Source organism: Diabrotica virgifera, chromosome 1, assembly GCF_917563875.1.
Source record: "Diabrotica virgifera virgifera chromosome 1, PGI_DIABVI_V3a".
NCBI lineage: Eukaryota > Metazoa > Arthropoda > Insecta > Coleoptera > Chrysomelidae > Diabrotica > Diabrotica virgifera.
This window is the reverse complement of record NC_065443.1, coordinates 130,127,642-131,236,057: the sequence shown is the minus strand read 5'-3', so window position 1 is coordinate 131,236,057 and position 1,108,416 is coordinate 130,127,642. Positions and strand designations below refer to the sequence as shown.

General features: G+C 32.7%; 4 protein-coding genes and 2 long non-coding RNA genes across 10 annotated transcripts; 4 read left to right on the top strand and 2 right to left on the bottom strand.

Moving 5' to 3' along the window:
- Window positions 1-59,007: 59,007 nt before the first annotated feature.
- On the top strand, window positions 59,008-61,146 carry LOC126880561 (uncharacterized). The gene is made up of 2 exons (XR_007696634.1): window positions 59,008-59,409; window positions 59,971-61,146. It is a non-coding gene; the product is annotated as an uncharacterized LOC126880561 (long non-coding RNA).
- Window positions 61,147-66,664: 5,518 nt separating this feature from the next.
- Window positions 66,665-71,551, top strand: LOC126880567 (uncharacterized). The gene is made up of 2 exons (XR_007696635.1): window positions 66,665-69,814; window positions 70,376-71,551. It is a non-coding gene; the product is annotated as an uncharacterized LOC126880567 (long non-coding RNA).
- A 21,902-nt stretch (window positions 71,552-93,453) lies between these two features.
- Window positions 93,454-114,222, bottom strand: LOC114326435 (mediator of RNA polymerase II transcription subunit 27). Its single transcript, XM_028274803.2, has 6 exons — window positions 113,929-114,222; window positions 111,249-111,393; window positions 108,557-108,681; window positions 107,802-107,895; window positions 96,446-96,652; window positions 93,454-93,663 (listed from the first exon to the last, which is right to left on the bottom strand). Exons 1-6 carry the CDS (start codon window positions 114,111-114,113, stop codon window positions 93,532-93,534), a joined length of 888 nt encoding a protein of 295 aa, XP_028130604.2. The 5' UTR covers window positions 114,114-114,222; the 3' UTR covers window positions 93,454-93,531.
- A 64,681-nt stretch (window positions 114,223-178,903) lies between these two features.
- On the bottom strand, window positions 178,904-838,208 carry LOC114326427 (glucose transporter type 1). 5 transcript variants are annotated; one of them, XM_028274797.2, is made up of 11 exons: window positions 838,187-838,208; window positions 687,146-687,216; window positions 543,390-543,646; window positions 533,985-534,109; window positions 523,314-523,516; window positions 489,885-490,148; window positions 486,095-486,307; window positions 465,827-466,030; window positions 224,277-224,416; window positions 213,575-213,604; window positions 178,904-181,468 (listed from the first exon to the last, which is right to left on the bottom strand). In XM_028274797.2, exons 2-11 carry the CDS (start codon window positions 687,164-687,166, stop codon window positions 181,414-181,416), a joined length of 1,512 nt encoding a protein of 503 aa, XP_028130598.1. In that variant the 5' UTR covers window positions 687,167-687,216; window positions 838,187-838,208; the 3' UTR covers window positions 178,904-181,413. The 5 variants fall into 5 exon arrangements, with proteins under 5 accessions (XP_028130598.1, XP_028130597.1, XP_028130596.1 ...); XM_028274796.2 differs by lacking the exon at window positions 838,187-838,208 and adding an exon at window positions 786,977-787,221; XM_028274795.2 differs by lacking the exon at window positions 838,187-838,208 and adding an exon at window positions 777,194-777,416.
- Window positions 387,509-414,620, top strand: LOC114326431 (uncharacterized). Its single transcript, XM_050644466.1, has 2 exons — window positions 387,509-387,716; window positions 412,772-414,620. The coding sequence occupies exons 1-2, from the start codon at window positions 387,582-387,584 to the stop codon at window positions 413,030-413,032; spliced, it is 396 nt and encodes a 131-aa protein (XP_050500423.1). The 5' UTR covers window positions 387,509-387,581; the 3' UTR covers window positions 413,033-414,620.
- LOC114326430 (adult-specific cuticular protein ACP-20-like) lies at window positions 432,359-458,861 on the top strand. Its single transcript, XM_028274801.2, has 3 exons — window positions 432,359-432,445; window positions 441,172-441,369; window positions 455,304-458,861. The coding sequence occupies exons 1-3, from the start codon at window positions 432,431-432,433 to the stop codon at window positions 455,505-455,507; spliced, it is 417 nt and encodes a 138-aa protein (XP_028130602.1). The 5' UTR covers window positions 432,359-432,430; the 3' UTR covers window positions 455,508-458,861.
- Window positions 838,209-1,108,416: the final 270,208 nt, after the last annotated feature.

The following is a 1,108,416-nucleotide window of genomic DNA, read 5'->3' as shown; positions in this document are numbered from 1 at the left end:
AATGGACGTAGAATCCGAGAGAGGACTTCTTCTTCTTCTTCTTCTTCTTAGGGTGCCTGTCCGTTCAGAACGTTGGCGATCATTCTGGCTATGATGACTTTGTTAGTTGCTATACGGAATAGTTGTGTTGAGGTCTTTCTATACCATGCTCTCAGGTTAGCAAGCCAGGATATTCTTCTTCGTCCTGGGGCCCTTTTTCCTTCAATTTTACCTTGTAAAATGCAGTGGAGTAGCTTGTATCTGCCTTGATTTCTCATTATATGCCCTAAGTACTGCAGCTTACGGCCCTTCACGATGTTGACTAAATCTGCGGTTGTGTTCATCCTCCGTAGTACTTCTTCATTGGTGACTTTATCTGTCCATGGTATCTTCAGGATCCTTCTGTACAACCATAGCTCAAAAGCTTGAGGTTTCAAAAGAGTTTCCGCCTTCAAGGTCCACGTTTCTACTCCGTATAAAAGCACTGAGTACACGTAACATTTAAGGAGCCTTATCTTTGTTTTTAGAGTGATGTCGTGGCTCTTGAACACAGAGCTCATAGTCAAGAATGCACTCTTTGCCTTTCCGATGCGACATTTAATCTCTCGAGTATTGTCCCACGACTCATTGATTATAGTACCCAAATAGTTCTATTGTGAGACACGTTCAATTCTCATTTGGTTCACATACAGATTTACTCCAGTTATGTTTTGCTTGCTGATGATCATTAGCTTGGTTTTGCTGGTGTTTATATCTAGTCCATATGTTCTACTGCGGTTTCAGTTATTTTATTCATTAAGTTCTGCAGCCCTTCTGTGGTATTGGAAAACACTATTGTATTATCTGCATATCGCAGGTTACTGAGCTACTCTCCATTTATTGAGATGCCTTCATCCAATATCTTTTAGAGCCTCTTCAAAAATGTGCTCTGAGTACAGATTGAATATCAGCGGTGAAATTAAGCATCCCTGTCTCACTCCCCTTAAGATTTTGACCTGATCTGTATATTCTCCATCTATTCGGAGCACTGCTGATTGATTCCAATACAGGTTAGCTATTATTTTCAGGTCTCTTCCGTCAGTCCCTGTCCTCTTCAGCACTTCCATCATTTGTTCATGTCGGACTTTATCGAAAGCCTTTTTGTAGTCAATCAGGCATGCAAAAACATCACAGCTGACATCTCTACATTTCTGAAACAACACCTGCACACTAAATAAAGCCTCCCTCGTACCAACGGCGTTCACAGATCCAAACTGATTGGGCGCAATTTGTTCTTCGCATTTTCGGTAAATTCTATTATGGATGACTTTTAAAAACAGCTTGAGAAGATGGCTCATTAGGCTTATGGTCCTATAGTTTTCACAAACTTTTGCTCCTGGTTTTTTGGGCAACGGTACAAACTCAGATTTGAGCCACTCTGCTGGTATTTTCCTGCCATGTATATGTCATTAAATATTTCAGTTATTATTTTTATTTGTGCTCCATCTAATAGCTTTAGCAGTTCTGCAGGTATTTCATCAAGTCCCGGTGCCTTTCTATCCTTCATTTGTCTGATGACTGTGGTTACTTCTTCTGGTAGGATTTCGGGACCTGAATTATCTTCAATGGTGGGTTCTTTTCCTGTTCTAAGGTCGTGGAAAAGTTTCCCCAAGTGTTCTTCCCATACTTTCTTTTTATCTTCTTTGGTTATGGCAAGATTGCCTTCATCATCTGTCATTTTTCCGCTGCTGCGTTTTCGGAACTTTCCAGCTATTTCCTTCACCTTTCGATGGACATTGAAATTGTCATATCGACTCTGATACTCCTCTATTTCTTGACATTGTTCTGTTTTTTGTTTCTCTTTTGCTTCTCTTATCTTTCTTCTGACGATGGTATGTATTCTTTTATATTCTTTGAGATTTTCTTTGTTCTTTTTTCTCTGATTCATAAGCTCGAGTATTTCATCGGTCATCCATGATTTCCGTTTCTCTGTATCTTCTTCAAGAGGACTTCTGGATTTAGATATTGAGTCAGTAATTAAACTATCGTGTGATAGGGCACTGATAGATTTTTGACTGTCTCGCCGCCAGGAGTACCCAGTTTTAGCAGAAGCGATAAAATTTCTAATTCCTTTTGTTACGACTTATAAGTGTGACACACACACACTCACACGCACATCGCACCTTGCACATCGCAACCTGGGCCCTCCTGCACCTCGCACCTTGCACATCGCACATTGCACCTCGCACCTTGCATCTCGGACCACGCATCCCGCACCTCGCACCCCGCACCTCGCACCAAGCACATCGCATCACGCACCTCTCACCTCGCCCATCGCACCACGCACCTCGGACATCACATCCCGTACCTAAAACCACGCACCTCGTACCTCGGACCTCACACCCCGCACCTCGGACCGCGCACCAAGCACATCGAACTTCGTACTTCGCACCTCGCACCACGCACCACGGACCTTGCACCTCGCACCTCGGACCTCGCACCTCGCACTCACACACCTCGTGCACCAGTGTATGTAGTGAGTATGTAGTATGTAAATAGTGGGTCACGAAGGATAAGCACAAAAATAACCGGGCCACGGAAAAATATGTTTGGGAAACGCTGTTCTACACAATAGGGAACTTGCACATTTTTTTATTAGATAATAATGTTCAGTTTTGTTTAAAAATGTTGAATGTAAAAAAGTTTAAAAAACTCATAATAACCCGTGACGTCACCTACAATTGTAGGTGATTGTAATTATATTTTATTTATGTTTATGTTTATGTTCGGAAACAATTAGCGTCTCTTTGCAAAGACAATGACGTCGACATTGCAAAGTAACAAGACACTTACTCAACACACACACTACACATTACTCCCCTGACTTAGTAATAAGTTATACAATTACGTGGCTAAGGGCCGGTTGTTCGAACGCTAATCAACAATGATCACTATCAAATATTTAATTACTGTCACCAAAACTGTCAATGTCAACTTTTATTGGGTTGCTAAAAACATAATTGATTAAAATTATGAGATTAGTTACTCAATTAACATAACAATTATTAACATAATTGATTAAGTAATTTCATATTATGTTTTCAGCAACCCAAACAAAGTTGACATTGACAGTTGGGGACAGTAATTAAATATTTGATAATGATCATTGTTGATTAGCTTTCGAACAACCGGCCCTAAATGTTCTAGTTCTAAACCAAAGCCAGAATCAGAGAAAAAAATGTTTATGGTTATATTTATATTTTAATGACATTTGTCGTATGTCACTGTAATAATATATACCAGTTTGTTGAGATTGGAAAACCTATCAAAATGTTTATAAAACTGAGTGTCAGTGTCAAAACGTATGCTAAACCTAATAAATTAATGGCGAGGACATCCAATACTACAATTATATGACGTCACGACCAATTAGGGCGCGTTTTGGTCTGGCTGCTCTAATTTGAATATTTAATCGTCTTTAAGGGCCAAACGAAAAACAAAAAAAAAACTTTTATTTCTTTGATATAAGTTTTAAATTATGTTCTGTTGTGATTTATAGCATTGTTTTCGAATTTAAAATTTTATGCAAATTCCCTATTCGATTTAAAGTTTAATTTGTTGTTTACTTACTACTAATTGCATTATAATACTGCTACTAACTGCAGACTAATAAATATATGCATTACTACAAATAAAATATTAAAACAGCCAAAAAACATAGTTTATAGCATAGTAGATTTTATATTATTATTTTTTGCTTTATTACTAAACTATGTTAATGCGTTTTATTTTCGATAAATTCATATAGTTGTTTAGAAATGTATATTATATAACACAACGCAGGTTAGAATTCAGTAATTACTAAAGACCATTCTTATGGCCTTGGAATAAAATCCACAACTGGGTTAATCGCATTAAAAATCAGAGGGTGTTAAAAATACGCCTTATTTTTTTATTAATGAATACCTGGATAATTATATAATATATACTTTATCCTTCTTCTTCTTTCTAGCATGATCGATCATGCTAGTAGGCAGTAGGCTACTGTCTGTTCATTGTCATCAAGTCTTCCCCAAACTGTGAGGTCCAGCATTTTCGCCATCGTTTTGGTGGTCCACCCTGTGGTCTTTTATCTACTGGGTTATTCGTTTTTACGCTTTTAATGAGTCTGCTGTCCTCCATTCTCTTATATGTTTGTTCCAATATCTTCATCTCTGTCTGACCCACCTTCCTATGTCCTGTATTCCACAGTTTTGTCTGATGTCTTCACTTCTTATTCTGTCACGTAAAGTTTTGCCTTGTATACTTCCTAGTGTTTTAATTTTAACTGTTGTCATCATTTGTAATGTTTTATTTGTGTCTGGTCTTGTTTCTGCCGCATATGTTATATTAGGTCTTATTATTAGATATCTGTTCTTCCATACAATTCCTTTCAGGCATCCCGAGATTCCAACTGCTTTTATTGTTTGTTCTCTGACCTCTTTTTAGAGATTTCCGTAGCTTGTTATTTCCGCTCTAAGATATTTGAAGTGATTCCACCTGTTCCACAGTTTTGGAGTCAATTTCTAATTTGCATCTTATCGGTTCTTTGGAAATAACTAGGCACTTAGTCTTCTCGGTGTTGATGAGAATATTTAGTACTTTAGCTTTAGTATTCAATGCACCCAGTAGCCTTTGGAGATTGTCTTCGGAATCGGCGATAAGGACAGTATCGTTAGCGTAGCAAACGACTCTAAAGAATGTGTTACCCATCTTAAATCCAGCTGTTCTTGGTGATTTTCTATTATTTTGTCCATTATTAAATTAAATATGGAAGGGTTCAGTAAATCGCCTTGAGGGATTCCTTTGTTTATAACTATGTCTTCTGTTGTGAAATGTCTTACCCTTGTTTTTGTTTTACATTGTTTGTTAATGTCGTGTACTAGGCTAATTAGCCTATCGTTTAGCCCTTTTTCTTCCATTATTTCTAACACGTCCTTTAATCGCACTTTGTCAAAAGCCTTGGTCATATCGACGAAACATATATAATATGCAGGTTTATTAAATTCTATGGATTTTTCCGCTATCTGCCTGATAATATTTTATTCTTAAGTCATATTTAAGTAGGGAAGAACTTCCGTATAAGTTTTTTAAATGTTGCTTAGTGAAAGGCAAATGGAAGAGGAGAAGAGATCGATGGTCGTGGATAGAAGAATCAGAAAAACAGTAGAAACATTTTAAGTAATATAAGAAAAGCCTTTTGAGTTTATATCTTATTTTTCTTCTTTTTGTGTATACATGACTCTGTCTGTTTTTTCAATGCGCCTCCCGTAAGTTGTCGTTCTATCGTTTTCGTAATCTTCCCACGGATCATCTTCCTATTGGGGAACCATCCCTCCCAGTCTTTACTACTCCATTTGTCCTGCTGTCCTGACTACCCTATTTGTTGTCATTTGGCTTATGTAGTCATTCCATTCTACTTTTTTGTATCTTATCCAGTATTAATGTTCTCTCCATCCTCCCCTTCCATCTTCCGACTCTTAAGTTCTTCTTCCACATCATCAATTTATCTTCTACGCGGTCACCCTCTACTTCTTCTGCCCCCTAGGTTTGAGAATGTCAATCTCTTCGTTTACTACTTATCTGACATCCTAGCAATGTTTCCAGCCATCTAAGTCTTTATATCTTAATAAATTTCGCAATATCTGGATCTGTGTATAGCTGGTCTAATTCACAGTTGTATTTTCGACGCCATAGACTATTTTCATTTACGATCCCAAAAATCATTCGGAGTATTTTTCTCTTAAAGATACGCACTAGGCTCTCATCGTTTTGGGAATTTTTCAGGTTTCAGCCATATATCAAAACCTGCGTAAGGTTAAATTTTTACTCGAGGAAAAAACAGGGAAAAGGGGATAAAGGGGGAAAGGCTTTTGGGGAGGAAAAGCCGTTGCACTCTGTAACTCTATATTCGTCAGGGATTTCGTTGCTGGCAGAGGCCAACAATTTGGTACACTGCTTACTTACTTACTTTCCGTGTCCGAAACACCAACAACTTTAAATTATGTATTTCCAATGGTTCGCCACATAGATGGCCCTGTCATTTGCTGTAATTAAGTCTTCTTCTGTGCAGGTCTCTCTTATCTCTGTGCATGATAGTAGATGCCGGCTGGTCTGAACCGCACCACAGTCGCAGATATCGTCCTCTTGGTATCCCCATTTTTTCAGGTTATTAGCACAACATGAAACGCCGGTTCTTTTTAGTCTATTTAGCGCTTTCCAAGTCGGATACGGTAAATTGTGTCCAGCAGCCATTTCCTCTGAGGGAGGAAAATGTGTCGCGGTAGCTGACGCTTGCCATAGGTGTATTCGGCCCGTCTCTGGCGCTTCGGGGATGGATCTTGATATTTTCAGGAAGCTTTTCCGAGATCTTAGACTGCTTGGCTGAGTTTGGTGGTCATATAAGGGGTATCTTCGGTCCGTCTCCTGCTTTTTTCGTTCTACCTCTGACGTGACCTTCCTCCTGATAGATGGTGGAGCAATTCCAGCTAGGGGGTATACCTCTTCGATAGGTGTCGGTTTCAGGCAACCCGATATTACACCAACAGTTTCATTTAGAGCCACGTCGACGTTATTTGCGTGAGCAGAGTTTGCCCATATCTACTGGTGCTCCAAACTCCGCGGCCGAAAAACATAATGCCAAGGCAGAAGTGCGGAGAGTGTGTGGTTGTGCTCCCCATTTTGTATTAGTTAGCTTGCGGATGATATTATTTCTGGCGCTTACTTTATTCTTGACATCTTGACAGTGGTATCGGTAAGACAGAGTTCTATCCAGACGGACGCCAAGGTATTTTGGCGTCTCGTTGTGTTCCAGCATCTGACCACGCCATCCCACCTGCAGCGGCCTTCGGACATACTTGTTTCTCAGGTGGAAAGCACATACCTGGGTTTTTGTGGGATTGGGTTTTGGGTTTGGGTTTGGGCATACTGCTAAAAGATGAGCATGGAGATTTAAAATCTTTCGGGTTCGGCTATTTTGACTTTCAGCAGTAGCCGGAATACATAGCAAGCATGAAGCGACAAATGATAATGGCCAAAGACTAATCAGTTTTGCGATGGAAAAAAATATGGTAGTGAGGAGCACCCAGTTAGAACGAAAAGAAATACATAAGGGAACCTGGATGTCTCCTGATGGAAGGGCGGTTAATCAGATTGATCACGTATTGGTGGAAATAAACCACATGAAGTTTATAAAAAATATAAGGAGTATGAGAGGGGCCGCAATAAATCCGGACCATTTTCTGGTTAGAGATATATGTAGAATGTTACAAAAAGATAAAGAAATGGGAAAAACAAGTTCAAAAAGAAAAAATCGATATGATACCCAAAAGCTAAGCGAAGTGTAAATAAAAAGAAACTATATTAATGAAATAAATAAAGGGCTATTAACCCAGGAAGACGAAGAGAGACTAGGAATAGAGCAAATGTGGCAAACTACAAGAGAGGCGATAACTAGAATAAAAAATTATTCCACAAAAACGACAAATGAAATCAGGGAAAAATTAGTTTGATGAAGAATGCCTTAAAATAGCAGAGGAAAAGAAAAGATTAAGGCAATTGGCATTAACAAATAATAATAATGGTATAAACCAGAGTTACAAAAGACGAATAATGAGAATGGTATGTAGACGAAAGAAAAGAGAATACAACGAAAAAATAATACAAGAAAGAGAGGAAAAATTTCAGAAAAAAGAAGTACGATCGTTTTTTCAAGAAGTTAAAAACTGAAAGGGGATACCAGAATTACAATTCATACATGAAAAAAAGATGGAACACTTACGAGTGAAAAAGAATCAGTGGAAAATGCAGATGATAATGAAATTGCCTTATAGAGGATGATGATGATGGCATAATAATTTTGGTTTCGGCAGTGCCGGTTTATACACTGGCCGCTTGGGGCGGCTGCCCAGGGGCCCGGGCCCCCAGAGGGGCCCGTAGGGACCCGTTCCTTTTAATAATAAAAAAGTAAAGTCGGCTAAATAATCTACATATTTTCCGAAATAGAGGAAAATACGACGAAATACCTGCGATCTCGAAATAGTCTGATTTTAATACTGATAACTTTATAAGAACTGTGATAAATTTTAAACCAAAATGTGATTCCTTAGAAAGTTGTAAAAAATGCATCAAGGGTGAGACAAAGCTTATTGTAGAAGATTAAATGAAATCAACGTTTATAGAGGAAAACCCAATGGAGGCAAAGAAAAGAGAGATTTGCTGATCTACGACGCAAGTGTTAAATCTGTTTAACGGTACCCGTGCAAATTATTTTCAATTGAAAAAAATAGTTAACTGATTTTGGTTGGACCCACTGGAAACATTTGAATAGTTTGCTCTACGAAGAAGTGATGGATCTCACAAAAAAAGTAAATTTCATCTGAACTCTGGTTACATTAATAACAAAATCATTATTAATTGGAGTTATAGACGCTGGCTTGAAAGAACAAGTAGAATGCGAAGCTGACTATTGGATGAACGTCATAAGAAGAGTTGTCACTACTAGATTACTTGCTTCTCAAGGACTAGCTTTCCGTTGATCCAATGAGGATTTAAAGAGTCGTCGTTTAAGCGTTGATTAATAAATATAACGGTTTAAGGAAATTACTTAAGTTGTCTTGTATACTAGGCTAAAGACAACTTCTTAGCTGAGCATTTACAACGGAATGCGAATAAATGAAAAGGTTCAGTTAGCTATCTGTCTCACCAAATTTGCAATGAATTCTTGAAAGTGATAAAACACAATTTGTAGAAACTTTTGACGGTGTAAATGCTTTACTTAAAAACTAGGGATCCATCAAACCTATTTTTCCAGTTAAGCAATAATAGAGACAAAAAATCAGCAGTTAAAGCAAATAAAGTCGAGACACTGCAGAATAAAATTACCTTTGAGACATCTCTATTGACATTGATTTGGACAAAAGCTTTGGAACGAGTTAGTGCAACAAGCAAAACGTGAATGTGAAGAAACTGTGGACTTCAACGTGTCAATTGGAGTAGAATTAATGACATCTACTTTGAGATTGGTTGGAGACGTAAGAAATATGTTAAACGAAATTGAACTAGAACCAAAAATATTTTTTTGTGAAGACGAGGATATCTCAAATATATTCTATATAACTGACCTTCAAAGAACAAAGAAGAGAAAAACATTCGATGAAGCAGGTAAAAGTGAAACAATTTTAAAGGGACCAGAAAGATTCAAGACAATTTTAAAGAATGTTATATGCTATAAAGAGATTTAACAAAGATGTTACATCAGCTGTTTATATTTCATATTGTCATATTTTCTACGCTAGATAAAGAAGCTAGCCAGGGGCGTAACAGAGGCCCCCGCAGCGTGAAGCTGGCAGGGGGGCCCCAATCGCTTAGGGGCCCCATCTTGTCATGTGATATTATGTAAAAATCTGTTATTGTTATATTACTTTACGTTGTGTATTTAAAATTAAAAACGTAAATTTCTAAATAGACGTATTTGCCAAGTGAATCATCTCATAATATCTAGAAACTTAATCCCTTCCGGCCTACCGAAATTTTATGGTAACGAGAATAAACTATAATGCTTTGTACGTGACTATTGAAAGATTTGAAAATTGCAATTTGCCGAATTTTAGAACAATACTTCTAAATCTAGAAATGAGTTTTCTCTTTAATCTTTACCTACGTTCAGTATTTCGTTATAATTATCCATGTGTTGTTATATTATTTGCATACATACGTTTTTTAAGTAGTACGCTGATAGTAGATAGTGCACGAAGAAAGTTGTTCATCTCATAGAATAATACTAATGTACAATTTGTGGACAAAGCTTATACAAAATAAAAAAATACAATAGAAAACAAAAAATAATAAAAAACTACAAACAAAACAAAAACAGAAACAGACACCAAGTAAATGGCGTGAGTTATACTACTTAATATAATTTTACAGTTATTAAGTACACATTAAAAAATTAAAAATTTTGCAAACAATATGCATACAACGTCAGAGCAAAAAGAAGGCGAACAAGGAAAAGGGAAAGGGAAAGTAAATCAAAAGTTCTATGCCGCTGCAAATATGTACAAAAGTACTCGAAAGTAATAATCCTGCAAGTCAATTTGCTGAATTCAAATCGTTTATAAAAAAAGTCATTCACTGTATAAAAAGCTCTCTCTAGCAAATAAGCTTTCAAGGCCTTGCGAAAAGCGGGAAAGGCTGTAATAGATTTGATGTTAGATGGCAGGTGATTGTGCATTTTTCTCGAATTGTATAATATAGAGCACTTAACCAGCTCAGACCGTGGGGTTGGCAGATAAAGATTATGCTCCACGTTTCTAAGGGGATAGTTGTGAGTGGGTCTCACTGGACCTTCTGATGCATGTTTGCGGATTAAACAAACGAATTCAAAAACAAACAAAGAAGGAAGAGTTAATATTTTAAATTTTTTAAAGAATTTTTGGCAATGAACTCTGCTATTGAGTCTCAGGGAGTAACGAAGAGCTCTCTTTTGTAGTTTAAAAATACGCTCAAATTGAGTCGCACAACACGTACCCCAGAATGGAAGGACACGATGAGACTCAAAAAGGGCATAATAAACGGTCCTAGATGTTGACAAATTTATTTCCGTAGCAACTGATCTTAGCGCAAAACAAGCAGAACTTAATTTTTTGTGTAGGGAATCAATGTGCAAGTTCCATTTTAGAGACTTATCCACAATAAGCCCTAAGAACTTCACCTGTAGCCCTTCTGTAATCATTTAGTAATTTTTGTTGTATTTTATTCTATACCAATACTAATAAAGACGAAAAATGTAAGTCGTCATAAACAATGCATGAATACACCAATAGCTCAGTAAATAGACAGTTTTGGAGTGAAATTATCAGCGTCACGACGGACGTATTTGCTTGAAAATTTGGATTTAGGTTCTAGTTACACTCCACTTCAAAGCTGGATTTATGCCGTTGGTTGCTTTTACTTCGGGGGGTGACACCCCTCCTTGGGGTGAAAAACATACGTTTAAAATAAGTCCGGAAATGTATAAATTGACTAATTTTAAGCAACTTTTGTTCGTCTATAGAGTTTCTTTATCTATGCTAATACTTTTCAAGTCATTTGCGAGTGAAAATATTTATTTTTCACAAAAAAAAACAACGTTTTTAGACGGGTTTTTCGCAGATAACTCAAAAATAAGTTTTTATCGAATTAAATATTAGATATCGAAAAAATATTTGTAGCAAAAATGTAGCTTATAAGATACAGAAAATGGTTAAATGGTGTACTTATTCACGAAGTCTATCGACACAGTAAAAGCGCAGTTGAAGCTCATGAAAATTATTCTTATTTGTCCAACTCCAAATCGAATATTTCAACCTAAAATAACCAAAAAATGAAGCAATTTTCGGGAAAAACTTACAACTTTTTTTAAATGTTTCAAAAAAGCTTTATTTTTATTTTTTATAAAAGTTTCTAGCACCAAAACTATACGAGTTGGCTAAAGTGTACGCTCAAAATAAAGTTGGCCCCTTTTTTGGTAAAAAAAATCGTGAAAATCTCCCCTATTTCGCACCCAAATAAAATTTATCGTTAGCGCTTGAAAATTTACTTTGTTTATATGATCTGTAAGTTTGACCGGTTCGAAGTTCTTATTTTTGAAAAAATTTAAAAAGTTTTTTATTTTGGAAAAACGCCTTTTTTTCATAATAACTAAAAGTGTTAGTGATACGAAAAATCTCAAAGAGTAAAGAAATGTAGGTAGGTCTTGCTTTAATAAATATTTTGGATTTATTTTGTTTTTCTGTAAGACAAAAATTGGTTTAGACATGGCTGTTTAAAATTTGCATATACTCGTGATTAGTGACTCGTTCAAGCCTTTTAACTAGAACCCTTTTAAAAATAAGCACTTTGAACCGGTGAGACTTACAGGTCGCATATAAAAGCTAGGTAATTTGTAAGGGATAATGATTCATTTTATTTGGGGTGCTAAATAGGGGGAGATTTTCACAATTATTTTGCCAAAAAAATAGGATTAACTGTATTTTGAGCGTAACTGGCTTAGTTTTGATGAGTGAAAACACTTTAAAAAATTCTAATGAGTTTCCCCGAACAGTATTTCAGTTTTTGGTTGTTTCACGTTGAAATATTTGATTTGGAATTTGACGAATAAGAAAAACTTTCCATGAGCTACAAAAAAACTTTTTTTTTGTTGAACAATAAACATTTTTACTTATAAATAACTCGAAAAGTCTTGAGTTGACCACTTCGGTGGTGACACTGAAAATTACACGGTATCGCCATATTTTACGTTGATTTACTGGGCTGTAACACATATAGGTATTTGTTACACATGTCGTATTTAGTAATTTTTTAAAGGGGGCCCCGTTTCCAATTCTGCGGGGGGGCCCCATTTCCAATTCTGCGGGGGGGCCCCGACGGTGTTTGTTACGCCACTGAAGCTAGCAATCAAGAAGTCAATTAATACTTCATGGTTAAAATAGAAAAATCAAACCAAAGTGAAGTTGCATAATGAAATTACTCATTCTATAACGTTATGCCAAAAGTTGAATAAACATTTGACAAATTAGATGCCATCCATCAAGTAAAGGAAACATTTCCCAATATTGTACCTTTATTGCGAGTTTGTCATGTGTTGTTTTGTGGGACTTTCTGTTTTTTTTTTTTATTTTTAAATGTATTTTTTGAAATATTTTTTACCTTTGTTATTCTTCTTGTTTTAAAAAAATATTGTATGTATAGATTTTACAATAAACATTTATAGTTAATACATGTATTTTCTTGTTAAAAAAACTGACAACAAATAGCAATTAAGGAGGCCCCTAAATATCTAGTGCCCAGGGCCCAAAGTTAGGTTAAACCGGCACTGGGTTTCGGATGGTTTTTAGTATGTAACTTCTGCTCAGAGAGACAAGCTTCTCAAGTATGCTTGGGATGTTCGATAGTTACCTAATGTAATAGGGTGTCTCTCTTGTCGATACTAGAAGTATCTGTTTGTAATTTTCTGTTTCCAATTTTTCAAATATGGTAGCTTTTATGTGAGGTCTTAACTGAGCAGAGCATAGATACTGGCTTTGTACTTAATCAGAGTCCGTAGGTATGTTTTGTATGTGCGTAACAATGTCTTAGCTTGTGTCTGTGCCTGAAACTTGAGGGGGAAAAACCTTGCTTGCCGTTGTATATAGAATTCTCACAAGTATCATCCTATGAAAAGATTAACAAATAAATTTAAATTTAGGGCCAATCAAGCTGACTTTAGAGCAGAATCCTCCTGTATAGATCACATAGAACACATCCTTATACACATTCTGGTTTTCGTCCATTTCAAGCTTGCCCTAGACAGCTTATTATATGTTCTTCTTTTTTCTTCTTTACGTGCCATCTTCTTACTTTTGACACTACAGCCCGAAAAAGTTCAGTTGAGCTGCATCCAAACCACTCTCTGAGATTTCTCAGCCAGGACATTTTTCTCCTACCTATGCTGCGCCTTCCTTGAATCTTTCCCTGCATAATTAATTTTAGGAGTACATATCCGCCACCACGTGTTATATGACCCAAGTATTGAAGCTTTCTTATTTTGATGGAATCCAGTATCTCCCTGCGGTTCTTTATTCTCCTTAGTAGGTACTTCCTCATTGGTTATTCTGTCTGTCCAGGAGATCCTCCACATTCTTCGATACGTCCACATCTCAAATGCTTCCAATCTATTGAGGCATTGTTTATTAAGAGTCCATGTCTCCACACCATACAAAAGAACAGAAATGTTGTAATATTACATGTTGCTAAGTGGCAAATTCTGGAGCTAAAAAATATCTCGCAAAAATAACCTCTATGATAAAGTCACTATACACGATCTAGAATAGGCCGATGAAACCTGTCTCTTCTGGCAAAGGTTCCAAGATGTGGATAATCAATTGGCAACACAACATTGGAGATCTACTTTTGGATTTTGATTTGAAAAAAAAATAAAATAAGGTTAACAGAGATGGAATTCCTAAGGAGAAGCTGCAGAGAAACAAGAAGAAATAGAATGAACGAAGATTTAATAGACTACATAGAACAGAAGGGATTGACCTGGTACAAACATGTCAGAAGATCAGACAAAAAACGTTGGATAAACAGAATAACAGAGTGGAGTCCTATAGAAGAAGGAAGAAAGGCGGACCCCAAAGATCTTTGAGAGATGAAGTGGACGAAACAACGGAAAGAAATTTGCAGGAAAGGGACTGGAAAAACAGAAATAACTGGAGAGAACGGTTGAGTGAAGCAATACAGTGAAAACTGCGGAAATCCCTAGTATATAAATAGGGGAGTGCAATTAGAACGAGAAGATACAATGTTTCGGAAAAAATCAAACAAGGTTATATTTTTTTAAAACTTTTTTTGTTAGTTTATAAATATGTTAAAGTAAAAAGTTCTACTCACAAATTTCGCCGCTAATTGTTTATTAATTGTTTAAACAATAACAATTGTTTTGTATAAATAATGTTAAGAGTATGGGTGAATTCAACATTTTATTTTGATAAAAAATGTTTTTATTTTAGTTTTGATTATGCTGAACCCGAATCTGACATTACAATTTGCAAATTCAAAATGGCGGATTCAAAATGGTGGATTTTTTCCTAAAATTCCTTAAAAAGCAGTTATAAAATCCGAATTTTTTTTATAAAACGTGTTTGTTTGCATATATGTGGATATTTTTGAGAGGTTGCTGAACCTGAATCAAATTTTGATAAATTAAATTATAAAATGGCAGATCCAAAATGGCGGATAACTTAAAAAATAGTTGTAAAATCATAATTTCTTTACAAAATGTATTTATTTCTACATATATTTATTTTTGAGAGCTTTGATAAACCTAACTTAAATGTTAACATTATAAACTATACAATGACGGATCCAAAATGCGGATTTTCTAAAAAGAACATAAAAAAGAACATTTTTCTAAAACATTTAAGTATTGTCTTTATTTTTAACAGGTTGTTGAATCTGAATTAAAGAATAAATATTTAAATTTCAAAATGGCGGATATTTAAATGAAAACAAGTAGAATCCAATCAAACAAATATGGAATTTCATTCTTAAAAAAAAGATAAACAAATAATTTTCACAAAAATATTAAAAATTAAAATGTATTAGAAAGAAAGAACCAATTATTCAAAATCTATCTCTTCAATATTCAAAAAATTGTTGCAATGGAATCATAAATAAAAAGTTATTCTTAGTAAAAAGCTCTGCATATTCTAAAACTTTAAATGCAATCATAAAATATCAATTTTTATCAATTTTGTACAAGATATGTCAATAAATAAAAATTTCAGTTAGGAGTAAAATACCTATATTTTTCATACTACTGAAAATTGTTATTATGGAAAGTTGTTCAGAATTAAAAACGATGTGTCAATATGCAATTACACTTTTATGCAATTTTTTTACATAATACCTCGTATAATATTGATAAAATATAATATTTTATATTTGCATATTAAGTGTTAGACCATGCACAGCTATTTATGACGAATAACTTTCTTCATAAAATTAATAATAAATCGGTTATCATAAATAATAAGTGAAAATTTAATGATGTTTGGTATAATTAATTTGAAACAATATTTAAAAAAAACAAATTTTCAATTAGAAGGATATAATTACATATTGGAACATAGTTTTTAATTCCAAACAACTTTCTTTTATAAAAATTTTCGATATTGTGAAATATAAAGGTACTTTACTCTTGAGTGAAATTCATATTTTTTGACATACCCCGTACAAAATTAACAAAATTTGATATTTGATGGTTGCATCTTATGTTGTATACGATGCAGAGTATTTTATAAAGAATAACTTTTTTGCGTAAAACTGATATTAAAAAAGTTATCAATAGGTTCCAAGTTACGCAGACATACTGTATAAGAGCTAAAAAAAATTTTTTTGTTGAACATTTATTATTTTTGAAGCTTATTATTAAATTAATTTTAGGTAAGTTTTACAGAAAAAAGTTTTGATCACTCTGTATATACATTTTTTCAGCTGGTAATTTTCGGTTTTTGTATTACATTTTTGTTATCTTTCTTAGTTTTCTCAAAAAGAAATTGTTTATTTCATTTTTAATCTAAAATAATTCAGAGTTTTATAAAGATTACATCCTAGGCTTTAAAAAAATATTAAAAAAATTGTATTAGATTTATTCAAACTTGAGTAATACCGTCTTAAAGTGGTGGGAATTCTGTAGAACTACGAAGTTTTCAAAAATTACATTTTTTGAGACAGCGTATTATTTGAATTAAATTTTTGAGATTTTTTTTTGAATGAAACATCGTTTGTTAAGATGATTGAGAGGTAAGTTGTGCAAATTTGAGAGCTTTGTAAGTAAAATTGTATTAGTTACACATTTTTAAATCATTTTTAAACAAAATTCATGTAAGTCTCACTTTCCGCCCACACCGTACTTATGTCCATACATTTTATTTCTTTTTGTTACAACCATAAGATAGCTTATTTTATCTTCTTTCATATCCAATTTGTAAAATTTCTTTTGATCCAGTAGTTAAAGAATTACATTAAAAAAACTCAACCGTGCACTTCTTCCAACGCTAGTTTACATTGCGCCAATGTGTGTGAGAAGGGTGACTTTAGCGTTATAAATAAAAAATTACAGAAGCTAGAGATTTAATTTTAGAAAAATCTTTGTATAAGGTTTTTTTTGTAAAATTTTCTGAATTTTTCAATGGTCAAGTCAGTTTTTTTCTAAAAATTATATTTTCGGAGTTATTTAAAAAACATCTAACTTCGCTGTTCATTTGTTTAATAAAAAATGAAGCACCCACTTCTCGAGTAGAACTTTTTGATATGTTGTTTATTAAACATTTCTTAATGAAATTACAAAAAGTTTTATCTTGTTTGATTTTTTCCGAAGTGAAAATCTAAATGCACTCCCCTAAAAGATATGGAAATCTGTTCAATTATAAATAACATGTTTTTTAAAATTAAATTTCAAAATTTTCAAAATAAAGATATGAAGGTATACCAAGATTTCTTAAGATTACATTCTGTGATGAAATGTAAAAACCTAGTCGATCACTTCAAATAATATTCAAACACATAATGTAATATTTTGTCTTGTGGACAATCCTCAATCCTACTACTGTTCTTTGTGTTGTAAAATATAAACGTAGAACCATTCCATCAGCCGCCGCCGGTGCCTAAAGCTATAGGTCAAACAGAAAGTGTTACACGATATTTCACCAAAAAGACTCACTTTCGTTTGTTTGTTCGTTGCTCTTATAGTATATTATGCCCAAGCCCAACGCCCAGCCAAGAACGCGTAGCAAGTATCGTTTTCAAAGTCTTATTTTTTACTGTAATACATGCTCAAATTGTGTTACAAAAGAATTATACGAATTTTATATAAGTCGGTTAGTAATGAGGAAATTACTAATGGACGTAATAATTAAAAAATATAATTGTATTGGTATTATGGCCAGCAAAGTGTAAACGAAAGCAAATGCATATATTGCGACATTGCTAAGAAATGAGGAAAGTAGAACTCGCTTGCAGATTACTTACTTTTACGTTGATGTAAAGAACATGTACTCGTTTAAGCGTATATGCTCTTCTTCTATATTTCTGTCATAATGAAACAATTATTATTTGCAACGGTTATGATATAATTCTTCTTCTTCTTTCAGTACCGTATCCGATTTATAGAACGATTATCTGTGATCTCTTGATACCAATCTCGGAGATTTTAGAGCCAGGATGTTTTTCTTCGGCCTGGGTCTCTCCTTCCTTGCGATCCTGCCCGTTATTATGAGGTGTAGAAGGTTATACCTCCTCCTATTATATGATATAATTAAACCAAATTAATTTTTTATTAAAGTATTATACTTTTATCGCCGTTTGGATCAATTTAGTACCGAAATCTCTCGAAACTCCAGAAGATGACGTGCCATAGGCGCCAGCTGCTTAGGTGTCTGTTCTGATAGCGAATTCGTGTTTAGCAACCCCAAAAACCTATGAGTAATCCATTTGCATCAATGTAGTACTAAAGACCCTCGAAACTCCAGAAGATAACGCCCCTTGCAGTGACCCTTGGCACCAGGTGCACCGGGGGTCGGTTCTGATGGCATATTCGTGTTTAATGACCTCAAAACTTACCAGTAATCCATTTGCATCAATTAAATGCCGAAAACCTTCGAAACTTCAGGAGATGATGTCCCTTGCAGTTACCCTGGGCACTAGGTGCTCTGGAGGTCGGTTCTGATTGCGTATTCGCATTTAGCGACCCCAAAGCCCTCGAGTAATCTATGTGCATCAATTTAATGCCGAAAACTCTCGAAACTCCAGAAGATGACGTCCCTTGTAGTGATCTTGGGCATTAGGTGATCCGGGGGTCAGTTTTGATGGGTCTAGGACGTTTCATCGCCGCCGTTTCGATGCCGCCAGTTCGATGCCGATGCCGGCCGATTCATAGACAGTCAATTAATCGATATCTGATATATTTCCGAATTTTAGACAGTTACAATTATTAGTTATTTTTAGTATTAATTAGGAATTTTAGGAAATGCGAGATATGACGGCGATGAAATGGACTGGCGATGAACCGGCGGCATCGAAACGGCCGGCGATGAACCGGCGGCATCGAAACGTCCCATTCCGGTTTTGATGGCGTATTCGTCTTCAGTGACCCCAGATACCCCCAGAATAACAAAATTTGGCCCTTACTATACTGAATTTGACATGTTTATGCACTTTTGGATGGATTTTATGCACTTTAAAGTGCAATTATGCACTTCCACCAATTTTTGCATAGTAGACCTTTTTCCTGACGTCATCCTGAGCATATTGCAAAAAACTGCAACTCTTTAGGTGCTATATTTAAAAATCGATTTATTTTGTGCTAAATGCTCTCGTCTATTAGGTAAGTGTATCAAGAAGTGTCTTGGGAAAACCTTTACTTCCCTGGTCAATTTAATAACGTTTTTTTCTCTTAATTATACTGACATTTAATTTTAGTTTCCACGTTTGAAGACGTTTTGTATTATGCCATTAAAAAATAATTGCTGGCATAAAAATATCCCATAGAACACAATTTTATGTTACATAATGTGTTAATTAGAACAGCGTTTGTACAGAAGTAAGTAATAGGTGTAGATGTTTGTAATTAGGTTGTTTTACAAAATTTGCGTTTTACCACTACCAAATTTAAAATGAAAGTAAATTGGCATATTGCGAAAAAGTAGGAAAGTTTAATTACAATGCATTTTGAAGTAAGTAGTGTTAATCAAATTTAAAAATAGTCTCAGCCTACTAAAACTATTATTTCCTAGAATCAAAAGCCACCAAAGAAATATTTTATTTCAAAACTATTAATACTAATAAATAATTAAAATAAAATAAAAATAATTAATAAAAACTACTAGAAATATTTTTTATATTAAAACTAATCTAAAAAACTAACAATTAATTTAAATTTAGTAAAATGGTTACATAAACAAAACTCTTAATAATAATTTTTCGCTTGATCCAATTTACGTCCTTACTTGAAAACTTTTTTACTGAATTTTCGACGTTGGACCTTATTATTTATAGATATGAGACTTGATAGTGTAGTAGCGCTTAGGTACCCCCTATGATCTCAATAGGAGGTAGACCTATTTCATGGATTTAGCGTCTCTGCTCACTCGAGCGCCTGGTTTTCCATCCACTTTTTACTTCGAAGAAACCAGGCCCAAACCACAGTATTATCGTACCCAAACCTCAAATCACTTCCCTATATCCCCCTCCCCCAACACTCACCAGCGTGGCGAGTTATGGATAACTAGGAGGTCGGCGTCATGGAATCTGGGGGGACAAAAACTCATTGAAACATCGAAAGAAACATATTGCCAATTTCGATGCCAGAACCCTCAAATCATCTGAAAGAATGGCTGAACTGGAAGGAGAACTAACTAAGATCAAGTAAAAAGTCCTTGGTCTAAAGGAAACGAGAATAACAGGAGAACAATATAAAAGACTCCATTCTGGACATATGTTCTATAAAGAGCTCCATAAGTAGAATACACTTGTCAACGGTGTAGCACTATTTGTTCATCAAGGACTCAAACATCTGGTCACAAATCTGCTGCAATCTCGGAGATGGTTTTATATATCGTTCTTAAACTATCAGGAAGGTACAACATCCAAATAATTCAAGTATACGCTTCTCTAGCCAATCGACAGATGAAGAAATAGAGAAATTCTATAGACATTTCTAAGGTAATGACAGAAAGAGCTCACTTCACAAGCCAAGAATCATGAGAGATTTTAACGCCAAGGTAGGAAATAACAACACCGGAAACACATCAAATAGAGAGGTACAAAATATAAACTGTTAAAATTAAAATGTTAGTTTATAGAAAGTCTATTGCTGACAATCTTATTGAAGGTTTTTATTTACACAGTTTTCGGGCGACCGGTTTCGGCGTTTACAGTTTATACACCATCATTAGGCCTTTGAGAAACTGATCAAGCTAAAATGAATAAGCTGTTGAAATGAAAACAGTTAACATCAGAGTAGTACTGGTCTATTGGAACACCATTGTGAAACTTTCTATAACTTGTTAACTATTGTTAGACTTAAACCTATAACTTAACCTAGGACAACTGTATTTCAACAGCTTATTTATTTTAGCTTGTTCAGTTTCTCAAGGGCCTGATGATGGCGTATAAACTGTAAACGCCGATACCGGTCGCCCGAAAACTGTGTAAATAAAAACCTTCAATAAGATTGTGAGCATTAGACTTTCTATACCCTAACATTTACACAATGTGCTCATATCAGCAGCTTGTTCATCATTTGTTAAGATTAATATTAGAAGGAAAAGAAAGTCAAAAGAGAACATCCGACGCAAACGCAAACAATGCATCGAGGCATAAGAAACTGGGGTGGAATGAGAAATATACAAGAAAAACATACATCACACAACCAACGAAAACGATAGATAAACGTCTACAGGCTCTAAGCCCAAGATACTAGAAGAAGCAGAATCTATAATATTAGTTAAAAAATGGTGCATATCATTTGAACTTAACCTCTTATTTCGAAGGCCAAAAATTATATAATGATATACCTATTCTGTTATTTAAAACTTCTTCAGTTTCTAAAAGAAGCTGTTACTTGAAACATCTTTTACCTTGAAAAAAAGGTGACTATGTAGGTTAAAGGACTTTCTTTATGCAACAATAATCATTAAACACGTTGATTGCCATCATACAAAAAAATTGCCTCGTATACCTGATGATATTTATGTATTTCATATACAACGTGATTACGGCATATTTATGTTTCGTGGACCTTAAGAAGTCATTTGACAGGGTCAAATTAAAGGACGTAGATGTACCTCTTCTTCATTTTTAAGTGTCGTCTTCCAATTGGAGGTTGAATATCATCATCACTATCTTTACTCTATCCATCGTTGCTCTGAAGAGTCCTTCTGCATTTAAAACCGTCCTTTAAATTCTTCAACCATGACACTCTCCTTCCTATACTCCTTCTTTCTCTTATCTTTCCCATATTGTTGTATTATCAGTCTTAGCATTTCATATCGCTGGCCCCTCATTACGTGTCCCAGATATGGTACTAGGTACTAGGTACTCTACTGTAGGAGCAGGTACTCTACTCTAGGAATAATTAAAATGATCAAAAATATCTAACAGAACCACACAATTAAAGTAAAAGTAGAACAAGAACTAACTGCCCAGTTGAAGCTGGCAATAGGATAAGACAAGGGGATTCCCTGAGTCCTTTATTGCTCAACCTGATCATAGATGAAATAATAAAAGTAAGAACTAAAAAAGGATATCAAACGGGAGAAAAACAACTTAAAGTAATCTGCATTGCAGACGGTGCAATACTAATCTCTCAAGATGAAAAGATTTACAACGCACCTACATATATGTAGTTCAGAGAAATAAGGAAAAAAAATAGCCTGTTGGTGACACAACCCCCTCCAGGCCGAAACCAAATTTTTTGAGTAATATGGACATCTATAATAATAACCTATATATTTCCTGCAGCCGATTTTGGTGATATACATAGTTATAAACAAACGAAGATCAAAAAACGGTAAATTTTCGCTTTTTTCGTCTATTACTAAGAAAATAGTCATTTTAAACAAATTTGAGAGTAAGAAACTCATAAACGGTATAAAAAACTTCAATATGGCGTTTTCTTAATACGTCTATCCTTATTGGTTGCTTAGAAAATTGCAAAATAAATCATAAATTTTGAGTTTTTATAAATATTTATAACTTCTGTAAAAATGAACTTAGAACCTTCTTATTACACGGAATGCTGAGACTTATGGTGCTTAATTCATACCCTAAATTTCGAAGAAATTGGTTAAATAGTTTAAAAGTTATTTAATTTGTTTATCTCAAATTTATTTTTTTTGCAACACTGTAAGTCAGAAAATGATGAAGCTACAGTAATACTTTGGATAGTTTATGGAAGAAGGAAATTTACAGTATTAATTTAATTAAAAAAATTACAAAAAATAATTATAAATATTGCAAAATTATTTTGCAAAAACATGTGAATTTAAATAAATGGGGGGGGGGGGCTAACTTTGTCCCTAATTGTCCTAGGACAGTTGTTTTTCTTTCTAAATGTGTATAAAAATTCAGTCTTTCTAAATATGAAAAAATAATTTTTCTACGGGTAACGGTTAAAAAGTTATTCTAATTGTTTATAAGTAAGCAAAAAATCGACATGTTTTTTCAAAATAATTTTACACTGTTTAAAATTATTTTTTGTCATTTATTTTTAATAATGGTAATAGTATAAATGTTCTTCTTTCATAAACTGTCCGAAGTATGATTGTAGCCTCATAATTTTCTGACTTGTAGTGTTGCAAAGAAAATGAAATTGGGAAAAACAAATTAAATAACTTTTAAACTATTTGACCAATTGCTTTGAAATTTAAAATATAATTTAAGTACAAGAAGTATAGCATTCCGTGTAATAAGAAGGTTCTAAGTTAATTTTTACATAAGTTATGAATATTTTTAAAAACTCAAAATTTATGATTTATTTTGCAATTTTCTAAGCAACCAATAAGGATGGACATATTCAGCGAACGCCCATATTGAATTTTTTTATACGATTTATGAGTTTCTTACACTCAAATTTGTTTAGAGTGCTTAACTTTTTGGTAATAGACAAAAAAAGCGAAAATTTACCGTTTTTTGATCTTCATTTGTTTATAACTATGTATATCATCAAAATCGGCTGCAGGAAACATATAGGTTAATAATATAGATGTCCATACTACTCAAAAAATTTGGTTTCGGCCTGGAGGGGGATGTGTCACGAGAAAAATCTTATTTCTCTGCCTACTAAAACTATTATTTCCTAGAATCAAAAGCCACCAAAGAAATATTTTATTTCAAAACTATTAATACTAATAAATAATTAAAATAAAATAAAAATAATTAATAAAAACTACTAGAAATATTTTTTATATTAAAACTAATCTAAAAAACTAACAATTAATTTAAATTTAGTAAAATGGTTACATAAACAAAACTCTTAATAATAATTTTTCGCTTGATCCAATTTACGTCCTTACTTGAAAACTTTTTTACTGAATTTTCGACGTTGGACCTTATTATTTATAGATATGAGACTTGATAGTGTAGTAGCGCTTAGGTACCCCCTATGATCTCAATAGGAGGTAGACCTATTTCATGGATTTAGCGTCTCTGCTCACTCGAGCGCCTGGTTTTCCATCCACTTTTTACTTCGAAGAAACCAGGCCCAAACCACAGTATTATCGTACCCAAACCTCAAATCACTTCCCTATATCCCCCTCCCCCAACACTCACCAGCGTGGCGAGTTATGGATAACTAGGAGGTCGGCGTCATGGAATCTGGGGGGACAAAAACTCATTGAAACATCGAAAGAAACATATTGCCAATTTCGATGCCAGAACCCTCAAATCATCTGAAAGAATGGCTGAACTGGAAGGAGAACTAACTAAGATCAAGTAAAAAGTCCTTGGTCTAAAGGAAACGAGAATAACAGGAGAACAATATAAAAGACTCCATTCTGGACATATGTTCTATAAAGAGCTCCATAAGTAGAATACACTTGTCAACGGTGTAGCACTATTTGTTCATCAAGGACTCAAACATCTGGTCACAAATCTGCTGCAATCTCGGAGATGGTTTTATATATCGTTCTTAAACTATCAGGAAGGTACAACATCCAAATAATTCAAGTATACGCTTCTCTAGCCAATCGACAGATGAAGAAATAGAGAAATTCTATAGACATTTCTAAGGTAATGACAGAAAGAGCTCACTTCACAAGCCAAGAATCATGAGAGATTTTAACGCCAAGGTAGGAAATAACAACACCGGAAACACATCAAATAGAGAGGTACAAAATATAAACTGTTAAAATTAAAATGTTAGTTTATAGAAAGTCTATTGCTGACAATCTTATTGAAGGTTTTTATTTACACAGTTTTCGGGCGACCGGTTTCGGCGTTTACAGTTTATACACCATCATTAGGCCTTTGAGAAACTGATCAAGCTAAAATGAATAAGCTGTTGAAATGAAAACAGTTAACATCAGAGTAGTACTGGTCTATTGGAACACCATTGTGAAACTTTCTATAACTTGTTAACTATTGTTAGACTTAAACCTATAACTTAACCTAGGACAACTGTATTTCAACAGCTTATTTATTTTAGCTTGTTCAGTTTCTCAAGGGCCTGATGATGGCGTATAAACTGTAAACGCCGATACCGGTCGCCCGAAAACTGTGTAAATAAAAACCTTCAATAAGATTGTGAGCATTAGACTTTCTATACCCTAACATTTACACAATGTGCTCATATCAGCAGCTTGTTCATCATTTGTTAAGATTAATATTAGAAGGAAAAGAAAGTCAAAAGAGAACATCCGACGCAAACGCAAACAATGCATCGAGGCATAAGAAACTGGGGTGGAATGAGAAATATACAAGAAAAACATACATCACACAACCAACGAAAACGATAGATAAACGTCTACAGGCTCTAAGCCCAAGATACTAGAAGAAGCAGAATCTATAATATTAGTTAAAAAATGGTGCATATCATTTGAACTTAACCTCTTATTTCGGAAGGCCAAAAATTATATAATGATATACCTATTCTGTTATTTAAAACTTCTTCAGTTTCTAAAAGAAGCTGTTACTTGAAACATCTTTTACCTTGAAAAAAAGGTGACTATGTAGGTTAAAGGACTTTCTTTATGCAACAATAATCATTAAACACGTTGATTGCCATCATACAAAAAAATTGCCTCGTATACCTGATGATATTTATGTATTTCATATACAACGTGATTACGGCATATTTATGTTTCGTGGACCTTAAGAAGTCATTTGACAGGGTCAAATTAAAGGACGTAGATGTACCTCTTCTTCATTTTTAAGTGTCGTCTTCCAATTGGAGGTTGAATATCATCATCACTATCTTTACTCTATCCATCGTTGCTCTGAAGAGTCCTTCTGCATTTAAAACCGTCCTTTAAATTCTTCAACCATGACACTCTCCTTCCTATACTCCTTCTTTCTCTTATCTTTCCCATATTGTTGTATTATCAGTCTTAGCATTTCATATCGCTGGCCCCTCATTACGTGTCCCAGATATGGTACTAGGTACTAGGTACTCTACTGTAGGAGCAGGTACTCTACTCTAGGAATAATTAAAATGATCAAAAATATCTAACAGAACCACACAATTAAAGTAAAAGTAGAACAAGAACTAACTGCCCAGTTGAAGCTGGCAATAGGATAAGACAAGGGGATTCCCTGAGTCCTTTATTGCTCAACCTGATCATAGATGAAATAATAAAAGTAAGAACTAAAAAAGGATATCAAACGGGAGAAAAACAACTTAAAGTAATCTGCATTGCAGACGGTGCAATACTAATCTCTCAAGATGAAAAGATTTACAACGCACCTACATATATGTAGTTCAGAGAAATAAGGAAAAAAAATAGCCTGTTGGTGACACAACCCCCTCCAGGCCGAAACCAAATTTTTTGAGTAATATGGACATCTATAATAATAACCTATATATTTCCTGCAGCCGATTTTGGTGATATACATAGTTATAAACAAACGAAGATCAAAAAACGGTAAATTTTCGCTTTTTTCGTCTATTACTAAGAAAATAGTCATTTTAAACAAATTTGAGAGTAAGAAACTCATAAACGGTATAAAAAACTTCAATATGGCGTTTTCTTAATACGTCTATCCTTATTGGTTGCTTAGAAAATTGCAAAATAAATCATAAATTTTGAGTTTTTATAAATATTTATAACTTCTGTAAAAATGAACTTAGAACCTTCTTATTACACGGAATGCTGAGACTTATGGTGCTTAATTCATACCCTAAATTTCGAAGAAATTGGTTAAATAGTTTAAAAGTTATTTAATTTGTTTATCTCAAATTTATTTTTTTTGCAACACTGTAAGTCAGAAAATGATGAAGCTACAGTAATACTTTGGATAGTTTATGGAAGAAGGAAATTTACAGTATTAATTTAATTAAAAAAATTACAAAAAATAATTATAAATATTGCAAAATTATTTTGCAAAAACATGTGAATTAAATAAATGGGGGGGGGGGGGGGGGCTAACTTTGTCCCTAATTGTCCTAGGACAGTTGTTTTTCTTTCTAAATGTGTATAAAAATTCAGTCTTTCTAAATATGAAAAAATAATTTTTCTACGGGTAACGGTTAAAAAGTTATTCTAATTGTTTATAAGTAAGCAAAAAATCGACATGTTTTTTCAAAATAATTTTACACTGTTTAAAATTATTTTTTGTCATTTATTTTTAATAATGGTAATAGTATAAATGTTCTTCTTTCATAAACTGTCCGAAGTATGATTGTAGCCTCATAATTTTCTGACTTGTAGTGTTGCAAAGAAAATGAAATTGGGAAAAACAAATTAAATAACTTTTAAACTATTTGACCAATTGCTTTGAAATTTAAAATATAATTTAAGTACAAGAAGTATCAGCATTCCGTGTAATAAGAAGGTTCTAAGTTAATTTTTACATAAGTTATGAATATTTTTAAAAACTCAAAATTTATGATTTATTTTGCAATTTTCTAAGCAACCAATAAGGATGGACATATTCAGCGAACGCCATATTGAATTTTTTTATACGATTTATGAGTTTCTTACACTCAAATTTGTTTAGAGTGCTTAACTTTTTGGTAATAGACAAAAAAAGCGAAAATTTACCGTTTTTTGATCTTCATTTGTTTATAACTATGTATATCATCAAAATCGGCTGCAGGAAACATATAGGTTAATAATATAGATGTCCATACTACTCAAAAAATTTGGTTTCGGCCTGGAGGGGGATGTGTCACGAGAAAAATCTTATTTCTCTGGACTAATGGTGCACCAATTTAATATAACCGCTAGAAAATTGAACATGTTAATTTCCCCAAAAAAGTCCAAATTCATGGTTATAACAATAAATCTAATAAGATGTAGGTAAATTAGAGTTGGAGGGTCAGATAATAGAACAAGCCATTGCGTTTAAATATCTTGGCATCACACTATGTAGCTATGGAAAGTTCGAAACAGAAGTGGAAGATCAAATGAATAAAGCAAACGGAGTTGCAGGTTGCCTGAATGAAACAGTATGGAGAAATAAAAATATCAGAAAAGAAGTGAAAAACCGAATGTACAAAACAGTTATCAGACCAAAAATGACATACTTACGCGGCAGACACATGACCTGATACAAACACAACAAAAATAGTACAGCAGAAATGAATACCCTTTAAAAAATCGATGGTAAGACACTATGGGATAGAGCTAGAAGTGCAGATATACGATGGAGATCCAAGGTGGATAACACTAATAACTGGGTAAAAAACAGAAGAGTAAAATTATTGTTGCCCAAAATCGGTCTTGGTCTTGTAGTATTGGTCTTGTTCTTGCGTTTTTGCAAGACCAAGACCGCCTAATTTTAGCAAGACCAAGACCAAGACTTACCGTGCAAGATTTAAGCAAGAACAAGGCTAAGTCTGCGAGACTCTTGCGTCTTGCAGTTAGAACTAAGGGTCGTTTTACTGAGCTAGACAGATAAATTGTCATTGTATACCCAGTATACCAATCAAACTGTGTTTTTTTCTCAAAGTTCGCATCACCCTATGGAATAATCTGGCCTTTATAAAATACTGAAATTAAAACCCAACTATAGCCTCATATTTTCTTAACATTCTGTTTTTTGATTCATTCGCTTATGTTTGATAATAAAAAAGTTAGATACTTTTTTAACTAGCTATGATTTCATCAATACAGGGCGTTTTTAAATAAGTATGGTAAAGTTTAAGGGGTAATTCTCCACGAAAAATAATGACAGTTTGATTTATGAACGTATGTTCACAAATGCTTCGTTTCCGAAATAGGGGGTTTGAAATTTTTCTTACAAACTGATTTATTGCTCTAAAACCGGTTGAGATATGCAAATAAAATTTGGTGGGTTTTAAGAGGTAGTTATTGCGCGTTTTGACATACAATTAAGAATTTAATATTCACCATTGGCGCGCATATGGGAAAACAGACCCGTTTGTTTAGAATTAGCCCTTAAACTTTGCCATGCTTATTTAAAAACACCCCGTATTGATGAAAAACATGGCTAGCTGTTAAAATACCTAACTTTTTTGTTATACAATATAAGCGAATGAATAAACACAAACAGAATGTTAAGAAGACCTGAGGCGGTTTTAATTTTAGTATTTTATAAATGCCAGAATATTCCACAGGATGATGCGAACTTTGAGAAAAAAACACAGTTTGATTAGTGTACTCGGTCTCCGGTTTACAATTTACCTGTCTAGCAACAATATTCTTACAGCGATATTGTTAAAAAATAAGGCTATATATATATATATATATATATATATATATATATATATATAGTAATGTTTGAAATATATATTATATATATAGTAATGTACAAAATATATATATATATATATATATATATATATATATATATATATATATATATATATATATATATAAGCCTAACAAGTGAGATATTGAAGAGTAAGTTTCACTCCGCTTGTGAAGCAGCAGACGTGCCATCGAATGTCGAACGCAACGAGATGGATAAAAATGAGAACTATCATTAACATTGTGCATATTATCTGTCACCGAATTGAATGCTTTTCAAATCAAAGATATTGAATAGCAAATAATACTCTAAAAAATACATAAGTTCTAATAAACTTTATAGCTAGTTAGAACATAGGCACGGATCGCTTAGATCGTAAGTTCGAACCCCACCCAGTGTTAGTTGTTTAGATATTTATTAATTTGGTTGGTATTTACTATGGCTATGATATTCAAGCTTAAAATATACCTACTCTGTTACATTGTTCTAAGATATGCAATAGGCTACTGGGCAACTGCGAGACTTGCAAGCCTCTTGCTGCAAGACCAAGACCAAGACCGGGAGTGCAATACTAAGACCAGGTGTACTGGCGCAAAACCAAGACCAAGACTGTATAAATCTCTTGCATTTGGGCAACCCCAAGTAGAATGGAACGACCACATAACCAAATGACAACAAATAAAGTAGTAAGGACGGCGAGAGATGGCTTCCCAATAGGAAGAAGATTAGTGAGAAGACGATCGAATGATAACCTACTGGATACACATTGAAAAAGAGACAGAGTCATGTATACAAAAAAGAAGAAGAAGAAGATAAGGCGAAATCTAATTTCTGATAAATAAAATATAAGAGAAACATTTTACATGCGTGGTAACTGAACTAGGCCAATATACTTTATTTGTTTGAATGGAACCTTCATGGGCGGTGGTAAGCAAGGTTGTTTTCAATGTTTAGTAGCTAAGGGAGAATGAAATATCTTTACTGATCGAAATCCCAGTTTATCCTGATATCTAATTCTATCCTTTTCAAATATCAAAGTGTGTGCTTGCAATCACACGCGGGTTGGTTATTCAGCACTCATCCCTCAAGAATTAGCACTTTTCTCTTCCTTTGTCTTCCTACTGGCCGACGTACCACCATAGCTCTGCTAAGCGTTCTACTAGGTGTTCTGTCGATATTCATTCTTATAAGGTGACCTGCACAGCACAATCTTTATATTTTGCATAATTTGTCATAGTTTTTGTAATATTGGTATAACTCGTTGAACCTTATTCTCCATATAAGATTGTCGCAAATAGGTAAGTCCCAATATCCTACTTCATAATAATATATTTCTTTCAAAAGTAAAAGTTGCCAATTATTTTATCAAATCAATCTGTTACTTTGTATCGTAAATTACGTTTTTTTAAATTAAAAAAAATTATTAAAAAATTGGTATAATTAATAAAACAGATAATAACTGCATCCATTACAGTAATTAAGAAACTTTAAAAACCTTTGAAACCCTGCTCCTGCTAATGACTGTCAATTAGTTGTTTTAAAGAAGCAATTGATCATGTATAACGTGTAAATAACATAATAATTAAATGTTACTATTTTAAGATATATTACTTATCTATTATCATCTATTATCTAATTATTACTCACCAAAAACAATATTGTAAAGGTAAGTTTTTTCGATCTTTTAGTTTTACCACCAAAATTATTTGTAGTTTCATACATTTTTGCGATCTTAAATTTGTACAAAATAATATTATAATTAGCATTTGTTAGGGTAACTCACTGAACATGTTGCTCTTCAACATTATTATGAATGAGATAATAAAAAAAGTGCGCAACATGAAAGGATATAGCATAGGGATAAGGAAATTAAAATCTTGTGCTATGTAGATGACGCGGCGTTCATTGCCGAAATTGAGAACGAAATACAACAACTCCATCAATTTAATCATCATCATTCTCTTTGCCTTATCCCTATGCGGGGTCGGCTTCCCCAATTGCATTTCTTCACACAATTCTATCTTGGGTCATATCAATGTTAATCCCCTTTACCAACATGTCCTGCCTTATCGTCTTCCCCCAGGTCTTCTTTGGTCTTCCTCTTCTACTCCTTCCAGGAATCTGCACTTCAGCTATTCTTCGTATTGGGTGATTAACGTCTCGACGTTGAATATGACCAAACCATCTAAACCTATGCTCTCTCATTTTGGCATCAATTGGTGCCACACCTATACTTCCTCTAATATACTCATTTCTAATTTTATCCTTCTTTGTCACTCCACTCATCCATCTAAACATTCTCATTTCCGCCACATGCATTCATTGTTCTTCTTTCTTTTTCACTGCTCAACATTCAGTTCCGTACATCATAGCCGGTCTTATGGCTGTTTTATAGAATTTTCCCTTCAGCTTCATTGGAATTTTTCTGTCACACAACACACCACTCGCTTCTTTCCACTTCATCCCCAGTCCTAATTCTACTGCATGCATCTCCATCTATTTCTCCATTACTCTGTAATACCGATTTTAGGTACTTAAAACTATTGCTTTTCACAATCATTTCACCATCCAAAGATACCATTTTATTTGTAGTAACTCCATCTTTAAATGAACATTCCAAATACTCTGTTTTTGTCCTACTAAGTTTTAAACCTTTTTCCTCCAGAGCTTGTCTCCACTGTTCCAGTTTTTGTTCTTAGTCTCTTTCACTATTTCCTATTAACACTACATCATCAGCATACATTAGGCACCATGGAATGCTACCCTGTAGTTTCGCTGTTATCTGGTCCAAAATTAATGAGAATAAATAAGGACTAAGCACCGAGCCTTGGTGTAATCATACTTTCACCTGAAATGTTTCAGTCTCTCCCACACCTTTCCTAACACTAGTCGTTACTCTCTCATACATATCTCTCACATCCAAATCGTTCAACTTGGTGATAGTGAGTTGACAACATCAAAGACATCTGTAATGGCTCCTCTACACATCGGCAGACGCGTCCGCGGACGGCATCTACGGATGCATCCGCAGATGTGTTGGGGTAATTTGATCGTTTGATGTTTATATATCACGTCGGCGGACGCGTCTGCGAAATACCCGATTGTTGTCGGTTTTTGCAGCACAGATCAAAGGGTTTCGGTGCGAACGTCCGATGCCTCTCCACACATCTGAATTCTGACCTCTACGGTGCATTAGTTTTCGCAGTGAATTCAAAGTAGATATTGCGTCTCTCGAGAATTAACACAAACTGAACGATTTACAGATGTGTGGTCAGCTCGTGATGATACATGGGCAGATGCATCCGCAGACGCGTCTGACGATGTGTAGAGGAGGCATAAGATGTAAACTCGAGGTGAATGGATCAATTATTCAGCAAGACGTGACGTGTAACTAGTTATAGGTAAGAACTATCAGCCTATACGACTTAAAGCAGAAGTTAGAGAACAAACAACAGAGAGCAACAAAGATAGCTGACTGTCTAAACAACACAACATCGCGCAATAAAAACATTGGCATTTAGGCCAACTCGAGAATATAAAGCTGCTATAAGGCCGATACTGACATACACCGCAGAATCTAGACCTTCTTCTTCTTCTTCTAGTGCCGACTCCACTAATGAAGGTTGGCTATAACCATTGCAAATTCGTCTATATCTTTTGCTATTCTGAAAAGCGATCTAGAGAAAAGCGAGAAAAGAATCTAGACCAGAAACAATAAAAACTAATATATTACTTAAAACATTAGAAATAAAGCCCTACTTCGTGGCATAGCTGGAAAGACTCTTCTCGATAGGGAAACAAGTGAAAACATAAGAAATACATGTGCAGTAGACGATAGTAATAGTTGGGTAATAAACAGGAAGAAAGGATGGAATGAACATGAACATATTAGCAGAATGGAAGAAAGAAAAACGGTGCGAATCCTAGTAAACGGAAACGGGAGAATCATTGTGGATATTAGTTATTATTACTGTTTCGTCTGCAGAACGTAAGTTATTTAAAATTTCTCTATTGATAGATATACTCTCTATTGAATCTAAGAGCTCTTGTTTAAATTACGCTTCACTGTAGACATTAAAGTGTAGTGGGGAGAGCAAGCAACCCTGGCGGACTATTTTATTTATTTTGATACATAATCGGTTGTTCTGTTGGCAGCTCTTACCTTGGTAGTATGATTCCAATATACATTAGATTATAATTTATATATGAGGACTGTTAGTATTTTTGCTTTTTAATATAATTATCTCAGGAGCGTCATGTTGACAGGGTCAAAATGGTCAGGGGAAAATGACTGAAATTTACAAAAAATACATCAATTTTATTACTATATTATTGTATAGTGTATTGTATATTGAATAATGCTTGCCCCCCAATCAAAATTTCAAATGACGCCCCTGAATTATTTACAAGTTTTTTATGTTAAACCTTATCAACTGACTATTCAACGTCTACAAAATATAAATACATGTCCTATATCATATCCACGCATCTTTGGGGCCAACACATTCAAGCTGAACAAAGCATCTCTTGTGGCCATACCATTTCTAAAACCAAATTGCGTCACTAATTTCCAATTTAAGAGTTATAACGTTTTAACACTGCAGTGTATTATTTTCCGAAAATTTTAACTCATTGGATCGCAGGCGGCAAACAAATTTTGGAGACAATGAAATGACCCCAAATATGTATATGGTACCTATCCACTAGACCTGTATAAGCTGGTACAGGGTTCCAGAATCCTGGAATGCAGAATTCGCAGAAGCATTCTGCGGTACCCCGAAAAGACTTAATGTGGAAAATCTTGAATAAATGTAAAAGAAACTTAGTGAAGACTACAGGGAGAATATTCCAGACCAAAAAAATTACTACAGCCTTCTACTCTCAAGATCTTCTTCTTCTTACGGTGCCTATCCGTTCCGTATGTTGGCGATCAGCACAACTATCCTAACTTTGCTTGAAGCTATTCGAAATACATAGTCCCTGGTCCTCTCTTTTCAAATATCTTTCCTTAATGAATGGGTTACAACAAGCCATATCTCTGTTTGTTTTTCAGAACATGGACAATATATTCTAATTCTCGCTCCTTGAATTGTGTTAATGATCTCGCAGTCCTTGCCCATTCTACATAGGACCTCAATATTAGTAAAACGATCCACCCATGAAATTCTTAAATGCGTCTGTAACACCACATCTCGCAGGCTTCTAGTTTTCTTGAATAAGCTTCAGAAAGTGTCCAGGCCTCTACTCCGCATCATTATGTAGAAAATACATAACATCTGATGATATACCAAGTGGTAACTCTCAAGATAATCAGATCAAAATAAACAAATCAACAACCACTTAATTGAAGTGAATGTTTTATTCATTATCATCCTGGTGCTACAGCCCTTAGAGGGCCTCGACCTCCTCAAGCGTTCTACGCCATTCTGTTCTGTCCCTTGCCTGCACTTTCCAGTTGCCGACTCCGATCTTCTCGGCATCTTGTGTTACCCCGTCCATCCACCTCAACTTTGGTCTACCCCGTCTTCTCATTCCCACGGGTTGAGCTGTTAGAATCCTTTTTATCATGTTCGATTCAGGGGCTCGGGCTACATGTTCTGCCCACTGCAGGCGATTTCGCTTAATTATAGTGATAATATCTTTTCCACTAAACGTTTGCTTGTAGATATTCTGCAGTTCAAAGTTATATCTACGCCTCTATATTCCGTTCTCACAAACCGCTCCGAATATCTTGCGTAGTACCTTTCTTTCAAAAATTGATAGAGCAGAATTATCTGTTTTAGTTAGCGTCCATGCCTCTGAACCATATGTGAGAACGGGGACTATCAATGTTCTATACAGCCTTATACGAGTTTTTTGAGTTTTGTTTGTTAGATAAGTACTTTGACAGACCATGATAATACCTGTTTGCAATTATTATTCGCCTTTTTATTTCCTCAGATGTATCATTATTGGGGTTAACCGATGTCCCTAGATATATGAACTCTTTGACCGCTTCGAAGTTTTGGTCATTGATGATTAGATCTGCATCAACATTTCCAGCTCTTGTGTTTGTGTTGGTCGCCATGAATTTTGTTTTATTTTGATTTATATGTAACCCCATTAGTTCTGCTGCTGCTACTAGATGGGTTAGGATTTCCGTAGTTCTCGCCCTGGTTCTTGTTATAATGTCCACGTCATCTGCATATGCAAGAATTTGGACTGATCTATTAAATATTGTTCCTCTGCTATCTAAATTGGCGTCTCGTACAACTTTTTCTAAGGCTACATTAAAAAGATGACACGCCAGCGCATCTCCCTGCCTTAACCCCTTATGTATTTCGAATGGGGTTGGCGAGTCGTTTTGAATTTTTACTGCTGATAGCATCTTCGCCATTGTCACTTTTATCATAGATATGAGTTTTTTTGGAATTCCCAACTCATTCATAGCATTGTAAAGACTTGGTCTTAAGACACTGTCATATGCCGCTTTATAATCGACAAAAATATGGTACATATTTATGTTAAACTCTTGCACTTTTTCGATGATCTGTCGTAATGTAAAGATCTGGTTCATGGTTGAACGTCCGCGCCTGAATCCTGCCTGATATTCTCCTAGAAACGTTTCGGTATAGGGCTTCAATCTCTCGTGTAAAATGTTTGACAATATCTTGTATGCTGTATTTAGGAGAGTTATTCCGCGGTAATTATTGCATTCCAGTTGGTTTCCCTTTTTGTGTAACGGGCATATTAAGCCTAAACTCCATTCTTCAGGCATTTGCTCCTCAGACCAAATTTTACAAACAATTTCTCGCATCACCTTGGTGATCTGCTCTCCACCGTGCTTAAATAGCTCTGCTGGGATGCCATCGCTGCCTGGAGATTTGTGGTTCCTTAGGTTTTCAATAGATATTTTCACTTCTTCTACCGAGGGGGGTTCCACGAGCTGCTCATTTCGGTATTCCAGCTCTATGTTGTTAGTAGGTTCCCCTTCCAGCAACTCTTGAAGGGGCACCTACTTCAAGAGTTGCTGGAAGTGTAGGTTCCCCTTCTAGTTGCTAGGAATGTTTTATTAGCACAAACAAAAAGCGAAGCAGTAAACTACATAGATCCATTAATACCTGCAAGCAGAATTGCAGTGTTATTTCATCACATCCAATTTTGTGTCAAAATGTGGGAATTAGTTAATACCATACTATCACATTGCTATGATAATACCGGTTATTATCAGATAAAATGTAAAACTTTAATCATTGGTAGTTACTGAAGTAACTTCCGGCTATGTTTGTAGTGGGTCAGGTTAAATACTAATAATGCTACTATTAAAATACCGAACGCGATATTTTGTAATATCTGTTGCAATTCAAATTTGGTCGAAGAGCAAGAATGCATTTGCGTGATTGAGATGTACACTTGGTCATTCGCGTTTATAATAATTATATTAGTAATTATTACTAATATACAACATACGCAACGAAAGTAAAATTTAATAGATGGTATAATGTATTTTTTCTTTCTAGAAATTGCATGGAATTGTACGGAAGTGTATTAACAATAGCATTGCAGCAGAACATAAATATTTTTCATTGCGCATGTTTTCAATAAACAAATTTTAAAAGACGTTTCTCATATAAATTGATTTTAAAAAATTAAAATGTTAAAAAAAATGAAAATCTCCTTATTAATGTTAATATTTTAATCTTCTTCTTCGTCAACCATTTTCCATCCTCCCCTAAATGGAGCTCTCTCAAAATTCCATCTTTCTCTATCTCAGTGTTCTATGATAGATTTACCAACACAAGCGTTAAACTCTTTTTGGCTTCCGAGGGACTTCCTACTAAAACTGAAGATCTACGACAAATTCTGTTTGAATTTAACAATGCCTATGGAATTGGTCCAGATGAGGTGGAAGCTGATCTTGCTGCTTTTAGGTCCTTTCTCACTTCTGAAAGGATTATACACCTGAAAAAATCAATTGAACGTCACCGAAATTACTATTCCGCTGTCTCTCCAAAACGAATTTTTTAAACATCACGACGTGTTCTGAGGGACTAGAATCCTCAAATAGTTTTAGTGATAACTGCTTTAGCATGGCTCTGATTAATATTCGTTCTATAAGATACAAAACTGATGAATTGTTTTTGTTCCTAGAGAAATTGGGATTTCCCCCGGTAGTTGCGGTTACAGAGCACTGGCTTGAAGTCAACGAGCCTTTTTTGTAGAAAATTACACCACAATTGCTAGGTATGATCGTTCAAGCTCAGCTCATGGAAGCACCCTGATTCTTTCTATGAGCAATGATTTTTCTTTGGTAACAAAATATGACTTTCTGTTAAGTGAAGCCTTCTTTGAGTATTCCTTAGTCTACAATAAGAATCTCAATCTTTATATTATTTGCATTTACAGATCACCTGACTCTTCCATGGAACTATTTTTTCAGAACCTGCTAAATTTGTTAGATGACCTACCCCATAAAAGTAGAAACATTTTATGCGGGGACTTTAACATTGATTATGCTGCTGCTTGTGCTACACAAATATCCTTGATCAACATATTTGAATCGTATGGTCTAACAATGCACGTTGATTCTCCTACAAGGATTACAAAAACTTCATCTACCATAATTGATTATACTGTCTCAGATTTCTCACCCCTTGATGTCCACTCTACAATTATTAATGCTGGACTATCTGATCATGATGCAGTTTATACAAAGTTTAATATCTTTAGCAAACCATCCTCGAAAACCCGACGTTTAGGCAGGATTTTTTCTACCCGGAACTTTCGTAATTTCCAAAATTTATGCTTAACCTCTGAGTAGCACTTTCCTGCTATGGACGTGGATAATAATTTCAGTGATTTTTTAGATAAGCTTGTCTGTATCTTTAACAAAGCATTTCCTTTAATTCCAATTAAGCCAAAACATCGCAAACCCTGGACTACTAAAGGTATCCGAATATCTTCCAAGAATATGCGTTCTCTACTCTACATCAAGAAATTTACTACCAACGTCTCTATCACTGAATATATCACCAAGTACAGGGCAACCTATCTTAAACTTATAAAATCAGCTAAAAAAGTCTACTAGCAAAACCGCCTGGGAAGCTCTAAAAGTGTTGCAAAAGAAACTTGGTCCATAATAAACGATCTTCGAAATAAAACCCACACTGCTCAAACATTTTCCCTTCCAGACCCTGAAAATCTAAATGAATACTTTTTTAATGTGAGTAAAAATATTACATCAACTATTTTGCGACAAAAAGATCCCATTTCCTATCTCCCTAATTCAAGAAAGGTCTCGAAATCATTCTTTATAAAACCAGTCGATAAATCTGAACTGATCCAAACAATCAATAGTATCAAAAGCAAATCTTCCTGTAGTACTTCTATCGTTAAAAATTTTTTCTAATCTCCCAGAAAATGTGTTGGAAGTCCTCATCTCACTGACTAATGATTCTTTTGAAAAAGGCAAATTTCCAGAGTGCCTAAAGACTGCCATCATTATTCATCTTCATAAGGGTGGTGAAATATCTAATACAGTCGGAAAAATGAAAGACCCATGAACGAACATATAAAACACGCTGTATTTTCCTGTCACCGTGTCACAAAGAAAATTGCCCAGCGCAAGTACATGTAATAATAATTATTACATGTACTTGCGCTGGCCAATTTTTTGTAAAACACGGTGACAGGAAAATACAGCCTGTTTTATATGTTCGTTCATGGGTATTCTTTCATTTTTCCTACTGTACCTGCAATTATAGACCTATTGCACTACTACCGATACTCTCCAAAATTATTTAGAGACTCATAAAAGCCCGACTTATGTCCTTTCTTGTTGAAAACAACATTTTATAACAAAATCAGTTCGGCTTTTTAAATAATAAATGCACCACTGATGTCATGTTTTCTGTACTACATGAGGTTTATCAAGCACTGAACAATAATCTTCACACTGCCACCGTTTTTTGTGACTACGCCAAAGCTTTTGATTGTGTAAATCACAACATTTTGATAAAAAAACTAAATTTCTACGGAATTCGAGGTATTTCTTTGAATTGGTTCCAATCTTACTTGGATGATAGGAAACAACTGGTTAGAGCAAATGATACAGACTCTAGTCTCAAAAACATTGTATGTGGGGTACCTCAAGGATCAGTATTGGGTCCTCTACTTTTCCTTATCTTTATTAATGACATCACTAGTTTCAAAATCGATGGAAAAATCTTCCTTTTTGCTGATGATACCAGTATCACTTGGAGCAACTCAAATATTGCAACTCTTCATGCTACTATAACTTCTGATCTACTTGCAATAAAAACCTGGTCTGACTCTAATTTACTCTCGTTTAACGTAGATAAAATAGTAGCATTATCTTATTAAGGAGCTCTCCAACCCTTACCTCTTAATAACAGTCAGATCAGTACTCTTGATTCTGTAAAATTTCTTGGTATTTTTTTAGACAGCAACCTTAAATGATCCCTCCATGTTAATTTGTTAAGGAAGAAACTATCTTAAGCTTGCTATGCTATAAGATCTGTTTCGAATGAACTCAATAATTTAGCATCATCCAAAATAACATATTTTTCTTTGTTCGAGTCACATATTCGTTATGGTCTTCCTTTTTGGGGTGCTGGTACAGCTGCCGAATTCGATGTTATTTTCAAATTACAAAAAAGAGCAATAAGATATCTGTTTGCCCTCAGAAGAACAACACATTGTAGAAGTTACTTCAAAGATTACAGAATTTTAACCATTCCATCTTTATATATTTTAGAAACTGTTTGCTTAATTCGTAAACATCTACATGTCTTTCCACCAAGACCTAATCATCTCAAAAATGACTACTTCACGATAAATTCTACCTTTGACGTCTATTTACCGACCCCGTCATCTGAGTAGTAAAGAAATCTATATTATATTCCGCAAAAAAACTTTACAACCATCTCCCTCTACAACTTAAATCTGCAGCATCTTTCCCCAAATTCCGTAAACTGACAAAAGCCTACCTATCCGAAAGACCATATTAGGCCGATGCCACATTATGCGTTTTGACCGGATGCGGTGAAAACGCATCCGTTTCCAACGCAGCCGGACCGACCTGTCACACTACGCGTTTAGTCTGGTGCAATTTGTAAGCGCGTACCGATGACTCAAAACGCATCCGTTTCCAACGCAACCGGACCGATCTGTCACACTATGCGTTTTCACCGGATGCGGCGGAAACGCATCCGGTCAAAACGCATAAGGTCGATGCCACATTATGCGTTTTAACCGGATGCGTTTCCGCCGCATCCGGTGAAAACGCATAGTGTGACAGATCGGTCCGGTTGCGTTGGAAACGGATGCGTTTTGAGTCATCGGTACGCGCTTACAAACTGCACCAGACTAAACGCATAGTGTGACAGGTCGGTCCGGTTGCGTTGGAAACGGATGCGTTTTCACCGCATCCGGTCAAAACGCATAATGTTGCATCGGCCTAATGTGTCATCGGCATTTTATGCAGTAGAAGATATTATCAATAACTAAAAAATTACAGTACCCTTTGCACAAGTAGTATTTTTATTGTTATTTTTCATCTGTATTTGGGTGTCATATGCAGCAGCTTAACTTTTAAACTTAATTACTAGGTAGACTATGCAATTTACAATTTATTTAAATTTTTAAATTTTGCAATTGATTAACTGTTTAACTTCATTATTATTATTTTTTTATTTATACTGACGATTTATGTAATTTTAGTAAATTGAATTGTTATTGTTTTGTTTTCTTGACTTTTTGTAAGCTTTGTAGATAAAATTGTACAAATTTTCATACTTAAAGCATATTTCTATTCTATGCTATCTTGGACCAATCTAATCTACTGTTTGGCCACCACTGCTCATGTGTTGTCTACCGATCTCTTTTGAGGTCTTCCCATCCCCCCTTCTTTTCATCCCCCTTGGTCGCCATTCTAGGATTCTCCGAGTCCACCTTTTATTATCATATCTGAGTACGTGATCAACCTAGTGCCATTACATTTTTGTGATTTCTTCCACGATATTCCTGATCTTCGTACTGCGTCTTATCTCGGTGTTTCTAATCTTGTCTCTAATTGTATCATTCTCGAGGTATTTTGAAACCGTTCCATGGTCGGTTACTGGTTACTTAAATATAGTAATCAACTATTTTACTAGATCTTCGAATATGACAATATCGTCTAGTCTTCTTTTAAAGGCTCTTCGTATTTTTTTCCTTATATAAGCAATTTTGCTCGTTCATTAGCGGATTGTTGCCTGAATTGAAGATTGTCACTCCATCTCTTGCACGGTCGGCAGATATTTCTTCTACCACTTGTTCTTGGTGATTTGTTTCTTGCTATTTTAACAACTCCTGTGTCCGCTATTTTACCGACATGATTATTCCATTTTTTCCATTTAGTGTCCACACTAATATGTTACATTTTGTTCTGATCTTGTTGTTTCTTATCTATCAGTGAGATTCCAGCACAGACGAGAATACTCAAATACTCAGATTTACAGGAATCCTCTTTAGTGTAGGAAACAAAGGTTGAACCTTGCAAAATGTACACAAGTCCGGTTTTATTTTTTTTTCTAGTATATCAAGGGATGCTTATTATAAGACTAACTTTTTCTGAAAAAATTTCGCCCCGGAACCTCCCTTTTCACCCCTTTAAAGGGGGTAATTTGTGGTTTTTGCGGAACGCAGCCCTTCCTGTACCTTTTACAAAAAATTTCTTTTATAGAAATATGAAGAGGACTATATTTTCTACGATTTATTTCCAACAGCATCTCTCTATCATCCACCGTTTAGAGGGGGTGGCGCCCTAAAGTTGACAAGTTTTTAAAAAAGATATTTCAAAAAAAATTAATTTTTCCCTAACTGTAACGGAAATTAAGAAGAAATCCTACGGCAATTATTCACAAATATTTAACTGATTTTTTGGTATAGGTTTCACTTAAGGGTAATTGCCCTTTTTTTAATTACAGGGTGTTACATTTTAAAAAACCTCTTTTTATACCATCTGAACCGTTTAAGCTAGAGTAAAAAGACTTTCAGCGATTACCCATGTACTGGTGCTATTTACAAATTTGTATAATTCACCCCCATTTTTTTCCCGAAACCACCCAAAAAAAAGAAGAATTAATAAATAAAGTGATTTTCTTGGAATCCTTCACATACAATGCCCTTTATTAATATGCTTCATATATCATTTTGTGCACGTTATTATTACCCATGCATGGACACCCAAAACGATTTCCTAGTGCAACCCCTGTAGCAAAAAATACTAAATAAAATGGGGGGTTGAAATTTTTTTTTGTTTTTTGCTTTTTGATCCATATGGGCATATGCTTCATCAATAGTGCTTTTCAAATATATATATGGTTATTGCAACATCTCTGCGGAAACCACCCCTATCCTTGAAAATATACTGCAGAAACTACCCCTATCCCTTGGCGAGCATGTTTTTACGATTTTCTCATTACCTATGCATTCTTTTTAAACAAAACTTATACAAGGTAAAATACCACTATTTACTCTAAAAATTAGGTCCTATTCATTTTTTTCGTATAAGCAACCGTTACGGCACAGTGGCGCCGTAAACCTCATATATGCTTTGGCGGGCTCCAGTTTTTGTTTTTTTTCGTTATCTGTTCGTTTTTTTTGATAAAGTACTTATGTAAAATAAAACAACACAGTGTAACCTACAAATTATGACTTATGAACATTTTACATTCTTTGCTCCCCAAAGCCACAGTGGTGGCCCAAAATAAATTTTTGCATATTTTCGCCACCTACACGCATTTTATTGCATTAATGCTACCTTAATAGCACAATATTTACCCTTAGGTGGTCGCTAAGCAGTGGCGGATCCAGGGAGGGTTGATGGGGGTGATCACCTCCCCCCTCTCAAACCAAGTGATGTTATATTCAAAAATTATAAAAATATTCATTTATTTTTATAGAAATTTAACCAATTGGCACCCCCTCTTAACGATGCTGGATCCGCCACTGTCGCTAAAGCATAAAAAGTCATTCTTATAAAAATAATATTAATATAATATAAGTATTTCTATAAAAATAAATGAATATTTTTATAATCTTCAAATATAATATCACTTGGTTTGAGAGGGGTGGGGGTGATCGCCCCCATCACCCCTTCCTGGATCCGCCACTGCTTAGCGACCACTTAGGGGTGAATATTGTGCTATTAAGGTAACATTAACGCAATAAAATGCGTGTAGGTGGCGAAAATATGAAAAAATTTATTTTGGGCCACCACTGTGGCTTTGGGGAGCAAAGAATGTAAAATGTGCATAGGTCATAATTTGTAGATTACACTGTGTTGTTCTACTTTACATAAGTACTTTATCAATAAAACGAACAGATGACGAAAAAAAAAACAAAAACTGGAGCCCGCCAAAGCATATATGAGGTTTACGGCGCCACCGTGCCGTAACGATTGCTTAAACGAAAAAAATGAATAGGACTTAATTTTTAGAGGAAATAGTGGTCTTTAACCCTGTATAAGTTTTGCTTAAAAAAATGAATAGGTAATGAGAAAATCGTAAAAACAGGCTCGCCAAGGTATAGGGGTAGTTTCTGCAGTATATTTTCAAGGATAGGGGTGGTTTTCGCAGGGATGTTGCAATAACCATATATATTTTTGAAAACCACTATTGATGAAGCATATGCCCATATGGATCAAAAAGCAAAAAACAAAAAAAAAATTTCAACCCCCCATTTTATTTATTTTTTTGGGCTACAGGGGTTGCACTAGGAAATCGCTTTTCATGTCCATGCATGGGTAATAATAACGTGCACAAAATGATATATGAAGCATATTAATAAAGGGCATTGTGTGTGAAGGATTCAAAGAAAATTACTTTATTTATTAATTCTTCTTTTTTTTGGGGTGGTTCCGGGGCAAAAATGGGGGTGCATTATACAAATTTGTAAATAACACCCGTAAATGGGTAATTGCTGAAAGTCTTTTTACTCTAGCATAAACGGTTCAGATGGTATAAAAAGGGGTTTTTTAAAATATAACACCCTGTAATTAATAAAAGGGCAATTACCCTTAAGTGAAACCTATACCAAAAAATCAATCATCTATTTTGAATAATTTCCGCAGAATTTCTTTTTAATTTCCCTTACAGTTAGGGAAAAATATATATTTTTTAAAAACATCTTTTTTAAAAACTTGTCAACTTTGGGGCGCCACCCTTGCTAAACGGTAGATGATAGACAGATGCTTTCGGAAATAAATCGTAGAAAATATAGTCCTCTTCATATTTCTATAAAAGAAATTTTTTGTAAAAGGTACAGGAAGGGCTATGTTCCGCAAAAACCACAAATTACCCCATTTAAAGGGGTGAAAAGGGGGGTTCCGGGGCGAAATTTTTTCAGAAAAAGTTAGTCTTATAATAAGCATCTCTTGATATGCCAGAAAAAAAATAAAACCGGACTTGTGTCCATTTTGCAAGGTTCAACCTCTGTTTCCTACACTACTTTATATGTCAGAATAATTGATCTTATAGGTACTGTCCTTTTAGATTCTTAATTTCATCTTTTTGTTAAAATGACGGTTACACCCTATGTTATTACTGTTACTTGATCCCTTACTTCCTTTTTAATGTCTTCGTAGCTGGACACCGTAATCTCTAGGTACTTTATTTTCATTACTTGTCCAATACCAACACCATAGACTTCTAGTTTACATCTTATTGTTATGTACATTGTTTTGTTCTTGAATGTGTAACTAGTCTTTGAAGTTTGTCTTCATTTTGGGCTATTATATTGCATAGTCTACGCAACAGAAAATTTTCTGGTTGTTTCTTATCGCCCTTTTTGAATAATAGAGCTAGCTGGCTCGTCCTTCATTCTCAGAGCCGTACATATTTTCAATATGATGCAAGTCTTCGAAATGCCGCCCCCTAAATATTATTGAAACTTAATACTAGTATTTATTTTTATTAAATGAAATTACACAAAATGAACGAAAACTTTTATTTTAATAACAAAACATACTTTAAATTAAATCAAATAATATTAAATTAACATTAAATACCATTAAATAACATTTAAAAAAATTACAATTTAATCCTTTTGATTTTAATTTTGGCAAACTTGTCAATCAGATTGGTGTAGTATAAAGTAGCAGTTAGTGAGGACTCTAATGAAATAAGTGCTAATTTTTTAGTTTTGTTTGTCTTATGGAGCTTCGTAAATAGTTTTTAATCATTTTTAATTTTGAAAAACTTCTTTCCCTAAGCTACCGAGACAGAGAGTGTTAATAAAATTCGTATGGCCGGTACTTTCTGCACCTCGCATGACAAAATTCCTCTAACCGGGCTTTAATCGGAACAGATAATACCGGCCCTTAAGCCGATGCCGCACTGCAGGATGCTAGATGGTGGCTTGGAGGGTGGATTTTAAAGGTGGATGGTGGAGGGTCGCTGCATCCTGGACGCAGTGAAAGAGTGAAATGAAGTCAGAAGTCAGTATCCAACTGACTACTGAGGAATCGTTTGTTTCATTTGTTACGTTACATTTGGTTTGTTTTTAGCATATCGTCATATTAGAGGTAAAACTCATTCACTAAACTTTTTAGAAAATGGAGGAAAATCGACTTAAAGGCAAAAATTGCTTTTTAAATTCACCCGACTTGAATATTGGATTTATTTTAATGCAACTGCAAAGAATAAATAAAACAGATATTTTAAGCCATGTTTCGTCACATAGTGGATCTGCTGGATTCCAAATTGCCCTTCTTTTATACACAGCACTTATTACGCTTTCATCCATAGCGAGGCTACCCGGATGGATTATCAAACACGACTGATATGGGTGGATAGACGCCTGGCGGACCACCGGGTGGGTAGATGGTAGTGGAAGGCCACTGCGGCTACCGTCGCTGTATTATTCGTGGTATAAGTAGCTGGATGGTCGCCAGGCGGGTATCTACCATCCACCATCCTAGCAAACTTCCTGCACTGCGGCATCGGCCTTAGTGATACAACTATATTTGGGTATAAAGGAATTAGGTTATTTTGGCGCAAATAGTTCAAAACCTCTAAAGGTTTCATGGAGTATGGTATCATTTGGGATAAATCATGCAATAAATCTTCTGGAAAATCATTTACCTCTATATCCGATTCTTTTTCTATGAAAAGTATTGAATGAATATTTTCTAGTATTTTTCTAGTATTTTATCATCTTTCCCTTTCTTATATTTCCATCAATTTAAAAATATCATATAAAAATTTAAAATTTTTATTATGAGTTTCTAAAAGCGAAAATCGATCACTCAAAGAATTAAAGGCGATGTTTAAAATATAGATGAAAAAATTTACTTTAAATTTATCTTTCTCTGTTGAGATCTAATCCACAGATCAAATTGACGCATTTTTCTCTTGCCTCAATATTAGTTTTCAGCAGGAAATTCGGAACTTATTTACAAGATTTTCTGCAATTTCATTATCAGTAATTTTCATTTGGTCATAGCCAAATTGTCAGTAAATTTTCAGTTTTTCCATAGTTTCTGAGATTTTTACACAATCTGACAAAATAGTTACATGTTGCAACATCTTCGAGACTGAATTTATATAAAATAAAATATCATGCCGAAGATCTACACCGCATATAAATTTATAATTATTAATATTTTTTACTAATCCTCGTGCTTTGACTTCAGTTTCTGAATTATTGTTGACGTCTTCTATTATTTCGAATAAGGCATTATGTATTTCACAAAATTGAAATCTTAGAGGTTTCGATGCACCTATTCGACTTAACCATCTAGTAGTACTCAACGGTTTTAGTGTTAGTTGTGAAACATGTTTTTTTCAGAACTTCCCAACGCTTTCTAAAACCAGAAAAAAAGTGTACAGTTCTTGTATAATACAAAAAAAGTTTGTTGTTTCTGTAGAAAAAGACCCTGCGTCATTTATGACTAATATGGCATGCGCAGGGCACGTAAAACGCCCTCGGATATTTTTCAAATACTCTATTTTGCACACAATTTCTTATTCCTTTCAATTAACCCCGTTATCATAGCCTTGTCCTCTGAGCCGTTTTAAATCAAGAACTATTTTTTCCAAATTTGTCAAAATAAGTTCTGTTAAACCTTCACCAGTTAAATATTTTCGGCTGACACTTGGTCCTATATATACTTTTAATTATTGAATGGCTCAATTTGTATTTTGATTTTACTGATTATGCCGCCCCCTTGTGATGCCGCCTGATGCGGCTACCTCACCGCATCATAGCACCGCACAGCCCTGTTCATTCTTCTCCAATCTTGTAAATAATGTTATCAATTAATCCGTCATTGCCTCTCCACCATATTTCAACAATTCACTTGGTATCCCAAGTTTACCTGCAGAGTTTCTATTCCTTAGTTTTTAAAGTTTTTTTGTTCTTCCTGCTTGTTTATGTGAACTTGTAATTTCTTATGTTTGTGGTTTCACTGTTATTTTTTGTTGTTCTGTAGAGAATCCTTTAGATAATCAATTTAAATATACATATTGTACATTTCAATATCAATGTACAATATAACTTTATAAAATACGTCCACCGATAACAGAAATTTCCTAATTATGACATTGACAGTACATATCAGTGATATTATATATCGACGTATGTTTAATGGTTTGATTTAACTTGTTTGCAAATGAATCATGACGTCTGTGCAAAGATATAATGGAACAACTATATCTATTTTGTCTTTTAGTAGAGATAATTGTATAAGAAAATATTATATAAGAGTTAACACCGCAGCACAAATTGTAGGCTAATGCATAATGATTCATCCATTATTCGTTAGTAGGTTAATTACTAATTGATGTTGTTATGTTTTAAAAATACTTTATAAAAGAAATAATTGTAAAATAAATTTTCTTTTACTTAAAACTGCCGTTTAGTGTTCTATTTACTTGTGTACCGAAAATCAATGTTATAATGTGAGAGATTTGGAAGTTAGGAAAAGCTGCTCTGCATAATCTGGTGCCCAAACTCGAGCGGAGCTTACTACAGAAAATATAGCTCTTACTTTATTCTATAATATTGTAGATATTATCTTATTCAAAAGCTTTTCTTTATAGTAGTTTAACTTTTCAGTAATTGCGTTTAGTTTCTGTACGAGCCCTCCCAGCTTTGTTGAAGTTTCTGAAAAACTCCTTTCTCGCATTTCGGATTGTGTAACTATACTGGGTCACCTCTTTCGACACATATGGTCTTTCAATAAATTTGATGCTTTACTTTGAAGCTACCAATTTTTACGAGAAAATTCGTAGACTTTTCCCAATTTTTCATTAATGTACATCAGAGATGAACGTTCTTCTTCGCAGGTAGACAGCAATCTTCCAAAAATATGATCTTGAGGAAGCTTCATTTCTCTTCCAGTGATGATCATCTATGGAGAATAACTGGTCTAGAAGGAATAGAGGAATTAGAGTCGCCTGATCTTTCTGATTATTTGTTTTACGAGGCTAACGTCAACTGGGTAACTTGAAGCTGCAAATATTTTTAGCACTTTTGTCAAACATTTATTAAGTATACAAAAAATCTATTAGCTCACAGTCACAGTCTCCTACTTTATACTTAGATGACATGTTATGAAGTGATGCGTATGAGCCATTTTACATTATAGGCTGGATCCCGCGTACCAAAAAAAGTTGATTTAATATAGCAAGCTGAAAATTTGTTAATATATTGCTTAACGGTGTCTAGTCGGACACACTTTTGATGTATAGGAACACTGGAACAGGGGAGGTTTTAATTGCGGAATGTGATTTTAATTGTGGAACGTGTCATCCTGACAATTTTATGATTGTGAAAACTAGCAAGTTGTGTTTAAGTTTATTCAATAGCAAACTTTATATAATATATTGTAGCGTAATTACAGTTAAAATAATACTCTCGGTTCGTTTATACGAATTTATTTATACAAGTTTTCTTTTACAAGCTCTAGCTTAAACTAAACTCTCCTAATACCGCAATTTGCTTAAATACAAAATAAAACAATATGAAAAATTTTTTTAAGAAACGTTTTTATTTAGTTATGAGTGACTAAAAGTTAAAATATAAAAAAATCAACAAAAAAGTAAAAAATAAAAAAAGCAAACTCGACGGATTATTCGAAAAAAACGTTCGTTAAAAAAATGAAAAAATCTAACATATTCATTAAAGAAAAGCGTGGGGCGAAAACCGTTTATTCGATGAAGACGCGCCACATGCTTTTCTTTAACGAATGTGTTCGATTTTTTCATTTTTTTAACGAACGTTTTTTTCGAATAATCCGTCGAGTTTGCTTTTTTTTATTTTTTGCTTTTTAGTTGATTTTTTTATATTATAACTTTTAGTCACTCATAACTAAATAAAAGCGTTTCTTAAAAAATTTTTTTTCATATTGTTTTATTTTTTACATTTGTCTTACACTTTTCAAACATTAAAATATATCGTCATGTTTAAAAAAAGGATGAAGGTATATGACACATACCTTTTTTGCATTTATTTTAATTTTTGATACATACATTGTACATTTTCTATAATTTCTTCATACATTTCTTAAATCAAAATCATTATTTACGACTATTACAGTTTTCCCAGTATTTCCATCTCTTGTAATACTTTACTATTGCACGGTGTAGACGCTGTTAATTTCTCGCAATGCAGTTCTTCGATGCGCAAGCCGTATAAAGGTACGTATCCATACAAGGGTAAACCTCGCTCGGTGTAGTAGCTCCACTTAGTGGATACGTCGGTGATCGCCGCTTGGCGCGTACACTCTTCGTTTCAACCGGTTTGCGGTTTATATATGTAAGGGAGCGCATGCTGTATCCATTTGAGCAGCTACACCGAGCGAGGTTCACCCTTTTATGGATACGTTCCTTAATGATCACACTCGGCTCAATGAAACGTAAGCTTTGCAGGCTCAATGCAGGGTTTTAAGCCTGTCCTTACGCAAACACTTTCGGGCCCCAGTTCACGACAGCGCAGCTTAGTCAACAGTCGAACCTTGCGTTTTATGGACAGTTGAAGCCCACGACAATACTAAGGGCAACATTCGTCCCTCTGCGGTGCGATAACATTTTTTCGCTGAAAACTGTATAGAAATCGGACAGAAACTGGATAAATTTGAAACACTTTATTGTTTATATATGAAGTATAACGTAAACAAATGACGTAAAAAGTGAAATTATGTATAGTTCATATAATTAGCTACAATCTGTGAAAGTTTCAAGTTTCTACATTTTCAGAAACAAGAGAATTTAAGCATTTTCTATTAAAATCGTTTTTTTTTATTTAAACAATTCACAAACATAAAAAAAAATTTGATCGACTATTCGTGTATTGTTCCCGCGAATCCATATGTCTGCAAAACTTCATTCATTTCCATTGAAGAAAAGGCAGTCAAATTAACGTCTAAAGATTTGACCCAAACGATTGAACTAAATAAAAGCGTTTAATAACGTTATTCTCGATAATTTCAGACTTCGCCACCTCTAGCTATTGTGTGACCTTCCACAGATCTTTCTCCACAGATTCCACGTATATCGTGATCGTGCTTTCGCCAGAATATTCCCGAGATGGAACCGTTTGGAGCTGCTACTTGAGGTCGGTGATTCATTCTTTTGTTACAATATGAAAAAAATGTTTGTCCTACAAATATGTTGGGCGCTTTAATAAGTCCGATACGTAGAACGTGTAAAATGAAAGGAATTATATTGGTGATAAATAATAGCAGTCTGATTTTTGCATGAGAATTTAATGAAAGGGTAACAATTCAATGAGATTTTCTGTCCGACAAAATACATGGGACGTTTTCGTAGTCTGACGTTCGAAACATGTAACCTGTTCCACAATTAAAACTTCCCCTGTTCTAGTGTTCCCATACATCCAAATTTTCCGACTAGACACCGTTAAGCTATTAACAAATTTTCAGCTAGCTAGATATTAATAAACTTTTTTTTGGTACGCGGGATCCAAGCCTATTATGGTCCAGATACGTAGGCTAGAACACCAAACTGCATTGAATCATTTGAAATGTTGGCCCTATAGATGCTTGGCAGTGCCGTGACCACCGTGGACTGGTATGTCGATTTATGTCAAACTAAACAAAGACTTGCATCTCGGGACAGCAATTTAGGGTCCTGATCACAAGCGTTTATAAGCGATGTCAGCCGAAGTCACGCGCTAGTTTGAAATTGAAATAATACCTACGAAATTTTCATTTACATTTTTACGTACAGTCTATTAGATCTTACGTGTTTTTAGCATTGTCTCCATTGTAGAATTATTATTTCGCTATCTAAAATTGCTAAAGGACCCTAAATTGCTGTCCCCATATGCAAGTCGTTGACTATACCTACTGATAACCGACCTCAAGGTTATCTCGAAGATGGTTTGAGATGTCAAAATGCCGTTTTCAAATTTGGATTTGGGCGACAAAACTACATTGTAATCCATCGGTGGATCGGCTCGAAGTATTGCAGGGGCGGCGACGCACGAATGAATAGACTTTGCGAATTTATAAACGAAAACAAAATTTTCGTTGAAAATGACGTTTAACCTTTTCCATATTTTGTTTGTTACATACATATTGTAAGATATCATCAAATTTTTCGAAACTTCTTCTTCTTCCTTCTTGTATGTAGGCTTTAAAGACGGTTTCTTCTTCAATATTAGCCTCCTAAATTGTTTAAATTATCGCACCATCTTTTTCTTAGTCTGCCAATACTTCTTCGTCCATTTGGTGACTTATCTCGTGCTATTCGTACTATCCTATCCTCTGCCATTCTACTCATGTGTTCGTTCCACTCCTGTTTCCGTTTTGTCACCCATCCATTTATGTTTTCTACATTGCATGATCTTCTTCCGTTTTCACCTCTCTCCCTATCCAACACACTTTTCCCTGATATTCGTCAGAGTATTTTCATCTCTGTTGTTTCCAGTAGTCGTCTCGTTTTAGATGTGTCAGGTCTTGTCTCCGCCGTGTATGTCAATATAGGTCTAATTGCTGCTTTATAGATTCTTGCTCTTGTGTCTTGTCTTAGGTTGTTAACCTAAGTGTTGTTAACCTAACCTTGTGTCAGGTTGTTAAATTTTTCGAAACGAATTGTTAAATACTTGTATCAAAGAGTAGCATGAATCAGGCTTTAATTTGGCTAATTTCTCTGGTCTAATTAGAAACAATATGTATTTTTAAATAAAATATAAAATGCGTACGTAAACCCGTATAAGCTTTGTTTCTAAAGTAGGGGAACAAGGGGCTTGTTGTAACAGGGGTAAGTAGTAACACGGCTTTTTCATAGGTTATTTGACCGTTTTTAACTAATTTAGCTGACTCAATCTTATTCTCTTATCGCCCTACAAATGAGGTCCATGTCACCAGCCCCCCCTTTTTCGATTTGAGGGTCGAAAAAAAGCTCATTCGTTTGTATTGCGTTAGTACTGGATTGTATCACCCTTCATTCGTTTGTACTGCCCCCACCCTTTTAAATCTGCCTGGAGGGGCTGGTGACATGCCATCCCCCCCTTTTTCGATTTGAGGGTCGAAAAAAAGCTCATTCGTTTGTATTGCGTTAGTACTGGATTGTATCACCTTTCATTCGTTTGTACTCCCCCCACCCTTTTATATCTGCCTGGAGGGGTTGGTGACATGCCATCCCCCCTTTTTTGATCTGGGGGTCCGGGATGGGTATGTTCGTTTGTACTGCGTTAGTATCGGATTGTATCGCCTTTATTTTGTTTGTACCCCCCTAACCCGTCTAGATTGGCCTGGGGGGGCCAGTGACATGTTACCCCTCTACTCTGCACTTTTTGCCATCTAACGTCGAAAATAGGCTATTTCGTTTGTACTGCGTTAGTACTGGATTGTATCATCCTTCATTCGTTTGTACTGCCCTCACCCTTTTAAATCTCCCTGGAGGGGCTGGTGACATGCTATCCCCCCCTTTTTCGATCTGGTGGTCCGGGATGGGTATGTTCGTTTGTACTGCGTTAGTATCGGATGGTACCGCTCTTATTTTGTTTGTACTGCCCCCACGCTTTTAAATCTGTCTGGAGGGGCTGGTGACATGCTATCCCCCCCTTGTTCGATCTGGGGTTCCGGGATGGGCACGTTCGTTTGTACTGCGTTAGTATCGGATTGTATCGCCTTTATTTTGTTTGTACCACCCCCACCCGTCTAGATTGGTCTGGGGGGGCCAGCGACATGCTACCACTCTACTCTGCACTATTTGCCATCTGACGTCGAAAATAGGCTATTTCGTTTGTACTGCGTTAGTACTGGATTGTATCACCCTTTATTCGTTTGTATTGCCCTCACCCGTCTAGATTGGCCTGGGGGGCCAGCGACATGCTACCCTCTACTCTTCACTCTTTGCCTTCTGAACGTCGAAAATAGGCTATTTCGTTTGTACTGCGTTAGTACTGGATTGTATCACTCTTCATTCGTTTGTACTGCCTCCACCCTTTTAAATCTGTCTGGAGGGGCTGGTGACATGCCATCCCCCCTTTTTCGATATGGTGGTCCGGGATGGGAATGTTCGTTTGTACTGCGTTAGTATCGGATTATATCGCCCTTATTTTGTTTGTACCGCCCCACCCGTCTAGATTGGCCTGGGGGCCAGTGACATACTACCCTTCTACATTTAAAACAGGGGAGGAATAATGCTAAGAGTAAGGACACAAATTTAGCCAAAACTATTATAGTAACACTGCGGGTGTAAAATTTGGTAAATTCGTCAAAAATGTAACGAATTACATTTTGAAATTGAAAAACAGGCTTGCAAGCCACTCTCCATGGGGAATGGAAAGTTACACCCTCAAATGGAACTCGAAGTAGTTCTACGCTACCGATTTGAAAAATGGTACATGTATTTGTTGGAGATATTTTGAACACCATTTTCGATCAGAAATCAGAGGAGCGACCTTGCCTTTCCCTACTAGGAAGAAATTTATCCATCCCTTCAATAAATTTTACAGTTTTACAAGCTATCGATATGAAAATCAAAGATCTCATGCGGCGCATTCCGAAATGCACTCTTCGTTGTACAATTTCAACCTCTCTGGATAACTGATTAACTGAAACATACATACGGCAGAATTCATTGGAATCGAAAATTATTAAAAGTATTTGGAACATTAAATGCAAAATTCCCACAATCAATGTCTTTCCTACCATCTAATGCGAGAGACCAGATAACAATAATTGCCGTTGCTATGTTATGGTAATTTGTTTTCTAGAAAGGTTTGTATTGTTCATTTATGACTGCAATGAGATTCAGAATTTCCGTATTTCATTTGCAAAATATACTGTCAAAAACTTGCTTATACATTTGACGCACTGTCCGTCAACGTGTTAATTGACTCAGTGCCAAAACGAGACATTTTTATAGAAAAATATTTGCAAATATATGAAATGCCAAACTGACCTATTAAATAAAATTTTTTAAAATAAATTTTCGATTTTTTTACTATGGAATTATCGCTGTATAGACCAGGGCGGATCTGTTTTGAAGTGGATGTGAGAGGTGGCATTCCGATTTTTGCAGATAAAATTAGGTGACAACTTCAGTAATTATAATTGGCTTATGTTCTTTCTCAAATATGTCCGGAACATTAATAAAAACATTCAAATATTTAAAAATTTCGAAAAACATCGATTTTTTTCAACTTTTCAATCGTTTTTAAAACGATTCATTTTGGAACAAAGTCGTAGGGAAATAAAATAAAGATAATTGAATTTTTTATGATATACGACTATAAAATACACTTAATAGATTTTGCATAATAATTTTGCAATCTAAATTTTTTTTAAAAAGTTTAAAATTTTTATAAACTTTTTGAACAAAAAGTAGACCGTTATTTAGAAGTTTGCTAATTTTTTTACATATAAAGATACGCCCTACCTATCTAATACACTTTACAGAACTTAAGTTGGTTTATTTAATCGGCCTCAGGAATGTTTTAAAGTTATACACAATTTTTTGGCTTATAAACAAATACAGTGAGGACGTTTGAGTTAATAAATACGAATAAATTCATATTTCTGTTATTTATCAAATAAACATTTTTTTCTGTTTTAGGACAACAGTAAAATATATCTCGAATTAACTAAATTAAATACTTTCTTCTGTTTGTCTCAATTAATTAAAAAAAATTTGGGCACCCTGTATAAACAATTATGTAATAAATAGAGAATTGAATAATCTTTCAAATAAGCTAGCACACGACCCACATTTTCATTTAAAAAAATAATCGATTACGTCATCACACCCAGATGGATCACGTTAGTAGTATGACAGATATCCCAAAAATTATAATTTAAATATAAAAATCGACCTGTTTAGGGATTTATCTCCAGAGTTGCCCATTCTCGAGAAAATGAATTTATTTCAACTCAAACGTCCTCACTATATTTGTTTATAAGCAAAAAAATTGTTTATATCCTTAAAACAGTGCTGAGGCCGCTTAAATAATCCGATTTTAATTTTGTAAAGTGTATTGGATTGGTAAAGTACCTCTCGATATGTAAAAAAATTAGCAAACTTCTAACAGAAACTACTACTACTCTACTTTTTGTTCAGAAAGCTTTTAAAAAATTTGAACTTTTTCTAAAAAAATTTAGATTGCAAAATTATTATGCAAAATCTATTATGTCGATTTTAATGAAATTTGGTGGACGGATTGAGTATGTTGTAAGAATTTTCTAAGTAAAATACGAAGGTTCTAAGTGCAACCAAAGTGGTTGAAAAACATTGAATAAAAAGAGGCTTATTTTGCCCTCTTATTTTGTATTTATTGCTATTTTGCAGAAAGGATAATCATTTAAGATATTTTAAACCAGTCGTGTCGTATATCATACAAAATTCAATTATCTTTATTTTATTTCCCTATGACTTTGTTCCAAAATGAATCGTTTTTAAGTTACAAGCAATGAAAGTTGAAAAAAATCGATGTTTTTCGAAATTTTTAAATATTTAAATTTTTTTAATAATATTCCAAACATATTTGAGAAGAAGCATAAGCCCATTATAATTACTGAAGTTGTCACCTAATTTTATCTGCAAAAATCGGAATGCCACCTCTCACATCCACCTCAAAACAGATCCGTCGTGGTCTATACAGCGATAATTCCATAGTAGAAATCGAAAGTTGCAATGTCATTGTTTATTTAATAGGTCAGTTTGGCATTTAATATACTTGCAAATATTTTTCTATAAAAATGTCTCGTTTTGGCACTGAATCTGTAGAGTCAATTAACACGTTGACGGACAGTGCGTCAAATGTATAAGCAAGTTTTTGACACTATATTTATTTTACAAAGAAAATACGGAAATTCTGAATCTTATTGCAGTCATAAACGAACAATACAAACCTTTCTAGAAAACAAATTACCATAACATAGCAGCGGCAATTATTGTTATCTGGTCTCTGACATTAGATGGTAAGAAAGATATTGATTGTGGGAATTTTTCATTTAATGTTCCAAATACTTTTAATAATTTTCGATTTCAATGAATTCTGCCGTATGTATGTTTCAGTTTATCAGTTATCCAGAGAGGTTGAAATTGTACAACGAAGAGTGCATTTCGGAATGCGCCGCATGAGATCTTTGATTTTCATATCGATAGCTTGTAAAACTGTAAAATTTATTGAAGGGATGGATAAATTTCTTCCTAGTAGGAAAAGACAAGGTCGGTGCTCTGATTTCTGATTGAAAATGGTGTTCAAAATATCTCCAACAAATACATGTACCATTTTTCAAATCGCTACAACTCCGAAATCCATCTGAGGGGGTAAATTTCCATTCCCCATGGAGAGTGGAGAGTGGCTTGCAAGCCTGTTTTTCAGTTTCAAAATTTAATTCGTTTCATTTTTGACGAATTTACCAAATTTTACACCCGCGGTGTTACTATGTGCAAGGTTTGGCTGAGTTTGTGTCTTTACTCCTAGCACTAATCCTTTTCTGTTTTAAATGTACAAGGGTAGGGGTAGTACAAACAAAATAAGGGCGGTACAATCCAGTACTAACGCAATACAAACGAAGTAGCCTATTTTTGACATTCAGATGGCAAAGAATGCATGGTAGAAGGGTAGCATGTCACTGGCCCCCCAGGCCAATCTAGACGGGTGGGGGCGGTACAAACAAAATAAGGGCGATACAATCCGATACTAACGTAGTACAAACGAACATACCCATCCCGGACCCCCATATCGAAAAAGGGGGGATGGCATGGCACCAGCCCCTCCAGTCAGATTTAAAAGGGTGGAGGCAGTACAAAAGAATGAGGGTGATACAATCCAGTACTAACGCAGTACAAACGAAATAGCCTATTTTCGAAATTCCGAAGACAAAAAGTGCAGAGTAGAGGGTAGCATGTCACTGGCCCCCCCAGGCCAATCTAGACGGGTGGGGGCAGTACAAACAAAATAAGGGCGATACAATCCGATACTAACGCAATACAAACGAACATACCCATCCCGGACCCCCAGATGGAAAAAGGGGGGATAGCCTGTCACCAGCCCCTCCAGACAGATTTAAGAGGGTGGGGGCAGTACAAACAAAATAAGGGCGATACAATCCGATACTAACGCAGTACAAACGAACATACCCATTCTGGACCCCCATATCGAAAAAGGGGGGATGGCATGGCACCAGCCCCTCCAGTCAGATTTAAAAGGGTGGAGGCAGTACAAAAGAATGAGGGTGATACAATCCAGTACTAACGCAGTACAAACGAAATAGCCTATTTTCGACATTCAGAAGACAAAAAGTGCAGAGTAGAGGGTAGCATGTCACTGTCCCCCCCAGGCCAATCTAGACGGGTGGGGGCAGTACAAACAAAATAAGGGCGATACAATCCGATACTAACGCAATACAAACGAACATACCCATCCCGGACCCCCAGATGGAAAAAGGGGGGATAGCCTGTCACCAGCCCCTCCAGACAGATTTAAGAGGGTGGGAACAGTACAAACAAAATAAGGGCGATACAATCCGATACTAACGCAGTACAAACGAACATACCCATTCTGGACCCCGAGATCGAAAAAGGAAGGGATAGCATGTCACCAGCCCATCCAGGCAGATTTAAAAGGGTGAGGGCAATACAAACGAATGAAGGGTGATACAATCCAGTACTAACGCAGTACAAACGAAATAGCCTATTTTCGACGTCAGATGGCAAATAGTGCAGAGTAGAGTAGTAGCATGTCGCTGGCCCCCCCAGACCAATCTAGACGGGTGGGGGTGGTACAAACAAAATAAAGGCGATACAATCCGATACTAACGCAGTACAAACGAACGTGCCCATCCCGGAACCCCAGATCGAAAAAGGGGGGATAGCATGTCACCTGCCCCTCCAGACAGATTTAAAAGCGTGGGGGCAGTACAAACAAAATAAGATCGGTACAATCCGATACTAACGCAGTACAAACGAACATACCCATCCCGGACCACCAGATCGAAAAAGGGGGGATAGCATGTCACCAGCCCCTCCAGGGAGATTTAAAAGGGTGGGGGCAGTACAAACGAATGAAGGATGATACAATCCAGTACTAACGCAGTACAAACGAAAGAGCCTATTTTCGACGTTAGATGGCAATAACTGCAGAGTAGAGGGGTAGCATGTCACTGGCCCCCCAGGCCAATCTAGACGGGTTAGAGGGGTACAAACAAAATAAAGGCGATACAATCCGATACTAACGCAGTACAAACGAACATACCCATCCCGGACCCCCAGATCAAAAAAGGGGGGGATGGCATGTCACCAGCCCCTCCAGGCAGATTTAAAAGGGTGGGGGGAGTACAAACGAATGAAAGGTGATACAATCCAGTACTAACGCAATACAAACGAATGAGCTTTTTTTCGACCCTCAAATCGAAAAAGGGGGGGATGGCATGTCACCAGCCCCTCCAGGCAGATTTAAAAGGGTGGGGGCAGTACAAACGAATGAAGGGTGATACAATCCAGTACTAACGCAATACAAACGAATGATCTTTTTTTCGACCCTCAAATCGAAAAAGGGGGGCTTGTGACGTTCCGCCCCTTATAGAATCGATTATTGATGGGAAGATATTATTTAACTATCCAAAATATTATTTAATTATTTTCAGAATTATTTTCTTTCAATGTTTATTCAAATAGAACTTAAACCCATCTCAGAATTTTTAAATGCTTGATGACGTCACATTTAAAACGTGGCAACATTGGTTTCCCCACTTTGACAGCCAATGCTTAGTAGAGGGGTACGAAGGATTCAGCTGTGAACGTGAGCCTTGGATTGCCATTGTTTCTCGAGTGTTCGGTCTGAATCGTAGTGTGCGGGGTCATTAGACTCAATTATTCACCTCTAATTCTCAGTTCCAAATTGATTAAATATTACAATAAAAGTATAGTGAAGTTATCCAGCAGCAGTGGATTTGAAGAATTTTAGAGCATACTATATCCAATGAGTTCTACCCCGGTAAATACACATTTTATTAAGTATTTTATTCAGCCATTTTGGAAGTCCTTGACATTTGCTAACTAAGTTTCACATAGTCTATTTTCATGGTTTTTATGTTTTATTTTCATGGATCAAACTCATCTAGAGATAATTCAATATTCGTTGTTAATTTGTGCTTCCAGTTGGAAAATAGAGCTAATTTAAACTCCATTTTTTATATTCCTTTCAAGTCTACAGAACTCCTATCTTTTGAACGATGATCAAATAAGTATCCATCGCTTAGTCTTACTATATTTCATCCTTGTATAATATATCTATATACCGGTGTATATATTATAATAAAATATTCTTTCACAGTAATTATATTTTGTATTTCAATTGGAAATTACTTGTGTTATTTGACCAAGGTCATCTGATAGCAACCTGATAAAAGGTCAAGCTGTCTAGTCATTCAAGTTTTTGGACTTAATGACCTATTTCTTCTTATTCCCATAGGAATAAAAACACCTCCTCGTATCTCTTGCTTCTTTTTTTTGACATTGGTAGATTGGTAGTAACACCACACTGTGTTTTTTTTAGCACCTACCATGAAATCTTAAAGCCACCCTACAACAACACCAAGGCCAGACCACACAGAGAGAAACAATCAATAGGCGACCAGCCTGGATTATTTCCACATTTTCTTTTTTTGAGTACCTCCAGCTGCTTTCCAACAGTTTTGAGTACCTTCAGCTGCTTTCTACTAGTCTTCCTCTCCTGTACCTCCAGCAGGACAGCTGCTAGCGAGAGTTAGCACCCTTGGGTGCTCATTACATCAACTTCAAGATTAGGAAAGAGTGGTTTGTTTGGGAACATTTACTGTGCTCTTATTAAAGACAGACTGGTTTTGTGATATTTAGTACATTTTTTTTTATAGTTCAATTGCACACACATTTTTCCTGCTTTATATTTTTTATAGGTTTTTTTTTCTTTACAACATAATATTTAATTGATAGCATTCCCCAACACTCTGCAATCTATAAAGGTATAAATTTCTGAGCTCAGATATTTTCCCTGATAATAGTAGTCGGTACTCTTATCTTGATTATTTTTAGGCTGTGTTCCACTTTTGTATAATTATTTAAACTCATTCCATTATTTTAGTATATGTTTAATTAAATTTTTAAAAATTAACTTCACATATTAGTCAAAATTGTAATTATTAACTTTATTTAACTTGAACTTATTAACTTTACTTAACTTTAACTTATTAACTTTATTTAACTTTAACTTTAATTTATTAAATTCATATGAACTTCTGGATTCTAATCCCTCAGATTAGTTTTTGGTTTCACTTGTTATTATTACTATTATAAACCACGAGTTAGGAAAAGGATCTGTGTATCCACTCGTAGGTTTATTTATTCAATAAGGCTTGTGCCTGTCCCACTCACAGTGAGGTATTTATATGTTATATATAGTATCAGGTAGTATTTAATTAAGGTGTACGTATTATAAACGTACAATTATTATTTGGTGAGGGTTCTACTAACCTAGTTGTAAGTTGTACTTCCTGTATTAGAGGTACCCGTAGTCAGTTTTTCTAACCTTATAAAGAGTATTCTTAGATCATAGTTGTATGATGATTTTGTAATTGACTTTCACTAGTATCACTTTTTCCTGTCATGTTAGAGTTACACACTAGTTACTTGTCCTAACTCAGAGATTGTTAAAAAGATCTAGTAGTTACATTCAATAAATATACATTTATTGTGATTTTTTTTTTCTTATTAATCCTTTATTTTTAGTAGTATATTTTATAATTTAATAATCTTTAATAACTTTTCACATACTTGTACTACAAATTTAACATACTCTATAGCAGCGTAGAATACCTGGAAGAGCGTTAACCTAGTTATCCTTCTTCTGGCGCCCAAAAATTCATTCTATTTTCAGTATATTATTATATTTACTCTATCTATTTTCTGAACATTATCTTCATATCTTCTTTTCGAGCCATCATTGTCACTTCCTTTAATCTATTGTCTGGCCAAAAATAGCCGTGCAAATTGGCCGAATCCTTCCTTGAGTGTCAAGTGGCCCTTCTCATACATATTTAGCTAGCCATTCAAGTTATATCTATCTATTAATGATTTCTCATCTCTAGTCCTGTATCAATTCGATATTCTTTGTCTTGGCATCCTTCCATACAAATACTACTACAAAGTTGTATTTTAGTTACTCCAGCTTCTTCAACGGAGAAGCCACACATTTTTGTCCTTTGGCTACATTAAGTAGATCTTCTTCTTTTTACTACTTCTGTTGGAGTTTACCACTCCCTTTTCATTCACTCCAACAGAAAATCATCAGCTAGTTGTTACATTGGCGCCCAACGTGGGGCTTTATTTTTGGTCTGAGACAGTATTCATTTAGGTCAATTCTTCTCTTTTATCTGAAATCTCTTTGTTATTTCCGTTTGGTATCCTATACACATATTGTTACTTATTTATTTTATTTTTAATTTCTGATACATATCAGGTATTCTTAAACGCTGTTTTGATTTTTGTTTATATTTTGGGACCTCATTATAGTATATGTTTGTGCAGCTTACATTCTGGGTTAGATTTTGAATTTTTATTGGGAACTTATATTTAATATTGCTATTAATAATATAATTCATATAACAATTTTATTTCTTCAGTCAATAGTGGTATAGTTGGAGGTACAACTAAGTGTTGATTATTATTATTATTATTATAGATATATATTTTTTCTAGAGTGGTGGTAAGTTACATATAAATAAAAAAATTTACTTCCAGTATTTAGGTAGTAGGTTTACTTGAGTATACAATATTTATTGGATTATTTATCCATTTATTTGATCTTATATATTTATTTGATCTTATTTATTAGATTATATACTGCATTATATATATATTTTTTTTTTTGCTGGCTATTTTGATTTTGTTGGTGTGTTGCTGATATTTTCTCGGTTTATATATATATATTTTGCGTGCAAACTTTCATATTTTCATATTTTTCATATTTCTGTTCTTTGGACTATTTGTCAATAACTTTGCTCTCATCATGTGTGCTTTTAAAGCTGAACATCTTCTGGTGGATGAATTGGATTATGAATTAAAGATTCGGGACATAATGCCAGAGGAGTCGACAACTGTCGATAAAAAACGCAATCTTTTGAGAGGTGCTTTGAAACAAGAAGCTGGCAATAGAAGTTTTCTCCAAATTTCAGCTGTATCCCTTCCTTTTGAGGAACAACAAAAAGGAATCACTGAAACATTGGACAGCTTGTCTAAAAAAATCGAAAAGTTTAGGGGAACTGTAAAGGATACAGAGTATGCGCGATTAACATCTCGTCTAGGCCATATTTCTGCCCGTGTACACTTGCTACACTGTCCTTCTGAAGAACAGGAACCGTTCAAGAGGTCTGTTTCTCTTAAAATATTAACACTAGAGGGTGAACTTGATTCTAGAGTTAACCCCATTGCTACCTCTACTCCTAATGCTTCAGTCAATGTACCTAGCTTTACGTACTCCAAACCTGTTCAAGTACACAAATGGGGTATTTCATTTTCAGGTGAAAAACAGCACACTGATGTGATGTCATTTTTAGAAAGGGTTGAATGTCTTCGAATATCTAGAGGTGTTTCTGAAGAGGATTTGTTTGCTGCTTCTGCTGAGTTGTTCACCGGGACCGCTTTTACATGGTTTATGAATAACAGGGGTAATTTTTCTTGTTGGTCTGATCTGATTAAAAAGTTGAAGTCGGATTTTCTTCCGTATTCATTCCAGGATGATTTATTAGATCAAATTAAGAATCATAAGCAGAAACCTGGGGAATCTGTTACTATGTTTATTAATACTATATTAGGTATGTGTAGTCGTTTAGACACTCCTTTGTCAGATTTAGCTAAAATTAAAATCATCCTTAAATGTCTATTGCCCTTTTATCATCAACAATTAGCTCTTATGGACATTCAGAACATTGATGACCTTACTATAAAATGCAAACGTTTGGAGGAAACGTTATCCTGGTCTTCTCAACCTCCATCCACATCTCGATCCTCTTCTAACTCTTCTTCACAGCCAACTTCCTTTAGGCAACGTTCTTGGCTAAATAAGGGTCATGAACATAATGTTTCGGTTGTTAGTTCTCTTGTCTGCTGGAATTGTGATCAGCCTGGTCACCCATTTTACAATTGTGGGATTCCTCAAAATCGTATTTTCTGCCATGGTTGTGGCCGAGAGAACACCCTTAAAAGAAACTGTTCTAAGTGTTCGGGAAACGACACGTCGGAGGTCCGTCCCCTGAACGTTTCTCCGTCCAACATCCAATCAGGGAATCAAACCCCATCGTCAAACGAAACTGCTGGACCAAGCACATCCAGCAACCCAAACCCATCTTCACGAAAAGGGAAAGGGGTGTCGTTCAAGAAAGCAGCACACACCACAAAACAAAATTAAACCAGAAATTTATTTCTATAGATAATACGTTAGATTCGCTTGATTCAAATGATCACAGATGGTCATTTACAAACGCTTCTTTGATTGGTAGTGTTCAACGTAACAATAATAATTGTGATAGTAATGTGGTTCCATTATCTATATTAGATTCTAGTTTTGTTAATGATGATGATACGTCTGGGTTAGTTCCATATAACGGTTGTAGACAACCAAATACTTTAGATCTAGATATTAATTCGTTATTAGTTAGGAAACAAAATGATAATAGGCCATATCTTCCTATTCAAATTTTAGGACAATCGTGTTTAGCTTTGTTAGATAGTGGCTCTAATATTTCATTGATAGGGGCACATTCGTTAAATTTATTGAAAAATTCTAGTATTCCCATTATGCCCATTTCATCTTTGCAAGTATCTACTGCAGATGGTACAGTTCAGTCCATTACGGGCAAACTCCAAATTAAAATCACAGTGGCAGATTTATGTAGGGAAATTACATTTTATGTTATTCCTTCCGTGCAGAATTCTATAATTTTAGGTATGGACTTTTTCAATGCTTTCAATAGTACCTTAAGTTGTTCTGATTTTTCTTTTTCCATATCTGAATTTAATTTATCTACCCTTAGTGCTATTCACGATTTTGCTAGTTTATCAAGCTCTGAACAAAGGCAATTAGAGAGTATGATCTCTAAATTTACTACTCTTTCTTCAAAAGACAAACTAGGTCGTACGTCGTTAATCTCTCACACTATCGAAGTGGGAAATCCCACTCCTTTCAGATTATATCAGTACCCCATACCTCAAGCCTGGCAGGCAGATTTAGAAAAGGAAGTAGATTCGATGCTTGCTTTAAATATCATAGAACCTTCAACATCGTCCTACTGTTCTCCGCTCTGGTTAACGAAGAAGAAGGATGGATCCTTCAGGATCTGCTTTGACGGTCGAAAACTAAACAGTATCACAACTAACAGGGATGCTTATCCTATCCCCAGAATAGATGTGATTTTGAGCAAACTTCAGAATGCCAAATACATCTCTTCTATTGATTTGTCTAAGGCCTTCCTACAGATCCCACTGAGTGAAGAGAGCAAGAAGTATACTGCTTTTGCTGTCAGTGGTAAAGGATTATTCCAGTTTGTCACCATGCCTTTCGGTCTTGTTTCTGCTCCTCAGACAATGTGTCGTCTGATGGATTTAGTCATTGGTCCACCGTTAGAGCCCTATGTTTTCTATTATTTAGACGATATTTTGGTTGTCACTCCTGATTTTTCCCTTCATATGGAAATTTTAGATAAGTTATTTTTACGTCTTAAGGAAGCTAATCTAACGGTCAATCTGGATAAATGTCAGTTTTGTCGCCCTAGTCTTAAGTTCTTGGGTTATGTTGTGGATAACCAGGGGCTGAGGACTGATCCTGAGAAAATAGTTGCTATCAAAAATTTTCCTATACCAAAGACCACCACCCAAGTCCGTAGGATATTGGGAATGTGTGGCTATTATCGGCGATTTGTACCGTCCTACTCCACTTTGTTGTCACCTCTTACTGATCTTTTGAAGAACAGGAAAAAGGGACAGACCATTACTTGGACTCCTGAGGCTGACGAAGCTTTTAGGCGCGTTAAAGATGCTTTAACGAGCGCTCCGGTTATGATGTCACCTAATTTTGATGAGCATTTTTATCTAATGACAGATTGCTCTAATACAGCTTCTGGAGGCGTATTATTTCAGTTGAAAGATGGCTCCGAACACCCCATAGCGTACACTAGTAAGAAGTTGAACAAGGCCCAGAAAAACTATTCAACTACGGAGAAAGAACTCTTAGCTATCATCCATGGGTTAGAAGCTTTTCGTTATTATCTGGAAGGTCGTAATTTCACTATAATTACTGATCATAGTTCCTTAGTATGGCTTCATAGTATGAAAAACCCTTCACAGAGGCTTTCTCGATGGATATGCAAACTGGCTGCCTATTCATATAAGATTGTCCATAGAAAGGCAAACGGGGTAGTGGTCGCAGATGCTCTTTCACGTGTCCATGATATTAATGTCCTAGATCTGTCCTCTTTAAGTCCTGATATGTGGTATCAGAATATGATTGATAGGGTCACTCAAGACCCACAAAAATATCCTGATTTTAAGGTAGAGAATAATATTCTGTACAAACACATCTTAAGTCCGATAGAGTCCTTATCCAATATGTCGGAGTGGAAAATAGTTGTACCTACGCCAAATAGGGAAAATATTCTGCATATGTTTCATGATGAAGTTACGGCGGGTCATTTTGGTTTTTATAAGACTTATCACCGTATTGCCGAATTATATTATTGGCCTGGTATGCGGAAGTCTATAAAAAGGTACATTTCTAAATGCATGGTTTGTGCTACTTGTAAACCAAGTAACCTACCACAGGCTGGACTTATGGGTTCCTTCAGGAACATAAATTTTCCTTGGCAGATGATCTCAATGGATCTCATTGGACCTTATCCTCGGAGTTACAAGGGTAATACCTATTGCCTGGTAGTTGTGGATTATTTCACTAAATTTCCTTTAGTTTGTCCCCTTCGCCAGGCCACAACTCCAGCAATTTTAAAATATTTGGAGGAACAAGTCTTTTTGGTGTATGGTGTTCCTCAAATTGTGTCATGTGACAACGGTCCTCAGTTTGTATCGAAGGCCTTTAAAGATCTTCTAGCTAAATATAAGGTTCAAAAGACCTTTTATAATGCTGCCTACCATCCACAAGCAAATCATACTGAGAGAGTAAATCGCAGTATTGTCACAGCTCTAAGGTCCTATACTTACCCTGATCACAGAGCTTGGGATCAATATATTCATTCCATAGCTCAAGCCATAAGGACTTCTGTCCATGAAGTTACCCAGTGCTCTCCAGCATATTTGAATTTTGGTAGGAATGTGGCTTTATCAGGTGATTATTTTGGTGTAATTTCAGACAATTCCGAAAATCTTCCTCAAATATCTGAGAAACTTCATCGCTTAGATGATCTCCAGACGTTACCTCATATTTTCGCAGACATTAGGAAGAAGTTAAAAACTTCTTACCTAAGGAACCAGCAGCACTATAATTTGAGGAAACGAGATCTGCGATTCTTTGTTGGTGATCGAGTCTTAAAGCGCAATTTTGTCAAATCCAATAAGGGTGATGCCATTTCTGCAAAGTTTTGCCAGAAATATGTCCCATGTACTGTCTCAAGGGTAATATCTCCTTTGATTTATGAATTAAAGGACAATTCGACTAATAAGCGAATTGGTCAATTTCATGTAAAGGATTTACTGCCTGACAACACCATGGACGATGTGGATTCTTCAACTTCATCGGAAGAAGATTAGCTTAACAGGGTTGTTTAAGCTAATATCTTCCTGTGTTTGCCTTTAATTAGTTTTATTATGGTATAGTATTTTAGTTTAAATTGTTAATCACCAGATAATGCCTGACCATAGCAATTTTTATCCTTCGGCATGGCTTGATGATTTCTCACGTATTAGTTATTAGGTACCGAATTCTTGTGTAATACCGCTTGTATGAGTTTATTATTATTTTTTTTGTATTATAGATTGCATTTGAGTCATTATCGACAAATATTCTCAAATACTAATCCAGCCAGTAGTATTACCAAGTTAATAACCTCCACTTGTACTCTTAGTTTTGTACTCAACCTCTCAGAATAAAAGGGCTGTTGATTATTATATATTAAGATATTTGGATGTGTGGGCTCATACAAGTATTCTTGCTTAATATAGATGGAGCTATGTTACACTACCATATCTTAGATTATGTGTTATATCTTGGATATTTGATTACATACCTATTATTTTTTTTTTATTGTTTTTATATCATGTCATTGGATTTGCCATATTGGAAAGAAGTTGTGGTTGTTAATTTGTTATTGGGTTACTTTATTGATATTTGTCACAGGTACCTTAAATACTTTATATTAATTCGGATTCTTACTTCCTCCACAGGATGATTCTGGAATGAATTTGGAATTTTGATTTATAAATGAATTCTTGAGTCCTTCATATTTCTTCTTATGAACTAGTCTGTTAATGCTCAAAGTTGGTGAATACGTGGGTTCGAAGTTCAGCAACTGATCACTGCTATCCGATTTCGTAATCCATGTCTTTCTTGTCAGAGTAGGCAGATGTTTATCCATGATAATATTTCTGGTTGGGAAATGGTGTACAACACTTCCTAACCATTCTTGTGCAATTGTTCCAAATATTCCAGGCACATTTCCACACGATAATAGGGAAGTCTAGTTTGCTTATTTTATGTCTCTTAGTTCATAGTATATTGATGCTTGACTTTCCATAGACGTAGAGTCGTAATGTTAGTGATTAACCCACTGGGACAAATTATTGATTTTCTTTTTAGTAGATTCCCTCTTCTTTCCTTAGGCATTAATTGTTGCTTAGATTCAGGAATATCTCCTGGATAATCCTATGTATGTTCACATGAATATACAGTCTTATGAAAGATTGGGAGCTCGTTCCCGTCATATTTTGTATTTACCATGGAGTCATAGAACTTATAAGTTCATCCTTTATTTTTACTATTTAGTTTCGATAGGCTCATATTACCGGATGAGGGTAGATCTAGAGCTAATTTAGTTAGTTATTTAGTATTAGTGAGAATTGGTCCATAAATCTTCCTGATCGTTCTTCTTTGGATATGCTCCTATAAATCTGGTGTCCATTGCTAGTCCGATTTTGGATTAAGTGTCCGATTCTTCACTTATTTTGTTTATTTGGTTGTATAGGTTCGTATTACCGGATGTGGGTGTACGTAGACCTAATTTATTTATATGATTTAGTATGGATGTGAATTGGTCCATAAATCTTCCTGGTCGTTCTTCATTGGATATGCTTTTGTGAATCCGTTGTCCATTGATAGTCTGACTTTGGATTGAGTGTCTGATTCCACATTTATTTTGGTTAATGTGTTTGCATTCCTTTGGTATGTTCACTATTTATATTAGTTGGTATTGGTGAAAATTATTCTATAAATATTCCTAGTTGTTCTTCTCTGGATATGCTATTACGAATCTGGTGTCCATTGCTAGTCCAATTTAGGATTGAGTGTTTGATTCTTCACTTATTATAGTTATTGATTTCATTGGTGACTTTAGTATATGTACTTGCGTTATGGTATGAATTGGCTCTCACCTTTGCCTGGTTGTTCGTCCTTGGATATACTCCTTATAAATCTGATGTCCATGGATAGTTCAACTTTGGATTTACTGCCAATTCGACACTTATTTGTCATTATAAATTATGTCTCATCTTTAGCACTTTTACTAGGACTTCGGGTCATATTTTGCAATTTCCGTTATTTGCTGCAGTGACCATCCTACTTTCCCTTGATTATTAGTGGTGATTATTTGTAATCTTGCGAATCAACGGGGAATGATACACTAAGCACTACTACTCTAGTTTAATATTTTGAAAAAAAAAAAAAAAAAAAAATTTTTTTTAAATAAAATTTTTTTTTCTGGTGGTTGAAAGGGAATGTGACGTTCCGCCCCTTATAGAATCGATTATTGATGGGAAGATATTATTTAACTATCCAAAATATTATTTAATTATTTTCAGAATTATTTTCTTTCAATGTTTATTCAAATAGAACTTAAACCCATCTCAGAATTTTTAAATGCTTGATGACGTCACATTTAAAACGTGGCAACATTGGTTTCCCCACTTTGACAGCCAATGCTTAGTAGAGGGGTACGAAGGATTCAGCTGTGAACGTGAGCCTTGGATTGCCATTGTTTCTCGAGTGTTCGGTCTGAATCGTAGTGTGCGGGGTCATTAGACTCAATTATTCACCTCTAATTCTCAGTTCCAAATTGATTAAATATTACAATAAAAGTATAGTGAAGTTATCCAGCAGCAGTGGATTTGAAGAATTTTAGAGCATACTATATCCAATGAGTTCTACCCCGGTAAATACACATTTTATTAAGTATTTTATTCAGCCATTTTGGAAGTCCTTGACATTTGCTAACTAAGTTTCACATAGTCTATTTTCATGGTTTTTATGTTTTATTTTCATGGATCAAACTCATCTAGAGATAATTCAATATTCGTTGTTAATTTGTGCTTCCAGTTGGAAAATAGAGCTAATTTAAACTCCATTTTTTATATTCCTTTCAAGTCTACAGAACTCCTATCTTTTGAACGATGATCAAATAAGTATCCATCGCTTAGTCTTACTATATTTCATCCTTGTATAATATATCTATATACCGGTGTATATATTATAATAAAATATTCTTTCACAGTAATTATATTTTGTATTTCAATTGGAAATTACTTGTGTTATTTGACCAAGGTCATCTGATAGCAACCTGATAAAAGGTCAAGCTGTCTAGTCATTCAAGTTTTTGGACTTAATGACCTATTTCTTCTTATTCCCATAGGAATAAAAACACCTCCTCGTATCTCTTGCTTCTTTTTTTTGACATTGGTAGATTGGTAGTAACACCACACTGTGTTTTTTTTAGCACCTACCATGAAATCTTAAAGCCACCCTACAACAACACCAAGGCCAGACCACACAGAGAGAAACAATCAATAGGCGACCAGCCTGGATTATTTCCACATTTTCTTTTTTTGAGTACCTCCAGCTGCTTTCCAACAGTTTTGAGTACCTTCAGCTGCTTTCTACTAGTCTTCCTCTCCTGTACCTCCAGCAGGACAGCTGCTAGCGAGAGTTAGCACCCTTGGGTGCTCATTACATCAACTTCAAGATTAGGAAAGAGTGGTTTGTTTGGGAACATTTACTGTGCTCTTATTAAAGACAGACTGGTTTTGTGATATTTAGTACATTTTTTTTTATAGTTCAATTGCACACACATTTTTCCTGCTTTATATTTTTTATAGGTTTTTTTTTCTTTACAACATAATATTTAATTGATAGCATTCCCCAACACTCTGCAATCTATAAAGGTATAAATTTCTGAGCTCAGATATTTTCCCTGATAATAGTAGTCGGTACTCTTATCTTGATTATTTTTAGGCTGTGTTCCACTTTTGTATAATTATTTAAACTCATTCCATTATTTTAGTATATGTTTAATTAAATTTTTAAAAATTAACTTCACATATTAGTCAAAATTGTAATTATTAACTTTATTTAACTTGAACTTATTAACTTTACTTAACTTTAACTTATTAACTTTATTTAACTTTAACTTTAATTTATTAAATTCATATGAACTTCTGGATTCTAATCCCTCAGATTAGTTTTTGGTTTCACTTGTTATTATTACTATTATAAACCACGAGTTAGGAAAAGGATCTGTGTATCCACTCGTAGGTTTATTTATTCAATAAGGCTTGTGCCTGTCCCACTCACAGTGAGGTATTTATATGTTATATATAGTATCAGGTAGTATTTAATTAAGGTGTACGTATTATAAACGTACAATTATTATTTGGTGAGGGTTCTACTAACCTAGTTGTAAGTTGTACTTCCTGTATTAGAGGTACCCGTAGTCAGTTTTTCTAACCTTATAAAGAGTATTCTTAGATCATAGTTGTATGATGATTTTGTAATTGACTTTCACTAGTATCACTTTTTCCTGTCATGTTAGAGTTACACACTAGTTACTTGTCCTAACTCAGAGATTGTTAAAAAGATCTAGTAGTTACATTCAATAAATATACATTTATTGTGATTTTTTTTTTCTTATTAATCCTTTATTTTTAGTAGTATATTTTATAATTTAATAATCTTTAATAACTTTTCACATACTTGTACTACAAATTTAACATACTCTATAGCAGCGTAGAATACCTGGAAGAGCGTTAACCTAGTTATCCTTCTTCTGGCGCCCAAAAATTCATTCTATTTTCAGTATATTATTATATTTACTCTATCTATTTTCTGAACATTATCTTCATATCTTCTTTTCGAGCCATCATTGTCACTTCCTTTAATCTATTGTCTGGCCAAAAATAGCCGTGCAAATTGGCCGAATCCTTCCTTGAGTGTCAAGTGGCCCTTCTCATACATATTTAGCTAGCCATTCAAGTTATATCTATCTATTAATGATTTCTCATCTCTAGTCCTGTATCAATTCGATATTCTTTGTCTTGGCATCCTTCCATACAAATACTACTACAAAGTTGTATTTTAGTTACTCCAGCTTCTTCAACGGAGAAGCCACACATTTTTGTCCTTTGGCTACATTAAGTAGATCTTCTTCTTTTTACTACTTCTGTTGGAGTTTACCACTCCCTTTTCATTCACTCCAACAGAAAATCATCAGCTAGTTGTTACAGGCTGGTGACATGGACCTCTACAAATGACACCGTCTAGCCAGCCATCCTCCGATAGTTGCAAATATGTAGTAGTTTTGTGCACGTGCCTTCATTTGGATGAGGTTATTTAAAATTTAACTCATAACTCATAAAATTTTGGTTATCGCTATTGTTTTAAATGGAAATGAAACTTTCGGTGTTAATTTCTGTTCTAAATTTAGTTATACTTTAATGTTATTTAACGATTTTACGATTAGCAATATATTTTTACAGTTATTTTAATAAATATACAAAAGTGTGCTACGGGGTATGTTGTAACAAAACATTGGGACTTGTTGTAACATGTTGCAAATTGCGCTGAATCTTACTAAATTTATGATCTAACTCAATATAAAAACGTATTATTTAGTTTAGTAATAGTTCAGAATGAGACAACATAAAAGAAAATCAGAAAGGGCAACTTAAAGCCAGAAAGTGAAGTCTACGAGTTAGCTGCAGCGGAAATTTTAGATAATCAATGTAGCATAAAGCAAGCAAGTGAAACAGCACGGACTGTGTCGCATGTATCTTTATACCGATATAAAAAAAGAAAAACATTAAGAGTCTAACAAGTGGGCTGTACTAAACCGGGGATAGTTTTTACAGCCGAATAACGGCCGGTTTCGCAAAGTCAAGTTAAGAGATAACCAGAGGTCACCACAATATATTATAATGGGGGAACCTCTGGTTATCTCTTAACCACAAGTTAACTTTACTTTGTGAAACCGGCCGTTAGAAAGTAAAATGGTTTCGTATATTCTGAAGTGCCCCGAAATATAATTTGGACTAATTCCCATGAAGATGCAAAAACTGCCTTAAAATGTGCTGTGAAACTCAGTGCTAAGCAACTTCCTTCTTCGTGGTATCAAAATTATACATTTGGTCCAGATTGGCTTCAAAATTTTATGCGTAGAAATCTAAATTTATATTTAAGAACACCGGAAGATACGTTATGAAGTCGAGCAACATCTTTCAACAGGACCAACGATGGTATTTTTTTCGAAATACTCCAAAAAATTCGAATTTTCGTAATGTTACAACCTGCCCCAATAGATGTTACAACAAGAGCCGGCCCGAGGGCCGTGCGAGCCGTGCGCCCGCACAGGGCGCCAAAGCTTTATGGCGAATTTCCCCCCTCCCCAAAAAAAAGCGATCAATTATTTAAATTATGTCAATTTTTTAAGCCAATTATTCATTCATTTATGATGAATTAGTATTATTTCACAAAGCCTTAAGGCGGGTTCTCACTTGTCAGTTTCGCTGAAGCAGTCTGGCTGATTCATTAATAATGAAAAATAAAAAGTGACCATTGCATTCGCACGTTTCATGTTTTGCTCCATTCAGTCCTCAGTTAGTCCAAACATTTTATACCGTGGTAATGAAAATGGTTATAAAAATTGAAACCGAGAAGTATGTTTACAATGATTAGTAAATGAATTACAGAATATTCCAGTGATTCAAAAGAAAAGATGTTCCCCACCGATGACTCATCGAAAAGATGACCCAACATCGTAGATGTTGGGTCAGGTCTTGGATATTTCGCAGAAATATATGGGGTTCTAGTGAAACTATGTATATTGAAAGAATTAGTTTTGGAAGATTGTGATTCATATAAAACCACTTAATAACGAAGACAAATTTCAAGATATTCTGCAAAAAATTGCTCCAAAATTGCTCTAAAAACTTGCCACATTGAACAAATCACGAAAATTTATGTTTTCGCGCTTCAGTTTCTATTCATTATGTGACCATGATCAGTCAATAATGATAAAAAGTAGAACTGGCTTTCACTTTAACTGAAAGTATGAATGTACTAATCATTTAAAATGAAAAGGTGCTCTCAGTAGTAATTGCACAAGAACTCTAAAATTATTGAATTTTCCCCGAGTGACACTTTGACAGCTTTAATTTCACGAGCCGAAGGCGAGTGAAATTATATCAAAGTGTCACGAGGGTAAAAATTCTATATTCATTTTAGAGATCGAGTGCAATTTGTTGCGATTATTTCATGAATAAAACTGTTCAAAACCAAAATTTTATTGTAATTTATTTATGTAAGTACAAATTAGTACAATAGGCTATTGATTATGTACTATAGAAAGGAACTACAACGTTAACGGGGTTTTATTATTTCATATGGTCAATGAATCTCTCTATATGAAAAAACCGCGGAGTGCTACCATTTAAAGGGGTGCGTTTTTGAGAAATGGGTGAATTAGTCCCTGGGCAGAGGGTGAGTTCTATGCACTTTTCGTACAAACACGTCTACATAAAAATTGTTCCTGGTTAAATTTCCTATCTAAATATAACTTTTTAAAGTCAAAGATACTTTTTTTTACAAAAATATATTCAAAAGAAAAAGCACAAAGAAACCCAAAAGAAAGAAATTTTGTTTTTTGTCCCATAACTTTTGTCCACGGGGATATAGTTATAGATATTGCTTCACAGAAAAAAAACTTACATATTTTCTCTTTAAAATGATGTTTGGTAAAGGTCATTAGGATTTACAGTTTTCGAAATATGATTTTTCAAAGTTCGCCACTCACAGCAATTTTGGGCAATTTTCCTTGTTATTTCGCAAAGATTGTTCTGTAACTTTTTTCTACGTAACTTTAGGTATATGCAATGGTACATGTAAGAGGAATAGAAATCAATTACCTTTAAAATGGTCTATTGTATAATGTTGTACGACTTCTTTTAAAGAGGTTATCTTTTTCAAGACTTTTAACGAGTTTTTATATTTTTACGATTATTTTTAAATTTTCCATTATAACTTTTTTTTCTATATGGTATATATTATATAATAAAAAAGAAAGCTTATTCTGTTTACTTTAAAATGGTGTATTATAAAAAATTCTAGGGTTATTTTTGAATAAGATATGCTTTTTCAAACTGTAATAAGTACTTGCAACGATTTTTGATTTTAGGATTATTTTTTAAATTCCCCATTATAACTTTTTATGTGATTGTGTGTTATGATTGAATCTTATTTTTTATAGGTAATACTTTTGATCCACTTGACTCGGCCGGGCAAACTTGAAAATATGGATTAATTCCAATATTTACTGTCAAAGCTTCTGCACCACAAGTTTTGCTTGAAAAAATAGCATGTAAATGTACCAAAGGATGTACAAAAAACTGCGGTTGTAGGAAGATAGGAATTAGTTGTTCAATATTCTGCAAAGGGTGCATGTGCATGGGTACTAATTGTGGGAACTCTAAGATAACTGAGGTGTCAGAGGAAGATATTGAAGCTAATGCTAACGAAGAGATGGACTTTGATTTTGAAATTTTTTTAAATGTCAACGTTTAAATAATTTTAACTAAAGTGATGTTTTTTAAGATTAATGTTTTTGTAATTTTTGTAAAAGAAATATTTTAAATAATACAGGTAAAAAAATATCAAAGAATCACTCGGTTTCCATTATGTATTTAAATATAGATGATACACCATTTTAAAGAACAGAAAGTAAGCTCTCTTTGTTGCGCAATATATAGATAGTATATTCATGTACAAGAAAAAAAGTTATAATGAGAAATTTCAAAAATAATCGTAAAAAATGTAAAAAATAACATTTTTTTTATATTAGGTATTATATAATATATTATATAATAATTTTGTTTTATTTTTATATTATATTCTAAAAAAATCGTTAAAAGTATAAAACCTTGAAAAACCACAATCTCTTTAAAAAAAAGTCGTACAACGTTATACAGTAGACCATTTTAAAGGTAATTGATTTCTATTCCTATTACGTGTATTGCATATACCTAAAGTTACGTAGAAAAAAGTTACAGAACAATATTTGCGAAATAACAAGGAAAATTGCCCAAAATTGCTGTGAGTGGCGAACTTTGAAAAATCATATTTCGAAAACTGTAAATCCTAATGACCTCTACCAAACATCACTTTAGAGAGAAAATATGTAAGTTTTTTTTCTGTGAAGCAATGTCTATACCTATATCCCCGTGGACAAAAGTTATGGGACAAAAAACAAAATTTCTTTCTTTTGGGTTTCTTTGTGCTTTTTCTATTGAATATATTTTTGTAAAAGAAAGTACCTTTGACTTTAAAAAGTTACATTTAGATAGGAAATTTAACCAGGAACAATTTTTATGTAGACGTATTTGTATCAAAAGTGCATAGAACTCACCCTAATGTAACCTGTGCCCAGGGACTAATTCACCCATTTCTCAAAAACGCACCCCTTTAAATGGTAGCACTCCGCGGTTTTTTCATATATAGATGTCCATTGACCATATCAAATAATAAAACTCCGTTAACGTTGTAGTTCCTTTTAGCTATCTTATTTTGAATATAATCAATAGCCTACAATTAAACACACAGTTGTTATAAATATTTTACGGTTGAAAGCCATCACTTCTATAGTTTTTAAAACATTAATTGTCATTAATGTCACTGAATGTATTTTTTCGTAGCAACGAAGGGCATCTGACGTAATATACTTGACAACGGGAAATTATCAAAAATTATCAGTCTAATTTAGATTTCTGTAGCTTTCTATTGGTCAGAATCTCCTATGAATGAAATAATCATGTTCATTATTTGTTCAGGATCACTGAATCAGTTAGACTGCGTCAGCGAAACTGACAAGTGAGAACCCGCCTTTAGTCAGTTTTAATTTTATTATAGACAAAAAGACATAATCGTATGTGTGGTGGAATACTGCTCACCCCGCGCCATTTCTTCTACTGAGCGACGGGGGACTGGCGCGGTGTGTCGCCTTGCTCTCTGCATTGTCTGCAACGTGCTTTTTGAATTTAGTCAAGGCCAAAAAAGGCTAGACACATATGCAAGAATTATAGCTACAAGTTTGGCCAAAAAGTTGAAAGACTTCCGATTCATCTGATGCTTAGTAACGTGGCATATGAGTTTGTTTAATATAAATCTCATAAGCCAGAAACTTCAAGAGGTTGACATGGACATAGCAAACTCTCTTGCTTTGATTTCTTCAACGAAGCAATTTTTTCAAGAAACAAGGAGTGATGAAGGATTCAACAGAATATTAGTCGATTGCAGGGAAGTGGCCGAAATGATTGAAGTTGGCCCAGCATTCCCTAAAGAAAGTGAACTGTGGTCGAGAAAAAAGAAGAAAATGTTTTCTTATGAATCAAGTGATAAAACAGTTTTTGATCCTAAGATCATGTTCAAAACTATATTCTTCTACGCGGTCTTGGATCAATGTATCTCTTCTCTGGGAGACATATTTGAGCAGCTTCAATACTATCACCAACTGTTTGGGTTTCTACATTCAAAGACCACAAGTGATGACAAAACGTTACTAAAATGCTGCTAGGACTTACACATTGCTCCTACTGATGACCAGCATAGTTACATTGATGGTCACAATGTCGAAAAATAAGACAAAGGCAAAATCAAAGGCCCAGTTGACATGTTGAGCTACTTAGCAGACAACGGATTTGTAGAGAACTTTCCTAACCTGTGTGTAGCACTGCGAATCCTTCTTACTCTCCCAGTGTCTGTCGCGAGTGGAGAAAGGAGTTTCTCCAAGTTGAAAATAATAAAAAATTATCTGAAGTCTTGATTGTCGCAAGACAGATTGGTGGGACTAGCTTTGATGTCAATTGAGTTTGCAGTGCTCGAGGATATTGATGTTAATGCAATTGTAAATGAGTTTGCCCAGAGAAAATCTAGGAAAGTTAACTAAAATCTAGGCGCCACAATAGTAATTCGCACGGGTGAAATATTACCCACGGGCCGGCTCTGGTTACAAAACTAGCCCCACGCGCGGGGTAAGTTGTAACAATTCACTTTTTTTGGTAAAACGCTAGTTAATTAAAAAATACCAGTCTTTTTAACTTTTTTTCAGTTCAATTATATTCAGAAAGAATTAAACTAGCGTTTGGTGTTTACTTAGTGATAATTGGGAAAATAGCTGTCAAGATATATTTGATTTTATGAAAATTGTTACAACTAGCCCCCTCCTTCCCTACGCACTTGAACAAGCACATTTTGCACATCATAATAAGCATAACGCAATTTCTTTTGTTAGCGTTAATGACGATATCCATTTACCATTTAAGATAATGCCGGGTCTATAAAATAACGAAACATGTTTTGTGATCCACGTTATATAATAATACTTTCTCTCTTTGGCTCAGTTGCTTAGTCGTTTCGGCGATTGATAATTACTGAATAAAAAATTAAAGTATCTTAACTGCAATGCTCAATAAATTTCGGAAGTTTATAAACAGGTACATTTATCGTTAATGTTTTATGTAATATGGCTTTTAAGAGTTAAATTATACAATATTCTATTGTATTTTATTTATCATAAATTAATACAAAGCCTTAGTATTCTGGGCTAATTAGCAAAATACAAGGAAAAGTTATTTACCAGCAATTTTATTGCTGGAATCGAATCTTATGATTCTATATATTAATAATATAGTTATTCTTTTTCTCATGATCATCTTTCAGTGCGTCACAGTTTTTCGATTTCTTTCTAACGCATTAAATTGTATGTGACAGAAAAAAGGCACGTCCGTGATTGCAGACATTTACAACATTTATTCTAGTTATTCTAGTTGTCGATAGATAGCGCCATAATAAAAAAATATTTTTTTTAATTAGATAATAATATTACAAATAAAATCTGTATAATTTATAAGAATATACAAATCAAAGAAAATACCATTTTATGAATGCAAGAAACACATTTGATTTGTTTTTATTCCAAATTGAAAATAAAATGTGACAACTGTCAGATTTAACTAAAATATCATGTTAGAATAAATGTCATAAATGTGTATTATCACGGACTTACCCTTTTTCCTATCATTTGTTACGCACTGAAAAATGCTCATGAAAAGGACAATATGCAAAGTCCACAGATGGCGTGCTACTTTTTTTATAAACAAAATGGCGCCCGAAAAATCGTGTTTTTTTTTCAATTTTTGCTCTATAACTCCAAAGATTTTAACTTAACTCTAAAAACACCCAAATAAAAATTCACCGTAATTAAACTCTGCGTAGAAACGTGTTTTCCTCGATATGCTTCGACGAAAATTTTCCTTAGAAAATGAGGGCTTTTCCAACAAAATATTTAATTTTCAACTACAATTTTAGATAAGTAATTGTTTATCAATAATTAAATAACTTGGCAATATAAAAGTTCTTTTCGCATAGATTATAATTCCAGTAGTCGATGGAAATTGAATGAACAGTTTAGCAACAATCGAATTGTTAATTAAAAATTTACGGTCGCTGCAATAACCACAATAATAATGATACATTATAAAGAATAACTATGATTTTTGTATAAAAAGAAAACTGCACCTATCTAATGTATCTTACAGAATTGAAATTGAACTATTTAAACGGCCTCAGGAATATTTTAAAATTATAAACAATTTTTTGGCTTATAAACAAATAGATTATCTCGGGAAATATTAAATTAAATTAAATCATCAAAACGGTATTGGAAAAAAGCGACAGGACGCTTCTTTTAAACGCAAAAATGTTTAATTGTGATAAGTTGTTCCTGATATACAACCGATAAAAGTTGACCGGCATTTACGGCAAATATATAAACAATAGGATCATAGTTTTCGAACCATCATCTTTTTATTTTTATTCTCTTTCTCCACACCAATTTTCATATCTTTAAAACACTCATAACATATATTATTATAATAAAAACTATCGATATTGTACAAGAATTCATCTGTACTCAGTAGATATATCTTAAAAACACCCTGTAATTATCTACAATAATTACTTTCAGTTATTTATGTCATCATAACAGTATTACAACCTTCATTCGATTATACAAATATTGTTATCCTAGATCACGATTCACTAATAATTGCAGAGTCAATTATAAACACTTTTCATGGTCGATGCTGAATAGGCATTTCTAAATCTATAAACAGCAAAACTATAACAAGGGAATTCTTATTATTATATTAGACATTCGTCATTCTATTTTGTGATCAGACGTAATATTTCCACATTAAAGATAGTGTCTCTTTTTCTTCACGAGACGTTCTTTGGGTGCGGTGCTACCAGCTTATGCTCATGCGAGTGTAAATAAAACAACTCAACAAGTAAAAGCGTATCAATTATTCCACCCCTCGGATAAGGGATAACCACCCTCACCGGGAGCAGATAGCCTTAATGCCAGGGCTGTCATATGGCGATCCAGACCAGACGTGACCTGATGGATCAAGGATGGGAGGAAAGTCATCCAAGGATGAACTCCAGGAGAACGGAGTGGTGAACAGCAACTTTATCGTCAAGAATAAGGACGTCAAACCCGATACGGAGCTGAAGGTGCTGCTTTACGTAATTACGGCTGTTCTGATTCTTAGATTGGCGTGGTCGTTATGGAAGGCCCACAGGAGGAACCTCAAAAGGAACGTTCATCGTGGACTGGCGAGATCAACAGCGAACATTGACGTGTAAAAGTGGTAAGTCCATATTAGCTATTTTTATGGTATTTCCTGATTAATATAAAGTATAAAGTATAAACATTATGTGCTACCTTAATTACATTAATATATGTTTCAAGTTTACCTATTTTTACTTAATTATTCTATTCTATTACCAATATTTATCAATATACAAAGATTTTTTTTTACCCTCATATTAAGTTATTATAGGACGCAATGATACAATTTTATATGATTTTTTTTTACATATTTATCAACGTATACTTTATCCTTGCTGACTTTTATTAATTTATTATTTGACTACTGATTTTTACTCAATTTTTGCAATTTTTTATGATTTTAATATTTGCTATCGTAAATATACCTATCAAAATAAATATACGATATATAACAAATATACGCTATATGCATAATACATTTAAATTATTATTCTAACTACTTATTTACAAGGGTTAATATAACGTTATTTATTTTTGAATTTTTTATTACCACTGCAATTTTTACATATTTTTACCATATATTGACGTATTATTTTATCTCCATATTTTTTTACTATATATCTATATACTACATATCTATATACACCGTAAGACTATCGAATTTATATTTTCGCTAAGAAGTGCAGGAGCTGAAAAAAAATTATATATAAATGAGTAGCAACAAAGTTACTTGGGAAGATTTTGTCAAAATAGTTGAGGAAATTGCACAAGAAATAGACAGGCAAAGCAGAAGAGTCTTGAAGAAAAAAGTTCCGAAATCTAAGGACATAAAGGAAGAAGTGACGACACAGCTAATTAAAGCTTATAACAAGTTCGCGCAATTGACTAGGAAAAACTGGGAAGCACTTTCGGACAAACAAAGGGAATCGTGCAACAAATATTTTGGAAAAATCAGAGACAAAGTTATACGATCATTTCAAGCAGTAAATGTGAGAACAGTGGTTCCAAGTTCAATACATCAACCAATCGACAAGGAAGTTGAAGAGGAACAAAGCGATGAGGAAATAGAAGAAGGAAAAAGCGACGAGGAAGGAGAAGAAGAAATAATTAACGACGGAATAAAAGAGGAAAAAGGTGACATAAAACAAGATATAACAATATTAAACATGGCTTTGACAATCAATGAATTTTTGAATATCGCAAGCAAGATATTGCCCAACGAGTTCGATGGAAGCGCAGGGAAATTACAACCATTTTTAGACGCATTAGAACTACTTGGAAAATTGGCAGAAGGTCATGAAGACACAGCTGTAACGCTAATAAAAACGCGACTCACCAATAAGGCTAGGAACCTAATAACCACAGAAGATACGATTCCACGGATAGCTGAAGCACTAAAGAAAGAATTAAAAGGTGATAATCCGAAGAATTTAATAGCCAAATTAGCCAAAAAAAGGCAAGGGCATAGAGATGCAGCAGTGTACGCATCTGAAGTGGAAGAGTTAGCAGAACAATTAAAAGTAGCATACATAGCGGAAGGAATGCCACTTGACTTAGCAAAGAAATATACGACGGAAGCAGTAGTAACAACAATGAAACGAAACGCTAATGCAGAGAAAGCTAAGCTAATACTGGAAGCAGGTAACTTTACATCACCGCAGGAAGTACTATCTAAATTTTTGTCGATCGATACGACTGAAGAAAATGCACAAGGAAGAGTCTTAAATTATAGGACAAACTACGAGAATAGGAGAGGACAGCAGCAATACAGAAGAGGATACCATAAGAAATATGACAGAGGAAGAAGAAATAACTTCGGACAACGGAACGAAGGAGAAGCAACGGACAATCAACGAAATTATTCGAACAGAGGATACAGACAATTTAACAATCAAACATACAGAGGAAACCAGAGAGGCGGACGTAACAGGAACGTAAGGTTACTAGAAATAGAGGACAGTCAAGAAGAGCAAGAAAACCAGCAGTTGGGGTTTTGAATGAACAAGAAGTTGGAAGCACACAGGCAGAAATAAAATATAACATTTACAACTTCGACCTAAACCTAACGAACTTTGTACGAATGAAAACAGGAATTCTTGAAAACACAAGCACTTTTATCATAGACACAGGAGCTGACATTTCAATACTAAAATGTTCACAAGATTTTATGAAGGAACAGGTGAAACCAAACACAAAGGCGAAAATAAAAGGAGTCACTAAAGGAGAGTTGCAAACAATGGGAGAAGTTGAGACAACACTCGAAGTAAAAGGAACTCGATTCGAACACATCTTTCAATTGGTAGAACCTAACTTTCCAATTCCAACAGACGGAATCATTGGGAGAGACTTTATTTCTAACTTTCAACGTATACTAGATTACGCAAACCTTAAAATGCACATTAAAGAGGACAACGATTGTTACATTAGTACGAAAATTCTGGATAATATAGACAATGACACCATAATAATACCGCCTAGATGTGAAATTTACAGAATCGTAAAAATTTTTCAAACGTTAAAGAAAGACAGGATAGTGGAACAGCAAGAAATACAACCAGGAATATTCATAGCAAGAGCAATTATTTCAAGTAATAATCCATACATCAAAATTTTGAACACAACGTACGAAACACTAAATGTAGACGCAAGCACAATCAGGACGTTGGATATTAAACTATTCAATATATATAGGCTAGTCAACGACAGCAAGGACAGAAAAAAAGAATTACGAGAATCACTGAAATTAGACATACCAGAATACATACGAGACAACTTAGTATCGTTATGCGAGGAATATTCAGACATATTCGCCCTAAGGCATGATATGTTAACCTGTAACAATTTCTACGAACAAAAACTAAGAGTTAAAGACCAAACTCGGAGATTATGCATAGATTTTAGACAACTGAACAAGAAGATAGTTACAGACAAATTTCCATTACCAAGAATAGATTCGATATTAGATCAACTAGGAAGAGCAAAATGGTTTTCAGTTATAGACTTAATGTCAGGCTTTCACCAGATACCATTAGAAAAATCATCGAGAAAATACACATCGTTCAGCACAGAAAATGGAGCATTTCAATTTACCGGATTACTTTTGGATTAAATGTAAGCCCAAATAGCTTTTCAAGAATGATGTCAATAGCATTTTCAGGATTAACACCAGACAAAGCATTTCTTTACATGGACGATATCGTAGTAATTGGAATATCCGAAAAACATCACTTAGACAACCTGAAAAAGACATTCGAGACATGTCGAAAATTCAATTTGAAACTTAACCCAGGAAAATGTCAATTCTTTAGAAGGGAAGTAACATATTTAGGACATGATCTTTCTCAAGAGGGAGTATCACCAGACAAAGCGAAGTATGCAGCAATTGAACAATATCCGACACCTAAGACAGCGGAAGAAACAAAGAGATTTGTAGCATTTTGCAACTATTACAGACGTTTTATTAAAAATTTTGCGGAAATATGCAGACCACTCAACAAATTATCGAGGAAAGGAGTAGAATTTTCGTGGACCGAGGAGTGTGAAAAAGCATTCAAAAAGCTTAAAGCATCTCTGACGAAACCACCAATTTTAAAATATCCTGATTCCAACAAACAGTTTATCTTAACAACAGACGCATCCAATGAGAGTTGTTCAGCAATTTTAAGTCAAGATTATAACGGAATTGACCTACCTATAGCATATGCATCAAGAAGTTTTAGTAAAGGAGAATGTAATAAACCTATAATCGTTAAGGAATTACTAGCGATTCATTGGGGAATTAATTATTTTAAATGTTATCTATATGGAGCACCAACATTCAAAGTAAAAACAGACCATAAACCTTTGACACACCTATTTGCAATGAAAGAACCAACCTCAAAACTCACGAGGATCAGATTAGACCTAGAAGAATATGACTTCGAAATAGAGTATATAACAGGGAAAAGTAACTACGCAGACAGCCTTTCAAGAATAACATTGCATCAACTAAAAAACCTATACATAGACAACGCCCATATACTAGCTATAACAAGAGCTCAAGCAAAAGAAAAGGAGAAAGAAGCAAGACAAACAAAGGCTGAAAGTGAACTCGCACTACAGCCAGAAGCCACCAAACAGACAGTAAGGAAGGTACTAAATAATTTAGAGGCGCATAGACTACCAATTTTGTCCTTTGGAGCAGAACTAATCTCACCAAGACTGAGCATTAGGGCCAAAAACAAAATAAAATGCAGCAAAAGCATAGCCACAGGATTGAATCGTTTCGATTTAAACCAAGCGTTGGTACAGCTTGATAAGCTGGCGGTAGAGAATGCAGTACGTAAAGTAAAAATATACGTAAATGATATTATTTTTAAAATGTGCACAATTGATGAATTTATTAAAGAAGGAAATAAAAAATTGAAGAATATAGAAATATACATATGTGAAGTACCAGAAACAATAAAAGATGACAAAGAAAAACACAGATTAATAGGAGAATACCATAATCACCCGATGTTCGGAGGACACGTAGGGAATAACAGACTAATTAAGAAGCTAAAGGCAAGATTCCGATGGAAAAATTTGGAAAAAGACGTAAGAAAATACGTAAAACAATGCCACAAATGTCAAATTAACAAACCGAAAAGAACACATGTCGAAGAGTTCGTGATATCGGACACATCTTCCAAACCATGGGACATAGTATACATAGATACAATAGGTCCATTCACGAGAAGTAATGAAGGTAATAAATACTGTATCACAATGTTGTGTGAACTGACAAAATACGCGGTCAGCATACCAGTGTGCAATAAAGAAGCAGAGACAATAGCAAGAGGAATCTTTGATCATTTCATACCAACATACGGACTCATGAAGCAAATAAGAACAGACCAAGGCACAGAGTATAAGAACGAAGTAATGCAGGAATTAACAAAGCTATTAAAAATAGAACACAACTTTTCAACGGCATACCACCCACAGTCCATTGGAAGTTGCGAAAAACTACACAGAACGTTGAACGAGTACGTAAGAGCATTCATAGACGAAGACAGAGAAAATTGGGATGTGTGTTGCAGAATGTTCACATACTGCTACAATACAACCCCTAATTGTATCATGGATACACACCGTTCGAACTGTTATATGGCAGGAAGGTTAACCTGCCGGAAGACCTTACACATGAGATTCAACCATGTTACAATATAGATGCCTACTACAATGAGTTACGATACAAACTACAAAGCGCACACGAGAGAGCCAGAACCTTCTTATTAAAACACAAAAAAGAGCGGCAAGAAAAGAATAAGCTCAAAGCAACACCACAACACTTTAAAATAGGAGACCTAGTCCTTGTAAAAAGGGAAGAGAATGGTAAGTTTGATAGTCTTTATGTAGGTCCTTTCACGATAACAGAAGTAAATAACGTTAATTGTAAAATCAGAATAGAAAACAATAAAATCAAGGAAATACATAAGAATAGATTATATGCTTACACTCCGAAAACACAGTGAGTGACAAGTGTTACGAAACAATGTTGTTAAACGAACATTTTATATTATTTATGTATTTGCGTAGGCTTAGGAAGTTTGTATATAAAATAAATTTTTTGTATTGATTACAACACGGTATGGGTTGGTAGCACGACTTGCAAATTTCCCTCCCCGTAGTCGGAAAATTCCTAAAAAGGGAAGGTGTACAAGAATTCATCTGTACTCAGTAGATATATCTTAAAAACACCCTGTAATTATCTACAATAATTACTTTCAGTTATTTATGTCATCATAACAATATTACAACCTTCATTCGATTATACAAATATTGTTATCCTAGATCACGATTCACTAATAATTGCAGAGTCAATTATAAACACTTTTCATGGTCGATGCTGAATAGGAATTTCTAAATATATAAACAGCAAAACTATAACAAGGGAATTCTTATTATTATATTAGACATTCGTCATTCTATTTTGTGATCAGACGTAATATTTCCACATTAAAGATAGTGTCTCTTTTTCTTCACGAGACGTTCTTTGGGTGCGGTGCTACCAGCTTATGCTCATGCGAGTGTAAATAAAACAACTCAACAAGTAAAAGCGTATCAATTATTCCACCCCTCGGATAAGGGATAACCACCCTCACCGGGAGCAGATAGCCTTAATGCCAGGGCTGTCATAATATTACGAGTGAAAATTGTCAAAAATAGCAAAATTACAATCAAAAATTAGGTTGGAGAAAATGTAATCTCAAAGTTCAAAATTGGTACACGTTAAAAAGATGCGTTTTCTCGACATCCCATGGAGCAATTTTAAGATTAATTTATTTATAAGAAAAGAAAACTAATACATATTTTTTCCAGTTGCAGACTTTTTTTAGATAAACTTACTAAAAGTGTACCTTTTAACGTTAAAAACACAAATATTCTCATTTGAAAGTTTTATAATTATTTAAACAATCTTTATTTAAAAAAATTTAAAAAAATTTGTTATAATAAATAAATTAATTTATTATAACAAATTAATTTATTATAACAAAACAAAAGCAACTTTGACATTTAATAATGCGTTAGATAAATGGCTCTAGTCGAGTTACTTGGGAGCAAAAAAATAATGAAGAAAATTGCTCCATGGGAATCCGAGAAAATGCATTATTTTAACGTTTACCGATTTTGAACTTTGAGATTACATTTTCTCCAACCTAATTTTTGATTGGAATTTTGCTATTTTTGACAATTTTCACTCGTAATGTCGATAGTTTTTATTATAATAATATATGTTATGAGTATTTTAAAGATATAAAAATTGGTGTAGAGAAAGTGGACAAAAAAAAATAGGTGATGGTTTGAAAATTATGATCCTATTGTTTATATCTTTGCCGTAAGTCAACTTTGACCGGTTGTATCTCAGGAACCACTTATCATAATTAAACGTTTTTCTTTTAGAAGAAGCTTCCTGCCGCTTTTTTTCCAATACCGTTTTCATGACTTAATTTAATTTAATATTTCCCGAGATATTATATTTGTTTATAAGCCAAAAAATTGTTTATAATTTTAAGATAGTCCTGAGGCCGTTTAAATAGTCCAATTTCAATTCTGTAAACAACATTTGATAGGTACAGTGTCTTTTTATACAAAAATCATAGTTTTTCTTATGTATCTTAATTATTGTGGTTATTATAGTGATCGTAAATTTTTAATTACCAATTCAGTTGTTGCTAAACTGTTCATTCAATTTCCATCGGTTTCTGGAATTATAATCTATGCAAAAAGAGCTTTTATATTACCAAGTTATTTAATTATTGATAAACAATTACTTATCTAAAATTTTAGTTGAAAATTAATGATCTTGTTAGAAAAACCCACATTTTCCGGGGAAAATTTTCATCAAAGTAAATCGGGAAAAACACGTATCTATGCAAAATTTAATTACGGTGAATTTTAATTTGGGTGTTTTTGGTGTAAAGTTAAAATCTTTAGAGTTATAGAGCAACAATTGAAAAAAAACACGATTTTCGGGCGTCATTTTGTTTATAAAAAAAGTAACACACTATCTGCGGACTTTGCATACCTATATTATTAATATATACAATCATAAGATTCGATTCCAGCAATAAAATTGCTGGTAAATAACTTTTCCAAAAATGGCGTATTCACCAATATAATCTGCCCAGACTATAGGTATAGTCAGTGCCGGATTTACCATTAGGCCGACTAGGCCGCGGCCTAAGGCCGCAAGCAAAAGGGGGCCGCAGCGTTTTGTAAAAAAAACTTTTTTGGTAAAAAAAATGTGTAAAAAAGCTGTGTCCGAATATGGATACGGCTTTGCGCATTCTACTATGGATGATGACATCTAATGCATCTGGAGAAAGATCATTCAGCGTGTTGAAAAGAATCAAAAATTGACGAAGATTCTACATTGTCTAGTTTGGTTAGTTTTGTTTCAAATGCTAAAAGCTTTTTCAAGCCTTAGACTTTAAGGCCATCGGTACATAATACACAAATATTTGACGGCTATTCCTATTTTTACGGCTATTCTATTTTTACGGCTATTCTGTCTTTACACGGCAAATTACGTGTAGTAAAATTCTCACTGGTATGGATACCTATGTAAATATTACTACTTGACAATGTGATCATTAACTTTAAAGAGATGGCTTTTGAATGTTCTAGGATAACTGTTACTTGTATAATTGCAAATTATTAATTCAGTTAATAAATATGATTATTTTTTTCACTAAACATATAGTCAGTGATTGTAATAATTTATATACTGTACAACAAAAACTATTACTCAATCGAGAAAAGAGAAAAAGTGATTTTTTAATAATATATTGTTACTATGGAACGCTTACAATTTTGAACATCTTTAACAACAAAATAATTGGATCACAGAATATATCCTCGTCAATTCTCTGCTTGGATCTTCAATAAATAACAAACAATTCACTTTTTATTAAGTTCACGCCTTAAATCAATTATTTATCAAATACACTGTCAATATTATTTAATCAACAACTCAAAATATGTATTCCCGATGCCATGTCAAATATTTAAAATTGTCACTGTCTTGTCATCATATTCTATTTGACTCAGTGCGTTGTATGACAAATATAGCGAATGTTCGATTCGGAAAATATCACCACGGACATGGCGTCCATTTTTCTCAAATCCTGAAAAAACCAATAAATATTTTTAAAAAATTGAAACGCAGAATGAAAGACTTAATTATTATCGAGGGCCGAAAGTCCCTTAGAATAAATAAAAAGTTTCTTTTGAATGAGATATTTGAAATTAAAAATCACACTACATTTTCTCTTAGGTTTTCACCCCTGTAACTTATTAAAATAAACATTACAGAAGTTTTCAGGAACTTTCGGCCCACGGTAAGAACGTAATCTTTTATTCTGCATTTAAATTTTTCAAAAATACTTATTAGTTTTCTCAGGGTTTGAAAAAATGAACCCCATTTAAATAGCATCAGAGCCTAAATAGAAACTACGTACCCCATCCCCTAACGATTTGATGAAGCTAGAAAAGTGAGTGTTTAGAGTTTAGACACAGTATAGGAGGGTTTAGATATGAGATTTATTATGACTATGGAGTGGAATGAGTGTCAATGTTAATCACTAATCCAACTTTATCCAAATTAAGAACATGACATTTACGTTTTTCAGTATAATAGAATAATGTGACAATTTAACGATCTAAAAGTTTATTTGTGGTATTCTAATTTTATTTTTCAGTACCGTAGCCTATTACTGTTATACAGTTCATATTATTTTGCTTGTTCTTTTACTTATAAAGTCTTTTCAACTCGGCTTTTTTTAGTCTTTTGCTTTAACCTGTATCTACTTTTCTCCCAGGTGAAACAAATGCTACAATATTTAATTTTAACAATTAAGGGCAGAGGCGCAAAATCTCGCCTGTCAAAATGTTTAATGTGATTTACCAATGTACCTACTTTTTGTAGTAAAGTATTTTTACTACAAAAACGTTATTACGTAGGTCAAAATTTTTGACGTAAGAGAACTGTCAAAACATTAGAATGTGACTTTTCATTATTGCCGTGTTTATAATAAACATAGCAATAATGAAAAGTCACATTCTAATGTTTTGACAGTTCTCTTACGTCAAAAATTTTGACCTACGTAATAACGTTTTTGTAGTAAAAATACTATACCAATGTTGTACCAATTTTAAAAAATAAAATCAAAATAAACGTTATGTATTAATATTATGTGCTTTATGCTTTAATTACATAATCGTGAAGTTATGGGGGCCGCTCGGGGTAATTTGGGATAGGGCCGCAAGTACCCTAAATCCGGCACTGGGTATAGTTTATAGAAAAAGCGCTATATTTAATGACTTAAGTTTAAAATCACACAATCATCATCATCATGCCATCTACACTCCTAGCGGAGTGATTGTCGCCCTCTTTGGGCTCTTCCGATTCGTTTGTCGCGGTGAATCAATCCGCATTAACATTTTGGTTTTACAGTTGGTCGTGTGAATTGGCATCTTCTACAATTTTTCTCCATTCGTTCTTGTTTTTGCTTATGGTTACCCATTCTTTAACTCCCATCTTCTTAAGGTCCTCGGCTAACTGGTTCTCCTATCTGGTTTTGGGTCTTGTTCGTGGTCTGCCTGATACAGGTCTCCATTTGGTAATTTTCTTGATAACTTCTTCTGATATTCTCTTTTCTATATGTCCCATCCATCTGAGTCTCTGTGCCTTGATGAATCTGACGATGTCTTCTCCTTCCAAAAGTTCTCTTACTTCTTGGTTCATCAGTCTTCTAAATTCATTATTACCTAAGTTTAGTGGACCTGATATACTCCGAATTATTTTTCTCTCTAGGATCCTCCATCTCTCTTCATCTTTCTGTGCCAGACACTTTATTACTTCAGCACCATATGTGATTACTGGTCTAATTGCTGCTCTGTAAATTTTCAGTCTAGTATTCTGAGTAAGCTTCTCATCTTTGAGGAAGTTGTTGTCTTTCCAGTAGGTTCTGTTTCCTGCCTGGATTCCTTCATTGATTACTGTGCTTCTATCATTAGTTCCATTAACTTTGACTCCAAGATATTTAAAGTGTTCTACTTTTTCAAAATCATTTTCACCAAAGTTTAAATTTGTCACATTAACTGAATTTTTTCTTGAGCATATTAAGGTATGCTGTTTTGTTTTGATTTAATGCAAAACCCTTTTTGGATGCTTCCTTACATAACTTCGCAAATTCTTCCTTCAAAACCGTACAATACAATTAGTTAAACAGAGGAATGAGACTAATGCACAAGAGTATGGAAATATGTAATAAAAACCATCAAAACCAGACCAATTGGACCAAAACCAATTTGTGGACAACGCTTGAACCATCTAAGGTACGTTGATGACATCGTATATTGATAACCGATAAAAAAGAAGAATTGTTTGAAATGATGAAAGAACTGGACATAGAAGCTGGAAAGATAGGCCTTAATATGAATTAAAGCAAGACCAAAATCATAACAAATACAGATGAGGACATCACAATAAGGATCGGACAAGATGAAATAGAACAAGTTCACGAATATCTGGGTCAAATTATAAAACTTGACAAGGAAAACCAAACAGCAGAGATCAAAAGACGAGTTAGACTGGCATGGGCGACATTTGGCAAACTATAAGCTACATCCTTAAAAATAAAAGATATCCACAACATCTTAAGACCAAGGTATACAATCAACGCGTACTACCTGTTCTCATTGATGGTTCCCAAACGTGGACGTTTACAAAAGCAAACATGGACAAAATCATAAAAACGCAAAGAGCAATGAAAAGGCAAATGTTGCACATAAGACTATTAGATAAAAAGAGAAACGAGTGGATAAGAGAGAAAACCAAAGTTAGGGATGTTAGACAAGAAGTCGCAAAATTGAAATGGAGATTTGCTGGACACAATATAAGACAAAAAGGAGACCGATGGAACAAAATTCTTATAAATTAGAGACGGTGGGAATACAAACGAAGCAGAGGAAGGCCAAAATGAGATGGGCAGATGATATTAAGAAGCACGTGGGCTCTATACTTACGTAATAGAAAATAGATATTGTACAGGGCGTCAATAAGTTATATTTCATGAATAAAATACCATGACGTCACTTTTACTTTTCCTCCCTAGGGAGGAAAAGTACAACTTTGCTCCCTACAATCAGGTCCGGAAAAGTATACTTTCGATAGAGGTGGGTGGAAAACAATGTTTTACGGTAAGGACACTTCTACACATGTCACGCACAGGAATATGTGTCCATAGAGGTGTCGCTTTCTGTTTCGGGAAATGTCATCAATTTGTCGGAGAATTTTATTTCTTAGTTGGGTGCATCTACTTTTAATTTTTCGGTCAGTTAGTTAAGGTGGATAACTGTAGCGACAGACAGAGAAGATTGGAAAAGGATTGGGGAGGCCTATGTCCAAAGAAGGTTAATTAGATAGATATATCAAAACCAAAAAGCTGCAGTATCTAGGACATGTCTAGGTCTTCTTCTTACTTTTGTGTAGACATGGCTCTGTCTGTTTTTCAATGTGCCTTAAGTAAGTTGTCGTTCCGTCGTTTTCCTATTGGGGAACCGTCTCTCACCGTCCTTACTACTCTATTGTCATTCGGTTTATGAGGTCATTCCATTTTACTCTTCCGTTTTTTACCCACTTCTTAATGTTCTCTACCTTATCTTCGTCGTATATCTGTACTTCCAGTTCTGTTCCACAGTGTCTAACCATCGACTTATATAAGAGTTTACATCTCCGCTGTTCCGAGCAATCTTTTTGTTCTCTCTGTGTCGGGTCGTGTTTCTGCCGCGTATGTAATTATTGGTCTGATGACTGTTTTGTAAATTCTGCCTTTCATTTCTTTTCCGATATTTTTATTTCTCCATATTGTTTCATTCAGTCAACCTGCGGCTCTGTTCAGTTGATCTTCCATTTCTGGGAATAGTGTGATGTCACCATATTTACACTCCATGACTTGTTCTATTATCTGACCCTCCAGCTCTAATTTATATCTTAGTAGATTTGCTGTCATACCATCCATTTTGTCTTTTTTGGGGAAATTAACATGTTAAATTTTCTGTCGGTTATATTAAAAGGGTGCAGCATACGTTGCAAATCATCTTCAGTTTGAGAGATTAGTATTGCATCGTCTGCATAGAAGATTATTTTGTTTTTCTCCCATTTGTTATCCTTTTGTAGTTCTCACTTTTTTATTAAATACAACTTTCTTCGCGGTAAAGTACAGAGAGGATTGAGATACATTTACTTACATTCATGCACATTGTGTTGCCTATATTAAGGTATCATGGAATGTGTTTATATTATGGTAAAAATGAGGTTTATTTATGTAACGTTTTGCAATACTTTTATTGTAAAATAAGAAAACATTAAATATGCCAGAAGGCAGTCAAATACTTTTATTTGTAAATAAATATAAATATAAAAGACACTAAATACTACTCTTAACCTATTATTTACACTCTTCATGATATGGTTCTAAACTTCTTAGATCTCTCCATGTAGGCGGCAAATTATTGTTCAGATGGCTGCTACATCGTTTACACGGAGCATTAAACAGGGTTATGTAGCTGTGAAACCAATGCTGCAACATAAAAAAACATTGATTGATGGTCTAAAAAATACACAATAGAAAATATCCTCACTGAACCTGCCATACCCCACAAATATATTTTTTTGAGGAATTGAGTTTAGAAGTTAAAAAAAACACTAATTTTGTTTTTGAAGTTATACTTCTTTAGGCACGAGGGTGAATTTTTACTTTCCCTGGTGCATGCGCACACCGACAGTATGGTATTAGTCGCTAGAATATATTATTAGTGTTTTTAGTAAATATATTTATTATAATTTTTATGTCTGTCGATTTGTCTTCCTCCTTATAAGTATTATTGAAAATGTATATTTTTAATTAATGTATCCGTCACCGTGATTGTAATTATGTCCGAGAAATGATCGACTGAATACAAAAGCGGTGGTAGCTGATCGGTAGAGCATTCGCCTAGGGATCGAGAGGTCCCCTGTTCGAATCCTGACAAATATATTTTTTTTCTTTCTAAAATTAGTTTAATATTTAAATACAATACAAAAAAACTGTTTAAAGTAGATAGGTATATTGATTTCGTTGAAATCATAATATGAAGTTAGATTATATTATAATAGAAGTATAACTTCTTACGTGCGTACAAAGTACACACACCTTCTTTTTTTTTTAATTACTTTAGATTGTTGAAGTCCTATCCAAGCTTTTGTCCTGTCTTGTGTAATTACAACTTCTTAAGAATATATCAAATACAGCAAAATGATCTTTTTGGCGGTACCTACTGATTAAGGTACTAGTACACTTTAAAAGACCAGAAATAAGCATTTTTTCAAGATTTTTTTCTCAGAACCTTTACTAAAAATGAACATAAAACTTTTTGCATATTAATATCTAATTCTTAGAGAATACAAAAAACATATCTTTTTTCATTTATGCACGTAGGTACACTAATATTGTAGAGGGCGCCAAAGTCGAGTCCTCGAAAAAAAGTAGTTCCGATGGCGGGCAGTTAATCTCAGGATTGGGATCTCTGAAACAAAAAAAATCGTACGGCATTTAAAAAAGGAAGGTTTCTTACGTGACAATTTACCACCTTAACTGAAAATTCCTCAAAAAATGAATTTTTACAAAGGACATCGCACACATCTTATGGAAAATATAATGTCACTCAAATTCAATAAAATTTATACGAATAGATTCGTTTTAAATTAACGGTCAAATCTTATCATTGCGCCAACTCTTAATTATGATTAATTACGGCGCAAATTGCAATTAAAGTTTATCGAAATCACATTTTTTGAGTCAGTAAAAGTGTCAGTTACCATCATTATTGCTCTGGGTGCTATTCAAAAGAGCTTAAACGCCCCGCTGGGCCTAAGCGAATTAGTGAAACTAATCCTCTGATTTATGGAGTACCGACAATTTGGGTGTTTTAAACTATTTTTTCTCTCTCTAACTTATGTACGTATCCATTTGATTTCAGATTTATTTATATCAATTTCTGCTCTTATTATTGAAAATATAGAGTTGGCGCAATGATAAGATTTGACCGTTGATTTAAAACGAATCTATTCGTATAAATTTTATTGAATTTGAGTGACATTATATTTTCCATAAGATGTGTGCGATGTCCTTTGAAAAATTTTTGTGAAAAATTCGCCCGTTTTTCTTCAGTTTTTCATGGTTAAAAAATATTTTTTTATTTTTTGGTCAAATTGTGGTAAATTGTTACGTAAGAAACCTTCCTTTTTCAAATGCCGTAGGATTTTTTGTTTCAGATATTCCAATCCTGAGATTAACTGTCCGCCATCATTTTTCGAGGTCTGGAGTTTTGCACCCTCTACAATATTAGTGTGCGTGCATAAATGAAGAAAGATATATTTTCTTGTAATCTCTAAGAGTTATATATTAATATGTAAAAAGTTTTATGTTAATTTTTAATAAAGCTTCTGAGAAAAAAATTCTTGAAAAAAATGATTATTTTTGGTCTCCTAAAGTGTAATAGTACTTTTAGTAAATGAAGGCGATGAAACAGTGGCACATATAAAGATATATTGATAAAGATGCGAGACAATCGGACTCTGAGATAATCAGGATAGAGAACAATATACACGACTGAAATTTTCTGTTATAGTACTTTACAAATTCCGTGTAGTGACTATAAAAGAAATAATTCAATTAGAACACAACTAAAGATCAGTAAAACCCTCTCCAGCAAAATGCAACTACAATAATTAAAGCAGTTTGGAGATGTATGAGATTAGATAGAGAAAATATGAAAGGGCCAATGATTCAAGGAAAGATAGAAGGCCAAAAAGTACGAGGAAGATCTCCAAACAAGACCAAAGAAATAGTTAGAGACATATTTATATTTCCGAAGACGAACCATAAGAAGACAACCACACTTACTCTGGAGTGTCATAAACAGGTGTGTTGTTAATGCCTTCTGGTCCAAATGAATTAAAACTCAGTTTTTCCGATAACATTATATTTAAATCGAACTATCGATGATTGAACCATAAGTTATTTACAATATTAACGTGACCTATCCTAAACGTGAATACTAGCTAACTCAACAATAATCATTCTCGCCCGAGTTAATGTTTATATACACCTTTAAATAATAACAAACATGACAATCCAATGTTACTCGCGGTTATTGAATCCAAGAACAGATAGTACATCGATTAATGACTTTGAATGAGTTTTAATCATATTTTATACAGAATGTCCTATTTTATATTACAGGAGGCTCAAGACTAAAGAAAGTTTAAATTATTCTTTACACATACATATTTACTATTGTAATACCATTTAATTTTCTTACCATAAAAGACCTTATTGCTAATTCTGGCATCAAAGGAGAATGAAAATGACACATTGCGGCATGGCAATTCTCAGTTACTTTCCTAAAGACTCTGTAGCGCGATTCTGTCCAGAGATCATTTGATTCTGCATGAGCTTTTACTACCACCCACTCAATCATTAAACCTTTGAAAGCAATAATTGCTTTGAGAACTCTTCCTAGAGATACCTAAAAATAAAAATATATTATATCGTAAGTTCAGGTCAATATAGTTTATACATAAAATTTTCAATTGTTAAAAAACTATTTTGACATTCCGTTTTAATAACACTTATTTTAAGTTGAGTGATTTGTTGAAAGATATTTTAGTAAAATTGTAAGATTTGTTGATCTTTCAGTAGTTTCAAGAGACATTTCACATTTTGTTTTCTTTTTTTCACAGTGACATTAGTCAGACACTGTAATGAAGTTGAACTAGTACAAATTGTAACTATCTAATGAGGGATATATACAGAAAGATATTGCAAGGTACCTCCATCTAACCCAATCTGATGTGTCAAAAGTTTTGAAAAGGTATGGCGAAACAGAAAATTACAGAAGACTGGATAGGGAAGAAAACAGTGTACAAGTAACACAGACAACATTTTAATTTTTTAGAGCTTATGAAATCACTCATTGAGTACAGATGTTAATCCCTTGACAGAAGGTTAAAAGATGCTGACCTAAACCGATACTCACGACCAAAGTTCCACGGCTCTGTCAAAGTGACAAAAGGTGTTGATTAGAAGTTCGAGGGCTGAGAACAATAAGGTTCCAAGCGCCATTTCATAATTTTTTCAGGAGACAAATTTCTAATTTTAAACTATCATAACTTCGTTATTTGAAGGCCTGTAAATCTTAAAATTATTTTATACTACAGTGTGGTAAATTGTGATAACGCCTCACGTTAGATAATGTCATAAATAAGATTCTAATGTGCAATTTTGTAACATATTTACAGACGTCTGCAGTGTACTTGGAACCTTATTGCACTATAAGCCTTGTACTTGGAACCTTATGGAATTATAAGATAAAAATTTCACAAGAAATTTTAAATTTTACAAAAATTGTTAGCGCAATTGGTGAAATTAAGGTATAAATTTCAAAATAAAAACGAATATTTATTTTTAAATAGAAAATCATAACACAAAACATATTTTTCCTAAATTTAGCTTAACAACAGAACTTAAAAATGAAAATAAAAAAGTACTTGGAAAAACCTAATTAAATTTATCTTTTTTGTATTCAGAAATTAATGCATTTGGTTTGGCATCTACTTATAGGCAAATTCAATTTATTGAATTTTTTTTTTCAGTAAATGTTTTATTTTTCATTTTGTCGGTTGGAGCTTTGATAAGTTTATCGAAATTACTTTGAACTGGTAATATTTTGCTGCGTTTAGCCGTTTTAATGTTAATATTAACAGAAACAAATGGACTATTGTGATCATTTTCTCTTTATTGCACAATAAACTGCTCCCCTTGTACCGGGTGTCCCAATAAGAATGGCTCTCGGCCATATCTCAGGAACCGTTTATAGTAGAGCTTTGAAATAAAAAAAATTATAACAAAAGTTGCCTCAGGAAAAGCCTGGAAATTATTTTCATAATTGTGGGACCACCGCTAGAGGGCATAATTGAATATCAAAAATTAAAAAATCTAAATTTTACAAAATTTTTCTAATGAAGGGGCACTGGAAATCCGATCTTCGTATTCTTCATAAAATTCTACGCATATTTGATTTGACAAGTTTAGGTCTGCCTTTGGAAATAAGAGGTGGGGATGAGTGGGAACCTTGTTATGAAAAACTGGCTGTGAGTCCGGTTCTGCTTAATCAAATTTTGCAAACTTGGTCTTGTTGAAGACAGATCTTTTTCGTCAATGTAAAAGTTATGATTTCGAACCAACTTACTGAGTAATATACCAGCTAGAAGGCGTTATTTAATTTTTTTCAGAAATCTAGTTTTCCTTGGAAAATATTAAATACAAACATGCATTCTTAATACCATATTACAAAATTAGACAAAATTAGCAACAGAATAGCGAAAACCGCATGTTAATACCTTTTTTCTATCTCGAGATATCTTACAAAACGTGTAAATTTAAAAACATAACTGTTACTGTCACCGGTAAACGAAATTCATTAAAAGTAGTGTGCTATGGAAACAACAAAGGAACATTTTCCAGCTGTCAACGTATATTAGGTCTTTTCAACGCTTCTCATTTGTTTCGAGCCTCGTTCATATCTCGTATATTAATATTATACACGGATTATACGGCATATGACAGAGGCTCGAAACAAATGAGAAGCGTTGAAAAGCCCTATTACAAAGAAATAAAAACAATTATTTAGTGATGACATAAACGTTCAAATTTTTGCCCATCATTTTCGTTGCAAACATTTACTCTTTCAAGAGTAGATTGAACAGCAGTCTCAATTTCTGCTCTCGATATGCTTTGAATGGCGTTTAGTATTCTCTGGATAATGTATTCTAGAGTAGTGTATGATGGGCAACAATTTGAATATTTAGGTCACTAACAGCCGGTTTCCGAAACGTTATTCAAATCTCCGATCATCTAATCGGCTGTCAGATTTGATCAACTGTTAACCTGTGATGGGTTTCTCAAACGCCAATTATTGTAAAATTGCATGATCATAGATCATGTAATCGATGATCTGACATACGATTTGGTAGCGATACTGTCACAATTGGCTGTTATCCTTCAAAATTTCAATTATATTAACCTCTAAATCCAAACTTGTATCTTTAGATTCTAAAGGTGCATTCTCTCTTACGTACTGTCACTTTTGTTTGGAGTAAGAATTGAACGAGAGCATTTTAAAAATGAGGCTAGGTTATGTGACGGGAGTTGGAGATATAAAACAGTTTATTTATGATCTATAATATTTTATAATCGTATTTTCATTTTTGGTCTATATATTTACTTTTTATATTTATTTTTAATTTATTTACCGGCTGTTTTATTGTCTTCAAAGTTAGCTGCTATAATTTCTCACACGTTTTCCCTCTTATTTACATCGGTATAATCATTATGTTCTGCTTTTTAGAGCTCTGGCCTCTCAAAAATAGCTCTATGAGTCTAGCATCCTTGTTATCTTACATTTTTAAAAGAAAAAAAATATAAATTATATAATAAAATATAAAAAATGTCCGAGATATCCATGTTCTGCAAGTTAAATAAATATTTTAAATTATTTCTTCCATAAAAAAATCTTATTTTTATTGAATAATATGATTTATATCATTTATATATGTGTTATTTGACAATTTTTTCCCGGTATTTGTTAATTACAGTAATTAAAAAACTAAAAAAACTCTTAACAGCTCGTTAATCGACGGATAGTCGCAGATTAGGTAACAGTCCATTTTTACCGCCGTTTGACAAGCGAAACTGGTTAATCGACCTTTCGTAGACTCAAAACACTCATGATCGGCTGTTAACTAACGATTAATCTTTTGTCAGGTGATCGACTATTGTTAAAACTAGTTTGGTTGACGTTTCTGACGCATTTAATCTATTGTTAATCGTCGATTACATAATTTTTGAGATGATCATCCTTTCGGAAACCGGGCGTTAGTCGTCACTAAGTAGTTCTTTTTGTTCTGTGTTATATTTAATTTTAATAGTATTGTTTCTCTTTATATTGTTGTTTTAATTAATTATGTTTTTATACGTTGACATCTGGAAAATGTTATTTTGTTTTTTTTCCACAGCACACTACTTTTCATTAACTTAGTTTACCGGTGATAGTAACAGTTATGTATAAAATTTACACGTTTCTCGAGATATCTTGAGATATAAAAAAGGTATCTACATGCGGTTTTCGCTATTCTATTGATAATTTAATCTAATTTTATAAAGTATGATTAAAAATGCATACTTGTATTTAATATTTTCCAAAGAAAACTAGATTTTTGAAAAAAAATTAAACAACGCCTCCCAGCTGGCTTATCACTTATTAGGATGGTTCAAAATTATCACGCTTACATTGAAGAAAAAGATCTGTCTTCAACAAGACCCAGTTTTCAAAATTTGATTTAGCAGAACCGGACTTACAGCCATTTTTTCATAACAAGGTTCCCACTCACCCCCACCTCTTATTTGCAAAGGTAGAGTTAAACTGGTTAAATCAAATATGCGCAGAATTTTATGAAGAATACAATAATCGGAATTCCAGTGCCCCTTCATTAGGAAAATTTTGTAAAATTTAGATTTTTTTATTTTTGATATTCAATTACGCCCTCTAGCGGTGGACCCACAATTATGAAAATAATTTCCAGGCTTTTCCTGAGGCAACTTTTGTTATAAAATTTTTTATTTCAAAGCTCTACTATTAACGGTTCCTGAGATATGGCCGAGAGCCATTCTTATTGGGACACCCGGTACAAAGCACAGCTGACACACTTCTGTGTATGGTATTTGAAGAGTACAGGGGAAAAACAAGGAATGTCACATTTTACACATATCGAGATAATCACGAATAAAGGTTTAATTCTTATGTTATCTAAAAACTACTTAGAAGATTCTTAGCAAAATTCTAGCAATTCTTAGTCTACAATCTTAATATAATATTAATCTATATTAACTTATTAATTTAATAATGCACCAAAAAAATGCTAACATTCCTTATTTTTGTTCAGTGGCGTGCGGACAATCCTGGTCCTTTGCCGTGATACAAATTCTTAAAAAATTTATATAGACTGATTTCTGGTTATTGTCCTGAATAATATAGTCTAGTCGATAGTACTCAGTTTTTGCTACCACATGGCGAGAAAAGCCAAAATTCATGAAAAAGTGACATTCCTTGTTTTTCCCCTGTAATCTTCATTTGATCATATTTGTAATTCGTTGTGGTTTTCTTGAAATTTTTAAAATAATTTTGTTTCATTTGTATAACCGAGAATGGTTTTTTGTGTATTGTTTGTGAAAGACAAGTTACATTATCCTACTACTCTTTAAATATTTTTTTATAAGCGCTGAGGGAGGGGGAGCAAACCCCTGAGTACGCCACTGAAAGTATATTTGTTTCGTTGAAATCATGTAATAGAAGTATAACTTCTTACATGGGTACAAAGTACACACACTCTTAATTTTTCTAAAGTACTTGTCGCTTGGAACCTTATTGCCCGAAACTGAAAGTATTTCACATACTTGAAACCTTATTTCATCATTGATTACACCGCCATCTAGAAAAAATTCAATTTTTTTCAACTATCATTCGATGCAGAATTCTTTATTAAATAGAATTCTTAAAAAAAAACCGATTTTTTACAAAATGTCGTTTGGAACCCTATTGTTTTCAACCCTCGATTTGTCACAGCACATGTTAATTTTTCAACGCAATGTGAAAGATTATATTGTCTACCATATAGCCCTAAGAATGCTAGAAACAGCAGGGATAAAAACCATTTGAAAAATCGATGGCAATAAACTAAGGGATAGAGCTAGAAGTGCAGATATATGTCGGAGATGCAAAGTAGACAACATATTAATAACTGGGTAAAAAACAGAAAAGTAGAATGGAATTACCACATAAGCCGAATGGCAACAAATAGAGTAGTAAGGACAGCGAGAGACGGTTCCCCAATAGGAAGATGATCAGTGGGAAGACCAAGAAACACGATGGAATGACAACTTACTGGAAGCACATTGAAAAAGAGACAGTCAAGTCTACACAAAAAGAAGAAGACCATATAGTCTAGATTTGACTTGGATGCTGGGGAACAGCATACCGAACTTGTAGGTGGAGGTGCATGGATGAATGACAGCTGACATTTAGACTAAAAACATTTTAGAAGGTCATGTTTCAACATTTGCCAACCATACCTGATATGACAGATGAGTGCTACTTATGATAACGCACGTCCTGATGTCGCTAGAATAATTAATGTTTACTTTAAAGTTCAATTTGAAAGATTATATTGGCCACCATATAGGCCAGATTTAAATTCGATCGAGTATTTGTGGGATAAATGCACAACCATTTCATTTATTTACAGCAGGGTTAGTTTGGATACTGAAAATAATTGAATCGTTTATTGTTGAAAGGGGGTAAGCACCATTTTCAACTTTTCGAGTTATAGTAAAAAACTCTTATCTGTCTATATGCACGTCATTTGGTGTTAAATGCAGTTTCGCAGTATAAACTATATCCATGCAGTACATCAGTGCTTGCTTCCTTTTAACACCAAATCGACTCATTCAGCGAAGACTGTACTAATTTCTAATCAATATGATTTTTGATAGTAGTCGGCAGCATCGCAAGCAGTTCAAACGTATTTAGTGAGCTTACAGCGAATACGAATCTAAAATGTTATAAGTGTAACAGAAAATGTGTGAATGGTATTAAATGTATTGGATGTAATACATTTATGCATTTTAAATGTGCTAACGTTGACGAAAATCATCCAGTCAGTGATTTTAAATGTGACCAATGTGATATACCGGAAGCTGTATTCTTCGACGCAATGGAGGAGACTGCTGGCGGTAAGATTGATCAAAAAATGTTTATCTACATAATTAAACAAAAAGACTGCCTAATACATGAACTGAGAGATAAAATTATTATTTTAAATAAACAAATTGAATTAATGAAGAAAGTGGATTCCGATATTCAATCTTTTTCAAGTAAAGATAGGTTGGTCAACAAAAACACAAACACGAAAGAAGCTAATCACAATTTAATGAGTGTATCTACTAACAACAAACAAAAAGCAAGGAATTCCAAAACAATTAGAACTGATAATAATATCGTTTCCAAACCTGACCAACGATTCGACAATGTTGAAACGTACAGCAATGTTGCAAAGAGATCTAACTCATCAAGGGAAGGGGGGAAGAACTTAACAGTTTCTCATCAAAAATTAGCGCGAGCCGTGGAAGAAGCCGAGACAAAATGTGTGCTTGAATTCTATCAGAATTTAGGACAAAATCCGACAAATTCTGAAGATAATAATTTAAGATCTATTCCCGGTGTTCCAGGCAACAGCAATGTGGACAGCGATGGTTTCCGCAAAGTTATCAGGAAGCACAAAAGGAAATTTGGTACTGGAGACGGGGACGAAATGTTTTATGGCAAAGAAGAAAACAAAAACCGTAAAATGTGGTTATACATATCCAATATTCCTGACTCTATAACTGCAGAAGACGTTAAGATATTTCTTCAGAAACATGCAAACTCCACTGATCCGCAAATAAAATCACTTCCCACACTTAGTAATAGAAAAGACAATAAATCGTTCATGATAGGAGTTGAACCAGAGCTAAAAGAACAAATATATGACGTTGCCTTTTGGCCAAAAAACGTTTCGTTTGAACGATTTAATTTTAGATTAGGTAAACGGTTTCTAGGGGATCAGATTGACAAAACATATGTGCAACAGGGACAACCTAATTCTTTTTTGGAAGTTTAAATCCACGAGAGACTCTTTCCAATAACAATCAAACTTTCTTAAAGATAGTGCAGCTTAATGCACAATGTCTTACAAACAAAATGATAAATTTGGAACTATTGGTATTGAAGGAATCACCTGATATTTTAAGTATAGCCGAACACTGGTGTTCAGAAGATAATATGCAATATATGGTTCTTGATGACTACGTAAACGCTTCATATTATTGTCGGACAACCCATATTCATGGAGGAAGCTGTATTTATGTGAAAAGTGGTCTTAAATATCAACCGGTAGATATATCTCGTTTTAGTGAAGAAATGATTTGTGAGTGTTGTGCCATAACTTTTGTGAGTTCAAATCGCAAAGTGTGTGTGATAAGCATTTATAGGCCTGCAGGAGGTAACGTTGATCAATTTTTTATTAAATTACAACATATTTTGGAATTTTGTAGCAATTCTTATCAAGACCTTTTCGTATGCGGAGATTTAAATGTTGATTATTTGTCAAATTCTGTGCAGAAACAAATCTTACATGATGTTATAGTTAGTTATAACTTGAAAATTACTTCTGTGGACCCTACGAGGATTTTCACAAATAAATTAGGACATACATCATCCACTAAAATTGACTACATGTTAACAAATGTTAATATTGATTTTTGTAAATCTAATGTATACGAGGGTCATTTCAGCGATCATAAAATTTTTACACTTAAAATTGAATCCAATAATGTAAATTTTCATAAAACAGAAAGAAGGATACATTGTTATCGCGATTTATCAGATCATTGCTTATTTCAGTTTCAAAATGCATTGTCTTTACTTAATTTTGATGAAGTGTATAGTCAAAATGACATTAATTTGGCCATGAACGAGTTTGTAGATATAATTTCTTTTAACATGAATGTTTATTGTCCTGTAAAAACACAGAGAAGTAGTACTAAAAACCGTAAAAATAAATGGGTAACCGCAGAAGTAAAGAAAGCCGGTCGTCATATAAAAAATGTATATTGGTTATCTAAAAAACTTCAAAATAATAATTCTCAAAAGGCATATAAAGAAGCCAAAAGAAATTATAATAAACTTATTAAAAATGCAAAAAAGCAATTTAATGAACAGCTTATCATACAATCAGATAACACATCTAAAACAACATGGAATTTGGTAAATAAAGCAACAGGTAGAAAACAAAAAAAATGTAATATAACTCTCAGCTCTGACGGTGGCGATATTACATCTTCTGAGGATATCGCTAATGTTTTTGCTGAATATTTTGCAACTGTAACTGAAAATAATCTTGAATCATATTTCGGCTTGTCTAGATCTACAAAATGTACTTGTTCTAAAATTTCGGATAAAACTTTTTTCTTTACACCCGTTACATATCAAGACGTTGAAGACGCAATTATAAATCTTAAAAACAAGTCCAGTACTGGTTTGGACAACATATCCACAAAAGTCGTAAAATCGGGAATATTTTCTCTATCTGCTCCTTTGAGCTACTTAATTAATTTATCGGTTGCTAATGGCAAATTTCCTGACGCACTTAAAAGCGCAAGAGTTATTCCTATACACAAAAAAAATGATCCAGGATTGATTTCGAATTATAGACCGGTAGCAGTGCTGAGCGTTTTATCAAAAATTTTTGAAAAGGTTGTATATAATAAAATGGTTTGTTTTCTCGACAAATTCGATATTATATCCCCGCATCAACATGGGTTTAGGTCAAAGAAGTCAACGTTGACTGCTGCATGTCATTTTTTTAATTATATATATACAGATCTTGACAGGGGAAGGCATGTGGCAGGTCTCTTTTTTGATTTGTCCCGTGCCTTTGATTGTCTGGATTTTAACTTTATTAAAAATAAATTTTACAACCTAGGTTTCAGAGGAGATTTCTTGGACTGGATAGTAGACTATTTGAGCAATAGAAAAATGTTAGTTTCATATCAGAATTCTGCTTCGACAGTTTTCAATATTGATAAAGGAGTCCCTCAAGGATCTGTTTTAGGACCGCTTATATTTATTCTTTTTATGAATGATCTTCCTGATTACATTAAATCTCGAGTTATTACTATTTACGCAGATGATACTGCACTAGCGATCTCTGCGCCTAGTAAAGAGGAACTTATATTATTATCCAACGGTGTTTTTGGGTCATTTGTAGATTGGTCCAAAGCAAATGGATTAATAGTAAACGTTGATAAAACTCAATTTTTATATTTTCATTCCCAAAATGTTCTTAGCAATGTATACTCATTATCATTTAAATTTGACAATATACTTATTTCGTCAGTTACAACAACAAAATTTTTAGGTTTAAATATAGATTGCCGTTTGAGATGGACTGAACAAGTCAATACAATAAATACAAAATTAAATAAATCGTTTTATGCTATTTCTAGAATAAAAGATACTATGCCGATATCAGCACTGATCAATATCTATTACGGCCTTGTTTACAGTCATATGAGTTACAACATACTACTATGGGGAAATTCTATTGACAGCCCTAAAATTTTTGTAACTCAGAAAAAAATTATTCGAAAAATATTCGGGCTAAAATTTCGGGAAACTTGTAAACCAACGTTTATAAAATACAAAATCATGTCATTCTATAGTCTGTACATTTACCACACTCTTCTGTTTGTCAAAGAAAATTTCAATCAATTTGAAACTAATGCTCATCGACATGATTACCATACAAGAAATTGTAATAAGCTCCGAATACCCCAGTTTAAAACATCAAGATTAGAAAATAGTTTTAAATTTATGGGAATGAAATTGTACAATAAACTTCCCGATGAAATGCAGGAGATTGCTAGTTTTAACAGTTACAAAAATAAAATCAAAAATTTATTATTAGCCAAATGCTACTATTCCGTCAAAGAATTCCTTGACGATAGCCTATAAACTATTTTACACTATTTTATTTTTTATGTATAAATTGTTTTGTATATACAAAGTCTAAAATGTCTAAAAATGTTAGTCTAAATATGTTATTTTATAATATGTGTTAGGTGTTAGGTACCTATAAAAAATTTTGTAGCTAAACAATGTTAGCTTGTAACAGTTATATTACTGTATATGACCTGTCCTATACATTTGTAAAAATGTCTTAAAAGGATGAATAAATATTTCTATTTCTATTTTTATTTCTAACTCATTTTTTTAAGTTTTTGAATAAAGCAAAATAAAGTTTTGATTGATGCAAAAAATCAGGGGTTCTTATTTTCTAAATTGTTTTTATATTTATCCATTGTGTTTACCGTATTGTTCCACTTGTGCTTTTGAACATTTTAATTTTTTTTATTTATATGGTTTTTGAATGAGTTAGTACAGTATTCACTGGAAAAAATCGGGAAAATCCTGGATAGTACATCCTGGATAGTACATCCTGGATACTTATTTATACTTATAAAATGCACCTTCTATTCACATGTATTATTTTTAATAGAAATTTATAGGCTGTACAACTTTTATAACGTAAAAAATGTTGTTCATGTAGGCGTACTTTACTTAACCTTAAAATACGAAAACTATACTAACTCACAAGAAAACGACGCTTCCGTTCGGAATGCCGAGGAAGACTATACTAACTTTCGAGATAGGATAGTTTTCGTTTTATAATGTATAGATATACAAGCTAGTACAATATCGAAGTGCACAATTGGTTGCCTAAACGTGAACAAATTAACTTAGAACTTTGTTCATTGAAAGGCATCACAGTTATCTAATTTTTCAGGGGTGTAACTCAAAAACGCCAAAAATTGAGTTAGTACAGTCTTCGTTGGACGAGTCGAAATGATGTGGATAATGAAAGAGAGAATGGTTTTTTTCTGTAACTCGAAAAGTAGAAAATGGTGCTTACTCCCTTTCAACAATAATCGATTCAATTACAATATTCATTGCTTAAACTTACTTGGATCACAGGATTTGGTACCATTGGTCTATTAGTTGTAAAAGTAACATCCGGAAATAGTCTGTCAATGCTTGTTATTAAATTTTCTATTACCCTAAAAAAATAAAAGATTGTGTAGAAATATAAAATCTTTTAAACTTCAATAATAGCCTTATAATTTAAATCAACAAACATGACCTACGATCATGTAAACATGACATCATAAAATGTCATCTTTGGAAATATGTAATTAATATAAGTAAATAAGTATTAGAGGGCCCAGATAGCTCAGGCGATAGCTCATGCAGGTAGGCAGGGGTTCGAGACCCAGCGCCGGCGAGAACATCTAGACATTTTTAAAATGTCTATAGGCCCCCAAGTTTCCAACAGGAATCCAACAAATTTTCGTTGGAATTTTGCCACACTGGACAGGTAGGAAGTGAGATACAATTTATAGATCTCCCCTGACCTGTTTTGTTTCCAGCATTCGTTTGGTTTGCAAATTGTAGAAACCACAAAGGCGTTACTAGAAAATTGATCTCAATAAAAGTTTTATTTTTCATATTATTTTTAATTCCATTAAAATAAAACTTTCAATTGAATTATTTATAATTTATAGTTTTGTAAGAAGCAAACCAAAAACACAACAAGCCAAAAGGCTGCAGTGCGACTGGGGTGCATACATGGATGGCTTCCAGAAGGAAAAAAAGAAAAAACCAAATTTAACCACCAATTTAACAAAAGAAAATAGCAAAATATACAACAAAATAACTTACTCTGGCAGTACATTATGTTGACTTGTCTGTGTTTTTCTTCTTTTGGCAGTACTATAAGTTTTGTAGGTCTTATTGAATGAATTGGCTGCAAGTATGTTTCCTGCCACTGCACTGTACTCTCGAATCTGTAACATTTTAAAGCTATTAACTCTTAGTCATAAAGATCAATTAACAACATCAGAATTTGACAGTTCATCTCTAAACTCATTGATAAAGATACATCAATCTTCTTCTTCTACGGCACTACAGCCCAAATTGAGCCTTGGCCTCCTTTATTTTTTGCCTCCACCCTTGCCTGCCTGTGGCTGTTCTTCTCCAATGATACATCAATGGCTCTTTGGAATTGCTTCCTTCTCAATATGCCAGAATGTATGTATGTATAGCATTAACAGGGCTTTTAGGACCATTGCTGGATGGTTAATTTCCATCATTTTCTCTTCTTAGATGTTGTTTCCAGTCAAATTGACGTGGCCAGAGCTCATCAGCAAGATACTGGCTTCATAAGCCAGAGCGCATCAGTTTGATTCTCAGCACCAATAACATTTTCATTTTTAGAAATGATACCCGTTCACCATGCTTCGGAGGGTACATTAAGCCGCTGGTTTCTCTGAGCTATTGTGCATACACACTAGCTACAGTTGAGTTCACAAGTCTTTACCCGTGCATCATAATTTAAAGCATACGAAATAAGTCAGAAATTTACTAAACGGCAAGTGACAGAAAGTGAGTATTACTCTGATCACGGGTTATAGTACAAAATTTGATGTTATCAAATAAATAGAATGTCAAATTTAAGTTTTGCTTTAAAATTTTTATTATTTATTATTAATAATTACAGCTACATTTGAAGTAGCTTAATAAATTATTTTATTATCATTGATTAATAAATAAAAAAACAAATTATAAAAAAATTCATAAACATATTTTCTTTGTGTTATTTTATTCACTTTGGCAGAACATTAAACACAAGAATTCCTTAACTGTACCAATGAGGTTAGCTTTGTATGTTGTCAAAATTAATTGTAAAATAACATAAACTTACCAAAAAACTTTCAAACTTCAATATAAAATTAGTTGTGAAAACAACTGTTTGTATACTTCAAAATGCAAAAATTCAACAAAATAACAGCAAAAAATTCAACAAACTGACAGCCACAAAAGTAAACAAACCAAAACATCAGAAATTGTACTTAAAATATGTGAAAACATCCCCAATCGTCTTTTTTGTACCTATCTCTTTTCAATGTACTCAGTCTAGATCGTTCATAAAAATGACATGTTTTTACTTAATTTCTTTTTAATAATATTTATTTCGAAAATTGTACATACATATATACATAGACACATACATATACGCAGAGCGAAATATTCGTCAACATAAAAAAACTAAATTACAATTACAGAAATCCTGTTTTACTCTATGTTTTGAATTTTTTTTTGTGTCACTTTTGGGTGATTATTTTTTACAGTACTGCAAAATTCCCCCCACTTAGAAAATCCTTGTGACGGTTAAAATCGAAACGACTTATTCCTACACCACTAGGCCAAAAAGATGGATCATATAAAATATCTTTTTTCTTGAGAGATACTGTTACGACAAACGCTTTTAATCGATTTTCATCTGATGGTAATTCCTTCACTTGTACTATTTCGTTTTCAAACTCCACGTTATTTTTAATATACTTTTTAATCACCTCTTCAGTTGCGGCCCTTTTTACTCTATTTATGTAGAGCCATACTTTACGCTCCCCTCCTGAGAACTCCAATTCTTTATCATTGAAACTATTCCCCGTACCTATGTTTTTTCTTTGTCGTTTTCTTCTAACCACTGTTTGAAATTCTTCTCTAGTGTCTTCACGTTCTTCTGCGGATGTATCTTCGCTAACATTTTCCTTTTGTTCGCTATTTACCTTTTTTTGAGGTTCCTTCTTACCTTGTTCATGTTCCATTGGTAAAATGTTTGGTTTTCTTATATTTGATTGTACACTTCTTGGAGGCACTTGTCTGATAAAAGTTGGTACACTGCTGATAGGTGTAGTAGCCACTTCCGCGAAAGTTTGTTTACATTTGAGATTAGCATTTTCATGTTCCAAACTCCTAATTCTATCTAACAATAATTCGTTATTTAGGGCTAAAATTTTATTTTTATCCTTTACTTCATCGACCAGTTCCCTTAAATACTTCTGTTCAACTGCTAACACTAATTGTTTATCGTTTTTGTCGTCCGGTTTTTTCACCACTTGACAACATGTTATTTTAGTTTCATCCAAAAACTTGATTTCTGGACACCTTTTTCCGCAACTTTGGTGATAAATTGATAAACAATTTATACACACACATACTGAGCACTTTTTTGTATCACAACATTTCATATTGCCACTATTATTATTATTTTTATCACCATCTTGCGACACACAATCATCGTCGGCCGCCATGTTGTTGCCAATTTTTTAGCAGGTTTTAACAGGTGGTAGCTGGTTTGTCATTAGTTTCATGCGTGGAGGAGAATCATGCTAGATAAAAAGTATGTGTTTTATCTCGCCAGGTATTAATGACGCACAGGTAAAGACTCGTGGACTCAAGTGTACTTCAAACAGGGTTAATGATACAAGTAGTACCAGAAACTGTTCTAAAGGATTTCTCCAGCAAAAATACCAAATAGTATTATTATATTAATTTACTAATAACTTACTTTATCAGTCCATTTGTAACTATTTACAAGTTGTCCATACAAAGCTTGTCTTTCTTGAGTGGTCTCTTGGCTAAGGTATGTGGTATTTCCTAAGCTAAAAGCTCCAGGAGGTGGTGTCAAATTTGCTACTGCATTTTCTACATCCCTAAAACACCATAATGTACATTTTAATTTCTAGAAAAAACTGACTAAATAAATAATGCAAATGATGAAGGATCGATTTCTTTTGTATTGTCTTAAGCTCTGTTATTAAGAAGATGAATATACAGCCCTACTTATCACATATGTGATGGCTCTGGCTTCGCCATTGATGAACTTGGCACATGTTCAGAGCTGCATGTAATGTGTGTATAAGCTATGTATACAGGGTGAGTCATGAGGAACTGTACATACTCCTACCTCGCATAGAGGCCCCTATGGGGAATAACAAATGACCATTAAAAAGTGTCTGCTCCCATTGTTTAATAATATACAGGGCGAGTTTCGCATTTTGACAGAAATTTGTATTCGTCATAATTTTTGAACGGTCAGATCGATGTGTCTCTTATTTTGGTCAATCGTTACACTATTGCCACCTAATCAACTGATTTATTCAAACTAGAAAAAAATCAGGTCCGGCTTTAAAAAAATTAGTTCGTTTGGGTCTTAGAAAAAATTTCACCCTGTATAAGCTTTTTGAAAACTCTAATATGAATTTTACAAATAAGACAAATAGGCAATTAAAATAACATATTTATTTTTTTCCACACACGATTGCTTAATTTTTTATAAAAAAATCAAATTTGATTATGAATTAAAAGTTTGGTAAAGTGAACCATAGATTTAACAAAATTAACTTTTATTACCAAAATTAATTTTTTTTTGAACAAATATTTAATTTATGTTACCACCAATCAACTGATTTATTCAAACAAGAAAAAAATCAGGTCCGGATTTAAAAAATAAGTTCGTTTTGGTCTTAGAAAAAATTTCACCCTGTATATGCTTTTTGAAAACTCTAATATGATTTTTACAAATTAGACAAATAGGCAATTAAAATGGCATATTTATTTTTTTCCCCACACAATTACTTAATTTTCTATAAAAAAAAATCAAATTTGACTATGAATAACTAAAAGTTTGGTAAAGTGAACCATAGATTAAAAAAAAATAACTTTTATTACAAAAATGAATTTTTTTTGAACAAATATTTAATTTATGTTATCACCCAATCAACTAATTTATTCAAACTAGAAAAAAATCATGCCCGGATTTAAAAAATTAGTTTGTTTGGGTCTTAGAAAAAATTTCACCTTGTATACGTTTTTTGAAAACTCTAATATGAAGTTTACAAATAAGACAAATAGGCAATTAAAATGGCATATTTATTTTTTCCCCACACGATTACTTATTTTTTTATTAAAAAATCAAATTTGACTATGCATAAAAAGTTTGGCAAAGTTTTTGCATAGATTTAAAAAAAATTAACTTTTTTTACAAAAATTAATTTACAAAAACAACGTTTTTGTTGAAATTAAAAGTTTTACCATTTTTTTTTCTATAACACGTCTAGATCTAAAACTTCCCACAACACTTCTTTTGGACTCTATAGTTTAACATAGACGTGATCAAATTGATAAATTTTAAATTTTTCCACCTAATTTTTGCGATTTACAAGTTTGCTACTTTTACAAGAAGAAGACTGAAAGTCTACAACAATTTTCATAGTCTTCACAATGGTAAGAGGTATGTTCTGTAAAAATTTCAGAAAAAAAATATTAAAATGGAACAGAGTTGTAGCGAGTTAACCCGTGAGTTCATTTTTTTTCATTTTTAGGTTAAAATTCCGATTTTGACAAATTTGATTTTTTAATAAAAAATTAAGTTATCGTGTGGGGAAAAAAATAAATATGCCATTTTAATTGCCTATTTGTCTTATTTTTAAAATTCATATTAGAGTTTTCAAAAAGCGTATACAGGGTGAAATTTTTTCTAAGACCAAAACGAACTAATTTTTTAAATCCGGACCTGATTTTTCTCTAGTTTGAATAAATCAGTTGATTGGATTGTAACATAAATTACTTATTTGTGCAAAAAAAATTATTTTTGTAATAAAAGTTATTTTTTTTAAATCTATGGTTCACTTTACGAAACTTTTAATTCATAGTGAAATTTGATTTTTTTATAAAAAATTAAGTATTCATGTGCGGAAAAAAATAAATATGCCATTTTAATTGCCTATTTGTCTAATTTGAAAAATTCATATTAGAGTTTTCAAAAAGCGTATACAGGGTGAAATTTTTTCTAAGACCCAAACGAACTAATTTTTTTAAAGCCGGACCTGATTTTTTCTAGTTTGAATAAATTAGTTGATTAGGTGGTAATTGTGTAACGATTGGCCAAAATAAGAGACACATCGATCTGACCGTTCAAAAATTATGAATACAAATTTCTGTCAATATGCGAAACTCGCCCTGTATATTATTAAACAATGGGAGCAGACACTTTTTAATGGTCATTTTTTAATGGACACTTTTTAATGGTCATTTGTTATTCCCCATAGGAGCCTCTATACGAGGTAGGAGTATGTACAGTTCCTCATGACTCACCCTGTATATGACTTTACCTTCTTATACAATGAAATGTAGTAATTAGATTAATTCTACTTACTAATTAGTTATATATTGTTTTATACACATACCTTAAATTATTATTCACAGTTGTTAAAAGCTCCTGAAGTTCGTAAATAAATTTTGTTTCCTTTCCTTCATCTCCATGATCTGCTCTTAGGCCATTACTAACTGATTCGAAGACGCTTCTCACATTAGATCTTAAAACTTTCACGGCATTTAAAGCCGAATTTAGTTGATCTATATCTCTATCCATACTAAAAATTGTGTTTTAAAACTTAAAATATCCAGTTGAGATAAAAACATTAAATTAAAGCTTCTTTGACGTTTGTTTAACTTTTTATCCTAACCTCATAATATTATCAACTATCAATCAACTTCTTTTTCTTTTTAACGGTGTGAAGTTAGCCCTCTAGCACGTTTTTATTGAGCCAACCTCAGGTTTATAGCCCAGTAAATGACATTTTTGGAGTGTAATTTTCCTAAACGCGACGGATTTGTTTGAAAAATTGGATTTAGAATAGGACCCTATTACCCTCTACTACATTATTGGACTTAAGCCCAGAGTTGCTTTTACTTGGGGGGTGAAAGACACTCATCTTGGGCGTGAAAAAACGTATGTTCAAGATAAGTCCGGAAATGGATAAATTGACTATGTATTTCTAAGCAACTTTTGCACTAAGTCAATATTTGTCGAGTTATTTGCGAGTGAAAATGTTTATTTTTCACCAACATTCTTATCAAAAATTTAGCCTATTAGTCGGAGAGATAGAAGCGAATTTTGTGCGTGATAAGTAATATGGAAAAACTATACGGGGATATGTTGAATTAGTTGTGTACATGACTTTCACCAACGGCCTGAAACCAGAGTTGGGGCCGAGGGTAGTTATAAGGGGTCAAAGTCGCGGATTTTATTATTTTTTTATGACGCTCATGATCGAGATAGTGCACCAAAATTTGGGAATAAGTAGGTCATGACGTAACTAAGTAAAACCTCTAGGGGCAGAACGGTGCGTGGCCGACAAAGGGGTAGGGGTGAATATAAAAAATATAAAGGGTTTTTTGCGACGTTCGTGATTGAGATAGTGGACCAAAATTTGGGAGTAAGCAGATCATGACATTACTAAGTAAAATCCCCAGAGCCGGAAACCAGAGTTGGGGATGAGGGTAGTTATAAGGGGTAAAAGTCGCCGTTTTTATTATTTTTTTTGTGACGCTCATGATCGAGAGAGTGCACCAAAATTTGGGAATAAGTAGGTCATGACGTAACTAAGTAAAATCTCCAGGGGTGGCACGCTGCGTAGCCGAAAAGGGGTGGGGCAGGGGTGAATAGAAAAAATATAAGGGGTTTTTTTGCGACGTTCGTGATTGAGGGAGTACACCAAAATTTGGGAATAAGTAGACCATGACATAACTAAGTAAAATGCTCAGAGCCGGAAACCAGAGTTGGGCATGAGGGTAGTTATAAGAGGTCAAAATCGCCGTTTTTATTATTTTTTTTGTGACGCTCATGATCGAGATAGTGCACCAAAATTTGGGAATAAGTAGGTCATGAGGTAACTAAGTACAATCTCCAGGGGTGGAACGCTGCGTGGCCGATAAAGGGGTGGGGGTAGGTGTGAATATAAAAAATATAAGGGGTTTTTTGCGACGTGCTAGATTGAGATAGTGCACCAAAATTTGGGAATAAGTAGACCATGACTTAGCTAAGTAAAATCCCCAGAGCCGCAAACCAGAGTTGGGGATGAGGGTAGTTTTAAGGGGTCAAAATCGCAGTGTGTATTATTTTTTTTGTGACCCGGCACAACATTTGTCCCCCACGCAGTGTTCCGCCCCTGGAGATTTTACTTAGTAATGTCATGATCTACTTATTCCCAAATTTTGGTGCACTATCTCGATCATGAACGACAAGAAAAACCCCATATATTTTTATGCTCACCCCTGCCTACCACCTCTTTGTACCCCAAGCAGCGTTCCACCCCTGAAGATTTTACTTAGTTACGTCATAACCTACTTACTCCCAAATTTTGGTGCACTATCTCCATCATGAGCGCCACAAAAAAAATAATAAAAACCGCGACTTTTACCCCTTATAACTACCCTCGTCCGCCACTCTGGTTTCCGCCTCTGGGGATATTACTAAGTTATGTCATGGTCTACTAATTCCCAAATTTTGGTGCACTATCTCAATCACGAACGACACAAAAAACCCCTGACATTTTTTTATATTCACCCCTGCCCCACCCCTTTGTCGGCCACGCAGCGTCCAACTCCTGGAGATTTTACTTAGTTACGTCATGACCTACTTATTCCCAAATTTTGGCGCGCTATTTCGATCATGAGCGTCACAAAAAAAATAATAAAAAACAGAACTTTGACCCCTTATAACTACCTTCCTTCCCGACTCTGGTTTCCGGCTCTGGGGATTTTAATTATTTATGTCATGGTCTACTTATATCCAAATTTTGGTGCACTATGTCAATCACGAACGTCGCAAAAAACCCCTTATATTTTTTATATTCACCCCTACCCCCACCCCTTTGTCAGCCACGCAGCGTTGAGCCCCTAGAGATTTTACTTAGGTACGCCATGACCTACTTATTCCCAAATTTTGGTGCACTATCTCGATCATGAGCGTCATAAAAAAATAATAAAACCGCGACTTTGACCCCTTATAACTACCCCCGGCCCCAACTCTGGTTTCCGGCCGGTGGTGAAAGTCATGTACACAACTAATTCAACATATCCCCGTATAGTTTTTCCATATTACTTATCACGCACAAAATCCGCTCCCAGCTCTTAGACTATATAAAAAAACGATATATATCTTTATGACATCTATGGATTCCGTAGAAGAAAAGTTGTATCTAATGAAAAATAGGTCAAATTGGTCAAATTGGTAAAATTGGTAAAATTCCAAATCGAATATTTCAAACTGAAATAATCAAAAAATGTAGCATTTTTCGGGGAAAACTCATCAAAGTGTTAAAAAAGCTTTATTTTTATTTTTCATAAGAATTTCTAGCAACAAAAGTAGGTATCTATGCGAGTTACGCTCAAAATAAAGCTGGCTCCTTTTTTATTGTTAAAAAAGATATCGTGAAAATCTTCCCCTAATTATTAGCACCCCAAATAATATTAATGGTTACTGCTTTATAATTATTTACTTTTTAGATGTATTGTTCATATCATCTGTAAGTTTTGCCGATTCGAAGTGCTTATTTGTGAAAAAATTGGTTTTATGATAAAAATAATAATTGTTAATTTCAAAGGTATTAGTGATTCGAAAAATCTCGAACAGTAAGAAAATGTAAAGAAGAGTAAAAAAATGTCTTAAAAGTTCATTGGCTATGGATGTACCCATACATCCGCACCATTCTCTCAAGTTGCGCAGCCATGATATTCTACGGCTCCCTATGCTTCTTTTTCCTTGGATATTTTCCTGCGTAATGAGTTGGAACCAGTTGTATCTCTCTCCACGTGTAATATGTCCGAGATATTCCAATTTTCTTGTTTTATAGTTGTACCTATTTAAAACTTCCATTTCTCTATTCATCTTTCTCAGAACCTCTTTGTTTGTGACGTGTTCTGTCCGTGATATTTTCAGAATTCCTCTATACACCCACAACTCGAATGATTCCCATTTTTTCATTGATGCCGCATTCAAGGTCCAAGCTTCTATTCCATAAAACAAAGTCGAGAAAACGTAGCAATTACCCAACCTTACTATTAGCTCTAACTTCAGATCTCTTATGCAGAGCACTTTTCTCATTTTGTTAAAATTTGCTCTAGCCTTTTCAATTCTAATTTTAATTTGCTGTAAGTAATCATTTGTGGGGATGATCATTATTCCAAGATATGCATATTGGTCTACTCATTCGACATTGATTCCGTTTATAAGAAGATTCTCGTTATTTCTTTGAGTTTTAAATATTCTCATAAATGTTATACCGTATTCCTGGCCATAGACCACTATTCTGTTCACCAGTCTATGAAGCTCTTCAATATTTTCGGCTAAGATGACAGTGTCATCCGCATATCTAATGATGTTAATGGGCAATCCACTTACCTTTATTCCAGCTATTTCACCCTCAAGAGCTTTTTTAGAAATCTCTTCTGAGTATATAGGCATTAAACAGAATTAGCGATAATACGCATTTTGAACTTACATCATCATAAATATAGCGTCGGTGCATGATCTTCCTGACCTAAAACATTGTTGTTCTTCTGCTGTTATAATTTCATTCAGTTTGTTTGTTGTCACTTTGGTCAAAGAATACTCCAACCAACCAGTTGGTTGGAGTATTCTTTGCTTTTTGGTTGTTAATTTTAATGTTGTGTTTAATAAGTTAATTCCTCGGCAATTCTCCGGGTCCGATTTGTCTCCTTTTTTGAAAGGTATTAGGATGCTTGATCTCCATTCTTATAGTATTCTGTTTTGTTCTATTACTTTTTGTATTCGTTTTGATAGTTGTTTAGTCAGCTCTTGTCCTCCGTACTTTAAGAGTTTGTTCGATATTCCATCCTCTCCTGGTGATATTCTATTTTTTAATTTCTTTAATGCTTCATTTACCTCTCCCTCCTCGATGTTTATTTCTTCGTTTGTCGTAACATGGGTTTTTGGGACAATAAATAAAACACAAAGTCTTATAGAGATAGAATCTTATTGCGTTCAGGAAACTTTACATATTTCGTAATTTCCATAATTTTATAACATAATTCTAACCTAATATATTCTCATTATTCAGGCAACAGTTTCTCACTCATCCATCATCAAATTACATTATCAATATTAGTGCGTCACAGAAAATAATTGCTTAGTCCATATAGATTAAGACATTAAAAAGTTTAGAAGATTTATAGTAGGTAGGGTACAGTTAGTATTTTCGCTGTTACTGTCTCACACAAAAAAGTAAAAAAAGTTTTAATCAAAATTAATGTCAAAGAAAATAATATCAAAATTATATCAAGTATCACGTTCAGGTGTCAATTTATTTAATTTATTGTTAATGATAATACCCTAGTGATGACGATATGAATTGAAAATAGAAAGTTCAATCCACGTAAAACCGACGTAATTCCACAAAGACGGTTTAAATTGCCTTACTATTTTCCTTTACTATTTTCTTGAGTTTATCCTAGCTATATTAATAAATCATTTACCTTGTAAGGTAAAAATGTGTTGTTGGAAGAGTACTCGATATTCATATTGCTTCTTGGTGACAACCAAGAAACAGCAACTAAGAAAGAGAAGTACTTTTAACAATTAAGAGAAGAAAACTGAGATATATGGGATATATCCATAGGAAGAAGGCGTAACTCATGGCTGAAGGACGTTAGGGAATGGTTTGGATGTAGTAGCAACGAATCATTTCATACAGGGACATCAGGGGATGTCATCAGGGACAGCTATTTGGGTTGCCACTGCTCTGTATACACGCATTACAACATTATCTTCCACCACCATCAATGCGCACTGTAGATGGACCACAGACAACGATATAAAGTGACATTTGCCACAATAGAGAGGAGAATTTTTCCAGAGTATTCTCTGATCTGGTGGAAACTCCACCACGCGGGCCCTTGGGTACTGACCAAAGGCAAACCGATCCGCGTGTTAGAGTATTGATCTAAAGCCAAATCGTCTTTCAGTCCGACAAGTATTGACTGATCACTTTCCTGTTCCTTACCGGATCGAGTACTGACTGATTCGGCTACCTCTAAGCCAGAATACGTAGTGATTATTCCTTCTTCTTGGTGTGTGGGTATTGACTTACACGTTGTACCTTTAACTAAAGTTAATATTATTTTATTTAGTTATTCCGAATATAATTTTATTTCAATTAAATATAATGTTTTACTGACTCCGGTGTTTAACAAAGCTACCATTTACAAATTAACGTCCGAACAGAGAGCAGGGTGGATTAAACTTACAAATGTATAAGTAGTGTTATACGAAAAGTAAGAAAATGTAATTCTTGATAACATTTTTTTTTAATCTGACCAGCGTGAAAGATTATTGCCAACAATCCTGCTTTAAAAGAGGATGTCCATAAATGAATACAAAAAATTCAATAAATGATTGATCCTTACCGAGTTCCGCAATTATATATAATTAGTTTAATATAGAATTCAGAATTGAACAACAAAACAAGAATTATTAATTTTGGCAGTGATAATTATGAACACAATAAAATCAGCTATATATATGAATATAAAAAGAAATCTAGTTTAGGAATCTTCTAAAGTTTTTGCCTTATTTTGAGAAAAAGCACCTGTCTTGTGGTACGTACTAAAATTGAAATATATATCTTTCATTTTTTCCAAAAAATCTGATGAAATTAAAATCGATTTAATTTACACAAATATACCAAAACGTTTTAGAGAGGAACGTAATCCGTACTCTCAATAAAATTTTGAAGACTTAGAATAATTTTAAAAATATTGTTTACTACTAACACCAACGTATAATGCAGATGTTTGATTTATAGAGAAACAAAGTAAAGTATAGCAAAATAAGTTATATATTTTATGAGAATATATAAATTTTGACAGGCGGATATGAAATAGATACATAATTACCTAACTATATGTTTGTCTGCTTAGTATATGGAGGAGTATCACTGAGCCGCAAGCTCTTGCTCTTATCCCTTGCCGTATGCTTTCCATAGGTCGATCAGACACCAGTATAGTCCAGTCTAAGCCTCATAGTCATTATAATTTTGAACTGAGGGTTCAGGGTTTGAACTCACATACCTCGCAGTGAAGCGAAGGTTGTAAGGTTTGCTATTATAGTATTAACCTGTTATTATAGTAAAACATAATATGTTAATATTATGTTTTATATAATAAGTTCGGTAGTCACAAGCCTTCTGAACAACAGGAATTTTGCAAAGGTTTTAATACCTACCATAAATCATTTACGGGCAATATGGACAACTATAGAAAGGTACAACGAAAACAATGAACCTCTTTATAAGGTAAAAGATGGTTTTGCTTGCTTTCAACTCAGAGGGATGCACAATCGCTGGACAGCTGTTTCTGCCATTGCAGGCTTCTTCAACAGCGCTAGCGTGCACAGCTCTGAATCGAAAACCAGCCAGCCTATCTATTTAAGGGAAATTTAAAAGATCATTGAAATCCCCAGGGATGCTAGCGCTGTTGAGGAAGCCTGCAATGGCATAAACAGCTGTCCAGCGATTGTGCATCCCTCTGAGTTGAAAGCAAGCAAAACCATCTTTTACTTTTCTATCTTTACTCAGATTTGAGTACTAGAAAGTTTCTTTCTGTCCTTTTCCTAGACGAATGAAAGCGGAATGTGACTGCATATAGTAGAGTCCTTTTTGTTTTCTATATTCGTCGTTCACTGTCTTATAAATCGTAAAAGTCGCAGATTAAGGATGTACCAAAAAGAACTTTCAACAAGAACAGTTTTAGATTTAAATAACTATTTACCATTTTAATTTTTATTATCATGGTGAATTTTGCATCTGAGACTTTTATCTTTATAAGGTATTTGTGGATTACAATAAGGCATTTGATTCCACAGAACTCTAGGCCGCGTTAGAAGGAATAAATAACGCAAGGATTGATTCCAGATATATGTACCTGTCTAGAATATTCCTAAACTATATAAACAACAATGCAACTATGCAAATAAACTGAAAAATGACAGATATCATTAGAAGAATCCAAATGGCTTACTACAGCAGCCGTAGGAAGACTCAGTATTGTGTCGAAGAACAAAAAGATACCAACACATTTAAAGAAAAGGATTTTATTTAGTCAACAATTATTGTAATCTACCAGTTATGACCTATCGAATCTTGATGAAACAGAGTTATCAGCCAATAGATTAAGAACAACACAAATAATCGAAAAATACGAAACGAGGATGAGTGTGAAAGATCGAGGTGAATGAATTGCGAAAATGAAATGGAGCAGGGTGGGACACGTAGTACGACAGGACAACGAAAGAGGGACGAGAAACATTGCACATTGAAGACTACGGGAATACAGTTGCAGTAGAGAAAGATAACAAAAACAGTGGCTAGAAGACATCAACGTAAATATGGGGAGAAATTGGCATAAAATATTACAAAACAGAGAAGAGTGGAAACCTCATGAGAAGAACTCTATTCAGGAGAGGATGCAAACAGACTGAAAAATAATGAGTTTATTTATATTATATTGGCAGTTCAGAAGATTTTATAATCAGATCAATTAATATTTGATTCAAAGCATACCGTCAACTATGAAGATATAAACGCGGATGTTTGTGAAGAGTTATTTGATCAAATAATAGATCTTTTACTTGTTGAGTCACTATTGGTTGTACATAATGAGTTACCATCTAAGATTATCTATGGTGTAGATCAAATAAAGATCTCCATAGAATCATGTTATGTTAATTCTCTTTTGTACATTATAGAAATAATACTTGGTTCATTCTAATTTTGAATTTTTAGTTGATACGAAAGGTAAAATATTTGTATGATGACTTTTTTAGAAATTTAAGTAACAACATATACCCATATACGAAGTATTATAATAATTTAAGGGCTATAGTTGTTTTTTTGTATATTTTTAAATCTAATCTATTAGAACAAGTTCAATTAAAAATTTATTTATGTCTTGTTATGTTAAAAATAATTTGAATGAACTTCAGCAAATTCTTATTTAAAGGAATAACTTAACAACCTACATTTAGAAAGACTGTGACATCTGCATTGTACATTTGGTTCTATTAAATGTGTACTTCCTCTATACTAGCAAATGCACGCAACATGTTCTCAGAAACGATCTCAACATAATAAAAAAAATAATCTACACTTCATTCATTTTTGTTGAATATTATTATGATTATTATTTAATATGTAACAATATTTACATTTAGAATAATCATTTGCTCCACAGTGAAGCAATGGTGTTCTGTTAGTACTGGAAAATCAAACAATAGTGGTAGTACAGTTAGATCTAAAAATAATCAATTGTTACATGTATGGTCCATATTGTTTTTATTTATTGTAAAAAGCGATAAGTTTTATAAAAATAATGTTTCTGCGCTTGGATTATAATACTACTTTTACGGTTATCTTATATTTGACAATGGTATATTGCTTTAGTGGTTTGTACTGTCGAAAAGTGTCAATGCAATGGGAATACTACGAAAGATAGGACAAACGTATTGAACTAATGGGAAAAGTTTTTAATTCAAGAAATAGACAAAACACTTTCTAAAATACGACTGTATATTAGTACCAGCAGTCTAAGAGACTCATTCTAGCTCAGCGGGGTGCTATTGTTAGACGTGTGGATTTCCATAAACAAGGGATCATTGGTAGAAAATCAAAGAAAATAAACTGCTAACAAAATTTTTTAATTAGTAAAGGAATACGATGAGGCTACATACAACTCTAATTTTGATGAAGGGATCACATAAATGGATCTTTTCGTATTATTCACAATAACACAAAATGAGTGGCAATAACGGAAGAAAGATCTACAAATTTTCAGATGATAGGTATCATTTTCGCGAGCTCTGAAACCAAACTAAACCAAATAAATGATATAGTTGAAAAAATGATCACAGTCAACAATAAAAATACCAAGTATTAAATAACAATAACAAGTCTAATGTAGAAGCAGATAATATGATTTAAGAGACAATATTATGATAGCTGAGATCCATAATAAAAATAAAGATAATTATTGTACTGAAAGCTTTTCAAAAATTGCAATGGCTGAAGTGACTAAAATTTACATGGGAAATACTTATAGACAAGGCTGGTCCGATCATAGAATTTTTCTTTATGAATCAGAATAACCTAAGAAAACTTACAAAAGCACCATGTGGAGGGTATTTGTTGGGACACAGAGTACGAACAGGATATTTTGGCCAAAATATGGGTATTAAGCCAAATAAGCCATAATAAATAAAATATTGTCGTGGAATAATATATATTCTGTTAAAGTTAGAATTTTTTCGTGCTTTGTTATACGTTGTTATACATTAACCCGGAACTTTCTGTGATAGTTCGAATGTTACAGATTGGCGCCCAACGTGGGCAGCAATATTTGGATAAAACAAACAGGTCATAAAAAAACCATTACCATTTCTGCATATTATTCAAGAAAAGTTTAAAAAAACTTGCAATATGGTAAAATTTGGTAAAAAAGGTTAAATGGAATACAACGAAAAGCTCAATTGATTTGGTTGCCCCATGTTGCCCATATTTACAGAGCTAAAAAACAATTATAGGTAAAAATGCTAAAATGACGATAAAAATGTTTTCATAGATACTAATTCATTATAGAAAATCTTGAGAGGAATGCTTACATTAATTAAATTAAACAAAGAAAAATTGTATCATTAACCAATTCGAGGACACGTCTTCATATGCAGACACTTACAAAAGAAAATGGCTGTCTGCATATGAAGACGTGTCCACGAATGTGTTAGCATTAAAATGAAACCACTTTGTGTAGACACAAAAGATGTACTACCACTATAAATATAGTAATATGAAATGCAGCTCCGAAATTTGGTGCTATATCTAATTGACTATAAGTACGGATATAACGGGCAAATAGCTCTCCAGTGGTGGTGCTGCAATTCTAATTTAAATTAGTGCCACTACACGCTTCCTTATGTATTGCTTGTGCATTTTTAAATGTTTTTAGTTTAATATGTACTATGATATCTCATTACGTTTATCGAAATCAAACAAGCGAGTTTTATATCGTAATAAACAAGCGTTTTTAGACGTCTCTAGAATGAAGGAATGTAAATTTTGTGATAATGTAGGGTAAAGTTGAATATTAGAAGTTTTAAACGGATCAAACAAAATAATAAAATTGTCTAAATTAGTTTTTTTCCAATTTTCTTATTACTTCCTTAGCAGTTCCTGCCTTCCTCATGATAACATGTGTCCCAGACATTGTCTTCTTCTTGATCATCTTCTTCTTCAAGAACATCTTTGAACTAGGATGTTCTTCTTCCTCCTGGACCTCGCTTTCTAAACATTTTTTCTCGCAGGCACAAGAGGGCTTGTAGGAGGGCATATCTGGATTCATTTCTAACTTCCGAGATTTAATGGTGGTCAGTACTACTCGGTTTTTCTTCATTCTTCTGAAGACCTCCTCAATTGTGACTAGTTTAGTCCAAGGGATTTTAAGTATTCTCTGATATAGCCTCATCTCAAATGCTTCCAATCTTCTGCTCATATCTTCGTTCAAGGTCCACGATTCGTCATCATAAAAAGGTACAGAGAAGACGTAGAATCGCAGCATTCTTACGTTTTACCAAGAGAGAAGTGGATCTAACTTTTCTGATGTTCGATGTTTTCTTGGTTGTTACTCCATTTTATTTATTATGATGCCGAAGGTGTTGTAGTGCGTGACTCTTTCTACAGGGGTTTGGTAGACTAGAGCTGACTTTCTGTTATCATTTTCTTGGTAATTATCATGAGCCTTGTCTTCCCTACATTTATATTGAGTCGATATGGTTGATTGTAATACGTGGTTTATTTTGTTCATAAAGACCTGTAAGTCTTTTTAATTGTCTTCAAATACTATAGTGTCATCTATGTATCTGATGTGGTTTAGCCGTTACCTGTTTAGTAGAATGCCTTTGTCAGTTTCATACAAAGCTTCGGTAAATATTTTTTAGACAAGATGTTAAAGAGGAGACAAAATACAGTCTTGACTCATTTCGCGCATGATTTTCTCGTATTTTGTGTGTTTATCTCCAACTCTGGGATTTGTGGTTGAATTCCTGTGAATCATTCTAATTATTTTAACATCCTGTTTGCTAATTTCTACTTCTGTTAATATTTGCATCATTTTGACGTACTGTCCGAATCCGTGCCTCGATCAAATGCTTTCTGGTAATCAACTAGACATGCGTACATGTCGCAATTGATGTCTACATATCTCTGGAACAAGTCTTCTACTAAAAACAATGCCTATTTCGTATCAACAGAATTTTTGAATTCGAACTGGTTGGAACCATTTTCGGCTTTTATTCTTTGGTCCGTTAGTTTCAGGATCTTATCTATCATCTGTTTGATCTTTGTTCGCCACGTCTTTACTGGCTGGTTTAACGTGGCTTGGACTCTTATTTTCTTATTAATGTCTTCTACGATACGTAGATCGTATGATTGTTATTTCCTTTTCTGCACCACCAGTGGAACGTGATCCGACTCCAAATCTGATCCACAATAAGTCTTGACAGATATAAAGCTTTTTGGCATTTTGACATTTTGACATTTTTGACATAAAGCTGCCAGATCTTGTAATTTTCTAATTTTATTTGTGTTTAAAAGTTTCTTGTCTTTAACCATTCTTTTCAACAACTTTTATTTGTGATTTCATCTACTCAGCTTATTTTCGACTTTCTTTTATAAACAAATAAATAAATGGATTCTAATCTTCGTCAATCTATTTCTTTAAGTTTCCATTTTGTAGAAAAACAGGAATAATACAGTCCCGACAGATTCAGCAATCTTATCTCTCAAGCTCATTGTGCTATTTCTGCTACAGTGTAACAGTTGATTTAGTTATTTAGCAGTAATTAGTCATTCTTAGTCTGTCCTAGTCATTGTCACATATTTCTTTTTCGATTAAGCTTCAATGACTCATTTTATTAACTTTACGCCTGTAACGTGGCCTTAGATTTTTTTAGATCATTTTTATCCAAGTAATAAAGTTTGATACTCAACATGTCATTATCTACTTCTTTAGTATTGTTATCATACAAAATATTAAAAATTAAAGAAATAATAATTTAAAGTTATAATTATTTATTAACAAATAGAAAAAGATAGGTAGATTCTGTGACCCAAAAATAACTTTGCCTGTAATTAGCTTCTCAACACATCAACTGCCGTCATCCATAAAAAAGAATTTTTGAGGTTATTGTTTGCATCTATAACAAATACATATTCCAATACTAACTAGAACACCTGTACTGCAGTGCCCCCTTAGTATAATTATAATACATTCCTGCAAGTTTTTTTTTTCGATATACTGATTATTTTTTATAAGTAGGTATCGTATGAGTCAACGTATAATCTAGCTACTCAGATCTATGTTGAATCACTAAAAACTAGATGGTTTTATACTTTAACCTGAAAAGTAACGGATAGTCATTAAACTTGTTATTTTTTTAAGTTTAAATATGAAAAGTTGTTTAAAAACATTCAACGATAAAATAACATAACAATTTTGACTAGGAATATTACAAAGGTTGTTTATACATTACAATTTTTTACATCTGTAGCCAAAATCAAAACATCAAAGGATTATAATAATGTCTCACTATTTTAAATAATTTTTGTCTTAATTTCCACTAGACACTTTTGCGTTTACTGTAATTTTAAAACCAAATAATAAAATATATTTCCGAAATAAATACTTTAAGTAAAATCAACATTCAATTTGGTATGGACAATTATATCATTGGTATGGACAATTATATCATTTTCACCGATTGTAGAAGTATTGTGGACAAACTCACTTCTATCCAATCGACAAAAAATCTAAACCACATTGAGATAGAAATTAAGAGTCTATATTATGATTTTACTTCCTCGGGCAGTTCAATTATTATTTGTTGGGTGAAAGGACATTCTGGAATATTAGGAAATGAAGAAGTCGACAAATTAGCTAAATCTGCAGCTTTAACCAAACAAAACATAAGCAACATACTTCTACCAGTAACCGATATAGATAATATCAGTAAAAACCATTGCAAACAAAATTGGCAACGTGTATATAACCAAAGTACAACGGGAATAAATTTTAGAAATTGCCAGCCACTAATTCCCAATGAGAGATGGTTTAAACAAGAATCAAATAGGCTATTTATAAAAACAATAAACAGAATGAGGTCAAATCACGCACTAACCCCAGCATACAAACACAGCATAGGTATCAGTGATAACCCATATTGCGCCTGTGGTGGAATGGGAGATCTACAGCACCTCATATTGGAGTGTGGACTGTACAGACAAAATATTAAAGTAATGTATGAAAAGTTAATTGATCTAAATTGTCCTTTACCTGTCAATTTAAACGAAATTCTTTTTCCAAAAAATAAGCAGACGTTACAATGTCTTTACGAATATGTAACGTCCTGTAAATTTAAATTTTAAATAGGCTTAGATAATAAAATTATAAAATTGTAAAAATATCACACAAAATTGAAAAATGTATCCATTAATATAGTATAACACTCTGTAAATTTAGATAATAAGTACGCTTAGATATTAACTTAAAATTGTTATTGTAATACCATACAAAAAAACACAAATAGTCTGGCTAATTGGCTCCGTCAAAGCCATTAATAAAAAAAAAAAAACATTCAATTTATAAACTTATTTTGACTTAAAATTAGTTTACATACAGCTATTTTTCAATTCCAGAAATAGTCACTGGGCAATAACAAATAAATCTGTAAGTGGAAAACCATACAGCTACGTTGAAATTGAGATGTTAAGAGTACTTATCAGAAGAGAGAAGGTCTGTCTAGACCGAGAACAAACAAGACAAAAATATTAAAATCAAGAGCAAGATGGAGACATGCCGTTACCAAAGCTTTTTAAATGGAGATCAGGTACCAGTGCTTTCGATGCGAGCGGTACCTTAGGAAGGTCTATATCAAGGAGTAGAATAAAATATTTTAAAATTTTAGGTCGGATAAGTTCTCCACTAACCATAAGCCATGGAATTTATTCCTTACTAAAGGTTTCGCTAAGCGTTCCGTTGCTGGCTATTTTCCTTGCAGTACCTACTACATTCTTATTGGAACTTAATGATCTTTCTTGCACACACAAATTTGTTTAGAGGGGCTTTGAACTGTTCTAATAACATTTTACGAGTCCACTGTAATTATTTCACCAACAGGATTCTTCATCTTTTTTTTGGAAGACATCTGTTATAAACCGGTAGCACTGTAGAAAATTGTTTCATTGTACATTTTCCACTAAGACTAAGTCATGACACCCATTCCAGATTTCTGGAAGCTGGTACAAGATTGTACTGGTCTACCATATGTTTTTGGAGCCACTTGTTTCTTCTTCGTCATCTTTTTGTGTAGACATGACTGTTTTTCAATATGCTTCCAGTAAGTCGTCGTTCCGTCGTTGTCGTGATCTTCCTACTAATCGTCATCCTGTTGGGGAACCGTCTCTAACCGTTTTTACTTTCTGTTTGTTGTCGTTCAATTTGTATAATCGTTCCATTCTACTCTTCTATGTCTTACACAATCCTTGATGTCTTCCATCTTGCATCTCCGTCGTATATCTGTACATCTAGTTCTCTTCCTAAGTGTCTGACCATTACCATCGATATTTCTAAGGGTTTTCTGCTCTGCTGCTTCTAGCTTTCATTTTGTTCTCTCTGTGCCAGGTCGTGTTCCTGCCGCGTATGTCATTATTGGTCTGATGACTCTTTTGTAAATTCTCCCGATATTTCTATTTCTCGATGTTCTTTCATTCAAGCAACCTGCGGCTTTGTTGGCTCTATTCACTTGATCATCCACTTCTGTTTCGACCTTTCCGTAGCTAGGCAGTTCAACTCCATTAGGTACTTGTTCTATTATCTGACATAACATGTCCAATTTACACCTTAGTAGATTTGCTGTTAGAACTATGCATTTTGTCTTTTTTTGGGAAATTTTCATGTCAAATTTTCTATCGGTTATACTAAATTGTCTATAAACCATGAGGTTTTATTGTCTGATATGTTAGTGTTTGTAACTTTGATTTCTCAAAGTGCTTCTGTTGATGCGTTAGTTATGTTATTTTTGAGTTTTTCCCTGCTTTCCTCGATGTTATCATTTTCTAATGCTTCTTTTCTAATGTTTCATTTTATTTTCTAATGCTCAGAAATTTTCTCTGATATCCCTCTTTTTGTATAAGTATTCCGTGGATTCCGTATTTTTACTAGTTCTCCGACTCTCATTTTTGTTTGTGTTGGTGCCGCTCTCTTCAGTGTGGTGAATTTCATGATGGTTCTTATTTTACATAATACTAAGCTTGTTACCGTTGCCTACTTGTGTTGAGTTGACAAGTCTTACGTCGATTATTTTTGATGAATGTAGATATATCTATTTTGGTTATGAAATGTATAATGAAATAAATAAAAAAACGCTAAATAATAGTAAATGTAAAAAAGAGAAAATTGAAACATTTTTGGGTCATCTAATCAGGGCATAAAAATACAAATTTCCACACAATATATTGCAAGAAAAGATAAAAGGTTGAAAGACTGATAAAAGGACGAAGGAATCCGAACCACAGAAAAATGCCTTGGAGGTGAAAACATAGAACAATGGTTTGGCTGCACCACAAACGAATTGTTTAGAATAGAACATCTGCAAATAACCTTAGAATAGCTTTGGTGATATATCACCAGTCCGGGGGTATTTGATATATTTGGATATATCCCAGATATTGGTAATTTTCCAGGAGAGGAACATAAAGGAGAAAACTTTTATATCAACTTTCGAAAATTTTCATAAATTTTAAATATGTTCTAAAACTTTGATGTTAAAAAATGCTCTTTTGTAACTTATATATTACTTGTCTTAGTATTTTTTAAAATCATTTCCATTCAAATAAGTTTTTAAAAATATTTCAAAAATGCTCATAATTGGAACAACATTTTTGTCCTTTATTATCGATAAATTCCATTATATTTTCTGTTATTTCTTCACTTATTGTGCAGTTAATTTTAAAATAAAACTAGGAAACCTTCTAAATCGTGCAAAATTTAGTGACTAACTTATTTTACAGAAATAAGTTCAAAATAAGGCCCTTTTAACATGGTAAATAATGAAATTAAACTAACAAATTTAATGACAATTCGTTGCTTTTACTGCTGAACTTTATTAGGTAATATCATACCGATAATTCAACTGAATAGGTATTTTGCTAAAAACTATATAAAATTGGAGTTAATGAGAAGGTATAGATTGTTATTTAAGAAATATGTTCGTTGTATATCATGGGTTCTCCCAAGGCGAAAAATAATTCTGTTGATAAATATCCTCTATTCATAAGTGGCGCAAGTAAGAAAATTAATACAATTATAATTCAAAATAAGTAGATTTTACACTATAACATACAAAAATAGATACGAACACATATAAATATGTTAATAATAGTGACATTAGTAATATCAAAAATATGAATGTAAAAACTCTTTAGAGTCTTTTTCTTAAGCATTGTTTATTCGCATTTTAAATATAAACTAGTATTAATACAAGTTATTTATTGTCTAATATAACGTAGTAGCTCAGAAGGCTACAATAAATGGTCTTCGGAAATATCAAGAGCATATATTCTGATTTCTTTCTTGTGGTTATTACATTTTAAACTTATGAAAGGAAAGGTTTGAAAAATTTTAGACTGATTAAAATCTATATAAATATATAATACCGGTTTACAACGTTCTTCGACGTCTTCCGATTGCCAGTCTCTATCTCGTTCTGTCATTCCATAGATCGTCCTCGAGTTCTCTGTCCCTGATTTCTCTATCAACTCCTTCTGTCCAACTTCTTCTAGGCCTTCCTGGTCTGCGCCTTCTTCTTGGTTGCCATTCGAGGATTTGTCTTGGTATTCTATTCTCCGGCATTCTCCTTACGTGTCCGTACCAGCTAAGTTGTTTCGTCCTGCTGATATTCCCGCCGAACGGCGCCAGAGGTCCATTTCTGTTGCTCTAAGCATTTTCTCTGTTCTATCTTTTAAGGACCAAACTTCGCATCCATATGTTGTGATGCTTTTTATTATAGTGTTAACTGTTAAAATATTCAGTTTATAGGTAATGACTAATTTGTTTTTTTGAAAAACTTCATGAAAGCTGTTTCTATATTGTCAACTAATTCGCGATTTTTGCTCAAATTTGTAGTAGTAGTATAGTGTTCATAGTTTCATTAGTATTCCAAACAATATGGATCTACAGCTCTAAAAATTTTCTTTTGCCAACATTAAAACCCTTTTATAATTTTTTATTTAGGAGTTCTTTTTTGCAATCATTGCTTTTCGATTATTTTTGTGCCAGCTTCATCATCATCAATCAGCCAATCGCGTGCACTGCTGGACATAGGCTTCCCTCTTTCTCTAGTTCTTTCTATCTAGTTATTTTCAGTGTTTTCTACACTGGGCCGCTTGTCGCTAGTTTCCCTATACTTTTTTAATGTCATCGGTCCATCTAGCCATTGGTCATCCTCGACTTCTTTTATAGTTTCTGGGCTCCATTCCACGATTCGTCGTGTCCACCGAGATAGGTTGGCTTCTACTCTGTTTAACATATATTATATATTGTATGTGGTCTAAGAAAAATATCTGTAAATGCAAAAAGTATATTGTTTAATAAGTTGAAAAAAATTGTCATGTAGCCGATATAAACTTAATGGTCTAAACCGTAAGAGACACCACAGAACTTTATGAAGCATGAAGAAGATCATGCTTGCCAAAAACATACTTCTCTCTGTTGCAGATATTTGGAATCAAATACATCCATAGAGTAGTAAAGTTCAATGCGATACGATCATCATACGATCAATAGCAATATATGGCGCAGAAACATGGATCATGACCAAGACAGAAAAAAAAAAAACAATAAATCTTATCATTATCTTTTAAAGAAAGGCACTGAGAAGGATATTGGGATACATATGTGAAAATAGGATAATAGAATGTACAGAATTAGGATCCGTCACCAGTATATAATGTTACAAAGAACGCTCTATAGTAAATTATCCAAAAATACAAAGATTGCGCTGGGCAGATCAGCTTATATGAGTGGATAATAACAGAATTCTAGTAGAACGATTAGTGGAACTATGATGTAACGTCGGCCAGTAGAAATACCAAGAAAGAGGTAAGTAGGCGAAGTAACCGATGCTAAAAAGATATTGAGGGTGGATAACCTGGAGGAGAGCAGCCAAGGACAGGGATGCTTGGAAGCAGATACTGGAGGAGGATAAGTTTCAGATTTTGATGACACTATAGACAGTGTTTTTAGTAGAAAAATAACACGAAAATACGTTTGACTAGGATGTCGGTATGTATTTTTCAGCATACTACTGAGTTTGTTGTTCTCTTCAAAGAAGTTCAAGGGTAGGTGTCTCTAATACTCAGTGTTTGTAATTTTATCTGTTTTCTTGTATTAAGCCTACTTAGTCCTACGAAAGATATTTCAGTGTTCAATTTTGTTGTAATTTCGTATCAAATTCTAACATTCATCTCTATCTATGTTTTTCTTATCTATGTATTATTAGAAAGTACACAATTTTATAATTGATGACTTCAACTGAGAATATCAGATTTTTTGTTCACTTCTACCATGAGAAGAACGCACTGATTTTGCTGCTCTATCAGCATCTTCATTTCCCACAATCTTCTACATATATCTACTTCATCTCCAAACGTACATTAGGAACTCGCTGGAAATGTCATTTTTTTAGTAGAAAAAATTTATTCAACTTTTACTGCATCTGAGAGTTTGTATGGTCCATGGATGAGCCCACTAATAATCATTAGGAAGATTCTCTGACAGATAGACGATATTTTTGAATGTTTGTTACCAGATAATGAAAAAACCTTATGATACGGAAACTTTAGTTTTGCGGAATATTTATTTAGTAGACATAATGAAAGTCACTGATCGTAAGAATAATAGTTTGTTCAGTCCCAAGCTAAGTTCGACGTCACAGTTTCAGATATGTGAGCGCTGGGTGTGTGGTATCGTCGCAGCTTGTCATTGGTTAGAGATTAATTACTAACCAATTACAAGCTGCGACGACAAGAAGCAACTACGGATCACGTGTCTGAAATTGTGACCTCGAGCTTATCTTGTAAATGAATGTAGTATAGTATTATATTAGAACATAGGTAGCTCAAAGTTTCATGACGTCAATATTTTTGATATCACTTAGTTCAATCACAAATCAATCCCTTAATTTGTAATCTTACATTAATCTTAACTTCATAATTGTTTATAGTTTCACTCTGTATAATTGTAATAGATCCCGATAATATAGTTTAATTACGAGTTTTTTCAACTTCCTGCAGAATTGAATCAATTACTAAATTCTGTTGCAATAACTTCCTAGTTCAAATTATATTTTTGTAAACCAAAGTAGGATTGATTACTATGCAAACACAATAACCTTTTTAATGAATTGTAGATTATTTGTGACATTATAAATTAGGGGTCAATACATCTGGTCCTTCGAGCCGGAAAAAATTAAACAATTAGTAACATATCTGTTGTTAAATTTGTTACAAAATAAACTTTAGAACAATTATACCTTCTCAACATATAAATATCGAAGTGTTCTTTAGTGGTTACAAGTGGAATCGTCATTTTTAAAAATAAATTTAAAAGTTACTAAGCAATAGACGCTTGTGTTATTTACATGTATTATTACAAAATATGTGTTAGAATTAGTTGTAGAGACGTCATCACCCAAAATACTTTGAGCTAAATTTTTGTTAAACATCGCTATATAAAAAACAAATAATTGTACCCATGCATTTTAGAATTAATCGTGGGTCAATAGGTTTTGCAAAGTTATTAGATAACAATATTATAAAAATATATTAAATATTATAAAACAATGAACGTCGGTTTTAAATAACCTATAAAAATACGTTTTAATTCCTTTTGGCGTCATTAAGGACAAAAATATTTTTATCCTTTTAAATATATGTAGTTTTTAAATTATTTTACTTTATTAATATTTTAACTTATTGGCATTTTAAACTTTTTATAAATCTATCGGATTTTTCGCAAAAATTGTATTATTTAACACACATTAAAACAATAAGGAATAATTCCAAATATTCAAAATAAATTAAAAAAACAAAGGGTTTTTGTTCTTTTGTAAATTAAGAAAATTTATAAAATTATATATATTATTCTTGTCCGTTTGCTTTTTGCCTTTGCACATTTCTATCTTACTTTCATATTGTTCAGATCTAATCTCTTTAGATCTTCAAAAAAAGTTATATTTATTCCCTTCATGTTTGTGCAGATTTTTCATTATGATATTGTAACGTTTTCATTTTCTACTAATATCTAACCTCAAAATTTTATGTGCTGTTCCAAGATACGCCGTATTTCCAGTTAATAATATATAGTTAATTTCGTCTGTTTTTAAATTTGTTAAAAAGTGCATTATTCTTCCTTGTAACCGATTTAGTATTATAAACAGATACACACTTTCTCGACGTACCTATTAAAAATGTTTATATTAACATTTTCTAAGTTGTGTGGCTGTAGGGTATAAAACTCTCCAGACTGGAGGCATATTAGTTTTGTGTTGCGATGGCTGCAGATACTAAGTAACTCGGCTCTTAAATACAGTTTGTGGCGCTAACTCGCATTTTGATTTAAGGTTTCTTTTATTTTTGTCATTTTTGTTTGATCATAAAATAGAGAAACAATTCATCTTTCTAGAGTTCTATTGTCAGGGTCCATTCAGAAGCAGCCTCATCAGTATGTCATCAAACTTCCTGCTTCATTTTCTTTTTATGACCAGATAAAAATAGATTTCGGCCTGAGTTTGAGGGTCGTTGCCTTTTTTGCTTCAGGGCAATGGTGAACGACTTTTGTTCACCGACCGGCTAATTTTGAGTTGTTTATAAACAGTCCACGTTAGATTTTTTGCATATAATTAAATTATAGATACATGTATAGACATTTTACGACTAAATTATCACTTATTTCGATAATTATGAAATTAGATATTTTATTGAGTATATTACTTAACTAGACATATAACTTTCTGTGATAGTTTCTAATACTCAATCAAGATGCCCAAACGATAATTAAAGCACAATAAGAAAAATTGAACGAAGTACTAAATATTCTGTCCAAATAAGAGAACTCTTAGCTGTTGTCCTATTACCTGCTGTATTACCTGCTGTTAACAAAAAATACAAATATTGGAATAAGAAATATTCAATAAATAATATACAAATTAAATAGTTTAGAAGGCAGCTAGTTTAGAAAATAAAAGGGCATATATTAGTGTATAAAATAACTGAAAGTAGGTAGGTACTTAAGCACAAGATATACAACAAACAAAAGCCACAAATATTTTATATACAGGGTTGTAACTCCAAGAAATCAACTTACACCTATACCTTGCAACGCTGCAAAATATTCAATTTGTTCCTTTTTACCTCACTTTTTAGTTCGATGGCTAAACTAACGCTAAATAATCTAGTGTGCAGATATTTAAGCAGTATGAAACTGTTATTAGATAATATATTATGTGTGTAAAATATCTTTAGTTATTGGTTATTCTTGGTTACATTTTTCACTTTTTTTTTATGACTTGCTTGTTGAATCCAGTCTGTGTTTCTTCGATGTCCTTCTGGATTGCGCCTATTGATTTTTGTCGTGATTGACTTTGTCTTTTTTTCACAGGCATGTGATATTCTTAAGAAATTTATTTTCTTTGAAGTTACATGATATTCCGATATATATTGAATGATACATTAGTACAAACATTATAAATTGGCCATAAAAGAAGATGAAAAAATTAAACAAAATCTTACATAACCTTCTATAGGACAATGTCAGTTTGACACTTAGGTATAGTACCTAGAGATACAGTTGAGTCCGCGAGTCTTTACCCGTGCGTCATTAATACCTGGCGAGATAAAACACATACTTTTTATTTAGCATCATTCTCTTCCACGCATAAAATTAATGACAAACCAGCTGCCGCCTGTTATTAAGTAAAAACACATGTTATTTTTAAAAACGATTTAGACTCAGTGCATTGAAAAGAGATAGGTACAAAGAGAGACGATTGGGATGTCTTCACATATTTTAAGTACAATTTCTGACGTTTTGGTTTGTTTACTTTTGTGGCTGTCAGTTTGTTGAAGTTTTTGATGTTATTTTGCCGAATTTTTGCATTTTGAAATTTTTTATAATATACAAACAGTTGTTTTCACAACTAATTTTATATTGTAGTTAGAAATTTTGTAATTAGTTTATGTTATTTTACGATAAATTTTGACAACGTACAAAGCTAACCTCATTGTTGCCACAGTTGAATGCTTGTGTTTAAGGTTCCGCCAAAGTGAATAAAATAACAAAAAGAAAATATGTTATTGAATTCTTTTATAAATTGTTTACTTATTTATTAAGCAATGATAATAAAATAATTTATTAAGCTACTTTAAATGTAGCTGTAATTATGCACCAAAATTTTAAAGCAGAACAAACTTAAATTTGACATTCTATTTATTTGATAACGTCAAATTTTATACTATAACCCGTGATCGGAATAAGATCCACTTGCCGATGCCTTTAGTCAATTTCCGACTTATTTCGTATGCTTTAAATGATGACGCACGGGTAAAGACTCGCGGACTCAACTGTAGTTATCTTTGTTTCACAAACTCTCAAACACAAAGAGAAACAGTGTAGTCGGTAGCTGTTTTGGTAAATAATTATTATATGTTTTTTATTTGGCAACAGCGCTTTCCTCTTAAACTTGAAGGTAGCGAAAAAACTAATACTTATATCAGGAAGAATTTGTTAAATTTGTTTGTCGTCAAGTTTGTACCTGTGGGTTATGATGTCACTAAATCTATGACGTGCATTCCGAATCGTTTGACCTTTAGTTTATTAAAAATTATAGAAAAATATACATTAGGCGAGTAAGAATTGTATGAATTATTGTAGGTAGTTGAAACATTTAGTACAGGTAATCAAAGGCACCCTAAACATATAAAGCAAATTGATTACTGTTAGAGGCTATAGTATCGTTTATCCTTTTGAGATCTTTGCCAAATGTTCTTCCAAACCACTTTTGAAACTACGTAGTTGAATGAACTGTTAGTTAGGTCCAGCGCCCACGGTCAATTATTTTAAAACGATTGTTAAAAATTTGTTGAAAACCAGTTTCAGCCGGATCGCATCGTGAGAGAATCCCTGTGCTTTTACGCTGCCAAGATAATAAAATAGTTGCTATTGCAATCGGTTTCAGATCGCAGCTTTACAACAGTTGCGCTATGGGCACTAGACCGTACTGGTAGTACTGGTGGTATTAAAGAAGGTAAAATAAGGTTTGTTTTAAATAGAAATATGCACTTCTATGTCAATTTTTGAATCCTTTTGTTTAACATAATATGTTACATAAATAATCATACAAATTATTAGTATGAACAAATTTACATAGAATAATTTATAATTTATAAATTATAATTTTTTTTTATAATTTTAATAAATTATCATTATTTATAAAACAAAATTTTATATTTTAATTTATATTTTAATAATAATTAATTTTATAATTTTATAAAATTATAATTATTTATAAAATAATTATAATTATTTATACTTAAAACATTTTTCTCTAAATTCCAAATGAAAAGTTGGAATTTTAAAGTAATGTGTGCTAGTGTAGTTATTTTAAGGGTGTGTTATATTATTTGGAACATTTTGATCACATTAAAGGAGAAGAAAAACTGAACGAACTACAATACTATTTTATCATTTCAAACATAATAACTTTGCAAATCCCGTCCATCTTTCTGTGAATATTACAAACAACTTGAAAGCAAAAATTTATAAATTACTATCTCCGCATTTAATTAGTTTTTCGATTTATTGAATAGTTCGTTTGATTTATTGGTTAACACTAAATATAACGAGTCCATTATGTACTTTCTCGCGGCGGGAATTTCCATTTTTCTCTGACGTCACTTCCGGCATCAGAACTGTGAAAAATTAGCGAAAAATTACACACTTTTATATTAGAGTGGAAGGTTTTTTTTGTAACATGTTTGATACATAAATGTTAAAATTGTTTGTCCGAATCTAATATATAGGCGTAGGATATTGGAGGATAAAGCTTGTTCAATAAATAAAAAATGCTATTTCATTATTTTGTAACATTCTCACTCATCAATATTTGTTTCATTTCCTTATCCGTGAAGCAAAATGTCTTTTCAAGAGGTAAAATTCACTTTGAGAATGTGATTCTCTTCTTTGACAGTAACACTGTCAAACAACTATAATTTTTTGTTAAATAACTTATTTAGATACATATGACATATGAAATACGACATATGAATAAGACACATGACATATGACCTATGACCTATCACATATCACATCGTAAAAAATAAAAATAGGCAATCAGTCAAAGGCACCTAACCTTTCGACAAAATAACATAATAATTCAATAATAGAAATTACATTCACAGCCAGACAAATTGTTGAGAAACCATTAGAATATTGAGACCTATCTTTACGGGTTTTATAATCTTGACTAAAGCCTTTGAATTCATTAGGCGAAGTCGTGGGTCACTACTAAGAAAAAAGCATTAAGTCATTACTAAGAGAAAAAAAAACACCCAAGCTACGGTAAAGATAATTAACTACATTAAAACAAAAACCTAACATTAAAGTCAAGATTGGACTAACATCTAAGATCGGATTGGACTAAGAATGCCAGAGGAAATTAGCTTTGTCCCACTACTGTTCAATTTGGCAATATGGCAATGGACAAAATTATAGAATAAACAAGGAAATAAATAGAAAAAAAATCCTTATGCAAACCACGCCATCCTGAAACATGCAAGGTCAAAAATAAGGACATGGACATTATTAGCTAAAAAAACACTAAAAAACACGAAATGATAAGTCTTTGTAACATCCAGCATTTTATAGTGAAATGATTAGCCAGAACAGCAAAGAAAATTTTAAAAGCGGACCATGTGAAAATTTTTAGAGCGGCCCTTTAAGCTGATAGTTAACGTCACAAAAACAGCTGTAGCCTTAGGATTAGGAAAACAGGTCCAAGGTATGATATTCCTAGAAGAATACCAAAATTATGGTGAGTTTATTTAACTATTTTAACCTCTTTTGTAAAAAACACTTTTACTTGAACAAAAAATAGAAAAGGAGCGACTGCGAAAGGACCATATGGATATATCAAAATGGTAAACAAGATAGTACATGTAAGATTGAATAACATTAATAAAACCATAGTAATTTAACACAAAATAAAATTATTCAAGTTCTTCAATTTTTCTCAAAAATTTATAGTTTTCGAGTTATAGGCGATTTAAAATCTGAAAAATGCGAAAATACGGATTTTCGAGGCTTAAAAACTCATATTTAAATTAATATTTTTGAGGTTGTCAGATACTTAAATTGAAGTTTAACCATTCAGCTTCAAGATTCTAAAGAGTGATCGCGTCTAACCTTAATTCAAACCGTTGTTTTGTAATTGTTAAATTATGCATGTCCATCCGATTTTTTTTTCGGAGGAAAATAGCAGATTTTTGAAAAAGAGCGCGCCGCACCGGCAAGAAAATCGGATAAGCACGCATATTTTTAACAATTAAAAAACAACGGTATAAGTTAAGGTTAGACGCGATCACTCTTCAGAATCTTGAAGCTGAATGTTTAATCTTCAATTTAAGTATCTGGCACCCTTAAAAATACTAATTTAAATATGAGTTTTTAAGCCTCGAAAATGCGTATTTTCGCATTTTTCAGATTTTAAATCACCTATAACTCGAAAGCTATAGATTTTTGAGAAAAATTATAAGATAACTTTCTTGTTTAGAATGACTCATAAAACCTAAACGTTCCAGATAAAAAAACGTGATCTTTTGTATTTGTTTAAAAAAATTGTTTAAACAATTTCTGCCCAAAAATTCCTCCCGGCACCCTTCGGATTTATTTAAAGGGGAGATTTTTGAAGAGGAATCCACAAAGAAACCGAATCAGAAATTTTTTCAGACGAGAGCGGTCTCACAACATGGACTACATAAATACTTCTATAATATTTCATGCGGAATTAGTGGCGACAGATTTTTGGAATTAAGAGTGCCTGAAAAAACTGTTGACCAATTATTTTTATTACCTTTGAAGCTAAGCTGCAAGAAAGCTTGCGCAGTCTACAGATTGTACGGACTCACAAAGCAGCTTGAAATTGCAAAGAGTCCCTCAAGCAATTAAAAAACTGCTGTCGCACAACAAAGAAACTTTATCAGAGTTGCCAGAGATTAAAAGTCACAGGTAACGAAGTTGATGATACTTTTGTTAACCAAAAAGTTAGTACTTCTTTTATTAGACTAGAATCAATCTAGGTATACGCAAGCCCAAAAAACCTTCTGCTAGTTACAAAAAAATGCTTACTTGTAGCTTCAAAAGACTATATAACTGAACAAATTTAACTGAAACCCTCAAGGTCACTTGCACCGCATCAACAAACGTCTGTCGTGTCTTTTCTTCACGATTGCACATAAATGGGTTTTACTGTAATGCAAGCGTTTTTACAGAAATTTCCTTAGTTTGAAACGTAGATCCGTAAAATGGGTAAAATGGACAGAGCAACACGCAGATTTTAGGTAAATACCATCGGAAAAATGAAAGAATTCCCATGAACGATCACATCAATCACTTATTTTGTATTTGCTGTATTTTTCTATAAATAACAAACGTTTGTTATAGAAAAATACAGCAAATACAAAATAAGTGATTGATGCGATCGTGCATGGGTATTCTTTAATTTTTCCGACTGTATATTTGGAACAGCTCTTTTTAGAATCTCATCGAGTAAGGAACGTAGTTCTAAAACGAAAATGGACCTTGATGAGAGATTAATTCTTTGGACTAAAAGGAATGTAAGATACACAATAGGTTTTTTCAGATCACAAGACTAAACGACTCCATCGTTGAGTGGTGTTATTGAAAAAAAAAGCATTGAAAAGTGAGATGTCAGACTTCTGAACAATATTTCTCTCAATATAAATATAATATATTACTCTATATTTATTAAAAAAAATTCTTTTTATAGTAATTTTCACATAATTTTTATAGTCGTTTAAAAATGAAATTCACATGCCATAAATATTTATTAAATAATACAATAATTTTCCAAATTCAAACGACAAAATAGAAGAATTGGAAAATGATCTGCATCTCTCCGGGGATTAAAAAAATAACCGCACACATATTTAACATTTATGTTCCAATAAATAAACTAAAAGAATAAATAACATTGTTATAGTGAAAAATCTTATTTATATTGCGTAGTCCTGATATTTTAGAAATCTTTTACATTCAATAATAAAAATGGTGGCCGCACTATTCAAAAATTGAGCACCTGTTCACCAGTCACAAAAATTTTTAAACCAAAAACATAATTATACTATTCGATAATTTTCTACTTACACAAATCCTAAAATTGTTTATAAACGTAAAAATCACATATGCTTTCTATTCAAAATGTAAGTCGATTTTACATTTTTTTTTCAACATCAACTATACGTGCTCGTATGGATGCTCGGGTTGGCAGTGGGACATTTTAGAATATAAACCACGACATACGGGCATGTATAAAGCATTGCCAAAACAGTATGTAATCAAAAACATAATACATTTCTTAAAAAATCTGCAGAAAAAAAGAATTTTCTGTAGTCAGCTGTAGGTATATCATAAATCACAACAAAAACAACATCACAGAACGTTCTCGGAATAACAATTTCATCATCAGTTGGTTACGATATAGAAGTATACATGCTTGAGCCACTAAAAATATCTAGGTGAAAACCCTTTAAATGGTGTAAAGCTTTTATAAAGTTACACTTTTCCTTGATTTTACACCACAGCAATGTAGAACTCCCATCCATGTGGGTTATTGGCCCTGTGCGTAAACCTTACTAATATATGTAAAGCTCACTAGAGAGTTCAACTAATTAGGTTTACCCTCAGGGCTAGTAACCCCTATGGTTGGAGTTTTACGTTGCCGTGATGTAAAAAAAGGAAAAGTTTAAACATCACAGAATATTAAATACAAAGATGTAACTTTATAATATTTTTAGTGGCTTAAGAATGTATATCTCGTAAACAGCACTGATGATGGAATCGTTTTTCCGAAAAACTTCTGTGATGTAGCCCGAAAGGGTGTTTTTTAAATATAAATATACCTTTTATAGATACAGTTTTGTTGATGTCAGCTTTGCAATATATTAATATAACAATACAATTAACAATTAAGAAAAAACAATTTTCTTAACGATAAAACGAAGAAAACTCGAATATCTGGGTCACCTGATGAGAGGACGTAAATACGCATTACTTCAAAATATAATTCAAGCAAAAATAGAAAGAAAACGGAATCCAGGCCGTAGAAGAATGTCATCGTTGCGGAATTTGAAAGAGTGGTTTGGCTGCACCACTAAGGAACTTTTTAGGTCAGCTGTAAACAAGGTCAGGATAACCTTGAGATTTCCAACCTCCGATAAATAGGAGTAGCATAAGAAGAAGAAGAATAGAACAATATAACAATATAGAAAATAATCATATAACAACGATAAAAAATTACAATACTAATAACAAGTTTAAATGTACTTCTCCGCAAGAAGATAATAACATCTGTATGTACTATTTGTATAAATATAATTGTCCACAGAATATTCCTCCTATTTTAGTGTTTTTATGTTTTTATTAATGATTCTATACATATTTTTTGACATATTGCTTTCCATTATTTCTTTCCGAAGGTTTTCTTCTTCTTTAAGTGCCTGCCCAATCGGAGGTTGGATATCATCATCACTATCTTTTCTCTATCTACTGCTACTCTAAACAGTTCTATTGAACTGCATTTAAACCTCTTATTAAATTTTTCAACCATAGCACTCTACGTCTTCCAAAAGTCTATCCTAATGTCTCTCCTACCGTCTTAAGTCTTTTCTACTCCTTTCCTGTATTATTAATCTTAGCACTTCGCATTGCTGTCTCCTCATTACATATCCAAGATATTGTGACTCTCTAATTTTTTTGTGTTTATTATTTCGTGTTATTTGCCCATTTTTTGTAATACTTCCGTGCTCGTTTTCTTCTGTTTCCATGCTACTTGAACTAAAATATTTGATATAAGCATCTTTTTGTAACACCAAAAAAAATTCAAGTTATTTTAGCTTATTTATGTGTTCTTACTTCTCTGTATTAGATAGATGAATTAAACAAACCTAATTAAAGTGCTCAAAACATGATGATTAGACCATATATAATACCGGATATATAAGACCGGACGATAGACTAGACCATCGGATGGAAGGCTGAAAACCAAATAGCCACTCAAACAAAATAACCAATTTCATTATTGTTTACTAATGTTCCAGTAAAAGAAAAACTTTGATTTGAGAAATACTGTGACTAACAGAAGATTGAGTAACAACGAACCAATGCTACAAATAACAACCATTTTTTAAAACTTGTTTCTTCACTCTACTATCTTCTAAGCTGAAATCTATGCTATAGATATGTGCCTGCAGAAACTAATAAAGGGGAACGTAGGGACAGATCCATAATAACTAGTTCTGATAGCTTGGTGGCGTTAAAGATACTGAAATCGGATCAGACTGGCTCCAAGTTAGTTTGGAACTATCTTCAGAATCTGATTTGGATCAGAAAAAGTAGCAAAGTAGGTTTACTCTGGGTGCCTGGACATACTGGTACTGAAATGAATGAAAAAATGGACCTACTTGTCAGGGGAAGGGCAAAAGAAACATTCATATGCCTAGAACCTGCTGTTGGCATAGCCTGAAGCATAGAAAACAGAACAATATTGGACTGGGTGGGTAACCACTGGCACTAGTACGAACAAAAATAGAGTCTCAAATATTCCATGGCTTCTATACATGAATCTTCGAAGAAAAGATCCAAAAATACTAGATATTATTAGTTATTAGACTGAAATTGAGCAAATAAAATGAACAAAAATAGATAATAAGACAAATTGTCTACCACAAAAAGATCTTGTTATATTCTGTGGCAGTAGTATTAGACTGAGTCATAGTCTTGGTTGCACAATATTTTATGGAATATATTCATACAAATAAGGTGAACTTACATCAATAAGGAGGTGTATTAAGCATTTCAGAGGCATAATCCCCTTATCTCAACCTGAATTTTTTTGTTTTCACCACAATATGTCATGTTTTATCTTATATTGGGCTCATCAGATGGGCTCAAAATCTTAAAAAGAGGCCTGAAAGAAAGACCTTTTATTCATATTTCTTACTGATGAGTGGAGATACGCATTTATACGCCACCTACCTTGGATAACAAAAATTAGAAACATCTGTATATTAATTAACTACCCAACGACTGCTGAATTATACTCCTTAGCGGAAATATGGATAAGAGTCCATTTCTGACAGCCTTTCTGTCTTCTCATCTACCATTATCCGATGATCACAGAGTAGGACAAAACGTGTCATACTGTGGTCATACCATAAACTTGGCATAAATGACATTATTTATTCCTCCTACATAACATAGCGCCCCCTGTAAACATAATTTAAAAAAATTGTTTCTGAAAGATTAAATATATTATTGAAATTATAAAGCCGATATTTTCTTTACTACTGTTTTGGCAATAAGATTATTCATATGGTATAGTAACACTGTTTAAAAATATTTTAAACAATGAGTTGCGTGTTAATGCGAGAGCGTGCTTTTAAAAAAATTTATACACGATCATGGCACATTATTTTTTCAACAACGTACCTTATATTTAACAGATGCACCTACATATAAATTAGATAAATTTGGCCAGCTAATGAGGTTAATATAATTAAATATTAATTAACAAATTAACCGGGAAATTAGTTTATTTTTTCTGAAATGTGTATCTTTGCAAATCTCATATATACGGGCTCTTTTAGAGTGCACTGGGAATGGTTTGACAAAACAAAACCTAAGCAAAAATATATCGAAAGAACCGGAGAACAAAAGATTTCTTACACTGGAAAACAAATTCTGGTTACAACCTAAATCCGATCCTTCTACAATTTATAAGGCAGGCGGATAATAAATTGATAGAGATGGGAATTTACAATATGCATTCCACGATACGTCAAATTATCTAGGTAAAAATCCAACGAATTTGATTTTTAGTACCCAATTTGTGAGTACACGAAGGTAATGAAAGACAGTTTAAGGTTTGATTTCGTTTCAGAGACCACCAGCATCTGATTATGCGCATTTCGTACTTTTGAACTCCTCAGATCAGCCAGTGCTCACAAAGCAATTGATTTGTGATCCTGGAATAGGTAGGTCGAAGTACCCAAAATGGCGGAATCTTTCTCATAAGTAATAAGCCTTTATTGGGAAATAAAGTTCCCTAGGATGTACATGGTCTTCACAGTGTTTTCCCAGAATCCATCCAGTGTTTTCTAGAGGGAAAACAGTAACGAAGGACTGAGAGATCCGCCTTTTGGAGAAGTAATACAACATGAACATGGGAAGTCATTGACCCCTCACCCACCTGAGAGGAACCTATTTCGGCTACATAGTAAGATACCTGGGAGATTGGTCGATCTTATCTTCTGGCGCCCGTAACTTAATCTATTTTATTTATCTCCTATATTCTTCTATTTCGATTATATTATTATATTTATTCTGTCTATTTTCTGAGCATCTATTCTTCTTATTATTTCCATTTCTAGTCATCATCACTATCTGCTTTGAGCTACCGTCTTTGACAGGCATGCAAATTCGCCGTATCCATCCTTGAGTGTCAAGTTGTCGTTCTAACTGACTAACTTCATTCAGTTTGCATCTGTCTATTCATACTTCTTCATACTTCTATTATGAGTTCATCTCACTCCTTTCATCATATCATTTCCCTATACAAATACTACTGGAAAAGTAGTATTTTCTTACTTCAGCTACTAAACGTAGAAGCCATACATTTTTTGTTCCATTAGTTACATCTAGATCTATTTATTTTTCTTTACTTCTGTTGGAGTTTATTATTCTCTTTACTTTTACTCCAACAGAAGTGTCTCTTTTGTTACAGTCAGAAATTTAGAAGCTACTTCAGAAATAAAACCTATTTCATATCCACAAACTAAAATACTTATATTTAAATTAAATTTTTTTTTGATATATTATTCTATCTGTTGTATTAGGATACCGTTCTTTATATTCTGTTATCTTTGATCTATTAACGTTGTTGAAATTGCTTGAAAGAAAAGATTCGAAGAAAAATGTTAAATTTAGCAGGACAAAAAAGAACAACTACAAGTTTCTAAAAAAATATTTTTAGGTATCTGAGATCTTTGTTAAAAACGGTAAAATGGGGTAGCAGATGAAGAGGTAAATAGTAGGTTTAAAGCACAATAGACGGAATGGAACAAGGAAATATAACTCTATTCACTTGCTATGATAGTAATAGAAAAAAAATCAAAAAATGCGTTAATGACATGATAATAAAGAAGGCGTTTTTCTTCCCTTTCTCCTTATGGTACTTTATGTTATGTAGCGAAAAATTCATGCTAGTTGTAGGATGCGCAGAAGTCATTCGTTTGCTCTTCTTATTATTGTGCTGATATTATGTATGTCGCACCAGTTTGCCACGTCTTTCTGGACCAGCGAGCATTGTTTGCGGCCTGGTCTACTTCAACCTTCCATTTTGCTTATTAAGAAGACATTTAACAGATTATATTTCTTATAGTCCGTCGGTCTTGACGTCGGTCTTGACGGTCCAGTTAGCTGGGGCTCAGTCGATCGACAAGTTTAGTGGATTTGCGATTTGCGGTCGCTGGTTCGAGCCTCAGCTAGGTCATGAAATTTATAAAAGGCCAACGCCGTAGTATAAAACTCAATAGAGTCTACGGCTTGGTCTGGAATAAACTGGCGTCTGATCGACCTATGGAGGAGCGGTACGGGAAGGGATAAGGGCTTCCGGCTTGGTGATACTCCTCCATAGATCCCTACCGAAGGGCGTTGACGCCTAAGAACGGTGTATACATACATATTTCTTATAATTTGGCCTAGGTAACAGACTTTTTGCTATATAATTGCGTATATAATTAGAGTACCTAATACCATCTCCCTTGGCTTATAATACGAGGAAAAGTGGAGGGAAAGAAATGGATTGGTCGAAAGAAACTTTCTGCGTAATATGAGACAATGGTGTGGTTCCACAATAGAATAATTAATTCGCGCAGCAGGCGTTTGAGAAAGGTTGTAGAGAATATATAGGAGCTCGTAAGATACAGTTTTTCTATATTAGTTTTGCTTGATCCTGATCCTGATCCTGATCAAGTGGATCCTGATCCTGATCAGAAGTGACAACTTTGGTTTATTAAATTCGGATATTATGGTATTTTGAACTGCTTTCTGGCCGATATTTTTTTCTCAGCCTTGAATTTTATTTAATAAGTATTTTCTGTTAGCTATCTGTGGTATAAAATTTTTTAATACAATGTTTAATGGTTTATGATTGGCTAATTTAGAGCCTCATTTATCCTAAAATATTATATTATACCACATGCTGACCAAATTATGTATAAATTAAGAATGACGGTAAACTATAAAACTTTTAATATAAACTAAATAAGTAAAATTGATAATAAAATATTTGTTATTTTTGGTAGTATTTCATCGAAATATTATCAAATGTTATTCAGTTACTGCCATTCTGGTGTGAAATTTGAAATAGTAATTTAATAATATGCAAATATCGCCGAAAAATAGTCATGAAGGTAAAAGTGGTAGGTACCTATTTAAAAAATTGATATCTTTCATTACTTCATTTTCTTTTTAAAATTATTATGAGAAACGCTGCTAAAATTAATTTGTAAGATTACTAAGCTTATTATTAGAAAAATTTATATTTAACTTACATTCGCGAAGATATCCTTTTAAGCTGGGTCTACATAGATGTCTACATACTCTCTCTGTTTATCTGTTGATGCATCTTCAGTACTTGATTTTTTTCTCGAGACTACTTTACTATCCTAGATCTAGATATGAAACACAGTATTTGGAATATTTTCAAGTACTTGTTGTGGTGTTTATGATATCTTGAACTTGAAAGTACAGTGAAGTGGGATAAGTGAGTTAAAACATTGAACCTTTCAAAACAAATGTTCAATACATATCTGTAGTAGGATTTATAACAAAAAGATCAACAAGTACTGTCTACAGAGGCTTTGCAGATTGCATTTCCTTTTTTGTGCCTTCCTAAAATATACCTAATAAAATTACCAACTTCTTTAGATGAAGTAGTCTAATCATCTAAACCACAGAATTCTAAGATACCTTTCATAGGAGTGGGTCAATTTAAAAAAAATCTTAACAAGAACTTTAAATATTATTAGTATTAAGAATAAATGCCAAAAATCTCAGACACTTACTCAGTTAGAGAGAGTCAACAATATCATCTATTTGGGAGCCAACGTTAACGATAAATAGAATATACTCGAAGAAATAAGAATACGAATTGAAAAAGCCAGAGCCGCCTTCTAAAAACCAAAGAAAATTCTCTTAATAAATATATTTCATTAAACGTTTAAATCAAACTAATATGTTGCTACATATTCTCCACATACGATTTCGCCGAAACTCTTCAACCAAGCACTAGAAGACATTTTCAAGAGATTACAATGGGAAGAATATGGAATCATCATTAACGGCCAATACTTAAATCACCTAAGATATGCTGACGATATCGTCCTTATCGCTACAGACAAGGAACAACTACAAATAATGATACAACAACTAGACCAAGAAGCCAGTAAACTTGGTTTAAATATGAATTACAGCAAAACAAAAGTGATAACAAATCAAGAAGATGAGTTAAGAATCGTAGTTAAACAAAACCAAATAGAAGAAGTGAATGAATACATATACTTGGGAAAAATAATAAAATTGAATAGAGACAAACAAACAGCAGAAATAAAGATACGAACTAAGTTAGCGTAGGCCTCGTTTGGTAAGCTCAGCTTCATATTGAAGAATAAAAAATACCCTCAATATCTGAAAACGAAACTCTACGACCAATGTGTTCTTCCTGTCCTTACATATGGATGTCAGACATGGACGTTCCCAAAAGCGAATGTGTACCAAAAACACAAAGAGCAATGGAAAGACAAATGATCAACATAAGACTGTCAGATAGAAAAAAGAATTCCTGGGTAAGAAATGTCACAAAAATTAAGGATGCTACTCGTCAAACAGCTAAACTAAAATGGAAATTCGCCGGCTATACTATTAGACAAAAAGACGAAAGATGGAATAAAATTATTACAGAATGGAGACCATGGACATACAAACGAAAGAGAGGACGACCACATATGAGATGGGTAGATGACCTGAAGCACCAAGCCGACTCAAAATGGATGCACATGGCTCAGGATAGAGAAAGCTGGAGGAGAGAAGGGGAGGCCTATCTCCAATATTGGATGTCGCAAAGCTGATAGATAGATAGATATATTCTCCACATTACTGTATGGCACGGAGAGCTGGATCGTTACAGAGACACTAATGAAAAAATTGGAGGCTTTTGAGATGTGGACCTACCGACCAATGTTATGGATAAGTTGGGTTTGGGTTGATCGAATGAGAACTGAAATAGCTTTACATCCAACGAAAAAGAGCACATAACTAACGAAAACAATAAAAATTCGAGACCTTCTACACCTCATAACACAGGGCAACACAGCTGGAAGAGGAATCCCAGGCCGAAGAAGAACATCCCGATCTTAAATCTCCGAGAGTGGTTTATCAAGAGATATCCGCTAATCTCTTTCGAGCTACCGTAAACAAAGTTAGTATTGCCAATATGATCGCCAACGTCCAATAATCGGAAAGGATACTGAAGTAAGAAGAAGAAATGAAAGCAAAAGTAACAAAATTAAGCTTGGAACTGCCCCAGTTTAGAATAGCAGGGATGTGATAAAAGAAAACAAATCTCAAATCATAAATAAAGTTATTTTAGAGAACAAAGAGTTATTTTTGCTCTCCAACATGGTATCCACAGGAGAACAAAATTGGTATTTTTTGAGTATTTCAAGAACCCACTACTTCAATAAAATCCACCATAAGAAGATATTTAGGATTTTAATTTCTGACTATTTTGTTTAGCTTTTATATTAAAAAGTTGTTATGTCATGTTTTTTTAGTTTCAAAAAATAAGAGATACCGAAAGTAGCATTAATGTGGTATTCCACTGCTAAATATTAGAAATGAAGTATAATATATATATATATATATATATATATATATATATATATACATACAATATATATATATATATATATATATATATTTTAACTTTCTAAAATTAAAAATAAATATCAATCTTTATTCAGGTCATATTTGCAGTATTATGTGATTACCATTTCTAATTTATAAAGCGTACATGATATATTTGTCAAACTTGGTACGTGTAAAAATATCAATAAAAAGATATATTTATTAAAATGTTGAATGGGTTGCATATGCGAGTTCATTTTGAACGAAGTAAAAGATAGACGACCTGTTTCGCTCTCTATAATTTGCAGAGCATCATCAGGTCAACGATTACAAGTAAACTAAATAATGCCGATTCAAGCAGTGATTTCTAAAGTCTTCACTCTTCACTAACATGATTTCTTCTTCTTCTGCATAAATTGAGCAATAAATCATGTTAGTGAAGACTTTAGAAATATCTCCTTGTATCGGCATCATTTAGTTTACTTGTAATCGTTAACCTAATGATGCTCTACGAATATCAGAGAGCGAAACCGGTCGTCGAAGTAAAATAATAAATGATTGCGAGTACGTCTATATTTTACTTCATTTATAAATTTATTACATGCTGCTGTACCAAAAATGAGAAAAAGGAAATAATCTCAATCTACAAGGACATATCAGAAAATCTACGATTTCTACAAAACTAAAAGGAATATAATGTAGGTGCATGCTTAGGTAAAAGCTGGCTTAGTTAATAATTTAAGTTGTTTTACACTCGCACTTAAATTATTAGCTGATAGTTAATAATCAAATTTAATACGCCAGTCAATGAGAAACAAAACAGGATATTACCTCCGAATTCTATCCTACTGCATGGATTTTAATGAAATTTTGGGAATAGCCTCCTAACTACTTATCTTCTAACACAAAGTCTACCCTTTGCCGATGTGCGCTTTTATCTTGGGGGTGGTTCCCACCCCTTCTGAGGGTGGAAAATTTTTTGGTCAAAATAACTACGGTAGCGGCTAGAGAAACTAATTCTAAGCAAAAACTAACTGTTCTATATATTTTTTGAGAACTCAATACTTTTTGAGTTATTCGTGGTTGAAAGTTTGTCATTTTCATTGAAAAATGTCACCTTTTTGGACGGTTTTTTGCGAATATCTTAAAAATTATGCGTCTAACGAAAAAAGATATATAAAACATTTTTGTAGCTTACGAAAAATCAAAGAGATTCGTTTCTTCAGAAATCTTCTAGTTACAATACAAAAAGAGATATATGGTAAGTGAAGTAGATTTTTTGGAGCGTGCTCAAATCCGTTTGTTCAATTTAACATGACAGAAATAATCGATTTTAAAGGTATATTGCTACCAATATTTTTGTAGTTCTTAAAAAGACCTTTAAAACGAACTATTTTAAATGTCGATTACATTCAAGCTAAGCGAGATATAGTGCAAAAAAAATTAAGGACTAATTTATTTTAAGATAAAATGCGAAGTATATTTAAACCCTCATCCACCAGATTCAAATGCATCGTTTTACTTCTACAATACCTTTTACAATACTAACAAAAAGTTAGACAAGTTTAAAAGGCATAGTTAAAAAAAGATCAAATTATAGAGCGCATTTTTCAATTTTCTTAAAAATCTTCATTTTTTTCCATTTAACTCTAAAATGATAAAGAGATACAGTAATGAAAGAAAAACAAAATTTTTATCTGAAAAAACCTTACATTTTTGTTCTGTATCTTCGTATATTTTATCATTTTCGAGTTACATGGGGAAAAAGGAAGATATTTAAGAAAATTTAATAATGCGCTCTATAATTTGATCTTATTTTTTTTCAAAAACCATGCATTTTAAACCCGTCCAACTTTTTAAACATATAAATAACACTATAATAAAAGGTATTGCAGAGGGAAGACGATCCATTTAAATTCTGGTGGATGAGGTGTTAAATATGCTTCTCTTTGTTACTTAAAATACATTAGTCATCAATTTTTTTGCACCATACCTCGCTTAGTTTGAATGTAATCGACGTTTAACAGTGCATGTTTTAAAGGTCTTTTCAAGCACTACAAAAGATATTGGTAGCATTATACGCCTACAATCAACCATTTCTCTGATATTTTAAGTTGAATACACGGATTTGAGCATGCACAAAAACATTTTTTTATCCTACCATATCTCGTTTTGTGTTATAACTAAAAGATTTATGAAGAAATTAGTCTCTTTGATTTTTCATAAGCTACAAAAATGTTTTATATAGTTTTTTTCGTTAGATGCATAATTTTTAAGGCACCTACGCAAAAAACCGCCCGAAAAGATCAATGAAAATGTTTTTCAATGAAAATGGCAAATTTTCAACCACGAATAACCAAAAAGTATTGAGTTTTCAAAAAAAAATAAATAACCGTTTTTTCTAAGTATTAGATTCTCTAACCATTGCCGTGGTTAGTTTGACCAAAAAAATTTTCAACCCCGAGATGCAGTGGGAACCACCCCAAGATAAAAGCGCCATAGTATATAGGGTTGACTTTGTTTCTTGAGCTATTCCCTACTTACAGTAACAATATCAAGTAAATTGATGTAATAGGATGGAATTCGGAGCCAAATACCCTCACTGACTGCACTATAAGTGTAGTTTTTCTGTCGAACGAAGGTTTATTTCGCACTTGGGGAAGGGGTCAGTTTTTTAAACTCATCTAAAGTTCTTTTCTCATCGAAAATATTTCAGTCGAGAGAAGGCGAAAACGAAATAATAATAATTGATTACAAGTCTCTTAGATATTGTTAGTAATAAAAATTCAAATCATCGAACAATTCTCTCGGCTGATTCAAGAATAATCTTCGGGCCACCTCTTTTTTTTGGAAAATAGTCTGCAAAATATTTTTGACGGCACTGGCGGCAATTCACTTCATTTTTATTCGAATAAATGAGCATTTTAAGGCCAATATTAAACCTTGGAAGAATAGTTTCAAATTGATAAATCGTCTTCATCACGGAGTCACGCGCACTTGATTCCAGCGAATGTTTGAAAAACATTTTAACCGATCCCTGTAACATAAACTTTAAAACGTAAGATCAACTAAACAGTATAAACTATTTGTCTTATATTTAAATATAATTGACGAACAGTAAGGTAGCAAGTAGTTTGTTAAAATGAGTTAACGCAACGTAGAGATGAAATTTACACGGATCAGTTAACACTTTTTGGTACATTCGATACACACAGGCGTATTAGTAGATAACTTCAGAATCAGTTGACGCTACAATTAAAGAACAACGAACACATGTTATGGAAAATGTAACGTCACTCAAATGCAATAAAACTGACATGAATTGATTCGTCCCGAAATTACAATAATTTCGTATATTTGCGCCAATTCTGAACTTTGATTAATAACGGCATAAATTGTAATTTACGTATATGGACATCACATTTTTGAAGTCCATAAAACTGCCATATTCATAAATACTATTAATTTACTCGCTATTGAAAACAGCTTAGCCAAGCGTGAGCTAGGCGGCTTAGAGGAACAATGTACTATGTATTTTGGGGTGCATCACTGGAAGTGCGTTACCATTTATCTATAAGATAAGAGACCTTAATACCAGCAGAACGATCTATGAACTGCCGATAGACAAAATCTCTTTTCTCACTAACTCACGTACATACTTATTTAATTTGAGATTTGTTTCCGCCGCCGCTGTTATTAATCAAAATTCAGAGATGGCGCAATGATATGAAATTATTGTAATTTCAAGACGAATCTATTCATGTAAATTTTATTGCATTTGAGGGTCATTACATTTTCCATAAGATGTGCGCGGTGTCCTAATAGGTAGACCTAATACGTTTTTGAACCGCACTGATTTTGAACTCGGGCAGTGGTGCGTTAGTGTCGTTGGGGCCTCTTAAAGCTGTGGCGAAGAAACGTGGCGCAAGCTCGGCTCCTCTGAGCTATTATCTCCACTAGATGGTCTTCGAGTACTAGAAGGGGTGTCATCGGCAAGCTGAAGGTGGTGGCGATATTAAGACTGTCCCATTGTCAAACGGCGCTGTTGGGAAACCTCGGAGGCGGCAGTGGGGGAGGGGGTCGGTTGTTGGAGTTGTTCTCTCCTGCGCGGGAGGAGTGGTCAGATCCAGCTAGGTACACAGATCAAACAATTTAATTGTTGTAAATCTAATTTTTGTATTGAGTAAATACATATAGAGTGTATTACAAATTGTATAGAGTTCTTGGTCAGGTGTAGTTAAATTAACGTATAGAAAGTATTTTTTTGATATCTAAATCAGAAACAAAACACGAACAACTACCGTTATCTAAATTAACATAAAGTGTTAAAAATAAGTTACATTAAAAGTAAAATGTTGCAGTTTTCACATGATTCTAGTTTCAGTTCAAACTCCTAAAGTAGACTCTTTAAGTTACCTTTGGTTACCAAAAATGAAAACACCCAGTTTTTAAGGGAGAATTCGAACATTGGTTAGAGTTTAAAACCATGTCTATAAGTGTAATTCATAACAGTCCTTTGCCAAACAGTCATAAGTTTCAGCTTTTGCGACAATAATAATATGTTGATGGATATGCAAAACCTATAATAGATAAAATTGAATTTTCCGATGACTATGACCAAACTGCCTTTGATGCTCTCTGTCAAAGATTTGACAACGAAAGGTTGTTAGTAAACAAACACATTAAAACCATTTTCAGTTTAGATTCAATACATTAAAACCATTTTCAGTTTAGATTCAATTAATAAAGAGTCTCCAAAGCATCTAAGACAATTCTTAGATAATGTGTCAGATAGTATTACTTTAATTGAAAGTTTGCAGATTACAAAAGAATGCTTAAGTCATTTATTGTTAATATACATTATTTCTAATAAACCTGATAAAAATAAAAATTGAGTTTTCAGGATGGTCAGATTAAGTTAGAATAAGTTATCAGTCCATACCAGATTTAATTTTCTCTTTATCTAGCTGAATAAACCTAACATTTGGTTAAAAAATATAAACATCTCGAAAACAAAAATAATGACAAAATTAGTATGTACTCAACCAGAACATCAGTATTGGTGAACAAGAAATAGAACTGGTAGATACCTGGGACATTAAGATATGATTGACAGGGATAATCAGACCCATCAACTAAGGAGTAAAACTGACGAGAAAAGTATTTGATCAATGCGTCCTCCCAGTGTTGATATACAGGGCAGAAACGCTATCTTAACAAACGCCTCGGCTACCAAATTCAAAGTACGCAGAGAAGAATGGAGCGATCCATGTTAGGAATAACACTGTGAGACAAAATAAAAAACGAAAAGGAGGAGAAGAACCAAGGTGACTGACGTCATCGAAAAGATAGCCAGACTAAAATGGAGATGAGCAGGACACACAGTTAGAGTAACAGATGGGCGATGGATAAATAGGTTATTGGAATGGAGATCAATGAAAGACAAGAGAAGCGTCGGTCGACCATCTACACGATGGACTGATGATTTGAGAAGGCTAAATAAAAACTGAATGAGGCGGCGCAGGATACACGTATAGATAGAGGTGGAAACATCTGTGAGGTCTGGAAGAGGCCTACGTTCAGCATTGGACTTTTGAGGCTGGATTATGATAAATAGCGTCTTCTACAAAAATATCCGTAGAAGATGGACTTGGAGGAGTCCCGTTGATACCACTGAAAACGAGGTCAATGGACAAACAACACATACTTAAAATGTTACAGTCTTAAATCAATTTTCAGTGTGAAGAGCCATGCACTGAAGATTTTCTTAAAATACTGCGCTCGAGAATTTATTAAAACAAAACAAAAGTACAACTAAGTGAACTATACTTAGTTTTCAGAAACAACATTTGAACGAAAGAAGCATTATTCAGTCTGCAACTCATAGTACAAAGATGTAGAGTTGTAGAACAAACGGTATATATCTATTTTATCGACTTCAAGAAGGCCTTTGACCAGATCACACACGACAAACTAATAGGTGTCTTGTAACTGGTAGGAATTGAACACTAATATCTCCCTTATTATCAAAAATTTGTATAGGTTAGATTTATCTTAAAGTTTTAAATAACCTATTTGTTTGCCCCCCTTTACCTTATTTTTTACGTGTTAGAAAATTAAAAACCCTCTACAATTCGCAATACACCAATATCCCTAAAATCAAATAAATAGCTAATACATGCATATGCCTTACCTTTAGTAAGATTTACACTAAAAAAAAAAGAAATATTGGGTATTAAAGGTTGGTAAAAGGGCTGCGTCTATTATCTATAAAAAATTTAAGCCAGAAGTTTTTTTAAAAAGGTTGTGGCAATCGGTTGTGTAGAGTTTACAGTAGCTGATGTGTACAAAACTTTAGAATAATTCAGTGGATGGGTTTAAACAAACTATAAAGTATATTCTAACAAGCTATCTAAGAGACTCATTAATATTCAACTGAGCGGTGTTCTATTGTTCGAGGTGTGAAATTCCATAAACAAGGGATCTACCTGTTTTTTGAAACGATCCCGTGTTTATATAATTTTACACCTCGGTCAATAGCACGCCCTTAGCTGAATATTAATGAGACTCAGATAGTTTTTTATAGACTACAGGCCCATGTCAAAAATGGATGGGTCATATGAAGCACCAGGTGACGTATATAGGACGATATAAGAGCATAAAATAATAAGATTCAGCACTATGCCGTCACTTGTTAGCAGTCCAACTGAGTGCTGGTGAGAATTCAAAAGTGCAGGTAGAGTGGGTACATTTTGGTCATATATTTTTGTACGGCATTTTTACCATCGCTAGATCCATGAAAAATATTAAGAAAGTGGCCAGTGCCGTAAAAAAATAATGAGCCACAAAGTTGGTAAATTTTTTTGATGTTCTGACAATTTCCAGGGTAAATTTGGTCATTTCATTCTGTACGGCATCAATTTCATACTGTTTCAATACAACTTCTAATCCATTATTCCGCAACGCCGTACAAAAATCATGCGACAAGGGGAAAAATCGAGGGTTGCAATCCCCTTTCTTTCCGTGGTCCGGGGGGTGATTTGAAAAAGTACGGCTTCGGTTCCAAAACATTATCTAGCACTCAACAGTACTATTAAAAATAATGTCGTCAAAAAAGTATTGTTCATTTGAATGTATATTAATAATTATGTTAATTTCATGGTAAACTTGATTTATAAAGCTAAAAAAATCATTTGACTCTGTACGGAAACTTTTTTTTTAACATGATATTGTTAAATAAAATTGTTATATAGTATTGCCGTTTAAAAGAAACTGTTCTAAAAAAATTATAGAGAAATACAAAAACCGAAATTGTTTAAATTATTGCAAAAGTTTAAATATTCATAGATTAATAAAATATAGCAATTTTCTACATTTATCCTTTGTTTTAAATAGTATTAAGATAAATAAATTAGGGAAAAATGATGCCGTACATTTTAATGCAGACCATATTATCTTTTAGGCTGATGAAACTGACGCTACCATTTTAAAGGTGTAGTACTTTAGGGTCATTTGATACTGTACGGCATACGGTATTAACATATTTTTGAAGAGAACAATTATTGATAATATGATAAAATCATTATGACGTCTAACTGAAGTTAAAGGGTGTGTAGGTATATAATATCCAAGAATTGAAACTGTAAATCCCAGTATCACCAGTTTTGTATACTTTTTGGTTTAATATACATATAATTCAAACATTATTGATACATGTATATAATTGATTTGTTTCATTGTAATGATGTGAATAAATAAAACAACTATTTTTTAGAAAAATTACTACTAGAAAACGACTACTTAGCACACAGTACAGTATTATAGGCAGGTGCAATATATGCCTACAAATGCTAAACGTCGTAACATAACGTTGCTCGTTAAGCGATATACATATAATGTAAATTATATTTATTTAATATTTTTATTACTTTTTCTCAATATGAATTTTCAGATTTGTACGGCGTTAACTTTTTATAAATTATTGCATTAAGTACAAATGAACTATCTAAATGCCGTATAAAAAAATATCGTCACAAATTTCACCTTACATTTCGTTATATGGATTTTTCTTACATTTCATTCTGTGCATTTTTCCTTGAGCTTTTTTATCCCTACAAACCTTTGGACCAACGAAAATGTACGGCATGTAAAATACTGTTATCTATTCATAAAATACTTTCAAAATAAATTAATTTTATGTTGTTTCAAATTACCCCCCGGACCACGGAAAGAGAGGATATTGCAACCCTCGATTTTTCCCCTTGTCGCATGATTTTTGTACGGCGCGCGGCGTTGCGGAATAATGGATTAGAAGTTGTATTGAAACAGTATGAAATTGATGCCGTACAGAATGAAATGACCAAATTTACCCTGGAAATTGTCAGAAAATCAAAAAAATTTACCAACTTTGTGGCTTACCATTTTCTTATGGCACTGCGCGCTTTCTTATTATTTTTCATGGACCTATCGATGGTAAAAATGCCGTACAAAAATATATGACCAAAATGTACCCACTCTACCTGCACTTTTGAATTCTCACCAGCACTCAGTTGGACTGCTTACAAGTGACGGCATAGTGCCGAATCTTATTATTTTATGCTCTTATATCGTCCTATATACGTCACCTGGTGGTTCGTATGACCCATCCATTTTTGACATGGGCGTGTAGTCTATTAGACTTTATTTTAGTTTATCGTATGGATAGCCAAGTGCTGCGTGTAGGTTAGCAGTGCCAAAAATGTTTTCTAATTGAAAAGTGTATAAAGGTCAAAATCTTATATTTTAAAATGTATTTGCTCTGTTACCTGCTTCTGTTGTATACAAGTTACATCTCTAAAAATCTAGAGTTAGATCAGACAGAAGTAAAATTATTTCGAAGCACTACTAGATTCGAAGCTAATAAGCAATTTTACAAGAATGCCAGTTAGAGCGTTGTTTTATTACAATGGTGCTCATCTATTCTGTAATAGTACTACTACTAGAAGAATAAGCAATTTTAAGTAATAAAATTATTACAAATGGTCATAGAACATACAGAGTGTTTCAACATCGGCTGTACCTTGGGAACTACAATAGATAAAGTGACAAAAATTCTTGTATCAACACCATATTAATCTCACAAGTTCTTGAACCTGAAGTCTTCGTTCGTCCTGGACTGCGTTTGCCTACTGTTTTCTCTCATTACATATTTCTTCTTGATGCTCTTCTAGTACAGACATTAGAGAACAATGCAAAATTCAAGATATTGTAAGATGGGAAGGCAGCGCAAGAGGATGTGGTACAACCATGTAAGACGAATGAATGAGAATAGACTCTCAAAAATTGCCCTAGAAAACAACCCGCCCGGTTCAAGACCCCCCGGAAGACCACCTAAAAGATGGAGGGATAGTTGGCAATCTACCTCCCAGGAAATTAACCAGAGGCAGCTTCAGAATTAAACAGATCGAAAGATCTCCAAGAAGTAAAAGAAGAAGAAGAAGCTTTTCTAGTTATGTGAAGTCTCGAATATTCTCCACCCAGGAAACTTTTAAAATTCTTCTATAGTACCATATTTTAAAAGCCTCGAGGAATTTAGATCACTTTTATTCACAGTCCAAGACTCGACCCCATACAGTAAGAACTGGAACACGTAGCAGTGAATTAGGCGGATCCGCAATGCCAATTTAGTCTATTACGTAATACCTTCGACATCCATTCAAAAGCCGCTCTGGCCTGCTTAAATCTGGATCTAATTTCACCGTGACTCTCTGCGTTACAATTTATCTGAAATCCAAGGTAAACAATTTGATCAACTTTGGTACTATTTACATAGACGGTTTTATATTCTGTTGTACACTTATTACTATGTTATTTACGTTGTACACTGTGCCCTAAGGTACAACTTTATAACTGCAAAATAATTTTTCGAAATTTACATTGATCCACTTAGTTGTCACATTTGTTTCCTCTTAATTTATCTACTGTAGTTCCCAATATATAACCTGTAGACAACGTGGTTAAGACGTCTTGTATAGTCAAATATACAGATAAAATGGAAATAATAGTATAGGTATAGTCATAATATATTATGTACTTACAACTGAGGACATCAGAATTGACTATTTAGTCTTGCAGTTTAAAAGTCTATGTTGGTAATTATGGGTATAGGTTCTAAAAAAATTAAAAAATGAGCCATAAACTTTGTATTAACAGATTTGTTCATATACAAGAAAATAGGTTTTGGATAAAGACAATAAAATAAAATCACGCAACCCTACATAGGAGACTAATTGAGAAAAAAAAAAGGAATACAAAGGCCGAAAATTAAATATAACAGAATAATATTTATAAGTATATATAAGTAGTGGGGTTCCTACGGTCTCCTCCGCATCCCGCATTTCGCTCGCCATCGTTTTCTATCCACCCATTCGTTTTCGCCAATAGCTCTATCTGCCATAGACTGTTCTATGCCTTTCTTCCATGTTTCTGTAGGCCTTCCTCTTCTTCTTCTATTTATGGGTGTGTAATTTAATGCTCTTTTTGGCCATCTTTCCTCTGACATCCTCATAACATGACCATACCATAGCAATTTCTTTGTTTCTATATGGTCAACCGTGGAATATAAACTCTTTGTCCGTCGTCTTATATCCTCATTTGGTACATGTTCTAATCTAGATACTCTGCATGCTCTACGTAAGTAATCCATTTCCGCTACTTCTATATTTCTTCTTTCCTTTCCTGTGAGTTGCCAACACTCTGCTCCATAAGTTATAATAGGTTCCACAATTGTTCTGTAGATTGTTAACTTTGTGTTCAGCTTCACCTTGTTAGACCATAGTAGACCATTTAAAATACGAGTTGATTTCCTTCCTTGTTGTATCCTATGCTGTATGTCTCTTTTTGTAGTTCCTTATTCTGATATTATGCTTCCTAAATATCTATATTCCTTACATTTCCTTATATTTCTTAATTCTAATTCCGGATCTTCGGTTTCCTCTCCTATTCTCAAATATTCCGTTTTCTTCATGTTCATACATAGGCCCTATTTTTCATATTCGATCTGTAACTTTCTTAGCATATAATCCATATCATGTTCATCGTTGGCAAGAATTACTTGGTCATCAGCAAAAACCAAATTGTTAAGCAGTTTTCTTCAATCATTATTCCCATCCCAGCAACTGTTTTCCTCCATTGCTCCAGAGCTTTCTGGATGTATATTTTAAATAGTGTTGGCGATAAGCAGCACCCTTGACTTAAACCTTTTGTAACAGGGAATAGTTTCGACATAGATTTTCCCTGTTTAATAAAACTTTTCGGATTTTGATACATATTTTGAATTGCTCGCACATATGCTTCGCTTATGCCTATCGTGGTCAAAATTTCAAAGAGTTTCTTTAAAGGTACCGTGTCGTAGGCTTTTTCCAGATCAATAAATGTTAGGTGAGTAGACAGATTCCTTGCTCTTCTTTTCTCTATTATTTGTTGCATCACGAATATGTTATCTGCGCAAGATCTACCGGCGCGAAAACCACTTTGTTCTTTCATGTCCTGAATTTCTAATTCCACCCTTTTCTTTAATACTCGGCCATACAACCTCCCCATTGCACTGGTTATACTTATACCTCTGTAGTTTTTGCACAACGTTTTGTCTCCTTTTTTGTAAAGTGAGCTAATGTATGCACAATTCCAGTCTTCTGGTATTTTTTCTCCCTGCAACATGCATTTGTTGAAGAGATCCGTCATTATTTCGTGCAGTATGTCTGGTCCCTATTTTATCAGTTCGATGGGGATATTTCCAGGTCCTGATGCTTTCCCATTTTTTGATTCTAATAAGGCTAGAATAATATTTATGTAGTAGTTATTGACTTTACAGTGCAATACGATAAAGGGAGATAAGATGGTGAAAGGATTAAAGAATACATATCTTGAAAAAAATAAGGAAACTGATAAACATAACTCTAATAAAAACACTTCCAGTTTTACAAATACTATTTAACCTAGTATTAAACAAATATCAGGGATATCCTATATGAAGAATATAATTATCAATAAAGAAGTAAGACGTAAGTCCTGGACAGAATACAGAACCAACCTGTCAATTCTGTTTTAAGTTTCTGCCATATTGCCAGAAGAACGGGGACCATGAAAATATTCGTGGTAGAAGTAAAGGTAGAAGGCCAAAGATGAAGAGGAAGATCTTCCGCATGATGGGCGGCAGACCAAATGAAGACTGGTGAGAAACTCCCTACACGAAGCTATCCAACTGGCACAGGATAGTAGCCCATGAAGAAAGCAAGCTAACAATATTTAGAGTGTCATCACGTCCTGACAAGGGTTGAAGAAATGAGGAGGATAAAAGCCTAGCCTACATTATAGAGAAAGAAACTAAAGACAGGAGTAACCGTAAAACTGAACAATAAAGATAATATATAGATCCTTTTGGCAATACATAACGCTGATATTGTAGTTTAAAACAGCTCACATAGCCCAGTCGGGATAGCATTTGACCTTGCATTAGGAGCTGCCCCAAATTTTATTTTTCTAATCTTTAGGGGGGTCAATAGTAGTATAAATTTAAAATCTCGACTGAATTTGACCGTTGCGTTAGCCGCCATCTTGATTTTAAACGAGAACCGTTTTTGCTTAATATCTCCGCCATTTTCAACTTTTCGACAAAAAATATATAAACTGAAAGTATTGAAAATGCGATTTTCTATAATTTCGTTTATTACAATTTTTTTTGTGCGGTCCATATTTTCCGAGTTATGGGGAAAAACAGTGACAGTTAAAGCATAATTATTGATTTATTGAATTATCTCGTTTATTATTACTTTTACAACAAATTTTACTCTATACAAAAATGAAGAGAATTAAATTTTGTACAATTTTGATCTCTTTCATTTTTTTTGGTAAAATCAATATTTAAGGTAGTACGTATGCGGTAAAGACGCGAGCGTAAGACCCGATTGATTTTAAAGCAATTGTTTTTGTTCAATATCTTCCCCATTTTCAACTTTTCGACAAAAACTGTAAGGACTGAAGTTGTTGCAATTACGATTTACTATAATTTTTCGAAACAACCAGTGGCGGGTCTAAGAGGGGGAATGGGAAACATCCCCCCAACCGAGTCCAAAAGTAAAAAAAAATTGTTGAAATATTAAAATATGTTAGCTGACATGAAATTTAATTATCGACAGACAAATTCAATTAATAAAACCCGCTAGTTAATAAAATTAAGTGAACTTAATGCATATAAGTTATTATTTATGTCTTTTATGTACTTAGTTTGGTTGTTGTTTCATTGGAAGTTTCAAAAATTGTATAAAATATAATTCTCTTTATTTTTGTTTATGTACAATTATGTCGTAAGTTAATAATAATAAATGAGACAATTCAATAATTATGATAGGAGGCTTCCCCTCCGCTTCCACTATTTTCCTCCTTAACTCGGAGAATATTGATCGCATAAAAAAATTGTGGAAAATAAATTGTAGGAAATTGCGTTTCCAACAATTTTAGTTCCTACCGTTTTTGTCGAAAAGTTGAAAATGGCGGAGATATTAAGCAACAACGGTTCTCCTTTAAAATCAATATGGCGGCTAATGCAACCGCGGAATTCAGTCGAGATTTTAAATTTACACTACTATTGATCTCCCCTAAAGCATAGAATTATAAAATTTGGGGCAGCTCGGAGAAAAGATTCAATTCAGTAATTATGCTCCCCCCACCACTTTTTACTATTTTCCCACTTAACTCGGAAAATATCAGCCGCATGAAAAAAATTGTTAAAAAGAAATTGTAGGAAATCATATTTGGAACAATTTAAGTTGAAAATGGCGTAGATATTGAACAAAAACAATTGCTACAAAATCAATCGGGTCTTACGCTCGCGCCATTATCGCATACATATCGCATACCTTAAATATTAACTTAAGCAAAAAAATGAAAGAAACTAAAATTGTGTAGAATTCAATTATCTCTATTTTTGTATAGGAACATTTTTGTCGTAAAACTAACAATAAACGAGATAATTCAATAATTATGCTCTATTTATATATAACTGTCACTATTTTCCGCTATAACTCGGAAAATATCGATGGCACGAAAAAATTGTAAAAATAGAAATGATAGAAAATAATATTCTCAACAATTTTCGTTCTTATACTTTTTGTCGAAAAGTTGAAAATGGCGGAGATATTGAGCAAAAACAGTTCTTGTTTAAAATCAAGATGGCCGCTAACGCAATGGCGGAATTCAGTCGAGATTTTAAATTTACACTACTATTGACCCCCCTAAAGACTTAAAAAATAAAATTTGGGGCAGCTCCTAATGCAAGGTTAGGGCTGTTATTCGTCTAACCCGACTGGACTACTAGGTGTACAGATAATTGAGGACGGCAGCGAGGAGGAGGAAATACAAAAACAATCCATAGGGAAGTAAAGTTTAAAGTATATAAAACTCATAAAGCGCATACATATGGCGGAGAAACATGGATCAAGGCAGAAAAGATAATAAACCTAATCAATACTTTTAAATGAAATATATTGAGAGTTATTGCGATCCATCTGCAACATTGGTATGCGGCGAATAAGGTTCAACCACGAATTGTATTTATATTGCAGAACCCTCTATGCAAATTATGCAAAAATACAAAGATTGCACTAGGCAGGTCACTTTATAAGAATGGATGATGACAGAACACCTAGTAGAACGCTTAGTGGAACTGTGGTGGGACGCCGACCAGTAGGAAAACCAAGGAAGAGGTGGATAGACGAAGTGATAACCGGTTCTAAAGAGATATTGAGACTGGACAACTGGAGGAGAACAGCCAGGGACAGAGATACTTGGAGGCGGATGCTGGGGGAGGCCAGGACCGGACTTGGGCTGTTGAGCCAGAGGAGAGAGAAAATATAGATCCACTGCAAACAGTCCGATACACCTTCTTCAATTGTTTATCTCGAAGATATATATTATTATGGTTATAATGGTAATAAAACTTACTTACTATAGACTATAGAGTAAATACATTTTAAACGTAAAATCACCGTCTGCTTCGACCTTTTACACGTTTTGTTATATTTAATACATTGGGGTGCACGTTGTATTTACAGTGTCTAAAATGTGCCTGGTTGTTGGTTGTTACGTTGTATACCTGGTACTGTGGCGTATGCTGAATGTCTCCTAAGGGAGTATGATGATGTTTTGAACATTGGCCTCTCGAATGGATTTGGAACTATCGAAAATAATGTGTAAATAAAATGATTGACAACCTACACTGATTTTATTTGCTACTAAATTGTTTTTACTCTGTTGGGTTTATAGTTAGTTTTGTATATTATAAAACCTTGAAGTTTTTGTTTTTAATTAAACAATAGATAAATTTTGTGAATAATGTGATTTAAAGTCATAATTGGCATTATATGAAAGAGCATTTCAATATAAAATAGTATTTGGTTTGAAATAGGAACACATTTGACGTTAAATACATTTTTTAAATAAACAATATAGTGGTTGGAATAGGCAGTTTAATTATAGACCTAGATCCCGCGTACCAAAAAAACGGTGTCTAGTCGGACAAAGTTTGATATATGAGAACACTGGAACAGGGGAAGCTTTAATTGTGGAACAGGTCAAAAATTTGGAACGTCATACTACGAAAATGTTCCATGTATTTTGTTACCATTTCATTAAACTCTCATGCAAATTGATTTGTTACCATTTCATTAAACTCTCATGCAAAAATCAGACTGGTGTGAATATGTCAAATGACAGGAATCATGTTGGTTAGTAATAGCATTCTCATTTTTGCATGAGAGTTAAGTGAAAGGGTAACAAATCAATTGGATGTTCTGTTTCTGTTCGACAAAATACATGAGACGTTTTCGTAATCTGACGTTCCAAATTTTTAAAATGTTCCACAATTAAAACTGCCCCTGTTCCCATACATCAAAGTTTGTCCGACTAGACACCGTTAAGCTATTAACAAATTTTCAGCTTGCTATTAATCAACTTTTTTGGTACGCGGGATCCAGGTCTATTATTGTTTAAACTCTTTACTTGACGCATATTTTTGTAAGGCTACTTCAGCTTTAATGTGTTAGAAATCCGTAAATAGGTACATATAAAAATTGTGTGAGTCTCTGTCAACAAGTTAGGATTATTATTATAGTTAATTTCGATTTTTTTTTCAGTTATTTATCTTCTTCGAACCTACTTCCGTTGTTTCCTTTAATTCGCTATACGTTTTCCTTTTTTTTTTTATTTTATCTTGAACCTTATTTGATCACCACCATATGCAGCTTGATTTGCTTGCTTGCAGGCTTCCATTTTTAGAAATATTATGTCGCTGATATTACTTAAATTTTGAAGTATCAGCAATAATATATAAGTACAAGAATCTATAAAGCAGCAATTAGACCTATATTGACATACACGGCGGAGACAAGACCTGACAGATCTAAAACGAGACGACTACTAGAAATAAAAGAGAGATGAAAATACTTCGATGAATATCAGGAAAAAGTCTGTTGGATAGGGAGAGAAGCGAAAAAATAAGAAGATCATGCAATGTAGAAGACATAAATGGATGGGTGACAAAACGGAAACAGGAGTGGAACGAACACATTAGTAGAATTACAGAGGACAAGATAGTACGAATAGCACGAGATAAGTCACCAAATGGACGAAGAAGTATTGGCAGACCAAGAAAAAAATGGTGCAATAAATTAAACAATTTAGAAAGTTAATATTGAAGAAGAAAGGCAGGCTTTGAGGATCGTAAGTATCGTCTGGGTACTTTACATCCTCCATTGTCTCCTTATTTGTATTTCTAGATCTCTGTATTTGACGAACTATTCATTATATTTTTAACAGACAGATTATTACTTATAGGTATCGCGTTGTTGATACCTAAAACTGTGATATCTGTTGTTTACCTAGTAAGTTTATTAACTAGTATGAGATCCGATCTGTTATGTGTTACTGGTTGGTCTGTGAGCTCAGTGTGGTCCCAGTATAGCTTGTAGTTGTCGGTTTGCAAGCATTCTCTCAGGGAAGTATTGATAATTAGGAAGATGCTCGGTGTGGAGAAGTCCCAGTTTGTTAGCTAGTTCTTGGTGAATAACCTTTCCTACTGAGTCCTGGCGATCAGTTCCGACAAACGCCTGACAGTATGCAGTTAGAAGCTAGATAGTTTCTTGGGGTTGACATCCGTATCGTCATTTGTCGTTTTGGAACTGAGTGTCTTTGACGTTATATTTCAGTTAAGTTTTAGTTGGAATAACCTGATCCTGAATGGTAAGTAGAAACCCTCTGTTTTGGCAAGCATCCTTCATGATACCAACTAACAGTTTGACGATGTATTGTCTATATAATATTCTTGGCTGATCTTATTGAGATGTTACCTATTCATGTGTAAGCCGAGTTGTGTCATCTATTATGAAAATTTGCGATGTAAAGTTGGTCTCAGGCTGCGTTTGAAAATAGGTTCTTAAATTAGCAACTTATTTAGGTATACAGTTGTTCACCTATGTCCATATTGTCAAGAAGTCTTCTTCCTCCTAGATACCGCGGTAATGTTGTTATCTCTACATCACTGGGGGATGATGATGAAGATGTTTTTGTACCTTTAGTATTTAGAATACCTAGTGGATGTAAATAATTGAAATTTTATTTTGGTTTCAAAAATATGGTTAATATTTGTTGAGTACACTAAGCCAGAAATACTCTTTTAAATCACATTATTGTCGCAAAAGTAATAATTGCCCTTTAAATAATTTAGAAACTTTAAATAAGCCAATAAACTTTAAGGCAATGTAAATAATGCAGATACTAATTATTGTAATAAATTAAACGAAATACATACGAATTTGATACATACATACATAGTTCAGAGAAATAAGGAAAAAAATATCCTGTTGGTGACACAATTCCCTCCAGGCCGAAACCAAATTTTTGAGTAGTATGGACATCTATATTAATAACCTATATGTTTCCTGCAGCCGATTTGGATGATATACATTGTTATAAACAAATGAAGATCAAAAAACGGTAAATTTTCGCTTTTTTCGTCTATTACCAAAAAGTTAAGCATTTTAAACAAATTTGAGAGTATCTCATAAACCGTACAAAAAAATTTCAATATGGCGTTCGCGAAATATGTCTATCCTTATTGGTTGCTTAGAAAATTGCAAAATAAAAAATAAATTTTCAGTTTGTATAAATATTCATAACATATGTAAAAAATAACTTAGAACCTTCTTATTACATGGAATGCTGAAACTTCTGGTGCTTAAATCATACCCTAAATTTCAAAGCAATTGGTCAAATAGTTTAAAAGTTATTTAATCTATTTATCCCAAATAATTTCTTTTTGCAACACTATAAGTCAGTTACTTTTAATGGGAAATAAGCCACAATTTTACCAAAAAAAAATGATTTTATTAACGTTTCGAAGCCCAAATCGGGTTTCGTTGTATTAGTTTTGGCATTAGTTTTTTGAAAGTAAATTAAATAGAAGACCAAATACTACGATGTCGGGATAGTATCACGAGGTATTTTCCTGGTTTTCCCTCGTGATTTACTACGGAATCTCTAATGCGAGAATTTTACTGTCATCGTTGCATTTGGTTGTCTTTTTAAAGACAGATCACATGCTATGGTTTAAAGGTTAAATTTTTGGTAATACACGAAAAAAGCGAAAATTTACCGTTTTTTGATCTTCATTTGTTTATAACTATGTGTATCATCAAAATCGGCTACAGGAAACATAAAGGTTATTAATATAGATGTCCATACTTCTCAAAAAATTTGATTTTGGCCTGGAGGGGGATGTGTCAAGAGAAAAATCTTATTTCTCTGGACTAACAAATTTTAAACATTTTTCTACTCAGACTTTTCATTATAAAACAAAAAGCTTTTTTTACAAAGATTCAAACATATTTCGGCAAAAGTTGCAAGTTTACAAAGAAATTGTAGTTATTGCTTACGTTAGTAACTGAAATATCGATCTCTTAAATAAGATGGTTGTTTTCTTTTTCGCCCTTCATTTGATTGACTATGTGGAATAATATTTTTGTATGTCTAATCAAATGTAATCTAAACATTTTTAGAATATCTTAGAATTTGAAGGGAAATCAATCCTCAATCATCAAACATGAATTGGTTATTGAACTGCTATGATATAAATAGCAAATGCTTGGCGAATACACTGGTGGTCTAATGTGTCAAATCCATAAATGATGAAAATATTTTGATTATGTAAAGCTAAATTTATCCTAGAGCGTGTTGTCATGAGTAGTTAGGGAGAGATTGAGACTAGATATTGGAATAAAGCTAGCAGATTATCATTGTGTGCTCTGAAAATGAAGTTCCTCCAACTCTATTTTTTATGCTTGGTAAGTATGTGGCGTCATGTACCTAATTCGTCTGACTATTTCTGTTCAATTATCTTTCACCTGTCCGCATAGGTTTGCTTCCGAAAATAAGTAATCAGTCATGTCCTTTATTTGGTCCCACCATTATGCTGGAGATCTTCCTCTGGATGGCCCGCTACGTGCACTACGTTTCAACTATCATACGCTTCAATTAATACGTTTCAAGTATCATTCATTCCACGTCTTCTCTTCTTCTAGTTTTATGTCCAAAATATCTCAGTAAATTTTGGTTGATAGTTGTGGTAAGTCTAGTTTTTATGTTAAGTTCTTCTAATATTGCATTACTTGTGAGATGTGTGATCCATGGTATGCGCAACATACTGTAAAAATCTCCTACTTTGATATAATTGAAAGCCTTTGCTAGGTTTATAAAGCATACAACCCTGTGATGTTTGTCAACCTTCGTAGAGAAGATGGAATAAGAAACAAATTCCAAAAACACTACCAGTCCTTAATTAAAATTGCATTTTATTTTTGCTAATTATATACATATATTTTATTGTCCTTGTATTTGAATCTTTGTAGTTATTTAATTTAAAAATTTTGTTTAAAAGTTAAATATATTTAATAGTCATGGAGAAAGTAACAATATTTCGGATTGTTAAAATATTTAAAAAAGTGTCTCTACACACAACGGAAAAACCGAAGGTATGCCTGAAAATGTATTTGTGTTTATGGATAATTCTATGAGATATTCCTGCAGGTCTGATGCTGGAAGCAGACCGGACTGTATCAGAGTAGGCCTTGAGGCGATTCTTTATTATAAGTTGTACTAGTTGTATTGTTAGATCGAGTTTTTTTCTTTCTAAAATCAAGAGGTACCCATCCATCTACAAATAATTGTGAAAATCTTAAAGACCGAACCTCATTTCTTTTAACAACTTTACATGGGACTAAACTTTCTTTTTTTGTAACCAGTCTTTAGTCCACAACTTTCTCTTAACTGTTTTTGATTACTTTCGATAGCTAACAATAAATTGTCAACATCAAGAGCATTGTCTGTTGACGCCATTACACCAACATGTCAACTGGAGTGCCTTAATTCCTAATTAGTATATTCTGTAGTGTCTAGACACTGCAGTCTTTTAAGGTTGACCCCAAGGCCTGGCGCCTTAAGGCACGTCTTCGGTTTTTCTTTTGCGTGTGGAGGCACGCATTTTTAAGATAAAAATTTATGTGAAACACCTTAGTAGTAAGTTAATAGCTTTGTTTTTGTCGTTGTGTTAAATAAAAAAAAAAGAGGAAAAAACGACACGTATGATATAGAGTATATATTTGGCACTCTTATAAAAATTTAGTTTTTAACTTATTCAAAGATGAGTTCACGAGAAATCAACAAAGAGGGGTAGACGAAAACTTTAATTAACTAGATTTTACAATTTTCAAAGCAAATAATATTTTTTTACTATATATTTTTTTGTAGAATTAATTATTAAAAGTAGAATACAATCGAAGCTTTCTTTGGTCTCCATGTTAGTCGCCCTGCTCATCTCCATTTTAGTATGACTGCCCTTTCGATAATGTTCGGTTCTTCTCCTGATTTCTTCATGTTTACTTTGCCTCGAAAAGTTATTCTTAAGCTCTACATTCCCATCTGTATGACTTTTAGTTTGGTAGCTGAAGCTTTTGTTAAGGTAAATATTTCTGCTCCGTATGTCAATAATAGTAGGGTGCATTGATCAAACACTTTTCTTTGAACTTGAACGGACCAAGATAAAAATGAAAAAGATGATCATTTACAAAGATAGATTACCATACCATTTATTAATTGAATTGTGAATTTCCCTGTATTATCAATCTAATCATTGCATATCGATGTGTCTCAGTTATTGCAGCTTTTTTATTTTTATTGTGTGTATTATTTCGTATTATTTTCTCATTTCTCGAATTACTTCCTTGTTCGTTTACTTTTGTGTCCATACTAGGTATGGACCTGAGTATTCTTCTGTAACACCACATTTCAAATTACTGTAGCTTATTTATATGTTCTTGCTTGAGTGTCCAGCTTTCAAGTCCCTATTGTAGGATTAAAAAAACCTATGTAGCATTTCTGAGTTCTTACTTTCAGTTCTAACTTAAGATATTTATTGCAAGATATGGTTTTTATTTTTACAAAAACATTTCTTGCTATTTATATCCTGGCCCCTATTTTTGTTGTTTGACCATTATTTTCTGAAATCCAGGTTCCCAGATATTTATGTTTATCAACCCTTTCTATCTGTACATCTCCCAAATGTATATTTGTTTGTATATCTGTTTTCTGTGTTATCATCATATTATATTTTAGTCTTTTTTATATTTATTTTTAGTCCATATTTTTCACAGAATCTGCTTGTCTTGTTTAGTAGAAGTTGGAGTTCTTCAGCAGAGCTTGTCATAATCATCTGTATCTTATGTTGTTAAGGGCGTAAACGCAAAATTTCGTTCTAATGCTTATTTGCATTAATTTTTTTCGAATCCTTAGAAAACTAATAAGTATGTTTTAAAAATTTAAACGCAGATTGAAAGTCTACATTATTACCGAGGGCCGAAAGTCAATAAAAACTTCTATAATGTTTATTTTAAGAAGTTACAGGGATGAAAATAAAAGAGAAAATTTAGTGTGATTTTTAATTGCAAATATTTCATTCAAAAGAAACTTTTGATTTATTCTAAGAGACTTTCGGCCCTCGATAATAAAGTAGTCTTTTATTCTGCGTTTAAATTTTTCAAAAATACTTATTTACTTTTCTCAGGATTCGAAAAAAATGAATACATTTAAAACACATTGAAATTTTGACATGCGTCAAAATTTTGCATTTTGCTCCGTTCTTCTTAAACATATTATTGGTGTTAGTTACGTTTCTTTCTTCTTTTTTTCTTCTGAAAAGTTATTAGAATATGTCAATAGTAATAAATGAGAAAATGGATAGGATTTTCATGTCCCATCTATGGAGCCTTTTCGCTCACAAAAATGAGTATAAATAAAAAATAAAAAAAAATTTAATGAACTCTCGTCAATTTTTAAAAATTGAATTATTTTTATAAAGTTATTAAAAATTATTTTTTTTATTAAATTTATAAATATTTGTAAAATATAATAAACAAGTAGTGAAGGTAGATTACAAGAAAAATAATATAAAATATTTTTGTTACTTTCTGCATTTATTCTTAGATTTTATTCATTGCCTCTTAATATTTTTTCTTTAAAACAAACATTCTAATTTAACAGTTGCACTAGGATGCAAGAGCAACACCAAGTCACGTGTAAATTCAACAGTCCAATTCACAATTCAGAATGCAAAAACAATACAGATTACTTTGCTACTAAATTATTCTTACATGAGTCGTGCTGAGTTTTCTCTTCCGCCACGACCAGACCAGCTTGTTCGGTAACTGGCAGATGCTGTTCGAATGCGTTAACGCAGTTCAACATACTCCTGGAAAACATAAGTCTAACTGTAAGTTTATATATTAGCTAACGTAACGTCATATTAAGTAGATGACACTTATTTATACCAGGCGATACAAATGCTTTGATAGGAAATTGATCATTTAATTTTTTTAAAGATACACTTTGCTAGACTAAGTATATGGTAATAAGGTTCTGAACCTGTTTTCTTTTGATAAAAGTGAACGACAGTTTATGTTTCCTTTCAATTCAGAAGATATGCACTATCTCTAGACAGCTGTTTCTGTCTCTGGACGTCTTCAGTAGGGCTACGTGAACACATCTGAACCAAAACGAAAATAAACTGCGTAGGTATTTAAGTAGAATTATAAAAATAATATTAAGATCCACTTTTAGAGGGGATGACGGTGGATATCCTCTAAATCGAAAGGAAACCTAAACTATTCTCACTTTTATCTTTATCTTTACTCAGATTTTGAGTAAAGAGTACTTGGAACTGTCTTTAGGACGTTTTTCTAGACGAGTAAAACGAAATGTGATTGCATATTGTAGAATCCTTTTATCTTTATTTATTCGTCGTCTCTTGGCTTATAAATTGTAAAAGTCAGACATAATGGATGTTACCAGAAAGTGATTCCAAGAAAGGTTTAAGATTTAAATAATTTATTTCTTTAATTTTATTTTAATAATGAATTTTGTATCTGGGACCTTCTTCTTGTGTATCTTCTTTTTTTCTGTTTTCTTTTGGTATGTTTAAGTTAAATATTATGTTCATATCGTATTAGCCACAGTTGATTGTAATGAAAATGACATCTTTACCTAAAGAAGATTTGACGTTTGGATTTCCACTTTGGAAATCGTTTTCAAAAAGATTATTAAGAAAATTGTTTTATAGGAGTTATAACCGCCGATGTGTTAAGCAGGTTATGTTTTTAAAATTGAGGTTGGTGTGCCTGGCCATGGTGTTATAGGCAATAGCCATGCTTTGACTGAAAGATTTGACAGTGGATGTTTTATGCCGTATGGTAGATAAAATTTTGAGTATTCTGCGTGTTTCTACATTATTTCTATGTGTTTTATGCGGTTCTGTATATGGGAATGTTCGTATTGTATTGTATGTTGCAGATCTATTTTATATGATAGAAGATGTACTTAACATTTTCTCATCCGCTATTGCTGGTATATTCTTGTTGTTCACTTCTTCCTCTAATGCTAATGAAGCTATCACTTCCTCTAATGGCAAAATTCAGTCATATCAGATACCTACGGTATTAAAAAATTGAGCTCCTGATATCGACTCTAAAGTCCTAGATGACCTGGCATGCTGGTCTATCGGAGTCTATCCTCCAAAAATGGTCGTAAGCGTATGGCCATCGCGAATAGTATCGCTTTTGCATGATCTTATCATGGAAAATATTTCTTTTTCCTAAAGTATCTTCTCCTTAATGTAGGTAAGCTACAGTTGCAAACTCATCTCTGTCTTGTACTTTATTTTTCAGTGTGTTGCCTAGGTATGATTGCCATTTCATATTATGACTTTCACTGTGTTGAAAGTTCTCGTTCCTTGAGTACTCTATGCAGCACTCTTTGTTTGAAGTATGCTATGTCCATGCGATTTTAAGAATTCTTCGGTAGATCCACATTTCATTTCCACTTAGGCCTCCAATTTATTTACAAATAAGTTTCAGCTACACAGAGAAGAGTCGAATAGTCGACCAGACGTAGCATTTTGAGAAACGTAGTGACGTAGTCGAATTTCTCGATTTTTATTCGAGAGTCACATAGAAGTTTTTTGATTTTTTCGAAAGTTTATCTGGTCTTTCCTATTCTCGATCTTATTTCTGGATTAGGATTTAGCTGCTATCGATCTAACATTACAGGAACGTGAATTTGTTGACTTGTTCTCTAATAATGTGCTCGTTTATTTTGCAAGGTTGAGGTACGATGATTTTTTCGAATTTGAATCACTTTGGTTTCCTAAATGTTTATTTTTATACAAATTTCTCACAGACCGAGTCAATCTTATCAATTAGTCATTGTGGACCCAAGCAGGAATCTGCAATTAACACCATATCATCAGCGTATCTGATGCTGTTGATAATTAAGCTATTTGCCTTGACTCCGTCCTTATTATTATAATCCTCCAGTATATCTTTAAATAGAAACTTGGAACAAAAATTAAATAATTGGGGTGAAAAGACCCATCCTTGTTTAACTCCTCTTCTACTTCTGCGGATGTGGAACCTTCGATCTTAACTGTGCCGTTTGGTTCCAGTACAAGATTTTTAGTAGTTTCATGTCTTTCTCATCTAAACTGACTTCTTGCAAATGTTCTACTAGTAGATCAAGTCTAACAAACGCTTTTTCGAAGTATATAAATATAACTTTTTGTCGGTCGTAGCCTTTTTGAGCCAGAACAAGTAAACTAAACAGATCTCTCCTTTGACTGCTCGCTCTGAATTTAAACTGATCGTCTCCGATAATTTTTTTGTACTTTTTATAGATTCGATTATGTACGACTTTTAATAGGACTTTTACTGCATGAATTATGAGGCTTATCAGATGGAACTCGTTGCAGTTTTGTGGTTTTGGTAGTGAGACGAATATTGACTCTAGCCAGTCTTGGCGTATTTTTCCTGTATCATATAATGCGATTGAATAAAAGGGCAAATTAATAATTGAGACCAATCTTAATTAGTCTGGGCTGATTATCGGAGAATAGGCCATTTTTGGGAAAAGTTATTTACCAGCAATTTTATTGCTAGAATCGAATCTTATGATTCTATATATTCATAATATAGGTATGCAAAGTCCGCAGATAGTGTGCTACTTTTTTATAAACAAAATGGCGCCAGAAAATCGTGTTTTTTTCAATTTTTGCTCTATAACTCCAAAGATTTTAACTTTACATCAAAAACACTCAAAAATAAAAATTCACCGCAATCAAATTCTGCATAGAAACGTGTTTTTTCCGATTTACTTCGACGAAAACTTTCCCCGGAAAAAGCGGGTATTTCCAACAAAATCTTTAATTTTCAACTAAACTTTTAGTTAAGTAATTGTTAATCAATAATTACATAACTTGGTAACGTAAAAGCCGTTTTTATATAGATTATAATTCCAGAAGCAGATGAAAATTGAATGAACAGTTTAGCAATAATTGAATTGTTAATTAAAAATTTACGGTCGCTATAATAACAACAATAATTATGATACATGAGAACAACTATGATTTTTTCATAAAAAGACACCACAGATATCTAATGTATCTTACAGAATTGAAATTGGGCTATTTAAGCGGCCTCAGGAATATTTTAAAATTATAAATAATTTTTTGGCTTAAAAACAAATAGAATATCTCGGGAAATATTAAACTAAATTAAATTCTAAAAACGATACTAGGAAAACAGTGACAGGATACTTCTTTTAAAATAGAAAACATTTAATTATGATGAGTAGTTCCTGAGATACAACTGGTCAAAGTTGACCGGAATTTACGGCAAAGATGTAAACAATAGGATCATAATTTTCAAACCATCACCTTTTTATTTTGTCCTCTTTCTCCACACCAATTTTTATATCCTTAAAATACTCATAACATATATTATTATAATAAAAACTATCGATAATACGTGTGAAAATTGCCAAAAAGAGCAAAATTCCAATCAAAAATTAGGTTGGAGAAAATGTAACCCTCAAAGTTCAAAATCGGTATACGTTAAAAAAAATGCATTTTCTCGGCTTCCCATAGAGCAATTTCCTTCATTCTTTTTTTGTTCCCAAGTAACTCGTGTAGAGCCATCGAACTAACGCATTATTAAATGTTAGACTTGCTTTAGTTTTGTTATAAAAATTTAATTTATTTATTATAACACAAAATTTTAATTTGTTTAAATAAAAATTGTTTAAATAATTATACAGCTTTCAAATGTGAATATTTATGTTTTTAACTTTAAAAGGTACACTTGTAGTAAGTTTATCTAAGAAAAACCTACAACTGGAAAAAATATTTAGTTTTCTGTTCTTATAAATAAATTAATATATTATAACAAAACAAAAGCAAGTTTAACATTTAATAATGCATTAGTTCGATGGCTCTACTCGAGTTATTAGGGAACAAAAAAAGAATGAAGGAAATTGCTCCATGGGAAGCCGAGAAAATGCATTTTTTTAACGTAACCGATTTTGAACTTTGAGGGTTACATTTTCTCTAACCTAATTTTTGATTGGGATTTTGCTATTTTTGCTATTTTGCTATTTCAATTCTGTAAAGTACATTAGATAGGTATATTGTCTTTTTATGAAAAAATCATAGCTATTCTTATGCATCATAATTATTGTCGTTATTATAGCGACCGTAAATTTTTAATTAACAATTCAATTGTTGCTAAACTTTTCATTCAATTTCCATTGGCTTCTGGAATTATAATCTATACGAAAAGGGCTTTTACGTTACCAACTTATTTAATTATTGAGTAACAATTACTTATCTAAAATTTTAGTTGAAAATTAAAGATTTTGTTGGAAAAACCCGCTTTTTCCGGGGAAAGCTTTCGTCGAAGTGAATCGAGGAAAACACGTTTCTATGCATAATTTAATTGCGGTGAATTTTTATTTGGGTGTTTTTGGTGTAAAGTTAAAATCTTTGGAGTTATAGAGCAAAAATTGAAAAAAACACCATTTTCGGGCGCCATTTTGTTTATAAAAAAATTAGCACACTATCTGCGGACTTCGCATATCTATATTATTAATACTTACAATTATAAGATTCGATTTCAGGAATAAAATTGCTGATAAATAACTTTTCCTTGTATTTTGCTAATTAGCCCAGAGTAAATGTAGGTCATGATAAGTTCTTTATTATAAATTGTAATTTGTTAATACATATACCTAATTGATGTTTTTTATTTGTAGATTTGCACAAAGTAGTTATGTTACTTCTCATATTTGCTACCAATTAACAGAAAATATTTATTCCAATTCTTTACCAGTAGACAGAACTACCCTTGTGTCTTGTAAAATGAGGTCTATTGAATTCACTTTATCAAAGCATTATGTTTTACCTGATTTTCTAAATGATATGTTACGTTAACTAACACATATTCTATTATCTCAATAGCTTTTACCAAGTTATTGTGCAACAGCAGTGTCTGTGAAAACATTTGCAACTGTTTACAGAAAAAAAGAAAATCAACATAGTTTGTGTATTTTTTTTATTAACAAAGAAGAAAAAGCTCTATAAGTTTGTAATAATAATAAATTGTTTTGCATATGCAAAGGGAATATATGAATAGTATCAAATGATTAAACTATGATAAATGATATACTTATAGAAAGGAAAACTTTTTAACCACTTTTAAAATAAATTAGAAATAAAAACTGTTAAAAAACAAATAATTTTCGGAATTTTTTCAAAGATCCACATTTTAAAGTCTCCAAATTATTTACGGTTGATGTTTTAAGGTTACCTACTAGACCAGGGCTCATTTGTAAAAATATTAGTACATTTGGACGTTGAGAGGTGACTCAAATTTTTTTGCAGAAATTGCTTGAAAATAACTCAAATAATAATATTTGAGTTATTCTCCCTCTCAAAAAGGTCCGGAACATTGTTTAAATAAACAAAATGTCCAAAAATGAAGGAAAAATTCGATTTTTTTCTTCGTTTTTTGATTATAACTTTAAAAGTATTCATTTCCGAAAGAAGTTGTACTAAAATAAAAGTTGCGTAATTAAATTTCCTATAATATAGAATTGGTTAAAAATTTAAAAAATAGTCACTTTTGTTGCAAAATAGCAATAATTGCGAAAAAAAAAACATACAAAAACAAGTATTCGCATTTTACGTTTTTTAACCATTTATGCTACACTTAGGACCTTCATATTTCACCCAGAAAAAATTTATGATACAGTAAAACCACACTGTGAATTTCTTCATAAAAATCATTTTTTCAAAATGTTACAGGACCGAAAATAAAGCAGATAGCAAGTTGAACTTTTTTTGCCTATAGAAGTGTAATGTACCTTTCATTTGCAATTTGCAAACCTAAAATCGATTGACTACTACGGCGTCAGGAATTTTTTTAAATAAACAATAATTATTGGTGCTACGCGCAAGACAGAGGATAGTTTGCTCTGATTGGGCATTCCAATGACCTTTGATAATGATTGATACATTTTAATTTTTATTACATTTCGATATAAATAAATAAATTTGTTTATTGCAAAATAAAAACACATACTCTATCCTTTGAAATAACACTTTTTTTGGCAAAAACTTTCTTTGTTCATATATATTTTAACTTAGAGAATAAAAGTTGATTATTTTTAAAAATATGCAATTGTTTAAACAATATTTCACAAACAATAATAAAATTAGTTTAATTTTTGTGGAATTAAAATATTAAAATACAACAAAATATAGAGTAAGAAAATAATATATTAGATAAAGATTGGAAATTAATGTTTATTAAAAAATTTCCTGACGCCGTGGTAATTAATCGATTGAATTTTGCAAATTGCAAATGATAGGTACAGTACTCTTCTATAAGCAAAAAAAATTCAACTTGCTCTCTGCTTTATTTTCAGTCCTAACACATTTTAAAAAAATGAATTTTTTTGCGAAAGCTGGATTGCAAAATATATTTTGCAAAATCTATTAAACCGATCTTAATAAAATTTACAGTGTTATTTTACTATATCATAAAGTTTTTTTGAGTAAAATATGAAGGTCCTAAGTGTAGCATATGTAAATGGTTGAAAAACGTAAAATGCGAATACTCGTTTTTGTATGTTTTTTTTTTCGCAATTATTGCTATTTTGCAGCAAGGATTTTTAAAATTTTTAACCAATTTTACGTTCTAGGAAATTTAATTACGCAACTTTTATGTCAGTACAACTTTTCTCAGAAATGAATAGTTTTAAAGTTATAATCAAAAAACCAATAAAAAAATCTAATTTTTCCTTCATATTTTGATATTTTGATTATTTAAACAATGTTCCGGACCATTTTGAGTGGGAGGATAACTCAAATATTATTATTTGAGTTATTTTCAAGCAATTTCTGCAAAAAAATTTGAGTCACCTCTCAACGTCCATCTCAAAACAGATGCGCCCTGGACTATAATACACGTTTCGTCTGCATAGAGAAGAGTCGACTAGACGCAGAATTTTGCTAAACGTAGTCAAATTTCGTGTTTTTAAATTTGTTTTCAAGTAACTGGGATCCAACATCCCAGGTACTTGAACTTGTTGACCAGTTCTAACCCGTTTTTCGCATCACTTTGGTTTTCTTAATGTTTATTTTCATACCAAGTTTTTCATAGACCGAGTTAGTCCTGTCGATGAGTCCTTATAGACTTAAGTCGGAATCCGCAATCAACACCGTATCATCGGTGTGTCTGATGCTGTTGATATTTACACCATTCCATTCCATTTAAGTTGTTTGGAATTCAAATTTAAAAATTTTAATGTCAAAATTGCAATCTAAATATAAAATTATTATTATTCGTTTTACTTTAGCAAATAATCACGATACAGTATTATATATATACAGTAATCAAATTTCAGGATTAAATTATTATGATTGTAGAAAACAAAAAAAATATGGCAATAAGTTTTCCTTTTTATGTAAATATGTGATAATACAAAAGTGTATAAAATAATATTGTCTTAATCTGTATTAGGGTGGTTTTCTTCTGAATATTTTATAATTTCTCTGTTTTTTCGTAAGTTTCTTTCATAATAACACCATCGGTTGCACTGAAAGAGTAAAAATAAGAATAAGAAAAAAATATCAACTAAAAACATTAACTAAAAAAATAAAATAATAATATACCAAATATATGTAGATATCAAGGGAACATTTGTATCGGTATTATTTTTTTTAACAATGATCTCCATGCCAAGTACAATATTAAATTATTTGGGTTAGTAATTTTAAACAATTTGAATGTTTCACGTCGAAATTTAATTGAATTCGACGCGTTGTGTACTATATAGAGTGATGGACGCGCTAATAACCGGCAAAATAACGCAAAAGATGGAAACATAATGCGTTGTGAAATAAAAAGAGATGAAAATGGTAGAGGTTGGAAATTATCGGTAGTAACCTATGAAACATTACCATTTACGATAGTTTTCCACATTAGTTGACATTAGTCATACGTATGACGTTAAAGTGACATTAACATTTTTTTAATTATAAATAATTTTGACGGAGCTGTTAGAACGAATAGAATGAGTGAGTTTGGAGCAAACCTGTCCATAAATATATCAAGAACAAAGAATAATGAGGTATTAGTTTTACTTTAATTTATAAAATACTTTTATTTAAAAACTAATTTAAAAATTAAACAGACACAGTTTTCCCGCCCCTTCCCCCGGCAAAAATATTCAGCCACTACCTCGTCATATTTTGACGTTTATTTGTGTCAGTCGAAACGAACAAAACGCTAACGTCTAAAGGTGGGAAATTATTGTGGTAATGTTTTATAGGTTTATACCGATAATTTCCCACCTCTACAAGTTTAATCTATTTTTATTTCACAATGGATTATGTTGCCCATATTTCACGTTGTTTTGTCGGCTATTAGAGCGCTATTAATATTATATGTTTTTGCAAAGGGGTTAACTTTTAACGATAAATACATCTGTCATAACATGTCAACTCCTTGACATTTTCACAATTTCTTAAGCTGTAATAGAGAACATACCATTTGTAGCACATGATTAGACAAGTAATTTGATGGAATATTAAGACCCCCGTGACATTTTTTCCATAATAAATTCAATTAATAAAAGTATTCATTGTATAAAAGTGTACACAAAAATTAATACATATTGCAAAATGCTTGTCAGTTGCTATTTGGATCGGTGGTTTAAGAGATTATTTTTTTAATGAAAAGTGAATTTTGATGTATTCCTAAAACATCTGAAGATATAATGAACTCACAAACATTTATAAATATTATAAAGCCAGTATATGGCGTAGTAGCACAATTTTTCAATATTATGTTTGAATTGGTAATCAACACAATGTTGTGACAACATTTCGGGCTTCCATGTCTTCATCAGACGATGGGGCAGAATAGAAAATCAAACACGATAGGTAAGTGAATATCTCGTACCTGTTGCCTACTCAAGTGGTTAGCGGACAAAGGCAACATCTACATTAATGGCCATGAACGAAAACAATTTAATAATACTGTTTTCTGTCATATGTCTTCTAGCAAAATCTGTAGAAAGATTTTGTAAAAGCAATAGTAAGCTTTTGCTAGAATATTTAAACTTTTACATTTTTACTATAAACGTAAAAGACAGAAAACAATACAAGTAACTCGTTTTCCTTCATGACGATCATAGCAGATGGCACCTTTATACGTTAACCACTTAAGTGGGAAATAGTTGGGAGACATTCTTTGGATTCTTGTGTTTGACTTTGTGTTAAGCCCCAGAGCTTGATGAGGATATGGGAGCCCGAAATTACGTCATAACGTTGTACTGATTATAAATTCAAATATTAGAGATATATTTATATATAAATATGTACTAAGCATGGATGACATATTAGCTTAAAACATTTTTATTTCATTTTGTTTTAAAGCATAAAAAATAAACATGTAGTTAGTTAGTTTAACAAGTTTTACACTGTCATTTTGTTGCATATATATACAGAGACAGCAAATGTCTATACAAATGGATCTATAAAAATATTTATATCAGTCCATTGTACATTAAACTGGAAATAAAAAATAATGACACAAAAATATCTAAAAAAACCCACCGTCAAGGTCGGGACTCTGATTCCGCCGAGGGCCAGGTCCAGGAGAGCGCGGTGAGAGGTGGTGGGGGTTGAGGGTGTCCCTGCGAGGAGGGGGGCGATCGCTTCCACCCTCCCCTTTGAACCGGTGGCGGCGACTCTGGTTCCTTGACACTCTGCCCCCGTCTGCGTCAAATACACACGCGACCGCGTTGCTTAACGTGATACTTTTTACGTATTATACGTCACGTCACGTCACGTTTACGACGCGACAGGCTGGCCCGAAGACTGTCTTGGAGCAACGGTCAGCGTAACAATAGGTATCTATGAATTCGGGAGTTCTTTGTGCTATTACTTTTCATTAGAATTACGTGTATGCATAAATATGTACATATTAGTGCAGTCACTGAAGGTTTTTACCTCCGATTTCGTTGAACCTCCATCGATTTTCATGAAAATTGGTGAGTAATTAGAGGATACCTCAAGGAACAAATGATGCCAACTTGCGCTTTTACCCCGGGGGTGGATGCCATCCCTTCTCGGGGGTGAAAATTATTTTATTAAAAATACTACCATAAGTCGATAGAGGGACAAATTATAAGCAAAATTTGATATATAAAGTTATTAAAATAAAGCAACACTTTTTGAGTTACTAAAGACCAAAAATTTTATTTTTTCGTAAAAAAATGCATGTTTTAAATCGGTTTTCACGTATAAATCAAAAACTATAAGCTTTTACAAAAAAGTTATTATTACTGAAATTGAAGATAATAAAAAATTGAATACATTCCTCACATAAAAAACTAAACTAATATTAGTTCAAAGTGAGTTATTAGCAATTGAATGTGTAATTTTTTCGACGAGTACTCAAATCTAAGTATTCAAGCTTAAATAACGGGAAAACGATGCAATGTATAAAATATTCCTGCTAAACATTTGCCAAAGCACTTCAGAATACTTATCAAATGAGCTTCACAACAAGGTAATAGCGTCAAAATTAAACAAGTTATAATGAAAATAAAAGAACCGTTTCGAATTTTTTAGGAAAAAGTGAAAAATTAAACATACGCCATTTCCAAAAAAATTAAAATTTATAATAATCCTAACAAGACCTTCTTTATATTAGCATAAGTAATGTTTTCGATAATTTTGACCGGTTTAGAATGCATATTTTTGAAATAAAGATATAATTTACAAAAATCATAATTTTTAAAATTATTGTAATTCTCATATTCTTTTGATAATAACTCCAAAAATACTCAATATACGTAAAAAATTATATATAACCAAATTTTAGTTTTTTCTGTGCCAAATATTTTACCTGTTTTACTATTTCTATAGGGTAAAAAATATCCGAGATAGAAACGTTTAAATCGTAAATTTTGCTGTGGTAACCATGCAACCGGGGTCATTTAACCTTTTATTTTTAAAAAAGTAAGGGGCTTAAAAGATTAGGTTCAACGCGGTTAAATAGCACTTGAAATTAACTTTCAAACAGTTTTTAGACGGATCTGATATCGTAAACACGAACGGAGTTATTAAAAGAAAACAATAACATTTTTTGAAAAAAAATTTTAAAAGATAAATTTTGAAAAAATTTTGGATCATAACTTTTAACGCTATCAACATGTTCGGAGGCTCATTTAATAGATATTTTTAAGTACTTTGACAAATGTTTAATAAGTTTATGTTATAAATGCATCAATTTCCCTTTATTTCAGCTTGAATACTTAGAGTTTTTTACTCGCCGAAAAAAATATACATTCAATTACCTATAACTCACTTTTAGTTAACATTAAATAGTTTTGTAGTAAGGGGTTTATTTCATTTTTTATTAGCTTCAATTTTGATAATAATAACTTTTTTGCAAAAGCTTACACTTTTTGAGTTATTGATGAAAAATCGGTCCAAAACATGCATTTTTCTCAAGAAAAATTAAAATCTTTGATCTTTAATAACTCAAAAAGTTTTGATTTATTTTAATAACTTTATATAACAAATTTTGCTTGAAATTTGTCCCTCTATCGAAGTATGGGGTCATTTAAAATAGAATAATTTTCACCCCGAGAAGGGGTGGCATCCACCCCCAGGATAAAATCGCAAGTTGGCACCATGTCACCTTTGTTCCTTGAGATATCCTATAAACACTCACCAATTTTCATGCAAATCGATGGAGGTTCAACGAAATCGGTGGTAATAGTTCATATCCACCTTCAGTGACTCCACTATATAAACAATTTACGTGTTTGTGTTAAAAACTTCAAATTGTTTATTTAGTTAGGACTTGGTTCATTGAATTTTGAATTTAATTTCCATAAACTCTAATTACGTCATCACGACGTCGTAACATTACCATTTTTTTACACAGGAATCTATTCGCTCCGTGCATGACTGACGCGACACCTTGCGTAGTCGCCTGACATTTTTGGAGACCACAATTTGACGTTAAACATATTTATGATATATATGTATCACATGTTTGACGTTAATATGTAAAATTTATTTACCATTTTTGATCAAATTTGTTTTACAAACAATAAGTGTGTTCGTGGAGACAGTCAGGGTATCCTCATCAGGTAGTCCACGCCAAGTGGAGCATGCGCACTTTAAAATACTATAAGTAATAAAACAAACTTTAAAATAATATAAATTATATACTATTAATTACTATTATTAATTAATTATTTATATACTGGTATATTTATCAATAAACGATAATTCATTAAATAAATATAATATGGAATTAAAGTGTGCCTGCGTTGTCGTGCATAATGACACTGACATTACAAAAATTCGAAAAAATTGTCAGATTTCGCCTCTACCGACGCTGGCTTAGTTTCGTGTATCCCCACCATGATCACGCACGGAGCGAATAGTGTTTGTCGAAATTTTAATAGACTGTGAAATTCTAAAAACAGCGATATATTTCTATATACCTACTAGCCAATTTTTTTAATTAATTACGTTGACATTTATAAAGAAGTTGGATATACCAAGGGAAATTTGAATAGACACAAAGTTACTATACCTATATACCGTTAAAAAATATGTTATTTTATAAGTTACATCATGATTAATTTTATTCTTGATTTTCCCTACAAAAAGTCCCATGTGATAAGTTCGGGAACATAGTGGCTATTCGATAACGATTTCAAAAGTGAAGGCATTAGCATTTCAATGAGAGAACAGGTTACATGATATTATTTGGAAGTTACTTCATGTAATAATTATCTTTAGTAAAATTTTCAACTTAATTCTTACAATTTAACGAATATGCAGTTGCCAGTGATATTCACCCAAATGGTAATTATTTTTAAGTTATCATGAAGTGTATATTACAAAAAAATTGTGTTATATAAAATAATACAAGGGAGCCAGTTATAATTAACAGAATTAGGAGTTTGTACTTACAAACATTATAGGTCTGGATCCCGCGTATGAAAAAAAAGTTGATTAATAGCAAGCTGAAAATTTGTTAATAGCTTAAGGGTGTCTAGTCGGACAAACTTTGATATATGGGAACACTGGAAGAGGAGAAGTTTTAATTGTGGAACAGGTTAAAAATTTGGAACGGTCAGACCACGAAAACGGCACATGTATTTTGTCCGACAGAACAGACTAAAACTCTCCGAACAGAGATTAAACTCTCATGCAAAAATCAGGCTGCTATTTATCACCAAATAGGCGTATTAATGAGTGGAACATGTAGAATATGTCAAATGACAGGAATTATGACAGGTGATAAATAGCAGTCTGATTTTTGCATGAGAGTTTAATCTCTGTTCGGAGAGTTTAAGTCTGTTCTGTCGTACAAAATAAATGTGCCGTTTTCGTGGTCTGACCGTTCCAAATTTTTAACCTGTTCCACAATTAAAACTGCCCCTGTTGCAGTGCTATTAATCAACTTTTTTTTCATACATACGCGGGATCCAGACCTATTAGACGAAAAGCGCGAATAGAAAAAAGTTAACGAAACAGAAGTTGGATGTATCTCACGTCGTCGCTATGACTTGGCATTAGAGTTATGAAGGGGGTGACAGATCAATCACTTAAATTTAAATTTTAAAGTCGCTGCAATCTTGTGATTCAGTAGCTCCTTAAGGGTGTTATATCAGAGATTATAAGTGAATTAGTGTGATCTAATGTATGCTGATACAAGCTCAAGCATTGTTGAGAATAAAAGTCGAATAACATGTAAGTTTTACTTTATTTTGAAGCTTTCCGTATGGAGACACATTGAAAATTAATCCCTGATTGAAAATGTCCTTTCAAAAAGCATTAAACAGCATTTTTTACACCACCATGTATTAGAAAATATGAAGTCACTTTAAATAATTCCTTAATTATGAATATCCGAATTATATACAACACTAATGGAAATGATTTAGTAAGTTGTACTTTGGATACCCTGTATGCAAAATAGAAAACGTACCTCTAATGTTCAAAAATATTCTTCAGTTTACAGTCCAAAAATTTTGAAATTGAAAGATTGATTTTACTATTGAAGTACTGACACATTATAAAGAGTGAGGCAGATAAACGGCCTATTAGAAATATGTCGAGAACTAAGGGCATCTGAATTATAAAAATTGGAATGGAGGGGTGATCTATTTAATGAAAATCTTTTCATCTATTTGCTACTTTTATACCGAAAGTTTTCTCTATAAAATTTTTCTGCCAATACGTCATTTTATTGTGAAATTACCAGAAAGGAGATATAACCCCCAAAACATAATTTGTTATTTTTTTTTAACTTTTTTATGTTCCATTTTACAATAAAAAGTAAAAAAATTGTAAACAATTTCATTACCACAAATTACTACAAACTACAAATTTAATAATATCATATAAAATTGCACCCTTTTTCTCAAGAGCACAAACTCTTTGTCCCACAAACTTAAACATCTAATCTTAAAGCTGATACTAACCCACCTCCACATATAAAAGAAATTATCTGACAAAAAATTTAAAAAAAAGATTAAAGATGCCTTAGATTAGTTACTTAAATATATTAATTTTAGTGTTATGGTTCTAAAAATAGTTGGGGAAGACTTCAGACGGTGTATTAGGTGTATTTGGTTTAAAAAATGCTGTCTAATTTTGCTTTGCTTTGACTTGAACTTGTTTTTTTTTTATAGATTTTTAGATAAGTCTCCCTTATTCATAGATATTATTTGAATTAATTTCATGCAGATCTACTGTAGAAAAAATATCGTACGCTGAACCCGGCCCGGCGGATATACAGCGAGTTCCAAATCAATAATTGTTTGTTGATACAACTCATTTTTAGAAATTTTTACAGAGTAAAAGAAAGTTATTAAATAGAAATAATTGATTGCTTTGTAATTTTAATGTAAATCAAGAAGATATTACTTCCAGATATGTTATACACTTAAACTGTATCTATTAGTACCTATCTAGAATCTCACAGAAATATATTAATAATAATTTTACCAGCACTCATATCTGTAAAAGTTCATTGAAAAAATGTTTAAATTGTAAATATTACTTTATTATTCCCTATTAGTTACTTTTCTTACTTGCGTAATCCGTCTCTATCACTTTCCATACAATTATTCCATTCAGTCGGGAAGATCATATATCAAGAGTATATTTATAATGAGGCAAGTTCAAGAGAAGTCATTGGAATAAAACAGACTGGCATATTTATGTTTCGTAGACCTTAAGAAGGCATTTGACAAGATCAAATTAAAGGACGTTATCCATGTATTGCATGAAAATGACGTATGGCGCAGAAGATATAATTTTGAACTATACGCAGCATACAACGAACCCGACGTCATAACATCCATAAAGATCGGACGTCTGCGCTGGATGGGCCATGTTGAACGAATGTTGGAAACCGAAACACCAAAACATATAATGAAGCATTGATGGGTTCGACCGTTACTTGATGGAAGTTCATTTTATCTCACAATAAAACACTGAAAACTTTTGTTTTCTATCCTTCCACAAAATTTATTATTTACAACTATGTGACTACACCTGTTTCGGCAGAGTGCCTTTCTCAAGTGATATAATTTACAATGTGATTGCCTTTTTAAGTCTCTAACTGAAGAGGTTGAGGAGTGGGGAGCTGTTTGCCTCGAGTTGGTCATTCAGAATTATATCTGTATTTTCAGTTTATTAATTTCCATAGATTCTAAAAAAGATAGCTTAAGGCCTTTATTTTGGATATGCAGAATTTGAAACTATTCATTGAAAGAATGATTATGATCTAGAAGGTGAAGTGCGTATGTAGAAGTGTCTGTTTTTCTATTGTTGAAAGCCCTTTTGTGTTCTGCTATCCGTTTGTCAAAAGTTCTGCCAGTTTGACCGATGTACGTTTTCGGACAGTCACTACAAGTTAGTTTGTACACACCACTCTGTAGTTGCTTTCTCTTTCGGCTTTTATTGTTCTTAATATATTTGCTTAATCTTATTTATGTATCTGCCTATTTTTGTTGTTATCTTGCCAGTATATGTGAGAGAGCAGAAGGTACTGGGTTCTTTCTGTGGTGGTGAGTTCACTAATTTCAGGGCTTTTTTATGGAGTTTTTGATTTAAAATTTTGTTAACTGTTTGTTCGTTATAGCCGTTGTTTACTGCTATTTGTTTAATGATGTTTAGTTCTATCTCGAAGTTATTTTTTGTCATAGATGTAATGATAGATATAATGAAGCAAACACCAGTAGGGAGAAGGTCAAAGGGAAGACCCAAACTTAGATACATGGAACAAGTGGAACAAGATCTGAAAACACTTGAGATTACCCACTGGAAAAACAAAGCAAGGAACAGAAGAGAATGGCGAAAAATCCTAGAACAAACTAGGACCCAAAAAGGGTTGTCGAGCTACTGATGATGATGATCCATTTATTTTATGCTAGAGAGGTACCTATAGGAATAATTAAAACGATCGAAAATATCTTCCAGAACAACATAATAAAATTAAAAGTAGAAGAAGAATTAAATGGCCCAATTGAAGCTGGCAATGGGATAAGATAAGGGGATTACTTGGGTCCTGTTTTGTTTAACCCGGGAGCAGTCGCGCCGTTAGAAAAAATAGAACATTTTATCCTTTTCCGTGATAACTTGATAAAAAATTGTGCAATATAACTTTCCACTCGTAAGTGCCTCGAAGAAGGATGTAGTAATATGTAGGTTTATTTTGTTTTCTTTCTTTTCGTCTTCTTCTTCGACTTCTTCTTTTTTTTGTGGAATTTATGGCTCTGGTGAGAACCAATTAGCTTCAATAATTGTTAGAAATAATATTTTTAACATAACAAGTAAATTAAAATACTATAAAATAAAAATTTGTTGTAAATTCATATCTAAAACCGTACTGTTAGATAAAATCTAACGCGCGACCGATTACGTGACACAAAAAGCGCGACTGTTCCCGTGTTAACCTGGGCAAGGATGAAATAATAAAAAAATCAAGAACTAATAAAGGATACTAAATGGGAAAAAAACAACTTCATTTAATCTGCTAGGCAGTCGATGCAATACTAATCTCCCAAAAAGTGAAGGTGATTTACAACGTATGCTGCACCAATTTAATTTAACAGCCAGAAAATTTAACACGTGAATAATTAATGTTAAAAAGACAAAATGCATGGATATAACATGACAGTACATTTACTAAGATGTAAATTAGAGCTGCAAAGTCAGATAATAGAACAAGTGACGGAGTTTAAATATCTAGGCGTCATACTGTATATAGCTACCGAAAGCTGTTCTTAATATATTTGCGTAAGTTCTTAATAATTTACTCAATAAGAGCCGAAAGAGAAAATAACTACAGAGTGGTGTCTACAAACTAACTTGTGGTGACTGTCAGAAAACTTACATCGGTCAAACTGGCAGAACATTTGACAAACGGATAGCAGAATACAAAAGGGCTTTCAATAATAGAAAAACAGGCACTTCTACATACTCACTTCACCTTCTAGATCATAATCATTCTTTTAATGAAGAGTTTCAAATTCTGCATATTCAAAATTAAGGCCTTAAGTTATCTTTATTAGAATCTATGGAAATTAATAAATTAAAAAATACAGATATAATTCTGAATGACCAACTCGAGACAAACAGCTTCCCACTCCTCAACCTCTTCAGTTAAATACTTTAAAAAGGCAAACACATAGTAAACTAAATCATTTGAGAAAGGCACTCTTCCGAAACAGCTGTAGTCACATGGCTATAATAAATTTTGTGGAAGTATAGAAAACAAACGTTTTCAGTGTATTATTGTTAGACCATATTCTTTCTTATTTGTTGAGGAAGAAGCCTTACAAAACTCGGAGTAGGTACGTTAGAATATTTTTTTCTTCCTTTGTGATGACTGCGGGAACTGAAACTATGCTAAAATACAAAATAAATAAAAAAATATAAATGCTGGTAAATTTATAATTAATATGTTAATTTAATAAAAATGATACTTGATAGGCCACTTGATAAAAATACACAGGATACGTACATGTCTACTGAAGAATAGTCTCTACTGCAGAATATTGTATAATCACGGCATAAAAATAATCCATACAATTTTTGGACAATTATATTATTATTTGTATTTCAAAAAAATCCTTTTTGTTTCTTCTGCTTTCATGCTCTTAAGCCCTGTGAGAGAGCGTGCGTACAAATAACAAAAAAATTCTTAAAAATGCGCTGCTAGCTACTTAAAAAGCATTAAATGAAGAAATATGTGTCAAAAATTTATTAACTTTAACCTAAAGTGACTTGCTTTAAAACAAAGGTATTATGGTATGACTAGTTCATAGGTACGGTGTTCGTATCGTAATATTGAAGGGAACAATTTATTTTATTACTTTCTTTAACTCTGTAATCATCATATAAAAATTATTCAAAGCCGAAATTGGTTAGAAAACTTACTGCAGCTTTTAAGGATGAATCTGTCTAAAAGATTCTCAATATTATAATAAATTGTTTAGAAAAATAGAATTAAATGTCTTTAATCTATTATTTTGATATTAGTTATTGATATTAGGTAGTTTTTGATCATTGTATTTGAAGCCTGATGACTGAATTAGGGAAATTTGTTGTGTAGTTTAATTAAAAATTTTTATTAACTTAATTTTTATTAATTAAAAAAAACTCTAAATAAAATAATGATTATGTAAATAAGTAGATCTACCTACATAAAATTAATGATCTATGAACTTATTCGTGGCCAGACTGGGTTTGTGGCTCTGACTTCTACATTTGTCTTATAGCCTAATAAAATAAAAAAAAGTCAAATTGTAAATTCGTACGGGTTAAAACAAATTTTATATCAAAGTTTAGGTAGGTGCAAAAGATATTTTCAAGAAAGTATCCAAATCATACAAGGGGATCATTGTTTAAATAATTAAAAAGGGGTCATTTTTGCAAAAAAAAGCGTTTTAAATAAGCACTATAAAATATCTTATTTTACAGATTAAGTTGCGCTATGCTACCAGTATTAAGCAAAAAAAAATTGGTCGAAAAATATTTAATATTTTCTGAAATATTGAATTTGTTTATTAAATGTTACTATATTTTCAATTGCAAAAAGGCGGTTGTTGCTAAAGAAATATTCACCTGCTTAAGTAAAAATATTCACCTACAACTGTAAACATACGCTATGGGGTTCACGCCTAAAAACCACCAAAGGCAGAGAGCTAGCAAAAGTTATCCAGGATAAAAGCTACTCATTCCTATCGACGGGATCACCGACATATTGGCCAACCGATCCAAATAAAACACCAGACCTATTGGATTTCTTTATTACAAACGGAATATCTCAATCATATACAGATGTAGTACCAAGTTTTGATTTATCATCAGATCATAGTCCCATAATTGCCACAATTAGCACAACGGTGATAATCAAAAAACCAACACCTCGACTGCATAACTTCAAAACAAACTGGGACACATACCGGCTAATCATAGAACAGGAAGTAAATCTACTAGTGAGATTGCAAACTCCCGAACAAATAGAAACAGAAACTAATAATCTAATCAACTTACTTCAAAATGCTGCCAAACAGTCTACCCCTCAACCTGGACAAAAAAAAATTTTCAACCAACATTCCTCTTGAAATAAAAAGACTAGTAGCAGAAAAACGAAAAGCCAGATCAATTTGGCAAAGAACTCACAGACCAGATGACAGGACAGTTTATAAAAACAAAACAAGAAACTTAAAAACAGCTCTAGAACAGATGAGAGAAACAACTCATTTGAAAACTATGTATCAAACCTTTCGCGTCAAGATAACTCTATCTGGAAACCAATCAAAAACAAAAATAAACCAATAAATACTTCACTTCCAATTCGGAAAAACTCATTACCACCAGGACCATGGGCAAAAAGCAACAAAGAAAAAGCTGATTTATTTGCTGAACATCTAACTGAAGTCTTCAAGCCACACGACAATGACCAAGTACAAGAAGTAGAGCAGGAACTAGCCTTACCAATTAATCAACGAGAGCGACTAACTTTAATTACACCGAAGGAGATCAAAGATGAAATTAATCATTTGAATGAAAAGAAGGCACCAGGCACTGATCTCATAACAGCAACAATACTAAAACAACTTCCTAAAAAAGGTATAATGAAGTTATTGTACATATTAAATGCAATCTTAAGACTTAATTATTGGCCTATATCACTAAAAATTGCCCAAGTAATTATGATACAGAAACCTGGTAAAGCTTTAACGGATGTTTCATCATACCGCCCAATAAGTCTACTGCCAATAATGTCAAAACTTCTTGAAAAACTGTTACTTAAAAGAATCATGAGCGACCTAGAATTCCAAAACTGGATCCCAGAACACGAATTTGGATTCCGGCAAGTCATACAGTGCAACAATGCCATCGCATATCAAATGTAATTAATAGAGCTTTGGACAATAAACAGTATTGCACAGCAGCCTTTCTGGACATTAGAAAAGCATTTGATAAGGTATGGCATCCAGGATTACTTTATAAAATCAAAAAATCTTTACCCAACAAATACTTTGACTTATTAAAATCATATCTAAATCACAGAGAATTTGAAACTAAAGTGGAGGATGAAATATCAAACCGTAACAAAATTCAATCAGGAGTCCCACAAGGTAGTATATTGGGTCCACTTCTTTATGTACTGTACACATCCGATTTACCAACCTCTCCACAAACCACCATTGGAACTTTCGCTGATGACACAGCAATATTTGCAACTGAAGAGGATCCAAGAGCTGCAGTATTAAAACTTCAAGAACACCTAGACCAAATTGGACAGTGGTTAAAGAAATGGAAGATAAAAGCTAACGAAACTAAGTCAACACATATAACTTTCACACTAAGGAAAGACCAATGCCCAAATATTAGCCTTAATCAAGTCAACATACCACAACAGAACATCGTCAAATACCTGGGGCTTCATCTTGATTCTAAATTAAACTGGAAACAACACATTTTAAAGAAGAAGAAACAAATTGAGTTGAGAGTGAAAGAAATAAATTGGCTTATAGGTAGAAAATCTCGACTCTCAATTGAGAACAAACTGCTGATTTATAAAACAGTCATCAAACCTATATGGACGTACGGTATAGAACTATGGAGTTGTGCCAGCAAATCAAACACAAAAATTATCCAAAGAACTCAATCAAAAATTCTACGCACCATCGCAAATTCCCCGTGGTACATTTCCAACCAAACCCTTCATACAGACCTAAACATCCCGTTAGTCAGCACAGTAATTCAAGAAAGAGCCAACAGACATCACGAGAAATTGGAAGACCACCCCAACCAATTAATATTACCATTACTGCAGCCACTAAACAACAGAAGATTGCGAAGATTATGGCCCATAGATCTTCGCTGAAACTGAGGTGAAACCGCTGGGTGATGTACCTCATAACGCCATTTTAGTGTACAATAATACATTGATATATGTTATTGTACTTGTTATCAAATTAGCTTATAGAATATGTAATTCTGATTGCTAATAAATGCTTACAAAAAAAAACCTGCTTAAGATCTCATTATTTTTACTTTTATGTATATTTTCGATAAATGTATCGATAAATTCAAATTTCAATTAAAATCCCCCTAAAATGGCATTTGAAAATTATTCAAATTTGTTTATAATTTTTTACTAATTAACAAAATTTTTTTGTCGTTTTTTCTTCTTCTTTTTTTTCTTGGAGTTATATTACTAAGCTTTTAGGGTTAAATTTTATTAAGAATGTCGAATCTCTAAGTTGTAGATTCTAGACCTAAAAATATTAAGGTGATACAGTAGCGATCAACAGGTGGCAACAAACGGGGTCCAATATTGCGAAAGTTCTGCGAACTTTCAAAAGTGAGGCAACAGTGCGTCGGTAATTCGCCACACTGACAGTGACGTTTATACTATCAAAAACAATAATTTTCATACACATAGGCGCGAAATGTTGCCAAGTCAGTGACTTTCGATTTCTTGTTATAAAAAAATCGATTTTTAGTAGTTCCAAGATTACACAAAATCTAGGCATGGGATAAAAAAGTTTATTTGAAGAAAGTGTATTTTTTTGTCTTTCTTAATGGCGGTACAGGCTCCTTTTTTCAATATTTTATTTAGTTGTAGAGTAATTTCCACATACCAACATATTTCTGAAATTGGGCTCTGTACCGCCATTCTTTATTATATTACGAATATGTGTGCCAAATATCTCGACAAAATATTCAAAATTAGAGCCGCAATCTTGGAACGCGTTTGTTGCTACCTGTTGATCGCTACTGTTTCCTCTTAAGATTTAACTAAGATCTCTTAAATAAAATGTGGCTACTTACTGAGTTACAGGGTGTTTTATTTAAAAATTTAAAAATTATTGTTACCAAGTACTTTAAAACTATTTGACGTATCCTTATCATACTTGGCAGAAAGTGTAGCTATTATACACACTACTAAATTGTGATTAATAAACGTTTCTAGCTAGTGCCAGAGGCGTACGACAGGGGATAGTGAATGATTGACCTTTCCTAAATTCTACGCCACTGAGTGAATTACTATTTTAGCGAAATTTTTCGATTCTCCAATACTTTGTATGTAAATAACTTTATTGGTATCGATAAAGTCATCAGTTTGAGAGATATTGGAAGTTTAAAATGAATGAATGGATGAATCAAAATAACTATGCCGTTTCATTTTTAACGTCCAATATCTCGAAAACTAATGACTTAATCGTTACCAGTAAAGAGTATATTATTTACATAGAAAGTATTGGAGAATCGAAAAATTTCACTAAAATAGTAATTCCCTCAGTGGCGTAGAATTTGGGAAGGGTCAACCATTAACTATCCCCTGACGTACGCCTCTGGTAGTAGCTAGAAACTTTTATTTATCACAATTTAGTAGACCGTTTAGTACCCACACTTTCTGCCAAGTATGATAAGGATACGTCAAATAGTTTGACAGTACTATTTTTAAATTTTTAAATAAAACACCCTGTAACTCAGTAAGTAGCCACATTTTATTTAAGTGATTTTAGACCAATCTTAACATTTTTAGGTCTAGAATCTACAACTTAGAGATTCGACATTCTTAATGAAAGTTAACCCTAAAAGGGCCCGTAGTATTATAACTCCAAGAAAAAAAAAGAAGAGGAAAAAAAGACAAAAAAATTTGTTAATTCATGAAAAATTCCCAAGAGAACCCAAATATTGAAACGACATTTCAAAATATTTAAACCCCGCGACATTATTAAAAAGAAAAATTATAAACAAATTTGAATAATTTTCAAATGCCATTTTAGGGGGAAGTTTAATTGAAATTTGAATTTATCAATACATTTATCGAAAATATACATAAAAATAAAAATAATAAGATTTAATACAGGTGAATATTTCTTTGGCAACAACCGCGTTTCAGCAATTGAAAATAGAGTAACATTTATTAAACAAATTCAATATCTCAAAAAATATTAAATATTTTTGGACCAATTTTTTTTATTAATACTGATAACATAGCGAAACTTCTTCTGTAAAATAAGATACTTTATAGTGTTTATTTAAAACCCTAAAAATATTTTTTTACAAATTTGTTTTTAAAGTTTTATGTATAATTATTTAAATAAATAGGGGGTCAAATTTAATTTAGTAAGTCTTATGTGAAAGATTTACCCTTCAACTTTGCAGAAAACAATCTTATATATCTTGATTAGTAATTGAATGACCTCAGCAGTTAAAAAGTAATTTTTTGGCAAAAATGACCCCTTTTTAATTATTTAAACAATGATCCTCTTGTATGATTTGGATACCTTCTTGAAAATATCTTTTGTACCCACCTAAACCTTGATATAAAATTTGTTTCAACCTGTACGAATTTACATTTTGATTTACATGTAGTGTAATTTTATTTTACTAGACTATTATTAGATTAAATTTTTTTATACAATTTTTGCCTCATTTTAGTTTAGCTTCAACATACTCATATATCTTTAAGCGGGTAGTTATAGAGGAAAAGTAATATAGAGGAAAAAGAAAACCTGGAGGAAGAACGAGATGAGCTAAGCGATAGAGACGAGGGAGGAGAGAAACCACCTAGGATTTTTGAAGTTAAAGAGGCAGTTGAAAAACTAGCCAGAAACAAATCACCCGGAACAGATAGTCCCCCAGCTGAACTATATAAAAAAGGTTACACCGATACCTTAATGACACTACAGCAGCTCATAAAAAATATGGACACAAACCCCCTCCCCCCACACTGTGATTGAAATATTGGAATACTTTTCAGCATACACAGAAAAGGATATATCTTTAAATGCTCTAACCTAAGGAAATGTTATTAAGGAAAAATATATGTTATTTTTATGAAGGCTCTAAACTCAGTATATCGAAAAGAGATAGGTATAAAAAAAGATCGGTGGGGATATTTTCAGGATTTTAATTCCAATTTGTGACGTTTCTGGTTTCTTTACTTTTACGGCTGCCAGTCTGTTGATTTTTTTGCTGTTTGTATGTCGAGTTTTTGCATTTTGAAGCTTTTTATATTACACAAACAGTTGTTTTTACAACTAATTTTATATTGGAATTTTATGGTAAGTTTGCCATTCATTTTTACAACATACAAAGCTAACCTCATTCACACAGTTAAGGAATGATTGTTTAAGTTTCCGAAATCAGGATTTTACAGCCAGAAAGATGAAGGTTCCACATTATTGAAATGTGGAATATTTGTACCCAAAAGTTAATATTATTATGTTATAAAATTAATTTCTTTATTCAATTGTCTTTTGTAGTACAGTAGAACCCCGATTATCCGTGCTCCTCGGGACCGAAGGGTGGCACGGATAATCGAAAAGCACGGATAATCCGAACATATATTTCTTATATATAATACATATGTACGTATACACATACATATGTACCTACCATAAAAAATAACAGAAAAAAATAAATCTTTCATTATGAGTCTCTCTTTCGTCATATAGAGTTTCCGTGAAGTGATTTACGATGACGCTATTTTGATAAAACCTCAAAAACGCAACTTGAGTAATAGAAAATCATAGCACGGATAATCCGCAGCACGGATAATCCGCACCCGGATAATCGGGGTTCTACTGTAGTTCAAATTTTTTGAACAGTTTTAGCAACATATGGAGCAACTTCAATTCAACTTTAATACGAAGTTTAAAATATAACAGTGACAGGAAACTTAACAAAAATGTTAAATTATCAATGTTATAATTAAAAATTTTTCTGGCAAATACTGCATCATTTAGTGATGCATGTGATGAACAATTCATCTCTTGTATTTCTTTCTAAGTTGTTATTATCAACTCAAAAATAATAAATAAACGATATACACTATTATCAAGATTGGCACTACTATTAGTACATTTATAAACTAATATCAAAATCGCTTTAAGCCATTTTTTAATAAAAGTTATATCAATTCTACATGAACGTTAAAGAGAATCTCTTTGACTGTATTTATCAATAAAAGCTGCAGGTGTCAAGTGGAAACACGCTATTAGAGAAACAGGGAAAAGAGATCATGCATGAACGGCTAAGTTTAGTAGTTAGGTAGTGTTAACTATGTAATAAAGTTTGCTAATTTGAAGTATTTGTGCTGTAATACAAATGTACAGTATGTTTACGAGATTTACGATTTCTATAAAGTTCTAGTCATTATCTTTGTGGTTCAAAAGAGCATTTATCTGCCAAATTTATCTGTAATAAAGGATGTATTTGATGAAGATTGCAAATAGACCAAGGCGCATCTGTAAAAATATTAGTACATTGGGACGTTGAGAGGTGACTCATATTTTTTTGCAGAAATTGCTTGAAAATAACTCATTTAATAACATGTGAGTCATCCTCCCACTCAAAAGGTCCGGATCATTGTTTAAATAATCAAAATGTCAAAAAATGAAGGAAAAATCCGATTTTTTTCTTCGTTTTTTGATTATAACATTAACAGTATTCATTTTCGAGAAAAGTTGTACTGAGATAAAAGTTGCGTAACTAAATTTCCTACAATATAGGATCCGTTATAAATTTTAAAAATTGTCACCCTTGTTGCGAAATAGCAATAATTGCGAAAAAACGATAAAAAAACAAGTATTGGCATTTTACGTTTTTCAACCAGTTATGCTACACCTAGGACATTTATATTTTACCCAGAAAAACTTTATGATATAAGAAAACAACACTGTGAATTTCATTAAGATAGGTTCAACAAATTTTGCAAAATAAATTTTGCAATCCAGCTTTCGCAAAAAAATTCATTTTTTCAAAATGTTGCAGGAGACTGAAAATAAAGCAGACAGCAAGTTAAATTGTTTTTAAATATAGAAGAATACTGTGCCTTTTATTTGCAATTTGCAAAATTAAAATCGGTTAACCACTACGGCGTCAGAAATTTTTTTAAATAAACATTATTTTTTGGTGCTACGCACAGGACAGCGGATAGTTTGCTCTGATTGGGCATTCCAATGACCTTTGATAATGATTGATGAATTTTAATTTTTAGTACATTTCGATATAAATAAATAAATTTGTTTATTGCAAAATAAAACAAGCTGAAAATGCGAGCATTATCATAACGAAAACTTTGTTTATATACGTATTTAAATTCATAATATGGAAAATTGCTATTACGAAAAGTTGTTTAGAATTAAAAATTATGTTTTAATGTGCAAATATATCATTCTAATTTAAATGTTGTGAAGTACACTGCGCGTCATAGAAAACGGGCACCCCAAAAAATGGGTCATTTTTCATGTCTCGTATCTCGTAAACCTGTGGTCCGCTTTAAGTAATTTTTTCAATATCTTATGGCTTTATTCTTTAACAATATCGCTGTATATAGTAATAATGTTGTTGCTAAACAGGTAAACTTTCATTGTATACCTACCGGGTGTACCAATCAAACTGTGTTTTTCCTTAAAGTTTGCAACACCCTGTGAAATATTCTAGTATTTATAAAACACTGAAATTAAAGCCCTACAATAGCCTCAGGTTTTCTTAACATTCTGTTTCATGATTCATTCGCTTATGTTGGATAGTACAAAAGTTATTAGGTACTTTAATAACTAGGCATGGCCTTTATCAGTACAGGGTGTTTCTAAATGCGAGAACCAGTGCGACAAGCTTTAAGGAGTAATTCTGCATTAAAAAATAATGACAGTTTGCTCTACAATCGTATGCCCGCAAATGCTTCGTTGCCGAGATACGGGATGTTGAATTTTTTCTTACATATTGACGATTTATTTATTGCTTAAAAATTGGTTGAGATAATAATGCAAATAAAATTTGGTGGGTTTCATGACGTAGTTATTGCACATTTTTTGACATACAATTAAAAATTTTATATTCACCATTGGCGTCCATACGTGAATATAAAATTCTTAATTGCATGTCAAAAAAATGCGCAATAACTATTTCTTAAAATCCACCAAATTTCATTTGCATATCTCAACCGGTTTTAATGCAATAAATAAATAGTCGGTTTGTAAGAAAAAATTCAACATCCTGTATCTCAGAGGCGAAGCACTTGCGGACATATGTTTATAAAGCAAATGGTCATTATTTTTTCATGCAGAATTACCCCTTAAAGTTTGTCGTACTTATTTAGAAACACCCTGTACTGATGAAGAACATGGCTTGTTGTTAAAGTACCTAACTTTTGTATTATCCAATATAAGCGAATGTATCAATAAACAGAATGTTAAGAGAACCTGAGGCTAAAGTTGTATTTTAATTTCAGTATTTTATAAATGCTAGAATATGCCACAGGGTGTTGCAAACTTTGAGGAAAAAACACAGTTTGATTCGTACACCCGGTATACAATCAAAATTTAAGTGTTTAGCAACAATATTATTACAACGAAATTCTTAAAGAACAAAGCTATAAGATATTGAAAAAATTACTTAAATCGGACGACAGGTTTAGGAGACACTTGATATCAAACATGTCCCATTTTTTGGGGTGCCCGTTTTCTATGACACGCAGTGTATAAAGTATAAAGATACTTTACTCGAAATTCATATTTTTTATATACCTCGTATAAAATTAATAAAATTTGATTCGTGATAGTTGCATCATAAATCTTAGACCAAGAAGAGCTTTTTATGAAGAATAACTTTTCTTCGTCAAATTAAAAATACAAGATTTATAAATGAAAATGATGTTGGTATCCATAATTTGAGAAAATTCGTCAAATATTAATATTTTTTATTCCAAACAACATTTTAAGAACAATTTTCAAATATTGTGAAATACATAATACATAAAGATACTTTTTATTGATGAACTGTAGTAGTACTTATGGAACAGTCTATTTATCATTAAAGGGGAGGCCGTATACTTACTCATACAAACCTTTTGAAAGTTATTAATACATTATTGCTTTCAAAATATACTCAAATTGTATTTTTATACATTTATTACACATATTATTTTATATAATAATTAAATTCACTATAAAATGTCATTTATATTTTATTAATAGCTAAATAATTTAAAATTTATTTTGACATTCACGAAGTGTCAAACTCAAATGTAAATAATAACATTTGGTTTGCTTAACAAATTCAGATTAAAAAAAGTAGCCTACTTCCTAATCAAAGATTTCAGCTGATGTTTCGTGCGTGGTATGAAATAACCGGATTGTGACGTCACGTTTTAGATTTTGAGGTGGATTATCTCGAAGACGGTTAGAGATATCGAAATGCCGTTTTCAGATTTGGATTCAGAAGACAAAACTACATAAGAATCCATCGATACATCTGCTCTACGTATTGCAAGAGCGGCAACGCAATAACACACAGACTTTTGCAAATTTATAAACGAAAAGTTTTCGTTGAAAAACACATACTCTGCCCTTGAAATAACACTTTTTTTGGTAAAAACTTTCTTTGTTCCTAAAATTTAAGTTAGAGAATAAAAGTTTATTATTTTTAAACATATGCAATGGTTTAAACAATATTTCATAACCAATAATCGAATTCGTTTGATTTTTGTGAAATTAAAATTATAAAATACAACAGAATATTATTATAGAGTAAGAAAATAATAATATTAGATAAAGATTGGAAGAAATTTTGGTGGAAATCAACTTGTGTGAATCGAACACCGCTGTTCTGCGCGTAGCACCAAAAATTAATGTTTATTTAAAAAAATTCCTGACGCCGTGGTAGTTAATGGATTTTATTTTTAAAAATTGCAAATGAAAGGTACAGTATTCTTCTATACGTAAAATAATTTCAACTTGCTATCTGCTTTATTTTCAGTCCTGCAACATTTTGAAAAAATGAATTTTTTTTGGGACAGCTAGATTGCAAAATTTATTTTGCAAAATCTATTGAACCCACCTTAATGAAATTTACACTATGGTTTTACTATATCACAAAGTTTTTCTGGGTAAAATATGAAGGTCTTAAGTTTAGTATAAATGGTTGAAAAACGTAAAATACAAATACTGTTTTTTTATGTTTTTTTGCAATTATTGCTATTTTTCAACAAGAGTGACAATTTTTTAAATTTGTAACCAATCCTATATTGTATCAAATTTAATTATACAACTTTTATATCAGTACAACTTTTCTTGAAAATGAATACTTTTACAGTTATAATCAAAAAACCAAGAAAAAAATCGACTTTTTCCTTCACTTTTTGACATTTTGATTATTTAAACAATGTTCCGGATATTTTTGAGTGGGAGGATAACTCAATTATTATTATAGGAGCTAATTCCAAGAAATTTCTGCAAAAAAATACGAGTCCCCTCTCAACGTCCATCTCAAAACAGATGCGCCCTGGACTAAAAGCATTGTTTCTCACAAGCATATCTTTTTTGAACCTTTGTCAAGTTTATTAATTAAACGATTTATATCTAGCGAAGGGGTTTGAGGGACGGATACTAAGAACAGGAAAAATATTCACTAATAATAATATAATAATTCATAATAATATCTGGGACTAAAATCGATATAGAAAATATTTAGCGACAAGTACGAACACACCTCAGGAAGGTACAACGTTATCATCCTCGTACTGTAGTAAACGTTACCGCGATATTAAAGGAAGAAGATGACTTAATGTGGTAGGCCCAATATTTTGGCTCCAATGCTTTTTAAATGCATTCATTTTATTCGAATCTTAAGAAAACTAATAGTTTTTGAAAAATTTAAACGCATAATGAAAGATTACATTATTACCGAGGGCCGAAAGTCCCTTAGAATAAACAAAAAGTTTCTTTTGAATGAGATATTTGAAATTAAAAATTACGAAAAAAGTTCATATAGCTACTAGCTAAACAAACCTAATATAAATTACCTAAAATTACTCGATCTACATAGATTATTCTTAAGAAAAAGGAACTGAATCTAAATAATAATAGTTGTAGATCTCAGAGTTATGTTATGGAAAACTTACAAAGAAAAATAGAGAGAAAAATAAATTAAGAAAATGGAACGAAAAATCTCAATACAATCTCTTTACAATATAACAACATCGAATATTTGGAGAAAAAGAGATGGACGTAAGATCGAACTTGACTACGTTAGTTTTAAACGTCAGGTCGATCATACTTCTCATACTCAGATAATTTCCGGTGATTTTGTTGTCCATCAAGTGGGCGTTCCAATTGACCGATTTTTAAAGTTATTCCCAGTTTTGACAAAAAAGGGCTTGTTTTTGACTAAGAAGAAGTGACAAAGCTGCAGAACTCTACATAGTCGGACTTTATAAATTTTCTAACACAATTTTCATTAATAACGTTTTACAAACAACCCTTATCTTGACAATATCACATCAAAGTAGAAGATATTTAAATGTTAATTTGACAAAATACTGTAACTTATAATTTTCATCGATAGCCTTGTAGTATTACTTACTACACAGTTTTTCTATTCTTATTATAAATTTCTCTAAGGTTTACTATTTTATAATTCTTGCTACATCCACAGCTCTTCTTTTTGAACCAAATAAAATCTCAATAAAAATCGTATATCACTCGTACATTTGTTATTATATATTTGCACAGTATTAACAATATTTGTTTGTAATTAGCTTTAATTTCCTTAGACATGTAATCGAAAGTAAGTGATTATGCAATAAGTCGTGAATGATCTAAAATTATTCCACAACAAAATTATCGAATAAGTGCAATTAGACCAGTGTACAATCAAATGCAATTAGAACAAAAAATAAAATCCGCCTTTACATTCACATACATTTCTATGAAATGTGGATATATATATTCTTGATACAGTTTTTTAGATAAGAGATCAAATATGTACCGCTCAAAATTGTTACTTTCAGTAATATGGATTTTAATATTTTTATTAAAAAATTACTATATCAGAAAATATTAATATAACTTCGTAGTTACACGTAGTTTCAAAAACAGAATATATAGTCCATTAAAATGTTACATTTAGTTTGCATTTCTTAGAGGAGTCAATTTTATTTTTTTAATGTGTAGGGGGGTTCAGTAGAAGCTTAAGTTCAAGTTTTTGGGGTCGCCACCCTTGTCCTCCGGTCGCCATATTGGAAAAAGGGGTGCAAAGGGCTTTCGCGCTTTATCTTCTAAACTGTCAATCCTACAGAAAATTTGATTAAACATAGAATGTAGCAAATTAAATTTTCTACAATTTTATATATATTACTTTTTATCGTCAAGTGACCAACAAAAAAGTTATAAATAAAAATATGAGATCATTTTGTAAGAAATTTCCTTTTGGAGGTTATAACTTTTTTTCCGTTGATTTCACAATAAAATAACATCATAGCGATGTTGTAGAGGATTTTTCAATGAACAATTTTCGCTATAAAGTTGTTTAATTTTATTTATTATCTAGGTTTTACAGCGCTCCAATCTTGACCAGATTCTCGAATTCTCATAGAAATACAATAAAGAAAAAATACTTTTCTATCTATATATTAGTCGAGCGGCAGCAATCGTTATGCCGAACATGAAAGTCAAATTTAAGGCGAATGACCAATTTTGGTCTATTTTTATGTTTTAGAGGTCGCTGAATCCGAATATGAAGTTTATTTTTATCTAGATTTGGTAGAACATGTTCAAAAATCAAATTTTATACAAAAATGCCGCAAATCAATTTTGATGATTTTTCAAATTTACCTCGCTGTATCTTTATTCGCTGTAAATATTTCCTTTTGAAAATTTTACTGTGTAATCTTTCAAGCATGTAGATAACAATGGAATGTATCCTAAATATTTAAACACATTAAAAAAGGAGTTGTAAGTTTTTAAACATTTTGTCATCATATTTCGTTAGTTTCATGTTTACTTAAAAAAGTTGAGTGACAAACTTTTTAGTTTATAATTTTAACGAACACAACAATAAAATATAATTCATGAAGAAGTTTTTTTGAAAATTTTAAGTCAAAATATACAATAGGAAAAAAGTTATGTTACTTCATAAACAAGCGGCACACCCCAAAAACGCTTATATCTCGAGATCCTGACCACGGTGTGGTGAATGGCTAATTTTAATCATACTTTATGATTTTGACATCAAAAATCGTTTTTTGCTCTTCTTAAGAATTTTGCAATATGCGGTTGCGTCATTCTTCTTCTGAACCGGCGAATTTGTCGTCAAACAACTTCTTGGGCCGTTTCTCCATATGCTTATTGTTATAAGTTTTATAGTGGGGAGAAAGGTCAAAAACAGATTAATAAGGAATGTTAAAATCATAATAAATTGTATGAATAAAAAATATATATATAGACAGAAAAGTAAGCCTAACTTTTGTTTTTATTATATCCCTATGAGCATTCGAGAATCTGGTCAAGTTTGGAGCGCTGTAAAACCTATATAAATAAATAGAATTAAACAAATTTATAGTGAAAATTGTTCGCTGAAAAACCCTTTACAAAATTGCTATAATCTAATTATACTATAAAATGAACTAAAAAAAGTTATAACCTCCAAAAAGAAACTTGTTAAAAATTTTTTACATATTTTTGTTTATATCTTTTTTGTTGATCACTTGGCGATAAAAAGTAATAGAAATAAAATTGTAGAAAATTTAATTTGCTACATTTTATGTTTAACTAGATTTTCCGTAGGGTTGGTATTTTACGAGATATAGCTCGAAACCCCTTTGCACACCATTTCCAAGATGGCGGCCGGGGGACAAGCGTGGCGACCCCAAAAACTTGAATTTAAGCTTCTACTGATCTCCCCTACACATTAAAGAAATAAAATTGACTCCTCTAACAAATGCAAGGTACGGCTTAAAAAATGTAACATTTTAATGGAGTAATAAGAAATAATACTGTGTCAATTTCCACAGAATATTTTATAGACAGTAAACAGGTTTGTGTTTTATACTTTATGTTATAGATTGACCAGGTAGCAAATCTACTAACATGTAAATTAGAGCTGGAGGGTCAGGAAATAGAACAAGTGATGGAGTTTAAATATCTATGCATCACACTAGCTACGGAAAACTCATAAAAGGAACGAATAGAGCAAACAAAGCCGCAGGTTGCGGCTTTGAAAGAAATGAAAGGCAGAAATTACAACACAGTCATCAGACCAATAATGCCACCAAGTAAAATACTATGGGACAGACGTAGAAGTATGGATAGCTTCAAAGTGGAGAAAATTAAGTCTTCTTCTTAAAGTGCCTATCCAGTCCGGATGTTGACGATCAGCATGGCTATCCTAACTTTGCTTGCTGCTATTCTAAATAGTACTGTTGTCAATGTATTAAACCACTTTCTCAGGTTTTGAAGCCAAGATATTCTCCTTCTCCCTGGTCCTCTCTTTCCAAATACCTTGCCTTGAAGAATGAGTTGCAACAAGCCATATCTCTGTTCATTCCTCATAACATGGCCAAGATATTCTAGTTTGCGCTCTTTGATTTTGTTAATAATCTCGCATTCCTTGAGTATTCTACGTAGAACCTCAACATTAGTCACACAATCCACCCACGAAATTCTCAAAATGCGCCTGTAACACCACATCTCGAATGCCTCGAGTTTTCTCAAAGAAGCCTCGGAAAGTGTCCAGGCCTCTACTCCGTATAATAACGTAGGGCAAATCGTGGCTTCTTAAAAGAGACTTTATCATTATGAACGCTGATCTCGCCTTTCCTATGCGTTGTTTTATTTCAATTAAGTGGTCCCACTGGCTGTTTATGTTGGTACCAAGGTATGTATAGCTGTCGACCCTGTCAATTAGTTGTTGGTTAACCAAAAGCTGTGTATTTAATATTTCGCGCTTACTGACTACCACGTACTTTTTTTTTTCGTATTGAGATTAAGTCCGTGTTCTCTACTTATATCTGATATGCGCGACATTATTCTTTGCAAACCATCTAGACTGTCTGCAAAAACTACAGCGTCGTCGGCATATCTAATGTTGTTCAAACGCACTCCGTTGACCAATAGGCCTTCCTGTAGTTCTCCCAGCGCTTGATCGAAGATACACTCAGAGTATATATTAAACAGCACCGGGGACAGGATGCATCCTTGCCTCACTCCTCTATCTATGGAGACTGCCTCTGTCAATTGGTCATCCACTTTAATATTGGCAGTTTGGTTGTAATACAAATTATATATGATTCTCAAGTCTCTATCATCTACTCACGCTTCTTTCAAGATGTTTATGAGTTTATCATGTTTTACACTATCAAACGAAAGGCGTTTGTAGTCGATAAAACAAATATACACGTCACAGTCAACATCCCTGCATCTTTGCATAAGCACTTGGACAGCGAATAGAGCCTCTCGGGTGCCTAAGGCATCGCGGAATCTAAACTGCGTCCATGATATCTGTTCTTCGTTCGCATTTTTTATATATTCTGCCGTGTATCACTTTCAGAAACGTTTTGAGCAAGTGGCTCATTAGGCTAGATTTAGAAAATTAAGTAAGGGTAAGAAAGAGAAAAATAGAATTGAATTACCACATAAGACGAATGATACCAAATATAGTAGTAGAGTATGGATATCGATGGTTCGCTAATAAGAAAACGATCAGTGGGAAGACCACGAAAGTTACTGAAGGTACATTGAAAAAGCAGATAAAGTCATGTCTATACAAAAAGAAGAAGACGAAAAAAGAAGAAGAAAAAGGAGGAAGATTGAACATAAATTTCTGTCAGGTAACTGCCAATTTCATATATATTTAGTTGTATTATAATAATTGTATTTTTAACTTTGCATAATTTCACGAGAATAGAACGGTCGTGACTCTCAGAGCATTATCAATGTGGAAAAAAAGAGGCAGGCGCCACAGATCTCATAGAGTGCATAGCATAGCTGAAGTGGAACTTTGCGGGTCATGTGACTAGAATGGCCCCAAAATGACCCAAAAAATTACATTGTGGTGAACACGAGTAGACGGAAGAAGCAGACCACATACACAATGGACAGACGACGCCAAAAAGATTGCTGGAAATGGGTTGTAGGAAGCACAAGACCGACATAACTGGAAGAAATTAAGGGAGACCTAGGTTCAAATTTAGATGCAGAAGGCTAGATGATAATGATGATACAATTCAGTGGTCGCAGCGAAGAATGAAAATGATTTACAAATAATTTTACATTAGTTCAATATTAAAGACATTAAATTATTAAACAAAAGAACCAAAATGACTATCTACGGAACCTTGATTAGACTCGTAGTAACCTATGGTTGCAGGGACCTATATAAAGATGATCAACGCCAAGAACCTGTTAACCAAATCTCTGACGAGGTGGAAGAAAAACCTGATATATTTGAAAATGAAGTAAGACTCGCGATCAGTAAGCTCAAATATAATAAAGCACCAGGTCCAGATATGATAACAGCCGAAATGCTCAAAGCCACAGAAGAAACTGGCGTAAAATTACTTCATCTACTCTGTAACCAAATATGGCATTCTAAACAATGGCCTGAAGACTAGACAAAATCTACAATAACGACAATTCATAAAAAAGGTAGCTTCCATAAATGCGACAATTATAGAACTATTTCTCTTATATCACATGCCAGTAAAATACTGCTACATATAATCAATGAGAGACTAAAAACATTTCTTCAAAGAGAAATTCCACAAGAGCAAACTGGATTTACCAAAGGTAAAGGTACTCGAGAACACCTGTTCAATATAAGACAGATAATCGTAAAATCTAGGGAATTCAATATTCCATTGTACATATGCTTTATAGATTATCGTAAGGCGTTCGACAGGGTCAAGTGGAGACACTTATGGCGAATACTAAAAGAAGTAGGCGTACCCCAACACCTTATTTCGCTTATAACTGAACTATACGAACACACACTACTGGATCAGTTAAAGTGCTTGACACATTTTCAAACGAATTTAATCCAGAACGGGGTGTCAGACAGGGATGTATACTATCTCCACAATTATTCAATATATATGGAGAGCATATTATGAGAAGAGCACTTGAAGGATGAGAAAAAGGCATCTCAATAAATGGTCATAAAATAAACAACCTACGTTTCGCAGATGACACAGCCCTTCTTGCAAATAGTCAAGCAGATCTGATTGATCTTATACGACTGGTTGAAAACGAAAGTCAATATTTGGTCTGCAATTAAACATATCAAAGACAAAGATCATGATAGTGGATAGACTACATAACAGTCATCCACACATAACCACAATTGATCGGTTTGAGGTTGTGAGCTCATACTTATATCTGAGATCATTAATCACAAACACAGGGTCACTATAGGAAGAGATAAAACGTAGATGTGATCTAGGAAAAGTCGCCATAGCAAAAATGACCACAATATGGAAGGGCTGTCAAATTTCAAGAGCGATAAAGATGAGGTTGATCAATTGCTTAATATTCCCAATACTAACCTACGGATGTGAATCTTGGACCTTGAGAAATTCGCAAAGAAGAAAGATAGACGCCACTGAAATGTTCTGTTGGAGACGAATGCTACGAATTCCTTGGACCGACCATAAAACAAATAATTCAACTTTAAGAGAGCTAAAAGTTAGCCAACGACTCTCCAGTAAAGTCCATCTCCAACAATTAAAATACTTTGGATATGTTATGAGAGCAAACACAGAAAATATGGAGAGGCTCATTATATAAGGAAAGGTGGAAGGCCGAAGATCACGAGGAAGATTCCCAACAAGATGAAATTACAGGAATATGCAAAAGACCTATGCATGAGTTAAAAGAAATGACCAGAGACAGATCTTTGGAGACGGACAATACAGGACATCACGTCGACCACTACACTCCCTCCGGGGGGTCAGGATTGAAGAGAGAGAACCTATGGTTGTGAAATCTGGGTAATGACGAAAAAGGATGAAGCCCAACTCAGGACATTCGAGAGAAAGATACTAAGAAAAGTATATGGCCCGGTGCAAGAGGAAGACGGCACATGGAGAATCAGGAGAAACGACGAGGTTAATGAACTGAATCTGAAGGGTATGATATTGTAAGATTTGTGAAAAGTCAAAGACTATCATGGCTGGGACATGTTCAGCGACAAGAAGATACGAAAACGACAAAGAAGATATTGCAGTGGAAGCCGGTAGGAAGGCGAAAAAAAGGAAGGCCCAGGACGTGATGGTTGTTTGACGTGGAAGACGACCTGAAAACCATGAATATAAGACAATCTGTAGGAGAAGGGCACAGGAGAGATCTAAATGGAAGGACATAGCCAGACAGGCAAAGACACATATAGGGTATGATGCCAAAAGAAGAATAAGAAGTTCAATATTAAGGATAAAGAATTCTAAAAAAAATATCACCACGAAAAACAAAAAGGTTCTTATTATTAACGGAACCAATAAATTGGACATTAGGAACCGGATGGTATATCAAGTACTGGTAAGCGACAACAATCATGAAGAATAATTGAAGAAGAAAGCATTAAAAAAAGTAAGCAGTACAGTAGAATACCTCAAAAATTCAATACATCAACAGAAAAACACAATAATATAAACAAAAAATTGACAATACAAGCCTATATTTCGTCTTGCAAGAATTTATACTACAGAATCAAGACCTAAAACCCGCACAACACGTAGATACTTATAACAAATTGATCAAAGAAAAAACATCAGAGAAAATATTGTTGGACAAAATTAGTAGTAATGAGATCATATCAGTAGGGTACCCAACTATAAATGAAAGAAACAAAGGATAGCACAGATATATAATAGCAGAAAGTAGAATAGATGATATTGTCCGAATAAAGTCAGAGAAGAAGCAGGAATTTGCCTTTCTAGCCACATGGCAATTCTAGAAAGATAAGGTATAATATTATTCCAGAAGAATAAGCAAAAATACTGAAAAATAAGCAATATACCTAAATAAAAGAAAAAAAGAAGACATACACTTTCAAGGAAATTATGGTATAATGGCGTTATATTAATAAACATTTTTACCAGATTTTTATAAAAAATGGTTACGTTAGTAGTTGCAGTTCCTATATTAGTTCCTGTACCACATCTCCGCAGCAGAAATTCTGCTTGAAAGATAGTAACGTGATTACATATGCTTTCATTAAGGTTAAACCTTGGTATTCCTCTGTATACTCCAGCTTTAATCCATTCATTGGTTTAGAGCCGTCTGTATTAATCTGCCATTGTGATTCCCTTTATTAGATTTCCATTCGTTGGTTCCTGGAAGAACGATGATAAACGGTTTTTCGAAATATTTAGCTTGTATTACATCTGGCTCTACTTCTGAATGATTTTTTATTATATCTCGGTCTCGACGTCCATTCATCCTGGTGAGGGAAGTCAAGTATGCCCTCTATATTATTTTTAAGTATGTTTGTCGTTGAAGCTTATTCAGCTTCTCTCATCATCATAGACCACCATAGTAGTACCTGATACGTATCTATGTAATAATAGGTCTGACTGAGACGCACCATATAGTGCGACGCGCGGAGGCGTGTCGCAGCCTAAAAATCGACTGGATGCGTATAATTAACAATTAAAAAACAACGGCCTAACTGAAATAAGCCCCGATCACTCGTCAGATTCTTAAAACTGAATGTTTAAACTTCAATTTAAGCACTTGACATCCTCAAAAACAATAATTTACATATGTATTTTAAAACCTCGAATTTGCGTATTTTCAGATTTTAAATCGCTTATAACTCGAAAACTACCAACTTTTGAGAAAAATGGCAAGAGACCTTTTTTATTTAAAATGGCCCACGAACCTTAAAAAACTATTTTTTTTTTGAGGAAAATGTAATCTTTTGAATTCGCTTAAAAATTTTTTTAAACGTTTGTCCAAAAATTTTGCTTGGCACCTTTCTGATTTATTTAAAGGGGACATTCTTGAACAGGAATCCGCAAAGAAACCGAATCAGAAATTTTTCATACAGGAGCAGCCTCACCGCATGGACTATCAGGTTAAAGAACAATTATCTAACTATTGTTAATGATTTTAAAATAAAAAAATATTGTAAATAGATACATTAGGAGATTTATATCCAACGGTTGGCGGATTTTATTGCTTGCACCATTTGCAACCGACCTAATCGTTACGTGTAAGTAAGTGTGTCAATATGTGGGAGAACAAATCTACTAGAGAGAGAGCGTAGTAAAAAGTGAAGAAATTAGATTAAAGTTAACGTGCTTCATGCATATAAAGACGAAAGTCATGCGACAAACTCACCCATACAGTCGACTGTCTCGAAAACTAACCCTAATTGATAAAAAATTAAAAGTTACAAAAAAAGATGAAAGTGATTTTATTCGTTTGATATAGTCAAATACAGTAGTTGTAAAATTTTTGCAGTTAGGTGTAAACTTTCGGCCCACACTTAAAAACAATTTCTTACCTCCCTTATGAGGCTTTTTTTATTCAGTTATTCATTAGAATAGGAAGGATGTGTTTTTAGGTGGATGTGAGAGGTGGCATTCGGATTTTTACGGATAAAGTTAGGTGATAACTTCGTTAATTATAATTGACTTATGCTTCTTGTCAGATATGCCCGGAACATTAATAAAAAAATAAAATATTTAAAAATTTCAAAAATTTCGTATTTTTTCTATTTTCTTTGCTTATAACTTTAAAACGATTCATTTTGGAACAAAGCCGTATAGGAATAAAACAAAGATAATTAAATTCTCTATCAGATGCCATTAGTTAAAAATGTCTTGATTTAACATCCTTGCTGCAAAATAGCAATACATATAAAATAAGGGGGCAAAACAAGCCTGTCTTTATTCAATGTTTTTCCATCACTTAACTTACACTTGGAACCTTTATAATTCGCTTAGAAAATTTTTGTAATGTGCTAAAACCGTCCACCAAATTTCATTAAAATTGACTTACTAGATTTTGCACAACAAAAACTGGAACATACAAAGATTTGTCAATTTTTTTACATATAAAGAAGCACTCCACCTATCTAACGAACTTAACAGAATTGAAATCGGATTATTTAAGCAGCCTCAGCAATGTTTTAAATTTATAAACAATTTTTTGGCTTATAAACAAATTAGTGCTGTGTCCAGGAGGGGGTGCTACGGGATCCTTTATTTAGATGGACTTACCCAAGGTTTCTTAATGTATTTTGACCCGTAGAACACGAATTTTTTCGGTAACAGTTGATCCGGATGTCGATAAGATTGTTATAAACAAAGAACTTGAGGAATTACATAACATCAATTTTTCGCAAAATGAAACATTTTTCTTTGTATTTCTTTGATAATTCTAAGCAAAAAATGTTCTTAAAAGTTTTTTCGTAGGATGCATAGTTTTCGAGATAAACGCGGTGGAACATTCAAAAATTCGAAAAATTGCAATTTTTGAACGAGAATAACTTTTGATTAAAAAATAAAATAGCAATTCTGCTCACAGCATTTGAAAGTTTAAGTCAAATTATACCGGTTTTAATTATTCGCATTGCTAAAAATTAATTTTTTTATTATTAAACAAAGCTATTTGTTTATAAGCCAAAAATTGTTTATAACTTTAAAACATTGCTGAGGCCCCTTAAATAATCCGATTTTAATTCTGTAAAGTGTATTAGATAGGTAGAGCACCTCTTTATATGTAAAAAAATTAGCCAACTTCTAAATGGTCTACTTTTTGTACAGAAAATCTATTAAAATCTATTAGGTCGATTTTAATAAAATTTGGTAGACCATTTAAGTAAGTTATAAGATCCACAAGGAAAAGAAAAAGTTTTCCTGTAGTTGGCTGTATACCATCAATCACAAAATTGGAAAGAAATCCTTTGTAAAAGGAATAAAATTTTTTTTTTATTAAAAATCCCTTAAAAGGGCTACATCACAACAAAACGTTTTCGATTTTTATAAAAAATCATCATCAGTGTTCGATAAACTGGATGCTAGCTGAGCCACAAAAGAAAAATATCTGGGTAAAAACCCTTTACATAAAATATAGATGCCTTAAAAGTGCATACTTCAATAAAAAGGCCTGTGATGGTCACATGGCAAACAGGATAATGCCCTAAGGTAAGGTATACAGGTTTCCCAACACGTGGGATCCAAATTGAGTTGATCACATTTCAATGACTTAATGGCAACTAATTTGCCATAATAACCAACTCAGTTGCCATTAAGTCATTGAAATGTGATCAACTCAATTTGGATCCCACGTGTTGGGAAACCTGTATACCTTACCTTAGGGCATTATCCTGTTTGCCATGTGACCATCACAGGCCTTTTTATTGAAGTATGCACTTTTAAGGCATCTATATTTTATGTAAAGGGTTTTTACCCAGATATTTTTCTTTTGTGGCTCAGCTAGCATCCAGTTTATCGAACACTGGTGATGATTTTTTATAAAAATCGAAAACGTTTTGTTGTCATGTAGCCCTATTAAGGGATTTTTAATAAAAAAAAAATTTATACCTTTTACAAAGGATTTCTTTCCAATTTTTTTAAGTTATAAGAATTTTCTAATCGAATTACTAAGGTTCTAAGTTCCACCAAAGTGGTTAAGAAACATTGAATAACAACAGGCGTATTTTGCCTCCTGATTTTGTATTTATTGCTATATTGTAGAAGGCATTTTTGACCAGTCGTATATCATACAAAATTCAATTATCTTTATTTTATTTCTCTACGACTTTGTTCCAAAACGAACCGTTTTAAAGCTATAAGCAAAGAAAGCAGAAAAAAATCGATGTTTTTCGAAATTTTTAAATATTTTAATTTTTTTATTAATGTTCCGGGCATATTTGAGAAGGAGGGTAAGTCAATTATTATTACTGAAGGTGTCACCTAACTTTATCTGCAAAAATCCGAATGTCACCTCTCAAATCCAAAAATACACGTTTTTTTACAGATCTGTCCTGGTCTACATGTCGAGTCGGACAACTTTTCTATTTCGGAAAATTTTCGGGAGGGTGTATTTTATAAATATAGAGCTTTCCAAACTTTGGTACGCCCGAAAACTTTTGTCGGACAATATTGTAAGTTAAAAGGGAAGTTCCCTAGGTTGGCTGTATACCATATAGTTAAAAAACTCTAACAAGAAGTAAAACCACTTCTATGTAAATTGGTATATTTATTAAAACTTAAAAATCCCAATGGATTGAATAAAATTTTTATTTCAATATACCAATTTAAATTGGTATATTTATTAAAACTTAAAAATCCCAATGGATTGAATAAAAATTTTATTCAATCCATTGGGATTTTTAAGTTTTAATAAATATACCAATTTACATAGAAGTGATCCAATTTACATAGAAGTGATATTTACATAGAGGTGATACCAATTTACATAGATTTTATTCAATCCATTGGGATTTTTAAGTTTTAATAAATATACCAATTTACATAGAAGTGGTTTTACTTCTTGTTAGAATATTGTAAGTATTTAATATATAATGTATTTATTATATAATGTATTTATTTATATAATGACTACATAGTCCCCCTCAACATGGAAGGGAGGGGGGCACGTATCATAAAGAGTCATAAAATTTATACCCTCTCAGATGATTTCTGCAGGATTATTTGATAAAAATATTAACAATTAACTGGTAGTATTGTCCGACAAATTTTTAAGAATACTCCAGTTGTCGGACGCACCAAAGTTTAGAAAACCATTATATTTACCTAAACGACTCCCTCCCGGAAATTTTCGGAAATAGAAAAGTTTTTCGACTCGACATGAATCACTTCTGAGGAAGGTATGTAAGTGTGGGCCCAAGACCTATTACGCAGTTGGAGAATTGTTATAGTGTAAAAGTTTTTTCGTAGGATGCATAGTTTTCGAAAACGCGGTGGAACATTCAAAAATTCGAAAAATTGCAATTTTTGAACGAGAATAACTTTTGATTAAAAAATAAAATAGCAATTCTGCTGAGAGCATTTGAAAGTTTAAGTCAAATTATACCGGTTTTAATTATTCGCATTGCTAAAAATTAATTTTTTTATTATTAAACTTTTATTATTATTATTATTATTATTAAAATTTTATTATTATTTGTTTATAAGCCAAAAAATTGTTTATAACTTTAAAACATTGCTGAGGCCCCTTAAATAATCCGATTTTAATTCTGTAAAGTGTATTAGATAGGTAGAGCACCTCTTTATATGTAAAAAAATTAGCCAACTTCTAAATGGTCTACTTTTTGTACAGAAAATCTATTAAAATCTATTAGGTCGATTTTAATAAAATTTGGTAGACCATTTAAGTAAGTTATAAGATCCACAAGGAAAAGAAAAAGTTTTCCTGTAGTTGGCTGTATACCATCAATCACAAAATTGGAAAGAAATCCTTTGTAAAAGGAATAAAATTTTTTTTTTATTAAAAATCCCTTAAAAGGGCTACATCACAACAAAACGTTTTCGATTTTTATAAAAAATCATCATCAGTGTTCGATAAACTGGATGCTAGCTGAGCCACAAAAGAAAAATATCTGGGTAAAAACCCTTTACATAAAATATAGATGCCTTAAAAGTGCATACTTCAATAAAAAGGCCTGTGATGGTCACATGGCAAACAGGATAATGCCCTAAGGTAAGGTATACAGGTTTCCCAACACGTGGGATCCAAATTGAGTTGATCACATTTCAATGACTTAATGGCAACTAATTTGCCATAATAAGCAACTCAGTTGCCATTAAGTCATTGAAATGTGATCAACTCAATTTGGATCCCACGTGTTGGGAAACCTGTATACCTTACCTTAGGGCATTATCCTGTTTACCATGTGACCATCACAGGCCTTTTTATTGAAGTATGCACTTTTAAGGCATCTATATTTTATGTAAAGGGTTTTTACCCAGATATTTTTCTTTTGTGGCTCAGCTAGCATCCAGTTTATCGAACACTGGTGATGATTTTTTATAAAAATCGAAAACGTTTTGTTGTCATGTAGCCCTTTTAAGGGATTTTTAATAAAAAAAAAATTTATACCTTTTACAAAGGATTTCTTTCCAATTTTTTTAAGTTATAAGAATTTTCTAATCGAATTACTAAGGTTCTAAGTTCCACCAAAGTGGTTAAGAAACATTGAATAACAACAGGCGTATTTTGCCTCCTTATTTTGTATTTATTGCTATATTGCAGAAGGCATTTTTGACCAGTCGTATATCATACAAAATTCAATTATCTTTATTTTATTTCTCTACGACTTTGTTCCAAAACGAACCGTTTTAAAGTTATAAGCAAAGAAAGCAGAAAAAATCGATGTTTTTCGAAATTTTTAAATATTTTAATTTTTTTATTAATGTTCCGGGCATATTTGAGAAGGAGGGTAAGTCAATTATTATTACTGAAGGTGTCACCTAACTTTATCTGCAAAAATCCGAATGCCTCCTCTCACATCCAAAAATACACGTTTTTTTACAGATCTGTCCTGGTCTACATGTCAAGTCGGACAACTTTTCTATTTCGGAAAATTTTCGGGAGGGTGTATTTTATAAATATAGAGATTTCCAAACTTTGGTACGCCCGAAAACTTTTGTCGGACAATATTGTAAGTTAAAAGGGAAGTTCCCTAGGTTGGCTGTATACCATATAGTTAAAAAACTCTAACAAGAAGTAAAACCACTTCTATGTAAATTGGTATATTTATTAAAACTTAAAAATCCCAATGGATTGAATAAAATCTATGTAAATTGGTATCACCTCTATGTAAATATCACTTCTATGTAAATTGGATCACTTCTATGTAAATTGGTATATTTATTAAAACTTAAAAATCCCAATGGATTGAATAAAAATTTTATTCAATCCATTGGGATTTTTAAGTTTTAATAAATATACCAATTTACATAGAAGTGATCCAATTTACATAGAAGTGATATTTACATAGAGGTGATACCAATTTACATAGATTTTATTCAATCCATTGGGATTTTTAAGTTTTAATAAATATACCAATTTACATAGAAGTGGTTTTACTTCTTGTTAGAATATTGTAAGTATTTAATATATAATGTATTTATTATATAATGTATTTATTTATATAATGACTACATAGTCCCCCTCAACATGGAAGGGAGGGGTGCACGTATCATAAAGAGTCATAAAATTTATACCCTCTCAGATGATTTCTGCAGGATTATTTGATAAAAATATTAACAATTATTTTTAAGAATACTCCAGTTGTCGGACGCACCAAAGTTTAGAAAACCATTATATTTACCTAAACGACTCCCTCCCGGAAATTTTCGGAAATAGAAAAGTTTTTCGACTCGACATGAATCACTGAATAAAAAGTCTCACAAGGGAGGTAATAATTTTGAGGAAGGTATGTAAGTGTGGGCCCAAGACCTATTACGCAGTTATAGAATTGTTATACTTGACTATATAAATTACGAAATGTCAAAAATATATTATGCAAATTATTGATAATTCTTAGTAAGTTTTCAATTCCCACCATATTTTTATACTTTTTTATTCTTCTTAACGAACAGCTATCAGAGGAAATTAAGGATCCCCCAAACCGACGCGAAACTTTTGCGACGCGAATTTTTCGTTGCGGAACATTCGCAGGCGAAACGGTAGCGGACAAGGCTTTCCCACATTGGCGCGGAACCTGACGCGACTGTTCGCCATACAAATATAAACACATTATAATTTTAGGGCGGTCTTCTCATCTCCGGATAACTATTTAACGAGAAGTTTATCTGACAGATATTTAATAAAACTGTCAGATAAACTTCCCGATAACTACATAGTTACCCGGAGCACAATGGAAATAACGGCAACCGCATTGCTGACCAGCTATCTAGGAAGGCAGTAGGCGTAAGAGTTTTAGGCCTGCTGATCTTTTTGGCTGGTCAATTACAACAATCTAGGAAATTGCCAAAATGTCACTCCCGCACGCAAACCGTGAAAAGATGGGAACAAGGGCCTGAATGTAGACTTGTAAGGGAACACTAAAGAACCTTGAGAGGTCAGCATCAGAAAACTACTTGAGAATGACCAGGAAAAACCTACGCTTGACAGTTGGTTTTTTAACTGATGTTATCTTTATTGATGTTATTATCTTTATTTAATAATCATTAATCAAATAGTATTTCTGAGAATGGATGACTAGTTGATGAAAATTCATGCATTTTTACTAATTTAAAATATTCATTTTAATTCAAACATTTTCTCCTAATTCTAATCCTATACTATCCTAGATTTTATCATTTTTTCTTATATTTTTCTAATCTTTACTTAAATCATATATTATAGGATATTGTTTCACAATTTCAATGAGTTTTCCTGTAACAGACATTTTAATTCACGCGAAACTACAACGGCAGCGGAAAAAACCGTGCATGCAGCGTTTCATGAAAACAACGCTGATCTACCGCGACCGTTGCGGATACCGCCCCAACTAGTGTGAACACGCTCATAAGTCGCCGTGCCTATCGATTCGCCGCGATTCCGCGTAGGTTGCGGCTGCGATCGCGTTGGTTTGGGGGATCCTTTAGACGTGTGGTGAGACAGGGATGCGTATTATCGCCAATTCTTTTTGATGCCTACTCGGAAGAGAGCCCTAAAAAAGCTCTTCACGTTGAAACAGTTGGAATAAATGTAAATTAAATGCAGTTCTCACTAACAACATTAGATGTGCAAATGATACGGTTATCTCAGCCGAAAATATTGACGATCTTCAGAAACTGATCAACTCAAAGGTAAAAATTTGATATCTTTTGATCAGTGTTCTAGCGACAAAAATCAAAATGCATTTTAAATATGAAGAGTGCAACTTTAAACTCATTTTTATTTTTGTCGATGAAATACTCTGATTAAAATATATTGAGTTTTAACTATCTAGTTGATATAACTTTTATCTAAAAAAATTGATTTCGCGCGCGTAACTGACATTCAAAATATGCCGGTGGCTTCAAGTGTTGTTGCTGAGACAACGGTTCATTGTACAAAAAAAAATACAATAAATTTTTTGTTCAAAATTACCTCAGCTGCATTTCTTGTTTGAAACATTTTGTTCTACGGAGTGTCTACAGCTTCTTTGTAAATATATGTTTTCCGTTTCTCCCTCCTACGAGGGGGTTTTAGCGGGAAGCCTGAGGGTACGAGTTGCATCTTTTTTGAGGTTCCAAAATTTACATTTTCAACAAAATTCAACTTATTTATATAATTTTTAGAGGGTCAGTGGTATTTTCGTCTCTAGTGACTGGATATTATTTTTGTTTAAAATGATATTAATTTGGAACCATTAGATTTTGACGATATATTTCCAGAACACTTTGCATAACATAGTTTAAACAAATGCATGAATTTTGCGCTACGTTATATAGCTCTAGAGCAAAAAATGGGCTAAAACTAAGATCCATTCCCATTTCCAATGTAAGCCAATTAAAATACTGAAGAAACAAAAAAGGTTACACTTTAAGCTACAGGACATCGTCTAATATTGTGTTATTTTTTCTTTTTCTTTTGCTTAGGGTATTTTTAAAAGAATCACACTGTGAAAATAATTGATTAATATTGACATTATAAAAAAAAGTAACATGGCTCTATTTAATGATATTATAAACTGTTTTTTTTTAATATATTGATAAGAGTATTTTTTGAGAAAATTTCAAGATATTACCAACAAGTGTGCTGGTGAAAATATGATTGCCTGTAAATGAAGATATTTATATTCAATTTTACTGTTTACAGTTCCTTCTACCAAAGTGATAATAATTTACGTAATTATAATATAGAGCTAAAGCCATTTACCAACGCCTTATGATTCTTAGATTTTTGGGCCTTACCTAAAGCTATGTTATCACTAAAACTTAGGTCTGGACATTCCTAAAAGCATGGTATAGCCACCGTTTATATTCGTTTGATCGGCGTCAACATATGTCTTCACGACTGCTTTCCAAATCTGATTCTATCCCGATGACATACAAATAATGGCCAAACACAGAAACCTGGATACAGGCGTAAAAACTGAATACACCAGAAGAATGGAGTATGTAATGGAAATATCCATCAGTCCAGAGAAGACTCAAATGGTTATTAAAAAAAAACAAGAGACAACCCTGAAGCACAGCTAATAGTGCAAGACATACCCATCGATTGGCAGAACGAATCTAAATATCTACGCTTCTTAATGGACCAAGGTTTAACAGTAATGACCAGAGACTCCATAAGACGATTCACAGGAAAAAGAAGCAAATTATTAGTAACGAAAACCAAATTGAGATTAACAAACAACACCATAATTAGTAATAATATACCTCTCTCTCTCTCTCTCTCTCTCTCTCTCTCTCTCTCTCTCTCTCTCCCTTGGAGACACACATATCACAGTAACAAACAGAAGACAAAATCAACACACAATTATCTAAGAGAAGTTACAATTGTGCCCAGGCACAAATGAGCTTGCGTTTAATGTCCTCTCTCAAAGATGCTTAGATAAGAACAGAGATATAGACAGAGGAGATTTACAAATTACCATCAATCTGTATTGGAATCAAAAGGCCAATATAAAGATATAAGAACAAAAATCCGAGAATATTAATATAAGGAGAGGAGTAAGACAGGGTGGTATTCTGTCGCCGCTACTGTTTAACCTCTACAGTGAAGCCATATTTCAGGAACCGATAGCGGAACTAAGTGATGGAATCTCTATAAACGGAAGAATATTAAATAACATAAAATTCGCTGATGACACCGTTATAATGGCAGACACCCTGTCACACATACTGTTCCCACATACAAATATCTGGGAACCTGGGTTGATGACAAAAATGACCAAATCAAAGAAACTAAAGTCCGAATTGAAACTGCAAGGCAAGCATTTATAAAAATGAAGACACTGCTTACAAACAAAGACCTTCAGTTGCCTCTCAGATTGAGGGCTATAAGATGCTATATATTTTCTATATTGCTATATGGAATAGAAGCTTGGACATTGAAGAGACAACACATAAAAAGCATAGAAGCGTTCGAAATGTGGTGTTACAGAAGAATATTGAAAATTCAGTGGGTTCAAAGGATTACCAATGTTGAAGTGCTACGACGTTTAAATAAGGAGTTAGAAATTATGAAAAGTATAAAAACTAGAAAACTAGAATATTTGGGTCACATTACCAGAGGAGAAAAATATGAGTTGCTGAGAATGATTATGCAAGGAAGGGTCCAAGGAAGAAGAAGCATAGGAAGAAGACGCATCTCCTGGCTGAGGAACCTTAAAGAATGGTTTAACTGTAGTTCATTACAACTATTCAGAGCAGCAGCCAACAAAGTGACCATAGTCATTATGATATCCAACCTCCGATAGGAGAGGGAACTTTAAGAAGAAGAAGAACAAATCAGCTGGGAGCTACTTGTTCGGAGACCTAAACCAACTCAGGGTACTCTAGATATGATAGAAGAAAAAGCCAGATAATTCGCTGTGATTGAAGGCTACTCGAGCAGAATCCTGCGAGAGATATTAAGGTACGATGTGTACTATAGATGGAAACACAGTATACCTCGATAACAAAATTTGTTGATTTGTTGTAACATTTAATGTTAGCAAAACATGACAAAGTCTTGATTAGAGGATCACTGCATAGCGAATGAAAAATGGTTCAAACTATATAATTTAATTAGAGCAGCTCAAAAATTAAATAAAATATGTACAAATTGTAAAAACATTAATCTAAAAAATAATAGCATCCATATTAAATATACAATTAGGCATAAATATTGGTAACAGTTTTTAAACATTTATGTTACCAATACCTGGTGGTTAATAGAAATAATTCCCGTAAAGAAATTGTTGTTTCTTTTTTCCTACAACTTTTAGGTATAACCTTTTCGTTATCTACATCTTAATTTAAAATAAATTTATTTCATTCAAAACACATCAATAATTTGAAATTTGATCATTTATTTTTAGCCTTTAATATTCACTACAAAATTTCATCTACGTTTATAAATTTACCTTCCATTTCCTTCCCTAAATAAGGCTGCTATTTCTTCAAATGTTTTGTTTTTCGTCTCTGGAACTTTCTTATACGTGAATATCCAGAAGATTGCTAGGAAGACGCTGAACGGCAGGAAGGTATAGTTATCTAGGGCGTTCTGAAACAAAATAATATTACATTAATATGTTTCTTCAAAGTAGCATACAGATACGGAACAATTTATAGTTAGTATTACAAAATTTTAGTATTACACAATTAGTATCACAGAATTTTAAATTTCTTTAGTATATCCAAATGGGGCGGTTGGTGGTCCAAGGTAGGCCTCAGAGCCAATCTGCTAACATGGAGATCTGCCACAGCGATGGGCAGACATTACAAAAAAGCTTCCCAACAAATAGTCTACTGAGGTAGTAACAGATGGCCATGACCAGTGGAGAAATATAATTAATCAAACGAGCCAAGCTGCTGAAGCTCAATGATGAACCCCAAGACATCAGCTAATATGTTAATGACAATGATGATGATTACAAAAAAGATAAACTAACAAACATATATTATTATATAGAATATAGAACATTAGGTGTCCACTTAATAGACAGAGTTCAAAACAATTTTTTGTCATAATCTTCCCTCCACACACCTAGCAATAAACGTGATTGTCTCCGATCAAATTGAACACTGTTTAAAATAAGATCTCTTTTATTTCATAAGTACATACTTACTAGGTGTGACAATAAACATTAATAATGCCGTCTGTTTACACACCTGTAGAAAGTTTACAAATAATCCAATAGTAGTTTGAGAGCCATTGTGTACAAAAAAGGGTTAATTTATTTATTACCAGCTTTTAAAAATATGCCAATATTTGAAAAAAGACTGTATTGGCCATTTAATCAATTTAAAAAGTTTGACTGTACAATGAAAGGGCCTAGCCGGGTAAGATGATGAAAAGTGCCCCCAACTCGATACGAATTCCATATAAGTCACCGTTTAGCATATATAGTGAAACTAACTTTCTGAAATTTTTAGCCCCCTAGGTGGTCATGTGATCCACCTAGAGCCTAATTAGGGTTTTTATGTTTTTATTGTTTATCTCAGCCGCATCGAGAACTAGCGAAAAATTTTAAATAAAAAAGTTGTAAGATTTAAAAAGTTCTGTCCGAAAAAAATTTTGTTTTTTATTTTTGGGGCGAAATTTAAATTTTAGAACGAATTTAAAATTTTAAATGAGTATAAAAAAATAACTAAGACATTCGTTTTCACGAAAAAAATATATAACGTGTACTTTTGCATAATGTTTAACTCTGAATTTTTTCAAATTTTTAAAATTGGTGAAACGCACCTTTAAAAACAAAAAACCGCATTTTTTTGTTTTTTTTTTCGTTTTTTGATACAATTTTATACATAGTTTTCAAAAAAGGTATCACCGACACTGGAGTAGGTGAAAAACTGAAAATAATTGGGGTTTGCTTAATAAAAATTTTTTGTAACACCATCCATTTTCAAGATACAGGGCGTTGAAGAAAACAAAATTTTACACATTTTTTACGATTTTGCCGAAACTACTGGCAACATTGTAATACAATTTGGCGAGTTTTAAGAGTTAGTTATTTTACATTTTTTGACATACAATTCAGAATTTTATATTTGTCATTGGCGCGCATAGGGATAATGGTCTGAACTATTTAAAGAAAAAAGATAGTACGCCACTGACTTATTTCAAATTAACAATCGTTTTTGAATTCCTCGTTCAATTTGTGACAAAAAATCTATCTTTCTATTTATCGCAAATTGAACGAGGAATTCAAAAATGATTGTTAATTTGAAATACGTCAGTGGCGTACCATCTTTTTTTATTTGAAAAATTTTTTAGTTTTTTACCTACTCCAGTGACGGTGTTACCTTTTTTGAAAAACATGTATAAAATTATATCAAAAAACAAAAAAAAACCGACTAAATGCGGTTTTTTATTTTTAAAGGTGTGTTTCACCAATTTTAAAAATTTGAAATAATTCAGGGTGAAACATTATGCAAAAATACACGTTATATATTTTTTTCGTGAAAATGAATGTCTTAGTTATTTTTTTTATACTGATTTAAAATTTTAAAATCGTTCTAAAATTTAAATTTCCCGCCAAAAATTAAAAACAAAATTTTTTTGGGACAGAACTTTTTAAAGCTTACAACTTTTTTATTTAAAGTTTTTCGCTAGTTCTCAATGCGGCTGAGATAAAAAATAAAAACATAAAAACCCTAATTAGGCTCTAGGTGGGCCACATGACCACCTAGTGGGCTAAAAATTTCAGAAAGTTAGTTTCACTATATATGCTAAACGGTGACCTATATGGAATTCGAATCGAGTTGGGGACACTTTTCATCATCTTACCCGGCTAGGCCCTTTCGAGTGAATTGGTTGTAGCAATAATTATCTACTGTATTTAATAGAGTAATTAGGAAATATGGTGAAACTGTCAGTATTGATGTTCTTAACAAAAGCTCAGGCCGTCCAATAGCTATTTTTTAAAGAATTGTAAATCATTTAATTAGAATATGTAAGTCAGAAAGAAAAAATACACTACGAGAAGTAACTGATAAATGGAGTTGCCTATAGAGGAACGGGGATGAAAAGCCATTTTTAATGGAAACCCAAAAAAGGATTTGTTATAGTTTAGCTAAATCAAAACTTTCGTGGACTAAATATTCTTCGGACAAAGTTATCTAGAGCCACGAAAGCAAATTTGATCTCTATGTGGGAGATTACCAAAAGCGTGTTATTTCGGATAAAACACAGCATTATATTATAAGGATTATCTCAAAAGGACAATGTAGTTTGTATATCCTTGAATTATCGTTTTTACCAAGTGCAGCAAAGTTCTATCAATCCAGAGATTTTACCTTTCAACATGACGGAGCCTCACTCCATACGGCTAAATCTACCAAAAAAAAAATGGATATGAGAACATGAAATTTCTGTCAGATTCTTCCAGCAGCCCGGATCTTAATATAATAGAAAATATAAGAACTATATCACATACGCGAGAGTTAAAAACTCTAAACAATAAATGCCTCCGGACTAGTCGAATACTAAAATGATACTTTTTAATACAAGTGTAGAGAGTTTTGGCTTGCAAGTTGAAACCGACTGCCTAAAAATTATAATTGCAATGACTAGCCAAGACCAAGGGGTTAGCGTGGGACAACTTTGAAATTTATATAAGTAAGTTGGTAAAACCAAACATCTTTTGAATGCATTATAGTCCGGATTTTTGGAGAATTTTCTCAGGAAAGTTAGTCGGTTGGATTTATGAAAGTAGAAATTATTTTGGTGCCAGTGACGTAGCAACACTTTGATAAATTTCTGTAAGAAAAAATTATAAAGACAATAGAAGAAATTGCGGGCGTTTATCGCCACCTACCCTACGACTACGACTAAGATTTTAAATTTTAATTGTGATATTTGGTGTATTTTGTTTGTTCATCAATTAAACGCAACTCGGCGAACAAATAAATATGAAGTAATATAAAAATCTTCAAGGTTATCTTTCAGCTTAACAAACGATCTCATTGTATTAATTCGTGCGTAATCCAAAGACTCGAAATGATAATTACAATAACAGGACACACAAACTATGTAAGTTACATGAACCAATTATCCAATATATCCGGTAGACTATCAGAAAATTAATTTAATACAGAACATTAACAAAATTAATGACATTATTGTCTGAGCATTATTGCACAGTCATTTTTATGCTTTCTTGCATTACTACAAAGATCGTGCCTTGTCTGTTGCACAAAGTCTTTTTTCGCCTCCTTTTAATTTACTTAGTAAAAAATCTTTATGCGCATTTCGCCACTTTAGTACTATAACTATGTATCCCAATAATTTTCAATTTTTATTGTTGAGTGGTGAAATCATGTATAATTTAAAATAAGGTACCGCTTGTAAACTAGCTTAATAAATAGTTATTGTTAACTATCCAATTAGATATTATACTCATTGTGGAATATTTAGCTGAGAATACAAAGGCACCAGTAAAAGTTCTGAAGATTAAGGTACTACTTGGAGAAATAATGCTCGAAAGAAGAAATAAGAATACATAACACCAATGATTTTTGAAAAATGAAATGAAGTCAGTGCGTATAAATTTTAAATACAAGAAAAACCAATACATTTTTGTTAACGTAAGTAATACTCAGATACCATATGCCGATACCACAAAATATTTGGGTATTACATTAGACGCTAGGCTACGCTGGAGCTCCCATAGGCGTAACCAGGGGGGTTTTGGGGGTTATAACCCCCCCCCATTGGGATGCACTTTGAGCTCTATACGCTTAACACCATAGCCCTCAGAGACCTTCCAGTAGTTGTAACCCCCCCTTTCAGGTAGTTGTAACCCCCCCTTAGGATCATCCTGGTTACGCCTATGGAGGTCCCATGTTAAAAAGAAACGAATACAGCTTAACATGAAGTATAAAATAATGTATTGGCTATTGGGAAGACAATCCGCTTTGTCAATCTACAACAAAATACTTTTGTATAAACAGATTCTAAAACCTATAAAAACATATGGCATCTAGCTATGGGGCTGCGCTAGTAACAGTAATTTAGACATCATTCAGCGATTCCAAAACAAAGTGCTAAGGAACATTGTCAACGCTCCTTGGTACTATAGCAACAGTGACCTCCATAGGTACCTAGACATGGATACTGTTAACAAGACCATTAAAAAATTTGCGAAGAGTCACGAACAACGACTTCTTTAATACGTCAATGTTAAGGCCATCCAGCTCCTCGACAACAAGGATCTAGCTAGAAGACTCAAGAGGAAGAAACCCTTCGAGTTAGTTAAGTGAAAAGTAATGCACGGTGCAAGTGATGGTACTGGTTGACATTTGTGCAATAAATTAACAGAACCTAAGGGGTACTATTGAGTTTGCCCATAGTCTTAAGCTTTTAGTAGTAATTTAGGTTAGAAATAAGTTGCTCATTGATCATATTATTTGATCAGATTGTAATGTTCTTATTTCATTTTTGGGGGTTATGGGTGGAGCTAGGTGTCTAACATTTTATTGGTCGAATATTTTTGATGTAGATTAACATTGTATTTTTATTTTTGGACTATCGCTAACATTTTTTACTATCTTAATATAATAAGCACACCGCGATGAAGAAGTAAGACCAATAATACAAGATAACGACGAATTAGAAATTCCTACAAAAGAAGAAGTACAAAAAGAAATTAAAAACCTCCGAAACGGAAAAGCAGCAGGAGAAGATGAAATAGCAGTGGAATTATTAAAATATGGAGGAAGAGAATTATATAAAGAAATAAACCAGCTAATACAACAAATATGGACACAAAACAGAATACTAGACGATTGGAACAAAGGGTATAATAGTATAATAGTATATATAAAAAAAAGGAGATCGGGAGGAGTGCGAGAATCACAGAGCAATAACTTTATTGAACACCACATATAAAATTCTAGCAAACATGAGACTTAAATTATGCGCTGAACGAATATTTGGAGAATACCAAAACGGGTTCAGACCAGGAAGATCGACAATTAATTCCATACATACAGTGGAGCAAATAATTCAAAAATCGAGAGAATACAACAGAGAGATTCACCTAATATTCATAGATTTTAAAAGGGCTTTTGACACAATTAATGGAACGAAAATGATGGAGAAGCTAGAGAATCTTGGAATCCCAGAAAAATTAATACATATGCTAAGAGTAAGCCTAAAGAACACCACAACAAAGATTAGTTTCAACGGAACAACTTCAAACGAAACCAATATAAACAAAGGCGTGAAACAAGGCGACCCTATCTCACCGACACTATTTAAGCTGATGTTGGAAGTAATAATAAGAAGAGCAAACTTTGCAAACAAAAACATTATTACAGATCAACTTCAACTGGTAGCATATGCAGATGATCTAGTCATCATAGCGAAGACGAAGATGACATTTATAAAAGCAGTTGAAAAATTAGATAAGGAAGCGAAGAAAATAGGGCTACAGATAAACCAGCACAAAACAAAATACATGACGATAAGGAAGGACGACACAACAAATCAGAAATATCTAATAACACAGAACCATAAATTTGAAACTGTATCCAACTTTAGCTACTTGGGAGCAACAATAGGGAAAACCGGAAAAGAGAGAACAGAGGAAAGAATTCTGAAAGGCAAAAAAACATATGGAATGAATAGAAATCTACTGAGAAGCAAAACCCTAAGTAAGAAAACCAAGATAAACCTATATAAGACCTAAATAAGACCTGTTGTTACATATGGGATGGAAACAACAACGATTAACAAGAAAGAAGAAGATAGTCTTCTGAAATTTAAAAGAAAAATAATAAAAACAATACTGCGCCACAACATAACAAGAGAGGGAGAAATACGAATGAAAACAAATGCCGAAATTGAAGAAGAATTAAAGAGAGAAAATATAGCCAGATACATTAAATCGCTTCGCTTAGAATGGATAGGACATATACAGAGACGCCCACAATCAGATATGCTGAGAAGGATAACTAACTAGACACCACTATGGCCCAGGTGCAGAGGAAGGCCAGAAGAAGATGGTTGGATGATGTAGAAGAGAAGAAGACATAAGAGTAATGAATGTGAAAGACTGGAAAGATCAGTGCAAGGACAGGAAGAAATGGAAAAGAGTCACGAGAACAGCAAAGACACACAGCAAGCTATAAAATGACAGAGGAGTATTCCATCTCACCCAAAAATAGGATTTTAAACGCCACGGCGTTAGCTATAATCCCTAGGGATTGTAATGCTTAATGAATGAATTAATAGGCTGGACCCTTTGTACTGAAAATTATTCATTGAAATACCGTCTATAAAATAACTTCTCTGTCATTGTATTGTCAAATGACCAAACAAAATTGCTATAACGTCCATAAATATTTGTGCAAAAATTTTTAGTTATTTTTGCTTATAAAGTCTTTTATTTTTCATTTTATATTCAAATTTTCAATGGACCAGAATGTAAATTTTTTTTTTCTTTCTTATTGGCTTTGGATTACTTGATCCATTCAGCCACGATAGGGCTTTTCATTCACAGCCATTTGTTTCGAGCCCCTGTCACGCGTCACACAATACCAATCCATCTACGACATACGTCATTGGCATAAACAATAATACAAACCAAAGACGTATGACGCAGATACACCAATACTATGCGACACACGACAGAAGCTCGAAACAAATGACAATCGATGAAAAGCCCTATAGATAATAAATTACTGTTTGCTACAATATTCCAAATATAATACATTGCATTACATAATACATTAGGTACATGTGCGCACATATAATACTTATGCACGCACATACATACATACATATGTAGAAGTGGAAACATTTAATTGACCAGTAGGTATACTCCTCATTCATGGCCCTAACCAACTTAAATTAATTTACAAATAATTAAATCGACAAAAAAAACTACATGATAATACTAAATACTAATACTAAATGCTAATAAATATATGTTTTTTTTACACAGCGATAAGGCTTCAACCCGGATCAACCCCGCGGAGGTTTACACCCTCTTTGTGTTTTTAATTTTTTTTTCTCTTTTTTATTTTTTTATAATTTATTATACTTTTTTTTTGTTTTTTTTTAATAAGATTTAATTTTTTTTTATACATTTTTTTTGTATACATATTTTTTTGTATACATATTTTTTTTTTTTTTTTTTTTTTTTTTTAATGTTTTCAATATAAACTTTTATACAATTCTATTCTTATTACCTCCCTGCAAAATCTACTTAATGAACTTTCACAGGGAGACAATATTACATAATAAGGATAAACATAAAAAACAATAATTATTGCTAAACACATTCAACCGGACTCATTCAGTGCAAGTTAAATTTTCCTCTTAGTCCTTTTTAAAAACTCCCAGATGATTTGTTTAATTTTAGAATTTCTACGAGACAAATATAAAAGAGAAGCATTATTTTGTGGGAAAGGTATTTCTTCTTGAACCAGATTGTGCATCAAAAACTTAATTGCAACATCATTATGTTTGCATCCAAACAACCAATGATTAATATCGTCAACATATCCATTGCAATCGCAAAGATCTGATTCGGATAGGTTAAATCTATAGAGGTATGACTTGACAGTGGCATGATTAAAGAGACATCTAATAAACATGGCATATATATTTCTATTGGGATAACTTCTGATAGCAAAAGGCTCAGTAGGTAAACTAGGATGAATTTTGGTGTAGAGATTATTGCTTCGATTGCAGAAAGCGTGCCACTCAATATCCCAATTTTGTTTCAAACTTTTCTTGCGAGTAGCTGTTAGATCGCTTCTATCTAGCCAAGTTATTTCCGATCCTTTTAAGATTGCCTCTTTAGCAAAAAAATCTGCTTTTATATTACCGGAAATACCAATATGTCCTTTTACCCAGACGAAAGTTACAGAAGTCTGTTTTTCCAGTAGCTTTAGTTGGTTTTCTAAAATTTTGACGACAAGGCTATTTTTATATAAATGTTTACGTGTGTTTTCTAGAGCTAATAACGAAGATCTTGAATCTGACATAATTACAACTTGCTTGTTAGAAATTTTTTTGTTGACAGCCCATTCTAGAGCTTGATAAATCGCGAACATTTCTGCAGAGTATATGGAACATTGTTTATCTAACTTGAACATCAAGGATTCTTGGTGATCCGGAATATATACAGCACATCCAACTCCCAATCTTGATTTTGAAGCATCCATGAAAATCCTGCATGGATTATCAAGCTTGGCTATATGTTGCTGAAAGTCAACTGGATTCTCACTGTCAAAATTTGGGAACCAAACATTAACATTGGCATAAGATATATTAAAACTCGATTTAAAGAAAGTTAATTCACCTGGACTGTTTAGGTGCTGAGAAACGTTCGAGTATGCCACTGCTAAAATAGGAGAATTCCTGTTGTGCCACCATTTGTCGACAAGATTAGAAACAGAGATGTCACATAGTTTTTGTAGTAGTTCAGTTTGGTTGTAAGATTGGCATTTAAGAATAAATTTTTCAGCCAAAAATAGTCGTCTTAAATGTAAAGGAGGCTCCATGGATTCAGCTAAAAGATTCTCTATAGGCGTAGACTTGAGCGCACCTAGAACTAACCGCAGAGCCTTATATTGAATGCGATCTAGTTTTTTAAGGCGACTGTTTGTGGCAGATCCATATAGAATGCTTCAATAGTCGAGAATGGATCTGGTATATGCACGATAAAACATTAAATTAATTTTAGGGTCAGCACCCCATCGATAGCGATTAACTACTTTAAGAATATTTAAACTTTTCTCACATTTTATTAAGCACTTATTAATGTGTTCATCCCATGTTAACTTGGTGTCCAATGTAATACCAAGATAAGTGTAGTGCTTATGAACGGGTATACTTAGGTTGTTAATCATGATGCTGGTCATAACTGGTAAGCGATGTCGCGTAAAAAACACCACCGCTGATTTATTTGCAGTAAGGTCAAATCCTTGTTTCAAAAAATACTCTCTTGCATCACCCAGTACCATCTTAGTTGAATTAATACTTTGTTGGTACAACTTATTCACATTGTAAAAGCAGAAATCATCTGCATATTGTAATATACTGCATCTAATTCCTATACTGTGGAGATCTAGAGTGTATAGATTAAACAACAAGGGACTGAGGACTGATCCTTGTGGTAAACCTTGATGCACTACTCTTGGGCCAATCAATCTATCATTACATCTAATAAATACCTGTCTATTAAGGAATAGGTTTACTAATACATAAGCACACAAAGGTGGAATACCTATGTGCTTCAGTTTTTCGAACAGTAGATTTAAATTGACGTTGTCATAAGCCCCAGAAATATCAAGAAAAATGGCAGATAGATAATTATTATTTGAATATGATAATTGAATATCAGTTGTTAATTGAGAAACACAATCAATAGTTCCCTTGTTCTTACGAAAGCCATACTGAGACACTGGAAATATATTTTTGTTCTCACACCACCATTCTAATCTGCTTTTCATAACTCGTTCAAATGTTTTAAGCAAACAGGACATGAGAGAGATAGGCCTTAAGTCGGTACGCTGGTTTAGTTTGGGTATAGGAATAACCAGGCATTGTTTGAGGGCGTCACAATGATCTCCTTTAAGTAGAATATTGTTGTATATTTTGCACAAATAATATATAGCAATTGCAGGTAGGTTTAATAGCATACTATAGTTAATGCCGTCAATACCAGGGGCTGTATTTTTAGAACTCTTGATATTTGCTTTAAGTTCGTCAGCTGAAATGGGGGTTAGTAAAAAGTGGTCATTAGTAGAGCTGCTCGGCATAAATAGTGGTAAATGGACATAATCCGGAGAGATTTTTGTAAAGAGCCTTTCTACCATACATTCATCATTAGCGGTGTACTTTTTGTTACCTTGAATTTTGTTTACCCTTTTCCAAAGCTCTGAAGGTGAAGTTTGCCTAGTAAGTGAGGAACAAAACCGAGCCCAACTAGATTTAGCTTTTGAGCGGAAAGTTCGTTTACATATAGCTTCATTCTTCTTATATTCCATGAAGTTTGAAAGGGTAAGATTAGATTTATAAATTTTAAAGGAATTTTTTCTAGCGTTAGAAGCAGTGAGGCATTCATCATCCCACCATGGTGGCGATTTGAAAGATTTGACTGACGGTTTGATAATTTTGAAAAATTTGTTGGCTGCATCAGTAATAGAATCTAATAAAAAGAAAATCATTTCGTTTGTTTGGTTTTTATTTGGTTCGTGTCTGAAGGCACTTTCTACGTTGTTTCTAAAATTATCCCAGTTTGCATTAGACATCGACCATTTAGCCGAAGATATAAAAGTTCTATTTTCAATTTTCATATTCTGCACAGAAAGTCTAATTGGAAAATGATCTGATCCATAGGTATCTGGAAGAACAGTCCAGTCAAAGGATGGACATAAACTAGAGGATATAATAGTAAGATCTACAACAGATTTCATATTCCCTGGAGGAGTAGCTCTAGTAGCCGACCCGTCATTAACAACAATTAAATTAGGAAAGAAATCTAATGCTTCTACTAGTATATTACCATCGACGCAACATGAATTTGATCCCCATAATCCATGATGTGCATTAAAATCTCCGGTAATAATACAATCATTGCTAATTTGAGAAAAAAGACTAACGTAATCTTGCACTGTTACTCTAACATTTGATGGACGGTACACACTCAGGATAGTATACATTTTTTGGTCAATTTTAATATCTACACCACAAACTTCTAAATTAGGATTGAAATTGTTAACAAATGAAATGGGATTATAAATAATGTTATTTGCTAAAATTATGGCAACTCCTCCATATCCTCTAATTCTACTTTTATTAACTACATTGAAATTATTGAAGCAAACAGTATCAGATGGTTTTGACCAAGTTTCTGATAAAAGACCTATGTCAAAACGTTCTTCAAACAGTAATTGCTGTAAAGAATATCGGTTCGCATTTAGCGAACGAATATTCCATTGAATAATTTTAATACTTTTGTCAGCCATTAAAATCATGTAAAAATATTACCTATAATATCTTTAATTTTATTTTCTAATTCAATTTCGTAATTTTTAAAATTAGTTTCTACATTTGATGAAGAATTACAATAGTCAAGGATACTCTGTTTGATTAAATTTTTGAGTGAAGCACTGAGCTGGCCTATAAATATATCAAATTCATTACGGGGCTCATGGTTTCCAAATTGAAATACAGATCCCGAACAGAAACTGGTCGGGTATTCCCTACGCACAGGAGGAAAATTAGGAGTTGTATCAGTAGTCTTCCTTTTTTTGGGGGGGTTATCGTTAGGGGGGGCTATATTCAGATGATTATTATTTTTATAAGTAGTGGTGGAATTCGAGGGTTTAGGGGAGGAGCTTTTTAATGGAAGAAAGTATGTGTCACAGGTCATTAAAGGTGCAAATTTATTTTTTTGGACTAAACTGGAATAAAATGGATTTTCAAGAGCTTTTTCGGCTTCTTTAAATGAAATATTTAAGTTAGCCATAGCTTCTTTAGTTTTTTTTTGTTTTAAATATTCGGGACATTCTTTAAAAACTGACTCGTGGCTACTATTTTTACAATAAACGCAAAATGTAGTACATTTATCGGGACAATCAGTGTTACCTTCATTACCGCACTTCTTACATCTTTTTTTGACTTGCATTGAGTCGTTGAATGGCCATAACGAAGACAGTTGAAACATTGCATAACAGGACTACCATATATTTCAACTGGACACCTAACTTTGTTGATGTAAATATACTGGGGAATTAATTTACCTTCAAAGCTAATAATAACCATTTGCCTAGGAACTCTTTCTGATACACCGTCACTTTGAACTATTCTAGTCATTCTATGAACTTTTTTTATTGGAATATTAGATTTAATAGTATTAAGTAGTGCACTCTCAGTTAGAGTAGTGTCCACTCCGCGAACGAGACCCTTTTTTTCCGTTAAATAATTTGGAATATATGCAATTAGGTTATTTTTTCCGAAAAAATCTTCAACTACTAATTTATTCGCAACAGCACCTGAATTGACTTGAATTTTAATGCGATTTTTACCTACACTAACAATTTCAATTATCATAGTTTATCATAACTAGATAGCGAAAGTAGTTTTTCTCCAAGTTTCATTGGATGCAAACGACCGATACTTAAATTTATGTGTTGAACAAATATAAAAAACGGACCAGTATCATTTAAACTAAATCGATTAGATGAATTAAATTCCTGACTTTTTTGAATAGTATTTGTTTTATTTGAAGTAGATGTCAAGTTTATGGTATCATTAGTACTTTTACTAGTATCATTTAAACATTCACTATGAGAATTATTCTGATTTAAATCATTTGTCTGCATAATTATATCGCTCTCATCTGTGAACCCAATATTTTCTACACCAGGATCTGGTGGATCCTTTCCATTTTTGTTCACGGACATCCCGGGGCACGGGCGACGTTCAAATATAAGTATATAAAAAAATTTCTACTTACAGTACAGTTGTCAAATAACAAAACTTAAAATATACGGAAAAACAAACAAAATCGGCTAAACACTCTGTAGAATCTCTTGAAACACACTTTAATACTTCACAATCGATTTGAGTTGAATGAAAAAAGACTTTAGAACTAACTAAATCTACAAATTTTCCCGAGGAATTCTTAAATTTGTCTAAACACTTTGACAGTTTTTTTGACGTTTGGAATGTAAAATAATGTGTCTTGATTTTTTAAGTATAATTGTGACAAATTAGATGAAATTATTAGAATATTCATGGTTGTATTTGTGTAGTAAATAATCAAGGCATAGTTATGTAAATAAATGAATGGAAAAAGAAAGGTATTTTTAAAATGTGTAAAAGTATTGAATTTCTAGCGGAGCGCTTTCGGCTTACAAACAAAAAATAGTCTTTCACAAAGCCATTTTCAGAGCTATGGTCAAAAACTTAAATTACCAATATAAAGAAAGATCTCATTTTAATAAAAAAAAATAATTGAAAAAATTCCTCATAAAGTTCAAAAAAAGCTTTGAGGATAGTTAAAAATGTTTTATTAGTCCAAAAAGCCACTGCGCATCCGCTAGGAAAAATATTCCGATTCGTATGTTTTGCACAATCTTACTCAAAAAGGACTCCTTTTAACAAATTTGCATGTTGCCAGGTCCAAAGGTGGGTCAAAATTTTTTTAAACGTTTTTTTGTTTTTTTCCTAAAATTACTTTTTTTGCATCAAACAAAGATTTTTTTAGGTTTTTTGGATCATTTCACACAGAAAAGGTCTTTAGTAACTTTTCTCTAAAGTTGATAGTTTTTGACATATAAGCGATGAAAAATCTAAAAATTGCGAAATCGGTAACTTTTAACCCTCAAAAACTATGTGAAAAACTAAAAATTTCGATGTTGCCAAGGTAAGAACCTATTCTTTGAATATCGATTGCTGAAATCCCGAAGAGTTTTTTGCAATACAATATCGAAGACCACTTTGTTTTTTAATTGCCAATCAAGCGGTCGCTTGATTAGCAACCGCTGCATGTATAAATATGTAACATGCGTAAATATAATATTACGTGCGGAAAAATATTTCGATACAATTTTTTTTACCATCTTGCTTGAAAATATCCCCTCTTAACAAATTTGTATGTTGCCAGGATCAAAAAGTCAAAAAATTGTTTAAACGTTTGTTTTTTGTTTTTTCCTAAAACTAATTTTTTTGCATAGGACATTTTTTTTAGGTTTCTTGGATCATTCCAAATAGAAAAGACCTTTATGCCCGGTTGCACCAACAGATCTTAAGCTTAAGTCGAGAATATCATAAGAAGTAATATAATTTAATAAGAAAATCTACGGTTTCGTTTTGATTAAAATCTGTCTTCCTCCATCCTCCGATAGTACTATTTCTAGGTCTACCTGTTGTCAAGAAGGCTCTAAGGAAGACAGATTTTTACCATTCTGATCGTAGATTGTCGATATAAATTAAAATAATTTATATCGCACTATGGATAGAACGCTCTCTAACGGGGAATAAGCGAAATGAATTTCGACTCAATTCAAGCTTTCTGCTTAACCCAGGTATAACATACCAAAAGGAACCGCCAGGAAAACATTCCACTTTGCGGTTCAGAGAGCCCATATGAAACGAGTCCTTGTACTCTATGCAGAGTATGGCATTAACAAAATAAGAAAATCTACGGTTTCGTTTTGATTAAAATCTGTCTTCCTCCATCCTCCGATAGTACTCTTTCTAGGTCTACCTGTTGTCAAGGAGGCTCTAAGGAAGACAGATTTTTACCATTCTGATCGTAGATTGTCGATATAAATTAAAATAATTTATATCGCACTATGGATAGAACGCTCTCTAACGGGGAATAAGCGAAATGAATTTCGACTCAATTCAAGCTTTCTGCTTAACCCAGGTATAACATACCAAAAGGCACCGCCAGGAAAACATTCCACTTTGCGGTTCAGAGAGCCCATATGAAACGAGTCCTTGTACTCTATGCAGAGTATGGCATTAACAAAATAAGAAAATCTACGGTTTCGTTTTGATTAAAATCTGTCTTCCTCCATCCTCCGATAGTACTATTTCTAGGTCTACCTTTTGTCAAGGAGGCTCTAAGGAAGACAGATTTTTACCATTCCGACCGTAGATTGTCGATATAAATTAAAATAATTTATATCGCACTATGGATAGAACGCCCTCTAACGGGGAATAAGCGAAATGAATTTCGGCTCAATTCAAGCTTTCTGCTTAACCCAGGTATAACATACCAAAAGGCACCGCCAGGTAAACATTCCACTTTGCGGTTCAGAGAGCCCATATGAAACGAGTCCTTGTACTCTATGCAGAGTATGGCATTAACAAAATAAGAAAATCTACGGTTTCGTTTTGATTAAAATCTGTCTTCCTCCATCCTCCGATAGTACTATTTCTAGGTCTACCTGTTGTCAAGGAGGCTCTAAGGAAGACAGATTTTTACCATTCCGACCGTAGACTGTCGATATAAATTAAAATAATTTATATCGCACTATGGATAGAACGCCCTCTAACGGGGAATAAGCGAAATGAATTTCGACTCAATTCAAGCGTTCTGCTTAACCCAGGTATAACATACCAAAAGGTAAATATAATTTAATTATAATATATTCCAATAAGAATACCATAATATTTATAATAATAGATGTAATTGATAATAAGGTAAGAATCTAAAATTATGGTGCAACGTAAGTGATACTCAAGGAGACCCTATCTATAAGTAGAGCTTAGCTAAGGTGGAGCTTAACATCTGTTGGTGCAACCAGGCATAAGTGACTTTTCTGTAAATGTGATAGTTTTCGAGATTAAGCGATTGAAATTTTAACAATTTCAAAATCAGCCATTTTTAACGCTCAAAAACGATGTGAAACACCAACAATTTCAATGATATTCACCATTGGGTACACCAAGGTACGTAGATATTCTAAGAATATCGGTTGATGAAATTCCGAAGAGCTTTTTGCAATACAATATCGAAAACCCCTTTGTTTTTTAATTGCTAATCAAGCGGGAGCGACATTATTTTCAACCGTTGCATGTGTATACATATTTATGTAATCGGAGAACATTTAAAAAAAATGTTTAAAATTTTTTGTGACACATTTTTGACCCTGGCAACATGCAAATTTGTTAATAGGGAACCTTTTTAAGCAAGATGGTGAAAAAAAATTGAATCAGAATATTTTTCCGCACATATATTTACGCACATTACATACAATACAATGTTGTATACAAGCAACAGTTAAAAATAGTGTAGCGACCGCTTGACTAGTAATTAAAAAACAAAGGGGTTTTCGATATTGTATTACAAAAAACTCTTCGGGATTTCATCAACCGATATTCTTGGAATATCTAGGTACCTTGGTATCATTGAAATTTTTGGTGTTTCACATAGTTTTTGAGGGTTAAAAATGGCCGATTTTGCAATAGTTAAAATTTCAATCGCTTATATCTCGAAAACTATCACATATACAGAAAAGCCACCTAAGGTCTTTTCTATTTGGAATGATCCAAAAACCCTAAAAAATTGTCCGATGCAAAAAAATTAGTTTTAGGAAAAAAATAAAAAACAAACGTTTAAAAAATTTTGTGACTTTTTGATCCTGGCAACATACAAATTTGTTAAGAGGGGAGATTTTCAAGCAATATGGTGAAAAAAATTGGATCGAAATATTTTTCGGCACATATATTTACGCATGTTACATAATATACATGCAACGGTTGCCAATCAAGCGCCCCCTTGAATGACAATTAAAAAACAAAGGGGTTTTCGATATTGTATTGCAAAAAACTCTTCGGGATTTCATCAATCGATGTTCAAAGAATACCGTCTTACCTTGGCAATGTCGAAATTTTCAGTTTTTCACGTAGTTTTTGAGAGTTAAAAATGACCGATTTCGCAATTTTTAAATTTTTAATTACTTATATGTCAAAAACTATCAGCTTTAGAGAAAAGTCACTAAAGACCTTTTCTGTTTGAAATGATCCAAAAAACCTAAAAAAACTTTGTCGATGTAAAAAAAATAATTTTAGGAAAAAACAAAAAAGAACGTTTAAAAAAATTTTGCCCCACTTTTGAACCTGGCAACATGCAAATTTGTTAAAAGGGGTCCTTTTTGAGCAAGATTGTACAAAAAATCCAAATAGGAATATTTTTCCTAGCGCTTGCGCAGTGGCTTTCTGGACTATATGTAAAATTGAAAAAAACCTCTAGAAACGGCTCATTGGGACTTCACAATACAATAAAAAATTTGAGCAAAGTTAAAGTGAAAGCACTCACCGTCTGAATGCACTAACATACAGAATTGTTGTCTTCCTAGTTTTTTTAAATTCATAAGGAGGTTTTTTAAATAAAATGTTTTTTTTTTGCTTACTGGGTCCCTCTTTAGAGGAGTACTTTAAGTTTTCGACCATAGCTCTGAAGAGAGCTTTGTAAGCTGAAAAGGCTCTCTAGGAATTAAATATTTTTACACACTTCAACAATACTTTTCTTTTCCCATTCGTTCATTTGCCGTAAGTGTGTACAAAAACATATCTATCAGCCTTTTTCAGTAATTATATAAAATTGTAATAATTATATTCCTATGCGCATATTTATGTCCAAAACTCGATACATTGTATTTGATTTGATCTTTATTAAATATTTTATTTATGTAAATATTAATACTAATGGGCATGCGATGCTGGTCGCTTACCAATTATTTCAATTAAACCGGACCAACTACCAGCACATATGGCGGAGAAATCAGATATGTACATATCTTATTGGTTTAATGGTATAAGTGTATTTGTGTTAATAATTTTTATAATTTTGATTATCTAAGGTCCCTTCACAATATTTTAGTATATATTGATACGATTGACAATTTGTTGTCGTCAGTTGTAAAGTTATTTACCAACCGTATAGACATTGGATCAAAATGAATACAGTTGTTGTGAGTATATTGCAATTTTCAAATAATAATAGTTCGAATTTGGAAAATATATTTTTATTTCTGGTATCAGTTTGCTTTTATGTAAAACTTATTCAATAAATTAGTTCTTATTTTTGGACTTATGATCTACTATTATTATTATATTGAATTAAAACGTTGAATACCGGTTAACGCCAGGTTCATTTTTTTATATCTACGGGGGTCCTACAGCCTCTGCCGCATCCCGCATTTTGATCTCCACCTTTTTCGGTCGGTCCATTCCCCATTCCTCTTATTTATAATTTTATCACTCATTATTCCGCTGATTCCTTCTCTCCTTTCCAATGCTTCCTTTTTCTATTCCATGGAACATAGGTTAATGCCTGTTTTGGCCATCGTTCATCCTTCATTCGCATTACATGCCCGTACCATAAAAGCTGTTTGGATTCTATTGTATCTCCGGTAAAAAATCCTTCCCTCTGTTATCCCTCTTATTTCTTCATTTGCGATGTTATTAAGTCTGGATAGCCGACCCGCTCTTCTTAGATAGTCCATTTTTACTATTTCCAGTTTTTTCTTATCTTTCATCGTCATTTGCCAACATTCAGATCCGTTAAAATTGGTTCTATAACTGACTTGTAGATTCTCATTTTGGTTTGAAAACTAATTTTAGGAGATCAAAGTAAGGAGTTTAGTGTTTGTACCACATTTTGGCCCTGTTGTGTCTTCTGTTTGATGTCCCGTTTCCATGTTTCTTCCTTCGCTACGACTGTCTCTAGGTATTTAAATACATTGGTTAACTTTCGAATCATATAATTCATGTCTTCCTCATCATTTTCCATGATGAAAAAGACATGGATCCAGCTTCCAAATATACTTATAGTCGAAGACCCTTTTTCTAATCTATTTTCATATTTTTTCTCCAAATTATTTTAGCTTTTTTACATTTTCTTTTTATTATTTACATGCCTTCTATGTTTCGAAGTTTGGTCTCCGTCGGGCTTGTTTTATTCGGCTTTTAATTTCTGACGTTTGATCACAGTTCTCATTGATGTTACTGCCGAGATATACGAGTGTCTCTACTCTGACCAGTGTGGCAAATCCAATTTTTATACCGACATCCTGTATATAATTTTGTTTACTATCATTTAGCAAACAAGAGTTTGAGTTAAGTTAGAGTTTATTTGAGTGAGATATTAATTATAATTACCGAAATATTGCGCTTAATGTTAATTAGTCTTATATTTTTGAAGTTATACTTCTTTAGGTGCGATTGAGAGTCAATTTTTATTATCCTGGGCGCATGCGCACACAGGCCGTATGAAGTTCATTGCTAAATCTTTCAATTTATATGTCTGGATCCCGCGTATGAAAAAAGTTGATTAATAGCAAGCTGAAAATTTGTTAATAGCTTAACGGTGTCTAGTCGGATAAACTTTTATATATAGGAACACTGTAACAGGGGCAGTTTTTATTGTGGAACAGGTTAAAAATTTATTTGGAACGGTCAGACCACGAAAACGGCACATTTATTTTGTCCGACAGAATAGACTTAAGCTCTCCGAACAGAGATTAAACTCTCATGCAAAAATCAGACTGCTATTTATCACCTGTCATAATTCCTGTCATTTGACATGTCCTACATGTTCCACTCATTAAAACGCTCATTTGGTGATTAGCAGCAGTCTGATTTTTGCATGAGAGTTTAAGCTCTGTTCGGAGAGATTAAGTTTGTTCTGTCGGACAAAATACATGTGCCGTTTTCGTGGCCTGACCGTTCCAAATTTTTAATCTTTTCCACAATTAAAACTTCCTCTGTTCCAGTGCTCCCATATATCAAAGTTTGTCCGACTAGACACCCTTAAGCTATTAACAAATTTTCAGCTTGCTATTAATCAACTTTTTTTTCTTACGCGGGATCCAGACCTATTATGTCTGTACAGCTGGTTCCTAAAAAAACTGATACGACTCTTAGTAAGATTTGATTATTTTGAGCAGTGTATTTGATTGGTCTGATGTTATATTATATTTATTATGACAGACTGTGAAAGTCAGTTAAAATAAACAAACACACAACTGATTATATATTATATGTTAATTCATAAATTGTAATAAATATATTATTAAAGTCTAAATGCTTATATTATTTTGAATTTCTGCATTTTATAAAGAGTATATAAATGATAGTTTTTACATAAAATAGGGATGTTGTTATCATTTTTATTAATATTAAGGAATAAAACAAACGACTTAACTCAACAATACATATGTATTGTATATTAAAGCAAGAATTGTAACCAAATTAAAAGATAACTGGGCACTATCAGAAGCAGCAAAACATTTTAAAATAAGCAGAACCACAGTTTTTCTTTTAATAAAAAATGGAGAGAACAAGAAACTCTCGAAAGAAAGCGAGTGTCTGGAAGACCAAAACTATACTAAATTTAGGTATGTAAAAATAAAATTAATATTTTGTAACATCTCCATCAGCAGTGAAAACAGCTTGTAGTCTTCGGTCCATCTGCGTAAAAGGGACTATAAAATTGTTTTCTTGTTCTCTCCATCTTTTATTCATATTAAAAACGGTTGTTCTGCTTACGTTAAAATGGTTCGCTATGGCAGATAGTGACCAACCATTTTCTAATTTCGTTACAATTCCCCATTTTTTTGTTCTTTGCCAGCATGTGGAGCCATTTTTTGAGGTTGAACCAACGGTTGAACAGAATAAGTTATCTGACAAATTTTAACATTTGGCAGTGACAGTGACAGTATGTAAATCATAAGTATTTATCCTTCAAAATACACTGCTCCATTTTCTACAAAATACGCTTTAGGAGTCGTATCAGTTTTTCTTGGAACCAGCTGTACCTATCAGTGCAAAAAACGCGTGGAAAGAATATATTAGTGTTTTTAGTAAATATATTTATTATAAGTTTTGTGTCTTTGGATTTGTCTTCCTCGGGAGTAAGAAAATAAGTATTATTAAAACGTTTTTATAAATTTATACTTCACTTCGTCTATTTGTTACCGTGATTTGTCATTATGTCCGAAAAACCACATAAACAGTACAGTCGTGCGTCCTTGGTACAGCATTCGACTACAGATCGAGAGGTTTTCTTTATTTTCGGTATTGCTTTAATAAAAATTTTTGGGAACTGGTAAGTATTAAAATTAGTTTATTATTTAAATAAAATAAATAAAAATAAACTGTGTAAAATATATTCATTTCGTTGAAATCATATAGAAGTATAACTTCTTACGTGCGTACAAAGTACACACACATTCTTTTTTTTTTCATTATTTTTATTTTATTATCTTTAACTAAATTATCCATATTTAACCAGAAATTTCTTGTATGCCTTACCAAACGTTTTCAGCTTGCCAGGACGTAAATAAATGCTGTCATTTAATAATTTTAAAGTTTTAAGACAAAACAAACAGCGTACTTTCTTTCATTTGCCAGATTGTTTTTGGAACATCTAAACTCAAACCAATTTGTTAAAGTTGGTTAGGTTGTTGACAGTCTGGGAATCTTCGAATTAATTAAAGTTAACACGTTCTAAATTTACTTACTCACGATTAATTTTATCTGTATGTACTCATTTGGCTTTTATTATTTTATATGCATACTAAGTTATATAAACTATGTTCTACTATGGTCTATGTATAACTCATATATTAATATACTGTATGTATTCGGTAGTATTTCCTATTTAAATTAAATTGCTGTTTTAATTATTGTTAAATTTTTCTTTTCATTGCATCGTATGTGCGTTATTTTAGCACTTTGGTCAAAACACTAGATACAATAAATAATACACCAAGCCTGTCTCTCTCCATCACCCAGACTACAGCAATACAGTGTTATCAAATGCTATAAACATCTATTTTTCTTGTCCAGATCGAAGATGATCACCTTACCTCCAAACTCTTCTTTTCCCCTTTCGGTATTATACACTGTGATGGGAATAAAACCATTGCATTATGTAGTTTTTTCTTCTCATCATAATTCTGTACGATGGTACGTTTCAGATGGTAAGGTTTTTAACCTTACCATGATCAAACTTTTTTTACTTGTTTCTTGTGATAGTCCTTTGTGCCATTTTTGATGTTTTTAAACAACTTTTGCAAACTTCGAACAAAGCTTTTTTTATAAGATATAACCTCTTTTTCAATCATACATGGATCCCTCTCTCTTCATAGTGGTATTTTAAAACTATTGACTATAGCTCTGAAGATGGCTTTATAAGCCGAAAGCGCTCAGCTAGGAATTAACTTTTACACACTTCAAAAATACTTGTCTTTCCAGGTCACTTAGTTGTCATAAGTGTGTGCGAAATATATCAGTATACAATTAATTACTAAGAGAGTTTCATATAAAAGTAACTACATACTTGTAAAACAATTATATTTCTTTTATTTCCAAAATTGAAATTTTTTTTCAGTTCACCAGTTTTCAATCTTGTGGGATGTCGAGTAATATTTTTAATGTTATTTTATGTGCTATTTTATTGAAAATTTAGTCTTTTGATAGCAGTTGCCGCTAGGGCATCCCTGCCATTTCGTTCGTTGCAATCCGTAACTGCAGGCCTGGATTTGTCCTGGTTGGGTCAGAGAGAGCAGAATATGTGCCTCCTGATGAGAAACTAATAAATTTCGAAACAGTAGAGGTGCTTTCTGCACTCTCTGATTGAACTAGAATATAATGCAGCTGTAGTTTCGTGTTGCAACGAAATTGAAAATGGTTATTAATTTTGGAAATATTTTTTTATTTCTAGGTACTTTTCTCGTTGGTGGTGCTTACTTGCGCGGCCCCTCAATACGGTGGTCACTCTTCTGGAGGAGGAGGATACGGTGGTCAATCTTCCGGAGGGGGAGGATACGGTGGTCACTCTTCCGGCGGGGGAGGGGATTTGGGAGGCCATAGCGCGTTAAGTTATCAAATTATTGGTTTAAGCAGAGGAAGTGAGGATCAGGAGGAAGAACATGGTAAGAAAATAATTGACTCCCATTCTATTTGTGACCCATCTATCATGCATCCTTCGTGCTTGGGTTATCACTCTACTCCTTTCGTGAATGACCCACCCTTCGATGATATATTGGTAATTTATCTTCAGACGTTCTCACCATTCCTCCACCTTACATTCTATGAATGTGTTCATTATAATCTTTTTTTTTGTAATAACCAAATATTATTATTTTCTGCCGAAGAGTGTCTTTCCTGCTGTTTCATTTTTGTTAATTTTAGTAGTGTTTTTGTTTATGGCGTTTCTGGTCCAATATTGTTCCGCAACTATTTTTTTGTGGCATCTAAAACAATTTACTCTTTTACTTGAGAAACAAGCCACAATCTAAGTTGGAGAATGAATTTATTTGACGTTTCGACTTCCACTTCGGAAATCGTTATCAAACTACTGTATTTTGATAACGAGGTCATAAAATACTGTATTTTGATAACCATTTCCAGAGTGAATATCGAAATGTCAAATAAATTGATTTACCAACTTAAATTATGACTTATTTCCCAAGTAAAATAGTAAATTTCTGGTTCACAAATTCTGTACTATATGTTAGCAAGGTTCAAAAGATTTTAGCCTTTCGCTATTTTTGATGCTTTTCATTTTTCTTGTTACATTTTCGAGGGAATATCAGAAAAATCTAATATTTCTATCCCTAAATACTTCAATTACATTTTTTGCTTGATAATAATTTAATCTACTTTAGGTTTGCTTCTTGGAGCTTTGATATATTCATTCATTTATTTTATAAATCTCAATTACAATGTTTCAATATGATTAAAATGATTTGGTACGATATTATTTTTTTCACGGAAGTCCTGTGTTCCACAAAGCTGGTCGTATTGCAGCTATTTAGCTTATTATACTCGTTCTATTCCTTCATAAAATCCATTCCAGGAATCTGGAACTCTGTACCAGCTTGTACATTGCACAGGTCTATAAATATGTTACATATATTTTTTCATAATATCTCTCAATCATGCAACATATGGTTGACAGCTTCAGATTATTTGCTACAGGGTCTGCTTAAGTCTTGCCCTATGAAATAGCCCGTTTGTATGCAGCCATTCCTTTATTTACTTGCGCATTTCCAATAAGAAGCCTGTTATGACTCAGAGTTGATTCCTGCTTGTTTTCACAATACTTAAGCCTTATTAGCACATGTACGTCCAATATACATTTTGTCATCTGTTTGATTGTTACGGATATTTGCAGATGATACTTCTTGGCACCCACGCGGCCAGGTCTGGACTGAAGTATTTTGTAGCTGATGCTTTTCTGCAAGTGCATCAGCTCTTTCATTTTAATCTATTGCCTGGTCACTTGGAATCCACACCAGTGTCACACCGTTATATCTTATGAGTTGTTGAGTTTGTGTCGGCATTACTAGCCTAGATTCTACGTCACGGCTTATGAGATACTCCATGGTTGATTTGCTATGTCCCCTTATGTTTATTTCTCTTTCAGATTGCAATATTGCAAAAATCTCTGCCTGAAATACAGAGCTACTCGTATATTCTCATAGTGGAATAGAAATTAACTATTTAGATGGGAAATAAGCCACAATTAAATTGAAAAAATAATTTTATTTTATTTAATAATTATTTTTTTCAATTTAATTGTGGCTTATTTCCCCTCTAAATAGTTAATCATAAAAGTTCTATAAGGAAATAGCTTTGGAATAGAAATGATTAGATTTCCATCACTTCTCATCCTGCTGCAGTTTGTATACTAGGAGGGTTTCCTCTGCCCCATTTCTCAACTGCTTTATACTTTCAAAACCTTTTAACCCGTTATTTATTGATAAAATCCATTTTTACTACTACAAACTATGTTGAAATTTTTTTCATTTTATGCACTATTTTTTAAATAACATACCATTACACGGTACATTCCATGTCCCAAATAGGTTATGGTGGAAGCTCTGGAGGTGGATATGGTGGAAGCTCTGAAGGTGGATACGGCGGAAGCTTGGGAGGTGGATATGGCGGAAGCTCTGGAGGTGGACACGGCGGTAGCTCTGGTGGTGGATATGGTGGAAGCTCTGAAGGTGGATACGGCGGAAGCTTGGGAGGTGGATATGGCGGAAGCTCTGGAGGTGGACACGGCGGTAGCTCTGGAGGTGGATATGGCGGAAGCTCTGAAGGTGGATACGGCGGAAGCTTAGGAGGTGGACATGGTGGTAGCTCTGGAGGTGGATACGGCGGAAGCTCGGGAGGAGGACTTGAAGGACTCTCTCTAGGTGGTTATGGAGACGGCAATAATCAGGGAGGATATGGTGGAGAGAGTCATGGATCCGGAAGCGGATATGGACATGGTAATTCCATCGGTTTTACCGGTTCTGACTTTAAGACTCCAGTTGACGTTCACCACGAAAGAGCAATCCATATCAAGGTAAGTATAGCTTAACAAGCAAGGTATTCTATATGTTCACAATAATATAAACGAAGCTCTCCAGACAGACATATGTCTGAAAATAGCTCATGATTTGTTTTGTCCCCTTATCAAAAATTTAGTGGGTGTTTCTTTATGAGTGCCTTATGTATTTTTCTTTATGGTACTGGAAATATAGTGAGACTAGATTACAAACTTGTTTCTTCCTCTTATTCTTTTTGTATAGACATGACATTGTCTATTTTTTAGTGTGACTCCAGTAAGTTGTAGGTCCATTGTTTTTGTGGTCTTTCCACTGATCGGCTTCCTATTGGGGAACCGTCTCTCGTTGTCCTTACTACTATATTTCTTGTCATTCGGTTTATGTGGTTATTCCATTCTACTCTTCTGTTTCTACTCTTCTGTTTCTTTCTCACTTATTAATATTTACACCATGTATCTACGTCGAATATCTTTATTTCTAGCTTCATAGTGTCTTACCATCGATTTTTGACGGGTTTTTATCTCCGCTGTTTCGAACAATCTTTTTGTCCTCTCTGTGTCACGTCGTGTTTCTGCCGCGTATGTAATTATTTTTTTGATGATTGTTTTGTAAATTCTGCCTTTCATTACTTCTCCGATATTTTTACAAATTTTTATAAACTCGTTTCAAATAAAGTTATTAGAAAGTCTCAAAAATAAATGGGTCAAAACAGCAAACAAGTATATTGTATATGTTAGCAAAAAAATTGATATTGTGTAAAAAATGTTTTATTATCAGCCAAGTACTTTCAACACATAACGTGCCATCATCAGAGCTTCCTAAAAGGACATTTAAAATAAGATTTTTTATAAAAAGAAATATTGAAAAACTTACGTCCTCTTATAAAACCTTCATAGAAGAGCAATTGCTAAACGACACAATAAAATCATAGATTCTGGGAAAAAGCCACAGATATCGGGTATAAATGAATTATTCACATTAAAATGAATATATTCACATCTAATTTCTTTTTTATTTTAAAAGGACATCATGGCTGAGTCAAACCATTTTAGCCCACTGGAAGTTTTTTGAACATTACTTTTTAGGTATTCTTGAGTTTTCTTTCATTGATTACATATTTGTAAACAACTAAAATATTTGAGATTTGTCTAAATTAATTAATAAGGTTGTTAATTTATAAAATAACAGTTTTCGAAATCTGAACTTATCAAATGAGATTTCTCCTAGGTTTTATTTCAATCTAACTTCTTCCATACTTGGTCAAACATAACAGTTTTGTTTTTAAAAGAATTTGGATAAATTATATACACATTAACATTTCACTTCAATATTAATAATAGTAATTTTTTGAAAATTTAACTTTAAAATTTAGTATTTTAACTTAAAATGGATATAAGCTATACATGGCTTTTTAGTCATTTTCTATTTTAATTAATTTTTAATTATTATTTACGAATATAGAGATCGCATAAGATTGTGGTTCCTTCTTTATCATTTTAATGAATGACAGTAATCCTCAGCTGTTCACGTGGGCTCAAAATGGTTTGACTCAGCCATGTTGTCTTTTTAAAATAAAAAAGAAATTAGATGTGAATATATTCATTTTAAGGGGTTGTTATACCCGATATCTGTGGCTTTTGCCCAGCATCTATGTTTTTTATTGTGTCGTTTAGCAATTGCTCTTCTATGAAGGTTTTATAAGAGGACGTAAGTTTTTCAATCTTTCTTTTTATAACAAATATTATCTTAAATGTCCTTTTAGGAAGCTCTGATGATGGCACGTTATGTGTTGAAAGTACTTAGCTGATAATAAAACATTTTCTACACACTATCAATTTTTTTGTTTGCCGTTTTGACCTACTTAGAAGTGTGTCTTACAGTCTTTTCCAATTTAAAAACAATTGTTATCAGTTCTTTGTATGTCCCTAATGACAATACAATTACGGTTTTAAAGATAAAACAATATCTGTAAAAGCAAATTTTGCATCTGATCATTTAGGGAAATATCCAACGTAAACGTGATCCTGGTAGAAGAAGAACATCATTACTAAAAAATCTAAGATGGCTACGGCACGGAAAATCGGCTACTGCATTATTCATAGCAGCTATCAGTAAAGTCGCGATAGAGAATATGGTTCGCTAAGAATGGTTCGATGTTATATATTCCCAGTACTAATTTACGGTGTTGAAACATGGGCCCTGACAGAATCATCACTTTTGAAGAACCTGGAAGCATTTGAGATGTGGGTCTACCGCCATATTCTGATGATCAGTTGGGTAGAAAAAGTCACAAACGAAAGGGTTTTGCAACGTTTGAATAAAAGTTGTGAAGTAGTGAACACGGTTAAAAGACGTAAATTGGAATACTTTGGTCATATACTGCGTCACCCAGAAAAATATGATATACTTCACCTTGTTATACAAGGTAAAATAATGGTAAGAAGAAGTGTGAGCCGCCGTACAACTTCTTGGCTTAAAAACCTACGCCAATGGTTTAGGAAAACTAGTACTGAACTATTTCGTGCGGCTGTAAATAAGACAATGATTGTTAATATGCTGGACAACATGAGAGCCAACGATCGACAAGCGGTCTCGGCACCTTAAGAAGAAGAAAAAGCAAATATGGTAGTCAACATGATATCCAACGGTCGATACATGTCTTGGAACTAGAGGAAGAAAAAAGACATTTTTATCACTTTTTACCACTGGTCATATCACTTATTTAGATATCTAGTGATTTAAGAAATCTAAAAAAAATATTGACTGAAAAAATATTAAAATTTCACTTCACACTTTGTTGACTCACTTCAGTGTCTTATAATAATATGTAATTTGGCATTTCATTATAAAAAAATGGGCCAGAAAGGAAATAAGTGGGTACCTGCTTATTTGTTTCATGCCTTTACTTATACGGTTAGTGTCAGAAATAACATAAAAAACATGCAAATCAAAATCATTACCGATGAAAACATAAATTCCGATCTAAATTAATTATTTAGCAATTATTACGATTTCACTAGCGACATTTAAATAATTAGCTAACATTAATATTTCCATAATGCCTTGTTTATTTTAAATACATAAGTACTTTCACTCGCCGGCACTGGTGCGTTACTTTAACAAATATTTAGTTATGTCAATTAATGATAAGTATTTCTGTATAAGGTAAACGATATTGTATTGTAAGTAAACGATACATTTTTTTGAGAAATGTAAAGTTCCAAATAAGATGTTCGGTAATGGTTCTGTAATGGTTCGAAAATTTGAAAGACAATGCAGCAGAAAAAAAGGTCATTGGAATAAGCCACAACTTTATTTGAAAAGCAAACGTTTTGATTTCCACTTCAGTTACTTTGTGAATGATTCCCGAAACATCAAAATATAACACACGTTTAATGAAAATTATAGTTAATTTCCCATTACATATGTAGATAATACATGCTTCTTAAGGTACCATCATTCTTAAGGTACCATCTGTCGAAGATTGGTAATCATCATACTTTTATTAAGCCACATATCAAAAACCTTCGTCCTACAAAAAGTCAAAACCTCTCTTTATTTTCTACCATGATTATGACATCTGCATCTCAAAAAGTACTTAAAGCTCGGTTTCTGATTGTGTAGCAAATGTTGGTTTCATTTGGGCTTTCTAGTATTTTGTCTAGGATGATGTTAAAGAGGTTCGAACTGAGGCTTGATTCCTACCGACTCCTTTATTTCTTCAGTCAGTCCATGTTCCGTTTTCATTCTTGTTTTGCTTTCGAAGATTTCTATAGAACCAGTTCCTGAAATTCTTCAACCAGAACATTCTCTTCTTCCCAGACTCCTCCTCTTATCTTTGTCTGTATATCAGTCTCAGTAGTTCATATCGCTGTCCCCTCATTACGTGTCCCAAATATTGTAACGTTCTTATTTTTATTGTGTTTATTATTTCGTATTCTTTGCCCATTTCTCGCAATACTTCCCTGTTAGTTTTCTTCTGTGTCCATGCTATTCTAAGCATCGTCTTGTAACACCACATTTCAAAGGACTGTAGCTTATTTATGTGTTCTTGCTTGAATATCCAGCTTTCAAGTCCATATTGCAATATCGAAAACACGTACAAGCTCAAAGCTTTTACTCTCAGTTCTAATCTAATATTTTTTTTTTTTATTTACAATTTGCTTCAACCACAAGGGTTATTAGCAATGAACTGTATTTACATCAAATTACAAAATTTAGGTATATTAAATTTGGTTAATGAGTCCTATAGTACGTAAAAAATTAAGAGTCTTACATGAATTACTTTCACTTAAACAATCTTTAATTGTAGTTGGTAACTGTTGATGTTGCCGTTCTATAACGTAGAGGGGACATTCTATTATTATATGTTGCACTGTTAGTTCACTATCACACACATAACACATCGGAGGGGCTTCCTTCTTTAATAAAAAGTCGTGGGTGATCTTCGTATGACCAAGTCGCAATCTGGACATGAGCACTTGGTCTCTTCTCTTTGTAGGATGTTTCGACGGTGATATACTTTGTTTGATTGTTCTTAATGTAGAGTTTGATTCGTTCCAATTTGTTTGCCATTTTGTCATGATCTTGTTTTTAAAATATTGCTTTAGATCAGTATGAACGCAAGTAGTTATGATGTCTGTTAAGGGATTCTCACTCGCATTTTTTGCTAATGTGTCAGCTTTATCATTTCCACTTATCTCGCAATGTGATGGTACCCAGAGGAACTGAACTAATCTTTGATTTTGTTGGCATATCAAGAGTTCCGCCTTAATTAAGAGGAGGATAGGATGTTTGGGGTATACCCGCCTCAAGGCCGTTAATGCACTTAGGGAATCGCTAATGATTATTGAGAATTTGATGTCATGTGTGTTAACAAACTTTAATGACTGGAGGATAGCAAAGAGTTCAGCTGAGAATATGGAGGTTTGGGGAGGGAGCTGGTAGGAACTGTTATAGTTATCTGTTGTGAAAGCCGCTCCTACTCCATTTGCAGATCTGGATGCATCGGTATAAATATGGATGTGATCATTAAAACCATTTAATATCTCTAATAATCTCTGATTGAAGATTTTTGCTGGTGTGTCACCTTTCTTGAATGCAGATAGGTTTGTATTACAAGCAGGGAGAGCAATTGTCCATGGTAATATGTGTTGGCTGACTTTAAAAGTATTGTAAGTGTGTGGAATTATTGTGTCTAAGCTCTGTAACGTTGCTCTCACTCGATGATAAAACGGAGGATCCAATCTTTTCCCACAATTAAATGTCGATGGAAATCTATCTGTAAATGTGTTTTTATAAACAGGTACATGTGGGTTAGTTGATACTCTTAAGGCATACATGAGGCTAAGGTATTCTCTCCTGAGTTGAAGGGATGGTTCGCCTGATTCAACATACATACACTCAACTGAGCTTGTGTAGTGTGCTCCCAGTGCAATTCTAATTGCTGAATTATGAACTGTGTCTAGCACTTTCAATAGTGAACCTTTGGCTGAGTTGTAGGCAACAGCAGCATAATCTAGTTTTGAACGAATTAGGGTTTTGTATACAGTCATAAGAGTTTGGAAATCGGCACCCCATTGTTTATGAGAGATACTTTTCATTAAGTTAAGGCCGTTTTGAACTGACAGACGGAGAGAGTGGATGTGGTCTTGCCAAGATAGTCGGCTATCCAGTTTTACTCCCAAGAAGTTGATCGATTCTGAATACTTTATTGGTAAATTTTTTAGGAAGAGTTTCGGTGGATTTACTTGTTTCTTTGGAGTTTTACTGAAGATCATTGCTTTCGTTTTAGTGGGTGAAAATTCTAGGCCAGTAGTATTCGACCAATTCTCTAGTTTGTAAATGGCTTGCTGTATATGGGTCGTCATTGTTGATATATTTTTACCACGACAGAATATAACAAGATCATCAGCAAATAGACGGGCTTTGACTAATGGGCTAAGTGACTTAGCGATGTCATTGATGGCAATAAGGAAAAGTGCAACACTAAGAGTAGACCCTTGAGGAATACCGTTTAATTGGATTTTAGAGTCTGAAAGAAAGTTGTCTATTCGAACTTTGAAGTTTCGCCTATATAAAAAATTATTAATAAACTTGATAATATTTCCTTTAATCGACCAACTTGACAGGATTCTTATGATATCTGATCTCCAGATTGTATCATATGCACGCGTTATATCAAAAAATACAGCCAGACATTCTTGACCACATCCAAATGACTCATGAATTACAGATTCAATATCCACTATGTTGTCTAATGTAGATCTGGACTTTCTAAATCCACTTTGTATAGGGCTAAGTAGCTGTCGATCTTCTAGGTACCACATTAGTCGGTTGCTTGCCATTTTTTCAAGTACTTTGCACATATTAGATGTTAGGGAGATTGGTCGGTAAGACTCTGGGTCCGATTTATTCTTGCCCTGTTTAAGAACTGGTACAATAATGGAATCGTACCAATCAATGGGGAAAACATTATTTGTCCAAATGAAATTATAAAGATCCAAAAGATATTGTTTTCCTTCCGTTGGCATAGCTTTTAAAAATGTCGTAGGGATGTTGTCAGGCCCTGGGCTAGTGTCTTTAACTTTGTTTAAAGTTTCTAACAGTTCATCCATCGTAAATATGGCATTTAGAGGTAAATTATTGTGGTCATCAAGATTTATACATGCATTATTAAATTTATTTTTATGGGCTAGGAAACTTGTAGATAGATTTTCGTCACTGCTATGTTGTTGGTATACGTTTGCTAGTACGGAGGCTATTTCTTGCTTAGTTGAATAAATATGGTTATGATGTTCTAGGTAATGAATGGTGTTAAATGATTTTTTCCCGTACATTCTGCTTATCATTTGCCAAACCTCAGAAGTCGGGGTAGATGAATTTAAAGATGATACATAATTTTTCCAGGCTTCTCTCTTACTCTTCTTTAAGGTGTATCTACAATACGCCCTTAATCTTTTGAATTCTAGCTGGTTATTTAAAGTTGGGTGCCTTCTTAATTTATAAAACGCCTTTTTTGACTCTTTAATTGCTGCTTCGCAGTGGGAATTCCACCACGGGACTGGAGCACGTTTTTTTGGAAATTTTGAATAACCTATGGACTCGTGAGCTATTGACGTTAAAAACTGTACGAGATGGAGTACTTTGGAGTTAATATCAATGTCTGTATCAAAGGGCTGAACCAACTGAGAAATTTTTTGTGAAATTAAAGAGGAATATAGAGACCAATCTGCATTTTTCAGACACCATTTATTGGATGGAATTGATGAGGAGATATGGTTATTGTTCGTAATTAGGATAGGAAAATGATCGCTTCCATGCAAATGGGATGTCACATCCCACGACAGAGTTGGTTGTAAGACAGGGTCACAGAGGGATAAATCTATTGGGGATCCATTGCTGGTGGAAATATTGAACCTTGTGATTCTTCCATCGTTAAGGATATTCATATTAGAATCTGTAACAATTTGTTCGATTTTACGTCCCAAGGAATCTGTTTTTTTTCCTCCCCAAAGTATATTGTGGGCATTAAAATCGCCTAATATAATACGCGGTTCTGGAATTTGATTGAAGAGTTCAGTTATTTCTTTTATGGACGGGTCTAAGTTCGGAGGAAAATAAATATTACATATATTGACTTTGTGGGGGCCTTTTATAGATACTGCTGTTGCCTCCAACTCAGTTCTTAAACGTATTACTTCGGTATTAAATGAGTTATGGACATATATTACTACTCCCCCACTAGCATGGCTAGCAGTTATTCTGTTCTTATAATACGGAGTATAGTTTCTTAAATTATGACAGTTATCTTCTTTGAAGTGGGTTTCTTGTAGGCATATTACAGATGGTTTAAACTTAGCTATAATTAATTTAAGTTCTTCTAAATGGGTGTAATACCCATTTAGGTTCCATTGCAGTATACAGTTGAATGTTGTATTAAATTTCAGCAGAGGCGTCGCTGCTGTATTCACTGTGATCAGTAGAGAAAGCGGATAATAATAGCTGTTTATTAATCTTAGTTTTTAATCTTGTACAGCGACTTTTCAGATACTTGGGAGTTAATGCTGGATGGATTTTAGTTAAAAAATTGAGTAGTCCTTCGATATCTTCTGTATACGTTTTTGCAATGCTGAGAGGATCTGCAGAGCCGTATGCATTTTCAAAGAAATCAATTAGTTCTTCCTGGGTTAAATATCCGTTGTCAGAATTATCTTGGAAAAAAGAACTAGTGCATTTAATAAGATCTTCTGCTAAAGTCTTATTATCTTCAGGAATAGTTTTTGCTTTCTTAGATTTACGCAGAGGTTCTTTAAATGGGTTCTGGTCTACTGATGTTGAAGGAGACGTTATTTCTGACACCGCTCGTTTAGACGATTGAGTGTCAGAGGGTGTAGGAGGTTGATTTTGGCTGTGATTATTCATTTCAACATTATCTGGCTGGATAGGTGTTTGAATGGGATTTTAATCAAATAGAGAAGTATTGGTTGTTTCTTTTGATTGTGGACTGGTGGATTGTTGCGAAGATTGTGAAGGATGGATAGTTGGCTGAGCATCTGTTATGATAGGGTGGCAATTTTGGATATAATTTGGTTGAGCAGTAGGTGATGAATTTTCGATAGATGTTTGAGTGTTTGTATTTTTTTTGCACTGAGAGGCTAGATGACCTTGTTCTTTACAAATGTAACAAGACTGTTTTTCAAGTGAAAAATAAATTCGATAATTGATTTGTTCGTAGTTAATTAATATAGACTCAGGAATATTTTCCAGATTTTTAGGAGAAATGTAAGTATAGCGTCGGAAACTCAAGATATGCTTAAATAAAGAGTTAGTTGTACCTATTCTTAGAAAATCCAATGGAGTTATTTGATGAATTGCAAAATTTTGTAGTTGAGTCTCTATAATACTGTGAGGTATTGATGGGGGGACATTAGAAATTATCAGTTTTTCGCTTGGTGTGACTAACTTCCTGGCTTGGATACGTTCCTGATTGATTACTATTGTTCCATTATCTGTTCTTAAAAATTCGGTGACTGTTTCTTCAGTAGTAAAATATACGCAAATACGATCATTTACAATCCTGGAAATGGCGAGAATTTTATTGGGATCGACTTTAGTTGCTATGGCATTTAAATAATCTTCAATTTTTGTATTTGGAAGTGAATTGAATAAAATGGCTTGGTTTTTGCTTGCGAATTTTTTGTTAGGTTGAGTCAGAGCGGTTGAATATAATTTTGATTGATTGGATGGATTAATGACATCTTGAGAATTTTGAAGTTCAGAAGATCTCTCCTCTGAAATTTCCTGCATATTGGGCCTATGTTGCCTGATTACGGCCCTTGTGCTTGGACAGGTTCATTAGTAATTAAGCTACTTAATTACCTCGTTACTGGTATTTATAACCGTTCTTTACTGTTTGTTGATTAAAAAATAGTAATAAAGATGATCTAACTTACAGTTTGATCCCAAAATCGGATTAAGCACTATATAATACACTATTATACCAACTTTGATAATTTTCTAACAAGTAAAACCACCTTAATTTTGATAAAAACTAAGAGCTAATCGGAAACACTGTTTACTAGTTAAGAAACCAGTTTCGAATCCCAATCTAATATTTTTGTTGCAGCTAATAATTGTTTTCATTTTTACAATTTTCTTGCTATCTCTATCCTGGCCCTTATTTCTGTTGTTTATCATTATTGTTGATCATTATTGTCTGAAATCCAGGTTCCTAAGTATTTGTATTTATTATATCAACCTTTTCTTTCGGTATATTTCCCAAATGTATGTTTGTTTGTATATTATGTATTATCATGTATTTGGTCTTCTTTATACATATATTAATTTATAGTTCATATTTTTCAGAGAAACTGTTTTTTTTTGTTTAGCAGTAATTGTAGTGTTCAGCAGAGCTTGCTATAATCACGGTGTCATCTGCATATCTTATGTTGTTATAGATCTTACGTAAATTATTATTCCTTCACTTTGAGAGAGTAATAATTTTTTAAAAATTGCTTTACTATAATAATATACATTAAATAGTAACTTTTCACGCCTAACTCCTTTCCTGATTTCAATTTCTGGACTGGGTTCGTTATCTATTACAATTTGTGCTCTTTGATTCCAGTAAAGGTTTGATATTATTCGTAAGTCCCTTTTGTCTATGTTTTTTGTCTTTATAATTTGGACTAATGCCTACGATGTGAATAATTAACTCTGTGACAAGATTTTTGTTAACAATTTGGATGTAGACTGGGGCAGAGTTATTCTTCTGTAATTATGTGGGACGGTTTTTACTCTTTCTTGTACATTGGTATTGTTATTCTTGGTCTTCATTCCTCTGATACGGTACCATATCATATTCTTTTTGTATTATTTTTATTTAGTATTATTTTAATTTGTTTTTACGTTACAGTCTAATCCAGAATACCACTATGACTACCAGGTAGCCGACCATAAACACCAAGACTACAAGAGCAAACAAGAATCCCGTGAAGGATCCAAAGTTAAGGGCAGTTACAGCCTTTTGGAACCAGATCACAAAACAGTCAGAGTTGTCGACTATGTTGCTGATAAGAAACTTGGATTTATCGCCAAGGTGTCTTATAGAAGACAACATGGAGGGTATTAGTCGATACATGTGTCAATTGTTACGTATTGGTTGTTGTTATACTATTTAGTAACTGTTATTACCATATTAAGTTAATTTGTTTTAGTTGAGTTGACTATTTTTATTGCGAAAATAAATTATTTTACCTATAACCGAAATGTCGTATTATTGAATGTTATCTAATATATTAGACAATGATAAAACTATAAATTTATTTAAAACAAAATATTTAACTGGAACTGTAAAAACACAATAAATCAATTATTAGGTACTAAACGTAATTTGTTAAACAAATAAAAAATATATGAACTATTGGATCCTGCGTACCAAAAAAAGTTTATTATTAGCAAGCTGAAAATTTGTTAATACCTTAACGGTGTCTAGTCGAACAAACTTTAATGTACGGGATCACTGGAAGAGTAGAAGTTTCAATTGTGGAACAGGTTACAGGTTTAGAACTTCAGACTACGAAAACGTCCCATGTATTTTGTCGGACTGAACTTCCCATTGATTTGTTGCACTTTCATTCAATTCTCATGTAAAAATCAAACTGCTATTTACCACTAACATAATTCCTGTCATTTGACATGTTCTACGGGTCGGGCTTATTAAAATACCCAACATATTTGACGGACAAATATTTTTTAGTAGTATTACAACTAGTTTTCACAATCATAAACTTGTCAGGATGACATGTTCCACGATTAAAACTTACCTTTGCCAGTATTCCGCTACATCAAAGTTTGTCCGACTAGACACCTTTAAGCTATTAACAAATTTTCAGCTTGCTATTAGTCAACTTTTTTTTTGAACGTGGGATCCAGGTCTAATATTTTTAACTAAAATAATAATAACAAACTCGTTATAGAAGCTTCCACCAAGAATATTATATACGTGGAGTTCCTTGAGAGCGCAGAGGATAAAATCGGAAGAAGACTATATTGTCGTAGGAAGAAGATACATAAATTCTATGAGATTCGCAAAAACATATCCAGGTGCTGATGTAGCTTCGACGATATCTTGTCATCAAAGTCAGAGGTAACTTTAGAGATGTTAGCAAATACTTTGATTTCCAGAGAAGAAACCTCCTAAGAGACGTTGCTTTACAGAGATGTGCTATCATTTAATAGTGTTCGCGTTATCAACACTACAAAAATTTAATGTGTGTGTCCTTCGATGAAATACGTGCGACACCAGGAACTAAATTATTGTTGTGACTGGAACAAGGATTTAAGAATTTTAACCGAAATGTCAGATTAAGCCTATTCAATTGACGTAGTTGTATTTTTATGAGTGTTTTTGCAACGCGAAGAATATGGGGTCCTCCAAAAGGAGGTTTTAAGTTTGAAAGAAAAAGTCGATTAGGGTGCTGAATTAGACCTAGAAATAATTGTTTTCGATTGATTGTGCGGTCTATAAGTAGTCTAAAATTAAAGATCTTGTTTCTTGTAAAATTATTCAAGAAAATGCATTAGAAGTTGTAGGGGAAGTAAGCGATGATATGAAAGCTCCTGGTGGATGGCAAATTTGAGAGAAATGAGAAATTTTGTAAGCAACACAAGATTGTCTTCAAATTTGTATGTGGAGAAGCAGTTGCTGTAGATTTATTAGTGGTTTCTAAATGGAAGGAAAAACTCATCACTTTAATGAAAGTATACTCTCCGCTAGACATTTTTAACGCAGATGAGACGGGATTATTTTTTTAGAGTTTAGAGCATTACCCAAGAAAACTTATAACCTGAAAGGAGAAAGGTGCACTGAAGGTAGGGCTTCTAAAGATAGGATCACAATTCTATTTTGCACCATAATGATAGGGGAAAAAGGGCACTGGTAACATGGGAGAAATAAAATTCCTCGTTGGTTCAAAGGTTACACGCAGAACAACTACTTATCGAATGGTACAGCAATAAGACGTCGTGGACAACAAATGACAATGGCAATTATGACAGATTGGCCAATTAAATTTGTTAAAAACCGGACGGACCGCAGACGTTCGGATACAATTAGCGTCTCTTTGCAAATACAATGACGTCGACTTTGCAAAGTAACAAGACACTTGCTCAACACACACACTACACATTACACTAGATACCTAATTTAAAAAATCCACTGAATACATCACCATGCCAATGACCATTAGTTGTCGAGGCATTAGCTAAATAAAAAAATATTGTTAAAATAATGCAGGGAGAAAATCTACTAGGGACTACTGTCCGTTCAACGGAGAGTTCACTGTATACGGAACATTTTATGGGTATACATTTCCACTATTTTTGATATTTCCTCTTTTTTTCTCAATCACTAAATTATGCAATGGCAAGTTTATTTGAGTTGTTAATAGCGTGATGTAGGAATTTTTATGCTGTATGTTTCCTACTCTGAATCTCTCAAAATACGTCTGAGTTTCGCCAATGAAAATTAGCAGTTATTTTAATAACAAATTCCCAAATATCTTAAATCGCCTATTCTACAGAGCTATAGGTAGATATTTAGAGTAGTTTATTTCATTTTCAACTTCTATTATTAGTTTACTAAAAGGTTTTGAAAGTGGCGCACTATTCAGATAATATTTTAAGTGAATTGTGCAGTTAAAAGTATGTAATCAATTAAACAAATGTCGGTAAACCTTTTAGCTAAAATTATAAATTGGTTTGTCTATTTTTACGTGCAAAAGTTTGAATCTATAAAATATTTTAATGAATTATCTGTCAGAATAATTAGATGTATTGTAAAAAATTAAACTGTTGAATTCTTAAAAATCCAATGCAGCGTTTATTCTTGGCAACGGAAAACTCATTTTCTTTGTTACTGTATTTAACTGGCACTGGAGACAAAAATAAATACAAAAACGCATAGAATCATTCTTCTTTATCAGGACTACATGTGAGCAAGGTAAAGTCCACGAACTATTTGAAGGTTTAATGATCCTTTGTTTGCATATATTGCTAATAACTTCTTCAGCTTGTTACACAAACATGAAAATCGTATTTAGTATACAAAATACTACTCCGCATATCATTGTCTAGACAGAAATATAAGAAGAGCTGTCAGAGAAGCTAAAAAAATAATTCTGAAACAACAGTGTGAAGAAATAGAAATAATAGTACGTAATCACGATACGTTAAACCTCTATAAAATATATGAGTTCTCATCAATTTTAGGCGATTGTTTTCCTAGAGATGCTGTCCGGATCTGACGATGGATTGTCGAACACAACGTTCTCTTCCATTACAAACCCAGATGGTCTAGATATGAGTCTTTCTCTGTTGAACATTCCTCTTCTAATTGTGCCGTCTTCAAACTAATTCTTTAAATGCTTCCCTAAGAGGCGAATCATCTGCTCAACAGTGAGGTTAGTTAAATATCTGATATTCCTGGGCAAATATTTTATCTTCCTTCCTAAGTCTACTCTTCCTTGTATGACGACGTGTAGCAGAGATTATTTTTTATCATTTCGAAGTTTGTGGTCCAGAAACGATGTTTTCTTATTTTAATTGTGTTCATAAGCTTTCTGCTATATCCAATTCGTCTTTTTCCAACACTTCTTCGTTTGAGACTTTTGTAGTCCCAGAAATTTTCAGAATACGCCTATACAGCCACATTTTAATGCCTCCAATGTTTTTACGAATTGGGCTTTCATAGTCCAAGCTGCTACAGCATATAGTAGTTGCGACCATATTCGACGAACCTCAATCTGATAGCCATACTCAAATTTTTATTTGTAAACATTTACTTGTATTTTATAAATCTTTTTCGAGCTATTTCTATGCTGACCTTTATTTCCTCATTCTGAGATAACTGTCAGTTTATAATTGCTCCGAGGTATTTCTAACGATGTATCCTCCAATGTAAGATGTATGTTGTCAACAGGGGTTTTCCAGATCACCATATATTTGGTTTTATCTATGTTTATTGTTAGTCCCGTCTTTTTGCTTTCTCTGTTAATGATTTCTAGAAGAACTTATAAATCCTCTATATTGTCTGCCATGATTGCGGTTTCGTCTGCAAATTTTATATTATTAATAATGCTCCCTCCAATCCTTACACATTCCGTTCTTTCGTATAGTACCTCTTGAAATATTAGTTGGGAGTACACATTAAATAATTGTGGCGACAGCGAGCATCCCTGTCTGACTCCTCTTTGAATTTCTGCTTGGTTTGTCTAACTATCTTCTAACCGTAAGACCGCTGTCTGATTGTAGTATAGGCTTTTGATTTTGTTAATATCCTTGTGATCTAGGTGTATGTATTTCAATGCATATATGAGTTTACCATATTGAACTCTGTCGATCGCATTATGGAAATCATAATAATATATGAGCACGTTTGTATTATATTCCCTGCATTTTTGTAATAGTTCTGTCGTTGGGCACAATTCCTCTCTTGTTCCCATTCCACCTCTAAATCCAGAATCTGAAAATGTATTCGAGTGACTGGACATTGTTGAATGGAAACGCTGTTTTTCGTTACGGTAGGGAGGCCTTATTTCCATTTAACTAAGTAAGCACTATTTAGAATACTGAGCGACAAGGGATAGAACTTCCAGAAAACTTGATAAATGGTTTAGGGATCATCACATATGAGACACCTGGAATGACTTTTCCAATAGTTCCATTGAGCACGGTAAAAACGAAGGTGCAGAGTATTACCAGCTTATATTAGAACGATTGCTAACTTAAAACCACCAAGTTAACTGATGTAGTACTTTTACTAACAATATACTTTTTAATAGAATGATTTGATAATTGTGTTCACGGGCGCCCATATAAAAATTTTCAGGGGGGGGGCAGACGTGAAGATGTTGCACATTTTATTTTGTATACATACCTTGGATATATATTTACAGCACCCGAAAAGTTAGGGGGGCACGCCCCCCCTGCCCATGGGTATGGGCGCCCATGATTGTGTTCAGAGAAAATCAGCAGAATGCATGTAAAAATCGTATAATTAAGAAAATAAAACCTATAATCTATCTAGTTATTTTTATGGTTGCATTGTGCGAACATGATGTTTTTAATGCAATGCGCTTTACTAGTTGTGTTTATTAACATCACCATATCATTGATAGACACTGTTAATTATTTCGTTTAACACGAAAGGTATTATTGCATTCGATATTTTACACTTTGTAAGAATTTAACATAATAGTAATTAACCACGTTTTAGCAGATTTAACACCGATTAAAAAAGCTATAAAAACGACAAGTAAAAGTAGACCGATATTTCGCAAATGTAATTAGTTCGATAGTTTATAGCTACACCTCATTTGTTATAAAAATTTTTTATAGAAAGATATATGTTTAATGATTTTCTTTTATGATTTTGTTTATGAACATACTTTATATTTTGCCATGTGCTTGACCGGATACACGGTTCTTATTTACTACGGTTGCCTACTCCGACTAACCAATGAACATTAAGCCCGCGATTACGTCACGAGAGTACAGTAATTTGAATCTTATTAAGATTAATTAGTCCAGAAAGCCACTGCGCATCCGCTGGGAAAAATATTCTAATTCAGATTTTTTGTACAATCTTACTCAAAAAGGACTCCTTTTAACAAATTTGCATGTTGCCAGGACCAAAAGGTGGACAAAAATTTTTTAAACGTTTTTTTTTGTTTTTTTCCTAAAATTATTTTTTTTGCATGGAAAAAAGTTTTTTTAGGTTTTTTGGATCATTCCAAACAGAAAAGGTCTTTAGTGACTTTTCTCTAAAAATGATAGTTTTTGACATATAAGCGATTAAAAATTGAAAAATTGCGAAATCGGCCATTTTTAACCCTCAAAAACTATGTGAAAAACTGAAAATTTGAATGTTGCCAAGGTAGGTATATATTCTTTAAACATCTATTGATGAAATCTCGAAGAGCTTTTTTTTGCAATACAATATTCAAAACTCCTATTTTTTTTAATTGCTAATCAAGCGTGCTCGACAGTATTTTGCACCGACAGTATGGTGCAAATGAAAGGAATAAATTCGTTATTTCGTAAACCGGCGACTTTAAGGAAAAATCCCGAAACAAGTCGATTTTTATTTTTAAGTTATGATATTGTGGTATATATGGTATACTAGTGACGTCATCCGTCTGGGCGTGATGACGTAATCGATGATTTTTTTAAATGAGAATAGGGATCGTGTGGTAGCTCATTTGAAAGGTTCTTCAATTCTCTATTCAGTAATGTAAACATTTATATAATTATTTATACAGGGTGTCCTTCTACTTCTTTTTTTGTCAAATAATTTAATTTAATAAATTTTTTTTGGACACCCTGTATAAATAATTATGTAAATGTTTTTATTACTGAATAGAGAATTGAAGAACCTTTCAAATGAGCTACCACACGATCCCTATTCTCATTTAGAAAAATCATCGATTACGTCATCACGTCCAGATGGATGACGTCACTAGTATATCATATATGCCACAATATCATAACTTAAAAATAAAAATCGACATGTTTCGGGATTCTTCCTTAAAGTCGCCGGTTTACGAAATAACGAATTTATTCCTTTTATTAGCACCATACTGTCCGTGGAAAATAGTGTCGCGCACGCTTGATTAGCAATTAAAAAACAAAGAAGTTTTGAATATTGTATTGCAAAGACCTCTTAGGGATTTCCGATTCATAGGGCCGATTTCGCAATTTTTCAATTTTTATTCGCTTATATGTCAAAAACTATCATTTTTAGAGAAAAGTCACTAAAGACCTCTTCTGTTTGGAATGATCCAAAAAACCTAAAAAAACTTTTTTCCATGCAAAAAAAAAATTTTAGGAAAAAAACAAAAAAAAAACGTTTAAAAAATTTTTGACCACCTTTTGGTCCTGGCAACATGAAAATTTGTTAAAAGGGGTCCTTTTTGAGTAAGATTGTGCAAAAAATACGAATTAGAATATTTTCCCTAGCGGATGCGCAGTGGCTTTCTGGACTAAATCGGTATTTTTATGTCTTTGATGTTTGGAAAATAGTAAAGATATTATGGAAAATATTGATATTGGGTTGGTTTGGCACTTAAAATTAATCAGGACCGGTTGTTCACGTTTATACAACGGTTAATGTAAGATTTACGGAAATCTAGGACTTCAGTCTCCAGTCTACACTGAAAATTTCATCAACATTATTATTACGTTAATACATAATGAAATTTTAACGCTTACTCCTTTACCCGTGAAATAACCCACCTTATAAATTTATATTCTTATTTAAGCTCCTACAATAGGTACGATGTATAACTATAATAAATAACTTTTCATGGATAATTCAAAATAAGTTTTTACGGGAAACATCTTTCAATAAAACTGGAATTTTATTTTCCATCAAAATAAAAATACATTTTTGCACGATTGATCATTTTTGACTGTTTACCGTGACAGATTTTACGTCAGTAGGTGACATTTACTAGCAACTCGACGGTAAGTAATCCAACTCGACGGTAAGTACTCCAACTCGACGGTAAGTACTTAAACTCGACGGTAAGTAATTCACTTACCGTCGAGTTAAAAAATCTCTTAATTTTAATTTATTTTTTGAAAGAATAAAGAAAACTAACGAATTATTAATTTATTAATATTGAAACTTATGGTACAATTTGTTAAATTATTTAATGAAATCCCACTTGTTTGGGCTGTGGTTTCACTTCTAACAGAAACTCCTGCAGAATCGCATACATTAGTAGTATTACTAGTATTGCACAATACTTTTTCGGCAAAATCTATTTTATTTTGAAGAGAATCTTCTACATAGCTTTCTGCCGCTGTCGTAAGGCCAGCCCCCGATTGTCCCTTTCCCTATTACTTGAGCACAACATTTTCCTTTGGCGTATCTTAACAACAAATGATTTGATTTTACTTGTAATGGACGAAGTTTTATATACTTTTGCAGAATTTCTAAATATGGAATTTTATCGTCTGGTTTATTAACGACTGTAAAAGTACGCTGAATGTTCGTTTTTGTATTGGGTAATTTTACAATCATTAAACCATCGGTTTGTTGGATGTCTTTCATAGTAATATTATATAATTCTTCTCTTCTACAGGCACCAGATATTCCCAATATCATTGCGACCTACAAATTATGAAAAAATCTTCATTAGAGTATTTATTTTACCTAAACTAGCTTATATTACCTTGTGAACTAGAAATTCTTCATCCGGTGCTTCCATCAGAAATTTTTCAAATTGCTCCTGTGTAAAAATGCTCGCTTTCTTAGGCCTATAGCCAACATTTTTTTCTCTTCAAATACGCGATCAAAGTTGAAAACTTGGAAATATCAATGCCATCATAAAGAAAAACGGTGGATTTATTCATTGAATATTCTGCCCAGAGGCTTCCAGGAGCTTTCAACTGCATATGTCTTTGAACGAAATATGCCAATAGAGTCTTTTCTTCGATTCTTAAATTCTTGCCTTCGCACTATTTTTTAAAACTTTGGTAGGTATTTTGATAACGGATTTTGGATTTTTCGGGAATAATTGCGGAACACCCTTCTTCCCAAGCCCGTTCAATTTCTTCAAATTAACTTTCGCTCATATTTTAATTTATAATAATCAAAATTGTACTTAAAATTATTGACAACTAAATAAAAACTCAATTCTCCATTGTTGTTATGCACCCTAGTTACTACCTAACAACCAAAGTATCTATCTTGATAAAATGAATGAAACTAGTCAATATGACGAGAATGTTTAATTTTATAATTTATAATGGTATCAATCGTGCAAAAAACGTTATAAGCCTGTCGAACGTTAAGGGTAACCGATCTCAGACAATAATTGGAGTCGTCGCGCCGCTCCTCCTCCAAACAATTGTCTTCGATCGGTATAAAACCCTTAGGTACCGTTCTCCATACTTAATATACTATTTCGTGCCACGTAAAATTCATATCAGTTCTTTTGTAGCTGGAATATTGTATCCGCCACTCACTTTTACGGCGTTTAGCGGTTTTTTATTCTTGTCCAATGAGACATTGTTTGAATAACACCTATTTAATCTACAAGGACAAGAAGTACAAACACGTTGAAGGAGCACCGATGGGTTGATAATCCAAAATTATCTTGATATTCCAATTGAACCGCTATTTAATCTTGGATTATAGATAGGACAGAAAGGATGAAATATTTACCAAAATGTCTGCGTATATTTAAACTGAAGCCAAAATTTTAACGGCAAAAACGATGAAGGTCACTTTTATTCATTTTGTATAAAAGTTCATTTTAAAGTTCTACGACTAATTTTAAAATGTTCTAATATAAATTTTAAGTCAAACTGCTTTTCAATGGGTATATAATTTATCAGTGAAAACGATAAGAATATTCTTAGACTGTTATGTTTTTTCAATTTTTTTTTATTTTTGATGATTTAATCGAAAATACACAAAAAATGACAAAAACGGTGTTAGGTCTGGATCCCGCATATGAAAAAAAAGTTGATTAATAGCAAGCTGAAAATTTGTTAATAGCTTAAGGGTGTCTAGTCGGACAAACTTTGATATATGGGAACACTGGAACAGGGGAAGTTTTAATTGTGGAACAGGTTAAAAATTTGGAACGGTCACACCACGAAAACGGCACATGTATTTTGTCCGACAGAACAGACTTAAACTCTCCGAACAGAGATTAAACTCTCATGCAAAAATCAGACTGCTATTTATTACCAAACGGGCGTTTTAATGAGTGCAACATGTAGAATATGTCAAATGACAGGAATTATGACAGGTGATAAATAGCAGTCTGATTCTTGCATGAGAATTTAATCTCTGTTCGGAGAGTTTAAGTCTGTTCTGTCGGACAAAATAAATGTGCCGTTTTCGTGGTCTGACCGTTCCAAATTTTTAACCTGTTCCACAATTAAAACTGCCCCTGTTCCAGTGTTCCCATATATCAAAGTTTATCCGACTATACACCCTTAAGCTATTAACAAATTTTCAGCTTGCTATTAATCAACTTTTTTTTCATACGCGGGATCCAGTCCTATGTATGTTATTAAAGCAATAACCAAAAGAATGCAAGTCGAAAATAAAATTATGTAACTACCACTACTAAACATAGCATAATTGTCTTTTTTATATTATTTTTTCTTAGCACATTTTTTGCAGCCTGTTTCTTCTTTACAAGACTAACTCTTGTCCCTTGTTCCGTTGTGTTGTGAGCGAGGCTATCCAAAAAATGTTTGGCAACATTATCACAAAACTGCTCAAGGTGTTGTAAGTCCTTCCACTTTTCCAAACTAATTAGCAACAAATCTGAAAGACAAAATAATGAAGAAAAGTGGGTATAAATAAGAATTTATTACCTGTATAACTTCTGTTGGGTAAAAAAAACTCTGGGTTCCTGACATAGCATCAGTTGGTAAAATAGTGTTGTTCTGAAGCTATTTTCTTGTGGCATTTTTATAATTAACTATTTTAAATGAGAAATAAGCCACAATTTTACCAAAAAAAATAATAAACAAAAAAAAATAATAATTGTATTTTGACAACGACACCCGACTTGGGCGTCGTCGACACGATAATAAAATCATTTTTTTTTGGTAAAATTGTGGCTTATTTCCCATTGAAACTAGTTGATTATAAAACAGTGTTAGTACGAATCACATAAATTTCGATCACATAAGGCCCATTGTAGCTTGTCCTAAATGAAATATATTGAGGATGAATGACTTCACAAACTATTTCTCGAATAGGTCTGATAGCAAATGGGTATTTTGTTTTAAAACTGGATGAAAGAAACTGAGTCCATTGGCGAATTAGGGACTGATCTATTTCTATGACTTTAAATGGGCTAGGTTTTGTGCGTGCTCCCTTAAATTCGCCCAACCAATCTTCAACAGTTTCAGCTTTGATCCGCTGGTTAATGAGTCCCATATTCCTGTCACATTCCAAGTATGAATTATCTCTTATTGGAAAAATCATTTTCATTTTGTCAAGTCATCTTGTGGAAATAACTACGTAATGAATAAATTTTGACCTCCACAAGAGTCGCAGAATATATGTACACTGGAGTCTAACTGCAAAAATATAAAATTATGCAAAAACGAAATAACTTCCTCTGATTCCAAAAACAGAAAAATCCTGTATAAAAGGTATATTTAAAATCGCTCAAAAGGGCCACATCGAAATCACATAACTAGTTTTCGACTGGTTTACCAGTCATCATCAGTGCGTACGTGCAATATACATGCTAACAACCAAGATATTATTTAACAAAAATATGTGGGTCAAAGCCCAGTAAAAGTAGTCCGTCTACCTCAAGGGCGGATCCAGAGAGGGGGTCATGGCCCCCTCTGAGAATTTAAAAAAATATAAATTTAAATATTTGTTATTTGCATTTCAAATGTGTTTTCTTTCAAATACATTTTCCGCTTGCCACATTCATAATGAATCCGGCTCAAAGTGCAAATTATCACTGTCATATTTGAAGAAAGGACCGACGCGCGACGCATCCCACGTAGAAGAGCTTTCTCTAAATTTGAGATACATACACAATAACAACATTCGTGAAGACTTTGTGAAGTTCATTGACGCTATGAGAACATAAAAATAATTAGTGAAAATCAAGAAAGAGGGAAAGAACAACGCTTGACAGGAGAAGAATTGGGAAAAAAGTATTAAACTTGTTGAAAGAACTGCACTTGGATCCGAAGGAATGTGTAGGAATCGGTACTGAGAGTTGTAGAGTAATGAGCTCTGAAGCGGTCCGTGCAGTAACAGAAATAAAAAAGGTTGCAACAAATGCAGTTAGAGGTCCTTGCCTGAATTATATTTTAAATAACTTCCTTTCAACTCCTATTAATGTATCGTCCATCAGAAACACTGTGGGAACAATGAAGTGAGTAATTTTTTAACATGTCAGCCAAAAGAAATGAAGTTAGTTCTAAAACTGAATCTCGGACAAAATTTAACAAGTTTATGCGAAACAAGATGCGTTGAGCGCCATGAAAGCGTAGGTAATCCAGTTCAGATCTAACATTTTACATATATGTAATTGAAGCACTAACATCTATCTCATCATGAAAAAATCCAAAACTGCTAACTTGCATCAACTTTGCTTAATTCTTTATGCACATCTATGAGTTTCTAGTGTCAATGATGTCACTGATTTACATACTAAAATTAGCATTACCAGTAAACCGACTTCTACAAACAAAATATCTTGAAGCGAATCTGGCGACTAAAGCTGTTTCCAATACCATGTTGACTTTGAAAGATCGAAGATCTAACTGTGAAAAAAGTTTTAGTAAGATCTTTGTTGAAGTTAAAGAATTAGCAGACGAATTGGACGTTAAAGTGAAGTTACCTAGATTTGTGGGTTGACGGACTAAGAAGCCAATCATCCAGGTGGCCCATAAAAATATTACAGACGTGCAATTTACATACTTCTTCTAGACAATGTTTTTCTTGATTTAACGTCAAGACTATACATGTCACCTCACTGATTTGTTTGGGGCTACAAGGAATTATTCCCACACTCCTAGGTGATTCCTAAGGAGAAAAAGAAGTGGAACTATTAAAACCTTTAAAGAAAGCAGTTAAACAGTTTTCATGGACTATCATGGACATTGGTGATACACAGACAAACATTCTTCTATTGCCAGATGAAGTAACAACAGTGCTTGACGTTTGTAACGCAAATGTTTTTATGATGACACTCAAAAGTGTGTGAAAAGTGCCTTAAAACTTACCATTTTCGCCCTAATATTTAAAAAATTTCCCCCCCATACTCCCGTATACCCCAAACCCCCAAAAGTTTATGGCCCCACCCAAAAATCGGTCCTGGATCCGCCCTTGGTCTACCTACTGTACCAAGTAAAAGTAGTCCGTCTACGGACTACTTTTACTGAGGTTTAATCCACATATTTTTGTTAAATAATATCTTGGTGGTTAGCATGTACATTGCACGTAAGTACTGATGATGACTGGTAAACCAGTCGAAAACTAGTTATGTGATTTTGATGTGGCCATTTTGAGGGATTTTAAATAAACCTTTTATACAGGATTTTACTGTTTTTGTATTACATGGTATACAGCCAACTACAGGAAAATTTTTCCTTGTGAATTTCCTCTGATCTCTTAGCTGCAATATTTTCGGGGTAACAATAAAAGTAGGAATCGCCAGAAGACAGCACGTGAATATTAAAAGAATATAAAGTAAGTTGTTTTCTATAATACACGTCGTTGATTGTAATGTTTGGTATAGGAAGGTTGTTTTGGAAATTCATCGCTATTGATTCGAACTCTTTACTCTTCATACTTCTTTTTTACGATCATAGAACACTTCGGCCTTTCGCAAATGCAATTCCTGTTCTATTTCCTTCTTTTTTAGTTCTTGAACAATTTTCGTGTCATTTTCTGGCGTTGTTGAATCATTTTTATTTTTCAATAGTGCTGTTTTCTCAGCAGTATATTTATCGCAACTACTGCAGGTATCGCTGTGTGGATATCTAAATTTAATGTTGAAGTTATTAAAAATTTTGCGATACAACTCATATGAAATATCTGGAAGAGATAAAGCCTTATACATATTGTACATTTTTCTTATTGTTAGACTGTCTGGTAAGTACACCACTGTAGATTTTTTTCTACTTTAGTGGCTCTGTCGGCCCTTCTTCTTCTTTAGGTGCCGTGTCTGTATTCAGACGTTGGCCGTCATCATGTTTACAATTTCTTGAAATCTCTCTCTATCGGCTGCTGCGCGAAATAATTCTTCTACTGTGCAGCCACACCATGGTCTAATATTACGCAGTCATGAAAGTTTCTTTTGACCAATCCATCTCTTTCCCTCCACTTTGCCTTGTATTATCAGGCGAAGCAGATGGTATTTAGGTCCTCTAATTATATGACCGAAGTATTCTGTTTTTCTCCTCTTTATGATGCTTATGAGCAAACGTTCTGAATTCAGCATTTGAAGAACATCTTCATTGGAAGTGTGCGAAACCCACGATATCTTTAGGGTTCGTCGATAGCACCACAATTCGAATGCTTCTATTTGGTTTAGCATTTTGGTTTTTAACGTCCATGTCTCACAACCATACAATAGGATAGACCACACATAACATTTCAGCACCTTCTTTCGAATATTCATCGACAGGTTTCTGTTACATAAAACTGGTTTCTAGGTCATAAAAGCCTTCCGTGATATTTCGATCCTAGTTATTATCTCTTCATCAGAGTCACAATTTACATTTAACCAGCTGCCAAGGTACTTGAAATGATTTACCCGTTCTAACTCCTCTCCATCAAGACAAAGCTGACCTTGATCTATATTAATCTTTCCAACTGCCATCCACTTTGTCTTTGAAATGTTGATTTTAAGGCCTCTCTGATAACTTGCTTCACTGACTAGATTTAGTAGTGTCTGACGATTTTGTAAATTTTCAGCAAGAATGGCTGTATCGTCAGCGTATCTAATATTGTTGATTACTTCTCCGCCTAGCCTTACTCCCTCTTGTCTGTCATCCAAAGCCTCCCTAAAGATTTCTTCAGAGTACAGATTAAAAAGGGTGGGTGATAAAACACAACCTTGTCGTACTCCACGTTTTATCGGCAGTTTTTCAGTACGACTGTCTCCAATTTGGATAGAGGCTACTTGATTGTAATATAAGTAAAAAAAAACCATACAGAAGTAAAAATTTGTAATATAAGTATTTTAGCAGTCTTATATCGTAGTGGTCAAGTCCTGCTGCCTGCAGGCAATCGAAAAGTGTATCATGTTGTACTCGGTCGAATGCTTTCTCGAAGTCGATGAAACAAACATAAACGTTCTTTCGGAATTCACAACTTTTTTGTAATAGAACGCGCATACAAAATAGTGTTTCTCTAGTTCCTAGACCATTTCTAAATCCAAATTGCTTATTACCCATTCTAGTTTCGTACAGAAGGAATACTCGGTTTTGTATAATACGTAAAAGTATCTTAAGTGTGTGACTCATCAAACTGATTAGTCTAAAATCGCTGCATTTGGTGGGCCTGCTTTTCTTTGGTAATATTATAAACAGTGACTCCAACCAATCATCTGGTATTTCTCCTTCGTTGTAAATTTTGTTAAAGAAAGTAGTCAAGTAGGTAATGTTTTCCTCATATAAAAGTTTAAGTAGCTCAACAGGGATTTGATCTGGTCCAGGTGCTTTATTGTTTTTGGCTTGTTGTATTGCTTGTATGACTTCTGACTTCAGTATACTGGTACCTCTGTCTAATTGGTTGTCACAGGTAGTATTTGGAGTATTTTCTCGAGAAGCATCGTCAAAAAGGTCACTGATGTGTCTCTCCCATTCTTTGCACTGTTGTTCGTGATGACAAATTTTTCCATCTGCGGTTTTAAGTACGTGCCAGGAATTCTCGAGCCAGGATTCTTTGGCCTGTTTAATTCGGCCCTTAAAGGAACTAATATGATCTTTTACAGCCGCAAATGTGGTCGAAGGCTTTGCACAATGCGCGTGTTTATATTTACCCCTCATATATGTAGGTGCCTTACCAGTTTTCTTTAGAGACTCCTGAATCGTTTGTAGACGACGTCCAGTAATGCCATGTAATCAAACAAAAGCTCTCATGCAAACTGGCACTTCAATGGAGTTACTTCAGCCGCACGCTGAACTCTTACTTTATAAAAATATGCTTTATCGCTTGGCATCATTTTCATTTTTTCGTGGTCTGCGGTTCTTTATTGAAGTCATGGATACAAGACCCGTCAAGTAACTGTTCTGATCATCTCTGCTCGACATTTTATTAAATTCCTTATTAATGGTATTTCTTTCCAAAAGTCCAATCTTTTGAAAGCATTTGTACCGGGAGCACTTACAATCTGGCCCTATTACGTGTGAACGTATCCTCGATTGCTTCATAACATCACATAACCTTCCACTACTTCTTTTAATCTTCTTAGATCCCACGTTTAAGTTCTGCACAGTAGTTTCATCACTACTGTCAGAATTTACAGTCTCTGTCTTTCTTTCCATTATAATATTTTAAAAAGACTAAGTTTTCATTCTAATGGCATATAAAACAACATAATGCTATTCTACATCCCACCAGAATGAAAACATTGGGAACCTTCTCTGGTTACACCTCCGAGGCTTCTACAATTTGCAAGCCATACGGATGCTGAAACTAAGGAAGATGAGGGAATTCTACAATTTACAATTCACGTCCCATCTGCTCAGCGCGGTAAAGTTCCAACGAGAATGGTTCCCTTCATACTCCACACAGAGTAAATGTAAATCAATAATATTTTAACATACACTACTACTTATTTGAAGATGGACATAAACAAAACAGACTCTAAACTAAACCGCATACTTTCACGTATACGAGACGAATGAGAATGACTAACCTTTTTAACCGTGCGTCGTATAGCGACCGCGCAGAAAGACTTACAACGTTTTTGCAGTGTTTCACATGGACTTTCAGCGTTTTTATCGTGGATGAGATTATTTAATTTGGGAATAACTCATATTACAGCGATACTGCCAAGCAGCCCAGGCGATTCGAATCTACTTTTTACAAGTAGTTTTTTTCGTAAAATATTCCCTTTTACCATAAAAATTGACTTTCATCATTTTTGCGGGTCTAGAACGTTTCATCGCCGCCGTTGCGATGCCGCCAGTTCGATGCCGATGCCGGCCGATTCATCGCCAGTCAATTAATCGCTATCTGATATATTTCCGAATTTTCGACAGTTACAATTATTATTTATTTTTAGTATTAATTAGGAATTCTAGAAAATGCGAGATAGCACGGCGATGAAATGGACTGGCGATGAACCGGCGGCATCGAAACGGCGGCGATGAACCGGCGGCGATGAAACGTCCCATTCCGATTTTTGCCGTGTAAGCTTCAACTGTTTCTGTTGTTGTTGTTAAAATGTCTGTTTTTAAATGACCCATTTTTGACTTATAACATACGTTTCGCAAGTTTTTACCTAGATATGTTGATGCAATGTGTAAATAATGTATATAGGTAATATAAAAGAAACTGTCTTGCAAAATCAATCAGATATCACTGAAACCAAATTACAAAAAATTGGAACTCTTATAGCAGTTGTCAATTATTTTACTATTACTAAATTTCAAAATATACGTACAAGACCTGAAAACATACTTATTATTTTAATGGCGGCATAATGTTTCCATAATGAACATGAAATTCATACATCAGGTGCCCATTGTAATCCCAAATAAGGTACCATTTTTAAAATTGATATTACTAACAATCGCCTTACGTGTATAATGGGCGGATTGCCCAACGAAATCGTGCTCAAAAGAGATCACGTTAGAAATATACTTGTCGACAGTGTAATTATTAAAGTCTACAGAAATATCTGAATCTTAACTACAAGTTTTATATATTCAGGTAATTTTTATGATATTATAAATTAATATATTGCTTCATATACATAAATATACATATACTGCGTTCATAAAGTAACGTATAAATTTATTATTTCGTAAACCAGAGAATTTAAGGAAAAATCCCGAAACAGGTCGATTTTTATTTTTAAATTACGATTTTTTGGCATACACGACTTTCATACTAGTGACGTCATCCATCTGGGCGTGATGACGTAATCGATGATTTTTTTAAATGAGAATAGGAGTCATATAATAGCTCATTTGAAAGGGTATGTAATTCTCTATTCAATAATATAAACATTAATATAATTATTTATACAGGGTGCCCAAAAATGTTTTTTTAAATTAAATTAATTGGTACAAAAAGATGAATGTATGTAATTTGTTTAATTCTAAATATATTTTATTGGTGCCAGAAAACATAAAAATGTTTTATTTAAAAAATAAACATTGATTTTCGCTTAAGCGTAATGTTAAACTTCCAAGAGGCAGGTAGGTGGCAGCTCTAACATTGAATTTAGGCGAAAAGCAATATTTATTATTTGTCAAATAAACATGTATTCCTGTTTTCTGACAAAAGCATAACGAATTTTGAATTAAATAAGTTACATGCATTCTCCTATTTGTTTCAATTAATTTAATTAAAAAATTCTTTTTGGACACCCTGTATAAATAATTATGTTATTGTTTATTTTACTAAATCTAGAATTAAATATCCTTTCAAATGAGTTATCACATGACCCCTATTCTCATTTAAAAAAATCATCGATTACGGTATCAAGCCCAGATGGATGACGTCACTAGTATGATATATATGCAAAAAAATTTTAATTTAAAAATAAAAATCGACCTGTTTTGGAATTTTTCCTTAAAGTCGCCAGTTTACGAAATAATGAATTTATGCGTTACTTTATGGACGCACTGTATACATATACAGTATGGACAGTATGGTGCAAATGAAAGGAGTAAATTCGTTATTTCGTAAACCGGCGACTTTAATGAAAAATACCGAAACAGGTCAATTTTCATTTTTAAATTATGACATTTTGGCATATATGTCATACTAGTGACGTCATCCATATGGGCGTGATGACGTAATCGATGATTTTTTTAAATAAGAATAGGGGTCGTATGCTAGCTCATTTGAAAGCTTGTTAAATTCTCTAATCAGTAATGTAAACGTTTACATAATTATTTATACAAGGTGTCCAAAAAAAATTTTTAAATAAAATTTTTTGACAAAAAAAGAAGAATTTATGTAATTTGTTTAATTCAAAATACATTTTATTGCTGTCAGAAATCAGAGAAAAATATGTATATTACAAATAAACATTCCTTTTTGCTTAAATTAAATGTTCAAACTTCCAAGGCTAATCATATGCGACGTGGGAGCTCACATGTCTGGTTATCTCTGCTCCACAAAATTTTATGTCCCAAGTACTTAAAATGCAGTATGCCCAATATCTCTTTCATCAACAACAATATTACAAATTAGCATCACGTTAGTCATTACTTGCGTCTTGTTCATGTTAATCTTTAGTCCGAGCTATAAGGAAGCGTGATATATTTTTTTTCAACATTATTATTCCATAATCCATATGTTCGGCTATAAGGATGATGTCATCTGCCAATCTCAAATAGCTGAGCTTCTCTCCATTTATGTTGATACCATATTCGTTCAGATCTGCCTTCTTACAAGTATGTTCTAAAAGCCTCATGAATAACTTAGGTGAGATGGTGTCTCCTTGCCGTACTCCTCGCTGTATACATAATTTATTTGTTTCTTGTTCAGATAGTCTTACGCTAACCCTTGCATTTTGGTAGATATGTTTGACTATGTTAGTGTAGCGATGGTTTATTCGGCATTATGTCAATGCTTTTGACATTTTCTGCTGGCTTATGATATCGAATGCTTTCTCGTAGTCCACGAATATCAGTAAAAATTGTGATTTCCCATTAAAAAATAGCGAATAAAATAAAAATGTCAGAAAAAAATAGTTTGAGAATCTTATCTTTACTTTGTCTGCAGCAAATCAGTAACAGTCGTGTTATGCCATTTTCGTAGATTTTGCAGTCAGGCTATGTCTTCTTCCTGGTCGTCTTTGCCATTTATCTTCCCTAGGAAAATCAATTAGAGAAGGCTATAACGTTTTTAATTTCTCAATATGTCCCAGATATTCTGACTTTTGAGTTTTGATTTTCGTCAGAATATAAGATTCTTTTCACATTATTTGCAGGGCTTTAGCATTGGTAACTCAGCGAATCCAGGATATAAATTTTATAAGCAAGCCTATAACACCATACATTTCTAAAACCTCAAGCCGATTCATAGTTACCACAGTTAATGGTAATGACCTATCGGTCTCTTAAAAATTATCATAAAGTATTAAAAATAATCCCCCCTTATAAATCTTCTATTGTTGAAAATTTGTAAGTTATCAGAACCGACTTAAATCCTATAATTTTGCAAATTTTTAAGATTTCAAAATCTAGTAATCTTATAATCTAATAAATATTCCAAATTTATAATCTTAGCTACCTTGTTACTAGGAGGAATTTGCCGAATTATGGGTTTTAAACTAACTTTGGAGAAACCTATGAAAATGACTATTAATACGATACAGATATATGATCCCGTCTAAAATACAAAAAAAATATCCATCTTCTATTTTTAAGGAGATTATTTCCTTACACTCTGGATGCTAACAATTTTGCCTGGTTCTTTGACAAATCTAAATCACGAACTAGATCTTGGACACAAAATTGATGCAAACAGATTACTTGGAGGTTTTTGGAGTCGCTGAACACGAATACGTCATCAGAACCTACCCCCGGAATACCTGGTGTCAAGTGTCACTGCTAAGGTACGTCATCTACTGCAGTTTCGAGGGTTTTCGGCATTAAACGGTTGTTTAAAACGAATATGCCATCAGAACGACCCCCGGAACACCTGGTGTCTAGGGTCACGTCATTTTCTGGAGTTTCGAGGGATTTCGGCACTAAATTGATGTAAACAGGTTACATTGGCGAGTTTTTAGGGTTGCTGAATATGAATACGCCATCAGAACCGACTCCCGGAGCACCTGGTGCCCACGATCACTGCTAAGGACCTCACCTTTTAGAGTTTCGAAGGTTTTCGGTACTGCATGCATGCAGATAGAATTACCAGTCATTATGTCATCAGAAATGACATCCAAACCACCTGGTGTTCAAGAACACTGCTAAGACATGTTGTCTTCTTGAGTTCGGATGGTTATTGGGAACCAGGTGCACTGGGGGTCGGTTCTGATGAAGTAGTCTTGTTCACCAACCCCAAAAACCCTCGAGTAATTTGTTTGCATCAATTTAGTGCCTAAAACTTTCTAAACTCCAGATGACCTGCCTTAGCAGTGAACCTGGAGAACAGGTGCCCCGGTGGTTGGTTCTGATGGCGTATTTGTCTTCAGCTACTCCAAAAACCCCGAGTAACAAAATCTGGCCCTTAATACACACTTTTTGATATGTTTATGCACTTTTGGATGCATTTGATGATGTAAAATATTACTATGCATTTCCACCCATTTTTCTATAATAATTTCTCTTGACATCATTCGGAACATAACCCAAAAAGTTATAAGATTGTAGTGCTGTATTTAAAAATCGATTGATCTTATGCTAACTGCCCTGGTCTAAGTTCCTTCCGTTTAAAAATAGGTCTTTGCTGACATTATACTAGCTAGATATTTACAAATATAAATCGAATTTACATTCGGTTAGCACATTTGCATAATAGTCTAGTAAAATAAAATTACACTACATGTAAATCAAAATGTAAATTCGTACAGATTGAAACAAATTTTATATCAAAGTTTAGGTGGGTACAAACGATATTTTCAAGAAAGTATTCAAATCATACAAGGGGATCATTGTTTAAATAATTAAAAAGGGGTCATTTTTGCATAAAAATTACTTTTTTAACTGCTGAGGTCATTCAATTACTAATGAAGGTCTATAGGATTGTTTTCATTAAAGTTGAAGGGTAAATATTTCACATAAGACTTACCAAATTAAATTTGGCCCCCTATTTATTTAAATAATTGTACATAAAACTTTAAAAACAAATTTACAAAAAATTATTTTTAGCATTTTAAATAAGCACTATAAAATATCTTATTTTACAAGATAAGTTGCATGTTATCAGTATTAATAAAAAAAAAATTGGTGCACAGATACTTAATATTTTTTGAGATATTGAATTTGTTTATTAAATATTACTCTATTTTCAATTGCAAAAACGCGGTTGTTGCCAAAGAAATGTTAACCTGTATTAAATCTTATTACTTTTATTTTTATGTTATTTTTCGATAAATGTATTGATAAATTCAAATTTCAATTAAACTTTCCCCTAAAACGCCATTTGAAAATTATTCAAATTTGTTTATAATTTGTTTTTTTAATAGCGTCGCGGGGATTAAATATTTTGAAATGCCGTTTCGATAATTGGGTTCCTGGGAATTGTTCACTAATTAACAAATTTTTTTGTCTTTTTTTCCTCTCCTTTTTTTTTCTTGGAATTATATTACTACGGGCCCTTTTTAGGTTAAGTTTCATTAAGAATGTCGAATCTCTAAGTTGTAGATTCTAGACCTAAAAATATTAAGATTGGTCTAAAATCACTTAAATAAAATGTGAATACTTACTGAGTTACAGGGTGTTTCATTTAAAAATTTAAAAATTATTTTTACCAAGTACTTTCAAACTATTTGACGTATCCTTATCATACTTGACAGAAAGTGTGAGTACTATACAGTCTACTAAATTGTGATAAATAAAAGTTTCTAGCTACCACCAGAGGCGTACGGCAGGGGACAGTTAATGGTTGACCCTTCCCAAATTCTACGCCACTGAGGGAATTACTATTTTAGCAAAATTTTTCGATTCTCCAATACTTTCTATGTAAATAATATACTCCTTACTGGTAACGATTAGGTCATTAGTTTTCGAAATATTGGTCGTTAAAACTGAAACGGCATAGTTATTTTGATTCATGTATTCATTCATTTTAAACTTACAATATCTCTCAAACTGATGACTTTATCGATACCAATAAAGTTATTTACATACAAAGTATTGGAGAATCGAAAAATTTCGCTACAATAGTAATTCACTCAGTGGCGTAGAATTTGGAAAAGGTCAATCATTCTCTATCCCCTGTCGCACGCCTCTGGCACTAGCTAGAAACGTTTATTAATCACAATTTGGTAGGGTGTATAATAGCCACACTTTCTGCCAAGTATGATAAGGATACGTCAAATAGTTTCAAAGTATTTGGTAACAATAATTTTTAAATTTTTAAATAAAACACCCTGTAACTCAGTAAGTAGCCACATTTTATTTAAGAGATTTTAGTTAAATCTTATTATTTTTAGGTCTAAAATCTACAACTCAGAGATTCGACATTCTTAATAAAATTTAACCCTAAAAGGGCCCGTAGTAATATAACTCCAAGAAAAAAAAGAAGAAGAAAAAACGACAAAAAATTTTGTTAATTAGTAAAAAATTCCCAGGAATCCAATTATCGAAAGGGCATTTCAAAATACTTAATCCATGCGACGTTATTAAAAAGACAAATTATAAACAAATTTGAATAATTTTCAAATGCCATTTTAAGGGGGAGTTTAATTGAAATTTGAATTTATCAATACATTTATCAAAAATTTACATAAAAATAAAAATAATGATATCTTAAGCAGGTGAATATTTCTTTGGTAACAACCGCGTTTTTGCAATTGAAAATATAGTAACATTTAATAAACAAATTCAATATCTCAAAAAATATTAAATATTTTTTGACCAATTTTTTTTTGCTTAATACTGGTAACATATCGCAACTTAGTCTGTAAAATAAGATATTTTATAGTGCTTATTTAAAACGCTAAAAATAATTTTTTGCAAATTTGTTTTTTAAGTTTTATATACAAATATTTAAATAAATAGGGGGTCAAATTTAATTTAGTACGCCTTATGTGAAAGATTTACCCTTCATCTTTGTAGAAAAAATCCCATAGACCTTCATTAATAAGTGAATTACCTCAGCAGTTAAAAAAGTATTTTTTTTTTGCAAAAATGACCCCTTTTTAATTATTTAAACAATGATCCCCTTGTATGATTTGGATACTTTCTTGAAAATATCTTTTGTACCCACCTAAACTTTGATATAAAATTTGTTTTAACCTGTACGAATTTACATTTTGACTATTTTTTATTTTATTAGGCTATAATATTTCAAGACGTAAAACATTGATTTTCACAAAACATACAGTAATAACACAACAAAACGTAAGTATTGATTTTACTCATTACGATAACAATTTAAAAATTCTACAAATAAACATCTATTAGATCTGTAATTTTTTCCTACTCCATATCTGATAAAGGTAATCCTGAGTACATATGCATTAAAGACGATAAAATTTAATCATTTTCGCAATACTACAGACTACAGCGATAACGCTTAACCTAAAGGGCAGACGCAAGATTGCAGGTTATATAAAAACCTTGGTTACTACTTGGTTACCGACACTCACAACTAGAGGGTTTATAACTTCGATCCGGTGTAAAAAGGTAAGTACAAGGAATTATTTTGTTTTAGAGCAAGATTTGTAGATAAAAAATTGGTTGTTAATCGGGAATAATAATAAAGTTAATCCACGTGTTACAGCAATCGATTATAATAATATTAGAAAATCTCATTAAATCAAAAAGTTTCATTCCGGAAATCGTTCTCAAAATAGAAATAGACAAAATTATTCTGTAAAATGCTGGGAAGATTTTAAAACCTGATTTTTTTAGGTTGTGTATTTATTTTCAAACAATAAAATTTTTGTCTTGATCTTATGGACTATTATAATAGCCTGTCATTGCAATTTTTTTCTATTTTAAATGATGTTATTGGCCTAGGAGCATCAAAATCTAATTGTTTTTGTGTGTTATTTGACGTTAATTTCTTGTATTTCATTTCTGAATATTTTTTGCTTAATTTAGTCTGTCACATTTTCTAATTTATACATTAATTTTTTTGACAATATTTTGCCTATGCTTTTTGTGTTTATTGAGCTTTTCTATAATCTATTTAACGCTTATCATAAAATCATATTCCTAAATCGTTTGTAATTTCCTAATAGATTTCCCAATATGAAATAATAGTATTTTCTATAAATTATCTACTCAGTCCATATACTTTTTGCAAGAAGAGATGTTTTATTAATTTGTGGTAAGTTATTTATGGGTCTATAAATATTTAATTGTAAATATTTTTATTTAACTATGAGGTTTCTTTAAGTTGTTTGCACTACAATGACTAACTTGTAATTTACCTTATAAAATACCAAATTAATAATATTTCTCGGTAAATAAATATCATAACATATCAGCTTGTTTTTAAATCAATATTAGTTTTAAGCAATAATTTTGTCATTTGTTATACAATAAATATTGTTGTCTAAATCATTACAAATTAAAGAATTAATTTATTCGATATAATAAAAATTATTACATAAAACACAAAAATGTTAAAATCTTAAAAAGTAACAGTGAAAGAACATATGGAGATACTGTACATTTATTCCTTTTTAAACGCTTTTCTTTACTACAATATTTTGCATTAAATCTTTAGACGTTAATTTGACTGACTTTTCTTCAATGCAAGTAAATGAAAATTTGCAGACATATGCATTTGCGGGAACAATACACGAATAGTCAATAAAAAAAATTACGTTTATTAATTGTTTAAATAAACGATTTTAATGGAAAATGCTTAAATTTTCTTGTTTTTTACAATGTAGAAACTTTTACGGATTGTTGCTAATGATATGAACTATACATAATTTCACTTTTTACGTTAATTGTGTACGTTATGCTTCATAAATGAACAATAAAGGTTCAAATTTTGAACTCTCATATATTTGTTTATATATAAAGCGGCGTTTATTTGTGTCAAATTTCAATAAGATACGAAATAAAACTTCAAAAAATTCGTGTTTTTATCTTAGTCTTAGAAACACCACCGGTAGAGACGTTTTGTGCTACAATTAACATTAGAATTCGTTTTGTCGTATTAATAGTCCAGAAAGCCACTGCGCATCCGCTAGGAAAAATATTCTAATTCGGATTTTTTGCACAATCTTACTCAAAAAGGACTCCTTTTAACAAATTTGCATGTTGCCAGGACCAAAAGGTGGTCAAAAATTTTTTAAACGTTTTTTTTTGTTTTTTTCCTAAAATGATTATTTTGGCATGGAAAAAGTTTTTTTTAGATTTTTTGGATCATTCCAAACAGAAAAGGTCTTTAGTGACTTTTCTCTAAAAATGATAGTTTTTGACATATAAGCGATTAAAAATTGAAAAATTGCGAAATCGGCCATTTTTAACCCTCAAAAACTATGTGAAAAACTGAAAATTTGAATGTTGCCAAGGTAGGTAGATATTCTTTAAACATCGATTGATGAAATCCCGAAGAGTTTTTTGCAATACAATATTCAAAACTCCTTTGTTTTTTAATTGCTAATCAAGCGTGCGCGACACTATTTTCCACCGACAGTATGGTGCAAATGAAAGGAATAAATTCGTTATTTCGTAAACTGGCGACTTTAAGGAAAAATCGCGAAACAGGTCGATTTTTATTTTTAAGTTATAATATTGTGGCATATATGGTATACTAGTGACGTCATCCGTCTGGGCGTGATGACGTAATCGATGATTTTTTTAAATGAGAATAGGGGTCGTGTGGTAGCTCATTTGAAAGGTTCTTCAATTCTCTATTCAGTGATGTAAACATTTACATAATTATTTATACAGGGCGTCCTTCTACTTCTTTTTTTGTCAAATAATTTAATTTAATAAAAAGTTTTTGGACACCCTGTATAAATAATTATGTAAATGTTTTTATTACTGAATAGAGAATTGAAGAACCTTTCAAATGAATTAGCACATGACCCCTATTCTCATTTAAAAAAATCATCGATTACGTCATCACGTCCAGATGGATAACGTCACTAGTATACCATATATGCCACAATCTCATAACTTAAAAATAAAAATCGACCTGTTTCAGGATTTTTCCTTAAAGTCGCCAGTTTACGAAATAACGAATTTATTCCTTTCATTTGCACCATACTGTCGGTGGAAAATAGTGTCGCGCACACTTGATTAGCAATTAAAAACCAAAGGAGTTTTGAATATCGCATTGCAAAAAGCTCTTCATGATTTCATCAACCCATGTTTAAAGAATATCTACCTACCTTGGTAACATTCAAATTTTCAGTTTTTCACATAGTTTTTGAGGGTTAAAAATGGCCGATTTCGCAATTTTTCAATTTTTAATCGCTTATATGTCAAAAACTATCATTTTTAGAGAAAAGTCACTAAAGATCTTTTCTATTTGGAATGATCCAAAAAACCTAAAAAAACTTTTTTACATGTAAAAAAATAATTTTGGGATAAAAACAAAAAAAAAACGTTTTTGAAAAATTTTTGACCACCTTTTGGTCCTGGCAACATGCAGATTTGTTAAAAGGAGTCCTTTTTGAGTAAGATTGTGCAAAAAATCCGAATTAGAATATTTTTCCTAGCGGATGCGCAGTGGCTTTCTGGACTATAATTAATTAAACGCTTTTCTTTAGTTCAATCGTTTCGGTCAAATCGTTGGACGTTAATTTGACTGCTTTTTTGACTGAATGACTAAAAATTTGCAGACATATATGCATTCGCGGGAACGATACACGAATAGTCAATAAATTTTTTTTTGTTTAATAGTTTAAATAAAAAAGCGATATTAAAGGAAAATTCTTAAATTCTCTTGTTTTTTATAATGAAGAAACTTGAAACTTTTCCACATTGTAGTTAATTATATGAACTATACATAATTTCACTTTTTACGTTAATTGTTTACGTTATGATTAATAAATAAACAATAAAGTTTCAAATTTTTTGCCGGTTCCGACTACTTTTCATGTTTGTACATCATATGTTTTATACATATTTTAATAAACATGACGATATATTTTAATGTTTGAAAAGTGTAAGACTAAAAAGTAAAAAATAAAAAATATGAAAATTTTTTTTTAAAGAACGCATTTCTTTAGTTACCAGTGACTAAAATTAAACATATAAAAAAATCAACTAAAAAGCAACAAATAAAAAAAATCTAACACATTCGTTAAAGAAAAGCGTGGATTCGATGAAGACGCGCCACGCTTTTCTTTGACGAATGTGTTAGATTTTTTCAATTTTTTTTATTGTCTATAGTTACGGTGTTACTTATGATAACGAGTAACAATTAAATCGTTTGCCAGCTACATTCCTTTTAATTATAATTTTTTTCATAAATTCATTTTTTACATAATCAAATTTTTTTCTATAGTTTAACGAATGTTTTGAATGTATTTTCTTGTGCCTTTTTCTTGGTAAAATCTGAAGATTTGACAATATGTTGGCGATCCTCTTTGGTAGATGGAAATATTAAAAATCATCTTTGAATTTTGTTTAAGTCCACTTTCTGAATTTTTCTAAAAATTCGTTCCTCTTTTGTACATTCTGGGCTTATGAAACGTTGCTATAAGCCGTTCGATACAATAATGAGCTACATTATTTTACTGAACCAGCTTGAAGAACATTTTAAGGGTGAAAATGTTCTCTTGTTACATAATTGATGCGATCCTGCACCAATCATTTCCAAAATGGTTAGTGCAGGATTGTCTTCTTCTTTAGACTGTCTATCTTCTAGCGAAGATTGTATATCAACATGGAAATTCTTATTTAGTCTATTATTAAATAGTTTATTTAGTCTATTATTAAATTCTTATTAAATAGTTGGTTAGACTAAACCATTCTGTTAGAGTTCCTATCCAGGAGGTTCGTCTTTTTCCTACATCTCTTTTACATTTTATTTTACCCTCCATAATCAAACTCAGCAGACTATTATAACTAGGACCTCTTACCTTTATATGACCGAAATATATTCAATTTCATATTTTTTGAAATTGCATCCCTCTTATTAACTCTATCAAGGATTTCAATATTGTAAATCTTGTCTACCCATGATATTCGTAGCATTCTTCGATAACACCAACGCTCAAAAGCTTCCAATATCTTAATCACTAATTGCTTCAATGTCAGGCCTCAGATCAGATCGGTAGAGCAAAGTTGTAAAAACGTAGCAGCGCAACAACCTTAGATCCATTCTCGGGTCTCTATAACGTAATGGATGTTTCATTTTCACAAATTTTGCCCTTGCTATTTCTACAAGGCTTTTAATTTGTAATTTGTGTTTGTCTGCCCTTTCTATTTGTCTACCAATGATGTTAAGAGGCTACAGTAGCGATCAACAGGTAGCAACAAACGCGTTCCAAGATTGCGACTCTAATTTTGAATATTTTGTCGAGATATTTGGCACACATATTCGTAATATAATAAAGAATGGCGGTACAGAGCTCAATTTCAGAAATATGTTATTACGTGAAAATTACTCTATACCTAAATAAAATATTGAAAAAAGGAGCCTGTACCGCCATTAAGAAGAAAAAAAAATAAACTTTCTTCAAATAAACTTTTTTATCCCATTCCTAGATTTTGTGTAATCTTGGAAATACTAAAATTTTTTATTTCTAACAAGAAATCGAGCATATAACTAAATAACTAATTAGGCAACATAGAGAAATTATCACTGTCATTTTGACAAACCTGCGTCAGAGTTTCTCTAATCTGTTCTGTCATCTTTAACGATATCTGTTCAGTGCAGTAGTGTGTTAATTTAAGAATTCGTTTTTGTTGTTACATAGGGAAGTAGTGTTTATTGATAGTTAATTTATTATATATTTGTTGTTGGTGTATAAGTTGTTGGCCTCTTGAAAGAATAGATTGTTGTTAATTGTGAGTTTTAGGTATATGTACATAGGTAAGTATATTTTAGGTAAACATATTTCGAATTCTAATGCGAATATATAAAGCTTTAGGAGGATTTTTTATTCGAAAAATGTTATCAATAGTTTAACAAAATGGAAACAGTAAATCAAACGAAAAATAAAGTGAAACCTTCCAAGAAAAAGTCCATTAATAACCGTGCCAAAATTATGCGAAAATGTTGTGAAGCGAAAGTTTCGCCTCACAACAAAAAATGATTATGTATTATTGTTTTATTATTAGATATTTCATGCAAATACCTTTCTAGATACCTATCTTAATATAAAATTTTCACCCATTTTGGTTTATTTTTATAAATATATATTTATTAATAATAACATCGTTTTCTATTACTTCCATTTAGCGCGACTATGATATTGTCAAAATATTAATCTTAGATAATGTCAAAGAATACAACTGTTGCCAAAGTTTATGATACTATCTCCCGAAGTTATATTTTGTTGCTACCTGTTGATCGCTATTGTTTACTCTTAAGAAGCAAGGTGATCACATTTTTTATGCTTGCAATAAATTTGAAATATAAAGACAGGGATTTATTAATAGTTTATTATTGCAAAACTTATACCCCCCTTTCAATCTACTTCATTTACTATCATTAAATATGTATCAGGTATACAAAATTATTCTTAAGTTTATTAAGATGTGTAACTTAAAACTTTAGAGTGTAGGTATTAAGCTCGTTACCTCTGTTATATAGCCAAATATTTTACCTATTTACCTATATTTTCCGAGGTCTACCCTTTCTGTCTGTGAGTCACCTTGAATGACCCCTAGGTGCGAAAAGTAATCCTAGTTCCTCTCCCGATCGTAGTTCTTCATTTAAATTTTCAGAATAATAGTGTAGTTAGGTTTAGTTAGAATAGGTTACACATTTGTTACTGGCTGAATGGGCACTTAGTCCAAAGGCCAAAAAAAAAGAAGCAAGTTCAGACCAAAATATGATGATGTTCTGATGATGGTTATTAATCTAATTAGAAGTACCTACATATAAAGCTTAATATCATTGTTTCTTTAAAAAACTTCCGAAAGAAGTACTGGTATCGAAACAACGGCGAGCTGATGAAGTTGAATAAAATTTCACTGGATTAAAATTCAGTATCCATAGAATCTAGCAAATACGGCGCGACGTATAAATTGTCACTGTGTATGTATACACAGTGTAAATTGTATTTGTTTTCAATTTATCATTACTTACCATAGGCGTAACCAGGGGGGGGTTTGGGGGTTATAACCCCCCCCCATTTTGATGTACTTTGAGCTCTATACGCTTAACACCATAGCCCTCAGAGACCTTCCATTAGTTGTAACCCCCCCTTCAGGTAGTTGTAACCCCCCCCCTTAGGATCATCCTGGTTACGCCTATGTTACTTACTTCCTTAAATATAGATTATTACACTAATTGTAATTTTATTTGAACTCTCATAAATAATCGCTTTAATATTTATTTAAACTCATATCGTTAAACACAAATACCAGCACAATTTAGATTACACTAAACACATGATAAACTAAATGGCAACGGATGCCGAACAAAAATAAAAAGACCATTTAAAATGTATTAGATAGAAAGAAACAAAACCTGTCTGTCTGCCCAGATTATTTCAGTATCTTGTAGACGCCCAGTCCTTCGAGTGTTTAGGGTCAAGTTCGTACAGCAACCGTGAGTATACGCATTATAATATTATATCATTAACATCCAAAACATTATATTGTTGTAGCGAGGACGCTAGCTCACTTACAATGTGCTATGGCATGTGAATTAATTTTTTTTATAAACAGAGTGAATTTTAGGTATGGAACGCCTTAATTATCTCGGAAACGGCTTGCACGATCTTTATAAATTTTGGTAGAAGTCTTCTAATGCGGCCCATGTTATAGTAGTATTTACATTGTTGTCAGATCTGCCGTTTTTCTGGAAACTTAATGACCTGTCTTAGTTCAAATTTCCCTGTATGCATATTTTTTGCATTTAAATGTCCTTAAGAAATACTGATTATTTTTAATGTAATGTTCCCTATACCTAAATGTCGTAATTAAGGGGTTATTGCTGCATTTATTAAAAAAAAAAATTAAAACAAATTATAAAAATCAATTTTTTGGTCTGGGCAGACATTATTTTTTTAGATTCTTTGGATCGTTGGGAACAAGAACGGTCGTTAGTATATTTTCTCTAAAGTTTATCGTTTTCGAGTTAATTTAAAACTGGAAAAAAAACGTAAATTAACGATTTTTAAGGCTTAAAAACATAAGTAAAAATATGATTTTTGAAATAATGAAGTGCATAAATTTAAGTCCAAACCTTATTTTATCAGTTTCCGATAAGTAATTTATGGCTGATAGTCTGATTATATCGGAAATTAGGCCATTTTTGGGAGAAGTTATTTACCAGAAATCGAATCTTATCATTGTATATATTAATAATATGGGTATGCAAAGTACGCAGACAGTTTGTTATTTTTTTATAAACAAATTAGAGCTGCAAAATCGTGTTTTTTCAATTATTGCTCTGTAACTCCGAATATTTTAACTGTACACCAAAAATATCCAAATAAAAATTAACCCTAATTTAATTCTGCATAGAGGTATCTCTTTCTCAATTTCCTTCGATAAAAAATTGCCTAGAAAATCCGGAGTTTCTCAACATCTTTTATTTTCAACTGAAATTTTAGATAAGTAATTATTTATCAATAATTAAGTAACATAGTGACTTGAACTCTTTTTTGGTATAATTATATTTCCAGAAGCCGGTGGAAATTGAACCAATAGTTTAGCAACAATTGAATTGTAAATTAACAATTTACGGTCGCAATAATAACCATATTAATTATGATAAACCAGAATAACCGTGATTTTCATATAAAAAGGGTACTATGCCTGTATAACGTGCTTTACAGAATTGAAATTGGTCCATTCGAACGACCTCAGGATGGTTTTAAAGTTATAAACGATTTTTTAGCTTATAAACAAATAGAATATCCCGGCAACCATTAAATTAAATTAAATTAAATTCAGAAAACGGTATTGGAAAGGACGTCGTGAGGATGAAGAAGAATGCCTCTTTTAAAAAGAAAAAAGTTTAATTGCGATGAGTGGTTTCTGACATACAACCGGTCAAACTGGACCGGCATTTGCGACGAAATTATAAACAATAGGATGGTAATTTTCGAAGCGTTACCTTTTTTATTTCGGTTCTCTTGCTGCATACAAATTTTGATATCTTCCAGAGACTCATAAAATAATATTATAATAATAAAAACGATAGGTACCTATTACGTGTGAAAACTACCAAAAATACCAAAATTCCAAAATCCCAACCACAAACTAGGTTGAAGAAAATAGAATCTCAAAGTTCAAAAGCGGTATACGGTTAAAAAATGTATTTCTCGGCGTCCCGTGGAGCAATTTTCTTAATTTTTTGATTCCCAAGTAACTCGAATAGAGCCACCTAACTGACTTACTGCTAAATGCCAAATATGTTTTAGTTTTGTTATAACCTCTAGTGAGATTTTCATCTTTTATAATAATTATAACATTAGTAGACAAGCAATTACTAATTAAGTCCTAAAATAAATCATTATCTATTCTATTAATAAAGGAAGTTGTTACGTCAAAATAGATGATTTTTTTTTCCAAAGTTTACCTAATATTAGTCACTGTATATCTCTTGTATTTGAATAATAATTGATATTTAAAAATAGATACAACACCAATAAACTATACATACTGATATAGATTTGTCACTGTAACGAAAACATTAAGTAATTATTACGACATTTTTTCGAGAATTGTAAATCCATATCCAATAAGTTCTTCCGGTTATGATATGATAATGTATGCATGGCTGATACAGACAAAAATAGATCTATATACCTGGTGAAATAGGTGTTTAATTGGAAACAAAATTATTGAAAATAAACATTCAATCTGACAATGTTATTAATTTAATTACAGAAATAATGGTAATAAAATAAATATGTATATCTTTTACGTACAGTTAGGAAGGAAAAATGAAAAACATATTCTATTGCTTAATTATTTCCACGTTGCAAATTACAATATCCATATTATCCCTTAGACCTCCCCTAATATATCTAATTTTCTTTCGATTTTATCCTTTTTGTTACTTCATTCGTCTATTGAAGCTTTCTCAATTATCTCATATAGGTACATATTTTTTGTTATAATGGTCCATTATAACAAAAAATGTCTCATGTCCAATAAGTGTCTCATTTTTCCGAATGCAGTCCAACCTAATAGTCCTTGGACCCACCGTTCAAAAAAATTTATTATCTCCACAAAAATTTTTTTATTCAGTTGTTCATGTCGAATCAGACAATTTCTCTATTTCGGAATATTTTCGGGACGGGGCATTTCGTAAATATAGAGGTTTTTAAACTTTGGTGCGCCCGAGAACTGAAGTAAGATTATAAATTTGTCGCTCAATATATCAGTAATAGTCCATTCTTTCACGCATTTTGCTCTAAATTTTAAAGAACCGCTTGGATTGACATGAAATTTGACATACGCATAGCTTACATGTCAAAGAAAAAAAGTGATATTGTGCCGATGTGTGCTTTTACCCAGGGGGTGACTTTCACCCCCTATTGGGGTGAAAAAATATAAGTCTAAAATAAGTCCGGAAATGGATAAACTGACTAATTTTAAGTAACTTTTGTTCCATAGAGCTTTTTCGCCAAGTCAACACTTTTCGAGTTATTTGCGAGTGAATATGTTTATTTTTTAACAAAATAACCACATTTTAAGACGGTTTTTCGCAAATAACTCAAAAAGTAAGTACTTTGTCGAAAAAAACGTTCTTAGCCGAAATATAGCCTGTAAAAAAGTTAAAAAAATGGTGTACGCGTTAGGTCTCTGGACCTCGTAAAACTAGAGTTATAGCCAATAAAAAATAGATTCATATTCACCAAATTTCAAATAGAATATTTCGAAGACAAATATCCAAAAAATTAAGCACTTTTTGGGGAAAATCCATTATAACTTTTTTAAAGTGTTAAAAAAAGGTTTATTTCTGTTTTTATAAAAAGTTTCTAGCATTAAATTTACGCAAGTTACGCTCAAAATAAAGTTAAATTATGAAAAATATGCTTTTTTTCAAAATAAGTTTAAAATTGTTAGAGATACCAAAAATCTCAAAAAACAAAAAAAGTCAGCATTGCTTTTCTGAATATCATGTATTTTTTTGTTTTTCTGTTAGACAAAAATTGATTGAGATTTGGTGTTTCTAAATTTGCATACATTCGTGATGAGTGACTCGTTCAACCCCTTTTAACTACAGCCCTTTCAAAAATAAGGACTTTGAACCGATGAAACTTACAAATCATATAAACAACATATACACGGGTCAAGAAACTTGTGAAGTCGTAACGATTAAGTTCATTTGAGATAATAATTAGGGGGTGATTTTCCCGATTTTTTTACCAAAAAAAAAGGGACTAATTTTATTTTGAGCGTAACTTGTTTACTTTTGATGCTATATTTTTTTTATAAAACAAAAATGAAGCTTTTTTTAAACACTTTAAATAAGTGGTAATGAGTTTTCCCTGAAATGTGCTTCATTTTTGGTTATTTGACGTTAAAGTATTCCATTTGAAATTTGACGAATAGAAACCTATTTTTAATTAGCTATAACTCTACTTCTACTAGGTATAGAATTGTGATATATACACCATTTTTTTAATTTTTTTACAGGCTATATTTTTGCTACAAATATTTTTTCGACAAAATACGTACTATTTGAGTTATTTGCAAAAAACCGTCTAAAAGTGTGGTTATTTTGTTGAAAAAATGAACATATTCACTGGCAAATAACTCGAAAAGTATTGACTTAGTGAAAAAAAACTCTATAGAACAAAAGTTACTTAAAATTAGTCAGTTTATCAATTTCCGGACTTACTTTGGACGAATACTTTTTCACCCCCAAGAGGGGGTGAAAAGCACCCCCGGGGCAAAAGCACATATCGGCACAATATCACTTTTTTTCTTTGACTTGTTAGCTATGTGTATGCGAAATTTCATGTCAATCCAAGCGGTTCTTTAAAATTTAGAGGTTTTGCAATATTTTACCGTTAAAGAACGGACTATAAATTGTAAGTATTTTTATCAAACAGTACTGCATAAAAAAATTATCATTCATGACTCCATAGGGGAGGAGCGGACCCGTCATAAAGAGTTATAAAATTTATACCCTCACTGCTGATTTTTGCAGGATTGTTAATGAATGACTTGAATGACAAATTTTTAAGGGTACTCCAGTTGTCAGATCCACCAAAGTTTAGAAACCTCTACATTTACGAAACACCACCCCCCCCCCCCCCGAAAATTTTACGAAATGGAAACGTTGTCTGACTCGACATAAATAAAAAAAGTCTAATGAGGGAAATAATATATTTTTTCTTCAAACGTCAAATAATGATGACATTACTTATCTAACTTGATCCTGTCGAAGTTTGATGTCTCCGCCGGCAGCAGTTTTTTTTCCCATTTCTTTACGGCGGAGGGAAAAATGTTGTCATGGCAACAATATGAAACATGTCACAAAGGAACAATGCAAATGTCATTAACAACAATTAAACATCATTTTTATTTATAGCAATATTAAAAGTACAATTAGTTAATGAGGCATTTTCAAAATTGAAACCGTGCAAAAATGTTCCCGACTCTTAATACGCATTGGTAATTGTTGATGATACTGATAGTCGAGCACAACTTTCAGCAATCATTCCCGATGTTGGCGAATCATGAGGGTTTAAAATTTTTTGAGCATTATCGTTCTTATTTCTTATTGAATCCTCTATATATCCTTCGGCAACCGTGCTTGATTTCCAGCCCCCATGTCGTTTGAGGCATTCTAGATTTCCGCCTCCATCAATTAAAAGTGTTGCTGAAGTTCGTCGTAAAGAGTGACCCGTGTATGCGCTTGCATCGTTTAAATTTAAATAACTAGCTACTTTTTGGGCTACTGCGCTGATCGAATGTATTCCCATGACGCTTCGGTAACACTTTCCATTTTGGTACTTGATAAAAAATCGGTTTTCTGTGAAATTTTCAGGCCGCAGTGATGCATACTTTTTATACAGTTTAATGTAGTTTTGACCAATTATCGTAAAAGATCTAATTTGTCGTGTTTTACTGTCTGGGATTTTGATAATTATTACATTTTCTTTATCCTCAATGTCCACGGTCTTCATTTTTACCATTTCGTCGCATCGACAGGCGCCGGTAACCCCAATTAACAAAACAATCTGAAATATTTTTATAATTTAGTAGAGTATACTACATGCTTTGCAATATAATTTTTTTTACCTTTAATCCTAAATACAACTTATCTGGCGCTTCAAACAAAAACTTATCAAACTCGTCTTTAGTGAAAACTTTAGACTTCTTTGCGGTATATCCTTCGCTTGTCTTTTTCAGAAAGGCACGTAACTTTAAAAATTTGCTTATATCCACATTTTTTCTAATAACTAACTCGGATTTTATCATAGAGTATCGTGACCACATTGTAGAAGATTTCCATTTATTTTCATTTTCCATTATATTACAATATGCCAGTAAAACGTCTTCGGTAACTTGCCGTACTCCTCTTGTATCGCACCACTCTTGGAAGTGCTTGTACGCTAACCGATACTTTATTTCGGACTTGGAGGGCCCCAAACGTGCTAGTGCATCATTAGCCGCGGACTCAATTTCGTTTAGGTTTTCCATTTTCGCACTAAATTTGCGCTTGCGGTTGCAACAACAATAAGCTGTCTTTAATAATTGCAAACAACTGTCAAACAACTGTAACCAGGAAAACGCAAATCCCACCGACGACTTAATTATTTTAATTTCTAACATCTAGACGACTTTGATAGTTGTCACAGTTAATTTCGAGTAAAAATAGCGTATGCATTGTACTATTTATGGTTGAAAATTGCTACGTTTGAAGAAAAAATAGTATACTTTATTCGGCAAAGAAGCGACTTTTCTTGACTTGCCCTCTATTACGCGCCTCTATTTTAAATGGTTGATCCAAGACCTATAAAGTTACATATAATTCTTCTGGGCAGTATATATGCTTGGTTATCCCACGTTAATCTTATTTCGTGACCCAAATACACATATATTTTCACAACTTCTATTGGCAATTCCTAGATTTCTATTAGCCCATTGTCGTCAAACTTGACTACTTGGGACATGTGATGAGAGGGCAAAAATACTCATTATTACAACTTATTATGAAAGGCAAAATCCGAGGAAAGCAAAATGTGGGAAGACGAAGAACATCCTGACTTAAGAACTTACGGGAATGGTTCGAATGCAGTAGTGCAGAGATATTTAGAGCGGCAGTCAACAGGGTCCGCATTGCCATGATGATTTCAAACCTTCGATAGAAGATGGAACTTAAAGAAGAAGAATTGTCGTCATAATTTTTGTTTTTTCATATTTTATCTTTAAACCGACTCTCTATGTTACTTGTTGTTGTAGCTCTTCTTGTAACTCTGGCTCTTCTTAAGTCATCTGATATATGAGAAAAGTGCCATCGGCATGATTTAAATCTACATCACTCTAATAGTTTAAATGCTACATGAATGTTATAAATCGTTTTGGCAACAAAGTATCTCCCTGCCGCATCCCTGTGCCAATTTTTATCTTCTCCGTCATGCAATGAAGGTTTACAGTTGTTGCTGTCACATTTTCATGTGTATCTTGAACACTATTGGCATACCTGTGGTCTATTCTGCACTCAGATAATGCTTCTAAGGCCATCTGTATATAATTCGCAAATATTTTACGGCTATCCCTACTTTTTCAGTCTTTACACGGCAAATTACGTGTAGTAAAATTTTCATTGGTATGGATATGTAAACTTTACTTGACAATGTCATCATTAACTTTAAAGATGGCTTATGAATGTTCTTGGATAACTGTTACTTATATAATTAATTATTTTAATTATTAATTCAGTTAATTAATATGATTATTTCATTCATAGGCGATTCTGACCAATAGAAAGCTACAGAAATGCAAATTAAGGTGATAATTTTTGATAATATCCCGTCGTCAAGTATATTACGTCAGATGCCCTTCGTTGCTACGAAAAAATACATTCAGTGGCATTAATGACAATTAATGTTTTAAAAGTTATAAAAGTGGTGGATTTCAACCGTAAAATATTTTATATCAACTGTGTGTTTAACAGTACTAATTTGTACTTACATAAATAAATTAAAATAAAACTTTGGTTTTGAACAGTTTTATTCATGAAATAATCGCAACAAATTGCACTCGATCTCTAAAATTAATATAGAATTTTAGAGCTCTTGTGCAATTACTACTGATAATTTTTTTCCCTAACTATGATGTATTCATTGATTGTAATAATTTATCTACTGTACAACAAAAACTAATAATCAATCGTGAAAAGGGGAGAAGTGATAAAGTGATTTTTTAATAGTATATTGTTACTATGAGATTACAATTTTGAACATCTTTAACAAAAAATACTTGGATCACTGAATATATCCTGGTGTATTCTCAGCTTTGGATCTTCCATAAATAATAAACAATAAATAATTTTTATTAAGTTCACGTCTTAAATCAATTATTTATCAAATACACTATCAATATTATTTAATCAACAACTTAAAATATTCCCAATGCCATATCAAATATTTAAAATTGTCACTGATTTGTCACTGTCTGACTGACAATAGGCTGACAATGTTCCATTCGACTGAGTGCGTTGTATGACAAAGATAGATTTGGAAAATATTACCACGGACATTATGTTCATTTTTTTCGAATACTTAAAAAACCAGTAAATATTTTTGAAAACTTTAAACGCAGAATGAAAGACTAAATTATTACCGAGGGCCGAAAGTCCCTTAAAATAAATAGAAATTTATTTGGAATGAGATATTTGAAATTAAAATCACACTAAATTTTCTCTTAGTTTTTCACCCCTGTAACTTATTAAAATAAACATTATTGAAGTTCTCAGGGACTTTCGGCCCTAGCTAATAAGGTAATCTTTCATTTTGCGTTTAAATTTTTCAAAAATACATAGTAGTTTTCTCAGGATTCGAAAAAAATAAATCCCATTTGAATACCATTGGCTATTATATATTAAGATGAAGATTATTATGGCATAGTGTGGCAAAAATACAAGAATATACTTTGGGAGGCGTAATACTAAACAGTGTTATTATAAAAATAAAATATTAATACATTTGATATCTTTTATCTATTAAATTGAAAAAAAAGATTCGATCACGGATAAAACTTTATAGTACTGACGATAATCTTTTTATTAGTATTGTCATTAAGCCGCGCTTTTTATTTCCCACTTAAGTTGTGGCCCCTATAATAAATATATTTAGTTTTGTTATTTCGGGTGTCGAGTTGATTGATTCTGAAAAATTCAGGCGGAGCTTCAATTATTTAGTCATCAACACTATAATGTTCTAGTAGAATGATTCTGAGTGGATTAGCGTGAGTGTATTTTGGTGTGATAAAATTAGGATTACTACAGTAAGCGTGTACGAAACATGTGAGTATTATTTAATGAGTAGTAAAATTAAAATTGTGGAACATATAATATATCTTTCCCAATAGCTACTAGCAATAATAATTGTCTACATACATAATAATATTTTATATATGTAGATACAAGCTGTTGTGGTCTTAATGAAAACTAGGAACGCAGATGTTTATTAATTAGTAATAATTAACAAGCTTTTGTTCTGTTTGTAAAATATAGGCATCTGCTACAAATGAATTAACAAGTTACTAAAAACGTACACATGTAACCCTAGAAAATTTTTTTAAGGAAAATTATTTTTCTTTTAGTGTCATGTTCTTTTGAAAAGTTTAAATTATCAAGGGTATGTATATTCATTACACTGATGAATTAAATATGGATCCAGTACAGTGTTTGGTGAACTAGAGTCAGAAAATTATTTTTCTTTAAGTGTCATGTTCTTTTGAAAAGTTTAAATTATCAAGGGTATGTATATTCATTACACTGATGAATTAAATATGGATCCAGTACAGTGTTTGGTGAACTAGAGTCACACCCACTTTTGATTCTCTTACCAAAAGTATCTTCACCTTCATATTGATCTTGTTTTAGTTATCTTTTCTTATGCTTTAAACTAAAATAATTACTATTTTATATTTATATTTTTAAAACAATTATTGTTACAACCAACTATGCTTTCTTGTATGTCCTTAGATAAATGTTATCTTCCTCCACTATCTTCTATACATAACCTTTTTCTTCAATTCTTTGACTTTTTTCTTTTAAATCTTCCGTAATCACCTCTGATTGTCTTCGTCTGGATCTGTCTATTCTCCTTTTTAGATCAGCTTTTCCCCTTGCATTTTTCATTCTGCCTAAATGTACTAACCATAATAGTCTTCGTTGTCCTACAATTTTACTTATTGCAGATTTTTTGATCTTCTTCTCTTCTCCTTCATTTACCACGCATCTACTTAGATCGCGTTTTTTTGTATCTTAATTACACCCTCGTTCTATTTCTTTGGTAGCTTCGTTCACCCATATCTTATTAAAAAGTTTGTATAACTTTTTACTGATTCGTTTGCGTCAGCATTAATTCTATCGGTAGGCTGTTGTTTCCGTGTATTTTGTATTTGTTCTTGCGAAATTCCCTTTGTGCTTATGTTTAAATCTTATACCTATTTCAATTTCTTCGTCTTAATCTGATATTGCCTGGTGTTTAGAGTGTACTGCTTCGAACCGTTATTTCCATCTTAGTATTATTTAATGTTCTGCTTTAAAATTATATTTGCTTGTTTATCTTTGATTCTGACATCTTCAGCATTTTGGCTTGATTTTTAATTGCTATATTTCTTCTTTGTAACTACTTTCTAGCGCTTTTCCTTCTTCAGTGACTTTCTTTTGTAACATTTCTTCTTTGATTTTCTTTTTTTTTTCTTCTATTAGCTGTGATGTATCTTGGGATATCCATTTACTATTTTCTTTTTTTTTTCATACCGATCGTTTCGTTTGGAATTTTTTAGATTAGGTCCTTAAAGATCCTCTCTATTTCCTTCCTTGTTTCTTCATTTTGGAATACTGTTGTTCGGTTTATTTTCAATCTTTCTGTGAATTCGATTCTTGCTAGTTTTTTGTTTACGTTCAGTTTTTTGTCTATGACTGATTTCATCATTATTTTGACCGTGACTAGCATGTGACCTGATCACACATCTGCTCCTCGTAGGATCCTAACATCTTCTACATGGTCGATGTGATTGTTTATCTTTCTCCTGGAGATCTCCACGTTTGCTTGTATATCTTTTTGTGCTTAAAGATATTTCCACCTATTATAATCTCATTTTGTTCACCAAGCTGCATCAGTTGGCTTCCATTATCATTTTTTCTCCTAATTCTTTCCTTTTCAATAACTGATTTATGTCCTGTATTATCATTCCCTACCTTGGCGTTCACATCTCCAATTACTATTTTTATATCTATTTTGTATATACTATTCACGTTATCGTTTATTGCTTGGAGTTGCTCATAGAAATCTTCCTTCGGTTCTTCATTTCTTTAGTTTGTGGGGACATAAACGTTAATTACTAATACAGTGGAACCCCGATAAGTCGGCCTCCGATAACTTGGAAGTCCGGCTAACCCGGACCGATTTTCATCACACAAAACAAACATTTTTCACTTTGACCAAGTTTTTTACCAAGAAATTAACAATACTGTATACAACTGTACGTAATTTAGATGTACTGTGCATATGTATTTCATGTTTTTGCAATTATAATGGAGTTTATTTGTGAATAAACCGTGTTTTATTAATTTTTACCATATTCTCCGGCTAACCCGGATTTTCGATAACCTGGATCGGCTGCGGTCCCGATTAATCCGACTTATCGAGGTTCCACTGTACATATTTTGTAGTATTTTGCCTTGAGATCACCCATATCATTCTTTCAGATGTTGCCTCCCTTCGTAATAGAGCAATTTTTCCTTTTTCGACATCATCATTGCAACACCTTTTTCATATTTATCGTTTGTTATGAAAAACAACCTAATATAAAACAACACATCATATTTGACTTCTATTACTGTTAAAATTTTGCTCCTTTTTAAGTACCTATTATACTTTATTTTCATAGTAAAGTCATCAACATATTTATCTAAGTATGTCACTGTAATAGAATCATTACTTATTAGCACTAATAAAAGTACTATAATCTAATTGGTTTGAGCTATAATATACACTGTATACTGCGAGGCATAAGTTAAGGATATAGAAAGTTCTCTATGTGTGTTCACATAGAGGGGATGGCATTAGATAAACTTTTTGCCACAGATATAAAGTTCTCCATGGAAATGCTCATTTTTATAGTTTATTTTTTCGTGAACAGATTAATCTATTCCACTAATTTGTTTTATTATTTTAGATTTTTCTTTAGTATTTAGACAGTTGTGCAAAGGTTTACTCGAACTTTTTTTTGTACTTATACCAGGTGGAAGAAAATAATTATTTTATGTTTAGTTTGAGACATCCTGTAGGGAAGACGAGGAGCAAATGTCAGTATATATCGAACTAATATTGTAGCTTATGTTTTGTGAACATTTTGGTTTGTGAATGTCCCTGATATCTTCAGAAACAAAGAAAATATACGGTTTTGTAGTTTATGTGTTTTAACCGAAACAAAAAGTTTGAGACATCCTGTAGGGAGGAAAAATTACAAAGTGGGTATAAATCGATATTATGTTGTAGTCTCATATCTTGTGAACATTTTATTTTTTTAATTTCTCTATCTTTAATAAAAAAGAAATCAACGGTTTTACTCTTTAATATGTATTTTAACTGATGGATTGCGATAAGTGAGGTGGCCATGACTTTTCATAGCACTAAGATGAAATTATTTCCTATATATTTATAGTGCGAAAGAAACAGAGTGTTCAAAGAAAAAAGTATGTGTAACATACCTCTCGCCTCCATCTAGACACCAAATCCATACTTACCGTCAAGCAAATTCCACCCCAAAACATCACAGAGCCTCTATTAAACAATCTCGTATGTCTCTTATTGCGCTGTGCATGTCGCTTACCTGATCAACAAATAACTCTTATAGGTGTCGAGAAGAATTGCTTACGTTATGTGCCTTTCTGTTTTTAAAGTTGTGGTAATTGATATTTTTTATTGTTAATTTAGTTTTGTTTCAGTTAAAACACATGTTAAAGTGTAGAACCACCTATTTTCTTTGTCTAAAGATATCAGGAGATTCAAAAAAACAAAATGTTCACAAACTATGAGACTACAAAACACCCAGGATGCAATTTTAACATTAACCAACCGTCTGTACGAAACACTGGATGCATCTAAACCATGTCTTACAGTTTTTCTGGACCTAGCCAAGGCTTTCGATACGGTCAGTCATAAACTTCTTCTCACGACTCTCGAAAACCTTGAAATTAGAGGCAATTGTATCGAATTATTTAAAAACTACCTCACAAATCGGAAGCAATGTGTAAAAGTGGAAAACGAATATAGCGATTATAAAGAAATAGAGTATGGTGTACCTCAGGGTACAGTCCTTGGACCAGTACTATTTATTATTTATTTGAATAGTTTATTTAACTTAAAAACATCAGGAGAAATTATTACGTTTGCAGATGACACAGCCATATTTTATAGAGGAGAGTCTTGGGAAACTTTAAAAACAGAAGTAGAAACTGATCTAGAAATAATTAAGGATTGGTTTGACCATAAGTTATTATCTATAAATTTTAAAAAAACATTTTTTACTCCTTTTTCAAATTATGAGTCAACCCAACCCATATTTCAAAACCTCACTCTAAATGACACCGAAAAAATAACTCGAGTATTAAATACTTGGGAGTCTTTATAGATAAACATCTACGATGGAAGGAGCACGTAAACTATTTAATAAAAAAAACTAAGGTATGTTTTATATAAATTTCGTCAACTAAAAAACATCATAGACTTAAAACATAAAATAATACTTTTTCCACCTACCTCTACCGAAAGTATACTTTTCCGGACCTGATTGTAGGGAGCAAAGTTGTACTTTTCCTCCCTAGGGAGGAAAAGTAAAAGTGACGTCATGGTATTTCATTCATAATATAACTTATTGATGCCCTGTACAATATCTATTTTCTACTACGTAAGTATCTATACATTTTAACGTTTATTTAAAAACACTCTGTATTTTGCAGAATGGTAAAAAACAGTAAATTGTTATTCTAATTTAACAATGTTTACATTAATAATTTGACTTATATTTGACAGTTGACAGTTATATTGTACCTACTTGTTAGTTTTAGTTTTAATAAATTTTGTTGGTTAGTTACATAAATAAATTAAGTAAAAATGAAAAAATTACTTGTTATTTGAGGAAGGTGGAAAAACCATATGTATAACATGGGAGTAAAGTGCCTTTTCCTCCCTCGAATGATTACTGCCCTCCGCTACGCGTCGGGCAGTAAACTTCATTCTCGGGAGGAAAAGTAGCACTTTCCTCGCTTGTTATACAAATAGCTATACCACGCATTTGTCGAAAGTCATATAACCTATGGATTACTAGTATGGGGATCAATGCCAGAGACTTTTCTTAAACCCCTTGAGATAATGATTAAACGAATTATAAAGTGTATACTCTCCAGAAGTTATAGATATTCTAGTAATATGTTATATCAGGAAGCCCAAGTAATGACTATTCAACAACTTTACTGTAAAAATTCTAACATAATGCAATACAAAAATAATAAACAACTAACATCACACAATCATAAATACAGCACCAGAAATGCGAACCAGTATAATAAGTCCCACGAGCTCGTCGAACTATCGGACAAAGGGCACACTCTTATTTAAGCCCTAGGCTTTACAACAGCCTCCCAAATATAATCAAGGAAAGTCCTTCGTTATATATTTTTAAGAAAATATTAATAAAACATATTAAAAATCATCCACTTGAGTAAAAGAAAAGGAAATTAATTACAGCGGTTCATTAAATTAAATTGAAATTTTTTGAATTTGATGTAATATGGGTCCATAAGAAATTGTAAATAAGTAGGTCTAGTTGAATGTTTAAATATATTTATATTTATATGTTTTTCTTTTTATGCAAAGTTTTAATTACAGTTTTTGTCCTGTTGTTGTTAATGTTTTTTTTTTCATAGGTTTACTATATTGTTAAATAGATTTGATCAGATTACTACTAGTTACCTAATATTAGTGTCATTGGTGTAATTATAACTATTTAAATATTTACATTATTAATAATATTCCATAAAGTATATTGTACTTCCACATACAAGCAGCTCCAGTGCTTGCACTGGTGTTACTTCTGTGGAAATTTCTGTTTATTAGTTAAGTTTTGTGGCTTAGAAATATTTTGTATTGATAAAAGATATTTTGTATTCATGAAAGCTAATAAACATTATTATTATATTATTATTATTATACTATACGATTCCGATGTATACTCACATTTGTACCTCGTTCTCCCTACAGGGTGTCTCAAACTTAACATAAGAAAAACATTTCTTTCTTCCATCCGATGTAAGTACAAAAAAGAAGTTTGAGTAAACCTATGCACAACTGCTTAAATACTAAATAAAAATAAAAAATAATGATAAGAAAAATAGCGGAATCCGTTAAAAATCAACTACGAAAATGAACATAATTTTCTATATCCCCAAAACTTATGCCTCACAGTAGGATATTAGGATATTCACCATAATGATTCACCATAGACGAGTAAATTTCTTTGGATATATCTAATTCGTTTGAACTATATACCCTGTATATTACTGTCTACCTACCTACAAACTTCATTAGTTTCAATTTATTGTGCTAATCAGGAAATTAACTTTATTGCATGTTGTTAAAGAATTTAGAACGAAATGGTTCACTACGTAAAACAAAATATTACATTGTAAGTATGTAAGTATCACGAATGAGCTTTTAAGTGTTTTGCAATTTTCGTTATTTGCAAATAAACATTTTTTGTGTCCTATGAAGCAAGAACGCGTTTGAAAATACATACCTATTAGTCCAGAAAGCCACTGCGCATCCGGTAGGAAAAATATTCTGATTCGGACTTTTTGCACAATCTTACTCAAAAAGGACCCATTTTAACAAATTTGCATGTTGCCAGGTCCAAAAGTGGGTCAAACATTTTTTAAACTTTTTTTTGTTTTTGTCGTAAAATTATATTTTTTGCATCGAACAAAGTTGATAGTATTTGACATATAAGCGATTAAAAATTTAAAAATTGCGAAATCGGTCATTTTTAACTCTCAAAAACTATGTGAAAAACTGAAAATTTCAATGTTGCCAATAGGACGTTTTTTATATTAATTTACATACGAGGGCCGGAGTATCTCAGGGGGTAGGATGTCTGACTTCCATGCAGGTAGGCCGGGGTTCGAATCCCAGCGCTGGCAACAACAGCAACAGGTCGACTCAGCCTGAATAAAATGAGTACCTTGGGTAAAACCAGTGGTAATAATAGGCGGTTGAACCGTAGCACTGCTCCTGTTACCTTCCTTGTATACCGTTGGCCCTAGATATAGCAAACTTCTTCTTCTTCTTCTGGTACCTCTACCTTTCGGATGTTGGAAATCATATTGACAGTCATAACCTTGCTCGCTGCGGCTCAAAACAGTTCCGTTGAGGTTTTCTTAAACCATGTTCTCAAATTTCGCAGCCGTGATATTCTCCTTCTACCGGGTCCTCGCTTACCTCTGACTTTACCTTGCAATAAGGACTCCAGCAGGCAGTAACGGTGCTGATTTCTCATAACGTGTCCCAGATTAGCAGACTACCCTGCTATAATCCCAAAGCCGCTTTAGCGGTGTAAAACGGGAGACTGTTATTATATTACCAGAGAACGGCATTTCTCGCCAGTGGCGCACAACCCTCCTACACGCGACACTATATATACACGAAATTTTCTATTTTCTAAATCTGACTGAATTGAAAATTGGGCAAACACCCATCTTAAAGTTCAGGAAAAGACTCACCCATCCATATGTCAACCATTCATTTTGGTCCAAGGCTGTGGATTTTACGGCCCTTCCTATTTATGGCCTGTTTTTCGTTCTCGTTCCCAAAACTCCCAAAAATTTCGAAAATTTGAGTCCGACCTTTGCGATTTCTGATAGTACTGATCATTACCTTTCTGACGCATGTCTAATTTTGAAAATCGGTTATACCGTTCAAAAGTTACCGAGCTCAGAGATATGACTCAATTTTTATTTAAAAAGGGGAAAATGTTTGTGGATAAAATATGTATATATGCATGTATGTGTGTGGAAAAGTTACACCGATTTGAATTTTTTTTCTGTTTGAAAAGGGGCTGTGGGCCGATTCAGAACCGGTGTAGTTTGTGACTTTTGACCACCCATAAGAAAGCTATAGGACTTGGTAGGTACAAAACGGCATATTTTTTGGGGGTATATATCTTCGGTTTAAGAAAAGACAGGAGAACCGCAAATACAGTGTAACAATAGTGTTGAGTTAAGCTTTCAAATGGTGTCCAAGCCGTCAGGATCAGACAAACACATGACTCAGTATAGCCGAAAAACTGAAAAACTAAACTTTGAAAATTTTTGTTTTTCGAGAATTACTCAAAATTTTAACCTACGAATTGCTGCAATAACTGAGCGTTTGTAGAAGGACTCTAGACGAATCTAACGGTGTATACCTCATATCCGGAAAAATTCGAATTTTTAAGTTATAGGCTTTATAATTATGATCAAATCTATTTCCTATCCCAAAAACGATTTTTCAAGCTCAATAATTCCTGTAATAGCTTTAGTTATCATACTTGACCTTAGATGCATCAGATACTATATTTTTTTCAATCTATTTCGAATAGAAAAAAAAATCTACTTTACATTCGATGGACACTAGATCATTTGGGAGATAATGCGACAAAGGCGACCATTTATAAAGTTTAACGTGTAATCAAGAAACATTGCATTCAACTTCATACATTTAATTTATAAATGACTTTGAAAAACTCCTGATACAACAATAAAAAAACCGCTAAACTCCGTAAAAATGCGTGGCGTATGCTACAATATTCCAGCTACAAAAGATCTGATATGAATATTACGTGGAGCGAAAATGTATTTTCATTTTTATGCAAAACAAAATTCTAGTTTTATTTTAAAAGATTTTTCCATAATATTTGCTAAATTTGAAGTAAACGCGCCACAAAAGAGTTTCAAATTTCAAACTGTATGAAACTTACTCTTTTGTGGCGCGTTTTACTTCAAATTTAGCAAATATTATGGAAAAATCTTTTAAAATAAAACTAGAATTTTGTTTTGCATCAAAATGAAAATACATTTTCGCGCCACGTAATTTTCATATCAGATCTTTTGTAGCTGAAATATTGTATGCGCCACTCATTTTTACGGCGTTCAGCGGTTTTTTATTCTTGCATTTGTACATACGAGTATTTGTTAGGATGCTTGACTTGGCTTTATTATTTTCGTTTATGATATTCTGCGTCATCCGTTGATATCGAAGGACATTTTCACTTGATTTTATTTTTGTTGTCGGTAAAATATTTGTTGTTTGAGTGTCATTTAAAATTTACGACGGTGTTTTCTAGTGCTACATCAATATTGAACAACAATTTAAATAGTCAAACAAATGAAATGAATCTTAAGATAAATCTATTACAAACAAAGGTGCACCATCGTAAACATATTTAGCGAACAGCCTAATTAAGGAATACGAACATTCAAAACACACGATTAACATTCGCACTTATATGAATTATTTATAAATTAAAAGTAGGATACATATCAATTAGATCAGTGCTGACTGGAATATTTATTATTCAAATGAAAACTACATTGCATAAAAAACAGTGAATCTGTCAACGCCAAGCAAAGTGACGATTTCATTAATATTAAAGATAAAACTGTATTGGCCAGGGAGGCAACAGAAAATCCACCATCATCAGTCGCTCTATGCGTTCATAGCGAACTGGAGCAATACTTTAAAAACAAATTAAGTGAAAAATGGCAGCTACACTGGAGAAATTCGGAGACATTCATAAAAAACATTTAACAAGAGGGAGCTGTATACAAACTCCTATGCAAGCGACGAGACCAAACAGTATGCCTCTCTAGGTTACGTAATTACGTATAGGCCATACGAAATTAACACATGATTACCTTTTAATAACGAACAAATTCCCATTTGCTACCGATCTAATTGTGTAACTACAGTGGACCATGTGCTAGTGGACTGCCCTTTGTACACTCTAGAGTGCATAGAGAGACATCAAGCTTGATTACCGGCTTCGTCCAAAGAGTGGTTAAACGGCTTAAATAATGATAGAATCTTAAACCTTTTAAAAAATGGAAGACTGCTTCACAAAATGTAGCCTGATCCACATCAATAAAAATTTATGTTGTACGTTGTATTTGACACAAATTTGCTGGTGTGCGTTGAAATTTTTGTTGATGTTGACTGTGCGCCGCAAGGATTTATGCAAAAATATTTTAGTGACGAACAACACACGATATCGGCCGAGGTGTCGGTTTTTCAGTTGACTTCAAAGAAACTTTCACCACACAGCGATGTTAGTGTGGACTTCATTATCCACTTGTCGCTAAGTGGATTCTGCGATACAACACACAAAATAAATATTTACGTCGTAAAAATACTTGACCAGATTTACATTTGTCCGCAATGTTTTTTTCTGTATTTTAAAATACAACACACACACACACACACACAAATTCGTATAGATGTGGATACGCCTTTAATAGTCCATGTGTTGAGACCGCTCCCGTCTGAAAAACATTTCTAATTCGATTTCTCTGCGTACAGTAAAACCTCGATATAACGGACTAATTGGAGAGACGGGTTGTCCGTTAAAACCGAAAGTCCGTTATATAAAAATAGCTTTAAAATCAATCAAATTTTTTTTGTTGAAAATATGTACTGTATTTAGATACAGTGTACAAATCTGTAAGTTAAAAAAGGAATCGGCAACAGGAACGTCGCAAACAATTATTGTTTGCTACTTTTTTACTTTTCTACTTCATCTAAAAACTTTCTGCAACATACTCGTTTGGTTGCCAAAATTATTCACTGATCCATGGGTTGAATAAGCGATGTATTTTTTGACAAAAACATACAATAAAAGTTGCCATCTTGTGAATGTCGAATATTTTCTGGGGGATAAGCAGGAGCGTTGCCTAAAATGTATAAACATTTCACCTCTTTGGGCGGTATTTCCGGTTTCTTCTCTTGAAATTTTCTCACTATAGGTACAAATTCTTTAAAATCCAATTTTTGAAAATATCTGTGATCAACTATGGCTTATTAGAGCTATAATATGAAACTGGCAGATGATGCATTATATCTTTGACAACTTTAATGTTACGAGGTTTGCCAACAATTATAGGAGTCAATCCATGCGATCCATCGGCGTTAGCACAAAGCAGTGCCAAGATCTTGCCCTTGCTGATTTTTCTTCCAGAATTCGATTTTTCATATTTGTTTGCATTCAATCTTTTTTATATTTGATCGGATTTTTGTCCGTTATATCCGAAGTCCGTTACATAGAGGTCCGTTCTATCAAGGTTTTACTGTATTCATATTCAAAAATGTCCCCTTTAACCAAATCTGAAGGGTGCCGGACGGAATTTTTGGGCAGAAGTTGTTTAAACAATTTTTTTAAACAAATATATAAGATCACCTTTTATTGCTCCAAAAAATATATTTTTAGGTTTTTTGGGGCATTCTAAACAAGAAAGGTATCTTGTGATTTTTCTCAAAAATTGACAGTTTTCGAGTTATAGGCGATTTAAGATCTAAAAATGCGACAATACGCATTTTCGGGACTTAAAAACTCATATTTAAATGAGTATTATTAAGGGTGCCAATAACTTGGATTAAAGTTTAAACATTTCTTTTCAAGATTCCGAAGAACGATCGGGTCTAACTTCAATTTAGACGGAAGTTTTTTAATTGTTAATTATGCGTGTCCATCTGGTTTTCTTGCCGGTGCGGCGCGCAATATTTTCAAAAATCGCCTATTTTCCTCCGAAAAATATTTTTTCTGGATTTTTTGGGACATTCTAAATAAAATAAGTTTCTTGACATTTTTCTCAAAAGTTAATAGTTTTAAAGTTATAAGCGATTAAAAATCCGAAAAATTACAAAAAGACAAATTTTCGCATTTTAAATCGCTTATAACCTTTAAACTAGTAACTTTTGAGAAAAATGTTAAGAAACTTATTTTATTTAGAATGTCCCAAAGAATCTAGAAAAATATTTTTCGGAGGAAACTAGGAGATTTTTGAAATAGATCGCGCCGCACCGGCCAAAAAATCAGATGGACACGCATAATTAACAATTAAAAAATTTTGGTCTCAATTGAAGTTAGACCCGATCACTCTTCGGAATATTGAAAATGAATGTATAAACTTTGGTTCAAGTTATTGGCACCCTTAATAATACTAATTTAAATATGAGTTGTTAAGCCTCGAAAATGCGTATTTTCGCATTTTTTAGATTTTCAATCGCCTATAACTCGAAAACTGTAAATTTTTGAAAAAAATCACAAGATACCTTTCTTGTTTAGAATGACCCAAAAAACCTCAAACTATATTTTTTGGAGCAATTAAAGTGATCTTATGTATTTGTTTAAAAAAATTATTTAAACAATTTCTGCCCAAAAATTCCGTCCGGCACCCTTCAGATTTGTTTAAAGGGGACATTTTTTAATATGAATCCGCAGAGACACCGTATTAGAAATGTTTTTCAGACGGGAGCGGTCTCACCATATGGACTATAAGGCCTTACATTTTAACATTTATGTAATTAATTGCACCATGCTAAACACCACTAGTGGTTGAAACACCATGCTAGAACATTAGATTTTGTGATAACAATATAGGGTTCAACTGATAATACAGAGTTAAATAGAGAGCGAACGCGGACCGGGAAGAAAAAGACACTCATGGCTTTAAAACTTACGCCAATGGTTGGAACTAAAACATCGATAAAGTTATTCAGAAACGCCGCAAACAAAATTAAAATTGCTATGATGATAGCCAACGTGCGCAACGGACAACACACAAGAAGAAAAAGAATATAGAGTACAAAAATGTTACAAAGAATGCAAATGCTTCGTTTCCGATACACGGAAGTGAAATTTTTCTTACAAACTCACGATTTAGTTATTGATCTGAAACCGGTGGATATATGCAAATGAAATGTTGTGGGTTTTAAGAGATAATTATTGCGAATTTGTTGACATACAAATTAAGAATTTTATATTAAACATTGGCGCGCAAACGGGTAGGTAATGGTTTGAATTTTCAAAATAATTGTTGAAATTGTTGAAGAGAGTTTTATATCTGTATTCTATACGGGTATTGTCTAACTTTTCTATTATTGTTTAAAGTTCGATTGGGTCAAATGCTTTTTTGTAGTCGACAAAAGTCATAGCTAGTTGTATACCATCTTTCTGTTAAGAATTTTGACTACTAAAAGGTAGTCGCAGGTGGTAAATTCCTTCCTGAACAAGGCTTGTTCTACTAATTGATACAATTCCAGTTTATTTTTTAATCTACTTGTAATTATTTTATTCATGGATATTTTGAAAACTAGAAACCTACCATAATCAAAATTTCTGCGATTATTTTTTAAAGATTTCCATATTGTTTCCATAGCGACAATGTCCAATATTTTAGTAAGATTTTTCATCGTGTTTAATTCATACTGGGAATAATCTACTTCCATTATTATACTGAGAATACATTTTAGTATTTTGTTTCTTTTTAATGACGAGTTTTCTAATTCTTACATTTGTGTTATGAACCAAAATAAACTTTAAGTTTTGGATCGAATGTCAAATGAGGGCAATACAAATCTATAATTTTAAAAGCTCGTGAGTGTAATTCGGTAAGATTATTTCATGAATAAAACTGTATTTTTAAATAATTTTAGATGTAATTGGCCATAGTAGATAATTCTATTAATGGCTCCAATATTTTAGATGTAATTGGCAATATTTAGATGTAATAATTTTATATGTAATTTAAATAATAATTTTAGATGTAATTGGCCTTATGCGCACCAATGCTGAATATAAAATTCATAATTGTATGTCAAAAATACGCAGTAACTACTCTTAAAACCAACCAAATTTCCTTTGCATATCTTAACCGGTTTTAGAGCAATAAATAAATCATTAGTTGCTAAGAAAAATCTCTACACCGCGTACCTCGGAAGCGAAGCATTGGCGGATATACGTTTATAAAGTAAACAATAATTATTTTTTATTCTTATAAAACAATAATTACCCCTTAAAGTTTGTCATACTTATTCAGAAACAACCTGTATTGATGAAAAACATGGCTCGTTGTTAAAGTTCCTACCTTTTTTTATTATCCATTATAAGCAAATGAATGAAAAAAGAAAATGTTAACAAAACCTGAGGCTATAGTTGGTGTTTAATTTCAGTATTTTATAAATGCTAGAATATTCCACAGGGTGTTGCGAACTTTGAGAAAAACGCAGTTTGATTGGTACACCTGGTATACAATGATAATTTACCTGTCTGTCAACAATATTATTACAGCGATATTGTTAAAGAATATGACTATAACGTTAAAAAATTATAATAACTAGTTTTGATGGGAAAAAGCCACAATTTTACTAAAAAAATAATTATAAAAATGCTACAAGAAAATATCTTCAGAACAACATTAAAAAATTACTTAAATCGGACAACAGGTTTAGGAAATTCGAGTCATCAGAAATGACCCATTTTTAAGGTGGTACATTAATTTCACGTAGCAGTGTATTTATATTATATCATACTATTTTAGGCAATACGAATAAGTGTCTTATTTAAAATAAAATTAGAAACAAAAGTATCAATGCCCAGTAATCTTAAATTTGTAATAAAATATTTAAGTAATTATTTTGCAGTAATTCCAAAATAGTAATTAACAACGAACTTATTCAACAAGTCTCGAGATTCGGATATCTGCGAGTCGAATATGTAGTTATAGAGATGTGAAAAGAGCATCTGAAAGCAAGCAAATTAAGGCAATTACGTGTCAGGATATCTGAGGGATGTCATCTGGAGAGATAAAGATATGAGGCTGGAAGGGAAAGTACGCATATACAAATCATGTATAAGACAGATCATGGCATACGGGATAGACACAAGATGTGACACAGCAGAAAGCAAGAGGATACTGAGAACATCAGAAATGTGAGCGTTGAGGTCAATAACTGAGAAACACTGAGAGACAGAATACCGAACGGCAGAATAAGAGATCTCTGTAACATCCAAAACGTAGTACGGTGGGGAAGACAGAGAAGACGAGAGTGGAATCAACATATATGACAGGAGGCCTAATGTAAGAAGAAGAAAAAGAGAAGATTTTGCAGTAATTCGTTTCTAATGTAATTGAATTTAAACAAACAGAACATTGTTTGTCGTAAACTATTCACATAGAAATATAAATGGAATATGTCTATTACAAAATTTAATTGAAAATATCCTACTTTAAAATTCACAGACCGTCGATCGTTCGCCACCTATTGATTCGCATTATACTACGCCACTGGTGCTAGGTACCTCGTTAAGGATTTTCCTGTTAGACTCTAATTTTAATAAACATTTTGTTTAGTTTCACGGTCACCTGTTCCGAATCACATTCTTTGCACTTGTTGCGTTTATTATAGTAAAGTTATGTCTCACAGTAATTGTTTTTTTGACAGAAATCCATTAAAAGAGCAGCCGAAGATGAGTGATAACGAGAATCCACCACCAGAAAACAACACCGAGCAGACTCCTCCACAGGATGCGACTGATGACGTACCAGAAGAGAGCCAAAAACCTCATTCTAGGTGAGTGTGTCAGTGTTATATTATTATATTATTCAGTCAGTGTCACATACAATTCCGGTAAATTAAAAAGATGGTAAATTATTAGATAAATGTTTGTGTAAATATTAAAAGTTGTTATGAGTATTTACATTGATATAACCTAAAAGTATCTCTTTTCTTTAGACTAAAAGTCGACTAGGCAAGTGACAAAATATTATTATTTATTATAATTGGAATAAAGTTCTATTAGGCCTGGATCCAGCGTAAAAAAATTATTAATAGCAAGCTGAAAATTTGTTAATTTTGTTGTGGCTAACATATTTGTCGGGCAAACACTTTTTGATATACAGGGTGAGTCATGAGGAACTGTACATACTCCTACCTCTATAGAGGTCCCTATGGGGAATAACTAATGACCATTAAAAAGTGTCTGCTCCCATTGTTTAATAATATACAGGGCGAGTTTGGCATTTTGACAGAAATTTGTATTCGTCATAATTCTTGAACGGTCAGATCGATGTGTCTCTTATTGTGGTCAATCGTTACTCTATTACCGCCTAATCAACTGATTTATTCAAATTAGAAAAATATCAGGGCCGGCTTTAAAAAATTAGTTCGTTTAAGTCTTAGAAAAAATTTCACCCTGTATACGCTTCTTGAAAACTCTTATATGAATTTTACAAATTAGACAAATAGGCAATTAAAATGGCATATTTATTTTTTTTCGCACACGATTACTTAATTTTTTATAAAAAAATCAAATTTGACTATGAATTAAAAGTTTGGTAAAGTGAACCATAGATTTAAAAAAATTAACTATTATTACAAAAATTAATTTTTTTTAGACAAATATTTAATTTATGTTACCACCCAATCAACTGATTTATTCAAACTAGAAAAAAATCAGGTCCGGCTTTAAAAAATTAGTTCGTTTGGGTCTTAGAAAAAATTTCACCCTGTATACGCTTTTTGAAAACTCTAATATGAATTTTACAAATAAGACAAATAGGCAATTAAAATGGCTTATTTGTTTTTTCCCACACGATTACGTAATTTTTTATTAAAAAATCAAATTTGTCAAAATCGCAATTTTACCATAAAAATAAAAAAAACAATTCTTACAATTAAAAGTTTCACCATTTTTTTTCTATAACACGTCTAGATCTAAAACTCCCCATAACACTTCTCTGTGGACTCTATAGTTTAACATAGACGTGATCAAATAGATACATTTTAAATTTTTTCACTTTATTTTTGCGATCTAACTTTGCTATTCACGAATCTGCACCTTTTATTTTTAAAAATTCATAAGTTTTACGAGAAAAAGACTGAAAGTCTACGACAAATGGTAACACATATGTGCTGTAAAAATTTCAGAAAAAAAAATATTAAAATGGCACAGAATTGTAGCGAGTTAAACCGTGATTTCATTTTTTTTTTCATTTTTAGGTTAAAATTCCGATTTTGACTAATTTGATTTTTTAATAAAAAATTAAGTAATCGTGTGGGGAAAAAATAAATATGCCATTTTAATTGCCTATTTGTCTGATTTGTAAAATTCGTATTACAGTTTTCAAAAAGCGTATACAGGGTGAAATTTTTTTCTAAGACCAAAACGAACTAATTTTTTAAATCCGGGCCTGATTTTTTTCTAATTTGAATAAATCAGTTGATTGGGTGGTAACATAAATTAAATATCTGTTTAAAAAAAATTAATTTTTTTAATAACAGTAAATTTTTTTAAATCTATGGTTCACTTTATACCAAACTTTTAATTATTCATAGTCAAATTTGATTTTTTATATAAAAAATTAAGTAATCGTGTGGGGAAAAAATAAGTATGCAGTTTTAATTGCCTATTTGTCTAATTTGTAAAATTCATATTAGAGTTTTCAAAAAGCGTAGACAGGGTGAAATTTTTTCTAAGACACAAACGAATTAATTTTTTAAAGCCGGACCTGATTTTTTTCTAGTTTGACTAAATCAGTTGATTGGGTGGTAACATAAATTAAATATTTGTTTAAAAAAAATAATTTTTGTAATACAAGTTAATTTTTTTAAATCTATGGTTCACTTTACCAAACTTTTAATTCATAGTCAAATTTGATTTTTTTATAAAAAATTAAGTAATCGTGTGCGGTAAAAAATAAATATGCCATTTTAATTGCCTATTTGTCTAATTTGTAAAATTCATATTAGAGTTTTCAAAAAGCGTATACAGGGTAAAATTTTTTCTAAGACCAAAACGAACTAATTTTTTAAAGCCGGACCTGATTTTTTTTAGTTTGAATAAATCAGTTGATTAGGTGGTAATAGTGTAACGTTTGACCAAAATAAGAGACACATCGATCTGACCGTTCAAAAATTATGACGAATACAAATTTCTGTCAAAATGCGAAACTCGCCCTGTATATTAATAAACAATGGAAGCAGACACTTTTTAATGGCCATTTGTTATTCCCCATAGGAGCCTCTATACGAGGTAGGAGTATGTACAGTTCCTCATGACTCACCCTGTATTATATAAAGTTTGCTATTGAATAAACTTAAAAACAACCTGTTAGTTTTCACAATCATAAACTTGTCAGGATGACACGTTCCACAATTAAAACCACATTCCACAATTAAAACTTCTGTTCCAGTATTCCCGTACATCAAAGTTTGTCCGACTAGACACCGTTAAGCTATTAACAAATGTTCAGCTTGCTATTAATAATTTTTTTTGGTACGAGGGATCCAGGCCTATATACACAATAGGTTTTTAAAATGGAGCTTATTCAATGATTACAGAAATTATCGTATGAACTTAAATAATAAACATGAATTATATTCTTTGTGATTTGTTTGCAAAATAGTCTACTGTTTTTAATGACCGATCACTACAAAAAGCGTTGGTTATCAAATTTTTTTATTTTTTTACGGGTCATATGTTGTTATATCAGCTAAAATAGATATTAAGTATTCAGTGGATACACACTTAATTAGTTTGACATTGTTATTGCGGCTATTATACTGGTATAGTAATTTCAATCACCAAAATGGTTAAATTGTTGATAGTGTACTTTAGCGTGGGTTAACAAATTTATTTATTACAAACATTCATTATCCGTGTATCTCGTACCTTATCAATTTGAGGAACGAGTTATTCGATTTTGATTACCTTCATCATCATAAGTGGCCCGACAATCCGTTGTGGATCTTGGCCTGCTCACAAAGAAGTCGCCGCTGCTGTCGATTCCTGGCAACTTCCTTCCATCTTCTGACCATTAGAATCTTTAGGTCTTCTTCCACATCATCAATCCATCTTCTTCGTGGTTGTGCTCTACTTCTTATGCCCTCTTGTTTTGAAAATATTAATCAATATAAGAAATTTTTTTTCAAAACTACCAAGAAGTCTTTGAACATTTTGAGATAAGGTCCACGTTTCAGCCCCATATATCAAAACTTTTTGTATACATTGCGCTTTACTGCACGTTTTATATTTTTATTTTTTTATGATTAACTATTTCTATGGGAAATAAGCCACAATTAAATTCAAAAAATAATTTTATTAACGTTTCGACGCCCAAATCGGGTGTCGTTGTCAAAATACAAAATACTACTAAATTAAACAAAAATGTTGCTAAGTAAAAAATTCTTCTAATCATTTATTTAATCTGACTCATTTATATTGGCAATTCAGACGTAAATGATATTGCCAATATTTATGAGTTGCGTTCCTGGGACGACTTTACTGAAAGATAGTTCATTCGATTACATGAAATCAACCCCAACTCAAGACTATCTGTCACAAAAAAATCATAGCATGTGATCTGTCTTTAAAAAGACAACCAAATGCAACGATGATAGTAAAATTCTCGCGTTGGAGATTCCATAGTAAATCACAAGGGAAAATCAGGAAAAACATTTATTTTTTTAAATGTTTCTGGAGACCGTAAGCAGTTCTGTTTGGTATTCCTATGCTTCTTTTTATTTCGTCGTTTGATTACATTTCCTGGTTTAAAAAGCGGATCCTTGAGACAATGACGGTATAAAATCTTCACTTCTACCTGATTTTGATATAGAAGCCGTAGTTTTGTCTTTGTCTGCTTATATTTGGCTTGTTCTTGTTCGATCTAAAAACTGTAGTGACGTAATGATTATGAAACTATTTTATTGTGGCATGCCAAGTTACTTAAATATTTTATGTGGGACTAAACCACTTCTTCTTCTTGCAGTACCGTCTCCTATCGGAGGTTGGCTACCATCACAGCAATCTTAACTTTGTAGGCTGCAGCTCTGAACAACTGTATCGAACTGCACCCATACCACTCCCTTAAATTTCGCCACCAGGAAATCCTCCTACGTCCCACATTTCTCTTTCCCGAGATTTTTCCACATCTCGAATGCCTCAATGTTTTTGATGTTTATCTTTTTCAGTATCCAAGCTTCCATCCTGTACAGCAGAACGGAGAAAACATAGCACCTTAACATTCTCGTTCTTAAGTTTATATTTATGTCCCGGCTGCATAGGAACTTTTTCATTTTGACAAACGATTGTCTCGCTATCTCAATTCGCCTTTTGATTTCTCTTGTCTGGTCATAAGTATCAGTGAAGCAAACCCCTAAATATTTGTAGAACGTAACTCTTTCAACTGGCTTATTATTTATGGTTAAATTCACATTGGTGTATAGCTTCTTTGTTACAATAATGAATTTAGTCTTTTTGATGTTCAGTTTTAGACAACATTTATTGGTATGCGTGTTTATCTTTTCCATTAAATACTGTAAATTTGCTAGGTTATCTGTTACTATTAGCGTGTCATCAGCGTATCGTATATTGTTAATTAACTCTCCGTTAATGTTCATACCAATTTTTTGCTCTAGGAGCGCTTCCTGACATATTGTTTCGCTATATTATATATTGAATAGTAGTGGAGAAAGCACACCACCCTGACGCACAACTCGACGAATCTCAATTTCTTCGGTTAACTCATTATCAACCTTGATTTTTGCTGTTTGTCCCCAGTACAACCTGGATATGATGTTAATGTCGAGACTGTCGATGTTTTTGCTTCTTAGGATTTCATACAACTTTTTGTGTCTAACTTTATCGAAGACCTTCTCAAAATCTATGAAACCTATAAACGACATTTGATTGTAATGTCACTAATAGTTTCTGGGAACTAGTCTCTCACCATCCATTCGTGTAACCTGTTGATTCCATTCCGGTCTTTTCTCTCTAATCCATCGTACAATATCCTGTATAGTTTAGTGACGGATGGCATAGCTTGTTAAATGAAATCAGGTGTTTATATAGCCACAGTCAGAAACATCTAATCGTATTCCGGGTATTGGTACGTGTATTTTTTGAAGGTCCCGTGTATGAGTCAATCTCAATACTTCGTTAACTTTGTTAATAGTTTCTTCAGGTAATGCAGTAACTGAAATACATCGAAATTCGAACACTCATTATAAGCTATTATATTTTGATGTACTTATTGAGTCCTATGCTCTTCATGGATGAAATCATGGATGCAATCATCAAAAACGTCAACAAAGGAAGAGGATATAAAATGGGAAACAGACGACGCAATATAAATAGCCCAAAATGAAGATAGTCTGCAAAGATTAGTCCACAGATTTAACATAACAGCAAAAGAATTCAATATGACAATTTCATCTCAGAAAACTAAAACAATAGTAATCAGTAAAGAACGAATCAGATGTAAAATACAAATTGATGGTATCGGTATTGAACAAGTAATGGAAGTAAAATACCTTGGAGTTACATTGTTACAAATTACGGAGACCTGAAAAAACAAGTGAGAAATCAAGTACAAAAAGCAAATAGACTGGCAGGATGACATAATAACACTATATGGCGAAACCGACATATTACCGCTGAGATGAAGTCAAGAATTTATAAAGCCAGTGTAAGGCCAATAATGACATGCATCAGAAATAAGACCCGATACAGCCACAACACAAAGACTACTGGCAACGGCAGTGGAAACGCAGCGGTACTGAGAAGAATTACAGGAAATACGCTGAGAAATTGAAAGAGGAGTGAAGACATTAGAAGACAGTGTAACGTAGAGTGCGTAAACGAATGGACACTAAATAGAAAAAAGAATGGAATAACCACATAACCAGAATGGGGGAGACGGGTGTGGTCCAAATAGCAAGAGACAAATCACCAATCGGTAGAAGTATCGGCCGAGATGGAGTGACAACCTTCCATAGAAGTATCATTCCTCCAATGAACAAGCAGAATTGCTTACAAAGAGGAAGAAGAAGGAGGAGAATATTTTGAAAATACATATTGTGTAAAGTTATACAGAATAACAAAATTAAAAACGATTAAAATTTCAATAGGACTGATACAACTTAGAGGGGTAAATCATCCTCCTGGAGTATCTCATTTCATGCACTCATTGACTCCATTAATGTCTAAAAATCCACAAACCATTTTGTCATAAGTATTCAATTAGGGATAAATCTGGAAATCTTGGGGACCAAGGCAAACGATTGACTCCAGTTCGTTTAAAAAATTATGGTGACGCTCACAATGTGTGGCCTTGAATTACCAGCTGGAAATTTTGATGTTAAATAATCTGAAAGTAGTGTCTGAGATGAGGTTCCAGAAGTCCTTTTATGTATCGTTGAGATGCCGTGTACACTTTGTGGAGGAACAAAGGTACAATATGTAATTGGAAGATATGCGCAAACGAAATGGAACTAGTTAAGGCACGTGACACAACAAAGCGACGAAAGGTGAACGAGACATATTGGAGACTACGCGAGCACAGTCGTAGTAGAGGAAGCCCACAAAAATGATGGCTAGACGACATCAAAGCAAACATGGGGAGAAACTGGTACCAAATAACACAAAACAGAAAAGAGTGGGGAACTCATGGGGTTGTTTTTGTCCAGGAGTGGATGCAAACAGAATGAAGAAGATATAATTTTCTATTAGTTCGATGTATATCAGTTTCGATCTTCGTCGTCGGAAATATGGATCTTCGCCAAATTACAAATTCCGCTAAGAAATATAATTAACCGATTTATATTTTAAGGATACGTACAAATTAGGTTTCTTTTTTCTATTCTCCTGTATTTATAATGCTGATTAGATTTTGTAGTAATTAATATTTTTATTTTGTTTTAGGGGAAAACGATCGATTGTGGATGTTCCCAATAGGAACAATATTGGACCAGATGGAGGAGAGGAAGTAGATTTTTAAAATCGATTAGATGCACAAGTATTTTTTATTAAACATATGTCTTTTTTTATTATTTATGTTAATATATTAGTTATTAGGTTCTTTTGACTGCAATAAAAATTATTCCTTATTAGATTAATTCGACTTTTAAATTACCCCCCAATTACGAAAGTATGCACTATTTTGGTGCTTTGATTTATTGAATTCGAAGAGTTTTTTATTCTAAAGAAACGCCCAATAAAATGAAACAGCTATAGAGAAAAAATATTATTATAGGGCTCTTACATAATACTTATAAATTAAATGATCAGACTATGTCTTGCGAAATACACAAAAACCTAAAACAACAAGAGAAAAATAATACGCGTACTGAATTCACTTCGATTTATTACTTGGGTCAACAACTATCTCTAAACAGAAAAAGATCCAGCTATATAACACTATTTCCACAAGCTCTGTACTAATTCAATCAAATTGTGTTTTGACTAGGAAAGTTTTGGGGTAGTTCTGATTTCTTTCATAATATGTATTTTGGGCTGCTGAATCCGAATATGAGGTTTACGGACAAAATTTCGTGACGCAACATTGAGTAAATCGTGAAAAAAGCGAAAAATTTCTGCTTTTTCCCCCTTTTTTGCTTAAATCTCGAAAACTATTAACTTTTAGTAAATGATCTGATAACAGAAATTAAAGCACTTAAAATTCTCTACAAATATCAGTACCTACTTTTTTCTTCAGACGAACCTTCCGGTCTAAAGTGCAAGTTGAAAATTGCCAATTTTTAACGGTCTCTGCAAAACCCACTTTTTTCGTTTCAAAACTTTTTATTTTATAAGAAAGATGTCATTTGATAAATTTACATCCTCCATCCTGTCGAGAATGCCGATATCCTAATTATCACAACAGCCCTTGAGATGGCACCGTCAAATGAACATGTGACAGTGGTGGGGGAAGATATCGAACTTTTGGTCATTTTGATTGGCCTGTGTAGTTCTAACACAAAAACGTATTTTTTTCTGAAACCAGGAAAAAGGAAAGGTTTCGCAAAGCTTCTACAACCCTCATATGGCTGCTGAAAAAATCCTAATGAGCCATATCTTATTCCTACATGCGATAAGTGGTTGCGATACTACTTCTGCATTGTGTAGTCAAGGGAAACTGAATTTTTTTAAAGTCCTGCAGAAGAACACAAACTTGCAACCAACCATTGAGGCTTTTAATGACCCTAATGCACATCACGATGAGGTTGCCACAACAGGAAACATGTTCTCATGGCTCTATATGGAAGAAAAAAGAGACCAGTCTGAACGATTTGAGATACAGACAATACGTATCTTCATCATATAAAAATAAGACCAACATTACCTCATTACCACCTACCTTCTACCCTAACGAAGGCCTACATTATTCCCCAATTTGCACATCATGCGAAGGAATGTGTGAAAACGTTGAGCGCCCGGAAAATAGCTCTAATATAGACGTAGAAGAGACTCAAGAGAGAGACAGAGGTATGTAGAATCTCGCAAGTTATTTCGTAACCATTAATCTCTCCTTGATATAGGATTACAAGTCAGTATCTCACTACCTCTTTTATTTTCCAGGAGAACGACCCCTGACACTGCAGGGAGCAATCAGACCCTGAGCCAGGACATGATGCCATCGAAGAACCTCAGCACAATGCGGAAGATATGTTTAATTTCACAATCTATTTTGCAATCGCCACCTCTCCTTTAGAACTGACACCATCTCTTTTATCTACCAGAACGAGCAGAATATATATCGGTACCGGGACCCATCGCCACCGGAGAACCACAACCAGGACCTTCTAAAAGACAACGGCTCATATAATTTTATATTTTACAACATGTTGTATTTTAATTTGGTTTGTATTTTAATTTGTAATATTAATAGTTTCGCTATTTTAAGTTTTATTTTGTTAGAGCCCTACCATTTTTGATACTGAATTTGTACAATTTCAACCTCTTTTTTTCTTTTTAATTATTTGTGCAGAAAACTAGGAGAAATTTATCAAATGACAGTGTTCTAATAAAAGATAAAATTTTGAAATGTAAAAAGTGTGTTTTGCACAGACCGTTAAACATTGGCAATTTTCAACTTTAGACCGAAAGGTTCGTCTAAAAAAAAGTAAATAGTGATGTTTGTAGAGAATATTAAGTACTTTAATTTCTGTTAACAGACCATTTACTAAAAGTTAATAGCTTTCGAGATTTAAGCAAAAAAGCGGGAAAAAGCAGACATTTTTCGCTTTTTTCGCGATTTACTCAATGATCAGAACTACCCCAAAACTTTCCCACGGGGGGCTCGTAGAGTACAAATTGACTGAATTATACTTGGTAAGTCACTAAGTAAACTATGAATGTTTATATGGGATTAAGCAGCAATTGTTGGTGTAATGAAAATTACATTTCTTAATTAACTACTGTTTGACGTTTTGTCAGATAAAATCAAAGAAAATAGGTTTGAACTAATCTCACTAAGTGAATGGAACGAAAACTATAGAGAATGACAGAGCATCGCCTACTGAAGTTAATATTTAATTGGCAATCACCTGAGAGAAAAAACTAGAAAGACTGAAAACAACATGGCGAGATGGAATCTAAAAGGCAATGTCAGAGAGACCTGCGACCATGAAACTGAACCAATAGACGTGAATGGAGTCCTTTCTACACTAGTTGTGCTGTAGCCAAGTAGCTTATTGTGCTCATTTCGCATAATGTGTCCGAAGAATTATAACTTTGTGAGATTTGATGGTGGTCCGTAGCTCGCGGTTATTTTTCATTCTTCTGAGTACTTCCTAATTTGTGACCCGGTCAGTCCACGAGATTTTAAGTAATCTCTAATATAGCCACATCTCAAGTGCTTCCAATTTTCTGCACATATCTTCGTTCAAGGTCCACGATTCAACACCATTAAAAAGGACAGAGAAGAGTGTAGCATCGCAGAATTCTTACTTTTATGCCAAAAGGGAGATAGTGGCTTTTAAAGAAGGCCTCATCCGGTTGAAGGCGGATCTAGCCTTTCCAATTTCTCTTATCTCTTTATCTCTTATCTTTTGATTACTTGTTCATTCTTCATTTATTATGGGTCCGATGTAGTTGTAGTACGTCATTCTTTTTACAAAGGTTTGGTTAATGCATAGTTGACTTTCTGTTATCCTTTTCTTGCTGATGATTACAGTAGTAGAACCCCGATCATCCGTGCTCCTTGGGACCGAAGGGTGGCGCGGATGATTGCAAAGCACGGATAATCCGAACATATATTTCTTATGTATAATACATATGTACGTACACCGAGAGAACAATTTCTTTTCTCCTAAAACACCGATTTCTTTGAGCAATATTTCTTAAAAGTTAACATATCCTATTAACTTAAACACACCGGTTCACATATAAAGAAACGAGTTTTTTAAACACAACTCAATAATTTCTTACAGATAATTTCTTCAATACTAAGAAATGCATTAATGGTTACATTTAATTTTCTTATCCTAAAGTTTTTATTTCTTAAATTGAAAACTACAAATATTTTGCAGTATAAGAAATATAATGTTAAGTTAATCCATATTTATATTTGTGAACAAGAAATTTTCTTGCAATCAAATAAATATTTTAAACCACAAGAAATAATTATTCCGAAATACCCTCTGTAGTAACTGTGGTTATAAAATAAAAACTTTGTCATTAATGCCGAAAAGTTACTTGCAAAGAGACTTTCTTCCACAAAAGAATTGCGCAGATTAACTATTTATGATTTAGTCGTCAGTGTTTGTCAAGATGGCGTGATATGTTCATGTTCATATAGATGGATGTTGGATTTATTGGTGTTCTTTAAAAATTAACGGATATTTTGAAGGTACGTACATATATAGGTATTAAATAAAAGTAAATTGAGTAATTGTAGATGTAATAATAATATTGTTGCGTATCCGAATGGTTAAAAAAGAAACATAATAATATCTTTATATTTTTTTAGGTATAATGATGGACGACTCTGAAGTAAAGGAGCTTATTATTCTAACTGGGAAATATGCCACAATTTAAAGCTGGGACAGAATGATATAATATATAGCTTCAGAACAATATTAAGAAAGGAGTTATTAAAAAAACTGCGGGGCCTTCCAGAAATGGTAGAACTTCATACATGTAAGTACCTTTTTAAAAATGTGTATACTTATGTATCAATTATAATAGCTTTCTTGAATGTATCGTCTTCTATAAAAATATACAATACAACGCTATATCAAACATGGCGGTGGCAACGCTGAGAATGTTTTCTGTTAATTTATTTGAGATAAAGAAATCAGTTAGTCTAAAAAAATGTATGTTCATGGTTAAGAAATGTTATTGCCGAAAACCGTGAATTAGTTAATATGTATTAAATGACTTAGATGTAAACTAATAATACTTTCCCGTAGTAAAATTTCTTAATGATTTGGTATGTTGTCTCTTTCAGATTATAAGAAAATTACATATTATTATGTCTTCTTCAATGTTTTACATTTGTTGTTTTTTCCCTCTTGTTTTAGCTTTTTTTCCCTCTTGTTTTAGCTAAACAATGTTCATTGTGTGACTTAATATTATACAGATAAATAATTAATATTTCATTAACAAAAAGAAAAAAATAAACAAAGATGTGTAGGTTAAATAATGCCATGTTTGAACTAAATATGATTGATTATTATTAGTATTAATAGTTTTTATATGGGGCCGTGCATTTGTTTTTTTTTTGTATTTCCTAAATTTGTCAAAATAAATATCTATAGATATCTTTATAAAAATTTTTTTATTAAAGTAAGTTTACTCTTTCTACATAACGATTTTGTTTTAGTGAATTGCTGATATACAAAGTGCTATTAACAAAAGAAGGAAAATTTGAGGAAGTTGGATTTGCCTCTCCATCCTTTTATTGTTGTGTGGAAGCCAGTGGTTTTAAGAGTGGAGAAAATATTTGTATGTAATAATAACGTTTTATATCTTGTTTTATTAATAAATAATGATTTTAACTTAACACTATGATTTATTTCGCCGTATGTATTCATAATATCACTTTATCACGTAATATCACTTTATTTTCAAGAAATATTAACTTAACTCTAAATATACGTTTATCTCTGCGAAACATATTTCTTAACATTAAATACATTAATTATTAATAGTAAAATAATAATATTCCTTACTAAGAAATATTATTGCTCAGAAAGAATAGTTTTGTAATGTGTAGAAAATATATTTTTATGACTAATAAAATTAATTAACATCAAGTTTAATTTCTTTCTGATAAATGGGTTTGACGTTTGCCAGAAAGTGATAGTTCAGTCATGTTTAAGATATATTTCTTTGGCTATAGTGGAATTTATTTCAAATATTTTAGAAAATTATATCTTACATACAAAGATATATTTCTTAGGCAATATATCAAGTCGATCTTTCTTAAATATTAATAAAGTTTCTTTATGTCAAGAATTTTTTTCTCTCGGTGTATATACATACTAGTCCGTCCGCTATAACTTTTCCCATGCGGTACGATTCATTTTCAATCAAATTAAGTCAAAACAGAGAGTGAAACGTACGCTGATATGTGTATACAAAATGTATGTACACATCGATGTTCGTTTCGATTTATGTTTTGACTTAATTTGATTGAAAATTAATCGTACCGCATGGGAAAAGTTATAGCGGACGGACTATATGTACCTACCATAAAAAATAACAGAAAAAAATAAATCTTTCATTATGAGTCTCTCTTTCGTCATATAGAGTTTCCGTGAAGTGATTTACGATGACGGTATTTTGATAAAACCTCAAAAACGCAACTTGAGTAATAGAAAATCATAGTACGGATAATCCGCAGCACGGATAATCCGCACCCGGATAATCGGGGTTCTACTGTATACGCTTTGTCTTGTTTACGTTTATATAGAGTCCATATTTTTGACTGTAATACGTGCTTTTGTTTATAAGGACTTGTTTGTAGGTCTTCTAGGTTGTCCGCCAATACTATGGTGTCATCTGCATACCTGATATTGCATTTTCTGAGTAGAGATTGAAGATTAGAGGAGATAAAATATAGCCTCATTCCACGCATGATCTTCACATATTCGGTGTGTTCACCTTCAACTCTGAGATTTGCAGTCTGATTCCAGTAAACGTTTCTAATAATTATTATCTTCAGATCGTGGTTGTTAATTCCTGCTGGTTTTAATATTTGCATCATTTTGGCGTGCTGAACTCGATCAAACGCTTTCTCGTAATCACGTCGCAATTGACGTCTCTGCATCACTGGAATAATATAAGACTTGCCTTAATACAAGACTTGCATAATATAAGACTTGTAAACATATAAGACTTGCATTGAGAACAAAGCTTCTCTCGTACCAACAGCTTTTATGAACCCAAATTGGTTCAGAAAAATTTGACTTTCACACAGCTTGTAAAGTAAGTTTTAATTCAGATCTTTATATTAGCTATTATCTAGTATCGAAATCGTTTTACCAGAGCCAGATTTAAGGCAGTGGGGGCCCCTGGGCAGAATTGGTGTGGGGCCCCACATCCTGCCATTAAAAAAATTGTTGTTATAACTATGGTACCTACAGTCAACTACAGGGTTTGTCTTTTAGAAATTAAAAAAAATACTATTCTAACTGGGAAATAAACCACAATTTAACTTGAAAAATTATTTTTTTTCTTTTCTTATTAGCTTTGGATTGCTTGATCCATTCAGCCACGATAAAATGATTTTATTGACATTTCAACTTCCACTTCGGAAGTCGTTATCAAGATACCGGCAAAATACAAAATTTTAATGTACTTATTTATATAAAATTAATATTTTGTATTTTGATAATGGCGTCCGAAACGGAAGCCGAAACGTAAGTAAATTCATTTTTCAAGTTAAATTATGGCTTATTTCCCAGTTAAAATAGTAAATTACATAAATGCCACAAACAAATAGCTTCAAAACAATATTAAAAAAATGTTGATCTACTTTTATCAATATATTTTTAAATAATAAAAAATACAAGGGCTTTATCCTGTTAGAGTAAAATATTAAAAATAAACATAGTTAAGATGCATGGTTAAAGTCACGGTACTTTTCGAGATTTTTTAATTGAAAATTTCTTGATTATGTCGGACATGTCTACATATTTTAAAACATCGTGTTCAATTCTCATTATTATAGAGAGATGATTCAAACGCTCTTGGCTCATTATAGACCGAAGTCGATTTTTAATTAACTTAAGTTTTGAGAATGATCTCTCTCCATTGCAGTTAGTTAGCATCAGAACTAAATATAAAGGAAGTGTCACCTCAACATTTGGAAACGCATCATTCACATTCTTTTCTTTTATCAGTCGATATATTTGAAGCTCTTTACTTACCTATTATTGATGAGCCAACCTCATCTTTAAATGAATTGAAAAATTCTACAAATTATACCAGTTCGACACCTAGGTGTTCAACTAAATCATTTTTGCACGAGTCGGTAAGCTTCAGTGAGTGAGCTTCAATTTCTTTGGGAGTTTTTCCAAATGATGTAAAAATCCAAAATTGGAATGAATGGATTCATACGCAGAAAGCCTCTGACTTAAAGACGAAATGAAATGACCTATAATGGCGATAAAATTTTGAGTCCTAAATTTCTCTGATTTTGTCATTTCAGTCTCTAGAGATGTTTCATAATCCAGTGGATTCAGTCGAATATTTCTTAAAAGAACAAAAATTGGTTAAGTGATCTAAGTGCCGCCACTCCTGAATTAAGGTCAATATTTGGATATTGGTGAATACGTATTGTGCTGTTTGTCCTCTCTAAGATTTCATTCCAAAATATTGCAAATATTCCTGTTTCCTGTAAACACATTCGATTATACAAACCATTCGCATTGTTACGAGTTTTAAATTGTTCCTCATCGTCTTCTGAAATTTTGGATTATGCGTCTTTAATCTGATTATAACGTATAACTCGTGCTTCTGCGGAATCACTTCTAAATGACCATCTAGTAGTATTTACTCCTTTAGAAACAATAATATTTCTGCCACGGTCGGCGTTGCTCTCGCTTAAAGACTCAGCTTTTAAATTGTTCGATTAAAAAGTTGTATCTATATGTAGAGGAAGTGAACAATATATATAGTTCATATAGTGCTTCTAAGAAATCAAAGAATGCTATGGCAGCAGGACAACTAACACTGTTGCAGCTTTTGCAACTAAATTTAGAGAGTGGGCGGCACACGGAATCCACAACGCCAAGATATTATGTTATCTAATTTCAGCCTGAATACCATAATATTCTCCACTCATAATTGACGCGTTGTTGTAGGACTGTCCCATGCAGTTTTTCAAATCGATACCATCTTCTTGAAAGAGAAGAATTAGAGACAGGGCAGCTTTATCCATTAGGCAATATAGGCAGTTGCCTAGGGCGGCACATTATGAGAGGGCGGTAAGAATACTGTACAAAAATATTTGTGTATAAAAATTATGGACCTGGTTTCTCTAAATAAAGGGTAGTATGAAGCTCTTTCAAATTACTTTACCAAAACTTACTTTACTTTACTTTAAGCCAAAAAATTGTGCCCAAATAAAACATATAAAGAAATAAGAAAGAGAAAAAAAAAATTCAATTTGACGAGGAGGCCGATGATGAACTAAACTTTTCAGCTAGTGTTGAGATGAAAATCAACACATTCTATATTTTAATCGACACTCTGATAAGACATCTGAATAGACGTCTGGAATCTAAGTGACTTATTTATCAACGTTTTCGTGTTACATATTAACAGATTTGCCAAAATTAAGCAATGAAGAAATTATTAAAGAAGCTGAAAATCTGATACAAAATAAAGACCACCAAGATACATAATTCATACATGAATGCTTTCACTTAAAGGGTCATTTGGATATCACAATAAAATCACTAATTGACCTAAGAAGAGTGCAATCACTGAATGTGGATATGAGCTATTACCTCCGATTTCGTTGAACCTCCATCGATTTACATGAAAATTGGTGAGTGGTTAGAGGATATCTCAAGGAACAAAGGTGACATCGTGTCAACTTGCGCTTTTACCCTGGGGGTGGATGCCACCCCTTCTTGTGGGTGAAAATTATTTTATTAAAAATATCCCCAATATTAGATAGAGGGTCAAATTCTAAGCAAAAATTGTTACATAAAGTTATTAAAATAAATCAAAACTTTTCGAGTTATTAAAGATCAAAAATTTTAATTTTTCGTGAGAAAAATGCAGGTTTTTAACCAATTTTTCATAACTCAAAAGCTATAAGATTTTACCAAAAATTACTATTACCAAAACTGAAGCTAATAAAAAATGAACTAAACTCCTTACTGGAAAAATCCTTTAATGTTAACTAAAAGTGAGTTATAATAGGTAATTAAATGTATATTTTTTTCGGCGAGTACACAAATCTAAATACCTATTCAAGCTTAAATTACGGGAAAATGATACATTTTATAACATAACCTTATTAAACATTTGTCAAAGTAATTAGAAATATTTATAAAATGAGCCCTCGAACAAGTTGATAGCATTAAAACTTATGCACCAAATATTTTTCAAAATCTATCTTTTAAAAATTTTTCCAAAAAAGTTATTGTTTTTTTTAATACCTCCGTTAATTTTTACGATATCAGGTTTGCCTAAAAACCATTTTAAAATTAATTTTAATGGCTATTAAAACACGTTGAATTTAATCTTTTAAACCCCTTACTTTTTTAAAAATAAAAGGTTGAATGGCCCGGTTACATAGATCTCGCAGCAAAATTCAAGCTTTAAACGTTTCTATCTTGGTTATTTTTTACCCCACAGAAATAGTAAAAAGGTAAAATATTTGTTAAAGAAAAAACTAAAATTTGGTTATAACTTATTACTTTTTACGCATATTGAGTATTTTTGGAGTTATTATCAAAAAAAATAAAAATTACGATAATTTTAAAAATTCTGATTTTTTTAAATTACATCTTTTTTTCAAAAATATGAATTTGAACCGGTCAAAATTGTTGAAATCAGTATATTTTACCGGTATGTTTTATAAAATACATTGTTTTTCTGTTATTTAAGCTTGAATACTTAGATTTGCGTACTCGTCTAAAAAAATATACATTCAGTTACCCGTAACTCACTTTTAATTAACATTAGTTTATTTCTTTAAGTGAGGAGTGTATTCAGATTTTTATTATCTTTAATTTTGGTATTACACCCCCTCCGTGGCTCAGTGGTAAGAGCGCCTGCCTTTGGATCGAAAAAATCCGAAAGGTTGTGGGTTCGAATCTCACCAGGGTCAGAAATTTTTCATTTATTATAAATTAATAATTGAATATAGTTTCTGTCCTTGTGGCATCGGTACTCACCGGAGGGACCGCAGACGTTCGGATACAATTAGCGTCTCTTTGCAAAGACAATGACGTCGACTTTGCAAAGTAACAAGACACTTACTCAACACACACACTACACATGACACTAGGTACCTAACTGTTCAAAATTATCGTACCTACCATGCCAATGGCCATTAGTTGTCGAGGCATTAACTAAATAAAAAAAAAATTGGTAATAATAACAAAAGCTTATAGTTTTTGAGTTATACGTGAAGAACAGCTTTAAAAGATGCATTTTTTTACGAAAAAATAAAATCTTTATATAGATCTTTAATAACTCAAAAAGTATTGATTTATATTAATAACTTTATATAACAAACTTTTCTTAGAATTTATCTCTCTATCGATTTATGGTATTATTTAAAAAATAATACTTTTCACCCCTGAGAAGGGGTGGCATCCACCAACACGGTAAAAGCGCAAGTTGGCAGCATGCCACCTTTGTTCCTTGAGCTATCCTCTAACTACTCATCAATTTTCATGAAAATCGATGAAGGTTCAACGAAATCGGAGGTGAAAACCTTCAGTGACTGCTCTAAGTGGATTGAAAGATATTTTCCCTAATTTTGACTTTGCTTTGCACATTTATTTGTGCATCCCAGTTGCCAACGTGTCCGCTGAAAGGTCATTTTCGAAAATGTCAAGAATTAAAAATAATTTCCCATTAACTTTGACTCAAGAACGCATTAACAATTTGTCGATTTTGTTAAGAAATTTTTTTTGAAAAGTCTTTTTTTGAAAAGAATTCTCTGATGTGATCGAACAGGAGTGACAATTTTTTCTGTTATAGGTATATAAAAATATAAACATTGTAGTTTAAATCCATTTTTCGTATATTCTTATTTAAATAAAAATTTCTGCAATTTTTTTTGCAAAAAATGGTAGGTACATGTTTGAAGGGCGGCTACTAGAGGATTGCCTAGGGCGTCAATTGACCTAAACGCGGCCCTGATTAGAGAATTAAATATATCTTCTGCTTTATGATCGTGATTTCGCAAAAATACATTTTCAACAGGAGAGAAACCTTCCATATAACGAAATATCAGAGTTAATTGATTGCCAAAAATTATTCTATGTAAATAATGTGCAGCTTTTTTAAGTTTCGGGCTTTGTGGTGGCCCCCGGAATGTGGGGGTCTAGGGCAGCTGCCCAGCCTGTCCCTACTTATATTTTGCTTGTAAAGATACTATCGGCAAAATATTAACTAGAAGATATTTTACAGATCATTTCTTGAATTTTGTATGAATATCATATTTATGCCAGTCATCTTAACCAACAAAAATTCTAAAGTATTGTGTAATTAACTACTTATCTTTAGAGGTTGTTCGTATATCTTAAGGTGATATATGACAGGATTGTTACTATTGTTAGATGAGTAAATATCTAATTTAGTTTTTTATGGTACTATCTGGTTATACAAAGAGTAAATAGTCAATTCTCCTTTACGATCTCTTACGTATGTCTACGATTTTATAGGATAATAATACCTAGAAAAACAAGCCTGAAATTCCCAGTCGTAACTGCGGAATACAATCAAACACTCCGCTTCGACGAAAATTTCTATTAGCACTTCAAAGTTTACATATCGGTATACGGATATGACAGCGTATTAAATACCAAAGTTATTACGAGATTCTTCATTCGTACTTATGTAGTATTCACAGTCAGTTAGGTCTATGGTTTATAACATAAATTAAATTAAAGGTTAATAGTACAATGGATTCTTGTCAAAAGTCAAACGACAGCCAAAAGGAACGACAAAATAATAACGAAAAAAATAATGATGCCGATCGAGCAGATGCGTCTACAAGAACGAGAGCAAAGCGAAGCATTCAAGAAGCTGGGACTCGAACCAATATTGGACCTGATGGTAAACAAGAAGACGATTTTTAGTTACTATTATTGTTAAATGTTATACAAAGTGTAATAAGCGTGAAATGTGATCAAAAACTAATTTATTTTTATTTATTGTAAGTATATATTTATTTTTTGTATTAAATAAATCTTAAACACGACAAACCTCTTGTACTTTACATACCTACATATCATTTTTGATATTGTTATGTATTTTTCTTTAAATACTTTTGAATGTTTTACTTTTTAATTAATATACTTATTATTGGAAATCAGCCACAAATCTTCTCAATAATATTTGATTGGATTGGATTGAAAAATTAACAAATTGTTACTGGTTACTTAAAAATATAACTCTTCCAATAGCTTCTAGTCCAGGCATATACCTAGGTATTTCTCAGGACACTCTTTTAATTGGAATAAGCACGTGCTATACAGCCAGTCACATGATAATTTTCTCTAAACAATAGAAAGAAGATTACTCAGTATAAAATAAAACAGTTTCTATCCTTGTGGGATCGGTACTCACCGGAGGGACCGCAGACATTTGGATACAATTAACCTCTCTTTGTAAAGACCATGAAGTCGACTTCACTAAGTAACAAGACATTAACTCATCACAAACACACTACACATTATATCTGATTGCGAAATCACAGTACCATACCAATCGCCATTAGTCGTCGAGGCATTAAGCTAAATAAAAAAACGCTGGACGGAAGGGCCGCCCGAGAACTTTATCGTACCGATCTATTATCGTTATCGTACTAGATACTGGCATTCTATAAAAATAACAAAGTTACTCGTTATTTTGATATTTTAGAAACACCTTGTATACTTGAAAATATTTTATGGTTCTACGCATCATTAATTCCCGCATTTGAGAAAATGTTCGGGGATACACTATAGATTATTGCATAAATCAATAGAATATTAGTCATACTTTCATTTAAAATTAGTCCATTTTTCTGAGAAATTAATAGTTTACAATATTTGCATTTTACTGCATGGATTGTAATGAAATTTTGGGAGTAGCCCAAAGCCCAATCTCCTAATTCAAAGTCTATCCTATATACTATGGCGCTTTTATCATGGGGGCGGTTCTCACCAATTCTCGGGGATAGAACATTTTTATTTTCGAATTGCATGGAGCAAAAGGAAGAATTTTAAGAAAATTTAAAAATGCGCTCTATAATTTGATCTTATTTTTTACCCCGCCCAACTTTTTGAAAGTAGAAATAACACTATATTAAGAGGTATTGCAAAAGAAAAACAATGCATTTAAATTCTGGTGAATGAGGGGTTAAATGTATGTACTTCTCATTTTTCCTTAAAGTACATTAGTCATATATTTTTTTGCACCATATCTCGCTTAGTTTGAATGTAACCGACATTTAACGGTGCTCATTTAAAGGCCTTTTCAAACACTACAAAAGTATGAGCACTTTGAGCATGCACCAAAAAACAAACTCTTTTTACCTACCATATCTCTTTTTGTATTATAAATAGAAAATTTACGAAGGAACGAATCTCTTTGTTATTTATAATTAAAAAAAAATTTTATATAGTGTTTTTAGTTTGATGCATAGTTTTTAAGGTATTCACAAAAACCGGCCGAAAACGTGTCATTTTTAAATGAAAATGACCAATTTTCAACTACGCATAACTCAAAAAGTACCTATTGAGTTCTCAAAAAAAAGTATAGATCAGTTTTTGCTTAAAAATAGGTTCTCTAGCCACTTCAATGCTTATTTTGACCAATAAATTTTCCACTCCCTTGAAGGGGTGGGAATTGCCCCAAGATAAAAGCGCCATAATATATAGGGTAGATTTTGTTTCTTGAGCTAGTCCCTACTTACTGTGAAAATATCAAGTACATCGATGTAGTAGGATGGAATTCGGAGCAAAATACCCTCATTGACTGCCCTAAAATAATGCTCTGCTATGATAGCGTGAGAGGTGACACACACAAGATTCTAGCAAAATTTAAATTTTCTGTAACTTTTCGAGTTTTTGAGTTACAGCAACAAGTTTTATGTCATTGGAAAGATAATTTTACATTCTTTCAAAATATGTAAAAATATATAGGGCGTATGTAACAAATTAAGATTTTTTTTTTCATTTCCGGTTAAACCGGAAGCCATATTGTAGGTAAAATTTCAAATTTTAGTTTCTATTACAGAGGTAGTTACGGGCACTCGAATATTTTTTTATAAAAAATTCATAACTCCCCTCCTATGAGGAGTTAAGAATTCTGACCAATGTTATTCAATTTACCGATAGGATATCAAAAACGTATTAAAAAACAAACAAATTCCTTGGAGTTATTTTTTTAGAAAATTTAGTTCAAATTTATGTCAAATTTTGACCCCTTAAATATAGGCAACCCATAACTTTTTCTGAAAAACGATAATATTCTTGTTATAGCCCCATCTTTAGGCTATATAAATGTTTTTTCAAATTAAATTTATCTTAAACAAGTTTTTAGATTGGTAGGGAAATGTATCGGGTGGGCGGTCAGCCATGCTGGCCGCCATTTTGGATTTGGAAATGTCAAATTCCGTATTTCTATTTACCTATCGATGAGCTAACTTTAAGTTAAATTTCATTCGTTTTGGTCAAAATTTGCAAAAATGGGCCCCAAATAACCCCCCTATTTCGGCCCCCCTTTGGGAGGTTTTTTTCAAAAGCTTAGTTTCTCGACAAAATTCTCTTAAACTTACTCATACCGAATTTCATCGAAATCGGTCCAGTAGTTTTTGCTGGGCGGTGGCGACATACGTACGTACATACGTACGTACATACGTACATACTTCCGACATGTTTTTTTTATTTGCTTCTTAGACTCAGGGGGACTCAAAACGTCGAAAAAAGTGAAATCTGAAAAAAATTTTTTTGCACGATCCTATAACTTTATTATACTCATACTGCGTATGTAGTACGATAAAGTAAAATACAATATAAATTTCAAACTTGAGTTACATTACAAATTTAAGCATTAAAATAATAATTATTATAAAGGAATATTTTCTCGTCTAGGAACCCATCAAGACATTATTGGGGTAAAACAGAGGTTAGGATTCTAATTAGGTACACTTAAATATTTAACTTGTTTTTGCAGATAAATGCATTAAAATTTATTTAAAATTTTCATATTCAAAGATAGCAGATATAGTCCAGGAACCAAAGCTTTTCACCTCGCAATTTTTACACAATTTATCGATTTGATTGAAAATTTGAGAATAAGTAGTGGATAGTCCAAGGATCAAAATCTATATGACTTCGAAAGGCGCTTTTACCATGGGGGTAGTTGCCACCCCATCTCGGGGGTGAAATTTTTTTATTATATTTTGACGGCAAAATTTGATAAAAACATTCATTCTAAGCAAAAACTGTTCTATACTTTTTTTGATAAAATTAATAGCTTTCGATTTATTCGCTATAGAAAGTGTTAGTTTTGTATAGAAAAATCAATGTTTTTCGATATTACGATTCACTCAATTTTTGCCGTAGAAAATTTTTTTCAAACCAAGTTCTTGGGAATTTAATAACCTACAATTTTATATCAAAACATTTTTTCGTATATCTGACGCTAATCTTTTGTATTATTAGAAGCCCTGTAAAGAAATTTAATATCTAGTGTTAAGGTCTTCTCTGGTGTATTTTTGGCCGCTGAATCGAATGCGACTAATCGCGATCACTCAAAATATGTTATTATTTTGTTAATAACAAAATAATTGTTTATTCGCCGAAAAGCTCGAAATAATGTGCTATCTACATTAAGTTTGTAGTCTTTTTCATAATATTTTTATACGTTAAATCGATTGCCACTAGTCGTCATAGCTTAAAACCACGTTTCTTCTTTGTTACTAAACAATTATTGGAAACATCACTGTTTATAGTACGTTTACTCACGGTTTTTGCTCTAAATTTTAAAAAACCATTTAGATTGACATGAAATTTGGCATACACGTAGCTAACATGTCAAACAAAACAAGTAATATTGTGCCGATGTGTGCTTTTACCCTGGGGGTGCGTTTCACCCCTGTTCGGGGGTGAAAAAAGAAACTATTTCTTCTACCCAAAAAATTTGAGCGTAACTTGCTTATTTTTGATACTAGATACGTTTTCAAAAACAAGAATAAAGTTTTTTTAAAAGCTTTAAAAAAGTTGTAGTGAGTTTTTCTCAAAAAGTGCTTAATTTTTTGGTTATTTTATGTTAAAATATTCGATTTGGAATTTGACGAAAATGAAGTTACAACTCCGCTTCTACTAGGTCTACGGACCTCACACATACACCATTTTTTACACTTTCTTATAGTCTATATTTTTGCTAAGAACTTTTTTTTTTTTTGAAAAAATACTTACTTTTTGAGTTATTTGCGAAAAACCGTCCAAAAACGTGGGTTTTTTGTTGAAAAATGAACATATTCACTCGCAAATAACTCGAAAAATAGGTATTGATTTAGTAAAAAAAAACTCTATAGAACAAAAGTTGCTTAGAATTAATCAGTTTATCCACTTCCGGACTTATTTTAAAGGTATATTTTTCACCCCCGAAAAGGGGTGAAACTCACCCCAGGGTAAAAGCACACATCGGCACAATATCACTTGTTTTGTTTGTCATGTTAGCTACGTGTATACTAAAATTTCGTGTCAATCTAAGTGGTTTTTTTTATTCAGAGCAAAAACCTTGACTAAAGGTACCTACTATAAACCGTTATTTTCGCAATAATTTATTAATAACAAAGTCGAAACGTAGTCTAAGCTATCACGACTAGTGGCACTATTTCGAACTATTCGGCGAATAAACAATTATTTTGTTATTAACAAAATAAGAACATATTTTGAGTAATCACGACTAGTCGCAGTCGATTCAAAGACCAAAAATATACCAGAGAAGACCTTAATACTATCAATTTATTTACAGGGCTTCTAATAATACCTGAAATATACCTAATTTTACCACAATTTGTTAATATCAATTAAACTGACCATATTTTTGCTTCCAGACAACTTCCATTGGATTCAGCGACCCAAAAAACCTATAATACCATCATCAAATCACGACGAGCTAAAATTTCCCACAGGACCCCTTATGTTGCGACTAGACATGGCTCGAGTATGACTAGACATGAATCTGTCTCTAGAGTCAGAAGTTTTAATCGACAGTCTTGGTCACTCTGTGACATCCACCTCTCATGTTTGTCGTTTCTAGTAGTATTTGTGTTGTAGCGAAGTCCTTAACATGTTTAAATTTTGGTTATTTTCCTGAAGTATCAGTTTTATCTGCCTCATGCATAATGGAATTAACGTGCAAGTTTTCTGTAACAAATTTTATGCTTTGTTCCAGTTATTGCCAATTAAAGTAGAAAAATGCCATTTTTTCTACTTAATTGTCGCTTACCATTAAAAATATTTAGTGCAGTCACTGAAGGTGATATAAGCTATTACCTCCGATTTCGTTGAACCTTCATCGATTTGCATGAAAATTGGTGAAGGGTTAGAGGATATCTCAAGGAACAAAGGTGACATAATACCAACTTGTGCTTTTAACCTGGGGGTGGATGCCACCCCTTCTCGCGGGTGAAAATTATTTTATTAAAAATAATCCCACAATTCGATAGAGGAACAAATTATAAGCAAAATTTGTTACATAAAGTTATTAAAATAAATCACAACTTTTTGAGTTATTAAAGAACAAATAGCTTAATTTTTCCTGAGAAAAATGCATGTTTTAACCAATTTTTCATAAATAACTCAAAAACTATAAGTTTTTACAAAAAGAGTTATTAATAGCAAAATTAAAGCCAATAATAAATGAAATAAACGCCTTGCTGGAAAAACCTTTTAATCGTAACTAAAAGTAAGTTATAGGTAATTTAATGTATATTTTTGAAAAAAATTTTAAAAGATAAATTTTGAAAATTTTTTGGAGCATACATTTTAATGCTATTAACTTGTTCGGGGGCTCATTTCATGGATATTTCCAAGTACTTTGACAAATAACGTTTATGTTATAAAATGCATCCTTTTCCCGTTATTTAAGCTTGAATACTTACCCAAAGTACCCTTAAGTACCCAAATCTAAGTATTCAAGCTTAACATACATACATACATAATCGATGATCCGCTTATACCGTAAGGTGTCGAGGTTTCCTCTTTACTCGTTATTCTCTGCTAACTTACGCCACTTTTTTCGGTCCCTAGCTAATTCTTTGGCTTTCTGCCACGATTTTCCTCTATTCTGCAATATTTCCATCACACTGGTATTCCATGTTTTCCTTGGTCGGCCTCTCCTGTTTTTCCCTATCGGCCTCGCTTCCCATGTCATTTTAACCTGTCTGCCGTCGTTCATTCTAAATAAGTACATTTTAATTTCTTTTCATGAATTTTTTCCTTAATTGATTTTACTTTTATTCTCTTCTAATATCTTCGCTACGTCTTTTATCGATTCTCCTAGCTCCCACGACTTTTCTTAAATACCTCATTTCCGCTGCTTGCAATCTCTTTTCTTGTTTGTCGTTCAATACCCAATTCTCTGCTGCCATAGGTAGTGATCGGTACGTAAATTGTTTTAAATATTATCATTTTGGTTTTCCTAGTTATTTCTTTTTTGTTTAAGAAGTTTTTATACAGCGAATGATATGTTCTTGTGGCTGCTTTTATCCTATTTCCAATTTCGTCTTCTTGTGTCCCCTTCTTATTTAAAATTATTCCAAGGTATTTAAATGTATCTACCTGTTCCATTTTTTTTCCTTGGATTTCAATATTCAAGCTTAAATAACGGGAAAATGATGCATTTTATAACATAAACTTATTAAACATTTGTCAAAGTACTTAGAAATATCTATCAACTGAGCCTCCGAACAAGTTGATAGCATTAAAATTTATGCACCAAAATTTTTTTATCTTTTAAAATTTTTGCAAAAAATGTTATTGTTTTTTTTTTAAATAACTCCGTTAATTTTTACGTTATGAGGTTCATCTAAAAACAACTTCAAAATTAATTCCAAGGGCTAATAATTAAACGACGTTGAATTTAATCTTTTAAATCCCTTACTTTTCTAAAATTAAAAGGTTAAATGGCACCGGTTACGTTTTCGTATAGCAAAATTTAAGCTTTAAACGTTTCTATCTCGCTTATTTTTTACCCTTCATAAATAGTAAAACAGGTCAAATATTTGACACAGAAAAAACTAAATTCTGAATATTTATCATTTTTTACCTATATTAAGTATTTTTGCAGTTACTATCAAAATAAAATGAAAATTATGATAATTTTAAAAATTTTGATTTTTTTAAATTATATCTTTTTTCAAAAATATGCATTCTCTACCAGTCAACATTGTTGAAATCATTAAGTAAGTTGTAAGAATTACTATAAATTTTAATTTTTGTGGAAATGGCGTATGCTTTATTTTTCACTTTCTCCTGAAAAATTCGAAAGGATTCTTTTATTTTTATCATAACTTGCTTAATTTTGATGCTATTAACTTCTTCTGGAGCTCATTTGATAGGTAGGTATTCCGAAGTACTTTGACAAGTATTAAGCAGGTACGTATATTTTATAACATGCATCGTTTCCCCGTTAATTAAGCTTGAATACTTAGATTTGAGTACTCGTCAAACAAAACACACTTAATTACCCATGACTCACTTTGAATTAACATTAGCTTAGTTCTTTAAGTGAGGAGTGTATTAAATTTTTTATTATCTTTAATTTTGATAAGAATAACTTTTTTGTAAAAACTTATAGTTATTGAGGTATACGTGAAAAACAGCTTTAAAACATGAATATTTTTTTACGATAAGATAAAATATTTGATCTTTAATAACTTTTAAAGTATTGATACCTGTTAATAACTTTATACAACAAATTTTACTTAGAATCTGTCCATCTATCGATTTATGGTATTATTTTTAATAAAATAATTTCCACCACCGAGAAGAGGTGGCATCCACCCCCAGGGTATAGGCGCAAGTTGGCATCATGTTACCTTGGTTCCTTGTGGTATCCTCTAGCTACTTACCAATTTTTATACAAATCGATAAAGGTTCAACGAAATCGGAGGTGAAAACCTTCAGTGACTGCACTAATTAAAAAACAATTCAATTACAAAAGTTCCACAATTAATTTGTTGCTCCGGAAAATTAAAATTAATGTACTATGTGATGATTTTATGGGATAACAATACCTATAAAAGCAATCCTGAAATTACCAGTCCAATCAAACAGTCCGCTTCGACGATAATTTCTTCAGAATAAGTTATATCTATAGTTTATAACATAAAGTCAATTAAAGATTCATACAATGGATACTGCTCAAAAGTCAAATGACAGTCAAAAGGGGCGACAAAATAACGAAAAAAATAATGATACAGATCGAGCAGACGCGTCCGAAGGAACGAGAGGAGAGCGAAACATTGTAGATACTGGGACTAGAACCAATATTGGAGTGGATGGTAAAAAACAAGACGATTTTATCGAAAAATAATTTATTTTTATTTATTGTAAGTATTTATTTTTTGCATTAAATAAATCTTACACTCATACCTTAGCCTTTTTGATATTGTTATATTTTTCCTTGAAATTTCACCTTTTAATTATGTAATATATCATTGGAAATTAGCCACCAATTTTCTTAATAATATTTTATTGGCTCGGATGGGAAAATTAACAAATTGTTACTGGTTACCTGAAAATAGAACTCTTCTAATAGCATGTTGTTCTGAAGCTATTTTCTTGTGGCATTTTTACAATTTTAACTTATCATAATGGGAAATAAGCCACAATATTATTAAAAAATGATTTTTATTAACGTTTCGACGCCCAAATCGGGTGCCGTTGTCAAAATATTTTGTATTTTGTCAATATATATTGTCAATAGTATTTTGATTTTGACAACGGCACCCGATTTGGGCGTCGAAACGTCAATAAAAATCATGTTTTAATAATATTGTGGCTTATTTCCCATTATAAATAGTTAAAATTCTAATAGCATATTAATTCATGCATATAGGACTTTTTCTTAATTGGTATAGGCAAGAAGTGCCACAGAGCCAGTCACAACATAGTAATAATTGATAATATTCTCGATTTGGGCGTTGAAACGTCAATAAAAATCATGTTTTAATAATATTGTGGCTTATTTCCCATTATAAATAGTTAAAATTCTAATAGCATATTAATTCATGCATATAGGACTTTTTCTTAATTGGTATAGGCAAGAAGTGCCACAGAGCCAGTCACAACATAGTAATAATTGATAATATTCTCGTATACAGGGTGTCCAGAAACTCTACCGACAAACGAATACAGGAGATTCCTCAGATAATTTTAAGACAATTTAACCCAATTCACTTAGTCCGAAAATGCTTCCTAAGGGAGCTAGAGCTATTTGAAGATGGCGTCTGGTAATTAGTTTTTCTTAAATACCTCAGGAACGCTTCTATTTAGAAAAACAAAAATTGGTATGCGTATTTATCTTCCAGAGATAAATCGATTCCATCCATTGTAAATTTCTAGTACCGATCGTAGGCGTCCGTTTTGGGTAGGGCAACGGGTATTTTATCGCATAACTTTTTTGCCTTTAACTTTTAAGCATTTTTGACTCTGGATTATTAAATTGGGAGGTATTCTTGTACTAAAACGTACTCTTGGTTTATAGGCTATTGATTATGTATTTTAGAAAGGAACTACAACGTTAACGGGGTTTTATTGTTTCATATAGTCAATGGACCTCTAAATATTAAAAACCCGCGGAGTGCTACCATTTAAATTGGTGCGTTTTTGAGAAAGGGGTGAATTAGTCCTTAGGCACAGGGCGAATTAGGGTGAGTTCTGTGCACTTTTGGTACAAACACATCTACAGCAAAATTGTTCCAGGTTAAGTTTACTATCCAAACATCACATTTTAAAGTCAAAAATATTTCTTTTTACAAAAATATATTCAAAAGAAAAGCAAGAAAAAAACACAAAAGATAGCAATTTTGCTTTTTGGCCCATAACTTTTTTCCACGAGGATATAGATATAGATATTTCTTCACAGGAAAAAAACTTCCGTCCTTACTCTTTAAAATGACGTTTAGAAGAAGTCTCTATGATTTATGGTTTTCAAAACAGGATTTTTCAAAGTTCGCAACTCACAGCGATTTTGGCCCATTTTTCTTGTTACTTATCAAACATTGTTCTGTAACTTTTTTCTACGTAGCTTTAGGTATATGCAATGTTACATTTAATAGGAAGAAAAGTAAATTATCTTTAAAACGGTCTATGGTAAGAGGCTGTATGACTATTTTTAAGCAAGATACAGTTGTTCAATGTTTTATACTTGTAATGATTTTTGATATATTTTACGATTATTTTTAAATTTCTCATTATAACTTTTTTTATTGTATATGTAGGTATATACATTGTCTAATAAAAAAGAAAGCTTATTTTCTTTACTTTAAAATGGTGTATCGTAAAAAATTCTGGGACTATTTTTAAATAAGATATCAAAATGTGACATATTATACACATGCAATAGGTCCCACTAAAGTGGAACCATATGGAAAACTTTTTTATTATTATATATTTTTATTTATTAAGCGCAACAGGCCTTGTAGGCCTAGGGCTAAAATGTTTACATTTCTGATTACATAAATAATATAGTAAATAACTTAATATAACTTACATAACTTATAAATTTTATTTAAATACACTTCAGTCTTTTTATACACTCCTTCACAACCTCTCTCCATCTCCTTCTGTCCAATGCTAGTTCTTTCCACCTCTCAATGTTACTTTTCGTCAAGTCTTCATATACACTGTCCTTCCATCTTTTCCTTGGCCTGCCTTTCCTCCTCTTTTGTATTGGTCTTCGTGAAAGTACCATTTTTGGCATTCGTTTACTTCCCATTCTCTCTATGTGCCCCAAGTATCGTATTCTCTGTGCTTTGTTCGTCGTCGTAATCGTTGGCTCTTGATATAGTTCTTTCAATTCTTTATTGGTTCTTCTTATCCACTGACCTTCTATTTTTACACCTCCATATATTGCTCTTTGCATTTTTCTCTCCCATCTTTCTAACAGGTCTGTTTCTGACTTTTTGAGCACCCATGTTTCGCTTGCGTATGTTACTGTAGGTCTGATAACAGTCTTATAAATTCTTATTTTTGTTTTTCTTGATACGTATTTGGATTTCAATAATGTGCGTAATGCTCCATATTTTTTATTTCCTTTAGCTATTCTTGCCTTTATCTCCCCTTCTTCATGACCATTTTCATCTATTTTGGCTCCCAGGTAAATAATTTCTTTGGCTCTTTTAAACGAGTATGTTTTTTCTCCATCTATTTGTACTATGATGTTATTCTCTTTTTCTTTTAGGATCTGTCCCATTATCATATATTTTGTCTTTTCTTCATTTATTTTAAGTCCGAATTTTTTGGCTTCTGTTATTATGTTTTTCATTAACTTTTGTAGTTCTTTTTTGCTTGTTGCTAATAGCGTCAGATCATCTGCAAATGCTATGCATTGGTGGCCGTTTTTAAATATCGTTTCTTGCATGTTTATTCTGCTTTTCCTGATTATTCCTTCCAATGTTAGATTGAATGCCATTGTTGATAGTGGGTCTCCTTGTCGTAATCCTTCCTTGGTTTCAAAATTTTTGGATGTATAACTTTTTTCCACGAGGATATAGATATAGACATTTCTTCACAGGAAAAAAACTTCCGTCCTTACTCTTTAAAATGACGTTTAGAAGAAGTCTCTATGATTTATGGTTTTCAAAACAGGATTTTTCAAAATTCGCAACTCACAGCGATTTTGGCCCATTTTTCTTGTTACTTATCAAACATTGTTCTGTAACTTTTTTCTACGTAGCTTTAGGTATATGCAATGTCACATTTAATAGGAAGAAAAGTAAATTATCTCTAAAAGGGTCTATCGCAAGAGGCTGTATGACTATTTTTAAGCAAGATACAGTTGTTCAATGTTTTATACTTGTAATGATTTTTGATATATTTTACGATTATTTTTAAATTTCTCATTATAACTTTTTTTATTGTATATGTAGGTATATACATTGTCTAATAAAAAAGAAAGCTTATTTTCTTTACTTTAAAATGGTGTATCGTAAAAAATTCTGGGACTATTTTTAAATAAGATATCAAAATGTGACATATTATACACATGCAATAGGTCCCACTAAAGTGGAACCATATGGAAAACTTTTTTATTATTAACTTTACAAAAAAAATTGTTCTTTATAAAATGCTCTATATAGTCTAATACCTAAGATGCAATCATCAGATATAAATTTTTATCAATAGTGTACGAGGTATGTTAAAAAATATGAATTTCGCTTAAGAGTAAAGTACCTTTATATTTCATAATATCGAAAAGTGTTATTAAGAAAAGTTATTTGGAATTAAAAATTATGTTATAATATGCAATCATATTTTTCTAATTGAAAACAATAAAAAAAATTTAAATTTTTCTCAAATTACGGATACTCTTGGATATCCTATGGATATCGTGTTTAAAAATTGTCCTACAATTTTTTGCAATACACCATTTTAAAGTAAAGAAAATAAGATTTTTTTATTCCACAATGTATATACCTAAATATACAAGAAAAAAGTCATAATGATAATTTTAAAAAATAATCATTAAAAATATAAAAAATCTTTAAAAGTATGAAACCTTGAAAAAGCGTAACTTGCTTAAAAAGAGCCTTATAACCTTATACAGTAGACCAGTTTAAAGATAATTGACTTCTGTTTCTACTAAATGTAGGTACCATTGCATATACCTAGAAATGCGTAGGAAAAAGTTACAGAACAATGTTTGCGAAATAATGGGGAAAATTACACAAAAATGCTGTGAGCGGAGAACTTTAAAAAATCCTATTTCGAAAATTGTAAATCTTAGAGAATCCTATCAAACTTCATTTTAAAGAGGAAGGACGGAAGTTATTTTCTGCTAAAGCAATGCCTATACCTATATCTCTGTGGAAAAAAGTTATGGGGCAAAAAACAAAATTGCTTTCTTTCGTGTTTTTTCTTGCTTTTCTTTTGAATATATTTTTTGTAAGAAAAACTATTTTTGACATTAAAATATAATATTTCGATTGTAAGTTTAACCTGGAACAATTTTCCTGTAGACGTGTTTGTACTAAAATTGCATAGAACTCACCCTAATTCACCCTGTGCCTAGGGACTAATTCACCCCTTTCTCAAAAACGCACCCATTTAAATGGTAGCACTCCGCGGTTTTTTATAATTTAGAGGTCTATTGACCATACAAGACAATAAAACCCCGTTAACGTTGTAGTTCCTTTTAGCTCTCTTATTTTGAACATAATCAATAGCGTATTAAGTCGATAGGATAGACCGTTTTCTAGAAAAGTTAATTTGAAAATTTTTGGTTTTTTAAATTTCAAAAAAAAATTTTTCAAAAAAACTATTTAGAAAAACGAAAACTTGTACGTTTAGTTATATTCCAGAGATGAATCGGATTCATTAATTGCGAATTTCTAGCATCGGTCGTATGCGTCGGTTTTGGGCAGGTAAACGGTTATTTTATCGCATATCTTTTTTGTCTTTAATTTTTAAGCATTTTTGACACTAGATTTTTAAATTCTGATTTATTCTAGTAGTAAAAGTTCCCCTTGCTTCAAGTTGGTAAAATACACCGTTATTTTTCAAATTTTTTTTTCAAATTCAAGAGACGAAAAATTTTTAAATCGATTTTTTTAGAAAACGGTGTGTCCTACCGACTTAAATCAAGAGTACCTTTTAGTACTAGCATACCTCACAATTTAATAATCCAAAGTGAAAGATGCTTAAAATGTAAAGATAAAAAAGTTATCCGATAAAATAACTGTTACCCTACCCAAAACGGACGCCTATGATCGGTACTATAAATTCGCAATGGATGGAATCGATTTATCTTTGGAAGATAAATTATGCGTACAATTTTTTGTTTTTCTAACTAGAAGCGTTCTGGAGGTATTTAAGAAAAACTAGTTACAAGACGCCATTTTCAAAGAGCTCTAGCTCCCTTAGGAAGCATTTTCGGACTGGGTGAATTTGGTTAAATTGTCTTAAAATTGCCTAAGGAATCTCCTGTCTTCGTTTGTCGGTAGAGTTTCTGGACACCCTGTATAATAAGAGAGAAAATTTTGCCAATATTTTTGACTGGTATGAAAGTTTGTTGCCTGGAAATTTTCGCGAATTAACTTTTGACAGTTAAATCACGAAACGTCAGTCAAGTGATTTTGTCAAAATTTCATAAGCGAAAATTGGCGAAAATTGCCAAAAGCCAATAAACTTGAATAAACACAGAAGAAAATTTTGCCGGTAAATAATTTTCTCTCGAATGATATTCGACGAGACTATATCACGAGACAATTAAAGCACCATATCAACGAAACATAATCTTTATTTATTTGTTAACAATATTAAATGTACAATTATTATAAGCTATAGTAGTTTGCTCATTCTTTCCTAGCAAAGCATGATTTTGTGTACTATTGACCTGTAGCATTTGGGAATTCGAAGGTCCAGCTTCATTTGTTGTTCTGAGATTTTCGATCAACTTCTGGTGGTGACTGGAATCCAGCTGCAGATATGGTTTTAGAGAGCTTGCATTTGAGTGACCCGTTAATTTAATTAACTCCTGTTCAGAAACACCTTGATTAAACAAGGCTGGCACAGCTGAAGATCGATGAAAATGGTTTGTTATTTTATGTTTGTTTGAATTTTTTCAGCTGACATTTTTGCCCACTTAGATACGGTGTTGATTCCACGTAGACAGTTTTTGAACCAAAATCAATCCTTCCAGTTGGGGTAAACGGTAAGAAAGGGTCTATCTGATAAAATCTTTGGTCCCCTTTTTTCCATTAATTTTAAATTAATCTAACTGGGCATACCTTTTCGTTTGATGAATTTCTTACCAGCCATTTGCTGCTTGCCAAACTTTTCGAACCGCCTTGATTTGTTTTGGAAAAAATGCTGTTGTACCGGGTGTCCATTTATATTTCCCCCCATTTTAACTGCCTATAACTTCTAAACGCCGGAGGGACCTCAGACGTTCGGAAACAATTAGCGTCTCTTTGCAAAGACAATGACGTCGACTTTGCAAAGTAACAAGACACTTACTCAACACACACACTACACATTACTCCCCTGACTTAGTGATAAGTTATACAATTACGTGGCTAAAGGTTCTAGTTCTAAACCAAAGCCAGAATCAGAGAAAAAAAAACTTCTAAACGGCTCAAGATAGAAATATGCGGTTTTTGCTCAAATGTTTTATCTTAGTAAAAGTTTTGTCTGAATGGATTGAGTTTTTTATATCGAAAATAGCATCAAATTTAAACTTTTCAATCAATTTCATATTGATTTTATTGTCTGGGTAGTAGTCCAGGGTGTTTGTTGTAGTGTTTGTGTGTTTTATTAAGAATAAGTGGTTTCGCTGCAAGTAAACTGCAAGATTCGCTTTTTCATAAGGAATTTAATGTTACAGGAGAATTTACGGACCGAATTAAATACCGGGTCTCCACTTACATTTTCCTCCATTTTAACTGCCTATAACTTCTAAACGACTCAAGATAGAAATACGCGGTTTTCGCTGAAAAGTTTTGTTTAAATGGATTGCATTTTTTATATCGCTTTTAAATAAAAAATAACGGATTTTTGAAAAAAACGTTGTTGGCTTTTTTTATTGAAACACCCAGTATATATTTTTTGTAAATTGAAAGAACGTTTATTTACCTATCCAGCGATATAAAGTTTCTCAAAATCGGTTGTCAAATGACACAAAATTGCTACTGTGTGCTCTTAATATGTAATACCTAATTGAAAAATAGCATCAAATTTAAACTGGCCAATCAATTTCATATTGATTTTATTGTCTGGGGAGTAGTCCAGGGTGTTTCTTGTAGTGTTTGTGTGTTTTATCAAGAATAAGTGGTTTCGCTGCAAGTAAACTACAATATTCGCTTTTTCTATAAGGAAAATTTGATGTTACGGGAGAATTTGAGGACCGAATTAAATACCGGGTGTCCACTTATATTTTCCCTCATTTAACTGCCTATAACTTCTAAACGACTCAAGATAGAACTATGCGATCCGTTTTAGCTGAAATGTTTTATTTTAGTTAAAGTTTTTTTTGAATGGATTGAATTTTGTATAACGCTTTTAAATAAAAAATAACGGATTTTTGAAAAAAAACGTTGTTGGCTTTTTTTATTGAAACACCCAGTATATTTTTTTGTAAATTGAAAGAACGGTTATTTACCTATCCACCGATATAGTTTTTTAAAATCGGTTGTCAAATGACTGAGTAATTAATTTTTAAAATGAGAGGTGCAACGTGGATATCACATATCTAAATAACGTAACTAAGCAAATTGATATTATGTTATGTGATTTCCACATTACATCTCTTATTTTAAAAATTAATTGCTCAGTCATTTAACAACCGATTTTAAAAAACTATATCGGTGGATAGGTAAATAACCGTTCTTTCAATTTACAAAAAAATATACTGGGTGTTTCAATAAAAAAAGCCAACAACGTTTTTTTTCAAAAATCCGTTATTTTTTATTTAAAAGTGATATACAAAATTCAATCCATTCAAAAAAAACTTTAACTAAAATAAAACATTTCAGCTAAAACCGCATATTTCTATCTTGAGTCGTTTAGAAGTTATAGGCAGTTAAATGAGGGAAAATATAAGTGGACACCCGGTATTTAATTCGGTCCGCAAATTCTCCCGTAACATCAAATTTTCCTTATAGAAAAAGCGAATATTGCAGTTTACTTTATTCTTGATAAAACACACAAACACTACAATAAACACCCTGGACTACTCCCCAGACAATAAAATCAATATGAAATTGATTGGCCAGTTTAAATTTGATGCTATTTTTCAATTAGGTATTACATATTAAGAGCACACAGTAGCAATCAACAGGTAGCAGCAAACGCGGTCCAAGATTGCGAAAGTTCTGCGAACTTTCAAAAGTGAGGCAACAGTACGTCGGTAAGTCGACACTGACAGTGACGTTTTTATACTATCAAAAACAATAGTTTTTACACACATAGGCGCGAAATGTTGCCAAGTCAGTGACGTTCGATTTCTTGTTATAAAAAAATCGATTTTTATTAGTTCCAATGTGACACAAAATCTAGGCGCGGGATAAAAAAGTTTATTTAAAGAAAGTGTATATTTTTGTCGTCCTTAATGGCGGTACAGGCTCCTTTTTTCAATATTTTATTTAGTTATAGAGTAATTTCCACATACTAACATATTTTTGAAATTGGGCTCTGTACCGCCTTTCTTTATTATATTAGGAATATGTGTGCCACATATCTCGACAAAATATTCAAAATTAGGGCCCCAATCTTGGAACGCGTTTGTTGCTACCTGTTGGTCATTTTTTTCTAGTTGTCGCGAACCATCAAAAATGTTAAATATTTAAAATCCAGAAGTTACTATGTGATATATTATGTACTATACTTACAATGAGTCAATGTTTAATGCCTCTTTAGGCAGGCCGCACATCAAAGAAACATGAAACGTAAATTACGTTTCATAAACCACTGCTAAAAAAATATACGTCCGGCCATTTATGAAACTCTCCGAAAATAAAAATGTGTCATGAGCATGAATCACACTCGTTTCATTGGTAGGCGGACTTTGAGATTTTTTTAGCAGTGTTTTCTTTTCATGAAACATGTTTCTCGTTTCATGTTTCATGTTTTTCGTTTCATGTTTCTTTGGTGTGCGGCTTGGCTTAGTCAATGGGTTTTTTAAATACGTATCTAAACACTTTTATGGGATAATAATACCCAGAAAAGCAATCCTGAAATTCCCAGTCGTGGCTGCGGAACACGATCAAACAGTCCGCTTCGACGAAAATTTCAATTAGCACCTCAAAGTTTACATATCGATATACGGATATGCTAGAGTAATAAATACCAAAGTTATTACGAGATTTATCATTCGTACTTAGTATTCACAATTAGTTAGGTCTGTGGTTTATATCATAAATTAAATTAAAGTTTAATAGTACAATGGATACTTGCCAAAAGTCAAACGACAGTCAAAAGGGGCGCCAAAATAATAACGAAAAAAATAATGATACCGGTCGACCAGATGGGTCTCCAAGGAAAAAGCGAAACATGCAAGAAGGTGCGACGAGAACCAATATTGGACCTGATGGTAAACAACAAGACGATTTTTAGTTACTATTGTAAAGTGTTATACAAAGTGTTCCTAATGTGATCAAAAATTAATTTATTTTTGTTTATTGTAAGTATTTATTTTTTGTATTAAATAAATCTTGATCAGATACTTAGTATTTTTGATTTTTTTTTTATTGGCTTTAGGAATAGACCATGCGGCCAGAAACAAAGTAAATAGTACATACATAAACATAATATATATCTTATCTAAACTATCTAATTACTAATCTAAGTTAAGGTTATCTACGTCTGACCGACCATTTTGTTAAGAATAGATATAATAAACATTTTATTTTCAAAGTATTTTTGATTTAGTATTTTTGATATAAAAATGAGTTTTTCCTTCACGTTTTACTTTTTTTTATTTAGTTTTAAGTGCCTCGACAATTAAGGCCATTGGCACAGTTTTACCTGTTAATGTATATACAGGGTGTAACAAAAATACAGGTCATAAATTAAATCACATATTCTGGGACCAAAAATAGTTCGATTGAACCTAACTTACCTTAGTCCAAATGAGCACACAAAAAAAGCTACAGCCCTTTGAAGTTACAAGATAAAAATCGATTTTTTCCGATATATCGAAAATTATTAGAGATTTTTTAATCAAAATAGACACGTAAGATTCTTATGGCAGGAACATTTTAAAAATAAATTGTAGTTAAATTTGTGCATCCCATAAAAATTTTATGGGGTTTTGTTGCCTTAAACCCCCCCAAATTTTTCTGTACGTTCCAATTAAATTATTATTGTGGTGCCATTATTTAAACACAATGTTTTTAAAACTTTTTTGCCTCTTAGTACTTTTTGGAAAAGCTAGTTTTTATCGAGTTATTTTGAATATTTGTCAAATCCACCACATATTTGTATACTGTTACGTACGACTGTAGAGACCTGGTAATACTACGAAATTTTTTTTTATAAATTACAGTTTGAGGCAAGGTCCCTATACCATAGGTTGTATGGTAACTTTGACATTGACAAATGAAATATTGTCATCGTGACGTCACCCAGACGATCAATTTTACGAATTGTTTGTAAACATAATAGGATACGTGGTTTGGAGGCTATATTTTGTTATTAAATATCGTTAGTGTTTTAATTTGTGTTTATATCTTGAGATATAATGTATCTATAGATATCATTAAGTGTTTTTAGTATAATAACTTAAACCCAAAACTCTTTTACAAGTGTTAAGATACATTTTAATGTGTTTATATTAAGTACCTACTTACTTACTGGATTTTCTTTCTGCTGTATTGTATAGTAAAGGACATTCTTGTATAGAGACATTACAGTTCTGTAACGTCTCTTGCGGTTCTTCAGCTTAGACTTATTGAACAATATATCTAATTAAGTCTAAGTATAGATAATAGATCTATTGTATGTAATTGTTTCATATAAAATTATAACAAATATTGCAGCCATCTGAAGATCGTTTGAATAAACAATTATAAACTAAATGAATATATAAAATGGGGAAAATTCCCTTTATTGCACTGAAATTGTATTTTTTTATAATTTATGTTAATGTAAAACTTCACAGGTACCTATTGAATGGAATCATAATGTTTTAATAGTTTTAGATATTATAATCCAGTACCTAACGTAATCAGATGCTCTTATGTTAAACTTAAGGGAAAAACTACTAATTTTGATACATAAATCTTTAGTTGAATCTCTTTTTCACCATGGTTTACATGTTAGGAGGAATTTATAATAATGTACTACATGCATTATCCCCAATTCAAAATTATTATATACCTACTCATTTAAAAAAGTAAATTGTATTCAACCCATTATTAATATACCTAGGATATTTCAATGATTTAGTCCCATATATACACAAGAAAGAATCTCCTTCTGCTTTAATTAAGTAGTAATGCTATTCTACTGCATATATTTAATTGCAATTATATTCTATGATTTTTGTAACTCTACAGGTAGCTACCACATTTTTTAAAGAATATATGAAATAAATAGTCATTAAAAATGCAAACGTATTTTTTTTTAAATATACACATTTTCAATACATTCCTACTTTCCGAGTTCATTTCAATGAGTGAAGTGAATGCATTTGAATGCAGCATTCTGGGTGACGTCACTCCCGCCATTAGATTCTCGACGCTGATTGGTGGAAAGTTACCATGCAACCTGTCTATTTATGAACCTTGAGTTTGAGGTATATTTTGAACCATATTAGAAAAGAAGCCACATCTCGATAAAAGGTGCCTCATCGGAAAATTACTAACAAGCAAAAAAGTTTTAAAAATATCATGTTTAACTAATGGTACCGCAATAATAGTTTAATTGGGACGTACACAAACATTTGGGGGGTTTAAAGGCACAGAACCCCCATAAAAATTTTATGTAAACATATTAAAAAAGAAGCCGCATCTCGATTAAAACTGGTTTATCGAAAAAATATTAAGAGGCAAAAAAGTTTTAAAAACATTGTGTTTAACTAATGGTACCACAATAATGAATTTATTGGAACGTACACAAAAGTTTGGGGGGGGGTTTAAGGGAACAAAACCCCCATAAAATTTTTATGGGGTGCACAAATTTAACTATAATTTATTTTTAAAATGTTCCCGTCATAAGAATGCCACGTGTCCATTTTGATTAAAAAATCTCTAATAGTTTTCGATATATCAGAAAAAGTCGATTTTTATCGTGTAACTTCAAAGGGCTGTAACCTTTTTTTGTGTGCATATTTGTACTATGGTAAGTTAGGTTCAATCGAACTATTTTTGGCTCCAGAATATGTGATTTAATTTATGACCTGTATTTTTGTTACACCCTGTATATTATTGGAAATTACCCACAAATTTTCAACAGATATAACAAGAGAGTGAGAATAAATTGATAATAATGCGACAATTATTCGAAAACTTGATGCATGGCAATAAACACGAGAACCCGGAGGGCTCAAGTGACTATATTGCCGATTTAAAACCAGTTGTAGAAAAAAATTGGATCATTATTTTCTTATTTATTCTTACTATCGTGTGATATTCGACAGATGATTTTTTTTATACTTACATATAAAATTCAAATCTTTGTATAAAAACATTCAGTGATATTTATCCCCATTAATTTGACAAACATTTTTCAAATTCCTAAGGTTCTATCCCATGTTTGTCGTGGTCTACCATTCTTCTTTATACTTTGAGTTTTTGCTTACACAATTTCTTTTACTGTTTTGTATGATCCATTCTCTGAAGATGAACCTACCAACTGAGTTTCCTTCTTTTTATAAATTCTAAGATTGACTGTTTCCAAATATTTTCTTATTGAAATGTTTTGTAGTCTATCTGTTTTGGTAACTCCACAAACTCATCTAAGGTATTTAATTTCTACTGCCTGTATTTTACTCTTTTGTCGTTCTGTTAGTACTCTTGACTCGCAACCAAAGGTTGATACAGGCCTATACGAGTATATAGGGTGAGGCAGATAACTGGCCTATTAGAAATATCTCGAGAACTAAAGGCAACAGAATCATGAAAATTGGAATAAAAGGGGTTTTGAAGGATGATCTATTAAATGAAAATATTTTCATCTCTTTGCAGCTTCCGGTTATACCGGAAGTTGCTTATAACTTCGTTTTTTAAAATCGGACACCCTGTATATTTTTACATTTTTGGATTCTCTTCGATGTCTTCTTTCTTAAAATATAAGGTTTTGTAATATTATACAGGGTATTTTAAAAGATAATTACGTTTTTTTATTAATTTCGTAGCAACATTCACACCCTGTAGAATTATAGTAGTTTGACATCTAAAACTCTACTTACGTTAAAATGAGTTTTAATATACTCTACTATTGTTAATAATCATTAGTACAGCTAAATTTTTAATTTTAGTATACAGGGTTGGTCGAAGCTCGGAATGAGTATTTTCTGAGTTTTCTTAAATGGAACACCCTGTATTTTTGTATTGTAGTGAAATGATATTTTATAGTACTTTTTTATTTCTTGAGCATTCCCTATACCTAACTGCTTTAATTTGTGAGTTATTGGTGATTCAAGCTAAACATTAATTGCAACAAAAAATACGTAAAATTTTATTAGGTTGGCCGCGAAAATACTCAATCCCAAATAATTTTTCAGAAATAAATACATATTAATCCAGACTGGTCCTTAAAATTACCAATAATGGTTTAGCTATCGAAATACCTACTTAGTTAAGATTGCTGGTGCGAATAACAATTAAGCACAAATTAAAGCAGTTAGGTATTCGCGGTGTGCAAGTACTTGGAAAGGGAAACGAGAAACGACCGTGCGCGAGTCGCGGAGAAATATTGCATCTATCTTAAATAATTCATATTGTCAATTGAAATTGTCAAATTGACGTATATTTCATACCTTCTGTCATTGACGCAGAAAAATTATATATTGCTCCACAATATTGATATGATATGCAATTATTATATAAAGGTAAATTTAATTAATTGTATTTTGCTTGCAGTACTGAATTTTAATAACTGATTTTATTTACTACATACAATTGTTTACGTTTGCTAAACATAACCTGCATCTTATTTTTTCTTCTTATTATTTTTTTGGACTATGGTCTTGACAATTATCCAGCAACCAGGACTAATATAATTGGCCAATATAATTAAAAGTGCGAATAAAAGTACAGAGCGTAGAAATAGAGGTCGCTTTGCCGAACTTGCACGGTCCCAATAGGAAATGCTTAAGAAATAAAAAAGTACCATAAAATATCATTTCATTACAATACTAAAATACAGGGTGTTCCATTTAAGAAAACTCAGAAAATACTCATTCCGAGTTTCGACCAACCCTGTATACTAAAATTAAAAATTTAGCTATACTAATGATTCTTAACAATAGTAGAGTATATTAAAAATCATTTGAACGTAAGTAGAGTTTTAGATGTCAAACTACTACAATTCTACAGGGTGTTAATTTTGCTACGAAATTAATAAAAAAACGTAATTATCTTTTAAAATACCCTGTATAATATTACAAAACTTCATATTTTAAGAAAGAAGACATCGAAGAGAATCCAAAAATGTAAAAATATACAGGGTGTCCCATTTAAAAACGAAGTTATAAGCAACTTCCGGTATAACCGGAAGTTGCAAAGAGATGAAAATATTTTCATTTATTAGATCATCCTTCAAAACCCCTTTATTCCAATTTTCATGATTCTGTTGCCTTTAGTTCTCGAGATATTTCTAATAGGCCCTTTATTTGCCTCACCCTGTATTGACGTGAACCTATTAATTTTTGTTTTTCTTGTTATTTATTTTTTATTTATGAAATTATTGCTTAACGGTTCACCGTTTTTTGAATTCTATTATTAATTTCTGTTTCCTGTCTTCCGTTGTCTTCTAATTCTACTCCAAGTATTGGAAGGTTCGTAGTTGTTCTATATTTACGTCTTCTATTTTTATGTTTATCTTTTCTTCTTCTTCATTTCCTAAAAAGGCCCATCCTTTTTAACAAAGTTTATTATGGCCTTTGTGACTCTTCGAAAAAACCGTAGGGCTAAGTTCAGAATGCTCAAATGTATTGAGTTTTATCTTATCCAACCCTGGGCAGTTCCACAAAAAGTATTCCGTCGTCTCGCATGATTTGACAATAGCTCGCACGTTATTCCCAATCATATCTAATATACTAAGTATCAAAATTAACGCACCACTTTAAAAATGGGATATTTTTGATGTCTCGTATTTCCTAAACCTGTTTTCCGATTTTAATGATTTTCTTTAACACGTTACAGCTTTATTCTTCAAAAATATCGATGTAATAATATTGTTGCTAAACAGATAAGTGTCATGTATACCGGGTGTAACAATGATAGTGTGTTTTTTCCTCAAAGTTTGGAACACCCTTTGGAATATTCTAGCGTATACACAATATTGAAATTAAAACTCAAATGTAGCCTTAGGCTTTCTCACAGTTTGCTTTATAATTTATTCATATACAGGGTGTTAGTAAATAAGTATGAAAAATTTTAAGGGCTAATTCTACATGAAAAATTAATACCAGTTTGCTCTATAAACATATGTCCGCAAATGCTTAGTTTCGGAGATACGGGGTGTTGAAATTTTTATTTCAAACTGCCAATTTTTTTATTGCTCTAAGACCAGTTGAGCTATGAAACTGAAATTTGGTGAGTTTTGGGAGGTAGTTATTACGAATTTTTTGACATGCAATTTAAAATTTTGTATTAATCATTGGCGCGCCTACGGGCAATGGTCTGATATTTTTTTAAAGAAAAAATTAGTACGGCATTGAGATATTTCGAATTAAAAATTATTTTTAAATTCCACGTCTAATTTATGATAAAAAACCTTTCTTGCCTTTTTTTCATATGATGCACCGTTTTTATGCAGAAAAATAAAACATCTTGGCGCGTATTTTTCATTTCTTAGTACATCATCAAGAACTATCCAATATAATAATACTAAACTATAAGAAGTTATAGAACAATAACAGAAAATATTACTAATAAGATTTCAACTGGGTGCAAAGCTGCAAGAAATGTTTAAAATGATCTCCTTTACAGATAACAGAAGAATTTTATATTCATCATTGGCGCGCGTACGGGTAATGGTCTGAATTTTTTTAAGAAAAAAATAGTACACCACTGAGATATGTCAAACTAAAAATCATTTTTGAATTCCTCGTTCAATTTACGACAAAAAATCTTTCTTGTCTTTTTTTCATATGCGGCGCCGTTATTCTACAAAAAAATAAAACATCTTAAGCTTACCAAATATTTGAGGTAGTTTCCATATGCATAGAAACTTAGTTCAAATACTTTGTAAACGTTAAGATGTTTAATTTTTTTGCATAAAAACGGCGCCGCATATGAAAAAAAGGCAAGAAAGATTTTTTGTTGTAAATTGAACGAGGAATTCAAAAATGATTTTTAGTTTGACATATCTCAGTGGCGTACTATTTCTTTCTTCAAAAAATTCAGACCATTACCCGTACGCGCGCCAATGATGAATATAAAATTCTTCTGTTAACTGTAAAGGAGATCATTTTAAACATTTCTTGCAGCTTTGCACCTAGTTGAAATGGTATTAGTAATATTTTCTGTTATTGTTCTAGTTTAGTATTATTATATTGGATAGTTCTTGATGATGTATTAAGAAATGAAAATTATGCCCCAAGATGTTTTATTTTTCTGCATAAAAACGGTGCATCATATGAAAAAAAGTCAAGAAAGGTTTTTTATCATAAATTAGACGTGGAATTTAAAAATAATTTCTAATTCGAAATATCTCAGTGGCGTACTATTTTTTTCTTTAAAACAATTCAGACCATTGCCCGCAGGCGCGCCAATGATGAATACAAAATTCTTAATTGTATGTCATAAAATTCGTAATAACTACCTTCTAAAACTCACCAAATTTCATATTCATAGCTCAACTGGTCTTAGAGCAATAAATAAATTGGCAGTTTGAAATAAAAATTTCAACACCCCGTATCTCCGAAACTAAGCATTTGCGGACATATGTTTATAGAGCAAACTGGCATTAATTTTTCATGTAGAATTAGCCCTTAAAATTTTTCATACTTATTTACTAACACCCTGTATGTTGTATAATAAAAAAGTTGGGGACTTTAACAACTAGCAACGTTCTTCATCAATACAGGGTGTTTCTAAATAAGTGCGACAAACTTTAAGGGGTAATTCTGCATAAAAACGTATAACTGTTTGCTTTATAAACTGATTTATAAACATATGTCCGCAAATGCTTCGTTTCCGAGAGACGGGATGTTGAATTTTTTCTTACAAACTGACGATTTATTTATTGCTCTAAAACCGGTTGAGATATGCAAATGAAATTTAGTCGGTTTTAGGAGGTAGGTATTGTGCATTTGTTGACATAAAATGAATGACCGGTATACACGCCAATGGTGAATATAAAATTATTAATTGTATGCCAAAAATGCGCAATAACTACCTCTTAAAACCTACCAAATTCCATTTGCATATCTAAACCGGTTTTAGAGCAAAAAATAAATCGTCAGTTTGTAAGAAAAAATTCAACATCCCGTATCTCGGAAACGAAGCATTTGCGGACATATGTTTATAAAGCAAACTGTCATTATATTTTCATGCAAAATTACCCTTTAAAGTTTGTCGCACTTATTTAGAAACACCATGTATTGATGAAGAACGTTGCTAGTTGTTAAAGTACCTTACTTTTTATTAATATCCAACATAATCGAATGAATCAAAAAGAAAAATGTTAAGAAAGCCTAAGGTTACAGCTGAGTTTTAATTTCGATATTTTATATACGCTAGAATATTAGAATATTCCACAGGGTGTTCCAAACTTTGAGGAAAAAATACACTATCATTGTTACACCTGGTATACAATGACGCTTATCTGTTTAGCAACAATATTATTACATCAGTATTACTAAAGAACAAAGCTATAACATATTAAAAAAATAACTAAAATTGGACAACAGGTTTAGGAAATACGAGACATCAAAAATGTCAAATTTTTAAGGTGGTGCGTGAATTTTGATGCTTAGTGTAGATCCTTGGATCTTTTCTTCCAAAGTTCATGCATAAAAGCCTTCGAACACTCTGATATTATTTGTTCGTATTAGCAAGTACTTTTCATTCGTTCCATCCAGTCTCATATCCTTCTTTTCACTGTGAGTGATTCTTCCTATTACATATTTCTAACGACAGTTTCTGGGACTACGGATGTTTCTTTTGCTCCTCTTCTGGTAAGTAGTCCCGAGTTTTCGCCTTAAATTTCTTTTCGTCGTTTTCGCAAGGAGGTCATAATTGAACATTGATGTGAACTCCTCTTTAATAACATCGTCTCATAAATGCACCTAAAATTACTGACAATCCTATTACGTTTTCTACTCGAAAATGTATACTACCTACAGCTACATCTTGTCATAAGTAACTCAAATGAAACTTAAACTATTGGCATAAACAATTAACAGTTTTTTTTTAAATGTTTGAAAATTATTTCAGAGCTAGAAGTCAAAACATTAAAAAATATAATTATTTGTAGTTTCCGAAAAAATAATTGTTTATATTTTTAATTAAAGTTAACTGGCATCTAATACAAGGAATTAAATTAAACATGAGTGAATAATATATAACATGTTTTTGCCGTCTTTGTTGGTCCGGTTTTTAAATATAAGATATGACATTCCTCTAATTTGTGTTTGTATTCAAAATTTATTTTAATAATCAGCTGTGAAAATCTATATTTATCATCTTGTAATAGACATGCTAAATTCGATATTTTATACATTTTTCAGCAAAATATAGAATTTGTTTGTTTTGATTGATACTTCATTGTTAGACGTATGAAACATCAGAGATATTTTTAGTAGACGGCCTCAAATCTTCATTCCCGTTTACTTTAACGGTCTAATTTTAATGTCGACATCTGCGAGCCTTACAGCGTTGTGTCTTGTGAATATGCAGTTTCATTAGTCATTATTGACTTGTCTAAAATTAAAATTTAATTACCAATAAACACGTTTTTCCGGAATCACTTTGTTCTATTCTTTTTGACCTAAGATTATAAAATCTGTGAAAAATTTTAGACTTTGATTACCTACTCAGCTTTCCATAATATATTATTTTTTTAACTTTACGTCGCTTATATCAAAAAATTAAGGAAACATTCGATTTCCTTCTTCGTTTTTTGATTATAATTTTAAAAGTATTCACTTCCGAGAAAAGTTATACACAGATAAAAGTTGCGAAATTAAATTTTCTACAATATAGGATTGGTTAAAAATTTTTTAAAATTGTCACTCTTGTTGTAAAATAGCAATAATTGAGAAAAAAAAACATAAAAAAGAAGTATTTGCATTTTACATTGTTCAACCGTTTATGCTACACTTAGGACCTTCATATTTTACCCAGAAAAACTTTATGATATATTAAAACACAACTGTAAATTTCATTAAAATAGGTTCAACAGATTTTGCAAAATAAATTTTGCAATCCAGCTTTCGCAAAAAAAATATGTTTTCAAAATGTTGCAGGACTAAATATAAAGCAGGTAGCAAGTTTTTGTTTCTTTCAGATTTTTTTTCAGATTTCAAAAGAAATTTTTTTTAGTTATTGAAGAATACTGTATCTTTTATTTTCAATTTGCAAAATTTAAATCGGTTAACTACCACGGCGTCAGGAATATTTTTAAATACACAATAATTTTTGGTGCTACACGCAGGACAGCGGTGTTCGTTTCACACAAGTTGATTTCCACCTAAATTTCTTCCAATCTTTATTTAATTAATTATTTTCTTACTCTATATTTTGTTGAATTTTAATATTTTAATTCCACAAAAATCAAACTAATTTGATTATTGGTTGTGAAATATTGTTTAAACAATTGCATAATATGTTTAAAAATAATAAACTTTTATTCTCTAAGTTAAAATATACAAAGAAGGTTTTTGCTATAAAACTGTTATTTCAAAGGACAGCGTATGTGTTTTTATTACAAATTTATTTATTTATATCGAAATGTACTAAAAATTAAAATTTATCAATAATTATCAAAGGTCATTGGAATGACCAATCAGAGCAAACGTATCCGCTGTCCTGCGCGTAGCACCAAAATTAGGGATTTTTAAAAAATTCGTGATGCCGTGGTAGTTAACCGATTTTAATTTTGCAAATTGCAAATGAAAGGAACGGTATTCTTCTATACGAAAAAATAATTCAACTTGCTATCTGCTTTATTTCCAGTCCTCCAACATTTTGAAAAAATGAATTTTGTGATTTTTGTGAAATCTGTTAAACCGATCTCAATTAAATTTCCAGTGCTGTTTTCTTATGTCATAAAGTTTTTTTGGGTGAAATATGAAGATCTCAAGTGTAGCATAAATGGTTGAAAAACGTAAAATGCAAATACCTGTTTTTATGTTTTTTTCGCAATTATTGCTATTTTGCAACAAGGGTAACAACTTTTAAAGTTTTTAGCTTATCCTGTATTGTAGGAAATTTAATTATGCAACTTTTATGTTAGCACATTTTTGCTTGAAAATGAATACTTTTAAAGTTATAATCAAAAAACTAAGGAAAAAGTCGAATTTTTCCTTAATTTTTTGACATTTTGATTATTTAAACAATGTTCCGGACCTTTTTGAGTGGGAGGATAACTCAAATATTGTTATATGAGTTACTTTCAAGCAATTTCTACAAAAAATATGAGTCACCCTTTAACAGCCAAATGTACCGACTAATATTTTTACAGATGCGTCCTGGTCTATATCATCATTATCTTTGCCTTTAAAACTGTCAGCGTAAATTAAGGACCAGGGAATGGGACCGTGCAGTTTTCCTGGTATCGGTTGCAACAATTATGAGAATAAATGAGAACTGAACAGCGAGCCCCGATGCAATTTTATTTTCAGATAAAATTGAACAGTCTCTCCCTTAAATCTCCCAAATCCAGTTGTTAATCCCTCATAAATAACTCACATTTTTCACATATCCACCAGGAACTCATTTCTTATTGAACCAACCACAGAATCTCTAAAGAACAGAGAGAAGTGATAGAATTTGAATACTTAGGAGTACGTAACCATAACGACCATCGAAAAAAAAGGTGAAGAAGAGAAGAAGACAAAAGATAATTAAAGGGGAACACAGCGGTAGGGTCACAAAATCCCATACTGACAGCAAAAAAATGTATTAAGAACAGTTAAACTACTAATCTGCAGGACAGTAATCAGACCCACGGTGATGTACACCAGCGAAACACAGATCATAAAACAGCAGAACATAAAATCAAAGTAGAGATCTGGGGAAAAAGGTACTTAGCAAAATTTTCGGAATAATAGAGACGGCAGAGAATATTTGAAGAGAAACAAATAATGAAATTGAAAAATACTAATTTGTTTTGCTACACTTATGGCAAATCAATTTTGTAATTGCAAATTGCAATTTTTCTAGATTGCAAAATTATTATGCAAGAACTACTAAACCGATCCCAACAAAATTTATCACACATTTGAGTAATATTATAAAGTTTTTGTAGGCGAAATATGAAGGTTGTAAGTTATGGTTAAGAGGTCGAAAAAATTTATAGGAAAAACTCCATTTTTTCTACTGTTTCCTAATTATAGCTATTTTTTAACAATAAACATTATATTTTCAATTTTAAGCTAGTCAACTATAACTTTTTTTGTAATACCTCTCGAGTTACAGGCGCAAAAAGCAAACATTTTAGATTTTTTCAGATGTTATTAAATAAAATATTGAATAAGTTCAAAATGTCTAATTCAAAACAGATACCACCTGGACTATACAGAAATGTGTAAAATTATATAACTGTTTAAGGAAGTAAAAACTAGGCTATAATTAACTCATGCGACGAGACACAACATAAGAGTTATGGTTCCCACGCATATTTAAAAGATCATAATTTGTATTTTAAATTTTCTCAGTAAATGTAAACGTATAATTTCCATTGATTCTTAGGTATTATACTGCGGATATGCTTCTTTCACAGGATCAATAAAATTCTTTACCTAGTTAGTTCCGTTTAATTTTTGCATGATATGAAATGTTTCGTGCAAAAACAGAAATACGAGTACAGTAGAATCTCATGAAACGGCAATATTAAAGACCAAAGGGCACCGGATTACTGAAGTGTTCTGGATTGCATTAAAATTTGCATAATAAATGAAGTAAATCATTTCATAAAAGGAATAGGGAAAACGTAAGTACAGTGGAGCTCCTATAAGTCGGCCCCCGATAAACCGGAAGTTTGGCTAACCCGGACCGATTTTCACCAGAAAAACATTTCAACAATAAAAATGTACTATCCCGTTGCAAGATAATTTGGATGAATTCCCCAGATTATTTTGTGCTTGATATCGGCCCAGTCTCTTAATTTGGGGAATTCCATCCGAATTATCTTGCAACGGGATCGTATGTAATATAATATTTGAGAGATAATCTGTATTTGTGTAATTTGAACTATGTATATGATAGTAAAAATGGCTCATGGCACACGGCAGCGGCGGCAGAGCGACGGTCATTGTCTCGGATTTATCAGAAACAACAGACACCTGTTATTCCTTTATTTATTTCAGACTGTCTTCTATGTATCTATCTAATCAGCCGTAAATATCCATCCTTGGATATAGGCCTCCCTTCCTTCTTCCATGCCTCTCTATCTTGGGAAATTTGCATCCAATTTGACCCAGTGTGTTTCTTCAGGTCATCCGACCATCGCATATGTGGCCTTCCCCTTTTTCGTTTGTGGTTCCACGGTCTTCAATGTATAATCTGTCTCAGCCTTGTTTAAAAAAGTCTACTGTCTTAGCATTGTTTAAAAAAGACTAAAAGACTATTTAAAAAATTCTTTTTTAACAATGGTCTTAGTTTTCACTGTTCATAACATCATTCCGATTGTGGCTGTATTGTGTATAGTACAGTCTTGCATTTTTTGCTTCCGTTTGCTTAGGTTTGTGTTTGCGTGTTTTTAATAATTTAAACGTGTAGGTACTGTGCATATATTATGTATTTCATGTTATTTCAATTATAACGGAGTTTATCTGTAAGTATAACGTATTTTATTAATTTTTACCATATTCTCCGGCTAACCCGGATTTTCGATAACACGGATCGGCCGCGGTCCGGATTAATCCGAGTTATCGAGGTTCCACTGTATTTGTATCAATGTTCTACATTTTTTTTATAACTGTAACATATCTCATATTTAACTAATTACATACATATTTAAAATAGTTTAAAATATTCCTTTGTTTTTTTTTACAACGTATAGTCGTTGTTTAAGAAGCCTGTCTCGTATGTTTCGAAGAACTATAACATCTTTAACTAACTATACTTTCATGCGCTATTTCTCGCGTCTTTAGCCCATGTTATGCAGATATTGAAACAATCAAATACAGTATCTGGTTTTTCTTTTACAATTGTAGTAGTTGGTAGTTTTAATGGACACGCGCCAACTCGCAACTTTTAATGACAAACATTTTCAGATCAAAATGTACACCGGCCAATTCGTAACTTTTCTGCTACCTGACCCTGCCAACTCGAAACTTTCTACAGGTGAATTCGAAACCATTGATTAAATCTAATACCTCAGGTAGTTAGGTTAAAATGGGGCCCCTTTAACACGGGGCCAATAAAGATATCACGTTAAACCTTAAAATCAGATGGAGGCCTTTTTAGAAAAAGTTTTACATAGAATAAATAAGAGCGCACAAAAACAATAAAAATTTGAAAGTTACAATATTTCGGCCATGTAATGAGACATCCAGAGAGATATAACCTTCTACACCTCATAATTCAGGGTAATATCGCCGGAAAAGGAGGCTTACGCCGAAGAAGAACATCCTGGCTCAGAAATATTCGGGAATGGTATCAAGAGACCACCGCTAATCTGTTTAGAGCTGCCGCAAACAAAGTTATTATTGCCAATATTATCGCCAACATTCGATAATCGGAGAGGGTACTGAAAGAAGAAGATAAAAAATAACAAAAATTGAAATCGTTTAATAAAATAATTGAAATTGGATTTTCTCTACTACCTCATCCAAGAAACAATACATAAATGACGGATACCTTTTACACCACCTTCAAAGAGAGTACTTTATACAGGTACATACCTGGAATAACGGTATTAGATTATCAACATCGCATCGTTAGGAACTATGTACTTAGAAAATTAAAGTTAGAAATTCACCGGTACTTGATGGGTTATCGAAAAATTATCTGAGGTACAGAGTTGCCAGTTGGCCTGCAATTAGGATGGGGGAATAAAGTAGTTACGAATTCACCGGGATCCGTTTAAATATCTCCACTAAGCTTTTTTCTTCTTCCTGTAATGCTTCACATATTTCTTCATATCTCATAATTTGCCCTTTTTCGTCGGTCACATCAAACCAAGGATGTCAATCTTCTTCATTTTCTCGAATCCTTTTTCTGATAAATATTGAAACCAATCGTCAGTAGACAGATTACTTTCAGAGTCACATTTTTTTGTTTCTTGTGATACAGCAGTCATTTTGTACGCCGTAGGTTTTCCCATGGTCACTGAAGTAATGTAAAACAGAGTTCCATGAGTGAGTACGAGAATAAAACATCCTTCAAATAAATTTTTTGATCCTCCTTCTCATTCCTCGAGCCTTTGTCAGCATGTGGTGACACACTAAATATTGTTAACTTGCTGTCTCCTTTAGCTGCAATCCTATGCCAGATGGATGGCTTCATGAAGGAATATTTCCACCAGAGTCTGCATTTGGTTTGCCTATCCTGTTAAAGATCTTCCTTTTGGTCTTTGGCCTTCTAATTTTCCTTCTACTATTCTCTCTTCGACATCTACCATATATTCGTAGATTTAAAAGCCGGATACGACTCTGTTAATATATATGAACTTCTCCTGGATATGGTGGAATTGCAAATATTTCTTTATCTTATTTAACGAACTGAACTTATACTCAGGAGCATCGAGCATGATCAGAATCCGGAACGAACTTTCAAGACCCTTCCAGTGCAAAAATGGACTACAACAGGGTCCAAGAAGGCCGACTAGATAACGAGACAAAACAAGAAAAGCTTAGATATCAAGACAACCTAAAGGGAGTGAATGGAGGACTATTCTAAAGAAGGCTTTGGCTCATAACGAGCTGTGATGCCACGCGGATGATGATGAGATGAGTTTATAAAGGTTATGTAGGTCACAAATATTCTAATCCCTCAGAAAAAATGAATACGGTGTAATTTTATATTAGACAATAGATACAAACATTTTTTATTAGGAAAACGCTCAAAGCATAGCAACTGAAACTATCGATTAACACTTTACACAATTTATCAGCGGTAACATCACGCTTTACGAAATGTTTATTCACGTATGACGCACGGTTAAATAATGAATGAAAATCCAGAACCAAAGTATTTAGCATATTTCACCTATACTGAAAATACAGTGTGTACTTATTATTTATTTTACTGCTCTTAAAAAGTAGAAAAAAACATGAAATATCTAGTGATCTTCACCACTTCCAGAGGACCACTCATGTGGTCATTATTTTTAAAAGTTGAGCTGCAATGTTTTATTCATGAAGAACTTCAAATTTTTAAATGTCATTCTTGTCATTCTTGATTTAAGTACATTGTTCTGTATGTTTCTAACAAAACAGGATAGAATTATTTAATTTAATAAAAAGAGAAGCAAAAAATAGTGTCTAAAAAATTAATGAAATGAAAACTAAATACTTGAATGTCAGCAAAACCATACGAGAGACGGAACATCTCATGTAGGGATTGCAATCCAGCAGCATTTTTAATCCAGCTGGATTTTTGCAAGATTGACCTAAATCCAGCTGGATCCAACGCGGATCCAGCAAAATATGGAATCAAAATAAAAACACGATTTTAATGTTTTTTTTTGTCTGTATTCTAAATTTCAAAAAAACAGAAACATGAATTATTTAGTTTTTGGAAGACCAAGTTTTGAAAAAATATATTTTATCTATCGTCTAACCTAATTCGCACAGAACTGTACATATAACCGGTTGCGGAGGAGAAAGCCCTTTCGGCCTCTATGTTGGTCGGTTTTAAGGTCATCAAATAGTCATAGACCATGGACAAATGATCGCCTTTCACTCCATCTGTCTCATAAATGGCCATTTCCTTTTCCAAAATGTTTTCGTAACCTTTAGAAAACCAGTTTTTCTTTGGTTATAAAAGTTTTCTCATTCTCGATTCAATTCAACCTCAAGTTCAAGCTCCGGATTAGTTGACCCATCTTCTTCTATTATGTCCTCTTGCACTGTTTCCACAATCACTTGTTTATTTATAAGACTCAACAAATTTTTCATCTCTTGTCGCATTGCATTCTTCTTCGGCCTGGGAAAAAAACAGGATTGTTTAGTCCTTCGTCACACCTTTTTGGATTTTGTAAGTACACTAATGTACCTGTAATTTCAGAGAGGCGCCGTTCCGCGATTCTGTTGCGTAATGCTTCCGATGGATTGGCACTAAAGCTAGAGTCCTGGCTATTTTAGTTTGTCTAAGACAAATTTCATGGTTGTGTCAGCCGTTATCAAAATGGACTCTCTTCTGCAAAGAACTTCTACAGCCAGTTTCACCAGTTAAAGAGTGGCGATCAACTCATTGATTATTGACCACTTGCCAGCAGAGAATATTATCGCAGAATCAATGAGAGAATATTATCGCTAGCGCCATAGAATGGCAAGTTGCCGACTCACGGCTTTGAATAAAGAGGCTAATGAAGACATTAAGTAACCTATTTCGAATTTGACACTGCTGCTGGATCCAGCATCTTAAAACAAGCTGACACTGATGCTGGATCCAGCAATTGCAATCACTAGTCTCATGGATCCACCACTTCACTCCGGAATCAAATCGACCATCATCTGAGTGGACAATGCCCGGAGGAACCCGTCCAAAGCGACCAAAGATGCAGAAAACAACCGGAAAGGTTATGGCCTCTGTATTTTGGGAACCACAAGGAATTATTTTCATTTTGATTTCTTGAAGCATGGAGAAACAATCAAGACCGACTACTATATTGGTTTATTGGAGCGCTTCAAGAGCGGAATCGCAAAGAAAAGGCTTTATTTGTTCAAGAAAAAATTGTTGTTTCACCAAGACAATGCACAGTGTCAGAAGTCAATGAAATCGAGGACAAAAATTCACGAATTGGGCTGTGAATTGCTTCCGAACTCACAGTTTAGTCCATATTTGGTTCCCAGCGACTACCACATTTTTCTGATAGAAAAAATACTTTGTGGCAAGATATATCGCTCCGATGAGGAGGTAAAGATAAACGGTTTTACAAGGGCAGCATAAAAAAATTAGAAAAATATTTTAATAATTGTATCGCCGCTAAAGAAGGTTATTTTGAAGAGGAGTGAAAGAAAATAATGTATGGCGTAGCAGATACAATTTTGAATTCCACACAACCTACAAAGAACTTGATATCATAAAACTTATAAATATTGGACGGTTTCGCTCGATATGATATGTCGAACGGATGCAGGAAAATGAAATGCTAAAGAAAATAATAAGGCAGACGGCAGCAGGAAAAAGATCAAAAGAGAGACCCAAAAGATATATGCATCAAGTGAAACAAAATCTGAAAAGTCCTAAGATTACCAAGTGGAGTAACAAAGTAATGAACAGATCAGGATAAAGGAGAATCGTAGAACAAGCTAAGAACTACAGAGTGTTGTCGAGCCAATGACGATAATGATTATGATGACTCGTTTAGAGAAACTACTAGATAATGAAATTGAGTCGTAGACTCTCACAGACGCCACCTGCAAGGAAATTGAGGCTTTTGAAATGTGGCTGTATCGTCGAATCCTGAAGGTATCTTATACCGACCACGTTACTAATCAGGGTGTCTTGCTGAGAATACAAAAAGAAAAAGAGCTGTTAATCACAACAAAAAGAGCCAAAATCGAATACCTCGGTCACATCATGAGGAACAGTGAAAGATAGGGAATGCTGCAACTAATCTTGCAAGGAAAAGTAGAAGGAAAGTGAGGACTGAGGACCAGGAAAACGAAGGATTTCCTGGCTAAAAAATCTACGTACGTGGTTAAACACAACGAACACAAATCTTTTTAGAGCAGCAGTGTGCAAAGTACAGATTGCCACGATGGTCACCAACAACCAAAACGGATAGGTAGTACGAGAAGAAGAAGAAGACTAGATAATGTGACTACCAAAGCGAATCATAAAAACTGTTATCTAATAAATTATACGTATTTATAATAGCACTTGAAAGTAAACCTAAAGGTATGAAACAACTACGTGCGCAAATTTTGAGCCTTGTAATTTTATATAATTCTGTGAAGAGGTTTTTTTCGTCATGCATTATTATCGCCGAATTTTAATCCTTCAAATTTAAGCTTAGACTTAATCGCCTTGTATAAATTTTTGCAAAGATTAATCCTCAAAGATAATGGTATGTACCTACTTGTTAGTATAAGAGCTGTGAGACATTTTTGAGTAGGTATTTTAGGCAACCTGAAAATTTTTCAGCTGACTCTTCTATGATAGCCTAATACAAAAATGCCGGTCTGGCTAGAGGGTAGCGGTTATTTTCCCCAAAAATCCCCCCCAAAGTTAAAAAAAGGGTAAAAATTGTTATTACAAAAAATATCATTGATATGACTTGAAAGTAAATTTAAATATTTAAATATAAATAAAATAAACAGGCCAGGCGATTTGAGGGCGATTTTAACTCTGCAAGATACTTGCATTGGCGTCCCAGGGGGTGCATCTGAACTTCAGAAGATTTCATTTGAATCTGTACATACTATTAACGAGTATAAAACATACAACTATACATGCATAGATATGTACATTCCTTCCGGACAGGGAGGTGCAATTGTTATTTTGACAGGGTATTTTTTAATTTTAAAAATAAATATTCTAAAAAAGATAGGTTTTTTTGGTGAAATTTTCCAATTTCCATTTGATCAAACAAATTATGCGTGCATATAAATGAAAAGCGCTATAGGAAGCAGCAGTGTGAGAAAGAGCGTATACCGATAGCTGTTTGCGTCCTCTGTTGTAGCTGAGCGAGTCCGTTCCCTCGAGAAAATCACGTGACCTGGCGATATCCATGTTGTTGTGCCTCGAATCGTTAGAGTAATTGTTACATATTTTATAGTTTTTAAGGATTTTTCTTAATAAAAGGAAAATAATGAGTACTATACAATAGATTTTGCAAATATGATAGAAAAAGACAAATTTATTACAGTAAAACCTCTGTTAACCGAAACCTTTTTAACCGAAACATCGTTTAACCGAAATGGCTGACAGTTTCAATAATTTCGTCAATAAATAATAGTGAATTTAAAAAAAAAACAATAACGTTAAGGAAAATGAACATGTTTAGGGTGTTTCTTTAAGAAATTTTCTATTTTTTGTGTTTTCCTTTGTCAACGATGTTTTGCTGCTATATCACTCCAATACTGTGTAATTTGATACAAGAAAGATACAAAAAACAATGTTATTTTTAACCGAAATTCTGGTTACCCGAAACGGCCTCCTTCGGTTAACGGAGGTTTTACTGTATTATAAATATATAGGTAGAAAAGTATAAAACTATAAACTAAATTAATTACGGGCAAACGAAGCCTGGACAATCACGGGCGGATCTGAAGAAAGACTTGCCATTATTGAGATGTGGTGTTATCGAATAATTTTAAAAAATATCATGGACACAACACTTAACAAACACGGAAATATTAAGAAAGACGATAAAGGCAAAATAAATACTCAACACTATGAAGGAAAGACAAATGAGCTAAAATAAATATACATTCTCTTCTTCTTCGTCAGACTCCCCTCGAGACTCAGATTCTTCTACCATTCTACCTGATCTGTAAATAGTTGTAATATGTATTTAGAATTAATGAAAAATTAATTAGTGATTAATTGATTGAGTTGCTACGTATTCTTACTTATATAACCAATTCTTAATACTTTTCCTTATATAACCAATCACATCACGTTTTTTATTTCTTAGTATATGACCAAAGTAGCTCATGTTTCTTTCCTTCATAGTGTTGAGTATTTCTTTTGTCTTTTTTATCTTTCTTAATGTTTCCGTGTTTGTTACGTGTGTCTATGATATATTTAACATTATTCGATAACTCCACATCTCAACAACGGCAACTCTTTCTTCAGATGCGCCTGTGATTGTCCAGTCTTCGACTCCGTATAAAAGGACGGAGAATACGTAGCAACTCAACTAATTAATCACTTATTAATTTTTAATTAATTCTAAATACATATTACAACTATTTACAGATCATGTAGAAGAGGAATCTGAGTCTCGAGGGGAGTCTGACGAAGAAGAAGAGAATGAATATTTAAGCTCAGATGAGAGTTTGAAGAAGAAGTACAAGATTTGGACACAGAATTAATTTAGTTTATAGTTTTATACTTTTCTACCTATATATTTATAATAATAAATCTGTTTTTTGTATCATATCTGCAAAATCTATTGTATAGTACGTATTATTTTCCTTTAATTAAGAAAAAGTTACTTAAAAAACTATAATATATAATGATTACTCTAACGTTTCGAGGAACAACAACATGGATATCGCCAGGTCACTTGATTTAGCTCGAGCGAACGGACTCGCTCAGCTACAACAGAGCACGCAAACAGCTATCGGTATACTCTCTTTCTCACACTGCTGCTTACCTATAGAGCTTTTTATTTATATGCACACGTAATTTGTTTGATCACCAGGCAGTTGGAGAATTTCACAAAAAAAAAACTGTCTTTTTTAGAATATTTATTTTTAATATTAAAAAATACCCTGTCAAAATAACAATTGCACCTCCCTGTCCGGAAGGAATATACATAGCTATGCATGTATAGTTGTATATTCTATACTCGTTAATAGTATGTACATATTCAGATGAAATCTTCTGAAGTTCAGATGCATCCCCTGAAAATAATGATGGGGCGCCCATGCAAGTATCTTACAGAGTTAAAATCGCTCTCAAATCGTCTGGCCTGTTTATTTTCTTTATATTTGAATATTTAAATTTACTTTAAAGTCACTCCAATGATATTTTTTGTAATAACAATGTTTACCCTTTTGTTTAATTTTGGGGGGATTCTTGGGGAAAATAACCACTACCCTCCAGCCAGACCGGCATTTTTGTATTAGGCTATCATGGAAGAGTCACCTGAAAAATTTTCAGGTTGCCTAAAATACCTACTCAAAAATGTCTCACAGCTCTTTGACCATGTAGTTTGAGAGTAATTGCACTGTTACAAAATGTGTGCACTAAGAACTGGTACTTACTTTTATCAACAGTGTACTTAACAATGTAATCAAACACTCACCTGTAACAAAAAAAACAAAGGTTAACACCAAAATATTTTAGATCTTGACTTCAAAAACATATTTATAAAAATGCATAAGATAACAATGTTATTATTCTTAAAATATACTCAAAATATTAACCAAATGTTTATCATTAATTTCAACCTTCATTGCCTAAAATTATTGATATGATTGCTAAAATAATCTAGTCTTTCAGTAGTGAAACCTAAGTATCCGGGTAAAGCCGGATTTATGTTACAACGGGGACGTGGACGGGACGGGTCACGTTGAAGGATGGTCTTATATGAAAAGCTTTGGCTGGTTTATGTTACGACGGAACGGGGCGAGCCGGGAAGTGCCGAGGACGTGCGATTTCTATTGTTCTGTGCGCCGGGCCGTCCACGTCCCGGTGTAACATAAATCAGCCTTAACACTACAATAATACTTGCAAACAGCAGAGAAGGACTGCGAATTATGGTTGATTGCACTACGTAGTACTGCGAGAGTTCTGGAATGGCTCTTAACACAAAAAACCAAAATCATGATTGTCAGTAAGAAGCAGAATGAAGACGAAACCTTTAGAGAAAGTACCCAGATACAATTGCTTGGGATGTGAGCTAAATGAACAATGGGACCGCAGCCTTGAAATAAAACGACGCATTGATATGGCCAAAAGCGTTTTCAATAAGATGAAAACAGTATTATGCAATGGAATACTGAGAATAGAAATTAGAACTAAAGTATTGAGATGCTACGTAATCTCCGTCCTTTTATATAGAGTTGAAGCCTGGACAATTGCTGACGTAATTTAAAAAAGACTTGCCAGCTTTGAGATGTGGTGTTATCGAAGAAGGTGGAAAATATCATGAACACCATACGTATCAAACACGGATATATTAAAAAAGATGAAAAAGGGACTTAACACCATGAAGAAAAGAAAGATGTACTTTGGTCACATACTAAGAACTAATCACATACTAAGGAAAAAGAGGACCAGGCGGAAGATGCACGTCCTGGTTAAAAATATTAATGCAGAAGAGTGGAAAAACAACAACAGAACTCTCCAGAACTGCTGCCGGCAGCGTAAAATGGGTAGTGATGATTACCAATATTCTAAAAGAATGGAACACATGAAGAAAAAGATTCTATGAATCTTCTTGATTGATTTATGATTCTTGAATGATTCTAAGGATATGAACAGAACAAGTGGGTCGCGGTGGAGGTGGATGTCGCGGTGGATGCTACTAGTTAAGTCGCGGTCGATGTGAACAGCACATTCTTCTTCTTCTTAAAGTTCCATCTCCTATTGGAGGTTGGATATCATAATGTCTATGGTCACTTTGTTGGTTGCTGCTCTGAACAGTTTTAATAAACTACAGTTAAACCATTCTCTAAGGTTCCTCAGATAGGAGATGCGTCTTCGTCCTATGCCTCTTCTTCCTTGGATACTTACTTGCATAATAATTCTCAGCAACTCATATTTTTCTCCTCTAGTAATGTGACCTAAATATTCCAGTTTTCTTATTTTTATGCTGTTCATAATTTTTAACTCTTTATTTAAACGTCGTAGCACTTCAACATGGGTTATCCTTTGAACCCACTGAATTTTCAATATTTTTCAGTAACACTAAATTTTTAACGCTTTTATTTTTCTTACGTGTTGTCTCTTCAGTGTCTAAGCTTCCTTTCCGTATAGTAATATAGAAAATATGTAGCATTTTAGAGCCCTCAATCTGAGAGGCAACTGAATGTCTTTGTTTGTAAGCAGTGTCTTTATTTTTATAAATGCTTGCCTTGCAGTTTCAATTCGGACTTTAATTGCATTCGTTTGGTTATTTTTGTTATCAGCCCAGGTTCCCAGATATTTGTAGGTCTTTACTTTTTCTATTTGGGTTTGCTCTATAATTAATCTTTCATTTCCATATTGTGTTTTTGAGACAATCATAAATTTAGTTTATAGCAAGGAGTTTACCTGCGCTGCTCAGTCGAGCTAGGACCACTGTCAAGTGAGGTAGTTTGATGAAATTTGAATGAAAAAAAGACTATACTGTTTAATTTTCAATTTCTCTTTTTCTAGTTTTAACAGCCGTTGGCCAATAACAGTTTGAGGTGTTACTCTTTTTATGTATGCAGTTTTTGTCGTGACGGTGTTTACATTTTGGGATTGTTTTACATTTGTTATGTTTCCTGAAGCTCCATTTGAGGAAGGACGTGAAGCACGAACAATAGTTTTTTCCTGTGTATTCTTAATATCTTCATCAATTCTTTCTTCTTCCCCATCTTCTGATCTGAAAAGACTGGTACTATCATCTTGGTTGGATGCCACCATCAATCACAGGGAAGCATTCTTTTAGACCGCGCAGTAGACATCCATGTAAAACAAACAATTTGATTTTCGAAAGCATCGATGTAAAACTTCTGGATGGAATTGCGCTAAACCTGCACCGCGACTTACCTGCTCCGTTCTGTTCCATTCAGTAAAATGTGTTCGTTTTACATGGATATCGACATCGACCCACTTGTTCTGTTCGTACTCTAAGAATTATTTAAAGACCAAAGTCACGGCTGTTTAGTTTTGGTTCGTAAATAAATACAGTTACTATTTATTATGATATATTTTTTCTTATATACTGAGATATGTGGGACATATAACTAGTAGAAGAGAAGGCATGGAACGAATGATAGTTGAAGAAAACGTAGAGTGCAAAATATCCAGAGGAAGATCTCCGGTAAGATGGTCGGACCAAATAAAGGACATGATTGGTTACTCATTCTCCGAAGTAAAACAACACGCAGGAGAGAGATCATTGGACAGGAATAGTCAAACCAATTACATGACGCCACTACATCCTTACGTTACGAAAGAGAAAAGATGGAGGAGGAGGATGAGGATATTTGTTATAGTTTAAACATAGTTTGGAACATAATTAGTTCAGTGGTTCTTTCGCTGAATCGTCATCTAATTTATTCCTAACACCTGACATCCTTCAGCCCATCCATGATATGCAACCATAGATACACTAACAGAACAACAACGGATATGTCAAACTATTGTTGAACCTATCCTCTGGGAGCGGTAAATATGAATATAGGTCCCGTGGTATACGCTGTGAGCTCGTACATAGAGGGGATATTTATAAATTCGTGAGCGCCAGTAGTGACAAGTCTGTAAACGTTTACCGGAAATTTGACATAAATGTCAAAGTGATTAATTTTAAATTAAAATTAATAACATTAATTATAAAAAATATTTGTTGATCAAAGCTGTGGTTTATATTTTTACCTTAAATATACTTACGTTTTAAATACTGAATTTGCGTTTTTTAATGTTCTGTAATATGTAATTATAAATTAACCTTGGCGCCATCTACATGTTAATCGTGAAAGTATCCGAAGTAAGAAATTAATATTTCATAAATAGAACGTCAAAATGATTAGCAAAATCTTAAAAAAATCTATTACAATTTAATTACTTTTTAGCGTTGTAAATATTAAGCGATAACAATTAAATAATAAATTTAAAAATTACCAGTAAAAGTTGAATTAGTAACCGCTAGGAGCGACACCAGCGAAGCTCAGAGCCTATACTCTGAAGTAGCGGGGGACGATCTTATGTGTCTGCTTTATGTGCGATTTAAAAAATTAACTTTGTTTAAAATTTTACTACTAATTTTGTGCTAATGTTTCAATATCTTATTAAACATTTGCTATAAATACTTTATATGGAAGAAAATGTCAGATATAATACATAAATATGGTTTAATTATAGAAAAATACGACGTGATTTTAAGGCTGGCAGCCGAATTGTGACTACTGTCATATCGTTATTATCATTTTGTAAACAAAGGTTGAAAAGCATTGACATATTAAGCCTAGACTCGGCATAGTCACACAAAAAAGCGTAACGCGGAAACAGCATGGAAACAGTCGATCGGTGGTCTATCTATCTCTTTTAACCAAACGATCCCGCGCATGTGACTGACAAAGATGGCTAGACCACTCAATCCTATGTCGACGTTGCACCCCGATGCATTGAGTGGCATATCCCCTAGCCAAGTCTATCCCTCTTTACATGTTTCTGTTGAAAAGCCATTGTTTGTCTAATCTCATGCCTTTTTAATTCCTATTTGCTTCATGTGTTACTTTTTCTACTTAAGTCTAGTGTTTTTTAAGATACTACCATCACAATTCGGTCTTAAAGTTCTATGAAATATAATTTTCAGTTATTTTAAGTGATGACATAAATGGATTGCAATGCAAAACATAAACTGTTGAAAAACAAAGTACACGGTGTTTAGCCGTTTAGCACATCAAGATTCACGGTTATATGTTAATGGTCATATAATTCAAAGAGTACCCAGTTTTAAATATCTTGTTTGCCATGTTACTGAACAACTAGGTCCAGATACAGAGATAAAATGTAGAATCGAGATACCTCGCACAACATTTTTAAAAATGAGGTCGTTCTTCTGTAATGATAACTGGCAAATTCAACTTCGAAAGCGTATGATTAAATGTTACATTTGGTCAGTCATCTTATACGGTGTTGAAGCATGGACATTAAAAATATCCACCATTAACCGTTTGGAGGTTTTTGAAATGTGGATGCACAGACATACCTACATTAAAAATACCATGGACGGCTATGCTTACAAATGTGGCAGACCTTAAGAGCGCAAATGCTACTCGCGAGTTGCTTGATAATACCAAATGTAGAAAGATGGCCTATTTTGGACACGTAGTAAGGGGAGACCGATAAAATATTCTTTTCTTTAACTTATTATGATGGGTAAAATCGAAGGACGTAGAGAAATTGGAAGAAGACAGGCTTCTTGATTGAAGAATATCAGGGAGTGGACAGATATAAAGAAAGCAGAGCAACTATTTAGAATAGCTCGAGACAGACAGTTTCGCCATGTTAATCGCCAACGTCAAGGGAAACCCCGTATATAGAAAACGAAGCATTTTCGGACATACATTTATATAGCAGACTGTCATTTTTTTCATGTAGAATCACCCTTTAAGTTTGTCGCACTTACTTCTAACACCCTGTATACGAATTCTATATTTCTTTTTAGTTTTGTTCCGAAAATATTTATTTAAATAAAGCAATTACCTTAAACTGAATTAAAATTCTACTAATAAATATGAACATATTATATGAATAATAGTAATTTCTGGAACTAATTATTTTTGACGAATGTTAGATAAGTAGTTGTAGGATAAGCCACGAATGGTTATTCACCCTGTATTTCAATTTACCTGTTCAGCAGACTTCGGTAAGGTGATAGGTATTGACGTAATTAAATTGCAGCCATAACAATAAAATAGATATGGTAGGTTGACATATATAATAAATATATATCTGGTTTGTTTTACTCCATTTAACAATACTTTGCAATAATATGTGCTCAAGGTTCTGCTTGTTTAATCGCCATATCTTATCGCAGGTATAATTAGTGACAAAACTGAGTCATAAAACATATAACGCCGTATAAAGATGTAGTTAAAATTTGTTGTTGATCACTACAGTTTGTTAGCATCTACTGTTAAAATGGGTAACACCCAAAAGAAGAGTTACAACTTAGAGGCTTCGCCCAATTCGAAATACAGCCTGCCTCAAGGTCAACAGATTCCACCCGTAAAGGAGGAAAAGCCAATAGAGGTCACCGGTGAGGTGCAGGACGAAAAGCTAAGGTCAGTAGTAGACGGCCCTGTTCGAACTAATGCAGTTGTGGATGAAGCTGATAAGGGAACATAGCTATTATTAGGTTTTATATTTGAATGTAAATTTGTACTCACTATGCCAGTATTATGGTTACAGACACTGTAAATAGAAGTAACGACTAGAATTTTTGTAAAATTTATTTAATAAACCATATTTTGTTTTAATTTATTTTTATTTTCTCTTTTCTATTAATTCTTTCTATTTTTTTAATATAGAGTCCGTTCCATCTTAAATTTGCTCTTTGTTTTCTATATTTCTATTGAATATTTTTCTTCTTACGTATCCTTATTCTTATTTTTCTTGGTAGCTTACAGCTGTTTAGGTTATCCATGTTTATTTTCTTATAGTGTACTACTTTTCAAATTATTCTGGTTGAATTTTCGTTGTGTGTGTCTCTTATATTGCTTTATTTTTTTATATTCTGTATGTTTCAGCTTCATGAATGAATGAATGAATGTTTCAGCTGTAGATGTTTTTGTTGACAAAATTTATTTTTTTTTAATTATTTAATTTTAGATATGTGTGTGTCTCTTATATTGCTTTATTTTTTTATATTCTGTATGTTTCAGCTTCATGAATGAATGAATGAATGAATGTTTCAGCTCCAGATGTCTTTGTTGACAAGTTTTTTTTATTCTTTGATTTGAAAAACAATTTTTTGAATTGTTTTTTCCAAATTGTACTGTTTCGCTACAATGCATTTTTGGTGATTTTTAAATATATCTGAGAACAAAACTACTATTGATATAAGCTTTATTTCAATCTCTAATTATTAACTTAAAGATTATATACTTTTTGAATCATTTTAATTATCTTAATTTATATTTTATTCTTTTTGATATCTGTTATTTTCATTCTGCTTTCTGTATAATAATATAACTCTGTAAATCGATTTTAGCACTGTTCGTTTCTCTCTTTGCAACAGATCTCTCTCAGCTTCTCTCAAAATCCAGATTTCATGTTCGTATATTATCAATTAAATTTTTGGAAGTTACTTCGATACTCTCGAACTCGTCCTAGTTTTTCTCCTAGCAATTCTATGTCTCCAACCATTCCTTTTCCTCCTAACTACATATACTCCGTTTTGTACCTGCTCAACTCCCTCTTGAATAGCCCTTCTCCAACCCTACAATTTATTTTCCAAGATTTCTGAGCTCTCTTCTACTAACATGATATGATCAGTACAGAGTATTGACCAAGGAGTCTCCTCCCTTACCTTCTTTGTCACTATATCCATAATAAGATTAAACAGGTAGGGACTCAGTAAAGGGCCTTCATACAAATCAACCGTCACTGGAAAACTTTCGGTCAAAACGACATAAGTCCTTATTTTGGTGTACGCTCCCTCAGTAACCCATTTCTCTCCATAGCTCTTGTCTAGGAACTGTGTCGTACGCCTTCACATGATCTATAAATACCAAATGTATGTAGCTCTCTTTTATTTTCGACGTATTTCTCTATCAACTATCTTAAAGCAAACAAGGCATCCGTTGTTCTCCTTCCTGTCATAACCCAAACCGTTCCTCTATAGATCTCTCTATTAAACCTTCGCTGTACAGTTTTCTTCCAAATTTTCATTGTATGCATCATTCACTTTATCCCTTTATAGTTCTTACAGTTGTTAATGTCCCCTTTATCTTTATACAATGATACCGTCACACTCTATATCATGGTGTTGGGTATCATTTCTTCCTCACTCATCATTTGACACAAAATATCAACACCTTCCTCTCCTTGAAACTTGCAAACTTCCACAGATATTCAATCAGGTTCTATGGCCTTACTATTCTTCATCCTAGTCGCGATTCCCGGTATTACATTCTAATTTGGGATCCCGCATCCTCTGTATCTTCTCTGGTGTTCTTCCTTTCGCAACTTTCTAAACTACTCACACAATATTTGCTTTATTTCAACATCGATTCTTAACACTCTTCCATCCGCACTCTTAATCTTCTGTAACAAGACCTTTAAAAACTTTATTAGACCAATAGTATGATATAAATGCGAGACATAAAAATGATAACAGCAAATGGATAAAGAATAAAAGATTTTAAAATAAAAAATTCAAGAAAGATCTTTGGACTTATTAACAAAAATATGATATAAAAATTTCGATTGAACCATGAACTTCATCAATTCTTACAAGAGACACATATCTGAGAATTCATTAGGCAGCAGAAACTTCGATGGAGTAGTCTTGTAGTCAGGATAGATTATTGTCAAGACGAGTTCTGATTAATAAAATACACAGCAACATAATCAAAAGGAGGCCATGGACAAGATCTGAGAGTAAATTAGCAGATGACTTACAAAACGTAATGGATGGAGGCCAAGGATTTTGGACACTAGCACTATTGGATGAAGAAGTACGGGTAGAACTTAATTGCATAAATTCGTTATTTCGTAAACCGGCAACTTTGAGGAAACATGTCGATTTTTATTCTTAAATTATGATTTTTTGACATATTATATATCATACTAGTGACGTCATTCATCTGGGCGTGATGACGTTATCGATGATTTTTTTTAAATAAGAATAGGGGGCGTGTGCTAGCTCATTTGAAAGGTTATTCAGTTATCTATTAAGTAATATGGTTACTCTCAACCTTTTGTGCTATCCCTAAAAATACAAACGCTAAAGATTGCAGTGAATACAGAAAAATATCATTAATAAGTCACATTCTCAAATTATTCTTGAAAATAATACATGGTCGTATAAACAAAAAACTAGAAGGAATATATGATAGTCAGTTTGGGTTCAGAAACGGACTAGGAACCAGAGAGGCGTTATTTGCTTTTAATGTGTTAGCTCAAAGATGCATGGACATGAATGTGGATGTGCATGTTTGTTACGTTGATTTTGAGAAGGCTTTTGACAAAGTAAGACATGAAAAATTAGTCCAAATTCTAAAGACAAAAAACATAGACAAAAGGGACTTACGAATAATAACAAACCTTTACTGGAATCAAAGAGCACAAATTGTAATAGATAACGAACCCAGTCCAGAAATTGAAATCAGGAGAGGAGTTCGGCAGGGATGTATTATGTCTCCATTACTCTTTAATGCATATAGTGAAGCCATTTTTGAAGAAGCATTGCTATCTCAAAGTGAAGGAATAATAATTAACGGAAGATCTATTAACAACATAAGATATGCAGATGACACCGTGATTATAGCAAGCTCTGCTGAACAACTCCAACTACTACTGAACAAAACAAACAATTTCTGTAAAGAATATGGACTAAAAATGAATATAAAAAAGACAAAATACATGATAATAACTAAGAAAACAAACATACAAACAAGCATACATTTGGGAAATGTACCGATAGAAAGGGTTGATAAATACAAATACCTAGGAACCTGGATTTCAGAGAAAAATGATCAAACAACAGAAATAAGAACCAGGATAGAAATAGCAAGAAATGCGTTTGTAAAAATGAAAACAGTTCTCTGCAACAAAGACCTTAGCTTAGAACTGAGAGCAAGAGCTTTGAGATGCTACGTGTTCTCGATACTACAATATGGACTTGAAAGCTGGACATTAAAGCAAGAACACATAAATAAGCTACAGTCATTTGAAATGTGGTGTTACAGAAGAATGCTTAGAATAGCATGGACACAGAGGAAAACGAACACGGAAGTACTGCGAGAAATGGGTAAAGAATGCGAAATAATAAACACAATAAAAATAAGAAAGTTACAATATCTGGGACACGTAATGAGGGGACCGCGATATGAAATGCTAAGACTGATAATACAGGGAAAGATAAGAGGCGGAAGGAGTATAGCAAGAAGGAGAGTGTCATGGTTAAAGAATTTAAGGGACTGGTTTGGATGCAGTTCTATAGAACTCTTTAGAGCAGCGGTGGATAGAGTAAGGATAGTGATGATGATATCCAACCTCCGATTAGGAGACGGCACTTGAAGAAGAAGAAGAAGAAGATTAAGTAATATAAATATTAACATAATTATTTGTACAGGGTGTCGAAAAAATGTTTTTTAATTAAATTAATTTACACAAAAAGAAGAATGTATGTAATTTGTTTAATTCAAAATACGTTTTACTACTGTCAAAAAACAGAAAAAAATATTTGTTTGACAAATAAATATTGTGTTTTCACTTAAATTCAATGTTCAAGCTGCCACTCACCTGCCTCTTGGCAGTTTAAACATTTAATTTAAGCGGAAAGCAATGTTTATTTGTTAAATAAACTTTTTTTTATTTTCTGACATCAGTAAAATGTATTTTAAATTAAATATATTACCTACATTCTTCTTTTTGTGTCAATTACAATAAAAAAACAACTTGTCGCCATCGCCCAGATGGATGACGTAATTAGTATGCTATAATATGTCAAAAATCATAATTTAAATATTAAAATATTTAATTTGACATTATTTGGCTTTGACACACTGTGTAAGGCAATATGCGCATGATTAGTATTTATTTTAAGTAGTAATCTTAAATATTGGCTTAACATGTTTGGTTAGAATTTTTCTGGTTTTGTTTTATAAATCAATTGTAATAATATAATAAATTACATCTTATTAATTATGATCACATAAAACGTTTATTCTGGCAGATATTCTATCGATGATCTCCATTTCTAAAACGTTACGAATATGAGGATTAACTTAAAAACGTTATCGGTACATCATGATTTATTGGCTTCAAATAATGATGTGATCATATTTCGTTGTAAAAATAGAATAATATTGTAAAATAATAAATATCTTAATAATAACCTAAATTTTAGGCAAGACTAACTCAAATTAGTAATGTATTATATATACAGGGTGGGCCAATTAAAACAGTCCACCTCGATATTTGGCAGTCTTTATTAGATTTTAAGAAAATCAGGAAACAGGTCGATTTTGTTCTAAGGCGGATACATGATTACGATATAATTTGTTAACCTCCTCTCTTCCACTTCCCCAACTCCATACTTTTAAAAATGATAAATAGCTGATCATTAGGTATTAATACTACTATCATAGTATTTATTTATGTAGTATCAAGTATTTATTTTGTCAGTTATGTCAAATATTTATGTAGTCGTCTATTTATTAGAGTAATCTTCATTTATTCCCTGTATTAAATTGTATCTTGCAGGGATTAAATTTATGGTAGGGGAGCCCAAGCGGAGATTTTTGCAGTTACTCGAGCGCGTCAGATTATGACATGTGGAGAAACCTTGCACCCTGTAATTACCCCTACCATGTATTGAATCTTAATACAGGGGAGTTCGTTAAGGGCGACCCGAAAAAAATCTATCCTTAGAAATACTAGAAATCGGCAGATTAAGATAAGTACATGCAGAACAGTGTATATTTTAAAAATCTGACCGTGTCAGTGGGGTGTAAGGAAATGGGCGAGTCACAAAGTTTCACAAGAAAAAAGCCAATATTTCGAGAAATAAACGTCACATCGAAAAACTAAAAAATACGTTTTAATTTTTTTTAAAACTCTATCGAATGATACCAAACACGAACAACCACGAAGAGGAGTGGGGATAAATTTAAAATTTTAAATAGGAACCCCGCGATATTTCGCGAAATAAACATCAGATCGAAAAACTGCAAAATACACGTACAGTTGAGTCCCTGAATCTTTACCGGTGCGTCATCATTTAAAGCATACGAAATAAGTCGATAATAAGTCGAAAATTGAAATTTACTAAACGCAACAGCAAGTCACTTACTGCCACTTGCTGTTGCGTTTAGTAAATTTCGATTTTCGACTTATCATCGACTTATTTCGTATGCTTTAAATGATGACGCACGGGTAAAGATTCAGGGGACTCAACTGTATTTGTCATTTTTGAAAAATCTATCGAATGACACGAAACACGACATGGGGTGTGGGGTTACTTTAAAATATATTAAATAGGAGCCACCATTTTTTATTGCAGATTTAAATTCCTTACGTAAAAACAAGTAACTTTTATTCCAGAAATTTTTTCGAATTATGGATAGATATAATTCGCAATAATCGGAAAAAACCATTGTTGGAAATGCAAAATTAAATTAAAAAATGGAAAGTCCCCCACTTTATGGAAAATTTTACTTAACTTTTTTTGGTTTTAGTACCTAATTTAATAATCACAACCCAATAGGTCCCCATATCGCTCGAGTAACTGCAAATTTACCATAAATTATGATGTTTCAAAATCCTACGAACGGTAGTGCGTGAAAAACCAGACTCTTTGGCCAATTATCTTATACCTGCTGTGGGATCTAAGTAAATTGCTAATCTTATTTTCATAGTTTTTTTTTGATTAGCTACTGACCCCGTTTGACGAAATTTTCTAATCAGCTCTAACACGTATGAGTATTTCATGAAGCTGATTAAACAAATTCGCTGTTCTTCTTGCACACTTTCCGTTTTCAAAAAATATGGAAATAATCTTAACTCGTTCTGCAAAGAACGAGTGGAAGTATTGAAACGTACCTAAATGTATTAACTAACAAAAATTTTAAACAAAATGTCAGTATCAAATTAGTCATTTTGTTGCTACTTCATCCTTTATTGAAGATCTTTCGCATATGAATCCATACACATTATCAGTTCATAACAATTTGTAACTATAAAAAGATGGATGTTAAGCCTAAGTTCAACTCATCAGTAGATACATACTATTTTATTATTTTTATTAAATAAGCAAATTACGTACTTCACTATTAAAAGATAAACAGTAGATAAAAAATCTTTTTTAAAACACTTGATTGCTTGTACCTGATCTCTCTTAATCGTTAAAAAGAATTCGAAGAGTCAATACTGATAAGTTGTTTTTCTTAATATGACCGACGCAGAAAATTTATCCGAAAATGTTCGCGTAAGTATCGAAGATGATAAGAAAGAAGAAAGAGGTCATAACAAATCAAATAAAAAAGAAGAATGTCAGACTGAAGTAGCTGAGGATAATATCATTAAGGTGAGTATTATATTAGATCAGTGGTTCTCAACCTTTTTGAGTCACGTACCACAAAATACTTTTTACTTTTTTTGGTACCACCTAACAGAGGTAATCTAGCTATTGCAAGCAATCTAATTAACTATAATAGTGTTGCTGATTTTGGCTGCGTTTTTGCGTTTTTTGTACCACCTCAAATAATAATATGTATGTACATACCACAGTGGTACATGTACAACAGATTGAGAACCGCTGTATTAGATCATATATACACTGTGGGCCGAAATAAAGGAGTACATTTTTAGTTGAAAATAACTTTTTTGTTTTTGAGCGATTTAATTTCTTTTTGCTCAGCTAATAGCCTAACATGTCCTCAACATAACTGCAAATTTGGAAGCACAAATAACTTACGGGGTCGGACTTATAAAAACATTTATGTAACGGTGCATTTGAGCTCGTTGCAAATGAAAACTGTCTTAGCTAAAATTGAACTGATATGCTCTTTTGGTAGGTTAACAATCCAGAACACTTCAGCCAAAATGAAATTTTTCAAAATTACCGGATTCGCAAAGTATCATTTCTTTATTTAAATAATGTTTACACGCCTTGACCATAAAATTTAAAAAAATCCGGAATTTGTAAAATATCATTTTTTTACTTAAATCAGGAAATATTATTCTAGTACTTTTCTAATATGTTCACCGAACGAAACCCTCTTAACACTAAATTCCATCTTTTCTATCGTCTTTGCCTCATATTATGACTGCTTATGTTGCCATGAAATTTGTTTGACATTTATAGTTCAATAAGTAAATTGGCCAGTTCATAATGCCACTTTTCAGCAAAGAGGACAGAATATTAATTAAATATTACCCATGGGAAACCCATGGGTATATTGAACATAAATGAGGAGGAGGAAGGAAACGAAGCTTAAGAACTGAAGAAAATATTGCTAGAGTAAGGGTTGTTTTAGGAAATTCGCAACCTTGCCAATCTGTTGGAACAAGGAAAATCGCAAAATACTAGGATTTCCCTCACATCAGTTCGAAGAATCATTAAAGAAGATTGCCATCTTAAAGTATTTAAAAAAGTTTACTGTCAAAGACTTACTGCCAATGTAAGAGAAAAACGACTGGAAAGATGTAATTTGCGACTCTCCGCAAAGAAGATTCCGCTCTCGTGCAGACATTCAAAAATATGATTTTCAGATGAAAAAATGTTTTACTTACGGCCTCCTAAAAATACCCAAAATAATAGGGTGTATTCTGACGTACATACAATTTAAGAGAGACATTTTTCTAGAGCATCTTTTAATTGACAGAAGTCATTTCTCAAAAGGTGTAATGGTCTCTGTTGTAGTATCCATGTTGGGAAAAGCTCGTCTTATTATTTTTGATGCCAGGGTAAGAACAATCTTGCAGCACCTATTACCTGAAATTGAAGAAGTACTTATGTTATGGTTACACTTTCCAGCAGGATGGTGCTCCTTTGCATACTTCCCACAATACAAGGATATTCTGGAGTGAAAATTGCCCGGACAATATTGAGCCAGAGATGTGGCCACCTAACAGCCCAGAATTAAATCTGGTTGACTATTCAATTTGGGGAATTTTTGAACCAAATTTGTATGACGGACAACAATTTGAAACAATCGAACAGCTCCAAGAAAGAATGCAGTTTGTTTGGAACAATTTTGGACAGGGTGTAATAACTGGGGCTATCAACTTATGGCGCAGACGACTTCAAGAAGTGGTAAACAATAATGGTGGCCACCCACATTCATAATATTTTAGTGTAGGTTTTAAAATTATTAAACTGTTTTCATAAATGTGTTATTTGTTAAAACGTTATATTTTCCTAATTTAATAAAAAATAATATTTTGCGAATCCGCCAATTTTGAAAAGTTTCATCTTTACTGAAGTGTTCTAGTAATAGTTAACGTACCAAAAGAGCATATCAGTTCAATTTTAGCTAAGACAGTTTTCATTTGCAACGAGCTCAAATGCATCGTTACATAAATTTTGTTATAAGTCCGACCCTGTAAGTTACTTGTGCTTCCAAATTTGCAGTCATGTTGAGGACATCTTAGGCTATTAGCTCTGCAAAAAGAAATTATATCGACCAAAAAACAAATAAGGTATTTTCAACTAAAATATGTACTCCTTTATTTCGGCCCACAGTGTATAACATACAATATATTCATTTATTTATCACGTAATTAATTATTCTCTATTGTAAAAAATACATTCGTTATCAATAGAGATTTTCCGGTCTTTATCTTAAAGTATTTTGTATTTTTGTGTAAATACAGACGATTTATATCTTGACTTGTCAAATAAACTTGTTTTTAATCAATAATTGTTATACTGTTAATGTTACTGTGATTGTTAACGATTTAAATGTGGTCCATGCCAAGATATAAAAGTTCTTGAAGTCATGTATAGAGTCACCGAAAAAGCATTCAATATTATTTTGCTTGAGATTTTAGCCAATTCCACTTAATTGCATAGAAATATTTTAACAATTTTTCGTTTAAAACAGAACATAACAAAACCGAGACAAGTCCTGGAACAATTTTTATTAGCAGGAGGAGAATGTCAAAAACTTGAGTCAATCAGTACAAAGAGTGACGAACTACAACTATCTCGATACCACAATAAATGCAGCAGATCAACTACCAGCAGATTATAGCACGCATCCTAAAATCTAGATCCACCTTTAACAGGATGGGGACCTTCTTCAAGAGCCACATAGACCGGGCAGTATCTTCGCCCCCGCTAGCGAAATTATTCTGATTCGATTTTTTTGCACAAACTTACTCAAAAAGAGGTCCTTATAACATATCCACAGGGTGCCGGGCGGTGCCGTGGTCGAAAAATTGTTTAAACAATTTTTTTAAACAAATTCACAAAAATAATAGATAAATTGGCTTATTTTGAGCAAAAAAGGTCTCTCGTCATTTTTTTCTAAAATTGATTGTTGTCGAATTATATGCGATTAAAAATTTGAAAAATGCGAAAATAGACATTTTCAAGGCTTAATAACTCGATTAAACATTATTATTATGCAATTCAAAAAGTCACCAAATCAAGTTTCAAATCCCTTCTTCAAGGTCCTGAAGAGATTTTTGTCATTATTTTATTAGAAAGCTGTTATTTTTAATTATTAACAATTAGCGCTATAGTCCAGGATGCATCGTCGCCCCCGTTAGTGAAATTATTCCGATTCCATTTTTTTGCAGAAACTTACTCAAAACGAGGCCCCTATAACATATCCACAGGGTGTCGGGTGGTGCCGTGGTCGAAAAATAGTTTAAACAATTTTTTTAAACAAATTCACAAAAATATTTTTTTTATTGCGGACGATTTTTTTAGATAATTTGGGTTATTCTGAGCAAAAAAGGTCTCTTGTGATTTTTCTCTAAAATTGATTATTGTCGAGTTATATGGCCATTTTCGCCTTTTTCAAATTATAAATCGCGTATAATCCGACAACAATCAATTTTAGAAAAAAATCACAAGAGACATTTTTTGCTCAGAATGTCCCAAATTATCTAAAAAAAGTTGTTCGAAGTGAAAAAATTATTTTTGTGAATATGTTTAAAAAAATTGTTTAAACAATTTTTCGACCACGTCACCGCCAGGCACCCTGTGGATATGTTATAAGGACCTCGTTTTGAGTAAGTTTCTGCAAAAAAAATGGAATCGGAATAATTTCACTAACGGGGGCGACGATAAATCCTGGACTGTAGCGCTAATTGTTAATAATTAAAAATAACAGCTTTCTAATAAAATAATGACAAAGATCTCTTCAGGACCTTGAAGAAAGGATTTGAAACTTGATTTGGTGACTTTTTGAATTTCATAATAATAATGTTTAATCTAGTTATTAAGCCTTGAAAATGGCCATTTTCGCATTTTTCAAATTTTTAATCGCATATAAGTCGACAACAACCAATTTTAGAAAAAAAAATGACAAGAGACCTTTTTTGCTCAGAATAAGCCAATTTATCTAAAAAAAATTTGTTCGAAATGAAAAAAATATTTTTGTGAATTTGTTTAAAAAAAATTATTTAAACAATTTTTCGACCACGGCACCGCCCGGCACCCTGTGGATATGTTATAAGGACCTCTTTTTGGGTAAGTTTGTGCAAAAAAAATCGAATCGGAATAATTTCGCTAGCGGGGGCGACGATACTGCCCGGTCTCACAACCTTTCTCTTAATATAAAGGTAAGCATGCTGCGATTCGACGTAGTCCTTGTCCTATTTTATGGTGTTGAATCGTGAACCTTGAACAAAGATATGCGCAGAATATTGGAAGGAATTCAGATGTGTCTATAACGGAGAATACTTACGATCTCGTGAACTGATCACAAATGACGAGATCCTGAGAAGGATGAAGAAGAATCGATATCGATAGGTACAGTAAAACCCATTTATCTGCAACCGAGAAGAGAAGACACGACAGACGTTCGTAGATGCGGTGGAAGTGACCTTGAGATTTTAAGTTAAATCTGTTCAGTTATACTGACTACCATCAAATCTCGAAAGTTACAATTAGGGCAGTCAATCAGAGCAAGAACAGGTTATTACCTCCAAATTCTATCCTACTGCATGGATTTTAATGAAATTTCAGGAATAGCCTGAAAATATCTCCTTATTCAAAGTCTACCCTATGCCAATGTGTGCTTTTGTCTTGGGGGCGGTTCCCACCCCTTCTCGGGGGTGAAAAATTGTTTGGTTAAGCAACTACAGAAGTTGCTAGAGAACCTAATTCTAAGCAAAAACTGTTCTATAATATTTTTTCCAAAACTTAATACTTTTTGGGTTATTCGTGGTTGAAAATTGGCCATTTTCATTGAAATATGACACCTTTTCAAACGGTTTTTTGCGAATACAATGCATCTAACTAAAAAAATTATACGAAACATTTTTGTAGCCCATAAAAAAACAAAGAGATTCGTTCCTTCTTCAATCTTCTAGTTATAACACAAAAAGAGATATGGTAGGTAAAAAGAGTTTGTTTTTTTGATGCATGCTCAAATCAGTGTATTCAACTTGAAATAACAGAGAAAAGGTCGATTTTAGATGTATAATGATACCAATAACTTTTGTTGTGCTTGAAAATACCTATAAAATAAGCAATATTAAATGTCGATTACATTCAAACTAAGCGAGATATGCTGCAAAAAATTGATGACTAACGAATTTTAAGAAGAAATTGAGAAATATCCCCTCATCCACAAGAATTTAAATGCATCGTTTTCCTTCTACAATACATTTTACTACAGTGTTATTTTTATGTTCAAAAAGTTGAGCTGGTTTAAAATGAACGGTTTTTAAAAAAAATAAGATCAAATTATAGAGCGCATATTTAAATTTTCTTAAAAATCTTCCATTTCCTCCATGTAACTTAAAAATGATAAGACATACTTTTATAAAAAATAAAATCAAAATGTTTATCTAGAAGAAACCTACATTTTTGTAAGCATCTTTTTTTTGCATCTCTTATCATTTTCGAGTTACATGGAGAAATAGGAAGATTTTTAAGAAGATTTAAAAATGCGCTCAATAATTTGATCTTATTTTTTTTCAAAAACCATTCATTTTAAACCAGCCCAACTTTTTGAACATAAAAAGAATACTATAATAAAATGTATTGTAGAAGGAAAACGATGCATTTAAATTCTTGTGGATGAGGGGTTAAATATACTTCTCATTTTTTTCTTAAAATACGTTAGTCATCAAATTTTTTAGTTTATCTCGCATAGTTTGAATGTAATCGACATTTAATATTGCTTATTTTATAGGTATTTTCAAGCACAACAAAAGTTATTGGTAGCATTATACACCTATAATCGACCGTTTCTCTGTTATTTCAAGTTAAATATGCTGATTCGAGCATGCACCAAGAAAACAAGTTTTTTTCACTGACCATATCTCTTTTTGTGTTATAAATAGAAGATTCATAAAGGAAAGAATCTCTTTGCTATTTTATAATCTACAAAAATATTTTATATGGTTTTTTAGTTAGATGCATAGTTTTTAAGGTATTCGCAAAAAACCGTTTGAAAAGGTGTTATGTTTCAATGAAACTGGCCAATTTTTAACCAGGAATAACTCAAAAAGTATTGAGTTTTCGAAAAAATTATAGAACAGTTTTTGCTTCGTATTAGGTTCTCTAGCAACTTCCGTAGTTATTTAAGCAAAAAATTTTCCACCCCCGAGAAGGGGTGGGAACCGCCCCCAAAACAAAAGCACACATCGGCATAGGGTAGACTTTGTTTCTTGGGCTATTCCCTACTTACTGTGAAAATATCACGTAAATCGATATAGTAGGATGAAATTCGGAGCCACATACCCTCATTGACTGCCCTAAATACCTCAGAGATATTTTGCGAAATAAATCCAGATTATGCTCTCCTACAAGCCATCCTACAAGAAAAACTATTTGGAAAGGGAGGTCCAGGATGAAGCAGAACATCCTGGTTAAGGAACCTCAGCACCTAATTTCTTGTAAACGGGGGGTGGTGTATTTTGACCTGAGATTGAGCGATTAATTGAGTAGTAGATGTTGTATTATTTTCTACTGAAATCATGACAAGATGTTGTCCATATTTATCATATGTTGTCATTTTTTACAACATTAGTAGGGATGGCGGTTTTTGACAAAATACCGGTTTTCGGTTATACCGGTTTTTTTTGCTTACGGTTTAACCTAGCGATTATAACCAGCCAAAAATCCGGTTTTTCCAAAAACGTACGGAAATCCTTGGAGATTCGTATTCGTAATCGGCAATTCGATATTCATAGTCAGAACATTATTTTTGGTAATCAGAAAAAGTCATTCACCCACTTTCAATGTCAAGAGTCAAGTGTGAAAAATAGATGATGTTTGCGTCTACTTCAAGCAGATCACTTCTTATGTAAATATTATGATTACAAATACCTTTTCAACGAAATATTATAATAAAACTTAATTGTTTCTGGCTGATGTGAGTTTGAACTTTCAGTTTGCTTCTGTATTTATAAAATAAAATTTGAATTATGGTTTTGTTTGGAATAATTACATGAGAATAGATTGGGATCCAAAATAATACCTAACCTAATCCTAATCACCGTAAAAACCTAACAATCGGTTTTTTACTTTAAACAGAGAAAAAACCGGTTATTACCGGTACAAAAAAACAACCGGTAAAACCGGTTATGGCGAAGTTAAAAAACCGGTTTTAGGTTAAAACCAGCAGGTTTTTCCCATACCTATTGGGAATATTGTGGTAATGAAATTAAAAAGTACGAACTTTAAAACATTTTTGGCTTTCATTATATTTTTGGATAAAACGCATTCCATCGCAATTCATATTTTATTATTTAGTTTTTTAATAGAATGTAAGGAAAAAACCCATTGAAAATAAATTGAGTTTATCTTAACAGTTTTGGAAGCTACTCACGAATATGTAATGATTAGATAAAGTTATTAATATCGAGGTTATATGTTACAAGTGGCTAATGTAATATTTTATTCAATATTAGACAAGATATATATCTAATTATCTAAGGTTACATGACCCCTTTTTAAGTATCAAATCCACGCTGATCATCAATATGAATATAGTTATTTTCCTAACTAGTGCGGAAAGTGATGCTTTCACGCACGAGACTGCCGTTGACCCGAACGACGCGATAGCGGAGTTCGGGCAAGCACTCGAGTGCGGGGAAGACACTTTCCTCATGAGTTGGGAATTAGGAACAATATTTTTTCAAGGGCCGTACGTTTGGAAAAAAGCCACAAAAAATAGAGTTATATCAATTTTTATTTAGAAGTGAAAATACACAAATTAATCCTTTGATAAGGTTTTCAAAACCAAACTTTCAATATAATGGGTTACCACGACGACAATATTGGTTTCCATGACGACGATTCAAAACCATTGTAATTAATGTTAGGGTATAGAAAGTCTAATGCTCACAATCTTATTGAAGGTTTTTATTAAAACAGTTTTCGGGCGACCGGTTTCGGCGTTTACAGTTTATACGCCATCATCAGGCCCTTTAAGAAACTGAATAAGATATCAGTACAAGAAAATTATTACAGTGTACAATCTGATGTTTGATTGTAACATTGGGACCCAAGTGCCTTCCTTGATTTCAAACTCGCATGAACAATCGAATAATGTGACTTTGTTGCCTAGGTGTTCAGCTTTTACTCTCACAGATCCAAAGTGTGTGTGAGAGAAGTCAAATTAGTTTATTTTAATGAGTACATTAAAAACACAAAAAATATATGACAAAAAAACAAAGTTGGTTATTAACTACACAGACTAACAAAACAAAAAGACTAACAAAACAAATATCACGATCTTAATTGACTACATTTGTGGTGCCAATTTTGTGTAATTAAAAGGTAAATCCTTTTAAATAGATCCAAGGAAAATTTTACTAAAATTAATCAGTCAATTATTTTTATATAAAAGACCTTTTTTTCTTTTTTCGTCTGTGCAGTTTATAACCAACTTTGTTTTTTGTCATACATTTTTTGTGTTTTTAATGTACTGCTTTAAAATAAACTAATTTGACTTCTCTCACATACACTTTGGATCTGTGAGAGTAAAAGCTGAACACCTAGACAACAAAGTCACATTATTCGATTGTTAATGCGAGTTTGAAATCAAGGAAGACACTTGGGTCCCAATGTAACAATCAAACATCAGATTGTACACTGTAATAATTTTCTTGTACTGATATCTTATTCAGTTTCTTAACCCTCCGTTAGTCGCTAGGATAAAGGGAGCATTAAGAGTCGCTACGGTGTCAGAGACCGACAATTTAAAAAAAAAATAGTTATTGCTTTAAAATTCATACAAATATTTTATATTGTGTATAGGAATGACCGAAAAATATTTTTGAAAATGATTTATTGAAAAACAACAGACATAAAATGAAAAACCCTAGTATAACAATATACATATTGTTATTTGTAATATAAAAATATTCGCTAGGAACCATTTCCCATAATTCCAACAAACGTTTTTGTTCGGCTTCAAAGGACATCTATAAATAAGATTTGACCAAAACTTACCGATAAAATGCAATAATAAGATGCTAAATATTTACCTCAACAGCAAGTTGTGCCAATAAAGTAATAACCACACCGTTAGTCGCTACGGAGTCTTGCACCGAAAATAGCTATAAAACTCGCACAACTGTACCCAAGTAGGTAAGAATGTATACAAACACGAGGTTAGTTGATAGGAAGAGGTACAGAAAGTGGCGATAGAAAAAACCAGTTATTTTGTAAATCCCGAATGAGTAATTCTGTCGTCGGTGTGTGACACCGATAGCGACTAACGGAGGGTTAAAGGGCCTGATGATGGCGTATAAACTGTAAACGCCGAAACCGGTCGCCCGAAAACTGTTTTAATAAAAACCTTCAATAAGATTGTGAGCATTAGACTTTCTATACCTAACATTTCTACAATGTGCTCATATATCAGCAGCGTGTTCACCATTTGAAAACCATTGTAATTGTCTACTGATCTGACTTTTAAATATTATGTCAAAATAATTTTATTTCATCGAATTATCGCGCTAATTTCATTAAAACATGAACACAATAAGATAAAAAATGAATAACCATTTTCAATTAATACATCAAGAATAACAATAAGATAAATTTGAAAAAATTAGTAAATAATTTCTAAATATAGTTTATTGCATGCATTATAATATATTATAATGCCATATTACAAGGTATTTTACTTTACCGCACGTCGTGCGGGAAAGTGCAACTTTCAGAAACGAAATGCGTGCGTGAAAGTGGCTCTTTTGTCACGGCCGTAGGGAAAAACTTTATTTTGCTCCTCGAGTGTCACATTCTGCACTCCAAGAAATAAAAAACAATAAAGTTGCTATAAATGATGAGGTTTCCTGAGACGTTAAAGAATAGTATTACGGGACTAAACAATAAACTGGTAATCTATTTAGCAGATGCCTAGTAGAAGAAGACATCCCAGATAAAAGGAAAAAAAGGTGATCCAGAAGATCTGGGAAATTACAGATAGATAAGTCGATACAAACTCTTTGTACAGGATGTACAAGAAACAAATATACTGGAAAGAAACTTTAAACTATACCAGCCAGGCAGGATTTAGGATGAGAGCACAACAAAACGGGCGTGCATGATTTGGACGCTAAATTTAAAATTCGACGCTGAAAAATAAAATTACCTGTTTCTGCATACATGATTTGGACGCTGGGACGCTGGACGCTAAACGCATGTTAGTGTTAGTTACACGAGAAGATGATAATGTTAGAACTTGGTTCAACCGCAAATATAAAATTCTCGTCTTTAAGTGTTTTGATATTCATAATATTTACCGCAGCAATAGTTTCTTCTTTACTTTTGGGCAGTTTCGGTTGAGCCATTCGCCGTTCACTGTATATTTGATTTCGTATTAAATTAACGTCTTTAACAGTCATGTGGCTCAAGCAATCTACATTTTCTTTATCCTAAGCCTTAAATTATCCTTAGCCTTCCTTTTGGCACCGCTACGCACAATCTGTCTATTAAGCGTCTTGATATCACACTCGTGATTATGTTCTAGATTACTTCGGATTACTAACTTTTCTGGCCCTTTCGTGAATATCTTCGCTTTACACGACCGTTTTACGCACCTCCAATACGTTTCTCCCGATTTTAGTACTTTATCTTGAGAAAAAGTAAAACTGTTCACTTTGAGTAAAATTTTACCACGATTACTTACTAACGTTGAAATTTCCATATTCACTATTAGTTTATATTCCTGTCTAGTATATGAGTTATTGTAAATAGACACAGGTTTATGGATTACAGACAAATTACCAGTTTGTTTTTTGCGAGAAACGAAAGTAATTAGTTTCGGTAGTACCGTAAATAAATTATCAATATGTCATCAGATGTTACTATACAGAATGTCTCACCGAATAAATCCTATTCTACCTCTTACTCTACATCAGTGGAATTTATACAACCCGTTGGATGTGCATGATTTGGACGCTAAATTTAAAAGACCCAAAGGAGGAAGACCCAACCCTTCGGTCCTAACTTTACTTTCTGGCAGCGTCCAAAACACGGGTACTTTTAAGACCCTCGGGTACTTTTAAGACCCTCAGGTACTTTAGCGTCGAAAACATGCCCGCCCAACAAAACACCTACATACAGTCAAACAAATACGATATGACATCAGTACGATATACATAAATAACAAATGAGTATAATATACCTTTACGGTTGGCCTTAATAATTTCTACCATGCGAAATGTCAAAATATATCAAGTTATTTGTTTTCTTCTTTTGTAATAATCGGCTGTAGATTATATGGGTAATAATAATGGGTAATAATGCCCAATTATAAAAAAAAATACACAAAAATTACTAATAGCACATGACAACAAACGAAAAAAATGGTCGAATCTTACATAATGAACCGCATGTGGCTCTTTGGCTCCTTAGGTGCGGCTCTGGCACAAATATCCACGGAAAGCGCAATAATATGTTCCTTTAAAAAAATTGGTAGGAAAAACATTACATCTTATTCTGATAAATTAGCTTTTATCAAACTTACAAACTTTGCATTCGTCAAACATTCTCTTAATGCTACAACAACTGAGTTGAAATTTTCTCATTTTAAAATTGGCATTAATAGCTTTGAAATACAATTTCTGGATTAAAAAAATAAGGAGGTATGGCGCTCTAAATGCGAAAGTCTTTGTGTTGAATTGGAAATAATGGAGAAGAAAGAATATTCACAACACAAGAAGTGGTCTGCTTTGAATTACATGGAGAAGGAAGATATGATCATTTTCAACGCTTGAAATAATATTGCTGATTCTTATGATCAGCTAAAAAAGCTCACGTTTGCTGTTCTTTCCCTTTTCGATTCTACATACCAACATTTAAAAAATTGGATTTTGCGCCAAAAATTTTGTAAAAAATACAGTGTTGTAGGAAATAAAACCCTACAAAACGAAAGGAAATAGAAGTTTCTACAAAGATTAGAAACGAAGATATCGCCCAAAAACGAAAAAACACATTTTAATTTTTTGGGGGGTTATGGATGGCGCTAAGGGTCTAAACATTTTTTTGGTCAAATACTTTTTGATGTAGAACATGTGGTTCTTTTATTTTTCACTATCTTAACAGACTGATTAGAACCTTTAGTTTTATTTAGCATAATAAAATTTTGCCGAACAAGCAGATTTGGCTCCCAATTTTTTTTAAATTGTTGTAATGCTCATATTTGGCACTTTGGATAAAAAGTTTGTTGACCACTGGTATAATAGTATGTATTATACATATTTTCAAGTAAATATTGATTAGGTGGTGAATACCACTCAAATGTAAAATTCTGTAAATTCGCTTGGGTCGCATAATAATTCATTATCTGTATGAATTAAAATTCTACGACAACGTAATCTGATAAATTGTTATCTATTACAAAGGGAATAACCTCTTATGTCACTCTGACCTAAAAGATAAGTTTTAATTGATTGTTTAATGTTTTTGAATATATTTTGCCTGCTGCTATTATTTACTGTTTTTATTCTTCTTTGTTTCATTATTCTTCTCCTTCTTCAGACTTTTTACATCCGTCTTCCTCTATTCCGACTGTGCTCGCGTGGTCTTCAATATGCAATGGTTTTCGTCCACCTTTCATTGTTTTGCTGTGCTACGGGTCCTACAATTCCATCCTCCAATTCTTCCAATTACATCTTTCACATTCGTCCTGCTTCGCACGTCCTCATTTTGTATAAATAATTCTCTCAGTAATAGATAGATAGATAGATAGAATTTATTTATCCACAAAGTTTACACAATTCTTACAAAAAAAAAATATGTATAAATCTTATCGGACTAGTCAAAAAAATTTTAGTACAATAGAATATAATATATAGTAAAAGTACAGTTCGAATTCATCAGTCTAATAGTGCGGACATAAATTCGTGTGCTGGTATTTTTACTTTTTGCTGAGATAAGTATATTACCTGCTAATTATATTTTAATTGAAATACCTAGTATTTCAACTATTGTTTCCTATTTATATTTAAGAGTTTGGTTTTGATTTTACGATTTATATATTTTATTTACAAATATTATTTAAAAACATTTCTAATATTTTATAAACCATGGGGGAAAATACGGGCGGGAAACCGCCCGATTTAAATTTAAATAATTGTCCGAACAATACTGAAAAAGAAAATATTGATTCTAGTTATATTCTCCTTTTCATGAACATTTTTCAGTGCGTCACAAATTATAGAAAAAAAGGTAAGTCCGTGATAATACACATTTATGACATTTATTCTAACGTGACGTTTTAGTTAAATCTGACAGTTGTCAAATTTTATTTTCAATTTGGAATAAAACCAAATCAATTGTGTCTATTGCATTTATAAAATGGTATTTTCTTTCATTTGTATAGTCTTATAAATTGTACAGATTATATTGATAATATTATTATTTTATTTAATAAATAATTCTTTTTTGATTATGGCGCCATCTATCGACAACTAGAATAATCACCGAACTAGAATAATTACCGAAGTATTCCCAGACGTGCCTTTTTTTCTGTCACATACAATTTAATGCGTTAGAGAGAAATCGAAAAACTGTGACGCACTGAAAGATGATCATGAGAAAAAGAATAATAATATTATTGATTTAGAAAATCGTTATAGACCAGGCGATAAAGGTCCTTATTTTGTTTTCGTGGAAAGTAAAGAAAAACATATTGGAAGGCTTTTCCCAATTAAAATTGGTCACTATATACTCCCGGAGGAGAAATTAAGTAAACAAGTGGAGGATATAAAATCGGTAGGAATAAACCGCGTAAAAGTCATATTTAAAACTATGGAATCCGCTAATTCGCTAGTAAATCATTATGTTATAAATCAAAATAACTTAGTAGCATATATCCCTAAATTTTACACCCATAAAAAAGGCATCGTCAGAATGGTTGATACGACTTTCTCCGAGGAGTATCTACTAAAAGCCATCATTTCCAATAAACAAATTGTAAGCGTTCAAAGAATGAAAAGAAAAATTATAGACTCAGACGGAAATTCCAGTTTAGTTAACAGACAAATGATTATAGTACAATTTCTGGGCAATGAAATCCCACAAAACATACAAATTAATCTTTGTAACTTTCAAGTAGAACCTTATGTACAACCGGTTGTCCAATGCTTTAAATGTTTGCGTTATGGCCATTCGGCCAGACAGTGCAAATCTAAAGAAAGCAGATGCAAAAAATGCACAGGTTTGGATCATCTGGAAGATGAGTGTCAATCAGAAAATGTTTGTATTTACTGTAAAAACAATGAACACACTTCAATCTCCCGTAAATGCCCTATTTTCACAAAACAAAAACAAATTAAACATATTATGGCTCAGGAAAACATTTCCTTTAAAGAAGCTGAAAATATGTATGTAAATCCTTCCTATGCCAAAATTGTTACGAATAACAGGTTCTCGGTGTTAAATAATATTAACAACTTTCCACCATTGCCTGAAGTAAGGCAAACATCTTCTCAGAGTTCTTCAGCCGTATTAAGGAAACCCTTTATCAAAACAAATATTCCTACTTCCAAAAAACGAAAACCTTCCCCACTATCTCCCACTACAGAAATGTCACCAATAAAAAAAACCCCCCAATTAAAATCAAATGCTAATACTGTTCTTCCTAATCCTTATAGGGACGAATATATGAACTATAAAGAAAAGTCAGTACTTATACTATCTACATTCGTTAAACAACTTCAAAAAAGTTTTCCGTCTAGCCCAGTTTCTTTTGCAGAATCAGATATAAGAGAATTTGTTAATAATATGTTTGATACCGACAATCACACAGATGGAATGGACATTAATATTAGTGGATCTGAATCCGAATATTATTAACCTTCCCGATTCCTGACCATAATATTAAAAAAGACAAACTATATATTTTGCAGTGGAACTGCAGATCTTTAAAATCAAATAAAGCAAGTTTAATTAATTTTGTTAACAGTACAACTATTGACATCATTGTTATATCAGAACTATGGCTTAAGCCTGACGAAAACTTTTTTTTGAAAGGGTTCAATTTAGTTAAAAAATGTAGAGTTGATGGTTATGGTGGCGTTGGTATTTTTGTAGCGCAAGGGCTCGGTTTTAAAGAGGTTAATATCATCCAGCCGTTAAACATAGATTTAGAAGTGTGCGCAATTACTTTACCTTCTATAAACTTATCAATAGTGTCTATTTACCGACCACCTGACGTGATTGTCAATTTTACCGACTGGCTACAATTATTTCAGCAGTTCAAGTCCCATACTCTTTTTTGCGGAGACTTTAATGCGCACCATGATAGGTGGGGACCTATACCTGATGATCGACATGGTAAAATTTTAGTAGATGCAATAGATCATCTAGACTTTGTTGTATTAAACGATGGTACTCCCACTAGAATTAACTCTAGTGGAAATCATTCAGCTGTTGACATAACATTAACCTCTCATTTTTTAGTTGATAAATTAACTTGGACGGTTTTAGATGACACTATGGGATCGGACCACTACCCAATAGCTATCGACATCCAAATTAAGCCTTCAAATTTTTCAATAAACCCATCCACTAAGTGGAATGACACATGCGCAGACTGGGAATTATTCCAAACACTCTTGGAAAAAGATGTTACTCAGTTACTTACTGAAAATAACACAAGTAATGCATCAACATTTTTCGAAATGATTTCCAATGCAGCGACTCGGTCTATGCCTGTTAAAAAATCTTTTACTCCCATTTCCCCAAGACCAATTTGGTGGGATCAGGAATGTAGTAAGATGGTAGAAAAACGGAAAACGGCCTTAAAAAATTATAGAATTCTGTCCAATCATAATAATTATTTAGTTTATAAAAACGTAGCTGCCCAAGCTAAACGTTTATTTAAAAACAAACAACGTTGTAGCTGGATTAACTTCCTAAATAAACTTAATAAAAATACACCACTAACTGAAATTTGGAAGTTCGTTAAAGCTGTAAATAATAAAAATTTTCATTGTCCCAAAAAACCTCTTTCAAAAAAATTAATAGAGGAAATACTAAACAAAATAGGTCCTCCTTCTGCTTCTAATTTTGTGGTTAAATCAGTTAACAAATTCCCATTTAATCATGAAGATGAATTGTCTACTTCTTTCACAATGGACGAATTGGATTTAGCGATCAAAAATAGTCGGAACACAGCTCCCGGGTTAGATGGCTTTACTTATAAAATAATTTATAACTTACCATATTCTGCTAAAAATTTTCTTTTGCAATTATTTAATGACTGGTGGAGGAAACAAAAATATTATGACTGCTTTAAAAATATTATAATTTGTCTGTTACTTAAACCTTATAAAGATCCAGAAATTCCATCATCATACCGCCCAATCTCGTTAATATCATGCGTGACCAAAGCATTCGAAAGATTAATTAAGTTTAGATTAGAACATTTTGTGGAATATAGATCCCTTTTACCAAGCATTCAATATGGTTTTCGCAGAGGACGGGGAACAATAGATGCGGTGAGTCACTTAGTTTCAGATATACAAATAAGTTTTTCCAGAAACCTATATACATTATGTTTATTCATAGATCTAACAGGGGCCTATGATGTAGTTGACCTAAATATTTTATCAAAAAAGATGGAAAAAATTGGAATTAATAAAACTGTATGTACCAATATCTTAAGTATCTTTCATAATAGAAAAATATTTTTACGTGATCATAATAACGTATTACATGGTCCACACACAGTATGTAACGGTTTACCTCAGGGGTCTGTATTGAGCCCTATTTTATTTAATATATACACTGCAGATCTGCATACGTTAGTAGGTGATAAATTTAACATGATACAATACGCGGATGATTTATGTTTTTACTTCAGCCATGGTTCATATGAGAAATGTTTAGATGACTTAAATGAATGTATGCATTTGATAACAGGTTGGTTTAATGACATGGGATTCAGTGTTTCTCAGGATAAGACTGCCTTGGTATGTTTTACTCGTCACCGAGTTAGAACTGCTAGAGCTGCTTGTCTAGACGAGTTCACGATTCCATTCGTCGACGAATATAAGTACCTAGGTATAGTACTAGATAAAAAACTGCTTTGGACTAACCACATAAAATATATTAAAAAAAGATCCGAACACGGCATAAATCTACTAAAAGTGGTTTCCAAAAAAAAAATGGGGAGCAGATGTTACTGTATCGTATACATTCTACAAAGCATATATTCGTTCCATATTGGACTATGGTTGTACATTATACGGGGCGTCATCCAAAACGAATCTAATCACCATTGATCGTATACAATATAAGGCTTTAAAAATTTGTATGGGTCTAATGATGTCATCGCCTAACCAAGCAGTCCTTGCAGAAATACAAGAACCCCCATTAAATATACGTAGACAGTACTTAGCTGAAAAACAAATAATTAAATACAGAACATTTAATACGAGTATGATCCGAAAAATAGCTTTTATTAACACTTGTAATCTTACAACACCTTATTGGAGGATAAAAAATTCCCCTCCCTTGGCAGATGGCTTTGTTAATACCAACCATTATGAAATTTTTATATTAAATAGTCCCAAATATCCAATATTTCAATATAGTTATCAAAGTATCATATTTCGGCCAACAATTATATACCCTGAATATTCAGAAATCCCTAATTTAAATAACCTAATACTCACCACCACATTGAATGCTTTTGGAAAGGATGTAACTAAAATATTTACAGATGGGTCCAAAAGTGAGGTTGGAATAGGTGCAGCATTTTTTGTTTCACACATCAATCATGTCGAAAAATTTAAACTAGCGGATATATTTTCTATTTACAGCGCCGAGTCCTTGGCGATTAAAAAAAGCCTATTATGGTGCACGCTAAATCCAGTTCAAACTGTTTGTATTATGTCAGATTCTAAGTCCGTTTTGCAAGCTATTGAAGGACCTCCAATAAATATATATAATCAAGAATTAATTTGTGAAATAAAAAACTTATTGTACCAATTAAATCAGCAAAATAAAAAAATAATTCTCATATGGGTAAAAGGTCACAGCGGTATTATCGGTAACGAAAGGGTTGATTATGAAGCGAAAGAAGCTTGTAAATCAGATAAATTCGTAAAAATATTTTCACATACCGACTTAAGTACTAAATTAAAAAAATCTATTAAAGACAGATGGACAGAATCTTACAATAATTTTAGCAAGACATCGAAAAATCTTTATTTTCAGCTTTATCCACAACTTCCAAATAAAATACCGCATACGACTTTTGATTATATCAAAAGACATACTTCAGTTATAACTCGCTTAAAATTGAATCACGGCCGTTTTCCGGCGCACCTTCATAAATTAGGGATACTTAACTCCCCGTTATGTGACTGTGACAACATGTCCATAGGTGACATTAACCACATGTTCCTGGAGTGTCAAAAGAATAGCACAGCTATTTTTAAACTATATAATTCCTTAATAGAACACAACACACCTCTCCCTCTCAACATCGGTTCCCTGTTATCTAGTAATAATAAACTCGTCTTCGATGCTATAATAAATTTCGTTAAAGAAGCTAATATCGATATTTAATCTTATATACATCTAATATAAATATGCGTATGAATAAAAATAAATTCTGTGGCTAATAGACTGCGTCTAAGGCCATCCCTTTCCTCTACACACACACACACACACACACACATATAGTAAAAGTACACATGATTAAAATAAAACAGTGATTACAATAAAATAAATAAGAAATAAATAAAAGTTACAAATAACAAAAAAATTTTTTAGAACTATTATTGCAAAGATGTTAAATAGTTAAAAATCCATCAATACTGTAGAATGTGTTGTTCATTAAAAATGAATACACAGTTTGGCAAAAACCTTTATGTGAAGAATTACTGAGAGTTAATATATTGACTAATTTATTGTAACATTTTATTCCAATATATTCAGGTGCATGTTGGGATACACCTAATGTAAAGAAAGGTTGTCGAAAATTTGATTTACCTGTAGTATCATGTGAGTGACTGTCCTCATTTCTGTCAAACTTGAGCTTGTTTTCCTCAATGTGTAATATTAATTGGAAAATTAAAAGGCTAGGTAGTGTTAAAATATTAAGACTTCTTAAATAATGGCTTGCAACTATCCGAAAATGGAACGCCATACATACTTCTTAAAACTTTATTTTGAGCTATAAATGCCCGTTCAAAATGAGATGAGCAACCCCAAAATATTAAGCCATACTGAAGTACAGACTGGACTAAACTAAAGTAAATCATTCGTAATATATCAAATGAGACAGCTTCTCTTAAATTACGCATTATATAGCTAAATGTACTTAACTTTGCTGATACACATGATTTACGTGAGTTTCCCATGTAGTTTATGATCTAGGGTTACCTCCAAAAATTTCGTTGAACTTTCTACTGATTTGCCATCCACGTGTAAATGAAAGTCAGAATTTGGAGTTAAGTTTTTTGGTAAGAAACGCATAAAATGTGTTTTTGTTACGTTGAACTTAAGTCCATTATTTTTACAATATGTGCTAAATTCAGCAGACGCAACATTGGTATTTTCCACCAGTTGTATGGGTTCACTGTGAGATATGAGAATATTGGTATCATCAGCATACTGAAATTTTTTATCTGGCATTGAACAAAACGTGTTTAGGTCACTTACAAATATAATGAAAAATAAAGGCCCCAGTATTGAGCCTTGAGGTACACCCATCGTACATTGAAGTGGCCTCGACGTTACATTATCCACTGTGACTACTTGAGTTCTATTACTTAGATAAGATAGGGCCCAATTGTACGGTATACCACGTACTCCAATACCCTGCAATTTTTGTAATAAGAGTTCACGATCAACCGTATCAAATGTACGACTAAGGTCATAAAAAAGATCCAATACATTTAATTTATCATTTAATGCTTTATAAATAAATTCAAGACAGTCAGAAATAGCAGTATTTGTAGATTTCTTTTTTCTAAACCCGTTTTGAATAACAGGAAGAATTTTAAAATGTTCTAAATAATCTGTTAATCTATTTGCATAGGCTGCTTCAAATATTTTAGAGAACTGACTTGACACACAAATCAGCCTATAGCTTGCAATATCCGTTGCAGATCATTTATTTTTAAAAATAGGAATTCCTTTCGATTCCTTTACATCTGGAAATATTCCGCATGTAAATGATTCATTTATGAGATATAGTCCAAGCTGTGAGTGAAAAATAGGTCGATTTCAGGATATAATTCAGGAATTTTTGAAACCTATCAGGTGTTGTAAAGGACGATGCCAGGAATAACTTATACTAAAATGTAACCAAAAATTTTGTGCGGTTTTTTATTTATGACGATTTTCATTTGTTAAATTTGCAATTTTTAAAGATTTTTAATTTTGCAGCTTAGGACATTCATTTTAGAGAAAAAGTTTTAAACAGAAAATTGTAGTAAATTAAAAAACCTACAATTTGAGCTATCGAAAGGTTAATTTAGTTAATACGTCAGTGCAAAACAGCCTGCGAAAGGTCCAAAATGGCCGTTTTTTGCAATTGCGTTATTTATTGTAAAAAATTTTTTATATATTTTTTAAGACTTTAGAATGAAGATCTTTCATTACTAAACATAAAAAAATGTGTAGTGCCCTATTTGTGAGCTTGTTGCTTAGATATTATAATTTGTTTATCCCAAGAAGTCAAATGTCCAAGGCTATAACTTTTTGAAAAAAAAAATCGTACAAAGTTAATCCAAGATCCACTCTCCTACCAAAGACTTATGTTTTCATATTCTGATGTAAATTAATGCATATAACATTTTTCAACCTCTTATTTCGGGTTGGAAAATAAGGGGGCAAATTTCGTTATAAACATTTAGAACTGAAGCCGCCCCTGTACATACTATGAGTTTCTAACTTGCAGATTATTGTTGCTGAAGCCAAAATAAAGATTCAAAACCAAATAAAAATATTCTACGACCAACTGAAGCCGAGATAATTGTTTTTGTTTTCTTAATTTGTAGTGACTTTATTTATAACAATTAAGAAATTATTTCACAGTCATTGACTAAAGAAAGACTGATATTATCTTAAAATAAAAATTGTTTTGACCGAAAGTTACATTTAATTATTAAAAATGATTTTTAAAATGTAGTGGAGATTTATTTTTCGTTTCGACTGTGATTTATTGTGTCGGTTGCCCTTAGCAACGGCTAGCAACTTATAATACATTTAATCACGGTTTTCGCTTTAAGTTTTAAAGCACCGCTTGGATTGACATGAAATTTGGCAAACACATAGATAATATGTTAAAGAATAAAAATGATATTGGGCCTCTGTGTGCTTTTGTCCTAGGGGTGACTTTCACCCCTTATAAGGGGTGAAAAAATATATGTTCAAAATAAGTTCGGAAATGGATAAAACGTCTAATTCTAAGCACTTTTTGTTCTATAGCATTTTTTCACCAAGTTAATACCTTTCGAGTTATTTTCGAGTAGATACCTTCAGTTTTTAACAACAAAAAAGACACGTTTTTAGGCGGTCTTTGACAAATAACTCAAAAAGTAAGTATTTTATTGAAAAAAAGAGTTTTAACAAAAATATAGCAAATTAAAAATTGAAAAAAAACGGTGTACGCGTGAAATCTCTAGCTAGACCCAGTAAAAATAAAGTTCTAGCTAATGAAAAAGAGATTCATATCCGTCAAATTTCAAAGTGAATTAGTTCAACGTGAAATAACCGAAAAATCATGCACTTTTTGGAGAAAAATCATTACACCTATTTTAAAGTGTTTAAAAAAATTTGTATATCTGTTTTAAAAAAGAGTTTATAGCATCAAAAGTAAGCAAGTTACGCTGAAAATAAAGTTGATCTCTTTTTTGTTTTGGTCAAAAAACTCGGGAAAGTCACCCCCTAATTAGCATCAAAAATGAAATTAATCAATTTTACTTCAATTTTGTGTTACTCGTGTATGTGTCGTTTATGTCTGTAAGTTTCATCGGTTCAAAGTGCTTATTTTTGAAGGGGCAGTAGTTAAAAGGACTTGAACTAGTCAATAATCACGAGTGTATGCAAATTTAGAACAGCCATATCTTAATAAATTTTTGCCTTCCAAAAAAAGCAAAAAATTAAAAATATTCGTAACAGCAAAAACTGATTTTTTTTACTTCTTGTGATTTTTGGTCACATTAATAAATTTTAAGTTATTTAGAAAAAAACATTTTTTTTAAATTAAAAATTAAAACAGATTTATTTTAAAACCAATTTTTTTAAATAAGCCCTTTGAACCGATGATACTTACTGATAATATAAATAATACATGAGCAAACTAACTTGTGAAGCGGTAATGATTAATTTGATTTAAGATGCTAATTGGGGGATGACTTTCGAGTTTTTTGACCAAAAAAAAAGAGATCAACTTTACTTCCAGAGTAACTTGCTTACTTTTGATGCTATTAACATTTTTTAAAAACAGATATACATATTTTTTTCTTCTTCTTCTCGTTGTCCTTATGCCCTATAAGAGCGTCGGATTTCATATTTTTTAAATACTATAAAAAATGATTTTTCTCGAAAAAGTGCATGATTTTTTGATTATTTCACGTTGAAATAACTCACTTTGAAATTTGAAGGATATGAACCTATTTTTCATTAGCTAGAACTTTGTTTATACGGGGTCTAGAGATTTCATGCATACATCATTTTTTTCAATTTTTAATTTTCTATATTTTTGTTAGAACCCATTTTTTTAATAAAACATTTATTTTTTGAGTTATTTGTCAAAAACCGCCTAAAAACGTGTATTTTTGTTGTTGAAAAATTAAGGTATTTACTCGAAAATAACTCGAAAAGTATTAACTTGGTGAAAAAATGCTATAGAACGAAAAGTGCTTAGAATTAGACGTTTTATCCATTTTCGAACTTATTTTGAACATATATTTTTTCACCCCTCATAAGGGGTGAAACGCACCCCCAGGACAAAAGCACACAGAGGCCCAATATCATTTTTATTCTTTAACATGTTATCTATGTGTTTGCCAAATTTCATGTCAATCCAAGCGGTGCTTTAAAATTTAAAGCAAAAACCGTGATACAATGTATTATAAGTTGCTAGCCGTTGCTAAGGGCAACCGACACAATAAATCATAGTCGTAACGAAAAATAAATCTCCATTACATTTTAAAAATCATTTTTAATAATTAAATGTAATTTTTGGTTAAAATAATTTTTATTTTAAGATAATATAAGTCTTTCTTTAGTCAATGACTGTGAAATAATTTCTTAATTGTTATAAATAAAGTCACTACGATTTAAGAACACAAAAACAATTATCTCGACTTCAGTGGATCGTAGAAATTTTTTTTTAGTTTTCAATCTTTATTTTGTCTTCAGCAACAATAACCTGCAAGTTAAAAACTCATAGGATGTACAGGGGCGGCTTCAGTTCTAAATGTTTATAACGAAATTTGCCCCCTTATTTTCAAACCCGAAATAATAGGTTAAAAAATATTATACGCATATATTTACATCAGAATATCAAAATATAAGTCTTTAGAAGGAGATTGGATCTTGGATTAACTCTGTACGATTTTTTTTTCAAAAAGTTATAGCTTTGGACATTTGACCTCTTGGGATAAACAAATTATAATATCTAAACAACAAGTTCACCAATCGGGCACTACAAATTTTTGTTATGTTTAGTATTGAAAGATCTTCATTTTAAAGCCTTAAAAAATATCTAGAAGTAATTTTTACAATAAATAACGCAATTGCAAAAAACGGCCATTTTGGACCTTTCGCAGGCTGTTTTGCAATAACATATTAACGAAATTAAACTTGACATACCTCAAATTGTAGGTTTTTTAATTTACTACAATTTTCTATTTAAAAGTTTTTCTCTAAAATGAATATCCTAAGCTGCAAAATTAAAAATATTTAAAAATTTTAATTTGACAAATGAAAATCGTCATAAATAAAAAACCGCACAAAATTTTTGGTTACATTTTAGTATAAGTTATTCCTGGCATCATCCTTTATAACACCTGATAGGTTTCAAAAATTCCTGAATTACATCACGTTTTTTCACCCACAGCCTGGGGTAATAGGATAGTGGTAAAGCTATATAAGTGGCAACATGTTTCAAAACTTTTCCATCAATTTCGTCTACCCCTGCAGCTGTTTTAGAAGCAGTTTTTAATACATTAGATATAACTTCTTTTTCAGTGGTTGGTGATGAAAAGCTATTATACTCCTAACATAGCTCGTTAGGAGTATCTCTAAGCGTGTTAGCCCCCAACAGGGACAATACCTGAAACTAATTACAGAAGAAAAAATATATGAATTCTAAAAAGTAGAAAGATTTCAACACCTAGGAGCGACATTCACCAGAAGACCAACTATGAAGAAAGAAATCGAAACAAGAGTTGTGAGTGGTAATCTTTGTGTCTGTATCACTGACTATAAATAAATCTCAACAAGTCTTGTTCCAAATGTGGGAAAGAAAATGCCTCAGGAAAATATTTGGAGCAAGAGAAAAGCTATACATTGGAATGTGAAAGAGACCAAAAATAGAACTAGAAACAAATGTATGGAGAACGGAATACATATGCGATGGATGAAAAATACGAGACAACCCAAAAGAATACTAATGGGACGAATAGACGGAAAGCAGAAGAAAGGTAAGCCGAAAACCAGGTGGAAAAAGGATGATGAAAAATTTATAGAAGAACTTGAAATTTTAAATTGGAAACTAAAGTGGTAAACAGGAAATAATGGAAAATAGTAGGAAACCGAGACATGGGCTTGCCTAGTTCAGCAGCAAGACTGGCCTTTTAAGATCGCACAAGTTTGAAAATAACACTAAAAAGAACTTTTATCTTGCTTATCGCCTTCCTTTATGGGATAATTCGCCTATAGCATTAATAATAATAGTATTAATCCAATATCAATATTAATAATAAGTTTTTAAGTGATTAGTAAACGGTATACGTTTATTTCAGGATGAATTAAACGATGATGACGTAGATGAGATCGATGGAGTAGTTCACACAGTTGAGGAATTGTCACTAGAAAATAAAGACGAAAAGGCGGAAGACGTCACGGAAGAGTTAGAAAAAGCAGATGCAGCACAATCATCCACATTTAGGTCCGAATCGTCCGATCCTAGAAAGAAATTTTCTAAATTTGCACCTAGAAGTTTAATAGACGTTCCAGACTACGCGTATGTGTCCATAGATGGTAGTTTTCAATCATCGTTTTAGGTTAAGGTGTTATAAATATTTTTTTATTTTTAAAATTGTTTGCCTTATACTATAGTACAGTTGATCCAAAAGATGGCATAACCCAGACATCCAAAGTGAAAGTTATCCTTCAACACCAAATTGTTCTATATGGTGCACACAATGTCCAGAAAAAAGTCACACCATTTTGAGCGTCGGGTTTGGGGGAAGGGGAGAGGGGGGAGAAATCGGCAAATTCGTAGTTTTTTAAGTTTTTCGTCAATATTTGCGGTTTAGCATGAACAACCCTCTATACAAAATTATTCTACATTAAATTTGAAATAAAAAAGGTCCTATACATAATCTTTCTAAAATGAATGGTTCCAAAGTTACGGAGGTAGTATAGTATAACTGGTCCAAAAAAAGGCCTAACCCAAACATCCAAAGTAAAAGTTTTCCTCCAACACCAAAATGTTCTATATGGTCCACATTATTGTTTAGAAAAAAGTTATACCATTTTGAGCGTCCGGTTTGGGAGGGTGATGGGGGGGAAGTTTTTCGTCAATATTTCTAAAACTATGCTTTAGCGTAAACAATGTTATATACAAAAATGTTCTACATGAAATTTAAAACAAAAGATGTTCTATACATAATTGTTATAAAATCAACGGTTCCAGAGTTACGGAGGGTGAAAAGTCGAGGTTTTCGATACTTTTTATATTTTTTGGGCAATATTTATGATATAACTATACCAAAAACCCAGACATCCAAAGTGAAAGTTATCCTCCAACACCAAATTGTTCTATATGGTCCACATAATGTTCAGAAAAAAGTCACACCATTTTGAGCGTCGGGTTTGGGGGGGGAGAGGAGGAAGAAATCGGTAAATATAAAAAGTATCGAAAACCTCCACTTTTCACCCTCCGTAACTCTGGAAACGTTGATTTTATAACAATTATGTATACAACCTTTTTTGTTTTAAATCTCATGTAGAACAATTTTCTATAGACTATTCCTTACGCTAAAGCATTATTTTAGAAATATTGACGAAAAACGTAAAAGAAGTACTAATTTACCGACTTCTCCCCAATCTCCCCCCCAAACCGGACGCTCAAAATTGTGTAACTTTTTACTGAACAATATGTGGACCATATAGAACAATCTAGTGTTGAAGGAAAACTTTTACTTTGGATGTCTGGGTTAGGCCTTTTTTTGGACGAATTATACTATACTACCTCCGTAACTTTGGAACCGTTCATTTTAGAAGGGTTATGCATTGGGCCTTTTTTATTTCAAATTTAATGTAGAACAATTTTGTGTAGAGGGTTGTTCATGCTAAACTGCTTAGTTTTAGAAATATTGACGAAAAACTTAAAAAACTACGAATTTGCAGATTTCTCCCCCCTCTCCCCCCCAAACCCGACGCTCAAAATGGTGTGACTTTTTTCTGAACATTATGTGGACCATATAGAACAATTTGGTGTTGAAGGATAACTTTCACTTTGGATGTCTGGGTTTGGGTCTAACTATACCATACTATTAGCAGTATCATGTTAATTTATGTTTATCTTTTGTCTTGGTCGAATATTTTATACAGATCAGTTTTATGATAATAAAATTTACCATAAAATTTTGTGTTTTTATCCGTTCTTGTAAAACCTAAAGGATTTTAAATTTTTTAATGTACTAAAATTTTAGACCTTACCCACCATTATATGGTAGATACGTAACCACAGGTATTAACAAACGAGTCTCAAATATTCGAAGGCTTTTATACAAGAACCTTCGAATAAGAAATCCAAATATATACTAGGTATGGATAAGAATCTACGAACTATCGTATTCTTCTAACAGAACATGAAGGAGCACATGAAAATAATTGGACCGACAGCAATTATTGTGAATTGAAGGATCTGTAAAACTGATGAAGCGACGACATAACACATTCTGTGCAACTGCTCAGAGTTGGACAGGATAAGGCTCAATACTCTTAAATATTTTTTACCCGAGCCTTACGAATTCGCAGAAGGCCACAATATTCTTCTTTACATGCCGTCTCCCAATCGTACGTTGGACATCATCATCACTATATTTACTTTATCTACCGCTGCTCTGAAGAGCTCTATAGAACGGCATTTAAACCAGTTCCTTAAATTCTTTAACCATCACACTCTCCTACTTCCAATAGACGGAGAGGCAGCGCCGAAAAATCTCTCTGAATTTACTAAAGCTAGTTTTTCCACAGTTGATTACCGTGATTGTGTAGAGAAACCTACTGCGGTCGGTCAAGCGAAACGTAGAACAGGTGGTACTGACAGCTTGTCCAAGTTGCTTACCTGCGGAGGTAATTAAATCCATTTATTAAGGCTGAAAATCAGTACACACATTCTAAATTAAATATAAATAAAAGTTATTACAGTCGGTCAGCTGTTTGACGGGACAGAGCCGGTCGGTCGGCCCAATGAATGTCGGCCCTTTATTTACAGAATTAAAAAAATGTAAAATACAAAAATTATTCGAATTTTTAATTATGATTTTCTGACATATATATCGTACTAGTGACGCCATCCATCTGAACGTGATGACGAAATCGACTATTTTTTAAAATAATAATAGGGGTCGTATGCTAGCTCATTTGGAAGGTTATTTAATTCTCTATGCAGTAGTATAAACATTAAGATCATTAGACTAAGTTTTCACTCTAATGGCACATAACATATCCCACCAGAATGAAAACAAAGGGAACCTTCTCTGGTTACACCTCCGAGGCTTCTACAATTTGCAAGCCATACGGATGCTGAGACTAAGGAAGATGAGAGAATTCTACAATTTACAATTCACGTCACATCTGCTCAGCGCGGTAAAGTTCCAACGAGACTGGTTCCCTTCATACTCCACACAGAGTAAATGTAAATCAAAAATGAATAACCATTTTCAATTTCGTTGCAAAACGAAAACATCCCTTTGTTTTCATTCTGGTGGGATATGTTATGTGCCATTAGAGTGAAAACTTAGTCTTTTGCTAGCAGTTGCCGCTAGGGCATCTATGCCATTTAGTTCGTTGCAATTCGGGACTGCACGCTGGGGTTTGTTTTGGTTGGATCAGGGAGAGCAGCATATGTGCCTCCTGATGAGAGACTAATAAGTTTCGAAACCGGTAGAGGTGCTTGCAGCACTCTCTGATTGGACTGGAATATGGTTCGGCTGTGTTTTCGTTTTGCAACGAAATTGAAAATGGTTATTCATTTTTGATTAAGATCATTATTTATACAGGGTGTCCAACAATTTTTTTGAATTATTAATTAAACAATTAATTTAATTAAAGAATTTTTTTGGACACCCTGTATAAACAATCATATTAATATTTATAATACTGAATAGGGAATTGAATAGCCTTTCAAATGAGCTAACACACGACCCCTATTCTCATTTAAAAAGTAGTCGATTACGTCATCACGCCCAAATGGATGACGTCACTAGTACGGCATATATGTCAAAAATCATAATTTAAAAATTAAATAAATTTTATATTTTACCTTTTTTCCCAATTCTGTAAATAACGCAGTTTAGAGGGGGGTCAAAATATAATGAATAACCCTGTACATTAATTGGGTCCGGCCGACCGGCTCTGTCCCGTCATACAGCTGACCGACTATAATAACTTTTATTTAAATTCAATTTAGAATGTGCGTATTGATTTTCAGCCTTAGTAAATGGATTTAATTACCTCCGCAGGTAAACAACTTTGAGAAGATGTCAGTACCACCTGTTCTACGTTTCGTTTGACCGACCGCAGTATGTTTCTCTACACAATCACAGTAATCAACTGTGAATTAACTAGCTTTAGTAAATTCTGAGAAATTTTTCAGCGCTGCCTCTTGGATTACAATACTCCTTCCGCCTCTTATCATTCTCTGTATTATCAGTCTTGGCATTTGATTTTGCTGTCCCCTCATTACGTGCCCCAAATATTGTAACTTTTTTATTTTTATTGTGTTTATTATTTCGAATTCTTTGCCTATTTCTCGCAATACTTCCGAGTTCGATTTCTTCTGTGTCCATGGTATTCTTCTCTAACACCACATTTCAAATGACTGTAACTTATTTATGTGTTCTTGCTTCAATGTCCAGCTTTCAAGCCCATATTGCAGTATCGGGAACACGTAGCATCTCAAAGCTCTTACTCTCAGTTCCAGTCCAAGGTTTTGTTGCAGAGAACTGTTTTCATTTTTTACATAACGCATTTCTTGCTATTTCTATCCTGGTTCTTATTTCTGTTGTTTGATCATTTTTCTCTGAAATACAGGTTCCTAGGTATTTGTGTTTACAAACCAAATGTAAGCTTGTTTGTATGTTTATTTTCTTAGTTATTATCATGTATTTGCTCTTTTTTTATATGCATTTGTAGTCCATATTCTTCACAGAAACTGTTTGTTTGCTTAAGTAGTAGTTGGAGTTGTTCAGCAGAGCTTGCTTTAATTACGGTGACATCTGAATATCTTATGTTGTTAATAGATCTTCCGTTAATTATTATTCCTTTACTTTGAGATAGTAATCCTTCTTCAAAAAAGGCCATAATAGACTTTGTTAAATAAGTCTGAGCTGAAGAGACAACCGTAACCAATGGATTGAACCTTGTTGAAGTAAAAAGTAAAGAAACTCTAGTCTTTCCTTTCTGCTTTGAGTTTCTCTTTCAGATAAAACCATTTCACATAAATTTGAGTTTAGTCTAATTTTGCTGTAATGTAATGTAATTTGCGTTTTTTTATCGTCATCATTTATTTGTTTACCATTACTTGATAAGGTCTTTACAAAATTACGGTAAAAAATCGAATAATAACCAACATTCAGCCAAAGTGACAGTACCTACATGTATTTTAGATAATCTCAATATATGCTTGAATTATCTGTGCCCATTAGTTGGTTAAATTCCGGATTTTCTAGAATAACAACCTTATAAAAATTGACGTTTTAATAGACGTTTTTTTTATCGTCATCATTTATTTGTTTACCATTATTTGATAAGGTCTTTACAAAATTACGGTGAAAAATCGAATAATAGCCAACATTCAGCCAAAAATCCTGTTACTCACCGATAACTGTGATGTACTTTAGATTACATTCCCATAAACGTATTGAAACGTGACAAAACAACAAAAACTTTATATAATTTCTACATTATTGGAGTATTTAGAAACACATTTTCATTAAATATCGGCAGATTCCGTCAATAATTTTATTTTAAATTGCTTGAACTAAATATTGAAACCACTTACACAAGCATACCCTGAAATATAATAAGATAATAATTAATCGTAAGTTTTGATCCATTTAACACTCTTTCACATAATGAATTACATAATAATTAACATCCAATTACTTTAACCCAATAATTTTCGATACACGGTTCGTATATCGGTCTACCTATAAGCGTGATCTTAATTTGCACACATACATATTTGTGCATGCGTTGCTACGAAGCTTTCATGCTTCAGAGCGTTCGGTTTCAAATTTTTAAACAGTCCCTGTCAGGCCATCGTATTTTTTACTTTCTTAGGTTGTTTTATGCTTGCGTACCAATTTACGGAAACTTATGCAAAGTTGTTTCTTAAGGCAATGGAATTATGACTGAAGGGAAAATTTAAGTATTTAGCCCAATCCCTGGTGGATAAATAAAACTTAGAATGTTGATTTTATTATATGTACCACATAACACAGAAAAGTAAAAAAGGTTTATTTAACTCTTTAAACAAGTCACAGAAATAAACAATGTATATACAAGGCTCTTAAACCTGTCCTCCATCAATCAATGTTCTGAAGCACGAAATTTAAATCTAACAATAAAACACTGAAAACGTTTGTTTTCTATTATACTTCCACAAAATTTAGTACAACTATGTGACTACAGCTGTTTCGGTTGAGTGCCTTTCTCAAGTGAATTAGATTACTATGGGTTTGCCTTCTTAAATTCTTTAACTGAAGAGGTTGAGGAGTGGGGAGCTGTTTGTCTCGAGTTGGTCATTCAGAAATATATCTGTATTTTTCAATTTATTAATTTTCATAGATTCTAATTCTAAATAGATTCTCATAGATTCTAAAGATATCTTAAAGCCTTTATTTTGAATATGCAGAATTTGAAACTGTTCATTAAAAGAATGATTATGATCTAGAAGGTGAAGTGCGTATGTAGAAGTGTCTATTTTTCTACTGTTGAAAGCCCTTTTCCTGCGTAGGATCTGGCGGCCATTTTTATTTATAAACAATTAAGTGTCAAAAAATGTCATTTTTCAAATCAATCGAAAACAGGGAAACTTATGGTTTTTTTAGTACAAATATCTTCGAGATTATGGAAAATGCTTTAAAATGACGTATTACAAAGTTTGATATACTCATTTATTGTAATATAATTGCAAAAATAGGTCGGAATTGCACAAAAAATATTTTCGCAATAACTGTTCGCAAATTAGTGTACAGCTTTGAAATTTTTGTCAAATAAGGGTTCTTTTGTGCTTAATATGTGATAAAAATTTCAAAGAGATTTATTAAACTGTTAAATTTTATTCAAATTGTTTATCCCAGAGAGAATTTTTTTTGCAATAACATAAGTTAGAAGAAAATGACGTTACAACCATTCCACAGGTGTCAAATGAAAGTACATGAGCTATATTTTCAACTTGGTTTAAAAAAAGTGAATAAAAAATGCATTTATAAGTAATAAATAATTATGCAAACGTATCGTAAATCTTTCCTTATAAACTTTTTATTTTGTTATATAAGAAATTATACATATTTATTACAATTTTTTATCAATTATGATATAATATAGATAATATTACTTGGTAGTTGTGCACTTAAAACAGGGTAAAAAAGTTAATTTTTTTGGAAAAAGTTATATCAAAAGTTTATAAAGAAAAATTGACGATACTTTTGCATAATTATTTATTACTAATAAATGCATTTTTTATTCACTTTTTTAAACCATGTTGAAAATGTAGCTCCTTTTGACACCTGTGGAATGGTTCTAAGGTCATTTTTTCTGACTTATGTTATTGCAAAAAGAATGGTCTCAGGGATAAACAATTTGAATAAAATTTAAACAATTGAATGAATCGCTTTGAAATTTTTATTACATATTAATCACCAAAGAACCCATATTTGTACTATAAAAATCATAAGTTTCACTGTTTTCCGTTGATTTGAAAAAAAAGGGGAAAATGTCATTTTTTGACAGTTAATTGTTTATAAATAAAAATGGCCGCCAGATCCTACGCAGGAAATAGTTATAATTTGTTCCTATAGGTATTACCTGTCCAAAAACGCTTCAGTACCCTGGCTGCTGAAGTGTCACGAACAGGGTATATTTTTGTCTTATTACCCTGACCTATAGGCTATAAGTAATACATTTTTAATACTAATTTAAAAAATTTCTAAAACTCTATTAAACAATTTTATATCATTGAAAATATTGTACCATATTTATCGAAACATATGTGTACTGTATACGCTGTCAAATATATTACGTATATTAAAAAACATTTTTTACTGTAACAAAATAATCAACTTTCCAACTGAAATATTGTTAATGATTTTATTCTTAAAACACAATAATAAGTATAATAATTTGTAATAGGTTATTAAAAAACAATTACAAGAATATTTATTCTGACAATAAAATCTGCTGTACACATATAAAATATAGATACATTATAAAACAGTAGAAATCACACTTCTATTTTATTAAGTGCTATCTTATCTCTTGTTTATGGAGATGTTCTAGATCACAGTATAAAATTAGTTCATTATAATTTTAAATTTTTACTGCACTTTTCTCCTAGACAATGCAGCTGTTGCATTTAAAACACATGAACCGTAACATCCAGTTTGTTTTTTACAGTTTTCACTTTGCATCTTTGAATAAAAAATGAAGAACGGTAACTGACTGTTAATGTCATGCTAGTCAAAACAAACAATACTTGCAGAATTTAAAATGCCCCCTAATGTTTGAAATATCAGATAAATTGTTTTTACATTTAAATAAAACTATTTCGACTTTCAATAGAAGTTCAGCCACGATTTTATCCCTTATGGCATTGAGAGTACTGAAAGATAGAATCAAAGAGAATAAAATATATAAAAAATGAAGGTTTTCCTTGGAAAATCTAAATGAAAATTGAATTTTCTTTCATAAAAAAATCGTCTGTGCTGCGACAATTCTTTCACTTGTGTCATTTTACGAATCAAGAGAGAGGAGTATTGATTCTATTTTTAAAAATTTTGTGATGTGGGTTACTAGTACCCTAAGGGTCTTAATTAGGACTTATGAAATATGTAATGTTAATAGCCATGTTTTTGGTTTCCATGCCACTTGAATATGTTTATTTTTCAAAAATGAATCACCATTTTCAATTATTTTTATTTTTGGTTATTTAACTAATTTTATTTACATTGTCGGTTTATAACGTCCTGCGACGTTGTCCGATGCCTAAGCGCGAGTTCCCTCGGTTGTTCCAGTCCTCATCGGATAATCCTGCTTCGCTCATAGATCTTCGTATACCACCAATCCAAGATTCTTTCGGTCTTCCTCTTTTTCATGTCATATTCTGTCATATTCCTCTATGTCATATTCTTGTAAGTATTTTGAACAGTTGTTATAAGTGTGTGATTGATATTGGTGTTTTGAAGTACTTTACATAGTTTACTGATGGGGACATTATCGTAGGCCTTTTGTAAATCTACAAACATTAGATGTATTGGCCGATTTCTTTCTATTTTCTTTTCAATAATTTGTTTTAAACAAAACACATTATATCTGTATAGGACCGGCCAGCTCTAAAACCGCACTGTTCTACCTCTTCATCATTTTTGTACTCTTGTTCGATCAAATCCCTTAGAACCCTTCCATATAGCCTGCTTACTGAATTTGTTACGGAAATACCTCTATAATTATTAAATTGCAACTTACTTATTTTCTTTTTTGAATATCGATGTAATATATTAAGCGATTCGAAATTCTTCAGGAACATCTTCGCCATTGATGCAGTTTGTAAATATATGTGCTAGAGATCCATACAATCTGTTTGTACCATATTTAAGTAGCTCTGCATTAATCCATTCTGGTCCAGGGATCTTCTGTTTTTAAGTTGTTTTACTGCGTTATCCACTGTTGATCTATTTATGATTTCTTTTTCTCCTACTATTTGTATTTCTGTCTTTGTGGCATTTAAGTATTCCGGTCTTTTTTCTGTTAATAGGGATTTGTAATGCTGGACCCATTCTTGACTTTCTATTAATTGTATGGAATTGCTTGTTTTCTCGTTGGATTTCACTCTGTTTATGAATTTCCAAGATTCGCTACACTGCCTTCCTTCTACGTAGGTGTCAATCTCTTTACATTTTCTGTCCCATATGTTTATGTATTTAATTTTATTTCCAAATAACAAAAAAATCAAATATTTGTATGTTGAAAAGGATTTCAGACCTAAAAGTAATAACGCCAAAAAATTTAAGAGCGTAGGCGCAAAATTTCTGATCAATGCTTTTTAAATGCATTTATTTTTTTCAAATCCATTTACACGTAGAATGAAAGATTACATTATTACCGAGGACCGACAGTACCTTAGAATAAACAAAAAGTTTCTTTTGCATGAGATATTTGAAATTAAAATCACACCAAATTGTCTCTTTTTACCCCTGTAACTTATTAAAATAAACGTTATAGAAGTTTTCAGGTACTTTAGGACCTCGGTAATAATGTAATCTTTCATTCTGCGTTTAAATTTTTCAAAAATATTTATTAGTTTTCTTAGGATTCGAAAAATATAATTGCATTTAAAAAACATTGGCCGGAAATTTTGCGCCTACGCTCTTAATAATTAATCCGCAAATCCCTTTTGAAAAACCAACGAAATTTTTTTACTTTTTTTTATTCTGTGTTGGAAAGGAAAAGTAATTTTTGATAGTTTTTATTTTGTATTTTTTGTAACGATTTGCGCAAATTGTATAATCACAAAGTTGATGAAAAGAAAACCCCATGGTTTCGAGAGGAAGTGAAGATAAAATGTGAAGAAAGAAGAAAGCCTTTTTACAATACAGAACACAACAAACACAACAGGCATACAACCACTATAAAAGAATTAGAAACGAAACAAACACTTTAGTCAGACAAATAAAAAGAGAACACTGACAGAGTTTCTCAAAACAGATGGAACACGACTTCTACGGAACACAAAAGAAAATATGGAGAATGATCAGAGGACAAAGAAAAGAGATGAACGAACTAATAAAAAATAAACACATTCAGAAGGAAACTTGGGCAGACTATTTTTGATCTCTCTTTGCTAAAGATAACGATAACGAACCACCAACACCTGAAGTGACAACAAACGAAGAAATAAATATTGAAGAAGCAGAGGTAACGGAAGCATTAAGGAAATTAAAAAATAGAAAATCATCAGGAGAGGACAGAATATTGAATGAACTCCTAAAGTATCGAGGACAAGACCTGACTAAACAATTATTATTAAAACTAATCCAAAAAATAATAGAACAAAACAGAATACCACAAGAATGGAGATCAATCATCCCAATACCTCTCTTCAAAAAGGGAGAAAAATCGGACCCACCCGGAGAATTACAGAGGAATTAATTTATTAAACACAACACTAAAATTAACGACCAAGGTGATAACAAACAAACTGAATAAAATTAAAATATTAGCAGAAGAACAACAAGGTTTTAGGTCGGGAAGATCATGCACCGACGCTATATTTATAATGAGGCAGATTCAATAAAAATCGTTAGAATACCACAAACCGGCATACTTATGTTTCGTAGACCTTAAGAAGGCATTTGACAGGGTCAAATTAAAGGACGTTATCCATTTATTGTACGCGAGAGAGGTACCTCTAGGAATAATTAAAACGATGGAAAATATCTACCAGAACAACACAATAAAATTAAAAGTAGATGAAGAACTAACTGACCCAATTTAAGGTGGCAATGGAATAAGACAGGGAGATTCCCTGAGTCCTCTGTTGTTCAACCTGATCATGGACGAAATAATAAAAAAAAAGTAAGAACAATAAAGGATACCAAATGGGAGAAAAACAACTTAAAATAATCTACTATGCAGACGACGCAATACTAATCTCTCAAAGTGAAGATGATTTACAACGTATGCTGCACGAATTTAATATAACCGTTAGAAAATTTAACATGTTAATTTCCCCAAAAAAGAATAAATGCATGGTTATAACAGCAGATCTAATAAGGTGTAAATTAGAGCTGGAGGGTCAAATAATAGAAAAAGTCATGGAGTTTAAATATCTAGGCATCACACTATGCAGCTACGGAAAGCTCGAAACAGAAGTGGAAGATCAGGTGAATAAAGAAAACAGAGCCGCAGGTTGCCTGAATGAAACAATATGGAGAAATAAAAACATCGGAAAAGAAGTGAAAGGCAGAATTTACAAAACAGTCATCAGACCAATAATGACATACGCGGCAGAAATACGACCTGATCCAGAAAGAATGCTAGAAACAGCAGAGATGAAAGCATTGCGAAAAATCGATGGTAAGACGCTGTGGGATAGAGCTAGAAGTGCAGATATCCGAAGGAGATGCAAGGTGGACAACATTAATAACTGGGTGAAAAGCAGAAGAGTAGAATGGAACGACCACATAAGCCGAATGACAGCAAATATAGTAAGGACGGCGAAAGACGGTTCCCCAATAGGAATACGATCAGTGGGAAGACCACGAAAAAGATGGAATTACAACTTACTGGAGGCACATTGAAAAACAGGCAGAGTAATGTCTATATAAAAAAAGTAAGAAGAAGACAAAATTGATGGCCGTAGAGCTTTTCACATGCACGGTAGGTATATTATCATAAGCTTTTTGCAAGTCTATAGATGACTTCCTACCAAAATAAACAACTATACTAAATTTACATTCAAGATACGTTAAATGCTACTAAGAGCACTCCCGAATCATATTTACAATGTATATACTTTGGAAATCATGATTTGGGATTTACAATATATTATATACATTGTAAATTATGATTCGGGAATGCTCCTAGTAGCATTTGACGTGTCTTGGTTTGTTTATTTCTAATGCATCTTGATTGTAAATTTAGTATAATTTAGTAGAAAATAAGTAGATTATATTGCTAACAAAAAACTTGGAATTATACATATTGTTATATTTCTATTTGACATGAAAATTAAATTTTGATAATTATAAACAGAATTCAATTTAATATAAAATATTTTCAATTTTCTCAACCACGGGCATATAAATTTAGAACAACCTGTATACAACAAATTGTTATATGTAATTTTAAGAAGTGATTAGAAGAAGCTTACGAAACTCGGGACAATGCGCCGAGAATAAACAAAGTGAATGGCGCGTACCATTATCGTTGTTCGCGGAAGGTTCGATCATTAGCCTATGCTAAATAAGACTCATTTGAAGTAGATAATAGGTCATTAAATTTTGTAAATAGTAGAAAGTAATTTTAGAATGGGAATTAACTATTTTTTTTGGAAATCCATTAAGCATATTTAGAAAGATTAAAAATTGGTTTTGAGGAATACTGCGAATGAGAGTTGGTGGTGGAAGGTTGATTTGTGAATCTGGAAGGGATATTTAGAAAGTAGGGGAATGAATGAAAAAGATAGAGCAGAATGTTTTGAGCTGTCGAGAAGTGAAGTCCAGTAGTAGACGGTAGTGTACGGAGAGGAGAAAGCCGGTGTAGTTCCGTGAGTGTGGAGTATCTATCGTGGAACGAGAGGTAGGCCAGGTTGAGAGTAAAAGAACCTCCTTGAGCCAAGAGTGTCCCGGTAGCTGATTGAAGTTTCGAAAAAAGTAGAAACACGGCATCACGACAGAAGCAGGAACGGGAGCTATACGAGCTAGTTTTCAAAGGAGAACATTACTGGAAGCCAGGACGAGGTTTTGATCGCAGCCAAGGATAGCAGGAAACGGGTCTTGTGTGAAGATATTCTCAGTTCACCAGAAAAAGGTCAGTCTCATTTGTTTGGACATGAATGTATGGGTTTTTCGTATTAAATACCACATTTAAAATTGAAGAACATAATCAATAATATCAGAAAAGCTTCATCAAACTTAAATAGAATTGTTGCTAATAAATCCTAATAGTTAAATGTTAATAAAAACTTTCAATTGGAAATCAAAAGGAAATAAGATTCCCATGTGTAAATGTTATGTTTAAGAATAATAAGATATAGCAAATATTAAGCAGTGATTGCCATTTAAATAAAATAAACAATATATTGATTATAATTGTAACCCATATGTGTGTATTATTTTACTCTTTTCTTTCCTATCCCGATTAGGAACCATTGAGAAATACTTAGAAGCCACGTAAGTAAGTAATTAATTTTATAAAAAGCCCTGAGATTGAAAACATATTGATATGTGATCTGGTAAATTAATTAGATTATTATAAATGCATTGATTAAATTAAATGACATATAAGAATATTATCTCATATCATAATCAAGATCACATCAACTGGCGCCCAACGTGGGGCATTGTAAAGTATTTCTAGTGGCAAATTTGAATGATAGAAAGAGTAAAGCCGGTATTTGAAAATTTATATGCCTGTGGTAAAAAGTGAGATACTTACATTTGATAACATAAAATTTTAGATCTCTTTAGGTACAAATTTTACATAACTGATTTAATATTTTATTTTTACGATATTTACATTTGATATATTTATTGACAATTTATAATATTTGGGTGAGAAAAAGTCGTCTTGGTAACATACTAGTAAAATTTCATATTTGGCGGGGACAGTACTTCTTGAAAACAAATGTCTGTGACAAGAAGCCAAAGCAAAGACAACAAAAAACAAAAAGAACATTCAAATCAAGAGAATGATTCAGACCAAGAAGATATTTTAGACAAGACAATCATGGCATCAGAACAGCAAGAATTATCAGGAATAGATAAATTATTACAAATGATGCAACTCCAGTCACAAAGAATGGAACAGAAAATGGATGAAACACAACAAAAACTGGATGACAATCAAAGAGAAACAAAACAAACAATGGATAAAAATCAGGAGGAAACAAAACAAGCAATGGAGAAAAATCAGGAAGAAACATCAAAGAAAATGGATAAAGTGGAGAAAAAAATGGATGACAATCAACAGGAAACAAAACAAGCAATAGAAGAGAACAATAAGAAAATAGAGGAACGCATAGAAAAGTATGAAAAGGAAATAAAAGGATGTTTGACAACAATGAAAAACGAGATAGAACAGCAAGAAATGAAAATTAAAGATCACATGCAAGAACAAGAAATTAGAATGAAGGACCACATGAAAGAACAAGAAATGAAAATTCAAAACAAAATGGAGGAGTTAACGAATGGCCAGAAAAAGGAACTAGAAAATTTGGAAAATAAGTTGGAAAATGCTATTCAAGTAGACAGAGAAGAAGTGGAAAAAAGAATCACAGAAATAGAAAAACAAGTCACCGAAAACAGGACGCAACAGAATGTCGGAGAAAGAAGAGAAATGGTTATACACAGCACAGATGACGTGAAGATAAGGTTTGGCGGGGATGTAAGAAGATTACACCCAGTGCCGTTCATAAATAGCCTGAAAAAGAAAATACAGCACATCGGAAATTTCGAAACAGCAAAAGAAACTATCAGAAACCATCTAAAATATGAAGCAAGCCTATGGTTCGATTGCAAAGAAGAAGAATTTGATAGTTGGCAACAATTTGAACAAAAATTTTTGAATTATTTCTGGGGAAAAGTCCAACAATTGGAAATTAACAAGGAATTGCAAAATGGGAAATACAATGATAGGATGGGTATATCAGAAAGGACATATGCATTACAAATTTACTATAACGCAAAACATTTACAATATAATTACTCATCGGAACAATTAGTCGAACTGATTGCAAGACATTTCGAAGAAACGCTGGAAGACCATATCACATTGCAAAACTACAAAGACATAGATAGTTTATGCCAATTCCTACAAATAAGAGAATCACGTTTAAGAGAAAGAAAATCAAGAAGGTCGCGAGAAGATTACAGGCCCCGAGAAACACAGGATTACAGAGATAGAAATCAAAATAGGAGGGACTATACAAGACGAGATTTTAATCCCAGAAGGGAAAACGAAAATAGAGACAACGGAAGAGGAAATTATGAACAAAGAAATAGGCAATGGAATGAGGACAGAAATCGAGAATACCAGAGTAGAAACATCACACGCTCAAATCAAGAAAACAGAAATAATGGTAGACAAAATGAACAGGGATATCGAGAAAACCGAGACAGATCCGACAGACCAAGAGAAAATAGAAGAGAAGTAAATAATACCCAGACAGATGAATATGACGGAGAGAGACATTATGACGAAAATATAAACAACGATGAGCAACCGGCGTCTTCTCACGACGGCGCTCACTAAAAACCAAAAATCAAACAGGAATCTTTTGTAACCCCAAGGAGTTTATTAAATTGGCAGGAAACAACGAAAAGAAAAATGGAGTTAATTTAAAATTTGTGGATGGATTTATCAACGAGAAACCAATTAAAATTATGATAGACACTGGATCTGAAATAACATTGGTCAACAGAAAACTAATAGAAGAAGTTAACTTAACAAATTTAATTTACAAAATACCTAGGTTAAATTTAGTGGGCGCAAACAAACGGACATTGGCAACTATAAATGAAGGCATACGAGTAATGGTACGACTGGGTAAGAAGATGTATGCACTACAATGTGTAATAATGCCAAACATGTCACATGACATGATAGTAGGAGTTGACGAATTGGCAGAAAAACATGTAGTGATAGATTTTAAAAATAATACGATGAATCTAACAGAAGAAAAAGAAGAAGAACAGGACAAGGAACAGGAGAAACAAAATACGGACGAATCAGGTAAAGAACAAACAGTGGAAATGAATTTGGCAACGAAGCAAGGACAAAGAAGAAAAGGGAGAAAAAGTCAGAAAAAGACAAAAGAAAATGAAACCTGTGGCTCCTCAAAAGAAGAGTTGAGCCCAGAAGAAGAAAAATTGAGAGTATCAAAAGCAAAAGAAAACTGGGATTCCTCAAAAGAAGAGATGAGCTCAGGAGAAGAAGAAATAAAGCTAACAAATGAAAGCGAAAAAGATATGATCGAAACAGTGGCATTTGAAGAGGAGGCATATGAAAACGAGGATGCAGAATACACGGTAAAAGTATGTGAAAAATCTGAGGAAAAAGACAGAAGATTGATATGGGAAAAAGGGAAAGACAACATAATAGCCGACACTATAACACAGGATGAGGACACTGAAAATAAGGAAACAATTACTCTACAGGTGGGACTAATTAGAGTAATACAAGAAGAAGGGGTATAAGACGTAGATTAAAGTAAGGAAATATACAGGGAGTTGGTTTTGCCTCGAGAAAATTTATTTAAAAATGCAGATAAATTTTATCGAATACAAGGCGGGGATTTGTTATATTTCTATTTGACATGAAAATTAAATTTTGATAATTATAAACAGAATTCAATTTAATATAAAATATTTTCAATTTTCTCAACCACGGGCATATAAATTTAGAACAACCTGTATACAACAAATTGTTATATGTAATTTTAAGAAGTGATTAGAAGAAGCTTACGAAACTCGGGACAATGCGCCGAGAATAAACAAAGTGAATGGCGCGTACCATTATCGTTGTTCGCGGAAGGTTCGATCATTAGCCTATGCTAAATAAGACTCAGTTGAAATACATAATAGGTCATTATCGTTATTCGCGGAAGGTTCGATCATTAGCCTATGCTAAATAAGACTCATTTGAAGTAGATAATAGGTCATTAAATTTTGTAAATAGTAGAAAGTAATTTTAGAATGGGAATTAACTATTTTTTTTGGAAATCCATTAAGCATATTTAGAAAGATTAAAAATTGGTTTTGAGGAATACTGCGAATGAGAGTTGGTGGTGGAAGGTTGATTTGTGAATCTGGAAGGGATATTTAGAAAGTAGGGGAATGAATGAAAAAGATAGAGCAGAATGTTTTGAGCTGTCGAGAAGTGAAGTCCAGTAGTAGACGGTAGTGTACGGAGAAGAGAAAGCCGGTGTAGTTCCGTGAGTGTGGAGTATCTATCGTGGAACGAGAGGTAGGCCAGGTTGAGAGTAAAAGAACCTCCTTGAGCCAAGAGTGTCCCGGTAGCTGATTGAAGTTTCGAAAAAGGTAGAAACACGGCATCACGACAGAAGCAGGAACGGGAGCTATACGAGCTAGTTTTCAAAGGAGAACATTACTGGAAGCCAGGACGAGGTTTTGATCGCAGCCAAGGATAGCAGGAAACGGGTCTTGTGTGAAGACATTCTCAGTTCACCAGAAAAAGGTCAGTCTCATTTGTTTGGACATTAATGTATGGGTTTTTCGTATTAAATACCACATTTAAAATTGAAGAACATAATCAATAATATCAGAAAAGCTTCATCAAACTTAAATAGAATTGTTGCTAATAAATCCTAATAGTTAAATGTTAATAAAAACTTTCAATTGGAAATCAAAAGGAAATAAGATTCCCATGTGTAAATGTTATGTTTAAGAATAATAAGATATAGCAAATATTAAGCAGTGATTGCCATTTAAATAAAATAAACAATATTTTGATTATAATTGTAACCCATATGTGTGTATTATTTTACTCTTTTCTTTCCTATCCCGATTAGGAACCATTGAGAAATACTTAGAAGCCACGTAAGTAAGTAATTAATTTTATAAAAAGCCCTGAGATTGAAAACATATTGATATGTGATCTGGTAAATTAATTAGATTATTATAAATGCATTGATTAAATTAAATGACATATAAGAATATTATCTCATATCAATAATCAAGATCACATCAATATGTATATGTATATATATATATATGTATTATAAAGAATGGCGGTACAGAGCCCAATTTCAGAAATATGTTAGTACGTGGAAATTACTCTATGTGCATAACTAAATAAAATATTGAAAAAAAGAGCTTCTACCGTCATTAAGAAGAAAAAAAAACTTTCTTCAAATAAACTTTTTTATCCCATGCCTAGATATTGTGTAATCTTGAAACTACTAAAAATTTTTATTTCTAACAAGAAATCGAACATATTATAACTAAATAACTAATAAGGCAACATAGAGAAATTATCACTGTCATTTTGACAAACCTGCGTCAGATTTCCTCTAATCTGTTCTGTCATCTTTATCGATAATATCTGTTCAGTGCAGTAGTGTGTTAATTTAAGAATTCGTTATTGTTGTTTCATAGGAGAGTAGTGTTTATTCATAGTTAATTTATTATATATTTGTTGTTGGTGTATAAGTTGTTGGCCTCTTTGAAAGAATAGATTGTTGTTAATTGTGAGTTTTAGTTATATGTAGGTAGGTAAGTATATTTTACGTAAAAATATTTCGAATTCTAATGCGAGTATATAAAGTTTTAGGAGGATTTTTTATTCTAAAAATATTATCAATAGTTTAACAAAATGGAAAAAGTAAATCAAACGAAAAATAAAGTGAAACCTTTCAAGAAAAAGTCCATTAAAAGCCGTGCCAAAATTATGCGAAAATCGAAATTTGTTTCGCTTCACAACAATTTTTTTTATTTATTATTGTTTTATTATTAGATATATCATGCAAATACCTTTCTAAATACCTATCTTAACATAAAATTTTCACCCATTTTGGTTTATTTTTATAAATATCTATTTATTAATAATAAAATCGTTTTCTATTACTTCCATTTAGCGCGACTATGATATTGTCAAAATATTAATCTTAGATAATGTCAAAGATTACAACTGTTGCCAAAGTTTATGATACTATCTCTCGAAGTTATATTTTGTTTCTACTTGTTGATCGCTACTGTTTACTCTTAAAGCGTATTTTTGCATAGAGAACAAATTAATATAATTTTTGTTAACATAAATAAGCAATCGATTTTCAAAGCCTGAGAAACGTTTTTCATCATTTTTATTTATTTTCTCTATTTAAATAGGGAAAAATAAGATTATGCGAAGTATTTTCTATATCATTTGTTAACTTTATATTCGAAAAATAAAAATTAAAGAAGCAGTTTTCTTTAATTATGCTAATAATAATAAATATACTTACCTTTTAAAATTTTAATATGTAACAATCGAACACAAAACAATCGAATCAGTAACGAGGAGACCCCATTAGCTCCACCTCAAGATCAAGGGAAAGTACCAACTGAAAAGGGGAAGCGTACGGTAAGAATTAAAGTGGGATTTTGATAACTCAAGGGGGTCCTTTCACACAATGGCTCCTATATAACGTGATGGCAGTTTTGCGATAATGCAGTCTACGACAAAAGTCCTTCGAAACTAACAGTATTTTCAAAAAACCAACAGCTATGCAAATTTTCATTGTAAGTTGTGCTGTGAAAGTGAAGTGTTTGTTATAAAAAAATACAAGTGGCGGAATTTTGTATTCTTTGTGTATTTCGCGGATATATCGATCAATTAGGCCCACAAATCTGTACTGAGGAATAACAAGGTCTTAAGTAAAAAAATATAGATTTTTTAGTGCGTTAAAAATGGATAAAAATAATAGAAATCGACTGATTTTCAACTCTATTTAAATACTTCAAAAATTGTGTTAAAAAGCGTTGAGATTCAATCACTTTTCATCGCTTTTTATCGATTTTTTAACGTACTAAGAAACGTCAAAATCGATATTTTTGACTTAAGGAGGTAGGCGCAAAATTTTGGTCCAATGCTATTTAAATGCATTCATTTTCTTCGAATCCTGAGAAAAGCAATAAGTCTTTTTGATAAATTTAAACGCAGAATGGAAGATGTTTTTTCTATAATGTTTTTTTCAATAAGTTACAGGGGTGAAAAGAAAGAGAAAATTTATTATGATTTTTAATTTCAAATATTTCATTTAAAAGAAACTTTGTGTTTATTCTAAAAGACTTTTGAACCTCGGTAATAACGTAATCTTTCATTCTGCATTTAAATTTTTCAAAACTATGTATTAGTTTTCTCAGCATTCGAAAAAAAATAAATGCATTTAAATAGCATTGGACCAAAATTTTCCGCCTACCCCCTTAATGGACTTGAAACATATGAGATACATTTAAATTCGCCACTTTAATGTCAGGCCGTAGGTGCCAAATTTCAGATCAAATTCTTTTTAAATGCATTAATTTTATTCGAATCCTGAGAAAACTAATAAATGTTTTTGAAAAATATAAACGCAGAATGAAAGTTTACATTATTACCAAGGGTCGAAAGTCCCTTAGAATAAACAAAAAGTTTCTTTTGAATGAAATATTTGACATTAAATATCACACCAAAGTTTCTCTATTTTTTTCACACCTGTAACTTATTAAAATAAACATTATATAAGTTTTCAGGGACTTTCTGCCCTCGGTAATGATGTAATCTTTCATTCGTCGTTTAAATTTTTCAAACATTCTTATTAGTTTTCTCAGGATTCGAAAAAATTAATGCATTTAAATAGCATTGGACGAAGATTTTGCACCTACGACCTTTTTCTTATCAGTACAGAAATACAGTTCTGTTCTTCTTGAAATAACTTTTATTACGGAATTAATTGTTTAGTTAGTTCTTTTATTTCTAAGAAGTACTTAGTAGGTAGATAAATTAATAAAAACATTAAATATTAAAATTATACGCGAATTTTATGATTTTAAAATGTTTTTTCTAAAAAATTATTTTTTCTCTGTTTTTTAAATATACTCTATCTTTGTATCTCTTAAAAAAATAACATAAGTGATTTAGTACTGTTTTTGACGCCATTTAAGGTTTTACTTATGGTAGGAGAGCCCAAGCGGAGATTTTTGCAGTTACTCGAGCGCGTCAGATTATCATATGGGGAGAAACCCCATATACCCTGCAGATGTACCTCTACTATATATTGGCTCTTAACACAGGGGAGTTCGTTAAGGGGGGCCCGAAAAAAAATCTATCCTTAAGAAAACTCGAAATTGTCAGATTAAGTAAGTTAAGTACATACAAAAGAGTGTATATTTCAAAAATCTGACGATTTGAGCCGGGCGTAAGGAAATGGGTGAGTCCCAAAGTTTCATAAGAAAAAAGCGAATATTTCGCGAAATTAATGACAGATCGAAAAACTAAAAAATATGTGCTCAATATGTTTTAAAAATCTATTGAATGATACCAAACACTACTTCCCACGGAGAGGGGTGGGGGGTAAATTTAATATTTTAAATACGAATCCCCAGATAATTCGCGGAATGAATATCAGATCGAAAAACTGTAAAATACACTTATTCAATATTTTTGAAAATCCTATCGAATAGCAACAAACACGACCCCCCACAGAGGAGGGGTGGGGGTTACTCTAAAATCTTAAATAGGAGCCCCATTTTTTATTGCAGAATTGGATTCCTTACGTAAAAATAAGTAGCTTTTATTCGAGACATTTTTTCGAATTATGGATGGATGGCGCTATAATCTAAAAAAACGATTGTTGGAAATGGAAAATTAAGTTAAAAATATAAAGTCCCCTCTAAAATGGAAAAGTTTACTTAACTTTTTTTGGTTTTAGGACCTACTCTTCACAACCTAATAGGTCCCCAAAGCGCTCGAGAGACTGCACATTTAGCATATTTTGCTCCCCTACTATTATTACATTTTTTAATTAATTCAGATAATCAGAAATCTAAGCAAAATACAAAATTGAAAAAAGCTTATTTGTTTCGTTTCAGGAAGTAAATTTCTTTTAATAATCTATTTTAATCTATTTTGCTCCATTCTACAACCTGTTTTATCCATTTATTTTTTGCTCTGCGTACGTAGCCGTACTATTATTGTCTTCCCTCATCTATCTACTACAGGGCATCTTTTTCTACCTTCATTCTTCTCCTTATCTCTTCATTTGGTATTTTGTCTCTTCTAGTTACACCACAGCGCATCTCCTCCAGTATTCCATTTTGGTCGTCAGAATGCTTCTTTGTTTTTTTTGTTTTTGAAAGGAAGAAATTAGGTCCAAAATAGAAATTTCGTGGTCCACATTTACCCATCTGTAAACCTTACTCTACTACTGCAGTTATTCTTCTTACCGTGCCAATACGTACCGGATGTTGACGATCAAAGTGGCTATCTTAACTTTACTTGCTGCTATTCTGAAAAGTCCGGTTGTCCGATAGTTTTTGAAGCCAAATTATTCTTCTTCTCACTCTTCTTTCCAAATACCTTGCCCCAAAGAATGAGTTGCAACAAAACATTTCTGTGTATTCCTCATAATATGGCCAACATATTCTAGTTTGCGCTCTTTGATCTTCTTCTTCTTTAAGTACCGTGCCCAAATTTTTAGGCGTGGGTAGCTTCCACAACAATTTGCCGAGATATCGTTCTCGATCTTGTGCGGCATGTAACAATTGATCTGCTGATAAGCCAGTCCATTGACGAAGGTTTCGGAGCCATGAATATTTCTTTCGACCAATTCCTCTTTTTTCGTCGATCTTTCCATTGAATATTAACTGCAGCATCCTGTATCTGCTACCTCTCATTATATGCCCCAGATATTCAAGTTTTCTCTTTTTTATCATCTTGGTTAAATCACCTTCGCCTTGACCTACTCTGTTTAAGACTTCTCTGTTTGAAATGCGTTGAACCCAAGATATTCTGAGCATTCTACGATATGACCACATCTCAAAGGCTTCTAATTTGTTCATCATGTTAACCTTCATGATCCAGGTTTCACATCCATATGGTAATACAGGATACACATAACATTTTAGGAACTTGATTCTTAGTTGTAAGTTCAGCTGAGAGTTGCTCAGAATAGATCTAAGTTTCATAAATGCTCCTCTTGCAATTTCTATACGAGTTTTAATTTCTTCATCCGGATTTAGTGTCTCGTTTATCCAACATCCTAGGTATTTAAAATGGTTAACTTTTGTTACTGATTCATCACTGACAATTAGTTGCATAGGGCCGACGTCTTGTTTACTAACCACAAGTAACTTTGTCTTTGTTGCATTTATGTTAAGTCCGTTATTGGAGCATTCTCTAGTGACTCGATCTATAAGGAGTTGAAGATCTTCGATATTTTCAGCCATGATCGCGGTGTCGTCTGCATATCTGATGTTGTTAATAGTTTCTCCCCCGATTCGAACTCCACATTGTCCTTCCAAGGCTTCATTAAAAATTATTTCTGAGTATACGTTAAACAAAGTTGGGGATAACACACAACCCTGTCTGACACCTCTTTGAATGCAAATTTTGTCTGTTTCTTTGCCGTCTACCAGAATAGAAGCTTCTTGATTCCAATATAGATGTTGTAAAAGTCTCAGATCTTTATCATCTATTCCAATCATTTCTAGATATTCAAACAACCTATCATGTTGAACTCTATCAAACGCCTTCTCAAAATCTATAAAGCAGACGTAAATTGGTTTCTGTACTTCCCATGATCGTTTAAGTAATGTTAACATTGAGAACAAAGCTTCCCTTGTTCCCAATCCTTCTCTGAAACCGAATTGTTTGTTTCCCATTGTCTCTTCGCATTTCTGCTTGATTCTATTAACAATTATCTTAAGAAGTAGCTTGAGAGAGTGGCTCATGAGACTAATTAGTCTAAAGTCTTTACATGATGATGTATTAGGTTTTTTTGGGAGTGGAATAAATGTAGACTCCAACCATATCTGTGGCATCATTCCAGTCTCGTATATATGGTTATAAATGTTTGTTAATTGTGAGACATTGTCGTCATCCAGAAGTTTGAGCCAGTCTGATGGTATTTGGTCAGGGCCTGGAGATTTCCCCTTTTTGCTCTGTTTGATGGCTTTCTCTACTTCCGCTTTTAAAATACTAGGACCAGTATTCGTATACTTTGTGGTGTTAAGTGGTGGCCTCGTATCCAGGAAGAGCTCTTTTATATAGTTAGTCCATTCTTCCTTTTTTTTCATCCAAGTCGAGAATTATGTTACCTTTGGAGTTTCTCATAAAGTGAGGAGTTCTTTTTCTCTGAGTGTAGGTAATTTCTTTAAGCTTTTTATGTATATTAAACTCGTCATGTTTTCTTTGTAGTTCTTCCATTTCACGACATCTTTGTTCCATCCAGTCCTCTTTTGCTCGCTTAACCTAGAATTTGTCGATATATCTCTCTATACCGAATCTCGTCTTTGTTTTTCCAATTTCTTCTTTGTTGAATAAGGTCTAGTATTTTATCGGTCATCCAATCCTTTTTCTTTATTGGGTCTTTTTCTGGTTTCAAAACTTCGTTTGCTATGGTGACCATGGCGGAATTCATGATATCTAGATTTTGACCGATATTTTCTTGTTCAGATCTTTCTAACTGTTTTTTAATCTCACGATTTATCTTATTTCCGAACTCATTTGCTATTACGGCATTTCTTAGGAGTCGAGTATTAGGTTTCTTCTGCGTTGTGGGGGCTTTTATTTTTTTTAGTTTTAGTTTGAATCCAGCACAGAGCAGATTATGGTTAGTTGCTGCGTCTGCACTTGGGTATGTTTTTGCAGATGTAATACTGTTTCTAAACCTTCTATTAATGATAATGTAGTCAATTTGATTTCTGACTATCTTTCCCTCTTGATCAGCTGGAGATTTCCAGGTATATAGTCGTATTTTAGGTTTGCTGAAACAAAGTATTTGCTATAATGCATTTCTCTTCTTGGCAGAACTGTATTAGTATTTGCCCTCTTTCGTTCCTTTCTCCAAGTCCATACTTTCCGGTTATATCTTGTGTGATTTCGGCACCAACTTTTGAGTTGAAGTCTCCCATAATAATTGTAGCTTCATGTTTTTTGTGCTCCGGAGAATTTGTTTAATTTCGCTGTAGAATTGCTCAATTTCTTCATCTGGTTTGTCAGCTGTTGGTGCATAGACTTGTATTATATTAATATTCAGCAGTATATTTTGCAGCTGAATCATCATGATACGATCATTGAAGGGGACGAAATTTCGGATACAGTTACGAATTTCTTCTTTGACAATGATTGCGACTCCGTTACGTCTGGGTCCTTCTGCCTTTCCCGAGTGGTATACAATGTAGCCATTACTCTCAAATATGTTTGAACCTAGCCATTTCGTCTCGCATATACCTAGGATAGGAATGTCTAGTCTGGCCATTTCTAGCTGAATATTTTGTAATTTTGCACCTTCAAACATAGTTGTTACGTTCCACGTAGCTATCTTGTGGATTTCCACGACACGAGGTTTTCGTGTGTTGACGACCTGAGAGGCCCCGTGGTCTGGTTGTGATCTTCCTCCCCTGCCGGATCTTGGATTCCGAAGTCCATGATCATTAAATGTATGTATAGTTTCCTTATCTGTCATGGGAAGCTTTACTAGAGATATCCACAAGGATCTTTAATGTAGTGGTTTCTCCTGGCCTTCTACATCCTGATGCCGTTGACCATTTCCTGGTTCCTCCGCCTTTGAGACCGATTTCTCGGTCTCAGGACAACAGAGTGCCCTACCACTCACCAACTCATCCGCCCGAAGCCGTTGGTCAGTAAGTGGGGGATTGCTTATACCGGCAATAATTCGGTGAGAAGTATTGATAGGGTGATAGAAGTAAAAAATAGTGACCCGTCTGCCCTCGGAAACCTATTAGCCATTCGGGGTCGGAAAAAGTAAGAATTAGCCAAGTGAGGCCGATAGGAAAGATTAAAGAAATTTTACTCAAGACAAGTTGAAAGAGAGTAAAATGTGAAGGCCCTCATGACTCGCCAGATGCGACTCATGAGAGTATGAGTATTTTTCACCTTTTGTTCCCGCTCATACATCGGGGTGTTGACTCTTTGATGAGCTCTTTGATGGTGTTAATAATCTCGCATTTCTTGCCTATTCTGTGTAGGACCTCAACATTAGTCACACGATCCACTAAATGTATCACATGTATTGCAGAAAGCTGAGTTAATAGGCCAAGATGCGGTTAGTAAGGTGCTATGTTCTTACTATGCTACAATAGAAATTGAAGATATCTTATGTGGACCGTATCACCAAAGTCGAAGTCATACAGCACAAGAGAAAAGAGAAAGAAGTGATTATTATTATTATCCCGGTTATTTATAGCGTTCTTCGCCTTCCGGTTCCCAGTTTCCAGCTTCGTCGTTCATTCCATTCGCCAGGGTGAAGAAAAGTGATTAACTTAGTGAAATAATGTATGCTCAAAGTGCATCGAAACAAGATATTGAATTTATTAACACATGCAGGGCAAAGTATTTGGCAAAAAGCGACCGAGAATGAAGAAAGCCTCCGGCAATGGTTTGGAACGCCCCCCGCTGCGTTGTTTCGAAAAATGTCCAACAAAATTATGACAGCCTTGATTATCGTTAACATTAAGACAGATATATCGATAAAGCACTGAAGAGAAAGAAGATATCATTTAGACATTCCATTTCTGCTGCTCTTATTGTTTGTTCTAGTACTTTTGCATCAATGACAAGTTTCACAAAAAAGTTTAGGTGACTATTCTTCTACTCTTCTTCTTCACGTGCCTTATCAGAACTATCCTACGTTGAAGATCACAATTGCGAAGGTTTCTTGATCTTCTGCACCATGGAATAATTGTCCTGGATTTCATATCTAAGTCCATTCACGATTGTTTTTTTAACCAAGAATTTTTTTTGTTTACACTTCTACGGCATTGCATCTTGCCTTTAAGAATCAGTTGTAGTATTTTATATCATCCACGCAGTCCACGAAGAATGCAAATACCGACACCTTTTTTGATCACGGCATTTTTGTAATAGGATATTTAGCACAAAAAGTAAGTCACTAAGGTTCCTGGAGACAAACTCGATTCGGAATAGAGCTCGGTCTGGTAGACCCCGAGTTACCAATGATCGACAGAATGGATATATCAGAATTTCCATCCGTAGAAATTGTTCTATGTCTGTACCAGCCCTCCAAAGAGAATTCAGGCATGCTACAGGAGTCAGAGTATCGTTGGCTACAATAAGAAGAAGAATTTTAGACTCGGTTTTGAGGAGTCGTCGACCAATAACAGTTTCTCAGCTACAACCTAAACATGTTTTGGACCGCCTCCAGTGGGCTTAAGAACACATACAGCTCCCCCAACAGTTTTGGAATTTTGTGTTTTTTTTAGACGAGACCAGAATCTGTTTAGTGATAACCGGCGAATTCGTGTGTGGCGAGAGTCAACAATGCTGCACAACTAGCCACACATGAATTCGCCGGTTATCACTATTTAAACAGATTCTGGTCTCGTCTGAAAAAAGCACAAAATTCCAAAACTGTTGGGGGAGCTGTATGTGTTCTTAAGACCAGTACCGGCGCTAGGGTATAAGGCGCCCGCCTGCAAAAGAAGCATAGGCGCCCTTCGGTGTCTTTTAAATTAATATTTTGTATAGCACCGACAGAAAAAAGGTCATTTTGGCGCCCCCTAAACAGGGGCGCCCGCCTGCAGTGCATCCCTTGCAGGCCCGTTATCGCCGGTCCTGCTTAAGCCCACTGGAGGCGGTCCAAAACATGTTTAGGTTGTAGCTGAGGAACTCTTATTTGTCGACGACTCTTCAAACCTGAGTCATTGTAGCCAACGATACTCTGACTCCTGCAGCATGCCTGAATTCTCTTTGGAGGGCTAGTACAGACATAGAACAATTTCTACGGATGGAAATTCTGATATATCCATTCTGTCGATCATTGGTAACTCGGGGTCTGCCAGACCGAGCTCTATTCCGTATCGAGTTTGTCTTCAGGAACCTATTGCATATCCGTGAGACATCACTTTGAGAAACACCCACTCTTTCCACCACGAACCGCTGTGAATGGTCTTCTTTAACTGAAGTCTTCTGAGTCCAACTCAGAAATTAAAGTACGATTCATTTTTAATCACGTTTTCAAAAATTTCACCAGAATAAATTTTTCAAATGTTTACACCTTGGCAAAACCAGGTCAATTAAATGGGTAATCAAATAAAATAAAAACCCAAAAAGGTATATTTTTTTTAAAAAAGGCCCATTAAATGTGTGATAAAGATACGGATTTATAAAAGCGTAAGCATCGTGAATACGAGGGGTGATGCATAACTTTTGAAACTATGTGTATATTTTAAGTTATGTAAAAACTAGACTTTTGAAGTAGCATTTAATTTTAAATCTTTGACAGGTGTACGTCGCCGCAATAGCCGCGGTAGCTTATGCCCGACCAGGCGGTGATTACGGACACTTGGAATTGGCAGGCGGTTATGAAGATGGTGGACATTATGGAGGCCATGAAGCCACCAGCTACCAGCATGGTGGACTAATAGCTAACGAGATTGGCCACGGTGACGAAGGACATCATGAGGAGCACGTCGACTACCATGTAAGCCAATATTTTGAATTTATTTTTATAAAAAAAAAACAATTAATCGGTGCATTGTTTAGTGACAACTAGTCACAAATGATTAGATTACCGAGCAAAGGACCCCGCAACACTCATTATGGAAAAGTGGTCCCGGCCAAATTTAACGAAACTTTGGTCAATGATAGTTCTCAGTGAGTAGATTAAAAAACTCCGTGGCACCTGGGTCTGAAAAACTATTATTCTCGACAGCTCTTCTACAGCCTTCAGAAGTTCTTAAATTCAGGTACTCGGTTTACGTTAAGTGCCTAATTCACAGTCAAGTGAATCGAAATATCTATTACCGAAAGAAGAGACACTCATTTTCATCATGGATATTTGCGTGTTACATATGAATTCGTGGTTAAAAATAGATGCATTGTATTTTAGTCTTCAGAAAACCTCGTAAAAGTACTCAGAAAACTGAAAAAGTGCGATAGAAAATGTGTTGCTACAGCGACATAAGAATTATGTTTTCGTGAATGGTTCAGACTTATCCAATACCAGCATAGCTGCAGTTCTGCCTTACCTTTAGGACAACGGCGGATCTAGGGGCTAATATCTAGGTAATACGGTCAAGAATTAAAGGCAAAATTGTTGAAACATAAAAAATATATTAGCTGACATGAAACTTACTACAGACAAATTCAACCCAATTAACTCGACAGTTAGGAAAATTAAGGGAACTGATTCCACCTGTTATTATTTATGTCTTGTAGTTCGGGTTTATCTATTTTATGTATTTACGGGTTGGCGTTTTATTGGAAGTCGCCCCCTCTCCCAAGGCAAATGTTCCGCCACTGCTACTGAAGCACCTTCAGAAAATTGAGGAACAACTACAATAAGTGCTGCTAGAGCAGAACAAGACATCTCACGTTTTCACGCATGTAGAAGAGAGTGTCCCTAAAAATCATTAGATATGTCGACGAAGCAGTAGTTTTTGCAAATAACTTAGATGATTTACAAAGAATAATCTCCAGCATATCAGATATGAGTAGAAAAAATGGATTTGATCTCAATACTCTAAGAAAAAACAAAGTACATACGAGGTCATAAGAGCCAGAGTGGCCTAACTGGTTTGAACATTACTTTACATAATCAAAGAAAATGATCAGAAGCTAACCATGTCCGATTGTTTTAGTAATTGTATGTTGACCAAGAATTATTTGAACGTAAATGAGCCATTCTGGCTCTCACAGCCTCAACATTGTAGTAGGTAAACGCGAAATATTAATTACAATCTTCTATGGAAAAATCGGGTTTATGTCACCTTCGACTACCTGTACGTTAAGATTTGCTAATTTCGGTTAGATGCATCATGTATGTCATGGTAACTAACGACCTATCAGGATACTGCAGTAGCAATGGCGAAATATTTATTTGCTTTGGGGGAGGGGGGCTACTTCCAATAAAATACCAACCTCAAGATATATAATAAAATAGATAAACCCAAACTACATAAAAGACATAGGTAATAATATGTGCAATAAGTTCTCGTTATTTTCCTAATTGTCGAGTTAATTGTGTTGAATTTGTCTGTCTGTAGTAAGTTGCATGTAAGCTATTGTAACATATTTCATGTCCATGTAACATATTTCAACGTGTAATAATCATGTTTCAACAATTTTTTCTTTAATTGTGGACCGTGTTCCGGGAGGAATTCCCCTATTCCCCCTAAATTCTCCACCGTTCAGTAGTTTTCTAAAGATAAGGTGGAACTGCAGCTATGCTGGTACTGGATAAGTGTGAATCATTCATGAAAATATGATAATTGTTATCTCACTCTAGCAGCACATTTTCTATCGCACTTCTTCCGTTTTCTGAGGACTTTTCGGAGGTTTTCTGAAGACTAAAATACGATGCATCTATTTTTGACCACGAATTCATGGGCAACACGCCAACATGCGTGAAGAAAATGAGTATGTCTTCTTTCAGTAATAGATATTTTCATTCACTTGACCGTGAATTAGCGCACTTAACTTAACTAACTACCTGAATTTAAGAACTTCAGAAGGCTGTAGCTAGAGAATAATAGTTTTTCAGACCTAGGTGCCATGGACTTTTTTAATCTACTCATTAAGGACTATCATTGACCAAAGTTTCGTTAAATTTGATCGGGACCACTTTTCCATAATAAGAATTGGTGCGGGGTCCTTTGTTAGATTAAGAATCTTAAAACTAATGTTTTTTGAGTGCTATCCGAAGGTATTCCTAATTTTTTTAAACCGGCTTAAACACAGCACTTAACATGCAAATCACTTTTAGACCTAAATTATTTTTGTTAGCAAACAAAACATTTTGTCTTAGCACTAACGTAAAAGATTTAGTTTCATTAAGTTTTCTTAAATTAAATAAATTGCTTACATTCTTCTTTTTATGTCAATTAAATTAATAAATTTTTTTTGGACACCCTGTATAAATAATTATGTTAATGTTTCTTTTACTAAATACAGAATTGAATATTCTTTCAAATGAGCTAGCACACTACCCCTATTCTCATTTAAAAAAATCATTGATTACGTCATCACAACCAACTAGATGATATCACCAGTATGATATACCGACATGTCAAAAAATCATTTTTCAAACATAAAACGGGATTTTGTTTCGGGATTTATCTCCAAAACCGCCTATTTTCGAGAAAATGAATTTATTCCAACCTAAACGTCCTCACTATATCATACTAGTGACGACATCCATGTAGGCGTGGTAAAGTTACAAGGGTGATTTTTTTAATAGGAATAGGGGTCATATGCTAGCTCATTTGAAACTCTATTCAGTAATATAAATATTAAGATATAATTATTTACGCAGGGTGTCCAATTTTCTTTTTAATTAAATTAATTTAGACAAAATGGAGAATGAATGTAATTTATTTAATTTAAAATATATTTTACTGATGTCACAAAACAGAAAAAAAAATTTAACAAATAAATATTGTTTTTCGTTTAAATTCAATGTTAAAACCACCCACCTACCTCTTCGCAGTGTGAACATTAAATTTAAGCGAAAAGCAATGTTTTTTGTCAAGTAAAATTTTTTTCTGTTTCCTGAAAAATATATTTTGAATTAAAGAAATTACATGCATTCTTCTTTTTGTGTCAACTAATTTAATTAAAACAAAATTTTTTTGGCACCCTCTATAAATAATTATGATAATGTTTATATTACTGTAGAGAATTGAATAACCTTTGAAATGAAGCTAGCATACGACCCCTATTCTCATTAAAAAATCATCGATTACGTCATCACGCCCAGATGGATGACGTCACTAGTTTGATATACATGTCAAAAAATTATAATTTAAAAATAAAAATCGACTTGTTTCAGAATTTATTTCCGAAATCGTCCATTTATGAATTTATTCCAACCCCTATGTATACACTCACTGTATACATATTATACAACATAAATATTGTCACTAAAATGCATATAATGGATTTTGATTAAATTATCAATAATAAGGATATGAATATGGGAAAGCAGAACAAAATGTAGCCTTTCCTTCCCGGTCATTGGAAAAAATATTGTAAAAGACACTTTCTTTAAAAACAATAATAATGAATCTTGTTAAACAAATCATGTTATTGTTCCTAACAACGAATGTGTACGCTATAAAAAATACATAAAATCCAATTAGCATGAGAAAACACGATATCAGATATCAAAAACCTTATAATATGGTAAATAAATTACGTAAACGTGTAAGAAAATATTTCTAATTACTAAAGTTACATCGCGCGAAAAATCAGATGCGTTTTCCGCTACTTTCTACATCAGATTTGTCGTAAAACGATCCAATAAAAGCCAAATAAAGGTGACCATACGTGATGTTATAAATACATTGCATGGTTGTTGTTATGTAAATTGAAAGAAATATTTAGTAGTTACGGATTTGTTTTAAATTTTTTATTTAAATAACGATAATGTACTCATACATATGTTACCAAATAGCGCATTCCTTCCAAAATTTGTTTCAATATTTTTTAATTGGTTTATTGTGTTATGTGAACACCTAGTCATATGATCAACCCTAATTATGTTCTTGTTCAATAATTGTAAATCATTTATTTGGAGCACTAATTCATAAATTTTTACTAAAGAAAAGTTTGAATATTAGTCTTTTATAGTTTTATTAAATATATAAATTATAAAAAAAAATGTTATTGGGCAAAAAAACTAATTATTGTTTTCAAATTTATTGGCCTCTTTTGACTTTTTAAAAATATTTTGTAATAAAACATTAAAAATTTTTCGACAAAATTTCGACTCATAATTTTCTTTAATTTTGTATCTCCAAATATGTCGGACATTATAAGTTTTTGTAAGCTTCTTGTGTGACTTTGTTTTTGCGTCGACTAATAAACTTCATTGATTTTGTAATTATTTTCTGGTTGGCACGTCTCTAGTATACGCTCTGAGCTTCACTGGTGTCGCTCCTAGCGGTTACTAATTCAACTTTTACTGGTAATTTTTAAATTTATTATTTAATTTTTATCGCTTAATATTTACGACGCAAAAAAGTAATTAAATTGTAATCGATTTTTTTTAAATTTTTCTAATCATTTTGACGTTCTATTGATAAAATATCAATTTCTTACTTCGGATACTTTGACAATAATCGTGTAGATGGCGCTAAAATTATATTAGATTATTTATAATTAGATATTACGGAACATTAAAAAAAATAAATTCAGTATTTAAAACGTAAGTATATTTAAGGTAAAAATATATACCACAGCTTTGACCAATTAATATTGTTTATAATTAATGTTTTTAATTTTAATTTTAAATTAATCACTTTGACATTGATGTCAAATTTCCGGTAAACGTTTACAAACTTGTCACTACTGGCGTTCGCGAATTTGTAAATATCCCCTCTACGTACGAGCTCACAGCGTATAGATTTGAGATTAGTTCTATGTTCTTTCTGTCTATTCCGATCTCTTACAGTCTTTGTATCACAACAACAATCAAAAGTACTCCAATAACTAAACAAACATTCAAATAGATCTTGTAGCATTTGAACTGAGAGCTTCAATTTTAGACGAGCTCATGTGCTTTTTATAGTTATATATTTCTACTTGGATAGTATACTGCCCCGGAGTTCTATTGTTTTCTGTTATAAGTTTCTTGTTATACGTTTCTTCTCTTATCCTATATCACTATTATTCTAGTGTGGATTTCTTTTTGTGAAATATTGCGCTGATTTAGAAAACAAAGGACTTTTATTTTTTATTTCCCATACAATGTTTTAGATAAATTTTGTTGTATAAATTTTTAACGTCGTTTATTTTTTAAGTGAAATATTCCATATACAGAGTGGGAAAAAGAAAAGAGTCCACCTCGATATTTCGCAGCATTTATTAGATTTTAAGAAAATGACGAAACAGGTCGATTTTTTATCTAATGGGGACACATTTTTTCGGTACATATATTTGTCATTTGTCAACCCCCTCCGTTCCACTTCCTCCACCCCTTATTTTTAAATAGGGAATAGGGGTCGTGTACTAGCTCATTTAAAAGGTTATTCAATTCTCTATTCAGTAATATAAACATTAACATAATTATTTATACATCCAAGAAAAAACTTTTTTAATTAAATTAATTGACACAAAAAGAACAATATATGTAATTTATTTAATTTAAAATACATTCTACTGCTGCTAAAAGACAGAAAAATATGTTTTTTGATAAATAAACATTGCTTTTCGCTTAACTTCAATGTTCAAGCTGCCAGCCATCTGCCTCTTGGTAGGTTGAATATTGAATTTAAGCGAAAAACAATGTTTATTTTGTGAATTAAACATTATTACCTGTTTTTCTGACAGCAGTAAAATGTATTTTGAATTGAATAAATTGCATACATTCTTCTTTTTGTGCCAATTAATTTAAGTCAAAATAATTTTTCTTGGACACCCTGTATAAATAAAGATGTCAATGATAATATTACTAAATAGAGAATTAAATAACCTTTAAAATGAAGTAGAACACGACCCCTATTCCCTATTTAAAAATAAGGGGTGGGGGAAATGGAAGGGAGGGGGTTGACAAATAACAGACGTACATATCGTAAAAATGTGTCCCCCTTAGATCAAAAATCGACCTATTTCTTTATTTCCTTAAAATTTAATAAATACTGCCAAATATCGAGGTGGACTGTATTCTTTGGCCCACTCTGTATGTATCTAATTTTATTATTTTGTGTGTCTAATATCGTTAACAAAAACTGATATTGTTTTAAAATAATAATTAAAATATAACACACATATAACTGAGTGAATTTAATTAGTTCATAATTTTTCATAATTATGGTATTATTCATTGTTTATGTATAAACAACTTTTCCTGTATGGTCGCATTACACGTAATCGTAATCTTCTGATTTCCTTCGCCCATTTGCAACAAGGAAAAGGATGTTTAGTTATGCATTCCACAGAAAACGTTTGTTTACGGTCAGAGAATTGATTACGACGTTGAAATGAATACAGAATTTCTTCATTTTGTTTACCAAATTCCAAAAACGGTATTGTCTACAGTACTTCATGCGAGATACATAAACAAAGCTGATATATAGGTATGCTTTTTAGATTATAATTATCTGTGGAGAAACTCAGCATTATGAAAAATAATGGCGCCTAAAATTTTTAGTTTTTATCTAAATTATAACAAAACAATAAAAAATGTACAGTAGACGGTTTAAAAATAGTTTTATCGTAATATTAAGCGGAAACTTAAAATGTTTAGCTGAAATACACAGATTTAGAGAATAGGCTTATGGTAGGGGAACCCAAGCGGGGATTTTTACAGTTGTTTGAAACCTGGTACCCTGCAGATGTACCTCTACCATATATTGGCTCTTAACACGGGTGAGTTCGTTAAGGGGGGTTCGAAAAAAAAATCTATCCTTAAAAAAACTCGAAATTGTTAGATCAACATAAGGTAAGGTAAGTACATGCAAGAGAGTGTATATTTAAAAAATCTGACGATTTGGGCGGGTCGTAAGGAAATGGGTAAGTCCCAAAATTTCACAAGAAAAAAGCGAATATTTCGCGAAATGAATGACAGATCGAAAAACTAAAAAAATATTTGCTCAATATTTTTTAAAAATCTATCGAATGATACCAAACACGACTTCCCACGGAGAGGGGTGGGGGGTAAATTTAAAATTTTAAATACGAATTCCGCGATATTTCGCGAATTGAACATCAAATCGAAAAACTGTAAAATACACTTATTCAATATTTTTAAAAATGCACCAAACACGACCCCCCAAGGAGGTCGGTGTGGGGGGGGGGGGGGTTACTTTAAAATCTTAAATAGGATCCCCCATTTTTTATTGCAGATTTGGATTCCTTACGTAAAAATAAGTAACTTTTATTCGAAACATTTTTCGAATTATGGATAGATGGCGTTATAATCGGGAAAAACGATTGTTGGAAATGGAAAATTAAATTAAAAAATGCAAGTGCCCACTAAAATGGAAAACTTAACTTTTTTTGGTTTTAGGACCTACTCTTCACAACACAAAAGGTCCCCATCACGCTCGAGTGACTGCACATTTAGCATACTTTACTACTATTATTTTTGTAATATTTAGTTGTAGAAGCAATTTTTGCTCATAATGTACCCATATTTACCCGATTACTTTAATAATGAGAAAAATATTTTCAAAAACTTATTTAAACTAAGAGTTAGATCATTTAAAAGGCATTGAAGATCTTCGATGTTATCTGCCACTATTGCTGTGTCATCGACATGCCTAACTGAAGTTGTTAATAAATATGCCGTTAAAGTCATTGAATAAGTCATTGCGGATAAGTTAAACAACATTAGAGACAGTATACAACCTTGCCTTACTTTTATTGAAAAATCTTCCGTTTGTCATCTAATCCCAAAAAATGATTTCATTAACGTTTCGACGTCCAAATCGGATGTTGTCAAAATACAAAAAATATTATTTATTTATCAATATTTTTTGTACTATAACAACGGCATCCGATTTGGAAGTCGAAACGTTAATAGAATCATTTTTTTAGTAAAATTGTTACTTATTTCCCATCAAAACTAGTTAATTACAAAAATGCCACAAGAAAATAGCTTCAGAAAAATATTTAATCCCAACTCAGAAGATATTTTATCATTAATTCGTATTTTACATTATCGAATGCTTTCTCATAATCGATGAGATCGAACAGATCGAACAGATAAAAACATAATTTCTTTGATCTAAACTCTAAACAATTCTGTATTAATGTTTGATACAAAGATCGCCTCTCTCGAGCAGAATCCATTTTTGAAACGAAACTCCAGTCAATGACCTCTTAACATTTCTTAAATAATTTTGTGTATTATATTCTCAAGAAAATTAACCCTCCGTTACTCGCACACGGTGTGTGAGACCGGCCCGATAAATAACTTCCTGTAACTCTGATTGTAGTGGAGATTTTGAATTGCTGCTGCATATACCTCTTCAGTCGTCAGTCAACTATGGGTGAAATACACGTGCAGTGTAAAAAAGAGTATTGTACTTTTATTACTAGGCAACACCGGGGGCCTGATTCTAATTCATTTCGACATTCGCAATTTCATTTCGACACCGCCATGACAGCCGCAGAGTATAGCGATTCTTATTCATTTCGATATTAGTTACAACTGGGGATATTAACCTTATCATGTCGACACTGCTCAGAATTTGGGTTGCCGCTCCGGTTTATTGGAATTTGTTGATAGTCTGGGAAAATTATCGAAAAATGCCGTTTTTGGGAAAAATTATTTACCAGCTATTTTATTGCTAAAATCGAATCTTAAGATTGCATATATTGGTAATATGGGGTATGACAAGTCCGCAGAAAGTGTGTTATTTTATTTATAAACAAATTAGCACTCCTAAATCTTCTCTTTTTTTTTTTCAATTAGTGCATGCTCTGTAACTCCTAAGATTTTTCCTTTCAGCCAAAAACACTCAAATAAAAATTCACCGTAATTTAGTTCTGCACAAAGTGGTTTTTCCGATTTCCTTTAACAAAAATTTTAATCAGAAAATCCGAGGTTTCAAAAAAAATCTGCAATTTTCAATTAAAATTTTAGGGAAGTACCTAATTATTTATCAATAATTAAATAATTGATGACATGAAAGATTTATTATAGTAGATTATACAGAGGGGCTAAATTATGGAATAAATTCATTTCTTTAAAACGGACGATTTTGGAGCAAAATCCCGATAGAGGTCGATTTTTATTTTTAAATTACAATTTTTTGGCATATATTTCGTACTAGTGACGTCATCCATCTGAGCGTGATGACGTAATCGATAATTTTGTTAATGGGAATATGGGTCGTGTGGTAGGTCATTTGAAAGGGCGTTCAATTCTCTATTCAGTAATATAAACATTAATATCATTAGGTATTTATACAGGGTTGCCAAAAAATAATTTTTGAATTAAATTAATTGGCGCAAAAAGAAGAATGTATGTAATTTATTTAACACAAAATACATTGTACTGCTGTCAGAAAATAGAAAAAAAGGTTTATTTCACAAATAAACATTTCTTTTCGCTTAAATTAAATCACAAACAGCCTCCCTCCTACCTATTGGCAGTTTGAACATTTAATTTAAGCTAAAAGCAATGTTTATTTGCAAAATAAACATTTTTTTCTATTTTCTGACAGCGATAGAATGTATTTTGAGTTAAATAAATTACATGCATTGTTCTTCTTGCGTCAATTAATTTAATTCAAAAATTTTTTTGGCCTCCCTGTATAAATAATGATATTAATGTTTATAATAGGGTTTTTCATCGCTGGTCATTTGTTTCGAGCTCCTGTCATATGTTGAATAATCTGTGTATAATATTAATATTTACGGATTATACGAAATATGACAGAAGCTCGAAATAAATGACTGTGAATGAAAAGCCCTATACTGAATAGAGAATTGAACGCCTTTGTAAATGAGCTACAACACGAACCCCTATTCCTATTTAAAAAATAATCGATTACGTCATCACGCTCGGATAGATGACGTCACTAGTTTGAAATATATGCCAAAAAAGTTTAATTTAAAAAATAAAAATCGACCTGTTTCGGGATTTTTCTCTAAAATCGTCCATTTTAGAGAAAATGAATTTATTCCATAATTTAGCCCCTCTCTGTATATCAGGAGACCGGCGACAATCTAACCAATAGTTTAGCAATAATTAAAATGTTAATTAAAAAATTTCGATCGAAATAATAGCCAGAAAGATTATGATACACCAGAATAACTATGATTTTCGTATAAAAAAGCACTATACCTATTCAACGTACCTTACAGGATTGAAATTGGACCATTTGAGCGGTTTCAGGAATGTTATAAAGAAACATTTTTTTGGCTAATAAACAAATAGAACCCCTCAGAAAATATTAGATTAAATTAAATTAAGTTAACGCTGTTGAAAAGGGCACGGCTTCTGTGCCCTTTTAGAAGAAAAAAATTGAATTGCGAGGAGTGATTCCAGGTATAACCGGTCAAATTTGACCGGCATTTGCGACAGAGTTATAAACAACAGGATTTTATTCTTTGAACCATTAGATACCTTTTAATTCCGGTCCTCTTTGTACATACAAATTTTCATATCTTCAAGACACTCATAACAAAAAAGATTTATGTCACTGTCACCAAATTATTTAATTATTGATAAATAATTACTTCTCTCAAATTTTAGTTGAAAATTAAAGATTTTGTTTGGAAAACCCGAATTTTCCGAGGAAAATTTCCGTCGAAGGAAATTGGAATAAATTATCAATGTGCAGAATTAAATTACTGTCAATTTGTATGCGAGTGTTTTGGTTTAAAGTTAAAATTTTCGGAGTTATAGAGCAATAATTAAAAAAAAGATTTCGGATCGCTAATTTGTTTATAAACAAAATAGCACACTTTCTGTGGACTTTGCACAGCTATATTACTAATATAGGAAATCTTAAGATTTGATTTCAGCATGTCCAGCAATAAAATAGCTGGTAATTAATTTCCCTTGTTTTTTACTAATTTTCCCAGATTATTACCTTACAGCTTTCATTGGGTTAATTGATGATTCATGTTGTGGACATTCTCAATTATTATATTTCTAATTTAATACTATTCTATCTAATTCCTCAAAACAAGCAAATTTCAATTAAACCCAGCCATACCTTTTGCTTTAGTTTTCCTTGCAAGAAATAAACAAAACACATCTAAACTAAACCTAACCTCGCTTTTGGCCATTCATTCATCTCCGTGTCAAATAATTTCGACATCGAAATTATAATATCAACCATTTTTTTGGAGTCGCTATTAACTTCGATAGTCGCTATTTCGTGACGTCATTTCGTTAGTTCAACTAAAATCCACAAGGCTCGCACATTCGCATTTCGACGTCGCCATATTGAAAGCGACTTGTTTAGTGTCGAAATTTGATTTAGAATCAGGGCCCGGGTGCAAGGTACGATACACCGGGTGCGAGTATTTGGGCCCACATTTTTGTGTTTAAATCAGACACAGATAGTTTTAATTAGTAAGGTAACTTAAGATATTTTTCTTTTTTCAATGTTTATATATTTGTTTATTTATATTTAGATAAGGATTACGAGAAGGAGAAGCAAATATTATTAAAATTATTTGAGGAAGTATCGGCTGACGAGGAAACGTATGGAGATGATGATGAACAAAGTTATTTTTGATTAAAGTAATATAATGTTGACTGAAACGCATATCTACCAAATTATAATATAATCATATTATATTAATTAAATAATACACTCGGGTGCAAAAAATTCGATCCACTTAAAAATTTGTTCAATTTGATGTCACGAATTTCCTAAACCAGTTGTCCGATTTAAGTTATTTTTTTTTACCATGTTATAGCCTTATTCATTAGCAATATCGCTATAGTAATATTATTTCTAGACATGTAACCTGTCATTGTGTACTGGGTGTACGAACCAAACTGTGTTTTTTTCTCAAAGTTCGCATCACCCTGTGGACTATTCTAGTATTTAAAAATACTGAAATTAAAACCCAACTATAGCCTCAGGTTTTCTTAACATTCTGTTTTTATACTCATTCGCTTATGTTAGATAATAAAAAGTTAGGTACTTTAACAACTGGCCATGTTCGTCATCAGTACAGGGTATTTCTAAATAAGTGCGACAAATATTAAGGGGTAATTTTAACTGAGAAAATAATGACAGTTTGCTTTATAATCATACGTCCGCAAACGCTTCGTTTCCGAGATACGGGATGTTCAATTTTTTTACAAACTGACGATTTATTTATTGCTTTAAAACCAAATGAGATATGCAAATGAAATTTGGTGGGTTTTAAGACGTAGTTATTGCACATTTTTTGACATACACTTAAGAATTTAATATTCACCATTGGGACGCAAACGGGTATTATGACTGATCATATTACCGTCTAGAATTTTTTCATTTAATAACTTAATTGTTTCTGCATACATATCATTTGGTCCTGAGGCTTTGTTACACATACTGAAACTATACAAATGTCTCTCAGTTGTGGTGGATTTTATGTAAGTAATGGACATGTCACCAGGGTCCATTATTAGTTCATCTTGGTCAATATGTATACCAGTGCCCTGTTTTTTGTTGAAGATACCACCAATTTCCTTATCTTTCTTGTTGACATTGAAGCAACCGTCGAATTTATACAGGTTTTCAGCTTCGATGCAAAGTATAGTCATCCAGATCTCCTTGGCCGCTATAATATCTTTACGAATTTGGCTTGGTATATTTCGGTATAAACAGGAATACAGGAATACATAGAGAAGACTGAGGGAGACCTACCTATATCCAGAAGTTGATAGATCCGAAATGAATGATGATTTCGGTACCCTACTTGGTGCTGCCTGATCTTACATTACCTAATTGTTCCATTTTTTCTAATAATATTTCTTCTGTCATCCACTCATTCGTGATAGTTGTTTTATTATCAAGAAGAAAGCCACATCACCAAATTATTCTTTTATGATGTCCATGACTTTTCAACATCATCCTCAGTTGTTGTCATATTAGAGAACCTATTGTGTATTGCTTCTGTATATGCTTCTCTTGTATCGTCGTTCTATTGCTTTCGAATCCTTTGTCTGCTCCAGGTAATGCAGAAACTTTAGAAATAGCATTCCTTATTTTAACCCTTAAACGCCCAACCCTTTTTAGGTTCCATGTACGCCCAAGGGTGGGTAAAGAATGTCCACCTGGAAAATAGCTAATATACTTATTTATTGAGAGTTGTTGAAAATGGATTAAACTTAAAAAATCTTATGCTTAATAAACACAGCATCTTCTAAAATATTAATATAAACAATTTACAAACCTTACAACAAAATTACAATGTACATCAAAATTAACATACCAGTAATTCAGATTTGTCGATTTTCTCCATATTCTTTCTTTCAGCCTCCTCATTGGCGGATAATTATGTAGATTATGTAATTATACATCGATAATTATATGGATTATCTTCCTACCAACGAGAAATTATATAGAAACCTTTAGTAACAAGTTTTGCCAAGGGGGTACTTTTTATGCCCATCCATATTTAACTCAAGATGCTGCTTTTATTTTAAAAAATATTGGTAGAACCAAATTAACATTTGATAATGGGCTGTCTTTTTAACAATAAATAATTTTAAAAAAAAAATTTAAACACGTAATAAATATGTTACAAGGGAATACGCATTAGGTGAACATTTTTTACCCACCCTTGGGCGTTTAAGGGTTAAATATAATACCCTGACAGCTCTTGAGATTTCGCCTAATATCGAGATGAGAGTATGTCCATATCAATTGTCAGCAACCTTAAATGAGTTATCAGTAAATGTGTTATTTAGAATTTAGAATATTTAGAATGATATCATTCTTTGTCAAATTGCAGGCACCCGCTAAATACCACTACGACTACGCAGTTCACGATTTGCACACCCACGACATCAAGTCCCAATGGGAAACCAGAAACGGAGACAAAGTAAAAGGCGAATACACCGTTGTAGAACCAGACGGTTCCAGAAGGATAGTCTCATACACAGCCGACAAACACACCGGATTTCACGCCGTCGTCAAAAACGTTCACGATTACTAGAACTTTTATCGGGTAAGAACAAAAAATTGTTGAATAAAAGTGGCATAATATCAAAAATTGCGTAGAAAAAAGTGGTAGTAAATTTACTAATTTTAAAATGTAATAGTAGATAGTTTATTAACTTATTATTCTCATTAATTTTAAAATTGTATTTTGGATAAAAGTTTTAAAGTTTAACTTATATTTAATTGTATTTAATAATTCTCATAATAATTCATAAAATTGCACAAGGTTCAAACAAGTTTTCAATGTTTATTTTATTATTAGTGTTTACACTTTATATTAGTCAATGCATATCAGTATTTCATATTGCTACTGTACCAAATTTTACTGATAATTAGAAATAAACCAATTTGATATTATTAAGTCTAAAATACCAGTACATATAATATAGACTATAGACTATTATTATGTCAAAATTTAACTATACCTATAAAATCTGAAAAATGCATATAGATCCATTTTTTTATTAATCTGTAGGTCTGATTGCACAAGTAATTTTGAATAGATAAAGATTTTCGTAATGATCTAAAAATATTTATAAAATCCTGTAAATTTTATGTACATATGCAATTATAACGATGTAAATAATTTTCTGACTAACGAGTAAAATAATTGTCTTCATTTTGTATATAAGTAACTATTTTCTATGGCCAAATATTAGCATTTTCACAGCAAATTCCAATCTTTGAAATAAACGAAATATAAAAAAATATATATAAAGTTCTGTTTAATGAGCTAAAAATGACGAAACATGACATGTGTCACAGAATGGCAGGTTAGACGACTCGTGAATATTCCTTTTTGTATATTTTTTACGCGTAATATAATATGTAAATCTTTTTGTGAGTTAGTGTCAGATATTTTGTGTACCTATGTCTAGTTGTCTTCTCTATAAATATCAACATATATGTCCTAATGATCAAGACTTTTAAGAAAGCCTATCATAAAAAGTCATGAATGAGCTATTTATGACGTTAGTGGCATTGGTGAGTTAAATTTTCTGACGCCTTAGATTTCTAGCCAATTTTTCTTGTTTTTGGCCTGGAGTATTTTTTAAGTCGGCTGCACTGTTTATTTTCGAATTTACAAACATCTTCTACGACGTCCCTTTTTGGAATTTCGTAGAATGATTCTGGTCTGATAAAATTGGTAGTAACTTATTATTCTTTCGCAAGAATATGAGCAATAAGGTTACCAGCAATTTTTTACCAGAAAAAAGTTATTTTGTTGTGTTTAGCCAGTAGCTTATGGAATGTTGTTCTGAAGCTATTCTCTTGTGGCATTTTAAAATCAAACGTTAATAAAATCATTTTTTTGTAAAATTGTGGCTTATTTCCCATTAAAAATTGTTATTTAGGATATGGAATGTCTTTGTAAATTTTTTCCTGCAGCCTTACTAAGCCTGCAGTCTAAGGCATTCCAAATTTTGGCCGAAAGGTTTATTTCATAGATTCTTGAGCAAAAAACTTTGTTGCTATTAATTTCCCTTATGGGTTTTTTTATTGATATTCTTTCATGTTTTAAACCATTACAGTGATAAGTGTAGACACCTCTTGTCATTTATCATTTTACCTACTTTGTGTGAAGAATTTTGTTTTAAACGTATCAGTGAAATTGATTCTGCAGCATATCCATGAGATTTCAAATGTGAAGGTAAAATTATTGGATCTATATGTATTAAAACGTTACTTATTATATCTACAACAGTAATGTTGAAATATAATATAAAAGCATAGTGTGTGTAGATTCTGCAATCGAAAAAATAATTTTTTGAGGTATTTTTACTTTTTTGTTTGTCGGTAAATAATGTTTTATTTCCATTATTTCTTGATATTGGTTTAATAAATACAAAACGATATGTAAAGCATAACATTAATAAGTCAATTAATGGATACTAAAAGCCTAAAAATACCTCAATATTTTATATTGAAAAAACATGTAAAATAATTTAAACAAACAATGTTTTTATGTTATATCTTATCTTTATAATCACTTCATTACATTAAGTAAGAACTATTTCTTGCCTTTACAGTAGTATTTGTTGTTTTGTTATTGTTTAATAGTTTAGGTAGTGTATATATGATTATAAAGAATCTTCAAAAAAATTAATATCGTACAACGTACTGCATAAAAGTTTTATCTGTAAAAACACTCTATTTTGGTATTTGATAAGTAGAATTAAGTTATTGTTAACACATTATTCTTATTTTCTATAATTTTGCTTACTAAGACAGTTTGTTTTCGTTTTGATTCAGACCAGACCACAGACCTCTCTGAAGATCACAATAGGGTGAAACGCAAGTAAGAGCATAGTGGTTGTCTATGAAATAAAATAAAATATTTAACTGTCTTTAATTTTCTCTTTGCTAACTCGTATTGTGAGTACAAGGAATCAACATTCAATGAAATTTTACCTAGATATATTGAAGGGAGGTGAATGCATATTGTAGACTAGGGATGAGCAAAATGTACCGGTTATAACCTAAAACCGGTTTTTTTCTTCAGCATTAATCGGTTTTTCCGGTTGTTTTTTTTGTCCCGGTTATAACCGGTTTCCTCTTTTTAAAGTAACAACTGGTGAAAAACCGGATAAGTGGAAAAAATACTGAATTCAGAGAAAAAATGGGATAAGAAATTTTAAGCTGACTGAAACCGATTCACAACACTGGTGATTGATTTCTATACTGATATGGACTGATATCGATTTGACTGGAGTATGGCAAACTAAAGAGCAATGTAAATGTAACCTATTGTTCATTGGCTATGACTAAAAAAACCGAACACCGATTTTTGGAATAACCGGTTTTTTTGACCGGTTATAACCGCCAGGTTAAACCGTTGGTAAAAAACCGGTATAACCAAAAACCGGTGTTTTGTCAACAACCGCCATCCCTATTGTAGACTCCCACTTGTTTTAGGTTGTCACCAGAATGTTGGTTCAAACGACAGAAGTTTTAAATTTTCGGATCTAAGATTTCTCATTGTGTTAAATAATTCTTAATTTACACTTTAAGCTAAAAAAAATCACAAGTCTCCTCAGTGATATTCTGAGTGACTTTGTTGTTCTGAATATTTGATTGGGTTTAAAACCTTTCCATATGCTTTTTCTTGTAATTTCTACATCAAAGTTAGAGTTTTTGGTTTAAAGAAATAAAAAATAGTTAAAAAAAGATAAAATGTTTTAGGTTTCGATCTGAATTTAGTAAATTTATTTAGCAGATCTGGATTTAGATACACCTTCGATGTGTTCATGGTTGTCGATGTTTTTAATACAATTTATATTATATTTTTATAATCTTATTGTAAATAATCGTGTTATAGTTATTGCTTTATTAAAAATGTTATTTATAATTATGCTTTATTTTTCTCAAAAATTTCCATATTTTTTTAGATTAGATGTTCCAGATATATAACGCGAAACAAAGCTAGCTGCTTTATGGTAGAGATTTTAAATATTTTAGCGAACAAGCTACTTTAGGAAAATTAAACACATAAATAAATCGAATACAATATATTCAGATAGTAAAACAGTACTCTCACAATATATTTGTAAAGAAATTGAGACTGATTATCAAAACAAGCGCTAAAAACTCTAATATTTGGGTCAATTGATGAGAGGGCATAAATGCATAAATACGCATTATTTCAAAATATAATGCAAGGAAAAATAGAAGGAAAACGGAATCCAGGCCGTAGAAGAATGTCATCGTTGCGGAATTTGAGAGAGTGGTTTGGCTGCACCACTAATGAACTCTTTAGGTCAGCTATAAACGAGGTCAAAATAACCTTGATGATTTCCAATCTCCGATAGGAGTGCACAAGAAGAAGAAGAATCAAAGAAAGCAGCCGAGAGATCTATTTAAAAAAGTACGCTATATAATACGGTTAAAGCCAGGCATGCGCCATCGAACACCATACAGGAACCCTGAGAACAATGAAACGCTGAAGAAATGGAAATATACCCGAAAATGAAATAATAATGGGAATCAGTAAACTTAATATGATATATTATGATCCAGATATGATAAAAACAGAAATGCTGAAAGCAACCAACGAAACCATAATAAAATTGCTTCACGTGCTCTGTAACAAAAATTTACAATAATGAAAATAGATAATAAAGCAGCTTCCGTAAATGCGACAATTATTATTATATATTTTATCTTATCTCACATGCCATTATAGGCCGATCAAAGACCAATCTGACCCCCAAAGAAATAAAGGAAGGATGAAAATTTGGGAATAGGTAGTTGAAATTGTCTATTATTATATAAGAAAAAGTTTACAATTCTACATCCCCTCCATTTTACAAATATGGAGGGGAATACCCCCTTCTCGGGTGTGAAAAATATACATTCCAAATAAGTCCGGAATTAGAAAAAATGACTAATTCTAAGCAACTTTTATTCTATACAGTTTCTTCACTAAATCAATACTTTTAGAGTTATTTACGATGTTCATTTTTAAGAAAAAAAAAACATGTTTTTGGACGGTTTTTCGAAAATAACTCAAAAAGTAAGTATTTTATTGAAAAAAATATTCTTAGCAAAAATATAGCTTATAAAAACTCTATCTATAAATCAGCTTAGTTACTGCATAACCAGTAAAAGCAGAGTTGTAGCTAATGAAAAGTAGGTTCTCATTCGTCAAATTCCAAATTGAATATTTCAACGGGAAATAACCAAAATACGGAGCACTTTTCGGGGAAAACCCATTTCAACTTTTTTAAAGTGTTTAAAAAAGGTTTTTTGTTTTTTAAAAAAACTTCTAACATTAAAGGTGAGTTACGCTCAAAATATTGTTGGTCCCTTTTATATTTTGGTAAAAGAATCGTAAAAATCACCCCCCGATTAACATCCCAAATAAAATTAATCGTTACCGCCTAACTACTTTGCTTTTGTATTCTTTATGTGATCTATAAGTTTAATTAGTTCAAAGTGCTCCTTTTTGAAAATATTTGGTTGTAAAATATTTTATTTTCATTTTGAAAACAATTAAATTTTTCTTTCAAATTAACTTAAATTTATTAGTACTACCAAAAATCTCAAGGAGTAATAAAATGTACGTTTTGCCTTTCTGAATATTTTGAAATTTTTTGTTTTTCTGGTAGACAAAAATTGGTTATGCTATGGCTGTTCAAAAATTGGAATAAACTCTTAGTTCAAGCTCTAAAAAGCCATTTTAAGCTTTTCAATCTTACAGCCTTTTCAAAAAGAAGCAGTTTGAACCGATGGAACTTACAAATTATATAAAGAATACAAAAGCAAAGCAATTTGTGAAGCGGTAACGATTAATTTTATTTGGAATGCTAACTAGCGGGTGATTCTCGCGATTTTTTACCAAAAAATGACAGGGCCAACAATATTTTGTGCGTAACTCACTTACTTTCAAGAAGTTAAAAAAAATAACAAAAATAAACCTATTTTCAAACACTTTAACAAAGTTGTAATGCGTTTTCCCCGAAAAGTGCTCAGTTTTTTGGTTATTTCACGTTAAAATATTCGATTTGAAATTTGTCGCAGAAGAACCTACTTCTCACTAGCTACAACTCTACTTATACTGGGTCAACAGACTTCATGCATACACCATTATTTTCACTTTTTCATATTTTTAGAAAGAATATTTTTTCGATAAAATACTTTAGTCCAGAAAGCCACTGCGCATCCGCTAGGAAAAATATTCTAATTCGGATTTTTTGCACAATCTTACTCAAAAAGGACCCCTTTTAACAAATTTGCATGTTACCAGGACCAAATGTTGGTCAAAAATTTTTTAAACGTTTTTTTTTTGTTTTTTTTCCTAAAATTATTTTTTTTTGCATGGAACAAAATTTTTTTAGGTTTTTTGAATCATTCCAAACAGAAAAGGTCTTTAGTGACTTTTCTCTAAAATTGATAGTTTTTGACATATCAGCGATTAAAAATTGAAAAATTGCGAAATCGGCCATTTTTAACCCTCAAAAACTATGTGAAAAACTGAAAATTTGAATGTTGCCAAGGTAGGTAGATATTCTTTAAACATCGATTGATGAAATCCCGAAGAGTTTTTTGCAATACAATATTCAAAACTCCTTTGTTTCTTAATTGTTAATCAAGCGTACGCGACACTACTTTCCACCGTTGCATGTGTATGCAGTATGGTGCAAATGAAAGGAATAAATTCGTTATTTCGTAAACCGGCTACTTTAAGGGAAAATCCCAAAACAAGTCGATTTTTATTTTTAAGTTATGATATTGTGACATATATGGTATACTAGTGACGTCATCCATCTGGGCGTGATGACGTAATCGATGATTTTTTTAAATGAGAATAGGGGTCGTGTGCTAGCTCATTTGAAAGGTTCTTCAATTCTCTATTCAGTAATATAAACATTTACATAATTATTTATACAGGGTGTCCAATAATTTAATTTTATTGTTAATTTGCCAAATGATTTAATTTAATAAAAACATTTTGGACACCCTGTATAAATAATTATGCACATGTTTATATTACTGAATAAAGAATTGAAGAACCTTTCAAATGAGCCAACACACGACCCGTATTCTCATTTAAAAAAATCATCGATTACGTCATCACGCCGAGATGGATGACGTCACTAGTATACTATATATGCCACAATATCATAACTTAAAAATAAAAACCGACCTGTTTTGGGATTTTTCCTTAAAGTCACCGGTTTACGAAATAACGAATTTATTCATTTATATTTAATACGGAAAATAGTGTCGCGCACGTTTGATTGGCAATTAAAAAACAAAGGGGTTTTTGATATTGTATTGCAAAAAACTCTTCGGAATTTCATCAATCGATGTTTAAAGAATATCTACCTACCTTGGCAACATTCAAATTTTCAGTTTTTCACATAGTTTTTGAGGGTTAAAAATGGCCGATTTCGCAATTTTTCAATTTTTAATCGCTTATACGTCAAAAACTATCAACTTTAGAGAAAAGTCACTAAAGACCTTTTCTGTTTGGAATGATCCACAAAACCTAAAAAAAATTTGTTCCATGCAAAAAAATAATTTTAGGAAAAAAACAAAAAAAAAACGTTTAAAAAATTTTTGACCAACTTTTGGTCCTGGCAACATGCAAATTTGTTAAAAGGGGTCCTTTTTGAATAAGATTGTGCAAAAAATCCGAATTAGAATATTTTTCCTAGCGGATGCGCAGTGGCTTTCTGGACTACTTACTTTTATTGTGTCCCAGTTATTGTAACTTTCTAATTTTTATTGTGTTTATTATTTCGTATTCTTTGCCCATTTCTCGCAATACTTCTGTGTTAGTTTTCTTCTGTTTCCACAATTATTTAACATGATGATCATAAATATTATGAGAAGAGCGCTTGTAGGATAGAAAAAGGACATCTCAATAAATAGCCGAAAAATAAACAACCTACGGTTTGCAGATGGCAGAGTTAGAAGAGTTAGTTAATTTCATACCACTGATTAAAACGAATGTCAAATGTTTGTTCTACAGTTAAACATATCAAAGACAAAGATCACGATAGTGGATAAACTGGTTTACGGGCGTTTCGCCCCCGCCGTTTCGCCCCCGACCGTTTCGCCCCCGAACTGTTTCGCCCCCGGGATTTTACCTAACATTTTTAACTAGTTTGAGTTATAAATACAATGTTAATAATACATTTACCTATTGCTCATTTTTTGTTTGTTTTTCTTAGAAGTGCTTTGTTACACATATTTATAGTAGATAGACAGGATTAATACATAATTGTTCTCAGAAATAATTTTACATATTTTCTTACACAAAGGATTTTGTTCTCAGAAAACTCATTTTGCCTTACTTATAATTTACGGACCTAACCTAACCTGACCTAAGCTAAGAACAAAAAATGATCAATAGGTAAATGTATTACTAACATTGTATTTATAACTCAATGCAACTAGTTAAAAATGTTAGGTAAAATCCCGGGGGCGAAACGGTTCGGGGGCGAAACGGTTCGGGGGCGAAACGGCTGGGGACGAAACGGCGGGGGCGAAACGGTCGGGGGCGAAACGGCGGGGGCGAAACGTCCGTATCCCGGATAGACACATAACAATCATCTACACATAATTACTGATATCTGGGATTCTTGATCACAAAAACAGAAAGACAGTGTCACTACAGGAAGAAATAAAACGTAGATGTGATCTAGCAACAAGCGCCGTAGGAAAGATGGCCGATAAATGAAAAGATCCCCAAATTTCATGTATGTACTTTAAAAATACAGTTGATCGACTGCTTAATACTCTCAATACTGAACAAGGATGTGCATCTGGGACTCTAAGACAAGCGCGAAAGAAGAAAGGTAGACGCCAATGAAATGTTCTGTTGGAAAAGAATGTTATTATTTTAGAGAAAGATGTACTCTCAATTTATTATTTGCTTCACAAGGCCAATAGTCTTTCCCCGTTGTAAGTTCTATAACCCCACATGAGGCATATTTTCATTTTTGGACGCAAAAGTTAGTTTATTTATTTTCGTTCAATTTGCAACCCAAGCAAATAACCTATAAGTACCGTACCGAGCTGTATTATCTGATTGTATTATGAACTTATTTTCAATAAAAACCTTTATTATACTCTTTCAAGAGTAGATTGAACAGCAGTCTCAATTTCTGCCCTCGATATGCTTTGAATGGCGTTTAGTATTCTCTGGATAATGTATTCTAGAGTAGTGTATGATGGTCAACAATTTGAATATTTAGGTCGTCACTAAGTAGTTCTTTTTGTTCTGTGTTATGTTTAATTTTAATAGTATTGTTTCTCTTTATATTGTTTTTTTAATTAATTATATTTTTATACGTTGACATCTGGAAAATGTTATTTTGTTTTTTTCCACAGCACACTACTTTTCATTAACTTAGTTTACCGGTAATAGTAACAGTTATTTATAAAATTTACACGTTTCTCGAGATATCTTGAGATAGAAAAAAGGTATCGACATGCGGTTTTCGCTATTCTATTGCTAATTTAATCTAATTTTATAAAGTATGATTAAAAATGCATACTTGTATTTAATATTTTCCAAAGAAAACTAGATTTCTGAAAAAAATTAAATAACGCCTCCCAGCTGGCTTATTACTTATTAGGATGGTTCAAAATTATCACGCTTACATTGAAGAAAAAGATCTGTCTTCAACAAGGCCCAGTTTTCAAAATTTGATTTAGCAGAACCGGACTTACAGCCATTTTTTCATAACAAGGTTCCCACTCACCCCCACCTCTTATTTGCAAAGGTAGGGTTAAACTTGTTAAATCAAATATGCGCATAATTTGATGAAGAATACAATAATCGGATTTCCAGTGCCCCTTCATTGGGAAAATTTTGTAAAATTTAGATTTTTTTATTTTTGATATTTAATTACGCCCTCTAGCGGTGGACCCACGATTATGAAAATAATTTCCAGGCTTTTCCTGAGGCAATTTTTGTTATAAAATTTTTTATTTCAAAGCTCTACTATAAACGGTTCCTGAGATATGGCCGAGAGCCATTCTTATTGGGACACCCGGTACACAAAATTAAGTAACTGACATTGATACAGATGACAATTATAAAATTAAACGTCAACAGTAGTGGTTTTTACCTCAGAATAGTTAGTTCTGGCATTTTGACCTATTCAGGGGTACCAAACCAATTAACTTTACAATTGAGCATCAGTTTAGTTAAGGAAATGATGGAAATACGACACCCGGCTTAAGCTTCTCCTTAACTTTTGACACAGGCTTAGCTAAGCAAAAGCTTAAGTAGCTATTGAAATACCGGCCCTAATAGATTTTTTTAAGATTTTGCTAATCATTTTGACGTTCTATTGATGAAATATTAATTTCTTACTTCGGATACTTTCACAATTATCATATAGATGGCGCTAAGATTAATAGATTAATTTATAATTACATATTACGGAACATTAAAAAAAACGTTAATTCAGTATTTAAAACGTAAGTAGGTATATTTAAGGTAAAAATGTATACCACAGGTTTGACCAACTAATATTTTTTTATAATTAATGTTTTTAATTTTAATTTTAAATTAATCACTTTGACATTAATGTCAAATTTCCAGTAAACGTTTACAGACTTGTCACTACTGGCGCTCGCGAATTTATAAATATCCCCTCTACGTACGAGCTCCCAGCGTATATTTAAAATAGTAGTCAAATACAAATGATAGCAACTGATCAGTGTGAGATGTACAAACATAACTAATTTCAGAATACCAGTTGAGTGATTACAATTTTATTTCCATGGCTAACCTGACCAAAGATATATTTTAATTGAACAAGCTTATAATTAAAATAAAAAAGAAGTACTTACCCTCAATGAAGGAAATCCGAGACCCACCACGAAATTTGAAGTCCAGTTGACTAGCACGGCAATTGACATGGCGGCAGGTCTAGGCCCTTGCGAGAACAGTTCGGCAGTGATCATCCAGGGTATACTTCCGGGCCCAACCGCGAAAAATTTGACGAAGAAGAGGGTTGATACTACTGAGAGGTACGACATCCAATCGATCATCTCCTGCACATAGCCAAAAAACTCCTATCAGGGCGGTAGTAACGTTGTTCTTTCCCGGTACGCGGGGAGGAGACAACGTGATTAAGCCAAACTTAAAATATGGGGTATTAAATCTACTGGTTTAAAATATAATTGGTATTAAGAAACTTATCTATTATTATTTTATTTCATTTTGGCTAAATTCTGTAAACCAGTTAAATGCGATTTTTTTTTGTAACAAACAAAAAATTATACGTGTACAGTATTAATCATTTAGATTTACACCTTAGTGTAGGAAACAACGGTTGAACCTTGCAAAATGAACACAAGTCCGGTTTTATTTTTTTTCTGGTATATCACGGGGTGCTTATTATAACACTAACTTTTTCTGAAAAAATTTCGCCCCGGAACCTCCCTTTTCACCCCTTTAAAGGGAGTAATTTGTGGTTTTTGCGGAACGTAGCCCTTCCTGTACCTTTTACAAAAAATTTCTTTTATAGAAATATGAAGAGCACTATATTTTCTACGATTTATTTCCAACAGCATCTGTCTATCATCCACCGTTTAGCGGGGGTGGTGCCCCAAAGTTCACAAGTTTTTAAAAAAGATGTTTTTAAAAAATATATATTTTTCCCTAACTCTAACGGAAATGAAGAATATATCCTGCGGCAATTATTTACAAATAATTTATTGATTTTTTGGTATAGGTTTCACTTAAGGGTAATTGCCCTTTTTTTAATTACAGGGTGTTACATTCTAAAAAACCCCTTTTTATACCATCTGAACCGTTTATGCTAGAGTAAAAAGACTTTCAGCAATTGCCCATGTATTGGTGCTATTTTTAAATTTGTATAATGCACTCCCATTTTTTACCCAGAACCACCCAAAAAAAAAGAAGAATTAATAAATAAAGTAGTTTTCTTGGAATCCTTCACACACAATGCCCTTTATTATTATGCTTCATATATCATTTTGTGCACGTTATTATTACCCATGCATGGACACCAAAAGCGATTTCCTAGTGAACCCCCTGTAAAAAAAATAAATAAAATGGGGGGTTGAAAATTTATTTTTGTTTTTTGCTCTTTGATCCATACGGGCATATGCTTCATCAATAGTGCTTTTCAAAAATATATATGGTTATTGCAACATCTCTGCGGAAACCACCTCTATCCTTAAAAATATACTGCAGAAACTACCCCTATCCCTTGGCGAGCATGTTTTTACGATTTTCTCATTACCTATGCATTATATTTAAACAAAACTTATACATGGTTGAAGACCACTATTTACTCTAAAAATTAGGTCCTATTCATTTTTTTCGTATAAGCAACCGTTTTTTTTCGTCATCTGTTCGTTTTATTGATAAAGTACTTATGTAAAATAAAACAACACAGTGTAACCTACAAATTATAACTTATGCACATTTTACAATCTTTGCGCCCCAAAGCCATAGTGGTGGCCCAAAATCAATTTTTGCATATTTTCGCCACCTACACGCATTTTATTGCATTAATGCTACATTAATAGCACGATATTTACCCTTAATGGGTCGCTAAGCAGTGTCGGATCCAGGGAGTGGTGATGGGGGTGATCACCTCCCCCCTCTCAAACCAAGTGATATTATATTCAAAGATTATAACAATATTCTTTTATTTTTATAGAAATTTAGCCAATTGGCACCCCCCTCTTAACGATGCTGGATCCTCCACCGTCGCTAAAACATAAAAAGTACGCCATTCTTATAAAAATAATAATTTAAGTATTTCTATAAAAATAAATGAATATTTTTATAATCTTTGAATATAATATCACTTGGTTTGAGAGGGGGGTCGAGGTGATCACCCCATCACCTCTCCCTGGATCCGCCACTGCTTATCGACCACTTAAGGGTAACTATTGTGCTATTAAGGTAGCATTATTGCAATAAAATGCGTGTAGGTGGCAGAAATATGCAAAAATTGATTTTGGGCCACCACTGTGTCTTTGGGGCGCAAAGATTGTAAAATGTGCATAGGTCATAATTTATAGGTTACACTGTGTTGTTTTATTTTACATAAGTACTTTATCAATAATGCGAACAGATGACGAAAAAAAAAACAAAAACTGGAGCCCGCCAAAGCATATATGAGGTTTACGGCGCCACTGTGCCGTAACGGTTGCTTATACGAAAAAATGAATAGGACCTAATTTTTAGAGTAAATAGTGGTCTTTAACTTTGTATAAGTTTTGTTTAAAAATAATGCATAGGTAATGAGAAAACCGTAAAAACATCCTCGCCAAGAGATAGGGGTATTTTCTGCAGTATATTTTCAAGGATAAGGGTGGTTTCCGCAGGGATGTTGCAATAACCATATATATTTTTGAAAAGCACTATTGATGAATGATATGCGCATATGGATCAAAAAGCAAAAAATAAAAAAAAAATTCAACCCCCCATTTTATTTATTTTTTTTTTTTGGCTACAGGGGTTACACTAGGAAATTGCTTTTGGTGTCCATGCATGGGTAATAATAACGTGCACAAAATGATATATAAAGTATATTAATAAAGGGCATTGTGTGTGAAGGATTCCAAGAAAATCACTTTATTTATTAATTCTTCTTTTTTTGGGGTGGTTCCGGGAAAAAACTGGGGGTGCATTGTACAAATTTGTAAATAGCACTAGTACATGGGTAATCTCTGAAAGTCTTTTTACTCTAGCATAAACGGTTCAGATGGTATAAAAAGGGGTTTTTTAAAATGTAACACCCTGTAATTAAAAATAGGGCAATTACTCTTAAGTGAAACCTATAACAAAAAATCAGTCACTTATTTGTGAATAATTGCCGCAGGATTTCTTCTTAATTTCCGTTACAGTTAGGGAAAAATATATATTTTTTAAAAACATCTTTTTTAAAAACTTGTCAACTTTGGGGCACAACCCCCGCTAAACAGTGGATGATAGACAGATGCTGTCGGAAATAAATCGTAGAAAATATAGTCCTCTTCATATTTCTATAAAATAATTTTTTTGTAGAAGGTACAGAAAGGGCTACGTTCCGCAAAAACCACAAATTACCCCTTTTAAAGGGGTGAAAAGGAGAGTTCCGGGGCGAAATTTTTTCAGAAAAAGTAAGTCTTATAATAAGCACCGCTTGATATACCAGAAAAAAAATAAAACCGGACTTGTGTCCATTTTGCAAGGTTCAACCTTTGTTTCCTACACTACCTCTATAAAATTTGAAGTTGATAACCGATTTATTCCAATTTTTTAACAAACAGCAAGTAGGTACGTTCAATGTCTTCTTTATATTTTCCCATTGCCTGATCGAAGACTAATGATAATGAATCAGGACTTTCAGGACTCACATACAATTATTCATGAACCTGATCCACAGGTGTACTAACACTTACTTTAGTATTGCTTACTACTTACTAACACTTACTACTAACACTTAGAGTATTACTTATTGTATTGAAGAGGGTTCTAAAATTCTAGAATCAGTGAAATGGATTTGGAATCATGTAAAATGTATAATAGACAAATTTGCCACATTTGACATTGGTTTTATATGGACACAGGAGACTCTTTTTGGCCAATATCTATCACATATATTCCATCAGATATCCTCTCAATACAATAAATTTATGTATGTCTTTATTCCGATATTTATCCAATACGACTTCAGCATAATATATCCTTATGCGTCCAAAGTTGAACATAGACTTTCCATAATTTCTTTTAGTTCCGTTAGTAATGAACTTCTTGCAGACCATACCTAGATATCCTTTTGACATCGTCTGTCCTTCCTAAGGAAGCAATATCAGAGGAAGAACAGGGCGTATCAATAAACGAAAAAATCTTGAACAACATAAGATTCGCAGACGACACCGCTATTTTTGCAGACAGTCCAGAAGCACAGGAACGGTTAGTAAATAGATTATATCAAGTTAGTATAAAATATGGACCACAAATGAACGTTAACAAAACCAAGTACATGATTGTTTTTAAGCAACATACAATGCGACAAGCGAGAACTGGCGGCTGACCTTCTCGTATTCTGCATTTGTCGCTGTGTATTTTCGCTCAAGATTACGCGCCACCTCCGGCTTATCGGATTGTACATTAGAAAGGCTAGATATCGAGGGAAAACAGGTAGAAAAAGTAAATAACTACAAATACCTGGGAACCTGGGTAAATTAAAAATATGACCAAGGTAGAGTAATCAGGACACGCACTGAAATTGCAAGAAACGCATTTATAAAAATAAAAAAAAAAGGTTTGTTAAGCGAGACCTTCCTTTGGAGCTGAGGATAAGAGCCATAAGAGCCAAGATGAAACGTGTTCTCTACTTTGTTGTATGGAATGGAAAGCTGGACATTAAAAGTAGACGATTTAAAGAAGTTGAAAGCATTTGAAATGTGGTGCTATAGAAGGATTTTGAAAATACCATGGATCCAACGAGTTACAAATGCAAAAGTGTTAAGAAGGCTTCAAAAGGATTGCGAGGTGATAAAAAACATCAAAACAAGAAATCTGGAATATTTGGGCCACATTACCCAAGGTGCGAAATATAAGATATTGAGGCTCATAATTCAGGGTAAAATTAATGGTCAAAATCCCTAGGTAGAAGAAGAATTTTTTGGCTGAGAAACTTAAGAGAGTAGTATAGTTGCAGCTTAGTAGATCTTTTCAGAGCAGCCGCCAATGAGGTACAGGTAGCTGTGATGATAGCCAACCTACTACAGGAGAAGGAACTTTAAGAACGCCTGTCATTCATTCTGATCAGCTCCACTTCAGCCAAGCTATGTGCCCCAGCCCCATGACATCTGTGGCGCCCGCGAGGTGGATAAATGACTAACCATAGTTCCAATCTCTTGTCTATTATCAGAAATATGTCGTCCGCGAATGTAGGTGTTAAATCAATTATCTGAAAGCATGCTCGAAAACTGGCGTAAAGATTTTGGGAGATAACATATCTCCTTGTCTAATTCTTCTTTTAAATTTTATACATTTTGTATCTTTGTGTAGTCTTCCGATCATGATGGCATTATTGTATATGTATCATCCTGTAGGTGTTCCACTTTGGTGCATTCCTTTCATATTCTTAAAAAGTCTGTTTTCTCAATCTTTGCGGCTTAGGTATATAACGATATCATCTGCTCCGAAGGCTTTAGTTCGTATCATTTTCTTTAGTGAATTCCTTATTTCGTCTATGTTATTGTTTAAATTATGGTAGGTATATCCTATACAATACATTACTGAACGTTCTGTGATAAATAATACATAACTCGTGTTAATCTTTACTTTTGTATCTAATCGTTAAAATCAAATCTGCACAAATAACACACACCTTCTTTTACACACTGTGTTATTACAGTGGCCTAGTTTGCTTGGTAATCTTTTACATTGGCATTATTTTAAACACACCTATTTTAAATATTTTGTAATATTATGACTATATTGGTAAACTATATTTATATTTTATCTATTTGCACCATGTAAAATTTAAGAATTCCCGGTGAATTAGAAACGAGGTATATTTGGTTAATTTTATGGTGGGGGAGCAAAGTATGCTAAATTTGCAGTCACTCGAGCGTTATGGGGACCTATTGGGTTGTGATTATTAGGTCCTAAAACTTAAGTAAAATTTTCCATTTTAGTGGGGACTTTCCATTTTTTAATTTAATTTTCCTTTTCCAACAATCTTTTTTTCCGCTTATAGCGCCATCTATCCATAATTCGAAAAAATATCTCCAATAAAAGTTGCTTATTTTTACGTAAAGAATCCAAATCTGCAATAAAAATTTGGAGGTCCTATTTAAGATTTTAAAGTAACCTCCCACCCCACCTCCGTGGGGGGTCGCGATTGATACCGTTTGATAGATTTTTCAAAAACACTACATTAATTGTATTTTGCAGTTTTTCGATCTGATGTTCAGTTTGCGAAATATCGCGGGGTTTGTATTTAAAATTTTAAATTTACCTCTCTCCATGGGGGGTCATGTTTAGTACCGTTCGATAGATTTTTGAAAAATATTAAAGACGTATTTTTTAGTTTTTCGATGTGATGTTAATTTCGCGAAATATTTGCATTTTTTGTGAAAGTTTTGACTCACCCATTTCCTTACGCCCCGCTCAAATCGTCAGATTTTTGAAATATACGCCCTTTTGCATGTACTTAACTTACCTTATCTTAATCTGACAATTTCGAGTATTTTTAACAATAAATTTTTTGTCGGTCCCCCCTTAACAAACTTCCCTGTGTTAAGAGCCCATATATGATAGAGATACATCTGCAGGGTACCAGGTTTCTCCCATATGATAATCTTACACGCTCGAGTAACTGCAAATTATCCCCGCTTGGGCTCCCCTACCATTAGATATAATATGGAACAATATACCTATTTATACAGGGTGTCCCCGAAAATAGTGCGTTCCTTAAAGTATAGGTAGAAGGCACCATGTAGAGCAAAATAGTCTTATAACATTTGTTTCTAAATGCAACCGTTTGGCTAAAAAGCCAAAATACATTTTGGTATGCAAATTGAAATCTGACAACTATTTATACAGAAATCTAAACATAGACAATCACAATTCAAAAATAGTTGCAGCATTTTAGCCATAAGTATTTACATTAAACCCTCTCTTCATCCTAAACAAACAAATTCTTGTTTTGTTGGATTTTCAAACATGGGGTGGTACAATTATTTTGCAGGTGTATGTACCTGTCTGACCTATATTTGCGGTGTCAATAAACTAAATCACAAACAGATCTTGTACAGTGATGCCAAATTAGTTAATTTTATGAAAATAAAAGTTCGCTTATATAGCGAACAATGTAATTTTTTTTGGAAACGGTGAACTTTAGAAAAAAATGTTATAGGACTTTTTTGTTCTACATTGTGTATTATATCCATACCTTAAAGGAACGCACTATTTTCGGGGACACCCTGTATAATTAATCAGAGGAGACGGTATTTAAAAGAAAATTAGCACTACTTTTTTTATCTGGATCAAAAAGATAAGATTAAAAAATTTTCAAGAATTTACCCAAAGAAATATTTTTTTCTAATACCAATCTTTTATTTTAATTTAATTTTATTGATTGTTCTCTACACATTTTCATTTACCTAGAGGTGAGTCGAAGTATGCAACTCACAATACTCTATAAGGTAATTTGTGTAACAAGCAATCAATTGTATTTTTGTTTTATCATGCAGGGGTATCAAGGGTAATGTAATAGCCACTAAATGTTTTTTTCTCCTCCGCCACGTCGGGAAAGTCGAGAGTTAAAAAAAAGAAGGGCAAAAAAGCAAAAATAATGTTTATGTGAGTGTATGAACGTTTTTTTTATTTAGCTAATGCCTCGACAACTAATGGCCATTGGCATATTAGTTACGGTAAATTTTTGCAGTTAGGTACCTAGTGTCATGTGTATTGTGTGTGTTGAGTAAGTGTCTTGTTACTTTACAAAGTCGACGTCATTGTCTTTGCAAAGAGACGCTAATTGTATCCGAACCTCTGCGGTCCCTCCGGTGAGTACCGATTTCACAAGGGCAGAAACTATTCTCATTTATTAATTTATAATAAACGAAAAATTTCTGACCCTGGTGAGATTCGAACTCACAACCATTCGGACCTTTCGATCCAAAGATAGGCGCTCTTACCACTGAGCCACAGAGGGGGTTAGTGTATTGTCTATGTAGGTATAAAAACATTTTCATGTACCGTACATAATGAGTAGTACCTACCTACCTAATTAATGAGTAGGTAGTAGACCCATAAAATATTTTGGTAAACTTATTATGAAAATTGAAACTTTTTCGCAAGGACGTTTCATAAAATGAAAATATCTCTTGCACATGGATACTGTCAGTTATAAATGGCCAAACATTTAGACGCCTGAAGTACAACTTCACTATACAGTCGAACCCGCTTTTCCAAGGCTATTCCAATAAGCTGGTTCCACTATACAAATCTGGAGACATAATTAAAAATCGCCCAGAGTTGAAAATGGTCCCAGCTGCAATGCAGTCTAATAATTATAATTTCGAAATACCTTTTACCGTCCTCGTTTTACGAAGAGAAGATAGAGAGTGGATTAAAATGAATCTCGTACTGGCACATTAATGCTGATACAGACGGCTCTAAAACTGACAACAACATTTGGAGCTTGGGCATACAGAAGGAAATCAAGGCTAAGCCTTAGTTAGAGTCTAAGTAATCACTCTACTATCTTCTAGGAGGAAATTTATGCTATGCAGATGTGTTTGCAGGAACTTATAATTACGAGGAACTGCATGGGCTAATCTATAAAAAGTAAAAAGTATATCTAATTTACAAGCGGCATTAAAGACTGACCCCAAGTTAGTTTGAAACTGTCTTGAGAATCTGATTCCAATCGGAAAAAGCAACAAAGGAAGTTTACTAGGCATTTCCAGTCTAGTCCTACCTAGTAATTTCCAAAGAACCGATAAGGTGCAAATTGGAAATTGACTCCAAAACTGTGGACCAATTGAATCACTTCAAATATCTTGGAGTGAAAATAACAAGCTATGGAAATCTCTCAAAAGACGTCAGACCTATCGAGTAATTTCCAAAGAACCGATAATATGCAAATTGGGCATTGACTCCAAAACTGTGGAACAGGTGAATCACTTCAAATGTCTTGGAGCAAAAATAACAAGGTATCTCTCAAAAGAGGTCAAAAAGCACACAATGAAAGCAGCTAGAATCTCGGGATACCTGAAAGAAATATGGAAAATATAAATTAAAGGACAAATATCTAAAGACTGAAAGCAAAATCAAAATATATATAAAAAAAAAACAATAAGACCTATTACAATATATTATGCGGCAGAAACAAGACCAGATACAAATAGAATGGAATGACGACAACAGTTGAAATGAGAACACTAATAAGTATACAAGGCAAAACTTTACGTGACAGAATAAGAAGTGAAGACATCAGACAAAGCTGTGGAATACAGGACATAGGAAGGTGGATCAGACAGAGACAAAGATATTGGAACAAACATATAAAGAGAATGGTGCACAGCAGACTCGTTAAAAGTAAAAGACAGTAGGTAAAAGACCACAGGGTAGACCACCAAATCGATAGCAAGAACCTCATCGTCCGGGGAAGACTTAATGGCAATGTACAGGCAGTAGCCTACTAGCATGACCGATCATACTAGAAAGAAGAAGAAGAAGAAGAAGAAGAAGGAAGTTTATTTTGGGTGCATGGACCTACTAGTATCGAAGGGAATGAAAAAGCGGACCTACTTGCCAAGGGGAGGGCAAAATAAACATTCATAGGCCAAGAGCCTATGAACACATAGGCATAGCAAGAAGCACAGCTAAAAGAACAATATAGGACTAGGTGGAACTGTGATGTATTGACAACCAACTTTACTGACTTGACCTTGACTCAATGGTGAAGCCAGTTGTTCCAACGGGCTATGGCAAAATGGGCATTCGCACCGGGTTATTATTCTGTAAAGCGTTACACTTACGTCTGAGTGATAATAAAGGTCGTCAGTATTACATAAATACTGTTGTGATTTATTTACAACCAGATTCGATACATAATATTATCATACATAAAATACAGATGAAACGTAACCACTGGAACGAACAAATTTAATGGGTCTAAAATATTCGTAGGCTTTTATATACTAACCTTTGAAGAGGAGATCCAAAGATCTACTAGATATAAATAGAAATGATCTACTAATTATCGTAGATCTCCTAACAGGTCACTATCTCTTCAAGGGGTACATGAACAAAATCAGACTGACAGAAATTGCGAAATGCAGATTTTGTCAGACTCAAGACGAGACAGCAAAACACTTTCTGCGCAACTGCCCAGGATTGGATACCATAAGGCTTCATACATTTGAGCATTATAGAGTTAAGCCCTACGACTTCGTAGAATTGTCATCTAACTGCATAACAGACTTTGTTAAAAATGCTGGGCTGAAGGGACAACTTTAACTTAGGGATTACTTAGAAAAGGTTTTAATTTGTTTCCCAAAAACATATAACTAGATGAAAATTTAGAAGAAGAATTATTTTGACCCCTTGGTAGGGCAGACGACATGCTTGCCACCAGCACAAAGGAGCGGAGTTTGAAATTTCCATTGATGAATATAGTTGTAGTTAATATTTCTCTGTGGGCGTTATTGTGACGCTCTGTAATTTAGTAACAAATAACAAAGGAACCTTTATGTCTTTTTTGTCTTATAAGTAATTGAATCTACAATACATAGTATATCGTTGTTGCGAACAGTGGTCGAATTGCACTTACTCATGAACCTGGTCCCTGTCGCACCTTTTTTAATTCGAACAAATAGGTATACCGGAAGGATGGCAGGAAAAGTTCGTTTTACGAAATGGAACGTTGATTTCACGAACTGGAATGGCGTTCCATTCCAATTTGACCACTGGTTGAGAAGTTACATAACGACGGTTTAAAGGTACATAAAAGGTTGTAACCCACAAATCAATTTTTTAAGGAAGTAGAAAAAACGTTCCATTTAAGTAATTTGATAAGGAATTAACCTAATAAATTTTTCTCCTTCTTTTTATTTTTAAATTGATCTATAGAATAATAAAAAATTATTAGGTTAATTCCTTATCAAATTACTTAAATAGAACGTTTTTTTTACACTTCTTTAATGAAGGTCTCTGCTTAATTGATTAATTATGACAATAAGATCTATATGCAAAGTACAATAAATATTCTGGATGTATTTCATAAGTAAATTTGATGTTCATTTGCAGTGATAACAAATAATATTCATAGTTTGTTTGTTGCACGTTGCATGCGGTAACGCAAATTAAACAAAATGATGCAGGACGTAGTATAAACTAAACTATTTGGTAACAGATAATATTTTACTCTACATACAAAATAAAATATTATTTGCGTTAAAACTTTAATTAACAATATTGCTTTGCGTACTTTTTATACATAGATCTATCCTTTAATTCAATACACTATCGAGTTATTACTCGGTAATTAACATTTTTTTTTATTTTATTACCAAAATTAATATCTTATTTCAGATACATAATACCATATATATTACCCGTTTAATTTGAGAAGAAATATAACAAAAGCATATTAGACCGGTTGCCAAGAAAAATATTCTCAAAATTCTACAATCACTCTTCAAAAAGCGCTTTTCTGCATAGTTTTATATTAACACAATTGCATAAATAAGAACATCAAAGCAGGTTATATTATTAAACACCGATTGGAAAAATAGGAATCGGAAAAGGCTTCACAGATCTGATTACATAGAGCTAAACATTCTTGGTAACGGTTGACTCTATTATTATAGGTGATATTAAATTAAACAAGGTATAGGTACAGGAGCTGTACCAGATGAGTTGAAAAGTATATAATTAGCAAGTTGCAGAAAAAATACCTTTCGTTTTATGTATGTGTTTTAAAAAATATATTTTCATCACTATATAGCATTACGCTATAATTACTATTTCTGCTAATTTTATTTTTTTCTTAATTTTTAATTATTATTTCTTAAAATCGAAACGACGTTAGTCATTCAAACTTCACATGTAAATAAAAACGGAATGTTTTTAAAACCATCTGTTTTTCGTTTGTGCGGTGTAACAAACTGCACCTTCATAAATTAAGTACTATATCAGACAATTGTGTCAACAACACACTAATGCATTCAAGGGCGTTTTCTTAAAATTGCAAAAGTATACGCCAGACCTAAATGATTTATTGTCATCTGGTCAGAGGGAAAAAGCATAAACAAATTATCGTTGTGGTTTTCTTTTTAGTCACGACACAGCTGGTGAACGATTCACACACCAATCGTTCGGCCCTTTTCCGAAACCTAAGCGCAATACCTTTTTGTACCAAAATAAATAAAATATTTACAGTTCGTTTTATTACATTCATTTCAATTAATTCCGTCAATATCACCACCGGTATAACTAAAACAAGCATTTATAGCATGCCCTTTCTTTGGTTATCTCTTAAAAAAAGTACGCAAAACTAAAATTTATCTCAATGCAAATAAACTCTTAATGCTAGTGCTGTTTGTTACAAAAAATATACAGAATAGTTATAAATAGTAATAATTTACGAATTCTAACATAAAATTTTATGTAAGGCCATTTGGAACCCATTTTAAATTCATTTCATTTGGAACATACCACAACATATTAATAAAATCCTTATTATATTCTGTATATTTACAATATACAAAAAATGGAGTACGGGCTAGACAAAAAGCTTATAAGAGCACTTTTGCATTGAGTTTAATAATTTTAAATCAGCTAGTTATGTCGACACCCCCATCGAATAAGGTAACTCATTTTTAGCGATTTAACAGGAGAGGCAGAAAACGAAAACATTAATTTTTAAAAATTTGTAGCGAAATGATTAGACTATTTTACACTAATGTGATATGATATTTATAACATAATAAAGACTTACTGTAAGATGTATGCTTTGTAATATTATTAGCTATTGAAAATCTTGAGTTTGATTGAGATACAACCTCGAGATTAAACATAAGCATTAAGAGAAATAGGTTGTAACTCGCCTAACAACCATTTTACACTCTCCGTGTTAATTATTTTTCCCGTTTAACTATTAAAAGTTGTATGCTTTGAGTTATTTGCAATATAGCTAGGAGAAAATTAGTTTTTATGGTATATTTAAACAAAATATATACTCACACTTTACACAATTTTAATTGGAAATTATAAATCTTACAATAACAATAATATTCTATCACTATGAAAAAACATGGTATAAAATATCTCAAATTTTTCGCATTTTTATTGCGTATCTGTAAATATTTAATTTTAAACCATTTTACTTTATGACTTTGTTTTTTTACTGTTATTATCTACCTCAAAATTAACATGTGTGTCCTTAAATAGGTTAAAATTTAGAACTTGCTTCTGATTTATTTCAGTTACGGATTTAGGCTTGCCTGATGCTTTGGCATATCGAATCATGGTTATCCATTAGTGTGGAGCATATACGACTTAATGCTTTTTCCGTTTTTCTATAAGGGCATGCATTGAATCACCCTCGTTTTGTGAATGTGCTATTTCAAAAAATACATGCGTAATGTTAATATTAAACTTTTTCACTACATAGAAGTAGGTAGAAAACACTATTCTATACTTATTTTGTCCACCACAATTATCAAAAAGGACAAAAAAAGTCTGTAAATCCTTTTTTATTTTATTTCGATAAATTGACTTATGAGATGCACCATATGTTTGAATACTTTATAAATTAAACATACGTGCAACAAAGTTGTAACTCGTTTAAAAACCTTGTTAATGGTGAATTATAAAGAAAGTCATTTTTTTAACATAGGGAGTATCCAGTGTTACATCAAGAAAACTAAATTTATGAGGGTATCAAAAACCCAAAATAATGATGAAAGCCTGACAATTAAAGGTAAAACTTTAGAACAAGTAGAAAACTACAACTATCTTGGCACAATAATTAATCACACAAACGATTACTCCAAAGAAATCAAAGTTCGAATAGAGAAAGCAAGAAAAAGCTTCAATAAAATGAGAAAGGTACTTTGTGCAAGAGAACTGAAATTAGACTTGAAAGTTAGGCTGGCAAGGTGTTATATTTTCTCGACTCTGCTTTACGGGATAGAAGCATGGACACTTAACGCATCGACTGCTAAAAAGTTGGAAGCATTTGAACTGTGGGTGTATAGAAGAATCCAGAAGATATCATGGACCGAGCATATAACAAACAACGAAGTCATAAGAGTCAACAAAAGACTGGAAATATTGAAAACCATCAAGACACGAAAGCTGCAGTACCTGGGGCATGTTATGCGTAATGAGAGATACAACATACTTCAGTTGATTATATAGGGGAAAATCCAGGGCAAGAGAAGTGTAGGAAGGAGACGAATCTCGTGGTTGCGTAACTTGAGGGAATGGTACAGATGCACATCAACCGAACTATTCAGAGCAGCAGCATCTAAGATCAGAATAGCCATGATGATTGCCAACCTCCGTCACGGAGATGGCACGTGAAGAAGAGTGTTACTGTCTTTTTCACGCTAAAATGGCACACGTAAGTTAAAATACAACTTTTTTCAACGGAGTATTAGCCAAACTATTGAGAATTAAACTATGTCGTTTATATTGATGTGTGCGCAATTTGTTGCTGAATTCGCCTGTGTTGAAATCTGAAAAAAGATGTAACTTGAGTTAAAACCTTGTTCGATGGGGGTGTCGATGTATCACACATCTCTATAAAATAAATGACAATACTATGTATATTTTTTAAGTATTATGTATACCTATATTGTGTATTTAAAATTCCACATTACAAAAATATATAATATCATCAACTAGTTGGGCATAAATATTGTATTATTGAGTTATTTCTGCTTTCATTTGAAGAAATATACGCCATTAATTTTACATAACTTATTCGTGTTAAAATATGAAATTATAATACCAAACAATGCAATAAAAACATTTTATGGTCACCTGAAAAATATTAAAATTACGTAAACTCTAAAAATATTTTTTTTATCTTTTAAGCGCACAAAATATGCTGATCAGTATTGAAAAATTTGTAAAATTTTATTAAAGGGTAAATCACGGTATTAGCTAAAATATAAAGTGTCGAAAATTTTATTTATCATGTTTGGCTGATTGAAGTCTGGTTTATTTCTGGATGGTTTCTTTTGGCATCATAACCCTGGATGAGTTTTTTTCTGTCTGATTATGCCCTTCTATTCAGACCTTTCTTGTCCCCTTCTTCCTACCAGCTCGTTTTGGACCTTCCTTTTTTGTCTTCTTATCAGCCTTCATTGCAATATTTTCTTTGTTTTTGTATTTTGCTGTCTCTGGATATATCCTAGTCATGAGAGTCTTTGACTTTACACAAATCTTATAATATCGTACCCTTTATTCAATTCGTTAATTTCGTCCTTTCTCCTGATTTTCTACGTGCCGTCTCCTTCTTTCCCCGGCCGTGTACTTCTCTTAGTATCTTTCTGTCGAATGTCTTGGGATGGGCTTCATCTTTTTTGTCATTGTCCACGTCCAGGTTTCACAACCATATAATCCGGTCAACTTAGACATCAAAATAGTTGGCAAATAACAAAAATTGCCAGAGAGCCAAATTTTGGTGGAGAGCTTGAGTTTACCATAACAAATAAAGTTTTAAAAGTCCCCATCGATCCCACGTGTGCAACAAAAGTTATTCGGGGTCAAAGGTCAAAATTTGAGATTTTTTGAATTTTTCTCGAAAACGGTAAGTTTTATAACGGTTTTATCAAGAAAAACCATCAAACCAAAGTTGTAGATCTTAACATTCTCTACAAAAATAGTCCTTACAATTTTTTTCCTAAGAGTTACCGTTCCTGAGATATCGCGATTTTAAAAGTTACTTTATACATAATATGCACATATAAGCCACGTATATACATAATGTGGCACGTAAGACAAGTATAAATGCCTATTTGTGTCTCTTTTATATAAAATATCATATTATTCTGAAACTATTTCTTCAAAAGATAATCAGTCCCAAACTGGATTTCCTTTATCCATGTGGCCTTGAAAAACATTTGGCTATACCTATATCATTGTTTAAAAAAGAACAGATTGTCTATTGTAAACAAAAAGGTTCAGTTCAAGTGAATATAAGTACTTATTATAAGCGTCTATCATTTGGCAGACATTACGGGCTTACAGTGATAGTGGTATTTGACGGCTACAGTGACTAGACAAAGAATATTAAAGCTGCAGATCAACGTCGTCGAACTACAAAAACATCATCGGGTTCCGAGATTATCTTTGATGAAAATATAACAGTTCCAGCGAATCAACAACAATTTTTCGCTAACATTAGTAAATCTCGTTTCATTTCCATGTTAACTGACAAATTAACAGCTGCAAATATTGAAGTGAAACAAGCTAAAAATGACGCAGATGTCCTTATAATTGAGACAGCAATTGAAAAATTTAAGGCAACAAACACAACAATTGTAGTTGGTGAAGATGTTGATTTCTTAGTACTGCTTACTGCAAGGACTCCAGTAGATAAAGTTATTTATTTTCTGAAACCTGGAACGGCTCAACAGCGAACAGAAATATATTGTTCGAAAAGTTTATAGGCTTATCCCAAATGCCAAAAGTATATTTTATTTTTACATGCGATAACCGGCTGCGACACTGCGTCAGCAATGTACAGAAGGGGCAGAACGTCAGTACTTAAATTATTCGAAAAAAAGGTTTGCTGACTGCTGTAAAGTTTTTACAGAACTTGATTCCACACCGCAAACAATAATAATTACGGAAGGAATTCGCTTTCTTCTTGCGGTTTATGGAGCTCAAAAAAATTTGTTGTCTTGATAAATACCGATACCATTGTATAACTAGACCATGTGTAGATAAACAATGCCGATACTTAACTTTTGTAAAGAATACGCGAAACAAGAAACAAGTACAACTGTCATGTCTTCCTCCAACATCAACATCTGCTTTTCAGCATTTGTATCGAGTATATTATCAAGTTCAAACATGGCTAGGCAATGAACTGAATCCAGAAGACTGGGGTTGGAAATTTATAGATAATACTCTGGAACCGATTAAAACCTTACTCCTACCTGCTCCAGAAAAACACTATTTTTTGCAATTGCAAAAAAGGTAGTAGTGCCAAATGTGGATGTAAAAAAGTCGGGTTGCTGTGTTCTCTAGCGTGTACCAACTGCCAAGGTCAATCTTGCTCAAATGTCCAGTTTAGTACAACAGAGAAAGGCTTCTGTGATTTTAATGAAGAGAATGACTCAGTCACATTTGAACAATTTTTGAACATCCAGCAAGAGGAAGAGGAAGAAGATGAAATCGAAGAAGACTTGACTGTTGAAGTAGACTTTCAAGAATATTAATCTGATTAAAATATCTAAAGAAATCAGTGGAGTAGGCCTACAGGTGAAGAGTACACTACCTTACAGGTGGTGTGGAAACGTGTGCTGTGCATAAATATCATGTATAATGTGACTCTTAGAATCGCGATATCTCAGGAATGGCAACTCTTAGGAAAAAAATAGTAAGGACTATTTTCGTAGAAAATTTGAAGATCTACAACTTTCGTTTAAGGTTCTTTTTTGATAAAACTTACCGTTTTCGACAAAAATCCAAAAAATCTCAAATTTTGACCTTTGACCCCGAATAACTTTTGTTGCACACATGGGATCGATGGGGACTTTTAAAACTTTATTTGTTATGATATAACTTAGCTCTTCACCAGAATTTGGCTCTCCGGGCAATTTTTGTTATTTCAAATGTCTATATAGACCGGGTTAATATGTTAACATGGATCTCATTAATGTTCTGTACACAGTCTTTTTGATTGTTTTATCTAGTAATGCCACCAAAATATAAAATCTTATAATTGTGTTCTAGATCTAGATATTCCTGAAGAGTGTAAAATAATTTTTTTATTAACATATTTTTAATTTTATTGTCAAACTCCTTCCCTGTTACTCTCGGGGGGAACATTAAAACATGTTATTACCCAAAAACCTGGTCCATGTTGACACCTTTTTAAACACAAATATGCTGGTGTCATATTCCGCTTGTGCCTAATATCCTAAGTGTGCTTATCTTCGTGACTTATATAAAGATTGACAGTCCTCTCCATGAATCAAATGTTATCTAGAATGTGCTGTTCTGGTACAGATAGTAAGAATTCCCAATCTCTTATAAGCCTGATTGCAGGCCTCCCTAAATCACATACCAGCAAGGACCCTCACTGTCTTTCTCTGCAGACTAAATACTTTGTGTCAGATGCATGACCTCAGAAAAGGATAGCGCATGAAAGATATGATTGGAATATGGAATGATATGCAGTAGAGTAGGCACATAAAGTCTCCAGTAAAATGCATTTTTACAGGTTTCTCAAAATAAAGAGACTTTTGTTTTTAGCTTTTTGTACAAGTTATTAACACGTGGAACGCCGCGCGAATCATATACGATTCACACTTATTTTACTTACAGGGCCGTGCGAATCAACCTTTCTTCTCAGTGACTGTTATACTGTATGGACCACGGCTCAGTCAGTCCAGAGACTCTTTAATATTATATGCATTACGGAGTTCAACTGCAATCCTAGTGCCGTGCCATCATAGGACCCTCCAGCAATTTCGATAATTGCGGAAGAATTCTATTCATTTATGTCTGTGCTCAGACATGTGAAGGCAACCACATGTTCGCTGGTATAGTTGTCTATTGCAATATTATTTTCATTGTCAGGCGTTGTTTTGATGGTCATATACTTCGTTTTTGTTTCGCTTTTTTTAAACCCTCCTTTTCGTGCTTCAGGACCAATTTTCATGAACGCTTTCATTAGTCATTGCTTGCGCCACCTAATGACAGCTACATATTTTGCGAATGCATTAATTTGTACTGTTTTGGCATTCATACGGCTGATTATATTGTATTTTCTGATGATTGCCTCAATAACTAGGTTGAACAGCATAGTTGATAGTGCGTATCCCTGTCTCATTATCACATTGATTTCAAATAGGGGAATCGGGTCTAGGACGTTTCATCGCCGCCAGTTCATCGCCGCCGTTTCGATGCCGCCAGTTCATCGCCGGCCGATTCATCGCCAGCCGATTCATCGCCAATCAGTTAATCGCTATCGATATATATATCGATATATTTCCGAATTTTCGACAGTTTCATTTATTATTTATTTTTAGTATTAATTAGGAATTCTAGGAAATGCGAGATATGACCATTCCCGTTGCCATACTTAATCTTTTAATAGACTTTAAACTTTTATAATATAAAGATATTATAATGATAATCTTTTAAATTTCACGGTCAACATTTCCAACCAAGAGAAACTGTTTCTTAAATTCGAAAAGAACCCAAAATTTCTGTACAAAAATTTAGGGGAAGTAGAACAGTAAATAAATATAATAATATTTTTTATCATTTTAGTTGTCATAAGTTTTGAACTGAATTTAACGTCGTTTCGTGTCATCTCCCATAATACAAAATTAACTGACTAACTGGCGATGAAACAGACGGCGATGAAACGGACGGCGATGAAATGGACTGTCGATGAACCGGCGGCATCGAAACGGAGGCGATGAACCGGCGGCGATGAAACGTCCCATTCCGGGGGAATCAGTAAGTCTATCTACTATAACTGCGGATTTTGAATCCTGCAACGTCATTTTTCTGAGGGTGATATCATTATGATAGGTATATACGTTAGGTATACCTAGATTACAAATACCTTCCAGCATTTTGTTTTGCTTTCGCACTATCAAAAGATTGTTTTATGTCTATACAAATATACATATTCAACTTATTCATAAATTTTTTCTTGAATCGTTTTAAGTATGAATATATTGATCCTGGTGGCTCTATTTGGTCTGAATCACCAATCACCAATTATATTCTCGGACTGTTGTAGATAATTCCAAAAAGAATTTTGTGTACTACATTTAGCAGTGTAATTGGCATATCTGGCATTCCCTCTTGTCACCTTTCTTATATTATATTGGCTGTATATGTAAGGCCAAGTGTCAACTCCTTGGGCATTTGCTCCTTGGTCCATATTAATGTTATTTGTTGATACATGCTTCCCCAGGATTTGGATCCTCCATTTTATGGAGGATCCGAATATTAGGAGGATAATTCTGCCGAAATTCCCTCTGTTCCTGGCGCTTTATTGTTTTTTAGTTTCTTTATTGCCAAGCATTTCTCCATAACTGGGATATTCAATGGGCTATTCGCCGTATAATATATTGGCTCGTTTTGTTCATTTTCATTGGCTGCATTTAGGTTTTTTTTTCAAAGTATTCTTTCGACAGAATAATAATTATTAAGTGATGGAATGATTGGAATGCATATGTAAGTCAATTCAACAAAGTATACGTATATTAGACTTTTAAATACTATCATTTAATTTTTTTGATAATATAAATATAAATATGATAAATTATTTTTCATCCTATAAAGAATGTAAAATTAAAAGCGTCTAATCCTCCATTAAAGAAAGACTTTATCCTGCGTATAGGTAACAGTTTACGAACCTTTATCAAAAATGAAATTGTAATAAATATAGAGAAGATGAACATTCCTCCTAAACCGTACAGGTGCAACGTTCTTCTTCCCATTCTGTCCATGAGTGGTATGGATATTAGTGTCATAACGACCATGATGCAACCAATACCGATGGTTGCAAACTTGGCACTTTCCTCTGGTAGACCGGAGCTAACGAATAAACTAGTAGAGTAATAGAACACCTAAAAAAGTAAGAAATTGTTAGTATTTATTGAAATTTATTTTAAGGTTATAATAGTAGAGAAGTATGTCAGTAGGGAAAATGCAGGAATTAGCCCAGTAGATGATAAAATATGAACTAGATATCTTAGCAATTCAGGAATTAAGATGGAAAAGAATGTAAAATAGAAAAGAAACACTTTTTATTTTTCCGGACAAAAAAAAGCCAGGACAGAAGGTAACTGCATTTATGGTCAGTAAAAAAACTTCAAACGTCACAAAATTTCAAACGTCACAATCAACAACACATAAGCCAATATGTCAATAATAAATGTTTATGCTCCAACAGAAGATTCAATGAAGACAATTTAGATTTCTACTAGCAACTAAAACAGGCTTGTGACAAAGTACATAGAAACGAATTGCCAAAGTTGAAATTGCCAATGCCAAGGTTGAAAAAGAGGAGAGTAATAGAGTAAAGATCATGCAGCTTGTCTTTAGCGACAAACATACACACATTGCTAGTTCAAAAGTGCCACATAAGGCAACATAGAATAATAACTAGATAGATCATGTACTTATTAAAAAAAATCACTAAGACTAACACAATGTGTCAGACCATATAGCGAAATAAACGCCGTTTTAGACCACGTACTAGTAGTACCTTAACGAAATAAGAAAAAAATCTGGAATCTTGACAAGCTAAACACAGAATAAGTATGCGGAAGACATAAGAAATAAACTGCAAACGGTCGAAACTGAAGATATAGAAACTGACTGGAACAACATCAAAACAAGCGTGATAGCAGAGGAAACAATAGGACAAAGGCAAAAGAGTCAATTAAAAGAGCGGCTTGATGGAGAATGCAAAGCCAAAAATATCGAGAAGAAACAAGCATGTCTGACATCGATACAAATCGTAACAAATGAAAAACTAAATGAATACAAAAGGAAATAACGGAAAGCGACCAAACTATATAAAAACAAAAAATCAGAATGGATTAAAGATCAAATGGAAGTAATAGAACCAAGTGACAAACAATAAACTGTATGAATATGTTTAAAAAATGTAATAACAATAAAACAACACTAAGGCCTTAAATAAGTAAAGAACACTGGGAAACTATTTCTCTAACTTGCTGTAATATTAAGGAAGAGGAATGAAAGAGACGAAAAAGAAAACGAGAGCAGACCGGAATTTACAGCAAAGAAACAAGACATAAATGTTGGAGTGGAAGATACCAAAATAACTGAAGAGGTCTTGACTAAAGCTCTGAGGGAAAATGAAAATTCTCCAGGTCCTGGAGGAATAATGAGAGAAATGCTGAAATACGGCGGAGAAATACTTAACCAATGCTTGACAAATTTTATGAAAAACTCATAAAATTTAAATGCATACCTAAAGAATGGAAAATGTCCTACATATCTTCCATATACAAAAGAGGCAAACGCAGTGATCCATCAAACTATAGAGGACGTTAACAATAATGGGGTTTAAACGTTAATGCCACAAAAGCAGAATATCTGGTCGTAAACTCCGATGCTAACTTTGAAATATTGATAAAAGACGATACATACTACTGTAAATCAGGTAGATGAGTTTTAATACCTATAGAATAGTTGATATAGTAACTAGAGAAGGTCTAGGAAAAACAGAAATTCGAAGAAGAATAGATCAAAGCAAAAAAGTAATAGGATGCTTAAATTCCATTTCGTAGGAAAAAAATATCACAAAAGAAACAAATGCTCGAATAGTAAAGGTCTTCGTGGTCAGTTCTGGTGTATGAGAGTGAGGTATGGACGATAACCGCAGAGTCCAGAAGACGAATTAACGCAATAAAAATGGAGTACTTACGTTAAAATGCTGGAGTTTAGAGACAGGTGAGAGTGCGAAACGAGGAAATCCGAAGACGAATGCACGCCCAAGATGCTGCAATGGACATAATATAGCGGAAGAGCTTGAAGTGGTTTGTTCACGTGTTTTGAATGGATGAGAAGCGTTGGCCAAAAAATTATGAAAGTGGGAATCCCCAGGAACGTTGAGACTAGGAGAAACAAGACGTTCAGGATAGGAATAGATGGCGGCTAGGATGTGGTGGGGATGCAGCATATGCCGTTTTAAACCCTTTCTATACATACTGTTGTAGAATTGTTTTTTTTTTGTAAAGAAATTAAAAAAAAATTAAATTTATATCAATGACCATGAAATCATAGTTTTTCATTACCCTGTATATTACCAAAATTGTTTAGAATTTAATTTTGCTATTAAGCAAGTGTTTCGGGAAAAAGTGAAACGACTAATAAGTGATTCGACGAAATGCACGGGACATGAACAAACATTTCGGTGATTAGAAAGTGGACATCGTTGACGAAGACAAAGACGGCTTTAAGATCTTTTCCGGGAAGGTTTTTAATGTGGTATACGAATTGTATGAGGTTTAGATGTTAAAGTAGAAAGTAGGAAATAACTAATTATGATATCTTTTGAAATATGACAAATTGGGAAAGTTCTGTCGACAAAATATTTGCTTCAGAAGAAATGGGTATGAATGGTTTTGAGAGAGGCGTGTTTTTGATAGAGTGGGAAAGATGAGGTAGAAGGGAGAAGAAAAGAGGAGTCAGAATTTGGCGAGAGACGAGAGATCACTGTGTAATTAACATCGGTGGAAGGCAGTCCAGTTTTTTGTTTTAAAAGTTTAGTAATCAGTGTAGAGTGTGTGTAATCGGCCTTTGCGAGCAGAATCAAGTGGAAACCAAATTGTCGACCGGTTGAAGAGTCAATTTTCCTGGTCCGAGGGAGTTTCTTTTGTTTTGTCTAGAACGAGTAGCTGATTAATATCTTTTTGCATAAGATATCGAACAAGGAAAACTGAGTAACACAATTCGAGCAAATCCTGTATGATTTTTGGAAGCAGTCGTGACGAGAGGGACTTCTTCGCAACATCCAGAGAGTACGTGTTTGGGAGAATCAAGGACGGCGCAATCCAGAGAACGAGGCAGTGAAGAAACAAAAAGGTCAGTCAAATTATTTGTCGGAATGGAGAAAATTTGTTTATATCAAACCCATATTTATTTATTTGTTTATTGAACTTTTTTTACGCAGTTAGTCATTTAAAATTTAAGAAATCAAGTCAAAAAGAAGAAAAGTAAATTTTATTAAATGTAGTATGAGTAAATAATAAATTAATTAAATAATTTTTTTGTCAAAACAAGGAGATATCAGAGTAAGAGTTTAATTGATTAAGTAAGAGACTGTTGCAACAAAGTTTAAATTTAATATTTTTTGAATCACATGTACACGGCTTATTTGATAAAAACAATAGATTACATTTATATGATATTGAGTGTTTTCAATTTCCCTGTTTCCAACCTGGAAGAAGTAAGCAATCAGAAATATTAGAAGCCACAGATCACAGGTATTGTATCCAATACAAAATTAGCCCTGAGAATAAAATTGATTGGAAAATTTAATTTGAATTTAGTTTTTGTTTTACATAGGCAGTAAATAAAATAATTGAATAATTAATTAAAGTAAGAATTTGATAATCAATCTAATTAAATAGATATAATAGAGCATAACAATACAAATAGAATACTTACCGCATTGATACCCGAAAACTGTTGACTTAGCTGCATCACAATACCAATAATGAGGGGAGCCCTCAGCGTTGGGGAGAATATCAATTCCATCATGCTGATAGACGCCTCTGATTGTTGAGCCCTTTCTTCTGCTCGCATCTCTTCGATATCTTCCTCTACTGCGTTGCTAGCCCTTAACCTTCGTAATGCTTTTCGCGCTTCCTCTTCCCATTGTTTCGTTATGAGGAGATAACGGGGACTTTCAGGACACACAGGAAGTAGGACCTGCATAAAAATAACAATTGACATTAAAAACGAAATTAACTGTTTTATTTGTTGTAATAAAATTAAAGTAAATGTTAAATATTGTGTGTATATGGAGTTGAGCCAAAATTCATTGTTATTAAAATTACACTTTTGACTAACTAAAGTTTAACGTTTTGATTTGCACTCCGGCAGTCGTTTTCAAAAAGAATGTTTTCAAGGATTTTGTTGAAAAAAACTCTACAACCACAAAGTTGTTGAGGTTATGTCTTGTCAAAAAATTGAAACATAAATTGGCCGTGGTGTCATGGGTAATCAGGAAAGAAACAAGGCTTTACGAATATGTAAATTGATTTACTAATAGCGATCATCATCATTCTCTTTGCTTTATCCCTATGCGGGGTCGGCTTCCCTAGTTTCATTTCTCCATACAATTCGATCTTGGGTCATATCAATATTAATCTCCTTTACCAACATGTCCTGCCTAATCGTCTCCCCCCACGTCTTCTTTGGTCTTCCTCTCCTACTCCTTCCAGGAATCTGCACTTCAGCTATTCTTCGTATTGGGTGATTAACGTCTCGAGGTTGAACATGACCATACCATCTTAACCTGTGCTCTTTCATTTTGGCATCAATTGGTGCCAAACCTTGACTTCCCCTGATATACTCATTTCTAACTTTATCTTTCTTTGTCACTCCACTCACCCATCTAAGCATTCTCATTTCCGCCACATGCATTCGTTGTTCCTCTTTCTTCTTCACTGCCTAACATTCAGTTCCGTATATCATAGCCGGTCTTATGGCTGTTTTATAGAATTTTCCCTTCAGCTTCATTGGAATTTTTCTGTCACACCACACCACTCTCTTCTTTCCATTTCATCCATCCAGCCCTAATTCTACTGCATGCATCTCCATCTATTTCTCCATTACTCTGTAATACCGATCCCAGGTACTTAAAACTATTGCTTTTTACAACCAGTTCACCATCCAAATATACCATTTTATTTGTAGTAACTCCATCTTTAAATGAACATTCCAAATACTCTGTTTTTGTCCTACTAAGTTTTAAACCTTTTTCCTCGAGAGCTTGCCTCCACTGTTCCAGTTTTTGTTCTAAGTCTCTTTTACTATTTCCTACTAACACGACATCATCAGCATACATTAAGCACCATGGATTGTTACCCTGTAGTTTCGCTGTTATCTGGTCCAAAACTAATGACAATAAATACGGATTAAGCACCGAGCCTTGGTGCAATCCTACTTTCACATGAAATTTATTAGTCTCTCCCACATCTGTCCTAACACTAGTCGTTACTCTCTCATACATATCCCTCACAATTTTTACATATTCACCAGGGACTCCTTTCTTATTGAGTGCCCACCAGAGAATCTCTCGAGGAACTCTATCATATGCTTTCTCAAGATCGATGAATACCATATGAGCGTTTGTTTCTTTACTCCTGTATTTTTCCATCAACTGCCTTATATGTGCCATTACTATTAGCGATGACAACAATATTAAAAAAATCACTTCAAATGTTCAAAATTCTTGCCGTGTACTCGGTGAGTCACTCTTTCCAAGAATTTTTTACGTATTAATTCACATTCATCAAGAATTGCTGTTTCAAATCCTGTAAATATGTAAGATAACCCTAAAGATAAAAAACTGACGGATTACGGACTGGAGAACGAGCAAGCAACTTTATGAATTCTCTAGATACGTCTAACCCATCGATTAGGAAAATTCGTATTCAAAAAATTATTTACCCATCAAGAATATTGGGGCAGCACTCAATCTCGTTGAGATCAAAAATGCTATGGTAACTGGTCATTCTCTTGAAATGCAAGAACAATAAATTTGATTATTTAGTAGATCTAAATTCTTGTCACCAGTCAAGTTTCCTTCTCCTTCATGTGCCATGTCCTTTCACAATGTTGGTTACCATCATAGCTATCTTAATTTTATTGACTGCTACCCTAAATGGCATGCGTTTATCAATACCATACCAATATCGCGCAAGTTCTTCAACCATGAAGTCCTTCTTCGTCCTGGACTGCGGTTGCCTGCTATTTTCCCTTGCATAATATTTTGTAGCAACCTATATTTGGGACTTATCATTAGATGTCCTAAATCCTCAATCTTTCTCTTGCTGAGTAGTCTTGCTGAGATGTTTTAGTATTGTGGAACTTAGAATCTTCTCCACACAAGAGACTTTTAAAATTCTTTTATAGCACCACATTTTGGAAAGCCTCAAGGTGATTTTTAGATCAATTTTATTCACAGTCCAAGACTCGACACCATAAAGTAAGACCCATAACCCGTAACAGCGAAGTATGCCGACCCTCAATGCAAATTTTAGGTCTCTGTTACATTTTCTCTGGTATTAGTGCATAGCTTTGGTTACAACCAATTAGCCAGATTGTTTTTGTATTTATGAAGTGAGGATAGCACTATGTTACAACATAAGCATAATAAATTTATTAATGTACGTTAGTGGGATAATTTTTGCTTCCACTATTAGTATGATACAGTTGATCCAAAACATGGCATAACCCAGACATCCAAAGTGAAAGTTATCCTCCAACATCAAATTGTTCTATATGGTTCATTTTGAGCTTTAGGGGGTGGGGGGGGGAGAAATCGGAAAATTCGCAATTTTTTACGTTTTTCGTCAATATTTCTAAAACTATATGCTTTAGCATGAGAACAACCTCCTATACAAAAATGTTCTACATTAAATTTGAAAGAAAAAATTCCCTATGCATAGTCCTTCTAAAATGAACAGTTCCAAATCTACGGAGGTAGTATAGTATAATTGGTCCAAGAAACGCCTAACCCAGACATCCAAAGTAAAAGTTTTCCTCCAACACCAAATTGTTCTATATGGTCCACATATTGTTCAGTGAATGGTTACACAATTTTGAGCGTCCCGTTTGGGGTGCGGGAGATGGAGGAGAAGTCGGTAAATTAGTGTTTTTTTACGTTTTTCGTCAATATTTATAAAACTATGCTTTAGCGTATAAAATCAACTGCTCCAGAGTTACGGAGGGTGAAAAGTGGAGGTTTTCGATACTTTTTATATCTTTTGGGCAATTGATGATGATTTTGGGTGGTGAGGTGAGGTTGACGTTTCCTCAAGGGCTTATCACTACCACAGGTTACTGAAATAGCAAATTTTATTTGCAAAACATAATCCTGTTAAAGAAAATTTCTTTCATCAGTAATAATATTATAAATTGCCCAAAATAATATAAAAAGTATCGAAAACCTCCACTTTTCACCCTCCGTAACTCTGAAACCGTTGATTTTATAACAATTATGTATAGGACCTTTTTTGTTTTAAATTCCATGTAGAACATTTTTGTATAGAACATTATTTACGCTAAAGCATAGTTTTAGAAATATTGACGAAAAAAATAAAAATACTACTAATTTCCCGACTTCTCCCCCATCTCCCCCCCCCCCTAAACTGGACGATCAAAATGGTGTAACTTTTTACTGAACAATATGTGGACCATATACAACAATTTGGTGTTAAAGGAAAACTTTTACTTTGGATGTTTGGGTTAGGCCTTTTTTTTGGACCAATTATACTATACTACCCTCGTAACTTTGGAACCGTTCATTTTAGAAGGATTATGCATAGGGGCCTTTTTTATTTAAAATTTAATGTAGAACATTTTTGTATAAAAGGTTGTTCATGCTAAACCGCATAGTTTTAGAAATATTGACGAGAAACGTAAAAAACTACAAATTTACCGATTTCCACCCCCCCCCCAACCCGACGCTCAAAATAGTGTGACTTTTTTCTGAACATTATGTGGATCATATAGAACAATTTCGTGTTGGAGGATAACTTTGACTTTGGATGTCTGGGTTTGGGTCTAGTCTATACTATATTTGTTATTGAATGAGACTAATTTATCCAAAAAGTATTTTTGTATAAACGAGACGATGAGATTCCTACAGTTCCATAGCAAACTCTTGTGCAGCTCTCTACTTAATACGAAAAGGTAGAGCAGACAGAGCAAAATTTTCATGAATATCGTCTTCTCCATTCCAAAGATATTCACTTGGTTAGATGCAAGAAACAGTACCACCCCGTATGTTTCTGATAAATAATTTATCCTAAATTTCATTTTCTAATATTTGAAAATTTCTTATTGAAACATTTAAGGAAACTTTATTCTTAAGAACAATTCTAAAGTTCCATTTTGCAATATTATTTATGTGTGTTTATTTTTTAATTATACCCTTTCTAGGGAATAGAGAATTTCCTAATTGCGATTCGAAGTTCTTGTCTATATTTTTAAAGTTAAAAGAAACTTTCTTAAAGAAAATAAAATGGCACACATTTGGATCAATTCGTTTGAAGAATGCATCTGAGCTTTTTATTTAAGTTTTTGTTTTGTAACTATTTAAAATTAAATACCTTCGTCTTTATGTTGGACACTAAAAGATCCTCCAATGATGATTAGTTCTAATTAGGTATATATTGTTACATTTCCGTATTGGAAATCAAAACATCAAAGCAAATGTAAAATATAATAATATAATATTTATAATAATAAATGGGGTTTAGTCCCATATTAGTATGGTTTAGTTATACCCAAACCCAGACATCCAAAGTGAAAGTTATCCTCCAACACCAAATTGTTCTATATGGTCCACATAATGTTCAGAAAAAAGTCACACCATTTTGAGCGTCGGGTTTCGGGGGGAGAGGGGGGAGAAATCTGCAAATTCGTAGTTTTTTAAGTTTTTCGTCAATATTTCTAAAACTAAGCGGTTTAGCATGAACAACCCTCTACACAAAATTGTTCTACATTAAATTTGAAATAAAAAAGGCTGTATGCATAACCCTTCTAAAATGAACGGTTCCAAAGTTAGGGAAGTAATATAGTATAATTGGTCCAAAAAAAGGCCTAACCCAGACATCCAAAGTAAAAGTTTTCCTTCAACACCAAATTGTTCTATATGGTCCACATATTGTTCAGTAAAAAGTTACACCATTTTGAGCGTCCGGTTTGGGGGGGAGATGGGGGAGAATTCGGTAAATTAGTAGTTTTTTTCGTCAATATTTCTAAAACTATGCTTTAGCGTAAGGAATGCTCTATAGAAAAATATTCTACATAAAATTTAAAACAACAAAAAAGGTTCTATACATAATTGTTATAAAATCAACGGTTCCAGAGTCACGGAGGGTGAAAAGTGGAGGTTTTCGATACTTTTTATATTTACCGATTTCTCCCACCTCTCCCCCCAAACCCGACACTCAAAATGGTGTGACTTTTTTCAGAACATTATGTGGACCATATAGAACAATTTGGTGTTGGAGGATAACTTTCACTTTGGATGTCTGGGTTTTTGGTATAGTTATATCATAAATATTGCCCAAAAAATATAAAAAGTATCGAAAACCTGATTTTCACCCTCCGTAACTCTGGGACCGTTGAATATATAACAATTATGTATAGAACCTTTTTTGTTTTAAATTTCATGTAGAATATTTTGTATATAACATTGTTTACGCTAAAGCATAGTTTTGGAAATATTGACGAAAAACTTAAAAAAACTACTAATTTACCGGCTTCTCTCCCATCTTCCTCCCAAACCGGACGCTCAAAATGGTGTAACTTTTTACTGAAGAATATGTGGACCATATAGAATATTTTGGTGTTGGAGGAGAACTTTTACTTTGGATGTTTGGGTTAGGCCTTTTTTTTGGACCAGTTATACTATATTACCTCCGTAACTTTGGAACCATTCATTTTAGAAAGATTATGCATAGGGTCTTTTTTATTTCAAATTTAATGTAGAACAATTTTGTATAGAGTGTTGTTCATGCTAAACCGCATAGTTTTATAAATATTGGCGAAAAACTTAAAAAACTACGAATTTACCGATTTCTCCCCTCTCTCCCCCCCCCAAACCCGACGCTCAAAATAAAATGGTGTGACTTTTTTCTGGACATTGTGTGGACCATATAGAACAATTTGGTGTTGAAGGATAACTTTCACTTTGGATGTCTGGGTTATGCCATCTTTTGGATCAACTATACTATACTATATACATATATTATTTAAACGTGTGGAAGTGAGAAACGCATGGAATGACAAAGAGATATTACGATGGAATTAATCTTATATATAAAAATCAATTGCTGTGCGTTAGTCTCGCTAAAACTCGAGAATGGCTGGACCGATTTTTCTAATTTTGATGTTGAATTATTTGTGGGAGTTCAAGGAAGGTTTATACGGTTTTATATTGTCATTTTAGTAGCCACCAAAATTTTTACAGCTATATGTATAAAATGCTCTTTTTACAGTGTTTGTTGCCATACTCCTCCGAAACGACTTGACCGATTTTTATGAAAGTATGCAAGTATACTCGACCGGACCGGGAGTAGGTTGTTATATATATTTTATACCCGTGCGTCTATAGGGGGCTTGCCACCCTTATATTTATTTCTATTTTTTCAGACAAACTCTGTTTTTTAAATTTCATATGATGTGGAACGTAACGATACATACAACTAGGGGAGTGCAATTAGAACGAAAAGATACAATATTTCGGAAAAAATCAAACAAGGTCATATTTTATTAAAAATTTTTTTGTTAGTTTATAAATATGTTAAAGTAAAAAGTTCTACTCACAAATTTCGCCGCTAATTGTTTATTAATTGTTTAAACAATAACAATTGTTTTGTATAAATAATGTTAAGAATATGGGTGAATTCAACATTTTATTTTGATAAAAAATATTTTTATTTTAGTTTTGATTATGCTGAACCCGAATCTGACATTACAATTTGCAAATTCAAAATGGCGGATTTTTTCCTAAAAATCCTTAAAAAGTAGTTGTAAAATCCGAATTTTTTTTATAAAACGTGTTTGTTTACATATATGTGGATATTTTTGAGAGGTTGCTGAACCTGAATCAAATTTTGATAATTTAAATTATAAAATGGCAGATCCAAAATGGCGGATAACTTAAAAAATAGTTGTAAAATCATAATTTCTTTACAGAATGTATTTATTTCAACATATATTTATTTTTGAGAGCTTTGATAGACATAACTTAAATGTTAACATTATAAACTATAAAATGGCGGATTCAAAATGCGGATTTTCTAAAAAGAACATAAAAAAGAACATTTTTCTAAAACTTTTATTGTCTTTATTTTTAACAGGTTGTTGAATCTGAATTAAAGATTAAAAATTTAAATTTCAAAATGGTGGATCCAAAATGGCGGATATTTAAATGAAAAACAAGTAGAATCCAATCAAACAAATATGGAATTTCATTCTTAAAAAAAAGATTAACAAATAATTTTCACTAGTAATACCACTAGAGGTCAAATTATTTCCGGAAATTTTTTTGAGATCATGAATATTTTGAAAATTTCCCGAGTCGCAGACGAGGGAAATTTTCTAAAAATATTCATGATCAAAAAAAAATTTCCGGATATTAATTTGACTTCGCGTGGTATTCGGTAAGAAAATTCCACACCAAAGTTGCATTTGAAAATCCAAAGCTGCATGAACAGATTAATAGCGCGCCATAGCTTTGTCAGCAATTATTTAGGCTTTCAAATTCGTAATTTCTACTCATTGTAGTTGCATGGGAATACCATTTCAAGATAGAAAATAGTATATTCTTCAATTTTACATAAGTTCTGAGTAACTACAAGTGATAGAAAATGAATCAAAACTAAATTATGTAAACAAATAAAAACCAGTCTGTCAAAAATGTTCTGTTATTGTAAACGTCAAAAAATTTCCACTATAATTCGCTGTTGGGTACCCCACGAGCAAAAAATTTCCGATAAAATACCTCCGTTGCCATGGTGATCTGTCAAAATAACGTATTTTGATTGATTCAAAATTACAGGTGTGGAATTTTCACAATAATATTAAAAATTAAAATGTATTAGAAAGTATATTTAAAAAAAAACAAATTTTCGATTAGAAGGATATAATTACATATTGGAACATAGTTTTTAATTCCAAACAACTTTTCTTTATAAAAATTTTCGATATTGTGAAATATAAAGGTACTTTACTCTTGAGTGAAATTAATATTTTTTTACATACCTCGTACAAAATTAACAAAATTTGATATTTGATGGTTGCATCTTATGTTATATACGATGCAGAGTATTTTATAAAGAATATCTTTTTTTCGTAAAACTGATATTAAAAAAGTTATCAATAGGTTACAAGTTACGCAGACATACTGTATGAGCTAAAAAAATTTTTTTTTGTTGAACATTTATTATTGTTGAAACTTATTGTTATATGTATTTTAGGTTAGTTTTACAGAAAAAAGTTTTGATCACTCTGTATATACATTTTTTCAGCTGGTAATTTTCGGTTTTTGTAATACATTTTTGTTATCTTTCTTAGTTTTCTCAAAAAGAAATTGTTGATTTCACTTTTAAACTAAAATTATTCAGTGTTTTTTTAAGATTACATCCCAAGCTTTAAAAAAATAGCAAAAAAATTTTATTATATTTATTCAAACTTGAGTAATACCGTCTTAAAATGGTGGGAATTCTGTAAAACTACGAAGTTTTCAAAAATTACATTTTTTGAGACATCGTATTATTTGAATTAAATTTTTGAGTTTTTTTTTAATGACTCATCGTTTAGTAAGATGATTGAGAGGTAAGTTGTGCAAATTTGAGAGTTTTATAAGTAAAATTGTATTAGTTACACATTTTTAAATCATTTTTAAACAAAATTCATGTAAGGCCCACTTTCCGCCCACACCGTACTTATGTCCATAAATTTTATTTCTTTTTATTACAACCATAAGATAGCTTACTTCTTCTTCATTCATGTCCAATTTATAAAATTTCTTTTGATCCATTAGTTAAAGAATTACATTAAAAAAACTCAGCCGTGCACTTCTTCCAACGCTAGTTTACAGTGCGCCAATGTGTCTGAGAAGGGTGACTTTAGCGTTATAAATAAAAAATTACAGAAGCTAGAGATTTAATTTTAGAAAAATCTTTATATAAGGTTTTTTTTGTAAAATTTTCTGAATTTTTTAATGGTCTAGTCAGTTTTTTTCTAAAAATTATATTTTCGGAATTATTTAAAAAAACATCTAACTTCGCTGTTCATTTGTTTAATAAAAAATGAAGCACCCACTTCTCGAGTAGAACTTTTTGATATGTTGTTTATTAAACATTTCTTAATGACATTACAAAAAGTTTTATCTTGTTTGATTTTTCCGAAGTGAAAATCTAAATGCACTCCCCTAAATCCTAAATTTTCACTTTTCTATCACTAACCGTTATTATTTTTTAATGGCCATTTAAATATTTTACATCTATATAAACAAAAGAAAGTCATGAGAGTTACCAACACATAACTCGAGAACGACTGAATAGCTTTTTATGAAATTTTCCACGTATATTTGACCGGACCGAGAATAGGTTGTTATGTATTTTTCATATCCGTACGTCGTAACGGGGGCTGCCCCCCTAACATATTTTTTAATTTTTTTGGTCAAATTGTTTTTTCTTAATTTTGTGTGATGTGAAAGGCAAAGGTAAATACAACCCTAAATTTTCACTTTTCTATCTTCGACCGTTATTTTTTAATATTTTTATTAGACTATATTTTCTTTTATTTAATTTTATTATTATTTTTTAATTTATTTATTACTTTTATTTAACTTTTTTTAGCTTTATTTAATTGTATTTAAGTTAATATGATTTTATTTATTTGTATTTAATTTTATTCAGTTTTATTTATTTTTATTTACGTTTATTAAATGTCATTTAATTTTAATTTACTTCATTTACTTTTTTATTTAATTTTAATTGAATTTAATTTTATTTAATCAACACCTATAGACTTGGAATCTCCTCGAACCCAATCATAACTAGACGGTTGTTTTGAATGTAGATATAATAAAGCTGTTATATTCATTATAAGATAAACAAATTTAAGATTGTAACTGTTGCACTACAAACTTTATTTTGTTACTTCTAACTAAACTTTATTATTTCAAACATCATGTGTAATTAATTAAAAATAATAATAAAACCTCATTCACATCGAGCAGTTTTGTTTATTAATTACGAGTTCCTTTTGTTCATTTTACGTTTATTGTATACGAAAGTTTGTTTTGATCTATTGAGGCAGTACGAAGTCTGCCGGGTCAGCTAGTACTTTTTAATAAATTAATTCAATCGTAAAAATATAATAAAATAACAACGGCGCTGGAATTGTAGAATTTTCCAACGGCTTGCGAAAATTGGCAAAAACTGAAAATTTTCATAAAGACAAGGTTCGAAAAATAAATAAAAGAAAAAGGAGACCTGTCGGACGGCCAGTATGGGTTCAGAAAAAGCAGATCTGTTATAGACCACTTAAGTAGGTTAGTAAAGGAGAAAAAAGAATGCACGGGTAGATGGGTTGTGGCATTCTTCCTGAATATCAAGAGTGCATTCAACAACGCGGACTATATTAGTTATTAGTAACGTAGTAAGAACTAACTTATATTAGTAACTGATTTTGATTTCACAGAGAGGAGCATTAATTTAACTAAAAAGACACAATAAAGATATCTCTGGGATTACTACAGGTCTCGGTCCTAGGACTGCTGCTCTGGAATGTCCCCTATAATAATTTACTGGAGATAACAAAGATATTATTATTATTATTATTATTATAAACCTAAAAGACGGAAGACGAACAATTGCCTACGCGGACGATTTGGCAGTACTAGTAAAGCACTTTGAGAATGAGCTCATAGTGGATAAGGCAAACACAGGCGTTGGCCTATCTAGAATGTGGCTAAATGAGAGAGAACTGGAGCAGTTGAGAATTAAATATTTTTCCAGACTTCAAAAGTATTTTTCTTTTTTTCATTCATTCGTTTATATTTTGAATTTTTTTAAGGCCATCGGTACATATTTTATTTCGCAAATATTTTACGGCTATCACTACCTTTTCTGTCTTACATGGCAAATTACGTGTAGGAAAATTCACACTGGTATGGATATGTAGATATTACTAGAAGGTCATTCTACTTGACAATGCCATAATTAACTTAAAGAGATGACTTTTGAATGTTCTTGGATAACTGTTATTTGTATAATTGCAAATTATTAATTCAGTTATTAAATGCGACAATTTTTTCACTAACTATGTATTCAGTGATTGTAATAATTTATATGTACAACAAAAACTAATACTCAATCGAGAAAAAAGGAAAAGCGTTAAAGTGATTTTTTAATAATATATGGTTACTATGGAACGATTACAATTTTGAACATCTTTAACAACAAAATACTTGGATCACAGAATATATCTTGATATATCTCTGCTTGGATCTTTTATAAATAATACACAATAAATAACTTTTTATAAAGTTCGCGTCTTAAATCAAATTTATCAAAAACGTATTTATCAAATACACACTATATATCAATATTATTTAATCAACAACTCAAAATATTCCCGATGTATGTCAAATATTTAAAATTGTCACTGATTGTCACTGTCTGACTGACAATATGCTGACAATATTCTATTCGACTGAGTGCGTTGTATGGCAAAGATAGATTTCGAAAATATTACCACTAGTGTAGGAAACAAAGGTTGAACCTTGCAAAATGGACACAAGTCCGGTTTTATTTTTTTTTTCTGGTATATCAAGGGGTGCTTATTATAATACTAACTTTTTCTGAAAAAATTTCGTCCCGGAACCTCCCTTTTCACCCCTTTAAAGGGGGTAATTTGTGGTTTTTGCGGAACGTAGCCCTTCCTGTAACTTTTACAAAAAATTTCTTTTATAGAAATATGAACAGGACTATATTTTCTACGATTTATTTTCAACACCATCTCTCTATCATCCACCGTTTAGCGGGGGTGGCGCCCTAAAATTGACTAGTTTTTAAAAAAGATGTTTTTAAAAAATATATATTTTTCCCTAACTGTAACGTAAATTAAGAAGAAATCCTGCGGCAATTATTCACAAATAATTGACTGATTTTTTGGTATAGGTTTTATTTAAGAGTAATTGCCCTTTTTTTAATTACAGGGTGTTACATTTTAAAAAACCTCTTTTTATACCATCTGAACCGTTTATGCTAGAGTAAAAAGACTTTCAGCGATTACCCACGTACTGGTGCTATTTACAAATTTGTATAATGCACCCCCATTTTTTACCCGGAACCACCCCAAAAAGAAGAAGAATTAATAAATAAATTGATTTTCTTGGAATCCTTCACACAAAATGCCCTTAATTAATATGCTTTATACATCATTTTGTGGACGTTATTATTACCCATCCATGGACATCAAAAGCAATTTCCTAGTGCAACCCCTGAAGCAAAAAAAAAATAAATAAAATGGGGGGTTGAAATTTTTTTTTTGTTTTTTGCTTTTTGATCCGTATGGGCATATGCTTCATCAATAGTGCTTTTCAAAAATATATATGGTTATTGCAACATCTCTGTGAAAACCACCCCTATCCTTGAAAATATACTGCAGAAACTACCCCTATCCCTTGGCGAGCATGTTTTTACGATTTTCTGATTACCTATGTATTATTTTTAAACAAAACTTATACAAGGTTAAAGACCACTATTTACTCTAAAAATTATGTCGTATTCATTTTTTCGTATAAGCAACCGTTACGGCACAGTGGCGCCGTAAACCTCATATATGCTTTGGCGGGCTCCAGTTTTTGTTTTTTTTTCGTCATCTGTTCGTTTTATTGATAAAGTACTTATGCAAAATAAAACAACACAGTGTAACCTACAAATTATGACTTATGCACATTTTACATTCTTTGCTCCCCAAAGCCACAGTGGTGGCCCAAAATAAATTTTTGCATATTTTCGCCACCTACATGCATTTTATTGCATTAATGCTACCTTAACAGCACAATATTTACCCTTAGGTGGTCGCTACGCAGTGGCGGATCCAGGGAGGGGTGATGGGGGTGATCACCTCCCCCCTCTCAAACCAAGTGATATTATTGTGACGCCTCACGACCCGGCCTAATTATTCTCGATGCTTCCCGGGATTACGAGTAAAGGCCAGACCTTCCACGGCGATTCGAGGCGACCGCTGTCAGAGTATTTAAGAACAGGAATTCGAGCACAGGCCAGTCAGTCAATGAACGAGCCGCGACGCGTGATATAATAATTGTATTCGAAATCGGATTTAGTGAAATGTATTTATTAGTTATCGGAAGTATGTTTAGTTAATTAAATCATAAATTTGAGTTGTAAATAAATTAGATGTGTTAGTTGGTGTTATTTGTAATTATTAAATAAATAAGTGATGTAAATAAAATAATATAAGTAAGTCTTCCTTTATTTAAATTAGTGCCTAAAAATATAAATAAATAAAATAGTAGAGTCAACCGCGTAAAAAGACAATTACGCCACAACTGGTGATCAGAAGTGAGGATACTTGAAATAAAATCAACGTAAATTTTCGGTTTAAATAGAGTGTGGAACTTTTAAAAATAAATAAAATATAAATCGTAATAAATAAAGTGTGTGACAATGTCTTCACAACATAAGAAAATCACTGATTTGATCGTTAAGGAGCTCCGCAACCAGTTAGAGGAGAGAGACATGGACACTACTGGGAAAAAGGCTGATCTAGTCGAACGTCTAAAGAACGCTCTTCAAGAAGAGGGCCAAGATCCAGAAACCTATTTGTTTGAAGACAAGCATGCTGCTGTGATCTCGTCGATTTCGAAGGTTTCGACAGACATTAAATCGTTAGAGAACAAAGTTTCTAGTGAAATCTCCCAAGTATCAACAGACATTACATCGTTAGAGAACAAAGTATCGACAGACATTACATCGTTAGAGAACAAAGTATCGACAGACATTACATCGTTAGAGAACAAAGTATCGACAGACATTACATCGTTAGAGAACAAAGTATCGACAGACATTACATCTTTAGAGAACAAAGTTTCTAGTGAAATCTCCCAAGTTTCCTCCGATGTTTTGAAAGTTTCGACAGACATTGCATCGTTAGAGAAGAAAGTTTCGGGTGATATTTCATCCCTTGAAAGCAAAATGACTAACGAGATTTCTGCTAACATCTCTAAGGTCACTTCGGATTTTGACGACAAGATATCGTCCATAAAATCTACTTTTGAAGAAAAGATCAAGGAAATAGAAAAGAAACTGGAGGAAACTGAAAAAATGGACAAAGTGGTGGAACCCATCTTAACAGATATTAAAGATGATGAAACCAAATACAAATTGGAGCCACGGTCGACAGTTGAAGGGAGTGTAGGTCATGCTCGTGTTAAGGTGCCAAATTTCGACGGAAAGTCATCATGGAACAACTACATGAAACAGTTCGAATCTGCGGCCAGAGCGAACGGATGGTCCGAAAAAGAAAAAGCTGTAAACCTCACTATTGCTCTTCGAGGCGACGCTTTGGATGTCCTCCAGACCATAGCCGTAGAGGAGACAGATGACTTCGAGCAGCTGAAGAAGAGACTGAATATGCGATACGGGCACGAACATTTAGAGCATGTCTATCAGTCGCAGTTTAAAAATCGAAGACAAAAGAAAGATGAAGCTCTTCAAGAATACGAGGTCGATATTGCCAGGTTGGTACGATATGCATATCCAACAGCTCCCGAAGACATGATGGAAAAGTTGGCTGTTCAAACATTTATTGATGGCCTTCGTGATCATGAAATGCAAAGAACACTGCGATTAGCTCGTCACAAGACGCTGGTCGATGTCTTATCTGCCGCCCTCGAATACGAATCAGCTACCCAGGCCTCTGGTGGATACAGTAAAGCGAGGACTGTGAAAGAGGAACAGGATGAGGACAAACTTGACCAGCTTGTTAATATGATGAAAGACATTGCATCCAAGAAAACGAAGACCATAAGGTGCTGGAACTGTGGTGAAATGGGACATGTACGGGGTTCATGTAAGTACCCTAGGTACAATAACAATCAAGAGACTCACCAGCAGGAAAACTAGAACGGGTCGGCCTTAGGGGGGCAGCTTCGACCCGCAACTTTTCCAAAGACCCTCTCATACTAATAGCTTCTTTGAAATGTCGTGAAGATAGTGTATATGTAGATGGAGAAATAAATGGTAAAAAGTATACATTGTTGGTGGATACCGGAGCGACCAGGACCATTATACGACCGTCAGTTATAAACAGTCATAAGAAACTCTTACCAACGAGGTTGCGACTGCGGACTGCCACAGGTGAAAACGCCAACACCCATGGAGAAATCCAGATACAATTAGGGATTGGAGCAGAAAAGTTCGTCCATACTGTCATAGTTGCAGACATCGAAGAAGATGTTATATTAGGAATGGACGTAATGAATTTGCATGGATTTCAATTGGATTTTAAGAATAGGGTAATACCGGAGCGACCAGGACCATTATACGACCGTCAGTTATAAACAGTCATAAGAAACTCTTACCAACGAGGTTGCGACTGCGGACTGCCACAGGTGAAAACGCCAACACCCATGGAGAAATCCAGATACAATTAGGGATTGGAGCAGAAAAGTTCGTCCATACTGTCATAGTTGCAGACATCGAAGAAGATGTTATATTAGGAATGGACGTAATGAATTTGCATGGATTTCAATTGGATTTTAAGAATAGGGTAATCAAAGTTGGCAACGAGGAGGTATTTCTTCATCCACATGATGACAGAACTGTGCTAGCAGCCATTAAAGAAGATACAGTTGTGCCTGCGAGGAGTGAAACGATCATCGTAGCGCGGCTACAGGGAACTGTAGAAGAAGGAACGCCTGTTATGATGGAGCCATGGAACCACGACGAGGAGGTTGGCCGAGGAATCATAATTGGAAAGGAATTGGTTACTTCTGCTAAAGAAATTCCCGTGAGATTGATTAATGTCAATGACTACCCAGTGACCATCAAGAAGGAGACAAAAGTAGGAACTTGTGTACCCGTGACGTCCATAATCCGTCAGACGACAACATCAGATAATTCCAACGACAAGTTCGACCAAATGGTTGCAGTTGCAGGCCAGTCTCTAAATCAAATGGAAAAAAGGAAATTAAAGGAATTTCTTAGGCAATATCGTGACATATTCGTACCGAAAGGAGGAAAGACAGGAAGAACGACAGTTGTCAAACATAAAATTGACACTGGTACCGCTAGGCCAATTCGTCAATCAGCTCGACGACTACCACAGGCGAAGAGAGAGGAAGCTGAAAGGATTGTTCAAGAAATGAAGAAAGACGGGGTAATAGAAACTTCTACGAGCCCATGGGTCTCTCCGGTGGTCCTGGTCAAGAAGAAAGATGGAACTACGAGGTTCTGTGTGGACTACCGTTTGTTGAACAATGTTACCAAGAAAGATAGTTATCCTCTGCCTCGGATCGACGACACGTTGGACACATTGGCTGGAAGTAAATTGTTTTCTACGTTGGACTTGAAGTCTGGATATTGGCAGGTAGAAATGGATCCAGTGGACAAAGAGAAGACGGCCTTTACGACAGGATCTGGATTATGGGAATTCAACGTTATGCCGTTTGGCCTCTGTAACGCTCCTGCGACATTTGAGAGGCTTATGGAAAATGTGTTGAGAGGGTTATCTTGGAAAACGTGCCTGGTGTATTTAGACGACATAATCGTTTTGGGAGAGACGCTTGAAGACCACCTGAAGAATTTAGAAGACGTCTTTAATCGACTTAAAGCTGCCCAGTTAATGTTAAATCCCAAGAAATGCCAGTTATTTCAAAGTAAAGTCAATTATTTAGGTCATATAGTCAGCAAAGAAGGAGTGGCCGTGGATAAAGGAAAAATCGATTCCATTAAGGAATGGCCTGAACCAACTGATAAACATCAAGTGAGAAGTTTTCTGGGACTATGTACATACTACCGGAGATCATTAAGAAGTTTGCAGATATTGCTAAGCCATTAACGTGACTTACAGAGGAAGCAAGGGATTATTGCTGGGATGGAGACTGCCAAACGGCCTTTGAAACTTTGAAGAGGCATTTAATTACAGCGCCAATATTAGGGTATCCACTGCCAGAAGGAGAGTTCATCTTAGATACGGATGCAAGTAATGTGGGAATTGGAGGAGTGCTGTCGCAGATTCAAGGAGGACAGGAACGAGTCCTTGGATATTTTAGTAAAGTGCTTTCAAAACCTGAAAGAAATTATTGCGTCACGAGAAGAGAACTTCTAGCAGTAGTAAAATCAGTGGAACACTTCTATCAATACCTCTACGGAAGGAAGTTTCTAATCCGAACCGACCATGCCGCCCTTAAATGGTTAATGCAGTTTAAGAATCCAGAGGGTCAGATAGCCAGATGGATTGAACGACTTCAAGAATATGATTTCAACATCGAGCATCGGGCCGGAGTTAGCCACAGGAACGCTGATTCTCTATCTAGAAGGCCGTGCCCAGCAGAGTGTTCCCATTGCAACAAAACAGAGTCAAAGGAAGCAGCAGTACTAAGAACAACAGTGGTCAACGACGAGTGGACGCCTACTAAGATCAGGGAAGAACAAGAAAAAGATCCAGTTTTACAGAAGATTCGAAAATGGAAAGAAGAAAATCGTCGACCATCTTGGCAAGAAATATCAAGCCTAAGCTCAGTAGTTAAGACGTATTGGACCCAGTGGGACTCATTTATCTTGGAAGACAGCTTGCTTAAACGAGTAATAGAAAATGATGATGGTTCAGTGAGGAGAACACAGATGGTGATTCCAAAGAGCAGAGTAGCCGAAGTACTCCGTCAGTTACACGACAGTCCATCAGGAGGGCATTTTGGTGTAAAGAAGACCCTTCAGAGAATTCGGGAACGATTTTATTGGATGAATAGTTCTGACGATGTGAAGGACTGGTGTAAGAAATGTACTACCTGTGCTACAAGTAACGGACCCTACCGGAAAAGAAAGGCTCCTATGAGACAGTACAATGTTGGAAGTCCGTTTGAAAGAATAGCTTTGGATATTGCCGGGCCATTTCCAGAAAGTGACAATGGATGCAAATACATGTTGGTGATAATGGATTACTTCACGAAGTGGGTGGAGATCTACGCAATTCCAGACCAGAAGGCCGCCACTATTGCAGATGTGTTAATCAAAGACTGCATCAGCCGATTTGGAGTACCTCTGGAGATCCATAGTGACCAAGGAAGGAACTTTGAGAGCGATCTATTTCAAGGAATCTGTGATAAACTAGGCATGAAGAAGATAAGGACCACGGCCTATCACCCGCAATCGGATGGAATGGTGGAGCGTATGAATAGGACAGTCGGCAAGTATTTGACAAAGATGGTGTCCAATCATCAACGAGACTTGGACCAGTACCTTCCGTTCTTCGCAATGGCCTATAGATATGCTGTTAATGAATCAACTGGCCAAACACCAGCAAAAGTCCTATTTGGACGTGAGATGCGTCTACCCTGTGATCTAGAGTTTGGATGTCGACCTGGAGAAGATGTTGCTGGTGAGGATTACGTGAATGAATTACGAAGAAGAATGGACGATATACATGAGTTGGTCCGGTCTAACCTTCAGATCGCTAGCGACCGCATGAAGAAACGATACGATACCCAAGCTGAGAGGGGATATTTTAAGGAGAACGACAAAGTCTGGCTTTATAATCCAAAGAAGCGAACAAGTTGTTCTCCCAAGTTGCAGCAGTTCTGGGAGGGTCCGTACCTCATTGTCAAGAAAATCAATGACGTTATCTACCGAATAAGCAAGATTCCTAGGGGAAAGCCGATGATAGTCCACCATAACCGGTTGGCGCCGTACGAGGGAGACCACGACGTAGATGAAGAAGTGGAAGTCAACCAAATTCGAGGAATACCTGACCTTACCTTTGAAGAGTTCATGGGTGCCTACGGAGGTACCGGTAAAGCAAGACATGGTGTTACCACTGAAGAAAAGCGAGATCTTCTCGCACTTCCCGATGACTATTCGGTGGCCCATACCATCCCGGCCAGTATCAAAGACGCACGAGGGTTGGCATCCGCCTTCCGAAGGAAGTTTGGTCGAGTTGCAGAACTTCAATGCCAACTGCCAGCTCCTGGCAAAGCATTGAAACTCCAAGATGCATCACGTTACCTATTCTATCTGGTAACAAAAGACACTGTCCGTGACCAACCTACCTACCAAGATGTATGGGATGCATTAATTCAATTGAGAGAGCACGTGTTGGAGTCCGACGTGCAAAAGTTAGCCATGCCAAAGTTAGAATGCAGCCAATTAGACTGGAGAGTTATCCGAAATATGGTAGAAGAAATTTTCCAAGACACCGAGGTCCAGGTGTTAGTCTGTTGCAATCCGCATAGTTACTGGTGCGGAGAGAAGACCGTCCCCTGTCACTTTTATACAACTGGGAGTTGTAAAAGAGGGTCCAGTTGCAGATACCAGCATCCAGTTCCAGTCCCGACAAGGTTCCAGGAGGAACAATCTTTTAAGCAGGGGGCAATGTGACGCCTCACGACCTGGCCTAATTATTCTCGATGCTTCCCGGGATTACGAGTAAAGGCCAGACCTTCCACGGCGATTCGAGGCGACCGCTGTCAGAGTATTTAAGAACAGGAATTCGAGCACAGGCCAGTCAGTCAATGAACGAGCCGCGACGCGTGATATAATAATTGTATTCGAAATCGGATTTAGTGAAATGTATTTATTAGTTATCGGAAGTATGTTTAGTTAATTAAATCATAAATTTGAGTTGTAAATAAATTAGATGTGTTAGTTGGTGTTATTTGTAATTATTAAATAAATAAGTGATGTAAATAAAATAATATAAGTAAGTCTTCCTTTATTTAAATTAGTGCCTAAAAATATAAATAAATAAAATAGTAGAGTCAACCGCGTAAAAAGACAATTACGCCACATTATATTCAAAGATTATAAAAATATTCATTTATTTTTATAGAAATTTAACCAATTGGCACCCCCCTCTTAACGATGCTGGATCCGCCACTGTCGCTAAAGCATAAAAAGTCATTCTTATAAAAATAATATTAATATAATATAAGTATTTCTATAAAAATAAATGAATATTTTTATAATCTTCAAATATAATATCACTTGGTTTGAGAGGGGTGGGGGTGATCGCCCCCATCACCCCTCCCTGGATCCGCCACTGCTTAGCGACCACTTAGGGGTGAATATTGTGCTATTAAGGTAGCATTAACGCAATAAAATGCGTGTAGGTGGCGAAAATATGAAAAAATTTATTTTGGGCCACCACTGTAGCTTTGGGGAGCAAAGAATGTAAAATGTGCATAGGTCATGATTTGTAGGTTACACTCTATTGTTTTATTTTACATAAGTACTTTATCAATAAAACAAACAGATGACGAAAAAATAAACAAAAACTGGAGCCCGTCAAAGCATATAATATGAGGTTTACGGCGCCACTGTGCCGTAACGGTTGCTTAAACGAAAAAAATGAATAGGACCTAATTTTTAGAGTAAATAGTGGTCTTTAACCTTGTATAAGTTTTGTTTAAAAAAATGAATAGGTAATGAGAAAATCGTAAAAACATGCTGGATAAGGTATAGGGGTAGTTTCTGCAGTATATTTTCAAGGATAGGGGTGGTTTGCGCAGGAATGTTGCAATAACCATATATATTTTTGAAAAGCACTATTGATGAAGCATATGCCCATATGGATCAAAAAGCAAAAAACAAAAAAAAATTTTTAACCCCCCATTTTATTTATTGTTTTTGGCTACAGGGGTTGCACTAGGAAATCGCTTTTAGTGTCCATGCATGGGTAATAATAACTTGCACAATATGATATATGAAGCATATTAATGAAGGGCATTGTGTGTGAAGGATTCCAAGAAAATCACTTTATTTATTAATTCTTCTTTTTTTTTGGGTGGTTTCGGGGAAAAAATGGGGGTGCATTATACAAATTTGTAAATAACACCAGTACATGGGTAATCGCTGAAAGTCTTTTTACTCTAGCATAAACGGTTCATATGGTATGAAAAGGGGTTTTTTAAAATGTAACACCCTGTAATTAAAAAAAGGGCAATTACCCTTAAGTGAAACCTATACCAAAAAATCAATCATCTATTTGTGAATAATCTCCGCAGCATTTCTTTTTAATTTCCGTTACAGTTAGGGAAAAATATATTTTTTTTAAAAACATCTTTTTTAAAAACTTATCAATTTTGGGGCGCCACCCTTGCTAAACTGTGGATGATAGAGAGATGCTGTTGGAAATAAATCGTAGAAAATATAGTCCTCTTCATATTTTTGTAAAAGAAATTTTTTGTAAAAGGTACAGGAAGGGCTACGTTCTGCAAAAACCATAAATTACCCCCTTTAAAGGGGTGAAAAGGGGGGTTCCGGGGCGAAATTTTTTCAGAAAAAGTTAGTCTTATAATAAGCACCCCTTGATATGCCAGAAAAAAAAATAAAACCGGACTTGTGTCCATTTTGCAAGGTTCAACCTCTGTTTCCTACACTACACGGACATTGTGTTCATTTTTTTCGAATCCTGAAAAAACCAATACATATTTTTCAAAAATTTAAACGCAGAATGAAAGACTAAATTATTACGGAGGGCTTAAAGTCCCTTAGAATAAATAAAAAGTTTATTTTGAATGAGATATTTGAAATTAAAAATCACACTAAATTTTCTCTTAGCTTTTCACCCCTGTAACTTATTAATCCGGGAGTAGTCGCGCTCACTTCTGTAACGTGAATAGTCGCGTGTTAGATTCTATATCAAAATACGAATTTAAATACGAATTTACAACAAATTTTTATTTTATACTATTTTTATTTACTTGTTAGGTATGTTAGAAATATTATTTCTAACAATTATTAAAGCTAATTGGCTCTCCCCAAAGCCATAAATTCCACAAAAAAAAGAAGAAGAAAAAAAATCCTACGCATTACTACACCCTTCATCGAGGCACTTACGAAATTTTTTCAAAATTGCAAAAATTTTCATCAAGTTATCGCGAAAGAGGATAAAATGTGAGATTCTATCTAACGGCGCGACTACTCGCGGGTTAAAATAAATATTATAGAGTTCTCAGGGACTTTCGGCCCTCGCTAATAACGTAATCTTTCATTCTGTGTTTAAATTTTTCAAAAATACTTATTAGTTTTCTCAGGATTCGAAAAGAATGAATCCCCATTTGAATAGCAGTGCAGCCGAAAATACGTACCCATCTCCTTAAGAAGTATTTCAGTCAGTCAGCCCACTTACGTTATTCAATTCATTAATCATCCATATATCGTTGAAATGAGCACAAAACACGAACTAAAAAATATTTACCTTTATGTGAAAAAGTTGAAGTTATCAACGTAATAAAAAATTGCACGAAGGAAAAATAAGTGGCAGAACAATACATACTACTTTATCGACAATAATTAAGGAAAACGTGGAAATGTTGGAAAAGATATGAATCAAGCTGCAATTTACCTTACAAAATGCAATGGTAAGCTGAATATAAAGGGTCAGCGTAAATAATGAGGTCTGTTTTGTTAAAAAGTTATAAACCAATAAAATCTTTAATGCTGAAGAAATTGGACTTCTTTCTAATTATCTACTTAAAAAACGAAGGTTTTAAAAGATAAGAAATGTCATATGAGAAACTGCACCAAGTAGAAAATTGGACCTATTTGATTAAAGAACCAGATATAAAAAATTTAAAACGATCTTCTTGCATTAAACGTCTCTTGGGGAGGTTGTTGATCAACCTGGCTCTTTACACTTTCGAAACTAATGCATGTAGTCCATTAAAATGTTACATTTTTTAGGCCGTACCTTGCATTTCTTAGAGGAGTCAATTTTATTTCTTTAATGTGTAGGGGGAATCAGTAGAAGCTTAAGTTCAAGTTTTTGGGGTCGCCATCCTTGTCCCCCGGTCGCCATCTTGGAAATGGGGTGCAAAGGGGTTTCGCCCTATATCTCGTAAACTACCAAACCTACGGAAAATCTAATTAAAGATAAAATGTAGAAAATTATATTTTCCACAATTTTGTTTCTATTACTTTTTATCGTCAAGTGACCAACAAAAAAGATATAACAAAAAATATGTAAATTTTTTTTAACAAGTTTCCTTTTGGATGTTATAACTTTTTTTCAGTCCATTTTAAAATAAAATAACATTATAGCAATTTTGTAGAGGGTTTTTCAGCGAACAATTTCCACTATAAAGTTGTTTAATTCTATTTATTTATATAGGTTTTACAGCGCTACAAACTTGACCAGATTCTCGAATGCTCATAGGGATACAATAAAAACAAAAGTTAGGCTTACTTTTCTATCTATATATATTTTTTATTCATACAATTTATTATGATTTTAACATTCCTATACTATTATTAATCTGTTTTTGATCTTTCTTTCCACTATAAAACTTATAACTCTAAGCATATATATATATATATATATATATATATATATATATATATATATATATATATATATATATAAAGGCCCAAGAAGTTGTTTGAGGACAAATTCGCCGCTTCAGAAGAAGAATGACGCAACCGCAAAATGCAAAATTCTTAAGCAGAGCAAAAAAACGATTTTTGATATCAAAATCATAAAGTATGATAAAAATTAGCCATTCACCACACCGTGTTCAGGATCTCGAGATATAAGCGTTTTTTGGGGTGTGCCGCTTGTATATGAAGTAACATAACTTTTTTCCTATTATATATTTTGACTTAAAATTTTCCAAAAAACTTCTTCATGAACTATATTTTATTGTTGTGTTGGTTAGAATTATAAACTAAAAAGTTTGTCACTCAACTTTCTTAAGTAAACATGAAACTAACGAAATATGATGACAAAATGTTAATAAATTAACAACTCCTTTTTTAATGTGTTTAAACATTTTGGACAAATTTCATTGTTATCTACATACTTCAAAGATGACACAGTAAAATTTTTGAAAGGAAATGTTTACATCGACCAAAGATACAGCAAGGTAAATTTGAAAAATCATCAAAATTGATTTTTGGCATTTTTGTATAAAATTTATTTTTTTAACGTGTTCCACCAACTCTAGATAAAAATAAAGTTCATATTCGGATTCAGCGACCTCGAAAACATAAAAATAGACCAAAATTGATCATTTACCTTAAATTTGATTTTCGTGGTTGGCATAACGGTTAATGCCGCTCGTCTAATATACAGGGTGTTTCATTAATAATTGTCCATATAGTAACTGGAGAAATCTTAGCTCAAAATATGAAGATTTACCCTAAAACACTTAAATAAAATGTGGTTCCTTACTGAGTTACAGGGTGTTTTATCTAAAAATTTAAAAACTATTTTTGCTCAGCATTTTAAAAATATTCGACGTATCCTTTTCATACTTGGCAGGAAGTATAGGTATTGTACAAGCTACTAAATTATGTTAAAAAACGTTTCTGGCTATTACCAGAGGCCTACGACGGGGGAAATTGAATGGTTGACCCTTTCCAAATTCTACACCACTGGCGAAATTGCTGTTTTAGTTCAATTTTTTAATTCTCCAAAACATTCTATGAAAATAATTCTTCGTTCGTAACGATAAAGTCATTAGTTTTCGAGATCTTTGAAGTTAAAAATAAAACGACACTGTTATTTTGATTAATGTATTGTGTCGCTTCATTTTTAATTTCAAATATCTCGAAAACTAATCATTTTATCGTTACGAATGAAGAGTATATTATTTACATAAAAAGTATTGCAAAATCAAAAAATTACACTAAAATAGCAATTTCGTCAGTGGCGTAGAATTTAGAAGAGTCAACCAGCCACTATCCCCTGTCGTACGCCTCTGGTAGTAGCTAGAAACGTTTATTTATCTTAATCTAGTAGGGTGTACAGTACCTACACTTTCTGCCAAGTATGATAAGGATGCGCCAAATAGTTTTAAAGTACTGGGTACAAATAATTTTTAAATTTTAATCATATGAATCATATTATAAATTAATCAAAATAACTGTGCCGTTTCATATTTAACTTCAAATATCTCGAAAACTAATAACTTTATCGTTACCAATGAAGAGTATGTTATTTACGTAGAAAATATTGGAGAATCTAAAAATGGCACTAAAATAGTAATTCCTCCAGTGGTCTAAAATTTGAGAAGGGTCAACCATTCACCATCCCCTGTCGTACGCCTCTGGTAGTAGCTGGAAACGTTTGTTTATCATAATTTAGTAGGCTGTCCAGTAGTCGCACTTTTTACTAAGTATGAAAAGGATACGTTGAATAGTTTTAAAATGCTGAGCAAAAATATTTTTAAAATTTTTAGATAAAACACTCTGTAACTCAGTAAGGAACCACATTTTATTTAAGTGTTTTAGGTTAAATCTTCGTATTTTGTGCTAAGGTTTCTCCAGTTACTATATGGACAATTATTAATGAAACACCCTGTATAGATAGAAAAGCATTATTTTCTACGAGAATTCGAGAATCTGGTCGCTTGGAGCGCTGTAAAACCTAGATAATAAATAAAATTATACAACTTTATAGTGAAAATTGTTTATTGAAAAATCCTCTACAAAATCGCTATGATGTTATTTTATTGTGAAATGAACGTAAAAAAAGATATAACCTCCAAAAGAAATTTCTTACAAAATTTTCTCTTATTTTTGTTTATAACTTTTTTGTTGGTCACTTTACGATAAAAAGTAATAGATATAAAATTGTAGAAAATTTAATTTGCTTCATTTTAGGTGAAATTAAATTTTCTGTAGGGTAGCTAGTTTACGAGATACAGCGCGAAAGCCCTTTGCACCCCTTTTTCCAAGATGGCGGCCGGGGGACAAGGGCCTCAACCCCAAAAACTTGAACTTAGGTTTCTACTGAACCCCCCTACATATTAAAAAAATAAAATTGACTCCTCTAAGAAATGCACACTAAATGTAACATTTCAATGGACTAATGGTATAGTTTTCTTTTACTTTGCCGAACACAGCTCGACATTTTTCAATGCATATACGAATTTCTTCTGAATGTTAGTTAGTTTCATTGACAATAATTCCAAAATAGTTGTACCGAAAAATCTGCTCAATGACCTGTCTATTAAAAACTTATTGCCTAAAATAATTGTTGTTAATTTTTTTAAACGACCATTATTTTGGTTTCTTGCAAACCAGGCAACGCTGGTTTAAATTATGTACGAGAGGGAGAGACGAAAAGCTAAGAAAATAATGGCGAAAAGAGAAAAAAGAAGTAAAAATGGGCGAAGAATCAGATCTGACATTTGTGGCCTCAAAGTCTGTAATTCCACAAAAGAAAGACTATCTGGAAGTACCTAGAACAATAATAACAGATACTAAGGCACAAAATGCAAAAGTAAAGGTTGTTTATGGGCTGAAGGAGAAAAGATACAAATTAATGAGGAAAACTCGGATGAATTCTACGCAAAAGGAAAATTAGAACATTCTTTGATCGATTCTTTGTGTTTCTGTTAATGGAGCCATTATTTATTTACATATTTCATGCAACAAATTAGTGCTTGTAGCAAAATGTAATATGTAAATGTATAAGTAATTAACTTAGATTTGACTTAAGCCCAATTTTTTGCTACAGTTCTTATTATTTGTATGCCTAATATGAGAATTTATTTTTGTTTTTTGATACTAGTAGGGTAGTTGGACACGTTTTCTTCCCATGTATTTTTGCAGTATGTACGTAACAGTAGGGAGAAGAGTAGCTCTAAACATTTATATGTATACAGGGTGAGTCATGAGGAACTGTACATACACCTACCTCGTATAGAGGCTCCTATGGGGAATAACAAATGACCATTAAAAAGTGTCTGCTCCCATTGTTTAATAATATACAGGGCGAGTTTCGCATTTTGACAGAAAATTGTATTCGTCATAATTTTTGAACGGTCAGATCGATGTGTCTCTTATTTTGGCCAATCGTTACACTATTACCACCTAATCAACTAATTTATTCAAACTAGAAAAAATCAGGTCCGGCTTTAAAAAAATTAGTTCGTTTGGGTCATAGAAAAAATTCCACCCTGTATACGCTTTTTGAAAACTCTAATATGAATTTTTTAAATTAGACAAATAGGCAATTAAAATGGCATATTTATTTTTTTCCGCACACGAATACTTAATTTTTTATAAAAAAAATAAATTTCACTATGAATTAAAAGTTTCGTAAAGTGAACCATAGATTAAAAAAAAAATAACTTTTATTACAAAAATTAATTTTTTTTTGCACAAATAAGTAATTTATGTTACCATCCAATCAACTGATTTATTCAAACTAGAGAAAAATCAGGTCCGGATTTAAAAAATTAGTTCGTTTTGGTCTTAGAAAAAATTTCACTCTGTATACGCTTTTTGAAAACTCTAATATGAATTTTACAAATAAGACAAATAGGCAATTAAAATGGCATATTTATTTCTTTCCCCACACGATAACTTAATTTTTTATTAAAAAATCAAATTTGTCAAAATCGGAATTTTAACCTAAAAATGAAAAAAAAAAAAAAAATTAACTCACGGTGTAAACTCGCTACAACTCTGTTCCATTTTAATATTTTTTTTCTGAAATTTTTACAGCACATACCTCTTACCATTGTGAAGACTATGAAAATTGTTGTAGACTTTCAGTCTTCTTCTTGTAAAAGTAGCAAACTTGTAAATCGCAAAAATTAGGTGGAAAAATTTAAAATTTATCAATTTGATCACGTCTATGTTAAACTATAGAGTCCAAAAGAAGTGTTATGGGAAGTTTTAGATCTAGACGTGTTATAGAAAAAAAAAATGGTAAAACTTTTAATTTTAACAAAAACGTTGTTTTCGTAAATTAATTTTTGTTAAAAAAGTTAATTTTTTAAATCTATGCAAAAACTTTGCCAAACTTTTTATGCATAGTCAAATTTGATTTTGCCTATTTGTCTTATTTGTAAAATTCATATTAGAGTTTTCAAAAAACGTATACAAAGTGAAATTTTTTCTAAGACCCAAACAAACAAATTTTTTAAATCCGGGCCTGATTTTTTTCTAGTTTGAATAAATCAGTTGATTGGGTGATAACATAAATTAAATATTTGTTAAAAAAAAATTCATTTTTGTAATAAAAGTTATTTTTTTTTAATCTATGGTTCACTTTACCAAACTTTTAGTTATTCATAGTCAAACTTGATTTTTTTTTATAAAAAATTAAGTAATCGTGTGGGGAAAAAAATAAATATGCCATTTTAATTGCCTATTTGTCTAATTTGTAAAAATCATATTAGAGTTTTCAAAAAGCCTATACAGGGTGAAATTTTTTCTAAGACCAAAACGAACTTATTTTTTAAATCCGGACCTGATTTTTTTCTTGTTTCAGTTAATTGGTGGTAACATAAATTAAATATTTGTTAAAAAAAAAATTAATTTTGGTAATAAAAGTTAATTTTGTTAAATCTATGGTTCACTTTACCAAACTTTTAATTCATAATCAAATTTGATTTTTTTATAAAAAATTAGGCAATCGTGTGCGGAAAAAAATAAATATGTTGTTTTAATTGCCTATTTGTCTTATTTGTAAAATTCATATTAGAGTTTTCAAAAAGCTTATACAGGGTGAAATTTTTTCTAAGACCCAAACGAACTAATTTTTTTTAAATCCGGACCTGATTTTTTCTAGTTTGAATAAATCAGTTGATTAGGTGGCAATAGTGTAACGATTGACCAAAATAAGAGACACATCGACCTGACCGTTCAAAAATTATGACGAATACAAATTTCTGTCAAAATGCGAAACTCGCCCTGTATATTATTAAACAATGGGAGCAGACACTTTTTAATGGTCATTTGATATTCCCCATAGGGGCCTCTATGCGAGGTAGGAGTATGTACAGTTCCTCATGACTCACCCTGTATAAACTTCTTTAACTATTGTAGTAGATAAAACTAGGTACTAATTTACTTCTCATTTAATTCAATTATTCAATACGTTTTAAAACAGCAATCAGGATGATCTAGATCGCAGAACGACCTCAAAATTTACAAGATTTCAAAACTAGAATAATTAAATTCACAAGTTCAACATTGTCGTTGACGGTTCAAGATTGTCTTTGACTGTTAAATTACTGATGAAAGGCAGGTAGATGGCAATTTGAACATTTAATTAGAGTTAAATGCAATTTCACTTAAATTAAATAACTTCAAACTTCACTTAAGGTACTTTACGAAATACTTATCAAAATCTTTCAATAAGAAATGATAAAGAAATAATTAGGCTGGGTATGATACAGTTTTGGTAAGTGATAAATTTATTTATTAACCCTTAACCCCATATGTAGACTCTGACATGCGGTATTATTGCACACCGTTGCCTATTCTCCTTTGTTTTCAATACGAATTTGCCTTATATCACTATATTTATTTTTTGCATCAACTGCGGAATAATTCTTCACACTGCTTACGCCAGGAAAATAAGGCAACAATATATCATGTTCGAGACACTTGAGCACCCAGGTTGCAAATGGGTTTTTGGGTACTATATCCCTAGGTAGACTTCCGCACCAAGCGACCGAGACAGGAGACCGCGACAGGCGACAGATAGGCGAGGTCTCCCCACGACTACTCTCAATGCAATTATATCAGGGTAGTTATGCAGCCCGCGACCGAGACCAGCGACCAACTATCGTCTAATCGCGACCTGTCTGTCGCCTGTCGCGGTCTCCTGTCTCGGTCGCTTGGTGCGGAAGTCTACCTCCTAGGTAGACAGACAGGTCGCGATTAGACGATAGTTGGTCGCTGGTCTCGGTCGCGGGCTGCAGAACTACCCTGATATAATTGCATTGAGAGTAGTCGTGGGGAGACCTCGCCTATCTGTCGCCTGTCGCGGTCTCCTGTCTCGGTCGCTTGGTGCGGAAGTCTACCTTAATACATTAAAAATACAAAAATGCCCGTTTAAAATTTAGTTTTTAACAAATAAGGGTCAAAGTGGCAGTTTTTTTGTTTAAATCGCTACAGGTGAAAATAGGGTAATTAACCTTTAACTACCCGCGCATCAAGTTATAACATAACTACACGCGTGGCGTACTTTGTACGCCACAAGAAAATACACTTAAAAACAGCGGATTTGTATAATTTTTTTTGAAAAAATACACTTAGTTGTTTGTTATAAACCTTATTCGGCATCAGTGAATACTTGGAGTTCCTTTTCAGTAAGCCAATTGGGATTTATAACTGGAATCATGGAATAACTGGATTCCATGATGAATAAAATTACTAATAAAAATTTTTTTTAAATGTGATTTTTTACAGGAGAAAAAGTATTGTTTACAAAGAAAAATCTATTTTTTGCCATAATGACTAAAAAACAATTAAAATATGTACTTATATTACGACTTATAGTAATATAATCCTGGGGTATCTTGTCCACCACCGGAAACAACAAATAATAAAATGTAAATTACGATCTTTCCAGAACGCCGATTATAACGAAGCTAAAACCAAATTGTAAAGCACATTCCAGTGATAGCTTAGAAAATTAAGCAAGGTCAAAAATTAAATTTTTAAATATATTTCCAGTAGAATTCTTATATCTGGCGTACAAAGTACGCCAGCGCGTGTAGTTAAAGGTTAAATATCTTATTTATAGTAATCATTTTTTAATAGATTAGCAATGGTTTTAAATATCAGTTCTTGAATTTTGGTTCGATCTTTTGTTGCTTCGAAAATTGCAAAATAAAACTAAAATTTCGAAAATAAAAAAATTGCTATAACTTTGGCGAAAATGAATTTAAGATTTTCATATTGCACGTAAAGTTGAGTCAAACTGTCCATATAATGCACAAAAAAAAATTTAAGACGATTCGTCAATTAGTGTAAATTTTATTCAATTTGTTTTTCCCAAAGATCTTTTTTTTCGCAATGTTATTGTTCAGAAAATAATAATGATATATCAATTCTGTGGAAACCACATGACAGAAGCATAGTCATGTTTCCAACGCATTTAAAAATTCATTCAAAAGTCATTTTTATCACTTCGAAAACATTAGTGGATCACAATAGAGTCATTTTTGGCTTATAAGCAGTTTGAATAACTTTGTTAATATTGACTGTAGGCTAAAACTATAAAGAGATTTGAAAAACTGCTATTTTTATACGAATTTTCAAAAACAAACTTTTCGCCTAGGTTAATTACGATCAAAGTTAACCACTTTTTTTATTTAATTGACGGCTACTTTTTTATAACAATTAAGCAACCTAGCTAGAGACATTTTGAAGTTGAAGGTAGGTATATAGTTTATGTGTAAATGTTGTAGTAAATTTTGAACCTCAACAGAGTAGATAATAAAGCTTTAAAAATGACGTCCTAACGAAATCGATTCGTGGTCGGTGGAGGGGAATTATTAAAATCCGTGCACTCAAAAAATGAAACTGATCCTGCAAACATATGCTGCGTTCAATAACGACGGAGCTTGTTGATGGATTTTGATCAAAATTTTTTTAATTTGTATGTACTCGTAATCTAATAGAGTACGTTATGTACATACATCCCCACCTAAGACTACAAAATTTTAGGGGGAAGCCCCCTTATCACTCAGGGATATGAAAAATAGATTACGACCTATTCTAAGGCATACTGAATATACATATATAATTTCATTCGGTCAAGCGGTTTCGGAGGAGTATGGCAACTAACATTGTGACAGGAGAATTTTATAGATGTAAATATATATATGGCTATTAACAAATAGCGGTTGGTGATAGAAGAGTGAAAATTATGGGTTGTATGTATTTTTTAATTATACATCATATAAAATTAAGATAGGAAATTTTGTCCAAAAAATAAAAAAAATCCTTATAACTTATGGGTATTAAAAAAAGATTAAAACCTATTCTCAGTCCTATAGGATATACGTGTAAAATTTCATAAAAATCGGCCAAGCCGTTTCGGAGTAGTATGCCAACTAACACTGTTACAGGAGAATTTTGTGTATATAGAAGTAATTGTGAATTAAATAATAAAAGTGACTAAATTTGACCCTAATTAACCTAGACAAAAAGTTTTTTTTGAAAATTCGTGTAAAAATAGCAGCTTTTGTATCCCAAAGTAGATTTACTCTACAGTCAAAATTAACAAAGCTATTTAAATTGTTTATGAGCCAAAATGACTCTATTTTAGGAGTGATAAAAACGAGTTTTTAATGATTTTTTCAATACTTTGAAAACATAACTATTCTTCTTTCATGTGGTTTCCACAGATTTCCTATATCATTATTATTTTCTGAACAATAATATTGCGAAAAAAGCTCTTTGCTATAAACAAATTGAATAAAATTTAAACTAATTGACGAATCGTCTTAAAATTTTTTGTGAATTACAAGAACTGTTTGACTCAACTTTTCTTGCAGTATGAAAGTCTTAAAGCCATTTTCGCAAAAGTTATAGCAATTTTTTTTTAGAAATTTTAGTCTTATTTTGCAATTTCCGAAGCAACAAATGATCAGACCAAAATTCAAAAAGTGCCATTTTAAACCTTGGCTAATCTACTAAAAGAAGAATATTATAAACAAAATATTTAATTACCCTATGTTTAAATGTAGCGATTTAAATGAAAAAACTGCCATTTTTGACCCTTATTTGTTAATAATTAAATTTTTCGCCCGAACTGTGACGGGCATTTTTGTATTTATAACGTATTAGGTATATAGTACCCAAAAAACCCATTTGCAACCTGGCTGCTCAAGTGTCCCGACAAAAACCTTATTTCTCTGGACTAGCTGTAGAATAAAATGCCGCTCCAAGTAAAATAAACTTTATGAAAATTATTAAGAACGTATGCATAATATTAAAAAAAATGGTGAAGGTTCCTACAAAATCCTTTACAAACTGAATTGTTTTTACAAAAAAACTTGAGTATTGTGGTAACCAACAAATAGTAAAATAATGTTCATAGCAGTTAGATGGATGAACTGGATGCCATACAAATAGTGAAAAAATACATGAGATTGCTCTACATGAGAAAACTTTACGTCAACGTAGCTCAAACACTAAACCATACTAAAACTGCGGCAGTTGAGAGAAGATATAATTACACACCACTTGAAGGTACATGTACACAGATGGTGTTCTAGGAATCTTTTATAAATCACGTTTCACAACAAAGTATACTTTCGGTGCGGTATTGCATACCGCATGTCAGTGGTTAAGGGTTGAACTCATTTCTCAATGTGTTAAAAACTCCAAAATAACTTACCAGTTGTAACACTGCTGGTACCACAGCGAGACCTAGTAGAAGAGGCCATCCTTCGTTGGTTCCTAATATTTGTTCTATACCTAAGACTTGCGATAGTAGAAGACCGATTGTAACAGCCAGTTGGTTAACGGTACCAAGGCCTCCCCGAAGATTTAAAGGTGATATTTCCGATATATACATTGGTACGAGGGAAGTATTCAGCCCTGTAAAGAGAAAAAAATTAAAAGTGAAATTTAATAAAAAATGTTCCTCTTGGTAAAAGGTATTTTAGTTTAAAAAGCCCTAAAGGGCTACAAACATATACAAAACGTTTTCGCTCTGTAACAAGAGCATCATCAGTGTTACAAGAACATGGTGAGCCAACCAAAAATAAATTAGTGTTGTAACACAAATATAATTAGAAACAACAAGTTTAATTAAAAATTCCTAAGTATGAGACCAAAGTATAGATCTGCAAGCAAACTAAGAAAGTCATTAATATTCAGCTCAGTGGGGTACCTACTATTGACGGAAATGTGTACTTAACCTTTCAGAGTTAACGTGCGGACTATGAGTCTGCTTGTCGAATTATTGGTCGATTTCTGAAGATTAATTACGGGCTCGGTCGTGGAGTGCTCGATAGCATCAAGCAGGGGGACACTTTATTTAGGGGGGATGCGAAAGTTGTCTAGTGCATTTAGTTCTGATGTTATATTGAATTGCGGAGCGTGAGTCCGCACGTTATGCAAGTTGTAACAAATCTTCAGGTAAGATCCAGTTATAAAATATTTTATTTCTAGAATAAATAAAAATATTTATGTGATTTATAATAATTGTCTAATATACTGATTATGTGTTATGTATAATATGTGAATGATATAAACTTCTTTTTTTACAGATTTTTTGAATATGAGATTTGAAAAGCAACAAGCATATCTTTTAAAGCTTCATGCGAAATTTCTCTCTGATTCTGAGCCAGAAGTTGAACCTTGTCCATGGCGATGCTAGTTTGGAAGGAGATTTCGAAGAGATACAGGACCGCGTCGGCAACAAGGAACAAAAAATTAAGGAGCCAATCTCAGAAGTCTTGGATGTTGCACAAAGAGTGTCACATTTCATTACATAGGTATCTACTATATGGCTCAAACATTTGTTTTTTGTTAAGTCTGTGTTTAATTTCTTAGAAATAGTTGTTTTGTGTTTGTATAATTTGGGTTTTTGTGTTTTATAGTACCCAAAATGTGAAAAAGATACATCTTTTAACTTTTATTTTTAAAGCAAGAGTTTAATACAAATAATACTAAATTTTTGTGCAAATGTTTTTTTTTTTGTTTATTTTAAGGTACTAGTATACTTTAGAAGACCAAAAAAAGCATTTTTTCAAGATTTTTTTTCTCAGAACACTTATTAAAAATGAGCATAAAACTTTTTAAATATTAATATCTAACTCTTAGAGAATATAAAAAATATATCTTTTTTCATTTATGCACGTAGACTAATATTGTAGACGGGGCCAAAATCGAGGCCTCGAAAAATAGGTTCCGATGGCGGACAGTTAATCTCAGGATTGGGATCTCTGAAGCAAAAAAATCGAGCGGCATTTGAAAAAGGAAGGTTTATTACGTTACAATTTACCACCGTTAGTGAAAAATTCCGCAAAAAAAGATTTTACGGAAATTTGAAAAAAAAATTTGTGAAAAAATCGCCCTAATTTCTTCAGTTTTTCATGGTTAAAAAATATTTATTTTTTATTTTTTGGTCAAATTGTGGTAAATTGTCACGTAAGAAACCTTCCTCTTTCAAATGCAGTAAGACTGTTTTGTTTCAGATATCCCAATCCTGAAATTAACTGTCCGCCATCATTTTTCGAGGCCTCGACTTTTGCACCCTCTACAATATTATTGCAAGTGCATAAATGAAAAAAGATATATTTTTTTACTCTCTAAGAGTTAGATATTAATATGTAAAAAGTTTTATGTTCATTTTTAATAAAGGTTCTAAGAAAAAAATTCTTGAAAAAATGACTATTTTTGGTCTTCTAAAGCAGTGGTGCTCAAAGTGCGACCGGTCGATCGCCAAATATTTTGAAGAAATACACTTTTTACATTTTGTAAAAATACAAATACAGAAAAAATATGGATTAATTAAATGAACTGAAAGGATTTAAACAACTTTCCACCGTTCAAAAAAAGGGTAAGCGCTCATTTGAAGTATGTTTATAACGAGACGGAGCTGGAAGGACATAGCGAGTTTAAAAGACACTCTAAAAGACGCTGATTTTAAAAAACTAACAGGTATGGTAACATGTGTGTCTAATCCATTATCTTGCAAAGATTTAGAAAAAATTGCCACAGAAATATCCATTACTTTCAACATGGAGATCACTTCCGTCCAGAGCGACTGATACGAAATGTTGGTCTTTCATCTGACAAAAATATCCGTCCTTGAAGCAAGTAGCTCTGGAGCTCACAGCATTTTTTGGATCAACGTACTTGAGTGAGCCTGCATTTTCACAAATGAAGGTAGTGAAATCAAAGTAGCGTAATCGGCTAACTTACGAACATCTCTCATCATGCTTGCGTTTGGCCCTCGGTAATTACTTACCATCATACGAAAAACTTGGATGGATAGATCATGGATCAACATACACATAAAATTAAGATGAAAAACATGACTTTAATTGCAACTCTCTGTAGTTACAACTTTTTATCAAATAAAAATGTGCAATAAATATTTTTATTTTCAAAATTGTTTTTTTTTCTAGCAGTCGATCGCTGGACGCTTGCAGTTTATGTGGTAGATACCATGCAGTGTAAGTCTGAGCATCACTGTTCTAAAGTGTACTAGTACCATAAATATTTGACAAGTTCTCAAACCGTTTTTCCGAAAATATTTGTTTTTTGGACCTTTTCTGGATGCGGACTGTGAGTCCGACGTTACATTTTATGTACCATCATACCATATCTCTGAAAGGTTAAATAAACAAGTGGTCATTCCGTAAAACAGGTAGATCTCTTGTTGATAGAATTTCACACCTTGAAGAATAGCACCCAGCTGAGGTGAGTATTAATGAGTCTCTTAGTTTACTTGCAGAACCTTAGCTAATTTTTCTTTCCTTCATAGTGTTGAGTAATGTTGAGTTCTTAATGTTTCCGTCTTTGTTACGTTTTGTGTCCATGATATGTTCCACATACTTCGATAACACCACATATCAAAGCAGAAACTATTTTCAGTTGGGTCCGTAACTGTCCAGGTTTCAACTCCATATAAAAGGACAGAGAATACGTGAGATCTCAGTACTCCAGTCTTAATTTCTAATCCCAGTTTTCCATTGCATAATACTGTTCTTTATCTTATTGAAAGCGCTTCTGGTCATCTCTGTGTGTCGTTTAATTTCAAGGCTGCGGCCCAAAATAATTAGATCAAATAATTATATCAGGGTACTCTCTCTAAAGTTTTTCCTTTAACGTAGATTGTTTCGTGTTCAATCTTGTTCTTACTAAACACTAGTACTGAATTATAAAAAAAGCCTTTCCTTCAAAAGAACTGTATGTATATATTAAAAAAAAAAAAAGAAATACATGTTGAGAGGGGAAGACAAATATGGTGTAAATGGTAAAGTAACGTACGAATAATTGTAGAATACCAACTATCGATAATTACGCTATGGGAAAGCCATCAAACAAATCTAAAGGTACGTATCCATGCGTTGATTCTCCGTGCTCCATGTAGCTGCTCAGTGCTCATATGGATAAGGCATGAGCTCCTCTACATCATATAAACCGCAAACCGGTTGAAGCGAAGAGGGTGAGCGCTGAGCGGCGAGCACCAATATATCCACTATGTGGAGCTGCTACACGGAGCACCAACGTATGGATACGTACTTTTAGGCTAAAGCCAGGCAAGCGACAATTTACGGCGCCGTAAGGCTAAGGCCACACGGGCGAGAAATTACGGTGCCGTAAGAGCAGTAAACCCGACGAGGCATTAGTTGACTAACTCCTATTTCATCTACAATTGATGGAGGAGTAAGTCAACCAATGGGTTTACTGCTCTTACGGCACCGTAAATTATCGCCCGTGTGGCCTTTCGCCAAGAGCTATAAAATGAAGCGCGAAAATGGGTCTCATGGTGAGTATAGTGGATGGCCAGACTGAGCTGTAAAATATCGCGCAGCAACATCAAATGGGCCCATCTTCGGCGTCATGTCGCAAACGAATGGACCTGGGTCCAAATTTGTAGCTCATCTAGCAACAACAATAACCAAAACACTTTATTTACATCTCGCGATACGCCGTAATTTACATCCCCGTCTGGCCATAATTTTATTGGTTCTTGCTTACTGCGCTTCTCTTCAGCTGCTCTAAGAGCTTCGCAGAATGAGTTTCCAGCTGAATTCTTTATTTGGTCGGACCATCTAGTTGGTGATCGTCCCCTTGATCTTCTCCCCGGAACGGGGAGCGTTTATTGCGGTTACAGCGCCGTAAATTATCGCTTGTCTGGCCTTAGCCTTAGACAAGAAAAAAAAAAGAAAGCAATATATGTGTTAAAAGCGTTGCACACAGCTTTATTTCATTACTTTTAGTTTTTTTTACGAAACAAGTTACTACAAATAAAAATATAAAACAAACCAAACAACTTTATAAAAGGTACGATAAAGATTTTTATATCACTCTACAAATACCCTTGACAATTAATAAATGTCATATGTGTGCGATATGCGACCCCTTGAACTTTCCATAATGTAGTATTGATTTTACATTATGCTTATATTTTATATTAAAACTGCTTTGAGCCAAGTCATATTTATAATTTTTATCTGTACATAAACTTTCATAAAAATATAAGAACCTTTAAAATAGTAGAGGCCCAACATCGAAAGGTATCAATGGGTCTACTGATTAAGTAAGTAAGTAAAAAGTAGTTAATTTGTTAGTATCTCAATATTGCTAGGGTTATTATACCATATATTGTAACTACACCATATTTAAAAAAATGTGAGTTGAAAATCATAGTTTTTTCAGAGCAAAAATAGTATAAATATAGAAAAAATAGCAAAAATAATCTAAAACAGGAAGGAAAGTTTCAGATAATTATATTTACAAAATAGATCCACGGAAATAAAACATAACGGGTTTGAGCATTTTCTGGTTTTTGAACCAATAAGAACAATACCTGTGGCTTGATTCTAATTAATTTCGATGTCGCAATTTAATTTCGACTCCGCCATGACAGATGTAATTTATAGTGATTCCTATTCATTTCGATATTAGTTCCAACTGGGGATATTAACGTTATCATTTTGACACTGCTCAGAATTTGGGTTGGTCCTCCTGTTTATTGGATTTATTGGCTATGCCACAAACGCAACGTTTGTTGATAGTCTGGGAAAATTATCGAATAAATGTCATTTTGGGAAAAGTTATTTACCAGCTATTTTATTGCTAAAATCGAATCTTAAGATTGCATATATTAGTAATATGGGGTATGACAAGTCCACAGAAAGTGTGTTATTTTATTTATAAACAAATTAGCACTCCTAAATCTTCTTTTTTTTTTCAATTAGTGCTCTGTAACTAGTGTTGCCCAAGTGCAAGACCAAGACGAGACTTAGAGAGTCTTGGTCTTGGTCTTGCGACAGTACACCTGGTCTTGGTCTTGGTCTTGGTATTGCGCTCCAGGTCTTGGTCTTGGTCTTGGTCTTGCAGGAAGAGTCTTGCAAGTCTCGCAGTTGCCCATTAGCCTATTACATATCTTAGAACTAGAACAACGTAACAGAGTAGGTCAATTTTAAGCTTTAATATCACAGCCATAGTAAAGACCAACCAAATTAATAAATATCTAAACAACTGACACCGTGTGGGGTTTGAACCTACGATCTAAGCGATCCGTGTCTATATTTCAACTAACCAAAGTTTATTAGGAACTTACGTATTTTTTCGAGTATTTGCCATTGACAATGTGTGATTTGAAAAGAATTCAATTCAGTGACAGATGTGCACAAGGGTCAGAGGGAAAAAGGATGAATGTCAATTTTTGGTCATTTTGAGATTGTTGTGCAATCTGTTAGCTTAGAAAGGGTACTATCAACCTGTGAATGGACAATGGGACATAAATATGATAATCGTCTTAAAATCACGTCACAAGATTGGACGCAAGGGGTAAAAACAATGAATATGTAACTATATTTCTCATTTTACCGAAAATGCTTGTAGATAGACATTCATCGTTCTTTCCCCTGGCCCTTCATATGTTAACGCCAGTTCTCATTTTGGTACCGAATACCAAACCGAGAATAATACACTTCTCCAAGAAATTAAGGCACCTCCATAAAAATGGAATGGGTAATTTTTGATGTCTCGAATTTCCTAAACCTGTTGTCTGATTTAAGTGATTTTTTAATATTATATAGCCTTATTCGTTAACAATATCGCTGCAATAATATTGTTGCTAGAAGTTAAATTGTCGTTGTATAGGTACCCGATAACTTATCGGTAGTAATGAGTGTACCAGTCAAACTGTGTTTTTTTCTCAAAGTAAGCATCATCCTGTGGAATATTCTAGCATTTATAAAATACTGAAATTAAGACCCAATTACAGTCTGATATTTTTTTAAGGTTTTGTTTTTTCATTCGCTTATGTTGGATAACAGTAAAGTTAGGTATTTTAACAACTAGCCATGTTTTTTATCAACACAGGGTGTTTTTAAATAAGTATGGTAAATTTTAAGGGGTAATTCTAAACAAACGGGTCATGTTACCCGTATGCGCGCCAATGGTGAATATTAAATTCTTAATTGTATGTCAAAAATGCGTAATAACTACCTCTTAAAACCCACCAAATTTCATTTGCATATCTCAACTGGTTTTAACAACCTAACCGGTAAGAAAAATTTTAACACCCCCTATTTCGGAAACGAAACATTTGCGAACATACACTTATAAAGCAAACTGTCAAATTATTTTTCGGGCAGAATTACCCCTTAAAGTTTGCCATACTTATTTAAAAACACCCTGTATTGATGAAAAACATCGCTAGTTAAAAAAGTACCTAACCTTTTATTATCCAACATAAGCGAATGAATCAAAAGAACAAAATGTTAAGAAAATATGAGGCTATAGTTGGGTTTTACTTTCAATATTTTATAAATGCTAGAAAATTCCAAAGGGTGATGCGAACTTTGAGAAAAAAAATACAGTTTGATTGGTACACCCGGTGTACAATGACAAATTTACCTGTCTAGAAACAATATTATTACAGCGATATTTATACAGAACAAGGCTATATTATTATCAAACATTAAAATCAAATAAATAAAAAATCAAATTATCAACCACTTAAATCGAACAAGTTTAGGAAATTCGAGAGACCAAAAATGACCCGTTTCTTGGAATAGTGTATAGCAACCAAAGAGCATAACAAAAGAACAGTGAGTCGATTGATAAAACAAATGACCAGTTTAATTTAACTACGTACAGAAAAAAACTGCTATAAATGTCCTTTTGTTTTCCATGTATTTCATTGTAAATATTTCTTTGTTGAATGCCTCGTAGACTAAATATTTGGGTATGTATTTGGTTACACGGTATAGACGGCACGGCATTATCTGTTATAGTCTGTCTCCTATCGTAATCACACTCAGCAGAAAAAATATACATAATAGTCTTAGTATTCTATAATATCGATATGATTTTTGTGTGTTTAAATTCCTACAAAACTAATTAAGGAAAAAAATTAACTACTTATTGTAGGTATATTTTTTATCAGCATATGACATATATTTAAAAAGTTTCGATACATTATAGGTCTGGATCCCGCGTATGGAAAAAAATTGATTAATAGCAAGCTGAAAATGTGTTAATAGCTTAACGGCGTCTAGTCGGATAAACTTTGATGTATGGGAACACTGGAACAGGGGCAGTTTTAATTGTGGAACAGGTTAAACATTTGGAACGGTCAGACCACGAAAACGGCACATTTATTTTGTCCGACAGAATAGACTTAAACTCTCCGAACAGAGGTTAAACTCTCATGCAAAAATCAGACTGCTATTTATCACCTATCATAATTCCTGTCATTTGACATATTCTACATGTTCCACTCATTAAAACGCCCATTTGGTGATAAATAGCAGTCTGATTTTTGCATGAGAGTTTAATCTCTGTTCGGAGAGTTTAGGTCTGTTCTGTCGGACAAAATACATGTGCCGTTTTCGTGTTCTGACCGTTAAAAATTTTTAACCTGTTCCACAATTAAAACTTCCCCTGTTCCAGTGTTCCTATATATCAAAGTTTGTCGGACTAGACACCCTTAAGCTATTAACAAATTTTCAGCTTGCTATTAGTCAACTTTTTTTCATACACGAGATCCAGACCTATTAATTTATGAATGGAGGGCGGCTATTCTCAAAACCTGGACAATTAATTTCAGAGCGAAGAATGTATGTTTGTTTATGGTATTGTTCGTAAGGCGCATAAGTCCAATTTTACAAATTTTTTTGCTTCTCATAGAGTACCTACCTAAGAATATACCCGAACTAATATACTTCATAAAAGACCCTCAGTTCTAATTGCAAGACGCAAGAGTCTTGCAGGCTTAGTCTTGTTCTTGCTCAAATCTTGCACGGTAAGTCTTGGTCTTGGTCTTGCTCAAATTAGGCGGCCTTGGCCTTGGTCTTGGTCTTGCGAAAATGCAAGAACAAGACCAAGACTGCAAGACCAAGACTGATTTTGGGCAACACTATCTGTAACTACTAAGATTTTTTCTTTAAACCAAAAACACTCAAATAAAAATTCACCGCAATTTAGTTCTGCACAAAAGTATTTTTTTCCGATTTCCTTCAACAAAAATATTACTTGGAAAATCCCAGTTTTCCCAAAAAAATCTGCAATTTTCAATTAAAATTTTAGGAAAGTACTTATTTGTCAATAATTAAATAAATTGGTGACATGAAAGATTTTTTATAGTAGATTATATTATATCAGGAGGCCGTCGACAATCTAACCAATAGCAATTTAGCAATAATTAAAATGTTAATAAAAAAATTTCGGTCGCAATAATAACCAGAAAGATTATGATACACCAGAATAACTATGATTTTCGTATAAAAAAGCACTATACCTATTCAACGTACTACTTTACAGAATTGAAATTGAGTATTTGAGCGGTCTCAGGAATGTTATAAAGAAACAATTTTTTGGCTTATAAACAGATGGAGCCCCTCAGAAAATATCAAATTATATTAAATTAAGTTAACACTGTTGAAAAGGGCACGGCTTCTTTTTCGAAGAAAAAAAATCGAATTGAGTGGTTCCAGGTATAACCGGTCAAATTTGACCGGCATTTGCGACAGAGTTATAAACAACATAATTTCAATCTTTGGACCATTACCTTTTTATTCCGGTCTTCTTTGTACATACAAATTTTCATACCTTCAAGACATTCATAACGAAAAAGATTTATGTCACCAAGTTATTTAATTATTGATAAGTAATTAATTCCCTAACATTTTAGTTGAAATTTAAGGATTTTGTTTTTAAAAACCCGAATTTTCCCAGGAAAATTTCCGCCGAAGGAAGTCGAAAAAAAATATCTATGTGCAGAATTAAATTGTTACAGTGAATTTTTATTTGAGTGTTTTTGGTTTAAATGTTTTTGGTTTAACGTTAAAATCTTCTGAGTTACAGAGCAATAATTGAAAAAAAGATTTTGGAGCGCTAATTTGTTTATAAACCAAATAGCACACTTTCTGGGGACCTTTCATAGCTATGTTACTAATATATGAAATCTTAATATTTGATTCGAGCATGTCCAGCAATATAATAGCTGGTACATAATTGTTCTTGTTTTATACTAATTTCACCAGATTATTACATCTTTCATTGAGTTTATAATTCACGTTTTTCTCAATTATTATATTTCTAATTTATTACTATTCAATCTAATTCCTGCAAACCAGCAAATTTCCATAAAACCCAGCCATATTTATTAATACCTTTTGCTTTAGTTTTCCTTGCAAGAAACAAACAAAACACATCTCCTAAACTAAATCTAACCTCGCTTTCGGCCTTCAGACATTTATTTATGTCCATGTCACAATAATTTCGACTAGAAATAATTATAATATCAACCACTCTTTTGGAGTCGCAATTAATTTCGATAAGTCGCTATTTTGTGACATCATTTCGTTAGTTCAACTAAAATACACAAGACTCGCACAGTCGCATTTCAACGTCGCCATTCATTGCGACTTGTTTTGAGTCGAAATTTGAATTAGAATCAGGGCCCTACATGGAAAGTTTTCCCCAGCCCATCCTGTATATGTGTTATAAAAATAACTAATATTCGGATATATTTAAGAATTAGTATAATTTGGTAATTAAAATTTTGTGGTTAAAATTAAAGGTTTCTAGTATTCTAATTAATACGGGTTCTAGCATGCAGAAATTTAGCCATATGTGTACCGTGTACCCATTCATAATTTTCGAGTCATAAAAAAATTAAGTATCTACACAGAAGCCTTTTTTGTGTTCGTCTTTGTACAATAAAAACTGCGAACTACAGATTAATAAATCTCTTGTTCGCAGTTAAAATCTTTTTTATTTTAAAAGATTTATAGTGTAATTTTTTGTTAGTTTGGATGTACTTTAGAAGAACGAAAATAATGATTTTCCTAATGACAAAGTAACTCACCACAATTGACCCCTATAATAAATCTTCCTACAAATAGCATTTCGTAGGATTTCGCTATTTTTGTACACCACATTAGGCACCCTCCGGTTATACCCAAGACGTTGTTGAGCAGCAAGCCTCCTTTCCTGTAACAAACAAAACAAAAAATTACTACTACTAAAAAATATAGTCTTGATATAATTCACTTTTTTAAGATGAACTAGATTGTAACTTATAGCCCATAAAATTTTGCAAAATAAAATAACCTGGTATAATATAGACCTGGATCCCGCGTACCAAAAATAAATAATGTGTGTGTACCTACTTTGTACGCACGGAAGAAGTTATACTTCTATTATAAAATTTCAACGAAGTAAATATACTAAACAGTTTATTCGTATTTTATTTAAATATTAAACTAACTCTAATACTTATCTACCACTTTCAAAAAGTTTGATTAAAACAATACCAAAAATTAAAAAAAAATACGAATCGATTGGGATTTGAACCGGAGACCTCTCGATCTCTGGTCCAATGCTCTACCAACGAAGCTATTATCGCTCTAGGTACATGACAACTCAGAGATAATTATTACAAATCACGGTGGCAAATAGATCAATTGAAGTATAAGAATATTATAATATCTAGATACTTTATTATCTTACTCCCGAGGAAGATAAATCCAAAGACAGAAAAATTATAATAAATATTATATTTATATGGTAATATATGGTATATATTTATATGGTATATATTTATTTGGTATTTATAATAAATACCAAAAATTCACAAACCGAATGTTCCTATGAGACCAGTGGTTAGCTTTTACAACACACCAGTTGTTACATTGTCTAAATTCATTAATTCCATTTTACAATCTACAATAACTTTACAACCTTCTTATTCTGTCAAAAATTCTACCGATTTAGTAAATAAGCTGTCAGTTTTAAACTTACCTAGAGACTTCTTTCTAGTTTCTTTTGATGTAAGTAATTTGTTTACTAATGTACCTAGAGATGAAACCATTCCTTTAGTGGAGGATTTACTTATTAAAAGTAATATTAATAGAGTTTCAATTCCTCACTTGTTGGATTTACTTAAATTTTGTTTATCGCAAGATTTCTTCACCTTTAACGATATTATTTATAGACAAGCACAAGGCTTGGCAATGGGGAATCCTTTATCACCTTTGCTAGCAGATTTGTTTCTTAACAACCTCGAGGTTAACATATTTGATAATAATTCTTCGAACCAAAACTCTTTCCAAAAAATCTTATACTGGTTCAGGTATGTTGATGATGTATTGGCTATTATAGATGGCAATTCTACAGATGCTGAAAATATTCTTTATTTGCTCAACAATTTACATCCAGCTATAAATTTCACTCTAGAAACCGAGTCCAACAAGTCTATAAATTTTCTAGACCTTACTTTAACTAGGATGGACAGTAAATTAATTTTTTCAGTCTTTAGAAAACCTACTCAGACTGACCATACCATCCCTAGATCTTCTAACCATCCCTTTCAACAGAAGATGGCTTCCTTTTATTGCTACATCCATCGTTTACTTAGTCTACCATTATCAGATACTAATTTCAATTCAGAATTAGATATTATCAAACAACTTGCATATAGTAATGGTTACTCCCCTACTTTAGTTGATAACATCCTCAACAAATTAAGGAGTAAAAGGAATAGATCCCTAGCTTACAATCCTGTTCTTAATAATTCCACTACAGCAGTTATGTATAGATCAATATCATACATAGGTTATCCTTCAGATAATATAGCCAAAATCCTAAATAACATCCCCAACCTTAAACTATCATTCAAATGTAAGGAAAATATCAAATCTATTTTTTCTCACACCAAAGATAAAATTGGAAAAACATCAAAAAGTGGTATATACAAATTGTCCTGTGGAGACTGCCCTGTTACCTATGTGGGGAGAACTATGCGACCTTTGGAAACACGCATCAAAGAACATTTGTCTAAGATTGACAAATCTAGTTTTGGCAATCACTTACATGCTTCTAAACATAACTTCAGTCCCCAAAGAGATAGTAGGATTCTACATAGTATACCCATTAACAACTATACAAAAATGAATTTATTAGAAGACTTAGAAATTAGCAGGGAATTAAAAAGAAATCCTCAAAATTGTGTTAACACCCAGGTTCAATTAAATTGTAAATTTGATCCAATCTTTAAGAAGTTTCTTTAATACTGTTATATTCAGCATGCCCAACAATTGCTCTAGTTTTTTGAACATTACTTTATAACATATTTGAATTTTCTTTCATTGATTACAATTAAATTAAATATTTTCGATTTGGCTTTTTTAATAATAATATTGTTTTCAAACAGTTTTGGAACTCTGAGCTTGTCCAACGGTGCTTCTCCTTGGTTTTCATCTATCTCACTTCTATATTTGGTCAGAACTGACTGGTTGTTTGGTTTTTTTAATAATTAATAATACTTTGATAATTTGATTATTTTCACATTTAACTTTAATTTAAACTTAACAATTGTCATTTAAATTTAACTTTAGTTTTTCATATTAACTTTAACGTCATACCAATTAGTTAACTACATATGACAACTTAGTCATTTTCAAAAATTTTAAATAATTTTAATAACACAGATGTCGCTAGGAACTATTGTTTCCGTCAGCAGGCTGTCGTTTTGAATATTGTCAGTAACAGCTGTTCTTTGTACGAATGGTGGCCATTTTGTAAAAAAAACACATTAAATGTGATTTTTAACATTTAAGGGTTTTTTACCCTAACCAGTGGTTATATCCCTGGGTTAATTTTTAGAATATAGAATGTGTTTGTTCGAAGTTTTCTCTTCTTTTGAGGTTTTTACACCTATAAGACGTAAGTTTCACTTTATAATTTTTTATGAATAAGATTTTTCAACTTAGTCTTTTTATAGGATAGCTCTGATGATGGCATTAATATGCTGAAAGTACTTAGCTGATTTAATAAATTAATTTACACACTATCAGTCTTTTGAAAACATACACCAGTTCCCGTTTAGATTTAATATTATATTTACTAAAACACTAATATATTCTTTTAATGACTTATTTGCGCTGATACATACAAAACTTGAAAGATTAGCAACGAACTACATACTGTCTGTGTGCGCATGCGCCCGGAATTATAAAAATTCACTCACAATCGCGCCTAAAAAAGTATAACTTCAAAAAGTTGATTAATAGCAAGCTGAAAATTTGTTTATAGCTTAACGGTGTCTAGTCGGACAAACTTTGATGTATGGGAACACTGGAACAGGGGAAGTTTTAATTGTGGAACAGGTTAAAAATTTGGAACGTCAGACTACGAAAAAGTTCCATGTAGTTTGTCGGACAGAACTTCCAATTGGTTTACCATTTCATTAAACTCTCATGCAAAAATCAGACTGGTGTTTATCATTAACTGGGCATTTTAATGAGTGGAACACGAAGAACATGTCAAATGGCAGGAATCGTGTTGATTCGTAATAACAGTCTGATTTTTTCATGAGAGTTTAATAAAAGGGTAACAAATGAATTGGATGTTCTGTCTGACAAAATACATGGGACGTTTTCGTAATCTGACGTTCCAAATTTTTAAACTGTACCACAATTAAAACTTCCCCTGCTCGAGTTTTCCCATACATCAAAGTTTTTCCGACTAGACACCGTTAAGCTATTAACAAATTTTCAGCTTGCTATTAGTCAACTTTTTTTGGTACGCGGGATCCAGGCCTAATATTTTAGTACCAGTTATTTCCTATAATAATAATTATACATTAGACAATTATTATACATTATATCGGATTTGAAGGGGTAGACTTTGATTTAGTTCCAATAAAAGAAAAAAAGGGGCAAGGAGTGATTCAAGTTAATAATCGCCATATACTAATTTACAGCGGGGTAAACGAAAGGACAATCAGCAGCTGGAGTAGGCTGTATAATAAATATGGCAAGAATGAAAAGTGCAATTCTAATACCGTATGGTCCCAATGAAGACGAAACATTACAATAAAATATAAATTCTGGGATAATTAATGTTTAATTCGTGTTAATCGTTAATGGGGGGTTTTTGGGGTCGTTGATTATAGCCAGGGAGGTAATGTCAAATTTGACCGGAGCATTTTAGCATGGCTGCTTTCTTTTTATTTAGTTAGGTATTCCAAAGCTTATTAACAAATGATGTGTCAGCTGGCCCAAAACCGGGGATGTTAGACAAGAAAAGGTAAAATATGAAACTTGATGGAAAAACGCTACAACTTATGTCAAATATTTATCTACGTGACTTACAACTCTTAATAGCTTTGCTGACTTCTCTCCTAGCTTTCACTCAGGCAATCCGGGTTCAAATCCTGGCGTTGATTTTTTTTTGTTTTTAAGATTGACATTTTATTTTGAAAAATAATTATTTTTATAATACCACGTTTTTATTATTTATACGAGACAATATAAAAAATCTGTATTTCTTATAGAATTATACATAGAACTTGTGAAATAGAACTATGCATTTGATCATAAATATTATGATTGACCTTAATAAGCAAAGTTGTTTTAAATGAAACCCTGAAGCTTCCTGAGTTAGTACGACCAATCTAAGTGAAAAAGGGGGTTGCCCTCCCCACCTCCTCCCGACATTTTTTTTATTTTTGGACAAACTGTTTTTTCTTAAGGGTTGCCCTCCCCACCTCCTCCCGACATTTTTTTTATTTTTTGGACAAACTGTTTTTTCTTAATGTAATATGATGTAGAACCAAAAGATACATACAACCCTAATTTTTCACTTTTCTCTCACCAACCCCCATTTTATAATAGCAATCTAAATATTTCCCTGTTCTCTATAACAGGTATATAAAAATGGATGTTTGTCTTTATGAGGAGCGATCAATCAAAACGCAATAAATCCTGTTTTTTAGAATTTGAGTTAAATTAATACTAAATAGCTTTGTCATGAAATATATCCAGTGGTTACAGCCAATTCCTTCCAAACGCAATATATCCAATGTAAAATAGCTATCGAAAGTGTGCAAATCAATCAAAACACAATACATCCAGTATTCCGCTGAATAACGCCCTTATTATAAGAATAATTATTTTTCAAAATAAAATGTCAATTTTAAAAACAAGAAAAAAATTCAACTCCAGGATTTGAACCCGGATTGCCTGAGTGAAAGCTAGGAGAGAAGTCAGCAAGGCTGTTAAGAGTTGTAAGTCACGTAGATAAATATTTGACATAAGTTGTAGCGTTTTTCTATCAAGTTTCATATTTTACCTTTTCTTGTCTAAAATCCCCGGTTTTGGGCCAGCTGACACATCATTTGTTAATAAGCTTTGGAATACCTAACTAAATAAAAAGAAAGCAGCCATGCTAAAATGCTCCGGTCAAATTTGACATTACCTCCCAGGCTATTACGAATATCGTAACGGCGATGGTCTCCCCCCACCTAATACCAGGTGATGGTCTTCGATGTAGGTAATTAGTAGAACCAACTGAGTTGTTGTCGAATTTACATAGAACTATTGTAGATGAGTACCCTCCTGGGCACCAGTTGTCTCGGAGACCATTGACGACATGATATTCGTATTATGCGATCCTAAAAACCTACGTGTAACGAGTTTGCACTGATATTGTATCGAATTTCTGCAAAAACCCTAGAGATGAGGCCTTACCTTGTCTCCAAGCGCGTCGTAGACCATTGTCATCACGATATTCGTGATCAGCGACCGCAAAACTCCGTATTAACGACTTTATACACTGATTTTGTAATTTTTACACTAATTTTCATAAAACTCCAGGAGATGAGGCCCATCCTAGTCATCAGGTCCATTGTAGAAAATTATATTATCTCATCGTCATGATATTTGTGATCAGCGTCCTCAAACACACCAGTATAATGAGTTTGCACTGATTTTGTATCGAATTTGCATAAAACTCCAGACGGGACCCCCTGTGGGTATCAGGTGCCTAGAATACCAGCGCCGTCATGAGCCCAAAAACTACCGATTAATACCACTGAACTCATTTCATCACTTTGAAATGCTTTATAGTCCAGAAAGCCACTGCGCATCCGCTAGGAAAAATATTCTAATTCAGATTTTTTGCACAATCTTACTCAGAAAGGACTCCTTTTAACAAATTTGCATGTTGCCAGGACCAAACGGTGGTCAAAAATTTTTTAAACGTTTTTTTTTTGTTTTTTTCCTAAAATTATTTTTTTTTCATGGAAAAAAGTTTTTTTAGGTTTTTTGGATCATTCCAAAGAGAACAGGTCTTTAGTGACTTTTCTCTAAAAATGGTAGTTTTTGACATATAAGCGATTAAAAATTGAAAAATTGCGAAATCGGCCATTTTTAACCCTCAAAAACTATGTGACAAACTGAAAATTTGAATGTTGCCAAGGTAAGTAGATATTCTTTAAACATCGATTGATGAAATCCCGAACAGTTTTTTGCAATACAATATTCCAAACTCCTTTGTTTTTTAATTGCTAATCAAGCGTGCGCGACACTATTTTCCACCGACAGTATGGTGCAAATGAAAGGAATAAATTCGTTATTTCGTAAACCGGCGACTTTAAGGAAAAATCCCAAAACAGGTCGATTTTTATTTTTAAGTTAAGATATTGTGGCATATATGGTATACTAGTGACGTCATCCATCTGGACCTGATGACGTAATCGATGATTTTTTAAATGAGAATAGGGGTCGTGTGCTAGCTCATTTAAAAGGTTCTTCAATTCTCTATTTAGTAATATAAACATTTATATAATTATTTATACGGGGTGTCCACAAATTTTTATTAAATTAAATTATTTGATAAAAAAAAGAAGTAGAAGGACACCCTGTATAAATAATTATGTAAATGTTTACATTACTGAATAGAGAATTGAAGAATCTTTCAAATGAGCTACCACACGACCCCTATTCTCATTTAAAAAAATCATCGATTACGTCATCACGCCCAGACGGATGACGTCACTAGTATACCATATATGCCACAATATCATAACTTAAAAATAAAAATGACCGGTTTCGGGATTTTTCCTTAATGTCGCCGGTTTACGATATAACGAATTTATTCCTTTCATTTGCACCATACTGTCGGTGGAAAATAGTGTCGCGCACGCTTGATTAGCAATTAATAAACAAAGGAGTTTTGAATACTGTATTGCAAAAAACTCTTTGGGATTTCATCAATCGATGTTTAAAGAATATCCACCTACCTTGGCAACATTCAAATTTTCAGTTTTTCACATAGTTTTTGAGGGTTAAAAATGGCCGATTTCGCAATTTTTCAATTTTTAATCTCTTATATGTCAAAAACTATCATTTTTAGAGAAAAGTCACTAAAGACCTTTTCTGTTTGGAATGATCCAAAAAACCTAAAAAAACTTTTTTCCATGCAAAAAAAATAATTTTAGGAAAAAAACAAAAAAAAACGTTTAAGAAATTTTTGACCACCTTTTGGTCCTGGCAACATGCAAATTTGTTAAAAGGAGTCCTTTTTGAGTAAGACTGTGCAAAAAATCCGAATTAGAATATTTTTCCTAGCGGATGCGCAGTGGCTTTCTGGACTATTACAAAAATGCATTGATAGTAGCTGAAATTCTCCAGCAATATGAGTAAGATGTTAACACACAAAAAAATCAAACGTCGTGATAACTAGCAAGGAAAAATAGACAGAAAAAACTGGAGAAATACAAACTGCCAACAATACGGAAATGGTGGAAGACTGGTATCAGCTTAGTTTTGGACTAAAATATACGTGGTGAGGAAATAGTAATGTGAACGCTAATAGACAGTTCCTTCAGAGTTTGATTACCATAACGAACATATTTACTCAACTTTCTTTGAAGTAAAGATATACTTACCTGAAGGTACCTAAATATAAGATATGTTCTGTTTTTCGTTACGAAAGGATTTGAAAACCTGGTTTGCAATATCCACCAAGGGAATATTCAGAGCACCAGCAAATAAAACTATCATTACCAGAATGATAACAGAAAAAACCGAGGACTTTTAATATTTAATTGATTAATACTTTAGAAGGTATTCAGTTTTTGATCCTGTGTTTAGAGCTTTAACCCTTAAACGCCCAAGGGTGGGTAAAAAATGTCCACCTAATGCGTATTCCCTTGTAACTTATTTATTACGTGTTTAAAAATTTTTCAAAAATTTTTTATTGTTACAAATACAGCCCTTTATCTGATGTTAATTTGGTTTTACCGATATTTTTGAAAATAAAAGTAATATCTTGAGTTAAATATGGGTGGGCATAAAAAGTACACCTTTGGTAAAACTTGTTACTAAAGGTTTCTCTATAATTTCTCGTTGTTAGGAACATAATCCATATAATTATCGACGTATAATTACATTATCGACATAATTATCCGCCAATGAGGAGGCTGAAAGGAAGAATGTGGAGAAAATCGACAAATCTGAATTACTGGCAGTTACTGGTATGTTAATTTTGATTTAAATTGTAATTTTGTTTTAAGGTTTGTAAATTGTTTATATTAATATTTTAGAAGATGCTGTGTTTCTTGAGCATCAGATTCTTAAGTTTAATTCACTTCCAACAACTCTCAATAAATATATTAGCTATTTTCAAGGTGGACATTTTTTACCCACCCTGGGCGTACATGGGACCTAAAAAAGGTTGGGCGTTTAAGGGTTAAGCGAAAAAAAAATTAAAAATTCTTTGCTTTACTTATTGTGGTTTAATAGTATGTATCAGAAACTGGTTCTGTATATTGTATCTGGAGAATATACTGGGTAATTGATTTTACTTTAGGTAATTTGAATGTTAGTATACAGGGTGTAATAAAAAGGCAGGTCATAAATTAAACTACATATCCTGCGATCAAAAATAATTCAATTTAATCTAACTTAACTTAGTACAAAAATGTGCATATGAAAAGTAGTTACAGCCCTTTGAAGTTACAAAATGAAAATCGCTTATTGAAAAATCACTAAGAAGAAACTGTTTTGAAAACATTGTTTAACTAATGGTACATATGACAATAATAATTTAATTGGAAGGTAAAAAGCATTTGGGGGTTTAAGGGACCAAAACCGCCATAAAATTTTTATAGAGTACACACATTAAACTGTTACTTTTTTTAATACTGTGATAAAAATGGCACATGTCCATTATTAATAAAAAATCTCGAATAGTCTTCGATATATTGGAAAAGAATCGAGTGTGATTTTGTAACTTTAAAGGGCTGTAACTTTTTTATGTGCACATTTGTACTAAGGTAAGTTAGGTTCAATTGAATAATTTCTATTCCCAAAATATGTGATTTAATTTATGAACTGCCTTTCTGTTACACCCTGTATTATGTAGGTTATCAACAATTTACTTTTATAAGTCTTGTAATGTTTAAACAAAAAAAAAACGGACTTACCTTCCAAACTTGTTTGCCACCATTCCGCCTCCGAAGCCTCCCAACATGCCGCCGATGGCAAATATCGACACAGCTATCGAATACAGCATTTCGGCCTTCTCGTTAGCCAAGTCCTGCTTGTACCTCTCCTTGTACAGAGTCTTCATGAAGTTTTCGATGTTGCCCTGGGGTGCGTTGATCACTCCCGTATTGTACCCGAACTGGAACATCCCCAACACCGCCGCCATTATGGCGTAGGTTAGGAATAACGTTAAACCCTGGAAATAGAAACAGATTATGTATTAATAAATTTTTCCCTTTTTTCTGAAAAATGTTCTTGGCAGAGCTAATTAGCCAGACTTCTTTTTGATTGGTTACAAATTTATAGTCAGTTTCTTATCAATTAATAATTATAATTTTTCCTTTTAATTTTAAATTTAATACGCATAAAAATAGTAAAATGTTTCCTACTTCAAAAGCGTTGGTTTTAAAAATGGTTAACTTTTCGTATTCTTTAGATTGAACGTCGTTACGGCCAACCTAATAAAATTTTACCTAATTGTTATTTCAGTTAATGTTTGGCTCAAAGAATCACGAATAACTCACAAATTAAAGCAATTAGGTATAGGAAATGTTTACAAGAAAGTATTTCATTGCAATACTAAAATATAGGGTGTTCCATGTGAAGGTGTTAGATACATTTTCCGATTCAATCATTTCTATTGTTCACAGTTCTGTGTTTGCTTTTTGAGTAGGTATAGTATGTTATAACTAGATCCAAACCCAGACATCCAAAGTGAAAGTTATCCTCCAACACCAAATAGTTCTATATGGTCCACATAATGTTCAGGCAAAAGTCACACCATTTTGAGCGTCGGGTTTGGGGGGGAGAGGGGGGAGAAATCGGTAAATTCGTAGTTTTTTAAGTTGTTCGTCAATATTTCCAAAACTATGCGGTTTAGCATAAACAACCTTTCATACAAAAATGTTCTACATTAAATTTTAAACAAAAAAGGCCCTATACATAATCCTTCTAAAATGAACGGTTCCAAAGTTACGGAGGTATTAATGTATAATTGGTCCAAAAAAGGCCTAACCCAGACATTAAAAGTAAAAGTTTTCCCCCAACACCAAATTGTTCTATATGGTCCAGATATTGTTCAGTAAAAAGTTACACCATTTTGAGCATCCGGTTTGGGGGGGAGAGATGGGGAAGGAATCGCTATATTAGTAGTTTTTTTATGTTTTTCGTCAATATTTCTAAAAATATGCTTTAGCGTAAACCATGTTCTATACAAAATGGTCTACATCAAATTTAAAACAAAAAAGGTCCTATACATAATTGTTATAAAATCGACAATTTCAGAGTTATGGCGGGTGAAAAGTGGAGGTTTTCGATACTTTTTATATATTTTTGAGCAATTTATAATATTTTTAATAATTGAAAGAAATTTTCTTTAACAAGATTTGCTATTTCAGTGGCCGATGGTATGTTAGTGATAAGCCCTTGAAGAAACGTCAACCTCACCACCCAAAATCATCATCAATTGACCAAAAAATATAAAAAGATTGATTTTATAACAATTATGGATAGGACCATTGTTGTTTTAAATTTTATGTAGAGGGTTTTTGTATAGAACATTGTTTACGCTTAAGCATAGTTTTAGAAATATTGACGAAGAACGTAAAGAAACTACTAATTTACCGACTTCTCCCCCATCTCCCCCCAAACCGGACGCTCAAAATGGTGTAACTTTTTACTGAACAATATGTGGACCATATAGAACAATTTGGTGTTGGAGGAAAACTTTTACGTTGGATGTCTGGGTTAGGCCTTTTTTGGACCAATTATAATATACTACCTCCATAACTTTGGAACCATTCATTTTAGAAGGATTATGTATAGGACTTTTTTATTTCAAATTTAATGTAGAACATTTTTGTATAGAAGGTTGTTCATGATTAACCTCATAGATTTAGAAATATTGAGGAAAAACGTAAAAAACTACGAATTTACCGACTTCTCCCCCCTCTCCCCCCAAACCCGACGCTCAAAAATTTTAGCTGTGACTTTTTTCTGAACATTATATGGACCATATAGAACAATTTGGTGTTGGAGGATAACTTTCACTTTGGATGTCTGGGTTATGTCATTTTTTAAATCAATTCCATCATACTATTATTTCATTTTCTTGACAACGAAAATGTTCGGTGTGGAAAGAATTAATAAGTGCGTGGAATGCGGAAAAGTATACATATACACGTAAACATGATTTAAGAAGACATGTAAAAAGTTCGCAGTAGGCAACCCAAATTACACGGCGCAAAGTAGTGGGTCAGGACCTAGAATCGAGTACGATTACAAGTTAATAGTTACTCAGACTGTAGTGTAGACTGTAGACCAACGACCTAAATCGCACATGCTGGATAATGAAGTAAGAAGTAAGAAACATAGCCAAAATATCATAGAGGGTAACACCAATCAAATGGAGAATGCGAAAACAAGGAAATGATTTATTTAAGTATATCTGCATGATATTAAGTATATCTGCTTTTATTAAAGATATAAATGCTATAAAAATCCTCAGTGTTTTTCAAGATATTATGCAAGTAATCAAACTTGTTTGTCATTCAAATGACGAAGAAGAAGAAGAATAAACAAAGAATGATGGAAACACGTTGATTTTAAGTTATATAAATGACTGTATGGTATTTTAAACTGTGATAATTATTGCGAATTGTAAAACTAAACACCAAGTTCATTGCAACCACATAGTTTTGCAGCTTTTCAGGTTAATATAAAAATTTTCCTTGGCATTTCTTTATAGTCGTTAGTCTTAAAGAGCCATTTTAATATTCAAAAGGTGTAGACATCTTTAATTGTTTGTCCCAAATCGGAGATATATTTTAATATTAAAAAGTATCCAGTTGGCAAATTCGTCATGGAATAAGCTATTCAGATTTGAACGAGCGGATTTATCTGGATTTGTATACCTTCTTTTCCCGTTTTCTCTCTTGTCCGATACGCGTCTTGAAAATTCTTAGAAATGTTCTTTAATAAGGTTGCCTTGGATTTTAAAAGCTTTACTCTATTGTTGGAAGCAGCTTCAAATACGGAAAAATTTAAGACAATGGATGCCTACTTTCGTGATGAGACTAAATGCGTTTTAAAAGCTAGGTTATTATTTTAATGAGTGTTGAATTATATATTCTCAACTGCATTTTACATCTAAGTTAAAGCTTTCTTGAAAAGTAAATACTTCTTGTCTGGAATTTTCATTTTCCAGTTATTAAAGTTAAAGAGTTAATTTTTTGGACTGGAAGTTGCAGAACTTATCTCAAGCAAGCACTAATTAGACATTCCTAAAAATATATTATGTCTAAGGCATAGAATGAATAAATTTCAGTGAAACCATGGCAATAAAAAACACAAAAAGTAAAAAACACTTGCTATCAAGTAAATAATTTCTGATTATACGACTATAATGATTAAAGTATTTATTTACCCATGAAAAAATATCCACGAACAAATCAAGGACAATGATTATGGTTATAGATAGAAGAAATTACAATCATACCGACATTTTAAAAATCAATGACATCAAAGTGGTAATTCAATTTTTGTGTATCTGGGCACCCTCATAACCAATTCCGGTGGATGAACCAAAGAAATAATACGCAGGTCCACTACAGCGAAGCGAAGGGGGCAATGACAAAGCTCACCAAAGTACGGAAACGCCACACCATCACCATAAATTCAAAAATAAGGATTAGAGAAACAACTGCCTTCGCCATTTTTTTATATGGATATGAGTGCTGTTCATTGAGGTAAGTTGGTAATAGTATATTACATACCTAGCGGGAAAGTACTCTATTTCAGCCGAGCGGCAAGGTAGTTTACCAAGGTGCGAAGCACCGAGGTAAACTACAGACGCGAGGCTAGAATGAGTTCCCGCGAAGTTTGTATACTATTTTACTCACAATCGGTTAGTAGTTTATGGATTTCTAATACTCACAATCTACCAATAATAATTTCGTTTCTAATATCTGTATCCATTTTCATTATGTGATAAAACAGTAGAAAATCCAGAAACGTCGGCGTCATCATCTATTTCTGAAACTCATAATTTTCAGCAACACGGTCTTACTTTAACCGTTAATAGTAATCATAATTCCAATGTAACTATTAATATTTATAATTCCAAATAATTTTCTTTTTGTTATTGTTGTTGTTGTTTCTTAATTAAATAAATGTTGAGTTCTATTCTATTCTTTCTAAACCATCTTTTAATCAAAAATGACATTGACATTTGCAGGTAGAAAAGTGACAGATGCTAGCCGGGAAAGTACTTTCCCGGCTAGCTGGGAAAGTAAAGTAAGGAAGCCAGTAAAAGAAGCGAGAGCCCGGAAAAGATCACCAACAAGGTATGTAGAGCTTATCACAAGAGAGGTCGGAGCTCCATTAAACTTTTTCTTCTGAGTTGCAGAAGATAAACAAAGATGAATATAGTTTAAGAGAAATTGAAATTTTAAGGTGGCACGGTAAGTTATTCATACTGAACAATTTATTACTATGGATTTCTGTCTTGTCCTACCAATTGACAAGTTTAATTTTTTTCATATATATCCATTTTATTTTCCTATATATCTCTTGACTTTCTTTTTAAAATTATTCTTTAATATTGACTGTCACAATCTCTTTCTAAATTCTATTTATTGCCATTTAGACCGGACCCTGGAAGCATTTGAATATGCAGAACCTGAGGACCGGCAACTATGTTCGGATTCTTTTGCTTGAGACCTTAAAAATGAAAAACTGAATCTTGGCCGAAGGTGCGATGGTGGCTATAAAAAAATAAATTTTTAGGAATAAAAATAATCCAACATGGTATAATTTGACTTGAACTTTCAAATGCTGCAAACAGAATTGCTATTTTATTTTTGAATCAAAAGTTATTCGGGTTCAAAAATTGCAATTTTTCGATCTTTTTAAAGTTTAACCGCGTTTATCTCGAAAACTACGCATTTTACGAAAAAACTTGTAAGAACATTTTTTGCTTAGAATGACCCAAAAAATACAAAAAAGTTTTTTTTGTTGTTTTGCGAAAAATCACTTTTGATCTGCCGTTAACCATCTCATCGCACCTTCGGCCAAGATTCAGTTTTTCATTGTTCAAGGTCCCAGGTTAAAGAATCTAAACATAGTTGCCAGTCCTCAGGGTTTACATACTCAAATGCTTCCAGGGTATGCACTAATTGTGTTCAGCTGTCTCAGTCAAAGTATTATATTCGTAGGGGAGTTTTACTACTCCAGGAATACTATTTTCATTATATGAAAGTTTTGGTTTACATGGCTAGGCCTTTGCACTAAATTGTTTTAACTTTTGTTGTGTAGAAGATCGAAGCACTTTTTTTCAGAGCCGATGCCGCACTGCAGGAAGTTTGGTAGGATGGTGGATGGTAGATACCAGCCTGGCGACCGTCCAGCTACTTATACCACGAATAAAAAAACGACGGTAGCCGCAGTGCTCTCCCACTACCATCTAAACATCCGGTGGTTCGCCAGGTATCTATCCACCCCAAATCAGTCGTGTTTGATATTCCATCCGGGTAGCCTGGCTACGGAGGAAAGCGTAATAAGTGCTGTGTATAAAAGTAGGGCAACTGGGGACCCAGCACACCCACTATGTGACGAAACATGGCTTAAAATATCTGTTGTATTTATTCTTTGCAGTTGAATTAAAACATCCAATATTCAAGTCAGGTGAATATAAAAAACAATTTTTACCTTTAAGTCGATTTTTCTCCACTTTATGAAAAGTACCGTGTGTGAGTTTTACCTCTAATAAGACGATATGCGAAAAAAACAAACCAAATGTAACGTAACAAATGAAACAAACGATTCCTCAGCAGTCAGTTGGATACTGACTTCTGACTTCATTTCACTCTTTCACTGCGTCCAGGATGCAGCGCCCCTCCACCATCTACCTTTAAAATCCACCCTATAAGCGACCATCTAGCATCCTGCAGTGCGGCATCGGCTTTGAGCTGTTATATCAGCTTGTCTTAGAAGCACCATACGTCTAATTCAATGTAATGACTGTACACCCAGATGTAGGGTTAAGTCTTAAAAGCGTTCTGTATCCTATTTCTTGGGCCCCTTTAGTCCCTTTTGCTTACGTCGTCTTCTTAACGATCTCTCTCCGTTTCTCTCTTGCTCAAATTTTCCCGCCATTCTCTTACTCTTGAATTTTGTAAATCTTTTTCAACTTCTTGCAGCCACTTTTATGTTGGTCCTGCCCTTTTCGTTCCTTCCTCCTTGATGCCTTTCTATCATCGCGTACGTCACGGCTTCATTTTCTGCTCGGCAGGGGTGACCTAACCATCTAATTCTACATTGCTTTAGTTTGGTTATGATATCTTCTTTTAGCACGGTCCTAATATTTTTTCTGTTTGTATATTTATTTTGATCTGTTTTTGTTGGTCCCAGTCTGGTTCCAATGAACTTTCTCTTTACTATTCAGAAGACTTCTTAGGTTTTTTAGCCATTGTTTCTGCTGCACATAATAATGTAGGTATAATTATTATAGGTCTGGATCCCGCGTATGAAACAAAGTTGATTAATCAAGCTGACAATTTGTTAATAGCTTAAGGGTGTCTAGTCGGACAAACTTTGATGTATGGGAACACTGGAACAGGGGAAGTTTTAATTGTGGAACAGGTTAAAAATTTGGAACGTCAGACCACGAAAACGTCCCATGTATTTTGTCGGACCGAACTTCCAATTGATTTGTTACCCTTTCATTAAACTCTCATGCAAAAATCAGACTGCTATTTGTCACCTGTCATAATTCCTGTCATTTGACATGTTCTACGTGTTCTACTCATTAAAATGCCCAGTTGGTGATAAATAGCAGACTGATTTTTGCAGGACAGTTTAAGAAAGGGTAACAAATTAATTGGAAGTTCTGTCCGACAAAATACATGGGACGTCTTCGTAGTCTGACGTTCCAAATTTTTAACCTGTTCCACAATTAAAACTTCTCCTGTTCCAGTGTTCCCATACATCAAAGTTTGTCCGACTAGATACCCTTAAGCTTATAAAAAAATTTTCAGCTTGCTATTAATCAACTTTTTTTTCATACGCGGGATCCAGACCTATTATGTTACTTATATATTGATATTATTTTTTTTAGCCGGTGATCTCCAATAGACGCTGTAGGCTGCATACAGCGTCACGCCGTAGGAAAAATGTTCATTTTAGTTACTTTTAATAAACTTTGAAGGACAAAAACTAATTTACAACCGAAAATAGCTAAAAAAAAGTAATGCTAAAACAAATTCAAATTACGGAGTGAATTGTAATGGCCACCGACTTAGCCGGTGGTATCCAATAGACGCCGTAGATTGCGTACAGCGTGTATTGAAGACTACCGCCTTAGTCAGTATTTTGTTTTTAAGTAATCCCTTATGTACAGAATAAGCTTTATTAGTTGCCAACATTTTTTCTTTTATTTTTGGTATTGCTCCTACGGTTTTGCTTATTGTCTTTACAAGGTATTTAAAGTGTTCTACTTCTTCAAATTCTGTATTATCTACATTTATTTTTTCTTTTATTCGTTTCGTTATAATCGGAATATTTTTGTCTTTTCTTGATTTAGTCTTAGTCCCATTGTTTCTACATTCTCTTTTATTTCTTTTAGCGTTTAGTTCATTATACAATATTTCCGTTCGACTGTGAAAGGAATAACGCAGACAAAGCACAGTTTTTGATTGTTTTTGTTTATTAGGTGTAGATAAGTCATATTGGTATGCTACATTCTGACGCGGTATTGTATGACTTGAAGTATTAGAGCTAGGATGCAATAGAAGATTTGTATTTTTATGGTTTAAAGGGGACATATTTTTATATATGTACCATATTATGTACCATATGTAAATGATGATGACAAGCAGCTTTTTTGGTTTTGTAATAAATAAAAATAAACTTCACATATTAGGTCCAAAGTTCATCAAAATTAATTTTAAGAGTTAATAGATTTTAAACTTATTATAGTAGAGGATCCGATATAAGGTCGATTTAAACCGATCTCTTTAATGGATAAAAATTATTGGATATGTAATTTAGAATGTTAACAATTACAAAAAACAAGGGTTCCCCGATCTAATCTTGTTCTAATTATATTTAATTAATAATTAAAAAGTGACATTTTCTTATGAATTAAAAAAATTTCGACCCGGGCAGATATTACTTCAGATCTTTTGGATCATTCTAAACAAAAAAGGTCTTTTGTAATTTTTCTGTAAAGTTGATAGTTTTCAAGTTATGAACAATTTAAAACTGAAAAAAGAACGAAAGATGACAATTTTCAAGGCTCAAAAACACAAGCAAAAAATATGATTTTTGAAATCATCGAGTACATAAATTCAAGTTCAATTCTTTTTCTAAAAGGGCCAAATAAGAGTTTTAGCCATGTTTTATTCTAAAATATATTTTTTAATTGTTAATGAGGAAGGTTTTTTATGGGGAGACGGGCATTAAAAACTTAAAAACAAAGTTTCAGAATGAAATAAGTCCAAAGGGCTTATCAAGAACTGATAGATAAGGTTTGAACTTGAATTTAGGTACTTCGTAATTTCAAAAATGGTATTATACACTTATGTTTTTGAGCCTTGAAAATCCTCATCGTTCGTTCTTTTTTCAGTTTTAAATTGTTTATAATTAAATTAAACGATCAACTTTAGAGAAAAATTACAAAATATCTTTTTTGTTTAGTATGACCTAGTAAATCTGAAATAATATCTGCCCGGGTCAACAATTTTTTTTTAATTTATAAAAAAAATATCATTTTTTAATTATTAATTAATTATAGTTAGAACAAGATTAGATCGGGCAACCCTTGTTTTTTTTTTAATTGTTAACATGCTAAATTACATATCCAACAGTTTTTATCCATTAAACAGATTGGTTCAAATCGACCATATATCGTATCTTAGACTATTAGTAAAACGACCATTGTCCTACGTTAGTAATATTTTAGTAACTTAACTACAAATCTTACATTAGTACATACAAATGCGCATCAAATTACGACATAATAGACTCAATTTTTTAAAATACTGGTACAGACCTGTTCGAGAAGTCGCAACTTCCGTCGATGAGTGTGCTCCTCCAACCGGTCCACGTACTCCCGTAGCTCCTCTATTTCTTCTTTTACTTGCTGGACGGTGTCCAGCTCGTGCTTGATCGCCACCATATCTCTCTTGACTTCCGAGACCTCCGATTGGCAACTCTCCACCGACTTAGTCAACTCCTGGAGTTGCGTACGGATCTCGCAGAGCGCAACGGTCGTTTCGAGATGGCGGTCGCCACGTTGCAGCTCGTCCAGCTTCGCGCTGAGATTCATACTCATAACGCTCACCTGCTTCTGCAGACTGAAGATGGCGCGGCGTGCGGAAGAAACGAGGTGTTAATTAGGTTTTAAGTTTTCGTGCAGAACTATTACACGTCGTCATGCAAATCTCATGCAGTGTTATTATTGAAAGTTTGTGATTGGTGATGTATATGGTAAATACATCATGAAGAACACATAAACTAAATGATAATCTACTCTGTAGAATTAAGAATTACAGTTAAAAAATATAGGTATAATAATATATTCACTTGTTTGTTATATTTTGTATGTAAAAATCTAATTTTGGCAAGTACAGATTTTCATAATTTTTATTGTGCTAATCATGAATATATCAGTTTTTTTTACTGACGACATCTGGTTAGTAGAGGAGAGCAAAGAAGTGTTAGAACAGAGGCTGAATTGCTATTGAAGAGGGAAAATACTTAATATAAAATACTTAATATTAACAGGTCTAAAATTGACTGCAATGGTCGAAAAAGCATCTAAAAGACAGCACATTAAGACACTTATCTAGACTGCAAGCACCCAACCATCTGAATGGAGTTAAGGCGACAGACATAATGAATTGGATCCAATGCTGGATTTTTAAATGCTTTGTTTGCTAAGTTTATAACTTTATACTATTTTAAATTAAATTACCGCTACCCCTGTATATTTCAGGATATCTGAATATGTACCTTATATTTCCCAAGACCACACCTTCTTGACATTTATACTAAATTTAGAATCAAGATGCAGTAGAAATGAACAAACCAAGATACGTTAAATGCTCCTAGGAGTACTCCCGAATCATAATTTACAATGAATATACATTGTAAATCCCAAATCATGATTTTCAAATTTTATGCATTGTAAATTATGATTCGGGAGTAAGTAGCATTTAGATATCTTCCGGTGCCTCAAAAAAGTTACTTTCAGATCCTCACAAAAACTACTTTCGCTTCCTCACCAGAACAGGTCCCAAATGTAACTCAACGAAGCTCATCGCTTTTAGTAGCATTTTTTTAGTAAACAAGAGCGAAGTAATTTTAATTAAATGTATAGTGTTTGTATTGTTAATAAACCGACAAACAAAAGTATAGTGGTGTATAATTTCATCCTCACAAGAGACCAACAGAATCAGCAACCTACTGCCAAAATCCTGTGAGTACATTCCATTGTACAGATCGTCCTAGGGTTTGAAGTCTAACAGAAAATTCGTGGATAAATGCCTGCTTTTTCTTTAATTATTTTACAATTTACAAAAAAGGAGTGTAATAAATAGCAATGTTTTTTCAAACTGCATAGTAAATAGTATTAGCCGGTAATGTTGCATATACGCAACTAATTCAAAAGTAAAATTGGAAAAATCCTTTGTAAAAGGTATAAAATTTTATTAAAACTCCTTTAAAGGGCTACATTACAACAAAACGTTTTTGATTTTTATAAAAAATCATCATCAGTGTTAGATAAACTGGATGCTAGCTGAGCCAAAAACGAAAAATATCCGGGTAAAAACCCTTTGCCATGTGACCATCACAAGGCATTTTATTAAAGTATGCACATTAAACGCATCTATGTTATATTTAAAGGGTTTTTACCCGGAAATTTTTCTTTTGTGGCTCAGCTAGCATCCAGTTTATTTAACACTGGTGACGTTTTTTTTATAAAAATCGAAAACGTTTTGTTGTGATGTAGCCCTTTAAAGGGATTTTAATAAAATTTTATACCTTTTACAAAGGATTTTTTCCAATTTTGTGATTGATGGTGTACAGCCAACTACAGGAAAAACATTTTCTTTTCCTTGTGGATTTTAATTCAAAAGTCATTTACTGATGAAAATGATGAATTTCTAATTACTTTTATATCATCTGTAGGTCAAAATGTACACACAAATGAATTTTCAAAGTTTTTAAAAGGCTGCCAGATGCAAGGTTTTTTTATTGATACACTGCATGATTGCAATCTACTCTATGAACAAAGTAATAAGTAAAGAGTCTTTAATTAAATTAAGGTGAGTTAGGTACCTTCCAGTAGGTATTCTGGCCATACTCTCTTCAGTTCTCTTTCGGAAAGTGTTTGGGTAAACAAATTATTTATCAATGCGTTGCTGTAGTCAATGGTGCGATTTTGTATTTTATTAAACGATTTTTTATTACGTCCTTGATTAGTGAAATGTCCAGATCATTGTGAAGTGACTGATTAGATACGTACCGTAGAGTTTTACTTATACGGAGTATTTTAGATTAGAATGTTTGGACTATCTTCATAATATTTTAAGAGGATCGGTACGTATTTTCGGCTGCAATGCTATTCATATGGGGATTCATTTTTTTCGAATCCTGAGAAAACTAATAAGTATTTTTGAAAAATTTAAACGCAGAATGAAATATTACGTTATTAGCGAGGGCCGAAAGTCCCTGAGAACTTCTATAATGTTTATTTTAATAAGTTACAGGGGTGAAAAACTAAGAGAAAATTTAGTGTGATTTTTAATTTCAAATATGTCATTCAAAATAAACTTTTTATTTATTCTAAGGGACTTTCGGCCCTCGGTAATAATTTAGTCTTTCATTCTGCGTTTAAATTTTTCAAAAATATTTATTGGTTTTTTGAGGATTCGAAAAAAATGAACACAATGCCGTGGTAATATTTTCCAAATCTATCTTTGTCTTACAACGCACTCAGCCGAATATAATATTGTCAGCATATATTGTCAGTCAGACACTGACAATCAGTGACAATTTTAAATATTTGACATTGCATCGGGAATATGTTGAGTTATTGATTAAATATTATTGATATACAGGGTGTCCCGAAAAGATTGGTCATAAATTATACCACAGATTCTGGGGTCAAAAATAGGTTGATTGAACCTCACTTACCTATATACAATAAAGCACACAAAAAAAGTTACAGCCCTTTGAAATTACAAAATGAAAATCGATTTTTTTTCATATATCGAAAACTCCTAGAGGTTTTTTATTGAAAATGGAAATAAGGAATTTTTATCGCAGCAACATCTTAAAAAAAAATTATACTAAAATTTGTGCACCCCATAAAAATTTTACGGGGGTTTTGTTCCCTTAAACCCACCCAAACTTTTATGTACGTTCCAATTAAATTATTTTTCTGGCACCATTAGTTAAACACGATATTTTTAAAACTTTTTTGCCTCTTAGTACTTTTTTGATAAGCCAGTGTTTATCGAGATATTTTGAATATTTTTCGAATCCACCACATATTTGTACATGGTTAAGTATGATTATAGACACCTGTTAATAATCTGAAAATTTATTTATAACTTAAATTTTTTGGTATATTTTGAAAAAGAAGCCACATCTCGATAAAAGATGACTTATCAAAAAAAGACTAAGAGGCAAAAAAGTTTAAAAAATACTGTGTTTAACTAATGGTACCACAACAATAGCTTAATTGGAACGTACACAAACATTTGGGGGGTTTAAAGGAACCAAACCCCCATAAATTTTCTATGTAAATATAGTAAAAAAGAAGCCGCATCTCGATAAAAAATGGCTTATCGAAAAAATACTAAGAGGCAAAAAAGTTTTAAAAACGTTGTGTTAAACTAATGGTACCACAATAATGAATTAATTGGAACGTACACAAAAGTTTGGGGGGTTTAAGGGAACAAAATCCCCATAAATTTTTTATGGGGTTTGACAAATTTCGCTATAATTTTGTTTTAAGGTGGTCCTGCCATAAGAATGACACATGTAAGTTTTCAATAGAAAATCTCTGAGAGTTTTCGATATATTGAAAAAAATCGATTTTCATTTTGTAACTTCAAAGGGCTGTAACTTTTTTTATGAGCACATTTGTACTAAGGTAAGTTAGGTTCAACCGAACTATTTTTGACCCCAGAATGTGTGGTATAATTTATGACCATTCTTTTCGGGACACCCTGTATAGTGTATTTGATAAATAATTGATTTAAGACCTGAACTTAATAAAAAGTTATTTATTGTGTATTATTTGTGGAATATCCAAGCAGAGAATACATCAGGATAATATATTCTGTGATCCAAGTATTTTGTTGTTGAAGATGTTCAAAATTGTAAGCGTTCCATATATTATTAAAAAATCACTTTAACACTTTTCCTCTTTTCTCGATTGAGTATTAGTCTTTGTTGTACAAATAAATTATTACAATCACTGAATACATAGTTAGTGAAAAAATTATCACATTTATTAACTGAATTAATAATTTGCAATTATAAAAATAACAGCTATCCAAGAACATTCAAAACCCATCTCTTTAAATTAATGATGACATTTTCAAGTAGAATGACATTCTAGTAATGCTTACATATCCATACCAGTGTGAATTTTACTACACGTAATTTGCCGTGTAAAGACAGAAAAAGTAGGAATACACGTAAAATATTTGCGAATTATGTACCCATAGCCTTAAGGTTTAATGCAGCCCCATAGTTGTATTCCATGTGTCCAAATTGGTATGAGCAAAGCTTTGTACTAAGGCTACTTTATTTTCAAGAAATAACTGAGACGTTGTGTTAAGTAGTTCACAAAATGACATATTTGGTAACTGTGATAAGGGATCAACTAGATCCAGACATAGAAATAAAACGTAGAATAGCAATGACTAAAACTACTTTTATGAAAATGAAGTCATTTCTTTGCAATAATCATCTCAGTTTAGAACTAAGACAAAGAATGGTTAAGTGCTATGTTTGGTCCGTACTTTTGCATAGTGTAGAAGTGTGGACGCTAAAAGTATCGATCATGAACAGAATTGAAGCATTTTAAATGTCGATTCATAGACCGATGCTGAAGATACCCTGGACAGCAAGAAAAACTAATGAAGAAGTACTAAGGAAGGTCAACAAAGATAGAGAACTGCTAAAGACTGTTAAACATCGAAAAATGTCTTATCTGGGACATATAGTGAGGGGAAGTCGATATAAAATATTACAACTGATCCTTAAAGACAAAATAGAGGGCCGTAGAGGTGTAAAAAGAAAACAGGTTTCTTGGTTTAAAAACATTCGTGAATAGACTCAGATTTCAAATGCAGGACAATTATTCCATATAGAAGAAGATCGAGAAGCCTTCGCAATGGTGATCGCCAACGTCGGATAATTCTGATATGGCACGTGAAGAAGAAGAAGCTAAGTAGTTAGTTCATAATTTTTTAGTTTAAGATCTAGTTTTTTCCGTTTAGTCTTAATGTGTGTTTTCCATATGAGTTTTTCATCCAGATGCAATCCCAAGTGTTTGACAACTGGTTTTATGGAAATGGTCGTATTATTAATAAAAACTTAAGAATTTGCAGATTATCTTGTTGTAAAAGTAATTTGTACTGATTTTCGAGCATTAACATTGATCTTACATCGCTTAAGCCAGTTTTGTAGTTGGTCTAAATGATCTTGTACATTTTTAATGCTTCATTAGAATCTATATCCACTGCCCAGATTTCTGTGTCATAAGCTCAAGAAGCTAAGAAGGTATTATTTTTGGTTAGAACGTCGGCTGTAAATATCATATACAGAAGTGGGTCTGGAACGCTACCCTGATTTATTCCAGATTGTATGCCGTGGTAATTACAGCGGTAAATAATTTTGAAATATACAGGGTGTCCAGAAACTCTACCGACAAACGAAGACAGGAGATTCTTCAGATAGTTTTAAAATAATTTAATCCAATTCACTTAGTCCGAAAATGCTTCCTAAGGGAGCTAGAGCACTTTGAAGATGGCGTCTTGTAATTAGTTTTTCTTAAATACCGCCAGAACGCTTCTATTTAGAAAAACAAAAATTGGTACGCGTATTTATCTTCAAGATATAAATCTAATCCATCCATTGCCAATTTCTAGTACCGATCATAGGCGTCCGTTTTGGGTAGGGCAACGGTTATTTTATCTCAAAATTTTTTTATATTTAACTTTTATGCATTTCTGATACTGGATTATTAAATTGTCAAGTATTCTAGTACTAAAAGGTACTCTTGTTTTAAATCGGTAGGACACACCGTTTTCTAGAAAAATCGATTTGAAAATTTTTCTCTTTTTGAACCAGAAAAAAAAATTTAAAAAAAAACTGTTTAGAAAGATGAAAACTGGTACATTTATTTATATTCCAGAGATAAATCGATTTCATTAATTGCGAATTTCTAGTACTGGTCATAGGCGTCCGTTTTGGGTAGGTCAACAGTTATTTTATAGCATAACTTTTCTGTCTTGAATTTCTGAGCATTTTTGACACTAGATTATTAAATTATGAGGTATTCGAGTACTAAAAGCTACTCTCACTTTATGTTGGTAAAATACTTCGTTTTTTGTTGAAAAGTTCTTTCAATTTTTTTTCACATTCCAAAAACGAAAAACTTTCAAATCGATTTTTCTAGAAAACGGTGTGTCCTACCGACTTAAAGCAAGAGTACCTTTTAGTACTAGAATACCTCACAATTTAATAATCCGGTGTCAAAAATGCATAAAAGTTAAGAACAAAAAAGTTATGCGATAAAATACCCGTTGCTCTACCCAAAACGGACGCCTATGACTGGTACTAGAAATTTGCAATGAATGAAATCGATTCATCTCTGAAAAGTAAATACGCATACCAATTTTCGTTTTTCTAAATAGAAGCGTTCTGGAGGTATTTAAGAGAAACTAATTTCATGACGCCATTTTCAAAGCGCTCTAGCTCCCTTAAGAAGCATTTTTGGACTAGGTGAATTGGGTTAAATTGTCTTAAAATTATCTGAGGAATCTCCTGTCTTCGTTTGTCGGTAGAGTTTCTGGACACCCTGTATAGATCTTAGTTATTATGTTGAATTTAAATTTCGGACAATTCAGGTTTTTAACAATTTAGGAATCAGGTAAGAATAAATTGTTCTATTAAATTTTTTACTTAAAACTTAACAATTGTTACAAAAATATAAATTGTAACTATTTTCCTGTATATTAAAGTTATTCTTTTTAAGAGTAGTCATGAGCATTACAAGTTAGCGAAACACTTTTAACGAAAATGGAAGCAGGTCGTAAAAGTTTCATTTCGCGACATTTCCCAAATAAAATGAAATTCAACTCTTCTCAGCCATATCCATGAAACTTGGAAGGTATCCAAAAATAATTTTATCCAGAACTCCACATTAATATTTGACCTAGAGTGTTGAATTATTTGGAACATTATATTTATAGGATAAGGATATGATCGGATATATTTTTGATGTGGCGTAAAGATGTAATGATAAACTATTCAGTTTTTAGAATATAAAAATATTTTAATAAAAAAGAATCTTTCAGATAAGGTATTTCAAAAAAAGAATAGTAGCGCTAATATAATATAGAGATTAGCCGAAAGAAATGGATGCATTAATTATGTTTTTTCCAATATCATTTTAAAGCCTTCTACTTTAAAATGTATAATACATGCCCGAATTGCCGATATAAATGAGTCATATTAAATAAATTATTATTAGAAGAATTTTTACTAAGCAACATTTTTGTTTATTTAGTATTATTTTGTATTTTGACGACACCGGACTTGGGCGTCGAAACGTTAATAAATTCATTTTTTTGGTAAAATTGTGGCTTATTTCCCATTTAAAATAGTTCATTATAAAAATGCCAAAAGGAAATAGCTTCAGAACAAAATTATATTAATGTTTATATTAGTGAATAAAGCGTTGAATAACCTTTCGAATGAACAATCACACGACCCCTATTCTCATTTAAAAAAAATAGTCGATTACGTCATCACGCCCAGATGGATGACGTCATTAGTATTAAGTATACATAATATGCCAAAAAAATTGTAATTTAAAAGTAAAAAGCGGCCTGTTCCGGGATTTATCTCCGAGTCGCCCATTCTCGAGAAAATTAATTTATTCCAACTCAAATGTCCTCACTGCATATAGTTGTACTTTGTATGTCTTGTTAGTTGTTTAGATTTTATAAGGTTTTGAAGCGCATGAAGACATCTGTTGTCGGTTTGTATTCTATTGTTTATTTATTGTGATTCGTTATTTTCTTCGGTTAAAATCTCCTATATTCTTTTACGCATGGCACTATGTGGGTATATAATGGGGTAGTTTTTTATACCTAGTAGGGAAGAGAAATTATTGACTAGGTTACTCATGGCCAGTACAAAAAATAAATAATCATACCAACCAAAAGAGCAAACTGAAATCTGTCGTGAGTGTTGCCATTTATGAATACCATTCTTGTGTATTATGTATTACAAGAATATTTTATCATTAGATCCTACGAAGAACACATCCTGATTTTTCTTGTGTAAGTAGTTTGTTCGAAAATAGTAATAAAACTAGTCTTAATTTATTTACTATAATCAATCTACAACATTATGTTACTGGGTATGAGACCATCAAACATTTATTGTATATATAATATTATTGTATAAAAGTCCTTATAGGGAAATCCATTAATAAAATCGTTTATTAGCTTAAAAAAATGTTTAATTATAGAAATTCCAGGCTAAGAGTTCCGAACATATTGTAGAATATAGAACCGATATTACAATATTATCCAATATAAATCATCTGCGATTTACAGATGACAAAATTTTTCCAAAGTATGACCCAAAACATACAAAGAAAGAATAGTGTAGGAAACAAAGGTTGAACCTTGCAAAATGGACACAAGTCCGGTTTTATTTTTTTTCTGGTATATCAAGGGGTGCTTATTATAAGACTAACTTTTTCTGAAAAAATTTCGCCCCGGAACCTCCCTTTTCACCCCTTTAAAGGGGGTAATTTGTGGTTTTTGCGGAACGTAGCCCTTCCTGTAACTTTTACAAAAAATTTCTTTTATAGAAATATGAAGAGGACTATATTTTCTACGATCTATTTCCAACAACATCTCTCTATCATCCACCGTTTAGCGGGGGTGGCGCCCTAAAGTTGACAAGTTTTTAAAAAAGATGTTTTTAAAAAAAATATATTTTTCCCTAACTGTAACGGAAATTAAGAAGAAATCCTGCGGCAATTATTCACAAATAATTGACTGATTTTTTGGTATAGGTTTTACTTAAGGATAATTGCCCTTTTTTTAATTACAGGGTGTTACATTTTAAAAAACCTCTTTTTATACCATCTGAACCGTTTATGCTAGAGTAAAAAGACTTTCAGCGCTTACCCATGTACTGGTGCTATTTACAAATTTGTATAATGCACCCCCATTTTTTCCCCGGAACCACCCCAAAAAAAAGAAGAATTAATAAATAAATTGATTTTCTTGGAATCCTTCACACACAATGCCCTTTATTAATATGCTTCATACATCATTTTGTGGAAGTTATTATTACCCATGCATGGACACCAAAAGCAATTTCCTAGTGCAACCCCTTAAGCTAAAAAAAAAAATAAATAAAATGGGGGTTTGAAATTTTTTTTTGTTTTTTGCTTTTTGATCCATATGGGTATATGCTTCATCAATAGTGCTTTTCAAAAATATATATGGTTATTGCAACATCTCTGCGAAAACCACCCCTATCCTTGAAAATGTACTGCAGAAACTACCCCTATCCCTTGGCGAGCATGTTTTTACGATTTTCTCATTACCTATGTATTATTTTTAAACAAAACTTATACAAGGTTAAAGACCACTATTTACTCTAAAAATTATGTCCTATTCATTTTTTCGTATAAGCAACGGTTACGGCACAGTGGCGCCGTAAACCTCATATATGCTTTGGCGGGCTCCAGTTTTTGTTTTTTTTTTCGTCATCTGTTCGTTTTGTTGATAAAGTACTTATGCAAAATAAAACAACACAGTGTAACCTACAAATTATGACTTATGCACATTTTACATTCTTTGCTCCCCAAAGCCACAGTGGTGGCCCAAAATAAATTTTTGCATATTTTCGCCACCTACATGCATTTTATTGCATTAATGCTACCTTAACAGCACAATATTTACCCTTAGGTGGTCGCTACGCAGTGGCGGATCCAGGGAGGGGTGATGGGGGTGAACACCTCCCCCCCCTCAAACCAAGTCATATTATATTCAAAGATTATAAAAATATTCATTTATTTTTATAGAAATTTAACCAATTGGCACCCCCCTCTTAACGATGCTGGATCCGCTACTGTCGCTAAAGCATAAAAAGTCATTCTTATAAAAATAATATTAATATTATATAAGTATTTCTATAAAAAAAAAATGAATATTTTTATAATCTTCAAATATAATATCACTTGGTTTGAGAGGGGTGGGGGTGATCGCCCCCATCACCCCTCCCTGGATCCGCCACTGCTTAGCGACCACTTAGGGGTGAATATTGTGCTATTAAGGTAGCATTAAAAATGCGTGTAGGTGGCGAAAATATGAAAAAATTTATTTTGGGCCACCACTGTAGCTTTGGGGAGCAAAGAATGTAAAATGTGCATAGGTCATGATTTGTAGGTTACACTGTGTTGTTTTATTTTACATAAGTACTTTATCAATAAAACAAACAGATGACGAAAAAATAAACAAAAACTGGAGCCCGTCAAAGCATATATGAGGTTTACGGCGCCACTGTGCCGTAACGGTTGCTTAAACGAAAAAAATGAATAGGACCTAATTTTTAGAGTAAATAGTGGTCTTTAATCTTGTATAAGTTTTGTTTAAAAAAAATGAATAGGTAATGAGAAAATCGTAAAAACATGCTGGATAAGGTATAGGGGTAGTTTCTGCAGTATATTTTCAAGGATAGGGGTGGTTTGCGCAGGGATGTTGCAATAACCATATATATTTTTAAAAAGCACTATTGATGAAGCATATGCCCATATGGATCAAAAAGCAAAAAACAAAAAAAAAATTTTAACCCCTCATTTTTTTTATTGTTTTTGGCTACAAGGGTTGCACTAGGAAATCGCGTTTAGTGTCCATGCATGGGTAATAATAACTTGCACAAAATGATATATGAAGCATATTAATGAAGGGCATTGTGTGTGAAGGATTCCAAGAAAATCACTTTATTTATTAATTCTTCTTCTTTTTTGGGTGGTTCCGGGGAAAAAATGGGGGTGTATTATACAAATTTGTAAATAACACCAGTACATGGGTAATCGCTGAAAGTCTTTTTACTCTAGCATAAACGGTTCAGATGGTATAAAAAGGGGTTTTTTAAAATGTAACACCCTGTAATTAAAAAAAGGGCAATTACCCTTAAGTGAAACCTATACGAAAAAATCAATCATATATTTGTGAATAATCTCCGTAGCATTTCTTTTTAATTTCCGTTACAGTTTGCGAAAAATATTTTTTTTCTAAAAACATCTTTTTTAAAAACTTGTCAACTTTGGGACGCCACCCTTGCTAAACGGTGGATGATAGAGAGATGCTGTCGGAAATAAATCGTAGAAAATATAGTCCTCTTCATATTTCTATAAAAGAAATTTTTTATAAAAGGTACAGGAAGGGCTACGTTCTGCAAAAACTATAAATTACCCCCTTTAAAGGGGTGAAAAGGGGGGTTCCGGGGCGAAATTTTTTCAGAAAAAGTTAGTCTGATAATAAGCACCCCTTGATATACCAGAAAAAAAATAAAACCGGACTTGTGTCTATTTTGCAAGGTTCAACCTCTGTTTCCTACACTAGAATTACTAATCAAAAAGTGAGCTTAAAAATAAACTATGTAAAATCTGAAACCAATGCAGAATAAACCACTAAAAGTATAGAATAACGGATAAAAAAATAATATAGAAATACATTTACCTGGGTCCATATCTTTAGTATGTGCATTGTGCAACATATTATGGTCAACTATAGGACATATTTCAAATAAAACGTCAAAATAAAACTAAAACGTCAATACAAAAATTATAGGTTTTTTTCTTCTTTTTTTTTTGTAGAGATATGACTCTGCCTATTTTTCAATGTGCCTCCAGTAAGTTATGGTTCTATCGTTTTTGTGGTCTTCCCATTGATGTCTTCCTATTGGGGAACCCTCTCTCGCAGTCCTTACTACCCTATTTGTTGTCATTTGGCTTATGTGGTCATTTCTTTCTACTCTTTTGTTGCTTGCGCAGTTCTTAACGTTCTCCAGTTTGCATCTCTGTAGTATATCAAATCTGTACTTGTAGCTCTGTCTCTCACTGCCTTACTATAGATTTTTTCTACGAGCGTGCAAAAGTTTCTACTTTCGCGCACGCATTTTAGTTTAGAAAGTTTCACTTTTCCGCATGCGTGTTACTTTTCCGCACGCGTGTTACTTTTCCGCACGCGGTTTTTACTTTTCCGCACGCGTGTTAATTTAGATATGTTAATATGCCCTTAAAGTAATTATAATATATGCAATAAACTAATATTTAGATATTATTTACTAATTTATTTCAAATATATCTTATTGTGTTCCTGTTTTAATGAAATTAACGCGACTATTTTATTAGACTGTTTTTAACTGATAAAACGGCATAGCAACGCTTCGTTTTCTACTGACAAAACTCCTTAACGACATGAAATCTCAGCGACAAAATTATGACAGATCCGTCACGAAAGTGTATGATAATAACAAATAAATAAAGATTGTATTTCGTTGATATGGTGCATTAATTGTTTCGTGAAATAGTCTTATCGAATATCATTCGAGTGAAAATTATTTCCGACAAAATTTTCTCCTGGTTTTATTCAAGTTCGTTGCCTTTTGGTAATTTTCGCTTATGAAATTTTGACAAAATCACTCGACTGACGTCTCGTGATTTAAGTCAAAATTTCAGTCGCGAAAATTGCCAGGCAACAAACTTTCATACCAGTCGAAAATATTGCCGGCAAAATTTTCTCTCTTGTGATATTATATACCACAATTCGATACAATAAAATTATTTTGACATAATATTCGAAAGTCAAATCGGTAGACAATAACAGTCGTTTTGAATCATCGTCATGGAAACCAAGATCGTCGTCATGCTAACTAATTATATTGAAAGTTTGGTTTTGACAACCTTGTCAAAGAATTAATTTGTGTATGTATTTTTATATTAATTAAAATAATTGATTAAGATTTGGTAATTTTTTAAAGACTCTTAGAAAAAATATTGTTCCTAACTCTTGCAGAAAGTCTGTTTTCCGCACTCGACTGCTTGCCGAACTCCCGCTTCGCGTCGTTCGGCAAACTGCAGTGGCGTGAGGAAAAGAATGACTTTCTGCACTTGTTAGGAAAATAACTATTTGGAAGGGTTTTTTTCATCTCTGCTGTTTCTAGCAATTTTTTTGTCCTGTCTGTGTTAGGTCGTGTTTCTGCCGCGTATGTCGTTAGTGGTCTGATGACTGTTTTGTAAATTCTGCCTTTCATTCATTTTCCGTTAATTTTATTTCTCCGTATTATTTCATTCAGCTAACATGGGTTGTGTTTGCTCTATTTACTCGATCTTCCATTTCTGTTTCTAGCTTTCCGTAGCTAGATAGTGTGATGTCAAGAAATTTAAACTCAATCACTTGTTGTATTATCTGACCCTCCAGCTCTAATTTACATCTTATTGGATTTGGTGTTATAACCATGCACTTGTCTTTTTTGTATAAATTGACATGTTAAATTTTCTGGCGGTTATGTTCAATTGGTGCAGCATACAATGTAAATCATCTTCAATTTGAAAGATTGGTATTGCATCGTATGCATAGAAGATTTAAGTTATTTTCTCCCATTTGGTATCCTTTTTTAGTTTTTACTTTTTCATTTTATTATTTTAAACATGATCAGGTTGAAAAATGGAGTATTCAGGGAATCCCCCTATTTTTCCCTTTACCAACTTCAATTGGGTCAGAGGTATCTGAGTAATATCAATGGAAAACGCCCTTCAATTTGACTCTATCAAATGTCTTCATAAATTCCACGAAACAAAAATTACAAATTGTACAATATAAATGAAAAGTCTTAACCTTGAGAGGTTTTACTTAGTCCCGTTTTGAGAGTGCAAATGCGAAATGATGCGTTACAAAAAAAAACTACCATATGAGACTCAGAACATATTACAATCGGGTAGATTTAATTATTAAGTTACATAATTGATAAATTCAATGTAAGACCAATTATATACAGTGAGCACGTAAAGGTTGGAATAAATTCATTTTCTCGAGAATGAACGATCTTGGAAAAAATCCCGAAATAGGTCAATTTTTATTTTTAAATTACGACTTTTTACATATATATCATACTAGTGACGTCACCCATTTGGGCGTGATGACGTCATTGATGATTTTTTTAAATGAGAATAGGGGTCGTGCGATAGCTCATTTGAAAGGTAATTCAATTCTCTATTAAGTAGTACAAATGTTAACATAATTATTTATACAGGGTGTCCAAAAAAATTTTTTTTGAATTAAATTTATTCACATAAAAAAAAGAATGTATGTAATTTATTTAATTCAAAATATATTTTACTGTTATATTGTATTTGCATAAATTCAAAATGCAGCAACCCACCTGCCTCTTGACAGTTTGAACATTTAATTTAAGCGAAAAGCGATGATTATTTTTTAAATAAACATTTTTTTATGTTTTCTGAGAGCACTAACATGTATTTTGAATTAAATAAATTACATACATTTTTCTCTTTGTCAATAAATTTAATTCAAAAAAATTTTTTGGACACCCTGTATAAATAATTATGTTAATGTTTATACTACTGAATAGAGAATTGAATTACTTTTCAAATGAGCTATCACACGACCCCTATTCTCATTTAAAAAATCATCGATGACGTCATCACGCCCAGATGGGTGACGTCACTAGTATGGTATATATGCCAAAAAGTCGTAATTTAAAAAATAAAAATTTACCTGTTTCGAGATTTTTTTCCGAAATCGTCCATTCTCGAGAAAATGAATTACTTCCAACCTTTACGTGCTCAGTGTATAATATATGCTTCCTAAACCAGACCCGATATAGCCAAAACACAAATACTATTGGAATCGGCAGAGATGAGAGTACCGAGAAAAATTCCAGGAAATACGTCAAGAGATCGAAAGAATGGTAAAGATATTAGAAGACAATATAACGTATAGTGTATAAACGAATGAACACTAATAAACCGGGAGATATTAACAGAAGTTCAACCACGATTTTCTAAGTCCTGCCCTTTGCAATACTGGAAGGTTGGAGAAGGTACTTACAATTTGTGGAAAAATCCACGGGTTTCCTGTGACATTTTCCTGTGAAAATTAGATATTCCATGAAGAAAAAAATTGGGAGTTGCGATGAATTTTTAAGTCCTGCCATATCCATAGAGTAACAGGACACTATCTATTTGATGAAGAAAATTTTTTGGGCAGGACGGTTGCAAAAGGACTAAGAGAGTATACAGATATACAAACATGTAATGAAAATAATGAAATTTTCATAATTTTCTAAGTCCTGCCAACTTAATAAATTAATCATATTTATTTCAAAATGACCAAAAAAAATGTTGGCATGACGTCACTTAATGTTTAACTGCACTTGTTTCTTGGAAAATTCTGTATAAAATTTTCACTCTGGTTCCGTGATTTTCTAAGTCATAAAATAAATTTTGTTATAAAATAAATAATTTCAGTAGACATTATTCAAAATGGCAGGATGTTTAGTTACACCTTTTTTACTATATATAGTTAAAAAATTTGTAAGAAAATTCGTGAAAAATTACACGATTTTCTAAGTCATGCCATTTCGCACATATCTCAAGAAGGTTAATATAAATCTATTTTCAAAGAGGCAGGATGGTTGTATAGTTATTTCGTATAAAAAATTAAATTGTGTGTCTGTAAAATTATTTCAGGGTGTTATACAAACATATTCATATCACCACAATTTTCTGAGTCATACCATGTCGAGTATGCTTAAAAAACACTAATCTAAAACCGTTTACAATTTGGCAGGATAACCGCAAAGATGAATAATACAAAAAATTAATTTGTATATCATTAAAACAATCGTATCCTATTAAATATTATTTTCCTGAATAATGTCTCGGAATTTTTACACACTTTTCAAATCTAATAGCACACTGTAACATCTTTATTTTAAGTGATTAGATCATATTTTTATCTAAGTAAACGCAATAAAAGTAAATAAACAATTTTTACAATTTATTGGTTATAGTAGGGAATTTACCTACCCATTATATTATACAGGGTGTCCAGAAGCTCTCATAACAAACGAAAACCGGAGATTCCTCAGATAATTTTAAGAAAATTTAATTCAATTCACCTAGTTCAAAAATGCTTCCGTGGAAAGCTAAAGCTCTTTAAAGATGGCGTCTTGTAATTCATCATCGTCAGAATTCAACCCGGATCTATCCAATGCTGGATATAGGTCTCCATCAGTCTTCTCCATGCATTTCTGTCCTGTGCTGTCTGCATCAAATTTCTGTCGATCTGTTTGATGCCATCAGACCATCTGGTTGGCGGACGACCTCTACTTCGATATGCTTCGTCTAGAAGAAGCATATCAAAGTCTTGTAATTAGTTTCTTTAAAATAGCTGCAGAACGCTTTTATTTGGAAAAACGAAAACTGGTACACTTATTTATCTTCCAGAGGTCAATTGTCAAATGTCAATTATCAATTGTCAATTTTTAGTACCGGTCATAGGGGTCCGTTTTGGTTACGGAAACGGATATTTTATCGAATAACTTTTCTGTCTAACTTTTAAGCATTTCTGACACTGGATTATTAAATTCTGAGCTAGTTTTGTACTAAAAGGTACTTTTGCTTTAACTCAGAAGAATACGCAGTGTTCTAGAAAAATTGATTTGAAAAATTTTTAGTTTTTTGGTATTTTGAGTTTAAAAGAATTTAGAAAAATTCTATTTAGGAAAACGAAAACTGCTACGTTTATTTCTCTTCCAGAGAGGAATCGATTTTATCAATTGTGAATTTCTAGTACTGGTCATAGGTATCCGTCTTGGGTAGATCAACGGATATTTTATCTCATAACTTATTGGTCTTTAAATTTGTAGACATTTTTGAGAGTAGAGTATTAAATTATGAGGTATTCTAGTACTAAAAGTTACTCTTGCTTTAAGTCGGCAAATACACCGTTTTTTTATTTTTAAAAAAAAAATTTTTAAATTCAAATAAAAGGTGTACAATATGAGAATGGGTGGAAATTGTATTTTAGTGCATAACATGCATCCAAAAGTGCATAAACCTGTCAAAATCAGTGTATTAAGGGCAAAATTTTGTTATTTGGGAGGTTTATGGAGTTACAAATACGCAAGCAGAACCGACCTCCGAATCACTAAATGCCCAGAGTTGCTGCTAAGGCACGTCATCTGGAGTTTCGTGGGATATCGGCAATAAATTAAAGAGAACAGATTATTCGAGGGTTTTTGGGATGCCCGAACACGAATATGACATTACAACCGACCCTCGGAGCACCTGGTGCACAGGGTGACTGATTTCGAATTTAGAGAGTTTTTGGAGGTCGATTCTGATGGCGTATTCATGTTCAGCAACCACAAAACTCCTCGAGTAATCTACTTGCATCACTTTAGTGTCTGAAAGCCTCGAAATTTAAGAATATGGCGTGTATATTAGTCACCCCGAGCACTAGGTAAAGATCTGTTCTAATGTGACATTCTTGTTCAGAAACCCCAAAAACCACCTGAGTAATCTGTCTGTATCAATTTACTGCCGAAATTAATATATAAATATGGTACAGAAAATGCTTAACAAATAAAAAGGTACCATAAAATACCATTTTATTATAATACTAAAATAAAGGGTGTCCCATTTAAGAAAATACTCATTCCGAGTTTTAACCAACCCCGTATACTAAAATTAAACATTTACATATTAAACAATTAAACATATTAATAACTGACAATAGTAGACTATATTAAATTAAAAATCGTTTAAACATAAATTAATAGAAGTTTGGATATCAAATCACTAACAATGTGTATAGGGTGTGAATGTTCCTACAAAATTAACAAAAAAACGTAATTATATTTTAAACTACCTCGTATAATATTTCAAAACACTATATTTTATTAACGGAAACATCGAGTAGAATCCAAGAATGTAAAAATATACAGGGTATTCCATTTAAAAAAACATAAATTTGTGTCACCCTGTGAAAACTAGTAGCCCTGTATATTAGAAAATACTGTTAAATCATAGTCCTATCTGTGGCCCATGTTTTACCTAAATAACTTTTTTCGTATATCTTACGACAAACGAGTAATTGGACTTTGTCACACTAATGCCCCACCCTGTATACAAAATAACCATAAAACCATCCTGCCTCTTTGTAAATAGACTTATATTAAGATTCTTGAAACTTGTGCAAAATGGCATGACCCAGAAAATCGTTGACTTTTTCACGAATTTTCTTACAAATCTAGGACTCCTGCCGTCTTACAAGAACCGTTTAACCTTCCTGCCAAGTACCGAAAAGGTATTGATTGTATTTGAGTATTATAACTTTTTAAAGGCAGGACTAAGAAAATCACGGAATCAGGGTGAACATTTTCCGCAGAATTTTCCAAGGGACAAGTATACTTAAACATTAGGAGACGTCATGCCAATATTTTTTTGGTCATTTTGAAATATATATGTTTAAAAAAAAATGAATAACCATTTTCAATTTCGTTGCAAAACGAAAATACAGCCGAACAATATTCCAGTCCAATCAGAGAGTGCCGCAAGCACCTCTACCGGTTTCGAAACTTATTAGTCTCTCATCAGGAGGCACATATGCTGCTCTCCCTGATCCAACCAAAACAAACCCCAGCGTTTTCATTCTGGTGGGATATGTTATATGCCATTAGAGTGAAAACTTAGTCTTTTTTTTTATATATGTTTAGTTTATTTAGTTGGCAGGACCTAGAAAATCATGAAAATTTCATTAATTTCCTTACATGTTTGTATACATATATACTCCGTTACCCCGTTTGCAACCCTCCTGCCCAAAAAATTTTCTTTATAAAATCGATAGTATCCTGTCTATCTACGGATATGGCAGGACTTAGAAATTCATCGCAAAACCCTATTTTTATTTTTTGGGAAAGTCTAATTTTTACAGGAAAATGTCACAGGAAATTTGTGGATGTTTCCACAGATTGTAAGTACATCGTCTACCCTTCCAGTATTGCAAAAGGCAGGACTTAGAAAATCGTGGCTGAACTTCTGTATAATATCTCCCAGTCTATAAATAGAAAGTAAGAATGGAATCACCACATAAACAGAATGGGGGAGATACATGTGGTGTGGTCTACAGTCTCTGGTTATATTTCCTTCCACGCAAACCTGTATAGTCCTGTCGCCAGGGGGGGTACAACGGCCTCGTTAATTCAGATGGACTTACTCAAGTTTTTTTTATGTATTTTGACCCGTAGAACACGAATTTTTTGGGTAACAGTTGATCCGGATGTCGATAAGATTGTTATAGACCAAGAACTTGAGGAATCAAATAACAGCGATTTTTGGCAAAACAAAACAATATTTTGTATTTTTTGGGCCATTTTAAGTAAAAAATATTTCTACAAGTTTTTTCGTAGGATGCACAGTTTTCGAGATAAACGCGGTTGAACTTTAAAAAAATCGAAAAATTGCAATTTTTGAACCCGAATAACTTTTGATTAAAAAATAAAATAGCAAGTCTGCTTACCGCATTTGAAAGTTTAAGTCAAATTATATCGGTTTTGAGTATTTGCGTTGGTAAAAATTTATTTTTTTATTGTTTAACAAAGCTATAAACACGTAGGGTTTCCCGTGCTTTTACATGCGTTTTAACGCATGTAACGTAGAAATAGTCTTGATTGCACTAGTACCTATTCTACCTACTCGTTCGATTTTAAATGAGAAATCATAGAAACATCACTCACGCACTAGTTGCTTGTAGCTTTGTTTAACAATAACACAATAAATTTTTAGCAATGCAAATAATCAAAACCGACATAATTTGACTTGAACTTTCAAAGGCGCTAAGCAGAATTGCTATTTTATTTTTTAATCAAAAGTTATTCGGGTTTAAAAATTGCAGTTTTTCGATTTTTTGAAAGTTCAACCGCGTTTATCTCGAAAACTGTGCATCCTACTAAAAAACTTGTAGAAATATTTTTTGCTTAAAATGACCCAAAAAATACAAAATATTGTTTTGTTTTGCCAAAAATCGCTGTTATTTGATTCCTCAAGTTCTTGGTCTATAACAATCTTATCGACATCCGGATCAACTGTTACCCAAAAAATTCGGGTTCTACGGGTCAAAATACATAAAAAAAACTTGGGTAAGTCCATCTGAATTAACGAGGCCGTTGTACCCCCCCTGGCGACAGGACTAGTAATAAGAAGGCCATTTCTTCGAAAGATGTGTCCGAAATATGTAGACTATTATTTGCTCTGTTATATGAGTCGGTATATCTTGTGGTGAATCTGCCTCTGGCTGTATTACCTTCCACGCAAACCTGTATTAACAAGACTATTTGTTCAAAAGGCATATCAAAAATAGGCTATTATTTGCTCTATTATATGTGTCCTTAACCTTTTCTTAATACTCAGTTGCAGTCCAAGAGATTCTCAACATTTTTCTCCGGCCGAATACGTTTAACGCATATATGCCCTTTTTCTCGATTTCCTTATGATTCCAACATTCTCATCTTTTCTTCTTGTTCTTTTAGTAGGACAATGTCTTGTTTCTTGTGTTACAGTCTCTGCTGTGATCCGGAGCTGCAGCTCTCGTACCATCGTTTTTGGGTCTTCCTAGGAACCGCTTAGTGTTGGGCTTTTGTGTCTTTGCCCATTTCGCCATACGTTCAGGGTCCATCCGATCTACGTGGTCTCTCCACATGCGTCGTCGTACTCTCGTCCATCTCACTACGTCTTGAATGCCTAGCTCTCTCAATGTGTCTTCGTTTCGTATTATATCTCTGCTGAGTATGATACCTCTTATAGATCTTAGGGTTTTCATCTCTGTTGTTCTCATTATTTGTTTGATCTTTGTTGTCTCGGCTCTTGTCTCAGCTGCGTATGCCAGTACGGATCTATCACATGTCTTATAGATGCGGACTTTGCTTTCGGTGCTCATATATTTAATCCGCCAGAATATATCCCTCAGGAAACCAGATATTCCCGCTGCTCTCGTTGCCTGCTGTTTTGTTTCTTGCCACAGATGCCCTAGATATTTCAACACCCAAGTATCTACAATCCGTTACCCTAAACATTTTGCCTGCGGTGGTGATGCTGGGTGGATCAAATAGCTCAGAATCACTGCCGGTCCCAAGCCCGGGTAAAGGAGGAGGGCTGAAGAGCAAGGCTAGCAAAAAAAGCTTCGTAAAAAAACAATGCTCAAAGAACTGGAACAGTAATATTCTCATGTATATAGGAAAACTCAAAGTACTATGCATCTAACCAGTTTGATTTTAGTTCCTATATTGATTCAATAGTTTAGCCAGCTTTAGCTTACCCACTATATTTTTTGCATGGATGTTTTCTGAAGAGGAATTAATTATGTAGAAGAATTAATTTAGTACCATAGTTAACGTGGGTTAACTATGGTACTAAAATAAATTAAAGAAAAAAAATCATGGCCATCCCCAACCGTGATTTAGACAATTGAAGAATATGGACATTAAATCAGGATATAGAAAGAGTAAACAGATTTAAGAATTTGGGATGCACGTCTAACAATAAATGGAATCCTGATGATGAAGTCAAAATTAGAATCGAAATAGACAGGAGTGTGGTCTTCAAGTTGAAAGCACTATTTTGCAATAAAGACCTGAGTCTGACTACTTGATGGCATGCCATTAAATGCTACATCCTGTCTACACTGTTGTACGGAGTTGAGGCAGGGACGTTAAAGACACAAATCATGTCACAACTGTACTCTTTTGAGAGTAGCCGCCAGCCGTTTTGCTGGCGAGTATTGAGAATATCATGGATATAGAAAGTATCAAGTGATCGAGTGCTGAAAAGAACTCATAAGGAAAAAAACTATTGTGACAACAGTTGAGTGAAGAAAAGTACCTACCTTATTTTGGTTATATCTTTAGAGACGATAAGTATAGTTATCTGCAGCTGATCGTTACAGGAACGATCGAAGGGTGACACATCTGATGAAAGAAGTCCTCTTGGCTAAAAACTCATTCCAATGGCTCAAAATCAGGGAGACCAGCACAATATTATATGGTTAGCACAAGATAGAGAAGAATTCCCGTTGATGATCACCATTTTCGATAAGAAGAAGGCATAATATGAAGAATATGTTTTTCACCTTATTTCTTAAATACCTGCTTGCCTCGATATTAGTTATTATGGACCCCAGGAGCTTACAATGTTATTTAGTAATGTTATTTACTGTGCAATCCCACTAAAATTCGGCATATTTTCTAAACCTGGAGAATATCATTGCCTACATTGTTTCGAACCATTTTTTTGGGATATTGTGTACCATATTGGAATTATCGTCAATGTCGTACCATAAACTCATTCTGTATATTATACGATAATCAAAGATATTTTTTTTTATTTGCAATTTGCTTAAACTACAAAGAGTTAGCATTGTACTCTATTTACATCAAATTACAAAGATTATTTCATTCATAGGAGATTCTGACCAATAGAAAGCTACAGAAATCTGAATTAAATCGATAATTTTTGATAATCTCGCGTCGTTAAGTATATTACGTCAGATGCCCTTCGTTGCTACGAAAAAATACATTGAGTGACATTAATGACAAATATTTTAAAAATTATAAAAGTGATGACTTTCAACCGTCAAATACATATTTATAACAACTGTGTGTTTAATTGCACTAATTGGTACTTACATATATAAATTACAATAAAATTTTGGTTTTGAACAGTTTATTCATGAAATAATCGCAACAAATTGCACTCGAACTCTAAAATTAATATAGAATTTTAGAGCTCTTGTGCAATTACTACTGATTATTTCATTCATATGAGATTCTGACCAATAGAAAGCTACAGAAATCTGAATTAAATCGATAATTTTTGATAATCTCCCGTCGTTAAGTATATTACGTCAGATGCCCTTCGTTGCTACGAAAAAATACATTCAGTGACATTAATGACAATTAATGTTTAAAAAATTATAAAAGTGATGACTTTCAATCGTCAAATATTTATAAAAACTGTGTGTTTAATGGTACTTACATAAATAAATTACAATAAAATTTTGGTTTTGAACAGTTTTATTCATGAAATAATCGCAACAAATTGCACTCGATCTCTGAAATTAATATAGAATTTTTGCTCTCGTGACACTTTGACATAATTTCACTCGTCTTCGGCTCGTGAAATTAAAACTGTCAAAGTGTCACTCGGGAAAAATTCAATAATTTCAAAGCTCTTGTGCAATTACTACTGATAATATTACATGGTTAATCAGTCCTATCGCATGTTCAAAATCAAAAGTCCTAGATGAATAATTATTTCCACTTACACACTGGGTTCACTATCACCCATAACACATCGGAAGAGGTTTCTTCTTTTATAAAAACATTGCTGATATTCGTATGTCCAAGTCGCAGGCTGAATTAGATTACTTGGTCTCTTCTCTTGGTAGGAAACTTTGACGACAATACATTTTGCTTGATAGTTCAACGTACAGTTTGAATTCTTACAATTTATTTGCTATTTTTCATGGTTGTTGTTCTCTTAAATGTCAGTAGAGGTTTCGCTGCTCTGGTCAGGTGGGAGGTTGTGAAAATACTGTTTCCTAATTTTAGTTTTTAATCTAGCACAGCTACTTTTAAGATACTTGAGAGTTAGTGCTGTATCGATTTCACTTAAAAAATTGAGTAGTCCCTCGATATCTTCTGCATATGCTTTTGCAATGCTGAGAGGATCAGCAGAACCGTATGCATTCTCCAAGAAATCAATTAATTCTTTTTGGGTTAAGTATCCGTTACCAGTATTTTCTCGAAAGGAATAACTAGTACAATTCATAAGATCTTCTGCAAAATTCTTTCTTTCTCTAGGTACAGTTTTTGGTTTCTTAGATTTACGTAGAGGTTCTATAAATGGGTTCTGGTATAGTGTTGCCGGAGAAGTCGTTATTTCTGACGACGTTTGTTCACGACAAATTTTGAGTACGATTGAGTGTCAGACAGTGACGGAGGTTGATTTTGACTGATATTATTAATTTCAATGTTATCTGGCTGGAGAGGTGTTTGTGTGGGATTTGAATCTAATGAAGAAGTATTAGTTGTTTCTTTCGATTGTGAAATAGTTGATTGTATTGGACACTGTGAAGCATGGATAATTGGTTGAGTATCTGTTACATTGGATAAAATTTGGTTGAGAAGTAGGAGGTGAATTTTCGATAGATATTTGTGTGTTTGTATTATTTGAGCTGAGAAGATAGATAATTTTGTTGTTTGCAAATGTAGCATGATTGTTTTTCAAGTGAAAAATAAATTCGGTAATTGATTTCTTCATGATTAATTACTATAGACTTAGGGATTTTTTCTAGATTTTTAGGAGCAATGTAAGTATAACGAGGGAAACTCAAGTTATGCTTAAATAAAGAGCTAGTTGTTCCTATTATTAGAAAATCCAATGGAGTTATTTGATGAATGCCAATATTTTGCAGTTCAGTCTCTATAACAGTGTGTGATATTAATGGGCAGACATTAGAGATTATCAGTCTTTCGTTTAATGTGACTAACTTTCTAGCTTGGATACGTTTCTGACTGATTATTATTGTTCCATTATCTGTTCCTAAAAATTCTGCGACTGTTTCTTCGGTAGTAAAATAAATGCAAATACGATCATTTACAATCCTGGAAATGGCGGGAATTATATTAGGATCGATTTTAGTATGCTATGTTAGCTGTCATTTAAATAATCTTCAATTTTAGTATTTTGAAGTGAACTGAACAAAATGGCTTGTTTTTTGCTTGAGAATATTTTGTTAGATTGTTTTACAGCAGTAGAATATAATATTGATGTGTCCGATGGAGCAGTACCATGTTGAGCATCATAAAGTCTAGAAGTTCCTTCCCCTGTATTTTGCTGCATATTGGGTCTATGTTACCTGATTACGGCCGTGGTACTTGAACAGGTTCATTAGTATAATTAAGCAAATTAAGTAGCTTTGTACTGGTATTTTTATGATCGTTGTTTGTTATTTTGTTGGTTAGGTAACAATGAAAGGTCTAACTTACAGTCTGATCACAAAACTGGATTGAACACTATGTAATACACTATAACACCAAATTTTATAATTTTCTACTAAGTAAAAACAACTAAATTTTGATAAAAACTACGACCTGAACAGAACATTGTATACTCGTTAAGAAACCCATCAAAGATATTTGCTTTAGAGTTTTTGAATTATTATGTTAAATTCAAATCAAAAAGTTCAACATTAACCGATCCAACTATATACACATAGATATAAAAAGATTTAAAAAAGCAAATGGATTTTACCGCAAACCAAAAACATTAACTCTGTGTAAGGTATCATTCGCATGTTGAGGAGAAAAATGTTCGTATTTAACATGCAACTGTAAATAATCAACCTATTGTGAATACCAAAAAACAAATCTACGAAAATAATTGTAGGTTAGTTTTATACCAAATGCAATTTGGCCTCTTGTTGAACATACAGTTAAATTTTGTATAGTCTTGAAAAATAACACTCAAATACACTTTAATAATGTGCGTCATGCCAATTAAAAAATGTGCTGAATGTATTTGGAAAATACTAAAAAATGTGCCAATTTTTGTCTTTCAATTTTGTGTATAAGTATTACACAGAAAAAAGTGTTAAACATTTTAAACATCATCATTGAAGTTTGGAATTAATTCCACGGGACGTTTTTCGGTTACACGAAATTTAAATATTTAATTTAATTTTTTTATATAGTGGTGAGCGCGCTAATAACCGAAAATGTAACGTAAAAGATAGAAAACATATTAAGTTGTGAGGTAAAAAAAGATGAAAGTTGTAGAGGTGGGAAATTTAGCGATTGAAACTCATAAATTTACATTATATTGATGGTTTTTCACCTTTACACGTATCAGAGGAGAATGTCAACTAAAACTGTCACTGTCACAGTTGTAGTTGTTAAACTCCTCTGATACGTCTAAAGGTGGGAAACAATCAATATAATGCAAATTTAAGGGTTTCTATCGCTAAATTTCCCATCCCTACTAGTTTCATTTCCTTTTATCTCGGAACGAAATATGGCTTTCATTCTTTACGTTATTTTGTTGGTTTATTAGCGCACTGATCACTCTATACTGCTGTAACATTGTCTATTTGTGAAAAACTCTTACTGTCACTTGCTGTTGCGTTTAGTAAATTTCAATTTCCGACTTAAAATCGACTTATTTCGTATGCTTTAAATGATGACGCACAGATAAAGATTCAGGGACTCAACTGTAGTTTAGGATCTGTTCCATTACATTATTTTGTGTTGCTATTTTGTAATAATTCTCTGAGGTGTTACTCATTTTTTAATTTTTTCATAGTTTATTCAAAAACCGATTTTTCGTGCTTATTTCTTTAAATTCCTTTCAATTATTTTTTGCCAGAAAGACATCAGAGGCGTATCGTAAATGGTTGTTAAGATATTTTCCATTTATTCTAATGCCTTTCTATTGCTAACTTAATTTCGTTAAGACATCCTCCAGAACTTGGTTAAACAGCGTTGGTGATATTGTGTCAGCATGTCTTATTGCTCTGGTCAGTGAGGTCAGTGAATTACATGCATCTTAATTCGTTTTTCTACTTTCTGGTATACATACTTTGTTAATAAGTTTAGTGTGTCTGTAGTCGATCGTAATTATATTTAGTAAGTACATATTTTATTGCTCAGCGCTCCGAAATGTCAAAAGCTTTCTTAAAAGTTACAGAAACTGCATATTTATTTTCGGAATATTATATTCATTTGGTTTTTAAACTAGGATTTTCACAGTTAACAAGTGTTCTTTTGTGCCCAATCCCTTTCCGAATCCTACTTGTTCTCGTAGCTGAATCCTCTGTAATGCTTTTAATTATGCTGTCAACCTTTTAGTAAGAATTTTGTTATGAGTATATACGTCGGATATACTAGTAATAATGTCATTCGCCGGAAATGTTTTAGGTCGCTTTTCTTGACTTTTTTGTACAATAATAACGGATCTTCTTTCATTGTATTATTTTATTTATCAGTGGGCGTAGTATATCAGGAACGACAATTTGTCGATTCTTTAAAATGTCTAGTGACTTTCTCTTTTCCTGTCGATTTGTTGTCTTTTTATTTGCTTAAGTGCTATTCTTATTTCTCCTTTACTAATCTATGGTCGGAGCTCGGAGTTTATATTCTTAATTTTGTAAGTATATGACCTATTTATACTTTATTATTGTAAATTCTTTCCTTATATACTAACTTTGATAAAAACGACAAAAAGGCATAATTAACCTAAAAATTAATTTTATCAGATGAATCAGATGATTTTATACGATTAATATAATTAATCTCAATCTCTCAAATAACTTACGATTCCAATATAAAATTGAAAACAGGCAAGGAAACCAGACGTGCAAACTAAAATAACATATTTGGTTAATTATCAAAGAGTACTTTGATAGAGTTTTTATGAAAAAATCTACGGTACAAGAAACAGAATCAATATTTAAATTACTATTAAAATTATGTATAGAATACCAGTTAGACTACGGGGGTCCGTTAAGTACTTAAAATCATCGCCCCATGGCGTTATTCTCGCAAGAGAAATGGCTAGATAATGTCAAAATGCGACTCTTCCCCTTCTGTTGTAGCGAAGGTCAAAAATTGCGTTAACCGGTTTCAACGTGGTTGTAGGTCTGTTTTTGATGAACCTCACTCAGGTGCCCCGAAAACGGATGATATAACATGAAAAAAATCCACGACCTCCTATTGGAAAACCGTCGATTGAAGATGCGAGAGATAGCTGAGAAAATAAAATCTCAAAAGACTGTACATATCTTACATTCCCTTTTGGGCATAAGAGAGATGTCGGCATGATGGTAGCCTCATTTGCTCCCTCCGGATAACAAGCGCCACTATGTCGCAACACAAAAGCAGTCACTTCAGACTAAACTTTAACGCTACTTAGACGCGATCCAAACTAGTTTCTGCGTCGGATTGTGACCGTCCACGAAATATGGATCTACTGGTACTATAGATATAATAAGAATATAAAAGGCATACTGAGCAAAACGCGCTAGAGTGGAGCGGTGGCACAGTATAAAGAGGGACAGTAGAACCAATCTCCGAAAAATTGGAAGTAAAATCTGTAGTAGCGCATGGCGACCGCGCAATGTTCTTAGTCGCTTTTGCCCCACTCTCGCATTGCTAGTCGCATAGAAACGTACGGATTTTAACAGGGAAAACCCGCATCCACCACTGGTGAATTATCAATTGCGTACTGCCGGTATTACTTCTTGAGATCAAAGCGCCGACAGAGGAGTGATCTTACTGTGTAACCTCTATATACTGTGGCGGTGGTCTATCTATCTCTTTTTACTAAGCGATCCCGCTCATGTGACAGACAAAGATGACTAGACCACTCAAAGTTCATACTGACTAGTGACGTCCTTGATATTGGCGGTACATCTCGAGGCATAGAGCGTCACATACCTCACCTGGTCTATTTTTATTATGTCTACGACTGGTACACACCAGAGATTAAATAACTGTCAAAAGTAGTGGACTATATCCGATTAACGTACTACGAAGAAGACTGTGATATCGATAGGAAAGATTATGATAATCTTTTTTGGCATTCGGACGGTGTGATTTCCGTCTACTACCTGTGGAATGGAAAAACGGTGAAAGGACTCTACTCTGCCAGATTATTGGGTCGATTCGGTACCGCATTGAAGAGACAAAATAGCCCAATATGGCGTAAAACGGCTCCATCGGCTCAGGTCTTCGCTGTCAACACTACAATATTGGTCGTAGTAGCTTCCTTACGGAGAACTACTTTGCACACCTAAAGAGAAAGTATTTTTCAGATGGGTTAAAGAGCTATAGTATAGAGAGACCGAGAGCTTCGAAACAGGCCATTTAGGCCCAGAGCTCGGTTATTCCTTTCCATTTTTTTTTCTGTTGATTTATATGGTTTTCCAATTCTGGATATTCTCTTCTTTCAAATCCGCTATAACCGCTTGTTGCCATCGTCTTCGAGGTCTCCCCTTCTTTGCCCTATAGCTTGGTATCTTTCAAAGTATGGACTTCGTTGTTCTTCCTTCTGGCATTCTTTTAATATGACCCAGCCACTTCAATCTTTTTTTATGATCATTATGATCATATCTATGCTTGGTTCTGTGTCGATCTCATAAATTTCTTTATTTGTTCGCCTAATATTTCTGTGTTCGTTCCTCCGAGCATTCTTCTCAAAATCTTACGTTTACATCTTAACAATTTTTCTTTAAAGTTTTGGTTTAAGACTCATATCTTGCATCCATAATATATTGCTGTTGGTCTTAGCGTAGTTTTATATAGACGAAGTTTTGGTTTCGTGACAACTGTTTCGCTCTTAGGGGGTGGTTCATAACTCCCGCAATCTTATTTGCTTTTATAAGTCCTGCGTCAATTTCTCTTTCTTCTTCGCATCTCTCAGTTATTCTAGCTCCTAACTATAAATATATAAATAGCTATAGTATAATATCCAGCTTAAAGTAGACTATGTTTAGAAATACATAGCTTTAAAAAAAAATCTTTTTTATTTACTTTTTATTTACTTATTTAATTTAATATCAGAAAAATTAAAGAGAGCTACTTGGAATTTAAGAGAGTGAGTGTCCTAATAAGCCGAAATAAACGACTAACTAAAAAATTATAAGATAAACATAACCGTCATGGCAAAGTTTGATACCCAAACAGGGTAATAAATATATTGCCTAAATGCTGGAATCAAGTACACTAATACAATTCTTCAGTTGATAATATTAAGTTTTATTTATCTAAAAATTGGGTATTCCTATTTATAATAGTAATAGTCTCCCGTTTTATACCGCACGCGGTTTTTGGGAGTATAGCAGGGTAGTCTGCTATATCTAGGGCCTACGGTATACAAGGAAGGTAACAGGGCCAGTGCTACGCTTCAACCGCCTATTATTACCCCTGGTTTTACCCAAGGTACTCATTTTATTCAGGCTGAGTCGACCTGGGGCCTATAGACATTTAAAAATGTCTAGTTGTTCTTGCCGGCGGTAGGATTTGAACTCCGGACCACCGGCATGCGAGGCAAGCACACTACCACCTGCGCTACGCCGGCCCTATTCCTATTTATACATCTTTATTAAAAAAAGTTGTTTCATAATTATTACACAATTGTTTATTTTGGGGATAATCAACCTATTTATTTAAATCCAATATTTAACTATTGATTATTACTATGGAATTTAGTTAACATTTAACCTTTAACTACACGCGCTGGCGTATTTTGTACGCCAGATATAAGAATTCTACTGGAAATATATTTAAAAATTTAATTTTTGACCTTGCTTATTTTTCTAACCTATCACTGGAATGTGCTTTACAATTTGGTTTTAGTTTCGTTATAATCGGCGTTCTGGGAAGATCGTAATTTACAGTTTATTATTTGTTGTTTCCGGTGGTGCACAATGTGCGCCACGATTATATTAATATAAGTAGTAATATAAGTACATATTTCAATTGTTTTTTAGTCATTATGGCACAAACTATATTTTTCTTTATAAACAATACTTTTTCTCTCATAAAAAATCACATTTCAAAAAATTTTTTATTAGCAATTTTATTTATCATGGAATCCAGTTATTCCGTAATTCCAGTTATAAATCCCAATTGGCTTACTGAGAAGGAACTCCAAGTATTCACTGATGCCAAATAAGGTTTATAACAAACAACTAAGTGTATTTTTTCAAAAAAAAAATAAACAAATCCGCTGTTATTGTGTATTTTCTTGTGGCGTATAAAGTAAGCCACGCGTGTAGTTATGTCATAACTTGATGCGCGGGTAGTTAAAGGTTAATATAAATAATTTCTGAGAAAAAGTAGAAAATTCTTCGCAAAGCAATTAATAGTTTTTGTCTTCTTGTAGTAGTTATACCAATTTGCTGTTACTTTTCCTTTAAACGTTGGTAACGCCACCGTTTTTGGCTGAATTTGGTTTTATCCATCCATATCTTTATATTTTACCTATTTGTCATTTTCAGGAAGTCAGTCTTCATTTAATATTATTTTTGCGTCATATCCGTAGCAAAACTATACTTAATGGGTTGTTCTCAATGAATGTTGCTGACCATCATGAAACCTCGAAAATTAGGATTCATTATGTGAAATGAATCCATTTATGCTCTCCTACAAGCCATCCTGCAAGGAAATATATTTGGAAAACGAGGTTCGGGAAGAAGATAAAGAATAAGATAAAGATTGCCATAGTAATCTCCAGCAAAAAGGAAAAGTGCTCTGATTACAACAATTTGATAAAAACACACAACTTTATCATCGTGTGGAACAAGTTTGCACTTACATAACTTTTTTGTTCGGATTTCGTTTTTTGACAACCAATCAAGATTGCTAGATATTTTAAAATTTTGTCAAACAGAATTTTCAGACTCCATACCACTGGCGAAAAGATCTTTCATTTCATTCCATCCGATTATTGGATTTTATGATTTTCTTCAATTCCCACGTAGTGTATGAAATTTGAAACATATCATACCTTGGAAATTGGGTAGAAATCTGGAGTGAATTGTTTATTAAAAAATATAAGCATGATCATTAATTAATTTATTTTATTTTTATTTTATTTTGTTGATTATTTATTTAATTCATTAAATTATTAATTAATCAAAATATATTGTATTTCATTTCCGTTTGAGCTACCACAAATACTTCTGATGAAAGTTGATTAACTTGAAACACCTGTAGAGTAATGGTGGTGTTTTAATTGAAAGAAAATGCAATCGTCTGTTTTTAGATTATAGTTGAAGCTTACAGATCTAAAATACACTATATTAATGCCTAATAAAAAAACCGTGTTTTAGTGTTTTATTCATGTATTAAACTTTTAATTTAATTTTATCATATTACTTTTTAGTACATTTTTCTTTATTACTGGAAAATAGTAATACTGTTTTGCCACTTCCAGTAGAATATTGGAAGAAATAATTCTAAAGGAGCTTTCCTATCGTATATAAATTATGTGTAGTAACATGAGGATTCCTTTACAAAAAACGTGTCGATAAAAACACTAAAAAATAAATAAAACAACTAATATAAAGGGTTTTGTGATCTAATAAGAACAACAAAAGCATGCAAATAAATAAACACATTAGCCACTGCCTCTCCAGCCCACATGCCACTCGCACAAGCCAAAAAGCGATCAGCCCACAGACAGCACAGACAAAAGAAACTCAGCAGCTGCTACTAGTACCTGGGAGGCAAGGATACCATGGCTGTGTTCCCAACTACAGTGGACACCTCCCTAGGTATCCTTTTACCCTCCTTAAAAAATCCTCTTATAGCTTCTTATCTGTCTGTCTGACGCGGCCTCACACACAATATCAATGTCACCTTGAGTGCAGCGTTCTTCGACAAGAATCTTCCACCTATAGTTTGGAAACACAGCCTGTCAGGGTTAGCGTGCTCTTTTTAATTTTTGTGCAGAAATAAAAGTTTTTGTCAACCACAGTGAAATTTAAAAACAAATATATTATATTTGCTTTGAATTTTTATAAACTTATTTTTCATAGAGAATGTCCACTTTTGCTGTAAGAGGAATATTTCTTACAAGTATTAAAATAATAACCAAAGTAGGTATATTAAAAGAAAACTCTGTATTTTGTTTATAAAGATAGCGGGACCGACACATTAATTAAGGTTCTTTTTGGCATAATCTAAGTTTGCTCTATTTTTAGTTAGCGTATGCATATTTCAAAATGGCATAACCTGTATGGGACCGTGCAAGTTCGGCAAAGCGACCTCTATTTCTACGCTCTGTACTTTTATTCGCACGTTTAATTATATTGGCCAATTATATTAGTCCTGGTTGCTGGATAATTGTCAAGGCCATAGTCCAAAAAAATAATAAGAAGAAAAAATAAGATGCAGGTTATGTTATGCAAACGTAAACAATTGTATGTAGTAAATAAAATTAGTTATTAAAATGCAGTACTGCAAGCAAAATACAATTAATTAAATTTACCTTTATATAATAACTGCATATCATATCAATATTGTGGAGCAATCGAGCAATATATAACTTTTCTGCTTCAATGACAGAAGGTATGAAATATACGTCAATTTGACAATTTCAATTGACAATATGAATTATTTAAGATAGTTGCAATATTTCTACGCGACTCGCGCACGGTCGTTTCTCGTTTCCCTTACAAGTACTTGCACACCGCGAATAGTCCAGAAAGCCACTGCGCATCCGCTAGGAAAATATTCCGATTAGGATTTTTTGCACAATCTTACTCAAAGAGGACCCCTTTTAACAAATTTGCATGTTGCCAGGTCCAAAAGTGGGTAAAAATTTTTCTAAACGTTTTTTTTCCTAAAATTATTTTTTTTTGCATCGTACACAGTTTTTTTAGGTTTTTTGGATCATTTCAAACAAAAAAGGCCTGTAGTGACTTTTCTCTATAGTTGCTAGATTTTGAAATATAAGCGCTAAAAATTTAAAATTGTGAAATCGGCCATTTTTAACCCTCATAAATTATGCGAAAAACTGAAATTGTTGATGTTGCGAAGATAAGAAGATATTCTTTAAACATCGATTGATGAAATCTCGAAGAGTTTTTGCAATACAATATCGAAAACCGCTTTGTTTTTTAACCGCTTGATTGGCAACCGTTGTATGTATATATAAATGTGTAAATAAATGTGCGGAAAAATATTTCGATTTAATTTTTTTTTCAACATCTTGCTTGAAAATATCCCCTCTTAACAAATTTGTATGTTGCCAGGATCAAAAAGTCAAAAAAATTTTTAAACGATTGTTTTTTGTTTTTCTCTAAAACTAATTTTTTTGCATTGGTCAAATCTTTTTAGGTTTTTTGGATCATTCCAAATAGGAAAGACCTTATAATTACGTATTTTTTATGGGAAATAAGCCACAATTTTACTAAAAAATGAATTTATTAACTTTTCGAAGCCCAAATTTGGGTTTATTTTTTATTTTTATTTGGGTTTCGAAACGTTAATAAATTCATTTTTTAGTAAAATTGTGGCTTATTTCCCATAAAAAATACGTAATTATAAAAATGTCACAAGGAAATAGCTTCAGAACAACAGAAAAGACCTTAAGTAAAAAAGACCCCTGTACTTAAACAACAAAGGGGTTTTTGATATTGTATTACAAAAAACTCTTCGGGATTTCATCAATCGATGTTTAAAGAATATCTTCGTACCTTGGCAGCATCGAAATTTTCAGTTTTTCACATAGTTTCTGAGGGTTAGAAATGGTAAATTTCGCAATTTTTAAACTTTTAATCGCTTATATGTCAAAAACTATCAACTGAGAAAAGTCACTAAAGACCTTTTATGTTTGGAAGGATCCAAAAAACCTAAAAAAACTTTGTTCGATGCAAAAAAAAATAATTTTAGGAAAAAAACAAAACAAAAACGTTTAAAAAAATGTTGACCCATTTTTGGACCTGGCAACATGCAAATTTGTTAAAAGGGGCCCTTTTTGAGTAAGATTGTGCAAAAAATCCGAATCGGAATATTTTTCTTAGCCGATGCGCAGTAGCTTTCTGGACTAATAAGTGATTATGGGTAATTATTTAAGGTCTACACGTATTTATTAAATGAACGTATTTTTTATTTTCTGGTTATCTGATAATAAATAAATGCAGCATATTTCCCTTCCTTCTTTTATTTTTTATTGTAGTTTCGTTTACCTCTGGGTGGTTTTTAGTATTTCTCTAGAAATTTGTAAAAAATTACTGGTTCCCCTATGACATGTTTTAAAAAAATAAGTAAAAATAAACGCTCCCATAATTCTTTTCGGTAAAAATGACGTACCCTTAAATTTAAAGGTGATTACAAGGACATTACACAAAAATATCCTCAAGACAACATAATTCCAAGCTTAACCTGAGTAGTTGGGAAGCTCAGCTGAGAAGTCAAGCTCTGGCTTTCTATTTTTGTGCAGCGGAGTAGTCAACTTTTGTTTGAAGCAGTTCTGGTCACACTTAGCCTGTCGATCACACTATAAATAGGACTTACCAAATAATATCTGGATGTTTGAACCTTATTCTGGTTTATAGGGTTTTTTCTATGATAGAACATCAGAAAAAAGTGACCTCTGTTGAGAATTGAAAAAGAGAAATAAGATACTCACTTACGTCAACTGGGAAAATATACCCGATCAGACTTAATATGGCAAAATGTATATTGGACGTTGATGTGCTAACAGGGCTTAAGTAGGTACTGGAGACTTACTACCACTTAAGCTGCAGACTCCAAATCGCAGGACCTGAAACTCTCAAACGTATCTTGCACGACAGCGAGACATTAGATTTCAGGCGGTAAACACTTTTTGGAGACTAACAAGTGACTACAAAAACATGTAGTATCCATTCACTATTGCACTAGACCTGTACAAGACAGTTACATGGTTTAAGAATCCTGAAATAGGTATCATGAAGGACAACTTCTGAACGATACCGAATATTGATTTGGATAGGAAGATTGCCTACTGATTCAAAGAAACAAATAGCTGCAGATTGTCTGAACTAGTATACAACATATAGAGTTCGCTTAATAGACTTAGAATCGAAACATCACGATAAAAGTTAAACTTAAAAATATAAGGGGCCCCGCATAAGGGGACAAACGTTACTCTGGTGAATTACAAAACCCCCAAAACTTGGTTTGTATGGGCCATTCCACGAACATACGCCTGTTTTGGATTACTTCTACAACGAATATTTTACTGTGCAACATAAGAAGTACGAAAGTAAATGGCGCTAATAATTATTCCAATAAACAACAATGTAATTTGCAATTTACTTTCGTTCTTCTTATTTGCACAGTAAAATATTCGTAGTCGAAGTAATCCAAAACAGGCGTATGTTCGTGGAATAGGGTAATTGGCTCCAGGATAGACTTACTAAATGGTAGCCAGAGTCAATGCGATTTGAGTGCTACGAAATATTGGTAGTTCTATATGATATAAAGAAAGGATGCAGATACGGAAAGTAAGTAGGTATATCATGACACTTGAACTCATGAACCAATATGTGTACGATAGATCAAGTTTCATAATCCTCTGTAAAGACTAAAATATTTGTTAGGTTTCATAATTAAATAAAGAAGCATAATTGGGAACTTATTACGCATAAAACCAAGGCTGTACTTTTCAGAAAGGGAGAAGTGATTTTGGAAGGTGTGGGTGTTCAAGTAGCTCTTAAGGAAACAATAAAATATGTGAGTGATTCTGCATAAGAATGGAAGTTGAGATTCCTGTATAGCTGGAGAGGATAATACCCAAAATTGGGGACCTAAATCCGAAAGCAAAATGGTTTTTCATGGTGTTCTGCAGCGTGTAATGTGGGCAGAATTACTGCAGCATATGCTTACAGAACTGTATCAGCTGCGGCTATATGGGTTGTTGCCTGTTGTGTATTTCAGTTCCTGTTCTGGGGCATAAAATAGAACTAATGTTTTGATATATAGGTTAGGACACCGGAGCAAATGAAAGGAGTGACGTTCATCACTATGTGACTAGCCGAGTGGGATGCAACATTGGATGTGCCGCAGTGGATGGAGCCGTTCATTTCGGATTTGGAAAGAAGGATGATCTGTAAGCACAGGCGTATATATTATTATCTAACAGGTGTTTTCAGTTCACTGTTGCTTCCGTGCTTATCTTAATAGATTCAGTGCAAAATTAGTCAATATTAGATCAGTGGGCAAAATGTATAACCTTAGAAGAAGTGTGAGGTGGGGTTCGAATATGTGAGGAAAATAGTGGGGAAAATCGTGCCTGTTAAAAATTGGTCAAATGGTAATGGTTCCTCATCAGCTCCCTCTTAACCAAAAATAAATGCATTTTTAAACACAAACTAATCTTGTAGGTAATCAAGATATTACCCCTTTTTCAAATTTAGTTGTTGATTTTAGAAACTAAACAAATCGAGAAAAATTAGTCTTAATAAGATCTGTTTAATTTGAACAAATCCTGTACATATTTTCCTTTTTTAAATATACAAAATTAATGAATTTTGTAGACAACATAATAGACCTAGTTCTACTAATGGTCAAACAAAGTTAGTACAATAAAACGATAAAAAACGCATATTTCTTTTCAAATTCACTGTGGTTGACGATTTTGGAAGTATATTTTTTGACCATATCACGCAATATTAAGTGTGGGTCAAAGAACAACAAACAAACAATGGCACAAATGATCATGAAATGATTCTCTATTCTAGTAAGTAAGAATTAAGCTAGAAAATAAAAAAAAATGTTTAACAGAATAAAAATAAAAATCACAGTTTAAAGTAATTAAATAAAATTTAATATTACATTGAAATATACCCCGCCATATAAATATAATGAACCTGTTTTTATAGTAATATGATATTAAAATGGTCAGGAAGAAAACAGTTTCATTAAAATAATGTTTTAATTAATAAAATTAAGTTTGAAAAGCCATCATCTGAAAAATTCGTACTAAAACTTGCTACTATATTATACATTTTCTATTAAGAGGCTACCTCAGCTAGTCATCAATATTAATGCGAGATATAGTAGGCTATTGATTATGTTCAAAATAAGAGAGCTAAAAGGAACTACAACGTTAATGGGATTTTATTATCTCATATGGTCAATCGACCTCTAAATTTGAAAAACCCGCGGAGTGCTACCATTTAAATGGGTGCGTTTTTGAGAAAGGGGTGAATTAGTCCCTAGGCACAGGGTGTATTAGGGTGAGTTCTATGCACATTTGGCACAAACACGTCTACAGAAAAATTGTTCCAGGTTAAATTTGATATCAAAATATCACATTTCGAAAATATTTTTTTTTACAAAAATATACTCAAAAGAATAACAAGAAAAAAACACAAAAGAAAACAATTTTGGTTTTTGTCCCATAACTTTTTTCCACAGGGATATAGGTATAGGCATTGCTTCAGCGAAAAATAATTACCAGCCTTCCTCGTTAAAATGACGTTTCGTAGAGGTCTCTAGGATTTATAGTTTCCGAAATAGGATTTTTCAAAGTTTGTCGCTTACAGCATTTTTGGGCCATTTTCCTATTATTTCGCAAACATTGTTCTGTAACTTTTTTTTACGCATTTATAGGTATATGCGATGGTAAAATTAGAAAGAGAAGTCAATTTCCTTTAAAATGGTCTATTGTATAAGGTTGTACGACTATTTTTAAGCAAGTGATGCTTTTACAAGATTTTACACTTTTATGATTTTTTTATATTTTTTATGATTATTTTTAGAATTTTTCATTATGACTTTTTTATGGTGTATTGCATAAAATTCTAGGTCTGTTTTTAAACAAGATATCTGTAGGATATCCAAGTGTATCCGTAATTTGAGAAAAATTTTAAAATTTTTAATTTTTTTTAATTAGAAGAATATAATGGTATATCATAACATAATTTTTAATTCCAAATAACTTTTTTTAATAACACTTTTCGATATTTTGAAATATAAAGCTACTTTACTGTTGAACGAAATTCATACTTTTAACATATCTCGTACACTCTTGAAAAAATTTTATATCAGATGATTGCACCTTAGGTTTTTTAGACTATGCATTTTATAAAGAATAACTTTTTTTCATAAAGTTAATAATAAAAAAGTTTTCTATATGGTTCCAACTTAGTGGGACCTATTGCATGTGTATGTGACATTTTGAAAAAGCATATCTTGTTTAAAAATATTCCTAGAGTTTTTTGCAATACACAGTTTTAACGTAAATAAAATACGTTTTCTTTTTTATTCCGCAATGTATATACCTAAATATACAATAAAAAGTTATAATGAGAAATTTAAATATAATCGTAAAATATATCAAAAATCATTAAAAGAATTCAACTTTGAAAATCCATATCTTGCTTAAAAATAGTCACACAGCCTTTTACGATAGACCATTTTAAAGATAATTGATTTTCTTCCTACTAAATAATGTAACATTACATATACCTAAAGCTGCGTAGAAAAAAGTTACAGAACAATGTTTGCGAAGTAACAAGGAACATGTCCCAAAATCGCTGTGAGTGGCGAACTTTAAAAATCATAATTTGGAAACTATAAGTCATAGGGACTCATACCAAACCTCACTTTAAAGAAAAAGGATGGAATTTTTTTGTAAAGCAATGCCTATATCTATATTACCATTGAAAAAGTTTTGGGATAAAAAATAAAATTGCTATCTTTCGTGTTTTTTCTTAATTTTCTTTTGAATATTTTTTGTAAAAAAAAATATTTTTGACTTTAAAATGTGATATTTCTATAGTAAATTTAACCTGAAACAATTTTCCTGTAGACATGTTTGCCACAAATGTGCATAGAACTCACCCTAATTCGCCCTGTGCCTAGGGACTATTTCACCTTTTTTTTTAACGCACCCCTTTAAATGGTAGCACTCCGCGGTTTTTTCATACTGACATGTCCATTGACTATATGAAACAATAAAACCCCGTTAACGTTGTAGTTCCTTTCTAAAATACATAATCCTATTATAGTAGTCACACCGCTTTTTGAAAGTTCTGCGAATCTTTGGCAACAGTGCGTCGGCAGTATGTGACACTATCAAAAACGTAGGCACAATATTGTGATAATAATGTTGTCCAATCAGTCAAGTTCAATTCCTTGTTACAGATAATCGATTTTAGTATTTCTAATATGACACAAAATCTAGACATGTGATAAAAAAGTTCATTTGAAGTAAGTGTATGTTTTTGTTCTTCTTAATGATGGTACAGACTCGTTTTTGTATTGTGTTATTTAATTATAGAGTAATTTCCACATACTAACATATTTCTCAAATTGGGCTCTGTACCGCTATTCTTTACTATATTACATATTTTTGGGCCAAATAACTCGACAAAATTAAAGCTACAATCTTGGAACGAATTTTCCGTCTTGATTACAAGTTGATGTAGTCTTTTAAGCTCTCATTCGATATAAAAACCATGTAAAGAACTTTATTGAATATCTTATATCGTCTATAGCATTTCTAACTCAATAATTTAGACATTACCCTCTATCACATTTTATTTTAGTCTGTCGTGCCAGTTCTTATTTTACCAGACAAAATTTTCACGAAAACTCATCAAAGCATAAACAGATAATTGAATAAAACAGATTAATCAAAAACTATGACACAATTAGTACAAGAACTAAACTCGAAATAACTTCTGAATATTGCAAGAATTGAATTTAAACTTGGTAGAATATATTTGAATTTTAGATTTTGTCGTAATTCATTTAGAATGAAAGTCATGAAAATACCTTTCCGAAGTTTCTCTTTCTCGCTTACTTTCTCTCTCTGTCTTACTCTTGCTATTAATCAGAGTTTTGTTAAATGAAGGCCCTAATGAAAAAGTAACTGTACAGTGAATCGTTCAGAATTTATAAGGGACTGTTTTCGACATTTTGAGGCAATTAGGCCAGTTAATAAAAACAAGTGTGGGAGTAAAAAAAAGCTTAAAGAAGATATTTTATTTAAAATCGTGTTTATTAAAGTAAAAAACAACAAGTAGGCGAAATGAGAATTTGAAAATATTTTTTAATTTATCAATTTTTTATTTATTTTTAATAAAACCTAATATTATTAGTCTTTATCTTCTTTTTTCTCTTTACAAGCAATTTTTCTACCGATTGGTGATTAATCTCTTATTATTTTGATCACACGTGTCTCCTCCATTCTGATTATTCATATGGTTATTCCATTCTTTTTTCTCTTTACTGTCTATTCATTTCTACACTGTACGTTACATTGTCTTCTAATGTCTTCAATCCTCTCTCGATCTCTGCTAGTATTTCCTGTAATTCTTTCCAGTACTCTCATCTCTGCTGTTTATAGTAGTCTTTGTGTTCTGGCTGTATCGGGTCTTGTTTCTGATGCATATATCCTTATTGGACGTACACTGGCTTTATAAATTCTTGACTTCATCTCTGTGTTAATATGTCCCTTTTGCCATATGGTGTTATTAAGACATCTTGCCAGTCTATTTGCTTTTTGTACTCGATTTCTCACTTCTTTGTCCAGGTGTCCGTAACTTGACAATGTAATTCCAAGTTATTTTATTTCCATTACTTGTTCAATACCGATACCATCAATTTCTATTTTCCATCAGATTGGTTCTTTACTGATTACTATTGTTTTAGCTTTTGGAAATGAAATTGTCATATTTAATTCTTTTGCTCTTATTTTAAATGTGTAGACTCATTTTTTCCGACTATATTATTCATCTTGGACTAGCGATATTGAGTAGTCTTTTTAACAGGGTATTTTTACTTCTTTGTTTTCCATTCTGTATCTTCTTCCTTTTTCGACACTTTTAATTATTTCATCCATGATTAAAAACTGAAGAGTATAGTATAATATCCTGTCTTATTCCGCTGCCCGTGTCTATAGATTCGGTAAGTTGTCCATCTAAACTGGCAGTTTTTATGATATCTGGGGGGACTTTTCGATGGATTATATTTTTGAGTCTTACTATCAAATGCTTTCTTCAGTTATTCAGACATAGGAATACTTGTCTATTATCTAGCGATTTCTCAGTAATTTGTTTTAGGATGAATATTGCTTCTGTACACGATATTCCAGTTCGAAAACCCTGTTATTCATCTACTAAACTTAGCCTCTGTTTCATTAGTTCTTGTAGAATTTTAGTTGTAAGTTTTAGGGTAGTATTTAACAAGTTGATATCTCGGTAGTGCTTTGGCTGCTTTTTATCTCCTTTTTATAATAGTAGCATTAATTCGCTCATTCTGCATAGTTATATTAACATCTTCATTTGTGGTAATTTTTGGTGTTTCCGGTTCTAGCATCATTTGCTCTTCCTCCTCATTGAGCTTTTTTTAGATAGTCACACCATATATTTTTTTCTATGGGTTTTAGTTGAATTGGTTCCTTTGCCTCCATTATTTGACCTTTTATCACATTTATTTTGCAGACTATAAAAATCATGTTCCATTTCTTTCGAAAAACGTTCCCAGAAAAATAATTATAGTGTTGTGCCTAATTAAACACAACGTTTATACTTTAATTATTGTTAATAATTATAATTATTATTTTCCGAAACTAAGAATCTTTTTCATGACTAATTCAAATAACTGTATTTATTACGTAAACTAGATTATCCTTTTTACAGAAAAAATCTTTGGTATTGTGTTTGAAAAAGTTTACAATTTTTCTCGAAACTGTTTTTCAGCAAATAATTTGGGCTTCACTTTTTATGAAGTTGTACTTTGGAGAACTCTTTAGTTCTTGTAAACATTTTTCGCGAAATTTTCCCTTATGTTTTTAAACAGTTTGACTTCTTATTTATTACTAAATATACAGGGTGAGTCATGAGGAACTGTACATACTCCTATCTCGTATAGAGGCCCCTATGGGGAATAACAAATGACCATTAAAAAGTGTCTGCTCCCATTGTTTAGTAATATACAGGGCGAGTTTCGCATTTTGACAGAAATTTGTATTCGTCATAATTTTTGAACGGTCAGATCGATGTGTCTCTTATTTTGGTCTATCGTTACACTATTGTCACCTAATCAACTGATTTATTCAAACTAGAGAAAAATCAGGTCCGGCTTTAAAAAAATTAGTTCGTTTGGGTCTTAGAAAAAATTTCACCCTGTATAAGCTTCTTGAAAACTCTAATATGAATTTTACAAATTAGACAAATAGGCAATTAAAATAACATATTTATTTTTTTACGCACACGATTGCTTAATTTTTTATAAAAAAATCAAATTTGATTATGAATTAAAAGTTTGCTAAAGGGAACCATAGATTTAACAAAATTAACTTTTATTACCAAAATTTTTTTAAACAAATATTTAATTTATGTTACCACCAATCAACTGATTTATTCCAACAAGAAAAAAATCAGGCCCGGATTTAAACAATAAGTTCGTTTTGGTCTTAGAAAAAATTTCACCCTGTATAAGCTTTTTGAAAACTCTAATATGATTTTACAAATTAGACAAATAGGCAATTAAAATTGCATATTTATTTTTTCCCCACACGATTACTTAATTTTTTATAAAAAAAAAATCAAATTTGACTATGAATAATTAAAAGTTTGGTAAAGTGAACCATAGATTTAAAAAAAAAATAACTTTTATTACAAAAATGAATTTTTTTTTAACAAATATTTAATTTATGTTATCACCCAATCAACTGATTTATTCAAACTAGAAAAAAATCAGGCCCGGATTTAAAAAATTAGTTTGTTTGGGTCTTGAAAAAATTTCACCTTGTATACGTTTTTTGAAAACTCTAATATGAATTTTACAAATAAGACAAATAGGCAACTAAAATGGCATTTTTATTTCTTCCCCACAGGATTACTTATTTTTTTATTAAAAAATCAAATTTGACTATGCATAAAAGTTTGGCAAAGTTTTTGCACAGATTTAAAAAAATTAACTGTTTTTTACAAAAATTAATTTACAAAAACAACGTTTTTCTTAAAATTAAAAGTTTTACCATTTTTTTTTCTATAACACGTCTAGATCTAAAACTTCCCATAACACTTCTTTTGGACTGTATAGTTTAACATAGACGTGATCAAATTGATAAATTTTAAATTTTTCCACCTAATTTTTGCGATTTACAAGTTTGCAACTTTTACAAGAAGAAGACTGAAAGTCTACAACAATTTTCATAGTCTTTACAATGGTAAGAGGTATGTGCTGTAAGAATTTCAGAAAAAAAAATATTAAAATGGAACAGAGTTGTAGCGAGTTAAACCGTGAGTTCATTTTTTTTTTAGTTTTGGGTTAAAATTCCGATTTTGACAAATTTGATTTTTTAATAAAAAAAGAATGTGTGTGTACTTTGTACGCACGTAAGAAGTTATACTTCTATTATATGATTTAAACGAAATTAATATACTTTTTATTTATATTTTGTTTAAATATTAAACTAATTTATACTTACTACTTCTCAAACATTTTTATTAGAACAGTGCCAAAAATTAAAATAATAAAAGAATAAAACACACACAAACACATTAAACAAGCCACAAATGATGTCTGAACATTAATTGTCGAAAATTTTTTTAACTAAATACGTATTTTCTGAAAATACAATTATATAATAAATATACTTACAATCATAAAATGTATTAAAAAAAAACAAAAAAGAAAGTTTCTATTGGGACTCGAACCAGCGCTGATAAGAGCGGTTGGTATTGGAATTCATTCGCCTTCTCCGCTTAGCCACGAACACTATGTGTCATTATTTACGAAGATCGACTAACTAAACGGATTAAACTTGTGATATTTTGATATTTTGAAAATTGATCAAATTATTTTAATTTTGAATTGAAATGATTTAGAATTGAAAAAATACAACAAAACATGGAGTAAAAAAAACAATATATTAGGTGAATATTGATAGAAATTTTGATGGTAATCAAATTATATAAATAAAAGTATTACATACTATGTATTTTGGCAGATCAAATAGGTAGGTTTATACCCATGATACATTAACAATTATTACGTACCTGTTGCTTTTAAAAACTATTTAAAAGTCACTACAATATTATAAACTTTTTTGTTTCTGTCCTCACAACAATAAAACTAATATATTATACATTTGTTTACCTTTACCTTTACCTCCAAACCACAGCTGCCATATCGGATAATTTTTGACATGTCATTTGAACATCCAATCAGAACAAAGTTATAATGCGCATGCGCCGGGCTGATAGGTTTTAACGTATAAAAAAATCACCCTCTATCGACGGTAAAGAAGTATAACTTCAAAAATTAAGTAATCGTGTGGAGAAAAAAATAAATATGCCATTTTAATTGCCTATTTATCTTATTTGTAAAATTCATATTAGAGTTTTCAAAAAGCGTATACAGGGTGAAATTTTTTCTAAGACCAAAACGAACTAATTTTTTAAATCCGGACCTGATTTTTCTCTAGCTTGAATAAATCAGTTGTTTGTATGGTAACGTAAATTACTTATTTGTGCAAAAAAAATTAATTTTTGTAATAAAAGTTATTTTTTTTAAATCTATGTTTCACTTTACCAAGCTTTTAATTCATAGTGAAATTTGATTTTTTTATAAAAAATTAAGTAATCGTGTGCGGAAAAAAATAAATATGCCATTTTAATTGCCTATTTGTCTAATTTGTAAAATTCATATTAGAGTTTTCAAAAAGCATATACAGGGTGAAATTTTTTCTAAGACCCAAACGAACTAATTTTTTTAAAGCCGGACCTGATTTTTTTCTAGTTTTAATAAATTAGTTAATTAGGTGGTAATAGTGTAACGATTGGCCAAAATAAGAGACACATCGATCTGACCGTCCAAAAATGATGACGAATATAAATTTCTGTCAAAATGCGAAACTCGCCCTGTATATTATTAAACAATGGGAGCAGACACTTTTAATGGTCATTTGTTATTCCCCATAGGAGACTCTATACGAGGTAGGAGTATGTACAGTTCCTCATGACTCACCCTGTATGCACCAAATGGTTGCCTTTGCCTATTATTTTACAGTTTTTAAATCAGCTTTTGTTTAGCTTTTAGCAATTTAGCTTTTTGTAACAATTTGAACCTACTGGATGTAATTTTTTATATTGAGCCCTACTGATCTTTGATGTTTATTTGAAAGAGCTAAAAATGTAAAAGCTCAGTTTTGTGGCGTGTACCGATGTTACTGCAAGTTCTTTCCTGGCGCATTGGCCATTTTTTGAATTTTTCTTGCTATTTGCTATTAAAGTTAGTTTGTTGATCTGCACAACTGTCTAGTTATTTTAGTAATTTTTGCAAAGTTTTTTATTTTTTATATTTTGACAGACTAGACGTAGACGTGGTTAGAAATGACTATGCAACGAGCACGAGCTCGTAGCCAATATTAAGAGTAAACAAACATAAATCTTAAGCCAATAAATAATTATTTATTTACACCATAATAATATTATAATGTATAATAATTCCTTTTTTAATGAAACAGTTTATTTGAGCTGTTAATAGTGTCAAGTAGGAATTTTTCTATTGTATGCTTCCTACTCTGAATCTATCAAAATGAATCTCAGTTGAGCGAATTTAGTTTTAAACAATTAAGGATCTGTTATTATGTGGATGTGAGAGGTGGCATTCAGATTTTTGCGGATAAAGTTAGGTGATAGTCCAGAAAGCCACTGCGCATCCGCTAGGAAAAATATTCTAATTCGGATTCTTTGCACAATCTTACTCAAAAAGGACTCCTTTTAACAAATTTGCATGTTGCCAGGACCAAAAAGTGGTCAAAAATTTTTTAAACGTTTTTTTTTGTTTTTTTCCTAAAATTATTTTGTTTGCACGGGAAAAAGTTTTTTTTTAGGTTTTTTGGATCATTCCAAAGAGAAAAGGTCTTAATGACTTTTCTCTAAAAATGATAGTTTTTGACATATAAGCGATTAAAAATTGAAAAATTGCGAAATCGGCCATTTTTAACCCTCAAAAACTATGTGAAAAACTGAAAATTTGAATACTGCCAAGGTAGGTAGATATTCTTTAAACATCGATTGATGAAATCCCGAAGAGTTTTTTGCAATACAATATTTAAAACTCATTTGTTTTTTAATTGCTAATCAAGCGTGCACGACACTATTTTCCACCGACAGTATGGTGCAAATGAAAGGAATAAATTCTTTATTTCGTAAACCGGCGACTTTAATGAAAAATTCCGAAATAGGTCGATTTTTATTTTTAAGTTATGATATTGTGGCATATATGGTATACTAGTGACGTCATCCATCTGGACGTGATGACGTAATCGATGATTTTTTTAAATGAGAATAGGGGTCGTGTGCCAGCTCATTTGGAAGGTTCTTCAATTCTCTATTCAGTAATATAAACATTTACATAATTATTTATACAGGGTGTCCAAAAAATTTTTATTAAATTAAATTATTTGATAAAAAAAGAAGTAAAAGGACACCCTGAATAAAAAATTATGTACATGTTTACATTACTTGATGGAGAATTGAAGAACCTTTCAAACAAGCTACCACACGACCCCTATTCTCATTTAAAAAAATCATCGATTACGTCATCACGCCCAGACGGATGACGTCACTAGTATACCATATATGCCACAATATCATAACTTAAAAATAAAAATCGACCTGTTTCAGGATTTTTCCTTAAAGTCGCCGGTTTTCGAAATAACGAATTTATTCCTTTCATTTGCACCGTAGTGTCGGTGGAAAATAGTGTCGCGCACGCTTGATTCGCAATTAAAAAACAAAGGAGTTTTGAATATTGTATTGCAAAAAACTCTTCGGGATTTCATCAGTCAATGTTTAAAGAATATCTACCTACCATGGCAACATTCAAATTTTCGCAATTTTTCAATTTTTAATCGCTTATGTCAAAAACTATCATTTTTAGAAAAAAGTCACTAAAGACCTTTTCTGTTTGGAATGATCCAAAAAACCTAAAAAAACTTTTTTCCATGCAATAAAAATAATTTTACAAAAAAAAAAAAAAACGTTTAAAAAATTTTTGACCACCTTTTGGTCCTGGCAACATGGAAATTTGTTAAAAGGAGTCCTTTTTGAGTAAGATTGTGCAAAAAATCCGAATTAGAATATTTTTCCTAGCGGATGCGCAGTGGCTTTCTGGACTATGATAACTTTGTTAAAAATAATTGACTCATGGTCCGTCTCAAATATTCCCGGAACATTAATAAAAAAAAATAAAATATTTAAAAATTTCAAAAAATTTCGTTTTTTTTTTCTAATTTTTTTTGGTAATAACTTAAAAACTATTTATTCATTTTAGAACAAAGTCCTATAAGAATAAATTAAAGATAATTAAATTTTATGTCAGATGCGATTGGTTAAAAATGTCTTAATTTATCACCCTTGCTTCAAAATAGCAATAAATATAAAATAAGGGGGCAAAACAAGCCTGTCCTTATTCAATGATTTTCCATCACTTAGGTTACACTTGGATCCTTCCTAATTCGCTTAGAAAATTTTTGTAATGTGCTAAAACCGTACACCAAATTTCATTAAAATTGACTTACTAGATTTTGCATAATAATTTTGAAATCTAAACTTTTTTTAAAAAATTTAAATTTTTAAAAATCTTGCACAACAAAAACTAGAATATACAAAGATTTGTCAATTTTTTTACATATAAAGAAGTACTCAACCTATCTAATGCACTTTACAGAATTGAAATCGGATTATTTAAGCAGCCTCAGCAATGTTTTAAAGTTATAAACAATTTTTTGGCTTATAAACAAATTAGTGCTGTGGCCAGGAGGGGGTGCTACCCCAGGCTTTATTTAGATGGACTTACCCAAGTTTTTTTTTGTATTTTGACCCGTAGAACACGAATTTTTTGGGTAACAGTTGATCCGGATGTCGATAAGATTTTTATAAACAAAGAACTTGAGGAATTACATAAAATAGATTTTTCGCAAAATAAAACATTTTTTTGTATTTCCTGGGTAATTCTAAGCAAAAAATGTTCTTAAAAGTTTTTTCGTAGGATGCATAGTTTTCGAGATAAACGCGGTGGAACTTTAAAAAAATCGAGAAATTGCAATTTTTGAACGCGAATAACGTTAGATTAAAAAATAAAATAGCAATTCTGCTGACAGCATTTGAAAGTTTAAGTCAAATTATACCGGTTTTAATTATTTGCATTGCTAAAAATTAATTTTTTTATTATTAAACAAAGCTATTTCTTTATAAGCCAAAAAATTGTTTATAAATTTAAAAAATTGCTGGGGCCCCTTAAATAATCCGATTCTAATTATGTACAGTGTATTAGATAGATAGAGCACCTCTTTATATGTAAAAAAATTAGCGAACTTCTAAATGGTCTACTTTTTGTTCAGAAAGATTTTAAAAAATTTGAACTTTTTTAAAAACATTTAGATTGCAAATTTATTATGCAAAATTTATTACGTCGATTTTAATGAAATTTGGTACACGATTTAAGTATGTTACAAAGAATTTCCTAGGCGAATTACTAAGGTTCTTAGTGCCACCAAAGTGGTTAAAACATATTGAATTACAACAGACCTATTTTGCCCCCTAATTTTGTATTTATTGCTATATTGCAGAAAAAGTAATACCTTAAGACATTTTTTACCAGTCGTATATCATACAAAATTAAATTATCTTTATTTTATTTCTATACGACTTTGTTCCAAAACCAATCGTTTTAAGTTATAAGCAAAGAAAGCAGAAAAAAATCGATGTTTTTCGAAATTTTTAAATATTTTAATTTTTGAAGTTATACTTCTTTACGCGCGATGAGGGTGAATTTTTATATGTTAAAACCAGGCGCATACGCATCACCCAGGCGCATACGCGCATTATAACTTTGTTCTGATTGGATGTTCAAATGACATGTCAAAAATTATCCAATATGGCAGCTGTAGGACAGCTGTGGTTTGGAGGAAAAAGTAAAGGTAAACAAATGTATAATATATTAGTTTTATTGTTGTGAGGACAGAAACAAAACAGTTTATAATATTGTAGTGACTTTTAAATAGTTTTTAAAAGCAACAGGTACGTAATAATTGTTAATGTATCATGGATATAAACCTACCTGTTTAATCTGCCAAAATACATAGTATGTAATAATGTAATACTTTTATTTATATAATTTGATTACCATCAATATTCACCTAATATATTGTTTTCTTACTATATGTTTTGTTGTATTTTTTTTCAATTCTAAAGTCCACGTTACATCAACAATAATTGAACAAGAAATTGACAACAAGTTATTCAAGGTCAAATTTGGCTTATACAAAACACAATTCTACATCCAATTTTGCCGTGAATAAAAAGAAAATAAAGAAATTTGACAAAATAAAACATATCAAATTGTTCTATTTCATCAAATTCCTTCATTTTCTTTTACAAACCATACATTTTGTACTCGTCAAATTTGGCCTTGAATAACTTTGTCAATTTATTGTTCAATTTATTGTTGATATGTGCACTTAAATCATTTAAATTCAAAATTAAAATAATTTGATCAATTTTCAAAATATCACAAGTTTAATGACGTTCTACACCTTCGGCAAAGAATTAAGGATTTGCATGAAATTTTAGTATGTTATAGTTTACTTCAAAAAACTAAGACTTGATTTTTTAAAAAATGTTTTACCGTGCCGTTTAATTACTATTAAGGGTCAAAGTTAAGTTTTAACACGGGCTCTTATGGGAATTCTTAAAAAGTTAATAACTTTTGACCCAAATTTACGATTTTTAATTATTTGTGCTTAAATTAAAGGTATTTTTGTAAGGAATAACATATTAAAAAATGAGGATTGTTTACCGTACCATTATTAAATAAAAGTGAAATTACTGTTTCGAAATTTAACAAAGTTGGTAGTAGTGAGATCAGCTGCACTCATAATTATATCCGAAACGTACGTGTCAATCACATGACCTCGGTGGTCTAGTTGTTGAGAGTTCGGTCAGAGTTCGAAACGTCCCGGGTTCCAATCCTCTACGTTTCATTTTTTTTTAGTTGTTTTAATAAAAATTTTTTGAAAGTGGTAGATAAGAAAGTTAGTTTAATATTTAAATAGAATACAATTACTTCGTTAAAATTATATAATAGAAGTATAACTTCTTACGTGCGTACAAAGTACACACACATTCTTTTTTTATTAATGCTCCGGGCATATTTGAGAAGGATCATAAGTCAATTATTATTACTGAATGTGTCACCTAACTTTATCTGCAAAAATCCGAACGCCACCTCTCACATCCAAAAATAGACGTTTTTTCGCAAATCCTACTGGTATATTTATGTATTTAGGACTGACAGGGCGTCGCTGTCACATTATCAGTGCGCTGACATATATATGCGCTGACTTTGACATATATGCGATAAAAAGTTGTGCGAAATTTAGTTAAGAAGTTTGCTTTTCCATCTATGATATTATCTTCGATCTACAACTTGGTGAACTTCAATATAGGGCAACATGTGATAGGATGAAGGCAACATAAAAATTTAAATATTTTTTGCTCTCTGTCAGCATTCGGTTCAAACTTTACCTGACGAGGTTTCACTGACCAAAACCGAAACATGTCATATCGATTCTGAAACTAGGTACTTTCTTGTAGCATGTCTAATTTAAACAATATTAGATATAAACTGAAATAAAAATGTATACCATTTTTATTCAGTTGCGATGTGAAGGCAAAACTGTCTTATTTTTCACTTAGAACAGAGAGCGCAAACCAGAACTCTAAATCGCACTCTAAGCGAAGAAGACAAGAGGGAATTCTTCGCTTCAGGATCCATCTGGCTTGCAATTTTTAGAAGCCATGGAGGTTTTACCAGGAAAATGGTCCAATAAGTTTTCACTAGTAATACCACTAGAGGTCAAATTATTTTCGGAAATTTTTTTGAGATCATGAATATTTTGAAAATTTCCCGAGTCGCAGACGAGGGAAATTTTCTAAAAATATTCATGATCAAAAAAAAATTTCCGGATATTAATTTGACTTCGCGTGGTATTCGGTAAGAAAATTCCACACCAAATTTGCATTTGAAAATCCAAAGCTGCATGAACAGATTAATAGCGCGCCATAGCTTTGTCAGCAATTATTTAGGCTTTCAAATTCGTAATTTCTACTCATTGTAGTTGCATCGGAATACCATTTCAAGATAGAAAATAGTATATTCTTCAATTTTACATAAGTTTTGAGTAACTACAAGTGATAGAAAATGAATCAAAACTAAATTATGTAAACAAATAAAAACCAGTCTGTCAAAAATGTTCTGTTATTGTAAACGTCAAAAAATTTCCACTATAATTCGCCGTTGGGTAACCCACGAGCAAAAATTTTCCGATAAAATACCTCAGTTGCCATGGTGATCTGTCAAAATAACGTATTTTGATTGGTTCAAAATTACAGGTGTGGAATTTTCACAAAAATATATTTTTTAGGAATATTTTTAATATTTTTCAATATTTCTAATATTTCTATTAGGTTGAAAACTTTAAAATTTTGACTTTCAGTTACCAGATATCGTTAGACAACTACTACATAAACGTCAGTTGCAATGCGGGGATAAGCTCTCGGAGTTTCGTCACTTGGGGCAGCGAGCAGCAAACCTACGCCTCTCTGATGGTGAATCCAAATAGAGTCGAAAATCGTCGATTTAGAGTGATGGTTGGAGCTCACTGTTCTAAGTGAAGAATAAGACAGTTTTGCCTTCGCATTGCAACTGAATAAAAGTGGTAGACAATTTTATTTCATTTTGTATTAATTTTACTCCTTTGAATAACTAGGTCCATTTTCCGTTGGAATTTACCAGCTGAACAAACGGTGTCGTGAATTGTAAGTTTTTGAATTCCCTCTTGTCTTCTTCGCTTCAGCATCATCTGGCTTGCAATTTTTAGAATCCATGGAGTGTTACCAGGAAAATGGTCCAATAAGTTTTCAATTAAATACCTTTTAGGAATATTTTTAATACTTTTCAATATTTCTAATATTTTTATTAGATTGAAAACTTTAAAATTTGACTTTGGATATTAGATATGGCTATAATATGGGATTAAGCCACAAATTATTGATTGTAATTAAAATTACATTTTTAACTAATTACTGTTTGACATTGCAGAAAGGAAAGTAATATAATAGGAAATTAATTATTGTTTCCTTGTTTCATGGTGAATTTTATTGATTCTTCTTTTGTGTTGATGCCAATTTATTCAATGCTTCTAGTGCGTGAGACCAAACTTCCAGAAATCCCAGATATGTAAACATGCTTGGGAGAGTGAGCACATACTATCATGGAAAGACGCATTAATGATCATGAAAGAAACAGACATAAAAAATGAAAACTCAAAGAAACCGCCTTCATCCTAGAACGGAGGATAATGTGTGGCAAACCCGTCAGCAAAATGTAGCAGGCTATAATTGCCAATACTAAAAGAATGGGTCAACAACAAAAATATACCAACAATAGGGGAGTAATAAGATGTCGGAAAACATCACCAAAAATTTTATAAATGATACATAATATGAAACACATAATCCACAAACAAAAATCTACATTGCACAACCTACGTTACACAACCACGATTACGATATTATAGACTACACAAAAATAATTACACAAAAACACACAAAACAGTCAGAATTTTATATTCATAGGGTAAAAACGCCACCCTCAGATTTCTTAAGCCATTTACATGCTATTGCCTACAAGATCATGACCAAGTATATCAATTTTAAGAAGATATAACCTAATAACACATAGATTAGTTATTCATTTTCGCAGAATTTTTTTAAAAATTTTTTGAAAAAGATTTTTAAAATGGACATCGAAACGACAAATATTAGTTAGTTAAAAATGTAATTTTAATTACAACCAATAATTGTGGCTTAATTTTATATAAACATAGTATTAAATATCATGTCGAAGTGTGACAGAAGGAAGACATTTAGAAAGAAAAGAGTGACAGTAATGCTTTCTAGTACAGCAATTTGTTAGATTGTTGGCTAGTTAAAAATCTGTATAATATAATATGTACCGAGTGTCCACTTATATTTTAACTGCCTTTAACTTCTAAACGACTCAAGATAGTAATATACGGTTTTCGATTAAATGTTTTATTTTAGCAAAAGTTTTGTTTGTATGGACTGAATTTTTTATATCGCTGTTAAATAAAAAATGGCGGATTAGTGAAAAAAACTTTTATCCCAGCAATATAAAGTTTTTTAAAATCTGTTGTCAAATGACTGAGCAATTAATTTTTAAATTGAGAGGTGTAAGTAATGTGGAAATCACATAACATAATATCAATTATTTGCTTATAGTACGTTCTTTAACGGAAAAATATTGCAAAACCTTTAAATTTTAAAAAACAGCTTGGATTGACATGAAATTTGGCATACACATAGCTAACAAGTCAAAGAAAGAAAGTGATATTGTGCCGATGTGTGCTTTTGCCCCGGGGGTGGTTTTCACCCCTCTTGGGGTTGAAACAATATTTGTCCAAAGTAAGTTCGGAAATGGATAAACTGACTAATTTTAAGTAACTTTTGTTTTATAGAGTTTTTCACTAAGTCAATACTTTTCGAGTTATTTGCCAGTGAATATATTCATTTTTTCAACAAAATAACCACGCTTTTAGACGGTTTTTCGCAAATAACTCATATAGTAAGTATATTGTCGAAAAAAAATTCTGAGCGAAAATATAGCCTGTAAAAAATTTAAAAAATATATAAAATAGAGTTACAGCTAATTAAAAATAGGTTCATATTCGTCAAATTCCAAATGGAATACTTTAACGTGAAATACCCAAAAACGAAGCACATATTTCGGGGAAAACTCATTGGAACTTATTTAAAGTGTTTAAAAAAAGCTTCATTTTTGTTTTACAAAAAGAATTTCTAGCATCTAAAATAAACAAGTTACGCTCAAAATAAAGTTAGTCCCTTTTCTTTGGTAAAAAAATCGGGAAAATCACGCCCTAATTAGTATCTCAAATGAACTTAATCGTTACGACTTCACAAGTCTCTTGACACGTGTATGTATTGTTTATATGATCTGTAACTTTCATCGGTTCAAAGTTTTTATTTTTGAAAGGGCTGTAGTTAAAAGGGGCTGAACGAGTCACTAATCACGAATGTATGCAAATTTAAAAACACCAAATCTTAATCAATTTTGTCCAACAGAAAAACAAAAAAGTACATGATATTTAGAAAATCAATGCTGACTTTCTTTGTTTTTCGACATTTTTGGTATCTCTAACAATTTTTAAGTTATTTTGAAAAAAAGGATATTTTTCAAAATTCAAATTTCTAAAAATTTTACTTTGAAACCAAATTTTTTCAAAAATCGCACAAAAAAAAAGCACTTTGAATCGATGAAACTTACATATGATATAAACACAACATAAGTAAAATAATTTGTGAAGCGGTAACGATTAATTTCATTTAAGTTGCTAATTAGGGCGTGGTCTTCCCCATTTTTTTTGCCAATACTTTATTTTGAGCGTAACTTGCTTAAATTTAATGCTATAAAATTTTTATTAAAACGAAAATAAAGCTCTTTTTAAACACTTTAAAAAATTTAAAATGGGTTTTCTACAACAAGTGCTTAATTTTTTGGATATTTCACTTCGAAATATTCTATTTGAAATTTGGTGAATATGAATCTATTTTTCATTGGCTATAACTCTGGTTCTACGAGGTCCAGAGACCTAACGTGTACACCATTTTTTTTTAATTTTTCACAAGCTATATTTTTCTAAGAACGTTTTTTGACAAAATACTTACTTTTTGAGTTATTTGCGAAAAACCGTCTAAAAATGTAGTTATTTTGTTGAAAAATGAACATATTCACTCGTAAATAACTCGAAGAGTGTTGACTTGACGAAAAAGCTCTATAGAACAAAAGTTATTTAAAATTAGTCAGTTTATCCATTTCCGGACTTACTTTGGACAAATATTTTTTCACCCCCAAGAGGGGGTGAAAACCGCCCCCGGGGCAAAAGCACATATCGGCACAATATCACTTTTTTTCTTTGACATGTCAGCTATGCGTGTGCCAAATTTCATGTCAATCCAAGCGGTTCTTTAAAATTTAGAGCAAAAACCGTGAATAATTATTTATATGGGAAATAAGCCACAATTAAAATGAAAAAAATAATTTTATTAACGTTTCGACGCCCAAATCGGGTGCCGTTGTCAAAATACGATAAAATAGTATTTTGACAACGGCACCCGATTTGGGCGTCGAAACGTTAATAAAATTATTTTTTTCATTTTAATTGTGGCTTATTTCCCATATAAATAATTAATCATAAAAATGCCACAAGGAAATAGCTTCAGAACAACATTAAAAAACCGTGAAAGAATGTGCTATAGTTATGTTATTTAGTTATGTGATATTACAATACACACGTTGCACATTTCATTTTAAAAATTAATTACTCAGTCATTTAACAACCGACGTTAAAAAACTTTATATCGCTGGATAGGTGAATGACCGTTCTTTCAATTTACAAAAAATATACTGGGTGTTCCATTAAAAAAAGTCAACAATTTTTTTTTCAAAACTCCGCCATTTTTTTTCGTAATTTAAAGCGATATAAAAAAGCTCAGTCGATTGAGACAAAGCTTTTAATAAAATAAAACATTTCAGCGAAAACCGCAGATTTCTATCTTGAGCCGTTTAGAAGTTATAGGCAGTTAAAATGGGGGAAAACATAAGTGGACACCCGGTATTATAATGATTTAAAATTTAAGTATTTCATGAAATATTTTCAGAGGATGGCCTTACTTTAAAAATAAATACAAATAATAAATTAACAAAAAATAAATTAAAAAAAATATGTTATACATTTTAAAAGCTTTTTGGCGCTTGGTTGAAAGAAGTAAGAAAGGTTTCATTTCTTTATTAGAAAACAATTTATGTGAAATTGAAAACTTTCTTTTAGACCTTCCCAGTAAAAATGGAATATGGCCAAATAAAATATAAGTATGTATAATATCATGTGCCATAGAGCGAAAATTCATGGAAAAAGCACATGGAATGCTTATATGGTGCAAATGTTATTTCAAAAACCAACGATTTGAGAAAAATCCTTAAATCTGACAGTGGGAGTTGATTAGGCTTACGTTTTTATTGTTGACGTCATTTTTGTGATTGTGATAATATCGTTGATATATTTTTAATAGTAATATTATTTTTTGTAACTGTATATTAATCTATAATAATATATTATCTAAGTAATTTTATGGCGAATGGATTTAGTGTCCGCAATCATATAAACCCAAAAAAACAACAAAAGTAATTCTATTTTGTATATTGTCAAAAAAATTGTAAATTCCAAAATGTTTAATAAAAATTAAATATTTAGAAAGAAATCAAACAATTAAATGAAAAAATAAACAAATCAAAATATAGTCATAAAAACAATAAAAACAATAAATTATTAATATGTCAAGAATAAAAAATCATCAATGGCGCTACAACTCTTCGTGACTCTTTGGCGCGTTTACTATTGCCTTCCATGTTTGTCGGTCCTGTGCCACTAATTCCCATTGTCGCACTCCCATTTTCTCTAGATCTTCTTTGACTGCATCTTTCCACCTTTTTCTAGGCCACCCTACAGACCTTCTTCCATCTGGCCTTTCCCAGAACACATTGTTTATAAGGCGATTGTGGTTACTGCGTACTTGCAATGTCAAAAATGAAAGCCAGTGAAGAAGAGTAGGTGATGAAATAATAACAGTGTCTATTAAACATGGAAATAAAAGACACCAGATAAAAAATGGAACCCGTGATAACGACTGACGGATAACTAAAACGATGGAAAGAATATATTGAATGGCTATTTAAAGCGAAAGGTGAAAAAATAAAAAAGTAATACATGTTGTCTGCATTAAAGAACATACGAAACAATTGGAAAAAGACCTAGGCCAGATCAATTGCCTATCAACACCGTTAAGATAATAAAGCATGAGTGCATGGATGTTCCGATGACTATTTAATAAAATTTATCAATGGGGTGACAAACCCAACGAATGAATGATTTACATTTATATGTCTGCTAAAAAAGGAAATCGCTAGAGAATGCATCGACCACTGCACCAGAAGTAGTGTGATGTCTCACACATTTTAAATTTCTTAAAGATCATCCACATATTAATTTACTAAAAACTTTATATGGATACTTAGAAAAACCCAATTTGGATTCCGTAGAGATGTGGGTATCCAAGAACCTCTCTTTACATTCAATATACTAATCAGAGATGCTTAGATGTTAACCAAAATATGTACCACTGTCTCATAGATTAGAACAAGGCTTTCAATAAAGTCCACCATAAACAGCTAATGGTTGTCTTCAAAACAAAATAAATAAATTGCTATAAGCGTCAAGGTACAGCAAATCTACATTACAAGCAGCAGGTAATTTACGCTTTAATTAACGCTTTAATAAACATACTTCAGAATATTTCAAAATTAAAAGAGGGGTACCACAGGGATTTGTATTGTAGCTAATACTGTTAAACGCACACCCAGAAGAAACTATGAAACGAGCTCTCGATGGAGAAACATCTGGAATACAGAAAAATAGAATACCAATTAACAATAGATTTGTTCGTGCAGACAGTACATGACTGGTTTCTGACTGATTCGCATGCGCAGTTCCGTATTCAAGCGTTTGAAATCGGATCAGTCAGAAAACATTCATGGACTGTCTGCGAACAAGGCTATTTATTAGGTATGCGGACTGCAAAACGCACTGCTCATCGAACTCCAAACAGTAATCAACAAGATAGGTGAGTATGGAGAAAGATATGGACTATCAATAAACATCACGAACATTCAATTTATACGGTTATGAAAAATCCAAAATAATTACAAAAGTCTGATAACTAACCAGCACTACAACTATCTTGACACAACAATAATTAACGAAACGGTCAGATAGATTAAGTCAACGAAAAAAATAGTTCAGAGAAATAAGGAAAAAAAATATCATGTTGGTGACACAACCCCCTCCAGGCCGAAACCAAATTTTCTGAGTAGTATAGACGTCTATATTAATAACCTATATGTTTCCTGCAGCCGATTTTGATGATATACATAGTTATAAACAAATGAAGATCAAAAAACGGTAAATTTTCGCTTTTTTCGTCTATAACCAAAAAGTTAAGTATTTTAAACAAATTTGAGAGTGAGAAACTCATAAATCGTATAAAAAACTTCAATATGGCGTTTGCTGAATCCTTATTGGTTGCTTAGGAAATTGCAAAATAAATAATAAATTTTGAGTTTTTGTATATATTCATAACTGATGTAAAAATTAACGTAAAACGTTCTTATTACACGGAATGCTGAGACTCCTGGTGCTTAAATCATACCCTAAATTTCAAAGCAATTGGTCAAATAGTTTAAAAGGTATTTAATTTGTTTATCCCAAATTAATTTTTATTGCAACGCTATAAGTCAGAAAATGATGAAGTTACACTAATACTTTGGATAGTTTATGAAAGAAGAAGATTTATACTATTAATTTAATTTAAAAAAAAAATGACAAAAAATAATTCTAAATACTGTAAAATTATTTTGCAAAAACATGTAAACTAAAAAAAGGGGGCTAACTTCGTCCCTAATTGTGCTAGGACAATTGTTTTCCTTTCTAAATGTGTATAAAAATTCATTCTTTCCAAATATGAAAAAATAATTTTTCTACGGGTAACGGTTAAAAATTTATTCTAATTGTTTATAAGTAAATAAAAAATTCAACGTGTTTTTGCAATATAATTTTACACTGTTTAAAATTACTTTTTGTCATTAATTAGTCAATAGTATAAATGTTCTTCTTCCATAAACTGTCAGAAGTCTTATTGTAACCTCATAATTTTCTGACTTATAGTGTTGCAAAAAAAATTAATTTGGGATAAACAAATTAAATAACTTTTAAACTATTTGACCAATTACTTTGAAATTTAAAATATAATTTAAGCACCAGAAGTCTCAGCAATTCGTGAGATAAGAAGGTTCTATGTTAATTTTTACAGAAGTTATGAATATTTATAAAAACTCAAAATTTATTATTTATTTTGCAATTTTCTAAGCAACCAATAAGGACAGACATATTCAGCGAACGCCATATTGAAATCTTTTAGACGATTTATGAGTTTCTTACTCTCAAATTTGTTTAAAATGCTTAACTTTTTGGTTATAGAAGAAAAAAGCGAAAATTTACCGTTTTTTATCTTCATTTGTTTATAACTATGTATATCATCAAAATCGGCTGCAGGAAACATAAAGGTTATTAATATAGATGTCCATACTACTCAAAAAATTTGGTTTCGGTTTGGAGGGGGATGTGTCACGAGAAAAATCTTATTTCTCTGGACTAAAAATAATTTAAGAAAACGTGCAATTAGATATAAAATATACATTTCGTGATTTTTCTCTAAAGTTACCGATTTGTGAAATAATGAGTTAATTATTTTCATTTGCACCAAATCCTATACATTATTTAATGTTTAAATCTCTATATATTTCTCTATGGTACTAGACATTTTTATAAAGGATATTGCTAAATAAAATAGTACAAAACGACTTGTATGTATACTAACTTTCAAGGAACACTTAAAAAGCGTTATTAGACGATACTATTTAAGGTTTCATATCTATATTTTTTCGTATTTACGCAATCCAATACCTTTGAAAAGCCCTGAAGACTGTGGAATAACATAACAGTGTCGTCAGAGTATCGAAGTATCGAATTCACCATTGATTTTTACTCCAAATTTTTATCTTGCAATGCATGTTTGAAAATTAAATCCGAGTAGATATTAAATAATAGAGGGGACATAATGCATCCCAGTTTGATGCCTCTGAATGAAAATTTATCGGTTAATTTCCGATCGACTCGTACAATAATTTGTAAATTACAAAATTAATATTTCCAATTCAAGTTTTCTATGATACGTAGGTCCCTCCCCTCGATGTCTTTGGTTCTTAATATGTTCAAAAGCGTTCCATGCTGCACCTTATCAAAAGACTTTTAGTAATAAAGGTTTTTCGTACTTCGTAGGAGGTATATTTTCTTAGGTAGATTAATTAGTATTAAGTAATATCAAATATTATTTAATACTTAATCTGGTCAAGATTGTGTATTGTGTAATATCGAGTAATTGAATATTTAGTAAGTGTAAAGTGTTATCTAAGGCACTAGTGCTGACTGGCAACTCCTGTGTATTGCCAAAATGCACTTCTATCTTCGATTAAAGAACATAATTTAAGAATTAGAATAAACTGAAGCTCGTCCATTTTCACTTTAAAAATCATGTCCTCTAATTCTATAACGCGATTTCCAATAACGCTTATTTTATATCAACAAATTTATATGTAGTTGAATTTTATATTCCTCATCTATCTTTTACTCTATGATGGTGCTTTTTTTTTGTTAGAAAATATTTTATTGATTCAGTCAGTTTGTACTCTACGAGCTCCCTAGTGGGAAAGTTTTGGGGTAGTTCTGATTTCTTTCGTTATATATAGATTTTGGGCTGCTGAATCCAAATATGAGGTTTGCGGACAAAATTTCTTGACGGAACATTGAAAAAATCGCGAAAAAACCAAAAAATTTCTGGTTTTTTCCGCTTTTTTGCTCAAAACTCGAAAACTGTTAACTTTTAGTAAATGGTCTGTTAACAGAAATTAAAGTACTTAAAATTCTCTGCAAATATCACTATTTACTTATTTTTTCAGACGAGCCGTTCGGTGTAAATTGCAAGTTGAAAATTGCCAATTTTTAACGGTCTCGGCAAAACCCACTTTTTACATTCCAAAACTTTATTTTTTATTAGAATGCTGTCATTTGATAAATGTCTCCTAGGTTTTTGTACAAATAATGAATGTTAGTTCATAATATGAATATGGTATGTCTCTTCTCACAGCTTCCATGAATCCATTCAATCCTAAAATACCGAGAATGTCTGTGCTTAGAGCCACAGAAGATCAGGCACAGATGGAGTCACAGCTTCAGTTGGTGTGAAGATTCCCTTCGGATTTGTTATCTTGATTTATGATACACCTTGAGGTTTTGTCCTTTCAAAACGTAATATTGTTCTGAAGCTATTTTCTTGTGGCATTTTTACAATTTTAACTATTTATAATGGGAAATAAGCCACAATATAATTAAAAAATGATTTTTGTTAACGTTTCGACGTCCAAATCGGGTGCCGTTGTCAAAATACAAAATAATACTGATAGTATTTTGTATAATATTTATATAATATTAGCGTCGAAACGTTAATAAAAATCATTTTTTAATAATATTTTGGCTTATTTCCCATTATAAATAGTTAAAATTGCAAAGCGTAATAGTTGAACAGCTCCCTGACTACCATAAACCTCAGGTGCGGGTTTAGTTTTTAACCGAGGAATGGATTATTTAGGAGCTATTGCATGTTTTGGTGCAATACAAGAAATGCCACCCATGACGTGAGAAGTGTGGTATCCGTCGATTGTATGTACGCTAACCCTTTCTGTCCTAACCCTGCAATATATGGTTTTGAAAAAGTGGGTCTGTAGGCCCAGCCGCCGTATATATACGTTCAAGGTGTTATGATCTCAAGTTACCAAAGCCGAAAATATGCATTGCTTATAAAATTTTAGACCCATTGGTGTCCCAATGCCGTAGAAATATGTTAGAAAATGTTAGATTATTGTTCCCAAAGCCTCCAAATGTTGGCACCTAAGACACGTCATGCGGACCCATTGCCGTATATATTTGTTCACATATTTTAGATATATGCTATATTGTAGCACTGGTACCATATTCATATTATAAACTAACATTGATCATTTGTACAGAAAACTAGGAGAAATGTATCAAATGACAACATTCTAATAAAAAATAAAGTTTTGGAATGAAAAAGGTGGGTTTTGCCGAGACCGTTAAAAATTGGCAATTTTCAACTTGTACTTTAGACCTAACGGTTCGTCTGAAAAAAAGTAAATAGTGATATTTGTAGATGATTTTAAGTACTTTAATTTCTGTTGACAAACTATTTACTAAAAAATAATAGTTTTCGAGATTTGAGCAAAAAAGCGGAAAAAAGCAGAAATTTTTCCTTTTTTGCGTGATTTTTTCAATGTTCCGGCAAGAAATTTTGTCCGCAAACCTTATATTCGGATTCAGCAGCCCAAAATCCGTATATAATGAAAGAAAGCAAAACTACCCCAAAACTTTCCTAATCAAAACACAATTTTATTGAATCAATAGTATTTTTGCATTACTGTGCATTCTGATTTTTTGTCATATCTTTAAGATTCGATTTAGATTTAGTTTAGTTTATTTTCTATTTAAATTGTTAAGTGTCAATATTTGACTAGTGTACTTGGAATCTAATTTTATTATTAGTAGTTGTTCAAGTTTTTCCTTATTTATAACCTTATTTTCTTTAGAAATTTAAATCAAGTGGCCTTTCAATGAAGTATACCTACCATATAAAATTCATCCTTTTTATTAGTAAAGAGACTATTCATTTAAGCAATATCCTTTAAAAAGAGCATCAGTATACTACAACCTTCAGAGAAAAATATAACGTCTTCCGCATTTCCAAGAACATCTCTTAAGAAATAAAATTACGTAATAAACGCACATTCTTCCTGAAGATTCCAGTATATTAAGTTATAATGCTAATAATAAGTTTGTACCTAATAAGCAGCTCTCTGAGAGTGGCTTCGTCTTCATCTTGTATTTCTTGCGTCGTCTCATCACGCGCTGCAGAGGCGGCTCGTCGGGTGGTGGGGGGCCGACGCGTCGATGTGGAGACGTCGCGACGGAAGGCAGCGCCAGTGCGGGCGGTCAGCTTGAGCGTCTCCCTGGTTTCGAATTCGCTGTCGGAGCAGACTTCATGCTCCTCCACCTCGACTGTTTCGACCGAAACTAGAAAATTAAATGCAGTTTATTATTAGTATGTAAAAAATAATGATATAACTATTTTGTAAAAAGAAAGATATATCTCAAAAAGTCAGAAAAAGCTAATAGTCTGATTCTATAACTATGCGAGATGTGTACACCTAAAAAGCGGTTGGAAACGGAGTATACTGACCAAATTTTTTACCAAAACTTTTTATTCGATTCTAAAATAAAATGATTTTAGGCGCACCTCCTCGAAATGAACACTTTTCTCTCTTGGTAATTTTTCATAAAATCCTTCTTTCCGAGTTACTTGCAATTTTTGCAAATGAATTGCAATTCTACAAAATGTTATACAACCTTTAAACCTTAAAGTACCAATAGTAAGAATATTTTATTATTGCAAACATGTACACAAATAATTGATGGATTCGACCGTTACTTGATGGAAGTTCATTTTATCTCACAATAAAACACTGAAAAACGTTTGTTTTTCTATACTTCCACAAAATTTATTACAACTATGTTATTACTACAGCTGTTTCGGCAAAGTGCCTTTCTCAAGTGATATATTTTACAATGTGTTTGCCTTTTTAAGTCTTTAACTGAAGAGGTTGAGGAGTGGGGAGCTGTTTGTCTCGAGTTGGCCATTCAGAATTATATCTGTATTTTTCAATTTATTAATTTCCATTGATTCTAAAAGTGATAGCTTAAGGCCTTTATTTTGAATATGTAGAATTTGAAACTCTTCATTGAAAGAATGATTATGATCTAGAAGGTGAAGTGCGTATGTAGAAGTGTCTGTTTTTCTATTGTTGAAAGCCCTTTTGTGTTCTGCTATCCGTTTGTCAAAAGTTCTGCCACTTTGACCGATGTAAGTTTTCGGACAGTCACCACAAGTTAGTTTGTACACACCACTCTGTAGTTGTTTTCTCTTTCGGCTTTTATTGTTTTTAATATGTTTGCTTAAGTTGTTGTTAGTTCTGAAAGATGGTGTTATTCCTTTCTTTTTTATGTATCTGGCTATTTTTGTTGTTATTTTGCCAGTATATGTGAGAGAGCAGAAGGTACTGGGTTCTTTCTGTGGTGGTGGATACACTAATTTCAAGGCTTTCTTATGGAGTTTTTGGTTTAAAATGTTGTTAACTGTTTGTTCGTTATAGCCATTGTTTACTGCTATTTGTCTAATGATATTTAGTTCTGTCTCGAAGTTATTTTTTGTCATAGGAATTTCTGTCAGTCTATGTATCATGATATGGTAGGCTGCTAATTTGTTTTGTGTAGGATGGGATGATGAATTGTGTATAGTTGTGTCAGTATGGGTAGGTTTATGATATACGGAGAACTCATGTTTGTTGTGTAGTCTGGTAATCGTTACATCTAGAAAGTTTATGGAATTATTCTGTTCTGTTTCTATTGTGAACTCAATATTACTATGAAGTGAATTAATGTATGATAGAAATTGGTCAAGTTGTCTGTTAGTTCCTGTAAAGCAGACTAGTATGTCATCCACGTATCTCCACCAATATCAGAACTGTTTAAATAAGGGGTGTTTAGAAATTGTTGTTTCAAGTTGGTTCATAAATATATCTGATAGTAATGGGCTTAGAGGATTACCCATAATAAGTCCTGCACTGTTGTTTGTGTAAATTTGATTATTGAATTCAAAATAGTCTTGATTTATGCAAATTTCAAGAAGGTGTAAAATTTCAGATGCAATGATCGGATTTGTACTAGTATGTTCTAAAAGGTTTTTAACTAAAACAAAAGTTTCTGTAGCAGGAACACTAGGAAAAAGATTTTTTACGTCAAATGAAATTAGTCTGGAGTTGTTGGGCAATTGAAAATGTTGTATTTTATTAACTAGTTCTAGTGTATTTTTTACGGTGAATTTAGGTGAAAATTTAGTGTATTCTGTAATAATATCTGACAGTTTTTTTTTGAAAGTTTATATGACGGAGCTGTATAAAAAGAAACTACAGGTCTTATTGGGTGGTCAGGTTTGTGTAGTTTAATAAAAGAGTATAATTTAGGGGGTTGTGGGTTCATAATATTAAGGTATTTCTGTTCTGTTGGATTTAGTATTGATTTTGAATTTTCAATGGCTAGTTTAATTTGTTTTCGGTATTTTTCTGTGGGGTCTTTGTTTAGTGTTATACTATTTTGGTTATTTAAAAATTCTATTGTTTTGTTATTATAGTCACTTTTATCGATAGCAATAGTAGTGTTACCTTTGTCTGCTTTTGTAAATATTATGTCATGTTTTATTGATTTATTTTTAATTGAAACGGCTATTTGGTTTTCTTTGTAACAGGAATTATTAGTTTCACTACCTACATCGGTAATAGATTTTGCAATGATGCTTTTTTCTATGTTATTGGCAGTTTTATTTAACGCTACTTCACATTCTACACCTAAATAAAATAGCCGTTTCAATTAAAAATAAATCAATAAAACATGACATAATATTTACAAAAGCAGACAAAGGTAACACTACTATTGCTATCGATAAAAGTGACTATAATAACAAAACAATCGAATTTTTAAATAACCAAAATAGTATAACACTAAACAAAGACACCACAGAAAAATACCGAAAACAAATTAAACTAGCCATTGAAAATTCAAAATCAATACTAAATCCAACAGAACAGAAATACCTTAATATTATGAACCCACAACCCCCTAAATTATACTCTTTTATTAAACTACACAAACCTGACCAACCAATAAGACCTGTAGTTTCTTTTTATACCGTTCCGTCATATAAACTTTCAAAAAAAAAACTGTCAGATATTATTACAGAATACACTAAATGTTCACCTAAATTCACCGTAAAAAATACACTAGAACTAGTTAATAAAATACAACATTTTCAATTACCCAACAACTCCAGACTAATTTCATTTGACGTAAAAAATCTTTTTCCTAGTGTTCCTCCTACAGAAACTTTTGTTTTAGTTAAAAACCTTTTAGAACATAATATTACAAATCCGATCATTGCATCTGAAATTTTACACCTTCTTGAAATTTGCATAAATCAAGACTATTTTGAATTCAATAATCAAATTTACACAAACAACAGTGCAGGACTTATTATGGGTAATCCTCTAAGCCCATTACTATCAGATATATTTATGAACCAACTTGAAACAACAATTTCTAAACACCCCTTATTTAAACAGTTCTGATATTGGTGGAGATACGTGGATGACATACTAGTCTGCTTTACAGGAACTAACAGACAACTTGACCAATTTCTATCATACATTAATTCACTTCATAGTAATATTGAGTTCACAATAAAAACAGAACAGAATAATTCCATAAACTTTCTAGATGTAACGATTACCAGACTACACAACAAACATGAGTTCTCCGTATATCATAAACCTACCCATACTGACACAACTATACACAATTCATCATCCCATCCTACACAACACAAATTAGCAGCCTACCATAGCATGATATATAGACTGACAGAAATTCCTATGACAAAAAATAACTTCGAGACAGAACTAAATATCATTAGACAAATAGCAGTAAACAATGGCTATAACGAACAAACAGTTAACAACATTTTAAACCAAAAACTCCATAAGAAAGCCTTGAAATTAGTGTATCCAGCACCACAGAAAGAACCCAGTACCTTCTGCTCTCTCACATATACTGGCAAAATAACAACAAAAATAGCCAGATACATAAAAAAGAAAGGAATAACACCAGCTTTCAGAACTAACAACAACTTAAGCAAACATATTAAAAACAATAAAAGCCGAAAGAGAAAACAACTACAGAGTGGTGTGTACAAACTAACTTGTGGTGACTGTCCGAAAACTTACATCGGTCAAACTGGCAGAACTTTTGACAAACGGATAGCAGAACACAAAAGAGCTTTCAACAAGAGAAAAACAGACACTTCTACATACGCACTTCACCTTCTAGAGTTTCAAATTCTACATATTCAAAATAAAGGCCTTAAGCTATCACTTTTAGAATCAATGGAAAATAATAAATTGAAAAATACAGATATAATTCTGAATGACCAACTCGAGACAAACAGCTCCCCACTCCTCAACCTCTTCAGTTAAAGACTTAAAAAGGCAAACACATTGTAAAATGTATCACTTGAGAAAGGCACTTTGCCGAAACAGCTGTAGTAATAACATAGTTGTAATAAATTTTGTGGAAGTATAGAAAAACAAACGTTTTTCAGTGTTTTATTGTGAGATGTACACAAATGCTTCTACACAAATGCACATCTGCTTTCTCGATTATCAGAAGGGATTTAACTGTGTAAACTGGACAGTTTTGTGGAAAGTTCTACATGAGATGGGGGTTCCTGATCACCTGTCAGCTCTGGTGAAAAGCCTATATGAGAACAGTGAAACCAGAATAAGAATTGAAAACCATAAGTCCGATTCTTTTAAAATAGGTAGAAGAGTCCGACAAGGATGTATTCTCTCTCCAAGTCTTTTTAATTTCTATGGGGAATATATAATGAGAAAGGCATTCCACAAATGGAATGGCGGTATTTCTATTGCAGGAAAAAAGATCTCAAATCTCAGATATGCAGATGATACAATATTCATAACTGCATCCGAAGAAGAAATGTCCAGCCTGCTTCAGCTAGTGGAAGCCGAAAGCAATATATGTGGTCTCAAGAACAATAAACAAAATACAAAAATTATGATAGTAGATTATTCAAATTCACTTCAGTCAACAGGAGCCTTGGACCAGTTTGAAGTGGTTAACGAGTTCAATTATCTAGGATCCTACATCATTAATACGGGATCTTGTGAAACAAAAATACGTAGGAGAATAGGCATGACCAAAAACGCTATGAGTCGATTATCGAAAATCTGGAAAGATCCCTCCTTGTCGAAGAACACCAAAATAAGATTAGTACGTGCCTTAATTTTTCCCGTATTTAATTACGGATCCGAAACATGGACAATGGAATCGGACGACAGAAAAAGGATTGACGCTTTTGAAATGTGGTGCTGGAGAAGAATGCTTCGGATATCGTGGACGGAACACAGAACAAATCACTCAATCCTCCAAGAGCTTAATATTCAGACTCGACTTTCCTTTATTTGCCTCTCCACCGTCTTAAAATTTTTCGGCCATATTGCAAGAAGAAGTGATGATAATCTTGAGAGACTTATAATTTCGGGAAACATTGAAGGGCGCAGAAGTAGAGGTCGCTCACCTACTCGATGGACGGATCAAGTACAGAAAGCCTGTGGAAAAACATTCTCTGAATCCACGAGGGAAGCTCAGGACAGAAGCTGATGGACAGAGATAGTTGCTCGTATTATAGGGAATCACAACACTCAGCAATGAGGAAACGACTGAGGAGGACGTGGAAACAAATAGTTCGAGTATTACTTCTAGAATTTTACTGCGGTTGTGTACAGTGGTTGTAGCGATACAGGCGCGCGGCTACGCGCCGCCTGTGTTTAAATTTAAAACTATGTTTTTGTAATATAGAAACCACTTATCCCTGTTTCCAATGTCGTATCCAAGTTACAAGATTTTTGCCTAATGGACAGAGAACAAGAGCTAATTTAAATTATTAAAAAGCGAAAAACTGCATATCTTAGTCATGGACTGAGACACAATATACTCAGCAGTGACATTCGGAGTGTCATACCCAGAAGGAATAATTTCTTGAACTTAATTTTTTGGCAACAGAATGACTGTATTTAAAGCATGCTTTGATTGAGTATCATATCATATAATATTGAAAATCACTATCAACATGATAAAAATATCAATGTTTTATCTTTTATACTTTTTGCAAACATAAAATTTTATTTTAATCTTTTTTTGTGAAGAGACCGATTGATGAAGACCGGCTGGTACAGAAATTACAGAATAAAATTATTGTATTCAGTGCAAGAAAATACCTTGAGTTCGAAGACACCAAAACTATCACTATGTTAGCGGTTTTGACAGCGGCACAATAATTATTGTTGCCTATAGAGATATGGGTTTGCCATAACGCGAAATTGATCATCGTGTTAATTATTGTAGGGCAATGACGGTTATGCGTGTGTCGTGTGTGGACAAACGAAAGTAGAGGAAGACGAAGCAGACCAACTACTGATTAACCGAGGCTTACCATAGAGCGTCAATATAGGTGCTTTAGACTACTGGATCTGCGAGACAGTTTTGCTACTACGCGTAAAATCGCTGACCAATGGTTTGCAGTGAAAGGTTACTATCTATGCATACACTATACCGTCGTAGTCGTGCCTTTGGACTGGTTTCAATCCGGCCACGACTACTACTTCCTTTGACTGCGGACCACTGCCATAAAAATTTGAATTGGTGCAGAGAACGGCAACATTGGGTGGCATAATGGCATAATGTAGCATTCAGTGATGAATCGCGATTTTATTTAGGTATGCATGATGGTCGTAAGATGGTAAGAGACGCTACCGTGGAGGGAGACGAGATATATTTGCTGTTGAGAGGCTTGTACAAAGGGCAGTTAGATTAATGTTTTGGGGGAATATTGCGTATGGTAGGTGATTATTATTTTAGTTTATTCGAGGCAGTGTGACAGCTGCGCTGTTGATGACATCTTACAAACCACTTTACTTATTATACTTATCTATACGACCATCGACACGCTCTTTTTCAGCAAGACAGCTCACGTTCCCATATTGCTGGTCGAAATATGCGCTTTCTCCAAGAAGCTGGCGTTAATGTTTTTCCGTGACCGGATTTAAATCCTATCGAACATGTGGGGGATATGATGGGAAAAATACTGTCGACTTTGCACCATCCTCCACAGACTTTGTTCCATGAGTTCAAGTTGCTTGGAACGAGGTGCTACATCATCTTTTTTGTCAATGTCTACACGTTTACAGGAGTGTATTCAGCTACAGGGTCGCAAAACACATTATTACTTTATTTTTGATTTCATGTTAATAAAAATTCTTGGCAACGTTATGGTTTCATTTTTGATGTAAATCTTTTTGCCAAAACAAAAACAAAACTAAAATTAAGTTCAAGAAATTATTCCTTCTTTGTGTAACACTTCTAATGTATATATACCATTTCCTTCAACTCATAATGGACGATAAGATCAAAGATAGATACTGAGCAGGACGCAAATAGGACGGGCTTAAGAACATACGAGATTGGACAGGTTTGGGCTTAAACTATTTACTGAGGATGATTTAAGAGAGGAAAACTTTTTAACATTTTGGCCGAATTTCGGCCGAAAGTATTCAAAGACCAAGGAGAAAATAAGAATTTAAAATCACGGTAGTTGGCTTTATACCATTATATAAAAATTTGAAAACTTATCCAAACTGAAGTTGGCTGGTATCAACCGTTGGACAATGTTATCCACTACTTTCAAGATGGTTCGCTGATGATAGTTCCACTGGACCGAAACGTTTTGAAGAATTTAAAATTTTAATCCGTTTGGATAATTTTTAAAATAATTTTTACAATAAATATATATGATCATATATTTGGAATTTTTATGTACTTTATTGTAGTTGTAAGCTTTGATTGCTAATGTAAAGAATTATGTCGAACATTTTATACAGAACAATCATAATTTTGATATTTAGTCTGAAAAATTAATTACAAAGCCTTTTTGGATGAATTGTGAAAAATAATCCGTGGCTTAATGTAAAAAAAGCAATTAACTATCGAGAGCTTTAAAAATCAATGAATATAAAACCACCGGTAGTCATTTTAATGACCAATCAGTACCAACCTAAAAGATATCAATAATGCACCATTGTTAAATATTTTTTCATACAAGTGCGATTACTATGTAAATTTCCATATTTGGATTTATTGTGTTCATTTTAAATTTCAATATCAATCTGTGGCAGACAAAATAATATTTATTTATATTGGTTATTTGCACTTGTTTGAGAATGATTTCCGGATTGAAAGTCGAAACGACAAAAATATTATTCTTAATAACAATTTTTATGGTATATCCTGAAACAAACTATAATAGTCAACATACATTTCTTCTTCTTGTACTTATATATATCGGGTGTTATACAGCATTCGCCGTTTCCCGCATCTTATTCGCCATGCTTTTCGGCCACGAATATTTTCCTCGTTGAGTTGTCTACTGCTCATTGCTTTCTCTACATCTTCTATCCATGTTATCTTCGGTCTGCCTCTTTTTCTTCTCTCGGTGGTGCATACTGGATCATTTTCTTGGGCCATCTTGTTGGTCCCATTCTCTGGACGTGCCCGTACCATATTAATCTTTTTTGTTCTATTCTGTCTATAATATTCTTTTTTACTTCCATTCTTTCTTCTATTTCTTCGTTTGGGATATGCTGCAGTTTGGATATTCTGCAGCTTCTTCTAAGTGCGTCCATTTCTAAAGCTTGTAGTCTTTTATTTTGTCGGTCTTTTACTTTCCACACTTCCGAGTTGTACAGGACAATTCCTTCCACGATATTTTGGTAGATTTTTTTCTTTGTCTGATTTTGCAGTCCTGTACTCCACCAAATGCCATTCAGCTATTTTATAGCTTTTCTTCCTTGACTTATTCGATATTCTATTCAATATCTTGGTCGCATGTGGAGTTCTTGTCAAAAATAGAACCTAGATATTTAAATTCATCACATCCTTTTATGTATTCCCCTTCTAATTCTAAGTCTTCAGTATAACCTTCGACTACAAGGTATCCAGTTTTCTCCATGCTCATTTCCACATCCCATTCGGTACTCCTCTTTCAATTTTCTAATCATGTAACTGGCGTCATCTTTATCAGCAGCAATCACAACTTGGTCGTCAGCAAATAGCAACGTATACAAATAAGAATCTCCTACTGGGATCCCCATTGTTTGGCATTTCCTAGTCCAATATTTTAGTACATGTGTAAGGTAAATTTTAAATAAAATGGGCGACAGACAGCATCCCTGCAAAAGGCCTTTCGAAGTTTCAAAGGTATTTGAAAGTTTCGTTTTTTCTTGTACTTGCTCTTTACAAACAATTCTGCTTGTTCATTGGCGGATTGATACTTCTATGGAAGGTTGTCACTCCAACTTTTGCGCGCTCGGCCGATACTTCTTCTACCGATTGGTGATTTACCTCTTGCTATTTTGACCACACGTTTCTCACCCATTCTGCTTATGTGATTATTCCACTATTTGTCATTTTCGTCCTTTACTCCTCTTTCGAGCTTTCAGCGTATTTCCTGTAATTTTTCTCAGTAGCCTCATCTCTGCCATTTCTAGTAGTTTTTGTATTGTGGCTGTATCGGGTCTTATTTCTGATGAATATGTCATTATTGGTCGTAAACTGGCTTTACAAATTATTAATTTCATAAATATAACGGGATAATACCCGAAGGTTGGCTGTATACCATCTAGTTAAATGAAATTAAAAAATGAAGTAAAACTCCCTAGTGTAGTTGGTATATTTAATAAAAATTCTAAAAAAATTTTAAAAATCCAAACGGATTACGTTCAAAACGTTTTCGGACTTATCAGTCCATCATCAGTGAACCTAAAAGTAAGTAATCTCACTTGGTAAAATTGAAAAAGGGTGAAATTTTGAATGTTAAAAAATTGAAAAGTGTGGTTACGATTACTTACTCTCTGTCCTTGCTAAATAGCCACAATGCCAAACACTGGTCAATATGTATGTTCTAACTACATGGTGAAATTTGTTAAACAATTTGGCTTACATTGGATGCCAACGGATTAGTACTAGGTACATGATGCTCTCTCTACTCCATTAATTAAGAGATTTTTTATTATGAATAGGTCTACATTGAACTACGTTTAGTCTGTCAATGATTTAGAAGGAAGTTGAAATACTTCAAATGTCAGTAACATTGACATCCAGGAAAGGGAATTTTAAGGTATTAACCAAGGTCAAAATCCAATGTGGTTACGGAAATTTAAGTTCAAAACTGTGTTGGAATTTTAATTTTTAATATTAGAATTTTAAATTTACTATTTTTTATTTAAAATATTACAACCACTACAACCATTAATGATTGTAATCTTTTAAATAAAAAATAGTAAATTTAAATTCTAATATTAAAAATTAAAATTCCAACACAGTCTTAAACTTAAATTTCCGTAACCACATTGGACCTTGACCTTGGTTAATACCTTAAAATTCCCTTTCCTGGATGTTAATGTTACTGACATTTGAAGTATTTCAACTTCCTTCTAAATCATTGACAGACTAAACGTAGTTCAATGTAGACCTATTCATAATAAAAAATCTCTTAATTAATGGAGTAGAGCATCATGTAGCTAGTACTAATCCGTTGGCATCCAATGTAAGCCAAATTGTTTAACAAATTTCACTATGTAATTAGAACATACATCTTGACCAGTGTTTGGCATTGTGGCTATTTAGCAAGGACAGAGAGTAAGTAATCGTAACCACACTTTTCAATTTTTTAACATTCAAAATTTCACCCTTTTTCAATTTTACTAAGTGAGATTACTTACTTTTAGGTTCACTGATGATGAACTGATAAGTCCGAAAACGTTTTGAACGTAATTCGTTTGGATTTTTAAAAATTTTTTAGAATTTTTATTAAATATACCAAGTACACTAGGGAGTTTTACTTCATGTTAATTTTATTTTAATTAATTTCATCTCAGTGTTAATATGTCGGTTTCGCCATATATAGTGTTATTACATCCTGCCAGCCTATTTGCTTTTTGTACTTGATTTCTACTTCTTTGTCCAGGTCTCCGTAGCTTGACAATGTAATTTCAAGGTATTTTATTTATATTACTTCTTCAATACTGATACCATCAATTCCTATTTTACATCTGATTCGTTCTTTACCGATCACTATTATTTTAGTTTTCTGAGATTAAATTGTCATTATTTTGTTTTTATGTTAAATCTGTGGACTAATCTTTGCGGTATACGAATTTACTACACTTCTCCAAGAAGCTGCCTGGAATGCCACTCCAGAATGTAAAGATACACAGAATAAAAGAAACAATCCTATTAATATAAGAAACCTAATTGAAGAGAAGAAGAGACTAAAAAAGATATGGCAAAACACAAGGCAGCATCAAGACAAAATAAACTAAAATAGAGCCGCAAGACAGCTAAAAAATACAATACTACAGCACAAAAACTCCTTTGTCGAAAATGATCTTCAAAATTTAACACCAACAGCCGACACCAACAGATACCGATTATTCACTTTGGAAGGTCACCAAGAAATTAAAACAACCCAGTAAACACATACCAGCATTAAGAAATCCAGATGGCTCATGGTCGAGAACAGATCAAGAAAAAACAAAGGCATTTGGAAAATATCTTGAAGAAGTTTTTCAACCTCTACCCTCTGTCAGTGCTGAAGAAGATGAATCTATCTATGAAAGTCTAGCAACAATCCAACAGCCAAGTAAGCAAATTAAACCAGTAACAAAAACAGAGGTAAAAAATACTATTCAATATAGATTAAAAACCAAAAAAGCTCCAGGCTACGACCTTATAACAGGAACTATCCTAAAAGAGTTACCAGATAAAGGTGTAGGTATGATAACACAACTTTTCAACTCAGCACTAAGGCTCAAAATTGTACCAATGCAATAGAAAATTGCTGATATAATAATGATCCATAAACCTGGTAAACCACCACACGAATATACCTCCTATCGTCCTACTAGTCTCTTACCGGTACTAGCTAAACTTTTGAGAAGATATTAGCGAAAAGACTTATGAAGATAATAACTGATAATAATCTTTTTCCGCATCACCAATTTGGTTTTAGAGAGAAGCATTCAACAATAGAACAAATTCATAGAGTCGTTGACATTGAGGTCAGTTGGCCATTGAAATCCAATATGTGAGGTTTTCTCCAAAAAAAGTTCCAACCACGTGGGGAGAGTCCTGTGTTGCCCTGGGTAACATCCAGGTTTATCTATACCATCCAATGAATTTTATATAAATATGTAAAACATCTTTATTATTTACATTTAAAGGGTTTTTACCCGATACATTTTGGTGGCTCAGGCATGCAAATTTTGGCTTTTAAACACTGATGATGGATTCCTTAATCCGAAAACGTTTTGTATTGTGACCCTTATTTAGGGTTTTTTAATATATACCTTTTACAAGAAACTTGGTATTTTTTATTCATAACTTATGTAAAAATCAACTTACAACCTTCTTGTTAAACAGAATTCTGAGATTTCTGGTGCTTAAATCATGCCCTTAATTTTAAAGCAATTGGTCAAATAGTTTAAAAGTTATTTAATTTGTTTTTCCCAAATTAATATTTTTTGCAACATTATAAGTCAGAAAATGATGAAGTTACACTAATACTTCGGATAGTTTATGAAAGAAGAATATTTACACTATTAATTTAATTTAAAAAAATGACAAAAAATAATTCTAAATATTGCAAAATTATTTTGCAAGGACATGTGAATTAAAAAACGGGGGGCTAACTTCGTCCCTAATTGTACTAGGACAATTGATTTTTTTTCTAAATTTTAATAAAAGTCAGTCTTTCTAAATAAAAAAAAAATTCTACGGGTAACGGTTAAAACGTTATTCTAATTGTTTTTAAGTAAACAAAAAATCGACACGTTTTTGCAAAATAATTGTAAACTGTTTAAAATTACTTTTTGTCATTTTTTTTAAAATTAGGTTAATAGTATAAATGTTCTTCTTTCATAAACTCTCCGAAATGTTACTATAACCTCGTAATTGTCTGACTTAGGGTGTCGCAAAAAAATGAATTTGAGATAAACAAATTAAATAACTTTTAAACTATTTGACCAATTGCTTTGAAATGTACAATGTAATTTAATTACAAGAAGTCTCAGAATTCCGTGTAATAAGAAGGTTCTAACTTAATTTTTACACAAGTTATGAACATTTATGAAATCTCAAAATTTATGACTTATTATGCAATTTTCTTGGCAACAAATAAGGATAGGCATATTCAGCGAACACCATATTGAAGCTTTTTATATAATTTATGAGTTTCTTATTCTCAAATTTGTTTGGAATTCTTTTCTTTTTAGTAATAGACGAAAAAGCGAAAATTTACCGTTTTTTGATATTTATTTGTTTATAACTATGTATATCATCAAAATCGGCTGCAGGAAACATATAAGTTATTAATATAGATGTCCATACTACTCAAAAAAATTTGGTTTTGGCCTGGAGGGGGATGTGTCACGAGAAAAATCTTATTTCTATGGACTATATATATATACTTCCTTTTACCCCTACAATCAACGCTGCTGTCGTAATAATAATTTCAGTTTTTTTGATTCTCCGTTAGTTTGTATGTAAATGTCATCCGTTTGTCTATCTTTTTGAGTAAGTATTTTTTATTTTCCATTAAATGTAATGAATTCAATAATATTACGTAAACACATGTCATAATCTTATTGAATATTGTTTAAAATCGCCCGGGCTGCATTAACAACTAAAAAAAATATTTTAATATAAAACAAGTTCAAATTACTTATCAATATCTGGTAAAATAAGGTTTAAACTTGAATTTGGGTACTACGCAGTTTCAAAACTAATAATTATTTTTTTGTATTTTTGAACCTTGAAAATCGTCATTATTCGATTTTTGTCAGTTTTAAATTGTTTGTAACTCGGAAACGATTAATTTTATAGAAAAATTACAAAATATCTTTTTTGTTCACAACAATCCAAAGAACCTAAAATAATATCTATCCGAACCGAAAAAATTGATTTTTATAATTTGTTTAAATTTTTTTTAATAGATGTAGCAATAACTCAGAAATTATGGCATTTAGGTATAGAGAATATAACATGAAAAATAGTCAGTATTTTTTTAAGACTTCAAAACGCAAAAAATATACTATTTGAAATAAGAAAGTTCATTAGATTTCCAGAAAAACGAAAAATCTGACAACAATGGAATTGCCACTAAAATATCGGCCACCTCAGAAAACCCTTTCTTACCAAAATCTATAAAAATCGTGCAAGCCGTTTCCGAGATAATTGAGTGTTTCCATACATAAAACTCACTTTGTATAATCGTTTCTACTGATTCATTATTAATATAGTATAATATGTATTATTGCTTTCAAAATATACTCAAATTGTATTTTATACATTTATTACACATATTATCTTATATAATAATTAAATTCACTATAAAATGTCATTTATATTTTATTAATAGCTAAATAATTTAAAATTTAGTTTGACATTCACGAAGTGTCAAACTCAAATGTAAATAATAACATTTGCTGTGCTTAACAAATTCTGATTAAAAAAGTAGCCTACTTCCTAATCCAAGATTTCAGCTGACGTTTAGTGCGTGGTAGAAAATAACCGGATTGTGACGTCACATTTTAGATTTCGAGGTCGATTATCTCGAAGACGGTTAGAGATATCGAAATGCCGTTTTCAGATTTGGATTCAGAAGACAAAACTACATAAGAATCAATCGATACATCTGCTCTAAGTAGTGCAGGAGCGGCAACGCAATAACACACAGACTTTTGCAAATTTATAAACGAAAAGTTTTCGTCGAAAACTTCTTTCTATACTTTCCATATTATTAAACTTTGTAAAATATATATTTATATTATTTTTATTTTTTAATTTTAAATAACCTATTCTAGATACACCACTGTTAACGTCACTTTGACGTAAAAGGTGAGTTTAAACGAGGTAATAATTTAAAAAATCGGCTCCTAGATACGTAAGTCTGTAAACTATTCAATGACCGTAATTGTACATAAATAACTATTATTTTTTATATCTTATATCTTCAATCAAAGGCAAAGTTCCCCTAAGTTCTGAATTTGAATCTCGAATAATTAAAATTTTGATATAAGAATTTTCAGAAAACACATCTAATTTTGCTGTTTTCAATAACCTCAAAATTTATGGTTTACAGTTATAATCCTCACGACCAGGGTCAGACAAAATGTAAATGGTTAACTTTGGCGAGACTGGCCAGATAACGAAAATGCACCTGGGTTCTTCGATTCCCTGAGGCGACTCTAACCTCTTGATTAATGGGGCTAAATCGCCCTAACGATAATTAATATACATAAAGTTCAAAGGGCTACCCTTCGGTTTGGGAACTCACTTGGAAGGCTAGTTCTATTCGTCCAGAAAGCCTCTCTCTCTCGCACAGTTTTCGTCATATTTGAAATGCATATTTTTGATTTGATTATTAGACCAGGGCGGATCTGTGAAAAAACGTCTATTTTTGGATGTGCGAGGTGGCATTCGGATTTTTGCAGATAAAGTTAGGTGACAACTTCAACAATAATAATTGACTTATGCTCCTTCTCAAATATGCGCGGAACATTAATAAAAAAAAATAAAAAATTTGCAAATTTCGAAAAACATCGATTCTTTTCTAATTTCTTTGCTTATAACTTTAAAACGATTCATTTTCTAACAAAGTCGTAGAAAAATAAAATAAAGATAATTGAATTTTGTGTGATAAATGACTGGTTAAAATTGTCTTAAATTATTACGCTTTCTGCAAAATAGCAATAAATACCAAATAAGGGGACAAAATAAGCCTGTTTTTATTCAATGTTATTCAACCACTTTGGTTGCAATTAGAACTTTGGTAATTCGCTTAAAAAATTCTTACAACATACTTAAATCGTTCACCAAAGTTCATTAAAATCGACCTGATAGATTTTGCAGAATAATTTTGCAATCTAAATTTTTTTAAAAAAGTTAAAATTTAAAAAAAACCTTCTGAAGAAAAAGTGAACCATTTAGAAGTTTGCTAATTTTTTTACATATAAAGAGGTTCTCTACCTACCTAGTACACTTTACAGAATTAAAATCGGATTATTTAAGCGGCCTCAGTACTGTTTTAAAATTATAAACAATTTTTTGGCTTATAAACAAATACAGTGAAAACGTTTAAGTTAGCATAAACTCATTTTCTCGAGAATAGGCGTCTCTGGAAATAAATCCCGGAACAGGTCGATTTTTATTTTTAATTTCTAATTTTTTGGTATATTATAATACATCATACTAGTGACGTCATCCATCTGGGCGTGATGACGTAATCGATGATTTTTTAAATGAGGATAGTTGCCGTGTGATAGCTCAATCGAAAGGCTATTCAATTTTGTATCCACTAATATAAACATTAACATAATTATTTATACAGGGTTTGAATTAAAAAAAAATTTGAATTAAATTAATTCCAATATTTAGATTACGTCATCACACCAAGATGGATGACATCACTGGTATGGTATTTATGATAAAAAATTATAACTAAAAAATAAAAATCGATCTGTTTCGGAATTTATCTCCAGAGTCTCCCATTCTCAAGAAAATGAATTTATTCCAACTCAAACGTCCTCACCGTATTTGTTTATAAGCCAAAACATTGTTTATAACTTTAAAACAGTGCTGAAGTAGCTTTAATAATCCAACTTTAATTCTGTAACATGTATTAGATAGGTAGAGAACCTCTTTGTATGTAAAAAAATAGCAAACTTCTAAATGGTCTACTTTGTGTTCAGGAAGTTTTTAAAAAATTTGAATTTTTTTAAAAAAATTTAGATTGCAAAATTATTATGCAAAATCTATTTGGTCGATTTTAATGAAATTTAGTGGACGGTTTAAGTATATTGTAAGAATTTTCTAAGCAACAAAAGTGGTTGAAAAACATTGAATAAAAACAGTCCTTTTTGCCCCTTATTTTCTATTTATTGCTATTTTGTAGAAAGGGTAATAATTTAAGATATTTTAAACCAGTCGTATATTATATAAAATTCAATTATCTTTATTTTCTTTTCCTATGACTTTGTTCCAAAATGAATCGTTTTAAAGTTATAAGCAATGAAAATAGGAAAAGATCGATATTTTTCGAGATTTTGAAATATATAAATTTTTTTATTAATGTTCCGGGCATATTTGAGAAGGAGCATTTAGTTAATTATAATATTTATTGAAGTTGTCACTTAACTTTATCTGCAAAAATCCGAATGCTCTCACGTCCACCTCAAAACAGATCCGTCCTGGTCTATATTTTTCAGATATTTTAAATTTGTAAAAGAATGAAACACAAAGAAGGCACTGTACCAAATAAAGTTTATATGAATTAAAGGCTTTTAAGTATGTTCTTAGTTTAATTCATCCACAACGTAATTTAATATTTGAAATTAGAAAGATTTGAAAACCAGAATTACAAGTCTTCTTTTTTGATATCTATTCGTTTCGAATAATGGCGATCATTCTGGCTATAATTATTTTATTAACTGAAGCGTTAAATATATTAGTTGTTGTTGTGGAGAACCATTTTCTCAGGTTGTTTAACCATAATATTCTTTTTCTCGTTATTCCTCGCTTTCCGAATACTTTGCCTTGAAGGATTATTTTCAGTAATCTGTATTTAGTGACGTTTCTCATTATATGTCCGAGATGTTGTAACTCTCTCCGTTTAATCGTAAACATTACTTCTCTTTCTTTCCCCATTCTTCGTAGTACAGTCTCGTTGGTTATCTTGTCCGCCCATGATATACTTAGGATTCGCCTGTATAGCCACGAAGGCTTTAAGTTTTTTCTCCATCTCTTCAGTGTCCAGGATTCAACTCCGTAGTATAATATTGAGAAGATGTAACATCGTAGGAGCCTTACTTTTATGTTCAGATTAAGGTTGTGGCTTTTAAAGAGTTTGGCATTGTTGTTGAGTGCACTCCTAGATTTCTCTATTCTAAATTTTACTTCTTGTGTGTGATCCCATTGTTCGTTTACTTTTGTTCCAAGATAGGTATGCTGTTTTACTCGGTCCACAGGTGTATTCTTGATAAGGAGTTGGACGTCTCTAATTTTATTTTTGCTGATGACCACAAATTTAGTTTTTGATATGTTTATTAGTTGCTATAAACTGTTCAAGCTGTTTGCAAAAATAACGGTGTCGTCTGCATAACGGATGTTGTTTAGGCATTCTCGATTTAGGAGTATTCGATGTTCGCAATTTTCCAAGGCTTCACTAAATATTTTCTCTGAATATAAGTTAAATAATATAGGTGAAAGTATACATCATTTCCTAACGCCTCGCAGAATCTGGATCGCTTCTGTCTGTTCATCTCCAAAATTTGTTTTTATTGTGGCTGATTAATTCCAGTATATGTAAATTTTGTATTTTATCAATTTGGGCTTTTGTTAGAATATCCATCATTTTTCGGTGTAGACCTTGTTACGGGTTAAAAGTCGCTAAGCAACTAGAAACGATTCTTATAAATAAGATTGTCATAATTTTTGCTTTATTGTCACAAGTACTGGCCTAAACAATTATAAAAATCAGGCTTCTATATTGTCTTGAACATTAGCGGCTATCAAGCCATTTTTAAGTCCGAAATCATATAGAAAATCAGGCATGAAGTAGGCTTTAGGTATACATTGCTACCTGTCTAGTAAGGGCATCTCTTTGTCTTTACCTGTCTAGTGTCATATCTTGCTCACTTTTGATTTACACTTCATGAGGACAAGTTAGTATTGTCCTATGAAACTCCTTGAGGATATTTAATCAGAAGTAATCCAGATAACTAATTAAGAAATATTCAATTTGATGAAGTTGACGATTGTCTTGCTCAGCAAGGATTTAAAATATCTGGATATTTAGGTCCCCAAGACCTTTCTTTTTGGCCATACGCTATCTTTAAGGCCAACAATTTTTCTTTCTCTCCAATTCATTTTGATGTTGTGAGTTTTTTTGAAACACCCTTGTCCAGGGTCGATATTTATATAACCTGTATATCTGTGAAGTATCCAAGTATATAAATGCAGTACGACATCATCCACGTGTATAACATCGACGAAAAAAACATAAGGTAGGATCAAACCAATACTTCTCTTAAAAGAACGTTGTTTTGCCTGTCTAAGCCACCACACCATACAGCAGTCTGACAAATATCTCGGTTTTGTATTTTTTTTCTTGTAAATAGTACCTAAATATAATATTACATAGTTTTAAGAATTATAATATGGGTGTACGCTGAAAAGAATATTCTTAGAGGCAAATATAAACTTTAGTTGAGCTTTTTACCTTTTCCTTTTGGGTTTTTTTTATATTTTCAATTAAGATTAATATGAATTATTTTAGTTTTGGTTAATAAGAATAAATAGTTTGTGAATTCTCCGATTTTTTTGATTTCTTATTATTATTTTTTTGTTTGGTAGAAAATAAAACTAGTTATTTACCTTCGCATACCTTCAATAAAAACCGGTAACATCGGCGAAGAGTAACATTTGGCGCCCAACGTGGGGCGCCAAATGTTACTCTTCGCCGATGTTACCGATTTTTTTTATTTCTTATTATTATTTTTTTGTTTGGTAGAAAATAAAACTAGTTATTTACCTTCGCATACCTTCAATAAAAACCGGTAACATCGGCGAAGAGTAACAACCTGTATCAAATGCTTTTGGTAGTCCACAAAGCAAGTGTAAATATTGCAAGTAATATTTCTGCATCTTTGGAATAATACCTGTGGACTAAACAGTACATCTCTCGTACCCACGCCTTTCATGAATCCATTACAGAATTACAAGTACTACTAAGCAACTATATAAAGTAAAAATACAAATTCAAAATTTGAGGCATATTATGTTTTAGTTATTTTTCATTTGATTTACAATTTTTATTGTAAAATATTTGAAGTCAATTCAGAGACATCAGATTCCAATTTATCTGGATTATTGAATATGTCTGGATTATATTTCTAGAATATTAAATTTGAAAAATAAAAAATCCTTAAAGAAATTATGGTGAAAAACAAGATCTGGATGACTATACTTTTCACCGAAGATAAAAATCTATACAGGGTGTTTCATTGGGAAACGGAATTACTTTAATGGTTAATAGAGGTCGAGCCGGTTCTAGATATACTACATTTTTTGCCCTACCGACTATTATAACCGAGTTACAGGGTTTTATCGATTTTGCCCATTTTTTTCCTAAACCATAACTTTAGAACCACCCTGTATATTTTATTAATATTTGGTACACATATGTCTCATTCAAAACCCAAAAGACCGACATACTAACCATAAGAAAAATCCAGGTTCGGATTAACAAAAAAATATAAAGTAATTGTTACTTTAAAACAACACCCTGTATATTGAAATGAAATTTTGAAAATTTGTTTGCATATTTTAAAAGAGCATCAAAAACTGTGTTAAAAGTTGCATGTCAAATTTTTGCGCAGATAATTTAATAACAACACCCTGTATATTCAAATTTTGAAAATCTGTTTGCACATTTGAAAATAGCACAAAAAAGTAAGTTTAATGGTTCGTTTCAATTTTTTGACCAGACAATTTTATGATTTTAATTTTGAAAATATTATATTGAATTTTTTAAGAACTCGGACATTAAAAAGCAGATATTATTAACTTTTAGTTATAAATTATATTATTAAAGTTAATGAATACATGCTCATTTTAAAAATAATCAATACTTATTTACCACATCGGAAGGACCCAATTACTAATGACAAGACAAATCCAGGTCCGGATTAACAAAAAAATATAAAGTAATTGTGACCCTGAAACAACACCCTGTATATTGAAATGAAATTTTGAAAATTTGTTTGCATATTTTAAAAGAGCATCAAAAACTGTGTTAAAAGTTGCATGTCAAATTTTTGCGCAGATAATTTAATAACGGCAATTTTGAAATCATATTGATTAATTCTGTTGAGGTGACTATTTTACTAGACTGTTTTTAACCGGTAAAACGGCATAGCAACCCATCGTTTTCTACTGACAAAACTCCTTAGCGACGTGATTTCTCAGCGACAAAATTATGACAGATCCGTCACGAAAGTGTCTGGTAATAACAAATAAATAGAGATTATATTTCGTTGATATGGTGCATTAATTGTCTCGTGAAATAGTCTTGTCGAATATCATTCGAGAGAAAATTATTTCCGGCAAAATTTTCTCCTGGTTTCACAAGTCTGTGGCAAAAGTTTCCATGACACAACAGTCACATTGTTTGCAGATGTCCCTTAACTGGCACATATCGACTAAATTCGTTGAAGTTTTGCCTGGATAAATTGACCTGTTGTGGATAGCAAATTATAGATTCTCAACCTCTATAGAGTTATCGTCCATTTGCTTTGCAAAGTATAGAAAGGATGTGACTTTAGAGGGCCAGAAATCTTTAGATCTCTGGCTCTTTGAATTTCGTTTTCTTCATAATAGATGTCGCTGTTGCGTCTGTTGTAAAATATTTTTTATAAGTTACTAACATTAGAGAAATATTTCGTTTCGATTCGATTCAGAGAGTACACCACGAGTCGCTTTGAGGAGAAGATGTACAATGTACATACATACGCGAATGGTGGTGGTCTCACCAATCAAATTGATATTGCAATAATATATGTTTGGTGATAAACTGGATTTATTTTCACCGTAATAGTTTAGGACACAGATGTGAACCTCGCAAAATGGACACAAGTCCGGTTTTATTTTTTTTTCTGGTATATCAAGGGGTGTTCATTATGAGAATAACATTTTCTTAAAAAATTTCGCCCCGGAACCCCCCTTTTTATCCCTTTAAAGGGGGTTAATTTTTGGTTTTTACGAAACGTAGCCCTTCCTGTTCGTTATACAAAATATTTACTTAATAGTAAAATGAAGAGGACTATATTTTCTATTATTTATTTCTCGACAGCATATGTCTATCACACACCGTTTAGCGGGGGTGGCGCCCCAAAATTGACAAATTTTTAAAAAAGATGTTTTAAAAAAAATTATTTTTCCCTAACTGTACCGAAAATTAAGAATAGACAATTAATCACAAATGAGTGGCTGATTTTTTGGTATCAATTTCATTTAAGGGTAATTGCAAATTTTTTAATTACAGGGTGTTACATTTAAAAAAAAAACCTTTTTATACCATCTGAACCGTCTATGCTAGAGCAAAAAAACTTTTAGCGATTATCCATTTACTGGTGTTATTTAAAAATTTCTATAATGCACCCCCATTTTTTTTCCGTAAACACCCCAAAAAAGGAGAATTCATAAAGAAAATGATTTTCTTGGAATCCTTCACACACCATGCCCTTTATTAAAATGCTTCATATATTATTTTGTGCACGTTCTTATTACCCATGCATGGACACTAAATGCGATTTCTTGATGCAAACCCTGTAGCAAAAAAAAATAAATAAAGGGGGGTTGAAAATTTTTTTTTTGCTTTTTGGCATACAGGGTGTTAGTAAATAAGTATGAAACATTTAAAGGGCTAATTCTACATGAAAATAAATGCCGGTTTGCTCTATAAACATATGTCCGCAAATGCTTTTTTAAACTGCTAATTTATTCATTGCTCTAAGACCAGCTGAGCTATGAAAATGAAATTTGGTGAGTTTTAGTAGGTAGTTACTACGCATTTTCTGACATACCATTAAGAATTTTGTATTTATCATTGGCGCGCCTACGGGTAATGGTCTGAATTTTTTTTAAGAAAAAAATAGTACGCCACTGAGATATTTCGAATTAGAAATTATTTTTAAATTCCACGTTTAATTTATGATAAAAATGCTTTCTTGCCTTTTTTCATATGGTGCAGCGTTTTTATGCAGAAAAATTAAACATCTTGATGCGTATTTTTCATTCTTTTAATAAATTATCAAGAAATATTCAATATAATAATACTAAACTGGAACAATAACAGAAAATATTACTAATAAGATTTTAACTAGGTGCAGAGCTACAAACAAAATGTTAAAGCTCCTTTAGAGGTTATAGAAGAATTTTATATTCATCATTGGCGCGCCTACGGGTAATGGTCTGAATTTTTTTAAGAGAAAAATCGTACGCCACTGAGATATGTCAAATTAAAAATCATTTTTAAATTCCTGGTTCAATTTACGACAAAAAACATTTCTTGCCTTTTTTTCATATGCGGCGCCGTTTCTATGCAAAAAAATAAAATATCTCAACGTTTTCAAAGTATTTGAACTAAGTTTCTATGCATATGGAAACTACCTCAAATACTTTGTAAGCGTTAAGATTTTTTATTTTTTGTATGAAAACGGCGCCTCGTATGAAAAAAAGGTAGGAAATATTTTTTGTCGTAAATTAAACGAGGAATTAAAAAATGATTTTTAGTTTGACGTATATCAGTGGCGTACTATTTTTTTCTTCAAAAAATTCAGAACTTTACCCGTACGCGCGCCAATGATGAATATAAAGTTCTTCTGTTACCTGCAAAGGAGATCATTTTAAACATTTCTTGCAGCTTTGCACCTAGTTGAAATCTTATTAGTAATATTGTGTGTTATTGTTCCTATTTACTATTATTATATTGGATAGTTCTTGATGATGTATTAAAAAATGAAAAATACGGGCCAAAACCTTTTATTTTTTTTTCGTAAAAAGTGTGCATCATATGAAAAAAAGACAAGAGAGGTTTTTATCAAAAATTAAACGTGGAACTTAAAAATAATTTTTAGTTTGAAATATCTCAGTGGCGTACTATTTTTTTCTTTAAAAAAATTCAGACTATTACCTGTATGCGCGCCAATGATGAATACAAAATTCTCAATTCTATGTCAAAAAATGCGCAACAACTACCTCCTAAAACTAACCAAATTTTGTTTTAAAAGCTCAACTGGTCTTAGACCAATAAATAAATTGGTAGTTTAAAATAAAAATTTGAACAACCCGTATCTCGCAAACGAAGCATTTGCGGACATAGGTTTATAGAGCAAACCGGCATTATTTTTTTATGTAGAATTAGCCCTTAAAATTTTTCATACTTATTTACTAACACCCTGTATATAGACATATGCTCCATCAATAGGGTTTTTCATAAATATATATGATTATTGCAACATCCCTACGGAAAGTACCCCTATATTTGAAAATAAACTGCAGAAACTACCCCCATCCCTTGGAGAGCATGTTTTTTACGATTTTCTCATTACCTATGCATTTTTTTAAACAAAACTTATACAGAATTAAAGACCACTATTTTATCTACAAATTTCTATGCATTTTTTTCGTATAAGCAACCGTTACGGCACAGTGGCGCCGTAAACCCCAGAAATGCTTTGGCGGGCTCCAGTTGTTGTTTTTTTCGTCACCTATTCATTTTATTGATAACGTACTTATGGAAAGTAAAAGAACACATTGTCTGTTACACATTATGACTTATGTATATTTTATTTTCTTTGCACCCTAAAGCCACAGTGGTGGCCCAAATTCAATTTTTGATTATTTTCTTTATTCATTCTCCTTTTTCTGGGGTGTTCCGGGGAAAATATGGGGGTGTATTATACAAATTTGTAAATAACACCAGTAGGTACATGGAGAATCGCTGAAAGTTTTTTTACTCTAATATAGGTGGTTCAGATGGTATAAAAAGGGGTTTTTTAAAATGTATCACCCTGTAATTAAAAACATTGCAATTGCCCTTAAATTAAACCTATACCAAAAAGTCAGCCACTTATTTGTGATTAATTTCCGCAGGGTTTCTTCTTAATTTTCATTACAGTTAGGGAAAAATAATTTTTTTTAAAATATCTTTTTTAAAAATTTGTCAATTTTGGGGCGTCACCCCCGCTAAACGATGGGTGGTAGGCATATGCTGTCGGAAAATAAATAGCAGGAAATATAGTCCTCTTCATTTTACTATTATGTAAATTTTTTGTAAAACGTACAGGAAGGGCTACGTTTCGCAAAAGCCACAAATTTCCCATTTAAAGGGATAAAAAGAGGGGTTCCGGGGTGAAATTTTCTAAGAAAAAGTTAGTCTTATAATAAGCACCCCTTGATATACAAGGAAAAAAAATAAAACCGGACTTGTGTCCATTTTGCGAGGTTCAACCTCTTTTTCCTAGACTAGTAATCCTAATTATTAAAATTAACGTAGAAAAATATTATTCTTACCTGTCCGTTGCGAGGCAGTTGTAGTAGTAGTGAGAGTATCAACGGAGTCGCTTTGGAGAGTTTCAAAAGGGATGGGAACAGGGACCAGCGGTTGCTGATCAAGTCTGATGTGGCGATGATGATGCGGGGGAACCCCTGTGGACTGTCTCATCGGTACTTACAGGCGCAGCTGTCCTCGAGGGACGCCGCCTTTGCCACTGCCGTCGCACATCTACCAAGGAGGAGCTAAATAACCGCCACCAGTTAGTTTTTTGAAGCACAACACACACAATAAGCAATTACAACTACAAATTTACCTACAAAAGCATAATTTCAAAATATTACAAACAATGCAAACTAAAAGTTATTAAAAATGTATAAACATTTTCAATTTCTTTGCAACACGAAAATGCAGCAGCTGCATAATACTCTGGTTAAATCGGAGAGTGCAGGAAGAGTCCATACCGGTTTCGGAGGTCTTTTCCTCCTAATCAGTAGTCCCATATCCTCTTCTCTCCGATTTCTCCAGGTATCATACTTTGGGCCTTTCCGAATTGCAAAGAAAGAAATGTCACTGATGAACTAGAGCCATCTACCGAAAAACTAAGTAAGTTATCAATCGAAGTAGCACAGAAAACGACAATAAATGTCATTCCCATACCACCAGATTGACAACAGGTGGAATACTTTCTATGGTTACACCTCCTGAGATTTTCAAAATTTATAAATCAAACAGGATGCCGAATATTAAGGAAATTAAGATGAGAGAATTTTAAATAATTCACAACTCATCTGCTCAGCGTGGTAAAAGTTCCAACAAGAAGACTACTGATGGGACTACTGATGAGGAGGAAAAGACCTCCGAAACCGGTATAGATTGTTCCTGCACTCTCCGATTTAACCAGAGTATTATGCAGCTGCTGCATTTTCGTGTTGCATAGAAATTGAAAATGTTTATACATTTTTAATTCATTTAATCTTTTGTAGGAGTACGAAGAAATCTTTCTTGTTGGAACTTTTACCACGCTGAGCAGATGAGTTGTGAATTATTTAAAATTCTCTCATCTCAATTTCCTCGGCATCCTGTTTGATTTGTAACCAAAGTCTGTTACCGTCCTGTGTAACCAAAGAAAGTATTCCAACTGTTGTCAATCTGGTGGTATGGGAACGATATTTATTGTCGTTTTCTGTGCTACTTCGATTGATAACTTACTTTAAAAGTTATTAATTTATGTTTTAATTTTAATCTCTAAAATTTTTTATAATATTATTTTATCTTGTCTTATATATCCGGTGAAGCCTGGGGGACTTACCAAACGATAGACCGGTGACTTTCAAAATAATTGCAACCAATTTGATTCAAAATATCTAAAGGAGGCCTATGTTCAACAATGGACAAATTTTCTTTTGTATATTCTTTCGTATTCACGCTGCGAGTAGAACAGGAGAAGCATTGAAACCAGTTGGCTCGGTCTAGTTAAAATACACCACAAAGATAATTATTGTACTACTTCACATGTTGTGGTTCAAAAAATATAATTGATGGTAAAATAATTGATGCCAGTGGAAAATCCATCTTGTGAATTGAATGGAATTGTCAATTCACAAGATAGATTCTCAACAAAAGTAGGTACACTTCGCGTCATAAAAAACTGGTACAACTGTTATAACTGAAAATAGTGTTTTTCAAGTTGTGTAAGTTGAGCTTGTCACATGTGTCATTCTCATTTCTAGGGCAACGTTGCCAGTTCAATGAAAACATTATATCAAACCAGCTAAAAGCAGGACTGTGCGACATACCGTAAGTTTTTAGTATACTAAAAAGTAAAACAATATCGAGCATTCTCGATAGCCAGTCACATTTACTTAAACATACATCCTAAAAAATTCTTCTATCAGTTTTGTAATTTTCCATCATCTCAATTAAGTACACATACATTGATTCATGCTTTATTATAATTTATGAAAATATTTCAATTCAAAAATAATGATAGATAGTAAATCCATAAGACTAAATCTATTATAGACACGACATTAAATTATTATACCCCAGGGAAATAAGGCAAAAATATACCATGTTCGGGACAATTGAGCAGCCAGGTTGCATATGGGTTTTTTGGGTACTATATACCTAATACATTATAAATACAAAAATGTCCGTTTAGTTACAGTTCGGACGAGAATTTTAGTTATTAACAAATAAGCGTCAAAGATGGCAGGATTTTCGTTTAAATCGCTACAGGTAAAAATAGGATAATTAAATATGTTATATTTATTATAGTGTCCTTATTTTAGTAGATGAGCAAAGGTTTAAAATGGCAGTTTTTGAATTTTAGTCCGATCCTTTGTTGCTTCGGAAATTTCAAAATAAAATTAAAATTTTGAAAATAAAAAAAAGTGATATAACTTTTGCGAAAATGACCTTGAGACTTTCATATTGCACGAAAAGTTGAGTCAAACAGTCCATATAATGCACGAAAAAATTTTAAGACGATTCGTCGATTAGTTTAAAAATTACTCAATTTGTTTATCCCAAAGAGTTTTTTTTTGCAATGTTATTGTTCAGAAAATAATAATGATATAGCAATTTTGTGAAAACCGGGCGAAAGAAGAAGAGTTATATTTTCAACGTTAAAAAAATCATTAAAGGATCATTTTTCTTTATTCCGAAAACATTTTTCTAAGGTAGGGTCATTTTTGTCTGATAAACAATTTGAATAACTTTGTTAATATTGACTCTAGACTGGAACTACTTTGGGATTTAAAAAGCTGGTATTTTTACACGAATTTTCAAACAAAATCTTTTTGCCTAGGTTAATCAGGGTCAAAGTTAGCCAGTTTTTTTTTAATTCACAGCTACTTTGTTTATAACAATTAAGCAACCTAACTAGCGCCATTTTGAAGAGTACGTTATGTACACTTAAATCCCCACCTTACATTACAAAATGTTAGGAGGAATCTCCCTTCACACTCAGGGATATGAAAAATAGATTACGACCGATTCTAAGACCTACCGAATATACATATATAATTTCATAACAATCGGTCAAGCGGTCTCGGAGAAGTATGTCAACTAACAGTGTTAGGAGAATTTTATAGATGCAAATATATAGATGTCTATTAAAAAATAAGAGTTGGTGATATAAGAGTGAAAATTAAGGGTTCTATGTATTTTTTAATTCTACACCATATCAAATTAAAGTAGACAATTTTGCCCAAAAAAAAAATAAAAAAAATGTCAAGGGGGCAACTCCCCCTTATAATTTATAGGCATGAAAAATAGATTAGAACCTATTCTCAGTCCTACAGGATATACATGTAAAATTTCACAAAATCGGTCAAGCCGTTTCGGAGGACTATGGTAACTAACACTGTTACAGGAGAATTTTATGTATATAAAAGTAACTGTGAATTAAATAATAAAAGTGGCTAACTTTGACCGCCATTAACCTAGGCAAAAAGTTTTGTCTTTGAAAATTCGTGTAAAAATACCAGCTTTTGAAATCGTAAAGTAGATTTACTCTACAGTCAATATTTACAAAGTTTTTCAAATTGTTTTTAAGCTAAAAATGACTCTAGTTTAGTAAAATGTTTTCGGAACGATAAAAATGATTTTTTATAGATTTTTTTAAATACTTGGAAAATATAAGTGTTCTTCTTTCATGTGCTTTCCACAGAATTGCTGTATCATTATTATTTTCTGAACAATAACTTTGCAAAAAAGCTCCTTTGGATAAACAAATTGAATAAAATTTAGTAATTGGCGAATCGTCTTGAAATTTTTTGTGCATGATATGTACTGGTTGTCTCAACTTTTCATGCAATATGAAAGTCTTAAGTTAATTTTCGGAAAAGTTATAGCAAATTTTTTATTTTCGAAATTTTAGATTAATTTTGCAATTAGCGAAGCAACAAATGATCGGACCAAAATTCAAGAACTGCCATTTTGAACATTTGCTCATCTACTAAAAGATGAATACTTTATATAAGATATTCAATTACCCTATTTTTACGTGTAGGGATTTAAACGAAAAAACTGCCATTTTTGACGCTTATTTGTTAATAACTAAAATTCTCGTCCGAACTGTGACGGGCATTTTTGTATTTATAATATGTTAGGTATATAGTATTCAAAAAACCCATTTGCAACCTGGCTGCTCAAGTGTCCCGAAAAAAACCTTATTTCTCTGGACTATTATGTTTAATTTCAAATCTAGAAGTGTGATTGGTTTCTCGTAAAGTAAAACTATATGTGGATACTAGATTAAATAAAACACACTCGAAAAATTAAAAATTTAAATTGAAATTAGTACAAAATGAATACCTTTTACATTTTACTACGTTAAGATCCTTCAAACATTTGGTTTTCTACGATTTTTTGTTGTTAATGATAAAAATAATACATATCTAAATACTTAGTATATTTTTAAAAGATATTTTTTTATTGAGATTTAGTGCAATTCCGTTATCTGTGATGGCAATAACGAAGTGATTCACGAACCATTGTGTTCAGTCTGAACACAGGTTTACTACCAGTACCTACTACTTTAAAACTGGTACCTACCAGTTTTATATATGACGGGAAGTGTACTACTTCCTTAAATAATTTTTCCATCAATTATATTTTTTGAACTACAATTTATGAAGTATTACAATTTTAAAAATTCTCAATGTTTGTGGTGAATTTTAACTAGACCAAGCCAACTGATTCTTTCTCCTTCCTGTATGGTTTGTTGTTGCCTGTTGTTGCTGATGATGGCTCCTGTTGGGTCGAAACGTATCATCATCATCAACAGCTATTCCATCCATCGTCTGATGTAAGCCTCCCTTAGGTGTGTCCATTAGGGTGCATCGAAAAAATAAAAGTTGGAAATGTTATATCTAATAGCGTGAACAATTTGCTAGTGTTATTTTTCAGCATATTAGTATTTTTAATTTTTTTTTCTAAACGAATTCTCTGCCCCCCCCCCCCAACGGCCTTGAATTTTATTAAATATCTGATTTTATAGAAATTTCTATTTAAACTGCGCGTCATAGAAAACGGGCACCCTAAAAAATGGGTCATTTTTGATGTCGCGTATCTCCGAAACCTGTTGTCCGATTTAAATAATTTTTTGAATATGTTATAGTCCTATTCTTTGTCAATATCCTTGTAATAATATTTTTGCAAAACAGGTAAATTTTCATTGTATATCGGGTGTACGAATCAAACTGTGTTTTTTTCTCAAAGTTTGCAACACCCTGTGGATTATTCTAGCATTTATAAAATACTGAAATTAAAATTCAACTATAGCCTCAGGTTTTCTTAACATTCTGTTTTATGATTCATTCGCTTATGTTGGATAATACAAAAGTTATGTACTTTAACAACTAGCCATGTTCTTCATCAGTACAGGGTGTTATAAGTCTAAAGTGTTTTAGGGACTAAATAAACAAACTTTAAGGGGTAATTCTGCATTAAAAATAATGACAGTTTGCTTTATAATCATATATCCGCAAAAGCTTCGTTTCCGAGATACGGGATGTTAAATTTTTTCTTACAAACTGATGATTTATTTATTGCTTTAAAACCGGTTGAGATATGCAAATAAAATTTGGTAGGTTTTAAGAGATGGTTATTGCGCATTTTTTGACATTCGACTAAGAATTTTATATTCACTATTGGAGCGCATACGGGTAATATGACCGATCATATTATTCGTATGTACGCCAATAGTGAATAAAAAATTCTTAATTGTATATCAAAAAATGTTCAAAAATTACGTCTTAAAACCCACCAAATTTCATTTGCATATCTCAACCGGTTTTAGGGCAATAAATAAATCGTCACTTTTTAAGAAAAAATTCAACATCCTGTATGTCGGAAACGAAGCATTTGCGGACATATGTTTATAAAGCAACCGGTCATCATGTTTTTATGCAGAATTACCCCTTAAAGTTTGTCGTACTTCTTTAGAAACACCCTGTACTGATAAAGAGCATGCCTAGTTGTTAAAGTACATAACTTTTGTATTATTCATCATAAATGAATGAATCAAAAAACAAAATGTTAAGAAAACCTGAGGCTATAGTTGGGTTTTAATTTCAGTATTTTATAAGTGCTAGAATATGCCACAGGGTGTTGCGAACTTTGAGAAAAAAACACAGTTTGATTCGTACACCCGGTATATAATGAAAATTTACCTGTTATGCAAAAATATTAATACAGTGATATTGACAAAGCATAGGGCTATAACATATTCAAAAAATCACTTAAATCGGATAACAGGTTTAGGAGATACGCGAAATCAAAAATGACCCATTTTTTAGGGTGCCCGTTTTCTATGACGCGCAGTTTATATCATTTGAAATAAAATATGTGCTACTCGATCTAAGATCAATTAAAGAAAACTTAAAATGTTGTCAATTACAAATTTAAACGATATTTAAAGTTTTATTTGTTTTTTTAGTCTCCCCAACCCCTTTGAAATGTCCCGCTTCGTGAGTCCGTGCGTGTATTTTCACTTATGTTTGGTACGATGTCTTACTTTGTTATTATTGTTGTTTGTAAATTAAATATTTTTAAAATAGATAAACCAGGACCATGGGGAATAAAGTCAAGATGTGATGTGGATCGCCCCATTTTTGGGCAACCACCAAATATACCTGAAAATGTTTTACCGAAATACAAACAAAGAGTGAAATTTTGTGGTTGCAAGAGGATAAAAACTCAGCAAGAAAGAGCCAGAATTTTCTGGTATTGCCGAACAGGTTGCAATTAAATTGGAGGAAATATGGTAGAAGGCTTTAATTCCAATAATTTAGCATACAAGAATTATTCAGATTTTAAAAGCCTATCATGACAAATATATGAAACTTATGAAACCATTTAAGAACAGGCAAAACAGTGAATTTTACAAAAATAAAATTCAATGCTTTAAGAACAAAAGTAAAACTACACGTTTCGTTCTTGCAGCATGCAAATGTGATACACTGATTAATTGTCTTTGTAGAAAATCTCAAAAAGTGCCTCTGGATGATCGCGAATTGCTATTAAATCAAAGAGGTCAAAGAAAAATGGTGATAAAGCTCGATCGATAGGAAAAACAAAAAAATATAATCAAAGAGAACAACGGTAAAAGAAGAAAGTTACCGACGCGACGGCGACGCAAAGACAAAACTTTAGCTCAAGTAAAAAACAGTAATAAGTTGGTACTTATTATCGGTCAATCGATCGTGGAAGAACACATAATACTTGTGCATGAGCCAGGGTGCAAATATTTCGGATATGGGTATCCGCTGTCTGGTATATCAGAAAGTATCAAATCCAGCTATTGCATGACGAAACAGTCGTAAATATTGGCGGTAAGGGTGATGTAATACGGCTGTTAGAAGAACATCTTAAAAAACCGCTTCAGTGGTTTGTATGTCTGCGACATTCAAATGATCTACCCTTGGACATCAAAAGAAGTTTGCCAGTGACCAAATCAAAAAACGTGAGGGTCTTCAACCTTTCTCCTATAAAAATTTTGATTCAAACGACTTCTTTGAGTTAACTAACTAACAAGAATATCACCTTACAGAACCACCTATAACCTATATTCTCTAGATTTTCGAGTGAAAATCTGCGAGATTTTATTAAGAATCCTAACTTAGACCGTTTTAACATTGAGATTGAGAAATATTAGTGCCACAAACAATGTTCAGAACGATGTGTCAAGCTTGTGATACAAGCTTCTCTAGCAGTTTGTGGAGCGTATTCGAGGGATGGATTTATAAAAACTCGAATTGATTCCAGAAAAACTATGCCTCACTTTAATGCTAAATCGGAAGCCATATTCGAATAGAATGCTTTTACCATATTTTTTTGTAATATTTATATATTATGTACCTAATTTTGTACTTTGCTTTATATTTATTTTAGTATTAAAAAACTTGGGTGACGTCAGGGAGACGGATAAGTTAGGCTATTTTGTTATAAAAAGAATGTTTTAGTATACTTTTCTTAAGTAAAATTTTTAATTGCCTTGTGAAACCAGAAAATATTTTCCAATTTAAACCGAATTTATTTATTCAAGTTTTATAAGGTATTACATTTTCCTGACAAAAGAAATTCGCATATTAATGTATAATTTCTAATTTTTAGTTGCCGTGGGGGCGGATTTTTTTTTTATTTCAACGTAAATTTACTAAAATACTAAATAGTGTGTTCGGCAACTTTTGTGAGCTATTACATTTTCGTTTCGAAATAAAAAATTTTTTCGACTGTTAACATTTTTTCAAAATTTTTCAGAAGATATTTTCCAATTTCGAAAAAAATTTACAAAAATACTTAACAGGTGATTGGGCAACTTCTGTGAGGTATTAGTTTTCCATCGCAAAAAAATTTTTTTTTCGCCTTTTTCGATGCACCCTAGTTTCCATTCATATCTGTTTGCTGTTTTTTGCATCCATTCGTGGCCAGCCATTCGTTTGGTGTCATCAGTCCATCTTGTTTGAGGTCTGCCTCTACTTCTTTTGCTTGCCCTTGGTCGACATTCGAGAATTTGCTTTGTCCAATGGTTGTCTTCCATTCTCCCCATGTGTCCTACAGTCCTACCAAGTTCTATTTTAACATAGCAATCTTCTGGATCAGGTCTTGTTACTTTTGATCTTCTTCTTATCTCTTCATTGAATTTCCGATCACTGAGCTTAATATTGATCATTCTCCGTTTCATAGTTATCTATTCTACAGGGTGATTTATTAGTAGGGTAAAGCTCAATAGCTCCGCTATAGTAATAGATAGCAATAAAAGTTAATAACAAACATTTTAGCCACCTTTGAGCTTCACATTACAAAATTAGTTAGAATATTACAGGGTGTTCGATAACACAGTGGCAGACCTAACATATGTTTTTTTAAATGGAAGACCCTATATTTTATTTTATATTTGAAATTCTATTAACTTCTCCATCACAAAAATATAAAGGTTTGTAATGTTATACAGGGTATTTACAAAGTTATAACGAATTTTGTATGAAAATCGTAACAAGTTCAACTCCCTGTATAAATAAAAATAAGTACAACAGCAATGGTTTATTAATGCCATATTTTTTTATTTATTGTCAAAACTTTTAAAAATGATCGATATTGCTAATTTTCTTTATATCAAATACAGGGTGAGTCAAAACGCAAGTACATTATTTTCTCAGTAATGTTAAATGGAACACCCTGTATTTTATATCATTGTTGAAAAGTAACATTAACGTACTTTAATTTTTATATAACATTCACTATGCCCAAATTTATCAGTTTTCGAGATATTTTCATTTTTCAGAGCAAATTAATTTAGGTGTTTAAATTTATCTAAATTTTAAGTAAGCCATGACTGAATTGACGATTCAAGATTACCGATTATCAATCCGGTAATCAATGTAGCACTGTAGCAAATAAAGAAATAAAAATAATTTATTAGTAATACATTTTACAAACAAAGACACAACCACTATATGCAACATTTTTGAAACAATTAAAAACTATTTTTTATGTAAATGCAACAAATAAACAAAGAAAATTAGTAATAAATTTTACAAAAAAACACACAAACACAAAATACAATATTTTGTGAAGACAATTAAACACTACTTTTGTATGTAAATGTAACAACGTAACAAATAAAGAACGAAACATAATTTATCAGTAATACATTTTGCAAAAAACATGTTTGAAAAAATTAGAAGCTACTTTTAATAAAATATTTTTAATAATTAATTACATAAGGTGTTTAAAATTATCACCTAACACATTTATGTACGCCTAAAAACGATCATTGAATGAGCTACTTACTCGACGGAGCATTTGTAAATTAACACGTCGAAATACACTTTGTATTCTATTTTTCATCTCATCTCTTGTTGTTGGAGGTATTTTATAAACTTCATTATTAACGTAACCCCAAAAAAAGCAGTTCAGCTTATTAAATTCTGGTGATTTGGGTGGCCACGCTACTGGTCCATTGAAAAAATGAAAATATGTCGAAAACTAATAAATTTAGACATAGGGAATGGTACTTTTCAATAGTGATATAAAATACAGGGTGTTCCATTTAAAATTACTGAGAAAATAATGTACTTGTACCTGTATTTGATATAAAGAAAATTAGCAATATCGACCATTGTTGAAAATTTTGACAATACGTTAAAAAATATGGCATTAATAAACCATTGTTGTTTTGCTTATTTTTATTTATACAGGGAGTTGAACTTGTTACGATTTTCATATAAAATTGGTTATAACTTTGTAAATACCCTGTATAACATAACAAACCTTTATATTTTTGTGATGGAGAAGTTAACAGGATTTCGAATTTAAAATAAAATATAGGGTGTTCCATTTAAAAAACATAAGTTTGGTCTGCCACTGTGTTATCGAACACCCTGTAATATTCTAACTAATTTTGCAATGTGAAGCTCAAAGGTGGCTACAGTTTTTGTTATTAACTTTTATTGCTATCTATTACTATAGCGGAGCTATTGAGCTTTACCCTACTAATCAATCTCTCTGTATATTTTATACAGGGTGTCCAGGAACTCTACCGACAAACGACGACAGGAGATTCCTCAGATAATTTTAAGACAATTTAACCAAATTCACCTAGTCCGAAAATGCTTCCTAAATGCTTCCATTTATCTTCCAGAGATAAATCGATTCCATCTATTGTGAATTTCTAGTACCAGTCATAGGTGTCCGTTTTGGGTGGGGCAACGATTATTTTATCGCATAACATTTTTTGTCTTTAACTTTTAAACATTTTTGATACTGGATTATTAAATCGTAAGGAATTCCAGCACAAAAAGGCACTCTTGCTTTAAGTCGGTAGGACACACTGTTTTTTATAAAAATCGATTTGAAAATTTTTCGTTTTCTGAATTTGAAAAAATAAATGAAAAATTAAAAAAAAAACGGGGTATTTTACCAATTCAAAGCAAGAGTAACTTTTAGTACTAGAATAGCTAGCTCATAATTTAATAATTGTCAAAAATTCTTAAAGACAAAAAAGGTATGCGATAAAATAACCGTTGACCTACCCAAAAACGGACGCATGTGACCGGTACTAAAAATTCGCAATTAATGAAATCGACTCATCTCTGAAATATAAATACAAGTACCAGTTTTCGTTTTTCTAAATCGTTTTTTTGAATTTTTTTTTTGATATTCAAAAAACGAAAAATTTTCAAATTGATTTTTCTGGAAAACGGTATATTCTATTGACTTAAACTAAGAGTGACTTTTAGTACCATAATACCTTACGTTTTAATATTCCAGAATCAAAAATCCTTGAAAATTAAAAATAAAAAAGTTATGCGATAATATAACTGTAGTCTTATCCAAAACGACGCATATGACCGGTGCTAGAAATTTTCAATAGATGGAATCGATTTATCTCTGGAAGATAAATAAGTGTACCAATTTTCGTTTTTCTAAATGGAAGCGTTCTGGAGATATTTAAGAAAAACTAATTACCAGACGCCATCTTCAAATAGCTCTAGCTCCTTTAGGAAGCATTTTCGGACTAGATTAATTGGGTTGAATTGTCTTAAAATTATCTGAACAATCTCCTGTCTTTGTTGGTCGGTAGAGTTTTCGGACACCCTGTATATTTGCTATTAAACATGAATAATTTTCTATAATTTAGGTATATACAGGGTGGGCCAAAGGAAATGGTCCACCTCGATATTTGGCAGTAGTTATTAGATTTTAAGGAAATGCAGAAACAGGTCGGTTCTTGATCTAAGGGGGACACATTTTTACGGTACATACATCTGTCATTTGTCAACCTCCTCCCTTCTAATTCCCCCACCCCTTATTTTTAAATTAAGAATTAATAGGGGTCACGTGTTAGCTCGTTTGAAAGGTTATTTAATTATCTATTCAGTAATATAAACATTAACATAATTATTTTTACAGGGTATAAGTCTTATAATTGACAGAAAAAGAAAAATGTATGTAATTTATTTAATTCAAAATACATTCTACTGCTGTCATAAAACAGAAAAAAATGTTGTTTGATAAATAAACATTGCTTTTCGCTTAATTTCAATGTTCAAGCTGCCACCCATCTGTCTCTTGACCGGTTGAATATTGAATTTAAGCAACAGACAATCTTTATTTATCAAATAAATATTTTTTCTGTTTTGTGACAGCAGTAGAATGTATTTTGAGTTAAATAAATTACACACATTCTTCTTTTTGTGTCAATTTGTTGAATTCAAAATAATTTTTCTTAGACACCCTGTATAAACAGTTATGTTAATGTTAATATTACCGAATAGAGAATAAAATAACTTTTAAAATGAGCTAGCACACGACCCCTATTCCGTATTTAAAAATAAGGGATGGGGGAAGTGGAAGGGAGGGGCTTGACAAATGACAGATGTATGTACCGTAAAAATGTGTCCCCCTTAGATCAAAAATCGACCTGTTTCTTCATTTCCTTAAAATCCAATAAATGCTGCCAAATATCGAGGTGGACTGTTTTCTTTGGGCCACCCTGTATAAATATTTATTATTCACGATGTAGAACATAATCTGTTAATTTTAAAGCCATAACTAAATGCAACGAAACATTACAGATATGTCACGATTTAAAAGCATTATTTGAAACTATATTACTGCTATAATGTTTACTGTTACCTGGTACATATCATATATAAGTATAATTTAAACTATTTTTAGAAAAATAATAAAACATGCAAACATGCAACACCTTAACTGAGGTTATAATATTTTTTTAACTTTGAAATTAATCATCACACAACTAGCAACTGCATAAAAAGTAAATAATATACATAACTGTATAATAATATAAAATTATTATATACTATTTTGATACATAATTGAAAAGTTGGTTGACGAAAGGTATTATTTTATGGCTATTTTAAAAACTCTCTGCAATGTATGTAGCAATTTTAATGTTATATACAGGGTGTCCCGAAAAGAATGGTCATAAATTATACCACATATTCTGCGACCAAAAATAGTTCGATTAAACCTAACTTACCTTAGTACAAATGTGCTCATAAAAAAAGTTACAGCCCTTTGAAGTTACAAAATGAAAATCGATTTTTTTCAGAATATCGAAAACTATTAGAGATTTTTTATTGAAAATGGACATGTATCATTCTCATGGCAGGAACATCTTAAAACAAAATTATAGTGAAATTTGTCCACCCCATAAAAATTTTATAGGGGTTTTGTTCCCTTAAACCCCCCCAAACTTTTGTGTACGTTCCAATTAATTCATTATTGTGGTACCATTAGTTAATCACAACATTTTTAGAACTTTTTTTCCTCCTAGTATTTTTTTGATAAGCCAGTTTTTATCGAGATGCGGCTTATTTTTTAATATATTTTACATAAAAATTTTATGGGGTTTTATTCCTTTAAACCCCCCAAATGTTTGTGTACGTTCCAATTAAACTATTATTTTGGTACCATTAGTTAAACACAGTGTTTTTAAAAGTTTTTTGCCTCTTAGTCTTTTTTTGATAAGTCACCTGTTATCGAGATGTGGCTTCTTTTTCAAAATATACCTAAAAATGTATATTATAAATAAATTTTCAGATTATTTTTTTTTTTTTTTTTTATTTAATGGCATAGACATTAGTCATTCAGCCAGTTGCAATAAACAATATACAATCCTATCCCTAATACAAAATTAAACAGAAACAATATAGTAATACAATAAATAATACAATACAACAATAATACAATAAAAACAATAATGGAACTCTGATAAAGTGATAAATAATTTATGACAAAAAAAAAGATGCAAATCTGAACTTAAATCATAAAAAATATCATGCCAGCGTACAAATCTTATAGGACCGTGCGTGTATCTGACAAGAAAGCTATAATAATATTGTATATTTGTTGTGAGCCTGTAGCCAGCAAAGACTGCATATTGAATGGTGCATGCATATCAAGTTTAATTAAATTTTTATAGAGAGAGTTTGAATGCTGTTGAAACTTAGTACATTCAAAAAAGATATGATCAAGATCACCCTGCTTTCCGCAATGTTTGCAATTATTGTCTTCAATCACATTTATTTTATATAAATGACTTGGATAGCAAGCATGCCCAAAACGTAGTCGATTTATAGTTGTTATATATTTACGTGGAGCTTTAAAACTCTTAAACCAGGTACTTTGTGGAATCACTGGTTGTAAAGTGGTGTATCTTGTGGGGTTTGTTAAGCAATAAAGATTCCATTGATCTTTCCATATCGATAGTTGGTTTCTTTTAAAAATAGTAATAACATCTGATACACATAAAGAATATGACAATAAAGTGCCTGATGTTATACTGGATTTAGCTAAGTAGTCTACATACTCATTATCTTTGAGTCCAATATGTGCCTTAACCCAAATAAATTTTATATTGAAGCCAGAGTCTTCTAACTGCTTTAACATATCCTTTATTAAAAATATGTAAGGATTACTAAATGTTTTGGGCAAAAAAGTATTTTTGATATTCTGTAAAACTGATAGGCAGTCTGAAAGAATTAACGTTTTTTTAGTATAAGAGTTTTTAATATATTTCAACGCTTCGAGTATGGCCAATGATTCCGCAGAGAAAATTGAAAACTCATTGGGAAGTTTGTACTTGAATTCGAAACCTCCTGAGGGTAAAAAATAAGCACAGCCAGATCCTTCTCTTGATTTAGATGCATCTGTGTATATAACTGTTGCATCACTGTAGCAGTTCAAAATAGATTTCAGGATACTGTTGCTGATTATGTTGTTTTCGTTGTATGTGGGTATTATTACATCAGTTTTATGGAAGAGAGCAAAGTAGTCTAAGTTTTTGTCTACTGTGTTTAATTCATTTGAAAAAATAGGATTGTTCTGTAATGCAGTACATAAAGGCGGAGATGGTTTTTTAATCCAATACTTGTGAGTAAGATCTGATTCGTTAAGATGACATATACTGGAAAATAATTCGAAATTTGTAGTGTATGCTTTAAGTACCCATTTTTCGCTTAGTAAATTTCTTCTAATCTCTAAAGGAGGCTCAGAAGCTTCAACATGTATTGGTTGTATAGGAGTAGATCTCATAGCACCTAAACAGATTCTCAAGGCAGAATTTTGGAAAATGTCAATTTTTCTTAAAAGGTTTTTGGAAGCAGAACCGTAGAGAGTAGCACCATAATCTATAATGGATCGTATATAAGCTCTATAAAACAATAAAGATGTTTCAACATCGCAGCCCCACCACACTCTAGTTGTCATTCTAAGGAAATTAATACCTTTGCTACATCTATCCAGCATATATTGTATGTGTGGTTTCCAAGTTAGTTTTTTGTCCAGAATGAGTCCCAGATATTTGACATTATTTTTAAATGTAAAAGATTGATCACTAAGTAATACATCTTGGTTTATAGGAAGATTGTGTCTTGTAAAGACAGATACTGCTGATTTGTTAATTGATAAATTTAAGCCGTTCTCTAAGAACCATGGAAAGAGGGAACTACAAACTGTACTTAGGTTTTGCATACCGTTTTCATATTTCTTGCTTTCCATATAGACACAAAAGTCGTCTGCATATTGTATGATTTTGAATGGGATGTTGTTTATTTGCATCTTATGTATATCAGAGGTGTACAGATTAAATAAAATTGGTGATAATACTGAGCCTTGTGGTATACCGTAATAATTATGTCGAGGTCCTATTAGTTTGTTATTATGATCTCTGATGTAAATTACCCTATCTGTATAGAAACCGATTATTGTGTTAACGAAAGCAATTGGCATATGAAAAAAATTTACCATTTTATGTTTTAAGGTTGATAAACAAACTGAGTCATAAGCTCCTTCAATATCTAAGAATAGTGCTGCTAAGTAGTTATTTTTAGTTAAGTTATTCTGTACATCTACAACAAGTGTTGTTAAAGCGTCTAGAGTTCCAAAACCTCTTTTGTAACCAAACTGGTTTACTGGAAGTAAATTCTCTTTTTGTAACCACCAATCTAATCTAAATTTTATAAGCCTTTCTAAAGTTTTAAAAATACAAGACAGTAAGGATATTGGTCTATATGAACTTACGATGTTTGGGTCTTTTCCGGGTTTAAGGATAGGAACAACTAAGATGTCTTTGAAAGAATCAATAACTATATTTTTTTGGATGATATCATTGAAGACATTTAAAAGAAGTTTTTTAGCAACATCTGGTAGGTTGATTAACATGGGGTATTTTATATGATCGATACCAGGAGAAGTATTTATGCGGTTTTTAAGGGCAAAATCTAATTCGGTTTCAGTAAATGGTTTTAACAGGAAGTGATTATTTGAATGATGACTTTGTGTAGATCGTGTAGGTGAATTTTGAGCAAAAGGAGGACATACTTTATTAAAAAAGTCGTCCAATAGATTATCATTGAAGGGTTTTATACTAATAGATGCTTTTCGATTCATTTTGTTGGCCTGTGACCATATCTCCTTAGAGGAGGTATTTTTGCATAAATTAGAACACCATTTAATCCAACTAGCTTTGGCTTTTTGTTTCAACTGCTTTTTAGTATGAGCAGTAACTTTCTGACAATTTAGATAATTATCAAGGCTTGGTGAACGTTTATACAATGCTAATGCTTCTTTTCTGTCATTGATTATCAGATCGCATTCTGGGTCCCACCATGGTGGAGGCGATCGATTTTTAGATTTAAAAATTTTGTATTGAGGAATAGACCTAATTGCAGCATCATTAATGCAATCTATTAGAAAACTATAATTTTGATAAGTATTGAAAGAGTTATTGTAGTTGGAAAACATGTTTTCAATTAAGGATGTATACAGGGACCAATTGGCTTTCTTGATATTCCATTTGCTTTTTGGATAAATTATTTCTTGTGAGGTGTTGGTTATTGAAAAATTCATAGTTATAGCAAAATGATTCGAGCCTAAGGTGTCAGATAAAACTGACCAAGTAAATTTACTGGCTATATTAGCTGTGCAGAGTGAAATGTCAATCATAGATTTTTGAGTACCATATCTAGGAAGATATGTAGGTTCTCCATTATTCAAAATTACAAGATCTAGGTCTTCGATACTGCTAACAATTTGGTTACCAACTGGATCATTACGCAGTGAGCCCCATAGTGAGTGATGAGCATTCATATCTCCGCCAATTAAAAAAGGTGATTTGATTTGTGAGAAGATATTTATCCAATCGTTTTTGGATGTACTAATAGTTGGAGGTCTATATATAGATAAAAAACTTAGTTCTATTGTGTTACATTTAACGATAGCACCGCAAACTAAAATTCCCTCATTAAAATTGTTTCTAATATTTATTTCACGAAATGGTATAGTTGTTTTAATTAAAATTGCAACACCTGCATACCCGTCATATCTATCTTGGCGAATTACATTATAACCTTTAAATGTATAATTTTGATTTGGTTTGAACCAGGTTTCACTTAATAATACAATATCAATATTTTCAGTTATTAAAAAATGAATTAAACTATTTTTATTCGAAACAACGGATCTACCGTTCCATTGCAAAATTTTTAATGATTTAAGTTCTGGGAACATGTTATTTATGAGTGATATCCTCTAAAATCGTTTTTATACCATGGTAAATACTATCTTGACTCATAGTTTTTATATCATCTACAGTTTGAATATTTGTAATCAAATTAAAAATATAATTGGAAATGAGTGTTTCCAATACTCTCTGATCTGATTTGTTTTGACAAATTGGGGGTTTTAAATTAGCAGGAAGGGGTTTGGAGGGCCCAAAATTAAAAGGGAACATGGGTGAATTGTTTTGTGATTGGTTTGGTGATATTTTTCGTTTTTTAGCTATATTATAGTGGCTTGAGGAGGGTTGGGATTGGGATGTATTATTTGAAATGTTTTGATTTTTATGTGTGGTAGTAGAAGGGGATGATTTTTTTGAAGATGTTGGGAGGGGAGGAAAACTGTCTTCGATATTGTCTAGTGTGGAATATCTATTCTGAATAAACAATCCCGAGAAGGACGATTCACAGTAATTTTTTGCCTCGATAAAGGAAATTTTTTGCTCAATCATCACGTTCTTTATCTTCTTTTGATCTTCGTATTTTGGACACTTCTTGGATATGGAAACATGATCTTTACTATCACAATGTATGCATTGAACATCATTATCTTGACATGTATGATCTTCATTTTTGATTTTTCCACATTTTATGCAATGTGCTTGTGGACTGCGACACTGCTTGGAAATATGTCCAAATCTTAAGCAATTGTAACACTGTGTTACTTTGCCAATGTAGGTTTCAACAGGAAAAAATACACTATTTATTGAAATGTAGCTAGGAAGAATATTCCCTTCGAAGGTGACTATCATTGTCCTTTTGGGTACATAGTTAGTTTTTCCATCGGTGTCAACTTTTCTGTAAGTTCTTTTAAAGGCTATTATGGGGGAGGGAGATTTACTATTATCTAACAAATACTTTTCATCGTATTGAGTATCAATATCTCTTATTAGGCCTCTAATTTCTAGTAAATGGTTAGGGACATATGCTACTAAGTTTTGGTCTTTTAATTTTATATTTTTAACCAAATTATTTGCATCTACGATTGACCTTAACAAAACTTTAATTCTGTTTTTTCCAATGGCTTTTATTTCAATAATATTAGGAATGTTCAATTTTTTATGCAAGATGTCCGCAACAGTAAGTGGATGTAAACGGCCAATATCCTGATTGTTTGATTTTTCTATATATACATAAACGTTATTAAAATTGTACTTATCTGATGCAACGTTGAACAATTTTTTCTCTACAACTTTTTGCGGAGGTGGGATTTGTTGTGTCGGCACTTTAATAAAATCTCTGGTTTTAGTTGTAATTTTCGCAGTAGAATCATCCAAATTTTCGATTAAACTTGATTCAATAATATCCATTTCACTATTCTCACTAGCACCTGAAAAGTTTTCACCTAATGGTGTCCCTGGGGAAAAAGCTTCCCCCATTGGGGGTCGCTTATAGCACTGTTTATCGCACTCAATTAATATCAGTTTTTAAATCACACCAAGTGTCCTTTTTTCTACTAATTAACTCGCTAAATAATTAATTTTAATAAGAGCAGATTTTAATGGGCACTGTCAGTTTGACGTTTTGCGTGACAATGATTTCAGATTATTAACAGGTCTCTATAATCGTACTTAACCATATACAAATACGTGGTGGATTCGACAAATATTCAAAATATCTCGATAAACAGTGGCTTATCGAAAAAGTACAAGGAGACAAAAAAGTTTTAAAAACATTGTGTTTCACTAATGGTGCCACAATAATAATTTATTTGGAACGTACACAAAAGTTTGGGGGGTTTTAAGGGAACAAGACCCCCATAAAATTTTTAAGGGGTGCACAAATTTCACTTTAATTTTTATTTAAGATGTTGCTGTCATAAGAATGCCACATGTCCATTTTCAAAAAAAAATCTCTAAGAGTTCTCGATATATGAAAAAAAATCGATTTTCATTTTGTAACTTCAAAGGGCTGTAACTTTTTTTGTGTGCACTATTGTATATAGGTAAGTGAGGTTTAATCGATTTATTTTTGACCCCAGAATCTGCGGTATAGTTTATGGCCAATCTTTTCGGGACACCCTGTATATTAAACTGCCAAAGACAAACAATTTTTCATTTCTAAAAATGATACGAGCCGTCTCACCGTGCCTCGGAGAGCACGTTAAGCCGTCGCCGTCGGTCTCCCTGGAATAGTGTACATCGACACTATTTACTTGAAATAGGGTTAAAGATGTAAATGGCGCCGGAACAATCCGAAAGGATCTCCCCGGCAAAAATGCCAAAGATATTATTATTATTATTATCCGTACCTATCGCAATCACCAGAGCTAACGCTACCTGATGAGTACAAATGGCGAATGGTGAAGGATGCAGAGGGATCCACCATCTGACGCTCCGGAATTGCGGAGTAGAATTAAAGATTTTTTCGTGCCAGATAGCATCTTCAACATGTTCTATCGGTAACGCCGTCGTTTTCAAAGTTATATCAAATATAGTATGATAGAATTGATCCAAAAGATGGCATAACCCAGACATCCAAAGTGAAAGTTATCCTCCTACACCAAATTGTTCTATATGGTCCACATAATGTTCAGAAAAAAGTTACACCATTTTGAGCGTCGCGTTTGGGGGGGGGGAAAGGGGGGAGAGAAATCGGTAAATTCGTAGTTTTTTAAGTTTTTCGTCAATATTTCTAAAACTGTGCGGTTTAGCATGAATAATCCTCTATAAAAAATGTTCTACATTACATTTGAAATACAAAAGGTCCTATGCATAATCCTTTTAAAATGAATGGTTCCAAAGTTACGGAGGTAGTATAGTATAATTGGTCCAAAAAAAGCCTAATCCAGACATCCAAAATAAAAGTTTTCCTCCTACACCAAATTGTTCTATATGGTCCACATATGGTTCAGCAAAAAGTTATACCATTTTGAGCGTCCGGTTTGGGGGGGGGGGAGATTGGGGAGAAGTCGGTAAATTAGTAGTTTTTTTAGGTTTTTCGTCAATATTTCTAAAACTATACTTTAGCGTAAACAATGTTCTATACAAAAATGTTCTACATAAAATTTAAAACAAAAAAGGTCCTACACATAATTGTTATAAAATCAACGGTTCCAGAGTTACGGAGGGTGAAAAGTGGAGGTGTTCGATACTTTTTATATTTTTTGGGCAATTGATGATAATTTTGGGTGATGAGGTTGACGTTTCTTCAAGGGCTTATCACTAACATACCATCGGCCACTAAAATAGCAAATTTGATTTATAAAATATAATCCTGTTAAGAACATCAGTAGGAAATTGCCCAAAAAATATAAAAAGTATCGAAAACCTCCACATTTCACCTTCCGTAACTCTGGAACTGTTGATTTTATAACAATTATGTGTCAGACCTTTTTTGTTTTAAATTTTATGTAGAACATTTTTGTATAGAACATTGTTTACGCTAAAGCATAGTTTTAGATATATTGACGAAAAACTTAAAAAAACTACTAATTTACCGATTTTTCCCCATCTCCCCTCCAAACCGGACGCTCAAAATGGTGTAACTTTTTACTGAACAATATGTGGACAATACAGAACAATTTTGTGTTAAAGGAAAACTTTTACTTTGGATTTTTAGGTTAGGCCTTTTTTTGGACCAATTATACTATACTGCCTCAGTAACTTTGAAACCGGTTATTTTAGAAGGATTATGCATAGGGACTTTTTATTTTAAATTTAATGTAGAACATTTTTGTATAGAAGGTTGTTTATGCTAAATCGTATAGTTTTAAAAATATTTACGAAAAACCTAAAAAACTACGAATTTACCGATTTCTCCCCCCTCTCCCCCCCCCCCAAACCCGACGTTCAAAATGTTGTGACTTTTTTCTGAACATTATGTGGACCATATAGAATATTTTAGTGTTGGAGGATAATTTTCACTTTGGATGTCTGGGTATAAATTTAATTATCAACATTTCAATATTAATTTCAGTACTGTTTATTTTGCCGCATACTGTAGGTATTTTGGATATAGTGTATGCAGGGCCGTAACTACCATTGGGGCAACCGGGGCAGTGCCCCGGGGCCCCCAACCAAGAGTGGCCCCGCAGGGGCACTCGTTTCGTTGGCCGTGCATAGATTTTAACGAAAAAAGAAAATAAAAATATGTATTTTAAAAGCCGATCCCAACTAAACAGTTTCAAATGTCACAATTTTAAAAAGACCTTACAGATGCACCCTAGATCTCGACATAAAGTTGAGGTGGCTAAGCTGGGGCCCACGAGACCATAACATAAAAATTTAAATTATTACTTAGGAAATTAGTTATTTTGGCGTAATAAAACCTAGAAGCCCATTGGAAGAGGAGGCCCGGGCTAAGCTAGGGCCCCCGAGACCTTTCGTAAAGATATAAATTGTTACTGAGAAAATTAGTCATTTTGGCGAAATAAAAACTAAAATGCAACCGGAATATGGGCTCCCGTCCCAGCTATATTGTCTTAACCAATTTACCCCAGGCCACATATTGGTATGTGAAAGGAACCACATTGTAGCCGAACAATGTACTTGCATAAAACAGATAAGATGGCACTTGCAAAATTATTTTAACTTGAAATAAGTTGACTTCAAAATTTTTTGTGTTGGCCAACTAAAATAGCAATATGTAGGTACAAGAAACTTCTGTCATGAAATGCATTAAAATGAGTTTCCAAGGGGTTAAATATCAAGCATTTTTTCGGACCCCCCTCATTCCGCTGGGGGATAAACCCCAGACCCCACGGTAGGGGCCCCCAGATCACGTTTGCTCCGGGGCCCTCAACATCGTAGTTACGGCCCTGAGTGTATGGAGGCTAGAGAGTCTGTGCATATAGAAACTTGCTTATTTGTTGATGAAATATATTTGATAAAGTTTGAAGTACGCTTAATAATGCGCCAATATACACGCAGCAAAAGGGTGGGAGAAAGGATGATGTGAGTATGTGACGTTGTAACACAACAGCCTACTCGAGTAACTTTTTTTGAAGCATCGGTTTAGAAATAGGTAGAACGGTGTGATCAGGAATGTAAAATAGATCTAGATGAACGAAATGAGTTAAGACTCGAAAGTAAATAATCAGAAATAGAGAAAAAATATAACGAACAAAGAAATCGAGCCAAAAGCCAAAAGAATCATAAGATCAAAGAAAAAAAAATAAAATGAAGACAAATTAAAATGTATAGAAGAAAGCTTTAAACATGGAGAAATTAGAAATTTATATCGAGAAATAAAAAATGAGAAAATGGGTTACCAAACAAAACCTGTACACTACCAAAGCAAAAATGGGAGGAATTTATTAAGTGACGAGGAAATACTGAATAGATGGAAAGAAGAGATAGTCAGTCCGAAGAGCTTCCATATGAAATACCTATAACAGAATATGAAGAAAAAGAAATGAAGGAAAATACTGAACAAGAAGAAACAGAAATAATAGAGAAACTAAAGAAAAATAAGACCGCAGGAAAGTATGAACTAACAGCTGAAATATTTAGACATGGAGGACGAGTACTAATTATTAAGTTTTGGAAAAGTTGCTAAAAGAAATATGGGAACAATAAAACCACACTGTGTCTAATTCACAAAAAAAGTCGACAACAGTTTATGCGAGAAATAAAGGGGAATACTTACATGTAGAAAACTTTTTATTCTTAATAATCTATCTATGTTATTAAAGATATTTCCTTATTTTTGTTCTTCTTTGCTTGTGATGTTTATGTCAAAGCTATTTAAAATATAGAGGATTTAATTAATAGTAGGAGAACATAAGATTAAAACGTAAATAATTATACTCATTAAAAACTGAACGGGGAGATATTCGTGGCATTGTAAGATGCTCTTTCAACGTCCTTAGCAATGTCTCTTATCTTAGCAATGAATTTAATTATTGTCTAATGACTATTCATTGATGGCGTTAACGTTCAAATTCCATCTAATCATCAATAGAATGAATCTCTCAGCTAGAAATACCGCAACCCAAGTGGCCCTTGTAATTTCGTTTCTCTCCTTGTGATGTGAAATATACACCGTATTTAATAACAAAGAGCTGGAACAGAGAGTTGTAGATACGACTGTTTGTTAGATTAATTTTAAATTTTAGCTGAGCTCTTAGAAACTGTGTTTATAATATTAAGGGGAGTAAAGTATGCTAAATTTGCAGTCACTCGAGCGTTATGGGGACCCATTGGGTTGTGAAGAGTAGGTCCTAAAACCAAAAAAAGTTAAGTGAAGTTTTCCGTTTTAGTGGAGACTTTCCAATTTTTAATTTAATTTTCCATTTTTAACTTTAGGGATGGGAAAACCTACCAGTTATAACCTCAAACCGGTTTTTTCCTCGGCAATAATCGGGTTTTCCGGTTTTTTTGTCCCGGTTATAACCGGTTTTTTCTTTTTAAAGTAATAACCGGTGAAAAACCGGATAAATGGAAAAATACTGAATTCAGAGAAAAATGGGAAAATTGTTCGCTCCCCGCGCGTAAACGAGAAATTTTCAGCTGACTGAAACCAATTTCACAACACTTATGCCTGATCTCTATACTGATAGAGACTGATATCGATTCGAATGAAGTATCGCAAACTAAAGCGCAATGTAAATGTATCTTATTGGGTATTGGCTATGAATAAAAAAACCGAACACAGGTTTATGGAATAACCCGTTTTTTGACCGGTTATAACCGCTAGGTTAAACCGTAGGTAGAAAAAATCGGTATAACCGAAAACCGGTGTTGTGTCAAAACCGACATCCCTATTTCCAACAATCGTTTTTTAGATTATAGCGCCATCTATCCATAATTGTAAAAAATCTCTCGAATAAAAGTTACTTATTTTTACGTAAGGAATCCAAATCTGCAATAAAAAATGGGGGCTTCCATTTAATATTTTAAAGTAACCCCACACCCCACTTCCGTGGGGGGTCATGTTTGGTGCCATTCGATAGATTTTTAAAAATATTGAATAAGTATATCTTTCAGTTTTTCGGTCTGATGTTCATTTCGCGAAATATCGCGGGATTCGTATTTAAAATAATTAATTTACCCCCAACCCCTTTCAGTGGGAAGTCGTCTTTAGTATCATTCGATAGACTTTTGAAAAATATTGAGCACGTATTTTTTAGTTTTTCGATCTGTCTTTCATTTCGCGAAATATTCGTTTCTTTCTTGTGAAACTTTGGGACTCACCCATTTCCTTACTCCCCTTGATATATACACTGTTTTGCATGTACTTAACTTATCTTAACGAACCCCCCCCTGCCTCCATTAACGAACTCCTCTGCATTAAGAGCCAATATATGGTAGAGGTACATTTTCAGGGTACAAGGTTTCTCCCCAAGTAATATTCTGACGCGCTCGAGTAACTGCAAAAATCCCCGCTTGGGCTACCCTACCATTACTATATTATTTCGGTGGGGTAGATCTATGGAAAATTGTTGGAATTTTATTAAACTTTTCCAAATGGACATTTTTGACCATGTGTGGACCGAAGTTCTATGAAAAGTCGAAGACTAAACGAAAGTCTAAAACTTAATCCCAATGATTAGTTTTATCAATAAAGGTGTTTTTAAGATCTGATCTCCATGGGAAAGGTTAAAATATTTATCATTTACTTATTATTCCCTTTATTTTTATTGTCTATCTCTCTATTCCTTATACTTATTTTGTTCCGGAAATTTTGTTATCTGCGTTCTCTAAATCTTCGTTCACTGATGTTAGCCATTGTCTTATGGGTCTTCCCCTTTTTCTCGGTCCTTTGGTGTAATTTCCTTCACGGCTCAGCTGTCTTATTCTTTGGGATATAATTTGAACTGTATGGAATGGTTGATTATCTTCTAAACAAAGAATCACCAGCAATATAAAATAATAAAAAGATAAGCTGAATATTTTGAAGAACTTCTGAATGCCCAGAATGTCACTGATCAAAACAATGAAAGCAATAAAAATAATGCAAACAACGCAAAAATGAAAGTTTAGATTAAATTAGAAATGCCATAAACATCTAAAAACGATAAATCCTCTGGTCTGGACAATACTAATGCTGCGTTGGACGTATAAAATATTGGCTTTGGTATTAAAAAAAGATTACTACCATACGCTGAAGAAATTGTTGGTGACTGGCGGCTTCAGGCCTGGAAAATCGACTATTGATAAAATATTTACTATTAGACAAGTAATGCTTGAAAAGTATTGGGAGTATAATCAAGACGTAAGTCAGGTCTTTATAAATTTCAAACTTATAATTTAGGTATTTGTACAAGAGTGTGGAATGCAATGGTTAGGCTGGTCATACCTAGGAAACCAACGCCAATGTGTGTAAGTAATTCCTTTGTACAAGTTAGAATAGGAGGAAAACATATTTAATTATTAGAGAAATGCTTGAAAAGTATTGGGAGTATAATCAAGACGTACATGTACATATATCTTTATACAGTTCTAGTCAAAAGTCCGTACCCCCCTCGTATCTTTCGAACGGTTATACCTAAAATAGTGAAATTTGGAGGGAGGAAATAAACGGAAGTAGGCTTCTTAACTAGTCATGACAGGTGACGTAATTATGACAGATGACTTTACAGCGCCACTGTGACATATAATTTTAAATAGGACCTTATGGCAAGTGACACTTCGTTTGAAAGGTATTGAAAAGACCTATTTAGTCATACCTATTTTGTTTAAATTTAAGCTAATTTTGATGGATAAATGAAATAAATAATATAAAATTGTAGTTTCGCATTTAATTAATAAAAATTCAAAATTCCGCATATGATTACTTGTAAAAAAGGTTGACGTTGACGTAAAACTACTAGAAGATTGAAAAACGTCAATTTCTTTAACAAAAAAACCATAGGCGGACATTTGAATTATTATTAATTAAATGCGAAACTACAATATTATATTTATTTAATTTATTCACCCAAACCAAAATCAACTAAAATCTAAAAAAAAACTAGTATGACTGAATAGGTATTTTCAATACCTTTCAAAAGAGGTACCACATGACATAAGATCTTATTTAAAATTATCGGTCACAGTGGCTCTGTAACGTCATCTGTCACTATTACGTCACCTGTCATGACTAGTTGAGAATCCTACGTCCGTTTATTTTCTCCCTCCAAATTTCACTATTATAGGTATAACCGTTTATCAGATACGAGGGGGGAACGGACTTTTGACTAGCACTGTATATTTAAAACATGCTAATAATTCAGTCATTTGTCCAAGAGTATGAAATGCGATGGTTAAGCTGGTCATACCTAGTAAACTAGCTGTGATGACGCAAATGTGTGTAAGTTACTCCTTTTCACAAATTAGAATAGGAGGGAAAACATGAAATGCTTTCTGTATAAATTCTGGACTGAGATAGGGAAATCTGCTGTTCCCATTGTTATTTAACGAATATGATGTCCAAGAAAAATTATTTTTTCCAAAAAAAAGGTAAAATGCAACTATAAACATTTATCATAACTTAGACATATTCAAACGGTTCACATATCTAGGAACACTAACGAACAATGAAAATAAAATAGAACAAGATATATAAAACATAGTACGATCAGCAATCACATATGGAAGCGAAACATGGACGCTAATGAAAAAATAGTAAATAAATTGCTGGTGTGAGAACGTAAAATCCTTCGAGTAATATTGTACTTGAGGAGATACCGTATCAAACGAATGGTGACGCAGATATAAAAATCAGTTAGAGCCTCTCTTTGAAAAGAAAAATCTAGTGAGATATATTAAGGCCAATAGACTAAGACTAATACGACTGGTTGAAAACGAAAGTCAAATATTTGGTCTGCAATTAAACATATCAAAAACAAAGATCATGATAGTGGATAGACTACATAACAATCATCCACACATAACCACATTGATCGGTTTGAGGTTGTGAGCTCATACTTATATCTGGGACATAAGTAGATCTACAGGAAGAAATAAAACGTAGATGTGATCTAGCAAAAGTCGCCACAGCAAAAATGACCACAATATGGAAGGACTGTCAAATTTCAAGAGCGTTAAAGATGAGGTTGATCAACTGCTTAATATTCCCAATACTGACCTACGGATGTGAATCTTGGACCCTGAGAAATTCGGAAGAAGGAAGATAGACGCCACTGAAATGCTCTGTTGGAGACGAATGCTACGAATTCCTTGGACCGACCATGGAACAAATAATTCAATTTTAAGAGAGCTAAAAGTTAGCCAACGACTCTCTAGTAAAGTCCATCTCCTACAATTAAAATACTTTGGACATGTTATGAGAGCGAACACAGAAAACGTGGAAAGGCTCATTATACAAGGAAAGATGGAAGGCCGAAGATCACGAGGAAGGTCCCCAATAAGATGGATCGATCAAATTATAGGAATATGCAAAAGACCTATGTATGAGTTAAAAGAAATGACCAGAGACAGAGATCTTTGGAGACGGACAATACACGACATCACGTCGACCACCACACTCCCTCCGGGGGGTCAGGATTGAAGAAAGAGACTAAGATGAACAAGAAATGTGATACGCACTAACAACAATGGCCTTTTAAATAATGTGTTTTGGAAAAGGTCAGATGGAAGAAGGTCTTTACGATGGCCTAGAAAAAGGTGGAAAAATGCAGTAAGTGAGAATATGGATAAAATAGAAAAGAGAAAATTGGAAATAGTGGCTGAGGACCGACACACATGAAAGGCAATAATAAACGCGACAAAACGCACGAGTAGTTGTAACGCCATTGATGATAATGATGATTCTATGGCTGCCTTAATTAATTACTATAATAGAAGCAGCTGTATACTCTAAATAAAAAATAAAATGAAAATTTTTTGTAAATATAGAAGAAGGAAGCGCTGGCTTAAGTTTTTAAAGACTGTTTGGGACTGTTTAGATAGACAGAGAGTTGGTTTACTTGAGTTTGGCATTCAAGAGAAAGTGTTTGCTTAAAGTAGTCACGGGAAGACGACATAATTCTTGGTTCCATAACCTAAGAATTTGGTTCATCATGAAGAATCCATGAAGAAGCCTTTCGTCGAGGATCTGTAAATAAAGTTCAAATTTTCATTTCGATCACTAGACAAGGGCGCATCTGTAAAAATTTTAGTACATTTGGACGTTGAGGGGTGACTTAAATTTTTTTGCATAGATTGCTTGAAAATAACTCAAATAATAATATTTGAGTTATCCTCCCTCTCAAAAATGTCCGGAACATTGTTTAAATAATCAAAATGTCAAAAAATTAAGGAAAAATTCGATTTTTGTCTTGGTTTTTTGATTATAACTTTAAAAGTATTCATTTTAGAGAAAAGTTTTACTGACATAAAAGTTGCGTAATTAAATTTCCTACAATACAGAATTGGTTAGAAATTTAAAAAATAGTCACCCTTGTTGCAAAATAGCAATAATTGCGAAAACACCATACAAAAACAAGTACAGTCGAACCCGCTTATTAGAATACCTGTTAAAGGAATATATCGGTTTAAAGAATAGAAATTTGAGGTCCCACAATGTTTTTACTAGGCACATATGATCGGTTATTAAAATATCCCTGTTATAGAAATGCTTTTGCTTGGCACGAAGGCTATTCCAATAAGCGATTTCGACTGTATTTGCATTTTATGTTTTTCAACCATTTATGCTACACATAGGACCTTCATATTTCACCCAGAAAAACTTTATGATACAGTTAAACAACAATGTACATTTCATTAAGATCGGTTCAATAGATTTTGTAAAATAAATTTTGCAATCCAGCTTTCGCAAAAAAAAATTAATTTTTTCAAAATATTACAGGACTAAAAATAAAGCAGATAGCAAGTTGAAATTTTTTTTGCTTATAGAAGTGTACTGTACCTTTCATATGCAATTTGCAAAATTAAAATCAATTAACTACCACAGCGTCAGGAATTTTTTTTAAATAAACATTAATTATTGGTGCTACGCGCAGGTCAGCGGATAGTTTGCTCTGATTGGACATTCCAATGACCTTTGATAATGATTGATATGTTTTAATTTTTATTACATTTCGATATAAATAGATACATTTGTTTATTGCAAAATAAAAACGCATACTCTATCCTTTGAAATAACACTTTTTTTTAGCAAAAACTATTTTGTTCATATATTTTAACTTAGAGAATAAAAGTTTATTATTTTTAAACATATGCAATTGTTTAAACAATATTTTACAAACAATAATAAAATTAGTTTGATTTTTGTTGAATTAAAATATTAAAATGCAACAAAATATAGAGTAAGAAAATAATATATTATATAAAGATGGGAAGAAATTTTGGTGGAAATCAACTTGTGTGAATCGAACAACGCTGTCCTGCGCTTAGCACCAAAAATTAATGTTTATTTGAAAAATTTCCTAACGGCGTGGTAATTAATCGATTTTAATTTTGTAAATTGAAAACGAAAGGTACAGTACACTTTATAAGCAAAAAAAAATTTAACTTGCTATCTGCTTTATTTTTAGTCCTGCAACATTAAAAAAAATGAATTTTTTTGCGAAAGCTGGATTGCAAAATTTATTTTGCAAAATCTATTAAACCGATCTTAATAAAATTTACAGTGTCGTTCTACTATATCATAAATTTTTAAACAGTTCTATATTGCAGTAAATTTAATTACGCAACTTTGATGTCAGTACAACTTTTCTCAGAAATGAACAGTTTTAAAGTTATAATCAAAAAACCAATAAAAAAATCGAACTTTTCCTTCATATTTTGGCATTTTGATTATTTAAACAATGTTCCGGACCATTTTGAGTGGGAGTCACCTCTCAAAACTTGAGTCACCTCTCAAAGTCCATCTCAAAACAGATGCGCCCTTGGCTACACCACATTACGGTATGGATAGGTACCACAAGAAAATGAAAGCCACTCATATTAAGTATTTATTTTTAACGTAATTTCTGGTTACTAGAAAAAACTACTTTTTTTAACATTTTAATCTACTATTTTTAATAGAAATTTCAATTAAAAATAATTGTTCTTTCCCACTAAAAATGTTGGATAACGCAAGTTCTGCTTTAATTTAATTTGCAGCATCAGTTTAAAAATTAGTTTTTTTAATAATTTTGATATATTTTTAGTAAATGTTTTTTTATATTATAAATATGAAGTTTTTTCATGAAAATCAGCAACCAGTTTTATACCTAACCCCCAATGATAAGATTGTGCAGTATTTTCTGGCGTTATTCTTTATGTAATTGCCACACTTGAAGTAAATTGAAAAAATTCACGGCGCGAGGTACAACTGTATATTTGTCTCCAAACAATCCAAGCAATTTCGTTGACCGCCATGTTCTCCGGGGACCGAATACAAAGAAAAATTGTCATCAAGGGAGAAAAGGATGTTTCCTGAGGAAAACAGGGCCGAATTAGGTGCACAACTTAATAAAATATGTAGGGAATGGCAGCCATGTACTAAAAATAACAAGATAAAATTTTTAGACTATCGGATTTGTAATTTTTTTCAAATATCAGTCTAGGGATGAACTACAATTATCAAATAAACTGTTTATTTCATAAAAACTTTTACCAAATCCTAAAAACTTGTTTTTATAAAATAAACTTTGTTTTTACCATTTCTACTTTTAAAAGAGAATCCCTTCTCCCAGTACAGTTTTGTAAATAATGCTAATAAATAATAATTGTGATTTTATACGACATAAAACGAATGTGTGACGTTGGATATAATAGTTATTTATGATATAAGTGTTAAAAGTACAATTTTAAGGCACGCATGTGAAAGTTTGCAGAATGAGCGAAGCGAATTCTGCAATTCACATGAGTGCCTTAAAAATGTACTTTTTAACACGTATATCATACAATATTTTTTCTACAAACGTCTTATATATCAACAATTATAATTTATTCATTCTCAATTACAGGACAATATCTACAAAAACTTTTACTTGAACTTGACTGACATTCCATTTTTTATTTTTCTTTACATCAAAACTGCCTATACTGTCAATACGTAAATCATAACAACTATAGAATAACATCTACTTTTATTATTCTAATAAATTTTAGAAGTTTTTTTCTACAAACGTGTTAAAAATGCAATAATAGAGTTTAAATTAAATTTTAAAAAACCTTTTAAACCACCTTTTTCAAATTGCGCAAGTTGTACTATTAATATTAATGTTAATAAATGAAATATAAATATTTTGACATTTCACTATTTGACAATTCACTTTTAACTGCAGTGCCTTAAAATTTTTAAAGCACTAGTGCTTTAAAGTAGCAATTTTTACGCTCCTATGGACTGCTAGCATAGCTATTTATGAAACAGTTCGTGAAGTATGCTTTTTGCGAACGCACGCGATTTTTAGAGCACGAGCGACAACGGAGCGAGTGATATACATCGCGTAAGTTTGCAAAAAGTACTTCACGCACAGTTTCATACAATATATTATCTACTCTACGATAAACAAATAAAAAAAACTGTAACTCTTCGTCACTGGAATTCATTTCAATTCTACAATTTTTAGAACTTTGACATTTAAAAATCCTAACTACTTTCAAACCACAAAACTATCAAATATTTTATTGTAAGTCATTGCTCATATTGTCATTACCATGACAACGCGAAAGTTAAGGATATTTGATTATATGAAAGTGTGCCAAAAACCCATTGAAAGTGTGCGGAAAAGTAAATCCCATTTAAAATACATTGTTACTTCACGCACACTTTAAACCGTTCACGCACTGCTATCTACATATAATGACAGTTTTCACAAACTAAAAACTTATACCTAATATGACATAGAGTAGATAAATTGCATTTTTAACACGGTTATAGAAAATAGTTATTTTACTAACAAGTGCAGAAAGTCATACTTTTCCGCACGCGACATCAGTTTGCCGAACGACGCGAAGCGGGAGTTCGGCAAGCAGTCGAGTGCGGAAAAAAAACTTTATGCAAGAGTTAGGAACAATATTTTTTCTACGAGTCTTTAAAAAATGACCAAATCTTAATCAATTAATTTAATTAATATGAAAATTCCACACCTGTAATTTTGAACCAATCAAAATACGTTATTTTGACAGATCACCATGGCAACGGAGGTATTTTATCGGAAATTTTTTGCTCGTAGGGTACCCAACAGCGAATTATAGTGGAAATTTTTTGACGTTTACAATAACAGAACATTTTTGACAGACTGGTTTTTATTTGTTTACATAATTTAAAATAAAACGCCAAAAAATAATTTTCTACCACTTGTAGTTACTCAAAACTTATGTAAAATTGAAGAATATAATATTTTCTATCTTGAAATGGTATTCCCATGCAACTACAATGAGTAGAAATTACGAATTTGAAAGCCTAAATAATTGCTGACAAAGCTATGGCGCGCTATTAATCTGTTCATGCAGCTTTGGATTTTCAAATGCAAATTTGGTGTGGAATTTTCTTACCGAATACCACGCGAAGTCAAATTAATATCCGGAAATTTTTTTTTGATCATGAATATTTTTAGAAAATTTCCCTCGTCTGCGACTCGGGAAATTTTCAAAATATTCATGATCTCAAAAAAATTTCCGGAAATAATTTGACCTCTAGTGGTATTACTAGTGAAAATACACACAAATTAATTCTTTGACAAGGTTGTCAAAACCAAATTTTCAATATAATTTGTTAGCATGACGACGATCTTGGTTTCCATGACGATGATTCAAAACGACTGTTATTAGGTTTGTTCCAACTCGATACAAAACCGTTCTTGAATCGTTACGCGCATGCGCAAAAACGAATAATTATGGGCAGTTACACATTTTTCGTTACTGCGGATACTCGTAACCGTTCAAGAACGGTTTTGTATCGAGTTGGAACAAACCTATTTTCTACCGATTTGACTTTCGAATATTATGTCAAAATAATTTTATTTCATCGAATTGTCGCGTTAATTTCATTAAAACAGGAACACAATAAGATACATTTGAAACAAAATAGTAAATAATATCTAAATATTAGTTTATTGCATGTAGGTATTATAATTATTTTAAGGCCATATTAAAATATCTACAAGCGTGCGGAAAAGTAAAACGCGTGCCGAAAAGTGAAACTTTCTAAACCAAAACGCGTGCGCGTAAGTAGACATTTTTGCACGCTCGTAGAAAAACATATTTTAACCTTAAATACGATTCATAAAAATTTAAGTCAATAGTGCAATTGTATTTGTCAAAATAAAAGAATGTTAATTTAATCCTAAATATATAAAATAAATATAAAACACTTTAAAATTCATAAAAAAGATAAGCTTCAAGTGGGATTATTGTAGACAATGTAATAAAAATATGAGTACGATAATCCAAATATCTGTTTGAAGTAAAATATGATGGCTCTGCTAAATACGGATTATTCATTGGGTTCGCAAAAATACGAGACTAGAAATTATAAAATTTAGTTTTAATTTTTAATATTTGGTGTATTGATAGGGGATTTAATATTTGGTGTATTGATTGATATTTAGGGCCCGGATAGCTTAGGCGGTAGTATGTTTGACTTCCACGCAGATAGGTCGGGGTTCAAAACCAAGCGCTGGCGAGAACATATAGACATTTTTAACCCTCCGTTAGTCGCGCGGTCTACAATCGTAGACCAATCTCATTAAAGTGGTCGCTAATTGCAGAAAACTGTACATACGCCCCCATCCCGCTTAGTAGCTGTCACTAATACTTCCAACAGTTCCAACTTACTCTTCAGTTTGCTAAACGCCGGCGATCTGTTTTCATTATTTTTTTACCATTATTCAAAGGGCACTGGTCTACAACCGTAGACCGCGCGACTAAGCGCGTTGCAGTTTTTAGTTGTATACAGGGTGTCCAGAAACTCTACCGACAAACGAATACAGGAGATTCCTCAGATAATTTTAAGACAATTTAACCTAATTCACTTAGTCCAAAAACGCTTAATAAGGGAGGTAGAACTATTTGAAGATGGCGTCTGGTAATTAGTTTTTCTTAAATACCTCCGGAACGCTTCCACTTATAAAAAGAATGTGTATGTACTTTGTACGCACGTAAGAAGTTATACTTCTATTATTATAATATAATTTCAACGAAATAAATATACCTACTTAACAGTTACAATACAAAAAATTAACAATAATTACCAAAAATGAACCAAAACTTAACAATGCCAAATATTAAAAAAAAAAAGAAAAAAATATGAATCGTCCGGGATTTGAACCCGCAATTTCGCGATTTTTTGATCTCTGGTCCAATGCTCTACCAACAAGGCCATCAAGCCGCATGCTAGTTACCTTTCAGATATACATAAAATTTGTAAAATAAAAGAATACCCATGAACGATCACATCAATGACATATTATTCAGATTATTAATAATCTATCTTTCTCGTTTGTTATTTATGGAAAAAACACAGCAAATACAAAATATGTGATTGATGTGATCGTTCATGGGTATTCTTTCATTTTTCCAACTGTAATTATACATCACGGTGACAAGTGAAATATAAAAATAGATGCTTTATTATTTTACGCCCAAGGAAGACAGATCCAAAGACACAAAATTATAATAAAAAACCTTTTAAACCACCTTTTTCAAATTGCGCAAGTTGTATTATTAATATTAATGTTAATAAATGAAATAAAAATATTTTGACGTTTCACAATTTGACAATTCACTTTTAACTGCAGTGCCTTAAAAATTTTAAAGCACTAGTGCCTTAAAGTAGCATTTTTAACGCTCCTATGGAGTCCTAAAAATTGCATTTTTAACACGTTTGTAGAAAAATGTATTTAAAAACACTAATGTATTCTTTCCACACTTTTTCTGGACTGATACATACATAAATTAAAACATTTTGAACTATAACTTCAAAAATATAATATGAAAACTATTTAAAAAGGCAGTATAACTATTATCTAACCTTTGTTGTTTCTCTTCCCACAAATTTTAAAATGCAAAAACCATACATAACCAAACCGTCAACCGTCCAAACCACAGCTGCGCTACAGCTGCCATATTGGATAATTTTTGACATGTCATTTGAACATCCAATCAGAACAAAGTTGTAATGCGCATGCGCCGGGATCGTAGGTTTTAACATATAAAAATTCACCCTCATATCGCGCGTAAAGTAGTATAACTTCAAAAACAAAAATTGGTATGCCGATTTATATTCCAGAGATAAATCGATTCCATCCATTGCAAATTTCTAGTACCGGTCATAGGCGTCCGTTTTGGGTAGGGCAACGGTTACTTTATCGCATAACTTTTTTCTCTTTAACTTCTAGGCATTTTTGACTCTGGATTATTAAATTGTGGGGTATTCTTGTACTAAAAAGTACTCCTGTTTCAAGTCAATAGGATACACCGTTTTTTAGAAAAATCAATTTGAAAATTTTTCATTTTTTATATAATAAAAAAAATTAAAAAAACTATTTAGAAAATCGAAAACTTGTACGTTTAATTATATTCCAGGGATGAATCAATTTCATTTATTGCTAATTTCTAGTATCGGTCATATGCGTCGGTTTTGGATAGGTCAACGGTTATTTTATCGCATAATATTTTTGTCTTTAATTTTTAAGAATTTTTTACACTAGATTATTAAATTATGAGGTATTCTAGTAGTAAAAGTTACTCTTGCTTTAAGTTGGTAAAATACGCTGTTTTGTTTGAATTTTTTTTTTCAATTTTCTTTCAAATTCAAGAGACGAAAAATTTTCAAATCGATTTTTCTAGAAAACGGTGCGTCCTACCGACTTAAATCAAGAGTAACTTTTAGTACTAGCGTACCCCACAATTTAATAATCCAAAGTGAAAAATGCTTAAAATTTAAAGACAAAAAATTATGCGATAAAAGAACCTTTACCCTACCCAAAACGGACGCCTATGACCGGTACTATAAATTCGCAATGTATGGAATCGATTTGTCTTTGGAAGATAAATATGCATACCAATTTTTGTTTTTCTAACTAGAAGCGTTCTGGGGGTATTTGAGAAAAACAAATTACAAGACGCCATTTTCAAAGAGCTCTAGCTCCCTTAGGAAGCATTTTCGGACTAGGTGAATTTGGTTAAATTGTCTTAAAACTACCTGAGGAATCTCCTGTCTTCGTTTGTCGGTAGAGTTTCTGGACACCCTGTATATAAAGCTAATATTGTAGCCTGCTGTGTACCTATATAAAGCTAAAACATAAATGAAAAAGTTTCAAGAAGGTATTTCATTGAAAACTTAGCATGGGAACTAATCAAACCGCAAATTGAATATGGATCAACTATACCTTCCCTGCTAAGAGAACTTATACGATGAGCTCGCGTACTGCTCGGAGTTCAAGAAGTCGTACCCCCTCCCCCTAATATTCCAACAAATTACGTGGGACGATGTTGTATTTGTTTGCTTTCAGCAATCCATTGGCATCGACTTTAAGTCAAACTATTCTATTTTATTATATTTTCTATGTAGTTAAAATATTTAACCCAACCAGTGGCTATTTTGCATTTTTTGGCATTGTGGCTATTTTGCAAGGACAGGGAGTTCACTGATGATGGACTGATAAGTCCGAAAACGTTCTAAATGTAATCCTTTTGGATTTTTTTAACAATTTTAATGCTTCATTAAAAATTTCATACCAACTACACCAGGGAATTTTTACTTCATGTTGTTATTTAATCTAATAATTAAAACTGGAGATATTGTGAAATTAGTGCAAAGTGGTTGCAAAATAAATGTTTTTCGAGGATTTTTTAATCGTAACTCGGCTTTGCCACATGCAAGTAAGTTTTACAAGTAAAATTTAATAAAAAATTTTGGCCTGGTAAAAGGTATATTAGTTTAAAAATCCCCTATAGGGCTACAAACATAGAAACAAAACGTTTTCGCTATGTAACAAGAGCATCATCAGTGTTACAAGAACATGGTGAGCCAACCAAAAAATACAAAGGTCAAAGCCTTTCAAAGACCTTTGTATTTTTTGGTTGGCTCTCCATGTTCTTGTAACACTGATGATGCTCTTGTTACAGAGCGAAAACGTTTTGTTTATATGTTTGTAGCCCTATAGGGGCTTTTTAAACTAATATACCTTTTACCAAGCCAAAATTTTTTATTAAATTTTACTTGTAATTAATGGTATACAGCCAACTACAGGAAATTTTTCCTAGTGGATTTTTAAGTTTTACAAAGTTTCATTTTAAAGCGTCATTGATAGACTTTAAATCTAAATTGGTTAAATTACGTTATTTTTATTTGTAGTAAAGTTATAGCAGTTTAAAATTCGGTTCGCGGTTCGTGCGCGTACCTTTTCGCTGTGAGCCGAATTTACGCCTTAGGACGCTCTATTAAAATATCGATTTCTTGTCCAAAAATAAACCTGCGAACATTTTTCCAAACTCAAAATGTTCCTTTTGCGTTATTTTATCTTGAATGTTAATCAAAGTATAAATGTGTATTGCTCAAACCCTTATAAACAAAGTTATTTCCAAATTTTGTAAGAAAATTACATTTTCAAATGTGTAGGTATAACTTGAATACAAATAAAGATAATTTAAAATTTAAATATAATATAATTATTTAATAATTAAAGCAATTTAACGAATTTTTATTCTCTAAATTAAGCTGTAAAATAAGACTATGTAGGTAAAGGTCATTTGCATGCGTCAAAGCCGACGTATGATTGAAAAAGCTCCGAAAAATAGAAGGCCTGGAAAAAGAAGTACCAAAGAAGTACCAAAAAAAAAAGTTGATTAATAGCAAGCTGAAAATTTGTTAGCAGTTTAACGGTGTCTAGTCGGACGAACTTTGATGTATGGGAACACTGGAACAGGGAAAATTTTAATTGTGGAACAAGTTAAAAATTTGGAACGTCAGATTACGAAAACGTTCCATGTATTTTGTCAGACAGAACTTTCAATTGATTTGTTACCATTTCATTAAACTTTGATGGAAAAATCAGACTGATATTTATGCGGGCATTTTAATAAATCCAATACGAAAAACATGTTAAATGAAAGGAATTATATTGCAGGCCAGGAACCGAAACCGTTGGTTACCACGCCATTTCGGGGGTGGACATTTTTTATTATATTTTGACCACAAAAGTTGATAAAATTATTCATTCTAAGCAAAAATTGTTCTATAGCTTTTTTTGATAAAATTAATAGTTTTCGATTTATTCGCTATCGAAAGTGTTAGTTTTGTATAGGAAAATCGAATGTTTTTCGATATACTGATTCATTTGTGATTCACCCAATTTTTGCCGTAGAAAAATTTTTTTCAAAGTTCTTGGGAACTAAATATCCTACAATTTTATATTGAATCATTTTTTCCTCTCTCTGATGCTAATCTTTCTATTCTGAAGGAAATGGCATTTTTTACCAAACTACAAAAATTCGTTATTCGCTTTTAACTTCCAGTTTTTTAAAAACTAATCATTCTAAGCCAGTCAAATTTCTAGAATCTATTAATAATACATAAATAAATAAGAATGAATAAGGCCAATGACTAAAAATATCGCTAACTTACATTATTATGCTTTCAATTGGATTTCTCCTTTTTTTTTTTAAATATATATTGATTTTTTAACCGAAACTTTTCTTATTTTTTATCTTAGAAAGTTTGGTAAAAATAATTTGATAGGTTTTTACAGGATCTATAAGACTGTTAATATTAAATCTTTTTAAAATCCTCCGTTGCAAAAAGAGGTGACTTTGAAAGGGTTAGTAAAATTGGTTTTTAATGTTATTACAAGTTTAATTGTTAATAATAGCTCATTCAATTTTTACCCTAGAAAAAATTTTTGCAAACCATGTTCTTGGGAATTAAATAAGCTATAATTTTATATTTAAACATTTTTTCGTATCTCTGATGCTAATCTTGCTATTCTGAAGAAAATGCCTTTTTTCAAACTACAAAAATTCGTCATTTACTTTTAACTCCAGTTTTTTAAAAATTAATTATTCTAAGCCAGTCAAACTTCTATAACCTATTAATAATACATAAATAAAAAAGACCAAATAAGGTCAATGACTAATTTTAATTAGGGTGGTGATTAGCGGGTTGCTTGCAATCACTTTTTCGCTGAAAAAATAGGGTCTGACATTCTTTTCATTGTAAGTCACTTAATTTTTAAGCTAGAGACTTTTTTATTTCTGGAGATAGATATTTTTAATTACTTTAAATTAATATGAACAAGTTGTTCTCGAAAAATGCATAGTTTTTCCGTCTTTTGACTTTGAAACTACAATATTTAGCATTTGACGAAGAAGAGCCATCATATAATAAAGTATAGCTCGATTACTATTGGTCTTAAAGAAAATTAAAAAAAAAAAAATACGGTTTTGTTTATTTTTTCACAAGGTACATTTTGGTTAGGTAAAGTTGTTTTGATGAAACGAACACTTTTGGAGTTATTAGCAGAAAACTTATTAGAAACATTGATTTTTTCGATTTAAAACTAATACTTTCGATAGCGAATAAATCGAAAACTATCAATTTTATCAAAAAAAACTATAGAACGTTTTTTACCAACTTTTGTGATTAAAATATAAGAACAAATTTCCACCCCCGAGATGGGGTGGCAACCACCCCCACGGTAAAAGCGCCTTTCGGCATGATATAGATTTTGATCCTTGGACTATCCACTACTTGTTCTCAAATTTTCAAGCAAATCTATCCATTCTGTAAAAATTGCTAGGTTTTGTCCTATTTTAAGCTTCATTACTTGGACTATTGGTGATAAATAGCAGTCTGATTTTTGCATGAGAGTTTATTGAAACGGTAAGAAATCAATTGGAAGTTCTGTGTGACAAAATACATGGAACGTTTTCGTAATCTGACGCTCCAAATTTTTAACCTGTTCCACAATTAAAACTTCCCTTGTTCCAGTGTTCTCGTACATCAAAGTTTGTCCAAATAGACACCGTTAAGCTCTTAACAAATTTTCAGCTTTCTATTAATCAACTTTTTTTTCGTACGCGTTGTTTTCTTTAAATTACACACATTTTATTTGAAACATTTTTTTCTCTTTTAGTTTACGAGCTGGAGTGTTAACATTTCAATTGTTTATAACAATTTTTTGACCAGTCATATCGACATCCACCCTCAAATTCGTAATCAGCTGCCAAAAAGACATAAAAAAATTGGGTATATTAAGCAGAATTAAAAAGTCCACTATTTTCAATGGTAAATAAACCACAACTTTACCAAAAAAATGATTTTGTTAACGTTTCGACTCCCAAGTCCGGTGTCGTTGTCAAAATACAAAATAGTACTAAATTAAAAAAAATGTTGTTGCCTAGTAAAAAAAAATTTTTTTAATTAAAATTTTTTTATGTAAAATTTAAAAAAAAAATAAAAAAAAATAAAAAAAAATTAATTAAAAATAATTAAAAAAAATCAACAACATTTTTGTTTAATTTAGTATTATTTTGTATTTTGACAACGACACCCGACTTGGGCGTCGAAACGTTAATAAAATCATTTTTTTTTTGTAAAATTGTGGCTTATTTCCCATTGAAAATAGTTGAATACAAAAATGCCACAAGGAAATAGATTCAGAAGACCATTAAAAAGTCCACGGTGTCCTAGCTGCGCCTAAACTAGTTTAAGTATAACGTAGCTCTCGTGTGCTTAGATTAAGTATTTAATTGTAAACTCCAATTTTTTTTATACTTTTGAATTTTCTACTTATAAATTTTATATTTTATTAAAGGACTTAATATGCCTTTTACCATCTACAAATTTTCTTGTCAGCATGGTTTATACTTTATGCAAAATTGCAACGATTAACGTTTTTCCTTCCTATCGAATCTTTCTACCAGTGAAATTTTATTAAAACTTGGTTCGTGTCTGCGGCTGACGTTTTCGCAATACGCTATTACTATAAATTTTCGAGTTTTGACAGCTGGGAAAAAATAGTCTTTTGTCGATACAGCGAAATATTAGTAATGAAGCTTTGCATTTCAGTGCTCTCGATTTATTTCGTAAATAAATGTTCTCGATTTTTATGGGTGGTTGTGTCATTTTTAGGGTTATTTGTTGGCGATTTATGGTCTAATCGTGCAAGTTGGCGCTGGTTATTTACATCTGTTGTTCGAGTAGACTTAATTATCATTTTTTAGCAATAAAATATTAATTACGGCAAAGAATAATGTACGAGCCAGTTCCCATGTCAGTTGGCCACCTTTGGAATTTGCAGTTTACGGCGATTACCATAAACAAATCATTAGGGGAGTGCAATTAGAACGAAAAATACAATGTTTCGGAAAAAATCAAACAAGGTTATATTTTTCTAAAACTTTTTTTGTTAGTTTATAAATATGTTAAAGTAAAAAGTTCTACTCACAAATTTCGCCGCTAATTGTTTATTAATTGTTTAAACAATAACAATTGTTTTTTATAAATAATGTTAAGAATATGGGTGAATTCAACATTTTATTTTGATAAAAAATGTTTTTATTTTAGTTTTGATTCTGCTGAACCCGAATCTGACATTACAATTTGCAAATTCAAAATGGCGGATTCAAAATCGCGGATTTTTTCCTAAAAATCCTTAAAAAGTAGTTGTAAAATCCGAATTTTTTTTATAAAACGTGTTTGTTTACATATATGTGGATATTTTTAAGAGGTTACTGAACCTGAATCAATTTTTTTATTAATTTAAATTATAAAATGGCAGATTCAAAATGGCGGATAATTTAAAAAATAGTTGTAAAAATAATTTCTATACAGAATGTATTTATTTCTACATATATTTATTTTTGAGAGCTTTGATAAACCTAACTTAAATGTTAACATTATAAACTAGAAAATGGCGGATCCAAAATGCGGATTTTCTAAAAAGAACATAAAAAAGAACATTTTTCTAAAACATTTATTGTCTTTATTTTTAACAGATTGTTGAATCTGAATTAAAGATTAAAAATTTAAATTTCAAAATGGCGGATATTTAAATGAAAAAGAAGTAGAATCCAATCAAACAAATTTCAGTTATGAGTAAAATACCTATATTTTTCATAATACTGAAAATTGTTATTATGGAAAGTTGTTCAGAATTAAAAACGATGTGTCAATATGCAATTACACTCTTCTAATCGAAATATTGTGAACTATAAAGGTACATATTTATTGCGCGAAATATAATTTTTTTACATACCTCGTATAATATTGATAAAATATAATATTTTATATTTGCATATTAAGTGTTCGACCATGCACAGCTATTTATGACGAATAACTTTCTTCATAAAATTAATAATAAAACAGTTATCATAAATAAATAATAAATGAAAATTTAATGATGGGTATAATTAATTTGAAACAATATTAAAAAAAACAAATTTTTGATTAAAAGGATATAATTACATATTGGAACATAGTTTTTAATTCCAAACAACTTTTTTTATAAAAATTTTCGATATTGTGAAATATAAAGGTACTTTACTCTTGAGTGAAATTGATATTTTTTGACATACCTCGTACAAAATTAACAAAATTTGATATTTGATGGTTGCATCTTATGTTATATACGATGCAGAGTATTTTATAAAGAATAACTTTTTTTCGTAAATCTGATATTAAAAAAGTTATCAATAGGTTCCAAGTTACGCAGACATACTGTATAAGAGCTAAAAAAAAATTTTTTTGTTGAACATTTATTATTGTTGAAGCTTATTATTAAATGTATTTTAGGTAAGTTTTACAGAAAAAAGTTTTGATCACTCTGTATATACATTTTTTCAGCTGGTAATTTTCGGTTTTTGTATTACATTTTTGTTATCTTTCTTAATTTTCTCAAAAATAAATTGTTTATTTTATTTTTAAAGTAAAATAATTCAGTATTTTTTTAAGATTACATCCTAAGCTTTAAAAAAATATCAAAAAAATTGTATTAGATTTATTCAAACTTGAGTAATACCGTCTTAAATTGGTGGGAATTCTGTAAAATTACGAAGCTTTCAAAAATTACATTTTTTGAGACATCGTATTATTTGAATTAAATTTTTGAGATTTTTTTTGAACAAAACATCGTTTAGTAAGATTATTGAGAGGTAAGTTGTGCAAATTTGAGAGTTTTATAAGTAAAATTGTATTAGTTACAAATTTTTAAATCATTTTTAAACAAAATTCATGTAAGGCTCACTTTCCGCCTACACCGTACTTATGTCCATACATTTTATTTCTTTTTATTACAACCATAAGATAGTCTATTTCATCTTCTTTCATGTCCAATTTGTAAAATTTCTTTTGATCCATTAGTTCAAGAATTACATTAAAAAAACTCAACCGTGCACTTCTTCCAACGCTAGTTTACAGTGCGCCAATGTGTGTGAGAAGGGTGACTTTAGCGTTATAAATAAAAAATTACAGCAGCTAGAGATTTAATTTTAGAAAAATCTTTATATAAAGTTTTTTTTGTAAAATTTTCTGAATTTTTTAATAGTCAAGTCAGTTTTTTCCTAAAAATTATATTTTCGGAGTTACCTAAAAAAACATCTAACTTCTCTGTTCATTTGTTTAATAAAAAATGAAGCACCCACTTCTCGAGTAGAACTTTTTGATATGTTGTTTATTAAACATTTCTTAATGAAATTACAAAAAGATTTATCTTGTTTGATTTTTTCCGAAGTGAAAATCTAAATGCACTCCCCTACATATAGTCTGGGCAGGTTATCGGAGAATAGGCCGTTTTTGGGAAAAGTTATTTACCAGCAATTTTATTGCTGAAATCGAATCTAATGATTTCATATATTAATATTATAGGTATGTAAAGTCCGCAGATAGTGTGCTACTTTTTATATAAACATAATGGCGCCCGAAGATCGTGTTTTTTTTTCAATTTTTGCTCTATAACTCCAAAGATTTAAACTTAACACCAAAAACACTCAAATAAAAATTCACCATAATTAAATTCTACATAGAGACATGTTTTTCCCGATTTACTTCGACGAAAATTTTCCCCGGAAAATGTGGTTTTTTCCAGAAAAATCTTTAATTTTCAACTAAAATTTAAGATAAGTAATTGTTTATCAAAAAATAAATCACTTGGTAATGTAAAAGCCCTTTTTGTATAGATTATAATTCCAGAAGTCAAAGGAAATTGAATAAACAGTTTAGCAACAATTGAATTGTTAATTTAATTTAAGCGGCGTCAGGAATATTGTAAGATTATAAACAATTGATTGGCTTATAAACAAATATAATATCTAGGAAAATATTAAATTAAATTAAATCATGAAAACGGTATTGGAAAAAAACCAGCAGGATGCTTCTTTTAAAAGAAAAACGTTTAATTGTGATAAATGGTTCCTGAGATATAACCGGTCCAACTTGACCGGCATTTACGGCAAAGATATAGACAATAGGATCATAGTTTTCGAACCATTTTCGAACCAGCGATAAAATTGCTGGTAAATAACTTTTCCTTGTATTTTGCTAATTAGCCCAGAGTAATAATTTACTTGAGTTTATAAGTTTCCATGTTAATTATTATGGCATATTTTATTAATATATGTATATTAAATACACTACTTTTCTGGTTATTTATTTATTTCCAACAACAAGGAAAAAATTCGCTAAATCGTGGCTTTTCATTATTCTTCATATTTTGGTATCATAACGCTGGATGGGTCTTTGTCTGTCTGGCTATATTCTTCCACTCATATCTGTCTTGTGTCCTTTTCCTTCATTATCTTATCTTCATAGTTTTATTTTCGTATTTCACGTCATGCAATCATCTCGTTCTGGACCTTCGGGATATTTTCTTTGCAGTTTTGCATCATCTCCGACTGTTATGTCGGAGCCATAACAGTCTTTGACTTTTCACCAATCTTACGATATAATATTCTGCATTTAATTAAGTAACCTCTTCGTTTCTCCTGATTAATTTTCTCGTAATCTTTCTCTCGAATGTCCTGAGTTGGGTTTCATCTCTTTTCGTCATTACCCAGGTTTCTCAACCATAGGTTACATTGGATCTAATTAACGTTCTGTAAATAGTCATTCTGGTTCTACTGTCTAATATTTTTTTTTCATTCACTTACCTACATCAACATACGTTGATGTACCAGATTTTCTCATAATTATAAAACCAGAGAGAACTATGGAAAAATGTCATCAAAACATTACATACAATTAATGATAACTGTAGTTGATGATATAAGAAGTCCTATTCCCGTTTGTGGAGTGGAAAATGGATAAAGGTAAAGTTACCGGTGAAACCATTTGTGCCACCATCACTACACTGGAGACCTACACCGGAAATCAGAAAGCTTAAAATTGAAAATATTTGATAATATGAAAAATTTATATTTTTCAAAAACATTACTTATATAATTAGTGTTATATAAAAATTAATTCAATTTTCTATGTTGTTTTCTAAGAACAAGATTATATTGTTACTAAAAACCATGCAATTATATATAAGAAAAAACTGCAAACAATCGGAAGACTATAACCATGCATTTATGTATAATGAACACTTACCTTGAGACCAAAAACTTCCATTCTAGCTTGCGTAATCTATTTGAGGTATTGATTTTGAAGTGGATCTAAATCTGCAACAATAAATATACAATTAGTATAACTTAAAGTACTGTACTATTAATGTTTTTATTTATATTAAGGTGATACAGTAGCGATCAACAGGTAGCCAAAACGCGTTCCAAGATTGCGGCTGTAATTTTGAATATTTTTTCGAGATATTTGGCACACGTGTTCGTAATATAATAAAGAATGGCGGTACAGAGCCCAATTTAAAAAATATATTAATATGTGGAAATTACTCTGTAATTAAATACAATTTAAAAAAAACGAGCCTGTACCGCCATTAAGAAGAACAAAAAAATACACTTTCTTCAAATAAACTTTTTTATCCGATGCCTAGATTTTGTGTCATTTTGGAACTACTAATGAAATAAAAAAATTTAGTAGTTCCAAAATTACACAAAATCTAGGCATCGGATAAAAAAGTTTATTTGAAGAAAGTGTATTTTTTTTTTAGTCTTCTTAATGGCGGTACAGGCTCGTTTTTTTAATATTTTATTTAATTACAGAGTAATTTCCACATATTAATATATTTTTCAAGTTGGCTCTGTACCGCCATTCTTTATTATATTACGAATACGTGTGCCAAATAGTTCGAAAAAATATTCAAAATTACAGCCGCAATCTTGGAACGCGTTTTCGCTTCCTGTTGATCGCTACTGTTTCCTCTTAATAAAAATAACCATAATAGACAAGGCGAGAACGGCGGGTTCGTTGGGAAAAATATTCCCATAAGATTTTTTTGCATAATTACATTCGTGAGACATTCCAGAATAAGATTCAAGAAGTCGCCCACGTGAAGAGTGGGCCAAATTTTTTTTAACAATTTTTTTAATCAAATTGCAAAAATCAATATTTTTGGACAAGACAATTTTTTTGTAGGTTTTTTGGACCATTCTGGATAAAAAAGGTCTCTTCTAATGTTTCTCTAAAGTTGATTGTTTTCGAGTTATAAGCAATTTAAAATTGAAAATAGCGAAAAATGGCGATTTTCAGGGCTTAATAACTCGGTTAAAAGTCATTATTTTTAAAGTCAGAAAGTGATTAAATCAAAGCTTAATGCCCCCCCTACAAGATCCCGAAGAAATTTTTGTCATTATTTTATTACTAAGCTGTTATTTTTAAGTAACAATATTGAGAATTTATTTATGTATTATTACCAGGTTCCAGGGTTTTAACCGGAAGTACTGTTTTAAAGTCGCCGAAATAATACAAGCGATATATTATTCGACGCGCCTTAGCAAGATAAAAAATATATGTAGGTACTTCCGATTTTTATTGCACATCCGGTTAAATAATTAGTACATAATTATTAACATAATATAGTAGGTGGAATCGGTAGCTGAGTTCAGTTCTTAAATTTTTCCTTCAGTACATATCTCTAATTTCATTATTTTCCAAAGCAGCGATATTGTATCCAACGTGTTTAAGTGGTGTACAAGTCATTTTGCCCTAAAATAAGCGTTTAATACATTGTACTTAAATGGTAAATATATCGACTACCATGTAAAACCAAATTTGCGTTTTATACAAAGCAAACATATGCTTCTTATTTACATTATTTAATCTTCCGTGCTTGCAGTCCGTCCTTCAAAGCTCACAAAGCAGTGTCTAAATTTACTCCGGCGGTGAAATAAGGCGTCCGATCATCAACTCAGTGAGTATAAATAGGTAATTTGTGGTGTCTGTCGCCACTCGAGATATATGTACGACGCATTACAATAGTGCAATTAAAGCGAAATGTAATTAGAAGATAATTGTACAGCAAAAGCTCGTGTCGACATACTAGTTACGTATACATATGGATGGAGTAGGAGTAGAGGCAGAAACGTACACATTTACTACGATGGATTATAATTACACCTGCAACTTCACATCGATGCACTTTTACAGAAGAGCATTTTAAATCGGAATGAGCTTTTAGTTTGCAAATTAGAATGGTTGTTAGAATGTTCTTTATCTAAAGTTTGTAAAGTAGCCTTGAACATTACACTGTAGGTATAATTAACTAAACTAGATATTATATTGTACTAGATATACCTATTGCAAATATCGTATACACAACTTTTTTATTACGTTATGAGAATACTGCAACATAAATTAAAAATTTACATTACACTGTAGGTATTATTAACTAAACTAGATATTATATTGTACTAGATATACCTATTGCAAATATCGTATACACAACTTTTTTATTACGTTATGAGAATACTGCAACATAAATTAAAAATTGTTTTATACTCGATTTGAAAATGTATGATAGTGTGGCATAATTTTATTAAACAAAATATAATATATTTAATATATTAATGTCTGAAAAATTATTGTTAAAATAATTAAACCATTAGGTATTAGTCCAGGAACCGAAGCTCTTCACCTCGCAATTTTTACAGAATAAATCGATTTGCTTGACAATTTAAGAATAAGTACTGGATAGTCCAAGGAATAAAAATATATATAATGCCGAAAGGCGCTTTTATCATGGGGGTGGTTGCCACCCCATCTCGGGGTCGAAATTTTTTATTATATTTTGACCGCAAAAGTTAATAAAAACGTTAATTCTAAGCAAATATGTTCTATATCTTTTTTTGATAATATTAATAGTTTTGATTTATTCGCTATCGACAGTGTTAGTTTTATATCGAAAAAAATCGATGTTTTTCTATATTGGGACCGTGCAAGTTCGGAAAAGCGACACCTGGTTTCTTCGCTCTGCACTTTTATTCGCATTTAATTATATTGGTCAATCATATGGTCCTGGTTACTGGATAATTGTCAAGGCCATTGTCCAAAAAAAAAATAATAAGAAGAAAAAATAAGATTTAGGTTATATTATTAAAACGTAAACAATTGTATGTAGTAAATAAAATTGGTTATTAAAATGCAGTACTGCAAACAAAATACAATTAATTAAATTTACCTTTATATAATACTTGCATATCATATCAATATTGTGAAGCAATATACAGGGTGTCCCGAAAAGATTGGTCATAAATTATACAACAGATTCTGGGGTCAAAAATAGGTTGATTGAACCTCACTTACCTATATACAATAGTGCACACAGAAAAAGTTACAGTCCTTTGAAGTTACAAAATGAAAATTGATTTTTTTTTCATATATCGAAAACTCCTACAGGTTTTTTATTGAAAATGGACATGAGGAATTTTTATTACAGCAACACGTTAAAAAAAAATTATAGTGAAATTTGTGCACCCCATAAAAATTTTATGGGGGTTTTGTTCCCTTAAACCCCCCAAACTTTTATGTACGTTCCAATTAAATTATTATTGTGGCACCATTAGTTAAACACAATATTTCTAAAACTTTTTTGCCTCTTAGTACTTTTTTGATAAGCCAGTGTTTATCGAGATATTTTGAATATTTGTCGAATCCACCACCTATTTGTATATGTTTCAGTATGATTATAGACACCTGTTAATAATCTGAAAATTTATTTATAACTTAAATTTTTTGGTACATTTTGAAAAAGAAGCCACATCTCGACAAAAGCTGACTTATCAAAAAAAGACTAAGAGGCAAAAAAGTTTTAAAAACACTGCCTTTAACTAATGGTACCACAATAATAGTTTAATTGGAACGTACACAAACATTTGGGGGGTTTAAAGGAACAAAACCCCCATAAATTTTTTATGTAAATATAGTAAAAAGGAAGCCGCATCTCGATAAAAACTGGCTTATCGAAAAAATACTAAGAGGCAAAAAATTTTTAAAAACGTTGTGTTCAACTAATGGTACCACAATAATGAATTAATTGGAACGTACACAAAAGTTTGGGGGGGTTTAATGGAACAAAATCCCCATAAATTTTTTATGGGGTGGACAAATTTCACTATAATTTTGTTTTAAGGTGATCCTGCCATTAGAATGATACATGCCCGTTTTCAATAAAAAATCTTTGAGAGTTTTCGATATATTGAAAAAAATCGATTTTCATTTTGTAACTTCAAAGGGCTGTAACTTTTTTTATGAGCACATTTGTACCAAGGTAAGTTAGGTTCAACCGAACTATTTTTGACCCCAGAATGTGTGGTATAATTTATGACCATTCTTTTCGGGACACCCTGTATAATTTTTCTTCTTAAATGACAATAGGTATGAAATGTACGTCAATTTGACAATTTCAATTGACAATATGAATTATTTAAGAAAGTTGCAATATTTCTCCGCTATTCGCGCACGATCGTTTCGCGTATCCCTTCTGAGTACTTGCACACCGCGAATAGGTACTCATTTACGATTCACTCAATTTTTGCTGTAGAAAAAATTTTTTCACATTAAGTTCTTGGGAATTAAATAACCTATAATTTCATATTTAAACATTTTTTCGTATCTCTGATACTAATTTTACTATTCTGAAGAAAATGGCATTTCTTACCTAACTACAAAAATTCGTTATTCGCTTTTAACTCCAGTTTTTTAAAAACTAATCACTCTAAGCCAGCCAAACTTCTAGAATCTATTAATAATACATTAATAAAGAAGACTGAATAAGGCCAATGACTAAAAACATCGCTAACTTACATTATTGTGCTTCAAATTGGATTTCTCCATTTTTTTTTAAAGAAATATATTGATTTTTTAACCGTAACTTTTTTATTTGTTATCTTAGAAAGTTTGGTAAAAACCATTTTGTAGATTTTTACAAGATCTATAAGGCTGTTAATATTAAATCCTTTTAAAACCATCAGTCACAAAAAGAGGTGACTTTGAACAGGTTAGTAACGGTGGTTTTTGCATATTATTACAAGTTCTACTTGTCAATAATAGCTCACACAATTTTTGCCGCAGAAAAAATTTTTGTAAACCAAGTTCTTGGGAAATTAAATAAGACAATTTCATATTAAAACAGTTTTTCGTATCTCTGGTGTTAATCTTTATATTCTGAAGAAAAAGGCATTTTTTACCAAACTACAAAAATTCGGTATTCGCTGTTAACTCCATTGTTTTAAAAACTAATCATTCTAAGCCAGTCAAACTTCTAGAACCTATTAATAATACACAAATAAAGAAGAGCAAATAAGGTAAAATGACTAATTTTAATTAGGGTGGTAATTAGGAGGTTGTTTTCGATCACTTTTCGCTGAAAAAAATAGGGACTGACATTATTTTCATTATAAGTCACTTAATTTCTGAGCCAGAGACTTTTTTGTATTTCTGGAGATAGATATTTTTAAATACTTTAAATTAGTTTGAACAAGTTATCCTCGGAAAATGCATAGTTTATCCGTCTTTTGACTTAGCTGATAACTACAATATTTAGCATTTGACGAAGAAGAACTATCTTATAATAAAGTATAACTTGATTACTATTGGCTTTAAAGAAAATTTTAAAAAACTGTTTTGTTTATTTTTTTACAAGATACATTTTTGTTAAGTAAAGTTGTTTTGATAAAACGAAAACTTTTTGAGTTATTAGCAGAAAACTGATTAAAAACATTGATTTTTTCGATATAATACTAACACTTTCGATAGTGAATAAATCGAAAACTATTAATTTTATCAAAAAAATGTTTAACGCATTTTTTGCTTAGAATGAATGTTTTTATCAAATTTGGCGGTCAAAATATAATAAAAAATTTCCACCCCCGAGATGGAATGGCAACCACCCCCATGGTAAAAGCGCCTTTCGGCATCATGTAGATTTTGATCCTTGGACTATCCACTACTTATCCTCAAATTTCCAAGCAGATCGATCTATTCTGTAAAAATTGCGAGGTTTTGTCCTATTTTAAGCTTCATGACTTGGACTATATTGTAAACAAAATTCGATGTGTAGTTTAATATACAGTTGAGTCCCTAAATCTTTACCCGTACGTCATCTTTTAAAGCATACGAAATAAGTCGATGATAAGTCGGAAATTGAAATTTACTAAACGCAACAGCAAGTCACTTACTGTCACTTGCTGTTGCGTTTGGTAAATTTCAATTTCCGACTTATCATCGACTTATTTCGTATGCTTTAAATGATGACGCACGGGTAAAGATTCAGGGACTCAACTGTATCTATTAACTCATTATAGTCTGTAAACATAAATTAATCTTGCCCGGTAGTAATCTTGTACCCCCAGTAAATTACACTAAACAGCATGATCAGTCATTAAAAGAAAGTTACTTGGATTCGGTATGAAAAAATAGTTGGCCGTCGTAATGGCCGACTGATTTACCCTAAAAACTTACGTCATCTTCAAGTAAAGTAGTGAACTTGTGATGTAGTCTAAATAAATAATTTAAGTCATTCTACTCTATGTTTATACTTCTTGGAAAGCAGATAATAGAAACCCGATCTACTTATACGATGTGGTGGTAGGCAAGCGCGGCTCCTCCTTAGGGTCAATTGGTCAATGACCCCCCTAAAATAATCTCATAAAAATACCAATTTTATTAAAAATATCTTTTATCTAAAACTTCACTCTGAAATATAAAATTCTCTCTCAGCAGTCTGCATTGGCAAAACAAATATAATAGATATAATAACGTCGCGCCTCGCGCTATACACAAGCCCGTGGCTGGGCCGTATTTTAAATTGTCTATATACAGTTCTTATGGCTTATGGACAAATGCATGTAAAATAGAAAAGAGACGGCAGATAGCAATTTCGTGGGCGAGAGTGGGAGTGACCTTTCCGTCGTATACCTCTAGTAGAGTCGACGGCCTCACGTTTAGTTAGTTACCGTCTGCTGACCGCACTTCACGGCAGGTCTATATCGATCGCGGCGTATTTGCGTAATTTATTTTGTTTTGTTGGATTTTTTTGTGATTGTAACAAAAACAAGATGAGTGTTGTTGACGAAATAATTGCCTTAAAATCTGCTGGAACACTAAATTATGAACGGCGGCTTGAGAAAAAAGAAAGTGGTCGACCAAAACCAAACATGAATTTAAAACAAACAACAAAGGATAGGGGTAAGGACATTCAAAGATATTTTAAAGAATCAATGTACAATTTGTGTGATTGGATTTGTGGCTGCAGTGTGAGAAATGCATTTTTTTGCTATCCGTGTTTACTGTTTTCGAATGACGCTGTATGGGCGAAAAATGGAGTAACTGACATTAAGCATTTAAAAGTGAAAATTACAAAACATGCCTCTTCAACTACTCATATAAATTCATCAATGAGTTACGCAAGTTTAGGACGTGTTAACATAAGACAGCAACTTGATAGTGTATATCGTAAATCTGTGCATGACTTTAATGAATTGGTATCTAAAAATAGGTATATTTTAAACAAACTAATCGACTGTGTAAAATTTTGTGGAGTTTTCGAAATTGCATTGCGCGGTCATGACGAAAGTGACAGCTCCAATAATCGTGGAATTTTTCTGGGCCTTATCGATTTTGTTTCTGAACTGGATTTAATGTTTAAAGAACACATTGAAAAAAGTACAGTATTTAAAGGAACATCGAAAACAATTCAGAACGATATTTTAGAATCAATGTTAGCCATTGTGCATACTCATATCATGAAGGAGATTGGCCAGACAAATTTTGTGGCCATTCAAGTAGATGAGACCACAGACAGCTCCAATAAAACGCAGATGATTACCATATTGCGATATGTATTAACTGGTATTGTACATGAAAGATTTTGGAAATTTGTTAACCCCCTAGGTACTACAGCACAACATTTAACTAATGTAATATTGGAAGAACTTCAATTATTAAAAATTAATGAAGCACCTGAAAAATTGATTGCCCAAAGTTACGATGGTGCATCAGTCATGAGCGGTAAACTGGGAGGAGTACAAACAAAAATTAAAGAAATATACCCAAATGCACACTTCATTCACTGCTATGCCCATCAATTTAATCTTATCCTCCAAAAAGCGGCGAGTCAACACAAACCGATAAAAATATTTTTTGCAAATTTACACGGATTTTCGTCCTTTTTCGGCCGATCTCCAAAACGTACGATGGTTCTGGATAGAGTGGTTAAAGTAAGGCTACCTAAAGCTGCGCCTACTCGATGGGCTTTCAATACAAAATGTGTTGAAATTGTATACACTTATAAAGATGATTTAAAATCTTGCTTAGAGGAAATTATTGATGAGGAGCAAGATGGTAACAATATAAATCAAGCAACTGGTTTAAAAAGACATTTGGAAGATGAGCATTTTTTATTTTGGTTAAATTTTTTCCATAAAATAATGCCCCATGTTGATATATTGTTTAAACAATTGCAAATGCGAGACATTGATGTTATATCTGTCAAAAATTGTATCCTGTCTTTTAACAACAATATCCAAATAATTAGAAATACTATTTTGGAATCAGAAGTACCAAGCACATCAACAGCAAAAAAAAGAAAAACTACTGCAGAGGATCCAAAGCGACGAACTGCACTTGAAATTTGTGATATTATTATATCTGAAATAAATCACAGGTTTAGTTTCAATGATCATCTCATGATTTCACAGTTATTCTACATAGAGAAATTTGAAGCATACACTACCAACTTTCCGCAAAATATTTTAAAAATGGTGACGGCTAATTATCCCACAGTGAATATTTCCAAACTAAAATCGGAACTTGAAGTCTTATATTGTCGTGAGGATTTTCGCAATAGTGCTGGTGCAGTAGCCATACTTCAGCTTTTTATTAACATGAATTTGTCTGAAACATTTTCTGAAGCAGTGAAGTTATTAAATATTTTGTGCACACTCCCTATGACAACCGTGGAAAGTGAGAGATGTTTTTCTACTTTAAAAAGAGTAAAAACATTCCTGCGTAATACGATGGGACAACCTAGACTTAGTGCCTTGTCTATGCTGAGCATCGAGAAAACGCTTGTCAAGAGCATTCCAAATTTCAATGAGAAGGTCATAGACTATTTTGCAGAACTAAAGGATAGAAGAATTGACTTAAAATATAAAAATATTTAAAGTAAGTTTCGTTTTAATAAATTTACAATTTATTATACTATAAATATTCCTATCTATATATCAGTCAATAACCTGTTCATACCATTTTTCCTATATTTTTTAAAAGATTTACTCTAAAAAAAGACAAATTTAATTTTCGGAAAACTAGGGTAAATAGTATTGAGTTTTATCTAAGTCTGTATTTTTTATCTAAAATATAAATGCTAAAAGATCTTTTAAATACTTTAAAAAATCAACAGTTTGAAGTTTTCAAACCAAAATGACCCCCCTGAAGATTGACCCACGAGCCGCCGCTGGTGGTAGGCCCATCGAGTGCAACTAACGTTCTTTTTTTACGGCATGGCAATCGTGCCATATTTTTATACGATAATAGCAGAATATGGCAGAATATTACAAAAATTTGTATGCAAGAGTGTTTAACGTAGAAAAATGTATAAGAATTTATAAAAGTAATATGACCCCCTGATAAGATTTGACCACAATACAATATAAAGTGCAAATAAGCAAGACTTAAGCAAGACATTAAACCACAATTGCAGCGGCGGATAACATATCTTTACTTCCTTTTTCTCGAAGCTAGGACAAATATTCCCCGGACAAATAATCCCCGGACAAAAAATCCCCGGACAAATAATCCCCGGAAAAAAATTCCAAACAAAATATCCTGGACAAATAAGCTCCACAATTATTTTAAACAAAATATCCCCAAAAAAAATTTCAGGACAAAAGATCCCTAAGAAATATTTGCTGTCGGATAGTTCTCTAAAAGTTTTTCAGTGAATGCAGTCGACTCAAATTCTTTCAGCCTCAGTGCAAAGTTATAGCATTATAGCAATCGCCATGAAACCGCACGAAAATATTGATTAGCAGTTAATATTAAGCATAAATGTTACTATTATCAAATTTTGAATTCCAATTCCATGTCTTCTGCTCTTCTTCTTTTTGTATAGACATGACTCTGTCTGTTTTTCAATGTGCCTCTAGTAAGTTGTTCCATCGTTTTCCATGTCGAAAACTTCAAATTTTACATAACAACGGAGTATGAGTTTTTCAAAAATCGTGGAAGATATGGGGATTGAACTAAAGCTGTGGGAATAATGTTGTAATATTATTCGCTTAAATTTTTGCTTTTTGTGGGGATTTTTTGTCCGGGAATTTTGTGTGGAGATTTTTGGTCCGGGATTATTTGTCCGAACCCCGGTACAAAGCATCCGTTTTTAATATAGATCCATTTCTAATGAAATATTAAAGATGAAAAAACGAACATAAAAAACAAACATTGCCTTGATTTGGCAATGTTATTAAATGACGAATGAACTGGATATTTTAAGACACAGGAGTGGCCAACTATTTTTTTTTTGTCAAAAGAGGTCCCCGATCTAAGGAAATTTGGGAAACACTGCCATAAATCCTTCTAACTATTCACAGAGCTTCATTTGCAGTAACGTGATATTAGCAATATCTATGCTAGTTTGAGTTGTATGATATAAGATAAAGTTCGTCATCATCATCATCATCATCAGTGGCGTTACAGCTCTTTATGAGCCAAAGCCTTCTTCAGAACAATCCTCTATTCGCCCTCTCTCTGGCAACTCTTCTCCATGCTCTAATTCCAATAGATTTCAAATCATTTTCTAGGTTGTCCAATTTTCTGTATTCTCCATTTGTAGGTAGTCAGTTTTCTTTAGGTTTATTTCCACCCCATTCTTTGTATATTCCTCTTTCAGTTTTTTCATGAACTTTTGTAAAATTAGCATTATTGTTCCTTACCTGTACAAGTCCACATACAGAATGTCTAGAATGAAATCCAACACTACTCTAGTAAATTACATTTTACAGACATCAAAAATATCTATTTCTTTGTAACTTTTAGAAACTGTCTGGATTTGTAAGATTCAATTAGCTTTTTAAAACCAAAACTACAAACCCGTACGTGATTGGTACGACCACAGGGGCAATTCCATAGTTTGGAAACAATTTGAACGGTAATATTTAGAGGGTATAACGTAATCGAGTTTAGAAGTTGCGGTTTCCTATTAAGAAGTTTTCCTTGTTGGCTAACTAATAAATTCGTAGAGCTAATTTTCAAACAACTGACACGTAAATAGTAAATTTCGCTAGTTTTCAGCAGAAATTTAAACCGCATTTACTAGGTATTGATCAGATTTAAGCCATTTAGTTTTAACCTAATTATAAAAAATAATAAAAGTTGTGACTTATAACAAAAACTCATTTTACACTGGTAGGCCAGGAACCGAAGCTTTTCACCTTGCAATTTTTACAGAATGGATCTATTTGCTTGAAAATTTGAGAATAAGTAGTGGATAGTCCAAGGATCAAAATCTATATGATTCTGAAAGGTGCTTTTACCATGGGGGTGGTTGCCACCCCATCTCGGGGGTGGAAATGTTTTATTATATTTTGACCGCAAAAGTTAATAAAATCATTAATTCTAAGCAAAAAATGTTTAATGCATTTTTTGATAAAATTAACAGTTTTCGATTTATTCGCTCTCGAAAATGTTAGTTTTGTATAGAAAACATCAATGTTTTTCGATATACTCATTTACGATTCACTAAATTTTTGCCGTAGACAAATTTTTTTCAAACCATGTTCTTGGGCATTAAATAGCCCATTTTTGCGTGTCTCTGGTGATAATCTTCTATTCAGAAGAAAATGGTATTTTTTCCAAACTACAAAAATTCGTTATTCGCTTTTAACTCCAGTTTTTTTAAAACTGATCATTCTAAGCTAGTCAAAGTTCTAGAATCTATTAATAATACATAAATAAATAAGAATGAATAAGGCCAATCACTAAAAATACCGCTAACTTACTTTATTATGCTTCCAATTGGATTACTCCTTTTTTTTCAAAAAAATAATTTGATTTTTTACCGTCACTTTTTTATTTTTTATCTTAGAAAGTTTGGTAAAAATTATTTTATAGGTTTTTACACGATCTACAAGACTATTAATATTAAATCTTTATAAAATCCTCAGTCAAAAAAAAGAGGTGACTTTGAAAGAGTTGATAAAGGTGGTTTTGCATGTTATTGCAAGTTTTAATTGTCACTAGCTCACTCAATTTTTTTCTTAGAATCAGATCTTTTGCACACCAGATTCTTGAAAATTAAATAAGCTATAATTTCGTATTTAAACATTTTTTCGTATCTCTAATGCTAATCTGGCAATTCTGAAGAAAAGGCAATTTTTTTACAAACTACAAAAATTAGTAATTCGCTTTTAACTCCATTTTTTTAAACTAATTATTCTAAGCTGGTCAAACTTCTAGAACCTATTAATAATACATAAATAAAAAAGACCAAATAAGGTCATAAAATAATTTTAATTAGGGTGGTGATTAGGGGGTTTCCTGCGATCACTTTTTCGCTGAAAAAAATAGGGACTGACATTTTTAAGTAATTTAAATTAGTTTAAACAGGTTGTCCTCGAAAAATAGATAGTTTTCGCGTTTTTGACTTTGAAACTACAAAATTTAGCATTTGACGAAGAAGAGCCAACATATTATAATAAAGTATAGCTCGATTACTATTGGTCTTAAAGAAAATTAAAAAAAAAACGTTTTTGTTTATTTTTTCAAAAAATACATTTTTGTTAAGTAAAGTTTTTTTGATAAAACGAAAACTTGGTAGTTATTAGCAGAAAACTTTTAAAAACATTGATTATTTCGATATAAAACTAACTTTTTTGATAGCGAATAAATCGAAAATTATCAATTTTATCAAAAAAATGTAAAAAACGTTTTTTGCTTAGAATGAACGTTTTTACCAACTTTTGCGATTAAAATATAGGTAATAAAAAGTGTCCACCCTCGAGATGGGGTGGCAACCACCCCCATGGTAAAAGCGCTTTTTGGCATGATATAGATTTTGATCCTTGGATTATCCACTACTTATTCTCAAATTTTTAAGAAAATTGATCTATTCTGTAAAAATTGCGAGGTTTTGTCCTATTTTAAACTTCATTACTTGAACCATGGTGAGAACAATTTCAATCTTGTAATAGAGCCATTAAATTAAAACGTAACGAAACGTAATAAAGCGCAAAAGAACGAAGAGGTGCAAGCATTCAAGGGTATAAAAGTGTTATACAGCATTGATAAAGCAAGGGACAAGTCATCAAAGGACTTGACTCACGTGCGGCAGATTGAGGGTGCGGATGGAAGAGAATCCATGTTGAAATATACCAATGATGGTATTAGTACTTTAGAAAAGCTGCTAAATAAAGAACATCAGAGAAGAGACAGAGGATGAGGGATCTCAAACAAGAATGTAATACCGGTAGATGAGGTATTTAAATCTTAAGAAGCAAAAACTTCGACAGTCGCGACATTAACATCATATCCAGGTTGTACTGAGGGTTAACAGCAAAAATCAAGGTTGATAACGATTTATCAAAAATGAATGATGAAACATCAAAAACATTGAGACATTCGAGATGTAGTGCTACAGGAGAATGTAGAAAATACTATGGACAGAGACACTAACAAATCAAGATATTTTTCTAAAGATCGGAAAAAAATGCGAAGTCATAAAAACCATACAAACGAGAAAACTGTAATATCTAGGCCACATAATGGAGGGGAAAAGTACTGCCTGCTAAGGCTCATAATCCAAAGAAAAATCTCGGGAAAGAGAAATGTGGGAGGTAGGAGGATTTCCTGATTACGAAATTTAAGGGCGTGGGCACAAAATGTCGCCTGTCAAAATGATTAATATGTTTTTTCTACGACCGTTTAATAATATGCTCATTATTCGCTATTTTTTCATAGATAATAGCACCCATTACAGTACCCGTGAGTAATAATTCATTACTCACGGGTTGAAGTTACTCACGGGTCATTACTCACGGGCTGAAGTTAAATTCAAGTGACGCATGCCACTTTTAATATTAATCGTATATAAACTGCAAATAAAATTACTTAAAGTTGTTTATTTAATACAATAATTATTGTAATTTATATCAATAATTAACTTCGAAAAATGTTTAAAGGAATTTTAACTGTAACAATGTCAGTATATTTTTTATGTTTATATCTTGTTTACTAAAAATTTTGACGTTTATCATTTATTTTAGTGACAGTGATATTAGCTCATTTTGTTTATGTTAATTGGAATTCATTTCAATTGTTCATTTTTCAAGTTATATTGTGTTAAATATGTCATAACATATTATGTATAGTTATATTATTATATTATATATAGTTAAATGTAAATATACATTATAACTATTGAAATACGTCCAGCGACAACAGCCATTTCCTATTTATTAGATTAATTGACAGTAGGTACAAATTTAAGCTTATAATTTTTCCGACACGAATAGAACTTATATTGACTATTTCTAGTTGTATTTTTACAATAAATAATAATTTGGTAATAGTAGGTAGGCAACCAATTATTCAGCCACGTACTAGGGGTAAATAGCATTTAGGAAATTCCTGTAAATTATTATAATTTAAATCTCGAGTAGTTGATAATTAAATTTTTTACTGATTAAAATAAAAAAGGTCGTAGAAAAAGTATAGTATTCTACTCGCATGTAATGGCTATTACTCACTGTGATGAATTACGACACTCGCCTACGGCTCGTGTCGCAAACTTCATCATCGTAAGTAATAGCCATCATTACATGCTCGTTGAATAATATACTATTAAATGTACCTAATCATTTTTTTCGAATCCTGAGAAAACTAATAAGTATTTTTGAAAAATTTTAACGCAGAATGAAAGATTAGGTTATTACCGAGTACATAAAGTCCTTGAAAACTTCTCTAGAGTTTATTTTAATAAGCTACAGGGGTGAAAGTAAAAGAGAAAATTTAGTGTGATTTTTAATTGGATATATTTCATTTAAAAGAAAATTTCTATTTATTCTACGGGACTTTTGGCCCTAGATAATAACGAAATCTTTCATTCTGCGGTTAAATCTTTCAAAAATACTTATTGGTTTTCTAAGGATTCTAAAAAAATTAATACATTTAAAACACAGGGAAAATTTTGACAGGTGACATTTTGCGCCTTTCCCCTTAACGGAGTGATACGGGTGCAGTTCAATACAATTGCTCAGAGTTGCAGCCAACAAAGTTAACATTGCTGTGATGGTAGCCAACCTCCGATAGGAAACGGTACAGCAAGAGGAAGAATAGAATAGCGAATGGTAAGACAGTAGAACTTAATGGAATACCTGTGCAGGTTTAGAAGGCTCTATGGTATATGAGGAAAAAGGGTGCCCAGTGCATGGAGAGAGTGCGATGGTATCATTGTATGAAGCTAAAGGGGACATGTACGACTAGACAGGGATAAATTAAACGTCGTACACAATGGAAATGTGCTAGAGAACTGTAAAGCAAAGGTTAATGGAAGAGACATCGATAGGAGAAGCATAGTTTGGTTTATGTCAGGAAGGACAAAGGTTGCCTTGTTTGTTTGAGAGAGTTGTTCGAGCGGGATCCGGATAAATAATCTCCGGACAAATAATCCCGGACAAAAAATCCCTAAAAATTATCCTTGGACAAAAAACCCCGGACAAAAGATCCCCAAGAAATATTTGCTGCCGAATAGTTCTCTAAAAGTTTTCCTGAAATTTCACCTCGAATTCCAATTCATGGCGAAAATTTCAAATTTTACATGACAAAAAAGGTGAGTTTTTTAAAAAAGTGTGTAAGATATGGGGAATGAGCTAAGGCTGTGGCAATCATGTTCTAATTAAGTATTTTCTATGGGAAATAAGCCACAATTTTGCTAAAAAATGAATTTATTAACGTTTCGAATCCCAAATCGGGTTTCGTTGTCAAAATACAAAATACTATTAAAATAAACAAAAATGTTGTTGCTAAGTAAAAAAATTCTTCTAATAATTTATTTAATCTGACTCATTTATATTGGCAATTCAGACGTAATTTATACATTTTAAAGTAGAAGACTTTAAAATGATATCGCCAATATTTATGAGTTGCGTTCCTGGGACGACTTTACTAAAAGGTAGTTCATTCGATTACATGAAATCAATCCCAACTCAAGAATATCCGTCGCAAAAAAATCATAGCATGTGATCTGTCTTTAAAAAGACAACCAAATTCAACGATGACAGTAAAATTCTCGCGTTAGAGATTCCATAGTAAATCACGAGGGAAAACCAGGAAAAAACCTCGTGATACTATCCCGACATCGTAAGTATATGGTCTTACATTTAATTTACCTTCAAAGAACTAATACCAAATTCTGACTTTAATATGTTTAAATTATAAATAATATTAAAAATACATAGATATACAATAAGTTTTACTAAAATATAAAATTTGTACTAACTCGATATATGTTATTGACTTACTAATCGTGGTATTTTCTTTCTATTGACTTCCTCTTTCAGTATGAGTAACCACATCCTACTGCATTCTACTGAGGAATTTGCGACACAATTGGTTTCATTTAGCATAATTAGAGCCGCTTCTTTGATTTTTCTCTTTTTACTATCTGATTTTTTTAAGGACTATACTTGAATCTCTCCACTGAACTCTATGTTCATTATCCCATGCGTGTTGACATATTTGAGATCTATCAAATTCTCTATTTTTAATATAAGACTGATGTTCACTTATTCTAACATTTAATGGTCTTGATGTTTCACCTAAATAAAATTGTTCGCATTCACAAGGTATTTTACAAATAATTTATCAAAATTCATACCAAAAACAAAGAAATATACATTTAAATAAATTTAATATTCTTTTAGAACAAAATAGTTTACATGTTTTTGATAACCTAAATAGAAATAATGACATATTAGCGACAGTTGTCAATCTATCAAATAGAAATTTAAATGCAACTGAAAATTTAGTATTGTCAAAAGGTTTAAACTATGCTATTACTCATCCATCTATTCCAAAATTAGACATAATTAGCTCAGTGGAAAAAATATCCCAGTGTTTACCAAAGCATGAAAAAGAAAAATATAGGGTACTATGTAAGCTTGAATTGGAAAAATCTAATAAATTGAACAGAACATCAGCAAAGAGGAAATGAAAGCTTTAAAAACTTTAAAAAATGATGACTCCATAACAATCCTACCAGCAGATAAAGGAAATGCAACTGTAATAATGGATAAAATACAATATGAGGACAAAATTACAGATCTAATTACAAATGGACCTTATACCAAATTAACGAAGGATCCAACGAAGACACTGGAAAACAAAATCTATAGAACTTTATCCAAGTTTAAAAATGATCTAACGTACTATCAAAGAAAATTAATGACATCTCATTACAGTAAGACATCACATTTTTATGGAGTACCGAAAATTCATAAAGCGAATATTCCACTTAGACCCATTTGTAGTGAACTTAGAATTCTCCTTGTAGTGAACTATCAAAATTTTTATTAAATATTTTAAAAGCATTTGCAAATAATAATGACACATTTATAAAAAATACACAACATTTTTTAAACAAATTAACAAATATTGAATTTAATCCAAATAATATTCTAGTAAGTTTTGACATAAACAATTTATTTACAAATGTGCCATTAGATAAAACTTTATACATAATTAAAACGAAGTTAGAAAATGATAATACATTGACAACTAGGACAAAACTAAATGTATCAGCTATAATGGAGTTATTGATATTATGTACTAATAATACCTATTTTCAACTAAATAATGAATTCTATAAACAAAATTTTGGTCTAGTAATGGCCTCTCCTTTATCTCCATTATTGGCTAATATATTTATGGAGGATTTCGAAACTAATATCATTTCTAAACAAAATTTAAGACCCACAGTATGGTGGAGATATGTAGATGATGTGTTTTCAATATGGCCTCCTAGATCAGAATTGTTGGATACATTCCTGAATATTATAAACGATCAAGAAGAGACAATAAAATTTACAATGGAAAAGGAATACAATAACGCTTTGCCTTTCCTCGATGTTTTAGTCTCAAAGAAAGATACTGGATATGAGACTCAAGTGTATAGAAAACCAACACACACCAACAGATATCTCAATTACAAATCAAATCACAACATCAACGTTAAAAAGGGAATCATTAAATCCTTATATGATAGAGCCAAAATTACTTGTTCTAACGAAAATTCATTTTTAGAAGAAAAACAGTTGTTAACATCTGTTTTATTAAAAAAATGATTATCCTTTATTGTTTATAAATAAGAAATTGACAAGATTGGATCGAATGGAACAGAACAACTTAGAATGGGATACTACAGCATTCACAAGAAATAATACGAGGGAAATAACAATATCATATATAAAAGGACTATCCGAGAAACTTAAAACAATAGGAAATAAATTCAACATTTCCACAACATTCAAAACAACAAACACATTGAGATCTATTCTATCTAAAACTAAACCTAACAATGAACAAGAAAGAACAAAGAATTGCATTTATAAAATACCTTGTGAATGCGAACAATTTTATTTAAGTGAAACATCAAGACCATTAAACGTTAGAATAAGTGAACATCAGTCTTATATTAAAAATAGAGAATTTGATAGATCTCAAATATGTCAACACGCATGGGATAATGAACATAGAGTTCAGTGGAGAGATTCAAGTATAATCCTGAAAGAATCAGATAGTAAAAAGAGAAAAATCAAAGAAGCGGCTCTAATTATGCTAAATGAAACAAATTGTGTCGCAAATTCCTCGGTAGAATGCAGTAGGATATGTTTACCCATACTGAAAGAGGAAATCAATAGAAAGAAAATACCACGATTAGTAAGTCGATAACATATACCGAGTTAGTACAAATTTTATATTTTAATATTACTTATTGTATATCTATGTATTATTAATATTATTTATAATTTAAACATATTAAAGTCAGAATTTGGTATTATTTTTTTGAAGGTCAATTAAATGTAAGATCAAATACTTACGATGTCGGGATAGTATCACAAGGTTTTTTTCCTGGTTTTCCCTCGTGATTTACTATGGAATCTCTAACGCGAGAATTTTACTGTCATCGTTGCATTTGGTTGTCTTTTTAAAGGCAGATCACATGCTATGTTTTTTTTTGCGACGGATATTCTTGAGTTGGGATTGATTTGATGTAATCGAATGAACTATCTTTTAGTAAAGTCGTCCCAGGAACGCAACTCATAAATATTGGCGATATCATTTTAAAGTCTTCTACTTTAAAATGTATAATATACGTCTGAATTGCCAATATAAATGAGTCAGATTAAATAAATTATTAGAAGAATTTTTTTACTTAGCAACAACATTTTTGTTTATTTTAATAGTATTTTGTATTTTGACAACGAAACCCGATTTGGGCTTCGAAACGTTAATAAATTCATTTTTTAGTAAAATTGTGGCTTATTTCACATAGAAAATACTTAATTATAAAAGTGCCACAAGGAAATAGCTTCAGAACAACATGTTCTAATTATTCACTTAAATCTTTTGCTCACTCTACTTTGAATAACTATGTTCAAAACGTGGTCTATTATCTATGTGCATCCATGCAAAACTTTTGCCCTATTACGAATGTCTAGCTCTGTTAGGAAAACGCAGAACACAGGTTTTTGACAGAGCTTTTGAAGCAGTTTTTTGAAATGTTGTTTGCACTGAATTGAAACTGATGACTAAATATTTTTCGGTATTACTAAAAATATTACTACCATATGCCGAACAAATAGTTGGTGACTACCAGTGTGATTTCAGGCCTGGAAGCTCGATTTTTGATCCAATATTTACTATTAGACAACTGCTTGAAAGGATTGGGAAGATAATCAAAACGTGTATCAGATCTTTATAGATTCCAAACAGGCCTATGATTCAATTAATAGTCCAACACTATATGGACAACCCATAGCGATGACAATTTTGGTAAGTGAAGATTTTTAGTGACCCGACTCACGCTCGGCGCCATCTCGGTTCCGGGTCGGATGGTGTGAAATTTGCTACCGGCTGCCAAGGTGTGAGGGACCAGGCACCTGGCAGAAATTATGCGACTCAATCCAAATTTTCATTTAATTTAAGAAAATGTCAGCAAATTGGTACATGGAACGTCCAGGGACTGATCCAAAACCCTGGATGTTACATATTATTGAAAAAGAAATGGCAGACCACAATATTTCGGTACTGGGACTCTCAGAAACTCACTGGAGAGGAAAAGGGCATTTTAAAACAACTGCTGGCAACGTCATCTATTTTTCAGGCCCAGATAACAAAAGTACAAATGGAGTCGCAATAATTGTACCCTCTAAACTTAACGACTGCGTAATTGCATATAATACTATTGATGACAGGATAATATCCCTTAAAATGAGAATATCCACCAATACCCTACACCTTGTCCAATTATACGCTCCTACAACAGCTGCACAAGAAGGAGACATCAACAGGTTCTATGGTCGTCTAGAAGAAACTGTTCGCGCTATTCCGAATCGTGAACTCGTCATAATTTTAGGAGATTTTAACGCCAAAGTGGGGTCATCTAATGAAAATATTGAAGGAGTGCTGGGCAAGAATGGACTGGGATAGAGAAATGAGAATGGCAACCGTCTAGTGGAGTTCTGTGTAGAACAACATCTTACAATTACAAACAAGTTATATCAACATCATCCACGGAGATTATACACATGGCGCAGCCCAGATGGGCGAACAAGGAACCAAATAGACTACATCCTAATAAGATCAAGATGGAAGTCGTCGTCCATCAACTGTAAAACATATCCTGGCGCAGACTGTGGAAGCGATCATCAACTCCTGGTAGTGAACGTTCGACTTCGTTTTAAAGTCCCCAAAAGAAGACCCCAGAAAAAAGTCATGTCTCTATGTCCATCAAAAATCAATGACTTCCAACAAAACCTAGAAGATGCTCTTTCTTTAGACCAAGTACATAGAGACCCTGAGAGCACTTGGATCTATCTCAAAGACAAGGTAATCGAGGCTGCAAAAGACTGTGAGGCAGCGGTTTCCACTGGCCGTAAGCCATGGATATCCGATAATACGAGGACTGTGATTCAACGCAGAAAAGAACATAAAACTAGATATGGAACAAACGATGAATACAGAGCGTTATCGAGAGAAATCAGAAAACAGTGCCGCAAAGATAAAGCTGATTACATCTCTCAAATATGCAGAGAGATAGAGGAACATGGCTGTCGAAATGAACCGAGGGACTTATTCCAGAAGATCAAACTAACTCCTTACCAGAGAATTTAAACCTCCAACGGGGTCTGTAATAGATAAGGAAGGTAATGTAAAGACCGATACTGATGAAATATTGGAAACATGGCGAAACTACTGTGGCGAGCTATATAAAAATAACGAGGTATCAGCCGAAAATCAGTGGCCTTCTGACTACCCTAGAGAACCTACTGTCTTACTCGCTGAAGTCAAAGATACAATTAAATCACTAAAGAGAAATAAATCCCCAGGCATTGATTCAATACCATGTGAAATACTACAGTTACTAGGTGACAAAGGATTACATATCATCCATTCTATCTGTGTCGCTGTTTGGAATTCAGGAAAATGGCCATCTGATTGGTGTACCTCAATTTATATCCCACGACACAAAAAAGGAACTACTACCAGATGTGAAAACTACCGCACACTGTCACTAATAACACATGCTAGTAAAATCTTGTTGCATATCATCAAAAACAGTAAAGGTACAAGGGAACAAATCCTGAACCTGAGACAACTCATTGAAAAGTCTAGAGAATTTCAAGTACCTATGATTATATGCTTCGTTGACTACCAAAAGGCATTTGATTGTGTAAGCTGGATAAATCTGTGGTCAATTTTAATAGAAATGGGCGCACCAATGCACCTGGTGACACTTATTAAAAATCTGTACCAGTCTAATATAGCGAGAGTACGACTAGATCAGAAGTTCTCAAACCAATTCAAGACCGAGAGAGGTGTTAGACAAGGATGCGTGTTGTCACCTGACTTATTTAACATTTATGGTGAACATGTCATGAGGATGGTTTTAGAAGGCTGGTGGAGTTACAGTAGCTGGTAGGAAAATCTCCAATTTAACATTTGCTGATGACACTACACTTATAGCAGCAAATGAGCAAGAAATGTTTGATCTTCTGCGAAGAGTTGAGTACGAAAGCAATAAAGTTGGTCTGAAAATCAATAAAGCTAAGACAAAAATAATGGTGGTCGACAGATTTGACACTATTCAACCGACTAACATATTACAGGAATACCAGATAGTAAACACCTTTGCCTATCTCGGGTCTAGTATAACTAACGATGGTAACTGTGAAGCAGAAGTTCGGAGACGTATTGGTATGGCAAAAAATGCGATGAGTCGCTTAACTAAAGTTTGGAAAGACAGATCTATCTCTCAAAATACCAAGATGAGACTGGTGAATGCCCTTGTATTCTCAATATTTCTATACGGAGCAGAAACTTGGACTCTTCGCGCATGCGAGCGCCAAAAACTTGATGCCTTTGAGATGTGGTGCTGGAGAAGAATGCTGCGCATACCTTGGACAGCTCATAGGACAAACGTTTCCATTCTAAACCAACTCAATATTAAAAAAAGGCTGTCCACAATTTGTCTGCAACGAATTCTGCAATTCTTTCGTCACGTGGTTCGCAGAGGTGACGACAGTTTGGAGAGATTAATTGTTTCTGGAAACGTTCCGGGGAGAAGATCAAGAGGACGATCACCAACTAGATGGTCTGACCAAATAAAGCATTCAGCTGGAAACTCATTCTGCGAAGCTCTTAGAGCAGCTGAAGATAGAGGCCAATGGAGAAACATTGTTAGGAATATTGGAAGAAATCACGATCCTCAGTAATGGGGAAACGACAGGAGAGAGAGAGAGATATGAAATACAATTTTTACGTACCCCCAGCTTGACCAAAATGGCTAAAATATACCCAAGAAACTAACTGCGGTAACGAAAATGTATGTCTTCTTTGCACAAGTTAGAATAGGGGGAAAATATCAAAAGATTTCTGCGTAAATTCTAGACTGAGACAGGGAGATCCGTTGTCCTCATTGTTGTGTAACCTGCCTTTAGAATATGTCATGCGAAAAATTTATCAAAAAATCAAACCAGACATACATAGCTGCTCGGGGAGAGGGTATATTGGAGAAGGTGTGTAGGACGGCCTAGAAAAAGGTGGAAAGATGCAGTTAGAGAATAGTAAAAGCGGCAAAGACTCTCGAAGAGTTATAGCGACATTGATGATGGTGATAACTAAATATTTTTGATATTAAATTTACAAAAATGAACAGGTGGTTTTTTTCACTACAATCAAGATTATTGTTTTCAAGACCAGCGGAGAAGGAACATGTTTTTTTGCATCACACTCAAGATTATCGTTTTCAAGACCAGCAGTTATCATCACAAACACGCAATGTTTTGAACATAGTTATTCAAAGCAGAGTGAGCAAAAGCTCAATTAAGCGAATAATTACAATATAATTCCCACAGGCTAAGCTCATTCCCCATATCTTCCTCGATTTTTGAAAATATTCACACTTTTTGTCATGTAAAATTTAAAGTTTTCGACATGGAATTGGAATTCGAAATTTGGTATTCGAAATTACAATTCATGCTTAGTCTTAACTTCTATTCATTATTTTGAAAAACATTTGCGTATATTACATTCACGAGAAAACTTTTAGAGAACTTTTCGGCAGCAAATGTTTCTTGGGGATATTTTGTCCGGGATTTTTTGTGGGGATTTTTTGTCCGGGGATTTTTTGTCCGGGGATTTTGTGTCCAGGGATAATTTGTGGGGATTTTTTGTCCGGGATTATTTGTCCGGGGATTATTTGCCCTAGCTTCGATAGAGCAATAAGGCGAGAAGAAAAAGGGAGCTGCATTTGGTATTTATATATCTTGGGAAGGCGTACGACACGGTTTCTAGACCAGAACTATGCAAATGTCTGTAAGGGAAGTGGATTCAAGAGAAGTACGTAAGACTAATGAAGGAAATATATGGGGGTACACCAAAGTAAGGACTCGTGTTGAATTGACTAAAAGTTTTCCAGTGGTATTTGGTTTGCATTTTGCATTAAGGTTCTTTATTGAGTGTCTACTAGTTTAATCTTTTTATTAAATTGTCCTGTGGGAAATTTCTCGAAGTAGTGTCCCATTTTTTGTCATGTGGGAGCCAATGTAGGTGTTTAAATTGTCCTACTCGTCCTAAATTTTCTCCAAGCAATTCGACTTCCTCAACCATTCCTGCTACTTCTAACCGCATATACTCCTATTTGACCGGCTAACCTTACGTCCTCCCTTTTCAGTGGTCCTTCTCCAACTCTCCAACTTCTCTTTTGTGCTCTCCTGTACTAATACGATACCATTAGCAAGGAGCATTAACCAACTCCCTTATATCTCTGTCAGTACAATAGTAGCTTTTTGGTGTAAAATTGATTGATGTTTAAGTTCACTTAGAATTTTGAAAAATAATTCTACCCTTCAAAAAGTTATGTTGAATAATACTTGGTACGAAACTTGTAAATAGCGCCCTCTATAAGAGTCGGATATAAAAACAAATTCACAGGATGTATCAGCTTCCAAAATATTCGTATAAAATTTTATTACAATGTTGCCATTAGTTTTGGCAAAATCCTAGAAAATGTGTAAAATATTTTTTCTTCAACTTTCAGGTTTTTGCCTATTCTATAGACAGTGTGACCTTTTTTTAACACCCTATATAAATATTAGTTTAAACTGACATTATTTTTTATGTACCTGAAACGAAACTGGCAGCAATATAAATCCACTGTCCAAATTCAAATCCTTGTTCTAACAAAATTAATCCCAATTCGAATTACAACAGTAAAGCTCTGTTTGTTATCGAGAAGTTAACATTGGGATAAACTTTTAAAGGTTATAAACCACGTACAACAAAATTAGTGTACCATTTTAAGTTGAGGTTAGGCTTATCCATGGAACATTGTGATCATTATAGACCTGGAAACAAAAATCCTTTTCTACATTACGTTACCTATCGGATGAATAGGATACTTATTTGCTATATTTGTACTTAATTAACGATTTATCCCCTCCGTGGCTCAGTGGTAAGAGAGCCTATCTTTTTATCCGAAAGACTTATGAGTTCGAATGTCAGCTGGGTAGGAAATGTTTCTTTATTAAAATTATCCTTGTGGGATCGGTACTTATTGGAGTTCATGTTCAGATAAAATTAGCGTCTTTTTGTAAAGACAATAAAGCTGACTTTACCGAGTGACAAGACGTTTACTCAACACACACACACACACACACACACTACATACTACACTAGAATCTGATGGCTAAATCAATTGTACCATGCCAATAGGCTTGGTGTTCAAAGCATTTAAGCTAAATATAAAAAATTAATGATCTTCGAAGCGTAACGAAGCAAAGAGAAATTACTTAGAGAAATAGCTTATTTTATAAGATTTTTGAGCTAATTTACTTCTATTCACAACTTTGTCTCTCTGCGCTTTTAAATTTTTATTATAGTTACATATAGTCTAGGCGCCAGAGGGGTCACCGTGTCATATTCAATTCTGATGGACAAACTCAACGGTTTCTTATGAATTTTTGGCTGCTGATTACGAATTTCGAGGGGGGATTTCGATCCGAGTGGTCAAAAAATTGTTATAAACAATTTAATTGTTTATAAATTGTTTATAAGGCTCTGGCTCGTAAACTAAAAGAGATAAAAAAATGTTTCAAAGAAAATTTGTTCCTTAATAAAAAACGAAGAAAAAACCGTTTACCAAACTTAAATCTAACAATTAGAACTCAAGATATTGTAAAATTAGTGCACAATGCAAATTGCAAATTGCAAAATAAGTATTTTTCGAAGCTTTATCGATCGTAACTCGGCTTCTACGCATGCAAATAAGTCTTAGGAGGTACCGTTTTAAAGCTCAATTAACAGGATTTCAAACAAAGTTTGTTAAATTACTAGATCTTCATTTGTTTTAAAGTAATACCCGTTTGAAGTTACAATTTTCTTAAAAATATTGTACATTTATTTGTTTATAAGGGTTTCAAGCACATTTGAGCTATAAACATTTATACTTTAATGAACAATAATGATATAAAAACTCAAAAGGAACAATTTGAGGTTATGAAAATGTTCATAAGTTTATTTTTGGCCAAGATGTCGATATTTTAATGGCGCGCGCTATGAGGCGCAAGATCGGCTCACCGCGTAAAGGTTCACGCGCTAACATCTCGATGCAAATTATAATTTCTATGTATACATACGTTATCTTCATTTTTCATTTTTGAAGATCCTAATAAAATTTTATAACACATAATTCTTATAATTAAATCATCATACTGTACCTCGTATCACCTTTCATTCTATTTACATTGTCTTCTATTTTTTGCACTGAATGAGAAAAAACAATAAAAACTAATATTTCAGAAGTATAATTAAAAAGTGAGTTGATATTATTTATTAATACTATTTTTACAAACATTTTTTTCATGCATCTGCAAATCTGCATAGAGATATACAGGGAATATCAGCTTTTTACATCTGCATAAGTTCTTAGCGAAATTTTAACAGTTACATGGTGGTACAAGTCTGTTCTTGTAGGCAGTAAAACTAAAACTTCTTGAGGCTTCAGAGTCTAATTATCTATATGATATCCATATAAAGTGGATCTAGTTCTTTTGCAGCATCATCAAGGCCCGTCAATTGTGTGTATGCCGCCACATCATAAATGCTCGTTTTATATGCAATGATGATGCTGCAAAAGAACTCGATCCATTTTTATATGGATATCACATATTGGTTCATTTTCATGCGTAGAAGCCGAGTTACGATCGATAAAGCGTCGAAGAATACATACTTATTTGACTGTTTTCCAATCTTGCGCCTCATAGCGCGCCATTAAAATATCGACATCTTAGCCAAAAATAAACTTACGAATATTTTCGTAAGCTCAAATTGTTCCTTTTGAGTTGTTTTATCATTATTGTTAATTAAAGTGTAAATGTTTATAGCTCAAGTTTGCTTGAAACCTTTATAAACAAATTAATGTACAATTTTTTTAAGAAAATTATAAAAATTATAAATTCAAACGGGTATAACTTTAAAACAAATGAAGATAAAATAATTTAACAAACTTTGTTTGGAATCCTCTTACTTAAGCTTTAAAAGGACATCTTAAAAGACTCATTTTCATGCGTAGAAGCCGAGTTACGATCGGTAAAGCTTCAAAAAATACTTATTTTGCAATTTTCAATTTGCATTGTGCACTAATTTTACAATATCTTGAGTTCTAATTGTAGGATTTAAGTTTAGTAAACGGTTGCTTCCTCGTTTTTTATTAGGGAACAAATTTTATTTGAAACATTTTTTTTATCTCTTTTAGTTTATGAGCCAGAGCCTTATAAACAATTTATAAACAACTATATTGTTTATAACAATTTTTTGACCACTCGGATCGAAATCCCCCCTCGAAATTCGTAATCAGCAGCCCAAAATCCATAAGAAACCGTTGAGTTTGTCCATCAGAATTGAAAATTACACGGTGACCTCTATTTGGCGCCTAGACTAATAAGAGAAACATTGTTTCAATGATTTACTATACGATATTGAAAACTGGAGGTACTTTCAACTGGCCTTCTTATTGCACGAACTGGATTTCCTACAAAAAATTCATGCTATGAGATACAACCTATAACTGTTTATGCCCTCTTTTAATTTATTTTTCCCTTTTGTTATGACGTGGCAACGTGGTATTTTTATACCAATATATCCACATATTCTCATACGATAAAGCCAGTCGCCAAGAGGCAGTCGCCCAGAAAGGTTCGCAAAAGCATACGTGTCGAGTCACCACGGCCAGGTCATATGGGTGAAACAACCCCTTTTAGCGTGCATCGTATCTCTTCAAAGTGGTCGTGTCGTGTTTATCAAATTTTAGACAGTTCAAAGTGTAACGGACTTATCATATATTTTACTGTTTAATTTAGTGTTTTAGAGCTAATAAAGTCATATCTTTCACACGTTTGTATCACTTTCAACCAGCATCTTACCGAAGGTTTTCTCGCGTCAAATTCATATAATACTAAGATAATTAGTGGATCTAAAACTTTAAAAAGGGGTAAACCCTGAAGTCGGCTGTACACCTTCAGAAAAATCCACCTGATGAAAAATCCACCTAACTTCCTTTGACATCTTGTCATACATTTCTGACACCAAACTGTCTAATATTCAGTTGATCGTTAACCTCTCACTAGAACACAAGTACCTTGTGCAATTTTCGAGCAAGGATAAAATACATTCACATGTGATCTTTAAAATCTTAAGATATCGACTTTTTGTCGACTACTTTTTAATATAGAATGTAACAATAATGTAATTTAGAGGTTTTTACACCTATTGAAGTGGCTAGTTACAATTACTTGTAGGTACACTGGACGTAAGTAACCACACTTTCTTATTTTTTCAACTGTCAAAACTTCACCCTTTTGCTTTTTTTCTTAGTGGTTCACTTATTTCCAGGTTTACATCGATGGTGGACAGTTTGACCGGAAACTTCACAAGTACAAGTTTTGTACTTCCACTTCCTTGTGGATAAATTTTAAGAATGTTTAATAAATTCATATGCCTACATACAACAGAAGTGTTTACTTAATTCCACGTTGTTAGTAGATCTAACTCAAATTTAATGTGCGTGACAGGCTCACATGCACAGGTGAAGATAGGAAATATAACATCGATGCCATTCAGTATAATATCAGAACTTAGACACTTATCTACGTTGCTATTCAATTTGGCCTTAGAATATGCAATAAGTAAAATATCATCTGAGTTGACAAGGGATTTTTTGACTCGAGAATCAAAACTATTGTTGGTCTTTGCTTATGATCTATTTAGATGCAATCGCTTATTTTCCGTGAGACGTGAGATAGGTGTTTTCACAACTCGAGGAGGAAACAGGTAGTCCGGGTATTAGATTAAACGAAGAGAAGACGAAATACATGCTAGTAACCAAAAATCGTAAACCAAGAGTTAGGCAGATTATAACTATCAATAGCCACAGCTTTGAAACAGTTAAAGGGTTTAAATAGTTGGGAGAGATAATCACAGATGACCACTACATAGAAAAAGAGGTCTCAGCAAGGACAGCTGTGGTGAATAGAGCATTATACTCCCTTTCGTCATTGCTAAGATTTAAGCTGGTAAAGAAACAATCTGGATTAAGATTGTACATGTCAATTATTTGCCCAGTTGTTACATGTGGAAGCGAAATATGTAGACGAAGACTGTACTGTACATGTACATGTCAATTAAGAGAAGAGTGGAGAAGGCACGGCAATGTTAATTGGTGACTGTATGTTACAGAAAACGTCGTTAGATATATAAAAGCTAACCAGATAAAATGGGCAGATCATGTAATAAAATCATAGAGAGACAGAGTGTTAAATACAGTGTTTATTGAGAGACCAGACGGTAGATGAATAGGCCGTTCCAGAAAAAGATGAAAGGATGAAATTGAAGCCGATTTATCTAGAATTGGGGTACAACGATGGGAAATGAAAGCGCAAGATCATATAAGATGGAGGGCTATAATGGATGTGGCAAAAATTCACCCCAAGTTGTAAAGCCAGTCAAGAAGAAGAAGAAGAAGATGTTAACAAAGATGCATCGGTAGGCGGGCCAGTTGGCCGGCGGTCTAGTCTGGGTCTGGAATTTTCAGAACAAAATAAAAAGTATGAAATGGTTTTAAATTAATTGAAGATAAAAAGGAAGAGTGCCTATATTATGATTTTATATTTATTTAACTTTTATATAACTAAGCAACACGCCACGTTAGACCCCAGAATTAAATCATGAGTGATTTTGCTGAAACAACTGACAAATTTTAGTAGTTTATCATAATCAAAAAATTTATTAGGACTCCGGCCCTGGACCTCAATTATAAAAGTATCGATAAAGGACCCCGCACAAACCTTATGGAAAATAGGTCCCAGTGGATTTCGTTCATACTTTGAGAAAATACTCTTTGAAGCATCCTGATAAAAAGTTCTCATGGGCACAACTCAATCGTATGAAGGATTTTCAAGATATAGAGGTCCAAACTCGGAAAATTATAAGATTTACGGGGTATTCCAATTCCGTGAGTTACTGGTTATTTGGCAACATGTAGAAGTTTGGATTAAGGAAAAGTACTAGTAGTCTAGAATTTTTTCTTGGCTATACAATGGCGACCTCTACCTTGACCTTGACCTTCAACGGACGTCATCTTCTAGAGTTTCGAGGGTTTTAGGCATTAAATTGATACAAACAGATTACTCATGGGTTTTTGGGATAGCAAAGTACGAATATGCCATCACAATTGCCGTCCGGACCTCATTTTCTAGAGTTTCGATGGTTTTCGGCATTTAATTTATGCAAATGAATTACTGGAGGGTTTTTTGAGGTCGCTAAACACGAATTAGGCCACCAGAACCGACTCCCGGAGCACCTGGTTTCGAAGGTCAATGAAAAGGGCTCCTGGAGTTTCAAGGGTCGTTGGTACTACATTGATGCAAACGGATTAATTATAGGTTTTTGGAGTTGCTGAACACGAATACGTGATCACATTGTGTCTACGTCACAATGTGATTCGTGGGTCGGATCTGATATTGTATGCATGTTCAGCAACCCCAAAAACCTAAGAGTATTCCATTTGATTCCTCCGAAACTCCAGAAGATAACCTGTCTTAGGCACCAGGTGCTCCTGTCTTAGTCACGTCTCTGTGAATCACGTATTCGTGTTCAACAACCCCAAAAACCTATAACTGGTCCGTTTGCATTAATGTAGTACCAAAGACCCTCGAAATCAGGTGCTCCGGGAGTCGGTTCTGGTGGCATATTCGTGTATAGCGACCTCAAAAAACCCTCCAGTAATTCATTTGCATCAATTAAATGCCGAAAACCATCGAAACTCTATAAGATGACGTCCCTTGCAGAGGCCCTGCCAACCACGTCATCTGGAGGGCAATTCTGATGGCATATTCGTGTTTAGCGATCCCAAAAACCCATGAGTAATCTGTTTATATCAATTGAATGCCGAAAACCCTCGAAACTCTAGAAGATGACGTCCGTTGAAGGTCAAGGTCAAAGTAAAGTTCGCCATTGGATAGCCAGGAAAAAATCATAAACTACTAGTACTTTTCCTTGATCCAAACTTCTACATGTTGCCAAATAACCAGTAACTCACGGAATTGGAATACCCCGTAAATCTTATAATTTTCCGAGTTTGGGCCTCTATATCTTGAAAATCCTTCATACGATTGAGTTGTGCCCATGAGAACTTTTTATCAGGATGCTTCAAAGAGTATTTTCCCAAAGTATGAACGAAATCCACTGGGACCTATTTTCCATAAGGTTTGTGCGGGGTTTTTGTTAGTTTACACCCAAAATTAAAAATCAACTTTGTAATAAGAGTGAAGTTAAAGTGGTTACTAAGTACAGAAGAGAAAAAATTGTACGTACAATTTTCATTTCGGCCATATCAAACCATTTAAAAATGTAAACAATATTGTTGAAAACCAGCTAAACAGAAAATCCTTTTTTATTTAAAATAAAAACGCCGACAAACCAGACAATTCCATCAATAAAGAAAACAAACATTAAAAATGGGTAGCAATTTAACTCTTACGGCAATCACAAAACCATTATCAACACCAACCACATCTTCAACATTATCCTACTCCAATGCCGTAACCAACTTTAAACCTCCAATCCAGAGAACAAGCAGTCGTTTTGTCATCTGTACCAGACACAAAAATAAGTGAATATATAACAGCAATAGGAACTTTAGTACAACCAAAAAATATCATCTTCGCGTCCAAAATCTCAAACAACCGAGCATGCATCTATCTTAGTAACACCACAATCGTAGAAAATTTACTACACAATCACAAATCCGTTTCAATACAAGGGAACGACATCAAGATCAGAAGATTAATTACTCCTGCGAGCCTACTAGCGATATCAAATGTCTGTCCCAGTATTCCAAATACTATAATCGAAGTAGAGCTCAAAAAATTGAAGCTTGCTGCAGTGTCTAAAATAACATTTTTAAAAGTTGGCGTGCCTGAATCTGAATACAGTCATATATTAAGTTTTAGGCTTCAAGTATTTGTTGCTCCAACAATTACTTATAACTTAACAATTACTTAACAATAATCTTATCCCAAATTCACTTCTAATATCTCACGACAATACCCCTTACAGAATTTATCTTTCCTTAGATGGTCTAAATTGCTCTAAATGTAATACCCCAGGGCATAAAGTATAAAAAATCTTGACCAGATATCTCAATCTGTGCATGTTAATATTTCTGAAAGAGAAAATTATCCAATCAATCAAAAATCCATTATATCAAAGACTTCAACTGCTCATCAATCCACTGCTCCTCCTACCTCTACAACCAGCCAACCACCAAATACCTCCACCAACTCACAAAACCTATTCGAATCACTATCTAATACTACCAACATAGCAGCACATACTTCTGTCAAAAGTCAAATTTCAACATCTCCTGAAATAGTACAGTCAGAAAATCAAAAAATAGTACTTCGTGCTCCAAAGAAACCTGCACCTAAAAGAATAAAAAAGTATTGAACATTGAAACCTCAATGAAACCTATAGAAGCCTTTTTATTGTCAGCTACTACTCCTTACCCACTAGAATACACAGAACTATGTAACTATATTACAAATGCTATAGCCTCAAAATTGCCTGAAAACGTAGCAAAGGATTATACAAATGTCCTAGAAGGACTTAGCGCTGAATTGCAAATGGTACACGCAAGCGCAAACGACCGACGCGACGCCTTAAATACAACATTTCAAGGATCTTAAAAACGAATAACGGAATAGACAACTCTTCTATTACTGAGGAAGAAAGCAACTGTAACCCTATTCAATAAAGACTCCGGCTTAGACACACACGAATTACCCACTGCTACATAATCTCCAAAGAACCACCACCAATGTGCCAAAGATGCCAAACACCTCTCACAGTTAACCATATTATTATAATAATAGAATGTTCAGAGTAAACTTCAGCGAAAGCGATATTCAAGATATTCAACAGCCTGAAAGAAGCACTGGTTACAAAATTCAGCGAAGTTCTGTCTTGTACAAATCATTGTAAACTGTCTAACAAATTATGATTCATTTTTTGTAAACTGTAAATAATTACCATGTTTTTGTCATTCATATCTTTTAAAAATGTATATTTTTTCTCAATTTAAAATTATAAATCTACTGCTAATAACCCGCGTGGTTGATGCGGATAAATAAAAATAAAAAGAAAAATGAATCAATTTGGAGAAAAATTGGTAAAAATGTAGAATATTCAAACATAAACATATTACAAAATATTTATAGTCTTTTATACACAAAAATCAAAAGCATAAACAAGGCCTGCTTGGGCTATATATTAAAATCTACGCTATGACCCTCGTCATAGCCAGGACTACAGCAGCGGCCAATTTACCAATGGACGATGGTGCTACTAACCGCACTATATTCACTTCATTGTACTCTTAATTTCATGTAAACCGCCGGCCTACAACAGATATACTATACAGGCGTTTTATAAATACTGGATTAGTTGAGATAGCCGGATTTTGTTGATGTGGGTAATTTGTAGGATAACATATGGAAATAAGCCGATATTTATTAACATTTTGGAGCTCAGAATTACTACAAAAATAAATAGGGGTAAAGAAATTACAATATTAAAACTAATAGATAACATTATAAAAAGAACTTACGACAATATTGTTCAACCAATAAGAAATCAATAAAAATATAATCTACAAAATTGGTGTGAACGGGTTATTACATACCATCTTCATTGTAGAGCATGGAGCTTCTCAGGCTACACTTCTAGACAAAAAACCAACGTTGGAACGCCGCAATACAAAATTGGAGACCTTACAAAGGTAGAAAACCAAGAGGAAAACCACATAATATATGAGGTACGTGACAAAAAAAAATTTCTTCTTTTTTACGTGCCATCACGAGGTTGGCAATCATCGCGGCTATTCTGATCTTAGATGCTGCTGCTCTGAATAGTTCGATTTATGTGCATTCGTACCATTCCCTCAAGTTACGCAACGATGAGATTCTTCTCCTTCTTACACTTCTCTTCCTGGATTTTCCCTTGTATAATTAATTGAAGTATGTTGTATCTCTCATTACGCATAAAATGCCCTAGGTATTGCAGCGTTCGTGGCTTGATGGTTTCCATTATTTCTATTATTTTGTTGACTCTTCTCATGACTTCGTTGTTTGTTACATTCTCGGTCCATGATATCTTCAGGATTCTTCTGTACACCCACAGTTCAAATGCTTCCAACTTTTTAGCAGTCAACGCGTTAAGTGTCTATGCTTCTACCCTGTACAGCAGAGTTGAGAAAAAAACCTTGCCAGCCTAACTCTCAAGTTTAATTTCAGTTCTCTTGCACAAATAACCTTTCTCATTTGATTGAAGTTTATTCGTGCTTTCTCTATTCGAACTTTGATTTAATTGGAGTAATCGTTTGTGTGATTAATTATTGTGCCAAGATAATTGTAGTTTTCAACTGTTCCAAAGTCTTACCGCTAATTGTCAGGCTTTCATAATTACCTTTTAACTAATTAGTACTTAACTATCTTGTTCATTAGCTTTTGGAGGTCTTGGAAGTTGTCCGATATTATGATAGTATCGTCCGCATATCTAATGCTGTTAATTGGTGTTCCATTGACCTTTATTCCTGCTGTATCTTCCTCAAGAGCTCTTTTCAGCGTGAATTTCTTCAGAGCGTGCATTGAATATTAGTGGTGACAATACACACCAATCTATGAAACAGACGTATATATCTTGGTTCATATCCAAGCATCTCTAGATTAGTACGTTGAATGCAAAGAGAGCTTCACGTTCACGGGTACCTACGACGCCTCTACGTAATCCAAATTGGGTTTCATCAATATCCATATCAATTGTTTGGTTTTAGTTACTTACTTACTTACTTTACTCCTCTTGATTCCATTTTGAACATAGGGCTTCTACAGTCCCCCTCCATTCATCTCTGTTTCTGGCCAGGGCTTTCACCTCTTTTCATGTTAACCCATTGTCTTCTAGCTCTCTGGTAAAATTTCTTTTCCAGGATATCATTGGTCTGCCTTGTTTTCTTTTTCCAGTTGGTTGGTAATCCAGGGCTCGTTTGGTTATATCATCTTCATTTTTCCTTAATTTGTGTCCAATAAACTTCCATTTGCGTCTATTTATCGTTTTGGCTATCGGCTCTTGATTAATTTTTCTCCAAAGTTCCTTATTACTTATCCGATTTAGCCAATATATTTGCAATATTCTTCTAAGGCATCTATTTACAAATGTTTGAACCTTTTGTATAATCTTCTTCTCTATTTTCCAAGTTTCTACTGCATATAGCAAAATGCTCTTTACATTTGTATTAAATATCCTGATTTTGGTTTTGGTTGTTAATTTATTGGACTCCCATGTTTTCTTCAGCATATAGAACGCATTTTGGGCTTTAGTTATCCTTCCATTAATTTCCTCTTATATTCCACCGCTAGCGTTAATTATGCTTCCCAGATAGCAAAACTTCGGTACATTTTCTACTTCTTCTCCTTTAATGAATATACCCATTTCTCTTCTTCATAAGTTTGGTTTTTCTTATGTTAACCTTCCGATGACCAACCTTTTTTTGTTACACGGATGACCAAGGGGGGAATGACTACAGGTCAAAAATGTCAAAAATGACAATTACCAAAAAAATGAAGTTTTTCTTATGGCATGAACTTATGTCATTTAGCCAGTCACAACATGAGTATTAGTGTCATGTGTAGTGTGTATGTTGAGTAAGAGACTTGTTACTTTGCAAAGTCGACGTCATTAGCGTAAAACTACTTGGAATTACACATAATATGTAGACAGTATTTTACTAAACATCAACTTTAGAATGTATTTTTTATTCGTAAAATATAGGGAATTTTTTTATTTCAAAAGATGAGGATATCTAGAATGATATTAAAGTCAAATAAAAAAATAATGAGTTAAAAATTAAAAATACTTTTGAATTTATTAAAGAAAAACCTACGCTGGGGTCACAATTTCCCCCGCTTGTTAATCCGAAGATTAATCTCTAATCCTATTTTTCTTGCTTCTTTTGTCACCTTTTCTGTTTTTTTCTGCATATGTTGTCTTTTTTCGGACACCAGGAATATATCATCCGCAAAGTCTAGATCTTCAAGCTAACCGAAAGCATTCCATCTAATTCCTGTTTTATTTTTCGTTGCCTTCTTCATGACCCAGTCGATTAAGTTTTGGTTTTAGTTAGTCGTTTATAAACATTATTCGTGTTTTATGTTAACCTCGTATCATATTCAAAAAATTTGAAATTTTTCCTAAAACAGTTATCAGTGGTACTAAAACTTTTACTTTTTAAAACAATATTGATTTATCAACTATACGGATTTTCTATTAAAACTTCTAAATTGCCAAATGTTTGCTTATCGAAACCGATTCGTAGAAATGTCTACTCAACCGAACACTGATCAGGTTTTCTAATGACAATGGATAGTTGTGCATCGATTCTAATTAGAACAAGGGAGAATTAAACCAAATTACATTTACATCTGACCCGTACGGCTGACTTAACCTAACAGAATTAATCACCTCACTCTCAGTGTTCAATTCGGAGCTAACGTATATTGCCCTAAATTGCGGTGTTACTTGAGTTTGGATAAAAAAAAGAGCAAAGTTTAGCTTTTAGTTTGGCTTTTAAATAAATGGATATCTTCTCAAATTCGGATGGAAGATTGGTTGATATCAAAAAATAAATTTCGTAGATATTACAGGCTTTTTAAAGTAGTATGGTATAACTAGACCCAAACCCAGACATCCAAAGTGAAAGTTATCCTCCAACACCAAATTGTTCTATATGGTCCACATAATGTTCAGAAAAAAGTCACACCATTTTGAGCGTCGGGTTTGGGGGGGAAAGATGGGAGAAATCGGTAAATTCATAGTTTTTTTAAGTTTTTCGTCAATATTTCTAAAACTATGCGGTTTACCATGAACAACAAATGTTCTACATTAAATTTGAAATAAAAAAGGCCCCATGCATAATCCTACTAAAATGAACGGTTCCAAAGTTACGGAGATAGTATATTATAATTGGTCAAAAAAAAGGCCTAACCCAGACATCCAAAGTAACAGTTTTCCTCCAACACAAAATTGTTCTATATACATAGTCCACATATTGTTCAGTAAAAAGTTACACCAATTTGAGCGTCCGGTTTGGGGGGTGGGGGAGATGGGGGAGAAGTCGGTAAATTAGTAGTTGTTTTAGGTTTTTTGTTAATATTTCTAAAACTCTTTAACGTAAATTATGTTCTATACACAAATTTTCTACATGAAATTTAAAACAAAAAAGGTTCAATACATAATTGTTATAATATCAACGGTTCCAGAGTTACGGAGGGTGAAAGTGGAGGTTTTCGATACTTTTTATATTTCTTGGGCAATTTATAATATTATTACTGATGAAAGAAATTTTTTTGTAAATAAAATTTGCTATTTCAATGGCCGATGGTATGTTAGTGATAAGCCCTTGAAGAAACGTCAACCTCACCACCCAAAATCATCATCAATTTTCCAAATATTATAAAAAGTATCGAAAACCTCCACTTTTCACCCTCCGTAACTCTGGAACCGTTTATTTTATAACAATTATGTATAGGACCTTTTTGTTTTAAATTTTGTGTGGAACATTTTTGTATAGACCATTGTTTACGCTCAAGCATAGTTTTAGAACTATTGACGAAAAACGTAAAAAAACTACTAATTTACCGACTTCTTCCCCATCTCCTCCCCAAACCGGACGCTCAAAATGATGTAACTTTTTACTGAACAATATGTGGACCATATAGAACAATGTGGTGTTAGAGGAAAACTTTTATTTTGGATGTCTGGGTTAGGCGTGTTTTTGGACCCATTACACTATACTACCTCCGTAACTTTGGAACCGTTCATTTTAGAAGGATTATGCATAGGACCTTATTTATTTCAAATTTAATGTAGAACATTTTTGTATAAAAGGTTGTTCATGCTAAACCGCATAGTTTTAGAAATATTGACGAAAAACCTACAAAACTACGAATTTACCGATTTCTCCCCCCTCTCCCCCCAAACCCGACGCTCAAAATGGTGTGACTTTTTTCTGAACATTATGTGGACCATATAGAACAATTTGGTGTTGGAGGATAACTTTCACTTTGGATGTCTGGGTTATGCCATTATTTGGATCAATTGTATCATACTAAAGGCCAGAGTGGACCAAAACTCTGGAAAGGCTTAATATCTCTTAAATGGATAGTGTAAAATATACAAAAATAGAGATACACCTATTCTGCAATATGGAGATTTAAAAAATTTGATGCTTGCAATGTTGTCACTTTTAGCATTTTTCTGATGTCATTAGTCACTTTGGTTTTTTTAAATATAACACCTTGTTTATTGTACCCTTTTTATTTAAATTTTAAATCGCCAATTCAATACCAGTTCAACCTTATACAATAGGTACTTTCGATTTTATGCCCCTCCGCTATCTGTTCTCCTTCGTAAGGATGTAGTGGCGTCATGTAAGTCGTTTGACTATTTTTGTCCAATTCTCTCTCTCTCCTGTGCGTGTTGTTTTGCTTCGGAGAATGAGTAACCAGTCATGTCCTTTATTTGGTCCGACCATCGTAATTGAGATCTTCCTCTGGATCTTTTGCCCTCTACGTTGCCTGAAACTATCATTTGTTCCATGCTTTCTCTTCTTCTAGTTTTATGTCCAAAATATCTTAGTATATTTTGGTTGATAGTTGTGCAGAGTCTAGTTTTTATGTTAAGTTCGGCTAATATTGAATTATTTGTGTGATGTGCGGTCCATGGTATGCGCAACATTTTCCGGTAGACCCGCATTTCAAATGTCATTATACGTTTTTAATCTGCTTTTTTGATGGTCCAAGTCTCTAAAGCGTAGGTGGCGATAGGAAATATTAACGCTCGAACAAGGCGTAATTTTGTGTTTTTTGTAATGTCAGTATTCTTCCATATTTTTGTGAGTTTGGCTGTTGCCGATCTGGCCATTATGATGCGCCTACGGATCTCGCCCTCGCATCCTCCACTGTTAGTAATAACGGAGCCTAATAGTCCGTTCTTTAACGGTAAAATATTGCAAAACCTCTAAATTTTAAAGAACCGCTTGGATTGACATGAAATTTGGCATACACATGGCTAACAAGTCAAAGAAAAAAAGTGATATTGTGTCAATATGTGCTTTTGCCCTGGGGGTGGTTTTCACAGAAATATTCGTCCAAAGAAAGTCAGGAAATGGATAAACTGGCTAATTTTAAGTAACTTTTGTTCTATAGAGTTTTTTCACTAAGTCAATACTTTTCGAGTTATTTGGCAGTGAACATGTTCATTTTTTCAACAAAATAACCACGCTTTTAGACGGTTTTTCGCAAATAAATCAAATAGTAAGTATTTTTTCGAAAAAATATTCTTAGCAAAAATATAGCCTGTAAAAATTTTAAAAAAATGGTGTATTTATCACGTCTCTATCCCTAGTAGAAGCAGAGTTATAGCTAATGCTAAATAGGTTCATATTCGTCAAATTCCAAATGGAATATTTTAACGTGAAATAACCAAAAATGAAGCACATTTCGGGGAAAACTCATTACAAATTATTTAAAGTGTTTTAAAAAAGCTTCATTTTTGTTTTATAAAAAAAAATTCTAGCATCAAAATTAAACAATTTACGCTCAAAATAAAGTTGGTCCCTTTTGGTTTTGGTAAAAAAATCGAGAAAATCACCGCCTAATTGGTATCTTAAATGAACTTAATCGTTACGACTTCACAAGTTTCTGGACTCGTGTATATATTGTTTATATGATCTGTAACTTTCATCGGTTCAAAGTCTTTATTATTGAAAGGGCTGTACTTAAAAGGGGTTGAACGAGTCACTGATCACGAATGTATGCAAATTTAGAAACACCAAATCTTAATCAATTTTTGTCTAACAGAAAAACAAAAAAATACATGATATTCAGAAAAGCAAATCTGACTTTTTTTGTTTTTTGAGATTTTTGGTATCTCTAACAATTTTTAAGTTATTTTGAAAAAAACATATTTTTCAAAATTTAAATTTTTAAAAATTTTACTTTGAAACCAAATTTTTTCAAAAATAAGCACTTTGAATCGATGAAACTTACAGATCATACAAACACAACATAAGTAAAATAATTTGTGGAGCGATAACGATTAATTTCATTTAAGTTGCTAATTAGGGGGTGGTCTTCCCGATTTTTTTTTTTTTGCAAAAACAAAAGGGACCAACTTTATTTTAAGCGTAACTTGCTTAAATTTAATGCTAGAAACTGTTTGTAAAAACAAAAATAAAGCATTTTTTAAACACTTTATAAAAGTTGTAATAGGTTTTCCCCAAAAAGTGCTTAATTTTTTGGATATTTCACGTCGAAATATTCTATTTGAAATTTGGTGAATATGAATCTATTTTTCAGTGGCTATAACTCTGGTTCTACGAATTCCAGAGACCTAACGAGTACACCATTATTTTTACTTTTTTATAGGCTATATTTTTGCCAAGAACGTTTTTTTCGACAAAATACTTACTTTTTGATTTATTTGCGAAAAACCGTCTAAAAATGTGGTTATTTTGTTGAAAAATGCACATATTCACTCGCAAATAACTCGAAAAGTGTTGCCTTGGCGAAAAAGCTCTATAGAACAAAAGTTACTTAAAATTAGTCAGTTTACCCATTTCCGGACTTATTTTGAACATATATTTTTTCACCCCCAAGAGGGGGGTGACTTATGATTAAAAAAGGTCGGTACCTGCTTTTCTTTGTGAAAAAATCAGTGAAAACAACCCCCTGACTACCCTTCTAATTAAAAATTGGTCTTCACCTTTCTGTAATTCCTTTTATATTTGTGTTATCATTGTTATCAATACACCCAAGAAGTTTTACCCATTTAAACGGCCTAATTTAAAAAAAATTTGAGTTTAAAGAAAAACTGATTTTTTGCAATTTCGTATTTTTCACCATTTTCCTTCAAAATATATCCGAAAATACTAGAGACACGAAAAAAATTATAGATTACTAAATTGTAGCATTTTTTATAACTAAAATTTTCTTGGGCATAGATTTTTATTAAAGTGAATAGTTAACGAGATATAGCTGTTTAAAACCTCTCCTTATCGAGCCTTTAAACTCATCCCAATTAAAAACTAAGGCATCTTATGGAATTTAATTTACACAGCCCTATAGCGGTTCAAAAATCCTACAAGATAATTTTTGAAAAAACTTTTTATCACCAAAAATAAAGGAGCTATGAAAACGAATTTTTTTTTTCGAAAAATTCGTATAGTCCCCTTGTAGAGCATTTTCAACGTATCTAATACCACAGAACTAGTTCGTATACTGGAAGATGACTAAAAAACTATTTGTAGGTATTTGTATTTGTACATACATATTTGTAAATTCGTATTTGTGTGGAAATAAATGATTTTGTAATTCTTTAATTCTACTTTCTTTTCTGTATAGATCTATTAATTATCTACTTATAAAAATTGCAATGCTATTAAGGGTGGTTTTTAAGGGTTGAAATATGATATTATATCCTTTAGCATAAAACAATCATTATTTGACCAATCAAAACCAAATTTTACCCATATTAAAGTTTACAATGTTTGTATATAATTTTTGACAATAAGGGATAATTTAAACCCCTAAAAATAACCAACGCCCTTGAGCATGATATAAAATATGAAGTACAGGGTGAGATGATCCTAATCTCAAATTTTTATGTAAATCGATGCAAGCCGAAATTATTCTTTTAGGATAAGTCAATTTTTTATATACAGCTAAAACAAGGGTGGTTGTAAGGGTTGGAATATTATGATAGTATATCTTAAAACCTAAAACAATCATTACGTTACTAATAGGAACCAAATGTTGACAATATTAAAGTTTAAAATATTATTTAATAATTATTTACAATTAAGTGTAGTTTTCACCCTTAAAAAAACAAAAGCGTACAACGGCTCAATATAGAAAATGAACTAGAGGGTGAAGTACTAATCCCAAATTTTTGTACAAATCGATGCTGGACGAAAAAATTGCGATGTTTTGCCATTTTTTCAGTTTCATTTCCTTGACTATGGATAATTAAACATTTAGCGCACTTTTCAAAGCCAGTCAGGATTTAAATTTTTCAAAATTATCTCAAGTTAAAAAAGTTGGGCAGGGCAGCTGCAAAGTTTACAACAACCGGGCATTAGGAAGACTCACTGAACAGCATTTGCTTGCAAGTATTGTACCATCCCATAGACTGACCTGGATAGGTAGTGTACCCAGAAAGAATGGTACAATAGATACGAAATGGATGTTTACGACACAACCTATAAAAAGGCGTCCTTCATATCATCCCCGACAGAGATTGAATGACATTGTGAAAAGAGGCATAAAAGAGATAAAAACGTTACATCTCTAAACAGCAACACAACAGGGCAGACAGAAATGATGAGGCTATGTGAAGGAGATTAAACCCTCAAAGAGGTACTTTGCAATCTTAAGTAAGTAGGTATACTACAGTTGAGTCCCTGAATCTTTACACGTGCGTCATCATTTAAAGCATACGAAATAAGTCAATGATAAGTCGGAAATTGAAATTTACTAAACGCAACAGCAATTGACAGTAAGTGACTTGCTGTTGCTAGTAAATTTCAATTTCCGACTTTTATTTCGTATGCTTTATAGGTCTGGATCCCGCGTATGAAAAAAAAAAGAATGTGTGTGTACTTTGTACGCACGTAAGCAGTTATTCTTCTATTATATAATTTAAAACAACAAAAAAAAATATGAATCGTCCAGGATTTGAACAAGCAACCTTCCAGTCATTGGCTCAACGCTCTACCAACTACGCCACCGAGCTTCTTTAAGTGACACGTAAGTTTCGGATATAATTACACGACACGGTGACAAATAGACATATAAAAATGTTATACCTACATACATAATATTTTATTATCTTTCTACAGGGAAAGACAAATCTAAAAATTATAATAAATAATACATTTACTAAAAACACTTATATATATTCTTTTAATGACTTATTTGCACTGATACAGATACATACATACCTATCTTGAAAGATTAGCAACGAAGTATTACTGTCTGTGTGCGCATGTGCGCAGATTTATGAAATTTTACTCTCAATCGCGCCTAAAGAAGAATAACTTCAAAAAGTTGATTAATAGCAAGCTGAAAATTTGTTAATAGCTTAAGGGTGTCTAGTCGGACAAACTTTGATATATAGGAACACTGGAACAGGGGAAGTTTTAATTGTGGAACAGGTTAAAAATTTGGAATGATCAGACCACGAAAACGTCAGATGTATTTTGTCCGACAGAACTTCCAATTGATTTGTTACCCTTTCATTAAACTCTCATGCAAAAATCAGGCTGCTATTTGTCACCAAATGGGAATTATAATGAGTGGAACACATAGAATATGTCAAACGACAGAAATTATTACAGGTGATAAATAGCAGTCTGATTTTTGCATGAGAGTTTAATGAAAGGGTAACAAATCAATTGGAAGTTCTGTCGGACAAAATACATGTGACGTTTTCGTGGTCTGACAACAAATTTTTAACCTGTTCCACAATTAAAGCTTCCCTTGTTCCAGTGTTCCCATATATCAAAGTTTGTCCGACTAGACACCCTTAAGCTATTAACAAATTTTCAGCTTGCTATTAATCAACTTTTTTTTCATACGCGGGATCCAGACCTATTATATGATGACGCACGGGTAAAGATTCAGGAACCCAACTGTAAGTAAGGAACTATGTACCTAACTCTGCATATCGTCATTTATTATGCCTTCTCATATTCAACCAAATTCATATTTCTTTGTAATATTTTCTATGGAGTTTATGATAAACTCCACAAATAATATCATTGTGATTTTGATTAAGTTATGCTTAATTTATTGACGTTTAAGTAGATTATATATGCAAATAGCTTAACTATACATAATGAATATTGTATTATCCTACAATTACATTTAACACGCTTGGTATAATTAAGATAACCTACAAGAAATTTATATTTTTGTTGCGATGTTTTTTACGAACGAGTTAGTAATTATGATTAAGTGAGAAGGATTTTGCTTTAATCACATCACATTTTAATCTATAAATAAATATAATATTTTCATATTGTAAACTAAACAAAAAGGACACGTACAATCCTTTTCAGATTGCGTAAAATATACATTATACGTACAAATAAAATCATAATTTTATATAGTCATCAGTCAAGGTCAAAGTATATTGGAAAACATTACATCGTCATAATCACAATCAACCCGTAGTGTCCGCTGCTGAATGTAGGTCTCGTCTCCTTCAGTTGACTTAAGTGCTTTTGATTTTGTGCCGTGTAAATCTATTTTCTAAATCGGGATACAGTCAACTCCCGGGAATATAATACCACATATACATATACCATTTAGTTAAAAAAATTTAACATTGAAAGAAAAAACTTGTGTTGTACTTGCTATAAGTATTTACTTAAAAATTAAATTTAAAAATCCAAATGGATTACAATAGTTTCTCAGAACGAATGGCTTTGGACTTATCAGTCCATCTTCAGTGTTGTTTGAAGTACTTGCGCAAAACCAAGCAGTGGTTGGCTTTAAATTGTTGATTAGATACTTTTAAACTTCAGTGACACTAAGGATTGCATTTATTAACTACGCAGCTCAGGCCTGAACCCAGGGGTTGGCGAACTGGGCAGCTGCCCAGGGCTGCAAATTTTAGAATACAGTCAATTTTTGAAATTGAAGAAATGATAAATTATATTTTTAATATTATAACAAATCAATATTATGAACAAGAGCGGCAAGAATGCAACTGTAAAAACGAGAATTAACCCAGTCCAACGACAGTCACCTAGGATAATCATCAGCATCCACTTCTGCTGCCGCCTCCTCTCAGTCCCACGACCGTCATCTAGGTTAATCATCAGCATCTACGTCAGCTACTGATGGCACTACTACTGTCACAGGTAACAATGTTATTGATTATGATCCAGCAAAGTGATCCACAAAAATTATCCCTTGCAGAGGCTCAGTTGTGTCCGAAAGATATTTCAGATAGTAGATTTACAACTAACTACTACAGTTACAAAATTTGCAGTGGTGAAACTGCTGAGAGAAAGTCGTTAATTTATTCTAAGAAAAACAATTATGTGTTTTGTTTTTTCTGTAAAATATTTTCCAATATCAATTTACTGAAATTGGATATAATAATTGGAAACATATGTCTGAAGCTTTGTCCAGCCAGGCTAAATCTCCAGCTCATCTACAGCCACAGCGACAGTGGGTAGAACTAGCAATTAGACTAGAATCGGGAAAAACCATAGACGAAGAAACACAAAAATACCTACAGTTCTTAGCACAACAGTGTCTTCCATTGAGGGGCGATTCTGGTAAACTCTTTCACCACAACAATGGTAATTTATAAAGCTTGTTGAGCTCTTTGGAAAATTTTACTGTTTTACAAAAGCACATTAGAACAACAAATGGTCGTAACAAGTTTACTTGGGAAAACGTATTCAAAACTAAATTATTCAGCTCCTCCATGGCCAAATCAAATATAAAATTTTACACTTTTTGAAATCAGCCAAGTATTATAGCATAATTTTAGATTGTACACCTGATATTTCTGGGGTGGAACAGATGACTATTGTTGTACGTTTTATCGATTTAGGTTCATGTTCATAGAGCGTTAAAATTGCAGACTATTTTCTTGGATTTGTGCCTGTACTGGAAACCACTGGCTTGGGATTTACGGAAGTTATTTTTGAAAAACTGAATGAACTGGGAATACCTTTAGATACGATAAGATATGAGAGAACATGGGTAAGATAATGGGACAAACATGAAAGGGAAGAACTTGGTAGTTCAAAACAAAATTTTTAAAATGAATCATAGAGCATTTTTGTCCCATGTTCTAGCCATTTATTCGACTTAGTCGTGAGCGATGCTGCTAAAGCCTCACAGTTTGCAGTTTCGTTCTTTTCGTTAGTGACAAAAATTTACAACTTTTTCTCAACATCTATTCATCGTTGGGCTCTATTGAAAAATCACATTTCTACCCTAACATTGGAACCTTTCTCCGAAACTAAATGGGAAAGTAGAATTGATGCAATTACTCCCATGAGATACCATATTAAAGACATCTACGATGCTCTTGTAGAAATCACTGCCAATAAAAACAACGATAAAATGGTTGCTCAAGAGGCAAGCTGTTTGGCAAATTAAATCCGTGATTTTACTTTTCTTTGCTCTGTGGTAATATGGCATGACATTTTATTCACATCAACGTAGTCGGCAAATCACTGCAGAGTATTGATATGGGAGTGTATCAAGCTGTCGGTTTATTAAAAAAAAACGGAAATTCATTTTAATCTCTCAGAAGTGATTTAAAATTACAGGGCTATTTGACACGCAAAAGACTAGCATTAAAGTTAGAAATTTGAGAACACGAAAATCGGAGGCACAGGAATAGCAAAAACGACGAAAGTGAAAAAATAGTTTAGCTATGAGGCTAAAGATGAAAGTATGGACCTCGATCCAGAGACACGTTATAAAGTTGACTTCTATTTAAAAATTATAGCCACAAACGTTAGTACATTAAGTGATAATTTTCAGCAAACTAAAAGCCATGGTTAAATATTTGAGATTTTGTATGACATAAACAAAATTAAGGATATGATCGTTATTGATTTATTAAATAAATGTTTTAAGCTATGCGATGCTTTAACTTTTTATGAATCAAAAGATCTAATTTAGGCTAATCTAAAAGATGAAATTAAAGTACTTTCCACAATTCTGAAGTCCAAAAGTACACCTCTAGAGACCCTGAAAATGATTAGGACGCAGCTATTTTGCACGATTCTGAAGTCCAAAAGTACACCTCTAGAGACCCCGAAAATGATTAGGACGCAGCTATTTTGCTAGATATCCCATTCAATATTAATAAATTAAGGATCAGTCTAGATTAGTATGTATTTTTTTTCGAAAAATTATCTTTAATTTGATATTGTCACGGCTACCTAATAAAAGTCACGTAATTTTTGTTGCAACTAATGTTTGGCTTAAATAATCACGATAACTCACAAATTAGAGGACTTACCATAATAAAATACAGGATGTTCCATTTCAGAAAACTTAGAAAATACTCATTTCGGGTTTCGACCAACCCTGTATACTAAAATTAAATATTTCACTATATTAATAATTTTTAACAATAGTAGACTACATTAAAATCGTTTGAACATAAATAGAAATTTTGATGTCAAATCACTACAATTCTACAGGGTATGAATTTTGCCACGAAATTAACAAAAAACATAGTTATCTTCAAACTGACTCGTATATTATTACAAAACCCTATATTTAAGGAAATAACACATCGAAGAGAATCCAAAAATGTAAAAATACACAGGGTGTTCCATTTAAAAAAACATAAGTTTGTGCCACCCTATCACTACGGGTGGCCTTGTATCTTTGCAAATATTTTTAAATTATGGTCCTTTCTGTGACCCAACTTTTACCTAATTAACTTTTTTTCGCATCGCTTACGATAAACGAGTACTTGGACTTATTCGCCTTAATGACCTAAACTGTATGGTATTTTTCATGTCACCAATTTTCATGCAAATCGATGGAGGTTTAACAAAATAGGAGGTGAAAACCTTTAAAGACTACACTAACTTTCCCCTTTCATCCCTTATTGCTACTTCCTGTATCCACTGAGGTGTCAGCCTGAAAGGGGTCATAATTATCAATATACAATAGACACATTTTACATACCAAACTCCATATTACTTATGACGATGATTTTTCGGCTCTAGCTCTTAGACTATAATAGTCTTATAGGTCTTATAAAAACCTACAAAATTCTTTTTTACCGAACTTTCTAAGATAAAAAATAAAAAAGTTACGGTTAAAAAATCAATATATTTTTTTGAAAAAAAAAAAGGAGAAATCCAATCTGAACCATAATAATGTAAGTTAGCGGTGTTTTTAGTCATTGGCTTTATTCATTCTTCTTTATTTATGGATTATTAATATATTCTAGAAGGTTGACTGGCTTAGAGTTTTTAGACTTTAGAGAGTTTAGAGACTTTTTAAAAAAACTGGAGTTAAAAGCAAATAACGAATTTTTGTAGTTTGGTAAAAAATGCCATTTTCTTCAGAATAGAAAGATAAGCATCAGAGATACGAAAAAATGTTTAAATATGAAATTGTAGGTTATTTAATTCCCAAGAAACTGGTTTAAAAAAATTTTTTCTACGGCAAAAATTTAGTGAATATTTTTTATATATAAAACTAACACTTTCGATAGCGAATAAATCGAAAACTATTAATTTTATCAAAAAAATGTATGGAACATTTTTGGCTTAGAATGAATGTGTTTATCAACTTTCGCGGTCAAAATATAATAAAAAATTTTCACCCCCGCGATGGGGTGGAAACCACCCCCGTGGTAAAAGCGCCTTTCGGAATCATATAGATTTTGATCCTTGGACTATCCACTACTGATTCTCAAATTTTCAAGCAAATCGATCCATTCTGTAAAAATTGCGAGGTTAAAAGCTTCGGTTTCTGGACTGTAAGGATTTGCAGTGTGTTTAGACATATTTATAGAATATAAATTAAAAATAATATATATCTGCATTATTTAATATTGCCTAGAATGTATCTTGTGGTTTGTATTATAATATCTCTATGGTATCTGAGAGGCTTATCGAATTTTGCAAACACAATAATTTTCTTATAGTAAATACATTGTTCAAACTGCCAAAGAGATACACGTGGAAACAACAAGCAGATCAAGAAACAATAATTGTAAGAAATTCAATTATATCGGCAAAAATGTATCCCTCTGAGAACTGTGAGATGTTATGTATTTACGATATTTCAGTATGAACTTAAAAGTTGGATAGTGAAGCAAGAATACATAAATAAGCCACAGTCATTTGAAATTTGGTATTTCAAAAGGAACCTTATGGTAGGGGATCCCAAGTGGGGATTTTTGCAGTTACTCGAGCGCGTCAGATTATTACATGAGGAGAAATAATCTTGTACCCTGAAAATGTACCTCTACCATATATTGGCTCTTAATGCAGGGGAGTACGTTAAGGGGGGCCGAAAAAAAAATGTATCCATAGAAAAACTCGAAATCGTCAGATTAAGATAATAGGTCTGGATCCCGCGTATGAACAAAAAGTTGATTAATAGCAAGCTGAAAATTTGTTAATAGCTTAAGGGTGTCTAGTCGAATAAACTTTGATATATGGGAACACTGAAACAGGGGTAGTTTTAATTGTGGAACAGGTTAAAAATTTGGAACGGTCACAGCACGAAAACGGCACATTTATTTTGTCCGACAGAACAGACTTAAACTCTCCGAACAGAGATTAAACTCTCATGAAAAAATCAGACTGCTATTTATTACCTGTCATAATTCCTGTCATTTGACATATTCTACATGTTCCACTCATTAAAACGCCCATTTGGTGATAAATAGCAGTCTGATTTTTGCATGAGAGTTTAATCTCTGTTCGAAGAGTTTAAGTCTGTTCTGTCGGACAAAATAAATGTGCCGTTTTCGTGCTGTGACCGTTCCAAATTTTTAACCTGTTCCACAATTAAAACTACCCCTGTTCCAGTGTTCACACATATCAAAGTTTATTCGACTAGACACCCTTAAGCTATTAACAAATTTTCAGCTTGCTATTAATCAACTTTTTTTTCATACGCGGGATCCAGACCTATAAGGTAAGTTAAGTACACGCAAAACAGTGTATATTTAAATAATCTGACGATTTGAGGAAATGAGTCCCAAAGTTTCACAAGAAAAAAGCGAATATAGCGCGAAATGAATGACAGATCGAAAAACTAAAAGATATGTGCTCAATATTCTTTAAAAATCTATCGAATAATACCAAACATGACTTCCCACGGAGAGGGGTGGGGGGTAAATTTAAAATTTTAAATACGAATCCCGCGATATTTCGCGAAATGAACATCAGATCGAAAAACTGAAAAATACACTTATTCAATATTTTTGAAAAATCTATCGAATGGCACCAAATACGACCCCCCACGGAGATGGGGTGGAGGGTTACTTTAAAATATTAAATAGGAGCTCCCATTTTTTATTGCAGATTTGGATTCCATACGTAAAAATAGGTAACTTTTATTCGAGATATTTTTTCGAATTATGTATAGATGGCGCTATAATCTAATAAAACGACTGTTGGAAATGGAAAATTAAATTAAAACTGGAAAGTCCCCACTAAAATGGAAAACTTTACTTAACTTTTCTTGGTTTCAGGACCTACTCTTCACAACCCAATAGGTCCCCATAGCGCTCCAGTTACTGCACATCTAGCATACTTTGCTCCCCTACCATTACCATTAGCATAGACACGGAAGCATTACCAGAAATATTCAAATAATACGAATTAATAAACACAATAAAAATAAGAAAGCTACAGTATCTGGAACATATATAATGAGGGGACAGTGATATGAAATTATGATTGATATAAGGGAAACATAAGAGGAGGAAGGAGTATGGGAATAAGGAGACTCTTATGGTTGAAACATTTAAGAGACTGGTTTAAATTCAGGTCTATATAACTCTTCAGAGCAGCGGTAGATAGAGTAAAGTTAATAAAAAGTAATAGTCATAAAAAGTATAAAAAATAGAGTGTGTTACATTTTGGTTTCCCCTTCTCTCTCTCTCTTCTCTCTCTATCTCTTTATCTCTCTCTCTCTTTCTCTCTCTCACTCTTTCTCTTTATCTCTAACTTTCTCTCTATCTCTATCTCTGAAGCTATTTCCTTGTGCCATTTTTTATAATTAACCATTTTCTATGGGAGATGGTAGAATGCAGTAGGATGTGGTTACCCATACTGAAAGGGGAAGTCAATAGAAAGAAAATACCACGATTAGTAAGTCAATAACATATCGAGTTAGTACAAATTTTATATTTTAATATTACTTATTGTATATCTATATATTATTAATATTATTTATAATTTAAACATATTAAAATCAGAATTTGATATTAGTTTTTGAAGGTAAATTAAATGTAAGACCAAATACTTACGATGTCGGGATAGTATCACGAGGTTTTTTCCTGGTTTTCCCTCGTGATTTACTATGAAATCTCTAACGCGAGAATTTTACTGTCATCGTTACATTTGGTTGTCTTTTTAAAGACAGATCACATGCTATGATTTTTTTGCGACGGATATTCTTGAGTTGGGATTGATTTCATGTAATCGAATGAACTATCTTTTAGTAAAGTCGTCCCAGGAACGCAACTCATAAATATTACCGATATCATTTTAAAGTCTGCTACTTTAAAATGTATAATATACGTCTGAATTGCCAATATAAATGAGTCAGATTAAATAAATTATTAGAAGAATTTTTTTACTTAGCAACAACATTTTTGTTTATTTTAGAAGTATTTTGTATTTTGTCAACGAAACCCGATTTGGGCTTCGAAACGTTAATAAATTCATTTTTTTAGTTAAATTGTGGCTTATTTCCCATAGAAAATAGTTAATCTCTATCTCTCTCCGTGCTCTCTCAACGCAAGATTGTGACCAATCCTCTAGCATACTTAACGCCCTTGGTACATAAATAACTATTATACAACCCAAGTAGCAATTTTTCGACGCATTGGTTGTCAGTACAAACAAATGCACTGTATACAACGTTGCCCAAGAGCATTTTCAGTTGTTTCGGCCAACGTCCCCTACCCCTACTGACATTACGATGTTACAACGTTAAATAATACCTTTAGTTTTAGTTATACGGGCAACTAATTTATTACCATTGTGACAACTATATATCACAGTTCAGTTTCAGTTGTTTCAACAATCGCAACGACTTAAAAAGGTTATAATGCTAAACTAATTTACGCAATGGCCGACTCTGTAGTTGAGTAGTTGTCTGTCACGTCACGAGTCACGACCCTAGGTGTTGTTCTAGAGGTGTGACACGTTTGCGGCAACTTCCAGAGGAGAAAAAGAATTTACTTTATAACCATATTTTTTCTTATTATTATATATTTTATTTTGATGGAGATTTCGATTTATTTAACAACCTGTTTATTTGTTTTTTTAATAGCTGGTTTCCATTTCATTGTTTTATCAGTAGATTTGAGATTTGATAACCTAAGGGCCGGTTGTTCGAACGCTAATCAGCAATGATCACTATCAAATATTTAATTACTGTCACAACTGTCAATTTCAACTTTAGTTGGGTTGCTGAAAATATAATTGAATATAATTATGAGATTAGTTAATCAATTAACATAACAATTATTAACATAATTGATTAACTAATTTCATAGTTGTAATCAATAATTATGTTTTCAGCGACCCAATCAAAGTTGACATTGACAGTTGTGACAGTAATTAAATATTTGATAATGATCATTTTTGATTAGCGTTCGAACAACCGGCCCTTAATCTTTATAACAGCTTTGGTAGACAGTGTTGCCAGGTCAGTTTTTACTCTTTCAGTAATTTTGTTTTCACAAAATCGGTTCCGTCACTGGCTATATATTAGAAGATACGTATAATTAGATCGATCGTCTAAAAATCAAGTTTTTGGTGGTAAAAAGTGAATTTTAAAACTTATAAACAACAATTAATAAAACTTAATTAATAGTTAAATGGTTTAAAATATTTACATAGTGAAAATTCATAATATTTTATTGTGGAAGTGTAAATTTAGTTTATTAACCTACAAACAAGTAAGACGCGTGGTGACAGAATTTAATAAGGTACTCAAAAATAACAATAACATAAACATAGGCGTAACAATTCAAGGTAAGAATATTCCATATTTTTATTATTAAAAATAGATTTTGGATCCTCTGGACGGTTGGATGGTTAAAGTATTGGATTATAATAGTATAAATATTCTTTAAACCATAATAAATAAAGTAAGCCTAAAATCAACTTAAAAATCAATTTAAAAATAAAATATTTGATTTAAAATCTAAACAAACTACATTTAACCACTCAAGGAAAGGCGGTTCCTCCGCAGGGTCGACTTGGGATAAACCTTTATCGGTGAGTGGTCGTGTAGGGAAAGGTAAAAACAAATACATCGTCATGGAAAAAATAATGGAAGAAATAATAGAAAAACTTAATAAAATGGAAGAGAGAGAGATTAGGGTAGAAAATAAAATAGATGCTATATCAATCGAACTCAATAAGCTAAAATTAGAAAATGAACTGATCAAAAAGGAAAACCTGGAAATCAAAGAGGAGATGAAATTGCAAGAAAGAAGAATCGAGGCTCTAGAAAAAGAAGTAAGAAAGAAAAACATTGTGATACATGGTGTAGACGAAACAACAAATGAAAATAGAGCAATCCTAAAAAATAAATTCAAAGAAATAACTAATAAAATGAACATTTCAATAGACGAAAACGAGGAGATACAAGATATCTATAGAGTAGGAAACCAAAATAATAAAAGCAGGCCTATAAAAATAGAACTTAAACATGTGTCGAAAAAAATAGAGATACTAAGCCAAACACGCAGACTCAAGGGCAGCAAAATATTCATTACGGAAGACTACTCAAAAGAATACCAACAGAAAAGGAAATTTCTAATCCACCAACTGAAATTGGCTAGAGATAAAGGTTACAGAGCGTTCCTAAACTATAACGGGCTCAAAATAGATGGAGAAATATATACCGCGGAGCAGTTGGGCTACAAAAATGATAACAATGGAGAAATTCAACCTGAAAATGGAGCAGAGGAACAAAAAACAAAGGGGAGAAAAGCGAGTGAAAGATCCCCAGGAAACGAAATACAGCAAATACCAAAATCAATAAGAACAGCAGAAGGGGGAGCATATAACTCAAAAAACTGAAAACACAGGCACCAAAAACTGCAAAGATACTAGTAAAAAAGACAACGCAAATGGAAAAGGACAACGAAAATAATGGAAAGGAAACAACAATAATAGGTACTTGGAATATCACAAGTCTTTATGGTAAAGAATTCGAATTGACAGAGGAAATGAAAACATACGGCATTGACATCCTAGGCCTGAGTGAAACGAAGAAGAAGGGAAGAGGAAATATGAGATGTGGCGATGGTTACAAGCTCTTCTACTCAGGTGTACAAGAAATGGAAAGAGCAAAAGAGGGAGTCGGTTTTATAATCACGGATGATCTGAGTGGGAGAGTTGTAAAATACCAAGCAATAAACTCTAGAATAATTACCGTGAGTATAAAACTAGACGAGTTAGTTAGCATAATACAAATATATGCACCAGTCGAGGGCACAGAAGAACAGAAAATGTCTCAATTCTATAGCGAACTCCAAACAGCTTTAGACGAAGTGAGAGAAGATACTGAGAACATAATTATTATGGGAGACTGGAATGCTAGAGTTGGAAATGACATCAACAAGGGACTTGGAAGCCTTGGGCGGTATGGAGAAAAAGCTGAGAACAGAAATGGGAAGAAGATGATACAATTTTGTGTAAATAACGACTTAAAAATTGGAAATACATTCTGGTATCAAAATATGGAGGACAGATACACTTTTGAAGCACAGGAAAGAAATGCCAAAAGTCTAATAGATTACATCGTGATTCCTGCAGAAATGAATATTATCAAAAATATAAAAACAGAAAAATTTGCAGAACTTAATACTCAACACAAGCTACTCGTAGCCGAAATGACTACAAAGAAAAAGCAATATATAGTCGATAAGTCATACACTAAGATAAATATTAAGAAGCTGAAAACAGAGAAAGAGAAAAGTGACTATAAACAAGAAATATATGAGGAATTGCAAAGAATGGAGCTGGAAAGAGAGCAATTGGATATGGAAGAAAGATGGAAAATACTAAAAGACACACTATATAAAACAGCAGAGAAAATTTGTGGAAAAAAGTCAATAAATAAATATCATAAGAGAACAGAATGGTGGAGTCAAGAACTAAAGAAAATAATAAAGGAAAAGAAGCAAGCCTGGAAAAAATATCAACAATGTAGAAATGAAAATAACAAAGTAGAATACATGGAGAAACGTAATAGAGCAAAGATAGCAGTAAGGAAAGCGAAAAATATGAGCTGGGAAGAATTCGGAAAAGAATTGGAAGCAAATTACAAAACAGATAACAGAAAATTCTGGAAGCGTATAAAGGGTCTAAGAGGGAAAAAAGGTAGGGAACAGTATGGAATCAAAGATAAAAATAACCAATTGAAAATAGAGACTACAGAAATAGTAGAAGTATGGAAACAATACTACGAAGATAAATTCAAACACGAAGAAGTAGAAATATATGAAGCAGGAAGAAATAGACCAGAACTGGAGGAGGAAGAGGAACCAGAGAGTATAAGGAAGGAAGAACTGGAAGAAGCTATAAACAATATTAAACTTGGAAAAGCGGCAGGAGAGGACCAACTAGATCCAGAAATGATAAAATGGATGGGTGAAAAAGGAGAGGACTGGCTATTACAGATATGCAAGGAAGCATGGAGTACAGAGAAAATCCCAGATGACTGGAAGAAGAACATAGTTCTACCAATATACAAAAAAGGACAACATAATGAATGCGAGAATTATAGAGCAATATGCTTGTCATCGGTCGCCTTCAAGGTATACACGAGAATTATAGAGAAGCGTCTAAGATCAGTGATAGAGAAAGAATTGGAAGACGAACAGGCTGCATTCAGATCAAACCGTCAAACAAACGATAACGTCTACATCATAAGAAATATAATAGAGAGACAATGCCGTAAAGGGAATGAACTATTTCTCATGTTCGTCGATCTGAAGGCGGCATTTGATACGATAAACAGAGAAATATTGTGGAAAATATTGGAGAGCTATAATATACCAAAAAAGATGATAAAAGTCATAAAATCTATATATATGGAAGTAGAAGGCCAAGTACAAATAAATGGAGAAAGATCAGGCACTTTTAAATGGGATAGGGGAATTAAACAAGGAGATGGACTAAGCCCCCTCTTGTTTATAATAGTCATGGATACTTTAATCAAAAATACCAAAGATCAAACAAGAAACCTTCAATACATAGTAGGATATAAAAACTTAAATGCAATAAAGATCAACTCCCTTCTATACGCTGATGATATAGTTCTAATCACAGACACAGTAGAGAAAATGCAGAAACTAATAGATATTTGGCAAAAAGAGATACATAAATTAAAAATGGAAATGAACCTCAACAAAACAAAACTTATGATAATAAATGAAGATGAGAAAAGAGAAAGGAATACTAATATAATAGTAAGGGAAAAAGTAATAGAACATGTATCTACTTTTGAATATCTGGGAAATATAATAACAGATGATGGGAAAACGGACTTGGCAATAAGTAATAAACTGAAGAAGGCAACTAGCGTGTATTACTCTTTAAATAATACAATTTTTGGAAAGTCAGAAATAAGCAACAAAACTAAACTCAGAGTATATAACAGCATAGTAAATCCGATAATGACATATGGGGCGGAAACATGGATTGTCCAAAAGAAACATGAATCAATGATAAACGCGACGGAGATGAAATACATGAGAAAAATAGCCGGAGTTACGAAGTTTGACAGATTCAGAAATGAAGATATAAGAAGAGAGTTGGAACAAGAACCGATAATTAGGAAGATCGAAAACAAACAATTAAGCTGGTTTGGACACATACAACGAATGGAGCAAAATAGACTTACAAAGAAGGTACATGAAGCCAAAATGGGAAACAAAAGAAAAAAGGGAAGGCCGAGGAAGACATGGATGGACCAGATCCAAGATATAGGTGAAAGGAGACACATCAGTATGAGGGATATGAAGAACCTGGCCACCAATAGAAGCAATTGGAAGAAGTGGATAAAAGGCGGAACCCGACATCCGACGCCCTGAAGGGCACTAAGGATTATGAGAAAGAAGAAGAAGAAGTTTTCACAAAATCAGTAGATTCTTTTTAGGCCATGTAAATACAGTAATACAGTGATATGCACATCCGTACTAAATGTCCCAAGAGGAATTCCACAAAATTGGAAACCTCATTATTCCAAACCACCAACTGGTAATTACCATTTTTTAGCTAAAATCTACTAAATCAAAAACTGAAATATACTTAAGGATTTTTGGGATATATTTGGGATTTTTTATAATAAAAACAACAGATAACTTAAGGGGATAGGCGCAAAATGTCGTCTGTTAAAATGTTCAATGTATTTTAAATGTTTTCATTTTTTGCCAGTCCTTAGAAAACTAATAAGTCTTTTTGAAAAATTTAAACGCAGAAAGAAAGATTACGTTATTACCGAGGGCCGAAAGTCCCTGAAAACTTCTATAATGTTTATTTTAATAAGTTACAGGGGTGAAAAAAGAAAAAATTTAGTGTGACTTTTAATTCCAAATATCTCGTTCAAAAGAAACGTTTTGGTTTTTCTAAATAATGCAATTTTTCATTTTGCGTTTAAATTTTTCAAAAATACTTATTACAGTTTCCTCATGATTCGAAAAAATTGGATCAAATTCTGTTGAAATATACCAAAAATCTACTAAAAAATATTGCCTACTAGAATTTTTTAAAAAATATCAAAAATCTACCAAAAAAGTAGAAATCTATTAAATGTAGCAACGCTGTTAAGGAGAATGATACACTTTTGACACTGGTCACATGACCTCTGTCACCCAATAAGAGGGTGCGTTCTAAAATGGTTTTGATAGTCGGCGCGGCCGGGTTTAGTTAGAGATTGGATTTCTAAGTTGTCTTATGCGTCTAAGGTTGGTAATAAGGTATTTTTTAGTAATATTGGTAATATTGTTTAATGCGCCATTTTGGTTTTCTGTGAGATTTTTGGGATGTAAAGAAAATGAAAACACAGAATATAAAAAATGCAGGCATTTTCTGATACCTTTAAAAGCACCATCAATACATACATCATATACAGAACATCTTTAACATAAATTTTGACTTTTATATTAAAATTTGATTTTTTAAATTTGCATATTTTTTGTCAAAAATGTCATAAAAAAAGGAGCGCTCGTGTTTTTTAAAGGTGAAATATCCATATTTGACGGTAATCTGAGATGCGTTTATAAATTTCATATCAGGTAATAAGTCCTTTATGTATTTATATAAATTTAAATACCCAATACGATGTCAAAACAGTTTACTTTTTGGTATTCGCATTCACTATACAGGTGTTAAAAATATATATAGGTAAAAAACATAACTAGTCTGACTCCTTGAGCAACCACTGCACGCGCAGGTGCTTTTTATAGTCGCTTCAGTTGTCTTATGCAACGCTTACGAAACGATGTTGCTTAAACAGGAGGTTGCCTAGGCAACGTCAAGAGAACTCAAAAATCTTCCACCAAATCAGTGCAGAATAGGGTCGTCTTCTAGGCAATAACAACGTTGTACGAAAACGTTGCCACGCGGTAGACAACGTTGTCGCGTCGACAAATTGCTACTTGGGAAATTCGTTTCATATTTAATTACTATGCATGCAATGAATTTATTATTATTGGTTTAAATCAATTAAATAAAAATAAATCTCTATAAATATGTCTTGACGTTGCCGATATGTATATATCATCTCACCTAATTGTATTAATACGACAAAGAGTAATTTAAATTGTTGATAGGTGCATAAACAATTTCATGAATAATGTTTATTTAATGTAATGTAAATAGTTTGTACACAGTTTAGCAGCGAACATTATCGTAACAACAAAATGTTTCGTATGTTTTAACAAAATTAAAATATATTGTTATGAAGCTCCTTTCTCAGTAAATTTTACTTTATATTTAACATATTGTGTTATACGAACGAAGGTGAGCAATCCCCATGATCTCCAAATAAACAATCTAGTTGAGTATGTTGAAGAATATGGAATATATGGACCAACAAATATCAACTAAATTAAATTTATAAGGATATCAATAACTCAAACGCCTGATAATTAACGGTAATGCTTTAAAACAAGTAGAAAACTATAAACATCACAATTATTAATCAAACAAACGATTACTCTAAATCAAAAAACAAAAACAAACTTAAAAAATAAGAATTATAATTTGTGCAAGAGAAATGAAATAAGACTTGATAGTTAGGCTAGCAAGACGCTAGATTTTTTCAACTCGCCCTACGGAGTAGAAGCATGAACCCTTAGCGAGGCGACATATATAGAAAAACTCTGAAGATATCATGAATCGAGTATGTAACAAACAAGGAAATTATGAGAATAGTAAGCAAAAAATAGAAAGAAAAATAGACAATTGGTACTGGCTTTCGTAGACTTTTACAAACATTTGATATGATAGAAATTAATAGCGTAATGAGAGCGTTGGAGGAAAGTCGTATAGATCATTGGTACTCCAAACTGATCGCGAAATATACAATAATGCAACCATGACCATACGGTTCCAGAAAGGTACCAAATATATAAAAATCAAAAGAGGAACTTGACACGTTATCTTCCAAACTTTTAATGGAATTACTGGAACCTGCTTTACAAAAATTAATTGTGGTATTGGGACGCCAAAGGAATCAATGTCTACTGCGAAAGGCCGTCCCACATACCATTCGCAGATAACATAGTTCTTATAACTATCTCTCTCTCTCTATCTCTCTCTCTCTATCTCTGTCTCTCTCTCTTTCTCTCTCTCTTTTTTCTCTTTTCTCTCTCTCTCTCTCTTGTCGTTTCCCCATTACTGAGGATCGTGATCTCTTCCAATACTCCTAACAATGTTTCTCTATTGGTCTCTATCTTCAGCTGCTCTAAGAGCTTCGCAGACTCTCCAAACTGTCGTCTAATTTTAGACTAATAAACTCTAAGAGACTAATTCATCTCTCCAAACTGTCGTCACCTCTGCGAACCACGTGACCAAAGAATTGCAGAATTCGTTGCAGACATATTGTGGAGAGCCTTTTTTTAGTATTGAGTTGATTTAGAATGGAAATTTTGTCCTATGAGCTGTCCAAGGTATGCTCAGCATTCTTCTCCAGCACCACATCTCAAAGACATCAATTTTTTGGCGCTCGTATGCGCGAAGATTCCAAATGATATACAGATAACTTATAACAGTATCATAACAGACAACTTAAAAGAGATTAGAACTGTTATTACTGTAATAAAGTTGGTTTGAACATAAATTTTAGAAAGACACAATACATGACAAACCTGGTCCCAAGCAAAAATCCAAAAGGCCACTGCAACGAAATGGCATTTTTTCATAATATTAAATATTTAGGTCACGAAATCTAAATTGCCACGGACAATCAAACTGCCGACCTGCGAAGAAAAATCACCTTAGCATGCTCTATCAGACATTTGCAAGAGCGGCATAACAAATTATCTGAAACAGAAGACGTTCGACTAATGTGTGCTTTCAGTCATGACTTATGGCGCCAATGAATTTTTTAAATGTAATTTTTTACATGAGAAAAAGTATTGTTTATAAAGAAAAATATATCTTGTGCCATAATGACTTAAAAACAATTGAAAAATGTACTTATATTACTACTTATATTACTATTATAATGGTGACGTATATTGTCCACCACCGGAAACAACAAATACTAAAATGTAAATTACGATCTTCCCAGAACGCCGATTATAACGAAACTAAAACCAATTGTAAATCACATTCCAATGATAGGTTAGGTAGATAAACAAGGTCAAAAATTAAATTTTTAAATATATTTGCAGTCGAATTCATTTATCTAGCGTACAAAATACGCCAGCGCGTGTAGTTAAAGGTTAAGGAACACCTTCTTTACGTTGCTAATTAATTCGTTCACAAGAGGAAATTGGGCTCTGTAATATGAAAAAGATTCTGCCCCGCCTCTATATACAGTGTGTCTACGAATGGGTGCCCAAAAGGAAAAACTTTTTTATTTTCAATTTTAGCGAAAAATGTCATTCTTGATAAAAAGTTTTGCTTGTTCTAAAACCCCATAAAATGAATTAAAATTCAAGTTTTTCAAATCCTGCTTATTTTTATAGTCAATTTTATGCAAATACCTATACACTTTTGCACTAAGTTCGAAATTGTAATAATAATAACTTGGGAGAACAACCCTTTCGCTTCTCTGGATTATGAAGCCAGACTTTGTCGTTCTCCTTGAATCATCAAATTATTTATTAATTAAATATTTATTAATCCAATAATTTTAATAATGAAATTTATCACAAAATAAATTCTTTATTGAACGCTTGACATTGTCGAAAAAAATGACAATTCCCAAATTATTTATCGCAGTTGACAATTACTAACCTACATTGTGGCTTGGCAACACTAGATTATTGTTTCGATTTCGAACTTAGTGCAAAAATTTATAGGGATTTACATAAAATTGGCTACAAAATTAAGCAGGATTTGATAAACTTGAATTTTATTTCGTTTTATGGGGTTTTAGAACAAGCAAAACTTTTTATCAAGAATGACATTTTTCGCTAAAATTGAAAATAAAAAAGTTTTTTCTCTTGGGTACCCCAGCCGTGGACACACTGTATAGGTGGGGCGAAATATTTTTCATTTTTAAATATTTTAAATTTTGCCCCACCTTAACCATACAGGATGTTTGGTAAAGAATGGGCCATAGCTTAACCTTACATTCCCGAGTTTAAAGTAATATTAAAGTTGATAATAACCGAAATAAAGGGTGTCAAAGTTAAACTTTTATTTTATTTATTCTTGAATATTTCCTGACAGGCATGGGGGACAACACGAAATTTGGTAGACAGGGTTTTTTTGGGCCAAGAAATCTAAATTCGCTGCCAAAATTGATGCAGCATTACTCAAAGGGCGCCACATACGCCTTTCAGCGCTGATTTAATACGTTAATTTTTTCCCCCACTCTACATACTTTTTGAATAAAAACTATTGTTATTTTAATATTTTTACCTAAAAAAGGTGTACTACATTCATCTCGCTAAACTCAACTGTTTTAGAGATAAACGCATTTTAAATCTGCGATGCAACATAATTTTTGCATAATATCATTGTAGTTACAACCGAAAAATAAACTTAAAACCATAATAATAATATCCAAAAATGTATCGCAAATTCCTTCACATGGAATTTGCGATGCAATAACATACATATGAGAACTTGCACAATTATTATGGTTTCAAGTTTACTTTTCGGGTGTAACTACAAAAATATTGTGCATTTAGCGAGATGAATCTGGTATACCTTTTTTAAGTAAAAATATTAAGAGAATAAGAGTTTTGATTCAAAAAGTATGTAGTGTGGGGGATAAAAAAATTGAACGTATTAAATCAGCGCTGAAAGACGTATGGGGCGCCCTCTGGGTAACACATTATTTTTGGCGGCGAATTTAGATTTCTCGTCCCAAAAAATCCCCGCTTACCAAATTTCGTGTTCTTATACCATATCTGTCGGGAAATACAGTGGAACTTGGATATTAAGGCCTCGGTAGTTAAGTCACCTCGGTTGTAACGTCAATTTTTAATAGGTCCGGCCAAAAACTATTCGATAACATTATTAAAAACCCGGTTTTAGCGGTAAAAATAAAGTAACCGTCGTCTATAGCGTCATAAAATTTTACAGTAGGTTGTTGTTTTTCCATTTTATGAAGAAAAAAGTGCAATGCGTTTCCAGCTTTGCGACATTGCTCCTTCCAAGAATGTGAGAAAGGCCCATTATCACTTTGTGTACAGTTATGTGAGCTTGGCAGTTTATGATTTCTTATTATTTGTCAGTGCCATCATAAAGAGTCAAATTTTCTGCTGTAATAAAATAGTGCAAATAATGCTGTAATAAAATTTTGCCTGGTTAAAATTTCATTTTTTTCTACCTCTTTTATAACGTCACTCTGATATAGCGTCATTTTTTTACTGGACCCTTCAATGACGCTATAACCAAGTTCCACTGTACTCTTAAATAAATAAAATAGAAGTTTAACTTCGACACCCTGTATTTCGGTTATTATCAACTTTCGTACTAAGGTAAGTTAGCTTTAATCGACCTATTTTAAGCTAATTAATCTAAGGTTAAGCCATGGCCCATTCTTTACCAAACACCCTGCATATGGGGCAGCATCCGATAAGAAAATCACAAATTTATTTAATGGAATGGCATCTGACAAAAATAAGTGTCTTGAATGCATCGTGTAACAGTCAAATTGTTGGCTTTTTCAAGTTGTTTTGAAGATATTTTCCATTGCAGAGTAAAGTGACGAAAATATGTAAATATATGTGTTTACCACTTAAATATGTATTTTTTTCAAAAAATCTATAAATATGTAATATATGTAAAAATATGTAACTTGCATGTAATCCGCGCCCTAATGATGACAATTTATTTTATTTACCGTATGTTTCAGATACATAAAATTAGAAACCATTATTTAGTAACTAAGTTTGCAAATAAAAGTAATCATTTTGGCTGTGTTCACAAGTGCTGGCCTATTTAATTCGAAACAATGAGCTGTTATTATTTAGGTACTCCTTAATAATCGATGCTATTAAGCCATATTTATTAAGACCGAAATTATTTGAAATCAATCATGAAGTAGTCTTTAGGTAGGTATAATTTGCTACCTGTCGAGTGTCAATTAATATCACTTCTGGTTTACACTCTATGAGGACAACTGTTGTTCCATAAATCTCTTTGAGGATTTGTTCTCAAAAGCCATCCACAGAATTAATTAATAAATGTTTGATTTTCTGAAGTTATTGATTATCTCGCTTGTCGAAGATTTATATTATTCCTGGGTATTGAGTTCCTTTTGACCTTCTCTTCTTGTCCACAAGCCATCTTTTAAGGTAAGCCTTAAATTTTTAATGTAACATCCGATCCTATGTCTAAAGTAAAACATTCAGTGGTTTTCTTTTTCTTGCAATCTAATGCGCTCATTTATTTCAGGTTTTTTTTTGAAAATTGTGTTTTTAGAAAAATTGTTTTTTAAACCGTTTTGAAACGTTTCTAGCACCGAATTTTTATACACGATTGTAGAAACAAAAATCCATTTAAATACCATTGGAAATACATAAGAAGAACAGAAAGCTACTTTTCCTTACGATATTGTCCACATTATTAAATAAAACAGCAACAAGTTTAAGGCCATCGGTACATAATTCTCAAATATTTTACGGCTATCCCTGCTTTTTCTGTCTTTACACGGCAAATTACGTGTAGTAAAATTTACACTGGTATGAATGTTAATGTTACTAGGATGTCATTCTACTTGAAAATGTCATCATGAAATTGCTTTTGAATGTTCTTGGATAGCTGTTATTATATTTGTATAATTGCAAATTTTTAATTCAGTTAATAAATGTGATAATTTTTCCACTAACTATGTATTCAGTGATTGTAATAATTTATATTTACAACAAAAACTAATACTCAATCGAAAAAAGAGGAAAAGTGTTAAAGTGATTTTTTAATAATATATTGTTACTATGGAACGCTTACAATTTTGAACATCTTTAAAAACAAAATACTTGGATCACAGAATATATTATCCTGATGTATTATCTGCTTGGATCTTCCAAAAATAATACACAACAAATAACTTTTTATTAAGTTCATATCTTAAATCAATTATATTTATCAAATACACTATATAGGTATCAATATTATTCTATCAACAACTTAAAATATTCCCGATGCCATGTCAAATATTTAAAATTGTCACTGATTGTCACTGTCTGACTGACAATATGCTGACAATATTCTATTCGACTGAGTGCGTTGTAAGACAAAGATAGATTTGGAAAATATTACCACGTACATTGTGTTAATTTTTTTCGAATCCTGAAAAAACCAATAAATATTTTTGAAAAATTTAAACGCAGAATGAAAGACTAAATTATTACCGAGTGCCGAAAGTCTCTTAGAATAAATAAAGAGTTTATTTAAAATTAGATATTTGAAATTAAAAATCACACTAAAGTTTCTCTTAGTTTTTCACCCCTTTAACTTATTAAAATAAACATTATAGAAGTTCTCAGGGACTTTTGGCCCTCGCCAATAACGTAATCTTTCATCCTGCGTTTAAATTTTTCAAAAATACTTTTTAGTTTTCTCAGGATTCGAAAAAAATGAATCTTCATTTGAATAGCATTGCAGCCGAAAATACGTACTCATCCCCTTAAGGTAGGATCAAATACCAAATTTTCATATTGACAAGCAAAAGTTAATTTACCTGTACAAGCAGCCAACTAATGAAACGGCGATCCATATACATATTTCAGTAGTCAGTATATCAGTATGTCTACAATACGGCTTTTCATCGATTGTCATTTGTTTTGAGCTCGTGTCATGTGTCATATAATATAAATATTCTACGTCATAGGTATATATAGGTTTGTCATAGGTTTGTATCATTGGTATATACCAATAACGTATGGCGTAGATATATTAATATTATATGACACATGACAGAATCTCGAAACAAATGACTGTTGTTGAAAAGCCATATTATAGTTAACAAATTTTAATTATTACAATTTTAGTGTATTTTTTGTTCTTTTCTTTTTTACTAAGAATAGGTTATATTTTGATTTATATTGTTTTTTTATTATTTTTTTTAATTAGAAAATAAAATATCTAGGTACTTAACGTCTTATCTTGTTAAAAAAAAGTAAATCACACAACGCAATAAAATTGAGTAAAAACAAATAACTCAACAAGAGATATGCGGACGCCACATTCGTCTTTGTAGCGATAGGACCGATGAGACATTTTTTAGAGATAAAACAACGCATACCAAAGGGCAGGTCAGCATTTATTAAAATGAGTAGATTTTTCGAGATCTAGGATATAACAAAAAAATGTCGGCTACTTAAATATTAGTTAATTCTGAAACTAATTTTATGGAGTTGAATGCTTGGGTTAGCGTGGGCAGGATTTGAAAAACTGAGTTGGATCTTGAATACAATATTTGAAAACCAGAGTTTACGATCAGTGTATTCTTCCTATACTCACTTATAGTTCAGAAACTTTGACACTCACCAAGGCCAATATAGGTAAAATAGTAAAGGCACAAAGAGCCATGGAAATATCAATGCTCGGATTGAGCCTTATAGTCTAGTCGCAACATAGGGGGTCCCGTGTGAACACTTTTAGTTCGCCGCGACTTGATGGTGGTATTATAGGTTTTTTTGGGTCGCTGAATCCAATGAAAGTGGTCTGGAAGCCCAAATATGCTGCGTTTAATTGTTATTAACAAATATTATGGTAAAATTAGGTGTTTTTCAGGAATTATTAGAAGCCCTGTAAATAAATTGATAGTCTTAAGTTCTTCTCTGGTGTATTTTTGGTCGCTGAATCTAATGCGACTAGTCGCGATTACTCAAAATGTGTTCTTATTTTGTTAATATCAAAATAACTGTTTATTCGCCGAAAAGCTCAAAATGCGTTATCTACAGCAAGTTTGTAGTCTTTTCATAATATTTTTATACGCTAAATCGATTGTCACTAGTGTTGATAGCTTAAACCACTTTCCGACTTTTATTTGTTATTAATAAATTATTGCAAAAATAACGGTTTAAAGTACGTTTACTCGCGGTTTTTGCTCTAAATTTTAAAAAACCACTCGGAATGACATGAAATTTGGCATTCACGTAGCTAACATATCAAACAAAACAAGTGATATTGTGCCGATGTGTGCTTTTACCCTGGGGTGAGTGATTAAAATAAGTCCGGAATTGGATAAACTGATTAATTCTAAGCAACGTTTGTTCTATACAGTTTTTTCACTAAGTCAATACTTTTCGAGTAATTTGCGAGTTAGTATGTTCATTTTTCAACAAAAAACCAAATAATTCGAAAAGTATTGACTTACTGAAAACACTCTATAGAACAAAAGGTACTTAGAATTAATCAGTTTATTCACTTCCGGACTTATTTTAAAGGTTTCTTTTTTTACCCCCGAAAAGGGGTGAAACTCACCCCCAGAGTAAAAGCAGACATCGGCACAATATCACTTGTTTTGTTTGACATGTTAGCTACGTGTATGCTAAATTTCATGTCAATCCATTTTTCTAATGTCATCCAATTTTCCTTGAAGTAACAGTTACAGATGGACGATGCAAAAAGAGAGGAATATATAAACAGTTTTTGAAAGGTAGCCAAGCAGTGGCATGATTGAACGCACTGTAGAAGGCAAAAAACATGTCCAGGGCAGCCACGATTCAAACTTCTGAAACAATAGTGGAGGCCAATACAAAAAGAAAAATCCTTAAGACTTTTGGAAGGACAAGAGGTAAAGAAAAGAACAGGAAGACTTGTTCTAAGTAATAATAGATTCTTATAATGAAAACAAAATTCTTTTAGGGACTGACTACAACTACTATATGTATATCATAGGTGAATAGTAATGACTTAGTTCTAAGTGAATGAGTACATTTTAAAAGTAAACTGGAAACTGGAAAAAAGTAACTGCCAAAATTAATATTATATGTACGAGAAATAATCAAATCAATGAAAAAGTTAACAAATGTGAAGCCTAATCATTACCTTGCTATTTTAACATAAATCTCATGAGTGACAAAAGACAGACTGCTTCTTTATTTGTTGGATAAGCTAAAGAAGAAGGATATAAAGAATTGTGAGGAATAACGTCCTGATTCAGCATCATAACCTAAGAACTGTTTCAATATGTGTACCCTAGGATTATTTCGATCAGCTTTAGGCAAAGGCATCCAATGTCCAGAATGGATAGACACCCCAAGAAGAGGAATTTGTAGTGCAATTTACGTTCCTTTAGTAAAATAAACTCTTCTTGAATTTTCTATATAAGGTAATTTAGGATTTTTGAAATCCACGTAGAGATTTTTCCGTTTTTCTCTAGTTACTGCAAGTGTGTAAATATCAGATAATAATAATAAATTTTTTGTACGTTTGCGACATAAATATCCAGTATTTTATAAATAGAATTTTAGGCTTAAAAAATTAAACCGATAACTAAAAACGATTTTAGTACGATAAAATTTTTATCAGGCTTTATTTTTAATTTTCAAAACAATAATTTATATTGATAAGTGAAGTAATAATTAGCACCTTTTTAAACCAGCAAATTCATCATTCAGCTATAACTATTATTAAACCCACGATAAAACAATGATAAGGTTACCACGTAAATTTAAAATTATTCACAAATTCCAGTAACAAATGTAATTAGATAAATACAAATGATTGTCTAAAAAAATTATAAGGCAAGGGGATTCACTGTCTGCGGTACTTTTTAACGTAACACTTGAAATACTTATAGACCAGGGCGCATCTCTAAAAATATTAGTACATTTGGACGTTGAGAGGTGACTCAAATTTTTTTGCAGAAATTGCTTGAAAATAACTCAAATAATAATATTTGAGTTATCCTCCCTCTCAAAAAGGTCCGGAACTATGTTTAAATAATAAAAATGTCAAAAACTGAAGGAAAAATTCGATTTTTCTCTTGGTTTTTTGATTATAACTTTAAAAGTATTCATTTCCGAGAAAAGTTGTGCAAACATAAAAGTTGTATAATTAAATTTCCTACAATATAGAATTGGTTAAAAATTTAAAAAATAGTCACTCTTGTTGCAAAATAGCAATAATTGTAAAAAAACCATACAAAAACAAGTATTCGCATTTTACGGTTTTATAAACTTAGTTTGTTCTGCTAAACTTAGGACCTTCATATTTAACCCAGAAGAACTATATGATACAATAAAACAATACTGTAAATTTCATTAAGATCGGTTCAATAGATTTTGTAAAATAAATTTTGCAATCCAGCTTTCGCAAAAAAAAATTATTTTTTCAAAATGTTACAGGACTGAAAATAAAGGAGATAGCAAGTTGAAATTTTATTTACTTATAGAAGTGTACTGTACCTTTCATTTGCAATTTGCAAAATTAAAATCGATTAATTACCACGGCGTCAGAAAATTTTTTAAATAAACATTAATTATTGGTGCTACGCGCAGGACAGCGGAGAGATTGCTCTGATTGGGCATTCCAATGACCTTTGATAATGATTGATACATTTTAATTTTTATTACATTTCGATATAAATTAATAAATTTGTTTATTGCAAAATAAAAACACATACTCTATCCTTTGAAATAACACGTTTTTAGCAAAAACTTTCTTTGTTCATATATTTTAACTTAGAGAGTAAAAGTTTATTTTATTTTTAAACATATGCAATTGTTTAAACCATATTTTACAAACAATAATAAAATTAGTTTGATTTTTGTGGAATTAAAATATTAAAATGCAACAAAATACAGAGTAAGAAAATAATATATTAGATAAAGATTGGAAGAAATTTTGGTGGAAATCAACTTGTGTGAATCGAACACCGCTGTCCTGCGCGTAGCACCAAAAATTAATGTTTATTTAAAAAATTTCCTGACGCCGTGGTAATTAATCGATTTTAATTTTGCAAATTGCAAATGAAAGGTACCGTACACTTCTATAAGCAAAAAAAATTCAACTTGCTATCTGCTTTATTTTCAGTCCTGCAACATTAAAAAAAATGAATTTTTTTTGCGAAAGCTGGATTGCAAAATTTATTTTCCAAAATCTATTAAACCGATCTTAATGAAATTTACAGTGTTGTTTTACTATATCATAAAGTTTTTCTGGTAAAATATGAAGCTCCTAAGTGTAGCATAAATGGTTGAAAAACTTAAAATGCGAATACTTGTTTTTGTATGGGTTTTTTCTTTTCGCAATTATTGCGATTTTGCAACAAGGGTGACTATTTTTTAAATTTTTAACCAATTCTATATTGTAGGAAATTTAATTACGCAACTTTTATGTCAGTACAACTTTTCTCAGAAATGAATAGTTTTAAAGTTATAATCAAAAAAACAATACAAAAATCGCATTTTTCCTTCATATTTTGACATTTTGATTATTTAAACAATGTTCCGGACCATTTTGAGTGGGAGGATAACTCAAATATTATTATTTGAGTTATTTTCAAGCAATTTCTGCAAAAAAAATTGAGTCACCTCTCAATGTCCATCTAAAAACAGATGCGCCCTGGACTATTAGGTATTACTTCAATTAAACGATGCAAGATAAAAACAGAAAAAAAATTTTAAAAATGAGGAAGTATGTGTGGCTTTTGCGAATCATCTAACGGTGAGCATCAAAAAAATTAACTTTATAAATTCATGAATTATAACAATAATTCATTTATAATGATCTGAAAAAGAAAACATTGGGTTGAAAACATAATGTACTAGAAAACACAGCCAAATTTGTTCACTGTCGGACATAGGGCTCGTCAAGATATATCCACCCTTCTCTGTCCTTAGGGGTCGCCAATTTCTTGAAAATTTCAAGATCTTGTCTTGATCTTGTCTTTATTTCAAGACAAGATGAAGACAAGAAGTAATTTTAGATTTCAAGACAAGACAAGAAATTTTATGTCAATACCAAGATTTCTTGTCAAGAAAACAAAAAATCTTGAAGTATCTTGACTACCTAATAATAAAAACTAGATTTTATTTTAAATAACAAATTTAGCCCCTTTTTAAATCGGAGTAAATAAGCCATGAATTAATATAAGGCAGATCACACTTCTTATGAAGTCAGCGCCTAGCTGATTTCTTGGCTTTGTTATTGTTAAAGTTGCTCTTGAAAATAGCCTTTCAGCAGGTACAGATATTGCTGGCGTTCCGAGAAAATCCTTGGCCATTTTCGATAATCACGGGTAGATATTTTCGTGTCTTCTCCACCAATCAAGTATGTATATTCTCAGAATCTTCTGACCTAGGCTCATTTAAGTATTATTCAATTTCATACTTCCAAGATTGTAAGTTATCATTATCAGCTTTCTTAAATAGGTAAGTAATATATATCTAAATAAAATTCGTTTTCTTCCTTTTTCAGACTAAGTATTGGTTTTGGTATTGGCTCCTCTAGGCTCTGGTATATCATTCTGGGATTTATTAAAGTAGTAAGCTTTAAATATTTGTTCAAATCTGTGTACTGTCTCTGCTTATAGAAGCTTTTCCCAAGATGAAGGCGAAAATGCCTCTACTTTATGGCGAGGATTCAAAATAACAACAATACATACAGTAGGAAAAATGAAAGAATACCCATGAATGAACATATAAAACACTCTGTATTTTCCTGTCACCGTGTCACACAAAAAATTGGCCAGCGCAAGTACATGTAATAATTATTGTTACATGTACTTGCACTGGACAATTTTCTTTGTGATACGGTGACAGGAAAATATAGCGTGTTTTATATGTTCGTTCATGGGTATTCTTTAATTTTTCCGACTGTACAGTATATCCAATTAGTTTTGTTATAGTGTTTCAGTATTTTATCTCTCGCAGCTTGAATGTAGTAAATTAATTGCTCAATCAGTCTCTATCAATTTTATTATTAAGTTCATGAGCCCATATTTCCAGTTTGTGCAAAAGTAAATTTACTTAAATTACCACCAATGGGAGTGTGCAATATTTTTCCGCTTCGAGAATTGAAAAAGTGTTTTAAACCTTCTCAGATACTGACAAAATTTACTGATCAGAACTATTATTTATCATACATTTTAAGCATTTTTTCCACTTAAGCCCCATATTAGCATCTCGAAAGTTGAATGCTATCTTGTAGGCACATCTAGTTCTGGCATAGTCATCTTACAATTATGGCCTCGCAATGTTAATTTGCCCTGAGTTTTTGATTTTTCTTACAAGGTATTTAATTTTACTTACAGGAGAGTTAAAATCTAAAGTAGTAGCATTGAGTATAGTGGACTTAAAGCATTTTCTACTTCAATCTCATCCTCCAAATAATCAAAATCCTTTTCGATGTCTAAACTGTTTCGATTTGGCTCAGCAATTTTTATGAAATCCTGGACAGCTAAACTTAGAATATGTGCGAAACATACAAAATGCTTATTGTAAGCATGCAACTACCCTAATAACACAAAACATTCCATGAATGTTCCTAGAATGTACACACAGGACATTGAAAATATTCCTGGAATGTCCCCAAATGCACACGAATGTCCCTGGAAAGTCCCAGGAAAGTGCTGTGTCAGCATTTTAAATATTCTTAGAATGTTCTGTTGGAACATTCCATGAATGTCTACGAATGTTCTTTGGACATTCACAGTCTATTTTTTAGACTGAATGTCTTGTTGGAACATTCCATGAATGTTCTTTGGACATTCACAGTATATTTTTAGACTGAATGTCTTGTTAGAACATTCCATGAATGTCTACGAACGTTCTTTGAACATTCACAGAATATTTTTTAGACATTCACTGAAATATATCGTCAGTAATGTGACAATACCTCCTATATGTTTTTTCATGAGGTTTGCAGGAGACGAAAAACATTTTTTAAGGTCACTTTCTGTTTTCGTACGTATTCTGACTTTTTTGTAGTAAATAGATAGTTATTTACTGCAAAACAAGTCAAAAAATATATGAAAACAGGAGGTGGCCGAAACAAGTTTTTAGTCTATCTTACAAATCTCTTGAAAAAAACAGATAGGAGGTATTGTCACATCACTGACGATATGTGGCCATACCAAATAATACATCCTTGATAAATATAAACATTTTTATTGCAAAAAATCTTTACATACATTTTTTAATGTAATTTACTGACATTCCTAAATATTATAAAAAAATGTGTCACATTTGCTTTGTAAACCTTTCTTTTGCTTTTCGTAGCCACATATTCTGTTTCCTTTCTGGTTTTTTGTAGACCACTTCTCTCAGCTGATTCTAAAAGAAAATAAAATAAAAGGTAATTTTTCTATCCTTTACAATTAACAATCAGAAGAAATATTATTTACAGGTAATAATACGCATAAATAATAATAATAAAAAAATAAATATTAAATAATATTTAAATAAATAATAAATAATATTTAATAAATAAAATAATAATAATGAACATTTTGTATTTTGACAACGACATCCGACGTGGAAGTAGAAACCTTAATAAAATTATTTTTTCAAGTAAATTGTGGCTTATTTCCTCATTAGAATAGTTAATTACAAAAAAGCCACAAAGAAATAGATTTTTCACAAACAAATAAGTATTTAGTATTCATTATATTTATTGTTTTTATTATTTACTTTAATGTCCTACTGGTACATTATTTGACAAATAATGACATTTCGAAGTCTGTTAAGTATGATATAACGCCCTTGGGCATTAAATTTAAATAACGACTTAGATACTGTCAAGTTGACAAATATCAACCTAAGTAAAACTATGGTTACCACAATTATGTTACTACTGTTACTGGTAAATGTACTTATTTAAAAACTAATCAATTCAAAATTCATTCAAATTTTTCGCATATAAAGAATAATTTAGTCAGACATTAAACGTTGAAGGCACCATAGGTATTATAATAATAACGCTTTCGGTCAACGTATATCCCTCAGGCCCTTGTTAAAAACACCATTGACCTCAAGCGTTATTATCCTTATAATACCCTTGGTACCTTAATAACTGTAACATAAGATTATACCTTAATTCTTGTTTTCTATTTCTGATGTTTTTATTTATTTACATTGAATATTAATCTGTTTTGTTGTATAATCTACTTTGCAATAATTATGTGATATATTTGACTTAAAATGAATTCAAAAATTTTTTGCAGTTGGGCAACAATGTCAACTTAGATCTCTGATGTAGATAATGAATTACAACAGTATCTATATTGTACAGACTGTATTATTAATTAGGTTATTTATTTATTTATTTATTGAAATATACATCCACCAGGTATAAACCCATAAAGGTGTACATAAGAAAACTACATACATTGACTGAACACTTGATGACAAAATATAAAATAAAATAAAAGAATAACCAAAAATGTTTCTGTTGTTAATACACATACACAATAATAAACAAAGACCTTAATAAAGAAAAATAACATGGCATCAATTCGATAAGCTATTGCGTATTTCGCGTTTAAAGATGTTAAAACCAAGAAAAAAAATGCATATACCTGTGTGACATAAGCTATTGGAACAGCACAGTCTCTTAAACGAACAGATGAAAGTGAAGTTCTGTCAATATCTTTTTCTAAAAAGTGTTTTGAACATACTCCTCTATTAACAAATCTGATCTATACTTCATGTCTTCTTCGCAGGATCTTCTGGAAAGCTAAAAATACAAAATATATGCATTACTACGCATTATTAACAAATTTTAGTTTTAAATAAAAAATATGATTAATGGACTCACAAAATATTATAAAACAGCTTAGAAATTGTTTATTAGTATAGTCGGTTCCCCAAACTCTGACACAACTGGCTAGTGATTTTAGTAGGTAATTTTTTTTGTTTTTGGCCAATTTTGCCAAAATTACAGTAATTATTAACTATTTAGTTATTATTTTTTTTTGCCAATTTTACCAAATTGGCAAAATTATTTACTAAAATCACTAGCCAGTTGTGTCTGAGACTCATGCCCGATTTCACCAACGATACCTAAACAGTTGCCTTATTAAGTAATTCTTATCGATAGGCACTTCCTAAGTCTATACTTAAGAACAATAGCGTTTCACAACTAAAAGAACGGCTTATCTAGGAAATTCTTTCCTAGGTATTAATTCGGGTCCGTTTGAACTATTTTTGATAAATAAAAAGAAGAATCAGATGACATTACATTACTTTTTCGATTATTTGTCATTATTGTTTGTTTGCCAAGTTGGTTTTATTCAGTTTTGTACTGTTTAGTTATTTTATTTAGTAGTTATAAATAGTTATTTGTGAATTAAGTTTGTTAAGTTTTGTATTTTATTTGTACAGGGAAATGGAGGAAAAGAAAAGAGTTGTAAATTTCACATAGGTATGACGAAAAATGAATGAAGTTAGTTGAATTGTCATTAATGAAATCATTTTAAAATAAATATTAATGTTGAAAATTGCTTCTTTTATTATTAATTTTTAATGACACACTTTTAGTTATATCATGAATGGGTTTTTGAAACACTAGTTTGTTAGGTAGTAGGTAGACTACATAATTTTGTCAACTGTAAAAACCTGTAAAAACCTCAAAAGGATTTTCTATATTTTCCAACACATATTATATTAATAATATAAAAGAAAATACAAAATTATAACTTATATACCTAATATTACAGAATAACAGAAAAATTAAGGTAAGAAGTAAATTTTTGAAAAACGTCACAAGTACATTAGTCAAAATTGTAAAATATAACCTGACTGTCAACGATAAGTAATACCTAAAGCTTAGGGAGATCGAAATCCGTATCGTAACGTAAGGTAATGCTTAAGCGGTTTAGGCAATTCTTATCGTATGGTAAAATCCGTTTTAGAGTTAGGAAGTACCTAAACCCACTTAGGCAATTCTTAAATATTTAGGTATCAATGGTGAAATCGGGACTCAGTAGTACTGAGACTGAGTTTAGCAAATCGACTATAATATTCTGTGTATTCATTAGTTGGTACTGCATATTATAGTGTGTGGTCTACCATCCTATTTATAAAGGCATACATTAGCAAAAACGCAAAAAGAATTACTTTAGTTTTACAAATCCTATTGTTATTATCTCTATTTACTATTTTAGTTAGGAATAAGCGAAGTTTGTGGCTTATTCACAATTATTATTAAAATAATAAATGGATATGACCAATTATTAACTTATAAAATAAAATAATAATTCTTCTGATTTATGCCTTTTATTCACTTTGTTATATCTAGGTTACTTAAAAGATTTTTTATGAATACATAGTATTATTAGGGTATTAATAGTATTAATTTATTTTCTGAAATACAGGGCATGCCTTCGTTTACATATTTGCATACTAACCTTTTAATAGGGCTTTTCATTCACAGTCATTTGTTTGGAGCTTCTGTCATAATTGAAACGTTAATCCTGCAGATTTTTTTATCTACATTTGTTTCTGCTACTCCAACTTCGTTAAAAACAGGACACCATTTTATTCACTATGTTAATAATACTATTAAAGCTATTATAAAAGTATCCGAATTAAAAAAATATTCTTAAAAAGCACAAATAATAGAAACAACGATCCACCCACGGCAAAGCAAGGTGGCCAAGATGAAGATGCCAAGATGGCCGAAGCGAGGTCGTTGGTTGGTCGTTTTTAGTCACGTGATGCCCTCTCAAGCGCCATGCACAAAAATATATGCACGGCGAATTTGAAAATGAACGCAAAAGAAATAAATATAAATGCCTCTCTTGGGTTTTGCATAAGTTATAAGTATTTTTTTTATTAACAAAATCGCATTCCAAATTGAATATTCGCGAACAATAATTTTTATTACATTTGTATGTTTATAATATTGTATTAATTGAACTTGGGAAACTCTTTAAATTTGACATATTATTGCACTGTAGGCCTAAAGTGTCACTTAGTTTGTCTGGTATGTTATAAGTAATGTTGTATCTGTTACACGTATGTATTATTTCGCAACTTAAAATATAGGAACATTGGTAGTATGTTCACAGAATGTCTTATGGTAACATTCCAGGAATAATTTAAACAGATGTTCACCGAATGTTCCCTAAATGTCCAGGACATTCAAATATTGATAGAACTTTGGTAGTACATTCCTGGAATGTTGTGTGTTGTTAGGGTACACATCAGTTTTGGGTTCGTCAGGAACAAATGCAGATCAGGGACCCCATCAAGTGGCAGTGGAGGCCGTGTTAGCACGCAATGCAATAAAAAGGTCGCCGTGGAATCACCCGATCGGGTAATCAAGAAATTTCAAGATCTTGAAATTTCTTGAGCCAAGACAAGATATAAGATGTCAAGAAAACGTTAAGACAAGATTTTTTAAATTTATTGATTTTTTATCAAGACAAGACAAGAAGTTTTTGTCAACAAAAGAATTCTTGTCTCGTCGACCCCTATCTGTCATGCGCAGCTGCAATCCAATTGTCGTTATTCTTTTAATGTCGTCCGTCCATCTGTAGGTGGTCTTCCACGTCTTCGCTTGTCTGCCATTGACAATTCAAAGTTGGTAATGTTGGTATATTCTTATTGCTGACTTGTTCTTTTAGTACTAGTAACCAGAACCTGCTATATTCTTCTAATGGGTTTGCTATACATTTCACTTAATAAGGACTGGCTGTTTTATTTCTCTCTTTTAGATATACAGTGAGCACGTAAAGGTTGGAATAAATTAATTTTCTCGAGAATGAATGATTTTGGAAAAAAATCCCGAAACAGGTCAATGTTTATTTTTAAATTACGGCTTTTTGGCATATATATCATACTAGTCACGTCACCCATCTGGGCGTGATGATGTCATCGATGATTTTTTTAAATGAGAATAGAGGTCGTATGATAGCTCATTTGAGAGGTAATTCAATTCTCTATTTAGTAATATAAACATTAGTATAATTATTTATACAGGGTGTCCAAAAAAAATTTTTTTGCATTAAATTTATTGACATAAAGAGAACAATGTATGTAATTTATTTAGTTTAAAATACATTTTACTGCTCTCAGAAAACTGAAAAAAATGTTTATTTGAAAAATAATCATTGCTTTTCGCTTAAATTAAATGTGCAAACTGTCACGAGGCTGGTGGGTGGCGGCTTTAATATTGAATTTAAGCAAAAATCAATATTTATTTGCCAAATAAACATTTTTTCCTTCTTTTCTGATAGCAGTAAAATTTATTTTGAATTAAATAAATTACATACATTCTTCTTTTTATGTAAATAAATTTAATTAAAAAAAAATTTTGGACACCCTCTATAAATAATTATGTTAATATTTATATTACTGAATAGAGAATTGAATTACCTTTCAAATGAGCTATCACACGACCCCTATTCTTATTTAAAAAATCATCGATGGCGCCATCACGCCCAGATGGGTGACGTCACTAGTATGATATATATGACAGTAAGTCGTAATTTTAAAATAAAAATTGACCTGTTTTGGTATTTTTTTCCAAAATCGTCCATTATCGAGAAAATGAATTTATTCCAACCTTTACGTGCTCACTGTATGTTCAACACTGCCTGGGGTAATTGCAGGGTGGATCGAGTAGCTCTGCGGTTACCACAGCCTAGCCGGTCCCAAGCCCGGATAAAATGTGGAGAGTTGATTGGCAAGGTTAGCAACCTACCAATCGGAAAAACGAATACTGCTTAAAGAAACAATGTGAGGCCTCGGAACCGGACTGATCATATGAAGACGACCATAGCGAGAAATAAGGACAAAAGAAAAACATTGATGAGAATTACCACATGAAACATCAAATTACTCAACACTAGAGATCAAGAAATCACCCAAGTATTAAAAGAGAAACAAATAGATATAATATGCGCTCTACAGGAAACAAAAAAGAAAGGAAAAGGACAATCAAGATTAGGCGAATATATACTAATCTACAGTGGAGTAGCAAAAGAAAATAGGGCCAAAGAAGGTGTAGCATTACTAATACATCAAAAATACCAAAATCACATCAAAGAGTGTCAATATATAGCGGAAAGAATTGTTACAGCAAAAATTAGAATGGAAAATGAAGACCCGAACATCATCTTAGTATAGGGTCCAGAAAATAACAAGCCTCAAACAACAAGGGAAATATTTTATGATGAATTATAAAAAGTAGTAGATCAAGTTAGAGGGAAGATGATAATACTGGGGGATTTTAACGCTCGAATAGGTAACCAAGTAATACCCGGAATTAAGCAAAAACACAATAAAAATGTTAAAAACGAAAATAGAGAACTGATGATAAACTTCTGCAAAAATAACGAACTTAGAATAAACAACACATTTTTTGACCACATAAATATACATTCAATAACACCCATGGACAAAGATCTATGATAGATAATGTTGTAACCAACAGAGATATACATCCATCAAAAATAATCGACGTAAGATGCCTCAACTCAGCAGATGTAGGTAGCGACCATAGCCTAGTATTATGTAAAATAGGAATCATTATGAAATATTTCACACCTAAAGGCGGAGATACATATGCGCTCTGCTCGGTGTGCGAGCCGCTTGCGCGCAGCGTATTCGTCAGATTAGTACGTGTTTTCAAGTGACGCACAAACGGCACGCACACGGCGCACCACGATCTAAATTCTGTCGGTTTTTTAACAAACGCTTTGATGGTTCGCAATACGTATTTGGACGGGTTTGCGAGTGGTTTGTTGGTTTTGGCGCGCATGAGTTGAATATTTGTTAGTAATGGAATAGTCGGAACTGTCGGAAGGAAATTGATGTTTACCGTGGAAAATCATTATTGTGGGATCCTCAATAAAGAACCATTTAATTTAAAGAAACAGCTTAAATGCGATCTGAACGGAAATAGAAGCTGAAATAAAAAAATGTACATGCGGACCTTTTTAAAAAATGTTAGTTCATTGTTGTACTAAAAATAACATGTATTAAAAATAAGATTTACTATTTTATTTGTGCATAAGCCACAATTCGAGTTTGAAATCAAGTTTACTTGACGTTTCGACTTTCACTTCGGAAATAGTTATCAATATCAAAAAAACATTCATAAGCAGATATATATTATGTGTCACCGGAAAGCGAAATAGGTAATGCACGACTTGGAGAACCTATAGTTTTCCAACTTCGTGTCTGGTGAAGCAACGCAGTTGAAACAAGCGGATATATTATAATTGTGTCACCGGAAAGCGAAAAAGGTAAGGCACAACTTGGAAGACCCAATAGTTTTCTAACTTCGCTTCTGGTGAAACAACAGAGTTGGAACAAGCAGATATATTAAGTATAATTGGGTCACCGGAAAGCCAAAAAGGTAACGCACAACTTGGAAGACCCAATAGTTTTCTAACTTCGCTTCTGGTGAAGCAACGTAGTTGGAACAAGCATATATATTATAATTGGGTCACCGGAAAACGAAAAAGGTAACGCACAACTTGGAAGAGCCTATAGTTTCCTAACTTCGCTTCTGGTGAAGCAACGGAGTTGGAACAAATAGATATGTTATAATTGTGTCGTCGGAAAGCGAAAAAGGTAACGCACATCTTGGAAGAGCCTATAGTTTCCTAACTTCGCTTCTGGTGAAGCAACTGAGTTGGAACAAGCAGATATATTATAATTGGGTCGCCGGAAAGCGAAAAAGTTAACACAGGGCTTGGAAGAACCTATAGTTCTCTAATTTCGTTTCTAGTGAAGCTACGCAGTTGAAACAAGCAGATACATTACAATTGTGTCACCGGAAAACGAAAAAGGTATCGCATGACTTGGAAGTACCTATAGTTCTCTAATTTTGTTTCTGGTTGTAGGAACAAGCAGATATATTATGGTAGGGGAGCAAAGTATGCTAAATGTGCAGTCACTCGAGCGCTTTGGGGACCTATTTGGTTGTGATTATTAGGTCCTAAAACCAAAAATGTTAAGTAAAATTTTCCATTTTAGTGGGGACTTCCCATTTTTTAATTTAATTTTCCATTTCCAACAATCTTTTTTCCGATTATAGCGCCATCTATCCATAATTCAAAAAAATGTTTCGAATAAAAGTTGTTTATTTTTATACAAACAATCCAAATCTGCAATAAGAAACGGGGTCTACCATTTAAGATTTTAAAGTAACCCCCACCTCACCTCCGTGGGGGGACGTGTTTGGAATCATTCGATAGATTTTTCAAAAACATTGATAAAGTGTATTTTGCAGTTTTTCCATATGATGTTTATTTTGCGAAAGATCGCGGGATTTGTATTTAAAATTTTAAATTTACCCCCCACCCCTCTTCGTGGGGGTCAAGTTTGGTATTTTTCGATAGATTTTTGAAAAATATTGAACACGTAGTTTTTAGTTTTTCAATCTGACGTTCATTTCGCGAAATATTCGCTTTTTTTTTGTGAAACTTTTTGACTCACCCATTTCCGTACGCCCCGCTCAAATCGTCATATTTTTGAAATATAGACTCTTTTGCATGTACTTAACTTACCTTATCTTAATCTGACAATTTCGAGTATTTTAAGGATAGATTTTTTTCGGGCCCCCCTGAACTAACTCCCCTGTGTTAAGAGCCAATATATGGTGGAGGTACATCTGCAGGGTACCACGTTTCTCCCCATATGATAATCTGACGCGCTCGAGTAACTGCAAAAATCCCCGCTTGGGCTCCCCTACCATTATATTTGTGTTGCCAGGAAGCGAAAAAGGTAGTTCCCGAAATGTTCCCAAACTGTGGCTTATTCCACATAAAATAGTAAATTGCATAAGATGACACAAGAAAATAGTTTCAGAACAATACCAAAATAAGATGTAGTAGAAGTACAGGACAGAGACATGATTATCTACAATTACTAAACGTTCGTAAGTTTCCTCTGGATCGTCAAAATGAAAAATTTTAGCGAACAATAACCGCGCCACGAACGCGCGGCGCACACACGGCGCGGAGTTCGCGGCGCGGATATCTGTGTCCGCCTTAAGAGGGCAGCACCAACACAAACAAAAATCAAAGTCGAAGGACTACATACGGAATCCACGGAATACTTATACAGGAATACTAGAAAACGATAACATCGATGAAAGCTGGCAAAAACTCAAAGATAATATAATCGACGCTGCAACAGAATCACTTGGAGAGAGAAAAGTAACGAACACTCACATATTAAAGAAGAAAACCCCGTGGTTTAGAGAGGAAGTTAAGACAAAATAGAAAGAAAATAGAAAATAGAAGAAAGCCTTTTTACAATACAGAACAAAACAAACACAACAGGCATACAACCACTTCAAACGAATTAGAAACGAAACGAATACTTTAGTGAGGAAAATAAAAAGGGAGCACTGGCAGAGTTTCTCAAAACAGATGGAACACGACTTACGGAACACAAAAATAAGTATGGAGAATGATCAGAGGGCAAAGAAAGGAGATGAACGCATTAATAAAAGCGAAACAAATTCAGAAGGAAACATAGGCAGACTACTTGAGGCAGACATTCAGAGGTAAAGGAAGCATTAAGAAAATAAACAAATAGAAAATCTCCAGGAGAGGACAGAAAATCGAACGAACTCCTAAAGTACGGAGGACAAGATCTAACTAAACAACTATTAAAACTAATACAAAAAATAATAGAATAGAACAGAATACCACAAGAATGGAGATCAAGCATCCTAATACCTCTCTTCAAAAAAGGAGACAAATCAGACCCGGAGAATTACAGAGGGATTACCCTATTAAACACAACATTAAAATTAACAACGAAAGTGATAACAAACAAATTGGATGAAATTATAACATTAGCAGAAGAACAACAAGGTTTTAGGTCGGGAAGGTCATGCACTGATACTATATTTATAGTGAGGTAAGTTCAAGAGAAATCGTTGGAATACAACAAACCGGCATATTTATGTTTCGTGGACCTTAAGAAAGCGTTTGACAGGGTCACATTAAAGGACGTTATCCACTTGTTATACTCGAGAGAGGTACCTCTGGGAATAATAAAAACGATAGAAAACATCTACCAGAACAACACAATAAAAGTAAAAGTGGAAGATGAACTAACTGACCCAATTGAAGCCGGCAATGGGATAAGACAGGGGGATTCCTTGAGTCCTTTATTGTTCAACCTGATCATGGACGAAATAATAAAAAAGTAAGAACTAAAAAAGGATACCAAATGGGAAAATAAACAACTTTAAAAAATCTGCTATGCCGACGATGCAATACTAATCTCTCAAAGTGAAGATGATTTACAACGTATGCTGCACCAATTCAACATAATCGCCAGAAAATTTAACATGTCAATTTCCTCAAAAAAGACAAAATGCATGGTTGTAACAGCAGCTCCAATAAGATGTAAATTGGAGCTGGAAGGTCAGATAGTAGAACAAGTGATGGAGTTTAAATACCTAGGCATCACACTATCTAGCTACGGTAGACTCGAAACAGAAATGAAAGATCAAGTAAATAGAGCAAACAGAGCCGTAGGTTGCCTAAATGACACAATATGGGGAAATAAAAATATCGGAAAAGGAATGAAAGGCAGAATTTACAAAACAGTCATCAGACCAATAATGACATACGCGGCAGAAACAAGACACCGACACAGAGAGGGCAAAAAGATTGCTCGAAACAACGAAGATGAAAACCCTTCTAAAATTCGATGGTAAGACTCTATGGGACAGAGCTAGATGTACAGATATACGACGGAGATGCAAGGTGGATAACATTAATAACTGGGTAAGAAACAGAAGAATAGAATGGAATGACCACATAAGCCGAATGGCAACAAAGAGGGTAGTCAGTACAGCGAGAGACGGTTCCCCAATAGGAAGACGATCAGTGGAAAGACCACGAAAACGATGGAACGACAACTTCCTAGAGGCACATTGAAAAAACAGACAGAGTCATGTCTATACAAAAAGAAGAAGAATAAGATATATATGTTCCTTTCCATTAAATTTTATTGATGTATGTTTCCGTTGTCCTCTGTGCTCATTGACTTAAGCATGTCTGCTGGCATATCTGGGATTTGTAGATATCTCTGTTTTTGGTGTATGCTTCATACTCATTTAATTTATCCTGACACTTTGTGGTCTTGCAGTTTTTCCAACTTAAAGATTTTTTTATTTTTTTAGTTAGTTTTATAACCAACAATTTTAAGTTTTGTAGATGCAGCTTTTTGTCTTATGTGTTGTTTGGTTTGGATTTGGATAGTGTCAGTATCGGTGTATAAATTTGTTTTGAATGTTGGTATGACATTTTATGTGTATGAAAAATTTACAACAAACTACTCGTCTTTATATTTGTGGATTATGAGAAAGCATTTGACATAGTAAACCATCAGAAAATATTAAAAGCTTTAAAAGAATGCCGAATAGATCACCGCTACACCACAGAGGTCAAAAGGTCCAGATGAAGATCTCCAGTACCATGTTTTGAAGCAAATAAATAGACCAGGGCACATCTGTAAAAATATTAGTACTATCCGTTGGAAGATAATTCGGATGGAATTCCCCAGATTAAGAGACTTGGCCGATATCAAGCACAAAATGACTGTACTCCCTTAATGCTGTAACGAATAGTCACCCTTAGTCTTTCGTTACATTAGGTTCAATTTTAAATTATATTCAAAGTTTAAAGGTACTTTACTAAATGATAAATCTGATTAAATCCGAAATATCTTGCAACCAATACTACATTTGGATGTTGAGAGGTGACTCATATTTTTTTGCAGAAATTCTCCTCCCACTGAAAAAGGTCCGGAACATTGTTTAAATAATCAAAATGTCAAAAAATAAAGGAAAAATTCGATTTTTTTCTTGGTTTTTTGATTATAATTTTAAAAGTATTTATTTTCGAGAAAAGTTGCACCGACATAGAAGTTGCGTAATTAAATATCCTACCATACAGGATTAACTGAAAATTTTTAAAAATTGTCACCCTTGTTGCAAAATAGCAATAATTTCGAAAAAACCCATAAAAAACAAGTATTCGCAGTTTACGTTTTTCAACCATTTATGCTACATTTAGGACCTTTATATTTCACCAGAAAAACTTTATGATATGATAAAACAATACTGTAAATTTCATTAAGATCGGATGAATATATTTTGCAATCCAGTTTTCGCAAAAAAATTCATTTTTTCAAAACGTTGCAGCACTGAAAATAAAGCAGACAGCAAGTTGACTTTTTTTTAAATATAAAAGAATACTGTACGTTTCATTTGCCATTAGCAAAATTAAAATCGGTTAACCACCACGGCGTCAGGGATTTTTTTAAATAAACATTAATTTTTGGTGCTACGCGCAGGATACGTTCGCTCTGATTGGGAATTCCAATGACCTTTGATATTGATTGATAAATTTTAATTTTTAGTAAATTTCGAAATAAATAAATAAATTTGTTTATTGCAAAATAAAAACACTTACTCTGTCTTTTGAAATAACACTTTTTTTAGAAAAAACTTTCTTTGTTCCTATATTTTAACTTAGAAAATAAAAGTGTATTATTTTTAAACATATCCAATTGTTTAAACAATTTTTCACAAACAATAATCAAATTAAGTAAGAAAATAATATATTAGATAAAGATTGGAAGAAATTTTGGTGAAAATCAACTTGTGTGAATAGAACACCGCTGTCCTGCGCGTAGCACCAAAAATTAATGTTTTTTTTTTAAATCCTGACGCCGTGATAGTTAACCGATTTTAATTTCGCAAATTGCAAATAAAAGGTACAGTATTCTTCTATTTGAAAAAATAATTTTAACTTGCTATCTCTTTTATTTTCAGTCCTGAAACATTTTGAAAAAATGAATTTTTTTGCGAAAGCTGGATTGCAAAATTTATTTTGCAAAACCTATTGAACCGATCTTAACTTAATTTACAATGTTGTCTATCACATCATAAAGTTTTCTTGGTGAAATATGAAGGTCCTAAGTGTAGCAGAAATGGTTGAAAAACGTAAAATACCAATACTTGTTTTTTTATGTTTTTTTTTTTGCAATTATTGCTATTTTGCAACAAGGGTAACAATTCTAAAAATTTTTAACCGATCTTATATTATACAGTGCGGTGGAATAAGTGTTGCCCCCCCCCTGTTAACTTGTTTATTTTAAGAATATAAGCAAAACTCTCGGACAGGTCGATTTTTAAACTAACCATAGTATATTATAGCATCAACGTTTCGAACTTTATGCGATCCCTCTTCAGGTGACAGCCATAAATTTGATTTTTTTAAATGGGAAAGTACATCATATGATACCTCATTTAAAAGCTCTTAAAATACTGATTTCAAAAATGTATATTTTAATCCTGTTTGAGATCGTAGACGCAAAATTTCGGTCGAATTCTCTCTAAATGCAATCATTTTTTTCGAATCCTTAAAAAATTAATGAATATTTTTGAAAAATTTAAACGCAGAATGAAATATTACAGTATTCTCGATGGTCCAAAGTCCCTGAGAACTCCCATAATGTTTATTTTAATAAGTCACAGTGGTGAAAAAAAGAGAAAATTTAGTGTGATTTTTAATTTCAAATATATCATTTAAAAGAAAATTTTTGTTTATTCTAAGGGACTGTCAGCCCTCGGCAATAATCTAGTCTTTCAGTCTGCGTTTAAATTTTTCAAAAATAATTATTAGTTTCCTCAGAATTCGAAAAAAATTAATGCGTTTAAAAAGAGTTCGACCGAAATTTTGCGCGTACGATCTCAAAAAGGATTAAAGTATTATACATTTTTGAAATCAGTATTTCAAAAGCTGTTAAATGAGGTGTCACATGATGTACCTTACTATTTAAAAAAATCAAAGTTGTACCTGTCACCTGAAGAGGAATCGCTTAAAGTTCGAAACGTTGATGCTATAATATACTGTGATAAAAATCGACCTGTCCGAGCGTTTTGCTTATATTCTTAAAATAAACAAGTTAACAGGGGGGGGCAACACTTATTCCACCGCGCTGTATGAAATTTAATTACTCAACTTTTATTTAAGTGTAACTTTTCTCGGAACTGAATACTTTTAAAGTTATAATCAAAAAACGAAAAACATCGTATTTGTCCTTCATTTTTTGACATTTTGATTATTTAAACAATGTTCCTGACCTTTTTGACTGGGAGGATAACTCAATTATCATTATATAGATTAACTCTAAGCCATTTCTGCAAAAAATTATAGTCACTTTTCAACGTCCATCTCAAAACAGATCCGCCATGGACTAAAACGACATGACCGGTTACTCATTCTCCAAAACAACACGCGCAGGTGAGAGATGATTTTACAGAAATAGGCAAACATGACACCACTACATCCTTACCAAGGAGAAAAGATAGAGGAAGAAGAAGATGATATTATTTTTATTTCTTGCCACAAAACAGTTGGTTCGACAGTTGTTCTCCTGCGATTTTAACGTTAAAATTTGTGCTGATAAATGTTATGCACCCTGGTATACAGGGTGTCCCGAAAAGATTGGTCATAAATTATACCACAGATTCTGGGGTCAAAAATAAGTTGATTGAACCTCACTTACCTATATACAATAGTGCACACAAAAAAAGTTACAGCCCTTTGAAATTACAAACTGAAAATAGATTTTTTTTTCATATATTGAAAACTCTTACAGATTTTTTATTGAAAATGGACATGTGGCATTCCTATAGTAGCAACATCTTAAAAAAAATTAAAGTGAAATTTGTGCACCCCATAAAAATTGTATGGGGATTTTGTTCATTTAAACCCCCCCCCCCCCGAACTTTTGTGTACGTTCCAATTAAATTATTACTGTTGCACTATTAGGTAAACACAATATTTTTAAAACTTTTTGCTTCCTAGTACTTTTTCGATAAGCCAGTGTTTATCGAGATATTTTGAATATTTGTCGAATCCACCACATATTTGTATATAATATGTATATTATGGTTAAGTACTATTATAGAGAACTATTATAGTGGAGTCACTGAAGCTTTTCACCTCCGATTTCGTTGAACCTTGCGCTTTTACCCTGGGGATAGATGCCACCCCTTCTGGAGGGTGAAATTTTTTTTATTAAAAATAATACCAGAAATCGATATAGGGGCAACTTCTAAGCAAAATTTGTTATATAAAGTTATTAACATAAATCAATACTTTTTGAGTTATTTAATATCAAAGATTTTATTTTTTCTTGAAAAAAATGCATGTTTTAAAGCTGTTTTTCACGTATTACTCAAAAAATTTAAGCTTTTGTAAAAAAGTTATGATTACTAAAATTAAATATAATAAAAAATTTAATACATTTCCCACTTTAAAAACTAAACAAATGTTATTTCAAAGTGAGTTATGGGTAATTGAATGTATATTTTTCTCGACGAGTACTCAAATCTAAGTATCCAAGCTTACATAACGGGAAAACGATGCATTTTATAGAATATACTTGTTAAGTACTTCTTAAAGTACTTTGGAATACCTATCAAATGAGCTCCAGTAGAAGTTAATAGCATCAAAATTAAGCAAGTTATGATGAAAATAAGAGGGCCCTTTCGATTTCTTTAGGAAAAAGTGAAGAATAAAACATACGCCATTTCCACAAAAATTAAAATTTGTAAACAAGAATTTCTTTAGGTTAACATAGTTAATGATTTCAACAATTTTGACTGGTTTAGAATGCATATTTAAAAAAAGATGTAATTTAAAAAATCAGAATTTTTAAAATTATCGTACTTTTCCTTTTCTTTTGATAATAACTCCAAAAATACTCAATATACGTAAAAAATTATAAATAACTAAATTTTATTTTTTTCTATTTCAAATAAATTACCCATTTCTCTATTTCCCTAGAGTAAAAAATAACCGAGGTAGAAACGTTTAAAATTTCAATTTTGCTGCGAGAACCATGTAACCGGGACCATTTAACCTTTTATTTTTAAAAAAGTAAGAGATTTAAAAAACTTAATTCGACGTTTTGTAATAGCTCTTAGATTTCACTTTTAATTAGTTTTTAGGTGAACCTGATATCTTAAAACCTAACGGAGTTATTTACAAAAAAACAATAACATTTTTTGGAAAAAATTTTAAAAGATAAATTTTGAAACATTTTTGTTGCATAAATTTTAATGCTATCAACTTACTCGAGTACTTATTTGATAGATATTTCTAAGAACTTTGACTAATGTTTAATAAGTTTATGTTATAAAATGCATCATTTTCCCGGTATTTAAGCTTGAATACTTAGATTTGGTTACTCGACAAAAGAAATATAAATTCAATTACCTATAACTCACTTTTACTTAACACTGAAAGGTTTTTATAGTAAGGAGTTTATTTTGTTTTTTATTAGCCTCAATTTTGATAATAATAACTTTTTTGTAAAAACTTATAGTTTTTGAGTTATTTATGAAAAATCGGTTAAAAACATGAATTTTTCTCACGAAAAATTAAAATTTTTGATCTTTAATAATTCAAAAAGTTTCGATTTATTTTATTAACTTTATATAACAAATTTTGCTTATAATTTGCCCCTCTATCGAATTGTGGGGTTATTTTTAATAAAATAATTTTCACCCCCGAGGAGGGGTGGCATCCACCCCCAGGGTAAAATCGCAAGTTGACACCATGTCACCTTTGTTCCTTGAGATATCCTCTAACCACTCATCAATTTTCATGAAAATCGATGGAGGTTCAACGAAATCGGAGGTAATAGCTCTTATCCACCTTCAGTGACTGCACTATTAATAATCTGAAAATTTATTTAAAATTTACATTATTAGGTATATTTTAAAAAAGAAGTTACATCTCGATAAAAGGTGACTTATCAAAAAAAGACTAAGAGGCAAAAAAGTTTTAAAAACACTGTGTTTACCTAATGGTGCAACAATAATAGTTTAATTGGAACGTACACAAATATTTGGGGTAGTCTAAAGGAACAAAACCCCAATAAAATTTTTATGTAAACATATTAAAAAAGAAGCCGCGTCCCGATAAAAACTGGCTTATCTAAAAATACCAAAAAGCAAAAAGTTTTAGAAACGTTGTGTTTAACTAATGGTACCACAATAATGAATTAATTGGAACGTATATAAAAGTTTGGGGGGGTTTAAGGGAACAAAACCTCCATAAAATTTTTATGGGGTGGGCAAATTTCACTATAATTTTGTTTTAAGATGTTCGTGCCATAAGAATGCCCCATGTCCATTTTCAATATAAAAATCTCTAATAGTTTTCTATATATTGAAAAAAATTGATTTTCATTTTGTAATTTCAAAGGGCTGTAACTTTTTTATGAGCACATTTGTACTAAGGTAAGTTAGGTTTAATCGAATTATTTTTGACCCCAGAATGTGTGGTATAATTTATAACCAATCTTTTCGGGACACCCTGCATAACAATTCATGTTTTTGTTTATTTTATTTTTGGGATTAGGAGATAACGATAATTTTATAATTTTCTCCAAATATCAACTTAGTAATAATCGGAATAAAAGTGTGCATAAATAAATAAAACTAACCTCTATGGTTCACTTGATTAATACTGAACTATTCTACACCCACGACACAAAGTAAAACGACAACAGATTTACTAGGGGAACTTAATAAATCGTCCAAACTAAGTAATCCGGCGGCACATACTGAACTGAAAAAGATATTTTAAATATAAAACTCACTATTTACCGTTACTATAAAAAGATAAGAAGATAATGAAAAGCATTAACAGAACTGTGGATTACTTGATCATCTGCGGATACAATGATTGACAAGACCGTCAACTTAAATATTTTGAATGCACAAGAACAACACATTGATAAGAATTCTGATAAAAATAACTTTCTTTTGTTTTCAACAACAATATGCGATATAATTATTAAATAATTAAACCACAATGTATATTTATTATCTACGCTAAAGTTGAAGATTTAAGGATAATATTATTATTGTATTGATATTATTATTAATTTAGGTATCTTGGACTATTAATTAACTCGATAGTAAAATTAACAATAAATTTCTTTCATTTCACAAAATGCATATTAAATTAAGTGATAGTCTTTTACTATCATTAATTTATATTTCAAACAATAGAAAAAAAAAATGATTCTCGATTCGATATTTACGGGTAAAGCAAACATTTTTATTTATCTACAAGTAGCCCAAGCAGGGATTTTTGCAGTTATTCGAGCGCATCAGAAAATCACATGGGGAGAAACCTTGTATCCTGTAAATGTACCTCTACCAATGTGGACTATCAATATAGGGGAGTTCGTTGAGGGGGTTCGAAAAAAATATATCCTTAGAAAAATTCAAAATCATCAGATAAGGTAAGTTAAGTACATGAAGAAGAGTGTACCTATTATTTCAAAAATCTGACGATTTGAGCGGGGCGTAAGGAAACGGGTGAGTCACAAATTTTTTACAAAAAAAGCGAATATTTCGCAAAATCAACGTCACGTCAAAAAACTGAAACATACTTGTTCAATATTTTTCTAAAATCTGTCGAATGGTACCAAACACGACCCCCATGGAGAGGGGTGGGGGTAACTTTAAAATTTTAAATAGGAACCCCGCGATATTTGGCGCATCATATCAAAGAATTGAAAAATAGGTCTTCCATATTTTTTTAAATATCTATTGAACGACATCAAACACGACCTCCCACGGAGGTGGGGGTAGGGGTTGCTTTAAAATCTTATGTAGGAGCCCTCATTTTTTATTGCAGATATAGATTTCTTACGTAAAATGAGTAACTTTTTGTTAAGAAATTTTTTCGAATTATGGATAGATGGCGCTATAATCAGAAAAAACGATTGTTGTAAATGGAAAATTAAATTAAAAAATGGAAAGTTCCCAATAAAATGAAAAACTTAACTTAAATTTTTTTATTTCAGAACCTAATCTTTACAACCGAATAGGTCCCCATAACTACTAAAGTATCTTTGAGTGGTTTTTATTAGTTATTAATCGAATATAAATATATAGAGTATTAATAAATAAGTGAGACAAACAAATGGTAACTCTGAATTAAAAATAATGACAGTTTGCTATATAAATGTGTGTGAACAAGTGCTTCGTTTCCGAGATAACTACCTACGGTGTGTTGAAATTTTTCGTACAGACTGACAGTTTATTTATTGTTCTGAAACCGGTTGATATATGCAAATAAAAATTGGTGTATTTCAAAGGGTAGTTTAAGAAAAAATAGTACATACGCCATTAAGATAATTATTTTAAATTAAAAATCAGTTTTAAATGCATCGTTCAATTTGTACAGTAATAGTATTGAACCCCCAATTCTGAATTCTGAATTCTGAATATCTGAACCCCCAATTCGGGGGTTCAGATGAGACTATTAAGGTTCAAATCCAAGAATCAAATTCAACTGATATTAAGTTGGGATTAGCTAGGCTCTCTTCAAACATCAATGAAATATCGAATCAAATGAGCAATCTTACCAAAAGTCTATCTACCATACCAACGAAAAAAGAGGTATTGAAGAAAAATACATGTTATGCCACCTCAAGTACTCAGACTGAAGAGCCTCAACATTTCGAAGCAAATGCAGAGCAAAAGTCACAAATTACAGAAGATAAGTGTCACTTTGTAGTTATTAGTAACTTGAGCCCAATATACACCCCTATACAAGTGGTTCACTATATTAAAGAGAAGCTAGGTATCAAGGAATATATAAGATGTTATGCCCTCCTTAAAGATGCCGACACAACAACTGGTTCTTCATTCAAAATAGGTATAAAATCTAGAACATCTATTAACCTATTATTTAATAAGGGCATTTGGCCACCTGGTGTAAACATTAAATGGTCTATCGAATCTTCATATTCCGAACCAACGCTTTCATCTGAGTCACATAAGAATCCGAAGAATATCAGAAGTCCTATTAGCCTGGAAAATTCAAATAGCAGTTTATGCAACAACAAAGATGAAGTTCAGAGCACAAACATAAAAACAGACAAACAGGCCATCGAAATTTGCAAAACTAAGAATCCGTTCCATACCCATATTAATTTCATTAAGAAAGATACTTTAGAACCATCGACTAATCTGGATCCATTGACCCCACCAAGAGTTAGGTTAACCAATAACTCTAATAGTCGATATCTTTTAGCCAGATTAAGGAAACCGGAAATCTTAAAGGCCATTAAACTTCATCTTGCTTATTTACACGACCAACCTGCATCAGTATTTTATGATGGGTATACCAGCACAAGTGTTAAATTGTTTCTGGCTTCCGAAGGACTTCCTACAAAGAGTGAAGATCCACGAAAAATTCTTCTAAATTTTAATGATGCTTATGGAATTGGTGCAGATGAGGTAGACGCTGATCTTGCTGTTTTTAGGTCTTTTCTAACTTCGGAAAGAATTATTCACCTACAAAAATCAAGGGAATGCCACCGAAACTACTATTCCGCTGCCTCTCCAAGACGAAATTTTTAAACATCACGACGTGTTCTGAGGGACTAGAATCCTCAAATTATTTTAGTGATAACAACTTTAGCATGGTTCTGATTAATATTCGTTCTATAAGATATAAAACTGATGAATTATTTCTGTTTCTAGAGGAACTAGGGTTTCCACCGATAGTTGCGGTTACTGAGCACTGGCTTGAAGTCAACGAGCCTTTTTTTGTAGAAAAATATTCCACTATTGCTAGGTATGTCCGTCCAAGTTCAGCTCATGGATGCACCCTAATTCTTTCTACAAATAATGATTTTTCTCTAGTAACAAAATATGGCTTTCTATTAAGTGAAGCATTCTTTGAGTTTTCCTTAGTTTACAGTAAGAACCTTAATCTTTATATTTATTATTTGCATTTATAGATCACCTGACTCTTCCGTGGAACTATTTTTTCAGAACCTGCTTAATTTGTTAGATGACCTGCCACATAAAAGCAGAAAAATTTTATGCGGGGACTTCAACATTAATTATGCTGCTGCTTGTGCTACACAAATATCCCTGGTCAACATATTTGAATCATATGGTCTATCAATGCACATTGATTCTCCTACAAGGATTTCAAAGACTTCATCTACCATAATTGATTATATTGTCTCAGATTTCTCACCCCTTGATGTCTGCGCTACAACTGTTAATGCGGGACTATCTGATCATGAAGCGGTTTATACGAAGTTTAACATCTTTAGCAAGTCCTCCTCGAAAACTCGACGTTTAGGCAGGATTTTTTCCGGTCGGAACTTTCGTAAATTCCAAAATTTATGCTTAACCTCTGAGTGGCACTTTCCTTCCTTGGACGTCGATCATAATTTCAGTGATTTTTTGAATAAGCTGGTCTGTATCTTCAATACAGCATTTCCTTTAATCACAATTAAGCAAAAACATCGCAAACCCTGGACTACCAAAGGTGTCCGCATATCAGCCAAAAACAAGCGTTCACTACTGTATATCAAGAAATTTACTACCAACGTCTCTGTTATTGAATATATCACCAAGTACAGGGCAATTTATTTAAAACTTATAAAATCGGCTAAAAAATTGTATTATCAAAATCGTCTCAGAAGCTCCAAAAGTGTTGCAAAAGAAACTTGGTCCATAATAAACGATCTTCGAAGTAAAACTCACACAGCTCAAACATTTTCCCTTCCAGACCCAGAAAATCTAAATGAATACTTTGTTAATGTGAGTAAAAATATAACATCAACTATTGTGTCACAACAAGATCCCATTTCCTATCTCCCTAATTCAAGAAAGGTTTCGAATTCATTCTTTATAAGACCGATTGGTAAATCTGAACTGATCCAAACAATCAAGAGTATCAAAAGCAAATCTTCCTGTAGTACCGATGGACTATCCATAAAAGTTTTCTCAAATCTCCCAGACAATGTGTTGGGAGTCCTCATCTCTCTAATAAATGATTCTTTTGAGAAAGGTAAATTTCCAGAGTGCCTAAAGACGGCCATCATTATTCTTCTTCATAAGAGTGGTGAAAAATCTATTGCCTGCAATTATAGACCCATTGCATTACTACCGGTACTCTCCAAAATTACTGAAAGACTCATAAAAGCCCGACTTATGTCCTTTCTCGTAGATAACAAGATTTTATCACAAAATCAGTTCGGCTTTTTAAATAATAAATGTACCACCGATGCCATGTTTTCTGTACTACATGAGGTTTATCAAGCATTAAACAATAATCTCCACACTTCCACTGCTTTTTGTGATTATGCCAAAGCTTTTGATTGTGTAAATCACGACATTTTGATAAAAAAACTAGATTTCTATGGAATTCGAGGTATTTCTTTGAACTGGTTTCAATCTTACTTGGAAAATAGAAAACAACTGGTTAGAGCAAATGATAAAGACTCTAGTCTCAGAAATGTTGTATGCGGGGTACCACAAGGTTCAGTATTGGGTCCTTTACTTTTCCTTATCTTTATTAATGACATCACTAGTTTAAAAATCGATGGAAAAGTTTTTCTTTTTGCTGACGATACCAGTATCACTTGGAGCAACTCAAATATCGCAACTCTTCATGCTACTATAACTTCTGATCTACTCACAATAAAATCCTGGTCAGATTCTAATTTACTCTCTTTTAACGTAGATAAAACAGTCGCATTACCCTATAAAGGAACTCTTCAACCCTTACCTCTTCATAACAGCCAGATCAGTATCGTTGATTCTGTAAAGTTTCTTGATATTTTTTTAGATATCAACCTTAAATGGTCCCTTCATATCGATGTGTTAAGCAAGAAACTATCCTCAGCTTGCTTTGCAATAAGATCTGTCTCGAAGGAAATGGATTTAGCCTCTTCCAAAATAACATAGTTTTCATTGTTCGAGTCCCATCTTCGATATGGTCTGCCTTTTTGGGGTTTTGGTACAGCTGCCTAATCCGATGTTATTTTTAAATTGCAAAAAAGAGCAATCAGATATCTGTTTGGCCTCAGAAGAACAACACATTGCAGAAGCTACTTTAAAGATCACAGAATTCTAACATTACCTTCTTTATATATTTTAGAAACTGTTTGCTTAATTCGTAAACATCTACATGTCTTTCCAGAAAGACCTAGACATGACTATTCCACCAGAAATTCTACTTTTGACATCTATTTACCGATCCCGTCCAGTGAGTTAGTAAAGAAATCTCTATTATATTCTGCAAAAAAACTATACAACCATCTCCCTCTACAACTTAAATCTGCAACATCTTTCCCCATGTTCCGTAAAATGACAAAAGCCTATTTATCTGAAAGACCATATTATTCAATAGCAGAGTTTCTTAACCAATAACTAAGAAATTACAGTATTCTTATGTATAAGTAGAATCTTAATCTATATTTGAGTGTCATATGCAGCAGCATAACTTATTAAATCACTTATTAAATTTCTTAAGGTAGATTACGCAATTTGCAATTTTTTTTTTAAATTTTGCAATAGGTTGTTACTGATTTTTATTTGACTTTATTATGTTTTATTTATATTGACGATTTGTATAATTTTAGTAAATTGTATTTGTTATTGTTTTTATTTATGATTCTTGTAAGCTTTGTCTATAAAATTGTTAAATTTTTCATGACAATAAAGCATATTTCTGTTCTATTCTATAGTATGTCTTCAAAATTTCAACGAATCGTAAGATTTAAAAAAAAAGGAGTAAGTCAAGGTTGCATACTTTCTTCAATTTTGATTAACTTACGTAGAAAGAGTCTTCGCTGAAGCAGTGACAGTCTGTAATAGTGAATTAAAGTAAATGGCATATTAATAATTAAAGACATCATGTATGCCGATGACAAGATAAAGATCTACGAACACAATACACGATTATACGAAACCTAACAGGCAATCGAGTAAGAAATGTAAGAGAAATAAAAGATAAACAAGGAAAATTAATTAAATCTAAGAAAGAAATAACTCAAAGATGGAGAGAATACTTTGAAGAAATATACGCCAAACATGACCAAACCCGAGAATTGGATGATCAAATTGAAATACAAGAATTAGAGGTTAACACTGAGGCAACTACAAGAGAAGAAATTGCCAACGCACTTAAATTATTAAAGAATGGCAAATCCGCAGGAACAGATAATGTACCTATCGACCTGATAAAAGCAGATACCGAACAAGCCATAGATATGGTACAGAAACTTCTAAATAAAATATGGACCAATGAAGAACTGCCACAAGAATGGAAAGAGGGCCTGATAATAAAAATACCAAAGAAGGGAGATCTGAGTAACTGTAAAAATTGGCGTGGAATAACTTTATTAAGCGCCTCAACCAAGGTCCTAACAAAAATTCTGCTCGAATGCATGAAAGAAGAATTGGACAAGAAACTGAGAAGTAACCAAGCAGGCTCAAATAGATCACATATTATGCACCTTAAGAATCATTCTAGAACAAGCTAATGAATGGCAGAAAGACGACGATCTCTTATAGAAGAGATCTCTTATAGAAAAGCTAAAAGTCACAGATAAAAAAATCACTATTAAAATAAAAATTAAAATAACAGTAACTAATTACTTAAATCTGAAAACTTTCCTTGTTGGAACTTCCTTTTGGTACATACTTAATCTCTGTCTTTTATAATTTATAAGAATAAGAGACGACGAATAGAGAAAACGAAAAGGACTCTACAATATGCAGTAACATTCCGCTTTCCTTTTCGTTTCCTATATTCGTGGTCTCTTGTTCTTATAAATTGTAAAAGGCAGAGATAACTGATATTAGGGGAGTGCAATTAGAACAAAAATATACATTGTTTCGGAAAAATTCAAAAAAGCTTATATTTTTCTAAAACTTTTTTTGTTAGTTTATATACATGTTAAAGTAAAAAGTTTCACTCGAAGATTTGGTCGCTAATTGGTTATTAATTGTTTAAACAATAACAATTGATTTGTATAAATAATTTTAAAAATATCATTGAATTCACTATTTTACTTTGATAAAATAGGTTTCTATTTTGTTTTTGATTATGCTGAATCCGAATATGGCTTTTCAATTTAAAAATTCTTATACAGAAGCTGCTATACAGTATATCTGCGCAGCTAGGAACCACATGCAAAACTTTTTTGTGTCAATTTTACGAAAAAAAAGTTATTCTTCATAAAATGCTCTGGAGAGTCAAAAATTTAAAACTCAACCGTCATATATCAAATTTTATCAATTTTATACGAGTTAAGTCAAAAATATAAATTTCATGAAAGAGTAAAGTACCTTCATATTCCAGAATATCAAAAAATGCTATTATGAAAAGTTGTTTGAAATTAAAAACTATGTTTTAATATACAATTAAATTATTCTAATCGAAAGAAATTTTTTCTCAAATTATGGAAACCCATCATCATTTTGTTATTCTTCATAAAATGCACTACCTGGTCTAGAATCTAAGATACAACTAACAGATATCAAACTTTTGCAATTTTATACGAAGTATGTAAAAAATATAAATTTTACTTAATTAAGTGCCTTTATTATTCACAATATTTCAATTACAAGGATGTAATTGAACACTGAAACATATTTTTTAATTCCAAACAACTTTTCTTTATAACAATTTTCGATATTCTGAAATATAAAGGTACTTTACCTACTCTTGAGTGGAATTCATATTTTTTGACATACCTCGTATAAAATTAATAAAATTTAGATTATATGCATCTTAGATTATACATGATGCAGAGTATTTTATAAAGAAAATCTTTTTTTCGTAAAAATACCGTATAAGAGCTAAAAAGATGTTTTTGTTGAACATTTATTATTGTTGAAGCCTATTATTAAATGCATTTTAGGTAAGTTTTATAGAAAAAAGTTTTGATCACTTTGTATAAACATTTTTTTAACTGCTAATTTATTTTCGGTTTTTGTATTACATTTTTGTTATCTTTCTTAATTTCCTCAAAAAGAAATAGTTTATTTAATTTTTAAAGTAAAATAATTCAGTTCATTTTAAAGAATATATCCTAAGCTTTAGAAAAGTACCTATAAAACTGTAATAAATCTGTTTAAACTTGAGTAATACCGTCTTAAAGTGGTGGCAATTCTGTAAAACTAAGTTTTCAAAAATTATATTTTTTGAAACGTCGTATCATTTGAATTAAATGTTTGATATTTTTTTGAGAGAATCACCGTTTAGTAAGATGTCTGAAAGGTAAACTGTACAAAATTGAGAGTTTTATAAGAAAAACTGTATTAGTTACACATTTTTATATCATTGTTAAACCCAATTCATGTAAGTCTCAATTTTCGCCTACACCATACTTATGCCCATACATTTTATTTCTTTTTGTTACAACCATACGAAAGCTACATTATTCTTCTTTCATGATCAAATTATAAAATTTCATTTGATCTATTAGTTAAAGAATTACATTAAAATGACTCAACCGTGCACTTCGCCGTACGCTAGTTTACAGTGCGCCAATGTTTGTGAGAAGGGTGACTTTAGAGTTATAAATAAAAAATTATAGAAACTACAGATTTAATTTTAGAAAAATCTTTATAAAAAGTTTTTTTGTAACATTTTCTGAATTTTTTAACGGTTTTTTTCTAAAATTTATATTTTCGGAGTTATTTAAAAAAACATCTAATTTCGCAGTTCATTTGCTTAATAAAAAATGAAGCACCCACTTCTCGAGTAGAACTTTTTGATATGTTGTTTATTAAAAATTTCTTAATAAAATTACAATAATTCTATCGTGTCTGATTTTTTTCGAAGTGAAAATCTATATGCAATGCACTCCCCTATATACCAGAAGGAATTTCTAACAGGGAAAGTTTTCAGATTTAAATAATGATTTGCTATTTTAGTTTTTATTTTAATAGTGAATTTTTTATCTAAGATTTTTCGCTTTTCTAAAATTATTGGAGTTCAAATTTATCTAATATTTTCTAAATTTAGTTAAAATAAACTTAGTGTCCACTTAACTCTGCGGGGCAGTGTATAAATGATCTGTGTAAGGTAGGTCAAGTGAAATTGCGATATGAGAAAGTCAACTACTTAAATAAAGTAGTCATTTGATACAAATCGTAATAAAAACAATAAAAAATCGATTTAATGCATTTTTAATTAGATAAATCATTAATTTTAGAACGTTTTTCGCCCTATTTAGATAACGCCCGACTGACATTTTTCGCCCTATTTAGATAACTTTATTTCCATAAAATAATAAAAGAATGCATAATGGTTTCAATAACAAAAAAAGTGTTTTGTTCTAAGCAGTTAATTGGTTTATAAAATTATAATTATATATTAAAATTTTAATTTCTGACTTTTCTGTAAATAATTTAAAATTTGGCACTATTTTATATATGAGAAACTTTACCTTCAACACAACACCACTGGTTTTAAGGTTTTTGACTTTAAGATGGCACACAAACAGAATCTCACTTAGAACTGACACTTGTAAAATCACAGTAATTTCAAAATTAAAACAACAAACACAAATTAAGTGTTAAACAGTAGTCTACATAAATGTTTTGGTGGCCAAATAATAAACTAAATAATGAGGTATAAACACACTTGCAGTAGGTAACTGCACCTACACGGTCGCATTCTCACTATGGGTAAAAATGATACTGGCAATTGTAATGATTATCCTCCAAGGTCGACTTTGTGATGGTGGTTTTGGACATAAACATGTTTGTATGCATTTTTATCGTAGTATTTGTTTTTTAAGTGCCTCTTGATTCATTGATGTAACGTTAACCTCGAAGATGTATTGGTAGAATTCGGTGAAATTTTATATTTAGACGGATATCGCCGGTTCGGAATAAGAATGACGTAACTGAAAAAAGAATGTGTGTGTACTTTGTACGCACGTAACAAGTTATACTTCTATTATATGATTTCTTAAAAATAAATATACTTTAAACAGTTTGTTTTAATTTTTTTTAAACACCAAACTAATTTTGTGCTTAGCGCTTCCAAAAAAATTAAAAAAAAAGTATAGGATTGCTCCGGATTCGAACTCAAGACCTCTCGATCTCTGGCCGAATGCTATACCAAATACGCTACGAGAACTGTCTGTATCGGTTCGGACGTATCTAATGACAATTCACGGTAACAAACAGACGAGTTGAAGTATAATAAATATACAATAAGATGTTTTAATAATAATCATCTTACTCCTGAGGAAGACAAATCCAAAGACACAAAAATTATAATGAATATATTTACTAAAAACACTAATATATTCTTTTCACGCCTTTTCTTGCACTGATATATTTATATACTTCGTCTAATTTACTAACCGTTGCACGTCATCCGCGTCATAGCCTGTGACGTCGCATGATACCAACACGAAATATTTGGCGGTAGGTGTGTTCACTTTTAGAATCATTTTGCCGAGTACCCTGGAATTACAGCCACTAGACATATTTTATTATATACGCGTAGAAATAACATTTGAAGATTTCTATCAATGTTAACCTAAAGAAATACGCAATAATATTATGTTTAATTTAATTTGTATAAATGGATTATAAAGCGTTTTTATGAAGCACATTTGCTCGGAACACACTGTAACTGTCATCGAATGAAGGTGACATTTTAGAATAAATTGGTAACATTTATTTGACAGTTGCGGTGATGACACTTCATATTTGTTTATATTCTTTAATATAAGTATATTATGTTCTATTATATTTACTGTTTATATTATTTACTTTACTATAAAAATCATCTACTATAAAAATATAATTTTTCTACGACCGTTTAATAACATGCTCATTATTCGCTATTTTTTCATAGATAATAGCACCCATTACTGTACCCGTGAGTAATAATTCATTACTCACGGGCTGAAGTTACTCACGGGTCATTACTCACGGGCTGAAGTTAGATTCAAGTGGCGCATGCTTCTTTTAATATTAATCGTATATAAACTGCAAATAAAATTACATAAACTTGTTTATTTAATACAATAATTATTGTAATTTATACCAATAATTAACTTCGAAAATTTTTTAAAGGAATTTTATAGTATATATAGTTAAATTATAACAACATTATAACTATATATTATGAAATACGTCCACCGACAACAGCCATTTCCTATTTATTAGATTCACTGACAGTAAGTACAAATTTAAGCTTATAATTTTTCGGAAACGAATAGAACTTATATTGACTATTTCTAGTTGTATTTTTACAATAAATAAGAATTTAGTAATAGTAGGCAACCAATTATTCAGCCACGTACTAGGGGTAAATAGCATTTAGGTATTTTTGTAAATTATTATAATTTAAATCTCGAGTAGTTGATAATTAAATTTTTTACTAAGAAAAATAAAAAAAAGTCGTAGAAAAAGTATAGTATTCTACTCGCATGTAATGGCTATTGCTCACTCTGATGAATTACGACACTCGCCTACGGCTCGTGTCGCAAACTTCATCATCGTGAGTAATAGCCATCATTACATGCTCGTTGAATAATATACTATTTCACCTAATTTTATCACGACTTGGAATAACCGAGGTATCCGACAACTTTTTTAGTTGTTATTGTAGACATATACAGTACGTCTAATTTACTTACCGTTGCACGTCATTATCTACGCCAGAGATCTAAGTTGACGTAGTTGCCAAAGTATCAAAAAATCCGAATCCATTTTAAATCAAATAGATCACATAATTATTGTAAACGTTGATTTTACAACAAAACAAATTAATATTCAATGTAGATAAATAAAAACTTTAGAAATAGAGAACAAGAATTAAGTTATAATCTTACGTTAAAGTAAATAATAAAAACAGTAAATATAATCAAACAAATACTTATAGTAAAGAATATAAACAAGTATGACGTGTTATCACCGCCACTGTCAAATAAATGTTACCAATTTATTCTAAAACGTCACCTTCGTTCGATGACAGTCACAGTGTGTTACGAGCAAATATGCTTCATCAAAACGCTTTATAATCCATTTATACAAATTAAATGAAACATTTATTGTGTATTTCTTTAGGTTAAATGTAATAGAAATCTTCAAATATTATTTCTACGGTATATAATAAAATATGTCTAGTGGCTGTAATTACAGTGTACTAAGCAAAATGATTCTAAGAAAGAACACACCTACCGCCTAAATATTTCGTGTTGGTATCATGTGACGTCACAGGCTATGACGCGGATGACGTGCAACGGTAAGTAAATTAGACTAAGTATACAAAGAAACCTATCGGCTTCTCCCAAGAGTTCGGAGCCGTTTTTTAATAATTAAACAATGCAGTGCAAAAACGCTTGCACTGCAAATCTTAAATGATTATAACTTAATTCTTGTTCTCTATTTGTTAAGTTTTTATTTATTTACATTGAATATTAATTTGTTTTGTTGTATAATCCACGTTTACAATAATTATGTGATCTATTTGATTTAAAATGGATTCAGGATTTTTGTATACTTTGGCAACTAAGGTACAGCTGGTTCCAAAAAAAAACTGATACGACTCTTATAGCGTATTTTGTAGAAAATTGAGCAGTGTACTTTCTTCTTCTTCTTCTTTCTGTTTTTCGTCTCGCTGCAAGGCAATTACCAGCACGATTTTAGGCCATCTTGATGTAGTCTGGCTCTAAGCCATATCAAAATCGCTGACTATGTTCTTGTAAAAAGCTTTTGATGAGGTGTGACATAATAACATGAGTTTAGTTATATTTAATTTATTATATTTTGAAGGATAAATACTTATTATTTACATATTGTCACCGTCACTGCCAAATCTTAAAATTTGTCAGATAACTTCAACCTCAAAAAATGGCTGTTTGTTTGTTTATTTTATTATTTGTCTGTCATAATAAATATAATATAATGTCAGACCAATCATACACTGCTCAAAATGATCAAATCTTACCAAGAGTCGTATCCATGCCCCGCTCACTCTAATAAAAAACATGTAATCGTATTTATTTTCCTTCCATTTAGTCAGAGGCGCTGATGTCGGCCTTGTGATTGGTGGAACATGACTTTTGACAAATCCTGCGCTATCTGTGAATCTGTGTTCGTGTTCGTTCGTTCGTTGTCGTTCACTTATTTTATATGGTCGGTTATGTGATGTGTTTGTGTCACCATAAAAAGCTGATATTCAGTCGTGTTTTTTGATATTTTTGTTATTTCATAATCGAGTACCTTTTTAAAGGTATGTTTTTCTGAATGTAGGTACTGTTTATCCAACAGTTTTAAAATACACATTTTATTTCACGTTTTGTTGTTAGGTCTAAGGGCTCCGTTCAGCTGTTGTGTGCAGACGGTGGAAAAATTCGACAAGTAAACATTTATTTAATCCAAATTACTCATATTTCTATGTAAAATGTCACATTATTGTTTAAATAAATAAGTAAGAAACAAAAGTTGTTTGTGTTTTACCTTTATTGTCCACTTTTTTTTTTTTTTTTTTTTTTTTTTTTATTTTGGCTTAGACTTACCGTCATACTGCCAGACGCATAAGGAATACAAGTTATCAAGTTATACAAAACAGGTTTAAAACAAAGATAACAACTAAAAGGTATTAAGTAACACTAAGCTTAACAGCTAAAACTACTAACTACCAAAGGTATTAATTAAAAATGTTTAAGGGAATTATAATGATAATTTGCTGTCTTTTAAAAAGTTAATTAAAGAGTTGTATACATCTACAGAACCAAGTGATAATAAATATAGTATATTCCAAGGAGTTGCTACTTTACATTTTAATAAATCATTTATTAATTTAGATGAGTAAATTGTATTTTTAGAACAACCAAAAAATATATGATCTAAATCACTTTCCTCTTCACAATGCTCACATTTATCATTATCCAAAACCTGTATTTTAAATAAATGCTTTGGATAACATGCGTGCCCGAATCGTACTCTAATAATAGAAGTTATGTACTTTCTAGAAGCTCTACAAGACTTGTACCAAGGAAATTTGGGAATATCGGGCTGAATTAACGAGTATCTATTTTGATTCACAAAAGAATATTCCTTCCACTGGTAGCTCCACTCCCGATGCAGTGTTGACTTGAAAGAGATTATACTATCAGTCAGTGTTATTTTATGTAGAATACTGGTATCGGATGAAACGCTTTCTTTGGCTAATAAGTCGACATACTCATTATGTTCAAATCCTGCGTGTGCTTTAATCCAGATAAAATGTACATTGATTCCTTTGGTTAAAAGATTTTGTTTAATATGTTTAATTTTATAAATGTATGGGCAGTCTTGGATGTTTGGGGGTCCATATTTACCAAGAGATTTCAATACTGCTAAGGAGTCAGACAAAATTATAATATGGGCGAAATCAAATTCAGCTACATATAGTAAAGCTTCATATATTGCAATAGCCTCTGCTGTATAAATCGAAGTCTCCGGTTTCAGTTTGAATTTCTTTTCTATATGTCCCGATGGTATAAAAAAGGCGCATCCAGTTCCATCTGCAGATTTAGACGCATCTGTATATAGAGCTATTGACTCATTGTAACTATTCGTTATGGATAAAAGAATATTTTTATTTAAATATATGTTTTCACTATAATTTGGTACAATAATATCTGTAGGAGAAAAGAAAGAAGAGTACGCGTAGTTTTTGAATAAGTCGTTCGTTTTATCTATATTTTTTAAGAGTACTATATTTTGATTATAAGCTTCACACAGTAAGGGAGATTTCTTTTTTTGCCAATATTTATTGGTTAGATCATGGCAACTTAAAGTCACTATTTTTTGGTATAGAAGAGGGTTAATTAAGTATACTTTCATTAAATATTTTTTGGACAAAAAACTTCGTCTTAGATTTAAAGGAGGTTCCAAGGCTTCCAAATATAAAGCTTGTACTGGAGTGGATCTCATAGCTCCTAGACATATTCGTAAGGCTGAATTCTGTAAAACGTTGATTTTGTTTAGTAGTGCATTACTTGATGATCCATACAAAACACTGCCGTAATCGAAAATAGATCGTATGTAAGCTTTATAAAATAATAAACTTACTTCAACATCCGATCCCCACCAAGTTCTATTAATTGATTTAAGAAAGTTTATTCCCTTATTACACCTGTTCAACATGTCGTCAATATGTAACTTCCAGGTCAATTTTTGGTCGAGTATCATTCCAAGATATTTAATTTTATTTTTAAAAGAAAATTTATGCCCACCTAAGGTGATTGTGCTAATATTAGGAAAGTTATGTCTGGTAAATAAACAAACTTGTGATTTACTGCATGATAATTCAAAGCCATTTTCAATAAACCATTTTTTATGGAGACCATAGACACTATTCAAGTTTTCAATGGATTGCTGATATTTCTTGTGTTCTGTGTACAAACAGAAATCGTCAGCATATTGTACAACATTAAATGCAATATTGTTAATAGTGATGTTGTGTAGATCTGCTGTGTAAATGTTAAATAAAATAGGGCTCAAAACGGAGCCCTGAGGTAATCCTTTATTATTAAGTCTAGGGCCTATAAGAGTATGATTATTTTTTAAATAAATTATTCTATTTTTATACAGGTTTACAATGTTAGAAGCAAACTGTGATGGAATATTAAAAAATGTAATCATTTTTTCTTGGAGAATTGAAAGAGAGACAGAGTCATAAGCACCTTCGATGTCTAAAAATAAAGCGGGCACATAACTGTTCCTGGAAAAACTGTTCTGAATGTCTACAACAAGAGTTGTTAAGGAATCTAAAGTTCCATAACCTTTTTTAAAACCATGTTGGTTAGCGGGTAAAGGATTTTGCTCCCTTAGCCACCAATCCAACCTAATCTTAACCATCCGTTCGAGAGTCTTCAATATACATGATAATAATGATATCGGTCGGTAAGCTTCAGCTAATTTAGGGTCTTTCCCCGGTTTGGGAATAGGAACGACTATAATACGCTTAAAATCTATTATGCTGTTGCCTTCAATAATTATCTGGTCAAATATATTTAAAAGTAATTGTTTTGCGTTATCTGGTAAATGTTGTATCATAGGATATTTGATTGCATCGTATCCTGGTGAGGTACTAACGCGATTATCAAGGGCAAATTCTAATTCAGTTCTCGAAAAAGGTGTAAGGAGAAAATGATTCTGATCAGATGGAAGCGTTTTAGAATTAATAACATCTAACTGGTTATTTACGTAAGGTGGAGCTATTTTATCGAAAAAATCGTCTACCCATGAATTACTTAGAGGTAATGAAAAATTAACTTTTTTCCTATTCATTTTTCTTGCTTGATTCCAAATAAGACTAGATGGAGTTTGTTTATTTAATTTTGAACACCATGCAACCCAACTTTGTTTGGCCTTTAATTTCAGGAATTTTTTGACACGAGCATTTACTTCTTTGCATTTACAAAAATTTTCAGGAGAAGAATTGTTTTTATAGTTTATTAATGCCTTCTTTCTTTCTGCAACGGATTGATCACATTCCGAATCCCACCACGGAGGGGGAGTCCGTTTGCATTTAAATGGTTTATATTCAGAAATAGATTGTTTAGAAGCTTCATTAATACAGTCAATAAGGAAATTATATTTTTCTTGGGTATTTAAGGATGTATGAGGTTTTTCGTTTAATAAGGTATCAACAAGCTGAGAGTATAATGACCAATTTGCTTTTTTAATGTTCCACTTAGTACTGGGATAAATGGTATTAGCATTAGTTCCCAAGACATCGATCACAACCTTTATAACGAAATGATTTGATCCCAAGGTATCAAGATCTACAGACCACGAAGTTTTATCAAAAAGGGATGGTGAGCAAAACGTGACATCAATCATGGAATCTGAGTTTCCTGGACTCGTTTGGCAAGTTGGTTGTCCATTATTCATTACTACATAATCTAAATTCTGAATTGTCTCCACAATTTGATGGCCTATATTATCATTTTTATATGAGCCCCACAAAGAATTATGTGCATTCATATCTCCTCCAATGATACAAGGGTGTTTTAGTTGAGAAAATAACTTATCCCAATCTTCGGTTTTGGTTTTAGTTTTTGGGCACCTATATACAGAGAGTAAACTTAAATAACTTTGTTTATAGTTGATTTTAATACCACAAGCAAGCAAGTCTTGAATATAATTTTTTTTAATTGTTATGCGCTCAAAAGGAATACCAGTTTTAATTAAAATAGCAACTCCAGAATAGCCGTCATCGCGATCTTCGCGTATCACATTATAACCTCTATAAATATATACAACATCCCGTTTAAACCAAGTTTCACTTATTAAAGCTATGTCAATATCTTCGGTTATTAAAAAGTTAATAAGGCTGTTTTTGTTAGCAACAGCTGATCGAGCATTCCATTGTATTATTTTGAGTTTAGATTTGTTCGTCATTAGATGAGTTATTTTTTAAAATATTATCTAGAACATTATTAATACCTTTGGCTAACAAATTCATGTCAAGTGATTTTGCCTCTTCTAAACAATTAATATTTTGAATAAAACTTGAGAAAAGAAGTACTAAGGAATCTACTAACTTATTTTTATCATTGTCTGTATTAGGAAAACTTTCCTTATTTAAGGGAGGTAAAGGTTGAGACGGTCCAAATCTGAAAGGGATGAGATATGGTGTAGGATCTTCGGAAGTTGGAGATGATACTTTTCTTTTTTTATTTGCACTATACTCAGTGCTTGATGTACTACAGCTTGGTTGGCTAAAACTTTTGGGTTTCTGTAGGTGAGGCCTCAATGGCTTGAAATAAGGAGATGTACTAACTTCAGAGGAGTTAGTTAATTTTGGAAATTCTTTGTCTGAATTTGACAATATTTCAAATCTGTTATTAGAAATAAGCCCAGAAAATGATGAGTCACTCAAATTTTTTGCCTCCAAATATGAGATTTTATGTTCAATCATGATATTTTTTATTTTTTTTTGATGTTCGAAAAAAGGACAGTTTTTAGAGATCGATATATGCTTATCAGTTTTACAGTGTATGCAATACTTTCTTGTTTCATCACATGTATGTATGTCATTTTTAATTTGTCCACATTGTATACAGTATTCCTGTGTACCTTTACACTGTCTAGAAATATGTCCATATTTGAGGCATTTATAACATTGCGTCACTTTACCCAACAATTTTTCCACTTGGAAAAATACATAATTTATCACAACATAGTTTGGCAAACAATTGCCTTCAAAAGTAATTATAACATTACGTCTAGGGACGTATTCTGTATTTCCATCCTTTTCTACTTTCCTGTGCATTCTTTTAATATCAATAATTGGTGAACTAGAGCTCATATATTTTTTCAAATAGTCAATATTATATTTGGTATCAACATCGCGTATCAGTCCTTTGATTTCCAAGAGGTGATTTGGAATGTACGCTTTTAAATTATCGTCCTTTAAGTGACTATTATTGACTAAATTGTTTGCATCCAAAATAGATTTGAGGATTACTTTAACACGGTTTCTTCCTATACTTTTAATTTGCTTAATATTATTAATCTTTAATTTTTGATGTAAAATATCTGCAACAACCATTGGATGCAAACGGGAAATATTCTGATCATTGGTCTTCTCAACATAAACACAACAATTTTGAAAGTCGTAACTATTACAATTAATATTAAAAAGTTTTACCTCCCTTGTAGCAGAAGAATTTGTGGTGATAGTTCCTGTATCCATGTCTTGATTACTATCACTAATAACTTCAGCAGTATTTAGTTCGCACACTGGCGTCTTTTTTATATTCTCCCCCATCTGGGGAGAATATTTTCACTTTTGTATCACTATTCTACAATATGTAAATGTTTTTACCCACGATGAAATTTAAATGTTTTAATTGTCACAAAAACTGCGAGCTGAATGTCAATATTTAGGTACGTTTAACCATGGCCAAATTTTAAACTGTTCACACAAAAGTTAAACACCGTGAAAAGAAGCCTAGGCAGTTTAACCCATAGGACTGAAACTTCTTATCAATGATAATTAAAACCACTATAAAATTAATTTAAGTTAAACTACTAAAAAATTAATTTTTTCTGGAGATTGTCCACTTGAATAAATAAAATATTAAATATTGGAAGTACCGTATGGAGGCTATGATGTACCTAGCATGGAGGCTAGATTATGCCACTCTTCCTATCCAATCAACAGCAAGAATGTTTAAAATTTCACACCTATCATGTAGAAGCTACAGACCACTTATGTGGAGGCCAGATTTGTAGTATCCTTCCAATTAAACACATTAAACAGGTGCTGAAATACGTGACATATTTTTTGAAGGGTAAGATCGCATTCTACCAAATCACACAACACTTTTTTCTATGGTCGTATCAGTTTTTTTAGGAACCAGCACATGCAGCCAATATGGCCATGCTAATACGTTTTATTTTTTTATATAATAATGTTTTCAGTTTTTCAAACCTTTTGATATGCTATAGTATAAACTACATTATTAGACAGATATTCTAAGTAATTAAAAGTCAACCGTAAGAACCGTTAAAAATATGAGTAATATAAGATATAATATGAGTTGGCCATATTGCCAACCGGGTGTATGGCAATAAGGCCATACAAAATATTCATTATGTACAGAATTACAAAAAAATGTTATTCGGGAATAATTTAAATAAAAGGTCAAAATAATAACATAAGCTCAAAAATTAATTTATTATGACAGGTCAATATAGGGTAACTGCAAAAACAAATTTTTTATTCATAAAAATGAAATTTTTATCCACAACCTGGACACATGAAAATTTCTATGACATCGTCTTTAGTGAGTCCCATGCACTCCTCATGGACGTAAGCCTTGCATTTAACACATAAGCGCATATCTGCTTGTCTATCTTCCCTGCAGAGTTTACAATACCAAGACTCATTTAAAATTTTACATTGTGGTTTTGGTGCTCTAGATATTTTTGATTTTTTTTTTTTGATATTCGTACTTGATACTGAAATATCCTTAAGAATTTTGTTTTCTTTAGTGAACAAATTTCTTGTGACAACTTGGGCTCTACTGTTCAGAGCAGGTTTTCTGGGTTTCTTAGCTTTGGTTAGTACCATATGGAGTTGGTAGCATCTCAGTAAACGAATTGTTCTCGTTCAAGGCAGGATCTTGCATAGGCGTAACCGGGGGGTTGGGGGTTGTAACCCCCCCCATTGGGATGTACTTTGAGCTCTATACGCTTAACACCATAGCACTCAGAGACCTTTCATTAGTTGTAACCCCCCCTTTCAGGTAGTTGTAACCCCCCCCCTTAGGATCGTCCTGGTTACGCCTATGGGATCTTGTACAATTTCTTCGTCAGAATAAGAGTTACTAGATTCATCGTGTACAATGAAATGACTGTCTGAATCACTGCTGCTGTCATCATGGGTACAAGTTCTGGCTCTAGTACCGTTTTTCTTTTGTGATCTTACACCAGATGTGGATGGACCAGCTTCTAAAGAAATTGAGCGATCGACATTATTTTCCTTATTCTCTAATAAACCAGATGTATTAGATGGAACTGTTTCTTGAGACATTTGCTGTTGCTGTTGAGGTTCTTGGTCCTGATTTTGACTTGCAGTGCTTGGAGCAAATGCAATCTCTGGAATTGCTTCACGATTTAGAGGATATATCCCGGTTGCTCTGAAGCCTGCTTTAATATTTGACATTGTCATTGTTTTATCCCAAACAGCTGAAAATATGCCTCCAAAACGCATCTTACTAATTGAACGTTCGTCTGGATGCGTGGAAAAATATTTCACAATGAATTTGTTTAGTTTTTGGGCTCTTGCCGGATTTAGATTTTGTGCTTTTCTAACTCGAATTTGAGGGTTTCTTTCCATAAATCCCTTTAGCCAATATCGTCCAGACTTTTCTTTTTCTTCTCTAAAAGGATTTGGAATATTATTCAACTTGGTATACCGGTAAACACATCGACGAAGTACACTTGCAGTTAGCGGGTAACCTACTTCGGATAACCGAATGATTCTTCGACTTAATTCAGCTTCTTGTTCTTGAGTTAAGATGGGTTTATGACCCATGGCGGCTTTTCCTGTCTAACCTTGCTCGACATAGCGCCTAAGGGTTCTCCTTGGTAGATTATAAGTTGTACTGGCCATATTTACTGACATACCCGCGTTCACAGCTTGAAGCGCTTGGGTTAGGTCTTCTTCACTCCATTGCCCTCTTATGCCTCTAGAGCGAATACGATTCATCGTTATTCCTTAAACAATAGAGAAAACATTACAAAAAAACTGGTATGATACATATGCTATTAGGAAAATGTATGCATAGCAATATGGCCATGGCCATGTTGCTGTCTATCGATAATGGCCATATTGCTCACATGAACCAAATCAACTGTTTTTTCAAATATAAGGCACTATCATAAACTTATCGAAAAAATAACTGCACTCATTTATCATCGTACCTTTCACAATCTAAACGTAATATCTACTTAAAAAATACTTACGTGATTGTTACTGTAAAAAGAGATATAATAAGTTTCACGTTTATAATGACGCACTTACGAGGCACTATTTTCTTCTGTAATGCAGCACACACTCACAATGTCGGCTTAAGACTGATTACTCTAGCGGCTGTCGTATTTGGCGAACATACTGTTTATATCTATTGCGACATCTACTTCAAATTCAAGGTAGTTACCGAGTTATAAGGAAGTGGCCATATTGCCTGCTTGGCCATATTGGCTGCATGTACCTTATGTCAATTTAGATCTCTGGCGTAGATAATGACGTACAATGGTAAGTAAATTAGACGGGCTGTACATAGCTTGAAATATTTAGCAATTAAACGCCATACTGTCTGTGTGCGCATGCGCACAGAATTATGAAATGTTACTCTCAATCGCAACTAAAGAAGTATAACTTCAAAAAGCCAAATTTCTCAGGAGAGCAAAAAAACGATATTTAAATATTTAAAATAGGGATTAAATGAGGAGTAATCGTCCAGGAACATCGGTATGGCATTTATTATTGCAATGCTGGCTTTTATTTTTATCCTTATTGGATTGAATTTCATTATCTTATATTAATCCCCCCTTTTCCTTTTCAACCATATCTACAGTTGCGTCCTGGTTCATCTAAAATTTTTTAAATATTTAAAATAGTGATTAAATAATAACCGCCCAAGAGCATCGGTATGGTGTTTTTCTTACAATTATGGCTTTTAGTTTCATCCCTATTGATTCGTATTTCGTTAATCCCCCCCAATTCAATCCCTTCATTTTCGACCCTATCTACAGTTGCGTCAATCTTGATCTTAAAATTTACTTGTACAAAAAAAAAAACGATTTTTAAATATTTAATATTCCGTTTATTCTTAGAGCGATGGCTTTAATTTTCATCCCTATTGGCCCGAATTTAATTATCTTACTTTAGTCCCCTCCATTTGCAACCTTATTTGCAGTTGCGTCATTATTCATCTGAAATAAGGTCTCAAATGGTGCGTATTTTAATAACGACGCAACTAACCTGTAGTGGTTTAGCACATAGTTACAGTTCTGTCGCTTTTGTATTATCTCTATAGAGTATTTTAGAAGTTAATTATGCAATAAACAGGAATTGACAAAATTTGCAGTTACGTCAATCTTATTCCGGACCGGTGATATAAACTATTATAAAGTTAAAAAATAAATTAACGTTAATAGAATTCTCAATAATAGAGATATTATATTAAACATTTAAATCAGATTAAACGGAGATACAGCAAAACGACGACTCAACACTATACACTGATTTTGCTGACGATGAGGTGGTTATTGCCCAAGATATAGATGATCTAATATTTATGACAAACTGGCTGTTTCGAGAATACAAAAAATGGGGCGTATACGTTAATATAGAGAAAACCAAATATATGTGGATAGGAGGACAGAAAAATACAACTGGTGGATGATATGATTATGCTACCAAGCTCTGATAATTTATATGTTGGAACGAAAATCCAACAAATTAGAAGAACAGAATTCGAAATAGAGGAAAGAATTATTAAAGGAAAGAAATTAATAGAAGCTTTGAACTCACTACTTTGGTCAAAAACGATATCAAAAGAAAATAAAACACAGCTATATAATAGCCTCTTTAAAAGCGTGGTACTGTGTGCCGCTGTGTGGATGTGAAATCTAGCAGCTGAATAAGCGAACAAAACAGCAGAAGTTGCTCGCACTAGAAATGGACTTCCGGCGAAGATCGGCTTGCATTTCCAGAGTCTCAGATATAGAAAATAGAAAATCGAATAGAATAGATAATAAAAAAACATAATAGAAGAAGTCCAACAAAAATAACTTTGTTGGTATGGCCATTTACAAAGAATGAAGGAACACCGACACCCAAAGCTGATAATTGAATGGCAACCCCTGGAAAGAAGGAGACCGAAAACTAGCTGGATAAATAAAATTCAGAAAGCAATGTCTGAGAGAGATAATGTACGACCAGGAGATTGGACAGACAAAGTAAATGAAACTAGCACACTAGTTGTAATGGTGACATCAAAATATATGGTTTAGTTCAAACTGACTAAAATGATTTTTATTTTTATCACATAAAAAAGTCCATCCGGACAAAAAAATGTCAAACTCTAAAACAAACTATTTTACCTAGCTAAAATAAAAAATATTTACTTGAAAATGTTAGAAACAAATTTATAAAATTGTTGAATACGACAAAAACATGGAAAACATGCCAACACTAATATGTGGAATTCTTTTATTTGAAATTCCAATTCAATATTTATACCTGTCGATTTTATCGTGAAATTTCTATATTATTCGAAAAGGTACAAAATTAAAATTAATTATTTTATAATTACATCATATCATTTTTTATTTACACAAATGTACCCGCATCAACTACTAAGTGTTGTTAGCGGGGGGACATACACAGAGAGTAAGATACATACTTTTACATAAAAATAATAAATGTTCTCTATGCCAGCTCTCTGCCTATCATTTCGAACCCTTCTGGAGTTCCTTCGGATAATTTAGATGAGATTTCATTCGATAGATTATTGTTTTTCAGTCCTTCATAATATCTGAAAAAGAGGTGGTTTTCAGTCCTTCGATCCCATGTTTATAAAAATCGTGAAATATTTGGATCTCTCGCTGGTTTTATCACACCCTATAGACCAGACTCCAGACTACAGCCGGAGAACGACGATCGCATGTGATCGTTGTTCTCTGCTACAGCATACAGCACCTAGAAACTTACAAATTTTTAATGATGTCAGGAATCAGGGATATTATAAAAAACGCTGGACGGAAGGGCCGCCCGAGAACTTTATCGTACCGATCTATTATCGTTATGGTACTAGATACTGGCATTCTATAAAAATAACAAAGTTACTCGTTATTTTGATACTTTAGAAACACCTACTGTACTTAAAAGTATTTTATGGTTCTACGCATCATTAATTCCTGCATTTGAGAAAATGTTCGATGCCATATTTCGGGGACACACTATAGATGTGTAGGTTATTGCATAAATCAATAGAATATTATAGTCATACTTTCATTTCAAATTAGTTCATTTTTCTGAGAAATTAATAGTTTAAAATATTTGCATTTCATTCTATTTCGATTACGCCAGTCAATGCGCGAGATTAAGAACAAGATATTATCTCCAAATTCTATCCTACTGCATGGATTTTAATGAAATTTTGGGAGTAGCCCAATCTCCTAATTCAAAGTCTATCCTATATACTATGGCGCTTTTATCATGGGGGAAGTTCCCACCACTTCTCAGGGGTGAAATATTTCTATTTTCGAATTACATGGAGAAAAAGGAAGATTTTTAAGAAAATTTAAAAATTCATTCTATAATTTGATCACATTTTTTACAAAAACCATTCATCATAAACCCGTTCAACTTTTTGACAGTAGAAATAACACTATATATATTAAAAGGTATTGTAGAAGGAAAACAATGCATTTAAATTATGGTGGATGGGGAGTTAAATGTATATACTTTTCATTTTTCCTTAAAGTACATTAGTCATATATTTTTTTGCACCATATCTCGCTTAGTTTTTAAGTAACCGACATTAAACGGTGCTCGTTTTAAAGGCCTTTTCAAACACTACAAAAGGTGTTGGTAGCATTATACACCTAAAACCTACCGTTCCTCTGTTATTTCAAGTTGAATACACCAATTTGAGCATGCACCAAAAAACAAACTATTTTCACCTACCATATCTCTTTTTGTATTATAAATAGAACATTTACGAAGGAACGAATCTCTTTATTATTTATAATCTAAAAAATGTTTTATATAGTGTTTTTAGTTCGATGCATAGTTTTTAAGGTATTCACAAAAAATCCGTCCGAAAAGGTGTCATTTTTCAATGAAAATGGCGAATTTTCAACTACGCATAACTCAAAAAGTATTGAGTTCTCAAAAAAAAGTATAGACCAGTTTTTGCTTAGAAATAGGTTCTTTAGCCAATTCCGTGCTTATTTTGACCAACAAATTTTCCACTCCCTTGAAGAAGTGGGAACCGCCCCAAGATAAAAAGCGCCATAGTATATAGGGTAGATTTTGTTTCTTGAGCTATTCCCTACTTACTGTGAAAATATCAAGTACATCAATGTAGTAGGATGGAATTCGGAGCCAAATACCCTCATTGACTGCCCTACAATAATGCTCTGCTATGAACGCGTGAGAGAGGACACACATAAGATTATAGCAAAATTTCTATTTACCGTAACTTTTCGAGTTTTTGAGCTACAGCAATGAATTTTATGTCATTTGAAAGGTAATTTTGCATTCTAAAAAATGTGTTAAAATATATAGGGCGTATCTAAAAAAATTAAGATCTTTTATTCATTTCCGGTTCAACCGGAAGCCATATTTTTGGTAAAATTAATTGTGATAATAGATAATAAAGTACCATATATGTCTGCAAAATTTCAAATTTTAGTTTCTATTAAGAAGGAAGTTACGGGCACTCGAATATTTTTTTATAAAAAATTCATAACTCCCCTCCTATGGGGAGTTAAGATATATGACTAATGTCATTCAATTTACTGATAGGATATCAAAAATATATCAAAAAACGCTGGACGGAAGGGCCGCCCGAGAACTTTATCGTACCGATCTATTATCGTTATCGTACTAGATACTGGCATTCTATCAAAATAACAAAGTTACTCGTTATTTTGATATTTTAGAAACACCTTGTATACTTGAAAATATTTTATGGTTCTACGCATCATTAATTCCCGCATTTGAGAAAATGTTCGGGGACACACTATAGATTATTGCATAAATCAATAGAATATTAGTCACACCTTCATTTCAAATTAGTCCATTTTTCTGAGAAATTAATAGTTTACAATATTTGCATTTTACTGCATGGATTGTAATGAAATTTTGGGAGTAGTGCAAAGCCCAATCTCCTAATTCAAAGTCAAGTCTATCCTATATACTGAAGCTATTTCCTTGTGGCATTTTTATGATTAATTATTTATATGGGAAATAAGCCACAATTAAAATGAAAAAAATAATTTTATTAACATTTCGACGCCCAAATCGGGTGCCGTTGTCAAAATACAAAATATTACTATAATAAACAAAAGAGTTGTTGTTAAGCAAAAAAAAAATTTTTCTAATAATTTATTTAATCTCACTCATTTATATTGGCAATTCAGACATATATTATACATTTTAAAGAAACGTTAATAAAATTATTTTTTTCATTTTAATTGTGGCTTATTTCCCATATAAATAATTAATCCTATATACTATGGCGCTTTTATCATGGGGGCGGTTCTCACCACTTCTCGGGGATAGAACATTTTTATTTTCGAATTGCATGGAGCAAAAGGAAGAATTTTAAGAAAATTTAAAAATGCGCTCTATAATTTGACCTTATTTTTTTCACCCGTCCAACTTTTTGAAAATAGAAATAACACTATATTAAGAGGTATTGCAAAAGAAAAACAATGAATTTAAATTCTGGTGAATGAGGGGTTAAATGTATGTACTTCTCATTTTTCCTTAAAGTACATTAGTCATATATTTTTTTGCACCATATCTCGCTTAGTTTGAATGTAACCGACATTTAACGGTGCTCGTTTTAAAGGCCTTTTCAAACACTACAAAAGCATGAGCACTTCGAGCATGCACCAAAAAACAAACTCTTTTTACCTACCATATCTCTTTTTGTATTATAAATAGAAAATTTACGAAGGAACGAATCTCTTTGTTATTTATAATTAAAAAAAAAATTATATAGTGTTTTTAGTTTGATGCATAGTTTTTAAGGTATTCACAAAAAACCGTCCGAAAACGTGTCATTTTTAAATGAAAATGGCCAATTTTCAACTACGCATAACTCAAAAAGTATTGAGTTCTCAAAAAAAAGTATAGATCAGTTTTTGCTTAAAAATAGGTTCTCTAGCCACTTCCATGCTTATTTTGACCAATAAATTTTCCACCCCCTTGAAGGGGTGAGAATTGCCCCAAGATAAAAGCGCCATAGTATATAGGGTAGATTTTGTTTCTTGAGCTATTCCCTACTTACTGTGAAAATATCAAGTACATCGATGTAGTAGGATGGAATTCGGAGCCAAATACCCTCATTGACTGCCCTATAATAATGCTCTGCTATGATCGCGTGAGAGGGGACACCCACAAGATTCTAGCAAAATTTCAATTTTCTAAAACTTTTCGAGTTTTTGAGTTACAGCAACGGGTTTTATGTCATTGGAAAGATAATTTTACATTCTTTCAAAATATATAAAAATATATAGGGCATATGTAAAAAATTAAGATTTTTTTTTCATTTCCGGTTAAACCGGAAGCCATATTGTGGGTAAAATTTATTGTGCTTATAGATAACAAAGTACTATATATGTCTGCCAAATTTAAAATTTTAGTTTCTATTACAAAGGTAGTTACGGGCACTCGAATATTTTTTTATAAAAAATTCATAACTCCCCTCCTATGAGGAGTTAAGAAACCTGATCAATGTTATTCAATTTACCGATAGGATATCAAAAATATATCAAAAAATAAACAAATTCCTTGGAGTCATTTTTGAGAAAATTTAGTTCAAATTTATGTCAAATTTTGACCCCTTAAATATAGGCAACCCATAACTTTTTATGAAAAACGATAATATTCTTGTTATAGCCCCATCTTTAAGCTATATAAATGTTTTTTCAAATTAAATTTATCTTAAACAAGTTTTTAGATTGGTAGGGAAATGTATCGGGTGGGCGGTCGGCCATGCTGGCCGCCATTTTGGATTTGGAAATGTCAAATTCCGTATTTCTATTTACCTATCGATGAGCTAACTTTAAGTTAAATTTCATTCGTTTCGGTCAAAATTTGCAAAAATGGGCCCCAAATAACCCCCCTATCTCGGCCCCCCTTTGAGAGGTTTTTTTCAAAAGCTTAGTTTCTCGACAAAATTCTCTTAGACTTACTCATACCGAATTTCATCGAAATCGGTCCAGTAGTTTTTGCTGGGCGGTGGCGACATACGTACGTACATACGTACGTACATACGTACGTACATACGTACGTACATACGTACGTACATACTTCCGACATGTTTTTTTTATTTGCTTTTTAGACTCAGGGGGACTCAAAACGTCGAAAAAAAGTGAAATCTGAAAAAAAATTTTTTGCACGATCCTATAACTTTATCTATTATACTCATACTGCGTATGTAGTACGATAAAGTAATATTATACTCATACTGCGTATGTAGTACGATAAAGTAAAATAAAAAAATTCCTTGGAGCCATTTTTGAGAAAATCTAGTTCAAATGTATGTCAAAATTTGACCCTTTAAATATAGGCAACCCGTAACTTTTTCTGAAAAACGATAACATCCTTCTTATAGCTCTATCTTTAGGCTATATAACGACTTTTTCAAAACTTACCTTAAACAAGTTTTTAGATAGATAGGGAAATGTGTCGGGTGGGCGGTCGGCCATGTTGGCCGCCATTTTGAATTTGGAAATGTCAAATTCCGTATTTTTATTTACCTATCGATGAGCTTACCGTGAGTTGAATTTCATTCATTTCGGTCAAAATTTGCAAAAATAGGCCTTAAATAACCCCCCTATTTCGTCCCCCCTTTGAGAGGTTTTTTTAAAAGCTTAGTTTCTCGACAAAATTCTCTTAAACTTACTCATACCGAATTTCATCAAAATCGGTCCAGTAGTTTTTGCTGGGCGGTGGCGACATACGTACGTACGTACATACGTACGTACGTAAGGGACTCAAAACGTCGAAAAAAAGTGAAATCTGAAAAAATTTTTTTTGCACGATCCTATAACTTTATCTATTATACTCATACTACGTATGTAGTACGATAAAGTAAAAATGGGTGGAAATGGATAAGTGCATCGTAAAGTGCATAAAATGCATCCAAAGTGCATAAAGATATTAAAATAAGCATATTAAGGGCCAGATTTTGTTACTTGGGGGTTTTTAGGGTCACTGAATACGACTGCGCCATCAGAACCGATCAAATTAGGCCCGAGGCACTACACAATTTTCGGGTTCCTAAATATAATTTAATTAATACCTAGGAAGTATATTCGATAATAAAGAAAAAAAGAATGTGTGTGTACTTTGTACGCACGTAAGAAGTTATATTTCTATTATATGATACGAAATTAATATATTGTACTTTAAACAGTTTATTTATAAAAATCCACAAGGAAAAAGTTTTCCTGTAGTTGGCTGTATACCATGTGATACAAAAAACATTAAATCCTGTATAAAAGGTATATTTAAAAAACCCTCAAAAGGGCCACATCAAATTCACATAACTAGTTTTCGACTGGTTTACCAGTCATCATCAGTGCTTACCTAAAATGAATATAACCTGATAAAAAAGGCAAAGATATTGAAATTTTGACTAAGGTTAAAAAATATTTGGTTATACTCACGTGCAATGTACATGCTTAACCACCAAGATAGCATTACACAAAAATATGTGGGTCTGACATTTGACCCGTTCTTACAACTTCTACTACGTTATCTTTCATTTCACCATCAGCAACTATACCAACTCCATTTCTAGTGTTACTACTCCCTAAACTAAAAACCGCACATAAAATCGTAAAAAATGGCAACAATCGGGCAATTTTTATTTAAACAGCTGTATAGAAACTTCATTTGTGACAAAATCCAAAAATTGGACATAAAAGCTGCCCTTTTCACCTATACAACGTATTTTGTTTGTATTTTGTGAAAAGAGCAGGTTTCCTATCCAATTTTTGCATTTTGTCGCAAATGAAGTCGGTTTCTTTACAGGTGCTAAATAAATAAAAATTGCGCGATTTTTGCCACTTTTTACTATTTATAAGGCAGTTTCAGGGGGAAACCCGGGAATTGGAATGGTAAACTTTTTTTAAATATTTTTGGGGTCCCAGAATTGATATTCATAGCAAAATTCAGCTTGTTCGTACAATTTTTGGAGCTCAAATCTCCCACGATTGTACTAACAATAATCTGGCAAATGTATTATAATTTTGTAATATTTTGGAATGTGTTTAATTTGTAGAAGAAATCTAACATTAATTATTTATATAGAGATTTCATTTCTCTACAAACAGTGTCTCATAACTTTGATGTAAAATAATTAGGAGAGCGAGAATTCAATTATTTAGAATTTCCCACTGAGCTTCCTATAGCCCGTTTGACAATTCACCACCCTGTAGACTAAGAGCTGCAGCAGAAAAATCATCGTCATAAGTCATAAGTAATATGGAGCTATTCCTGTGAAATGCATCCATTGTGTATTGATAATTATGATCCCTTGCACGCTGACACCGCAGTGGATACAGGGAGTAGCAATAAGGAGTTAAAATAGAAAATTTTCAGACAAAAAAACTTCCCGGTTGAAGATCTTAACCAACTAAATAAAATCCCAAAGTGCTGACACCTAAGTGGATAAAAAAGTGATGGCAGACAAGGATAAAGAGGTAACGCTATTGATCAAAATACGTCGTGTAACAAATTACGTCTTCTAATAGGTAATGGCATGTTAGAACATAGTTTTTAATTCTAAACAACTTCTTATATAATCGATTCGCTAATCGTTAATTCGTTAATTAATGAAATTAACAAAAACAACAGGTCCAGAGTTATAATGTCAACAGGAGAAACAGAACGCATAGAACTAAAATGAGGAATCCGCCAAGGAGACTCGCTCAGCCCATTGTTATTCAATATGGCGATGAATCAAATAATTGACGAAGTAAGAAAACGACATGGATACCACATGGGAGCGCATAAAATTACGATACTACGTGATGCCGATGATGCAGTACTAATGGCTGATAACGAGGATGACCTACAAAGTCAGCTCCACATTTTCAATATCATAGCAAATAAACTTAATATAAGAATATCAGGAGAGAAAACTAAATGTAAGTGACAGAAATATAAGAACAGAGAGACCACAACACAAGCAACAAAAGCGGCAAGAGTAAGTGGTTGCCTGCGAGAAACCACATGGAGAAACAAATATCTGACCACGGAAAGCAAAATAAAAGTATACAAGACAACAGTAAGACCTATCCTAACATATGCAGCGGAGACAAGGACCGATACAAGAAAGACGAAACAACAAATCAACAATATCAAGATGAAAGTATCCAAAACTGTATTGCAATATTTTTCGACTTGAAAAAGGCATTTAATACTTGTTGGAAATTTAATATTCTGAAAGAACTACATTCATGGAATATTCGTGGAAATTGCCTGAAATTTATTAAAACCTTTTTACAGAACCGGTCTTTTTGCGTGAGAGTACATAATACTTACTCAGAGGAGAAAAGTGAAGAAAATGGAACACCCCAAGGATCAGTCCTAAGCCCTACATTATTCTTAGTGGCAATAAATAATATTATTAACAACCTTACTAAACCACTAAAGGCTCGACTTTTTGCAGATTACCTTGTTGTGTATATCAAAGGAAATAACACCGCATCAATCGCTTTGCAGCATTTTCTAAACCAATTAGAACAATAGTCTCTAACGACCGGATTCAAATTTTCAGTAACAAAAACATCAGGAATACTCTTCTCCAAAAAGGCTTCATCAACGTTCTCTACCTTAAAATTATATAATACTATGCTCCCATTTAAACCAACGGCAAAGTTTTTAGGTATGTGGTTTGATCAACAACTTACTTGGCAGGAACATATAAAACAGACAATTTTAACATGTCATAAAAGACTGAACCTAATGAAAACCTTGGCAAACCGAAATTGGGGATCAGATCAGGAAACTCTGTTGAGAATATATAAAACATTATTTAGATTTAATTAGATTATGGATCAATTGCATATGCATCTGCTTCAAAAACATTATTTAAAAAACTTGACAGCATACACAACGCTGGTATTAGAATTGCACTTGGAGACTTCCGGACAACTCCCTCCGAAAGCATACTGAGCGAAGCCGGCGAACCACCTCTAAGCTACCGAAGAATGTACTTAGCTCTAGCACATGCTACATCTATAACCTCAGATATAAAAAAACCTCTCTTCTGTAATACTTTTAATAACAAATATATCAACTATTACAATAATAAGCCCCGTGCCCCCAAACCTTACTACGAGAGAATCCGATTATATAAAAAACCGCTAAACGCCGTAAAAATGAGTGGCGCATACAATATTCCAGCTACAAAAGATCTGATATGAAAATTACGTGGCGCGAAAATGTATTTTCATTTTGATGCAAAACAAAATTCTAGTTTTATTTTAAAAGATTTTTCCATAATATTTGCTAAATTTGAAGTAAACGCGCCACAAAAGAGTTTCAAAATTCAAACTGTATCAAATTTACTCTTTTGTGGCGCGTTTACTTCAAATTTAGCAAATATTATGGAAAAATATTTTAAAATAAAACTAGAATTTTGTTTTGCATCAAAATGAAAATACATTTTCGCGCCACGTAATTTTCATATCAGATCTTTTGTAGCTGGAATATTGTATGCGCCACTCATTTTTACGGCGTTTAGCGGTTTTTTATTCTTGTATCAGGAGTTTTTCAAGTTATATACAAATTAAATGTATGAAGTTGAATGCAATTTTTCTCGATTACACCTCAAGCTTTATAAATGGTCACCTTTGTCGCATTATCTCCCAAATGATCTAGTGACCATCGAATGTATACTAGATTTTTTTTCTAGTCGAAATAGAATAAATAAAAATATTGGGATGGCCGGTAAATAAACTCAGGTTATCCGTTACAGATCAAATTTAGCGTCGTAACCACTACAACTACATAAACCATTTCGGGAATAATAGTTAATTGGATTATACATTTCTAACTTAACACTTCTAAACGGCTTAACCGATTTTGATCACTAAACATGAGTTTGAAACGTATTGACAAGTAGTATCTGATGCATCTGAGTTCAAGTATGAAAACTAAAGTTGTTACAGAAATTATTGAGCTTGAACTGTTTTTCCCCATAGGAAATAGATTTGATCATACTTATGAAGCGTATAACTTAAAATTTCTAATTTTCCCGGATATGAGGTAAACAACGTTAGATTAGCCTAGAGTCCTTCTACAAACGCTCAGTTATTGGCGCAATTCGTAGGTTGAAATTTTGAGTAATTGTCGAAAAACCAAAATTTTCAAAGTTTAGTTTTTCAATTTTTTGGCTATACTGAGCCGTGTGTACGTCTGAGCTTGATCGCTTAGGCAACGTTTGAAAACCTAACTCAACCCTATTGATGTGGTTTATTTGCGATTTTCCTGTCTCTCCTTGAACCTAAGATATATACGCCCAAAAAATTTGCCATTTTGTATCTACCTAGCCCTATAGCTGGCTTACGGGTAGTCAGAAGTCAAAAATTACACCGGTTCTGAATCGGCCCTCACACCCTCTTGAAACACAGAAAAAATTCAGATCGGTGTAACTTTTCCACATACATACATACATACATACATACATATGTACATATCCACAAACATTTTCCCCTTTTTAAATAAAAATTGAGTTCTAATTCTGAGCTCGCTAACTTGTAAACGGTATAACCGATTTTCAAAATTAAACATGCGTTGGAAAGGTCATGATCTATGCTATCAGAAGCCGCAAAGGCCGAACTTTAGTTTTTGAAATTTTTGGGAGTTTTGGGGACGAGAACGAAAAACAGACCCTAAATAGGAAAAGCCGTAAAATCCACAGCCTTGGACCAAAATGAAGAAGTAATATATGGATCTAGGAGTCTTTTCCTAAACTTTAAGATGGGGTTTGGCTCAATTTTCAATTCAGTCAGGTTTAGAAAATCGAAAATTTCGTGTATATAATATATAGTGTCGCATGTAGGGGTTGTGCGCCACTGGCGAGAACTGTCGTTCTCTGGTAATTTTCAAAATTAGATGTGCGTTGGAAAGGTAATGATCAGTACTAGCAGAAGCCGCAAAGGTCGAACTAATATTTTTGAAATTTTTTGTAGTTTTGAGAACGAGAACCTTGGTCGCAATCTCTCCCAAATGATCTAGAACTTACGACACCAGTGATAAGACAATCCGAGTTCATATCCCAGCCATCCTAATAATTATGTAATTATGGCCGGCAAATGAACTCGGATTGCCCAATCAAACTAGCATCGTAACCACTACAAGTACATAAACCATGATTGATTAATAACATTGATTTTTTCGATATAAACTAAATTTCGATAACCAATAAATCGAAAACTATTAATTTTATCAAAAAAATATAAAACATTTTTTGCTTACAATTAATGTTTTTACCAACATTTGCGGTCAAAATATAATAAAAAATTTCCACCCTCGAGACGGGGTGGCAACCACCCCATGGTAAAAGCGTCTTTTGGAATCATACAGATTTTGATCCTTAGACTCTCCACTACTTATTCTCAAATTTTCAAGCAAATCGATCCATTCTGTAAAAATTGCGAAGTGAAAAGTTTCAGTTCCTGGACTAATTATACTTTTGGAGCTCTATAACTTCTGAACGGCTGAACTGATGTTGATCACTAAATATGAGTTTAAAACGTATTGACAAGTAGTATCTGATGCATCCAAGATCAAGTATGATAACTGAACGTATTACAGGAATTATTGAGCTTGAAAAACGGTTTTTCCCATAAGAAATAGATTTGATTATACTTATGAAGCCTATAACTAAAAAATTCGAATTTTCCCAGATATGAGATATACACGGTTAGACGCGTCCTGAGTCCTCCTACAAACGCTCAGTTATTGGCGCAATTCGTAGGTTGAAATTTTGAGTAATTGTCGAAAAACCAAAATTTTCAACGTTTAATTTTTCAGTTTTTCGGCTATGGTGAGCAGTGTGTATGTCTCAGGTTGATCGCTTAAGCACCGTTTGAAATCTTAACTCATCCCTATTAATTTGGTGTATTTGCGGTTTTCCTGTCTCTCCCTGAACCCAAGATATATACGCCCAAAAAATATGCTATTTTGTATCTATCTAGTCCTCTAGCTGGCTTACCGGTAGTCAGAAGTCAAAAATTAGACCGGTTCTGAATCGGCCCTCACACCCTCTTGGAACACAGAAAAAAAAATTCAGATCGGTGTAACTTTTCCACACACATACATACATACATACATACATACATACATATCCACAAACATTTTCCCTTTTTTAAATAAAAATTGAGTCATAGTTCTGAGCTCGATAACTTTTGAATGGTATAACCGATTTTCAAAATTAAACATGCGTTGGAAAGGTAATGATCTGTGCTATCAGAAGCCGCAAAGGTCGGGCTTAAGTTTTTGAAATTTTTGGGAGTTTTGGGGACGAGAACGAAAAACAGACTCTAAATGGGAAAGGCCGTAAAATCCACACCCTTGGACCAAAATGGAGATATGGCATATGGATGGACGAGTCTTTTCCTATTCTTTAAGATGGGATGTGGCCCAATTTTCAATTCAGTCAGGTTTAGAAAATCGAAAATTTCGTGTATATATAGTGTCGCTTGTAGGTGTGTTGTGCGCCACTGGTGAGAACTGCCGTTCTCTGTGGATAACAAATATATCAACTATTACAATAATAAGCCCCGTGCCCCCAAACCTTACTACGAGAGAATCCGATTATATAGTTCCAGACTAAACACTCAATTCCCAACAGTATTTCAAACGAATACAAATAACTATCTACCTTGGACTACCAAACAGCCCAAAGTCAATACAGCGTTAAGTATACATAATAAACATGAAACTAGTCCTATTATTTTTAAAGTCAAACTAAATTCAATCCTAGATCAACAATACAATGAGTGGATTAAAATTTATACAGATGCATCCAAAGGTGAACTTGGCGTTGGAGCAGCAGTGGTAACCCCAAATGACACTTTTCAATTTAAACTTCCTCTAAATTCCAGCATCTATACTGCAGAACTATTTGGTTTGTTCAAAGCCATCAAGCAAGTAAATATCAAAAACATCCCTTGTTGTCTAGTCCTTTCTGACTCTCTCAGCGCAGTCAAAGCCCTGCAAAATGTATACCCTAAACACCCCATTGAGAAAATGATCAAGGCCGAATTAATGAAAGCTCAAGACAATTTTAGAAGAGTCCACTTCCTGTGGATACCATCTCATATAGGTATAGAAGGGAATGAATAAGCAGATACTAGTGCGCGTAACGCTATCAACAGTGACGCATCAGAAACAGAGTGTCGGAGTGTCGCAGGCGATCTAAAAGTTTATTTCAAAAATAAAGTGTTAAGTGCGTGGAATCGGGAATGGAATGACTCTAGTTCTAAACTCAGAACCATCAAAAGTGACATTTTGTCATGGAAGTCCACTGTCAGAAACAGAAGATGCCAAACTATTATTACACGTCTACGACTTGGACACTGTAGGTATACTCACGCCTATCTCTTCTCAAATAGTGAACCTCCAAAATGCGAAATATGCAATACAGTAGACAGTATAAAGCACTTCTTGATAGACTGTCCTAAATATGTAAATCAAAGACAGTTTTACAATTTGCCAAATAACCTGAAAGCACTCCTCAACAAAAATTTAGTTCCGGACAATTTATTGGGTTACTTAAAATGTATAAATATGTTACACAAAATTTAACTTAATTAATTGTTACAAATGTTCAATTGTTCTCAAATTCTAATTAATTGTTAAAATGATTGATTGTTATAAATATTAAATTTAATATTATTACAAATGTTACACCAATGTCGCTAATAACCTTTGGGTGGATGCGACTTTATCTCTTTAAATAAAAAAAAAAAGATGAAAGTATCGGGCAATATCATTAGGAGACAGACAAAGCAACAGAAGTATACGAGAACGATGCAAAATTCAAAATATTAACAGGTGGATAAAAACAAGAAAGAAAAACTGGAACGAACATGTAAACCGAATGGAACCAGATAGATTAGCGAACATCTGTAAAAACAACAAGCCGTATAGCAGAAGACCCCTTGGAAGGCCGCCGAAAAAGTGAAAAGAAAATATACAGTCAACAACAACTGAAACAGAATAAGAGGCAGACAAACAGGAGTAATCCTAGTCGCACGAAGAAAAAGAAGATTCACTAATCTGAGACACAACTGTCTACACTACAATCACAATAAATATGCACTAGAAATTAACAAGCACGAGGAGCACTCCCAAATCATGATTTGGGAGTGCTCCTCGAACATTTAACGTGTCTTGGTTTGTTTATTTCTATATAGTGCATTTTTATTTTGATTGTAGTGTAGATAGTTGTGTCTCAGATTAGCGAATCGGCTATAATAAAGATTTTCAATATTGTGAATTATAAAGGTAGTTTACTCTTGGGCGAAATTCGTATATTTTGATATATTCCGTATAATATTGATAAAAGCCGCATGACTCCGTATAAATAGCTGATAGTTGAATCTTAGGTTTTATACCATGCAGAACTTATTAAAAATAACTTTTTTGTGTCTACAACTATGTTATATAGGATATATTATAGGTATTATTGGGTAGTATCTCCTCCGTATCCCGTATTATTCCTTGCAGCCTGCATGAGATCATAATTATCAATATACAATGAACGCATTTCACAGGACAAACTCTATATTACTTAGGACGATGATTTTTCGGCTCTTCTAGCTCTCCGTCTAATATTATTTGTTGTGCTTTATATAATTGTTCTAAATTACAGATTCATTCGAATACATACACAAAAGCAATAAAACACAAAGACTTTGGGAGTTAACCAAGATATCTTTATAAATCCCTACATTTTGTATATTCTTTTGTAATGGTTTGATATTTTACAATTGTTTCATCACACACGCAACAAATATGTTGCATGTGCGATAATACATAGGAAATGGTGTAAGTGTATAGATATTAATTTAATGAGTTTGTATCTAGTACCCAGAATGAATGATGTAAATGTTTTGGTTTGTAGATTTCTGTACAGTAAAACCCATTTATTTGCAACCGCGAAGAAAAGACGATTGTTTATGCGGTGCAAGTGACCTTGAGGGTTTCAGTTAAATCTGTTCAGTTACACTAGCTTAAATAATATAATTTTCGTTAAGTTAAGTTCTATGTGATCGTAAGAAACATGTTAGAATTAGAGCATATCATTAACTCTTATACAGAGTGAGTCAAATCTCAAATACTAATCGTTTTTTTGAAAAATGCTCAGACCAGTCGATTAGTACACTAAGCATCAAAATTAACGCACCACCTTAAAAATGGGACATTTTTAATGTCTCGTATTTCTTAAATCTGTTGTCCGATTTGAGTGATTTTTTTAGTATATTTTAGCTTTATTCTTGAAGAATATCGATGTAATAATATTATTGATAAAGAGTGTCATTGTATACCGGGTGTAACATAGATAATGTGTTTTTTCCTTAAAGTTTGGAACACCCCCTGTGGAATATTCTAGCATATATAAAATACTGAAATTAAAACTCAACTCTATCCTTATGCTTTCTTAACATTTTGCTTTTTAAATTATTCGCTTATGTTGGATAGTAAAAAAGTTAGGTAATTTAACAACTAGCAGTGTATTATTAGTGTTATTCATCAATACAGGGTGTTTCTAAATAAGTGCGACAAACTTTAAAGGGTAATTCTGCATGAAAATATAATGACCGTTTGCTTTATAAACATATGTCTGCAAATTCTTTGTTTCCGAGATATAGGATGTTAAATGTTTTCTTACAAACTGACGATTTACTTATTGCTCTAAAACTGGTTGAGATATGCAAATGAAATTTGGCAGGCTTTAAGAGGTAGTTATTGCGCATTTGCTACATACAATTAAGAATTTTATATTCACCATTGGCGTGCATACGGATATAAACATTTTAGATATATCCCGCATACACGCCAATTGTGAATATAAAATTCTTAAGTGTATGTAAAAAAATGCGCAATAACTACCTCTTAAAACCAACTAAATTTCATTTGCGTATCTCAACCAGTTTTGGAGCAATAAATAAATCGTCAGTTTCATCAATACAGGGTGTTTTAAATAAGTATGGGCAACTTTAAGGGGAAATTCTGCATAAAAAAATAATGAGAGTTTGCTTTATAAACGGTATGTCCGCAAATGCTTCGTTTCCCAGATAGGGGGTGTTAAAATTTTTATTACAAAATGCCGATTTATTTATTGCTTTAAAACCGATTGAGATATGCAAATGAAATTTGATCGGTTTTAAGATGTAGATATTGCACATTTTTTGACATACAATTAAGCATTTAATATTTACCATTGGCGCGCCTACGGGTAATATAACCGATAATATTACCCGTATGCGGGCCAATATTGAATATTAAATTCTTACTTCTATGGCAAAAAATCTACAATAACTACATCTTACAACCCACTAGATTTTGTTTGCATATCTCAAACGGTTTTAAAGCCATAAATAAATCGTCAGTTTGTAAGAAAAATTTCAACATCCTTTATCTCATAAACGAAGCATTTGCGGATATAGGTTTATAAAGCATACTGTCATTATTTTTTCATGTAGAATTGCCCCTTGAAATTTGCCACACTTGTTTAAAATCACCCTGTATTCATGAAAAACATAAGTACCTAAAACAAGTACCTAACTTTTTTGTGGTCCAACATAAGCGAATGAATCAAAAAACAGAATGTTGAGAAAACATGAATCTATAGTTGGGTTTTAATTTCAGTATTTTATGTATGCTAGAATATTCCACAGGGCGATGCGAATTTTGAGAAAAAAACACAGTTTCATTGGTACACCTGGTATACAAAGAAAATTTACCCGTTTAGTAACAATATTATTACAGCGATATTGTTAACGAATAAGGCTATAACATATTAAAAAATTACTTAAATCGGACAACAGGTTTAGTTAACATTTTTAAAGTGTCCGGTTAATTTTGCACCCCAGTGTATGTAAAGATCATTAGAGATGTATGAGGGAGTAACAATTAGAACAGGTGAAGGAAAGACTGATAAATTTCGTGTGAAAATAGGATAGCGCTAAATCTCGGTTATTGGTTTTTATTTTTTATTCTCATTAGTTTTGGATCAGATAATAGCGAAACTACAGGGTCATTCCCTGGTGCTTAATGTATGTTGACGATGTAGTGTTAGTACGAGATACTGAAAGGTATTTATTATAACAATAACTGGAACAGTGAACTAGTGGAGACATTCTCTTGAGGAAAAAGGTTGAGTATATGGATTGCTCATTTCAAGACGTGCGTGGGTTACTAGAAATAAAATGATATCTGGATGGTAAAATAGTTGTGACAAGTACCTAGCATCGGTATTACAGAGTCATGAGGAAATACTAATTGAGAATTTTTAACAAGTATTAGAATAGTCAAAATTTACAAAACACAATTTACACTTTTAGTGTACCTACACATCGGATAACTGATTTACTGAAAATATATAAATTTACTGATTTCTTCTGTTTCATTTACATATTAATTTTCCATTACCCCAGGGTAATTTTTTTAGCTTAGTCCCGATTCCGAAAACTTCATCAACAGTTTAAATTACACTTAGGGCAACTTATCGTGGTGCACTTTGAAGTTTATCCGTGTCGGAAGTTTATCCTCTCCACAGATGACATTGCTTCTCAAAGGCTTCGTTAAATTATTAATATCGATCTTACAGATTCAATTAGGTAAATTAATATATGAGCATCGCTATGAATATTCAGAAACCATACGACCGTGCAATTTCAAATCAGACGAAATTTGATATTCTGTCCGAATTTAGAGACGTTCCGAAACAAACTTGATTTATACGTTTTAATAATAACTAGATGGAAGGTCTAAATAATATTTTAATATTTAGCTATTTAACTAATTATTCACATTCGTGCATTCGTACGAAAAAATGTATAGAAAAGAAAAACAATCTCACCTGAAATGTATGTCACCCACAAGACACAAGAGGCCTATGATAATTACAAGACAATAAGAAATGAAACTTATGCACTTGTAAGAAAAGATAAAAAAAAATGAGCACTGGAAACATTTTTCGAAAGAAATGGAACTTCATTTTTGTGTTCTACAAAAGAAAATGTGAAAACGCCTTATAAGAGGTCAAAGAACATAGGTAAAGAAACTAATATAAGCAAAACGCATAGAAAAGGATACATGGATTGATAACCTAACTTTATGTAGAGAAAGAACAAATGACCCGGAAATGCCAGAAATTGCCACAAATAAAGATATTAATATAATTTTTTTTATTTAAAAATAAAATCACTTTTTTGCGTTTAATAACTCTGTTTCATTTTAACATTTTTTTTTCTAAAATTTTTATAGCTCTCTATACCTCTCTGTACCTCTTACTTTTTTGAAGACAATGGTACCTGTTTTTAATCTTTCTGTCTCATTATTAATAAAAGTTATGAATTGTGTAAAGTGAAAGGTGCAGATTCCTGAATTTCAAAGTTTAATCGCAAAAGTTGAGTGACAAAATTTGAAATTTAGCTTTTTAATCAAGTTTATGTTAAAATATAGGGTACAAATAATAAAATGTTTTATAGAAAAAAAAAATAATGCATCTTTTAATTTTAAGAAAAACGTGATTTCATCGATTTTGACAATGCTCCTCCTCCTAAAATTTAAAATAAACCTTATTTTCGTTTTCAGCACCATCAAAAACATAAAGTAAGGCCAAAATTAACCATTCACCACACTGTGGTCAGTATCTCGAGAAATAAACGTTTTTTTGGAAGAGTGCCACTCGTCTATAAAGTCACATAACTTTTTTCTATTACATATTTTGACTTGAAATTTTCCAGAAAACTTCTTCATAAATTATATTTTATTGCTGTGTTAGTTAAATAGTTAAAATTATAAACTAAAAAGTTTATCACTCAACTTTTTTAAGTAAACATGAAACTAACGAAATCTGACCATAAAATGTTTAAAAATTAACAACCCCTCTTTTAATTTGTGTAAACATTCTGGACAAATCTTGTTGTCATCTAAATACTCAAATGATGATACAATAAAATTTTTAAAAAGAAATATTTACAGCGACCAAAGATACAGCGAGGTAAATATGAAAAATTATCAAAATTTATTTTTCGCATTTTTGCATAAAATTTGATTTTTTAAAATATTCCACCAATTCTAGATAAAAATAAACTTCATATTAGGATTCACCGACCTCGAAAATATAAAGAATGACTAAAATTTGCCATTCACCTATCATAGTGGCTTTTTCGATTTCTAAGCCTCTAATTAGGGATGTGCCGCTCGCTTATTAGTGGTTTTGCAGTTTCACCCATGTAGAAATTGTTGCATTCACAGGGTATTTTATAGATGCGTCTATGCATCTTGTTGATGTATCTTAATTGTTTATGTAGTTTATTTCAGAAACCTGAAAATTTAAGAACTTTTTAAGATCCAGAACTTTTATTCGAACAATTTTTCTCTAAAATGCATAAGAAACGTTTTATAGGCCAACGATATTTTTTTTACTTTTACGAAAATTACAAAACCTGTTTCATTTTTCATTACTGACCACAATTTCTACACCACATTCGTCTAATAATATTATGAAAATATTAATCTGTAAAAATAGTCTAAACCGCGTTTCCATTGTATGTGGGTTAGAGCTTGTTGTAAATCTTTGTAAGCGTGTTTTCATGTTTTAAACGAATATGGCAGGTTGTAATTTACGTTATTGGTGTAATATTTTCAAGCAAAAACTCATAAAGTTGGTAATTATTCTTACTTCAGGGACTATTATTAGCATTATTTACTACTAATACATACGTAGAAACTTATTTTGACTTGAAATTGTGCAGTAGATAGAAATAATTATCATTTATTAAACATAAGCTCTAAAAATTTTAAGGGGATAGGCGCAAACTTTCGGCTCCAATACTATTTAAATACATTCATCTTTTTTTCGAATCCTGAGAAAACTAATGAGTATTTTTGAAAAATTTAAAAACCCAGAATTAAAGATTACGTTATGACCGAGGGCCGAAAGTCCCTGAAAACTTCTATAATATTTATTTTAATAAAAGTTACAGGGGTAAAAAAAGAGAGAACAGTGATTTTTAATTTCAAATATTTTATTCAAAAGAAACTTTCTGTTTATTACAAGGGACTTTAGGCCCTCGGTAATAATGTTATATTTCATTCTACGTTTAAATTTTTCAAAAATATATATTAGTTTTCTCAGGATTAAAAAAAAAATGAGTATATTTAAATAGCATTGGACCAAGATTTTACACCCATCCCCTTAAGATAACCTCTTAAAACAAAATTTATACTACTAAAAAATTTATTTAATAAAACGGTAGTTAAATTAATTATATATATACACCGTTTTTGGCGTCAACGTCCTTCCGGTAGGGATCTATGGAGGAGTGTCACCGAGCCGCAAGCCCTTATCCCTTGCCGTACCGCTCCTCCATAGGCCGATAAGATACCAGCTTATTCCAGACCAAGTCGTAGATTCTTTTTAGAATTTTAGACTACGACGTCAGCCTTTTTATTTTTCTATTCACCGGGCTGGGGCTCGAACCTCAATCGCTTCGACCGCATATCCACTATAGATTTGTCAATCGTGCGCCTCAGTCCGCTTGGCTACAGTCCGCTTGGCTAATCTGATCGACAAATTAATTAACGGTAGTTAAAAAGAAGAATTCCACAAGATGTTGAAACAACATCTAAAGAAAGGAAACAACAACTAACCTCCACAAGCAGTCCAGAAACGTCCCAAAGAGAGAATTCAAGAAGGACAATATGAACGAGAGGATGCGAAATAAGTACATCACAATAACATTTAAAACAACAAAACCAAACCTAACAACACACAAGAAAGATCAAATAACGGCATCTATAAAATACCCTGCAATTTCTTTGACATTTCTCTTTCGCGTGTCTGTTTCTTTCATGCTTATTGATGCATCTTTCCATTGTAATCTGTGCTCGTTGTCCCACGCATGTTTGTATGTCAAGGATTTGGTCCTTGATGTATGTTTTACGCTTGTTTATCTAGTTGCGGTTTCTCCCACTTAGAAAAGATACAGTACGTAAATCGTTCAGCTAGACATAGGGAATATACATTGAGAGAATTGTGGCAACTGCGCTAACCTGTGTTAGTTGAAGCTTCTGTTCGATTATGAGTTTTTGGTGCGATAGAGCTGTTAGAACGAATAGAATGTGTTGGTTTTGAAGCAAGGCTGTCCATAAATAAATCAAAAACAAAGTTTACTTTAACTAATTTTTAAAAAAATTTTTATTTAAACATTAATTTCAAAACTAAACAGTTTGCCCATTCCTTTAGGCCAAAAATATTTAGCTACTCCATTGTCATATTTTGACGTTTATTTGTATCAGTCGAAATGAGTTGTCAATTTTAAGGTTCTTCTTAGCCTTCTATCGTCCACGTTTGGACATAGGCCTCTCCCAACTCCTTCCATCGGTCTCTATCCTGAGCAACATATTTCCAATTCGTTCCGGCTACTCTTTTAATATCATCAACCCATCTCATCTGTGGTCTTCCTCTCGGTCGTTTACTTTGGTAAGGTCTCCAATGTTGTATCGTTGCATTCCAACGTTGGTCTTTTTGTCTAACAGTGTGGCCTGCGAAGCTCCATTTAAGTTTGGCAACTTTTGTTGTTATGTCCTCGACTTTTGTTTTTGATCTTACCCAGTCGTTCCTCTTTTTATCTGACAGTCGTATACCTAACATTGCTCTTTCCATAGCTCTTTGTGTTGTGGCTAGTTTATTCATATTTGCCTTGGTTAGGGTCCAGGTTTGACACCCATATGTCATGATAGGAAGGATGCACTGGTTGAACACTTTGGTTCTCAAATATTGAGGTATTTTGCGGTTCTTAAGTATCCAACCAAGTTTTCCAAATCCTGCCCATGCTAGTCTTGCTCTTCTATTAATTTCCGCACTTTGGTTTTCTTTATCTAGTTTCAGGATTTGGCCTAGGTAGATATATTCCTGGATTTTTCTATCTCACTGCCATTTATAGTTATGCGTCTGGGGTCATCTGTGTTGTTTGTCATTATTTTTGTTTTCTTCATGTTCATTTTCAGGCCGACGTATTGGGAGCTGCCTGCGAGTTCCTCCATCATAATTTGCAGTTCCTCGAATGAGCTCGCTATAATCACAATGTCGTCAGCGAATCTGAGGTGGTTTAGCTTCTTGCCATTAACGTTAATGCCATAGGTTGACCAATTTGTCGTTTTGAAGACGTCTTCTAGTGCTAGGTTGAAAAGCTTTGGCGATATTACGTCTCCTTGTCTCACGCCTCTCTTAATAGGGATGGGATTTGTATTTTCGTCTAGTTGTACTATCATAGTTGCATTTTCATATATATTATGTATTAGTTGTCTATATCTCGAATCTATTCTACAATTATTAATAGCTTGTTCTATGGCCCACATCTCGATACTATCAAACGCCTTTTCATAGTCTACGAAGGCAAGAAATACGGGTAGTTGGTATTCATTTGCCTTCTCTATCAATGTTCTCATTGTCAGCAGATGGTCTGATGTACTATATCCTTTGCGGAAGCCAGCCTGTTCCACTGGTTGGTAATTGTCCATTTTGTAGGTCAACCGGTTGTTAATAATTCTCATGAATAGTTTGTATACTTGACTGAGCAACGATATCGGTCTATAATTCTGTAGGTCACATTTGTCCCCTTTTTTGTGTAAAAGTATTACTAGACTTTCGTTCCAGTCTTTAGGGATCTTGCTATTATGAAGACATTTATTAAATAGCTCTGTTAGTATAGGGATTGTTACTGTTTTGCTTGTTTTCAAGAGCTCAGCAATTATACCGTCCTGTCCTGGAGCTTTATTATTTTTTAGTTCTTTTAAAGCTCTTTCTATTTCGAATCCCTTTATATTTGGTAGTACTTCTGATCCCACGTTTTTTATTTTTCTTTTGATGTTCACCTTTGTTGATTCATTAGGCTGGCTTTGGGAGCTGTACAAGCTTTTGTAGAAGTCTTCGACTATTTTTGTAATTTTATATTTGTCCTTCTCTTCCTTACTATTGGCGTCTTTAATTTTGATGATTTTTTGAACACCCAGTGCCGGTCTTAGACATTTTAAGCCTCTGTTGTGTTCAATGACTCGCTCTATTAAGTTCTCGTTCCATTTTTGTAAGTCGCGTTTTAGTTCTTTTCTAATTGTTTTATTAAGTTCTATGTATTCTTGAGTATGGCGTTTGTTTTGCGTTAGTAGTTGTCGTCTTTCCGTCATTAGTTGTTTAGTTTCGTTGCTTATTTTGTCTTCTTTAGTACTTGTTTTCTTTGCGACCTTTAGTCCGGCTTCGAGAAGGTTCTTATTGATGTTTTTGTTAATTTCGTCAATTTCATCTTGATTATGTGAAGGATCATATTTGAACTTATCCGCTAAGATTTTAAGGTTAATTCCCCTTAATACTAACAACCATATTGTCATCGAGAGAGCTCAGTTGCCACAATGATCTCAATATAATACAATGTATGTATTTATGTATCTAAGTATTAGGTCTGGATCCCGCGTATGAAAAAAAAGTTGATTAATAGCAAGCTGAAAATTTGTTAATGGTTTAAGGGTGTCTAGTCGGATAAACTTTGATATATGGGAACACTGGAACAGGGGCAGTTTTAATTGTGGAACAGGTTAAAAATTTGGAACGGTCAGACCACGAAAACGGCACATTTATTTTGTCCGACAGAACAGACTTAAACTCTCCGAACAGAGATTAAACTCTCATGCAAAAGTCAGACTGCTATTTATCACCTGTCATAATCCCTGTCATTTGACATATTCTACATGTTCCACTCATTAAAACGCCCATTTGGCGATAAATAGCAGTTTGATTTTTGCATGAGAGTTTAATCTCTGTTCGGAGAGTTTAAGTCTGTTCTGTCGGACAAAATACATGTGCCGTTTTCGTGGTCTGTCCATTCCAAATTTTTAACCTGTTCCATAATTAAAACTTCCCCTGTTCCAGTGTTCTCATATATCGAAGTTTGTCCGACTAGACACCCTTAATCTATTAACAAATTTTCAGCTTGCTATTAATCAACTTTTTTTCATACGCGGGATCCAGACCTATATATACAATGTATGTTCCTATGTCCAGCTGAATGATTTACGTACTGTATAATTTTAAGTAATACTTTTGAAAAAAATTAAATAAATGACAAAGTACGTTTCGTCTTGTTAGAATTGGATCTTCCTCTCTTATTTTTTTTATTATTAACAAAATCGCATCAGCCAAAATTGGCTATTAGCGAAAAAATAGTAGCGAACAATAATTTTTATTACATTTGTATGTTTAGAAATTGTATAAAATGTTAATTGAACTTAGGAAACTCTTTGAAATTTTACATATTGCACTGTAGACCTAAAATATCACTTAGTTTGTTTGGTATATTGTACAACATGGGCTTTAGCGTTAATTCTGCGCATTTCTCCAATAAATGTTTGATTGTTAACTTCTCTTCACAGTTGTCACATATTGGTTCTTGTTTGTCGGAAAACATATGACTATTAGTTAATCGCGTATGACCCAATCGGAGTCACGTTAATATTACCTGATTTGTCCGACTTGTTGGTAATGTTGACCAAGGTTTGACCGCCGCTTTCACATCCGCACTCGTAAGTGTTTCCGTACACTCCGCACTATCACTAGTTGCAGCTTCTTTTGCGGCGTTGTCTGCGTCTTCATTTCCTTGAATTCCAATATGGGATGATATCCAGAGGAATATGATAATTTTTCCATTCAGTTGAGCGGTATGAACTTATTGATTTATTTTGAAGACCAAAGGATTAGATGGGTAGACAAATTGGATTGACTGTACAGAACTTGAGAGAGTCTGTGAGTATGATATATTTGGTATGACTGGATGCGCTTACAGCAAGGGTGGCCTGGTATAGAGCATATAATTCAGCAGAGTAAATGGAGTACTCTGAAGGGAGTTTGTATTTATTTGTTGAAGTTGGGGTTATGACTGCAGCACCCGTGCCTTCATTTGATTTAGATGCATCGGTGTATACATGTGTATACTCCTTGTAGTTGTGAAGTATATCATTGAAGGCGGATTTGATTAACTGTGGGTTTGTTGAATGTTTATCGAAAGAAATAAGGTGTGTTGGGCACTGAGTGTTCTTTTCCTGAAGACAAATTATATCTGGATTGTGTCTGGATATAATTCTTTGGAGCATCGGAAGGTTATTGTAGACACCGTTAATGTTCCACTGCAAAAAAGGCCATTTATAATAAATAAATCTGAAATTTGGGATTGTTACAGAAGTTCACGACTCTATTCTTAAGGAAACTCACTTTCAGTCTCTGATGCCTCAGTATCCGAGTAAGTCATCTCTAAATACTGCAGTAGTTTCTTTCTTATTTTTGTACATCTAACTTTAATGGATCTTTGTTTGAAATACGGGTATATTGTTGTTAGCATTTTCACTAAAGCTTCAAATTCACTAGTGTAGTTTTTTATGATGCTGACTGGGTCCTGTGCACCATAAACATTTTCAAATAGATCGGATATTTGATTAAAATCAAGAAAAATGAAGGGTTTTGCTCTGAAATGAACGCCTTGGTCGGTTCCATAAGTACGTGAGTTGGAGTCGTTTCCTTACTTTTCTTTGGTTTTTTGGCTGTTGCATCATTAGGTTTAACAAAGGGCTCAAGACTTGGGTTTTCTGAATTAGCATTTTGCGCTAGAGGAGGTGTAACAATGTCATCCAAACTGCGTTTTGAGCTATTGTGTGTAGACTGGGTTGTATCTATATTGATAATTGGTTGTGAGGTTGGAGTTTTTGAGGGGTTGGTTGAAAGTATTTGGGAAGGTGTGGGTTGCGAAGATGATTGGGAGTGGGGGTTTTGGTTATAATTTTCAGAAACTGATTCTTGGATTGTTTTGCAATTTGCTGCGGTATGGCCTGGCCTTTTACATGAAAAACAGATCAAAGAATCTTGTGGCAAAAAAATCCTATAGTTGGTGTTATCATAATTAATTAATATGGATTCAGGTATTGGGGCAAGCGGCGGTGTGATAAAAATTTGTCGTCTAAAACTATAAACGTGGTTGAATTCCGGCAAACCAGCCCTTATCTTGAAAACTGACATGGGAGACATGGTTTGAAGGCCCAATTTTTCAATTTCTTGAGTTAATACAGCATGCGGAATGGTGGGACAAGCGTTTGACAGAATTAGTCTTTCAGCTGGAGTGATTAGTTTGCGTGCTTGGACTTTTTGGTTATTGATTTCTATAGACCCTCCATAATTATTCATGAAATGTTCAACAACATTTTTGTTTGCAAGGTACATACACACTCTGTTGTTACAGGGCTTTGAGGAAAATAGGATATTTTTGGGCTCGATCAACGTTCCTAGTAAAATCAGGTAATCTTGAAGTTTAAGGTTTTCAATAGATGGGAATACAATGGCTTGCTCTTTCGTTGGGAATTGTTGTTCAATCAAAGCAGTAGAATAAATTTTAGTAGTGTTTTCCATTTGGGCACTCCTGTAGTCAGAAGTCCCGGCAGTCGGATTTGACATATTTTCTTTATTATTTAAAACTAAGTAAAACTTGAAATACGGACATGTCTTACAACAGGTGATTTTATTATGCCGTTATAGATAGCGAATAAACGCGTTTAGGGTTTTTTGTATCAAACCGACTTCTGATAAATAATAAATTCCAGTGGACTTACGTACAATAGTTGAACGCACTCTTATACACTTATGTATGCGAAAATAAAAATTTTAACTCTAGTCTGGGCTGATTATCGGAGAATAGGCCATTTTTGGGAAAAGTTATTTACCAGCAATTTTATTGCTGGAATCGAATTATAAGATCCTATATATTAATAATATAGGTATGCAAAGTCCTCAGATAGTGTGCTACTTTTTTTATAAACAAAATGGCGCACGAAAATCGTGTTTTTTTTAATTATTGCTCTATAACTCCGAAGATTTTAACTTTACAACAAAAACACCCAAATAAAAATTCACCGTGATTAAATTCTGCACAGAGACGCGTTTTTTCCGATCTGATTCGACGAAAATTTTCCTCGGAAAATGCGGGTTTTCCCAACAAAATCTTTAATTTTCAAATAAAGTTTTAGATAAGTAATTATCTACCAATAATTAAATAATTTGGTGACTTAAAAGCCTTTTTGGTTTAGATTATAGTTCCAGAAGCTGATGAAAATTAAACGAATATTTTAGCAACAATTCAATTGTAAATTATTAATTTACGGTCGCAATAATAACCAAAATAATTATGATACACTGATCAAGCTTTGAAATCTTATAAAGATGAGATGCCTATTTAATATTTTGTCGACAAAATAAGAATTTTTTATTTTTTTGCATAATCTTTAAATGTTTAAAAAAATAGTTATAAACAAATTAACGTTTCTCAGAAAGTTTTTATTATATTATAATTTAAAAAAATAGCTAAAATGGGCATTTTAAATATCTTTAAAACGAATGCTTCAAAACTTTTTTGCAACCATTTGTAAAAAAGTTATGAAACAGCAAAGTAATCATACGATTACTACTGTATTTATACTTTTTTTAATTCTTTCAAAGCGTAGAAGTGAGTTTAAAGTACAAGCTAATTATTTACAAAAAATATCGATTATCATTTTAATAGTTATATTTTAATTAAAGATTATAAATATATTTTTTTTGTAATTTACACGCGCGAAAGTAGAGTAACACAGTACTGTAGCCTAACATTTTCACTCGGAGCGACGACCGGCCGCGTGATGTACACTTTTAATAAATAATGCATGCTGCGTGTCAGTCGCTTCGAGTGAACATTTTAGCTCCGACTCTGTATCAGGCCTACGTTTGCGCTAAAAATTACAAAAAAAAAGTGTTTTTAATCTTTGATTAAAATATAACCATTGCAGTAATTTTTGACATTCTTTGTGAGTAATTAGGTTGTACCATAGACTCACTTTTAAGCTTTGAAACAATTAAAACTAATTATAAACAACGGAGCTTTCGTATATTTACTTTGCTGTTTCATAACTTTTTTGCAAATGGTTGGAACATTTTTTTAAAGCATTCATTTTCAAGACCTATGAAATACGCATTTTAAGTATTTTTTTAAATTAGAATATAATGAACAATTTCTGAGAAATGTTAATTGGTTTATAACAATTTCTTTTAAACATTTAAAGATTATGCAAAAAAATGAAAAATTTATATTTTGTCGACAAAATATTAAATAGGCATCACACCTTTATAATCTTTCTAAGTTTGATCAATGTCTCATGATTATTTTGGTTGTTATTGCGACTGTAAATTGTTAATTAACAATTGAATTGTTGCTAAAATATTCGTTTCATTTTCACCGGCTTCTGAATTTATAATTTATAACAAGAAAGCTTTTATTTCACCAAGCTATATAATTATTGATAAATAATTACTGGCCCAAAAAATTTATTTGAAAATTCGAGATTTTGTTGGGAAAACCCACATTTTCCGAGGAAAATTTTCGTAGGAGCAAATCGGGAAAACATGTCTCTATGCAGAATTAAATTGGGGTGAATTTTTATTTGAGTGTTTTTGGTATAAAGTTAAAATCTTCGGAGTTATAGAGCAATAATTGAAAAAAATAAGATTTGTCGGCGCCATTTTGTTTATAAAAAAGTAGCACACTATATGCGGACTTTGCATACCTATATTAATAATATACAGTGATGAGCGCACTAATAACCGGCAAAATAGCGCAAAAGATGGAAAACATATTAAGTTGTGAGGTAAAACGAGATGAACCTAGTGGAGGTGTTAAATTTAGCGATAGTAACTTATAGATTGACATTATATTGATTGTTTCCCACCTTTAGACGTATCGGACGAGTTGAGAAATGCCACTGTCACAGTGACAATTTTAGTTGACATACTCCTCTAATACGTCTAAAGGTGGGAAACAATCAATATAATGTCAATCTATAAGTTACTATCGCTAAATTTAACACCTCTACTAGGTTCATCTCGTTTTAACTCACAATTTAATATGTTTTCCATCTTTTACGCTATTTTGCCGGTTATTAGCGCGCTCATCACTGTATAGGATCTTATAATTCGATTCCAGCAATAAAATTGCTGGTAAATAACCTTTCTTTGTACTTTACTAATTAGACCAGCGTATTATAACTATTTTTTTTCAAAATTTAAAGATTATGCAAAAAAAAGAAAAATTTATATTTTGTCGATAAAATATTAAATAAGCATCTTATCTTTATAATCTTTATAAGTGTGATCAATGTATCATGATTATTTTGTTTATTATTGCGATCGTAATTTGTTAATTAACAATTGAATTGTTGCTAAAATATTCGTTTAATTTTCACCGGCTTCTGGAACTACAATCTATACCAAAAAAGCTTTGATGTCACTAAGGTATTTAATTATTGATTAATAATTACTTACCTAAAACTTTATTTGAAAATTAGAGTTTTTGTTAGGAAAACCCGCATTTTCCGAGGAAAATTTTCGTCGGATCAAATCGTGAAAAACATATCTCTATGCAGAATTTAATTGCGGTGAATTTTTATTAACCTGTTTTGGTTGTAAAGTTAAAATCTTCGAAGTTATAGAGCAATAATTGAAAAAAATACGATTTGTCGGCGCCATTTTGTTTATAAAAAAAGTAGCACACTATCTGCGGACTTTGCATACCTATATTATTAATATATAGGGTCTTATAATTCGATTACAGCAATAAAATTGCTGGTAAATAACTTTTCCATGAATTTTGCTAATTAGCCCAGAGTACTCATTATCTACATCTAAATAACTGTTGTTGTTTGGAGCTGACAAGTACGCACTAACTAGTATACTTGCCAGGACCGAACTCTTCCTCTCTTATTGTTTGGTGTCAGTTGACGCTCTTCCTTTAGTCAAGAGATTTTATTCTATTTTGATTAGTTTCAGTTTGTTATTATATTAAAGCAATCGCAAATGGAAGCTCTAAATAAATAAATTGTATTCACATTTTACCAGCTTCCTTAAAGCAAGTCTCCCTTTCGTATTGACTTTTCACCCTGTCTCGTTTCTGCCGTATTGTGACACTGGGTAATAATACCATAACATTTTTGAAGTGCATACCCAACAAAATAACATCCGAATGTCGACGACATCACACAGCCAACTATCGTATTTCCCTCGATGACACATGGGGATGACACTGCTTCGCCGGGGTCGTGTCAATTATTTGGACACGAGTCGACAACTTTCAACATGTTTACCAAAACGTTTCCGCCAATCGGCGACGGCGATCATTATACGAGATACGTCATAACAGATATATTTCCGCTTCGTGATTGCCAGTTGATATTACATTTTGCATTTTACAATTGCTACTGCTAATAATATAATATTAGTTGGCACAGATTCTGTTCCTATATCTGTTAGACCAGGGGTTCTCAACATTTTTGAGTTATGTACCACAAAATTCTTTTTATTATTTTTCGTACCATCATCATCATCATCATGCAACCTTTTCTGTCCACTGCTGGATAGAGGTCTCTCCCATTTTTCGCCAGTCTTCACGGTTCTGTGCGTCTTGTTGCCATTTTTTGGATATTCGTTTAATGTCGTCTATCCAGCTTGTTGGTCAATTAGTTTTCGGGTCCATCTCGAGGCTTTTAGTCGCGCTATGTCTTCTTCTCCTTCTTCTTCTTCTTCTTTTTATATAGACATTACTCTGTCTGTTTTTCAATGTGCCTCCAGTAAGTTGTCATTCCATCTTTTTCTTGGTCCTCCCACTGATCGTCTTCCTATTGGGGAACCGTCTCTTGCCGTCCTTACTACTCTATTTGCTGTCATTTGGCTTATGTGGTCGTTCCATTCTACTCTTCTGCTTTTCACCCAGTTATTAATGTTGTCCACCTTGCATCTCCTTCATATATCTGCACTTCTAGCTCTATCCCACAGCGTCTTATCATCGATTTTTCGCAATGTTTTCATCCCTGCTGTTTCTAGCAATCTTTTTGTCCTTTCTGTATCAGGTCGTGTTTCTGCCGCGTATGTCATAATTGGTCTGATAACTGTTTTGTAAATTCTGCCTTTCACTTCTTTTCCGATGTTTTTATTTCTCCATATTGTTTCATTCAGGCAACCTGCGGCTCTGTTTGCTTCATTCACCTGATCTTCCACTTCTGTTTCGAGCTTTCCGTAGCTGCATAGTGTGATGCCTAGATATTTAAACTCTATGACTTGTTCTATTATTTGCCCCTCCAGCTCTAATTTACACCTTATTAGATCTGCTGTTATAACTATGCATTTAGTCTTTTTTGGGAAAATTAACGTGTTAAATTTTCTACCGGTTATATTAAATTCGTGCAGCATACGTTGTAAATCATCTTCACTTTGAGAGATTAGTATTGCGTCGTCTGCATAGCAGATTATTTATGATCAGGTTGAACAACAGAGGACTCAGGGAATCTCCCTGTCTTATCCCATTGCCAGCTTCAATTAGGTCAGTTAGTTGTTCATCTACTTTTACTTTTATTGTGTTGTTCTGATAGATATTTTCGATCGTTTTAATTATTCCTAGAGGTACCTCTCTTGCGTACAATAAATGGATAACGTCCTTTAATTTGACCCTGTCAAATGCCTTTCTGAGGTCCACGAAACATAAGTATGCCGGTTTGTTGTATTCTAACGATTTTTCTTGAATCAGCTTCATTATAAATATAGCGTAGGTGCATGATCTTCCCGACCTAAAACCTTGCTGCTCTTCTGCTAATGTTATAATTTTATTCAGTTTATTTGTTGTCACTTTGGTCGTTAATTTTAGTGTTGTGTTTAATAAATTAGTTCCTCTGTTATTTTCCGGGTCCGATTTTTCTCCCTTTTTGAAGAGAGGTATTAGGATGCTTGATCTCCATTCTTGTGGTATTCTGTTTTGTTCTATTATTTTTTGGATTAGTTTTAATAATTGTTTGGTCAGGTCTTGTCCTCCGTACTTTAGGAGTTCATTCGATATTCTGTCCTCTCCTGGTGATTTTCTATTTTTTAATTTCCTTAATGCTTCCGTTACCTCTGCTTCTTCAATATTTACTTCTTCGTTTGTTGTCACTTCAGGTGCTGGTGGTTTGTTATCGTTATCTTTAGCAAACAGAGATCGAAAATAATCTGTCCAAGTTTCCTTCTGAATGTGTTTCGTTTTTATTAGTTCGTTCATCTCTTTTCTTTGTCCTCTGATCATTCTCCATATTTCCTTTTGTGTTCCGTAGAAGTATCATTGTCCATATAATTTCATTCAATTTGTTTGTTATCACTTTTGTTGTTAATTTTAATGTTGTGTTTAATAAGTTAATTCCTCTGTAATTCTCCGGGTCCGATTTTTCTCCCTTTTTGAAGAGATGTATTAGGATGCTTGATCGATCTCCATTCTTGTGGTATTCTGTTTTGTTCTATTATTTTTTGGATTAGTTTTAATAATTGTTTGATCAGGTCTTGTCCTCCATACTTTAGGAGTTCATTCTATATTCTGTCCTCTCCTGGTGATTTTCTATTCTTTAATTTCCTTAATGCTTCCGTTACCTCTGTTTCTTCAATATTTACTTCTTCGTTTGTTGTCACTTCAGGTGTTGGTGGTTTGTTATCGTTATCTTTAGCAAACAGAGATCGAAAATAGTCTGCCCAAGTTTAATTCTGAATGTGTTTCGTTTTTATTAGTTCGTTCATCTCTTTTCTTTGTCCTCTGATCATTCTCCATATTTCCTTTTGTGTTCCGTAGAAGTCGTGTTCCATCCATTTTGAGAAACTCTCCCAGTGCTCTATTTTTATTTGTCTGAATACAGTGTTTGTTTCGTTTCTAATTCTTTTATAGTGGTTGTATGCCTGTTGTGTTTGTTGTGTTCTGTATTGTAAAAAGGCTTTCTTCTTTTCTTCAAATTTTATCTTCACTTCCTCTCGAAACCATGGGGTTTTGTTTTTTGATATATTGGTAGTGATTCTGTTGCTGCGTTAATTATGTTACTGTTGAGTTTTTCCCAGCTTTCCTCGATGTTGTCGTTTTCTAGTATTTCATTATCAGCAATCTTCTCTGATATTCTTTTTCTATATAAGTACTCCGTGGATTCCCTACTTAGTCCTTCGACTTTGATTTTTGTTTGTGTTGGTGCCACTCTCTTAGGTGTGAAGCATTTCATGGTGATTACGTCATTTCATTACGTCAATTATTTTTGATGGATGTATATGTCTGTTAGTTACAACATAATCTATCATAGATCTTTGTCCACGGGTATTATTGAATGTATATTTGTGTTGGTCTTTGTGGTCAAAAAGGTGTTGTTTATTCGAAGTTCGTTATTCGTGCAGAAGTTTATCATCAGTTCTTCATTTTCGTTTTTGACATTCTCAATATGTTTTTGTTTAATTCCAGGTATTACTTGGTTGCCAATTCGAGCGTTAAAATCCCCCAGTATTATCAACTTTCCTCTAACTTGATCTACTACTTGTTGCAATTGATCATAGGATATTTCCCTTGTTGTTTGAGGCTTACTATTTTCTGGGCCGTATACTCCGATGATGGTCAGGTCTTCTTTCTCCATTCTAATTTTTGCTGTAACAATCCCTTCTGATACATATTGACACTCTTTGATGTTATTTTGGTATCTTTGGTGTATTAGTAAGGCTACACCCTCTTTGGCCCTGTTTTCTTTTGATACACCACTGTAGATTAGTATATATTCGCCTAATTTTGACTGGCCTTTCCTTTTCTTTTTGGTCTCGCTATGTGACCTGCCCAATTCCATTTCAGCTTGACTATACGTTTGACGACATTAGTAATACATGTTCTTTTCCTTAGGTCTTGGTCCCTTATTTTGTCTTTCTTTGTCACGCCGAGAATCGATCTTTCCAGGCGCCTTTGTGCCACTCGCATTTTTAGTGCTGTTGTTTTTATGAGCGTGAGAGTTTCTGCTCCGTTTGTCATAATGGGAAGAACGCATTGGTCAAATGTCTTACGTTTCATAGCTATCGGGATGTTGCTCTTAAAGATGTCTCTTAGTGAACCATACGCCGCCCAAGCAAGTGTTATTCGTCGTTGAAATTCGCAGATCTGATTATCTTTGCTTATTCTGATTTCATGACCGAGATATATGTACTTTTTTGTCAAGTCTACCACTTGATTTTGGATGGTTAGGTGTTCGCTGGGAACTAAATTTGTCATAAATTTGGTCTTACTGATGTTCATTTTTAGACCTATTGTTAAAGATACGTTTTCTAATTCTAGTAGCATTTGTTGTGCTTCACCCAGATCTTCGGTAATAAGTACTATATCGTCGGCAAAACGCAGTTGATTGTTCAAGCTGATCATGGACGAAATAATAAAAAAGTAAGAACTAAAAAAGGATATCAAATGGGAGAAAAACAACTTAAAATAATCTGCTATGCAGATGATGCAATATTAATGTCTCAAAGTGAAGATGATTTACAACGTATGCTGGACCAATTTAATAAACCTTCAGAAACTTAAACATGTTAATTTCCTCAAAAACAACAAAATGCATGGTATAATAATAATATCGTATGGCATTGTTGCCAGGGATATCCTTTCGGACAGTTCATCAACATTTACATCTTTAACCCTACTTCAAGTAACTAGTGCCGATGTACACTAGTCCAGGGGGACCGACGGCTTTACGTGCTCTCCGAGACACGGTGAGACGGCTCGTGTCATTATTGGAAATGAAAATGGTTTGTCTTTGGCAGGGCTCGAACCCACGTGCACTGGCGTATGAGGCTAGCGAATATGCCGTTACTCCACGGCCGCTCACAATGTATGGTTATAACAGCAGATCCAATAAGATGTAAATTGGAGCTGTAAGGTCAAATAATAGAAAAAGTGATGGAGTTTAAATACTTATGCATCACACCATCTAGCTACGGAAGGCTCGAAAGGGAAGTGGAAGATCAAGTACATAGAGCAAACAGAGCCGCAATTTGCCTGAATGACACAATATGGGGAATTAAAAATATCGAAAAAAAAATGAAAGGCAAAATTTACAAATAAGTCATCAGACCAATAATGACAAACGCGGCAGAAACACGACCCGACACAGAGAGGACAAAAAGATTGCTCGAAACAGCGGAGATGGAAACCCTTCGAAAAATTGATGGTAAGACTCTATGGACCAGAGCTAGAAGTACAGAAATACGACAGAGATGCAAAGTGGATAACATTAATAACTGAGTTAGAAACAGAAGAATAGAATGAAATGACCACATAAGCCAAATGACCAAATATGGTAGTCACGACAGCGAGAGACGGTTCCCCAATAGGAAGACCATCAGTGGGAAGACCACGAAAACGATGGAACGACAACTTACTAGAGTAAGTACTGAAGAAACAGACAGAGTCAGGCCTGGACAAAAAGAAGAAGAAGAATATAGAGCTACAAATATTTCCGGCATCAGGGTCAAAAATTCTGAAGTAGAATTTTCAAAATTCAAATCTGATTATTTGTAGAGATATTCTACGTGAAACACCATGTATAATATACTCTTAAATATACTTAGATATTATGTAAATATACTATTTTTATAGATACACATCTAAAATGGGGCTTTCACATTAAATATATCATTAAAAAGCTACAGTTTATCCTGTATAAGTTTAAACATCTTAAAAAACACATACCTAATATACCTTCGCACACTGTATTACGGACTAGTAGAAAGTCATCTCCGTTATGGTATACTGGCTTGGGGAAGCGCCCTGAAAACACACATTCTCCCACTGGAAATCATACAAAGAAGATTTCTGAAAATTATTTTTTTCTAAACCATACACCTACTCTACAGATTATATAAGGATAGTAATATATTTGACTTGAAACAGTTATACTTTCTTTATGTGTCTTTAAAATATCACACCATGAAAACAGAAAACAATTTACCATCACATGAGCATAATACAAGAGCCAAACACCTCTATATGATTCCCAAAATGACAAAGTCCTTCTGTCAAAGAAGTTTTCTATTTCTAGCCCCAAAAATATATAGTCATATCCCCAGTGATATCAAAAATACTAAGAATGTTCTTCTATTTAAAAAGAAACTAAAATCATTTCTGATGGAACAAACAAGAAATGTTTGTGACATCATTATAGTAGCTTAAATTTACATACATTAAAAAACAAAAAAAAAATAAATGAAACTCTAGAGTCACTACCAATTTTTATACCTATATTTCAAATTTTATATTGTTTTAAACTGATTTATTTTGCTTATTATTTTTATCATATTTAATAAAACATGCGTATATACACCATTCTTAAAAAATATTACTAACTAATTGAGCCATAAATAATTGTTTAAAAAAAATTAATTATTCGTGCTATATTGTTAAACTAAGTATTTATTTTATTGTTTTCTTTATATTATTTATTCTACGTATCATATTTACTAAAACATAACTGTGTATTTACAATTAAAAAAACGTACCTATCTATTTATTGTATTATATTATATTGTATTATGTTGCTATTTATGTTATTTATGTTATTTACGTTAGTATGTTATTATTTATTATTTTATATCCTATTTACCGAAACAGGTGTATCCACACCTCTCGGAGACCTTCGGGTTAATTTATTCACTTTATATGTAAATATCTAAAAAGATTGTACCTATTATTGTTGCATAAATTATTATTATTATTATTATTAAAGCAATATCACCTATTACTCTCTTAAAATTTTAGTAAGTCGTGCTCTTTATCTATTTTTGTAGTTTTTGTGTCAAACTATACAAATCGCTTCAATTTAGGGTAAATTTAGTGGCAAGATGCTTCCAGAGTAGTTGATAAATAAACCCTTCAATTACCTTCATCCATCTTGAGGTGCATTACAATTTATTTTGTCCCTGGAATTTTCAACACGCCTATATCTACAAGATCGATATGGTCTCGTTTTACAGGAGACGTTCAACGAAAAATATACGACAAGAACGAATTTTGGAAATAAAAAATATCTTGCATACAGTCGCTCGAAAATGCACGATCCAAACTCATAAGATGATTGTTAAATAAAAATCTTACTAAACTATAAAGAAAGTCATTAGTATAAACATGCGATTGTTTTATTTGTGTTATTGAAAGAACACTTGGTTCTGGTTTTTCAGTTAAAACAATAAAAAATAACTACTTACCAAATTTTATTGTGTATATTTGGGGAATAAATAAGAAATCTTCTTCAAATCATAGTTACAGGGTGTCGTTGGACTGATTTGGTGTTGATCTGAAAATAATAAAAACCTTATTAAACTGTTGTAGTAGATAAATTATTACAAAAAATTCTTTTTATTTAACTTGAACTCATCAATACGATTTAAGTAGAGACTATAATAGATATCGCATCTGATGTTTCATATCGCAAAAAAGCAGCTTTCAATAATTTTGACTGGACTTTTTCATTTTTGTAAAAAAAACTGAACCACAAAATAAAATATTTTTTCAGCCTTATAATAACTTGTATCAGTTGAAATATCGTAAGTTATAAGAAGGGATTAATTCATGTCTTTAGTGTAAGTTTTCAAGCTAAATCGAGCTGAACCCAATTCATCAGAGCTGACTGCTTTGTTTTGTAAGGGCTAACTTAGATGCATTTGCAGAGTCACTACATAATGATGTTTAATTTACTGATGATAAAGGGCGGATTATATGTATTAAAATGTATGAAAATATGTACATACATACGTAAAGATTTTTTAAAATATATGTAAGCATTCGTCGAAAATATGGAATAAATAAATTAAAGCAATAATTATATAAAATGAGTTCAAAACAAACAACATTAATACTCAGCCACTTTATTTTTACATATTTTCTAGGGTAAAGGTTTGTCTTTTATCAGAAAACATGTGTTTATATAAAGAGAAGCTTCGCTCTACATCTGCAGAGGCAATAGGGGCATTTAATTGTTTCAACAGGTTTCATCAAGACACGTCTCTATATCAAAATTGCATCTAAAAATGTATGACACATTCTGAACAATTTTGAACCCTTCATTATTTTCTAAAACCTGTTTAAGCTTCCCCAAAACTTTTGTACCACTGTCGCCTTTTACTTTTTGGCATTCCTTCTCAAAATTTTCAATTACTTTCACAGAATCAACTAGAAGTTGCGACTTCTTTTCTAGTAACCTAATTGGTTCCGGGATCAAAACTATAATTCGTTTTAATAAATATTAGACTTTTATGCACCTCCTTATTATTATCGAAACTTTTGATGATATGACAGCCCGTGAAGAGTCTGATATGTCGATTTTTACGTTCATTCTTCTATCATAATTTTCGGCGTAAAAAAGAGCTGCACTTAGCCAAGTCCCCCATCGAGTTAATACAAGTTGGAGGGGAGTAGCGGTACGCCGCGAAGCCTCTCTTTGTATAATTGAACTCGCAAGGGAGCCTAAGGAACAACTTCTTTACGTTATTAATGAATTCGTTCACAACAGGAAATTGGGCTCTGATAATCTGTGCAACTCTGTTAACTCCATGAGCTGAACAAGTAATATGAAAAAGATTCTGATAAAATATTTTTAAATTTTGCCCCTCCTTAACCATAATGGGGCAGCATCCGATAAGAAAATCACAAATTTATTTAATGGAATGGCATTTGGCAAAAAGAAGTTTGTCAAAGTGTCTGGAATGCACCGTGTAACGGTCAAATTGTGACCTATGTGAAGTACTGAAAATTTCGATGTTGCCAAGGTAAGAAGATATTCTTTGAACATCGATTGATATACTCCCGAAGAGTTTTTTGCAATACAATATCGAAAACCCCTTTGTTTTTTAATTGCTGTTCAAACGGTCGCTACACTATTTTTAACCGTTGCATGTATACAACATTGCATGTAATATGCGTAAATACATAAGTATATATGGGGAAAAATATGCTGATTCAATTTTTTTTTCACCATCTTGCTTAAAAAGGTTCCCTATTAACAAATTTGCATGTTGCCAGGATCAAAAATGTGTCAAAAAATTTTTCAACAATTTTTTAAACTTAAAATGTTCTCAGATTACATACATAAATACCTATGTACACATGCAACGGTTGAAAATAATGTCGCTCCTGCTTGATTAGCAATTAAAAAACAAAGGGGTTTTCGATATTGTATTGTAAAAGCTCTTCGGGATTTCATCAATCGATATTCTCAGAATATCTACTTACCTTAGGATCATTGAAATTTTTGGCGTTTCACATAGTTTTTGAGGGTTAAAAATGGACGATTTTGCAATTTTTAAAATTTCAATCGCTTATATCTCGAAAATTATCACATTTACAGGAAAGTCACTTAAAATCTTTTATATTTGGAATGATCCAAAAAACCTAAAAAAATTTGTCCGATGCAAAAATATTATTTTAGAAAAAAACAAAAAACAAACGTTTAAAATTTTTTTTACTTTTTGATCCTGGCAACATACAAATTTGTTAAGAGGGGATATTTGCAGGCAAGATGGTGAAAAAAAATTGAATCGAAATATTTTTCTGCAGATATATTTACGCATGTTACATATTACATGCAACGGTTGCCAATCAAGCGCCCGCTTGATTGGCAATTAAAAAAATGTAACGTTCAAAACGTCACACCTTTGATATTTTATTTTTAAATAATTATTTTACTTTATTTTCTTTAATATTTCATTAATAATTATTTTCTTCTATTCGTTTTAACTTGCTTTTTCGTTAAAAACTAGTTTGGCGTCCGTTCTATAATAGGCAACCCTATTTACATTGTATCATCTCTTGTGTTCCATGTTCGTTATTTCAAATTTCGGTCCAAGGTTCGTTGTCATGTCGTTTTAATGACAGTGACAGTCCCCGTATTTCATTCCCAAAATGGTGGTGGAAATGTCATAAAAGGCAAAGAAGCTTTAAAATTAAATCGTTTTTATTCCAAATCAAATCTTCCTCTTGGAGTGAGTTTTACATAAAATTTTTTAATAATTTCTTACAGTCATTATATTCCATCCATACCTAGTTTCTTATAACATTTTTTCTAATATTTTTTTATATCTAACCTAACCCCAATGTCAGACCATGTGTTCTGATATTTTAGTTTTAATCATATTATCTTTTTAATTTACATATATGCACGTTTAGTAATCAAAATTTTAACTATTCTCCTCATATAAATTCCATTAATTTACCCTTGCCATTTACTATTTCTGAATACTATTTGGCAAAGGTACAATTTGGTTATTAGCTTCTTGATTGTTGATATGTGTTTTACTGTTACAGTTTTTTTGTAAAGAAATCAAACTTTACTTCCTTCGGGAGCTTCAAGCCATCCACACCGGTGATGGAACTAGGGCTATACAAAGATTGACCATGACATCCAGACTACAGCACTCAACATCTTCAGCTGCAGGGGCCTAGGGCCGAAGATCCGTCCAGGCCTACAAGAAGTCTACAAAAGCCATAAGTATAATCCAGAATTGTTAGTTTTTGGCAAGAATTTGAATAGATTTGTTAGTGCAATTTACTAAGTCATATTTTTATTATATCTTTACGACCAATAAACATGATTAGTTAAAATTATTGTTTTGTTTGGCCTTATCGCTGTGTAAAAAAAAAACATATATTTATTAGCATTTAGTATTAGTATTTAGTATTAGCATGTAGTTTTTTTTGTCGATTTAATTATTTGTAAATTAATTTAAGTTGGTTAGGGCCATGAATGGGGAGTATACCTACTGGTCAATTAAATGTTTCCACTTCTACATATGTATGTATGTATGTGCGTGCATAAGTATTATATGTGCGCACATGTACCTAATGTATTATGTAATGCAATGTATTATATTTGGAATATTGTAGCAAACAGTAATTTATTATCTATCGTGGCTGAATGGATCAAGTAATCCAAAGCCAATAAGGAAGAAAAAAAAAATTGTATTGTTTGCTTCCATACCAAATTTTCATAGTTCATATCTAAGATTAGGACAAGACGAACACACACCTGAGTGACTGAACTAAGCTAAGGGTGTCGCAATGGCTATCTTAGATGATTGGGGTAATATTTTCGAATATTATTTCAATTAGCTGGGGTAGTCCATCGCTTACTCGTTTCAAAACAAAGGGGTTTTCGATATTGCATTGCAAAAAACTCTTCGGGATTTCATCAATCGATGTTCAAATAATATCTTCTTACCTTGGCAACATCGAAATTTTCAGTTTTCACATAGTTTCTGAGGGTTAAAAATGGCCGATTTCGCAATTTTTAAATTTTTAATCGCTTATATGTCAAAAACTATCAACTTCAGAGAAAAGTCACTAAAGACCTTTTCTGTTTGAAATGATCCAAAAAACCTAAAAAAAACTTTGTTCGATGTAAAAAAATAATTTTAGGAAAAAAACAAAAAAAAAAGTTTAAAAAAATTTTGACCTACTTTTGGACCTGGCAACAGGCAAATTTGTTAAAAGGGGTCCTTTTTGAGTAAGATTGTGCAAAAGATCCGAATCGGAATATTTTTCCTGGCGGATGCGCAGTGGCTTTCTGGACTATAATGTTTTAAAAAATTCTCTATGAATGCTACATATTTCAGTTTATGTTCCAATCTAAGTATTTCAAACTGTTTAGCATAATAAAATAGTTAGTTTAAAATTTTTCAGAAGATTAAACTGTTTTAGAGCGAAAAATGTCAAGTTAACGATTTTTAAAACTATTAAAAGTAAATTTTTATATTTACTAAATATAAATCTTGTTGATTTTGCTTAGTAATTGCCAATTAATACACAAATTGCATGCAGCACCATAATTTTCCTTGGATATTTTTGGCACCAAATTAGAACAGGTGGCATTTGCAGTTTCCGGAATATTGGAAATTTGAACAACATACACACACACTAAACAATTTGACGTTTCTCGTAATTATGTTATGAAGAGACACGACGGATTTGCACCTAACTTGAATTAGTTTGGTCCGTGTAGAATTAGATTATTTGCACTAGCTTCAATGGCAACTAGACGAAAATTAAAATTTCATGTACAGGGTGATTGCTTAGTGTCATAAAGCTGAGTAGACCCGCTATTATAATAGATAACAATAAATGTTTACAAAAAAAAATGAGTTAACGAAAGAAATTGATATTCGTCGAGGTGTGCGTCAGGGTTGTGTGCTTTCTCCACTACTATTCAATATATATAGCGAAACAATATACCAGGAAGCGCTCCTAGAGCAAAATATTGGTATGCAAATTAACGGACAATTAATTAACAATACACGATACGCTGATGACACGCTAATAGTAACAGATAACCTAGCAAATTTACAGTATTTGATGGAAAATATAAACACTCATTACCAATAAGTATGGTCTAAAACTGAACATCAAAAAGACTAAATTTATGAAAACAACGAAAAGCCCCAGATACAAAGTTTACTACTTTTTAAACAATTAGAATAATTGAAATAAAAATATAATGCCTTGAACCCTTTTTAATCTTTTTCACATTACTCAGTTTTTGAGTATTTAGAAACTGTCTTTCGGTCCTTTTCCTAGACGAAGAGAAGGTAAATGCGTGGCCTAAGTGTCCTCTATTTGCTTTCTCCTATTTTCGTCGTCTCTACGTGATTATATATTGTAAAATCCGGAGATATGGGATGCAGCCAGAAAGCAGTTTATTAACGAAAAGTCTTAGATTTAAAATATTGTTTATTATATTTTTATTTCAATTATTCTAATTGTTTAAAAAGTAGTAAACTTTGTATCTGGGGCTTTTCGTTGTTTTCCTCGTAATACGAGAGATGTCGCTGTATTGCGTCTCAAAAGGTGGGTTGATTGCATCGCGATGGTTTGCCTTAAAAGAGGCAGAATGTTTGTATTCCCTTCAGAGTTGTGACTGCATAAACTTCACTGATGATGCATAAGGATGCTGAAATAGTTGCTATATGGAGATGGTAGTCCAACTCTGAATCGAATATAAGCAAAACCTGCCTTGAACCCTCTTTAATCTTTTTCATTTTACTCAGTTTTTGAGTATTTAGAAACTGTCTTTCGGTCCTTTTCTTAGACGAAGAGAAGGTAAATGCGTGGCCTAAGTGTCCTCTATTTGCTTTCTCCTATTTTCTTCGTCTCTACGTGATTATATATTGTAAAATCCGGAGATATGGGATGCAGCCAGAAAGCAGTTTAATAACGAAAAGTCTTAGATTTAAAATATTGTTTATTATATTTTTATTTCAATTATTCTAATTGTTTAAAAAGTAGTAAACTTTGTATCTGGGGCTTTTCGTTGTTTTCCTCGTAATACGAGAGAAGTCGCTGTATTGCGTCTCAAAAGGTGGGTTCATTGCATCGCGATGGTTTGCCTTAAAAGAGGCAGAATGTTTGTATTTCCTTCAGAGTTGTGACTGCATAAACTTCACTGATGATGCATAAGGATGCTGAAATAGTTGCTATATGGAGATGGTAGTCCAACTCTGAATCGAATATAAACAAAACCTGCCATGAACCCTTTTTAATCTTTTTCATTTTACTCAGTTTTTGAGTATTTAGAAACTGTCTTTCGGTCCTTTTCCTAGACGAAGAGAAGGTAAATGCGTGGCCTAAGTGTCCTCTATTTGCTTTATCCTATTTTCGTCGTCTCTACGTGATTATATATTGTAAAATCCGGAGATATGGGATGCAGCCAGAAAGCAGTTTATTAACGAAAAGTCTTAGATTTAAAATATTGTTTATTATATTTTTATTTCAATTATTCTTATTGTTTAAAAAGTAGTAAACTTTGTATCTGGGGCTTTTCGTTGTTTTCCTCGTAATACGAGAGATGTCGTTGTATTGCGTCTCAAAAGGTGGGTTCATTGCATCGCGATGGTTTGCCTTAAAAGAGGCAGAATGTTTGTATTCCCTTCAGAGTTGTGACTGCATAAACTTCACTGATGATGCATAAGGATGCTGAAATAGTTGCTATATGGAGATGGTAGTCCAACTCTGAATCGAATATAAACAAAACCTGCCTTGAACCCTTTTTAATCTTTAACTAAATTTATGATTGTAACAAAGAAGCTGTACACCAATGTGAATTTAACCATAAATAATCAGCCAGTTGAAAGAGTTACGTCTTACAAATATTTAAGGGTTTGGTTAACTAATACTAATGGCCAGACAAGAGAAATTAAGGGGCGAATAGAGATAGCGAGACAATCATTTGTCAAAATGAAAAAGTTCCTATGCAGCCGGGACATAAATATAAACTTAAGAACGAGAATGTTAAGGTGCTATATTTTATCCGTTCTTCTGTACGGTATGGAAGGTTGGACACTGAAAAAGATAAACATCAAAAACACTGTTTCATTCAAGATGTGGTGCTACAGGAGAATGTGGAAAATACCATGGACAGAGAGAGTAACACATCAAGATGTTTTGCTGAAGTTGGGGAAGGAATGCGAAGTCATAAAAACCATACAAACGAAAAAACTGGAATATCTAGGCCACATATTGAGAGGAGAAAAGTACTCTGCTAAGACTCATAATCCAAGGAAAAATCTCGGGAAAGAGAAATGTGGGACGTAGGAGAATTTCCTGGTTGTGAAATTTAAGGGAGTAGTATGGGTGGAGTTCAATACAGTTGTTCAGAGCTGCAGCCAACAAAGTTAAGATTGCTGTGATGGTAGCCAACCTCCAATAGGAGATGATACTGCAAGAAGAGGAATAATAGATAACAATAAAAGTTGAAAAAAATTGTAGGCAAAGATGTTCATATTATAAAATTAGTTAGAATGTTACAGGCTGTTCGATAACATAGTGGCAGACCTAACTTATGTTTTTGTTAATGGATCACCCACCCTGTATTTTATATCATATTTAAAATCTTCTTTAGTTTCCTATCATAAAAATATAAAGTTTTTCTTTGTTATAAAGGCTACTTGCAAAGTTATAACCAATTTTCGATGAAAATTATTGTAACAAGTTTGTATAATTAAAAAGAAGCACAAGAGCTACTCTTGTCAAATTTTTTTATTAATTGTTATCATTTTCAAAATTAATTAATTTTGCTAATTTTCTTTATATCGAATACAGGGTGAAGCAAAACTATCTGTCTTATTATGTGTTTTATGTGACAATGGATAAGTAGGTACTATTACCATACTTCAATTTTTATTTAATATTCTCTATGTCTAGATTTATTAATTTTTGAGATATTTTTATTTTTCAAAGCAAATTATTATTTAAGTGTCTACATTTTAAGTAAGTAAGATTAATCAAATAACTGATAAAATTACGGAGAAAATAATGTGTGTACTTGCGTTTAGACTTTCCCTATATTCGATATAACAAAAATTAGAGATATAATTTATTTTTTAAATTCTGACAATAACTAAAAAAATATGTTAGCATTAGGTCATTGTTATTGTGTTATTTTTAATTATCCAGGAACTTGAACTTGTTACGATGTTTATAGGAAAATGGTTATAAATTTGTAAATACGGTAATAAAATAAAATTTGCTGTAATATGCCAGCGAACAATACAGGTATATATAAGTATATAAAATTAAGTACTATATAAATTAAAATATAGGTGTACTGCACTTAAAAAAACATTAGTTTGGTGTGACACTGTGTTACCGAACACCTTGTAACATTACAACTAATTTTGTAATATGAACCTCAAACTGGCCTAAAATTTTTAATATTAACATTTATTGCTGTCTATTATTACAGCGGATCTACTGAGCTTTATTACACTAATCAATCACCCTGTAGAATGAATACCTTTTGCTAACCACGAATTGATGCGTCAATGATGCCTTGTAAAATAGTTGTAAAGAAATCTTTTTAAAATAATAAAATTCTTCAGAACAGTGTAAATTTCGGTAGAGCACATAACAAAGCCTAAATGGTTTACCTAAGCTCACATTGTCTTTACATCTTTCTTCATAGCCATTTTGTCGTCGCTTTTCTCGAGAAAAGTTGGAACATTGTGTTTTATTTAGTACTTAATTATTTTATAAAACTAAACAAATCAATAGCTTTCACCTTTTTGCGATTTTTATATTCTTTACCAAATCATCAAATATCACTTTATAAATTCAAAATATGTATATGCATTTATATTAGGTAGAATAATAGAAAATTGTATATTAAAAATAGTGTGCTAATAATAATAAGTATTCACTTAAGCATTCAATGCTGCGATACGATGCCTATTGATGGAATTCATATGATCTTAAATACAGCGCTTTACACGTAGATGCATCTTTATTATAAAATTATAAAATTTAGCCCTTAAGATGGAGAAATCAACAATAAATGATCAACGAAATTAGAATGGAGAAGGAAACAGGGAAGCACTGTGTTAAAAACTCTTGAGTTGGTACCCCAAATCAAATGATCATAGTATATAAAATAAAAAAATTGTACTATTGATTATGGATTTTGGAGTTCAAGATTTGGCAGTGAAAGAATAGCACCAAATTACAAAGCTTTCTTGGTCTTAACCATAAGAAAGAATGTTAATAACTTGTATTCCACTGGAAAATTAGACAACTCCTTACAGGAAATAGAGAGACTCTAGATAGATGTATTGGGAATCAGCGAGACACAATGGATAGCGCCTAGAAAATGTCGAACTCGAATCTGCGGAATGTTTTACTACACCGGAAACGATTGTAGATGTAATATTAATGCAAGTGAAACTTAATGCAACATCCTAAATCGTACACAAGTCTACGCTTCAACAGCAGAGAAAGATGAAGATGAAAGCAAGAACCTTTAACATCAGTAAAAAACCAGTACTTACGTACGCATCATAAGTAAGACCCGACGCAGCTAAAACATAGAGAATGCTGGAAACTGTGTAAAAATTACAGGAAACACGCTAGGAGACCAGAGAAGAAGATACGAGATCAGGACAAAATGTAGTGTAGAGGGTATAAACGAGTGGCAACTAAATATTAGACCAGATTTAAGAACAATGGGGCTACCCAATGACCCAACTATCATTGACTACCGTTCGAGATGGAAGCGAGTTGTGCAGAGAGACAAGACCCACCCTGGGTTGTAGTGCTACCAGAAGAAAAGAAGAAAAACTATATATAAAGGGATGGAGCGACAATCTTTCATAGAAACAAACAACCTCCAATGAACAAGCAAAATTGCTTACATAAATGAAGAAGGAGATAAAGATAGTATACCAACAAGATCAGTCTACTTCACAGATTTAACAAAAGAGCAAAAGTAAGTACAGTCGGAAAAATGAAACAACACCCATAAACAATCACCTAAATCAATTATTTTGAATTTGCTCTCATTTTCTATCACAAACGTTTGTTATTTATAGAAAAAGACAGCAAATACAAAATAAGTGATTGATGTGATCGTTCATGGGTGTTTTTTAATTTTTCCGACTGTAAATTACAGTAAGGTAAGTAATGCCCGGTTGCACCAACATATCTTAAGCTTAAGTCGAGAATATCATAAGAATTAATATAATATAATTATAATATATTACAATAAGAATACCATTATATATTATTAGATTTAATTGATAATAAGGTAAGAATCTAAAATGATGGTGCAACGTAAGTGATAATCAAGGAGGCCCTATCTATAAGTAGAGCTTAGCTTAGCTGTAGCTTAAGATCTGTTGGTGCAACCAGGCATAAAACAACTAACTAGATGAAAATTAGAAATGTAGTATTGAATTCCAGATATTCCTTATACACAATGCTAGCCAAAAGTCTGCCCCCCTCGTATCTTTTGAAAGGTTGTTCTTATAATAGTGAAATTTGGAGGGAGAAAATAAACGGACATAGGCTTCTGCACTAGTCATAACAGGTGACGTAATAGTGACAGATGACGTTACAGCGTCTTTGTGACTGATAATTTTAAATGGGACCTTATGGCAAGTGATACCTCGTTGGAAAGGTATTGAAAATACCTATTCAATCCTATTATTTTTGTTTGGGTTTAGGTTGATTTTAATGATTAAATTAAATAAATATAAAATTGTAGTTTTGCAATTAATAATAAAAATTCAAACGTCCGCCTATACGCTCTGAGCTTCCCTGGTGTCGCTGCTAGCGGATTACTAATTCAACTTTCACCTTTTTAAATTTATTTTTTAATTGTTATCACTTAATATTTACAACGCAAAGAAGTAATTAAATTGTAATCGATTTTTTTAAGATTTTGCTAATCATTTTGACGTTCTATTGATAAAATATGAATTTCTTACTTCGGATACTTTCACAATTATCCTGTAGATGGCGTTAAGATTAATGGATTAATTTATAATTGCATATTACGGAACATTCAGTATTTAAAACGTAAGTATATTTAAGGTAAAAATATATACCACAGCTTTTACCACCTAATATTTTTTATAATTAATGATTTTAATTTTAATTTTAAATTAATCACTTTGACATTTATGTCAAATTACCGGTAAACGTTAACAGACTTGTCACTACTGGCGTTCGCGCATTTGTAAATATCACCTCTACATACCAGCCCACAGCGTATAGTGTTTTCTCAAAAAAGATGACATTGACGTAAATACAACAAAATGATTGAAAAACGTCAACTTTTTTGACAAATATGCATAGACTAACGTTTGAATTTTTATTAGTTAAAGTAATGGTCATGAACTTTCGGCTTCAATGCTATTTAAATGGGATTAATTTTTTTCGAATGCTGAGAAAACTAATTAGTATTTTTTAAAAATTTAAATTCAGAATAAAAGAATACGTTATTACCGAGGGCTGAAAGTCCCTAAAAACTTCTGTAATGTTTATTTTAATAAGTTACAGGGGTGAAAAATAAGAGAAAATTGAGTGTGATTTTTAATTTTAAATATCTCATTCAAAAGAAACTTTTATTGATTCTATGGGACTTTCTGCCCTCGGTAATAAAGTAATCTTTCATTCTGAGTTTAAATTTTTCAAAAATACTTATTAGTTTTCTCAGGATTTGAAAAAAATTGCTACTTTTAAAATACATTTAAAATTTTGACAACCGTCAAAATGTTCCTTTCCTCTTAAATGCCAAATTAGAATTTCAGTATGTATTTAATTTATTCATCAAAATCAGTTTAAACCCCAAAAAATTAGTATGATTGAATAGGTATATTAAAATTGTATTTTCGCATTTAATTAATAATTCGAGGGGGGCCGGGCTTTTGACTAGCACTGTTTAAGTTGTATCATGATTTTGCCTCGACAGTTTTGACTCTTTTTTTTAAGAACTTTTTTAATTATCCTTTTTACTGTAGTTTGTGGTATTCCCACTGGATAATCTTATAGTATGGTATAACTAGACCCAAACCCAGACATCCAAAGTGAAAGTTATCCTCAAACACCAAATTGTTCTATATGGTCCACATAATCTTCAGAAAAAAGTCACACCGTTTTGAGCGTCGGGTTTGGTAGGAGGGGGAGAAACCGGTAAATTCGTAGTTTTTTAGGTTTTTCGTCAATATTTCTAAAACTATGCGGTTGAGCATAAATAATCTTTTATACAAAAATGTTCTACATTAAATTTTAAATAAAAAAGGTCCTATGCATAATCCTTCTAAAATGAACGGTTCAAAAGTTATGGAGGTAGTATAGTATAATTGGTCCAAAAAAAGCCTAACCCAGACATCCAAAGTAAAAGTTTTCCTTCAACACCAAATTATTCTATATGGTCCATATATTGTTCAATAAAAAGTTACACCATTTTGAGCGTCCGGTTTGGGGGGGAGATGGGGGAAAAGTCGGTAAATTAGTAGTTTTTTACGTTTTTCGTCAATATTTTTAAAACTATGCTTTAGCAAAAACAATGTTCTATACAAAAATGTTCTACGTGAAATTTAAAACAAAAAGGTCATATATATAATTGTTATAAAATCAACGGTTCCAGAGTTACGGAGGGTAAAAAGTGGAGGTTTTCGATACTTTTTATATTCTTTGGGCAATTTATAGAAATTCTCTTTAACAGGATTGTGCTTTGTAAATAAAATTTGGTATTTTAGTAGCCGATGATATGTTAGTGATAAGCCCTTGAATAAACGTCAACCTCACCACCAAAAATCATCATCAATTGCCCAGATAATATAAAAAGTATCGAAAACCTCCATATTTTACCCTCCGTAACTCTGGAACCGTTGATTTTATAACAATTATGTATTGGACTTTTTTGTTTTAAATTTTATGTAGAACATTTTTGTATAGACCATTGTTTACCCTAAAGCATAGTTTTAGAAATATTGACGAAAAACGTAAAAAAACTACTAATTTACCGACTTCTCCCCCATCTCCCCCCCCCCCAAACCGGACGCTCAAAATGGTGTAACATTTTACTGAACAATATGTGGACCATATAGAACAATTTGGTGTTGGAGGAACACTTTTACTTTAGATGTCTGGGTTAGGCCTTTTTTGGACCAATATTATAGTATACCACCTCCGTAATTTTGTAACCGTTCATTTTAGAAGGATTATGCATGCACAGGACCTTTTTTATTGCAAATTTAATGTAGAACATTTTTGTATAGAAGATTGTTCATGCTAAACCGCATAGTTTTAGAAATATCGACGAAAAACCTAAAAAACTACGAATTTGCTGATTTCTCCCCCCTCTCCCCCCAAACCCGACGCTCAAAATGGTGTGACTTTTTTCTGAACATTATGTGGACCATATAGAACAATTTGGTGTTGGAGGATAACTTTCACTTTGGATGTCTGGGTTATGCTATTATTTGGATCAATTATATCATACTGTTACACTTCTTTATTTTTTCTCGTTTCTATTTTTTTTTTCTTTTTTTGTTTTGTCAAGCGCCTGTATTTTATATATTGTTTCTCTAAAACGTTTGCAATTCCATATTTTTTAAACTTTTTAACCAAGTTTCTTCTCCTTATGTACCTACCCTTGTTTAGCATTTTTTGTTTGTGTACGCAAACGTATAAATATGCTCTATTAAAAATTAAATTATTTAAAAATAAAATATCGATTTCTATGTCGCCCTAATGGAACTTACTTCAAAACACTTCATCATTTTATAGACAATAAAAAATATACTAAAAATAAATCACGAATAGCATTTAATCATGTGAGATGTAAAGAGCTCAAGGCCTTGTTTCTTAAAATATAAGTCAACGCTGTCCTTCACGCGCGCCTTCCCTTCTCTTTCTTTGCAGCATTTACCCGAAGTAATGCAATTTCCTGGTGGCGGCTGCCGACCACCGCCTCAATATCGACCACAAAGAAGCGACAAAAATGTAAAAAGGGAGCACAACCTTGCTATGATTTCCTTCTCGTATTTTACCATATTTAATTATATAAATATATGCATAAACATTACATAATACATTTTATATTTATGTCTGCACTTTTTCATAGTTACGACCGGTCCAGCGTCGTGTCTAAAATATCATGGTCCATTTACAAAACTAAGTCAATTTATTCAGTTGTGATAAATATTGGAGAGATTCTTGATATCAGTCTTGTTATTATGCAATTTTGATCTTTTTTTATGTGAATTTTTCCTGTTCTTCTTTTAAAATTGAATCAGTCATTTTGAAAATGGGTCACCTGCATTTTTTTTAAACTTTACAGGAGAGGTAAAAACTTTTTATATTTAAGACTATTTAGAAATTAATTGTTTTATGTAGTTTTTGGTTTTAAAATATACTATACAAACTGATGAATATTTTAAAAACATGATTATCTACTCTATGTCAAATTATGTATAAGTTTTTAGTTTGTGAAAACTGTCATTATAGATAGCAGTGCGTGAAGGGTTTAAAGTGTGCGTGAAGTAACAATGTATTTTAAATGGGATTTACTTTTTCGCACACTTTCAATGGGTTTTTTGACACACTTTCATATAATCAAATATCCTTAACTTTCGCGTTGTCATGGTGATGACAATATGAACAATGACTTAACAACAAAATTTTTGACAGTTTTCTGGTTTGAAAGTAGTTAGGATTTTTAAATGTCAATGTTCTAAAAATTGTAGAATAGAAATGAATTCCAGTGACGAAGAGTTACAGTTTTTTTATTTGTTTATCGTAAATAAAATATTGTATGGAATTGTGCGTGAAGTACTTTTTGCGAATTTACGCGATGTATAGCACTCGCTCCGTTGTCGCTCGTGCTCTAAAAATCGCGTGCGTTCGCAAAAAGCATACTGCACGAACTTTTTCATAAATAACTATTTTTAAAAAGACCAAGAAACCGATTTTTTTATAAACGACCCGTTTTTAAAATGAACAGGTATTAAAAAAAAATAGACATTAGTCATTATAATATGAATATTGTTTATTACAAACAGTAAACTGTTAAACTAAATTAAAAAAAAACAAGAATAAACATTTAAAATAAATAAGGATAATTTAACTTTCTGCTTGTTCCGTTTCTTCGGAACTGGTAGTAGGCCATTCACAGACTATATTGTAGAATGCAGAATGTAGAATGGGTCATCTATTATAGATGACCCATTCTCCTATAATAGGAGATGACTCCTTTTCAAAATGCGGGGCATGCTGTGCTTACGGTAATAATATGGGAAGTTGACACGTTTTCACATGAAATAGATGTGTCTACGTGTAGATACAAATTCGACAAAAAGTGGAAATTTCAAAAAAAGTGGAGATGACTCTTTTTCATAATGACCGATTCAATTAAAACTGTACTAATCGATGTACCATTACAGATAAAGTTATAGCAATAATTGAATTATAGAGTCAGGAAAAGGCAAGTGTCGCTCGTTTAAAAATAATGTGTGTTGCCACCACCGTTCTGGACAACACTTATGATTTGATTAGGCATATAACTGATGATACGTTGTACATGTCTCTCCGGGAAAAGTGGTCCATTTCTCAATGAGATTCATTCGAAGATTTTCACATTATGTTGGTGCAGGTATACGACGTCAGTAGGATCAAGGTCTGGACCTTGAGAAGGGCAGTTTAATTTTGGAATACCAACATCTTCAATACACTCTGTTACAATCCTAATGTGCAGTCTCGCATTATGTTGCATTAGCAGGAAACCATTGCCAATAAACCCAGCATATGGCCTCACATGAAGTTGTAGGATCTCCGTTATATACACCACACTATCTTATGAGGAACATGCGAGATCCGTTGTGCCTAAAAAAGGCCTGTCCAAAACATTACTGAGTCACTACCAAAAGCAATCCGGTGTGATCAAGTGCAGGCATGAGACCGTTCTCCAGCTCTTCTGTAGACCTCATTTCGACCAATTTTATCATAAATTGATGTTTTACACTCTACAGTCATCCGTAGATAATACTTTTTTCCTCTGTTCTATTGTCTATTCTCCAATTGACTTTTTCACAGGCAAATGCAAGTTTGCGTTTTGTGTAAGCAGCAGTAAGTAATAGCTCCATTACTGGATTGCAAGCTATCAAGCACTGTTCTCCTAACCTTCGTCTAACATTAAAAACGCTAATTACTGGTTGCTGAACACGACTTTGGAGCATTCTAGCAATATGCTCCTGGTCTGGTGATGAGATTCAGTCTCAAGAAATCTTTAGCAAGAACTGGATGGCTAACATTCAATTGTCTTGCCACATACCTTTAGTTTGCTTCATTTTCCTGCAATGTAACAATATAAACCTGAACAGAATTTCGATGTTTTTTTATCGACATTAAGAAATACACTTCAGTGTAAAAAGACAAGTGTAACATTAAGATATATCTAAAAAACTCTTTAGAACATTACAATAGTTCTCAAAAGAATCAATTCCTCGAAACTTAGATGATTCGTAAAATCGTAAATAATGAGTTCTGAGAATGTTACGGTATATAGTCCTGTCGCCAGGGGGGGTACAACGGCCTTCTTAATTCAGATGGACTTACCCAAGTTTTTTTTATGTATTTTGACCCGTAGAACACGAATTTTTTGGGTAACAGTTGATCCGGATGTCGATAAGATTGTTATAAACAAAGAAGTTGAGGAATTACATAACAGCGATTTCTCGCAAAACAAAACATTTTTTTGTATTTTTTGGGTAATTCTAACCAAAAAATGTTCCTACAAGTTTTTTCGTAGGATGCATAGTTTTCGAGATAAACGCGGTTGAACTTTCAAAAAATGGAAAAATTGCAATTTTTGAACCCGAATAACGTTTGAATAAAAAATAAAATAGCAATTCTGCTTACCGCCTTTAAAAGTTTAAGTCAAATTATATCTGTTTTGAGTATTTGTATTGCTACAAATTTATTTTTTGATTGTTAAAAAAAGCTATAAACACATATTGTTTCCCGTGCCTAATACATGCGTTTTATTGCATGCTACTTAGAAATAGCCCCGCTTGCACTTTTACCTCCTCTACGTACTCGTTCGATTTTAAATGAGAAATCATTGAAACATCACTCAAGCACTAGGTGTTATAGCTTTGTTTTAACAATAAAATAATACATTTTTGGCAATACAAATAATTAAAACCGATATAATTTGACTTGAACTTTCAAATGCGGTAAGCAGAATTGCTATTTTATTTTTTAATCAAAAGTTTTTCGGGTTCAAAAATTCCAATTTTTCGATTTTTTGAAAGTTCAACCTCGTTTATCTCGAAAACTATGCATCCTACGAAAAAATTTGTAGGAACATTTTTTGGTTAAAATGGCCCAAAAAATACAAAAAAATGTTTTGTTTTGCGAGAAATCGCTGTTATGTGATTCCTCAACTTCTTGGTTTATAACAATCTTATCGACATCCGGATCAACTGTTACCCAAAAAATTCGTGTTCTACAGGTCAAAATACATAAAAAAAATTTGGGTAAGTCCATCTGAATACAGGAGGCCGTTGTACCCCCCCTGGCGACAGGACTAATAATAAATTTTGCGAATTTGTTTATTCTCTATGCAGGCTCTGTCTAACTTCTCAGTACACGGAATAATTCATTTCATTTAATTCACCTACTACAAATACAGTGATGAGCGCGCTAATAACCGGCAAAATAGCACAAAAGATCGAAAACGTATTAAGTTGTGAGATAAAAGAAATGAAAATGCTCGAGTTGAGAAATTTAGCCATATTAACCTAAAAATTTACATTAGGTATATTGATTGTTTCCAACCTTTAGACGTATCGGACGATTTTGGCAACTACCACTGTCACAGTGACAGTTTTAGTAGACATTCCTCTGATACGTGTGAAGGTGGAAAACAATCCATAAAATGTAAATTTTTAGATTAATATCGCTAAATTTTCCAGCTTAATTAGTTTCATTTCTTTTTATTTCAGAACTTAATACGTTTTCCATATTTCGCGCTATTTTGCCGGTTATTAACACTACTCTGGGCTAATTAGCAAAATACAAGGAAAAGTTATTTACCAGCAATTTTATTGCTGGAATCGAATCTTATTATTGTATGTATTCATAATATAGATATGCAAAGTACGCAGATAGTGTGCTACTTTTTTTATAAGCAAAATGGCGCCCGAAAATCGTGTTTTTTTCAATTTTTGCTCTATAACTCCAAAGATTTTAACTTTCGACCAGAAACACCCAAATAAAAATTCACCGCAATTAAATTCTGTATAGAGACGTGTTTTTTCCGATTTACTTCGACAAAACTTTCCCCGGAAAAAGCGGGTTTTTCCAACAAAATCTTTAATTTTCAACTAAACTTTTAGATAAGTAGTTGTTAATCAATAACTAAATAACTTGGTAACGTAAAAGCCCTTTCCGTATATATTATAATTCCAGAAGTCTATGGAAATTGAATGAACAGTTTAGCAACAATTAAAATGTTAATTAAAAATTTACGGTCGCTATAATAACGACAATAATTAAGATGCATAAGAATAACTATGATTTTTTCATAAAAAGACACTATACCTATCTAATGTATTGTACAGAATTGAAATTGGACTATTTAAGCGGCCTCAGGAATATTTAAAAATTATAAACAATTTTTTGGTTTAAAAACAAATAGAATATCTCCGGAAATATTAAACTAAATTAAACTGTGAAAATGGTATTCGAAAGACAGCGGCAGGATGCTTCTTCTAAAAGAAAAAACGTTTAATTATGACCAGTGGTTCCTGAGATACAACCGGTCAAAGTTGACCGGAATTTACGGCAAAGATATAAACAATAGGATCATAATTGTCAAACCATCACCTTTTTATTTTTGTTCTCTTTCTCCACACCAATTTTCATATCTTTAAAATCCTCATATCATATATTATTATAATAAAAACTATCGATAATACGTGTGAAAATTGCCAAAAATAGCAAAATTCCAATCAAAAATTAGGTTGGAGAAAATGTAACCCTCAAAGTTCAAAATCGGTATACGTTAACAAAATGCATTTTCTCGGCGGCTTCCCATAGAGCAATTTCCTTCATTCTTTTTTTGTTCCCTAATAACTCGAGTAGAGCCATCGAACTAACGCACTATTAAATGTCAAACTTGCTTTTGTTTTGTTATAATAGATTAATTTATTTATAAGAACAGAAAATTACATATTTTTTCCAGTTGTAGGCTTTTTTTTAGATAAACTTACTACAAGTGTACCTTTTAAAGTTAAAAACATTAATATTCTCATTTGGAAGCTGTACAATTATTTAATTTTTTTTAAACAAATTAAAATATTGTGTTGTAATAAATAAATAAACTTTTTATAACAAAACAAAAGCAAGTTTGACATTTAATAATGCGTTAGTTATATGGCTCTAATCGAGTTACTTGGGAACAAAAAAAGAATGAAGGAAATTGCTCCATGGGAAGCCGAGAAAATGCTTTTTGTTTAACGTATACCGATTTTGAACTTTGAGGGTTACATTTTCTCCAACCTAATTTTTGATTGGAATTTTGCTATTTTTGGCAATTTTCACACGTATTATCGATAGTTTTTATTATAATAGTATATGTTATGAGGATTTTAAAGATATGAAAAAAAGAATAAAGATGGTTTGAAAATTATGCTCCTATTGTTTATATTTTTGCCGTAAATTTCGGTCAAATTTAACCGGTTTTATCTCAGGAACCGCTCGTCATAATTAAACTTTTTTTCTTTTAAAAGAAGCGTCCTGCCGCTGTCTTTCGAATACCGTTTCCATAATTTAATTTAGTTTAATATTTAACGAGATATTCTATTTGTTTATAAGCCAAAAAATTGTTTATAATTTTAAAATATTCCTGAGGCGGCTTAAATAGTCCAATTTCAATTCTGTAAAGTACATTAGATAGGTATAGCATCTTTTTATAAAAAAATCATAGTTATTCTTATGCATCATAATTATTGTCGTTATTATAACGACCGTAAATTTTTAATTAATATTTCAATTGTTGCTAAACTGTTCATTCAATTAATTTCCATCGGCTTCTAGAATTATAATACATATGGAAAGGCCTTTTACGTTACCAAGTTATTTAATTATTGATTAGCAACTACTTATCTAAAAGTTTAGTTGAAAATTAAAGATTTTGTTGGAAAAACTCGCTTTTTCCGGGGAAAGTTTTCGTCGAAGTAATTGGTCTAAAGTTAAAATGTTTGGAGTTATAGAGCAAAAATTGAAAAAAAACACGATTTTCGGGCGCCATTTTGTTTATAAAAAAAGTAGCACAGTATCTGAGGGCTTTGCATACCTATATTATTAATATATACAATCATAAGAATCGATTCCAGCAATAAAATTGCTGGTAAATAACTTTTCCCAAAAATGGCCTATTCTCCGATAATCAGCCCAGACTACACGTCCATCACTGTATAATGGTTATCCTGATCCAGTTTACTGTAACGGAGTAGGGGTAATTTTAGAAGAAAATACAACAATGCTATTACAAATTTCTGAGCCATATTCTGACCGATGTGTACATATACTTATCTATCCGGAAAATTAGTTTAATTTCATTCAGACTTTACCAACGCCATATAAGCCAATTATAGAGCTAGAAACGTTGTACGCTTAGGTAGAAAAACTTATATAGATGATCAAAAATGAGACCGAATTTTTACCTTAGTGGACTTTAAAGCTAAGTTAGGTAAAGGAACGGTTTCTGGATTAATTATAGACTTCATACTTAGAGTACATGGTAGCGATGAATACATGGTATAAATTACATCCTCGCACATTATACACATGGAATTCACCAAAACATAATGAGAACAGAGTAATTCATAACAAAATAGATTATGTATTTTTTTTCTTTTTTGGCTTGGACTATGGTCATTCAGCCAGTCTCAATCAAAAGTAAATGTATTAAAAATTTTGCCAATTAGTGAAACTTGGTTATTATAATATTATTACAATTTTTTACTTCTTATTTACCTACTCATTACAGCCAATGTACATACTATGTTAAAAAATATAAATATATTATGCTACTTAATGTTTATCAAGAACACATAGTGTATACATTTTAAATAATAAAAATATGAATATTAATATTAAAATAAATTCATTCTTTTTTGTATTTTATTTTAGTTTCTTTTTGTTTTGTTTTTTGTCATGTTTTTTTTTGTCACTACGATAGGATGTCAACCCGGTTCAACCCCGCGGAGGTTTAAATCCTCTTAGTGATTTTTTCTTTAATTTTTTTTTATTTACTTTTTTATTTATTTTTTTATTTATTTTTTTGTTTCATGTTTTTTATTATTTTTTTTATTTTTTTAATATTTTTTTAATTTTTTTAATTTTTTTTTAAACATATTTTACAAATACCTATAACTAATTACAATAATATTTTAATATCGGACAAGAAAGATACCAAATAGTCAAAAATTTTCTTTTTATTCAGTGACAGAATAAACAGAATATTTACAGGGAGTGGGATGTTCTGGTCAATAATTCTTTTAATTAGGTGATTGGTTAGGTGTTTATGCTTTTTGCATTCAAAAAATATGTGGTTCAAGTCACTTTTAACCTCACATTCTTGACAAATATTCGAATCTAATATGTTTATTTTAAATAAATGTGCAGGATAACACGTACGTCCAAATCTAATTCTACTGATAGTGGATATGTATTTGCGAGGGAGGGTGAAATTCTTATACCAAGGTTTTTCCGGAATAATCGGTTGTATCAAACTGCATTGTGTTGTTGATACGTTACAGTACCTTTCCCAGTGTGTTTTCCAGCTCTTCATCTGTTCAGTTCTTAAACAAGCAAAAGCATCTAGAATGCAGGGCTGATATTTGGTTACTGTTCCATGGATGAGGGAGTTTTTAGCTAATTGGTCTACATGCTCATTATGTGTAAGTCCTGAATGTGCTTTGATCCACATAAGTTTTATTTTTGAGGTGTGTTTATTAATTTCAAATAAGATTTTCTTTATTAAAAAAATGTATGGATTAGAAGTGCTGCAAGGTAATTGAGGTGTTTGAATAGCAGTAAGTACAAATAATGAATCAGATAAAATTACTGCGGAATTATAGGATGCCAACTTGAAATAAATTAAAGCCTCATATACCGCCGCAGCCTCGGCAGTAAAAATGGAGAAATTTGAGGGCAGTTTAAACATTTTTTCTATAAATTGATCTGGAATATAAAAGGCACAACCAGTACCATTTGAACTTTTGGATGCATCTGTATAAATACAAACAGATTTTGACCAATTTGTAAGGTAGTTGTTTAAAACAATACTGTTTAATAAAGAGTGCTCATGATAACTGGGTTGTATTATATCTACTTGATTTAGTAACTCAATAGATTATGTATTGGTCTATAAAATATATCTAGTCCTGTCGCCAGTAGGGGTACGACGGCCTCCTTAATTCAGATGGACTTACACAAGTTTTCTTTATGTATTTTGACCCATAGAACACGAATTTTTTGGGTAACAGTCGATCCGGATGTCGACAAGATTGTTATAAACAAAGAACTTGAGGAATCACATAACAGCGATTTTTCGTATTTTTTGGGTTATTCTAAGCAAAAAATGTTTTTGCGGTTGAACTTTCAAAAAATCGAAAAATTGCAATTTTTGAACCCGAATAACTTTTGATTGAAAAATAAAATAGCAATTCTGCTTACCGCATTTGAAATTTCAAGTCAAATTCTATCGGCTTTGATTATCTTCATTGCTAAAAATTAATTTTTTTATTGATAAACAAAGCTATAAACACATAGTGATTGAATGATGTTTTCAATGCATTTCTAATTTGAAATAGCAGGCGCGCATACAGAATTTCTACGTAGGTATATTACGTCCATTAAAACGCATGCATTGGGCACGGGAAACACTATGTGTTTATAGCTTTGTTTAACAAATAAAACCTTAATTTTTAGCATTGCAAATAATCAAAACCGATAAAATTTGACTTGAACTTTCAAATTCAATAAGCAGAATTGCTATTTTATTTTTTAATCAAAAGTTATTCCGGTTCAAAAATTGCACTTTTTCGATTTTCTGAAAGTTCAACCGCGTTTATCTCGAAAACTGTGCATCCTGCGAAAAAACTTAGTAAGATCATTTTTTGCTGAGAATCACCCAAAAAATACAAAAAAATGTTTTGTTTTACGAAAAACTGCTGCTATATAATTCCTCAAGTTCTTTGTTTTTAACAATCTTATCGACATCCGGATCAACTGTTACCCAAAAAATTCGTGTTCTACGGGTCAAAATACATAAAAAAAAGTTGGGTAAGTCCATCTGAATTAAGGAGGCCGTTGTACCCCCCTGGCGACAGGACTAATCACAACGCTATCTATCATTATAATAAAAACATATCCAGAAACGGCGGAAACCCAAGATAGAAACTAATATAAAAAAACCTCAATACATACTAAACATATAATACTCAAAAACGACACTGTATAGTCAGTGTACAAAAAATTAAACAAAAATTTAAGAAATATTGACCACCACAGATTTACCGAGTCCATTAACCTAAACATCCTCATCCTATGGAAAGCGGAAAACTATTGAAGAACAAATAAACAAAGTAATTGAAAAACACCTGAAATCATTATTTAGTAATAACAAACAGAAATGAATACCCAAAGAGATTTTACAATTAATGGAAAAACTAAGAGAATCCAAAGGAGAAGATAACAAGGAAGTAGAATACAAAATAGAAAAAAAATTCAATTATTTCTTAAAAAAAATTAGAAATACCTACCCAATATGTTACTCAATATGAACTTTACGGTGTTACTTAATTATTTTCATGTACAGCTACTTATAGCTACTACCGTGTGTTTTTTTTTGTTTAGTTATTTGTGAGTTTTAATTATATCGGAAATATTTTATGAGCTACAATGAAGTATTTTTATCAGTTTAATATTATTGTAAATTTGGAAACAGTTGTTGTTTTCATGAAGGCAACTGAAATTTCAAGAATGTTAGACCTATGTATACCAAAATCGATTTTCTGATAGAATGCTATACATGTGTAGATAATAGGGATTATACGTATATGATATATGGCTAGCTCCATAATAAATAGCTCGGTCAATGGTCATTAAATAAATACGAAATTGGCATAAATTAGTATTAGTATATCTGTAAGCAGTGTGTAAGAAAATATTTGAAATTTGAATGATTTGGTTAAAACCCAGTGATGAAAATGTCGGAATGTGCTATATTCGTGATTGAGCTTTTTCTTTAAAGGCGTAGATATGAACATTGTATTTGTCGCATGTAATTCGTAATTTACCCTTACAAACAGGCAGTTTACCTAAAAATTAATTTTTCCGTCTGTTGACTCACAACGTCCACAAACGAGTACACGCTTTGCAGAAAGTCTATTTTTAAGCAAAACCGCTATTAACAATCGTTTTTTAACAAATTCTACTATTTATGAACACCATGCGGCACATACAATACCAACTGTTCATATTTATAACGAAAAAAATTCGAATCAATTAGTGCTGTGGAGACTAGATAGAGCTATAGAGACCTATATTAACAGATAAAAGCTGTTAAATGATAGCACAAGTACTTATTGGGCGTCCACTACGATAGGGTGTCCACAATCGGGGACAATGTGTTACAAGGGTAAAAATAAATGGAGCTACGTACAAAATATTATAGAATAGGTTGTCCCCAATTGTGGTCACCGTGAACTAAAGGGAATTTAAAACAAATTTCAATGATACTTATAATGGGTTAATAATACAATTTTACAGGTGATTACAATGTTTAATTATTAATAACCAATTATTTAGTTCTTTATTTATTATGATGATGACTAATGTTATGCTGTGTAAATATATTTTGTGACGTTAATGAATTTTTATATTAATATTTTTATATTATATGACGTTAATGAAGTTAATTAAATTTGTATAATGCATAGTTATTTGCGCATATTGTATGTATGATACCATGTTCAGATTTCTTTATGTCGTAATAAAAATCTTTGCCCATATAATATATGTACATTTTTTTCAATTTCTGTTTCTTATGTATCCGAGCTCTAGCTATAACGTTGACAATAAACTATGACTGAATTAACTGACGAAACAGCTGACAACATTTAATTACCAGAGAACGGCAGTTCTCGCCAGTGGCGCACAATTAACCTACACGCGACACTACATATATATGTACAAAAAAAAATTGGATTTTCTAAATCTGACTGAATTGAAAATTGGGCCAACTCCAATCTTAAAGTTCAGGAAAAGACTCACCCATTCATATGTCAACTATCCATTTTGGTCCAAGGATCAGAATTTTGGTTTGGTTTTAGGGTCTGTTTTTCGTTCTCGTCCTCTCGTCCCCAAAACTCCCAAAACCTTCAAAAATTTAAGTCCGACCTTTACGGCTTCTAATAGTACTGATCATTACCTTTGTAACGTATGTTTAATTTTGAAAATCGGTTATACCATTCGAAAGTTACCGAGCTCAGAAATATAACTCAATTTCTATTTAAAAAAGGGAAAATGTTTGTGGATATGTGTGTATGTATGTATGTATGTATGTATGTGTGCGAAAAAGTTAAACCAATTTGAATTTTTTCTTCTGTTTTTCAAGAGGGGGTCAGGGCCGATTCAGAACCGGTGTAGTTTGTGACTATTGACTACGCATAAGCCAGTTATTGGACTTGGTAGGTACAAAACGGCATATTTTTTGGGGGTATATAACTTCGGATGAAGAAGAGATAGGAGAACCGCAAATACACCAAATCAATAATGTTGAGTTAAGCTTTCAAATTGTGTTTAAGCCGTCTGGATAAGACATACCTACACACCTCAGTATAGCCGAAAAACTGAAAAACTAAACTTTTAAAATTTTGGTTTTTCGACAATTACTCAAAATTTCAACCTATCCGGGAAAATTCGAATTTTTAAGTTGTAGGCTTCATAAGTACGATCAAATCTATTTCCTACGGGAAAAAACGGGTTTTCAAGCTCAATAATTCCTGTAATAGTTTTAGTTATCATACTTTCCTTAGTTGCATCAGATACTACTTGTCAATACGTTCCAAACCCATGTTCAGTGATCAAAATCGGTTAAGCCGTTTAGTAGTTATTAAGCTACAAAAGTATATCCCAATTAACGATTATTCCCGAAATGGTTTATGTAGTTATAGTGGTTAAAACGCTAAATTTGATCTGACAAAGTATTTCGAGTAAAATATTTCGAATAGAAAAAAATGAGTGTACATTAGATGGACACTAGATCACTTGGGAGATAATGCGACAAAGGCGACTATTTATAAACCTTAAGGTGTAATCGAGAAACATTGCATTCAACTTCATACATTTAATTTATAAATAACTTGAAAAACTCCTGATACGAGAATAAAAAACCGCTAAAGGCGGTAAAAATAAGTGGCGCATACAATATTCCAGCTACAAAAGATCGGATATGAATATTACGTGGCGCGAAAATGTATTTTAATTTTAATGCAAAATACTTTGGGCTAATTAGCAAAATTCATGGAAAAGTTATTTACCAGCAATTTTATTGCTGGAATCGAATTATAAGATCCTATATATTAATAATATAGGTATGCAAAGTGCGCAGATAGTGTGCTACTTTTTTTTATAAACAAAATGGCAACATTTTTATAAATTTATAACGTTTTTATAAACAAAAACACCCAAATAAAAATTCACCGCAATTAAATTCTGCATAGAGATATGTTTTTCACGATTTGCTCCGACGAAAATTTTCCTCGGAAAATGCGGGTTTTCCTAACAAAAACTATAATTTTCAAATAAAGTTTTAGGTAAGTAATTATTAATCAATAATTAAATAACTTAGTGACATCAAAGATTTCTTGATACAGGGTGTTTCATTGGGAAAGTAACATACGTTAACTGTAGAAAGAGGACACTTAGGCGGTCTCAAAAATACCATACTTAATGGGTCTTACTCCATTAATAACAAAGATACTGGGTGTTTTATCTATTTTGCCATTTTCTTAATTGGTTAATAACTTTTTAACCACACTATATATTTATTTTATATTTGGCACACAAATATCATTTAAGCCGTGCAATAAATTAATTTATTTACAATTCTAAAAAATCCAGGTCCGGATTAAAAAATATTGGAAAAATATTCCGATCCCAAAACAACACCCTGTACATTAAATTTTTTTAAAATGGATTTTTCAGTTAAAAAGGGGATAAAAAACTAAATTCAGTGGTGTACTTTGATTTTTCGGCAAAATGATTTTTCTGGTGAAATTTTGAATTTGAATTCTGAAATTAAGGGAATTGCGAGAGCTCTATGTAGAAAAAAATTGAAATACAGCTTACAACTTGTCAACCACACTGCTGTATATTGATTTTATATTTAACACGCGAATATTCTTTTAGGTGACCAGTCAATTAATTTATTTACAATTATAAAAAATCCAGGTCCGGATTAAAAAATATTGTGTATAAATGTTCCGACCCAAAAAAACACCTTGTATATTAAATTTTTTTAAAATGGATTTTGCATTTGAAAAGAGGATGAAAAGCAAAATTAGTGGTATACTTTGAATTTTCGGCAAAATGATTTTTCTGGTAAAATTTTGAATTTGAATTCTGAAATTATGTGAATTGCTATGCTCAAGGTAAAATAAATTAAAATATGACTTAATTTTAATTAATACCATTATTTTATCTAATTTGGTAAAATATTAACATTTGCACACATAACAATAATTTTTGATGACCCCCTCTGTGGCTTAATGGTAAGACCGCCTACCTTTGGATCGAAAGGTCTGAATGGTCGTGAGTTCGAATCTCACCAGGGTCAGAAAGGTTTCGTTTATTATAAATTAATAAATGAAAATAGTTTCTGTCCTTGTGAGATTGGTACTCACCGGAGGGACCGCAGACGTTCGGATACAATTAGCGTCTCTTTGCAAAGACAATGACGTCGACTTTGCAAAGTAACAAGACACTTACTCAACACACACACACAGTACACATGACACTAGGTATCTAAGTACAAAAATTTACCGTACCTACGTATAAAAAAAAAATAATTTTTGATTGTGGTAATTTTGAATAGGTAGTTTAGTTTTGAATAGTTATTATGCTGCAAATTTTCGCTGTTTTGTTATAATTTTTAGCTATTTTGTAGATTAAAGTGATGTATTCTTTATTGACCCTTTATTATTTATTCATTATTTCAAGATGCATATTCGCCAAAAACTATTTTTCACACATAATAAAAAACACTAAAATATTAACCTTTTACCAATTTAGATTAAATAGTGGTATTAATTAAAATTAAGTCGCATTTTAATTTTTTCTAATTAGAGCTCTCGCAATTGACATAATTTCAGAATTCCAATTCAAAATTTTACCAGAAAAATCATTTTGCCGTAAGTTCAAAGTATACTACTAATTTTGTTTTTCATCCTCTTTTCAAATGCAATATCCATTTTAAAAAATTTAATATACAAAGTGTTTTTTTGGGTCGGAACATTTACACAATATTTTTTAATCCGGACCTGGATTTTTTATAATTGTAAATAAATTAATCGATTGGACACCTAAAAGAATATTCGCCTGTTAAAAATAAAATCAATATACAGTGTGTTTGACAAGTTATAAGCTGTATTTCAATTTTTTTCTACTTAGAGCTCTCGCAATTCACTTAATTTCAGAATTCAAATTCAAAATTTCACCAGAAAAATCATTTTGCCGAAAATTCAAAGTATACCACTGAATTTAGTTTTTTATCCTCTTTTCAACTGAAAAATCCATTTTAAAAAAAATTTATGTACAGGGTGTTTTTTTGGGATCGGAAAATTTTTAAAATATTTTTTAATCCGGACCTGGATTTTTTACAATTGTAAGTAAATTAATTTATTGTACATATTAAATGATATTGGCTTGCCAAATATAAAATACATGTACAGTGTGGTTAAAAAGTTATGAACCAATTAAAAAAATGGCAAAATAGATAAAACACCCAGTATCTTTGTTATTAATGGAGTAAGACCCATTAAGTATGGTATTTTTGAGAAGGCCTAAGTGTCCTCTCTCTACAGTTAACGTATGCTACTTTCCCAATGAAACACCCTGTATATATTGTAATTCCAGAAGCTGGTAAAAATTAAACGAATATTTTAGCAACAATTCAATTGTTAATTAACAATTTACGATCGCAATAATAACCAAAATAATCATGATACATTGATCAAACTTATAAAGATTATAAAGATGAGATGCTTGTTTAATATTTTATCGAAAAAATATAAATTTTTCTTTTTTTTGCATAATGTTTAAATTTTGAAAAAAAAAATAGTTATTATACGTTGGTCTAATTAGTAAAGTACAAAGAAAGTTTATTTACCAGCAATTTTATTGCTTTAATCGAATTATAAGATCCTATATATTATTAATATAGGTATGCAAAGTCCACAGATAGTGTGCTACTTTTTTTATAAACAAAATGGCGCCGACAAATCGTATTTTTTTCAATTATTGCTCTATAACTCCGAAGATTTTAACTTTACACCAAAAATACTCAAATAAAAATTCACCCCAATTTAATTCTACATAGAGACATGTTTTTCCCGATTTGCTCCGACGAAAATTTTCCTCGGAAAATGTGGGTTTTCCCAACAAAATCTCGAATTTTCAAATAATTTTTTTGGGCGAGTAATTATTTATCAATATTTATATAGCATGGTGAAATAAAAGCTTTCTGTGTATAGATTATAAATTCCGGTTAAAATGAAACGAATATTTTAGCAACAATTCCATTGTTAATTAACAATTTACAGTCGCAATAACAACCAAAATAATCATGAGACATTGATCAAACTTAGAAAGATTATAAAGGTGTGATGCCTATTTAATATTTTGTCGACAAAATATAAATTTTTCATTTTTTTGCATAATCTTTAAATGTTTAAAAAAAATTGTTATAAACAAATTAACATTTCTTAGAAATTGTTTATTATAGTTTAATTTTAAAAAATACTTAAAATGCGTATTTCATATGTCTTGAAAATGAGTGCTTTAAAAAAATTTTCCAACCATTTGCAAAAAAGTTGGAAACAGCAAAATAAATATACGATAGCTCCATTGTTTATAATTTGTTTTAATTGTTTCAAAGCTTAAAAGTGAGTATATGGTACAATCTAATTACTCACAAAGAATGTCAAAAATTAGTGCAATGGTTATATTTTAATCAAAGATTAAAAATACTTTCTTTTGTAATTTTCAGCGCGAAAGTAGGCTTGATACAGAGCCGGAGATAAAATGTTCACTCGAAGCGACTGACACGCTTAAACTCGCGCGAGTTGTGTATGTGGGCGGGTAGCTACGGTACTGTATTATTCTACTTTCGCGCGTGTAAATTACAAAAAAATATATTTATAATCTTTAATTAAAATATAACCATTAAGCTGATAATCGATATTGTTTTATAAATAATTAGCTTGTACTTTAAACTCACTTCTACGCTTTGAAAGAATTAAAAAATAGCTATTTGTATAACAAGGGAGGAAAGTGCTACTTTTCCTCCCGAGAATGAAGTTTACTGCCCGACGCGTAGCGGAGGGCAGTAATCATTCAAGGGAGGAAAAGGCACTTTACTCCCATGTTATACATGGGAGTAGTTACATTAGTAGTTCCAAAATGACACAAAATCTAGGCATCGGATAAAAAAGTTTATTTGAAGAAAGTGTATTTTTTGTTCTTCTTAATGGCGGTACAGGCTCATTTTTTTAATATTGTATTTAATTACAGAATAATTTCCACATATTAATATATTTTTCAAATTGGGCTCTGTACCGCCATTCTTTATTATATTACGAATATGTGTGCCAAATATCTCGAAAAAATATTCAAAATTACAGCCGCAATCTTGGAACGCGTTTTCGCTACCTGTTGATCGCTACTGTTTACTCTTAAGTATGGAGAACGGTAAGGGTTTTATACCGATCGAAGACAATTGTTTAGAGGAGGAGCGGAGCGACGACTCCAATTATTGTCTGAGATCGGTTACCCTTAACGTTCGAAATGCTTATAACGTTTTTTGCACGATTGATACCATTATAAATTATAAAATTAAACATTTTCGTCATATTGACTAGTTTCATTCATTTTATCAAGATAGATACTTTGGTTGTTAGGTAGTAACTAGGGTGCATAACAACAATGGAGAATTGAGTTTTTATTTAGTTGTCAATAATTTTAAGTACAATTTTGATTATTATATATTAAAATATGAGCGAAAGTGAATTTGAAGAAATTGAACGGGCTTGGGAAGAAGGGTGTTCCGCAATTATTCCCGAAAAATCCAAAATCCGTTATCAAAATGCCTACCTAAGTTTTAAAAAATGGTGCGAAGGCAAGAATTTAAGAATCGAAGAAAATACTCTATTGGCATATTTCGTTCAAAAACATATGCAGTTGAAAGCTCCTGGAAGCCTCTGGGCAGAATATTCAATGATTAAATCCACCGTTTTTCTTTATGATGGCATTGATATTTCCAAGTTTTCAACTTTGATCACGTATTTGAAGAGAAAAAATATTGGATACTACTAATGTATGCGATTCTGCAGGAGTTTCTGTTAGAAGTGAAACCACAGCCCAAACAAGTGGGATTTCATTAAATAATTTAACAAATTGTACCATAAGTTTCAATATTAATAAATAATTCGTTAGTTTTCTTTATTCTTTCAAAAAATAAATTAAAATTAAGAGATTTTTTAACTCGACGGTAAGTGAATTACTTACCGTCGAGTTGGAGTACTTACCGTCGGGTTGGATTACTTACCGTCGATATTTTTTGCACGATTGATCATTTTTGACTGTTTACCGTGACAGATTTTACGTCAGTAGGTGACATTTACTAGCAACTCGACAAACAATTGTCTTCGATCGGCAAACCCTTACCGTTCTCCATACATAATATACTATTTAATCAACTATGATAGTAGTTGTCGCTTACCCTAGCGTAGCTCATATTCCCAAGGTGTGTGTTCGTCTTGTCCTAATCAAAAATATAAACGATGACGATCTGGATTGGAAGCAAACAAAACAATATTTTAACTAATCATGTCTATTTTTCAATATAGATATCATTAAGTATGATTTATTAAATTCAATAACAATATTATATCATTGATTATAGACACGGATCTATAATCAATGTGTCTATAATCAATATTATAGACACGGATCTATAATCAATGTGTCTATAATCAATGATTATATATATTCAGATTCTTGCCAAAAACTAACAATTTTTGGATTATACTTATGGCTCTTGGTATTTGACGGTAAATCTTCTTGATGTTGGATGGTACGGCTGTTGACTTGTTGTAGACCTGGGCAGATGTTATAACCTCCGGTCCCTGCAACTCTAGATGTTGGGTGTTGCTACAGTTGGTGGTTGTTGGTGTATGTTGCTGTCTGGGCGCATCCTGTTGTCTCGTATTGGCATCGCCGGCGATGGGGGCTTCATGCTCCCGGAAGGAGAAAGGTAGATTTTTATCCCAAAAACTCGAAGACAAGCCATATATTAGTGACATCAAGAAGTAGAAACCAAAGTGTGCCAAGTTTGCCAATAATCGGAAAAAAGTAGCAAATGGCAACAATAGATTAAGTGGAATTATTATTAATTAATACTACTTAAAATTACTTAATTCCTACATGCATATTATTAGGTAAAAAGATTATTGTAACAAAGCACATGAGTCGAGATTTGGAGGGTAGATACGAAAAATTATTATAAAAACTATATGGAATTATACATAAGATTCTGGTCTGATGAATAAATATGGGGCCTTATTTAAAATTCATGGGTTTTATAGAATTATTCTACCACTATTTCTAAATAATTTTTGAATGGGCAGATTGTCACTGTCATCGAAATTTGAAATGACAACACGAAGTGCAGAAAAATGAGTAAGCATGTTAGGTATTGAGACTGAATGATTAGATGAAAAGAGAGTTGCCTTTAATAGGAGAGGGCGCCAAACAAGTTTTTAACGGGAAAACAGGTAAAACAAATATAGAAGATAATTATTCATGAAATATTAAAGAAAATAGAATAAAATAGTTATCTAAAAATAAAATAGCTAACATGAGACGTTTATAACTTTACAAGTCCGACAAGTAGAATAAGTCAAATGACAGGAATAATATTGGCGTTAAATAGCAGTCTGATTTTTGCATGAGAGTTTAATGAAAGGGTAACAAATCAATCGGAAGTTCTGTCCGACAAAATACATGGGACGATTTCGTAGTCTGACGTTCGAAACCTGTAACCTGTTCCACAATTAAAACTTCCCCTGTTCCAGTGTTCCCGTACATCAAAGTTTGTCGGACTAGACACTGTTAAGCAATTAGCAAATTTTCAGCGTGCTATTCAACTTTTTTTGGTTAGCAGGATCCAGGCCTAACAGAACTTTATTCCGAACACGTTATATTTCATCTTTGCGGTTTACATTCGAAGCTTATTGAACTGTTAACAGTACTGACTCTCTATCTCTGACAGGCCTTTTACCAATTTTTATCAATTACCGCTCGATAGCTTACTACATCCATTATTTTTAATCGGATCGCCGGATGATATTTTCAGGATAAAATGTTTACTAGAGCACTGACGGGAATATGCAAAGATATTAGATTGAGTCAGTGTGCTGTCGGTTGCGATATATTAAATTTTAAATGATGATCACAACGTAATTTTGGATTAATACAGCTTTGAGTTTGTACAATGGCCCCATATTACGTTCTAAGTGACAAAATTAGTCAATGTTTTTGCCGCAAAACATTAATATTTGGCATATTACACTTTGTGTTTAAAAGTCAAAAATAAACGTTAGTTTTATTTTTATATTTCAACAATTTAAAATCTGATGATTATGCCGAAAAGATTGGTTATAAATTATACCACACATTCTGGGGTCAAAAATAGTTCGATTGAACAGCCAAAGTTACAGCCCTTTGAAGTTACAAAATGAAAATCGATTTTTTTCAATATATCGAAAACTATTAGACATTTTTTATTTAAAATGGACATGTATCATTCTTATGGCAGAAACATCTTAAAACAAAATTATAGTGAAATTTGTCCACCTCATAAAAAAATTATGGGGATTTTGTTCCCTTAAACCCCCCCAAATTTTTGTGTACGTTCCAATTAATTCATAATTGTGGTACCATTAGGTAAACACAACGTTTTTAAAACTTCTTTGCCTCCTAGTATCTTTTGACAGTTTTTATCGAGAAGCGGCTTCTTTTTCAATATATTTACGTAAACATTTTATGAGAGTTTTGTTCCTTTAAACCCCCCAAATGTTTGTGTACGTTCCAATTAACCTATTATGTGGTACCATTAGTTAAACACAGTGTTTTAAAACTTTTGCCTCTTAGTCTTTTTTTCATAAGTCACCTTTTATCGAGATGTAGCTTCTTTTTCAAAATATACCTAAAAATGTAAATTATAAATAAATTTTCAGATTATTAACAGGTCTCTATAATCGTACTTAACCATATAGGTACAAATATGTGGTGGATTCGACAATTATTCAAAATATCTCGATAAACACTGGCTTATCGAAAAAGTACTGAGAGACAAAAAAGTTTTAAAAATATTGTGTTTAACTAATGGTGCCATAATAATAATTTAATTGGAACGTACATAAAAGTTTGGGGGGTTTAAGGGAACAAAACCCCCAAAAAATTTTTATGGGGTGCACACATTTCACTTTAATTTTTTTTTAAGATGTTGCTGCCATAAAAATGCCACATGTCCATTTTCAATAAAAAATATTTGAGAGTTTTCGATAAATAAAAAAAAATCGATTTTCATTTTGTAACTTCAAAGGGCTGTAACTTTCTTTGTGTGCACTATTGTATATAATGGTAAGTGAGGTTTAATCAACCTAATTTTGATCACAAAATCTGTGGTATAATTTATGACCAATCTTTTCGGGACACCCTTTATATAAAATGCAATAATCCAATAAATAAAAAATGAACAAATAAAAATTAAACACATATCACACCTCCGCTTAAATAGTGTCAACTCAAAATAAATAAATAAATAAATAAATAAAAACGGTTTTATTGCACCAACAGTTTAATAAAACTACAACATCTTACTCAAAAAGTGTTACATTTATAGTTCAAGTATTTGTCGTTAGATGACACTAGAGTCATTATATGATTAACCAAAATCAACGGTGCACCGAACATCAACAATGTCACATATAGACCTGTGCAAGGCATTTTGTCCATCTAAGATGTGTATAAAGCGTCGTTTGTCGAGTTAAGACAGTATGTGGTTACTTTATTTAAAAGAATTTGCGTATGTGCTCAAGAAAAGTGACAATTTTATCAGTTATCTATCTTTCTTTTGGCAGTATTTTTTGTTTAATGTTATTAATTTTATTTAAAGTTACATCATTAAAAAGTTTGTTAACCAGGTAATAATAATGATGTTATACTCTGTACTCCAAGAACCATATTTGATAAATAATATTCCATAAATTTTTCGTTATTTTATCTGTATAATGTCACAACTCAAACAAAGATATTTTTTAAATATTTTTAGCAGAATTAATATACTATTTTTTAAGGCTTCAAAAACCTTTGTAACTGAGTAAAATAGTTATTATTCTAATTTTAACAGTTTTTGACACAAATTTTAAACGTCGTTATCCCGATACTTTGTTTTTTTGACTTATGACACTGTTTGAACGGAATTGCGATATATAGGAAACTATAGCTAGAAACGGCCGAGTAAAACTTCAGCAAAGACCACTACAATTTTAAGGTGGTAATTAAATTTACCTATCTTTCACCAATTTAATAAAAATTAAAATGGTAAATAATAATTTAAACCTGAGATTTTTCGCGTTGAAAGTTCTTACTGGTACATCCTTAATCTGCGACTTTTTCAATTAATAAGACAGCAGACGACGAATATATAAAACGAAAGGGAAACGATCACATTCCTCCTTCATTCGTCTAGGAAAAGGACAGTAGAGGAACTTTCAGTACTCAAACCGAGTAAAGGAAATAAAATAATAAATGATGGTTTTGCTTGTTTTCGATTCAGAGGGTTGCACACCCGCTAGACAGGCTGTTTCTACCATTTCAGGCGTCATCAGTAGCTTTTGTTAGCGTGCACACCTCTGAATCGAAAAATAGCTCCACCATCATTTTTAAGGGAATCTGAAAAATAATTCAAATTTCCCATTAGGCGCGATACAACGACATCTCATAGCGAAACAAGCAAAACAATCATTTATTATTAAACTAATAATATTTAGGACACTGAACCTAGCAGTGCTGATATTTATCATCATCATCATGATTCTCTTTGCCTTATCCCTGTGCGGGATCGGCTTCGCTAATTGCATTTCTCCACACAATTCTATCTTGGGTCATATCAATGCTAATTCCCTTTACCGACATGTTCTGCCTTATCGTCTCCCCCAGGTTTTCTTTGGTCTTCCTCTCCTACTCCTTGCAGGAATCTGCACTTCAGCTCTTCTTCGTATTGGGTGATTAACGTCTCGACGTTGAACATGACCAAACCATCTTAACCTATGCTCTCTCATTTTGGCATCAATTGGTGCCACACCTAGACTTCCCCTAATATACTCATTTCTAATTTATCCTTCTTTGTCACTCCACTCATCCATTTAAGCATACTCATTTCCGCCACATGCATTCGTTGTGCCTCTTTCTTTTTCACTGCCCAACATTCAGTTCCGTGCATCATAGCCGGTCTTATGGCTGTTTTATAGAATTTTCCCTTCGGCTTCATTGGAATTTTTCTGTCACACAACACACCACTCGCTTCTTTCCACCTCATCCATCCAGCCCTAATTCTACTGCATGCATCTCCATCTATGTCTCCATTACTCTGTAATACCGATCCTAGGTACTTAAAACTATTGCTTTTCACAATCATTTCACCATCCAAAGATACCATTTTATTTGTAGTAACTCCATCTTTATGTGAACATTCCAAATACTCTGTTTTTGTCCTACTAAGTTTTAAACTTTTTTCCTCCAGAGCTTGTCTCCACTGTTCCAGTTTTTGTTCTAAGTCTCTTTCACTATTTCCTATTAACACTACATCATCAGCATACATTAGGCACCATGGAATGCTACCCTGTAGTTTCGCTGTTATCTGGTCCAAAACTTATGCGAATAAATATGGACTAAGCACCGAGCCTTGGTGCAATCCTAGTTTTACCTGAAATTTATCAGTCTCTCCCACACCTCTCCTAACACTAGTAGTTACTTCCACATACATATCTCTCAAAATCTTTACAAATTTGCCAGGGACTCCTTTCTTATTGAGTGCCCACCAGAGAATCTCTCGAGGAACTCTATCATATGCTTTCTCAAGATCAATGAATACCATATGAGCGTTGGACTCTTTATTCCTGTATTCTTTCATCAGTTGCCTTATAATGAAAATTGCATCTGTTTTTGATCTTCCCTGCATAAAGCCAAATTAATTATCCGATATTTCGGTTTCTTCACGTATCCGTCTATTAATTACTCTCTCCCATATTTTTATGGTGTGGCTAAATAGTTTTACAGCCCTGTAGTTTGTACATTGTTGTATGTCTCCCTTGTTTTTGTAGACAGGTACTAATATACTGCTTCTCCATTCGTCTGGCATTTGTCCAGCTGTAACAACTAGCTAATGATTTTCTGTTGGAGTGAATGAAAAGGGAGTGGTAAACTCCAACAGAAGTAGTAAAAAGAAGAAGATCTACTTAATGTAGCCAAAGGACAAAAATGTGTGGCTTCTCCGTTGAAGAAGCTGGAGTAACTAAAATACAACTTTGTAGTAGTATTTGTATGGAAGGATGCCAAGACAAAGAATATCGAATTGATACAGGACTAGAGATGAGAAATCATTAATAGATAGATATAACTTGAATGGCTAGCTAAATATGTATGAGAAGGGCCACTTGACACTCAAGGAAGGATTCGGCCAATTTGCACGGCTATTTTTGGCCAGACAATAGATTAAAGGAAGTGACAATGATGGCTCGAAAAGAAGATATGAAGATAATGTTCAGAAAATAGATAGAGTAAATATAATAATATACTGAAAATAGAATGAATTTTTGGGCGCCAGAAGAAGGATAACTAGGTTAACGCTCTTCCAGGTATTCTACGCTGCTATAGAGTATGTTAAATTTGTAGTACAAGTATGTGAAAAGTTATTAAAGATTATTAAATTATAAAATATACTACTAAAAATAAAGGAGTAATAAGAAAAAAAAATCACAATAAATGTATATTTATTGAATGTAACTACTAGATCTTTTTAACAATCTCTGAGTTAGGACAAGTAACTAGTGTGTAACTCTAACATGACAGGAAAAAGTGATACTAGTGAAAGTCAATTACAAAATCATCATACAACTATGATCTAAGAATACTCTTTATAAGGTTAGAAAAACTGACTACGGGTACCTCTAATACAGGAAGTACAACTTACAACTAGGTTAGTAGAACCCTCACCAAATAATAATTGTACGTTTATAATACGTACACCTTAATTAAATACTACCTGATACTATATATAACATATAAATACCTCACTGTGAGTGGGACAGGCACAAGCCTTATTGAATAAATAAACCTACGAGTGGATACACAGATCCTTTTCCTAACTCGTGGTTTATAATAGTAATAATAACAAGTGAAACCAAAAACTAATCTGAGGGATTAGAATCCAGAAGTTCATATGAATTTAATAAATTAAAGTTAAAGTTAAATAAAGTTAATAAGTTAAAGTTAAGTAAAGTTAATAAGTTCAAGTTAAATAAAGTTAATAATTACAATTTTGACTAATATGTGAAGTTAATTTTTAAAAATTTAATTAAACATATACTAAAATAATGGAATGAGTTTAAATAATTATACAAAAGTGGAACACAGCCTAAAAATAATCAAGATAAGAGTACCGACTACTATTATCAGGGAAAATATCTGAGCTCAGAAATTTATACCTTTATAGATTGCAGAGTGTTGGGGAACGCTATCAATTAAATATTATGTTGTAAAGAAAAAAAAAACCTATAAAAAATATAAAGCAGGAAAAATGTGTGTGCAATTGAACTATAAAAAAAAATGTACTAAATATCACAAAACCAGTCTGTCTTTAATAAGAGCACAGTAAATGTTCCCAAACAAACCACTCTTTCCTAATCTTGAAGTTGATGTAATGAGCACCCAAGGGTGCTAACTCTCGCTAGCAGCTGTCCTGCTGGAGGTACAGGAGAGGAAGACTGGTAGAAAGCAGCTGAAGGTACTCAAAACTGTTGGAAAGCAGCTGGAGGTACTCAAAAAAAAGAAAATGTGGAAATAATCCAGGCTGGTCGCCTATTGATTGTTTCTCTCTGTGTGGTCTGGCCTTGGTGTTGTTGTAGGGTGGCTTTAAGATTTCATGGTAGGTGCTAAAAAAAACACAGTGTGGTGTTACTACCAATCTACCAATGTCAAAAAAAAAGAAGCAAGAGATACGAGGAGGTGTTTTTATTCCTATGGGAATAAGAAGAAATAGGTCATTAAGTCCAAAAACTTGAATGACTAGACAGCTTGACCTTTTATCAGGTTGCTATCAGATGACCTTGGTCAAATAACACAAGTAATTTCCAATTGAAATACAAAATATAATTACTGTGAAAGAATATTTTATTATAATATATACACCGGTATATAGATATATTATACAAGGATGAAATATAGTAAGACTAAGCGATGGATACTTATTTGATCATCGTTCAAAAGATAGGAGTTCTGTAGACTTGAAAGGAATATAAAAAATGGAGTTTAAATTAGCTCTATTTTCCAACTGGAAGCACAAATTAACAACGAATATTGAATTATCTCTAGATGAGTTTGATCCATGAAAATAAAACATAAAAACCATGAAAATAGACTATGTGAAACTTAGTTAGCAAATGTCAAGGACTTCCAAAATGGCTGAATAAAATACTTAATAAAATGTGTATTTACCGGGGTAGAACTCATTGGATATAGTATGCTCTAAAATTCTTCAAATCCACTGCTGCTGGATAACTTCACTATACTTTTATTGTAATATTTAATCAATTTGGAACTGAGAATTAGAGGTGAATAATTGAGTCTAATGACCCCGCACACTACGATTCAGACCGAACACTCGAGAAACAATGGCAATCCAAGGCTCACGTTCACAGCTGAATCCTTCGTACCCCTCTACTAAGCATTGGCTGTCAAAGTGGGGAAACCAATGTTGCCACGTTTTAAATGTGACGTCATCAAGCATTTAAAAATTCTGAGATGGGTTTAAGTTCTATTTGAATAAACATTGAAAGAAAATAATTCTGAAAATAATTAAATAATATTTTGGATAGTTAAATAATATCTTCCCATCAATAATCGATTCTATAAGGGGCGGAACGTCACATTCCCTTTCAACCACCAGAAAAAAAAATTTTATTTAAAAAAATTTTTTTTTTTTTTTTTTCAAAATATTAAACTAGAGTAGTAGTGCTTAGTGTATCATTCCCCGTTGATTCGCAAGATTACAAATAATCACCACTAATAATCAAGGGAAAGTAGGATGGTCACTGCAGCAAATAACGGAAATTGCAAAATATGACCCGAAGTCCTAGTAAAAGTGCTAAAGATGAGACATAATTTATAATGACAAATAAGTGTCGAATTGGCAGTAAATCCAAAGTTGAACTATCCATGGACATCAGATTTATAAGGAGTATATCCAAGGACGAACAACCAGGCAAAGGTGAGAGCCAATTCATACCATAACGCAAGTACATATACTAAAGTCACCAATGAAATCAATAACTATAATAAGTGAAGAATCAAACACTCAATCCTAAATTGGACTAGCAATGGACACCAGATTCGTAATAGCATATCCAGAGAAGAACAACTAGGAATATTTATAGAATAATTTTCACCAATACCAACTAATATAAATAGTGAACATACCAAAGGAATGCAAACACATTAACCAAAATAAATGTGGAATCAGACACTCAATCCAAAGTCAGACTATCAATGGACAACAGATTCACAAAAGCATATCCAATGAAGAACGACCAGGAAGATTTATGGACCAATTCACATCCATACTAAATCATATAAATAAATTAGGTCTACGTACACCCACATCCGGTAATACGAACCTATACAACCAAATAAACAAAATAAGTGAAGAATCGGACACTTAATCCAAAATCGGACTAGCAATGGACACCAGATTTATAGGAGCATATCCAAAGAAGAACGATCAGGAAGATTTATGGACCAATTCTCACTAATACTAAATAACTAACTAAATTAGCTCTAGATCTACCCTCATCCGGTAATATGAGCCTATCGAAACTAAATAGTAAAAATAAAGGATGAACTTATAAGTTCTATGACTCCATGGTAAATACAAAATATGACGGGAACGAGCTCCCAATCTTTCATAAGACTGTATATTCATGTGAACATACATAGGATTATCCAGGAGATATTCCTGAATCTAAGCAACAATTAATGCCTAAGGAAAGAAGAGGGAATCTACTAAAAAGAAAATCAATAATTTGTCCCAGTGGGTTAATCACTAACATTACGACTCTACGTCTATGGAAAGTCAAGCATCAATATACTATGAACTAAGAGACATAAAATAAGCAAACTAGACTTCCCTATTATCGTGTGAAAATGTGCCTGGAATATTTGGAACAATTGCACAAGAATGGTTAGGAAGTGTTGTACACCATTTCCCAACCAGAAATATTATCATGGATAAACATCTGCCTACTCTGACAAGAAAGACATGGATTACGAAATCGGATAGCAGTGATCAGTTGCTGAACTTCGAACCCACGTATTCACCAACTTTGAGCATTAACAGACTAGTTCATAAGAAGAAATATGAAGGACTCAAGAATTCATTTATAAATCAAAATTCCAAATTCATTCCAGAATCATCCTGTGGAGGAAGTAAGAATCCGAATTAATATAAAGTATTTAAGGTACCTGTGACAAATATCAATAAAGTAACCCAATAACAAATTAACAACCACAACTTCTTTCCAATATGGCAAATCCAATGACATGATATAAAAACAATAAAAAAAATAATAGGTATGTAATCAAATATCCAAGATATAACACATAATCTAAGATATGGTAGTGTAACATAGCTCCATCTATATTAAGCAAGAATACTTGTATGAGCCCACACATCCAAATATCTTAATATATAATAATCAACAGCCCTTTTATTCTGAGAGGTTGAGTACAAAACTAAGAGTACAAGTGGAGGTTATTAACTTGGCAATACTACTGGCTGGATTAGTATTTGAGAATATTTGTCGATAATGACTCAAATGCAATCTATAATACAAAAAAAATAATAATAAACTCATACAAGCGGTATTACACAAGAATTCGGTACCTAATAACTAATACGTGAGAAATCATCAAGCCATGCCGAAGGATAAAAATTGCTATGGTCAGGCATTATCTGGTGATTAACAATTTAAACTAAAATACTATACCATAATAAAACTAATTAAAGGCAAACACAGGAAGATATTAGCTTAAACAACCCTGTTAAGCTAATCTTCTTCCGATGAAGTTGAAGAATCCACATCGTCCATGGTGTTGTCAGGCAGTAAATCCTTTACATGAAATTGACCAATTCGCTTATTAGTCGAATTGTCCTTTAATTCATAAATCAAAGGAGATATTACCCTTGAGACAGTACATGGGACATATTTCTGGCAAAACTTTGCAGAAATGGCATCACCCTTATTGGATTTGACAAAATTGCGCTTTAAGACTCGATCACCAACAAAGAATCGCAGATCTCGTTTCCTCAAATTATAGTGCTGCTGGTTCCTTAGGTAAGAAGTTTTTAACTTCTTCCTAATGTCTGCGAAAATATGAGGTAACGTCTGGAGATCATCTAAGCGATGAAGTTTCTCAGATATTTGAGGAAGATTTTCGGAATTGTCTGAAATTACACCAAAATAATCACCTGATAAAGCCACATTCCTACCAAAATTCAAATATGCTGGAGAGCACTGGGTAACTTCATGGACAGAAGTCCTTATGGCTTGAGCTATGGAATGAATATATTGATCCCAAGCTCTGTGATCAGGGTAAGTATAGGACCTTAGAGCTGTGACAATACTGCGATTTACTCTCTCAGTATGATTTGCTTGTGGATGGTAGGCAGCATTATAAAAGGTCTTTTGAACCTTATATTTAGCTAGAAGATCTTTAAAGGCCTTCGATACAAACTGAGGACCGTTGTCACATGACACAATTTGAGGAACACCATACACCAAAAAGACTTGTTCCTCCAAATATTTTAAAATTGCTGGAGTTGTGGCCTGGCGAAGGGGACAAACTAAAGGAAATTTAGTGAAATAATCCACAACTACCAGGCAATAGGTATTACCCTTGTAACTCCGAGGATAAGGTCCAATGAGATCCATTGAGATCATCTGCCAAGGAAAATTTATGTTCCTGAAGGAACCCATAAGTCCAGCCTGTGGTAGGTTACTTGGTTTACAAGTAGCACAAACCATGCATTTAGAAATGTACCTTTTTATAGACTTCCGCATACCAGGCCAATAATATAATTCGGCAATACGGTGATAAGTCTTATAAAAACCAAAATGACCCGCCGTAACTTCATCATGAAACATATGCAGAATATTTTCCCTATTTGGCGTAGGTACAACTATTTTCCACTCCGACATATTGGATAAGGACTCTATCGGACTTAAGATGTGTTTGTACAGAATATTATTCTCTACCTTAAAATCAGGATATTTTTGTGGGTCTTGAGTGACCCTATCAATCATATTCTGATACCACATATCAGGACTTAAAGAGGACAGATCTAGGACATTAATATCATGGACACGTGAAAGAGCATCTGCGACCACTACCCCGTTTGCCTTTCTATGGACAATCTTATATGAATAGGCAGCCAGTTTGCATATCCATCGAGAAAGCCTCTGTGAAGGGTTTTTCATACTATGAAGCCATACTAAGGAACTATGATCAGTAATTATAGTGAAATTACGACCTTCCAGATAATAACGAAAAGCTTCTAACCCATGGATGATAGCTAAGAGTTCTTTCTCCGTAGTTGAATAGTTTTTCTGGGCCTTGTTCAACTTCTTACTAGTGTACGCTATGGGGTGTTCGGAGCCATCTTTCAACTGAAATAATACGCCTCCAGAAGCTGTATTAGAGCAATCTGTCATTAGATAAAAATGCTCATCAAAATTAGGTGACATCATAACCGGAGCGCTCGTTAAAGCATCTTTAACGCGCCTAAAAGCTTCGTCAGCCTCAGGAGTCCAAGTAATGGTCTGTCCCTTTTTCCTGTTCTTCAAAAGATCAGTAAGAGGTGACAACAAAGTAGAGTAGGACGGTACAAATCGCCGATAATAGCCACACATTCCCAATATCCTACGGACTTGGGTGGTGGTCTTTGGTATAGGAAAATTTTTGATAGCAACTATTTTCTCAGGATCAGTCCTCAGCCCCTGGTTATCCACAACATAACCCAAGAACTTAAGACTAGGGCGACAAAACTGACATTTATCCAGATTGACCGTTAGATTAGCTTCCTTAAGACGTAAAAATAACTTATCTAAAATTTCCATATGAAGGGAAAAATCAGGAGTGACAACCAAAATATCGTCTAAATAATAGAAAACATAGGGCTCTAACGGTGGACCAATGACTAAATCCATCAGACGACACATTGTCTGAGGAGCAGAAACAAGACCGAAAGGCATGGTGACAAACTGGAATAATCCTTTACCACTGACAGCAAAAGCAGTATACTTCTTGCTCTCTTCACTCAGTGGGATCTGTAGGAAGGCCTTAGACAAATCAATAGAAGAGATGTATTTGGCATTCTGAAGTTTGCTCAAAATCACATCTATTCTGGGGATAGGATAAGCATCCCTGTTAGTTGTGATACTGTTTAGTTTTCGACCGTCAAAGCAGATCCTGAAGGATCCATCCTTCTTCTTCGTTAACCAGAGCGGAGAACAGTAGGACGATGTTGAAGGTTCTATGATATTTAAAGCAAGCATCGAATCTACTTCCTTTTCTAAATCTGCCTGCCAGGCTTGAGGTATGGGGTACTGATATAATCTGAAAGGAGTGGGATTTCCCACTTCGATAGTGTGAGAGATTAACGACGTACGACCTAGTTTGTCTTTTGAAGAAAGAGTAGTAAATTTAGAGATCATACTCTCTAATTGCCTTTGTTCAGAGCTTGATAAACTAGCAAAATCGTGAATAGCACTAAGGGTAGATAAATTAAATTCAGATATGGAAAAAGAAAAATCAGAACAACTTAAGGTACTATTGAAAGCATTGAAAAAGTCCATACCTAAAATTATAGAATTCTGCACGGAAGGAATAACATAAAATGTAATTTCCCTACATAAATCTGCCACTGTGATTTTAATTTGGAGTTTGCCCGTAATGGACTGAACTGTACCATCTGCAGTAGATACTTGCAAAGATGAAATGGGCATAATGGGAATACTAGAATTTTTCAATAAATTTAACGAATGTGCCCCTATCAATGAAATATTAGAGCCACTATCTAACAAAGCTAAACACGATTGTCCTAAAATTTGAATAGGAAGATATGGCCTATTATCATTTTGTTTCCTAACTAATAACGAATTAATATCTAGATCTAAAGTATTTGGTTGTCTACAACCGTTATATGGAACTAACCCAGACGTATCATCATCATTAACAAAACTAGAATCTAATATAGATAATGGAACCACATTACTATCACAATTATTATTGTTACGTTGAACACTACCAATCAAAGAAGCGTTTGTAAATGACCATCTGTGATCATTTGAATCAAGCGAATCTAACGTATTATCTATAGAAATAAATTTCTGGTTTAATTTTGTTTTGTGGTGTGTGCTGCTTTCTTGAACGACACCCCTTTCCCTTTTCGTGAAGATGGGTTTGGGTTGCTGGATGTGCTTGGTCCAGCAGTTTCGTTTGACGATGGGGTTTGATTCCCTGATTGGATGTTGGACGGAGAAACGTTCAGGGGACGGACCTCCGACGTGTCGTTTCCCGAACACTTAGAACAGTTTCTTTTAAGGGTGTTCTCTCGGCCACAACCATGGCAGAAAATACGATTTTGAGGAATCCCACAATTGTAAAATGGGTGACCAGGCTGATCACAATTCCAGCAGACAAGAGAACTAACAACCGAAACATTATGTTCATGACCCTTATTTAGCCAAGAACGTTGCCTAAAGGAAGTTGGCTGAGAAGAAGAGTTAGAAGAGGATCGAGATGTGGATGGAGGTTGAGAAGACCAGGATAACGTTTCCTCCAAACGTTTGCATTTTATAGTAAGGTCATCAATGTTCTGAATGTCCATAAGAGCTAATTGTTGATGATAAAAGGGCAATAGACATTTAAGGATGATTTTAATTTTAGCTAAATCTGACAAAGGAGTGTCTAAACGACTACACATACCTAATATAGTATTAATAAACATAGTAACAGATTCCCCAGGTTTCTGCTTATGATTCTTAATTTGATCTAATAAATCATCCTGGAATGAATACGGAAGAAAATCCGACTTCAACTTTTTAATCAGATCAGACCAACAAGAAAAATTACCCCTGTTATTCATAAACCATGTAAAAGCGGTCCCGGTGAACAACTCAGCAGAAGCAGCAAACAAATCCTCTTCAGAAACACCTCTAGATATTCGAAGACATTCAACCCTTTCTAAAAATGACATCACATCAGTGTGCTGTTTTTCACCTGAAAATGAAATACCCCATTTGTGTACTTGAACAGGTTTGGAGTACGTAAAGCTAGGTACATTGACTGAAGCATTAGGAGTAGAGGTAGCAATGGGGTTAACTCTAGAATCAAGTTCACCCTCTAGTGTTAATATTTTAAGAGAAACAGACCTCTTGAACGGTTCCTGTTCTTCAGAAGGACAGTGTAGCAAGTGTACACGGGCAGAAATATGGCCTAGACGAGATGTTAATCGCGCATACTCTGTATCCTTTACAGTTCCCCTAAACTTTTCGATTTTTTTAGACAAGCTGTCCAATGTTTCAGTGATTCCTTTTTGTTGTTCCTCAAAAGGAAGGGATACAGCTGAAATTTGGAGAAAACTTCTATTGCCAGCTTCTTGTTTCAAAGCACCTCTCAAAAGATTGCGTTTTTTATCGACAGTTGTCGACTCCTCTGGCATTATGTCCCGAATCTTTAATTCATAATCCAATTCATCCACCAGAAGATGTTCAGCTTTAAAAGCACACATGATGAGAGCAAAGTTATTGACAAATAGTCCAAAGAACAGAAATATGAAAAATATGAAAATATGAAAGTTTGCACGCAAAATATATATAATATAAACCGAGAAAATATCAGCAACACACCAACAAAATCAAAATAGCCAGCAAAAAAAAAAATATATATATAATGCAGTATATAATCTAATAAATAAGATCAAATAAATATATAAGATCAAATAAATGGATAAATAATCCAATAAATATTGTATACTCAAGTAAACCTACTACCTAAATACTGGAAGTAAATTTTTTTATTTATATGTAACTTACCACCACTCTAGAAAAACATATATCTATAATAATAATAATAATAATCAACACTTAGTTGTACCTCCAACTATACCACTATTGACTGAAGAAATAAAATTGTTATATGAATTATATTATTAATAGCAATATTAAATATAAGTTCCCAATAAAAATTCAAAATCTAACCCAGAATGTAAGCTGCACAAACATATACTATAATGAGGTCCCAAAATATAAACAAAAATCAAAACAGCGTTTAAGAATACCTGATATGTATCAGAAATTAAAAATAAAATAAATAAGTAACAATATGTGTATAGGATACCAAACGGAAATAACAAAGAGATTTCAGATAAAAGAGAAGAATTGACCTAAATGAATACTGTCTCAGACCAAAGATAAAGCCACCACGTTGGAAAGCCGATGTAACAACTCGCTAATGATTTTCTGTTGGAGTGAATGAAAAGGGAGTGGTAAACTCCAACAGAAGTAGTAAAAAGAAGAAGATCTACTTAATGTAGCCAAAGGACAAAAATGTGTGGCTTCTCCGTTGAAGAAGCTGGAGTAACTAAAATACAACTTTGTAGTAGTATTTGTATGGAAGGATGCCAAGACAAAGAATATCGAATTGATACAGGACTAGAGATGAGAAATCATTAATAGATAGATATAACTTGAATGGCTAGCTAAATATGTATGAGAAGGGCCACTTGACACTCAAGGAAGGATTCGGCCAATTTGCACGGCTATTTTTGGCCAGACAATAGATTAAAGGAAGTGACAATGATGGCTCGAAAAGAAGATATGAAGATAATGTTCAGAAAATAGATAGAGTAAATATAATAATATACTGAAAATAGAATGAATTTTTGGGCGCCAGAAGAAGGATAACTAGGTTAACGCTCTTCCAGGTATTCTACGCTGCTATAGAGTATGTTAAATTTGTAGTACAAGTATGTGAAAAGTTATTAAAGATTATTAAATTATAAAATATACTACTAAAAATAAAGGAGTAATAAGAAAAAAAAATCACAATAAATGTATATTTATTGAATGTAACTACTAGATCTTTTTAACAATCTCTGAGTTAGGACAAGTAACTAGTGTGTAACTCTAACATGACAGGAAAAAGTGATACTAGTGAAAGTCAATTACAAAATCATCATACAACTATGATCTAAGAATACTCTTTATAAGGTTAGAAAAACTGACTACGGGTACCTCTAATACAGGAAGTACAACTTACAACTAGGTTAGTAGAACCCTCACCAAATAATAATTGTACGTTTATAATACGTACACCTTAATTAAATACTACCTGATACTATATATAACATATAAATACCTCACTGTGAGTGGGACAGGCACAAGCCTTATTGAATAAATAAACCTACGAGTGGATACACAGATCCTTTTCCTAACTCGTGGTTTATAATAGTAATAATAACAAGTGAAACCAAAAACTAATCTGAGGGATTAGAATCCAGAAGTTCATATGAATTTAATAAATTAAAGTTAAAGTTAAATAAAGTTAATAAGTTAAAGTTAAGTAAAGTTAATAAGTTCAAGTTAAATAAAGTTAATAATTACAATTTTGACTAATATGTGAAGTTAATTTTTAAAAATTTAATTAAACATATACTAAAATAATGGAATGAGTTTAAATAATTATACAAAAGTGGAACACAGCCTAAAAATAATCAAGATAAGAGTACCGACTACTATTATCAGGGAAAATATCTGAGCTCAGAAATTTATACCTTTATAGATTGCAGAGTGTTGGGGAACGCTATCAATTAAATATTATGTTGTAAAGAAAAAAAAAACCTATAAAAAATATAAAGCAGGAAAAATGTGTGTGCAATTGAACTATAAAAAAAAATGTACTAAATATCACAAAACCAGTCTGTCTTTAATAAGAGCACAGTAAATGTTCCCAAACAAACCACTCTTTCCTAATCTTGAAGTTGATGTAATGAGCACCCAAGGGTGCTAACTCTCGCTAGCAGCTGTCCTGCTGGAGGTACAGGAGAGGAAGACTGGTAGAAAGCAGCTGAAGGTACTCAAAACTGTTGGAAAGCAGCTGGAGGTACTCAAAAAAAAGAAAATGTGGAAATAATCCAGGCTGGTCGCCTATTGATTGTTTCTCTCTGTGTGGTCTGGCCTTGGTGTTGTTGTAGGGTGGCTTTAAGATTTCATGGTAGGTGCTAAAAAAAACACAGTGTGGTGTTACTACCAATCTACCAATGTCAAAAAAAAAGAAGCAAGAGATACGAGGAGGTGTTTTTATTCCTATGGGAATAAGAAGAAATAGGTCATTAAGTCCAAAAACTTGAATGACTAGACAGCTTGACCTTTTATCAGGTTGCTATCAGATGACCTTGGTCAAATAACACAAGTAATTTCCAATTGAAATACAAAATATAATTACTGTGAAAGAATATTTTATTATAATATATACACCGGTATATAGATATATTATACAAGGATGAAATATAGTAAGACTAAGCGATGGATACTTATTTGATCATCGTTCAAAAGATAGGAGTTCTGTAGACTTGAAAGGAATATAAAAAATGGAGTTTAAATTAGCTCTATTTTCCAACTGGAAGCACAAATTAACAACGAATATTGAATTATCTCTAGATGAGTTTGATCCATGAAAATAAAACATAAAAACCATGAAAATAGACTATGTGAAACTTAGTTAGCAAATGTCAAGGACTTCCAAAATGGCTGAATAAAATACTTAATAAAATGTGTATTTACCGGGGTAGAACTCATTGGATATAGTATGCTCTAAAATTCTTCAAATCCACTGCTGCTGGATAACTTCACTATACTTTTATTGTAATATTTAATCAATTTGGAACTGAGAATTAGAGGTGAATAATTGAGTCTAATGACCCCGCACACTACGATTCAGACCGAACACTCGAGAAACAATGGCAATCCAAGGCTCACGTTCACAGCTGAATCCTTCGTACCCCTCTACTAAGCATTGGCTGTCAAAGTGGGGAAACCAATGTTGCCACGTTTTAAATGTGACGTCATCAAGCATTTAAAAATTCTGAGATGGGTTTAAGTTCTATTTGAATAAACATTGAAAGAAAATAATTCTGAAAATAATTAAATAATATTTTGGATAGTTAAATAATATCTTCCCATCAATAATCGATTCTATAAGGGGCGGAACGTCACACAGCTTCCATAATTGTGTTAAATAGACCTGCCAGCCAACTTATTCCTGTATCTCCCAATGCTCTCCATACTTCCCCAGGAATATCATCTGTTCCGACTACTTTTCCTTTCTTTATTTTTTGAAGCGCTTGAGCTACTTCCTCGTTTGTTATTCTGGTAACCATTGCTGTTACTGTCTTCGTTAACTCCACAAGCTTTCTATCAAATTCTTCATTTAATAAACTGTCAAAATACTTTCTCCATCTCTTTTTGACATTATTTTCGTGAATTAGTATTTTATTATTTTCAGATGTATCCGAGATGAGTATTTTGACAGTTTATTAAATGAATAATTTGACAGACACTCTGTGGAGTTAGCCTACTAGTGCTCATATATGGGCCAGAAATATGGACCATGTACAGAACATATGCAGATCTTTTGTTCGTCTTTGAAAGGAAGATACTGAGAAGTGATGAGTGAAATCTGTGAGAATGATTTTGAAGAAGACGATATCATTTCGAATTAAATGAGAAGTATAAGGAAATAGTAAATGGTAGAAATGTAATGTTTTTCATAAATATAGGTACGGTTAGATGGGCTGGAAATGTGTCAAGTGCAAATGAAAATTGCCCATCCAGACGAACTCTATTGGCGATATCAAGCAGAAATAAGTAGATGTAGACCAAGACTGGGATGTAAGGACGGTATGGACGAAGATGCAACAAAAACAACTAGCGAAATAGACTGGGGAACGTCTGGGCGCAACTAGGGCTAAAGCACCACTGATGATAATGACTATTGGAAACTATAAATTGATTTCTGATTATTTTTTTTTCTGATCATTTCAAATACCTACGATGAAAAATCTCCGAAATACGATATTTTCTTATGGGCGTTTGCGCCATAGCGTTTTAATGATGATTGTTTAAGTTTCTAACTCAATAGAGCCTCAAGAGCCGATGTGGGGAATGGTCCTCATGGCTCCTGAGATGCAACGCAGGCCCACTATTGAAGCTGATCTACCTGGGTATTGGCTGAAACCAGTTTAACTGAGGTTACCCCACATTGGCTACCTACCACACAATGACCGCATATGTAAGCACAGGCTTTATCAGGAATTGGTACATCTAATATAGGCTTTTCGGTTGCAGACCCTATTTGGTTTCGAAAGATCTTCTGTACACCCAGAAAGCTGCAGCTGCCTCGTTCACCTTGGCGTGCAGATGTTACTTTCATGCAGTCTAGAATCCAGGGTCACTTCTAGATGCTTCACTGGCTTGTAATCAAATAAAGGTCTACCATAGAAAATAAGGTCCCTGGTAGATCCGATGGCCCCTTTTCCAGTAAACAGAACCACGGCAGACTTCTCATGATTAACGTTAATTGATGGCACAATTCCTCAACGAATCCGAGCACCATCTGAACAACCTCGTTTATTGTTCTCGGGAAGAGCACATCAACAAGTATAACTACGTATGCGAATTAGTTGCCTAAGTCCACCGTCTTGTTTACTATCCACAAGTAACTTTGTATTTGATGTATTTATGGTTTTCGTAATCTGACGTTCGAAACCTGTAATTTGTTCCACGATTAAAACTTCCCCTGTTCCAGTGTTCACATACATCAAAATTTGTCCGACTAGACACCCTTAAGCTATTAACAAATTTTCAGCTTGCTATTAATAAACTTTTTTTTGATACGAGGGATCCAGGCCTATAACCAGTGAAATGAGAATAAAACTCAACAAACAAAATTGTATGTATGCGTCTTTGGTTACTGAAAAAGTTAACTGCCATCCTATAACAATAAATAAATAAATCTAAAATGGAATCAAAGTGTACGTTTCTACTTATAAAATCAAGTTATAATTGTTGACAAGAAAAAGCCGTATCATTCTTAAAAAAATTTCATAGCACGTCCTCATTCCACATTTTTCAGCGGCAGCTGCTTTCGCGTTTTCTTGTCAGAAACATTAAGCCATTTCGTTTAATTAAAAAACGTCATCTATACGAAGGCGCTGGCGGTGGGCTTTCTGTGTGCAATACTCATTAAAAGGGAAAATAGTGGAACATCCACGCGACGGTCTCTTTTGTCTCCATTCTTTCGGACAAATACCGAAACACAAACGACAAGACCTCTTTCTCTGTTTCCAGACCGTAGCTTGTATCTGTCACTGCTCTGAAATAGCTTTATTTCAAGAATTTTTGACGACATATCAAGCGAACATTTTTCTCTAGTACATCTGGAACTTTTGTTTCAGCTACCAGTTAGTTCAGTAGGTTACATCTACATACGTACATGTATATAAATATTATGTACGATTATCAACGATTCGGCAAGTGATTCTTGCCTTTTTAAAGATTCTAAAAATATACTTACCCGCACGTCTAAACGAGACGCTAACAATAATGGACACACAATAAAAATTAATATCTAATATATCGGCGGGTGTAATTTCCTCACCAAAATAATCTTTTACCTGCGTTTAGAAGGGTATGTCATAATCCCACAGGTATTTTCCTCACCAAGACCAAAATGGTTATTTCAGTTATTTCAGGTAGATTGCACTAAAAGGCATTCAATTGAATTATTTATCTACTATTAAATTACAGTAGGTACCTATAACAATTAATTAATCATATTATATTATTTTTAGTCCTAATTGAAATTTTGACAAAAATGGCATGTTTAATAGAAAGTGATCGCGGTAAACCTTACACGGTAGTGGTATTTGAAAATTTTATTTTTTGTAAAGTGAAAGTTTTAAAAAGTGAAGAAGTGTTCTGGAGGATAAAACAACTTGTAGTGCGAATTTTTTTACTATTGGTGCAACTTTTACAATATCTAGAAGTAGCCTAAAACATAATCGTGAACCAGATTGTCAGAAGTTAGATCGAAAAATTATTTCTAACTATTGTAAACGTAAAGCTAAGGAGAATATTATTAAAAAACCAGCAAAAATTATACGCCAAGCGCTTGCAGCTAATTTGTCTGAAACAATTACTACGATTGTTGTCAGTTACATAAGAAAAAATATATAATTATCAACGAAAAATGATGCCTGGTCGACTTACCTCCAATATTGATTAGGGTCAAGAATTTGTGAAGAGGTGTGCTCAAAAAATAACCAAGACCAAGAGGGAAAATTTTCTCTTTATAAACTGTGTCAAAAGTAGGATAATTGTATTTATAGGTCTGGATCCCGCGTATGAAAAAAAGTTGATTAATAGCAAGTTGAAAATTTGTTAATAGTTTAAGGGTGTCTAGTTGAACAAACTTTGATATATGGGAACACTGGAACAGGGGATATTTTAACTCTGGAACAGGTTAAAAATTTGGAACGGTCAGACCACGAAAACGGCACATGTATTTTGTCCGACAGAACAGACTTAAACTCTCCGAACAGAGATTAAACTCTCATGCAAAAATCAGACTGCTATTTGTCACCAAATGGGCTTTTTAATGAGTGGAACATGTAGAATATGTCAAATGACAGGAATTATGACAGGTGATAAATAGCAGTCTGATTTTTGCATGAGAGTTTAATCTCTGTTCGGAGAGTTTAAGTCTCTTCTGTCGGACAAAATAAATGTGCCGTTTTCTTGTTCTGACCATTCCAAATTTTTAACCTGTTCCACAGTTAAAACGTCCCCTGTTCCAGTGTTCCCATATATCAAAGTTTGTTCAACTAGACACCCTTAAGCTATTAACAAATTTTCAGCTTGCTATTAATCAACTTTTTTTTCATACGCGGGATCCAGACCTATTAGTTTTGAAACAAATAAAAGACTTTTAGCCACATTGAATTTTATTATATGGATGGCACATTTTCTTACTGTACCACATATTATTTGCAATTATTCACTATTCATGGGCTAATTAATGGGCATTATATTTCTGGTAGGGGAGCCCAAGCGGGGATTTTTGCAGTTACTCGAGCGCGTCAGATTATCATATGGGGAGAAACCTGGTACCCTGCAGATGTACCTCTACCATATATTGGCTCTTAACACAGGGGAGTTCGTTAAGGGGGGCCCGAAATAAAAAATCTATCCTTAAAAAAACTCGAAATTGTCAGATTAAGATAAGGTAAATTAAGTACATGCAAAAGAGTGTATATTTTAAAAATCTGACGATTTGGGCGGGGCGTAAGGAAATGGGTGAGTCCCAAAATTTCACAAGAAAAAAGCGAATATTTCGCGAAATGAATGACAGATCGAAAAACTAAAAAATATGTGCTCAATATTTTTTAAAAATCTATCGAATGATACCAAACACGACTTCCCACGGAGAGGGGTGGGGGGTAAATTTAATATTTTAAATACGAATCCCGCGATATTTCGCGAAAGGAACATTAGATCGAAAAACTGTAAAATATACTTGTTCAATATTTTTGAAAATCTATTGAATGGCACCAAACACGACCCCCCGCGGGGGTGGGGTGGGGGGTTACTTTAAAATCTTAAATAGGGCCTCATTTTTTATTGCCGATTTGGATTCCTTACGTAAAAATAAGTAACTTTTATTCGAAACAATTTTTCGAATTATGGATAGATGGCGTTATAATCGGAAAAAATGATTGTTGAAAATGTAAAATTAAATTAAAAAATGGCAAGCGCCCACTAAAATGGAAAACTTTACTTAACTTTTTTTGGTTTTAGGACCTATTCTTCACAACCCAATAGGTCACCAAAGCGCTCGAGTGACTGCACATTTAGCATACTTTGCTCCCCTACCATTCTGTATTATACTGTTTACTGCCAAACAAAAAAAAAAACAGAAATTTACAATATTTTTTATTTGTTAAAATCAGAAATTTTTAAAGCTCTCAAAATTGAGTTTAATGCTAGTAAAATTTTTAAAGATTTTGAAAAGGCTATACAAAATGCAATCATTGAAATATGTCCGAACACTGAAATACATGTTGTAAATTTCACCTATACACCAAGCTTGGTATAGAAATGTTTTGGTTTCCTGAATCAGAATATAAAAATTATTCTGTAGGAGGCAAGTGACTCAAACATACTTTTGGCCTTACATATAAAACCAGAAGACGTATTAGCTTGTTTTGTGTTTGATTTAATGTCATGCAAACCAGAAAATGAAATTTAAGATAGATATATCGATTATTTAGTTGAAACTTATATAGACGAAACTGCCATATTCTCCCCATATTTGTGGACAGAGGCAAATTCTTGTGTTATTCGTATTACGATTGCTTGCGAATCTTTTCATTCGCATTTTAATTTATCGTTTTGTAATACGCATCCATCCATATATTATATTTCCTTTGAAAAATTAAAGAATTTCAGAATTTCATGTTAAAATTTAAAGTTTGCATATTGCAAAACATATCAAAGATAAACAAGCTAAACTGAAATTGAAAAATGTAGAAAATTTATTAATAAGGTATCAGTCTAATCAAATGACTAGAATGGATTTTGTAAACTGTCTGTCTTATTATAGTAAATATTAAATAATAATTTATACGTCTTGTATAATATTATCTATATTATAAACTATTATTATAATGTAAGGAAATTAATGTCTTGTATTCGGATTTCGGATGCTTTCATCATATACATTCCTAAATTAAATCTATATTTTTCTTTTATTACCTGAGTGCGTTGGTGAGGAAAATACCTACCGGATTAATAGAAACTCTTAAATTTGGTGAGGAAAATACATGTCGGATTATATGTTTTTACTGGTTGGTGAGGAATTTACCTCCGCCCTAATATATCATTGCAAACTTTGTTAATATAATAATTATGTTTACAGAAGCGTATCTTTTATTTGGATATAAATAGTTTCAATGTGGATATATTACGTTACATCTTTAAGAGTTTTTTTATGCTGTTATGATTATTATTATTTAAATGCCATTGATATACAGTGCGTCCATAAAGTAACGCATAAATTCGTTATTTCGTAAACCGGCGACTATAAGGAAAAATCCCGGAACAGGCCGATTTTTGTTTTTAAATTACGATTTTTTGGCATATATATCATACTAGTGACGTCATCCATCTGGGCGTGATGACGTAATCGATGATTTTTTTAAATGAGAATAGGGGTCATGTGAGAGCTCATTTGAAAGGGTATTCAATTCTCTATCCAATAATATAAACACTAATATAAATATTTATACAGGGTGTTCAAAAAAACATTTTAATAATTAAAATAAGTGAGACAAAAAGAAGAATATATGTAATTTATTTAATTCAAAATACATTTTACTAGTGTCAGAAAACAGAAAAAAAAATATTTGACAAATAAACATTGATTTTCGCTTAAACGAAATGTTCAAACTGGCAAGACACAGGTGGGTGGCAGCTTTAACATTGAATTTAAGTAAAAAACAATATTTATTTGTCAAATAAACATTTTTTTCCTGTTTTCTGACAACAGTAAAACGTATTTTAAATTAAGTAAATTACATACATTCTTCTTTTTGTCTCAATTATTTTAATTAAAAAAATGTTTTTTTGAACACCTTGTATAAATAATTATGTTAATGTTTATAATAGTGAATAGAGAATTGAGTACCCTTTCAAATGAGCTATCACATGACCCCTATTCTCATTTAAAAAAATCATCGATTACGTCATCACGCCCAGATGGATGACGTCACTATTATAATAATAATTCCAAAAAATCGGAATTTAAAAATAAAAATCGACTTGTTTCGGGAGTTTTCCTTAGTGTGGCCGGTTTACGAAATAATGAATTTATGCTTTACTTTATGGACGCACTGTATATTTTGGTTTATGTGGATTGTATTTTTTTTGTCATTAATTGGATTAGTGCTTCTTTTTATTTCTATCGATTCACATATCTCCTTCTTCTTTGTGATTTTCTCGTTTTCCAAAATTTAGATGTTTTCAAATTTATGCATCCTCTCATTCTAATGCTTTGTGAGCGCTGTGGTGTAATTCTTGTCGTATTTTTGTGGGAACGAATTCTGGATTGAAACAGTTGACTAGTTTGCCTAATATAGACACCATTTACAGTTTGTCCATAATATCTCGTAAACAACATTTTGTTTTTTTTTTAGGTTTGTATTCGCTGGTTTCGCGTTTAAGCCATTTCGTTTAATTAAAAAACGTCATCTATACATGCATTCCTTCCTATTTGCGTTGTTCAGTCTTCTAATATCTTTGGTCATATCCCTATTGATTGATAAATCAACAATAAATCATTTTAAAAATAATATTATAAGCAATATACAGTGCTAGTCAAAAGTCCGTTCCCCTCTCGTATCTTTTGAACGGTTATACTTACATGTAATAGTGTTTAGAGGGAGGAAATAAACGGATGTAAGCATCTCAAATAGTCATAACCATAACAGGTGACGTAATAGTCACAGATGACATTACAGAGCCACTTTGACCGATAATTTTAAATGGGACGTTGTACCAAATAATATCTCGTTCGAAAGGTATTAAAAATACCCATTCAATCATATTAATTTTGTTTGGGTTTAAGTTAATTTTGATGAATAAATTAAATAAATATAAAATTGAAGTTTAGCAATTAATTAGTAAAGATTCAAACGTCCGCCTATGGTTATTTGTCAACAAAGCTGACGTTTTTGAATTTTCTAGTTGTTTTTACGTCAACCAACGTCAACAACGATTAACCATAGGCGGACGATTGAATCTTTATTAATTAAATGCGAAACTACAATTTTATATTTATTTAATTTATTCATCAAAATCAACAAACCCAAACAAAAAGAGTATAATTAAGTAGGTAGTTTCAATAGGGCTTTTCATTCACAGTCATTTGTTTCAAGCTTCTGTCATGTGTCAAATAATATTAAGACATCTACGTCATACGTCTTTGGTTTGCATCATTGGTATATATCAATAAGGTATGACGTAGATATATTAATATTGGACGACACATGACAGAAGCTCGAAACAAATAATGACAATCGATGAAAGGCCCTATAGCTTTCAAACGAGATATCACTTGCCATAAGGTGCTATTTAAAATTGTCGGTGAAAGTTGTTCTGTAACGTCATCTGTCAGCTGTTACGGAACCTATTTGAGAAGCTTACGTCCGCTTATTTCCTTCCTCCAAAGTTTACTTTTGAACAAATAACGGAAGTAAAATACCTTGGAATTACATTGTCAAGTTACGGAGACCTGGACAAAGAAGTGAGAAATCAAGTACAAAAAGCAAATAGACAGGCAGGATGCCTTAATAACACTATATGGCCAAACCAACATATTAGCATTGAGATGAAGTCAAGAATTTATAAAGCCAGTGTAAGACCAATAATGACATATGCAGCAGAAACAAGACCCGATACAGCCACTACACAAAGACTGTTGGAAACGGCAGAGATGAGAGTACTGAGAAGAATTACAGGAAATACACTGAGAGATAGAAAGAGGGGTGATGATATCAGAAGACAATGTAACGTACAGTGTATAAACGAATGGACACTAAATAGAAAAAAAAAAGAATGGAACAACCACATAGCCAGAATGGGGGAGACACGTGTGGTCAAAATAGCAAGAGATAAATCTCCAATCGGTAGAAGAAGTATCGGCAGAAGAAGAAGAAGAAGACATTTCCCTAGTATAAGCATAACCGTTCAAAAGATACGAGAGGGGACGGACTTTTGACTAGCACTGTATAGCTTACTTTTAAGTTTAAGTGTATGAATTGCGGAATATAGCGGAGAAAGCCGTAAGGTTCCAAATGTTACAAATTAACTTATTGAGTGTATTAAAAGAGTAAAAATACAAAGCACTTTTCCATAACTTCACATAATTTCTTTCCGTTGAGTTATATTGATCTATTATTGAAGTTTGGTTAAGTCCGTTTTATAATACATCCAACAATGCCTCGGTGTAAGAGGCTTCATCATGGTCGCCTCGGAAGCGCCGGCGAACGTCGGCGTCGCTAAAGCAGATTACTTGATACACAACATCAAAAAGTGAAGTGGGACTCGATCCTCGATCGTCCTTGTGAGGTGCAGAAGGGTACTTAAGATTTAACCACTTTTTTATAAATATTGTTTGGCCTGAGTATTTGACTTGTTGGCTTTATATTTAAAACTTAAAATTCTTTGAATATAATTTATGTTAGCTTCTCTGAACATAATTTATAACGTGGTCAATCTGACTAGGTAAACTATAATTCTTTTACAAGTTAATTTACTCAACAATAGGAGCCCTTTATACAAATATAAACATTTCATTTAATTATCCACGAGGAAAAAGTTTTCCTGTAGTTGGCTGTATACCATATATTACAAAAAACGACTGAAATGCTTTATAAAAGGTATATCTGTTAAAATCCCTAAAAAGGCTAAAAAGGCTACATCACAGAACTAGTTTTCGATCAGATGACCGATCATCATCAGTGCTTACGTGCTTCTAACATGCTAACCACCAAAATACAAAAATATATGGGTAAAAACCCTTTAAAATTGATCCGTCATATAAACATAGATAAATAACTTAAACAACAAAATAACTTAAACATTAAAAACTAATTGTCAACAACAGGTACAAAACATCTGCTCCTAAAAATTCTTTGAATTTCATAGTTTAAAGTGAGTCATTTTGAAAATAATATCATTTTTTGGACAAACTTGTGAGTTATACATATACAGTGGCTGTATCCGTTTTTATCCTATTTTTGAGGAATTTGTGTAATTTGCAATATACTGCTAAAAATAAAATACTAAAAATGTAATTCTACAAAAACTAGTTCTGATAAGGTGATTTTAAAATAGGCCAGTTAATGAGTTTGGCTTGTATATGGATTTAATTTAAACAAGCAGAACCTTTACTCATTATAGCCAGGTGGTAATTTGATTTTACTTCATCAGTGAACTTAATATCTCCAATTCAACTTTGCAAATGTTCCAGTTGTAATGATGATCTTCTTGACAAGTTTGTCGCATGTGATAGATGCCATGTTACTGTGCACCAGTCTGAACACTGTATTGGTTTATGCGCCTCTGAATTACGCGCTGTTGTTATCCAAAAAAGAACTTTAAGGTATTTTTGTGCTAATTGTCGTTTATCTTTTAAAAGTGTACCCAAACTTATTAGGGAAATTGACAATTTTAAAAATGAACTTAATGCTTTGAAACAGGACATGTTAAAACTTAAGGCTGAAAAAGGTGCTAATTCATTTTCTGTTAATGATGTGGTAAACGAGCTTCATGAACGGGAAAAAAGATCTAAAAACATCCTCTTTTTTAATCTTCCTCAATTAAGTAACACTTCTGAAGATGCTTCTCAAGTAAAATCTATTTTATCAAAGGCCCATGCCTCCATCAACACAAATGAAGTCAAAATCTTATGCTTTGGAAATGTGAACAAGAATGGTCATCGTCCCATTAAAGTAATCTTTTCTTCTGCAAGTGGTGCTCTTCATGTTATTAAAAACAAACAAACAGTCGCGAAAAAAAGATATATTTTATTTTAGATCAAACCCCTAACCAAAAAAGTGCTTTAAAAATTAAGGTATATTACTCTTGCATGCGCAAGTTTTTATCAATAATACATTTTTCCCTAAACTGAATAAAAAAGTTTCCATATGATTCCAAGGTTTTAAGAGATACTGATATTGTTTTCCTGATATTATAAAATACTTGTTAATATCTACTGTATATATAAACTAAAGCTAATAGTGTAGTTTAACATTCAGTTAAGTCCACGATTATTTACCCGTGCGTCATTAATACCTGACGAGATAAAACACATACTTTTGATCTAGCATCATTCTCTTCCACGCATGAAACTAAAGACAAACCAGCTACCGCCTCTTATTAAGTAAAAACACATGTTTTTTTATGAATGCACTAGACTAACTCTATTGCGCACAATAGAGAAAAAATTTTCTAGAGGATTTTGGTTCAGAAAAGATGTTAAAAGATATGACACATTATATTATTTTTGAAGTTCCTCCCACAAACATAAAACTAACAAAATGGTCCACTGAAGGCCGTGTAGACAGTGAATATTATTTCTCTCTTTCTGATTTTCAAAAACTTTAATTTTTTTAAAATATTCTAAACCTGCTTTTAAGTTTTTAGTTGACTTGCTTAAAGTTGACATTGGCTTTCTATTTGGATTACTATCACTACAATATTTGCTGTTAAGTCCATCAAAAATATTATTTATAATTTTCAAAAATTCGGCAGTAAGAGAAGCCGTTTTGGTGTGTAACTGCCCTACAGATATTGCTGAGGCAATTGAGTTGGAACAAATTTGTGCTGCTAATTTTACACGCATTTTTTGAAAATTATTAGGGTTTATATGAACGTTTGTTATTTTCACCATGCATCGTGCTCTCACACTGGTTCTATCGATGTTGTATGTGTATTCAATATCTTGCCACGATATTTGTTTAGAATCGGCAAAAAACGTGAACTTTTTGTTAAGAAAATTATTTCTTAGACTTTTTAATAAGTGGGGTGTATCGAACACAGTGAAAATCCTCTGATTTCCTATTTCTATTGCAGGCTGATCCTTACATGCGCCTAACAGCTTAAATAAAGCTCTATTATTAGATGCTTGATCACACAACATTTTTGGTATATACCCAATATTTTGTAATTTTGAAACAACTTCAACTACAATGTTTTTTAAGTTGTCGCTATGTATTGGACCACCTGTAGCAAGCCGCGTAGCCTTATGTAGCAAGCCGCGCATCATGAAAACCAGACCTGTGTTGGCAAGTTTGTTTGTTTTTCCTAAAGCACCTAAATCTTGAAACCCTTCTATAATTTCATCTAATTTATTGTACTCCAATTGTTTTTTCAAAGAATTTTCATCAAACATTAACACACAAATTTTTCCCACTCATCCATTGTCTCTGCTTTTCTCTTCAACTTGTCAATTAAGGAAATGTTTAAACCAGTTCTTAATTTTATGACACGCAACCAAGTTTGAATTGTTTTTACTGAAGGTAATATAAAGTTAAGAGATCTAATTAAAAATTTTTAACAACTAGGAGACTTATAATAAATGGCCAGAGCTAAATCCTTTTCATTGTGACTCCATCGTGAACGAGTTTTGTGTGAAAACTGCATATTAACAAAAGTGTGCACGTATATGCTTTTATTTTCTAACAGTACCTGTATCATGAATTTGGTTGCCGATTTTCTGTTTTTTGTTGTTCTTCTACAACGCTGACTGTTCTTCTGACGGCACTTCTTCTTTAAAGCATTTACTTGATACTCCAATTTTTTTACCTTCTCCGTCAATTCAGTTTCAAGTTTTGTGGGAAAATTAATATCAAAACTGGAAATATCACTGAGACTACTACTTGATCTCTTAGACGATGGAGTTGACCTAACCATACAATCGCCACTTGTAGATCTTTTACGTTTCGTACCGCAATAAACGTATGTAGAGCATAATACTGGTGGGGTATCACCTAAAATAGGTAATCATTGAAATGTATGTGTAATTTTAATTAAAGCAAAACAAGCATCTCCGTTATTTCTGGAGTGATACTAACAACGCATTCATATTTAAAAAAAAATCTCTTTTGATTTAATTGTATAAAAAATATATAAATCACTCAATGTCAACTGATTTTATATAAAATATATTTTAATAGTATTATTCTCATTGACAAAGCGCATTAGGCAAACATAAAAATATTTCCAAAATTGAGTACTCACCTAAATCAGTTGCTAACTGTGCAAATTTTAGAGGAACAGCATTTTTCCTTAATAACTTTCTTTGGCCACTTTGGTAAATATGTTCCACTGCATAATGATGCTGGCAAATTACCCTCTGTTTCAGGTCACTGATATCCATCAATATAATATCAATATTTCCGCATTTTTTTTGCCAAATTTTTGTGCGCTCTACGTCTTTCAGGGAAAATTTACACTTGTCACAGATAATACACCTATAGGGTAAGTTCGGCCCTGACACTACTCCTACCTCCTCGCAAGTCAGAGAGAGAATGAGAAATCTCGATACGGTTTTCGAGTAGCGCCATCTAGTTGTTTATACGTCTTTCGGTTACCAAGAGGTGAGCTATCTATGGTGTCACAGACATTGTGTTCATTTTTTAATCCTGAAAAAACCAAGAAATATTTGTGAAAAATTTAAACGCAAAATGAAATTATTAATTATTACCGAGGGCCGAAAGTCACTTAGAATAAATAAAAAGTTTATTTTAAATGAGATATTTGAAATTAAAAATCGCACTAAATTTTCTCTTAGTTTTTAACCCCTGTAACTTATTAAAATAAACATTACAGAAGTTCTCAGGGACTTTCGACCCTCGCTAATAACGTTATCTTTCATTCTGCGTTTAAAATTTTCAAAAATAATTATTAGTTTTCTCAGGATTCGAAAAAAATTAATCCCCATTTGAATAGCATTGCAGCCGAAAATACGTACCCATCCTCTTAAGTTGTATTTTAAAAGTTGTGAGAACAGAGGCAAAAGTGAGTTTATAGTTGTACTGACTTTTTAAATAGTTTTTATATATTTTTTGGGCTTAATATAGAAAAAAAGGATGTGTGTGTACTTTGTATGCACGTTACAAGTTATACTTTTATTAAAATTGCTTAGAAAATCTGACGTTTTTTATATTTTCTACGATTCCTCAAGGGAAAGCAAATCAAAAATTGATGGATTAACATTATTTATCAAGAATTTACCATTTTTAATGATTTAAAAATTTGAAGAAAATAAAAGGGCTATAGCGTATAGCCTATGAAAAAATTATATTATAAATTTGTTGTCGAAAAACGACGTTTTTTAGAGTTTATAAGATTCTTTATGTGAAAAACAATTGCGGGACGACGCTTCAGTTCATAAAAAATTACGTATTAACGTTATTTTTAATTTTTGGTATTATTTTAAGTATTAAAATTAGTTGAGTATTTAAATAAAAATACAATTAAAATGTTTAAAATATACTTGTTTCGTTGAAATCATAAAAATAGAAGTATAAATTCTTACGTGGGTACAAAGTACACACACTCATTCTCCCTATTTTCCTTTGGCAGCCATATTCTTAACCGCAACACGATGTTCACAGTAAGAGTGATGAACCAATATTGCGCAATATACGTCACATATTATGCTTCAATATTAGTATATTGTACAATAAAAACCAAAGTCCTGTTGATTGACGCAATATAATTCACAATCGTTTAATGTGATCTACCGACGATCAATATACAGGGTGTTTCATTAATAATTGTCCATATAGTAACTGGAGAAACCTTAGCACAAAATACGAAGATTTAACCTAAAACGCTTAAATAAAATGTGGTTCCTTACGGAATTACAGGGTGTTTTATCTAAAAATTTAAAAATTATTTTTGCTCAGCATTTTAAAACTATTTGACGTATCCTTTTCATACTTGGCAGGAAGTGCGACTACTATACACCCTACTTAATTATGATAAACAAACGTTTATAGCTACTACCAGAGGCGTACGACAGGGGATAGTGAATGGTTGACCCTTCTCAAATTCTACGCCACTGGAGGAATTACTATTTTAGTGCCATTTTTAGATCCTCCAATACTTTCTACGTACATAATTTACTCTTCATTGGTAACGATAAAGTCATTAGTTTTCGAGATATTTGAAGTTAAATATGAAACGGCACAGTTATTTTGATTAATTTACGATATGATTCATATGATTAGAATTTAAAAATTATTTGTACTCAGTACTTTAAAACTATTTGGCGTATCCTTATCGATTTTGGCATAAAGTGTAGGTACTGTACACCCTACTAAATTAAGATAAACAAACTTTTCTAGCTACTACCAGAGGCGTACGACAGGGGATAGTGGCTGGTTGACCCTTCCCAAATTCTACGCCACTGACGAAATTGCTATTTTAGTGCAATTTTTTGATTTTTCAATACTTTTTATGTAAATAATATACTCTTCATTCGTAACGATAAAATGATTAGTTTTCGAGATATTTGAAATTAAAAATGAAGCGACACAATAAATTAATCAAAATAACCGTGTCGTTTCATTTTTAACTTCAAATATCTCGAAAATTAATGAGTTTATCGTTAGGAATGAAGGATATATTATTTTTTAAGGAAGTATTGGAGAATCCAAAAATTGAACTAAAATAGCAATTCCGCCAGTGGCGTAGAATTTGGAAAGGGTCAACCATTCACTTTCCCCCGTCGTACGCCTCTGGTATTAGCCAGAAACGTTTGTTTAACATAATATAGTAGCTTGTACAGTACCTATACTTCCTGCCAAGTATGAAAAGGATACCTAGAATAGTTTTAAAATTCCGAGCAAAAATAATTTTTAAATTTTTAGATAAAACACCCTGTAACTCAGTAAGGAAACACATTTTATTTAAGTGTTTTACGTTAAATCTTCGTATTTTGTGCTAAGGTTTCTCCAGTTACTATATGGACAATTATTAATGAAACACCCTGTATTTACTTACTTACTTACTTCGTGGTGTTACAACCCTTCGTGGGTTTTAGCCGACTCGACAATATGCCTCCACTGTTGTCTGTCTTGAGCAACCTCCATCCAATTCTCCTCGCCAATAGTGTTCAGGTCTCCTCCTCAGGGCCTCTTTGGTCAGAATGTCTTCTGAGGTGACTTGCCCATTGAAGTCTTTTGGAATTTATTGTACAATATTAAATATTGTGCAATATATTGACAAAAATATTAAGTATTTAGAGGCCGCTTAATCCCTTACATTTATTTACTATTCTAACGTATTGGCAACGCTCTGGAGTTCTGACGTCAGAAATCTCTAGTGACGTAACTGTGTTTTTGTAGTAGGTACAAGAAGCATATATTATTATATTTTTATTTAATATTATTGTTATTTATACCTTATTATATATAAACAGTGTCTTTGTTTATGGCAACGTTTTACTCGTTACTTAAACCTTAGAAATCTACCTGGATTTTCTCTACCTCCTCACTTGTCGTCCGTCATTTTAAACACATGACACGTGATGCCTTTTTGTTAACACCGGATCGCACGTGCCAAGCTTGTTAGATGATGACAGCCATGATTGCAGACGTTGTGTGTCCCTAGCGACTTGCCTTTGCAGCCATATTTCAGGTGATAAATACGACGAAAATAGAAGGTCTGCCAGGATAATAAATGTACTTATAGGGTGTGAGAGGAATAGGTGAATAATGTTAGTTTCAATTAAGTTAGTTTAGGTAAGTCTTAAAGTTTGTCACAATATTTTAGTTGCCTCTATATTCGAAAAATATATTTTTGACAACGTGGAATGAAGTAAACACTTCTGTTGTATGAAGGCATATATGAATTTATTAAAAAATCCTTAAAATTTATCCAAGAAGGAGTGGAAGTACAAAACGTTTTCGGTCAGACTGACCATCATCAGTGTAAACGTCCAGTGTACAAGTAATTGAAACTAGTCACTTCAATAGGTATAAAAACCTCTAAAATACATTATTGTTACATTCTATAATAAAAAGTGGTCGACATTAAGTCGATAAGATCACATGTGAATGTATTTCATCCTTGCTCGAGGGTGAGAGGTTACGAACCAACAAGGAGTTGGTTCGTAACCTCTCACCTGAACACAAGTACTTACCTTGTGCAATTTTCGAGCAAGGATGAAATACATTCACATGTGATCTTTAAATCTTAAGACATCGACTTAATGTCGACCACTTTTTATTAGAGAATGTAACAATAATGTATTTTAGAGGTTTTTATACCTATTGAATTGGCTAGTTTCAATTACTTGTACACTGGACGTTTACACTGATGATGGTCAATCTGACCGAAAACGTTTTGTACTTCCACTCCTTCGTGGATAAATTTTAAGGATTTTTTAATAAATTCATATATGCCTACATACAACAGAAGTGTTTACTTCATTCCACGTTGTTATATTGAAATTATACAGCCAACTACAGGGTTTACTCCCTTTTTAAAGATATATTTTTGAAGTTATATCTACTAGTACGAGATCCGAATAGGAGGTCAAAATGTACCCATCTGGCCTATCAAAATCGTGTCATAGCTGTCCTTAAGGGGAAGCCGAAGGGGCTGAAATCAATATTCCAAACACATTTTTGTTTGAAAGTATGGTAGAATTATTTTATTTTTAAATTAAATAGGCATATTCAGTACAATTCATAGATTACCCAAGAAAAAATTCAAGGAAAAATACTGAAAAATAAGCCAACGCTGGCAAATTTTTAAAAGACACCTCAAAATATAATGAATTTTGCGGTGGACATCAGAACTCAACATTGAATCATGGCAAACAAAAAATTCGAAAACATTTTATTAGCTTATGAGTTTCTCGAGGTAACGCTGTCAAGTTTTTTTAGTTTTATCTAATTATGATTTTTTGATATCACTCAGAAATCTAAACAAAGAGTTTTTTGCAAAAAACGGTGCCTGTGTTGCTGAGACACGTTAATTTAAATAAAAAAAAAATTCTAATTCTATTAATAGTTATTTTTGAACAGTTTTGAAAGGTAATTCCTGGTAAGTTTTGCTTCAACAAATTTGTTTGACAACATTAATTATTGTGTTTGTATTGTACATGTTACCATGGAAACGGCGATTATAGTATAGGAGACCGTAGGAGAACCCGTGAGAAAAAATATTTTCCACTGCAATGGCCGACTTTTCTCACTGTGTGAGGAATTGTTCATTTTTAATGTATGTAAGTAGTGAGAGAAGTTGCATATTTTATAGCATCCATAGAAAAATAAAATTTTCCTCCTGGATCTACCGAAAAAATACTTTTCCGGACCTTATTGTAGGAAACAAATTCGTACTTTTCCTCCCTAGGGAGTAAAAGTAAAAGTGACGTCATGGTATGTCATTGATGAAATAACTTATAGACGCCCTATACAATATTCTATTATCTATTACGTAAGTATCTATACATTTTAACGTTTATTTATAGAACACCTTGTATTTTGCAGAATGGAAAAAACAGTAAATTGTTATTTTGATTTAACAATCTTTACATTAATAATTTGGCTTATATTTGACAGTTGACAGTTCTACTGTACCTACTTGTTAGCTTTAGTTTTCTAATAAATTGCTAGTTAGTTACATAAATAAATTATTTAAAAATGAAAAAATTACATGTTATTTGAGAAAGGTGGAAAAATCATATGTATAACATGGGAGTAAAGTGCCTTTTCCTCCCTTGCATGATTACTTCAGTAAACTTCATTCTCAGGAAGAAAAGTAGCACTCTCCTCCTTTGTTATACAAATAGCTATTATTTGTTTTTATAAAATACAATTGATTGTATAAAAATTAAACGATCTCTACAAATACTCTCATCTTGCCTTTTTGTTATGATTAGAAATAGAAAAAATAATCAACATACAAAGTTGATTGCATCTCCCGTCTTTTCAAAAGAACCGTAAAAGTCAATAATATAAAATCCTCAAAAACTTTTCCATTTTAAGTGCCAACAGAAGTGCTCTTCAAACTTCGCTGCGTTTTGATTTTTTTAATCGAATTTCAAAAAAGAGCTTAATCTGCGGAGTAATTTTCGTAGGTAATAAAATAAGTTTGGCAATAAAAGAAAATTGCTGTAGTTGAAAAGTTCTTCAGACATGCACGTAAAGATACTTATTTGTAAGGAATTTAACTTTTAGTAAAAACTTTGGAGTTGTATGAGTAACGCGTTATATTTGACTGACGTATAATTTATTTCTGGTAATAGGTATAAAGTTTCTAAATAACAAGTAAAAAATAATAGCCTCAACCAGAAACTAAACTAAATCTTGGTTCCTGGTTTATTGGTTTATCTATATCCAACAAAATTTTAGAACATCTATAAACAACACTACAGAGAAGAATTAAACGGGATATCAAATTAGTCAAAATAAAAATGGATGAGAGAAAGGTGCGATGAAATGGAGGATGTGATTTATATTGATACCACTTATTTAACCTTCGGATGACCAACGGGGGTAAATTTCTTGAATAAATTCAAAAGTATTTTCAATTTTTAACTCATTATTTTTTATTTTACTTTAATATCACTCTAGGTATCCTCATATTTTGAAATAAAAAAATTCCCTATATTTTATGAATAAAAAATATATTCTGAAGTTGATGTTTAGTAAAATACCGTCTATTATGTGGAATTCCAAGTAGTTTTACACTGCTCGTTATCAAAATATATTTTTAAATTGTGGTGCCTGTTATTTATGAATCATGACATTCCTGTCTGCTACAGTTTGTCATTATTATTATTTCTTGGCATATATTATTATAGTTTCTTAGTATTTTGTGTACATATAAGATATGGCCCGCACATATCTTACTGAGGCTGAGTTACAGGAAATTGTTACTGCTAGCGATTTTTATGATGATATAGAAGATGAAAAATATATAGTAGCAGAAAACGAGGATGTATTGTTAGATGAAGATTTAAATGCTGAAAACATTCATTCCAGATCATTTTTGACCTGGGGTCATTTCTTACCCTCGTTAGTCATCCTTGTAACAAAAAAAGGTTGGTCATCGGAAGGTTGATGTACACAAAATATAAGGAATCCAAGAATCCAATAATGTGAGGAAACTTAACTTACGTAAGCTACGTTTTTATCAGGACATAGTAATATCATAAATGAAATTAAGAATTACCTCACTATCATTTGTTCCGTGAAAGATGTCACTTTTTCACTGATTTCTTTATTTTATTTATTCTCATTTATAATCCGACTGATAATGTGTTATTAAGAGGACAAAAGGAAAAAGAGCTGTTAACCACAATAAAAACAGTCTAAACCGAAAACCTCCATAACATTGTAACGTTACAAACGCCACATATTTGATATTTTATTTTTAAATAATTATTTTACTTTATTTTCTTTAATATTTCATTAATAATTATCTTCTATTCGTTTTACCTTGCTTTTTCGTTAAAAATAGATTTGTTTGCCGCCCTCTTTTATTATCGTCTATTTTCTATTTTTCTTTTCATCTAACATCTAAATCATCAACTGAATATACTGAACGTACCCCGTACTTCTTACGTAGTAGATATCTGTCTTTTAATACAGAACATGCCTGCCACCTCCTACGTCCCACTGTCATGGCAGTGACACTTCGTCTCTCAATTCTCAGTATGGTGGTGGAACGGTATAAAAGCCGAAGAAGCTTCAAAATTAAAATATTTTCCATCAACACTACATATTCTCTTGGGGTGAATTTTTCATACAGTTTTTTATAATAATTTCTTATAGTCATTTTTTCTTATACCTAACCTCAAATGTCCAAGCATGTGTTCTGATAGTTTAGTTTTAAATATATCTTTTTAATTTACATATATGCACGTTTAGTAATCAAACTTTAACTAGTAATATTCAATCTTAATTCCATTTAATTTATTCTTGTCATCTGCTACTCTCTTTGATTATTTCTTAAAAGAATTTCAGACTTGGCACATTTTGGTTTTTCTTCTTGATTGTCACTTAAACGCATTATTCTTCAATTTTTTAGAAAGAAATCAAATCTTTCTCCCTTCGGGAGCCTCCAGCATAAAGCCTATCACGGGTGATGGAACTAAGGCTGACAAGAATGAAGACCATGCCATCTAGACTGCAACGACGAACATCTTCAGCTGCAGGGACCTAGGCCACAACATCTGCCCTGGTTTACACGAAGTCTACAGCAGTACCATTAGACATCAAGAAGTTACCCTCGAACCAGATACCAAAAGCCATAGCCATAAGTATAATCCAGAATTGTTAGTTTTTGGCAAGAATTTGAATACATTTGTTAATGCATTTAATAAGTAATATTTTTATTATATCTTTATTGAACAATAAACACGATTAGTTAAAAATACTGTTTTGTTTGCTTCCATTCTAAATTTTCAGAGTTCATATTCTAAGATTAGGACAATACGAACACACACCCTGAGAGACTGAGCTAGGTTGGGGTGAATAATAGCTATCTCAGTTGGTCGAAGTATTATTTTCAATTAGCTGGGGAGTCTATCGCTTTTTGTTTTCGTTTCAACATCGTGAGGAGCATCAAGATATGGACTGCTGCAACTACATTTACAGGAAAAAGTAGAAGGAAAACGTGAACTAGGAATCCGAAAGATTTCCTAGCTGAAAAATGTACGTAGGTGGTTCAACACAACAACCTTCTCTTCAGAACAGCAGTATGCGAAATACGTATTTCCATGGCGGTGGCCAACATTCAGAACGGATAGGCACTATAAGAAGAAAAAGATAAACCGGCGCCGTGCCTGTGCTATGGACCAGGCGCGGATACAGGGGGGGGGTCAACGGGTCCATGGACCTCCCTATTGTATTAAGTTATAAGTATTGTTTTATTATTTATTATTTTTTTCTGTTAACTCTAAACTTTAAGCCATCAGTACAACACTAAATTACACGACAACCGTTTCCAAAGAAATGAAAGAAGCCATAAAATCTAATAAAACACCCTTCTCTGAAAAATAATCTGCAGGCGCATTTGTTTGGGTACCGGTGGATGGAACCATAAAAAACGTAAATATTTTTTCAATTCAAAGAATACTAAAAATGATATTTTAAAATACAAATACATTACACTGGGTATAAACGTTATGTCATGAAAAGTCACGTTTCAAATTTGCGATACAATAAATGTATAAAAGTTTGTATTTTACTAGATAATCCTTGCGTACCTACCCATTGATGGGACAAAGGTTAATCTTTATGGTAAAGAACGACCAGTGAGATTAACAGTCTTGAATTGTCTATCAATCCTTTTGATACCGTAGGTATCTGGGATTATATTTATAGTGTATTTTATCGTTAGAGTAAGTGTGAGTCGTATGGCTAAATCTGGAAAATATAATATTTGAGCAGTGTTGCCACAGGTCTTGGACAAAATTTCGGGAGATTGCTCCTTTTTTCGGCAGAAATCGTCAAATATCGGTAGATTTCATTTTTTTTTGCTTCTTTTGCTATCACATTGCAAAAAAATGATACTTTAGGTACGAGTATTCAAAAATAAACTACATTCATCATCATATATAATGATCAACAATCACCATTCATCATAAAAATCATTCAAAGTTCAAAATCAGTATACCTTAAAAATATGTATTTTCTCGGCTTTTTAGGTATTATAGAGCAATTTTCTTCTTTTATTTAATCCAAAGTAACTCGAGTAGAGCCGTCTAACTAACGCAATACTAAATATCAAGGATGCTTTAGTTTTGTTATAAGGAATTAATTTATTTATAATAAAATAAAACTGCATATTTTTTCCTGTTGTAGAATTAAAAAAAAACTTACCACACGTGTACCTATTAACGTTCAAAATAGAAATATTCTTATTTGAAAGCTGTATAATTGTTTAAACAAGTTTTTGTTATAATATATAATAGTTATAAGTTATTAATATTTATAAATTACTGCAAAAATAAGGGTTGTTGCAATTACATATCTCCAATTGTTCATGTATTTCAAATTAGAAACTATTAAAATTTAGAATATTTATTTGAAACATTTTTCTCTAAAATCTACAAGGAATGTTTTATAGGCAAAAACATGATATTTTACACTTTAAAATCAAAACAATGTCGGATATTGAAGCAATTGAAAACGAGAAAAATGTTTAATGTTCTTTAGTTATGTCGAAATACTGTTTAAAAAGGTGCAAAATAAATTTCTCCTGTTTTAAAATTTTAATATAAATAGTATTTTTAGTTTTGAATTATCTTCTATATCAAAATAAGCCACAATCCTTCAGTATTCACTATTCAGATTCAGGTAGATACATTTTACTCCCAAATTTATAATATAAAAGGACAAAGGACTGGTCATAAAATTAATATCGGTAAATCCGTATCTGCTGGTTCGCACATTGTGTCAAGCTAGTAAAAGCAATTCAAGAATTCTTGAAAATTGACTAAACTCTGTTGCCAAATCTATCCGCTAAAAAAATTTTTTAATAATTTTGATTTTTCGGTAGAAAAAAAAATCGGCAGTTTAATTTGAAAATTTAGAATTTCGATTTTTCGGTAGAAAAAAAGGAGAATCAGGTAGATCGGTAGATTTGACAGGCATTCGGTAGATCTACCGAAAAATCGGTAGCTGTGGCATCACTGTTTGTGGTAAGTCTGCCCCCCCTATTATGAATTTCTAGATCCGCGCCTGGCTATGGATCGTGTCTTTTGCAAAAATGTAGAAATTTATATTCTATGCAATATACACATGTATTATTTTGTTGAATATTGGGTTTGTTGTATACTACACTGCGCGCCAAAATTTACGCATAATTTTAAAATCCCTGGTAAATCAAATCATTTTAATGTTTCAATTTTTGTGATAATATATTATTGTTACTTCCGGTATATTGTAAAATTTATTGAAAGAGGATTTATCGAAAGAAGATCAGATGCGCTGATGCTTTATCACTTTTTGCAAAAAAAATTAAAAACATGCTAGTTGTGCTTCATTTTAAGTCGACTTTAGTTGAATTGGAATACGTTGTTCTGAACGTTTAAAGGCGCTTTTCAAGTTATTTAGTGTTTTTTCCTTTGAAATGAACCACCAGCAACAAGAAAATCAAGATTTGTCAGAAAATGACTGTATTAGACTCGGTATTCTTCGCGAATGAACCAGTTACTGAACGTTTAACGTCACTCAGTCAACCATTTCAGAGTATTAATACGTTTTTCTGTTACTGAAAGTAACTCAAGAAGATCCGGTCAATGCCGTAGAAGGGTTACAAAAAGGGTTTTTGACACTTCGTAGATTAAGACAAAGGTTAGTTCCACTTCTCTACAAAATGAATTTTTGGATCATTGTAACTTTAGAATCAGCCAAAATACGATAAGAAGAAGACTTGCCGAAAACGACTTACACCTTGAAAGGGCACCCACTGACCCATTATTGACCAGAGACCATAGAAGGCAACGATTGGATTTTGCTCGTAAACATGTTGTTTGGAATAATGACGATTGGGGAAGAATATTGTTCACCGATGAATCCAGGTACTGTCTTTTTTCTGATGACAGGCGGAACAGAGCCTGTAGAAGGCCCGAAGAACGCTACGTACAGTGTAACACCATAGGGACTGTATAGTATGGTGGCGGCTCGGTAATGGTGTGGGTGGGATTAATTTGGAGGCTCGTAAGGAGTTAATAGGAATATATCACGGGAGGATTACATCACACAGGTATATTACAGACATTTTAGGAGAGCACGTCGTGCCATTTGCACCATTTACTGGGGATAATTTCATGCTTATGCAAGATAATGCCAGGCCACACATGGTAAGAATTGTGAAGCAATATCGTCAAGAGGTTGGAATTCCTGCCATAGATTGGCCTGCGAGAAGTCCTGACCTCAACCCAATAGAACATGTTTGGGACATCATAGGCAGATGACTACAACAACTACCTGATGCACCAAATACATTAGATGAAATGTTTTTGCGTATACTTGAAATTTGGGATCAAATTGATCAAGAAGAAATAAGAACGGTAATTCTCAGTAAGACAGATCGTTGTCAAGCTGTAATAAATGTCAGAGGAGGCAATACTCGGTACTAGTACTCTCTAGATCTCTAAAAATTTCAATTCCGTCATTTATTTATAATGTTAGTTTATTTAGATCAGATGTTGTTTATATGTTTAGATTTATGATGTTATATTGTTTATTTAAATACGTTTTTTGTAAAAAAAGAAAATAAAATGATTTTAGATATTCTAAAAGCAACAAAGCACGAAAGAAAAACAATTTTTTTTTCATTGCAACTGAAATTATAATTTTTAAATTATGCGTTAATTTTGGCGCGCCGCCGCCGTGTGTTTTTGGCAGAAAATATACATATTTTCACTCAATCATAATAAAGTAATAAAATTAAAGTTTGAAAAGATTAGTAATCTTTATTCTTAATAAGTATTTTAATTAATCAACAATGGCCATAAGTTCTATCCCCAATTTACAAGCATTTGTTTTAATGTAAATTATTTGCACAACGTTATCTGGCAACAGCGCGGTCTTAGCTCAAAGGCCCAGTTTTCCTCAACTGGAGCAATGTCAGTGTCAGGGAGCAAAGAGCGATTCAAGCTTAGTAACAGCGTGTTCGCCTATATGTGTCAGTGCTGAAATTTCGAGTAGAAGCGGACCGGCAACCTACCAAAGAGGAATATTGATCTATCGGAGCGTTGCCAAATTTATACAGACATATCCTTTACATTTTTTTAAATATTGTTCGCTAATTTTCACTGCGCTGATTTGAATATAGAAAATAAGTTTTAAAATCAGAGTTTAAAATAAAAGAACTTAAGTTTAAAATTATTTTCTTTCTACACCATAGATATGATTTTGTACAGTGTGAATAGTTTGTTAAAAATTGTATTATGTCAGAAAAATTTTTAAAAATGTTTGAGGTGAGTCAAATTCCAATGAAACCTTTGCTTCAAAGTTTAATAACTATTTTATGTACCTGTCGTATATTGTTCGTCCGCTATAACTTTTCTCATGCGCCACGATTCATTTTCAAATAAATTAAGTCAAAACATAAAGTGAAACGTACGCCGATGTGTGTAGTATATAGGATACAGTATACAAAATGTTTTACACAATTTTTTTAATTCAAAGATGCAGAGATGTTAATCATATATCATGACGTTTTCATGTGCGCGATTGATTTTGAAAAGGCCTTTGATAAAGTTCGCCATGAAAAAATGCTACATATTCTCAAGACTACCGGTCTGGACGGTAGGGACACTAGAATAATCGCACATTTGTATTGGGGCCAGGCTGCATGTGTTAGAGTTGGGAATCAGTGCTCTGAAGAAGTAAATATCAAGCGTGGAGTTCGACAAGGCTGTATATTGTCAGCAATGTTGTTTAATCTTTACGCTGAAACAATCTTAAATGAAGTCTTGGAAAACGCAAAAGAGGGAATACTTATTAATGGTATGCTTATGAACAATATCAGATACGCAGATGATACCTTGTAAGTGACAGGATCAATTGAACATCTTCAAGCGTTATTAAACCGAATGGTGGCGTTCTGCGCAATATATGGACTCAAATTCAACGCAAGAAAAACAAAGTTTATGGTTATTAGTAAACAGGCAGCCGTAAATAATAATAACTTTAATGTAACAATCGGTAATGACTCAATTGAACGAGTAAGTAATCTTGTATATCTGGGTACTCAATTAATGAAAGCTGGAACCCTAGTACAGAAATAAAAAGTAGAGTTGCCAAAGCAAGAACAAGTTTTATGAAATTTAAGAAAATCCTGTGCAGTTATGATCCAAATTTGCAACTTCGCATATGTTCGGTGTTATATAGTCCCAGTACTACTTCACGGGGTTGAAGCATGGACCCTGACAGAATCGCTTTTCAAAAACCTAGAAGCATTTGAGATGTGGGTCTACCGCCGTATTCTGAAGATCAGTTGGGTAGAAAGAGTCACAAACGAAAGGGTTTTGCAACGTTTGAATAAAAGTTGCTAAGTAGTGAACACGGTTAAAAGGTGCAAATTGGAATACTTTGGTCATATAATGCGTCACCCAGAAAAATATGACATACTTCACCTTGTCATGCAAGGTAAAATAATGGAAAAAATAAGTGTGGGCCGCCGTACAACTTCTTAGCATAAAAACCTACGCCAATGGTTTGGGAAAACTAGCACTGAACTATTTCGTGCGGCTGTAAATAACACAGTGATTGTTAATGTGCTGGGCAACATGAGAGCCAACGATCGACAAGCGGTCTCGGCACCTTAAGAAGAAGATACAAAATGCATATACACATCGACGTTCGTTTCACTTTATGTTTTGACTTAATTTGTTTGAAAATGAATCGTGGCGCATGGGAAAAGTTATAGCGGACGGATAATATACGGACAATGCTCCTTCCATAGGTTTTTCTCTATTTCTATATCTCTCATTTACTTCTCCAACTAAGGCGAAGTCTTAACACATATTTATATTCTGTCTTTATTATTATATTCTCAATTAAAATTAGTATCATATATTTAATATCTTTATACTCTAGTGCTATTACAGGTGGTTGTCTGCAAATATTAATGTGGATATAATTGCCAAAATTTAAGGTTTTGTACATTTTGTAGTTAGGTACATCCTTCCTGGATATGTGAAAACCATACTCAAAGACAACAAATACTAAATATATGGTCGGGTATGGTTGGTATTTAGTTAATTGGACAAGTTTTTATGGAAGGAAATTTTACAGGTAATAATTATGACAGGCTACTTAGAATATAAGTTGTACATGGCAGGAAAATAGGTTTGGAGCAAATTTTAATGAGATCTGATTTCAGAAAGGCGGAGGTCCAGCTCATTTTGGTGTAAATGTTATGTGTTATTTAGATCAGACATTTCTCGGACGGTGGGTTGGTATATTAGGTAGTATTAAATGGCCTCCTCGATCACCCGATTTGAATTCTAAGGATTATTTTTGCTGGGAATACTCGAAAAATAGAACTTTTAAAACTAAACCAGCAAGTGTTTCACATATTATTATAAGGCAAAGAATTAACGATTAGCGATTATAGAGAAACATGGGGAAATGTAATATACGCATTCTACCATCATTTAGAATACTGTCAAATTAACAACGGAGGCCACTTGTCTTGATTTTAGTTGTACATAGTTTGTATATTATCAAAAATTTATTGATATTCGTTTTTATCATTTTAATATGTTCCTGGTAACATAAAATAGAAAGTATTGTATACGGTTGAACTACTATTGAAGTGGAAAGCTCGACAAAGCTACAATTAAAGTGGCTAATGTTATCAGAAAAATAGTAAATCTGGCAATGTTACAAACAATAAATTCCAAATCCTCGTATTGCAAAGTTCATAGGTGTATTCCTGTTTTTGTATAATTTGGACCATCCATTTAAGAGATAAGTATGCGTTTCCAGACTTTTGCACCACTCTTTATACAGGAAGTAATAAAATTATAGGTCATAAATTAAATCACATATTATTCTGGGACCAAAAATAGTTCGATATCGACATGTGACTTATTAAACTCTTTTCTTTACTTCAATAGTTTGCATCAACTTTTTAGACGTTAATTTGACTGACTTTTCTTCAATGCAAGTGAATGAAAATTTGCAGACATATGCATTCGCGGGAACAATACACAAATGGTCAATAGAATTTTTTATTTTATATTTATTAATTGTTTTAATAAAAAAACACGATTTTAATGGAAAATGCTTAAAATATCTTGTTTTTTACAATGTAGAAACTTGAAACATTAACAAATTAATTAAAATAAAAAAAATCTGTGGCTAATGGATTATGTCCGAAGCCAACTACCACTCTGACACACACAGAAACTTGAAACTTTTACGGAATGTAGCTAATGATATGAACTATACATAATTTCACTTTTTACGTTAATTGTTTACGTTATGCTTCATAAATAAACAATAAATTTTCAAATTTTGAACGCTCTGCGTTTATTCGTGTCAAATTTCAATACGATACGAAACAAAACTTCAACCAAAACTCGGATTAAAAAAATTCGTGTTTTTATCGTAGTCTCAGAAAAACCACCGGTAGAGACGTTTTGTGCTACAATTGACATTAGAATTCGTTTTGTCGTATTAATTAATGTTAGAATTCGCTTTTCTTTAGTTCAATCGTTTGGGTCACATCTTTGGACGTTAATTTGACTGCCTTTTCTCCAATGTAAATGACTAAAAATTTGCAGACATATGAATTCACGTGAACAATACACGAATAGCCAATAAAAATTTTTTATTGTTTATTTATTGTTTAAATAAAAAAAAACGATTTTAACGGAAAATGCTTAAATTCTCTTGTTTTTACAATGAAGAAACTTGAATCTTTTACAGATTGTAGCTAATTATATGAACTAGGTATACGTAATTTCACTTTTTACGTTAATTATTTACGTTATGCTTCATAAATAAACAATAAAGTTTCAATTTTTTTGCCGATTCCGACTACTTTTCATGTTAGCACATCACATGTTTTATACATATTTTAATAAACATGACGATATATTTTAATGTTTGAAAAGTGTAAGACTAAAAGTAAACAATAAAAAAAATATGAAAAAAAATATTTTTAAGAAACGCTTTCCTTTAGTTACGAGTGACTAAAATTAAACATAATATTATAAAAAAAAAATCAACTAAAAAGCAAAAAAAAAATTTAAAAATCTAACACATTCGTTAAATAAAAGCGTGGTGCGAAAACCGTTTATTCGATGAAGACGTTTTTCTTTGACGAATGTGGTAGATTTTTTCAATTTTTTTTAATACGTTACAAAATTTTTGAGTACATACCTAACAAAATGTAAATGATATAAAATCAATTTTCGTATTATTACCAGCTCTCTACAAGCTTACTTAATCATTTACAACTATGTGGTAGATCTTCTCGATATTTCTCGATAAAAACTGGCTTATCTAAAAAGTACTCACAGGCAACAAAGTTTGAAAAACGTGTTTAACTAATGGTACCACAATAATAATTTAATTCAAACGTTTGCAAACATTTGGAGGGGTTTGAGAGAACCAAATTCCAAAAATGTTTATGGGGTGCACGAATTTCACTGTTATTTTTTTTTAAGATGTTCCTGCCATAAGAAAGTCATATTTCTAATCGAACTATTTAGGGTCCCAGAGTATGTGATTTAATTTATGACCTACGTTTTTGTTAGATACTGTATATTTAATTCAAAACTCTCTAACTTCTGGCTACTAGATATTTGGTCTTAAATAAATATTAGCTGTTATACAGTCGAACAGCGATTACAAGAAACTTGATGGGTATTTCTGATATGAGTCAAACATGCCATAATACAATTTAAAAGTATTTAAGAGCTATAATAAAATCCATAAGAGATTCTCATTATGAATATAGTTAGGTTTCTTTATCAGAGTGATCTATCGAGTACCTATTGGGGTCACGCGATTCCACCTTTACAAAAAAAAATACAATTTTTTGGCATTTTGAAATTTATTTATGTTTGAGATTGTATGTGGGTTGGTGTAGACGTATTAAGGCGACCATTAATTTATAAAAAGTTCATTCTTATTATTATACATAGAATATTTCACCAATATAAACAATGAAATAAGTTTATATACTTACTAGTCCTGTCGCCAGGGGGGTACAACGGCCTCCTTAATTCAGATGGACTTACCCAAGTTTTTTTTATATATTTTGACCCGTAGAATACGAATTTTTTGGGTAACAGTTGATCCGGATGTCGATAAGATTGTTATAGACAAAGAACTTGAGGAATTACATAACAGCGATTTCTCGCAAAACGAAATATCTTTTTGTAATTTTTGGGTCATTTTAAGCAAAAAATATTCTTACAAGTTTTTTCGTAGAATGCATAATTTTCGAGATAACCGCGGTTGAACTTTCAAAAAATCGAAAAATTGTAATTTTTGAACACAAACAGACAAACTTTTGATTAAAAAATAAAGTAGCAATTCTGCTTACCGCATTTGAAAGTTTAAGTCAAATTATATCGGTTTTGATTATTTGCATTGTTAAAAATTTATTATTTTATTGTTAAACAAAGTTATAAACACCTAGTATGTGAGTGATGTTTTCAATGATTTCTCATTTAAAATCGAACGAGTAGGTAGAGTAGCTACAAGTGCAAGCGAGGCAATTTCTACGTAGCATGCGTTAAAACGCATGTATTAGGTACGGGAAACACTATGTGTTTATAGATTTGTTTAACAATAAAAAAATTAAGTTTTAGCAATTCAAATAATCAAAACCGATATAATTTGACTTAAGCTTTCAAATGCGGTAAGCAGAATTGCTACTTTATTTTTTAATCAAAAGTTATTCGGGTTCAAAAATTGCAATTTTTCGATTTTTTGAAAGTTCAACCGCGGTTATCTCGAAAACTATGCATTCTACGAAAAAACTTGTAGGAATATTTTTTGCTTAAAATGACCCAAAAAATACAAAAAGATGTTTTGTTTTGCGAGAAATCGCTGTTATGTAATTCCTCAAGTTCTTTGTCCATAACAATCTTATCGACATCCGGATCAACTGTTACCCAAAAAATTCGTATTCTACGGGTCAAAATATATAAAAAAAACTTGGGTAAGTCCATCTGAATTAAGGAGGCCGTTGTACCCCCCCTGGCGACAGGACTATACTATTACATGTCAAATATTTTGCAGCGTTAAGATATTTGTAAAAACTTTGCACCGCGCCGTATGAAAAAAAGGAACGATAGATTTTGTGTCACAAATTTAACATGGAATTCAAAAATTATTTTTAATTTGCAATATCTCAGTGGCGTACTGTTTTTTTCTAAAAATAATTTAGACCATTACCCGTATGCGCACCTATGGTGAATATCAAATTATTAGTTGCATGTCAAAAAATGCGGAATAACTACCTTTAAAACTCACTAAATTTCATTTGTTTATCTCAACCGGTTTTAGAGCAATAAATAAAAGTCGTCAGTTTGTAATAGAAAATTTCAACATCCCGTATCTCGGAAACGAAGATTTTGCGGACAAATGTTTATTTAACAAACTGTCATTATTTTTTTATGTATATTTATCCTTTAAAGTTTGGTACACTTATTTAAGCAACCTGTATAAAAATTTTAAAAACAATAAAAAATTTTAAATTTATCCAATCATTAGAACCCAAGATATTTGGGTCGAAAAAACGAAAAACGCCTATTTATTTATTTTTTGAGATTACGGGTGAGGTTAGGGGTCCACAATTTTGTTTTATCTTTTTTGGGATGTAGTTGCAGGAAAATAAGGAAGATAATGATTTTAAAATTGAATCAGGACTCAAAACGGTTAAAGAAAATGCCGAAAAATAATGATTTTTCGTTATTCTGTACAATTGAACATGATCCCCACCTATAAAATTCTGAAAAAAAAACATGGAGATAATTTTTGATACCCAATAAATAATATATTTTTTGCATTTTGGTCGGCCTATATTTTTTTATTAAGTTTAATATTTCAAAAGCAAAAAAATTAAATTTCACGCCAAAAATTTTGTAAAACAATATTACGCTATAGTTAATAAAAAACTCTACAAATGAAACTAAAAATAAGTTTGTACGATAATCCAAACCGAAGATATCATCAAAAGAACGAATAACCACATTTTATTTTATTTTTTAGGTTATGGGTACAGTTAGGGGTCTAAACATTTTTTGGTAGAATATTTTTTGATGAAAAACATTATGTTATTTTTATTGTTGGATTATCGCTGGGGGCATTTTTCATTTTTCACTATCTTAGCCGGCTAGACCCTTTTTACCCTCACAGATAATTTTTGCAAGATTGTTTAATAAAAACATTTACAATTAACTGGTAATATTGTCTGACAATTTTGTAGGGGTACTCGAGTTGTTAGTCACGCGAAAATTTATAAGCCTCTAAATTTACGAAACCTCCCCCTCCCGGAAATTTTCAGTATTGGAATAGTTGTCCGACTTCACATGAATAACTGATTAAAAACGTCTATGAGGGGCGTAATATTTTTTTAAGTGTGGGCCCAAGACCTATAAGTAATTCTTAAAAAATAAAAGTTTAGCCACACCTGGTATATTTTAATAATAACCCTTTTCATAGTTATAGATATCCTAATAATTAAAAACTAATATAGCTAATATAGAGTATAACTTACGTGTTCATCAATATTAGAGACGTACCTGTAAAAAAACTCAATTAATTATATGTATAAGCAAGGTTCTGCTTGTTAGCACAAATTTAAAAAAAATAATTGAATGTCAAATTAAGTAATCGAGTAACCTTCTCTATATCCCCTTCATTTCACCTTTTTTTTAAATGTTTTTCTGGCAATATTATATTGTGGCATTTTACTTATGTAAGTCATAAATGATCACTAACTAAAAAAAATATTTCACGTTTTGCGTTTATAGTCCAGTCGAAAGAGATGAAAAAGACACTGAACCCCTAAAAACAAACTATCAAGCTGAATTTTGCCGAGAATATCAGTTTTGGAACCCCAAAAAAGATGCAAAATCTTTGCTACACCCACCCTGGGTTTCCCCCTACAACCCTCCTCGAATGGTGGACGGAAAATATTAATTTAAAGAATTTTTACTCCGTAGAAAAAATTGTTTGGTACATGAAATGTAGTTGAGAATTTAAAAAAAAAAAATGTTGGTTTAGAAGAATTTGGTTACTGGAGCTTCATTTTTCCGATATTTGTTCGTGTTTTATAGTCAAGGAAATGAAGCATTTTGGCTCGCAATTTTTTCGTCCAGCATGGATTTACTTGAAATTTTCACAGAAGGTAGGGAATAGTCCAAGGATCATTTTCTATATCATGCCGCTGTACGCTAGAACCTTTGGGGTGGTTGCCACCCCATCTCGGGGGTGGGAATTATTTATTACATTTTAACTATGTAAATCGATGTAAAAAATAATTATAAGAAAAAAATGTTTTTTACATTTTTGTCGTAAAACTAATATTTTTCGAGTTTTTCACGCTTGAAAGTAACAGTTTTACGATGAAAAAATCGACTTTTTTAGAGGGCTTTTTGAGAATACCTCGAAAAATATGCATTTAATAAAAAAAACTGTGGATATAAAAATTGTATCTTTTAGTAACACAAACCAAATTATTTTTCTGTAATATCGCTAAGACCAATACAAACCGAGATACGGCATGTTAAAAGTAAGCTTTTTTCGTCAAATGCATAATTTGAAATATTCAAAGTAAAATAACGGAAAAACTTTGTATTTTTCGAGGAAAACTTAAATAATCTTTTTTCAAGTATACAGTTAGACCTTTCAAAAAAAATAATAAAAAGTTTCTAGTCTGAAAATTAAGCGAATTATGATCAAAAAAATGTCGGTACCTGCTTTTCTCTATGAAAAAATCAAAGAAAACAACCCCCTAACTACCCATCTAATTAAAAATTTCGTCTTCACCTTTCTGCAATTCCGTTTATATTTGTATTATTAATACACCTAAGAAGTCTAACTTATTTAAAAGGCCTAATTTTAGAAAAATTGGAGTTTAAAGAAAAATTATTTTTTTGTAATTTCCCATTTTTGCCTTTTACTTCAACATATCTCCGAAAATACTAGAGATACGAAAAAAATGATGGACTACTAAATTGTAGCCTCTTTAATAACTAAAATTCCTTTGTGCATAGATTTTCATTACAGTGAACAGTTATTGAGATATAGCTGTTTAAAACCTCTATTTACAAGCAAACACCCCCTTATTCGAGCCATTTAAACCCACCCTAATTAAAATCTGAGGGATCTTATGGAATTTAGTTTACACAGTCTTATAACTCTTCAAATATCCTACAAAGTCATTTTTTAAAAAACCTTTCACCCCCAAAAATGAAGGAGCTATGTTTATAAAACGATTTTTTTTTTCGAAAAATTCGGATACTCCGCTTATGGATAATTTTCAATGTATGTATAATACCACAGAACCGGTTCGTATACTGGAAGATGACTACAAAACTATTTGTATTTGTATTTGTACATATTTGTAAATTCGTATTTTTGTGTAAATAAATGTTTTTGTAATTCTTTAATTCTACTTTTTTTCTGAATAGACCTATTAAAATATCTATTTATAAAAACTGTAATGTTATTAAGGGTGGTTTTTAAGGATTGAAATATTATGATATTATATCCTAAAGTATAAAACAATCATTATTTACCCAATCAAAACCAAATTTTACCCATATTAAAGTTTACAATGTTTTTATATAATTTTTGAAAATAAGGGGTAGTTTATACCCCTAAAAATAATCAACGCCCTTAAGCATGATATAGAATATGAAGTACAGGGTGAGATGATCCTAATCTCAAATTTTTATGTAAATAGATTCAAGCCGAAATTATTCTTTTAGGATAAGTAAATTTTTTATATATAGCTCCAACAAGGGTGGTTTTAAGGGTTGAAATATTATGATAGTATATCTTAAAGCATAAAGCATTCATTATGTAACTAATAAGAACCAAATGTTGACAATATTAAAGTTTAAAATGTTATTTTATAATTTTTTACAATTAGGGGTAGTTTTCACCCTTACAAAACCAAAAGCGTACAACGGCTCAATATAGAAAATGAACTAGAGGGTGTAATGAGCCTAATCGCAAATTTTTGTACAAATCAATGCTGGACGAAAAAATTGCGAGGTTTTGCCATTTTTTCAGCTTCATTTCCTCGACTATTATAATTTTTTTAATTAATGTTGTTGAACGGTAATTTTTTGGTCATTAATTCTTCTTCATGTGTCTTGTCTAAATTTTAAAGTTAAATTTTCAAAAATTTTTGAAAATTTAACTTTAAAATTTAGTATCTTAACTTTAAATTCATTTAACCTATACGTGGCTTTTTAGCCATTTTCAATTTTTTAATTAATATTTATGAATATAGAGGTCGCATAAGATTGTAGTTCCTTCTTTACCATTTTAATAAATGACAGTCTTCCTCAGCTGATCTGCTGTTCACGTGGGCTGAAAATGGTCTGACTCAGCCATGTTATCTTTATAAATTAATAAAAGAATTTAGATGTGATTCTATTCACTGTAAAGGGTTATTACCCTATATCTGTGGCTTTTGCCCAGTATTCATGTTTTTTGTTGTGTTGTTAAGCAATTGCTCTTCTATGAAGGTATTTTAAGAGGACGTAAGTTTTTCACTCATTTTTTATATGAAAAAAATCTTATCTTAAATATGTCCTTTTAGGAAGCTCTGATGATGGCACGTTATGTGTTGAAAGTACTTAGCTGATATAAAATATATTTTTACACACTATCAAAAGTTTTTTGAAAACATACACCTGTTTGCCGTTTTGACCTTTACATATATTAACTTCTTCATTTGTGATAATTTCTGGTGTTTACGGTTCTAGCAGCACTGGATCCTAATAATATTGAATGGAGCTTTTTTAGTTAAGGGCGTGGGTGCAAAATTTCGAGCCAATGCTTTTTAAATGCATTTAATTTTTTCGAATCCTGACAAATATTTTTGAAAAGTTTAAATGCAGAATGAAAGATTTCATTGTTACCGAGGGCCGAAAGTCCTTGAAAACTTCTATAATGTTTATTAAATAAGTTACAGGGGTGAAATAGACGAGAAAATTGAGTGTAATTTTAATTTCAAATATCTTATTCAAAAGAAACTTTTTGTATATATAAGGGACTATTGGCCCTCGGTAATAATGTAATCTTTCATTATGTGTTTTAACTTCTCAAAAATATGTATTAGTTTTTTTTAGGATTCAAAACAAACGAGTGTATGTAAAAAGCATTTGTCCAAAATTTTGCGCCTACACTCTTAATTCATGACTCCTTTTTTATGTGTTTTAGTTCTATTTGTTCCTGTACCTCCGTTATTTTTTGACCTCTTAGCGCCATATTTCTTTAGGCCATAAAAATCATGTCTTATTTCTTTCGAAAAATGTCATTCGTCATACGATACGAGGCATACGATAATTGTTTTTTATTTATTATCATATGCCTCTTGTGTCATTTTTGGAAAGTTTTTTTTTCAGCAATCCCAGTGGTTGGCTGTATACCACAGTTTAAACAAACTTACATTGATGTATGATGGTATATTTTAAATTTTTGTTCTCATTTTCTTTAGAATCTTCCTTTACATCTGTACAAAACCAATGGGTTCTTCGCCTTGAGAAAAATTTATTTTTATTAAAACGTTTTTACATACTTGGCTTCGTCTTTGTCGCTGTCTACGCAAATTTTGTAATCCATTTTAAACAGAGTTCTAGGCTACCTAGGCACCTGAAATTTTCATGGCTTAGAACTTGCTAACAATGCAATATTAACTGCTATTATATGAATAAATCTTCTTCTTCTTCTTCTTCGTGCGACTAGGATTACTCCTGTTTGTCTACCTCTTATTCTGTTTCAGTTGTCATTGACTGTACATTGTCTTTCCACCTTTTCGGCGGCCTTACAACGGGTCTTCTACTATACGGCGTGTTGCTTTTACAGATGTTTGCTAATCTATATGTTTCCATTCGGTTTACATGTTGGTTCTAGTTTTTCATTATGGATAAATCGATTTTTTTAATTTCAAACTATTTTAAAAATGTGATTAATGCAATGACATTTAGATTCCATTTTAAAGTACGTCAACAAATCGATAATTACAAATTGATGGCAGCTCAGTGGTAGAGCATTACACTGCAGATCGAGAGATCCCGAGTTCAAAACTCGGCTGTTGCGTATCTTTTTTTAATTTTTTAAATAAATAATTAAAAGTTGATATACCTTAAATTCATATTTTATAAGTTAATTATTATATATAAATATTATATATACCATTTTAAATATTTTCTTTGGTTTATATGAGTTTAAATCCACTAGAGAAAATATACCTCTAAAATAGTCGATTACAAAATTCTTTTATGGCAGAAATTGAAACAACAAAATAGTTTATAATTTTATATTGGGTCCTATAAATCATGTAAACATTTTATTATAAAAAGTTCGTTTTTATAAAAGTGTAGTTATTTATATTTTTTTCAACAACTTCCTTGGGTGAGGCTACGATATTAGACTTAATAGACTAGGAACTGTTATAGGTGAAATTTGCTAATCATTTTAGGCACGATAAGACCCTATAACTTAAATAGTAGAACCTAAAAGAAAACGTATGAACACTGTGCTGTTACTTTTTACTGGCACATGCGTGGACAGTGGTGCATCAAACTTTCCACTTATGGACGGGATAAATAAATTAAAAGGTACCCTCCCTCACTAGCAGAATTAAGTTTTTGTTATACTTCTTTAGGCGCGAGGGTGAAATTTTATTATTCTGGGCGCATGCGCACACAGACAGTATATAGTTTGTTGCTAGTCTTTCAAGTTTTGTATGTATCAGCGCAAATAAGTCATTAAAAGGATATATTAGAGTTCTTAGTAAATGTACTATTTATTATAATTTTTGTGTCTTTGGATTTGTCCTCCTCGGGAGTAAAATAATAAAGTATCTATTAGAACATTTTTATCCTTCACTTGATCTATTTGTCACCGTGATGTGTAATTATATCCGAGACGTCACCTACACAGGGCTTGATAGCTTCGTTGGTAGAGCATTGGACCAGAGATCCAGAGGTCCCTGGTTCAAATCCCGGACGATTTATATTTTTTTTTATATAATTGTTGGTTTTAGTAAATATTTTTTGAAAGTGGTGGGTAAGTATTAAAGTTAGTTTAATATTTAAATAAAATACAAATAAACTGTGAAGTATATTTATTTCGTTGAAATTATTTAATAGAATTATAATTTCTTACGTGCGTAAAAAGTACACACACATTCTTTTTTTTTTCATATTGTTAAGTTCTATGTGATTAAATAATAAGACTCAGCGTAATTTTAACCCACCACCCCTTTCCTCTTTCCCCCATCATAAAAAAATTCATTTTTCGTTTTTATTTTTTTTTTAGGTGGGATGCAATCAATTTTAATATTTCAAAAAATGCATAGACATAGCTGAGGCTTTTACAATAAATTTTTATTTTTCATAGATCCGTAGGTTGAGTGTACATAACCTCAAAAAAAATTATTTTTTTGGAAAAAACGTATGAAGGTAGCTGGAGGTCTAATTTTTTTCTATTTTGTGTATTTTATCAACCACTGAGCAATATTTTTACTTTTTCGAAAATTTTGGGGGGAGGTCTACCTATTTCCCCCAAATTTTAGTATGTTGTTGTCCTACAAGAAAAATGGCTCTCTGAATTTTTTCAGATTTTTTTGAGCTCAGGCGGCCATTTTGTGAGCCTTAAAAAAAACAAAAAATAACAATTTTAACACTTTTTGAAGAATTATTTTCAAGGGTCTCTCTTCACAGAAAATGATTTTGAAAACGTCATACTTTATCTACTGATGTCTACTTTTACCTTGAATTTTTTCAACTCTTGTCAAATGTCAAGGCGCCATTTTGGTAAAAATTAAAGTAGACCCACCTTTTAGCAAAAATAACCATATTCAAACAGCTATAAACAGCTTTTAAGTAACGCAGCAATACTTAGGTAGTAACTAGTCGAAAGATCTAAAAAACGTCTACAATTTTGTTTTATGAAGTTTTTTTCGTGCTTCACAATTTTTCAAGCGACAATGATGTATGGAGGGGATAAATAGCCCCTGCTTTAGCGGAGTAGGTCAACAGGTTAAGGTATATTAGCTCACAAAGGTATCAAAATTCGCGATTTTTTAGAGGTTCAGATGAAGGATTTAAAAGCAAATAGCCAAAGAAATTCCTTTGGGAGCTTATAATATTTCTTAAAAACTACCGTCAAAAAATTTTTTGTGCAATTCGAAGTTGGCAGAAAAAAGTTGTACCTCTTTGAAAATGCGAAAATTCGCGTTTTTTGTAAAAAGAGCACTTTTTAAACGACCGTAGCTTGAAAAGTTGTGAAGCACGAAAAAAACTTTTAAAAACAAAATTATAGACATTTTTTAGATCTTTCGACTAGTTACTACCTAAGTATAGCTGCGTTACTTAAAAGCTGTTTTATAGCTGCTTGAATATGGTCATTTTGGCTACAAGGTGGGTCTATTTTAATTTTTACCAAAATGGCGCCTTGACGTTTGACAAGAGTTGAAAAAATTCAAGTTCAAAGTAGACATCAGTAAATAAAGTATGACGTTTTTAAAATCATTTTCTGTGAAGAGAAACCCTTGAAAAAACTTCTTCAAAAAGTGTTAAAATTGTTATTTTTTGGTTTTTTTAAGGCTCACAAAATGGCCGCCTGAGCTCAAAAAAATCTGAAAAAATTCAGAGAGCCATTTTTCTTGTAAGACAACAACATACTAAAATTTGGCGGAAATCGGTAGACCTTCCCCCAAAATTTTCGAAAAAGTAAAAATATTGCTCATATATTTTTAATAGTTTTCAGATTTTTCCGTAAGATTCGCCAGCTTCAAAAATCCAAAAAACTCTTTTTTAAGGGTTTTTGGGATTTTCTCTAGTTTGTAGACTTCAAACTAGATCATATCAATGTTTTTATTATAGGTTATATGTAAATTGAAGTAACTGAGTCTTTTGGAACATTTAAAAATGGGAGAAACACGTTCGAACCCCCAAAAAACTAAAAAAAAACATTTTTTTTTGGATTTTTTTAAGGTGGCAAACCTTACGGAAAAATCTGAAGAAAATTAAAAACATAGTGTTTGACAAAATACACAAAAAAGAAAAAAATTAGACCTCCAGCTACCTCCAAAAAAAAGGTATACGCTTTTTTCCAAAAAAATAAATAAAAATTTTGTTTGTGGTTATGTATACTCAACCTACATATCTATTAAAAATAGACATGTTTTGTATAAGCCTCAACAATGCCTATACATTTTTTGAAATTTTAAAATTAATTGCATCCCACCTAAAAAAAATAAAAACCAAAAATATTTTTGATGGTGGGGGAAGGGGGAAGGGTGGAAGGGGGAAGGGGGTGGTGGGTTAAAATTACACTGAGTCTTATTATTTAATCACATAGAACTTAAAAAAAATCAAAAAATTGAATTCTGGAAGTGAGGGAGAGTACCTTTTAATTTATTTATCCCGTCCATAAGTGGAAAGTTTGATGCGCCACTGTCGACGCATGTGCCACTAAGAAGTGACGGCATAGTGTTCATAAGTTTTCTTTTAGGTTCTACTATTTAAGTTATAGACTCTTATCGTGATTCAAATGATTAGCAAATTTCACCTATAGCGGCTCTTAGCCTATAATGTCCGCCCACAGTGTCAAAAATAAAACAGCTTGTTAACAATAACGCTATCATTCCACTATCAAGTTGATTAAACGCATATTTCATTATCACATTGTTGATTTAATACCACATGCAAATTATATCCCATGACCTGCCCTCGCCTAGATTTCACTAAACACCTGTTCCAATATTGATTTTCGGCTCTGTAAATACAAAAATATTTAGAGTAACTCACCGAACAACGGATTGTTTGCTAGACAAGCACTATTCCGTAGACAGACAAATACATGCATGCATCTAGCTATCTATCACTTACTAATCAATCAATAGTAAGAACAAGCAATCTGCATAAACAATTTAACAGTCGCTCAAAGCGATAAGATCAATAGACTCAGTGCCGAACTTGCTTGGTGGAGCGGTATGCGAACTACTCTGAATAGGTTATTGTTCAGATAAAGATGTTTCAACTGCCAAAATTATCATTGTGTACTTGTAACTAAGAATAATAATATTGATTTGTAATATCAGGTAATTTGATATTACATATATCAGGCTAAGCAATGTCATTTATTTTGGAGCACTATTTGGTTTATAGACCGATCAATGAACAATCTGACCGCCAAAAAAATAAAGGAAGGATGAAAATTTGGGAATAGGTAGTTGAATTTGCCTAGTATAAGAAAAAGTTTACAATTCTACATGATCCCCATTTTACAAAAATGGAGGCGAATACCCCCTTCTTGGGGGTGAAAAATATACATTCAAAATAAGTCTGGAATTGGATAAAATGACTAATTTTAAGCAAAGTTTGTTCTATAGAGTTTTTTCCCTAGTCAATACTTTTCGAGTTATTTGCAAGTGGATATGTTCATTTTTAACAGAAAAAAACATGTTTTTCAACGGTTTTTCGGAGATAACTTAAAAAGTAAGTATTTCAGCGAAAAGAATATTCTTAGCAAAAATATAGCTTATAAAAAACTGAAAAAATGGTGTATTCTTGAGGTGTGTAGACCCAGTAAAAGTAGAGTTGTAGCTAATGAAAAATAGGTTCTTCTTCATCAAATTCCAAATCGAATATTTCAATGTGAAATAACCCAAAAACGGAGCACACTTTTCGGGGAAAATTCATTTTAACTTTTTTAAAGTGTTTAAAAAAAGGGTTATTTTTTATTTTTTTGTAACATTAAAAGTAAGTGAGTTACGCTCAAAATACTGTCGGTCCCTTTTATTTTTTGGTAAAAAAATCGCGAAAATCACCCCCTAATTAACATCACAAATAAATTTTATCATTACCACTTCACAAGTTACTTTGCTTATGTATTATTTATATGATCTGTAAGTTTCATGGGTTCAAAGTGCTTATTTTTGAAAAAGCTGAACAGAGAAAAGCAAAATTTGAACAGAGATAGCATAACCAACTTTTGTCTAACAAGAAAACAAAAAGCAAAAATATTCAGAAAAGCAAAACGTACATTTTATCTCTTTAAGATGATTGGTATTACTAATAATTTTTAAGTTAATTCCATGAACAATTCCATTTTTTTTCAAAATTATTTTTTTTTTATTTTAAACCTAATTTTTTTCAAAAACAAGCACTTTGAACCAATTAAACTTATAGATAATATAAACAATACATATGTAAGTAAAGTAACTTGTGAAGCGGTAACGATTAATTTTATTTGGGAAGCTAATTAGGGGGTGATGTTCGCGATTTCTGTACCAAAAAATAAAAGCGACCCACAATATTTTGAGCGCAACTTACTTATTTTTAATGTTAGAAATTTTTTTTTAGATCAAAAATAAACATTTTTTTAAACACTTTAAAAAAGTTGTAATAAATTTTCCCCGAAAAGTGCTCTGTTTTTTGGTTATTTCACATTGAAATATTCGATTTGGAATTTGACGAAGAAAAACCTACTTTTCATTAGCTACAACTCTGGTTTTACAGGGCTTTTCATTCACAGTCAATTGTTTCGAGCTTCTGTCATGTGTCACATAATATTAATATATCTACGTCATACGTTATTGGCATATACCAATGATACAAACCAAAGACGTATGACGTAGATATATTAATATTATGTGACACATGACAAAAGCTCGAAACAAATGACAATCGATGAAAAGTCCTACTGGGTGTACAGACTTTACGTGTAAACCATTTTTTCAATTTTTTATAAGCTATATTTCTACTAAGAATATTTTTTTCGCTAGAATACTTAGTTTTTGAGTTATCTGCGAAAAACCATCCAAAAACACGTTTTTTTTTTGTTAAAAATGAATATATTCACTCGCAAATAACTCGAAAAGTATAGACTTAGTGAAAAGACTCTATAGAACAGAAGTTGCTTAGAATTTAGTACTTTTATTAAATTCCGGGCCTATTTTGAACGTATATTTTTTCACTCCCGAGAAAATATTTTTCACAATGGAGGGGATGTAGAATTGTAAACTTTTTCTTATATAATAATAGACAATTTCACCTACCTATTCCCAAATTTTCTTCCTTCCTTTATTTTTTTGGAGGTTTTCGTTAAATGTTGTGTTCCCTGATCGGGCTAATAACCTAAATGTCGCGGGCAAAGAAACATTATATGACGTGTCAATTGATAATGGATGGAGAATCTGCAATCTAGCATCTGCAACAAACACAATATAGTCAGTACAAAAAATATACATAAAAAGAACACAACATAACGTGGATGATAAAGAGAAGAAAAGATTGCGATAAAATAGACCAAGTATTAATTTTGAAAAAGTGGAGAAATAGTACAAGATGTCTAATATTTTATGGGGAAGTAAATATTCGAACACTGATATAATATTACTAATAGCTAAATTAAAGATATACTAATTAAAATTAATATTAACAAAACAAGAAAAAAGAAAAAATGGAACATAGATTAATTGAAAACAAAAGAAACAAGACAACAGTAGACCGAAGAATTAAAACCGAATGCAAGAACATACAACAATCAAGGTATAGAAAATGAATGAAAGAGCATAAAAACAGCAAAACTGCAGAAACTGCAAAGCAAATGGTAGGACTCAAAAAAAAAAAAGAAAAAATCGAAACATGGTTTGGCGAATAGTGTCATAAAAAATAAAATAAAAAGCCTCGCTAGATGTACATGGCTAGAGAATGAAAGACAGGAAAAATTAGAAGAATACTGAAAAAAATAGCAAGAAGCCACGAAACTCTGTAGAAGAAAGAAATAGAACTTGACCTCTGAACAACGCAAAAACAGATAGAACTAAATGATAAGGAAAAAACGGGCTATTTTAGTATATAAAACAACAACGATAAAAATAATAAAAAAAAGTCAGGAAAACAAATTTACGGATCTACACAAAACTAGCCAAGAGACTTATTATGCAGAAGATGAAAAAACAGCAGATAATAGAGATGTAAAAGGAAGCGCTCTTATCTATCTAGAATTCATAGATGCAGTAAAGCAACTACAACTAAACAAAACTCTGGGGCCAGACGAAATTAATAAGGAACTGATCATAAAGAGAACACGACAACTGCTAAAACAGTTGTTTTAGTTATAGAAAAAAAAAAATTTCTCCTATATAATCACAAAAATTTTATTGACAAATCCTTTGTAAAATGTATAAACATTTAGGTATTGGTATTAGTATTAGTTTTTATTGTATAGTATTTAAATTATTGTTATCGCTGAATACATAGTGAAAAAATAATCATATTAATTAACTAAATTAATAATTTAAGCAGGGCCGGCGTAGCTCAATCAATGCCTGACTCGCATGCTGGTAGGTTGGGGTTCGAGACCCAGCGCAGGCGAGAACATCTAGACATTTTTAAAAATGTCTATAGGCTCCAGGTCGACTCAGCCTGAATAAAATGAATACCTTGGATAAAACCAGGGGTAATAGCGTAGCACTGGCCCTGTTACCATCCTTGTATACGGTAGGCCCTAGAAACCGCGTCAACGGTATTAAACGGGACACTATTAGTTATAATTTAAGCGATTAAACGAGTAAGATTATACAAGGACATTCAAAAGCCATCTCAATGAATCAATAGTTAATGATGACAATGTCATTGTCAAGTAATCTCCATACCAGTGAGAATTTTACTACACGTAATTTGTCGTATAAAGAAAGAAAATTAGGGATAACCGTAAGAATATTTGCGCCTGCGCTCTTAACATTTTTCCATATAAATAGTTAAACAAAGTGTCGTTGATGTCATGAAAAACTTAAAAATATCAATAAATAGTTATTTATGATATAAGTGTTAACAGTACAAATTTATGGCACCCATGTGAAGGTTTTCTTTTCACACAAGTGCCTTAAAATAGTTATTTATGAAACAGTTCGTGAAGTATGCTTTTTGCGAAGTCACAGTTTCATACAATATTTTATCTACGATAAACAAATAAAAAAAACTGTAACTCATGGAATTCATTTCTATTCTACAACTTTTAGAACTTTGACATTTAAAAAACCTAACTACTTTCAAACCACAAAACTGTCAAACATTTTCTTGTAAGTCATTGCTCATATTGTCATCACCATGACAACGCGAAAGTTAAGGATATTTGATTATATGAAAGTATGCCAAAAAACCCATTGAAAATGTGCGAAAAAGTAAATCCCATTTAAAATACATTGTTACTTCACGCTTCACGCACACTTTAAACCCTTCACGCACTGCTATCTATAATGACAGTTTTTACAAACTAAAAACTTATACATAATATGACATAGAGTAGATAAATATACTTTTAACACGTATATCATACAATATTTTTTCTACAAACGTGTTAAAAGTGCAAAAATACAGTTTAAATTAAATTTTAAAAAAGCTTTTAAAAAACCATTAATACATTCAAAGAATATAGTTTTAAATTGCATCGTATATTACGGACCTTAGCAACCATTGTTGACTTAATTATTTACGGAAATTTTGAACCATCTGTCAGATGTCTGTTATTTTTTTAAAAACGCGGTTGTGGATTTTTCGTTAAAATGCAAGAAAATATCGTAGACAAAGATCAATTTTAAGATATAGAGGTAGCGGTCAGTCGAGCTATCCTGGATTTGTTGCCGAGGAAATCCAGAATGCAATATCATATGTTTGCTTTCAAAATTTGACATTTCACTTTTAACTGCAGTGTCTTAAAAATTTTAAAGCACACAGTGCTTTAAAGTGACACTTTTAAGGCTCCTTTGGTGTGCTAAAAATTGCATTTTTAACACATTTGTAGAAAAAAATTATTAACTTTTGTATTTTTAACCAATTTTTAATATTATACACGTAAATGAATTGAGTTATTTAAAATTTACAGGCTTTGCAAAACACATTTATAAATTATTATGATCATATAAAAGCCGGTTAGTCGCGTTTGTACTTCAATTTATATAACAAAACAAAACCGTTGGGAGTCATCTCGTATAGAGCAGGATAATTCATTGAAACTAAAATTTGGTTTTGTGAATAAATTAAAGCATTTAATTAAAGGTACAGGTTCAAACGAATAAAAAAGACACGAATTGGCGCGCGCTGATGAAGTTGATTCGTAATGGAAAAATGTAGCAATAGTATTTTCCTGGTACAAAACCGGGCAAAAATATTTTGCGTGTTCACCCAGGGGAAGATATGCAAATTTAGCTGCGTTCGTTGTGGTAAAAATATGTTAGTATCGTGTTTTAATTGCATTTTGAGATCAGGTTCGCACTCACTATTACTAGTTTAATAAATTAGAACATTACAGTGTTTTTGGTCACGCTACTACCTATACAGTGCTATTCAGATGAAACTATATACCTTAAATAACTATTGAACCACCAACTTTTGATCCACCGATAATCTTGATTAAAAAGTTAAAGTTCAAATTCTGTCACTCAACTTTTGCGATTAAACTTTGCAATGCTCAAATCTGCACCTTTTACTTACAAAAATTCAACCTTTATCAGAATAGCACCGAAAGCTTGAAACAGGTACCATTATTGTCTTCAGATATGTTGGTGCTTTATGCTGTAAAAATTTCAGAAAAAAAATATTAAAATGGAACAGAGTTGTAGCGAGGTAAACGCAAAAAAAAACGTGATTTCATTTTTTTTTATTTTTATTGACAATGTTCCGCCACATAAAATTCAAAATAAACCTCATTTTCGTTTTCAGAACCATCAAAGACATACAGCATGACTGAAATTGGCCATTCACCTCTCCTTGGTCAGTACCTTGTCATTTTGAGGGTGCTTGCCGCTCGCCGATAATAAATTGTAGACATTTTGAACAATAAATTATTATTGTATAAATTTTTAGTAGTGAAATGTTCATTCTAAATGTTTGTAAAAAATTGTTAAAAAATATGTTTTTTTTTTAATTAAGTTTTCTTGCTTTTTTATTTATGTTTCTCATAGACTAATGACTATAAGCATCATGTGTTATACATTTTTAAAATTAGTACAAAAAAAAAGAATCCCAATATTATAAATAAGTTGGAAGTAATTTAAAAAAATATAAAGGATGGTACGGGGGGTGAAAGGGTGCCTTTCCTAGCAAATTCTAGGGCAAAACCTCTCCGCCTTCAAATACTATTTAATGTGTTTTTGCGCTTCTCGTAAAAATCAGTCTTTTAGAAGTTATTTAAGGTGGATAATTTTATCTGAAAAGCACTATATATTATATTTAATATGTTTACAATTATTATTTTTAATATGTGTAGCACATTCCGGGCTAATATTCCAATTTTTTTTTATTTTATGGCATGGACATTATAGAATGGCATATATTTGTAAAAATATTAGTACATTTGGACGTTGAGAGGTGACTCAATTTTTATTGCAGAAATTGCTTGAAAATAACTCAAATAATAGTATTTGAGTTATCCTCACTCTCAAAAAGGACCGGAACATTGTTTAAATAATCAAAATGTCAAAAAATGAAGGAAAAATTCGGTTTTTTTCTTCGTTTTTTCATTAAAACTTTAAAAGTGTTCATTTCCGAGAAAAGTTGTACTGGCATAAAAGTTGCGTAATTAAATTTCCTACAATATTAAATTAGTTATGAATTTAAAAAATAGTCACCCTTGTTGCAAAATAGCAATAATTGCGAAAAAACCATACAAAAACAAGTATTGGCATTTTACATTTTTCAACAATTTATGTTACACTTAAGACCTTAATATTTCACCCAGAAAAAACTTTATAATTTAGTAAAACAATACTGTAAATTTGATTAAGATCGGTTCAATAGATTTTGCAAAATAAATTTTGCAATCCAGCTTTCGCAAAAAAAGTTCATTTTTTCAAAATGTTACAGGACTGAAAATAAAGCAGATAGCAAGTTGACATTTTTTTTTATTTATAAAAGTGTACTGTACCTTTCATTTGAAATTTTCAAAACTAAAATCGATTAACTACCACGGCGTCAGGAATTTTTTTAAATAAACATTAATTATTGGTGATACGCGCAGGACAGCGGATAGTTTGCTCCGATTGGGAATTCCAATGACCTTTGATATTGATCGATACATTTTAATTTTTATTACATTTCGATATAAATAAATAAATTTGTTTATTGCAAAATAAAAACACATGCTCTATCCTTTGAAATAACACTTTTTTTAGCAAAAACTTTCTTTGTTCATATAGTTTAACTTAGAGAATAAAAGTTTATTATTTTTAAACATATGCAATTGTTTAAACAATATTTCACAAACAAAAATAAAATTGGTTTGATTTTTGTGGAATTAAAATATTAAAATACAACAAAATATAGAGTATGAAAATAATATATTAGATAAAGATTGAAAGAAATTTTGGTGGAAATCAACTTGTGTGAATCGAACACCGCTGTCCTGCGCGTAGCACCAAAAATTAATGTTTATTTCAAAAATTTCCTGACGCCGTCGTTATTAATCGATTTTAATTTTGCAAATTGCAAATGAAAGGTACAGTACACTTCTATAAGCAAAAAAAATTCAACTTGCTATCTGCTTTATTTTCAGTCCTGCAACATTTTAAAAAAATGAATTTTTTTTGCGAAAGCTGGATCGCAAAATTTATTTTGCAAAATCGATTAAGCCGATCCTAATGAAATTTACAGTGTTATTTTACTATATCATAAAGTTTTTCTGGGTAAAATATAAAAGACCTAAGTGTAGCATAAATGGTTGAAAAACGTAAAATACGAATACTTGTTTTTGTATGGTTTTTTTCGCAATTAGGGCTATTTTGCAACAAGGGTGACTATTTTTTCAATTCATAACTAATTTAGTATTGTAGGAAATTTAATTACGCAACTTTTAAGTCAGTACAACTTTTCTCGGAAATGAACACTTTTAAAGATATAATGAAAAAACGAAGAAAAAAATCGAATTTTTCCTTCATTTTTTGACATTTTGATTATTTAAACAATGTTCCGGACCATTTTGAGTGGGAGGATAACTCAAATATTATTATTTGAGTTATTTTCAAGCAATTTCCGCAAAAAAATTTGAGTCACCTCTTAACGTCCATCTCAAAACAGATGCGCCCTGGACTATTAGTCATCCAGCCAGTTATAATAAAGAATATAAAATCCTATCCCTAATACAAAATTAAACAGCAACAATATAGTAATACAATAAATAATACAATACAATTATAATACAATACAATTATAATACAATACAATTATAATACAATAAAAACAATAATGGATATCTGATAAAGTGATATAACATTTATGATAAAAAAGGATGCAAAAAATTTTGCTCAAATAAATTGCATTGAATGTCAAGGTTGTTATGTTGGTCAAAGTAAGAGATCTGTTGCACCTATTGTTACTTTGTTGCATTCTTGATATAGCCTGCATATTTATATTAGAATATTAGAAGATACACGTGACAATAAATATTACGCTTAAAAAATAAGTTTGGAAAGGGCATATAAAAATAAGAAAGGGAGCATATGAACTATACGAAATTATTAAAAATGACTAGATCTTCTACTTCTTCTTAACTCAGGCGAGACTCATTAGTCTCTGGCACTTGGTCATGAGACATTTGTACCACACCCTGTTCTTCTCCTTAAACTCTAGTAAGTTCTGTGGCCTCAACGAAGGCCAACAGTTTTCTTATTGGTAGTTTTAGGATCTCTTCTGGTTCAAATCTCATTTCACCAGTGAAGTCCTGCCTTACATCATCTAGCACACTGCAATGGCATAGCATGTGTATGGCAGTCTCTTCTTCCATTTCGCACTTTCTGCACCATGGTTCATTCGCCTTACCTAGTTTGTATAGCTGATTTTTTAAACGGCAATGTCCAGTCACCATCTTATTGAGGTTCATGAAATTGTTTCAGTTTTTTATCAATATTTTTTATTATTTTTTTAATCTGGATTTGCCCTTGAGTGGTTCTCCATTTATTTTGATGATTCTTTATCAGCCATTTCTGAACCTCGTTTTTCATAGCATCTTTAGTGATGCCACAGAAAGGTTCTGGGCCTTTAAAAGTTTCTATCAAGCCTTGTTTCGCCAACATATCTGCTCGCTCGTTCCCATGCAACCCTTCATAATCAGGAACCCATATTAAAGACACTTTATTATCTTTTGCCAGGTTGTTGAGGAGATCTTTGCAGTTTCTCAACAGTTTTGATTTAGTGAGAGGGTTCTTTAGAGCCAGAATAGCCGATTGTTACCTGTGTAAATGTTGATTCGCTTAGTTTTAGGGTCTTCATCAATGATTTCATCAATGCGGGCCACCAAAGCAAAAATTTCAGCCTGGAACACAGGTGTATGTTGACCTAAGTTGTAAGATTTATTATAGTTGTATGTTTGCCCAAAGACTCCTGATCCAGTACCACAGGCAGCTTTAGATCCATCAGTGAATCCATTTATATTTGGGACTTTTTGTTCTCTAGATGAATACATTTAGTATAATGGTGTTAATTATCTCAGTGAAGATTAGTTCTAGTGTCATCATATCTGAATTCATCATAAAGATGGATTCCTCAAGTATAGTCTCAGTAGTGTTTGTGTAGCTATTCAACACATAATTCGGCTTTTAAGTATTGCTTGCTTTGAGTTTTAGGGTAAAGGCTATCGCCGAAATATATACTTCCAGCGGAGGGAGACCTGTGATAGCCTTACATGAAGCCGTTCCTATACTATTCAAGGCTCCTGTTATATTTAGTAGCGCTTGTTTTTGTAGGGTGGTGAGAGTGGTCACACAAGATTGCAAAGCCGTCTTTCTCCACCAGAGTACTGAACCATAACTCACTGTCGGTCGTATCACTAATGTGTATAACCAACAGATTACCTTTGGTTGCAATCCCCAGGTTTTACCTACAACTCGTCTGCAGTTTTAGCTCTATTGGTTTTATTGGTAATATGAGTGACTTGATACACAGCAACGTAAGAAATATTTACGAAGAGCTGAATATAATTATGTTACTAACAATAAACAACAATACAGAAATATAAAATCAAAGACAAGCACCTAGTAGAAGACAAGAAAGGAAAACTTGATAGATAACAAAAACTTTTTGCAGAAGCAGGAAGGAGAAACAGCAATAAAACAAAGATTATGAAATAGAAAAACTGGAGAGAATTAACAAGCAAACTAAAACAGTAGGAATTCTAACTAACTAAGAACAATCTCTTAAACAAGTCAAAGTAAATAAAAAGAATAATAAAATAAAAATGTATACCATTTTTATTCAGTTGCAATGCGAAGGCAAAACAATCTTACTTTTCAATTAGAATACGGAGTGCAATCCAGCTCTCTGAATCGCGATTTTCGATTCTTATTGGAATCTCATCGGAGAGAGCGCAGGCTTGTTCTCCATATCCTAACTGACCAGCAGCGAGAGCTTCTCCCACACATTGCAACTGAAAGAAATAGGGTAGGTTACTAGCGTCATCTGGCAATTGAAAGATAAAGTTTTTCAATCCTAAAAGCAACATTAATAATATTGAAGATATTAAAAATATTACTAAAAGATTTTTAAATTGAAAAACTTATTGGCCTTAATTGAAAAGCATTTAAAAATCTTTTAGTAATATTTTTAATATCTTCAATATTATTAATGTTGCTTTTAGGATTGAAAAACTTCATCTTTCAATTGCCAGATGACGCTAGTCACCTACCCTATTTGTTTCAGTTGCAATGTGTGGGAGAAGCGCTCGGTGCTGGTCAGTTAGGATATGGAGAACAAGCCTGCGCTCTCTCTGATGAGATTCCAATAAGAATCGAAAATCGCGATTCAGAGAGCTGGATTGCACTCTGTATTCTAATTGAAAAGTAAGATTGTTTTGCCTTAGCATTGCAACTGAATAAAAATGATACATTTTTATTTTTTTTTATTTTTATTTTATATTAGTATTACTCCGTAGAGTAACCAGGTGCATTTTCCGTTGGAACTTTACCAAGCTGCAGACGGGGATGTGAATTGCATAGTGTAAAATTCCTTCCCTTTGTCTTCACTGCAGCATCCATTTGGCTCGAAAATTGTAGAAGCCTTGGAGGTGTCACCAGGAAAATATACCAATAAGTTTTTCAATTTAAAAATTTTTTAGTAATATTTTTAATATCTTCAATATTATTAATGTTGCTTTTAGGATTGAAAAACTTCATCTTTTAAAAAGAATAATGTTTAATAAATATATACAGAGATGCCGATATTCCTTTTTAATTCAGGTTTCTTTTGCCAGCTTTTGAACTGAGTAGAGAGCTGTAGAAGAGTTTGCTATGGAACTCTAAGGACCTCATTGCCTTCCTTATGTATGAACAGAAAACAAAAAAAGTTGTGACTGGCTAAATGACACCCAAGTCTATGCCATAAAAAAAATTCAGGTTTCTTATTTGGGCCTATATTAACTCCTCTGCAAATAAAAAAAATCCGTCCCCACAAAAATGCAACCCTAAATGTTATTTTCAATGGATTAATTCTATTTTCAAACTAGTGATTTTGCTCGTCGCCAGAATAAAATAATATTTATATTTTAATAATAACTTAAATAATTTAATAAATTATTATTAACATAGCATACGTTGTTTACTTTTGACAGAACCCTCAAAGTCAAACTAAATATTAATATAACAAAATTGGTTTAAGATCTAAATAATAAATAAATAATAAAATTCCTTTATTCAATTTAATAGTTATTTATGATATAAGTGCTAAAAGTACACGTTTAAGGCACGCATGTAAAAGTTTGCAGAATGAGCGAAAGCGCGTTCTGCAATTCACATGAGTGCCTTAAAAATGTACTTTTTAACACGCATATCATACAATATTTTTCTACAAACGTAATTACAGGACAATATCTACAAAAACTTTTACTTGAACTTGACTGACATTCCAATTTTATATTTTTTTGACATTACATCAAAATTGCATATACATTCAATAAGAACTGCAGTGCCTAAAAAAAATTTTAAAGCACTAGTGCCTTAAAGTAGCATTTTTAACGTTCGTATGGAGTGCTAAAAATTGCATTTTTAACACGGTTGTAGAAAAAAATAGTACATTGTTTACCGGGTAGGAAAAGCTTAACATTCCTGGACGACTGTGAAGATTGCTAAGTCGAGGCGCAAGCCGAGACTTAGCAACACAGAGTCCAAGAATGTGGCTTTTCCTACGAGGTAAACATACTATTTTTCCGCAAATCGTTTAAAATTCGACAGATATTGATTGATTTAAAAAAAACGCGATAATTTTATTCCCAAATAAATGGTGCTTTGAAATTCCTAATAAAATTACTTGGGTTACTATGGAAACGTATTGAGGTTGAATTGTCAAACTTGACGCTTATAAATTTAATTGCTGGTGTTCTCGAAAGTAAAATGATAAGTGATGATGAAATTTCCATTCCTGGGACTCCTCCACAGCTGGTTGAGGCAGTGAATACTGCTTCATTAGAATTATTGCCAAAGAAATCAAGAGAAAAGTACGAAAATGCATACAGACGTTTTATGGATTATCGCATGAGTAAAAATACGAGTTTTTTCTCAGAAAATGTTGTAATGGCATACTTCCTAGACCTTTGTTTAAAGATGAAATCTTCAACATTATGGGCCAATTATTCAATGCTGAAGTCAACCCTTGCACTTAAACACAATGTAGATATATCTACATACTCAAAACTTCGTTCTTTATTGAAACGGCAAGCTCAAGGTTATAGGGCAAAGAAATCTAAGATTTTAACGAAGGAAGAAATTGAAAAATTTATCCAGGAAGCTCCAGATAAAGAAAATTTAATGATTAAGGTAATTTACAAGGTTTTAATAGCAATGTGTTTTCTATCATTTATGTAGAACACTAACAACTGTACGGAAATATCATTTCCTTACAGTAAGGAAGTCCTGACTTTTTCTTCAAGAAATTTTGACAGGAATGTCAAAATTTCCTGGCGATTTGCGGAAAATATATATTATTTTAACGTTTCTGTACAGGGTAGCGAGAAAGTTTGGAAACACGGTTTTTCTCGAAAACGGCTGGAACGATTTTTATAGATTTTGGTAGGTAAGGATTTTCTAATACGGCCGATATTATAGTGGTAATTACATTGTTGTCAAATCAACCATTTTTCTGGAAATCTAATGAACTTTCTTATTTCAAATAGAACACCCTGTATATTTTTTGCGTTTTGACTACCTTAAGAAATATTGATTCTTTTTTATGTTATATTCTCTATATCTAAACGCCATAATTTCGGAGTTATTACTACATATATTAAAAAAAATTTTTAAACAAATTATAAAAATCAAATTTTTCAGCCCGCATAGACATTATTTTAGATTTTTTGTATCATTGAAAACAAAAAAGGTCTTTTGTTATTTTTGCCTAAAGTTAATCGTTTCCTAATTAAACAACAAGTAAAAAATATTATTTTTGAAAAAACGAAGGGCCTTAATTCAAGTTAAAACCTCATTTTATCAGCTACCGATCAGTAATTTGGGCTTATTGCATTTTAAAACACTCTTTTCTAGTTGTTAATGCAGCCCATCGCCCGCCCTCTCATATGCGCTCCATTAAGAATAAAAAAAAAACAATGTTTTAGACTAAAACGTGCCTAAAATTCTTATATGGAGCTGATAAAAGAAGGGTTAAGCTTGAATTAAGGTTATTTGTAATTTCAAAAATTATTTTTTTTACGTGTGTTTTTTAATCTTGAAAATCGTAATTTTTCGATTTCTTCATTTTACATTGTTTATAACTCAGAAACGATTGACTTTAAAGAAAAATTAGAACAGTTCTTTTTTGTTCCCAATGATCCAAAGAACCTAAAATAATGTCTATCCGGGCCGAAAAATTTGATTTTTTAAATTTGTTTACAATTTTTTTTTTACAAATGTAGCAATAACTCCGAAATTATGGTATTTAGGTATAGGAAATATAACATGAAAAATAATCAGTATTACTTAAGGACGTCAAAACGCAAAAAATATACAGGATGTTTCGTTTGAAATAAGAAAGTTCATTAGATTTCCAGAAAAACGGAATATTTGACAACAATGTAATTACGACTATAATATTGGCCCTATTAGAAAACCCTTACCCACCAAAATCCATAAAAATCATTCAAGCCGTTTGTTTCCGAGAAATTCCGTGTTTCCATACTTTCTCGCTAACCTGTATAATTTGTTTAAAATATAAATAAACAATAAATAATAAAATTATCTGGGAATTATTGTCACGGAAAAACTGCGTTTCCGCTTGAACTGTCGTCCTAGGTTTTTATAAGATAAGGAAAGCAGACAAAACAGAATGCAGTTCATTTATTTTAAAATTAAAATTTATGTACCCTAAATTTAAAATTTTATTGCAAAATTTACCGTTGTCTTTTAATAAAGAGCTAATTTTAACATTTTGTATAATATCTGCTAATTATCTAATGACTAGCAAGGAGTAATAAGTCATGGTTCCTCTAAATTACCTTCCAGTTGTTCCAAAACTCTTACTAATTAAGCGTCGAGAAAGCCTTTTCAAAAATCGATATTTTTTACCATACATAGATGCTCCTCACTGGATTTAGTTCAACCCTGACCTTATTGTCAAAATTGATTACTTGGATATATAAGATACGGAATTGCTGGAATGAAAGGCCCGTCCCTATTTATCTTTTATTATTCGCAATAAAAAGTAAGAAAACCGAATAGATTGTATTCCACTTGAGAATTCAATATATTTCGCAATATTTCACGTTATGAAAGCGGACGACCTAGCATCAATAAAGTCATGATGCCGAGAAATGTGACAATACAATAGGTCAAAATTGGATGGACAAAGAATCCTTTCTTTAGTTGTGGCCACATTGTGGGTTTATTGGAGCTTTTATTAAAAATTGTGATTGCAGCGAATTTATTTATTTCATTCCCGTTAAATTATTTAGTTTAAATTTGGCTGTTGAAACATACATAAGGGTCTAGTTAAGTTACAAGATATTACAATAAATTATTATTAATTACATAGTTTATAGAAGTTTAAAACTAAATGATAACTACCAGTTTATACTACTAACTACTACTACTGTCGGTTTACAGCATTCTCCAAAACACTCCGATTCCTAACCGTTATTGTTCTCTGTTTAACCATAGACATGGAAGGATTTTTCGATCTTCTAGTTCTTTTTCAACTCCCTCCCTCCAGCCTCTTCTCAGCCTTACTCTTTTCTTCTCCCTTGTGATGTACACGTCAAAATCTGTTAAGGCATCCTGTAATCTGGCATTCTCTTCATGTCATCAATTATTATATACGTTATTCCCATTATTTCTCGTATTCTCTCATTTGGTATCCGATATCTTCTTAATTTACCTGCTGCTCTTCTCCTGAAGTCAATCTTTGTTCCTAGTAACATTTTCTCTGCTGTTTGTTTCATTCGCCAAACTCACTGCTATAATATGTGATTATACTTTTAAGTATGGTATTGTATATGAGCTGTTTGTTCACTTTAGATATTGTTTGGGCTGATGATGTAGTGTTAATAGGAAATAGTGAAAGAGACTTAGAACAAAAACTGGAACAGTGGAGACCAGATCTGGAGGAAAAAGGTTTAAAACTTCAAAAACAGAGTATATTATGGAATGTTCATTTAAAGCTGGAGTTACTACAAATAAAATGGTATCTTTGGATGGTGAAATGATTGTGAAAAGTAATAGTTTTAAGTACCTAAGATCGGTATTACGGAGTAATGGAGAAATAGATAAAGATGCATGCAGTAGAATTAGGGCTGGATGGATGAAGTGGAAAGAGGCGAGTGGTGTGTTGTGTGACAGAAAAATTCCAATGAAGTTGAAGGGAAAATTCTATAAAACAGCCATAAGATCAACAAAGAGGAACAAAAAATGCATGTGGCGGAAATGAGAATGCTTAGATGAATGAGTGGAGTGACAAAGAAGAATAAAATTAGAAATGAGTATATTAGGGGAAGTCTAGGTGTGGCACCAATTGATGCCAAAATGAGAGAGCATAGGTTAAGATGGTTTGGTCATGTTCAACGTCGAGAAGTTGATCACCCAATACGAAGAATAGCTAAAGTGCAGGTTCCTGGAAGAAGTAGGAGAGGAAGACCAAAGAAGACCTGGGGGAGACGATAAGGCAGGACATGTTGGTAAAGGGGATTAATATTGATATGACCCAAGATAGAATTGTGTGGGGAAATGCAATTAGGGAAGCCGACCCCGCATAGGGATAAGGCCAATAGAATGGTGATGAGGTATTTTTTGAGCTCTCAAAATGCCGTTAATCATGCATATGGGTTTTCTACCCTGTATGTTTCTGTCTTTTGTAGCAGCATCGAGTGTTCTATCTTTAGTTACATTCATGCCCAGGTACTTGTATTCATCACAGTGTTTAATTTCTGCCCATCGTCTAATGTAATGGACTGCTTTGTCCCTCCAATGCACACGGCTTCATTTTGTTTAATGTTTACTTCTAGATCCCATTTGTTATAATCTTCTATTAGCATCCGCATTATGTAACTCAACTCATCATGTTCCTGAGCAAACCAGAATAAGATCATAAGTGAAACGTAAAGTGTAAAGTGTTGTCACCGAGAGGGATTCCCATGCTATTACATTGTCTTTTCCACAGCTTGGTTGCTTGTTACAAATAAATTTTGAAAAGGGTAAACGGAATACAGCAACCCTGCTTCAGTCCTTTCGTGATCTTTAGTCACTCATGGCGACGGAACGGGAAAAAAATTTCAAAAGTCAAAGTTAACGTAAACCTACAAATATATTTGAACATAGTGGTAGGGTAGAAACATATCTGAACAGAGTGGTAGGGAGCCCAAGCAGGGATTTTTGCAGTTACTCGAGCTCGTCAGAATATCATATGAGGAGGGAACCTGGTGCCCTGTAGATGTATATTAGCTTTTAACACAGGGGAGTTCATTAAGGGGGGCCCGAAAAAAAAATATATCCTTAAAAATACTGGAAATTGTCAGATTAAGAGAAGGTAAGTTAAGGACAGGAAAAGCAGTGTATATTTCAAAAATCTGACGATTTGAGCGGGGCGTAAGGAAATGGGCGAGTTAAAAATTTCACAAAAAAAAAGTGAATAATTAGCGAAATGAACGTTAAACCAAAATACTAAAAAATACGTGTTCAATATTTTTCAAAACTCTATCGAATGATACCAAACAGGACCTCCCACGGGGAGGGGTGGAGGGTAAATTTAAAATTTTAAATACAAATACCGAGATATTTCGCAAAATAAACATTTGATCGAAAAACTGCAAAATAAACTTAATCAATACTTTGAAAAATATGACGAATGGTACTAAACACGATCCCCCACGGAGGTGGGGTGGGGGTTACTTTAAAATCTTAAATAGGAGCCCCAAATTTTTATTCCAGATTTGGATTCTTTGCGTAAAAATACGCAACTTTTATTCGAAACATTTTTTCAAATTATGGATAGATGGCGCTATAATCAGAAAAAATGATTGTTGGAAATGGAACATTAAATTAAAAATGGAAAGTCCACACTAAAATGGAAAACTTTACTTACCTTTTTTGGTTTTAGGACCTACTCTTCACAACCCAATGGGTCTCCAAAGCGCTCGAGTGACTGCACATTTAGCATACTTCGCTCCCCTACTATAGTCAAAGTTGACGTAAACTGACAATAATTGTCAGTTATTATATCTTAATTTAATGATAGACATGTGCTGTATTATAGCACATACACTGATATTCTATCTCTGTTCTATAGAGCCCTATATGGTGACAATACTTTTGGATCAGTTAAAATAATATTAAGTGTCATATAAAAACTAAAAGACCTTTCATAGAAATGAAAATTTAGTGATAGAGGTGAAGTACTAATATATTAAAAATAGAAACATTGACATGATAAAACATACAGTAGGATTTAGAAAATTTATAATCGATTATTAAAGAAAAAATTACTTAATTATGCTTTATTTACCTAACTTAGTAAATTGTTCAAAATATATTTAAGATAAAAATAATCTAAGAATTTTATGTACGAGGTATATATTTCTTTCCAATTTTCCTGTTAAAAGCATTTTAAATACGACAACTTGACCTGTTGTAGTTCATTAAAGATCCGTTCTATAAAACAACGCAGTAATTTGGATCAATAAAGACTAAACCAAGCAAGCTATCTCTGAAATATCATATTCCGGATTACACGAAAATTTCATTAAATGTCCCTGATTTTGTGGATATTATCTTGAGGCGGTTACTTGACGCTTTGCTTTTGACAAGTAATTGAACCCAATTTGATTTACCGGATATCCATGCTGAAATTTTCATCTAGAACCAACTTGAGCCATGAGAGGTATGTGTAAATATGAGAAAAGTAAGCCTTAATTGCTTATGTGCATTACGGTACACATGGACAGAAAAATAAAAGCTAAAACTAAAGCAGTTATGCAGATTGTTTAGATACGGAACAAATTTTTGAAAATTATAATGTTTTCTGTATTAGTTTGATGATATTATTGAAGACTTTTTTAATGTATGGTTAAATAATGGGCATGTTATTCCGATAAGTCTATTATATGATAATGAGCAGGTTGTTTCTATTTCATTGCGCCATATTATGATAAAAATAATCATTTTATTATAAGTACGGTTTTACTATTAACGATAATCTTGCATTGAATATGTAGTATGGTATAACTAGACCCAGATAAAGACATCCAAAGTGAAAGTTACGTTCAACGCCAAATTGTTGTATATAGTCCACATATTTTTCATTCAAAAGTTACACCATTTTGAGCGTCGGGTTTGGGGGGGAGGTAATTTATTATTGTGTACAACAATAATAAATTATTAGATAATAAGATGATACGGAAAAAAGGAATCATTCATGAATTACAGAGGAATCTCACTAATCAACACTAGTATAAAATATTGGCTTCGATATTATTAAAAAGATTAGTACCATACGCCGAAAAAATAGTTGGTCACTACCAGTGTGGTTTCAGAACTGGCAGATCGACTATTGATCAAATATTTACAATAAGAGATATAATATAAGGAATATAATCAGAATATTCATCGAATCTTTATAGACTTCAAACAGGCTTATGATTCAATTAATCGTGCAACATTATGGAACGCAATGATCGAGCTCGGTGTATCCAATAAACTGGCTGTGGTAACACAAATGTGTGTAAGTAACTCCTTTGCATAAGTTAGAATAGGGGGCAAAATATCAAATGCTTTCTGCGTAAATTCTGGACTGAGACAGGGAGATCCGTTGTACCCATTGTTGTTTAACCTGGCCTTAGAATATGTCATGCGAAAATGTATCCAAAAATCAAACCAGATATAACTGCTCGCGGAGCAAAAATCATACTCGCCTTTGTCGATCACGTAGACGTTGTAGAACAATCAACATTAGAAATTAAGGATATTTTCTCGAGCTTTGAAAAAGCTGCATTAAACATCTAAACTACCGCTGCATTAAACGGTCAAAAATAAATGAAGACAAAACAAAATACATGGTCGTCTCAAAACAAGATCGACGGCGAATAAGGCAAAATATTACTATAAACAATCATAACTTCGAAGTGGTTAAAGAATTTAAATATCTAGGAGCAACAAACACAAATGACAACAAATTAGAGTGAGAAGTTAAAACGCGAATAATGGAAGGAAACAGATCTTTCTTTGTAATTAAACATCTAATGAAGTCAAAACTTCTTTCACGAGGTGCAAAAATCCAGATATATAAGACCACAATACGACCAGCAGTCGCGTATGGAAGCGAAACATGAACGCTAACAAAAAGAGAAGTAAATAAATTGCTGGTATGGGAACCTAAAATTCTTCGAATGATATATGGCCCTTGCAGAGACAGCGTGACAAATGAATGGAGGTGCAGACACAATAACGAGCTAGAGTCTCTATTCAGAAAAGAAAATCTAGTCAGATATTATATTATAAAGGCTAATATATTCAGATGGGCAAAGCATGTGATACGCAGTAACGACAATCGCCTTATAAACAATGTGTTCTGGGAAAGGCCAGATGGAAGAAGGTCTGTAGGGCGGCCTAGAAAAAGGTGGAAAGATGCAGTTAAAGAAGATCTGGAGAAAATGGGAGTGCGACAATGGGAATTAGTGGCACAGGACCGACGAACATGGAAGGCAATAGTAAACCATAGAGTTATATATTAGCATAGAGAGAGTGTCATTCAGAGCGAAGTGACGACACCATCTTTTTTATTTGGATTAGTGCTGTTTCACTCTTACGCATAGTAAATCTGCTACATTTGTCCTTCTATTCCGTGCCTATATTCACACTGAACGTCATCATAAATTTTCGATACAATGTGTTAGAAAGAGATGCAGCAAACCAGTCCATGAGATCTTGTCGTCAGGAAGCACGGAAGGTAGGCTCTCTCTATGTCAATATATACCTCTATTTAGTAAACGAGGCAAAGACTCACGAAGACTTGTAGCGCCATTGATGATGATGATACTAAGGTGAACCGTTGGAAATACCTAAGACAGTAAAGTAGCAGATTACAAAATATAAAATTCTGGTTAGTATTAGGATTAGGTACATTGTTAATTTCATAAATAATAAAATAACTTGTAAAGAAATGAAAAAGAAGTCCTAGATCCGTAAATCTGAATCCTCCCGTTGAATAAATTTCTGGTTACTTCCTTTATCTCTACCTTTAAAAATTTATAAGACAAGGAGATGACGAATAAAGGAGACGAAGGGGACTCTAGAATATGCAATCACATTTCGTCTGCTCATCTACAAAAAATTTCAGCGAAATTTAGTTGAGTATCTGAGTAAACTGGGAAATTAAACGACACTTTATGTTTAATTTCAGTTCAGAGATTATCAATCATCCCCTTACGTACGTTTCAGTCTCGCCAAACTTCATCAGTGGGGCTACATGATCCCCTCTGAATCGAAACGAAACTAATTGCCTATTTATAGGTGAAGCAATAAAGCACTAAAATCGGCCTTACCTCCGAAAAAAACGACAAGACGGATCTTAATTAATTCGTTTTGCATTTGATTTGTGAATGCGTCAGAAAATTTTGTGACCCCTAGCCATGAAATAATATTGAAAAAGTGCATACAGAAAATGAATTCTAAAAGTGCATGTTAAACAGACAATAAAAAAATGCAGAACTCGTCAATTATCGGCGTAAATGAGTTCAATTTTGTTACTTGGAAGTTTTTGGTTGCTGAAAACGAATATGACGTTGAAAGTGATCTCCGGAGTACCTGGTGTCCAGGGTACCTACTATGTACCTCGTCTTGTGGAGATTTCGGCAAATTCATTACAAAATTAGTCAAAAATCATGACTCGGGGGTTTTTGGGCTCGCTGAAAACGAATATGACTTAGGAAGTGATCTCTGAAGTACCTGGTGCCAGGGTACCTACTGTTTACCTCGGCTTCTGGAGTTTTCGGAAAATTCAATAAAAAAATAACCAAAAATCATTACTAGGGGGTTTTTGGAAGTGATGTCCGGAGTACCTGGTGCCCAGGGTACATACTGTTTACCTCACCTCGTTTTCTTGAGTTTTCATTCATTAAAAATTAGTCAAAGATCATAACTATGGGGTTTTTGGGCTCGCTGAAAAAGAAGATGACATTAAAAATTATCTCCAGAGTACCTGGTGTCTAGGATACCTACTATTTACGTCAACTTCTGGAATTTTCGTTATTCAATCAGTCAAACTTCTAAACTTGGAAGTTATTGGATTCACCGAAAAAAAAATTTCTGAATGTTAAGAGTCTTTAAGGTATATAATACAGATTTCAGTTGGTTTTAATGCGAATTCATTGATTTTGTATTATAAAAATACCTTTATTAAAAAAACAAAATTAACCCTCCGTTACTCGCACACGGTGTATGAGACCGGCCATCTTTAACTTCTTATAACTCTGATTGTAGTCGATATTTTGAATTGCTGCTGCATATACCTCTTCAGTCATCAGTCTGTGTCTGTGTCATTTTGTGTTTAAATCAGACATCGACAGTTTTAATTAGTAAGGTAATTTAAGATCTTTTTCTTATTTTCAATGTTTATACATTTCAACCCATTCAACGTTTATACATTTGTTAATTTTTATTTAGATATGGATTACAAGAAGGAGAAGCAGAGATTATTCAAATTATTTGAGGTAGTATCGACTGACGAGGAAACGTATGAAGATGATGATGAACAAAGTTACTTTTTATTAAAGTAATATAATGCTGACACAAACGCATATTTACAAAATTATATGATCACTCATTAAATAATAAATATAATTGTACACAATTTTGGAAACAATTTTTTTTTAAATATTGCTGACCCATATTTTTGGACCCGGTCTTCTGCACCGTGCGCGAGTATTCGATCACGAAAAATTGGCGCGAGTAATGGAAGATTAAATAAATGGGTACATAGATGTTTATATTTCAATATTTTCTTTTTCTTCTTCTTCGCTTTCCAATAGACTTATTAGACTATCTGTATTGGTACAATTTACTCCTGCTCAATTTTTATATGCAACGGAGCATTTATGGCCATGTTTCCTGCACCCACATTAATTTACGCAGTCCGTCTTGCAACTAAAGAATATCAAATTCATTATACTGGGTGGATCAGGCATTTCAGTCATTTTTATGCGAATTAACGATTTATTCATTAATTCCCATCCCCACTGTGTTGGATCCAAACTGTCTTCATCTTCTCCATACATCCAATTTTGGACTTACATTTGGACTTGGAAGTACATAAATCCTAAATTTTGAGTGAAGGCATCTAGAGTAGGAAATATTTTACCAACAGAGACTTTTTTATTTTTAGAAATTGCCATTAAATACATTATCTGTTTATACGTTTCAGCCAATTGATTAGTACTCAATAGAAATTCATCCGGTATTTTAGGGATTCTGAAACTTATTGGAGCATTATACATCCCGAGAAGTAGTTGATAGTGATGTTCAACTACTTCTTCGATAGAAAGTGCACGCTCTTCAAATTTTTGTGCGTGGATATATAAGTCAGAACTCCATAAGACGAGGTAAAAGAGTAGGTACCTACCCTGGGCACCAGGTACTCCGTAGATCACTTTCGACGTCATATTCGTCGTCAGCGACCCCAAAAACCTTCGAGTAATGATTTTTGACTAATTTTTAATGAATTTGCCGAAAACGCCAGAAGACGAGGTAAACAGTAGGTACCCTGGGCACCAGATACTCCGGAGCTCACTTACGACGACATATTCGTTTTCAGCGACCCCCAAAATTTTCGATTTACAAAATTTAACTCATTTCCGCCGATAATTGACGAGTTCTGAATTTTTTTATTGTCTGCTTGAGAGGCACTTTTAGAATGCGTTTTTTGTATACCCTTTTTCATTATTATCTTATGGCTAGTAGTCTGGGCAGATTATTATCGGAGAATAGGCCATTTTTGGGAAAAATTATTTACTAGCAATTTTATTGCTGGAATCGAATCTTATGATTCTATGTCATAATAATATAGGTATGCAAAGTCTGCATATAGTGTGCTATTTTTTTATAAACAAAATGGCGCCCGAAAATCGTGTTTTTTTCAATTTTTGCTCTATAACTCCAAAGATTTTAACTTTACACCAAAAACACCAAAATAAAAATTGACCGTAATTAAATTCTGCATAGAGACGTGTTTTCCAGATTTACTTCGACAAAAATTTTTCCCGGAAATGCGAAGTTTTCCAACAAAATCTTTAATATTCAACTAAAATTTTAGATAAGTAATTGTTTATCAATAATTAAATAACTTGGTAATATAAAATCCCTTTTCATATAGATTAAAATTGCAGAAGCCGATGGAAATTGAATGTACAGTTTAGCAACAATTTAATTGTTAATTAAAAGTTTACGGTCGCTATAATAACCATAATAATTATTATACATAAGAATAACTATGATTTTTGTATAAAAAACACTGTACCTATCTAATATACTTTACAGAATTGAAATTGGACTATTTAAGCGGCCTCAGGAATATTTTAAACTTGTAAACAATTTGTTTTCTTATAAACAAATAGAATATCTCGGGAAATATTAAATTAAATTAAATCGTGAGAACGGCATTGGAAAAAAAGCGTCAGGGCACTGAAAAAAAAACGTTTAATTTTGATGAGTGGTTCCTGAGATACAACCGGTCAATGTTAACCGGCATTTTCGGCAAAGATATAAACAATAGGATTATAATTTTCGAACCATCACCTTTTAATTTCGTTCCTCTTTCTCCACACCAATTTTCATATCTTTAAAATTCTCATCATAACATGTATTATCATAATAAAAGCTGCCGATATTACGAGTGAAAATTGACAAAAATAGCAAAATTCCAATCAAAAATTAGGATGGAGAAAATGTAATCTCAAATTTCAAAATCGGTATACGTTAAAAAATGCATTTTCTCGGCTTCCCATGAAGCAATTTTCTTCATTCTTTTTTGTTCCCAAGTAACTCGAGCAGAGCCATCTAACTAACGTATTATTAAATGTCAAAGTTGCTTTTGTTTTGTTATAATAAATTTATTTATTTATTATAACATTAATTTTTAATTACTTTAAATAAAGTTTGTCTAAATAAATATACAGCTTTCAAATGAGAATATTTGTGTTTTTAACGTTAAAAGGTACACTTGTAATAAGTTTACCTAAAAAAAGTCTACAACTGGAAAAAATATGTAGTTTTCTTTTCTTATAAATAAATTAATATATTATAACGAAACAACAGCAAGTATTTAATAATGCGTTAGTTAGATGGCTCTACTCGAGTTACTTGGGAACAAAAAACGAATAAAGAAAATTGCTCCATAGGAAGCCGAGAAAATGCATTTTGATGAATACCGATTTTGAACTTTCGGATTACATTTTCTCCAACCTAATTTTTGATTAGAACTTTGCTATTTTTGGAAACTTTCACTCGTAATATCGATAATTTTTATTATAATAATATATGTTATGAGTATTTTAAATATATGAAAATTGGTGTGGAGAAAGAGGACCGAAATTAAAAGGTGATGGTTCAAAATTATGATCCTATTGTTTATGTCTTTGCCGTAAATGTCGCTCAAATGTGACTGGTTGTATCTCAGGAACCACTCATCACAATTAAACATTTTTTTTTTTTGAAAGAAGCGTCTTGTCACTTTTTTTTCTAATGCCGTTTTTATGATTTAATTGAATTGAACATTTTCCGAGTTATTCTATTTTTTTATAAGCCAAAAAATTGTTTATAATTTTAAGATATTCCTGAGACCGCTTAAATAGTCCAATTTCAATTCTGTAAAATATATTAGATAGGTACAGGGTCTTTTTATACAAAAATCGTAGTTATTCTTATGTATCCTAATTATTGTGATTATTATAGCGACCGTAAATTTTTAATTAACAATTCAATTGTTGATAAACTGTTCATTAAATTTGCATCGGCTTCTGGAATTATAATCTATACGAAAAGAGCTTTTATATTACCAAGTTAGTTAATTCTTGATAAACAATTACTTATCTAAAATATTAGTTAAAAATTAAAGATTTTGTTGGAAAAACCCGCATTTTCCGGGGAAAATGTTGTCGAAATAAATCACGTCTATATGCAGAATGTAACGACGGTGAATTTTTATTTAAGTTTTTTTGGTGTTAAGTTAAAATCTTTGGAGTTATAGAGCAAAAATTGAAAAAAAACACGGTTTTCGGGCGCCATTTTGCTTATAACAAAAGTAGCACCCTATCTACGGACTTTGCATACCTATATTATTATTACATAGATTCATAAGATTCGATTCCAGCGATAAAATTGCTGGTAAATAACTTGTACCTGTATTTTGCTATTTAGCCCAGAGTATACGGGTCAAAAAGTTTCCCGGCGCATTCACGAATCGAATGCAAAAAGAATTATTAAGATCTTTTTTTTTTCGGAGGTTCAGTACTTTATTGCTTCGACTGTTAAGCAGAATTATAAAAATATTTCGACCATCGGACGCTGTAGCGACATTTGTTTTAATTCTCTGTAACGAAATGCAACATAAGCTGCCTTTCATTTAAAAAAAACTTTGTATGTATTTTGTTGTGTTGTATTTTCTTCCCAACTTTTTTTATTTATTTATTATTGGTTTAACGTCGAATTTTATATTATTTCACAGAATAGTGTAAAGTTCTTTCGCTTTGTTCATGTAGTTCAACCGTAATACCTATAAATATTTAGTCGGAGTGACAGTTTTAGTGTCCTCTACCGGCGTACGTTTTATTGCGGTACAGCTCGAATTGTTGTTGTTTCTTATTCGATTTATTGTGCACGTTTTGGTGAAAATAAAATGAAAATCAAGTGCGCTTTACCTTCCCTTCTTGGTCAAGCGTTTTTATTGTTTACAACAAAACGTATGTTTTATAATATCTGCTAGCTGCGTTTTACTTTCCTCTAGAATATTTAGATGATAAGTAAGTATTTAAATCTGTTGTTTTTTTTTTGTTTAGTCTACATACTGTGTCTCAACTACAAAGTTATTCAGAGAATAACAATAAATAATACGACGAAAAAACAAAACAGAAAATAATAAAATTACATTTTGTTTAATGTTGTTTTTATACAGGGTGTCCCGAAAAGATTGGTCATAAATGCTACCACAGATTCTGGGGTCAAAAGTATGTTGATTGAAGCTTACTTACCTATATACAATTGTGCACACAAAAAAAGTTACAACCCTTTGAAGTTACAAAATGAAAATCGATTTTTTTTCATATATCGAAAACTTTTAGAGATTTTTGATTGAAAATGGACATGTGGTATTCTTATGGCAGGAATATCTTAAAAAAAAATTAAAGTGAAATTTGTGCACCCCATACATATTTTATGGGGGTTTTGTTCCTTTAAACCCCCCCAAACTTTTGTGTACGTTCTAATTAAATTATTATTGTGGCACCATTAGTTAAACACAATGTTTTTAAAACTTTTTTGCCTCTTAGTACTTTTTCGACAAGCCAGTATTTATGGACATATTTTGAATATTTGTCGAATCCACCACATATTTGTATATGGTTAAGTATGATTATAGAGACCTGTTAATACTGAATATTTATTGATAATTTACATTTTTAGGTATATTTTGAAAAATAAGCCATATCTCGATAAAAGGTGACTTGCCAAAAAAAGACTAAGAGGCAAAAAAGTTTTAAAAACTCTGTGTTTAACTAACAGTACCACAATAATTGTTTAATTGGAACGTACAAAAACATTTGGGGGGTTTAAAGGAACAAAGCCCCCGTAAAATTTTTATGTAAATATATTAAAAAAGAAGCCGCATCTCGATAAAAACTGGCTTATGGAAAAAATAATAAGAGGCAAAAAAGTTTTAAAAACGTTTTGTTTAACTAATGGTACCACAATAATGAATTAACTGGAACGTACACAAAAGTTTGGGGGGGTTTAAGGGAACAAAACCCCCATAAAATTTTTATGGGGTGGACAAACTTCACTATAATTTCGTTGTAAGATATTCCTGCCATGAAAATTATACATGTCCATTTTCAATAAAAAATCTCTAATAGTTTTCGATATATTGAAAAAAATCGATTTTCATTTTGTAACTTCAAAGGGCTATAACTTTTTTTATGAGCACATTTGTACTAAGGTAAGTTAGGTTCAATCGAACTATTTTTGACCCCAGAATTTGTGGTATAATTTATGACCAATCTTTTCGGGACACCCTGTATAGTATTAGTCACAGAGGTTTTGGATGACAGACAAGAGGGAGTAAGAGTAGGCGAAGAAGTATTCTTGCAGAAAATTTACAAGATATCCAGACATTAGTAAATCTAGTCATAGTCCATTCTTTCACGGTTTCTGCTCTAAATTTTAAAGAACCGCTTGGATTGACATGAAATTTGGCATGCGTATAGCTTACATGTCAAAGAAAGAAAGTGATATTGTGCCGATGTGTGCTTTTGCCCTGGGGGTGACTTTCACCCCCTGTTGGGGGTAAAAAATATATGTCCAAAATAAGTCCGGAAATGGGTAAACTAACTAATTTTAAGTAACTTTTGTTCTATAGAGCTTTTTCGCCAAGTCAACACTTTTCGAGTTATTTGCGAGTGAATATGTTCATTTTTCAACAAAATAACCACATTTTTAGACGGTTTTTCGCAAATAACTCAAAAAGTAATAATTTGGCGAAAAAAACGTTCTTAGGAAAAATATAGCCTATAAGAAAGTAAAAAAAATGGTGTACGCGTTAGGTCTCTGGATCTCGTAGAACTAGAGTTATAGCCAATGAAATATAGATTCATATTCACCAAATTTCAAATAGAATATTTCGACGTGAAATATCCAAAAAATTAAGCACTTTTTGGGGAGAGCCCATAACAACTTTTTTAAAGTGTTTAAAGAAAGCTTTACTTCTGTTTTTACAAAATGTTTCTAGAATTAAATTTAAGCAAGTTACGCTAAAAATAAATTTGGTCCCTTTTGTTTTTGCAAATAAAAAATCGGGAAGACCAACCCCTAAGTAGCAACTTAAATGAAATTAATCGTTACCGCTCCACAAATTATTATACTTATGTTGTGTTTATATGATCTGTAAGTGTCATCGATTCAAAGTGCTTATTTTTGAAAAAATTTGGTTTCAAAATAAAGTTTTTAAAAATTTAAATTTTGAAAAATATGCTTTTTTTTAATCTGATACCAGAGATTTAAGAGATACCAAAAATCTCGAAAAACAAAAAAAAGTCAGATTTGCTTTTCTGAATATCATGTATTTTTTTGTTTTTCTGTTAGACAAAAATTGAATAAGATTTGGTGTTTCTAAATTTGCATACATTCGTGATCAGTGACTTGTTCAACCCCTTTTAACTACAGTCCTTTCAATAGTAAGGACTTTGAACCGATGAAACTTACAGATCATATAAACAATATATACACGAGTCAAGAAGTTTGTGAAGTCCTAACGATTAAGTTCATTTAAAATACTAATTAGGGGGTGATTTTCTTGATTTTTTTACCAAAACCAAAAGGGACTAACTTTATTTTGAGCGTAACTTGTTTAATTTTGATGCTAGAAATTTTTTTTATAAAACAAAAATGAAGCTTTTTTAAACACTTTAAATAAGTTGTAATGAGTTTTCCTCGAAATATGCTTCATTTTTGGTTATTTCACGTTAAAGTGTTCCATTGGGAATTTGACGAATATGAACCTATCTTTCATTAGCTATAACTCTGCGTCTACTAGGTGTAGAGACGTGATGTATACACCATTTTTTAAAATTTTTTACAGGCTATATTTTTGCTCAGAAAGTTTTTTCGACAAAATACTTACTATTTGAGATATTTACTAAAAACCGTCTAAAAGCGTGATTATTTTGTTGAAAAAATGAACATATTCACTGCTAAATAACTCGAAAAGTATTGACTTAGTGAAAAAACTCTATAGAACAAAAGTTACTTAAAATTAAGGGCTTCGTAAGTGTGGTGTCGAAGCGGGCTTGTTGTTCACTTGGCGTATAGTGGGTTTCCTATCGCGACTACAGAGTTTCCCAAATTTCTGTGACGCTTGGTCTCTGGCTTGAATACGCTTTTGGGTGGACAACGAGTTCACCTTTACCACATAAATCATCCGAACCGTGAACGTCCACGTTCGTGAAGCTGGGAATACCTTTGCAGCGGATAAAGGACCTGAGCTCTTCTTAGAGCACGATCATTTATTTACTGCAGAGGAATTGCTGATTGCGGTAGGGTGTGCCCGATTGGTAGTGTGTGCTTGCTTTCAAACAATCAGTTTTCTAGCTGGGACCTTGGATCGCACACCGTATAGCTACTTGCCTTTCGGGTTTCTCGAACTCCTCAAGGCTATACACCCTCCCAGACTCCTGGGAGCTTCGGTTTTAGAGTAAACGTATACCCCAAAGTTTGTTCAGAGGCCTGTGAGAACGTTTCCCACAGGTCCAGTTTACTCCCAAACCATCGAACTGATAGGATGGTCGTTTGCATCTGTGGCACGAACTTCGCTACGCAAGCCGGGTTGGATACTCACCTGCGCAGGCTGCGATGTCGAGGGCCGAAAACAGGTAACGACAACGTCTGCAACCTATGTGCTGGCACCTTCAAGTCTTACATGGGGGTTCGTCAGCACATGCGCTTGGCGCACCCAGACCAGTACAACGAGGATCTCGAGCGGAAGTACGAGGATCCCGGTAGACTGACGAGGCTCGAAGATGAGGACCTGATCCGCATGGGTCAGTTGGAATTCAAGTACGACGGTCGCACGATCCGACTATACTTGAGGGAGCAATTCCCCCAGTTTACGTTGGATCAGATTCGACGTGCTCGGGCTAAACCCGAATATCAGGAATTCCTCGAAAGTCTCAGGAGGGAAAGTGAGCGGACCCCGCCAGGGAGTCCAGTTCCTGGACCTTCAAACAACGAGACTTTCGCAAACTACCCATCGGAGACGGATTCCTCGCCTGAGAGAACGACAGTTGAGGGTGAATCGGAGCACCTCTCGCAGACCTCGGAGCTTTCAGCCAGTCAGCACGGTGATGCGTCATCTTCGCATTCGTTGGAAGTGCTAGACCTCGATGCCGAGGAGCTCGTTCCGGTGGGAGACCGTGAGGCGATAGCCTCGTATGTAGGTCAATACTTTCGCTCAAAAGGCAATTGGAGTAATACCGCCAAAGAAATATTTAGAATTTCGCAGCTAGCACATGCTGAGAGGCAACGTGAGAGTGTCAGGGAACTACTGTCAGAATATATATCATCTGAAATAACATCGGTAAAAGCAGGGAAGCGCCGTCCGACTAGATCTAACCAGTCAAATGCTGTTAACGCCCCTGCTATAGAAATAGAGAACAGACGTCATAAACGTGCTCTTGAATACCGTCTGACACAAAGACGATATCATACTGATAGATCAGCTCTGGCTCATGCTGTCCTTGACGACAAGCCGCTCTGGGAGAAAGATGTTCACCCTAAGATCAAGAAGATAGAGAAAGAATACCGCACAATCTTCTCAGCTAGGTCACCAGAAGATGATGAACCGATTTCTGATCAAAAGGATCCCACGACCGTGAGTTACGCGGTCACGGAAGCGGAAATCCTTGGAGCCTTACGAACCACGAAATCACAAGCAGCCGGTCCTGACCTACTTAAGATCAAACAGCTGCGTAGGGTTCCAGTGCAGAAATTGGTTCTCATCTATAATACCATGCTCCAGTTTGGTACTACCCCAGAAGTGTTGAAGGAATGCAGGACCACTTTGATACCAAAGGGTGGTGATCCGCTGGAGGTAGGTAATTGGAGACCTATCACAATATCATCTATCTTGATCCGGGTGTTCCATCGGATCCTAGGTAAGCGCCTTGCCGTGTTGGGCTACCATGATAACCAGAGAGGGTTTAGACAGTTAGATGGCGTTCTGTTGAACAACCTGACACTTCAGACGGTTATCAAAGAAAGACGTAAAGCCCTTCGTCCATACAACATACTAGCGATCGATCTACGTAAAGCATTTGATACGGTCTCTCAACGATCCATTGAACGAGCAATGACACGGTTCGGGCTCGATGCTACTTTCAAACGTTATGTGATGGACTCGTACACGAACTGTCGTACGTATATCACCGCCGGCAGCGAGTCGACTAATAACATGACGATGAGTAGAGGTGTTAAGCAGGGCGACCCGCTGTCACCCTACTTATTTAACATGGTGGTCGATGAGCTGATATGCAGGCTCGAAGAAGGTGTGCTTGGTTTGTCGATTGCGGATGGCAGAGCAAATGTCTCAGTGTTGGGTTACGCTGATGACTTGGTTCTGTTATCGGAATCAGCCCGTGACGGGAACAAGCAACTCCGGACAGCTGTCGATTTCTTCGAGAAGAGAGGAATGTCGCTGAACGCTGGTAAGAGTGCCGCTATTACGGTTAGCGTAAACCGTGGTAATAAGCACTCTTATTGCGTAACGCGTTCGCTCTTCTCTGTCGGCAACGACAGAATTAGGCAGTTGAAACCGAGCGAGTTGTTTGGGTACCTAGGTAGAAAATATAACGCACTCGGTCAGACCAAGGTGGCCTTCCAAGATCTGCAGACCCAGCTCGATCGAATTCAACGATCAGGTTTAAAACCCGCTCAGAAATTGAACGTGGTTAAAACATACTTGCTGCCGCGATACATCGATATGCTTCAATCACCGACGATTAAAATGAAAGCTCTGAAGGGTTTTGACAGGACTGTGCGTATAGCCGTGCGTAAGATCTGTCGTCCCAATCGAACGTGCGCCGACGCTTATATTCACACGCCGATCAAAGAAGGTGGTCTGGGCGTGATGGCTATGGCCTTACACGTCCCAGCCATCATGAGAAGGAGGATGACTAAACTGATCATCTCAGCACAAGGCATGAATGCCGCCATCATGTCCACAAACTACGTTAGTCACCTCTGGGAAAAAGTTTTGAAGTGGACACAGAACAACGGAGGCAGTTCAGCGTTGATCGCACGTGAGTTGAGCGAGAGACTAGGCACTGGCTATTGCGGTAACGGTCTTGCTCAAGGGTCCAGCCACAGTGAGAGCTCAGCCTGGATCCATAATCCACCTCCCTACTGGTCGGGGCGAGATTATGTTAAAGCAATACAGCTGCGAGGAAACCTTCTACCAACGAAGGGCATCCCATCAAATCCACCACACCTACGGCGATGTAGAATGGGATGTGACAGAAACGAGTCTCTTAGTCACGTCTTGCAAAAGTGCTCTCGGGCACATTGGCAAAGATGTAAGAGACACGACCAGCTCGTTTCTTATCTACGAAAGACAACCGAAAAGAAAGGGTGGTTATGTGAGGTTGAGCCTCGGATTACAATGCCGAGTGGCGAGTTAAAAATACCTGACTTTGTCGCTGTGCTGGGTGACAGAGTACTGGTTGCAGACGTTGGCGTTCACTGGGAAGGCCCAGATCCGTTAAGTGTCGCCGCCGCACATAAGACGGCGAAATATACGGAGCCTTTATTCCTTCAGACCATGCAAGCCCGGTATTCTGGGAAAATCATCTGCATGGCACCTCTCATAATAGGGGCAAGAGGTACTTGGTGTCAATCGAATTCGAAGATTCAGCGAATTCTTAGTCTATCACGGCTAGACATTAGGAATCTCATTCTAAAGACCATTCAAGGCAGCCTGTTCATTCATAGTCACTTCATGAAGTCCTAACATGAGTGTACTTATGGAACAAATTCCGAGTCATCCCCCCGGCTTTTCCTTAGAGGGGATATACGTTTCGTCAGGGTCATATTTTTAAACTTTACCCACTAAGACTAATTAATGTTATGTGCATGTCTTTATGTTATTGTGAATGTCGGCGCTTCACGCCATTTTTGACCGGTTCTCGTAAGGGGTCCATTATTTATTATTTTACCTCGCTAATTTTTAATGTCAGAGCATTTCTCTTGGGAGTGGCGTAGCTACGCAACGGGTGCGAGCGATAATACTAACACGCCGATATTGTCTGCTGAAACATCACAGCAAAAAGAGCCGAACATCACTGGTTGGTCGGATCAGCGATTCGGAGCGCGGGTGCGACCAACCAGTGAAAGAGTGCTAGATCGATGACGAGGGGGGCTGATGATGAATTTGCCCCTCGACCGGCATGCCTAGGCACGCCAACTGAGGTTTGGCTCCACTCTGACTAGCCAGTTTATCCATTTCCTGACTTTTTTTGGACGAATATTTTTTCACCCCCAAGCGGGGGTGAAAATCACCCCCAGGGCAAAAGCACATATCGGCACAATATCACTTTTTTTCTTTGACTTGTTAGCTACGCGTATGCCAAATTTCATGTCAATCCAAGCGGTTCTTTAAAATTTAGAGGTTTTGCGATATTTTACCGTTAAAGAACGGACTATCAGTGTATCTAGCAAGTTATCGGAGAGGCCTAAAAATCAATATTTCAAAGGTAAAGTGGATGGCAGTTGGAAAGATTAATATAGATCAAGGTATGTGCTTTCTCTTAATGGAGAGGAGACAGAAAGGGTAAACCATTTTAAATACCTTGACAGCTGCTCTTGCTAACAATGGAGCAGTAGCTCTGAGTAGTAGCTCTGATTCCAAATTCCCTTTTTCTGTTTATAACCGAATTGGCACTTATTTGAACATTACGGGCAGTGAAAAGTTCATTTCGCAGTTGTCTAGTTGTAACACGATGTGTACGTAAAGTCTTCAGATGTAAATAACGGTTATCTACGGGGTTCGTGCACCTGGAACGTCCTGGAACTAGTCTTCTTGTGTATCCTCCACTTTCTCTATACCTTCTTAAAGCTCTTGGAACCTTGGATTGGTGGAGTCCCATAGCATCAGCAAGATATTGCTGCGATCGTCCATCTCTAATTAAAGCTACAATTTGGGCTGCTTGTTCTGACGTTATATCACTCAAGTAGGGAGATCAAGATTGGCGGGTAGCGGAGCACGTACACCTGTTTCCGGCAGCTGTTTCGCGGAAATGTTCCAGCAGATGTGTCGCGCAGGTGTTTCGGCACAGATTTTCGCGCAAGCTGTTTCGCGCACCTGTTCGCGCAGGTGTTCAAATAATTAATTTCTTACCCAAATTGCACAATAAGTTTTTGTGTAAGAGTGATATTATTAGATTACACCTTGACACACTTCAGTGTATTATATCATATCCCCCACTATTTAATTACTTACTATATCCTGTCAAGGTGTAATCTAATAATATCACTGTTACACAAAAACTTATTATGCAGTTTGGGTAAGAAATTAATTATTTGGGAAACATGTGCAGACGACACAGCTGCGCAAGTACCTGCGCGAACAGGTGCGCGAAACAGATTGCGCGAAAAGCTGTGCTGAACACCTGCGCGACACAGCTGCTGGAAACAGCTGCTGGAACTTCTCCGCGAAACAGTTGCCGGAAACAGGTGTACGTGCTCCGCTACCCGCCAACCTTTATCTCCCTACTCACTCATATTTTATAAGAACGCACCTCCTCATTGAAAACTCAAGCAGACATAGTGCACAGATCAAATATTCTCGAATACAAATGCCCAAAATAAATATCCTCCTTTAACAACGCTTTGTTTGTGATTTTTTTTTTCGGCAAAAACACGCTTCAACTTGAAATGTTGTGGATTTGTAGATACCTTTAAAATCAATTATAGACTATGTCATCATAAAACAAAATACTAATATGCAAGTACAGGACACAAGAGCATACAGAGGAATAACATGTGGTTCAGATCATTATGTCGTAAAATCAAAAGTAACCTGTTCATTTAGATATAAAATTACACACAATCAAACAAATTGTCAACCCCAACAAGAAGAAACTTTGGAAAAAAGAAGTTCTAATTTGGATAGTTTGACCCAAGAGAGTACAAGAATACTATATCAACAAAGACTGGATGGCAAAACTAATGAATATAACTGAAACATCAACAGTAGAGGAGGTATATAAAAACGTAGTCGTTAGCGTTAAAAAAAGCTGCAGAAGAAGCACTCGGCTCTAACACTCAAAGACAAAGTGAAAAACTATGGTGGAACAAAGAAATAGAAGCACTCGTAGAAGAGAAAAAGCAAGCGTATATCAGATGGCTGAGTAGTAAACAACAAAAATATAGAGATGAATACCTGGAACTCAAAAGAATAACAAGAAGAACAACAGTAAAAGCAAAAAGAGAAATGTGGGATAAGAAGTGCCAGGAAATTAATACCTACCTGGGAGGCAGAAAATGTACAGAAACAGGGAAGTTCCTCAGTAAAATAAGAACTAACGAAAGGAAGAGCACAAAAATTAAATTAATATCCACACAAAAATTGGAAAAGTACTATGGGGAACTACTGACAGAAAATAGGGACGAATACTTAACTCAATCACCAACAGATGTTAACATTGAAGGAGAAGATATAACAGTACAAGTGACAGAAATTAGAAAAGCTATAAAACAACTGAAAAACGGTAGGTCTCCAGGACCAGGTGATATCCCAGCCGAACTAATAAAATGTGGATCACAAAAATTGTTTGAAACCGTCACTTGGTGCATAAATCTATTTATAAATGGTTCTCCAGTACCCGACGAGTGGAAAATTGCTTACATTTCGTCGATCCATAAGAAAGGAGACAAGCTTAAATGTGAAAACTATAGAGGGATATCAGTAACTAGTACACTCAGCCTTTTGTATGGACGAATAATTAGAGACCGCATTGAGAAGGAGTACAAAGACCAAGAGGAAGAAGAACAATCCGGTTTTCGAACAGGAAGAAGCTGTACTGATAATATCTTCTGCCTCAAACAACTAACAGAAAAAAAATTAAGCACAAATCAAGAAACCCACCTCATGTTTATTGACTTGCAGAAGGCGTACGATACAGTTCCTGTAAACAAACTCTGGAACGTGTTACGACAGACGAATATTAGTGTCACCTTGATAAAAGCCTTAAGAAATTTGTATGAAGGGTCAACATCACAAATAAAAACTGGAAACAGATTATCACAAAGTTTCCTGGTTAATAAAGTTCTATGTCAGGGGTGTTGTGTATCACCGACCTTGTTTAAAATATATGTTGCAAAAGCATTGAAAGAGTGGAAACGAAAATGCAGAGGCATGGGCGTAGACCTTGGAGAGATTTGCTTATATACATTGCAGTTTGCTGATGGCCAGGTTGTTATAGCAAATGATAAAGGTGATCTAGAGTACGTGGCAAGGAAATTACAAGAAGAATATAGAAAGTGAGGACTAGAAATTAATACAGAGAAAACAAAAAACCTGCCAATAGGTACCGAACTATCGAACATCACATTATAAAATAATGAAATCATCATGCATGCGACTATTACACATACCTAGGAATCGTTTTTGACACAACGGGGAAAGATGATGAAGAAATAAAGAGAAGAATAACACAATCCAGAAAAACAATAGGTTGTCTAAACAGCGTACTGTGGAGTCATGAAATAGGAAAAAGAAGAAAACACAATATATACGAATCTCTTATTAAAAGCAGTCTATTGAACGGAGCAGAAACTTGGCGGATAACCGAAAATAACAGAAGAAAACTGGAGGCAGTAGAAATGGACGAAATGGACGCTTTTAGGAAATCAGTAGGAGTGCCACGCAGAGAGAGAATATGTAATGATGAGATAAGACAGCAAATGGGGGTTGACGGCTCTCTAACAACAGACATAGAAAGAAAACAACTGATATGGTACGGACACTTCCAGAGGATGGATAACTCAAGACTCCCCAAAATAATTATGCAATGGGTACCACCAAACCGCATAAAGAGAGGACGACCCAAGAAATCTTGGAGAGAGGGAGTAACGAAGACGATGAGCGCAAGAGATCTTAGAGAGGGCCAATGGGATGATAGAGTGTCACGGAAATTAGGCATCGGAAACCGTCGCAAGACGTTTTAAAACCGATTGATATATAATATAGATACCTAAAGAAGACTATAGACGAGTATTATAACATTCTGCTAAAAATTAAAAATTATATTTAAACTTTCTTCCTGTTTCAAAAATTATGCGATACGTTTTTGGGATTAGTGTTAACTGGTATTTTTAGTAAATAGATTTATTATAATTTTTTTTGTTTTTGGACTTGCCTTCGTTGGGAATAGGATAATTAGTATTAAAATAATATAATGAAAAGAAAATTAAAAAATTAAAAATTTGTGTAGAAAATCTGACGTTTTTTAGATTTTCTACGATTCATCAAGAGATCAGTAATTACGGGGAGGATATAGTTCATAAAAATGACATATTAACGGTATTTTTAATTTTAAGTATTAAAATTAGATTAATATTTAAATAAAAATACAATTAAACTATTTAAAATATAAGTATTTCGTTGAAATAATAATAATAAAATAAATTTAGATATACTTGCAAATATTGTTGACATAAAGCAGTTGAAACTCTCTCCGTCTCCATCCATCCAACCGGAGTGAAATTCCTAGGAACAAGATTATATCCGAAGGTATTTCATCAGGTCTAAGAGGGAACTTGTTCGAATTAATTAGCTTCATTTTATGCAAAATAGTTTCAGTGCTTTCGGAATACTGACGAGTATTTCAAGTAATAAATTAATTGAGTCTTCTGCCTGTCTTGACTTGCAACTGGCGTGTTTTCATTATGGTAAGTGAGGTCTTGAGGCGGTCTAGCACCACTAGTTATTGTGACGACGTGGTATAAAATCGAGTTTGGGAAAGACTGCTGGATCAGACTTTGTATATAAAAAATATTTCACTTTACACTATTATAAGTATATTCTGTTCATAGAAATAACATGCACATTCACGCACTATCCAGTTAGTTCAGTTTATATGTGAAAAATCATCGATATCGCGTAAAAATTCGAAGCGTTTGAAATATGCCCAAAAAACAATAACTAATAATTATTGTCATATCATCAACATCATCATACAACCTCTTCTGTCCACTGCCGGCATAGGTCTCTCCCATTTTTCGCCACTCTCCACGGTTATGTGCATCTCGTTGTGATTTCTTAAATATTCGTTTAATGTGGTCCATCCATGTGGTCCATCAAAATGTGATGAGTCGCCTAACTAAAGTTTGGAAAGACAGATCTATCTCTCAAAATATCAAGATGAGACTGGTGAATGCCCTTGTATTCTCAATATTTCTATACGGAGCAGAGACTTGGACTCTTTGCGCATGCGAGCGCCAAAAAAATGATGCCTTTGAGATGTGGTGCTGGAGAAGAATGCTGCGCATACCTTGGACAGCTCATAGGATAAACGTTTCTATTCTAAACCAACTCAAATTAAAAAAAGGCTGTCCACAATATGTCTGCAACGAATTCTGCAATTCTTTGGTCACGCGGTTGGCAGAGGTGACGACAGTTTGGAGAGATTAATTGTTTCTGGAAACGTTCCGGGGAGAAGATCAAGAGGACGATCACCAACTAGATGGTCTGACCAAACAAATCATTCAGCTGGAAACTCATTCTGCGAAGCTCTTAGAGCAGCTGAAGATAGAGACCAATGGAGAAACATTGTTAGGAATATTGGAAGAAATCACGATCCTCAGTAATGGGGAAACGACAGGAGAGAGAGAGAGAGAGAGAGAGAGAGAGAGAGAGAGAGAGAGAGAGAGAGAGTGGTCCATCTAACGTGTTAGTGGTCGTCCTCTGCTGCGTTTGTCTTACCTTGGGCGCGTCAATTAGTTTTTTGGTCCATCTTAAGTCTTTTAATCTCGGTATGTCTTCTTCTTCTTCTTCCTTCTTGTATGTAAGCTTTAAAGCCTGTTTTTTCTTCAATATTAGCCTCCTAAATTGTTTAAATAATGGCACCATCTTTTTCTTAGCTTGCCAATACTTCTCCGTCCATTTGGTGACTTATCTGGTGCTATTCGTACTATACTATCCTCTGCCATTCTACTAATGTGTTCGTCTAACTCCTGTTTCCGTTTTGTCACCCATCCAGTTATGTCTTCTACTTTGCATGATCTTCTTATGTTTTCGCTTGTCTCCCTATGCAACAAACTTTGTCGTCTCGTTTTAAATATGTTTCCGCCGTTTATGTCAATATAGGTCTAATTGCTGCTTTATAGATTCTTGCTTTTGTTCATGTCTTAAATGATTGTTCTTCCAGATGGTGTCATTAAGAGATCCCGCCGCTTTACTTGCTTTTAAGCTTTGTTGTCGTACTTCCTCTTCAACATCTCCGTAACTGGTTAAATCTATTCCCAGATATCTAAATCTTGCTACCTGCTTTATTATTTTCCCATCAATTTCAATTTTACATGCTGTCATATATTTGGTTTTTTTCTGCTGATATTATCACATTGTATTTCTTGGCTGTTGTATTGAAGACGTATCTTTGGGTATCGTCTTCTATCTCGGCAAATAATGCGGCGTCCTCTGCATAACATAATATTTGGATTTCTTTGTTCCCCATTCTGTAATCATGACCTTTACGTACTGCTGCTATTATTTCGTCCATTATTATATTAAAGAAAACTGGGCTTAACGAGTCACCTTGTCTGACTCCGCTTTGTACTGATAAAAACTGTGTTAGTTTTCCATTTATCTTTGCCTGTTTTCAATTATGGAAGTAGATGTTTTCGATGGGTTGTATAATATTGATTGATATGTTTCTTCTATACAGTAAGTGTAAGACGTCTCTGAATTGGATGCGATCGAAAGCTTTTGTCAATTCCATAAAACATAGATAAGCTGGTTTTTTGACTCGATGGCCTTTTTTGCGATTTATCTCAGTATAAATACGGCGTCTAAGCAGGATTTTCCGGATCTGAACCCTTGTTGGTCATCTAATAAAGTTGTTAGATTATTGATTTTGTTGGTTAGGACTTTTGTGGTTAGCTTAAGTGCGGCGTTCAGTAAATTTCTACCTCTATAATTGTTGGGGTCTCTTTGTCTCCTTTCTTGAACATTGGTATCATCATGCTATTTCTCCATGCGTCTGGTATCTTGCAGTGCAATATTAATTTTTGTATAAGTTTTGTCATCTCTAGGGTTATACTTTCTCCTCCATATTTATCCTACTTTATCCTTCTTTCGCTATGTGACTTGCCCAATTCCATTTCAGCTTGTCTATACGTTCGACGACATCAGTGATACCTACCTGTTCTTTTTCCTTAGGTCTTGGTTCCTTAATTTGTCTTTTTTTGTCACGCCGAGAATCGATCTTTCCATGCGCCTTTGCGCCACTCACATTTTGAGTGCTGTTGTTTTTGTGAGCCTGAGAGTTTCTGCTCCGTATGTCATAATAGGAAGAACGCATTAGTTAAATGTCCTCCATTTCATGGCTATCGGGATGTTGTTTTAAAGATGTTTCTTAGTGAACCTTACGCCTCCCAAGGACGTGCTATTCGTCGCTGAAATTCATAGATTTGATTATCCTTGCTTATTCTGATTTCATGGCCGAAATATATGTACTTTTCTGTCAATTCTACCACTTAATGTTGGATGGTTAGGTGTTCGTTGGGAACTAAATTTATCAAAAATTTGGTCTTACTGATGTTCGTTTTCAGACTTATTGTTACATACGTAACAATTATTATTATATACTAATTAAATATTTTATCTGGACAAATATGTATTAACCGATTATTTTTTCAGTAGAACAATTTTTTGCTCCTATAATACAATGTTAAAATTATCTAAACCAGCGGTTTTCAATCTGTGGTACATGTACCACTGGTGGTACATATCATTATTTGAGGAGGTACACAAAACACAAAAAAAATTAAAATTGTAGTGCTTAGTAAGTCTTGATAATATAATCTAAAAATATATCAATAAAAAATAAAAAGTGGTATCAAAAATAATAAAAAGACCTGTAGGTGGTACATGACCCAAAAAGTTTGAGAACCGCTGATCTAAACATTGGGCATATATCCAAGCAATTTAAAAGCAGTTCAGAAAAGCAGTTAGTTTTTGCCAAAGTGGTTCAGAAAAAATTCAAAATCATGAATGTAAGAAAAAGATAAATTTTGTATACATTATTTAACCAGTGGACGTATAAACATAAAAAATGTCCTTACTGTGACAAGCCTACTATTACAAGAGTAGGTTCAGTGGTATGTGTAGTTAGAAAGGGTTAAAGGCTGTTTTAAACAGACGTTTCTTAGAATAGGTAACATTTTAAAGATTACAAGCCATAATCGAAATGACCAAATACTTTAAAAGCAAAAAATTTCAACCAGTACGTATTGCTGGTACGTATGAAACATGAGACATATATGAAACTGAAACATGGCCTTTAACCACAACGTAGTCCACAAACTTCTACTAAAACTATTAAGTATTAATTAAAACCCCTGATTATGCCTGCCTTTGCTAGTTAGTGCAACAACACCAATGTACGAGTATGTTTATGTATACGTGGAAATTTAACTATTTGCAATCAAACGCAAACATCTTTATATTTATCAGACTAACTCGTTTTCGCTACTTAAACTGAAAATAACAAGTTAGGGTAATTTGTACCCCCTACAAAGTATGCTATCACTGTGTGAAAAATCTCCAGATGTGCAAGAATGGATTACGTGGGAAAATTCTCATTTGCTTGGCTTATAATTTAGCTCTAAACATAGACCAAAATTTAAATGATTGTAACACTTTTACAATGAAAACTTCGAAATTTTGCCCATCTACGCAGAGGGTGGACAGAAAAAATATTCAGGGGGAAAAATTGCTGAACGCTGGAACTTGACTAAGTGATATTTAAACGTACCTATTCTAAAGCTGAAGTTTACTTCTCTTACTAAGAGAATTTTAATTATGGTTTATAATTAATTATAGTTCACAGGCTATATAAGAGTTCCAAAGTTGTTGCCTAATCTTGACAAACTGTACAATAAAAGAAGAAAACCAAATATAAAATAGTGTCTTTGTTTAAAGTCGGTTATATCTGAGTTATATTCTTTCATATAAAATTATTTCTAACTTTGATTTCTCTTTTGAAATAAGAGATCCAGAAGTGTAATTATCATTAAATTTGGCAATAAATCAAAACTTGCTAACTAGAGGTTAAACAGCTCAATTTATACAAGCAGTAAATATGCCATACATTAATACACAAACTTTATAACTAATAACTATAGAAGTTATAGAAACATGATATATACATAGCTGTCTTAAATAATAGCAATTAGTAGGTACAGTTCTAAATATTATTCAAAAGGTCTAAAATCTCAGCCAACTAGGTTATTAAACAATTTAATGAACACAACAGAAAAACAATATAGCAATAAACGTTAAATGTATCCACATCCTCAGATTTTACAAAAATATTTAATTAGCGCTTTACTTGTACTAGAGTCTTATGCTATACTAAAAATTGCGAGTTTTTACTATAAAAGCCTCCTATAAAATATGCATGTATTCTAGCGTTATTGGGACCTATTGGCTTGTACATAGTAGGTCCTAAAACTAAAAAAAGTTAAGTAAAATTTTCCACTAAAATTTGGGGGCTACTATTTAAGATTTTAAAGTAACCTCCCACCCCAACTTTGTGGGGGTCGTGTTTTTTTGTCGCGGTGTATTTGGCAGTTTTTCGATCTGATGTTCATTTCGCGAAATATAGCGGGGTTCTTTTTTAAAATTTTATTAGATAGGGTTCTTATTTTATTCGATAGAATTTTGAAAAATATTGAACACGTGTTTTTTAGTTTTTCGATTTGACGTTCATTTCGCGAAATATTCGCTTTGTTTGTGAAACTTTTTGACTCGCCCATTTCCTCACTCAAATCGTCAGATTTTTGAAATATAATGTACACTCTTTTGCATAATATACCTACTTAACCTACCTTATCTTAATCTGACGATTTCGAGTTTTTCTAAGGATAGTTTTTTTTTTCGGACCCCCTTAACGAACTATCCTGTATTGAGATCCAATATATGGTAGGGGTACATTTACAGGGTACAAGGTTTCTCCCCATATGATAATCCGACACACTCGAGTAACTGCAAAAATCCCCGCTTGACTCCCCTATGATAAGATATTTTCTCATATTCAAAAAGTGTCAAAATAGTGCTTGGTTTGAATTTTAACTATTGTCAAATAATTTGTTTTGAAAATAAAGATGACACACATTTTTTATGAGTACATACCTACATTATTTTCATATGATGCAAAATTTTGGCGGAGTCACTTATGGCCGGATAGTGTGTCCACCAAAATATGACTAAGGAATTTTCTTGACAGGTCCGGTTTCACCAACAACAAATAAAATCAATGAATAGAAAATTTATTAGAAGTTTAAGTTTATATTTTGTTTCAATATAATTTAAAGTTATACTCGCGAATTTACTTTCTTCTAAATATTTACAGCCAGATTAACTTGTAAATTTACTCGAAGAGTAAGTATTTTTTTGATAAATAAATAAAATAAGTCTTATTTGACGTTAGTAAAATGGAGAAATGTCAGTTTAATGGTCGAATAACTTTAATCATAGAATAAACTACTATTTGTCGTTGGTGAAACCGGCCCTTTTATTCTATCATAATAGCAATATTTATATACAAGGTGTCCCAAAAGTAGGGGAACGGTCGAAGATTTCGCGAACTAAACATCGGATCGAAAAACTGAAAAATACATTCAATCATTTTCAAAAATCTATCCAATGACATCAAACATCAACCTCCAACCCTACACCCCTTGGAAATGGGGTGGGGAGTAACTTTAAAATCTCAAATGGAAACCCCCAGTTTTTCTTGCAGATTTGGATTCGTTACGTAAAAGTAAGCAACTTTTATTCAACACATTTTTTCGAACTGTGGATAGATTGCGCTATAATTGGGAAAAACGATTTATCCTGATACCATAGGTAAATTATAGAAACGGTCTAATATCTCGAGAAATACACTTCCAAATGAGAAACCAAAAAAAAAGGTTTTTAATATTTTTCTAAAACCTATCGAATAACACCAAACATGACCCTCCAACCCATCCCCTGGAGGTGGGGTGGGGGGTAACTTTAAAATCTTAAATAGCAACCCCCCACTTTTTATTGCAGATTCGGATTTGTCATGAAAAATTAAGCAACATTTATTCGAAACATTATTTAGAATTGTTGATAGATGGCGCTTTAATTGGAAAAATACGATTTATTAGCGCCATCTATCAGCAATTTTAAAAAATGTTTCGAATAAATGTTTCTTAATTTTCATGACGAATTCGAATCTGCAATAAAAAGTGGGGTTGTTATTTAAGATTTTAAAGTTACCTCCCACCCCACCTCCAGGGGGTGAGTTGGAGGGTCATGTTTGGTGTTTATCGATAGGCTTTCGAAAAATATTAAAAACCTGTTTTTTGGTTTCTCATTTGGAAGTGTATTTCTCGAGATATTAGACCGTTTCTGTACGCTGTGAGCTCGTACGTAGAGGGGATATTTATAAATTCGCGAGCGCCAGTAGTGGCAAGTCTGTAAACGTTTACCGGAAATTTGACAAAAATGTCAAAGTGTCAAAGACAGCGAAGCTCAGAGCGTATAACTTACCTATGGTATCAGGATAAATCGTTTCTCCCAATTATAGCGACATCTATGCACAGTTTGAAAAAATATCTTGAATAAAATTTGCTTACTTTTACGTAACGAATCCAAATCTGCAAGAAAAACTGAGGGTTTCAATTGGAGATTTTAAAGTTACACCCTACCCCACGTCCAGGGGGTGTAGTGGGGGTTGGTGTTTGGTGTCATTGGATAGATTTTTGAAAATTATTGAATACATATTTTTCAGTTTTTCGATCCGATGTTTATTTCGCGAAATATTCGACCGTTCCACTACTTTTGCGATACCCTATAAATATCGTTGAATCCGTGGCGTGTAACGATAATTATTTGGTTAACACTGTAATTAAACCCATTGCTATTAATTGACCAAATTTTTGTTGTACTGTGTTGACAGTAACGCAATGAACTTAATTAAATAGGTCAATTTTTCATTCAGTTGTCTACCCTCTAGTAAAACCGTATATCTAATGGTCATTAATCAATTTTCATGAATATGGAAGGGAATTCTTTTGCATATTGATATGTGCTAATGTGTCAATCAATTTTTTATGTATGCGATTTAATGCTGTAGTGATAAACCAATAATGTAACCGTACATGAATATTCTTTAAATAACTTTTGCAGTCTATTGACATTAATCAACGCTTTTTATTAAAAATTCAAATAATGACTATTTAATAGAATAATATAATGAACACTTTATTCATCGCTTCATTGGTAAAAGTTTATTGAATAATGTTTGATTCTGTTTGTTACTAATCATCATCATCACATAGCGCTACAACCCTGGGTGGTTCCTGGCTGACTGTACAACTTTCTTCCAATTTGTTCGGTCTTCCAGCAACCTAGGGTCAAATGGGATGTTCATTTTTCGGAGATCTGCTTGGATGTTATCTCTCCATCGCATTCTGGGACGTCCGAGTGGTCTTTTGCCTGTAGGAATTTCCTCCCATACCACTCTTACAAGTCTCTCGATATGAAGTCTGTGCACGTGGCCTGCCCATCTTAGTCACTGTGATTTAATTCCTTGTTCAATATCGGTGTCATTGTAGAGTGCTTTTAATTTGATGTTGGTTCTGATCCTTTACTGGTTTGTGTTGAGATCCGAAAATTGTTCCAAGTATTTTTCGTTCAAAACGTATGATTTGGTCATGGTTCACGTTCCGCATCCATATGTTAGTACAGGTCTGACGATGGATTTATAGCTTTTGATCTGAAAACTTCTTGAAAGATTTTACAAGCTTATCCAGTGCGAATATACAGCGATTTGCTGATTGGATTCTGTCTTTTATTTCTTCAGTAACATCGTTGTCACCTGCGATTACGGCCCCCAGTTACTTAAAACTACAGTTTGTTACTAATAGTGTTTGATAATAAAATGTGAAGAGAGGTATTAATATACCTAAATATAAACTGGCCCGTACTCGTATTATCCCATGCAGGGATAACGCGTGGCTTGACGTGTTCAGGGGCAAATTAAAGTCTGCGTCTTTTGTAAGAAGCAGTACGTAGTGGGCCAGTTGCTGGACTAAAAGCTGTAAAATACTTTTCTCTTAACCTTGGACTTGCTGAATACGCCTTTGCATTAGGGATTGGAAAAACCTACCGGTTATAACCGAAAACCGTTTTTTTTACTCTGCAATAATCGGTTGTTCTGGTTGTTTTTATCCCGGTTTTAACCGGTTTTCTCTTTTTACAATAATAACCGGTGAAAAACCAGATAAGTTACTTCTGGAAAAAATAGTGAATTCAGAGAAGAAATGGGAAAATTTTTGGCCACCGAGCGCGCGATGAAGAACTTTTAAGCTAACTAAAGCCGAAACCGGTTTGATAACACTAACATCTAATTTCTATTTTCGGTCCCAATTGGGTATGACCCCACCGCCGTCTATATATCGATTAAATATCTCGGTATCGATATATTCTTTCGATATTATCGATATGATTAATTTTATATCCACTTTAATGTAGTATCGCAAACTAAAGTGCAATGTAAATGTAACATTGTAACCGAATGAGTATTGGCTATTGATGAAAAAAAACCAAAAAGCGGTTTTTTTAACTACCGATTTTTTTGACCGTTTATAACCGCCAGGTTAAACCGTACATAAAAAACCGGTATAACCGAAAACCGGTGTTTTGTCAAAAATCGCCATACCTACTTTGGATCATTATAGTAGTTTTTGTTCGGTCTAGTAGTGCAGAGATAGTGGTCTTCGTTGTGCCACCTGTACCGGGTAGCTGTTGATGAGATCTGGCCTTAAGAATTCGTTGATAACTTCTTTACACAGTTGAATGATTGACATTCAATTGTTTGGTACATCCCTTTGGTTTGCTTCATTTTTATTTTCCAGCAATATAACAATTTAAACAGACTGTTTTCCATCGTTACTACGAAATATATTTCGCTATAAGGAAGGAGTTCAATTAACACTAATATATTCCAGGAACTATTTACAACACTACAATAGTTCACTCAGTTCTCAAAGCCATCAACTCAGCGAAGATTCGTAAATAATGAGTTCTGAGTATTTATTGGTTTAATAGGTTTTGCGAATTTGTGTATTCTCTTTACAGGCTCATATTCCTGTCGTTAGGAGGGGTGTAACGGCCTCCTTTATGCAGATGGACTTACCTAAGTTTTTTATGTATTTTGACCTGTAGAACACGAATTTTTTGGGTAACAGTTGATCCGGATGTCGATAAGATTTTTATAAACAAAGAACTTGAGGAATTACATAAAAGCTATTTCTCGCAAGATAAAACATTTTTTTGTATTTTTTGGGTCATTATAAGTAAACAATATTCTTACAAATTTTTTCGTAGGATGCACAGTTTTCGAGATAAACGCGGTTAAACTTTAAAAAAATCCAAAAATTGCAATTTTTGAACCCGAATAACTTTTGATTAAAAAAGAAAATAGCAATTCTGCTTACTGCATTTGAAAGCTCAAGTCAAATTATATCGGTTTTGATTATTTGCATTGCTCAAAATTTATTTTTTTATTATTAAACTAAGCTATAATAGTGTTTCCCGTGGACAATACATGCATTTTAACGCATGCTACGTAGAAATTGCCTTGCTTGCACTTGTACCTACTCTACTTACTAGTTCGATTTTAAATAGAAGATCATTGAAAACATCACTGAACCACTATATCGCACCTTTAATAATAAAGTCGCACAACTCAAAATTCTTAAATTTTAAGTTTTAGTCATAAAACGACCGAACATAGTGCTATTGATTTAATATTGATTTAATGCTAACACATGTTGAAATCGGACACCCTTGTAGGTAGATTTCTGCTTGGGTCAGTTTAGTACCGCACTGTTCCACTTTGGCGGTTCAGTCTTCAGTCATAAACTGATCGGTTTTAGAGTTACTTCAGCAGCGAAAGGAAGAACATCGTCGATCGTTGAAGTATTCAGAATTGTGTCAGTTTATTACTTAAACTTAAGGTACGTAATTTTTTTTATTTTAATCATAAACAGTGATATTCGTAGTTGTATCATTTTATTGCTCAAAATCCTTTAAATATGGTAGAACTTCTACCAATTATGTCAGTTTATTATCAAATACTTAGCATAAAGAGTAAAAAGCGCATTCGCCAACCGAGTAAATGGAAACAGAATTCAGCAAAAAGATTAAGCAATTCTGGTAAGTCTTATGTTTCAATGTCTAAATCTAAGAGAGTTGATGAGGCTCGAAGTATTAAACCACCTTGCCTTGAGAAATGTCGGCTAAAGTGTAGGGAGAAAATCAGTGAGGATGCAAGAAATATAATTTTTAACAAATTTTGGGACCTGGCAGATATTAGGTAATAAACAGAGATTATTTATTAATTCTAATACTGAAGATATCATACCAAGGTACAAATATACGAATGCTGCAAATCCAAGAATTAACAATAAGGCATTCTTGCCTTATTGTTAATAAGGCAACAATAGAAAAAGCCACATCTTGAAGAAAAAGAGTTGTGTAGGAAAGAAAAATATATTGATCGCCTTCATATAGAAGACAATAAAAAAGTTGTTATTTATGACTTGCAGGCAGTGCTTCCGTGTCCAAGGGGTGATATAACTGCGTTTTATTACAAGTCGAAACTTAATGCATATAATTTTACTTTGGTTGAACTAAATAAAATAAATCCAAATAATGAAAAATAAGCAAGCCTATAGTGTTGGAACGAAACAGATGCAATTGAAATCGGCTCTTCTATAATGAAGTATTTTGAAATATTATCCAAAAATGCCAACTTTTTAGAGAAAGAACCGGAAGTAAACTTTTTCTCGGACCACTGCTGTGGACAAAATAAAATTATTACCGCCTTATATTTATATGCAGTAACTCACTACAATATTAAAGTTATAACACATAAGTTTCTGATTAAGGGTCATAGACAATGTGCACAGTCTAATTGAAAAATAGATTAAAAGGAATCTGAAATCTGGTCCCATATATTCGCCCCATATATTCGCCCCACTCAGTACGATTGCAAAAACATCAAATCCTCCATTAACAGTTCATGAGCTTACTTTTGAGTCATTTATGGATCTAAAAAAGCTTCAAGAAGAATGGGGATACAACTACAATATTAATACTCAAGGAAATACCGTAGTGTGGAACGATATTAAAGTCCTGTTGGTTAAAAAAGGAAATCCATTTAGCCTGTTTTATAAAACGTCGTATAAACAGGATACTTTTCTTGAAATTAACGTACGAAACAAAAGAAAGAAAATGCTTTTTTTGATGGTTATAATTCCAATACGCGCCTATGAGAAAAAAATAGAATTAGGTGAAAATAAGAAAAAAGATCTCCAAGAGTTAATTTCCAAGAATCTGATTCCAAATTATTATGCAGAATTTTACAAACGTATGCTTAAATCAATTTTTTTACTGTTGAAAATTTTTTGTACACATTGCTTTCGTGTATGCCCAATGTTTATTTAGTCTACAGAAATAAATAATTTTTGTTTGTCTAACCTTTTCGTCTTTTATTTTATGCACCTATGATAAAAACTTTATTACTTTTTGTAGGTACTAAGAACCTAACATTAATTTTAGTGCATTGCTGTAGCAGCAAACTGACACATTATATTTTATAACAATAGATAATTTTAAATTAAAATAATAAACAGCAGTATTTCGAAACCGTCCTTATGTTGTAGCTTTACTTTAAATAATAAATTGACACATTTGTTAATAATACTTTCATATTAAAAAATTTAGTTTTTTAAAAAGTTTTTTTTTTACTAAAAATATCAAAATTTCATTTATAACAAAAGTATTACTTTACACGAAATTTGCACAGATTACACTGCAAAAAACAAGGTTCCTTTCAGTAAAATATATTGTCTCAGAAGTATTATAGGTTCGCACTAACAACGATACACGAGAGATAACCCTAATTATAGAAACGTTTTTGCGTTTTCTGCAAAATCGTATTTTTTAAGTTGTGCCACTTTATTATTAGGGGTGCGATGTGTTTATAGCTTTGTTTAACAATAAAAAAATAAATTTTTAGCGATGCAAATAATCAAAACCGATATAATCTGACTTGAACTTTCAAATACGATAAGCAGAATTGCTATTTTCTTTTTTAATCAAAAGTTATTCGGGTTCAAAAATTGCAATTTTTCGATTTTTTTAAAGTTCAATAGCATTTATCTCGAAAACTATGCATCTTACGAAAAAACTTGTAAGAACATTTTTTGCTTAGAATGACCCAATAAATACAAAAAAATATTTTGTTTTGCGAGAAATCGCTGTTATGTAATTCCTCAAGTTCTTTGTTTATAACAATCTTATCGACATCCGGATCAACTGTTACAAAAAAATTCGTGTTCTACGTGTCAAAATACATAAAAAAACCTTGGGTAAGTCCATCTGAAAAAAGGAGGCCGTTGTACCCCTCCTGGCGACAGGACTATCAGTCTAGCTTCTCAGTATACGTGATAATTCATTTAATTTAATTAACATAAAACAAGTTAAAAAAATGTAGAAATATATAAAAATAAAATAAAATTTCCTAAATTTTGTGAGTAGCCCATTTTCTCTGACAAGCAGTGTATTAATATATTTATAGCAGTTTTGTTTAAATGTAAAGTTTTATTCACTAATTATCATTTAAAATAAAGACCCCATTTTTAGTAACACAGAGAAAATGTTATTTCTGAAAATCGTCATGCCAAAACTGTAAATTTTAGTTGACATGTAGCATGAGCTGCTGCGCCTCATTTAACAAAACATAAAAACGGGCGATATAATTTAAAAGAGGTCTGATAATATATAATATAGGCAACGGCAACAAAACGCAGAAAATAAAGAGGCGCAAACAAAGAAACGAACGTTTACAAAAAGGCCGAGGGCACAAAGCATATCGTGGAAATGTTATAAGGGCCGATCTTCTAAATGTGCTTCCACATAAGCGAAGCCAAAAATATTTTCTGGCTGAATTTTTAGCGACTTCCGTTGTTAAATTATTCTGTGGAAAGAGCTAAATTCTCTCTGAGAGTTGTTTAGGTTTATAGGAATGAAAATATCTAACTGAAATTTAAACAGAATCTAGAAATAAGCTTTTACTTAATTTTGGATCTAATGTTGAAGTTAAAGACGTTTGGGTATAATAATAAACAACTAAAAAATTTAGAATTGAAATACATACGAATAAAGACTAATTTTCATTACACAAATAGAAATTTTTGTATAAATTATAAAACCAAAGAAAGTCAATCGATTCTATGCTTATACCCAAAACATAATAAAGGTACACAGGAAATAAACAAACCTACCACGTTGAATGCCACGAAGAGCACTTAGCCCAATAAATGACCGTTTTGGAGTGTAATTTCCAGGGGCAACTCCGAATTGCATCAAAATTTGGATTTAGGTTCTACTTACCCTCCACTTAAAAGTTGAATTTGTGCCGTTGGTTGCTTTTACTTGGGGGGTGACATTTACCCCTTCTCGAGGGGTGAAAACGCGTGTTTAAAACAAGGCCGGAAATGGATAAATTGACTTATTTTAAGCACCTTTTGTTCTATTAAGTTTTTTACGAAGTCAATACTTTTCGAGTTATTCGCGATTTAAAATGTTGATTTTAAAATTTAAAATGTTGACAAAATTTAAAATGTTGATTTTTCGACAAAAAATCTACGTTTTCAGACCGTTTTTCCCAAATAAATCAAAAAGTAAATATTTAGTCGAAAAAAATATTTTTAGCAAAAGTGTAGCCTATAAAAAAACGAAAAAAATGGTGTACCAGTAAAGTCTACAAATTAAGAAGAAGCAAAGTTGTAGCTCATGAAAAATACGTTCTTATTCGTCTAATTCCAAATCGAATAATTCAACGCGAAATCACCGAAGAAAGAAGCGTTTTTCGGGAAAACCTTAATAACATTTTTAAAGTATCGAAGAAAAGCTTATTATTTGTTTTTTACAAAAGTTTACAGCATCAAAAATAAACGAGTTACACTGAAAAAAAATTTGCCCCTTTTTTTTGGTAAAAAAATCGAGAAAACCTCCCTCTATTTAGCACCCTAAATGAAATTAATCGTTTGGCTTTACCATTTATTTTAACTGTATGTGTATTGTTTATATGATCTGTAAGTTTGATTGGTTTGAAGTGCTTATTTTTGAAAACATTTGGTTTTATAGTAAAAAAAATGTTTCTAAAAATTTTTGAAAAATTTCATTTTTTCAAAATAACTTAAAAAGTATTAGTGATAAGAAAAATCTTAAAGAGTAAAAAAATGTAGGTTTTGCAAGTTTCTTTTTAATTCTCCGTAAGACAAAAATTGGTTAAGATATGGCTGTTCAAAATTTGCATACACTCGTGATTAGTGACCGATTCAAGCTTTCTCAATTATATCCCTTACAAAAATAAAAACTTTAAACCGGTGAGACTGACAGATCATATAAAAAATAGATAGGTAAGTAAATTGTTTGTAAAGCGGTAGCGATTAATTTCATTTGGGAAGCTAAACACGGCGTGATTTTCATGATTTTTTACAAAAAAAAGGGGGTCAACTTTATTTCCAGCGTAACATGCTTATTTTTAATGCTAAAAATTTTGTAAACAATTAAAACAAAGCTTTTTATAAACACTTTAAAAAAGTTTAAATGGGTGTTTCCCGAAAAGTTCTTAATTTTTCGGTGATTTCACCTTAAAATATTCGATTTGGAATTAGACAAATAAGACCGTATTTTTCATGAGCTACAACTTTGTTTTTATTTTATTGCTAGACTTTACTGATACACAATTTTTTTGGGTTTTTCATAAGCTACACTTTTACTAAGAATATTTTTTTCGATAAAATATTTACTTTTTGAGTTATTTGCGAAAAACCGTGTGAAAACGTAGTTTTTTTGTCGAAAAATCAACATTTTTAATGGCAAATAACTTGAAAAGTATTGACTTAAGTAAAAAACTCTATAGAACAAAAGTTACTTAAAATCAGTCCATTTATCCATTTCCGGTCTTACCTTGAACATACGTTTTTTCACCCCCGAGAAGGGGTGACTGTCACCCCTCAAGTAAAAGCAACCAACGGCAAAATTTCAACTTTGAAGTGGAGGGTAAGTAGAACCTAAATCCAAATTTTCATGCAATTAGGAGTTGCCCCTGAAAATTACACGGAATCGCCGAATTTCCCGTTCATTTACTGGGCTAACTCCCAAATTACGATTTACAATAGAGAGATATCGAAACCTTAAGTTAAAAGTTTCTTTATTACAGGATCTTTTAATAAATGACAAATACAGGATATGTGTAATGAGAGTTATCGGAAACGCAGTTTTAAGGATTCTCTTATTTTGACAAATGACACATTAAACATTTTTGTAAATATAAAAATAACTTATAAAATTCTATTTGTTGATAAAAACATAAATATAAGTGAAGATAGACGCCTTTCTTTTCTTGTTTCTTCACATAATTTGACAAATGTGTCACATTTTTGACACGTTACTTCAAAATAAAGCATCCTTTATTAAAATATTTTTGTCCTCTATTTTTCCTTAAATACGGGCGGACTGTATTTTATTCTTCTTCTTCTTCTTATGCAATCCACTAATGGATGTTCGCGATCACGTTTGACCATTTTTCTCTATCCCTTGCAGTATGTATTAGGTCTCCTATGTTTTTAGTCCTGTACATTGTTTGACATTACGGAGCCATGACCTTTTCTTCCTGCCCACTCCCCTTCTTTCGATCTTTCCTTCAATTAAGGTTTGCAGAAACTGGTACCTTTCATTTCTAATTAGGTGCCCCAGGTATGCCGTTTTTCTCTGTTTAATTGTGCACATCAGTTGTCGTTCTGTACAAATTCCTCTCAGGATTTCTTCATTTGTTATTCTTGCGGTCCAGGGAACTTTAAGGATTCGTCGATAGATCCACATCTCTAATGCCTCTAGCTTATTCATTGTATTTATTTTTAATTTTAATTTTTAAATTTTTAAAGTCCATCCCTCCATGCCATGTAGGAGCACCGACCATATATAGCATTTTGTGAATCTTAGTCTTAGGTTTAGGTCAAAATCAGAATTCGTAAAGACATTTCTGAATTTCATGAATGCACTTCTGGCTCTTTCTATTCGACATTTAATTTCCATATCCGAACGTTTAATCCGACATTTAATTTCCATATGTATTTTATTACAGGACAAAAATAAATAGGTGTGGATCCCGAGTATGAAAAAAAAATTGATTAATAGCAAGCTGAAAATTTGTTAATAGCTTAAGGGTGTCTAGTCGGACAAACTTTTATATAGATGAACACTGGAATAGATGAAGTTTTAATTGTGGAACGGGTTAAAAATTTGGAACGGTCAGACCACGAAAACGTCACATATAGTCCTGTCGCCAGGGGGGGTACAACGGCCTCGTTAATTCAGATGGACTTACTCAAGTTTTTTTTATGTATTTTGACCCGTAGAACACGAATTTTTTGGGTAACAGTTGATCCGGATGTCGATAAGATTGTTCTAGACCAAGAACTTGAGGAATCAAATAACAGCGATTTTTGGCAAAACAAAACAATATTTTGTATTTTTTGGGCCATTTTAAGTAAAAAATATTTCTACAAGTTTTTTCGTAGGATGCACAGTTTTCGAGATAAACGCGGTTGAACTTTAAAAAAATCGAAAAATTGCAATTTTTGAACCCGAATAACTTTTGATTAAAAAATAAAATAGCAAGTCTGCTTACCGCATTTGAAAGTTTAAGTCAAATTATATCGGTTTTGATTATTTGCGTTGGTAAAAATTTATTTTTTTATTGTTTAACAAAGCTATAAACACGTAGGGTTTCCCGTGCTTTTACATGCGTTTTAACGCATGTAACGTAGAAATAGTCTTGATTGCACTAGTACCTATTCTACCTACTCGTTCGATTTTAAATGAGAAATCATAGAAACATCACTCACGCACTAGTTGTTTGTAGCTTTGTTTAACAATAACACAATAAATTTTTAGCAATGCAAATAATCAAAACCGACATAATTTGACTTGAACTTTCAAAGGCGCTAAGCAGAATTGCTATTTTATTTTTTAATCAAAAGTTATTCGGGTTTAAAAATTGCAGTTTTTCGATTTTTTGAAAGTTCAACCGCGTTTATCTCGAAAACTGTGCATCCTACTAAAAAACTTGTAGAAATATTTTTTGCTTAAAATGACCCAAAAAATACAAAATATTGTTTTGTTTTGCCAAAAATCGCTGTTATTTGATTCCTCAAGTTCTTGGTCTATAACAATCTTATCGACATCCGGATCAACTGTTACCCAAAAAATTCGGGTTCTACGGGTCAAAATACATAAAAAAAACTTGGGTAAGTCCATCTGAATTAACGAGGCCGTTGTACCCCCCCTGGCGACAGGACTAATATATTTTGTCCGACAGAACTTCCAATTGATTTGTTACCCTATTATTAAACTCTCATGCAAAAATCAGACTGCGATTTATCACCTGTCATAATCCTGTCATTTGACATATTCTACGTGTTCCACTCATTATAATTCCCATTTGCTGATAAATAGCAGCCTGATTTTTGCATGAGAGTTTAATGAAAGGGTAACAAATCAATTGGAAGTTCTGTCGGACAAAATGCATGTGACGTTTTCGTGGTCTGACCGTTATAAATTTTTAACCTGTTTCACAATTAAAACTTCCCCTTTTCCAGTGTTCCTATATATATATCAAAGTTTGTCCGACTGGACACCCTTAAGCTATTAACAAATTTTCAGCTTGCTAATAATCAACTTTTTTTTTCATACGCGGGATCCAAACCTAAAAGGACGTGATACTGCGCTTGCGTATATATCAAAATAAAGGATCTTTTATTAAAGGACGACGTTAACTAGGGTTTCGATATCTCTCTAATGTTTATACATTGTAAATCATAATTCGGGAATGCTCATCGTAACATTCAACGTGTCTTGGTTTGTTTATTTCTAGCGCATCTTTATTGTGATTTTAGTATATGTAGATATGCTGCTGATGGTAATATCTTTCAATGACCAGTAGCAGTTTCTAAAAAGGAAAATAGACGAAGGCATACAAGGAAAAATAAATCAATTTTTAAATACAGCACCTATCAACTTGTGTTCGGAATGACATCAGGAAAAAAGTCTACAATAGAAGAATGGTGTAAATGCACAATTAGAGTGCATAAAATGCATTCAAATTATATAAATATGCGAAAATATGTATATTAAGGACCAGGTTTTGTTGCTTAAGGTTTTTTGGGTTGTTGAAGATGAATACGTCATTATAACCGACACCCTAAACACTTGGTGCCCAGGGTTACTGCTAAGGCACGTCATCTGGAATTTTGCAGGGTTTTCCATACTAAATTGATACAAAGAGATTATTGGAGGGATTTTTGGGGTCGCTAAGCACGAACACGCTATCAGAACTGACCCCCAGACTACACTGTGCTCAAGGTCACTGCTAAGGCAAATCATCTTCTGGAGTTTCTTGAGTTTTCGGCATTAAATTGATGCAAATAGATTATTCAGGGTTTGTTAGGGCAGAGGTTCTCAAAGTGGGTGACGCGGCACCCTGGGGTGCCTCAGGCATTTGCTAAGGGTGACGTGGAAAATTTAAGAAAAGAATTAGGTCCAGATATGACCTCGAAGATTGATAATATGCAGATGTCAAACAGCACTATAAGCAAGAGAATTCACACTATTTCAGACTTTGTAGAGAGAGAGCTTATAAATATGTAGATTAAAAACTTGTGAATTCTTCAGTTTACCGCTTGATGAAAGTACCGACGTTGCTGGACTTGCTGTTCTGCTTGTGCTTGTGAGGTTTCCATTCAGGATGAAAATAGAATAAGAACTCATTAAGTGTGAAGAGCTTCGAGTATATAAGAAAAAGTGATATATAGTGGAGTAAATGTGTGGATATTTGCAGTGATGGAGCGGCTGCAATGATTGGTTAAATTAGAGGGGCGGTGTCTAGAATAAAGGTAGTGGCAAAAAATGCATCCAGCAGTCATTGTATATTACATCGCCATTCTTTGGCAACTAAAAAGATGCCGCAAAATTTGAAAGACGTATTGGATGGTTCTGTGAAAATAATTAACCATGTGAGCCGTCCGCTTCAAGCACGTCTTTTAAAGCTCACCGTTGAAGATATGGGTATGGATCACTTGAATCTTTTGCTCCACACAGAGGTCCGGTGGCTATCGAGGGGAAAAATTTTAGGGAGACTATTTGAATTAAAAGATCTACTGATTATATTGTCACATTTACAGAGGAGCCTTTCATCCAAGAATTAAAAGATGTCAATTGGCTGCTAAAATTGGGATACCTTTCAGACATCTTAGAAATACTAAATAAAACCACCACTTAGCTTCAAGGCAAAGGAGGAGCACAATTAAATAAAATCAAAGCCTTGCGTAAAAACTTACATGTTTCAAAGCTTGTGTTGAAAAGAGGAACCTCACAAATTTCTCTCGATTACAGGAATTTGTTATAACAAATGAAATCAATCCTCAAGCCTCAAACGAACTTCTTTGAAATTGTTATTGCTCATTTGCAAGGTTTGGAAGAAAGTATTGTAAACTATTTTCCTGACATTGACTCAGATAATTTATACAGGGTGTCCCAGACTAATTTAGCCACGCTATATCTCTTAAACGAATAGAAATTTTCGAATGGGACAAAAAGTGATATATTCTACTTGTAATATACTTTAATATGGCGTACAAAAAAAATCATCCCCTAAATATTCATCCCTTAATTACAACCCCCAACTTTAATTTTTTTAATAGCACCCTGTATTTTTTTATAGTTTTGGATGTGGTCTTTAATCGTCTATTCAACACATTTTTTTAAAATAAAATTGGTTGGTAAATAACCAAGAAACTATCAGTTTATTTTTGTTAATTGTGTGTCCCAGACTAATTTATCCAGGCTATATTTCTTAAACGAATAGAGATTTTCGAATGGGACAAAAAATGATCTATTCGACTTGTAATACACTTTCATATCGCAGAGAAAAATTCATCCCCTAAATATTCATCCCCAACTTACATGGTGCTATTTAAAAATATAAAGTTAGGGGTTGTAACTAAGGAATGAATATTTAGGGGATATTTTTTTTCTGCGCCATATTAAAGTGCATTACAACTGTAATAGATCAGTTTTTGTCCCATTCGAAAATCTCTATTCGTTTAAGAAATATAGCCTGGATAAGTTAGTCTGGGACACATAATTAACAAAACTAAACTGATATTTTCTTGGTTAATACGAACCAATTTTATTTTCAAAAAATGTATTGAATATATGATAGAAGACCACATCCAAAACTATAAAAAAATATACAGGGTGCTATTAAAAAAATTAAAGTTAGGGGTTGTAACTAAGGGATTACTATTTTGGGGGATGATTTTTTTCTACGCCCGATTAAAGTGTATTACAAGTAGAATGGACCACTTTTTGTCCCATTCAAAAATCTCTATTCGTTTAAGAGATACAGCGTGGCTAAATTATTCTGGGACACCCTGTATAGCTGGATGATGGACCCGTTTTTGTGCGACCCAAAAAATAAACCTGTCGGAATGACGAATGAAGTTTTTCAAAATCTATTTGTGATCAGCGAAGATAGCAGTTTAAAACTCAAATACCGTGAAGGAAGCCAAGAAGAGTTCTGGATGCAGGTATATTCAGAAAATAATGTTGTTGGCAAGGTTGCAGTGAAAAAACTTGTGTTTCACATCGACTTATCTCTGTGAGTTTTCTTTCTCCGCATATGCTTACCTACATTAAAAACAAATAGAGAAGAAAACTTCAAGCATCAAGTGATTTGAGGGTCAAACTTACAAAGATTCCCATAATTATAAAGGATAAAATGAAAACATCATCGAAACAGTTTTATTCATCACATTAAGTAAGGATATTTGAATATAAAATGTACTGTATTTTATTGATCTGAAATAAAGTTTATATTGAAATCAAATGAGCCTCAGAACTGGATTTTTTTCATTTTTTGTCGTTTCCCAGATCGCTTCAAGGGTAGGTGTGCCTCGAGATATTTTTAGCTCTATAAGGGTGCCGCGATTAAAAAAGTTTGAAAACCGCTGTGTTAGGGTATCTATAAATATAAATACGCTATAACCCAAAACCAATTTTTTACATTTTAATTACTGGCTTTACCGGTTGTCTTTTTGTCCCGGTTATCACCGGTTTTCCTTTTTAAAATAATAACCGGTGAAAAACCGGAAAAGTTATTACACCTCTGAGAAAAATAATGAATTCAAAGAAAAATGATTGTTTGTTTTAAATTATCAACATTTTTCATTTCCTTAATGTTTATATTAGTTAATGACTCTTACACTCACTGAAATGTGTTTAATGTGATAGGCTGAATTGGCCATTTTAATGATCTTGAGAATAAGCAGGTCTGTTGAATTATAGAATCCTATTAAAAATAAAATAAAGTATTAATCAGTTGTGCATTGTCAGCAGTGTGTAGTCAAATTAGTTATAATGCTATACGATATACAGTGGTGTACACAAACGGGAATAAACTCATTTTTTATCATCAAATTATAAACTCAGGAGAAAAAAAATAATTCCTTTGTAATTACTTAAAAACACATCAAAAAAGATAAAATAGGGTATCTTCTGTAAAAAGAAATTAATTTTTTTACAGAAACTTAACAAGTTTGAAAAAAAACTTGGACAATATTGGGAAAAAAAAACTTGGACTAAGGAAAATTTAGGACAATACGTCCAGTTCAGAATTACAATGATTCATTACGTGTTTTAATTTAAGTTTGACTATTTTTAATTTTGCAATTTTGTTATAGTCTAATTTACTTCATATTAATTTTATATTCTTATAAATAGCTTCATATCTACACTACAATTTGTATTTTCAATCTTTGGTTTAATTTGGCCCAAAATATTCATCGCGTTAGTTTATTATATTATTTTACCTCTACAAATATTTGTTTTTCAAACTAATTTCTCCGCCTATATTGGGAACTGGCATCCGCTTTTAAAAATAGCTGCTGACATCTGAGTACCGAAACCAAGTACCTTAGCTAGTCTCTATCTCTCTAATCAGCCCTAAACATCCATCCTTGGATATAGGCCTCTGCTTCCTTCCTCCGAACCTCTCTACCTTGGACATTTTTCATCAATTTTGAACCGCCGTGCTTCTTCAGTGAATCTGACCATCACATTTGTGGCCTTTCCCTTTTTCGTTTGTGGTTCCACGGTCTCCAATGTATAATCATCTTAGTCCACCTTTCATCCTTCTGCCTTAGGTTATCTCCTGCGAACTTCTGATGACTGATTTCTATTTTTTATCCCAATTGGCTAGTTCGAACCTCCTGTACCACTTTCGCTATCCTACTGCGCAATACCCAATATACGCCGACGCTGCGTACCCGTACCTATATATCGATTGATTATATTGGTATCGATATCGATAGTATCGATATGGATAATATTGATATCGATTCGAATGGAGTATCGCAAACTAAAATGCAATTTAATGTAACGTTGTAACCTATTGGGTATTGAATATTAATTCAAAAAACCGAAAACCGGTGTTTAGAATAACCGGTTTTTTGACCGGTTATAACTGGTTAAACCGTAATTAAGAAAAACCGGTATAACCGAAAACCGGTTTTTATCAACAACCGCCATCCCTAATCATAACCAACTCCAGAGCACCTGGTGCCCAGAGCTTCAAGGCTTTTGTACACTAAACTGATGCAAACAGATTATTCGGGGCTATAGTCGATTCGCTAATCTGAGACACAACTGTCTACATTATAATTACAATAGAAATGCACTATATAGAAATAAACAAACCAATCTTTCTAATGCATCTTTATTGTGATTGTAGTATAGACAGTTTTGTCTCAGATTAGTGAATCGACTATATTTGGAGTCGCTAAGTACGAACACGCCATCAGAACTGACCCCCGGAGTATTTGGTACCCAGGGTCACTGCTACAGGAAGTCATCTTCTGGAAATTGGAGGGGTTCGGGATTGATGGAAACAGACTACTTAGGGTTTGTTAGGGTTTCTGAATACAAATACGGCATACGTCATACGCCCCGGAGCACCTCATGATCAAGCTCACTGTTAAGGCACGTCACCTTTGGGACTTTCTAGGGTTTTCGGTACTTAACTGATGCAAACAGATGACTCGGGTTTTTGGGATAGCTAAATAAGAATACGCTATCAGAACCAACCTCCGGAACACCTGATGCCTAGGGTACCTGTTAAAGTACGTCATATTCTAAAGTTTCCACGGTTTTAGCCCTAAATTGATGCAACCAGATTACTAGAGGATTTTTGGGGTTGATGAACACGAATATGACAACAGAACCGATCATCAGATGGTGACCCGTGTGACTGCTTTGCCCGAGTAATCTGTTTGCATCAATTTAGTATAAGTAAGTCTCGAAGTTGGACACCAGGTGCTATGGATGCCCAACTCAGTAAGGGGCCGCATTTTTGGAAAGCCAATTATTAATGAAACACCCTGTATTTGACTTTATGTTTAGGTGGTAAACTTAAGTATTAAACAAATAAATAAAATAATTAAAGTCTACTTACATTTGTTTACGGCATTATCTGTAAAAAAATGAATAAATATTATTTAAACAGTATCAACATTTTATCTAGGAATATCTTAGGCTACTTATACCAATATTGTTTTTCGTAGAAAATTCGTTAATTACAATACCAATTACGTGTTAAAAATCTGCGTTATCTACTTTTTCGTCAATGAAACTAACAGGCTCTTATAGTCTTATTTAAAAATTTTTAATAAAAAGCAGCAAAGTAGCCTTTCTTCACTTCCGCCTAGATGTTTTGTAATGAATCAAGATTTTAATTAAAACTTTGTATCCCGCTAACAACTCTATATTATAAAAGTTCTAAAGAACGATTAAAATCTTATGTATAAAAACAAAAAAGCGCACGTTTAATTTTGTAATATTGCATAGGCTAACAAATTAATTTACCCAAAGGTGAAAATGTAATTAGGGCCTCATAATTTAATGGTAGTTTTAGATAAAAATCATTCTTTGACTTTATATGGCATATTATGAAAGCCATTGAATACATTTTTACATTGTAATAAAGTGTAGCGCTCTACCCGTTTAAGTTACGTGTTGGTGTTATTTTTCCTTAAATAATTATTTATTCCAATTCTTTTGCACTTTATTTATTCGTTAACTTTCTCTTTTGTTTTACTATTTTTATTCTAAAAATAGTTGGCGCTCAACCATCAACTATTATGTTTAATCAATATTCTCATACTTTAATCTTCATTTATTTCAATTCTATTCTCGTATATTTTTTGTATCAGATCCGTATTTATACCCCTTATACGTATTTCGCCTACTTATATCTGATTATAACAATCCGTTTGTCAATGATCGCTTCAAAATAATAGAAGTAAGGGATTAAACTGAAATTTTTTAGTTGATAAATCCATTTTATTAAAAAAACGACTAAGATTCTTTATAAAAGGTATATAATTAAAAATCCTTAAAAAGGGCTACATCACAGAACTAGTTTTCGATTGGATGGCCAATCATCATCAGTGTTTACGTGATCTAACAAGCTAATCACCAAAATACAATATTATAAAAATATATGAGCAAAAACCCTTTAAAAGTGATCCATCAAGAAAACATAGTTGAAATATGTGAATTTAAACATGGATGTTCATAATTTTCTATGCAATATGCTCTAGGTACCATCTGAGCTCTAAATCGACTGGTTCACATATTGACTGTCTGGTGGCAAGTAAAGGACGACCCAGACAAAGATGCCACACCACCAGATGTCACTTGCCATCAGACAGTCAATATGTGAACAAGTCGATTTAGAGCTCAGATGGTACCTAGAGCATATCACATGGAATATTTTGAACATATATGTTTAAATTCACATATTTCATCTATGTTTCCTTGGCGGATCACTTTTAAAGGTTTTTTACCCATATATTTTAATAATATTGTATTTTGGTGGTTAGCATGTTAGATCACGTAAACACTGATGATGATTGGTCATCCAATAGAAAACTAGTTCTGTGATGTAGCCCCTTTTAGGAATTTTTAAATAATATACAGGGTGTTTCATTATTAATTGTCCATATAGTAACTGGAGAAACCTTAGCATAAAATACGAAGATTTAACCTAAAACACTTAAATAAAAATGGTTCCTTACTGAGTTACAGAGTGTTTTATCTAAAAATTAAAAAATTATTTTTACTCAGCATTTTAAAACTATTCGACGTATCCTTTTCATACTTGGCAGGAAGTATAGGTATTATACAAACTACTAAATTGTGTTAAACAAACGTTTCTTCCTATTACCAGAGGCGTACGACGGGGGAAAGTGAATGGTTGACCCTTTCCAAATTCTACGCCATTGGCGAACTTGCTATTTTAGTTTAATTTTTGGATTCTCCAATACTTTCTATGAAAATAATACACTCTCTATTCCTAACGATAAAGTCATTAGTTTTCGAGATCTTTGAAGTTAAAAATTAAACGACACGGTTATTTTGATTAATGTATTGTGTCGCTTCATTTTTAATTTCAAATATCTCGAAAACTAATAATTTTATCGTTACGAATGAAGAGTATATTATTTACATAAAAAGTATTGCAAAATCAAAAAATTACACTAACATAGCAATTTCGTCAGTGTCGTAGAATTTGGGAAAAGTCAACCAGCCACTATCCCCTGTCGTACGCCTCTGGTAGTAGCTAGAAACGTTTATTTATTTTAATTTAGTAGGGCGTAGAGTACCTACACTTTCTGCCAAGTATGATAGGGATACGACAAATAGTTTTAAAGTACTGAGTACAAATAATTTTTAAATTTCAATCATATGAATCATATAAATTAATCAAATAACTGTGCCGTTTCATATTTAACTGCAAATATCTCGAAAACTAATGACTTTATCGTTACCAATAAAGAGTATATTATTTACGTAGAAAGTATTGGAGAATCTAAAAATAGCACTAAAATAGTAATTTCTCCAGTGACGTAGAATTTGAGAAGGGTTAACCATTCACCATCCCCTGTCGTACGCCTCTCGTAGCAGCTAGAAACGTTTATCATAATTTGGTAGGATGTCTACTAGTCGCACCTTCTGCCAAGTATGAAAAGGATACATAGAACAGTTTTAAAATGCTGAGCAAAAATAATTTTAAAATTTTTAGATAAAACACCCTGTAACTTAGTAAGAAACCACATTTTATTTAAGTGTTTTAGGTTAAATCTTCATATTTTGTGCTAAAGCTTCTCCAGTTACTACGAGTATATGGACAATTATTAATGAAACACCCTGTATACCTTTTATAAAGGATCTTAGTCGTTTTTTGTATTATATGGTGTACAGACAACTACAGGAAAACTTTTTCCTTGTAGATTTCCATTTTATTTGTTTCAACGTCTCCTGGGGTGAGTATGTAGTTAACGTATGAATTTTAAATGTCAATAGTGTCACAATTTCATGAATTTTAATGGTGTCCAAATTTTATAACTTGATGAAGTAAATTTGCCTGCGGTTGGGTCAATTACAAACAAGCATTTTTTCTTCTTCTTAAGGTGCCATCAATAACGTGGGAAATAAAAACACAACCATTAACAAATATATGTAATTTATTGACTAACTTTGTTACTATAACTAAATTAAGATTTGGTCAAAGTTTTAGCATTTTTATATTTAATTAGTTCTACTATTCCCCGCCACACCACACAAGAATACTGTTACAGTTTAAATGTCACTAATTTGCACATGAATTAATAATGTTTTCTCTAGTATTAATAAACTTGATTAATAATAAGCGTTTGCGAAAGATGTAGCTTTTAAACTATAAGCTAGATACACAATAATTATACAAAATACGCGAGAGTTTAAAACACTAAACAATAAAACAAGAACAAGATACGTTTTACCTATAAATACACGAGGGTTGAAAACTCTAAACAAAAGGCATCCATCTACGGTGGCTCACAAGTGGATACTGACTATTTAAGGCCATCGGTACATAATTCCCAAATATTTTACGGTTATCCCTAATTTTTCTGCCTTTACACGACAAATTACGTGTAGTAAAATTCACACTGGTATCGATATGTAAATATTACTAGAATGTCATTCTACTTGACAATGTCATCATTAACTTTAAAGAGATGGCTTTTGAATGTTCTTGGATAGCTGTTATTTGTATAATTTCAAATTATTAATTCAGTTAATAAATGTGATAATTTTGTTACTAATTATGTATTCAGTGATTGTAATAATTTATATGTACAACAAAAACTAATACCCAATCGAGAAAAGAGGAAAAGTGTTAAAGTGACTTTTTAATAACATATTGTTACTATGGAACGCTTACAATTTTGAACATTTTTAACAAAAAAAAATACTTGGATCACAAAATTTATCCTGATGTATTCTCTGCTTGGATCTTCTGTAACGGTCCACCCGTTATAATATCATTTTTAGATCTTTAAATATTTTTATAATTATTTTCTCTCGATCTCTCATTTAAAGTCTCTAATTTCTCGTAAAGGACTACTGACGTGACGTCATACTTCGGTGATGGAACGTACCATATACGCCACCTATCGAGCAATAGTCTTTCGTGTTCTGAGGTCGTCCTTGTGACAGACGAAAAGAACCTCAGCTCAGCTTTCACTTTTAGTTGGGAATTGTTCGGAGTGGCATGGGACAAAATTTAGGTCAAGTCCAGGTTAATACCTAGTTTCATAAAATGTGAATTCCAAACTATGGATCACCAAAACTATTAGGAGTATTTCCATCCAATGGAAATACTCCTATATAACATCATCGAGTCTCATGGTAACTACAATTTTTATATTAATTTTTTTTATAACAATCTGTTGTCACTCTTTCATGGTGAAATATATAATTTTTTCAATTAAATCTTATGTGGAAATTTATTCATTGAAATTAGAAGTTATCTTTAATTATTCCAAAATCTTTCAGAGAAAATCCTAACCCTAATTTTTAGCTATGTATCTGTATCTTTTATCTTTGAATTATTCCATTATTCAGCAATATCCTATAATTATTTTAAAGAAATCATATTTATTCTGTACTTAAATCCCAAATCCACGTAGCTGTATTTATTTTTATTCTTCCTTTATGTTCATGTTTACTGATTTAATATTTGACAGCAGTGTAAGATACCTGGGAGAGTGATCGAAGATCATTTTCTTGGCGCCCATGATTTGTTAGGTTTATTTCATTTGTTCTTCTTTAACACTTATTCATCTTTATACATTTTCAGAACATTATTCTTATCTTAGTATATAACTTTTCTAGTCATCATTATCTACTTTGAGCTAGTGTTCTTCGACAGGCATGCAAACGAGCCGTATCCATCATTGAGTGTCAAGTTGTTCTCTTCATACTTCTATAATCAGTCCCTTCCCACTTCTACAGCCATCCCTTTTAATATCCCCTTCTCTTCACTTCTACATCCTTCCACTTTCCTCCACTAATACTACTGGAAAGTAGTATTTTTCCTACTGCGGCTTCTCAACGTAGAAGCCACTTCACTCTTCTTTACATCCCATCTATGTTCATTTTTGTCCCACTAGTTACTTTCTTTTTCCTTACTTCTGTTGGAGTATATCCTTCTCTTTACTTTCACTCCAACAGAAGTTATTCTTCTTTTGTTTCACTTCCATAAATAATAAAAAATAAATAATTAGGTTCACGTCTTAAATCAATTATTTATCAAATACACTATCAATATTATTTAATCAACAACTCAAAATATTCCCGATGCCATGTTAAATATTTAAAACTCTCATTATCTTGTCATCATATTCTATTTGACTCAGTGCATTGTATGACAAAGATAGCGAATGTTCGATTTGGAAAATATCACCACGGATACGGTGTCCATTTTTTCGAATCCTGAGAAAACTAATGAATATTTTAAAAAAATTTAAAGTACATCAGCCAGTCACAACTCTGAGAGTATTTGATTTCTTCCCCCCATTTCACAACATATCGTCATTTGCTTCAAGTCTTCGTCCTAGGTTCAACTAAATTTCAGGAAAAAAGATAAAATACAAAAAAAAATTGTTCATCCTCACACTTCCACTCTCTTACCCATAGGGTGTGGGGTCTGGTCTCTGGGGTGCCCAGCCTTTCTTATCAAACCTCATTACAGCAAACAATCCTGATATCAAACAATACACTAATTTTTATTCATTACCTACCATTATTGACCAATAATGCTAGTTTTTTCATACATTCATCCTTTTTAAACCTTTTTTAGTCCTAGATGTCTATGTTACATAAAAGGACCTCATACTTTTACCCGGGTTATTAGTTCAATTGATATTCTGTTTTCACTTAAAATTTCAACACTCAGCTATCTATAACCAATTAACTTACATATCATTATATCATATGTCTCCTCCTGTAACTTATATTACTTATCCTAACTTCAACACTATTTGATATCAGACTTCAATATATTACAGACTCCACAACCCCCTTTTTAATCCTTAGTAAATTAAATTTTCATCAACACAGTTGGAGTCACCCCAATTTTGAATAGAAACCACAATCATCAACCTATTCATATAAATTAAAACATCTTAGCAAAAATATTTTACACTTAATTATTTGGTCCCAGATGTTCTTTAACATAACTGGATCCAGTATTCTCTAATTTATTCGACTACATTTCAATTATGTATGGATGGCTGCATACATTCTGGCTAATTCTCTATTTGCATTGTAAAAGTCATTTTATACTCCACCTACAGCTTTCATAATCAAAGTACTCAAATGTAATTATAGCCACAACTTTGTTGATGTTTGTGATTACTGTTGAAAATTTAAAAAAAAATCTTTTATTACAATTAGCTGGCTGTGGTAATACAGGGTAACTTATACGTCACGTTGTCAGTCTGTCCTTTTACACCTTTCAGAAACATCACTCATTTCATTTTGCATTCATTTGCCATTAAGTCATCGGTATGTAAACAAGTTTTTGGATCCAACGTGTTGGGATATACATTACCTTAGGGCATTATCCCAGTTGCCATGTAACCATCACAAGGCAATTTTTCAAAGTATGCACTTATAACGCATCAATGTGATATTTAAAGGGTGTTTACCCTAATATTTTTCTTTTGTGGCTTAGCTAGCATCAAGTTTGTAAGTATAACCAACTTGCTATTATAACCCTAGTCAAAATTTAAATACTAACTTTGCATTTATTAATTTCGGTTATACTTATTTTTAGATCTTAACACTGATGATGATTTTATAAAAAAATCGAAAACGTTTTGTTGTGATGTAGCCCTTTAAAGGGATTTTTAATAAAAAAAATGTATACCTTTTACAAAGGATCTTTTTTCCAATCTTTTGAATACTTTATACCACGAGATTTCTTGGAAATTTGCTCGGAAAAGTTAATCGGTATATTTTATGAAAGTTAAAACTATTTGCTACCAGTGGCGTAACAGCACTCGGGACGTGTGTAGAGCATAAAATTAGAAAAATAAATGCAAAGAAACTAAAACAACCCTTCGAAATAAGGATAAAACAAAAGTACTTCTTCTAAATATTATCTTGTTTTCGGTGAATGAAACCCTCAAGACGGTTCTGTCTAGGTATTCTGAATTCTGAGAGTGGCTCTGAACTCAACTCTGCTTGTCTCCCGCTGTTGTATCGACCTGTGTTCTATTATGCACTTGAAATGACGAGAGCATTCATTTATTTCTCCACTTACTTTTAGATATCCCACTTAACTCTTCTCCACTTCTATTAAAACAGCTGAATTACGGGCGTAAAATCGAATACTTCCGTTATTTATTCCGAGTTTACTATGTACTCACTTATTCTCTTGAAAGGTGAGTTCTGCGGTGAAATTAACTTAAAAACCAAAATAATAGAAGGACTTAAGTGGAATTTTAATCTGAATCTTGAAATGTTACGTATATTACATAATTAATGAGGTAGCTGAATAGTCACAAACAAAATTATGAATGTAATTTAAAGGAGAATTTAATTCCAATGATTACGTAACAGCTCTTTTCCCATTTGTGGCAATTTTATGATTTTAAGTCAACATCTTTAAATAAATTTAAATAACAGCGAATGAATTATAACTAATTTTTCAATAGTTTTTTATTTAAAGGTCCTTTACAGTATTTTACTCTTACAACCTGGTCAAGCACAACAATTAATCAGCTTATCTTTAATTTATGTTACTCCCAGTAATATTTCACTGCAAAATCACTACCTAGGTTTATAACGTTGTTAATAACAATCACATTTTTATAAAAATTTAAGAATATGAGAATACATTGTACAGTATCCGAACTCAATATTCAGATAATTTTAAAATCCTTTTAAAAAAGACGAAATACTTAAATACGATAGTGTTTATAAAGAATGTTAAATAATAAACAACGATCTATATGTACCACGAATCTTAGACATACTCATTCTAATGGCACAGTGAATTCCGCTGAGCAAGCGGTAAACACATTATTTTATCATACATACAAAGTTGACAGAGAAATGGAAGTTAAAATGTAAACAAAAACATATTGATCTAATAAATATACACACGCCGAATAACAGAGGAGTTATTAGTCAGATTGCGAAATATTTTAGTCAAGTTTTTTGTTGCTTGCCGCTTAGAGTAAAATGTAATAATCGTCTGTATCAGCTGGGTACTATCTATTGTATTTTATCGTCCAGCCTTCTGCATCCAAAGTTGAACATTGGCCTCCCCTAATTTCTTCCACTTTTGTCGGCTTCCTGCAACCAATTCCGAGCAATTCTTTTGACGTCGTCTCTCCATCGTGACCAATAAAGTAATGATGGGTGAATAAGTGTATTTTGTAGTTCTATTTTTGCTAAAAGGTTTCTTAATAATCGATCATAAAAAACGTTCTTGCTTTGAATTAACAAAGTAGAATGCTATAAAAAATATCGTTATATTTCACCTTTTAATTACAATTAAAAGTTCGTACAAATTGCCAGTTCTTTGCAGGAACAATTCACTCTCACGTTTCAGTTAGGATATTTTACTCGCTCTACGTACAACAAAATTTATTTCACACTCTCAGAGGAAATCAATTCTGTATCTAGTCTTCAGTCGGACAACACATCGCACATTCTACTTAATATTACATATCTATCCTCTTCGCTTTCACTACGTATTAAATGTATATACTAGACAGAGTAAAGTGGTTAGTTTTAAACTTATTTACTATCACATCTACATACAGTCCGTCTAATATAATTAGCGTTGCACGTCACTATCTACGTCAGAGATCTAAGTTGACATAGTTTTCAATGCATAAAAATCCTGAATCCATTTTAAATCAAATAGATAACATAATTATTGCAAACGTGGATTATACAACAAAACAAATTAATATTGAATGTAAATAAATAAAAACTTTAGAAATAGAAAACAAGAATTAAGTTATAATCTAACGTTAAATTAAATAATAAAAACAATAAATTAATATAATAAAAAAATACTTACAGTAAAGAATAAAAACAAATCTGAAGTGTCATCACCGCAAATGTCAAATAAATGTTACCAATGTATGCCAAAATATCAGCTTCGTGCGATTACAGTTACAGTGTGTTCCGAACAAATGTGCTTCATAAAAACGCTTTATGATCCATTTATACAAACTAAATTAAACATATTATTGTGTATTTCTTTAAATTAACATTTAGAAATCTTCATATATTATTTCCACGCGTTTGTAATGAAATATGTATAGTGACTGTAATTCAAGTATACTCGGCAAAATTATTCTAAAAAAGAGCACGTAGCATGTGACGTTACGGGCTATGACACGGATGACGTGCAACGGTAAGTATATTAGACGGAGTATACTATACAATCTACTATTATTTCAACATCGAAATACCTGCTTGTATTTCTTGAGAGATTAATTATTATTCTAATTATTATAAGTTCTCGTCTTATATTGAGGACAAGGGACAGTGATACCAGTAATCCGTAGTTATTGACAGTTTTACTAAGTCTAAATTCACCTAAAATGAAGTAAAATTTTTATAATACTATGCTCTGGAATATGTCAGGAGATTATCAATTAGAATAATGGCATAATTTGGGAAAGTTCGATTAGAGAAGAAAATTTCTCATGCTGGGGCTGCAAATTTATTAGAAAGGTAATTAAGAGCCTTACGGTCTGCTCTGATTTCAATTTAATTAATTAAAAAAAAAAGTTTAAACGCGCGAAAAGCGGCTTATAATCAAAAATAATGAATTCGTCAAGCTCTAAAATATGAATTAAGTTTTAAATTGCGTAGGTTGAAAATAAATACTATTTCATTGAAAAAAAATTTTCAATTTGTGTAAGAAAAAATTAATTCTAAGTTTTAATAGACCAGTAAGAATCTGTTTTTAGGTGGATGTGAGAGGTGGCATTCAGATTTTTGCGGATAAAGTTAGGTGATAACTTCGTTAACAAAAATTGATTTATTATGCTCCTTCTCAAATATGCCCGAAACATTAATAAAAAAATAAAATATTTAAAAATTTCAAAAAATTTCGTTTTTTTTTCTACTTTTTTTGCTTATAACTTAAAAATTATTCATTTTAGAACAAAGTCCTATAGGAATAAAACAAAAATAATTAAATTTTCTATCATATGCGATTGGTTAAAAATGTATTAATTTATCACCCTTGCTTCAAAACAGCAATAAATATAAAATAAGGGGTCAAAACAAGCCAGTCCTTATTCAATGATTTTCCATCACTTAGGTTACACTTAGATTTTGCATAATAATTTTGCAATCTAAACTGTTTTTAAAAAATTAAAAATTTTTAAAATCTTGCACAAAAAAACCATAACATACAAAGATTTTTCAATTTTTTTTACATATAAAGAAGTACTCCACCTATCTAATGCACTTTACAGAATTGAAATCGGATTATTTAAGCAGCCTCAGCAATGTTTTAAAAATATAAACAATTTTTTGGCTTACAAACAAATTAGTGCTGTGGCCAGGAGGGGGTGCTACGGGCTCCTTTATTTAGATGTACTTACCCAAATTTTTTTATGTATTTTGACCCGTAGAACACGAATTTTTTGGGTAACAGTTGATCCGGATATCGATAAGATTGTTATAAACAAAAACTTGAGGAATTACATAAAATCGATTTTTCGCAAAATAAAACATTTTTTTTTGTATTTCTAAGCAAAAAATGTTCTTACAAGTTTTTTCGTAAGATGCAGAGTTTTCGAGATAAACGCGGTGGAACTTTCAAAAAATCGAGAAATTGTAATTTTTGAACGCGAATAACGTTTGATTAAAAATTAAAATAGCAATTCTGCTGACATCATTTGAAAGTTTAAGTCAAATTATACCGGTTTTAATTATGTTTATGTTTAATTATTTTGTTTTATGTTTATGTAATATTATTGTTTATAAATTTAAAACATTGCTGGGGCCCATTAAATAATCTGATTTTAATTCTGTAAAGTGTATTAGATAGGTAGAGCACCTCTTTATGTGTAAAAAAAATAGCCAACTTCTAAATGGTCTACTTTTTTTTTAGAAATATTTTAAAAAATTTGAACTTTTTTAAAAACATTTAGATCGTAAATTTATTATGCAAAATTTATTAGGTCGATTTTAATGAAATTACTATTTAAGTATGTTACAAATAATTTCCTAAGTGAATTACTAAGGTTCTAAGTGCCACCAAAATGGTTAAAAATATTGAATAACAACAGACTTATTTTGCCCCCTTATTTTGTATTTATTGCTATATTGCAGAAAAGGTAATACCTTAAGACATTTTTTACCAGTCGTATATCATACAAAATTCAATTATCTTTATTTTATTTTTGTACGACTTTGTTCCAAATTGAATCGTTTTAAAGTTATAAGCAAAGAAAGCAGAAAAAACTCGATGTTTTTCGAAATTTTTAAATATTTTTTTATTAATGTTCCGGGCATATTTGCGAAGGACCATAAGTCAATTATTATTACTGAAGGTGTCACCTAACTTTATCTGCAAAAATCCGAATGCCACCTCTCACATCCAAAAATAGACGTTTTTTCGCAGATCCGTACTGGTCTATAATTTATTTTCGTCGATAGATTGACGACAAAATTCGACGGATACCAGTCGAAAAAACAAGCTGGTTTTAGAAAGGGATTCAACACAATTCACCATTTATTAAGTATAAAAATCCTTATACACTCACCGACACAAAATTCCGCCACAAAATGTTTGATTAAGTGTGACAATTTATAACTTCATTATTTCGCCTTCCGGTAACAATAACGGGACAACTCAAAATTGGTCGTTTTTGAGATGTCTACACTAAAATATAGAGGATTTTAAGCTCTATAATCCGCGATGACTGGGACATTTTTAAGTGCAATACTCTCCGAGTGAGGGCGCTAGGTCCACTATTACATTCAGACTGGTAGGAGGTAAACGCGGTGCGAGTAGTGGGCTAACGCCAAAATCAGGCGCGGATCCAAGGGGGGGTCAATGGGGTCAATTGCCCCCTCCTTGAGACTTCGCCTGGTGTCGTCTTTTTTTAAGAAAGAGATGATTACGATTGAAAATAAATAGTGGGTTTTGTGTCCTGTTGATAACTGAATAACGGAATGAAACATAAAACAGAATTCCTTCTCCAAAGTACGTGTTCTCGGTCTTACTGTATGGTGTCGAGTATTGGACTGTGAATAAAATAGATCTACTTACCTAAATCGCCTTGAGGCTTTTAAAATGTGGTTCTATAGAAGAATTTTAAAAGTATCTTGGGTGAAGAAGATTCGAAACTCCACAATACTAGAACGTCTCAGCAAGACTACTGAGATTCTAGAAGGCATCAAGAAGAGAAAAGTGGAGTATTTTGGACATGTAATGAGAAGTTTCAAATATAGGTTGCTACAAAATATTATGCAAGTGAAAATAAAAGGTAAACACAGTCCAGGACGAAAAAGCACTTCGTGGTTGATTTAGGGTGGCAGTGAATAAAATTAAGATAGCTATGACAGTAACCAACGTTCTGAAAGGACATGGTACATGAACAAAAATAAAGTAACTGCCCATACCGAAAAATAATCCTGCGTACGCGAGTGACGAGAAAATTTTTATTTCATTGCCCCCTCCTTGCAAGGTTGCTGGATCCGCCGTTGGCTAAAATCCGTAGTAAACCTTTTGAATCGTCTCAGTGTGCATGCCACAATGATCACAAAAATATTCATAATAATGAAATGATTCTTCCAAAAATACTGGGACAACTCAAAATTTTTTCAATTAATTGTTAATTATTAAATCGAGTGATAGCACAAGATTGCTAAAACTGAAAAGCAATCTTTGACATCAACTGAAACAAAGAACATAGTTTTAGTCAAAAACGGATATAACTCAAAGCATAACATGGCAGTGCAAAATTCCAAAAACTTTAAACTCGATTTTCTCGAAACACGTTTTTTGAGTTGTCCCGGTATCGTTGCCGGAAGGCGATTTGTACTCCGATTTTCAAGATTCTTGCATTAGTTTGTAGGTACATGTATTTATATCGTTGGATATTATCCCGGTAACAAAAAATTGTTGCTTAGATGACATTATACGGGAGAAAATGGAAGCGTTGTATTTTCTCCTAACTTTAAAAAATTCTGTGGAGAAATTGAAGGGCTGATTTTGGTTCATACTCCTTTGGCATTGTCTCGTAGGTATCCCTAAGATTTTTTTTATTGAATTATCCGAATATCTCTTTTCATGTAAAAGCTGTAAATAAACAAACCCCTCTGAAGGTATTTTTAATTAAAAATATCAAAGGTAATAAAATTAACAACACAAAACAAAATTAAAAACAAAATAAAACAATTTAATCAAAAATTTTTAGTGGCGGAATTTTGTGCCAGTGAGTGTAAATGAATACCATATTGCTCTATATACAGGGTGTCCCAGACTAATTTAGCCACGCTGTATCTCTTAAACGAATAGAGATTTTCGAATGGGACAAAAAGTGATATATTCTACTTGTAATACACTTTAATATGCCGTACAAAAAATCATCCCCTAATTATTCATCCCTTAGTTACAACCCCCAACTTTAATTTTTTTAATAGCACCCTGTATATTTTTTTATAATTTTGGATGTGGTCTTTTATCGTCTATTCAACACATTTTTTGAAAATAAAATCGGTTCGTAAATAACCAAGAAACTATTAGTTTATTTTTGTTAATTGTGTGTCCCAGACTAATTTATCCAGGCTATATTTCTTAAACGAATAGAGATTTTCGAATGGGACAAAAACTGATCTATTCCATTTGTAATACACTTTCATATGACGTAGAAAAAATTCATCCCCTATTTATTAATCCTTAACTTACAGGGTGCTATTTAAAAAAAATAAAGTTAGGGGTTGTAACTAAGGGAAGAATATTTAGGGGATAATTTTTTTTCTACGCCATATTAAAGTGTATTACAAATAATGTGATAGATCAGTTTTTGTCCCATTCGAAAATCTCTATTCTTTTAAGAAATATAGCCTGGATAAATTAGTCTGGGACACATAATTAACAAAACTTCACTGATATTTTCTTGGTTATTTACGAACCGATTTTATTTTCAAAAAATGTGTTGAATAGACGATAAAAGACCACATCCAAAACTATAAAAAAATATACAGGGTGCTATTAAAAAAATTAAAGTTAGGGGTTGTAAGTAAGGGATGAATATTTAGGGGATGATTTTTTTGTACGCCATATTATACTGTATTACAATTAGAATAGACCACTTTTTGTCATATTCGAAAATCTCTATTCGTTTAAGAGATACAGCGTGGCTAAATTAGTCTGGGACACCCTGTATAGTCCAGGGTAATAAGGTTTTTTCCATGACACTTGAACAGCCAGGGTACTGAAGCATTTTTTCGATAGGTAATACCTATAAGGGCAAATTGTAACTATTTCCTGCGTAGGGTCTGGCTGCCATTTTTATTTATAAACAATTAAGTGTCAAAAATGACATTTTTCACTTTTTTTCAAATCAATGAGAAACAGGGAAACTTGTGGTTTTTTTAATACAAATATCTTCGAGGTTATGGAAAAAGCTTTAACCTTTAACTATCCGCGCATCAAGTTATAACATAACTACACGCGTGGCGTACTTTGTACGCCACAAGAAAATACACTTAAAAACAGCGGATTTGTTTAATTTTTTTTGAAAAAATACATTTAGTTGTTTGTTATAAACCTTATTCGGCATCAGTGAATACTTGGAGTTCCTTTTCAGTAAGCCAATTGGGATTTATAACTGGAATCATGGAATAACTGGATTCCATGATAAATAAAATTACTAATAAAAAATTTTTTTAAATGTGATTTTTTACAGGAGAAAAAGTATTGTTTACAAAAAAAAATATATTTTTTGCCATAATGACTAAAAAACAATTAAAATATGTACTTATATTACGACTTATAGTAATATAATCCTGGGGTATATTGTCCACCACCGGAAACAACAAATAATAAAATGTAAATTACGATCTTTCCAGAACGCCGATTATAACGAAACTAAAACCAAATTGTAAAGCACATTCCAGTGATAGGTTAGAAAAATAAGCAAGGTCAAAAATTAAATTTTTAAATATATTTCCAGTAGAATTCTTATATCTGGCATACAAAGTACGCCAGCGCGTGTAGTTAAAGGTTAAAATGACTTATTACAAAGTTTGATATACTCATTTATTGTTAATATAATTGTGAAAAAAATCGGAATTGCAAAAAAAAGTATTTTTGCAATAAATGTTGTAAAAATCAGTGTACAGCTTTGAAATTTTTTTCAAATAAGTGTTCTTTGGTGCTTAATATGTGATAAAAATTTCAAAGCGATTCATCCAATTGTTTAAATTTTATTCAAATTGTTTATCCCAGGGAGTTTTTTTTGCAATAACATAAGTCAGAAAAAAATGACGTTAGAACCATTCGACAGGTGTCAAATTAAAGAGCGTGAGTTATATTTTCAACTTGGTTTAAAAAAAGAGAATAAAAAATGCATTTATTACTAATAAAAAATTATGCAAAACTATCGTATATCTTTCCTTATAAACTTTTTATTTTGTTATACCGGGTGTCCACTTATATTTTCCCCCATTTTAACTGCCTATAACTTCTAAACGGCTTAAGATAGAAATATGCTGTTTTCGCTAAAATGTTTTATTTTAGTAAAAGTTTTGTCTGAATGGGTTAAATTTTTTATATCGCTTTCAAATACGAAAAGAAGAATGGCGGATTTTTGAAAAAAACGTTGTTGACTTTTTTTTAATGGAAAACCCAGTATATTTTTTGTAAATTAAAAGAAAGGTCATTCACTTATTCAGCGATATAAAGTTTTTCAAAATTGGTTGTCAAATTACTGAGTAATTAATTTTTAAAATGAGATGTGCAACGTGGATATCACATACCTAAATAACATAACTAATATGATATTATGTTGTGATTTCTACATTGCATCTCTCATTTTAAAAATTATTTGCTCAGTTATTTGACAACCGATTTTAAAAAATTTTATATCGCTGGATAGGTAAATGACCGTTTTTTCAGGCTACAAAAAAACATACTGGGTGTTTCAATAAAAAAAGTCAACAATGTTTTTTATTTCAAAAATCCGCCATTTTTTATTTAAAAGCGATATAAAAAAGAGTCATTTACCTAAACTTGAAAATACATTCATTTACCTATCCAACGATATATTTTTTTTAAATCAGTTGTCAAATAACTGAGCAATTAATTTTTAAAATGAGAGATGCAATGTGGAAATCACATCAATTGGCTTAGTTATGTTATTTAGGTATGTGATTTCCATGTTGCACTTCTCCTCTTAAAAATTAATTACTCAGTGATTTGACAATCTATATTGAAAAACTTTATATCGCTGGATAGGTGAATGACCTTTCTTTCAGTTTACAAAAAAATATACTGGGTGTTCCATTAAAAAAAAGTCAACAACGTTTTTTTCAAAAATCCGCCATTTTTCTTTTCGTATTTGAAAGCGACATAAAAAATTCAACCCATTCAGACAAAACTTTTACTAAAATAAAACATTTCAGCGAAAACCGCATATTTCTATCTTGAGCCGTTTAGAAGTTATACGCAGTTAAATTGGGGGAAAATATAAGTGGACACCCGGTATAAGAAATTATATAGGGTGAGGCAGATAACTGGCCTATTAGAAATATCTCGAGAACTTAAGGCAACAGAATCATGAAAATTGGAATAAAGGGGTTTTAAAGGATGATCTGTTAAATGAAACTATTTTCATCTCATTGCAGCTTCCGGTTATACCGGAAGTTGCTTATAACTTCGTTTTTTTTTTAAGGGGATACCCTGTATATTTTTACATTTTTAGATTCTCCTAAATATCTGCTTTCTTAAAATATGAGGTTTTGTAATATTTTACAGGGTATTTTAAGAGATATTTACGTTTTTTTTTATTAATTTCGTATCAACATTCACACCCTGTAGAATTGTAATAGTTTGACATTAAAGACTCTGCTTACGTTCAAATGATTTTTAATATAGTCTACTATTGTTAAGAATCATTAGTATAGCTTATTTTGAAATGTTAGTATACAGGGTTGGTCGAAACTCGGAATGAATATTTTCTGAGTTTTCTTAAATGGAACACCCTGTATTTTAGTATTGTAATAAAATGATATTTTATGTTACTTTTTTATTTCTTAAGCATTCCCTATACCTATCTGCTTTAATTTGTGAGTTATTGGTGATTCATGCTAAACATTAATTTCAACAAAAAATACGTAAAATTTTATTAGGTTGGCCTTGAAAATATTCAATCACAAATAATTTTTCAGAAATGAATACATATTAATCCAGACTGATCCTTAAAATTACCAATAATGGTTTAGCTATCATAATAACTACGTAGTTATGATTGTTGGTGCGATTAACAATTAAGCACAAATTAAAGCAGTTAGGTATACGGAATGCTTAAGAAATAAAAAAGTACCATAAAATACCATTTCACTACAATACTAAAATACAGGGTGTTCTATTTAATAAAACTCAGAAAATACTCATTCGGAGTTTGGACCAACCCTGTATACTAAAATTAAAAATTTAGCTATACTAATGATTCTTAACAATAGTAGACCTTATTAAGAATCATTTGAACGTAAGTAGAGTTTTGGATGTCAAACTACTACAATTCTACAGGGTTTGAATGTTGCTACGAAATTAATTAAAAAAACTTAATTATCTTTTAAAATACCCTGTATAACATTGCAAAACCTCATATTTTAAGAAAGAAGACATCAAAAAGAATCCAAAAATGTAAAAATATACAGGGTGTCCCATTTGAAAAAAACGAAGTTATAAGCAACTTCGGGTATAACCAGAAGTAGCAAATAGATGAAAATATTTTCATTTCATAGATCATCCTTCAAAACCCCTTTATTCCAATTTTCATGATTATGTTGCCTTTAGTTCTCGAGATAATTCTAATAATCCCTTTATTTGCCTCACCCTGTATATATTTAATATTTTATCAATTATGATATAAATAACATTACTTGGTAGTTGTACACTTAAAACAGGGTAAAAATTAAACTTTTTTGGAAAAAGTTATTCAAAAAGTTTATAAAGAAAACTTGACGATACTTTTGCATAATTATTTATTACTAATAAATTCATTTTTTATTCACTTTTTTTAACCATGTTAAAAGTGTAGCTCATGCTCTTTCATTTGACACCTGTTTTTAACACCATTAAACATAAGGTTTTTTCTGACTTATGTTATTGCAAAAAAATGCTCTCTGGGATAAACAATCTGAATAAAATTTAAACAATTAAATGAATCGCTTTGAAATTTTTATCACATATTAAGCACCAAAGAACCCTCATCTGAAAAAAATTTCAAAGTTGTACACTAATTTTTACAACAGTTATTGCGAAAATAATTTTTTTTGCAATTCAGACATTTTTTCGCAATTATATTAACAATGAGTATATCAAACTTTGTAATACGTCATTTTAAAGCTTTTTCCATAATCTCGAAGATATTTGTATTAAAAAATCATAAGTTTCTCTGTTTTCCGTTGATTTGAAAAAAAAAGGGGAAAATGCCATTTTTTGACAGTTAATTGTTTATAAATAAAAATGGCCTCCAGATCCTACGCAGGAAATAGTTACAATTTGGTATTACCTGTCGAAAAAACGCTTCAGTATCCTGGCTGCTGAATCTGAAGTGTCACGAACAGGGTATATTTTTGTCTTATTACCCTGGCCTAATATAGCGTTCATAGGTTTCGACAAGGCTTGCGGCAGTACCGAACATTGGGCAGTGAAAATTTCTTTGATTAACAGCAGAATTGACCACAGACACACAGACCTGAAAGCCAATATAATATATAAGGAAGCCAAAACAATTAAAGTATACGAAGAATCAAAATCAATACAAATAAATAGAGGCGTGAGACAGGGTGACACAATTTCACCTAATCTTTTCAATCAGGCACTGGAAGATATTTTTAGAAGATTAGAATGGGAAGAAAAATGTATAAAAACTTGTGGACAACGTTTGGACCATCTAAGGTATGTTAATAAGGTATGCTATCGTATTAATTGCCGATAAAAGATAAAAAAAATTTGAAATGATGAAAGTAGTGGACATAGAAGCTGAAAGATAGGCCTTAATCTGAATTACAGCAAGACCAAAATCATAACAAATACAAATGAGGACATCACAATAAGGATAGGACAAGATGAAATAGAAAGTTCACGATTATATTATATCTGGGGCAGAATATAAAACTTAACAAGGAAAACCAAACAGCAGAGATCAAAAGACGAGTTAGACTGGCATAGGCGGCATTTGGTAATGTTGGAAAAGAAGTTGCAAAATTGAAATGGAGATTTGCCGGACACAATATAAGACAAAAAGAAGACCGATGGAACACAATTTGTATAACTTGCAGACCGTGAGAATATAAACGAAGCAGAGGAATGCCCCAAATGAGATGGGCAGATGATATCAAGAAGCACATGGGCTCTAGGTGGATAACTGTAGTGACAGAAAGAAGAATGGAAAAGAATTGGGAAGGCCTTTGTCCAAAGATCGACCGAAAAAGGCTAATTACATAGATAGATTGATTATCCTCAATAAGAATACTAAAGAGTATTAACATGCCATAAGAAAATACCTTAAGAACAAAATTTCATTATAATATCTAGATATAACCGCAATTCTTAGAGTTTCTTTACAGTAAAGAGAAAGCCCCATCCTACAATATGCAGAAGAATGTATAACAAACCAATCAGCAGAATACAGCAAGCTTTGGTTTCCAATACTTAGTGAATAACAAGAATATGTTAACCATAGCGGATCAGAAAATATAAAACGCGCATCTTCTTTCTTATACATTACATAAATAACACACAATATAAAAACATGATCGCACCCATAAACAGAACCGTTTAAAACACATAGGAATAATGCAGAAAAACACAAAATAATCAGAATTTGTACCTATACCATAGGGCATAAAATATCCACCCTCAGATCTTTTCAACTAAGCATGACTGTTGTCTACACCAACATGGCCAAGTATATTAACCTAACTTTTTTGACAACACATAACATCTTGGCGGTTTCAAGATGGTATACATACACTCTTTCAACACAATTTTCTCAATAATCGTCTTGAATACGATTTCCGGAATGGAAATGTAAACGTCAAACGATTTTAAGTAAAAATGTAATTATCATTACAATCTACTGTGAATAATATGTGTACAATATGTGCGAATCTACACACACAACCAAACTGATAGGGAATCACCATGTATTTCAAAGTAATATTTATTTCTTTTGAAAAAACTTGTTATTATTTCGAAGAATATAGGTTTTTATAAAGTTTTTTATGGAAAATAAACAAATCTATAATACAAACAGAGAGTACAGCTCGGTACGGTATACGTTATTTGCTTGAATTGCAAATTGAACGAAAATAAATAAATTAGCTTTTGCGTCCAAAAACGAAAATATGCCTCATGTGGGATTATAGAACTTACCTGGAAGTAATGTTCTCAGAGGGACAGCTGCAGAGTTAGGCGAACACAGGCCGTTCTCTCCAAAACCTATGCTAAGTAATAATAATAATATGTAAGCACTACGAGCCTAGTAGGCACATGGCTTGATGTACTATTCTTTTCCACTCCCTTATGTCAGTCGCTTTTCTTTCCCAGTTCCTTACGTTTCTTCTCTAACTCCATTACTCCATCGTGACCTCGGTCTTCCTCTTCGTCTTTTCCCTGCCAATGCACTAGATAGTACCATTCTGGGAATTCTAGATGGAATCATCCTCTGCACATGTCCCAACCATCTAAGTCTTTGCGCCTTAATTACTGCTAGTATGTTAGGATCTTGATAGAGCTCAGTTAGTTCCTTATTTGTTCTTCTTACCCATTGTCCATTTAAGTTTTTCCCACCGAAGATTTTGCGCAGTATTTTCCTCTCTTTAAACTAATAACAACTCTTGATGTTTTTTTGTTGTGACCCATGTTTCAGAAGCATACGTTATTATCGGCGTTATTACGGTCTTGTAAGTTCTTAGTTTTGCTCTTCGTGATATATTTTTACTTCTTAACAACCCGTTAAGAGCAAATATAGCGCGGTTGCCCGACATAATTCTCTTTTGTATTTTTTCTTCACAGTTAGGATCTCTTGTGAAGACAGTTCCTAAGTACTCAAATCTCTCAACTTCTTCGAATTTATACTGTGTTCCCTTCGCTGTTGTCATTGTTATGTATTGCCCTCGAACGAATTGCTTATTTGTCCATTCCATATACTTTCTTTTTGCTTCATTTATATACAATCCTTTGGTTGCTGCCCTCTCCTCGAGTTTCATGACTGTTTCTATAAGTTCTATTTTGCTCCTAGCCAAGATTACCAAATCGTCTGCGAATGCCAAGCACTGATGTATTTTGTGGTAGATCAGACCTGTTCTATTAATGTTTGCCTCCTGTATAACCTTTTCTAGTAATATGCTAAACATAATAGACGATAATGGATCACCCTGCCGCACTCCTTGTTTGACCTCAAAGCTTTCTGTTATAGTATTGTTTATCTTGACTTTATTCATTGTTCTTTGGATAGTTAATTTTTTAATTCTAATAAGCTTTGAAGAAACGTCCATGTCTTGCAATGCTGTGAATAACTCGCTTCTTTTCACTCGATTGAAAGCCTGTTTAAAGTCAATGAAAAGAACCATGGTGTCTTTATTATATTCGTAAATTTCAGCCTGTATTTCTCGTAGTGTGAAGACCTCATCCACAGTACTTCTACCTTTTCTGAACCCACTTTGATATTCTCCTATGCTTTTATCAACCTTCGTTGTTAATCTGTTTTTAATATGCATAGCCAATATTTTATACGTTATGTTTAGCAGCGCTATGCCTCGATAATTCTGACAATCAGCCATATTTCCTTTTTTGTGAATAGGACACAGTATTGCTTCTGTCCATTCCGCAGGTAGTATTTCTTGTTCCCATATATTATTAATTAGTTTATGGATTTTCTCTACTAACTGATTTCCTCCAAATTTAATCATTTCAGCCGTTATGCTGTCGCTTCCTGGACTTTTGTTCATTTTTAATTTATCGATGATATTCTGAATTTCGCTTATAGTCGGAGCCTGCTCTTCACCCTGTTGATTTTGTATTTCATTTACTAGATCCTCTGTTTCCTCGTTATTATCATCTGTCTTTTCAGGTCCATTTAGAAGCTCATCCAAGTACTGCTTCCAGCGTTCTAATATCTCTGGTTCACCCATAATCATTTCTCCATTTTTGTCTTTATAATGTACAGTTTTCGTTGGTGCCCTCGTTTCTCATTTTCTATCCCTTGGTACAGGTTCCTTATTTGATTATTTTTGAAGCTTTCCTCTATATTTTTCAATTTAGCTTCATAATGTTTCCTTCTTTTTTTCTCGTAGTATTTTTTTGGTTCTATTTCTTTGTTTAGTGTAATTTTCCTGCGCTTCTCTTGTTCCTCGAGTTATCATTTTTAACCGTAGCTTGGCCCGTTCTTCCAATGATTGTTCACATTCTTCATCGAACCATTTTTTTGTTTCTTCTTTGTGTTGTCATTGGTGCTGGAAATATTTGCTGCTTCTTTAATTACATCTTTTAATGTTCCCCACATGCATTCTACATTCCTTTTATCCACTATGCTCTCCAATTTGTTGTTAATAATTTGTCCATACAACGTTTGCTCACATTTTGTCTGTAATCTGATTGGTTTGTTTCTTTCGTATTTTAATCTCTTTTTGTTTAGAAGAGTTGGTACTAATTGTTTCATCCATATTCCGATCAAATAGTGGTCTGAGTCCATATCAGGTCCTCTATATGTTCTCACCTTTGTTATGCAGTGTTCTTCGTTTTTCTCAATTAAAACATGGTCGATCTGGTTGATTGTACGGCCGTCTGGAGATTTCCATGTTCCCTTATAAAAGGCTATATATGCTAAGTAACAAGGTCTAAAATAAAGCAAGGAAAAGTCGCCAAATAGTAATAACGGCTCGTCACGATCGTTTAATTCTCCAATCAGCTGGAAGACACCCAGCCATTTCTCACCTGTAGCTCCAAAGGGTAACTTTCCGAAGCTACAGGTGTAACTCTTTCAGTTGAAACGAGAAGAAAAAGAGTTCGTGTCATAAAGTATACAGCAGGAGACACTTACGGGTTCCCGAATTATCCAGGCAGCACAAGACTGATCGCCTAAATTGGTTTCTTCACCACCAAAATTGGAACATTGGGAATTGACAAAATGTGCTATTTTCAGGAAAAGTCAGGATTTGTGTAAAATCAGATTATTGACGAAATCGTGTACTTAGATGTCGAGGAAGACAAGCAAGAACGAAAACTGTCAGATCTGTTCACAAATATAAAAGGGGAAGTGTAATGTTCTGGAGAGGAATTGTGATCCGTAAAAAACTACTTTAATTTTCATCCAATCAACTTTAACTACTCACAGATATGTTCATAACCTGTAGTTAGGCTCTGTAGAGATGCAACAGGAGAAAATTTAAATTTCATGCATGATAATGAACCTCTACATACCGTTAAAATGACTAAAGACATCATTGAAGCAGAAGGCATCCTTTGTTTGGAGTGGCATGCTTGCTCACCCGATCTTAACCCTATAGTGTATTTGTAAGATATGCTTAATAGAAAAATTAGAGCTCGCCAGAATAATCCACAAAACACCGCACGGCTAGTACAAGCTGCTCTTGAAGAATGGAGCAACCTACCACAACATAATGTTGATAATTTGATTAGGAGCGTGCCCACGCAAACTGAAGCTTGCATAAGGACTAAAGGTGATAACACTGACTACCAAAAAAAAACAAAAACAGAATAAATAAAAACAATTTAAACATTATTCGTTTTACATTGAAATTTTTTATGCTATTGACTTTAAAACAACTAGTTTGTTTCAATTTGTTTTTTAAATACTTTATTGTTTTATTTAATTGTTATGTATTTGTTATTAAATTGCTTTAAAATAAATTATGTTTGACTTCGTGTGTTCGTTTTTTTTTAAATTCGCACGAAATAATAAGAAATATCAGATGATTCCATATAAGTTTGGTTGTGTGTACAGTGTACATACATCATATCCTTATATAATTATTTAATATTATAGCAAAGAGTATTTATAATCTATCATGGCTGAATGGATCATAGGTCTGGATCCCGGGTATGAAAAAAAAGTTGATTAATAGGAAGCTGAAAATTTGGTAATAATTTAAGGGTGTCTAGTCGGACAAACTTTGATATATGGGAACACTGGAACAGGGACAGTTTTAATTGTGGAACAGGTTAAAAATTTGGAACGGTCAGACCACGAAAACGGCACATGTATTTTGTCCGACAGAACAGACTTAAACTCTCCGAACATAGATTAAACTCTCATGCAAAAATCAGACTGCTATTTATCACCAAATGGGCGTTTTAATGAGTGGAACATTAGAATATGTCAAACGACAGGAATTATGACAGGTGATAAATAGCAGTCTGATTTTTGCATGAGAGTTTAATCTCTGTTCGGAGAGTTTAAGTCTATTCTGTCGGACAAAATAAATGTGCCGTTTTCGTGGTCTGACCGTTCCAAATTTTTAACCTGTTCCACAATTAAAACTGCCCCTGTTCCAGTGTTCCCATATATCAAAGTATATCCGACTAGACACCTTTAAGCTATTAACAAATTTTCAGCTTGCTATTAATCAACTTTTTTTTCATACGCGGGATCCAGACCTATCAAGCAATCCAAAGGATTTAAAAAATTAATTAAATAAAATCAAATCTAAACAATATTAAATAGAATAAAAACAAAAGGTTAGACAGAGAAGAAATAAACTTCGACAAAAAGATACAAATTAATTGAATATTACAATCTCCAAACTCCAGTTATTTTAAGACAACAGGCTTTCGTGAATGAAACGAAATTTTTTTGTTGTGAAAATCGAATAGATTTCAACAAGCAAACTTTTCAAGTATGATGTAATCAATGAATTCCATTTTCTGCTTCTAATATTTATTTAATTTAATGCAGAATTTTTTTACGTTTTCAGAATTTTACCGTTTTTACGATTGTAAGTTTATTATTGAAATTATACTAAAATGATGGTATCTCCTAAAGAAGTGTTACAAAAACAAATGGAGAATATTTTCGAGTATTCGGGTGAGAACTATTCAGGGGAGATATACAATAGAGGTTATATTTTAATCTAAAAGTATTTTCAGAGTTTAAAGCATTGTGAAATCGGGGTCTACATTTTGTTGACGCCAATTTTAGCTCATAATTCATGAAAAATGGTTTCTCATTAATCTTGTTTGAAATATGTTTATAACGGGTTCCTTTATTACATAATATATATGTAGAATTGTAAATATTTTATCTTAATTTTTAAGATACCCTGTATATAATATTTGTTCAATTATTAGTATTTACAAATACGAAACGAGCGGTTGTCGGCGAGGCTCTAATGCACAGATGGGTGGGCGTATCTAATCGAGGGGTAGTTAGTGAGCAGCTTCTGTTTATTTTTAAGACATAAAAATAACAAAGTAGAGCCCTTTGACCCAATTTTTATTACTAATAGGTTAGTTCCCACGAAAGCGAATTAAACCATGAAAAGGGGAAGATTAGCAGTAAATACGAGAATTTTGGTTGTGTGGGAAGGAATACATTCAGTCGATTTTAAGATCTCAGCGACATTAGACGTGTTATTGATTAAAAGACGCATAGGGATAATACTAAGACGGGTATTAAATTGATTAGACGCAAATTATCGATAAATACATTTCTTTTTTGTAAAAATAAGAACACGTAGAATTTTGGTCGCAAAGTACACTTTTACACGTTTACATTTCGATAATTTAATAGTAACAATAATTTAGTCATCTATTTTATTAATTAAAACTACTAAACATCAAACGGACTTTTATTACGATTGTCTTTAAACAAAACCTACATTTTGGGGGCTCAAACCGCGGATCTAAGAAAGACAATTTCGTTATAAAGTTCGCGAAATACCGTAAAGTGACGTGTAATTAAAAAATCGGCTCAATTGACGTGACGTAATTTTTGGAAACTGTTTATGACTGTTCGTGAAACGTGGAAACTGTTGGTGATTTTCGGACTTTTTTAAACTATTGGTGACTTCCGGACTTTGTGAACTGTTGGTGAATGGTTGTGTTGGTGGAGTAGCAGGCTAGTACAGTGTAGACGACGCTGTTAGGCAAATACGACGGCTGTTTGGGCAGTGAAGACGACGACGACGAGACGCAATCATAGCAAGCAGTATTACCAAGGAGAAATCAGGTGTGTTTGTTCCAATATTTTAAAAATAGTCAAGGCACTTTTGTCTTGTGTCTGGAAATTAGAAATCTGACCAAAGATTATTTTTTTCGAGGAGCTGTGAACTGGAACTTTGACGATAAACAGTGAATGTTGCGAAAGAACTATCATACATTATTTAACGATTGACTTTTTTTGTTTTTCATTGTTTTTTTTTTTTGTTCATTTATTGTAATAAATCATAACTTTGTTAGTATTTGTAGTAAATATTGATAATTTTGAAGTAAAAGCGACTACAATTCTACAGTTCACAAGTACAATTTGCACACGGGAAAAAATAATCTAACTTTTTAGTTAAAAGATAATCTATCTTTTTATTTTTGTTTTTTTAATTTTTTATTCTAATTAAGTATATACCTTTTTAAAATGCAGTCTAAACAAACTCTTAACGATTTTTCAAAAATTAGTTTAAACCTTAAAAATTCGGCATTAAGTGCTGTTAAGGCGTTGCATGTTGTCGCGTACGGAGATAAAGGGTTGCCGCGACAAACTAGGAAGAATTTGCGGAATTTCACAAAATTTTCGTGGGATAAATAATCCGAGGAATATTCCACAAAAATAGAAGACGTGAAAAACAAACTAAGTATGCCGGACTTAGTAGCAGTTTGCAGTGTTTTAGATCTGAACTACACTGGTTCAGAAGACGACGTGATTGAACGTATTTGTTCATTTTTGAACGACTTCAATCTTGAAGACGAGAATGACGATGAAGACGAAGACGCTAGCGATGATGACGGTGATAAAGACGTTTATCACAAGAAAAACGGTAAAGACGTTACCGAAGATGATCGCTATAATGAAGATAACGACGCAAATAGTGATAAAGACGCTTATCACGAGGAAGAAGGTAAAGACGTTACCGACGACGATAATAATGATGACGATATGGATGATGAAAGGACGACGGATTTATTTATGAGGAATAGATCAAAATCAAACAAAATGACGAGAGGTAGATTAAATGATTCATTTGCCTTAACTTTTAGAAACGTAGAGGATAGTATAAGAAATTTCGACGGAAGAGACGATTATCCCATAGGAAAATGGATCACTGATTTTGAAGAAATTTCCAATCTGATGGGATGGAATGATTTACAAATGCTAATTTTTGCTAAACGATCTCTAAAAGGAATAGCTAAACTGTATATACAGTCAGAGAAAGGAGTTAATAGCTGGAAGCTCTTGAAAAAGAGACTGACAACAGAGTTTGAGAACAAAATAAGTAGTGCTAAAATTCACAGAATGCTGATGAATCGAAAGAAGAAACAAGGTGAAAGCGTACAGGAGTATGTACTAAAAATGAGAGAAATCGGTAGCAGAGGAAACATCGAAAATGAAGTCATAATGCAGTATATAATTGAGGGAATTATGGACGACCCTGCTAATAAAATAATACTTTATGGTGCCAAAAATTTCAATGACTTTAAAGAGAAGATTAAACTGTACGAATTGATTAAAAAACAGACGACGCAAAAATCAGTTAAAACCGAGACGCATAAAATGACGTGGACGAACGAGGAAGTAAGACAAGATGAAAGAAGAGCGCCTCAAAGTAGGAATAAAAAGGAAGAAAAATGTTTCAATTGTGGGATTGAGGGACACAGATCGACGGATTGTCCTGACAAAGCCAAGGAAGTAAAATGTTTTAGATGCAATCAGTTTGGACACAGGTCTTTTCGATGCAATGAGAAAGAAGAAGAACCATCAACTTCTGGACATGCAAATGTTGTTAACTTGGGGTATAAAAACTCGGTGACATTGAAGGTTGGAAAATTATCACTACGCGCATTATTGGATACAGGAAGTGACATTAGCTCAGTACGAGAAGATATTTTTGAAAAATATTTTGATGACGTGATTCTTTCACAAAACATATTAGATTTAAACGGATTAGGAGGTACGAGAGTTAAAACTTTAGGTTCATTTAATAAAATGGTAGAAATTCAAGGAGAGGATTTTGATATTTTATTTCATGTTATTCCAAAAGAAGCACTAGACGTTGAAATTATTCTCGGAAATAATATACTGAGACAAGCAGAAGTTACAATAACAGAAGACGGAATAATTTTATCTAAAAAAACAGTAGATACTTTGATAAGGAGGATTACAGTAATTAGCGAGACGACAGTCAATAATGATTTTTAGTTGAACCATACAGAAGATAAAAAAATAAAGACGGATATAGAGGAATTAGTCGAAAGTTACGAACCTGGCAATACAAAGACGACGGAAGCATACGAGGACTTTTTAAAAAACAATATTCCTTTTAAATACGAAGACGGCAAGGAAGTGTTAGTCATTCCGATAAGAATGCAAACAGAAGTGATTAGAAGCTTACAGGAGGTAGAACATTTTGCTGTAACAAAAACACAAGAATTAATTCGAAGAGAATGTTACATTCCAAATCTTAGAGAAAAAATCGAGCACTGCATAGGGAATTGCGTTAAATGTATACTTGGAAGCAAAAAAGAAGTTATAGAATGCGTGAAGAGACATCCAAAGGATTTCGGAAATCCGCTCCGTATAATATCTGACAGAGGTACCGCATTTACGGCGAAGGAATTCGAAGACTATGGCGAACAAAGAAGCATAAAGTCGACGCCGTTTGAAGTACTGTTCGGAACGAAGATGAAGAACAAAGAAGATCTGAGGATTAAGGAGATCATAGAACAGGAGATAATTAAACAATTTGATGAAGATAGAGAGATGCTGAGAAACGAGAGTCGACGTCAGTTAGTCAAAATTCAAGAGGAAAATAGACGCAGATATGATCTACGAAGAAAAAGGCCGAGAATGTACAAAAAGAAGAACTTAGTGGCAATAAAGAGAACATAGTTTGGTGGAGGACTCAAACTGCAGAAGAAATATTTAGGACCGTACGTGGTAGTACAAGTGAATCCAAATGACAGTTACGAGGTAAAGAAATCTGGATACCATGGTGGACTTCAAAGCACTTCAACGTATGCAGAGTACATGAAGTCGCGGATAGGTAACTAAACGGAATTCGGGTCGAATTCGAGCAGGATGGCCGAATGTAGAATTGTAAATATTTTATCTTAATTTTTAAGATACCCTGTATATAATATTTCTTCAATTATTAGTATTTACAAATACGAAACGAGCGGTTGTCGGCGAGGCTCTAATGCACAGATGGGTGGGCGTATCTAATCGAGGGGTAGTTAGTGAGCAGCTTCTGTTTATTTTTAAGACATAAATATAACAAAGTAGAGCCCTTTGACCCAATTTTTATTACTAATAGGTTAGTTCCCACGAAAGCGAATTAAACCATGAAAAGGGGAAGATTAGCAGTAAACAAGAGAATTTTGGTTGTGTGGGAAGGAATATATTCAGTCAATTTTAAGATCTCAGCGACATTAGACGTGTTATTGATTAAAAGACGCATAGGGATAATACTAAGACGGGTATTAAATTGATTAGACGCAAATTATCGATAAATACATTTCTTTTTTGTAAAAATAAGAACACGTAGAATTTTGGTCGCAAAGTACACTTTTACACTTTTACATTTCGATAATTTAATAGTAACAATAATTTAGTCATCTATTTTATTAATTAAAACTATTAAACATCAAACGGACTTTTATTACGATTGTCTTTAAACAAAACCTACATATACTATAATTTAAATGACTTGTTACATCTTCTTTGATACACTTGTAAAAAGCTATCTTCATTTTCAGTGTTCATTGCTTTGCGAGTATCTATATCTGCTCTTTTTCATTCTGTTTTTTACAACAAGGTGCTTTGATCCACGCAAATTTTATGTTAATGTTAGAAAGGCGACTGTTATTTTATAATATACCGATGGCCAAAAAAATGCAACACCCACATAGAAGCACAAAAATATATCTTTGGTCCTAAAAATTGCATTTTTAACACGTTTGTAGAAAATAGTTATTTATGATATAAGTGTTAAAAGTACACGTTTAAGGCACGCAAGTGAAAGTTTACAGAATGAGCGATAGCGAGTTCTACAATTCACATGAGTGCCTTAAAAATGTACTTTTTAACACGCATATCATACAATATTTTTTCTACAAACGTAATTACAGGACAATATCTACAAAAACGTTTACTTGAACTTGACTGACATCCCAATTTTATATTTTTTTGACATTACATCAAAATTGCATATACTGTCAATACGAACTGCAGTGCCTTAAAATTTTTTTAAAGTACTAGTGCCTTAAAGTAGCATTTTTAACGCTCGTATGGAGTGCTAAAAATTGCATTTTTAACACGGTTGTAGAAAAAATGGTTTAAAGCATTAAAAAAATCAGATTTTCCAATTTTCCAACCCGTCATCATTAATATACGAGTACGTTGGAGCTTATGTTTGCGATCTCGCCTTGTCCTCCAAATCAGACGACAATGAGCGCTCCCTCTAATATTCACTCTAATCCCTTTTTGGAGCTTCCTTTTTCTGCTTTCAAGCAGGAGTGTATTTGGGCGCTAAAGCAAAGCTTATTTAGCATATTATGGAAGTGACGTACAAAGTTAAGTAAATTATCTAAAGCATTTGATATTTATAACGATTATTAAATCTTCCGCGCAGCTTCATATATTTAAGTAAGTGGCAAAATAAATAGAATTCTTCTTCTTCTTCTTTTTGTATAGACATGACTTCGTCTGTTTTTTCAATGTGCCTCTAGTAAGTTGTCGTTCCATCGTTTTCGTGGTCTTCCCACTGATCGTCTTCCTATTGGGAACCGTCTCTCGCTGTCCTGACTACCCTAATTGTTGTCATTCGGCTTATGTGGTCATTCCATTTTATTCTTCTGTTTCTTACCCAGTTATTAATGTTATCCACCTTGCATCTCCGTCGTAAATATATTTTCATCTCCGCTGTTTCGAGCAATCTTTTTGTCCTCTCTGTGTCGGGTCGTGTTTCTGCCGCGTATGTCATTATTGGTCTGATGACTGTTTTGTAAATTCTGCCTTTCATTTCTTTTCCGATATTTTTATTTCTCCATATTGTGTCATTCAGGCAACCTGTGGCTCTGTTTGCTCTATTCACTTGATCTTCCACTTCTTTTTCCAGCCTTCCGTAGCTAGATAGTGTGATGCCTAGATATTTCAACTCCATCACTTGTTCTGTTATCTGACCTTCCAGCTCCAATTTACATCTTATTGGATCTGCTGTTATAACCATGCATTTCGTCTTTTTTTTTAGGAAATTAGTATGTTAAATTTTCTGGCGATTATGTTAAATTGGTGCAGCGTACGTTGTAAATCATCTTTACTTTGAGAGATTAGTATTGCATCGTCCGCATAGCAGATTATTTTAAGTTGTTTTTCTCCCATTTGGTATCCTTTTTTAGTTCTTACTTATTTTATTATTTTGTCCATGATTAGGTTGAACAATAAAGGACTCAAGGAATCCCCCTGTCTTATCCCATTGTCGGCTTTAATTGGGTCAGTTAGTTCATCTTCCACTTTTACTTTTATTGTGTTGTTCTGGTAGATGTTTTCTATCGTTTTAATTATTCCCTGAGGTACCTCTCTCGAGTATAACAAGTGGATAACGTCCTTTAATGTGACCCTGTCAAATGCTTTCTTAAGGTCCACGAAACATAAATATGCCGGTTTGTTGTATTCCAACAATTTCTCTTGAACTTGCCTCATTATAAATATAGCGTCAGTGCATGACCTTCCCGACCTAAAACCTTGTTGTTCTTCTGGTAATGTTATAATTTCATTCAATTTGTTTGTTATCACTTTTGTTGTTAATTTTAATGTTGTGTTTAATAAGTTAATCCCTCTGTAATTCTCCGGGTCTGATTTGTCTCCTTTTTTGGAGAGAGGTATTAGGATGCTTGATCTCCATTCTTGTGGTATTCTGTTTTGTTCTATTATTTTTAGAATTGAAATATGAAATTAAAAATAGACTTTTGGACACGTAAGGACCGTAATTTTAGATACACCTAATAAAAATTACTATACAAACTTATATGGAATTATGTCTGCTATTTCTTATTATTATTTTCTTTCAGTCAAGCGGATCTAAAAAAACCAACATACGAAATTAAACAATATTTTTTGAAGGCAATGTTACCCCCAATACATACAAATTAAAGGAAATAATAGAGTGTGGAAATACCGCTGAGCCTTACGCAAGCTTCAATTTACGTAGTCATGTTCTTAATCAAATTGTTAACCTTTTGTTGTGGTAGATTGTTCCATTTTTCAACAGTAGCTTGTACTGGCCGTGCGGTGTTTTGTGGATTATCCCGGCGGCATATTTACAGATGCTTGCGTGTGTAGACACCAGGGTGTTGAAATCAGTTAGGGTTTGGAAAAACAGTACATTTACACATGCTAGCGCGTGTTGACACCACGGTGTTGAAATCAGTTAGGGTTTGGAAAAACAGTACAGTTACAAATACTAGCAGATTTGGACACCAGAGTATTGAATCCAGCTAGCTTTTTTAGTAATTAATATACATGCATAAATGCTAACGGCTATTGACTTTGATTTTATATACCTACTGCTGTGGAAAAATATTTAAGTGGTTTAGGTATTAGTAAATAATTAAACGTTGTTGGGATATAAACAATAATATATTAACACAAAAGAACAACATAAAAAATAATGTTGCTCTGAAGCTATTTGCTTGTGGAATTTTTATAATGAACTATTTAGATGGGAAATAAGCCACAATTAAATTGAAAAAAATAATTTTATTAACGTTTCGATGCCCAAATCGGGTGTCGTTTTCAAAATAAAAAATACTACTACAGGGTGTTTGGTAAAGAATGGGCCATAGCTTAACCTCAGGTTCCTGAGGTTAAAATAGGCCGATTTAAGCTAACTTACCTTAGTACAAAGTTTATAATAACCGAGATACAGGGTGTCAACGTTAAACTTTTTTTATTTATTATTGAATATTTCCTGACAGGCATGAGATATCAACACGAAATTTGGTATGTGAGGGTTTTTCGGGACGAGAAAACTAAATTCCCTACCAAAAGTTATGTGTTGCCCAGAGGGCGCCACATACGTCTTTCAGCACTCATTTAATACGTTCAATTTTTTTTTGTCCGTCACTCCGTATAATTTTGACATTAAAATTTGTATTCCCCTATTAGTTTTACTTAAAAAAGGTATACATACCTCTTTCATCTCCCTAAACTCAACCGTTTACGAGATAAAGCATTTTAAATCTGCGGTGCAACATAATTTTTAGCATAATATCATTGTAGTTACATCAGAAAAATAACTTAAAATCATAAAATTATCCAAAAATGTATCGCAAATTTCTTCAAATGGAATTTGCGATGCAATGCCATAAATTTGAGAACTGGCACAATTATTATGGTTTTAAGTTATTTTTCGGGTGTAACTACTGCTAAAAATGATGGTGTATCGCAGATTTAAAATGCGTTTATCTCGAAAACGGTTGAGTTTAGAGAGATGAAAGAAGTATAGCTTTTTTAAGTAAAACTAATATGAGAATAAAAATTTTAATGTCAAAATTATACAGAGTGAGGGATAAAAAAAATTTAACGTAATAAATAAGTGCTGAAAGGCGTATGTGGCGCCCTCTGGGCAATATATAATTTTTGGTAGGGAATTTAGTTTTCTCGACCCAAAAAACCCCACATACCAAATTTCATGTTGTTATCTCATATCTGTCAGGAAATATTCAATAATAAATAAAAAAAAGTTTAACTTTGACACCCTGTATCTCGGTTATGATAAACTTTGTACTAAGGTAAGTTAACTTAAATCGGCCTATTTTAACCTCAGGAACCCGAGGTTAAGCTATGGCCCAGTCTTTACCAAACATCCTGTATATTAAACAAAAATTTTGTTGTTTAATAAAAAATTCTACTAATAATTTTTTTAATCTGACTCATTTATATTGGCAATTCATACATATATTATACATTTTAAAGTATTTTTTACTAAACAACAAAATTTTTGTTTAATTTAGTAGTATTAAACTAGTATATACAGGGTGTCCAGAAACTCTACCGACAAACGAAGACAGGAGATTCCTCAGATAATTTTAAGACAATTTAACCCAATTCACCTAGTTCGAAAATGCTTCTGTAGGGAGCTAGAGCTCTTTGAATATGGCGTCATGAAATTAGTTTTTCTTAAATACCTCCAGAAGGCTTCTATTTAGAAATACGAAAATTGGTATGCATATTTACTTTTCAGAGATGAATCGATTCCATCGATTGCAAATTTCTAGTACCGGTCATAGGCGTCCGTTTTGGGTAGAGCAACGGGTATTTTATCGTATAACTTTTTTGTCCTTAACTTTTATGCATTTTTGACACCGGATTATTAAATTGTGAGGTATTCTAGTACTAAAAGGTACTCCTGCTTTAAGTCGGTAGGATGCACCGTTTTCTAGAAAAATCGATTTGAAAATTTTTCGTTTTTGGAATTTGAAAAAAAATTGAAAGAACTTTTCAACAAAAAACGAAGTATTTTACCAACATAAAATAAGAGTAACTTTTAGTACTCGAATACCTCATAATTTAATAATCTAGTGCCAAAAATGCTCGAAAATTCAAGATAAAAACATTACCTATGCTATAAAATAACTGTTGACCAACCCAAAACGGACGCCTATGACCAGTACTAGAAATTCGCAATTAATGAAATCGATTTATCTCTGGAATATAAATAAATGTACCAGTTTTCGTCTTTCTAAACAGTTTTTTTTTTTAAATTCTTTTTTGTAATTCAGAAAGTGAAAAATTTTCAAATCGATTTTTCTAGAAAACGGTGTGTCCTACCGATTTAAAATAAGAGTACCTTTTAGTAGTATAATACTTCACAATTTAATAATCCATTGTCAGAAATGCATAAAAGTTAAAGATAAAAAAGTTATGCGATAAAATAACTGTTGCCCTACCCAAAACGGACGCCTATGATCGGTACTAGAAATTTGCAATGTATGGATTAGATTTATATGTTGAAGATAAATACGCGTACCAATTTTTGTTTTTCTGAATAGAAGCGTTCTGGAGGTATTTAAGAAAAACTAATTACAAGACGCCATCTTCAAAGAGCTCTAGCTCCCTTAACAAGCATTTTCGGACTAAGTGAATTGGGTTAAATTATCTTAAATTTACCTGAGGAATCTCCTGTCTTCGTTTGTTGGTAGAGTTTCTGGACACCCTGTATATATTTTTTAATTTAATTGTGGCTTATTTCCCATCTAAATAGTTAATTATAAAAATGCCACAAGCACATAGCTTCAGAACAACATTATTTTTTATGTTAATATGTTTTTTGTGTTAATATATTATTGTTTATATCCCAACAACGTTTAATTATTTATTAATACCTAAATCACTTAAATATTTTTCCACAACAGTAGGTATATAAAATCAAAGTCAATAGCCGTTAGCATCTATGCATGTATAACCACTAAAAAAGCTAGCTGGTTTCAACACTCTGGTGTCCAAATCTGTTAGTATTTGTAAATGTACTGTTTTTACAAACCCTAACTGATTTCAACACCCTAGTGTCAACACACGCTAGCGTCTGTGAACGTACTGTTTTTCCAAACCCTAACTGGTTTCAACACCCTGGTGTCTACACACGCAAGCATCTGTAAATATGCGTCCCGGCGAGCTGTAGTTTTTATTTTAAGCATATCCCACAAATGCTTTATAGAGTTAAGATCGGGTGAGCAAGCAGTCCACTACAAAATAGTGATATCTTGTGGCCCGAGAAAGTTTGTAGTCACATCTGGTATATGGAGGTATATTATCATGCATAAAAACTAAATTTTCTTTCATTGCTCCTTTCCAGAAACTAACTATAAGTTTTTCAACCAAATAAACACAACTGCGTGCTAGAAAAGTTGGTTGGATGAAAATCAAATGCGTTTTTACCGATCTTAATATCTCTCCAGAACATAACACTTCCTCCTTTATATCTGTAAACGGATCTGGTAGTTTCCGTTCTTTCTGGTCTTCTTATCCCGCTACTTCTACGAATTCGTCGGTCATCTGATTTTACAAAAATTTTGGGTTCGTCTGAAAATAACAAATTTTTCCAATTTCCAATGCTCCAGTTTTGGTGCTGAAGACACCAATTAATCGATTAATCTCTTTCTGTCTGGATAACTTCTGATTCCATGACTGTCTCCTATGATCCTTGGGCACGAACTCTTTTTTATCGTTTTCACTGAAATACACCTGCAGCTTCCAAAATCTGCCTTTGGAGCTGCAGATGAGAAATTGTTGGGTCCCTTCTAGCTGTTTGAACAATGAAACTATTGTGGCAAACTGTTGTAACTTTTTGGTGACTTTGTCTATTTGTAAGATTTCCTAGTTCCTGATACCTAGCGTAAGTTTTTGACCAAACACTCTGTGTTACGCCTACTCCTGCAGCTATGACCCCTGAGACATTCTTTACTCCACAAGACCAATCATAGTTCCCATTTGCACTTCTGTTAACCCCACATATTCATATTTTTCTTTTTGGCGAAGCGAAAAGGGTTGTGTTATCGATTTGTTTATTTTCAATACAAACCTTACCTTTGCAACCATGATAATTGTTTTCAAATTAATTAAATATTAATTTGAAATACATGATGACTCCGTATACACTTAAGTCAGGGTTCTTTACCCGTGCGTCATCATTTAAAGCATACGAAATAAGTCGGAAATTTACTAAATGCAAGAGCAAGTGACAGTAAGTAGCTACGGCTCCGATCACGGGTTAAAATTTGACGTTATCGAAAAAATAAAATGTCAAATGTAAGTTTTGCTTTAAAATTTTGGTGCAAAATTACAGCTACATTAGAAGTAGCTTAATAAATCCTTTTAATATCATTAGTGATTAATAAATAAATAAACAAGTTATAAAAAAATTCCATAACATATTTTCTTTGTGTCATTTCATACACTTTGGCAGAAACTTAACACCACCTTATATTCTTATGCCTTAACTGTCACTTAACAAAACTTCCTTAACAAAATAAAATAATTACCATAAAATTTCAAACTTCAATATAAAATTAGTTGTAAAAAAAAACTGTTTGTGTGATATAAAAAACTTCAAAATGCAAAAATTCCACAAAAAAATAGCAAAAAATTCAACAGACTGACAGCCACAAAAGTAAACAAACCAGCAACGTCACAATGTACTTAAAATCTGAAAACATTCCTAAGCTTCTTTTTTTGTACCTATATCTTTTTAATATAGTGAGACTAGACCGTTCATAAAAATAACATGTGTTTTTACTTAATAACAGGCGGTAGCTGGTCTGTCTTTAGTTTCATGCGTGGAACAGAATGATGCTAGATAAAAAGTATGTATTTTATCTCGCCAGGTATTAATGACGCACGGGCAAAGAACCCTGGACTTAAGTGTAAGTTTGGATGTGTATATATTATGTATGGGTCATTCCACGAACATACGCCTGTTTTGGAGTAGTTCGACAACGAATATTTTACTGTGCAACATAAGAAATACGAAAGTAAATGGCGATAATAATTATTCCAATAAACAACAATGTAATTTGCAATTTACTTTCGTTCTTCATATTTTGCACAGTAAAATATTCGTTGTCGAAGTACTCCAAAACAGGCGTATGTTCGTGGAATAGGGTATATGATCAGATTTATAGGTTTTGGCAAGAACTATAATAAAAAATCGACAGAAAATGCCTTGATCTTTATTTGAAATAGGTATTCAAAATACAAAAAAGGCTGTCCGGTCAAATTATACTGAAAATGTCAGTAATTAGATCAAAGCAAAGTCGAGAGTTGGGTTGCGTGACTTGGACAGATTAGGGTGTTTGTGCTTTAATTAACCTTTCTTTAAGCCCTTTTCATATAAAACACAACAGTTAAAAGCTGCTAACTTTATGGCTACAGCGGTTTTTTACCAGATTTTATTTTTAGGTAGATCATTCTTAATTTTATTTTTATTAGCTGCATAAGATATTAAGATCCTTCGTTTATTTCTTTACATCTCAGCTGATTTTGAAGGAGAATGAGAAGCATGGAAAAATTGTTGAGTGAAACATATGCCTTGAATTTAATTTTTTGAGTTATAACATCTTTAATACGTCAGTTACCAGATAACGACAGTTCTCACCAGTGGCGCACACCCACACCTCCTTACACGCGACACTATATACACGAAATTTTCGATTTTCTAAATGTGACGGAATTGAAAATTGTGCCAACTCCCATCTTAAAGTTCGGGAAAAAAATCACCCATTAATATGTCAACCATCTATTTTGGTCTAAGGGTGTGGATCTTAAGGCCTTTCCTATTTAGGGCCTGTTTTTGGTTCTTGTCCCCAAAACTCCCAAAAACTTCGAAAATTTAAGTTCACCTTTGCGGCTTATAATAGTACTGATCATTACCTTTCCAACGCATGTCTAATTTTGAAAATCGGTTATACCATTCAAAAGTTACCGAGCTCAGAAATATGACTCAATTTCTATTTAAAAAAGGGAAAATGTTTGTGGATATGTATGTATGTGACAGAAAAAGTAAAACCGATCTGAATTTTTTTTTGTGTTTGATTTAGAACCGGTGTAGTTTGTGACTTTTGACCACCCATAAGCCAGCTATACGCTGTGAGCTCGTACGTAGAGGGGATATTTAAAAATTCGCGAGCGCCAGTAGTGACAAGTCTGTAAATGTTTACTGGAAATTTGACATAAATGTCAAAGTGATTAATTTAAAGAATTAATTATAAAAAATATTAGTTGGTCAAAGCTGTGGTATATATTTTTACCTTAAATATACTGATGTGATCTTGATTATTGATATGAGATAATATTCTTATATGTCACTTAATTTAATCAATGTATTAATACTAATCTAATTAATTAACCAGATCACATATCAATATGTTTTCAATCTCAGGGCGAATTATAAATTAATTACTTACTTTCGTGGCTTCTAAATATTTCTTAATGGTTCCTAATCGGGATAGAAAAGAAAAGAGTAAAAAAAATACACATATGGGTTACAATTATAATCAAAATATTTTTTATTTTATTTAAAAGGCAATCAATGCTTAATATTTGCTATTTCTTATTATTCTTAAACATAACATTTACAAATGGGAATCTTATTTCCTTTTGGTTTTCAATTGAAAGTTTTTATTAACATTTAACTATTAGGAGTTATTAGCAACAACTCTATTTAAGTTTGATGAAGCTTTTCTGATATTATTGATTATGTTATTCAATTTTTATGTGGAATTTAATACGAAAAAACCCATACATTCATGTCCAAACAAATGAGACTGACCTTTTCCTGGTGAACTGAAAATGTCCTCCCACAAAACCCGTTCCTGCTATCCTTGGCTGCGATCAAACCTCGTCCTGGCTTCCAGTAATGTACTCCTTTGAAAAACTAGCTCGAATAGCTCTCGTTCCTGCTTCGGTCGTGATGCTGTGTTCTACCTTTTTCGAAACTGCTATCAGCTACCGGGACACTCTTGGCTCAAGGAGGTTCTTTTACTCTCGACCTGGCCTACTTCTCGTTCCACGATAGATACTCCACACTCACGGAACTACCGGCTTTCTCACTCTCCGTACACTACCGTCTACTACTCGACTTCACTTCTCGACAGCTCAAAACATTCTGATCTCACTTTGTCATCCATTCCCCTACTTTCTAAATATCCCTTCCAGATTCACAAATCAATCTTCCACCACCAACTCTCATTCGTAATTTTCCTCAAAACCAATTTTTAATCTTTCTAAATATGCTTAATGGATTTCAAAAGAAAATATTTAATTCCCATTCTAAACTTACTTTCTATTATTTACAAATTTTAATGACCTATTCTCTCTTTCAAATGAGTCTTATTCAGCATAGGCTAATGATCGAAACCTTCCGCGAAAAACGATAATGAACTATCATCTATTTCACTGAGTTTTATTTAGCATAGGCTAATGATCGACCTTCCGAGAAGAACGATAATGGTACGCGTCATTCACTTTGTTTATCTAAGCACATTGTTCCGAGTTTCGTACGCTTATTCTAATCACTTCTTAAAATTAAATATAACAATTTGTTGTATACAGGGTGTTCTAAATTTATATGCCCGTGGTTGAGAAAATTGAAAATATTTTATATTAAGTTGAATTTTGTTTATAATTATCAAATTTTAATTTTTATATCAAATAGAAATATAACAAATCCCCGCCTTGTATTCGATAAAATTTATCTGCATTTTTAAATAAATTTTCTCGAGGCAAAACCAACTCCCTGTATATTTCCTTACTTTAATCTACGTCTTATACCCCTTCTTCTTGTATTACTCTAATTAGTCCCACCTGTAGAGTAATTGTTTCCTTATTTTCAGTGTCCTCATCCTGTGTTAGAGTGTCGGCTATTATGTTGTCTTTCCCTTTTTCCCATATTAATCTTCTGTCTTTTTCCTCCGATTTTTCACATACTTTTATCGTGTATTCTGCATCCTCGTTTTCATATGCCTCCTCTTCAAATGCCACTGTTTCGATCATATCTTTTTCGCTTTCATTTTTTTGCTTTATTTCTTCTTCTCCTGCGCTCGTCTCTTCTTTTGAGGAATCCCAGGTTTCCTTTGTTTCTGATACTCTCAAATTTTCTTCTTCTGGGCTCAACTCTTCTTTTGAGGAGCCACAGGTTTCATTTTCTTTTGTCTTTTTCTGACTTTTTCTCCCTTTTCTTCTTTGTCCTTGCTTCGTTGCCAAATTCATTTCCACTGTTTGTTCTTTACCTGATTCGTCCGTATTTTGTTTCTCCTGTTCCTTGTCCTGTTCTTCTTCTTTTTCTTCTGTTAGATTCATCGTATTATTTTTAAAATTTATCACTACATGTTTTTCTGCCAATTCGTCAACTCCTACTATCATGTCATGTGACATGTTTGGCATTATTACACATTGTAGTGCATACATCTTCTTACCCAGTCGTACCATTACTCGTATGCCTTCATTTATAGTTGCCAATGTCCGTTTGTTTGCGCCCACTAAATTTACCCTAGGTATTTTGTAAATTAAATTTGTTAAGTTAACTTCTTCTATTAGTTTTCTGTTGACCAATGTTATTTCAGATCCAGTGTCTATCATAATTTTAATTGGTTTCTCGTTGATAAATCCATCCACAAATTTTAAATTTACTCCATTTTTCTTTTCGTTGTTTCTTGCCAATTTAATAAAATCCTTGGGGTTACAAAAGATTCCTGTTTGATTTTTGGTTTTTAGTGAGCGCCGTCGTGAAAAAACGCCGGTTGCTCATCGTTGTTTATATTTTCGTCATAATGTCTCTCTCCGTCATATCCATCTGTCTGGGTATTATTTACTTCTCTTCTATTTTCTCTTGGTCTGTCGGATCTGTTTCGGTTTTCTCGATATCCCTGTTCATTTTGTCTACCATTATTTCTGTTTTCTTGATTTGAGCGTGTGGTGTTTCTATTCTGGTATTCTCGATTTCTGTCCTCATTCCATTGCCTATTTCTTTGTTCATAATTTCCTCTTCCGTTGTCTCTATTTTCGTTTTCCCTTCTGGGATTAAAATCTCGTCTTGTATAGTCCCTCCTATTTTCATTTCTATCTCTGTACTCCTGTGTTTCTCGGGGCCTGTAATCTTCTCGCGACCTTCTTGATTTTCTTTCTCTTAAACGCAATTCTCTTATTTGTAGGAATTGGCATAAACTATCTATGTCTTTGTAGTTTTGCAATGTGATATGGTCTTCCAGCGTTTCTTCGAAATGTCTTGCAATCAGTTCGACTAATTGTTCCGATGAGTAATTATATTGTAAATGTTTTGCGTTATAGTAAATTTGTAATGCATATGTCCTTTCTGATATACCCATCCTATCATTGTATTTCCCATTTTGCAATTCCTTGTTAATTTCCAATTGTTGGACTTTTCCCCAGAAATAATTCAAAAATTTTTGTTCAAATTCTTGCCAACTGTCAAATTCTTCTTCTTTGCAATCGAACCATAGGCTTGCTTCATTTTTGAGATGGTTTCTGATAGTTTCTTTTGCTGTTTCGAAACTTCCGATGTGCTGTGTTTTCTTTTTCAAGCTATTTATGAACGGCACTGGGTGTAATCTTCTTACATCCCCGCCAAACCTTATCTTCACGTCATCTGTGCTATTTATAACCATTTCTCTTCTTTCTCCTACATTTTGTTGAATATTGATTTCCGCAATCTTTCTTTCCATTTCTTCTCTGATTGCTTGAATAGCGTTTTCCAACTTGTTTTCCAAACTTTCCATTTCTTTTTTCTGGCAATTCGTTAACTCCTTCATTTTATTTTGAATTTTCATTTCTTGTTCTTTCATGTGGTCCTTCATTCTCATTTCTTGTTTTTGCATGTGATCTTTAATTTTAATTTCATACTTTTCTATGCGTTCCTCTATTTTCTTATTGTTCTCTTCTATCGCTTGTTTTGTTTCCTGTTGATTGTCATCCATTTTTTTCTCCACTTTATCCATTTTCTGATCCAATTTTTGTTGTGTTTCATCCATTTTTCGATCCACTTTTCGTTGATTGTCATCCAGTTTTTGTGACTGGAGTTGCATCAGTTGTAATAGTTTATCTATTCCTGATAATTCTTGCTGTTCTGATGCCATGATTGTCGTGTCTAAAATATCTTCTTGGTCTGAATGTTCTTTTTGTTTTTTGTTGTCCTTGCTTTGGCTTCTTGTCACAGACATTTGTTTTCAAGAAGTATTATCCCCGCCAAATATGAAATTTTACTAGTATGTTACCAAGACGACTTTTTTTTACCCAAATATTATAAATTGTCAATAAATATATCAAATGTAAATATCGTAAAAATAAAATATTAAATCAGTTATGTAAAATTTGTACCTAAAGAGATCTAAAATTTTATGTTATCAAATGTAAGTATCTCACTTTTTACCACAGGCATATAAATTTTCAAATACCGGCTTTACTCTTTCTATCCTTCAAATTTGCCACTAGAAATACTTTACAATGCTTTCCACGTTGGACGACAGTTGATGTGATCTTGATTATTGATATGAGATAATATTCTTATATGTCACTTAATTTAATCAATGTATTAATACTAATCTAATTAATTAACCAGATCACATATCAATATGTTTTCAATCTCAGGGCGAATTATAAATTAATTACTTACTTTCGTGGCTTCTAAATATTTCTTAATGGTTCCTAATCGGGATAGAAAAGAAAAGAGTAAAAAAAATACACATATGGGTTACAATTATAATCAAAATATTTTTTATTTTATTTAAAAGGCAATCAATGCTTAATATTTGCTATTTCTTATTATTCTTAAACATAACATTTAAAAATGGGAATCTTATTTCCTTTTGGTTTTCAATTGAAAGTTTTTATTAACATTTAACTATTAGGAGTTATTAGCAACAACTCTATTTAAGTTTGATGAAGCTTTTCTGATATTATTGATTATGTTATTCAATTTTTATGTGGAATTTAATACGAAAAAACCCATACATTCATGTCCAAACAAATGAGACTGACCTTTTCCTGGTGAACTGAAAATGTCCTCCCACAAAACCCGTTCCTGCTATCCTTGGCTGCGATCAAACCTCGTCCTGGCTTCCAGTAATGTACTCCTTTGAAAAACTAGCTCGAATAGCTCTCGTTCCTGCTTCGGTCGTGATGCTGTGTTCTACCTTTTTCGAAACTGCTATCAGCTACCGGGACACTCTTGGCTCAAGGAGGTTCTTTTACTCTCGACCTGGCCTACTTCTCGTTCCACGATAGATACTCCACACTCACGGAACTACCGGCTTTCTCACTCTCCGTACACTACCGTCTACTACTCGACTTCACTTCTCGACAGCTCAAAACATTCTGATCTCACTTTGTCATCCATTCCCCTACTTTCTAAATATCCCTTCCAGATTCACAAATCAATCTTCCACCACCAACTCTCATTCGTAATATTCCTCAAAACCAATTTTTAATCTTTCTAAATATGCTTAATGGATTTCAAAAGAAAATATTTAATTCCCATTCTAAACTTACTTTCTATTATTTACAAATTTTAATGACCTATTCTCTCTTTCAGATTAGTCTTATTCAGCATAGGCTAATGATCGAAACCTTCCGCGAAAAACGATAATGAACTATCATCTATTTCACTGAGTTTTATTTAGCATAGGCTAATGATCGACCTTCCGAGAAGAACGATAATGGTACGCGTCATTCACTTTGTTTATCTAAGCACATTGTTCCGAGTTTCGTACGCTTATTCTAATCACTTCTTAAAATTAAATATAACAATTTGTTGTATACAGGGTGTTCTAAATTTATATGCCCGTGGTTGAGAAAATTGAAAATATTTTATATTAAATTGAATTTTGTTTATAATTATCAAATTTTAATTTTTATATCAAATAGAAATATAACAATACTTACGTTTTAAATACTGAATTTAAGTTTTTTTAATGTTCCGTAATATGTAATTATAAATTAATCTATTAATCTTAGCGCCATCTACACGATAATTGTGAAAGTATCCGAAGAAAGAAATTAATATTTCATCAATAGAACGTCAAAATGATTAGCAAAATCTTTAAAAAATTGATTACAATTTAATTACTTTTTTGCGTTGTAAATATTAAGCGATAACAATTAAATAATAAATTTAAAAATTATCGGTGAAAGTTGCATTACTAATCTGCTAGGAGCGACACCAGCGAAGCTCAGAGCATACTCAGAGTGTACCTATACGCTCTGAGCTCGTACGTAGAGGGGATATTTACAAATTCGCGAGCGCCAGTAGTGACAAGTCTGTAAACCTTTACCGGAAATTTGACATAAATGTCAAAGTGATTGATTTAAAATTAAAATTAAAAACATTAATTATAAAAAATATTAGTTGGTCAAAGCTGTGGTATATATTTTTACCTTAAATATACTTACGTTTTAAATACTGAATTTAAGTTTTTTTAATGTTCCGTAATATGTAATTATTAGAGAGCGGAATATATGCAAAGTGCATATAGATGCATATATTGCAGATTTTCAGACAACAAACACAACATTGCATATTTAAGCTAAACACGATTTATTTTGCATATTTTAAAAATAAATTATATAAAAGTTTAAAATGTTCCTCTCTTAGTTGGAATTTTATAACTTCGATATGAACGAGCTCGTTATTTATCTATCTATCGCTCATTATTATCTATCTGGACTTTCCCATTACTACCTGAATTTAACAATTATGGGTGTTCCCAGAAAAATATTATTTTATTAGCGTAGCAAGTCGTAGGTACCTACCTGCTTTTTAGGGTCTAATATTTATTTTGTCAGTTTCCTGCCAACATTTGTTTAAAGTAAACGTTGTATCGTATTGAGTGTTTTTGAATATATATATATATATATATATATATATATATATATATATATATATATATATATATATATATATATATATATTGAATATATATATATATATATATATATATATATTTAGTGTTTTGAATTGGTATATATTAAATTTAAATATGTCTACCATTCAAAAAAGTGGTTGGATAAAGTGTTTTCCCGAGTTAAAGCTAAGTGGAGACAAAGTATTTTGCAAGGCCTGTTCCAAAATCGTAAGTTACATTCATAGAACTTATGTTCATAAAAGTTAATATTAGTTTTTTACCAGATCTAATAAAGTCATTAGAACAAAGGAATTTACAATTAAGTGATTCGGTTAATCTTGTTAACACTTTTTCTGCTCATTGTCAAAAATTCCCGGAAATACAGGGATTACAATTAGAAATAAATTAAAAAATGTTTTAGAAAAAAATGAGGACTTCGATTGTTTGAGGAAAGTTGTACGTATTTTTGAAGGCAACTTTTCTGAAGATCTTACGACTTGGCAAATTAGTTTACTGCCTAAATTAAAATATTGTCCTATAACATCAGTAGATGTAGAACGAACTTTTTCTGTGTCCAAACACGTTTTTAGTGATAGAAGGCAAAAGCTAGTTGAAAATTGAAAAAAATAATTGTGAAAGTATCCGAAGTAAGAAATTCATATTTTATCAATAGAACGTCAAAATGATTAGCAAGATCTTAAAAAAATCGATTACAATTTAATTACCTTTTTGCGTTGTAAATATTAAGCGGTAACAATTAAATAATAAATTTAAAAATTACCGGTGAAAGTTGAATTAGTAGTCCGCTAGGAGCGACACCAGCGAAGCTCAGAGCGTATAGGACTTGGTAGGTACAAAACGGCATATTTTTTGGGGGTATATATCTTTGGTTCAAGAAGAGACAGGACCTCAAATACCTCAAATAACCGCAAATACACCAACTCAATAGTGTTGAGTTAAGCTTTCAAATTGTGTCTAAGCCGTCAGCATCAGACATACACACGGCTCAGTATCGCCGAAAAACTGAAAAACTAAACTTTGAAAATTTTGGTTTTTCGACAATTACTCAAAATTTCAACCTACGAATTGCGCCAATAACTGAGCGTTTGTAGAATGACTCTAGACGAATCTGCCGGTGTAGGTATACCTGATATCCGGGAAAATTCGAATTTTTATGTTATAGGCTTCATAAGTATGATCAAATCTATTTCCTATGCGAAAAACGGTTTTTTAAGCTCAAAATGATTCCTGTAATAGCTTTAGTTATCATACTTGAACTTAGATGCATCAGATACTACTTGCCAATACGTTTCAAACTCATGTTTAGTGATCAAAATCGGTTAAGCCGTTTAGAAGGTATTAAGCTACAAAAGTATAATATAATTAACGCCTCTCCCGAAATGGTTTATGTAGTTGTAGTGGTTACGACACTAAATTTGATCTGGCAACGGGCAATCCGAGTTCATTAACCGGCCATCCCAATATTTTTTTTCAATCTATTTCGAATAGAAAAAAATCTAGTGTATATAGATGGACACTAGATCATTTGGGAGATAATGCAACAAAGGCGACTATTTCTAAAGATTATCGTGTAATCGAGAAAAATTGTATTCAACTTGATACATTTAATTTATAAAAAACTTTGAAAAACTCCTGATACAAGAGTAAAAAACCGCTAAACGCCGTAAAAATGAGTGGCGCATACAATATTCCAGCTACAAAAATCTGATATAAATATTACGTGGCGCGAAAATGTATTTTCATTTTGATGCAAAATAAAATTCTAGTTTTATTTTAAACGATTTTTCCATAATACTTGCTAAATTAGAAGTAAACGCGCCACAAAAGAGTTTCAAAATTCAAACTGTATCAAAGTTACTCTAGATAGATCACCGAATATAAGCAGCAGCAACTTGCTAACAACAATATCTTGAGCAACCCTAAAGAAAATGCTGATGTCTAAAAAAAATAATAATTTCAGCCAAAACAAAAAAAAAACTTCATATCGATCAACGTCTAAGTCGTTAATCGATATAAAGGTTATTTGGAGTCACCAAAAACACAGAAACTGTTCCTGAGAAGATGCTTCAGAAAAACTCCCTGTGCGCATGCTTTCTGATAGGATATTTTTTAATTTATTGTAATAACGAGCACAACAATGGTTCCCAAAGTGTGAAAAATTCATTCTAGCATTAAATTTTACCGTCCAATTTCTCATTTTGACAGTCTAAGTAAGACTTACGAGATAATTCTTAGGGAAATATAACTTCTAGGCAAATTTCACTTCAAACCAAATTTACAATTCAGATTCAGAGCTGATCGCTACAAACACAACCCATTTATTTTAGTAGTAACTTTCATATTCCAAGCCGTCAAAGTACAGCCACTTAGACGTCATCTTCCTCGATATCCATAAATCTCTTGACCGGGTCTGACACTTAGGCCTGAGCGGGAGACTCCACCAATCTGGGCTGCTCATTCCACTTCTGAACTCCTTGCAACTCTATATGAAGCCCTAACTTACGTAGATACTTCTACTACAATGGTCTAGAGAGGCTTTATGATCTACTGATGGAGAACAAACCCTCCGATGATCCCTACATAAGAGCAACGATGGTCCTCGCTAAACGAATTGAACTATAAGATCTCTCTCATTTTATATTATTTTACTCCTGTCTGAGTACAGGGAAACACTATTAATTGGAATTTTTACCTAGATGAATAGCAAGGTAATGAAATACAATTTTAGATTTTCCTAGGCTCCTTTAATTTATCGTTCGTCTACTTTGCAAACATTTTTTTTTACTTTCTTTACAACTCGCTTTACAGATACATCCGCTTTGACAGTTCTCAATATATAAGCAAACTGTCAAACTGACAAACTACTTAATTTGTTTGCGTTACAAAATTAATAAATTTGAATATATTTTTTGTTGTGAATGATCATAGAAATAATCGCGTATACAACTTGCATTTAATTATAATTATAAAACTCGTACTCTATACGAAACTCGCCGCTTGGCGGCTCGTTTCGTATCCCTCATACTCGCTTTATAATAACCATCATTAAATGCTCGTTGCATAATATACTATTAAGGTCGCCTATTTCTAAAATAATGAATTTATTCCATACGTTTGCATCATACTGTATTTATGATAGTAACTGATTAATAATAAGCTATCCCATGTCCAATGTTTTTTAAAGTTTGACGAAATTTCAGCATTGTACAATGTAAAAGGTTTCGAGAAATATAGAGACAATTGTTTATATTAGAAAATATACTCGATTTTATTTCAGAATTTTACCGTTATTGTCTCCTGTAATATGGATAAAGCCGAAGATCTATTCATATTTTCCGTAAAAATATCCAACAAGCATTGTGACGGAATTTTCCTCGCCTTTTTATCTCAGACCTAAATCCTCGAAGGCATTCTCTCGGCGAAGCCTAGAGAAAAGCTTTTGTTTATCTACTTTTTCAGAAAAGTTCACTTTATTTTACAACTTTTGTATATTTCGACAAGAAATTTGTACCTTTTTGTATCGTGTCGTTATTAGAGTCTGGAACTTATAATTAGTACTAGAAAAATAAGTAGAAATTCTACTTTTCTAATTTCTAATTTTCCATTTTTAGTCCAAATATTTAAAATTTTGCATAACAATGAAAAAAGAAACATAATCTTTAGTTTCAGATAATTCATGAATATTTTTCATTACTTTCAACTTGACGTTCATTTTAGTAATTTTTTCCCATGTTTTTTATAATTTCTGTTGTTCTGAAGGCTATTTCGTTGTGGCATTTTTATAATCAACTATTTTTAATGGGAAATAAGCCACAATTTTACCAAAAACATGATTTTATTAACGTTTCGAAGCCCAAATCTGGTTTCGTTGTCAAAATATTTTTTATAATATTTTATAATCGTTGTTGAGTAGTACATATTTTGTATTTTGACTTCGAAACGTTAATAAAATAATTTTTTTGGTAAATTGTGGCTTATTTCCCATTAAAAATAGTTGATTTCTGTTGTTATTCTATTTATTCTATCCACTTTAGGAGCTTTTCCACACTACTTCTTCTTCTTATACTTGTTGTAGATCTGTCGATCTGTTAATTCCGACGATTAGGTATTTCTTGAGAGGTAGACTGTCAGCCATCTCTTCATCTTTTTAGTGGTCTCCCAGGTGGACGCTAGCCAGCTGGTTTTCCTTCTAGCGCAATTCTTGGTAGTCTCCATTCTTTTATATGACTGAACCATTCTCTTCGTCTTTGCCTACCACATCTTACTACATCTTGCACGCCACATTGTTCTTTGATGATAATGTTCCGTATTCTATCCCTTCCTGTCTTCCCTGCTATTGCTCTTAGGATCTTCATGTTCGTAGCATGCTTTTAATTTTATTGGTGTCTTCTTTTAATTCAATACCATAGGTCATAATAGGTCTGATGCAAGTTTTATAAATTCTAATTTTGCTGTCCATTATATCGGTTATTCAAGACCACATCTCTCAAACATCCGGACATGATTGTGGCCTTGTTTATTTGTCCTCTTAGGTCTCTGGCTGGGTCATGATAAATTGATAAATCTACCCCTAGATATTTGAACTGGTTTAGCTGTTCTATGGGCTTCCCCTCTGCCACGAACTTACATCTAATTGGATCTTTGGCAATGGTAATGTACTTTGTTTTCGGCGTGAATATGTTCATGTTGAGTCGTCGACATGCTTGGTGGAATCGATAAAGTTGTCTTTGTAAGTCATCCTCGTCCTCTGCAATCAGGGCTGCGTCATGCACATGCACATAGCACACTATACTGATTCTAAAGTGACCGAGTATGTTGGCCGTTAGGTATAGTGGTGTCGGTTGTTTCAATTTTTGTTTTTTTCCATACTTCAACGTATTTATTTCTTTTTCTAGGTCTTCTTCGTTTATTAAGTTTTCTTCCAATATATGATATTGTTCTGCATTAATGTCGTCTTGGTTGATATCTCTAAATACTTCTTTAAAATGTTGTTTCCATCTTTTAACTATTTATATTTTTCTATTATTAATTCTCAATTTTTATCTGTATTGCTGTATATTGCGTTTTTTGTGTTCTAAAGGGTTGTGTAGAATAGCTTTTGGTTACTTTTGCTATATTCTTCCATTTTATCTCCGAATTATTTCCAATTTTCTCCTTTGCGGCTATTACTAATATTTTTAGCTTTTTCGTTTCATTGTTATACTCGTAGTTGTTAAAGTTCTCGTTTGTTTTGTCTTTCAGATATTTTTTCCATGCTTTTTTTCACTTTTACTTGCTGCTTTATTGCTTCGTACCGAACCACCACGCTGTCTGTTTTTTTCTTGAGTCTTTATTACTTGGTCCACATACTTCCTTAGTTGCCTCCAGTAGTAAATCCTTATAGTTGTTCCGGTATAGGTCGTTTATGTCATTATTGCCTTCTGTTTCTCTTATTTTTCTAAGTTTTTCGTTTACTTTTTTCTTTGGTTTTCTTTCTTTTTTATTTCTTCTCGTATCTTAGTTACGACCATGTAATGATCACTGCCTATTCGGTTCCCCTGTGTACTTTTGTACTATTACTATCGTTATCATTCTCTTTGTCTTATCCCTATGCGGGGTCGGCTTCCCTAATTGCATTTCTCCATACAATTCTATCTTAAGTCATATCAATATTAATCCTCTTTACCAACATGTCCTGCCTAATCGTCTCCCGCCACGTCTTCGTTGGTCTTCCTCTCCTACTCCTTCCAGGAATCTGCACTTCAGCAATTCTTCATGTTGGGTGATTAGCGTCTCGACGTTGAACATGACCAAACCATCACAACCTATGCTCTCTCATTTTGGCATCAATTGGTGCCACACCTAGACTTCCCCTAATAAACTCATTTTTAATTTTATCCTTTTTTGTCACTCCACTCATCCTTCTAAGCATTCTCATTTCCGCCACATGCATTCGTTGTTCCTCTTTCTTTTTTACTAGTCAACAAGTTTGTAGTCTGTTTCATCGTATTTTTATACGCTAAATCGATTGCCGCTAGTCGTGATAACTTAAACCACGTTCCGAGTTTGTTATTAATAGATTATTTTTAAAAGTCCGGAAGTGGATAAACTGATTAATTCTAAGCAAATTTTGGTCTATACAGTTTTTTCACTAAGTCAGTACTTTTCGAGTTATTTGGTTTTTTTGTTGAAAAATGAACAAATTAACTCGCAAACAACTCGAAAATTATTGACTTAGTGAAAAAACTGTATAGAACAAACGTTGCTTAGAATTAATCAGTTTATCCAATTCCGGACTTATTTTAAAGGTTTCTTTTTTCACCACCGAAACGGGGTGAAAGTCACCCCCAGAGTAAAAGCACACATCGGCACAATATCACTTGGTTTGTTTGACATGTTAGCTACGTGCATGCTAAATTTCATGTCATTCCAGGTGTTTTTTTTTATTTAGAGCAAAAACCGTGAGTAAACGTACTATAAACCGTTATTTTTGCAATAATTTATTAATAACACAGTCGAAACTTGGTTTAAGCTATCACGACTAGTGACAATCGATTTAGCGTATAAAAATACTATGAAAAAGACTATAAGTTTGCTGTAGATAAGGCATTTCGAGCTTTTCGGCGAATAAACAATTATTATTTTGTTATTAACAAATAAGAACACATTTTGAGTAATTGCGACTGCGACTGGTCGCATTCGATTCAGAGACCAAAAATACACCAGAGAAGACCTTAACACCATCAATTTATTTACAGGGCTTCTAATAATTCCTGAAAAACACTTAATTTTACCATAAATTGTTAATAACAATTAAACGCACCACATTTGGGCTTCCAAACCACTCCCATTGGATTTATCGACCCAAAAAACCTAGAATACCACCATCAGATCGCGGCGAACTAAAAGTGTCCACGGGACCCCCTATGTTGCGACTAGACTATAAGTAATAAACTGAAGAAGGCTATTAACGTGTATTAATAACTTATTAAATAATACAATTTTTGGGAAATCAGAAACCAGAAACTACGTGCTAGTTACAGTATACCTACCGCATACTGGACCACTTTTTTTTTACTTTTTGCCATTTTTAAAAGCTTTGATCCTGGCCTAAAAATTCCGATTTTGTAAATAAAATGCACATTATAGAATAAAGGAAAATAAAAAAACATGACTTTTATAAAATATAACATCATTAAATTATAATTATATTATTAAATTTATTTAATCTTTTGCTTTATTATGGTTAGGATTATGTACGTAATTTAAATCCTTTTTTATTACATTAATAATATGAAAGAGGAAGCTGTCTTCCGCAAAGTTTTTAAGGTTAATCCCGACTATTCGTTAGACCTCTATTTCGGCCCTCGTTATTCATTTTGACCCCTTTTTCTGTCCCGCCTTTTTTGGCTACCGAACTTATTATCCTTAATAATCTTTAAGAATTCTCTACCGATCCGCAGTCCTAATGATACATCTCTGGATTACGAAAACGACGCTAAGATCATTATTTTAATTACTTTAATCTATATAGCTAATTAAAAAGACATATTAGCTATATGGATAAACAGTATGATGCAAAAGTTTGGAATAATTATATTACTTCAAAAACAGACGACTTTTAAGAGTAAACAGCAGCGCGTCATCAATATTTGTGTTTTTCGAAAGTTCTGCGAACTTTCAACAGTGAGGCAACAGTGCGTCGGTAATTCGACACTGACAGTGACATCATACTATCAAAGACAACAATTATTATTATACTCATAGGCATGCTAAATGTTGCCAAGTCAGTCACGTTGTATTTCATATTATAGAAAATCGATTTTTAGTAGTTCCAATGTGACACAAAATCTAGGCATGGGATAAAAAAGTTTTTCTTCAAACGTCAAATAATGATGACATTACTTATCTAACTTGATCCTGTCAAGTTTGATGTCTCCGCCGGCAGCAGTTTTTTTTCCCATTTCTTTACGGCGGAGGGAAAAATGTTGTCATGGCAACAATATGAAACATGTCAGAAAGCAACAATACAAATGTCATTAACAACAATTAAACATCATTTTTATTTATAGTAATATTAAAAGTACAATTAATTAATGAGGCATTTTCAAAATTGAAACCGTGCAAAAATGTTCCCGACTCTTGATACGCATTGGTAATTGTTGATGATACTGATGGTCGAGCACAACTTTCAGCAATCATTCCCGATGTTGGCGAATCATGAGGGTTTAAAATTTTTTGAGCATTATCGTTCTTATTTCTTATTGAATCCTCTATATATCCTTCGGCAACCGTGCTTGATTTCCAGCCCCCATGTCGTTTGAGGCATTCTAGATTTCCGCCTCCATCAATTAAAAGTGTTGCTGAAGTTCGTCGTAAAGAGTGACCCGTGTATGCGCTTGCATCGTTTAAATTTAAATAACTAGCTACTTTTTGGGCTACTGCGCTGATCGAATGTATTCCCATGACGCTTTGGTAACACTTTCCATTTTGGTACTTGATAAAAAATCGGTTTTCTGTGAAATTTTCAGGCCGCAATGATGCATACTTTTTATACAGTTTAATGTAGTTTTGACCAATTATCGTCAAAGATCTAATTTGTCGTGTTTTACTGTCTGGGATTTTGATAACTATTACATTTTCTTTATCCTCAATGTCCACAGTCTTCATTTTTACCATTTCGTCACATCGACAGGCGCCGCGCCGGTAACCCCAATTAACAAAACAATCTGAAATACTTTTATAATTTAGTAGAGTATACTACATGCTTTGCAATATAATTTTTTTTACCTTTAATCCTAAATACAACTTATATGGCGCTTCAAACAAAAATTTATCAAACTCGTCTTTAGTGAAAACTTTAGACTTCTTTGCAGTATATCCTTCGCTTGTCTTTTTCAGAAAGGCACGTAACTTTAAAAATTTGCTTGTATCCACATTTTTTCTAATAACTAACTCGGATTTTATCATAGAGTATCGTGACCACATTGTAGAAGATTTCCATTTATTTTCATTTTCCATTATATTAAAATATGCCAGTAAAACGTCTTCGGTAACTTGCCGTACTCCTCTTGTATCGCACCACTCTTGGAAGTGCTTGTACGCTAACCGATACTTTATTCCGGACTTGGAGGGCCCCAAACGTGCTACTGCATCATTAGCCGCGGACTCAATTTCGTTTAGGTTTTCCATTTTCGCACTAAATTTGCGCTTGCGGTTGCAACAACAATAAGCTGTCTTTAATAACTGCAAACAACTGTCAAACAACTGTAACCAGGGAGACGCAAATCCTACCGACGACTTAATTATTTTAATTTCTAACATCTAGACGACTTTGATAGTTGTCACAGTTAATTTCGAGTAAAAAAAAACGTATGAATTGTACTATTTATGGTTGAAAATTGCTACGTTTGAAGAAAAAATAGTATACTTTATTCGGCAAAGAAGCGACTTTTCTTGACTTGCCCTCTATTACGCGCCTCACTTCGTTCGGCGCGTAATATCGGGCGCGTCAAGAAAAGTCATGCTTCTCCGCCTCATAAAGTAATATACTATTATTTAAAGAAAGTGTATTTTTTCGTTCTTCTTAATGGCGGTGCAGGCATTATTTATTATATTACGAATATGTGTGCCAAATATCTCGACAAAATATTCAAAATTACGTACAGAATTACTAATTTCCATAAAAAAGTCACAATTTAACTTATAAACTCCGACATATATATGTCAAATATATTCTGGCAACAACCTAATGGATCTGCCCTACAAATTCAACTCTTTATTGAATACCTCTAGGTCAATATAAAATAATGTCAACGCCACTGATTCAGTATCAAATTTAATAGAGGAATGATATTAAAAGGTCGGAAATAGTTCCGTATCAGATTTCGTGATAAACCCCCATGATAGTTCTCGCCTATAATTGATGCAGTTAGTTATACGAGTAGTAGCGATGAGATTTACACACTTTTATTGGGTCAATAATTCTCGGAAATAAACGATATGGAATTAAAATTAAATTATGTTAATTAATGACTGTAACTTGGGCATCCTCAGAGTAAATATATTTCACAAAAATCACAAAAATAAGTGGAATATTAAGTATACTCTGTTTATATGGGATTAAGGGCGTAGGCGCAAAATTTCGACTCCACTACTTTTTAAATGAATTATTTTTTTCCAATCTTTCTTTTTTTTTTCGAGAAAACTAATAAATATTTTTGAAAAATTTAAACGTAGAATGAAAGATTACATTATTGCCTAGGACCAAAAGTCCCTTAAAATAAACAAACATTTTTTTTAATGAGATATTTGAAATTAAATATCACACCAAATTTTCTCTTTTTTGTCCCTATAACTTATTAAAATAAACCTATGTAATAGAAGTTTTCAGGGACTTTCAGCCCTCGGAAATAATGTAATATTTCATTTTGCGTTCAAATTTTTCAAATATTTATTAGTTTTCTCAGGATTCGAAAATGGCGAATGGATTTAGTGTCCGCAGTCATATAAACCCAAATAAACAACAAACAGGATTCGAAAAAATTGAATGCATTTAAAAAGCATTGCAACCGAAATTTTGCCCATATCCTCTTAAGCCACAATATTAATTATATTGTAAATAATTACAGTATAAATTAAAAATTTTACGTCCCGAATTTCAGTCGAGAGATAGTTTTCAAAAAAAGGTGATCAGAATTGTGTTTAAAAGGGTGTAGAACCGCCAAGATTTTGAAGAGTTTATGTCTTTTCAAAATTGAGTAGACTTACTTGGCAGCGGTGTTGTAGGCAACAGTAACGCTATGGTTGAAAATATCTGAGAGTGATTTTTTTGCCCTATGGAAGATCAAGTTTTGATTATTCTGTGTATTTCTGCATTATTTTTATGTGCTTTCTGTGTTTTTGTGTGTGTGAGTGTTCGTATATTCGCGGTGTGCAAGTACTTGAAAGGGAATTGAGAAACGATTGTGCGCGAATGGCGGAGAAATATTGCAACTTTCTTAAATAATTCATATTGTCAATTGAAATTGTCAAATTGACGTACATTTCATATCTACTGTCATCGAAGAAGAAAAATTATATCTTGCTCTACAATATTGATATGATATGCAATTATTATATAAAGGTAAATTTAATTATTTGTATTTTGCTTGCAGTACTGTATTTTAATAACTAATTTTATTTACTACATGCAATTATTTACGTTTTAATAACATAACCTGAATCTTATTTTTTCTTCTTATTATGTTTTTTGGACTATGGCCTTGACAATTATCCAGTAACCAGGACTAATATAATTGGCCAATATAATTAAAAGTGCGAATAAAGTTGCAGAGCGTAGAAATAGTTGTCGCTTTACCGAACTTGCACGGTCCCAATAGTGTTTATGTATTGTGTGTTGCATGTGTATTGTGAATGATTGTAGACGATGTTTCCCTGATTTTGTTATTCGCTATTTTTGGTATATTCTTGTTGTTGACCTCTTCTTTTTGATTTTTCTCTTTTACAGGTCTGTCCCTGTCTCTTTTATGATCATTGATGCACCTTTCCATTGTACCGGGTGTCCCAATAAGAATGGCTCTCGGCCATATCTCAGGAACCGTTTATAGTAGAGCTTTGAAATAAAAAATTTTATAACAAAAGTTGCCTCAGGAAAAGCCTTAAAATTATTTTCATAATTGTGGGTCCACCGCTAGAGGGCGTAATTGAATATCAAAAATAAAAAAATCTAAATTTTACAAAATTTTTTTAATAAAGGGGCACTGGAAATCAGATTATTGTATTCTTCATCAAATTCTGCGCATATTTGATTTAACAAGTTTAACTCTACCTTTGCAAATAAGAGGTGGGGGTGAGTGGGAACCTTGTTATGAAAAAAGGGCTGTAAGTCCGGTTCTGCTAAATCAAATTTTGAAAACTGGGTCTTGTTGAAGACAGATCTTTTTCTTCAATGTAAGCGTGATAATTTTGACCCATCCTAATAAGTAATAAGCCAGCTGGGAGGCGTTATTTAATTTTTTTCAGAAATCTAGTTTTCTCTGGAAAATATTAAATACAAGTATGCATTTTTAATCATACTTTATAAAATTAGATTAAATTAGCAATAGAATAGCGAAAACCGCATGTCGATACCTTTTTTCTATCTCAAGATATCTCGAGAAACGTGTAAATTTTATACATAACTGTTACTATCACCGGTAAACTAAGTTAATGAAAAGTAGTGTGCTGTGGAAAAAAACAAAATAACATTTTCCAGATGTCAACGTATAAAAATATAATTAATTAAAACAACAATATAAAGAGAAGCAATACTATTAAAATTAAATATAACACAGAACAAAAAGAACTACTTAGTGACGACCTAAATATTCAAATTGTTGCCCATCATACACTACTCTAGAATACATTATCCAGAGAATACTAAACGCCATTCAAAGCATATCGAGGGCAGAAATTGAGACTGCTGTTCAATCTACTCTTGAAAGAGTAAATGTTTGCAACGAAAATGATGGGCAAAAATTTGAACGTTTATGTCATCACTAAATAGTTGTTTTTATTTCTTTGTAATAGGTCTTTTCAACGCTTCTCATTTGTTTCGAGCCTCTGTCATATGCCGTATAATCCGTGTATAATATTAATATACGAGATATGAACGAGGCTCGAAACAAATGAGAAGCGTTGAAAAGACCTAATATACGTTGAGAGCTGGAAAATTTTTCTTTGTTGTTTCCATAGCACACTACTTTTAATGAATTATTTCGTTTACTGGTGACAGTAACAGTCATGTTTTTAAATTTACACGTTTTGTAAGATATCTCGAGATAGAAAAAAGGTATTAACATGCGGTTTTCGCTATTCTGTTGCTAATTTTGTCTAATTTTGTAATATGGTATTAGAAATGCATGTTTGTATTTAATATTTTCCAAGGAACACCAGATTTCTGAAAAAAATTAAATAACGCCTTCTAGCTGGCATATTACTCAGTAAGTTGGTTCGAAATCATAACTTTTACATTGATGAAAAAGATCTATCTTCAACAAGACCAAGTTTGCAAAATTTGATTAGGCAGAACCGGACTCACAGCCAGTTTTTCATAACAAGGTTCCCACTCACCCCCACCATCAATTTCCAAAAGTAGACCTAAACTTGTCAAATCAAGTATGCGTAGAATTTTATGAAGAATACGACGATCGGATTTCCAGTGCCCCTTCATTAGGAAAATTTTGTAAAATTTAGATTTTTTCATTTTTGATATTCAATTACGCCCTCTAGCGGTGGTCCCACAATTATGAAAATAATTTCCAGGCTTTTCCTGAGGCAACTTTTGTTATAAAATTTTTTATTTCAAAGCTCTACTATAAACGGTTCCTGAGATATAGCCGAGAGCCATTCTTATTGGGACACCCGGTACACTGTGGTCATTGTCCCAGGAATGTTTGCATATCTGTGATTTGTCGAAGTCCTTGTTTGTGATGTTTGTTTCATACTCGTTTATCCAGACACTTAGCGGCCTTGCGGTTTATCCTACATAGAAATAGTTGCATTCACAGGTTATTTTATAGATGCAGTCCTTTGACCTCTCTTGTTTGTTGTTAGATATAGATTTGAACAGCTTCTTCTACTTAAAGTGCCGTGTCCTCAATGGAGGTTGACTACTACAATTGCCAACTATTCTCTGTCTTCAGCTGTTCTTATTAGCTGTTTAAAATTTAGGCCTGTCCATTGTCGGATGTTTCTGAGCCACGATAGTCTTTTCCTTCTTAAAAATGTAAAGACTGAAATAGTTTTGTACACACTTATGAATACAGGTAAATAGGGAGAAGTGTACTTTTGAAGTGTGTAAATTAAATAATTCCTAGCTGAGCGCTTTCGGCTTATAAAGCCGTCTTCAGAGTTATGCTACAATAAAAAGGCCTCTAATGAATAATTGATTTTAGAATTCAAAAGTTTAACTTACGTCAAAAGGTTTTTAAAGAATAAGCTGCTTGAAGCATTTGGCAGCTTATTCTTTAAAAATCATATTCTAAAAATTCATTCTTAGTTTATTTTCCATCTTCGAGACACCCATAGTGCACCTAATGAAATTTGCGACTTATTCAATAATAGAAAAATTCACCATCAAGCTTCTTTACATCCTGTACTATTAAAAAAGGTTTGAGTTCAGTTTTTGAAGGATAACTTGTCAACTGATTTATCTTGGACCTTAAGTCTTTTCTCAATATGAAATTCATTATATTTTTTAAAAACTAGATTTATGTACAGACTTTGTTGAAAAGTTGTTCAATTCAATTGCTAAAATGTCATATGTCGACTGTCACTTGATATGAGAAAAAGTGAAAGCACCTTAACGAGCACACCCTTGTCTGTGTCGGCTGTCATTAAAAGCCTATATGCCACATGCCGCCATTCTGCATGCTGACACCGTAGACTTCAGATGGTAAGGTTTCTTGACCTTATCATGATCAAATATTCGTTTTATGTAATGTAATTTTTCGTGTGAAAGTCCTTTGTGCTTGTAATAGATGTTTTTAACTTTTCCGACCATAAAACAATAACTGGGTTGAGCATTTTTCAACAATCAGACAAGGTTTTTTCCATCAATTAAAAAAACTGCATAAAGAATAGAAGTATTTTTTTATCATACATGGGATTCATCTCTCTTCATAGTGGTATTTTGAACCTTTTGACGTAAGTTAAACTTTTGAATTCTAAAATCAATTATTCATTAGAGACCTTTTTATTGTAGCATAGCTCTGAAGATGGCTTTATAAGACAAAAGCGCTCAGCTAGGAAGTATTTAATTTACACACTTCAAAAGTACACTTCTCCCTATTTACTTGTTTTCCTTCTTAGTCCCCTCTTTCCATCGATGTTTCCTTTCACTATAAGTTGAGCATATTGGTACTTATTATTTCTCAGTATGTGTCCTGGTATGATGTTTTTCTAACTTTCACTATGTTGAAAAGTTCTCTTTCCTTGCCTATTCTATGGAGCACTTCTTCGTTTGAGGTATGCTATGTCAGCAGTTGTTTATTTTTTCGAAAGACTTTCAGGCCTGTTCTATTCTCGATCTTATTTCAAGATCAGGATTTAGGCTGCAATCGATCCAACATCCCAGATACTTAAATCTATTGACCTGTTCTAAAATGTGCTCATTTATTTTGCAAGGTTGAGGTACGTTTTGGATTTTTCGGATTGACATCACTTTGGTTTTTTAATGTTTATGTTCATACCAAATTGCTCATAGGTCGCGTTGGTCTTGTTGATGAGTCGTTGTAGACCCCAGTCGGAATCTGCAATCAACACCGTATCATCGGCATATCTGATGCTATTGATATTTACTCATTCACCTTGATTCCATCCTTGGAATGCTCAATAGACAATAGATATTCATTTTTCAAACCTTGGTTAACAGTTTTTTCTTCCTGAAATGTATTTTCGTTAGAGCAGATGTTTTGGCTCTCATATAATTATTTAAAAATTCCTTTTTTGATGTTTATGCTGTGATTTCAGTGATAGCTTAAATATCTTGCTGTGGGTGGTTTTTCTGTAAACTTTGGTTTCATATCCTGTATCTTCTTCTCTGATTAGCACATGCGGAAATGGAAAAAATTGATAACTGTTTATAGCATTTAGCCACGGGCGTGGCTAAATGCTAAGGCCCTTTGATTTCAAACCAAATCACTCTAATATACGCGGGTTCTATCCCCGATGTAAATTATTCTTTTTTATTTTTTTTATACATTTTATGAGTTTAATATTTAAATAAAATACAAATAAACTGTTTATAGTATATTAATTTTGTTGAAATCATAATAGAAATATAACTTCTTAGGTGCGTACAAAGTACACACACATTCTTTTTTTATTTTGTATATCTCAGTGCAGTTTTTAATTTCATTTGCAACGAAAAGTTTCCTGGATAAGGTAGTCTATTTGCATTGCTAACTTTGGTACTGCGATTATATTTACCATTTTCTTAACTATAATAAAACCTCATGAATTTTAATATATTTAGAAATGTTTTCTAGCCAAATTGGAAATGGAAATTAATTATTTGATTAAAGTTTTAAAGTTTCTCCTTTTTCTGCTGAACAAATGTACCTACGAAATATAAAAATACTCTTATTAACAATAGTATGCAATATAAGTTCAGATAACCCTTTTAAGTGGTGACTTAGTTGCGAGTATGCAATACACATGATCACCATTTTGTAACAGTAGAATTGTTTCTAATGTGTCAAACATACAGAGCTAATAAAACTGTTACAAGGTAGAATAATATACCAGAACGACCTAAGTTTCATTAAAAACCTTTATTTAAGTCAAACAGCATCGGTAAAATAATAGAACGAAATATATTCGTCATTACTTTGAAGCATTTTTTGAGCCTTGAGAGACACTGAAGCTGGTTACACCAGCTTTCCAAGTTTTGGCCTACCTACTACTACTTCCCAAGTATAAATCTAGGAGTGTTGTTCTGCTTGTGGTCTTTCTAGATGTCCTGTCCAACTTAGTCTAAGTACATCAAATATCTATTTTTGGTATATCTCATAGTTGTAACTCCTCATTCAAATGCCGTTTTCATACATGTCACCGAATATTCCTCTCAGGATTCTTCGTTCAGATATGAGAAAACGATTTTCATATGTCCTGAAGATGGTCCATATTTCTGGCATGGCACTATAAGGGTTTTGTGTATTCTTATTTTTGTTTTCTGGTCTTTTTTCTTTTAATTTTCTACTTTTTATGTGTTTATGCAACCCATATTAGCACTCGTTTACCAGAATTATTCTTCGTTTGATTTCTTCTTTTATGGTCATGAGTAGTGTGACCAACTCCAATTCAGTCGAATTCGGGACAAGGCTGAAAAAAATACCTAAAATCCGGGACATTCCCATGAAAATCGGGCCATTTTTTTTAAATATAGAACTTTAATCATTTTGTTGATTATTTATTTATTTTCATGTTGAAAAAATTTTTTTATGGGATGGGTTGTAATGATATTCACACTTTTGTTAGTTTTTGACATTTCGGATTCTAATCCGGAAATCGTTTCAAAGAAGGAAAAATTAGAAAATCAACTGATGTTGGACTTCAATATAAATAGAACCTTAAGTTAATATAAAAATATAATTATCATAATTACATTGTCATGTTTTTAAATCGTCTTTTCAGAATACGATACTTAAAATACAGAAACGGAAAAAACCTAGAGTTTGAGTTTTCGTAGCACTATAATACCACGAATTAAAATGCATGCGTTTTTGATGTGGTATTAGTTTTACACTTTACACTAGACAGATGGTTTAGGTCGACTATTAGAAATTGTCGGCTTTTTTTCGTTCCACCAATTCAGGGTGATGTAAATTATTAAAAGAATAACGTGTTTTAAATTTGAAAATAGAATTTTACCAAACCGTTGAAAATTCGGATGACCCGGAAGCCTTGTTCGGGACGCCGGGACACGACTTCGTAATTCGGGCCATGTCCCGGATTTTTCGGGCTAGTTGCTCACACTAGTCATGAGGGAACCTAAGTATTTGAGTTTGTCCACCACTTCATAGGTAGAGTTATAAACAATGAATTGGACACCGACGTTAGTGGCTCTGTTGTTGGTTGTTAATGTAATCATTTTGTTTTTTTTTTATTTATTTGTAGGCCCTTATTTTTTGAGGTATTTGAAAAAGTTGGTTTGCATGTTGTCTAGCTAGCCTGTTGTACGAGTAATGAGGTTTAGATCATCTGCATATGTCATAATATCTGAGAATTTTTGTTAAAAATATTTCCTGTTATCTATTCTAACATCCGTAATCAGACAGAGATAGACAAAGTTAGGCAGCGATAACCAGACCTATGAGCTCCCACGTCGCAAAGGATTAGCCTAGCAGCGTTTGGTCAATTAAAGTATCTATTTGAATATAACCTACCAATATGCCTCAAAAGGAAAACCTTTGACCTGTATGTGCTACCTGCACTCAATTATGCGAACTATATTGGCGTAACTCAGAGGGCTATGGAGTCACAGATGTTAGGTACACAGATAGACAAAGTTAGGCAGCGATAACCAGACCTATGAGCTCCCACGTCGCAAAGGATTAGCCTAGCAGCGTTTGGTCAATTGAAAGTATCTATTTGAATATAACCTACCAATATGCCTCGAAAAGAAAACCTTTGACTAGTTTGTGCTACCTGTACTCAATTATGCGAACTATATTGGCGTAACTCAGAGGGCTATGGAGTCACAGATGTTGGTATCTCCATGACAGACCGAATCCGAAACAAAAAAATATATCGTAGAACAAAAGGAACAGACACTATAGAGAGACAGAGACAGATAGAAGGAGCTGGGGAGACCTATGTCCAGTAGTTGACGTGTATAGGTTAATGATGATGATACTAATGATTTTAACATGCTCGCAGCCATAGATTAAACATTAAGATTAAAACTTAGATTCTTTCATTATTCAGAGATTTATAGAATTTTCTGGTTTGGTTTTTTTAACATCAGTCTTCCAATATCCCACTTTGAAAACCTCACTTTTTAGTAATTAAAAAAGTAATTAAAAAAATTAAAAAAACGTAAAGATTTAAAATATTTTTTTATTAATTATTTAAAAAGCGCGATAAATTAATATTCAAACACGATACCCGTTGATTTCTACTCTCCGTTAAAAAAATTCCTGGATATCCTGCAGCTGTATCTCGTAAATCAAGTAGCAGAGGCTAATAGTTTATAATTAAAAATGTTTTCATTGCACAATCGAGAATAAATAACAATCTCTAGACAGCAAGAGGAATTTGAAAGGGGTTCTGTTAAACCCCTTTAGTTCGTGACTCGACCAACAAATGAACAGTAAAATACAATTAAACTTGTTTCTACTGGTAGAGAAATCCCTATTACATAATATTCAATACGAATTTACGTATAGATATTGATATTTTTATAATTTAAATTGTTTTCTAAAATCAATTAAATCATTAAAAATTTGCAAAATCGAAAGGATCACATGATAGACCAGGCGATATCTGTTTTGGGTTGAGTAAAACGTATGTTATCCTATTTTTTATATAATCGCATGAAAATATTTATTAGAAATGATATATAACACGGTAGCTATGTATAACTGTGGCAAAAAGTTTATCTAATGCCATCCCCTCTTTGTGAACACACACACGGTAGCTATGCATTTTAGCATAGCTATGTTATGCATAAAGAGTTTTGTAATTAAATTTGCGACAAGATACAAATGATTTCAAATTGAAAAAATAATTATTGTTATTACAAAATTAGCAAAAACTGTTAAAAAAGGGTTAAAAATCATTCTGTTGATTGAACATTCATGTTTATTAATCTTTTTAAGTAATATTGTTCTGAAGTCAGTTTCTGCGACATCTTAACCCAATTAGTATTTTTGGTGGCAACAAATTTGGTAGTCACAATTTTACTTTAAAATTAAGTTTCTTTGATGTTTCAATTTCCACGTCGGAAATCCTTCTCAAAAAATAATAATAATAATAATAATAATAATAATAATAATAATAATAATAATAATTGTGCACTGCAAGACACTCAAGATACGATCCAGAAAATAACACAGCCCAACAGTGTCTGGATACATTAAAACAAAAACTCTCCGTCTATTCAGGACGATTAAGAAGGTATAAAGTTAGTAACAACCGAAAATGTGACAATGCACTTTTTGAGAACTCTGAGAAGGCGTTCTACCGAAAACTGAACTCCACCGTAGAAACTGTAGACAAGTCTTACCCAAGCCAGGAAGAGATTCATGAGTTTTGGGGAAATCAACTTTCCACACCAGCTGCTCTTAACAACAATGCTGGCTGGATAGAAAATACGACGCACAACTGTCACCACTACGTCACAGCTAACTACGAACCATTCACTACTGAAGAGGTCTCAAATATCATCAAAGAGCTTCATAACTGGAAATCTCCTGGACCAGACGGAGTCCAGAACTTCTGGCTTAAGAAATTTTGGAGCATTCATGATTGCTTATCAACATTAATTAATCATGTTATTTCTAACCCGCAGGAAATACCATCATTTCTAACTCAGGGAACCACTTATTTAATACCGAAGGATCAAAATAACACCCAAGATCCAGCCAAGTACCGCCCAATTACTTGTCTTCCAACTTTGTATAAATTGGTCACATCCTGTATAACCCGGCGTATCTACCAACACTGTGCTCTAAACAATATCATAGAGCCTCAACAGAAAGGATGCGCTAAGGGTTCTATGGGTTGTAAAGAACAACTTATCATCGACTCAGTCATTTCTAACCAGGCATTCACCAAAAAAAGGAACCTCTTTACTGCCTTTATTGACTACAAAAAGGCATTTGATTCAGTGCCGCATGAATGGCTTATAGATATATTGAGAATATACAAAGTCGATGATAACATAGTGACTTTTTTAAGGCATATAATGACAGGTTGGAAGACTAAAATTCACCTCCAAATACCTGGTGAAAACAATATCGAAACGGAAAATATCGCAATCAACCGGGGCCTGTTTCAGGGAGACTCGCTGAGTCCATTGTGGTTCTGTTTGGCTATGAACCCTCTATCACAGCTATTAAACTCCACTGACTCAGGTTTTAGCATTAAAAACAACAATACTGTACTAGCGAAGCTTAATCATCTGTTGTATATGGATGATTTGAAATTAATGGCTTCTACTCGAGACAATCTAGAGCAGATGCTAAAAACAGTAGAAACATTCTCTAATGATATTAATATGCAGTTCGGCCTAGACAAGTGCCGTGTTTTGAATATAGTCAGAGGAAAGGTACAGCCCGGTGGATTCGATATGCAAAATGGCCAGAACATCGAGGCCATGGGTGAAAACGATATATACAAATATCTTGGAGTAAAGCAGGCGCGGAAAATTGACCATAAGCAAATGAAAACTGAAATAACTACTGAGTTTATACGAAGGATAAAACAGCTGCTTCGTTCACAGCTTAACAGTAAAAATTTGTTTAAGGCACTAAACACCTACGCTTGTTCCGCACTTAGCTATTCATTTGGTATTGTTAAGTGGACAAAAACAGATATAGAAAATCTTCAGCGAAAAGTACGAACACACCTCACAAAGGCACAAAAACACCATCCTAAAAGTGCAGTAGAAAGAACAACATTACCACGGAATCTGGGAGGAAGAGGACTTATGGATATAGGTGAGCAATTAGATAAACAAATTGCTAATTTAAGAACTTATTTTCAGATGCAAGCTGAGACATCTACTCTACATCAAGCTATTTGCGCAGTAGATGACGCAACACCGATCAAACTGAGGGAACCAGAAATGCGCATAAATCACCTCACTAAAGACGAAAAACTGCGCACCTGGATGGGTAAACCTCTGCACGGGCGACATCCCAATGAGGTCAGCCAAGACTATGTCGACAATACAGCGTCGAACTATTGGTTGACATCAGGAAAGATGTTCCCTGAAACGGAGGGTTCATTACTGGCCATTCAGGATCAGGTTATACCAACCAGAAATTACCTGAAATATATCATCAAAGACCCTCAGGTTCAAAACGACAGATGCCGATATGGATGTCAAGCCCAAGAAACCATCCAACATCTTACAGGGGGCTGCCAGGCATTTGCTGCAACTGAATACAAAGAACGGCATGACGCAGTGGGAAAAATCCTTCATCAAGAGATAGCTATCAAGCTGGGACTTCTCCAAACGGATCATCTCCCGTATTATCAATACGTCCCTGAGAGTATGCTTGAGGATGGCAACTACAGGCTATACTGGGACCGCACTGTGCTCACAGACCAAACAGTGGCACATAATAGACCAGATCTTGTACTAGTTAATAAATTAACAAGACAGACAACACTAATTGATGTGGCGATACCTAACAACAATAATCTACGTAGTAAATTTACTGAAAAGATCGCCAAGTACAGAGATCTGGAAATTCAAATACGAAGGCAATGGAGAATGCAAAGTACCCAGACGATACCAATTATTATCTCTACTACTGGAGTCATTCCGAAGACCCTCCTCGAAAGCATAAAAAAGCTGGGTCTAAATGAACACCTTTATAAGACCATGCAGAAAGCTGTACTACTTGCGACGGCCAGATGCGTACGAAAATTTCTGGGAGAAACTCCAGCATACCAAGTCACCTAGGGCTCGAAAACACGGAAAGAGTCCCACCAGAGCTCAATCCTTTTGATACCGTAGGTATCTGGGATGAGTCAATTTTCCCCTTAGAGGGAGTGTGAGCCGTATGGCTAAATCTGGATAATAATAATAACTATAAGCCTGTGGGAGTTTTTGTCAGTTCTTCTATCAGGCGCGGCCCCCTGCGAATGGGGGATGCTTTCTGGGTATTCGTAGCGCCAGTACCCAGAGAGTAGCAGGGATACTTGCCGTGGAACAAAAACTGACACCTGGCAGTAGGTATAAAATGCACACCCATGAGAATGGAGAATAATAATGTATGTTTAGGATCGCTGCCTGGGGATCGCCAGGGCACGTCTGGAGCCGGCGCTGGACGTGACAGCATGCGGGACGTCGGTGGCAGGGTGTTGAGGAGGCGGGCCCCTGTCATACAATCAGCTACAGCCCAACCACAACCACAACCACAAGCGAGCCAAACAACAACAAGAGCTCCACCCGCCGAAGGTGCTGCGCTGGATCATCAGCCGGCGCTCACTCAAGCTGGACGGCCGAGGCAGCGCATGAAATGGACTGTGTCCATTAATGAAAACATTTTGCGCTTCTACTACAAGGTGACAAACCTCGGCCAAGAAACAATCGGCTACCGACAACAGCTGTATGCCGAATTTTGCAGGACGTACCCAGATATTCAAGTATCGGAGCAACGAGTATCAGACCAATACCGGGTAATTATAAGAAACAACCTTATCCCAGAGACTAGACGCAATATCATCAGAAGCGAAGTCGAACGGGAGATTCATAACGATGTTTTAATTGAAGATCAAGTCCCCAATGAAGTTCATGAGCAGATTCCTGAGCTTGCCATACAAGAAACTCAACCTGACAATACAGAGCAGGAAAACAACGAGCTACATGATAACCTAGTAAGCGAAATGGCACGTGCTGTACAGGAGTTTAATGGAACGAACCCACTTAGCAGACCACCGCTACCACGAATAAACTCTTGTAAGAAACTAGGGGCGCTGTTACAAATTGTGAACACTGAAGTCCTACCCAATTATGTCGTAGAAGCCCACACATTAGAATATTTGCACATGCTAATCTACTGTGCAGCAACAGCAATTGCTAATGTAATGGGCGTTAAGATCAGAACACGACGGGGTACTAACAACGGAAGGACTGGTAACAGAATTGCGCCCTGGGAAAAAAGACTGCTCGGAAAGATTGAATTGCTGCGTAGGGATATTGGTCAAGTCACAGAATATATACGAGGTGTAAGAAGTACAAGAGTCATCAGGAGAGCTGAAGAAATAATACGGAATACTGCAAGACACTCAAGATACGATCCAGAAAACAACACAGCCCAACAGTGCCTGGATACATTAAAACAAAGACTCTCAGTTTATTCAGGACGACTAAGAAGGTACAAAGTGAGTAACAACCGAAAATCCGACAATGCCCTTTTTGAGACTGCTGAGAAGGCGTTCTATCGGAAACTCAATTCCACCGTAGAAAATCTCGATAAGTCTTACCCAAGCCAAGAAGAAATTCATGAGTTTTGGGGAAATCAACTTTCCACACCAGCTGCTCTTAACAACAATGCTGGATGGATAGAAGATGCGGCACAGAACTGCCAACACTACACTACTACTCTCTACGAACCCTTCACCACTGAAGAAGTCTCAAATATCATCAAAGAGCTTCATAACTGGAAATCTCCTGGACCAGATGGAGTTCAAAACTTTTGGCTCAAGAAGTTCTCGAGTGCTCATGAATGCTTATCAACACTAATTAATCATGTTATTTCTAATCCGCAGGATATACCATCATTCCTAACTCAGGGAACCACTTATTTAATACCGAAGGATCAAAATAACACCCAAGATCCAGCAAAATACCGCCCAATTACTTGCCTTCCAACTTTGTATAAATTGGTCACATCCTGTGTAGCCCGGCGTATCTACCAACACTGTGCTCTGAACAATATCATAGAGCCTCAACAGAAAGGATGCGCTAAGGGTTCCATGGGTTGCAAAGAACAACTTATCATCGACTCAGTCATTTCTAATCAAGCATATTCCAAAAAGAGGAATCTATTTACTGCTTTTATTGATTACAAGAAGGCCTTTGATTCAGTGCCGCATGAATGGCTTATAGATATATTGAGAATATATAAAGTCGATGATAATATAGTGACCTTTTTACAACATATAATGACAGAGTGGAAAACTAGAATTCACCTACAAATACCTGGTGAAAGTAACATCGAAACTGAAAATATCGTAATCAGCCGGGGCCTGTTTCAAGGAGATTCGTTGAGTCCTCTGTGGTTCTGTCTAGCTATGAACCCATTATCTCAGCTATTGAACTCCTCAGATGCAGGTTTTAGCATAAAAAATAACAACAATGTGGTGGCGAAGCTTAATCATTTATTGTACATGGATGATTTGAAATTAATGGCTTCCACTCGAAACCAACTCGACGAGATGCTAAAAACTGTAGAAACTTTTTCTAATGATATTAATATGCACTTCGGACTAGATAAGTGTCGTATTTTAAATATAGTCAGAGGAAAAGTACAGCCCGGAGGATTCGATATGCAAAGTGGCCAGAACATCGAGGCCATGGGTGAAAACGATATGTATAAATATCTTGGAGTAAAGCAAGCGCGGAAAATTGACCATAAACAAATGAAAACAGAGATAACTACTGAGTTTATACGAAGGGTAAAACAGCTGCTTCGCTCACACCTTAACAGTAGAAATTTGTTTAAGGCACTAAACACCTACGCATGTTCCGCGCTTAGCTACTCATTTGGTATTGTAAAGTGGACAAAAACAGATATAGAAGCTCTCCAGCGAAAAGTACGAACACACCTCACAAAGGCACAAAAACACCATCCTAAAAGTGCAGTAGAAAGAACAACATTACCACGGAATCTAGGAGGAAGAGGACTTATGGATATAGGTGAGCAATTAGATAAACAAATTGCTAATTTAAGAACTTATTTTCAGATGCAGGCTGAGACATCTACTCTACATCGCGCTATCTGCGCAGTAGATGACACAACAGCGATCAAACTGAGGGAACCAGAAATGCGCATAAACCACCTTACTAAGGACGAAAAAGTGCGCGCCTGGATGGGTAAACCTCTGCACGGGCGACATCCCAATGAAGTCAGCCAAGATTATGTCGACAATATAGCGTCGAACTACTGGTTGACATCAGGAAAGATGTTCCCTGAGACGGAGGGTTCATTACTGGCCATTCAGGATCAGGTTATACCAACCAGAAATTACCTGAAATATATCATCAAAGACCCTCAGGTTCAAAACGACAGATGCCGATATGGATGTCAAGCCCAAGAAACCATCCAACATCTTACAGGGGGCTGCCAGGCATTTGCTGCAACTGAATACAAGGAACGGCATGACGCAGTGGGAAAAATCCTTCATCAAGAGATAGCTATCAAGCTGGGACTTCTCCAAACAGAGCATCTCCCGTATTATCAATACGTCCCTGAGAGTATGCTTGAGGATGGCAACTACAAGCTATACTGGGACCGCACTGTGCTCACAGACCAAACAGTGGCACATAATAGACCAGATCTCGTACTAGTTAATAAATTAACAAGACAAACAACACTAATTGATGTGGCGATACCTAACAACAATAATCTACGTAGTAAATTTACTGAAAAGATCGCCAAGTACAGAGATCTAGAAATTCAAATACGGAGGCAATGGAGAATGCAAAGTACCCAGACGATACCGATTATTATGTCTACTACTGGAGTCATTCCGAAGACCCTCCTCGAAAGCATAAAAAAGCTGGGTCTGAATGAACATCTTTATAAGACCATGCAGAAAGCTGTACTACTCGCGACGGCCAGATGCGTACGAACATTTCTGGGAGATACACCTGCATTCCAAGTCACCTAGGGCTCGATAACACGGAAAGAGTCCCACCAGAGCTCAATCCTTTTGATACCGTAGGTATCTGGGATGAGTCAATTTTCCCCTTAGAGGGAGTATGAGCCGTATGGCTAAATCTGGATAACTATAATAATAATAATACCCTGGATAATAATAATAATAATAATCAACCCTAATAATAAACCCTGGTAATAATAATTACCCTGGATGGGTAAACCTTTGCACGGGCGACATCCCAATGAGGTCAGCCAAGATTATGTCGACAATATAGCGTCGAACTACTGGTTGACATCAGGAAAGATGTTCCCTGAAACGGAGGGTTCATTACTGGCCATTCAGGATCAGGTTATACCAACCAGAAACTACCTGAAATATATCATCAAAGACCCTCAGGTTCAAAACGACAGATGCCGATATGGATGTCAAGCCCAAGAAACCATCCAACATCTTACAGGGAGCTGCCAGGCATTTGCTGCAACTGAATACAAGGAACGGCATGACGCAGTGGGAAAAATCCTTCATCAAGAGATAGCTATCAAGCTGGGACTTCTCCAAACGAACCATCTCCCGTATTATCAATACGTCCCTGAGAGTATGCTTGAGGATGGCAACTACAAGCTATACTGGGACCGCACTGTGCTCACAGACCAAACAGTGGCACATAATAGACCAGATCTCGTACTAGTTAATAAATTAACAAGACAAACAACACTAATTGATGTGGCGATACCTAACAACAATAATCTACGTAGTAAATTCACTGAAAAGATCGCCAAGTACAGAGATCTAGAAATTCAAATACGAAGGCAATTGAGAATGCAAAGTACCCAGACGATACCTATTGTTATATCTACTACTGGAGTCATTCCGAAGAACCTCCTCGAAAGCACAAAAAGGCTGGGTCTAAATGAACATCTTTACAAGACCATGCAGAAAGCTGTACTACTCGCAACGGCCAGATGTGTACGAAAATTTTTGGGAGATACACCTGCATACCAAGTCACCTAGGGCTCGATAACACGGAAAGAGTCCCACCAGAGCTCAATCCTTTTGATACCGTAGGTATCTGGGATGAGTCAATTTTCCCCTTAGAGGGAGTGTGAGCCGTATGGCTAAATCTGGATAATAATAATAATAAGTGCTTATCAACGTTCATGAGTGCTTATCAACGTTAATTAATCATGTTATTTCTAATCCGCAGGAATTACCATCATTTCTAACTCAGGGAACTACTTATTTAATACCCAAGGATCAAAATAACACCCAAGATCCATCCAAGTACCGCCCAACTACTTGTCTTCCAACTTTGTATAAATTGGTCACATCCTGTGTAACCCGGCGTATCTACCAACACTGTGATCTAAACGATATCATAGAGCCTCAACAGAAAGGATGCGCTAAGGGTTCCATGGGTTGCAAAGAACAGCTTATCATCGATTCAGTCATTTCTAACCAGGCATTCACTAAAAAAAGGAACCTTTTTACTGCTTTTATTGACTATAAAAAGGCCTTTGATTCAGTACCGCATGAATGGCTAATAGATATTTTGAAAATATACAAAGTCGATGATAACATAGTGACCTTTTTAAGGCATATAATGAGAGATTGGAAGACTAAAATTCACCTCCAAATACCTGGTGAAAAAAATATTGAAACCGAAAATATCGCAATCAACCGGGGCCTGTTTCAAGGAGACTCGTTGAGTCCATTGTGGTTCTGTTTAGCTTTGAACCCCCTTTCCCAGCTATTAAACTCCACTGACTCAGGTTTTAGCATTAAAAGCAATAATACTGTAGTAGCGAAGCTCAATCATCTGTTGTATATGGATGATTTGAAAGTAATGGCTTCCACTCGAGAACACCTAGAAGAGATGCTAAAAACTGTAGAAACATTCTCTAATGATATTAGTATGCAGTTCGGTCTAGACAAGTGCCGTGTTTTGAATATAGTCAGAGGAAAGGTACAGCCCGGTGGATTCGATATGCAAAATGGCCAGAACATCCAGGCCATGGGCGATAACGATATGTACAAATATCTTGGAGTAAAGCAGGCGCGGAAAATTGACCATAAGCAAATGAAAACTGAGATAACTACTGAGTTTATAAGAAGGGTAAAACAGCTACTTCGTTCACAGCTTAACAGTAAAAATTTGTTTAAGGCACTGAACACCTACGCTTGTTCCGCGCTTAGCTATTCATTTGGTATTGTTAAGTGGACAAAAACGGATATAGAAAATCTTCAGCGAAAAGTACGAACACACCTCACAAAGGCACAAACACACCACCCTAAAAGTGCAGTAGAACGAACGACATTACCCCGGTATTTAGGAGGAAGAGGACTTATGGATATAGGTGAGCAATTAGATAAACAGATTGCTAATTTAAGAACTTATTTTCAGATGCAGGCTGAGACATCTACTCTACACCGCGCAATTTGCGCAGTAGATGACACAACACCGGTCAAATTGAGGGAACCAGAAATGCGCATAAACCACCTTACTAAGGACGAAAAACTGCGCACCTGGATGGGTAAACCTCTGCACGGGCGACATCCCAATGAAGTTAGCCAAGACTATGTCGACAATATAGCGTCGAACTATTGGTTGACATCAGGAAAGATGTTCCCTGAAACGGAGGGTTCATTACTGGCCATTCAGGATCAGGTTATACCAACCAGAAATTACCTGTAATATATCGTCAAAGACCCTCAGGTTCAAAACGACAGATGCCGATATGGATGTCAAGCCCAAGAAACCATCCAACATATTACAGGGGGCTGCCAGGCATTTGCTGCAACTGAATACAAGGAACGGCATGACGCAGTGGGAAAAATCCTTCATCAAGAGATAGCTAACAAGCTGGGACTTCTCCAAACGGACCATCTCCCATATTATCAATACGTTCCTGAGAGTATGCTTGAGGATGGCAACTACAAGCTATACTGGGACCGCAGTGTGCTCACAGACCAAACAGTGGCACATAATAGACCAGATCTCGTACTAGTTAATAAATTAACAAGACAAACAACACTAATTGATGTGGCGATACCTAACAACAATAATTTACGTAGTAAATTTACTGAAAAGATCGCCAAGTATAGAGATCTGGAAATTCAAATACGGAGACAATGGAGAATGCAAAGTACGCAGACGATACCTATTGTTATGTCTACTACTGGAGTCATTCCGAAGACCCTCCTCGAAAGCATAAAAAAGCTGGGTCTCAATGAACATATTTATAAGACCATGCAGAAAGCTGTACTACTTGCGACGGCCAGAAGTGTAAGAAAATTTTTGGGAGATACACCTGCATTCCAAGTCACCTAGGGCTCGATAACACGGAAAGAGTCCCACCAGAGCTCAATCCTTTTGATACCGTAGGTATCTGGGATGAGTCAATTTTCCCCTCAGAGGGAGTGTGAGCCGTATGGCTAAATCTGGATAATAATAATAATAATACTGCGCAGTAGATGACACAACACCGATCAAACTGAGGGAAGCAGAACTGCGCATAAACCACCTTACTAAGGACGAAAAAGTGCGCGCCTGGATGGGTAAACCTTTGCACGGGCGACATCCCAATGAGATCAGCCAAGATTATGTCGACAATATAGCGTCGAACTACTGGTTGACATCAGGAAAGATGTTCCCTGAAACGGAGGGTTCATTACTGGCCATTCAGGATCAGGTTATACCAACCAGAAACTACCTGAAATATATCATAAAAGACCCTCAGGTTCAAAACGACAGATGCCGATATGGATGTCAAGCCCAAGAAACCATCCAACACCTTAAAGGGGGCTGCCAGGTATTTGCTGCAACTGAATACAAGGAACGGCATGACGCAGTGGGAAAAATCCTTCATCAAGAGATAGCTATCAAGCTGGGACTTCTCCAAACGGACCATCTCCCGTATTATCAATACGTCCCTGAGAGTATGCTTGAGGATGGCAACTACAAGCTATACTGGGACCGCACTGTGCTCACAGACCAAACAGTGGCACATAATAGACCAGATCTCGTACTAGTTAATAAATTAACAAGACAAACAACACTAATTGATGTGGCGATACCTAACAACAATAATCTACGTAGTAAATTCACTGAAAAGATCGCCAAGTACAGAGATCTAGAAATTCAAATACGAAGGCAATGGAGAATGCAAAGTACCCAGACGATACCTATTGTTATATCTACTACTGGAGTCATTCCGAAGAACCTCCTCGAAAGCATAAAAAGGCTGGGTCTAAATGAACATCTTTACAAGACCATGCAGAAAGCTGTACTACTCGCAACGGCCAGATGTGTACGAAAATTTTTGGGAGATACACCTGCATACCAAGTCACCTAGGGCTCGATAACACGGAAAGAGTCCCACCAGAGCTCAATCCTTTTGATACCGTAGGTATCTGGGATGAGTCAATTTTCCCCTTAGAGGGAGTGTGAGCCGTATGGCTAAATCTGGATAATAATAATAAAATCCCCTTAGAGGGAGTGTGAGCCGTATGGCTAAATCTGGGATAAAATCCTTTTGATACCGTAGGTATCTGGGATGAGTCAATTTTCCCCTTAGAGGGAGTGTGAGCCGTATGGCTAAATCTGATGATAATAATAATAAATCTACTCTACATCGCGCTATTTGCGCAGTACATGACACAACACCGATCAAACTGAGGGAACCAGAAATGCGCATAAACCACCTTTCTTATGACGAAAAAGTGCGCGCCTGGATGGGTAAACCTCTGCACGGGCGACATCCCAATGAGGTCAGCCAAGATTATGTCGACAATATAGCGTCGAACTACTGGTTGACGTCAGGAAAGATGTTCCCTGAAACGGAGGGTTCATTACTGGCCATTCAGGGTCAGGTTATACCAACCAGAAATTACCTGAAATATATCATCAAAGACCCTCAGGTTCAAAACGACAGATGCCGATATGGATGTCAAGCCCAAGAAACCATCCAACATCTTACAGGGGGCTGCCAGGCATTTGCTGCAACTGAATACAAGGAACGGCATGACGCAGTGGGAAAAATCCTTCATCAAGAGATAGCTATCAAGCTGGGACTTCTCCAAACGGACCATCTCCCGTATTATCAATACGTCCCCGAGAGTATGCTTGAGGATGGCAACTACAAGCTATACTGGGACCGCACTGTGCTCACAGACCAAACAGTGGCACATAATAGACCAGATCTCGTACTAGTTAATAAATTAACAAGACAAACAACACTAATTGATGTGGCGATACCTAACAACAATAATCTACGCAGTAAATTTACTGAAAAGATCGCCAAGTAGAGAGATCTGGAAATTCAAATACGAAGGCAATGGAGAATGCAAAGTACCCAGACGATACCGATTATTATGTCTACCACTGGAGTCATTCCGAAGACCCTCCTCGAAAGCATAAAAAGCTGGGTCTAAATGAACACCTTTATAAGACCATGCAGAAAGCTGTATTGCTCGCGACGGCAAGATGCGTACAAAAATTTCTGGGAGAAACTCCAGCATACCAAGTCACCTAGGGCTCGATAACACGGAAAGAGTCCCACCAGAGCTCAATCCTTTTGATACCGTAGGTATCTGGGATGAGTCAATTTTCCCCTTTTAGGGAGTGTGAGCCGTATGGCTAAATCTGGATAATAATAATAGTCTCCCGTTTTATACCGATAACGCGGCTTTGGGATTATAACAGGATAGTCTGCTATATCTAGGGCCTACGGTATACAAGGAAGGTAAATCACGAGGAAAAAACCAGGAAGAAAACGTCATGATACTATACGGACATGGTAATTTAATCTTACATTTCGTTTACTCTCAAAATTAACACCAAACTATGATATTATGTGGATGTTATTTTAAAATAAATGATATATACTTGATATGTTATTAGAAAAAATCAGGAAGAAAACATCATGATACTATACGGTCATGGTAATTTAATCTTACATTTAGTTTAGTCTCAAAATTAACACCAAATTATGATATTATATGGATGTTATTTTAAAATAATTGATATATACTTGATATGTTACTGGCTTATTAATTGTAGTATTTTCTCCCTATTGATTTCCTCTTTTAATATGAATAACCAGATCCTACTGCATTCTGTCGAGGAACTTGCGACACAATAGATTTCATGTAACATAATTAGAGCCGCTTCTTTAATTTTTCTCTTTTAACCATCTCTTTCTTTCAGGAATATACTTGAATCTTTCGATATACTTGAATACAGTTGAATCTTGAATGAACTCTATGTTCATTGTCCCATGCGTGTTTACATATTTGGGATCTATCAAAGTCTGTAATATAAAATTGATGTCCACTTACTCCGTTTAATGGTATTGATGTTTTACCTAAATAAAATTTTTCGCATTTACAAGGTATTTTATAAGTACAATTCTTTGTTCTTTCTTTTTAATTTTTAGGTTTAGTTTGAGATAAAATCGAACTCAATGTGTTTGTTGTTTTGAATTTTATTTACTGACTTATCTAACATTGAAATAATGAATATCCTTGAAGAATGTCCACTTCACTCTTTTTCAGATCTTATATTGTTAATAATTTAAAGACGATGCATTGCACAGAAAAGTTACACCGACTTTTTTTGCTCAGAATGCTGGGTAAGATGATGAAAAGTGCCCCAACTCGATTCGAATTCCATATACGTCACCGTTTAGCATATATAGTGAAACTAACTTTCTGAAATTTTTAGCCCCCTAGGTGGTCATGTGATCCACCTAGAGCCTAATTAGTCTTTTTAGGTTTTTATTTTTTATCTCAGCCGCATCGAGAACTAGCGAAAAACTTTAAATAAAAAAGTTGTAAGATTTAAAAAGATCTGTGCGAAAAAAAAAATTTTTTTAATTTTTGGCGGGAAATTTAAATTTTAGAACGATTTTAAAATTTTAAATGAGTATAAAAATATAACTAAGACATTCGTTTTCACTAAAAATATATATAACGTGTATTTTTGCATAATATTTCACCCTGAATTTTTTCAATTTCTTAAAATGGGTGAAACGCACCATTAAAAATAAAAAAAAAGCATTTTTTCGTTTTTTTTTCGTTTTTTGGTACAATTTTATACATATTTTTCGAAAAAGTTAACACCGTCACTGGAGTAGGTAAAAAATTTAAAAAGAATTGGGGTTTGCTTAATAAAAATTTTTTGTAACACCATCCATTTTCAAGATACAGGGCGTTGAAGAAAACAAAATTTTACACATTTTTTACGATTTTGTCAAAACTACTGGCAACATTGTAATAAAACTTGGCGGGTTTTAAGAGTAGTTATTGTGCATGTTTTGATATAAAATTAAGGATTTCATATTCATCATTGACGCGCTTAGGGGTAATGGTCTGAACTTTTCAAAGAAAAAAACCACTGACATATTTCAAATTAACAATCATTTTTAAATTCCTCATTCAATTTGCGATAAAAAAAACTATCTTATCATTTTTTCATACGAGGCGCCGTTTTGCTGCAAAAAATAAAATATCTTAACGCTTTCAAAGTATTCGAATTAGTTTTTATAATGGACGTACGAGTTTACGTATGCAGATGTAGAAACTACTAATAGAAGTTCGAATACTTTGTAAGGGTTAAGATGTTTTATTTTTTGAACAAAAATGGCGCGTCGTATGAAAAAATAGGAAGATAGATTTTTGTCACAAATTAAACGAGAAATTCAAAAAGGATTGTTAATTTGAAATATGTCAGTGGCGTACTATCTTTTTTCTTTAAAAAGTTCAGACTATTACCCGTATACGCGCCAATGATAAATATAAAATTCTTAGTTGTATGTCAAAAAATGCATAGCCACTGCCTCTTAAAACTCGCCAAATTTTATTACAATGTTGCCAGTAGTTTCGGCAAAATCGTAAAAAATGTGTAAAATTTGGTTTTCTTCAACGCCCTGTATATTGAAAATGGATGGGATTACAAAAAATTTTTATTAAGCAAATACCAATTATTTTTCAGTTTTTTACCTATTCTAGTGACAGTATTACCTTTTTTGAAAAATATTTATAAAATTGTATCAAAAAACGAAAAAAAACCGAAAAAATGCGGTTTTTTATTTTTAAAGGTGCGTTTCACCAATTTTAAAAATTTGAAAAAATTCATGGTGAAATATTATGCAAAAATACACGTTATATATTTTTTTCGTGAAAACGGATGTCTTAGTTATTTTTTTATACTCATTTAAAATTTTAGAATCGTTCTAAAATTTAAATTTTCCTGCAAAAATTAAAAAAAAAATTTTCGGACAGAACTTTTTAAAGCTTACAACTTTTTTATTTAAAGTTTTTGGCTAGTTCTCGATGCGGCTGAGATAAAAAATAAAACCTAAAAAAGCCTAATTAGGCTCTAGGTGGGTCACATGACCACCTAGGGGGCTAAAAATTTCAGAAAGTTAGTTTCACTATATATGCTAAACGGTGACCTATATGGAATTCAAATCGAGTTGGGGGCACTTTTCATCATCTTACCCGGCTATGCCCTTTATAAAAAAATGTTAAATCAATATTATTATCTCAATTTTTGATCTTCATTTTCTCTTAGTAATATGCACTTTTGTTATAAGGAGGCTATTTCAAGTAATAATCATAATTTTCCTAATTAAAAACAAATATGGAATGAGAATATTTTTACTAACCAGCGCAATCATATTTCCCGGACTATAAAAAACAACTACCAAAAACAATTATTTTAATAAAATTTTTATAAAAAAAGGGCCAAAAATACAATACATATAATAGCAGTAACATGATAAACTGGTCAACAATACACGATTCAAATCAAAACCGATACGAAATGATACGATACGATCTCGGCATTGTTAAGTGGGAGACTTCAAACGCAGACCTTTTCAAATGTGTTCAATGAAATAAATGAACACATTCATTAGAATAGGTCCGCCATTATTTAGGGACGTCATGTATTCGACTGGGAACAACGCCTCAATGTATTTATTGACAGTGACGTGTTGAACACTGTCGGAATCGCACCCTAGGACAATGCGGTTTGTTTATGTAAATTTATCGTCTTTATCAGGCAGATTCATGACAAAAACTACACCAGTTTCAAAAAAAGCATATTATGATAAATATACAAAAGAAAGTGCGTAAAATTTTGGTTTTGTGATTATAAAAAACAGAAACAAGTTGGTCAAAGATTTTCTTACATAAACGTTTAAAAGTAAAATAAATAATATAGGTGACTGTAAATTATATACCAGCCCATTCAGCACAAAATATCTTACAATTTTTTGCATTCTGTTCAGGATGATGTCAATAAAAAGGTACAAAAATGGGTGGAAATACATAGTTATGTTTTACATTGCATAAAAGTCATCGAAAAGTGCATAAAAATGTCAAAATAAGGTTATTAAGGACCAGATTCTGTTACTCTGGGGTTTTTGGAATCGCTTAGGGAGAATACGACATCAAAACCGAGCACCTTAGCACGTGGTGACTTGATTCACAGCTAAAGCACGTCATGTGAAGTTTCGAGTATTTTCGGCACTAAATTCTGCAAATTTAGGGGATTTTGGGGAAGAATAACAAAAACACGCCATCAGAAACGACCCTCCGGTGCACCTGATGCCCAAAAACCCTTCAAACTCTAGAAGATAACATGCCTTAGCAGTGACATTGGCACCAGGTTGTACGGGGTCAGTTCTGATGGCGTATTCGTGTTCAGTAACTCCTAAAACCCCGTATGTAATCTAATTGCATCAATTTAGTGCCGATCTCACTCGAAACTCCAGAAGATGACCTGACCCTACATACCAGGAGCTCTGGGTGTTGGTTCTGATGGCGTATTCCTTTTTAGCAACCCCAAAAATTACCCGAGTAACCTATTTGCGTCAATTTAATACCGAAAACCCTCGAAACTCCAGAAGAAAGACAACGTGCCTTAGCAGAGGCACTGGGCACCAGGTGCTCCGGAGGTCGGTCGGTTCTGATGGCGTAGTCGTGGTCAGCTGCCCCTAAATCCTTAGAGTAACAAAATCTGGCCCTTAGTTTGACATGTTTATGCACTTTTGGGTGCATTTTACGAACTTTTAAATACTCTGAGCTAATTAGCAAAATACAAGGAAAAGTTATTTACCAGCAATTTCATTGCTGGAATCGAATCTTATGATTGTATATATTAACCCAGATATTACTACCGTCCTTTTAAAAGGCAGTATAAATTATGCGTAATTTAGGTTAGTACAGCTACCAACTGATAGATGGCTCTAGATGAAGTGTTTTCAAGAGACAGCATTCGACAAGTTTTAACGATTTTAGTGCGCGCACATGCTGTAATTGTGAGGTTATCTGTGTAAATTGCCAGGTTTTGGACTACAAAATGGATGCTTATAATTGGAGGTAAGTCTAGAATTAAAAAACTGTTATTTCACGGCATTGGCATGTGGATTATTGTATAATAGGGACTTATGTACGTATATTCTTGGCTCGAATAGTTGTCACGTTGTTTCAAAGGCTCGCCGCTTGGGATTTCATTTTGTTCTTTTAAAAGGACGGTAGTAATTAGTACTACCAACGTGCGTATTGTTTCAGGAGGCCTCTCAAATTGCATGAGCTATTAGAAGAGCTTGATTCTGATGAAATCCCAGTCCCTCCAGATGGTTTGATCATATTTCCCCCAGAAAATGCCAATGATGATGTCACCGATTGCGACTCCGGCGATGAAGAACTAACTACAATAAATAATTTACCGGGTAGTCAGTTGAGAAACGATGTAGAACTTGTTTTTGACAACGCGACTGAATTACCACAAGATTCTGTGAATTTCAGCCTACCAGAAGAAGATTCGGATGATGACAATATACCATTGGCTTTGTTTCTTTCCAAGGAAAAGCTGCCCCATCAATTAGAGAAGAGAATATCTGCACACTGGATTCAAGGAGACTTGTATCAACACCCTGATTGTACTGACTGGAAAACTCAATTTGGACCGAAAATGACTCAGTCGCCGATGGAAATTTTCAATTTGTTTTTTGATGATGAAGTCATCAATTTGGTTACCGAATACACTAACATCTACGCAGGACAAAGAAATCTTTTGAACGACATTACTCAAAATGAGATTCGATGTTTTATAGGCGTTCTTGTATTGAGTGGTTATGTGGTTGTGCCGAAAAGGTACATGTACTGGGAAAATCGTGACGATTCGCACAACGCCATGGTGGTAGCTGCTATATCTAGGGATAGATTTTCCCACATAATGAAAGTTTTGCATGTTTGCAATAACTTGTCATTAGATAAATTTGATAGATTTGCCAAGATGCGACCCCTGTTCGACGTAATAAACAAAAAATTTATACAATTTTCCCCTTTAGAACAACATCACAGCATAGATGAGGCAATGGTTCCGTATTTTGGTCGCCATCCCACAAAACAATTCATCAGGGGAAAACCAATCCGTTGGGGGTACAAAATGTGGGTAGGAGCCCTTCGTCTGGGATACATAGTTTGGTTTTCTCCTTACCAAGGTAATTCCACTACAATACCTGAACAATATAAAGTCCTTGGATTGGGTGCATCAGTAGTTCTATCCTATGCAGACAGATTGAATGAAGTATGGCCTCAAAGGCGATTCCATCTTATTTTTGATAATTATTTTACTTCTATTCATTTACTGCATGAGCTAAAACAAAGAGGCATATTTGGTACAGCACTGTAAGGGAAAATCGCACCATGAAATGCCCTTTACCCTGTTCATCTATTATGAAAAAAACTGAACGTGGTAAATACGAGTATCGTCTTGATAAAAATACAGGAATAGTGGTTTGCCGCTGGCATGATAATAATATCGTTTCTATTGCTTCCAATTTTGTACCAGTAATGCATTGCTTCTCTGTAAAGAGATTTTCACAAGCAGAGAAAAAACATATTCCAGTTTCTCAACCAAATATTGTTAGAATATACAACAACTTCATGGGCGGCGTTGATCGCAGTGACCAGAACATCAGTTTATATCGAGTGTCCATAAGAGGAAAGAAATGGTATTTTCCCCTTTTTGCTCATTGCGTTGATATGGCTATTCAAAATGCGTGGCAGATTCACAAAACTCAAGACGGTAAACTGGATCAACTTGAATTTAGAAGATCTATTGCAACTAATATTTTGGAAACTTTTAAAAAAAGAAACAAAACGCGGACCTTCTAAGCGGAATTCGAATTCGGTAGCCAATTCAAGATATGACGGTATTAACCACTTGGTTCTTTATCAAGAAAAGCAATCGCGATGTGGATATTGTCACAAAAAAGTCCAGTTTTTGTGTGAAAAGTGCAAAATACCTTTACATCCAAAATTTTGTTTCAAATCCTTTCATTCTTTGTAAATTGATACTAATAAAATATATATGATATCTGGTACCGTATATTACTACCGTCCTTTTAAAAGAACATGTCAAAACTTGACAGGTATCGTCATAAAAAAATATATGTATATAAAAATAATTTTTTTTTTCAATTTTTGCAATATAACTCCTAAGATTTTACACCAAAAACATCCAAATAAAAATCCACCGTAATGAAATTCTGCATAAAGACGTGTTTTTCCAGATATAGTTCGACCAAAAATTTTTCCCGGAAAATGCGGGTTTTTCCAACAAAATCTTTAATTTTTAACTAATATTTAAGCTAAGTAATTGTTTATCAATAATTAAATAACTTATTAGCATAAAAGCTCTTTCGTATAGACTATAATTCCAGAAGCCGATGGAAATTGAATAAACAGTTTGGCAACAATTGAATTGTTAATTAAAAATTTACGGTCGCTATAATAACCACAATATTTATGATACATAAGTATAACTCTGATTTTTTTGTATAAAAAGACACTGTACCTATTTAATGTACTTTACAGAATTGAAATTGGACTATTTAATAAGCGGCCTCGGGAACATTTTAAAAGTATAAACAATTTTTGGCTTATAAACAAATATAATATCTCGGGGAATATTAAATTAAATAAAATCATGAAAACGGTATTAAAAAAAAGCGGCAGAACGCTTCTTTTAAAAGAAAACCCGTTTAAATTTGATGACTAGTTCCTGAGATACAACCGGTCGAAGTTAACCGGCATTTACGGCAAAGATATAAACAATAGGATCGTAACTTTCGAACCATCACCTTTTTATTTTTATCTTCTTTCTTCACACCAATTTTCATATCTTTAAAATAATCATAACGTATATTATTATAATAAAAACTATCGATATTACGAATGAAAATTGCGAAAAATAGCAAAATTCCAATCAAAAATCAGGTTGGAGGAAATGTAATCTCAAAGTTCAAAATCGGTATACGTTAAAGAAATGCATTTTCTCGGGTTCCCATGGAACAGTTATCTTCATTATTTTTTTGTTCCCAAGTAACTCGAGTAAAGCCATCTAACTAACGCATTACTAAATGTCAAACTTGCTTTTGTTTTGTTATAATAGATTAATTTATTTTTAAGAAAAAAAAACTACATATTATTTCCAGTTGTAGACTTTTTTAGATAAACTTACTACAAGAAGTGTACCTTTTAAAGTTAAAAACACAAATATTCTCATTTGAAAGCTGTGTATTTATTTAAACAATCTTTATTTAAACAAATTAAAAATTTTGGTATAATGAAAAAATTAATTTATTATAACAAAACAAAAGCAACTTTGACATTTAATAATGCGTTAGTCAGATGGCTCTACTCGAGTTACTTGGGAACAAAAAAAGAATGAAGAAAATTGCTCCATGGGAAGCCGAGAAAATGCATTTTTTAACGTATACCGATTTTGAACTTTGAGTTTACATTTTCTCTAACCTAATTTTTGATTGGAATTTTGCTATTTTTGGCAATTCACTCGTAATATCGATAGTTTTTATTATAATAATATATGTTATGATTATTTTAAAGTGGTGAAAATTGGTGTGAAGAAAGAAGATAAAAAGAAAAAGGTGATGGTTTAAAAATTATGATCCTATTGTGTATATCTTTGCCATCAATGCCGGTCAACTTTGACCGGTTGTAACCCAGGATCCACTAATCACAATTAAACGTTTTTTCTTTTAAAAGAAGCGTCCTGTCCCTTTTTTTCCAATACCGTTTTCATGATTTCATTTAATTTAATATTTCATGAGACCTTCTATTTGTTTATAGGCCAAAAAATTGGTTATAATTTAAAATATTCCTGAGGCCGCTTAAATAGTCAAATTTCAATTCTGTGAAGTATATTAGATATGTACTGTATCTTTTTATACAAAAATCATAGTTACTAGTATGTATCATAATTATTGTGGTTATTATAGTGACCGTAAATTTTTATTTAACAATTCAACTGTTGCTAAACTGTTCATTCAATTTCCATCGGCTTCTGAAATTATAATCTATACAAAAAGAGCTTTTATGCTACTAAGTTATTTAATTATTTATAAACAATTACTTATCTAAAATTTTAGTTGAAAATTAAAGATTTTGTTGGATAAACCCGCATTTTCCGGGGAAAATTTTCCTAGAATAAATCGTGAAAAACACATGTCTATGCAGAATTTAATTACGGTGAATTTTTATTGCGTTGTTTTTGGTGTAAAGTTAAAATCTTTGGAGTAATAGAGCAAAAATTGAAAAAAACACGATTTTAGGGCGCCATTTTGTTTATAAAAAAAGTAGCACACTATCTGCGGACTTTGCATACCTATATTATTAATATAGACAATCAAAAGATTCGATTCCAACAATAAAATTGTTGGTAAATAACTTTTCCCAAAAATGGCCTATTTGCCGATAATCTGCCCAGACTAAAAAAATGCAATTATGTATTTCCACCAATTTTTCTATATGGGCCATTCCACGAACATACGCCTGTTTTGGAGTACTTCGACAACGAATATTTTACTGTGCAACATAAGAAGTACGAAAATAAATGGAGCTAATAATTATTCCAATAAACAACAATTTAATTTAAAATTTACTTTCGTTCTTCTTATTTTGCACAGTAAAATATTCGTTGTCGAGATAATCCGCAACAGTCGTATGTTCGTGCAATAGGGTATAGTAGACTTTTTTCTTGACATCATCCTGAACACAGTGCAAAAAGTTGTAAGTCTCTAGGTGCTGTATTTTAAATTCAATTTATTGACGTGTTTTTAGTGCTAAATTCCCTGGTCTATTAAAAATAAAAAGTTTCACACGGTTTATACAGTGTGAGCTATTTAGTTTGGAAACATTGCAGTAATTTATTAAGACTGTTGCGCTGAGGAACTGGTTGTTGGTACATTGAGTTGCCTTTATGGCATTAGGTAAATGAATTCGTAAAGATGTTTAACTTACTAAGGTAGTTTTATTCAGTTCGGTAATCACTACGAACACAAACAATAACAATGAATAATTAAAGCCTATAAATGCACTATCGAAATACTATAACAATACTGATTACGCTCTTGTTGTCGGTATTATGTTATACATATTTATACCACAACAAAACCTGAGTTCAAGTTCAATCAAATTATTAAACATTTAGAATCAGATGTATGGGCTGAGGAAATAGAGAAAATGAAATTCGAAATAAACCTCAGCAAATGCAAGACGATGAAAATAGGTCAGCAGGAGCAGGAGATTGGAGGCGAAACACGAGTGTTCTGTAAAGGACAATAATTGGAGATGGTGACGGCCTACGAGTACTGGGCACTATAATATCGAACGACGGAAAGCCAGACTTATAAATTGGAAATAGAACAAATAAATCAACAAGAATATATTATGCGATAAATAATACGATACTGGGAAAAAGGGAAATTAGCCTCTTCTTCTTATAATAGGCCTCTTGGCCTGTTTCTTACCGATTTTGAGCTTGTATTCGTAGCTGTGATGTTGACTGACAGCTATCTCGCCACCTTTTAAAGGGCCTTGCTATTGGTCTCTTGCCTGTTGGCTTCGAATCCCTGGCTATACGGGATATTCTTTCGCTCTCCATTCTCGTCACATGCTGATTCCACTCTCGTCGTCTCTGTCTTCCCCACCGTACTTTATCTTGTATGTTACAGAGATATCTTATTCTGTCGTCCGGTATTCTGTCTCTCAGTGTTTTCCCAGTTATTGACCTCAGCGTTCTCATTTCTGATGTTCTCAGTATCCTCTTGGTTTCTGCTGTGTCACATCTTGTTTCTATCGCGTACGTCATGATCGATCTTACACATGATTTGTATATGCGTATCTACTCTTCCTTCCAGCCTCATATCTTTGTTTCTCCAGATGACATCCCTCAGACATCCTGACACGTAATTGGCTTTATTTGTTTGCTTTCAGACGTTCTCTCTAACATCTCCATAACTACATATCTCGATTCCCAGATATTGGAATCTCAAGACTTGTTTAGTTAGTTCGTTTTTAATTATTAGTTTGCATCTTATGGGTTCCCTTGACACTCCCAGAGATTTTGTCTTGGCTGTTGATATTTTCATGTTGTAGTTCTTCGCCACTGTATTGAAAGTTTGTGCCATTCGCTGTAGGTTATCCTCGTTATCGGAGATTAAGATTGCGTCGTCAGCATAACAGAGGATTTTTATTTGTTTTTCCGCCATCTTATATCCTTTTTCAGTACCTTTAATGTTTTCTATAATTTTGTCCATTAGTAAATTAAAAAGCAATGGGCTCAAGCTATCCCCTTGTCTGATTCCCGAGTTGATTTCTACTTCCGATGTTAGTTTATTCTCGACTTTTATTCTGGTTTTCTTCTTCGTATTAATGTCTTTAATTATCCTTATCATCTTGTTGGTCTGATTTTTCTCCTTTAGCAATCTTAGCACATCTTCCAATCTTACACAATCGAAGGCCTTAGTCAGATCTATAAAGCACATAGATGCAGTTTTGTTATATTCCAGTGCTTTCTCAGCAATTTGTCTGGCTATGAATATGGCGTCTATTGTGGACCTATTTTTCCGAAAACCTTGTTGTTCCTCGCTAATTGTGTCTTCTTCATTTATTTTATTGGCCAGTATTTTTGTTAAGAGTTTAAGAGTTGTGCTCAGCAAGGTGATGGTACGGTAGTTGCTAGGGTCTTTGCTGTTTCCTCTCTTGTGTATAGGTATTGTTATACTCGTCCTCCACTTGTCTGGTACACGCTGGCTACATATTATTTCTTGAAAGAGGGTCTCTATTTTTTCGATTAAGGTTTCTCCTCCGTATTTCAGGAGTTCATTTGGAAATTGGCCAGGAAACAAAAATCCATGTATATAATACAATCACAGTATACCAACTCTTCTATATGCAATCGAGACATGGGTTACATATTAATAAAAAAAATGAAAGTGCCATAAATGCAGCAAAACTGAAGCAGCTGAGAATAATATCTGTGAAGACGAAGCTGAACAGGGAAAGGAACGAAAACATATAACATTATATTATATGATAGGAAAAATTCAAAAAAAGTATGTTTTGATCCCGCGTATGCAGATGATTCTAACGGGCTTACTATTTTATTTTAAGCGTCTTCAATTTCCTGTGCCATTGTGTTAGGTTGGTAGATTGCCATGATCCGTTGCAGGGTTGGTATGTCGATTTGAAATACTGACTCTAGTTGTTTCGCGGGATAGTCCTTCAGGACACCCTTCTCGCAGGACGGCTCACTAGCATAGTAACGATCTTAACCTTACTATGAATAATGACAATACTATAATGCTCAAATTAATCCCTCTGTGCGCTATATATCTCTTCTTCTAACTCGGAATTTGGAAATAAGCTATACGTGAGTCTCTGCGAGGTTACACAAACAAACTTCGTCAATCAACCTTCGTTTTGTTTGTGTATGTAGAAACAATATCTTTTGTAACAACCTAAATTACTTAAAATTATATACATTTTTTTCGATACATATTATATTATACAGTAAGGGTTTTTTCCCTTACTGTATAATTGGCTTTTGCCATGATTATAAGCAAATCCCAAGACCAACCGTTGGAAGTTTGCGGAATAAAAACTTTTTATGTTTCGGGCATCGAAATTTATTCGCGCGTCGGGAAACCGCCATCGTTGTATATTTACGCACCGCAAAAATATTGTTTATCAGAAAGAGTTAAACTGATTCAACTTTTTCATTTTTCAGATTTTGAGATTTTTGAGATTTTTTTCTGGTTTTCGGTTAATTTTTAGTTATTGAACTTTGACAAAAAATTTAATTATAAGGCGGTACGAAGTTTGCCGGATCAGCTAGTTTTTTTAATAAGCCAAAGCCTCTTTGATAACCTGTAAATCTAGAAACATGTATCAGGGGATGGCAAGAGACTCGATTTGAATCAAAACTAAACTACGCCAGGGAAATAAGGCAAAAATTTACCATGTCCGGGACACTTGAGCAGCCAGGTTGCAAATGGGATTTTTGGGTACTATATACCTAATACATTATAAATACAAAAATACTCGTTACAGTTCGGACGAGAATTTTAGTTATTAACAAATAAGCGTCAAAACTGGTAGTTTTTTCGTTTAAATCGCTACAGGTAAAATAGGGTAATATGTTATATATAGTGTTCTTCTTTTAGTAGATGAGCAAAGGTTTAAAATGGCAGTTTTTGAACTTTAGTCCGATCCTTTGTTGTTTCGAACATTTCAAAATAAAATTAAAATTTAGAAAATAAAAAATTGCTATACCTTTTGCAAAAATGACCTTAAGACTTTCATATTGCATGAAAGGTTGAGTCAAACAGTCCGTATAATTCACAAAAAATTTTTAAGACGATTGGTGAATTAGTATAAATATTATTCAATTTGTTTATCCCAAAGAGCTTTTTTTTAATGTTATTGTTTAGAAAATAATAATGATATAGCAATTCTGTGGAAACCGCGTGAAAGAAGAATAGTTATGTTTTCAACGCATTTAAAACAAGCTGAAAATGCGAGCATTATCATAACAAAAACTTTGTTTATTTACGTATTTAAATTCATAATATGGAAAATTTCTATTATGAAAAGTTGTTTAGTATTAAATGCTATGTTTTAATTTGCAATTATATCCTAATTTAAATATTGTGAACTATTATAAAGGTACTCTACTCTCGAGCGAAATTCATATTTTTTGACATACCTCGAATAAAATTGATAAAATTTGATATATTATTATGATTGCATCTTAGATTTTAGACATGCAGATCTTTTTATGAAGAATAATTTTTTTTCGTAAAATTAATACTAAAAGAGTTATGAATGAAAATGATATTGGTATTCGTAATTTGAGAAAAATTTTCAAATATGTTTTTATCTTTTGAAGGATGTACAGCTGGTTCCAAAAAAAACTGATACGACTCTTAGTAAGATTTGATCATTTTGAGCAGTGTATGATTGGTCTGACATTATATTATATTTATTATGACAGACAAATAATAAAATAAACAAACAAACAGCCATTTTTTGAGGTTGAAGTTATTTGACAAATTTTAAGATTTGGCAGTGACAGTTACAGTATTTAAATAATAAGTATTTATCCGTCAAAATATAATAAATGAAATATAATTAAACTCATATTTATTATATCACACCTCACCAAAAGCTTTTTACAAGAACATAGTCAGTGATTTTGATATGGCTTAGAGCCAGACTACATCAAGATCGCCTATAAATCGTGCTGGTAATCGCTTTGTTGCGAGACCAAAAAAAAAAAGAAGAAGAAGAAGAAAATACACTGCTCAATTTTCTACAAAATGCGCTTTAAGAGTCGTATCAGTTTTTTTTGGAACCAGCTGTACAATTAATTGCATATTAGAACATAGTTTTTAATTCCAAACAACTTTTTATAATAACACTTTTCAATATTGTGAAAAATAAAGACACTTTAATCTTGATCGAACTTCATATTTTTTGACATACTTCATATTATAATATAGATTTGATATCTAATAAAAATAAATAAATACAAAATAAACAGTTTTCCTTGAAAATAGTGAAGTGTAATTTAACATTACATAAAAATAAAATTTGTTTATCTGGCATTTCAATTTTATGTTGACGTTTAGTTGCGTCAAACGAAAACAAAGTAGAGTTGACGTTTCTATGTCGAAAGAAAATGACAATTTAAAGGAGGCTTGTGACGTCACAATGAAGAATTTGGTTAGTGATAGTGAAATGCCGTTTTCAGATTGGGATTCAGAAGACAAAACTACATAGGAATCCATCGCTAGGTGGCCTCTAGATATTTCAGGAGCAGCAACGCAATAACACACACACTTTTGCGAATTTATAAACAAAAAGTTTTTGTTGAAAATCATTAAAAAGTCATTTTTATCATTCCAAAAACATTTTTTTAAAGTAAGGTCATTTTTGGCTTATAACCAATTTGAATAACTTTGTTAATATTGAGTCTAGACTAAAACTACTTTGGGATTTAAAAAGCTGTTGTTTTTACACGAATTTAGAAAAAATAGATGGCTATTAAAAAATAGGGGTTGGTTATAGAAGAGTGAAAATTAAGGGTTGTATGTATTTTTAATTCTACACCACAAAAAATTAAAGTAGACAATTTTGTCCAAAAAACTAAAAAAAAAATGTTAAGGCAGCAACCCTCCTTATAATTTATGGGCTTGAAAATAGATAAGAACCTATTCTCAGTCCTACAGGATATACGTGTAAAATTTAATAAATATCGGTCAAGCTGTTTCGGAGGAGTATGGTAACAAACACTGTTACAGGAGAATAATTTTATGTATATAGAAGTAACTGTGAATTAAATAATAGAAGTGGCTAACTTTGACCGCAATTAACCTAGACAAAAAGTTTAGCTTTTGAAATCCAAAGTAGATTTACTACACAGTCAATATTAACAAATCTTTTCAAATTGTTTTTAAGCCAAAAAATGACTCTACATTAGTAAAATGTTTTCGGAATGATAAAAATGACTTTTTATAGATTTGTTTAAATGATTGGAACATATAAATGTTCTTCTTTCATGTACTTTTCACAGAATTGCTGTATAATTATTATTTTCTGAACAATAATATTGCAAAAAATGCTCTTTTGGATAAACAAATTGAATAAAATTTAAACTAATTCACGAATCGTCTTGAATTTTTTTGTGCATGATATTTACTGGCTCCCTCAACTTTGACGGGCATTTTTGTATTTATAATGTATTAGGTACATAGTACCCAAAAAACCCAATTGCAACCTGGCTGCTCAAGTGTCCCGACAAAAACCTTATTTCTCTGGACTAACCGTTTATTTTTATTTTGTTTTACACTATACTCGATATTAGAGTACAAAATGATAACGATTCACATGGATAAACTGAGATGCATTGATGGAATATTTTCCTAAGAGTCGCTCGTTTGATATTTTCATATCTGGGTAAACAGTTTACTTGAATGAAAATTAAACCATTTATTTTTATTTTGATATAGCTATAAATTTCTTAGAGATATCTAATGTATATATTTTGTAAAAGTAGGACTTTATAAAAAAAAAGTTGAATTTCTGGCAAACATTCTTCGGAAATCTAGATAGGGAAATTAAGAAGCTACTAAAAAACATTTATTTGTTCCTTATGTAATAAAATACATACATTATCTTTTAGAGATTTATAGCTGTGTTTCTATTCACATAAGCTTCGCTTATGTAAAAAACACTTCATGTATTTATTTATTTATTTCAAAAGTGTTTCTTAAAAGGTCACGTCCTGCAGGCTGGATGAAATAGTGGATGTCTATCGCATTTTATCATGGTTAGGTATACAAACATTAATCATTTCCATTTTATTTTGAATAAAGAACTTTCTGAAAAGAATATATTAATTTTGCTACATAACAAACGATGCGACGCTCTGTCGTTTGGTAGATGATAAATGATAAATCTAGAGCAGACCGTGGGTGATGCCCGTTTATTTATTTACTTGCATTTGTCGAAATAATAGTATACACAACGTCAATAACCTCTCTTTATCGAAGAGAATCTTAAATTCTAGAATACGTATTAAGAGGATTTGATAAAAGTCAATATATCTAAAAACAAATTCTAAGCTAGCTCTAAAAGTTTAAATATTTATCGTTCCCAAAGAGACGTGTTTGAAAGTTATACGGATATATGTATTTGCTTAAATTTGTTTCTGATAATTTTATCGTAAGGTTTTTTCACAAGAAGTCAACTGCTAAGTAGAATAAGTATTGAAAGCTTATAAAGTATAATATATAGTATGACCGGTGTTACTCTGTTTTTTTTTTAAGTGAAAACTTCTTTAGGGACGTTGTGCGATTTTTGGATAGGGGAAAAAGCATTGAATTCGCGACCGTCATCACGACCGTCATCGCTTATGCTATATATTATTTGTATGTATATATAAATTGTATAGAAGTATTTAAATTTAAAATAAATGTAAAACCTATTTTAGGATGGGGAAAAAGGATTTATTTCGCGACCGTCATCTCTTCGGCGAAATAAATTTTGTACGTATCTATATTATGTGTATCTACACATAAATTGTATAGTAGTATTTAAATTTAAAATAAGTCTAAATCCTATTTTTTGATGGGGAAAAAGGATTTATTTCGCGACCGTCATCTCTTTGGCGAAATAAATTTTGTACGTAGATGTATTGAAGTGAAAACTTCTTTAGGGACGTTATGCACTTTTTGGATGGGAAGAAGTATTAAATTGGCGACCGTCATCGCGATCGTCATTGCTTCGAAGAAGTAAATTTTTGAAGTGAAAACTTCTTGACGGTCGTTGTGCACTTTTTGGATGGGGAAAAAGTATTCAATTAGCGACCGTCATCGCTTCGACGAAATAAATTTTTAAAGTGAAAATTTCTTTAGGGACGTGTAGTAATAGGCCATGATAAAGAAGAAGAGGTGTGACTTGGCACAATGAAGTTAGATATAGGTTAGAAGGTTAGAATATAAACATGTAACGTGGAGATTGTAAATCTTATACTTTTATTAAATATAATAAATAAAATTTTATTAAATATAAATATTATATTTAATAAAAGTATAAGATTTACAATCTCCACGTTACATGTTTATATTCTAACCTTCTAACCCATATCTAACTTCCTTGTGCCAAGTCACGCCTCTTCTTCTTTATCATGGCCTATTACTACAGGACGTTGTGCACTTTTTAGATGGGGAAAAAGTATTGAATTAGCGACCGTCATTGCGACCGTCATTGCGACCGTCATCGCTTCGGCGAAATAAATTTTTGAAGTGAAAATTCTTTATTGGCCGTTGTGCACTTTTTAGATGAGAAAAAGTAATAAATTAGCGACCGTGATCGCTTCGTCGAAATAAACATTTAAAGTGAAAACTTCTTTAGGGACGTTGTGCTATTTTTTGATGGGGAAAAATTATTAAATTAGCGACCGTCATCATTTCGACGAAATAAATTTTTGAAAAGAAAACTTCTTTAGGGACGTTGTGCACTTTTTGGATGGGAAAAAGTAATAAATTAGCGACCATCATCTCTTCGACGTAATAAATATTTGAAGTGAAAACTTCTTTAGGGACGTTGTGCACATTTTGGCTGGGAAAGAGTATTAAATTAGCGACCGTCATCGCTTCGACGAAATAAATATTTGAAGTGAAACTTCTTTAGGGACGTTGTGCACTTTTTCGATAGAAAAAAGTAGTAAATTAGCTACCGTCATCGCTTCGATGAAATATATTTTTGAAGTGAAAACTTCTTGAGCCGCGTTGTGCACTTTTTGGATGGGGAAAAATTATTAAATTAGCGACCGTCATCGCGTCGACGAAATACTTTTTTGAAGTGAAAATTTCTTTAAGGTCGTTGTGCACTTTTTGAATGGCGAAAAAGTATTGAATTAGGGACCGTCATCACGAATGTCATCGCTACGACGAAATAAACTTTTGAAGTGAAAACTTCTTAAGGGACGTTGTGCACTTTTTGGATGGGAAAAAGTATTAAATTAGCGACCGTCATCGCTTCGACGGAATAAATATTTGAAGTAAAAACTTCTTGAGGGACGTTGTGCACTTTTTGGATGGGGAAAGATTAGCGACCGTTAAAGCTTCGACGAAAAAAATTTTTGAAGTGAACTTTAGGGACGTTGTGCACTTTTTGGATGGGGGAAAAGTATTGAATTAGGGACCGTCATCGCGGCCGTCATCGCTTCGACGAAATAAATTTTTGAAGTGAAAACTTCTTTAGGGACGTTGTGCACTTTTTGGATGGGAGAAAGTATTAAATTAGCGACCGTCATCGCGACCATTATCGCTTCGACGAAATAAATATTTGAAGTGAAAATTTCTTTAGGGACGTTGTGCACTTCTTGGATGGGGAAAAAGTATTGGATGTGCGACCGTCATCACTTTGCTCAAATAAATTTTGTACATGTATAAATTATGTGTATGTATACATAAATAGCATAGGGCATACGCATCGCGTATATGATATAGGTATAACACTTCATTTTCGATGGGGCCATTGATCTCGTAATTTATATACTATAAGAAGTTTTCGTAGGGCCGTATGCACCGACTGTATTAAGGCTAGCTTAAGATTAAGGCTCGCTTAAAGTAAATATTTTCGTTTCACCGTATGTCAAACTCGATTTAAACCTCACTTAATGGTAAAAGTTTTCTTAAGCCGCCGAGTTTGGCGGCTTAAATTAAGTGAGGTTTAAATCGAGTTTGACATACGGTGCAGCGAAAATATTTACTTTAAGCGGGCCTTAATCTTAAGCTAGTCTTAATATTATAGTCTAACTATAACTCCATCTTCTTTTTTAAACTTTTTAACGTTATTTTACATAATTTTATCTCTATTCATTATCTATAAAAAAATTTCTACAACCACATTCATTTGTCATTTTATGCAGTAATATTATTTACAATTATTTTAAAAGAAAACTAAAATTCTTCTTATCTTATATTTAGCTGAATTTAATATCTCATTCTACCCCATTCAATTCTAGCCGTAGCGCCGTATGATTATATGATCAAAGATAAAAATATTGATTTTGATTTGGCGTCAATGTAAATATTTGTCGGCCAATTCTGAGGGCTGTTAAAATAGTATTTGTCAGGGCAATCGTTCAAGTAAAATTATGTTCCAAAAGAAGAATGAAAATGGATCCTGCTGTGTAAGTCAGGGGCGTACTAGGCGAGCGGTATACCCCTCAAAAGACACTTAGAAACAGAATACCTACTAATTTTTTTGCATTTCTAATGCACCAAACCTTTTTTAGGGAGATTATCCACGAGATAAGGAAGATGATAAAGCAGCAGTAGAAAAACACTTTGAAGAGAAATGCAAAGAGATGCAAGACCTCCAAAAAAGATATGATCTATTTAACCTACATTATAAGAAAGTCAAAGAAATGACTGGACTAAGAAAACAAAATCTCACTGGTGCACTTCTGGATAGACACAGGGTTGCTATCACAGACCGATGAGAAAGTACAGTTGGGCAGAATACATCGAGGAACTCGTAATCAACTATGTATTCTAAATGGGAAATAAGCCACAATTTAACTAAAAACATGATTTTATTAACGTTTCGAAGCCCAAATCGGATGTTGTTGTCAAAATACAAAATACTACTAAATTAAACAAAAATGTTGTTACTTGGTAAAAAATTCTTCTAATAATTTATTTAATCTGGCTCATTTATATCGGCAATTCAGACATATATTATACATTTTAAAGTAGAAGACTTTAAAATGATATTGCCAATATTTATGAGTTGCATTCCTGGGCCACTTTACTGAAAGATAGTTCATTCGATTACATGAAATCAACACCAACTCAAGAATATCCGTGACAAAAAAATCATAGCATGTGATCTGTCTTTAAAGAGACAACCAAATGCAACGGTGACAGTAAAATTCTTGTGTTAGAGATTCCATAGTAAATCACGAGGGAAAACTAGGAGAAAAACCTGGTGATACTATCCCGACATCGTAAGTATTTGGTCTTACATTTAGTTTACTCTCAAAACTAATACCAAATTCTAACTTTAATATATAGGTTTATGTTATTTTAAATTAAAAATAATATTAATAATGCATAGATATATAAATAATACTAAAATATAAAATATGTACTAACTCGATATGTTATTGACTTATTAATCGTGGTATTTTCTTGCTATTGACTTCCTCTTTTAGTATGAGTAATCACATCCTATTGCATTCTACCGAGGAATTTGCGACACAATTGGTTTCGTTTAGCTTAATTAGAGCCGCTTCTTTGATTTTTCTCTTTTCACTATCTGTTTCTTTCAGGACTATACTTGAGTCTCTCCACTTAACTCTATGTTCATTATCCCATACGTGTTAACATGAGATTTATCAAATTCTCTATTTTTAGTATAAGACTGATGTTCACTTATTCTAACGTTTAATAGTCTTGATGTTTCACCTAAATAAAATTGTTGGCTTATTCTAACGTTTAATAGTCTTGATGTTTCACCTAAATAAAATTGTTGGCATTCACAAGTTATTTTATAAATAAAACCATTTGTTCTTTCTTGTTCATTGTTAGGTTTAGTTTTAGATAGAATGGATCTCAATGTGGCTTAAGGCGGGTTCTCACTTGTCAGTTTCGCTGACTGATTCATTAAGAATAAAAAATGAAAAGCGACGCGCGACGTTTGTATTCACACGTTTCATGTTTAGCTACATTCAGTATGCTTATGCACTTAGTCCAAACATTTTATAATATCGTGATGATGAAAAGGATTAAAAAAATTGAGACCAGCTGTTCGAGAAGTACGTTTACAATTATTAGCCAATGAATTAGAGAATATTCTAGTAAATCAAAAAAATAAAACTTCGTAGATGGTGGGTCAGGTCCTGGATATTGCGCAGAAATAAATGGAGTGCTAGTCAAACTATATTGAAAGAATTAGCTTTGGAAGATTGTGATTCATATACAAACCACGAATGAACGAAGACAAATTTCAAGAGATTCTGCAAAAAATTGCTCCGAAGATACAAAAAACCAATACTGTCATGAGAGAATGATCAGTCAAAATGATAAAAAGTAGAATTGGTTTTCACTTTAACTGAAAGTATGAATGTAGTGATCATTTAACCCGGGAGCAGCCGCGCTCACTTCTGTAACGTGAATAGTCGCGTGTTAGATTTTATCTCACAATACGAATTTAAATACAAATTTTTTATTTTACAACAATTTTTTATTTTATAGTATTTTTATTTGCTTGCTATGTTAGAGATATTATTTCTAACAATTATTAAATCTAATTGGCTCTCCCCAAAGCCATAAATTCCACAAAAATAAAAAGAAGAAAAAAAATATCTACGCATTACTACACCCTTCCTCGAGGCACTTACGAAATTTTTTCAAAATTTCAAAATTTTTCATCGAGTTATCGCGAAAAAGGAGAAAATGTTAGATTTCATCTAACGGCGCGACTGCTCGCGGGTTAAAATGAAAATATCTGTTCTCATGTTCATTATTTGTTCAGTATCAATGAATCAGTTAGACTGCTTCAGCGAAACTGACTAGTAAGTAAGAACCAGCCTTTATTTCCCATTTATAATAGTTGATTGCAAAAATGACACAAGGAAATAGCTTCAGAACATGATCGACGAACTATTCGATGATGAGAGAGGGGACCTGGAACATATATAGAACTTACTTCAGGAGAAATAGGTCCAGATATAACAAAAGAATAAATAATACACGCATTAAAAACAATGAAGAACGGAAAAAGCCCAGAACCTGACATGCTTCATATTATCGACCTTCTAAAAATTATAGATGAGCAGCATGTTGATGTTTTAGTGATACTGAAAGTAACTGAAAGAAGTATTTTAAAATAAAATTGACTAAAAACTACATCTTCTATGGGACAGGAACGACTATCGAACTTGTCGTTACTGTTACTGTATACAGAAACCTAAAATTTAGAGATATTTAAATCTTCTTCAGCTATGGACGGTTTAATCCAAAGCTTGTCGAACAAAAGATGAGAACAGCCCATTTTGAAATTTTTTGGGTAACATATTATTATTGGCTAGCGGGAGCATTTGTATTTGCATATTCTAGGGTTGGCAGGTTTAAACCAACATGCTTGAAACCCGAGTTTAAACCAAGATTTTTACCAACTGGATTTTAAAAAAAAAATCATTCGAAAAATGTTGGGTACAGCAACAGCCTACAAACTGGTGTTTTTATTTAAGAGGCTACAGTAGCGCGTCATCAATACGGAAAACGCGTTCCAAGATTGCGGCTTTAATTTTGAATATTTTGTTGAGATATTAATTTGGCACACATATTCGTAATAATATAAAAAGTGGTAGTACAGATTCCAATTTTAGAAATATGTTAGTATGTGGAAATTACTCTATAACTAAATATAATATTAAACAAGCTGAAAATGCGAGCATTATCATAACGAAAACTTTGTATACAGGGTGTTTGGTAAAGAATGGGCCACAGCTTAACCTCAGGTTCCTGAGGTCAAAATAGGCCGATTTAAGCTAACTTATCTTGGTACAAAGTTTATAATAACCGAGTTACAGGGTGTCAAAGTTAAACTTTTTTTTTATTTATTATTGAATATTTCCTGCCAGGTGTGAGATAACAACATGAAATTTAGTTTGTGGGGGTTTTTTGGGTCGAGAAAACTAAATTCCCTACCAAAAATTATGTATTGCCCAGAGGGCGCCACATACGCCTTTCAGCACTCATTTATTACGTTCAATTTTTGTATCCCTCACTTTGTATAATTTTGACATTAAAATTTTTATTCTCCTATTAGTTTTACTTAAAAAAGGTATACTTCTTTCATATCTATAAACTCAACCGTTTTCGAGATAAACGCATTTTAAATCTGCGATACACCATCATTTTTAGCATAATATCATTGTAGTTACACCCGAAAAATAACTTAAAACCATAAAATTATCCAAAAATCTATCGCAAATTTCTTCAAATGGAATTTGCGATGCAATGACATAAATTTGAAAACTGGCACAATTATTATGGTTTTCAGTTATTTTTCGGGTGGAACTACAATGATATTATGCTAAAAATGATGGTGTATCGCAGATTTAAAATACGTTTATCTCGAAAACGGTTGAGTTTAGGGAGACGAAAAAAGTATATCTTTTTTAAGTAAAACTAATAGGAGAATAAAAATTGTAATGTCAAAATTATACGGAGTGAGGGATAAAAAAAATTGAACGTAATAAATGAGTGCTGAAAGGCGTGTGTGGCGCCCTCTGGGCAATACATCATTTTTGGTAGGGAATTTAGTTTTCTCGACCCAAAAAACCCCCACATACCAAATTTCATGTTGTTATCTCATACCTGTCAGGAAATATTCAATAATAAATAAAAAAAAAGTTTAATTTTGACACCCTGTATCTCGGTTATTATAAACTTTGTATTAAGGTAAGTTAGCTTAAATCGGCCTATTTTAACCTCAGGAACCTGAGGTTAACCTATGGCCCATTCTTTACCAAACACCCTGTATTTACGTATTTTAATTCATAATATGGAAAATTTCTACATGAAAATTTCTACTATGGAAAATTTATTATGAAAAGTAGTTAAGAATTAATAATTATATTTTAATGTGCAATTATATCATTCTAATTTAAATGTTATGAACTATAAAGGTAGTTTACTCTTGATCGAAATTCATATTTTTTATATACCTCGTATAAAATTAATAAAATTTTATATATGATGGTTGCATCATAAATCTTAGAACATGAAGAGCTTTTTATGAAGAATAACTTTTCTTCGTCAAATTAAAAATAAAAGAATAAATGAAAATGTTGTTGGTATCCATAATTTGAGAAAGATCTTCAAATATTTTTTCCATTAGAAGGATGTAATTGCACATATCAGACCATAATTTTTTATACCAAACAATATTATTTCATATAGGTACTGTCGGTTCGCTAAACTCAGACACAACTGGCTAGTGATTTTAGTCAATAATTTTGCCAGTTCGACAAAAAAAATAATTTCTAAATGGTTTATAATTATTACTAAATAATTAGTAATTTTGCCAATTTCGGCAAAATTCTCAAAAAAACAAAAAAATTACCTACTAAAATCACTAGCCAGTTGTGTCGAGTTTAGCGAACCGACTAGTATATTTTAATTTCATAGCAAATGGAACAGTCCATTTATCATAAAGGGGAGGCCGTATACTGCTATAAACCTTTTTAAAACTGTTAATAAATTATTGCTTTTAAAATATTATACTCAAATTGTATTTTTGAACATCTTAATTCACAATCAAATGTCATTGATGTTTTATTAATACTTAATTTAAATTTAGTTTGACATTCACGAAGTGTCAAACTCAAATGTAAATAACCTATGCTTTGCTTAACAAATCGAGATTTAAAAACTAGCCCACTTAATAGCAACGATTTCAACTGGACGTGTAGTGTGTCGGTAGAAAATAAACCGATTGTGACGTCACATTTAAGACTTTGAGGTCGATTATCTCGAAGACAGTTAGAAATATCGAAATGCCTTTTTCAGATTTGAATTCAGAAGAAAAAACTACATAAGAATCCATCGATAAATCTGATCTGAATATTGCAGGAGCGGCAACGCAATAACACACACACTTTTGCGAATTTATAAACGAAATGTTTTCGTTGAAAACGAGCCTGTACCGCCATTAAGAAGAACAAAAAATACACTTTCTTCAAATAAGCTTTTTTATACCATGCCTAGATTTTGTGTCATATTGGAACTACTAAAATTTTTTATCTCTAACAAGAAATCGAACATATTATAACTAGATAACTGGTTAGGCAACATAGAGAAATAGTCGCTGTCATTTTGACAAACCTGCGTCAGATTTCTAAGTGTAATAGCACGATTCTCTTATCTGTTCTGTTATCTATATCGATATGTGTTCAGCACAGTAGTGTATTATTTTAAGAATTCGTTAGTGTTGATCCATAGGGAGGTAGTGTTTATTTTATAATTAATTTATTATATTTTTGTGTAATAGAACTTGGTTGTTGGACTATTTGAAAAAATAGATTATTGTTAATTGCGAGTTTTACGTAGGTGTAGGTAAGTATATTTACGTAAAAATATTTTGAATTCTATTGCGAGTATATAAAGTTTTAGGAGGATTTTTTTATTCTAAAAATATTATCAATAGTTTTAAAGCAATGAAAAAATTCATTTAAAGTCTATTTTAAAAAAGGGTTAAAACTAGTTAGAGTGCTTTTGGCGCTCTATGAACTAAATAAAATAAGTCTCTTGTTTCGCTTCACAACGAAATGATTATTTATTATTGTTTTATTATTGTTTCGTGCAAATACTTAGGTTAACATAAAATTTTTACCCATTTTGGTTTATTTTTATAAATATGTATTTACTAATAATAAAATTGTTTTCTATTACTTCCATTTAGCGCACCTATGAGTATATTGTCGAAATATTGATCTTAGATAATGTTGCCAACATTTCACAGAACTTTCGAAAAAGGGTATGATACTATCTCCCAAAATGATATTGATGACGCGCTATTGTAGGCCGCAAATAAAGAAAGTAAAGGTAAATAAATTCAATTTTTGTATTTTCGAATTAAGTTATTTTGAATATTATTATATTTGAAGATGTTTTGCTTTTTGTTATATTAATTTTTTTGTGTGTGTAAATAAAAATAAAAGTTGTCTTAATAATTATTTTTTTTTTCATTACTAATTACGATTTTTTTATAAAATAATTTATTCCTCTTTAAAGTATTTAGACTTATAATACTTTGTATCAAGGAAACCTGTTTTTTTTTTTGTTAACCATGGTTTTTGCCAACCCTGAACTCTATAACTATATTTATTGGGTTCAACAAAAAAGCGTTTTTCCTTCTTTTGTTAAACATTTTTGAGCACTACGTATTCCATATTATACGTTGAAAAGAGCCCCGCCAAAACTGTGGGGCTGGCTACGCCACTGGTGAAAGTTCAAATGACAGTTTTAGGTCTGGATCCCGCGTATGAAAAAAAAGTTGATTAATAGCAAGCTGAAAATTTGTTAATAGCTTAAGGGTGTCTAGTCGGACAAACTTTGATATATGGGAACGCTGGAACAGGGGAAGTTTTAATTGTGGAACAGGTTAAAAATTTGGAACGGTCAGACCACGAAAACGGCACATGTGTTTTGTCCGACAGAACAGACTTAAACTCTTCGAACAGAGATTAAACTCTCATGCAAAAATCAGACTGCTATTTATCACCAAACGGGCGTTTTAATGAGTGGAACATGTGGAATATGTCAAGTGACAGGAATTATGACAGGTGATAAATAGCAGTCTGATTTTTGCATGAGAGTTTAATCTCTGTTCGGAGAGTTTAAGTCTGTTCTGTCGGACAAAATAAATGTGCCGTTTTCGTGGTGTGACCGTTCCAAATTTTTAACCTGTTCCACAATTAAAACTGCCCCTGTTCCAGTGTTCCCATATATCAAAGTTTATCCGACTAGACACCCTTAAGCTATTAACAAATTTTCAGCTTGCTATTAATCAACTTTTTTTTCATACGCGGGATCCAGACCTATTTATATGTCGACAATTTATTGAAATTATTATGGAAAACTTTTAGTATGAAGTATTTAGCTGTTAATTCTACTGTTTTCCCTTTTTTGTGTGTGAAATAATATTAATTTTGTATGTCGTGTATACATAAGAATTTATATTTATATAAATTATATAATATCATCATCCAGCCTCAAAAGTCCACTGCTGAACATAGGCCTCCTCCCCTCGTTTCCAACCCCATCTATCCTGCGCCGCTCTCATCCAGTTTTTATTTACCTTTCTTAAGTCGTCAGTCCATCTTGTAGGCGGTCGACCGACGCTTCTCTTGTCTTCTCTTGGCCTCCATTCCAATAACCTCTTCGTCCGTCGCCCATCTGTCATTCTGGCTATGTGTCTTGCCCATCTCCACTTCAACCTGGCTATCCTCTCGATGACGTCAGTCACCTTTGTTCTTGTTCTGATTTCTTCGTTTCTGATTTTGTCTCGCAGAGTTATTCCTAACATTTACCGCTCCATTCTTCTCTGCGTGACTCTTAGTTTGGTAGCCGAGGCTTTAGTTAAGGTAAGTGTTTCTGATCCGTACGTCAATACTGGGAGGATGCACTGATCAAATACCTTTCCCTTTAGGCATGTGGGCAACTCACTTTTAAAAGTTTCTCTCAGTTTTCCAAATGCTGCCCACTTAAGACCTATTCTTCTCTTCAGTTCATGAGTCTGGTTATCCCTGCCAATCGTAATTTCATGTCCCAGGTATTTATAGCTATCTACGAGTTCTATTTCCTTCCCACCAATACTAATGTTCTGGTTGGGTACCAAATTTGTCATTATTTTTGTTTTCGAGATGTTTATATTTAAACCTACATTTTCTGTAGCCACAACGAGTTCCTGTACCATCTCTCTTGCCATACCTAGATCCTCAGCTACCATGACTATATCATCGGCGAAACGTAAGTTGTTTAGGTATTCTCCATCTATTTTTATTCCAAGCATGTTCTAAGACCGTATTAAAAAGTTTAGGTGACATTGGGTCTCCTTGTCTAACCCCCCGTTCTATTTTTATGCGAATACTGTTAGTATGTAATTTAACTAAATTTAATTAAATTCATATGATGTTAAATTATATAATATATATAATAATATATATTATATTTATTTATATTTATAGCGACAGTACCTTTACAATGTCAACAGGTAAAATAATGACAATTATTGTAACTCTAGTCTAGTATTTTTCAACGACGTAAATATAAATAATATTGTATGTCATTGGCATATTAGGACATTGTATAGTGAAATTTTATTTTATATTTATTTATTTTTTAATAACATATTTTAAATATTAATACTCTGACAAATATTTGTATAAATATTGATAATCATATAAATACAGAGAGAGTCTGTAAAGTGGAATAAATTCAATATCTCAAATACTAATTGTTTTTTTGGAAAATGCTCAGACCCGTCGATTAGTATTTCAAATTGTCCTTTTTGACATTCAATAATAATGTATACAGGGTGTCCCAATTTAGAGATATGACGTCATCGTCGATTTTCTTAAATGGCAACACTGTCATTTTGATAGCTAATTTGATAGGGTTTGTAAAGTTATACATAACTGCAAAATATCAAATTTTTATTCTCTACCATTTACAAGATAATAGAAAATAACAAAGTTATATCTGCAATTTGGAATATATTCAATAATTAAAATACTAACTGTTTTTTTGAAAAATGCTCAGACCCGTCGATTAGTATATCAAATTGTCCTTTTTGACATATAATAATAATGTATACAGGGTGTCCCAATTTAGAGATATGACGTCATCGTTGATTTTCTTAAATGGCAACACTGTCATTTTGATAGCTATTTTGATAGGGTGTGTAAAGTTATACACAACTGCAAAATTTCAAATTTGTATTCTATACCATTTAGATGATAATAAAAAATAACAAAGTTATGAAAAAGAAGTAATCAACTAATAATTGAATTTAATTATTTCAATAAATTAAGCAAAAACTCATAATGTTGCCCTCAATTATTGTCAAATTGTCAATGGGCAACGTTATGAGCATTTGCTTAATTGAAATAAATAAATTCAATTATTATTTGATTACTTCTTGTTCTTCATAACTTTGTTATTTTTTATTATCTTGTAAATGGTAGGGAATAAAATTTTGAAATTTTTCAGATGTGTATAACTTTACACACGCTATCAAAATAGCTATCAAAATGATAGTGTTGCCATTTAAGAAAATCAACGATGACGTCATATCTCTAAATTGGGACACCCTGTATACATTATTATTATATGTCAAAAAGGACAATTTGATATACTAATCGACGGGTCTGAGTATTTCAAAAAAACAGTTAGTATTTTAATTATTGAATATATTCCAAATTACAGATATAACTTTGTTATTTTCTATTATCTTGTAAATGGTAGAGAATAAAAATTTGATATTTTGCAGTTATGTATAACTTTACAAACCCTATCAAATTAGCTATAAAAATGACAGTGTTGCCATTTAAGAAAATCGACGATGACGTCATACCTTTAAATTGGGACACCCTGTATACATTATTATTGAATGTCAAAAAGGACAATTTGAAATACTAATCGACGGGTCTGCGCATTTTCCAAAAAAACAATTAGTATTTGAGATATTGAATTTATTCCACTTTACAGACTCTCTCTGTATAAGTACTCTGACAACTGACAGATTTAACTAAAATGTGATGCAATGATTCACGACATTCTTAAAATCCTATATGACGTCAAAGTTAATGATGCACTGAAATAAGGGTTTTGTATGAACTAACTATAATATGTGGGATAATAGTCTGGGCTGATTATCGGAAAATTGGCCATTTTTGGGAAAAGTTATTTACCAGCAATTTTATTGCTGGAATCGAAGCTTATGATTATATATATTAATAATATAGATATGCAAAGTCCGCAGATAGTGTGCTACTTTTTTTATTAACAAAATGGCGCCCCCAAATCGTGTTTTTTTTTCAATTTTTGCTCCATAACTCCGAACATTTTAACTCTACACCAAAAACACCTTAATAAAAATTCACCGAAATTAAATTCTGCATAAAGACATGTTTTTCCCGATTTGCTCGGATGAAAAATTTCCTCCGAAAATGCGGGTTTTACCAACAAAATCTTTAAATTACAAATAAAGTTTTAGATAAGTAATTATCTACCAATAATTAAATAACTCGGTGACATAAAAGCTTTCTTGGTTTAGATTATAACTGCAGAAGCCGGTGAAAATTAAACGAATATTTTAGCAACAATTCAATTGTTAATTAATAAAATAAAAATGTATACCATTTTTATTCAGTTGCAATGCGAAGGCAAAACAATCTTACTTTTCAATTAGAATACGCAGTGCAGTCCAGTCCCTTGAATCGCGATTTTCTATCTACTAGATAACTATTTCGTCTGTTAATTAATAATTTACGGTCGCAATAGTAACCAAAATAATTATGATACATTGATCAAACTTTGAAATCTTATAAAGATGAGATGCCTATTTAATATTTTGTCGACAAAATATAAATTTTTTATTTTTTTGAATAATCTTTAAATGTTTAAAAAAAATAGTTATAAAATAAATTACCGTTTCTCAGAAAGTTTTTATTATATTCTAATTTTAAAAGATAGGTAAAATGCGTATTTCAAAGATCTTGAAAATGAATGCTTTAAAACTGTTTTGCAACCATTTGCAAAAAAGTTATGAAACAGCAAAATAAATATACGAATACTACGTTGTTTATAATTTTTTTAAATTCTTTCAAAGCGTAAAAGTGAGTTTAAAGTACAAGCTAACTACTTACAAAAAATATCGATTATTAGTTTAATGGTTATATTTAGGAGTTCGAGTTTGGCAAGCGAGGCGAGAGGTCGTGTGGCAGGTGTATTGGCGATAAGGTAATTTCGAATTCGAAACCTATCACAATAAAAACACCGGTTTTTTAAAAGACCTATCGTTATCGATAATCGTTAAACTTAAAAAGCGTTCTTGTGCGAAATAAAAATAAACTTCTAAGTGTATAATAATAATATTTATATTAGTGCTGAGGTTAACATTTAATTTAAAATGGCCAGTGGCGGAACAGGAACAATCCGAAAGGAAACCTATAGAAAGAATGAAGAACTATCTGATAGTGGCGACGAAGAATCTAAGAAGAAAAAATATAAAGAAGATAAATTATATTTTGAAAAGAGTAACCTGACGAGACGAACACCGAATAAAAGCAACGACACAAATGAAGAGATGATAAAAATGATGCGGGAAGTTATGTGGAAAAATGATGAAATGATGGCAGAAATAAGAACCATACGGAAAGACCAAAAAGAAACGATGGAATATATTAAGGAGCTGAAAGAAAAAAACGAAAAATTGGAAGAAGGTTTAAAAATGGCAAACAATAGAATAGAACAATTGGAAAAAGATAGACGGAGAAATAATATAGTATTAAAAGGCCTAACACTAGATGCTACCGACGGAAAGCCTGTAAAGGAGTCAGTAGAACACTTCATAGGAAGAAATCTGAAATTAGAGGTCAGACTGAGAGGAGCGGTGAAGATCGGCGACCAAATCTTTGTAGCAGAAATGGAAAACCTAACGGATAAGATGAGTGTACTAAAAAACAAAGGAAAACTGAAAAATCTACAGGGACAAAAGGTGTATATAGAATCAGATTTAACAAGAAAGGAAAGGGAAATACAAGCAAAAATTAGGAAAATGGCAAAAGAAGAAAAAGACAAAGGTAATACTACGAAGATAGGATATATGAAACTGGAGATTAATGGAAAGGAGTGGAAATGGGACCATAATAAAGAGAAACTTATACTAACTCACAGAAATATCGGGGAAGGGACTTCAAAAAACTAAAAGAAAATAATGAGACCGGACCCACAACAATGACAACCAAGGCAATGAATGGGAAAAGCGATAGGGAAAAAGATGATGCAAAGGTAAACAAGGATGAAAATAGGAAAAAGGGGAAAGCTAGATTGCAGAAAAAAGGAGAGATAAAAATGGGAACATGGAATGTGAGAAGCATCAATGGAAAAGAGGAAGAACTGGTAGAAGATATGATAAGACAAAAAATAGAAATACTAGGAATAACAGAAACGAAGATGAAAGGAAAAGGTCTTAAGAAAATACACAAAGGATATTGGTTACTTTGGGTAGGAGCGGATACAAAAGAGAGAGCAAAAGAAAGAGTCGGGATAATAATTGCACCGAATAGACTACAACACGTTATAGAAGAAACATATGTTAACCAGAGAATATTATCGGTGAAAATTAAACTGATGGACGAAGAAATATGGACAATAATAACAGCCTACGGAGTAAATGAAGATGCAAGAAAGGAAGAGAAAGATAAATTTTTCGAGGAGCTCCAAATGCAAATTGATAATGGGGAAGAAAACATAATTGTAATGGGAGATCTAAACGGTAGAGTCGGAAACAACAACAGCGGAATAGAGGAGTGCATGGGAAAAGAAGGAGAAGAAATGCTAAACAGAAATGGTGAAAGAATAATAGAAATATGTATGGAGAATAAACTAGTTATAACAAATACAAAATTTAAACATAAAGAAGTACACAAATACACGAGAGTACAAGACAGCAGAAACGAAAAATCAATCATAGATTACTTTTTGGTAAGCAGCAACAAATGGAAAAGAGTACAGGATACGAAAGTGAAAAGAGGCTCGGAGATTGGCAGTGACCACCATCTAGTAATAATGAGAATGAGAACAACAGAGGAAAAAGAAGAAAAGAGAAGAAAGGTAGTAAATGAAAAAATAAAAAGTTACAAATTAAAAGAGGAAATATATAAGAAGAAATTCCAAGAAAAATTAGATAATACTTTGAAAGGTAGGGCAAAAAATACAAATATAGAAAAAAAATGGGAATATCTAAAAACCAGCATAATCAAAGCAGCTGAGGAAACTTGCGGGAAAGCAAAAATAGCAAACACTAACATGAGGAGAACAGAATGGTGGACGGAAGAAATACGAGAGAAAATAAAGAACAAAAAAGACAAATGGAAAAGATACCTAAGCACAAAACACCCGGAAGATTACGAAGCATATAAAGAAAAAAGGAAAGAGGTTAAAATAGCGGTAAAAGCAGGAAAGGAAAGGTCATGGGAGATATTTGGACAAAAAATGACAAAAAATTATAGGGAAAACCAAAAACTCTTCTACGGCGCATTAAAACAACTCAGACAAAAGAAAGAGCACACGATGCCGAATATAAAAGACAAGAATGGAAACGTACTAACAGAAGAAAAACAAATAATGGAAAGATGGAGAGAACATTTCAAAGAGCTAACTCATGTAGACAAGGACAACATAGGGGAGATACAAGAAAGGAATGAAGAACAACAAGTGGAATCCATAACAAGAGAGGAATTAGAGAAAGCAATAGAAAGAGTAAAACTGGGCAAAGCACCAGGCAAGGATCATATCACCCCGGAAATGATAAAATTCATGGGGACAGAGGGAATGGATAGCATGAAAGAACTAATGAATGATATCATAAATAGAGCAGAATTACCAAAGGACTGGAAGAAAGACATTATATTACCAATACACAAAAAGGGAGACAAGAGAAACTGTAATAATTACCGAGGTATCACCATATCAAGTATCCCTGGGAAGGTATTAGCAAGAATACTAGAGACAAGAATAAAAACACAAATAGAAACAACTATGGAAGACACACAGTGTGGATTCAGGAAGGACAGAAGCACGCAAGACCTAATATTCACATTAAGACAAGTAAGTGAGAAGGTAATCAAGAAAAATAGAGAGATACATATGTGCTTCATTGACCTGGAAAAGGCGTTTGACAGAATCCGAAGAAAGGACGTTTGGAAGACACTAACAGAAAGGGGAGTCGACAGACACATAATAGAAGTAATAAAGGATATGTACAAAAATAATACAAATACAGTAAGAACCAATAACGAGGAATCCAGAGAATTTTCTACAAGTCAAGGCGTCAAACAGGGATGCGTGCTGAGTCCACTGCTATTCTCAGTGGTACTGGATGAAGCGATAAAGAAAGCCAAGAGAAGAATGAGAAAACTAACATTAGGATACTGGCAAATGAAACAGACTCAACTATCGGAGCTACTATTTGCAGACGACATGGTATTGATAGCAGAAAACAGAGAAGACTTACAGAACAATCTTGAAATCCTAGAAGAAGAACTATCAAACATAAATATGAAAATTAATACAGAGAAAACAAAAACAATGATAATTTCAAATACGAGGAAGACACACGCAATAGAATTAGACGGGAAACAACTAGAGCAAGTGGAATATTTTAAATACCTAGGAGTAATAATCGAATCAAATGGTAAACAAGACATGGAAATAAACGAGAGAATGGGACGAACAGGAAGCTTATTTAACACTATGAAAACAACATTTTTTGGGAAAAAAGGGATACCGGAAAAAGTAAAAACGGCAGTCGTTAAATCAGTAGTTAGACCAACAATCATGTATAGCAGCGAGACATGGACATTGACGGGGAGACAAAAATCCAGAGTCAATGCTATGGAAATGAGGTTCCTGAGGAAAATAGCAAACAGAAAAAGGACAGACAAAATACGAAACGAAACAATTAGACAAAACCTAAAACTAGAACCAATCAATGAAAAAATAGTAGAAGGACAACTTAGATGGTTCGGGCACGTGTGTAGAATGTCGAACGAGAGGCTAACAAAACGAGTGTTCGAAACGAGAGTGCAGGGGAAAAACAAAAGAGGGAGACCAAGAGTTATGTGGGTAGATGAAATCAGGAAAGAAGTCGAGAAGAAGGGATTGACATTGGAAAGTGCAAGAAACCTAGCGCAAGATCGGAAAGCATGGAGACTACAATGCCAAACTCAACTCCACCAGCCTTACACCTAAAGGTAGAAAGGCTTAGGACTAAGTAAGTAAGTAAGTTATATTTTAATTAAAGATTATAAATATTTTTTTTGTAAATTACACGCGCGAAAGTAGACCAATACAGTATCGTAGCTAAAATTTTCACTCGAAGCTACGAACGCCGCGCGACGTACAGTAGTTAATAAATAAAATTATGTATTATAACCCGTCTCCGGATCTGTATCAAGCCTACTTTCGCGCTAAAAATTACAAAAAAAAACATTTTTAATCTTTGATTAAAATATAACCATTGAACTAATGTTTGATATTTTTTGAGAGTAATTAGTTTGTATCATAAACTCACTTTTAAGCTTTGACAAATTAAAACAAATTATAAACAACGAAGTAATCGTATGTTTATTTTGCTGTTTCATAACATTTTTGCAAATGGTTGGAAAAAAATTTAAGGCATCCATTTTCAAGACCTTTGAAATACGCATTTTAAGTATTTTTTAAAATTATAATATAATAAACAATTTCTGAGAAATGTTAATTTGTTTATAACTATTTTTTAAACATTTAAAGATTATGCAAAAAAATGAAAAATTTATATTTTGTCGACAAAATAATAAATAGGTATCACATCTTTATCTTCTTTCTAAGTTTGATGAATGTCTCATGATTATTTTGGTTGTTATTGCGACTGTAAATTGTTAGTTAACAATTGAATTGTTGCTAAAATATTCGTTTAATTTTCACCGGCTTCTGCAGTTATTTAATTATTTCACCAAGTTATTTAATTATTGATAAATAATTACTTGCCCAAAAAATTTATTTGAAAATTCGAGATTTTGTTGGGAAAACCCACATTTTCCGAGGAAAATTTTCGTCGGAGGAAATCGGGAAAAATATGACTATGTAGAATTAAATTGGAGTGAATTTTTATTTAAGTGTTTTTGGTGTAAAGTTAAATCTTCGGAGTTATAGACCAATAATTGAAAAAAAACACGATTTGGGGGCGCCATTTTGTTAATAAAGAAAGTAGCACACTATCTGCGGAGTTTGCATACCTATATTATTAATATATAGGATTATAATATTCGATTCCAGCATTAAAATTGCTGGTAAATAACCTTTCTTTGTATTTTACTAATTAGACCAACGTATTATAACTATTTGTTTTCAAAATTTAAAGATTATGCAAAAAAACGAAAAATTTATATTTTGTCGATAAAATATTAAATAAGCATCTCATCTTTATAATCTTTATAAGTTTGATCAATGTATCGTGATTATTTTGGTTATTATTGCGATCGTAAATTGTTAATTAACAATTCAATTGTTGCTAAAATATTCGTTTAATTTTCAACGGCTTCTGGAATTACAATCTATACCAAGAAAGCTTTGATGTCACTAAGTTTTTTATTTATTGATTAATAATTACTTACCTAAAACTTTATTTGAAAATTAGAGATTTTGTTGGGAAAACCCGCATTTTCCGAGTAAAATTTTCGTCGGAACAAATCGGGAAAAACATATCTTTATGCAGAATTTAATTGTGGTGAATTTTTATTTGAGTGTTTTTGTTGTAAAGTTAAAATCTTCGGAGTTATAGAGCAATAATTGAAAAAAATAAGATTTGTCGGCGCCATTTTGTTTATAAAAAAAGTAGCACACTATCTGCGGACTTTGCATACCTATATTATTAATATATAGGATCTTATAATTCCATTCCATTAAAAAATTGCTGGTAAATAACTTTTCCATGAATTTTGCTAATTAGCCCAGAGTATAAGTGAATTTTCCCTTTGGGAGTATTGTTTAAATCTGGTTAATAATAATGTAAATATGATTTCAATATTTTAATAATTTTAAGTCTTTCTTTTTAATACTAAAATACCATTAAAGCACTAGAATTTATTTATAATCATTTTGCCTCGGATTTGTGGCTAGCGGTATGTAAATTCATTTACATTCCATTGTATTTAATATTATAAATAGCTTTATTGTAATGTATTAAATCGTTTTGAAAATAATTAAAATAAAATATACTATTACCTTTACAGATTGTTTGAATCTCATACCTGAAACAAAAATATATTATTGTAATAAATATACAAATGTAATTAATTTTATATTCGTAATATTGGCATCAAACAATTTTTTGTTGAATTTTTATTTTTAAGGACTTATATAATTGGAATAATCCACATTTTAGATGAAAATACGTTATAATTCACGTTTTGATTAATAGTCCGTTCTTTAACGGTAAAATATCGCAAAACCTCTAAATTATAAAGAACCGCTCAGATTGACATGAAATTTGGCACACACATAGCTAACATGTCAAAGAAAAAAAGTGATATTGTGCCGATATGTGCTTTTGCCCTGGGGGTGGTTTTCACCCCCTCTTGGGGGTGAAAAAATATTCGTCCAAAGTAAGTCAGGAAATGGATAAACTGGCTAATTTTAAGTAACTTTTGCTCTATAGAGTTTTTTCACTAAGTCAATACTTTTCGAGTTATTTGGCAGTGAATATGTACATTTTTTCAACAAAATAACCACGCTTTTAGACGGTTTTTCGCAAATAACTCAAATAGTAAGTATTTTGTCGAAAAAACATTCTTAGCAAAAATATAGCCTGTAAAAAATTTAAAAAATATGGTGTATATATCACGTCCCTATACCTAGTAGAAGCAGAGGTATAGCTAATGAAAAATAGGTCCATATCCGTCAAATTCCAAATGGAATACTTTAACGTGAAATAACCAAAAATGAAGCACATTTCGGGGAAAACTCATTACAACTTATTTAAATTGTGTAATAAAAAAAGCTTCATTTTTGTTTTATAAAAAAAATTTCTAGCATTAAAAGTAAACAAGTTACGCTCAAAATAAAGTTAGTCCCTTTTTGTTTTGGTAAAATAATTGAGAAAATCACCCCCTAATTAGTATCTTAAATGAACTTAATCGTTACGACTTCACAAGTTTCTTGACTCGTGTATGTATTGTTTATATGATCTGTAAGTTTCATCGGTTCAAAGTCCTTATTATTTAAAAGGCTGCAGTTAAAAGGGGTTGAACGAGTCCCTGATCACGAATGTATGCACATTTAGAAACACCAAATCTTAATCAATTTTTGTCTAACAGAAAAACAAAAAAATACATGATATTGAGAAAAGCAATGCTGACTTTTTTGTTTTTCGAGATTTTTGGTATCTCTAACAATTTTTAAGTTATTTTGAAAATTCCACACCTGTAATTTTGAACCAATCAAAATACGTTATTCTGACAGATCACCATGGCAACGGAGGTATTTTATCGGAAATTTTTTGCTCGTGGGGTACCCAACAGCGAATTATAGTGGAAATTTTTTGACGTTTACAATAACAGAACATTTTTGACAGACTGGTTTTTATTTGTTTACATAATTTAGTTTTGATTCATTTTCTATCACTTGTAGTTACTCAAAACTTATGTAAAATTGAAGAATATACTATTTTCTATCTTGAAATGGTATTCCCATGCAACTACAATGAGTAGAAATTACGAATTTTAAAGCCTAAATAATTGCTGACAAAGCTATGGCGCGCTATTAATCTGTTCATGCAGCTTTGGATTTTCAAATGCAAATTTGGTGTGGAATTTTCTTACCGAATACCACGCGAAGTTAAATTAATATCCGGAAATTTTTTTTTGATCATGAATATTTTTAGAAAATTTCCCTCGTCTGCGAC

Excerpts from the sequence above, each read along its gene's own strand:
- LOC114326435 (XM_028274803.2), bottom strand. The coding sequence starts at position 114,113 with ATGGATAGAGATATAGATCAACTAAATTCGGCTTTAAATGCCGTGAAA. Across the intron at positions 96,653-107,801 it reads TACCAAATCCTGTGATCCAA|GTATCTCTAGGAAGAGTTCT; the intron begins GTAAGTTTAAGC and ends TTTTATTTTTAG. Across the intron at positions 93,664-96,445 it reads TAGCAATAAGGTCTTTTATG|CATTGGTTTCACAGCTACAT; the intron begins GTAAGAAAATTA and ends TTTATGTTGCAG.
- LOC114326431 (XM_050644466.1), top strand. The coding sequence starts at position 387,582 with ATGACCGACGCAGAAAATTTATCCGAAAATGTTCGCGTAAGTATCGAA. Across the intron at positions 387,717-412,771 it reads CTGAGGATAATATCATTAAG|GATGAATTAAACGATGATGA; the intron begins GTGAGTATTATA and ends CGTTTATTTCAG.
- LOC114326430 (XM_028274801.2), top strand. Across the intron at positions 441,370-455,303 it reads AGGAGCACGTCGACTACCAT|GCACCCGCTAAATACCACTA; the intron begins GTAAGCCAATAT and ends GTCAAATTGCAG.
- LOC114326427 (XM_028274792.2), bottom strand. The coding sequence starts at position 552,781 with ATGAGTATGAATCTCAGCGCGAAGCTGGACGAGCTGCAACGTGGCGAC. Across the intron at positions 213,605-224,276 it reads TTTAGGGAAGGAAATGGAAG|GGTTAGTTTTCGAGACAGTC; the intron begins GTAAATTTATAA and ends TTTATCAATTAG. Across the intron at positions 181,469-213,574 it reads CGAGACAGTCGACTGTATGG|TGCAACCGATGGTGTTATTA; the intron begins GTGAGTTTGTCG and ends TTACTCTTTCAG.